General features: G+C 50.5%; 31 protein-coding genes and 3 long non-coding RNA genes across 107 annotated transcripts; 16 read left to right on the top strand and 18 right to left on the bottom strand.

Moving 5' to 3' along the window:
- Positions 1-26,271: 26,271 nt before the first annotated feature.
- Positions 26,272-27,765, top strand: LOC142067537 (uncharacterized). Its single transcript, XR_012664074.1, has 4 exons — positions 26,272-26,322; positions 27,065-27,184; positions 27,424-27,568; positions 27,663-27,765. It is a non-coding gene; the product is annotated as an uncharacterized LOC142067537 (long non-coding RNA).
- Positions 27,766-43,653: 15,888 nt separating this feature from the next.
- On the top strand, positions 43,654-57,777 carry FEZ1 (fasciculation and elongation protein zeta 1). Of its 4 annotated transcripts, none has more exons than XM_075116055.1 (10): positions 43,654-43,757; positions 46,489-46,791; positions 50,721-50,817; positions 51,738-51,824; positions 52,343-52,463; positions 54,462-54,733; positions 55,101-55,181; positions 55,601-55,676; positions 56,260-56,325; positions 57,608-57,777. In XM_075116055.1, exons 2-10 carry the CDS (start codon positions 46,517-46,519, stop codon positions 57,622-57,624), a joined length of 1,092 nt encoding a protein of 363 aa, XP_074972156.1. In that variant the 5' UTR covers positions 43,654-43,757; positions 46,489-46,516; the 3' UTR covers positions 57,625-57,777. The 4 variants fall into 4 exon arrangements, with proteins under 4 accessions (XP_074972156.1, XP_074972157.1, XP_074972153.1 ...); XM_075116056.1 differs by having other exon boundaries at positions 52,343-52,547; positions 54,462-54,589; XM_075116052.1 differs by having other exon boundaries at positions 52,343-52,547.
- A 1,157-nt stretch (positions 57,778-58,934) lies between these two features.
- PKNOX2 (PBX/knotted 1 homeobox 2) lies at positions 58,935-150,382 on the bottom strand. Of its 2 annotated transcripts, XM_075116051.1 has the most exons (14): positions 150,294-150,382; positions 95,835-95,986; positions 95,420-95,504; positions 86,850-86,958; positions 84,543-84,661; positions 81,676-81,812; positions 77,174-77,345; positions 73,721-73,909; positions 66,845-66,977; positions 66,667-66,764; positions 64,954-65,073; positions 63,083-63,159; positions 62,469-62,647; positions 58,935-60,628 (listed from the first exon to the last, which is right to left on the bottom strand). In XM_075116051.1, the coding sequence occupies exons 5-14, from the start codon at positions 84,654-84,656 to the stop codon at positions 60,381-60,383; spliced, it is 1,467 nt and encodes a 488-aa protein (XP_074972152.1). In that variant the 5' UTR covers positions 84,657-84,661; positions 86,850-86,958; positions 95,420-95,504; positions 95,835-95,986; positions 150,294-150,382; the 3' UTR covers positions 58,935-60,380. The 2 variants fall into 2 exon arrangements, with proteins under 2 accessions (XP_074972152.1, XP_074972151.1); XM_075116050.1 differs by lacking the exon at positions 84,543-84,661 and having other exon boundaries at positions 150,294-150,374.
- Positions 150,383-159,365: 8,983 nt separating this feature from the next.
- On the bottom strand, positions 159,366-164,133 carry LOC142067555 (uncharacterized). Its single transcript, XR_012664082.1, has 2 exons — positions 163,863-164,133; positions 159,366-160,756 (listed from the first exon to the last, which is right to left on the bottom strand). It is a non-coding gene; the product is annotated as an uncharacterized LOC142067555 (long non-coding RNA).
- TMEM218 (transmembrane protein 218) lies at positions 162,972-165,655 on the top strand. The gene is made up of 3 exons (XM_075116307.1): positions 162,972-163,129; positions 163,198-163,300; positions 165,111-165,655. Exons 1-3 carry the CDS (start codon positions 163,020-163,022, stop codon positions 165,243-165,245), a joined length of 348 nt encoding a protein of 115 aa, XP_074972408.1. The 5' UTR covers positions 162,972-163,019; the 3' UTR covers positions 165,246-165,655.
- An 857-nt stretch (positions 165,656-166,512) lies between these two features.
- LOC142067553 (uncharacterized) lies at positions 166,513-170,197 on the top strand. Of its 2 annotated transcripts, none has more exons than XR_012664080.1 (3): positions 166,513-166,633; positions 169,053-169,181; positions 169,939-170,197. It is a non-coding gene; the product is annotated as an uncharacterized LOC142067553 (long non-coding RNA). The 2 variants fall into 2 exon arrangements; XR_012664081.1 differs by having other exon boundaries at positions 166,521-166,633; positions 167,292-169,181.
- Positions 170,198-171,025: 828 nt separating this feature from the next.
- SLC37A2 (solute carrier family 37 member 2) lies at positions 171,026-181,408 on the bottom strand. 2 transcript variants are annotated; one of them, XM_075116201.1, is made up of 20 exons: positions 181,276-181,408; positions 178,667-178,748; positions 178,493-178,580; positions 178,045-178,123; positions 177,697-177,832; positions 177,176-177,252; positions 176,914-177,080; positions 176,460-176,497; positions 176,050-176,232; positions 175,804-175,894; positions 175,663-175,725; positions 175,069-175,154; positions 174,136-174,184; positions 173,782-173,855; positions 173,224-173,302; positions 173,006-173,103; positions 172,636-172,700; positions 172,323-172,371; positions 171,750-171,782; positions 171,026-171,283 (listed from the first exon to the last, which is right to left on the bottom strand). In XM_075116201.1, exons 1-18 carry the CDS (start codon positions 181,332-181,334, stop codon positions 172,329-172,331), a joined length of 1,557 nt encoding a protein of 518 aa, XP_074972302.1. In that variant the 5' UTR covers positions 181,335-181,408; the 3' UTR covers positions 171,026-171,283; positions 171,750-171,782; positions 172,323-172,328. The 2 variants fall into 2 exon arrangements, with proteins under 2 accessions (XP_074972302.1, XP_074972303.1); XM_075116202.1 differs by lacking the exons at positions 171,750-171,782; positions 172,323-172,371 and having other exon boundaries at positions 181,276-181,407.
- Positions 181,409-182,610: 1,202 nt separating this feature from the next.
- CCDC15 (coiled-coil domain containing 15) lies at positions 182,611-199,585 on the bottom strand. 4 transcript variants are annotated; one of them, XM_075116206.1, is made up of 12 exons: positions 199,528-199,585; positions 198,303-198,492; positions 196,468-196,617; positions 195,441-195,623; positions 193,650-193,754; positions 189,749-189,913; positions 188,545-188,664; positions 186,715-186,818; positions 184,285-184,464; positions 184,064-184,212; positions 183,201-183,370; positions 182,611-182,628 (listed from the first exon to the last, which is right to left on the bottom strand). In XM_075116206.1, the coding sequence occupies exons 2-11, from the start codon at positions 198,474-198,476 to the stop codon at positions 183,249-183,251; spliced, it is 1,452 nt and encodes a 483-aa protein (XP_074972307.1). In that variant the 5' UTR covers positions 198,477-198,492; positions 199,528-199,585; the 3' UTR covers positions 182,611-182,628; positions 183,201-183,248. The 4 variants fall into 4 exon arrangements, with proteins under 4 accessions (XP_074972307.1, XP_074972306.1, XP_074972304.1 ...); XM_075116205.1 differs by lacking the exon at positions 182,611-182,628 and adding an exon at positions 182,632-182,824; XM_075116203.1 differs by lacking the exon at positions 182,611-182,628 and having other exon boundaries at positions 182,946-183,370.
- Positions 199,586-200,492: 907 nt separating this feature from the next.
- On the top strand, positions 200,493-207,686 carry HEPACAM (hepatic and glial cell adhesion molecule). Of its 2 annotated transcripts, XM_075116099.1 has the most exons (7): positions 200,493-200,957; positions 203,129-203,470; positions 203,697-203,978; positions 204,091-204,184; positions 205,217-205,290; positions 205,376-205,446; positions 205,535-207,686. In XM_075116099.1, the coding sequence occupies exons 1-7, from the start codon at positions 200,873-200,875 to the stop codon at positions 205,820-205,822; spliced, it is 1,236 nt and encodes a 411-aa protein (XP_074972200.1). In that variant the 5' UTR covers positions 200,493-200,872; the 3' UTR covers positions 205,823-207,686. The 2 variants fall into 2 exon arrangements, with proteins under 2 accessions (XP_074972200.1, XP_074972199.1); XM_075116098.1 differs by lacking the exon at positions 200,493-200,957 and having other exon boundaries at positions 202,828-203,470.
- A 99-nt stretch (positions 207,687-207,785) lies between these two features.
- Positions 207,786-216,419, top strand: ROBO4 (roundabout guidance receptor 4). 12 transcript variants are annotated; one of them, XM_075116089.1, is made up of 20 exons: positions 207,788-207,899; positions 208,010-208,054; positions 208,155-208,433; positions 208,515-208,653; positions 208,733-208,860; positions 209,703-209,818; positions 209,963-210,182; positions 210,278-210,399; positions 210,952-211,123; positions 211,204-211,354; positions 211,438-211,568; positions 212,087-212,263; positions 212,348-212,419; positions 212,504-212,642; positions 212,735-213,529; positions 213,618-213,797; positions 213,828-214,217; positions 214,298-214,626; positions 214,740-214,877; positions 214,974-216,419. In XM_075116089.1, exons 1-20 carry the CDS (start codon positions 207,836-207,838, stop codon positions 215,117-215,119), a joined length of 3,933 nt encoding a protein of 1,310 aa, XP_074972190.1. In that variant the 5' UTR covers positions 207,788-207,835; the 3' UTR covers positions 215,120-216,419. The 12 variants fall into 12 exon arrangements, with proteins under 12 accessions (XP_074972192.1, XP_074972187.1, XP_074972190.1 ...); XM_075116090.1 differs by having other exon boundaries at positions 207,789-207,899; positions 212,348-212,642; positions 213,618-213,767; positions 213,858-213,977; positions 214,098-214,217; XM_075116086.1 differs by having other exon boundaries at positions 207,787-207,899; positions 211,438-211,547; positions 212,348-212,642.
- A 50-nt stretch (positions 216,420-216,469) lies between these two features.
- Positions 216,470-228,188, bottom strand: ROBO3 (roundabout guidance receptor 3). Its single transcript, XM_075116043.1, is given in 27 exon segments — positions 216,470-216,689; positions 216,773-216,880; positions 216,959-217,036; positions 217,116-217,222; positions 218,308-218,475; positions 218,547-218,700; positions 218,792-219,001; positions 219,089-219,195; positions 219,275-219,401; positions 219,485-219,710; positions 219,713-219,774; positions 219,777-219,966; positions 220,070-220,182; positions 220,261-220,480; positions 220,572-220,686; positions 220,970-221,146; positions 221,218-221,386; positions 221,471-221,552; positions 222,010-222,221; positions 222,331-222,502; positions 222,889-223,013; positions 223,095-223,222; positions 223,750-223,888; positions 223,972-224,092; positions 224,186-224,343; positions 225,611-226,066; positions 228,041-228,188. Coding segments are annotated over 27 exon segments (4,284 nt in total). The 3' UTR covers positions 216,470-216,477.
- Positions 228,189-235,933: 7,745 nt separating this feature from the next.
- Positions 235,934-258,762, top strand: MSANTD2 (Myb/SANT DNA binding domain containing 2). Of its 18 annotated transcripts, XR_012664091.1 has the most exons (7): positions 235,934-236,458; positions 245,841-245,910; positions 245,986-246,032; positions 247,325-247,427; positions 247,582-247,664; positions 248,325-248,366; positions 248,997-249,086. XR_012664091.1 is itself a non-coding variant. In XM_075116320.1 (6 exons), the coding sequence occupies exons 4-6, from the start codon at positions 249,177-249,179 to the stop codon at positions 257,670-257,672; spliced, it is 993 nt and encodes a 330-aa protein (XP_074972421.1). In that variant the 5' UTR covers positions 246,108-247,427; positions 247,582-247,664; positions 248,325-248,366; positions 248,997-249,176; the 3' UTR covers positions 257,673-258,762. The 18 variants fall into 18 exon arrangements, 5 of the variants coding, with proteins under 5 accessions (XP_074972424.1, XP_074972419.1, XP_074972423.1 ...); XR_012664086.1 differs by lacking the exons at positions 245,841-245,910; positions 245,986-246,032; positions 247,325-247,427; positions 247,582-247,664; positions 248,325-248,366 and adding exons at positions 250,999-251,059; positions 253,317-253,554; positions 255,051-256,369; positions 256,820-256,953 and having other exon boundaries at positions 248,997-249,255; XR_012664085.1 differs by lacking the exons at positions 245,841-245,910; positions 245,986-246,032; positions 247,325-247,427; positions 247,582-247,664; positions 248,325-248,366 and adding exons at positions 250,999-251,059; positions 253,317-253,554; positions 255,048-256,369; positions 256,820-256,953 and having other exon boundaries at positions 248,997-249,255.
- Positions 258,763-259,021: 259 nt separating this feature from the next.
- Positions 259,022-269,087, top strand: ESAM (endothelial cell adhesion molecule). 2 transcript variants are annotated; one of them, XM_075116336.1, is made up of 7 exons: positions 259,022-259,103; positions 266,384-266,541; positions 267,235-267,448; positions 267,547-267,702; positions 267,829-267,951; positions 268,083-268,221; positions 268,604-269,087. In XM_075116336.1, exons 2-7 carry the CDS (start codon positions 266,398-266,400, stop codon positions 268,953-268,955), a joined length of 1,128 nt encoding a protein of 375 aa, XP_074972437.1. In that variant the 5' UTR covers positions 259,022-259,103; positions 266,384-266,397; the 3' UTR covers positions 268,956-269,087. The 2 variants fall into 2 exon arrangements, with proteins under 2 accessions (XP_074972437.1, XP_074972436.1); XM_075116335.1 differs by lacking the exon at positions 259,022-259,103 and adding an exon at positions 260,518-260,619.
- A 1,018-nt stretch (positions 269,088-270,105) lies between these two features.
- Positions 270,106-280,030, bottom strand: LOC142067574 (neurogranin). 4 transcript variants are annotated; one of them, XR_012664098.1, is made up of 7 exons: positions 279,964-280,030; positions 279,443-279,617; positions 278,971-279,035; positions 278,766-278,831; positions 272,095-272,301; positions 271,789-271,864; positions 270,106-270,278 (listed from the first exon to the last, which is right to left on the bottom strand). XR_012664098.1 is itself a non-coding variant. In XM_075116340.1 (6 exons), the coding sequence occupies exons 2-5, from the start codon at positions 279,594-279,596 to the stop codon at positions 272,095-272,097; spliced, it is 492 nt and encodes a 163-aa protein (XP_074972441.1). In that variant the 5' UTR covers positions 279,597-279,617; positions 279,964-280,021; the 3' UTR covers positions 270,106-270,278. The 4 variants fall into 4 exon arrangements, 3 of the variants coding, with proteins under 3 accessions (XP_074972441.1, XP_074972442.1, XP_074972443.1); XM_075116340.1 differs by lacking the exon at positions 271,789-271,864 and having other exon boundaries at positions 279,964-280,021; XM_075116341.1 differs by lacking the exons at positions 271,789-271,864; positions 279,964-280,030 and having other exon boundaries at positions 279,443-279,662.
- SIAE (sialic acid acetylesterase) lies at positions 279,773-286,251 on the top strand. Of its 4 annotated transcripts, none has more exons than XM_075116327.1 (10): positions 279,773-280,201; positions 281,698-281,862; positions 282,951-283,114; positions 283,203-283,341; positions 283,442-283,625; positions 283,957-284,066; positions 284,160-284,293; positions 284,522-284,676; positions 284,754-284,949; positions 286,033-286,251. In XM_075116327.1, exons 1-10 carry the CDS (start codon positions 280,159-280,161, stop codon positions 286,249-286,251), a joined length of 1,509 nt encoding a protein of 502 aa, XP_074972428.1. In that variant the 5' UTR covers positions 279,773-280,158. The 4 variants fall into 4 exon arrangements, with proteins under 4 accessions (XP_074972428.1, XP_074972427.1, XP_074972429.1 ...); XM_075116326.1 differs by lacking the exon at positions 286,033-286,251 and adding an exon at positions 285,027-285,862 and having other exon boundaries at positions 279,775-280,000; XM_075116328.1 differs by lacking the exon at positions 286,033-286,251 and adding an exon at positions 285,027-285,862 and having other exon boundaries at positions 279,775-280,201; positions 283,442-283,505.
- Positions 286,168-290,179, bottom strand: PANX3 (pannexin 3). The gene is made up of 5 exons (XM_075116333.1): positions 289,087-290,179; positions 288,256-288,398; positions 287,936-288,150; positions 287,119-287,783; positions 286,168-286,295 (listed from the first exon to the last, which is right to left on the bottom strand). The coding sequence occupies exons 1-5, from the start codon at positions 289,265-289,267 to the stop codon at positions 286,234-286,236; spliced, it is 1,266 nt and encodes a 421-aa protein (XP_074972434.1). The 5' UTR covers positions 289,268-290,179; the 3' UTR covers positions 286,168-286,233.
- A 148-nt stretch (positions 290,180-290,327) lies between these two features.
- On the bottom strand, positions 290,328-294,450 carry RPUSD4 (RNA pseudouridine synthase D4). The gene is made up of 7 exons (XM_075116334.1): positions 294,257-294,450; positions 293,713-293,878; positions 291,916-292,117; positions 291,641-291,734; positions 291,389-291,539; positions 291,001-291,098; positions 290,328-290,847 (listed from the first exon to the last, which is right to left on the bottom strand). Exons 1-7 carry the CDS (start codon positions 294,419-294,421, stop codon positions 290,662-290,664), a joined length of 1,062 nt encoding a protein of 353 aa, XP_074972435.1. The 5' UTR covers positions 294,422-294,450; the 3' UTR covers positions 290,328-290,661.
- Positions 294,451-294,524: 74 nt separating this feature from the next.
- HYLS1 (HYLS1 centriolar and ciliogenesis associated) lies at positions 294,525-300,251 on the top strand. Of its 2 annotated transcripts, none has more exons than XM_075116337.1 (2): positions 294,525-294,701; positions 299,007-300,251. In XM_075116337.1, exons 1-2 carry the CDS (start codon positions 294,540-294,542, stop codon positions 299,796-299,798), a joined length of 954 nt encoding a protein of 317 aa, XP_074972438.1. In that variant the 5' UTR covers positions 294,525-294,539; the 3' UTR covers positions 299,799-300,251. The 2 variants fall into 2 exon arrangements, with proteins under 2 accessions (XP_074972438.1, XP_074972439.1); XM_075116338.1 differs by lacking the exon at positions 294,525-294,701 and adding an exon at positions 296,134-296,266.
- PUS3 (pseudouridine synthase 3) lies at positions 294,807-301,623 on the bottom strand. Of its 3 annotated transcripts, XM_075116332.1 has the most exons (6): positions 301,486-301,504; positions 299,221-299,291; positions 297,632-298,065; positions 295,911-296,476; positions 295,354-295,544; positions 294,807-295,234 (listed from the first exon to the last, which is right to left on the bottom strand). In XM_075116332.1, the coding sequence occupies exons 3-6, from the start codon at positions 298,016-298,018 to the stop codon at positions 294,921-294,923; spliced, it is 1,458 nt and encodes a 485-aa protein (XP_074972433.1). In that variant the 5' UTR covers positions 298,019-298,065; positions 299,221-299,291; positions 301,486-301,504; the 3' UTR covers positions 294,807-294,920. The 3 variants fall into 3 exon arrangements, with proteins under 3 accessions (XP_074972433.1, XP_074972431.1, XP_074972432.1); XM_075116330.1 differs by lacking the exon at positions 299,221-299,291 and having other exon boundaries at positions 301,486-301,623; XM_075116331.1 differs by lacking the exons at positions 299,221-299,291; positions 301,486-301,504 and adding an exon at positions 300,345-300,494.
- On the top strand, positions 301,606-307,563 carry DDX25 (DEAD-box helicase 25). Its single transcript, XM_075116339.1, has 12 exons — positions 301,606-301,631; positions 301,719-301,773; positions 301,861-301,905; positions 302,327-302,462; positions 302,552-302,644; positions 302,739-302,841; positions 303,518-303,632; positions 303,998-304,175; positions 304,510-304,747; positions 305,195-305,357; positions 305,517-305,705; positions 306,910-307,563. The coding sequence occupies exons 5-12, from the start codon at positions 302,583-302,585 to the stop codon at positions 306,969-306,971; spliced, it is 1,110 nt and encodes a 369-aa protein (XP_074972440.1). The 5' UTR covers positions 301,606-301,631; positions 301,719-301,773; positions 301,861-301,905; positions 302,327-302,462; positions 302,552-302,582; the 3' UTR covers positions 306,972-307,563.
- Positions 307,564-308,629: 1,066 nt separating this feature from the next.
- On the top strand, positions 308,630-314,271 carry VSIG10L2 (V-set and immunoglobulin domain containing 10 like 2). Its single transcript, XM_075116042.1, has 12 exons — positions 308,630-308,708; positions 308,822-309,181; positions 310,202-310,486; positions 311,425-311,700; positions 311,861-312,139; positions 312,386-312,646; positions 312,733-313,029; positions 313,116-313,418; positions 313,662-313,784; positions 313,875-313,899; positions 313,980-314,098; positions 314,195-314,271. Exons 1-12 carry the CDS (start codon positions 308,630-308,632, stop codon positions 314,269-314,271), a joined length of 2,484 nt encoding a protein of 827 aa, XP_074972143.1.
- Positions 314,272-316,712: 2,441 nt separating this feature from the next.
- On the bottom strand, positions 316,713-370,913 carry CDON (cell adhesion associated, oncogene regulated). Of its 3 annotated transcripts, none has more exons than XM_075116066.1 (19): positions 370,787-370,913; positions 350,704-350,840; positions 348,243-348,515; positions 346,520-346,666; positions 346,059-346,214; positions 345,353-345,640; positions 344,230-344,499; positions 338,780-339,072; positions 336,782-336,956; positions 335,745-335,873; positions 333,912-334,118; positions 332,995-333,176; positions 331,552-331,657; positions 328,219-328,341; positions 326,471-326,698; positions 325,136-325,410; positions 322,666-322,745; positions 317,841-318,097; positions 316,713-317,163 (listed from the first exon to the last, which is right to left on the bottom strand). In XM_075116066.1, the coding sequence occupies exons 2-19, from the start codon at positions 350,777-350,779 to the stop codon at positions 316,997-316,999; spliced, it is 3,432 nt and encodes a 1,143-aa protein (XP_074972167.1). In that variant the 5' UTR covers positions 350,780-350,840; positions 370,787-370,913; the 3' UTR covers positions 316,713-316,996. The 3 variants fall into 3 exon arrangements, with proteins under 3 accessions (XP_074972167.1, XP_074972169.1, XP_074972170.1); XM_075116068.1 differs by having other exon boundaries at positions 346,071-346,214; XM_075116069.1 differs by lacking the exon at positions 370,787-370,913 and adding an exon at positions 368,794-368,812 and having other exon boundaries at positions 346,071-346,214.
- A 13,525-nt stretch (positions 370,914-384,438) lies between these two features.
- On the bottom strand, positions 384,439-391,397 carry CHEK1 (checkpoint kinase 1). Of its 3 annotated transcripts, none has more exons than XM_075116538.1 (12): positions 391,258-391,397; positions 389,848-390,071; positions 389,675-389,739; positions 389,535-389,604; positions 389,248-389,436; positions 388,193-388,297; positions 388,023-388,118; positions 387,840-387,921; positions 386,641-386,818; positions 385,768-385,899; positions 385,567-385,668; positions 384,439-385,123 (listed from the first exon to the last, which is right to left on the bottom strand). In XM_075116538.1, the coding sequence occupies exons 1-12, from the start codon at positions 391,320-391,322 to the stop codon at positions 385,028-385,030; spliced, it is 1,404 nt and encodes a 467-aa protein (XP_074972639.1). In that variant the 5' UTR covers positions 391,323-391,397; the 3' UTR covers positions 384,439-385,027. The 3 variants fall into 3 exon arrangements, with proteins under 3 accessions (XP_074972639.1, XP_074972638.1, XP_074972637.1); XM_075116537.1 differs by having other exon boundaries at positions 387,840-387,948; positions 391,258-391,396; XM_075116536.1 differs by lacking the exon at positions 389,848-390,071 and having other exon boundaries at positions 387,840-387,948.
- Positions 391,398-391,575: 178 nt separating this feature from the next.
- On the bottom strand, positions 391,576-401,384 carry STT3A (STT3 oligosaccharyltransferase complex catalytic subunit A). 3 transcript variants are annotated; one of them, XM_075116533.1, is made up of 19 exons: positions 401,259-401,384; positions 399,513-399,596; positions 399,204-399,329; positions 398,844-398,904; positions 398,051-398,172; positions 397,645-397,790; positions 397,274-397,364; positions 396,430-396,536; positions 395,860-396,024; positions 395,161-395,341; positions 394,482-394,637; positions 394,184-394,275; positions 393,352-393,507; positions 393,050-393,238; positions 392,853-392,969; positions 392,669-392,771; positions 392,233-392,421; positions 391,997-392,112; positions 391,576-391,908 (listed from the first exon to the last, which is right to left on the bottom strand). In XM_075116533.1, the coding sequence occupies exons 3-19, from the start codon at positions 399,289-399,291 to the stop codon at positions 391,870-391,872; spliced, it is 2,118 nt and encodes a 705-aa protein (XP_074972634.1). In that variant the 5' UTR covers positions 399,292-399,329; positions 399,513-399,596; positions 401,259-401,384; the 3' UTR covers positions 391,576-391,869. The 3 variants fall into 3 exon arrangements, with proteins under 3 accessions (XP_074972634.1, XP_074972635.1, XP_074972636.1); XM_075116534.1 differs by having other exon boundaries at positions 401,195-401,276; XM_075116535.1 differs by lacking the exon at positions 401,259-401,384 and adding an exon at positions 400,619-400,704.
- A 245-nt stretch (positions 401,385-401,629) lies between these two features.
- On the bottom strand, positions 401,630-409,139 carry EI24 (EI24 autophagy associated transmembrane protein). The gene is made up of 11 exons (XM_075116250.1): positions 409,016-409,139; positions 407,131-407,278; positions 405,802-405,947; positions 404,382-404,442; positions 403,696-403,762; positions 403,158-403,282; positions 402,898-403,017; positions 402,664-402,775; positions 402,431-402,542; positions 402,202-402,276; positions 401,630-402,123 (listed from the first exon to the last, which is right to left on the bottom strand). Exons 2-11 carry the CDS (start codon positions 407,170-407,172, stop codon positions 401,958-401,960), a joined length of 1,026 nt encoding a protein of 341 aa, XP_074972351.1. The 5' UTR covers positions 407,173-407,278; positions 409,016-409,139; the 3' UTR covers positions 401,630-401,957.
- Positions 409,140-410,048: 909 nt separating this feature from the next.
- Positions 410,049-413,400, bottom strand: FOXRED1 (FAD dependent oxidoreductase domain containing 1). Its single transcript, XM_075116065.1, has 10 exons — positions 413,240-413,400; positions 412,295-412,533; positions 412,099-412,209; positions 411,894-412,012; positions 411,690-411,784; positions 411,366-411,467; positions 411,196-411,272; positions 410,943-411,091; positions 410,608-410,737; positions 410,049-410,515 (listed from the first exon to the last, which is right to left on the bottom strand). Exons 1-10 carry the CDS (start codon positions 413,364-413,366, stop codon positions 410,156-410,158), a joined length of 1,509 nt encoding a protein of 502 aa, XP_074972166.1. The 5' UTR covers positions 413,367-413,400; the 3' UTR covers positions 410,049-410,155.
- Positions 413,401-413,497: 97 nt separating this feature from the next.
- Positions 413,498-420,444, top strand: SRPRA (SRP receptor subunit alpha). The gene is made up of 14 exons (XM_075116064.1): positions 413,498-413,695; positions 414,271-414,354; positions 415,520-415,683; positions 415,787-415,947; positions 416,082-416,235; positions 416,745-416,895; positions 417,219-417,325; positions 417,524-417,642; positions 417,925-418,011; positions 418,103-418,275; positions 418,368-418,581; positions 418,659-418,822; positions 418,960-419,058; positions 419,398-420,444. Exons 1-14 carry the CDS (start codon positions 413,570-413,572, stop codon positions 419,524-419,526), a joined length of 1,932 nt encoding a protein of 643 aa, XP_074972165.1. The 5' UTR covers positions 413,498-413,569; the 3' UTR covers positions 419,527-420,444.
- A 417-nt stretch (positions 420,445-420,861) lies between these two features.
- On the bottom strand, positions 420,862-423,717 carry FAM118B (family with sequence similarity 118 member B). Its single transcript, XM_075116041.1, is given in 6 exon segments — positions 420,862-421,122; positions 421,473-421,538; positions 422,705-422,996; positions 423,339-423,410; positions 423,413-423,537; positions 423,684-423,717. Coding segments are annotated over 6 exon segments (789 nt in total). The 3' UTR covers positions 420,862-420,922.
- A 2,255-nt stretch (positions 423,718-425,972) lies between these two features.
- On the bottom strand, positions 425,973-428,845 carry LOC142067530 (cryptochrome-2-like). 5 transcript variants are annotated; one of them, XM_075116240.1, is made up of 10 exons: positions 428,496-428,845; positions 428,205-428,399; positions 428,007-428,125; positions 427,734-427,888; positions 427,498-427,638; positions 427,207-427,374; positions 426,965-427,105; positions 426,733-426,884; positions 426,479-426,641; positions 425,973-426,403 (listed from the first exon to the last, which is right to left on the bottom strand). In XM_075116240.1, the coding sequence occupies exons 1-9, from the start codon at positions 428,699-428,701 to the stop codon at positions 426,500-426,502; spliced, it is 1,419 nt and encodes a 472-aa protein (XP_074972341.1). In that variant the 5' UTR covers positions 428,702-428,845; the 3' UTR covers positions 425,973-426,403; positions 426,479-426,499. The 5 variants fall into 5 exon arrangements, with proteins under 5 accessions (XP_074972341.1, XP_074972340.1, XP_074972338.1 ...); XM_075116239.1 differs by having other exon boundaries at positions 427,207-427,377; positions 428,496-428,825; XM_075116237.1 differs by having other exon boundaries at positions 425,981-426,403; positions 426,479-426,663; positions 428,496-428,838.
- Positions 428,846-428,961: 116 nt separating this feature from the next.
- Positions 428,962-431,781, top strand: TIRAP (TIR domain containing adaptor protein). 5 transcript variants are annotated; one of them, XM_075116245.1, is made up of 6 exons: positions 428,962-429,099; positions 429,259-429,344; positions 429,773-429,890; positions 430,188-430,242; positions 430,550-431,146; positions 431,274-431,781. In XM_075116245.1, exons 4-6 carry the CDS (start codon positions 430,236-430,238, stop codon positions 431,315-431,317), a joined length of 648 nt encoding a protein of 215 aa, XP_074972346.1. In that variant the 5' UTR covers positions 428,962-429,099; positions 429,259-429,344; positions 429,773-429,890; positions 430,188-430,235; the 3' UTR covers positions 431,318-431,781. The 5 variants fall into 5 exon arrangements, with proteins under 5 accessions (XP_074972346.1, XP_074972345.1, XP_074972349.1 ...); XM_075116244.1 differs by having other exon boundaries at positions 428,969-429,099; positions 429,823-429,890; XM_075116248.1 differs by having other exon boundaries at positions 428,969-429,099; positions 429,770-429,890.
- Positions 431,782-432,049: 268 nt separating this feature from the next.
- Positions 432,050-450,902, top strand: DCPS (decapping enzyme, scavenger). Its single transcript, XM_075116132.1, has 6 exons — positions 432,050-432,234; positions 433,667-433,835; positions 442,146-442,291; positions 445,740-445,853; positions 449,145-449,255; positions 450,450-450,902. Exons 1-6 carry the CDS (start codon positions 432,076-432,078, stop codon positions 450,714-450,716), a joined length of 966 nt encoding a protein of 321 aa, XP_074972233.1. The 5' UTR covers positions 432,050-432,075; the 3' UTR covers positions 450,717-450,902.
- A 4,644-nt stretch (positions 450,903-455,546) lies between these two features.
- Positions 455,547-477,745, top strand: ST3GAL4 (ST3 beta-galactoside alpha-2,3-sialyltransferase 4). 8 transcript variants are annotated; one of them, XM_075116272.1, is made up of 13 exons: positions 455,662-455,681; positions 464,504-464,573; positions 472,590-472,721; positions 473,236-473,314; positions 473,852-473,933; positions 474,461-474,541; positions 474,649-474,746; positions 475,151-475,211; positions 475,447-475,542; positions 475,626-475,815; positions 475,899-476,042; positions 476,178-476,321; positions 476,784-477,745. In XM_075116272.1, exons 3-13 carry the CDS (start codon positions 472,689-472,691, stop codon positions 476,868-476,870), a joined length of 1,095 nt encoding a protein of 364 aa, XP_074972373.1. In that variant the 5' UTR covers positions 455,662-455,681; positions 464,504-464,573; positions 472,590-472,688; the 3' UTR covers positions 476,871-477,745. The 8 variants fall into 8 exon arrangements, with proteins under 8 accessions (XP_074972378.1, XP_074972373.1, XP_074972377.1 ...); XM_075116276.1 differs by lacking the exon at positions 455,662-455,681 and adding an exon at positions 458,946-459,199 and having other exon boundaries at positions 473,852-473,921; positions 476,784-477,744; XM_075116274.1 differs by lacking the exon at positions 455,662-455,681 and adding an exon at positions 459,066-459,199.
- A 370-nt stretch (positions 477,746-478,115) lies between these two features.
- On the bottom strand, positions 478,116-825,685 carry KIRREL3 (kirre like nephrin family adhesion molecule 3). Of its 2 annotated transcripts, XM_075116531.1 has the most exons (17): positions 825,532-825,685; positions 604,124-604,201; positions 577,751-577,900; positions 575,831-575,980; positions 536,288-536,445; positions 532,536-532,686; positions 526,695-526,800; positions 505,434-505,582; positions 504,893-505,020; positions 501,459-501,585; positions 495,837-495,937; positions 495,548-495,746; positions 494,349-494,384; positions 491,157-491,264; positions 487,020-487,129; positions 479,452-479,538; positions 478,116-478,925 (listed from the first exon to the last, which is right to left on the bottom strand). In XM_075116531.1, the coding sequence occupies exons 1-17, from the start codon at positions 825,590-825,592 to the stop codon at positions 478,482-478,484; spliced, it is 2,343 nt and encodes a 780-aa protein (XP_074972632.1). In that variant the 5' UTR covers positions 825,593-825,685; the 3' UTR covers positions 478,116-478,481. The 2 variants fall into 2 exon arrangements, with proteins under 2 accessions (XP_074972632.1, XP_074972633.1); XM_075116532.1 differs by lacking the exon at positions 494,349-494,384.
- Positions 825,686-1,053,887: 228,202 nt separating this feature from the next.
- ETS1 (ETS proto-oncogene 1, transcription factor) lies at positions 1,053,888-1,127,743 on the bottom strand. Of its 4 annotated transcripts, none has more exons than XM_075116470.1 (10): positions 1,127,622-1,127,743; positions 1,120,777-1,120,859; positions 1,118,600-1,118,744; positions 1,074,529-1,074,648; positions 1,073,655-1,073,855; positions 1,070,201-1,070,278; positions 1,069,017-1,069,265; positions 1,065,331-1,065,591; positions 1,055,493-1,055,611; positions 1,053,888-1,054,755 (listed from the first exon to the last, which is right to left on the bottom strand). In XM_075116470.1, exons 2-10 carry the CDS (start codon positions 1,120,846-1,120,848, stop codon positions 1,054,540-1,054,542), a joined length of 1,461 nt encoding a protein of 486 aa, XP_074972571.1. In that variant the 5' UTR covers positions 1,120,849-1,120,859; positions 1,127,622-1,127,743; the 3' UTR covers positions 1,053,888-1,054,539. The 4 variants fall into 4 exon arrangements, with proteins under 4 accessions (XP_074972571.1, XP_074972572.1, XP_074972574.1 ...); XM_075116471.1 differs by having other exon boundaries at positions 1,118,600-1,118,741; positions 1,127,622-1,127,730; XM_075116473.1 differs by lacking the exon at positions 1,120,777-1,120,859 and having other exon boundaries at positions 1,127,622-1,127,687.
- Between the last annotated feature and the right edge of the window lie 701 nt (positions 1,127,744-1,128,444).

The raw sequence follows: 1,128,444 nt of genomic DNA, 5'->3' as shown, positions 1-1,128,444 counted from the left end.
TTCTAACAAAGATTTCTCCCACTTCTCTGAGCAACGTGTGCCAGTGGCTCACCACCCTCATTATAAAAAAAATTTCTTCCTTATATCTAGTCTAAATCTACCCTCTTTTAGTTTAAAACTGTTACCCCTTGTCCTATTACCACAGGCCCTACTAAAAAGTCTGTCCCCGTCTTTCGTATTAGCCCCCTTTAAGTACGGAAAGGCTGCAACAAGGTCTTCCCGCAGCCTTCTCTTCTCCAGGCTGAGCAACCCCAGCTGCCTCGGCCTGGCCTCACAGCAGAGGGGCTCCAGCCCTCGGAGCATTTTTGTGCCCTCCTCTGGACCCGCTCCAACAGGTCCACGTCCTTCTTGTGCTGAGGACCCCAGAGCTGGACGCAGCGCTGCAGGGGGGGTCTTTTGAGGTCTCTCACTTGAAACGAAGATTTCATCATGCAAACTTTCACCATCTTTCTGAAACCACGGCAAAAAGGAATCAACATATAAAAGGTGTCCATCAGCTGCCATTACAGGATTATTGAGGCTTTTAAACATGACGTTGTGGGAAATGCATCATACATTCAGAAAGACAGGGGGAAGAGGAGGCAGATAGAGAAGGGCACTGATAACTAAGCCAGCTATTAGCTGCATTATCTGACAGGTGTTTGTTCTTACGCAGCTGGGTGTTATTTAGTCCTGACTCAGTGATCCCGAAATGCTTTAGAGGCACCTCAGGGAGTCAAGCTCCCTGCTGTTAAAGTGACAGTGACTCAGTAAATGGGTTCCTTATGTACATGCCAGCATACTCTGCACCTGCCTGCATGATTACACCACAACTCTGTCAAAAAAATTAGAAGAGCTCCTATTAGAACAGAAAAGAATCATCTGCAATTCTTACCCCTGAGTTCCTTTACAACTACGGAGGCCCCATCTTAAAAATATTACTTAAATCAAGATCCTTTTATTACAGAGGTGTTAGGCTTAAAGGCTTTTATGTTTATATCTGTACAATAAGTGAAAGATATAAATAATCCAAGTAACCAAAACCACTCATCGCTAATTACCTTAACCAGTTTCACCAGTGGCTAAAAAGCATGCTGGAATCTTTCACAGCACTAAAAAAAACCACAACCCACAGCAACACAATGAAGAACAACGACTGAATGTAATGCAGAAGTCTCTGTGAAAGGTAACAAAGCGCGTAACTCTGATCTATAATGTGATTTTCCAGGTAGATTCAGGGTCTTCACATACTGCATCCATAGTGGGAAGGAGACCAAATCATAGCTACAGAAATAATATCTGCTTATAATTCAAATTAAAGAACATTACGTAGTTTCAAGGCAATATGACATTACCCTCCCCAATAATAGACGAGTTCACATTTATCACTCCACCTCCAGTCCATATTGAAGGAAACAAACAAAAAAAACTGAGTTCCTCAAAATTATGGCAGACTTAAATCTAAAATTGATGTTGACTTCACGAGTAATTGTTCCCGTTTAATTTCTTATACAATTTAAAGTGATATTTTACGATATATGCCTCCTACATGAAACTCATGCCAGCAAACATTCCCCATCACTTCCACAAAAAGTAGGTGGGGTGGGGAAGAGTGGGATTAAGAGACCTCTGATTCCTCTGATGGGTGCTGGAACCCAGGCCCACAGCATCCAATGAACAGGCTACCTGGCAGCTTGGCCATTTGGTGTATCACCTCCCCTTGCATACTTCAAACACCTCAGCTAACCCACAGACCAAAGCTGGCATCGGTTTTAATTGTCACAGATTTAATCTCTCAGAGGAAAGAAAAGTATACTATAAATAAAGCCTCACATATAGGCAAGACACTACAGACATAAGCACGGCTGTACACTATAGGTTTCATTTACAGAACAAACTGGGAGAAAACACTTGACAACGCAACACAATTAAGTGAGTCCCTGAGTAACAGCAAACTGGGCAAGAGATTGGAGCAAGTATCATTGTTTAAGGTATGAATATCAACTATTCTAACAACATGAAAAAATTTTAAATCACATTGTGGTTATAATTAATTTTTTGAAGTTTACCCATTCAGAGAAGTGATGTTTACTTAAGTTATTCTGTTTACCTGAAGATTCATGTGCAGGCTGGTCTGTAAAGCCAGGCCAGACTCTGGAGCTATTTAATTTCTAAACAGGGCATCTATTTTTACTGCTTTGCAAATGACTATTAAGCAGGATACCTGGAAAAGAATTTGGTTTTCATTTTGAGAGCGAGCTTCAGCAATCACATACGTAAAACTGACAGTCAGCTGATGACTTCCTTGACTCTTGTAATTTCTAGGTTTGAGTCCAAGTCAGACTTCGCAGTGAACATAAAAAGCTGTAAGAAAATACTAGTAGGGAAAAGTTTAAGTAATCTACATCTGTCTGCAGCAAGCTATCTATCAGAGCCAGCTTTAAGAGATAAACAGCGATGCATAGACAGTATTAAAACTAGTGAAACACAGGATCCTGAAGAAAGTCACTGGTAAAAAAATGGAAACCCCTCTATTTTTGTATGCTTTAAATGAATCTTCTACACAAAAGTCAGGTAATGTAAAGTGCTACAAAGCTCCACATAAGGAGATTAGAAAGTTTAGAGAGGTCTTTGAAACATGTGGTTCTTAAAGAACAGAACAGTTGAAACAATGTTCTGACAATGTTTCAAGGAATATTGCATGGAAGTTTCCCGTGGATGGCTTACCTTCTCCCCGAGACACGGTACTGCAGCATCATTTCTGATTGTACAAATAGAACAGAAATACAACAATTAGCCAAATTCTCAGCTGAAGTAAATTGCTGTACTTCCACTGAAATTAAAAGTTTTAAATATATTTAAAAGAAGTGACTGCTCTTTCATAACCATCAGAATTGCTTTTGCAAGCAATATTTTCACCTTGGCAGCTGTGAAGTTAACTGAGGCCCACCGTAGATTAACACCCAAGAGCAGTAACAAGCAACTAGTCATGAAAGACTGCGGGAACAAAATATAACAGCAGTTCTTACTGTTGTGCAGCAGCAATGAATTCAACAGGGCAGGTGACACCCTTTAAGTAGCAGACTAGTTAACTAACCAGGAAATGTGGGTCAAATTCCCCTTTACTCGCGCCGGTGCAAATTAGTAGGAATTCCACTGCAGCCGGTGGCGACACACTGACATACTGGCAGGGCTGTCAGTCTTTGGCCAATGCCTGTGTGCAATTACAGTCTACAGCAGGATGCAGTGGCAGTCTACTTGCACTTTCTTCACACCCCTGAATAAAACACAGAATTATCTATCCCATCACAGTTATGTAGCTTAATTCCCAAATTCCACTTTGTTTACATCTTAAACATGATTGAGTATTACTACAACCTTGAATTGTCTAGTATAGTTCAATTGATTAGGACAGGGCAATGTGACCTTTACTACTTCTGTAGTATTGACCTTCACTCTAGGTAATCATTTTTGCTGTCAAAAATTGACTAGCTAACCATTGACCAAGTCAGAGTAACACGGTCTTTGACCTAAAATTAAGAATCCTCAACAATGAAAAAATACTGATAATACAGCACAAGCGGGCTTAAAAATCTCACCGTGTAATTGTATCTGTCCATCTTAAGATGCAGCACGAAACAAGGAATGCACAATTAATAAGACGACTGAGGGTAGTCACAAAGCTAGACACAGAGAGGTCTCTAAGTTACTCCTGCCAGAGGGTAACAAACTAACACAGTGTCACATACATGACTGCAACAAATGATGCAGAATTCCCTGACAGTGATTTCCACATTATTTATTACCATGTCAACTGTTAAGTCACCCACCAGTGATGTGTTTATGTCACTTATTCACAGCACACAAAAGCATTCTTTGTAAAAACACTTCTACAGGCAAAACTTGTCTCTAATGACACACTCCATGAGGATTATCTCTACAGAGTGACATTAGGTTAGTAATGTCACTGTGTTGACTGACCGCTGGTTGTCACCTAACCAGAAATTATATCAATGTCATCTCTCTTAACAGGAGTCTTTGAAGATATACCATGGAATATTCCAGTATGAGGAATAACAAAGTATAAGAGAAAATTCCATGGATATTGCAAGGTAAATTTAACATTATACTTTTATAAATGTAGTATGCTTTCGCAGTATGCAATATGGTACTTTTGTGGCCACAGATTTGAAAAGCTACAGTAGTTACTCCTGGGGGTGGGGGTTGCACAGGGAAAGGGGGAAGCAGGAAAAAGAGATCTATCCATTAAAATTTTCCTGCAATAGCATTGGACAGACCTTCTAAATGGCACAGGTTTTCTCTGCAGGAAAGGCAAGAAGAGTTAACCTCGCAGAGCAGAAGGCAGCTTAAGATATATATGCACACGCACTTTTGGCTTGGTGTCACACAAACATTTTTACCTTGTGTTACTTGCCACTGCTTCTCACTCAATATCCACCGAGAGAAGAAAAACGACCCCTAGTGTGCTTAAAAACCAATAGAAATTGGCAGTGAAAACCACTCTTCCATTCCCAAACTAGTCCTCAGCTTAAAAAGGACATTTTGCAAGAAATCTGTATTTTGCCGGTTACATTTTTTTGCAAATAATGCTTAAAGCGCCAGGCATGTTTCAGCCAGTAGACAAATGGGGATCTTGTCCATTGGTTTGTACCTGTGAAAAGCCTCACATGTTCAAGGTGTGCTGATTTTGGCTGGGATAGAGAGAATTTCCTCCACACCAGCTAGGATGGGGCTGTGGTTTGGATTTGTGCTGGGAACAGCACTGATAACCCAGGGGTGGTTTCACTCCTGCTGAGCAGGGCTTGCACAGAGCCAAGGCCTTTCCGGCTCCTCACCCCACCCACCAGCAAGGGGCTGGGGGGCACAAGGGGTTGGGGGGACACAGGCAGGACAGTGACCCCCACTGCCCTCAGGGCTCTCCCACACCACACGGCGTCATGCTCGGCACACGGAGCTGGGGGAGAAGCAGGAAGGGGGGACGTTGGCAGGGATGGCGTTTGCCTTCCCCAGTCACCTTTAGGCGTGATGGAGCCCTGCTGCCCTGGGGGTGGCTGAGCCACGCCTGCCCGTCGGGGGGAGGGGATGGATTCCTTGGTTTGCTCTGCTTGTGTGCGCAGCTTTTGCGTTCCCTGTTACACTGTCTTTGTCTCAACCCATAAGGTTTCTCACTTTTCCTCTTCTGATTCTCTTCCCCATCCCACCAGGGGGAAGCGAGCGAGTGGCTAGGTGGAGCTTAGCTGCCAGCTGGGGTTAAGCCACAGAGGTGTTAGAAGAATTGAATCATAAAAGAAAATGTGAATATTCTTAGAAAACTCACTCTCTTGGCAGCAATAACACTTCCAAATTGAAATGCTGAGTAAATAAGCAACTATTGACCATGAGCTGACCCCCCTTTCTCTTACAGACAGCAATCTGAGCTGTTGATTTTCCACTGTAGCACAAATTATGAAGAGCTGACCAAAATAATAATAAAAAACCCGTGCAATATGTGGGATGTGGGGGGCACTAGACGGGAGTTTTTGAGGAAAGAGCACCACTGTTTCCAACATGAAAAGGTTTTCTGTGCTGTTGATGACTTCATCTAATCCAAAGACAAAATAAAGTAATCTACATACCCCTGCTGCAGGATGCCTGGCAGTGCTGCTCAGTGACCAAAGAGTAATTACTCGAGAAGCAGCACTGCTTCCCCTGGCTGTTAGAATTCTCACATTCTGGAATAATTCTGTCTGACCTACCTTTCTGTCCTTGAATAGTTCTGTCTCCTGTCCCTAGCCAACCATTTTAGCTGTACTTCCATCCCAGAGAGTACAAAACTGCCATCCGGACCTGTTCTGTCCTAGTACATCTCTCTCCAAGCTTCCCGCATCTCTCAACTCTGCTCCTGCCTTTTGGGTGTTCTTGCTTGTTAGTTATGAGCTTTAATTCCTTACTTGGTCTAATTCTTTGTAACTATGACAAGTGCTGAAAATACCAGAGTTATTGTATTAGGATATTTTTCTATCTCAATTATTTTCAACCTTCACATCTTAAGACCAACAATGACAAAGTTATTTCATTCTCATGTTTAAGAAACGCCTAACAAGACAGCTAAGACTCCCCATTTCCAATAAATGCTATTTGCATTCACTGTGATTTTTTTTCCATTTTAAACATGAGCACCCTTTCCAGTGCTGTTGTCTTCCCAGCGGTGATGTTTCTATTATTCATCACATTGAACGATACTTCTGTTAAAAACCTCCACTGTGACATTTTACTATGAACTTTTTCAGCAGCAGAAAACAGAGTGTGGTCCCACACAGTTCACCCCTTATGAGAGGAAGTCTCAGAGTCAGTGGTGAAGTCAGATAAAACTAGAAAGCCAAAGCTCAAGTGTCAGAGTGGTAGAACCAAAGATTTATTTCAGCATAAAAGACTACTGACAGTAGCAATGCTGGCATTTTTGCTTCCATGGGCAAAGGCTATGCATCCATGGCCTTCCACATATCCAGTGTGGAATATAGACAGCCCTAGCACAGCAATAACTGCTCCATTATTTGCAGAGCCCAAAGGAAGAAGCTGAGAGTCAAAGCAACTTCTGAAGCCCAGGCACTGAAGATGGATCACAAGCAGCTTCTGCTTGCCTTTTATCAGCAAGCACTAACCTTCTATGAAGAGTACCTTGCCAAAGGAGAAGCTAATGGTGGGTGGGTGCGTGGTTTTTTTGTTTGGTTGGTTTTTTGTGGGGAGGTGGTTTTGCATGGTTTGTTGCTTTTTTGTTGCCGGTAGGGGCTGTGGTTTGTTGGTTGTGGTGGGTGCTTGGGGTTTGTTTCAGTGTTGGTTTTTTTTTTTAAGAGACAAAATGAGTCTGCAAGTATGTTGAAGAGGAGGTAGATTTCACAGGGAAAGCCACTTCCCCAATACGGGGGGAGAAGAATCATTTTAAGACCATCAGTGTGCAACCATTCTGGAGACCTAGAATAGGAATTTGGTTGGAAGGAAGATTAAAATTATCCTCTCAAAGGGCAAGTTCCCCATTATGAGACATTCCTATAACCACAGAGAATTCACATTACAGGTTATACCTATGTGCCATGTATCAGAATCTGTGGTTTAGATTGAAGTAATGCATAACTGTTCCTGAAACCAAAAGAACTGGCATCAACGGTAAAAAAAAAAAAACAGAAACAACCACAATTCAATCACTATTGGAGAAAACAGGCCATGAACATGGACTGTCTGAATGCATAGGCTTCTACCAAATTTTTTAAGTGTTTGCTGAAAAGAATGGTAAAGCCTTTTGTAAAAAGTTAAATGGTTACACCAGTAAAAAGGCTCCTTCACTTAATTTTCATACAGAGTTCATTGTAATCCATAAGGAACAAAGTTCACCGTCATACCAAAGAAATATCCATGTATTTAGAGCAATGACACAGACCAAGAGAGCTGAAATTCTTTAAGCACTAGATGAATACTTTAAACCACACTCTTCATGAAAAAAGGCATCAGTTCTCAAACCAAAAGAATAGATTTTTTGCTAAATTCCACACTAGCACTAAGGCTTTTCTTTAAACTATTGTTTTCATAGATTATGATTAAATCATGCTTTGTGCCAGGTAAATAAGAGACTAGTCCCTATGAAGTTCTCACCATGAAACATCCTAGATGTGCTCCATTTGCATATATTCTTAACAGAAACAGAAGCAGGCAAAGAAGGATTTGGGGAGAAGTAAACTTATGAACTTAAGTAATACATATTACTTATGAACTTAAGTAATGCAAAAGCAAAACTAAGTAACTGAAGCGACTTCAGTTAAGTAAATAAGTGAAACAACTTCTTGAGATCCTGCTGCTCAGGTATTTAAAAACCACTCTGCAAAATATATTTATTTAATCTCAAGAGAAGTGTTGGGGAACTAAACCAGCCTCCAATGCTAAGCTAAAGGAACTTCAATGAGTAAACAATGCTTTATGAACATGTCAGGCAAACTGTCTGAGGAGAAGTATTTCACCTCCAGGAATTTTAATTTTGCTCTTCTGGAACATCTTTGTAGAAAACTTATTCTTCTGCAGCTCCACATCTGCAGTTGTTATTATCTATCCTCAGGAAGCCCTTGCATTCTGCTAAGAACACACATATTTTAGAGTCCCAATTCCAATCGCTCACAATTGCTTGCTCAGCCTGAAATGGCTGATTGCTGCCTCTTATTATTGCCTTTATGTCTGTAGAACCAATATTGCTCAGAGCTAGCTTCTTGGGGGGGGTGTGTGTGTCTGCATGTGTGAGCTGTAGAATAATTTTTCCTAAATCCCTGTTAATTACATCAATGCTTTTTCGTTAAAGAGAACAGACTGATAAGAAGGGACTGAGACCAGAAGACAACGTAGCTCCACAGTTAACCAGGGACATGATGATTATCGGTAATAATTAATAAAAACAAAATAAGACGGATGGACTTTTTTGTGCTGAAGCGACTGTAAAGAACCTGGAAGCTACAAACTAAAAATATGCCTTAATTTTAAACTGAGTACATTGTGTGTGGAAGTTACTGGCTGAGAATTGGGCAGAGTCAATTTCCAAAGTTCAAGAGCACTTTAAAAAAATGTGCATTCAGTCTTAATGAGATTCAAAAAAATTTAAGGTTAACCTATACTACCTTTCAGGTTCCACTTTGCATGCTAGTCTTGTCTTAGGCTAAAATACAGCTCCCAAATTAGTATTTTTTGAATATAAATAGCTATAGATATATATACACACACACATGCATTACCCAGATTTAAATTTACTTATCTTAAATTACTGGAAAACAAAATTAAATAAAACCTACCAAACCCCAACCATCCATAGTGCTGAAGGGGAGGCTGAGAAGATTAGCCTCTGAAATATTCGGTCTGGAGCCCAGTTCACCACCAGGGGAATACTAAAGCAAACAGAAAACAGACCAAAGGTCCTCAGAGCTGCATCCTCCGCTGTAGTAAACAGGCTGTGCTAAATTACTCCATTCATGGAGCTGGTCTGTATTGTGGCACGTTGCTATCTGTTACCAAACCACTGCACCGAACTTCAGTAGGGTGTAACGGACAATAGGCAACAAACAAGAAAAGAATTTAAGAGCTCTTATGAAGAATCTCATATGAGCTAGTTCTTCTCTCACTTTTAAAACCAGTTCACCCATCCTTAGCAAGAGATCTCTCAAATGACAAGAGTCATAGCCAAAACCTTGCCAGGCACTAACTAGCTATGTCTTTGATTGCACTGTTTACAAATCCGTAAGAGCATTTCTTCCATCTGTTCTGCAGTTTCCATCTATACGCTGAATTTACAAAATGAAATAAACTGCCTAAAAATTTGTCTTCCAGCATGTTGGCTATTGTGGACAACAGTCTAAACTTTGGACAAAAATATTCAAGTGAGGTGGAGAGTTTGTGTGGGGGAAAAAGAAAAGGCTCTTGAGAAAAACTGATAGGGTTCTCGGGGGAAAATTTTAAAGAAATACGTATCAATTACTACCCAGGCATTGACTGTCTCTCCAACATAACATACAAGTCGTTAGCAGAGCCATTTTGTTTCAAACACCAATGTAAAAAACTAGCCAGTTTTCAAAAGCAAAGTGGAAATTCCGCACATTATCTCCGACAATTCTGTGGTAAAATGATAAGCAGTTTCTGAAACTAGAGCAAAGAAGTTCCCTGTTACTCTAGGCAGGACACTGCAAAATTGATCTGAGGAGGCCCAGATCCTCCTCTGGAGGAGCTCTGAATTCTCTCTGCTCCACATGGGTGATGCTTCTTGCCATGCTCAACATCCCCCAGGTGTGAGCAGACGTTGCAATGATAGCCACCAGGAAAAACTTTCATAGCTAAAGCCTGAGTTACATGTGAAGAGGTTAGATTTCGTCTCAACAAATGTCTACCACAGAACTACAACTCTCTTTTTCTGATGTAAAAAGGTGATATCGATCAAGTTGCTTTAGAAAAAAGCTAACATTGGTACTGAAACAAATGGCATTCCTCACAACAAATAACATTTAATGTTTGCTCACTGGGTGGCTAGTTACGTGTTGCCCTGTTCATTTAGCCAAGCACTCACAATGGCACCAGATTGAAATTATTTTCATGGCAAGCCTTCTACTAAAACCCTTTTTTGTGTTGTGTATGTGCTTCTCTAGTTGTTTGAAAGCTATGTAAAGGAGCCATATATTTCATTTCTTTTCCATTATAATAAACTACTACTTTTGCTGTTATTGTTATTATTGCTCAAGCGTGCCACTTGTTCCCACAGTTACATCTAAAACACCAGCAACTTTGTCATGCGTTACTACTACTACTACTAAGCAAGGGTTTAACACTTCAAAGGGCTCAGTCGCTGAGCAAATACTCCAGACATTGCTGGAATTAAATAACATGGCACTTACGAATATAGCGCATGTTTCCTTCTTCATTTACAAGGCACAGTAAGCCAGAAAAGTAGCACCCGAATATGATTTGAAAGAAATGCTTTCTGACAGCCTGCTCTGCAGTGAGTAGTGAACATTGAGTCACCACCACCATTTTTTTTTTTTTTTCATTTTTAATTTCAGCTTGTTTTGCTTGCAATTTTTATAAGAACTGCTTTTGTAGAAGCGTAAAAGGTCTCTGTGGTACCTCGGGTCATGAATCCATTTGCTAAAATAATGTTTTTGAAATCCTTTTTGTTCATCATCCAAATCCATTTTTGAAGTTTTGTCTTTTAAAGAGCCAGTTCTTGTAAGCAGGTCAGCTAGTGAGCTGTGATTTCAATAGCCATACTGAAAATTGACAGCTATATAGATTCATTAACCATATGGTACTGACAGGGAATCTCTGCATCACAATGATTTAGGCCCAATTTTTTTATTTTTTTTTTAAAAAAGCTCAGTTTAACTTGCACTTCACCATCTGTACGTCTAGCTAAATGCAAACATGCTCACAGTGTGAGCAAAAAAATCCCAAATGGTGTTAAATAAATACGCGAGTCATCCCATGGAATAAGACCAAAAAAACGCAATGGCCAAGGCTCACAACACCGAGATGTGCATACCCGAAGGGGAAAATATTACTTGAAACAGCATCAATAGGAATTATGCAGTTCAGTTAATTGGCATCAGAATTAACAGCATAAACAAGGTGCAAAAAATATCTAATCTGGTGGGAATTCAGGAATGGTTGGTGGGACTTCTTACTTTACATGTACTACCTTCTGTCTCCAGCAAATACTGGGCAAATTAGCTTCTCTTGATTCTGGTGAACAACCAGCAGCAGGAAGGGCACGAATACTAACATTTTAGAAGCTCAGTTCCTTGAGCACTTTTAGAGAGAACCTCTTTTTTAGATATCTTACTGACCACTTTTTTCATGTCTAATATTGAAAGCTTTTGAAAAACAGGAACGGGTTTGGTTCTATACAGGACAGAGTTGCTCAGAAATGGACCACTGCTGGCCTCAGTGACCCAGTGGCACACACTCCTGTTACTGGCTGATCTGGCAGCTGGCTGTAAAGAAATCGAATCTTTTTTGTCATGGCTGGGGGGTGGTGATGGTGGTGTTGCTGGTGTTCTGTCTCAGCTCTATAATCCATAAGGGAACAGAGACTTTAAGGTGTATCATATTACTGGTTTGATAGGACTTGCATGCTAGAGAAGAGTTGCTCAAGTAACTTGCTCCTTTTATAACCTCTTGCTAGAAGGAGCAAGAGGGAACAGGGAAGGGTGTAGAGGAGGACTGGAGCAGCCCCGTAGCTGGTGTTTGCCACCAGCATCGCCCTCATACAGCCGTCTCGCCAGCAAAACGCAGGAGGAACAGAGCAGCTTATGGCCACTGCACAAAGCAGCTGCAGCGCAGAAAGGGGAATTTAACTGCGAGGCTGTGAGGCACAGCAAGTGTGGTAGCCAAAGCCACGCGTGCATCACGCGGAGATGTCAAGCTCTCTGAAAGACCCTGAGATAGAAACAGGAAGAGCTTAGCAACTGTTTACCTGGTATTTCTTAAAAACAGAAGCAGCTGAAGGCTTCCTCTTTATTTGCTTCTAGTCCAGTTGCTGGGCAGAGAGGCCAGGCCTTGCAGCAGGGCATACCTGCTGGAGAGAAGCTGCTAAAACCGCTTCTTTGTTGCTGCTCCCACCAGTCTGTCACGATCCGCTGTTGGGCTGAACAATTTGGCAGAGGTTAAATCCCCTTGCTTTCCAACCGACCTCAGGTAGTTCTGGGAGGTTGGGGGCGGCTGGGCTTAACTTCTGACTGACTCCAATGTGTTATCGTGACCAGTCTCCTTTTACATTCTCGGGAACAGAATTAAGACTCAAAACGGAATCAAAGTGCCAAGTCACTTCATTTGGCCAAAGAGAAATACACGAGAGAAAAGCAGAGAAAGAGAGAAAAAAAGAGAGAAAAAGCGAGCACGAGAGCGCTGCAATAGCTACCACCACGGACCTGGGGCGGTCCGTCCCTCCGCGCGGTCCGCCCCCCCGCGCGGTCCGCCCGATGTATCTCCAAATCCAGCAGCAGAGGGACATCCCAGAACACCCCCTCATGGTCGCCGCTGGTTTCCCCTTTTTACAGCGTTGCCCTCTTGCACAGTCAGTGACTGGTTTCCCTCCCCCGCCTCCCGCCCGGCGGTGCCGCGCATGCCCAGTACCGCCACCGGAGGGGGCTGGAAAGTTCTAGAGGGTCCGGGCCGCGGTCAGCCGGCGCTGGGCCCGGCGCACGCGCGGAGGGCGCGCGCTCCAGAGGCCGCGGGACACGCGCGCTGCGGCGGGGCGGGGCTCGCCGGGCAGGGCTCGCCGGGCGGCTGCGGGGGCCTGCCCGTCCCGCTCGGTTGCCGCGGTGATTGAGCTGTGGTGGTGAAACTTGTCCTGCCGGCCCTCTCGGGACAGGTTTCTAGACCCTTACAGAGACTTTCGCAAACACGTGTGAAAGTCCCGCATCTGGCACAGATCGCGCCTGTCCCGTCCCTGCAGGGGCCGCCTCAGTGCGTCCGGAGGGTCGGCGCTGCCCAGCTGGAACTCACCGATAAGCCCCACCAGAGAGATCAAGCCACCACGCCATCCTTTGATACAAAAATCGAAGTGGGATCATACGTTTACGTCCCACCGTGGTAAATGGTGTTGCTAGTTGGTATGTTATTTCATGTGGATTATGGGTCCGGGTTTGATGTCCTTCCATGGATTATGTAAATCAGCATATACACATACAAATGGCAACATTAACCGTAGTGGCATTAAAACATTTGCATTTGAAGCAATAAAAGAATTGCTGTTCCACAAGATACTAAAAATCAAAAGTATTCCATACTACAGAAGTAAAGTGTCCTTTTAGTCATCACCTATTGACAAGCAGTTTTTTACTGTTCAGAAATATTCCATCTTTACAAGATTTTGATTCCAATCATGGAAAAATATTTTCAGATTCTAGAAATTCATGACTCAGAATTGTTCAGGGCCAGAATTTTATTTTGTCACGTCCTGCAAAATACACTACAGATTCTCTTTACTCTTGAAATCCTTTGTGAATTAGTGCTGCTCAGCTAGTTTTAGTTAGATGAGAAAGAAGTGTTTTACTCTGGCAGCACAGAACGGAAAAATGGCAAGAATCAAAATGGTTATTTCCCTGACAATTAGAATAACTGCATTTGTTTTCTCCACTTTACCTTTTAATATGTAATAGACGTCCTTGAGCTAAATGATAGATGCTATTCCCCCTATACAGGATTATCCAAGGGCACGTTAGTAATATTGATTAATAAACAGGGACAAATGTTAGTGGCTAACTCATATAAGCAGACCCAGTAAGGAAAATTAGTTTATTGAATGTTTCACTGAAGCTTATAAGGAATCGATAGCAAATACTTATTTAGGAACTCAGTGTTCTAGTCATCTTTAGGCATTGCCTGGGCTATAAATAACATGAAGACTGCAATATCTTTGGGGCAGTAATTTCATTACATATTTGTTATACTTGAGGCTGCTGTATAAAGACTCCACCTAGATAAGATCTGTGGGTACTACAAAATAGATGAATACATGAAAATGAAAACATTAGAAACAAGCTACTACTATCTAAGTAGTTAATTGAAAATAATTTGTTTACTTAGTATAAAACGTGAGCTTCAGATTTTTTTTCTCATGGCATATCTGTAACATCTATTAATGTAACGTCTTATTTATAATTAAGGAACTTACTTCCTTTCAAGTTTTTCCCGTACAGACTGTGGTCCCATCTTCTTTTCATCAAACACATGAAAGTTCTATTAATTCTAACGGGAGTTTAGCCTGTACATCAAGGCAAGACAAAACCCTTTCATGTTGAATGTTTAATTACAGTTCTTTAAAGATTTTCACGTGTGCTATAATGTGCTAATTATTTTCATACCTAAAAACCACAAAACTTGGAGGGGACTAATAGAAGTTGTCGTTCCGATTAGAAAGCAGAAACCCTTAGACTGTGCACGGAAGTTTACAAAAAGCCCAGATTCATCTAGCTTCAAAATCAGGACACAGGGGCAATATAAACATAATTAATTTTTAGAGAGCTTTTTGCATTTCATCAGTGCAACACTTATTGGTTCTCCAAACCATCAGTTATGTCTTATTTCCATCTAATAAACAAGCTGTGTTCGGGGCTTTATGGTTTCAGCCTACGTCAATGACTTGCAAACACTATATTTTGTGGTGGGCACCTTTAATTTTTTATTTTTTTCTTGTGGAATGTTGTATCCTAGGAAGTGTCACACACCAGAGTTCTTAGCAGTGGGGTGTGCACGCTCACTGACTGTTGCGGCAACCAATGATAAAAATAAAATGACAGGAAAAGTATGTAGGACTGAATGACATCTGGAGGGTATGTGAAGAGGGACAGCTCGGTGGTTTGGTAGAGGCTGAGCTGAGCTTCCCGTGTTGTTTCTGTGAAGCTGGAATGGCTGCCGCTAAGCATGCGGAAATCAGAGAAACAATTCATCTGACTTACAGGCTACCTTCTGCTATTGCCTCATTTTTGGGTTGCAAGAAGGGTACAGGGTATTTGAGGCTTTCTGGGGTCCAGGATCTTCTCCGTGCTGCTTTCATCGAAAGGGCATTAAAGGGTCTCCAAGCACTCAGATGTACATCTGCTACGTGATCTGTGTCCAGATGTCCCCAAACCATGTTAGAAGAGGTGTTGTAGAGTATGTGTTGGTAGACTGGCTCTACATAGTCCTCTATGTAGAAGAGAGACCTGGATGGTCTTTCGGAGTACATTACAAATTACGATGCACTTCGCGTAATTCGTGGGAAGCACTGCTATTTGGATAGCATTGTAGGCCAAAACACTCTGGCTGAACAGTTGCTAGGCTCGGAATTGAGACAAAGGTGACCTGCTAACAAAAGATCTGATACCTGCACCCACTCAGTGACAACATGAACTAGACCGAGGCATTTTGAAAACTGCCATGTGCTGGAGGAAGTGCAAAGTGAGGATTAACTCACTTTGCAGATATGCAACTTCATCACGCAGGCTTGATAAAGCCTTTTACTGGATGAAACTAATTCCTTCTGCATAAATCCTAGAAGCTTTTCGGCAGTGGCTGATGGAGGTAGGAGAGCAGGGCAGAAAAGATGGCTCTGTCCTAACAGCATGGAAGGCTGCAGGAAACAACACAAGAATTAGGACTGCCCTATGGCTACACATGAGATCTGATCAAATCTCATCCAACTGTAGCTTTGCTCATTGTTGTAGGTGGTAATGTACCAGGTTCGGAAGCTAAGGATTATAAAATCACACAGTAGGTGACTGCGTCCCTCTATTTTCACTTGGAAGGGCCATGATAAAACGGAATAACCATTTACTCTCACTGTGTGGGTTCCCTTGCCCACCTCCCTCACAAAGCAAGGGGTAAGCAGTCAAAAGGACCTCCTCCTCGGTCAGCAGGCTCAGCCAGTGAGCAGCCCCAGCACTACCTGATCAAACATTTGAGCACCATAGTCTCAGAATCTGTACAGACTGTGAAGGGCATTTGTTATGTTTGTGAAATTGTTTGTACCTACAGCTGGCAATTTTTAGCTGTGGATTTGCTCTAGAGAACTTGTCCCTCAGAGTGAAGTCACAGGAAATTTGCACGTTGACATCGGCAGGAACAGCACTGGTTCTAAAGCAGGAATAGTAAGGATTATATATATTATTGTTATTTGACCAAGTGTTGTTAGACTGAATTCCCATGTGTCTGTCCCAATGGGAAGCCTTTTCCCCTCACCTGTAGTACCTCATCTCTTCCCCAGTTGAGGCTCCAATTATTTATTTTCAGCCTTTTGGAATCTGTAGCTAATCTAAAAGCAAATATATCCTTTAATTTTGTTTCTGTGTGAGAGCAAATCTGGGAAGCTAAATGTTGACCAGATTTCTAACTGCCAAAACTCATAACATTTTAAAACATCGACATAAGGGAAAGGAATAGGAAACCATCAGGACATACCCCTTAACCATGCTGGAAAGCGTTTGGGTTGCAGAAAACAGATCCAAACTCCTCTCCTCACAGTGAATGGGCCTTATCTCTTCACGCAGGAAGGCTAGATACAAGGGACTTCGGAAGACTGCAAGATCTGTGATAGCATGAAAGAAATTGCTAAAGGGATGCTCGAGCTGATTAGAATTACTAAAATATCTTTTCATATCTAGACAATAGTTACTCTGTAACTGCTGCATCCACAAAACCATTTGCAAAACAAGGCCTTGTAGTCCACAAATTAAATGAGGCCCTGTGCTATGTTTTGATAAAATCTCTGGGCAGTCTGAACTCTGCTACACAGACAGTCTGGCCAGCCTTCACCATCTGACGCCATCTCACAGTCCCTGGACCTCCACCTCTATATGGGACCACTGCCATCTCATCCTCTGGAAGACAAGTAGAAAGCAAAACACTCTTCTTTCACCACCATGCCTGCCATTTCCACTAGCAAGGACAGTCCCTTCTTTTGAAGTTTGATTTACAGGTGCTATAAAGCCATTGTGCTGACTGCATGTCAGTCTCCAAGGAAACTAGTAGCATATATATTCCAGAAGCATCCCTAGATGAAAAGAAGTGTTATTAAAAGTGTTCTCAGCATAACCCCTGCTATGAGAAGGAGCAGAGTTCAAGGTCTTCTGTTGAATGGTTGAAGGATGCTGTGTTCAAATAGAATGCTCTTAAGGAAATAATAGCAGGTCAAGCTGGGGATCTGGCTGTTGTACAGTCTCCAGTTCTGAAGGGGTCAGAAATCGAAAAATAATCTATGTGAACCTTTAGAAAGATTTGCTATTCTTTTATAATTCAGCCTAATTTTAGGTTGGCATCTCCTCTGTATACTTAAGTATTAGCACTTTCTGTAATACATTGCCTTTTTGCGGCTATTACGCTTCTCAGCCCAACCTGTATCAGCTTGCACATCTCTACTTTGAAGTTGATGCTCAACTAGGTTTTTATATCACTCTTTTAAAGGACTGAACAGAAGCACAAGGTAGCCAGGCTGCAGTCCTCCCTGCTCCCTGGTGCCAAGCAGCTGGGTGCCCCACAGCTGGGATGGGTGTTCTGCGCAGTTGTTGGGAACGACATCCCATGAGAACGTGTGCTTCCATGATCGTTAAAAACTGTCTGTGGCATTTTCAGAGTGTGTGCGCTGAGAGCAATATCTTACTTGAATTTTAAATAATGAAATAAATTCCCTTTCTTCTCTAAATTCCCTGGTAAGTTCCCATCTGAATAATATATGCTTTCCTTTTTTGTCTTAAACCTGTAAGGATATTATTTATTCAGTCCTAGTGGAAGCTTTATCCAGGAGGAGCCGAACCAACCCTATTCTAAAGTTTAAGTTACTAAAGCACTGGGGGAACATGTGAAATCAAAGGTATTACATAATATACGAGATTCTCATTATGTTGCTGTAGTTCTGACTGCCAGAAACATAGCTGCTCAATATTGAAACTCATTTTCTCTTTTATGGCACAGTTCAGTATAACCAAACACAAATAAATGGAACAAAAGACTAAATCAAACAAAGCAAATAAAAAGAGCAAGAGAGAGCACTGCCAATAATGTGCAGTTTCGTTCCCAGCTTGGATCCAAGTGGACCATGATCATTCCAAGCATTTTCACAAAACAGTTTAATTTCACTTTATGAAGGAGTTTCAGTTTCATAACGCTCTCTGCCTGAGTGTGTATCTGAACAGACACTTACAGCTACAAGAAAACATTTGAAGACTCAAGAAGGAAGATTTAGGCGTTCGCAAAGCTCAAATCTGATCCTCAGTAAAGAAATGGAACTGGCTGGGAGAAGAAAAGGGTTAAAGACATTTTACAGGGGAAGAACAATTGAAGTAACTAAAATGATATTGCTTGCAATTCTTGTTTTATTTTTCTGTTTAAATCAGAAAAACAGCATGTGATGGAGTTAAGTTCTCATTTGTCCCTGTTGTACTGCTTATCTTCACCTTTCCTACCTATGCATCCTTAGGATGCCCATAAACAACAACGGCAGTCATTGTAATGGACAGAGAAAACGAAGCGTAAAATTGGAATATAACATCATAGCCGATCTGTTATTTCCTACAGCAGTTCTATCAAATCCAGAAATGAAACGACTGTAAGCTTGGCAGCAAGTAACAGAAGAAGAGTTATACCTGTGTCGTGGTTCAGCCCCAGTCGGCAACTAAACACCACGCAGCCACTCGCTCACTCCCCCCACCCCTGTGGGACGGGGGAGAGAATCGGAAGAGCAAAAGCAAAAGGAAAAAAACTTGTGGGTTGAGATAAGAACAGTTTAATAATTAAAATAAAATAATAATTATAATAATAAGGGGAAAAAAACCCAGAAACACAAATGACACAACCACTCGCCACCCGCCAACTGACGCTGCTGGTCCCCGAGCCATGATTGCCCCTTCCCTCCCCCGGCCAGATCCTCCCAGTTAACCTACTGGGCATGACGTTACATGATATGGAATGTCCCTCTGGCCAGTTTGAATCTGCTCTCTTAGCTGTGCCCCCTCCCCTCCCGGCTGTTTGTGCTCCCAGCAGAACCTGGGAAGCTGGAAAAGCCCTTGACTAGTACAAGCACTGCCCAGCAACAACCAAAACATCGGTGTGTTATCAGCATTGTTTTAATACTAAGTCCAAAGCACAGCACTGCACCAGCTGCAGGGAAGAAAATTAACTGTCTCCCAGCTAAAACCAGCAAAATATTCGTTTGCCAAATACCAATCGTACATACACCCTAACCTGGCTTATATTTTCTCCTCAGAACTGGCAGTAGGACGAAATAGTATTGACAAGACAGCCTTGCTAGTACTTGCTTCTAAATCGCCTACCTTGTGGGACATCAACTGCAGCTATCATTGCATTACTCTTTCATTATGAAATAGGATTTAACACAGCATTGTGCAACATGAGAATGTTTTCAAATCCTTATCCTACCCTTCTGCATTTCTTATTGAATTTGCCCTGCATTTCCCCTATCAGTAGACCTTTGTTATTTGATGCTAAAACATTTTAGGTAAACACAGATATATTTCCCTATTAATTTCCACATCCCACATGAAAACCAGATTAAATTTACAACACTCTACCAAATGTTAACATTTCATGTGACAGGATATGCCCAAAAGCATGTATACAAAGCGGACAGCAGAAACACTCTGCCAGAGACATAATAGCAGAAAGAAAATGGAAACCCTTTTTAGCATGATTTGCAGTATCTTTTCTCCTTTCCTTAAAAAAAAATTTGCAACAGAAGAGACAGCTGATGAGAGTTTGATGTTCAGATACATAACAGCATCAATGTTTAGCATTTTCCTTGACAGAAACCACAAGTCTATTTTAGCACAGAAAACACAGGGAGTACCCCACGTGCTTGCTTAGAATCATGCCCTGGTGGGGAAAGCACAGGAGATCGGGTGTTTGTAAGGGCCCACCTAGCAGAATAGCAAATACTTTCATAGAATTTGCATGTTCCTCCTCTATCCAAAAGGTGATCAAGCCTGATGGAATAAAAGAGGAATATGCAAATTTACCAAACTCAAAATCTCAGGTCTCTAGTGAGGGAGACAAACAGGGAGCAGAAGGCAATTTTCACCACCTGGAAAGGATGCAGATTTAGGTCAATATCAGAAAAACTCCTTGTAACAGGATGAAGAAATAAAGTGGTATTATTAGCTGTAGGCTTGGTATAAGGCACTTGCCAAAGCCCAACGATAGTTAATTTTCAAAGAAACCACAAATAGGTTATATCAAATTATCCCTTTTAAGATTAACATTTTAAAATGCTTGATGGTTTTATGTGGAGAAGCGCATGAGATGAGTGTTTCAAATTGTAGTGACAAAAATATAATGAGAACAGATTTCGTTTTCTATGATGTTAGAAAACAGCCTGTGCAAAACAATACTAGGGGGATAATTCCTGTTCCTCCAGGCATCTGACCGTGCCGTATCTACCCACCAGCCTGCCTTTCAAGTGCAAGAGAACATCTTGTTTGCATTCAAATCTGAAAGACCTGAGAAGAACCCAAACCGCTTTGTAGGTGAGTTAACTTATACTTAAACCGTTTAGTTAATAAGTTTAGCCCTTCTCCATGCACTTGGCAGTTAAAGGAAAATAAACATCTGTTGCAGTTCTGTTGCTAGTTCAAACAGCAAAGCATTAGTGCTTGACCAGATATTGGCACAGCACTGATGCTGAAAATCTAACAAGAGACACTTTGATCGGGTAACTTAAGCAAATGCTTAACAACACTCATTAAGCTGCCAGTAAAGCAGGATATAACAACAAAATAGATTGGGTAATGTATCTTGATTAATCATACAATTTAAATTTTTTCATTGTTGAATTGAAATGAAGGAATGAAACAGACTTCACAGCTACACCAGTAATTGTGCACAGCAGTCATAAAGCAGGGATTATAAGGTTACGGATAATTTGAGAATAATGTGAAATTACTTCAGGAGTTAGGCTAAGCTGTTTTTTTCTGGTTGGATCAGGCTACTTAGAGAACCGTCATACCGGATCCTGAGAATGGAGACATGCATGTTACTAATATAAAATTCATTCTCTACTCACTAGAATAGAGGACAACATTCATATGTTACCTGAACATTGAATATTTGTCTTCCTTTTTATCTTAATTGTACAACATATCAAACAATAGGTCTAATACTTAAACAAAAGGGAAATAAAACAATTAATCCTAGGAAAAGTCATGTGTTTGGTATGAATATCTGCTGGGCTCTACCGAGATGCTTGGTTTTACTGACACTTCCCACCACAGTTCCTCAAAACTGACACATTAATTATTTAGGTTAAGAGTATCACCAGTTCAAATACATTTATTTTCCTTATTTTGTGTCTGTTTACATAAGTTACACATCCTGACCAAACCAATTTGCTCAGTAAGTGATAACACTGGCTTCCAGAAAACAGATGTTAACATGCAGACTATCTTTCATTTAGTCCCAAGATTTTCAAAGGTTGGAAGAATGATCATAGGATCTGATTAATTTTTGAAATTAGCTGTTTATTCTCAAAGAAATCACAATTAAAATTATACCTTTGCCTGCTGCAAGTATTACTAAATGGAGTTCCTCCTCTCCAACTTGGTGAAAGGCAGACTAAGTGCACTGGGCAGCCCGTACAACTCAAGAACATGATTCCTGCCACACCAAGTCAAGTCTCATGGATTTAAGCAGGACCAGAAGTGCTCTTCCACTGGGAAATACACTCTCAGAAAACATTACTCCTTTCTCCTCCTTCTGGACCCATCAAGCCCGCGTATGAAATAGCCTGTCTATTTCAGCACAAAATCATTCAATCTGAACAGAACAACTTCTGAGGACCAAATAAACATGTAACACAAATGAAGATCAAACCAAATCTGCTGCTGCATTTCCTTTTGTTTCCAACCATTAACCTTCACTCTTTCCGATTCAGCCTAAAACATCTTCCGTGGTGAGGCAAAAATGTCTGATCCTGCCAACTTCACTATGCCAAGTCAGTTGAAGACAAACGGCTTTTCATTTTTTTCCCCATGAAAAAATATTTCCCCTGTGATCAGCAAAGTTAGGAAACACTAGACTGTAAGTAGTGGCACAATGTTCCCCACAGCTCAGAAAATACACCACATCCCACACTTGTGCTGTAATCACTTGTCCATACCGGCAGGTATGACAGATCTGATTTCCATAGCTGAGCAAAGGAAAGAAAGGCTGATATCATCAGCATATCATTTCCATTTGTCAACAGAAACAGGGCTGTGATTCACATCTTTGCAATGGGAAACCAATGTTACTAACCATTTCAGAAGCTGAGATACTATTCATGAATACCTGAAAAGTAGATTTCCCATAGGATTTTTTTCCCTCCTGTCTGCATTTCAGTAACTTGAAATGGGCTCCTTATGTGTATATTTTTTTACCTCTGTTGGGATTTCTTTTAAGCAAACATTTTAAAACATTTTGTTCATCTGTTGAAACCTACTATTTCCTGACAGAAAACACCATATGACAAAATACAACTCCTATTTGAGAAGGCACATTAGTGAAATGTGCAGTGTTACCATATTTTTGATGTAACATCGAAGCACAATGTTAAGATCTTTCAGATTAACACAAGCTTTAATTGAAATTAGAAAAGGAGAAACCTAAGCACGTATAATGCATTAGGATTCAAAAAGGTTGCTTCTAGATCACCACTTATAAGTCATCTAAGGTAGACACATCCCAACATCTAATTGTATTTCTATTTCAGTATTTTTTATAAAATTATTTCCACTTCATGTTTACTACTTATTTATCTTTGCTCTTATTGCTTAAACATATTTTACCGCTCCCTTGTCACCTACAAGAGAAGGACAGGAGAATAAAAGCTGTCACTACAAAAACTTCTGTGACCTCTCAATTTACAAACATCCACGTCCTCAATTTTACACTTCATTGATGTTCCAGGTGGTGTTAACAGGCGCTTCTGATGGGTGCACAGCTATTGCACGGTTAGCTTTATTCCCTGACCTACACGTTTGCAACCGTGGCCCAACAAACTTCTAACACAGCCTAAGTACAAAAGAGCTTTTGTTGCCAGATCACAAGCACCAGTCATGACAAAAGGAGTCAGCTCTAATCCTGTCCAAGGAATCAGAGCGTTATGACAAATTTTCTGTACGGACCTGCAGCACCTTGCCCACTTGTGCAGAAAGTGGAAATTTTGCTTTTCTCTCCTTAGAACAAAATAAAATGGAGTGGTGGTTGACATCCATGTGACACCTGGGAGACTGGGGTTAACCTGGGACGTAGGAGAGCTCCAAGGGTATCAGTGGGACGTGGGCAGGGTGCTCGTTGGGGACTCGGGGGAATGGCAAAAGTCACAGCGCGCGGGTCTCCCACGCACCAGGTGGGCACCTCAGCTCCTCCCTATGGGCTGGCTACGCTTCTTTCCCCTCTGTGGACTTTACTACGCTGCCAGACATTTAAGAGTTAAGCGATGCAATAAATCTTCATGCCAGTGGTGCGCTTCCCTAGCTACACAAAGCTCCAAAAATCTATCCAGAAATTAAATAAATTCAGCTAGAAATATACTAAACTTTGGATGACGTGATTTATCCATTTTATCAGTATCAAAACCCCATAGGCTGCGTTTTGTTTAATGGCAAGGTATTTAACGTTGGTTTGCATTTGCACTCTGTTATTAAGTCTAACTGAATAATTAGATATATTTTTTGCAAATAAAGAAACTGAGGCAAAGGGTTTACCCATCCAAGATGCACATAAGGACTGTGAACGGGTTATTAACACAACTCTTACATACCAACGTGTTGTCATTCCTGCAGATTTTCACCTCACAAAGCATACTCCTGTATAAGAAATGTATTTGAGATACCATCCATGTGACTATTTCCTCTCCAGCAACAAATATAACATACCCTTTCTGCATCATGCATGATGCATTTTATTCAAATTAGCACATCATCATCATGCAAATTGGATCAATCTGAGCCATCCATCTGTCACTAAAATTTAGGGGTATATTCTCAACATCATGTGTAAGGAGTTATGCATGCAAATTCCTGCACATCAAAATGATTCAATACCCAGAAGAATATTACGATACCAAGAATTATAGCCAACGTGGCACTCCTGTGTACATAATGTTCCACGCTTCCCAGGCATTTTGCTCGATGCCTGAGAAGTAGGAAAGAAGACACTGAACAGAGAAGCCAAATAAATGAAAAAATCACAAACGGGTTTTTTTTTCAGCGTCGAACTGTAACTGCCATTCCCACACCCAAAACTTGCTAAATCAGGTAATTAATACAAAGGGTAATAATATTTGTAATAGCAGGTACAAAAACATCTGTTTTAGGCAATCAAGTTCTTGCTGTAGGCTGGTCTCTTAAAACATGCAAAAATTACCTCTGGCAACCGCCAAGCACAAGAACTCCTTTAATAATTCATAATGATCTAATGAACACCTTTCATCTGACTCAGAAATTTCTTTCAAGTCTACTCCAAGTCATGATCGTGCCTTTGTATGTTTGTTACTTTCTTGGACTCGTGAGCATTTTGTTTGGTTTCATTTTGTTTCATTTTGTTTTGTTTTGGCTGGAGGAAATCTGTGACACTGAGAGGGTGGAACTAGTGTTTTCCTCTGTCCAAATCCTTGCTACGTTTTGTTCCTGAGGAAAATGGGATTCTGACTGCCTGATGGTCGATGGGATGGTTTCCCAGTTAGGAGACCAGGCTGAGAAGTTCTGGCGGAGAGAGGAAGGAGGAACTGGGAAATATCCACCTCCTAGTTTACGTGTGAGTGTTGTGTTCGCTGAAGGCAACAACAACCACCACAAACCCCAGCCCCAGCCCAGCCCTCCCCAAAGCCAATGATTTCTCAAAGGGAGGAGTTTTTAAAAAACTTTTACCTTTTCATTTCAGGCACTGCTGGAGCTCTATTTGCTAGAAGGCGTTGAAGAAATCTACAAACATGCAATTGTATCCCTTTGAGTTATTTCTATTACACCTTCAGTATACGCGCATCGGTGTTCTGAAATGTCTGTCACCTATGTGTTCCATACATTTTCTAATTTATGCTTCAAACACACTGCAGGTGAACACATTTAGTTAAGAATTAAGTCATAGACAGAAGCATTGTTTTATTTCTTTGTACTGTAGATTTTTTAGGAATTTTTAAAATGTTTTGTTGCAAAGTCTCTTCTGATACGAGAGAACAGGTTTACTAAGCAATGTCAAAGGTAGAAAGCTCCCTTAGATTTTCTCAAAATGTAAACTGTTTTTCATTTTTGAAGCACCCATACCTGTAGCAAACAGCTGCTTCCTAGAGCGATGCACTAAAACGTGCTGCTTCAGAGCAAAAGGATTTCTAACAGTGGTTTACCAGTACTTGATTTTGCTGAAATCATCCATTTTCCAGGACAGCTAAGAGGGCTTGCATTTGTTCTCTTAAAAGTGCAGGCACACAGAATAATAAACAGAGAGAAGAGAAAAGTAATTGGGCAGAAACTTACTTTTTAAGCTGCCGAAATACCCTGTGCTACTTTGGTTGTTTGTTGCCTGACCCGAGAGGGGAGCCTAGAGAGCAAGGGTTTGAAAAGCTGTTGCACCCCGGAGCTCTCTGATTAGCATACATCCCCCAAAACCAGCTGTCAGAAAGAGAAGGGGACACTGCTGATGAGTGATCCACATACTGGTTTAAATCCAGTTTTAATCATTCAGAGCTAAGCTGTGTTGTAAGGACGCCCTAATTTCAATTGTTTTGTATTCACTGGAAAGGAGAGGAAAAACCAACTGTAGAATTTGTTTGCTTTAATAATCAAGCATTGGCTGTTCACGTGTTTTGAATGTCCAGCTGGTGGCTCCACTGACTACAGAGGGAGCCTGAGTTTCCAACAGAACTATTTAAATAGCGAAAGGTAACCTTTCTGAATTCCTTAGAGAAATCAAAGAGTCTGTCTTTCTGGTTATTTATTCAGAATGCAATTTTGTTGTTAGGATCTGACTATCTTCAGGTTGCAACAGCATAAAATGGCAAGACTAGTACATGAGTATTTTCTGCGTCCTACCACTATTATATTCTTATTTCACTTTATTATTTATTAATATTATATTAATAATAGTAATATTATTATTTCATGTGATAAATTGTTCGTCTTGAAAATTTATTAGCCTTAATTAGATACCTGATATCAGACAATTTACTTGCTGCTAGACATCATACATTCCTTTCCAAATAAAACAGAAACTTCAGTCGACTCCTTCACAGCTGCCTTTCCCATCCCTTGGAGTCTTGTTAAGTTTATTCAAGGTTTTTGGCTTCTAGACCACAAGGACTATGAAGTAAGTATGTTCCAGTTTAGTTAGGCATACATTGCAGTACAACGCTATGATCTATAAAATGACTTCAAAAAATCGGTGCTTAGCTAATAATGGTGATAAAACATTGGAAGCTTTTTTTGTAATCCTGCTTCAGCAGCACCTTCAGCAATACGTGATGATCTGCAATTTGGTTTTAATTACGTTGACAGGAAATGGATTAAGACAATGAAGAAGTCAACATTAATAATGCTTGACACATGAATTGCCAAAGCCGTCTGTTCAGGTTGTTTTCAGCAGAGCAATCGAGCACTTTCTCAAAAGCAGTGGTTTGGGTACTTTAAATATTAAACTACCATCCTGGCAGCAAGATTTGAGGCAGAAGACCGCAAAAGTGACTTTTCAATCTAATTCATGTTCCTTCTGATGCTAAAGGTTGTTTGTTGCCTGTCACGATGTCAATATAACCTGTTTGCCTGGGAGAATAACTTGTATTTATAAAAGGTGATGTTTGCATATGGAGATTTGGTGATCCTAGAAAAGTGAGAATCACTCTTTTCAAAAGACTCCCTTTGTTCTGTACGGCTCTCTGAATTTTTTTTTCTGCAGATACTTCAGAATTTATATTTACCTGTCCTGTATCAAGTCCTTCATTAGTCATCATCTAAGTTTATTTAACAGACATTCACCCTTACTGAAGACACTTTTGAATAGTTTTGTGTGTGTGTCTATATATTTTAATAAACCTGATCTCTACCTTCTGCAGAACTCCCTGGCCCTGCTCGTTGAACCAGCTGCAATCAAACCTGTGTCGTGGCAAGACGTGAGAATTCTTCAGTCCCTCATGTGCCAAGGAGAGCATAGGCGAGCCCTCAGATACACACAGGTTATGAAGCTATCATTCTCAAGCTGTAGCGAAGTGCAGCTTTTCCTCACTGTGCTGTTGTCCAATAGGTAAAGAAATATATGCCACCATTTTGGCATCCAAATACTGTGAGAGGTGGAGAACAAACACTAGAAATCACAATCCCCTAAATTTCCTTTAAACTTTGAATACGACATTTGTGGGGCATCTTTTTGGTGATACTATTAATATGCCTTTATGTCTCAAAAAATGAATTACAGGTGCATGGTGGAGGCTTGAGGTCTGCTGCAGGAACACACCACTAAGTTAAAGGTGGAAGAGCTATTAAAAGACATGTATGACATCTGTCAGGGGATGGGACTAGTGGAAGACTTCCTGAAGCTGCCTTTCACAGATGCCAAACAAGTAAGTGTGGGCAAGAAAAAAATCTTATTCCCCTCTTTGCCAAGAGAAGAAGCAGTATCATCATATATGTTTTAAAATGTGTTATTTCTCATAGAAGTGTTTGGAGAAATTTTTACAGAATCATGAAATTCTTTTAGTCCAGCATCTGCAGCGTGCCAACTGTATGGCAGCACTACAGCTGAACCAGGCAATGAACGTTCATCTCGTGCTAAGTGTAAAAGTTCTGCCAAGTGTGCCAGTTTCTCTCAGGGGTTACTAACCAGTTTTACCAGTACTCAGTAAGAATCCTGCTTTCTTTATCACACCATTCTTTGAAACACTTGGAATAAGCCTCTATACCTTACATTACAGCTGAACCTAAAAGTTGAACAAAAGACGTCACTACTCCAAAGCTACCCTTTGTAGTTGGAAATTCAATGTTACAGGCTGTTGTTGACTCCACTTCAAATTGTTTGTTTGTGTCTGAGGATTAAATAAGTATCTTTCCTGTCAGCTACTCTTGCCATTCAGTTATCCACAGACCTACATTATGTAGGGTTTGGATTATTGGATGTTGTTTGGGTCACTGTGGAATGAAGAGTGTGTTGTATGTCATCTCTTGTATCTCGCACGCAGCTCTGGGTGCCAATCCACAGGCAAAATTTGCATCATGGGTTGTTCTTTTTATTATTTCCTGAAGTTATAGTGCGAGGTCTGCAATTCCACAGCTTTCATTCTACCACTTTTAGGACAGAAATTCCTACCTAACTTCTGTATCTCAAAATAGCCAGGTCAAATTTTGCGTTATGTGAACTTCTGCTGTGGTTTTGTGATACATTTGCTGTTTTCCGGAACCATAGTTTTCCAGGGAAGCAAACTTATAGGGTGATTTTGGAAGGTTAGGGCCTGCATTTGAAAGCTTTAATCCAGGGTGAAGGTGTGTGTAGGTAGCTTTCTCTTCCTCATTTTAATACGCACTTCCTTTTGTCCAACATAACCCGCCGTTGCCCTGGAGATTCAGTCACCTGGGGCAGTGGCGTTTCAGGAAAAACAAGGGAAAGGCTGCTGTTTTGTCAGCCACGTGAAACTTGTGGGTGCTGTCAAGTGTGTCAGAATGAGGTTCTGCAGAGTGCCGGCATGGTTTTAACTTAAAGTTGTAGGTTCTGTTATTATTCTAGTCTTGCTTCCACTTGGCTAAAAATTCCGGGTAAAGCTGGTGTGCGCTAATGGGCAGAACCTGCTGCTGTTCTGTGCAGTGGGTGTATTTTACTGCACCTGTAGAGGAAAGGTATTCACTAACTTGAAAGAGCACCGAGAGATCCGTGCAATGAACTTGAAATTAGTTAACTTCTTGCCTAGATTCTTGCCTAGATTCTTACCTAGATTCTTCAAGAATCTAGCTGACAGAGAGTTCTGTCACCTTGGGGTCCAGGTGCTTGAGTCACTGAGGACAGGGCAGAGCTCCCCTCCTGGCCTTCCCTGCACTGGGGTGGTAGGGCAGGGGGCAGAGCGTGGGCTGGGTACAGCTATGCCTTGCCCCTTGCTCCTGAGAAACGCTTCAGGGGCAGAGGAACAGGTCAGGGCCATTTGGGGCATTCCTGAGCAGCAGCCTTCAAGTAATTCATTTGTCCCACCTGCTCCTCCTGGCCAGGGAAGGGGATAGGTAGGTCTGGCATACTCTGGAGGGGATGCCTGGGGTCTCTGCAGATAGGTGGGTATCAGCTCTGCTCTCTTTCCTTCTCTTGCAGCCCTTCAGCTCTTGGAGAAAGACGCCGAACCCTCAGTCTTGTCCCTGGCAGCTCAGACCGTGCTGATCCTGAGATCTCCAAGGGAGCAGCCAACATCGGGATGGACCCTGTGGGCGCTGTGCTGATGGCTCTGCACAGCCAGGCAGCGGTGAAACTCTCTTCAAGAAAATTGATGTCTTTGCCTCAAGCTGGAACCACAAGCCCAAGGCCATGGTGTCCTTCACAGGGGAACCACCGTGAGCATGCTGAGCAGACAGCGTTCCTCTGGGCCTCTACCACTATGTGCGGGACAGCTCGCCCCTCGGCACACCCTGGCCCCATTATCGGTTTAGCATGTCACCCCTCTGTTAGGCTTTCCCTCAAAAGAAGGCCTATTTGTTCACCTCCCATGGAAGTCTTCTCTCTCTGGGCAGGCAGAGGGCAAAAGGGAAAAGGCAGAGCCTGAAAGAACAGGGATTGCCCTGAGAGCTGCCGGATGGCCAGGCCTTCCAGCAGCCCATGGCAGCACAGCACTCACTGAGCCAGGGTGTCCTTGCAAGAAAGGCCCGGCTGCCCTGCTGGGCTGCAAAGCCTGGAGGTTTCATCCTGGTGTGCAGACGTGGCCACCTCTGACATGCTCTGGCTGGTGTTGCTGAGCACGACGTCATGCGGTATGGAATATCCCTTTGGTCAGCTGGGGTCAGCTGTCCCAGCTGGGTCCCCTGCCAGGTTCTGGGGCACCCACAGCCTCCTCCCTGGCACAGCACCGTGAGGAGCAGAAAAGGCCTCGACACTGTGTCAGCGCTGCTCAGCGATAACTGAAACATCCCTGCGTTATCAACGCTGTTTTCAGCACAAATCCAAAGCACAGTCCCAGACCAGCTACGATCAAGGAAATCCACTCTGTCACAGCCCAGAGCAGCACACCCAGCCAGCTGCTGGGATGGGGACTACAGCTGCCCGCATGCCACTGGCGGTGGAGGACTACACCCCCCCCGGCAAGCCCCAGGGCAGGGAGTACAGCTCCCAGCACGCTGTGGAGTACGGCCCCACCAGCCGGAGGCCAGCCGGCCCTGCTGCTGGCCCAGGAGGCATCAGCCGATGCGATGCGGGGGCTGGCCCCGCACTTCCTCACCCTCCCGCCACCCATCCTGCCTGGGGCAGGAGCGCCCAGGGCAGCACCACCGATGACTTCAGAAAAATATATTCCAACAAGCTGGAGAACGGTGACAGAGGTTTGTCAAGTTGTCAGTTGTTTGCTTTTTAAAGGGAGGAGCTGGAAGTAACTGGAAGATGCTCCGATCTAGCAAGTCCGTCCAAACTCCCCACCAGATGTGGAGGAAGAGGCCAAGATGGCCGGTGCCCGAGAGAAGAGGCTTCCTCCTGCTGAGGCAGCCCGAGAGGCATAATGAGTTTTATCTGTTCTCAGGCACAAGCGACTTCCAGACAAAAGGCTTCAAGGACCTTGAATCTGATGATTGAATAGCCAACATAGCTAAATTGCCTCCATCCTGGCTATGTCTGACTGGGGCCATGGATGCCTCCGGAAGGCTTCTGCCCCTGCGCTGGGGCATCAGACGTGGTGAGGCACAGCAGCGCCTTGGCATCTCACCCAGCCTTTCGTTCTGCTTGCAGCCCAGCTAGTCCCTACCCAGCCCTGCTGGCGCATCAATGTTCGGGACCAAGGGAAAGAGCTTTCCGGGCCAGGACAAAGGGAGAGGTGGGTGCAGAGGTGCTTTGTAGGGCAGTGCTGGGAGCTGCAAAGGAGGAATGAGTGTGCCTGACGCCCCCTGCCCATCAGGAGACCCTGCTGCTCCTCAGGGGTGGCAGTGCCCAAGGAGAGGCCGCTGGCTGCCTGCTGCCGGCCCTGGGAGGCCCTGGGACACACAGAAAGGCACGGGGAGCTCCCTGGGTGCCATGAGATGGCACCACAATCCTGCATGGTAAAAAGGAAATGGTATATTTCAATGTGGGCAAAGTCAGGTCTCCACAGACTCAGGGCTTTTCAGGAAAAAGTAGCCCCCAGGGGACTGACTGACTGACCCAACCTCCTTTAGCACTGTTAAGCCTGCCTGGGCTCTGGAAACATCGCTGCCACCACCTGCATGGAGTCCCCGTGGAGGCCGGGCAAGGTGCGGGTGCCCAAGAGCAGCAGCTCGGGCTTCCCTCCCTCCTATGCGTAACCTGCTTTCTGGCCCCTATAGCATGCGTTATGCCAGCTCAGGTGTGTGGAGAGGAGCTTTTGGAGATGTCCCCATCTCACCTCAGCTTCACCCCTCCTTTCTAACCAGGACGTGTTGAATAAATGGCTCGGGAGCCCAGGCACAGCTTTGGCACAGTCAGCCTATGCACCTGGAAGGCTGCCCCCCATAACTTCCCTCTCCCCCGGCACGGGTCCTGCCTGGGGTTTCGGTGTCCCCACGGCACACGGTGGTGCCTGCACAGCTCTGGGTACCCCTGGCAGCGCTGGCCTGGGCACCCTGCAGTGCCCGGGCTGTGCGAGCCTCCAGATGCTTCCCCCTTTCAGGTCTGCTCCCCTGGGTGCCCAGCACTACTCTTCCTCCTCCTCCCTCCTCTCTCCCCAGCGATAATCCCCTCCCCAGCAGGGATGTGCAGCCCTCTTTCCTGCACTGGCCTTTCCCTGCCCCACCAACACTCACCCACTGCCCAGTGCAGCTTTCACAGCCGCCAAGAAGAGACCCACAGTGTCAGACGCAGTGGTTTGCAGATGGAGCTTTATGGAACAGAAGGAAGCACTGGTGTTAGCGGCCTGGCTGGCCGGCACTGGTGCTTGTCATGCTGGAGGAGGCTCTTGCTGGACCCCTCTCTCGGGATATTCTGTGCCCGAGAAGCTCTCCTGGGACTATGCCAACGTGGACTGCATCGGCTTCCCCAGAGCTGCGGAGTGGAATACAAAGCTCTGTAGTCTTGTATGCACAGATTGGGGCAGAGCAACACTACAAGGCTAGACAGGATACGTGTGGTGGGATCTGCTGCTGCCCGGAGAGAGCAGCCCCCATGGTCCCTGTAATGCAATCCCAGCCTGCTGCTCTCCACGCCACGAGGGCTGCCAGGAAGACACCCTCTTTGCCCAGGGGCTGCGGGGAGTCGAAGGGAGGGAGGGAGGGAGGGAGGAAGGGTGCTGCCGGGCAGGGGCAAACACGGGGCATGTTTGGAGATCCTTAGCTGGGGGAATCCTCCTGGGGAAAGGCTCCTACCGCAGCAAGGACAAAGCCTCACATCTCAACCTGCCTCTCCCCTCTCCCAGTCACCCCCACGGTCCCATTCAACCCCACAGACTGCTCAGGGCCAGCTGTGCTTGGGGCTGCAGAGAGGCACCTGGCATCGAGGACTGACCCATGCCATTCCCATGGCATGAGATAGGAGAGGACGCTGTCCGTGTCCAGCCCCGTCGCGCCGGGACTTCCTTCCCCCGCCCACAGCTGGGTCACCAGCCTGGCCCAGCTGGCCCGGGTCTGCCCCGAACCTGGCTCACACTCACCTTTTCAGAGCTGAGGACTCCCAAAGGCAAAGCCTCCACTTGTGCTCTGGGCTCTCCTCAGGATCCACAGAGGGCTCTTCTCTGCCCTCTCCCCACCACTCTGCAGTGCCACAAATGCAGGAGGCCTGCACAGAGAGAGAGGGGTGAGCACAGGAGATGTTGCTGGGCAGCAGGGAAGGCGCCTCGAGCTGTGACGGCCCCACACAAGGACAGTCAGCCCCCACGCTCCTCGGGTTTGTGGACCGTCCCACCTTGGCTCCCTGGCAGGAAAGCAATGCTTGTTTCCTAATTGTTTTTCCCTGCCTGCGGTACCTGGGCCTCCACTGGTCTCGCTCTTCTTGCCAAGGCTTCTTGGGTGCCACTTTTGGCCCTTGCCTTCTGCTGGTACTTCTTGCGCAGGGAGGCCCAGAGCTTGCATCCTTCCTCCTCCATGCACACGCGGGACTGTGCCTGCAGGACCACGGCAATGCCATAGCAGGCAGGGCTGGTGCAATTTTAGCTCTCCCCCTCCCTCCTGCCCCTTCTTCTCAGCATCTCCGTCAGCCCCGGTTTCCTCACAGCCCTCTCAGGCCTGACTGCAGAGCCTTTTTGCAATGACCCCTGAGACAAGTGACCATGGGACTGAAAGCGACCCAGATGCCTGCTATCCCAAAGAAGCCTGGCAGTGCCCTCGTCATCAGAAACACCGCCAATCAAGCCTTGGGGTGTTTCTGGAGATGACACAAGTGAAGGCTGCCTTCTAAGTGGACAGAACAACCCGCGGCCTCTCGAGAAAGCCGTGGGAGAAGTGCTTCAGCCTTCAGCTGAGCACACGGTAGGGGGTCTTGCAAGACGTGACATCCATATAACATTGCTTTTCTACAGGCGGCTATGACGCCGTCCCTCCAGGAGCTCACGTACCGGTCGTGCCCTCCTCTTCCCTGGCCTAGCAGGGGGTGCAGGCTGGAGTCCAGCTTCCCGCAGCTGTTGGCTGCTGCGTTCCTCTTTCCGCGAGCGATGCCACTGCAGCACTGCGAGCTCGCTGCAGAAACACAGTAGGAGGAGGTGGTGTGAGCGCGGGCAGACTGCTCTCCAGCCGGGGCTCCCAAGCTGGGCGCCCACCGCAGCCGCTGAAGGCGGCTCTGCCGAGAGGCGGGTGCCAGGAAAAGCGCCTCTCTGCCCGGGTGCTTCGGGGGGCAGGAGGAAGGGCACTGCAGGAGAGGAAGCACTGCCCGCCTCTGGAGAGATTTACCACTTGAGCTTGTCCTGCAGATCCACCTCCTCGTCCCACTGCCCGCTGCGCTTGCGCTCAACCTGCCCCAGGATGCACGTCACCACCTCCTGCAGGGACCGGTGTGTCCGTGGGGACAAGCTCCTGCAACAGCAAGGACAAAGTTTCTCTGACCCTCCTGCCTCTTCCCGCACCCAGACCCACACATACATGGCCCCATTCGGCCCCACAGCCCCTTTGAGGCAGGAGGAGTTTCAAGCCCTGCTTTGCTCCCTGCTGTCGGGCTCTAGCCCAGCTCATTCCCATGGCTGGAGAAATCTCTGGGCATGCTCTGCGGCCCCTTGGCTCTCAGGGGTTGGCTTCCCTGACCCACTGCCGGTGGCTCACCACCACCACCCCTCTGCCCCAGGCCCTGGCTGGAGCTGGTGCACTCTTACCGCTTAGGGGGAACAGTATCATCCTCGTGGACTGTGGGTGGACCTTCGCTATCCCCTTCCCACTCCTGCATTGTCATCAGCTCCAGGAGGTCGAGGCTGGACTCCTCCGTCTCTGTGCTCGTCAGGTCGCTGGCTGATAATTCGTCAGAGGAACTGGATTCCTGCACAGGAAGAGACTCTCATGCAACGGCCCCGCACCCGGAGGGTGCTGCTTCCCAGCGTGCAAACCCCCAGACCACTTCTGGCAGGGACCCTAGTGCGATGGGGAAAACCAGGAGCAGGACCTCAGCACGCCCTTGGGGTGACGCCTGCTTGTCACCAGGGTTTCACTACAACCCCCTGGCACCCCTCTTGCTCAGGAAAGGCAGCCGTCACCCGCCCAGCTCCGCTGCAGCAACGCTGCTATGATGGCTGGGGTGCTGGAGGTACCATGCAATCTCAGCCCCACCTGGAGGAGAAAGTGCTCTTTCTCGGCACAAATTCAAAATACCTGGCTCCTCTGTGTCTCCTTTTCTCGCTCAGCTTTCGCCTCGGGCGTCTCCTTTTGTCTCTTGGCCTTCAATTCAGTTGCTGGTGGGGTTTGCCCTCGACTTGTTTTTGCCTTCGCCAGCTCCTTTTTCTTCTTTTCCTCTTCACCCAAGAATTTCCTGATGTGTTTTGGAAGCCTCTCCTTGCTCTGCAAGTGGTTATTCTGCAGGGCGACCAAAATGCAACAGCAGGCAGCGTTAGTCTGCCCTGCAGAGGGCTGAGCTGTTCTCATTCCCGCCCTCCCTTTTGCCCCTTCTCTTCTGCCTATCTATCCACATTGGTTTGCTCCCGGGCTTCTGCAGGCTCCACCCAAGAGCCCGTCTCCAGTAAGAGGGAGCTAAGTGACTCCTGGGAGAATCGGCAGGCATGGAGCGAGGCCTCTCTACAGCCCGCTACGACACACTCACTGCAGCAGCCTGTGTCAGGTACCTTTTCTCTGCTCTCAATCGTTCTGGCAATGAAGTCGACTGTTCTGGGTTGAACCAGAGGAATTACTTTCTCTTTCGCCTCTCTTTCCTTCAAGGAGCTCCCCTGGATGGGCGGCAGCTGCCTGCAAAGACACAACAGGGTGCGTTGGCAGGAGCGCAGGAGGAGCTGCTTCTGCATCTTGTGCTTCCAAGTGGCGCACCTGCTTCTGCAGCAGCATGCGCTCTGCTTGCCGCCTTGTGATCAAGTGCGCAGAGACAGAGAAGACCCCCCAGGCTGTCAGGCTCAGATGTGCCCAACAGCCCCGCTGTAACTCAGGATGCCCAGGTCTAGGCCCTCTCTTGGTGGACCAATGAGAGGAACAGCGTCCTATGCCCGGAGATACTGCTCCGCCCTCCGGGTCAGCACACTGAAGTCTGCTCAGTGGTCCAAATCCAGAGTGCTCACGGGCTGGACAGGCAGGTTGGGTGCTGGGGATGCAGCGTCAAAAAGGGGGAGGACACGACCCCATGTGAAAAGCAATCGTGCCACTGAGCTCTCCTGGGCCCTTCCCTTTTGCAAGGCCATAAGCCTGGTGTTAGCATAGAAGAGGCTTCTGGTTAATCAGAGGAATCCTCTGCAGAACCTAACTGCGGAACACTATTCTCAGCCAACAGAAAGGTCGGGGTCATTTCCATCTGAAGGGAAAGCCACACAGGCCTTCCGCTCCAGAAGTGAGCATTTGCAGTTAGTTCCTCAACAGATCTGCATGCCAGGAGCAAGGAAAGAAACGATGCTGCCAGCAGCGTCCCAAGGAGCTACGAGAGGCTTGCCATGCACCAAGAAACCATGAGTTAGTGGAACGTGGGATAACCACGCGTTGAGGTCATCTAGCCTCTGTGTCCAGGAGAAGCGCCTCGCTCCCAGAGAGGTGGGAGCACGGGGTCACCCTCATCGCGTTGTGCAAGTGTCTCACCTGGCACGAGGCTCACTCCTCTCAGTTTTGTGACTCTGCTCTGACTTCACAGTCACTGCAGGTAACCGCTGTGGGGAAAGTCTTGCTCGGTGGAGGAGGCGCTTCTCAGCAAGAGCCTCTAGAGAGAGGAAATGAGACGATTCTTCAGAACATCAACCTGGTGTTGGTCAGGGAACTGGGTGCCTCTCGTGTCCCAGTTGCAATGAGAGCAACGTGCAGGTCTGCTCAGGCCTGTGGTAACACTGCTGAAGGTGGTCCTTTTCACCCCTTTGGATGAAAGCCGTGTTTCCTGGGACAGCAGCAGGGTCAGAGCTTTGCACCGTTTGCAGCACAGGCTGGGGAGTGGAGGCCACCAGGAAGGGGCCCGTCAGCAGTCCCAGTGGCCGTTTGTGGGGCAGGGCTGTCCTGAGGCCTTGTTCCACCATGGGTCACTGGAGTTTTACCGTCATGGGTACAGAGAGTCACAGGAGGTGCCTCTCCCTCTTCCAGGCATCCTGGGTAGCCTCCGCCCTAATCCCCTGCAGACACAGAGGAAGGAAAACCTACAGCCCCCTGCCAGCAACCCACTGGTCCCTTACCTTTCTTTCCAGTGCCTTCACCTTTTCCCCAGCCCTGCTCTGGGGTGGCCTTCACGGGTGCGCTCAGCTCCACTTTTGCTGTTGGCGTTTTAGGCACGGTCTCAAGCTTGTACCTGGAAAGAGGAAGAAAGCACCGGGCTGAAGAAAGGACACCGCGTGGTTTCCCACGACAGCCCAACCACGAGGACCATAGCAGGAACTCCAGTGCCTGGAGGGGCAGGCAACGCCCCGTTGGCCCGTGCCAGTGTTTCCATCCTCCCTCTGAGAATGGTCGTCTTCCCACAAAACACCCTTGCTGCTTCTGGGGAAAATGAGACCTCTCCTACTCCTAGTGCACGTGGCAAGCAGACTAATCTCTAGATTGCGAATCTTGTCCTCCACGTTTCTTGTAGAGCCTCACAGATTCCTGCTCTTAAGGAGTCACCTCCCTCCCCTCAGTCGTCGAAGGCACTGCACAGCAATGTTGGTACCAGACAGAGCTCTGCAGAATCCCACCAGACGCAAGCTCCCGTTTGGACCCCTCTGCCCCTTGGCCCCAAGCAGAAGGCACTCTCATGCATGGGAACGAGAAAGAGCTGGAGAAGCCTGCTGGAAAATGTTGCCTAAATGCCTCTCTTGGGCCACAGTAGGACAGAGGCATAAAGCGTTGTCGCTGTCCCATCTTCCTCCAAATGAAGTCAAGCTGAACGAGAGCAAGCAGGGAGCTCCCTGCCAACGAGGCCTCTGAAACACTCCCTCCTCAATGCCATCACGAGTACAGTTCTCAGTGCCCGGCAAGGCAGGCGTCCCAAGCACGAGGTGAGAAGCTGCTCGCCTGCTCCGCCAAGGGCTGCAGGAGCAAACATACCGTGGTAGGACGATAACACGTCCAGAAGAGGTCTGGGCAGCAGCGGTGTCATGGCGTGAGATGACCGAGTCCCTCACCTCCGACATCTGCAACGAGGACGGAGACAGATGGCGGGAGATGGGGCCGCTGGGAAGGGCTGGCTGCTCAGCCCACCTTAGGCCAACGCAAGCACAGGGCCAGAGCAGGCAAAGGGCTCTGGCCTCTGCAAGCCTTGCTCTGCCTGTGCCTCTGCTCCCTACCCCGAAGAGTGGGGCGAGCGGCACTCCCCACCCACCATCAGCGCTGGCCTTTTGCCACACAGTGAGGCCCCTCTGGGGGTATCTCTTGCAAAGCCAGACCATTGCACGCAAGGGAAGCGCTCCACAGAGAGCGTGCTGTACTGTGCACCGCGAGGAGCCCAAGGGGCTGAACAAGGCATGGCAGGGCGGGAGAAAGCAGCCCCCCAGTCCCCAGGACACATTCGAGAAGAACCAGGGGTGGCCCTGGGAAAATGAAAATCCTACCTCAAGAAGAGCCTGGAACATCTGCCCAGTCCCATTCAGCCTTCTCAAAAAGTCTCTGTAAAATCTCATTTTTACGTCTTTTCCCTCTATGATCAGCATGCCCACGTCGCTCCAAATGAGGGCAACGTTCTTGCTCTTCTCTAGGCAGGCACGGAGAAGAAAGATGGTCCTTTCCATGCAAAGCTGCACCGTGCCCTCAGAGACAGCGTTGTCGGACGCTATCTGAGCATACGGCAGCTGCTCAAAATGTTGATGACCTGAAAAACAAGAGAAGAGGAACACACCAGCTTGCAGAGCTGCCAGGCAGGCTGCCGTCAAAGGTCTGCAGCTTCCAGGCCCTCAGGCAATACATTGCTGCTGAGTTGCCTAGCTGGGACAGCGCTCCGAGGAGAAGCTCGCATCATCCCTTCCTGTTCCAAGTGGAAAGTGAGGTGCGGGACGGACAGCTCTGGTTTCTGCGATACAGGCGGCTCTGGCTTCTCCAATACAGACAGGGGAAGAGAGAGTCTTAGGTGCTTGCCAGGAAGAAGAGCCATGACGCAGGACAAGGTGGGGAGACAGGTGACAGGCCTCACGGCAAGCTGGAGGCTGCCAGGCCATTGGAGCCGTGCCCACATTCGGTGCTCTCTTGGACATCAGAGAAATGCACCCCAGGCACAGACCCAAGCTCTCAGTGCCCCCCAGGCTCCTACGACAGCTGCTGCAATGGCAGCAGTGACTGGAAAGCACAGGCATCGTGGTCGCTGGGTTTTGGAACAACCCCTCTTTCTGCCCTGGGTTTCCCCTGCTTTCCCCCCTTTCAGTCTGTCTGCTTACCAGGAATGTCCACGCAGCCGTATCGGAGGTCATGATCCCGCGCCAGAGTGTTTGCAAGATGAAACACGGGTCTCTCCACAACCACCAGGCCCTTCTCCTTGCTGGCTACTCGCTGTCTGACAACCACAAAAGTCCCAAGTCCAGGAATGCGGACAGCCTGAAACAGGTGACATGGCGGATCAGAAGAAGTCTTGGAGGGACAGCGGGATGACTTGTCAGAGAATGGGGATGGTGCTTAGCGCCCTGCCCAGGCCTAGGCACAAAGGAGCGAGACGGGCTCTTTGGAAACCCTGGGAGAGGACAAACTGCATCTGCACTTTTCCCTCTCACTCCCCTTCACCTTCACCTTCACGAAGAACCCAATAGTGCAGGAAAAGCTGACAGCCATCCTTTGGCTCAAGAAGATGAAAGGCGGGGCGGGGAATTCCCGCACTTGGAATAAACCCTGAAGTCTCCCAGGTTTTGTCATGCAACTCTGACCATGGGGACTCCAGAAGCCCCAGAAGCCTAGCGCTTTTTCTGACCCTAGGCCTGGACCTTATTGCACAGCTGAATAGGCAGAGGTGGCGGTGCGTGGCACATCTGCGCATCGCAGCATCACGCTGGGGCATCGTTTCTGCTTTCAAGGAAGGGCAAGAACAATTGCACTCCAAGGCAAAGGGCTGTCAGGACTTCATTGGCCTTCATCAGGATGTGAGGGGAGGAGAAGGAGGTAAGCCCCACCTGGTGGAGAGCCAGCTGTTGGCTGAGGTACCATGAGGAGCTGGCCCAAATCTTAGCAAACTCTGGAAAAACAAGGGGAAGATATGTCATGCTCTGAAGCAGCAACCTCAAAACCATTCAGCCCGCTCCTGTCCAGGGACCGAAGCAGTTTGAGCACAGGCATTTCAGATGGCCTCTCTAGAGCCCGGCAAGAACCAAAGGACACCTCAGCCTGCCTCCAAGACGGCTCCTTTCCTTTCAGGCGCAGCTCTCCAGGCTGTGACCCGCTGCCATGGGAAACCAGCAGCGCATTGCCACGTCAGCGAGGGCAGGGTGCTGTGCTCCACAGAACCTCAGAGGCTCAGGGCAGGCCCTGGTGGCTCCCCAGCAGGGGCCAGTTTCCCTGTGTCACACCTCCAAACAGACCAACTCCACACGGCCCACGAGCACCTTCAGCTCTCCCGTTCACACACGAGCTCAGGGTGGCACCGCCCACCACCCGGCAAGGAGCAGCCCTTTGGGGCCACGGACTTCTGCCCGGGGTGCCCCAGGAAGGCAGGGGCCACGTCAGGAAGAGAACCAGGAGCTGCCGGATCAGCCCCCCAGCCCTTAGGCATGGTCAGGCTGGTCCCTCCTTGCAGTCACCAGCCCTGAGCAGACACCCCCACAGCCCTCGGGCTTTCCACGCCTGTTTTCAGAGATGGCCTTGACCCGGCAACGCTTACGCAATTGGGTCCGAAGGCCTTACCAGAACTCTTGAGCTTCTTAATCGTTGGACACAAGTGAGGCCGCAAGAAGCGGTCGTCTGCCATCTTAGTTCCACCCTTGCTCCAGGTCAACAACTGCAGCAGGTGGCTGGCCAGTGGCGTTCTTGCTTCCTGCAAAAAGCCTCCTCCTCTCTGCTCTCCTCCTCCTCGTGTGCCCTTCACCAGCCCCAGTGCTGTGGCACTGCCTCTCTCCGCCTTCTCCTCCTCGCTGCAGAGCAGCTCCTCCGGAGCAGCGCGGTGGCGAGAGCAGCTCCCAGCACCTGGAGTCACCTCTGCCTCGCCGGGGTGTGTGGGGTGGATGCTGGTCACGACCCGGGAAAAGGGGGCTGTCCCATTGTGACCCCAGACTGTGTCACAGAGGGGCTGCACACAGCCCACCCCCTCCCCACCCGCCCAGGCCCTGCCAGGGGGCTTTGCAGTGGGCAGGGGCTCCAGGGGGCTGCCCCCACCTCACTGTCTCCTGACCAGGAGGAGGTTCCCCACGCTGGGGCTCACCCCCGCCATCTCCCCACATGGCGACACCGGGCTGTAAGCGCTTAGGGGCTTCCTTCTGCCCTTCCCTGCTTCTTCCTGCCTCTCTCACCCAACATGTCTGGAGTGGGGGGCAGCGGGCTCCCCCGACTGGCAGAGGTTTGGCAGGCGATGGCTGTTCACATCTCTTTTGGAGCTGGTGGGAACCGTCTCCAACTGGCCCCAGCAGCACCTGTGCTGCTCCCACGCAGGTCCCGCTGCAGCTCCCGCTGCTCACCCCTTGCCATCCACGCCCAGGGCAGAGCACCCTTGCCCCCCCTAAACGCGTGTTTAAGGACCCTTGGGACATGCATCCGTCACAAACGCTGCCTTTAGCATCCTCACAGTGGAAATGAACTGCACCCCTGTGCCCTCAGAGCAGACCACAGGGCTTCCTCCTAGCAGTGGGGCACGGATATTGCAGAAATCCCAGCACATTCCCCGCCAAGTACAAGCAGCGTAGGTCGCTCCTTGACCGTCGGGGCATCCCACCACCCCACCAGGCCTTGCCGGAATGGCATTACCTGTGTGTTGCAGCATCCAGGAATGGCCAAGAGCTGTGACAAACCTAGGTGCTAAGGCAGAACCTGGCTCTGCCCAATTTACTTAAAAAAGAATGATAACTCTTTATTTTTAGATCCATTCCGAGTCTCCTGGAGAGACTGCGCCAGTGGCAAGAATGCAGTCGGCAGGGTTGGTAAGGAGGAGGAATACATTACGCTGGGAGAGCTCACGGGTCTGGGACTTTGGCCTTTTCTTTGATAGCCATATCAGCCCATTTATTAAAACCCGGGTTCTTCTTTGCATCATCATTATTGTAATTATCATCATTGTTCTTACTGCAAACAAGTTCAAAGCTAGAAACCTAGAAGTAGCTCTGGCTGTACAACACTTAGTAGTGCAGCGTGTAACCTCGAGGGCACCTGGTCTCTCCGGTGGAGGCGAAGTCCCAGGTGGCTGAGCAGGTGCTAGGGCAGGACTCTGAGCCTGGCTTGTGATGCCACTTGTAGCTGAGTGGCTTTGAAGGCAGGAGTGGAACAGGAGCCCAGCATGTGCAGGCACCTGTGATGTCCCAGGCGGCCAAGTAGCTGCTAGGGCAGGATGAGGCGATTTAACTCTCCAGGAAACATTAGGTAATCACAGGGTCAGGACGCCAGGCGGGAACTATCACTGCTCATCTGACTTGGGAATTCTTAAGGTTATTCTTAAGAATGAGGATCCAGAATGCGCAGTCACTCACCAAAGCAGCTGAGGGGTCTCCACCTCAAGAAGTTGCCTTAGGTGGCATCCCGACGTAATGGGAGAGCCCCTGACTGCAGGAACCACTGCTCCGAGGAGGACCGACTTCATCGGCCCCCCGGCAGGACTCCGCTATATCCTAATCGAATCTGACCTGTGGTCATAGATGGTCATGGCCGTTCCCTGTTGCCGAGGGCTCTGTCTGTCGGCAACTGTGCACGTGACAGCGCTCACAGCAAGGCAGCAAGGGTGCTAAAGTAAGGGTGCGAACAGCAGCAGTGGCTGCTCTGCTCCAGCAGTCGGAAAGCCCCGGCCTCATCATCAGGGATGGGGCATCTCCCACTTCTCTGAGCAACGTGTGCCAGTGGCTCACCACCCTCATTATAAAAAAATTTCTTCCTTATATCTAGTCTAAATCTACCCTCTTCTAGTTTAAAACCGTTACCCCTTGTCCTATTACCACAGGCCCTACTAAAAAGTCTGTCCCCGTCTTTCGTATTAGCCCCCTTTAAGTACGGAAAGGCTGCAACAAGGTCTTCCCGCAGCCTTCTCTTCTCCAGGCTGAGCAACCCCAGCTGCCTCGGCCTGGCCTCACAGCAGAGGGGCTCCATCCCTCGGAGCATTTTTGTGCCCTCCTCTGGACCCGCTCCAACAGGTCCACGTCCTTCTTGTGCTGAGGACCCCAGAGCTGGACGCAGCGCTGCAGGGGGGGTCTTTTGAGGTCTCTCACTTGAAACGAGTGACACGAAGCTGTGTGCCAGTGGTGAAGCCCTTCTTCTGCACCTCTGGGGTAAAAATCGGCGTGGAAAAGGAGTCGGCGAGTGCAGCCGGCGATGCTCGTCCTCCCTTTGCATCCCTGTAGCTGCGTGAGGCCAGCCGTTAAAGCCGGTGTCTGGGGATACTAAACTTAAACTTGGTATTAGGGAAAACTGAGCTTAAAACCAGACCTTCATAGGGCTGCACTGCAGACTGTTAAGCCGAGACTCAAAAAAACAAACAAAAAAAAAGCAGCAACCATGACCCCATTGCTCTAAAACATGTTTATTTTAAAACAAATAAAGAAACACAAACTTTTTCTACTTTTGTGAGGAATAAGATCTTTTTGACCATTAATGAGGTCTTTTGGAGATATTATTTCCTCTTCATTTCATCTTTCTTTTAAATTTCTATTTATAATGTAAGTAACCCATTGGCACAGACGTGCATGTGTATAAATCAACAGCTATAGGGGGTGGGGGGGGAGGAGCCTTCAACAATATTTATGGGCTCGAAAAAGAGAGTTGGAGACCACCCCCCTGGGAGGGGGAGGAGTGACGTCAGGGCTCGCTTGCCCACGACCTGCATCCACTTTCCCGGTGACGTCACCCCCTCCCAGCGCGTGCGCACTGAGGCGCCTCCCCTCCCCGCCTCCCCTCCCCACCCTCGGTGCGGCGCTGCGCTGCGCGGAGGATGCGGGGCCGCAGGTGGGTGCGGGGCTGAAGGGGGGTGTCCGAGCGTCAGGGAGGGGGTTGGGGTGCAGCCGCGGGGGGTGCACGCGGCGGAGGGTGCAAGGGGCGTTGCTGTTGCGTGCGGGGGGTGGGGGGGCTGATGAGGTGGAGCACGGGGATTGCAGGGAGGTGCGGGCACCCCCGGGGGCGCGTGTAGGGGGGGTGTGCATCGGGAGCGCGCCGCCGCGGTGTATTGTGGATAATGCATGCATTGCGGGGTGCAGTGGGGGTTTGCTGGCGTGCGGGAGCGGGGGAGGGAGTTTGGAGGTGTATCCGCGGTAGGTCTCGGGGCGCGTGCATGGGTGGGGTGTCTGGGTTGGGGGGTTCGCTCCGTATCGGTGCATTGTGGGGGGCGGAGAGGCGCCCGCATTAAGGGGTGCGCTGGCCGTTGCGTTTACATGCGGGGGGAGGGGATTTCGGGAGTGCAGCACGGGGGGCATTGGGGTGCAGGCGCCACGGTGCATTGCGGGGGGTGCCCGTGTTGAGGGTAGGGAGGCAGTTGGGCGCTCCCTGCCCTGGGGGTGCTCGGCTGCGCATCAGCATCCGTGCAAGGGCGGGGCGCGCACGCGCTGCGGTGGGGGGAGAGGAGGGCACAGGGCAAAGGCAGGTGCTTTGGGGGCTTTTTGGGGTGCTCTAGGCGGGTGGAAGCACGGGGGTGCACGCACATGCGGTGCACGGGTGTGTGCATGCCCAGAGCTGCATGTACGGGGTTGCGTGCGGGCAGGGGCTGCAGCAGGCGCAGCGCATGCATGCACAGGTGTGTGCATGCAGCTGGGGAGGTCACATTTGGGGGTGCTCGGGGGGAGGCGCGTGGGAACAGTGCAGGCACGTTGGGGTACATGGCGCACGCTTGATGTGCATGCAGAGGGATGCACGCATGCACAGTGGTGCATGCATGTACCAGCTGCATCCTTGCACAGTTTGGGGGGGGTCCATGCATGTGGAGGTGCAGTGCTTGCTTGCACCCCTGTGCACGCACCTACCCCAGCACGCATGTACCGTCTGAGCACACACACATGTGTGCACCACGCATGTGTGTCCCTTCATCTGCACACACCCCTGGTACACGTGTGCATCCCTGTGCATGTGCGCTGCATGCATGCATCAAGCTGCTCGTCTGCAGAGGTGCAGGCAGGCGCAGGGTCTGCACCTGCAGAGCGTGTAGGCATGCATCATGCACAATGTATGTGCATGCGCTCCTTGCGCCCATGCATCATGACGTGTGTGCAGCGTGCACCCTCAAGCGCACGCACAGGCATGTGCATACACCCCGTATGTGTGTGGGGGTGCGTGCTGCAGACGTGCGGAGATTCACGCGTACTCAGTGTGGCATGTGTGTGGGGGTGCACGTGTGCATGGTGGGCATGCAGACATGCCACACATGAGTGCAAGAACACATGTGCACGGGCAGCACTGAAAGCCCCAGTCTGGCCAGCTTTTCCCCCAGAAGCTGCAGCGTGTTTCTGCTCTCCTCCCCCTCCCCATGGGAAGCGTGGCCAGAGCTGGGTGAGTGGGTTGGGGTGCCTTTGCTGGGCTTACTACTAGGTTACTATTTGCTTCCTATGAGGCTACTGCTGAGATACTACTGGGATACTCTCAGCAACCTTGAGAGAGAGTAGTGAGATACTATCAAGATACCGCTGAGATACTCTCAGGATACCACTGGGATGCTACTAAGATGCTCTTAGGAGTTTACTAAAATGCTGTCAGGATGCTCTGCAGACCAAGGCACTCCCAGGGTGGCACTAAGATACTTGCAGGATACTCTGAGGGTGCTACTGGGTTGCCAGAACACTAGTAAGGTACTATCAGGGCACTACCAGGATGCTACCAGGACACTGCTAAGGTAACAGTTACACCACTATTAGGATCCTCTAAGGACACTTCTCATATGTGGTACTCTCAGGGACTAGGATGCTGTTGGGATGCTCCTGATGAAGTAGCAGGATGCTACTACCTGTGCTGGTGCAACATCAGAGCCATGCTGAGCTCTTCAGTAGCTGCTACTAGGATACACGCAGTGTAGCACAAACGTACTGTCAGGCTGCTGCCTGGGTACTCCAAAAGGTACCGCTGGGGTACTTTCCCAAGACGATCGAGGCACTGCTGAGATTCCACAAGGCCATAGTAGGATACTACTACGGTAGTATCAGGGTATGATAATACCAGGATATTATCACAGCGCTGCTAAGGTGCTCTCAGGGCAGTACTCATTTCTTAGTAGGATGCTGTCGGGATGCTAGTAGGGTATCAGTAGGACACTTCTGAGATACTACAAGGAGACTAGGAAAGATCATGTAAGATACTTCTGGGATACTATTAGGGCAACATTTAAATTATTGGGGTACTGACACTAGTATGGTACTGTCAGGGCACTACTAAGATAGTGATATACTATAAGGATACTCCTGGTTCAGTAAAAAAGGTAGTGTTATATTTTTTTGTAGACTATCAGGGTCACACTAAGATACTTTCGTTGCCACTAATAAAGTACTGCTAGTACAGTGTCCAGATATCAGCATATTTCTATGAAGACAGTACTAAGATGCTGTTGTGATACTAATAGGATACTACAGAGATAACTGTTGGTGGTGTAACAGCCCTGACAGTAGGCTTTCAGCCAGCACGGCAGTGGCAGAGGGGACCAGGAGCCCTGGTGTTGTAACTGGGAGTAGCCCGGTGCCTCACGGGCACCCTCTCCCCGCAGCTAAGGTGGCGCATCGGCGTTGAGGAGGATGGAGGCGCCCCTGGTCAGCCTGGAGGAGGAGTTTGAGGAGGGGCCCAGGGACAATGGGGGGACCCCACACTGCACCGCGGACCTGGCGCTGGCTGAGCTCGAGAGCTTCTCAGCCGAGATGATGAGCTTCAAGTCGATGGAGGACCTGGTGCAGGAGTTCGACGAGAAGCTCACCGTCTGCTTCCGCAACTATGATGCTGCCACCGAGGGTCTGGCTCCCGTGCGGGGGTGTCTCCAGGCGCAGGAGGAGGAGGAACGCCTCCAGGATGAGGAGTGAGTAAGGCCCCCCCCCCCCGCCATTCCTGTGCCACCTCGCAAAATCTCCCCCCCACAATGCAAACTGGCTCCCTGCACTGCAGCGTGGTCTTGCAACACAGCAGAGTAACGCTGTAGTAACCTGTGAGTAAGCCCTCATGGCCAGTGGGCCTCCTCACACCCTTGTGAGACTTCCCTGGCCAGCTCCCTGCATTGTGGCATGATCATACATGTCAGGAGTAGTGCTGTAGTATCCTATGAATAAGGACTCTATCAGGGTCTGCATGCTAGCAAGGTATACCCCACGTGCAAATCAGCCGCCTGCATCGCAGCGTAGTCACACAGCATTTTGGAGTAGCTGTGCGGTATCCTATGAGTAGCAGTATAGGATCCTTGAAGTAGCTTTATAGGATCCTGTGAGTAGGCTACCCTTGGGCCCACATGCTTCCTCGCATGGTCATGTGATATGCCACTGGTGTGCAGACCAGCCTACCCCAGTGCAGCGCAGTCGTGTACATCAGAGTAGCAGTGTAGTATCCTATGAGTAACACCCCTCTGGAGCCTATTGCACCTACTTGCCTGCTTGCAAGATCTCCACCGCATGCAAATCAGCCCCCTGTGCTGTGGTGTGATCACGCAGCACTTCAGAGTAGCTGTGTAGCACCCTTGGAGTAGCATCCTACAAGGAGGCACAGCAGGTGCCCCGTGTCACGTTGCAGGGGGACACGGCAGGCTCATGTCAGGAGAGCCCCCGGGGGGGTGAGTGTAAACCTTGAGTAAGGTGTGAATAGAGCATTAAAATCTAAATTTTCATTAAAACCCTTTTTTTTTTTTCGGTAGCAAAATGCCATTTTCCGCAATATTTGTGTGGGGTTTTGCAGTGATGGTTATACATTAACACCTTTCTAATGGATTTTTTTGTGTGGTTTAATTGGGATTATTCCCCAGGCTACAATTCCTAATACTCACTTTTTCACTGCGCAAACTGGTTGTTTTCAACCCAAAAGCCCCCAAACCTGTTTGTTTTAGGCAGGGGGGTTCCCACCACAATCCACTGAGGCCGAATTGATTTTCATAATCGCCCAAACTGATGTTTTTTTCAGAGAAAAAGCCATGATGGCCCAGTACCAGAGCGCCGCGCTGTCGCCGGCAGCTGCCTCACGGCGCCGCTTTGTGCTGCTTATTGTGTCTTTGTGGGTCAGTTTGGGCAAAACAGGGCTTTTTTTTTTTTATCTCCCTCTTGAATAAGCCCTGTGTGCACGGGTGGGGGATGGGCTGGGGCCTTAAAAAATGCTGAATTTTCCTAATTATTAACCAATTCTTGCCCTAATTAACCCAGAAATCTGCTGCTTGCCTGACCCTGCAGGGTGCTGGCCCTTTAAGAGCAGAAAAAAAAAGGGCAAATTTTGGGGGATAATAATTTACCTTTTAATTATCTGCTGTATTTTTGTTAAAAATAGGAATGTGGGGTCTTTTTGACGTGCACATTTTTGTGCATTAATTTGTGAAATAGGCAATTTAGGGGGGAATTAAGATCAGGGGAGGTGGGAGATGAGGTAAACCGAGCGGTTGTGGGGCTGGGGAGGGGCAGGCGGTTTGGGGACGGTTTAGAGGGAATCGGGCTGTGCGTGGGCATGGTGCCGTATCGGAGTGAAAATGCCGTTTGTGGTGGGGAAATCTGTGGGTTTGCCTTAATTGGGGAGAAATTTTCTAATCTCATTGTGTGCCTTTTTCCTCATTTTTGGCCTTTGTCCCCATTTTTGACCTTTTTCCCAGCATCACCACTTCCCAGCTCTCTTCTCTTGTTTTCCCCATTTTTCCTCTTTCTCCCTCTTTTCTCCCTTTTTTGCCACTTTTTTACCTTTTTCCCTTTTCCCCATTTTCCCTCATTCCCCCATTTTTCTCACATCTTCTCTTTTTCCCCATTTCCCCTATTTCCCCCCATTTTTTCCTTTTCCCCTCTTCTACCCCTTTTCCTTCTTTCCCATCCCCAATTTTCCCATCTTTCCCTTTCTCCCCCTTTTTCCCCCTTTTCCCCATTTTTCCTTCTTTTCCCCTTTCTTATTTTTTCTTCCATTTCCCCTCTTTTACCCCCATTTCCCCTTTTTGCCCTTTTTCCATCTTCTTCTTTACAGCTTTTTTCTCCTCTTATGTTTTCCCTCTTCCCCCATGTTTTTCCCTTCCCTCTTTTTCCCTTCCCCCCTTTTCCCCTTTTTCCCTGTTTTTCACCTCTTTTCACCTTTTTTCACATCTTCTCACATCTCTTCACTTTTTTCTCATTTTTTTACACTTGTTCACATTTCTTCCCTTTTTTAGTCCCCTTCCCCCCTCCTTTTTTTCCCCCTTCTTTCCCATTTCCCCCTCCCCTCCCCCATGCACCTTTTCTGGGGTGAAATTGGGCAAAATTGGTCCAAGGGAGAATCGGGCACCCCTAGTAGTGGTGCAGAGGAGGCTTTAGGGGAATTCAGGACAATTTGATGGGGGGGTCGGTGCATTTTGGGGCATCAGGGCCATGTTTTGGGGTGGTTTGGGGCAGTTTTGGGTGGTTTCCAGGTATTTCAGGGCTGTGTGTTGGGGGTGGCATTTCAGGGTAATTGGGGGGGGGGGGGGTTGGGGGTTTCAGGGCATCACAGCTGGGGGTTGGGGGTTTCAGGGTGTTTTGGGAGGTATTTCAGGGCAGCATATTTTGGGGTGTTTCAGGGCAGTTTTGGGGGTATTTCAGGGTAGTTTTAGGGCGTTCCAGGGCTGTTTCAAGGTGACAATTTGGGGTGTTTCAGGGTGGCATTTTGGGGTGTTGTGACTGCATTTTGGGGCATTTCAGCATGTTCCAAGGCTGCATTTGGGGAAGTTTAGAGGCATTTTAGGCGTTGCAGAATCATTTTGGAGTATTGGGCAATTTGGGGGTGTTCTGGAGCATCACAGTGGCGTTTTGGGGTGTTTCTTTGGGGTATCAGGGCAGCCTTTTGAGGCATTTTAGGGTGTTTCTGCGCAGTGCTTCAGGACAGCATTTTGGGGTATTTCGCAGTGGTGTTTTGGGGTGTCAGGGCAGTATTTCGGAGTGTTTGAGAGCTTTTTGGGGTGGTGTTTTTGAGGCATCATTTTGAGATGTTTCAGGGTGTTCTGGGCGGCATTTTGGGGCACTGTTTCCAGGGAAGCATTTTAGGGTATTTCTGCATGTTCAAAGGTGGCATTTTGGGATGTTTTGTGGCACTTCAGAGTATTGGGGTTTTTTTTGGGGGGTGGGGGGTGGTTTGGACCATTTCAGGGTGGCATTTTGGAGCAATGTGGCTTTTGGGGTCATTTTTAGGTGTTTCAGGATGGCATTTTGGGGCATTTCAGGGTATTTTTGAGCTTTGGGACCTTCAGGGACATTTTGCGGTGTTTCAGAAGAATATTTTGGGACATTCTGAGGTGTTCCAGGGCAGCATTTTGAGGTGTTTTGGGGCCTTTTGGAGATTCCTGGGGCTTTGGGGCAGTGTTTTAGGGTGGCATTTTGGGGTGTTTCTGGGGCTTTGGGGGCATTTCAGGCTGTTTTGGGGCATTTCAGGACATTGTGGTTATGTTTTGGGTGGCATTTTGCAGCATTTCAGAGTGGTGTTTTAGGGGAATCTGAGGACATTGCAGTGGCCTTTTTGGGGTTACTTTGATGGCAATTGCAAGTGCTGGGGCAGAATTTTGGGGTACTTTGGGGTCTTTCAGGGCAGTGTTTCATTATATTTTGAGAAGCTTTGGAGTCTTCTAGGGCAGCATTTGGGGTGTTTTGGGATATTTCAGGCATCTCTGTGGCGTTTGGGGATTTTTCCAGGCAGTATTTGGGGACGTTTCTGGGAGTGCATTTTGGGGGGGGGGGGGGGGTGGGTGGGTGAGGCACTTTGGCATACTGTTTTGAGACGTCTTTCTGGGAGGCAACATTTCGGGATTGCCACTCACCACCCACCTCCCTGCAGGGTCTGGGATGCTCTCACCGACGGCTTTGCCCCCCGGCGCTCCCCCCAGCCCTGGCTGCTCCCCGGGGCTGAGGCCCCCGACGGCACTGACCCCCAGGTACAGCTGCAGCCCCCACCTTGGCTCCCCAAAACCCCCCGTCCCTGCATGACTCCCTGGTGATGCTTGACAGCTGTCAATCAGCCCCAAGGCTCAGTGACCATCAGGGTACTGCAAACTAATGGTATTTTTAAGGTGCCCCAGCACCAACCCAGTGGGTGTCCAATTTTAGGAGGAAAACACACTAAAAGAGGCAAAATTGGTTTGGCAATGTGGTTTTTGCCAATTTGCCCCCAAGCCGGGGTGAAGTGGTGTCTTTTTGGGGGTAGAAAATAGTGTTTTCATTGTCGTAGTGAGTTCATGCTGTGAAGGCACCTGGGGTTGTAGGAGGGCTGCAAAGATGCCCCAAAATCCATTTAATTTAAGCCGTTTGAACACTACACAGCCTGGTGCTAAAGGGGAAGAAGGTGGTAAATTTCTTGGGTTATTTTCTGCTAAAAAGGTCAAATAACCTGTGAAAGGTGGTAAAAAAGAAGATGCCTCCCCATCCAACATCTCCATCCATCACCTCCCCATCCAGCATTCCCCTCTGACATCTCCCCATCTAATGTCCCCATCCAATGTCTCCATCTGACCTCTTCCCCACTGAGCTTCACCATCCGTTGTCTCCCCATCCAGCATTCCTGAATCTCCATCCAGCGTCTCCCACATCTCCCCATCCAGTGTCACCATCCAATCTATAATTAAAACATCCCTCCATCCAACATCTCCATCGAATGTACCTGTACTTCTCCCCGTCCAACGTCTTCCCTGTCCAACGTCTTCCCCATCTGATGTCTCCATGCAATGCCCCCTGTGCAAGCCGCCCCGTGCAGCGCGTCCCCTGGAGCTGCGGTTCCCTGGTGGCTCTCCCTGAGCCAGGGCCGTGTGTCCATGCTGGGGCCATGCCACCGCGGCTGCCCAGCCTGTGTCTCCCGCAGCTATGCGAGAAGGAGGAGGAGGAGCTCACCGAGAAGAGCGAGCAAGACTCGGGCATCAATGAGGAGCCACTGCTGACGGCTGAGCAGGTACCTGTGGCCCCCGTGGGCATCCAAACCCCTGCATGTCCCCCAAAAGCTAGGCTTTATCCCCCCAGCAGGGCCTCAGCCTGCCCCAGCCCCACGGCCATGCGCTGGAAGCACAAAAAAAGGACCAGATCCCGTCTTGGAATGTGAGATGTGGGGTGTGGGATAGGGATTTGGATGCAGGCGGAGGTCCAGGTTGTGGGTGCTGATGTGGGCTTTGGGGGCAGACGGGAACATGGGGCGCGGGTGCTGGGTACAAATGCAAATGCGGAGGCAGGATGCGGCTGCGGGGTGCAGGTGGAGGGTGCGGCTGTGGGATGCAGGGTGTGGATGCTGGATGCAGGTGCAAGTATAGGATGGGGGTGCAAGTGGAGGATGCAGGACGAAGGGAGCAGGTTGCAGGCATGGGTGCAGGGCGTGGATGCAGGGTGCAGGTGTGGTATGTAGCTGTGGGGTGCTGGGCAAGGATGCAAGATGGAGGTAGGGTGGAGGTGCAGATGGAGGACACTGGTGCCTTGCAGGTCATCGAGGAGCTGGAGGAGCTGATGCAGAGTTCGCCCGACCCTGAGGCCGACCCTGAGGGTGATGAGGATGAGGAGGAAGAGGAGGAGGAGGAAACCGAGGCCGACGCTGAAGGCAAAGGTGGTGGTGGGGGCATGGAGCCCATCCTTCTGCATGAGCTGCGTGCTTTCTCCCCTGCCTTCAACAACAACTGCTCCCATGAAGGTACGGCCAGCAAAATCTGGGCCAGGCAATTTTTGGGGGCAATTCCAACCAAACTGGACAACTGAGTCTCTCCAGGCTTCAGGGCTTCCTTGCCCCAGTGTCTACACACAGTTTGGCCAGGAGGTGGCTCTTCAGCAAAAAAACGAAGCCCACGTGGGTGTTGCTTTTTAGTATTGCTTTAAAGGCACCCGGGGTTCTGCCAAGAGTGCCCTGCATTTTGCAAAGTGCATCATGCATCGCACTGAATGCGTTTTGCTGAACGTGTTGCACCTTTCCCTGAAGCGCTCAGCGTTTTGCAGAATGCACCATGCCGTTCAATAAACGTGCCATGCCTCGTGTCAGCGGTGCTGTGCGCCACCCTTCCTCTGTGTGCGCTGAGCTCCTGGCCACGCTTGCCATGCATTTTGCAGAACCACCTGGCGTGCCCTGCGTTTTGCTGGGCGTTTCAGGAAATGCGTTTTCTTGACAGCACCGTGCCCACAACTGAACGCGCCCGGTGCTTCACTGAGCTGCGCGTGGTGCACGTTCCTGACTGCACTGTGCATTCTGCTGAGCGTTTCGCTCCTCTGAATGCACCACGTGCCACAATGCTCTGTGCACCATGCATTTTCCTAAAAATGTGGAAAATATGGTGCTTTTCACTAATTGCATTATGCATTTCCCCAGGAGTACTGTGCATGCTGCTAAGCACACCGTGCAGCATGCATTTAACTGATTGCACCGAGCAGCACGTGGTGCATTTCTCTACATGCAGTGTGCGCGTGCTGATAAATGCACCGTGCTCCAGGCTTCTCACGAATGGCACAGTGCACGTCACCGATTGCCCCAGGCGTTCTGCTGATTGCTCTGCGCATTTCCCTAATTGCACAGCGTGTTTCATTTATTGCACCATGTGTGTCACCAATTGCACCAGGCAGTTCTGTAATTGCTCTGGGCCTTTTATTTATGACACTGGGCATTTTGGTACTTGCACAATGTATTTATTTATTGGTGGTCCAATAAATGCACCGTGCCCCTCATTAATCACGTGATGCATTTTAACAGTTTCGGTGTGCCTTTCACGAATTGCACTGTGCATTTCATTAATTGCCCTGGGAATTTCACTAAAAGATGGGTGTGTTTACTTGCACCGTGCATGTCACTAATTGCCCAGGCATGTCACTAACTCCCCTGGATGTGTCAGTAATTGCATTGTGCATATCACTAATTGCACCAGGTGTGTTACTAATTGCACTGGGCATGTCACTGATTGCATTAGGTGTTTCACTCATGCACAATCCATTTCACTGGTTGTTCCAGGCAGGTCACTAATTATATCAGGCATTTTACTAATTGCACTGGGAATGATACTAACTGCACCAGGAATGTCACCGTTTGTACTCTGCGTTTCACGAATTGCACTGGGCATCCCACTAATTGCACCAGGCGTTTCCCAAGTTGCAGCGCACGTCACACTTCCCGCACAGAGCGCCTCACCTGTTGCGTTGGGCAGCCCACGAATCGCCCTGTGCATCATAATAATTGTAGCGTGCATCTCACCAACCGCACGAAGCATTTTGGAAATCACAGAGTGCCTTTCCCTAATTGCACCCAGCACATCAGTGAATGCACTGGGCATGTAACTGGATGCAACAGGCGTTTCAGTAATGGCTCCAGGAGTATGACTAGTCGCACTAGGCATTTCACTAATTGCACTGTGCATTGCAGGCTTTGCACTGTTTCATTTATTGCACTGTGCGTTGCACTTGCTGCACTGTGCATTGGATTTATTGCACCAGGCGTTTCACCAATTGCACCAGGCAGCCTATTAATCGCCCCTTGCATCTTAGCAATTGCACCGTGCACGTCTCTAACGACACGGTGCATCTCCCTGTGGGCGCGTGCCCGTCTCTGCCCGCCACGCCCGGGCGGCAGGGCTGGGGCGGCTGTCGGCGCGGGAGCTGGCGGCAGCAGCGGGGCGCGCGGAGGCAGCGAGCCGGGCGCTGTCGGCGGAGCTGGTGGCGCAGCTGGCGCGGCGGGACGAGCTGGCGTTCGAGAAGGAGGTGAAGACGGCATTCATCGGGGCGCTGCTGGCGGTGCAGGGGGAGCAGCGGGAGCAGCGGGAGGCCGCCCGTCGCCGCCGTCGTGACAGGGGGCTGAGCCTGCAAGGGGGGCATCCTGAGCGTGGGAACCACATGCCCCGGAAGGTGGGGGAGGCTGTGGCCATGGGGACAGGGAGTGGGGGGACAACAGAGGGAATGGGGGGACTTGGAATGGTGGGAGAGGAGATAGGGGTATGGGGGCTGCAGGGACAGGGTGACGTGGGGCAGGGGGATGAGGGGTGGCGGGATGGGGATGCAGGGACGGGTTGGGACGTGGGACACAGGGCAGGGGATGAGGGGTAGGGGATGGGACGGGGGACATGGGATGGGGACATGGGGCAGGGGGATGAGGGGTGGGGGACGGGGATGTCAGGGACGTGGGTGGGAGTCGGGGAGATGTCGGTGCCAAGGGAGGTGTCACAGGCGATGTCCGTGTCCCTGGGAGGTGACAGGGCGACACATGTGTCCCCAGCGCTTCAGCATGGAGGGCATCTCCAGCATCCTACACTCGGGCCTGCGCCAGACCTTCAGCCCCACCACCAATGAGAAGCAGGTGCATTCCCCCCCCGCCCCAAAGTGCCAGATATGTCCATTCCCCCCCTACACTGTGCACCCCTTTCCCCTGCATCCCCCAAAACCCCTTTTAAAATATTCTTCAATCATACAGCCCCACTCCATCCCATACACCCCCTAATCCATCTTGCAAAAGTCACCATTTTTCAGCCAAAAAAAATCCTCCCTAAGCAGGGGTTTGCGTTTGGGCAGGTTTTGCAGCATGCAATTAATTCAATACCCACCCACCCCACCCCCAAAATACCTGCAAATCAAATACAAGTGCAGGAAAAATCAGAGACATATTCTGCTTTTGCACCGGTTTAGGGTGTTTTGTCTCAAGGTGGTACAAAAAACAGGCAGGTTTGTGCCATCTGGGTGTTTTTGGGGTGGGTTTTGGTTTTTTTTTTTTCTTTGCAGTACCTGAACACGGTGATTCCCTACGAGAAGAAGGGGTCACCCCCCTCCGTCGAGGACCTGCAAATGCTCACTAACAGTGAGTATTCATTCCTGCCTGGTTTTGGGACATAACTGGCCTTATTGCATCGCCGCAGCATGGCAGACGTGGGACGCAAGTGCATGTTTCGCATTGCTGCAGGGGCTGTGATGTGGGTGCATCAGTGCAACGCAGCCAGTTTGGGGTGCAATCCCCTTTGGTGTGGGTTGTTTGGGTTTTTTGCGTCGTTGCAGCATGAGCAATTTGAGGTGCAATTGCCCGTCTTGCATCATTACAATGAAGCCCATTTGCAGGGATGGGGAAAGACCCACTTTGCAGCATGGCAGCGCAGCTAGTTTGGGGTGCGATTGCCTGTTTTGCAGCACCGCAACACAGCTGATTTTGCAGCACTCCCATTTTTGCACCACAAACCAGTGCTGATTTGGGGTAAAACACCCATTCTGCATTGCCACGGACTGTCTGGTCAGGGGTGAAAGCACTTGTTTTGGATGCTCTCAGGCCTGGTGCATTGTGGGAGACTCTGGCAGTGTCTCTGTGGTGACTGTGGGGCTGGTTTGGGGGCGGGGGAGGGAACATTTGGGGGGCTGCGGGGCTGGGTTCACAGCTCTGTTCCCCCTCACAGTCCTATTTGCCATGAAGGAGGGGAACGAGAAGGTGCCCACGCTGCTCACGGACTACATCCTCAAAGGTACCTGCTTGCTCCATGCATCCCCCATGCCATCCATCCCTGCAGCCCTTGTGCCTGTGTGCATCCACCATGGATCCATTCTGCATTCTTGTGTGTCTCCCTTGCATCCTTCATGCACCTCCTGCACATGCCTGTGCATCTTGTGTCCATCCCTCATGCATCCTTCATGCACCTCTGTGAATCCCTTCTGCATCGCCAGTGCATCCTTCAAGCGCTCTCTGTGAAGCCCAGGTACATCTCCTGTGCATCCCTCAAGCACCTCACGCACCTTCATAGATCATTGTGCATCCTCCTTGCACCTTCCTTGCACCCATCTGCTTCCTTCATGCAGCTTCATGAACCCCTGTGCACCCCCTTTCACCCCTCATGCATCATCGTGGATCCCTCAAGCATCCCCATTCATCCTCCATGCATCTCCTGGGCACCCGTCGAGCATCACTGAGGCATGCTTGTGCATTCCTGTGCATCTCCCACACAGCTCTTGTGCATCTCTTGTGCAGCCTCCTGCATCCTTGTGCATACCTCGTGCACCAATCTTGCACATTCCTTGAGTATCCCTTTCATGGTCCTCCTGCACCCTCTGGGCACCCCATTTGCAGCCATTGGGCAGCCTCATGGAGCATTCATGCATGCTTGTGCATCCTTATGTGCCTATCCACCCTTGTGCTCAGCCATGCATCCTTTCTGCATGCTCATGTGTGCACGCTCCTGCACCCTTGCACACCCCCGTGTATCCCCACACAACCCCCGTGCGGGCTTGTGCACCCTCATGCATCACTGTGCACCTTTGCACACCCTCGTGCATCCAAGTGCAAGCCTGCGCATCCTCATGCATCATAGTGTCTGCTCATGCATGCTTGTACATCCCCCTGCACATTCATGCATCATCCTCATGCATCATTGAATATCCTCGTGCATCCCTGTGCACACTCGGGCATAGTGCATCCCCGTGCACCCTTGTGGAGCACCTTGTTTCCCTGTGCATGGTTGTATGTCATTGTGCATCGTCATACATCCCTGTGCACGCTCGTATATCATCGTGCACCCCCATGCACGCTTGCGGAGCACGGTGCATCCCTCTGCAGCATCCTCATGTATCCCTGTGCGTGCTTATGCATCCCTGTGCACGCTCATGGAGCATCCAGCATCCCCATGCAAGCCTGTGCATCCCCGTGCACCCTTGCACAGCATCGTGCATCCCTGTGCACCCTTATGCACCCCTGTACATCCCTGGTGCACCCGTGTGTGCGCCGGTGCACACCCACGACCTCTCTCTTTGCAGTGCTCTGCCCAACCTGATGGGGTGCTGCCCTCGCGCCCCCACCCCACCCCGGCGCCCCCCCCAAAACGGGGCCAAACCCGAGGAAAATGGGTCGCCTGCAGCCCCCCCCGCCCCCCCACTCCCTCCACCTTTGCACAGCTGGGAAATAAAGAATTCGTTTCATTAATTAAGCAACCAGCCTCCGGTGTCTTCATCCTCTGCTCGCGACGTTGTTTTGCAACTTTTAGATAGAAAAAAATGCACTTTTTTTGTTTTGGCAGAAAATACGATTAAGGAAATTTTGCTGCAATGCTCATGAATATTCAGTACTTCATAAAGTATGCAAATCTATGGCTAACGAGCTGCTGGGCGCTCAGCCGACTGCAGTGCCGCAGGCAGCTGCCGTGACCGGAGGGGCAAAATTCAGCTGTAAATTCCATTTTGAGGGTATTTTTCCCATTTTCTGCTAAAAATTGTGCAAAAATCACCCCCCCACCCCCGAAAATCAACCCATTAATTAGCAGTGGCTCATGGCGGGGGGGGGGGTGCTTCCGTTTTGGGGAGAACTGCTAAGTTTTAGGGTTTGTCACCCCTTTTGGGTGACAGTCCCTAATTTGCGGGTGATTGCTCATTTTTGGAGAGTCATTTTGGGGACAAATTCAGTCATTTGCAGGGAAGTCACTTACTTATTTGGGGGAGATTTACTCATTTTCAGGAGGATTGCTGGTTTGGGAGAGCATCATTTTGGGGGAACATCACTCATTTTGGGGAGTATTGCTCATTTTGGGGGAAACATTTTGGGGAGCGTCACAGTTTTGAGAAGATCAATGATTTTTGGGGCACTGCTCCAAAAAAAAAGACTAGTTTTTGAGGAAAGACACTAATTTTGGGGACCGTTGCTCATATTTGGAGAACAACATCCCTCATTTGGGGGAAATACCACTTTTTGGGGGAAACACTTCAACTTTGGGGAGGAAAATCACTCATTTTAGGGGGGAGAATCACTATTTTGGGGGGGGGATTGCCCCTCTTGGGTAGCATCATTTTTGGGGGGCATCCCTCATTTTTGGAGAATATAACTCATTTTGGGATGAGCATCACTAATTTTAGGGGGAGGGCATGACATTTTGGGGGTAGCACCACTTTCGGAAGTTTAAATCCTATTTGCACCACATCACTTCATTGCAGATTCGGGTTAATTCATCCATTTTGAGGCTGATTTTGCCTATTTGAGGAGAGTTTTGCCCGTTTTGGCGGGTTATTTGCCCATTTTGGGGCGTTCTCCACCCATTTTGGGGCTTCTCCACTCACAGGAAGAAGCTGCCAAGAAAATAAAAGCTGCGAAACCTCATCTCGTAGCACTTTATAATAAATGGCCATGAATTAATACTAAATTACAATGAATCCTTTATGAAATTACAGATTACATTCACGCCAGATCAGTATCGAAAAATAGGCTTTTCTGCCCATTGCATCACTCGGGTTTTTTTCTTTCCCCCGGCTGCTGTTATTTTTTTTTCTTAACTCCTCAAGAGCGAAAAAAAAAAGGACAAAATCGGCAAAAAGCCGACAAAAAAAAGATATCCTTGCAGAAACCCGCATTTACGAGAGGAACCTGCAGAAGAAAATTTATTCTATTTTTCCCCGCGTTACCCAGGTTGGTTTTTGCATTTCTCCCGCACCATGTTTTAAGGTGAAATTCACCCTTTTGTTAACATTTAAAGAAAAACCCAAAATATGTTGGTTTTTTTGCAGAGCCGCCCTCCCCTGTGGCTCGTTTGGGGTAAAACTCCACCATTTTCCCACGTCAGTGGACAATATCAGGGAGAAACCAGCTTTCCAGCAACAATATTGAATTTCCTTCCACCCGGGTGAATCTCAGGGGTTGCCATTCAGTTTTGGGTGAAAATCTGTATTTTTAAAACGCTTCCCTCCCCCCCCCCCACCCCCCCCCTTTTTTCCTGACTTGGTGCCAAAACGCCCTGGGAAAGTCTCGCTCCCAGCAGCCTTTGCCCCATCTCTGCATCCAGTGTCAGCCCTTAAGGATGAGGATGGGGTGGGGTTTGGGTTTTTTTTTTCCAGATTTGATGGGGTTTGAGCACATAAATTAAAGGATTTGGGGGAATTTCCTCCCTTTTCCAGAAAGTTGCATCCAGAGTCACCAAATGGCAGCAGCATCAGGGCCAAAACAGGAAGGTTTGGGCAATCCAGTGAGTCAAGAGTGCGAAACCCTCCTCAGATCCCACCCAAAGCGGAATTTGCACTCGCTGATTTTCTCTTTTTCCCCGCATGCCGATATTTATGCCTGTGACTCATCTTTTTTGGGGGAAAAAAACCCCAAAAATCATCAGTCCTGGGGTTGGGATGTTGGGGGGGTTTTTTTTGCACCAAGAAATCCAAGTGATGGATGTGGTGGCCCACAGTGAAAAACCTGCTATCACCCAACAGCATCTGAGCATTGCGCGGGGAAAACAGCTTCCCCTAAAAATGCTTTTTTCTTACCAAAAACAAAGGGGGGGGAAGGGGAAAATAAGAATAAAACCTGAAAAAAAAGTTAATCTGGCCACAATATGTGCCTTGTAAACATGTGTCCTTCACTTCCACGTGCCGACATGGTGGTCCCCGTGCTCCCGTGGGTAGCCGGGGCATCCGCCAGCACCTCCAATTCGCTTTTTTCTCACCAATTATGTTTTTGTTCTTGCCGGGTTTTTTTTTGTTTGGTTGGTTTTTTTGGCATTTTTGCAGGAGTCTTGTTTCTGGTGCCGTCAATGAATCGGGGAGGGCGCAGGAGGAGCTATTCCAGTGAGTCACTGTGGTCCAAGCCGAGGTCGGCTCCAGGCGCTGCCTGGAGGCCACCAGGCTCTTCCTCCAGCTCTTCCTCCTCTTCTTCCTCCTCCTCCATATCGTCCTCTTCCTCCTCGTCCTCCTCCTCTTCCTCGGTGCCATCGAGGGAGTCATCATGGGCTGCCAGCATGGCCTGCTGCATGGCCATCGTGGCCGTGGCTGACGAGAGGGGTTGCAGGTTGTCCATGCTGAGCGAGCCTGAAGTTAAAAAAATAAAGAGAGAGAAATAAAGACTCCCCAGCTAATATAAAAAGGACAAAAAAAAAAAAAAAAGGCATAAACCAAGAATAACCCAAGCAAAAAGCTGCACCTAGACAGAGCACCCTGCAAGGTATCCCACATGCCCCAGCCACTCCCCAAGGTCCAACCTTTAATTTTTTTAGCTAATGTATCTTCATTAAATAACAGGAAACTTTCATTTCTGAGCAAGTTTATGCCCAAATTGGTTGGGCAGATCGTCTCTTTATCCTCTTTTGATTTCCACGCCCTCGTCATCTTCTCTCTTCTCATCGTCTCTGGTTGATGCTCATCTCTGCCCTCTTCACCTTCTCTTCATCTTCTCTGCTCCTCTTCATTTTCATTCTCTACATCTTCTGCTTCCCATCTGTCTTCTCATTTCATCTGCAATTTTTTCTTTTTTTTGTTTCATCTCTTCTTCCTACCTCCCCCTCCATCCTCTCCCCAGCACCGCAGAAGATATCCCAAGTGATTCTATGATTTTCATGGCTTGGATGGGTGTGCTCTTTGCTGGATAAAAAAACTGGCTGGTGGCCAAGCCCAGAGAGTTGGGGTGACCGGAGCTAAATCCAGCCGGCGGCCGGTCACGAGCGGGGCTCCCCAGGGCTCGGTGTTGGGGCCAGTCTTGTTTAATGTCTTTATCAACAATCTGGAAGAGGGGATCAAGGGCACCCTCAGTGAGTTTGCAGATGACACCAAGTTGGGCGGGAGTGTCGATGTGCTCGAGGGCAGGGAGGCTCTGCAGGGGGGCCTGCACAGGCTGGATCGATGGGCCGAGGCCAGTTGTGTGAGGTTTAACAAGGCCAAGGGCCGGGTCCTGCCCTTGGGTCACACCAACCCCAGGCAACTCCGCAGGCCTGGGGCAGAGGGGCTGGGAAGTGCCCGGCGGAGAAGGCCCTGGGGGTGCTGGCCGACAGCCGGCTGGGCATGAGCCAGCAGTGCCCAGGTGGCCAAGGAGGCCACCAGCCCCCGGGCTTGTGTCAGCACTGGTGTGGCCAGCAGGAGCCGGGCAGGGATGGGGCCCCCGTGCTCGGCCCTGGGGAGGCCCCACCTCGAATGCTGGGCTCAGGTTTGGGCCCCTCGGGGCAAGAAGGGCCTTGAGGGGCTGGAGCGTGTCCAGAGAAGGGCAGCGGGGCTGGGGCAGGGTCTGGAGCACAAGTGTGCTGGGGGGCGGCTGAGGGGGCTGGGGGGGTTTAGCCTGGAGAAGAGGGGGCTGAGGGGAGCCCTTCTCGCTCTCTGCAGCTGCCTGAGACGGGCTGGAGTGAGGGGGGGGCTGGTCTCTGCTCCCAAGGCACCAGTGACGGGACGAGAGGGAACGGCCTCAAGCTGTGTCAGGGGAGGTTTAGGTTGGGTATGAGGGAAAATGCCTTCCCTGCCAGAGCGGTCAGGCCCTGGCACAGGCTGCCCAGAGAGGTGGGGGAGTCACCGTCCCTGGGGGTATTTAAAAGATGTGTAGACGTGGCACTTGGGGACATGGTTTAGGAGCCATGGGGGTGTTGGGTTGGGTTAGTGGTTGGACATGATCCCAGAGGTCTTTTCCAACCTTAATGATTCCATGATTCTCCGATGCCCCCTACGCAGTGATCCTTGAAGGCCATTCCTGTGCTGAGATGGCAGAGCCCCATTGCCCTTGTGATGGCCAATGGGAAGGACCTTCTCGCATGAGCCTTCTACATGTTGGGTTTTTTCCCCCACAGTGCACTAAGGGGCTCTAGAAATCCGTAATTACCAATTAAAGCCATAATTTTATGCATGGCCACCCTATCCAGGAAGGGAAGGGGCCATCAGTGTTTGTCCTTACCATCAGGATTTGTCCCCGAATTGCCACCCTGCTGCTGCAGGACACCAGCGGCGATGGAGTTGGGCCAGAACCGCTGGGTGGGCCGGTGCTGAGATTTTATCTTCTTGGCTTTGGGGGCTGGGTCTGGGTTGCTGGCGTCGAGCATTGGCTGCAGGATGCGCCGCCGGGCATTTATGAACCTTTCCAGGGGAGGCAGAGACCATTCAAGGAAATAAAGAGTCATTACAACAGTTGCAAGTTAAAACAACAGGTATTATAACAATTTAATGAGCTGCAATATAAAACCCTTTTGAAAGTGGCTGCATGGATCAAAAAGGTGGGTTTGTTGTTTTTTTCCCACTATTATATTTGTCTGTGGCACGTTACACCATTGCATTGATTTTTCCAGCTAGGAGTTGGAGGCTGCTGCATGTTGGCTTTGCCAGGAGAGGGCACTGAGTCATCGTAAATGAATACTGTCAATTAAACACAGCCAAGCCCGTCTCCAAGAAATCCTCCCTAACCACCCGTCACCCCCCCACCCCGCCAAAAAAAGCATTAAATAGCACCAAAATAGCGAGGAAATAAATCTCTAAAGCCAGCAGAATGACTGCAAGGACCACCGAGGTGCTCACCAGTTGTTGACTTGCAAGAGGGTCAGGTTGGTTTGGGCAGCGATTTGCCTCTTCTCGTCCTCTGTGGGGTAGGGGTGCTGGAAAAAACAGGAGCGGTGGGGCAGCAAAATTACATCGCTGTGTGCAAAACGGCCATCCTAAATAAAAAAAAGAACAACCCACCCCTATTTTTTGCATTTCCCCCCCCTCCCAAATTTGTTGGCTTCTTGCATTTCCAAGATGCATGGCTTAAGGGTGGCATCCTAGAGCATCACAGATTCCCCAGTGTCCTTAGGGATCTTCCAAGGCTTTCCATCCAAGCCTCTTCCTTGAAGGAAACTATTTTTTTTTAGTATTAGCGATTTTCTAATAATGGTTGTTGGTAAAGGTGGGGTCTGGGCTTCAAAACCCGCTGTTGTTGCCCACAATGTTCCTTGTCAGGTGCATCGATAAAACACCCTGAAACACCTGCAATAAGAAATGACCAGCACTCAGAGCTTCAACAGCTCTCTCCCAGCTGTGCTAAAATCCTCTTTTCCAACCCCAAAAATGAAATTATTACCAAAGCAGCCCCACGTATGATTTTTCGGAGCCCCAAGCCAGCGTGTGCTGATTTGCATGACTTGTTTTCCAGCTCTTTGCCCCCAAACTAGTGTGATTTCCTTGACAAAAGCACCCACAGTCATGGCATGCAGGAGGCTTCCATCCCACCCGGCCCTCAGGGATGCCAAAGATGTTAAAAATGGCTTTTTTTAAAGTCCCTCCATTGTTGGCATGTTATTTCCAGGATTCCTTCCTCCTGCTGGTGCTACAAAACTCCCAAACCCAATAAAATGACAAGCATTGATGCTATTAGGTTAAAGACCACATCATTTATGATGCCAGATGGAGAAATCTCACGGGGAATCCCAAGTATCTTCTGACCATGAGGACCAGGCTGAGAGCAAAGGTCCAACCGTCCAGTAGAAGAAAAAATTCTTTTAGTTTTTTGATCCAGTTTGGGGAATTTCAAACCATGCGGTTCTCCCAGCACCTGGCAGAAAGTTGTTCTTCAGTTTCTGGTCTTCTAAATCCTTTTTCTGCTTGCAGATCTGCAGGCCAGCCCTCCAAAAGCATGGGAGATGCACAACACAGCTTGGGATGGTTGCCCAACACAGCGATGCTCTTGTCCTCAATGCAATAAATCAAAAATTTCCCATTAAAAAAGGCTGGGAAGTTCCCAACCGGCTGCTGCTCCATGTCCTAGGTCCTGTTTTACCCCAAGTTGCTCCTTGGAGCTGTTATTTTCCATCTACCTTGGGGGTGTCCCACCTTCCTGGAGACCCTCAAGCAACTCTGCAACCAGCTTCCGAGTGATTTCTTGGCCAATAATTGAGGAAAAAGGGGTTTTTTTTAGCTTTTTGCCCTTCTTCCAGCTCTGCTGATGGGAGAGCAATCTCCTTCCGTGAAAATATTCCGGTTGCATCCTCTGAGCTCCCTCCTTCTACCTACATCTCCATCCCCCAAAATGGGGGGGGGGTGGTGTCTGCAATTCTGCGTTTCAGCTGATGGCCATGTGCCACAGCCATACCTGTGGAGCAGCTTTCATGCCCCCGGCTTGCTGGAAAACGGTATTTTGGAGCTGTTAACTGTGAAGAAAATGATCCATCACCCATCCACAAGAATTTGTAGAAGCCCCCCCAGTTTTGTTTGCTTCTTCGTACATTAAAGGAGTAATTTTGCCACCTGCAGTGAAAATAGTCAGCCCTGAAACACTCCCAAAATAAAACCAAAGCCACTTTGTGCCTCTGAATATACATTCAGACAAACCAATGCCTCAATTTGCTCATTTTGGGGGGGTCTTGCCTTTCTTTTCCAGCTTTGCAGGGTGTTTTGGTGGCGGCGGTGCTCACCATGAGATGCTGGAAGAGCCATGAGCGCATGATGTTGGTGGCATGTTTGGGCAGGACGCCTCGCTTGTTCTTGGACTTCTTGTCCTCACCGTCAAGGAGGGAAGTGAGATCCAGGTTCACCTGCCAAGGGAGAGGAATGGGGAGAGAACTGGCTGAAAACGGCAATGGACAACCCAAAAAATGAGGAAAACCAACACAAAAAAATGAGCAAAACCAAGCCAAAATAGGAGTTGGGCAAGTGCAAAAAAACTGGCACTTGCAGGGAGCATCCAAAACCCATTTTTCCCCCCAGAAAAATTACATTAAATCCCCATTTTCCCCCAGGATCTCTATTTAATACATCCTTTTTTTTTTTTGCCAAAGCTTTGCAAAGGGCAATGGGCTTTGTCTCCCTGCGGTGGCACTGGCACACCTGGAACCGTGGTGCCCATGCCACAACTGTTTTCAATGTACGATTAAGAGGGGGGAGACACTTTTACCTTAAAAAAACCAGCCAACCAAAAAAAAAAACCCAAAATTACTTTTTAAACCTGAGGTGAAACCCCTGCCATTCATTAACCCCTTGTAAACCCGCTTTCCACACCCAGTTGATTCCCACCTCGAAGAGGAACATGCCCATTGAGCAAAAATTTGCGCTTCCCCCCCCCCCCCAAAAAAAAAAAAAAAATAAACATCTTGCTTCAAGAGAAGAGTTAATGAGGTTGCGGGAACCAAATTGAACTTGGAGCGCTTGAGTTAAAAAGGGATTTTTTTTATTTTTTTTTTTTCCCCCAGCTCTTCATCAAAACGCTTCTCCTGGATGAATTAAACATCAGGCCAGCAAGTTCCTGCGATTCCCCTGGGCTCCGGCTGAATAAATCATGCTGGCAGCACGAGACGAGCACATGGAGGTGCTTGTCCGGGGCTCTCTCCCTGCCCCGATAGTCCCTGCGCGCATGTATTTTGCACCACAGAGGGTTTTGCTGCAAGATTCAAGCTGGCAATGGAGAGATATTAAAGAAATAGGGGGAAAAAAGGCATTGCACAGGCAATAAAACCAGCCAGGGAGATGTCACCCTTTTCCAAAATGCCTTTTTTTTAATTAAGAGGCTCCTGCTATTAAAATTAGGGCATTTCAGAAAAAAATTTGCATGGGGGCATTTTTGCTGATCTGACAGAAATCGATGGGGTTTTTTCCCAAATTCCTGGGGAACGGGGGTTTGGAAGAGAGCACTGCAGCCAACGGGGATTGCGAGTTCTCCTTATAAACCCATTTATATCCAAATTGTCAACTTACTGCAAGAATGCAGCCACGCGGGGAAACCCCATGTAGGTCACCGCAATTATCAAAAAAGGAGTAAAAACAGAGCAAATGGCTAAAAATTACCCTCAAATTCAGAAAGCAAGGGGAAAAATGTATCTTTCCCATGAGCGCTGGGATTGCCAGACCGGGCAGGAGATGCTGGTGATCCCAAATTCATAATACAATAGAAATAATTAATACAACATAACTCTTAAATGCGTTATAATATTATATCATATAGCAGTCATATAAGCATTGCTATAATTTTTAGGTACCCCAAAGGTGCCCGGCAGATGGATTTAATCAACGTTTCTTGCTAATTAAAAATTTAGGATGCTCCAAGGGTTGAATTTATGGAGAAACTGGGGTTTTTGCTTGCTCCAGCAGTGCAAAATATTGCGCAAAACGGAAATTGGAGGGGAAGGTCTTACCTGGGTGTTGGGGATCTGCAGGGCACCGGGGGCGATGGCTTGGGCAAGGACCTGGCCCTGTGATGTCACCATCGTCACGGGCTGGTACAAGGCTCCACCTATGGAAAAAAAAGCTCGTGGGGGTAACAAACCCCCAAAATTCTACCCCGCCTCGGGGCAGCCTCCCCCACGGCCCTACCTGGCACGGCAGGCGAGCCGCTACCAGCACTCATAGCCAAGTTGCCTGGTGGTAGCGCGGCCGCAGGCACCACGATGCCCGGTGGCGGGTTGGAGGCAGGCGGCAGTGCCGCGGGTGAGCTCTGCAGCATCTCCTGCAGGGGAAAAAAAAATATGTTAAAAAACATGAATTTTATGTTTTAATTTTTCCCCTCAAATAAATAACCCCTACCGCCTTCTTTTTTTTTGCTCTTGGTGGTCCAACAGGCGAAATCACAGAAAAAGGGATTTTTCAGTCTGTTGCAATTGAAAAAAAAAGGGGCACATTAAGGATTTCTGCTTTGCAAAGCTCCCACGTAGCATCTTCCCCAACCTCGTCCTCTTTGTGCAACCACTATTTCCCATTAGGAAAAAGGAGAGGAAAAAAAAGGCCATGACAGACAAGAAGGAATTTCTTCAATCTTCTTCATTCTATGAATTTCTTGGGCCTTTGACTGGAACTGGATGAAGCAGCATTTGCTAAAAGCTGGAGCAAACGCCACCGTTTCCCCTTGCCAGAATGAAAATAATGATTATAAAATAATGAAAATGAAGATAAAATAATGAAAAAAATAATAATATAACCCAATTTTATATCATTCCCTGCAGCTTTAAGCTGATTTCGAGCAAAAATGGTCACTTTTTTAGCTGGGAGCTGTAGTCTTAGTATCACCCTGGCTCTGGAGCGGCTTCTGAATGTAAGGGGCAATTGGAAAAAGCCCAAACTGAACAATTATTTGAGTATTTAGTGCATATTTAATGCAACATTTTGGGAAAGGAAGCGTGCCATGCCTGAGGATATGGGGGGTCACAGGGTGATGTACCGCCACCTCCCAGACGGGCAGGATTTTTGTGCGATGCCAATATTTAGAAAATGATCATTTCAAAATAAGCCCAAGATAACTATATCTCTCTATTTCGTCCAGATGTAATGGAAATAAAACTGCACTTATTTCTCTCATTAAAAATATTTTTCCCCCTTCCCAATCCATTTTCCCATTCTGCCTCACTCCCCTGCTGTCTGGATGGATCTCAACTGTTGAACAAAATGCCAGCAAAAGGGATTTTTTTTCCACCTTTTTATTCAATTTCCCCTAATTTTGATGCATTTCTTCAAGAAACCTATTTTTTGGCTTAAAAAGAGAGGATTTCTCTGGACTGGTGACATGCAATGACACTGGAAAACGTGACCATGCCACATGGTCGGGTCAGAAAAAAGCTGTAGCTCCTCTTTTCCTCGCAATAAAACTACAGAGATGGTAATTTGAACACACAAATCGATTAATTTTACATCGAGAGATAATGTGGGTGTATTGTTCAGCAGTGAGTTAGGGTACCCTTGTGTCCACATCAATGCATTTCCCATTTCTGGGGGGAAAAAATGTCAATTTTGGTCCCTTTTTTTTTGCTTTTCCCCATTACATTCATGCTTCTATAGCTTTTTCCCCTTCAGACACCCCTGATTTACCTGTGCAATGGTTCTCAATAAACCCTGACTTCCCCATGTGCTTTTGCTATCAAAATCCCTTGCTGCATTTTCCCCTCCTGTGATGCCGAGCCTAAAACGTTGCAGCCGACGCCTCTGCCCGTGTTATTTTTGTCCTCCCCATTGATGATCTGAATATTATTTATCGGGAAATTTTGCTGCAAAGCTGTGAATTTTTGCTTCGCCTCCCAAACATTCCCTTTCAAAACTAAATTAAATTTTAAAACAATGCAAATATGATGGCAAAATACGTGTACTTTTCTTAATATCCCTTCCCCATTTCCAGCCTTTTGGGGGAAATGGTTTTCAATTTGAAAAATGAGGATTTCTCAGCACACAGAAAGCAAACATCGGTTGCTTTTGCTTGCTCTTGGACTTGGCTTTTGCTAAGCATCTGGCTAAGAAACACAGTGGAAATATTCATATGGAACCAAATGTGGTCCTTGAGGAACCTCAAAAAACAGAGAGGGCCAGGGGCAACCAGAGACCGCCAGCTTTCCTCTCCTGCCTGGGTTTCCCATGATTCCTCCAAAAGAAGGGCATCCACAAGACTGGTTTTGGAAGTGCATTGGGAAGAAATAACTTGGGCTATTGGAAAATGGGAACAAGAAACTGCCGTTTCCAGGTAGAGTGGACAAAGCCATTTTCAACAGCATTTTATGATGACAAAAATGGAAACTTTCTGGTGGCATAGAGGAAAACTGCCCCAAAACACCAGTGTTGTCCAAAAACACAGCATATTGGTAATTATTAGGTATGAAAGGAATTCATGGTTTTTCTGCAACATCACTGTGAAACCAAGGGTACCGAATGAAAGCGGAGGCTGTGCCTTAAAATAAATATAGATACCTCCTAGAACACTTAAAAAATACTTTTTTTCCATAATAATTGCCTCAGATCGCAAATGCCAGCCAACATATATTATGCTTGTGATTTTGCTGCAGTGGAAAATGTTTTATATTTTAGGACTCAAAGAAGTTGAAATGTTTCTGGCAATTTTGAAATCTGAGTGTAAAAAAAAAGTGTATCACTAGGTGTCTCTGCAGATCCACATCTCGGCACTGACCTTCCACTGCTCTATGGCAAAATACAATTTCTCTGAATTAAAAGTCACTTCAATGAAGAAAAAGCCCTGGTGCATATTGCATCACAAAAAAGCCCCCTCTCTAGCAATACGGCAAGTGTCAAAGACCAAGCGCCCAAGTGTGAATCTTGCCCTTGGGGCCAAGGAGGCCAATGGTGTCCTGGGGTACATGAAAAGGAGTGTGGCCAGCAGGGCGAGGGAGGTTCTCCTCCCCCTCTGCTCTGCCCCAGTGAGGCCACATCTGGGGGGCTGCAGCCAGTTCTGGGCCCCCCAGTTCAAGAAGGGCAGGGAACTGCTGGAGCAAGGCCAGCGCAGAGCTGCCAAGGTGATCAGGGGCTGGAGCATCTCCCTGATGAGGAAAGGCTGAGAGACCTGGGTTTGTTCAGCCTGGAGAAGAGAAGGCTGAGGGGGGAGCTCATCAATACCTATAAATACCTGAAGGGCGGGTGTCAGGACGATGGGACCGGGCTCTTTCTGTGGTGCCCAACGCCAGGCCAAGGGGCAACGGGCACAAGCTGGAACACGGGAAGTTCCACCTGAACATGAGGCCAAACCCCTTCCCTGTGCGGGTGCCAGAGCAGGGGCACAGGCTGCCCAGAGAGGCTGTGGGGTCCCTTCCCTGGAGACATTCACCCCCCGCCTGGACGCGGCCCTGTGCCCCTGCTCTGGGTGTGCCTGCTCCAGCAGGGGTGGGACGGGGTGAGCTCCAGAGGGCCCTTCCAACCCCATCATGTGATTATGTGATTCTGTGAATAAGTGCCAAAATTCATCCCTACTGGGGTTGACACCTTCCCTTTATGCTTTACGATACAGCAATTTCTTTTCGGATGGCACACATGTAAAAATTTCTGTCTCACCCTAACTTTGTGATATTTATCTGTGCTTGAGTAAAGCTGGGGGAAATTGGGGTTAGTTGGAGAAAAAAGAAACCTATGAGTTTGCTGAGAAAAAGCTGGCCAAATTGAAACTCATCTAAGAAGATTCACAGGGTTCCTTCATGGATGGATGGGTGGATGGATGGAGACAAAACAAAAGTTGGCTACAAAATACAGAAATCCAGGCTTGTCTGCAGGCCAATCTTGGATAAATTGCTATCTATACAGAGAAGCACTGCATCGAGTCAGGCCAACCCAGTCACCAGCCTCCAACCACCAGCAAGATGGGGAAGAAGAAAATGCCCCCATAAACACTGACAACCTGCTTCAATTCTCGCCTAAAAATGAGAGCTGAAAACCACAAGATTTAATGCAGTTTAGACGTCCCTGGCAGTGCTGTAGTTCCCAATATGACTGGTTTTGTGGTGGGCTTTTTCTTGAAAGCGAAGTCAACTGGAGAGCAGTGAGGACCACACTGATGTCAAAGGTAAGTTGAACTGATTTACTTTAAGTGTTGGGGCTTCCTCCTCCTCCATGCAACAAGCACCTCCCCTCTCCTATCCTTGTCTGAAAACTCAAAAAATATTCACTAAATGAAGGGAAGGAGTTAAAAAGGGTCTGATGAGGACACCAGGCATCATCTCCAGACTTGGTGACATGAAAAGATTTTGGCAATGGTGGAAATGCCTCCGTTTGCCCCAGTTTCCCGTCAGGCACCTGCCCAGTGCTCGCTCATCTTTCCGTCACCTCCAGGCATTTTTGCATTTCCAGAAATTCTTGCATTTTTCATCTCAGAAAGCACAAACGACAGCAAGTCAAAGGCCATCCTTTTTGGATACACCAGGGAAATCCAACCGCAAGTCTCCTGCGATGACATTTTGGCAGCTCCAGCCATTGTTTTCCCAATTTTGGTTGACAACCTTGTTCTCGCATACCCATAATTTTCTAGCAGGCTGTCCCACAGTAAAAAACTTTGCAAAGAAAGGAAATATTTCACTTTCATGAACAACCTGGTGTATCTGCTCATAAAATGATCTCCCATACCCTGAGAAAACCTATTTTCTCAGAAATCTTGTTCATTGATATTAATCCCATTTCCGTTATTTAGATTTTTTTAAAAACCCCTATATTACTGGTCCCTTAGCTGTTTTGCCTGCCCTCAGCGTGAGATTAACAGGATAATTAGCAAAATCATCCCACTTGCCATTTTTTAAACACTGATCCCATGATTCTTCAGCTCTCTGGAGCATGCTCAGCCCTTAAAACTCAACTGATGGATATAAAGTATTTCCACCCATTTCTTTTTAAGCATTATCCACGCAAACTCAAGTACACTCAACGAGTCAAAGCAGAAATGTAGAAAACATTTGCAATTACATCATCACTGGTCCCTCATCCTCATCCAATGACCAGGTGAGACGGTGGCTCCTTCCGGTCTGTCACAGTGAATATTTTGGCTCCTGTTGCCTGCTGACAGTTTCTTCGTCGCTAAGCAAGCGTCTCCCCTCCAGTTGGGCCTTCCCTGGGTGCGATCCCATTTATTTAGCAGCTGCCTCCAAATCCTCACTTGAATTTCTCAACTTTAGAGTCTTGCTCAGAAGGAAAATACCGGCAGGTCCAGGTTTGCAGGAATCAGAGGCACTTGGTACCTCTCCACGGGCCTGATTATTTTCCAAAGACTCATGCTAATTTTCTGATACGATCCCCACCTCTTTGTGAAGCACTAAATCCTCATTACTTTTCCTGACCGATGTATTCTAATTAGATCAACACTTTAAAAAAAAAAAAAAGAGGGGAAAAAAAAATTCACAATAGCCACAGGACAGCTTTCCATCTCATTAACTCCCTCACTTATTATTTTCATGAAAATTACTGATAAAAAACCTGCATCTCCATTTGCTGGGACCGGGAGCTTCGTCGGCTCATATCTAACATCTCTCTCATCACCCGGGATGCGAGCTGTTGCCATGGCGACGCACAATAATAGAAACTAATAAATTACAAACGAGATGCTCGTTGAGCAATTATTGTTCTCTTTTATGCAAGTGTCTTGCTAATTTTGATCATAAGAAATGCTACCATAAAGCAGCGAAGGGATAATAAGTCCATTTCTAGAGATTATTAGAAAACAGAGAGAAGCCGCGTTTTTTTAGATCAATGATTAAGTGGTTTGGTGCTTTCAGGAAACCTAAATAAAACTTTTTTGGGGGCTTTTCCCTCCCTGCGCTGGGGGAAGAAAGTGGCCACAAGCGTCATGTTCAGAGCTTCAAACGCCGCCACCTCTTGGAGCAGAGCTGCTAAAATCACTTATTTTTTTCCTTTCCACCACCCTAAAAATGCCCTGAAAACTCCTAAAAAAGCCTTCACCACCTGCCTCTTTTTGGGTGATAGCTCCAAGAGCTGCCGGGGGATGCCCGGGCTTATTTTGAGTTGGCTGCAGTTATTTCTGGTGGGATTGTGCAACCCCAAATTTAATTTTCCCCGCAAAAAAAATCCAGTATCTGAGAAAGAGAAATCCGTAAGGGACACCCAATGTTGCATCAAAGAAGTTTTGCAGGATGCCACCAGCCAACATTTATTCCCTGTACTGCAAATGCACATGAAAACCCCAAGCCACGAGCAATGTTTTTTCCAAATACTAAGTTAAAATCCCTTATTTTGCCCCAAAGGCCACCAAGGTACAGCTCGGTTTGGCCATCTTGGTTGATATTTCTGCAATTCTTGCACCTCAAATTGTACTTCCCCACTGTGCTTGAGGCACCAGATGTTGCCTTCTCCAAGCTAAAACCCAAGTTATCCAAAAAGAAAAGTCTAGGTGGGACCGTTGCTCGTGTTGGGGGAGAACTGCAAATGTGCTGGGGCAAAAAAGGAGCAGTGAAGGCAAAAAGGGTTACCTGAGACCCAAAAATCTGTTAAGCTGCCTTGAAACAAAGACAGGAATGGAGAGAGGGGAAGAGGTGGAGAAAATCACGGTGTTTCTGCCCTTCCTGCCAACAAATAGTATTGTTAAGTGAAAAAATGCAAATTACTTGTCAGTTTTCCCATGCGGTTGCATGGCTTCTGCAATTCCTGCCCCCACGTTTCACTGCTGCAACGTAAGAGTTTAAGAGAAGTCCGCATCTCTCCGGTTTGCAGACACAAACATTGGGGTTGCTGCGCTGCCAAACCCATGAAAAAAAAAAGCCATGAAAAAAGCATTTTAAAAAAAGATTAAAAAATCACCACAGCATCATTTATTGCACCATCTGAGCAAAAACCAGGTTATTTGTAATGATTTTTCTCAGTTGAGGATGGGTTTTGATGAATTTCCAGGAGGCCACAAGAGTTGTAGAGCAACCCCCAACGTCACTGGCCCAACTTGCCCATTGGCCAATGTGCAACGACGGTGATTAGAGGTGGTTTTAAAGGCATTACCTGGGGGTGGAGGCTGATGGAGGAGGGGTTGGGGGAGTAGGGCCCCCCCAGGTCGTTCCTGAGTAGGTTGTCACTGTGCATCTTGGTTTTGAGGCAGGTGATGTAGCGGTTGCAAAAGTCCTTGCACAACTCGTTGACCTTCTCCAGCTCCAGGAGATGGATGCGCAGCACCTGGATCGCCTTCACCATCTACGCAAAGACACAACAGCAAAGTTAAAATTATTTTTTTCCTTAACAAATTGGGAAAAAAACTCCAAAAAATCAATATTCCCACCCAAAATCTAACCTGAAACCAATACCTGTTGTAAAAATAAATGCACTTCCTTCCTCAACACACCAAAAAAAAAGCCAAAAAAAATCAATATTCTCCCCCAAACCCCGTCCCAGAGCCCATCCCTCTGTACCTCCACATTTCTTTGCCCTCCCCATCAATCACACCTCTGAAATCCCAGTAGGTGAAAATTCACAAAATTTACCATTGCCTTCATGGGAGTTTCTCCCTGTGTCCACAAAAATTCCAAGCCAAAGCCCTGGATGTCGAAAAGTCTTTGGTTATTCTCTGGAGGCCACTTCTTCTAACAAGATTATGGGGCTGCAACTCCACCGTAAGCTGTTGCCGGTGCAAAGCCTGGGCCTCATTAAAACGTACCCCATAAACGTTAAAAAATTTACACATAAAACATTCCTCTCGCCGAGCTGAAACCTTAAGTTTTACAGCTGCTGTTTGAAATCTTGCATAATATATAAAATTTCAGCTATTCACTCCGGGGCAATAAATCCAGTTTTATGTAACAAAGTGTCTTTGCATTTCAAAGGGTGTTTTTAACTTGCAAATTTTAGTGGTCATCTTTACAAACTGCAAGTCGCCACGGTTGGGAAACATCCCGAAAAATCCAGGGCCAAACTCAGGTGATGGCTCCATGAAGGGGAAAGTGAATTTTTTTGTTGGCGAACCACAAGGATGATGGGCTGTGGCTGGACAAATTCTTTATTTTTTGCCCTTTTTTGCCCTTTTTTTTGCTGTTTTTGGCTTTTTTTCCTCCTCCACAGTTGGTGTAGGCAAAGTGCAAGGTGGAGGCGTCGCGCCCCAGCTCTCTGCATCCTCCCAGGGCTCAACGGCCATGAAAGTCAATATTCAAGGGCAAAGGCAAGAAGACCTGACACATATATGTATAAAAAATAAATCTCTCAATTATCTCAGCTCATTTGCTTAGGGTCTCATTTTATGTCCCTGCTCCGCTGCGCCGTATATCTGTCCGGATAAAGAATTACAGTCCGACGGTGTACGTGCGCGGGGTTGTAAAAAATACAGATGCTGAATTAATTGACTGTGTGGCACTCGGCAGCTGATTGAGTTGATAATGGTGAGATCTGACCTTTTTCTAATTTCTAATTATGTGCATCTTGGCGGTGAGGAATACATGACTCTTATTCTAATGATAGCTAATGCTGCTGGCCTTTTCATCCTTGCTTTGCCATCGCCGATTTCCAGGGAATTGGTAGCATTGAAATAAAAAAAACCCACAACCCAAAAAATAACCAAAAAAAGAAAAGGATAATGCAATCATGGGAAAAGTGTCAGCTCAGGATCAGGTAGAAATATTGAGTTTTGAGCACTGCAAGACTTTTTCATCCAAAATTCCCTCCAGTTGGCGCTCCCCACCAACAGGAACGGTCTTTCTTAAGCATCCCATTAACTATCTCCTCTGTCTTGATTGAGGCCAACCACACTGAGTGATTTGGACAGCTTTTGGAGAAGTTCTGGGCATTGGATAGACTATACAGATACTTACAGATATGTCCTAGAAACAGGGCAAAACTACATACATATATATACATATATATGAATATAAACATATCCAGTGCTGCAAGATCATACATGGGATCAACGCAACTGCCCGCAGCCGAATTTCACCTCGGCAGCAAAAGTTGCTCCAAAATATGCCCAAAAAACATTATTGGTGTGGGGTTTTTTTTAAGAAACTACAAAAAAAAAAACAACAGTGAAAATAGCCTCTGCAGACACATCTGCACTGACTGTTTGCTGGAGATGTTTCACCTTGATAAGTGTAGGAATAGATTTTCCTCCCAAAATTTTAGATTTTTTTTTTAGCTTCAGCTGGCTTCATCCCTCTCCTCTTGCCAGATCATTGCACCCATTTTTATGTAATTTAATGCCACAGGGGTTTTTTTGGTGCACCTCAACATCTGATGCATGTTCAGTCCCAACACTGAAATAACGCAAAACATTGCTTATTTTGGTTGCTTGTCCCAGAGCAATTTCTGTCCTTGACTACAAGACATTGTGGAATGGGCTCAGTAACCTGCAAACAGGGCTTTGCATGGCCTGTCATGCTTTTTGGAGTCCTTTCCACAGACTGCTAAGCCACTTCTGATTTAGGAATGTTGCAAAACTCTACTCCAGGAGCTGAAACTGCATATAAAAGATGTGGGATTTTAATCCATCTTGAAACTGTTGCTTGTGTTTTTAGGAAAGCGGTAGTGTTTGAGCTTGGATGAGCATTGCTTGGTCTTCCCTTTGTGACAGGTTGTGGGGCAAACTCACCTCCTCGATATCTCCGATATTTGGAAAAAGCTGCGTGTGAATTGCCTGATTTTGCTTCTTTTCTAGGATGGAAATCCCTCTGTGACACATCCCAGGGGGCACGCCAGCCCTCAGGGAAGGTGTTTTGCTCTTTGCGTCATCAAAAGTGGGTGAAATTGCTTCTTTTGACCTTAAAAATCTGCTTGCAGAGCACCAGGAGGGTGCACCAGGATGGTGCCATGGAACCGTCCACCCACACATTTGCCATGGAGACCACGTGCAGAGGCTTTCTGGGCAAAAAAAATGGGATTTGGGTATGTTTCCTGAGGTCCCCGCAAGAGAAAAGCTCCATCCCAAGCAGACTCTTCTGAGGCGCCTTCCAGCAGCAATGGGTACGGTAGGAAATTTGGGCTGCTATGACAGGGAAGCCACCAAACACAGTCTAAAGTGTCCCAAACCATTTATATGCATCATCGTTTTTGGAAAAAGCTCTTATTTTGCCTTGTTCCTGTGACAAGAGCTGGCAATCACACTTGAAACAAGATGGTGCCAGACAATAATGCAGATGCTATTGTATGTTGCACCGAAGACAAGTAATTCCTCCGGAGACTGCACGTTTTGGGGCACAAACCACCCATTGATCTTGGCTGCTCCCAGGAAATGCATTGACCCCATGGCATTTGTGAGGGAAAACTAGCCAAAAATCGGGCAAAGGTTTATTCTCACAGGCAATCTTACAGAAAAAGGCTCAGAAAAGGTCTCACAAGGTCTAAGGAGAACATTGCCAAGATGGCCAACACTACAAACGGAGCCCCAAGACACTGCCCAAGGTCTCCATAATTTGTTCCTCATCCCCTACCTTCTCCCCACCCCCCAAAAACCATCCAACAAGCCCCGGCCGCCTCTACCAGGTTGTCCAGCTCAGGGTCATCACTGAAGAAGGGCTTGTGCTCCTGCTCCTGCTGGTGGACAAAGTTCTCGATGTCGACGTCGAAGCTGGCTGAGGTGATGCACTCGGAACCCTGTGTCGCCTGCTCACACTTCTCAAAGAGCAGAGTCAGCAGTGGAAACAGCGGGTGCCTGCAGAGGACAAAGGAGACCCCACGTAACGCCCACTGGTTTAGGTCCCAGGTCCATTTCTACGCCACACCATCCATCCATTCCCTCCCAGCTTGCAAGAGCCTGGTGGTGCAAATCTCACTCCTGAGAAAAAAAAAAAAAAAGCTTAAAAATCACAAAATTCACCCTCTTCACCACCAGGCAATGTCTTGGTGCTTTCCACCATTGCACCAAAGCCGGCATTTCCTAAATATTTTGCCCTGGGCAAAAATGTTTGGCTTGAGGTTGGTTGTCTTGGAGCCGTCAGCCGCCTTGGTGGCTTTGCATTTTGGGGATTGACATCAGCACCCACTCATCGATGTGTCATTTTACCCCATCGATCACCGTTTTACCCCAAAATGTCTCTCTTGGTCGGAGACGCTAGTATAGCTACGTGCCCACAGCATCCTACGGACTGACCTTGCTTTGGGTTGCTCCTCCACCAAGGGGTCTCTTTGCACTTCTGTCAAGCATCATCCACGTCCATCTACAAAGATGGGTCAAATCCCCCTTCTTTCTTACCACGAGACGACTTAGGAAACAACGATTTGCAATTCTTCTTGCAAACCCACTGTTCGCTCCAATGATTAGAAAAGGAGCTTGCAATTCTTGCAAATCCACGATTTGCCCTAACGATGATGCTAAATCGATGCAATATGATATGCAAATACACAACACCGAAGCAGGTGGAGAAGGAGGGGAGGAAGCCCGTGAGTTAGCACAACCCTCAATGAACCTCCCCAGCTGTGCAAATTGAAAAAACAAAAAAAAGCATTTATGGAGTCTTTCAGGGGAGAAACGCAAAGCGCTGCTCCAAGGAGGCTCTCCCCCAGCACCCCAGTTATCCCAGCGCAATGGGATTTGCTCCACCATTTTATCTCCAAAAGATGCCCCAAAAGGTGATGACGAATCACTTCCTGCTGGTCTTTTCCAAGCCACAGTCAAGCGAAGGGGTTAAACCCCTCAGCTAAGTCTTCATTTGCAGCCATTAATACTGCAGCATATTATAGTTTAATCTGTCCTGATCCCGGTTTAATGCAAGATTCGCCGAGGCTGGAGCTGGGGGGGGGCGAGCAGGAATAATTTCATAATTTTGGCAGCCCCGCCGGGGCTTAGCCGAGGGATATGAAAGGCAAATTCCAGGCAGTGGCCTGAATTATTGGGACTTATGAACCGGCAGCTCAGCGGCAGATGCCTGCTGCTGTTTCCAGAGCCGCTCCATCAATTAGGAGCAAAGGCAAGGAATTACCCCACAGATGGGGGTGGTCGGGGGGGGGGGCATTGTAGGGATTTCAGCCCCGCCACAATTTGTAGCCCCTTTGCTTTGAGGGGTTGCATTGACCAAGGCAGGATGAAGACCGGCGCCAGCATCGCCTCGCACTGCTTGGTATTAATAACTGGGGCGGTGCTGCCTCTGACCCCCACAAATGCCTCGGAGCGCTGGCAGGCGGGGGGAGGGGGTGGCACGTGGCTTATCAGTTGGGAATAAAATAAAATTAAGAAAACAGAAGAGGATAGAATCGAATCAATTTAAAACATAAAATAAAAATTAAGAAACAAAACAAAAAATTGATGTAAAATAATAAAATAAACAAGTATGTAAAAAAACGAAACCAAAACTTAATATAAAATAAAATAATAAAATAAAAAACAAATAAATAAATATTTAAAAAACACCAGCATGAAGTAAAATAATAAATAAATATTTTTTAAAAAGTCCCCAGGGGTGGGCTAAGGGAGAGGACCGAGGCCACTAGTCACACGCAGTGTCAAGGAGCAGTGGAATTTGGGTTTGCGCCACAAGCTATATGCGGAATCAGTTTTGCAATTGTTTTTTCCCTTTTTGCATTAAAAAAAAAAAAAAAAAGTAGTTTTTCTCTCTTTCCAGCCTTTCTGTGACAAGGCAGGGGGAGGGAACAGCCACCATGGGGGTCTGCAGGCAGAGGTTGGGGCATGGAAATTGAGAGCTGGAGCCCATCCTTGCCGTGAAATCTGGGGGGAGAAAATAAATGGATATCCAGGACGCGCAGGGAACCAGAGGCTGTTTGCCCACGGTAAGGGGTGGAAAATCACCCCTACAGCACAAGGAGGAGTTCTGGGGTGGAAAAATCTCATTTTGTTGAATACGGTTTTACCAAAACACTTTTTTTGGGCGTTGTTTTTATTTTTTTGCCATGGAATCCTCCAAATCAAAGGGCTGAACCAGCCCTGACATTTTCCTGCAGGAGAGAGGTCGTTCGCAGACACTAATAAAAAGGATTCGACACGGGCTAATAAAGAGAAATTAATTCCTCTAATGGCCTAATTTCACACCTTCGGCAGGGCTCTGTCCACGAGCCGGCGGCCCTGCGGCCACATCACAACGCACCTTGCCTCCCTCAAAAATATAAAATCAACCAAATGCAAAGAAATCCAGCTGCTTCCCACTTGGAAAAATCCAGCCTGGGGCGGTGCAGGCACCGCTTCCCGCGGGCCCATCATTTTCACTGGTCAGGCCGGGAAGTTCCAGCCCCGCTGTTGCATAAAGGGAATAAAATACTTTTTTAGCTGGGGAAAAAAGAATTGCAGCAGAGAAGTGATGCTGCTGGGCCAGACCTGGCAAAGACGCTCCCACACCATGCAGGGAGGGGGGGATTAACTTTTTTTTCCCCTTTTTTTTCCTATTTTTTTAATGGGTTATAAACCTCCCGCTAGAGCATAAAACCCAGCAGGGTGACTTGTCCAGCGCTTTTTATATTTTCCCATCACATTTTCCTAGCGATTTCCCTCCATGTTGATCGACTGACGCTTGTAGCCTTCTGCCTTGGTGCAATTATTGAGAATTAACAAAAAGCCATCGTTTTGGGCAGAGGGCACAGCCCTAGGAGAGCTGAACGCCCCCCGGCAGTGTGTGTTTGCTTGCAAATGACATGCGCACAATATATTAACCGCTGTACAGGTGAATATTCAGATTTTGCTGATAAAAGGCTCGTTGGGTGTGGGTTTAGAGATAAAAATATATTTGCCAGGGGTAGTTTTGGCTCCTTCCCAAAAATAAGCGTCCAGATTTGGACAAGCCAACAAATTTTTCTCACTTTTCTGGATGGGAAATACCTCCAAAAAGATATTTCTGGTTTTTCTCTCTTTTTTTTTGACCTTCAAACAAAGGCTGTAAAAACTCCAAAGGGTTTCTTGGTTTTCGTTATCCCACGAATGCTGCAAAAATCCTCGCCGAAGCATGAAGAAAAGGCGTTTCTTTTCCTTGACTGACATCTTTTGCCTTGAGAAAATTATTTCCATCATCGGGATGAATCTTGAGACCCGCCCCACATAATCCTGTGCGTTTTCCCAGTGACCAGTGGGTTTATTCCACGCCTTCATCCGCCCTTCCGGACCTTTCGGACTCATTTAAATATATGGCATCAAAATATTTTAGCTGCTATTTTTTGGTTTACGAGGCCCCGCAGCCCTGGCCATTAAGGGGGGGTTAATCCTTAACCTTAAACCTTAATCCTAATTATAATATTATACATTAATGTTACATCATGGCTGTACTGTAGCACTGTAAATAATTACATATCACTTATGTAATTATATATGACTTATATAATTACACTATTTACATGATTATAAAGTTAGTTACTACAATTACACAAAAACATTACTGCATATATTACAATATTATATACTATTATCTCCAAAGTGACAAAAAAAGGCAACTGGAGGGCCTCATCCACCCTGCGCCCGCAGCTGCCCCCACCCCATACGGATGCATGAACCGCACCCCTCAAGTTAATACGTGACTTGACTCCTCCTGGGTGCTTTTTCAGCCCAAAATCGCATGGTTTGGCCAATAAAAAAAAGGGCTAATTTGGTTTTTCTGGGCGGTGACAACCTGGGGAGGGCGGGGTTGCTGCAAAACCGGGTCCATGAAGGAGCCCTACCACCATGAACTGTTGTCGATAGTTATTATTAAAGGATCTAATTGCTAATCCCCCCCATTGCTGCCTGTTAATTAATGCATTTGATTAATAGTGGATTAATAATGCATTTTAATAGGGAATGCATCAATGAATTCATGCATCAACCAATGCGTCAATTAATGCAATTAATGCGTCAACGAATCGATGCGTCAACTGATGCATTAATTAACACATCAACTAATCGGTGTACCAACTAATGCGTTAATTAATGCGTCAAAGAATCGATTCCTCAACCGATGCGTCAATTAATGTATCAACGAATCGATGCATTAATAATGCATTAGAATAGCTGATGCATTGATGAATAATGCTTTAATTAATTAACGCACACCGATATTAGCTTGCATCACCTGTAGACGGCTCGTTTGTCAGCCTCCAGCTGCGCCTGGGGGTCACCGGCCGCAGCGGGTACCGGCGCGTTGGCGGCCGCCGGCGTGGCGAGATGCACGGGCTGTGCCTTGGCGGGCTGCGGGGCTGTGGCCGTCATCTGGGAAGAGGGGGGGTGGAATAAAGGGGAGGGGAAAAAAGGAAGAGAAGACAACAAAAACGGGGTTTATTGCACTTCGCTGAGTTTTGCAGCCTGCTGCGCTAGGTTGTTACAATTTAGGAGGAGGCAGCCCCATGATGGGGCTCTAAGCAGGATGGTCTGCATTTCACCTGACCCTGGAAACAGCAGGATTAGGTTTTCCCCATTTTTTTTCCTCTTTTTACTAGGGGAAAACATAAGAAAAAAAAGTCCTGACGTCCTTATTGCACCACCAGCAAAGCGAAGGCGGGGGGTAATTTACTAAGGGATGCTTTGCAGAGGTCCCAGATTAAATCAGCTGCAATGCTCGTCTCCTGCTCGCCGCCACTTTTTTCAAAGCAGGTATTATTGTCTAGACACACAGGCATTTTAAACTTTCTTCCAAAATTATGTGAGTCTCTTCCAGGTCGCCAAGCCCAGGGATGAATCATTTTCGTACCGTATGAAGCCAGCCAAAAAAAAATCCACCTTTTTTTTCTTTTGCCCGTACCCAATCACTTCATCTCCACAAGATTCAGTTTAAAAAAAAAACACCAGGGAGAATTTTAATCGATTTGGGTTCAAATGCATCAGCAACTCCCAGAATCTGTTGGTTTTCGCTCAAAATCTCAGGAGAAAATTAATGCAAAGAGGCTGTTTTGTCCGCTTTGGTGTTGAAATGTTGACAAAAAATCAGCATTTTTCTGTTTTCACCCGTAACTCTCCAATCTTCCCGCGAGCTGGGTGGCAAAAGGAAAGTTCTGCCTCTTCATAAGTGTTATATATAAAAGTTATTTATTTGGCTAATATATAGGTTCATTTCTGTGTTTGGTTACATATAAATAAAATCTCTCATTTATTCATTTGTCTAATATACTTCTGTATTGCTGTGTTTGTTTCTATAGAAATATGTATATATATTTGTATAATATACATTTATAGTTATTTCTGTGATTATTTATATAGAAATACAATGTTTTTATATCTATGTATACACATATCTATACATATACATATACAAAAAGGTATAGCCGTATGCCCAGAGATGCCTCCAGCCAAACTCACCCTGACACTCAGCTTTCTTGGCATGAAAAAAGCACATTTCTTGCCTCCCTTGAAAGCTGCGTAAATCCGAGCTGGGCCAAACCCGCGGCCCCTTTTGCTTTCAGAATGTTTGACTTTAATATCTCCTGCCTGACCTTTTGCTGCCGGTACGGCGCTTTTTTTTTTTTTTTCTTTTAATCTCCTTTATTGTTCATAACACCAAAGTTTGGCTCCGGCACCTGTATATTCACCCAGCGCTGTTTAATTTCTAACTCTCCCAACCCAGCGTTCGATTTCCACCCCTCATCCCTTCTCTGGTGCTAAATAAATCAGCAAAAAAGTCAGGGTTCCCACCCCAGCAGTCTGGATTTTGCTTTTTTCTCCCCCAGTTTCTATCTAAAACCAAAATGCAAGGGGGTTTGGGGATGCCCCAGCAGTGCCACTGAGTATCTCCCCATCCTCTTCCTCTTCTTCCCCTTTTTTCTCCCTTGAAAATTACTTTTTGGGTGGGAGAATGGCTTTTTCCCTCCCCCTTTTTTCCTTTTTTTTTTCCCCCTCGTCACACTCATGTACGGGGGTGCCGCAGCCCTTTTCTGCATCCTACCAAGTTGGCTCTTTCCAGCCCAGACTGCAACTAATTGGGCAGTTACCCCCAAAAAATCCCCTCCTCTGCGGCTGTTTCAGAGCCATTACCTCACCTTGGGCTAAAGAAAATAATAAAAAATAAATAAAAATAACCCCAAATTGGCGTAAAAAGAGACGAGAGGATGCTCGGATGTGCGTATTCGCAGCCTGACGGGGATGCCGGGCAGGAAGGAAGGGGAAAACGCAACCAAAAATGGCTTTTTGGGGAGTAGGTGGGGATGGGAAGGGAGGAAAAGGGCAGCAGGTTCCTGGCCTGGGAGCGCGAACGTCTCGGAGTGCGAAAATGGGGAAATAGGGGGGGAAATGGTCTGGATTTGGGTAGAAAACTTGCAGGCATTGACCAAAAAAAAAGCAGGCAGTTTTTTTGTTTGTTTGGTTTTGTTTTTTTTAATGGCCAAAAATAGTTACAGGAGGGGAAAGAAAAAGGGGGTGGGGGGAAGGTAAATGCAAAAAATGTGAAAAAAGTTAACAAAGTTTTTAAAGATTTAAAAATACGTAAAATGATTGTGTAGAACTATGTAAAAATATAAAAACTATTGTTAAAAAATTTGAAAAATACGTTAAAAAGGTAAAAGGTTAAGAAAAACTAAAAAAAAGTTTTTAAAAAGTAAAAAAGTTTTTAAAAAGTTTAAAAAAAGTTTTAAAAAAGTAAAAAAAAAAGTAAAAAAAAAAGTTTTAAATGCCAAAAAAAAATTGCCAAAGGATGTTTTTGCAAGGCTCCGGTTTAAAACAAGAGATTTTTGAGGTGCCGCTTACTCAACACTGCGCATCATTTGCTGTTTATATTCTTTTTTATATTCTATTTTTTGGTTTTTTTTTCTTCTTTAGGAAGAAAACCCTTGGCTGGAGTTCGTGGCTGCTCGCTGGGCGATGCAGGGGCTCCCCGCAGGTTTAAGTGCGATAATCCCCCTTGCTTTAGGGGTTTTATTGCTTTGAAGACTATGGCCAAATACGCTGACTCTAGAGAACAGCCATGGTGAAGGTCTTCAGGGCAAGAAATTCTCCTAAATCAGCCATATTTACCTTATTCCTTAGTATTTCACAGGGAAATTTCTCTACCGCCATCACATGTGCTGAAAACAGTGGTTCTGAGCCCAAAAACGTGCTGAGGACGCCAGGAGTTGCGGGGGGTTTCATTGATCCTAGTGAAAAATCAACATCACCCAGTTTTGAAGCTGAGGCGTGGCTTTTTAAAAAAATCTTTTCATAATTAAAAAATTTTGTATTTTTCTAATTTTCCATTTTTGTCCCTGATGGAGCCACCTAAAAAGCACTTTTTTGGCGGGCAAAGCTGCTTTTATCTCTTTCTGTGTTAAAAATGCTGAAAAAACATCATCTACACCCAATTTTTAATAATTTTTAATAATATATTTACATACTAAGCAAATAAATAATTTAATATTTTTTAATTTTCCACTCTCATCCCTGGCGGAATCACTTGAAAAAGCCCTTTTTCGGGGGTGCAAAGCTGCTTTCATTGCTTTTGGTGCTGAAAACGCCTATTTTTAAAACACCATTTTTTCCCTAACTTTGATAATAAACAGCTGAAGACTTTCCCTCGGCTTTTTGTTTTAATTTATTACGGAAAACCTATGGATTTTTATCCTGACTTCCTAATTTCCACAATCACGCTCGGTATAAACAGTGCTCTGTATTATACCCCTTTAGCAGAACCAGGTGATTATTAAAGCAACTATTTTTCCTCTGAAAGGCAGCTTTTCCCATCATTTCTGCTTCAGTTTTGCACATTGCTGACAGTGAGGGTGATTGCTCACACAGCCTCTGCAGTAAAATATTAATGCAAACCCCTTTTTTAGCCCTTTTCTCCCCAAAACAGTCCCCTTGACAGTCAGGAGATGGTTGTAGCTCTAATAATTGATTGTTTTTTATTTATTGCTGACCGTCCCCATCTCTTCCCGGTCTTTGGAGAGAGGAAATTTGTGCGATTTCCTTTACCAATCCTTAGAAATCCCAAATTTTCAGCTCGCAGCAGTTGCAGCGTTGAGGCAAAAAAAGGCAACTCTCGGCTGCAGCTTCTCCTCCAAGCCCACTAAACTGAAGGAAAATCGCTTCAGCAACCCTCTCGATAGGGAAAAACAGGAGGGTTTTGATCAACGATGCTCCTGAGGGTCCCCAAAATTCCACGGATTAAAATGGGGGGGGGCAGATATGGGATGGGGAAGGTAGCAGGGACATCGCTGTAGGGCACTGCAGAAAATCTCGACTATTTTAGACATCCCTTAAATTGCCCATTAGGAGTAAAAACAGTGTCGCAGCTCCCCGCTGCATAAGCAAGAAAGGCAGCATATTTCGACACGGGGGGAAAAAAAAGAAATTGGGAAAGAAAAAACAGAAAAAACCTCTCAGAGCGGAGGAGCGAAGCGAGCAAATGATGACACAGAAGTTGGAGGAGCCATAAAAACCCCACCAAGGTGTCGTTTGCAAGAAGTGACCTTTTCCCACTGAAGGAGACGAGCGGAAAGGAGACCTGGGTGGCTTCAGGGGGGTGTAAAACTCAATTTATTTATTTTAGCTTGTAGAGAACAGGCTTGATTTGGTTTTTTTTCCCTGGGAGGGGAGATTTTTCTGCTTTTGCAGCTGAGATATGCAGCAAATGGGGGAAAAACTCAAAATGAACCCCCGCAAAAAGCTGCTTTGAACATAAAGCCGGTTCAGCACTCAAGCCAGATCATTCCCATTTGATCACTGAAGCCAGTAAAGTGGAAACATGATGTGGATTTGCCCTCCAAAAAGTCTCAGGATGGGCTACAAGGCGCCAGACCATCTCTGAAGTCCAACCTCAACCCCCATGTCCAGCCCATTGGGGTGCTCCAGTAGCGTTTCTCTTGGACAAACTCCTTTTCTTATAATAACTCCATAACGAAGCTTGGAAAAGCTATTCGACCCCTTGGAGCAACATTGGAGATGAAGTCTTTTTTTCCCCCTGCCACAGGTTGCCAGAAAATTCCATAAAAATAAATGAAAAGGCCATTCCTATGGCTAAACCCATCCTGGTTTAGTCAGATGTTTCAACTTTCCAGTTTATTAACCCGCTGGCTGCAAACACGCCACCATGTTGGCTTTCCAACAAGACCCCGTGACCCCAAAATAAGCCAGAAAGGGGGAAAAAAACCCCCATACTTTGACCAAAAACCTGTCAATCCTGGAGGTTGTGTCAAGAGGGAGTTGAATTTTTGCCAGTCTCTTCAACGAACGTGTTAGGGTAGAATACTTTGCAATGGTCATTGTTTAGGAAGGCACCATAATTAATGCAGGAGTTGGGGGTCACAAGGGGTCTGGAGGAGCCCATGGGTGCTAGGAGACACTCACCTGTGGGGTGTCTTGGTAGGGAGGAGGGGGCACCGTCTGGGTGGCCATCATCGTCAGAGCCGATGCCGGGGAGACATGGTGCATCCTGGGTGGGAGTCACATCGAGAATCTGTGGGCAGGACAAATGCCGCTGCATTAAGGGACATCTTCCCCCTCAAACAGTCCCACGGAGAGGGGAAGAAAAAGGGGACAGAGAGGAGAGGTGACGTTCCTCGCATGAGTACCCCAGCTCCACCACCCGGTCTGTCCCCGGAAGAAGCCCAAGATGATTTCAGGACCCTTATCATAATTGGGTGATTATTTGAGATTTGTGATTTTTGGATAAGGAATGCATCAGCAGCAAAGCAAAGAAGGCTGCTGGCAAGGAGATCGTCCCTGGGGAGCAGCCAGGCAAGGGCAGAGCTCTTGGAAACGATGGCTGCCATCAGTGAACCTCAGTATATTTCCCCCTTGTGAGCCTTGGTGCACTCAGGGCATTTTCTTTCCACCCTTTATGCCTACAACCACAGCACTTCAATGGGGATTTCCGTCCCCTTTCCAGTTATTCCTCCTTTTTGGAAGCAGGAAGGAAAGACAGACATGCAAAACCTTCCATTTTCTGAAACTATTCACCAAAAAAAACCCCACAGGATGTGTCTCTTTGCCTTTGGCCACCGTGGAGTCACATCCACAGGCATTGCCTGCTCGATCCAGAAAGGACATTGAGCAGCCAATGTTGAGCTGACTGACCAGTTGACTCTTACGTTGCATTGACCAACCAGCTGACTCCTATGTTGAGCTGACCGACCCTGTGGCGATTAAATGCGCAGAATTGAAGACAGAGAGTTCAAACCCTTGCTTGATTTGAACCGGGGAGCAAGCCCCCATTTTGCACGTCCCGTACAGACGTCCTTGAAGCTGGGAGGCAGTCTGCTGCCCTCAACCTCTCTTGAAGTTGCTCTGCTTTCTGTAAATGCATACTTATTTGAGGGGGGAACACACTCTTTTTTGGTATCCTCAGGTCCCAAGGTGATGGAGAAAGAAGAGGGACCCCAGGAAGGGACAAATTTGTTCCCTTGAAGCTCTCGGGCTCTTGGCTGGATGCGTTGGTAGACCTGGTGTCAGGGTGTAACCAAAAATCAGCTTTGCCCCAAAGTGCCTCCTGTCCTATTATTTCACTGCAGCTGCCTGGTTGCTTCAGAAGGAAAGGCTTAAATCTTGCTTAAATCCTCAAAAAGCCCTGCCCTGGGTCCTCTCGGTTTCAGCTCTGGATTCAGCAAACTAATGAAGCCACCTGGTAAAATCTCCCTGGAGCCTCCAAAAGTGCATTTCTCCCTGCAATTACTCATTTTCGTAAGAAGGTGAGAAGGTGACATCTCTCGAAGGGTTCGCCCAGTTGCAATGCCCGTCGTTGCGTTGGCTTCCCTGTTGGCTTCTCATCCAGAAAGAATCTGCCGCACCGTCCCGTGGGAAGAGGAAATGCAAGAAGTTACACACAGTCCTCTGGTATAGTGAAGGGATCTACCAAACAATGACATCAGTGTTGCTTTTGCCATGAAATGGTGACATGAGGAAGAAACCCTCTCACACAAGGCAGAGGAACAGGGATACCAATGAGCTCAGTAAAAACTGAGGCACATTTGGGGTCTTCAGATTGATCTCCACAGTTTTCTGGGGGAAGATTCACAATATTCTGGTCTTCTCTGTAAGGCTTTGGGCTTTACAAGCACCAAGAGAATAAATGCACTGAGCCCCCAGGGAAAGCCAAGTGCTCTCTGCACAGGATGAGTGTCAACCACTCCTACTATTTTTCATTAATGAATTAATTTTTTTTTTTACTTTGCACTAGTATGGACAATCCATGAATTGAGTATTAAGAGAGCACACCCAAAATCCTGTGCACTGGGAAGGCAGACTGGGCTCCTTGCATGACACAGACCTCTTGCAGTGAGAAGGATATTGCCTTTATGGGATTAAAACAATGCTTTTCATCCTTTTCCCCCAACAGCAAAATAGCAGGAGGCAAAATTATCCACTCCTGAGTGAACTCCCAGCTTAAAATCTTCACTGTCCAATGTCAAAACTTGGCTCACAGCTGCAGGCACATCCTCAAGGGCTAACGCCACGGGGAAATCTCCCCACCAGAAATAGCTGCAGCTGGAGAAAAGCAGAATTCAGCACCGTGACGGTCTAGACACCTCGGTGGGAAGCTAAAAAAAATAAGAGGTTACTATTTGGGGAAAAAAACCCTGCTTGGCATCTATTGTTCATGCCAGGAGTGAACCTATCTCTAGTGCGTGGCCATTTATTGTGGGGTGCGAGCTTTTCGGCCAAATATATTCCCAGAAGGTGGCAGTCCAGAGCCCGGTTTAATTGCCGAATATCATCTAACTTGCTAAAATCAAGCCATTCGTTAAGGCTTTATGGGCGTTGATTTGTTCAGAGAATAGGACTTACAGCCAAGTGTAAAAAGAAAAGGATAAAAATGAGAGACAGCTGTTGCTGATAGTGGTAAATTTATCTTGGGGGAAACAAATGCACTCGGGCACCGTAAATATCCAGGGAAGCGCCTGGTGCCCGCGAGAAAAGCCGGAAGGGTGTTTCACACGGGAGCCCCTGGCCATGAATCTTGGGCTAATGGTGCAAAGCTGTCAGCCCCACGGATTTATTGGCAGCCAAACACAGGGAAGGGTCAAAAGCTGCTATTTTATACATTAATCCTTTTTTTTTTTTTTCTCCCACCTCTGAAATCAATTTAGCCACGTGAGCTCTTGACCATCGGCATCCGGATGACGAAAGGGGCCAAACCCCTGCCAACCCCTTGCAGATCAGCTCAAGGCAATGATCAAATCTTGGGCAAAGAATGAATTCTGGGGGGCTGGGGGTTGAGGAGGGCAGGAATTGCAGCCAACTCCCAGGGCGTTTGCACAGAGGAAAGAAATGGTGAGCAATAAAACCCATAAAGGCTCTTTCATTTCCGGAAGCGGCGGTACTTTAGGTTTTGGCAGCGACCTGAAATCAAAGTATCCTAAATTTCCTTACGAAATAAAATTATTTCAGCTATCGCTGAAATATTGCCATTAAGTTGAAAATGTATTTCCCGAAGGGCTTGCGTCTACCTGAAAGAGTCTCAGATTTATAGGCTGCTTTTTTTGCCAGCAATATATTACCTCCTCTTTCAAATAAAAATAATTAAAGACTAAGTTGAGAAGTTGGGGGGGGGGAGGTTCAGTGTGGTCACTGGTGCCTTAAAACATTTAAAAAATCAAAGTATTGCAGACAGTCGTCCACCACCCCCCAGGTGAATACAGCCTCCGTCATTAGTAAAACAGCCATAAAACCATATTAGAAGTAGGGCTGAATGCAAAAAACAAACAAAAAAAAATCACATTGTTGGGACTTGACGTTAGCGTTTTCAGTGGATAACGTTAATATTAGCTTTGCAAGGTGCAACTTCTGTTTCTAAATCAATGGGAAAATGGGGGCTGTTTTTTCCTAGCTCACTCAGCAGCTTCTGCTCTGCAGCGAAACATGCAATTGATGACGGAGGATTCAACGTGAGAAAACAGAAAATCAGCTTTTCGGGCATTTCCTCTTCTCTACCCAAAGTTTCAAAATTATTAGAGACAGTTAAGGATGTTTTTCCAGACATGGAAAGATATTTTTATGTATTAAGGGAAGATTGCCTTTTCTAAAGGGTATTTTTAAAATTTTTTTTTCTTTAAGGCTTGCAATGACACCGTGTCAGTCATGCTCCCTTCTGCAGCGGGCTGCAAGTTTTTCATGCCACCATCTTCGCAGAGGACTTCTGCATGCTGGAGTTTATGATATATGCATTCATTATGTGCATATATCTAAGTTAAAATGAAGAAATATAGCTGAGGGGGAAGGGAGAGGCACCTCCAGAGGACGATATATCTCGCTCTGAACCACCAGCGAGGACAGGTTCACCCTCGGCGGGTGATGCCGACTCTTCATTGGCCATAAAGTGAATGCAGAGTGACCCTCTTGCTCTTGAATGTCTCATTTCTACCCGCCAACCTTCACTCTTTTTGCTTGTTTTTAACAAAATTCCCCCGTTACCCTGAAAGATAAACACCAGGTTTTCACAAGCTATTAAGGGAAGCCCCTTACGCCACCCTGAGCTCATTAAAAATAAATGGAATGCTATTAAATGGTTGAAAACGGAGAAGAATCCCATTTTTCAGGACATCAGCCATTCTTGGTCATTCCTCACGTTAAAAGGTTGCTTCCGAGTGGGCTCGTGCGATGCCTCATCTGAGGGTGTCAGGAGTGTTTGTGCAAGAAATACCTCCGCGCCACCAGGTATTTTTAATTTTTTTAGGAATATTTCGTAGCCAAATTTCCTCTCACCAAATCCAGGAGAGTTTTTGCACTGGGAGCATCCTTTGCTCTTGGCCAAGATGCTGGTTCCCTAAATGCTGGCCTTTGTACCCTTCCCAGCACCCGGTTATCGAGTTATTTTCCAGTAAAAAAGGATGAACCAAGCCCTGCTACAACCACAGGTTAAAGCAGATGGAGATTCGCTATTTCTGCAGGATAAACCCTGGATCAGAGCAAACCCCTTTTCTGTTTTTCACCTAAAAAAGCTCTTGGTCAATGCGTAAGCGCTGGGGTAAAAGGGAGAGGGAAATGCCGCATCAGGCAAAACCCGAGAGTGGGAAAAAACTCTTGCTAAGCACCCATTTGGTTTGTCATTGATGGGACACCTCCCCTGCATGAAGGGGAAAACAGCATTTTATTCACTTGATATTTGCATTTATTTATTTAATAGTTGCAAATCCTTCTCCCAACTCCAGCTCCACAGAAAGGGGGGAGCTGCTACAGTGAATTTCCGATGAGAACAACAATTACCGCTAAGTATTTCTCTCCTCTCCAAAGATCCCCATCCCTAAAAGGCTCCAGGGATATCTCTGCAACATAAACATGAGAATAAAACCTGCAAGAGCCAGTCAGAGCTTTAGTAGACAAGGTTAATGTACCTTGAACGGCAGCATTAAACAACTTTGTTCTTTTTTTTAAGTGGAAAGCTGAGATACCTACGTACATTTTAAAGTGTTTTTATAGAGGGAGACCAGACCATTAAAGCACCTTCCAAAACAAACTAGCACAGGGAAACCATCAAAAAAGCTTCTTCAAAGTAACCTAAAAATACTTGCATTTTGGCCCATCCAGCCCCCGGCCCAGCAGAAGTTCCCAAAAGAGCAAATTGTGATTTTTTTTTTTCGGAGGGCAAATCAAAAAGCTTTGAAGTGAAATGTAGCTGAGGAACCCAAAAAATGTGCAAACTTCCTCTTGCCAGAACCAAATTGTCCAGGAAAAGTCTGATTGCCTCAAGAGTGCTTGGAAAAAATAAGGAGTGGATTAATTTTCCAACAGTTCTTCGCTGCAAGCAATTAACTGTGAATAATTTCTGCAAAATCTTGCCCCATGCTTTCAAACCTTGCCTTGCAGACTTCGTTTTCCATTGCAGCCTGCTAATCCCATGAGAGAGGAATCGCCGAGCACCCACATTTCCATCACGCAAACACCAAATCTCAATCCCACGCCAGCCCTGGAGGGTCCCATCTCCACGGTCTTGGCCAGGGTCAGAGTTGCTTCTTAGAGGATAAAGAAGAGGACGGTGAAAAAATGCGATGAATTTTGGAGAGATGGGCCAGAAGAATAGGCTTAAGGATGAGTCTGAGATGAAGGAGGTGCAGGAAAAATGGGAGATTTGTGGATTTTGCATGTCTCCTGTCCCACCAGCAAAGTTGATGTCAGAGCTGTTGCTTCAAGGATGGGCAGCTGAGAAGGAACATGCTCAAGAACAGTCTTGCTCAGCAAAATGTGACCGTCAGCTGCATTTTTCCATCCCAGACTGACAACTGCAGTCCTTCACCACATTCTCAGCCAGCACAAGTATTGCAAGGTGCCAATCAGAGCAACGCTGGTGCAAAACCCACCCGCAACCGCGATGTAGATGTGTTCCAACAAAGATCCCACCACCAACTATGCAGTGACTTTTTGCAACCGTCGCTGCAGCCCACCACATGAGCAGCAATGCAGCCTTTAATAATGCCTTTTGGGGGTATTTATTTTGCAAATCAAAGCCCACAGGCTTCAGGCTCCTCTCCCAACACCTGCAGGAGTAATTGCACCATGTAAACGCCAATGGAAACCTGCTTTTTGCTGGGCTTGCAGAAGTTGGGCTAATAACAGCAGACCTAACCCAACTGCAGAAACATGGGCGAGACGCGCACGGGAGCGTGCAAAGATTTCCCCACCCATGGGAAAGCCCCAAAAACAGAGCAATGCCGCAGCGCACCTAATAAAACGCTCTCCTCCCCTAAATCTGCCTCGTTTCTTGCTATATCCTGCTAACACGCTTGCAAATTTTCCCATTGGGAGAGGGAAAGAAATCCCTTTGGAGCCGGCTGTTTTCCTCTTTCCCATATGGCAGATAAATCAGAGCTCCCAACTCGCCAAGTTTCCGCTTCACATCCCTCTCTTGCAGCTCTCCAGCTCCTCCTGGTCTTACCTCCCTAGTGAATTCCCTTTTAAAATGCAGAATTCCCAGTGAGAAATGACTCTACAAACCAGAAGACAAAACTAAGGTTTTCCTTGAGGCATGCCAGGCTTCCCGGTAGCGGCAGAGAGCTGTTCCCACCCGAGCCCTGCGCCAAGACACCAAAGATTGCAATGTGAGCTGCTAGATTAATTGCCTCAATTTAAACATCTTTCATTTACCCATTTGGAAGCAATTTTTTTTTTTGCCATTTTTCCAGCGTCAGTGACAAAAGAGTGGTTGGAGACATGACGTGGTGATTCATACAAGCTCCAGCTAGCTAGGGACACACAAATGGTTTCAAACTCCTTTAACTATGCTTAATTACACCGTCTTCTTCATTTACTCTGAATGGTAGACCCTAAGATATGCTCAGCCTCGTCTGAACTCAACACAATGAGGAAATCGGGGACAAAAACGGACTACAAAGCGTTTACAGCATGAGGCAGATATGCCAAATTTTCTTGCAGCTTTTTTTGCACAGTGACAAAAGGCATGACCTGGCCTTGGAGCTGCATCTCTGTGAACATACAGGCTTCAGGAGGAGGTAAGCTGAAATGGTTTTGTGCCTGCAAAATGGGGGGACCCACATATGAGGTGGAAAAGGCCAAGGGGAACCAAGTTACTTCTCAGAAGATGTCTTCAGGATAGATAATTTCTATCATTACACTTAGAACAATGCCAGCCTTCTGTTCCAGAAGGTAATTAGGTGGGCACCCATCATCACATCCTTCTGCGCCTTTAGTGGAAGGTGTCTGGACCTTGTTGGCACAATTCGCTGAATAAGTTGGGTTTGGTCTTCTTGCTGGAGATGCTTCCCAGGCCAGGTTGTGCTTGTGTCCTCCACAAGCTCAGTTTCCTCCATCGCAGGGCAGCCAGCCCTTCCATGCAAGTGCCAGGCAGCTCACGTCAAACTACTGACTGGGAAGAGGGCATCAAGGCAGGGAGGATCTCCCCAAAATGGGGTCCTTGTGGTGACCCCAAGCTCCCACAAACCATCCAGAGAAGTAATTTCAAAGTGAATCCAACCTGTACCTTTATTAGAAATGGGGCAAAACCAGACTAATAAGAAATTCAGCAGCTTCATCACATCCTTAATCATGGGGTTTTTTTGGCCGAAGGAAGGTCACCAGTGAGAATCAGGGCTGAAAGGGCAGCCTGGGGGAAATAATCCTGCCATTATTGGCTGCTGTTTATTAAAAAGCACTTTCAGAGGAGGCAAGACTCAAAGAAAAGATGCTCTGCTCCACCATGGACCAAGTGAAGCTTCACTTTGGGATGGAAGAACAAAAAAGTAGCTTTTGGGTTTTCCCATGAGATGCCCCCACCCTAAGTATCACCAGTTTAGGAAGAAAGCTGGCACTTTTTCAGGTTACTTGCACAAATTGAAGGCAGCTCCTCCATTTTCAGTGACCCAAGATTGCTCTTTGCTCCTTTAGGAGGAAAGTTGCCGCCAATGGGGTTTGGTTTTTTTTTGTCACCTGCCAGCTGCCTACGGTTTTGGCACAGATCAAGCATATTTGTCACTCTGTCAAGCCCTAATTTTAGCGATCGGGGTTGACTAAAGGACTGTGAGACCCTTGGTTTCATGTACCTCTTATTTTAAGCTCCGCGTTTCAGTTATTTTTAGCTGGTGACCATTTCTCCACATCCTACTGCTGTGCCAAAATTTTGCAGTGATAGCAGCCCATATTTCAGGGTATTTTTATAAAAATATATCTGTGTTTTCCTCCAGGCTGGCCATGGCTTGTAGGGCTCATAACAACATGTTTTCAACACTTGAGCTTTGAAGCAAGATTCTTTGCACAGCCTGATTTCTAAAAAATGAAGAAAAAACGCATCAAAAAAGAATAATTCCTACCCTAAATGGTCACTGCATTTAGGGAAGAGGTGATATAACTTGGGTAGACTGGAAAAGCGCAAGAATTCCTCCACATAAAGCCCCGCTGAGGTCACAACTTGATACATCCCACTCGATTAATAAATATAATTGTCTAATTAATAAAACGCGAAGCAGCCTTACCGTTTGGGGGTGCTCAGGGAGCTGCTGCCCTCCAAGAATCCTACCGCTGCCCCGAAAACAGGATTTTCTGGGTAGGGATCACAACCTGGGAAAGCAAGGATGAAATATTTGAATGTTGAGAGGAAATGATGAAACGAGAAGACGAAATATTAAGCAGAGGATGAAGCTTCCTGCACTAGCTTTCAGCAGTGTCAGTGAAGCCACAGTGGGCAAGGCCACCCTTAATGCACTTTTCTTGCAGGACAGTGGGGAAAATAGAAGGAATCAAGGAAAACTTTGGTGGGAATATCCCCTTGGATATTCTGAAAACAGGGCTGATGGCTGAGCTAGACCAGACCTCCCAGGTTTTGCCCAGGCAGGTTTGAACATTGCCAAGAAAGGAAAAAAAAATGAATCAGCTTTTTAGAGGTCGAACCAAGATGTGTCCAGAAAACAAAGGCGTGCTCGTTGCTGGTCTGTCCGCAGAGGATGAAGGGCAACACAGTCCCGTCTTGTCCTTTTTGGCTCCTGGAGGGCGGCGAATTCCTGGCACGGGATCTCACTGAGGGTTAGTGGTACAATCTGGGTCTGAAAAGGGGAAAAAAGGGAAAAAGCAGTGAAATGGCATTGCCGTTGGCCATGCCCCTGTTTCGCACCAGCCACCACCATCCGCCTGGTTAATTATAATCTTCGATTGAGTGTAAATGTGCTTTTACACTCGGGCTCGGCGGGCGCAAACTAGGGAAGAGCCATTAACTCAAAAACAGGGGAGCTCCCAGCTGTTATTTAATAAGAAAAAGCCCACGGAGATGTTAGAGATGGTGCTGCATCTACCAAGGATCTGGCCTTTACAGAGGCTGAGGCTGGGATTTCTAGACCCATCTAAGCATATCCAGTGGACAAATGAAGATGAGTTGAGCAAGGATCAGCACAGCCACGGGGGTGTTTTGTGTTTGACTGCAAAAAAATAAATAGAAGAGATAAAAATACCCAGATCTCTGAATAAACATCACCCCTAGTGAGCCCCTCAGATCTCCAATATAGGTCTGATAAATGTCCCTTGATACACATCACCTCCAGATATCGCCTCTATGTTAGCGTATATACATCACCTGAGATCTCCAATACATCTGATACCTCCACCTTGATATCTATCACCTGGTAGAGAGCTCCTCAGATCTCCACTATATGTCTGATATATGTCCCTTGATACCCATAATCTCTCTTGAGCTCCTCGTATCTTCAGTATTCATCTGATATATCTACCTTGACATAAATCACCTCCAGACAGCTCCTCACCAATGTACATCTGCCATATACATCTTTGATACATGTCACCCGACTGGAGCTCCTCAAATCTCCATGATGTATCTGATACATCTAGCATGATACACATCACCTCTAGAGAGCACCTCGTATCTTCAATATACATCCGATAGATCTACCTTGATATATATAACCTGGTACAGAGCTCCTCAGATTGCTGGTATATGTCTAGTGTATGTATATATATATACACCCCTTGATCTGCTGAACTGCTCAGATTCAAATGTACATCTGATACATGCACCTCTAGATACACATCACCTCTGGAGAGCTCCTCAGATACCCAATATACATCTGATATACCTACCGCGATGCACGCCACCTGCAGAGAGCTCCTCAGGTCTCCAAGACACACCTGAGGGACGCGCCTCTGCTATATGTCACCTATGCCTCATGTGGTGACGCCATATGGGAGACCCATGAGAACCATCTCCCCTGGTTCTATTTCCATCCCAAACCCCTTGCAATAACAACGCTCCCGTTTTCGGGCCCTCACGGACAGTATCCATCATCATGGCCAGGAGCATGGTTCCAAAGGACAGAGGTGTATGCAGAAGCTCGCATAGGAAGTGCCGTTTCTGGAAACCTGAATGTCACCGAGGCCATCAGCCAAGGAGAGATATGGAAGCAATGGGGTGACTTCAGGGCAAAAAAGGGCAGAAACCCCCAAACATGGAAAACTTGGTGAAAGGAGTGAAAGGTCAAGATGCCCCTTGACTTCCCAGGGAAGTGTAGGCCCTGCTGAGAGGTTTAGAGACCTAATCTGGGTTATGCTAAATGCTCAGAAGGGGCTTGAGTCCAAAACTCTTCCACCACAACAGCAGCTGAAATATCCTTATGGATATTTATGATCAGGAATATTAAAAAAATCCCAACCTATGGGGTCATGCCTTGGAAAAGCATGCACAGGCTGACTCCAAATACGCAGGAGAAGGACCCAGGCCTTGATTTGTGGTGGATTTGTCCTGACAGCGTGATGAAAAAGCTCGTGTTTTGCAGCAATCCTTCATCCTTGTAAAGACTTTTTTCCATCTCATGGGACAGACTTTTCTCATCTGGGCTCACCATATGAACAAAACATGAGGAGCGGAGGAAAAGGAGCAGATAAGTAAAGCTCTGTCAGTGCTAGAAGAGATCTGGTAGACTGATTTTCATCCTTGGAGGTGATCAGGGCAGAGGTCTTGGATGCTGTATGCATGTAGGACAAAAATATGGACTTGTGCAGCTGCTGCACAAAAGATGCCATTTTCGTCCCCATCACGAAGAGCACCAAGAGCCAACCGCACCAGGGACACCCTTGCTGAGGGACGTAAGTCCTTCTGAGCCAGCACACACTTTTAGTGACTTTTAAAGGCATCCTTTGAAGTTTAGCGGAGGACTTTGAAGTCTTCCCAGCGCGAAAGGGAATGGAGGAGATGCCTCCTTCAAGATGTTCCACCGTGGGCGATGCAAGCCAGCAAGAAACGTTGTGTCCTGGGCACTCAAGGTTGCATGGAGTGTATGCCAGAGGGTCAGAAATGAGGCAGCATTAATGACAAGCCATCAATCCCCCAAAATGCCCTAATCAATCCCCCAAAATGCCCTAAATCCTGATCTACTCGACCTGAAAAACATCCAGCCGCTGAGATGGAAATGCAGCATCCCAGGACCTCAGCCTGTACCCAGACTGCAAAACGCCAAGGGCATTGCTGTTAATAAAGATTTAATTAAGTGTAAGGGAATGCTAATAAAGCTGACATTTAGCAAAACAAAATCCAGAATTTTTGCAAAAAGTCTAGGATTTTAAAGCAAGAAAGCTTCTCCTAGTGTGTCACCTTGTTTCCAAAGGGAGCAGATCATGATGCTTCAACCTTATCACATCGGTGCTGTGTAATAGTGACAACCATTTTTTAATAAATTTTATGCCAGCTCCTCTGACATAAGTGGAAACAATGAATGGTGAAATCCCTAATAACGCTGCTGGTTTGTACTGAATTATTTTTATACCCCACACTACTCTCAGGAGTCCATTGCAAGCTGTACTGGCCCCAAACTCTACCCCCACGGGGAAGACCAAAGAAACCCTGTACACATGAAAAATTGTGTAAAGGCAGAAATCAAAGCTCCGATTTCAGTTTAACTCTTTAAGGAGCTCCAGGGGGCGATCGCGACTCTCCGAGCACTTTGGCAACACCTGCTGCCATCTGCAGTGAGGACTATTGCACTAAAAACCTTTGCTTTGATGGTTTTTTTTTCTCCCAGCGGTGCAATTTCTGTAGCATCTCCCACTTCCAAGAAAAAGCTGGGGCTGCAAGGCAGGGATGCTCAAAGGTGCAAAGAGCAATAAGGCATTTTCACCCTTCTACCTCCCCAGTCCCACAAGTTAAACATAGCGATGCACTAACCCCATCCTTGCTCAGAGAGAGTGAAAAGACTTAAGACATGCCCACACACACGCAATATTTCTATATTTCTTCAAAAGCAAAGCTGTTTCGCCGCAAAACACGGTCCGAGAGAGACGAGTCGCTCCGAGGCCCGCTATAGGTGATTTGCATTATCCAAAGGGGGCACGCATGGAAATATCAGACACCCCCACCCCCGGACGTGCACATGTGCGCACATCTGGGCCCGGGGAACAAAAGCGGCCTCGCTACACCGCACTGATAAATAATGGAAAGTCGAAGTGCCCCGCAGAAGCAGCACCATACTGTTCGGCCTCAGGCGAGACGGAGGAAAATTTGGTACCCATGAGGTCTGGAACAGTGGGATTAACAACACATCAATTTTAATGCAGGGTGGGTTGGGTTGGGGTTGGAATTTTTTTTTTTTTCTGCTTCACAAACAGCAAAGTGAATGTTTGAGCATCTCGGCGGGGGGTTAATGAGGACTCTGATTAGTTATTCAGATTTGCCGATGCTGCCTCCATCCATCCTCGGATGGTGGAATAACGGGAAAGGGTTTGTAGAAAAAGCCCTTAAAGATGACCTGCTTGGCTTTTGCAGCTCAGGCAGACGCAGGTTTCGGGAGGCTCAAGGCTAGGGGTCCCCAAAACTGAAATCCTAGTGCCAGCTTTGGGGCAGAAAAGCACATTTTTCCATCATTTCAGGGGGGGATGTGAAAACCTGCTGATTCCTATAAAGGCTCAAGGGAAAATATTTGGATTTGTGGTGGTTTTTTCACATGAAAAACAAACTCTTGGATGCTTTTAGTAAAATTTGTGTGCAATTACAGTCAGAGGTACATGACCAAAAATTATGGGTGCGTGGACGCAAGGATTCGCAGATGAACAGATGCATTGATGCGCAGATGCGAGGGCACATGGATGCACGGATGCGAGGATGGAAGGAAGGAGCAACCATCCACTGGGTTGCACAAATGCACCATCATCCACTGTTGCAGTATTTGTCACAGCATCCCACAAAAGTCTAACAGAGAGCTTTATGTCCGAGCAAGGAGCTCACTTCTTTGCTCCTTGGCCCAGAAACATTTTAAGCAGGTTGAGCTCACCCACAGCTGGTATATTTTGGGGTTCATTTCTAGATTTAGGCTTTCGTTCTTCACCTGCATCAAAGGAAAAAGGCAACCTGAGAAAATAGATGGCAGGTATCCGAAAGGATGCTGCAAAAAGGCTTAAAGGATGCAGCCAGAGCGGCATTTCGTGGCACTGCAAAGGGGGCTTGTGAAAAAAAAGTAGGCCTCATTTCAGGATTCACTTTAGGATTCATTATTTCTTCATCAAGAATATTTTAAGGATGGATGGCATGGCGACAGCACTCACTCAACAGTGAATTCATCCCAGTGATGAAGATCAGCACTTTATTTCTAGTTGGGTCTGAAGACCCAGTTGGCTCTTGCTTTGAGGGTCACTCAACTTAGTGTTCACCAGAGGTTTTTTTGGATAAACTCCCCGGTATTCATGTCATTCCCCACAATGCCTGCCCGGATCTCAAAAGAAAGACAGACTGGAGTTATCCATCTGATTTTGTGAATGCCGGGGCTCTCCAGCCCAAACAGGCTCTTTTCCCCAGGACCGCCTCCATATGCTTCGACTTCGTTTTAAATGGCGCGTTAATTGTCCTGAATTAACAGCTCCAGCTGGAAGAGCAAACAAGCAATTTGCAACCTTAAGATGATGCCCAACTTATCTCAAGTGATTTAAGTCAGGTTTTTTTTTTTGAGGGGAAATCTCGTCTTTCTGGTTCCAAATGCACTGCTCAGAGCTTGGCTACAACCACATCCCCGAGAGGATTAATGCACCCATTTAGCAGAAGTGGCTATTAGCCCATAGCCACAGGCGGGATGGTAGGAAAAAAAGGAAGAAATAAGAAATCTCTGCATTTGGCTTTACTTTAGAGAGAGGAGAAATACAATTGGTCCTCTTCACTGCTGGGCAACCCAATGATTGCAGTAGGGCTCATGAATATTTTCTCCCCAACACACCTTTTTTTCATATTACATTTACATTTTGTTTCAAGATATTCATGCTCTCAAAAAAAAATCTTTCAAGGTTTATCCCTTTGGCCTCTTTCATCTCTTTTTCCCTTTTCTTTTTTCAGCTGCTGCTCGAAAGAGGAGGTGAGAAAGTAAGACCATGACGATTATTTGTTTACAAGTCTAGATCTTCAACATAGAATTTTTTTTTAAATGGCATTTTCATCACTTTAAATCCCTCCTAATATCACCCAGTGTGTGGGAATCAAGAAGCAAAGTCCACCCCCATCTCCCCACCCTGTCATGCCTGGTTTCAAGAAGAACAAACGGTGCTGGCAGTGAAAAGGGCTCTACAGAAATGTTATTTCTCCTACGGGAACACAAAACTGCTTTGGAAATGCAAGAAAAGCTGTCTATGATTACGACCAAGTGTCTTCTGCCAGATCAAGTAGAAACTACACTTTTTACCCCAGCCAATGTTGAGTTGGGAGTCAATGTCCATCAACCCCTAACAGCCTTCCAAGAGCATCAAGGCTGGGTCCCATCAGATGACCACTGTTGTGGATGGAGTAATGGCCCTCCAGTAAGGTTTTCTGATGGAGTCAGGACAGTTCGCCTCTGTTTTACAGGGAAAAAGGAGTTTAATTGTGTCCTGAAGACACCAAGGAGGGATACAAAGGCGATCCTCAGTATGGACGCTGCATCAAAATGCAATGATGCATCCTCCTCCAACAACGGGAGGTACCTCCAAAATACAGACCCATGGTCCAAGGCCATGGCAATGCTGTTGGGATTTGAGCAGCCTTAAATGCCTGGATCCCCGGGGCCGAGCTGTGCTACCTGACAACTACCTGGCTCATGTATAAAGTAAGAAGAGAAGCGATAAATCACTTTGGCACCTTCCCTGGGCATGGCAGCCCCCGATAAAAGCCCAAAATTCAAGGGAGGCAGCCTGATACCACACTATTCCCAGCGCACCCTGTTACGCAGATTAATCCTTCTTGATGGAGAATTACAATTAGGGCTCCGTCTTAAGGACATATCAGCAATCAGATATCTTATCAAATGCCACCTCAATTATTCAAATAATCCCTGGCTCTTAGATTTGGGTGCTGTTTAGGGAAAGCGGTCCGATTAATGTGCTGACACTTCCCCATCACGTCCAACATCCTCAACTTCATGTCTGATTACAGAATTTGCATTCAATTTAATATTTTCCATCTGGAGTAAATGAATAATCCGAGTACCTACCCCAGCCTTAATTACATTTGTTAAATTAAAAACCCAGGATGTGAGAAATTTAAATGCATGTAGCTCCGTGGCCAGACAAACCTGCACGTTCAACCTGCCGCAGCCCTGCCATCTCCTGCTCCAATTTCTCTTCCTTCCCCATAGCCATGCATCAAAGAAATTACAACTAGAAAACAAAAATTCTTTCTAAACGATGAAACAATAGATGATCTTTTGACATTTGCAGTGCTGTTTGCAGGGGAATGAGATAAAATGTAATAAATTCATATACTTCTGTGTGTTTCTTGGCTCCAGCAGCTAAAATTTCCATCTCTTTATGCAGGAGTCCTGGGGAGCAGAAATCCTTGATAATGCCAAACAATTCAACACTTTATTTTCTCTTTACTCCACACCATGCAAAACACAGGCTTCAAGCTGCCAGCTGCTGGGAGTGAAACCAGATGCCACATCCCTTTTCCATATGGAAACAGAAATCGCCCCGTCTGGGGGCGCGCGTGCTCCCCTCCGTCGCAACCCTCCGTGACCCCAGGGTTGCTACCGGGACATGGCAAAGCCTCTCCCCAACAGCAAAAAAATATCCTTGCAGTGGTGCAATTGTAATTTTTTACACTCAGCCTGGTTCAGGCCAGATCCTGGTCAGCCATCAGCCCCGGAGATTTGCCCCAAGCCACCAAATTTCCTAATTCTAAAATACAAAGGTAAACAGGGGGGTAGAAATCAAACCACTGAACGTGACATTTTTTTTAAATAGCTTTGCAGAAACTTGCTAAATGCCCCTTCATTTGGAGAAGATGAAACTTAAAAGGCTGGAATTAATAGGTGGACTCAAGCTGGTGGCAAGAAAAGCATCCAAATAATTAAAGAATAATTAGACATAAATGGAAGATAAAGCATTTCCAGCCCTGGCCATTCTAGGATCAACACTCCATATATCGCGTGATACAAAACGTCCAATAAATGTATTCGGGTGTTGATCTAGATGTCAGCGACAATGAAAACATTCAGGAAAGTCTGTTCTTAGCACTCCCAAAGACTGAATTAAATAACTTACGAGTGAGGGAGTGCAATGGTAATAATCGCCCCCGGTTTGGGGCTTGCAAGACCGGTAATAAAACACGGCTAAAAATATTCAGGAAAGCCACGCTCGGGTAAAGTGAGACAGGTGAGAGCAGAGCCAAAAATAGCTTCTCCCTTTGCTCCCAGCGTGCTCGCAGCTCAGACGACATTTCTGCACTCCGGGGAAGCTGGATTTGACTCCCCACCCCAAAAAAAATCCCTTCAGAGGGTGTAACAGAGCGTGTCCCCCCCCAGGCACAGCAGCAGGATTTGGACATCGGAGAATTCCCCTCCGAGCAGGCGGCTCGGATGCCGTCTGACGGACATTGCGGTTCCTCATCCTTTCTGGCTTTCTTCTGCTTTGTTTTCAGTTAACAGTTATGGTGCCGGAGGAGAAAACATCATGTTTTAGCAATGAGGTCCCCAGTGAGCCTGTTTAAAAATTAATTGGTGCCATACAACGTATTAGCAATGAATAGTAATTTTAGGTTTTGTACCTACTTCATCGCCTTCTATACTGCCATTATTCCAGCTTTTCTATGGTCATCCCAGCCAGCCAGGACCTAATATGGAGCGTACCTGAGAAACTGTTGCCTGTGTCTCCTGGAAACACCCCATTCAACACCACGCACACAACCCCACTATGTGTTTTTGGTTGAGCTTCTAAATAAATTAAGGTTGTTGTAGCTGAGCTGGCCAGAAGGTAAGAATCTGCTCTGCTCATGGAGCAGGTTCCTGCCGTCCCAAAACTGCCATCATCCAAGGGCACAAGCCTGGCTGGCCCCTCCACGGCTCCTATGCAAGGTGGGTGTTGTCATATGGAGGAGGTTGTGGGTCCTGGCTTCATGCAGGATGGAGGACAGAGATCCTCCATGGGTGGAGTTGCCTCAACCCTCGGAATGGAGAACCTTCAAGGATGGAGATCCCCCATCCCCAAGGATGGAGATCTGCCAACCCCAAGGATGAAGATTCCACCCCCAAACCCAAGAAGGAAGATCCCCATAACGCAAAGATGGAGACCCCACCAAATCTGAAGGTGAAGATGCCCAAGCCTCAAGGATGGAGCTCCACAAAACCAATGGAGATCCTCCTAACTCCATGGATGGGAATTCCCCCAACCTCAAGAATGGGGATCCCCCAAATGCAAAGGTGGAGATCTCCAAAACCCAAGGATGGAGACCGCCAAACCTCAAGGATGGTGGAGATCTTCCTAACCCCAAGTACAGGGGTCCCCCCAGCCCTGAGGATATGGTTCTCCAAACTCCCAAGGACCCTCACAACCCTGAGAATGGGAATTCCCCAAACTCCAGGGATGCAGATCCCAAATCTATGTGTGGAGACCTTCCAAGGAGAGTGAACCCTCCAGCCATGAGGATGAAGATTCCCCCAAAAACCCAAGGTTGGAAACTGCCCCTTCCCCAGTCCCAAAGAGGGCGATCACCCCCTGGGACTTCCCTGGCTGCATCCCTTACCCCACACCACACTGGGCAGGACCTGGGGGCATCACCCTGCTCCAGTGATGGCCACCCTCCCAAATTACAACCCCAGATGAGCTGCCATCCCGCTCCTTTGGGCAGCAAGCAAGGCGGCCGGGACCAAGGAGCCTTACCGCGTTGGCCGCCTTCAGGTGGATGGCGAAGCTGAGGGGGATTTGCAGGGACATCTGGAATATATTCATTTTACGGCATGTTTCATATCACAGACAGGTACTTTGAAGCAGTTAAGTAGTAGCAGGGCGGCACGTCCCCATGGGTGGGCTGCGGTTTGTGCTTTCAGCCCGAGCTGCCCCGGCATGACAAAGGGGCTGGGGAGACGGAGCTGACGTTTTCCAAACACAGCTTTGTGCCTCTGGGGGCAAATCCAGAAAGAAATTAAAACCCAAACGGGGAAAAAAGAAAAAAAAAAAAAAAAAAAAGAAAAAGAAAAAAGAAACCAACCCCCACGTCTAAGCGATGTTGATCCCCGTATCAGGCTATTAACAGTCCCATCACAAATTGTAAATGACTCAGATAAATTAAATGGCTTAGCAGCTGCGAGGAAAGGCCTTTCCAAAGATTCATTTGTTTCGTGGAAAAGAAATTATTCAGAAATTTAAAATCTTTTCCAGCAGCTTGACGCAGATGCCCCTGCCAAAGCCCACATGTTGCTGCCCGCGCAGCCCCGGGATGCAGCCAGCCCCCGAAAGGAAAAGCTCTCTGTGAGCATCCGAAAGAAGGGGGATGCGGACACGGTCCCATTAGTGCGCCACTAACGAGGCTGTGCCTCCTCCCAGCAAACCTATTAAAAGCCTCGAGCGATGAAGAGGCCTGAAAATGGGATGATTTTGACCCAAAACACCCCCATGGTGAGAGGAACCCAGCGACCGAGCTGCAATTAAAACAGGCTTCCCTGGCATAGTCCTGCTCCCCATCCACATCCCTTTTAGCTCATGGAAAATTGGGGGGGGGGTGGTTTCACCTTCAGATGCTATTTTGCCAGCAGCAACATCTCAAAGCCACTTTTAGTGGAAGTTCAGAGATATGAAAGATGCAAAATGCCCCTAAATTATTCACAAGGCATTTCAATCGAAGCCCCGCGATGGGATAAAGGGAAGGATCTTGTGACAGAGCCACAAGCCTGGGATGTCTCCTGGTCTCTGTCTGGATGGAAAAACCCTTCTTGTATTTACTGGGGAGAAGGGAATGGGGGAGTGGATAAAATAAAAGGGTTTTCTCCAACCAGAAAAGGGCTGGAGACTGAGAAAACACAAGGAGCACCCCTTTTCAGGTGCATCCAACCCAGCTAGCACTTGCCTGTCGGTAACACTGAAGCTTTTCAAGACTTTAACAGGATCGGAGGAGCAAAATTAAAGTGGGCATGGGAAGAGAAACTGCAAACCAAAAACCCCGCCACGACAAGAAGGGATAGAAGCAACCAAAAAAACCCAGTGAAAAATAAGTAAGAAAGTCCGAAGTGATTTTGCATTTCAAATACAGGAGGTTTTCAAAACGAAGAAACCGTGAAAGACCTTTTTTCTTCCAGTTTTTCCTCTCTGTTTTGATTCTTTCTGTTTCATTGAGCATCCAGGTGCTCCCGAGCTGGGATTTCTATTTCTCCATCTCCTACTCAGGGCAAAACCCCAACAACTCAGTGCAAAGGAGAAAAAAAAATCCCCGAAAGTAGGACACCAAGCCCTGCTCAAGCCAAACTCAGCTTGATGCTCACTAATTACCCAGTAATAGTATTTATATGCTGCTGGCACGCCTGGAAATGAAGCTCCTAATAACTGAGGTCCACATCAATATTAATGTCCCGACTTGACTCTCGATATCTGGGGACCGACGGGAGATAAAGAAAAATCACAGCGAAGTGATGGAGGGAAGAAAATGAAATAAAAAGTTGTTTTTCCCATGTCTGGCAGGAAGGGACTGCTTGAGATCAAATGATGGGATCCCCCCTTGGCGTGTGTCAGCAGTAAAAATAAATATAAATTCTAAGTTCCCATCTCTGGGGCATAAATATTCCAGGAGCAGAGATTTTTTCACCATCCGTAAGCCTTTCCCCGAACTTGGGAGTTTCCCCAGAGGTAGGAGAAGGCTGGAAAAACATTTGCTTGTTATAGGAATGGATTTCTAAAATTCGGGGCCTTCCCCTTACCTGAGTTACTCCAAAACGACTGCCTGCAAATATTCATCCCTGCAAACCTCAGTCCGCTTTTGGTTGCCCATGCAAAACCTCAAGCTTTGGGTTGGCTCAGCAAGAAATGCTGCTTGTAACGAGCTCCTGAAAGCATTTATTTTTCCAGCAACACTTCGATCCTCACAGAAAGAGGGAGCCCATCCCCCCCAAATTCACCAATATTACATTGCACATGAACATGCACGTGAATATTTGCAGAACCGTGATTACGCAGGGCATGGCGTGGGTTGCAAATGTGCCCCAGCACCACTCTGGAATTCCATTAAAAACAACTTTTCTTAATAATTTCTATACAGGAACGCTTGGCACACCGGGAGCTTTTAGGCAGAGTTTAAATGGAGTTGTTAAACTATTAACAGCCTGCAGTAAGGCTGTGATAGGGTTGAGCTGCATGTGCTCCGCGCACCTCATACAAGGTGTTATCAGCAATGTCTGCGCTCGGCACGCATCAAAAAAAAGCACAGAGGTCTTCCATGGAAAATGCAGTTCCAGGAAACCCAACATTTCTCAGGTAAAGGTGCACGTTTTCAGGATTTTTTTCCATCAAAACGAAATCTGGCAGCTTGAGAGTGAGCGTGGGCATGATGTTTACCCTGTGGAGTGTTGGGTCTGGTGTTAACCCCCATTGTTGACCTGTCAATTAGTGTTGAGCTGTGCTTGTTAGTTATTAATATTCAAAGAAAATTAATGGAAGCTGTAAAGTTCAAGTCCAGAACTTCAACATTAGGATCTTCCCAGATCATTGTTTTTCAGTAGTTTTGTTTTCATGTAAGTTGAGAATTGCCCTACTTTTAGTCAAATTCCAAGCAAGAAAAAGGCACGTTCTAGAAAAACCTTGAAAATGGATGTTTTCCTTCCCCAGTAAACCATGGTTATGAACCATTTACTGACAGGGATTTATCTGAACAGTTATTAAACAACAGCAACGAGTAACACGTTGACCTTTCAAAGAGCCAACCCTGTGCCGACGACTATAACAGCAACAAGTAGCACGTTGACCCTTCAGAGAAGAGCCAACCCTGTGCCGACGACTACCCTCCATAGAAGCAGGACTCGAGCCAGCTGCCCAAAGAGTGCCATAACAGTCAAATGCCACTATAAAGTGACTTCAAATGTTACAAGAAATCCCGAGAAACCGACTATTTATAACTTCGTTTGGCAATTTGGGCTGGAAAGAGCGCTCTGCAGTTGTAGGCTTGGCCATCAATTCTGGTCAAACTCGTGAAAATCTTTCTACAGAGTAACTGAGTGACCCAGTGAAAATGGCTATTTTTCATACAGGAATTTTCCCAAAGCTTAAATCACCTCCTTATTAAATAATTTCTTAGTTCTAACTTGTGGAAAGAGGCCACAAGGTCTCTTCCAAGAAGAGTGATCTAGAAGAAGTTGGAGGGTAGAAATGAGCTTTTCTGAGGGAAAAAAAGTGAGGATTCCCGCTCAAGAGAAGTTGACTGGCACCACTGGAGGACCCAAACCCTAAAAGAGGGCTTTTCTGTCTGTCTTTGTTGGGATAATGGAAGAAGAACCATGAGAAGTAGCACAACCTTCTTCCAACTTCTCCGGCTGCAGGCGCTCATCACCTTTTGGGAATTCAGAAACACCGTTTTTCTGAGCAAAACCACGTCAACCCATGAGAAGACCCTTCCCCACCACTTCCACCCACGATGAGTGAAGAAGGAACACCTTGCCCCATCAGCACCAGAGAAAACATCCAAATCACCCCGACGCGGAAATGCCTCCCTATCTGCCTCCCGATGGCTTTTTTCCCCCAAGGAACCTCCGAGATGCCCAAAAGCTGCCCAAAATCACCACTTATCAAAAAAAAAAAAAACAAACTAAAATCAAATGAGAAATTGAGCCAATTAATTATTTGGGAACTGACGCAAGTTGACACACCGCACAATCAACTTGCTGTATGGCCTCCTGTGCCGGACGTGGCTGGTTTATGGGTGCTTGATGTTGGCCCCATTTTTATTTACCATGGAACAGGAGCTGCATTGACCGGGATAAAGAAGAGTAAAAGCAATTTTGAGGGACGCTGCAGCTTTTCGGCTCTCCGTCGAGACACTATTGGCTGATCTCCTGCACAGCTGCTCCATGCTGAATGGGCGCATCCCACCTCCAAAGCCATTGGCCATCAACAAATGCGGGAATAAATACAAGTTTGGGTTTTTTTTTTACAGTTGATGTGGCTTATATGGGGATTTTTGGGTGGGGTTTTTTTTGAGGAATATGCAGTGATTTATCCAATATTGCAGTTAAATGGAAGAAAAACCCCAACCCTTCTTTGCTGTCTCATCTCCACCGACGCGGGCAGCTGGAGAGGATTCAGCATGGTGACCACCATCCTGCAGAAAACTGGGTCAGGACTACTTAATACCAAAACTGGGGGGAAATATTTGATTTCTTCAGCAATAAATGCTCTTTTTTTCCAAAGCGCTAGTCCAGAACAGAGAAAAACATTAAGTTTTGAAATGCCTCAATGAAATTTAATTTTTGGTTTGAATCAACAGCTTCACATGGTGCCATTTTAACGCTATTTTAAGTTGAAATGTCAATTGGAAACTAACATTTTAAAATGTCAAAACATTTCACGTCTGCAGACGGAGCCGATAGTTTTTTGCTTCCATGTGTCCAAACAGAAAACGCTTTTGGAATTTTACCGTGAAAAAAATTATATATATATATTTAAAAATCAATATTTTGACTTCTCAGAATGAAAACAAAGCTAAAATATAATATTTCCTCCAGGATGCAAACACTATTTTCTGACAAGCTGTAATCACCAAAAAGTAATCTGAACCAAATGTTTGCTACCACGGCCTCTTCTAGCTACACGGGAAGAGAAGAGAAACAGGGATTTTTGTTATTGTAGACTCTCTGAACCCTTTTTTTTTTTGCCAGTTATTTCTCTATTTCCACAGCTTTTCTCTATTATATCCCAACAGGATAAAACTAGGGTGCAGGAAGCCCCTTCCACCACCCAGAACCATTTCCAACGCACTGATTTCCCTTAATAGTGGGGGGAAAACCTGGGAAAAAAGATGGTTTTTCATCTCTAGAAGAGGCAACATTTGATTTGGGGGGGGGTTGACTGTATTTTACATTAATGACACCCCACAGTTTGGGGGGGTTGGGGGAAAACAGCACCGGGAGTTTTTTCCCGCGCTCACACCAGCTGCAGGGAGCGCATGCATGGGGTGGGTGGGGGGGTTATCCAGTATACATGTAATTTTCCAGTGATCTCACCTTTTAAATTCCTGCCTCGGCCATGCGTTGCCAAAAAAAAAAAAAAAAAAAAGAAGGGAAAAAAAAAAAAGAAGAAAAGCAATCCAGGCCAGCTGAAGTAAAAACAAAAAAAAAAGAGAGTATTTTACAGATTTTTCTGGTTCCAGGAGCTGGGTGTAAAAATGAAGCGTTGCAAAATGGGATGAAAACCGGTGTTTCTGGAGCCATCGCCAGGCTGTAAAGCAAGTTTTTCATCCCGGAGCTCACAGTCCCACCACCCTCGCCGGAGTGGCTGGGCCACCCTCCGTCACCTTTGCATCTCCCCCAAATTTCTCTTTTTTCTCTTCTTTTTTTCTGAGCCGGGGCTACAGCCCCGCGCGGGGAATAAGCGCAATTATCTCGTCTCGCCACATTTTTTCCAACGCTGCCTGAGGTTTAATTAAAGCCAAGTGAAAAACACAGAGGAGAAGCGCTTGGTTGCAATATCGCCCCACTGCATGCGGCGGGGAGGAGGGGGAAAAAAGAGGGAAAAGGGGGGGAAAAAAGGGAAAAAAAAGAAAACCTTTATCGTAGACTTTTAAATTTAATTTAGCAAACCTTCCTGCGTATTGCTCCTTTATCATATTTCCTTTGAAAATAGAGATATAAATATATATATATATGGATACGTGTGCGCCCGTGGGTATATATGCATATATATATACATATGCTGGGATACACACGCACCCACCCGATATAAAAAATATATATATAAGCACACCCTAATCCCCTGTAATCTCCTTGAATTACACCTAAATCACCCTCCTTGCAGGTGACCTTTCCACAAAAGGCTGTTTCTATGCCAACAGCATTGTTTGAGTCAGGCGAGAGAAAAAAATACGGCACGATAATGTTTAATTTTTTGCTTAATTTGGCGTTTTTACTGATGCCCATGAGCCAGTTGATGCTAGAAACCCCCTCCCATCATGGGAAAAAATTCATATTAAAAATTAATTCATATATATAGGGTTTGAATATCAGGGGGAGAGCGTGGTAACCTCAACCCATTTTACATTTTTGCCTAAATTCCTCATCAGTTTGGGGTAAAATTCCCCTTGTTTTGGGGGTTTAAGAGCAAAATCCTGTAGGTTTGAAGTCCTTTTCACCTCAAAATCTGCATTTCTACCTCCTTCCCCACCTCGCCCTGCGAACACAACCCACTTCCTACCATAAAGTCCAAATATGGAAAATTCCAAAAATCCCCTGGTTTTTTTCCCTTTTTGGGGAATTCCAGCAAGGAACTTGTCTCCAATGGGAAAAAAAACCCTAAAATTACAATAAATAGCAGACCCGAACTCTAAAAAATTCAGAGAAATTGTTAAAAAATTAATATGCGTCATGGCGGCGAGTAACCCCGGGTAATAAGGTGGTGATGAGATTTGGCGGAGTAAAAGCAACTCAATTTAAAGAATTTTCTGAGGATAAAGGCTGTTTTGGGTCCGGATAATTCTATTCCATCAAAAATTTGGGGTATTTTTCCTCACTTCCTTGAGTTCCTTGAGTTCCAGCTCAGCCCGTAAAGGCAAATCCCAAACCGGAGCGTTTAAAAATGATACAAAGAAGGAAAAATTAGATTTTTTTTCCAGCACAAATGACTAGTTTTCACTCGTTTCTGGGGGATTTTGGTGTTTTTTAGGGAGTGGCACAAAGACCCGTGGGCCCGTTGGGTCGCGGCATCCCCAGAATTGCCTTTTTTTGGGGGGTCATGGCAAGCGGGATGTCATCCAAGTTCCTGCGTGTTATTTTATTGGCGGGCAGGGATATTATTTTTATTTTTCTTCTGACCCAACCCAAACACCTTCGCGTGTCTCAGGGGGGAATATATTTCCTGATGGCTCCATCTCGCAAGGCGCCAAATAAAGAGGATAAAAATACTGGTTGCCATGGAAACGTAAACTCCAGAGTTTGAAAATACCGGAATTAAACCTTGCACTAATTTCAGTCCTTAAACCTCCGTTTTTGCGTCCATGTTTTGGAGGGTTTGGGGGGTTTTGGAGCAAAAAAAAAAATCTGAATTTCAAGCAACCCAACCATGGTTCAACATCCTGACAGATGGTTCCTCCCCCCTCCAAAACCAGAAAGACATTTATAAAGAATTTTTTTAAATTAAAAATAAGGATTAATCCCAGCTTGTGGAATCGCCTCTCGCCATCCGGCCTCGGAGCCATCGCTCTGCATCGGAGGCGGCCTGGCAAGGAGCTGAGCACCCAGGGCTGGGCTGAGATAAATACCACAGGAATCAGTGCAATCGTCCAGGAAAACCACTCGCGAGGCTTCATTTTATTTGCTTAAAATGCACCACGATCACTTAATAAATATTAAATCAGAATAATTAGGCCCCAGCGCTAACAATGGTCAGCTAGAGCATCCCCTTTTCTGGCGGCATCTTTAGCTTTGAGGAGGCTTAAAACAACTTTTGGGGTTGGTGTCTGCAAAACTGCTCAGCCTGAGCAGGGAAAAACCAGGCTCAGAGGGAAAAAAGTCTTTTTTAAATTCATAATAAGCAACAAATTTGGGATCGCAAGCGAGGGGAGAGGCAGCGGGTCACGTAAGAAAAGCTAAACAGTAATAAAAGGATTATGAATTAAAAGGGGGCAGGGGTAATCCTCTGAGCAAAGAAAGCTTCCCATCATTAAACTTGAGTTTCCAAAGGCAAAACAGAAGAAGGAATTCATTCTTTGCGTCAGAAAAACACAGAGTTACTGGAACTAATTTGTTGGCAATGGCAATAAATCGACTCTACGCCGGCACCTGGGGAACTCTGCAAGTCTGAAGGTTTTGCGATGCGATGCAATGCAACGCGTCCGCACGTTTTGCAACGCCACAGGTTTGTTTGCAGCTTCTGCACTGCGCTGCACTGCAACGTGTTTGCAGGTTTTGCAATGTAATGCAATGCAACGCAACGTGTTCGCAGCTTCTGCACTGAACTGCAACACAACGTGTTTGCAGGTTTTGCAATGTTATCCCACTGCAGGTTTTTCAATGTGCTGTGCTTGTAGGATTTGGCAACTCTGCAATGCACTGCACGCTTGCGCTTTTGCAGCTTTCCAGTGCAATGTGTATTTGCGTTTTTCTGCAACTTTGCAATGCAGCCCCCATTCGCTTCCTTTTGCAGCTTTGCAATGCAATGCCTGTTTGCCTTTTGGGGTATTTTTGCAACATTGCCCAGACCTTTGCAATTTTGCATCGCTTCAGACGCTTGTGCTGGAAGCGCTGAATCCATTCGACCACCTCCATAACATGGGTTAAATTTCCTGCAAAATTCAGGCCGATGCTTTTGAAACCACCCCCAGTCCCAGCTGCAAAACTCCAGGTGACAGAGACAATGCGGCACCCTGTTGTTTCAACAAATGACTATTTCCACTCTCTTTTACCCCACAAAATAGGAGGGTTCTGTGTAATTTCATTTCTCTAGAGCAACCAGGCCGCTACCCTGCTGCATTTTGAGGAGGAAAAGCTCTGTTTTGGGGCATTTGTGGATGTTAGTGGGACGCTCCGCCGGACACAGAAGCAACTGCAGGAATTTACTTACCCAGGTGACGATTTCCTTTCGCAGCAATATCCCCCCCCAAAAAAACCAAAAAACTGATTTGGGGAGAAATGAGCCTCTGTGCCCAAAAAGGTTGTTTTTCTCCCAAAATTCCTAGCTAGGAGAGGAGGCTTGGCCACTTGAATGCCTCTGCAAAAAGAAAAAGCATGGGAAAACAATAGAAAAGCAGCAAAAAAGGAAGGAAAAGTGACAAAAAGGGAGGGGAAAAGCAAAAAGGGGAAGGAAAAGCAACAAAAAGGAAGGAAAAGCAACAAAAAGAGGGAAGAAAAGCAAAAAAGGGAAGGAAAAGCAACAAAAAGGAAGGAAAAGCAACAAAAAGAGGGAAGAAAAGCAAAAAAGGGAAGGAAAAGCAACAAGAAGGAAGGAAAAGCAACAAAAAGAGGGAAGAAAAGCAAAAAAGGGAAGGAAAAGCAACAAAAAGGAAGGAAAAGCAACAAAAAGAGGGAAGAAAAGCAAAAAAGGGAAGGAAAAGCAACAAAAAGGAAGGAAAAGCAACAAAAAGGGAAGGAAAAGCAACAAAAGGGGGGAAAAAAAGGCCAAAAAAAAAGGAAGGAAAAGCAAAAAGCCTGGAAAAGCAAGGAAAACCAAGCAAAAAGCAAGCTCGTCAGAGCAGTTTGGGGGAAAAAAGGTTTCAGTGAGCTCGGCGGAGCCGCTCTCCCGTCGCCCCAGAATCCCTCGCTGTCCCCCCGTGGGCTTGAGTAAACAGCATCGAGCGGCCGGGCTCCGGCCACACTCCTGCGGGCCGGGCTTTTAAATAAATAGGTTAAATCGGCTGCAGGCGAGGGGCAGGGAGGGAGGCGGCTCACGGGGTCCCCGTACCAGCAGGCACCCCGCGTTTTAGGGGTGCTGGGGGAGGTTTGGGGGGGGGTCTGCGGCTCCCCCGCACCTGAAATATAGGACTTTCTGGGTAGCGCGGGAACGGGACGCGCTGTTTTTGAGGGCGAGGCGAGCGTTGCGAATGGATCCTGTACGGCGTGGGCTACAGCCGGAATTAACCTGCCACCGCTTTCGTTCCGCGGCCGGAAAATTCAAGGTCTGGGTATGACAGAGAGGGGAGTGGGCATACGGGCACCGAGTTCCGTTACATACCATATAGTATATATTATATTATATATTATAATATTATATATATATAAAATATATATATTATAGCTTATATTATGCATTGTATCTTATATATTATTTATTATATATCTTGTATCTTGTATCTTGTATATTATATGTGTGTTAAGTGTTGTATGTTATGTATTATGTATTTTGCATTATGTATTATATATATGTTATATATGTTGTATATGTTGCACATTATAATATATAGAAATAATATGCAATGTATTGGTTATTATTCCAATAATATACTATATATTTATCCCATATATTTTTATATATATGCTATGGTATGCCATGTATTATAACATATATGGGACCAATAAGTTATTTATTCTCTATTATTCCCATATAGGGGTATAAATTGTACAATGGGAAGGATATACAATATATTATGTATTATTCCAATATATATTATCTATTATTCCCATGTATTAGATTATATTATATACGTGACATGTATGGCATGGTATGGTACAAGGGTATGATAGATGATATATGATAGACGATATATGATATATGACGTGACGTGACATATATGGAGCAATAAATAATATAAATTAATCCCATATATGGGAATCTATATAATGGGAATAATACAGAATATATTGTATATATTACCTATTTCAGTATCCACTGTACACACCGTATGTACGCGTTCGCATCTACGTGAGCCTCGTTATTTCCCTTGGGTACCGGGGGAAGGTGTTCCCGCAGCCGGGAGCGAGGGGGCAGTGGCCGGGCACCGAGCGCCGCGTGAGGCGGCCGCAGGGGGCACGGCCCCTCGCAGCCCCCCCACCAAACCCCCTCTTCCCCCCCAGATAAACCCCTGCTGATTCACTCCAGGGACGCTTCCGGTGCCCCGAAACCACCCAGATGTTCATGACGGGGGGAGGAATAAAGAGATTTCCCTTATGGCCCACCACCCTGGCCCACAGGAGCTGAAACGCGCTGCCTCCCCCACCCCGAGGCTTTACCTCGCCCTGTTTTTCAGCCCCTCCCTAATAACAAACAAGCCAATAAAGCAAAGGCGAAAATATATTCATTAGGATTGATAACGCTCATTAAAACCGGCGGTGGAGGAAAGCATGACTCTGCTTCGGAGATGTAAAGGGGGGAAAAAATGCAAATCCTTCCGCATGAAAAGAGGAGATTTCCCTAATCGCCCCAATCAAACGCCGGCGCAATTATCTGCGGCCAACCCAACGGGTTAAAATTATCCTCTTCATCTCCGGACACAGTAAGGCGCCGAAAAATGTTTCATTTTAATAAAAATGAAATCTGGACCCTGCAGAAACCAGCTTCACTAATGACGTGTTTACACAGAAAAAGACAATTTCTATTTAATGGTGATTACTAGCAAGAAGAAATTAAACTTCCTGGAGTATATGGGTTAGAGATAATGGGAAGAAAAGTAAGTTATTGAGAGTGCGTAAATCAGGAGGGCTGCAGACGGGGGGCTGTATCCGCACGTGCCGCCCGCTAGGAGCACGCGTTCCTGCCTCACCGGGCTCCTGCAGGGGTTCTTCGCGTGCAAAAACCGTCTACATTTCGCTACGAGGGCTTTCGCGCGCCCGCAGAGCTGCACGCAAGCGTGCAAACGCACGTGCAAGCGTGCACCTGAACACAGGCACGTGCCGCCTTGCAAAGGCACGTGCAAACGCCAACGCACGCGCCCGTGCACGCGTGAACTTGGAAGTGCACGCGCAAGCATGAACGCGCACAAACGTGCATGCAAACATGCAAACAGGCAAACAGGCAAATGTACACGCCAACGTGCAAACACGTGCATACACGCAGCAGTCTTCGTAACAAAACATACGCTTTATTTTGCAAACCTGCCTGGTTTTTTGCTCCCACGTTGGGAGAAGAAAGCGCAAACCAGGGTTTAAGCGTGGAAATTCAGGTTTTGGGCTTGCCAGTTTACCTGTGCTGATCCTTCCTATTCTTTTTTTTTTTAATTATTCTTTCTTTCCAGGGCACAAATTATTTCTTTTCCAAAAAAGCCAAGCCAAGATGAGGCTCCTGCATAGGACGAAGTAAGTTTTTAGGTTCCTTTTTGTTCCAAGGCCATTCCCATCCCGCGCCGACCTGTGCAAACCCATCCCGGGGCAAAATCATTTCGATGTCAGGCTTTAATGTCTGCTCCTTTCTAAAGCGGAGCAAACATTTGCAGAACAAGCCCAGATGTGAGTTGTCATCCCCCCCGCCCCGCCTCCAGTTCAGGAATTTCAGCTCCGAGGCACATAATAAGGCAATGTCTGGGATGGTTTAATCATAGTAAAATTAAAATTGTTACCGAAGCATAATGAAGAAATGCGCTTGCGAGGAGGTTTGCAACAAAAAAAAAAAAAAAAAAAAAAAAGCAGCAAAATACCAGGAGCCGAAGTCCCCAGGGAACCGTTGGTTCGGAGGAACGGTAAACAACGTGCAGAAATGCAACTTAATTATCTTTACAGCCAGAGCACGCCGACGGCCGCCGCAGCTTGCAAGGGACGCGGGAGCAGAGAGGTGCGTGCATCCCTGCGCCAAAGCCCAAGAATCCCCAAAACAGAGAGGAAAAGACTTTATCTTGCAGAATTTCGCGCGATTTTTAAGCAAATAAATAAGGGGGTGGCGCTGGGGATGCTCACCCCCATTTCTCACTCGCCTGGGCAAAACACAGCTCGTCGGGTCATTTTTTTGATCCCATTTTTTATCCTGTTAGGGCAAGGAAAGCAAACGCCTGGCTTTAACTCGGGCAGGTCTCAGAGCCCACGCGACCGCAACCCCCGCCCCCACATTACCGCCCATCGCTTACCGGGACCATCTACCCTGAAAAACTGCTGAAAAAAACCATGGGAATAGGCAATAAAAGTGCCTAAATTCAGCTCTTTACCCAATGCTCTAGAAATTCCAGATACGGGACGAGTCTCTTAGGAAGCGCAAGCCCCTGCGCTTCATTTTTGCATCACCTGAAGCTAAAATGAGATCAAAAGCAGGAAAGTGCCACGCCACGGCGGATTCGGGAAGGAAAAGGGCTTGGTTTTTGCAAGGACTTGGTTTCTACAAGAGCTGCTCAGAGGCTGTGGGGTGTGGCGGGCTGCACCGGCCCCATCGCAGCAGCCGGAAATGTATTTTTATATACAAATATTTGTATATTTACGTATAAAAGCTGGAAATTGTGCTCATTTAAACTGGGATGGCTTAGGAGCAAAGCAAGGTTTAAAACCCAAGAACGGGGATTGCAGAGGTACGGATTTGATGGGGGGACTGTTCGGTGCACAAGGAACTGGCTGGATGGTCGCATCCAGAGGGTCGTGGTCAGTGGCTCAAGGTCCAGATGGAGACCGGTGACGAGTGGTGTCCCTCAGGGGTCCATCCTGGCACCGGTACTGTTTAACATCGTCATCAATGACACAGACAGTGGGATCGAGTGCACCCTCAGCACGTTTGCAGGTGACACCAAGCTGAGCGGTGCGGGTGACACACCAGGATGGGACGTCATGCAGAGAGACCCGGACAGGCTGGAGAAGTGGGCCTGGGGGAGCCTCATGAGGTTTAACAAGGCCAAGTGCAAGGTCCTGCACCTGGCTGGGGCCACCCCCGGTATTAATCCAGGATGGGGGGTGGGGGGATGGAGAGCAGCCCTGCGGAGAAGGACCTGGGGGTGCTGGGGGTCAAAAGCTGGACACGAGCCGGCAACGTGCGCTCACAGCCCAGACCCCCAACCGTGCCCTGGGCTGCATCCCCAGCAGCGCGGGCAGCAGGGCGAGGGAGGGGGTGCTGCCCCCCTGCCCCGCTCTGTGAGACCCCCCTGCAGCGCCGCCTCCAGCTCGGGGCTCCTCAGCACGGAACAGACATGGGGCTGTGGGAGTGGGGCCAGAGGGGGCACAGAAATGCTCCGGGGGCTGGAGCCCCTCTGCTGCGAGGCCGGGCTGGGAGAGCTGGGGTTGCTCAGCCTGGGGAAGAGAAGGCTGCAGGGAGACCTTGTTGTGGCATTTTGGTGCTTGAAGGAAGGGTGGGGGCGACCTCTTTAGCAAGGCCTGCTGTGACAGGACAAGGGGGGATGGTTTGAAACTAAAGGAGGGCAGATTTAGGCTGGATATAAGGAAGAAATGTTTTACGATGAGGGTGGGGAAACCCTGGCCCAGGTTGCCCCGAGAGATGGTCAATGCCCCGTCCCTGGAGACACGCAAGGCCAGGCTGGACGGGGCTCTGAGCAACCTGGTCTAGTTGCGGATGTCCCTGCTCACTGCGGGGGGTTGGACTGGATGGCCTCCAAAGGTCCCTTCCAACCCAAACCATGCTATGATTCTATGACTGGCCAGGATCAAACCAGGGATGCTGGTTAGGGAGCCAAGGACAGCAGATAAACCAAAGATGGTGGTTAGGACTGAAGAAAAGCTGCTCTGTAGAACCGAACCAAGGATATCGGCTCAAATCAAGCACGGGATGCAGGTGAGGACCAAATCTGGGATTAATCTGCGGAGACTAGGATCAAGTGACGGCTGCTAACCGGACACACACTGAGGGTCAGAGCAGGGATACCCCAAGGACGCTACCTGGAAGCAAGATGCAGGTGACGGCTAGGACTCTGTAAGCTGGAGTCAAACCAGTGCTGGTGGCTAGTCACCAGCCAAGGATGCTGCTTAAAATCACCCCAGGGACAGAGGTGAGGACCAAACCACGGGTACTGGCTGCAATCAAAGCAGGGATGCTGGCTAGGCTCAAACCGCAGCCACGAGCTAAGGGCAAACTGACCGCGTTGGCTGGGAGCACAGCAAAGACACAGGGTAAAAGTAAAGCTCTCCATTTAGTTCTAACTTCTTCAAAAAAACGTGGATTTCTACATCTCCCCCCGCTGCCAGCAGCCCCTCTGGCGAGGCTCAGCGCCACTCCACAGCCCCTCTGGCGAGGTGGCAAGAGGGGGTGGTGCATTACCCTGACTGAACTAGCTGGGAAACCAGAGGCGCCTTCTGGCACGGTTTGGGTCCCAAAAAAGTCCGTCCTGCTTCTGACTCCGAAGCTCAGGGCAGCCTCGGGCCGTCTGCATCCCGCTGGTGCATGGTACGGGCACGCCTCCGAGTCGGATCATCTCCCCCAAACCCCACGGGCTGTTTCTTACCATGTTTTTTTTCCTGCAAAAATTTGCTGCTGCTGTTTAACACAGCCCTGGCGCACAAATTCAGAGATACTTGGGTCAAAAGGTGCTTTTTACCCCCTATTTTCTGCAAAACACGCACCACTAAATTCCTGCACCAAGCGCAGGCTGTTAAACAGTGATGTGGCTTGTTGGGGATAGTCAGCTTTCATCAAAGGCTTCCAGCAACCCCAAACCAAATCCCTCCCCCCAAAAATCTGTATTTAGTTCGCAAGCTCATAAGAACAGCTCAGGATTTGGGTTTTTGGGGTTTGGGGTTCTTTTCAGACCTGTTTGCATTGGTAAGCCAGCTGTCCCAAGTGCTGAGTAATTCGGTCCTTTACCTGCCCTGAAAAAAAAAAAAATCTTCCTGCTTTGAAATTCAAATAACTGCTTTTTTTCCTCTATTGTTTTTTTTAAAAAAAGGTGGTTTTTCCCAGAAACATCTCATTTTTCATCACTCCCTCAGGATACCTGAGCGAGATTTAACCCCCAGAAGTAACTCCAGGACAGAGAAAGCTGCAAAAAAAATGGTGGTTTCCCTGCAAAACTAACAGCGAAGCAACAGCCGGAGGAAAAAAATGGTCCCTGACCACACGCCCAAATTACACCCAGCTTCCGAATGGGACAAAAAATAATTCCTCTGCTGAGCTTTGAAGCTGATGAAGCCGCTTTACAACATTTTTCTGCCCCGGGATGAAGATAAATTAAGCCGCGGGTGTCGCTAAAGCCCCACTCAACATTACATCGTAAAAAAAAATTAACTGCAAAATAGTTTTATAATTATTTTCATAAGGATGCAGCTCCAGTGCGATGAGATGTGATGCTCTGCAACCACACCGGGCTTTTTGTTTTCCACACATTTGAGCGCTGTCATGTCGCGATTTGGGGCCAGGGAGGTTTGGGCACCTTGTTGTACAAGGTCTGTGCTTAATGATGGGCGCCTAATTAAGGCCGGGGAGCGCTGGCTTCGTCAGGAGACCCTGCGTCAAGTCTGCCCTGGGTTTTATTTTGGAGGTGAGCATCCCCGGCCGTCTGGTCGCTCATCCCAGCAAGGTCACGTCTGCATTAATTTAGTATTTTAGCTCATCGGGTTGCGTTGTCCTTTCACCATCAGGGTGGCTTTTTGCTCCGCGCCGAAATAATCACAAATAATATCCCCAATTATTCCGCCGATCGAGCCGGCGTTTGTGTCCCCAGGGAAGGAAAAGCATGTGGAAAAACATGGATGCTCTCAAATTCCTTGGCAATAAGGAGGGCTGAAAGCTTGGAGGGACGCAACCCCCAAGCACGGATGCTAAAATAGGATGAGGATGAGGATGTTTGTAGAATAAGGATGAAGGCAACGGTGTGCATCCGTCCCGGCCGGTTGCCGGATGGTAAGGAGCCCCGAAAGGACAGGGCGAAAATTAGAAAGAGCCATCAACTTAACGAAGTGGAGGTCTGGTGTCTTCCCAGCACTGGGTTAATGGAGCTCTGCAGCAGCAGCTGGCGGCCGCTTTTGCAAAAAACGCAGCATTTTGCCCCAAATCAGACGCTAAAACACACTTTTGGTGCGAGGAGAGGATGCAAACAGTTGTGCGTCACCGTGGCCGGTTGCCGGTCGTTGCTTTTCCCCCTCCTGGGTGAACAAACTCTGGCAAAATCTATTTAAGGGGTGACTTTTTGCAGAGCGGGGGCTGGGTTTGCACCACACCTCAGGCACTTCGGCGTCGTCTGGCGCAAACTGCTGCCACCCGAAACTTTGCCATCTCGATTTTAGAGGTTTTTCTGCTTTCTAAACCTAAAATCATAGCTCTGGGAAATTAAAGCAAACCCGAGGTGACCCCCATCATGAGTCACCGCCATTTTACAAAGCTGTTTGGTACCTATGTGCATTTGCGTGCCTAAAAAATGCCATTTCTATAGGAAAAATCCCACTGCGTGCACCCTCCTGGCAGGGAAGGCTTGGAAGTCAGTTAGTTTCTTTAAAAGATAAATTTTGCAGATTTTTTTTTAATCCATTTTATCTCTTTTTATCTCTTGGAGGGAATAAGGGTACTGGGGATAGCACGCAGGCATTCTTCCCAGCTCCCTGAACGACGCACGCCTCAATATTTCCATTATTATATGGACAATGCGAAACCCTCGGCCCTACGGCAAAAATCGGTATTTTAATTTTTGTCTTTTAATGGGGCACAAGCGGTTTTTGGGGGGAGACACTCGATGTGTGTGAGCCGGAGCTACAGGAAATCACGGATCTGGGGCGTGACGCCCAGGTACCGGCCCCCCGAAAATCTGCCACCTCCCGCAACAGCCATACCCACCTTCCCATGCCTGACGTGTGTGTATATATATACACACACATATATACATATATATGTCTTCAGACGCATTGTCCAATTATATCCATCCAATAGATATATTATTGGATGATTAAACGTATTTTTTATATGTTAGACATATATATGTCTTCACCAACATTATCCAATTATATAAATATCCAATTTATATATTTATAGATATTATACATATCCAATTATAAATATATGAATAGCCAATATATATTATTTGATTATTATACATGTATTATATATATTTTATATATATGTCTTCATCCACATTATCCAATTGAATCCAACCGATATATCTATTATTGGATTACTGTATATATTACGTGGATAGAATTGGATAATGTGGATGAAGACATACACATAATGTCTATACATATGTCCTATATATATTCAGGGCACGGTTTAGGAGCCAAGGTAGTATTGGGTTGACAGTTGGACTTGATGATCCTAGAGGTCTTTTCCAACCTTAATGATTCTATGTTTCTATGATTAAAAATATATACATATATATCTATATAATGATATATTGGGGGGGAAGGATATATATAGAGAGGGTATATAAAAACATCTATCTGTATAATACATATTGGATTGATTTATTGGATATATTATATATTCAAATGGATATATGGATATAATAGTATGGATTATATAATAAGAATAAAATAATAATATCTTAAATGGATATAATATATGTGATGGATGCATATAATATATACAATGGATGGATATAATGTAATATATCCAATATATCCAATATATATCATATATATATATAAAATACACCCAACCGACGTAATAGATCCAATGGATGGATAGGATGTTATATAGGTTTCATAGAATCACAGAATCATTAAGGTTGGGAAAGGCCTCTGGGATCAGCAAGTCCAACCATCAACCCAACACCCCCATGGCCTCTTAAACCATGTTCCCAAGGGCCGCGTCTACACGTCTTTTAAATATCCCCAGGGACGGTGACTCCCCCACCTCTCTGGGCAGCCTGTGCCAGGGCCTGACCCCTCTGGCAGGGAAGACTTTTTCCCTCATCTCCAACCTAAACCTCCCCTGGCGCAGCCTGAGGCCGTTCCCTCTCGTCCTGTCACTGGTGCCTTGGGAGCAGAGACCGACCCCCCCTCACTCCAGCCCCTCTCAGGCAGCTGCACAGAGCGAGAAGGGCTCCCCTCAGCCCCCTCTTCTCCAGGCTAAACCCCCCCAGCCCCCTCAGCCGCCCCCCAGCACACTTGTGCTCCAGACCCTGCCCCAGCCCCGCTGCCCTTCTCTGGACACGCTCCAGCCCCTCAAGGCCCTTCTTGTCCCGAGGGGCCCAAACCTGAGCCCAGCATTCGAGGTGGGGCCTCCCCAGGGCCGAGCACAGGGGCCCCATCCCTGCCCGGCTCCTGCTGGCCACACCAGGGCTGACACAAGCCAGCCAATATACCCAATATATCTCCAACATACATACCCCACCTTCCATCAGCATTAACCCTTTCTGCTGCCATTTTTCAGCTCCTTTATCAAACTTCTGCACTTTGCTTAAAAATCAAACCCTTTTCCCATGTTTTCAGCTTTTTCCTCTCCACCATAACGGCGATAATCCCATTTTTTCTCTGCTCCTTGCGATTAAGGCAGTTCTGCCTCCGTGCTGGGCTGCCCCTTGCCCCCTGCTTCCAGAAATAGCTCTTTTTTGCAGAAGCTTACGAAAGCGATACAGCCATTTCAACCCAGGTTTTACCCATTTCTAGACATCTCCCCAACACCTGATAAACCTAGCCCTAAGTAGGAATTTTTCTTGTTCGAAGGGTTCTCTGTGACTTTCCAGCCCAATTGTCCTTCACTGTGAAGCCCCATGCCTGTGCTAACGACGTCCGTGGCGGGGCACTTTGGCCCCGACATCACGCTACAGCCAAAGGTTCCATTTCACCTTCTATTTTTTCAAAAAAATTAAAGTTCTGCTAGGAATTGATTAATTTTTTTGCCAAAAGACCAACATCCCTGAGCCGTAGTGTCTGACTCTGCACGATACTGAGACGGATCCTGGCTCCGTCCCGGCACCTGGGCCACATCGGCATCCAGCGAAAGAAAGGAAACCGCAGAAGGAGGATAGTGAAAATGGGGAAAAAATAATATTTAAAAAAAAAAAGTTTAATACATCAAAAGAAATAATACCTGCTGATATAATACCCGCTCGAAGAGCAAAAATAATACCCAGTGAGCCTTCAAATTCCAACCAAAACCCAAAAAGCTTTGCCTCTGCTGGTAACAGAAATGGGTATTTTATAGCAATAAATAGATTATACAGCAATATTTATATAGGAATATGATTATTGCTATTATAAATAACCTCTGCTATATAATGTATAGCCATATAATCACTATTAGCAATATCATATATCGCTATATATCAAGTATTATATATTTATATATTATAAAACTATATCGCATAGTTATTTAATAATTTATTAGTATATTCTTGTTTTATATTAATATATAATTACAAGTTGTGGTATATAGCAATGTTATTATATTGCTAGATATCATATATTTCTATAATATATTATTTTTATAGCAATAAATACAGTATATCACTACATATATAGCCAAAAAATGTGGGGGGGGAAGCCAGCTTTTGCAAGCCAGATGGAATTTAAAGCAGAAAAATTTTTTAAATCCCACCACAAAAACCCCAAAAGGTTCAAACGTGGATATGGGGAAAACCCCACACGCGCCGCACCGATGCCGCAAATGACGGTCGTTAACACCCACCCAACACCAAAATCACCCCCAAAACCCCTTTATACCAGGGAAAGTTATCGCGATAAAAGAAGCTGTTTAAATATCGTTGGGGGCTTTTTTTCCCTTTTTTTTCTTTTTTTTTTTCTTTTTTTTGCCCACAGAGCTGGAGCTGGGAATCCATTAGCCTTTAATGAAGTGAAACCCTCATCTTGCTGGAGCCACCTCATTTAGCGCAATTGTTTCGCAGCCATTACGGAAAGACAATTACAAGGAAGCGGCGAGAGTAATTGGAAATGCTGGCGGGAGTTGGGCGAAATGATAATAAATAAAAATATTCCCCCTAATAAGCTTGCCAGGAGGGGGGTGGGCTGGAGAAAATCAACATAATTAGAACTGAACCTCAGCGAGGAAAAACAGACAGTGGGGTGGCAAGCGCTCGGCGCGGAGAGGAAGGGCAAGTGGAGAAAACATCTTTTTTTTGCCCCAAAAGGAGCAGGGAAAAAAAATAATACTTTTTCCCACCTGTACAAAGTTAGCAGAAGCGAAAAGCGGATGGAAGAGGGGGGGACGCTGCCCACTCCGCTCCCCACCCCGGGATGGGTTTGCACCTCCGTCACCGGCTCTGGGCTGAAATTAAAGCCAAAAAAAACCCAAAAAACCTTAAAACCAAGATGGTTTTGCTTGTGGGACGGCGTCGAGGAGCCTCGTAGGGTAATATGAATTTCTCCACGATAGAGGTGTCTGTATCCTGCCCCAACACTGCTTTAGCAGCTCCTCCAAAGCGGTTTGCAGCCAGAAAAGTCCTTTAAATTGGAGTTTTCCACCAAACAAGGCCATTGAGGCAGGCGTTTGCAGCAAAAAACATCCTTTAAGCAGGTTTGCATCAAAAAAAATCCTTAAAACAGGGATTTGCACTCCAAAAAAGTCCTTAAAACACAGGTTTGCAGCAAAAATTGCCTTCAAGCAGGGGTTTGCAGGAAAAAAAAGCACTTTAAATGAGGTTTGCACCCCAAAAAAAGTTCTTCAAAAAGGGGTTTGCACCAAAAAAAAGTAATTCAAGAAAGGGTTTGCACCAAAACAAGCACTTTAAACACAGCTTTGCACCCAAAAAAAGCCCTTAAAACAGAGGGTTTGCAAGAAAAAAAGGCCCCCCAAAAAAGGGTTTGCACCAAAAAAGACCTTCAAACAGCAGTTTTGCACAAAAAAAAAAAAACACACCACTTTAAACAGGGGTTTTCACCCAAAAATGGCCTTCAAAAAGGGGTTTGCACCCAAAAAAAGACGTTCAAAAAGGGGGTTGCCACTAAAAAAGTCCTTCCAACATGGGTTTATGCCCAAAAAAGCCCTCAAAATTGAGAGTTTGCACCCAAAAAATCCATCCAAACCAACATTTGCACCCAAAAAAAGCTCCTTTAACGAGGGGCATGCACCAAAACTGCCCCCCAGCACCTTCCCTCCCTGCTCCCACCCTCCAGACGCACAATATTTGCCCCCAAAATTCATCAGAATTTCGGGGGGTTGGGTTAAATCCCTACCCCACCATATTCTCCTGAATATAGGGGGAATATTGCCTCGGGAATTATATTTCTTAGAATTCCTTTCCCACTCGGGAAAGGACCCCCTCGGGTCCTGCCCGAGCCCTGGCTGGGATGCTCCCTGATTTAAAAGACTCCTCCAAAATAAGAAAATATCCCCCAAAATTAATAAAATAACCCAATAAATAAATAATAATATCCCCAAAATAATCCAACACCCCCAAAATAATAAATACCCCAAATAAATCATAAAATGTCCCCACAACTAATAAAATACCCCTCCAAAGAAAAAATAAACCCCGCAAAATAAAATACCCTCCAAAAAAAAAAAAAGAAATACTGCCCAAAAATAATAAAATACCCCCAAAAAGATCACAAAATACCCCAAATAAATGACAAAATATCCCCCCAAAAATAAGAAAACCCCAAATTCCAGCTCAGGCCCTCTGGAGCGAAGGCGACTTTCATTTAAAAACCAGGCCCCTTTTTTCCCTTGTCGCTCCCGAACTCCGCGGGCTCGTTATCGCAGAACGAGGCCGGAGATAAAACACTTTTATTTTCTTTCCTTTCCGTTCCAGAGGGAGTTTTCAGCCATGCACCCCCTGCGCCCCGCTCCCGCCGCACCGTCAGAGTTAATGTTTCGTTAATATTATTTTTTTTCGTTAATATATTTTTTTTTTTTGTCATTTTATTTGGTCTTATTCCTCCTCGGTCACCAATTATTTTGCTCTCAAAGGGGTTCTTGCAATTCTCCCTGCAACTTTTTTACTCTTTTTGCTTTACTGCCTGCCATAAGCCACAGGTGATGCTTACGCCGCAATACCACGTGATTAAGCGATATTAGGTAATATTAAGTTTAAAAATACATAATAAAAATAAATAATAATATATACTGATAATATTAATAAATACTAATATTAATAAAATCTATAAATACTAATAAATCTTATATACTAATAACTAATAATAAATACTAATAAATAATAAACAATAAATAATAAAAATAAATTAAAATAAATAATAGTGAACAGTAAATAATAATAGATAAATAATAATAAAGTTATAAATGATGATACATAATAAATAATAAATCATAATATATGTCATTAAATATTATTGAATATTACTAAATATTACTAAATATCACTAAATATTATTAAACAGCCCGCAAAGCCGCGGGCACTAACGTTTAGGAAGCGCAAAATGCCCCCGCTGCCAGGCTGGGTGCAGCTGTGGATACCAGCGGGCAGAGTCCCACCAGGAAGACGTTGGACAAAGCTCTTGCAAACTGGGGGGAAACTGGGGGATTTTGGAGCTTCTCTAGCTCCCTGATGGCGGCGGAGGGGGGAGGGAGGCAGTCACGGTGCTGGCTGGGGTGTGCGGGGGAGCAGCCGGGGGAGGAGGTGGGAAATGTGCGGAAAGTTGATTTTCAGGGAAATCCTCCTGTTTTTTCCCTCCGGGGAAGGAGCGAAAGCCACTTTGGATAAAAAGGAGTAAAAAACAACAAATTTGCTCTTTATTTAAGCGCACGCCCAAGCGACCGCCCAATGCTCTCGCAGCCCTCAGCTTTTGGTGCCAAAATCTGAATTTTCAGTGCATTTTCGCCCCTTCCCTGGGATGCCTCCGGGCGCCCCCTCAAAATCCCGCCAGATTTGCCAAAATTGGGAAAATTCAGGGTGTCACCGCGTTACCTGCTGGGCGGGCGGCGACGCTCCGTGAAGGGCTTGGCCCCGCTGTGGCACGGCCGCGGCGGCGCGCGGCCCCCCACCGTCTTTCACCTCTTCATTTTCATCTTCATTTTCCTAATAATTTTGCAATTTGGGGGCGAATTTGGAGCGAGTCGGTGCTGCGGCTGCCGGCGGCAAGCGCGCTGCACGTGAACTGGGGCGAGGGGGAAAAGGCTGGGCAATAATGTATATTAAAAAATAGATAACGTATACAGAGTTCTACATATTACGTATGTAGGATATTTAACTCTGTATATTTAGATTCTATTATATAACTATACATTACCTATATTACCTGTATTATCCATGTTATGTGTGTTAACCTATAGTATATATTATATATTATAAATATACAGTTAATAGTTTATTATATATAGTTTATATTATATAATATAGCTAGATAATATGGATCATATACTATCCATATATCTGTATTATCTATGTGCTCTATATTATTACTATTATTAAATAATAAATGCCTTATATTTATATAATTTCTTCTATACACACTATATAATTCTATATTTTATCTGTATTACCTATTTTATCTATTATAGATATTATAGATATACAGAGTTAATATCGTTTACTATATATTATATATCCACACTATATTCTGTATAACATAGATATATAGATAATATGGATTATATATTATTCATCTATTTATATTATCTATATATGTGATAAATATACACAGTTAATATGTATAAATATGTCTAATATATTCTATATTCTCTAGTTTATTATATATTGCATATTATATATTGTATATGGTATATTATATATGTGGTGGGTATATATTACATATTATATTACAGTACTATATATTATACATTTTCTGTATTTTCTATATACATATATACATATTACATATTACGGCTGCACTTGATGATCCGAGAGGTCTTTTCCAACCTTCATGATTCTATGATTCTATATTATATATTGTGCTACGCATTATGTATCCTGTATACTACATACAGGGATATACGATTACAATATACGATATATTATATATATGATATGTATTTGATTCAAAACCTGTGGTTCAGCCCGTATTTTATATAAAATACATATATTTTAAGTCAAAACCTGCACTTCAGCCCCTAAAGACACCCAAAATCTGCCCAAAGCCCCGAAATCTCTCCCACCTGCAGCCAAACACCCACGAGCGGGTGGCGCATCCCTCCCCCAACCGAATCTGCATTATTTAGACTTGTTTTATGAAGGAGCTGAGATTTATATTTCCAGGGTCAAAATCTGGCACATGACCCACTTCTAGGGATTATTTCTCATTTGATAGAAATATATAATGATATTAGAGATATTAGAGATACCTGCGATGTAGCTCAGCTCCCAATCTCAATGGAGACAGACTGAGAAATCAGAATATCGGAGATATTTGCGAATCTCTCATTTTTACGGTTCTGCTCCACTCCATTCGACTGAATCCAAAGCGGATGTGCTTGGAGATTCGGAAATAGGGATTTTTAGGAGAAAAACCGGTGCTGCAATATAGAGATGTACGACTTTGGGCTGAACGGGACTTCCCTGAATTTGCAAGAATTTCCGTCCTGAATTTCCTGGATTCTTTTTCCTGAATTTCCTGATTTTGCAGGATTTTGCGATCCTGGCGCTGCGGCTCTTGGGAGAAAATCCAATTTATTCCTAAATAAACCCACCTTCTCCTGCAACACCCCAAAACCCCAATGACAAATCTGGGGCTGTTTTAGAACCTCCAAACCCCGCTCTGATTTTTCCCAATTCAGTCAACCCCAGATAAGACAAAACCCTCCGGAATTCAGTATTTTGCAACCAAAAATACACGTGTTGTTTTGATGCACGAGCATCCCAACGCGTGGCCGCACCGGAGTGAAATGGGGACGCGGGGAGCAACTCCTCTCTATTTTTTTAGAGGGTGGAAAAGCCTTTTTAGGTCTGCAAAAATTAATTAATTTGCCAAGGCGATGTTTGCATCCTGCAGTCCCGCGGTTTGGGGTTTGTTTTTTTCTGGTAGCCGAGTGGAAAGGTTTATTTAGCCGGCAGCGGCGATGGCTTCACAAACATTTCCCCCCATCCTGCAGGGAGAGCGGCACCGACCGAAAGGAGATTTAATTAGCGAAAATCTCGTTAGGCAAACGAAATTATCCGTAAGACAATACTCCTCTGGACAGGGGGTATGATTAAACAAAGCCATTAATTGAGAAAGGCTCCGACAGTCATCTTGGCTCGAGGATGGGGGGGGTATTTTTTTTTTTGGGGGGGGGGGGGGTGTTAATGGTAAGACCCCTCTGTGCTCGCCCGAAAAGCCCTTGAGCATCTCATCAGCGCGCCTTGATTGCATCATGCAAATTGCACGCTGGCGTGCGCCAACCCGCCGTTAGTTTTTTCAGTTTCATTGCCCAAAAAAATAGAAAAAATACCCCAAACCCCTGTGTTTTGGAGGCACATGATTAGGTAACCCCAAATTTAGGGTGGGGCCAGACTGGTACCCACCAGGACCACATGCCCGCTGAGCACTAAGTGATGTAAACTCTATTATTTGAAGTTATTTTAAGATATTTTGGCATTATTTCCAGCTCTTACGCCAAGTTTTTTACCCTAAGGCTGCGGGCGTGTTCACACTGGTCCCTAATGACGCCCGGGAGCGCCACAGCATCCACATGTCGTAACGCTAACGGCATTCGTTTAGACAGCATGGCACTATAGGGAAAGCTAAAATAGCTGATAGCACAAGCTGCTGTACTTAATAATTCCCCATGATTTAAAATCAGAGGTTATAACAACCGGCTGGAGAAGAGAAGGGAAACACCGCTGTTCTTTTAACCTTTGGCTTTATTAGTATGTTACGGAGAACCTATAAAAAGCATCAATTCAAGGCAGGAGAAGCCCTCCCTTTTCCAGGAGGCATTCCAGGATCCCTTAAAACATGGGAAAAAAGGTACAAAACCCTCATAAAATAGATAGGTGGAGAACACTCGTGGGTTTTGTATATATATAAAATCAGAGAATCATGGAATCATTAAGGTTGGAAAAGACCTCTGGGATCAGCAAGTCCAACCATCAGCTTAACACTGCCCAACAACCCAACCCAACACCCCCATGGCTCCTAAACCATGTTCCCAAGTGCTGCGTCTACACGTCTTTTAAATACCCCCAGGGACGGTGACTCCCCCACCTCTCTGGGCAGCCTGTGCCAGGGCCTGACCCCTCTGGCAGGGAAGACATTTCCCCCATCTCCAACCTAAACCTCCCCTGACGCAGCCTGAGGCCGTTCCCTCTCGTCCTGTCACTGGTGCCTTGGGAGCAGAGACCGACCCCCCCCTCACTCCAGCCCCTCTCAGGCAGCTGCAGAGAGCGAGAAGGGCTCCCCTCAGCCCCCTCTTCTCCAGGCTAAACCCCCCCAGCCCCCTCAGCCGCCCCCCAGCACACTTGTGCTCCAGACCCTGCCCCAGCCCCGCTGCCCTTCTCTGGACATGCTCCAGCCCCTCAAGATCCTTCTTGTCCCGAGGGGCCCAAACCTGAGCCCAGCATTCGAGGTGGGGCCTCCCCAGGGCCGAGCACGGGGGCCCCATCCCTGCCCGGCTCCTGCTGGCCACCCCAGTGCTGACACAAGCCCGGGGGCTGGTGGCCTCCTTGGCCACCTGGGCACTGCTGGCTCATGCCCAGCCGGCTGTCAGCCAGCACCCCCAGGGCCTTCTCCGCCGGGCACTTCCCAGCCCCTCTGCCCCAGGCCTGGGGCGTTGCCTGGGGTTGGTGCAACCCAAGGGCAGGACCCGGCCCTTGGCCTTGTTAAACCTCACACAACTGGCCTCGGCCCATCGATCCAGCCTGTGCAGGCCCCCCTGCAGAGCCTCCCTGCCCTCGAGCACATCGACACTCCTGCCCAACTTGGTGTCACCTGCAAACTCACTGAGGGTGCACTCAGTCCCCTCTTCCAGATCATTGATAAAGACATTAAACAAGACTGGCCCCAACACCGAGCCCTGGGGAGCCCCGCTCGTGACCGGCCGCCGGCTGGATTTAGCTCCAATCACCCCAACTCTCTGGGCTCGGCTATCTCAAGAGGAACCGCTGGGGACCTCACGCCCACCACTGCCCAGGCAGCATCCTCCATCTCCAGTTTTTAGCATCCCTAAAAATGATGCTTTTCCTCTCCCTCCCGTCAGTTCCCAAGCGACATCAGCCTGAAGAAAGCCGCAATATTGCAATCGCCACCCAAAAGCTGGGAAATTTGGGGGTTCTTAGGCACGGTGTGAAGACGAGCTCACCAAAAACAAGCCAGGGATGTGTTGGGTACCAAGGGGGAGCGAGATGATGGAGCAGGGCAGTGACGGATGCTGGAGGAACGACCCACCTGATGCCGGCAGGACCAGGAGGTATTTAAGAAATCCCAATTAAATCCCAATTAAATCCAGGCTGGCAGAGCCCAGAGGGTTTGCAAACACCCTCAGCAGCAGCACCCTCTAATTTTGGACATATTTGAGCCTGTTTTGGCCAAAATCCTGGCAAGCCCTCACACGGGGCGGTGCGCACTGGCTCCTCCGTAAACTGCTGCCGACAGCTTTTCCCGGCCCAGATATAAAAGGCAAAGAGGAAAAATCCCAGTCTGCCATGGGCAAGGCGGGCAGGATTTTTTTTGCCTCCTACATTATATTTTGGGGGGAAACCCAAAAATTCCCCTCCACCTCAGGACTGCAGGATTTCACCTCCCGCTGCTCAGCCGTGCATCCCATTGCCCATGGCACCCCAGATATCCCAGCCGGACCCGTCTTTGCTCCCAGGGAGGAATAAAATAGCCTGCCAAGGTATGGCAGGAGAGATAAGTTATAGGGAATGGCTGAGCCCTGATGCGTGGAACAAATTCCCCATCATTTATAGGGAATATATACCATATCCCCCAAAATATATATATTGGGGAATATATATTCCTCGATCTCTCTCCAATGTATTACATATTTCCCAATATATAATATTCCCAAATATATTCTCCCAATATATTCCCCAGTATTACACATCTATACACACACACATATATAATATATAATATATTCCCCAATATACATAGCTAGTATAACATCCTACGTATATATATGAGAATAGGCACTATTCCCCAATCTATTCCCCAATATATTTCCCAATATTAAATATCTATACACATATATAAAAAAGTTATATTCCCCAATATATAGTTATTATATTATTCCACATGAGTATAGATACCATTCCCCAATCTATTCCCCCAGTCTATTCCCCAATATTATATATCTACACACACATATATAAAATATATTATATACCCCAATATATAGCTAAAATAATATTCCACATATATATGAGAATAGATACTATTCCCCAATCTATTCCCCAATATTATATATTAAATTATAGGCATATAAAATATATATTTAATATTCCCCTATATATAATTATATCTGTATTATTTTAATTATTTTTTAAATTTAATTTTTAATAATTTTACTTTTGAAATAAATACCATTTCTTCCTTTGAAACAAGATTTTTATATTTTAATTGTGTCTGATGTAGCGGAAGCAAACATTTAGGTGGTACCAGGGTCAAGATGCTCATGGGAGTGCTCAGACCATCCTCTCCCTCCTTCCTTGTTTTGGTTTCAGCGCTTCATCACCCCCCCGCACCCTTCCTCACACCCAACCCCACATCAAAAACCACCCCGTTCCCACCAAACAGTACAAAAATGCCCCGATTTAAGCTGCCCTTAACTTAGAAACAACTCAGCGGCTCCAATCGATGCAATTATTTGCATTTTTTTGCAATTTCCATTGATTTTTCACCTCTCGAGCTCAAATGCGATTGTCCAATTTCTGCCTCAAATTTGCTACGAGTTTTGAGCAAAACCCACTTAATTATTCGCAGGCCAAAGGGGTTTATCCTTTAATGATGCTCGCAAGGTCCCACTCTTGGGCCACAAAGAAACATTGAAAAACACGGTTTTATTTAAAACCTGGTTCATCAGATTTGGCAGAAAAGCTCTGTTTTTAATGAAAACCGTCAACAGGCATGAGGCGCAGATGGGAATCATGAACCTTGAGCATCAAACGCGCCGAGAAATTAATTTTCAGATGAGACGGGAGCGACCAGCTCAGCACCGCGGCATGTCTTACACTCACGGAGAGGAGCGTTTGGGATGGTTGGGGGGAATTGTAACGCTAAAAGTGAGATTGTGGCTGCTGGGGTCTTGAGTTTGGGCACCCTGCGAGGGTCTTCAATCTGTACTGAGGAAGATTATGGAGCAGATCCACCTAGAACCCATGCTACGGCACATGGAGGTGATCTGAGGCAGCCAGCACCACTTCACCAAAGGCAAGTCCTGCTTGACCAAACCAGTGGCCTTCTCTGATGGAGTCACTGCATCAGTGGACATGGGAAGAGCTACTGATGTCATCTATCTGGACTTCTGTAAGGCCCTTGACCCAGTCCCCCCCAGGATCCTTCTCTCTAAAATGGGGAGATTCAGATTTGATGGGGGGACTGTTCGGTGCACAAGGAACTGGCTGGATGGTCGCATCCAGAGGGTCGTGGTCAGTGGCTCAAGGTCCAGATGGAGACCGGTGACGAGTGGTGTCCCTCAGGGGTCCATCCTGGCACCGGTACTGTTTAACATCGTCATCAATGACACAGACAGTGGGATCGAGTGCACCCTCAGCACGTTTGCAGGTGACACCAAGCTGAGCGGTGCGGGTGACACACCAGGATGGGACGTCATGCAGAGAGACCCGGACAGGCTGGAGAAGTGGGCCTGGGGGAGCCTCATGAGGTTTAACAAGGCCAAGTGCAAGGTCCTGCACCTGGCTGGGGCCACCCCCGGTATTAATCCAGGATGGGGGGTGGGGGGATGGAGAGCAGCCCTGCGGAGAAGGACCTGGGGGTGCTGGGGGTGAAAAGCTGGACACGAGCCGGCAACGTGCGCTCATAGCCCAGACCCCCAACCGTGCCCTGGGCTGCATCCCCAGCAGCGCGGGCAGCGGGGCGAGGGAGGGGGTGCTGCCCCCCTGCCCCGCTCTGTGAGACCCCCCTGCAGCGCCGCCTCCAGCTCGGGGCTCCTCAGCACGGGACAGACACGGGGCTGCTGGAGCGGGGCCAGAGGGGGCACAGAAATGCTCCGGGGGCTGGAGCCCCCCTGCTGCGAGGCCGGGCTGGGAGAGCTGGGGTTGCTCAGCCTGGGGAAGAGAAGGCTGCAGGGAGACCTTGTTGTGGCATTTTGGTGCTTGAAGGAAGGGTGGGGGCGACCTCTTTAGCAAGGCCTGCTGTGACAGGACAAGGGGGGATGGTTTGAAACTAAAGGAGGGCAGATTTAGGCTGGATCTAAGGAAGACATTTTTTTATGATGAGGGTGGGGAAACCCTGGCGCAGGTTGCCCCGAGAGATGGTCAATGCCCCGTCCCTGGAGACATGCAAGGTCAGGCTGGACGGGGCTCTGAGCAACCTGGTCTAGTTGCAGATGTCCCTGCTCGCTGCGGGGGGTTGGACTGGATGGCCTCCAAAGGTCCCTTCCAACCCAAACCATGCTATGATTCTATGATAATTAGGGTGCCCTGCAACGTTCTTTGCTGATTTGGGTACGATCCCACAGTCTTTGCTGATTTAGGTGTCACGCCAGGCCTTTTCTGATTTGGGTGCCCAGCATGAATCCTGGCTCATCTGGGTGCCCTGTTGGGGTCTTCCACTTGGGTGCCTTGCGAGCATCTTTGCTAATTAGGGTGCCCTGCAGGGCTCTTTGCTGATTGGGGTGCCCTGCAAAGATCTTTGCCAATTCGGGTGCCCCATCGGGACTGTTGCTAATTTGGGTGCCCTGCTTAGGTCATTAATTTAGGTGACCTGCAAGGATCTCGGCTGATCCGCGTGCCCTGTGAGCATCTTTGCTAATTTGGGTACCGCCCTACGATCTTTGCCAATTTAGGTGCCACACGAGGGTCAGTGCTAATTTGGGTGCCACATGTCGACCTCTGCTGATTTGGGTGCCTTGCTGGGGTCTTTATTTTGGGTGCCCTGTGAGCACCTTTGCTAATTAGGGTGCCCTGCAAGGGTTGTTGCTGATTTGGATACCATCCCACGGTCTTCGCTAATTTGGGTGCCCCGTTGGGGGCACCCATTCAGGTGCCCCAGGAGCACCTTTGCTGACCTGGTTCCCCAGGCAGCTCCCAAGACACCTCACTGGCATCAGAGCATCCCGATACTGCACCCGCAGCCCCCGCGCTGCCTTAACGGCTCGGATTTTGCTAATTGTAGAAACCTAATGGGGGAAGGCGCTGGCGGGGGGGGGGAAAGGGTAATGGCCATCAGGCCAGCAATAAAGCAAAATTAATGGTCCGTGGGAAGAAATCATGTCCACTTAATACCAGCTTTGAAACTCTAATAGAATAATGTAATACTGAGGGGGTTTTGCTCTATACGGGGGGCACTTACGGCACCATCCATCCCGCGCGGAGCCCTGGCCCCCGCCGCCCTCCACAGCAGGGATATTTGGAAAATATCTGGGAAGTACCTTGCTGGGGGTGCGCCCTAAGCTGGGCAGTATTGCTTTTTATTTGCTTTTCTTAATTTTTTAAAATTTTCTTTATTTTTTCTTTTTTAAATGTCTTTTTTCTTTTAATTTTTCAACTTCCTTTTTTCAAATTTTTCTTCCAATTTCCTTTTTTCTATTTATTACCTTCCTCACTTTATTCTCTATCAGTCTTCTTCTTTCTTTTCCTTAATTTTCCTTTTGTCTTTTTCCTTTTTTCCCATTTTCTTTTTTCTCTTTATTTTCACTTTTCCAATTTTCCTTTGTTTTTTATCATCTTCCTCTTCCTTTTTTTCCCCAATTTTCTTTTTATTTTCTCTTTTTTTTCCCCCTTCAGACAGGAGGGGAACAACTCCCCTGCCACATCAGGGGGGAAAAACCCACCCAACCCCTCAGCGTCCCCAGCGTCCCCAGCAAGCCGCCGGCACCCAACCCCTACTTTCAACCTCTCCCGTCCAACCCTTTCCCCAGCCCTGCTTCACCCCAGTAAAAATTTAATTATTTCAGGATTTTTGCTCACCCTGGGATGAAAAGCCAAGTGTCCCTGTTCCTGGCAGGGAGGGACGCGGAGGAGATGCATCCCAAACATTCCCCTTCAGATTAGGAAAAAAAACCCGACACAAAAACTTTTGCTTGGGGAAGTTTGGGCACAGGCAAAGCCCTTAATTCCAGGAAAACTGGGATTAAAAGCGGATGTGGAGTATTTATATGAAGTTGTGTAAATACAGACGCCACAACCCGGCCGACGTCACCAGAGCTTTTAAAAATCTAAAATATGCGACAGGAAAAAAATCTGTGTTTTCCCATCAAGCTACACCACCCCGCAGCCAAAAAAACAGTATAAACCGGTGGGGTTTTTATTAATGCCCTAAATCATACTGGTAACGCACAGATGCCCTCTCTGAGCATCCCAAATCCAGGCTGCGGCCCCCACCTCCAGCAGCAGGGTGGTTCCCCTCTGCTGGTGCCAACCCCCCACCCAACGCAGGCTCTGGAGCTTTTTCCTATGGGGAAAATCTTAATTTTTCCCCCTAAAAATGCCGGGGGGGGGGGGGAATAATTGTTAAAACACGCTCCTACTGTGGAGGAGCTGGGGGTGATGGATCATCCTAGGCTGGACCAAAGATGCTGGGGATGCTCTGGCTCCCTGCGTGCAGCGGGAAAAGGAAGCACCAAGCGCAGATACCCTCAACTCCCGGATATTTCCCGCAAGGATTCAGGCTATCCACAGGGAAAACTCCACCGGGATTGCCGGCACAAGCTGTTTCATCCCCCCACCCACCCCCAAAAGCAAAAAGCCGCTCCTCTAAATAAACCCGGGATAAATAATAAAACCGAGGGATGCGCCGGAGCAGCTCGTGTTGCAGGACCCGGCCTCGCCAAGGGATTGCAGGGCCGGGCCATAAAGTGGCTATTTTGAGACGAGATATCGTTTTGCCAACAATTTCCCTTGGTTTCATGTGTCAGTGACCCAGCATCCCTAAAATAAATGGGAGGCCGCTCCCCCACCTTAAAGGGAATAGAAATAGAAATGTTAAATATAACAACGCAGGCACCCAAATAATTTATACTAATGATTTTTCTTATTTTAGGTTATTTACGGGAAGGACAATAAAAGCACGCCCAGGGTGAAAAGTGCTTTGGATTTCAGCAAATATCTGGAATTTTTTTCATGTAGAATCATCTATGATTCTATGAAATCTCATTAATTAAAAGTACACCTGACTCAAAGATGCTCCGAAGCTTGGGATCACGATTTGGGGGATTTTTCCCCTGATTTGGAGAGTTTTCCCATAGAATTAAAAAAAAAAATAAATAAAAGTTATCACCCTCCAGGCAGGATTGGTCCCCACTGGCCGTGCGCTCGGGGCTTTCTTGCCCAAAGTGGCGGCAAAGCCGTGATGCTCTTTGCGCCAACGCAGCAAAAATTCTTGGCAAAATCATCGTTTGCCCTTTTTTTTCCTTATTTGCCGCCCGCAACAAGCCCGACGGGGATTTTTTTGCTGTTTGGGGCCAAAAATCTGTAATTTAGGATTATCCCCACCCTCCCACTCCCTGGAGCTGATCATTATTGTACATTAAAATAATTTCATATTAGATATACTATGTTCTACGTTAAAAGAATTTCACTAAAATTTCAATCTCTTGACTGAAAATTATCCTTTATCAGCTGGAATAATCGTCTGCATCTCTCCCAGGAGAGAAACGTCACTTTTCGCAGATAAAACTCGCTCCGTAGCGAGTCTTGAAGATATTTTTGACTCTCTGCAGCTCCGGGGACCTCACCTCCGCAGGATTTATTTTCCTCGTTTGCAAATGGGACAAAAAGTTTGAAACTCTTGTTATAAACCAAAAAAAACCCACCAGTACCAGGATAAGGACTTTTCCAGGAATCAGCGCATCCACAACGCTCGGAGGCTTAACTCGCATTGGAAAACTTCTTTGTATTGAGAAGTATGTGGCTGGGTCGACGGCCAGCTCGCGGCTCGCTCACGGAGGATGCCACGATGATTTTCTGGGGTAGACGTCACGCGCCCGCGCTCGCTCCCCTCCCCAGCTTGAAAATTTCCGATTATAAATCAATCCATCAATAATTTTCTATTATCAACAAGTCAAGCCATGATTTCCTATTATAGACCAATCAATCAATACATTCTTATTAGAGGTCAATTGGAATTAAATAAAATTTAATTAGTTTTAGGTTCAATCGCCGACGGGCTAAACGCCACCGTGCATATCCCCCCCCCAAATAAAAGCAGGTATTTATAGCCGGCGCGTCTCATCCCTGCTGCCCTCGGCCCCAGCGATTAATTAAATTAGCACAAAGAGGGGCTTGTTGAGCGTCTCCAGCCTCGAGAAGTCGAGCCGCCGAACAGGAAACAAAGGGTTGAATTCTGTCTGGTTCGCTGGAGGGTGCTGCGCGTCCCCAGCGGGTGCTGGAGCGGGGCCAGGGGTACCCCGTCCCGTGTCGTCCCCCCCCTCAGCCCTGTCCCGCACCCTGGTGGGATGGGGGTGGATGGGGCGAGCGTGCGCTGGGGCTGGCGCGGGTGGGCGAAGGGGGTTTTGCTAAGTGGGGTTTGCTAAGGGCGGGGGTTGCTAAGCAGGTCTTGCTAAGCAGGGTTTGCTAAGTGGGGTTTGCTAAGGGGGTCTTGCTAAGGTGGGGTTTGCTAAGCAGGGTTTGCTAAGCGGGGTTTGCTAAAGGGGTTTGCTAAGCGGGGTTTGCTAAGCGGGGTTTGCTAAGCGGGTCTTGCTACACAGGTCTTGCTAAGCAGGTCTTGCTAAGCGGGGTTTGGTAAAGGTGTCTTTCCCAAGGAGGTCTTTGCTAAGGGGGTTTTGCAAAGCAGGTTTTGCAAAGGGAGCTTCGCAAAGTCGGGTTTCCTAAGTGGGCTTTGCAAAGGGGGTTTCGCAAAGGGGGTTTTGCTGAGGGGTCTTTGCTGAAAGGGCCTTTGCAGGGCAGTTTTGCAAAGGGGTCTTCACAAAGGCGACTCCGCAAATCCCACCGGGGAGGGTTTCCCAGCATTGTCGCTCCCCAGATTTATGCTCAGCCCAAACCGGAGGCCAGGGCGCCGCTTCAGGCACGTTTCAGCTGCTTTTGGTGCCGGCCTCCATCACGACCTGGGGATTAATGGTTAAAGAAGTGGCGGGGGGGGGGGGAATCAGGGGGATTATTCCCCCTGAGTCCTTCCCAGCTCATCACAGGAGTGTGAAAGCACTGACACACCCAGTCCCTCTCCAAGGGCAATTAATTCAGGGTGAAAAAGCTCCCAGTAATTCCTGCAGGGATAACAGCACCAGGAATTTCTCCAGCTTCCCCCCGTCGAGCCTAAATCCCAACATAAATGGTCGCAGGGAAAATAAAACCCCCTGATGTCTATACCTTGAGATAACCTTGGCCACCTTCCAGGTGCTCTGCTATTAAAGATGCTACAAAACCACTTTATTTGGTGTTTTTCGGATAAATATCCTCGCTGGGTCCTGCAGCCACGCTGTTTGGGATGGTAATTTTATAAGGGCAGGAAGCGGAAAAAAAAAGACAACTCTGTTTTCAGAGGTTGTTTAGGTAGGGAGGAAGGATTTAGCACAGCGTAGGGCGGTTTTAGAATGGAACAGGTTATGATAAATAGAAGGGAAAGCTGCCCGGTGGCAAGAGGCAGCTGCCCGGACAAGGAGAAAATGCTGAAACACTCAAAAAGAGTGAAAAGCAACTCAATTAAAAAGCGACGGGTGCGAGGGCAGGATCGGGGCGGGGATCGGGTTTGCACGGGGGGAAAGAAGTGGGAATGGAATGGGGCCTGGGGTGGGGTGAGTCACAGCCAAAAGCTGGAGGAGCATCACTGAAATTGCAGGCGCTTCCCTAAAATTGCACCAGCATCCCTAAGAATGGCACCAGCATCCCTAAAAAACGCACCATCAACCTTAAAATGGCACCAGCACCCGTAAAAATTGCATGAGCGTCACGAAAACTGCACTGGCATCCCCAAAATTAGACTAGCATCCCTAAAATTGAACTGGCATCCCTAAAATTGCACCAGAATCCCTAAAAATCGCATCAGCATCCCCAAAATTGCACAGTCAACCCTAAAATTGGGCGAGCATTCCTAGAATCAGACCAGCATCCCCAAAATTGCACGAGGATCTGTAAAAATCACACCAGCATCCCTAAAAATTGCATGCGTGTCACAAAAACTGAACCAGCATCCCCAAAATAAGACTGGCATCCCTAAAACCGCACAAGCATCCCTAAAGATTGCATGAGCGTCCCCAAAATTGTACCATCAAGCCTAAAATTAGGCCAGCATCCCCAAAATTGCTCAAGCAACTCCAAAATTGCACCAGCATCCCTAAAATAGAACTGGCATCCCTAAATTCACACCAGAATCCTTAAAATAGGACCAGCATCCCCAAAATTGCACAAGCATCCCTAAAAATTGCACGAGCATCCCCAAAATTGTACCATCAAGCCTAAAATTGGGCCAGCATCCCCAAAATTGCACGAGCATCACTAAAACTGCACCATCAACTCTAAAAATGGCATCAGCATTCCCAAAATTGCATCATCAACCCTAAAATTGCACCAGCATCCCTAAAAATTGCATGAGCGTCACTAAAATAGCACCGGCATCCCTAAAATTGGGCCAGAATGCCCAAAGTCGGACCAGCACCCTCAAAATTGCAAGAGCTTCACTAAAACTGCACCAGCATCCCCCAAAATCGCACCAGCATCCTTAAAAATTGCATGAGCGTCACGAAAACTGCACTGGCATCCCCAAAATTAGACCAGCATCCCTAAAATTGGGCCAGCATCCCTAAAACCACACAAGCATCTCTAAAAACTGCACAAGCATCCCCAAAATTGCACCATCAAGCATAAAATTAGGCCAGCATCCCCAAAATTGCACAAGCAACCCCAAAATTGCACCAGAATCACTAAAATTGGACCAGAATGCCTGAAATCAGACCAGCATCCTCAAAATTGCATGAGAATCCCTAAAAATGGCACAAGCATCCCCAAAATTGCCCCACCCCTCCTAAAATTGCAGGACTATCCCTAAATCCCCACCGGCATCCCTGGAGTAAGGCAGAACTGCGGGGAGAGCCGCGGTGGGGCCGGCTTGCCAGCGCTGATAGGGGTTTTAATTATGGGTTCGTTACGAGCATCACAGTTATCAGATGAAGCTTCATCCAGGCAAGCATCCCTCCGGCACCCCAGGGAGCGAGCTGAACCCCGGCTCCAGGGGGACTGGGCTGCAAATGACCCCGCTAACGAAGGGGAGATGGGAGGCAGCCACCATCCAAGGATTTCCTAGCTCCTATCCCGGGAAAAGCGAGGGAGGGGGAGGGAAGTCCCGGAATATATATAAAAAACTAGCCTTTTCCTTAAATTTATTTATTTTAGAGTGCAAATAAAGCAGGTTCCTTGTCTTGAATATTCCTTGTTTTATAAAAAGGAGAGTTGTAAGGAGGAGCAAGGTGAGGGAGAGGATGCGGGACACGGGATGCTCCGGAGGGAAGGCGCCCGCCGCCATCGCCGAACCGATTATTTATCATTAATTATGAACTGATAAAGGCGCTAATAAAATATAACACCCAGAGAGGGTTCAGCTCATCGACCCCGCACACCTGAGGGCTCCCCTTTGGAAAGAGGCAGTGGAAAAATGCTGGAAAATAAGAAGGGGAATAGAAAGTTAGGGGAAGATTTAAAAAATCAGAAAAATCAAGTGTTTTTTTCTGGGAGAGGCACCAAAATCACCAACCCGCAGCCCGGCCATCCCCGGCATTGCCGCTGGCAACAGGCGGCAGCATTCGGCTGGAGAAATTAGCAGCTTGGAACAATAAATTCCCTTTTAAATTTATTGCTCAGGAGCATTAAAAATGTCTAAAGCGGTTTACATCCCCCACCGCAGTGGGAATTTGCTTGGGGATAAGGGAGCTTGTAATTGCTATTCTAAAACTTGCCTCAGAAGCTTCAAGTAGTGTTTAAAAAAACCTTTTAAGGGCTTTATAAAGCTATAAAGTGTCTTCCGATGTACCTAGAAGTGATATATCTGTAAAAGACTCGTCCTGCCTCCACCAAATAATCCGAGGAGTAACGTGCCGCCGGTCAGATAACGTGAAATAAAACCACTAAAATAAAATATTCTGGTTTTTTTTTTTTAATTGTTTGGAAAAGTTTTGACTCGCCGCCTGATTAGCCAAGTTATTTTGCTGTCGCTTGCAGCAGGGGAGGGGGACGGGGATCGGTGAGATCCCCCCGGGGATGTGGAGGATCCCGGTGTGGGGTGCGTGGCGGCCTGTCTGCCTGAGGTGGGCTGCTGAAAGGGGGGAAAAGGGGGGGAAAGGGGGGGAAAAAGGGGAGGAAAGGGGAAAGGGGGGAAAGGGGGGAAGGGGGGGAAAGGGGGGAAAGGGGGAAAGGGGGAAAGGGGGAAAGGGGGGAAGGGGGGAAGGGGGGAAGGGGGGAAGGGGGGGAAAAGGAGGGGAAAAGGAGGGGAAAAGGAGGGGAAAAGGGGGAAAGGGGGGAAAAGGGGGGAAAAGGGGGGAAAAGGGGGGAAAAGGGGGGAAAAGGGGGGGAAAGGGGGGGGAAGGGGGGAAAAAGGGGGGGAAAGGGGGGGAAGGGGGGAAAAAGGGGGGGAAAGGGGGGAAAGGGGGAAAGGGGGAAAGGGGGAAAGGGGGGAAGGGGGGAAGGGGGGAAGGGGGGAAGGGGGGGAAAAGGAGGGGAAAAGGGGGGGAAAGGGGGAAAGGGGGGAAAAGGGGGGAAAAGGGGGGAAAAGGGGGGAAAAGGGGGGGGAAGGGGGGAAAAAGGGGGGGAAAGGGGGAAGGGGGGAAGGGGGAAAAGGGGGAAAAGGGGGGAAAGGGGGGAAAGGGGGGAAAGGGAGGGGAAGGGAGGGGAAGGGAGGGGAGGGGGGGAAAAGGAGGGGAAAAGGGGGGGTAAAAGGGGGGAAAGGGGGGAAAAGGGGGCGAAGGGGGAAAGGGGGGGAAGGGGGAAAGGGGGGGAAGGAGGGGGAAAAAGGCGGGGAAAGGAGGGGGGACAGGAGGGAGGAAAAAGGAGGGGTGGAAAAGGTGGGGAAAAAAGGCGGGGAAAAAAGGCGGGGAAAAAAGGTGGGGAAAAAAGGTGGGGAAAAAGGGGGGGGGTGGGGAAAATGGGGCAGGAAAGGAAAAAAATGCCACATTTCCCATCAAGGAATGATCCGGGGGGTTCAAGTCCTAAACCAAACCCGAAGCCCGACGTGAGCGCGAGGCAGCCCCCTCGGGCGCCGCCGCCTTCCAACGGGGACGAGGCGACTGTCCTGCTCCAAATCCCAGTTGCAAACGCGTCCTTGCCAAAAATCTATCAAACCGGGGCCAAATAAAACCAGAACCTCACAAAACAGTCCGAAGTTGGGCTCATTTTGAACTGGCTTTATGGGATTTACGGATAGGAAGCAGGCAGCCGGGGCGGGCGGTGAAAGGGAGAACCGAGAAAAAAAATGTGCTTTTGGTTATAACTTTTTTCATAGTTTTTGCGACACCTTATTAAAGTCGAAAGCTCTGTTTAGAACATTATTGGGGTATTTTTTCCCCCTCTCATCCACCCAAGCAGGATTTCACGGCGGTTTGCAAAACTCTCCTCCACCTGCAGGGAAATAATCTGAGGTTTTTTTGTGGGTTCTGCATCCCTATCTTGAATTTTTATGGCATTTTGGTGGATATTTGGGATTTTCCTGCCCAGATGATAGCTGGTGCGTGTGGGATGGGACAGGTCACACGGGCCGGGATGCTCAGAGGGCTTCAAGGGTGGATGGGAAAATAAAATGGAATATTAAAAAAAAATAAAATAAAATGGAGAATAAAAAAAAAAGTCAAATAAAAAGTGAAATTGAACGATTTTGAAATGAAAAATTTAAAAAAAAATAATAAAAAAAGAAAGGTGTGGACGTGGTACTTAGGGATAGGGTTTAGTGGTGGGCTTGGGAGTTGGACTCACGATCTTAAAGGTCTTTTCCAACCAAAATGATTCTACGATTATGAAACTAAAAGAGAAGAGGAAGAGGAAGGGGAAAAGGAAAAAAGGGAAAAAGGGAAAAAGGAAAAAAGGAAAAAAGGAAAAAAGGAAAAAAGGAAAAAAGGAAAAAGGAAAAAGGAAAAAAGGAAAAAAGGAAAAAAGGAAAAAGGGAAAAAGGAAAAAAGGAAAAGGAAAAGGAAAAGGAAAAGGAAAAGGAAAAAATATAAAAGAAAAAGAAAATAAAAATTAAAAAGAATATAAAAATTAAAAACAAAGAATTAAAAGTTAAATTAAAAATAAATTTAAAATTAACTAAAACTTTGAGGGCCCTGGAAAATTATTTCTAGTTGAAAGAGCTCCTAAAGCCGAGTTCTAGACAAGCCTCAACCTTCTCCCAAGCCCTCCTTCCCTCGCTCCTCTGGTACCTCGGAGCATCTGTATCCCATTAGCGGCAAAGAGCATCCCGCCAGGGCAGTGCCCACGGAGGAAAAAAGCCCTTTTTGGCCTTTTAAAGACTAAAAAAAAAACCCCAAAACAACACGCCAGAAGCTCGCAAACCTTTAACGAACACTGCTTTAAAGCAAGGTGTGGACTCATGAGGGTTTGTGTTCCCTTTTGGAAGAGGGAAAGCCAAAAAAATAAGATATAATCAGGCGGGGGGAAGAGACGAGGCCAAATCCTTGTCTTATTTATACAGCTGCAAATCATAGCTGGGCAGAAGCGACCTCATCCCGACACGATTGGCTCCATCCCGACGCGATCGGCTGTTTTTCCCATGGCTGTTACCTGGAGCATCACCTCGGTCCTTGCAAGGCTCGAGCAGGGGATGAAACAGGGTCTAAACTTAATCTAGGATTAATTCCCATCCCTCTGGATTATTATTTTGAGCTGGCGTCTTAACGATGCCAGGAAACCATTTAGTTTTCGCTAATTAGAGGGCATTTGTTAACACCCTCTTCGGCGGCGGTGAAAATTATTTGGGAATCAAGTTATTCGACGGCATGGGGGATTGTAAATCCAACTGGGAATTGTCTGGATCCAGCAAATTATCCCGCCAACACCCCAAAAAAGGCATATTTGCACATCCTGGAGGAAAATAAGGATGGAGAATAATGGGGGATGGGGTGCTGAGATGGCGTCAGGGCCTGAAAAAAGAGGATATTGATGCTCGGTCCTGCTTTCGGGGACGTCAAATCTCCCTTAATCTACCCCTAATCGGGGCAAAAGTTTCCCCTTGGCTTTAGGAAACACAGTCCCTTGTTCGAATTTGGTATTTCTGCGAGGGAAAAGGAGAGATGGCGAAGAGGGAGTTTATGGGAGCTGGGGAAAAGGGAGCTTGGCAGCGTAAAACTCCTGCTTTAGTATTTTAAATTAACATTTCCCGCTAGAGCAGGGCTTTAAAATCCTTATTTTAAACCCCCGAAACGCGAAGCCACCGCATGCCACGGGCGCCTGGAGGCGGCAAGTTGGGAAATGAGGTTGTTCCCCAGTGCCCCGGGGGATAAAACCTTCCCCTCCCGGCACAACTGCCTGCATTTACTCAAGGAAAAAGGAGATTTCCTTAAAAAAAAGGAATTTCCTGAAAACTATTTATTTTAAAAAGTATTTTCCTTACAAATAAGATATTTCCTTTAAAAAAGGCAATTTCCTTTAAGAGATTTCCTTATAAAAAAGGGAAATTTCCTTTAAAAAGGGGTGATTTCCTTAAGAAAAAGGGGTGATTTCCTTAAAAAAGGAGGTTTCCCTTAAAAAAAAAGACTTCCTTAAAAAATATTTCTCTTAAAGAAACCTGATTTCCTTAAAAAAAGGCAATTTCCTTAAAAAAAAGGTGATTTCATTAAAAAAAAAGATATCCTTCAAAAAATTCCCTTAAAAATCCTGATTTCCTTAAAAAAAAGGCAATTTCCTGAAAAAAAAAGGCCGTTCCCCCCAAAATAAAGGCCATTCCTCACCCAAAAAGGGCAATTTCCTTAAAAAAAAAAAAGGCGATTTCCCTTCTCCTCCCAGAACAGCTGGCGGGAGCGCAGCACATGCCCCTCCGCGCCGGGCGGCGACGCCAAGTGTCCCTTTTCCCCCTTCCCCCCCGTGCCGCCGGGGCGTTGAACAGTACGTCCCTCCGAGGTGTCGCAGATACCGCGCCATATGCTCGTCCTGTCAAAACTCGGGGGTTACGGGACCCCCCGATGCTGGTTTTGGGGGGCAAATTCCCTTAAAAATCCTAATTTTGGGGAGGACGGGGGGGTGCGGTGTCACCCCCCCACGCTGCTCCCCTGTGAGCCTCTCCCGTAATTAGCCTCGAGCAATTAACATTTGCCCCTGATGAAGGAATCTCAGCGCAGGGGGGGAAATAAAATAGGGGGGGGAATGAAATAATCCCCGTCCCGTCATCCTTCTGCCCCTCCCCAAAAGAAAAAAAGCTGTTATTTTTTAACCCAAATCACCAGAAAACCCATTAATCCACCCCAACCCCTCTCCCCGCCTGCACAGGGCTGCGACGGCCCCCTCAAAGCCGAAGGTTTTGGGGGTGTTTGGTATTTTTCAGGGAGCACCCCCCTTTTTTTCCAGCAACTGGAAGATGCCGAATATGTTGAGTCAGCACTTTTGGAGCCCACAACGCCCAAAAGTTTCGCTTAAGCCGGGTCTACCGAGCCACGCTCCACTTTCCCGCCCCCCCCAGCTCCAGTTGTGCCACTTTTGGGGTTTTAAAGGGAAAATAAATCTTTACAAAAAGTAAAATTAAGGCATTTCCCCTTCTGTGCGTCCCCCCGGCAGACGGCAGCCCCCACATCCCGGCCAAAAATAATCCATCCCCCCCCTTCCCCTTAATCTAATCTCTCCAGCCGGGAGTTTGAAAATATCCCGGCGGGTTTAGGGTTTCCCGTTACGAGATAGTGGGGAAAAAAAGATCCTCGGGAGCGAGAAAAACCGGGAAGAGCCCAAACAAAGAGCCGGAGCCAGAGCCTAAGTCGAGCTTCGACGCCCGGTGACGACCGGGATGAAGCTGGGGGGGGACACGCGTCCCTCGGCAAAACTTCCCGAGCTGTGCGACGCCGCCAGCAGAGCCGCCCTCCTGCGGATGTAAATCGGCTAAAAAATTAAAAATAAATTTAAATTTTCCATAATTATTAATAAACCACACACACACATTGCTGCCGAGCCGCGAAAAAAATCGGATTATTGGGGGGGGTTCAGCATTTATCCAGCCCTACGGGCACGGGAGGGATGCGCCGGGGGGGTCCCGCGGAGGAAACCAGACACAGCGAGGGAAATGGGGGTCACTGGGGGAATGGGGGTCACTGGGGGAATGGGGGTGCTTTGTGGGGGGTGGGTTTACACCCCACCCCGGGAAGCAGCGGGCTGCGGTGCGCCAGCAAGGGCCCCGTTTCAGCGCTGGCGTCGAGCCCGCGTGGGGCCCTGCGAGGTGGCGGCCGGGGGTGTGTGCGTGCCCCCCCAAAAGTGGGTGTCCTGGGAGTGCTGGGGGGCGCCCCGAGGTCAAGGGGTGCCTTGTAAGCTGCGGATAAAGCAGGGCCCCCCCCCCCCCCAGCCCTGTTTGCACAGCAGGCAACTTTCCAGCTGCAAAATGCAATGAGCTGGAGGGGGTGCGAACCCCCCCCCCCGGGGGTAAGGGGAACATTGCAACCGGTTGGGGGGTTCACACACACCCCCGGAGGGCATTGCAACCGGCTGGAGGGGAGCTGCAAACCCCACAACCCCCCGGGAGCATTGCAACTCGTCGGGGGTCTGCAGAGGATATTGCAACCGGCTGGGGGGGGCGAGGAGGTTGCGACCCGCCGGGGGTGCGGGGGTGGGCATTGCAACTGGCTGGGGGGTCTGCAGCAAGCCCGAGGGCATTGCAACCCCCCCGGGGGTCACTGCAACCGGTTGGGGGTCTGCAGACGGGGTTGCAACCCCCTCCGGGGGGGGCACTGCAACCGGTCAGAGCGTCTGCAGCAAGTCCGAGGGTATCGCAAATAGCTTGGGGGGCTGCGACCCCTCCCCGCCACACCGGGGGGCCATTGCAACTGACTGAGGGGTCTGCAAGCAGTCCCAGGGCATTGCAACCGGCCGGGGGGTGGGCTGCAACCAGCTGGGGGGCGGCGCAGGGCATTGCAACGGGCCGGAAAGGGGTGCAAACCCCGCCGTAGAAGCACTGCAACCCCCCCGGGGGGCACTGCAACCGGCCGGGTGGGGGGCGGGTTTGCAACAGTCCGAGAGCATTGCAACCGACCGACGGGGGTGCAGCCCCCTAGGAGCACTGCAACCCCCCGGGGGGCATTGCAACCGGCCGGGGGGGGTCTTCAACGGGCCGGGATCGTTGCAATCCCTCGGGATCGTTGCAAATACCGCCGGGACCGTTGCAACCGGGGGTGGGGGTCTTCCAACCCCCCCGGATCATTGCAGCTCCCCCCCTCCGAAATCATCGCAACCGGCCGGGGGTGGGGGGTGGGGGGGGGTCGCCGCAGAGAACCGCAACGGTGGGGGCAAACCGCAGCCGGCTGGAGGTCAGCCCGGCGGGGGGGGCGGGGGGGGAACCGGACACCGGGGACGGACACACACACGCTGCAACCGAGGCCCGCGCCGGCCCCGGCCCCGCACTGCGAGGGGAGGCGGTGCGGAACGGCAAGTTACTTCCCGCACCGGAGGGGATGGGGGGGAGGGGGGGTGGGGGGTCCCCGCCGCCGCCGCACGTGCCCCGCCGCCCGGGCCGCTTTGTCCGCGGCGCTCGGCGCGGCTCCGCCCGCCCCCGCGCGGCGGCCCGCCGGTGAGTGACAGCCTACCTGCCCGCCAATCTTCATCACACCGACACCGGCCTGACAGCGCGGCCGCCGCTCGCCGCCCGCCCGCCCGGCCCCGCCGCGCCGCCGCCGCCACGCCCCGCCCCGCCCCGCCGCCGCGACACGCCCCCCCGCCGCCGCGGGACACGCCCTCTGCCGCCGCCGCGACACGCCTTCCTCGCGGGGAGCCACGCCCCCTCCCGCCGCCGCGACACACCCCCCTCGCGAGTAGCCACGCCCCCGCGCCAAGCCACGCCCCCTGCCGCGCCGCCGAGCGCCCCCTGCTGGCCGGCGCCCCTCCCACACACACCCTCTCCCGGCCAGCCCCCCCCCCCCCCCCCCCCCCCGCGGCAATGCTGACCCTCCCCCAGGCACCCCCAAAAGGACGCCCCCAAGCAGTCCTCGGACCCCCCCAGCACCTGGGTCCCCCAGACCATCACTCGGCCCCCCCCGGCTGCATTAGCCCCCCAAACACATTTGCTGCCTCCATTTGCTTTTGCCCCCCCAAACAACATTTGCCACCAACCCTATTCGCCCCCCCGAACACATTGCCCTCCCCAGCCCCATTCAGAGCCAACCCCGGTGGCCTTTGACCCCCCACTCCAACCACTGACCCCATCCTGGTGCCACCCCACCATCAAGGTCACCAGCACCCCCCCCGACCTTTACATTTAGGGCACCCCAAAAGTCCCCCCAGGGCGCTTCCCACCCCAGGCCCTTCCTGCGGGATTATCCCCCAGGGCAAAATGCTCCCATTTTGGGATCATTTGTTAATTATTATTAATCTGGGGGGAGGTTTCTGATGGAGCTCCCCCCACCAGATTTTGGTCCGGTGAGGCATTAAACCCCCCTCCCCTTCTCCCAAGGACCTGGAGGTGAGGTTTCACTGGAGTCACTTCCACTGGGAGCACTGGGAGCACAGGGTCCCACAGCCAAATTTTCCTATATTTCATTGCAAAAGCCACAGGGACGGATTTTTCTGGATCAGCCTGGCCACAGTTTGGTTCCTCCTGATTTTCCATCCCCTTCCCCGATAAAAAATGCCATCAAAAGTGGGGTTTGTGAGAAACATTGGATTTCTGCCTGTTTCCTAAGGGATATTGGATGGGAGAGGGGATGACTCAAACTAGCCCCAGAATTATTTCGGGATGGGTTAAAATCGACTCTGAAGAGTCCCAGCAGGACGTACGAGCCAGCGGCAACAGATATTCCACTAGGGATGGTCACGGGGTCAGGGATGCGATGGGAAAGGTGCAAAACTGAGCTTAAATCTCAAGCTAGGAACCCAAAAAAACTCAATTTCCCCTCTTGTGGTCCTCAGGGTAAGTGACAGCTCGCAAAACCCCATTTTGAAGTCCCTCCTTCCAGCTTAGCCCAAAAAAATAACCCCAATCTGGAAAATATTTGCTCTGACATTTGCACCTCGTGCTTGAGAGCAGCCTTTAAAATACGGCACCCTCCTTCAGCTCAGCTGTCGGAGAGCGACCGAAAATAGACGGTTTGCGCTCGGGCTCCCTCGATGAAGTAACGGCGAGGTGCAGCGGGCGGTTGGGATGCCTCCCCGAAAATACAAGCGTCGCTGCATCGTGTCGCTGCAACAACCGCGGGAAGTCGGAGCATCCCCCTCCCCCCCCGTGCTCCTTCGAAGACGATGAGGTGATGATTTATAAGAATTTCGTGCCTTGTAAATCAGCCGGCGGGACGGTTTCCCCCCTCCCCTCATTACTATTCCACGGAAGCGAGCGGAGACGAGGAGCCGTAAAGCTGTCGCCAGTTGTTTCGGCCAGCTGGGGATGCCGGGCGAAAAATATTTCAGGTTTTTCAGAAGCTGAAGGGTTTGAAGGGGAAAGATAAGGGGAGGGGGATGGAAACCCCATCATCTTGGTATCAAAGGGCAGCGGGATCATCTGCACTCGGCATCTTGTCTTGAAAAATGGAGGTGGAAATAAGGCAGGCCCGCATGGGGCGTATTTTAAGCCCCATCGTCACCAAAAATATCCGAATGACCAATATTTTAAGGTTCTCCTGACATAAGGCGGTTTCTGCTGGCACCAGCAGCAGTGAGCATCCCGTGTTTGCTCCCTGGGCGTCCCGTGTTTGCTCCCTGGGCATCCCGTGTTTGCTCCCTGGGCATCCCGTGTTCGCTCCTCAAGTGTCCCACATTCACTCCTCGAGTACCTCATTCCTCCTCCCCAGTTTCTGTCGCCAATCGCCAAAGCGATTCTTCCACTGGTTTCGGAAACTCACGCTCATCCTCCAGGAAAAGTAGCCGGGCCTGGATTTTTCCTCTGCAAAAGCTGCCTCTTCCCTGGAGAGTTTTTCAGAGGTTAATTTTCATCCCTGGTTAAAAAAAACAACGCCTGATTTCTCACTTGAATTGGCTCCGCTTCAACCAGCCAAGGGGTCTTGCTGTATTTTTTTCACCAGTCAATTAACTCTCCTGCACTCAATCTTGGTTTTTTTTCCCCCTGGGAAAACATCCTTCCGTTGTAACAGGTCACCCCTGGATGGTGGGTTTTTGACAGGGTCTCATCCTGCCAGCGCTGAGCCCCGCAGATCTGCAGGAACAGCGATGCTCAGCAGAGCCTGGCTCCCACGGGGGCTCTGCTTGGTACCAACCCGCTTCTCCCCACCCAGGAACACCTTCCAGTGACTGCTGGCACCAGCTGGAAGGGTTATCCACACCCCCGAACCCCCAGACTTCTCAATCAAACACCTTAGTCCCCGTCCCCACCCCAAGCCGGGGCACGGACCGCTGGAAAACCTCCCTGAAATAAAACCCTCTTCACTCGGGGGTCCCCCAAAATATGGGGGTCGTGCCATTTGCCTGCCCCAAAGCTGGGGCACGTGGGAGGGAGATTATTTTGTGCACTCACAGTCAGCATCATAAATATATAATTACAGCAAACTAATCAGCGCTTCTTCAAGAGCACACGGATGGTTCCTTCTCAAAAGTGATGAGTACTCGGAGTGAGTTCGCTAAAATATTAAACATTTGGCAAGAGCGGCAACGTATATAACCGGCAATATTTACATTTTTTACATAACGGGCTTCAGGAGAAAACAAATTACATAAAATATAGCAGTTTAGTCTCCGTCGTTTACAGCTCCTCCATAAATAATTCAATTCTCTTTCCAAGATTGCATTATTGCTCGTGTCGGATTTCTCTAAGAAAACTGTGACGGGATACTCTGAAAAATACATAAGAGCAAAGCCGAGTAAATTATTAAACAATAGATGTTAAAAACAAGACGGGTTTTTAGGATGCAGCCACAGCCGGGGCTTAGCTCCTAAGGCTGAGCTTTGTGGCTGAGCCCAGCTTAAGCACTTCGATGGGTTAGAGGGGTAAGATAACCCCTCCAAATTGCAAGCTTGCTGCCTGGGAGGACGTACGACACCCTCGGGTGTTAAAGGGTGTTAAAAAGGGATCCCTAAGGAAAATTTAGGCCTTGTTTCGGATCAGACGTGGCTCCAAACTGTCCCAGCTCAGACACTGGCAGTACCCAGCTTCACCCCTTCTGCTCGGGCACCATGCGGCGACCGGGGGACAATGCTTGATACAAATCACCCACTAAAATTTGTCTTGGATATTTAGAAGACATTTAGGATGTGGAGATTTTCTCACGCCGTTTGAAACCCTCTCCAGTTACGAGTTTCAAGAAGAGAGGAAAAAAACCAGCATCATCCAGCACAACCTTAAAAGCAACGTAATTAACCCAGGCCCGGACACACAGACAGTTTTCTGTCTGAATCCAAGGACGCTTGCACCGAATCCGTGCTGAAGTTAAGGGATTCCCTAAATTTTAACTGTTTAGCTCACAGAGGATTTCTCTTAAAGCTGATTTCCCTCAAAGCTGATTTCCTTCCATTTGTGGTACTTCAGATAGCCACGGGGCAATACCTCTTCTTAAATATGTTTATTTTTACCTCTGCACGTGCTTTTCCTGAGGATAATAAGAGAGCGAACCCAAAAAGATTTATGGCACCGAGACAAAAGCATTATTTTTGAAGCCAAAGTGCATTTCAAAGAGTCTCAGACACACAAATAAGAGCAAGTAACGCTACACAGATTTGACGACTATTAATAGGTAAATACACGGGCGAATATAATTAAAGGCTTTATCGATAATCCATACGCACAAGAAGGATGTATTAAGAATAAGTGATCAATGCCAGGATGGCTTGATATTCCCGGAGGTTCCCCCACGCAAGATTAAAGAAGATTAAAGCTTATTCCTTGTGCGGGATAGATGGATCGATAATAAGGCAAGCTAAAGCCGAAAGAAAGGATTTTTCCCTCTCGTCGGCACCACGAAGCAGCCAGGATCAAGTGGGAAAATAGCTGAAAAAAATGGGATTCCTGCCCTCCCTGTGCTGGCTGAGCAAGGGTTAATGGTGGCTCATGGAGCCGGGAAAGGACTTTGCGGTCCTTCTGAAGGAAAAACGCTGGCTAATGGCAGGTTATATATATTTGGATTAGAAAAATCCCTGCTGCCAGCTTCCTCCTTTTAAATGTTTAATTTCGAGGCGTAAGAAGTCCGTGGCTGGTTCTTGCTGCTCCTTCAGGCCCTCCCGTGCAGAGTTACTGCCAGCATCCAATCTACGGACCCTTTCCCAAGCATTTCCAGGATTAAAAAGAAAAAAACAGGAGGATCTGGATGGTTAAAGCAACTTACCTTCAGCACTCGGGCAAGATTTGGAGTCTGTTTTCTTGAAGCGGCGCCGGCCAGTTGAGATAGGGATGGGCTGGAGGGATACGCACCAGGGGAACAAAAAAGTCTAAATAATCACAAAATACACCTTGTATGAACACTCTGAAAACAAAAACTAGGGGTGATTAACAGGATAATCCTGGTAAAGCAATTAAACCCCCCTCAACTTATTTTTCACTTGGATCTCTGCAGGAGGTGGGTACCAGGCAGCCGGCAAAAGCGATGTGGAGATGCTGAATCCTGCCCTTTTAAATTTTGGCTCCACCTGAGATGTTTCTTCGTCTTGGCTCGACTTCAGCATCCCTTCCCCATCCTCGTTTCGGTTCAGTCCACGACAGGAGTTCAACCTTCGTCTGCAGCATCTCTTTACCAAGCGACACGAGCACAGCACCAACCACCGGCGCTGGCCTGGCTTCAGAGGAGCCGGCGAAGGGAGAAAAGGAGAGGTGGTCACAACTCCTTAAAGATGCAAATTGAGAAGCAGCCATCATAACAGGAGAGCTCTGTTAATTCTCTTATGAGTATGCAGATTTCAACGTTGACTTTTTTCCTAGGTTTATTTGTTTTATTTAGCAATAAATTTAATACCGGCTCCCTGAAGCAAAGAGACAGATGGACTATAAACTTTGAATTTTGAGTAGCTCAACTTCCTTAGGTTAGTGTCATCTTTGATCTCTCCTGAAATTACATCTAGGAAAGTTTGCATGGATTGAATTCTGCTTTTTTACAGCCCTCAATGCCAGTGGCTGGAAAGTGCCTGGCGTGGAAGGCCCTGGGGGTGCTGGCTGACAGCCGGCTGGGCATGAGCCAGCAGTGCCCGGGTGGCCAAGGAGGCCACCAGCCCCCGGGCTTGTGTCAGCCCTGGTGTGGCCAGCAGGAGCCGGGCGGGGATGGGGCCCCTGTGCTCGGCCCTGGGGAGGCCCCACCTCGAATGCTGGGCTCAGGTTTGGGCCCCTCGGGGCAAGAAGGGCCTGGAGGGGCTGGAGCGTGTCCAGAGAAGGGCAGCGGGGCTGGGGCAGGGTCTGGAGCACAAGTGTGCTGGGGGGCGGCTGAGGGGGCTGGGGGGGTTTAGCCTGGGGAAGAGGGGGCTGAGGGGAGCCCTTCTCGCTCTCTGCAGCTGCCTGAGAGGGGCTGGAGTGAGGGGGGGGTCGGTCTCTGCTCCCAAGTCACCAGGGACAGGGCGAGAGGGAACGGCCTCAGGCTGCGTCAGGGGAGGTTTAGGTTGGATGTGAGGGAAAATGCCTTCCCTGCCAGAGCGGTCGGGCCCTGGCACAGGCTGCCCAGAGAGGTGGGGGAGTCACCGTCCCTGGGGGTATTTAAAAGACGTGTAGACGCGGCACTTGGGAACATGGTTTAGGAAGCCTGGGGGTGTTGGGTTGGGTTGTTGGGCAGTGTTGGGTTGGCATTAGGATTTGATGATCCTAGAGGTCTTTTCCAACCTTAATGATCCGTGATTCTATGATTTGATTAGCCACCTTTTAATTTTTTTTTTCACAGGTTTTCCAACAGGATCTTAAATACCACCTAAATGATTCATACCCTTGGCTGCTGGAGTTATCTCAGGAACTTGCCAATGGACCTGAGAAAACCAAAGCACTACATAATATCTCCTCCACAGGCAAAGGAAAGCAAAATAACTTTGAGTTATCCTTTGGACTGTAAAGCTCCCTGGGTCCAAGACCACAGCCCCAGGCCTGAAATAAAATGGTGCTCTTGGAGAACGTGGGGCAACCATTGTGTGGTTTTGGAAGGACCATGGAGTCATGATGCAGCAGAAAGGACTCATCTTTTTTTTTTTTTTTTTGCCATCCAACAGCAATTAAAAAATCAGGTTGGAGGGAGGAGGAGCGGCTGGCCACGGGGGATGGTGCAGCCCGTGGAAGCCCCCGAAAGGTGGGTGATCTCCATCTTTGAGTTTTCCACAGGCAGTAGGGTGATGCCATGAGTCGATCGAGCGCTGTGATGGCCGGAAACGCAAGAACACCCTTTTTACCAATGACCCCAGGGTGTATGAAAATCCAGAATTGAATTTTGCGATATAAAAGCCACATCCCACATGCTCAAGACTTGGGGAGAGAAAATCTTAAGTGCAACACTGTGACTTTTGAAGGAAGCTCCCAGAAGCCACGCGGTGCTTTGACCTTGCTGCTCCAGGCCCAGACGGTTCCCACCACAAGTAATTTCCCTGCCGCCACACACAAATAAGGAAGGAAATTAAATTTTTTAAAAAATAAACAACAACAACAACAGCCACGTCATTTCCAAGCTGTCACCCGACGAACGGGAGAAAAATGTCGATATACATCAAACAAAAAAGGGTGAGAGCAAGGTGTTGCGAGGAGTGGAGAATAAAACCGTATTTAAAACTGCAAATGGTCTTGGGTGCCACAAAAAAACCTGCCTGAAAGTCTTGGGGACTGCAGTGACAGATCTGGCCCATTTCAGCAGATGTCGGTTGCTCACGGTCACCCAATATCCCACCATAGATGGACGTTGCCATCGCCCAACCCTTTCCAATAAGGAGACATTATCGACCACTCAATTGCAATTGAATTACTGCGGAAGAACATATTACGGGCACATTAAAGTCTAATGAGCGGCCGGTGATTAATGCCATTATGAGGAATACCAAAAGAACTAATGATGATGAGCCACTTAAAGTGAAGTGTCGAGAGTTTTATTATCGATGACTCCTTGGTTTCTCGCCTAAAAACTCTTGGGTTGGAAGGAGGAAGAGGTTGACACAGGTAAAGGCAAGAGGTTTCCAGAAGCGATGACACAAGGAGGTCCCATACTGGTACTCTTTTAAGGATAAGATTGATAGGAAATAGCATTTCTCGGAGAAATGTATGGGAAATAGAAGTTTCTTGGAGAAACACCTCACCATGGGCTTTAGCACCCTTGGGAATGCCATTATAAAAGCAAATTTTAATTTTTAGCATTTCCCCAGACCCTGCTCTTGCCTTTCTTTTTCCTCTCAACCTTTTTGTATTCATTTTCCATCGGTTCTTTGCCCCCTTCCTTTAGCTTTGCCTCTGCTCCATCACTTGCAGCACCCAGGGAGGTCTCTACAACCCGATTTAGGTCTCTCAGGAGCTATCTCTCCTCCTTCCTCTCCTTGGCTGGGTCAGCTTTTGTCATGATATCACCCAGGGCCTGTGATCCCATGGGGAAATGTCACCCTGTCTGGGCACGATGACATTTAAACATCCCCAGAAGACAACTGTAGGACCTTTTTTTTAGGATCTTTTGGGGAAATCGCTCTGCAGATGCTTTAACTTCAGACAGCCAAGTATCAGAAAGCCTTGTTTGTACTGACATACAGATTTACTGGACTGAATTAGAATTGTGTTTAGTATAAAATGTCACCAAAACAAACAAACAAAAATACCACTCAGGAGCATTTTGAACCATAATGGGTGATGACGGAGACACCCCATCTTCCTCCATCCACCTCTTCCAAGTGCTTCTTGGTTGGGCTTGGACTCATCCCACCATGGGAAATGCTTTCGCTCCTCCACCTCTGCCAACCAGGGCCTTTTAGAGGCATCTCCTCTTGCTGGGCTGGGATTTTTTACATTATTATTATTATTTTAAAAGTGACTTCATATCCCATTTTATTATTTTTTTGAACATTACAGGATTTGTTCTGTTTGAAGTTCTTACAACCTCATTTCCCGTCAGGACGATTAAAATTGATTTCCGCCATCAGCAAGAGAAAGATAATCCAAAGTGGGTTCCTGCGAGAGAGAGCTGTATCCCCACTGGAGCCATTACAAACCCTCTCCTATTATTTGAACTTTCTTTTCTTAGGGATTTCGCTTTGGAAAAGGCAACTTAGCACTTCTCGGCCATACGCGTCCTCCAAGAAGTCAGGGAGAACTATTTAACCTTATGTATTTCCATTGCAGAAAGTGGACCAGGGGATTTAAATAGCTCTTGTTTACCACCGCCACCCTCCCAGAGGTATTTTTAGAGGGGTAACTGGATCCTCTCAATGCCTTCACTTTGCTTTCTCGGGCTCCGCATCCTCTGACCCCATCCCCGCACCTGTCCCAGTTTGTATCCAGGCAAAGTGAAACAGGATGGGTTTTTCCCATTGTGTTAAGCTGGGTGGTTCCCAGTGCACCTGGAGGCTTTGCAGGAGGAGGATGAAGGGATTCGGGCTGGAAAAGCATCTCCAAGGTGTAAAACCTCCAGCCGACGAAGATGTGAAAATAATGGGCACAGAGGGCGAGCAGCCCTCGGGGATCCAGCCATGTCCACCTTTACCCACCTCTTACATCAATGAAACCCAGAACATCCTCAATTAAAAAATCAGTTAAAATAATTAAAATCAAATAAATACATTTTTAAAATCAATTAAATGGAAAAAAATAATTTAATTAATTAAACCCTGAATACCCTAAATAATCTCTGAAATACACCAAAAACACCCAAAAAATACAAATAATAGCTTCTTTCCAGACTGGAGGATTCTGGGGTCCGGCGACCATCCCACTCCTGTGCCAGTTTGCAGCCAACCTCCGTAAGCAAATTTATGCAAATAAGGGGTTTTGGTGGTTCCTAGCACACGTCAGCAGGGAAACAATGGGTTTGTAGTAATGCTGCAAGAGCTCGGCTTTCCCCAGCTGCCATCCTGGGGCTCCCAACCCAACAAGGAGCCACCCCAAAAAGGGGTTCCCCAGCCAGGTCCCCACCATCTAAGGGCACCCCCATCATAGGCTTAAATACCTTTACAAGAGAGTAATTTAACGCCATCCCCAGCTTAAGCTCCATATCTACCGGGCGTGAAATTAGTTCCAGCAAGCTGCAAATTTGCCGCTAATAAAAATATTTAGCAATTCGCTAGTCTTTAAATCAGGAGCAGAATATTTTCCTGCTTGCATCAACGCCTGTTTCTTTTTAATTCTAATATTGGAGAGTCGGGCACCTCCAGCCGTAAAACTGCAAGTTTTACGACTGCTCAAAGAGTTTTAAATCAATTCTCTCAGTGCTTCTAAGTCCTCCACCAAGAGTTTGATCATTTAATATCATTTGATATTAGATCATGGTGGTCAGATTGGCCACCAGGATGAGCTGGGCATGGTGGATTTGCAGATTTTTAATCCCAAAAAGACTTTCTCAGCCCAAACCCACCCCTTTCTGGGAGCTGCTCCTCGAGCAGTGTCTTACAAAAGAGCTTTGATCCATCTGATCCTGCCCTTGCAGCCCTTGAAGTAAGGTGACCTCTCCGTCCTCCTGGGCCAGGCATTTGACTGCTCTCAGCGCTAATTGCACCTCTCTGCCAAGCCCATTTTGTCCAATTCCAACATTAGGATCTTTTTCATGCTTTTGCCAAGAAATGTCGCAATCCCCTGATCTTTTCCTTGGGAAAAACCACCCGTGGTGATGACGCATCCTTCAGATTGTTCCTGGGCAGGACAGCATCTCCCATCAGCGACCACGTGAATCATTTGTGTCCAAATAAATTATTTGCGTTGGGTTTGGCTGGGCTGTGAGCATCCGACAGCTTCCAGATGACTCCGCTTCTCCTTATTTACCACGTAAAGAGCAACATCACTTGAGAGCCTTGACAGTAAAGGCTTAATGCTACCTAGATTATTGATATCAAATGTGTTGGACCTGGAATTAACCATTACCACATTGTTTGTCATCAGTTTAATGCATCCTGCGCAGAGCAAGGGTTTGGATGCAAGTCAAAAGTCTTGGTGAAATTCGCATCTGCAGACACCCCCACATCAGCCATTATCCTGGAAAAAACCACCACAAATAGGAAGTTTCTCCCAGCAATCAACATGAAAATCCTCAATTTCTGCTGCTTTCTTACATTTTTAAAATTCATATTTTATATTTTATTGCTTTTTCCCCCCTTTCTGTTTTTTTTTTTTTTTTTTACAGGTGCAATGCAACTCTGACACAAGCAGTAAGCGATACTAGATCCTAGCAGGTAAAAGCTGGAAAAAACCCTCATTTAAAGACAGCAATAAATTATTCTTTGGCCATAAAATCTAATCTTTGCATTGAACTGACCAGCTGCCAGAGCAGTCCTGTGTGGCAAATCCCTGTCAAGGCATTTCCAATGCCAGGATGAGGCTGAGATGAAGAAAAGGGTGTTGGGGATGATGCGTTTTTCTGCAGATGGTTGAAGAAATTTCTAAGGAAGGTTGTGCTTGGAAATCTCACACTGATAAAGTTTGTTTTCCCAGGTACCTTCTCCCAATTCCTTAGCTGTGGATTTACAGCTTCCTTCCACTGAGCTCAGAGAAGCCCATGGCCCTGCTGCAAGACCCTATGTGCCACATAAATAAATCTTATAGGGGATATTTTGGAGTGTGTTGGGATGTAGGCATCATTTCACCTCCAAATCTTAGTACGAGAGTTACCATCAGCCCAACCGTGCTGGGTACAACAGATGGGATTAAAACCAACAAGCAACATGGCTAAAACCTTGCTGCTGGACGTAAATACATCACATTTATTCTTCAAACTCTGGCCAGATATCTGGGATGTGGCGTGGTCCAGCAGTGGGTTCAGTAGCTGGATGATTCAAGCTCTCTGCTGCAACCTCTTGGACTTGCTTACCAGTGTCATTGCCAGCATCAAGAAACTACCAGGCAGCACCAAGGGGAGATGAAGGAGATAATAAATAGTGAAAAGACCCTGTCGATAGGGGAACGGGTTAAAGATTACGTTGTTAAAGCTGCAGATAAAAGGTAGAAGGGAAAATCCAGTAAAGGTAAAGCCTCATTGGCTGATGGACAAAAATGATGAGATGGAAAGCCAAAGGCTGGAAGAGGAATGGCAGAAGGAGAAGGGTCTTGTTGCAAACAGGGCTATGAAGAAGAAATTTAGGGTTTTATAAACTACCGGGGTCCAAAAATGTGAAGAAACGGGAAAACAGAGAAAAACAAAGGGAGATTCTCCAACAACAGGAGGAAATTTATAATTTCTGACTGAAAACACAAGCAGGAAGAGGAGGGTTGCAGAAATGATGGCAAAGACGGATGTTGCCAATGTGGGGTTTGCAGAGAAGAAAAAAAACAAACCCTCTCTGGTGGGATTAACAGCACAAGACAGTGCAGGAGGGAGTTTGCTATCAAACGTACGCTTTGAACGTGTTGGCAGGAGGTTCCTACTCGATGCCAAGTAAAGGCAGGTGTCGGAGACAGTTTGCGCTCTGTGCGCCGAACTGGTTGGAGTCACGCCGGCGACTTTGATTTCATCGCAGGAAAAGGCAGGTCGATGCTACACAGCATAATTAATTGCCATTTTATTCCTCCCATTGAAAGAAATGACAGAGAGAAAAACAGCAGTTACGTGACATTTTATGCAAAGTATCATCAGACTTCAAGTAGCTGAGAAGAAAAGCTGAATATATCAACCTATTTACTTTTTTTCAGGATAACTGGTAGATAAGCCCTGAGTACCGGCAAAAAGTCACCCATCAAACCACACCAGCCAGTCTGGTGGGCGAGATGTGATGGGGGAAGAACAGGATTTAAAAACAGATGGGAAAATGAGTTTATAATGGAAATCCATCTTGTCTTGGTGTTAAAAGATGCTCAGTGCATTGACAAACCTTAGCTCGGAAGGCCTCAGCTCCCAGTGCAAAACCCTGCCGTATCCAGCCGCATTTGTGTTAACCAAATCTGCCTGATTTCGACCCTAAATATTTTAGGGCTGTTACATTTCAGGTTTTTGGGGGCGAGACCTTGCTCAAACGGAGATGCTCCCTGCGGCGGGGTGGGCGCGGGCTGGCTCGCGCCTACGGGCGGTGGCACAACCTATACACCCAGCAACGCGGGGTTACTTAAGCACCGATCAGTCGGCGCCGGCGCGCGCAGCCCAGTCACAAGCCTCCGCCTATCGCGGCGCAGGAAAAGACACGATCCCGCCCCCGCAATCCGCTCCTCAGCCAATAGAAAACGTCAGGCGAGAGCCGGGCGACACTGATTGGCTTGTCCGTTGCGGAGCGGCGCGGTTGCTAGGGGGAAGCGGCAGCGGCGGAGTGGCATGGCGGGCATGGTGCTGGGTGTGGGGCCGGGTGTACTGGTGCTGCAGCTGCTCTGGGGCCTGGCGCTGTTGCTCTGCCTGGCGCTCTCCCGTGCAGCCGGCCGGGCTCGGTGAGCAGCGGGGAAGGGCGAGGGGGGTGGGATCAGAACGGGCCCGGTGCTGAGGCCTCTCCCTACAGGTTCGCCGTGGTGCTGGTGACGCTGGGAACCGCCATCCTCAGCGCCGCGCTGCTGCTCTTCCCCCGGGAGGAGGAGCGCCCGGCCGCAGCAGCCGCCGATGAGGTGAGCCCCCGCCACGGCCCGCGTGGCCGAGCGGGACCGGGGGTGGCGGACTGTTACCTGAGGGGAGTCCCCAGGAGTCGCCCGGATACCCCGGGGATGGCCTTTACCTCAGGGAAGGCTCCAGGCTGCTGCCCCGATACCCCGGGAATGGGCCTTTACCTCATGGAAGGCTCCAAACTGCTGCCCCGAGGCCCCGGGGATGGGCCTTTACTTCATGGAAGGCTCCAAACTGCTGCCCCGAGGCCCCGGGGATGGGCCATTACCTCAGGCTGGAGTCCAGGAACAGGTTTTTACCTCAGGGGAGCCCCCAGCAGGTGCCCTCAGGCCCTGGAGATGGGCTTTTACCTCAGGGACGAGACTCACGGCAACCCCGAAGCCTTGTGGATAGGCCTTTTACCTTAGGATGTGGTCCTGGGATGGGCCTTTACCTCAGGGAAGGCTCCAAACCGCTGCCCCGAGCGCTGGGGGTGGTCCTTTACCTCAGGCTGGAGTCCAGGAACAGGTTTTTACCTCAGGGGAGGCCCCAGCAAGTGCCCTCAGGCCCTGGGGATGGGCCATTTACCTTAGGATGTGGCCCAGGAGTGGGCCTTTACCTCAGGGAAGGCTCCAAGTGCTGCCCTGAGGCTTGGTCCGGGCTCTCTGTGCTCCCGCCTGCCTCCGTCTTCCAACACACCTTGGAGCGCACTGGTAGCCACATGACAGGTAGATTTGATAACTTTGCTTCTAATTCTGCAGCCTTCCACTTTCCCCCAGCTCTGTTTTCTGTTTTAAAGCGCAGTTAACTGCATTGGGTCGCATCAGGCTGCCTGCACGACCGCTGCCTGAGCTGCCATCTTGAGCTTTCCCAGAGCTCTTTGGGCTGCGAATACACAGTTTCGTGGCGTTTTAGGTGCTGTTTCCTCTGTTCTATTATTAATGCACATCAATTATTGCTCTTCTAGATCTTGATCTGTGTAAGTCGCTATTAAAGATCCTTGTAAGTTTTTTTTGCTTTTCTCTGCCTTGTGTGGGACCTGCTCGTGTAAAGGTTGGAAGCGAGATGAAGGGCAGCCGAGCGCATGTTGGTGCCCGGGAGGCCAACAGAAATGGAAAGCTTTTTTTTTTTTTTTGGATCTTCAGTTGGACTGGACCTGCCCTGACTATCAATAATACATGACCTGGGCTTTCTGCACTGAAACTCTGCTAATTGGCTAATTAAAAAGTGAAACATGCAGAAGGAGCCAAGGCATCGCTCACAAGAGACTCTTTCTGCAGCAACACCAAGGCTGAGCATGTGCTAATGCGTTTTAGAAAACTGAGCAGGGGGTGAGCGAAGCTCTGGGGTAGTCTCAGGAGCCAAGAGGATGATTTTGTAACCGGCCTTCTTGCATTTGGCTTCTCATTGTGTCTTTTTAATCTTCACACACACACACACACCCCCCCCCGTTTCCCTTCTAAAAGGGAAGACCGGCGCACAGTTCCTTGCAGCGCTGGGAGGTTTGTGGCCGGGGAGAGCTGCTGCAGGTTTTGACTTGTGTTTCTTCCCAGTGCTCAGTACCGTGCTGCTTTTTCCTCCATGCTAGCTTTCCCAAAAGCAGCTTTTTTTCAGAGGAAAGGGATTCTTTTTTTCAATCATTTGTCGCACACCCCGCCTGCTGTGTCAGGGATGGAAAACGAGGGGAGAAATCTGGGGGAACCCCAAAGGTTTTATTCCCCCTGGGTGATCTTTGTGGACAGTCTTCTTTTCCAGGCCGTGGCATGCTCCCTCCCAGAGCAGACCGAGGCTGTAAAATGTGTTGTGGTCTGTGTTTTTTTTCCCCACTCTCTGCAGATCGTGGACACCTTCTTTATCGGCCGTTTCGTCCTCCTGGCTGCAATGAGTCTGGTTGCACTTGGGTGCCTGTTCCTACTCCTGATTTACCACCTCATGGAGCCAACATATGCCAAACCACTCCACAGCAGCTAGCAGTGGCCAGAGGCAGCAATCCCATGAAGAGCAAATCCAGTTTTCATGGCACTAAACCAGGAAGGGAGACCAGGAGACTGTTCTGGACATCAGTATGCCAAGTTTTTCCAGACTCGGAAAGAGCCAGCGGAGCAAGTGAAGCACGTCGCTTGCACCCAGCACTGCATCTTCCATCTTCAAAAGTGAAGTTTGGGCTGAGCATGAGCACCTTCCTCTCCAGGGACTCTGCAGACTGCAAAGGTGCTTTAAACTCACTCTTCTCTTTTCCAGGAGAGTTGAAACCCATGCACTTTATGCTACACTTGATTTAATTAATTGAACTGAGCCGGGATGGTTTGTTATCGTTATCCACAAGAGATGGTTTGTTATTGTTCCTTTTCCACCTTAGTTTAATAAAACTCTCTCAGAAACCCCTGACTCGGTCTTTATTTATTCTCCAGGAACATCACTTCTGCCACCCTCTGGTGACAGTGTCTTTGCAAACCGCCTTTTCCCGTGGCAGTGGTGGGGTTTTTTGGAAATTCGGTGTGTGGCTGTGGGTCACGGTCCCTTTGGCCTCCCTTCACTCATCTTTTGTCTCTGTAATGGGCGCTGTTCGGCCTTCCTGCAGCTTTCCCAGGAACGAGCTGAATGATCTGGCTGGGGGATTTGAAACGGGGGAGTAACCCATGTTCCCTGACATTTCCCTTCCGCAAGGATGCAGGGGAAAGCCAGGGCTTGCCTCCCTGCGCCAAACAATCCTGCCAGCCCACAAAAAACCCTCCTGGTTTTCAAGGACCATGCTGATACCCGAGTGTTTCCCATGTGCATTGGGACCCAGGCTGGCATCCTGGGGTGGGCAGCCGAAGGATTTTACAGAATATGAAACGCTGCTCACACTAGTGCAGACCACTGGCCGAAGCCAGTAGTTGACTCCGATACCGTTCCTCTTGAGGGGGGAAAAAACCCCACTTTTTCTGTTTTTTCAGCAGCAGTGATGGGGTCAAATCCCCTTCATCTCCCTATTTTTTCATGGAAACAGAGGGGAATAGCCCCACTGGAACAGAGTGGGGAGGCTGGGCCAAGCTGTCAGCTGGCAGACACCTCCGTGTCCTGCCCATGCCGCAAATCCATCTGTTGATAGCAGCGGCTCGTGCAGGCCGGGTGTCTGACATGACTAGTGATAATTCCCGCTTTGCCCTGTCTCAGCCATCCCTTGGTAGTGATGTTTTTTGGTTTTTTTTTTCTCCTTGCATGAAATCTCACAAGGCTCTTAACTTAATTGCAGGAGAAAAGCCTTCCAGTGGCATGGAGCGTTGTGTGACCATTTTGGAGCACGGAAGGAGCCTTTATCATCCATTCTGTGCCACGAGAGGCTCCCACAGGTGCCCCCGCGGTAGCTGGGTGAGGTGAGTTACACTGCAGCTCGCGTTTTGCAGCTCCGGAGGGATGAAGCCACTCAGCCTTTCACGGTTGAGAGGGCTGCAAGTATTGCTGTGAGTTTAAAGCTGAGCGCGAGGCAGCACCACAGCCCTGAGCTGTGTCAGGGGCAATATAGCCAAAAACCCAAGGGCAACAAACACAGCTCTTGTACAGAGTTGGGTTTTTCCCCATTTTAGAGGTTTTTTTTTCCTTTTTTTCATTATGAACTGAAGGTGGTGAGCAGTAAATAAAAGAACCAGCTGGCTTCTTCCAGTCCTGTCCTGCCAGCTGTCAGTCACAAACTATCTCTAGCAGGACATGAAAGATTAATAAGGCAGAGCTAGTGGGCTCGGAGACCATGCTTCCCCTGCAGAAAATGCCCCAGCACCCTGGAGCCCTAACTCAGTCAGCTAAAAACGTGTAAGGACATTCCAAAAACAGGCAGAGGAGTGTGAATGCTCAGTCCCTTCCTATCCTGAAGGCTGCATCCAAGGGATTCGAACTATCGTGTTAAGGAACACACCAAACGTTTATGCAACACAAGTGCGTCAGGTCTCTTGGTGATTTTGAAGTTACGCCTGAAACAAAATTCATATTTAATTCATCATCTTAATAACATTTATGAACACGAAGCTTGTCTTGCAGCTCGCCTCGGATCTGCACCTGCCGTGGCTTTATTCCCCGTGCTCGTGTGAGAGCAGCGGGCTGATTTGGAGAGGCTCGGCGAGGCTGTGGTGGCAAACCGCGCCAGCTGGAGACAGCAGTGTTTTGCCAGGCTTTGAGTCTGGCTAATGGGGAAACCACAGCAAAAGCAGCTGGGGCACTAAATAAACTAACCCTAAAAGCAGAAACGTGAAGCTTCTTCCAGTTTCACACCATAAATAAACCCAGGATACTCACTTCTTCCATCCCCGTAATCCATTTGTAACTAAAATCAGTCAAAAGGCTCATCATGCCGGGGGTGTTTTGGGGGGCGCGGACAGCCACGCTGCAGGAGGGAGGCAGTGGCTCTTGCACGCAGAGGCCATTTCAGCACTTCCCCAAAAATCCTGCTAATTGGGGAAAGAACCCCATGTGTTCTCACCCCCCGCAAGGCATTTCGAGCTCTGTCCTCATCATTTGCCGCCCTTGGCAGTGGGGAACAACCGGCTGGACGAACTCAACCCGGGCTCTCTCTGTGTATTTATTTATTCTGGGCTATTCTGCTCTTCCCTGCGCAGGGGATTTCCAGACAGTTCCTGTTTATTTTTGGGAAAGGAAAGACAGCATCAAGGAATTGGTATGAGCTGGAGCTGCTTCCCAGCCAGCCTCGGATAATGATTTTTTTTGCTGCCGTCCCCAACCCAACCCTTCAGCTCCTGGGGGGTGACCTCTCGCTAGCACATCCGTACACTGATAATTTTGGGGAGGTTTGGGGTGGGTTTTTTTGCAATTCATGTGTAGCAGGAGGCTGGGTTTGGCTTAAGTCCCGACCTCTCCATCGCTGGCGAAGGTGGTGGGAGCTCAGGAGATGTTATAGCTAAGAAGTCCTGCTCCAGCCCAGCTTCTCCCAAAACTGTGAGCAAATGATCCCAGCTTTCCTCTTGCAGGGTGGGAGCATCGGGTGCTCCATGTGCCAAGGAGGAAGCCCCGTGCAGGTGAAAAATCCCATTAAATCCCAGCGAGAGAAACCTGCCATGCCAAAAGGGACATTTGCACAAGATACTGCGCGCACCAGGAAGAGTGTGGCCAAACTGCTTTCAGCTCGGGTGGGAAAGCAGCCCTTTTCCCCACTAAATTCCCTGCCTGGCTCGTTAGAAATGAGGAGGGATGCCCCTGCGCCGGGATGCCGGTATCCCGCTCCTCACGGGCTCACACGACCCAAGGGCAGCGGCTCCCTCCTGCCAGACACTGGGTGGTGAGCAGGTACCGGGGCGGGGATAGAGGGCGAGCAAGCGTCTGCAGGAGAAACTCCTCTCCTTGATTTAAGGTCCTTGAATGACGGCAATTCCTCACGCCTTGTGCTGCGCTCTGCCGGCACTTAATTACCCTCACTGGTAAAAGCTGGCCTCTTATTTCCACCTTGACTTTGCTGACTTCAGCTTCCCTGCTGTTGAATCCCGCTTTGCCTTTGGCTGCTAATTAAAAAGCCCTTCAGTGTTCGCCGGCTGCTCCTTGCATAGGTAATTACGGACCGTGCCCCAGCCACCTCTTCACCTTCACGGCAGCCCAACAGCGTTCCTCCAAAACATGCGCAACCCCTTCCCGGGCTACCTCCCAGCAAAGTTCAGCCCAAACAGTGTTGCTGCGGTGACACCTATAGAAAATCACCTATAGAAAAACACCCAGGCTCTGCATTAACCAAACGGGCTCCTAGTGAGCTCATTCCAGGCACGATGGTTATTGGCTTTTTCCCCCCATCCGCAGGACAGCAGCAGGAGCGCGTTCGTGTTCTGGCTTGCGCAGCCCCCACGTCACGATGCTGCGCGGAAGGGGCTCATGGCGGGGGAGGGAAAAGCAGTGGCCCCTTCTCCGGCGGAGGAGGAACGAGAGGAGGTGAGTTGCAGACTTATCCCGGAGGAGCTCAGCTCGATTTAAACAGTTCTTGGCTGCGGCAAACCCAAGTGATTCCCCGCTGCCTTCCTGCCTACCCCTCAATCTCTGAAATCTCAGTGAGATCTGGGGTTTTCTTTGGCATTTGGCCCCCCCTTTTTTTTTTTTTTAGAGTTTAAAACCACTGTGGGCTGTCTGCCCTTTCTCCCTGCTCCCGGCAGCACAGCCAAAGCTGCTCAGACTTTCCAAACATGAGCGGGACGTGGCCCAGGCCTAAATTTGTCCCGGAAAAACTACAAGCAGCTGAAAGAACAGGCTGGAGGTGGTGGAGGGGAAAAAAAAAAAGAAGAAAGAGAAAAAAAGCCCCAGCTTGCTTTTGCAGTAAACCCCCATGTGTGTCAGGGCTTGCTGGGTTTTATGTATGAAAATGTATTTCAACCCCCCCCATCCTCCTCTGTGAGGTGGATGGTGATTAAGCAAAGCGAAAGCTCGGTCACACATGCACTGAAATAACCGTTCTCAGGCCGGTGCGTGGCAAAGATTGACCATTGTGCCATTGGAGGCCCCATTTGCTGGGAGCCACGCAGCCTGGGGATGCCACAGTGTCAGCAGTTCGCTTCTGCTGAGGACAGATCCCCTCGTGATGCCTGTGGCTCCATCAGGGTTTGCCTCAGGGTGGGGTTATTTCCCTGGGAAAAAGGGCGATTGGGGATGTTGCTTTTCTCTGCCTGCCCCATCATTTCTCCTTCTTCCCCCCCAGGGATCCACAGGCAACCAGCCAGTTTTCAAGGCCCCATCAGGCATCTCCACTTGCTCCCGGGGGTCAGCACGGAGAGGACTGAAGGTCATCGCCAACTTGAACACGCGGCTGCCGCTCTCCGAGTTGCCCCCGTGCCACTCTGTCTGGGTTTACAGGGAGCTGATCCAACTGGCCAGCAGGTTTTCTTGGGGTTTTTTTGCCTTTTTTTTTCCCTGCACTGATGAAATCAGCACTTAATAAAATCACATCAGGCCCAGAAGTTTTCTCCTTGGGTTAAGATCCAAAGAAGTGAAGTCAATTAGAGTTCAGATTTATACCGGGCATAAACACAGCCCCTGGCAGTGCTCTCCCCTGGGCGAAGAGCCGGAGCCTGCCCAGGCGCAATCCCTCAACGGTGAGCGGGCTGGGAACACCCCTCCACGGCTCACAAACATCCCGTGTGCCCCGGGGTGCTCATCAAAGTCGGGCCCCCCCCCCCCCCCCGAGTGCACAGCTGGCCCCACCTTAATCAAGTAACACTGGCAGAGCCTCCCAGACTCGCCTCTGCCCAGGGGAGCCGTGTGGCCAGCGGCACCCGTTTAACCTCCCCAGGGGTCTCCCGGGCACCTGTCACATGGCTACTCCTAATTATGAGGTGTCTAACAAAGACCGTCGGCCACCCACGCTGGACCACGAGCGGCCATGGTATGCGAGCAGCTGTTTGCTGTGGCACGGGGGGCCGATGCATGGCTACGGGTCCTTCTTTTGGGGCTAAATGGTACGAATTAGGAATCATAATCAGGAAAAATGCTGGTTTGTGTTGGTTGGTTTGGGTTTTTTTTTGCAGTGGGATGAGACAAGGAGCAAAACCAGCTTAATTAGGGCTCAGTGAAAAGCCCAGGGATGTTCTCTATGTAGAATGAGCGGTGGTTTGTCGGTGAGACAGTGCCATAAGGGATCTGGTGCAGTCTTCCTAGCCTGATATCCTGAAATACCAAATGCAGGCTGCACGTGAAAAAAAAAAAAGGCAAGAAGAGGGGCACGATCATCGCCCAAGTTCCTGCAGAGCTGGCCGAGCGTCACCAGGAAATGGCACAGAGTGGCAACACAGGTTTTGCACATTTTTATTAAGAAAATGGCTGACGGTGAAGAATCGGCCCAGAAAACCAGTCAGCCGGGCCCTCAGCCTGCTCCTTGCCACTGCCTCCCTCCGAAGCAAACCCACTGTGGCGGAACAAGCCCATGGGTCCATGCCTGAGGCTGTGCCTCGGCTCTGCCGAGACGAATGTGCTCCCGGTGTGCCCTGGCCTCTTTCTTCCCTCCAGGCCTCTCGGCTCACGGAGGGGCACGTCAAAACTCCTTAAACCTGCAGGGAGAGAAGCAAGCAGCTGAGCGTGGTGGACGCCCTTCGGCAGGTGTTGGGATTGATGACGGGTGCTGCCAGAGAGACGGGAAGAGGAAATGGCTCTGCCGGGAAACCGCAGCCCCATCTGCAGTGCAAGCCTGGAGGAGAAGCAGGCGCAAGAAAGATCTGGCCACCATTTTGTCTCCAGCCAAAGCTGAAATGTTTCCCCCTCAAAAAAAACCCCTCAGTGTTCGTGCCTCCTCTCCACAAGCTGCTCCAGAGACAACATGCTCCCCAAAGGCGTTGCAGGATTTCCACAAAGTGAGTCAGCTGCTTTCCCCAGCACAAACCAGCCGGGTTTTGGCACAAATGGGGATGGTGCTGAGCCAGCCAGGACAGTCCTTGCCCCAGCCAGCCCCGGCACAGGAGAGTGGAGACTGACAGCCCTCCACCGGCGGCCAGAGAAGGAGATTTGGGCCGCACTTACCGCAGCACAAGGCCCAGGCTATTGGTATTTCACCTGCAAACACAAGACATAAAGGACCAAACATTCACGGGGGAGCCGGGGTCTGGCACCCCCAACTAACGGGACTGGCCGCTGCCCCTTCCCTCTCGGTGCTTGTGGCAGGGCTTCGGTGGCAATCGGAGATGGGCCAGTGCTGATTTAGAGATTATTTACACCCTTGCTGCAGTGATTTGGCTGCAGATTTGATTAGCAAGCCCGCATTCTGTGTAATCAAGCTCATTAGCATGGGTGGGTGAGTCAGCCTATAAATTCAGCTGTTTCAGGTGCATTAATCAATGTTTTGCTAATTGAGCATCTGGGCTAAGGTCTCATAAGTCAGCTGGAGACAAGGACATGCTGCCCACCCGCCTGTCCATGCTCTCTCTTCCCTGGCCATCATGATTTGATCCTTTGATTCCCAAGTCTTCATCCCAGCCCTTAAATTATCAGTAGAGTGGCTGTTTCTAGGCTGAGCCTGCCAAGCAAAACTCAAAATCAGGGTGAATCAGGCTTGTGTTTGCATTTAATCCTCAGGGCTCAAGCAGGGATACTCACACTGAGCTACTTCCCATCCAGCACTGACTCTGTTAGCTGCACGCTAGAGCTACAAAGACACAAGGACGTCGTGTTTAGCACTGAGAGAGTTTTGTAAGGTGCGGATGGCTAAAATCCCCCAGGTGGTGCCCTAGCTTGAGGTGGAAATGTCTCTCTGTGCCCTTGGGAGCGAGGTGTCGGGCAGACGGCCTCACAAAGCCCGATGTGATGCAGCAGTGACAGCAAGGGATAGCAAACATCTTTCCAGAGCAGCACCGATGCCGTGTTTGGGCATCGCGGGACCGGAGGCTGCCCCGGGGCGGTATGTACGTACCCTCTCTTCCTCGCTATGCAGCCATACCACCCACGGACCTCTTTGACCACCACACGGGCGAGGAGCTGCAAGAGGAAAGGTGGAAGATGGCAGCGGGGCTGATGGCTCTGCAGCCTTCAGCCTCGGCGCGAGTGTTTCCATTGCTGGGAGAAAAATTTTAAGGCTCTTCCTAGGAAAGATGGCATGAACTAAAACCACGTGGGGAGGAGGTCGTTGGGAAAAGCCAAGTGGATGAAGGAAAAGGTCCAGGAGTCAATACAGGGCTTTGCAGTTGTCTCCGGAGGATCATCCCTGCCCTCCACAGGTGAGCTAAAAGGGAGCCCTGGAATATCCAGGGTAGCAAAACACCTCCTGCTGGGGCAGGACCTACCAGGCAAGCCAAGACGTCAGCTGCTATCAACATGTAGAAGACGTTATTCCAGCCAGTGGGGGAGATGAGCCCTGCGAGCAGCGGCCCTAGTGCAGCACCTGCAAGGATGTATGAGGCACGTTAGGAGACGCCCTGTGCACAGGGGAGGGGAGGTCAGGACCCCGCGGCGCCACAGCACCAGGGGAGATCGGAGCTTGGCATCTCCCAGCTGTACAGACCTATGGATCCTGTGCCATCAATGATGGCCGTGACAGTAGAGAGGGCTTTGGCGTTTCCTTTGAGAGACTCGTGGGTTCCCTGTAGGGACGGAGGAGCAAAACATAAGGAGGAAAGGCAGCTTCGGGGTCTGCAGCTGGCACGTCTGAGCGTGAGGGTGCTTACACCCCCAGCAGGAATTTCCATGCATCAGACCTCGCCGTGGATGGGAAGACTGGACTCGGAGCGCTGCCTGCAGCCAAGCCACAGCAAAAACCAGGATCACCGACAGCGGGCAGCAAGCCTTGGTGAGTTCCCTGCAAATTTTTCCACTCTGGGCTTAGAGGGAGATGCAGCGGGGCTGAATGAGTGATGTGGCCAAGGTGAAAAAGCAATAGGAAAAAAAGCCGCGTTTAAGGGAGTGTGCCGACCACAGCACGAGGTGTGACAGCCCTGCCCTCCTCCGCCTGGCTTCAGAGGCATTGGAAAGTAAAAAGCCCAGCAAACAACCCTCTGGGAAAGAGGGAGCAGCCTTTGGGTGTGCGAGGGCAGCGAGGCGAGGTCTGAGGTGCACCTCTTACCAAATCTGCAGAAACCGCTGTTGTGATGAGAGCGTAGGGCCCGTTAACCAAAGCGCCGCAGATGATCAGCATCACTACGAGGAAAGAGACAGCCATGGAGGTATGTGGGAAGGCATGAAATCTTTAAGGACGTTGGGTCCATCGTCCCTGGCCTGCGTGTGGGCATCGCTGTCCCGTGCGTCCATCTCTGGTTTCCCACAGAGATCCCACCCCATGGGCAGTGAACGCTTATCCAGCATTCCGTCCCCCAAATCCCAGCCTGGGAGCCCTGATCAAGAGGAGAAATAAAGTATCCGCAGCATCTCCCCTTGCCCCTTCGGTGATGGGAGCTGGCTGTGCCGAGGAGCTCCTTACCTATTGATGTGCCGATGCCTTTCTGGCCGACATGGTTATACAGGAACAGCTGGAAAAGAGACATGAGATGAACCAGTTATGGCTATTCCAGCTGTTTTCCTTGCAGGAGCACCCCGAGGACAGGACGGAGAAGGTGGGGACCTGAATTATTGCTGGTGCCAAGCTTTGCAGACACCCCCCCCCCCACGCAGCCTTTGAGGAGGAAAGCACCAGCCGTGGAGCCAAGCACACCCTTGGCTCCACGTCCCGCTGTCTGCCTGCCAGATGAAATACCTGGCAGCTGGCAAACAGAGGTGCTGCTGCGATTTATGGCTTGGCGAGGCTTGCACGCCTCCCCGCCGGCTGAAGCCAGACGGTAATTTGCCCTGCTGGTGCTATCAAGGGACCCGGACGTGATGCGGCCTCTCCGCTTCTCAGCATGCGCCAGCTTCTTTGGAGGGGAGAGGCTTGCGACCCAGAGCCAGCCCGGCTTGGATTACAGCTAATTAGCTGCGTTTTTGTGGCAGCAAAGCCAAATGAGCTTTGTGCAGGTGCTTGGGAAGGATGTCCCAGCCAAGCACTGGCGGAGCATGAGGCCGTCGGCACAGGGGCTTTCGGGATGCAAAGCAAAAGGATGAAAGCTGGACTGGCTCAGTGGAGTCCCCAAGGCTTTAAGACAGAATGGGGTTATGGAAGGAGGGAGGAAAAAACTACCCCTAAAGGGTTTTTTTTTTAAACTGTCAAGGGCTATGTGATTCCCTCCCAGCCCCCAGATCTGGACATCCACCCCGGGAACGTATGGGCGCGTGGATCAATCCCAGCTCCTGTCTCAGCCGAGCGCATGACCAGCTCATCCTGGGTGCTTGGGAAGAGGAAGGCAGCCGTGACTCAAACGAGCCGGAGGAGAGGAAACCCTCGTGACCAGATTTTTTTTCCCCCCGTGTGATGACGCACCATGGGAGCAGCAACAACCAGCATCGCGCAGCATGTGGTGGCTCTGCCACCAGTGTAGTCAGAGATGAGGCCGGCAAAGATCCCCCCTGCGAGAAGGAATCGCCAGTATCGGTCACACTGCCCCAGCAGCAAAGCTTCACCCTGGCTTAACCCAGAATCCAACTGGATGATGCTCTTTCACCCCCATCTTTTCAGCAAGATGCCCCCAAGGTTAAATACAGTAATATCAAAGTGAAGAGCTTTGATTTATCCACACCATGCTCTCCCTGCGGATGGTTTCCCTACACCTGTACGTAGCTCTGGTCTCTTCCACACTTGCAAAACACATTATTTATCTATGAAAAAAGGAGAGCTTGAGCAAGCGAGACCCAAGGAAATGTGTTGCGCTGGTCGCCTGGTTGCTGAAATAAAAGCGAGGGTTGTTTGCTGCCTGCTGAGTGCTACGGATGCTGAAAAAAACCTCGCTACGGTGCTCCAGGGAAAGAGATGGTGTGGAGCAAAGAAAGCGCTCCTGTGGAGGGGACTTTCCATCAAGGCCAGGATTGCCCCCAAATTGTCCCCGATCTGCCCCCTCCACCCAGGTATGCGACAAACCTAAAATGCCCCCGACATCAAAGAGGGTCGACAGGTCCCCGGCTTCCTTGGCACCGAAGTGAGCTGTGAGGGAGAGGGGAGGGATGAGGAGACGCTCCCCTCGCCAGGCTTGCTCCCACCTCACCGTCCCCAAAAACTCACCAACGTTCACGATATAGAGGGGCAGCCAGTAGAGAAAGGTGTAGCTCACCAGCTTGGCAAAGAGCAGGCAAAGGGAGAACTCCACCACACCCTGGGAGGAGAGGAGGAGACGTCAGAGGAGGCTCATTCTCCCAGCCTCCTCTGGATGGTGGTTTTTCTCCCCAGTTTTCTGCCCTGTGGGCGCCCCATTGGTGGGGTGAGCTTTGCTCTTTCCTCCATCCACGCAAGGGACATCCTGACACTCACGGGTATCCGGAGGGCCCCGAGGAAGCTGATGGCTTCGGGCTCCTCGGCTGGCTCCTTGGGGCTGTTGGAGTGATCTGCGCTGCTCTGGCCTGAGATGCTGAGCGGCCCCTCATTGGAGGTGATTGCTTCAGGATCCTTCTCGTTGGAGGTCACCCCTCCAGCGTCCTCCTCGTCAGAGGCCATCTAAGAGCAAGCCAAAGATAGGAGACGTGGCTGTCATTGCTGGAAGGGGACCGAAACATTGGGTTTGCTGCCGGGATGTGACCCACACCGGAATAGCAACGAGCATCCTCTGCTAACTGAACATCACTCTAATTTCTGACGTTATGACCTGACGTCCCGGTTGTTTCGCTGTACACTGAGCGACCAACCAGCCCAGGAAAAGCCCGTTGGGAACTGATGCGACTCACGTGATGCAGAGGTGGACTGCAGCCAACGTCCTCAGGGTCTGCAGGAAAAAACAAGATTCCATGAGAGCCTGGATCAGCCCTGCTCCACCTGCTCTCCCTGCAGCATCTCACACCACAGGGGAGAAATGTGGGACTGGGAACACCCCGGTGCTGGGCTGCATCTCTGGGTACCCACTTCCCAGCAGCGAAACACCCCGGAAAAACCCCAAAGGGCTTCCCAAATGTTTCCTAGAAAAACAGGCTTGGAGGGGTGAGCGGCACAGGGGCTGAGCCTGCCTGGGTGACCCCAAAACATCACTGTGGTGGTTGGGTCCACGTCCCTGCTTGCTACAAGCTAGGAATAAGGATTTGGGGTTGCCAAAAATGCTTGGAAACAGGTAAGGAAAAAAACTGTGGTCCCGCTGGTCTTGGCATTACGGCAGGCATCTGATGCAGCCCGGATCACGCCACTCACACTCTACGAGGAAGAAGAAGCAGATGATGCCCATGGCGCTGATGATGATGCCAGGCACGATGAAGGACAGGCCCCAGGTGGAGGAAACCCAGACACCGGCGATAAGCGACCCTAAGATGTTGCCGACGGAGGTGTGCGAGTTCCAGATACCCATGATCAAACCTCTCCTGGTGGGGACAGAGCCGGGGTCAGCATTGCTGGGGCGGCTGCCAAGGCCAACAGGGACCAGGACCAGCATGGGAGAGGCTGGAGAAACACTCACTTTCCCTTCCCGAACCAGTTCCCGATGCACGCCACGACCGAGGGCCAGCCGGTTGTCTGCACCAGCCCGTTGCAGACCTGGCAAGAGATGGGCAGCGTCATGCGGCAGCGTCGGCACCCAGCAAGCGCCGATTCGATCCCTGGAGTGCAGCCCCTGTGCTATTTTGGGTAGCCGGGCTCAAAAATTGTCACCCCCACCCCAAAGCTGTCAAGAAAATACTCAGTTTGGGGTATTTTTTGTCTGCTGGGGCAATCCCAGTGCTGCTTGCATTGTTCCCATGGCTAAAGTGGGAGTGGCTGGTGTTGCCAAATGGGCTGCCCGCCCTGCTCGGCAAGACGGGCATGCCCAGTGGTTTTGGCACCCACGCCACACGTGACAAAGTTTTGCGGGGAGTGGAAATGCCCGGTGTTCTGCCACTCAGAAACTGGGCCACCCCCATCCCCAACAGTCACTGGAAAACCAGGATGGGGCCGCCGCGGCGGTAAAATCCAGAGCCTGGGCATCCTCCAGCACGGACATACCTGCATGATGATGAAGTACCAGAGGACGTGGATGTCCCAGAAGTAGCCGAGGCCAAAGAGTGCGGTGAAGAGCCCGCTTACCACCATCCCCCCTGACAGGTAATAGCGCAGGGGGAGACGCTCCCCAAAAATGCCGCTGCAGAGAGAGGGAAGAGCGTGGACAGGAGCTGTCATGGGTGAGGCCACCCATGGGTGTTATTGCACCGAGCTGGTGCCCAAATCCCGAGCAGATCCCAGCACCCCACTGCTTTCCCGTTAGCACAACACCATCCCGATGGAAACCAGTTTCCTGGCGGACTGGTGCAAACTGGTGCGCGGAGAAAAAAGGGGTGTAAAGGACCTGGGTACCTGATAAACATCCCGATGGCATAGGCCACCAGGAAGGCATTATCCAGCGCCCCGAAAAGCTCCTTGTAGTTGTCCCCATCTGGAAAAGAAATATTAGGGCCATGTCAGCCAGGTCCCCATCTTGTTTTCCCTCCCCATGGCCACTGGCTCGTCCTTGTCCCCCGTCCCCAAAACCCTCCTCCCTGGGGCGGGGTTCTCGGAGCGTGGCCAGGTGCCATCGGCATTGGGACCCGCTCCCATCCCGGCCCCGATTTCACCACCTGCTGCTGCCCTTTGGCCTGGGGGCACAGGGCAGACGCACGCTGCTTAATTACCTCCGGGTGCCTAATGAGCGGCCAACCCCCTGCCAAAACCTCCGGCCACGACCGGGCTTAGGGCATGGCGGGGAGCCCGCCTCAGCTGCCATGAGGGGAGTTTTGGGGGTGACTGGGGGGGAGCCCAGCCTTACCGAAGGGCGCCCAGCTGCACCATGTGCTGCTGTTGGAGTTGTTGTGGGGGTTTGGGCCCCAAGCTGAGCAATTGGGGTGCAGCTGGCTCTGTGGGGAGAGAGAATAGGAGAAATCGGGATGCTTGAGTACCCCCCGTGTCCCCTCTCTGTGGTTGGGGCGAGGGTGGAGCTAACCTTGACGATGCTGATGGGTTTTCGGGAGAGGTGGTAGCTGGTGTAGCAGAGGAAGGTCAGCACCAGCGTCAGCCCCCGATACCTGCGGATAAAGCGAACGGGGAGGGGTCAGGTTTGGTGGGACAAGGATGGGGATGGGGACGGGGATGGGTGGCCTGTCACCGTCCCAGAAGGCAAAGCCCAGCTTGGCGGGGATGGCTCGGACACCTCCAGCCTCAGCGTTAGCCGTGCTCTCCTTTCCCCCTCCCAAAATTCATGCTTTTTGGAGAAAAATATCAGGCAAGGGGGATGAGAGCCGCCACCAGGCTGGGTTGAATCCAATTCATTGCGAATTTTGGAGGCACACGTGCAGCTCTGGTACTCTTTAACCTGTGGGGTCTTAGAAATACATGAGAAGAGGGAAAATGGGGTTGTTTCTGCTTGTTTCCCCAGCAAAACAACCCCTCGGCACCAAAGAGGGATGATTCTGCCGGATCAGTGAGCTGAACTGGCTCAGACCCCTAAAACAGCCAAGGATGCAGTTTAAAAAGACAAGCTGAGATTTGCGGGGAGCACAAATCAGTGTTTCCCCTTCCTCAAGCCACAGTCCCGGCAAACTGTGGAGTGAGCAAGCGCCTTCCTGGCATCATGGGTTGAAACAGGGCGCAAGATCGCAGCTGATTCATCGTACTCCTGGCGTTAATTAAAAACAAGCTGGAAAAAAAAAGGGGGGGGAGGAAATGCCCTGAGCAATACCCGCTCCAGTTCCTCCACCAAATAGCAACTTTTTATCTCTTTTGCTTCAATTAAATGCAGGAAAAGAGGGAGAAAGCAAGATCTGCACTCAGGGACGGGGATGCTGCTCCCAGCAAAGCTGATGGATGAAGCCTGGAGAATCCCAAATAGGTTCCAGCACCCTCTAGAGCAGGGTGAGCATCTCCAAGGGGCCCCATCCCACATTGAAGGGGGGGTTTGCAAAGGGTTTTACGGCAGCACAGAGGATACGAGCAGTCGGGGTGACTGCGGCATAGAGAGGTCACGGGGTTGCTCCAACTTTGGGGGGGGGAAGCCTTTTTTTTTTTTTTCAGTTTTAGCCTGTTCTCCTCCGCTTCGCAGTTTCACTTCTTCATGAAACCGCAGCGATTACAGACACCCTTCAAATCCAGGGCAGCACTCTCCTCCAGGGTGCTGGCTCCGCAACCGTACCACAGCTGGAAAAATTGCTGGTTTCCACCCCAAAAATATAAATACACACACAACCCCCCTCAAAAAAATCCCTATGGGGCTGATCCTAGAGAAGCAGAGAGGCTGCAGAGAGGAAGGGGCAGAAAAACTTCACGTGCTGTACCCAGCTCAGCCAGACACTTGTTCTGGTCTTTTTTTTTGCCCTTCGTGTTGTGGCAGAGGAAAAAAATTACAGCTGATGGAAACACACGGGTTGTTTGGCAACAGACTTCAAAAACAAAAGATGTAGTAAATAAAATCAACCAGGCAGTGGGCTTGTCACCTTCCCAGGAGGGAGGGAAAGGAGTAGGAGCTCTGCGCCGGCCACATCCCGCTGGATTTTGAGGACGAGGGCCTGGCACAAGTGGAGGGACAGCTGGGGGCTCGGCAGGCACCACGGCCCACCTTGGAATCCCCCTTGCATCCCTCCTGCACTGCTCCAGGCGGGGCTCGGTGTCCCCCCATCCCCTGGGCCACACTGAAACCCCCAGGGCTCGGCGCCGGTGCTGCTCTGGATCTGCTCTCACAGTGGGGCCGGTGCCCAGGGGGGATGGTGGGCCCTGGGCCAGTGACCCCGGGTGCAGGGCCAGTCCTGCGTCGGTCCCCAGGTGAGTCACACCTGGTCCAGACTGGTCGGTCCCCATCCCGGTGCCAGTCCCTATCCAGTGCTGGTCTCTTGGTCCAGAGCTGGTTCCCAGCCTTCTACCAGTCCCAGTCCCTATCCCAGAGCCAGTCCCTTGGTCCAGGGCCGGTCCCTATCCCAGCGCCAGTCCCTTGCTTTAGGTCCACTACCCAGCCCAGTACTGGTACCAGTCCCCAGCCTGGTACGAGCCCATTGATGCAAGGCAAGTCCCTAACCCAGTGCCAGCCCCTATCCTGGCACCAGTCCCTTGGTCTAGGTCCAGTCCCCAGCCCAGTACTGGTACCAATCCCCAGCCTGGTAACAGTCCCTTGGTCCAGGGCCAGTCCCCAGCCTGGTACCAGTCCCCAGCCCAGTGCCTGTCTCCTGGTCCAGGGCTGGTCACCATCCTGGTGCCAGTCCCTTAGTCTCAGTCCAGTCCTCAGCCCAGTACTGGTACCAGTCCCTTTATCCAGAGTCAGCCCCTGTCCCGATGCCAGTCCCTACCCCATTGCTAGTCTCTCCGTCCAGGGCCGGTTCCCAGCACGGTGCTGGTACCATTCCCCAGCCCAGTACCAGACCCATGGTCCAGAGCCGGTCGCCAGCCCGGCACCGGTGGCCAGGGCTGGTCCCCATCCCAGAGCCAGTCCCGTGGTCCAGAGCCGGTCCCCATTCCGGTGCCGCTCCCCAGCCCGGTACCGGTGTCCAGCACCGGACCCCGTGGTCCCATACCCCATCCCCACCCCGGTGAGCCCTCCCCAGCCCGGCTCCCCCGGTCCCCGCTCACCGGCTGTCCCGGGGGAGGGCGCGGAGCAGGCGGACGCCGGGGGCGAGCGCTGCCCTCATGGCGGGCGGCGGCGGAGCTCCGGTCCCGTCCCGTCCCGCCGCTCCTTTTCACCGCCCCGCGGGGCCGCCGCTCCCCGCCCCGGTCCCGCCCCGGCCCCGGGTGCAGCCCCGCAGAGCCCCTCGCCCGTCCCCTCCTCCTGCCCCGAGGTGCGAAACCGGAGCTTCCTCTCGGTCCCCGGATAAAACAAACAAAAAAATCAACTTAAAATCCAGCTCGAAAGAGGAAAAAGCAAAGTTGGGCACCGGGGAGCGGGGGGGTAGTCCCAAGGGGGGCTCCCGGACCTTCCCCACATCCTGTTTTTCCAGAAGAAAATGCCGGGTTTAACTATTGCCATCATCCCCCAAGAGGGCTTTGGTGGCCTGATTTCAGCTAAGCCACTCCAGCCATGCTTTCGGGTTTATTTGCAGGGGTTTGGGGAGTCCTGCTCGCCTCTCCCACAGGTTTCACTCGAAGAGAAATCCCCCCCCAGCTCTGAGGATCCCATTTACAGCACCAGGACAGAGCTGACCAAGTGGCAGCTCATGAGGCTGAAGAGCAGCAAGGGCTTTGTTTAACCATCATTCCTTTAAACTGAGACCCAAACAAGCCCATGGCCCTTCGGGGGCCACTCCGGAGACGCAGAATCAGGGGTCCCCAGGGCGTGAGCAAGGGCTTGGGGACCTGCCAAGGAAACGCTTGTCCTCAGGTGCCCTGGCACAAAGCCCTGCCCTGAAATCAGTTTAAAAATAACCCAACACATTTGCAGCTTTAGCCCTTTGCTTCCCTGGCCCCAACGCATGCAAAAACCACCCCGGTCGGATCCTGCCCTTTACAAATCCACCCCAACACCCCTTATTAGGTCGGCAGTGTCTTCCCCTGACGCAAATGGCGGTTAATAAATAGCACCGATGCCACGAATAAGTTGGTGAATGATTCTCTAGCGGGAGCAGGGAACGGAGGAGCATCCCTGGCCACGGCTCGGCACCTCCATGCCACTGCCGGACTGGGGTCACAGGTTTACCTCGCACCCGGCAGGATGGTAACGGAGCGTGCCGGGAAGGGGGAGGAAATTAAATTAGGCGGTGGGGAGTGGGAAGCAGGCGCCCAGCACACTCGTCCACCTGTCCTTCCTGCCGCGGTTAATATTGTAGAGGTGGCAGGAGGGCAGCCAGCAAGCAGTAAATATTAATGACAGCTTGTGGTGCAACCTCCATCCAGGAACGCATTACCCCACCGGTGTCGTTTTTGATAAAAACGATCTTGCTCCAGCAACCCCTGCCAAGGAGCTGCAGCAGCAGAGAGACACACACGCACCTGGAAATTAAATAAAGATTTTTTCACCCCTAGGAAAAAGCTCCTTTCTGGAGCAAAACAGAGGCTGTGGAAACACAAGTTGGGTACCAAGCTGGGAGGATGTTGCTGAAGGAGAAGTCCTCATGCGGAAGAAAGTGAAGGAGCAATAAACACCTGGCTCTGGATCGTGACTCAAGAGGCAGGAGCTGGCAGAAGCCTCAGGGAAATGGATAAAAGGGAATGGGAAGGAAGAGGTTAGAAATCAAGAGGTTTTGACCCCACGTACTACCTTGTTTCTCCTCATTTTGCACTCCCAATAAGACAAAAAAAAAAAAAACAAACTTAAAACCAGTTTATTCCGCAGCTGAATGCTAAAATTCCAGTGCCTGCCTATAAGCCAGCCCCGCAGAGCGCTGGGCTCCTTCGCACCCATCATGGCCCCGTGCTCCTGGTCCAGCCGAGCACGCACACGGAGCAAAAAGGGAGAGGTGCAGCTTAAACCCGAGCATGAGGAGTAGGAGAGCGAAGGTGCCGTCCTGCGGGACAGAGCGGAGGGACCCGCAGGACAGGGCCCAGCCCCGCTCTTTACTTACAACAGTTGCCAAAATACAAGGTGGGGACGGGGGACGCAGCTGCCATCGTCACAGATGCTTCCCCCAGTGAGCACAGAGCGCGGCCAGGTCCCGGAGCGGCAGCCTCGCCGAGGAGCTCCTGCCTGTGGGGTCGCAGGACAAGATGACCGACTGCAGAGCGTGGCTGTAGGCTGAGCGCAAGGGGGATGCAGAAGAGATGAGAGTTTCACTTACGGCCCAAAACTGGGTTTGGCTTCAGCCTTTTACCATAAAGCAGTGAGAACTGGTTTTTAAGGTAAACCAACATGCCTGTACGTTTCCACATGCTTGTTTGCACACTCTGCCCACTCCGCCCACTCCTGAGCACGAAGCCGTATGCAAGCCAAAGCAGGAAAGCCAAAGATTTTTTTATAAAGCCCCAATTTCTCTATTTCTTTCCCTAGAAGATGACTCCCAGTTGCTCAGCCAGGTATTTTTCCAAGCTGCACTCCAGATGAGAGCACTCTCCATCACCTAACGAAGACAATTTCCACATCCTCCCAACGGAAGATTCAGCATTTAAGGCAAAGAGGTTTTCTGGGCCCATAACGAGCCCGTTTTGCCATGTTTTCCTTATGCTTCTCCCCCTACCAACCCACAGATGTATTGCACAGAGGCTGGTGCTTTGCTGAGGATACCTCTAAGCTCCCTGAAGGGCCAGAGGAAGAGGCTGGGTTAGAAACAAGCAGCAGAGCACCCAACTTGCCCCCTCTGGAGTGTATTTGTAAGAGCACCTCTACACAGCAGCCCAGGACCAGGGAAGTGTCTAGGCACGTTGGATTTCTCCCTGTGTAATGAGGGATCCAGGTCCAGGTGCCTCCTCTCCAGAAGCAGGAGGCTCCTACCTTTGTGGTTTTTGTAGAAGATGCAGTTGTTGGCGCAGGTATCCGGGTGGGAATCCCAGAAATCGGACCCACAGGAGCACAGCGGGGGCAAGTCGATGTTATACAGTTTTATCTTCTCCCTCATCTGGGCTCTTAGAGCTTCGATGTACCTGCAAGGGATATAATAGTCACCTTTGCCAGTAACACCTGGCTCTGTGCAAGGCGAGGGGATCCGGCCGTACCTCATGTACTCCTTATTTCGCTGCTGTTTTTCCTTAATATTTTCTGCTCTCCTCTCCTGCAGTTTAAGCTGGGCCAGGGTTTCACAGGTGCCCTCTCCCAGGGAGGGTTCTTGCTGCTCAGCTGCCTCCTGCATCCTCTGCTCTTCCGCCTGGCGCTCATTCTCCTTCTTGCCCTTAATCCTGCAGGCACACACACACTTAGAGAAGGAGCTTCCCCATCCCGACCTCCGTTCCCTGCCAGCCCACAGTTGGAAGACCAGGGCCAGGCGATCTAGTTGCTGCTGCTGCTTTTGCCCCAACTACCCACAGCAGGTGAAAGTAACTCTGTGCTAATTGTGGCATTGACTTACAAACAGCTTTAAATACAAAAGGGTCAAAAATGCTCTCCAAGCCTCCCTTCTTTCTCCCATATGGAAATACCAGCCTACCAATGCTCTCCTGCCCTTGACCTCCTCCCTGCCTGCTAGTTTTCTCATTCCAGCTCCCTCCTGTAACACATTCACAAGTGCCACCTGCTGTTCCCCAAAAGAGCTGCTCTTCTGCCCTTCCAAATCCAAGAGTAGTGCCTGGGCTCTTTTAGATCCACCAGAAAGGACCGACAGCTCAGCTTCTCCACTTTGGAGCTCTCCTGATCACGGGGCAGCTTGGATCCTACCGTAAGCTGTCCTTGCAGCTTCCAGGGCCAGGACCATAATGGGGCTGTAGAAGAGCACTGGGTACAGCGGAGAAGCCCCAAGGATCCCACACCTACTCCAAAATGGGCTTTAAGAGGCATTTTTAACCAAATCTTCCCCTATTTCCTCTGTCTCCCTTGCACCAATGCGGCGCTCCAGCCCTTTCAGTGGAATCTGGGTTGTATAAGTCACACCAAACTCAACGCATGTTCCCTTGACAAGCAGCAATTACGAAGCACAAAGACTTTAAACCGAAGCATCTGTCATTTTATTCCCGCTGATGAGGACCAAATGCAATAACACGTTACAGGCTGATCGCTGCCAAAAGGCATTCAATAACCCAAAATATCAAGCCTGGGTAGAAGCCAGGGGGAGAAAGCGTAATTGAATGAGACATTTTGGATGTTACTCCATTTGGTGGGGGGGTCAAATCTTTACATCAAGAAGGAAAGTGCTGAAGCCAAACTCCTCTGGTCAAGTTATAAACTCCAAAATGTTTTTTAAATGAAGTGGTAATAGAGACTGAGCTACCCCACCATAAATCTTCTGCTATAGAAACTCAGGCCAAGGCCAACTTAAGGCTTTACACTAAGTAATTACAAAACCAGCTCTTTGCTGCATATACTCCGAGTGGCTTCCAGCCCCAGCAGTGCCCCTGCAACCAGGGAAAAAAAGTATATAGAGAATAAAAAAAGATATCACACTAATTAGGAAGTTCCCTGGCCCTCACCAGCACTTGCAGGGCAAGAAAAGTCTCTAAGCTCCCAATTTAAGAGTCAGGAATGAAAAGTGACCATGAAAATCCTGCCCTCGGGTTTCCGTGCTGCTCCCACAGAGCTGAGCCAGCGTTAGGGGCTGAGGTGGTCGGAGCTACACCACTTTATTTTATAGCGAGGCAGAGACAAAAAGAGTCTAGTTTCTTTCCTATTTTGGTGTGAATTTGCAGAGCAACTCCTTAACGAACCCCTTGAAAGGGAGAAGACAACTAAACCACCAAAAGAAGTACTGATACTTTTACACAGGTACTGAGTTTTCAACTCCAGAACAAATCCTAGGAAATCTTTTTATTATACTATAAACGTCTATTGCTGCGAGGGCGAAGGGTCCAATATTAAAAACCCTAGGGATAAGATCAGTTTAACAGCGGCAACATGGCCTCACCCCAAGGTTTCTAAACATGGCCTGTAGCACTGGGTCTTGGGATCAGCTCCCAAGAATCACGCTTTAGCGAGCAGCAGCCCTCCCAGCCTGATGTTTTGGCTCCCAACTCCTATCCAAGCTGCGTGGGGACTCGGACGGCAGAGACAGTAGCACTGAGCGCCTCTGAAGGACTCAACGTGGCCCGAGGGTCTCTCTTGGGGGGCTTGGTCAAATGAATCCCTGCCCAGGGTTAACAGATCGGGCACTAAACTAAAGCCAGGAGATAAGTCAGGCTTTACAACCGGCATTCGTATTGCGGAGCTTCTTTCAACCTACTCCATGATTTTTAAAAAGTTGATAACATGGCCTTTTTAATCCCTCAGGGGCGGCTTGCAGCCAAGGAGGCAGGGCGCTACCCATCGCGTGGGGTTTTTTCATATCAAGCTGCACAGTCTTCTCAAAGCCTCCGTATTTGGGCTGCGAAAAGTGCCTTCTGAAATACCGCTGCCTGGTTCACACCAGGCACGAACACAAGGCCTTTCCAGCCTTAAGAAGGGCCCTGCCTGTGACGAAGGAGGAGACACCGCGAGGCTGGGGCTCATCCGCACGTACTCACTTGGCGATTCTCTTCTGCCTCTCTTTCTGCCTCTGCTGTTCCTTCACTTGCTCGCGCTCGATGTTCATGAAGAGGCGCCTGTATCTCAGGTACTGATCCTGACGCTGCGGGAGAGAAGAGGCACCTTTGAGAAGGATGTTTGGGGGCAGGCCGGGACATTGAGTGACAGCAGCGCTCAGCCTGATTCCTGGAGCGCATGTCTATTGGGATAGAAACCTCATGCCTTCCCCAGGAGATCCTCAAATGTCCCCTAGCACACACACCCCAGGGCTGAGAAGCTGGAGAGATGGTGGCGAGATAGGAGAGGAGGGCCAAGACATCTCAGAGCATCGGAGCTTTGTATCAGCATCCCTCAACTGAACCTTCCTGTGGATGGAAGCTCCACCACCTCACAAATTCCTAAACTCACTTTTCTGGGGGTTCCCACTTCAACCCACTACCCAAGAACTTCATTCTGGGGACTGCTGGTCCTCTGCAGTTTGCTGGAAGCCTGCATCTCCAAAAAAAAAAAAAAAAAAGCATGGACAACACCAAGCAGGACCCGCTCCCCGCAGAACCACAGAGGTGGCAAAGGCACTGCTGAGACAAATCCAAGAGCCCTGCAGGGAACACCCCCACGCGCTTGGTACCTGTACAGAAGAGGTTTAATGTCTGGGCTTCAGCTTAACCCCATGAATGCAGCAAGGACAGGGAAACCTCCTGGCTAAAGCTCACACCAGAAGTCCTCCCACCCGCATGGGAATTGGTCAGCATGCAGCTATTTTGAGCTCCACGATGCCAGAAAGTTTAAGGCACAGATTTTTCCTCAGCAACACCGAGAGCTGTGGGCTGAGTTTGTCCATCTCGCCCAGCAGAGAGCACCCCGCACAGCTGGGGGTAAAGGAGCCGGAGGAATCGCCAGGCAGAAAGGAGGGAAAGCCAGATGGGAAACAAAACCCATGAGGAAGGGAGTGCTGCAAAACCAGTTATTCTCAGAGCCAAGAAGATAAAAAGCAAGGGGCAGAGGGAACCGCTGGGGGAAGGAACAGCCTGACAGGCCCCAGCTGCTGTCACAGAGTCCGGAAACCACAGCTAGATTTTGGGTCGGCTTGTCGGAAAAATGCATGCAAGGAACTAAATAAAAATACCATTTCTTCTAAGTCCTTTTGAGTTTTATGCTGTAAGCTGCAAGAAAGCCGATGAAAGAAGAGGTAAGTGTTCCCCTTCGGGTCAGAAGGAAGCAGGAAAATAAAAGTCACTTCCTTTAGGCATCCAAGAGAAACACCATCTCTTCGCACTGCCTAGATTAGCACGAGGCAAAGTGCCCCGGACGCAGGCTGGTAAGGCCTCGTTGTTAAATCAGCACGAGGCCTGCATCTGTGCGTGAGTGCTACCACCCTGATGCCGGTTAGGTGCTGATATGGTAGAAACCTTTATACTCCCAGCCTTAGACCCACACAAGATGAAGCGGGTTTTATTCTTCTTTTTTTGTTAAAGCATTTTTGGCAGCTCCCTTCTCTCCCCTTGCAACTACAGAAAGTGACACCTTTGTTTTCCCAGGCAAAATGAAGGAAGCCCATTTCTCCTCCAGCCCTTCAGAGCCATTCAGATCCCAGATTTTGTGGGAAGAGCAGCCAATGGTTGCACCACTTACGGTCACAACAGACCTTAAAAAAAGAACGCAGTTGGTTTGCCCAAGGCCTGAGACACCATCAATGCTGACAAACGTAGTGCCTGATACATGAAAGCTGCTCTTGACGCTTATCTGAGCTAGCAGCATCCCCTACGCTCAATACCTTTCAGTCCTGATATGGAGACAAAATAATGGGGACTTGGCTCCAGCAGACAAACCTGCTTCTTGGTTTCCTCTTGGTCTACACCGGCCCAGAGCATGAGGGGAGCCTGGTAATAGCTGTGCAGCCTCTGGGGAGGCTCAGGCGAGCTTGAGTCCTTCACCGGTCCCTCACAGAACTGGAAGATAATGTAAGAGAGTGGCATCAGCATCTGCAGGGTCAAGTTTCTCATCTTCCCTCAGCAAAATACTCCCAACAGTCCTCAACAGGGTAACGCGCCCATGAGCTGTGCTGTTTTTTGGGGTATAGGTTGGCTATAGACAGGAGAAACACGGGGGACATCTCCGTACAGGAGCCTGAGCACCAAAGCTTTGTCAGAGCACTGCTGAAGATATCCTTGGAGGAGGTTTCTGGTTTATTTAAATATGGATTCACACCTCGCCTCCCCAGATTTTCATTCTGAACTTTGCAAAGTGCAAGAAAAATACCAATAATCAAGATAACAAAAGTGTCAGAGAATTCAACAGCCAGTGACTCCCAAAACCTCGGTGTAAACCTCTGCCTTCTTCCCTCTGCTCAATATTTGTCAAGCCAGTATTTCTGCTCCTCGCTGGACTAATCACCAGCCAAGGCTGGGCACACACCGCTACAGCCATCAAGTATTTGCTAACAACTCCAGGTAATCGGGGGCGAAACATTTACGCATCTCAGATGTTTAAGGAAAGTCTGCCTGAAGACAAAAGAGGAATCAATAAATACATCAGCTCAGTCCTCGCAAGCAGAGGTGTTCACGCTGCCTCTAAGGGAGGCGATTCACCAGCCCTGAGGCATAGGAATCGGCACAGCCTGCTCGCTCCCCTGATGCAAAGCGGTTTTTTTTAATCTTTTCTAGGAGTTTTCTGGCTTATTTGACCAGCCGCAGGTCCCGCCAGCCCCAGAGTTCGGTTAAGCGTACGATGCAATTGCACTCTCAGTTTCAGATTTCCGCTGAGCGCCGGCCAACTGGCATCACGAGGCAGGCACAAAAAAAACCCCTTTTGAAGCCACAGCTGTAAGATGAAAGCAGTGAAAGAGAAGCCGCCAATCTCGCTTAGCTCTGACACAGCTCTCAAGCCTGTTTTGACAACAGTAGGCTTGAGAGTTAACCAGGCCTGAGGGAGCAAGTGCTCTACCAGAACAGCAGCCTCGCCGCCTCTGCCAAAATAAACCCAAATCCCAAAGATTCGAAGCTCTTAAGACCAACTGGCCCGTACAAGTCTTACTTTTGCAAATTCAATTTTGATGTAGAAGTCATCTTCTTGCTCAGCTCGATGCGGGGCGGCCCCCTGATCTTGCAGTTCAGCCGGCAGATCGTGGTGTCCTGCTAGCAGCAGTTCCTCACTCTCATCTTCTGCGGGTACCGTGGCTGTCCTGCAAGACTCCGGTTTCTAGAGGAGACGGGCATAAATATGAAATTCAAATGCGCCCGCTTTGGTGTTGAGGGCGAATTCGACATCCTTCGTGCACAGGTTAGAAGTAGCTTTAACCCGAGGGTGCTGGCTCTTTAGAGTCAGTTGAGATCTGGCGAGCAGCAACATGATGTGTTCAAGCATCGCCGCAGGGCATGAGAGCCAGAAAAATCTGAATTTAGCAGGGTAACTCGTGACTACGCTCTCACCAACTGCAGAAACAGAGGGACAGACGTGTGCGGGGCGAAGGAAAGACAAGGAAATAAAAGACATCTCCAGGCACCGTTTCGCAACTGCGAGGAGTCGGAAGGGTGGTGGGATCTCTGGAGCGACACTAGACTCCTTCAGATGGTAAGTGGGCAGGCGCCCCGGTAGCAATTAACAATATTTTGAGAGGCAGCAGATTGTTTCCTACAAACTAAAAAAATCAAAATGCCAGAAACAAGCTCGGAGCCAGGATTTCTGTTTTTTTTGATGGGAAGAGCAGGACTGCTGACAGAGGGAGACGACGGATCAACAGGAGGAGAGCAGGTCACACCAGGGATCCCTTGAGATGGCCCTGCTGCAGTGCAGGAAGGACAGAGGATAGCCTGGAGTTAAGTCTGAACAGGAAATTATTCGATAGGCATAGGAATGACTCTGTCAACCCTGTTATGACAGAAACACAACACAGAAGAGCTGCTTCGATGAGGGTAAGGGAATAGGGGGGAATGGTTATTGCTTTGTAAAGATGCTCCGAAGCCCTGAAGGTGGAAGGAAATGAAACGGTGGGAAAAAAAACACCCCAACTCTGGGGAATGATAAACTGGGGAAAAGAATTTGAGTGCTATCGTGCTGGGGACCTTCAGCAGCCTACCAAACCCTAAAGGCAAAGCGGCAGGAAGCATGGTGAACAGGATCATCTGAAACACAGGGCAGGTCATTTCCACGCAGTTACCGTCCAGGTAATGCTTGGGAAAGCAGCAAAGGAGCTCTTTGAATGTTTTTGACCTGAACATAAGTCTCTGGGAGGGTGCAATGATTTTGGGAACACTGGTTTTTGATCGCAGGGAATGCAAATCTTTTGAAGGAAGAAGAAAAATTAAGAAAATGCAGAAAACAGGATTGAAGGAGAAGCAACAGTTCCTTTAAACTACCCAGCTAGAGTGGAAAGAGAAGCCAGACAGCTCTGGCTAAGCCCCAAGCTCTTCTTGCACCCACGATCTGCATGAGCACGGAGGAAGCAGAGCACGGGTCAGATTACCGAAGGTATCATGCAGCAGACAACACAAGCACGTGGGGAAAAGAAAAGAAAAAACAAAACAAGGGCCAGAAAGGCCAAAGCTCTAAGCAAACCAAGACAGAGGAAGGTAACAAGCCAGGCTCTGGTAAGAGAGACTAAAGCACTTGCTACTCAAGGACAGCCATCAGAGGACACCAAGCATAACAGCGCTTCATCTTCTGGGCATCGGCATTCAGCCAAAGGCTTGCTCTGAGCTGACAGCAGCAGCAAGAAAAATCTTGGATTGTTATTGAGAAGAAAAAAAGTCAGATTATTCCTAAAAACTGAAGTTTTTAAGCAGGCAGGATCTGCCCTGGGTCACTGCCAGGAGCAGCTGACAAGCTGCAGCCCCCCCCCCCCCCCCAAATCTGTGGAGGCCCAGGTTACCAGAAAAGGGCACGACCAGGGTCTCTTTTTAAATAAAGGCGGGGAGAAGGAAATACTAAAGAGGCTTTTGGAAAACACAGGAAGAAATCACCTCACAAACTGCCTGTAAGCTGCTAGAAAACAAGATAAGCAGCAACCACCGTCAATTTGTCAAGAGCAAGTCATGTCGAGCTGGTTTGAATTTCTCCCACAATAGAAGAAAGAGGCCTCGGGCAAAGCGCAGCGGAAGACGTCTCTGGCTTAGCTTAGATTTTGACATGGCCTAATTCAACACTTGTATAAAGAAATACCTGTTAGATGAAACTATTATATGGGAGGTGCAGTGCAGATTAACAACACTACCCAGATTCAGCCTCAGGAGTTCACTGCCCAAAAACAGAGTCAGAACTAGGTGGGCTCTGCTTGATAATGTCATTATCGGCCTGGGTGATGGAAGAAAGAAGCATCTTGATTACATTTACCGACCCCACTGAGCCACTTGAAGTTGCAGAAGCATTTGAGAACAAGCTAAAAATGCTTGGGTTCAAATCAAAAGAAATCAGCTGGAATAGATAGCACAAGGAAATTCACTGAGGACAAAAGCAAAGGGCAAGGCAGCGCACTAGGGCAGCAATTACCAGGGTGGTTGAGTTCACAGCAGCCTTTTGCATCAGAAGACAAGGGGATAAACGGCTGTCCTGGCTAGCCATGAACATGGCAAACCTTTATACAGGGTGAGAGAGTCAGATTAATATTAGAGCTTTTTCCCCTCTACTATCTTGGAGTAATAAAACAGAGTAATGCAATAAATCAATAAATTCCTCCCAGAAAAAAATGCCTAGGGAAGCTGTTAAATCCTCCTCGCCAGAGGTTTGAAGAGAGCATAGATTAATTGTGGCTGCAGTAAGGTTCAGGTGGGAGGACGGCCCAAGATCCCTCCCAGCCTTGTTTCTCACCCGCCACAGGACTCCTACGCATCCCGTTCGCTATCTGCTGCAACCCTCTGCCTCGCGTGGGCAGCGACTATTATTCATGGGAGGCTTTAGTGCTGCTAATAACTAAGTAATGAATCACTCCCTCTTGCTGAGCACTCTGAACGCACCAAGGACTTAAACAGAAGGTATGTTTTGTGGCCAAAACAGATAAGGTGTTTGAGTCCACAATTATACTGTTTCTGTAACTCTTGTTCACCGAGCTGACTTCCTTAACAGAAATCCAACAGTACACAGAGGAGGACAAGCCAGACCAGCCCTTATATAAAGGGTATTTTCTAGATAACAGCCAGCCAAGATCTACTTCACCTTTGGTGAACCCGAGAGAGATGGGAATGAAGAATTGCAAGACAGGCAGGAAACTGGCTCTGGAGGAGGCAATAAGACAAAATACCAGGTCGGGTCACTGCCGGTATTCTCCTGGATGGACAAAGTATGTCAGTTTAAGAAAGGTCTTGGCACAGGAAGGAGGATAACCGCTGTGACACAAAGCTGCTCGAGAACTGGACTGACCAAACCAGGATGAAATTCAACAGAAGACAAGGTGAGGCACTTGGGCCTGGCCCCCTTCTGAGGCTCTATGCACTGCTTCGAGGAATGCAGATGCATGCCAACAATTCCCTGCCAGAAGCCAGCCCTGGGTGAGGAAAACCCTCCGGATCTTTGCCACCCACAAGAAATGAGAAACGAGGGACTGATGCAAGTGAAATAGTTGTTGACGTTTGTTGAAGAAATCAGGGCACCTAAGGGGAGGGCCGATCATCACATTCCTCCCAGATACCCAGAGCACAATCTCAACCTTTAAAAAAATCTTTACTGAATTTTTGTTTCCTAGTTTCTCTCTCCTTGGTCTCTGCAAACAGAGACATTTTCACCCACTTGAGGCTGCTGCCTTCTCTGAAAGGCAGCAAGAGCAGAGGGACAGAAGCCTTGGCCCACTGAAATCCATCAAGTGGGTCACAAAACCCCAGTTTGTTTCACTTCTGCTGGAGAAAATCACTGAACTATGCTTTGGATTCGTTAATTAGAGCCAGACCTTCCACAGTCTGTAAGGTAATTCCTCTTACCCTACCCCAGGCACCCACCCCTCACTCACCTCTCGCTTCCAGAAGCCGCCAGGGAGCTCAGGGGGACCCGCTCCTTGGGGCACAGTTTTGCAGGACGCCAGCCTGCGCCGAACTTGCTTCACAGTTTTGCTAAGCTGCAGTTAAGAGGGAAGGTAAAGACAAGACAAAACAAGAGGTCACCAGCTGCCTTCTGTGAGGGCTACGCCAAGTTTAGCCACACAGAAGAGATCTCCTAACGTACCCTGCTCCAACCAAGGTGCTTTATCAAGGGAGCGCAACAAAACACACAGTGAGCTTCACCAGTAGGTAGAAGGTAACCTTTAACCCAAGGTGTCTTTCAGAGCTGCCCCCATGCACTAAAATCCTCATCCAGGCAAGGTAAAGGGCTTGGTCACGGCTCATCCACTCCCAAATCACTTTGCTGAGATGCCAGAAGTCCCAGATCCCCGATTCTCACATGCCTGGTGCCCAGCCAGAAGCGAATCTCCGCCCCAGGGGAAGCAGCCCTTCAACTGGAATAACTCCAACTCCGAGGCGAACACATGCACTTTCTAAAATGCCAGATGCAGCAGAAGCAGCACTATTTAAAAAAGGCTTAAAGAAGTCCCTAAGGCAGGTTTTCCACGATTTCGCGATCCCCTACGTCTGGTCTGCAGGAGACAAGCCGCAATGAGGTGGCACCACCTAGTGACGCCTCTCTGACACGGCGGGCCCGCGCAGCGACGAGTCCCTGCGCGCAGAGTGAAAATTCACTGAGTCTACAAGCAGCAGGGCAAGTACAACCACAGCATCCTCCAGGAAGACATCTAGAATCATAGAATCACGGAATCATTAAGGTTGGAAAAGACCTCTAGGATCAGCAAGTCCAACCATCAACTCAACACTACCCAACAACCCAAGCCAACACCCCCAGGCGTCCTAAACCATGCCCTCAAGTGCCACGTCTACATGGTTTTTGAACCCCCCCAGGGACGGTGACTCCCCCACCTCTCTGGGCAGCCTGTGCCAGGGCCTGACCGCTCTGGCAGGGAAGACATTTCCCCTCATCTCCAACCTAAACCTCCCCTGATTCACCCTGAGGCCGTTCCCTCTCACCTGTCACTGGTGACTTGGGAGCAGAGACCGACCCCCCCCTCACTCCAGCCCCTCTCAGGCAGCTGCAGAGAGCGAGAAGGGCTCCCCTCAGCCCCCCCTTCTCCAGGCGAAACCCCCCAGCCCCCTCAGCTGCCCCCCAGCACACTTGTGCTCCAGACCCTGCCCCAGCCCCGCTGCCCTTCTCTGGACACGCTCCAGCCCCTCAAGGGCCTTCTTGTCCCGAGGGGCCCAAACCTGAGCCCAGCATTCGAGGTGGGGCCTCCCCAGGGCCGAGCACAGGGGCCCCATCCCTGCCCGGCTCCTGCTGGCCACACCAGTGCTGACACAAGCCCGGGGGCTGGTGGCCTCCTTGGCCACCCGGGCACTGCTGGCTCATGCCCAGCCGGCTGTCAGCCAGCACCCCCAGGGCCTTCTCCGCCGGGCACTTTCCAGCCCCTCTGCCCCAGGCCTGGAGCATTGCCTAGGGTTGGTGCAACCCAAGGGCAGGACCTGGCCCTTGGCCTTGTTAATCTACTCTCCATCTGGATGCTCCAATGAGCAGTACAAAGGATTACAACAATACGCAGTAAATCAAAGTGAAAACGTAAGCCGGTGTTTCATTCAGTATTAAAATCCTCAAGGATGTATCACAAACGACAAAGAAGTATCACCTGTCCTCCCTTTCAAGCCGTGAGCAACCAGAGCGATGAAGCGGGTATGGGAAATGCAGGAGGGGAACCGCTCACCTGGGCGGCTTGCTGCTGGAACGGCTCGCTCGGCGTCCACTGCCGCTGTGCTGGGACGGCGTGAGCACCAGGACCACAGATGGCGGGTGCGGGGTGGCTCCGGAAAAGGCACGTGTTCTTCCTGGGGGTCAGGCGCAGCGCGGAGTCCGAGTACTGCGTGGCAATGCAGCTCTCCCTCTCTGCCTGCCAGGACACAGGCCCCAGAGTTAAAAAGCCACATGCAAATCTCTACCCATCACCTAGCAGGACATCACCCGTGCTGCGTGGGATTCCATGGCATTTCGTGGGCTGGATGTTTTCGCTCTCCACGCTGAGAGGGGGACAAAGAGGCACCAGGCTCTCAGGGGTTGAAGGCATCTGTGGAGCGGCGCGAGCAGAGTTACATGAGGACATCCCCACTCAACCATGCCTCCCGAGCCCTGGAAACAGCCCAAACACCCCAGGGGTGGCCAAAACCGTTGACATTTCAGTGCTTCACAGTCAGTTTCTGGCAAGTCTTCCTGGCAGTTTGTTTAAAAGTACAAAGGATTAAATATATTCAACAGGATATTCTAAAACAAGCCCATGGTGGGGGGGGAAATGGGAATGTGGAGACGGTGTGAAAGTGTTGCTTGCGAACTATGATTGCCCTGGCAAAGCGACAGCAGAAACAAGCTGCTTTGTTTAAAACTCAACCAGGAGACACCCACATCGTTCACAACTCTGGCCTGACTATTTTTTAACTCTGCACAATTCCGCACAGGGCGCCGGGGCTCTGTTCTGCCACTGCCCAAGAGAGCCAGCGACCTTTCTGCAGGGAGGCAAAGGGCTTAGAGCGCCTGCAGCACCGGAACAAGCCAAGGCATTGTGCTGACCTCGCTCGAGGGGACACCGTTTGCGGCTGCGGGGGCTGCTGTGACCATGAGTTTCCTCATTTTTTTTTCCTTCTTAACACCTTGATTTAAGGTCTAGTGGGGTTTTTTCCCCCCGATTTATGCTGGTTTCAGAGGAGTTTGTCCTGGTGAAGCCAGGACAGAGACGTGCTTACTGCTTCGTAGGACTTCTGCAGCTGCTGCCTTCTTCGCATCCTGACCTGCTGGTTCACCCGCTGCTTCACCTCTCCCTGGAATCGTCTCAGGCTGGCTGCTTTCTCCCGTTGCAGCTCCTTCAGCTCCTCCTCCACCTGAAATGCTGAAGCCTGCAAGAGGCGAAAGCAGATTTTACATGAGCTTTGCTACATCACAGCGTTACAGCGGCTTGTACTGTGCCTTCCCTTCCCTGCATTGATGAGCTGGGCAAGCAGCACCCAGAGCAAACTTAACGATGTTTTGGTTTAAAATCTGTGCAGCAACAGCTTGGACAATGTCTACTAAATTATTCCAAGCTTGGATTGAATGTAACTAGCCAGACACGGAGCGTGCACACCTTTAACTCTCTGCAACACACATGGAAAGGGAAAAGGAAAAAGGAAGGTGGCCTCAGAGCACCTCCCAGCCCCTGCTCCCGCAAAAGGGTGCGCAGATAGAGTCTGGATCCAAAAGGAACAGGGCAGCCTCTGATCCCACCAACGAGGCTGGAAGCGCGTCAGGGAGGCGGTTTGCAGAGCGCAGCACAGGCGGGGCTGCCGCTCTGAGAATGTCTGAAGTACAAAAATAAAAGCAATGACCTAAAAAAATAAAAAAATTGTTTTTTTCTTTAAGGTTCTCACTCAAAGTCAAGCCAAACAATTCTGTTGATGCTACCACGGTTTAAGCAAAGCGGTATCGCCCTCCCAGCTGTTGCCGCAGCATGGCCTAAAGCAAGAAAAATCAGCGAAGGGAGAGAGGAAAGGGGTGAGTCTGAAAATCAATCTAAAAAAAGCCAGGTCAGATGCTCCCTGCATCCCGCTGACCACCAGGGACGTCACCAGCGGCAAAGCCAGGTCAGCGCAACCAAGCAAAGCACGAAGATGGGCAGAAACCTGCACCGTTAGCGATGAAACCGAGCCGGAGCCACACGAAACAGCGCCATTGACAGCTTCCTCCGCTCCCCGTTGGTGACCTCATTAGCAATTCTGTTGCAAGAGGCATTCATAGATGTATTTTTAATACCATCCCCTGGCATACGGAAGTATATTAAATAAGCTCCGATAACCCTGCATGGCTTCACCCACGCCCAAAAGCTCCTGTGGCGGGGGACAGGACTGGGAGCACCCTGGCCCCCCAAAGCAGGCAGAAAGAGTTTGGCTCCCCCAGAATTTTCACGGTGCCGAGGTGGAAGTTACATGGAATATGGCAATGATTCATTTCCATATATTATCTCAACCTTTCAAGATTTAAATTACAATATGGAAATAAATCATCTCAGAAGGGCAGGAGCTGCTGTAACATTTAGACATTAATTACAGGGGACTGAACTCATCATCCTATATTTAATGCACTTTTAGTCCTCTTATAATAACCCTCAAAGCAGAAAGCCCTGAGATAAGCATCAGTAAAGATTTCTTAAGTGTTTCTAACGGGGTGCAGCAGTTCAGACCCTGAAATATTTAAAGAAATATATAAAAATTAAATAAGTGGAAATAAGCAACGTGGAAATAAAACCTCAGCTCACCCACACGCTTTACAGGAAGCGAAAAGCAACGTTAATATGGCAGGGAGCTGTCAGCCGGGTACGGCCGCGGGCACCTCAGAGTGCAAAGCTACGGTGTGGAATTCAAACCCCAGCGCTGATAAACCAAGGAGCATCTGGGAACAGCGAGAAAAAACCCACACGGCGGCGGGGCACAACCCTTACCAGCTTCTGGTAACACACTGAGAATCTATAGGCACGGCTAAAATTAAAAGCGTAAAGCAAAGAAAAAATGAAGTAATTATTGGCGACCCCTGGTTAGAGCCGACTCACGCAGGCCAGGCTCTCCTGCGGCTGCTCCAGAGCACTCTCCACCCAGGCGCCCACGGCGGCCACGCTCTGGTTCCTCTCGGCCAGCACCCGCCAGCTGCACCGCGGGGGTCCCGCCTGACGCCCCCCAGGCTGCTCCCCGGCCCCCCGCAGCCGCTCCTCGGAGGGCGGCGGCATCGCAGCACCTTTGGCCCTGGGGAAGGGGCGGAGGTGAGCATACCCCTCCTCGGGGGCACCCTGACTCGCAGCCCCCCACCTCTGCTCAGCCACGAGGCACCCCATTTCCCACCACACCACTGCACCCCCTCCCCCGCCTCCCCACACTGACTGGGGACCCCCAACCCCTCACAGCTGAGTACCCCCCGTGCACCCTCACACCAAGGCACCCCCCTCCCCATCAGCCTCCCCCACTGCACCCTCATCTCCCCACACCCCCTGGGTGCCCCCTTCAGCCACCAGGCACCTCCATGCCCACCCCCTTAACCCACAGACCCCCCTCGGGCATTCCATAGCACCCCCTGTTCCTTCATCTTCCCATAACCCCAGCCCCTACAGCCCCCTTCCCTCACCCCTGGGCACCCCCAAACCCTGCAGCCCCCTCCCCTCACCCCCAGGCACCATAAGCCCTGCATCGCCCTCCTCTACCCAGCAGCCCCCTCCCCTCACAGGCACCCCCAAGCTCTGCAGCCCCCCCAAATCCTGCACCCCCCCCCATCCCCAGGCACCCAAAAACCCTGCATCCCCCTCCTCACCCCTGGGCAACCCCTCCCCTCCAGGCACCCCGAACCCGTGCATTCCACTTCACCCATGAACCCCCTTCCCCTCACCCCCGGGCACCCCCAAACCCTGTACCCCCTTCCTCACCCCGGCACCCCACTCCCCTCACAGGCACCCGCAAGTCCTGCAGTGCCCCCTCACCCCTGCACCCCCCGGCAGCCCCAAACCCTACACACCCCCTCACCCCGGGCTCCCCCAAACCCTGCACCCCCCCTCCCCTCATCCCCCGGACACCCGAAAACCCCGCACCCACCCACCCCTGCACCTCCCTCCCCTCCGGGCACCCCCAAACCCTGCACACCACCCCACCCCCCCGTCCTTGCACCCCCTTCCCCTCATCCCCCGGGCACCCCCAAACCCGACCCCCCCTCACCCTCGGGCACCCCGCCATCCCTCACGCCCCCTCCTCTGGCCCCCAGAACGCCCCGAGCCCGCCCCCGACCCCACCAACCGCCACTTCCGCCTCAACCGACGCTTTGAATCCCGGCGCCACTTGCGCCCGCTCGGCCCCACCCCATCCCCGCCCCGGACACGCCCACTGGACGCGCCCCCTTCCCCGGGCCCCGCCCCGTTCCCCGCCCCCGGCTCGCTCAGCCCCGCCCCCACAGAGACACCCGCCCTACACCCGGGCCGGAGGGTTCGCGTCCCGCCACGGACGGGCAAGGTGGGGGGCGGCGGTGACTGCTCTGTGTTCCCCCAAAGCACCCCCGAAACAACCCCCTGATCATCCCTGAAGCACCCCCAGAGCGCGCTCCTGAAATCCCCACCAAATATCCCCGCCGTGTCCCCCACAGCATCCCTGAACCCCCCCAAAGTATCTTCCTGTAACATCTCCCCACAGCATCCCCCCCAGAGGCCCCCCTACAGCATCACCCCAAAGCATCCTCCCCACCCTCACAGTAACCCCCTTAACATCCCCCAAAAAGTCCTTCAAAGCATCTCCCTATGGCATCCCCCGAAACCCTCCTTATAGCCTCTCCCAAAAAGTCCCCCCAAAACACCCCCCCATACCACCTCCGCATAACACCCCCCCCCAAAAAAAATCTCCCCCAAAGCACCTCCAACCCGCTGGGGCAGGATGCTCAGAGGCCTCGACCCTGTTTGGGGCCTGCAGAGCCTCCTTGGGGTGGGGGGGGACGGGGACGAGCAGGGGCTCACTGGGGTGATGAGCTTGGCAGGTCTCAGTGTGGGGGTGGGAAGTGGCTCCGGGCACCCTGCCCCGCATCCCCGCTGCCCTATTCAGCGACGCCTGGGGGAACCGGCGCTAATTGGCACTGGGGCTGGAACGAAGCCTGGACGCCTCTGCGGCTTCTTTATAAAGCCTGGGAAGAAATGGGGCGGGGGGAGGGGGAAAGTGGGGGAGCTTTGTTTGGGGGGATGGGGAGCAGCTCTGCAAAATGCTCCCCCTAAAAAAAAACAACTTAGTGGGATGCTCTGAGCCCTGAATCCCATGGGATTGCCCGCGGAGGGAATGGCAAACCTCACACCTCAGCCAGGCTCAATGGGGTGATGCCCCTGACCTCGAGCGTCTCCCCAGGATGGGGAAAACATGGAAACTTGGGGGGAGAAATTGCAAATCTGAGTGGTTTTTCCCCAAATAAATGCCAGATCAAGGCCACCGGGGAGGCGAAAGCCACCAGGACACAGGGCTCTATTGAGAAAGGAAAGAACAAAAAAAAAAGGGAAAAAAAAACCAACCCAAGAGACATGAGCGGGGCCGAGCGCCAAGCCGGGAGCGCCGAGGGACGTGCCCGGAGTGGGGAAGCGGAGCGATTCGGGGGGCGAACCTGCCCGAAATGTGGGGAGCACCTGCCGCCCTGCGGGGCCACCCCGCTCCCCCCTGCTTGCTGCCGGTGACCTGGCTCCTGGCGCTGCACGCAGGTAGGGGGGGTTCCCCCCATTTTTCCATGGGTTTTTTTCCTATATTTCCATGGGTTTTGGGGTGGCTATCCGGATGGAGGATGTTGGGGGGGTAGCCAATGTAGGGGGGTCTGGGGGGGGTTGCTGTGCTGTCGAGCGTCCCCTCCACTTGGGAGAGGATAAAAAGGGGGATGTGTGGGAAATAGGGAATAAAAACTGGGGAAAACACTTTTCCAAAACCAAACAGGTCCTGCTGGGGGGTGGATCTGGCACCAGCCAACCCCAAGCTTCTCCCCAGCTTTTCGGCTTCCCCCGTACCCCTTTTTTGCTCTTTTTTCAGCATCCCTCAATCTATTTTCTTCCCCACCCCCCCCTTCAGCTTCCCCCAAAAGCCCATTTTTCACCCCATTTCTAGGTTCTCTCCCCACCCCACCGCAACCTCGGTTCCGTCTAGCATCTATTCCCTAAATACCCACATTTTGGGGTTCGATGAGGCCCAAACTGCCCCGCCCTGGGTCCAGCAAGGAGAAAAAAAATGACCTGCAATAATTTTGCACCATTTTTCCAGAGTTTGGACCCTGGGGAGGCCTCAGTTCCCTCCGGCTGAGCCGAGGATGCAAAGCAAAGCCAGTCAGATTTGCACCCTAAAAAAAAATGCCAAGGCTGCAGCCAGGGCACCCCAAAAATGCTGCTGTGCTTTTTGCCAAAGAAATAGGGATTTATTGGATGAAATAGTGGAAAAATGAGGATTTTTGGTGAGGCTGTTTTTCAGCAAAAGCCAGCCAGGAAGGGTGGGAGATCTCCCTCCCTGCAGCAGGGATGTTGCAGGAGGTGGGGAAATTGCCTGATTTATGAATTAACTCCTAAATTTATTACCCAGAGCAGAGAAAAAATTAGCAATTGGGTTAAAAAGGGAAGAAATGGTTAAAGAGCAGCAATTTGGGGGTGCAAGGATGCATTAAAAGCTTCATCCCTATCCCACCCTGGCTTTTTCCCTATGGGGGTCCCCTAAATTTTTTGGGTCGGGGCATGTGTTTGGGGCCGAGCTCTGTGCTGCCTGGGAGGACGGACGGACGGACGCTGCATACCAATAGGTCCCATGACTTTTCAGGCTTGTTTAAAGCCTTTCTTGCTCCTGCTTCGCCCTCCCCAGCTGCTTTTCCTGCTCCCTCCCCTTCAATATGCGGTTTGTTCACAGTTGGATGACGGCATCTGGATGGGGGTTCATGGGTGAGACCCCTGGGCTGCCAAGGGGGGGATAAGGCTGTTTTGGGGAGTGTGTCCCCCAAAAATCCATTTTTTTCCACTTTTTCCCTGCCTGTTTTGGCTTAAAACCAGTGATGAGGAGCAACGCACGTGCACCGACCCCCGTGATGCACTTTTGCATCTGCGCTTGGGGGGGGGTTGGCTGCACCGGAGCATCCAACAGGGCTGAGGGTGGGATGCAAAACTTCCTCCCCAATTGTTGGGGTGACACAGGCATCTTTGCAAAGCATTGCATTGACCCGGGCGCGGGAGCTCTCACACACACACCCCCCCCATGCAATTTTTGGGGGTGATGGATGCATTTTTGCAAAGGGTTGCATCAACCTGGATGCAGGACCGCTCCCACCCCACACCAAACCTCATTTTTGGGGTGATGCATGCATCTTTTCAAAGCATTGCATTACCCTGGGTGCAGAAGGTCTACCACACACACCCCCCCAGACATTTTTTGGGGTGCTGCATACATCCTTGCAGAGAGTTGCATCAACCTAGCTGCAGCAGCGCTCCCGCCCTCCCACGCAATTTTGGGGGGTGATGCACGCGTCTTTGCAAAGCATTGCATTGACACGGCCACGGGAGGGCTCCCACCCCCCATACATTTTTTTGTGATGCACGCAAGTTTTTCTGCAGAGCCTTGTCCCGGCTGCAAGAGCGCTCCCACCCCCAACGCAGTTTTGGGGGTGCATTTTTGCAAAGCGTTGCATTGAGCTGGGGCACAGGAGGGCTCCCACCCCGCCATGCACTTTTCAGGGTGATGCATGCATCTTTGCTCAGGGTCATGCAACCAGCCTGCTCGCATGAGGGTTGGGATGCATTTTGGGGGTGCTCAGCGCAGCTCCGGGAGGGGGCTCCCCATTTTTCTCTGGGCTCAGAGGACCAGGCAGCCTGCCCGGACTCGGTGTCCCGCTGTCTCTCCCCACCCCAAGGTCTGCTGGCGGGGGTGAACATCACCAGCCCCACGCCGCTGGTCCGTGGCACGGCGGGCAAAGCGGCGCTGCTGTCGGTGCGCTACGCTAGCGCCAGCGCCGACAAGCCGGTGGTCAAGTGGCAGCTGAAGCGTGACAAACCCGTCACCGTCGTCCAGTCCATTGGCACCGAGATCATCGGCAACCTACGGCCCGATTACCGTGACCGCATCCGAGTGCTGGAGAACGGCTCGTTGCTCATCAGCCCCTTGCAGTTGACTGACGAAGGCGCTTACGAGGTGGAGGTGTCCATCACCGACGACACCTTCACCGGCGAGAAGACCATCAACCTCACCGTGGACAGTAAGCGCTAGAAGGATGTCCAGTGGAGGCTGGGTTCTCCATGGGATGTCTTCCCTGAGCACTTTTTGGGAGGGTTTTCTCCAACTGGGAGGTGGTTTCTGGGGTTCAACCACCCCATGCAGCCAAGCTACATCCCTGGTGGGGTTTTGATGTCCCCCTTCCCATCCCCTGGGCCCATCTGTCCCCCGAGCCATGGCATCACTGTGGCTCCCCCACTTGCCCGCAGTCCCCATCTCAAAGCCGCAAGTGCTGGTGGCTTCCTCGACGGTGCTGGAGCTCAGCGAGTTCTTCACCCTCAACTGCTCACACGAGAATGGCACCAAGCCCACTTACACCTGGCTGAAGGATGGGCGGCCGCTGAGCAACGACTCCCGCCTGCTCCTCTCCCCCGACCAGAAGATCCTCACCATCACCCGTGTCCTCATGGCTGACGATGACATCTACAGTTGCCTGGTGGAGAACCCCATTAGCCACGGCCGTAGCATCCCTGTGAAGATCACTGTCTATCGTAAGCCACCCGTCCCCCCCTTCCGCACACCCGGGGCTGGCCACCCTTTGTGGGTTCTCCCAGCTCAAATTTGGTGGTGGGGGGGTTGTCCTCCCTCATTCCTCTCCCCTAGGCCGGAGTTCCCTCTACATCATCCTCTCCACGGGCGGCATCTTTCTCCTCGTCACCCTGGTGACTGTTTGTGCCTGCTGGAAACCCTCCAAGAAGTACGGCTGGGAGTAATGGAGGAGCCTAAGGGGGTTCCTCTTGTCCTCTCCTATCTCATCCCATCCTGTCTGCCCCATGTCATCTCTTCCCATCGTATCTCATCCTGTCCCATCACATCACATGACACCCCATCTTGTCTTGACCTATCCCATCCTGCCCTATCTTACCTTGTCCCATCATGCTTCATGCCATTTAGTCTCATCTCATCTCATCTTGTCTTGTCTTATGTCATCCCATCCCATCCTGCCTTGACCCACCTGTCCTGCCCCATCCCATCCCACCCCATCCCATCTCATCCCATTTTATCCTGTCCTATCTGGCCTTGTCCCATTTAGTCTTGTCTCATCTCCTGTCATCTCACCTGATCCCATCCCATTCCATCCCATCCCATCCCATCTTGTCTTGACCTATCCCATCCCACCCTATCTTACCTTGTCCTATCTTGCCTCATCCCATTTAGTCTCATTTCATCTTGTCTCACCTTGTCCCATCCCATCCCATCCCAACCCCAATCCCATCCCATCATGCCTTGACCCATCAGTCCTTCCCCATCCCATCCCACCCCATCACATACCACCTTATCTTGCCTCATCTCAATTAGTCTCATCTTGTCTCCTCTCCTCTCGTCTCATCCCATCCCATCCTGCCTTGACTCCCCTGTCCTGCCCCATCCCATCCCACCCCATCTCATCCCATCTTATGTTATCCCATTTTGCCTCATCCCACTTAGCCTTGTCTCATCTCATTTCATCTGTCTCATCTTCTCACCTCATCCCATCCCATCCCATTCCGTCCCATCCCGTCCCATCTCCATCCCATCCCCATCCTGTCCCATCCCACCCCATCCCATCCCCATCCCCATCCCATTTCCATCCCCATCCCATCCCCATCCCATCCCCATCTCCATCCCATCCCACCACCCCCCGTCCCTCTCACCACAGCACCGGGCCCTCCCTCAGCTGAGCCACAGGACCCTCCCTGCTGCCCCCCCTGCGGTCCCGGTGCTGCCCCATCCCTTATCCGTCCCCCAGGGAGAAGCGGCAGACAGAAACACAACCTGCCTCCGACTACGCCGAGCAGGACGAGGAGCGCCTGAAGCACGAGGGTGAGTGCTGGCCCCGCTGCGGCGGTGGTGGGTCGGGGGACGCCAGCGCTGCCGGTGCGGTAAGCAACGCCTTGCCTCCGCACAGCCGAGGGCATCCCGCGGAGCGGCGAGCACGAGCGCAAAAACCCGGTGGCCTTGTACATCCTCAAGGACAAGGTGAGAGGCTGGAGAAGCGTGTCGGCTTGGCGTCGCGGTGCCGCCTCCCACGCACTTTGCACGCTCGCCCACGCTCGGCTTTTGGCAGGACTCGCCGGAGGCGGAGGAAGATTCGCCGCCCGAACCCCGCGGCACGGTCGAACCAGGTTACGCCAGCTCGCCGGCGCCGGCAGCTGGTCGCTCGCCGGGACCAGTGGGGCGTTCGACTCGTCGTTACCATCGCTCGCCGGCTCGCTCGCCCGCCTCGACGCGGACGCACAGGTCGCCACCGGGTTCGCCGGCACGTTCCCGTGGCGCCCCACGGCTGCTGCGGACTGCCGGCGTCCACGTCATCCGGGAGCAGGAGGAGGCCAACGCCGTGGAGATCAGCGCCTGAGCAGGGGGGACACGTGCGCGCTTCGGCGGCGGCAAGCGAGCGGGGACACTGGCGTGGCCCCACTCCCACCACTGGGCATCGTTCGGCTGGGCGTAAAGTCACTAATTTGCTATTGATCCCACCCGGAGCTCCCCTCTTCCGTCCCCCGCCTTCCCGGGGCGTCGCTTGAATGGCTTTCTCAGCGGGATGAGCGTGCAGGGAGCGTGCAGAAAGCGCACGCGCTTTCTGGGAGCGTGCGGGAGAGAGCGTGCAAGAGGGCATGTGCGGAGCGTGCAGGGAGAGCGTGCACGGAGCGTGCAAGAGGGCGTTCACAGAGCCCGCAGTGCACAGGGAAAGCACGCACGGAGCGTGCAAGAGGGCTTGCGTGGAGCACGCACAGAGGGCGCGGAGGTAACACTCAAGGGGTGAGCGGAGAGGGTGTACCCAGAGCATGCCTGAAGCATGCAGAGAGCGTGCACAAAGGGTGCCAGACAGCACAAGGGTGTGCAGAGAGAGTGTGCACAGAGAGTGCAGGAGAGAGCATGTGGAGCACATGGAGACGGCGTGGATTGTGTGGAGGGCAGGCGTGTGGGGAACGTGGAGGAAGTGTGCATGCAGTGTGCAGAGACCATGTGTGGCGTTTGCAGGAGAGTGCAGTACTGGGAGTGCTGTCCGAGGATGCACAGAGTGTGCAAGGAGCACGAGTGTGCAGAAAGAGTCTGCGCAGGGCATGCACAGAGCATGTGGAGATTGCGTGCATGCAGCAGTTGCAGACACCGCATGCAGAGCACGCAGGGACACCACGCGTGGAGTGTCAGAAGAGAGTGTACATGGAGCTTGCAGGAGGGCACGCGCAGAGCGTGCACAGAAAGCATGCGTGCAGCATTTGTACGGGGCACGCATGGAGCACGCAGAAAGCGTGCAAAGAGCACGAGAGAGCGTGCAGAGAGCATGACAGAGCACGCGTGCAGTGCTTGCACGGAGCATGCGGGAGGAATGCGCTTGGAACACGCTCAAAGAGCATGCACAGAGCCTGCAGGGCCGTGCAGGGAGCACGCTCCAGGCATGCCGAGCGAGCACACCCATAGCCGGTGTGTGCGCGTGCAAGGGCACCATGCCCACCCACCGCGGCACGCAGAGCCGTGCACGCAGGCACCTGGCGCTGTATGGAGCGGAGGGCGTGCTAACATGCAAGCTCGCCCAAGCGAGCACAGGAGGCCTAAACGGGGGGTGGGGAGGGTGGTCCCTTCTTCCCCCCCAGCTCCCCAGCTGCACCGTCCCCTAAAGGTGGGCTCAAACCCCTGGCCCGAGTGCTGCCCCTCTGCCGCACCAGGATTTTCTGTGAAAATCCCCTGGTTTTGGGGCTCACAGCATTGCCTCTCCCCAGGGCCTTCCCGGGAAATAGGTTTAGGATGAGAAGCCGAGGGCGGCTGGCCAAGCAAGCTGGGCTCCGGGGGCTTCTGGAGTGGGTGCCAGGGCACCCCGGGGTGCTCAGGGTGCACTACTAACCAATAAACTAAACGTACTACCCGGCCAGCAGCGGCACCCTTGGGTGTCTTTGTGGATCACAGTGCCCCCCTGCCTCCCCGGAGAGGGGGGGACACACGAGAGGTGGGTGGCAGCCAAGAACAGACAAGCTTGACGCACCTGGCTGGCTCCCAAATTTAAGCTTGCAGAGCCTGGGAGCCCCTGGAGCGTTCACTCTGGCCCCTACTGATGGTGTCTCCAGCTGAGAGCTCATTTATTCTTAACTTATCTTGGGGGCGGGGGGAATTGCTTCTGATTAATTAAATTCGTTAACCACCTGTGTCCCCAGCCCCGCTGCCTCTGGGTGCTGTGGGTGCCACCGCGATCGAGTGCTCCCAGCGCCGTGGCTCAGCTGAGCTGTTTCTGCCCATCCCCGCCCCCACCCGTCCCTTCCCAGCCCCCACGTCCGGCTATTGTGCCCCCCCATCCGGAGCCGGATCCGGCCCCGGTGCCGGCGGGGAGGGACCAGGATTTAGGGAGGAAGCGGGAAGGCTGGCCGGGTGTGGCATGGCGAGCGGCTGGGTGATGGCGCTGGGCCTGGGGCTCTGCCTCGTCGTGCTGCGCCAGGGAGGTGAGTACGGCCCCCAGGGGGGCAAAATACCCTTAACTCTGCCCCCGCCCCCCACCGGGGCTGAGACGGTGCCTGCTCAGTGCATCCATGGCCTCCATGTCACCCCACAGGCTGCTACCCCCCCAGCGCAGCCACAGCACCCCAAACCGCAGCTGGTAAGGACACCTCGGAGGGATGATGTGGGTGGGGGGCACCCCAAAAAATCCTTTCCTCCCCCCTCCCACCACCACCCACGGTGTCCCCTCCCCACCGCAGCACTGCGGGAGAATTTCCGCCTGCAGCCGGGTGATTTGGTGGCCACAGCGGGGCAAGCACTGGAGCTGGATTGCGTGCCACCCTCGGGGCACCCCGAACCCCGTGTCACCTGGAAGAAGGATGGGGTGACCTTGAACTTGACTGGCGACCGGTACGCGGTCACCAATGGGAAGTTGCGGGTGGCACCGGCACGACGGAGCGACTCCGGGCTCTACGTCTGCGTGGCAGCCAACACGGCGGGCGAGAGGGAGAGCCGGGGCGCCCGTGTCTCCGTCCTGGGTAAGCTGAGGGTCTCCTGTGGGTGGTGGACGCATCATGCCTGGGCCTTGGTGCCACGTCCTCGATGTCCCCCCACTGCAGAGAAGCCGACCATCGTGCGGCGCCCGAGCGATGCCATGGTGGTGGCTGGCAGCACCGTGGAGCTGCGCTGTGGCGCCCAAGGTGACCCAGCACCGCGGGTGCAGTGGCACAAGGAGCGTGGGGACCTGCCCTGGGGCAGGTAGGTGGTGGCTGGGTGGAGGTGTCCCATCTCCAGGGTGGGACAGTGGTGGGGCTGATGGAGAGCTGGTGATCCACAGGCATGAGGTGGACCAGGAGCACACGTTGCGCCTCCACGCTGTGACGCCCGCTGATGCCGGCACCTACGTGTGTACAGCGCAGAGCCAGCTAGGCACCGCCGCCGCAGCCGCCCACCTCCACGTGGAGGGTCAGTGGTGGGACCTCCATGGCTTCCACCGCCATGGGCACCTAGGGCCAGCTGGGGCGTCCTCGCAAGTGGAGTCATCTAATAGGATCTATCTAACGGGGTTCATCCAAGGGGTTCGTCCATGGAGGTCATCCAAGGGGAGTCTGCCCAAGGGTGGTCCATCCAAGAGGTGTCCATCCAAGGGGAGCCCAATCAAGGGGGTCCATCCAAGGGGGTCATCCAAGGGGATCCCATCCATGAGGATCCATCCAACGGCATCTGTCCAAGGAGGTCTATCCAAGGGGGTCCATCCAACTGAGTCATCTAACAGGGTTGATTCAATGAGGATCCATCAAAGGGGGTACTTCTGAAGCAGTGGGGTCCATCTCAGGAGGTCCATCTAAAGGCATCTGTCCAAAAGGATCCATCCAAGGTGCCCATCCAAGCATGTCCACCTAAGGGGTTCCATCTAAGGGGATTCATCCAGGTGGGGGTGGATCCATCCAATGGGATTCATTCAAGACAGTCTATCTAAAGGAGTCCCATCCAAGAGAGTTCCTCCAAGGGGATCTATTTCAAGGGGTCTGTCTAAGGTGGGGGAGCCACTAAAGGGGGATCCAAAGAGATCCAAAGAGAGGAATCCATCCTAAGGGTCCATCCAAGAGGGATGCATCAGTGGGGTCTATGATGGGGTCCATCAAAGGAGGTCGATCCAAGAGGTGTCCATCCAAAGGGTCCATTTGAGTGGGCCCTTCCAAGGAGACATCAGGGTCTCCGGCCATGGGTGACTGGGGTGGGTGCTTGGGCTGGTGCAGGACCTTGCTCCTGCCCAGCACTGTTGCTAGCCTCCCTCTGCCCCACAGACCAGCTGCCAATGGGCCGGCGGGAGGCTGCGCCGTGGGACCTGCTGGCTGTGAGGCTGCACCTGGACAATGGCACTGTGCTGCCCACCACTGCCGCTGTCCAGCTCCGCTGGCAGGTTGGTGTAATGCTGGCGTGTTCATCTGAGGCTGACATGATCCCACCAGCAGGGTGGGATGGGACATAGGGATGAGGCTGGAGCTCTGTCCCCGTGTCCCATCTGCATCCCACCGTGCTTCATAACCCTTCCCATCCCCTCCAGATGCTGACGCCGGCACTGGTGCCAGAGGGCTATGTGGTGCTGTACCGCTGCCTGCTCCCTGCCAGCCCCTCCTGGGACCAACACGATGCAGGCAGGGAGCTCAGCACCGTCATCCCCGCGCTCCGCAGGGGCTACGTGTACGAGTTCAAGGTCCGCCCCTACGTTGGAGGGACCCAGGGTTTGGACAGCAACATCAGGCACCTCTGGATACCTGAGGAAGGTATGCTGGGGGTGAGGTGTCCCCAGGGATGCCCAGGTGAAGGATGGGGGGGCCGGCTAGGGGTCCCAGGGGTCTCAGTGCCCCTGTCCCGGCAGTACCAAGTGCAGCGCCCCAGCACGTCACCCTGGGCCAGGCTGAGATGGAGAATGGCACCGTGGTCGTGAGCTGGGAACCACCTCCTCCTGAGGCCCACAATGGCATCATCCAGGGCTACAAGGTTGGGGGTGATGGGGCAGGGGGAGGCTGGGGGGCTTCTGGTCCACCCAAGGGGTCTGTCTAAGGGGGAGCCATCTGAGGAGGGAGCCTTTCAAAGGTGGGGGTCTATCCACGGTGGGACCACTCGAGCAGTCCATCCAAAAGGGATGCATATAAGGGGTCCATCCAAGAGGGATCTCAACAAGGGGGGTTCATCCAAGGGGGACAACCAAGTTGGGGGTCCATCCCAGGAGAGCCATCTAAGTGGGGAATCCATCGAAGGCGATCCATCCAAGGGGTCAATCTAAGGAAAGGGGTCACCCAAGAGGATCTAACCGAAGGGGGTCCATCCAAGCGGATTCATTTAAGGGGTCATCCAAGGGATCTGTCCAAGAGGGACCCATCAATGGGGGTCCATCAAGGGGACTCATCTAAGGGGGGCCATCCAAGGGATTCATCCCAGGGGTGTTCACCCAAGGGGGTCCATGCAAAGGATCCCATCCAAGGGGGATCCATCAACAGGGATCCATCAAGGGGGATTCATCTAGGGTCCCTTTCTCTTGGTGTATACCAGGTCTGGTCAATGGGTGAAGGCTGGCAGCGCCCCACCAATAGGACAGTGGATGGAGGCACCCACCGCCTGGAAACCCTCCTCCCAAGCCCTGGGGCCAAATTCTGTGTCCAGGTGGCGGCTTTCAACAGTGCGGGGCTGGGGGTCCCCAGCAATGCCACCTGCAGCATCCTGGGTAGGGGACGGGAAACAAGGTTTGGTGCAGGTGGGAGTCAAGGTGGTGGCATGAGAGTGACACTGGTGGCGCCCTTGCAGGGCTGATGGCGGAGAGCAACAGGGTGGTACGGGTGCTACAGCAGCCCGCTGTCATCGCAGCTGCTGGCTCACTGCTCTGGTTGGCCTTGTTTGCCCTCCTCCTCCTCGTCTGCCAGCGCCGCGCCAGCCAGGACGCCGCGACTCGCCGCAGGTGAGTGGCCATGGGGTGGGGGACATGGTAGGTCCCCAGTATGGTGGGGATGGGACACCCCAATGGCACCCCTTGCTCCACAGGCTGGTGGCTGGTGACTCACCGTGGCTCAGTGGTCCGTGGAAACGCAGCTGTGCCCCGCGAAACCTCAGCAGCAGCAGCAGCCTCAGTAGCCGGCTCCTGGGCAGCGATGGCAAGGACCCCCACCCCTCCAGTAAGCCCCAGGGCTGGGAACCCCACCCAGAGCCATGGGACCCCCACCCCTCCAGTGAGCCCCAGGGCTGGGAACCCCACCCAGAGCCATGGGGAACCTACTCCTCCAGTGAGTCCTGGGGCTGGGACCTGCCTCTGGTGCCATGGGGCCCCCACTCAGTTCCATGGGACCCCCTCCCAGGGTACTCTGGAGAAGTCCACCTGGTGCCATAAGACCCCCACCCATCTCAATGAGACCCCCCACATGATGCGATAAGACCCCCACGCAGTTCCACGGGACCCCCACCCAGGGCCTGGGATCCCCCCAGTGTGCTATGGGACCAGCAAAGACTACCCAATAACCCCACCCTGTGCCTGGGAGCCCCCAGTGTTATGGGTTCCCCACCTGGGTGCCCCCCATTGCTGTGGAACCCTCTCTGCAGGCAGCAGGGCCCTGGGGACAGTCAGAGCTGAGGATGGAGGGGACAAGGGACACCCGCTCAGCACCCATGGGTGCCCTGACAACTTTTTCCCCTCCAGCCCTGTCCTTGGAGCCATCAAGCCTCGGCCCCCCCACGCCCCCCAACCGCAGCAGCCTCCGCGGTGGGCACCCATCGCCCCTTGGGGACACCGGGTGCTGCAGTGGGGGGCACCCCGGAGTGCGAACCTCGCCCAGCACCCCGAACCCGGCACCCTGGGAGCGCATCCACAAGAGAGGTGGGTATGGGGGGGGACACACGGGAGGATGTGGGGGACACCGGGGAGCTGGCTCATGGCCCTGTATCTCCCCACCCCATGCAGAGCTGCACCAAGTGCACAGCACCCCAGTGCTCATGGGTGGCCCTGGCCACGTCCCTGTCACCGGGAGCGGAGGTGAGTGGGGGATGGATTTTGGGCTGGCAGCCGGGTGGCCTCAGCGAAGGGGACGTGACGGTGACACCACCACCGCCGTGCTAGCCGGAGGGGACCCACGGCAGCTGCCAGTCTTCAGCTCCCCAAAACCACGGCGGGGCAGCGTCTCGCTGGCCTCTGGTGTCACTGGGTCACCAGTGACACCTCTGAGGCCACCCCATGCCTGGCACCCGCCGGTGACCCGGTAAGTCTGGGTGCCCCAACCCTGGAGACACAGATAGGTGCCCTGCACCCCAACCCGTGCTGCGAAAGCCACCGTGTCCCTTGCACCTGCAGGTCCCCGGCCACTGCATGCCCCAGGGACATGTCCTTGGTCACCAGGCACCCCAAGGACCTGTCCCCAGTCACTGGGATCCCCAGGGACAAATCTCCAGCCACCCGGCGCCCCAGGGACATGTCCCTGGTCGCTGAGAGTCCCAGGGATGTGTCACCAGTAACCCGGCGCCCCAGGGACACATCCCTGGTCATTGAGAGCCCCAGGGATGTGTCACCAGCCGCCCGGCACCCCAGGGACATGTCTCCAGTCACTGAGAGTCCCAGGGATGTGACACCAGCCACCCGGCACCCCAGGGACATGTCCCCGGTTGCTGAGAGTCCCAGGGATGTGACACCAGCCACCCAGCACCCCAGGGACATGTCCCCAGCCACTGAGAGCCCCAAGGACATGTTCCTGGCCACCAGGCACCCCAAGGACCCATCACCAGCCACCAGGAACCAGAAGGACACAATCTCGGCCACCAGGCACCCTGAGGACACATCTCTGATCTCCAGGTGCCCCAGGGACATGTCCCTGATGACCAGGCACCCCAAGGAGATGTCCCTGGTCCCCAGTCAATGTGGAGACATGTTCCTGGGCAGCAGGTACCCCAGGGACATGTCCGCAGCCACCAGACAACCCAGGGACCCATCACCGGTGACCAAGCACCAGAGGAACATGTCACCAGCCACCAGGCACCCCAAGGACACGTCCCCACCCGGTGGGCACCCAAGGGACACATTGCTGGTCACTGGGCTCCCCAAGGAGAAATCCCCAGCCATCAGGCACCACAGGGACGCATTCCTGTCCACCAGGTACCACAACATGTCCCTGGCCACCAAGTGCCCCGGGGACAACACCACCAGTGACCAGGCACCTGAGGGACATATTTCTGGCCACCAGATACCCAAAGGAAATGTCCCCAGCTACCGGGTACCCGAAGGACACATCCCCAGACACCAGGCACCCCAGGGATACATCCCCCATCACCAGGCACCCAACGGAGATGTCCCCAGTCACCAGTCACTGCGAGGACACATTCTTGGTTACCAGGTACCCCAAGAATATGTCCCTGGCTGCCAGGTGCTTCAGGGACCCATCACTGGTGACCAGGCACCCAAGGGACATGTTTCTGATCACCAGGTACGCTGAGGACACCTCACCAGCCACCAGGCACCCAAGGGACACATCTCCAGTCACCAGGCACCCTGAAGAGATATCCCCAGTCGCTGGTCACCGAAGGGACATGTTCTTGGGCAACAGGTACCCCAAGCACATGTCCCTGGTCACCAGATACCCCAAGGACATGTTCCTAGACACCAGGCATCCCAGAGACAAGTCCCTGGCCAGAAGACACGCCAAGGACATGTCCCTGACCACCAGGCACCCAAGGGACAGGTCCCCAGTCACCAGGCGCCTCTCGTCAGCATTCAGCGATGGGGTCCTCACGCCGCAGCAGGTGGCTGAGGACTTGGAGATGGACCAGGACACCACCTGCCCCAGGTATGCGCCGTCCCCCTGGGACACCACCATTGTAGCAGCATCCTCCAGTGCCAGTAGCATCCCCACGGTGTCCCCCACAGCCCCCCAGCACCAACCACGCCACAGTCCTTCTCGCTGCCACACACCTATGGCTACATCTATGGGCCACCAGCCTCCGAGCTGGGTGAGGAGGAGGAGGAGGAGGAGGAAGAGGAGGAGGAAGAGCAGCCAACAATGAGGGGCTCGCCAGGAGGGTCACTGCTGAATGGGTGGGGGTCTGTCTCGGAGGACAACTTCGCCAGTGCCCGCTGCAGCTTGGTGAGCTCCTGCGATGGCTCCTTCCTCCTGGACGCCAGCTTCGCCCGGGTGCTGGCCGTGGCCGTCGATGGCCTCTGCTTCAGCCTCGAGGATGCCGATGGGGGCTACGGGGGTGAGCGGAGTGTCCCCAGAGCCCACCTGTGACCCCAGGCATCCTCACCTCCCCGGGGATGTGGCCCTATCATGACACCATGGTGATACCACCATCTCCCGCCTTCTCCCCAGCAGGTCCCTCACCACCACCATCACCCTTGGAGGGGGTCTTCTCACCCGGGGTCCCCATCCCCACCTGGGACTGGGGGACAGAGCTGGGGGTCCCACAGAGAACTGGGACAGAGGCAGCCACAGGCATCCCACAGCACAGTGAGCAGCACCCCAACACCGGGCTTATGGGCACCACGGGTGGTGCAGGGTGTCACTTGTTGCCGGGTGCTGGAAAACAACCCCTTTTCTTTCCAGGTGGCCACGGGATTGGGAGTGGCAGCCCCTGGGCCAGGGCAAGTGGCGAGCCAAGGACAGGAGGGACAGGAGCATGGTGGTCCCCAGGGTGTAGGGCGCAGCAAGGCCAGAGTCCCCTTGGCTCAGCTAAAATCCAGCTTTATTAAGCAGTTCCCCAAAAAGGGGCTCTTTGCTAGCAAAAGCCACCCACAAAGGGTGGGTGGCACCAAGGTGGGTGGGTGTCCCTTCTTCTCCAGCATCCTTGTCCTCCCCAAGTGTCCTCATCCTTCCCCAGTGACCCAACCCTCCTCAGTGTCCCCATCCCTCCCCAAATTCCTCATCCTTCTCCAGCATCCTCATCCTCCCCAAGTGTCCCCATCCTCCTCAAGTGTACTTGGCCCCTCCAAGTGTCCTTGGCCCCTCCCCGGGGTCCTCCTCCCCAAGTCATCCTCATCCGGCCCAAGCACCGTTGTCCATCCCAAGTGTCCTTCTCCTTCCCCAGGGTCATTGTCCCCCTGACCATCCTCATCCCCACTGACCGTTCTCATTCCTTCTGACTGTCCTCATCCTTTCTGACTGTCCACATCCTCCCTCAGCATCCTTGTCCCACCTCAACCATCCTTGGCCCTCTCAGGTGTCCTCATCCCTCCCAAGCCACCTTGTCCTTCTTGAATGTCCTTGTGCTCCCTCTGAGTGACCTCATCCCTCCTAACCATCCTCATCCACAGGGTCCTTATCCCTCCTGAGCATCCTCATCCTCCCTAACAGTTCTTGCTGTCCCCCCAAGTCTTCTCATCCCTCCCCACCATCCTCATTCCCCTGTGACCATCGTCCTCATCCCTCCCTACTGTCCTTGTCCCTCCCAGGCAACCTTGTCTTTCCCAAGTGTCCTCTTCACCCCAGCGATCCCCAGCCCCTGGGCATCCTCGTCCTTCCCCAGTGTCCTCATCCCCCCAGGCACCCTTGTCACCCCAACATCCCTCCCCAGCACCCTCATCCCTCCCAACTGTCCTTGTCCCCAGGGTTCTTGCCCCACCTGAGCATCCTCCTCATCCCTCCCCAGCATCCTTGTCCCTCCCCAGCATCCTCAACCCTAGTGACTGTCCTTGGCCTCCCCAAGCATCCTCATCCTTCCTCAAGAATCTTCATCCCTCCCAATTGTCCTTGTCCCCAGGGTCCTCGTCCCTCCCCAGCATCCTCATCCCTAGTGACTGTCCTTGGCCTCCCCAAGCATCCTCATCCCTCCTGAGCCTCCTCGTCCCTCCCAACTGTCCTCGTACCCAGGGCCTTCATCCCTCCCCTAGCATCCTCACCCCTCCTAAGCATCCTTGTCCATCCTGACTGTCCTCATCCCTCCCACCCCGAGCGTCCCCTTCCCCCCACCTCGCGCTGCTGCCCGCCGGCTGCTGGCTCTGTGCAACCCTGTTTACATGGCGCCACTCAGAAATTAAAGAGCATCCCCCTGTCCCCCCCATGTCCCTATACCCGTGTCCCCAACCCTGCCACTGGCTCGCCCTCTGCTTCATCACTTCTCCTGCGACGGGCAGGGAAATGGGGGGCCCGGGCGGCGGCGATGGCCAGTCCCTTCACCACGGTCCACCAGCGTCCGGCTGCGCCCCGAGCTGTGGCCGCGGGAGCCGGTGGAGCCACGGGATGAGACGCTGCCTGTCGTGGAGCAGCTGCCGGATGCCTGACCCCGGGACAGGCAGGACGGTTTGCCATAGGGGATGACCTCATCTGCAAGGGAGGTGATGAGGTTGGGGGTTCGGTGGTGACACCCCCAAAACCTCTTTGGCATGCGGTCGGCGGCTCTGGCTTACCTCCGCGGGGCAGGCGATGGGTGACCTTGCGCTCAGCCCCACTCGGCTCCCGCTCCAGCGAGGGGCCAGGGGTCTCGCCCGGCGGCGGCAGCGGCGGTGGCGGCAGGTCTGCGGCGGAGAGGGAGGAGAGGGCTGACCCCCCCCGAAATCCCACTGGACCCCCCCATTTCCTCTCCCCCCACTCACCTCCTGGCTGTTTTTCCCGGCGGTAGCGGCTGCATTTGGGCTTTGGGCCACTTTTTGGGGTCTCCCCACGTGTTTTCCCTAGGGGAGATGGCAGTGTTAGCCCCCCACACAAGCTGCTGAGCCACCCACCCACCCAAAACGGCCCCCCAAGGCTTACCTGTGCCAGGAGGGTGGCGGCCTCGGAGCGGGTGCCCCTTGCCAGCATCCGGACTTGGAAGGGGGCTGGGTGCCCGTGGGGGGGTGCCTGCACTGTGGGGGGGTCTCCTGGGAAAGAGGGGGTGTGGGGTGAAGCCAGGGGGGTGAGGGGGAGTGGGGAGGGGAGCTTGGTGGCCACCTCGGTGCCGGCAGGACCCCCGCAGTGCCATGTGGCAGTGGCACAGCCAGATGGCAATGGCATGGGTGGGCTCAAGAGTCACAGCTGGATGGCAGTGCCACAGCTGGCTCACCGCTGCACAGAGGGGTTGCAATGGCACAGCTGGCTCACAGTGGCACAGCTGGGGCACAGCTGCAAACCAACCACTCAGCCACATTGCAACAGCATAGCTGGATTGTCACACTGCGGCCAGCCCACGGAGTCACGGATGAGTCATGACAGCATAGCCAGGACACGACCGGTCAACGGGGATGGATGGTGGCAACATGGGTGGGTCATGAAGGGACATCTGCACCATGGTGGGACATCTGGACCCCAGTGGGACACATGGACTCCAGTGGCATAGCCAGACCACGATGGCATGGCAGGGCCAGATTGTGACATGACTGGATTGCAATGGGATATCTGGACCCCCATAAGATATCTGGATGCCAAATGACATGGCCAGACCATGATGGCACAGCAGGGCTGGAGCATGACAACATGGCCAGGTCATGATGGGAGCTCCAGACACCCATGGGACATCTGGACCCTGATGGGACATCGGGCCAATGGCCAGACCATGACCACCAGCAAGGCAAGGTGGTGACAACATGGCTGGATTGCAATGGAACATCCAGACCCTGGTGGGACATCAAGACCCCAATGGGACAACCACACCCCAGTGGCATGGCCGGACCATGATGGCACAACAGGGCTGGATCATGACAACACGGCTTGATTGTGGTGGGACATCTGGACCAAGGTGGGACATCTGGAGCCCAATGGGACATCTGGACCCCTATGAGACATCTGGATCCCAAGGACACCATTGGACCATGATGGTATGGCAAGGTCAGGTAGTGACAACATGGCTGGATTGTGATGGGACACCCAGAACCCGATGGGACATCCAGACCCCAGTGGGACATCTGGACCATGATGGGACATCCAGACCCCGATGGCACAGCCGGACCAAGCAAGGCCCATCTCCTACCGGGGCAGGCGGGGGCTATTGAAGTTGCGGAGGCGAGGGATGTCCTCGGTGGTGCGTGGCGACGGCGTCAGCGTCGCGGTGGACTGGCAGCCGGAGGAGGCGGTGGGCGAGGATGCGGCGGTGGTGCAGGGGACATCCTCGCTGGGGTACCACTCCTCCATCCCCAACCTGAGGGGTGGGGGCCACAGGGTGGGTGCTGGGGCCAGCGTGCCCCAGCCACCCCAGCCATCCACTCTCACCTGCCACCTGCTTCTTCCTCTTCATCCTCCTCTTCATCGTCCTCTTCCTGGGTGTACTGGCTGAGCTCGCTGGCCGAGGGCGGTGGGGGCAGCAGCTCCGTCCAGCTCACTGCCGGCAGTTTCACCGCTTGCCCCAGCTTCTTCCCTCTGGCCCCTGCAGTGAGGAAGGATGCCGGGGGGGGCTGCGGGGAGGGGACGGCACCACCAGCACCCATGTGTGTCCCCCACCCATCCCACCACCCTACCGTGCTCAGCCCAGCCGCAGGGTGCCTGGGGGGCCGGGGCATCCATCGGCTGGGGAAACCCCCCGGGGTAGGGGGTCCCGTGCTGCGAGAAGGGACGGGGGAAGGTGCGGAGCTCCTCACCACCCGCCTCAATGGTGCTGTAAACCGGCCCCTCGCCGGCTCCTGCCCCAAATTGCTCCATCTGGGTGATGTAACGGGTGATGCCGGCGTCTGCGGAGGGCAGCCGGCACCATCAGGGCTGACCATGATGCCCCTGCCCCCCAGTCCAAGCCACCCATCCCCATGATGACCCCTCACCATTATAGTATCTTTCGGTGGTCCCCAAGCAACCGGTGGCACCAGCCACGCCGCCGCCACTGCGCCATGCATCCGCCAGCCACGGGTAACCACTGCCGGCAGCTGCCCTGCAAGGAGACAGGGTGAAGGGATGCCAGCGGTCAGCGCTGGAGTTCCTGGGGAGGGGGAGGTACACTGGGGGGTTACCTGGGGCTGCCGCGCACTGGAGCTGGGAAGGCCACTGCGGAAAGAGGTGGGGGTGAGGGTGGTGAGGGCCCGCGTCGGGACCCCGTGACGCCTATAGGCTTACCAGTAGGTGTATAGGCGAAGGATGCTGTAAAGAGAGAGGCAGTGGGTGGCTGGTGGGGTGATGGGTGCCAGGGTAGGGGTGTCTCAGAGGTAGCACCCTCCCTGTACCAGCAAAGTGGCTCAGCTCCTTCTTCCTCCGACGGCGGCTGTAGAGCCAAGCGGCGAAGGCTGCAAGGATGACCCAGCAAGCGCCACCGACACCAGCGATGAAGGCCGGCTGCCTGACCACCTCGGCCAAACGCTCAGCCATGCTGCTCCCACCCGCCGGCCCCACATCCGGCTCCACTGGGGGGGCTGCAAGCAACATGGGGAAAAGGGGGGGACACACCGGTGGGGCTGCCGAGGACCCGTCCCCAGCACTGGAGTGACCCCTGCCACTCCCCACCCATGGGTGCAGAGGCGGTGATGAGGGACTCACCGATGCGGATGGGGACGGGGGCACTGCGGGCGCCCACGCCGGCACCGGTGGCGGCGGCTACTTCAGCGTGGTAAGGGACACCCGGGACCAGTCCCCGCAGTACCGTCGCCAGCACCGTCCCCTCCACGCTCTGGTTGATGTGGAAGCGGCTCTCGTTGCCCAAGCACCAAATCTGGGGATGGCGGCCATGATGGGGACACCCATGGGGACACCATGACGCGGCGTCATGGGGGACAGAGGGGACCCACCGCGTCCCCGCCGCTGCCTGACCTTACCCGGTAATCGCGGATGATGCCGTTCTGCTCAGCTGGTGGCGGTGGCTGCCATGAGATGCGGACGCTGGTGCCATTACCGGCCACACTGACGGCTCGCGGCGGGGCACTGGGGGCTACCAGGGGACACACATGGCATGTCACCTCCAGGGGTTCCCTGGAGAGCCTCACCATCCCCCCAACCCTGCACTCACCCGCCTCAGGGGTGCGTAGAGCTCGCACAGCACTGTCGGGGCCGTGGAGGTGATGAAAGTAGGGTCGGACCTTGACCTCGTACTCCTGGCCCCGGCGCAGCTCTGTGAGCAGGGCCACCCGATCCCCTGGCGCCTGCACCGTCCGCGCCTCCTCCCAGCGCCCACCGCGCTGCCGGTACAGCACCCGGTAGCCCTGAAGGAAGGGTGCTTGGCGTTCCACCTGGGGACCCAAGAGGAGGGTGGGATGGGGCTGATGCTCGGCACTAGAAGCCCAGCACCGGCGGTGCGGCACGGCATGGCAGGGCACTCACAGTCCAGGAGAGGCGGATGGTGCCTGGAGGCAGCACCACAGGTTCCTGTAGGTGCACGGCCACTTGCGCCAGCTCCCGTTGCACCTGCTCGGGGTCCAGCCCTGGCTGCGTGGGGCTGGCATCTGCCAAAAACACAAAAGGGTGGTGGGTCCTTGGGCACCTCCATCGGCATCCTTGGGTGGGGATGCACCCAAGGGTGGTGGGTCCCTGGGCAACTCCACTGGTGTCACCAAGTGGGGGTGCACCCAAGGGTGGTGAGCCTTTGGGCACCTCCATTGGCATCATTGGGTGGGGATGCACCCAAAGGTTTTGGGTGTATGGACACTTCCATCAGCATCACCAAGCAGGGGTGCACCCAAGGGTGCTGGGTCCATGGACACCTCTGCTGGTGTCACTGCCGGGTCTCACCTTGGGTGCGCACGGGCTCCGAGATGCCGCTGGGGTCGCTGAGCCCATAGGCGTTGACCGCCCGCACCAAGAAGAGGTAGACAGTGTTGGGCACGAGGCCACTCACTGTGTGGGTCTCACCCTCCACGTCGGCCGCCACCGTTCGCCATGGGCCACCCGCCGCCTGGCTGCCAGGGGACAGGGGTGACACCAGGCCACCGCATCACCCCTGCACCCAGAGAGGATGCTTGAGGGATACCTGAAAGCCTCCACGATGTAGGAGGTGACGTCAGTGGTGCCGCTGTCCTCATTCCCTTTCCAGCGCAGGGTGACACTGCTTTTGGTGATGTTGGTGACCACGGGGGTGGAGGGTGGCCCAGGGAGGACACCAGGCTTGGAGGACGGCGGGGCGAGGCTGGATCTGTCACCTGTGGGGAGATGCGTGGAGACCTGGGGTGGCTTTGTCCCTGGTGCCACGGTGTCCCCAGTGTGGTGACGTCCCCATGACCCACCTTGCACATCCAGGGAGACACCCCAGCGTGTCTCGCCCACCAAGCTGGTGGCTACACACTCATAGTGCCCGGAGTCTGTCACCTGCAAGGGGAAAAGCTCCTGCCCCATCACCCTGAGCACCCGCCACCTTGGCACCCACCACCCTGATTGCCCACCGCCCTGAGCACCCATTGCACCCTCAGCCATGAGCACCCACCACCCTTTGCACCCATTATCCTGGGCACTCCTTGCCCTTTCCACCTGTTGCACCCACTGCCCCTTACACTTACCACCCCTTGCCCCCACCACCCCGAGCATCCACCGCCCTGTGCACCCCCTGCCTGTTGCCCTTTCCACCACCCCTTGCACCCATGACCCTAAGCACCCACCATCCTGAGCGCCCGCCACACCTTGCCCCCACCACCCTAAGACCCCACAGCCCCTTGCCCCCGCCACCCTGAGCACCCACCACCCCCAGGAGCCCCTCCTGTCCCTGCAGTGCCACCCCAAGAATGCCCGGGGGGGGTGTGCCCGAAACCCCCGCTCCGGGCTGCCTCACCCGGAGGCCGGTGATCTGCAGGGTGCTGTTCTCCAGCAGGCTGGCGCGGGGCTGGGCACCCATCAGGGTGTTGCCATCCTTCAGCCACTCCACGCTGGCTGGGGGGTCATCACCCCCCACCCAGCACGGTAACTGTGCCGTGGCCCCCACCGGCAGCACCGTCCGGTTAGAGGAATCCCGGTGGATCACCGGCGGTGGGTGCTTGGCCGGCGCTATGGTGAAGAGGGTGGGGGGTGGGGTGGAAAAAGGGAGTTCCTCAGTGTTGGGATGGGTGCTACTCGTGCACCGAACGTACCCGTTCTCTGCCAGCGCAGGACTTACCCTCTTCCACCTCCAGCCGTGCCTTGGCCAGGACGCTGCCGACCACGCTGATGGCCTGGCACAGGTAATAACCGGCGTCGGCAGGCTGCACGTCGGCGATGGTGATGGCACCGCTGGGGCTCACCGAAAAGCGGCCGGTGGGGTGCGGGGGCTGGCCAGGGACCAGCAGGGTCTGGGGGGGAAGGGAGGGGTGCTGAGAGGGGGAGGGCGGGGGGAATGGGGGGGATGGGACGGGGGGGAAGGTCATGGGGATGGGGATGGGGACAGGAGAGGGAAGGGGACAGGATGCGGATGGGATGGGGACAGGGATGGGACAGGGATGAGACAGGGATGGGGACGGGATGGGACAGGGATGAGACGGGGATGGGGACAGGATGGGAAAGGGATGGGGATGGGATGGGAACAGGGAGGGGACTGGGATGGGACAGGGATGGGGACAGGATGGGGATGAGGAGGGGATGGGTTCAGGATGGGGACAGGGATGGGGACACGGATGGGACAAAGATGGCAACAGGGCCGGGGAGTGGGACAGGCGCAGGGCCGGGGCCGGGGACAGACCTGGCTACCCTCCTTCTGCCAAAACACGGCGGGCGGCGGGTTGCCCTTGCTCTGGCACTGGAAGGTCACGCTCTGGCCGGGGGTGACAGTCTGGTTGCGGGGCCCGGTGACAAGCTGGGGGGGCACTGCCACAGCACAGGGAGAGAAAAGGGCTTGCCCGGCCACTTTGCCAGCACCCCTGGGTGCTCCCACGGGGCCCCCCTTACCGTGCACAGTGAGGGTGCCCGACGCCTCCGACCTGCCCACGCTGTTGTCGGCCACGCAGGTGTAGGTGCCCTCGTCCTCCTCCCGCAGCCGGCTGATCCGCAGGGTGTTGTCGGGCAGCACCTCCCACCTGGGGTGGGGCGGGGGGGGAACGCCGCGAGGCAGGGTGCCGGGGTGCCATGAGGGCGCGGGGTGCCATGGGGACGTGGGATGCGGTGAGGATGAGGGATGTGGTGGGGATCAGGGATGGGATGAGGATCAGGGGTGTGATGGATATGCAGGGTGTGATGGGGATGCGGGATGCCATGGGGATGTGGGATGTCCTGGGGATGCGATGCGATGTGGGATGCAATGGGATGGGGATGCAACCGGGATGCGATGGGGACGCAACCAGGATCTGGGATGCAGGATGCAATGGGATGTGGGATGTGATGGGGATGCGACAGGATGTGGGATGCCACGGGATGCAGGATGCCACGGGGATGCCATGGGGATGTGGGACGCCATGGGGATGCAGCGAGATGCAGGCTGCGACACGGCTGCGAGCCGCTTCAAGCACATCAGGCCAGCATGCAGCCGATGCTGCCCGGGCTGCACCGCAGACCTCCACCCTAGCCCCGGCACCTGCCGCGCCAGCCCCCCTCGCCCACCGCTTACCTTCCCGGCGGCATCTCGCCCTCCTCCTTGCGCCAGCGAGCTGCCGGCCGGGGGTCCCCCACCGCCTCGCAGGGAAACTCCGCTGTCCCCTCCGCCAGCACCGCTTGGTTGAGGGGCCTCTTGCCAAATGCTGGGCGCTCTGCAGGGTGGGCATCAGGCCAGTGGGATGACCCCCACCCTCCCCACCAGCACCCCAAAAATGCCATCCCCATCCCCACGCACCGAAGACCACCAGCTCGGCCGGCTCGCTGTCCCTCTCCCCCACCACGTTGGTGGCCACGCAGACGTAGACACCAGCGTCGCTCTTGCGGGTGCTGGCCAGCATCAGCTTCCCACCGCGGATCTGCCGGTGAGCCCAGCTCAACCGGGGGGGGGGGGCTCAGGACCCCCCACGCCCCAACCTTGGCTTTGGGGCCCCCCGCCCCGTATCCCTCACCGTCAGACGCTCGTCCTTGTCGCTGAGCCGGGCGCCATTCTTCTTCCAGGAGACGCTGGGTTCGGGGTGGCCGCGGGGAGGGACGCACTCCAGGACAGCCGGTTCGCCCGCCGCCACCACCACGTCCCCGGGGGGCTGCCGGAACTCGTCCCGCAGCACTGGGGGGGCGGGGGCGTGTGGGGCCACATCGGCCCTGCCTCAGTTTCCGCACCTGCGCACCCCTCGTGCCCCCCCAGGCCTGTCCCAGCACCGAGGTAATAAAGCTCAGCGATGCCATGGTTAATGTGGGCAGGGCCTGGAGCCAACCCCCGATGCGGGGTGTAACACCCCGACCCCAAATCTAGGCCTGCCCCCCCCCACCCCCAGATAATCCCTGGTGGCTGAGCTAAGGGCACGCCCGGGTCTAAGCCTGGACTGGAGTTAAACCCGGCATCATCCCGGCCCTGGCTCTAACCCTGAGCCTCGGATGCGGCTCGGCAGGTGCCCCGGAGCAACGTGACAGGCAAAATGGGGGGGGCTCGAGGTGCCACTGGGGATGTTGTTTAATCCATGTTAATTTATTTTCACTTATATTCACTTATTCTAATTTATTTACAATTATTATATTTATTTTCCCTTATTTTTACCTATTTCCATTTCTTTTCAATATTTCATTTGTTTTCACTTCTTTTCACTTTTGAAAAGTCCTTTTTACTTATTTTCATTTATTTTTCTTTAATTTCACTTTTCATTTCTTGTCATCTATTTTTATTTCGTTTCACTTGTTTTCATTTATTTTCCACATCTTTTCACTTCTTTTAATTTCTTTTTACTTATTTTCGTTTGTTTTCCCTTATTCTAACTTTTTCCATTTATTTTCACTTACTTCCACTTATTTCCCCTTCTTTTCATTTATTTTCACTTATTTTCATTTATTTCCAATTAATGTCACTTACTCCCATTTCTTTTCCTTTATTTTCACTTCTTTTCAATTATTTTAACGTCTCTTCATTTATTTTCCCTTATTTTCAATTATTTTCCATTATTTTCTGTTATTTCCCCCTATTTTCGATTCTTTTCCACTATTTTAACTTTTCATTTCTTCTTTTCACTTCTTTTCACTTTTTGCACCTATTTTTACTTATTTTCACTTATTTTCATCTATTTTTCACTTATTTTCATCTATTTTCACTTTTATTTCCCATTATTTCCCTTTCTTTTCCCTTATTTTCACTTCTTTTCAATTATTTTAACTTTTTTCCCCCAATTTTTTTCAATCCTTTTCATTCATTTCGTTTCTTTTTCCTCTATTTTCTGCCTCTTCTCACCCAGCAGCCCCAGGCCCGGGGGTTTTGCAGCCCCTCACCCCGCAGCGGGCTGGGCTCAGCAGTGACCCCAACCCCCCCCCCAGCACCCCCAACCCCCTCCCAGGCCCCCCAGACTCACCAGCCACCTCCAGGGAGGCGTTCCTGCTGGTGGCCTCCCCCAGGTAATTCCTGGCCACACAGACGTAGACCCCCTCGTCGGGCTTCCCCCGGCGGCCGTGGAGGATGCGGAGGAAGAAGAGGGACCCCCCGGGGAGGAGGGTGCGGTGGGAGCGGGGGTCCTCCCGGTCCGTCTCCACCCGCTCCCCATCTTTGTACCACTCCACCGCCGGGGACGGGCGACCTTCAGCCTTGCAGCTCAAGGTGGCCGGTTCCCCCTTGGAGACCAGGAGGTCCGAGGGGTGCTCCACGATGCGGGGGGCCGTGTCCTCCAGCTGAGGGTGGGTGCCTGTGTAATAAACGGTGGGGGAGTGGGTCCCCACTACCCCCCCCACCCCAAGGAGCGCGGAGGGGGGGGCTGGGTGGGGCTGGGCGTCTGCTCTTGGCTTGCACGGTGCTCTCCCGGCACCATCACCCGCTGTGCTCGGTCAGCAGGGGTGAGATGAAGTGTTGTCAGGTCTCAGCCCAGTGTATCCACCACCACCACCAGGAGATGAGATGAAGTGTGGTCAGGTCTCAGCCTAGTGTGCTTATATCCCCCCCCACGAGGAGGTGAGATGAGCAGGGGGAAGGATGAAGTGCAGCCAGGTCTCAGCCCAGTGTATCCCCCACCCCCTGCCAGGAGGTGAGATGAGCAGGAGGTGAGATGAATTGTGGCCAGGTAGGACAGTATATCCCTCCCCCCTCCACCCCCCAACCAACCCCAGGTGGGTGCTAGTGGGGTGGTGGCAGGACTGGGAGGGTGTCAGACCTCAGACACACTGCGGGATGAGGACAGAGGGACAAAGCAGCTCTGCTCCCAGTAACGCCCCTTTTCCGCCCAGTTTCCAGCTGGGCATCCCTGGGGAAATGGGGTTGGGGCTAAATTGCCCCCAAAAAAGGGACTTTTTTTTTCCATCAGCTGCAAGCGACAATTTTCTGTAGCTGGTTGCAGAAAACCCTTAATTTTAAGTTCAAAAACCCCCATATTGGGTCTGTGGGGCTGTTCCAGGAAAACCCCCGCTGTTAGGACAAGGGGATTAATGAATGCTCGTTAGTGCCGGTGTAATTAATGCTCATTAATGCTGGGGACTAACTCGCATTCTGGTGGGGTGCGCTTACCCACATCCCCATGTGCACACGCATGCACATGTGTCCCTGCATTTGCACACATACTCCTGCCCCAGCTCCCAGGCATCACGGGGAGGGGGCTGCAACTTGGGACACCCTAGGGGGGGTGGGGGTGGGTGTGAGGGGTTGCCATGGGGACAGGATGCTGCTGCCATGGGGATGGGGAGGGATGCTGCGGGGTACTGGGTACCCCAGGGGGCGGCGGTAGGGTGGGGTGGGCGCAGCAGGGGCTGAGGGGGACGCAGCTGGGCCCAGTGGCTAATTGGGACAAGCGGGGGGTCAGGCCAGGCCCCTGGCTGTGCCAGTGCAGAGGGTCCCAGAGGGGGGTTTGGGGGGGAAACCCCCCCTTCTGATCAGTCACCCAGAACCAAACAGAGGGGGAAGTTCAGACTAGAAAAGAGGGAGAAAAGCTCAAACAGGGCTTAAAATTCAGGTGGACAGCCCCTCCCTCACCCCCCGGTACCCACAGCCAGCCTGGGCTGCCCCCCCACTGCCCCACACTCTGCCTTGGCTCAGGGACACAGAGTCGGTTTGGGGACACAGAGTCGGTTTGGGGACACAGAGGTGGTTTGGGGACACGGGTCTGGTTTGGGGACACGGGGCTGGTTTGGGGACATGGGGCTGGTTCAGGGACATGGGGTCTCTCCCAGCTCAGAGTCAGGGGGTCAGTGTGGGGACACAGGGACAGATTGTGGGGAGAGGGTCACTCCCGGTTTGGAGTCTGGGGGTTGGTCTGGTGACACGGGGCACTGGGTCAGTCCCAGTTTGCAGTCTGGGCTTTGGTGTAGGGACACAGGGCTGTTTTGGGAACAGCGGGTTGCTCCTGGTTTGGGATTTGGGGACACGAGGCTGGTTTGGGGACACGGGGTCGGTCCTGGTTTGGAGTCTAGCAGCCGGTTTGGTGACACAGGGTCACACCCGATTTGGGGACATGGGGGCTGGTCCCAGTTTGGAGTCCCGGGGACTTTCTGGGGACACAGCATCGCTCCCGGTTTGTGGTTGGAGGTTGGTCAGGGGACATGGAGCCCATCCCAGAGTGGAGACACGGGGCTGATTTGGGGACAGCGGGTCACTCCCAGACTGGGGACACTGGGCAGGTCCCAGTGTGGGAATATGGGACCAGTTTGGGGACTGGGGGCCAGTCCCGGTGGCTGGGGCTGGGAGGCTGTGCGCTGTTTCCAGCATCACTGCTGGACCAGGACCGGGCACCCCGGGACCCGGGGACAGCGGGACACAGGGGCGGCAGGACAGCGGGACCGGGGGACAGCAGGACAGCACGTACCGTTGCCGGGGGTGAGGCCGGGGAGGTGGAGCGCGGCGATGGTGCGGTTGATGCCGACCAGGAGCTGGGAGGAGTTGGAGCCCTCGGCCCCCAGCGAGTCGGCGAACAGGTTCATCTGCAGCAGAGTCTTCAGCAGGTACCGCAGCATCCTGGCGGCGGCTTGGCTAGGCTCGGCTCAGCACGGTCCAACCCAACACGGCTCAGCACGGCTGCGCTGGGCACGGCTTGGCTCGGCTCGGCTGAGCTCAGCTCGGCTCGGCTTAGTTTGGCTCAGTTCTGCACGACCAGATTCGACACGACTCGGCACGGTCGAGCTCGGCACGACTGAGCTCGGCTTGGCTCGTCTCGGCTCTGCACGACCCGGCTCAGCTCAGCACCGTCCTACCCAGCGCAGCACGGCACGGCTGAGCTCCGTTCGGCTCAGCTGAGCTCGGCTCTGCAGGGCCCGGCTCGGCTCAGCACGGCCCGACCAAGCGCAGCTGAGCTTGGCTGAGCTCGGCTCAGCCCAGCGCGGCTCAGCTCAGCTCGGCTCAGCCCGCGGCGCCGCCCCCCGGGTCCGGCGGGGAGCGGGGGCGCGGCCAGCGGAGGTGGGGGAGATGGGGGTGACCCTCCCCACCTTTTGGGCAAGGGTCTAGGTTGGGAAGAGCAGGCTCCCACATAGGGTGGGGGGTCCATGATAGGGGGCGGGATTGAGGGGGGCAGAGGAAAGGGGGGGCGTCTTGGGTTGGAGGGAGGAGGAGGAGGAGAAAGGGGAGGAAGAGGCTGCCGTGCTGCCCGGCCTCGCCCCAAATAACACGTCAACCCACAGGGATGCCAGCACCCCCACCCTGGGACACCACCCCCCCAGTGTCCCCCCAAAAAGGCAGCATCACCCCCCAGCCCATGAGGGAGCACCGCGGCTCGGGGGGCGCAGCCTTGCAGCCCCATCCCCCAACACTGGGTGCGCTGGCAGAGGTGGGTGCTGCCTTTGGGGGTGCTGGGACCCCCGAGTGGCCTTGATCTTGGGGGGTCAAATGGGACGATCTGCCACCTTACAATGCCTCTTGAATTAATAATTTGCAATTAGCCACTTAATTAATGGGCTGGGGCTGATGTGGGAAGCAAGGGGGCTCTTCCAGCAAGCCCCCTGGTATGGGGGCGTCTGTTGGGGGGTGTATGTCGGGTTGGGGGGGGGGTTCGTTATGGGGGGGTTTGTTAGAGCAGCATGAACAACCCCCTTGGAATAGGACAAAAGAGGGGTGATGATAGGGTGGGGTGGGGAAAAAGGGGGGGTGTCGGGGTTTTGGGGATCCTCTGGGGGGTTGGGTGGGGATGGGGCAGCTCGGGAGCAGGTGGGGAGGGGAGGGGGTGGGAGGGTGACATCTCCGCACACATCTGGGGGGCGACGGGTGGGGGGAACAGGACAAGGGGCCTCACATCTGGGTGGAGAGACGGGGATGTGTGCCTTTGCACATCTGGAGGGGGTGCAAGGGCGTCCTGACAGGGTGCACATCTGGAGGGCTCTTGGGACACAGCTGGGGAGTTTGAACATCTGGGGGGGCGAGCGCCTCTGGGGGCTCACATCTGGGAGGGTCAGGTGGCCTGGGGGAGGCGTGCGTGTTTGGGCGAACATCTGGAGGGCTCAGGCCACAGCTGGAGGCGGCCCCCGGGGCCACAGCTGGGCACGCATCTGAATGCACGGGGGGGTGGCCCGAGCACATCTGGAGAACCGGGCGCTCTGGGTCGTGCACATCTGGCGGCGCAAGCAGGAGGCGGCTGGGCGCACATCTGGGCACACATCTGGAGAGTTAATCCCTGGAGAGTTTTGGGGCCTCTTTTCATGGAGCACTTTGAAGAGAGGAGAGTTTTGAATGGGAATCCTGGAGGTGTTTTGGGGGAGCCCCAGGGATTAAAGCACCTCTGTATTAATCCCGCCGTGAGGCCTGAGGCTGCAACGACGGGCTCCCGAGGGCAGAGGGGCCCAATGAGGGCCTTGGGATGGGGGAAAGGAGACAAAGGAGCCACTTCATCCCTGATGGATAATCCCCCTCCCCAGCTTCATCCCCGTCAATCAGCTGGGCAAACAGCGAGCGCGGGGGGCATCGCCTCCTTGTTAGCAGATTTATTACCACTGCCGGGGCGTTTAATTGCCCTTTTATTCAGCGATTAGCCGCTGTTTGCGCAGGCTTTGCCCAAACCTCCCGCTGCCGTAGCCTGAAACCACACACCCCCCCCCACTTCATTATCCTCCTGATTTTTCCTGCCAGGTGGGGAAACTGAGGCACGAAGGGTCTTGGGGTAATGAGAAGCGACGAGGTATTTGTGTGGGTAAATGAGCGGCTGGTCTCCCCCCTCCCCAAGGGTGATGCCGAGGGGGGCGTAAATCCCTCACAGACCAGTTATTACCCACCCCACCGGGAGCCCCCACCCTGCGCCCGGCGCTTTGCCGGAAAACGCGGCTTTTTGAATATTTATAGAGGTGGTGGGGCGGGGGGAGGGGCGGGGGGGCTGCCTGGTGGGGCTGGAGAGGAGCAGTGCTGGGGGGGTGATGGTGGGTGGTTTAGGGGATGATGGTGGGGTGGGTTGGGGGAGCATACTGGGGTGCTGTGGGGGATGACACTGGGGTGCTGTGGGGGGTGATACTGGGTTGCTGTGGGGGATGAGACTGGGATGCTGTAGGGGGTGATACTGGGATGCTGTGAGGGGTGATACTGGGAGACTGTTGGGGGTGATACTGGGATGTTTTAGGGGATGATACTGGGACGCTGTAGGGGGTGATACTGGGATGTAGGGGAAGAGACTGGGTTGCTGTGGGGGATGAGACTGAGATGCTGTAGGGGGTGATACTGGGATGCTTTAAGGAACAATGCTGGGATGCTTTAGGGGAGCATATTGGGATGCTCTAGGGGCTGCTGCTGGGATGTTGTGGGGATGACACTGGGATCCTTTAGGGGATGATGTTGGGGTGCACTAAGGAGAGACGCTGAGCTGTTTTACCGGAGTGTATGGGAGTGACACAGGGGTGCTTTAGGGGATGACAGTAGGATGTTTCCGCGGAGCATAATGGGATGCCTTAGGGGATGTCACTGGGATGCCTTAGGGGGTGATGGGGGAATGCGTTAGTGGGTGATGGGGGGATGCTTTAGGGGGTGATGCTGGCATGTCCTAAGGACAGATGCTGGGATGTTTTAGGTGAACGTATGCGTTGCTCTTGGGGATGACGCAGGGATGCCTTAGGGGAGCATACTGGGATGCCTTCGGGCTGATGCTGGGATGCTTTAGGGTAGTTATGCCAGAACACTTTAGGGGCTGATGCTGGGATGCACAGAGGGATGCCAGGATGTATTAGAGGATGCTAGTGAGATGCTTTAGGGGAGAACACTGGGGTGGTTTAGGTGGGCGTACTGGGATACTTCAGAGGATGACAGTGGGCTGCTTTAGGGCATGATGCTGGGATGCTTTAGGGGATGATATTGGGAAGCTTTAGGGGATGATACTGCAAAGCTTTAGGGGATGGTGCTGGGATGCTTTAGGGCATGATGCCTGGATGACCCTGGCATGCTTTAGGGGAGTGCACTGGGATGCTTTTGGGCATGATACTGGGATGCTTTAGGGGATGATGCCTGGATGATACTGGGAAGCTTTAAGGGAGTGCACTGGGAAGCTTTAGGGCATGATACTGGGATGCTTTAGGGGGTGATGTGAGGATGCTTTAGGGGATGATGCCGGGATGCTTTAGGGGATGATGCTGGGATGCTTTAGGAGAGCAGATTGAGATGCTTTAGGGGATGACCAAGGGTGCTCTGTGGGGATGCCTTAGAGGCTGGGTGTCAGGCTGTCTTTCCTCCACGCCTGGCAGACGCAGCAGGCCAGTGGGTTGAGGTTTCCTTGCGGGGTGTCCCAGCCCGCCTCATTACTGCCGTCTTTGGGAAGCTGGAGCCCATGTGTTCTCGAGACGAGCAACTCTGGGTATATTAACATCCCATTTCCACCTCTTTAATATAGAGTTTGTCGAGATCATTTATCAGCCAAGCCTCCCTTCAGGGCCGGGGGAAGCCGGGCAGAGCTCAGCAGCTGGGTCACGGCAAGAGGCGAGGGATGCTCGTCCCCGAAGGAAGCTGGCTGCGGGTTTAACAGGTAGTGGCTCATGTGCGAATCGCTAGTTTGGGACCGGCGCATCATTGGGAAAGGCTCTATCAAAGCTGGGCTTAATTGGGTGGAAGGCTTGTTTGCATGGCTGTTAATGGGGGATCAGAGGGCCAGGGACCCAGCGCTGACGGCCCTACAAAGGCAAGCAATTACTTGCTTGTCTGCATTATGTATTAACCCATCTGGGGCCGGGATATTGGCTTTGAAAGGGAGACAAAGGCGGAGGCGTGACGCTATTCCCCCTGCCGAATTAGTCCGCCTGGGTCCCCTTTGTGCGGCCGGCAGGGCAGGGCAGCTGGGTACAGAGTGCAGCCCCTGAGGATGCTGATGGGTACCAGGGCGTGGCAGCAGGGTGCCGCCTCGCTCAGCATCCCTGCATCCTCCTTGATATTGCACCGAGCATCTTTTCTCGCCTTTCATCAGCCACCGTGGTTTCCTGCCTGCGGCCACAGCTCTGGGTAATTAAAGCCTTGGCTTTAATTAGCCACTGCTGCCGTTAATAAGTTTATACCTCTTCTTGGTGGTGTATTTTGGAGACAGGAGGTTCATTATGAAAAGCAAAGTCTGTATCTACTGACTTGTCCGCTTGGCTTTTTTGGCTAATTGTTAATTATCGTTATTGAATTGGAAGGTTGGCTCGAGCCAGGCAGCGGGGGAGCATTGGGGAACAGGGCTGAGGGTTCCCCACCCCTGCCCCAAGTTGCTTGTCCCACTGTCCGTGCATCCCCGGTGAGCTGAGGGCAGTCATGATTCATTGCACAGATGAGCCCTGGCTGAGAACAGCTGCAGCTCATTGCATTAGGCAATCCCAGCTGAGAATAGCCACGACTCATTGCACGGGGTGATCCTGGCTGAGAACAGACATGATTCATTGCACAGGTGAGACCCGCTGAGAACAGCTGCAACTCAGATCAAGGGTGAGTCCCCATTGAGAACAGCCACAACTCATAGCCCAAAGCGACCCGCTGCAGGGAGGCTGAGAATGGGCACAGCTCGCTACAGGAATGGCTCTCTGCCACTTTCAGTGGGGTGGAGGGGGACCCACAAGCCCCCCGCCACCGCGTCATTAGCAAGCGGTCAAATGGCCCTAATGGGGACGCGGGGCTGCATCGCAATCAGCTGCTCTAGAGGAATAATGAATTTTTCAATCTCTAATTAACCGTTAACCTCATTTGCATTCCTCCCCCGGCTTACGGTGAGCCCCTCTAATTGGGGCCTGATTAGCTCCCGTGCAGGGGGGGTCTGTACGGCACAGTGCCGGTGGGCTGGGGGATGGCAGGAAGGGGCTGGTGGCCCCCCGGGGCCTGGGGACATGGGCGCCCCGCTGCAGGGACATGCTGGCAGCGGGTGCGTCCCCATGGGCAGCTGGCTTTGGGGACACTGGGGGTGGGCAGATCCCTTTGGGGACACGCCAGCAGTTTTGTCAGCCCTTTGGGGACACCCCACGGGGGCAAAGTGGTGACATCCCTTTGGGGACACACTGCGGGGGTGGCATCAGGGACATCCCTTTGGGGACACGATGCAAAAGTGGCGTTGGGGACACCCCTTTGGCAGCATGGTGGCAGTGGGTGCATCCCTTGGGGACATGCTGCAAGGGTGTCGTTGGGGACATAATTCTGGGGACACGTTGGCAGCAGGGACATCCCTTTGGGGACATGCTGCGGGGGTGGCAGTGGGGACATAATTTTGGGGACACACTGCAGGGGTGGCAGTGGGGACATCACTTTGGGAACACAGTGGCATTGGGGACATCTCTTTGGGGACATGCTGCGGGGGTGGCATTGGGGACACCCCTTTGGGGACACGGTGGCAGCAGGGACACGCTGCAGGGGTGGCATTGGGGACATCCCTTTGGGGACACGCTGCAGAGCTGTCACTGAGGACCCCCTCCTTGGGGACAGGCAGCTGGTGACAAAGAGCTTGGTGTCGCTGCGCCCCCCCCACCCCCCCCGCAGCCTCACGCCGCCGCCAGCCCCTAATCCCCGTAATTAGAAGGGGATAATTACGGCCCCCGATCGCTCCCGTCCGCTCCCCTGCGAGATGCGCTGCAGCAGGCAGGAGCAGGCAGCCCCCCTAATCCTGCCCTTTCTCCACCACCACCACACCACCACCCCCCCAATTTGTTTAACCAACACTGCCCTAATTAAAGCGTTTAATTAACAAGCCCAAGCGGTTGATGCCAGTCCTGGGGGAACCCCCATAGGACCCCCCCAAAACCATCCCTGTTTGGATGAGGAGGACTTTTAGGCGAGGTCAAATCTCCTCACTGCTCGTTAGTCTTGGCTTAATGAAGAGTTGGGGGCGCAGCTGGGGTGCTGGGCCCCCCCGCCGGTGGAGCCGGGCCAGGCCCCCGCTCCCCTTCGTTAGCTGCCCCCCAAGCTCATCAATCAAGGGCCCCCTCTGGTCCCGAGCCCGTTAATTGGGATCCCGGCAGGCAAAGGGCCAGGGAGCACACGTGGCCACACCAGGGTCAGGGGGCAGCAGCCGGCCTGGGTGCCATGCAGGGCAAGAGTGGTCCCCCAAAAAAGGACAGGAGCCCTGATGTTTGGGGGGTCTCGGCTCCAATAGCTTGGGGGTGCTCAGCCCCGGGGTTGGAGGGTGCTCAGCCTCAGCATTTGGGGGTGCTGAGCCCCAGTGTTTGGGGATGCTCAGCCCCGGGCTTTGGGGTGATCAGCCCCGGAGTTTGGGGGTGCTGAGCCCCAGAATTTGGGGGTGCTCAGCTCTGGGGTTTGCCTGCTCAGCCCCAGGGTTTCAAGGTGCTCATGCCCAGCATTTGGGGGTGCTCGGCCCTGGATTTTGGGGTGATGAGCCCCAGTATTTGGGGGTGCTCAGCCCAATGCTTGGGGGTGTTCCACTCCAGTATTTCAGGGTGCTGACCCCAGTGTTTGGGGGTGGTCAGCCCTGGGGTTTGGCAGTGCTCCACCCCAGTGTTTCAGGGTGCTTAGCCCTGGGTTTTGGGGTACTCAGCCTCAATGTTTGGGGGTGCTCAGCCCCAGAGTTAGGGGATGCTCAGCCCCAGCATTTGGGGGTGCTCAGCCCCAATGTTTGGGGGTGCCCTCCCCCGGGCTTTGGGGTGCTTAGGCCCAGGGTTGGGGGGATGCTGAGCCCCAGTGTTTGGGGGTATTCAGCCCCGGAGTTGGGGGTGCTCAGCCTCGGGGTTGGGGTGGGATCAGCCCCAGGTTTTGGGCATACTCAGTCTCGGGGTTTGAGGTCCTCATCCCAATGTTTGGGGGTGCTCAGCCCCCGGGGTTTGGGGTGCTCAGCCCCAATGTTTGGGGGTGCTCAGCCCAGGGTTAGGAAGGGTTGTGTCTCTGTCCCCAGGGGTCCCTCCCCTATAGCCCCTCCCCGCCGATGGGGCCCGTGTCCCTGCGGGGGCTAGGGGTCTCCGCCTGCGGGGGGGTCCCGGGGCCACGCCCACTCCCGGAGCCACGCCCACTGCCCGTGGCCTCACCCTATGAACGATGCCCTGACCCCACTCCGCGCCCCCAGCCCTGGCCACGCCCCACCCGGACAGCCCCTCCCCGCCTCCTCCCGAGGCCACACCCCCTGACGGCACTCCCCGCCCCTACAGCCGCAGACACGCCTCCTTCGCGCCGAGCCACACCCCCTAAACACGCCCTCTCCTGCCGTGGTCACGCCCCCTCCTTGACCACTCCCCCCGGCCCGGCGGCACGTGCTCCCCCCTCCCGCCCTCCTGCCGCCAGCGCCCCGCTCCTCGGGGCTGCCGGAAGTCCCTCCCTCCGGGGGAGCATAGCGTCACTTCCGCCCGCTCGGTCCGGCATCTCCAATATGGCGGCGTCCTGCGGCTCCTCGCAGCTCCCGGCCGCCGAGCCGCCGCTGAAGATCCCCAAGATGGAGGTGCTGTCGCCGGGCTCGCCGGGGGCGCTGAGCGACGGCAACCCCAGCCTCTCCGACCCCTCCACCCCCAGCGGCGCGTCTCCCCTCGGCCCGGGGCCGGCGGCCGGCGGGGCCGGGCTGGGGGGCGGCGGCGGCGGGGCGGGGGGCCGCGGCGGGGCCTCGCCCTCCGTCTCCTTCTCCCCGGGCGGCGCCGCCGCTGCCGCCGCCGCCGCCGCTTGCCGGGGGATGTCCTGGACGCCGGCGGAGACCAACGCGCTGATCGCCGTCTGGGGCAACGAGCGGCTGGTGGAGGCGCGGTACCAGCAGCTGGAGGGCGCCGGCACCGTCTTCGGCAGCAAGGCCCCCGGGCCCGCCATGTACGAGCGCGTCTCCCGCGCCCTGGCCGAGCTGGGCTACGAGCGCACCCCCTCCCAGTGCCGGGAGCGCATCAAGGTACCCGGCGGGGGCGGGCGGCTGCTCCCCTGGGGGCTCTTCTGGCCGTGGGGGATGGGGGGTGAGGTGACATCGCCCCCTCCATCGGATCACCCCAACCGTGGGACCACCCCCTCCGTGGGATCTCCCCCTCGGGGTCTCCCCGTGCCGGCTGTTTTCTAGAGCATCCCTTGGGCCCCTGGGCATGGGGTCACTGCATCTCCAGGGCTCAGCCCAGCCTTTGGCCCAAGGGGTGGGCGCCCTGCATCCCCTGAGCTCGATCCCTTCGGGGTCTCCCCTGAAGCATCCTTGGGCCCTGGCTTTGAGCTGGGCTCAGCCCAGCCTTTGGCTCTGGGTTTGGGGGCACTGTGTCCCTTGGGCTCAGCCTTCTGGTGTCTCTCTGTGCTGGCAGCTTTCCCAAGCATCCTTTGGCCCTAGGTGTGGGGTGCCTCATCTCCTGGGATCACCCCATCAGGGTCTTCCCACGCAGGCAGCTTTTTGGAGCACCCTTTGCCCATGGCTGTGGGTGTCCCATGGGCTCAGCCTTTGCCCCTGGGTGCAAGGCACCCCATCCCCTGGGCTCAGCTGCTTGGCTCCCCACAGCACCCTGCTGTCCCAGAGCAGACTGGGCACCATGTCCTGTGGATTCAGCCTCGCACCAGCAGCATCTTTCAGCCCGAAACACTGCATCCTTTGGGTTCAGCTGCTCAGTTCCTCCTGCGTGGGTGGGCTGCGGCAGCATCCTTTGGTCCCGAGTGTCCTGGTGTCCATGTCCCCTTGCGTGGACAGCCCCCAGCAGTATCCTTTCCCCTCAGTTTTTGGGGTATCCCCTGGGTTGCCAACTTAGTCCCAGAGTGTGGTGGGCACCATGGTCCCATGTGAATGGATTCATTCCCCTTACGTGTCCTCCAGCATCTTCTGGCTGTGTGGGGGTGGCATGAGCTGCTCCCTCAATTCCTCATGGGAAAAGGGGACTCCCAGTTACTCTACTAATAAGGGGTGGCTCATGCTGTAGTTGCCTTCTTGCGCTCGTGGCTCCCTCCTTTGCTTTGGAGTTGCTTTACAGGGTACGAGATCTTCCCCTGGCTCACACCAGAGCGTGCTGCAGTCTCAGAATCTTTAATAATTGAGCTGCATTAAACAGCCCAATGGGCTGTGTTTCCTGTGGCAGCGGGTTTGAAAGAGGGATCTTCCCAGTTGCGTTATTCGCTGGGGAAAAGGGAAAGCCTGGGTTTGGTGGCTGGCTTGGGAGCACCCATGCCGCATGTCCTGCTTTTATGAAGACGAGGTATTTGGAGGGACTGTGGATGGGGTGGGAATTGCTGCGGGGTTTCAGTTTATAAAGGTGAATGAAGCTTGGAAGGGCAAACTAAACACTCCGAGCTCCCTCTGGCTTTTATTTTCCCCTTTCATGACCCATTAAGCTGCCTGTGCGGTGGCTTAAAATGCCGATCGATTAAAAAAGTAATGTCTTGTTATCGCTAGGGATCAGCGAGGCTGTTTGCTTCTCTGTTCTTTATCTCATCTGTTAAATACAGCCATGCCAGCCCAGCCAGGCTGGGATTCTCCAGGTATATATGCCCAGGCTGCCTTTGATTTGCAAAATATATGAAATAAGGGGTTCTGCGGTATCAAGGATGCTCAGCAATGAGCGAGAGGCTCGCTTTTTGATCCCTATTAATTAGAACAGCCTTTGTCCCTGGAAGTAGGTGGTCAAAACGAAGCAACCCCCCTTCCTCTAGCTGTTTTAGTTTCTTAATGTATTTTCCTCGTGTTGCCTCATTGACCCCGTGTTTTTGCTGCTCGGGATTTATTTCCCTTGAATGCATCCAAATGTTTTTTGAGAGGAATGTTGCTGCACCGTGAAACCTGTTTGAATCCCTTGTTTTCTCAGCGGTTTTCAAGGTGCTTGTTGCTTAAATTGGTTCTTCTGTAAAACTTTGGGCTTTGCCAGAGGCTGGTGCGTGATGGAAAAGTTTCTTGAGGTGGTTTGGCTTTGTCCGCGGGGCTCCGATGGTTTCAGGTTGCGGTGGGAGCTTACGCAGCAACCCTAGAGGACCGCTACCCCGATTTTGGCTGTGGCGTCTGTAACTATTCATGCGTCGGGAGACGTTAAGCAGGTTGTGAGGAGAAGTCTTGCTATTGAAGCAGCCCAAAACCGGCCGTTCACGTTCAGATGATGCTTTTAGTTGGAGCTGGTCGTGGGTTGTGGCTGCTTTGGGGCCAGAGTGAGTGTTTTGGTGACTGCTGGAAGATCCCGTCCTCCCGGTGGTTTGTGAGCTTCCTGCAGAGGAGGACTTCTCCCCTTTTGCCCTAAGAAGCGATGCTGGAACAAATCTTTGCCCATGAAATGTTCAAGCGTGAAAGAAACCACACATCATGCACATATCAAACAGCGTACGGGGAATAAAAGAGCTCAAGGCATATATTTATTGTCTTGAAATGGCTCCAAGATCAGCTCTTGACAGACCTGTTAGATATTTCCGGATCACCATGCGATATGTTGGGGTGGGCTCTTCGTCAATCCCGTAACGTCTGATTGAAAGGTCTGGCTGGAAGGGGATTGTCTGCTTTCCATCTGTCTGCTGTCCTGCGCCTGTAGCCACTCACAGGTTGGCCTGTCTACCAGGTGAGGAACAACCGTTTGACGTCGGTTGTGTCCAGCATGATGTTGCCTGAGCTTTTGCATAACCTGGGTCCCCACTGCAAGGGTCTTCATTGGTGCAGTCATCTGGAGGCACTAAAACATGGCTTTTTCCAGAGCCTTTGGCCTCGCAGAAGGTTTTTCACTAGAACAGCTGTGAAACAAACGCTTATCAAAAGCTGGGGTTTCTCATGAGAGCCAAGGGTTGACCTTGTTACGGGGATTATTGAGATAGTTATGGTAGCCACTGTGAACCTTAAAATCCCAATTTTTATAGAATTCCAGGTGGAATTGGCTGCTCGGCTCTTTCATGCTCAACTGAGAGCTCCTGGGCATGAAGGGGTCGGTGCCTGAAGTCACGTTTAAGACGGAGCAGGATGGCTCAAGCACACTGTTGGAACAAGGGGAGGTCAGAGGCACATCGTCGTCCTCTGCTGTCGGCTGTCTGAGCTGAAAGCAAAGCTGGGGAAATAGTGATGGAGTGCTTAGCTCCATCTTCCATTTATTATCTGTAATGCTCTGTTTCTGTGATTTTATTTACTTTGACTCCATGCCTATTAAGGGAGAGTAGCATGAGGATTTACTGATGTATTATAAATGTAAATCGTGCTTAAAACGTATTGGAGTCAACTTATTTTATAAATGCGTTTTAGATAAGAACTGGATATTGGCTTTCTTCGGGACACCTGCCTTCCCTGGACTCTGCCAAATCTTGAAGAGCGAGTTAGAAATGAACTGGGAAGGAAAAAAGTCAGCTCCGAAGAAGAAAGTTTTCCAGTTGTGTCGCGTAGATGCATTCTCTCCTAATTCAAACAGGATGCAAAGTAAGGTCCTAGTTCAGATTTTCAACTGTGTCTCAACATCTGCATGTGCTTTTCCTCACATAAGCGGCGCTGGCCTGCGAGCTGGGAACAAGGCCGCTGTTGGGTTTGAGCCACTCTGGAAGTGTCTGTTTCAAATTTAGGGGTTTCACGTGTAACCGTTCCAGCAGCTTTTCCTGGTTTCTTCCTTCGGAAAGAGGCTTTGAGTCCGACTTTGTGCCTCTGAGGTCAGTGGATTGGTGAGTTTGGCAATCGGGAGGTGCAGGAGGATTGAAACATCTCGATTTCTGCCTTCTGGGTTCCTGGAAAAGCTGTCTTGTGCTCTGTAGCTTCCTCATCCTGTTGTATCCTTAATCCTTCCTTGTTTAGTAACATATTCTGACCATCCCTATGACGCGTAGCTCTTGTTCAAGAGTCGTTTACCAAAGTGCACGTGCTTCTCATCCAGACCTCCTCCTAAATCTGTTCCTGGTCAAGGATTCAGCCTAAACTGTGTATCCCAAAACTCGTCACCTCTCGCCAGCCCGTGGAGCCTGTAAGTTTTAAGGTTTGACCTTAGCGCTGGTGTTTTAAGGCAGGTGATAGAATAGTTGGCAAAACCCTTTCCAGCTTTGCGCACTGATTTTGAGCCCTTCGCCTGGCAGTGCTGTTTCAGCCAGAGAGCAGGAGGTTAGCCGTTAACTCAAGTGCTTTTAACCGCAGAAGGTGAGCCATCGCCTCGTGCTGTCGTGTTGCCGCGTGAAGGCCAAAAGCTGACGTACCCAGCGTGTGTTCTTTGAGGTCACTTTCCGTCAGGTGATATGCTGGGACGTCATCGTTTCATCCTCTTCCAGCCTTCACATGTGGCTGCAACGATCGGGGGATGCTCCGAGAAAAGAGCTCGGGTTTTACAGTTGCCGCTGACCGGTGCAGAGCTGTGCATAATTTTCAGGCAATAAAGGAGTGTTCTTGAAATAACTTGCTCCAGGTGTCGTTTGCTTTTTCAATACTGGATCTTGTGCATTTTTTTTTAAATCGGCAGAAAGATTTCTGCTCTGTTGCATCTTTCTTCATCGAAGGTGGAAACAAAGACTAGCTCTCCTGACAGCACTTTGCTTAGCTGAGCTGCAAGAGGGTTTTGGTGCTAGAAATTCACCGGCTGCAGTTGCAGCTAGTGAGCCTTTCTCAAACAGAGAGAAGTCCTTCCTTAAAAGTTGCTGTTCAGCAGCAGGAGACCGTTAAAATTAATTTGGGGGCATTTTTAACATGTCATTTCTTCAGCTACCGCAGAATTGCGGGTTCTGCTTTTGTTTTGCGAGAGAGCCACTGAAATTTGTTCGCCTCTCCCTGGAGTCGGTGCCAAGCCATTTATTCAAGGAGGAACAGCTCCAACGTGTAACTCCCGGCTGCAGGAATTCACGAGTCCCGCTGCCGACTGCAAACCCGCTCCCCTGGTGTTGGATTTTGCTGTAGGTAGCAACCTCCCTCTCACCCCGGATGGGTGACTGGAGGTTTTGAGTGGGTTGTGGTTGTCCGCTAAGCGTGTAATTTATTTTTCAAAGGAACAATAAACACCTTGAAGATGCTGGTTAAACAGTCACAGAGAACGTAGGCACAGAGGGGAGAAGTGAATGCCTCGAACCCACATGAAATGGGAAGGAATGAAGTTATGCCTGAGTACCGGCCGTTGGTGTTCTCTTGCTTGAAGCTATACGTAAAGTGATGACGGCAGGGGTTTATTTGTAGTGGGGCTGTGGTTTTAGCTGCTTTACAATGTAAACAATCTATTTTTAAATCTTAAATCTTACATGAAGTTGTTTTTAAGGAAGGAAAAGCTGTGCTAACTGGACTATCAGAAGCAAAGCTTGCCATAATCATGTTTGACCTCCTGCGTGGTACAGGAGATTGGATTTCACCCAGAATTTCATCGTTGGGCCCGATAACATTGAGCCGAGTGGCTGTCTTTTAATTTGAAGATCTCAAATGGTGGACCATCAGTACAGTTGGTGGGAACCAGCCAACTGTCCCCCTTCAAAACAGCTTTGCCTTCTGCTTTTTTCTTTTTTTTTTAAACGCATTTTGTCTTTGTCTTGTATTTGTTATCTCAGGCCCAGATCCTCATCTGGGCAGCTCCACTGGCTGCGATGCGTGCAGGTGGTGTTCAAGTTACCTCCGGATCTTTCTTTGGCTTAAGTAGATTCAGATGAGCCGGGTTTTCCAGGCTGGATCATTTCTTGTCATTCCTTGAATCCTTTCCAGCAGCCCAGCTTATCGCTGGAGGATCTCACAGGCCCTGGTAGATGGGAGCAACTTTCAGTTGACATTTATAAGCTGGAAAAAATAAACTCTTCAGTGACAAAGAACAGATTGATTTGTTTGACTCCTTGGATGTATTGTGGGGCTGCAGGTGAGGAGTGTCTCTGGGAGGAGAGCATCACGTGGAGCGAACCCTCTTGCAGAGCCGCTCTCTTCGGCCAGGGTATTTGTAGAGTGGTGTCGGGCTGGTAGGAATCTGGCTTGCTTTGCATGTGCAGGACAAGTGTCTTTACTGTCCAGTTGCTTCTGCAGCCGTGCTGTGAGTCTGTAATACCCTCTTCTGGTCGTCTTGGCATACCTGGGCCATCCACCGCTCATTGCATGGGTGCAAGATGGTTCCCAGTGGGAGCTGGGAGCGAGCCGGCAGGTTATCCTGGTGAGGCAGAAACAGCTGCTGGCCAGGAACTCATTGCAGAAGGACAGACTTGCTAAACTTGAATATTAAATCTCCGTTTGGGAGATTGGTGACCGTGAAATCTTAGTTTGGGAGGGCGCAGTTTTTCCCTCTCATCCTCCCTGACTATGGAGGACTTGGGGAGGTGTTAAAAATCCTCCTTCTGATTTTTGTCATTTGCCCTTAGCCAGCACATGCAGGCAGGTGGAAATTTTGGGCATCCCGTTGGCACCGGTTATTGCAGGGGCTGCTTTGACATCAGAGAATAGTGCCGGTGATGCAGGAGGTGTTGGATGGTTGATTGTGGATTTTTATTTATTTTAGAAGTGGCTGGATGCACCCGAATGAAGCTGGGTGTGAGAGCATACAGCTTCGAGCGCTGGTTTGGGGGCAGATTTGCTTTCATTACTCTTCCTGGCTATGCTCCATCCTGCTGAGTGTATGAATTTGGGAGCCAAGTAGATGCTGCTTGGCAGACTGCTGTGGTCTCACCAGTTACCAACCCTTGCCCACTGGTCCTGGTGAAAATCGGAGTTAAAGCCATCTTTGGTATTTCACTTCCAGCTTTTCCCGTGGATTTAGGTATTGCTCTCCACTGATGAAGTTTTCTCAATGCAGCTGAAGGCCAGTGGCATGGACCTTCCTCTAGAGACACCCGGCCCCAGGACGGGCAGCAATGCGCTGCTAGGATGTGTTGCATGTAATGTTTTTTTAGCTTTCTGAACTACACAAGAGGTTTCCCCTGTGTTGCCACCTGCGTTGATGCCACTTGTTTTGGAGAGGAGCGTTTTCTCTCCCACCTGAGGGAGGGTTTGTGCTGCTCTTCATCTTCTAGAGGGGCTCATGGCCTCGCTCCGCTTGTTCATTTGAGAGCAAGAACCAGCAGGGATTTAGTCTGCGTGGTGTCTCTTGCCTTCCTGATAGCAGAGGTGTGACCTCTCAAGTACATCTTGGGCCTTTTTGGTCCAGGCTGCTCTGCTTTGGCCTTTCCTTGAAAGGCAGGCTTTGCAGGTGGCCTGGAGATGTGTGTCCCCATCATAGTGGATGTATGAAGCTTCAAGTTTGCTTTTAGGAACAATTGTGTTTCTGAAGGGAAGACAAGTCCACTCAAGCATGGCCTTCATTGCTCTGAAGTAAGTAGCGATGGGTTTTAAGCACTGTTTTTGACCAGGACTAGGTTGAACCTTACTCACATGTCTCTGCAAGCCAAGCGCTGTCTGTAGGACACATCCATTGTATCGAAACTCCTCACAGAGCCAAAAGTCTCTGGCTGTGGTGGGTATGGGCACGGCAGAGGGTTTTGCTGGTCTGCCTTCTCGAGCTCTAACTTGTTACTCTTCTTTTTCTCCAGTGCCGTCTTAAACCAGGAGCTTGGCACGTCAGGAGATGGAGGTGCCTGGCCATCTGCCTTTCTGCAGGCAATACTGGAGAGTTTCTCCTCTCTAGATGTCTAGCCCGATTAGCATCAAATCCCTGAGAAGGATAGGAATAATTTTATTTTCAGCACTGTAATAGCAGCAGAGATGGAGCATCTTCACAGGTGGCTATTTTGAGACGCGAGGTGTTCATTGTGTCTCGGCACCGCATGTCGCTGCGTGACTTCCTCACCCAGCCGGGCCACAGCTCGTTACACCCCAGCTTCGTTCTCTCTTGGTCAAGGGCAAAGTCCTGCCTTATCTAGACTGACCTCTGCAATTGGCTGTAGTGCTTCTGTAAATAATTCCTGCCCAGGCAAGTCTTTTTTGTTTTTAATATATTGTGATTTAGAAATTGGTAGCAGTGGAAAATCCGCTGTGATTTTTGTTAGATTCTAGCTCTGGCTAACGAATCCAACTTAAAACCATGTGCCTTACCTGCCTCGACTGACATCCCTTATCTGCGTCTTCTAGGGTGACTTTGCTTCTTCAAATCATTGTCCAAAGCGATCTCTGGTTCCTGTCTTGATCAGGCGATCGGCTGCTTGTCTGTGTTCCCTCTCAACACCCTTCTCCCCTTGGGACGTCCCCATCGCTTTCCTTGTGCCGTACCAGAGACCTTCAGGAAGCCCCTGTGTGTGCGGGCACGTCAGGTTACGGCTGAGACTTCGCTCTGGTACAAAATGTGATTTATTTTGACTGCCAGCGGGTCCCTGAGTGCCACGATCTGGCAGATGCACAGCCTTTGCAGACAGGTCCGCAGCAGCTCCTGCAGTGCGTGCCTGCAAAGTTTTATGGGCAGGTTTGCACGAGGCTGCTGGTGTTTCGCAGAGGGGTGTTACAAATTGGCATATCATGCTGGAGACACGTTGAAGCCGTCAGCTACCTTTCTGCAGCGGTGTATGGCTCTCTCAGGAGTTTAAGGCACTCTTTCTTCTCCTTTTATTCTGGATGGACCACAGAAATAGGGCTCCTTGTCGCAATATCCCATGGAATTCTCGTGTTTTCCTGCCTTGCACGCATCTTTTAACCTAAAAGTTCGCGAGCTGGCAAGTTGAGCAGAGCTATCAGGCTACTGTAGACAGTTCTGTTTCCTTGTGCTGCCACCAGCCAGCTCGGGAATGAAGATTTCAAGAGCTTTCACTGCGCCGCTCATCCCTACAACCACTCCAGGCTTCAAAAGCCATTTCTTTTGTGTCAGTGTAGTTTCATCTCATGTTGCTTGTGAGTATCCTGGCACAACAAGGAAGGAAGCTATTTGATACTGCCGTTCTTAATTCAGGATGTAAAGACAAGAGCTCCTCTCGCATTAAGTAAAAGAGCCTCTTTGGAGCTGAACGTTGTGCTAAGTGGTGCTCTGTGCCATCGGGATCCCTTCTAGGTCAGCTGCTTTCATTTAATAGACTTAAATAGATGAACATGGACACACCTGTAGGCCACCTAACTGCTCTGCGGAGCCCGTAGCATCTCGCCAAGTAAGTGTACGTCTCAGATCAGTGATCTGGAGTTTCTTGTGTTGGACCATCTCTGGGGTTATCTGTAAAAAGCTCACTGTAGTGTGGTTCTCCCTCATCTTATTTTTTGCTGGGTGGGGAGGACTGTGTCTACAGCCTTCCTCAAAGTCGCTTCCTAAGGCTTTTCTGACCAGCGTTTCTGCTCATCAATGCTGCAGTTCCTGCAGAGCGATCGGTTCCCCTATGGCTTCACTTGTAGAAAAGATGAGGGCTCGTGAGTTAGAAAAGGTGAGAAAATCCACACTGAGCTTTTTGACTGTCTCTTCCTTTGGATTTCGTGATTATAAATTAAGCGGGGATAATCTGTCTTCGTATTGCAGGCAGTGTTGCAGAACAATAAGCAAAAGCCTCGGTCTCTTCCAGTCTGTGCAGTCACTGGGCAGTTATCAGGTCTGTTTTCAGTTATTTGTCCTAAATTTACTGGTTTCTTGTCTATCTGTATCAATATATGTATGTGCACTTTAGGAACCACGGAGCAGGAGTTGAGCTGGACACCGGGAGAAATAGAGGAGGTGCGTAAGAAAAAAAACCTCGATCTTAAATCTTGGTGATCAGAATAACCTGCCGGGAGGAAAGTGGCTGAACCACTGAGTGCTATAAAACGTCCAGGGGAGGTTTCCTGAAGGCCGAGCATTTAGGTCTTACAAGGGTCTCGAAAGAAAGTCGTGGGAGGTGCAGGCAGCTGCAGAGGGAGAGCCATCGGTCTGGTCCACGCAGAAGCCTGTGGGCATCAGTGGAATGGAGCTGACCCGTGTTATTCAGAGGTGAACATCACTTAGAAAAGGGGTACGAACTGGCTGTTGGAGAAACTGGGGAACACCTCCGAGAAGGAAGAGCCGGAGGCAGTCTTGATTCTCCAGGAAACAAGACCAAGGAGCCAACAGCTGCCTGGCTGCAGGCCTTCTGGTGCTTTTGAAAGTGCCAAATTTTAGGTTGTCTCACTCAAATTTTAGATTATCTGTTGCCAGAGCAGAGGTAAGAGGTGGCTCACGCAGCCAGGTCCAGAAGCAGCTAGGCAGTAACCTCAAAAGTACTCTTGACTTGCAAGAGTAATGAGCAACGAGAGTATTGCTCGTTTATTTGTGCCCCCTTTCTGCGCTGCTCCCTTTAATTCTTGTACCAGTCTCCATTGACTTCATGCTCAATTATTTTCATGGTAAAAGAAGCCAGTTTGCAGCCTGGATGGAATAATTCAGTACTACTAGGCTACTACCCAGCGTGAGATACCCTAACTCTGTCAGTAGGGAGAGATGTCTGAAGCACACGCTTAAAATAGAGCACATGGCTGTGGCTGTTGGGTGTTCCCAAGAGGGCTTGGCCAAGAGTCTTGATGGTTTTTTGGTTAATTGTGCTGGAGACTGTTTAGCTTAAAGGCTGCTAATAATTCCAGCTAGAGGCTCTAAATCTGCGGTTAACTCTGACAGATAAGCTGGGGCAGATGTAAGAACTGGGGTGTGGGAAATATATTTCAAAAAAATCTGACTTGGGTGGATTTTAGAAAGAGTCTGGGAGCAAGAAAAGTTTACCCCTATTGTTGGCTGACACTTGAGCTGAAAGGGGAGAAATTGGAGTGGAAAAGCTGGGCGATGCGTCCTCCAATGTGCTCTTTAGGGCAAACCAGACCATTTAAAAACTACCTTGGTGTTCTCAAGGGGTTCTTGTTGCCAAATTTTAACAACAACATTTATCTGTACCCCCCAGCCCAAGGGTACCCAAGTCTCTTCCAGTGAATACTGGCAGGTTTCTTGGCCAGGTCTTTGGCTCCAGGTTGACAGAGCCAGTTGTTTCTCTACCCCGCTTGCAGATGGAGACTTAAAATTTGCTGGTGTCCACCCAAAAAGGAGCTCCCTGTTTATTCCGAAGGCAAAATTGGGAAGGGTTCCACCTTAAACCACTGAATAACCCTGGTACTTATTGCTCTGTGTGTGTTTATGTTTGTTGGGTTTTTTTAATATATATTTTGTGTTCTTTGGGGGGGGGGGGGAGGGGGGGAGAGATTTTTTTTCTGAAACAGCAGGGTAAAGTTGACTTGCTGCTTAGCAGTTTTGCTTCTGCCCCCAGGGCTCTGAATATCACGAGGAAACTGGTTAGAAATGTATTCCTTTCCTGCTGATGCTGTTAAACCAGTATATGAGGAGCATTAGGTAGGTTCGAGCTTTGTGGAGATGTAAAGGTTCCTTTTTGGGGGAAAAAACAAGTGGGTTTTGCAATGACGTGTGCTTGAAAGTCCGTTACAGTCCTCCTCCAGGGAGCAAGGCGACAGGACTAGCTCTTCCCAAATTAATGCCTCTCTCAAACTCCAGAGGCAGCTTTACCATTCAAGCTAGAACCTGAGCAATCTAATAAATTTAAGGGGGGGGGGGGGGGAGTTTTCTAGCACTCTACCAATCCAAAAACTATCAAGATCCATCAAACCTGGGGCACGTCATTATGTTTCAAAAGTGGAGCGGTGGTAGAACTTAAACCACGTTGAGGGATGCGCATAAAGATACTTTTTTTTTTTTAACCCCCAAACAGTTGTGTGTTGCTCTGGATTAGGGGGGAAACGTGGACAGAAGTCGTAGGCTTTGCGTTGCTGTCGCACGGCGAACGCGATGCACCGGCTCGGCCATCGGTGTGGGATGCTAACGGGATCACCAAGAGTAGAGCAGGTTTTTCCGTCTGTCCTTATGCGAGGTTTTGGCCTCAGCACCGTTTGTAAAGGCTTGTTAGACAGAGCCATCTTAGTATTGTTTCTTAATGCTTGATATGGAAGTCTGGCAATTTGGAGCATTATTGATTTGACCTCTTTTAAATTTCAGCAGCTTCACAAGAGACAGAGTGAGTTAGTAAGGAATGCAAAATATGTAAGTAATATATATTTTCCTAGCTGAATAGCTTAGGCATATACATTTTGTACCTTGTGTCTTCTTAGCAGAGTAAGGAAGGTTGGACCGCCTTTGCTTTGGGGGACTCTTCTTTCTCTTTCCCTTTCTCTCTCCTCCCCGCTTCACCTTCTCCAAGCTGTGGGCACAACACCAGCTCTGCTTTCTCCTCCTTGTAGTAGGTGTGCATTTCCTTGGCTCGTTGGTATCTCTGACTGGGGTTCTTTTGGTGTATTTATTTTATTTTTTTCCCCCCTTATGTTACCTACCAGATCTGGGGATTTTTTTTTTTTTTTTGAAGTGGGGAAGAGACTAAATCACCCGAGTTAAATCTGATGAACCTGTCGCTGCTACGCAACATTGTCCCGTGTCGTAGATGTTAACGTGAAACCGCTGCAGCGGGAATGTTGGATACGTACGATGTTTCCTGGTGGGCGTAGATTAATTCGGGAGCATTGCACTTAGCTCATGAGCAAATACTGATCAGCAGAAGTAAAAAAAGCCAAAAACCACAAACTTAAACTTTGCCTAGCAGCTGTGTAACTGTCTTCAAGTGAATGTGTGCTCTTCCAACCCATGGCCGCCCGATTAATGTGCATTTTTCTGTCTTAGACCCTTCGCAGGTGCTACAGCCGGGTGAAGGAGCATGGCGTCGGGAAGAGGAAAAGCAGCTACACGTTTGAACAGCTGGAGCAGGTGTTTGGGCAGGGAGGATGGGACTCCCAGCCCTGCCAGCCCGTCCTCATCAACAGCAGCGGCTTGTACCAGGAGCTGGAGTCGGACGGCAGCACGATGGAGGAGTATTCGCAGGAGGACTGGGGAAACCACAGTCAGGATCTTCATTGCTACCAGACCGGTGAACAGGAATTGGGTAAGAAATCCCATCCTGGTGCGTCCCCGGCCTCTGATTTTACCTGTGCTCCGTCCTTGTACCCATCTCACGCACGCGTATCTCAGTACCAGCTTTTGTGTTTCGCACATAGTGTGCCCCAGATGCTAAAAACCTGGGGAGAAAAGGGAAAGAAATTCCCTGGTTCATCATCCAAAGCAAACTGTGGTTCTTGAGGTATTTTAGGATCAGGATTTGAGTTTAAAGAGATGAGCAAGAGGAAAAGACAGGCTGTGTGGCCAGAAGCAGTGGAGAGGGAGGTGGCAACACGTTCCCTGTCTCCCCTTCCCTGCTCAGTTCTCCGTCCCCTCGCGGGATCCTGGAGGTGTTTTCCCCTTGGGTGGTACCCTGCTTTGGAGGTCCTTGGGCACCAACTGAGCCTGGGGGTTACCGTTCAAACACCGTTTGCTTGAATTCCAAAAAGGATTTCAGTGCACTGCTGTTACTGCTGGTGACCGTAAAAAAGGTTGCTCCTTCTTCCCGCATACCCTAACTGGTATGTTTGCTTTAAATCTATAAATACGCTTATATCCAGATGTGTGGCCTTTTTTAAATGGAAGAAAGCCAAGCAAGCTCACACTTCAGGACTGAGACCTAAACCAAACTCCTCCACGTGCTTTTCTTGCCTGAATTATTGGTGTCTCTGCGTAAGGAGAGATTTGCTTGTTGCCTGTGGCTTGCTGAACTTTGTCAAACGGAGCAAGGCACCACATTCTTGATCGAAAACATGCACTGATCTGAGCAGCTTTGTGAAGAAGTGGGTTTCTTTAAGTATATTTATATCTCTCGAGCCACCGACCTTATGGGTGCATGTTCCTCCCTCGCCTGAGCAAGGGGGTTATTTTGACAGCGGAAACATTACAGTGATCAAACTCAAAGGAGCCCCAAGCTAGAAGGTGAATTGGGTAAAGGCCCTTGGTGCGATGAGGGTTTCCCCCCCCCGCCCCGTGATTTGTAGGATGAAACAGGGAGAGGAGATGCAGTCACGTATCTGTGTTCAGGGGACTGGTGAGCTGGGGTGCTTTGAGAGAGGCTTAAATTGCACGTTAATGTTAAAATTTGCAAGTTGGCTGTTAACCATGTTGCAGTTCTGTCAGGCTTCTTCCCCAGGGGGTTTAACAGTCGTAAAAAATAGGTGGGGGAGAAATGGCAGGGAGAAGCTGGTGTTACAGAGCATATGTAAATGATGGCTAACTCTGTCTGGTTTGACTCGTTCCGGTGAGGCAAACTGGGGGCTCTTGGTTTGTCACCGTTTTCCTTCGGTCGAATCGGAGGCATTTGTGTGTGCTTGGGCTGACGACGTTCTTAACGTTCCGAGAAGTTACAAGGAAAGCACTTAGCGCCCGACATCCAAATGGAACACAGATGCGCTTGCTCTGAGAGCAGAATAGCCTTTTTTCGTTCTTTTTCCTTTTTTTTTTTTTTAAATAATGTAGTTTGCAGTCAATTTTATTTGTAATTTAATAGTGGGAATTGGAGCCTTCTCCTTCAAAGGTGTTGCACTTGCAGAGTGGATTCAGACCTTAACTGGTCACATCGCTTCCAATAGTAAAAAAACCAACATTCAGTTACGGAGGATTTAGGAGCCGTCTCATGCAGAGCTTAGTGGACTGCCTGGCTTAGGAAGCAACTCTCTTTTTAATTATTTTTTAATTTCAGGCTTTAAAAAAAAGCCCCAGGAACATGATTTACAATGTAATTCTGTGTTGGAATTTTACCTTTCAGATGAAATGCCTCCCACAAAAAGAACATTAAAGATAAAACAGGAATCTTCAGAAGACACGCAGTAAGTAACTTATGAATGTTTTACATGGAATGTATTTCCCGGGGGATGTTGTGCAGGAGGGGAGGATATTCGAAACTTCTGATTATAATTATAAATACGTTGTGCAAGACTATTCATACAGTTGAATCTGCTTGATGCATCGTTCCAGTTACCTCAGAACATCTGAAAAGCTTCACAACTCTCTCTTCTTGGCTTTGTCGTTCAGCGAGCGAAACAAGGCTTCCTACGTGAATGCGAGGGCTTAAAACGCTGACAAAATACACTTCAGGTTCATTGGCGGGGCGTGGGCAGGCTGTGGGTGTCGTGACACGAGGCCAAACTCCTGGATCTGTTTGTAATCTGGGGTTTGTGGTTTTTTGATGTTTGGTTTTTTTTTCCATCTGCCTGAAGTTTTCCCCTTTGGACGTAAGGAAACAAAGAGAATGTAGGAGGAGACGAGGAAAGAAAGAGCTAGATGAGGGACGCAGCAGCCTGGTAGTTGTGTACTGTTGGCTTGCTGTGAGTAACGCTTGGAGGGAAGGCATGCCAAAGCTTGTGATATAAATATTTTTTTTTAAATTTATTTTTATAACTTTCCAGAGCTGACTTATAACCTTTTGGATCGGTTTAATCTGACAAATACCGGAGCATTTCGAATGCTTTGAGCATGTGAATCTCCCTTGCCTCGCCAACAATAACACAGAGCACTTTGAAAAATGAAAGGAATCGTGCCGTATTTATTCAGTCCGGGGCTACTTTCTTCCGACCTTTAGGGTTTTAAAACCCCAGGGTGGTTGTAGATCTGTCCACAGTGGGAGCGAGCCGTCGCAAATTGGCTCGCAGACCCTTCTGGGTGGGTTCCACATGCGAGCGTCCCTGCCAGTGATTCGTGGCGTCATCTGAAGTCAATCTGGTGTTTCCTGCGCTGGAAAACAAGCTTCCCTAGGGTAGGAAGTCATCGGTGCGGCGCCTGTTAATGTAGCGTCCCTGGTTAGTGGTACAGCAGAGGCTTTTTACTGTAACTAAATGGGGAAAAAAAAAAAAAGGCCCCTGAAACCTGAAAAATAATTTAAAAAAGAAGGTTCCTTTGCAACGGCCTAGCTCCATCGAATTCCTTGCTTCAGGTGGGTTTTCACGGTACCTGAAGGTGACCTTTTTCCTTAATGTGGAGCAAATTCAGTTTAGGGGCAGTTCTGGGATGACCCGGAGAAAAAAAATAACCTTTTTTTTTTTTCCCAGCGTAAATGTTATTATTGCTTCTTTGACCAGTGTCTTAGGACTGTTGTGGGATGATCCTACCTGTCAAGGTGTGCTTTAGGGAATCGCATAGAAAATAATCCCAAATCTTCAGCAGTGGGAGCTCGGACTGCCTCAATCTTCTCTTCCAGGTTTTGTTGTGTAGGTGGACAGCTGGATTAGATTTAGTAGATTAGATTTCAGAGTTTTGTGGTTGTTTTTCCCCCCCTCCAAGTTCCCTCTAAAATGCACAGAAGCCTCTGAACTCCCGGGTGTTTTGCGAAGCGTGCAGGTGATAACCCCGTCTTACGTACTCAGTGGAAGCACGAAGCGTCTTGCGACACAGATTTGCTGAAAATTACTTCTCTCCCCCCGCTAGGGGAGCCAGGAAGTTTTAAACTCTGATCTAGTAGATTAAAAGCAGTCAGGGGAAGCATCGCTGATACAAAGATAGGCCGGGTATTTATTTATTTATCCTAAAAAAATAGACTTGTGTCTATTCTTAAAAGCCGCAGACGATAAATAGATGCCAAACTATTTCACCTCTTTGGCCAGCATTTTAAAATACGTATAATGTCTTTCAAAGAGGGTGGGGCTTCAGTTCTTCCGCATTCTTGATCACATGCAGATTTTCAGCAGAAATAATCCAAATCAAATCGGCGGGAGTGGCGGTGTGTTCCAATTCTTCGCTGAACTTTGCCATTTTTGACATGGGGGAATTACAGCGTGGCGATGCTGGACTATAAGCACCTGTGTTGCTAAAAATCCCACCTTTGCTTATCTCTTTCCCTCCCCTGGGATTTTGGAAGGATTTTTGGAAGGATTTTTTGGAGCGAAACAGCTTGTAGAAAAGCACGGGAGCAGACGCGCACCGTGACATTATCTTCCTGGCAGAGAGGGTGGGAGAGTGCCGCTAAGACGCTATAGGAAACGTATCGCTGAGCTCTCTCGAGCACTGGAATTTGTTCTGGCTCTTCTTTTCCTAATAAAACATGCACGTGTGGCTCTGCCATCGCTATCGGCTGACCACGAACCCGCACAGGAGAGGGAGCTTGCATCGCTCCTGCTGCCTGCGAGGGCTTCAGCTGCTCCTGCCAGCGCCGAGGCTTGATCGTGCACCGACAAACCGAACGCATTGTGTCTCTAAGCGAGCCGCGCAGCACGGACAGCGCCGCCTCTCTTAGCATCACGTAGTCAATCACTGGCCTCCGAAGACATAAGGACCTCTCGTATTTCCTGGGTTGCCTTATTTCGGCGGTGTTGGAAGTGAAGAGCAATAGGTAAGCTGTGTCCGGGTCCCGTGCTCTGTCAGCTGGGCTCTCCTTCCCTGCGTCGGCTCTACTCTTGCGCCCCCAAATTGCTGCCTCCAAACAAACTGTTTTGAAAAGCGAAACGCTACTTAAGACCCTGTTCTGCTATTTGAAATTTATTTGAGGAGCGGTTTTATTCACTGCGGGCTTTGTGAAGATGAACTAGAAAAAGCTTGGGGAGGTTGGTCCTTTACTGAAACCAGCTGTTTCACCCTCTTTGAAGTCTGCTTTTGTTTGGAAACAGCGCCTTAGAACAAATTTGCGCCACGTCTTGTCTCGCATCTTCTGTCATTTGAATTGCAAAAGCTTCCAAGGAGAAAGAAATGGAGGTGGCCAGTCTCCAGCGTGGAGCTGGTGGTTTGACGGGAGGGGAAAATCCAGCTCTAGGGCACCTTCTGCAGATGAAAAACGAGATTGCACATGACACACAGTGACGACACAGGGGAATCCCTCTGCTAGCTCAGGTTTTTCTATTGAAAAATAAAGAACAGTAACAATTTGACTCTTGTACCTCTGCCTCGGCATTGCGGAGGGGCTGGATAGAGCCTGGGAAAGCGAAGCTCAGCAGGGCAGCCGCCGAGTCATCGAGTCCTGGATTAAGCTAAACAGCAAAGCAGAGCTTTTTAAAACTTCTTTTTTCCCACCTCTTGCTGCTTCTGTGCTCGAAGCAATGGATTCCCTCTGTGGAAAGCCCTTCTCCTCCCGTATGCGAGGTGCTGCCGGAGATCATCTCCAGTGAAATTATTCCTCTTCCCAGCAGGAGCAGTTTGAGTGACTAATTTTTTTTCACCAGAGCTTCAGCTCTATTTTGTGCTGAACTAAACTTAGCGAGAGTATTTATAGTGTAATTAATAAAGGTGGGGGCTTTTTTTTTTTGGTTCTTAGCTCTGTTCCTCCACTGTTGAATGAAAATCTACCCACGCTGCTTTCTCCTGTCTCTGGTTTGGATGGGAGTGCTTTCTCTCAGCTGTCTGTCTTGTGTCGAACGAGCGTAGAGCAGCGGTGAAACACAGGCTCTGTGCAAGCGAACAGCCCTGTGCCGAGCCAGGGCTGGCCATGTCCCCTTGTCTCTCTAGTCCCCCTGTCTGTCTTGTCCCCAGAAGGTGAATCTCCACTTCCAAAAATCTTAAAAAAAAAAAAAAAAGAAAAAAAAAAAAGCTTTCTGAGCGTAGCAACGCCGCACTGCTCAGCATCTGAAGAAGCATCAGGGAAAGCTGTAGAGAAGCTTTGAAACAGCCCAGGCTTGTATTGCAGCGGTGTTTGGGTGTAAATATAAACAGGTTTGGGGTAAATACACATTTTTCTCATACGGTGTTTCTCTCCTTGCCTTCTCCTTCACTGCTAGACAGGGGGAAGTGGAAATAACTCCTCAGAAGTAACTTAAAATAGGAACCAGGTGTTTGTCGATGATGCAACAGGCGTTTTGAAAAGCCGCTGGCTCAAACGGAGCTCCGCTTGCCCAGCAGGTCCCCTCCTGGGTGCTCAGTTACACTCCGATCGTGGCGAGGATGTGTTGGCAAAACACCTTTCAAGGTCTGTCCGGGAATCTTCTGGCACGGTTGCGACAGGTGGCTACGCTAGGCGGCGTGCTGGTGGATGCGGTCCCTCCCATCGCCGTGAGGAGTGAGCAGCCTCAGCCGGGGCTGCTCAGAGCTGGGCTCTGGGCGGGGGGCTTGGACACCCCACCGGAGGCTCGCACGGCTGGCGCGCCCCAACCATCATGTGTCAAACTGCTCGGCTCCATGGTCCCAAGCCCGGTGCCTTCAGCCTGCCCTGGAGCCGCCAGATGACCGAAAGGGCAGCCGGCACTTGAAGAGCCTTCCCAAAGTCACGCGCGTGTTATTTATGCCTACAAAAGCGGCTTTTTTTTTTTTTGACGTGAGAGGCTGTGAGGTTGGGAAAAGCTTATTTTAGGGATTCGAAGCAACCTTCACCAACGCAGCAAAGGAGCCGGCAAGAGGAGGGAAGTTCCTGCGTGCCCTGCAGAGGAGAGCCGGTGTCACCGGGTGCAGGTACGGATGCGAGAGGAGGAAGGATCCCCTTGGGGATGTGGTGACCCCTGTGTTATCCCAGTTCAGCGTCACAGAAGAGTTATTTTGCGTGGAGCAAGCTTTTAAATCCCATTTGTTGGACTAAGAAAGGCTTCTCCGGCGCCAAATGAGTCGCATTATCTTCCTACGGCTTCGATTGTAGGACAATAACTCCTAAAATGAGTAGTTCTCCCTACGAGCTAATTACACCCTGCGCGTCTCATTCATCCTGGAGGAAGCTGTTCCAGTTTGCTTCAGGCACACGCGAACGCTCTCTCCCGATCGCTTAGCGAAGCGTAAATCCCTCTGTGGACATTGGCTTCGATGCCAGCGTCGCCACCCAAAGCAAAAAGCGGCCTTTGCAAACGGGAGTTTTCTTGGCTCTCCAGAGGGGTTCCCGCTGTCCGTCGCACCGCGGGTTGTCTCCTCGGCCGCGTCCGGGTGCAGGGTGATCTCCGCGGGGTCGGTCCCTGGAGCTGTGTTTCTGATCCGGCGCCCGGAGCGAGCCTTTCGGAGCGGCTCGCCGCTTGCTTTGTGGTTTGTTTTTTTTTTTTTTACCATTACAGCCCCATTCCCTCGTGTTAATTTTGGAGCGACGACGAGGCGGAAGCGTTTTGGGTGGCGGTTGTGAATTAGGGATGCAGGTTGTCTGTGGAAGACAGCACGGCTGCAAGGAATAACCCGGTAACCAAAGTCTGCGTTTATTTAGCGGCACCAGGCGTGTGTTTACTTGCAGTCGCTTTGAAGCAGGCCAGGTAGGAGCAGGACATTCCCACCGTGTGGGTGTTTGGGGTTTTTTTTGGGGGGGGGGGTGGCAGGGTTGGCGAGAGCTGAAATCTCTCCTGGAAGGTGAACTTGGGGATTTATCGGCTCTCGTTTCCTTCACCGGGTTATCTCCTGCAGAACTTTTTGCATGGAATCTGGTTTCCGGCAGAGATTGTGGTTTGCTTGAGATATTAGAAGGAGGTTGGGTTGGGTTTTGCTGAGATTAATTAAAAAGCCACCCTTGGCGTGGTGCTATAATCCATAAACTCACGTAGCAATGTGGGACCCGTATAGTCGTAAAATCCCCACTGCCTAAAAAGCAGCCGAGAAAGCCGAAAGGGACTCTTATTTTTCCGCAGGTTGGTGCCTTTGCCGGGACGGCTTTGCAGCGTCGCTTTACTGATGCCTTTATCCTTCTCTCCATGTTTTTTACTTTCCAGGAAGCGCGACGTCATGCAGAACATCATGCAAATCTTGGAGTCGGTCCAGTTGAAGTGGGAGCTGTTCCAGAGCTGGACGGACTTCTCCAGGCTACATCTTTCTAACAAACTGGCCATTTTCGGCATCGGTTACAACACCCGCTGGAAGGAGGATATTCGTTACCACTACGCGGAGATCAGCTCGCAGGTACCCCTCGGCAAGCGGCTCCGGGAATATTTCAACTCGGAAAAACCGGAGGGTCGGGTTATCATGACCAGAGTGCAGAAAATGAACTGGAAAAACGTTTATTACAAATTCCTGGAGATCACCATCAGCGAAGCCAGGTGCCTCGAGCTGCACATGGAGATCGACTGGATACCCATCGCCCACTCCAAACCCACCGGGGGAAACATTGTTCAGTATTTATTACCGGGAGGGATCCCCAAAAGCCCCGGCTTGTACGCCATCGGTTACGAAGAGTGCCACGAGAAACCCCCCTCCCCTCTGGCTGAGCACCGGGGGCCCGATCCTGGCAATGAGACTGCGGGGGAGCTGGAGGTCCCTTCGCCGCAAGCCTCCCTCCGGGTGGATATGGAATCCGCCCGGATTATCTACTGTTACCTCGGCATCGCCGAGGTCCGGACTCTCCAGCAGTGCCTGTTTTTACACTTTCAGGCAAACACCAAAACCTTCAGCAAAGATTGGGTTGGGATCAACGCCTTTTTATCTCAGAACTGCGTCGTAGAGCCCGGCGTGTCGCCCAAATCCATCTACATCAAATTTGTGGAGGTGGAGAGGGATTTTCTTTCCGCTGGCTCTTTGGTAGAGTGCCTGGAAAAAGCCATCGGATACCCCTTAAAATTTAACAACTGAGTCTCGTCCTTCATAAGGATCAGGGCTTTCTGCCCCTTTTTCCCATCTCGCTACCAGACGCTTTCGGATCACGGCCGTTCGCAGCCGGGCAAGTCGGACTTTTTTTCCCCGCCTGGAAACGAGTTTTGGGGTGATAAAGAGGTTTGCGGGGTGCTTTCCACGAGCTCACCCCCAGCAAGCGAGCGTCTCCCGGCTCTCTCGCCGGACAGACCGGCCGGGTTTTCCTACCGGAGCGGCGCGGCGAGGAGAATCCCCCCGCCCCGGCCCACGAAACAACTGTAGGTACATTCCACATCGGACAAGCGCGTACACGTGGCGTTTTCATACAAAAAGCTGGGTGTTTTGGGTTTTTTTTGTTTTTCTTTCTTCCACGGTGTCTCATTTTGACGCATCCGTCTCTCTCTTAAGTGTTGTTACGGATCTGAATAAATAAGCAATAGATAACGGCAAGTTAAACCTTGAATCACGTTAACGGAGACTGTTTTTCAAAGCCACACTTAGATACTATTGTATATAATTTAGAACTTCACTTTTTTCACCCGTCAAGTGTTCTCCTCTCTCCAAACAGTGTTGCCTGCAAAAAGACTTTGGTTTCGGTGATGTATTCCACTTTACTAGTAGCGTTGCCATATCTGCTTTTATTTTATTTTATTTTTTAACTCAAAATAATTCCTGGCCTTTTTATTTTTTTTTCTTTTTATTTTATTTTTGTTGTTGTTGTTTTGGGTTTGGTTTTTTTTGAGCTCTAGTTAGCCTCTTCGTGAGAATAACCTGGCAGCTGGGAAATGTTTTGTTTGTTTGGTTGGTTGTTTTTTTTTTTTCCTGTCGAACCATGCTTATGGATACAATCAAAGCTGTGAGAATGGGGAAGGGGGGAGTTGGGAGGGGGGGACGTGGGGACGGGGGGGACACGGGGACGGGGGAGGACGCATTTAATGCCTTTTTCTGATGTGTTACTATATAAGCCCCATTATCTCGCTGGCTGGCGCCGGCCCTTTCGGTTCTTTTTTTATTTTCAAAAGCTCATCGATCGGTGAAGTTGTGACATACGATGAATGTGTCGGTCCTAATAAAATCAAGCAAACACGGACGGGCTTCAGCAAATGTCTTTCTCCTCCCCTGGGGGGTGGTTTGAGGGGGACGCGGAGCTCTTCTTCCGGGCTATTCCCGCCCGAGCTTTGTTCCAGGGGTCACTGGGGCGGGAGATGTTTGATTTATGTGTTTTATGGGGGAGTGAGCGCCCCTGGAGCCCGTTTCCTTCCCCACGGAGGCGCCCCAAATCCTTGAAGACACGAGGACCGCCGGCCGGCTGCAGGGCGTCGCCTTCGCCTGCGGTTTGGCCCTGAGATGACGGAGCGAGGAAGAGGAGGAGCAGGTCACCCCCGCCCTGCTCCCAGCGCTCGAAATAGGGTGAATTGCCCCAAAAACAGGGTGAGTGACCCCAGAAAAGCCTCTGTCGGGAGAGGGGAAACATCAGAGGGCCCAGGAGGGGAGATGCTGGTGGGGTCGGGCCAGGGCGATCCCCCAAAGCAGCTGGATCCCCCAATCCCAGCAGCCAGGCTGGATTTACTGAGGGGGGGGGGGGGGGGGATGAGGATGAGGACAGATTAATTCCCCCCCCCCTTCCTCCTCCTCATCCTCCTGCGCCGACGTCTAATCTCTGATCTGCAGAACAAACTCTACAACTCAAAGAGTTACAAAGCAGGTATGTTTATTTCGGCGCCGGCTGCGGGGGGGGGGTCGCTCCCCCAACGGCACGCACGCCCCTTGTTTCAATTTTCATCTTTTTATGCCGTTTCTGCTACTGCTTACATCGTTATGGTGATGGGTTCCCTCAATTAATTTGCATTTCTCCCTGCCCTTAATTCTTCTGCCTGCGCACGCGCGGAACCTTCGGGTGGTCCCTCTGGTGCTCGTGGTGATGAAGGCTCCAAGTCTTCCTCCCCTTGCCTTTGTCACCTTTCGTAGGCTTCACTCGCAAAGTCGGCTCTGCCCGGTCTCGCGCCGACCTCGTGCTGCTCCCCTTTCGCTTCCTCTTACCTCTTGTGCACGCCGGGGGATTCCTTCGTCGTTCCGGGTTTCGGATTCCTATCTAGCCTTCGCACGTTTGGGGGCGTTGTATAAGTCGCTTGCCCTCGCTGGTGCGGTTCTAAGGCAAATTACAGTTAGAGGACTCTGTTATCTTAAACTGCAGAGCAAATTCTATGCCCCTGTTCCTGAGCGCTCCGACTCATCTCCGTGCTTTGAGGGGCTGCGGACGGCGATGACCTCGGCCGAGCCGCCATGGATTCAGCCCGGGACTCCCTAAAATCAGGGCGTTTCACCCAGAGGGGCAAAAAAAGGGCCTCTTTTTTTTTTCTTTTTTTTTTTTTTTTTTGGGGGGGGGGGGGGGCCGTGGGGTCTGTGTGTGTTCTTTTTAAATTTATTTTTTAGGCTTAATGTGTTTATCCAAGGGGGAGGGATGCTGGAGGAGGTGCTCTGTGCCCCTCCGCAGCTATGCCTGGGGAGGGTTTGGGGGTCCCTGTGTGCCCCTGCCCGGGGAGGGTGACATTACAGTGCCACATTCCACCCCCCCCCCCCAACTATAATTAATTGTTAGGGTTAATATTAATTAATAAATCATGGCAAATGTGTCGGTGTGTGGCTGGTGTTCACGGCTGGGGGAGACTGGTTTGGACCCGCCCCCCCCACGCTGGGGGGTCACTGCCCGGGGCTGGGACACCCCAACATGGGGTGGGAAGAGGCCCCTCCCCTTCCCCAGACCCCGCCCCCTCGAAGGCCCCGCCCCCACCTGCGGGGCGGGGGGGCCCCTCCCGTTCCCCCCCCCCGGCCCCCCCCCCCCGCTGTGTCCCCCCCCTCCCAGGCGCGGCCCCGGCACCTGCTGCGGCGGCGGCTCCGGCCATGGGCGCGCTCCCGCGGACCGCGCTGGCGCTGGCTGCGCTGCTGGGTGAGCCCGGGGGGGGTGACACCGGGGGGGGGGGGGGGGCACCGGGGGGGGGTCCGGGGCGGGGGGACCGGGGGGACACCGGGCAAGGCGGGGAGGACCGGAGAGGGGAAGCGGGGAGGGCGCAGGGGAGACAGGGGGGGCACCGGGTAGGAGCCGGCGGTACCGGGGGGGTCACCGGGCAGGACCCCGCCGGTACCGGGGTGGGGGGACACCGGGCAGGACCCCGGCGGTACCGGGGGGCACCAGGAGAGACGCTGGAGAACCGCGCGGGGACAGCAGGCGGGATGTGGGGAGCTTTTGGGGGGCACCGGGCAGGACCCGGCGGTACCGGGGCGCGGGGGGGGGGGGGGTCCAGCAAGATGTACCGGAGTTGGGGACCACCAGGCAGGACCTTTGGGAGCTTTTGGGGGGCACCAGGCAGGACCCGGCGGTACCGGGGGGGGGGGGTCCGGCAAGACATACGGGAGCTGGGAACCACCAGGCAGGACCCTGGGGAGATTTTGGGGGGCACTGGGTAGGACTCAGGCATACTAGGGGGGTCACAGCACCCACTGGCCCCACCCTGTACCCCCAATCCCCCCCCCCCCGCAGTGGGCAGGTGGGTGCTGGAGGGGCCCAATCCATCCCCGTCCCCTCTTTAGGGTGCCCTGAGAGGGGAAAATCTGGGAAAAGCCACTTTGCCCCCCAGAGCTGCACCTTCCAGCACCCCCAAACCATCCTCCCCGCCGTGCAGGGAGGGACCCTGATGTGTTGGAGCCGATAATTCCCCTCCCCACGTGGCATCGGGCAGAAAGAAGACCAAAAAGAAACCAATTTATTTTCTTTTCCTACTGATAAAAACCTGCCGTCTCCCTTGTTTACTGGTGCTTTAGGGCCACCTGAGCTGGTTTTGGGGCGATGGGTCTCAACCCCTCTCTGTCTCCGGGTTTTTTCTCTCCTTCCCTCCCTCAAACTTCCATCCCTATTTCTTTTTTTTTGTTGTTTTGAAATTTGGAAACGCCACAGATGCTCCGAGGGGAAACATCCCTTGGCGTTCCCGGCGAAGGAGAGGCCTTTGGGGAAAGGAAACGGCCCCAAAAACAATGGCAGCAGCATTTCCTCCCCGGCGGGACGTGGGGTGGGGGTCCCCGCTCCCAGAGCCACTCGGGTTTGCTCCTTAAAGGTTGGGTTGGGATTTTTTTTTTTTTCTCTGATGATAAAAGTTAATCAAAGGGCGTTGGGATGAGGTGAGGGGGTCGCTTCAGCCTTAAATCCCACCGGGATTCTCCTTCGCCGCATCCTGATAGTGGAAATTTGCACGGGGTCGTGAGGGATCCCCCACAAAAATGTCAGGTCTGACACCTGGGGCGTGATGCTGTAGGCACCAAAAGCCCAGAAATGCGGCAAAAAAGCAGCTTTTTGAGCCAAAAATAGGTGGGTTTTTCCCATTAAGTTTGCTTTCAGACGTCCCGTCCCCAGCCTGTGGGTCCGTACGGGATCATGATGGGGAAAAGCAAAATGGAGGGTGATGCTCGGCATCCCTGTCCCCAGCCCAAGCCCACCCCATCCCCACTCAGATCCCAATCCCATCCCCAATCCTACCTGAATCCCATCCCAACCCAAATCCCAATCTCACCCCCCAATCCCATCCCATCCCTTCCTCATCCCATCCCCAGTCCTACCCCAATCCCATCCCCATCCCATCCCGACCCCATTCCTGTCCCATCCCATTGCCGCCTCCTCCCCCACCAGGAGTTAGAGCCCATTTCTATCTATAGCGATGTCACGTATTACTATTATTATTATTTTATTTAATTTTTTTTTCCCAAATTTGGTCTCTCCGGAGGATACGGCACTCGCTGCTCCCCCCGCTCCGGGGTCGTGAGAAAAGCCGCTGGGGATTTTTCCCAATGGACGTTGCTCCGCGGCCCGGCATCCCCTATCTCTCCATTTATAAATAGTCAGAGTTAAGGGAAGAAAAGGAAAAAAAGAAAAAATCCCCCAAAAATAATAATAAAACCCCCGGCCAGTGGCTGCGTCACGGCGCCGAGATGCTCCTTGACCTTTTTCCGACGATTTTACGGATTTTTTCCTGTCTTTTTTTTCCGCCCAAATTCCCTCTGGGTGTTTTAAATCCCAAACTCATCTTTCGCGATTTAATTTGGGGACGGGTTTCACATGACTCCGGCGCCTTAATCCCACCGGGTCGGTCATCAAACCCCAGCCCCCCCAGCCTTTAATTCCCCGCGCGGTTAATGGCTCATCGGGTTGGGCGGGGCTGGTTTGGGGGGTTCAGGCTGAGCCTTGCGCCGAGAAGCAGCTTTTTTGGGGTGAAATAATGCGATTTTAGATGAGGAGGGGTGTTTCGTACAGGTTGTGGGGTTTAACATTGTGGTTGCTGAGGGTGCACGGGGATTTGGAAGTGGGTTTTTTCCCCCTGGGTTAAAATTTAAAGGTATTTTTAAAGGGTTATTTTTTTTTTTCCATGGGGAAAAAAATTTAAAGATATTTTTTTCCATGGGAGAAATTTTAAAGGTATTTTTAAAGTAAGTTTAAAGGTGGCTTTTTTTCCATAGAGAAAAAAATTAAAAGGTGGTTTTAAAGATAAATTTGAAGTTTGGGGTTTTTTTTCCCATGGGGAAAATTTTTAAAGATAAGTTTAAAGGCATTTTTTTTTTCCCGATGAGGAAAAAAATGTAAAGATATTTTTTTCTGGGGGGAATAATCTAAAGGTATTTTTAAAGGTAAATTTAAAGGTGGTTTTAAAGGTAAATGTAAAGGTTTGGGGTTTTTTTAACATGGGGAAAAAAATTAAAGGTATTTTTAAAGGTACATTTAAAGGTATTGTTTTCCATAGGGAAAAAATCCCAGCAGATGGCCTGGAGCAGAGGGAAAACACCCGGGCAGGTGCTTAGCTCGGGGCAGCTGGAAAAAAATCAAGGTTTTTCAGCCCAAACAGCAGCTGGGAGGTCCCAAGGTTCCCCCCGCCAAGATACATATGAGCGCCGCGAGCGGCTTAATTTTTTCGATCTGGTTAAAGCATTAGAGGATTTGAAGCGGCGAGGTGGCTAAAGCCGGAGCTGATGCCAAAGGGTTCGGTCCCATGCCCTCGGCTCAAGCACCAGCTCTCCCAGCCCTTTTAAGGGTCAAATTTGTCCGGGATGAGGAATTTTGGGTGAATTCTGCAAGAAAAAGGGGATTTGGGGTGCGAGCAACCTCAAGATCCGGACCCATCCGCCTCTCCCCGACCTGCTGGGAGGGAGACGATGGAGCTGCGACCTCCCATCGCCACAGTTCAAGGATGATGGAGTAAAGCTGTGGCCAGAGAGCACTATTAAAGTAGCCATCATTAGGTTTCAGAGTTAACATGCCTAGGCGAGCGCACAGGGAGCCTGGCCTGCGGCGGGTGCTGGTGGGTTTGCTGTGCTTGAGACGGCCGGGGCTGTTTTCACACCCGGGGGTGCGCTGGGAACCCCTGGCCGGTGACAGAGCAGCTCTTCCCCCTCCGGAGCCTGGATTTCCCCAGGGCCCCGCAGCACCCTGTGACCCCTCACCCGTTCTTTGTCCCCAAAAATGGTGCTGGCAGAGGAGCCGGGCTGAAAAACCTGGATTTTTTCTGACCGTGGGGGTGCGCAGAGGGTTAGGAGCTGTTGTGTCATTTTATGATGCCGGCTGCATCATTAATGAACTATTATTATTATTATTGTTGTTGTTGTTACTATTATTACTACTATTATTATTACAATCACTCTTATAATTATTTTAACTATTATCCTTATTCTTATAAAAACATAATCATATTCATAATTATTATATCATATATATTACACCTTATCCATTTTCTTATACAAATGACAATATACTTATTGGATATCCAATATTTTTTCCTATATTATCTAAATTTAACACAATTATATTTATAATGATGGAAGAGCTGGGGCTGTAAAAAAGCCCCTGGATTTTTCCTGGCTGTTGAGGATGTGTGGAGGATTTAGGAGCTGTGATGTCATTTAATGATGCCATCTGCATCATAATGAACTTTATTATTATTATGTGTTTATTATTAACATTAACATTATTATTATCATCACTATCATCACTATTATTAATAATATTATCATTATGATGATCGCTATTATCACTCTCACCTCCCCACTATTACCACCATTCTTACAAAAACACAATTATTATAGAATATACGTTATTTATTATCTATTTTATTACAGAAATGGCAACGTAATCATTAGTTATCCTACATTTTCTTACATACTCTCTAAATCTAACACATTTATCTTTATAACCACATAGAATTACAATATAACGCCCATTTTTTTCCCTACTACGTATCTTATTCTGCACCATATCGCAACATAATTATCAATAATAAATTAACACCACCAGCAGCAGTGGTTTCGCCCCCGCCACGGGCTCCCCGCTGCCGCCCCCGTCCCCCCTCGCTGGGACTTAAGGGTTTATGTTCTTAGCCCGGGTCAGCTATTTTTACGCACCAGACCAGGGCTGAAATTTCTCCCGCTCTTTCACCAGAGAAGGGAAATTTGAGTTTATTATATTTTTTTAAAAAATTTTTTTTTCTCTCTCTCCCCATTCTTGGGAAGACTTATCGGTCGGAGCAGAGTTTCCTGCCTGGAGCTGGAAGGCTCCGTCCGGAAACCGCACCAATGCCTTGCCGGGAGGGGGGATGAACGGATGCAGGGAGGAGGCTAAAAATACTCCCCCCGGAGCCTTGTGTTCCTCTGCCCACCCTGGAAAAAAAAATCAAATTAAAACCTCTGAAGATATAGGGAAGAGGGTGAAGCTGTCAGAGGCTCCCTAAATCCTTCAAACCCAAGGATCTTGGGTTTTTTTTCCCCAAATCCCAAGTGGCGGCGAGGGTAGCGTCGCTCTTCCCCCCCGCCCCAACCCCGCATCCCGATCCGGAGCATCCCTGGGGCGCTGGCAGGAGCGGGGCCGGCCGGGGACACGGATCGATGGGTGGGATGCCAGGACGGAGCCGCCGGGACGCGGGGCCTCGGTGCCGTTCCCCCGGGGAGAAAAAAAATATATCCCCGGCACAAACCCGGCCTCGCCTGAGCCGATTAATTTGCTGGCTGAGCCTTACGGGCAAAGCTGGGGAATAATCTTCCCCGTCAGAGCCAAGCATCCTTCCCTGGTCCGTGGTACCAGCTTGTGTCCCAGTGCCTCCTCCCAGTGGGGCTCTGGGGGATACTGGGATGCAGGGGACGCGGGGATGGGGTATTTGGGGTGGGATGTGGGGTTCAGGGAAGGCCACCCGTGAATTACCCCCGTTTAGCACTGGCAGCAAAAAGGGGGGGATGCTGGGATGATGGGGAGGGCAGGTGGGGTGCATATGGGTGCCCCCCCCCAAAAAAAAACAACCCCATGGGGTGGAGGATCTGGTGCAGCATTAGGGTTGGGGGGGGTACCCCAATACTCAGCTGAAGGAGGGTGTCTGGGCACTGGAGCCCATGGGGAGGGGAGGCAGTCCCCTGTGAGGGGGGGGATCATTCCCATCTGGGCCAGGGGGGAAATGGGGGTGGGAGGGAATGGCATTGTCTCGCATCCTCCGGAGCAGCCGGAAAGCCCTTCCCATGTTGGGGAAGGAGGAGAAACGTCCTCCTGGCCCAACCTCCGGGCGATAACCCGCGATTGTTGGCCTTTCCCTTGGGAACGGGGAGGTTTTTCAAACAGTCTGTGGGTTTTGATGGAAAAATGGCACCTGGCATTGAGTCACATCCCGTTTTCTTCCCTCTCTGGCTGTGGGCAGGTGTCTCCTCAGCCATGCTAGAGGTGCATGTGGGGATGGGCTCGGTCTTCTCTGTGGAGGGACAGCAAGTGGTGCTGCCGGCTTGGTACACCAGCCGCTCCCAGAAGAAGCCCTACGTCACCTGGCTGCTGGATAAGGAAGATGCTGACCCCTTCCAGGTGAGCGGTGGGGAGGGGATGTGGCAGGCGAGGGATGTGGCCGTGGTGGGGGGAGGCTCATGAGGCCCACCGTGGGGAGGTGCCCGCGATGGAGGGATGCTTATGGTGACGCGTAGGTGTCCACAATGATGTCACGCCCGTGGTGCCTGCGATGGGGAGGTGCTTGGGGTGCCCACGGTAGGGTGGGGCCCACGATGGCGCCCATGGTGCCTACTGTTGGGAGATGTCTACGAAGGGGAGGTGCTCACCATGGGGAGATGCCCACGATGGGGGAATGATCCTGGTGCCAATGATGAGAAGCTGCTCCTGGTACCCACAGTGGGGAGATACTCCTGGTGGGGCAGTTGCTTGTGGTGCCCACGGCGGGGAGATGCCCAAGATAGGGGATGCCCTTGGAAGGAGGATGCTCATGGTGCCCATAGTGGGGAGATGCTCATGGTGGGACAGTTGCTTGTGGTGCCCATGATGGGGGGATCCCCACGATGGGGGGGTTGATCATGGTGCCTGTGACGGGGGGATGCCCACAGTTCCCGTGCTGTGGAAGCTCAGGGCAGGTGAGGCTGGAGCAGGGACTCACACAGCAACTGCTGCTCCCCAAAATGTGGAACTCAGGGCTGGGGGGGAGGGTTTTCCTCTCCTGCCGTCCCAGCCAGAGGTGCTTGAGCGGGCGTTCCCCCCCTCCCCCTGCTGCAGATCCTGACCTACCTGGACGGGGTGGTGAAGGTAGAGGAGACGGAGCTGAAGCCCCGCGTGGGGTTCCTGTACCCTGTCCTCACCCACAACATCTCGGTGCTCATCAACGCCACACGGGAGCGCGACTCCGGTCAGTACATGTGCACCGTTAACGTGGTGGACGACGACACCAGCACAGGCAAGAACATCGGTGTCATCAACCTCACTGTCCTGGGTAAGGCTCCGCCGCTCACCCCGACTCCCTCTGCTCCCCCCCCCCCGCCTGCCCCCCCGCAACGTGACGTCCCTCGGGGTTCACGGCGGTGCCCGCAGTGCCGCCGGCCGCCCCCTCCTGCCAGCTGCACGGCAACCCCGTCGTGGGAGCCAACGTGACGCTGAGCTGCGCCTCCGCCAAGGGGAAGCCCTCGCCCGCGTACCAGTGGCACCGCACAGCCCCCGCCCTGCAGGTCTTCTTCCCCCCTGCCCAGGGTAAGGTGCTCCCCGACGCCCAGGCAGGGCGATACCCTCTTAACTCTGCCCCCTTCTCCCCCGCGCAAGGAGTTTGGGGGTGCGGGAGGGCGGTCGTGGGGCAGCACCCAAATTTCTCGCCCTCAGACCGGGCCAGGGGCACCCTCAAACTGACCAACCTCACCCTGGACATGTCGGGTCTCTACGTCTGCGTAGCCGAAAACCGAGCAGGTTCGGCCGAGTGCAGCATTGTCCTGGAGGTGCACTCAAGTGAGTACGTGTCCACAGGGCCGGGGCGCGGGGGGACGCGGTCCCTGTGAGGTCCCCGTGGGGTCCCCGTGGCAGTAAGGGGGGAGGCGAACCCTGCCCCACCCCGCCACCTCTCTGTCTCTCTCCAGCAGCTAGCACCAAAGCCGTCATCGCTGGCGCCGTGCTGGGCTCCCTGGGTGCCCTCGCCATAGTCGTCTTCTTCGCCCAGCGGGTCGTTGGCTACCGGAGGAAGAAACGTGACAGCCAGGAGGAGGCAGCCAATGAGATCAAGTGAGGCTCCCCTCCCGTGGAGGAGGTTCAAGTTGTCATCGCTCGGTTTCAGGGTTAACGGGGGAGCAGAAACTTTCCACCTCTGGCCAGCCATCACTAGTTTCAGAGTTAACAGCGAGGGAGGAGATTTCCCTCTCTGGCCAGTCATCATTGGGTTTTAGAATTATGAGGAGCAGGGGAGGATGTTTCCCTCTCTGGCCAGCCATCATTAGGTTTCAGAGTTAACAAGGGCATTTTCCACCTGTGTTTCCCCGCCTTTCCCTCTTGCCCCCCCCCCTGTTTTGGGCCCCAGGAGCTCTGCACAACCTTGGGGGCCCCGTTGCTTTGTGGCGGGCAGGGGTTTCCCAGTGCCGATCTCTCCGACACTGTTCCCTCTCGGCAGGGAAGACGCCGTGGCCCCCAAAACCCCGTCGTGGGCGAGGAGCCCCGCTTCGGACACCATCTCCAAAACCAGCACCTTGTCCTCCATCGGCGGCACCCGGGAGAAACCGTACAGGGCCAGACCCCCTTCCGACACCGCCTCCATCCTCACCACTACCGGCAGCTACCGGGGACCCCCGCCGCGAGCAGGGGGACGCACACCCAGCCTCTCACCCCCCGCTATTAACGGGGGCCCCCGGTGCTGCCAGGATCCAGCCGCCCCCCCAGGGTCGTTGCCCCCCTCCAGCTTGGCACGGGCGGGCGCCGTCCCCGTCATGGTGCCGGCGCAGAGCCGAGCCGGCTCCTTGGTGTGAGACACCCCACCTCTGACCACCCCAAGAAAGAAAGGGGTGCCTGTATCCAGCGCACACACACCCCTCCCCATTTTCTGGGGTGTTTTTTTCCCTTTTTGGGGTTGGTTTTCTTTTTAAAAGATGCCTCGAGCAGCTGGACTCGTCACAGCGCTGTTTAATGGGTGTGGGAGGTTTCCCAGGTTTGGGGGGGGGGCCTCCCCGGGTTTTGGGGGGTTCCCCGGGTTTGGGGTGGGGGGCAAGTCTCCCTGTAAATATAACACCCCAAAATAGCCCTAGCCCCGCCCAGAGGGGGGGGGCATGTCCTTTTTTTATATATATATATGAGTTGAAACGTGGGGTTTTCATAAAAGAGCATTATAAGCGGGGGGGGGGGGGGGGGGGGGGAGACCGGGGGGGCGGAGCAGGGGTGACACGCACTTTTTTTAGGGGTTTTCTGATTAAAAGCCGGCCCGCGCTGTCCAGTGCCATGGGTTTGGGTGAGTTTGTGGGGATTTCGGGAGCTGCGGGTCCCACGTCCCTCCGGGTGACGTCAGAGTGGCTGTGTGATGTCAGAGCGGCCCTGTGATGTCACGTCACATCGGGGGGGGAGGTGTCCTCACAGCGTGCGTGTGTTGTCACCCACCACGATTTCACGCCCTGCCGGGTCCTTGAGTTGGGTGGTATGATGTCACAACAAACATGCAGCTTCGCAGTGTCCGACTCGTGCCTGTGTGACGTCATGGTGGCTGTCACATGTCCGTCAGTGCCATCATGCGCGGCCGCGTGATGTCACACCTGCCATCGCACAGCCAGCAGGGACGTGACGCGTGCCTGTATGATGCCACACCTGCAATCACGTCCAGCACTGATGTCACACACACCTGTATGATGTCACACGCCCAGCAGTGATGTCACACCACCCAACTCACAGCCACAGAGCATTACCTGCTGTCTCCTGCCCACACGCCACAACACGCACACTGGTGTGATGTCATGCTGGCCATTGCACGCCCTGCGGTGATGTCACACATCTGGTACGATGTCACGCCAGCCAGTGGCATCACGCGGGCGCGGACGGCATCACCCACCCTGTGACCACCCCACCTCCGCAGCGCTGTGACCTCACCGCTCCGCTGGATGACATTGAAAGGCGCCAAGGACAGGCCGGGGCCTCTGGCAGGGGCGTTTATTGGGGCGGGGAGGGGCCGGGGCGGGGGGGCCGCCGGCTGCGGGGGGGCCCCGGGGGGCGCATGCGGGGGGCGGCGGGGCGAAGCGGGGGCTCCTGGCCTCGGCGGTCGGCGGGGGCTCAGCGGTGAGGGGCGTTGGGCCAGCACCTGGTGGCCCCTGCAAGTGAGGAGAGAGCGGTCAGCCCCACCTGAGCTCTGCCTGCACCCCACTGCTGCACCTGCACCCCACTGCTGCACCCTGCCTGCACCTGCACCCCACTGCTGCACCCTGCCTGCAGCTGCACCCCACTCCTGCACCTGCACCCCACTGCTGCACCTGCACCCGCACCCTGCCTGCACCTGCACCCCACTCCTGCACCTGCACCCCACTGCTGCACCTGCACCCCACTGCACCTGCACCCTGCCTGCACCTGCACCCCACTCCTGCACCTGCACCCCACTCCTGCACCTGCACCCCACTGCTGCACCTGCACCCCACTGCACCTGCACCCTGCCTGCACCTGCACCCCAGTCCTGCACCTGCACCCCACTGCTGCACCTGCACCCCACTGCTGCACCTGCACCCGCACCCTGCCTGCACCTGCACCCCACTGCTGCACCTGCACCCCACTGCTGCACCTGCACCCTGCCTGCACCTGCACCCCACTCCTGCACCTGCACCCCACTGCTGCACCTGCACCCCACTGCTGCACCCTGCCTGCACCTGCACCCCACTGCTGCACCTGCACCCCACTGCTGCACCCTGCCTGCACCTGCACCCCACTCCTGCACCCTGCCTGCACTTGCACTCTGCTCCTGCACTCTGCTTGCTGTAACCTGCTCCCTCCCTGCCCATGTCCTGCTCCTGCATCATGCACCCTCTCCGTACCCTGTCCCCTCCCTGCCGGCCCTCCTGCCTGCACCCTGCCCACATGCTGCCTGCACCCTGCCCTGCCCTCTTTGCACCCTGCCCACCCCCTTCTCCTGCACCGCGCACCCTCTCCCTGCTCGCCCCCTCCCTGCCCTGCCTGCACCCTGCCCCTGCCCTACTTGCCGCCCACCCACACGCTGCCTGCACCCTGCCCATGCCCTGCTCCTGCAGCCTTGTCCTGCCACCCGCCGCTGCCTGCACCTGCCCTCGCCCAGCCCCATCCCAGAGCCAGGGGGACACCCTGCCTGGAGGACTCCGGTGGGGGGGGATTAGGGGGTGAACCCCATTCACCTGGGGCTGGAGCCCATACCCAGGGTGCAAGCCTGCTCGGCCCACCTAATGAGCTTCACGATTTGCAATGTGCAGCTGTATCCCCATTGCATCCCCACTGAACCCCCACTGCTTCCCTATTGGAACCCCATTGCATCCCCACTGAATCCCCACTGCATCCCCATTGCTTCCCCACCACATCCCCGGTTCATCCCCACTGCCCCCTCACTGCCCCCCCGTTGCACCCCCACCGCACCCCATGCCCTGCACCCCCACCGCACCCCAGCTGCCTCCCCACCACACACCCCCGCGCGCACGCACACGTTGCCGGGGCGGCAGCACGCCTTCCCCGCCGCTAACCCCAAACCAACCTCCCTGTAGCCAGGGCCGTTCCCCCCCTCACCCCGCTGGGATGGGGTACGGCACCACCCCCCCGGGGCACCGATGCCACGCGGCCTCGGCACCGTGGGCGCTTTTTTAAATTTACCTTTTCCTGCCAGGAGACTGTGACACAGGCTTTTAAAAATAGCATGTGCTGAGGCGAGGCGTTCGGGGTGGTGTTGCTAAGGGAGAAATTCGATTCAAATCTAGGGCTTCGCCTTCCCATGCTAACTACTACGGCGCGCTCCCAAAATTAGGGCAGGCAGGCGGCCCCTGCGTGCTTTCGCCTCTTGGGAAGGAAAAAAAAAAAACCCACCTTTCTCCATCCCAAATCGGAAGGACGCTGGGCGCAGCATCCTTGTTAAAAATACCAACCCGGTTTTGGGGGAAATAAGGGCAATTTGGGGTGTACCTAGTCGCCGTTGCGGAGGTCGCCGCCGCGGGTGCTGTTGGCGCACTCGGCGTCCTTGGTTTTCCGATCGATCTCACCCCCTTTGATCTTCTTGCGGGTCATATGGCCGCGGAAACTAGCCTGGATCTTGGCAGCTGCCGCGTTGGCGTCGGGATCGTCCAAGGGGATGTCCAGGATGTCCTCGTCCAGCTTCGTGCAGGCTCCCTCCTGCCAGCGGCAACGGGAGGGTTACGGCTGGGGGCACCCCGGAAAGGGCACCCCCCCGCCAAGTTAAGCCAGTAAATAAGGTCCTAAATTAGCCCTTCTGCTAAAAACAGGGGGATCCTTTGCTAAAAATTAAGGTTCTGTGCTAAAAAATTAGGGTTCTTTGCTAAAAATCAGGGATCGTCGCTAAAAATTGGGATCCTTTGCTAAAAAATGCAGGTTCTTTGCTAAAACATAAGCATCCTTTGCTAAAAAATAGGGTCCTTTGCTAAAAATTAAGGTCCTTTGCTAAATATTACAGTCCTTTGCTAAAAGAAATGAGGGTCCTTTGCTAAAAACTGAGGATCCTTTGCTAAAAATTGGGTTCCTTTGCTAAAAAATTAGGGTCCTTTGCTAAAAATAAGGGGTTTTTTGCTAAAAAATGAGGGTCCTTTGCTAAAATTTAACATCCTTTGCCAAAAAACTGAGGGTTCTTTGCTGAAAACTATGGCTCTTTGCTGAAAGTCAGGGTCCCTTGCGGGTGTCTTGGGGGATTTGCAACCAACGGCACAGCTGGGGAAGACGCTTCCCCCCTGCTCATCCCTAAATCCCCCTCCCCGCATCTCCTGGCTGCAAGAATCCGAATCCCCCCCAGCCCCACCGGGGCCGGATCCTGCTTTGCGAGGGCCGTGATACGGGGAGAGGAGCACCCATGGGGGGGGGGGGGGATTTTGGCACCCTGGGGGGGGGTCACGCTCTGTAAGCCAAGCTGGCCGTGCCTCAGTTTCCCCTTCCCTCGCCGCCTGTTGCATCCCTCCGCACCCCAGCTCAGGGCTTTGGCAGAAACACCAGGAAATTTGGGAAGGGAATGATGCCGGGCGGGGGGAAATGTCCCCCCTCCAAGGATAGATCATCCCCCTCCCCTCCTGCCGCATCCCACCAGAGCGGTTAGACCTGGTGCCGAGGTCTAGGGGGGGAAAAAAACCCCGCGGGGGAGCGAGGTGGCATTGGGTGCCCGTGTCGGCAGCAGGTGCATCCTTCGCATCGCCCCGGGACTGCTTTAAAGGAGGGGTTTTTTGCGGGTGGGGGGGTTATTTGGGGGGTGGGCAGTGGGATGCTCTTCCTCTCAGAGCGTGCCATGGCTCCGCAAAGTTGCTCGGGTTGTTTTACCATTGCAAAAGGTGAAGGGAGCAAAAAATGAGCGGTGGCGGCTTAAGTGACGGCTCCGAGGTGGAAACGATATGTCCAGGGTGGAAATGTTATAGCCAGGGCTGGAAATCCTATAGCCAGGGGAGAAATCCTATATCTTGGGGGCAGGAAATCCTATAGCCAGGGGAGAAATCATATATTTGGGGGAGGAAATCCTATATCTAGGCAAGGAATCCCATATCCATGGGAGAAAACCTATGTACAGGTGGGGAAAACCTATATATAAGGGAGAAATCCTACATTCAGGGGAGAAAACCTAAATACGGGGGGGGCATAGCTTATATCCATGGGAGAAATCCTATATTTCGGGGAGAAATCCTATATTCAGGGGGTGGAAACATGTATCCAGGGCAGAAATCCTATATCCAGGAAGGGAAAACTACATCCAGGGGGAGAAATCCTATATATGGGGGGGGGGAAATCCTATATGCAGGGAGAAATCCTATACCCGGGGGGAGAAATTCTATATCCAGGGTGGGCTTTGCCTCTCTGGACGTGCCCAGGAGGGTAGATGGGGGCTTCTCTCCGTGCCGCCAGACGGGCAGGAGGGAAAAAAGGAGAAAAAAAGAGGGGGAAATAGGGAAAAATGGGGAAAAAAGGGGGGGAAAGGGGGAAAAAACAGAAAAAGAGGGGGAGAATGGGTAAAAAAGTGGGGGGAAAAGGGAGAAAAGAGGGGGAAAGGATGTGGTTTTCTGCCGGATCAGCTCCATGAGCTGGCTGGCGGCTGGGCGGTGAGGGGTGCTCACCCTTGGGTGAGGATGGAGAGGTACAGCCCCCTGCTCCCCCCCCCCCAGTTTATTCCTTTATCCATAAGCAACAGCCGATCCTGCCTGGAGAGTAATTGGGGGGGGGAGGAAAAAAGCTGACTAAAAGCAGGAACCCCCCCATGTGGCTGCTGGATTTGGGGATGGGGGGTGCTCCTGACCGGGATGTCGGATGCTGGGGTGGCTGCCGGGTCCTGAACTGGTGCGAAACAGGACAGGGAGGGTTTTTTGGGGGGAGGGGGCGGAATATGGGACTGGGGGTTTGCAGCAGCACTGGGCAGGGGGGACGGGCGCGGAGTTGGTTGAGCTGTTGGGTGCAGCACCCATCGCCGCATCACATCCCCCCCAACTCTGCAAACAACCCCCCCGCCCCGCAATCAGCACCCCCAAATCCCCTCCGCCGCCCCCGTACCCCGCTCCAGGAGGGAGAGGGTCAAATAATAATCATAATAATAAATTCAATGCAGAAAAGCGAGATGCTGGAGGGGGGGGGGGGGGACCTACATTGCAGCAGTCCATGGCGGAGGACGGGTGGGCGGCCAGCGATGGGCGAGGGGCTCCGGCAGGGTCTCGCTTCCCCGGCGGCTCTCCCGGCGCAGGTGGCAAGTTGAGCGGAGCCGCTTGCCTACGTAATGCGCTTTCCTCCGGGCGAGCCTATCAGCCCTACACCCCTGCCAGGCTTTTACGGTGGGGAGGAGGGGGGGGTGTGTTTCTTAAATTTTTTTTTTCCTTTTTTTTTTTTAACCTCCTCCAATTTTATTTCACAGCCTCCAACTCCCTCCTAACACTTAAAGGAGCCGGCAGCTCGCAGCGGAGTTTCGTGTCATAGAAAAATCACCCGTGGAGGACACAATCAAATATTTAACGGCGCTTTCGGGTCTCACCCTCAGCGTGGCGGGTTCCATCGGCCCGCGCCGAGATTTGGAGGGTTTATTTTTTTGGGGGGGGGGAGGTGTGAACCCCCAGCAGATGGGAGCGATGGGTTATTTTTTTGGGGGGGTATGCTTGGCCCATAGCGATGCTGGAGGGGGGTTTTGCCCGCCTGGGTTTCTTTGCACAAGGGGGCAAAACCTTCACGACCTACTTAGGGCTTGGACCCAAAGGAGGGTGAGGATGAGGATGGGTGGGTATGGAGGGACACTGCCTTCCACTGAGTATCCGCTGAAGCCCAGGGGTGATGTGCCCAAACATGGGCTCCAGGTGGAGGGGGGTGGGCTCCGAATTTGGGGTTTGGACATCCCTTCCCTACTTGCAGGAGATCCAACCCCCCCAAATTTGGGGTGTTTTCCAGCCAGACCTGAAAACCCAGCCGTTTTCCAGCCCTCGGTGAATTCTGCGGACCCCACTTTTGCCCTCGGACCATGCTGAGGCACCGGGGCCAGCAAGGTGAGACAGGAGAACCCCAGGAAAGATGGGGGACCCCCAGGGCAATGCGGGGGGCTGCTGTCTGCAGCCCCCCGCATCGCCCGCCTCACTCGCCTCTAATCCGGGTTTGAGAGTTGCTAAGCAACCACATAAGTCGCCCGTGGGCTCCGTGCGCCGATGCTGGCTCCGGCTGGCCCCCGAAATGCGGCATGGCCCCCCCAGCCGGGCGCCGGCACCTCCCAGCCCGTGGGTGCAGTCGGGCCTCCCCAGGCTCGCTCAAGGGGCTGCGTCCTGCTTGGGGGTCTGGTGGCACCGAACTTCCTCTTTGCCATCACCGGCATCATCATCATCATCATCACCGTCATCATTAGCATCCCCGTCCCATTGACATCACCATCCCTGTTCCTGGCACTGTCACCATCCCCATCCCTGTCCTCATCCCCATCACCTCCAACACTGGCCCCGTCCCCACCATCGGCCCCCTCCCATCTCCATCATCATCCCCTTCCCTGTCCCATCCTCATCATCATCCCCTTCCCTGTACCATCCCCATCATCATCCCCTTCCCTGTCCCATTCTCATCATCATCCCCTTCCCTGTCCCATCCTCACCATCATCCCCTTCCCTGTCCCATCCTCACCATCATCCCCATCCCTGTCCCATCCTCACCATCATCCCCTTCCCTGTCCCATTCTCATCATCATCCCCATCCCTGTCCCATCCCCATCATCATCCCCATCCCTGTCCCATCCTCACCATCATCCCCTTCCCTGTCCCATAATCGTCATCATCCCCTTCCCTGTCCCATCCCCATCACCATTCCTGTCATGATCCCCAACCCCATCCCCATCTTCAGCCCCACCATCTCTGTCCCCGTCCCCATGCTCATCCCCATCATCATCTTTGTCCCCATCCCTGTCCCCATCACCTTCCCCATCATCATCCTCACCCCTGTCCCTGTCCCCATCCCTGTTCCCATCTCTGTTCCCATCCTGTCTCCATCTCTGTCCCTGAGGCCACTCCAGTCGGGGTGCAGGTGGTGGCATCCCCTGACACCCCCAGTTCCCCAGGGCACCCAGAACACCCTGCACCCCATCCCATCCCACCCCTTCCCTGCTACCCACCTCAACCTCTTCACCCCACGATTCACTGCCTGATGGGGGTCAAGCCTGCCCCCCCCCAGCAGCACCCAAACCCCACACCCAGGGAGGTGGGTGCCCCCCAAGCATCCCCCGATCACCCTGCCAGCCGTCAGCACCCGGCTCTCCCCACCGGAGCCACTTTTCCGCCAGCAGCTCTTCCCACCGGCGCAGCGAGCGGGGCGGGGGGGCAGAAATAGCTCTGCTTCAGAAAACCGCACTCCAGCTTCCAGGCAAAGCCTCGGCCGCTCCGCCGGGATTTTTAGACGGGAAAACAATCGCTTTCCCTTTTTTTTAAAAAAAAACCCCTCCAGATCCATTGCTGCCTGGTCTGGTGAGGGAAGATGGATTGTTCTGGGGGAGCCGAGCGGAAAGGGTTTTTGGGGTGACCTGTGCGTCAAGGATCTGGGAAAACAAACCCCAAAACTAGGATGTAAAATGCTGGGAGGGTCTTCCTGGAACCAATAAACCCCTAAAACTGCACAAAAACAGGGGGGGGTTAGGCGCAGTTTCAATGCAAAGGTGGCTGGCACCCCCCTCACCGAAACCTGCTCCGGCCGCGGCCCCCTGGTCCTGGCAGAGCCGGCGAGCGCCGACGTCTCCCGCAGGCTGCGGCTGCGGAGGAGGGACGCGAAATGCCAGAACATTTCTAATCATTAACGGCAGGTTTTGAGCCTGTTCCAGGCTCTGCATTTTTTTTTTTCCCCTCACTGGGCCCCTTCATCCAAGAAAACAACCCACCCCGGGGCATAAAATGGAGCTTGGAGGGGGGGGGAAGGAATATTGGGGTGATGCTTTTCCAGGTGGTCCAGAATCTCCTAAATCTGAATCCTGATAAAATAACTGGAATTTTGGAAAGGGGAGGACGGGCACCGCGGCTGGCGAGACCCGCAGGAAACATCCCGCCGTCGTGGTTTGAGATGGTGGCCCAGAGGTGTTAAAAAAATCCTTTAAAAAACCTAAAAAAAGGGAGGAATTTGATGGCGAAAAGGTGGCGGGTGCTGGCAGCTGGTGCTGGGGGGGGTCAAGGCGTAGCTGCTTGGCACCAGCCCCAGGCACAGGGTCCCCGCCAGCTTTTATTTCCCCATCCCTCCTTCCTGTTTTTCCCAGGGGAGCCCCCCCACCTCCCCGTGCCACTGTGGGCAAGCACATATGGCCAGATGCCCCCCCTCGCCCCAGGAAAAACAGGAGGCGGGGGAGACGCACACAAAACTGGGTGAGGATGGGTTGGGGGGGTTCAGTCCCCCCCAAAAAGAGAGCAGCCGGTTTTGATGCACCCCCCCCTTTCATGCTGGTTAGGATTTTGCAACTGTTCCGGGTGGGAAAAAATCCTGAATTTAACGGCTTTTTTTAATGGGATGGTGGGGAGTCCCCCCACTGTGGTCCCCCAAAATGCTGGGGAGGCTCTTGCAGGAGGGCGGGGAGAGGAGCAAAGTCACATCCTTCCTTCACGCAGGAACGCTATTAAATTTTCGACAACCTCCAGGGATGCAGGGGCCTAAATATAGAGCCTTAAAATATCATCTCAAGCTCAGCCCAGCTCCTAAACCCGAGTTTTTTTTTTAGGGAAGAAATCTCAGGTGAGAGTTTCTAATAACGGCGGGGACCTCGTTAATAAAAATCCTCATTAAAAAAGCGCCGCGAGGGTGGGGTGGGAGATAGTTGCCCACCCCCAAGAGAAGGGCAAGGAGCCCGGTGGGCAAATTGAGGGAGGGGTTTGGGAGGGGATTTATTTTGAGTCCTGGCACCTCATTTTGGGTTCAGATGTCGCCAAATGGGAGATTTGGGGCGAGCGCTCGGGCCAGGTCCCTGGGGAGGTGTCCCTTTTAAGGAGGATTATGGGGACGCGATCCCCTTCGGCCGTGGGTTTGCTCCTCTCTGCTGCATCACGGCGAGGATTTTTTGGGAGGAATCACAGTGTGTCGGTGCCCGTGGGTACTGTCAGCTCCCCCTGCCGCTGTTTTTGGGCTTAAATAGCCTTGTTTTGGGTGCGTGCGCAGGGTTTTTTTACCATGTCCATAGATGCAGCGCTGCCTGCTTGCTCCCCTGCCTTGTCCTCCATGTCCTCCTCTGGCTCCTGGAGGAAAAGCAGGAAAACCTAAAATTTAGGGGGTGGGGGACAAGGGTGGCAGGGCAGGGTGGGTGCGGGGTACCAGCCCTTTGCTCCCGGCACCCCAAATTCCCTGGGGAGGGGGCAGCCAGGGAGGGCAGCCTACCTGGAAAGGGGGCCGGGTGAGAAGCTCGTCCTCCTCCAGCCGGGCTCCCGACACCACGGATCTCTCTGGGGAAGGGGGAGGCTTGATGCCATGGGCGATGGGCACAGGTGGAAGGCCTGACGCCCCGTGGATGGGCACAAGGGGTAGGGCTGACACCCCGGGTAATGGGCACAAGAGGAAGGCGTGACACTCCGGGTGATGGGCACAAGGGGCAGGTGTGTAGCACTGAGCAATGGGCACATGGGGCAGGCCTGACGCCCCGGGGATGGGCGCAGGCAGAAGGCCTGTCACCCCGGGTGATGGGCACAAGGGGAAGGCCTGTTGCCCTGGGTCATGGACACACGTGCAGGCCTGATGCCCTGGGTGATGGGCACAAGGGGCAGGCCTGAAGCCCTGGGCCGTGGGAAGGCAATGCGGCGTGGGGCAGGAGATGGAGGTGCAGGGATGGCTGCTGCCGGGCCAGGCCACTCACCCTCTCTCTGCTCCAGCAGCGTTTGGAAGTGCTGAGCAGCAAAGGCCACCAGGTCTGTGGGCTGTGCCCGCAGCACCTCCAGTACCAGCCCCTCCAGCAGGTTTTGGAAGCCGGGGGGCAGCCGCAGGGTGGTGCCAGAGGAGGGGATGGACATGGCCGCCTCTCCCGGGTCCCTGCACCGCCACGGCCGGGGTTAGTCGCGACCTGCATCCCCCGCCCTCCCGACCGGGCAGCGCCGGGACTCGAACCCGCTATCACGGGGGCTGGCGGAGAGCGGGGACAGCCAGCCGCTAGGGGGCGCTCCCAGCCGCGCCTGCGCACGGCCGCCTCTAACTGCGCCTGCGCGGCGTCTGCCCGGGCAGGGCGGGGTGAGCGGTCGCGGAGGGCCCCGGACCCCCGGAACCCCCCGGACCCCCGGAACTCCCCGGTTCCCCGGATCCCCCCGGTCGCCTCCGGTTACCCCCGGCCCCCCTCCTCTCCACCCCGCACCCCCAGCCCCATCCCCGGCCCTTTCCTCCCCTCGGGCCCGGCCAGGCCGCGCCGGCGCCTCTGGACGTGGTGAAGACGCTGTCGCTTGGCAACCGCTCCCCCCCCAATGGCAACCCTGGCCACGCCCACAGGGGGCGGGTCTGACGGGGCGGGGCCTGGCCGGGCGGGGGCGGGGCCTGGCGGGGTTGGGGGTCCCGCTGCCCTCACGCCCCGTTGTCCCCCCCAGGATGGTGGCGTGGGTGCTACTGGCCCTGGCTCCCGTGGCAGCAGGTAACGGGCTCGGGGGGGGGGGACGGGGACTGTTTCCACACCACCAGCCCCACGGGCACCTTCCGCAGCCAGATCCGGAGGGCAGGACACCCACGAGCCCCCTTCGGGGCGCTTGGCACCCCTTACACCCTGCTTCGACCCCCATCTCATCCTCCTGAGCCCCACTTCGTCACCCTTTGCACACCCAGAGACCCACTTTGGGGCCCTTTGCACGCCCTAAACCCCGCTTTGGCACCCCTGGCACCCCCCCAGCCCCGCTGCGATGCCTTTGGTACCCCCAGAGCCCCACTTTGATGCCTTTGGTACCCTCAGAGTCCTGCTTCAATGCCCTCAGCACCCCCTGAGCCCAGCTTTGATGCCCGTGGCACCCCCCTGAGCCTCACGTCAGCACTCTCAGTATCCCCCCGAGCCCCGCTTTGAAGGCCTTGGCACCCAGCAAGCCTTGCTTCAATGCCCTTCGCACCGCTCTGAACCCTATTTCGACGCCCTTCGCACCCCCTGCAGCCTCATTTCAACGCCTTCTCACCCCTCCTGAGGCCCGCTTTGATGTCTTTGGCACCCCCCCCAGCCCCTCTCTGACACCCTTTGCACTCCCCAGCCCCTCTTCGATGCCCTTGGCATGTCGCTGCTGCTGTGGGATGATTCTTTACGTAAGGTGGGAGTCGCATGCGGCTTCTCAGCGGTGTCTCATGGGCTCTCCTCCCTTCCCTCCTCCCAGCCGCTTTTTATAGTCTCCAGTCTCTTCCCTGGCGTCTCGTTTTTTTCTCTTTTTTTTCCCCTTCGACTCATATATTTTATGTAACTTGTCCTTCCCGGAGCCTCGTTGCATGAGACGGTGGGACCAGCGATGCAGCTGATTTCGGAGAGGCCAAGGACACAATTTCTTTCCTTCGTTAAGCCCAGCCTGGGACAGGCTGCAGAGGAGACAGGGCTCTGTGAGCCCCACTTCGGTCGCTACGTTGGGGACCACTGCCCAGATCGCCTCTCCATGCCCACAAATGTTGCCCTGACCTCCTTTTAAGCGTGGTTTTATTTTCACACCCTAAAAATGGGGCTTTTGGGGGTGCCTCCGCTTCCCTCCCCACTGAGGGCACCTTTGCCAGTGCCACGTGCCCGGCGGCTCCCATCCCACTGCTCGCCAAACTTCTTCTGCAAGGGAAGAATACATTAGAACATATTTATTAGCAAGGCTGGGCTGGTGAAGATGCTCCCATACTGTTATTAGAAGAATTTTTACCAATATTCAGACCCAAACTCTGTGTTACACAAGCTCCTGTGCTTTGGGAGGTGACTTCCCTCGTAGGGCTGGACTCTCTTGGGCACTTCAAATCCTGCTGCTTCCTCAGCTCTTTGCTTGATTCGGTTGATCAGGACTGAAGGAAGCTGTAAAATAAAGCGGCATCTCAAATAATCTGTGTTTTAAGAGGGAGTCGGAGGATTTTTCTTGTTGCTTTTTGTCTCTTGGAGACAATGTTGGTGCTGTCTCTTGATCCTAGGGGCGATGCTGGCCTTCGCGTCCTACTACGGCGACCACATGGTGTTGCAGAAGGAGCCGGCGGGGGCCGTGGTGTGGGGCTACGGGGAGCCGGGGGCCACCGTGACCGTGGCTCTCTCCGGGGACCGTGGCGTCATCCTTGCGAAGAAGACGGCACAAGTTAAAGGTTGGTTCTGGACCCTCACCGGGCAACTGGGGCGGGTAGTTTTGGTGACTAAGGAACACGTCTGAACCCAAATGGCTGCCGTCCATGGCCCCATTGCCCCTGGGTTTGTCCCACCACTGCTCTGGGGCTGCGGAGGTGATGGTGACGTCTCCAGCTGTGCACCCCCGGGGCCGTGCTTTCCCCTTCTCTGGGTGTGGGGGGCGTTCAGCCGTCCCCCTCCCCACCGACACCAGCCTTTGCTCACTTTGGCTTCCCAACAGCAAGATCCCGTAGGCGCCGAGCAGGAGCTGAGCTGCCGCTGGGGTGGGTGGCACCGTGTGGGCTTGAGCCGAACAGTGAGGCTCCGGAGAGGAGAGGAGGGGGATTTAGCTCCTCTCCCTGTCAAAACCATCTCTGGGGAAATCTCCAGAGCGCTCCTGGCTTCTTTTTCTGACATATCCCCCCCTTGGAGGATACTGCTGGTGTTCTCTAAGCCCTGAAGGATGTCGTCCCTGCAGGCAGAACCTTCCTCGAGGAGGCTGGGAGGGCTTGGAGGCATCTCATCTCCCCTGGTGGCCTCATGCCCTGCCTAGAAAGTCCGGGGGTCTGCTCAGCACCTCTGGGGAGCAAAACTGCTGCCTAAAGGACTCCTCCACAAGCTGGAGGGCCCAGAAGCATCTTGTGAGGAAGCAGCAACCCGCTGCTACCAGGAGATCTGCGGGATCTGGCCCCAGACAGGCCAGAAAAGCCACACTAAGCTCCAGCAGATCTTTATGCCTCGATTCGGCACCTCTAAAATTAGCTGGAGACATCTCGGTGTCACACACACCAAGCTGCTCCTGTAATCCTGGTTCCTCCCAGCAGCTTCTGCTCTGACACACATTTGTCTTTGAGATTCTTTTTAACCCCTAAGTTCCTGCAGGAGGAGAGACCCTCTGATGGCAGAGAGCTTCCAAGATCTATTTCTCCAGCCTGGCTGTGCGGTGGGGAAGCTTCCCCTCGTTACCTGTCCATTCCCACCAGTTGTTGGCTGCTCATCCCGCCTCTTTGCAAAGCTCCTGAGGTCTTTATAGGGGTCATGAAAGTCAAACACCATCCTCTTCTTCCAGGACCTTCTGGGACATGGACAACTGTCCTGGACCCCATGGACCAAGGTGGTCCCTATTCGCTGACGGCCGGGCAGGGCTCGGCAAACGTGACGCTGCGGGACATCTACTTCGGGGACGTGTGGCTTTGCAGTGGGCAGAGCAATATGGCAATGACAGTCTTGCAGGTACGCGCCCCATGACACGGCCTGATCCTGCCACCTCAGGCAGGGATCAGGCAGGGAAGCACCTCGCACGCTCCCAACCCTTCCCTAGATCACCAATGCCAGCCAGGAGCTCGCCACCGCTGCTCGCTACCCCTACGTCCGCGTCTTCGCCGCAGCGCCCGCCCGCTCTGACGTGGAGCTGGAGGACCTGGCGCAAATCGACTTGCCGTGGTCCATCCCCACAGCCGGTGAGTGCAGTGTGCCACCAAAAAAAAAGCCTGGAAATGGCTTTTTTTTGTTGTTTTTCCCCCCTCTTTTTCCCCTCGCAGCCTTCTGTTTCTTGAACAGAAAACCTGGGCCATGGGAATTTCACCTACTTCTCGGCCGTCTGCTGGCTGCTGGGGCGCTACCTGTACGAGGCCCTGCGGTACCCTGTGGGGCTGGTGGAGGCGGCCTGGGGGGGCACCCCCATCGAGGCCTGGTCCTCCCCAAGGGCTCTGCGGGCGTGTGGGCTCCCGGAGGACGTGGGGAGGTGAGAGAAGAGGCTGTGGGAACACCTCCAGCCCCATGCCATGCCGCTCTCGGGGGGCATCCTCCATCCCTTGCCATCCCACCTCCGCTCCCGAAGCATCCCCGGAGCCCTGCTCTCCCCTCCGTGCATCACTTTGTGCCCCCTCGGGTAAAATCCCCTCCTGGGAGGCACATCTTTTCAGGTGAAGCAGGCGGTGAGGGGAAGAGGGGGACTCCAGGGCTCCACTTTTGCATAGCATTTGCTTAAACCATGCAAGGCTGGCTCCTGAAGGCCCAGCTTCAGGGTCAGCCTTGTGTTTTACACTCCCCTTACGCCCGGCTTTATCTTCCAGCATCTCCACGCACCCGCATCTCTCTGGCCCGCAAACGCCCTCCGTGCTCTGGAACGCCATGATCCACCCGCTGCTCAACATGACGCTGCGGGGTGTCGCTTGGTACCAGGGTAAGCCCCCCCATTTTTTTCCCCCCTCCCCAGCATGGAACAGCCCCCCACTGTTCCCCCAGGCGCTCAGTGGCCCCTCATTTTTGGGGACAGGGGAGGCCAACGCCTTCCTGCACACGGACCAGTACAACTGCACCTTCCCGGCACTCATCGCCGACTGGCGCCGGGCGTTCCACGTCGGATCAGCTGGGCAGACGGAGCCGCTCCTCCCATTCGGCTTCGTGCAGGTGAGGCGGGGGGACAAGGGGCAGGACCCCCACCCCCCCGTGGGGACAGCGTCATGACGCTCGGGGAGGTTTTACCCATCCTTTCGCACCCTGGAGGCCCCTTCCAAGCGGGTGGGAGGGAGAGGATGCCGTGAACATGCGGACATGTCTTGCTGGGGTGCTGAATCCCAGGCAGGGACCGCAGCGGCCGCTTACCCAGCTCCACCCCTGCACCCCTCTGCCTTGCAGTTGTCCACCTATCGCCGGCAGAACCTGAACGACAGCTTCGCCCGGCTCCGCTGGCACCAAACAGCCGATCTGGGGGTTGTCCCCAACGCCAGGATGCCTGGCACCTTCATGGCTGTGGCGATGGATCTGTGCGATGAGCGCTCTCCCTACGGCAGGCGAGTCCCGGCGGGGCGAGGGTGCAGAGATGAAGCTATCGGACACCAACCCCGTGCTGCCTTCCTTTTCTCGGCAGCATCCACCCCCGGGACAAGCAGAATGTCGCCCGCCGGCTGCACCTGGGCGCCAGGGCCGTGGCGTATGGGGAGAAAGACCTGGTTTTCCAGGGGCCGTACCCGACCCACGCCATCCTGGAGGTGACCAGGGGTCTGCTGAACCTCACCTATAGCCAGGAGCTTGTCTGCCGTCAGAGGGACCCGCGGGCGTTCGAGGTGAGGAGGGAGGAAGAGCTTCCCCCGGGGCTGGAAGAGGGAAGCCCACCTTGACGGAGGTTTCCTGCCTCACCCAGGTCTGCTGCTCCAGCCAGCCGTCCCCATGCGGGTGGCTGCCGGCACCCGTGGTGGCCGTGGAGTCCCAGACGGTGACGCTGGCCCTGGCCGGCTGCAGGACGCTGGTGCTGGGCTTGCGCTACGCCTGGGCCGAGTGGCCCTGCGAGTACGAGTCCTGCACCCTCTACAACACCTGGGGTCTGCCTGCACCCCCTTTCCTCATGGGTGCCCTGCCTGTAGGGGAAACCCCGGGGCTCTCCGAAACAGCCGGAGTGAGGGAGCTGCTTCTCCTCCCCAGAGAACCCCGGGGGATTTAGGGGAGGGGACGTCAGAGGGAGCTCAGACCTCTCGCCAAGCAGCTCGGGGCTGCTGGCACCATGCCCTTCCGATTTGGGGAGGCGGCTGGCTTGATTACTCGCTTACTAATTAAACGCTTTCCAGCTTCTCTTTGGCCCGAAGTCAAGGCTGCAGCGGGAGGAAAAATAAAATTTTAAAAAGGCCAATTTAAAATGAAAATCTATGAAAAATTACATTAAGCCAAGCAGCAGGACACACTGCTGGGAGTTGAACCCCTCACCGCTGCTCCTCCCTGCCTGTGGAGCTGGTCCTGGCTCCCCCCCAGGACACCCCAACCTCTCCGGGCATCAGCAGCTGGCCCCCACAGCAGGGTGCTCGCAGGATCCAAGGCCTGGCCTCTGTCTGAGGGGCGGAGAGAGGAGCTCTGCCAAAAAAACCCCAAACCCCACAACCAAACGCTAATGCTGGGGCTGGGACACAGGGCGTGTTGCTTTGCAGCAGTAGCGAGTGCCTTCCACCTCCCTGTGTTAATAACTAGTTAATAAAATGGCTCACTTTATTTTTGGGTCCCTTTTTTTTCTTCAGAGGAGCAGCCTTTAGTCCTCCCTCCCTAACAGCAGGGAAATAGGCACGGAAGAAGCACCCAGCACTCAGAATAAGACATCCGAGAGAGTCTCTGCACAAAAATATTGATTGTTTAACCTTTTTTTCTGGGAAAACATTACGTAGGAAGGGGAAGCCCAACCACAGGTGAACTCAGCCCGGCTGCCGCCGTCCCATTACAGACGTCACCCCACCAGGCTGTATCAAAACCGGAGTTTAATGCGCTCGAGGAACACTGGCAACAAAGGATTAGATCGAACTGGATCCCAGCAGACCGACTGGGCAGGCACCAGCAGCAGCCGCCCCGCCTGCTGCCTGCTCCTGGGGTCAGGCAGAGCCCAGTGAGTCCCGGGAGGCTTTTCCCATGGCTTCCGCTCCAGGCTTTGCTTCTGGGCAAGGAGGGGAAAAGAGGAGGAAGTTAATTAACTGGGTGATCGCGAACTGGGATCTTGGGCTTTCTCCACCAGCGTACAACTAGCCCGAGCGCCAGTTGTGCTAGCCCTGTGGTTGCCATGCCAACGAGGATGCTAAAAACAGCTCAATCTGGGTGTTTGTTTTTTTTTTTTTTAAACCACAGCCCTCAGACTGTGTTCAGGGCCAGGAAAGGAGCCCAGGCATCCTGGCTCCCGCCCTGCCAGGTTGGGGATCCCCATGAGGCTGCGGAGGAGGCGCCTCCGGCTCCCCAGAACCCAAAGGGTGTGGGGGAGGGAGCAGCAGTGCCTGGGGAGGCCCCAAGAGATGCAGCTCTGCCTCAGAGACCCATCTCCATCTCCGCACAGTGCCCACCAGTGCCATGCTAACAGGAGAAGGGGGCAGGCACCACCCCCCCACCCAGGATTTAAAGCTCCCAACTCCACTCCCAGCAGGCTGGGCTGCTCTCTCCACCAAAAATGGGGACCCTCCGTTTTGCCCAGAGCTTGGATTTAAGCAGCAAGCTCTCCGCTTTCCGTTCCTATAGCAACTCCTGCCCACGCGTGGGCTCGCAGTCGCATCAAATCCGGGCTGCCAGAACCCATCTCCGGCTGTAAACGGAGCCGTTGGCCCTCCTGGCAACCCCCCATCCCTCCCCCAAAACCTGAAGGTCTTGGCGAAGGGTTTAGGGCAACGGTGGATCTGGCCTCACCCCACAGGCTGGGATCTGGCGGTGTGGGATCTGGCGGTGCAGGAGGCAAGAGGGGAGCAAAGAAGTCTTCGCTACCGAAAAAAGCCTACCTGGAGCCCCGCTGTTGGCGAGGGACGTGCTGCCGTCGGCCTCGGGGGCGCAAGCATGGTGTTTGGGCTTGGTGGTCTCCAGCCCAGCCAACAGCGTCATGAAGTCGACGACAGTATCGATGTCCTCCTTGTTGGCAGTGGCTTCCCTCAAGGCGCTCACGGCGTTGAGGCGGCCGAAGGAGGTCAGCTCAGAGATGTTGGCCCGGAGGAAGAGGAGGATGATGTTGAGGTCGTTGATGGGGCAGGTGAGCATCTTGCGGCTGAGGAGATCGAAGGCGGGCAGCATCTCGTAGACGGAGAGCAGCCCCTTGTCCCACTGGCAGAGCTGCAGGGCGTTGTAGATGACGACAGGTATGAGGAGGACGTAGACACCGCCGACCGAGAGGCTGATGAGCTGGAAGACGGAGAAGAAGACCAGCTTGCAGGGGATGAGCGGGGGTATGTGGGGCTCCGCCTGCAGCAGCCCTGTTTTGATGGAGCAGCTGAACTCATCCTGGAAGAAGATGTTGAGGTGGAGGAAGACCAGGTAGAGGCAGGTGGCAGCCAAGAACAGGAGCAGCAGCAGGTTCCTCAGGATGTAGATGAACACCAGGGAGTGGGCGTGCTGCTTGCAGGTGAGGTAGCGCTCCAGCAACGGGAACTCAAAATACCTCTCCCGGCGGGCCCTGGGGGTAGAGGGGACACACCAGGGACTTAGAGCCACCCCCCAAAAGTGAGTCGCTTCACCAAGCCCGGCCTGAACATGGCCACAGCCAATGCCACACGGAGGGGCTTCAGAGGGACGCCGTGACTGGTCGAGGCCACCCAGAACTCTCACCTCTCGTATTCCTCCCAGAATTGTTCCGGCTCGGCACTGGCCTGCTGGACCTTCCGCATGTGCTGCACCAGGCGCACAGAACGGTTGTAGGATTTGTCCAGCTCGTCGATGATGAAGAGGAGGTCGGAGTGGAGGGCGGGAGCGGCCACGTAACGCCACAGCAGGTAAGGCATGTACATGAGCACCGCCACCACCAGCAGCGAGTAGGGGAAGACCTGGGCAAAGGAGACGAGCAGGTGTCGAGCGGCGCGGAGTTGTTTCACCTCCGCCGCACACCCGGATGGGACCTGAGGGCACCGGGATGTGAACTCAACCCGTACCTTGAGAGCCCAGAGGGACTTGGTGACGGCGTGGCCCTCGGCATCAAAGCCGTGGTGGACGAGGGAGTCCCAGCAAGCCATGTCAACAAAGGCGGACTGCTTCCCCGTGAAGTTGGTGGGAGAGAAGCAGCTGATCTGCGAGCCTAGGGTGAGGAGAAGGGTGAACCTCAGCCGCGGAGGTCTGGCGAGGTCCCACTCCACAGCCAGGTACCAAGGCGTTGCAGGAGAGCAATTATGTATAACGCATCACTTTGAAGCCTTTTTCGCAGCCGCTTTACAGCTGTCCTTCCCCACCGCTGCGATTTCCAGCAAGGACTTTACCATCGCTTCCCAAACACAAACGCTTTGAGCCTGGCCGCGGGCGCACGGGGTGGGGAGGGAATTGGAAACTGCCCAGAAACCGGAGTCAAACCAAATCCCAGTGGGACAACGGCCCGAGGTCGGATTTAGCCTGAGGGCATGATGCACTGTCAATGCAGCCCTCTGTGCTGCCCTCAAAACGCTGGCGGGACGCATACCCTGAGACGCCCTGCCGGCACCCTCCTCCTCCTCGGAAACAACCCTGCGGCACCCCAAAGGTGCTGGGGGCGAGCGGCCGAGGCGGGGCGTTGATTCACCACCGGTCCTGAGCTTTCCCAGTGACCAATAATCCATTAAAAACAATTAATAAATATCCCTGAGAAAGAACAGTTCCTAAAACTAGATTTCCAGGCTGCTCCACCTCAGACCACAACCGTGCTGGTGCAAACACGAGAGTTTTGCAGTGATAACCCAACCACTGTCGGCAATTGTCCGTGACCCAAAAATCCCCGTTGCAAAGCGTCGACTCACCGGCAGAGAATTCCTGGGCAAAAGCCAGCGAGACGAGGAAGAGGGGCAGCCCCACGGTGACAAACTTCAGCAGGCGATCGCTCGGCAGCTCCAGCCGCAGGCCTTTGGCTCGGGATCCACCAGGATCCGGGAGGAGAGCATCGGAGAGCATGTACTCGGCAGCCGTGTGGGAGAGAGACATTTTTCTATTGAGGAAGAGACGACAGTGACTGCTGCTGCTGTCCAGGGGCTCCGGCGTTGTCTGAGGCGTGACCAGCTCAAGGAGTGACTTTGTAGGGCTGCAGGCATCGCTCGCCAAGCGCTCCGTCCCCAACGGCTGTAAATGACAGCTTAGACGGCACGTTAAATTGACTGGTAATTACAGGGGGAAGCCTTTTTGCAAATAGCACACCCTAAAATAGAAAGAGGCAGCGTTCCTCCCCGGCCGCAGCCGCTCCCCGGCTCCTCGTGGTTTTACATCCCTCTCTCATTAAGGTGTATTTCTGGCGGCATGTTTGAGGGGTGTGGGGCTCCCCAGCTATGTGTGAGGCGCGGGGAGGCAGGGGACAGGGCATCACCCTACCGAAATGCCCCAGCCAGGTACGCGGCAGCCCCGCGGGGTTACAAAGAGCCCTTTCCTGCACCCAAACCAACCAGAGGGGCTGGCAAAAGTCCTGCTGCTCAAGCCCCAAGCTTTTGGGGACAGGCCAAGACACACTGAATGCCTGTGGCTGCGATTTTGAGGCAGGACGTGGTTCCCCAGGTTTTGGATCTCCCCTCTTGCCTCCTTCTTGGGGCATGGGGGAAGGAACCTGGTGCCAAGGCAAGCTCCCGAGGAAGCAGGATCCCGACAACGGTGTCTGAATATAAGCGATAAGGGAATATGGAGTGGTGGGATAGAAGAAATTCTCCCAGCAGTGTAAACGCTCCCCCAGAAACCCACGCCAACACCTCTGGCAGTGCAGAGCAGGAGGAGTCCTGGAGCTGCTCGGCCAAGCCAAGCAGAGGAACTCCCCGCACAGTTTCTCGGCACAGCGAAAAAAAAACCCACGGCCGCTGCCAAATTGCACTTTCGATGGATTTTTCGAATGAAAGGAGTCTCTAAATTTGAACACAGAACGCCAGGATGTGAGGGAGAGACTGCTGAACAGCTCCGGAGGGACGAGCGACAGCCCTCAGGGACTGCACCCGGGTGCGATCAAACCTGCCCAGGCACCGAGATCCGCCCGCCCCGAGCGCAGAGAGACACGCAACCCTTCACCTCCGCAGGAACTGCATCTTTTATTGCTCAGAGACAAGTTCAAAACATGCACTGGGCAAAGCCCAGTTTCTACCCAGCCACGTTTGTCTGAACAAGAGGCTTTTCAGCGTGTCCGGCCACCTTTTCTGCACCAAATCGGGGCAAGAAGCTCACGCAGGTACCTGGTTTGAAGCCAGCAACACCGGTACCAGCGCAGGAGGTCTCTGGCGAGCGGGAGACCACAGACTTCATCGCAGTGCCGGCTCCAAGGCAGACACTGCTGCAGAGCGGCTGGACCCAGCGCTACCGCGCGCTGGAGATGCGGAGGTAGAGCGTACCGCTCCCGTCCTGCCTCGTTAGTCGTTAGCGACATCCAGCTCCAGCTTCTTCAGGGTCTTTTGGAAGAAGAGGGGTGGCTTGCAGACGAGGTCTATCCGCTCGCCCAGGGGCAGGGAGAGCCGGCGGGCATGGAGGTGGAGGGGCAGGTGGCGAGCCTTGCTCTGCTCCAGCTTCAGCCTCTTCAAGGTGATTTCAGGAAGCTTCTGCAGCGAGGACACAAAACATCCCTTTCACAAACCCACCTCTTCAGCCAGGACTTGAAAACACCAGCCCCGGTGGAAGTGGGGGGACACAAAGGGGTTGCTGGGCCCTGGATCCGGCTCTGGCAGCTCCCCCCGATGCAGGACCTGCCTTACCTGGGGTGCCAGTTTGCTCCAGTGCGAGTATTTGTGATCCCCCAGGATGGGGCACCCCAACCCGTAGGCCAGGTGAACCCGGATCTGGTGCTTCACCCCTGAGGAGGGAAGGGAAAAGAGGAGAAACATGACAACTCACCGAGGGTGCCAGGCCTTGGCTCCCTCCTGCCACCCTCGGTGTCGGCTAATCCCCTGCCAAAGTCACTGGCAACCAGAGAGTGGCCTGGCAGCAAACCATCACCCCAGGGCGGCTTGCTCCCAGAGCCTCAGCCCAAAAAGGATTTTGGTGGCATCTAACAATGAGTTCCCGCTTCTCTTGGCCGCAGAGCCACAGAGAAAGCGGACCCAGGAGCCGACACAACCCCAGGGACACCCAGCCAGGCCTTACCCGTGATGGGCTGGAGCTCCAGCAGCGAGCAGGCAGAAGAGCTAGCCAGAAGGCGGTACCGAGTCACGGCGCTTTCGGCGTTGCGGTTCTTGCGGATTTTCACCACTTTCCCATCCTCAGGAGACAGGCGATAGTTGGGGGCCAGTGTCATCTGAACGGCGGCGAGAGGGTAAGCCCGCGGGAAGGCAGGAGCGGGGTGCCGGGGCAGGGAACTCAAGGCCAGAACGGCGGCCCAGAGGACATCCCGCTCACCTTGTAGTGTGACTGGTGGCTCCGCACCTCCTTCTCCACCATGGGTATCTCCACGATGCCCTCGGTGGGGTCTGGGTCCCCCAGGCTAATGGCCCTGGGGAGGGAAAGCAAAGGTCTGCAGGGGGTCACTCTAGCAGGAAGGGAACCCTCCCCTCATCCCCGTAAAACGATGCTTGAAGGAAGACATGCACAGCCCCACACCCTGCTGTCCCCTCACCCCTTCTTCAAACCCTACGGGCCCGTCAAAGCTGCTTCCCCACCTAGACCTTTCCTACCAGTAGATCTTCTCCACCTGACGAGTTTTGAAGAGAAGCCGGATCTTCTCAGCTGCCTCCTTGCTCCATGCCAGCACCATCACGCCCGTGGTCTCTTTGTCCAGCCGGTGGCAGAGGTGGAGGGGTTCGGCTTTCATGTTCTTCAACATCTTGGCCAAAATCGGCAGCACGTCAGCAATGCAATTCTTGATCCCAGGGCCACCTGCATAACCCACAGGCGAAGCCATCAGCGGAGACGTTCACCTCCCCGTGTACCTTCCATCACCCACAAAACGTGAGGTGAAGGCTGTGATCTAAAGGTGGCAAACTCCCCGCGCCCCACCCTGGGAAGGGAAACCTCAGCGCAGGGAGGACGGAAGCAGAGGATCCCCCACTGGCACCACGGAGCCGCAGAATCACAGAATGTCCTGAGTGGGAAGGGACCTAGAAAGATCACTGAGCCCAGCTCCTGTCCCTGCACAGGACAGCCCCAAATTCACACTGTGTCTCTGGGGGCCTTGTCCAAGTGCTTCTGGAATATCACCAGCCTTGGTGCCGTGATGCCTCCCTGGGGAGCCTGTTCCAGGGCTCCATCACCCTCTGGGGGAAGAACCTTCTCCTAATACACAGCCTACCCCTCCCCTGGCACATCTTCCTGCTGTTCCCTCGTTCCCTGTTGTTGGTCACCAGAGAGAAGAGATCAGCACCTGCCCCTCCTCCTCTTCCCCTTGGGAGGAAGCTGCAGAGCGCCATGAGGGCCGCCCTCAGCCTCCTCTGCTCCAGGCTGAACAAACCAAGGGACTTCAGCTGCTCCTCGTACGATTTCCCCTCTAAACCCTTCCCCAGCTCCGTGGCCTCCTCGGGACACTCTCCAGTAGCTTTATACCCTTAATGTCCTGTGGCGCCCAACGCTGCCCGCAGCACTCGAGGTGAGGCCACCCCAGCACGGGGCAGAGCGGGACAATCCCCTCCCTCGCCCGGCTGCGATGCAGGGCTCGATGCCCCCCAGGGCACAGCTGGCCCTCTGGGCCGCCAGGGCACGCTGGTGGCTCCTGTTCAACCTGCCGTCGGCCAGAGCCCCTGGGTCCCTGCAGAGCTGCTCCCCAGCCCCTCGTTCCCCAGGCTGTCTGTACATCCAGGGCTGCCACGCCCCAGGGGCAAAACCCAGTGCTTGCCCTTGTTAAACTCCGTATGGTTGGTGATTGCCCAGCTCTCCAGTTTGTCTAGGTCTCTCTGCAGGGCCTCACTGCCCTCAAGACTGTCAGCATCTCCTCCCAGCTTTGTGTCATCAACAAACTTAATTAGCATTCCTTCTGGTCCTGCATCCAAGTCATTTATGACAACACTAAAGAGCACCAGCCCCAAGATATCCGGATCCCTGCGGAACCGCTCTAGTGACTGTCACCAGCCCAGTGTAACCCCATTTACTATGACCCTTTGAGCCCGACCTGTCAGCCCATTGCTCACCCGCTGCATTACGTATTTACCCAGCTGTGCGCTGGACATTGTGTCCAGGAGGAGACTGTGACAGACAGGATTGGAAGCTTTACTGAAATCCAAAAAGATCTCATCCACTGGCTTCCCTTGGCCAACCAGGTGGGTGACTTTGTCATAGAAGGAAATTAAGTCTGTTAAAAAGGACTTTCCCCTCGTGTACCCGTGCTGGCTGGGACCAATGACTGCGTTGTCTTTTGGGTGTTTTTCAGTAACTCCCAGAATAACCGTCTCCATAATTTCACCAGGCACAGAAGCGAGACTGAGGGCGAGCCATCGCCGTTCCCCTGCTCTACGGCACCAGCACAGCCAGCTTTTCCTCACCGTGCACTGGGAGGCCATAGGGTTTGTTGATCACCACGATCTCCTCGTTCTGGTACAGGGTTCCCTGCTTGAGCACTTTGGCCAGGACGTTGGGGTGCACCTGCTGCAGCTGCTGGCTCAGCACAGCGAGCTCCCGAATCCGTTTCTGCACCGGGTCTTTGGGGATCTGTGGGGAGGATAAACGGCTCTTGGCTCCCGCGTGACCTCCCACCCGCGCCTCGCTTCACAGAGGCGTTTCCCCACAATCCCACCCCGCCGCCTGGAATCTCCCTTGGCCACACACAGGGATGACCACCCGCAACTCCCCGCTCCGGACCATCCCCCCTGCCCGGGCGAGGCGGGGAGGGAAAAACCCTCGGCACGGCGGTAACGCCAGCCCGTCCCCACCCGCGGCCGCCCATCGCGGGGGGCGGGAGGGCCACGGCCGGGCAGGGCGAGGGAGCCGCCCCCGCTCCACGCGTGGGCCCCAGCGGCGCGGTGCACGCCGGGAGTTGTAGTCCCGCCCCCTCAGCGCTCTGCCCGGCCTAACCGCCGCACCGCTCACCTCTCGCTTCTCCTCCTCGCTCCTCCGTAGCCGCTCCGCCAGCTGCTCGGCCCGCAGCGCCCCCGCCGCCCGCCCGCTGCCGCAGACGGTGCGCACCGCCCGGCCCAGGCCCTCGGCGGGCCTCCGCCACCGCCGCAGCAACCCACCGCCGCTCGCCGCCGCCATCTTCCTCCCTCCACCCCTTCGTTCTCCCTCCGGCCAATAGCGGCGGCGCGGAGGCGGTACTTCAACCCGCCCCCCCAATCGGAAGGGGGTTCTAGCCGAGCGACACCCACACCGCCCAATGAGGGTGGTGCGAAGGGCGGGCCTCATGGGGAAGACCCCGCCTCCGCCCGGCTGTTTAAACGCCCGCGACGGTTGGCGACCGGTAACAGCCGCGGCGGGAAGACGGGAACGGCCGGGCCCGCTCGGGTACCGGGGGGAGGAAACGCGAGACCCTCGTCAGGTACCGGGGAGGGGCCTTGGGGGGCCGGGCAGACGGGGCCCCGAGCCCTGGGGCCGCCCTGAGGTGAGGTGAGGGGCGAGGCCCCTCCCAGACTAGGACACTCTGCAGGATTTCTTAAAATTTATAAAAATAACATTGAAAAATTGCATTTTTTTAAGTAAAAAAAAAAAAGAGTAAAGCAGCAAGCTGCCCTTGTCCCGCCGAGGTGACCCCTCACCATCATTCAGCATCCACACAGACCCGCTTGGGGAGCTGCTCGGCAGCATCACCCCTCCCCGGGGCGTCACTGCGGTGGCTCCTCTTGGTTTCGGGGGGCTGCTCGTCTCTGTCCCCGTCCAGCCCCAGGCCCTGCGGGGTTTCGATGCGGCCCCTCCGCACAAAGTGGCGGATGCGGGCCTCCAGCCCCTCGCACTTGGGGCGGGCCAGTAAAGGTTTGTAGGTGCGGGCTTTGATGCCTTCCACGAAGCTGCTGACCTGGCTGCAGAGCGGAGGCTTCATATCTCCCCAGAGGATGGTCGTGCCGTTCCCCGGGCCTGTAATATAATTGAAAAAAATACCAGTGGTTTGAAAAATCTATTTACCCCTTTCCTTCACTCCTTTGGTTTTATTAGTTACCTCCATCCCACAGTATTGCCAGAAAACCACCACTTACTTTCTCCAGCAGCCACGGGAGCAGCATCTAACCCCTGTAACATGTTACGCAGCACTTGAGTTTTGACTGCGTGGCTGGCCCAGAGCTGCTGTAGGTGGGTAACGTTGAACTCCTGCACCTCTCGGTCGTAGAGCCAGTGAAGGTTTTCAAACTTGCAGTCATACAGGACAAGGGGAAACTCAACTGCCATGCTAGGGAAAAGGAGAGAAAGCATCACCTGTGGTGGGCTGGAGGGATGCTGTGACAAAAAAAGCTTGTGTAACAGCCCATCAGCCTGTCTTTTCTGCCAAAACCAGCCCTGTCTTTTACAGAACTCCTTTTTTCAATGAAAACTGGATTAGTTATTACCAAATGCCAAGGACTAAAGCCATCCAAAGCTTGTCCAAGAGCAAGAAAACTGGGATCCTTAAGGATACCTCCCAGAGAGGCTGCTGGTGGCTTGCTTCCGTATTGTGAGCAACCGCTTTGCAGGTTGGCAGAGAAGCGGCTCGCAGCAGTGCTTTGTGCGCGGCCGTTGCTTTGAGGCAGCCCGGGAGGCTTCCCCAAGCTCTCCATACCTGTACTGCGGTTTTCGGGGGTTCTTCTCCACATTCAGCAGCTCGTCAATGATCTCTGGGCTCTCCATCCTCTGGCCAATGAGGAAGAGGATGGCCATCATGCAGCGGACTTGGTGATAGAGGAATGCCTGTCCCGTCACCTCAAACTGGCATAGACGGAAGGGATCCTGCAGCCCGGTTTCTCCTCCTCTCTCCACCCATGTCACTCCGGCGCTGAGAATTGTTCTCTGGAAGTTGACCACCCCGTTGGCGACATCCATTTTACACAGGTTACGGAAATCGTGGGTCCCCACGTACCTCTGGGCCGCGACGTGCATGAGGGCCACATCCAGGTTGGCGCAGGGGAAGAAATATCGGTAGGTTCTCTTGAGGCAGCTGAACCGGGCACTGAAATCGGGCTCCACGGGGGCCCAGGCCAGCGCCCGGATGTCGGGCGGGAGCACCCTGTTCAGAATATGGGTGTAGCGGAGCTCCTCCTCCCCCTCGCTTCTGCCTCCTGGGTCGCCCTCGTGGCCGTTGAGCTTCTTCCCCTCCAATAGGTTCGAGCGGAGATCTAGGGAAATCACCTGCAAAATGAGGAAAGCCAGGATTAGATTGCAGATGGGCGTATTTGGGATGGCAAGCCAAGTCTTCCTACACCGCTGTGAAATAAATTCAGGATCTCCTACAGATGAAGGAGTCTTAAATCAGGCGCTCTTACCACTCCTTCCTGCGGGTAAAGCTGCAAGTGCCTCTGCTAAGCTTCCTAGCAGATGCTATGGATTCCTTTAATAAAACAGAGAAAGTTGCAGACTGCCTACATAGCATGGTCTCGAAACAGCTTCAACTTTAGTCACTGTTTTTAGGCTAAAATATGCTGCTTGTTTTTTTTTCCTGTGCTGGAGGTGACGCCTCGAACCCAGTAACAGCCTGGCTGTCTGGGAAACCTGCAGTGGGAACAAGTTAATGCTGCAGGTGCACAAGAAAATGCAAGAAAAGGCAGCCCCTGCCCTTATTCCGTGCGGCTCATCTTGCCAAGGAGAGCAGACCGCCCACCTGAGCCAAAACCACCCCAAAGCCAAGCTTCCAGAGCCGGGAGGGAGGGAAGGAGAGACTGGCCTGACAGTGAAGCCGTGGTGGCGCAGGAAGGGCTGCGCTCTCCCCAACAGCGCAGCCAGCCTGGTGGCTCCGTGCCCACCAAGCCGGCCGGCTGGCTCGCCTCCCTCCCGCTCCTACGCTCCCTTCCGCTAGCTGCCGCTCCCCTCAGACCGTTCTGCGCGGAGATTCAGCTGCAGGAAGCTACCCAATTCTTGGAGACTTTTGGTGGGGTTAGCAAATGAAATCCGCTGAGGGGGCTCTGCCAAGCGCCGCAGTCAGCGCAGGAAGAGCAACAAGCGCGTCTGTGGAGGAAGGGGCATCTCCCCTTCTGTTTGGCAGCACTGAGCTACTGGGGAAGCTGCAGCCTAAAACGCATTTCATCCTCTCAAAACAGGCCCCTGGAAAAAAACCTAGTGCTAATATGGAAAAAAAACCCAGCACTAATAAACACTTTGAGGGTCTAAAGTCATCATTCCACAAGCAGGAAGCCATCATTAGGCTCACTTTCAGATTTAAAAGCTGATGGCTTTTAAAAACCAACTGCAACCTGTGCTGCCTTGGCTCAACGCCGTGGGACAGCCATCCCACCGAATTCCCACCCGCACAGGAGCCTGGAAAGCCCCAGGGGGAACGGACATCCTGACCTGTCCGAAGGCGCTGACTCCTTTGTCCGTCCGCCCGCAGCGGTGGTAGTTGGAGGTCTGTCTGTCGTCTACCAGCCGTGTCTTCTTCAAGGCCTCAAACAGTTTCTCTTCAATAGTGTTGCTGGTGTTTTCCTGGCTGGCAAAACCCTGGTAGCCCCAGCCCAGGTAGGCGATCTTCAGCGCCACGTGTCTGCGGCCGTAGGCGCCAAAATTGAACGGCCGTTGCTGGCGTTTCTTGGCTTTGCCAGGGGCCACAGGAGCCTCCCTTCTCCCAGCACCCTCCTTGTCCTCTCGGAGCTTCTCCTGCAGCCGCTTCACCTCCTCTTCCAACTCCTGCACCCTCCTCAGGAGTCGCTCGTGGTCGGTAACCGCGCTCCCTTCGGTCATGGCTGCTCTCTGGCAACCTTAATTAGTTGCTGGTAGCTCCTTGGGGTCTGTGGAGAAAGAAGGAGATCGGGGGGGGGTGTGTGTGTGTCATGTTTTTATGTGGCTTTTATTACACCTAGAGCTGTGCTCTGTAAAAGAACTGTTACCCATGGAATAATTCCTCATTTTTCAACCCCTCAGTGTTCCTAGCAGAGCCAGCGGGGCTTAGCTGGGACAGCTTCATCTTCCTGAAGTCTCTTTCCACTTTTTCATCGCCCCTCTTCCCCCGGCTGCCGCCACACAATCGGATCTGCTCCGCCAGCCCCAGTGCGACGGCAGCACATTCCCGGCTAGCCTTTCCCTACAGGCGCGGGGCCGTCACGGAGCCCTTTCCATTTTCGCACTGCGCTCAGCCAGCATCAGCACTCCAGACAGCCTGCTAACGGCTGCCATTCATCTCGCTGCGCCATCTGCTCCAACATTTCCTAACGGCACCATTAAAACTTGCATTTTATTTTTTTTCCAACCCATTTCACGGCGTAAAGATATCATGAGTGGAAACAGCGTCTGGATCCCTTTTTGCAGCAGGTCTTGAGGTTTGTTATAACCAAACAGCATTTGGGCTGCGATAGCCAACATCTAAACCAAGCATCTAAACACGCGGCGCTGAGCCTTTTCCTCTTCTGCGGAAGCAAAGTCCCCTCTCAGATGTCCCTAGGTTCAATCACGACTAGATCCTGCGTTTGTCCATCATCCCGTTAGTACTTTATATATAATGGATTGATTTTAGCGTGGTTTTTAAGCGGGGAATTTAGGAGTCGCGTCAGAGGGGGCTTTGGGGCTTCACAGCTCCGCTCTTTCCATTTAATGTGGGGCAAGAACCTTCTGCTCCAAGACCTCCACCCGATTAACCTCAATCAACACCCGTGAACCCCAGAAGCTGAGTCACAACACCCCCTTTTATGCCTTTAGCCAGCTGCAAGATATTAACTGTGGTTTATTTTCACAGGATCCATCCAGCTCGGTGGAAATGATGGAGGAGGCGCCGGGGCTGGAGGACGAGGAGTGGCTGGTGGCCGCACTGGCCCCGCGCCGCCCCCGCTCCGATCCCTACGCCGAGGCCTCCTTCGTTCTGGGGGCGCAGCCAGCCCTCCCTACACCTTCCGAGGATCGGAGGGGAAGCAGGAGGTTGGTAATGAAAAGGAAGGTGCTGAGGCACAGACCCGATGGAGGAGTCGAGGTCTCCGACGAGTCGGCAGCCAGCGAGCCGGACAGCGACGCCGAGGTTTTGAGCCTGAGGCAGAAAATGCTTCAGCTACGGACATTTGCAGAAGACAGCATCTCCGAGGGGGAAATTGAGATGAGCAGCAGCTCCCTCGATGAGCCCCCTTCCTGCTGGCCCCATGGGGACAGTCCCCCCTTTCTCCTCGGGGGTTTCGGGAGCCGGAGCTCTCCTGCTTCTCAGTACACTGCAGCGGCCGGACAACCCAAGTCCTTCATTCCTCCGCGCTTCGAGCCCTTGGGCCGTAACCAGGGCAAAACCGACCGAGTGGCCAAATATTTTGAATATAAACGAGAATGGGAGAAATTCCGAATCCCAGGGGAGGATCAGCGGCAAGAACTGCGCTGGGGCATCCGGGAGCAGATGCTCTGCAAACCCGAGCTCCCTGGCAGGCCGCAGCACCTCTATGCCCCCAACCCTTACATCGTGCCCACCGAAAAAAAGAGAGCTGCCCTACGCTGGGAGGTGCGCTGGGACCTGGCCAACGGCCTCGTCCCCAGGAAACACACCTCCTCCTAGACTCCCGAAGCCCTGCTCCGCGCCGACCGTCCTCTAACTGCGCGCCCGCTGCTCTCCTGAGGACTATTTTTTTTCCTTTTTTCCTCCTCAAAATCCCTGATAATTCGGAAAATCTCCCCCTTTTTTTTTTTTTTTGCACTTCAAGTGGGTTAAATTGTGGTATTAAAACTTTAATTAAAGTTTTAAATTAAAATTAATTAGATTTAAATTAAAATTCAAACTTTAACCTTAAAGGGGTAGGGTAAAACACCCTTGCACCCTGCAGAGCTTCTCTTCAAGTTGAGATTAGACCACACGGCTCGTGAGACTTTTCAAATATAGGGAGAAATAAGACTGTAACAAACCTGGGGATTTCAGGGTTTTTTCAGCACGTAATGGCCGCTGGGTTGCTGTGCAAGCTCTCACGGCGGTTTTATTTATGGCAATATCTTTAATAAAGCATGCGGAAAGATCTGATCTGGTTCTGTGGGCTAATTCCCAACTCCCCCACCAAAGCCCTCAGTTTATCCCTCCACCACCTATCAGCTCCCCTCGCCTTGTTTTTACCTCCTTTTTAGAATGAATGAGCTTTAGGATGAAGTGAAGATAATATCGTTATTTTTTTTTTCTCCAGGCTTTGGGGCAGACCGACAATTCGGCAGCTTTTGCACAGGAAAAGGCCTTGAAGCTGCGGCAGGGCGAGAGGTTGGGGACCCCCTGTGGAAGGGCCCCCCTGAAATCCTGTCGGGAAGCTGGAAAAGGACTCCCCCCACCCCAAATCTCCTCTGGGGGGTCAGGGTGTGGCCCTGGCTGGGGATGAGGGGACACACACGCTCCCCGCCCTGCTGCTGCCCCCACCCAGGGCTGGGGAGTTCCTATGAGGGGGTCTTGACCCCCCCAAAAGCCCATGGGGGGACAGTGCCACCTCCCTATGGGGTCTCCACTCCTCTGGCACCCCAGGGACCCCCCCAAAAACCTATGGGGACCAGTGCTGGCACCCTACAGGGTCCCTTCTGCCACAGGGGACCCACCCCACCCCAGGGGGTCCCTGTCCTCAGCACCCTGAGGAATCCCTTACCAACCTACGGGGGTGTCCCTGTCCCCAGTGCCTCAAGTACCCCCGCGGGATGGTCTCTGCTGCCCCTGGGAACCCCCCCAAACCCCACAGCAGCGTGTCCCTGTCCCCAGTGCCCCGAGGACCCGCCCCCCCACCCCACCGGATGGTCTCTGCTCCCCCAGGGACCACCCCAAACCCCACGGTGGGGTGTCCCTCTCCCCAGCACACCAAGGACCACCCAAACCCACGGGGGGGTCTCTGCCCCCGCCAGGGACCCCCTGAAACTCTGCAGCAGCGTGTCCCTGTCCCCAGTGCCCCGAGGACACCCCCCACCCACCCCACCGGAGGGTCTCTGCTCCCCCAGGAACCACCCCAAACCCCACGGCGGGGTGTCCCTGTCCCCAGCACCCCGACGACCCCCTTTCGGTCCCCCCAAACCCCACGGGGGAGGTCTCTGCCCCGCAGGGAACCCCACTAAGCCCACGGGGAGGGTGTCTCTGCTCCCCCGGGGACCCCCCCCAAAACCGCATGGGCGGGTGTCCCTGTTCCCAGCACCCCAGGGACCTCCCCACGGGGCGGGGTGTCTCTGTCCCCCAGACCCCACGGGGTGCGCCCCCACAGCCCCGGGGGGTTCCCGCTCCCCGGCCCTACCTGCGGCCGCCGGTACCGGTGCCCCGGAAGCGCCCGCCCCGTCCGGTGATGCCGGCCGCGCTCCGCCCGCGCGCCAGGGGGCACCGCCCCTCATGAATATTCATTAGCCGGGAGCCATGGCGGAGGCGGGCGACTGGCCGCTGCGGGTGGGCACCGGGCCGGGCCTTCCCCGCCCCCACCCCACCGCGCCCCCCGGGCCCCGGCGCCGGTAACGGCCGCCTCTCCTCCCTCAGCTCCCCGGTCTCCGCCCGCCGACGCGCCGCCGGGACCCCTCCGTGCACCGCCGGGGTAAGGGGGGGCTCGGCCTCCGGGAGGGCCCCGGCCTCGGGCCGCTCCCCCCCCCCCCCCCCCCCCACCTTCCTCCTCCTTCGGCAGGGCGCGGCGATGAGGGACAGGAGGAGGAGGAGGAAGAGGAGAGAGGTGGGTCCTGAGGCTGGGGTGCTGAGGGGGTCCCCGTGGGGTCCCTGTGGGAGGGTGGGGTTCCCTGTGAGGGTCCGGGGGGTGTACTGAGGGGTCCCCGGGAGGGGGGATGCTGAGGGGTCCCCGTGGGAGGGCGGGGGTCCCCGGGGATGCTGAGGGGTCCCCGTGGGAGCGCGGGGGTCCCCGTGGGGTCCCCATGAGTGGCTGGGGAGTGCCACGGGGTGTGCTGAGGGGTTTCTGGGGCGGGGGGGGGGGGGGGCATGCTTGTACTCACTAATGCCCTATAGGTCATAGCGGTGCCAGGGCGCCCCGAGAGGGGGATGGCCAGAGACCCCGTATTTGCAGGAAGGGGGAGAGACTTCTCCTAAGAAGTCGGTTTTTTGTTGGGTTTTTTTTTAAAATTATTCTCTGCCTTTTCCAGTGACCTCGGCGGAAACCTCCCTGCTGAACAAGCTGATCCGTACGTCCCTCGTGGAGTCCAGCCACCACGTGGAGATCCTGCAGCAGGACCCCAGCTCCCCGCTCTTCTCCATCAAAACCTTTGAAGAGCTGCCCCTGTGAGTCGCCAGCGGCCCCCGGCCCGGGACCTGCTGCCGTTCCTCACACCAGCCCTCCTTTTTATTTTATTTTTATTTTTATTTTACAGGAAGAAGGAGCTTTTGAAGGGGATTTACGTCATGGGCTTCAACAGACCATCCAAAATCCAGGAGACGGCCCTGCCGATTATGCTGGCGTATCCGTGAGTAGCATCGCGGTGTGGGTGAGCCCCGGCTCCCTCCCGGTATCCCTGATGCCCAACCCTTGGGCGCCGCTGAGCTGCCTTTGCTTTGCAGGCCCCAAAATCTGATTGCCCAGAGCCAGTCAGGGACAGGGAAAACAGCAGCTTTTGTCTTGGCGATGCTGAGCAGAGTTAATGCCGCTGAGAAATACCCGCAGGTAACATAGGGAAGGGAAAGGTGACGCAGGAGGGGTTTGCTGCAGCCCTCAAGATGCTGCCACGGGGGTTTTGTCCCCTATCTCTGATTTTATCTGCTGGAGGGGGATGATAAACCCCCAGGTTCTGTCACAGCAGCAGGTAGGACGGAAAGCATGGTGCCTGTCAAAGGGAGGTGCTTTTACTTGCTAGCAGTAGGTTAAGCCAGGCTTTAGATATCCTGGAATTTACACTTTGGGGAGCATCCAGCTGAATTTGAAAAGCAACTGCAAAGACCACTGGTTTTCTGGTGGCTGAACCCCCTCTGCGAGCCCCTCTCTGCGAGCAGAATCAGCTTTGCGAGCTGGCTACTGCTATTCAAAGCCTCTCACCTCATGCATACGGGGCAATTTAATCAGTTGCTTTAAAGCTGGGTGCAGAAACGAACCACGTGGTGCTTCAGGAGACAGATTTCTCCTCTGGCGACTTCTTTCTGCCTACATCCGTCGAGCTGTGCTGCGTTCTCACCTCCCTCAGCTCCAAACGCGATCACCCTGCACCTCTGAGGGGTTTTCCTGTGCTCTTCTTTCGGTCCCTTTGAAATACCTCCTCATCTGCCAGGGGTAGCCCATCCCGGGAGCAACCCTCGACTTTGAATCGAGGCATTTCTCATCTGACAGCCTTTTATCTCCCCTCAAGTGCCTCTGCTTGGCTCCCACCTACGAGCTGGCCCTGCAGATCGGGTGCGTGGTCGAGACCATCGGGCGGTTTTGCGCTGATGTCAAGGTGATGTACGCTGTCCGGGGAAACCGAGGTGAGTCTGCTCCCACCAAGCAGAGTTACCGGCGTCATAACAGGAGCGTTCAGTGAGTACAGGGATCCTCTCTCGGAGCCTTGAGCTACCGGGAGCCATGCAGACCTCCACGGAGGCGTATGAAATGGTGTCTGTATTCCCCTCTCCTGCTAAGGAGGCTTTTCCACAAACCCTGGCTGCTTCCAGGCGCCCCATTCGCGTGTGGGGCTGGCTCCCACCCCACCGAGGCCATAGGGAGGTATCAGCCCCACTTGCAGTTTTAAGCTCCGCTTTGCGATGACCCCCTCAAAGGCTGGAATCTGCATTCGAGTAGCAGAAATGCGTCGCGTTTGGAGACGGCCGGATGCTATTTCCCTCTCTTGCAGTTCTGCAGGGCGCTGTGCTGGAGGGCCAGATCGTCATCGGGACTCCGGGGACGATGCTGGACTGGTGTTTCAAACGGCGGGTCATAGACGTGAAGAAGATCGACATGTTTGTGCTGGATGAAGCCGACATCATGATCGATACCCAGGGCCTCTCCTATCAAAGCATCCGCATTCAGAGGCGAGTACTCCCGATGGCTGGCATCCCGCTTCCCGTGCTTTTCTCCCGCTTTGCCCAGCTCTGAGGGAACCGGTTGCCGGATGAGCTGTATCGGTGATGAAAAAGAACATCCCTGTGGTGTCAAAGGGGCGTCTGGGGAACCACAAGTCTGGGGATCCAGCTTTCTGTAAAACCGCATCCGTGGGACACGCAGGGAGGTTTTTATCTTGCTCCCCTTTCCTTTGAGACGTTGCAGCTCCCTTTCTGCCCAAGGTGACCCAAAATCAACTTAAATTAGCTTTTATTCCTAATGAGTCCCTCTCCTGGGCTGACCAGTCCTTTTTCTCCACCCCAGGTCTTTACCCAAGGGCTGCCAGATGCTGCTGTTCTCGGCCACCTTCAAGGAAACGGTCCGGGCGTTTGCCATGCAAATAGTCTCCAACCCCATCGTGATAAAGCTGCGGGAGGAAGAGCTCACCCTTGGCAACATCAGGCAGTACTTCTTCGTGTGCAAGAGCAGGGAGGAGAAGTACAGAGCCCTCTGCAACATCTACGGCAGCATCACCATCGGCCAGGCTATGATCTTCTGCCAGGTAAAGTGGCTCAGCCCGCGATCAATGAATTTTGCAGTTGGCGATAACAGAAATGGCTCATTTTACGGTGTGGGCGCAGGGGGCTCCTCCCAAGACCCTCAGAATCAAGCAGCGGACCCCTGGGAGGGGTGGGGAGTGCACTGCCAGCATTTACTGGCAGCTCTCCTGCCAGTTGGGACCGCTTTTGCCTGGCTTCCACAACCACCAGTGCACAGAAAACACACTGTGTTTCCTTGCCCTTTGTGCTGCATATCCCGACAGAGGCTTCTGGCTTGTCTGCTTCGGATTTTTGCCTTATTCTGAGGTGTTATAAAATGCCAGGAGCTCCCTCGAAAAGAGCAGGGGACTCAGGAGGGGGGGAAATATCGGGGAAGGGTTGGCCAGGAGCAAGCAGAGCAACAGAAGAGCTGCTGCAAAACCTCAGCCCGCCTTCCCCCATGTGCCCAGACCCGGAGGATGGCGGACTGGCTGGCGGTGGAGATGACGCAGGATGGGCACCAGGTTGCCATCCTGACGGCGGAGCTGACGGTAGCCCAGCGGGCCAACGTCATCCAGCGCTTCCGCGACGGGAAGGAGAAGGTCCTCATCGCCACCAATGTCTGCGCCAGAGGTACCGCCCGAAAACCCGGCGCCCCTTCCCTTTTCCGATGGCAGGGGAAATGCGTTTCCCAGCCCACTGGTTCTCCCGCTGGCAGCACGGGCTTGAGGAAGGGACCCTCCCTGGCCTGCGGGGTGATCCCTTTCCACAGCCCACCTCCTCCTTTCTCAGGGATCGACGTGCAGCAGGTGACCATCGTGGTGAACTTCAGCCTCCCCATCGATCAGAACAACGAGCCGGATTTCGAGACCTACCTCCACCGCATCGGGCGAGCGGGACGCTTTGGGAAGAAGGGCATCGCCTTCAGCATGGTGGAAAGCCAGAATGTGCGGCTGGTGCAGATGATAGAGGAGCATTTCCGTGAGTATCCACGCGGATCGAGGCGGTTTTGGGACCGGTGATCCCCCTCCGGCTCTTCCCACCTGCAAAGGGACCTTGTTGGGCGGCACTTCACACTCAGTTCAGGCAGCAGAAGCAGCTCTACTTTCAGCCCCTCACCCTTCTAGGGTTAGCTTTTTATCCCCAGCAGCCCAGTTTTCAGAGAAGCAGCCTAGGAGGACGTGTGTGACTTGCAAGGGACCTCGCAAGCACCCAGGATGTCTCAGCACCTCTTTTTTTTTTTTTTTCCCCTCCTTCAGGCATTTTATCTGCCTTTATCCTGCAAATTCCCTGTCCTGGGGGAGCCGGTGCTGCGGCTCAGCTCAGCCCTGGCTGAGGGAGAGAAGCCGGCAGCTGAAACGGCACAGGTCATTCCTGATGGGAAATCGATTGCCCGTCATAAATGTCATGAGGATTTTCATGGGATTTGCAAGATTTTTTTCAAGACTTTCCAAGTCTCGCTGCCTCTCTTCCCTGTGATTTTTTCCCTAAAAGAAGGCTATCAAAACATTTCGGTGCGCAGAGAACCATGTCCCTTCCTCAGCTTCGTCCTCAGAGCTGCCCAACCTTCTTGGCAGCTTGAAAATGGAAATTTAAAAACCAGATGAGCAGAGCAGGCACGAGCCAGATACTCCAGCGAAGGCTTTTCTGAGCAGCGGAAGCGTCAGCCGGCTGCGACGAGCAGCTCGAACAACCGTGAGGCGGACGAGCCCAACCCCTGCCAGATTTAGCCTGGTGTGGGATTTCGGTGGGGTGAAAATCCGAGCAGCTGAACTCCCAGCGCCCTGCCTTTTTGCTTTTTTTTAACACCACGACGTTGCGATTTGAGAGCCGGGGCTGACGACAATAATGACCCTTCCCCGGCCTCACATCGCGTTGGAGGTGGGAGCAGAGAGCGGGAGCGCATCCAGGAATCCCAACCCGATGCGGTGCCGCTCGCTTGGGCTGCCTCTCGCTTCCTTAGCGGCCTCCTCGCGGCCGCTGCCCTTCCTCCTGTGCTTTCTCTGAGTTTATTTGACTATCGTTGAAGGCCACAGAGCAGAAACACTCTGCCGAGTGCTTGAGGGGGTTTCCCAGCCCGTGCCGGTGCCCGCGAGCAGCGCAAACACGGCCCCGCGGGGCGGCCGGGCTCTGCTGCCACCCTGGTTGTGCCAAACGCTGACAATTTCTTTTTTCCTTCCTGCAGAGACCAAGATCAAGCAGCTGGACCCAGATGACATGGACGAGCTGGAGAAGCTTGCAAACTGAGTGAGGAGAGGGGGGGATTTGCTCCCCCAGATCGGAGTTTTGGTTCAAAAAGGGAGGGAAAGTTCCAGGGGAAAATCTCCCAGTTCTCTCGTAACTTCCTAAAGCCATTGGGTTTTGTTGTGATGTTTGAGGAGAAGACAGGGCCGAACCCTCGGCCCTGGCGATTTATTGCCCTTGGTTTTGTTCCTTGTTACCTCTCTGAGGTTTTTTTCACAGCCGTGACGCTGCGTGTCCTGAGGAATCCCTGGAGGGGCTCTTAAAACATGGGGTAACGTTCCTCAAAAATGGGTGTGGGGGCACTCGGAGCGCTCAGAAAACATAAACTCCGTTAACTGGCCCAAAGTATCTGCTGAAAAGTTTAAAAAGAAAAAAAGTTAGGAGAAAGGAGCGAGTCATTAAAAAGCCAAGCCAGTCTCACTAGGTGGCAGCATGAACCCACCGCTGCCATCCCAAATCCCAGCGGCACCCGAACCGCTGGCGGTCGGGGTCACGGCGGTGGCGGGAGAGCGAGGTCAGGCCCCCCAGGCTGCGTTAGTGTCCCCAGACAGTTTATCCCAGCTCCTCGCTAATAAAATGAAATTATTTATAACTATTGGGGTGTTGTTGATCCTCCTTTGCCAAAGTCCCTTGAAATTTATCACTTATTTTACTCGCGGAAGGATTTTTATTGGGTCAAAGTCTTGACAACGGCGGCGTGCCCGACCTGCCACCGCTCCCCTCCCTCTGGCTTTGGGAAGATATTAAAAAATGTGACCTCTGCGGGCAGAAAAACGCCACCGAAGGCATCCAGCAGCGGGGAGGAATCTTTACAGTGGGGAATCTTTTAAAATATTTAAAGCCAAGAATTTTTTTGTATTTTATTTTCTCTCCCCCTTGTGTTATCAGCCCCCCTTGGGCCAGGCTGTCAATGTCCTCCCTAGGAAGGCTCAGGCCCACAAAAAAACCCAACAAAACCAAAAAAAACCTAAAAACAATAATTTGTGGGGTATTGCACAAAAATTGGGATAATTTTGGCCCCGTTTTGAGGGGAATTTGAGCTGCCGGGCTGCATCCTGCCGCCTCCTGAGCTCGGTTTGCTCCGGCTGAGGCCCTTTCTGGGTGGATCCTGACTTTGGGGAGGGGCTGCCACAGGCTCCTGCATCCCCCCACTGCCATCCGCACCCCAAAACCCTCCCGCTGGGGTGCTCCACCCCCCCCGTCCCTCCGGCATTGCATTACAGCGCCGCCGCCGCCCCCCATGAATGTTTGATGGGGCGGGAGATGAAATATCAAACCCCACTGGCTGCCAAGCGCCAGCGTCCCCCAGCTTTTTTGATCGAGGTGGGGGGTGGCAGCGTATTTTCCCCTCCTTCAGCCAAAAAAAATATAGGGGGGAGGGTTAATGCACAGGAATTAATTTCCCCCAGGGAAGGGGGTGGGAAGGAGGCGATGCTGCCACTCCTGCAACGAGCATGCCTGTCCTCAGCCCTGAGATTGCAGGGGCCGAGGCGGGCAGTGGTGGCAGGTTCCCCCCTCCTTTCCATCCTATAATATAAGCTTTAAATAATTAACAGTTAATCAGGGCTGGGCCTAATTACCCAAGGGGAAACTGGAGAGGAGGCCGGGGCGGAGAGCGCGGCCCTGCTTGGGCAGCCCGCTGCGGTGCCGGACATGGCGCCATGGAGCACGGCCAGGCACCGGCACCACCGCCGTGGAGGGGGCCCTGGATCCTCTGCCTGCTGCCAGCACTGGCGGGGGGTGAGCAGAGACCTGATTCCCCCCCAAATCTTCCCCCGGGGGTGGAGGGTGAGAGCGTGGGGAGGGGGTGCCGCGGTGCAGAGACCTGACTGACTCGCCGCGCCTCTGGCCAGGTCAGCTGCTGGCGGCCGGTGAGGCAGCTTATGAGGAGCGGGCGGTGACGGGGGTCCGGGGCCGAGTGGTGGAGCTGAGCTGCGGGTCAGCGGCGGTATCGGCCCCACCGGCGGTGGTTTTCTGGAGCTTCGCGACGCCGGGGGGCTCAGGGCCGCCGCAGGTCGTGGCGGTGGGCTCGGGCCGGGAGGCGATGGTGGCCGCCAGCGCAGGGACGCTGGGTCGGGTGACCCTCCGCAACGGGACGCTGGAGCTGCGGGAGCTGCGGGCGGCCGCCCAGGGCCGCTTCCTCTGCCAAGGGCTCTTCCCAGAGCAGGGCCGGCTCCGCGTTGGCTACGCCGCCGTCCTCCTGCGCGTCCTGGGTAAGCCGCTGGGCCGTGGCCGCCCCGGGGGGCCCCTCTAGCCACAGAAGTATCCCCTTGCCCAGTAGCCCATAGAGCCTTCCAATGGCCAATGTAGAGTGCTACTGGCCAATGAAGCAACCCACCGGCCGACAAAGGCCCCACTAGTCAGTAAAGCACGCCGCTAGCCAGTCTAGAGCCCCACTAGCCAAGGGAGTGGGGCAGTAACCACCAAAGGGCCCCACCAGTCCATGAAGCATGCTACTAGCCAACATAGTGCCCCACTAGCCAACGTCAAGGCCTGCTAGCCAACATACTGGCCCACTAGCCAGCAAAGCATCCCGCTAGTCAGAAAAGCACCCTACTAGCCAATGTAGCACTCACCAGCCAACACAGCACCCCACTAGCCAGTGTAGTGACCCGCTAGACAACATTGCACCCCACTAGTCGCATGGCACACTGCTAGCCAATATAGCAACCCGCTAGCCAATACAGTGCTGTACTGGCCAACACAGAATCCCCACTAGCCAATATTGCACCCCCACGAGCCAAGGTAGTGCTGCACTAGCCAATATAGCACCCCACTAGCCAGCATAGCACCCTGCTAGCCAATGTAGCACTCACCAGCCAACAAAGTGCCCCACTAGCAACATAGCACCTCACTAGCCAGCATGACACGCCACTAGCCAATGTAGCACCCCACTAGCCAGCATAGCACCCCACTAGCCAATATAGCACCCTAATAGCCAAAGTAGCTCACCACCAGCCAACATAGCACTCACCAGCCCCGTTAGCCAAAGTAGAGCCCCACCAGCCAACATAGCCCATGACTGCCTTCATTAGCCTGTACGTGGCTGCTCCATGGGTCCCTGTGCCAGGACGTCTGCCTCACTAGCCCGCAGACATTGTCACTAGCCATCCCACTAGCCACAACAGCACCTCACTAGCCAATATATCGTCTGGGCTGGAAAGATCATCCCCAGGTAGGGCAGGAGGGATCTGGGGCAGCTTCGGGGGCCGCTCATGGCTCGGTGCCCCCAGTGCCTGTCTCCAAGCCCTTCGTGCGGCCGACAGCAGCGGCGGCCGCAGAGGGAGCGGCGGTGGCCCTGATGTGCACCGTGCGGGAGGGGACGGAGCCGCTGAGCTTCTCCTGGCAGCACCGGGAACCCCAGGGGGGTCCCTCCGCGTCCCCCACGGGGCCGGGGTGCGCCGGGGCTGAGCTGCACCTGACGCCCGCCAACCGCAGCCACGCTGGCTGGTACACCTGCACCGTGCGCAACGAGGTCAACAACCGCACCAGTGAGCCCGTCTACCTGGACATCGTCTGTGAGTGTCCCGGGGCTCGGACCCACCTCCCTGGGGTGGGGGGGCTGTCCCAAGGTGGGGGGCTCAGGCACCAGCTGTGGGGGCACCCTGAAGGTGCCACCATGGTGTAGCCATGGCTACCATGATATGGCCGTAGCCACCATATACCCTGCCACCATGGTGTCTCCATGACCACTGTGAATGGCCATGACCACTATGTACACTGCCACCGTGATGCCTCCACGGCCACCATAGTACCTCCATGGCCACCATGTAGCCTTCATTACCACCATGATACAGCCAAGGGCACCAAGCACCCTGCCACCATGGTATGTCTATGGCTACCATGTATCCTGCCACCATGATGCTTCCACGGCCACCACAATATGGCCATGACCACCATGTACCCTGCCAGATTGGTGCCTCCATGGCCACCATGATACAGACATGGCCAACAAGCATGTTGCCTCCATGGCCACCATGCACCCTGCCACTGTGGTGCCTCCATGGCTACCATGGCATGTCCATGGCCACAATGCACCATGCCACCATGATGACTCCATGGCCACCATGATACAGCCATAGCCACCGTGCACCATGCCACCACGATAAGACCATGGCCAACAAGCATGTTGCCTCCATGGCCAGCACAGCATGTCCGTAACCACCATGTACCCTATCACCGTGATGCCTCCATGGCCACCATATGTCTATGGACAACAAGCACGCTGCCACCACGATGCCTCTGTGGCCACCATGTACCCTACCACTGTGGTGCCTCCCTGGCCACCCTGACATGTCACGGCCACCATGCACCACGCGACATTCACAGCCACCACAGTGCACCCTTTCTAAGGAGGCTTCACAGCCCAGTTCCCGCCAGTGGGAGGATGCCCCAGGGGGGCTGCATCCCCTCTGTGGGGACATCCCGGTGGCTAAGGGTCCCCATGTTGCCGCAGATGGCCCCGATGAACCAGCCATCAGCGTGGAGCCCTTCTCCCCCGAACAGGGGGGCTTCTCGGCTGGTGAGCGGGAGGAGGTGGTGCTGAGCTGCCTGGCTCCCTCCAACCCCCCCAGCCGCTACGTGTGGCTCCACAACGGCTCCCAGGTCCACACCGGCCAGACCTATGTCATCGTTGCCATCACTCGCACCCAGGCGGGCACCTACACCTGTCTGGCTGAAAACACCCACCTCCAGACCCGCACCCAGGCCACCATCATCCTCACCGTCTACTGTAAGTAACCCCCGGGGCGGGGGGCGGCCTGGTGGGTCCCCCCCCTGGGGTGAGATGGACCAATGCAGCTCCCCGGTGAGGATGTGGGTGCAAGGGGAAATTTGGGGGTGTGGGGTATGGATCTCCCGCTCCATACCCCAGTGCTGACGGTCTTCTGCAGATCCACCAGCCGGGAGCCCCAGCTGCTCTGCCGTGGCCACTGGCAACCTGTGGGACGTGACCCTGCGGTGCCGCTGGCTGGGGGGCTTCCCCCCGGCACGGTTGCGCTGGGTGGGCCCTGGGCCCCCGGAGGAGGAGGAGGAAGAGGGGGTGACAGGGACGAGCTTTTCTGTGGCCACCAGCATCCAGCCAGGGGTGGCCACCAGGAACGGCAGCTCCTTCTCCTGCCTGGCCTCCCACCCGGCGCTGCCGCAGGGGGCTGCGTGCGGGACCACCCTGTGTGAGTGCCGACAGGTCTGTCCCCCGACCCCCAAAATCCCTCCCTGACCCCTCCTTGGCACAGCAGTGACCCCCACGCCATGGGATGGGCAGCCCAAGGACATCCAGCAACCCTAGGTCGCTCCAAAATGGGGTCCCCACAGCACAGCTGGGGGGGGGGGGGGTGTCCCCTTTTTTTGGGGTGGTGGTGGAATATGCTTCAGCACAGCGTCACGGCACCCCACCCTGACGCCTCTGTGTCCCGCAGGGGTCCCAGCTGGCGGCCCCTCCTGCGCAGCAGCAGCCACCAAGGGTGACGAATACGTGATGCTGCGGTGCCGGTGGGAGGGGGGCACGCCGCTAGTCACCCTGCGCTGGCACAACAGTGAGGGCCGGGCCTTGGGGGACCCCTCGCCCTCCGCCACCGTCCTGGTGCTGAGCGCCAACAACGGCTTGCGGGGCCAAGATTTCATCTGCATGGCCACCCACCCGCTACAGGCCACCAGTGCCGAGTGCCGCCTTCGGCTGGGTAAGCCGGATCGGTCCCCAGGTGCCCGCAACCGCAGCGGGGTTACACGTCCCTGCCGTCTGCGTCCCCCGCTTCTTGCCGCGCAGAGGTGCCCGGACTGGAGGTGGCGAGGAGCGAGGTGGCGGTGCTAGAAGGTGGCGAGGCACGGTTGGCGTGCCGGCAGCACGGCGGCAGCGCTGATCTCGGTGCCACGGCGGTTTGGTACGATCCCAAGGAGCAGGAGGTGACATCAGGGCTGGCCAAGTACCAGTTGGAGCGGGGAGAAGCGTGGGTCAACCTGACCATCCACGATGCCGAGTGGCCGGGGGATGGTGGCATCTACCACTGCACCGTGGCCAACGCCGTGGGCACCGCCAGTCTCCCCGTCCGCCTCCGCATAGACCGTGAGTCCCAGGAAAAGCGGGGGGGGTCGCCGGGGGGGCTCAGCGGGGTGTCAGCCCCCCTCTGCCTCGGCACTGTCCTGCCGCAGGGTACCCCGCCCCCCCAAACGTCACCATCAGCAAGCTGCGGTACACACGGGCGCGCACCGAGGTCCGGCTGGAGTGGCGGACGCAAGGCGCCGGCAACCTCACGGGCTTTGTGGTACAGCGGCGCCAAGCCAAGAAACTCCCCCGGCGGGCGCCCAGCCCCTGGGAAACAGCCGCCGGTGACATCGAGCCCCATTCCCGTGACCGGCGCCTTGGGGGGCTGGACCCGGCCGTGGTCTATGCTTTCCGTGTCCTGGCTGTCAACCACCGGACGGCCGGGCACCCCTCCGAGGTGCAGACACCAGGTGAAGTGCGGGGGGGGATCCACTGCTCCGTGGGGGCAGAGCAGGTTTGAGTGGAGAAGGGCGATGTTTGCATCCAGGAGGAGCTTAGTGTGAGCAGTAGGTTCCAAAGTGAACAGGCACAGACTCCCACCTCTGGGCTCTGCCAGGCATTGGTGAGGGGTGCCTGCCACGCTCCCTCCTCTCCCTTGTTACCCTAATTACCCTTGGCACGGGGAGAGGCTGACAGCAGCCCCTCTCTTCCAGCCGAGCCTCCCTTCGAGGCCTACCCGGCGGTGATGGGAGCGGCGGTGGCGGGGATGCTGGTGGCCACCACGGCATCGCTCCTGGCCCTGCGCTGTATCGCCCACCGGCGGGACGCCCTCCCACGTGAGCGCTGGGGTGGGGGGAAGCGCGGCAGGGGCAACAGCAACATGCCAGACACCCACACCTCACATCTGTCTGTCTGTCCATCCCCAGGCCTGCATGACCTGCTCTTCCGTATGTGAGTGTCTGAAGTCCCTCACCCCATGGCTCCCACACCCCAGTGCCGGAGAGACCCCCCCATTATTTCCCCACCTCCAGGGCTGGGCCCAGGGCCCAGGAGCCCATCAGCACACTGGAGGATGCCGGAACAGCCACGAGCAGGAAGGATGGAGCAGCACCAGCACCTGGAGACGCGGCTGCTGCCGGCACAGCAGCAGGTGACAGCACCCGTGGGGCAAGCTGAGGGCTGAGCCCCCTGCCCCAGTCACCCAGCACCCACCCGGTGTCACCAGGGGCTCTCCCACCCCTTGCAGAGCCACCCTTGGCACCGCTGGACACCACCGAAGACCCACCGGTTAACGTCACCATCACGGTGACAGCAACACCCTGAGCCCTCCAGCTTTTTCCTCCTTATTTCCCTTTCCTCCCCTTGTTTCACACGATGGGATGGCAGCGCCTGCCTGCGCCATGTCCCACTCATCCCTTCACGTTAATAAAGGCGGGAAGGGTGGATGCATCTCCCAAACCTCGGCTCCTACGATGCTGCTGAGTCAAAACTCAGCAGCTAGAAAAATATCCGTGATCCAGACCCGGCACAACAATCTGGGGCTGGCGGCAGAGGGGTTTTGCTTATGATATTTGAAAAGGCCACTGGGTGAGAAGTATGATTTTTGCCGGGGGACAGCTGGCTTGGGAAAGGGAAAGCTTTTCTAACCCCAAAATGTACAAAGGGGCGATAAAATCATGATACAGGACAAGGCAAAGCCCCTCAACCTTTCTTACCGTTAAAAAGCTCACACTGGGTTTTACCCACGGCTATAAAAAGCAGCACAGTCCGAGGGTGGAGATGAGCTGGGTGACGCCTAGGGAAAACAGCTCCAGCTCAGCCTTGAGCCTTCAGTTACTTCTGGAGGTAAAATAAATATTTAGGTTAAAAAAAAAAATATTTTCTCACCGATAGGAGAAAAAACCCCAGGGGTGAAGCTCCGCCCTCAGCCCAGGGCATGTGTTGCCTGAGGTCGTGGTCACTGCTTTGGGACCGTGGCGAGGTTTATGTGGTGTGAAGACAGCCACAAGTCTTCCGTGGGGTGGGGAAGGGGTCCTTGTCTTCACCCCAAACTCCCCATTTTCAGGCCAAATCACAGGATGTTAAAAATAGCAATTAGTGAGGGCTTTTATCCACATGGGTGCAAGCATGGAGGGAGGCAGCGGCCAAGGAAAGGGGTGAGTGAGCCCCAGCCTTCCTCAGCCCTCGCTCGCGTTCATCAACACACACCAGAAGACGTTTCTAGCCATTTTCTCCTGTATTTGGTTAATAACCTGTTGGGAGGTGTCAAGTGATGAGAACCAACCTCACTTCAGTGCCTGTGAAGTATCAAGCCCCACTCCTGCCATAAAGCAGCATCACTCTCCGATTCAAACCACCCCAAAAAATAAAAACCCCAACCCCAAAACCCTGCAAAAACATACATACAATTTCCAAAGGAATATTACAGCTTCTTAGGAAAATATAGTGTCTTTATGTGATGCAACCATGACAAAGGGGATCATGGGCAGGGTCCAATTTAAGCGAGGTCATTTAAAAATGGGGTTAAACCTCAGTGTTTGGGGAAAACAAAGCAGCCCGAGTTAAAACCCACCCACTCGCCTGTCAATCTGTGTCAGAAACCAGGGAAAGCCTTGCAGCAGGTCTCGTGAAGGGAAAATCCAGTGAGGCTAAAGCCACGCTGCGAGGAGCGGAGGGAGAAGGCCGGGTTTAGGAGGGGAGTCGATAACTGAAGAGGGAGGAGCGGGGCTTTGCGGCGGCTCCGGGTAGATGGCAGTCGAAGCCCACAGGTTTCGCCGTGCGAGGACACACAAACCCTAAAAACAAATGCAAAAAAATTAATATAAACAGTACAGTAAAAGAAAACCCTCGTCACGACACTGAATACAGCCCACAGAGAAGCTGCTACCAAAGCAGATTGCCAGAGCTTCCTCCTCAAACAGAAATCGCTCCCCCAAACCCCAACGCTCGCAAAGCGCCTCACTGCACCTGTAGCGCCTTTGCTCCCCGAGGGGTTTGCAGCAGTTCCAGCCAGGCCAGCATTGCTTCCTCCCTTCCCAGCCCCGCAGCCAGCATTGGCTAGAAAAATACTCGCTCGGTGAAAAGGCGGCTGCACATGTGTCGCCTCGGGGCAGCCATAATCATAATTTATGCACCTCATTTCGGGGGTAATGTGCTCTCCATTTTTTGGGGGGGAGGGAGTGCTTTACAACCACCGGTTTATTTACTCTGATTAAATTTGGAAAGGAAAAAAAAAAAGCCCCAAAATCCCAACCCAAACCCTGCAGTTAACGTTGCAACACCTACATCACGCTGTTTCTGAGGGACAGGCAGGTTTCTCACAGCGGCGCGCGGGGCCGCTGGGAGCTGCTTCGACACGACCTGTTTCATTTCAGAGGCTATCCAAGCCATTAGTTAAGGACTTAAAAGCGCAGCTGAATTGGATTTTGTCTCCTGCAAGCGGGAAGGTGAGACAGGCTGGATTTTCAGCCGTGCTTCTGCAAACATAAGGGTTATCAAACACCTGGAGACACAAAGAGTCACCAAATCGAGCTCTGCTTCTCGAGCCGTGCCGTACAGACTCAGCCAAGGTTCATTTTTCTTATTTATTTTCTTATTTACCCTCTGGGTTCTTCCCAGAGTTCATGGAAAGGAGGGTTCAAGTACCACGATGCCGAGCTGCCAGCCATCGGTCATAAGCAGCACTTAGCAGTCGCTAAATCCCCGTAACCGACTCCTCGGAAGCGCTTCTCACACTGGTAATATGCCACGGAAAACACACTCTGTATTTCCCATCGTTGTTCTTTATATTATTACAATTCTTTTTTATACACATAACCAGGCTAGTTTCGCGGTGTGTGGGGTGGGGAGAAAGGGGGTGGGGAAGGAATTTCAAGGCATAAATAATATAAAAAGGCAACCATTTTTAAAAACAAGATACATTCATACGACACTACTACAAAAAAATAAATAGTGACTCTCTCTGTTATAATTAACATCCCTCCATCACTCCCTTTCAGCGACTCTGCTGTGCAGTTACTGGCGTTAAGTGGGGACAACGGTCACTTCCTCAGGTTTCCTGCAGCTGGAGCTGCCGAAGGTCCCCAGAACCGTTTAAGGTGACTCCGGATGAACTCCATCCTGGCTTTTCCTTACAGTCCTTCGAAACAGGCTGCAGAATAAGGGGACTCCAGCTCAAAATGGGGTTTGACGTTTCCGAGTGCGCACAGTTGTCACCTGCAAAGCACGAGCAGCGCGGGTTGGTTGTTGGGGTTTGGTTTTGTTTTTTTTTTTAAGTAGATCGTCTGCTTCTTCAGCTCAACAGCCCCAAAATTTCAGATTGATAAAAGCAGGTGAAGCTCCTTGAGCTCAGGCTCACTCCCACCGTACCAGGCACAGAACATTAGGCAACAGCTGAGAGCATCGGCTCTTTCGGCACACGCCGATGGCACCGATATCAAATAGATCACGCTGATTAGGTCAGCCCATCTCCCACCTACATTTTGGTGCCTGCTCTTGCCTAGGGATGGCTTGAGGCTGTCACAGAAGCCTGCTCATTAGGGGGAAACTCCATTAGGGAGCATTTCAGCAGTTTCAGGAGACCATGGGTGTGCTGTAGGTGACTGCGAGCCAGCGTAAATCAGTCCCAGCCTCGTTATCTGGAGTGTGCCGGCTCAATGAGCTCCGTTTAGGGACATCAATCACAAAGGGCATGACAGCCACAGGCACCTGAGCACGGCCGCTCCTGTTTCCCACCACAGAAAGGGAGGAATGCTTCACCTTTCTCAAATAGCCAGGTCTTTTTGAAGGCTTAATTACTGGCTTCTCCACAATAAATTAAGCACCCTACAGCTGTCCTATACAGAATATTCCTGGCTTCAAAGCCAGGCGCTATCCCCTCTGGAATGCCTTACCGTCCATGTAATCCACGGAGAGGCAGTTCATGGCTTCTCGACAGCAGGAATGCTGGGCGGAGGGCTGCTCCACTTTCTCCTTGCCATCCTCCTCCAGCAGGGTGCTGCACTCCGGCATGGCGGAGGCCAAGCACATGGCCACCATGACGTGGTGATTCAGGGGTTTCATCTCCAAACCATCCTGCTGGTAAGGTGCGACGATGGGCACGACAGGTAGCGCGTTGCTGCTGAAAGTGCCATTGGTTTTGGTGAAACACCTGCAGACAGGATGTAAGCCAAAGCGGGGTTAGTCAGAGCCGCTTCTTTCCACCACTTATCTTGAGAAACTGCGATTTTTAAGTACTTTACCCACATGTCATTCACTCTAACAACAGTCAGACAGCTTGCCGAGTAAGTTTTACGTATATTTTTGGATCAATCCTGACATTAAGAGAATTATCAAGCATTTTTTAATCCCAACAGAGAGCCGAAAATATTCAAAACATGCTCTCAGTTACTTCCCCATCGATTGCGACCCCATGACCTGACTTGCAAGTCCATTTCTCCATCAAGGCAGCCCCATAAAACAGGTTTTCACTGCCAAGAAAAAGAGCTCAAGTTTGAAACCCAAACAGCAAACTGAAGTACGGTGGAAAAGAAATACTAAGCGTTATCAAAGTGAACACAAATTAGAAAAATATATGCAATATTATAAATATAAAACCCCCCTCCTCTGCTGTGCAACTCTGATTGTGGCCCTATAATACGTGCGTAAGGCTGTGAAATTCAAGTTGAGCTGCAAAATCCATTAAACAAACCTGTAAACAAAAAGGAGCTGGACCTTAGGAGACACGCAGATGACTGCAGCAAGCAGGGAAAACGCCTATGATGTTTGGAGCCCCATGACCAACGTGGCCTCCGTGAACATTTACATAAGCAATTGCTATGTAAGAAAGCCCCCCGCAAAAATCACATTTCAGGGTGGTTTTATACAAAACCATAACTACCGCAAAAGTAAAAAGTTCAGTTGGACAGTTGCTGTAAAGTTTGGGAAACAACCCCCCTTAACGGGAAACACTGCATGCTTCGTGGTGCAGAACAGAGGTGGATCCCCAGCTAAAATAAAAGCATCAGAATAAGGATGGAGGGCGTTCAAACCCGCTGTGATACTCAAACGCTCCTGCGAAGGCTAAACAGGCTTCAAAGGTTTTTATATGCTGATATGGATACGACTCGGAGCATTCAGTTTTGGTTTTGGCTGCCAGATTTAAGTATATCCATTGCCTGTTCTGCTCACGGTGAACGCATCTTGCTGCGGGTAACTGGTTATTACTGGGATGCCACCCAAGTGCCGCCATTTTGAAGCACAAGAACCGATAGCTAGGGTATGGCGGTTCAGGTGCCAGCTTATCTAGCAGCACAGCAGGTTTCTTCAGAGTGATTCTGGCCCAAAACTGATCGTTATATTGCTGCAAGAGAGGGGAAGATGGACTTTGACATCATCAGCGACAGGGTATCAGCCATCAGAGCCTACTTTGACAGCAGCTGGGCCCTCAGCACTGAGAAGTACTCAGTTCAGTCGGATTTAAAACTGGGAGACGTTAAGCTTGGCAAGAACATTAAGTAGGGTCCTGCCCCAGACCCAGAAACCACATTTATCCCATTAAAAAGAAGTCACGGCAAAGCATAAAAACATCATGCTCAAGGCACTTGTCCTGCCAACTCGCTTGGAGCCTCAGTTTATACTTTCACCTGAAAACCACAATCGCTATTGCCAGAACTGAAAGAGCAACAAAACACCCACAAATAACACAAATTAACTTTCTAGAGGAGGAACTGATACAAGTTTCCCCTCTGGCAGATGTTTCGCTCACAAACGGGACAAGGGGGGTTCCCTCCAGTGCCTGGGCTGTCGCCCTGAGAGTGTGCTCCCCTCCTGAAGGCAGCGAGGACGGAGCAGCACCAACCTTCGCTCTCCTATTTTGTCCTTCCGCTCCCACAACTGCCTCCAAAATCATTATTCCAAGTACCAAAATACCACAGAAGCCACTGAAGAATCCACATGAAACACATCTGGTCTTCAAACAAATCCATTTATTAGTTTGCATTTCTTTCCACAGAGGTTTTGACTGCACTCACTTATTATTTAAAAAAAAATATATTCTTAGAGGAACCCATTTAAAATGTTTGGGTTTGCATGCTTATGGCGCTTTCTTTTTAAAGATACAGGGGCTGGTGTAGTTCTTTGTATTACTGTATGGGCTTGAATGATGTTTCAAGACAGCAGTTCAGTTTTTTAAGCTTAAATAACCACATTTTGATGGAAACTAGTCATTGGTATATCCAGAGCAGAGTGCATGCAAACAGTGACGTAAAAACCCCTGCGGCAGCAAACACATTTTCTATCCATTCTCGGTGCTAAAATCCTACCAAACTATAACCTGACTTAAAAGCACACACCAATGTAATTTAGATTTAAAGAGCTGGAAAACCAGCTGGAAAACCAGACTGATGCTGGTTTATTTGAAATGCCTATTTCAGATTTCTGATCAGAATAAAACGAATTTGCAAAGGACAGATCTGCAACAATTTGCATTCCTCTGCAACCATCAGCTCTCTAGAAACTTTTAGTGCAAAAGCACAAGAAAAAATAAAAACATCAGTTCTCAATCCTAATGTAACAAGCGTAAACCACACTCGTCTTACCAGCTTTGTCCACAATAGCAAAGCGGGTATCCACGTTTCAGCAACTTCTACCTCTGGCAAGCCTCCACGAGCAGTTACAACAGCATAAAGTGCTAATTTAAACAGAAGACCGAGGGATTTCACCACCGTAATAATAAAACCTGCTCCGAGATGGCTATTGCTGAAAGCAGCCATGGCAGCCGGCTATTAAACACACTAAACTTTTAGGATTCATTTGCACGTGGTCACAATTCAAACGACTGCTAAATTCAACCCAAATCAGCAACAGCTCCAGGCGTTCAGTGGAAACAGGGTCGTTTGGGAATTAGCTCACGAGCAAGAGACCATCGTGCGGCTGGAGACGTTTCCACTCGAATCTACCTTCCTCTGTTATCACGCGGGTGTTTTGCAGAGGGAATTGCCTGGTTTTACTACACAAGGTGCAATGACTCGACGGTGGGACAAGGCATGGGCCCTCTCTGCACGAACAGGAGACCAGGCAGATGGGAGAGCCCTTAACCTGTGTGTAAAGTAGCTACAAGGTTGAATGAAGATGAGGGAAAAGACTGCAGCCTAAATTCCCACTTGCCAAAACCCACCGCCTTGACCGGGCTGACGCACCAGGCCTCTCTCCTCCTCCTCGCCCCGGCCATACATCCAGCTCCCCGGCCCCTGGTGTAATGCTCAGGCACGTTTCTGGTCCGCCCCGTTCCCCTCTCCCATGTCCTCCTTCCACTCCCCCAGCACCAGGAAGGGAACAGAGCGGTCCCGGCTGCGCAGCTCTCCTGCCAAACGGAGGTTAATGGTCCCCTCTGGGGTAGGCAGCTGTAAAGGACAACTTGTTTCTCTATCAAGCAGTCAAATATAGAATGGGGATGTGAAAATTCAAAGTTCAGACCCTGCTGATGACCCATCTGGGAGGAACAGTACAGTTGCAGAGGACGGAACCTACTCTCCCCTCTTTCTTAAGAGAAAAAGAGAACAATAAAAAATTTAAATATGCTTAAAACTGGAAAGCAAGCTCTTCGTTACCGCCTAACACATACAGCATGTTCCAAATTACAGCCAGTCGTACACATCTTGATGACTGCTGTTCCACTGCCTCGAAAACAACTGGCTTGTAAGGAAATGGTAGCTCGCTTCCCCTGGAGACCAGCCGTGACACCGGTCCGGACAAACACACCCAGCCCTACCTGCGAGTAGCGGCCCGTCTCCATCACTACCACATGGATATTTATGGAAGGAGGAAGAATTTAAAGCCTATCGTAAGCTATATTTTAAAAATTAAAGCCATGAAAATATAGTGAACACATTTTCTGCCTTCAACAGCAGCTTGATTTCAACTCAGCTTCTCCCGCTGCTGAACGCCTATAGGCGGCTGACAATTTTAATAAGACAGAAAATTCAAGGTATGATTGAAAAAAAATCCAGATTTTATCAGTCAGAACAGTCCAGCTCCTCTGACTTTCAGTCCTACTTTTAGTCATTAAAAGAACCAGAGATTTAGTCAGAAGCCTGGAAGGATATTCTTTAAAACTTTCAGAAGCAAAAAACCTAATAAAGATCCAGACTCCCAGCTACAACGTAGAAGTCATTTTTTTTCTCCCCCTTATTCTATACAAGAGTCCTTTTTTCTTACAAAAAAAAAAAGCATCCCACAGTGACAATGGCTGGCCAAATTGCTCCTTGAAGGCCTGAAGAACCTCAAATTGCATGTTTTACAAAGAACAGCATTGTGAAAGCGAAGCTGCGGCTCTAGTTCGTTGGTATCCTTAAGAGAATGGCAGGAAACGTAAAATACAGAAGACCAATTAAATCTTATTTGACAAACTCCATATGGAATGATTTTGTTATCTCAAAACTGAAGAAAACACAGGAAATAAGGTTTTAAAAAACCCAACCCAATCCAGGGCCCAACCTGCCTCCCCCTTCCTAGAGAGCATCAGAGGAGTATTTGAGCAAAATGAGCTCTGGGAGTTTGATGACTCTTTTATTCCGTCCCACAGCTGCTCTCCTTGGGTCACTCCCTGGCATCGAGCCCCTCCGTTCCCTCAGCTGGGGCTCAAGCTCTCTGCTTTCGTTCGCCCTAGCTTTAAAAATAGGGTGCAGAGCGAGGGCTTCTGTTTGTGAAGTCCCTGCTCTCGTGCGAGTTTTACATCACCTGTTATTGTTCCGACAGTTTCGGCAACTGATGCACTCCGAGGGGTCAGCCTGTGGCACCGCTGTGTACATCCCACTGCCCTGCAGCGGGAAGGATTGAAGAAAAAAAACCCAACAATAAAAATCAATCACTATTCAAACACACAAGAGAGCCACAGAGAAGGTAGTTCAGCTCCAGGTAGCGCCCCGAGCCCCTTCGCTTTGTTTTCGAACTCTAATCACCTTATCAATCTTCGGATCCATGCCCCGTAACGTGGCATGGCAACACTGCGCTATTATGCAAAGCCAAGCAGAGGGGCTTTTGCCAGCGTGTGTGTCACAGAAAAGTAAATAACTGCAGCTTAGACAAGTATGTGGTAATTTCCCTGGTCTGTTTTCGGCTTAATACGCTCAGGTTTAGTTTAATAAATACACTGCAAATATGTTTATTTTTAACACCGATGACAGACATGAAAGCAAATTGCTGTTCATTAGCACACAGCCCATTTGGGGAGACAGAGTATTAAATTTGCAGGGCTGATGTCACAACATAAACCCATCCCACTTTCCTGTAATTACTCTGATTAGATCAGTTTACTTCGCTACACTGATTTTTGAACCATTTAATATTTTTACAGATGGGGTAATTCCTTAGCCAGCAATGACTCTGGGTGAGAGAGATTTTGTGTTGTTAGTTTTGGCTGAAGGGGCCATTACAAGCAAGTAAAAATGCCCAGATTAACACATACCTCATTGTTAAAGACTAGGCAGACACTGATGCGGGAGCCACTCAAAAATGGCGCTGCGCAGCCAGGCTACCGTGCCGCATGTCAGGAGGGGAGCCAGTCTGGGAAAGCTCACCTGATTTGGGGGATTTCAGGTGGTAGGTAACTTCTAACAATCCCTATTTCTGCTAAAACAGGGCTTATCCTTAAGTTTTTGAGGCCGCTCAGTGCAATAGGAAGCACTGAGGAAATGCCTAATTAGTCTTGATTGCCATCCTGGCCAGTTGCTCTCTTCCTCATTTAGCCCAATCAATGAAACAATAAAGAGAGTCCTAACGAGGATGGGAACATCCTGTTCCTCTGCGCCGCCTCACCCGCGTGCCAGTCCCGTCCCTCTACGTGGGAAGAGATTGCGTGACTCAAACTTTCTACAGTGTGGAGGGGGGGGGAAGAAAAAACACCCCAACCCAGTCAACTATTCACAAGGAGATGGCAGCATTGCGCATCCCACCTTGTGGCACAGAGGACCTCCGAGACTTGTGGTACCGCACGCATGTTTCCTTCCCCCAAAAAATAAATAAAATAGGAGGGACCGGACATCGATGCAAGGCCCCAAGCTTTCTCCTGGGTGAGCTTTTGAGGGCTGCAAAAGTCTCCCCTTCCTGAGGGCTTGTAGAGTTGGAGACTTTCGGAGGGTTTCACCCTCCAGGAGGGTTGGACAGATCCAAAAAGCCACAGTTTGGGTCTTGGTTGCTCTTGAAAGCAACTAAAAAAGGGCACTTCTTGCTCCATGAGCAGACGAAAGGCAGAATCAGGTGAAGAACCAACTAGTCTGGACTCAAAGCTGGAGTTAACTGAAGTGGCAACTACTGTGCAAGCGCTAATTTGTTGTTCAATAAAATGAAGTGCTTGTGTTCAATTACTAACACAAACAATAGCCCCATTTTTTTTCCTCCAGAAACAGCATGGGTTATTCAGACTTTTGAACTTTTTCTTTCAGTTTTCCTGGGCAATGTTCACAGTTTTGAGTAAGTTTAGTAAGTTTGAATGCAAGCCATCTGTTTCCATAGACAATAATGAAATCATTATTCTCTCTTGGAAACGGGACGTGTTTCAGCAAATGAAGTATTTTTCCACGGCATACAAAGGCTGGATCACAGAATTAAATTAATTTTTAATTCTATTTTAAATTTCAAAACAAAAAAATGAGCCTGTCTCAACAGTCACAAACAAGGGACTAAAAAAAAAAAAAGACAGCATTATTACGTTGCTGCATTTCAAGATGTATGGGGCATTTTGTTTTATGGAACCTCCTGCTACATTCGTGCTTTGCCATAATTAATAGCATTGCTTAGAGTTACAGATCTGAAACAGGTGGGGGAAAAACGGGTGATCCATAAAGCTGCAGAATAAGCAGCTATAATTAAATCTATTTAACTTGAAGATTGAGAAATACCATATGTACAAGTAAAGTATCTCAGCCCAGTACTGAAGCATTCTCAGAGCTTACATGCTGTTAGGAGGAGGGTAGAGGCAGATTTCCCAGAGTAAGTGGAATTCTTGCTGTCATCTGATATTCTCAAATGAAAACCATGATGTTTGTATCAGAAATATCATCCCAGTTGCTTCCTCTGGGATAAGTAATTTAGTGGAACTGGCTGTTATCAATGGATGACTATTTCCCCCGCCCTCATTAAGTCTGCTTCCACAGACTCGGAATAAATCCCGAGGTCTAGGCTGAGCCTTCCAATCGGTGCAAGAGCTTACATTCACAAGATGGTGGGGATGTTCATAGTCCACGTGCGTCCTGGACAGTGAGCTGGTGTGCCCTGGGTACAGCCCGGCTCCTCCGTTCATGATCCCATTCACTCCGTTAGCAACTTTGTGATGGACATGCGGACAGCTGCTGCTGAGGCCACCGTTGGCTACGAAGCTTCCATGGATGCTGCCGTTGACTCGGCTTGTGCCGGGTAAGGTCGTGTACTCGATCATTTGCCCGTTGATATCCGCCCCTTGATAGAGGTAGCCAGGAGGGTCGTATTCTGCAAAAAGACGCATTTATTGCCGAATGAGAACTTAAACGGGCGTCTCTAAGAAAAGAAACTTATTTTCTCTTTCTACAGCTTTTGTAAATTAACTGTCGTATCTAAGTGCTTAGTGTACAAACGCCGAAATGGAAAACAGCCACATCCTGGGGAACAGACCAGGAACGCTGCTCTGAAAGGACTCGGCTGACGTCAGTCGCTACGAAAAACATCCTAAAAACGGGCCATTTGTATCATCAATAGGCCCTCTGCTAACTGCTATGAAGCACTTCCAGAAATCTCTCTGGGCCACAGCTGAAGGCACTATCTTATCTTGCAAGTAGTTTTGTTTCGTTTCTCTTTGTCAGAGAGTAAAGACGTTTTAAAATAACCTACAGGCTGCGGAAAGAGCAAGGCTGATTTATGCGTTAGGAACAGAAAAGGCTCCTGAAGAGATTCTGCTGGCACAGAATCCTTTGGTGGGTACAGAACGCCCTGCAAAGCATCCTTAAGCTCCAGCGCACCAGCTCAAGGCTCCCACTTGCAAATTGGCAGGTTTTCCTCATTAACACCTCTTAAAGACTTGGACATTGAACTCCATTTTACTGTGAAGGGACTGAGAGGTAACAGGGGACTTGTCCTCCACATGGTGCAAGTTCTTTTTCTTTCCAGATATACGCAGGAGAGGGAGAGATCCGGGGTTTATGCCTCCATGGTTTAACAAACACGTACGATTACACACAACCTCTGCCGCTGCAATCGGCGGAAACTTATGTGCGTGCTTAAAGTTAAACATGAGCTGAGGAAACTTTGCCCAGGTATTTCACAAACCGTTCTGTGGGTGGAACTGCGGCACAACCGCGCAGCAACGCGGCAACCGAAGAAAGGGAGACGTTGCTGCTCCTAAAAAAACCCCACATCTTCACCTAAGGCACACCTAGAAAGTACAAGTCTCCAAATGGATGCCAGTTGGCTCATAACAGGAAACCGCTTCCCATTCATAAAATGTAATACGAACATGACTAATTTTACTCCGATAATATTTTTTCGTCAGGAAAGGAAACCAGAAATAACTCACTCTGCATGGCGCTTTGCTGACGGTTCTTCCACAGGCACATGGCAATAAAAACGATGAGAATAAGTACCATCACCCCGAGGACGCAGCCCACAATCAAGTACAGCATGTCGCTGCTCCGAACGGGGCCATTCGAAGGCCCGGCTCCGCTTCCCCCGATGCGGTCGGGGGGATTCGGTGGTGTACTCAGGTCCTTCACTGGATATTCGGATGCTCCCGGCATGCGTTTCACTGGAGGAAATAAGAGACATGTATGGGTCTGTTCACTAAATGCGGGTTTTTTTGTTGAGAAATGAAGTTAAATGTGTTTTTTTCATTATGAAATAAAAATAATTACTGCTGAGTTAGAACCCTAACGCCTCAAAAAAGGAAGATTCCGAGTCAGTATTAAAACCCATAATGAGAAGGCCAACTACTATTGGGTAATAACTACTTGCCTTGGAAAATGGTTATTATCCAGCTTGCTAACCCTCTCATTGAGGTCACATGAAACTTCAACGAGCAACTCGACATACGCATGGCTGGAACCGCGCTAACGCCCAACTTGAAAGAGCGCAAATCTTTCCACTTCTGAGGTCAGGAAAAACCACAACGTGCACTGCTATCGCCTAACCACTGCCAGATGACCTACTTTTTATCTGATGTGAACCCTGCTAACCCTGTTTTCAAAACCATACTCTTGAAGATACTGAGAGCTGAACAGAAAATCACTGAAAACAAGACGCTAGTTTAGCCCAGGAATTAAATTTGTATTAGTTTTCAGCACACCGCAGCTCAGATTCATCTCATTTGACACTAAAAACCTAGGAGAGTGCCTGGCTTAGGAGAAAAGCTGGTCAGAGGGACAGAAGCACCTCCCTGCAGATATGCTAGATAAGCTGGATCACCCCCATAAAGCCTGGAGGAGATGTGTTTTAAGGAAGAGTCAGGATGAATGACAGATTACGTCTTGCCAATTTTAAAATTAGGGAAGAAAGTCACATTCCTTGCAGAAGGAAGACCAACTGTGCGTGCAGCCTTGAAGCCCTGCAGCTCCTAACCCTTCTTTCAAAGGCTTTGCTACTAACTTAGCTAAATTTTGATGCTTCCGCTCCTAGAGGGCTGTTTTTCTTTCTTTTTTTTTTAAAAAACATTTTTTCAGAGCACTGCATTTGAAGTTTGCTGTCTGCATTTTCCCTTTACAGCCTTACTTGGGTTTAGAGATTAAAGGAGACAGGAATTCTTTGCAAAATAAATGTGACTGCCATATCTGACACTTCCAGAGAACAGTACAAACTTTGTGCCAGAGGCATGCAGGATTAGCGATGGAGGCAGCCAACATAACCATCAATTGCTGTGGTCTGCACTTATACAACGTGTCACGGAGCCCCGAAGACATAAAACAGACGTACAAATCAATTCTGTCATCTTCAAGAGCACGGTTGTCTCCTAAGGAGAGGCTATCAGCACAGCAAAAAGAAAAAACCCAACCCAGAAAAACAATACTATCTCTTAGGCCAGGCAAATCTACAGAGGTTTGCTGAGAGCCTCAGGAGCGCAATGTATCAGTTTCCGTACGTTCAAAACAATCCCAGCCTCGGAAGACAAAACAATCCTCCAAAACGTTCCAGAAAAATCATGGGCTGCATCGCAGCTCACTTTTGCACTGCAAAAAAAGCAACACACTCAGCGCAGCGGCGGCTGTTTCACGCCCCAGAACGCCTCCTTCGCAGGGTGTCGCAGGCGAGCGGATGCGCTGTTTCGGCGCTCACCTTTGGTTTCGCAGATCATCACGTTGCTGTACTCGCTTTCACCACCTTCGTTATAGCACTGCATTTTAATGTCGTAAGATGTTTCTGGCTGCAGGTGATTTATCAAGTGCCATTGCTTCGTGCCTACGGGGGGAGAAAAAAGAAATAAATCAACTCACATGAGCCAGAATTAGGTAGGAGTACGCAGCAGCGTCTCTCTCTCTATAAAATGCAGGGGTATTGCAGCTTTTCCTGTTAGCACAAAAGTCTTTATTAACCATTTATGGACCTATCTGAAATCATAAAGACCCACACTGTCTTGTGAAACAGGTTCTTAGAAGAACCTTTTGATGAATCAAGGCAGTTTTCCCCCAGGATTTTGAACCGATTTTTTTAAAAAACAAAAGATCTTTCTCTACAAAACCCAGAAGTCGCTGAACTCAAAAACCCGACGTTCAAGTTTCCAGCATCTGTACATTGAAAATCAACAGCAGTTCTGTGCATCTTAAATACGAAGCTGCTGAAGGGACAGGTTTGGGATGGGTTATGCTAGCTATTGACAATCCACGGGGCAAATCACAAGGGAAAACTGGCACAGAAAACACATTAAACTTGGGACAGGAGAAAACTTCACGGTGGTGAGACCCTCTCCCAGCCCGCAATCCCGCAGGATCCCTAGAGACACAAGGTACCGACCGAAGCCACCCGTTTTTCGCAGGAAGGATAGATCTGTGTCGCTCAACTTAGCCGAAACCGCAAATAATTGAACGTGCATTTTATTAAATGTACTAGGAAACAAAATTAGACAGCGAGGCTGTCTCTCGCACTGCCTGCCCCTGCAGAGACGGATCCCAAGCCAAGCAATCTTCTCTAATAGGATGGTTTTGTCATCTCTGGCTCCCGGCCAGCATTTCATTTAGACACCCTCCTGAAGTACTGAGCACTTCAATATAAATCACTCTCAGTTTTTACTTTCACGGGCTTGTGACAAATTTTAATAAACAGCGACCCTTTTTTTTTCCCTCTCTTTTTTTTAGGGAGTTTAATTAACTGTTTGAGCGCTCTTAATCCTTCTTGGAAAATACCACCTTGAACTGTTTCCACTGTTTCTAAGAAACTGTCATACCACCTACTGATTTAAGCATTAATAAAAAAAAATAAAGCCTGCTCGCCTGGCGGGGACTGTCACTACGGCTCCGTTCGAACCTCTCCCAGACCCATGCCCTGGTGCAGCACCCCTGCCGGGCCCAAGAAGGGCAGGGGGTACCCAGGAGGACCCCATCTCAGTTCAGGGGATTTGGGAGGGGACGCACAGCACGGTCCAAGCTCCATCCCTTGCATGCGGGTCGTCCCAAGTGAGGGCAGACGAGCCCTGGCTGAAGCTGGAAGCCGCCTTTCCCTAAATCGCACGTTTTTCCCAAGATTCATAGTCGGTTTTCCCGTCGCCCCCACCCCCAAGCATTCCTTTCGGTAATTACTACACCAGGTTTTAGGTTTCCGCTTCAAACCATTAGTGGAACTGGAATCAGTACAGGCACTTTAACTGTCCTCTTCGTGCACCATTAGCAAGGAAAAACATTTAAACAACTGACATCAGACTGCATTTACATTTAAAATTCAATCTCCAGGACCCTCGAAACAGAGAAATTCAGACCATCAGTGCAGGACAGGGTGGATTTTGCTTTGCTTTTGCTTAAAGCTGCTGAAAGATACTGAGGAGCCATCTGAGTCAAGCTTTTTACTTGGTTGGTTGTTTTTTTCTTTAAATAAAATCTGATTTTGCCTGTAGCGGCATTTATAAGAGAAAAAAACAACCTTTCTGCAGAGTTTTGAATGTCTCGAAAGACAAGACTTAACAGGAAACAGTAAGGAAAGCCTACGGCAAGTGCTTAGCTAATACAGGCATCACAACACTTTTTCCACGACTCACGCAGTCATTTCAAGATAAAATTCCCTGTCAAAAAACAGACAGATTAATTCAAATGTAAGGGGGGGGGGAGAGCAAAGAACAAGTGATTTATGGCAAAAATACCTTAAGTCACATGTTTCTCTACATATTTCACATCAAATGCTTCCAATCACGCTTCAATTGAAAATAGCTCTTTTTTTTTTTCCCCTCCCCAAAAAGCTCATTTAGGGGAGCACAGTAAAGAAAAGTTTAAGTTTCAATATTTCCACCAAACGAGTTTCTGTTCCAGGCTTTGGCAGAGCAGAGCAGCTGCTAATGGTTTCAGACTGCCACAAAGAGTTCAATACACACACACACTCTCTCTCTCTCTCTCGGAAAAAAAAAAATCAGAAACAAGCTAATTTCACAGCACAGTGGAGCCCACTTAAACAACTAACTGCTTAGTGTATAAGATTTATAAACACGCAAGTCCTGCCTAGCAAAAGCTAAAACACGTTTGCAGATGAAGGTGCAGACTGCATAAGCTGCTTTAAAGCAATCCTCTGAGCCGAAACTCTCCATCTTTAATAGCTTTATAGTGTGCAAAAGCTTATGTCACGCATCAAAGTACTATGCGGAGTATTGTCTAGTGGGGGAAAATGTTCAAAATAAAGGCCCATTCCTCTTGTAACTGAAATAAACGAGGGGAAAAAATAATTAACGTCATCGGGACGGAATGAGATCACTGCGTTTACTCAGCCCAAGCAATAAGGACATTAAGTAAAATATTTTTAAAAGGGTTTTCCACTTCTGGACTAATATAGACATTATCTAATAACTTCTTCCAGGAAAATGATGATCTAATATGCACAGGGAAAAAAAATATACAGTCCGATTAAAAAGCAAAATGAAGCACAAACATACCTGCATTTGCAGCGTACTACAGCACTTGAGGCTAAAAGTAACTTCCTTCTAGTAGGATAAGCAATTAAGCAAGGTAAGAGGAAAGAAGGGCAATTACACCCAAGGTACTACCTAGCTGAGAAAAAACCATGCTGGGGTAAATAATTTTAAAAGCCAGCCAGTTGTTAGCACAGTCCGTAACACAGATGCGCTTACCGTGGGTTAAACCCCAGTTACGCTGCTTTCTCTTCACTCAACTGCTTTAAGCTAAACCAGTTTAAATAGACCTACAGTAAGGATTTGCAGCAGTATAACAGGACGAACTTAAACCCGGTGTTTAGTTCTCAAGTTTCCACGCAGAAGAGGCTTCAGAAGGAAGAAACAAGTTCATGTGTGGGCAGAGCTTGACGTTATGTAGTTGAGATAGCTACTTCTGTGAAATATATTGTGAAGACTTAGTTTGGGAAAAGCAGTTTAGATTTCATATAAACACAGCCAACGTGGCTACATGATGTTCTTCCCCATCCAGTGGTGCTATTAAGCATGCGTCCACCGAACCGTACCTTCCACGACATCCCTCTTGTAGTCGCTATCGTTGTCGCTGTCCGTAGGCCGATAATAGATATAAAACCCTTGGATGGGCGTGTTGTTGTTGCTTGATGTAATATACTAAAGGGAATTTTAAAAGATTGCATTAGAGGAGAAAAATTTTCCATGAGCCCTGCTGAGTTGTCATCACTGAATACGTTATCACCTTGAAATAGGTATTTTTTTTTTAATAAGGTTGTGCAAACAAGTGTAGGGGGAGGTTTGCGCAGGAACTACAGTGCAGAAGAGGATTATCAATCGCTGTGGACGTGGGGACATGGCTAAGACAAGCACGATGCTGGGGGTTCTCACAGTGTGGCGGGAGGGCGCTCTGCCACCGAACTCCTCCGACCAGTCGAAATAAAGGAGGGTAGCTCGGGGAGAAAAGACTGAGCTGGGGCCGACACTTCCCTCCCACACCACTTTCCCAACTGTCAATTAGGGTTTGGCCAAGAGCAGCCTGAAAACTTGCATGATTGATGGAAATGGAAAAGTTAGTCCATTTTTACTTCAGGAAGAGTTAAGGTCGCTCTAAAACTCAGCTCAAGAGTATTTTACTTTAAGTTATGCAGCCTCCTGAGGAACTAGAGGTTATTTTAAGTTTATTATCCTAAACATCTCTTAAGGCTGAGCTAGCAGAGCAAACTAACACTGGGAACTCTACACGTAAAATCCTCCAAAGTATACCAGGGGGTTAGATTTCAAAACAAGAGCAAAGAACTTCTGTGGGTTTCAATAAGGACTTTAAAGTACTTGTTTACAAAAGACAAAGTAACAGGGGAAAGGAAAACGTTTCTCTAACACTAAACCTCTACCAGATACAAGGGAAGACAGCGGGTTTTAAATGCAGCGCCCGCTCCCAGCCATCGCAGCCTAGATTGACAAAGGCAGCAGGAATTGCAGAAAACGAAGGCAACTCGCTCACAAACTCATGGCACGAACAGGGGCTTGGAGAGAGTTAAGCCCGCTGGTGCCTCTTGATAAGTCCATGCCAAGCAGGTGGACTGAGGCAGCTGCAGCCTTTCACTGGAGCTGCCAGTTGGGCTCAAATCTGGCGTAACCCAAGGAGGTGGCGCATGGCATCCCCGGGGAGCTGGGAGGGGAAAGCGAGGCGGAGGGAAGCTGGGAGACAGCGCAGAAGGCAGCAAACAGCCAACAGGGCTGCCTCCAAGGAGGAAAAAGGGTCTGGAAATGGGGGCAAAGGGCTTGAGAGGCATATGGCCTGTAAGTTACCCAATTCCAGCATATGAGCATGAGGTATCTCAGCCCTCTTTGAGCAAAGAGATGACCTCTGAGACTCGGCAGGGGGAACCACCGCCCGCTACTCTGCAATCAGCTCTTAATCCTTGACTTTTAAGAGCCAAAGCAGTAAAAACTGGCCCACAGCTGTGAGAAGAACAGGAGACAATTATACGTACCGTCCATTTTAACATGATCTGAGTGTCACTGATGGCTTCAGTGTAAGCAATGTGAGGTCCTGTAATAGGGCGGTTGGAAAACCGGCTGGTAAATCCAGCCACCTGGTAAGGGCGAGATGCTGCGCTGCGTGGGCTCTCCCCGTAATTGTTCACAGCAATCACACGGAACCTATACATTTCTCCTTTTAAGGGAAAAAAAGCAAAAGAAAGATGACATTGTAGCAAAACAAGCACTAGAAACAGGATTCAAGGAGAGACTAAACAGATTAGGAAGTACTTTTTGCACAACATCCAATTAGAAAAAATGTAGCACTCATTGCCACAGACTGATGTGGATGCCAGAAACATAAACAGCTTCTGAAAGCTATTAGGGAAATTCACCCAAGAAAAATCCAAAGGCTAATATACACAGAGATGGAAACGCCTCCATCAGCTCGGGAAGTCCCTAACTGGTGGGCAACCAAGAAGATGCTTCAAAGGAGACCTCTCATCACCCGTTCCCCCTACTCTTGCACTCTTTCCCCATGCTTTCAGGGCTTAACACGGGGAGAAATCAGGACAGATGTTTTTCCATTAATGCATTTTTCTCTTTTTGCATTCTCATTGCTTACTAGAAGGACAATTAAGTTAAAAATAGCAATAATACACAACCCTCCTCTCCACACGAACAAGTATTAAATTATGGTGGCTTGAGATTTTTTTTTTCCACTTGGAAAGCCAGAAATCAACTTTAATTCATGTAACAAGCTCCTGTTCCACACACAAAAAAACCCTAAACGACCAGGAACAGCATAATCCAAGTAGAAGTTAAAACAAAACAACCGAAGACTTGCAGTATTCTCTCAGCAGGAGCGCAGTCATCGAAGCAAAGACAACAGTAACAACAGCTGAGGTGAAGGAAAGATCGTTTTTAGTACCTGGCTCCAAGTTACGAACTTCCACAGACAGCTTGGAAGGAGAAATGTTATCAGCTGCAACTAGCCAGTCACTGTTTCGACCCAAGCGTTTATACTCCACTTTAAAGGCCGTAATGGGGGAGCCACCATTTGCTCGTGGTATCCACGTGACGTAGACGGACGATTCTGATGCTGTGGAGATCGTGGGTCGGTCGGGAGCTTCTGGAACTGCAACAAGAAATTCAGTTACAAGAGGATTAGAGTTGGCAGAAACTTCATTTTCTCTAACAACCCTTTAAATGAGTTGCTGATGATTAAATTAGACTTCCTGTATTAACAAGGAGAATCTTAAATCCTCCTGTAATGACTATTCCCCTTGCTCTTCTGGAAAAGATGCTTGAAGAGCCGAAAACAGAGGGATCACTTTGTCAATATAATAAACAAAAAGGATATGGTGTTGCACTACCCCAGCCCATCTCTACGCGGCCAGAGAAACACATACTGAGGGAACAGGAAAAATCTGGTTATCATTTTCAGAACCCTGAAATTCCCCCAGACCCAGAGACTTCAACCCTTCCACGCTAGCGAGCACTGCATTCATTGCCAGGGAAGCGAGGACGAGGAGCAAACAAAGCATGCAACGTATAGTATACTTACTGAACTCACTTGAAGTTACAGACAGCAGTGGAACAGAGAGAACGGAAAGAGGTGGTGTTAGTAAATCTGGCGATAACCATACTGACCACCAGCAAGAGCTGTAAGGCTTTACTAAACTATCTTGTACTCATCAACGTGGAGCCGGTTCCTCATGAGAGGAACCGAGCAAGGAACAGCACGCTGGCCGCTTTGGGGCACAAAGTGGGCTGAGCATTTGCAGCTGGGCACACGTAAGGGGTCCCCTTGTGTGGCTCCTCCGATATTTAGCACTGTCACAAGCATGCGACGCTCCACACCCGCATTACTAATAAACCTCTCCGCTCCCCTTTGGTTTTACCCAACCTTTAGACACCAAATCACCTCTGAGGTCTCAGCCCCTGAGTAAATTTGCCTGAATCAGGTCAATGAGTTCCAAGGCTGGGGTGATGACAAAAAGGACTATGAACATTCAGTCTTCACTGGAAACCAGGCTAAAAATCACACCTACTGGGAAATGGCTGTACCTTCTTGCCATCAGAAATAAGCCTAACCCTGGGAAAGCACAGGAAAACATTCAGAACAGATACAAGCCACTTGGAGAACTTCAAACTCTGACACAGGCATCTCCCATTTCCCCTCTTCCTCTGGATCTTGCACAGTGGACGAGAAGAGAAACACGGAGCATTTAGCAAAAGCATTGGCAGGTTTAAATATGAGCAGCAAGAACATGGGTTACCCGTGAAAGACTTGTTTTTTAAGAGCCACAATTGGAAATATTACACATTCACTAGATTAGGGCATGCATTTGCTAAATTCGTAGCTTCAAACACCCCACCGCAGATGACAAAGTCTCTAAGAAACTCACTACTACTTGGTGATTTAACGTTGCTGTGGAAACCTGAGGCATCAAGGCAAGTATTTCAAATCCTAAGTCACTGACTGGAATAAGGTAACCTTTCAGCGAATCCCAAAGTATGAACTATGATCTTTCACTCTGGAAACATACAGAAGAACAGAAAATCTAGCAGACATCTGACCTCACTCACCAAAGTCCCACAAGAGAGGAAAAATACCTGTAACAAAGAAGCCTAAGGAATAAAGAGGAAATAGAAGAGGCAGCACAAGTACCTAGAGCAGTAATAAACACAGGATAATGTAGAGGCATCTGTCGCTAACACAACTTTTAGCATGTGGATTACAAACCACCCATACACCCACCTCCGCTGTGTCGAGACAGGTCTGGAAGGACGACACCAAAATTATTTGTCCCTTCGTGAACGATGGGATGTTTAGGAATGCCTACTGGTGGAGACGGAGCCTGAGTGTTTTTCGAGGATGATGTTCTTTCTAAGAAAGATGTGATATACAGTACATCAGCTCAGGGACTGGGTAAGGAAATACCATTCATTGCCTCTCACAATACGCTCAGCTCCACAAGATCCCTCACTACAGCGCAGGGGACTAAAGCCCTGCCTGGCTTTCAAAGCCTTTCCTCATCACGAGGTCAAAACAGCTGGTGAAAATTGCACACCGAAATCCACGTCTAGAGGAAGAGGTTCAATAAAAACACTACAGAAGCCTGGACCCAGGATACCGGCTTGAGTGGACTTTCAGCTCGTGGCCATACGTACGTACCATCAACTCACAGATTTCACAAATACATTATGTTCTTAATAAAATTTTAAGCTCTCTGCTGCTTGTACAGAAGTATGAAGACTATCTGACTGGACGCTCAAGGGCACAGCCACTGGCATCCCAACTTGAAAGAAAAGTCACTTTGATTAGAAATGCTCTTTTGCTTGTCACTGTCTGCACGCAGCTACCAGAACAGCTGGCTCCTGGTCAGCTGAGGTGTTTTCACAGAGGTGCCTGCAAAGCAAACCAGAAGCAGTTTTGTCCCTCTATGAAAACTTGATGGTGCAGAGAGTGTCTTTTGTGGTACTCTGAAAATCCTGAACAAGGACAGGCTGCTTCCTGGCTTAGCTCCTTTAAGCAAGAGGAACCATAGAGTTTAAGTCTTAATAATCATCCCAAAAATAATATTATCAAGCTTTTAATAGCTTTTACTTACCAACAGACCTGGTAACACTCAGGAAAGTTTGCCCCACAGCTATTTTAGTTATTAGAGGCTGCTCTTTAGCAATTAAATTGCAAAGCGTTTCATATACGGCTTAGCAGACAACATACAGTTGATGTAATTTAAATAAATGTCCTCTCAAAAGCCTAGGACACAGGGCACATTGTGCTGCACCTACCTTTGCTGGTGCGAAACGTCAGCATGGCGGGCTGGCCTTCGCCAGCAGCACTCCTCGCCACCATTAAAACTTCATACAGGCTGGACGGCTCCAGCTCGGTGAGCTGCAGCTCGTTCTCGCTGCCAGGGACACGCACCGTGTGCCAACTCCCCGCTGCGCTGACGCTGTCATCCAGCTGCGCAGGACAGGGAGAGAAAGCTCAGCATCCGCAACGAACTGCGCAGAACCCAACAGCAATACTCAAATCCCTCACTGCTTTCACACACAAGCATCCAAAGACCACTCTGTCTCTTGACAAAACTCCTCATGTTTTCCTATATCTACCTATGGTTTGTGCCAAGTGCTTCTGCCACAAATCAGCACTTTCGCAACAATCTTCGCGGTGCTCCTTCGATAAAGCTGGCTTATTTTCCCTCTCCACATGCACGCAGGCCCTTGTTTTTTGAAAAAAAAAGGCCATTTTCACTTGTGGCTAAAACTAGCTGGAGACCCAAATGATTTTCAAGATTTCAATCAGCCTTTTGCTGGCAGCGTGCGTGTGACATCATTAAAGGGCTGGACCCAACACCCTAATGAGAAAGATATGTTCCCTGAACTATCCCAGCTTTTCCAGCACTGAAGCATATTAAAATATTTATGGGCTAAAATGGGCAACAAAAAGTGTGTCTTAGTTACTTCTCGAGGCTGGGGGAAAAAAAAAAAAAGTCAGCAGGGAGACCAAAGATTTGGTTTTAAAAAAAACAAAACAAAACAAAACACAACCCAATTTTTAATTTAACAGTGAAATCACCAGCTCCATTTGAGAAAGGAAAGAGATTCAGGGTAGTCTCTTAATGCTTGACCTTTGAGGAAAGCACTACCCCAAATCCCAAAGGAAAAGCTAAAGATTCTACCAAAAATAAACTACTAAACAATATAAGACTTTAATAAAACACGGAGGGCAGATCTAAATGCTGCGGATTATCAAAGGTTATGCCAGAGGTCTTCATTCAAGTATTTTCTTCTGAAGCAACCACTCTAAGGCTTTTATTCCCTCAACTTCTTTTTTTCCCCCCCCTCTTTAAAAGAGGAAAATCAATAAAATGATTTAATGACACAAAGAGATCACCACCCTAAAAAAAAACATGGTAAACTCCCTACCGAGAAATGCGTGAGTGAGCACATTTAACGCGGAAAGGATTGTTACGAGCGAAGGGTAAGCATCAAAAAAGTCCAAGAAGTCTTCAAAGCTTTCAGTGCTTACGTGAACCAACCACTTTTGGATGAGAAATTGTATCAACAGACTCTGGCACTAGGTTTTCAGGAACTAACAGGTCAAAAATCTAAGCGCTCCCTCCAGGCTAAGACAAGATCAGGATGCGGAGGATTAAAAAGCTTATGAAAAATAAACCAAACAGCTTTGCCATGCAGAAAACTGTTTGCTTGGAAGAACGGGCACAGGCATCGCCTGGTTCTGATGTTAATGAAAAGGGCTCGCTGTTGACGTGCCATTTTTAAGGGCACGATAGGTATCTGTTTAGGAAACTTTAGTTCACCTTCGTATTTGATAACTTCAGTTTAACAGCATCTCTTTGGGACGCAGAGCAGCAAACCCTTTGATGTGTTAGGCTAATTCCCAGCTCCCCTTCTGATCTCAAGTATACCCGCCAGCTCGTGCGAATGTGTTTTTAACATCACTGAAGCTGCGCACGATAGGCCCTGGAGCCCTGTTCCCTGTAGGCCATCATGATACTGTAAAGGAAACAAAAGCCCAGGATCTGCTGAATAAATCTCACTTAAAACTAGGTAGAACAGCGTACTTGTGACCAACTCCAGGCACTCCTAAAAATGCACAGCCACGGTAACGCTTTGGTCCCACAGTATCCCACGTTCTCTCTGGCCTGACGCTGCATTCCTGTTAATGCCAGCACCACAACGATTAGTGGTTCCTTGAGAAAGCCAGAACACTGAAATCCATCTGCTGCGGTGCACCGCTTCGACGCTACGGAGGAACGTTACCTTGCGGTATTTGACAAAGTAGGCATTGATGGGCAAGCCCCCGTCCCTCCCCGAACGCCACACCAGGTTGTACATGTCCGGCTTCAGCGTCTGCGGGGGGCTGAGGATGATGGGGGCTTCGGGGGGAGCAGCGGCATTCGAGGCTTTTTCCGTCGCAGCTGCATCCACGTGCAATTTTGTTGGAGGTGAGCTTGGAAACGCCATTCCTGCACCAAAATCACCCTCACTCTCATCACTCTGGGCAACCTCCACGGGAGCCATTTCTTCTGCTTTCGTGCCAGTTTCTAAAGGAACTGTAAAGGGAGGAGCCTGGTTACATCTTCAAGATGACGTACGTTTGCCCCATGCAGAGGGAACACGAAATCATTTAAGAGCGTCATTTCCAAACAAGCCCTGCTGCAAAAAGCCAGTTCAAGGAGATGCCCACACAGACCCATGCCCGGTGCCAAGCTGCACCCTTGCGCACGCCGGCTATTTTTTCAGGGCAGAAAAGCGCTTTTTGGTTTGGTTTTTGGGTTGGTTTGGGTTTTTTCCACAGTAGCAAAGAGAGAAAACCTGAAACGCGATGTCTGCAGGCACGGTTTGACTGGTGTCTCCAGTAAATTAAGCAGTGGCAATGCTTATTAAAAGGAAAAAAAAAAAAAACTAACAAAATATATAGCTACATTTGTGACACAAACAGAGTAATTTTATATTAATTACAGTTGTACAAGGAACTTTTCATGACCTGAACTGGCGTGCACACAAGAAGACATTCTCCTACCTCAGTTTGAGGTTTTCGCTGTAATTTCGATCAGTTTTGAGAGTTGCATGACTCGACTGCTTCATTTGAAAATTTATGCTGAGAATAAACTCAGTTTACAGGCAGATCTAACACGCAATTTAATACCAACGCGTTTCTAGAAATCCTGCTCCAGACTCCTCCATCCTATTTACTTTGCCTGGTATAAAATATATATATGTATTTAATATCAGTAGTTTGAAAGAGGCCGTGAGACAAAAAGAAGCACTGTTTGGCTGATGCAGGGCTTGTCAGCATTCCAGGCAGGAAAGGGGTGGCAGGTTGGCCATCTGAGATTATGCAGGACAAGTAAACGTCAGCGCTTAAAACGGGACCGTTTGGGAAGCAGCACAGCTCCTCGAGGTTGCATGCTGCAGCGCCGGGACTGCCAGATGTTCTTAGCCCTGTCCGTCCTTTCAGATTTGTGTAGGTTTATGTTACATGCAGGGGTCTGGAAGGGGAAGGGAATGAAGGGAACTTGGTTTACAAAACAAACAAATTCCTTGGTAATGTAAAGCCTAGGCACTGTTAGCCTGGCTGACTCAGATTCCTCCAAACCTCCATTAAAATACCAGCAGCAAGTGTGGCTGCTATTTTTGGCCACTTTTTAAAAAAGCTGGGAAGGAAAGTTCTCTTTTCAAATTGAAGACACACTCTCAGCAAGCATTCCTTGTTTGTTTCTTCCTATTTGTTTAGCAATGCCACAAAATTTGGAGATGGGAAGAGGGGAACAATGTGGGGAGGGTGTCCCTAAAGCCAGATGGAGTTCGCTTAGAACGTCAGACACCCCCAGAACAGTCTCCAAGTGAAAGGGTATCTACTACTGTCAGCGAAGCAGCGGGAAAGGGACGCGCTGCCGCGCGTTAATATTGGAAACAAATGCTGTATCCGCTCCAGGAGGCAGAAGGCCTCATTGTGGTGGACCCGGAGGGTTTGTGGGTGGGCACAGCACGGTTTGACGCCTGCTGGCATGGGGGAAACGGACTCTTGCGCGTGGAGAACGCGTTGTGGTTTAGGCTGGTGACAGGAGACCTGCAGTCATTGCCGTGTTTATTGCTGCGAGAGGGGAGTCGCCAACAACTGGCAAGGAGTTTGTACTTTTGCTTTGGAAAACAACCCCTGGGTAACCATTTCCATTAAGCAATTCGGATCTAAGCTCTTTTTGCTAAGTTCCTGGCATAATTGCTACCCATATAAACCAGCACGAGGCTTCTCTTTGCTGCTGTGTCATTATGCAACTTTTTTCGGCCGTTGCTTAGTGCCATCCCTTTCCCCTTCACAACAGAGACTTACTCTTCTTCCTCGGCTTCCCAGCCCCACTGCAAAGCACGAGCAGCACCAAGCTGGGTCAGACCAAAGGCTGCGCGCGGCCAAAATCCTGCCTCCAACAGCAACCAGAGAAGAACCCAACATCCCAAATGTGGGCGCTAAAAGAACATATTCATAGCTTTTACTCACGTAACAGCCATTATTTTACAGCTTGCTTTCCCGTCTCCCCTTTGGCTGCCTCATTTTGAGGGTAGAGCCCATACCTTTTCAGCCTCTCCTCCTGCGGAAGCCATTCTGCACCCCTACAAACCCACCCACCGTGTTCCACGGCACCTTTTCTAGTTCTTCTATGCCCTTCTGGAAACAGGGGTGCAAACAAACAAGCAGATTTCAACCCGCTGGCACATCCTGGGTTTGAATGGCAGCAGAGCAACCTTGGTATTTTGTCTCCGCTGTACGAACAGATCCCCGGCGTCAGCAGGAGGATCCTCCCTCCTCACCAGCTCCCCAAGTACCTTAGCACAGGCTGGGAAAGTGCTCTGAAAATCCAAAAATGGCAGATCAGTGAGGTCACCCACGCCTGGCAGGTTTTTCAGCTCACCCTAAGACTTCTCAGAGGCGCCTGGCTTCTATAAGACAGCCTCAGCCTGCTCTCCCCTGTATCACATACCTACCTACAATAAATGCTACTCTTTCCTGGGTTTTACACTAACCTGCCTGCTACTCGGACGTCCCGGAGCGTATTTTTCTCTTTCATTTCCATTAGATGAGGTTATTCTGGAGAATTAACCCTGTGTTTAGTAGCTCTGGGAAGCTCCAGCCATGCATGCAAACACTGTGACTGTCTAAAAAAGACTTAAAATAAGCGCCATGGGCACAGGATCGTAAGGCTATCGTTTTACATTTTGGTGGTTTCTCACTTTGATGGTGGCTTAAGTTGCCCTGCCCGCTTTTAAGACCATGCAATGAATCACGTTGTGGAATAGATCCAGCAGAAAGAACAAAAAATAAACGTATTTTTCAGCCAAATAAGCTCTCTTTACCGTGTGCTCGCACTAGGCAAATTACAGGAACAAGCTGCTGAGGCTGAGAGCTGCTTAAGTTGATCCTACTACCAAAGAAATTCACTGGAATCACAGCCTAAGTCATTCAGGTGCTTCGGAAGTGTTACCTGGCACAAAGTCTTCATTAAAACATCTAAATGTTGGAGCATGTCTTTTGGCACGGGTAGGAACTGTTCTAAAACCCTAACAGCTCCCAGAAACTACTTAAGGACTTTTATATCAAAACCAAATGCCTTAACCACCCTCTGCACCATAATCAGCAGCTAGTACAACATATTAGAAACCGATAAAAGTTAATAAACAAAACATTAAAACTGAACTTACTGCCATAAAATTCTGGAGGCAAAAGCAGTGGGATTTTTTTTTATCTGACACAGCCTGAATTCTGGGCTGATATTTACGTTTGTGTTTCCACTCAGCAAGGTCCAACAATAACTTATTTATAAAACTACATGATGGGATCGCTTTCTTGAGGTTTCTTCTTTCTTTCTTCCTCTCAGTGAACCTTTACACGTCTTTTCAAACTATTTATGGGAGTTTTAAATTCTAATGGGTGGTAACGAAGAACTTTAAATATGGGCCCACGTATTAAATTCCACTGACCTTAAATCCCACTGATGTTCAGCTAAATTTACTGAGGCAAGATGCTGAAAGAGCCGAGAAACTAAGCTGCTTCACATAACTAAAAATCTGTATCTTAGTTCTTGTGGAGGGAATGCGGGGGAGCTTAAGCCTGTTATTAACATCACATAATGTTCCAATGTGAAGAAGGGAAATATCTCTTTCCCATCTTGCCTTTAGCATAAGAACTGTCTTTTCCTAGTAGCAATTTTAAGAAATAAGACGAACCCCGCCACCCTTGGATAGTTTTTATCACCTATAAGAACGCTAAGTCCACGCAATACATTCAGACATTTCTCCTCTGCCTAAGGTCCACTGCTTAGACTCCTCTGCTTCGTTTCCCCATGATACCGACACGACCCACCTGCCATTGATTTCTTATTTTGACACATTTCTCACCTAAATCAGGGAGCCGACTGTAATTTTGTGGTTCAAGCTTACCAACTCTAAGGAAGTCTCTCGACACCAGGGAGCTGTGCTTGTTGACGGTTTCACACATGTACACCCTGGCACACTCAGGGGTCACATTCCCGACGTGCACAGAGCTCTAGCCCACTTGAGACAGGCGGGCTCCGCAGCGGTGCTACCCTGCATCACCTGAGGAGGTTTCTGTGGTTTGGAATGAAGCACCCGGGAAGGGCGGTTAGTAATAAGCCCTCTGCTGTCATACCAAGGGGTCCCGGGACTGTGCAGGCCGGTGGCATTGCAAGACAGCATAGAGTCCCCAGCATCTACCACAGTAACACTTGCTGATGAAGAGACTAGAACCGGCCTAAAGCCTTTGACTGGGTGGGGGGCAAAAAAGCCACCCAAAGAACACATTTGGCTAAGGAATATGGTGCATAATGCCAAAATGAGTCAGTAGAACTTAAAAAAAAAAAATCACACGTGCTCCTTTTTAACCATTTAAACAGTTATTTCTTCTCTGGTCAGCCTCTCCAGACTCCCTTTCCAGACTGAAGAGATCAGCTGAGACTCACGCTTAGAGGGCTGGCACAATCAAATCACACTTCAATTTTTCTAAATAATGAAGACTTGACTGTCAGTGAGGAAGGCAGCACAGGCAAGGCTGACCTAGGCCACTCCACCGCCAAGCAGGTCACAAAATATCTGCGCAGCCAGCCTCTGCGCTGCTCACGTCAATCTTAAGGTACAGAGAAGGTCAAAAGCTTCAACTACACATGACAGGGAGCAAAAAGGAACAGCAAGGGTCATGCCAACATCCTTCCATGAGCAGAAATCAAGTTCTCTAGGTATTAGGAAGTATCTTAGACTGAAAAGTGATCAATAAGACTATCGGTACCTGCTAACTTGATCCAGGGAAGCGTGCACTAACCCCAAATCTGATGATCATTGTGTAAACTTGAGGATACGGAACAGGAATCATTACTTGTCGTCCAATACTGCTAAGAATTCCAGTTCAACCAGCACAACAGGACCCTGATTCTATCTAAGAATAAACTGTGTCAAATTCAATCATAAGCTGATTTAACTGCAGCTCTAAGTCTAGGTTTTCAGTTATCAAGTAACCATGCTATGCCAGAAATACCTACATCTCTAAAAATTCAGCTGAAAGCTGAAAGCACTTTCTGTGTAAGATTTGCTACAAACAGTGGTCAGAAGCAAGTCTACACGTAATCTAGGGGGAAAAATCAGAAGAAAACTTGAAGGACAAATGCTTAATTTGAGCTCTTGAGAGCTGCAAATGCTCCTACCTGGCTGGACACGAAGCCTCCCAGTGGACTGCGCAAATCCAACCCCATTGTTCGCTACGCACTGGTACAAGCCAGAGTCCTCTCGGGCGACGCTGCGGATCCGCAGACGGTTTCCTGTCAGCAGATGTCGTGGAGAGAGATGGAGGGCAGCTGCGTTGTGGAGCCAGGTGACGGTCGGTGCTGGGCTTCCGCGGACGTCACACCAGAAGTGCACCGTTGCTCCAGCGGCCACGGTTTCATCTTGCAGTCCCTTGGAGATCGAGGCAGGTTCTAAGAAGGCAAATAATTTTACATAAAACACCGTATGTTGATCTTAGCTTAAGTCCTGAAAAAAATACTGCAAAACGTTACGCAAACTTATCACGTACAAAGGCTTAAGCACCACATACATCTAGTCCTTCGTAGCCTAGAGCTGTTTTACCCCCACGCACTTGCTTATTTTAATGATCTCTCCCTTCTATTCCAAACAGTTACATTTGCATTAATATGTTCAAAATAAGTCTTATTTAAACAGAGGTGTTTTTAGTGACATTCCCAAAACAAAAGGTGATTTTCTGTCAACAACCTGTTTTCTGGGTTACTGCAACCTATACACTTCAAAAACAAAACAAAAACAGTTTGAGGCAAAAACCTCAAACATGAAAACCTGCTACAAAGGGAAGGGGAGATTAGGAACAGGTTGCAGCCACACAAAAGAGGCCAAATATATTCCTTTTGCTGTTGTTTTTGCCCTCATCCAAACACATCGCCTCTCCTCGCCAGCTTTTTGCTCATATACAACCTCAAAAGAGAAACATCTGCTCTCTGGCGCATTATTGACACTGTATCCCGTATACCCTTGGCACTCTGCAAAAAAATAAATAGATCAGTTCTTCCCTCTGAGTTTGATATCCTTTACCGTTTAATTATTTCAGACTGTGAAGGACCTGGAGAGATAAATAGTTACGGGTTTTAACTTGGGAGAAATGATGAGATGTGGTCATTATGAACACATACTCATCCTTTATTTTAACACGCCTAGGTCGAGAAAGAACGTCAGGCTATTGGCAGTCAGATGCCAAAACCAGCAAGCATACAGAGAAGATATCCGTTGCCTGGAAGTGAGAACGTGTTTATTTCTTACCAAGTACAGTAAGTGAATAGTTAACGTATTTCACTACTCCAGATTCGTTTCCCACCACGCAGGAGTAATTTCCAGAGTCCGACGCCTCAAGCCTTTCCGTCACCAGATGGGAGTGCAGCAGTTTCCACCTGGCTTTTCTCAGCGCGTCCCGGCCGTCCTTCACCCAGCGGACGGAGGCTGGAGGCAACCCGCTGACAACACATTCTAGTATCAGAGAGCTGTGCCGGGGCACCGCCAGGCTCTGGGGTGCCAGAGGGTGAAGTATGTGGAAGCCACCTGAGGAAGAGCCTGAAGGAAAGGAGACAAAGTCTTACCACTAACCACTCTTCAGCCGCACCCTCCCAACCCGTCCCTCCAGCCCTGAGGTTTGCCGTGTCTCTCACACACAGCTACTTATACTCGTGACTAAGCCCAATGCTAGTAAGGCTGTCTTCCCAAAGTCTTGCTCTGACATCGGTTTGGCGACTGGAGTATGAGCCGTATCCCTTTTCAAGGATTAAATGCTCTGTCCCCTTGAGATTGGAGAAGCAGCCAGGCTGCTCCTCCACAGTAAGGGGAAATAAGAATTGAATGTGCAAGTAACGCAGGACAGATTTTACATAACATGGTTCTTGAGACAAGGGGATATTTAGGCTGAGATGCCCATGCTAAAACCGTAGGGATATTATTTATTTGGTTTGAGATGTACGAATTCTGGAAAGCTGACCTGGATACTCACGTGTGACTATGAGCTTACGTCCGGTAAGTTCTGTTCTGAGATCGCCAGTAACCGGGTTGTACGCTGCGCATTTATAGGATCCTTTGTCTTCTAAAGATACATTCAGAATCTGCAGGTTTCCAGATGGAAGAATTAGGTAGTTATCTAAATAAGCGGGGAAGGAAAAGAGAAGATTACATTTAACTTAATTTCAAACAAAGGCTTCCTTTTTAAAAATTTTTTTATTATTATTTAAGTAACTTGTCGGCTACATCAATCTATTCTAACTGTAGGATCACGAAGAAATCATGCTGCCATGATTAATAATTTGCAAAGGTAGGTTCAGATGAAGTGATTGGCACAGGAAGTTCTGCACATTTCTGGAGGTTTCTTTTTCCCCTAAAGAAAAAAATCCTGGCAAGCTTTTGTTGGATATTTATATTGCTGAGCAGAGGCATGAAGCATCTCACCTGTTGATTGTTCAAGCCACTTTCCCCGCACTTGAAAGCGAACCTGTGCTTTAGGGTTACTTTCTGGCACCGTGCATCCGATGAAAGCCGTACCTCCTTCCTCTGCTGCAACGGCAGGTTTCACCGATGTATCAAAATCAGCTAAACCTAGAAGAGAATTGGTAAAAGGTTAAGAGCAGCCAAGGCTTGGGAAAGGTGAAGGGCAGCAAGCTCAGTATTTGTGTTTAAAATATAGCTGCTTTCAAGCTGATTATCCTCTCCAGTGCAGCATTTGGATATTCACACCGACAGGTATGATCTTTCCTCTAGTTGGTAACAGCATAAACCCTCCGGCGTACATGTGCTTCCTTACTACGGGAAGGGCCAGCTTTTACATGGGAACAGCGAGGGAAGAGAAAACGGTTCCTACATTCCCTCAGCTTCTCCGGGAAAAGCAAGCAGAGGTGACATGGGTAAGAGAAGACTGCAGTGCTGATCACAAGCTCTGAAGGCGACAAAGACAACGATTTACACTACCAGCAAGAAGCCTGTCCATAAGAGACATTAAATTGTCTTTGTGTGATTGTAATTAACACAACACTGAGTCCGGCAGCGCCCCTCACTCATCGCTACGAGCGGCAAGACAAGCAGGAAGCCTCAACAGCTAACGGCACCTTCTAATTTGCTACGGAAACCTCAAAAAGGAGGAGAAAAGTATGAAAGCTGCTCTTCTACTCCCTTCATGTTCAAAGCATCTTCTAGGTTGTGAAGTTTTTCTATGTTAGCCACCCTTATAGCTCTCTTGAGAGGGTCTTGCTATGGGTCAGTACTTTACCAAAACACTTACTTCTCTCACTTATAAGAAATTTTCCTCCCGGGGGGATTTTGGACATGCTCCATAGATGAGGTACCCTTACAGAGAAATCACTCAAATCCTGCTTGACAAAGGCCTGATTCAGGCAGCCCCACCACCCCAAGCGGACAAATCGTGCTCACGGAGGAACATTATATTCCCATTCTCAGCACCACATCACCCTTTCCACGTGGAAAACATTGCGCTTGTTCTTCTAAAGTCCTTAAAGATCAAATCATTTACAGACCAAGCACCAAGGCAATGACTGAGAAGAACCAGCGTAACTGAGAGAAGGGGAATTGTCCCCAGCCAAAGAACAGCTATACAGTTTTGACCAAATAAAATGCCACAAGGGAAAAGGAAAATCTGCAGCTCCCACTTATTTCCCAGGCGACAACTCCCACTCAAGCGTGCTTCTGCAATGGCATGGCAGCTCAGCTGCTCTTTCAAGATCCTTTTTGAAGAGAAGCTTTTGGGAACCTTGTACTTTCAGGTCGATTCATTGAAACAAATGTCATTTTGTTCAATAATATTTATATTTTCTGGAAAGGACTCTGGAGAGCTTCACTTTGAGGTGAAGGACATCGCCAACACAAATCAATCAGGCGTGGTTTTGTCTAGCTGAGCCTTTAAGAGCCTCCAAGGACAGGGATCCACAGGCTCTCTGGGGAATCTGTTCAAGGGCTGCATGACCTGACAGGTCTCAGATGACACAGGGAAAAAGAAATTGGTGAAAAGCATACGACTGATCGTGTAATAGTAGAGATAAAAAACAAAAGCCCACCCTGAAACTAGGTGTTTTCTAAAATACAAATTAAAACAAACCATACACACCAGTTAAGGTCTATGTAATTTGCAAGGAGCGAGGAACATGAAGAAAAAGGAACTTACTGCCCATCGATACAGTTGCAGGCCTGCTCACAAGAGCGCCCACACTGCTGTTAGCAATGCACTGATAGCAACCAGACGCTGACAGGCCGAGGGAGACGATTGTCAAAGATCCTGCCTGGATTTCCACTTCTCCCACCTTGCTGTCCAGAGGCTCCCCATTGAAGAGCCAGGAAAGGCGAGCCGTGGAGGGCTCGGCAGAGCAGCGGAGCTGTACGGGCCCACCAAACTTCTGGACAGTAGACAAGGGCTCAGAAACAAAACGCGGGGTTAAATCTACAAGGAAACAAAAGTTATATTCGGTTAGCAACAGCATTTTGAATGAATACATGTGATAAGGTTAATGACTTGTACAAAAGACAGACTATAATCTGTTTTATGGTATGCTCTCTCCCAAGGCTCCTGCCATCGCTCACAGACCTGGCAAACTACTTTCATCAGAAGGTTAAATATTGCTAAAAGACTACTGAGATCAAACGCAGATAAATAAAGGGTCTCTAAACCCCAAGCTGCTCACGATACTCAAGCACGCATCGCCTTTTCCTCTGCAAGAGGAACTCATGACAGATTCCCACCATCTCTACTGTCAGGGAAAAACTCCAAGCCAAGATTCAGGCCCCGTGAAGAGGGTAACAGCGATTAAACAAAGGTAGGTTCGGTGTACGGGAAGGGTGAGACACAGCTCCGAGCATGCACAAGGCAAAGGTGCTGCGCTTGCCAAAGCCAGCAAAAACTGCCATCCCACGGGACTCCCACAGAGTGAAGCAGCAGCCATCACCTGCAGAGACGGAGTACGGGAACAGGCAGCTGTAGCTGATCTGTCCCAGATGAAGCGGGCCCAGACGTGACTTGTAAAATTTTAGAAATGGTAGCAGCCTGCCAGGTATTTCTGCAGAACCGTCTCCGAGTCTGCAGAACTAATTAAAAATAGCAGGATTAAAAAAAAAAAGAAAAGCTGGATGAACAGCAAAGGCTCTTGTTAATTCCAAATACATGGACTTCATCAGGACGAGAATGATGGATTGGGCATCCATTATCTTTACCGAGTAAAGATGAACAGAAACAGGAAAAGCTGCTAATAAATAAAAGGTTCAGTTCCACAAAACTTGGTCACGAGAATCTATTTATTTGCCAGAATAAAATTCCTGCTTGTTGGAGGAAATTTTTTCCTACCCTGGCCAATGAAACACTGGGAATTATTTCCATTTGTTTTCTATGGAATTCTCCACTGAATATTTCGTACGAAGGGAGCAAGCAAAAGGCAACTGACACCGATACCTCCCTACTTGGTTAGAAATACTGCGAGGGGGAGGGAAAATACATTTAAGGATAGACACAGTGGCAGGGAAAAACAATTTCTAGTTTGTAAATAAGCTAAGGAATTCCAGACAGTACGGGTCAAGACGATATTAAGCGACATCCAAATAAGAGGCAGTTTTCTTGTAGGTGGGGCCCTCAGCTCATGCTTTTCTTCTAGAGTCAGTCCATCCAAGCTCTGTTTATATAGATGAGTTTCAGATGAGAAACTGCGCATTTTTAACAGAACCAGAAACTATCTGCATAAACATAAAACAAAACTGGAAATTAAAGTGTGGCTTCACTTAACGAAAAAGATGAAATCCATAAAAAATGGTATCCAAGCATTTCACAGGACTCCAGATGCCCATTTTTAGCTTTTAATTAGAAAACTGTTTCTTCCCTATTAGTTCGGTTTGAATTTCCAGGGAAAAGAGGAAAGCAATGACCTTTTCAGCTTGCTAGCCACCAACCGCTACAAAATCGTGCTGTTACTTTCATCTTCGTCCCTGCCCTTGCTTATGACACCAACACTTCGTGCTCAGTGTAAAAGTCAAAATTGGTAGCAGTGACCCTGCAGCTGGAATTTATCTCCTATGACTGCTTGAAAAATAAAATTTATCCCATTTGCTTATAACGATTGGCTATGAAGTGCTAAAAGTAGTAAAAGCTTCTTTTTTGTGTGGTTGCGTTAAGACAAGCTGACTACACAGAGCAGATGTGTCAATTAAAACCATCCCTCTTCTTTTTTTAACGCCAAGGGCTGTTCCAACTGCAGCCACGCATCAGCATTCGCATTTCAAAGATCTGATTCCCCTTTCCCCCTGCAAATTTCTAACCCCTCCCAATCCCATGGGAACACAAGATGCGCTGTACGCAGCAAAATCGGTGTCCAGCTAAGTCCACGGAGAACCCTAAGAACAAACCTACGTAATTGAGAGTCCTCCACATTCAAGCACTTTTTTTGAGCCAAGTTTTCAAAAGCAAAGTCACATATTCAGCTTAAGAGTGCACTTACATGCTCCATGCTTCCTTAAAAGCAGATTATCGATTATATGCATTAAAGTCAGCCGCTTCGAAACACACTCCGAATCGTTGCTCGTTCACAAGTACGGGCTCAACCTCCAAAACCTCCGAGCAAGTCACCTCAGCTCAGACAAGGCCTTACCTGAACTCGTGGTAGAGACGAGACCCACGGCAGCGATGAAGAGCAGTGCCTGTAAGCGTCCGGGATCCGGATGCATAGCGCCAGATTACAGAAGTTGAAAGCACCAAGCTCCAGACTAAGATGAGGCACCAAAACAGCTACAAAACAAACAAACAGATGTCTACTTTAAGTTTCAGGAGTTAGTCTTTTAACTCTCTTACAACAAAGTGTTTGGGGTTTTTAAAAAAAAAAAACGCAGCCAGGAAACAGCCAATATTCTTTGCAATATAGAAACCATCTGTAAAAATGAGTTAGGAGTTGAACTTAACTATGTTTCCAAGTACTATTCTTAATATAAGACTTCTTTTTTCCCCAGCTGGAGTACGAGGCATCCGCGCCGAACCGTACCGCCTTGATAAATTAGACTACTTTCCATCCAGAGGAACTGAAGTCCAAAGTAAACAGCTTATCTATTGGAGATAATATTGTTTGCAAACAATAATCATTTGACCATCTATCACCAGGCTACGCTTGTTCTACAAGTTTTTATGAATCTGCATGCTGCGACGCAGCTACCACTCATAATCGCTCTAAACCTGCTTACTGAGACATGTCATCTGCTTGCTCCTTCTAGAGCACTTTACGGTCCAACGGTGGCAAACGCCTGCTGGAAGTCACTGATATTCATCTCATTCTTGTTTATATTCCCAAACTAATACTGCTTTCTCATATACACTTCTGGGGCATCCATTATGTACGCTTTTATCTACACGGCTGCTTCTACAAGAGGACAGTCCTTTCCTTGGCCTTATCACATCTGGCTGTTCTGCTACTTAAGATCTCACTGTCAGCACCAAAAAATACAAACTAAATCACAAAACCAGCAAAATGCAAACAAATCACAAACCTAAACCTGCACGAGGTCTCAGAAGTAGTTTCTGACGCTCAGTCTTCATCAAACGCTCTCTTTTCCAAGAAAATAAAAATAATCTGCAGCTGTCCTTCACTTAAGTTTTCTATTTGCCTTGCATAAGATAATGATGAATAAGATTTGAGTTCATTTAGCGCAGTTACTTCATTTATCAGCCCAGCCATACAATTTCACTGCTGATAACACTCAACGCTTATTTTAAACATCTCATATATCAGACACGTATATAAACACGTATCTAACACACATACAGCAACTAGGGAGTTTTGCTGTCAGCGTGCAGAAACAAGTGCAACAATACATATGTTCAGTAGAAATAAGTCCCAGTTTATTGGGTGCTCGCAGAGCCATTTGATTTCCAAGAAGCTGGATCCAGATATCAACGGCAAAATTATTCCCATCGTTGATTTAAAAATAACAGTATTTTATCATCAGAACATCACTGTAAAAAATATATATGCAAAATAAGCATCAGGAAAAGGCTCCAATAATACTAAAAGAATCACTCTTGATTTTATAGAGCTATTTGCTTATTGCTACTTCTCCCTGCAAATTAAGCTCCAGGATTATAATGACAGCTTGAGAAGGCTGAAAGAAACGCTCCAGTTTCCGGGCAGTTTTATCTGATCCGGCAAATTTCTTTCAGCTGTTCGGAAGAGCGGGTAATCCTGCAGACCAGGCGATCCTGCAGACCAGGCTGGTTCCCCAACGAGAGCTGGGGCTGTTTTGGTAAGAGGCAGATGGCAGAAGAGAGCGGCTGAGCCGAAAGCGTTTTGGTTTATTTGAATTCTCACTCGGTTCAAGGGCAGGAGAGCCGCTCCACCAGCGAGCACAGAGGACAAAGTAAACACCCGGAGAACTTGTTAACATCAAACACTTTGCTGAAGAGGGGCGGGGGGCGATGTTGCTTTTTGCCAAATCTTCCCTCGACTATTTATTTATGAAAAGCAATGAAACGTATATTCTAGGTCAACTTTAACCCCAGCACATGGAGCTACTGGGTTATTTTGCAGCTGTCTTTTTAAACAAGGCCAGCTCATTATCTTTAACTAAACTTTATCTTTGGAGATCTACTTTATCCAGTCTCTGATTTCCCTCTGTTTATCTTTCTCTTTACATGTTCCTCGCTGCCAGTGTCAACAGCTACTCCTCTTTTGACCTACCAGTTTGGCTTTCGCAGGCTTGCGGAGTGGTAAGATCAACTGTAAAGCAGTGAGTACACAAAGCAAGCCACAAAGACCCAAGTTCTTTGACTGGAGGAAAGAAAGGAAAATACTCACTGTAATCGGAGCAGCATCATTCAGCAACACCGCTCAGGCACCCAAACAAAGTCTCTCTAACATCCACTTTTGAAGGGATCACAGAAACCTCTTATTTGCTGGTGGATACGGGAATGCGGGGGGAAGGTGAGATCCAACACGCAATACACACCCCAGAAATACTTGCAGCTTTTTCTTCTGCAGACAGTGTCACTACAGAAGCCCCTTGCTTGAAGAGGGCAAGACCACAGCTCATAGTTTTGGGGTCTTCAGAAACCCAGCAGAGAAGCCTTGCTTCTTTAATATTGTATGAATACATATCTGACCCTCAAAATGCCTCAGGGATGGAAAAACAGGACTCTTCCCCGTTCGCTATCATTTCAGTAAACCTGAACTCCCATTTTGACACCAAACACCAGTCACGGGGGACCTACTGGGAACAGGGAGAAGAGAGCTTTTGTTTGATGTAGCTCCATTTAAGCACCTCAAACTCCAAGATGAGCTTGCCCCAGAACAACTCTGCCCACCGTTCCTCGCTTGAGAGGGTGAATCTCCATCTCTGGTGGATCAGAGACAAGGTTATTTTGAAGAGGTCTTGCTGACATAAGGGACTATTTCCAGGCTTTTTAAAATAAATCAGTAGTAACAGGAATTATTCACGTAAATAAGAACAATATTTAAGGTTGAAGAGAGATGGATATGGTTTCCAAGCACCAAGTCCTTTCCAGTTTCACTGGCAATTTCTCCAGACCATCAGTGCCACACACCAGAATGGTAAAAGCCTGCATTTTCCCTACTTCCACCGAGACATCTTCATCTAAAGCCATCTTCCAATGATCGTCATCCAGTGCTTGACCTCCTCGCCAGCTCTAAAGTAACCTGTTGCTCACAGACCAAGGGAAACGAGGAAGATAACAGACTTGCGTCACAAGGAGGAGGCACCCCAACCGTTCCAAAGGACGCCTGCCCCTCGGAAGCACACTGCACATGCAGGGGCATCCAGAAACATCTACCGGGTACTTTTGGAGATAATCAGTGAGACAGAATACTTCTGAAGACAACGTAATTCTGACTGTGCATCTCCTTTGTCACATATCCTTTTTAAAAGGGACCCCTCATCAAACACGCGATGGGGGCAGGCATGCGCCTGCCCATCAAGCTGAAACCCATGATTTCAGCCCCACGACCTTTGGGATGCCATCTACATGCAAGCAAAATAAATCCTCAGATCTAGCTCCAAACCGAGGGGAAGGGTATGCTTTCATTAGTCCCTTTAGGAGCACCTGGGAGGTTTCCCACTGCTAGGCTGCCGCACCAGCCCCGGCACACGCCAGCCAAGTTCTGCAGGGCGGCTTGCACACCATCACCTTGTTGCCAAGGCCTGAAGACTTCACCAGGATGGACACAGGCCATCCCGGGCCAGGCGGAACATGGACTTACCAAAACATCCTACTGGGCTGAGAAAGGAAGACACAGGCACCAGGCTGGCCAGATGGGCTTCTCATCTCTGATCTGGACAGACTCGGCACGGTGAGACAGCACAGCCCCGGCAGCGACCCTCTCCTCTCTTCCCAAAGCTTCACACTTGTCACTGTTTCTCCAGAAACCAACAGTCTTCAAAGTAAGGCTCCACAAGCCTGGTCCATTCAGTGTAACTAACTGAACCTACTGCCTCCAAATTAACTCACTCCTACCAGTGCTTGCCCCCACAAAAGGTTTTACACTCCAAAAGATGACAAAACGCTGTTTGCCATGTGTTCATACGGTGCCCAGCCCCAGAGTCCTTCAAAACACAGCTGAGAACCTGCCCTGCTTATTTACCAGACCACGAACTTCTCATCTCCACCCTTGCAGCTGAGGGCAGTCACTACTAAAAGAGCATTATCTCATACCCACTTTTTTCTCCTGACAGTTTTTGTTCACTCTGGTTTAGCTCCCTGAATCATCTTCCTGCCATCTCAGGCCGCCTAGCAGGGCAACGCCAGGACCTCCCTTCCCAAGAGCGAGCAGCCATGGGCGCTGTTTAGCTACCATCCCACACCAATCTAACTGCTACCACCGCACTCCCGCTCCATCGCTCCCCTCCAAAACTCATCTGACCTTCAGCGAGCTGGTTCAGCGTGCTGAAGCTAAAGGAGGAAAGGGTTTCTTTGCTAGCCAAGTGCGCCGGGTCTGATAAAGGCCAAAGCAACGCAGGGAAGGAGGAGGAGGAAGGAAACAGCAGGCTCAGGAACAGAGCGGGTTATTCAGGTTGCCCACTCCACCTCCAGGAGCCTACGGCCTTCTCTAAGAGCAGCCCTAGGAAAAAGCAAGGGAGAGCTGCTGCTTCAGGGGCAGCACCGCCCGCCAGCTGCAGATGTGACAACAGTTTGCACTTGGAGTAAAACAGCTTTGGATACTAAAGATTTCCTATTTTTCCTAAGCAGCAGCACCTCACAATCAATTAATCCAACCTCATTTTATAATACTCTATGTGATTTATCACCTAAAGCACAGCAAGTTGGTTTTTTTTCCTCCTAGGTTGTTTAATACAGGATTCCCGAGAATTATTTCATTTTAACTTGCTTCCCAGGATTGTTTCCATCAGCACAACCAAAATCAGATTTTCAAAGGACTTAAATTCAGAGCAAACGAACCCCCCAGAATTAACGAAAACACTGCACCTTTAGTGTGAGCAAGCCGAGTTAGATCATTAAATCTCGCACCAAGACACCTTAAAAAAAAAAAAAAAAAGAAGGTATTGAAGCCCGTGGCATTCCAAGAGAAAGCAATCAGACATTCCTGCAGCTCGGCTCCTCAGTGATCTCCAAAGCCTTTGATCACAGACTGTCTTCATGCTGTCCTCCTGGGGTCTGGCAAAATGAGTGTAACAGCTGGCACATAGCCTTCATTAGCTTTTTGTGCCGGGGAGGAGCGGGTTAGCAGCCCCGCTAGCAACCAACAGTCTGCCCGTCGGCTCCACGGACTAACCTCTGAGCTTTATTCCTGGGTCTTTTGGTAGCTGGGAAAGCCTCAAAGAGGACCCCTGCGCAACTGACACCGGTGCATTCGTCCACATGCCACATAACTCTCATGTGCCGCGGCTGCCGCACGTTAAGGATGCGGCGGAGGGGTTTTTAAACGCCAAGACGCAGGTTTGAGATTGCTAAAAGGCAACTGAGCCTGCTGAAGCCTCATTTTTATGAATGCTTAATGACCACTCAATCATTAACATCAACCTTTAAAAAGCAAATGCAGCACCTACAGTGTTCATTACCCTCCCCCTCCCCCCTTTTCAGGGTCTCAATCGAGTCGGTCAAGCGTGCAAACCGATCCTGTCGCCAGCAAAAGCATTTCCTTTCACTGTGGTCAGCCGAAAGCAGGGGAAGAAAATGGAAGTGACTTGGAGTTATGGCACCAAAAAGGCCAGACAAGCAAGGAAATAATCAACTCCACATGAGCCACTTCTAGCCCATCACAATGAAAAGGGCCCACGACTAACCCCAGGAAAGGTCAGCAGGACTATGGGGGTCATAAGCTGAAAAAGGCAATAGTGAGCAGCTGCCAGCTGCAATAAGAATCAATGTGTTCCTAATTACGCTCAGAAGAGAGGGCTCGAGCACCGAAAAAGTCCTGCTGTAATCACAGCTTGTAGAAGAAAAAAAAAAAAAAAAAAAAAGAGAATTTCAAGGGCTGCCGTTTTACTCCCTTCTCCACCTCGAGCGCTGGAACTGCAGTTTCAGTGTTACTAAATTACAGGAAGCCGAGCAAAGGAGATAAGAAGCCAGGCATTTACATAAGTGGGGTTTAAAAAAAAAAAACCACCATAATTAGGCATTTGTATTAGAATTATAGCATCACGAAAGACTGGATTTCGTGAGTGTAAGTAATAACATTACGTACTTCAAAGGGGTTTTGTGGGTGCTTTCAGAAAGCATGCCGAGCTCTGCCTAGCAGTCCTGCAAGCCTGATATTTTCTCTATCCTAACAAAAAATCTAACCCCACAAAAACCAGTTTGCTGACAGTGACCCTATAAACCAAGTGTGAGAGATATGAACAGGTCAGAGAATGCAATGAAACATGCTCAAAGGCATCCAGAGAAACAAACCAAATGGAAAGGCATTTCAAAATTACAAGAAAAAAGAAAGCATCCTTTGATGTTACGTTCGTATTTATTTATGACGTTCTAAACAAATGAAAGTACTTTCTAGATCCTTATCGTAACAACTTAAAGGAGAGATATCAGTTGCACAACCTTTTCAATCCTCGCCTCGAATTTCATTAACGCCTCCAAACTTCTCCCCATGCCCAGCATCCGAATCAATCAGCACTAAGCCAGTATCCAAGTGGTTTCCTACGCATATTCCCACGTAACGATTCAACTGGCATTTTTACTCTTTTTAGGTAACACACATTTTTATGAGCGGCCTTGCAGGAGCACGCATGAAGCTTCACGCTCGCTCCACACGATTTAAACCTCCCCTACCCTGTGAATCGGTGACGCATCCTGAGAGTGACTTTGGAGGCTAAAATATGTTCTGGATCCTGCAGCCATTTGTAATGGTGCATGATTTTTATGAAGACGAAGACCGAATGTTTGCTCAGGGCAGGAAAAAACCACCAGCACTGAGCAAACCACATTCCTACAAGGACAGGGGACCTTCAGTCCTGACAGTCTTCCTTAATAAGGCACGTGTGTCTTTTTCCAAAGCTATAAAACATCCTCAATAACACCAGTAATTACTCAGACTCTGTCACAGGTAAAGTCTGGCGTCACAGGACAAAGGTGATGCAAGAAGACATTAAGCAACGTAGAAAAAAAAGAAATAGAAGTATTAGCCTAAAACCAAGACCAAAAAGTTGGCCTGCCTCGAAGGTGGAGAAGCAGATCTTTTGCCGAGTTGCTCATTGGATTTTTCTGTTTTGCTTTCAGGCCTGGAAAGTCTCATGGTTGGTATCAGCTGTTGGACTGTGATCAAAGTTTAGCTTTCCATTAATCCTTTGAGTTATATGTGAGGCTGATCGAGAATTTTTTTTTTAAGAAGACAGTTAAGATTACTCAGATACTTAATTTGCACTCCAATATTTCAAAAACACCTTGACTTTAAAACCCCGGTCTTGGCGTACATATGGTCTTGATAGAGGAACGCATGCTTTGGCATTGACTGAAGAAATGGATTCGTGAGCCAGGGGAAGAAAATTTAACGGTTTGTGTACTGTGCCTCGGCAGCACACAGCTGAAAACGCTCCTGAGGCGCTGGTCTGCGATCAACACGTGTGCGGGATCTGAGGGGGGAGACCTGGGATCTCCATATTGCTGTAACCAGAGCTGGTCACAGCAAGACAGGCATTAGGGGGGGAAAAAAAAAAAAAAAAAAAAAAGAATAAATCATCGCAGAAGCCACACTTTCTTACCCACAAACAGGCATAACAATTAGGTTAATTTTACTATTAAGTTCAGAAAAAAAGCCGAGACAGTCCCCCTGCTGCCACGCTAATGAAGTGGGTATGGTTTCTGACTCTTCTAGCCTCGGGGGAAGAAAAAGAACAGAGCATTAGCTTAATATACAGTTCTGCTGGGCTGCAATTATACTTAAATGCCTAAATAAGGGCTTTTAGACCCCAAGGGATCTGAAGGTATCATTAGTCTAACAGTTCCATCAGAGCAACTGTAGACCAAATACATATAAAATCCTCACCCTTTGCTCTTCAAGGCCCCCTGAGATCTCGCCCCTCTCATCCTCCCCTGGCTCGGCACTGCTTTGCCTCACATTCCCATTTTCCTTGCCGTATCTAGCTCAACACCTGTACTGATTCCGCCGCGCCACCTCCGATCACCGACGACAGCTCCGCTCACCTTCAGCCGTGTCTCGAAGAGTCCTTCTGCAAACACCCCTCCTTCTCTGCTCCTCCCTGCAAGGCTGGCCCAATCCTCAGAGCAAAGGCTTGCTTTCGCATTCTCAAGCGAGTGATTTTTACCAAGATTTGAGATTTCACAACCAGTTTAAGCCAATTTCAAGACAGGCTGCTGCCGAGGAGGGCAGTAACACCTTCCTTCAGGACCTGGCTTGCATTCTGCTATCTGCTCCAACGATCGTGCGGCCACCGAGTGAGTCAGATCTGCTGGCAGATCCAGCTGAAAACTCAGCCAAAGAAAAATGAGGTTGGTTTTCACCTGGATGAGGGAGCAGTTTCAGCTCACCATGCAGTCTCGGAGCGCTAGCCCAAAGGAGGGGCTAGGAATGGATGTCCAGGAAAGGGAGCTTTGCACTCTTACCAGCATGAGGCCTTGCATCAACTAACGAAGCACCACCCCAGTATCTTTAATAAACCCTGAACTGCGAGAACGTGGGCAAAAATGAAGAAAATGAATGTGCAAAACCCAACTCCAAGTGAGATGTGCCCATTTTCTCAAGCAAGCGAGGGGCTTCACCATCCTAATCATCCAAACTACGGGTGCACACACCACAGCAAGCTTCAGTACTGCCTCAGGGCGTGTCTTTTCCCCTCCAAACAGTTTGCATTTTGCACACCAAGGACAATCAGCCATGTTTATAATTTCTCTACAGTTCCTATAACCGGAATCAAGCATGATTAAAAAAAGAACCAGGACGACGCAGGCTGCTCTGGTCATCAGAGAAACCTCTCTGGCCCTCAAAGGAGCTTTCTGTGTCCACACGTACCACCTAAAGATCTGCTTCCAGCAGCGCTCCCACGCCTGGTAGGTTTTGACGTGAGAAAAGCTTCGTGACAAGAGCAGCAACCACGGCCAAGCTCTGTTAGAGGACAGCAAGCTCATTTCCGAGGCGATTCCAGATGAACACTGACACCTTGTCCATCGGTAGCCTCCAGCAAGCAACTGCTGTAAAAAAAAAAAAAAAAAAAGCAGGCAAATGGGTTCTTTTAGTTGCCTTACCCCGAGTCCAACTCGGTCTGTTCCAACTTGCAGGGATCCATGCTATCCGCGATCCCTTAAAGGGAAGCACAACTATTAAATCCACACCTGCAGCCAGAATTTATAGCAACCCCATCTACTGCTGTCTTACATCATAGGCAATTAGGAGCCTGTGAACTCATGGCTGCAGGATATGGGAGGCGCGCTGGAACCGGAGAGCAAAGCCTGTGTGTTACAGCACAGTTGTTAGTCACCCCACAGAATTCACCCAACTTGCAAACGGCTGAAATCACACACAGAACAGAGCAACTGATCCATTTTGATTTGGTTTCCTCCACAAAAGTGCTGCCCTCCACTTGGAATTGCTGCTTCCCCTCCTCTTACAGTAGTTCATGTTCTGTCACATGCGACGCTGACACACGCTGCCGCTGAACCCAGTCTCCAGGGTAGACAGGCAGGAGAACAATGCTTATTAAAAAGCAAACCAGCTAACTAGTGACAGCTGGGGGGGAAAGCATGAAAGAGTCCATCCTTTCTTCCCCTGATTAAAACAAGCCTTCGAACAATTCGTCGTCCAGCATTACAGTACACTAACTGGGTAATTCGGTTTTACTGCTCTCCTCCCCTCCCTTCCCCCACACTCAACAGATCAAACCTGGTTTCAAAATTGAAGCCCAAACTTTCCAGCAAAAACATGCTTCTGTGCTTCTTAACCTAGGAGGAATGGATCCTGACACAACTGACAATATTGCTCCAGGAAAACAATCCCATTAGCCTCAGGCCCAGATGAAAGCTGTCTCAATGCAACAGCCAGGCAGAAAAACACCATGAGTGAGAAAATCGTGTTGGTCAGGCCAGGTTTGCTATCGTAAGCTGACCTGGCTCCCACAGGAGAAGAGAACACAGGGGAAGGCGAGGGGGCCCTTGGGTTGGATTTGCTCAGCGGTATTGCACAACCAGGCACCAGCCGTAGCTTCCCGCCTGCTTTCTTGTGCCAGTGGAGCCGAAGGAAAGCATCGATTCAGGGGAAGGAAGACAGAGATGACCATGAAACCATAGCCTGAGGGTTTGGCTTTGCCAGCTCTGCTGCTTCACCCACTGCAGCTGAGCTCCACGTCCCCACCACACCGTCGGCCCGCCCCTGTTAGAGGCAGAGACCCCAGCCCACAGCAGGGGGGTATTTGGGGGCAGCAACATCATAGAATCATTAAGGTTGGAAAAGACCTCTAGGATCATCAAATCCAACCGTCAACTCAACACTACCAGTGTCCCAAACCATGCCCTGAAGTGCCATGTCTACACGGTGTTTGAACCCCCCCAGGGACGGTGACTCCCCCACCTCTCTGGGCGGCCTGTGCCGGGGCCTGACCACTCTTGCAGTAAAGACATTTTTCCTAATCTCCAACCTAAACCTCCCCTGACGCAGCCTGAGGCTGTTCCCTCTCGTCCTGTCACTGGTGACCTGGGAGCAGAGACCAACCCCCCCCTCACTCCAGCCCCTCTCAGGCAGCTGCAGAGAGTGATAAGGTCTCCCCTCAGCCTCCCCTTCTCCAGGCTAAACCCCCCCAGCTCCCTCAGCCGCTCTCCTCATAAGACTTGCTCTCCAGACCCTTCACCAGCTGCAGTTCATGAGTCAGAGCCCTCAACCTCCTCCCGCGAAGCAGGGTAACAGCAGCTATTACCAGCAGGACCAGTTCAAACATGAGCAACTGATAGAAAATTCTCCCTGGTACCCATGAGGAAACCTAACTACTTTCCTACCAGGTTAACCTGACTGCACCCTGTTTTCACTCACACAGACACATCCTACTTTGCTGAACAGGACCTTCTCTTCAGACATCCAACGGCAGACTGGAGATTGCGGGAGAATCTCACCTTCCCAAAGGAAGGAAGGAGACTGCTGCTGCAGCATCACAACATAGGAAGAAGGTTCGAGACTCTCCCTAGCACGTCAGCTCCCCGATGAGACTTTAATGCCGAGCTCAGCAACGCACAGGGGCCCTGCAAAGATAACTGGCTGCTGGGATTGATTCCATCCCACGTTAGCATCCATCAGATAGCAAGAAAAACAAGATTAAGCAGCACCATGGCATTAGTCTTCATTTAAACTTGGCAAAGAAAGTGAATGTTTCTTTTTTTGTTGGCTTCTCTTTGTGTGTTTTTGAAAGCAATCTCAGACTTAGCCAGAGAAAGGTGCCTGGACTTTTTAATATCAGGGGATTAGCAGGGACAACACTTGTACGCTTGCCAGACCCCAGATAAGCAGTGAATGCTTAGGTTAAGCAGGCTAGCATCTGCCTCCTACAATGTATACATTTCCAGAGTGAAAATAAACAGCTTCACACCTTTGGCTCAGGGAAGGGCTTCATCTTCTTCTACATGCTCAACCTGCAGCCTCTCCACTCGAGGAAGAGGGGCTGGAAGGGTGAAGGTTACTCACAGTTCCCTTGTCTCAACCTACAAGAACAAGGCTGGAAGCTCTGTCGTACCAGGGAGGCCGATTAGGGGCTTTTCTACCACGCGTGGGATCTAGTCTTGCTTCATGGTGTCACTTCACGGTGTTTTACCGTAACCGGCAAGAGTCGTTTGAAACGCTGAATGATTTCCATGGGTGTCAGACACACACCAGCAACAGCAAAGGCACTAATTAGGAAAAATGCTAACTCAAAAGCTAGACCGATTTTAAGTGCTCAGCCTAAAAACCCATACTCTAGAAAAGTGCGCCTCGATTTCGTGTTACCACCCAATTCACTCAAGATCAGCTCCTACAATGACTGACAGAGCTGAAGAGGCACAAGGCACGCAATGGCAGACTGGCAAACTTCAGTATTCACCATCCATCAGCTGGTCCTAGGCTCCGCTCCAGTTGATCCCGACTCACGCAGCAATTTGCAAGTGGAACCTGCACCCAAAAAATGCCTCAGTTGGAAGAGCCGAATTTAAAATTGTATCCTTAAGCCCAAAATTTCAACATATTTAGAGTTTTGACAACAACATTTTTTGATTACATCCGTTGCCAGCTTCCTTCTACACCCTGACAAAGATTTAAAGTATACATTCCTATTTCATTCTGCAACACAGATTAGTGGCAGGAACAGAAAACATCTTCTGTTCCAGAAAACCCTCGGGGCTTTCCTCCTTAGCTTGCATTTTATTAGAGACGACTCTGATCTGCATCAAGCTGCGATACATTGTCACTGTGAAGTATTCAGGCAACAAGTATCCCAGCGCTACACCAAAACACACCTTTCTGAGAAGGCTCTTGAGAAACAAAGAGATTTCCTGAAGCTACTGCAAACGCGAAATAGTTCCTCGGAAGTAACAGCCCTCAGCAAGCTTTATGAAAATCCAAGCCTAGGCTCAAGCAAACACACACATCACTGTAATTCGGAAACTTTTGCGAGCTCTTACAGTGGGGAAAGGGTGAAAAACAAAGGAAAACCACATGCTATTGTTTAGCTTGACTCCGCAATACATTTAATCTACATGGATCTGGAACATTACACAGTAAATCTCTTCAGCTACCAGAAATTCTGTACAGCCAACACCAGCAAAACCCATTCTCCAAAGGGGGAAATGTGATTTTAAAGATCTTCTCTTCACCCCACGCAGCACAGAAATCCTCCAAAATACAGCCAAAACCTGTCACTAGCGCTTCCGATCCCACGCTCCCAAGGGGATCGGATCAATGCAAGGATGCCAACTCTCATGACACCCAGGAAAACCAAAGCTGATGAGTTTCACCAACTTGACCTTTAGCTATCGGAGCTTCTGCCAGCACCAAACAGGTCTGCAACAGACTTGAGGGTCCTGAGCGGAGGGAAGATCCATGCAGACACCTCTAACCACCACCTCTCACAGCCTCTTGGAGCCTGTCAACAGTACCTACCTACCCTTGATGTCTTTGAAGACACAGCTTATGAGCTGCCTAAGAGTTACTCCAGTACATCCATAGGGACGATAACAGATTTAGCGATGCAAACTCCATCACCAAAGCTGCACAGCTCCCTTCCCAGCCTCACATCTGGCTGTGCGTGCGGTAACGAGGACTAGACACACGCCACTGGGAGAAGATCTTTGGCGTGTGGCTCCAGAAAAACCCCGCTCAGCTCCAAAGGCCACAGAGCCAGCCTGGCACAACCAAAGACCCATCTTCCTAAACATAGTATTTCCACTTCTAAGCCACCCGCTGCCACCTCCTCGCCTCCAACGAATTTGCTCCCCCAGCCCCAATTTTCAAGCTCTTTTATACAACTTTTTCTTTTGGATGCAGAGCACATTGCCTTGCGTTGGGGCGCTGAGAGACCCAAGCAGCGCAACCTCAATCCCCCAGCAGGTGCCAGCATCCATAATCCTAACCAGGGATAAGGAGTACATGCAGATCGGTGATGTCATGGCCAGAGCACCCTGTAGGTGACCCCCTCCAACCCGAGCCTCCCTGGGGGCTTGGCAAGCTGCGGTTTATCATCTTGTCCACCTGGGCCTTTGGAACAGCCCCATCCTCGTCCTCGCCCCCCCTTCAGGACAAGGGGCTGGTGCACAGGCAGGTTGCTGTAAGGTTTCAGCAGGCAGGCAGAATGAAACGGTGAAGACAGACGCTTTTCAGAGGGGGGAGGTGGGGAGGAGGGGCATACATGTATTAAACAAATCATCTGTTTGGAGCGCTGGCTCCTACTTGTTCTCAGTTATATTATTCACTCAAGAGTGGATTAATCCATCACTGCAAAGGAATCTCCTGATCTCAGAGATGAAGGCAACAAGTCATGCACTGACTGTCTGTGGATCCTCCTGAAAATCGCCAGCCTTTCTCATACCCTTATTTGGGCCGATATATCATCGCATAACAAACAAGAAGAGAAATAAAAACTAAAAAAAAAAAAACAAAACCAAGAAAACACCCCCAAAAAACCCCACCTGATTACAATAATTTTACCCAGAAAAACCTAACTTGGATCAATCTGGAAGTAGGGGATTTCAAATTTCAACACAGAAGAATGATCTTCAGCTTGTTTCACTGTTAACAGTTGTTAACTGTCCTCTTTCTGTGCTGCAGCTCCCCAGATGGGACTTGGCCACACGAGAGGAACGGTCACCTGGGGGTCACCTCCTGAACCACCACATAAAAAAGCCCATAATTTCTTGTAAGATTCTTTAGAGTGAGGCCTTTTAGCCAGATAAATGGTTTGCTTCACTTGGCGAGGACTGGGAAGGAAAAAACCCTGGTACCATCCCCTTGCCACCCAGACACGAGGTGTCTACACAAAACACAACCCCCTTCCTCCAGGAGGACGGACACCCCCAGCGTCCGTTTGTCCCTCAGTGCTTCAGTAGATGCCACAGGGCGGCTGCAGAGGTGTTCAGGAACCGTCTTTTCCTCACCTGAGATTAAGGGGGACAGAGCAGATCCCCACAGCTCACCTCTGGCTCTCGCCAGCACACAGAAGGAGCAAGCCAGCGGGGCACACCTAGCAGGCAACGCAACCCTCAGCTACCTTCGCAAAGATAAAACACCCCCAAAACACCCCAAAAATGTATACCAGCGGTGCCCAGCCCCTCAGCCCTTCTCCAGAGCCTGTTTTTCAATGAGGGGCTGCTAACGGCATGAGCATTTTTACCCCTTGTCTAGTGTTTTATGGGTTCGCTGTAAGGAAAACCCGCGAGGCAGGCAGACTTTGTACGACTGCGAGGTAGGAAACATTAAACCTGTCTTTGAATTAAAGAAATAAGGCTCGACCGCTCACTTCATTATCAGATACAATGGTTGAAGTCTGCGGGGAAAACTAAACAGCAAAACCCAAGGTATAAATCAAAGGCATGATCAGACAGACAGGTGAGGCCAAGGGTGCGGTTTCACCTTACAGCTAAGCCGAAGCCAGCGCTGGCCCCTGCCAAAAGGGACGCTCTCCTTCCCCCAGCTCCCCCTGCCCCAGCTCCCTCGCTCCCTCCTGCTGCTTTTGGCACTGCCCCCAGCTGCCAAGCTGGAAGAAAACATTCCAACCGAGCTGGCTTATCTTGCTCTGGGTTTCGGGGGATTATTTTTATTATTATTACTATTTTATTTTTTTTCTCCCTGCCGTTTTAGTGAGCTGAACTGGTTTAATCGGGCATTTCCAGTGAGAGGCAGGGGGAGAGAGTCAGAGGGGGGGAACAGCAAGACACCCCCAGCTCTGCAACACAGCCGGCTCTTGGCTCAGCTGCAGCATCCAGAGCGTGGTTTTATGAGACAGCTAAGCCAATTTAAAAGCCGGCTTTTGCCAAAAGGGGCTGTTCCTCCCCCCATCACCCCCCCTCCAGCCCCCAGAGGCCTCCCCAGTCATCGGGGTGGAAGATTTAGCAACTCTAACTGCGGGGCAAGATCCAGCAGAAAGTTTGGGGCTTGTTTTTTGGTGTTGGTTTATTTTTTTGGAGGGTTAGCTGGAGTCATTCCCCTGCAGCTGCTCCGCCGCTGGATTCGCACAGCGGGGAAGAGGCAGGAACGTACCTGCCACCTCCTGCAGCAGCGAGTCCTCGGACCAAGCTGTAACGTGAAACTGCGCCCAAGGAGCTGGGGGGTGGGGGGGAAGGGGAAAAAAAATAGAGTCCCACCTGGCTAGAAGAGCTCCGAGACATCTCATAGGTATGGGAAATGGGAAAACAACCCACCTTGCATGATTATTTTCCCTCCTGTTGAAAGATGGGAGATATTTCTCACGTAGAAAGAGTGAGCAGGGGCTTAATGGAAAAGACAGGTGGTCTGGATGCACGAGCCTCAATCCCTTGTAGGGCTGAACAAGCGCTTTACCCTGAAGTGATAACTGTCACTGGAGAATCATCAGCCGCACCGGAAAGGGAGAAGCGAGCTGGGGAAACTGAGTGGAAAAACTATGACACACTCAGCCCTGGAGGTTGTATCGAGCCATCTACCAAGGAAATTACTGGAAAAAACAGTCAACTGAAAAAAAAAAAAATATATATATATACACACACACATGCACACCACACAGAGAAAGCCATCTCTTCTAGCAATTCTTGCATAGCTGGAGACCTCTTGTTAGCTAAAGCAATACAACAAAGAGGGTTTTTTGCTGAGTTTGCCAAGGACAAACACCATCCCAGGGTGAACGATGTGGGAGAAGGGGACACACAACACCAGGGCTTGCTCAGGGAGGCCACCAGGACAGCACGAGGCTGGTAGGAAAGGGAATGTGCCTTGAGAGCAGACCTAGCACCAGTGCTCACCTGTTAACAAACCAGACAAAAAGAGCAAAAAAGCTTCTGGAGAACAGCGTTTGGTCCCCAGGTACCAGCTTTGAGAGTGAGAATTGCAAAGAAATTCCCATTTGAAGGGGAAATTTTACTAATTCCGCTTGATACAAGATTTACAATCTTTAATAAGCATTTGAACTCCATAAGGCAGTATTTTTGACCAGTCTCACCCCAGCTGCAGACAGGAGTCAGCTCAGAAGCTCCCCAGTCCACTGGAACACTGAGGAAAACCAGAAAAATGACAGAAAAAACCACCGCAAGAGGGAAAGCGGTGTGACTTAGCTGAAGGGAGCCACTTGCTAGTTAACAGATGTCAACAAGGCAACAGACAAAAAACTGACTCTAGGCATAAAAGTTTACAGTACCAATTAATTCATACAAATTAGATGATGCCTAAGAACAGTCGCAGGATTCAGAGCCGCACGCGGCACACCAATTAAAACAATTCCGTATAAAACGTTATCCGAAAATACCAGATCTCGAGGTTTGTGGGCTGAGAGTCGCTCGGTCTCAGGGCTGCTACACCAAAGGTTTCAAAGCCTCGCTGGAGCCCAGCTCAGCGGCCACAAAATTTGCAGCTGTCACGCAGACGCGAGGGCAGCCACGGAACCCAAGCGAAGCACAAGGAACTCCGTGAAATAAAAATGCATTTTCACAGCATTTTGCGTACATTTGCGTGTCCTACTGCTTCTCGCACCCAGCGCTGCGATTGGCTTCCCAGGCAAGGCAAAACCGAAGCTGCCGGTCCTTCACACCTCTCGCCAATGCCGCCAACAACCACGCGAAGAGGAGCGCCGGGAGAAGCTGCTGCTCGACTGTACCACGCAATGAGATACGCGCACGTCTGCATCAGGCGCCGCTTCACAAAACAGCTCCACTCCCAAAGTGATTTATTCACCACATGCTTCCCAGTTAGTTTTCTTGGCACCACAGATGAGGCTTTTTGCTAGTCTTATCTCAAGCAGCCACCAAATTAATTTTGGTGGTCTCGGTACGACCGAGGGCTTCGTCAGGCAAAGCAGGTCTGCGCAGGGATACGCGGAGGATTTATGGGACGATGAATGCCGGGAGGGCTGTGTGCTCACACGAGCGAATCAATTGCTTTGCTTCACAATTTCCACATCTGCAGAAGCAGTCTTTAAAACAAGTCAGTGTATTTTTAAGCTCTGACAGTTAAAATCCTCAAGTGACATCACCTGAAGTTGGAGCACAGCTGCCTTATTCCTCTGGCACACCAGGGAGCCAAAATAAGCATGAGCCTCGGTTTATAGGCTTACAGCACACCTTGAGATAATGAAAGCGCTGGTGGGATTTGCCCCCAGAGCAGAGCCAGGCCTCTCCTTACATGTTTTTTCCCCTTGGTTTTGGGGTAAAAAACCACAAAGTTTAGCACCAGCGCATCCCGGCCAGGCTGCCCAGCAAGCCAGCAGAGGGAGCACACAGGAGTCCCAGCCCAACCACCACACACCAGCATCCAGAAGGGTTGGTAGGCAAAGGACCAAGAGCACCCGGTAGAGCTGGTGTGCCTCCAAACCCCAAAAGGATTAAAAATAACCCAAAATAGCATGAGGAATGGCAAAAAAACCCAACCCCACCCCAAGCTGACGCACCGAGGCCGCCCCGCGCTTCACCTTGCGTGCACAGGCACGGCTGTTGACAAGCACTCGGGGCAGCTTAAGGGTATAAAGCGCATTAATCCAAGCGACAAAGCTATCGCGCTCATCCTGGGGTGAATTACTAATCCCTCACCACTAGAGCTGTTCCCACTTCCTACCCCTCAGAGGAGAAACAAAAATAATACCTTTTAACGTGAAGCAGGCAGGTAAAGCAGTGGATCCCATCTGGGTATTTCTATCTGTGAGTCCAGCTTTAAATAACCAAATAGTTTTGAGCAACAGTCATGGGTTTCTCAGGCTGCTTCACAAGCCTGCGGATTTTTTCTGGGATGTAGACCGAGACAGTTGGAGCCTTCCCTCTTGTTTTGGAGAAGGGATTACAGGGTGGGGGGGGAACCAAAATGTTATCAAGCCCTCCCCAGAAGACAGGCTCGTAACTGCTTTAAAAAAGTCAGGGTTTGGTTTCGATGCGTTTGAATCACGCAAGCAGCACTCACGCCTTGGTTTGGTGGAACAAAAGCACGCTGGTTGTAATTAGGGCATATAATATCAAGTTTAACGGGAAAAGCATTAAGAAATCATGCCGTGAAGCATTCCCTGCTCCTCGAGCTGAGAATTTTTGGAATATAGGGATGCAAAGGAGCGGGCTGTTGCCCTCAGCAACAGCTATTACAAAAAAAGCACTTTTTCCTCCTTAAAGAAGTTACAGGCAGGCAGTGCATCACATAAATCGCAACTGTCAAAACACCAGAGTCGCAGGAGACGAGCAGAAAAGCAAACCGGCTCCACGCCGCTCAGCTTCAAGCGCCAGCATGAGGGGATTACCTGCTTTGTTCAAAGAAAACGCTGGGCCACGAATGCCAAAACCCCTGAGAATAGAGGTTTACGTGCTCCAGGTCACCTCAGTGACCAGCGGCTGCGGAGTGACAACCCGGGTGTTTGGGTTAGTAAATTGTATTTCTGGTGCATGTGTGAAAGATACAACTCACTGAGTAAACACCCCTTCAGAGCTGACAGCTTTACAGCCGCAGGCTCGGCGCGGCTGCTCCTTCTCAGGAGCCTCCAAGCACCGAGACGCAGCAAATCATCTGGGGAAAGCAGTTAAAAAAAAAAAAAAAAAGAGCTACATAAAGCCATCACGTTTACCCGTTCGCCAATCCTTTAAAAAGTTACGAGGCAGGGGCAAAATAAACATCTCCTGTTTTCTGCCGAACAGTCGGGTGTTTCGTCAGAAAAACACATCCCTCTTGGTTTAAAAACATCAATACTGAGAACGTGCAACAGTCTGCTGCAAAGTTCTTTCATTAAGTCAACAACTGGATAATTAACTTTTTTTTTTTGCCTGGCTAGGACACAGGCGGCAAGCAAAAGTCACTTCAAAGTCAAGAAGCGGATAGCTTGAAGGATGGAGGCACCTTAATGCAAAAAAATAATCAGAGTTAAGATGTCACGATGCTTCCCAGCCAGTGTCCGCGGGCATCGCCCACCACCTCTCACCACAGGGGCTGGCTTCGACCCCTCTAACTGCAGAGAACGTGACCTTACGGATTAAAAACCAGCGTCGAGATTATCAACGTTAAGATGGGTAAGAGGCTAGGCGCGACCCCAAGCCCATCGCCACAGCGGCTTCAAGCAGAACAGCATTTTAACGACCAATATAGTAGAGTCGGGGTAACTTTCGCTGTGAAATAAGTCAAGAACAGAGCAGCAAAACGGCGCTCTGGAAGTTTAGGGTATTTTTTTCGCGACTCACCAAAGCGCACTCTACGTGGGCTCGGTTTTAGGCTTTTCTTTGGGCTCGATCTCAGAGACCGAGGGCGCGATAAAAAAAAACAGAAGTCGGATGGTTCGAATAAACCCTCAGCCCCGGCTCCAAACACAGTTTTCTCGCCCTCCCCGTTCCAGATAAACACGGTCGTGCCTCGAGCTCGGCACAAGGCTTAAAGGGGGGGGTGGGGAAGGACCCCCCCTCAGGTGCCGCCTCAGCGTGTCCGTCTGTCCGTCCCGTCCCCCCTCACCCCACCGGAGGGAGGCGGCCCCGGGGGCTGACAGGAGGCGCCGAACCGCCGCCACCTGCGGGACCCGCGTGTCCGTCCCGTCCGTGTGTCCCCCCGCCGCCCCCCCACCCGCGGCGCGCGCCCCCTCACAGAGCGGCGCGGCGGGAAACGGACGCGTTACCTCTCGGCGGCGGCGGCAGCAGCGGCGGCCACCGCGCCCCCTCCCTGGTCCCGCTCCCGGCCCCGCTCGGCGGCGGCTCCCCAGGACATTCCAGGCTGGGACGGGCGACCCGGCGGGCGGGAGCCGCCATCCAACGCCGCCGCTCGGCCCCCCGCCCCCCCCGCCCCGCTCCCACCGGCGCCCCGGCCCGCCGGCGGCGGCCCCGCCCCTCCCCTGCCGCCCCGCCCCCGCGGAGCGTACCAATGGCTGGCGGGGGGGGGGGGGGCGGCCGCGGCGCGGCACCGGGACAGGCGGGCACATGGCGACGGGGGAGGGGGGGGTCGCGGGCTGGCGGCGGGCGCGCTGTGGACGGCACCGCGGTGCGGGCCCTTTAAGGGGAGGGGAGCAGGGGGCACGTGGGCTCCGCACCCAGCGCGGAGGGCGGCTGCACCCACCGGGCAACCGTGCATCGCTGGAACCCTGCAACTGTGCAAGTATGCACACTTGCAGCCGTGCAGCCCTGGAACCCCGCAACCGTGCGCCCGTGCAACCGTGCACTCCTGGAACCGTGCAACCACGCACCCTTACAACCGTGCAACCATGCACCCCTGGATCCGTACAACCGTGCTCCCTTGGAACCGTGCACCATGCGACCGTGTACCCCTGGAACCGTGCACCGTGCTGCCTTGCAATTGTGCTCCCTTGCAACCCTGCACAGTGCAGCCGTGCTCCCTTGCAACTGTGCACCCTTGGAGACGTGCAGCCGTGCACCCTTGGAACAATGCTTGCAGCAGGGAGAGGACGCTGTCATGCACCGTGCATACTTCCCCTCGTGCACCCGTGCAAAGGTCACTGCCGTGCCCAGGCCGCTCGTTCACACGCCGGAGGGCCGACAGGACCTGTTGTAAATCCTTTGCCTTTGCACGGAGGGGTTCCCGGCCCTCCTGCGACCCGGTGGAGAGCTGGGCTTGCAAGCAGAGCTCCGGCTCTCATGCAGCCGATTGTACGGTCAGAGCGTCGCAGGAACGAGGCAGCAGGAGAGCGGCTCCAGTGTTTTCCAGAGGGCTAGAAACGCTCCTGCATGCTGTGCACATGCTCCACGCGTGATTTCCCGCCACCTAATGCCACCAAGAAATGCTTTCTGGGGCAATATGGGGCTAAAAACCAGCAAAAAAAAAGTGGGTTTATCAAGGCTTGCGTGGCGTCCAGCTGCAAACTGCAGCAAGATCACGTTAAGCATCACGGAAGCTCCCATCACTTGCAGCGTAATTTGATATTAACAGTTCACTAAACCGCTCAGCATTAGACCTAATCTGCGGGATTAAAAATGGTGAACCCGGCGCGTTACGGCCTCGTCCTGCGCCCAAACCCTCACTGCTTTTCCCGGCACTTTCTGAAAAGCCCCAAATACACCTGACACCTCTCATTTTTGGGGGGAATTTGCTAAATTGTCGGTCGCTATGAGCTGAGGTGGGAAGGATTTATGCCAAGCAGGGTTTTGTGTGGAGCACATGGAGCGGGCCAGAAAGACACACAGCTCCTATGTTTAAAAATAAAAGAGAAATAGGCTTTTTTTAAAAAAAAAAAAAAAAACCAAAAACAACAAACCCACAAAAAAAGCCCCAACCACCCTTGGAACAAAGTTTCTTGGTTTTCGGGCAAACCTGTGAGACCAACAGGCCACACCACCCTGTGTTTACCAGCCCTAATTTTATCCCTCAGGAGGTTTCCTGTAGGACGTCATTATTTCCACAAGTGTAAGGGGCGGGGGGAAGAAAATGAAGACTAGAAAAATGCTACGGTGGATTAAAAATCCCTTTTAATCCAAAGAAAATGCCCCAAAACCAAAGCGAAAGCGGGGGTGGCTCAGCCAGCGAGTTAAACCGCTTGATATGTGGCGGCCGCCAGAAAAGCCGAGGACTCAAGGGTCGCTCTCCGTACAGAAGCGAGACGGCCAAACCTGGTTTTGGGGCTTAAAACAACATAAAAATCGCGATTATGGCAATGCTCCTTTGCAGGGTGGGGCTGCTGCCGCCAAATCCTGTTTCCTCCCCGGACAGTTTTCCTGGCGTTTTTTTTCCCGAATCCCCTCCTCAGGCACTATTTGCATGAAAATACCCTCTTGAGGGGGGGAATTGCTGCTTAATTAGTGAACAGCAATCGCTTCAATTAGCATGTCTCCATGCTCCCTGCTATTTTGCATGGATTCAAATGAGATGCTCATTAGGGAGCCGGCGCCCGGACGAGCTACGCCCTTTAGCGGCGCGCTAACCCAATTAACCTCGAGGAAGCAAATCCCCGCCGGGTTTTTGGCCAGCGCGGGGCTTCGTGCCGGGAGGGATCTCGGCCGCTCCGGGAGGCGCAGAACCGCTCGCTTCGGCCTGCTCGCTTCAGCACGCTTCGACGCGCTCGCCGGCAGGCCCTGCCTTGCCGCGCTCCTGCCGAGCTGTCGCTTCGGCCTTCTCCTGGCTTGTGGCTTCTCCTCCTTGCGAGGTTTCCTTCCTTGCAAGGTTTTTACTTCTCGCAAGGTTTTTCCTCCTTGCAAGGTTTTCCTTCCTTGCAAAGTTTTCCTTCCTTGCAAGGTCCTTCTTGCAAGATTTTGCCTTCTCGCAAGGTTTTTCCTCCTTGCAAGGTTTCCTTCCTCATAGGGTTTTCTTCCTCGCAAAGTTATTCCTCGTTGCAAGGTTTTCCTTCCTTGCAGGGTTTTGCTCCTCACAAGGTTTTTCCTCCAAACAAGGTTTTTCCTCCTTGGAAGATTTCCTTCCTTGCAGGGTTTTCCTGCTTGCAAGGTTTTTCCTCCTGGCAAGGTTTCTTTCCTCACTGGGTTTTCTTCCTCACAAGGTTTCTCCTCCTTTTCCTTTCTCACTCACTACTGGGATTTGGGAACAGAAAGTGGGGGGGACCGGACACCCCCAAAAAGCCACCCTCCCTCCTCCGGGACCATCCAATCCTCGGTGTTCCCCTTCCCCAAACACCGCGGGGCCGGTGCATCCCTGGGGGGCCGGCGAAGACGGGCGTGCAGCAAACGAGGCTGTTGTTCGCAGGGCAGGAGTGCGGGGGCTTGAGGGTCTCCTTTGTTTCTCCGTGCCGGCGTGGTCGCAGCAAGGGTGATTTTTATTTTTTTTATTTCTCCTGCCCCGTAATCCCATCGTCTTGTCACGGTTCCCCGGGAAGTAGGGCTGCTCCAAACAAAGCCCCCGGAGCATCCCGGGCTCCCGGAGGGGGTTTTGCAGCTGCGCCTCGGAGCGTGACCGATCGGGAATGAGCCTTCGCAGCGCGTCTAATGCCGTTTGGACAGGGAGCCTTTCATCCGCTCGTGGGAGCGAGGCCTCGCATTGAGCCGGCAGCTCCCCGCGCTCCAGCCCTCGGTGCTCCCAACCCCGCAGGAGTCATCCAGCGCCGTCGCCACCACATCTTTGGGGGGTGAACGAGATGGGGACCCCTGTCCTCTCCTCCCCGCCGGGGGTTTGGGAAGCGGGAAGGCTGTGGGTGTGTAGCTCAGGGCTCGGGAAGGGCTGAGGATGGGAGATGCTCCCCACCGCCATGGACTGGTCACCATCGCCCCATGGTGGGCTCCGGTGGGTTCCTCATCCCGGTCCTCATCACCCAGGGACCCAGCGGGTTCCTCGTTCTGGCCCCCATCTCCAGAAGGTTCCTTGTCCCAGTCCCTACCGCCCTGTCCCCAGCAGGTACCTCATCCCAGTTACCATTATCCTAACCCTAGCATGTCCCAGTCCCCATTGCCCTGTCCCCAGCAGGTTCCTCATCCCAGTCCCCATGGCCCTGTCCCCAGCAGGTTCCTCATCCCAGTCCCCATGGCCCTGTCCCCAGCAGGTTCCTCGTCCCAGTTACCATTGTCCTAATCCCAGCAGGTCCTAGTCCCCATCACCCTGTGCCCAGCAGGTTCCTCATCCAGGTCCCACCACCCCATCCCAGTCGCCATCACTGTGTCCCCATCCCCGACAGGCACCTTGTCCCGGTCCCAGCAGGGTACCTCACCCTGGTCCCCATCGCCCCGTCCTGTCCCCAGAGAAGCCTCACTTCCCCATCCCGCTCCGCCCATGGGACAAGCCCAGCACCCCACGCTGCCCCATTGCCCACTGATGCCCGAGGGTCCCTGGGGAGGCATGGTTTGGGGGGCGCCTGCTGGGGAGGGGGCAGCGGGTGCCAGCCAGCTGCCTGGTGCCTCCCTACCCTCGACAGTGGTGGTGGCGTTGGGTGGCATCAGCCCCTGAAGGTGCTCCGCAGCACGGCAGGCACTCGTGTGAGTGGGGAAACTGAGGCACGGAGCAGGAACAGGCGGGGAGCTCGTGGCAGGTCGTACTGGCGCAAGGGCTGGGGAGGTGTTAGGCTGGAGCACACGCAGACGCACACATAACCTGGGAAGAGAAGGTGGAGGTGAGGAGAAAAGGAAGAGATGAGAAGAGGCCAAATAAGGTGAAGATGATGGGAAGAGAGAGGATGAAGAGAGAAGAGGCAAGATGAGACAATGGAAGGAGAGGAAAAGGGGAGGAGGAGAAGGATAATGAGAGGAAGAAGAGAAGAAGGTGAAGGAGGAGAAGGAGAGGAAGAGGAGGAGGAGGAGAAGAAGAAGGAGGACAGGAGAAGAAGCAGAAGGAGGAGAGGAAGGAGGAGGGGAGGAGGAAGAGAAGGAGAAGGAGGAGGAAGAGGAGAAGGAGGAGGAGGAAGAGAGGATGAGAAGAGCTGTGGGCTTCAGAGAAGAGGTATCTCCCCATGAGCTCTGCCAACCCATCACTTCAGGGGTTGGACAGGGGTTTTTCTTGTTGGTTTATTTTTCCCCCTGTGAAAAGTGGCTTTTTGACCCAAACACACATTTTCATAGAGAAGGTTTATTTTGGCTGAAAGCCTTTTTTTTTTTTTCTAATTAAAAAGAAAAATGGCAAGGCTGCTGGGAAGGGTCAGTTCTGTAAAACTCTTTTTGCTTAAAAAAACCCAAAAAAATCTATTTTGGGGTTTTTTTTTTAATCAGAAATACCTCTGCAGGAGGCTTTGGGAGTGAATCATTCCCAAAATCCTGTCCCGTGCCGTGCCTGGTCTTGCCTGGCTTTATCATCTCTCCCTGCAGCAAACGCCCAGCGACAACATAAAAATAAAGTAGAATTATTAGAAAACCATCTTTTTTCTTTAATTTTTTTTACAGTAGAGGACATTTTTGCCCCATTTTCCCATATTTTGGTCATTTTACCCTATGGAGCCGTCCTGGTGCCGGGTCCAAAAAGTGCCCCAACCTTTAGGAATGAGCAAAGAATGGCCCCGTGCAGTGTGTGTTGGGTTTCTTAGGGCATTGGGGTGACCTGCAAGAGGAGCCTGGACCTCCTGGGGGAGGGACAGACCTCCCTGCACCCCCGTGGTAGGTTCTGGGGGTAATAAGAGGTCTCTGTGGTCCCCAGGACCTCCCCAGCACCCTTCTGCCCCCGGCTGGAGCTGAGCCTTGCTGTATGTTGTCTCCAGCCTTGTCTCCTGGATGGACCTCGGGCCCAGGGTGCAGGTAGTTTGTCTCCAGCCTTGTCTCCTGGATGGACCTCAGGATGATGTAGATAGCTTCTCCCTGGTCATGTTCTCCCATGACCTGGATGAACCTCTGACTGGTGTTGCCGTAGCTTGTCTCCAGTCCTGCTCCAAGCCTTATCTCCTGGGTGGACCTCAGACCGATGTAGGTAACTTCTCTCTTCCGTTTCCAGCCCCATGGAGCTCGGATCAACCTTACAGGTAGCTCAGCTCCAGCCCTGTCCCTAGCCCCATCTCCTGGATAGACCTGGAACCTACACTGCAGGTAGCTTGTCTCCAGCCGTGCTCCCAGCCTTATCTCCAGGTTGGACACCAGACCTATGCTGTATTTAGCTTGTCCCCAACCCCACCTCCAGCCCTGTGTCTTCGCTAGACTTCAAACCAATGGTGGAGATTACTAGTTTCCACCCCTATCCTCCTGAAGGACCTCAGACCGATGCTGTAGGCCCCTTCTCTCCATCCCTACCTCCTGAAGGACCTCAGACTGCTTCTGCAGCCCACCTCCACCTTCTACGAGCTCCCCAAACCCAACCCACCACCTCACCTTGCCGACAGCACCCACCCCTGATGCCGGCTGGACCTGGCTCGTGGTGGACGCCCCTTGACGGGCAAAACCCGTGGTGGAGGGAGAACTGGCGACAGGCGGAGGGGATGGAGCGCCTTCAAAATTGACACCATATGGCTGTTCCTTATCCCCAGGCCCAGTAAATAGGTCTTTCATGCTGGGCCGGTTGCCATAGGAGCAAACACGCAGGAAATATCCCAGATAACTCGAATAGTGGCGAAAGCATATGTTTTGGATAAAACCCGGCAGAAAAATCGCCCCATTTAACCCCTCCAAGGCATTTCACCCACACAGTTTTAACCCCTTTCCCCCGCTCCGTGCCTGCACAGGGTGGGGAAACTGAGGCATGCCGGGTCCCCCCTGCCCGCGTCACACGGCGCTGGGAAATCTGATGGGTTTCTTGCAATGAAGCATAATTGCTGGCAGGTCCCTGGCATCGTCTCGCCTCCTCCTCCTCCTCCTCCCTGGAGCCCCTTATCAAGACGGATGGCTGGATGCAAGGCCATGCGCTCGCTCTGCGCGCATTTCACTTTGATTTGCCAAGGAATTTGCTTTGCTTTTGCTTTTTCTTTTTGCCTACCCCCCCTCAGCCGAACCTTTCCTTATCGCATCTGGCGAGCAGCAGGCCCCCAGCGCTCCCCCTGGCCGCTCTCCAAGCACCGAATGCAAAGCCGCCAGCCAAGCTGCTGTGGCGTGGCCAGGTTTCCCAGTGCCGTGGCGTCCTGCGAGGCCAAGCCCGGAGCACACCACCGGGCCCTTGTGCTGTGCTTCCTCTCCAGGAAGGGGAAACTGAGGCACAGAAAGCCTGAAAAGCTGGTGTGGGTGTCCCCGGCTCCTGCAAAGTGGCTTTGTGCATCCCTGTGTGCTGCAAGAATCCCTGCACTCTGCAAACATTCTCATGCGCTGTGAGCATCCCTGTGTGACACAAATATCCCCATGCACTGCAAATATCCCTGCATGCTGCAAACATCCCTATGCGCTGCAAGTGTCCCTGCATGCTGCTGCAGACGTCGTTGCATGCTGCAAGTGTCCCTGCACATTGCAAGCGTCCCTGCGCTATGAGCACCCATGTGCTGCAAGCACCCTGTGTTGCAAATATCCCTGCGTGCTGTGAGCATCGCTGCATCCTGCAAGCATCCCAGCATGTTGCAAGCATCCTCACGCACTGCAAACATCCTTGCATGCTGCGAGCACCCCTGCGCTCTGCAACACCTCCTAACACCTATTGCCAGGAGGAGACGGGGCTGCTGGGTGTTTCCAGCAGTGCCCGGAGATGGAGCAACCCCATGGCACAGAGCCTACCCCAAACCCTGCACCCGAGAGGGGCAGGTGCCACCCGCCCAGCAGCCCTGCCCCGGTAGCAGGATGGGTCAGGGCACCTTTGGGTGCTCGCTTGGGGAAGGCTCTGGAGGGTGATGAGCAGGGCTTTTGCATCAGAAGGATCACACCTACAGGGTGCGGAGAGGACCAAACCAAGGGGACTAGGGAGGAAAAGCTAGGACGAAGCAGGAAGGCGCTGTGGAGCAGCAGCACCGGGGCGATAACCGGTGGGAGGTAGTTCAGCCGACCTGGGATTTCTCCTGGTGCCGTCGTGTAAATATCGCTGACGGGAGGAATGTGCAAGCGCGGAGGAGAAATCCCATTCCCCAGCCGGAGCCTCGCCTCGTTCCTCCCTCGCAGCGTGTAGCACAACCCCTCCAGGTGCCTTTTTATTCTCCCGTCCTCCTATATTTAGGTGCAGCGCATGTCCCTTGTGAGGTGCAGCTGCATCCCTGCGACCCGCTGCATCCCTGTGACCGCTGCATCCCTGCCACCCGCTGCATCCCTGCCACCCGCTGCATCCCTGTGACCGCTGCATCCCTGCGACCGCTGCATCCCTGTGACCGCTGCATCCCTGCCACCCGCTGCATCCCTGTGACCGCTGCATCCCTGCGACTGCTGCATCCCTGCCACCCGCTGCATCCCTGCCACCCGCTGCATCCCTGTGACCGCTGCATCCCTGCCACCCGCTGCATCCCTGCCACCCGCTGCATCCCTGCGACCGCTGCATCCCTGTGACCGCTGCATCCCTGCGACCCGCTGCATCCCTGCCACCCGCTGCATCCCTGTGACCGCTGCATCCCTGTGACCGCTGCATCCCTGCCACCCGCTGCATCCCTGCCACCCGCTGCATCCCTGTGACCGCTGCATCCCTGCCACCCGCTGCATCCCTGCCCACAGCTGCACAGCAGATGCAGAGCCCCGCTGCAATCCCAAACTAGTTTTCCCTCTTCAGCTGCTAGTTCCCCCCCCCTTCCCTTTAATAACCTTTCAGTGCATCTCCCCGCCTCCTCCACCCCCCCACCATAGCTCTATTATGGCTTTGTGAGGTTTAGCAAAATAAACACGGCCAAACTATAACCCTCCTAATGTGCTAAATCGCTGGAAAAGCCAGAACAGCTTCTCAGGGTGGCAGAGGGCTCGCGGCGAGGCACCAAAAGGTCCCCGAGCCGCTCAGCCCTCCAAGCAAAGCACAACAGATGCAATCAATTTAATTCCCCCCCTCTTTTTTGGCATGTTTTCCAGTGCTGTACCGTCCTCACCCCCAAGTTCCTTCACCCAACGAGGGTGTTGGTGGGTGCTGAGCCTGGTGAGATGATGGTAAATGAAGGAGGGAATGAAGCAAAGAAATAAAACCCTCCGGAACAATGGGGGGAAATGCACTTTCCCTGCCAGGCCCCCTTCTTTCCTCCTCTCCCCATCCCCAAAAATCCCCGCAGGGACCAAATGATGCTCATAAGCCACTTCAAGGTTCAGCTCCTCGTGCCCTTGGGGGTCATTTTTCCCCTTCATGGGTTGGTTTTACTCTTCTCCCTGCCGATGCTCAGCTTGCTCCATGCCTGGGGGTTGCAAAGCAGTGGATTTTTTTGTTTCTGAGGGGGTGTTTGGGGGTTTTTTTAGGGCATTTAGGGTTTTTTGGGGTCTGCTCTCGACAGCGTGAGCGGCGTTTTCTCCCCACCCTGCCCAAGAATGTTTCTGCTGATCTTAAACCCGACCCAGAGGCATTTTGAAGGAGCCGACTTCCTCACCAAAAAAATGACCTCAGCCTGCCTGGTTTGGAGGGTTTTTTATTTTTTTACCTTTTTAAAGCATTTTTCTCACTCTCCTGCCTGCCGGATGAGAGGCACTGATGGGGTCTCCCACCCGTGGCCCCAGCACCACTGCCAGGCTGCATCCACTGTGCCCCTTCCCCAGTTTGGGGGATATTTGCAGGTTTTAACCAGCAAATTCCAGCTTTAACCTGCAAATTCCAGGTTTTCACCTGCAAAACCCCTCCCTGCCTCTGGCAGGAGGATCCAGGGGCCAAACCTGCTGCAAAAACCCACCTTGCACCACCCTCCAGGCACTCCGTGACCTGCAAAACTCAAGTCCCCAGTGGAATAAGAGGTGGGGAAAAAACCCAAACAAAAAGCCGGCCTTGCCCATGATGTTTTCTGAAGGGTTTTTTGCAGGAGTTTCCTTAACAGACTCCTCTGCATTTTTGCTTTTATTAACGTGGCGGCCTTCCCAAGGCTGCTGCGATGGTTTTGCAAGAGCTAAAACATCTCCCAGGTTAAAAATCCAGCCCCTCCCACACCTCCACAGTGGGAAATGATGAGGAGAAAGGAGGGAGACACCGATTTAAAGAGAGAAAGGGTGGATTTGGGTGTTTTTGGATGGAATTGCTCCAGCTTTACGGTTTTTTTCTTTAATAGTTGCTGCACTGGAGACACTGAGCTGATGGAGGCAGTTCAGAAAATAGAAATGCTTCTGCAAGAAGCAAATCCATTAGATTGCCAGGCCCCAAAAGGCTGATGTTAGCAAGAAAACTCCAAATTTTCTCTTAAAAAGCAGATGGGGAAACATTTCTGCCGGTTTTCCCTGCTCAAAGTGGTGCATCGCCATCGTGGAGCTGCATCTGCACCCCACAGCCTGCATCTGCACCTTGCATCCTGCACCTGCACCCTGGATCCTGCACCCTGCACATGCACCACGCATCCAATTCTTGCATCCTGGATCTGCATCCTGCTTTTGCATCCAACATCTGCAGCCTGCAGCTGGATCCCATGCACCTGCACCCCAGATCTGCACCCCGTGGCCCACATCTGCAGCTTGCATCCTGCATCCCAAATCCTGGATCGGCACCCTGAGCCCTGCACCCCACATCCTTCATCCCACACCCTGCGACGTGCACCGCACTTCTTGCATCCTGGAGCTGCAGCCTGCCTCCTGCAGCTGCATCCTGCTTTTGCATCCTGCATCTCAGTTCTTGCACCCCACACCCTGCATCTGCATCCCACATCCCGCACCCCGTGTCCTGCATCTGCACCCTTCATCCCACATCCTCCATCTCCACCCGCATCCTGCGTCCCCATCCCACACCATCTTGCGCCATCCCACGTCCTCCTGCTGCACCCCAAACCCTGCAGCTGCAGCCCGCATCTCCATCCCACCTCCTGCATCCTGCAGCTGCACGGGACCCCGAAGGCAGTAACAAATCCTGACAGTCCGACTGGTCTCATCGGGGACCCCGACCCCACCAGGGACCCTCTGTAAGCTCAGGCTGGGGTCTTTGCTGGGCCATACTGGGCTGTGAACCCTATAGATGCACCCTGGCTGCACCTCATCCTCATCATCCCCCGCCAAACCACAGGACAAAAGCTTAATTGCAATTAAAATAATTTTCAAGGCCAGATTGGCCCCATCCAGTCCTTCCTTCCCAGCCCCAGCTGGGTGTTTCTCCGGAGCAGGTGGGACATGGGAGAGCAGTGTTCCCAAACCGGGATGAAGCGGGGAGGCTTCCCCATGGGCGGGGGCTCCGTTCCCCTCCCCGAATCGCCACCCCGCCACATCTGGCGGGCAGATGCGGCCACGCAGCCGGGCTCTGCCTCCCAGATGGGGGGGGGTCGAGTGGCGAAATCCCTCGTATGGGATTCGAAAGCCATAATTTTTTCCTGGAAAGTTGCATTTCCTGCCTCGTCGCACGCGCTCCCCACCTCTGGGGGTGCCGCAAGACCCCTGCGCACGGCCGGGCCCGCGCTGTGATGCTCTGGGGCTGGACCGTCCCTTGTCCTGCACCTGCAGCCCGTATCTGCACCCTAAATTCTGCTTCTGCATCCCACGTCCTGCACTTCTCACCCCACGTCCTACATCCCATGTGCCTGTACCCTAAATCCTTCTTCTGCACCCCAAATCTTGCTTCTGCACCCCACGCCCTGCACCTGGCACCCTTCGTCTGCGTCTCAAATCCCGTGTCTCACGTCACCTGTCCTGTATCCCACCTCTGCATCCTAAATTCGGCTTCTGCAGCCCACGTTCTGCATCAGCACCCTAAATCCTGCATCTACCCTTTCATCCCGCGCCCCGTGTCCTGCAGCCAACATCTGCACCCAAAGCCCTGCTCCTGCAGCCCCTCTCCCACGTCCCGTATCCGCGTCGCACGTCCTGTGCCTGGAAACCAGCATCTGCATCCTAAATCCTCCATCCCACGTCCTAAATCCTCCATGCCCCATGTGAAACCCCAATCCCGTCTCCTAAACCCTCTATCCCACTTCTGCACCCTAAAATTCCACGTCTGCATCCCCTATCCTGTGTTCTGCTTCCACGTCCTGTATCCTCCATCTGGGACGCTGGGCCTGCAGCCTAAATCCTCCATCCCACATCCTGTGTCTGCACCCTAAATCCTCTATTTTTTTTCCTAAATCCTATATATGCTTCCTAAATCCTGTTTTTTCCTCTAAATCCTGTACCTGCATCCTGAATCCTGCATCCTAAATGCATCTACGGCCTAAATCCTGCTTCTGCAGCCTCTCTCCTGTGTCCTGCATCTGCACCCTAAATCCTACGTCCCACCTCTGCACCCTGAATCCTCCATCCTGCATCTACATCCTAAATCCTCCATCTCCCCTCTGCATCCTGGATCCCACCCCCTCTGTCCTCACCCTAAATCCCCCACCCCACACCCTACATCTACAACCTAAATCCTACGTCCCCCATCTGCACCCGAAATCCTTTATCCTGCACCCCACATCTACACCCCAAATCCTCCATCCCCCCTCTGCACCCCAAATCCTCCACCCCGCATCCCCCATCCCCACATCCACAGCCCAGGGCGCAGCAAGGAGGGGGCTGAGGGCCGCCGAAATAACCTGCGCCCTCTGGAGCACCATGAATTTGCGATGAGGTGGGGGGGGGAGAAGCTGCCCCCGACCCATCCTGGCCGCCTGCGCCAGCGATAATGTTGGTTTAAGGCATTTTGCACGCTCCGGTGCCTCTCTGAGAGCGCCTTGTCCCCAGCAGTGCTGCACAATGGGCGCTTTCAGGGACCCGGCTCCGCGTAGTCCCCTCCTTACCCGGATAGATATTAAAATAAACCTTTTATCCCCCTAGAATTTCCCCCTCAAACCCCCAAAATGGAAATGAATCCCCCCTCTGGAGCAAAAATCCCCCTCCCCAACCCCTAAAAATTAGGGATGAAAATAATCCCCGTGGGATAATCGAGCCTGGTTAACGTGCGAGAGCAAGGTGGAGCACGAGCGGAGCGCCGCTTCTGCCAAAGCATCCCAGGGAGTGGGGGGAAACGCGTCCCATGACCCCCCTAAAATAATTTATTTACAGCAGGCAATAGGTGAAAAAAGAATTTGTGGCTAACGGGGAGGCCTTTCCTTCGCAGCCTGCAGAGACCCACTCATGCAACGAATTGTGTCCAGCCTCGCACCCTCCCCGCCCCCAGAAAACCTTAATTCCCAAGGCATCCCCAAAGCTTTTATATTTTTTTGCCCTTAAAAATATAAATTCCTGGGGGGAATGAACCAGAAAACCCTGTATTCAGCCTAATTATCCCCCCCGGCCACAATCTGTGATCTCCGGGACAATTAAAAGCGCTTAATCCCGGCTGAAAAGCAAACAAGGTCGGAGACGGCGTCTTCCTGCTTCCCCCTCGCCCGCTGCCGGGGTCTCGCTCCCCAGCTGCAATATAAATATGCAATTAAAAAATCGCCACTAATTGTTTCGCCCAAGGAGGAGTTCCCACCAAAAAAAAAAGAAAAAAGCCAAGGAAAGGGATATTAAAACAATTTCAAACAAAAAAGGGGGGGAAACAAGTAAAAAGAGCGTTTTCTACCCCAATAATTAACAGCTGAGGCAGCTTTGGGGAGATAGCATGGAGGCGTCTCGGGGTCTGCACCCTGGGGTGGGGGTTTTGGGGGGGATGTTCTTTTTTTTTGGGGGGTGGGAAGGGGTTAATCCCCAGCTCTCCTCTCTCGCTCCAGCGCTAACAACCCCTGGCAGCTCTCCACTCATTAGCCCTTCCGAAAAGCAATTAGAGAGGTTGGAAAATGAGGGCAGCGGGGCAGCGGGGGGGTGTCAGCCCTTAAATCTTGGAGGGTGGGGATGGTTTAGGGCTGCACAGCTCAGCAGAGATCCCGGAGTGGGATTTACGCGGACTGAACAAATGCTGTGCCGTCAGTAGGTTTCAGAGTGAACGACACCAGGTTTCAGAGCAAACATCGGTAGGTTTCAGAGTGAACAAGCCCCGCGCTCATTGAGATCCCCCCCCAAATTTAAACCAAAAATGCTTTATTGCACCCAAAACACACACACCCCCAAAATACAGAATAAGACGGGTTTTATCACACCGATGCAGAGCAGTGCCCCCCCATCCCTGGGGAGGGTTTTTGGTGGCAAATCTCGGGGTTTGGGTCAAAATTGCTCTGGACTGAACGGGGTTAATTGGGGTAATGAGGCAAAATGGTGCTGCGGCCCCTTTTTAGGGTGAAAATAAGCCCGGGGGGGGCAGGGGATTGATCCCTAATTGCTACTTTTTAATACCTTTATTTAATTGCGGGGTTGTGGAGCACCCCAGGGCCCCCCGTTTGCAGCACCCCGGCCCCCCGGGTGCACCCGCCTGCCATGCCCAGCACCTGCCATGGCAAAACAGGACCGATTGCAACCTTGCCCTTGCAGCGAGCGGCGGGGCTTCGCCCCCCTTCCCCCCCTCCAGGGCTTTACTGAACCTTTAAAATTCGGAGCGCGCGGTCGGTCGCCTTCAGGGCATTGGGGTGCTGCCATGGGAGCCCCGCCAGGAGGAGGAGGAGGAGGAGGAAGGAGGAGGAGGAGGAAGGAGAGGAGGCAGGCGGGATGCAGGGGGCTCAGGTGGTGGGCAGCCAGACTTTCTGGGTGCTGATGATGTCACTGAGCTTGCCCTTGATTTTCAGGAAATGCCTCTTGAACTCCAGGCCGTCACCCTGTGTGGGGAGAGGCGGGGTTTGGCATCGACCTGCACCCACCTTGCATTGCCTTGCACCCCCCTTGCACTGCTCTGCACCTGCTGTGCATCACCTTGCACCACCTTACCCCCACCTTGCCCCCACTTTGCATCAACCTGCACCCGCCTTGCACGGTCTTGCACCCGCCTGACACCCACCTTGTGCGGCCTTGCAAGACCCTGCATCACCTTGTGCCCACCATGTACTGCTTTGCACCTGCTGTGCATCACCTTGCATGGTCTTGCACCTGACACCCACCCTTGCATGGTCCTGCATCAGCTTGCATCCACCTCGCACAGCTTTGCACTCACCAGGTACTGCTCCACATCTGCTGTGCATCGCTTTGCACCCACCTTGCATGGTCTTGCAAGACCCTGCATCACCTTGCACCCATCGTGCACCCACCCTGACCCCCCGCTCACCTTGGAGAGGCGAAAATCCACCAAAATCTTGCTCTCCATCTCCACCAGATTCACCTTGAAGATGAGCTTGTTGTTCCTCCTGTCCGTGGTCGAGACGGTGACCTGCGAAACGACGGCAAAGGCGGGGGGATCCCCCGAATTATTTGCAGATGCAACATCTTGGAGGGGTCCCACGCCACGATTCCGCACCCCAATCCCTACCTGGTTCGTGCAGCTCTTCTTCCAGCCGTACCCCATCTTCTCACACGCCTCTTTCAGGGCGCGGTAAGAGCCGTCAGCATCCAGTTTGGTGAAGAAACGTGTCATCCGCTTCACCAGCCGCTGCCACGGGCTCTGCCGGCCGCAAAACACCGGTCGCAAAGGTTACAAACCCCGCAAAGCTGTGGCCCCAGCTCTGCAAAATCGCCCGGCTCTGCAAAATCCTGGCCTTAAAGAGGATAAATATTGCAAAGCTGCACCCCCTGATGGTGAACGCTGCGAGTTGCATCTCCCAGGTTGCAAAGTTGCACCCCAAATATTATAAATACTGCAAAGCAGCATCCCCAGTATTGCAAAGTTGTTCTCTAGCATTATAAATATTGCAAAGCTGCTTCTTAACCTTATATATATCATGCAAAGTTGCACCCCAAACACAATAAATACTTCAAAGTTGGACCCCGATGGTATAAATTGGATGCAAAGCCGCATCCCAAGTACTGCGGAGTTGCACCCTGACACAGTAAACGGTGCAAAGCAGCACCCCAAATGTTGCAAAGTTGTGCCCCAAGATGATAAACGTTGCAAAGCCGCGTGCCCGATGTTGCACAGTTGTGTCCTGGTATTACAAAGGCTGCAAAGCTGCGCCCTGAACACCGCGAAGTTGTGTCTTGATGCTAAAAAAACCGCAAAGCCGCACCCCAAATGCTGCAAACTTGCATTGTGAGATGATAAATATTGCAAAGCCACACCCCCAATATCGCAAAGTTGCTCCCGAAGGTTACACATACTGCAAAGTTGCACCCAAAATACTGCAAAGCTGCCCCCCGATGCAGTAAAACCTGCAGAGCTGCACCCCAAAAGCCTGCCGCGCAGCACCTGGGAGGAGCCTGGGGTGCCAAGGAGCTGGCTGTTGACCAGCATGTGCTCGGGGCAGGCGGGCTGGGAGAAGCTGATGCCCTGCACGAGCTTGTCGATGCTGGCCGTGCCGCTCTCCCAGAGCGCCCCACCAGTGCCGGGCTCCGGCTGCGACGTGGAGTAGCTCGCCTTCTCCTCGCTGCAATGCAAGGGGAGACGGGGCCGTTAGCGACGCTAGTGCAAAGGAGAGATTGCAAGGATGGGGAACGTGGAGATACTCGAGCCTGGGAATTGCACCGCTTTGGGATTTTGCAGGATTTTGTCTGATCCTGCGTACACCAGCAGGGTAAACGCAGGCTTGTGCGTGGCTTCCACCAAACCACCTCCTGGTGAAAATACAGGGAAAGCTCTGCAATGTGCAAAGCCCTGGAGCATCCCACAGCGTGCAAAGCCCTGAGGTGTCCCACAGTGTGCAAAGCCATGCAATGTGCAAAGCCCTGCAACGTCCCACAGCGTGCAAAGCCATGCAACGTGCAAAGCCCTGCAACGTCCCACAGCGTGCAAAGCCATGCAACGTGCAAAGCCCTGCAGCGTCCCACAGTGTGCAAAGCCCTGCAACGTGCAAAGCCCTGCAACGTCCCACAGCGTGCAAAGCCATGCAATGTGCAAAGCCCTGCAGTGTCCCACAGCATGCAAAGCCCTGAGGTGTCCCACAGAGTGCAAAGCCATGCAATGTGCAAAGCCCTGAGGTGTCCCACAGTGTGCAAAGCCTTGCAATGTGCAAAGCCCTGCAGCGTCCCACAGTGTGCAAAGCCCTGCAATGTGCAAAGCCCTGCAGCGTCCCACAGCGTGCAAAGCCCTGCAATGTGCAAAGCCCTGCAGCGTCCCACAGCGTGCAAAGCCATGCAATGTGCAAAGCCCTGCAGCGTCCCACAGCGTGCAAAGCCCTGCAATGTGCAAAGCCCTGCAGCGTCCCACAGCATGCAAAGCCTGGCAACGTGCAAAGCCCTGCAGCATCCCACAGTGTGCAAAGCCCTGCAACGTGCAAAGCCCAGCAGCGTCCCACAGTGTGCAAAGCCTTGCAATGTGCAAAGCTCCGCACCATGCAATTGTGCGGGAAGGCTCCCGCTTCCCCCGGAGCAGCGAACCCCAGCAGCGCAAAGAGCACGGAGGCAACTTGCCGCGCGCGGGGAGGGATGCAAAGGGCACCGGAGGCTCACCTGAGCCCGCCCTTCACCGGTGAGAAGTCCATATCAGAGCGGACATGCTTGGAGAAGCCGCCGGGGGAGTCGGTGACTCCCCCTGAGGAGACGCGAGCCCGCTTGATGCCTGCAAAGGGACAAGACACCCAATAACCCCCCCAAATTTGGGGGGGACGAGCGCATTCCGTGGCAGCCCCTTACCCTTTTTGAGGGGTTTGCTGTACCACCGGTCCTTCTTGATGTCGGGGATGGTGATCCTCGCCGTTGGGCTCTCCGTCAGGATCTTGTGCAGCAAAGCTGGGAGAGACGAAAAGGGGGGAAATGGTGATTGCCAGCTCGGTGCCAGGTGCCACCGGGTGCCGTTTGCTTACCTAAGGGCGCTGAATCGATCTTCTTCCAAGGCGGGAGGTAGGTTTTCCTCTCCTTCCAATCGCTGTATTCCTGGCAGCTATCGCTGGGCTGGTCCCAGGGCAGCTCTGCCGGAGGAGAAAACCTGCCGCGTTATTGCACCGGTGCAGAGGGAAAAAGGAAAGGGGAAATGCAGCCAAGGAGGCAGCATGATTTGCACGGGGAGTTTTTGCAAGGCAGGGGTGGGTAATAAAGGCCAGTCCTGTGTGGTTTTAAAAGGGGCGACGTGCAAAGATGTGCAGCGTGCAGAGGCGTTGCAATGTGCAAAAGGCCAGTGGCACGCAAAGCCCTGCAACGTGTGAAGTCCTGCTGTGTGCAAAGCCCTGCAACATGCAAATGCCCTGCGGCGTGCAAAAGTATTGCAACGTGCAGACACCCTGCAACGTGCAAAGGTGCTGCAGCACCGACTATGGCACCGCGGCGATTTTCTGTGCCAGGCATCTCTGCTCTGAACCAGGTGCTGCATCCCATGCATTCCCCCATGCTTGCCATACCTCCCCTGTGCATCCCATATACCTCCCCTTACACATCTCGTGCGTTCCCCTCCTGCGCTGTATGCCCCTATACCTTCCGCACACCCCCTTATGCATTTCACACACCCCTATGCACATCGTACATCCCCCTCCATGCATTTCGTGCCTCCCTTATGCATCTCATGTGTTCTCCCTCTGCATTTCGCACGTCCCTCCCCCTATGCATTCCATACATCCCCCTTCTGCATCTCACACGCATCCCTTACATCCCCCCAACACACCTTCGGGACCCCTCCCCACCTCCTACGTCCCTCCGTGCGCTCCAAGCGCCTCCCCCATGCGTTCAGTATGTACACCCCCTATACATTTCATACAGACCCCCTATACATTTCGTACAGGCCTTCCAAGGTGCACCCCTTCTCCACCCCCCACATGCCCAAAAGCCCTTTGCCCCTCTCCACGCCACGTTTTGCGCCCATCCCTCCAGCATCTAAGGCATCCCTTATGGACTCCATAGGTCCCTCTATAGGGTGCCGGCGGCCCACCTCCGGCCAGCATGGCGGTCAGCACCACGCCGCAAGCCCAGACGTCGACGGGCTCGGCCCGGAACTCGGGGCGCCGCAGCAGCTCGGGGGCCACGTAGGGCAGGGTGCCGCACATCTTGTTGAGCAACCGCTCCCGGCCGTTGTGCTTGAAGACGGTGGCCAAGCCAAAATCGGAGATTTTCAGGTTATCTGAGCCCAGATTTAAAAATTCAAATTTCAAACTGAAAGTTCATTAAATATTCAAAATTGCAACGGGGGACGCAAAGGGATGCGCCGCTCCTCCCCACCTCGCTCGTCCAGCAGCAGGTTTTCGGGCTTCAGGTCGCGGTGGGTGATGCCGATGCTGTGCAGGTAGACCTGGGGATGGAGGGAAGGGTCAGCGCCACGCGGGGACCGCCGCCAGCATCGCCACCGCCGCCGCACTCACCACGCCGGCGATCAGCTGCTGGAAGAAACGCTGCGCCTCCGGCTCCGGCATCCCGATATCTGGCTCTGCACGAGGGGAATAAGAAGGGGGAAAAGCAATTCTTAAACATTGAGGGATTAATTTTTTAACGCGTTGTTTTACAGAGAATGAAAGGTATTTCTACGCAGGCGCACCGATGCGGTCGAAGAGCTCGCCGCCGCTGCAGTACTCCAGGAACAGGTATTGCGTGGCACCTTCCCGCCGGTGCCCGTAGAATTTGACGACGTTTTCATGGTTGAGCATCTTGTTGATGCAGATTTCCTTCTTGATGTTCTCCGGGCAGTCGGCAGCTCGCTTCATGTCCACGATTTTCACAGCCACAGCTTCCTCGGTGCGGCGGTTGACGGCCAGCTGCACCCTGGGGCCGGCGGGGGGTCAGCGGGGCGTGGGGCAGGAGCCAAACACTGCCGCGGGAGCCAGGCAGCGGGCAGGGGACGGACAGGCAGTGCTGGTGGCGTGCAAGGGGCGTGCAAGGGTCGTGCAGAGGGTACACAAGGGGCATGCAATGGGCAAGCAGTGGACAAAGCAGTGGGCAAGGAGCAGCCATATAGCGGGCACATAAGAGGCACGCAGCGGGCGTCTGAGGGGCACACAACAGCCAAGCAGGGAGCAAGCAGTGGGACTATAAGGGGCCGGCAAGCAGGGGGGACACAAGGGGCAAGCAAGGGGCAAGCAGCGGGCAAGCAGCAGGGATGCGAGGGGCAAACAGCAGGGATGCCAGGGGCAAACAGCGGGGATGCCAGGGGCAAGCAGCGGGGACGCGAGGGGCATGCAAGGGGCAAGCAGCAGGCAAGCAACAGGGAAAGAAGGGGCAAGTAGTCGGCACACAAGGGGCAAGCAGTGGGGACACAAGGGACATATAAGGGGCAAGCAGGGGCAAGCAGTGCGCACAGAAGGGGCAAACAGCAGGCAAGCAGGGGGGACACAAACGGCACAGAAGGGGCAAGCGGCGGGGACACAGGGGCAAGCAGTGGGCATATAAGGGGACACGAGGGGCATGCAAGGGGCAAGCAGTGGGCAAGCAAAGGGGAGACAAGAGGCAAGCAGTGGGAACACAAGTGGCACAGAAGGGGCAAGCAGGGGGCAGGCGGCAGAGACATGAGGGGCAAGTGGCAGGGACGCGAGGGGCAAGCAGCAGGCATATAAAGGGTATGCGAGGGGGAAGCAGTGGGCAAGCAATGGGGAGCCAAGGGGCACAGAAGGGGCAAGCAGCAGGGACAGAAGGGACATACAAGGGGCAAGCAGGGGGCAAGCAGCAGGCGCAGAAGGGGCAAGCAGGGGGGACAAGAGGGGCAAGCAGCAGGCAAGCAATGGGGAGACAAGGGGAACAGAAAGGGCAAGCGGGGGCACACAAGGGACATAAAAGGGCAAGCAGCGGGGACACAAGGGGCAAGCAGCGGGGCAACCCGGGGGGTGACGCTGGGCCGGCAGCGGGCTTTGGGGCGGGTGAGCAGCGGGTGGGGTCGGCCGTGGGCGTGCAAAAGCCGCGCAGGAGCCGCGCAACCCCGACCCCACCTCCCCGGCCCCGGCCCCGGCGCACTCACTCCCCGTAGGCGCCCTCGCCCAGCGTCTGCACCAGGTCCCAGTCCTCCACGAAGGGCACCGCCATACCCGCTCCCGGCCCCGCAGCGTCCCGCCACGCCGCCCTTTCCCGCCAGCGCCACCGCGCCCCGCCCCGCCCTGCGCGCGCACGACGCCCGGGCCCCGCCCCCCACCGCGCCTGGGTCCCTCCCCTCCTCCCCCCAAATCCCTTAAAAAAAAAAAAAAAAAAAAAAGGCAAAACGCCCCCCAAAATCCCTCCCCGGGCTCCGGCAAGGAGAAAGGCAGCAAAATTATGGGGGAAAAAAGAAAAACAAACCCCATTAAAATAACCTTTTTTTTAATTATTATTATTTGTAATTCCTCATTAATCAACCCCGGGTTAAAGCCGTTATTTCTGATTTGGCAACTGCTCCGTGTGTATATAAAAAAATCACTCCCTGGCGGGCAGGGATGGGCAGGGAGGGCCTGCTGCTGCCTGCGCGTACAAACGGTACAAAACAAACCCAAAACTCCATCGTTCCCCCCCCAAAAAACCTCCTCCCCCCCCAAATATTTCTGCTTCACAGGCAAAGGCTGGGTCAGTGCGGTGCATGGCACGGCTGGCGGCAGCTCCTCTACGTTCTCGACAAGCCACGGTTATCCAAATCTTTCACCTATGGGTCAAAAAAAAACCTCGGGTTTGGTGAAATGCAATGTTTTTTCCCCAAATCTGAGGGGTTTGGGCTGGTTCCGGGGCCACACCTTGTATATTCGGACCAGCCAGTGCTCTGTGGTGTACGCCTCCTCCAGCACGTCCAGCTCAAAGTCCTTGTTGCCGATTTCGGCGTTCCTCACCCGGTCGTAGCCCGGCGGTCGCTCTAGGAGAGGGCAAAGAACAGGCAAGTGCTGCCACATTGTGCCCCGAAAATATCAGGGATGTGGTGAGGCACCCCAAAAGCGGTGTCACCCCCCTACACTGGGCGGTCTTGGGGACTTACTGGCCTCGGTGTAGACCTGGCCGAAGCGGTAGTAGCACATCTTGTACATAAGGCAGTTGAGGAGCACCGGGGAGCCCTCGCGGTCGACCCGGAACTCCCCCGTAGGGGTGTAGTAGTCGTGCTCCTTGATGTGGCGCCCTGTGTCCGTGCTGCCCCCGATCCGCACCATCCAGAGGAACTTGTTGATGTCTGAAAGGTGGAGAGCAAAGAGTTGGGGGCAAGGAGCGAGGGGTCAGGTTGATTTGGGGGCCAAAGAGCGAGGGCTCGGGTTGGGGTTGAGCGAAGAGGCACGTGCAGCTTCCAGGGAGGAGCATTTTGGTACCGCTTCCCCTTTGCGGCCTCAGCTGAAGGTGGGCCTTTGCTCCTCGAAGAGCTGTTTTGGAGAAGCCTGCGGCATCAGTGGATGGGTTTGACCCAGCTCAGAGCAAGACCTTACCATCAGACGAATATCCGGTGAGGCCTCCGAAGATTACCAGCACGTAGCTGACGTCCAGCTCCCTCATGATCTCGTAGGCTTTCTCCTCCGTCGATGCCATCGCCTGGAGCGGATGCAGCATCAGTCATGCCCCGTGGTGCCCCCAGAAAGCCAGGGCAAGGTGGCAGGCAAGGGAAGGACCTACCTGACCGACACGAGAGATGTGCGTGTTGTTCCAGGTGTTGTTGTCCACCAGGATGGTCCGGTTGGCCATGGCTGTTATCTGGTACCCGTAGTCCCACCAGGACATTACCTTTGCGTCCTGCACCCGAACACCAGATGTGCCGTCAGCACCTCGGCAGACAACGTTGGGTCCCCGCTGTCTGAATTACCCCCGTTTACCTCCGGCGTGTTGTGACGCAGCCAGTAATAAGCTTCTCTGAAGTCATCGAAGATGATCCTGCTGCCGTCCCCACCCCGGGCTGACAGCACGATGGAGGGGGAGGAGTACGCCTCGCTGGTCACCCAGGTGGAGTGGAAGGTGTAGGTGATCAGGAAGAAAGCCATGACCAGGATCATGCCGCTGGCAACCTGGGGGAACAAACTGGGCTCAACGCCGGAGGGAAGAGGCCATCGGCCTCCCACGCTTCTCACCAGGACCAGGTGTCTTCGCTCCCCCCTTCCTGAGCTGGTCCAACACTCACTTCGTTTTTGATGGGGTAGGTGGAGTCTTGCTGCTTTTTGCTCTTCTTGTCCGGTCGGCTGATATCCAGGTTCTTCATGTAGGTGGACAACACCTGCGAAACCCCGATGCCAGACAGGATGCACATCACCGGGGCCAGCACCAGCATAAGACGCACCTATGAGCAACAGCAGAAGAGTCAGTGCCCTGCTGGAGAAGAAATTGGGGCAGAAATCCTAGAGGAGAAATTAAATGCCATCCCTAATTCAGCACCTCAAATTCAGCAGAAACATCGGCTTTGAGATAAACCCAGAGCTGATTTATTTTTAGTGGGGGCAGACTGGGAGCTGCCACCATCTCAGACGCCCCTGAGGGAGGTTCTCTGAAGACCTCAAAATCTGGCAACATGCAGAAGTGACCTCAATTTGACACCCTTGGGCAATCTTAGATGCAGCCTCCACATCAGAAACCAACCCGCATTTAGGGTTCAGGAGGTTACGGCAAGGGTGGAAACAGGCTCATAAGCAGCATTTGTCGTTGGTCCCTGCTCGGACACCTGGAGAATTTGGTTGCATTTGCAAGTCAGCTATGGGAGAGCAGGATCAGAGACCCAAGGGCGGACAGTGGTGGCCGTAAGGAAGCAAGGAACACCAAAACCAGCAAGTTTGGCAACGCCATGTTCCCTCACTGCACAGAGGGGCAAATAAACCAGTTTTAAGGAAAGGAGAAAAGCTTCACAAACACTTCAACTGGTTCGAGGCGGAAGAACCATCAAGTTCAGAAAAATAAATTACACCAGCTTCGTTAAGGCCATTTCGTCATCCCGCTTGCGCCCAGCAGGCAGCAGCCCTCACCATCACAGCAGAGAAGTACATGCTGGTCACACCGTACATGATGATAAAGATGCGGGCGTCTGAGAGGTTGCTGAAGCAGTAATACAGTCCGACTGCGAAGAGGAAAGAGAAACGGGTCAGGTTCACCTCAGCGATCCGTCACCCGATGTAAAAAACAGCCGGCTGAGGCATGTAGCGCTCCGTGGCAGACCCAGCGCCGTGAGGAGGGGAGGCTGCGGTCGTGCCCGGTGGAATAAAACCCTCATCGTGCCTGGTGGTTTAATAAAGCGGGATCTGACGACACCTGCGCTGGGCTCACCTGGGAACATGAAAACAAGAAGCTGCAGGTCAAAGTAGTAGGAGGACCAAGTGGTGGGCTGGTGCTCGGAGACGGAGGCGATGATGGGGATGTTGTTCTTTGCATAGGAAGGATCCAGCAGGGAGTAGAAACGCCCTGTCCATGGGGAGATTTTCCCTACAAAAGAGGAGGGGGGAAAAAAATCAATCACGTTCAGTTCCAGCAGGGAGTAACCAGCCGTACCGATACGTCCTCTCATACCAGAAGCACGTGTGAGGCTGAATGAGCAATCCTGGACCTCATTTAACATCTCTATTACTCAAAGCTACCATTTTAGAAGGGAAATAAAGCACCGTTTTACACTAAAGAGACTTCTTTCCCCCGCCCTGACCTATATCTTTAGCATCTCTTTGCTACTTCCGATCGACATTGTTTCTGAAGCGTCAGCTCAGCGTCCCCAGCGCGCGCTGAGTCACGGCAGGTTTCTCCCTGCGCCCAGATCTTACAGCGGCTTTTGAAATATTTTCCCGCTGAGGCACAAAATTAGGGCAGGTCCCAGCATCCCCCTTCAAGGGGAGCTCGCAAGGACTGAAACGGCAGCGTTGGCAATTTCAGACTGAGAAGTGATGTGCTCTTCGAAGAAATGAAAGGAGGCGAAGCCGGCGGTGAAACGCACAACGTCGCCACCGTCTCGCGCTACCTGTCAGCATCAGCACGGCGCCGATGGTGAGGAGGACGAAGCCGACCAGGGAAATGACGCTCCTGAAGAGGATTTCGAATTGCTGCGGGTTCAGCTTGCTCCGAAGGTAGTCTACGAAGGCGTGGATCTGACATAAGCCGAAGACTCCGAGGGCAGCCATGTGCTCCGAGGAGAGGACAGGCTGCAAGCAGGGGAGAGCGTGAGGAGACACGGGGGAGAACGAGTCGCATTGCACCCGATAACGGCTTTTTTTTACAAATAACTTCTCAGCAAAATCGCTGCCGAAGTCACAGGAAACCGTTCCCTCCCTGTGGTCGGCACAGCTGGCATGAGTCACTTTCTTACATCAGCTTCGATTCCCAGATAGGAATCCACATGGAAAATTAAGCTGATTCTCTTGAAAACGTGAGCTAAGCCAGCATTCTTCCTGCTACACCAAGACATGCGCTGTCAGGGGCGTTTCCTTCACCGAAACCAGAACTATTTTCACTAAAGGCTACCAATGCCATGAAGGTTGTTAGGAGCTTTGAAAGTCATCTGCGAAGAATCAGCGCAACGGGAGCTAGGATGAGGAGCCAGTGCCCGCTTATAACACCAACAGTGAAGGCAAGAGGAGAAACCAGGTGCCAACTGGCTGCTAGTTCTGCCACAAGCCACGAAACGACCATCCTCGATTCTGCAAATCATTCTGGTCCCCACCTGGAAGCCGACAAAGGAGATCTGCATCGAGAGGATGGTTCCCAAGCAGTAGACTGTGCAATAGGCTACGTAGATCCTGTGGGAGAAGCGGCCGGTCAGCATCAGCACAAGAACATGCAAGGGGATGAGGTTAATCAGAAAGACGTAGCCACCCCACGAGGAGACCTGCCAAGAGAGAAAACAAACAAAAACACCCCCAAGTTCCAGGACTGAACAGGTTGCACAAGTCAAAGGTGGCAGGTTTGATTCTCCTGGGATCCCGCACAGGATTTCCACCTGGCGGTAACGCCAGCTGAGAGCTGCTCTCTCCGAGAGCATCCTCAGCAGTCCTGGCCGCCGCGGGAGCCCAGGTTTTTCAACGCTATTAATAAATCCTTGCACAAAACCCTGCTAGTTTCCATAAGCAGAAACGAGTGAAGGAAGCATCCATTCCATGCCAAGCCCTTCACAGAGGATCCAGCTCCCCAAATACAAGGACGCAGGAACAGCTCGCCACGTATTTTTGGTCACCACACCCAGGGCGCTCCCTGGAGTCAGAAACACCTCGGCACCGGGAGAAGGAACACTTACCATGTAGAAATAGGCAAGAGCACACATCGCTGCCCAATAGATGGAGCCAGTTTTGACGGCTTTGATCCACATGTAGTAAGTTAACAGCATGCAGAATATGGCGATACCTGCATGGAAGGACACAGAAAGGTCAAGCGAGCTCACGTCAGAGCCCTGAAACGTCAATATAATCTCTGGGGCAAACCAGAGTGCTCAAGTGCATTAAAAATATATATATTTATACATAAATGCTTTTGCTGGCCCATCAGAAGATGGAACAGCACCTCACACAAAGAGCCTGGCCCGGAAAAAGAGTTTCATATCTGATTTCTAGATCAAAACACTGTGACGTTTGGTCTCACTGCAGATAACGGCTCACCTGGCTTCTCCTAGCCACACCAGCTAGCCTTTCTGGACACAGCGACTCCTTACACGGCCCCCAACAGCCCAGCTACAGAAGAGGAACCTGGATCCTCTTCTGACCTAGGCACTGACGACGAGATTGCTGCCTTTGCCAGCCCCAAAGTCACCGCTGGAACGGAGGTAAAGCCGCGGGGCAGCTGCGCAGCGGCTCTGATCCCAAGCAGCGTTTGCGGAGGTGGCAAAACGTTTTTTACCCTTTTTGACTTGCAAACATGGGTACTCAGGGAACGGGGCGTGCTCGCTTCCGGAGTCGGGAAACGTCCCCTCTTCTGAACCGCGGAGGCACAAACAACCACCTGAGCAGTTGGGCTAGTAAATGCCACGGACCTGACAGGGCTTGCTGTGCAAGGACAGTTCTATCGTGCCCTGTAGCAGTTTTACCATTGTTTTCCGGCACCTGAAGTTGTTAAAGGTTTCCCTGCTCCGAGCGTCGCAAACTCACCTTCGTTATCGTAGGAGCCGGCAACAGAGCGAGAGATGTACCCAGGCACAACTGCAATCATGGCGGCAGCAAGGAGCCCGGCCCCTGCGTCCTGGCAGGGAAACACAGCAAAAGGGTGGGAAAAGGCATTGGTTTTTAGGGTTTTCATTACTGTGCCACTACACACGGATATGCCTCAAAGGAATAAAAAAAAAGAGTATTGAAAGGAAATCTTGAAACAGATCTTCCATTTCCCGAAGTTCTGGGTTTTGACTGACCAGTTCAGGGTTTTGACTTCGGTGGTCACCTCCAAAGCTCCAGCACAGCTGCCTTTCCAAAAGGCAGCCCATAAACCCCCATAAAGCAAAGGCCTCCAGGGATCGTCCCCTTACCTTGAGCTCTTTGGTGAGGTGATAAGTCACTATGGTGGTGAAAGAGGAGAAGAGGGGAGCCAGGAACACACAGACATTTCGGATGTCGATGGTGATGTGGAAGAAGTGCAGCACGTGGTAAATCGCCGCCGAGGTGATCATCAGGCCTGCGGGACAGAAATGACACCGTTATCAGGGTGCTCTCGCTCTGCTCGCAGCACCAGGGGTCATTAGCTTGCCATTAACAGCAAGTTCATCTCACCAGGAAGGAGCCGCTGCCCAGGATGCCTCGACAAAAGGCATCCCCTGAGCTCCCCTCCTCTCCCAGCTGGCACTCACGGCTCTGCTCTGGGTGCACGACCCACCCCTCTCCTGATTTTCCCTCGCATGAGGTGCGTTTCAGCTCAGCAAAAGCCTGATGGCTTACCTGGATAAATGGTCCCACCGATAATCCTGCCCAAGGGGTACCACGCTCGGTCGTCAAACCAGTTGTGGAATTTGTAGAAGCCCTCCTCCGCCAGAAAGCGGGTTGTGCGGTAGTTAAAATACCTGCAACAGCGACAAGCACTGAGCATCCCCGCATCCTGGTGTAGATATATCGACTGCTCATCGCTCCTCGGGCACCGACCATGGTACTTAACAAGCTGTCAGACAACAAGGCAGCTTTTGACAGGCTGTTAAGTACCAAATTGCAGGCCCGTTGGGATACCCTCCTCCTACATCTAGGGGTAAGAGAGCACCATGAGGGCCGACAGCACTTTTTCCATGCGGAGGGAACTAGTCCGTTTTCCCTAGGCTACCACAAACCTCAGCTGCAAAGGTTCATCCCTCCTCAAAGGGGGTTAAAAGCGGGTTTGCAAAGGTAATGTTCTCCCTTGTGCCCGATTTAACCAGCAACAACCCTGGAAGGCACATGCAAGTTGTACCAGGAGCCCTCTCTCCTGTTGTGCCCTGCTCAGAGAATAACCAGGTCCCAGCATAAAAGTGGTATTGGGTGATGAGCCCAGCTTAGATCCAGGCTGCACGACAAGTCCTGGGAAGTGAGACGTGAATTTGGGGTCTAGAAGAGGAAAAACTAGCTGTGCTGAAAGCCGCCCTCCAAATCCCTCATCCTCAATGGGGGTTAACTTGAGCCCAGCAAAACCCATCCCAACTTCTGCATGCTCCAGAAGAGAAAAAACCAGCAGCTCCCCCTCAAAAAACAGGAGGAAGACACTTACGGGTCAAATTCATGGATGACGCTTTCGAATCTTAAGACGGAGAAAAGCCTTGTGGAGAAAGCTGCAACCAGAGAAAAAGGGAAGAGTGAATCTACAGCACTCACTGAGTCAGAGTTTTATTAGGTTTATCACCTACTTTAACTACTTAAAATTGTTTCTGTCTCAAAGCAGTTGTTGAGAAGAGAGACAAACACATGTTTTTTCAAAGGAACAGACAAGGAACGAATAAAAGCTTTCACTTAACAAAGGTGAGAGCTTCACAACCTACAGAAGAGGAAAGAAAAGGAACCGAGGTGGCTCCATCCCAGAGTCCGCCTTTGAGGGCACCAGCAAGGCCGGCGCGGCAGGACATAGACTTACACAGCACAGCTGCCATTGACAAGATGAGGAGCTTGAGCAGCGTGTCTTGCTTCTCGTAGGAGAGCCGGAGAAACCCTAACTTGGTCATTTTCACATCAAAAGTGGAGCTTGAGGATGCTTTAACACCTGAAAGCAAGTGGGGATGATGATCAAAGAGTGAGCCAGCTTGCAGCCCCGCAATGACTCTAAATGTTTTGTGGAATAGGAGCTTAAGTAGCCAGCTCCTGGCCGAGGAGGCTGTCGTCCACACTCCACCCCAGCCAGGCACTTCCCCTCCCTTCCCCAAACCCCTTTGCCCCCCATCCTCACCCAATCAGTTGCCCCAAGGCTCAGCGGAGGTTTTTCTTTTACAGAGACCAGAACTCCTTCGGGGCAGAGGACGCGTCGGTTTCTCTGCATCCAAAAACAAAACCAAGCATAAGCTTTTAGCAAGAACACTACATTTTCCCTGGTTGGTTTCTTGAAGTTTAACCACCACCTGTAAGCGATGCACAAAAAAGGTAATCCATGCGGATCATGAGAAGTCAGTGCTGTTTTCTCATACACAGGAGGTCTGAATGGCTCCTGGCCGCCCCCATTTTGATTTCCTGATGTTAATCATATACATCCTGATGGTTTCCTCACGTGGACCAGCACAGTAAGTCAGCTTTGCTTATATCAGACAACAAGGCTGTTTAATTTGGTTTAATTAATAATGGGTGGAGGAAGAGGCAGCAAAATCCTAGTATCCAACACCAAGGAAGTGAAACTGTGGCCAGAGAATAATATCTTTCTACTCTGATTTCTTTAAAATACTTCTTTACCCAATAAATCTGGGAAAAACACCCCACTGCTCCCTGCAAATTCAGTCCCAGAACCGGTGGATAAATCCTCAGTTCACATCTCTGAGCTACGACACCAGGGAGGGCAGATTCAGCCAGGCTGAGATTTAGACATAAAACACCAACCAGGCCTGGGTCTTTCTGCGACCTCGAAGGGATTCTGACTGACACGCGCTCATCGCTAACTGATACAGAAATAACCCTGCGTTGTAATTATTTCCTGGTTCCCCTGGGGATAACAAGAAGCAGCTAACGATGATATAACCACTGTGGTACTGCTGGCACCCCGATTGCCTCAGCCCCGACAGACGACTCGGGGGTGGAGGGGACTCTTTGCCATCCAGTAACACCACAGCTACCGGGGGAACCAGCAGCCCCCGGCCAGTCACCAGATACTGGGGTGGGAAGGAAGAAAAGGCGTCCCTGGGCTATGGACTATGACCCCGCACTTGCCACCGGCCCTTCCAAGCTTGCCTGTGTCCTACAAGATGCTGTGCCCCCCCCACCCCCCATGCTTCACCCCATTGCTCTGTGCCTTCAGGGACTTGACAACCCTCCACCCCACAGCCCTGGGCAACCCCAAACCCTACGCACCCCATCCGTCCAAGTCCTAAAGGCTGCAGCCCCTGGACCAGCAGTGATGCAGCTCACCTGGGCACCCCACAGCATCACCCACCCCAAAACCTGCGAATTCACAGGCCTGGGCACCCCACAGCATCACCCAACCCCAACCTGCAACCCCACCGGCCTGGGCACCCCACAGCATCCCCCACCCCCAAACCTGTGACCCTACAGATCCGGGCACCCCATACCACACGCCTGGGCACCCTGTAACCGTGCAGCCCATCATCCCACAGCCCTGGGCACCCCGCAGACCCTCAGCCCACATGCCCGGGCAGCCCACAGACCCTCACCTACCCCAGAACCAATGGTCCCACAGACCTGGGCACCTCACAGTATCACCTACCCCAAAGCCTACGACACACAGACGTGGGCACCCCATAACCCCACAGAACCTCGCCCCACAGCCCCGGGCACCCCACAGCCCCAGGTACCCCAACACCCATGACCCCACAGGCCTGGGCACCCTGTAACCCCACAGCCCCTCGCCCCACAGGCCTGGGCACCCCATAACCCCACAGCACCCCGCAGGCCTCCGCACTCCCTCACCCCGGACCCGGCCTCCCCGGCACAGGCCGCCCCGCCGCCCCGCCGCCCCGGGCCCGGCCCTCACCCGGGCGCCGCGCTCGGCCCCGCCGCCCCGGCCATCCGCCCCGCGCAGCCGCCCTCAGCCCGCCACCGGGGCCCGCCTCTAGCCCCTCGCCATTGGCCTTCACCGACGCCACTCTACAGGCGACCGCCCTCATTGGCCGCCGCGCCGCGCACTCAGCATAGAGCAGGGGTGTGGCGGCCGCGCACACCGCCTTCCTATTGGCGGAGGGAGGGGCTGGCGGCGAACGAGCCGTGACGTGGCCGTGCGAGCCAGAGCGGTGGGCGTGGCGCCGCGGAACACGTGGGCGGATACGGAAGCGCGCCGTGCTCTTTCCCCTCCCACCCACCCCAAAACACGTGGGCAGCGCCACGTGGGCAGCGAAGGGCTGGAAATGGTGGTTTCGCCGTTTAATGTTTCGGAGTGAAAATACCAGAGAAAAGTTGATAAACCGGCCCCTCCCGCCCCAAAAAACCCGCCCCGAACTCCGGAGGGTCCCTTCCCTGACCCCTGGAGACACGGTACATGCACGGGGAGGGGAACAGAGTGCCAGCCCGTACAAAAGAGTCCGCTATAAAACAAGCGCAGGGTGCAACGTGGCTCCTCCAAACTCCCAAAGTTGTTAAAAATCGACCTTTTTTTCCCCAATAAATTTCCTGCAGGGGCGAGCTGGATCCTGCCCATCCCCGGGGGATGTTTTTGGGGACTGAGGGGTGTCCCGGCTCAGCGCCCCGGCGTGGGCGCATGCTTGGCAGGAGAGGGCTGGGGGGAGAGGAGCCGGTCGGAGGAGGAGGAAGCGCCGCTCAGGGCGGATTGAAGGTAAACGGTCTTGTGAAAGAGTCTGTTGCTGAGGAAAACCACCAGGGAGAAGAGTCGGAGCTGGAAGTGGCTGAAAGGGAAGAGAGTCCGTCAGCTCCTGGTGCCAGAACCGCCGGGTTTTGGGGGGTTTAACGGGGCGGGAACTCACTAGGTTTTGCTGGGGGTCCTCGCTTCGTTGGCGCTGATGATGAAGAGAGGGAAAAGGATGGAAAAGAGGCAACCGCTGGAAGGGGAAAGCAATGATAATAAAATAAAAATAAGATAGATGCCGGGTTGGTTTGGTGTCCCCGACGAGGGGCGGGGGGATGTGGTTGGGATTTGGTGTTCCCAAATGGCAGGGGGCCAGTCACAAAATGGCCACCCTCCCGGTGACTCACCTGATGATGTAAGAGGATTGCATGGCCGTGAGGAAAGCCAGCGGTAAGCCGAAGCCGAAGTAGTAGGGCCAGTTCCTCTCGATGTTGGATAACCGTTGGTGCATTTCGATTCCTGGTGAGGAGAAAAAAAGATCCTGCCAAAGCGAAGCCATGGGGCGGAAAAACTGTCCTCGCGCCGTGTAAAAACGGGGAGGAAAGTGTAGAAAAACCGCCTTAATCCAGGAAACCCTCACCTTTGTTGAACCAGCGGTACTCAAAGCAGTAGAGTGAGTAGAGCAGTGACATGTGGAGGAGGCCGACGAACTGGCCGACGAGATCGATGGGGAAGAGGCTCACTATCATCCCCTGGAGACGGGGGGGGGGGGGGGAAGGAGCGGGTGAGCGAGGGGCGTGGCGGATTTGCGGGAGCCGGAGGGCACGAGGGGGAGCGGGGTATGTTTTTTTCTGGCTCGCGGCTCTGATCATACCTGGATGAGGAACAGTGCCTGCAGCAAGAGGTTGAACAACATGTCAGCAATGATTTTGCTGACACTGGGAAAGGGGTGAGGCTTTCGGCCGGAAACCTCGAATGCTAGATCGGCGATGTCCTGTGAAAACAACCGAAAAGGCGCTCGGGGGGGGGTTTTAACCTCATGCCAAAACACTGCCTATGCCGCCAATTGAGCCCTAACGAGGAAAATCCCTGCCTTAATTCACTCGACACAGGGTCCAGGCTCCCGTCACCCACCTGAAACCAGATGGCGTTGACGACCTTACTGAGTACGAAGAGGGGAAGGACCCAGAGGGCGCTGAAAATGGAGGTGAGGAGGAACTCCAGCCAGGACCAGACGTCGCCATGTAAGGACGGGTCACCTTCGGGAGAGGGAGGAACGCGTGAGGAACCTCCTCGTTTCACATTGCACGTGTTTCCCAGTGTCGACTCCGCACCACGGGGAGCTTCTCCCGACCGTGGGGCAGGAGACATCTCCGATCACAACTTTTACTTACTAAAAAGAACATTTCCACCCGCTTTTTATTATTTACTTGCAAAAATATTCTGACACCCGTGCGTTATGAGCAGTAAAACCTCCCCCCGGGCTAGATCCCCACCGCACCATTTGTGGCGTTATCCATCTCTCTGCTTTTCTACTAAATAATTAACAACGGCCTCGATTAATACGGGGAGGAAGAGGAAAACGCGGTGGGAGGAAGCACCCCACGGGACAAAGCCTCAGCACCCCGTGGATGGCGTGACACCCCGTAACACCCACAGAAGAGATCCTTACCGATGATCTGTGCCGTGACCGACTGCAGGACAGGGATAAATACTCGGTAGAACAAGAACAGACTAAGCTACGAGGGGGGAAAAAGAAACAAGGAGGGTTCTCAGTGAGGTGCCGCACCAGCGTTTCTTGCGCTCCCATAACGGCTGGCACGAAGGCAGACCCTCTGCTCCCCCACGTTATGATCCGTGAACACAGAACCAAGGGATCTCTCTTTTAACACCCAAAAATCTATAACCAAGCATTTTCCTTTTAATATTTCTGCGCCGATGCCTTGTATCCAGCCGCAGACTAACAGAAAAGCGAAGCCGGGGGTTTATTAGGCTGCCAAGCGGCCGCTCCGCTGAGGATCAGCCACATGAAACAGCGGCGCTAAGGTCGGAGCTGAGGAAACATCTTCTAACTTATCAATATTCCATTTGCTAAAGCAATATCCTGGAACGCAGCGGAGCAGGAGTTGAATATTTAGGGGAAGAGCGATCTCGAAGGCTTGGAAAAGCAGCGCGGGTTTAACGGGCAGGTCTGCGGTCCCACACCCCATATCGGATCCCTTAAAACAGCGTTGGGACCAAGAACTCCGCGGCTCCAACCGATCCCTGTGGCCAAGCTGACGGCTCACTGAGGGTGGCACTGGCTTTCACAGGGGTTTTTTAAATGCAGAAAATAAGAAAAAAAAAAAATCTGCTTACCCAAAACACACCTCCGTTCCAGGCACAACACTGAAATATCCGGCTCACTATCCGGGGTTCGCTGCAGAGCAGGGGAGATGGGAGAGACACGCGTTAAAGTCCCAGCACCTGGACGAACATCCCCAAACAAGCGACAAAAGCTTCCGTCCTGCATTTTGGACACCTTAGAAAGGTCAGAGATAAGCAGCTCGACGCCAGCAATGCACCCGATTTTATCGGGACACAGGAATAATCCTGGAAGAAATCCCTGTGCAGGCCGGCACCAGGATTCAGCCGGTGCATGGTCTGTGGGAGATTTACATCGGGGAGACTCAACCGTTATCAATTCCCCATATTTTCACTGAAAGGGAGAAAAAGCAAAGCTTTCATCCAGATTTTACAGCATTTATTAAAGAGTTTTTCCTCCTCAAACCCTCACCATGATAAAATTGGGGTTTTCTGGGTGCTTTTTGTTCTTGGAAGAGACCAAAGCTCGGGGTGGTTTTGGCTTCTTGTTCCTTGCAGTGTATCTGGGGACACGCAGGGGGGCAGCTCTTGTATTTGTAGTTGTAAATACACCTTGAAAGGCGCGTTTCTGACCAAACATCACCGCGTTAAGCGGCGGCCTGGCTGGAATTAGGGCAGTGGAGAAACATCTCAGCGGAGTTTGGGAGCCAGGCACAAGAACAGATGCTGGTTTGCTCCCACGTGGGTGTAATTCCGGCGGTTCCCAGCCTCGGTGGATGTGACTGCCGAGCTGCAGAACATGGCGAGGCTCGGGGAAAAACAATACTTGATCTGCCCCAGATGAATAAATCAGGTCTGAGCTGCCATTTCTCCCTCGATCCCACCACTACCAACAACAATGACGGATATTTGAGGGACAGCGTGCGTATTCCGGAAGAAAAGAAACCAGGAAATCCACGTTCTTTCAGCTTCTTCCACACCTTCCATACTAATTGCATACTCTTTATTGTCAAACACAAATATCTGAGTTCTTATCTTGCGCGAACAGTTCCGGTATCGTTACACAGAGTGGAAAAAGGGTGTTTCATGCCACATTTTTCATATTTATTGGCTCCGTGCTTCAGCGCGATCGGGTTTAGGAGCCACTTGCAAACGTACAGCACAAGCTCTGCTTCCGCCCAGGTCGCCGACGGTCCTGACAAGTATTTTTACAGAGATCTTTGCAAGATCTCGCAACATTAGTGGCTTTATTTCTTAAGCCCCGCTTACCTCGACTTCCCTTTTAGCCAGACTACTGCGATATGACAGATAATTAGGAGGGGGAAAAAAAAAGCACAAGCACCACCAAATCACAACGACTGCCTGAGGTTTTGCAATTCATCGGGCTCTTCAAAGCTCCAGGCAGAGTCCCTGCTGCCCAGAGACGGGAAGTGAATTACCTGATCTCAGACTCATCAGGCCCCGTAATACTCACTTCTCTTGCTTCTTCTCCTCCATGTGAAACCTCCGCTGGGCGAGCGCGCTGTTTGCTCTCCTTCGCCTCTGCTCTTCCCTCTTCTGCTGGATCCGGGCGTCCAGCTTAGAGATGGTGCAGATGCCCCAGATGGAGTCCTTAATTCCCTGCGGACGTGAGGAGCAGCCGTCACGCTCCGCCCCCGGGGAGAGGGGGAACAGAATGCACCCACCAAAAACCTCCCAGTTACAGAAGGGGATGGAGCGGCAGCCACCCTCGCTCCCCGGCTGGCGGGGGAAGCCGGCCCCAGGCGCAGCCAGAGCCAAGGCCGGGAGCAGCAACGCTGACTGTTTTCCACAGCCCGCTGACCTAAATCACCACGTTCCAGCACCTCTAGGAGCAGCAGTGGTTTGTTTTTTTTTAAAAGGTGTGATTTCTCATCCAATCTCCGTTATTTATAACCCTGGCAAAAGCTGAGGAGTCAGATCTCTCACTGCCCGTTTCTCCTGCCTGGCAGACAGCCCTTCATCCCCTGCCAGCATTTCTAAGACTAATAAAATTGTATTATACAAAATATTTAGGATGTGCAAAGTCCTCGTGGCCTGAGCTCGATGCTTACTCCTTTTAGGAACAAAAGCATCTGTGCTCGTCCCAGAAACATCCCCAAAGCATCAGCCACATCCGTGCACACCCATTTCCTTTAGAAGACGCCCAAGCAGTGATTTCCAGCTTCAAAAACATACCGTAGCCATCATTATTAAAATTTCACTTCAAAATAAAGACTGTAAGGGCACTGGTGTGAGCCAGGTCAGAGCCACCACCCTGGCGACCATTCAGTGTATGGAGTTTTTGACCAAAGAAGATAAATTTTGATGCCAAACGCGCATCAAACGGCTGAATGCAACGCTGCTGGTACCTAACGAGGCAGAAATTAATTACACGGGCTGCTCTACCCACCGCTTTACAGATGGCACGAGAGCATCACGCCACAACACAAGTCCTCCTGCCTTAGGTTGCAGGCAGCATGCCGCAGGTCTTTAAGATCAAACCCAGTGAGTTTTTATGAACCAAGTTATTTCTGAAAATGAGTTATTTTGTAGCATCGTGTCACAAACGTTTTTAAGCCTGTATTGAGGCCTGGACGATACAAGACGGCACGAGAGCACTGAGCTCACGTGAAGCCACGTCATCATCGTGACACAGCTGTGATGTTTATACAGGATATAAATAAACTGTTGCCCAAAGGAATCCATCACAGGTTCAGCAGTGCCCCACATGAATGCCGAGCCCTTTGCAACAGCCACACCACGCAGCAGCCAGCGAGAGAGGACCTGAAATGCGGGGACTTACCCTGACGAGGTCATGAAGGAAGGTTTTCACGCTGTCTGCCATCTTGACTCCAGCATCACCTCCGGTTCCAAAACTATCAACTACAGGGAGAGGGGAAAAGCCGAACCCAAACCTCTCTCATCCTGGAGAGATGGGAAACAGATGGAGCCTGCAGAGAGAAAAAACAGGGCCATGGCCGGTGTTAACAGCGTCAATCTGAGTGGGGTAATGACGAGCTGAGTCAACAGGCCTCCCATCAGGCAACCGTCCTCGAAGATACATTTGAGAAAGGACCCATCCTGTTAATTCCACAGTGTCTTGTGGTTTCAGCAACACGAGAGCCTGTATTTCTATGCAGCAAAACACCTCGCCGAACTAAACGCTGTGCCGCTCATTTTTGGAAGAGAAAAGCTGGCAGAACCAGCCCACAGAGGCGTGAAAACAGCTTTGCTAAATCTAATGTTAATTTAACACTTCACGACTCAGCGCCTCCTCTTCCTCGTGCGCCAGGAACTCAAGGCCTACAATTAGCAGCCTGACAAAATGAGGGCTGCTCTTGAGACATCCCATAAGCTTTTGCCCAAAGCACCAATTACTCCAAACAACCCTATTGCCAAAAGCATTGCGCTAAGACTTCTGCTCCCTGTAAAGCACCACAGAAATACAGAGTTTGAATTAAGAAAAAAGGGGGGGAAAAAAAAAAAAAAACCCAGCTAATAAAACTCGTGGAGCTTTTCCACCAGGATTCAAAACATTCTTCTCCCAGGCAGGAGCTACCAGCAGCTCCGGAGCAGGCTGGTATCGCAAGCCCTGACATGCCGGTGTTGCTGTTGCTCTGTAACGCACAGCGCAGAATACAATTAAAAATAATTTTTTAAAAAAAGGTTTTATTTTGGCTCTTCCAAGACAAAACCTGCCAGGGTTTGAACTACACCTCGGTGAAACATCCCAACACCAGCTGGGATGAAACTGTGGCAGCAGAACCAGCCTCCAGCTTTACTGACATCACCCTTGGGTGCCTTAGGCACCCGCACCCTAAAATCAAGCCTTCGAAGGGGACACGCTTGGCCCCAGGCACGGCGTCGGGGTCTTTTCGCTTTACTCAGGTGTACAAGGCATCCGAGGTCCGGGTCCCGCTGACAGACCCAAGGCAGAAACAAGCTTTTTCTTTGTTCCAGGCGGCCGCGCCTCACCACCCTACAGCGAGACCCTAGTGCCATATGCTCCCAGCTTCTGCAGAAAGCCCTGCTTGATTTGGTGTTACCCAGGAGTATTGCTGGGTAGCTGGGGAGCACCCCAGGGTTGGGGGGCACTGTGAAAGGTGGGGGGATCCTCACAGCACCCCGTAGGTGCCAGAGTGGGGAGCCCAGGTCTGCCCCGCCGTTATGCTGTGTGTGGGGATTGTTTTCCCCTGCTGTTAATGGGGGTGAGCCCCGTGGTCAGCCCGGGGTGGGAGCTCACATGTACCTCGGGGCTGCCCCTGTGGTTACCGGGGACCGTCACCCATATTGCTCCCTTGGGGGGGGCACGGTTTTACCTCAGGGCTGTCCCCACGACCCAAAATTACCTAAGGGTCCTCCCAGGGACCTGTGGGGGTGTGTGTGGGGGAGGGCAGAGTTACCCTAGGGCTGCCCCATGGATCCCCAGAGGGCTGCCCCCGCAATCCAAAATTACCTCAGGGCTGCCCCAGGGATCCCCCGAGACCCACAGTTACCTCAGGGCTGTCCCCGCAACCCAAAATTACCTCAGGGTTACCCCGCGGATCCCCCGAGGCCTGCAGTTACCTCAGGGCTGCCCCACCCTCCCCGGGGGTGACACCCCCAGGGAGCCCACAGTAACCTCAGGGCTTCCCCACCCACCGGCCCCGCAGCCACCTCCGGGCTGCTCCCCTCTCCCCCTCACTCACCGGCGGCCGGGGGATCACGGCGGGGATGGCGGCCCAGCTCCCGCCGGCCCGGCCGCCGCGCACCGCGCATGCGCAGAGCACCCACCCGGCCGCTGCGCAGCCGCGCGCAACGCCCCACCCCGCGCAGGCGCACTGCCGCCAGCTCGGCCCCCCCCCACCCTGCGCATGCGCAAGGTGCCGCCCGGCGGCGCCGCAGAGCCGCTACGGGGCGGTAACGGTGCTGAGTGGGGACGCTGGGGGGAACTGGAGGGGATTGGGGGGATACTGGGGGGAATGGGGGGGATAGTGGGGATACGGGGGACACTGGTGGACACTGGGAGTGGGGGTACTGGAACATAATGGGGGCATTGGGGGGAACTGGGGAGATAATGGGGATACCGGGGCTGGGGGCACTGGTAGACACTGGGAGTACTGGAACATAACGGGGGCATTGGGGGGAACTGGGGACGCTGGGGGGAATGGGGGGATAGTGGGGACACTGGGCACTGGAGGGAGAATGGGAATACTGTGGGGACACTGGGAATGGGGGCGCTGGAAAATAATGAGGCACTGGGGGGAATTAGGGACAATGTGGGGGTAATGGGGATACTGGGACTGGGGGCAATGGGGGGAACTGGGGACACGGGAATTACTGGGGACACTGGGCACTGGAGGGAGAATGGGAGCACTGGGGGGACACTGGGGCTGAGGGTACTGGAACATAATGGGGTTGCTGAGGGGAAATGGGGGGATAATGGAGACACTGGGGGGATACTGGGACTGGGGAGTACTGGGGGGGCAACAGGGAAGTGGGGGCGGGGGGTGTGGGAACATAATGGGAGCACTGGGTCTGTGGGGGAGGCAGAGTAATGGGGAGAACAGGACTGAGGGCACTGCGGGGGGGATACTGGGAGCACTGGAAGTGATCGCCTGGCAGCTGTGGCCATGCTGTACTGGGGTGGAGCTGGGGGTAATGGGTGGCAAGTTGAGGGGCAGCCCAGGGGGTGTGTTTTGTGGGAGGGTCACCCCCCATTTCATTACCCCAGCACACGCATCATCCATCGCTTTTATTTCTGCAGGGCACAACACCAGTCCCCCACCAATATCCAGACTGGGGAGGGGGTTCCCACCGCCGTGCCTCAGTTTCCCCCCCTGCCCCCCTCAAACCACCCCATCTTCCTCCAGGGGCTCCCCCTCAACCAACCTCCCCCATCCCAACCGCCGCAGGTCCAAACTCTCGTATTTTCCCTTCACCACCAGCTCGGCCACGGCTCTGCCGGCAGCGGGCGCATGTTGTAACCCATGTCCACTAAAACCCGCTGCTAAAAATAGATTTTCTAATTTGGGGTGAGGACCCAGCACCCCGTTACAGTCGAAGGTGTTATGATCGTAATAACCCGCCCAAGCCCCCCGGGGATGGAGGGATTCAAAGGCTGGGACGCGCCGAGCCAGCCGGGGCCAGACCTGCTCCTGGAAAAAATCATGATCCACTGAGAGATCGCCTGGATCTGGCTCTTCCTCCTAAAAAAAAAATACCATAAATTGGGAGTGGTCTAAAAAATGAAAAAATAACTGGGGGGGTAAATAATATAGGGGACCCCCTTTGGGCTCACCTCGGGTGGGCTCATGCCGCCAAGGTAGTTGCCAGCAATGCCGTCACGGCGAAAATAAGCGCCGGTGGTGTCGACGAGGAGGGGGCAGGAGAAGCCGGGGCCGTCGGGGCAGTGCCAGGAGAACACGTACCTGTGGGGATCGGGGGGATGCCCCACCCCCCAAAAAAAATGGGGGTGAGGGGCTCAGGCTGCTTCACAAAATGATGGTGGGATGTATCCCCCCCCAAAAAAAGGGGTGCAGTAAAGCACCAAGGGGTGCAACCCCAATGGAGAGGTGATGGCAGGATGGCCCCCCTGGCTGTGAACCCCAAAAAATTACACCCCACACCCCACACCTCTTCCTGGGCTGGATGGGCAGGGGGGGCTGGCAGAGCTCCCCCGGCAGCCCCTTTGCCTTCAGCAGCTCCCCGGCCCAGGCGCCGGCAGCGTTGATCACGATGGCGCAGGCGACGGGCTGGTACTCCAGGCTGTCCGGCATGTGGATCTGGGCAGCGGGGTGGGAATATGAAGGGGGAGGGTCATGGACACTCGTGGGGATCCCCCCACCCCCGCGTGGGGTGTAGGGGACACGCACACATGCGCACTCACGTGGACATATCTGATGCGTGCGGTCGCCGGTGCCATTTCCCATGGTGGCATCATGTCCTCAGCCGAGGTGACGAAACCTGGAGGGTGTTTTTTTTGGTGGGGGGTGAGAGGCGGGGTCCTGGGGGATGGCAAAGGGGGGGTACCCCATGGGGTGTGTGTGTCCCCCTCACCTCGCACCTCCCCGGAGCAGCTCTGGACCCCCAGGGATGTGGCTTTGTGTCGGAAAGCGTTGAGGAGGGTCCAGGGGTCGAACCAGCCTTCATCCTGCAGACCTGGGCGGGGGGGAAACATGCGGGGTGGGGGGCAGCAGTGTGAAACTCCCAAAAAAAACACCCCAATTTTGGAGTGACTGGACCCCTGCTTCCCCAAATAAAGGGAAGATGAAGGATATACCCAGCAAAGAGGGAGATGAAGATGAGGATGGGGATGTGGGTTGAGGATGAGGATGAAGATCAGGGTTGAAGGGGCATCCCCACGCCCCACCCCCCCCATACCGTAGGATGCCACAGCCACGTCCTCTGTGTCTATCCAAGGGAATTTCGCCTTCAGCTGGGTGGGGGACAGCAGGGCCACCTGCACCCCTTCCTCCCTGGGGACACCCAGCATGCAGAGGGGGGTCAGGATGAGACACCCTCGCCACCCCCAAAACCCCATCCCCCGGCACGGTGTACGGGGTTGTGCCCCCTCCTACCCCGCACCTCTGGAGCTGGACAGTGGCCTCCAGCCTGGCAGCACCCTCGGGGGGGGCAAGGAAGAGGTACCCTGAGGGCTGGAACTGGATGTCGATGGGGGGCTCGTTCGGCACCCTGAGGTGCTCCTGCAAGGGATGGGGCACCCCGATGAGCAGGGCTGGGGACTCACCCCCTAAATAACACACACACACCCCAAAATAACCCTACATACATTGATGTTGCGGAGGAAGCTGGCAGAAAAGCGGGACATGCGGATATTTTCCGGGAGGGAAAACTGCTGCCGGATCCCCCCCACTGACAGCACCGTGGAGGCTTGGGAATACTGAAGAAGAACGCCCCCGCCAAAAAAGCGGGGTTCAGGGGGGGTCCCCAAGACTACAGCCCGTCCCGGGAGGGGGATGCCTCACCGTGGGGTCACGCTCCACCACCAGCACCTTCATGCCGTGCCGCTGGCCCTCCAGCACCTTCAGCCAGTACGCCACCGACCAGCCCACCACGCCGCCCCCCACCACCACCACATCGGCTTCTTCAGGGGGGCGTGGGCCCAGGGGGGCTCCCAGGGGGGTCCAGCCCCCCAACCCGCCCCCCAAGTCCGGCACCTGATCCTTCAGTGTCTGACCCAGACGCTGCAGCCCCGAACCCAGGTCTGCCGGTGTATTGGGGGGGGGGCTGGCTGCCAGGCCTGGGACCCCCCACTTCCCTCTGGGAAGCCCCCAGCACCCTCTACATCCCCTGGGACCCTCCAGGCCCCCTCCCAGTTCACTGAGCGCCCACCCCAGCCCCTCTGGGACCCCTCAAGGACCCCCCGGGTCCCCTAGAACCCCTCAGGACTCTCTGGGACACCCCCGGTCCCTGGGACCGCCCCCAATCCCTCCTGGGTCCCCCCCAGTGCCCTCTGGGACTCCCCAGTGCCCTCCCAGTACCCTGGGAACCCCCCAGTCCCTCCTGAGTCCCCCCCAATGCCCTCTGGGACACCCCCAGCACCCGGAGATCCCGCCAGTCCCTCCTGCCTCCCTCCCACTCCTCTCTGGAACGCCCCAGGATCCTCCCAGGACTCTGGGACCCCACCTAGTCCCTCCTGGGTCCCTCCCAGTGCCCTCTGGAACCCCCCAGGACACACACCCCCCGTGACTTCCCCATTCCCTACCCGCCGCATCCCTTTGACACCACACCCCATTCCCCCGGGACCCCCCAACGCCCCTCCCGCCCCCTAGTGACGCCCCCACTCCCCCATGACCCCCCTCAGTGACACCCCCCCCACTCCCCCATGACCCTCCCAGTGACACCCCCCCAACTCCCCATGACCCCCCGTGACCTCCCCTCCGGTGCCCGCGGCTCCCCCCGGGTCTCACCGCGGAAGATGTCGGAGCTGAGCGGGGTCGCGGTGCGGAGGGGGCGGCCCGGGCTCCCCCCCGGGACCGGGGACCCCCCCGGGACCGCCCTCCACAGCCCGCGCAGAGCGCGTCCCCAAAGCAGCATGCCGGTTGGCCCCGCCCCCTCCGCGCCCCAGCACAACCACGCCCCCAGTCACCACGCCCCCTCCTCGCCATTCGCTTGTGGCCGCCCCGCCCCTTCCCATCCCCTCCGCCAATGGGCGCGTGGCGGGGCGGTGGCTTCCGGCGGAAGCGCGGAGGGCAGTGCGACGTGTGCGCGGAGCCGGGCCCGGCGCCCCCGCCGCCGCCATGCTCGACTTCTTCACCATCTTCAGCAAGGGCGGCCTCGTCCTCTGGTGCTTCCAGGGCGTCCGCGGGCCCGCCGCCGCCGCCACCGCGCCCGTCAACGCCCTCATCCGCTCCGTCCTCCTGCAGGTCCGCGCGGGGCGGGCGCGACCACCGGGCGGAGGGGGGCGCGGCGGGAGGGCGGGCGAGGCCATCTGCTTTGGGAGGGGGGGAGTGGGCGCAGGCGGGACCATCACCTGGGGGGCGGTTGGGAGGGACCACCCGCCTAAGGGGGGGGGGCAGTTGGTACCATCTGCCTGGGATGGGGTGGGTGGTTGGGACCACCTACCCGGGTGGTTGGGAGGGACGAAACACACAGGGGGACCCTTATCTGGGAGCTGGTGGGATCACCCAGTTGGGGGGGGATGGATGGGTGAGACCACCTGCTTGGGGGGACCACCTGCCTGCCGGGGGGAACGCACAAGGGACCCATTTTGGGGGTGAAGGATTTGGGGGTGAAGGATTGGGGGGTGGGGTGCTGGATCCCTTTTTGGGGAGAGGGAGATCGATGGGGTGGTGACAGGGATGATTTGGGGGTGGGGTTGGGACTGCCTGCCCAGGTGGGTGGGCTGGGTCACCAATATGGGATGTTGGACCACTTTTTGGGGAGCTGGGGAGGTCTCCTTGCTGCTGGCACCCACCTTCTGACGGCTCCTCTCCCCTAGGAGCGAGGAGGCAACAACTCCTTCACCCATGAAGCCCTCACGCTTAAATACAAACTGGACAACCAGTTTGAACTGGTGTTTGTGGTAAGTGACCTCCCCTGGGAGGGTGGGTTGCCTCTCCGCCCCCCCCCCCGGGGCGCCCTAAAACCCCAAGGGAGAAGGATTTCCCTGTAAAAGGGGCGCTCAGGTGCGGCTTGGTTTGGGAGAGGTGTTTAATGCCCTCCTGAAGGGGTGAGGCTTCCCACTGCCTTCCCAAAAACCTCCCAGAGAGCAGCAGCTGAATCGGGGATGGGGTTTCATCAGCGCCACTTGGGAAAACAGGCAGCTTGCACGGTGATAACGGGAAGGTTTTTGCTGGTGCTGTGGTTTCTTCCTCCTCCCCGCACCGACGTGGGGAAACCGGGGCCTGTCAAAAGCCGGTGCCAGTTGGGAAACAGTGCGATGGGGATGGCTGAGCCGCGCATTAGGAAAAACCATCTGCAAGTTAGTGCTGATCCGGGCTGAAAACAGGGAGGACGATACCGGCTCGTTGCAGAAATGGATAGTTTAAGTCCGTACAGCTTTAGCTTGACTGCCAGAACTGGGTTGGCTCCTCTGGCTCTGGTATTTTGGGAGGTACAATGTGGGTCTCGTCATTCCTGGCTCCGGAGGGGTCCCGGCATAGCCAAGCGCTTCCTCCCAGGGGAGCTCAGTGTGTGGACGTGGGGGTGTCAGCCGTATACCGTCGCAGTTTATTTTAATCATCTGTGATAGGATTAAAACTCATTAAACCTCAAACAGAAGCTGTACAGGCTGCGACATCTGAAAAAACCTTTTTACTTTGACCAGATCTGTTTAAACAAAGGCAGGAATGCATCATCCCGTTTACTTTGGGAACTATTTTAACGCTTTCCCTGTCAGTCTCCCTGTACTTTTTAAATCCACGCAATCTTCGTTGTGTAGCCAAAGATAAGCAAAAAGCTTTCTGGTTTTTCACTTCACATCTTTGTTGCCGTGAAACAGGCAATCTGTTTTTATCGGTGTCACATTTTAAAGCGAAGCTCTGGGCCGTGCCGTTTTGTTTTTTCCTTCTATTTTCTTTCTGAGAGCACATTAAAAGCTCAGGAGGTCAGACTAGAAAACATAGCCTGAAGCCTGCCAAAATTAAAGCGCTCTGTATCCAATGGAGAGGTTCTCACTTCCTTCACAGCAAAGTGCTGCAATTAAATTAGCTGGAAGAGCAACATCCTTTCGCTGTGCTGCTTTGCAGGTGGGCTTTCAGAAGATCCTGACCCTAACCTACGTCGACAAGTTGATAGATGACGTCCACAAGGAGTTCAGAGACAAATATCGTAACGAGTTCCAGCAGAAAGGCACCCTGGGCCTCCTAAATGGCACCTTTGATTTTAAAGATGACTTCATGCGCCTTCTCCGGTAGCAGAGCCTTTTTTTTTTTTTCCTCCCAAGTTTCCATTTAGAGCAGAGGTAGATGGGGGGGCAGAGCTGAAATTCAGGCTAACGGGCCACTTCCCCACAGGGACGCAGAGGAGAGCAGTAAAGTCCGAGCTCCCACGGTAATGAAGACGTTTGAGCAGTCTCTCAAATCCCAGAAGACTGTCAAGTGTATGATAGAAACCCGAGGGGAGAAACCAAAGGAGAAAGTCAAGAACAAGAAGAATAAAGGTTCCAAAAAAGAGGGTGAGTTTATGGGAAAGATATACGGGGTGAGGGGAATAAATATTCCAGAGCTCTGTGTTCCAGCCTGCATGTTCCCAGTCCTCTCAGAGCACCCAAATGCTGGTCTGAGCTCATGTTGGCGCCCTTTCCGTCAGGATCTGAAGCTGTCACGGCGCCCGGTAAAGCGTCTGTGGGCGACAAGCAGCCCTCTGCCACCGGGGACAGGGAGGAACTGACCAAGGATGAAATCCTGCAAAAGAATCGGGAGGAATTCTTCAAGAGACACATGAAAGCAGGGGAGAAGTCCAGGTGGGAAACAAGGATGTGCTCAGTCTGCATGTGCTTCAGACCCCTCTTCCTGGCGTGCCTGGGCTGAGCCTCTCCTTCCTTCAGTGACCCCTGGAAGTCAGACCTTGCTCTCCTGGCCCTTATTTCCCTTTTCCTTATTTCCCTGCTTGCTGGAAAGACTGGAAAAAAGCCTGCTCAGGGTCCTGGAGGGGTAAAATTGAGCCTGATCCCTTCCCTGGGAGAGCCAGCAACCCAGTGTGTGCCTGGGAGAGGTCCAGATCTCTTTTTGGTGAGGCTTTCCTGCCGTGAGCAAAGGGCAGCGGCACATCGATGACTGGCTCAAGCTAAAGTGGACTGACAGAGGGTTAAAGTTCCAACAAACAAACTCTGGAGACTGAATCAGCCAGGTTTAGCCTTAGGTTCTGCTTTTTTGTGTAACCCAGGCTTTTAATTTTCACAGCTTCTAAGGAGGTGATTGCTGCTGCTTCCCTGTGCTGAACAAAACGTGTTTCTGGGCTTTATTTAAACAGATCTCCAAAGCCTGAGGCACAGAAGGAGAAGGGGAAGAAGCCCCGAGTGTGGGATCTGGGGAACTCTAATGCCAAAGTACTCGATTACAGTAACTCCGCTACCAACGGAAGTGCAGAGGCTTGTCCTGTGGAGGAGTTTGACCCTGATACAGTAAGGAACGGTCAGGTCACTGTCCGCTTCAGCGCGTTGTTCTGGGCTCAGCTGGGCATTGCAAACCCAGCCTGGTGTCCGCGGCTGGCTGAGAAGGTGTCGGAAGCAAGGATCGTAGCGCCTGGCCCTTAAAGCTGCTGCCTAAAGGGTGTTTTCTCCAGCTGTGGCCTCTGTAAACAGCACTAGATGGGGTCAGCCCGCTGAGCCCTCGTGGCAAAGATCTCAGCAGAGCTGTCTCTTGGTACTGCCAAGCATGCGGGGGGAGAGGATGGTAAGCAGTTGCCGATTTTCAGGGCATGTCTTTTCTTCCCTGCCCCTCGCAGGCCCTGGGGGATCGAAATAGGGAGCCTGGCCGCCTCTACGACCTCGAGTATGAGAGTGACGACGAAGCCGAAGAGGAGAAGGTTATTCAGAACCCTTCAAAACCCAGGTAGAGGCTCCTGCAGCCCCCACTTGTCACACGCTGCTTGATTTTTCTCCTGTAACTCCTCTTCCAGTCTAGGCAGTAACACAAGGGGGACAAATTGGTGCGTTTGTCAGCTGCGTGGTGGGCTTTTGCATCTGGGCATTGCGTGCCCTATGCAACTCGCTCCTCAAACCTAAAGGTACCTCCTCTGCTTCTCCACAGCGCGAAGAAGGGTGGCCTGGGGGGCATGTTTGGCATGCTGAAAGGCCTGGTGGGCTCCAAGAGCTTGACGAGGGAGGACATGGACCCCGTACTGGAGAAGATGAAGGATCACTTGATTGGTATGTCTAGATCCACCGTGAGCGGGTTAGTTTGAGGTGGTTCCCAGTGCTCCATGGGGGTGGGCCCCAGCGTGGGGTAGCACCTCCGGTTTGGGACCTTCTTGCCCACAGGAAGGGTGCTTGTCTTGCCTCTGGGGAGCCCTCGAAGGCACATCAAAAGAGGGGCAGCAGTCTCGTCTGGTGGGGTTCCTGCACACTGACTCCATCCTTCCCTTGATGCGGATATCTGGCGTGTGTAACCTTCTCAGCAGCGCTAACTCCCCTCTCATTTCTTTCTTGAAGCAAAAAACGTGGCAGCTGAGATCGCAGTGCAGCTCTGTGAATCGGTGGCTAAGAAACTGGAAGGGAAGGTGATGGGAACGTTCACCAGTAAGTGGCCGTGCATCCTCCTGCGTGTGGTTTGGGGCTCGGGAGTGTTCCCCAGGCGTGACAGGTTCTCTTCCCCTCTCCTCCTCCCTAGCGGTGACCTCGACGGTGAAGCAGGCCCTGCAGGAGGCTCTTGTGCAGATCCTGCAGCCCCAGCGCCGTGTCGACGTCCTCCGTGATGTCATGGATGCCCAGCGCCATCGCCGACCCTACGTGGTCACTTTCTGTGGTGTCAACGGTGTCGGGAAGTCCACCAACCTGGCCAAGGTAGGACATGGTCCTCCTGGTCTCTTGGGGCAGGTGCTGAGGTCAGGCTGTGGCTCCTCATGGGCTTTTCGTGATCTTTTGTTCACCTACAGATCTCGTTCTGGCTCATCGAGAATGGTTTCAGCGTCCTCATCGCCGCCTGTGACACCTTCCGTGCGGGAGCGGTGGAGCAGCTCCGCACCCACACCCGTCGCCTCAACGCCCTGCACCCTCCGGAGAGCCACGGCGGACGCACCATGGTGCAGCTCTACGAGAAGGGCTACGGCAAGGATGCCGCGGGGATTGCCATGGAGGCCATCTCCTATGGTAGGTGGAAAACCGGCGGCAGGAGAGGCTGTTTTGGGGGAGCATCCTGCTTAATGTTGCTTTTTGGTTTTCCCCAGCGCGGAACCAGGGCTTTGACGTGGTCCTGGTGGACACGGCGGGCCGCATGCAGGACAATGCTCCCTTGATGACGGCGCTGGCCAAACTCATCGCTGTCAACGCTCCCGACCTCGTCTTGTTTGTTGGGGAAGCACTGGTGGGAAACGAGGCTGTGGATCAGCTGGTGAGCATCAAGGCTTTGTTTCCTGAAAGATTGAGGCGGGGAGGGGGGGAAAAAGCACCTGCTTTTTCAGGTTTTAGTGGAGATTTGGATGGTGGCAGCACCACAACTGCGTTTCTCTGCTCTATTCCTTTCCTCAGGTCAAGTTCAACAAGGCTCTGGCTGATCACTCCATGGCCCAGACGCCGCGGCTCATCGACGGGATCGTCCTCACCAAGTTTGATACCATCGATGACAAGGTAAGGAGGCTGTCAGGACGGCTCTGTGCAGAGCTTCCCGCTGGTGACTGCAGGGGGAGAGATGGGAATTGTCAAACACGGACTATTCCAGACACCATCCCCTGCCTTCCTCTTGCATTTGAGCCATTCCTATAAAATTTAGCAGTCTGATTTCCGCACACGTGGAAAACGGGGCCGTGAGGTCTCTTGGTTTATAGGCATTACTGTGGCGGCGCGTACAGGGGACTGTACAGAGCCGAGAAGTATGAATATACTGAATATTTGCCAAGCTCTTAGGCGCATTCCCCTGAGGAGGTAGTGCTGGGTTTGCAGGCTAACGGTGCTTGTTGTCCTCGGCAGGTTGGCGCCGCCATCTCCATGACCTACATCACGAGCAAGCCCATCGTTTTCGTTGGTACCGGACAAACTTACTGTGATCTGCGAAGCCTTAATGCCAAGGCCGTGGTCGCAGCGCTCATGAAGGCCTGAAACCCACCAAATTGCTGTTTGCAGATGTCCAAGAAGAACATGCTTTACCCCGTTACCGACTAGTCTTTCCTGTGTAGTGCAGAACAGAATGAAGGGATATCTTTTTTTTTTTTTATGGATAAAACCCTTTTTATCCAGCAAAAAACCCTTCCGCTGGGTTCCTTCATTCTGTTTTAAGTGACACAGGCTCCCTCGCAGGGAGGCTGAACCCAGAGCTTTGTATTGTTCCATGCTGCACGGGGCAGGGAGGGGGCAGCACAAGGACCTGCTGTGCTTTTTGGGGTGTTTAAAGGTGGGGTTTGTTTTTTGAGCTGCTTTTGATTTTTAGACCAGCTTAGGGAGGATGTAAGAGTGACTTCTTGTCAGGGGTGAGCAGGATAGCTGTCATGTTAGAAGATCTGGCTGTTTGTGTCGCTGCTAGTGGCAAACTAAACTAAAAATACTGGCGGGCTGTGCCGGGGCTGGAGCAGAAGATGCTAAATTACCTTAAGGTCCCTGTTTTTGTTGTCACTGGGATGCCGGAGCAGGGTACCTGGATGCTGTGTGGAGAACTGCAGCTGCTTGGTCCGATAGTGCTAATCCTGGCTGGGGAAGGAAGGCAGCATCCCCCTGCCTGTCTCCTGCCCGCTGGCCTCAGTGTTATTTGCTAGTAAAGAGAAAAAACAAAACAACAAACCAACCCAAATTAATACTGGAAGATAATGGTGGCTGATTGCTGCTTTCCTGCACCCTTTCTCCCCCTTCGAGTGCCTCTTGATCCCGGTCTGAAGTGCTACACTGAATAATACAAAACTCTCTTACGATGTCTTGTAGCTCTGTATCGCAGATGTGCTATAGTGCAATAAATTGAATGCTGTCTGCTAAGAGACATAATTTATATAAAATAAACTTCATAATTTGTTGTCTGTGTATAAATAACTTGCCTTTAGCCAGGACCTATTTTCTCCTTGGGGAGGGGAGACAAACTTCTGCCTGTCTGAGGTGTTGCAGAGGGCCTATAAATCACACACCAGCCAAAAGTTAAGTGAACAGGCCTTTAATACAAACTCCCAGGTACAAAACAGTGTACAGTATAAAGACAGGACTAGAAAACTGGAGTTTCCAGTGAAAAAACATGTTCAAGTTGTTTTTTTTAATTGAAAGTACAGGATACAAAAGCACTAAGTATGAAGTCAGAGGAGGTCGCAGCTCCTTCGCGAAGACCATGTTCTCTGGGCACACGTGGCCTTGGTAAAAAGACAATTACTATGTTAAACCAGGTGTCTGTCTGAGGAGGCTCTGCCCTGGCCTTTGCTCCTCTCTTAGACCAGCTTTAAACCACCCAGGCCTCCCTGGGAGCTGCTGGGTCTGGCTTAGGCCTGTCCTAAGGGCACAGGTCTTGAAGTGAGGCTGGTGCTCAAGTGCTGTGCCCTGCAGGAATGTCCTGCATCTTCTCACAGAGCTTCTTAAACTCATCCACGTCTCTTTGTATGAGCATGAAGTGTTCCAGGTCTGACTTGGGCTTCATGGCCTCTAAAAACAGGGCCTGAAATGTGATGTCATCAACAGTCCAACCACAGCCCAAGAATTACTTACTTTCATCCAGCTTCTGAATCTCTCACTTTAAAAAAGGGAAAGATGTTCTTAGTCAAGGCAAGTCTTACCTTCATGAGGCACAAGAGACACCTTATCACTGATGAGGCTCTTGAGGAGTGTCATAATTCGGTCTTCCTCAACACAAACGTAGCGAGGTGCTTTTGCAGGTTAGCAGGCGAGAGAACCCATCCCTCCTCTTTTTCAGGAAATTAAGGACTCTCCCACCACCCAGCCTTTAAACTCAGCCCAGTCTATGCCCGGGTAACACAGGGGCCTGTCAGGAGCTTGCGTGGGAAGTGGGATGCATAGATAAGACAAGGTATGGGACCACAAAGTATGCCCTGCAGAGAGAGGAGGCAGGGCTGCCTCACCGCGACCTCCGTGTACCTTCTGGTACCCGGCTGGGTGGAGCACTATGCCCCTGGGGTTGGTGTAAATGCCGCGTTAGCTTCCACAGTGCTGTGAAAAACACCATGCTGGGGAAGTGTTTCAAAGAGGCAGCTTCTTCCTCACATTCTCCCTGATCTCCTCAAGGGGTCATGAGTCCATCAGCCTCTACATTGCGGCCTGCAGCTACCAGCCTGTTTGGGTCAACGCTTCAGCTGAACGCCAAAGGTGGTGGGAAGAGACTGAACCGATACACCAGGCTCAGCCGGAGAAGGGGGAAAACTCTATGAATGTTAAGCCAGCATGTTTCTCAAGCCTGTTTTTCAAGTTTAATTCTCAAGTACAAATCAAGTTTCTTTCTTGACCCCGCTGGTCAATAGCTGACCTTCATTTCAAAAAGCCGCTTCTGAGGCTCTTGGTTTACCCCTGCAGACTAGAGCTTGTTTAAGCTCATAGTAATTAGAATGCTTATTTGTAACTCTGTAAGTACTTCCAGCCATGCCGATTAAGAGGTCATGCAGCAAACGCAAAGCACAGAAATTACTCAGAACAGAAAGAGACCGAGCACTGCACAGCACCTGCTCAACCAGCGAAGAGGACAAGGTGCTCCCCACCAGTAAAACCCACGGTGGAAAGATGAGGTGGGCGAAGAGCTCAGGGTCCAACAGTCTGATTTTCTGCCTGACTGGGGCAAGAGGAGGGAAGCTAGCGTGAAGTGAGCAGCTATGAATCCCAGAGCACAGCAGAAGAAGCCAGAGGACACGGAGCAACCCCACAGGAGTCATCCAGCCATTTCAGAAAGAGGACACGGGGCAAGAAGGAAGCCTGGAAGGCTACAGCCCCACAAGCGCTGTCACAAAAAGCACTCCACAGCACGCTATAAAAATAGAAAGGTCAGCTTTGTGTCTCGCACGGAGTTTCCTGTGCCAGTTAGAAACATCAACCCAAGCCCTAAGTGGAAGCGAGGCTTCCTGTACCTCAGCAAGGCCAAGCCAGAAGTTTGAAGGACAGAGATTAAAGAAATACCAGGCTTAAGGGCTTGGCCTGAGCAATGGATGTCAGCCAGCAAGCACAACATTTCAGAAACGAGCATTCATCTTCGTTCCTCTGCTCATTGCCCCAAATGTCTAGAGTCTCCGCCTGGACTTTGTCTAACATCATTTAAATTGCTGCAGACAGTACAATCCCCTCACGTGGGCACAAGGGCACATCCCACAGCTGACGCTGTCCTGCCGTTGTCCCAGCTCGGCCCTGACAAAAAAGAAATCATCATCATTTGCCTTCTTTTTGTTGGTTAGGTCAAGAGACTCCAGTTGCTTCCCCTGGTGTGCTGCGTACAGTTCCAGCAGGTTATCCAAGTTTGTGGTTAACACAAGAGCCCCGTTTGCCATTAAGTGAAGCACAGATTGAAGCAGTTGCTTCCCAGAATCTTCCATTTTAGATTCCAGGTCATCAAACACCTTGTATAAACAGTCTTTGAAAAAGGCTGAGCAGACATTGCTTGTGTGCTGAGAAAGGAGAGACAGATTAAGATCAGAACCTGGTTTCTTTTAGCACTTCATGCGGAAAGACATAATGAAAAAACACCCACATATTTCTCAAAGATCTCCGTAAGGCTCTAGGTCCTTGTCCAGGACACCGCGAGTGAAATACCCACAAGCTGGTGTCCACGGCAGAGTTACGTCTCAGGAACCTGGCACAGTAACTGCACTTGTGGCTTCTTGTGGGTAGAGGGATCGTTGGGAGATGGGGGCATGCTGGAGAACCAAATATGGCTATTTCCAAGAGCCAACTCCTATGCTCAGGGCTAGGTACCAAATAATTATGTACAGCACTACAAGCACACTCACTGGAGACAGCTTCTGGATAAGGTTGTGGGCAACATCAACCAAGTTCTTGTCTTCCTGGAGGCACTTTTGAAAGTGTTTTTGCCCTCTTCATCCTCCAGGAGATCAAAGCCAATAGCAGCATCCAGGAGTGCCTGGATGAATCCCTTCCAAGACTTCAGCACTGGGACCTGGGGAGCAACTGCTGTGCTAATTCCTGACCCTGGTCAGGACTACTTGGGGATGAGTCCATGTGGGAGCAGGATACCCTGAAGCATCTGTGGCTGTGTATAAGCCCACGCCAGAGCAGGGCAGGTATATCTCGAAGTGTCTGTGGCCATGGTTATGTCTGTGCCACAGCAGGTGTACCTCTGAAGGAATTGTGGCCCAAGGATAAATCCATGTTGGAGAAGGTACACCTCAAAGTGTCTGTGGCTGTAGATAGGTCCATGCTGCAGCAGGTACACCTTGAAGCATTGGTGGCTGTGCATGAGGTCATGCTGGAGCACCTCAAAGTGCGTGGCCATGAAGAAGCCCACAACAGAGCAGGTTTACTTCTGGAGGGACTGCAGCTGTGGGTAAGGCCATGCTGGAGCAGGTATATCTCTGAAAGCATCATGGCCCATGGAGAAGCCATGCTCGAACAGGCACACCTCAAAGTGACTGTAGCTCTGGATAAGTCTATGCTGCAGCAGGTGTACCCCTGGAGAGACTATGGCTCCTGGGTAAGACTCCACTTGGAGCAGGTACAACCCTAAAGGACTGCAGTCTGCAGATAAGTCCAAGCCAGAGCAGGGGCAAGGGGAAGAGTCCCTTACAGTGTTAAACCAGATGGTCTGGTCCAAGGGGACCAGGGGTGGAATTGTGATGGAAATGCCTTTAAATTGTTGTAACCCAAGATTTGAGTAACATGTTACGGAAATTACTATAGCAGAAACCACTTGTTGCTGGGAGCAAGGGGAGGAGTTCATTGCAATGTTAAAACCTATAACCTGGCCCAAAGGGGCCAGGGGTGGAGACTGTAATGGTTCTACCATTAAAGTGTTATAACCCTTGATTTGAGTTGCATGTTATAGGAATTACTACAGCAGGGACTACCTGAACCCATGGAGAACAAGCCTTACCAGAAGCAGTGCAAGTGCAGCAGTGACACGACCTGAGCTGGCTTCGGTGCCCCATAACTCCACGCAACACCCCACTTCTCCTGCCCCGAGCAACCACCGGAACAGATGGAGCCCAAAGCCATGGACTGGGTCAACTCAGGGGACATTTTGTGGACGTTTGTGGACCCTCTAGAGACATTTTACAGAGGTGGTCCGTAAGGTAAGGGAATGGTAAATGAAACCGTGATTTTATCAAAGGATAGGAAGGGGGGTGGAGGTCAATGAGGTTGTATTGGATAGTGTGGGACCTGAGCATGACGTAAATGGTATGGAATGAGGGGTGGATACTGTTTCAGCTGGGGTAGAGTTAATTTTCTTCATAGTAGCTAGTATGGGGCTACGTTTTGGATTTGTGCTGGAAACAGTGGTGATAATGTGGAGATGTTTTAGTTGTCGCTAAGTAGTGCTTAACTCAGGAGTTTCCTCTCTTTTACTTTTCCGGTTCTCTACCCCGTCCCACCAGGGAGGAGTGAGCGAGTGGCTGCGCGGTGCTTGATCACTGACTGGGGCTAAAGCACGACATGAGGCTAGGCCGCGGCTCCCTGACCCCCCGGGCAGCCCCACTGACCCCCGGTAGGGGACGGGGCGGCCGCCGCTTCCCTCCCTCACGGCGGCCCTGGCGGGCGGCCTTCGCAGCGGCCACCGCTCCCCTCAGACATCCCGCGCCGCCGTCGCCATGGCAACGCCCGGGCGCGGCGGGGCGGCGGGACGCGATTGGCCCGCCTCCACCCGGCCCCGCCCTCTCATTGGCTCGTAGCGGAAGAGGCGGGATTATGGCGGGGAGGGGTGTGCAGAAGCACTTCCGCGAGAGTTCGCTCTTCTCGCTAAGCTTCGTCCTGCTATAAACGGTACCGGGCGCATGCGCAGGGCAGTCGTCGCCTGCGCGCGCAGCGGGGTGGTTGTGAGGCGGCGGCTGCTCAGGTCGCGGTGTGAGAGGGCGGGGGGTCGGTCCTGCCCGCTGGGAGCCCGCCAGGCCGCCGTGGCTTCTCTTCGAGCGGGTATTTGTAGGCGTTGGTGCGCCCTGTTACCCCCTCAGGGGCGCGCTGCCTCCCTCTCTGCTGGGGCCCTGCCTGTGCCACAGCAGCTTCAGCCCTCTGAGGCTGTAAGAGCAGGTTGTGAAGTTGTAATGGCTGCTGTGATGCTTTTGAGCACCTTTATGAAGGAGTTTGGGTGTATCCAGAGCTTTTCAGGAAGAGAAGCGGTTCTCTGGCTTTCAAGGTCACTGTATACCGCTTTGTATTGGCGCCATAAATAAAGCATGTTGATGGTGGGTGTATTTAGAGGGAAAAGTAGCCTTATTTTCTCACCTGAACACCTTTTTGGGGTCTGGCTTTGGCCCCCATTTGCTAACGCTCTTTGCAGGCGATTGCGCAAACCGCAGGTTTTCTTGTGATGCCCGACCCGGTGGTACCATAACCAAAACAAGCTCGTATTGCTGTAGATTTCAACGTGGTGCTGCTCCTGGTGGGTCATGGTGTGTTGTGAATCAAGCTGTGCTTGCTTAATTGCTCCGTTCCCTTTAATAATGATTATATTACAGCTAAGGCAGGGGTGGAGGTTGACCTAGAGGAGTGTTGCCCTTCCGGAGCTTGGGTTTGCGGGGCAGCGTTGGCTGCTGGGACACGGTCCGGCAGCTCTGGGGTTTCCAGTTGAGGCTGACTCACATAGGTGGGTGACTCACCTTCCTCTGGGGCACGTCCTCAGGTAGGGAGTTGGTTTTTGGGGTGGTAGCAGCAGCAAAGTAATCAGTCTCAGGGTGGGAAAGTGGAAGAGATTAATTAAGGGATGGGGTTGAGCAAAATGGGGTGAGTGGTGCCTGACCCTGGCTGCCTGGGGGTCCCCGTGGGGCTCAGCGCTGCTCAATCTTGGGCTTTTTCCTTTGGGATTCGGCCATGGAGGAGCTGGCCTGTGGCTCCTGCTTGGTGCCTGGAGGAGAGGAAGGCAGCCGGGGTTGCGGCAGGGCTGCGGTGGGAGCTCGGTGCCTTTTGGGGGATTTATTACCTTTCCGGGCGCGGGCTGCCTTCATGCGCCCCAGGTTCCTCTTACTTGCCACCTCGTGTTCCACAATGGGCTGGGGGTAATGGGTGCCCACCAGACAGCCCGCCCGCTCTTGCACAGCCCGTGGTGCCTTCCAGGGCTCGTAGATGTACTTGGCAGGGAAATCCTTGAGGACAGGGAGGTATTTTCTACGGCAAGGGGTCAAAGCCACCAGGGATGCCACCCCCATCTTGCGTGGCTTTGTGTTTCACGCCTACCGAATGTACACTCCATCCCGGTCCGTCTTCTTGCCGAAGGCGACGGGCGAGTAGACGTGGAAGTATCGGTGGAAGAAGGCACTGCCCGACAGCCACAGCCAGTTGCCAGCATTGAGGGACCAGTCAGCGTCCAGCAGGAGCTCCTCAAAGACCTGTGGGGACACTGTGATGGTGTGGGGATGGGGTCTCTGGGAGTCTGGTGGGTGACAGTGGGTGTCAGGGGAGATCTGACCTTCAGCCCTTCTTCCCAGGAGACCCAGAGGTCCCCACGGGTAAGGAAGCAGGCGACAGCATGCCGGGCAAGGTGGTGGATCCAGCCCTCAGTGCGCAGCTGGGTCATGATGGCATCGATGAAGGGGTAGCCTGTCTGGCCCTGGTGTGGGGTGTTGGGGTTAAATGGGGCAGGGGGACTTTTTTTTTTGGGGGGTGGGGGGGTGGGTTGGAAGATTTTTGGTTTATCCCTGAGGGAAATACCTCCCTCCAGGCGTGGAGGTGCTGGGGGTTTTTGTCCCAGTCGACCTGCAGGCAGACGGGGTTGCCGACCATCTGGTTGAAATTGGGAATGCTGGCACCGGCGGTGTAGAAAAACTCCCTCCAGAGGAGCTGCCCGTGCAAAGAGACGGGGGGCCAGGAGTGCTCCTGCTGCTAATGAAGGCAGGATCAGCCCCTCCAGCTGGGCTGGCCCATCTTTTCCAGCCCCCCACCCCTCCTGCAGGTCCCTCTGGCTCACCCTCTTCCCCCCTCACCCTAAAAATGCTGCCTCACCCCCTGGTAGAGCTCATCCAGCCGCCACCAGAAGGTGCGGACTGAAAGGCAGCCAAATTTGAGGTAGGGGCTGAGGACGGTGGTGCTGGGGCTCAGCGAGTTGGGCTCCGTCTTGGGCTTCTTGAAGCTGCACACCCAGGCCTAGACAGGGCGGGACACACACCAAGGTCATGTTTTGGGACTGAGGGGGATGCAAAGCAGCCTCGAAATTAGGGTGATGGGCGCCGAACACTGACCCTTCTCTCCATAAGCGTGTCGAGCCGGGTGAGTGCCGCCGTCTCCCCGCCGGGGTAGAGGTTTGGCCCCACCGCGGTGGGGTCCTGGCCCAGCTCCTCCAAGGTGGGGACCCCGTAGTCGGCATCATGGCTGACCTGGCATGGTGTGTGGCAGCCTGGGGTGCCATGTAAGGTGGGGGTGTGATGGCCATCACTCCGCTCCAGGGTGAATGGTGAGGGAGATGCTGACCCAGCTTTGTGCTCTGCCCACCCTCAGGTCTGTCCTGTGCTCACCTCGAAGATGCTCCCATGTGAGTGCTGGGGCTGGCTTCTCCGGGGGTCCAAGGGATGCCAGGAGGCTCTGCAGGTGCTTGTAGGTCAGGGGGGCTTTGCCATTGTTCAAGGCAAGGACTCTGAGGTGGGAGAGGGAGGGACGTGGTTGGCACTGGGGCTGAATCCCCCGTACCCCGAGGGACGGCGCAAGGCACCCACCTCTTGGTGTCGTAGAGGGTGTGGGACACCTCCTGAATCACCTCCACGCCATGCCGGGCTGCCAGCTCTGCCACCGCGGCATCGCGCTGCCGGGCGGGGGGTTCCGTGTCCACCTCGAAGGTCAACCGCGTCGTCCCCCAGGCGTGGAAGAGATTGGGGAACACCTCCTCTGGGCAGCCCCGCACCACGAACAGCCTGCCGGGGAGCCGGGTAGGCGCGAATCCCCTCGAGATCCCCCCAGATCCCCTCAAGATGCCCCCCAAATCCCTTGGGGATGGCACCAAGACTCACCTGGAGCCCATTTCCCGCAGGCTCCCATCCAAATCCCGCAGGGTGTCGAGGAGGAACCGCTGGGCATTGGCACCTGCCCGGCCGCTGGAGGGGTCGAGGATGAAGAGGGGATGAAGGCGGTGGCAATCAGCAGCTGCCGCCAGCAGCGCTGGGTTGTCGTGCAGCCGGAGACCTTTCCGAAACCAGTGGATGGAGCTGTGTTGCATAGTGGGGGACTCCTGGGGAGGTGCGGCCTGGGAAAGGAGAGATGGAGAATGGATTTTTTTCGGGGGAAAAAGCACCTTGTTTGGTAAATTTAACTCATAAGCGGGAGCAGTAGAGATGGAACTGTGTCTGGTTATAAAACCATGAGGGAGGGAAACGGGTCAGGGCTCGCAGGCGTGTGCTGGTGCCAGTAAGGGCTGGGCGTGGTGACGCCCGGCTGGCGACAGCATCTGGCCAGTGGCGGATGTGGGAGGGAGGCCCCGGGGAGGCCTGGCTTCCCTGCCCTGTGGGATCGCAGCTGACTTCCCCTGCCTGCGCTTCCGCATGCCCAGGCGGAGCCCAGACCTGCCGGCAGTCGGGAGGCCGGGGCAGCTCCTCCATTCTGTCCCTGGGGAAGCTGGTGGGTGTCCCCGTCCTTTTCTCAGGCCCAGAGCCGCTCTGTTGGGAAGGGCTCCCAGATGGGGAAGCTGTAAGGATGGGTCGGCCTTGCCATTCACTGTGGATCCCATTAGGCTCCAGAGTGAATGTGCTGCATCCTCCCTCTCCTTTCCCACCTAAGCGATCCCAGAAGGTCTTCCTCCTCGCTGAATCCAGGGACTGATGCATCCCCCTTCCCTGCTCCGGTGCCTGACTCCTGCATCCCAGGTAGGCAAATTTCCCCCCCTCCGTTTGCCATCCATGCTTGTCGTTCAAGCCACGCGTGAGCTTTTTGCTATTACTAAGCAGTGGCTCGCTTGGGGAGTGTGGTTTCCGCAGGCGTGCGAGGTCTTGCCAGCATTTGCTGCACTCCTGCACTATTTTTCGGGGCAGGGGAAAGGCTTTGGAGTGACTTGGTGGGGGTTTTATTTCAGGAGGGGTGATGCAAGCAGTGGAAAACAGCGGCCGCGTTTGTTCCTGCTGCTCATTTCCCCCATTGCTGCTCCTGGGTACCTGCAGGGAGGGTCAGGGCACCCCAACCATACCGGGAACACAATGCCGAGACGTGGGCACAGCGTGAGCTGGCACAGGGTGGACAGGGATGCAAGGGCACACCAATGCGGGCACCACCCAAGTTCTCTTTTGTTTGCCAGCAGCCGGTCAATCCCTGGTGATCCCTGCTGTTCCCCGCTTCTCCCCTCTGCAGGATCCTTTCCCCACCGCTGGGAATGACGGCCTCTCCTGCCCCTCGACTCTCAGCCTTGCTCACTGCAGGTGCGTATCTCCAGAGGAGAGAGCTGGTAACAGGCAGTAAAATGGTGGCCAGGCAGGAGGGTTGCTTGACCTGCTGCTTCCAGCCATGCTTGAGCTCAAAATGCTCCTTCCTTCCTGGCAAGTTTTGGCAAGGCGGAAGACCCTGCCTGGGGTGACCCCGGGGCTGCAGGCGAGCACCCCGGTGCTGCACGCGAGCACCCCGGAATAAATGCCACAGAACTCCTGGGGCTGAGACTCACCACAGGGACGTTCCTGCTCTCCTAATTTTTTTTTTTAATCCCTTTTTTCTGCTGGCAGGAGAGGGTTCACGCTGGCAGTTGGCAGCTGAGCAGTGCGCTGCCCGCTATGGCCGGTGAGTCTGGGCTTGGTTCATGCCAGGGCGGGGATAAACCCTCTGGCTCTGTCCCCTCCGTCACTGGCATCCCCCGCCACCGAAACATGAGGGTGCTTGCCGTGATGCGATTGCATATGGGTGTTGGTGATAGCCGAGGTTTTAGCCACTGGGGTGGTTTTGGTGGGGGGATCAGGGTGAGATCCCACCCAGCTGTTCCCATCTGGAGGTGTCATGCTGAGCTGGCAGTGCCGGACAACACCCTCGGGAAGCCCTGGGGAGTGCTGAGCCTACCCCAAACCTCACAGTGGTCCCTCTGGCTCTGCAGGCTGGTTTAGGCGACTCCTGCACAAACCCAAGCCCAGGTCGGTGGAGAGCAGCCTTGATTCCAGCCGCTCTTCTTCATCCTCACCTTCCTCATCCTCTGACCGCTCCGGCTACTCTCCCAGCACGAGCCTGGTCAGTTCCGTCCGCCTGTCACCCATCTTGGTGTCGGACATCAATGCCTCAGACAGTGCCCGGTGGGCCAAGAGCTACGACGTCTGCATCTGTCACAGCGAGGTGGACCTGGAGCTGGTGGAGGAGCTGGTGTCCTACCTGGAGGGTCAACCCGAAAGCTTCCGTTGCTTCCTTCAGCTGCGGGACGCGGCGCCGGGAAGCGCGATGATGACGGAACTGTGCAATGCCGTACAAAACAGTCACTGCTGGGTCATGCTCATCACCCCTGGCTTCCTCCAGGACCCTTGGTGCAAGTACCAGATGCACCAGGCATTGGCCGAAGCTCCGCTGGCCAATGGGCGCACCATCCCGGTGTTGAAGGATGTGGATCGGAAGGATTATCCCAAGGAGCTGCGAAACCTTTACTACATCTACATGGCGCTGAAGGAGAACAGCTTCAGGCAGATCAGGGACACAATCATGCACTGTGAGTATGCTGCAGGTGAAACATTGCTCCGGTGGGGTAGAGACCATGGGAAGGGAGTGGATTCTGTAAACTTCACTTAAATAGTTGGTTTTCAGATGAATTGGCTGCTAATGGGGCTTCTCTGCAGACCTCCAGGAGCTGTGCCGGAGCTCTGCGAGCAGGATGGAGTAGAGCCGGGAGGGAGCGAGGCATCCTGTGGACGTTTCGGAGCTGCCACCTCTGGATCTGGATGCGGCCGTGTCCTGACAGCCCTCATGGGTGAAGCAGAGCTGCTCGGGCCACGCCTGGGAACCGAAGATGGGGAGATCCCTGTGGTGGCGTGGGGGACAGCACCGCGGAGCCTGCCACGTCCTGGCGACGCTCCCAGCATCCCAAAAGCCAAACCCCCCTCGTCGGGGCTGCTGCTCATCGTGCAAACACTAAGCTCCCACGTCGGGTGGGTCTGGGGGTCTTCGGAGCTGTTTTATGGCAGTGTAACACCAGGGTGAGGGCTGGTCCTGGGGCGCTCAGACCCCCCCCAGGACCCCTGGTAAGCTGACATGGTGCCTGCCCCACGGGCAGGAAAAGGAGGGGCGAGCAGTGTCTTTGTTAGGACTATGAAAATGCAGAAGTTATAAATTTTTTTGTTGTTTTAATCCCCTGGTTTGTGGGTTTCTGTGCTGCAAGTGGGTCTGGAAGGAGCCCTGGGGGTCTGTGACCCAAAATGGCGGGGTGTGTGTCAGTGTGTGTTTGATCCCTGACCCGTGTGTGGGGTGGGGTGGGGGCAGCTAAAGCAGGGTATGGGGTCGGTCCCGCACCCCAAGGGGGCGGCGGGGTTCGCGGCACCGCCGAGGCGCCAGGGAGCGCTCTCGCCGCGTGGCGCCTGGCCCGGCTACTCTCTCGGTGGCGGCGCCGCCGCGCAGGCGCAGTGTGGGACAGAGGGGGGCGCAATGGCGGAGGGCCCTCCGCCGAAGAGGAAGCGGGAGGAGGAGGAGGCCGGGATCGCGCATCCCGACGGGGCCGCCGCCGCTTTCTCACTGGCGGAGCTGCGGCTGCGGCGTGTGCTGCGGGAGTCGGCGCGGGACAAGACCGTGTTCCTGCACGGGGAGGTACCGGGAGAGGGACGGGAACAGGTTGTGGGGCCCGGGGAGGGGGGGGCGGGGGCGGTGGCCGCCAGGCCCGGTGAGGCCCGCCGCCATTTTCTCCGCTGAGGGGTGGCCACGCCCTCACCCAAAAGACCACGCCCCCGCCAAGGATCGCGTGCCCGCTGCGGAGGCCACGCCTCCACTGTCGAAGCCACGCCCCCGTCAGCACATGGCGCGCCCGGGTCCAGCGTGGCCGGCCGCTTCCCCGGTGTGTTTCCCCCCTCAGTCCCCTCCTCGTCCCCCTCCCCTCCGCTGGGCTGCGACCCGGCCCAGCCCAGCCCAGCCCGCCCTTACTCACCAAAGCCTGGGCCCAGACTGGCGTTTCCAGCCCGGTGCTGCCCAAATCCAGCAGAGCGGGTGGGCAGGAGGCAGCTGCTCTTGGCCACAACCTCCTGGAAACCTTATTTCCAGCCTCAGGTTATTTTTTATTACTAGTGTAATTGTCCCTTTTGGCCCAGTGAGCAGGTTTTTCACGCTTGGTAGGTAAAGCAGCACTGAATTGAAGCAAGATGCTAACTCTGGGGCTGTAAATAGGATAGGCGTGTCAATCCGGTGCCATAAAAACAAAATTTGTAATAACTCTTTTAAGTTTTATGGCTGGAGAGCCCAGCTGTGGTGCAGGAACCATGCAACCGCCTCAGATCCTGTCTCCTGGAGATGTGTATCCGAGCAGGTGATGAGAATGGGAAAGTTTCAGGCTGCTGTTTTGGTCTCAGGGCAACGGGTTGATGGGCAGTGGATAACCGAGCTGGGCACAGACCTGCCCTGTGAGCGTAGCTGTGTTGGGAGCCCCACATGAGCCCCTTTGCCCTCCCCAAGCACTGTTCAACAAGGCTTTGCCCAGGTCCTGCACAGACAGGAAGTGATTTGGGGGTGTTCTCTGCACCTCCCAAAACCAGCATGCTCAGGCCATGTCCGGATCTGGGTTGTGGTTCCTCAGAGCAGGGCGGCAAAACAGCTAAGGTTTGCTCCCTGACCATGATGCAAACCCCTGCTTCTGCCTCTGCCCTCTTCCTGACCCTCTGACTACCTGGTTGGTAGCCACTGGTAAGTATCTGAGATTAAATCAGTGATGAAGGTCAGTGGGAATGCAGCTGCAGGCACTGGGAGCATCTGGGGAGGTACCGATGGGCTGAGATGTTGTCCACATCCCCTGCTCCTCCAGAAAACCTTCTGTGTTCTCTGATGGGGAGTAGATTCCTGCTGTGCTTCAGGGAAAACTTGCCTTTTATTTTTAAATGGGTGTTGCCCAGCAGTTGGCTGGACTAGGAGGAGGTTTGCGTGAGAACTGAGGGGCTGCAAGGTGTCCCTGGGTGGAGGTGTTCAGGTCCTGGCCTCAAACTCTGCCCAGCGCTGGATCCGTGTTTGCCAATGGGTTTATCCATCCTTATTCCAGGTGGCCAGCCCCTCCGGAGAGGGCACAGATGCCATAGTCATCCTGGAAAAGACTCCTTTCCAGGAGGAGAAGGTATTGGACCTGCTGAAGAAACATACGAAGCTGGAGCTGCAGATGCGCAATGACATTTATAGCACGTACCACCTCTATCCTCCCCCAGAGCTAAGCGGTGAGTGCTCTCGGCCTTGCCTGGGGGTTCTGGGGAGGGCGGCTCGCTCCGTGGCTTGGCTGTGGACCCGTGGTTGTGGCTGGGGTGCTGGTCGGTGTGGTCCTGCTGGCTCCAGAGGGGAGGGCGCTGTAAGACAGGCAAGTGTCGCTGCTGGATCTGACCACGCCACCCTGGTTGTGGTTTGGCTGACAGCAGCAGACCTGGCTGAGGCAGGGAAGTGGGTGGATCGTTGCTGCTCTGAAGGCCACGTGGTACTCTCGAGGCTTTGGATGCTGCCTTCTTTTGCCCCCTTCTCCCAGCACTTACCTCGCTCAGCTGATGAGTGTCTGGCCGTTAAATGGCCTTTGCTTGATTACTTGCAATCACCTGCATGTGCCTTGATTTAAAGTGAAGAAGAGCTTGTGGGTGTGAAAGCTTTCCTTGTGTGTTTAATTTAGTGATGTCAGCTAATCTGGTAAGATATTGTCTCTCCTTGTAAGGCTTACCTTGAAAACAGTCCCTGCAGAGCGCATGTCAGCCTCATCTCACTCAAGGGAATCATCTTGCTTTATTTTTTTTGCCTGATGTCACCTGGTAAGGGCAGACAACTGGCATGTTTGCACAGGGTATTGAAAATGCTGGTAACCTCGAGTGCCTGGGGCAGATAGGCACCTGGCTTCTGCCTTTCAAGCCTCTCCCTGCTGATTTCACACATCTGTGTGTTATGAAACCCAATTAATAACTGAGTAGGACGAGGTGTCGTGAGTGGGTTGGAGAGCTTCAGTGGAAGGCTGTCATCCCGCGAGACGGATTCTTGTTTCTTGTCGCAGTGGAAGGGCGTCCTGTGACTGTGGTCCTGTGCGGCTGCAAAGCGGGGCTGCCATTTGGGCAGGCCGAGCACTTCGATTTAATGTGTGTGTTCACATTCTGGAAGGGCAACAATGTCGTGGTTCAGCCCCAGGTAGCAACTAAGCACCACGCAGGCACTCGCTCGCACCCCCTCACCCCTGTGGGATGGCGGAGAGAATCGGAAGGGCCAAAGTAAGAAAGCTCCTGGGTTGAGATAAGAACAGTTTAATGATTAAAATAAGACAGTAATAATAATGTAATGAAAAGGAAAATAATGAGAGAGGTGAAACCTTGGGAGGAGTGGAAAAAAAAAACCTGAACAACAGCTGATGCAACCGCTCACCACGTGCTGACCGATGCTGCTGGTCCCCGAGCTGCAATCGCTGCTTCCTGTGGCCAGCTCCTCCCAGTTAATATACTGGCCATGATGTCACAGGATATGGAATAGCCCTTTGGTCAGTTTGGAGCAGCTGCCTTGGCTGCGCCCCCTCCCGGCTTCTTGTGCACCCGGCAGAGCATGAGAGGCTGGAAAAGTCCTTGACTAGAACAACCACTACCGAGCAACAGCTAAAACATCAGTGTTATCAACATTATTCTCATACTAAGTCCACAGCATGGCATTGCACCAGCTAGAGTAAAGAAAATTAACTCTCTCCCAGCTAAAACCATGATAAGCGATTAATTACGTGGTGACACTTCTGTAAGCACAGTGATAGCCAAACAGGTGTATCAGAGTCAAAAACAATCAGAGCGGTAGCCTTAAGTAAGAAGTTGTTGCGGTCCTGAATTAAATTTTCGGGGTGTTTGATGTACCTTCCCAAAAATGCTCCTACTTTGGCACTATGGCTATGGTGTAGGAGGAAGCAGTGTCTGGCTTTGGGAGGTTCAGTTGTGCAAAACACCTCTTTTCTCTCGATGGCTCTAAATCAGAGGTTCCAGTGTTACAATGCCACGTTTCAATGGCAGGAAAACACCGTGACACGGTGGTTTTTTTGCGGATGCCCTACATGGGAAGATGTTAAAGCTATGCTTCGCTTGCTGGAAAGACTCCTGCTTGGGTACACGCTGCATTTGAGGCTGGCCGCAACTTGTGGCAATTCCCACGAGGTGGCATTGCAAGGCTAAAATCCCCTGGGCCTCTCTCCAGCTGCAGCCCTGCCAGCTGTGCGGGCGTTTGACTTCCTTGCAGCACTTCCTTGCCGTGCTGTGTAACTCCAGCTTCACCCCGATAGCAACATTTTTTAATTTAATTTAAGATTTATGCCAGGTGTGAAACCCCTCACCTGGGTGAAAAGGCTCTCAAGGGTGCCAGTCCCTGTCAGCACCACTCCAGGTGCTGCTCTTTCGGAGAGGCTGGAGCAAAACTGGGTGAATCTGGGTCTTCTCACGTCCTGTTTCCGGGTCTTTGTTGAACTTAATCCTTGCTGGGGTTGTTTCTGCTCGGCCTGTCCTCTGTGCCGTGACTGCCCTGCACAGGCACACTGTTGGTCCAGCTGTATGTGAAACAAAACGCGCTGCGCTTTTGGATGAATGTTCACGCTGTTCCTCTTGCAGTTTTGAATGGGGAAAAAGCCTCTAACATGCTTCTATTATCTTTTTAATCACTTTAAAAATTGCCTTTAAAAGGCAGCTTTTGCAGAAACATTACACGGTGGTGCATGTTTGTTTCCCAGCCCTCTCCTTGGCATTGCTGTGCCCGCTCTGGGTGTTGGGCCGGAGAGCTGGGGGGGGACTGCAGACCCTCGGCTGCCCTCCAGGCTCCCCAGCTCCGAGTGGTGAGCGAGGAGGATTCTTCCTTTGAAGCAATTCACAGCCAAATAGCTGTTTTTGCGGATGTGTTGTGTGAGCTGCTGGTGGGCAGCTGGGCTGGCACTACAGGGAATGGTCGCTCATGTCAGGAGGGGAAGGAAATTGCCCTTTTTGAGCTGAGTCATGGCCCAGGGAGGGAGTGGATGTGAGGAATGCTGCTCATAAACCTAAAACTGAAGGAGGAGAAATTTTCTGTAAGGCTGCAGACAATGCCAGGGCTCTTGAGAAATCCCTGGGCATCGAGTGATCGTGTGGAGACGCAGCGAGCCCTTGCACAGGGCCTATCTCAGCCTCTTGGTAGCAGGGTTAGAGAGAGAAAGGGTTTTATCTCTTGGTGCTTGCAGGTTTACACCTGGTTGATGTGATGCAATACAAGTATTTTGCAGCAAAGGTCAAACTTCGGCATTAAGCAGTTCCTTTGAAAAGTCATGGTGTGCCACAGAAGAGGAACTCATTCCGGGTAGCCAAGCCCCACCATGCTCAACTTCTCGCTTTTTAAAGGTAGGTTAAACCTCCCGGGATTGAGAAAATCACGCCCGCAGGTGATTCATGACATTGGGTGCGTTGACAGCATGAGGAGCTGCCTCCGGGTCCCTCCGGTCTTTTTGAAGCGCGTTTCTCAATGCGGCCTTTGTGGTCCGAAGCTCTTCATTCAGCTGGAGGTTCATGATAGCTGAAAGTGGATATTTTCTTCAGCCTCTCCCTGCCTCCTCGTTTGAGACGGATGTGCTTCCCTCCCTGGAATCAAGCTAACACAGGCCCCATGCGATGAAAGCTTGTTTTGTCTTGGTGGTAAAAGAGCCTGCAAGGCTGGGCCAGTTGCTTTGTTTGCGTGGTGAAGGCAGAGAAAAGGAGGCCAAAAGAAGCGTGTTACCTGAGCAAATGTCTGCCTTCTGCCCTGGGAAGAGGAGTTTCACTCTGCTGCTGCTTCTTAAAGATGAGATTTTTAGGCTGGGAGCACACCGGCTTGGGGACACATGAAGGCAGTGCCGGTGAGAAAGAGGACCTCATCCATGTCTTGCTTGGCTCATTGGTTTTACTGGACAGAAGGAGAGATGCGTGGAGGCTAATGTTTGCCAACCAGCTTATTAACAGTCAGAGTTCATCTGAAGAGCAACCTGAAACCGTGCAACTAAGGAGGAGGAATTTTGTGAGTGAGTTTGTGAGGAGGAGCGGTGTTGGAGAACATGCCCTCTGATAGTAACTGCCCTGCTAACAGCAAAGGCAGGCACACGTAACTTGTGTTAAGGCTGGGTGTTGCCTAGATTTAAGAGGCAGGTTATGCCTGGAGTTGTGCGATGCTAGCGGATGAAACCCCAGCCTGGGGACTCTCCCTTTCAGGGAAAGCGAGGGCTGCTTTCATAGTAGGGGAAAGATTTTCCTGCTGCAAAGGCTCCGTTGCAAAAGCCAGATGGTCCAAGCAACACAGTCCCCGATAATATCCAGCTCCTGGTGGTGCTTACACACATTTAGCAAGGAGAACTTGCTGTTTCCAGCAAAAAGCAGCCTTCTCTTGCCTGGCTGCTGAGGGATGTCATGTTTCACAGCACCAAGGCCATGGCAACATAATTTAAGGGCTCTTATCAGTCATTTAAGGAGCCGTTACTCACTGAGCACGGCTCATCCTTGCACTGCAGGCTGAACCTTATTAAAACCATCTAAAAACAAGCGCAGGGGGAGATGGTGTGGCTCCATCTCTCCGATTTGGGGTGAAGAAATTGTGGGAGAACTGGGAGAGTGTGGAAGGAAAGAATTTGGTCATGCAGTAAGTGATACATATCCCTGTCTTCCCGAGCCTGAGAAGTGTCTGGTTTCAGGCAGTGAGAAGCTGGAGAAACTTGCACGAGCTGCGCTGGGAAGGCTGGTTCGTCTCCTGGCATTTCCACGCTCTGCCTGCCCGTGGGGCTGGCCCAGCAAAGAAAACTCTTTTTGCATTGACACTTAAATAAAAAGCTGGAGCCTGAAGCAGCAGGAGCACGTGGAGTGGTTTGGGGGGACAGCAGGAGGCTTAATCGTGCATTGATCTGTTTTTTTGGGTAACTTGCAACTTTTCTCTTCGCCCCGGCTGTTGCATTGAGAGCCCACCGAGTCCTTGGATGAGAACCAGGGGCCAGACAGCCTTGGCAGAAGTCCCTGGCGGCACTCTTGGCTTGCCCTGGCATGTGCTGGCCTCAGAGGTTGTAAACCCTTGCAGGCTTTATCCTTTTCTTTTGTGCTTTGATTTCATTCAATAATGAGAGCCCCAGATGTCCGAGGCAAAGCCGCAGTCGTACCTGGTTGGGGGTGGCTTAAATTTAGGTGTTTCCCTGTGAATGCTACACAGCAATCATAAAAATAAACACGCTGTTAATACAGCAGGGGAAGGGGGAGGTTGTATGTTGTTATATTTAGTTAGGGCTGCTTTGAAGGAGACACCTGATGGTGGGAAGGCAGTGCAGAGCTGTATGCAGCAGGAAAGAGGCTTGCAGAGGAAAAGAAAACGGAGTGCACTTTCTCTGCTGTTTCCTGGGCTTTGCACCTTCCTGCACCTGAGGGTTGAGTTGATGAGGCAGATTATAAGCCAAAGCTCAGCTTTCTACTAGCAAAGGGAGGAAAAATCACCCCTGCCCAGAAGTAGAAACAGGTTGTTCCTGCCCTGCGTGCTTCTCTTAGCTCCCCGGCATGTTTAAATGTATTTAAAACAAAACTACAGTGGTATATTTTCATGTTGCTGAGTGGGATGGGAGAAGCGAGTGCCAGGTGCCTCAGCGGGTCGTCCTGGCCTCTCCTCGCCATTTGCATCAGTTCGAAATTTGACGTGCCGAGCTGGAGGGGGATTTTGGCAGAGCCTGGGGACGGCACGGCGTGAAAGGGGACGAGGCATCACCAGTGAGCCTAGAGTGCGCTTTCCTATGTGCACGAGATCTCTCTTTCTCCTCCCCATCTGTGACACGTAGCTGTCCTGCGCCGTCGGGAGCATGGTGTAACGTGTTTCATCCTCTCCTCCTGGCGACAGCTGCCTTCAGCCCTCTTTTCCATAAGTTCCCCAAATTGATCTGGTGTTTTGGTTTTCATTTCTTGTGCCTTGGGTTGTTTTCTTCACTCATTTTTAGCAGGAGAGGGGAGAAGATTTTTTGTGTTTCTGATCAATCCGAGCTTCCTTTTCTCCTGGGCAGGGAAACAACAGTGCAGTGCCTCCTCTCAAACACCCTTCGCAGGGTGAACTGCCGGTTGGTTGCTTTCCACCATGATGGTACCTCTGGCTCCTGTTCATCTTGGTTCCTTCATTAAACCTCCTTTTTCATAACCTCCAGTTAATTGATGGCCAGTCCTGACTTCCAGAATAAACCACAGGTGCTTTGTCGTGTCCCTGGGCTGGTGTTCAGGAACACGCCAGCTGATGTGACTCAGATGCAAGCAGAGACAATCCCTGACCCTTCAGCAAGCTTAAAAACCCACATCACGTGTCCAGCAGTTCTTTATCCCCAATTCCAGCCCAAGGTAGGTTTGGGCTGCCCCACGACATACATGATGCTTTAATGCACGTGGAGTCTGCCAGGAGCAGGGCGACTTTTAAAACGGAGCGTGAACGCGGCCAGTTGCCAGCAATGGAAAGATTTTGTGGCAAGCCTGGTCTCGCTGTGGATGTTTCCTGTGGCTGAGTCCAGCCTTAGCTGGGACTTTGCAGCCCATGTGCGGGCTCCTAACGATAGTCAGGCCCTGAGCGTTTACCAAACCCCTTCTCTGGCTGTAGTGATTTATGCTAATTAGTGTTGCTGGGGTGTTTCAGGGTTGATGAGACCTCTAGAAGGGAAATAATCATTAGCGAACCACAGCCTCTCCCCCCTCTCCTCTTCCAAACATCTGCTGCTCAACCGCAGCTGCACATTAAGGATTTCTCTGATCTTGTGTTAGGTTTTAAAGTATCCGAAGTGGCTCTCCCCACCAAGAGCAGCCACCCCCAACCTAGGGAGGTGCTGGAGAAGCCGAGAAGGGTCCTCTGCAAACCCCACATCCCAGCCAGGACATGTGTTGCGGTCATCTCCACGCCTGACACGGAGGGCTTTCTGCTGCAGTCCCTTGTTTTGGGGTAGAAAATTAAATAGTGGAAGTTTCAGCCTGAGGCTGGATGTGATATTTTCTTATCTTTTGCCTTTTTGTTTTCTCCCCAGTGCTTTTCTGGTCTTTGCAAGTGAGGAGCGGAGGAGCCTTGTCTTTTCTTTTTTGTTTTTGCTATTACATCATCCCACCAGAAGTGCTAATGGAGTCCTGGAAAACAACCTTGTTTGAACATGTGTATGGTGGGAATCAGACCAGACTGCCCTTGTGGTTTGCATTTTCATATTTCACGTTACCAGCATTTTCCTGTGGATTTCATTAAGCTGGGTTTGGCATGAAATGAAAAGGCAGAGTCTCCCAGCTTGTGCAGTGCCGACCTTAAAAAAAAAAAAAGAAACCAGAAAACTTAAAAAAACACCCCCAAGAACCCCAAACCACCCTAAATCCTGCCTTTAGGAACAAATAAATATTTATATTCAGTGTCCGGCTAGCATATATACGTATATAAAGCGTGAAGCATGGCTGGTGCCCTGGTGAGTGTGCTGCCCGTGGTTTTCGCGGCCGTGGCAGATCTCGGACGCAAGCTGCAGTGTTTGCAGTGCCCCAGCTGCTTGCTTCGGTCTGATCTGCTCAGGGTTCATCCAGGCTCGCGGGGTTTTTCTCCTTCCTGTGCTATGTTTTATAGCAGCTCTCCGTTAGCTGGGAAGGCGGAGGCGCTGCTAGTGACCTTGGAGTTGTGGCAGGCTCTGTATCACACATCTAATCTCAGCCAAAGAGGGATGTTTTCCAAGTGTTTTATCACTGTGGGTACGGTTTACTGCTGCCAGGTTGACGAGGTGCCTGCTTGCAGCTTGTTTAATGCCACAGAAATTATGCAGTGAAGTTTTCATCTTGAGGTAAACAGAAATTGTCTTGCTTTTCCTAGAGTAAACAGCTAAATGCTCTTTGTTTGTTGGCTGGTGTCCGGCCAGGGAATCACCCAGCCCCCTTCCCTCAGCTCATCCTGCACCATGTTAACCCATCCGCTGGCGTCGTCTGCTCCAGATCCGTCCCTGTGCCCTTGACCTCCTGCGCTTGAGGCCGAGCATCCTGATGGCTGAGAGCTCTGGGAAGGAGCTGCCCCTCGAGCCAGCCCCAGCGTGGCTCGCAGCTTGTGCAATGCCTGGTTTCGTGGCTGGAGAAAGTCGCTGCGGGCTCGATCGATAGCGTTCCGTGAGATTCGGATTTAAGTGTGAGGAAGATGTGTCTCTGCCCCTGGGGTCATGTTTCTGTCCTGGTTGTTGACTGCACGTAAGCTCTTCCCTGGGAGCCTCGGCTCTGCCCCGATGTTCCTGATATGCCTGAAAGAGCAAGTGTGGGAAACAAAACCTCTCAGACAGCAAACTCCTCCACCTGAACTGGAAAGACAAGCCCTGGCTGTGTTGTCGGCTTATCCTTCCCTGAGAAAAGGATGCGAGGTTAAAGCACTTGTTTGCTTTCCACGTCCATTCTCCCCCACCCCGCCGCTTTAGTGGTATCTTTTAAAAATATGTTAGCGTGCCATTTATTGGTAGGCAAAACAGATTTATTGGGGACTGAAGGAAGTAACGTGGGTTTCGACTGTGATGGTAACTCAGGAAACATGTTTGTTTCTAGAGATAAAAACCACAGTGGTGTACCCCGCCACGGAGAAACACCTTCAGAAATACCTCCGTCAAGAAGTGCACCTCATCCGTGAAACCTGGGAGGATTACAAGAACATAACGCTGCCCTTCATCCAGTCCCAGAGCTTCAGCATCCAGGTATGGGTACCACTGCTTCCCCTCTGCAGAGACGGACATCTTTGGTCTCCTCCTTCAACACTCTGAGCTGTCAGATGTCTCCTCCAAAGCCCAGGCTGGAGGCAGAGGAGTAAGGAGTGCTCTGTCCCCGTCTTCCTGGTGGTTGCTCCATCAGCGTATTGTCAGCACCTTCTCATCTGTCTGGGAGCCTGCTCCTCAAATGCGACTGGCTGCCAATTATTTCTGCTGGTCCCGCGTTGTGATGCTGCCTGAATCCATCCCCTCACCTACTGTGCTTTCTTGAGGCTGTCTGGCCTTTGGGGTAAGCTCAGCAATGCTAAACAGGGCTCCCTCTCCCCTAAACCTCCCCCAGTGTCCCCATCCTCTGTCGTCCAGGGCATCCTTCTCCGTCTTTGCAGAAGAACTTGTGCCTTGGAGATGTACCCAAAATTGCCTTCCTCAAGGTTTCTGGAGACTTTCTGAGCTGGGGCGTTCCTCCTCCTTTCCAAGGGTGGCTCCCTGGGCGTTGGTGCAGTTCGCTGGGCTTTTTAGGAGTCTCTTGGGTGTTGTGGAAAAGGGAAGGCACAGTTTGCCCTTGGATTCCTGCATCACAACTCGCTCCTTGGGCTTTGCCTACAGCCCCTCTGCCATTTGGCCCTTTGGTCCATATTTCACGTGCCGAAGCTGTATTTTCAGTGTCTTCCTTGCCCCAGGCAGCAGCAATGGACTTTTTTTTTCCTGTTTTCCATCCTTTTTGAACATTCCTCTCCCTATATTTCTTCTTTAGAGTCCAAAGGAATGGAAGGCTGTAGGGACCAGTTCAAGCTAGGGGGAATAAAACAAATCCTGGGTTTGCTGAGGCTATCCGTTAGAAATAAACCCCAAAACCCAACCAACTGCAGGCCTTGGGTATCCTCCCCACCTCTTTCCTGCTGCCTTAAACAGCAGCAGAATGGTTAACAGGGCTCACTGTTGCGACGTCTGCTTTCTGATCGCTTGCAGATGGACGTGCATCCCGCTTTCTGCGGCTTGTACCAGAAGGCACCTTGCAAGCTGCGGTGTGCGCCTAATCACTCCTTGCCCGTCTGCTTTTCTTGTGCTCTGTCGTTCAGCTTTCCCGCCAGCAGCCGGGCTGCAACCCTGAGAACACCCAGGCGGCATTTATTAGCTGGAGGAAGACAACAGCGTGTTTCCACCGGACAGCAACCTGCACAAATGTTTTCTCCATGCTTTTGTTAAGTTCCCAGGTGTAGCAGCTGTCTTCAGAAGGTGCTTGAGCTCTCTCTGCCTCTTCCGCCAAATGCTTGCGACAAACAAACAAATGATTTCTGTACATGGAAACATATTCCTGGCGACCATCAGGAGCATCTGCCAAGAGATCTTGGTCAGCACGGTCAGTCCTTGACCTCTGTGATTTGATAATGCGGTTTCTTGCCTTTATCGAACCGCGTTTGGCGAGCGGGAGGGGAAACGTGAAGGGTAACAGAAATATCAGCCGATATCTGCGCTGTTACAGAAGCGGCTCTGTCTTCTGCTGGAGGATGCAAAGCATGGATGCTTGCGATATAATAGTTTTGTTGTGGTGACAGTCTCTGGACATGTTGTCCTCACTGGGCTTGTGCTGGAAACGGCAAGAGCAGTCAGCTGATGATCTCACATGAGGCAGCACTGGGTTTAAAATTCAGCTTATCTGATCGGTGAACTTCTTTAGGGCAGTGATAGCTTGGCACTTGTGAAAAGAGCAGGCATTTAAAAAAAACAAAAGGCAAACACTCATTTCCTGCTGAGCTTCCTGCCCTGCTTTTCTTCCGGGGTCACAGAGCACAGCGATCTTGGGCCATGCTTTCCAAAATCACTTTGCAAATCTAATCTCTAAGACTTTGTTGCTGTGAAGAAAAGACCAGCAATTTAAGAAGAAAAATACCCAGATCAAGGGAGGAGAAGTTTGTTTGTCTCTGAGGCTATATTCAGCTCAGTTTACAATGATCCTAATTTTTGATTGGATTAATTAAACTCTTGACAGATCTCCCCAAAAGGGATGTCTTTTTCTCTCGAGTGTCTGGCATGCGCAGCATCTGCTGACCCAGCTTGCTCGGTGCGTCTGCGAGGCTGGCTGCATCTTCCCTACCCCCCTGGCGTGACCAAAATGTTTCCTACCCAGACTTGATGGGGGAAAATGATGTTTCAAAATGGTTTCAGCTTGCAAGCCCTAGCCGTTTTCTGCTGGCCTTTTGTCTTCTAGGGACCTGCCTGGGGACTCTGCTGGCAGTCTGATACTTAAGATAGATTTAAGTTAGAGCAGAAAGTGCATTTTGGAGCTATAAAGGAGGTGTAAAGAAGGATGCTCAAGCTCAGGTTGGTAGCCAGGAGAAAAAAAGATGCTTTCTGCTTGTCTTACTGTTGGTTATCCCCGGTCTCTTCCATTTCGTAGCTGAAATTCCTCTCTGGATGGTGCTTGGCTTTGAAGGAGGAGCGCAGGGGGATTACCAGAGCAGGGCTTACAGGCAATCTGGAGGCTGAAGCTTTAAATATAGAGGAAGAAGAGTGGCGAGCTGTTTTCTAATCAGCCAGGAAACCGAGAGACGTGCATTGCCCAAGAAAACACAGGCCCTTCGTATTCTCCCGGCGAGCGCTGGCTGCCAGCAGCCGGAGCCGCATCCAACCTCAGGCTCGCAAGCAATCTGCTCCTTCCTTTCTGAATGGGAAAAACCAGCTGAGTTCCCTTCCCAGACCTAGTTGTAAAGGTTTCAGCGCAGCCTGGGAGGTAAAAAGGTGTGAACAGCCCTGCAGTGCTTCGAGAGCCGTCTGCTAAGCCCCACGTGAGCTGCCTTCCACCGCTGCCCGCTTCGCCGGGGTCTGGCATGCTCCGGGTTGCTTGTGTTGGTGGCTGATCTGGCTGAATGCCTGTACCTGCCCATTGCCGACCGCTGGGAGCACGGAGCAGGGATCCTGCTGCCCCTTGGGGGTTTTAGTGCTTGCAGCAGCTTCATCTATGACCAGTAAAGCAGCCAGGTCTGGTTTACTCTTAGACCCCATTGGGAAGAATGATCTCCGAATCCTCTTAGGGGGTGAATGCAGGTATTTCTACACCGTGCTAAACCATCTCTGTTCCATACCTCATCTGCAGCTGTGGCCAGTTCTTACTGCTTGAGAGGAAAACAAAAGTCCCTGAACAATTTAGCTAGCTGGTGGTGCAGTGCCACGCAGTGGGACTGGGGGTGTATCTTTTCACTGGAGTGCTCCTAATAGCCTGGAGTTTGTTGTTGGAGTGTTTCATGGGTAATTAATTACAAATGTTACTAGCCATGAAATTATTTGGTCATCTTAAAATCAAGTTGTTGCCTTTTTTTTTTGTTTAAATATTCTACTTGCAGTGAATACGCACTAATCCATGGGCTTGGCCTAAATGTGCCTGAGGTGTTGGGTTTTTTTTCTCCACTGGTTTATAAATCACAAATTTCTCTTTCAGTGGGTGTATAATATCCTGGAGAAGAAAGCTGAGGCCGATCGGATCATCCATGAAAACCCAGATCCTTGCAATGGCTTTGTTCTAGTCCCAGATTTTAAGTGGAATCAAAACCAGGTTTGTTTGCTTGTCTTTGAAGGGGTGCTGCTTGTCTGAAGGTAATCCAGGGGAAATGTCCACTTTTGTGCTACTAATAGCACGCTAATGAAAGTTTAAGTAGGGAAATGTGTCCTTCCTGTTCACACTGTCACTAAGTGATGGCATTGCCTGGGCCTTTTATCACATGCTAGTGGTGGACACTGTGAAACACAGGCTGTTCTCACCACTGCTGGGTGATTTATTTATTGGCTTTGCCTTTTCTTTCCTGTATTAGCCCAAATGTTGTTGTGATGTGTTTGAACCTAAATCCAGCTGCGTATTTGTTCCTGCTGAACTTGTTTGGGGCTTTTTTTTTTGGTTTTTCTTTACAAGCCTCAACCTTAGGCACAAACTGGGCAGATGTGTTGTCCTTTGGTTGCTGCAATTAACTCTCCTCCACACAATATTAAACAGATGGTTGTTAGCTTATGAGCAGCTGCTTAACCCCTCGTGGGAGCAGCCACTCGTTGAAATGCAGAAGTTTTTAAGCCCAGGCTGTAATCCTCAACTGAGTGGCTCATTATTTCCTTGGGCTCCGCCTCCATTTTGTGCTGTACTTCAGGTGATGTGCCCTGGGGAGGTGAAACTCCACACTTGCGCCCCTTGAATTCTGTGGAGTCAAAAAAGAAAAGTCCACTTCAGGTTTTGGATCCTCAAAATGCTTCTGTGGGTGGCAGGTGGGGGAAAGTTACCGCATAATTAAAACTTAGGAATGGGAACTGAAAACTAAAAAAATGGGAACACAAGCCTGGTGGTGGGCAAGAGGATTCTGTACTTCTGTGCTGGGAGCACCTTTTTTTGCTCTGCTGCTGAGTCGCTGGGGAAACGACTTGGGGAGGACAGGTCACTGCAGGGTAGTCTCTGGTCACCAGGAACTCCTTGCACATCAGCTGCTCCAAAAATCCCTTGTCAAGCTGTGGTGGGGTAACCAAGGTCAAATTTCCGCTTGTTCACTGGGAGGCTTGACCTTCTTCCTGGAGAGACTTTGCATAGCAGGTGATACATGGCAAGCTTGCTGTTGTGCTTGTGCCATTGTGCCTTGTTCAGTGGCATTTACTTTCAGGGTGGTGATATTTCGGGATCCTAAGAAGTGCAGCACACCGTCCCTTTCCTTGCTTTGAGCAAAGCCTCGGGGTAAATCCTCACTTGCCGCAACCAAGCTTTGCAACTCACATTGGGATTGAAGGTGGATGGGCTAAAAATAGTGCTTTAACTTTCTTTAGAGACCTGTCGTATCTGCGTCTTGCAGCTAGCATGGTCAGGGAGCACTTAAATGGTAGGATTTGTCTTCAGGGGAGGTTTCCCCATGCTCCTGTTGCCTCTTGGTATGCTGAACAGGATCTTCTTGATTTCTTCCCAAGGGCTGGGCTGCTGTGTGCAGCAAGAGAGCCGTTATCCCCAGGGCTATCGGGGACCTTTGCGTTGCCTGTCTTTTTCCCAGGCAGGCGAGCTGGCATCCCAGCAAGGGCCGTTGACTTCTGCCTTCGAGCCAAGGAATTTCTTGGCTGTGGGGATGCTGAGCCAGAGCTGATCCTGGCAGCCCCAGGGCTGCCTGTGAGCACCGGTTCTTGCTGCTGCGTCCCACTGAACAGGCAAGGCTGCTGAATCAAATTAGGGAAGCGAGACAGAGCTCCCAGCAGGATCCTCCTGAGCGTCCCCTTAGAAGTCCCTTCAACAGCATCGCCTTGCACTAGCTTAGTACGTTGCCCGCAAATGCTACGAAATCACCTGTAATTATTTCAGGTTAGTTGATGAGAGGAAGATTTCTCATTTGTGTCATGAAGTGTGCACGCTTGCTGCCAGCCTCGACCTTCTGGGTGCTGCATCAGCTCCAGTTGCCCACCCTCGATAGTGGTTTGAGTTGGTTTCTTGGAGTTTTTTTTTCTTTTTTTTTAAAATCTATTTTTTTAGCGTGGGCTTTTTCCCCCGCTTCTTTTGAGTTGGTTTCAAACCCGCAGGAGCCCTGAGGCGTTGCCTGAAACGATGCCCAGCATGACATCATTCAGGGCCTTTTTAGCAACAGGCTTATTTGTTTCAAACAGCAACATGCAGATGTTCTAAGGGGAAGAGATGTTTGCTTTTTCTTCCGCCAGCCAGCCCTGATCCAGAGGGAACAAGCTGATATGCCGTCTTTTTCTGGAGCTGTGCACAGGCTGCTTTGGGAATCAAACCGAACCGCGAGCATCGCTGTGCTGGCTGGATGCAAATAGAAGCTTCGTGTTTTGAGAGCCCCGAGACAGGGTCCTGAGAGCATCTTTTGGCACAAGTATCTGTTTCCAAATAGCCAGATGGGTTTCTCACAGCCCTGAAAAGATCTGCTGGGTCTCAAGTATCTAAACCCTTTGCTTTGCAGTGTTTATATTAGAAAGCCGCTAGCTGAGCTGAAGGAGACAGGGATTTTTATTTTTAGTTTTTTCTTTAAAGTGTAGTGATCCACAACGCTGTGTCTTGTTAAACATTGAATTCAGTAAGTGCTTCAGGAGATGCTAGAGGTCTGGCTGAGAGCTGCTGAACGGACGTATTTTACTGCACTGGGGTTGTCTGGTGACTGATTAGGTCTTGATAATAGTTATTTGTAGAACTGGTGTGACTGGAAAGTGGGCGGCTATTTGCACAGTGGAACTATAGGAAGCTTTTCACTCAGGGAAAAATCTACAGTTGCAGTTTCGGCTGCTGCGATTCACTGTAAATCCTCGCCTGAGCGTGGAGATAAACCATTTGCTCGCTCTGCAGAATAGCCGTGCTCGGCACGGTGCCCGCGCGTGGGGGTTGCTGGCAGACCCTTCTGGGCTCGGGCTGGCGGGCGCCTCGGTTTCCCCCACGTAGCTTGGTGGGTGCAGCCTCGATCCGCACTGGGACAACGTATTTTTTCGTGCACAGGGAGATGTTGTGAACGTGCAAGAGCAACAGCTAGTGCTGTGTTTATGGTAGAAAAGGGTTGATTAATCAATCTGCCTATCGAGCTGAGAAGTTATTTGTGATCCCACCATTTATCAGTTGGGGTGAAGCTGTCCGCGTTGTTTTTTTCTGGACAAAACCTAATTTGTCCAAAGACGATGCTTTGAGGCTCTGGCTTTGCGAGCGCATGTCGTACTGGGAGATCCACACTGGATTCAACCCAGCATGGCCATGGGTTACGCGTGATGGCAGGTAGCCCCTTATAACACAGCCTGGAAAGCTGCGGTTGTTAGTCAGTTCCAAAGGACTCATGCCTCCGTCTGCTCTTTCTGTGGTCACCTTCGTCACCGTCCTCCATCCCTCTGTTTGCAGCTGGATGACCTCTACCTGATAGCCCTCGTTCACCGCCGGGAGGTCAAGTCGCTTCGGGACCTCACTGCTGAGCACCTCCCGCTGCTGAGGAACATCTTGCAAGAAGGCAAGGTAAGCGGGAGGCCAGGCCAACGCTGCCGTCCTGGGCAAGGAGAGCACAGCCTGCCTGCTGCAAGGTCGCTGCCTGCCTTCCCCGGCAGCTGCCTGTCCAACCCATGCACAAGATCTGTGTGGGAATCATAGAATCATAGAATTATTAAGGTTGGAAAAGATCTCTAGGATCATCAAGTCCAACCATCAACTCAACACTACCAGTGTCCTAAACCATGCCCTGAAGTGCCACGTCTACACGGTGTTTGAACCCCACCAGGGACGGTGACTCCGCCACCTCTCTGGGCAGCCTCTGCCAGGGCCTGACCACTTTGCAGTGAAGACATTTTTCCTCATATCCAACCTAAACCTCCCCTGACGCAGCTTGAGGCCGTTTCTTCTTGTCCTGACAACCAAGAGATGATGATACATCATGAAGTGGGGCTGCTCTCCCCTCTAGCATCTCTGCTTGCAGTCCCCTGTCCCTGCTTCTCTGTCAGCACCGTCCCCCAGGGCATCGGAAGGCTCTGCTGCATTTGGGCCGTTTCAGGTGTTCTCGATATTTCTTTGTTAGCAGCGAGCGCCATCCTCCTCGTGTTAACAACTTCCTTCCCAACCCCTTGACTGTTTTCACTGACCGACAAGTTTTTTCCAGCCCCGTGACAGGGTGTGCTTGGTAGATGGATGTGCGATAACTTCTCTCTCCTTCACTGCGTTAGAAATTTGGGAAGCAATTGCACTGGAGAAAGTGGAGATTAATTAAGAGATTAGTCAGGGGATTGCAGCGTGCTGAGCAGCGAACCAAGCCAGTGTGCCGGAGTTCACCGTTGCTGTTTATAGCTTTAATTACAATGGCTGGTAACAGGATCCCCGTAACTTGCCGAGTGAGCCGAAGCGATAAGGGTGAAAGGGAAAACGATACGAGTGGAGAGCCCATGGAGAAAAGTGGGGCGGCTGGAGGCATCGCTCCATCCCCGCGGAGGCTGAAACAGAGGATGGGGAAAGAGCTCTGTCCTTCCCAACTTCTCCCTCTCCCTTGCTGTGAGGATGGAGGAAGCAGAAATCACTTCTGCCTTTCTCTTCGCCTTTGTGCCATCAGGGATGCTCCTTTTCATCTGTTGTGAGGTCTGTCCATGCGCTGCCTGCCCCCAGCCGCCCCGTGCCCTTGCTGCATGTCGCTAATCCTGACCTGTGGGGTTTTTTTTCTCTCCTTAGGAGGCCATAGCGAAGCGCTTCGGTGTGCCGGGATCCCAGCTGCGAATCTACCTGCATTACCGACCCTCCTACTACCACCTGCACGTGCATTTCACCGCTCTGGGCTACGACGCCCCGGGCAGCTCCGTCGAGAGAGCCCATCTCCTGGCAGACGTGATCGACAACCTGGCAATGGACTCCATGTACTACCAGAAACGGGCTTTGAGCTTCGCCCTGCGGGCCGACGAACTTCTGCTTAAGAAATTCCAGGAGGCAGGAAGAGTGTGAGCCGGCAGAGGCGCTTTTGTATCTATTTTTAATAAATGCCCGTTTTCGGGTTTTTTTTTTTTATTTTTTAAAGGTTTTGGTGCTTTTATTTTTTTTAACTCTGATTTTGTACAAGTTGGGGCTGATGGCCCATTGCTATGGAAACCATTCCTTCTCCTCAAGTCAATTAAAACGTTGATTGAGTAACCCCTTTGAGCGTACTGGTTTTTATCAGGGTTGTAGCACCAGGCTGGGCACCTCTAGGCTGCAGTGAGCAGAGGAGTTTGGGCAGGAGGGTTTGTGTGTGCCCATTTTCTCCACCCAAAAGACAGCCCCAGCCCAAATGGGGGGAGTAGGCAGCCGGAGGGGTCCAAGAAAACCCACTGCCCTCAGAAAGCTTCACTTATTTCTTATGAATTTACCCCTGGGAGCGGGATTGCAGCTTTCCTGGGACAGGGAGGGGTTTCTTGCTCCAAATAAATCAAATGACTAACCCAAGTCCTTGCCCCTCCCGGCCGGCCGGCTGCCATGGGTCCGAAGGCAAAGGAGGCTGCGTGCACTGCCTGATCCCCAGCCTTGGAGCTATCACCTCTACCCTGCTAATTAGTCATGTATCTGCCTTAAATGAGCTCATTTAAAAGGGCAGCCCCTCCCTGACACAGGCTTGTCAAGATTTTGCAAGGATTCCTCGGCGTGCTTGTTTAAAGAAAAACATAAAAGAAATAAGGTTGCTCTTCCTTCTGCCGCAGTGGTGGCATGGCGGGGCAGTAAATGCCTTCCTGCAGCAGGAGGGGCCCGGCAAAGGAGCCTCCCGAGACCCTGGCTGACTTTGCTGCCACTTTCCAGTTCCAGTGAGGTTTTTCTTGTTCCATCTGTGAGATGCCGACTCCTTCCCCACTGCCTGACTCTGTATAAACAGTCCTCACGCTGTGACCTGGCGAGAGCTGCCTCTTGTGATGGGAGAAAACCAATTTCTACGTACAGAGAGAGGCTTGGTCTGCCAACCCAGCCATCGTTTCCCCTGCACCTTCTCCGCCAGACACCAACCCCTGAAAACTTCATGAGTTCTTGCTGCCAAAAAGGGCTCTGGTTTCTAGTCAGCCGGTAACTGGGGATGTAATTGCAGGAATCCTCTTGCTGGCTACCCTGTTTTTTTATTCCTTTCAACACACTGGGCTCTTAAGGGTTTATTTTTTTTGGTAAGGTGGGGGAAAACCAGATGTGACTTCTTGTTTGCAGGGCTGCTCTGCGTGCCACAGCGCTGCCCTGTGATGGAGCGGTCCAGAGCTGGCTGGATTGCAGGTAGCAGCATCAGAGGTGCCCGGGGTTTTGTTCGGCTCATCCGATTAATAAATATTCAGGTCAGGCGGTTCCCTGCTACCTTTTGAGCAGCAGGGAGAGGCAGAGCATCTGGATGCAGCCACATTTTCTTATTTCTCTGCAAAAATGCAATGCGTGGTAAGAAAGCCAGGGTAATCTGTTTGGGGAGTCTTCTTCCCTCATTTCACATCTACCCATGTCCTGGGCAGAGGATGTCTGGGGCCGGAGTTGGTGTAGGAGCTGGGGAGCGGTGGGTCTAGAGATGATCGGCGTGGCTGGCCGTCCCCTGGCTCTTTGTGTCCCTGGGTTTTAAGTTGCCAAGGGGAATTAGTGGCATTAATTTATAGATTCATAGAATCGTTAAGGTTGGAATAAGGCCTCTAGGATTATCAAGTCCAACCCCCAACCCAACACCCCCATGGCTCCTGAACCATGTCCCCAAGTGCCATGTTTTCACAGTGTTTGAACCCCCCCAGGGACGGTGACTCCCCCACCTCTCTGGGCAGCCTGTGCCAGGGCCTGACCGCTCTGGCAGGGAAGACATTTTCCCTCATCTCCAACCTAAACCTCCCCTGACGCAGCCTGAGGCTGTTCCCTCTCGTCCTGTCACTGGTGCCTTGGGAGCAGAGACCGACCCCCCCCTCACTCCAGCCCCTCTCAGGCAGCTGCAGAGAGCGAGAAGGGCTCCCCTCAGCCCCCTCTTCTCCAGGCTAAACCCCCCCAGCCCCCTCAGCCGCCCCCCAGCACACTTGTGCTCCAAGTCTTCCCATCTGGCCAGAATCTTCCCAGTCTGGCCCCCGTCTAGGGCCAGAGTCGATGTAGCAGCTGGGGAGCAGTGGATCTGGAGATGATTGGCGTAGCTGGCCATCCCCTGGCTCTTTGCATCCCTGGGTTTTAAGTTGCTAAGGGGAATTAGTAGCATTCATTTGCTAGTATTCAATTTTTTTTCGATATTGGAGTGCTTTTGGCGCCAAGAGGGAGCTTGGTCTCTCTGCGTGAGGGAACATCACAGTTTTACATACCCACCTTGGTCAGCCTGGGAATGGAGATGGTTAGACATCAGATGGGACTGTCCTGTCACCCAGGAAGCTTCCCTGTTCTTCAGGTATTAAAAAAAACCAAACCAACAACAAACCTCTTATAAATAGACTTTCTGAGGGCTGCGACAGACGACTGAGCAGCACATCTTCCGCAGACCATCTCTCTGCTCCTGCTGGAGGAATCATTTCTCCTGGGAGACTAAAAAAGGTGCTGCCTGGCCATCACCCATTCTGTCTGGAAGCAGAGGGAAGACGTGGAGCCCAGGACAGGGGCTGTCCCTGCCTGCCCCGAGGGAAGAGGGCAGGGGGATGTATTTTGATGGATCTATGCCTGGAGCCTTCAAATGATTTATTGAGGTCCTGGGGCTGGGTTTGCAAAGCCAGACAGCGTTTCTAGGCTGGGTTGAGGAAGGGTGAGCCCGAGGTGGTCAGTAGGACAAAGCCGGCTTGTGCTGGGCATGAATCGCCCCATTCTTGTCCTTCTCGAGCAGATGCTGTGAGCCTGGCCGAGGGCATCCCCCTCCTCCTTTATTAATAGATCGCGCTTGCCTGGCTCCTGCTTTGTCCTCGTCACCCTTTCAAGAGTGTTTCGGCTGCGGCGTGATGGTGCAAGGCCATCCCGGGATGGCAGAACCTCTGCCTGCACGCTCCTGGGGCAAGAAAACAGCCCCGTTCCCCGCTGCTGCTGCCGGGGCATTTTCTAAACCATTTTATCGATGTGATTTCCGAATAGCTTTGGACCGGGTGATGGAAGAGCTTATTACAAATTCACTTCTCAAACAGCCAGGTTTTCCACCCCCCCACCCCCCCAAACCCTTTTCTTCTCCAAATTACTCAGCGCTCATCATGCTGAATTAATCTAACTGGCAATTTATCCTTTGTAAATTAAATATTAGGGCAGGGTGTAGTTATTAGCAATGACTAACTACCCAGCAAATGCTCGTGGCATTCTGCTAAGGCAGCAAATACGTTTCCAAAGCCTGGTATTTTTTGGCGGGCTTTAAAAATGTGTCGTCTTTCTGGAGCTGCGGTGGCCACGGGAAGCTCTTTGCTGGTCTTTGGGTCCCTTGGGAGATGGGTTAGCCGAGGAGATGTGAGTAGGCAACGCAGGCGCCCCGGGGATGCAGGGTGGACACAACCGGTGTTCAGCGCTTGGCGCAGGGTCACCGTCGTTACCCCAAACCTTGGTGAAGCTCAGGCCACGGCACTGAGACCTCTCGGCACGGAGATCTGGGCAAGGAAGCTCATGTGGAGCTGGAGACGCTCCCCGATACTGGGTTTGCAGCTCTGCAAGGGCTTTTACTCTGTGTTCAGTCCTGTGGATGCTGTCCCAGGCCGTGGGGGGATGCTCCGATCACCCCAAAACGAGCCCATCGCACCACCGCCAGCAGGAGGGAGCTGGGGACCAAGAATATCCTGGGAAGCGAATCTTTGCAGCCTCTTTATTATCCTGTCTTGGGGGCATGGTAAAAATAGACATTTGGGATGCATTATTATTGCTGGAGTTTTATTGAACGCTGTTTATTGTTTTCAGATGCAATAAACCTAGTGGGGGAACCCAAGAGACCGAAGGGTCTAAATATCTTTCAAGCAAATCCCAGCTCTCCCCGCTAAGCTGCGGCCCCAGTAATTACCCCAGGATCGTCTAGGAACTGGTGGCAATTAAAGCCTAATTATGGCGGGCCTGCCTGTCACCACGGGTAAAACTCTCTGCCCCGTTGCCTCGCTTCTTGCCGGCAAGGAAACCCCATCCTCCGTAGGCCGGGGCGAGGATGATCTTCAAATATTGATGCAGATGTTCAATTAGCCTTGGCAAAACCAGAGCCGTCAGCTCAACAGGTGTTTTATCAATTAATATTGTTGGCGCCGGATGCTTTGGTCTTCAAATGGGGCTGGTACCCTCCAATCTCTTGCTTTCCAGCTCAATAAAAGAGGGATAAACTTTGCTGCCTTCAACAACGAGCTGCCTGCACCGGAGCCAATATTTCACGTTATTAACTCCTTAAAAATCAACGTTAATATCGCTAATTATCTCCGGGATTGGCAAAACCCCACCCCAGCGCAGGAGGGGTGGATTCTCAACTGTAGAAATAAAAGCCTCGAGGGGGTCGGTTTGGGATGGAAATGAAATCCCATGGGACACCCAGGTAGCTGGAATTATTTTTTTTTCCAGAAAAAAGCAAAAAAATACACAATACTTCTGTGAGCTGTTGTTATTTAGTGGGGGGGGTTGGGGAGATTTCTGCCAAGGGGGGGGGGGCTGAGCCCACCGTAAGTTTGCCTGGGGAGAGGGCTGTGATTTTGGGGGAGGGGGTGGTTGTCCTCCCTCACCTCCCCACTGCCGGGGGATGGGGAGACACGGGATGCCCCCATCCCCTGAGATGCTCTTCCCTCTTTTCCCTCCCTTCTTCCCTCCCTCCCTCCCTCCTTCCCTCCCTCCCTCCCTCCCTCCGCCGCCCATCCCGGCTCTGTGCGCAAGCGTGCCCGCTCACCGCCCGCCCAGCCCCGGGCTGGCTCCGGCATCCCGCACCGCTGCCTGTGCGTGTGTGTCCCCGCTCATCCTCCTCCTCCTCCTCTTCCTCCTCCTCCTCCTCCCGCCGCGCTCCCCCCCCGCCACCGCCCCATGGTGAGTCTGCAGCGTGGGGGGGGGGTCCCTCCGTGTCCGCGTCTCCCCCCTCCCCCGTGCCCGCGTCTCCGCTACAAATCCAGCTGCAAAGCGGAAAAAAAGAGGGGGGGAGGCGAGCAAAAACCCCGCTTGCTTATTTTTTTTTGGGGGGCTCCGCGTTGGGAGGGGGCAGAACAGGCAGCGCTGCCTGTTTTGCAGCTCCCAGGCAGGGTTTACATGGGGGAGGGGGTTGCAAATTTGGGAGGGGGGGTTTGAAACTGGGGGGTGTATGTGCAAATTGGGGATGGGGGGGGTACGAATTGGGGATAGGAGGGTGCAAATTGGAGACTGGGCGGGGGGGAATCCCCGCCGTTAACCTTGGAGCCTCACTGATGCATCCCACGCCGTCGGCATCGATGCCCCAGCGAGCGCGACGCCCCAGAAAGCACCTTTATTTCTGTGTTTTAAGTGGGGTTTTTTATTTAATTTTTTTTTTCTAATTAATGTAATTAATTAGTGCCTGAGCGTGGTTAAACTTCCAGGTGGTGAAGCGTGTGCGGGCAGCGGCGAGAGGAAAGCCCCCGCTTTTGCGATGCCCTTCCGGCTGCTGCTGCCCAATCCGCGGCAAAACAAAACCCCATCTCGCCGGGAAAAACCGGCCTTTGGCGTCGTTCCTGCCCACAGCCTCCCCTCAGGAAGGCGAACCCAACCTGAGAGCCCTGGCAAGAGAGTTTCTGGCGTCTCCCGATAATATGGGGGGACTCATTTCGATGGGTATTTGCCGTATTAAAGCCCTGGTGCCAGCGTAAGGAAGGGAAAATCCTCCCGGAGGCCCTGGGGAGGGGAGGACGTGCCCCGTGTGTGGCTCAGGACGGTATCGCTCTCGCAGTGGTGTGGGCTGAGGATGATTTAAGTGGTCTGAGCTTTATTTTCCCCATCCTTGGGCATCCTCTGGCTGGTTGATGGATGCGCTCCACTGGCCTGGTGATCCCATAGGGGTAGGAGGAACTGATCCTGGTGTGGACAGAGCTGCCGGGAGCACGAGCCGGGCGTCATGGTGCAGGATGCTGATAAATCCCATCCCGGCCCTTTGCGTGCACCTGGAGACCTCCTTTCCCACGCAATGGACTCGCTCCTGGGTGGAGATGAGGATGCTTCCCTCAAAACAGCAGCAAAAGGACCAGCTGGGCTTTTCTCCATTGATTTTTCAATGTCAGGTCTTCTGCAGGGTGAGCTGGCGGGGTTTTATTGTTCTGGGCAGCAGAGAACAAAGGAAAAATCTTCCTCTGGGGGCTTTTATATGCTCCTCGGCTTGGACGTCGGGTGCGGGGTGCCTCTTTCCCCATCAGGTTAATAGAGTGGTGCCCGCGCAGTCCTGATGCCCGGTGGGTTGGTGCTGGGCTGCCGGGCGACTCCAGGCCCCGTCTTTGCGAGATGAGCTAATTAAAGTCTCGTGGTAGAGCTTTTGCAAAAGCCCTGCTGAATTTGCCCTGTCTTCTCTGCTGGGCTCTCCTTCCGACCGCTCTTGGAGACGAAGAGGCTGCCTCCGCCAAGGCTTTTCATGGTGAGTGGCAGGGCAGAGTGACACAGGACGGGCACCCCGGGCAGGGCAGAACCCCGGTTTGGTGACGGAGCTGAGGATTTAAAGTGTGTATAGAGAACCTTCTCCCTTTGCTTAATGTAGGGGCTGGAGCAGGCGGGTGGTCCACGCTGGTCACTGCTCTTGGGCCGGAGCTTTGAGTGGGGGATCAGCCCTGCGGGGGGGATGGATGCGCTGGTGGCCGCAGGCACCTCGCACTTCCCCTTCCCATCGCATTGCGCTTCCCCTTCCTGTTGCGTTGCAATTCCTGTTGCGGTGTGTTGCATTGCACCGCAGTTCTCCGTAGCACGTGCCGGATCCTGGCCTGGGAAGAGCCGGGATCTCGAGTGGATGACTTGGAGGTGGGCTCATCACAGGAGATGCCCGCCTCCAGCCCCGGTGCTGGCTGTCTTCCTCATCCAGGGAGGTCTCGTCTTCCTACCCCTGCTCCTAATGACACGTCCAACCTATAATGAACTCCCAGTGTCCTTATGAGCTATGGGATGGGATCAGTGTGCTTTGCTGGACTCTCCCTAACCCCTGTGCTTAATTACCTGCATCATTAGAGGGCTGCTTGCTCCTCCAGCTCCAGGCAATGATTTAACAGCAACTGCTGTGGCAGGGCAACAAATCCCATGAGGATACGGGCTAAGGGCTCTGCAAATATAAATACAAGAGGAGGAACTGTCTGCCGATGCTAATTTTAAGGGATGTCCACCGTGGAGATCTGTGAGTAGGGTGTCTTCCAGAGCTGGGACCGGAGCATCCTCCTGGCCCCTAGCCCACCTGTGGAGCGCAAACCTGCCCGTGGAGTGAAAACATGTATTTAAATCCATTTTAAACTCTGGAAGAACCATATTTATGTCTCCAAGCCTGGGTTCTTACAGCTTGTGTCGTCCCTGTGCTTGTCACCAACATCAGAGGTGGATGCCGGGCTGCCGGACGCGGGAATGCCAAGGCCGGGACCCTCCACGTGCCTGTTTTCGGGGGGTTTCTCAGCAGTTCTCAGACTGAATCCCACTAATTAAAACTGATTATTTGGCAGTATCTCTAAAGCCCATATACCCTGTTGCTTACTCTCTCTATAAGGTGATGGTCCTGTTGCTTTAGTCCTGAGTATTTCAGAGCTGCTTTGGGCTGGGAGTCTTTTTCTCAAGAGCTTTTCCTATCACACTTTTTAAAAAAAATAATTTATTTTATTTAATTTTTTCCCTCTTTTGGTTGTTTTCTCTGGGTGTAGCACAATGGCTGCGTAAGGAGTAGGGACATGGTCCTCCTCCCGCAGAGGTTGGCATCCTGGCTTCGGCCGCATCCCTACGGGGACGCTGTCCCGCTCTCCCCATCCCGGGCTGGGGCCGATGACCCTCGTCCGACGCCGTTGGTGACACTGGCATGAGCGCTTTAGATTTTGCAGCAAGGAAAGGAAATGATTTGATGCTTTCACACTGTTCTTTGCAACTTCTGGTTCTCCTTTTTTAGTTTCTTTTTAACCTCCCCTCGCGCTTGGACACCGGCGGCTTCTCCATCCTCTGGCCACAATCGGCATGTTTATTGAGCTTTTTCTAGGAAAATCCTGCGTCTTCTTGGGAGGGAAAAGAGAAAGGAAAAAAAAAGCCCAGTTCTTGCTGATCTCCTGCATTTCCAGCTGCTGACCCCTCGCACGTGACCGGGGTTGTGCTGGAAACTTTCCTCGGAGAAAACAGAAGGGGATTTGGCTGGTGGAGAACAGCAAAACTGGAGAAAAAGCCCCTCTCCATCCCGCTTTTCCTTTGGACCAGCGGATGCTCAGAGCGGTTTCAGGCTGGCACAGGCTCCGGCTCCTCTCCAGGATGTGTTTTGCCGTCTGCCGGAGGCTGCCGAGCTGTGGTGCCGGCATTGCTGGCGGATGCTGCTCCTGTCTGGTCCGGCTCCGCCGTGCCGCGGCTCGGCGCAGGATGGTGACTGCTGAGCTGCCGGGAAGGTGGGTGGGAGTGCTGCAGGTGGGAAGGAGGCGGGCGAATCTGGAGGAATCTGGCGGCCGGGGGCGAGATGCTGCACATCCCCTGTGGGTCCTGTCCTGCGATATATTGCTCTGGCACAAATTGAGATGGGGTGCGGGTTTGCTGGCATCACTTTGGCGGCATGCTTGGGACTGCCTGAGCGCACAAGCTGCTGTGCAGGTGTTTATATTAATTAGGGGCAAGTTATTTATATAATATCGGTGTAGGTGTTAACATGTGGTTGGGTATTTTTGGTTTTAAGGTGGTATTTGCATGCTGGCCCTGTGAAAGGGCACGGCGGAGCTGCAGGAGGGCGGTGGCAGGCAGCCTTACCTGTGCCACCCAGTTTGGGGTGGCCAGGTTACCATCCCAGCATGGCACGTGGTCCACTGGGGTTGTCCAGCAGGGGGTGGGATTGACCACCCGTGGGTGCTGCTGGTCCCTGTCCTACGGGCTCAGGGATGGCTGGAGGAAGCTGGGGGCTCCCTGTGGTGTCGGTGCCTTGCGGAGGATGGCCCCATCTAAGCTAGGATGGCATCCGCCATTGGCTCTTTGATGCCATCCTGAGGATGCTGGGATGCTCCTGGGTTTGCTGCCACTCGAGGACCATTGTGGGATGCAGCCGGTGCCGCTGAGGGATGCTCGGAGGTGGGACCCAGCAGTGCCCTGGGTGCAGGGGTGCATCGTAATGCGAGCAGAGCTGTTTCAAACCGCGCAGCGCTGGAGGAGGACTCTCCTCCTGACACCACGCCTGCAAAATTCTATCAACAAATCTATGGAGGGATTTCTCCTCTTTGGGGTTTTTTTAGGATGCTTTTATCGCAGATCAGAATCAAGCTAAATCAGAAAGCCACGTCCAGGTAGGACTGAGCAGGGAGCTGGCTTTTTTTCCTTCATTATTTGCAGGTTTAAAAATATATATGCTGAAGCTTGTTTGGTTTTTTTTTTTGTTTTTGTTTTTTTTTTTTTTTCTTTAATCCTGGGTCTGTGAAAGAGGCTTTAACCTGAGCTCACGCTGTTGGAATTCCCCACTGTGCCTGGGAGAGGCTCCTCGCCTCCGATAGCTTCCAGATGCTGTTCCCGCTTCAGCTCTTCCCCTTGCAAAATGTCTCCCCCAGCTCGCCGGCAGCCTCGCCGAAGTTTTCCCAGCCGGTATCTGGCCAGGCTGAGTCAGCCGAGCCTCAATTTCTTTTTTTTTAACCCGAGTGTGATGCCAGCGGCGAGAGGTTGCAACTTGCCCTGTGGCCTTGCACAAGCTGGAGCCCTGGGTTGGATCCTGCGTCAGGTTTTGGGCTGCTTGCGACATTTCCATCAGGTGGTTTTTTTAATTTCCTTCTTAAAAAAAAAAAAAAAAAATATATATATATATATATGAGCCAGGCTGGAGTCTGGAGCTCAGGGTCCCTGCTGCATCCCCTATGTGTGCTGCCGAGTGGGCAGAGCTTCCCTGAGCCCCGAAATGGGGGGAATCTGAGGCAGGAAAGTGCTGAGCGAGACTTGAAGCCGCTTTAACGCTGCAAACCTGTGGCTCTGGGGCTTTGCTGATGCCGTATGCATGCCGCCAGCCGAGCATCCCCACCGCAGATAATAAAACACCCCTGTCTGGGTATTAAAACCCTGTCCTGGCAGCTCTGTGGCCGTCGGGCTCGTCCAGCTTCCTCAGCGTGGGGTTCGTGGGGTGGGATTTTATGGGACAAGGATGGATCCGGGCCCACCTGGGTTGGGAATGGAGGAGAGCACTGGGGCATTTTTGGGAAAAATGGGGTGGAAAGTGCATCCCCCGGCAAATTTGGCTTTAACGTCCTTTGGCATCCTTATGGTCCTACAGCAGCTGCAGCAGAGCTGGGGCTTCCTGGGCCCCTTTGCTACCTAATTAACAAAGTCGCTGCTTAATTGCAACTGCATTTACAAGTTAAATTGACAGATTATCTGTATTATGCAAATGCATATTTAAATCTTAATTATTTATTTGCCTGGCTCGCCTAAATGCGTGGAGTGTCTGTAAATCAGTGGCTTTAAGCCTGGGGATGCTCTTCTCTTGGAAGCACAGAGTTTTGCTAAGAAATAAACACAAAATAAGCTTTTTTTGGTCTGATGGGTGATGCTAAACACCCCAGCTTGGAAACAGCTCGTGGTTATTTCTTCCTTTTTATTTTTTTTCTTTTTGTTTTTTTTTTTCAAGGCGGGGGTTTGTCACGGGAGGCTCGTCCTTAAATAGCAGTGGTTTATTTTTAGGTTGGTCGCTGCTTCGGATAATCTGGCTTGGCTGGGCAGCTTTGCTTTTCTTCCCATTCTCAGGGATTTAGTAGAAATAGGTTTATTACATCTTCTTTTTAGTTTAAAAAAATTTAATAAATTTAAGAAATTATTAATTTAATTTAAAAAAACCCCAACAACCCAACAGTTGACGTGGAGGATGGGGGTCCTGCTGGTGGTGGCTCTTCCACGCTCTCCCAGCCAGGGATAATCTGCCGGGATGCTGTGGTGAAGATCAGCAGGGGAAACTGCTGAAAAAAAATCACATCCCACACTGGAATCACACCTTTGGCTTGGCTCAAGGATGGCCGGGAAGCGGCCGGGCTACCTCCCATGAAATAGCTGCCGAATGAGTAAGCTCCTGGTCCCGGGGCGATAGGGATCAGGGTGATGTGAGGGATGTGCCAGGCTTGGAAACACCTCGCTCATGCCAAGTAGAGATGTTTTCTCTGTAGGAGGAGGATGAGCTCACCTGGATTTTCTTTCCCTCCCAGCCCGGCTTTTGCTCTCTTCCCCCTTGGGAGGTAGTTTTAGCCGAGGGAGACTGGCGCTGGCGATGGAGTGCCGACAGACGGACAGACAGACAGCTGCCTTGCTTCAGGTCTGGCTGGTGGAAGGAGGAGAAATGCTGTCTCCATATACCCCTCCTTCTCTTTTTTAACAGCTCCCGGGGAGGGTCCGGTCCTCAATGGGGAGGATGATGGATGGGAGGGATTTTGTGGCTCGTCCCTGCCCATGTCACCTCTCGCCTGTGCAGGTCTGGAAAATGCCCGTGTCCCCCTGGGGATGCTCCTGCACCGGGGCTGAGCCCGTCAAAGGTCTGATTCTGGCTGCCTTTAATAGGGGAAAGGATGTGGCTTTTTGTTTTCTTCTGCCTGAAGCCACCAGCATCCAGGAGGGGAGATGTCGGGGAGCGAGCACAAGGTGCCTTTTGCCCCCCTCAGAATTGGAAATCGTTATTTAAAACGCAGCCTGGTAGGCAGGAAGGGAAACCAAGGCAGGCGGCGTAGCTGGGAGCCTGGGGAGGAAAAGGAGCAAAATTCAGCTTGTTTAGGATTTTTCTGAGGGCTCTGGGATGTAGGACGTTCATTTCCTGCTGGGATCAGCTGCCAGATGGGTTGAGCTGCCCGCGGCGAGCGGTGGAGACGGCAGATCTCGACCTGGTGGATGCCTGAACTACGATGGGCTTTTCCCGGACCTTGGGCTGGGAATGGTTGGTTCCATCAACTGATGGTGGGGGGGGATCACCTGGGAGGCTGGAAAACAATCCTGGGGAGATTGGCAACCACCCGGCTCCCAGCTCTTCCAGTCGAGCTGGAAAGACCAGCTTCAAGCAAGACCTCAGATCCTCCCCAGCAAGGCCCATGTGCTTTAAGGGATTGCGATCTCCTGCTGATCCAGGGCTGGAGTGTCCTCCTGGGAGGATGCTGTGGGGATGGAGGCGTCCCCTTGCCCACCCTCAGGCAGCTCTGAGCATCATCATCTGTACAGGTAGGGGCCGATGCTGTGCTGCAAAGTGCTTTAGCAGAAGCTCCCTGGGGAGAGTTTAACCTCATTCGTGAATCCTATAATTCATGGCTCTAAATAAAAAGGCTCCTTGTCAGCAGCGATGACAGATGCTCCGGTGGATTCAGGGTTGCTGGGAAGACTCTGGTGCAGGAAGGTGGATATTTTGGGCACTTGGAAAGTGGCCCCAAGTGCACCTTGTTTGGCTGTTGATTGCCCCAAGCCCTCTGGTTTAATTGCTCCCCCCAGCAAATGGTGGAGGTAGGAGAAAGCAGAGCTGCTTTGGCTGGAAATGTGGGAAGATGTGGCACCGGGATGGAGCCACCCCTCATCCTCCCAGGGTGTTTGTGGAAAGCCTAGTCCCTGGGGAGGAGCATGCAGCCTTGATGATAGGAGAAAGCACTTTCCTTCCCCATTCCTTGCATGCGGACGTACCCTCTTTGTTAAAATTAATGGGGCATTAAGAGCGGCACACGCCTTGGGAAGGCTTGCACCAGCTTGGTGGCCCACAGTATCTCTTGCCTTTGCTTTTCCCAGCTGGAGGAGATGAAGAGAGTTAAGGAAACCTCCTGCCCTTCAGAATTTCCCCTCAGAGGCATCTTTTCTGCCTGGGCTCGAGCACCAGCTGCAGAGAGATCCTTGCTGGTCCTGTGCAGGTCACCCTTCCCTATCGGCTTTGCCTTTCCTTGCACTGAACTGGGCTGAGCTTGTTCCTCACGGGGATTTTTGGGGAGAGCTGTGACTCCCACCATCCCCTACCCATCCCACCAGGCAGGGAGGGAAGAGCAAAGCTAACTCCCAGCTGCTAAGTGAGGCAGCAATGGGCTCACTTCACCTGGCTGGCTTGTTTTCCCCCTTCACCCCACCGTGCTGCTCAGTAGCCGAGGTAATTAAGTTGGATGCAGAGCAGCTGTCCTTGCAGAGAGGCTGTTTTCTGAGAGGCAGGATGGCAGAAAGAGTTCTGTGCATGGCAGTTCCTCAGCAGGGCTTTTCCTTCCCCAAATCATAATGATACTACAGTGCTCAGTTGAGGATGTGTAACTTGGAAAGTTTTGGGGGAAGAGATGCTGGAGATGTAGAATTACGGAGCGTCCCAGGACAAGCAAGGCTGCGTCTTCTTTTTGCTGGGAGAGGGCATCACCTGCTTCCTAAAGATCTGAGTGAGTTGCAGAAAGGGATTTCGGGGCACGGGGGGAAAGGTGAACAGATGTGGGGGAAACCTGCGGTGAGGTCCGGGCTCTGAACTACCACGCCTCCTCCTTAAAAGCAGCTTGGTGCTGCAGGAGGTGGGTGGCTTTGCAGAGAGCTCAGACATCCTCTGCGAATGCAATGGCTCGTTGGGGCCCTTCTGCCGGTCCCCTGGGGCTGGGTCCCCGTCGGCGCTCGGACCCGCTCTGCTTGGGCATCAGTAGGTATCCATTGGATCTTCTGAAGGTGGATGGCTGCTAAGCGAAGCGTCCCTTGCGTGCTGCCGGTGTGGGTTGCTGTAGCCCTAAGGATGTTCTCCCTTCTCCCTTTGGCAGGGGAAGAGAGGATGGCCTCGTAGATCCCGCCGAGCGCCTGCCTGCTCTGCCTGGACGAAGAGAACGGACCGTAAGTATCTGTGACCTCCTGCCAGCTTATCGCCACCCTGAGGGGGACTGGCTTCAGCCTCTTCCGCTGCCGGGGATGCTGGAAAAGGTCTCCCCGAGACAAACATCCCCGTCCCGGCATGACTGATGGGGTTAACAGAGCAATCAAAGTGATGCTGGGGGTGCAAAATGATGGAGTGGGTTGTTTTCTGGGTATTTTCCCCTGGGGCCCTTAATATGGGAGGAGAGAGCAGGGGAGATCGCAGAATCACAGGTTGGAAGGGACCTCAGGGATCATCTAGTTCAACCTCAGATGCGCAAGCGCACTGGTGTAGGGGCAGGGGGGTAAATCCATCCCGCTGCTTCGCCCCGGAGGTTTCAGAGCCAGAGGACTAGAGCTCAAGGGTGGGGGTTACCCTGGGGGTTGTCCTGCCCCAAAACTGGCCGTTTGCTGGTGCAAAACAGGAGGTGGGGAGGAAACAGGAGGTGGGGAGGAAACAGCAGGGAAACCACAGGGCTGCTGTGGCGGGCGTGGGGTTAAGGTGGCACTTGGAGCCTTGCAAAAGGGATGGTGTCTGCGCAGGCGGCTTTTGAGCCCCCAAAAGGGGACCCCCGTAGTCATAAGCCCTTGGGGATGGTAGCTGCCTGCAGGATAACTCAGCCCTGGGACTTGAGATCCCTTAATTTTCCACCTCTTTTCACTGGAGACCTGGGGATGAATCTGGGTGTTGATGGGGGATGGGCTGGAGCATCTCGACGGTTTAGTTTTTTAAGTCCCTCGAGCATTTGCATCCCTGCTATAAGGGAGCGGGTGCTCCCTACGGATGCTTTGCCTGCCGCTCCTGGAGGAGCAGGCAGTGAGGCGAGGCTGCCTTCCCCCTGCCTGCACCCCCAGATCGCTGCTTTCCCTTTTCTGCTGCTTTTTGGAAGGGGTTAGACTGAAGCATAGGTCTGAAGCTGCTCTCGCCGTTGCCGCCCACATCCCTGGGCGGTCCCCGAGGGCGGAGGTGCTGGCGAGTAAACACAGCAACAAGGTGACAGTGGTGGCAAACGAGGGCTGGCTGGGGCAGGTGGGAGCTGGGGGTGGCTGGGCCCATGCCAGGGGCTCCTGAGGCTCGGTGATGAAATCCCATGGGTATAAAATCATCACGGGTGGGTGCCCACCTTTGTCTCAGTAGCGTGGGGTTGTCTGCCCATGGGTGGCTCAGCTCTCCTCTGGCAGTTTGGCTATAACCTCTGGGTTGTAGTGAGCAAAAAGGGTCTTTATATTATTTTTCTAAATAGGAAAAGGGTGATTAAACCTATATAATAGAAATAATAGTATATAACCTATAAGAATGTAGCCTAACCCACCAAGGAGGAGCCCTGTATCTCCTTCAATGGCATTGCCTTACCCTGGAGACACGGGATGCTTGGGCATACCCACGCAGCTGGTGTTTCAGGGCCGTAGGAAGAGATTTGGGTTCCATCCCTGTGTTTTTCCTGCTGCAAGAATTAAAATAAAATAGTGGGAGAGGAGAGGATGGTGGCAGTGCCGGCCTCAATTGGGTTTCAGCTCCCGAGCACGTTAAAACCAACAGTGGCGTGGAAAAGCAGGAGCAGCGTGGATTTATTCTGGGGACCTGGTGCTGTGGAAATACTTGTCTTACCTGAGTGTATTTGCTGTTGCCACCTCTAAAATGTCACCCTCGTCGCAGGGAAATACGTTGTTGAGGCTTACGTGCCAACGAGGGATTTTTTTTGCTTCCCTTCCCCAAAGCTTTGGCCAGGTTACTGTATGCCTAGGACACCACGGGCTAGGGAAACCACCCTGCCTCTGCTATCAAGAGGTAATTAAGATTCCTTTGAAGTGACTTGCAGGGCTCTTAAAATAGGATAAATATGAGTATTGGTGGCACAGGCTGGCTCTCTGTGCCCTTGATGGGGCAATGCCCGGTGCCGAATGGGATGGATTTTTGCAGTGCTGTGGCCTAATGAGCTCCTGCGTCCGCCAGCCCGCTGCCTTTGCAGGTCGTGCTCTTGCGATTGCTCTGCCCTGCCATTTCCTGGCTGGTGCAGGTGGCCCTGCCTGCACCTCCAGCACCCCTGGGCCCGCCCCAGCATCCCCATCCCACCTCAGCGTCCCTTGTGGGGGGTCAGACCCAGACCCTGCTGCCTTTTGGGCTTGCAGCAGTGGTTGTTTTCAGTCCCACGAGGTTTTTCTCCTGACCGTGGGTCTCTGTTTCCTTCCCAGCTTGGAAAAAAAAAATCCCTGAGCACCTGGAGCTCACAGCAGCCGGGTCGAGGAAGCTTTGGGATGCCAGGCTGAGGATTTGGGTACCTTTGATGCTCTGCCAAGCCCAGGCAGCTCCTTGAGTTGGCCAGATTGTTTCCCCGGAGGATCACCCTCGCCGGCCGCCTCCCAGGTTGCGTTCAGGCTCCGGCACGCAGTGGTTTTGCCGAGGCAGGATGCGGCTGAGCCGGTGCGGGGGGTAAGCTGGCATCTGCCAGGCTCCTCCGGCAATCCCAGCCCTACCGCGTGGAGAAAACCGGCGGGATGGGGGCTTGGAAGGTCCCGGGGCTGTAAAATGCTTCCTTGGGTGGTTGATCCTGGTTGTTGTCCTTAAAATGGAGTGCAGGGTCCATCCTGCTGGTCCCCGCAAGGCTCCGCGTGCCTTGAAGGCTCAGGAGAGATGGTCTGGCTGGGGTCAAAGGCTCTGTGCTGTCCCGGCCATCTGTCCGTCTCCCTCCTACTGCCAGGAGTGAATCCCTAGGGATTGTCCTCTGGCATGATCCCTTCAAATCCATCTCTGCTCCAGTTAAAATTAAATGCCTGGTTTTTTGCGGGGTGAATGGTCAGAGATGGTCATTCTCTGACGAGCATCCATCTCACCCGGGGAAGCTGGACTGGGCAGCTCCGCACCCCGTGGATGTGCGGGGTGGGATGAGATGGTGGGAGCACAGGAGAGGTGTCCTCGCCTTGTGTCACGCTTCGTTTTCCCAACCCATAGGTTACCATGGAAACATAAAAGTACCCAGAGCTTTTGCTGTGTGGCCTGCTGGTCCGCGGATGCTTTGCTGGGATGGCAGTGGGTAGCTGGGATCACTGCCCACGCTGGGATGGGTGGGGGGATTTATAGTCACCCTCTGCCTTTGCACTTGCTCCACGACTTTAAATGCATTTTTCTGCCCGCTGCCGCTTTGTGGATTGACGTGACTGAAATCTGGAGACATGGGATCTGGCTGGAGCCGTTGAGGCCGTGGGGGGAGCTGGGGATGGATGGAGATAAAGGGATGGGCTCCTGTGAGGTCACCCCCGCAGCAGGAGGGTCGGTCCCCGTTGTTGTTGTTGGCATCTCCCAGGGGCTCGGTGAAACCGGGAGGCGAAACCCTGCTCTGGATCGGAGGGAGGCGGGGAGTCTCGGCGAGGAGCTTCACAGCATCCCGAGGATGGGGCTTTCTCGCAACGCCAGGCAGGGGAAGGGGAGAACTGGCTGCAAAGACTGGGCGGCAGCGGGGCTTTTAAGTCATGCAGCGATAATATTCAACCCCGGCGGCGCTTGCTCAGATGCTGATGTGGAAGTCACGGACACAGCACACGATCAGTATGATCAAGCAGATGTCAGTTTATTACAGACACCGCGCGGTTAATATAGCTCTGTAACCACCTTATCACACACAAGCCTATTGTTACTTGGTCAGTATGGCCTTGGGCTTTATCATAATGATAGCCCCTAGCAGCGTCAGCAACTCCCGAATGTGGATTGCCCTGGTTTTGCTAAACTGTAACGAGACACTCCCACGATGATATGGGATATGGCCCCTGTTGACAGAGTAGCGTCTGTGGCCAACCTTGGAATTTGTAACTTATTAGGAAGACGTAATGCTATCCTGCACGTTCCCATAATAAGTTTGTACAATGCCACTTTGTAAGTCTTGGAAAATACAAAATCACATTTGTTAGTAACAGCTACATCCATGGGTTAAAACCAATATCCTGCTTGCTTTGTGCCTTTAAAACCGCGGTTGACTTTTGTGACATCCTTGAGGCCTTCTTGTTCACAGGCAGATTAAGTCCACACAGTCTGAGTCTGGATTGTTCACTACTTGTCCTTGGCTTTCCAGATATTCCACAAATCCCCCTTTTTGTTTTTGAGCAATCCAGACTCCAGTCATCATGTGCTCTACTGCTTTCATGAAACACTTAAAGACACATCCTAATATTAGCACGGTTAATAATAATCCTAATAATAACACAAGCCTGTGGGTAATTAAATCTCTTACCCATCCTGAGATACCTCACCCAGTTAACCAGGAATCAAGGCCTAGAGAGCTAGTTTTTAACTCATTGGTTAGTTTCTTAAGTCGATCTAGTTGCTGGTAAATTGAATTGGAGTTATCTGTAAGGTTCATTCAACACATACCTTCTAACTCCTCACACCCATGACCTTGGGCTAATAACAAGAAATCTAGGGCTGCATGATTTTGTCAAGTCACATGCCGTACTGAATCTACCTCAGTTAAAAGCCCACTAAGCGCTAATGTTGTGGCACTGTTCCGTTTCGCTAGCCAGCAGCCTAGTTTGTTAAGCGTGGCAAGGCTCTGCTCCTATTAGCATCTGAGCCTGTACCCCAAACAGAGGATTGCCCTGCTGTCGAGGTATCGAGGCTGCCCTATCGCAGGCAGTCTGCCAATGTTGGAAAAATTGTAGCTGCTGCGAGGGTGGCAACAGCATCCGGACAATCATCCTAGAGTCATAAGGAGTTAATAACTGTGAGGAAAAAATGTGTTGTAACACGGACTGAATATATGGCGATTTTAACCCATATTGAGTAACAGCATTTTTGGCCTCCTTCAACGCTTTCCAATCCAACGCTTCCCACACCCCTCTCCCTACAACTGGAAATGCCAGTGGCAAAAACTGCCCTTCTATCATGGCATCTCGAATCACCCCTTTCCATCGCATGGATGGGTCTCCTGCCCCCCCGCCAACAACCCTTGCCCAAATACCGCCGACGCTGGTGGCGCTGGCATTGGTGCAGGAGCACTGGTCCCACCCGGTGTTTCATTTGGGACGAATGGGTTAGACCCCGATGGTCCGGGGCATGGCACAGACAGAGGAGCTGGTGACTTTTCTGGCGGCGCCCCTAGGCGAGCCTCTAAAGTTTCCAGCCTTTTTACCAATTCACGCAATTGCGCATCCCCCAAACCGTTTGCTCCCCCCTCCTCCTCTTCGCAACGTGACGGTGGAGAAGAAGGTGGCAAGGGAGGGTAAAGTGAAGCGGTCGGCGCCGGTGAAGAGGGTCGGGGTGGTGGGTCGGCGTCGTCACAAATCCGAGGACTGTCTGACTGTGGTGCATCTGGTGGTGGTAGAAAATCTTCTGCAGCTTTTCCCTCTGGTGCCAGTACATGTGTGGCGGCGTGAGCTGTGGCTGCAGTTCCCGCTGGGATTCGGACCCCCCTCGCAGCGTGAGCCGGGGTTGTGGCAGGGATCGTTGGACCCTGGAACAGCGTGCCGGTTGCACAGGCGGACCCGTTGGCTGGAGTCAAAGCCGCAAATGCAGACGCCACAGCTTGCCGTTCAGCCCTCGTGCTTTTCAATGTTTCATTAATCAACCTCCACACGGTGGAGAATTTGCTCGCCTCCCTGGATCCTTTACTTATTTCTTCCCACAGCTCTGCCCCTATTTTTTCCCATGTTGAGACATCAAAGGTGGCTCCAGCTGTGGGGACCAAGCCCTTTCCCTTTGCCCAAAGCAGCAAAGCCTTCAGGGTAGACGAGTCATAACTCAGCCCTCTCATTGAGAGGATATGTTGGAGGAGCTTAACCACTGCTGACTCTTCTTTTGTCATGGTGGACCCCATCTCCTCCCCGGCCGCCCGCCTGATCAGGGCGAGATCTAATCTTTTGTGCTAGTGTCTTCCCGAGTGCCGGGGCAGCACTTACCTACGGCCGGCTTCCGCACCCTCCGTCTTCGGCTCCGTCGGAAAATCCAGCTCCGATCCGGGGGTCCCTGGTCGGGCGCCACTTGCTGACGCGGAAGCCACGGACACCGCACACGATCAGTATGATCAAGCAAATGCCAGTTTATTACAGACACAGCGCGGTTAATATAGCTCTGTAACCACCTTATCACACACAAGCCTATTGTTACTTGGTCAGTATGGCCTTGGGCTTTATCATAATGATAGCCCCTAGCAGCGTCAGCAACTCCCGAATGTGGATTGCCCTGGTTTTGCTAAACTGTAACGAGACACTCCCACGATGATATGGGATATGGCCCCTCTTGACGGAGTAGCGTCTCAGACATCAAAAGAGAGGGGCTTTCTCAGTTGCTTCTTCCAAGCGTGGGGAGCTGAATCCACCTGGGACTTTCCTCCCCCCGAGCTCGAGGGCTTGGCAGGGGAGGCGATGCCCTGCACTGAACACATGGGAGCGGTGGTTGAGGCACGCCGGCATCCCTTCTGTGAGAGGGGCGAGCACCGAATCTCACCCCACCGGGGACTGGGGGATACTGCATGCTCCGAGGGTGCTGTGGCAGCTGGGACGCTGCGAGGACCAGGACCCTTTAGCATCCCTCTGCCAGCTCGGTGTCCCTGGGACAGAGGGGGATGGCTCCAGGTGCTCAGATATTCCTGTTTTAAGGAGCTGCTCTAGTCTGGGATGCAGATCTGGTAGCATGAGGCTGGGGGGACCGTGAATTGACTCTGCCTTGGCCTGGGCATGGGGGCAGCCTGTGCTCTGTTTTGCTCTGCATTCCCCGGACGCTTGAATGCTTTGCTAAACAGTGCGTGTTTTCCTTGGGGATTATTAGCTGTGTTTCTCTTAAATGCATCAGGCTCAGCTTGTGCGTACAAGCTTGGGAAAAGATCATAAAGCCTTAAAAAATATATTTAAAAAAAGCTGTTGTGTAAAAGCAAACACCAGGGGTGAGAGTGGATTTTCCCAGTGTCTTAAGCTGCAGGGAGGGGTGAAGCACGCTCGGTGGCAAGCTCAGCTGGGTGGTTTGATGCTGAAGGAGAGAGCTGGGGGGGTGAATTTGGTGCTAAATTTGGGTCCCGATGCCTGGCAGCGCCCCGGCCCTGGGCGAATGGAGGTGCTCAGGCCCCCAGGGAGCATGGCCAGCCTCCAGCTGCGGCGGCAGATTTCCCCTTGGGGACTTCAGTGGCCAGTTTTGCTATGAAAAAAACATCCCAAGAAAACACAAGCTGCTTTTTAATTTCCCCCTAACTTTATGTTTTTTTTCAAACAGCTGTAACATATAAAGGGCCGAGACCCCCCAGCTCCTCGCATTTGATACCCGTGTTTTAGGGAGGAGAAGTGGTCTGGGGGGATACAGGTGCTTTCCCAGGGGACCACCTCACCTGTCCCTGTCCCCATCCCTCCGCTTTCCTGTCAAACAGACAGTTTTCTTTGCTTCGTATCCCGTCCCGTTGCTTGTAGCATGGTTTAATTGTCCTTAATTCCCCTTTAATTGCCCTTCCTGCCTGTTTTTCAGGAGCTGGTGATGAGGAAGGGAAGGGCCTGGCTCTTGTGGGACCGTCTTTGGTCCCGTTTCTCCTCTTTCATGATATATTTTGCCCCAAAAGCTGCTGGTCTCAACTGGTTCTTGACTGGGTGAAGACTTGGCCCCGTTGGGCGGTTGATACCAGTTCATTAATGGCACTTTGTTAGGTAGGGTGGGGTGCTGAGATGGGCACACGTGCTCCCCCCCCCGCCCCAAGTTAACTAATGCCCTGAGACCAGGATTTCCACTCCCCAGCACGGGCGTGCACGTTTCCTCTTGGCTGGTTATTTAACAGCTCCTTGCCCTCTCCTCTTCTGAGACGTGGCCAGTCCAGAGCAGGGAGCAGCTCGGTTATGGGTGGCAAAGCCAAGACCTACTTAGAGTAGGACTCATCCTCAGGGAGCAGTTTATCGGGGAGCAAAGTCTCCTGTGTAGCCCATAACTTTTCCCAGCTGGTAAGTTAATTTTCCGTCCTTGCCGTGTCGCGACAGGATGGGGTTGAGCTGGTCCCGGGGTGGCTCCGACCACGGCTCTTTGCTGCCTTATTCCAGGAGTGAGAGGTTTCGGAGGAAGAAAAAAGTCACTCCGCTTCCCTGACCGACGTTTGTACATGCATTGAGCTTGCGGCATCCCCTTTCCCCCAGGCCAGGATGGTTGAATCGAAGGTGTTGGAGGTTTCCCAAGTACGTGATACTCTGCTTTCATCCGTTTGGCTGCTTCTGCCCTTTCTGCCTGGCATGGTGGCGGCATGTTTGGCTTCGTACCTGTGGTGGCTGGTGCCAGTTGTATGCTTGAGCCAGAGCTGGGCTTAAAATCTCCCCCAGGTCATCCCCACGGGCATTGGTTTGGGTGCTTTGGGGTTTTTGCCATTGAAACCCTACCTCGTTTTTCCTCTTCAATTAATATTTTTTTTCCTTTGGAATTTCAGTGTTTAACCTGTACGGCCGAGGCTCCTTGGGAACCGCAGCTGCTTGCCTGGCTTTTATAAACTCTGTATAAATCAAACCTTTGTTGGCTGCGGGGCAGAGAGATGTGAATTTAAATGGAAATAAATCCCTTCGGGAACCCTCACACCCGCTTGTCCAGAGGTGTGGTTGGGGCAAGCGGGGGGGTGATGCCTCTTGGATGGGGTTTTCGGGGATGGCTCTGATGGGTTCTTGACTTCATCTGGTCCCTCTCCCTCTTTTCCCACTCCAGGTGACCGGCGGCAGCCGCGATGAGAGCTCCGGCCCTTGCCTGATGCTTCTCCTGCTGATAAAAATGATCAACAAGTCTCGTGAGTCCCATGGTGGGGGGTCCCATCTCCCTCTTTCCAAGCAGGGATGGGGGTGTTGGGGATCTGCTCTTGGAAATTTGGCTTCAGGGGTAAGATGGAGCTTTGCTGTGGCTCCAGCCGGGTGATGCAGTGTTCCCATCATGGGCAAAGTCGCCCCGGGGAGAGAGATTTTGGGGTCCTTGGTGCTCCTTGGGCACCTGGTAGCCCTCGGGCTTTGTGGTAGAAAAACGGGGTGGAGGCACCCAGAAGGAGGGACCTGTTTGTGCATCCTTTGACACAAGGCGGGCAGGAGGAAGCAGCACAGTGGCTTTTGGACCTGGGACAAAACCAACACAGCTCTATCTTGGAGCTGCTCCTCCCAGGGGACTGTGCCAGCCTCTCCCCCTGGGGAGGAGGCTCGGCCAGGGACGGCTTCGCCATCCTGGATCTGCCAGGATGCTCCTGGGGGGCTGCAGGTCCCCAACACCCGATCATCCAAACCCCAGGGTACCTCCTTGATGGTGTTTTTCCTCTTCCCCCCGCTCTCTGGGCACGCAGGAGGGAAGATACTCGGGGTGCTGGTGCTGTTTCTGGTGATGGTTTGGTATTCGATCTACCGGGAAGACAGGTACATACAGCTGTGAGTGGCTTTTATTAAAGTTTAAAGGACCTCCTGCCCTTTCCTTCACCCTCGGGAGGTGGCATCCTCCCCCTGTCCTGCGCAGGGATGCCGGAGCATCGTCTGGATCCTGGGCGACCAGAGAGAAGGCAACATCCTCTGCTGCTGCCGGAGGAGGGGGAATGCAATACGAGGTTTCCCCCTTGGTGGGTGCTGCAGGGTTTTCGGCAAATGCCGGTGTTTTTCCGAGCCTGGGAGAAAGGGAAAACCCTGCTCCCTTCCCAGTCCCGGTGACGGTGATGGAGACGGGGAAAGCGGGGAACATGAGGTTTATGAGCAGGGGAAGAGAGACCTCTTCCGATGCAAGGCTGCAAGCCCAGCATTTAAATAACCCAAAGCAGAGCTGGCCTTAAATCTGGCCGGTGATATCCCCGGCGCTGCTGGCATGGCTTGAGCCCCACTGCGGTGGTGCCCGAGCTCCCTTTGCTGGGAGGGGGATGCAGAGGGACGGGCATCTTTTTTTTTTTTTTTAACCTTTTCCTTTACAGCTTTTATTTCCCCGTGCAAGAAAACAAGACGATGTGTCCCCTCGGGGAGGTGGAAAAGAAAGCGGCGCAGCTCATTGGGAAGTGAGTATCCGGGTTGGGAGCAAGGAAGGGGGGGGGGGATGTGAAGCCAGGACCCTCCCCGTGCCGTCCCCCTGTCCTGGTCTCACCAGCCCTTTGCTCCTCGGCAGCTACACGAGGGACCACCCGCTCTTCTTGCAGCTGAAGGACTATTTTTGGGTGAAGACGCCGTCGCTCTATGAGCTGCCTTACGGCACAAAAGGAAGTGGTAAGCCTTGGCAGCCCTTGCTGTGGGTTTCTGTTTGTCCATCTGTCTCTCCTTCTTAAAAACATCTGTGTGTTGATTTTTTTTTACAGAGGACGCACAACTATTTTCTTTTTCCCTCCTCCCTAGCAAGCCATTTGCTTGATTTTTAGACTTTGCGGCACGTATCTACTTGCCCATGGTGTGTGTAGCTTGTGTGCATGTTGCCCTGTGCGTGCCTTTTAAACCTATAAAAGGGTTTTGGTTGGGCCAGGCTTTACTAAGCCCCAGCCAAGGATTATCTGCCCAGATCTGGGGGGAGCTGGGATTAACGACAGGAGGAGACCCGGCAGGGATGGGGCAGCACCCAGGGTGTTGTAGCAGGCAGGAGCTGCCTTGCTCACCTCCTCCTTGCCCTTGCTTTGCAGAAGATGTTCTCCTGCGCTTGCTGTCCATCACCCACTACTCCCTGCCCGAGAGCATCCAGAGGTAACACCGGGGTGGGTTTTGGGGCTTTTCTGTCTGTCTTTTCATTGTTGCTCTCTTGGGGTGGGGGGAAACTTGCACATTGTGGGCCCAAGATTTGGCAAAACGAACCTCTGCAACTCAGGTGCCTGCAACAGGGCACAGGAAGCTTTGCAGAGGAGGGTTAAATCCCCACCTTGGAGGTTTAAAACCACTGTGGTTTAGAGCAGCTCTGGTTGAGACGGCCTTTCTCTCGCAGCCTGAAGTGCCGGAGGTGCGCGGTGGTGGGCAATGGCCCCCGGCTCCGCAACAGCTCCATGGGGGAGACCATCAACACGTACGACGTTGTGATCAGGTACCACCCGGGGTCCGTCCCACCAACCCCTCCCCAGCCCCGCCTGCGGACGGGGTTTGACACCTGTGATGTCCCCCCCCAAGGTTGAACAACGCCCCAGTCCACGGTTATGAGCAGGATGTGGGCTCAAAGACCACCATGCGCCTTTTCTACCCCGAGTCGGCCCACTTCAACCCCAGAACGGAGAACAACCCTGACACGTTGCTGGTGCTGGTACCCTTCAAGCCCATGGACTTCCAGTGGATGGAGGCCATCCTCAACGACAAGAAGAGGGTAAATGTGGTGGGGAAGCGGGTCCAACACTCGTCCCACCTCACCCTGGGGACACACCACTGGACATCTCCATCCTCTTGCAGGTTCGGAAGGGGTTTTGGAAACAGCCCCCGTTGATCTGGGACGCCAACCCAGAGCAAGTGCGCATCCTCAACCCTTATTACATGGAAGTAACTGCTGCTAAACTGCTTAACCTCCCCATGAAGCAACCACGGAAGGTCAAACAGGTAAGGGGTGGGGATGGCTGGGTGCCCTGCACCCCTCTGAGGGGTGATGTCCTCCCTGCTGCCCCCCCTCCCTCCACAGCCATCCCCATGCAGCTTGCTGAAGGCCTGTGGCTTCTCCTCCACCTCTCCCTCCAGAAGCCCACCACGGGGTTGTTGGCCATCACCTTGGCACTGCACTTCTGCGACCTGGTGCACATCGCGGGCTTCGGCTACCCCGATTCAGCCAACAAGAAGCAGACCATTCACTACTACGAGCAGATCACGCTCAAGTCCATGGCAGTGAGTATCTAGCCCCTGCTTTTTGTCCATGTTACCCCCAGTTTTTCTCCCAGGATGGGGGGGGCAGCCCAGGAAAGCAGCGCCCTGCCCTGTTCGGGGATGCCGAGCAGTGCAGGAGGCTCTCCCCACAGGCGTCCCTCGCTCCCCTTCCATGATGGGTGTTGAGGTCCACCTTCAGATGGTCATCATCCAACTGCTCCTGTAGCCTGATGTCTCTGCAGTCATGGTGGAGAGTTGGATCTGGTTAATGTGTGAGCAGAAGGGCTCAAGGGCGGGGGGTTTGGGCAGGGAGGGTCACATCCCTCCCTTTTGGGGGGGGCTTCTCATGTCTGGTGAAGGCGTAGGGTCAACTCAATGCTGGTAGGGTGGACAAGGTGGGGGTCTGGGAGGAGGGCAGAGGGAAAATGGCAGTGGTCACCCTCTGCCAGGCTCTGTGGTCACCCCCTGCTCCCTATCCTGCAGGCGTCTGAGCACAACATCTCGCACGAGGCAGTGGCCATCAAGCGGATGCTGGAGCTGGGTCTCATCAAGAACCTCACCTACTTCTGAGGGTGCCGGGGCTGCGCAGGGACGGCATCCCGCGCCGTGGAATGGCGGGACATGGCGCCGGCACGGCTGGAGTTGGCCGAGGGCAAAGCATCCCTCTCACTGCCTCCACCTCGCCCTGGGACTCTTGAAGCGAGCAGGGCTGGGGTTGGGGCGGGGGCTGCGCTGGACCGTGGGTCCCCCGGGGTGGGGGGTGGCTCTTGGGGGGGTGCAGGGCGCCCCACAGGCCTGTGCCGCAGTGTTGCGGCCAGCGCCTTTTCCTACCGACGTGCTAAAGCTACCGTGGACCTGGAGGGGACTTTTGGGGTGGGGGTCACCCCTCCCAGCAGGCCTGGGGGGGCGGAGGGGGCAGAAGCCCTTGCCCTGGGCTTTCTCTTTCCCTTAATTCCCTCATATTCTGACGAGGGCCCTGCCAAAGGGCTGATAATGGGGGGCCCTGGTCCCCCCCCAGGGAGCAGGAGCCTTTGGGGGCCTGCATTGCCTCCTCCCTGCCATGGTCCCCCCCATATATTTAATTTTACCCTCCTTTTTTAAAAAAAAATTGTTCTACTGGGCAGCCCTGGCCTGTGCCTTAGCCCTGGCAGGGTGGGGGGGTCATCCCTGCAGCCCCCCCGGGCGGGGGCACCGCAGGGTGCCTGGCCTCAGGGTCTGCTGGGGGCCTTCGGGAGGGAGGATCGTCATGGTTTAATTTAATTAATTTAAAAGCTTATTTATCGTGGAGCCTCCCCCAGGGTGTGCGTCCCACTGGTGTTGGTGATGGGTGGCCTCGGGTTGGTGGGGCCCTGAGACCCCAATAAAGGTCCTGATGAGGCTGGGCTGGGTGCCCTCGTCTCTGGGCCATGTCCCCATGTCCATGCCCATGACCCTTACCTGCTGCGTCCCCATCTCCTGCGAAGGGGGTTGCAGGGCTCCCGTGCCCCAGTTTCCCCTCTGCCACGGGGCACCACAAAGTGGGGACTGTTCCCCTCACAGCCCCCTCCCCCACCGCCCTGGGGACCCCACGGCGAGGCCACGGCACCCCTGAAGTTCCAGGCCCGGTCCACGCTGGGGCAAAGTGTCACCGAAAGAGCCGGCATCCTCGCGGGGCGGCCATCAGCCCAGGCGTGCCACGAGAAACACCTCTTGTATTGACCGCGGCGCTGCGCTCCCGCAATACAGCGCGGAGAGGCCCTTCCCGGGGAGGGGGGTGTGTGTCCGTCCCACCGATGTCCCCCCCCAACCCTGGCCCACAGGGCAGGACCCCCCCAAATCCCCCCCACCCCAAAACGGACTCTATAAGTATGGACACCGAACACCAAGAAGGAAAGGAAGGAGCTGGGTGGGAGAGGGTAGGGGGAAGCGGAGGCGAGCGGCTGGGGGGGCACATGGGTGCGTGGTGGGGCTGGGGGCATCCCCAGCCCCATGGAGGGGAACGGCTCCCCGGGGCTCGGTGCGTCCTCGGTGGGGTTGTGCTTAGCATGTACCGAGCGGGGGAGGTGGTCGGCCGGTTTCCCCCCGTACCCAGCAGCCCTGCTTTGGGCCGGGGCTGGATCCGACCTCTTCCCACCGCCGCTCCCGGCGGGCGCGACTGTCCACGGCACCCGCGCGGAGGGTCCCGAGCGTCCCTGGAGGGGCTCAAACGTGCGTCTGCATCCGCCTCTGCAGGGGCCGGCTGGGGTCTGAGTTTTGGGAAGAAGACTGGGAATGATGGGAGGAGGAGGCAGAGGCCTTGCTGGCCTTGTCGAACTGCACGTAGCCGTCCTGCTTGCCGCTGCTGCTGATGCTGCTGTCGCACTGGGTGTCGAGGAAGGAGCTGCTGTCGCTCATGGAGCCGCGCTGGAACTCGCGCTCGCACAGCTCGATGGAGCTGCTGCCCATGCCCAGCACGAAGCGTTGGCTGTAGTCGTAGAGGCGGCTCTGCCCGCTCAAGGTGCTGTAGATGTTGGTGAAGGACATGCCGGTGGGCACCCGTTGCTTGCTGGTGGGGCGCAGGTCCGCCGGGCAGCCCGACAGTGAGATGGTGGGGGTGGAGTGGTGCTCCTTGAAGGTGTTCACGCTGTAGTAGCCGTTGGTGGGGTCCTGTGGGGTGGGAAATGGTGGGTGAGGGGGGCAGGTTGGCGGGGCTCTCCCCCTCCCATGCCCCGGCATTCAGGGCACCCACCCGTGATGTGTGAGAGGACGCCCTTGACCACCCAACCCCAGCGTCAGAGCGTCCTCTCATGGCCACCAACGCGTCCCAGGTCGGGGCAGAGCGAGGCGTGGGTGCCCCTTTGCACCCCACTCCCTGGCACCCATTGGGTTTTTTTAATCCCCTGAAGGGTGCTGGGACCAGTGAACAGCACTGGGGTACCCGAGCATCCCTCCCTGTGCAGGGACAGCCCTCCGGTACAGGCCACCCTTGGTGCCACCAGGGGATGCGGCACAAGGACAGGAAGCCTGGAAGAAGCAACACTGGGCAAGGGACAAGCCCTGCAGGGGCACGGGGGTGGGTGCCCGGCACCCCGGGGTGCACCTGCCTTGGCAGGAGCGACCTGGGGGGGGCTTTGAGCCACATATCTTCATGGGGTTGGGGACAGAGGGGCCACGTCCCCAGGGTCTGCCTCACCTTCAGGTTTTGAAACTCCTTCTCCTCCTCCTTGAGCACCTCGAGCTGCTTCAGCACCGAGTCCTGCTGAAACTCCCCCCGGTCCATCTATGAAAGGATGCAGGTGGGTGTCAGCAGCGCCAAGCACCCGCTGTTGTCCACCACCACTCCCCCTCCCCGAGGCTGCGCGGCCCCATGCTGCCATGGGGTGAGCCCCACGGCACAGAGAAGTTGTCGGCCACAACCTGGATTAAGGGACTTGCACGGGGACACTCCAGCCAGGCAGTGTTGGAGGGGTTGGAGCTGGGTGGCTGCCCAAAAGCACTGTGATTCCTGGGGTTACAAGTTGTGGTTTCCTTTTCCCCTCTGTTCAGGACTAACAAGGCCAGGCTGGTGCGGAAAGTGAATTATTTAAATCTGCTGTGGCGAGTGTTGGGTCTGCACCCCACCTGCCCAAAAAAACTCCCCCCAGATCGCCTTTTTGTTTGTTTTCCCTTCTTTCTTTCCATCTTCCCCCCTTACACTGAACTTGGCTGCTAGCATCTCAAAATCCCAGCTAGGTTCTGGCATTGCCACAATGCTGTAATTAATGTGAAAGTCTTAATTTCCACCTTCCCCCCCCCCCCCACCTTACACTGGCTCGTCTCAAAAGCGTTGCGTCTCGGTGGCTTTGCCCACCCTGGCCCTGCCAGCGCGGCTGGGATTGTGCCAGGTCAGGAGGGGCTGGATGGGCTGGAGAAGCTCCTTTTGATTTTATTTGAGTCAATTTTTGCCCCTGCTGCTCCTTTGCAGCCCCCCCCGGAGGTGGATGCTGCCCCCCCCCCCGCCGACGTGCTGCCTTCACCTAGCTTGCTCCGCCTCATTAGTTTTCCTTTGAAGGCTGACTGCGATGGGGGGGGGGGGGGGAGGGGCAAGGTTCACATTAATTAGACCACGGCTTTAATTACCCTTCCTTCGGTGAGGTGGGGTAGTGCAGAAACAGAATAATTATCAACCAATTTCTCAGCTGCCTTTTTTTCTTTTTTAATCTTCTCCCGTATTGATCGCGCCCCTCCAGCCCGGTTCCTCTGCCCCGGCGCTGGGCTTGCAGCCACCCTGATCACAGCCCCGAATCACCCTGAACATTCCCTTTTATTGCCCAACTTCTCTTCTCCTTTTTCAAATGGTAAGTGGTTGTGGAAATTCACCCTGCAGCACGTTCTGTTCATCTCCACAAAGCCTTTGATATGGCTATTAAATGCAATAAATTAAAATACCTGAGTTTTCCAAGGGGAAAAAAAAAAAGCCTGTAACAGCCATTGATTTATCAGGGTAAATACAAGCGTCACTGAGGATTAGCTTCAGTGCAGCTGAAATGGTACATGGAGGGTTTTTTTTTTTGCCAGTGCCACCCTAAACCCCCTAAAGCGTCGCTGCGAAGGCGTGGGATGGGGCTGCGACAGCCATATTAAACCCATCGAAAGGGTTTCACAGGTCCTGGCTTTTAGAAATAAAAGGAGCCACCCCTTCTCCTCCTTGGCTTTGGCTGGGTTTGGGTGTGGGTGACACCGGCGGATGGGGCCGGAGCCGGCGATGAAGAGGGGACAAGAGGGGGTGAGAACCAAAGGAACAGTCCCGCCAGTGGCACAACCTGCCTAGAATTAATGTCGGGTTTAACAGGGTATTTTAAGCCATTTTAAGGCACCTCTTGCAATGATGGTTGGAACGGTCCAGGCACTGGGATGTTCCTTGAGCCCCGGAGGCTGGCAGGATGCTGTGGATTTGGCTGCACCCCGTGGATTTGGGGGCTGCAGTGAGCCCATGTGCCGTCAGAGGGCACCGAGCCCCCGTGCAAGCGGAGCGCGGCGTCCGTAACGCGCCATCGCATCACTTAATTTCCAATCGGCGCGTTACAGCCGGTCATTAACGCGCCCGTTGTTAAAGTTTGTGAGGCGGCTTAGCCCCGATGCGATCGCGCGCCGTTAATAGCGGGCGGCGGGGACGCTTGTTAGCTTGCCGTCGCTGGTTAAACGCGACTGAGCTAACGAACGTTACCGCCGGTACCAACGTTAACGGGGATTACGAACGCAGAGGCAGCGGGGGAGAGGGAAATACATGAAAAAAAGAGACCAGAACTGTCCGAACGCACGGCCACGAGCCAGCAAAGTGCTTGCGCGTGCTGGCACAGGCATGGGATGCTCCAGCATCGTGCGCAGACTTTCCCCTCCCTGGAGCCATGTGTTTTCTCCAGCTGGGCTGGAGAAACCATCAATATGCTTTGGTCCTTCGGCTGCGCTGCTGCCACGCAGCTGGCTGGTGATAAAGCTGCCTGTTAGATCCACGCGCCCATTGTTTCCCCTCCTGCCAGCACAGCTGAATCCAAGGACGCAGCCCGATCCTGGGAACATCGTGCCAGGACTTAATCCGGTTTGGCACCAGCAGCCTTCGCCGTCCCAAGACCACGTTGCGGTCAGGCATGCCAGTTGAGGTGTAAAGCTGTCCCTATTTCCCAATGCCACACCTCTCCGGGCCCTCCTGGACCGACATGGCTAAGGGATGTGACTAACCGCATCCATAAGCTTCTTGCCTGTTTCCCCCGCTGCAAAAGAATGAGGCCCCCCCCCCCCGCTACAGAGCATCACGTCAGCTTTGCTGTCCTGGCTCCTGCCATCAAGGGAGCGCATCCCTGCGAAGCAAAGTGACATCTCAAGGTCACTCGAGGCGCTTAAATTATGAAAATAGTAGCCAGCTCCAGCGCTGTGCCTCTTAATCCTCTGCCCACTGGAGCACTCCCTCATTTAATGCCGCCAAATGAAGCTGCTTTCAGCTGGGATGTCAAATCCGACAGACCGGATATTAAATTTTTTGCTTTCATTAGAGGAGACAATATGTTTTTTTTAAAACGCTGCTCCCTCCGGAGTCCCCGAGCATCCATCCAGACCTGGCAGGCTCGAGGGCAAGCCCCTCGCTCCGGGCGAGGTGCCTCCCCCAGCCCTCGCACTGTGTTTAATTATAATGTTTCCCGCTAATTGGATGCCGCTGAGCCGCACTTAGAAACTCGTGTGGGTCAAACCCTACCGGGGCGAGGGCTGTTGTTTAATAGATTCCCGAGGCAGTGGCTTCCTCTGCTCCCAGCGGGGACTGGCTGCCGGCGAGGAAACAAGCACACAAATATAAAAACCCCACTGGGTTTTCCCAGCCGGCTGAGGGTTCGTCACCTTCAAATGCCGGCTCCTGCCTCCACTGGCCGACGAGGTGAGCTCCCACCGAGCGCCAGCGCTCTCCATCCCAACGCCCCCAGGTGAAGCCGCATCACCTTGTCCCACTGCTCCCCAAAATGCTGCTTTTTGCTAGGCAAAGGCAGTGCCGGCGGGAGCCCGCGGTACGTCCTGCCATCCTTCTCGCATCCTTCTTCCTTTCTTAAGAGCTTGCTGTGGCAGGCGCCCGTGTCTCGGTGCCCGGACAGTGCCTGCCTGGATGCACACTAGCACCAATTGCCCCTGAAGGTGTTACCTGCCTTGTGACAGCTCGGTCCGGCGCGGTGCTTTGGCAGCTGCCCCAAGCCTCGTGGTGGCCCAGCTCCGCTGCCACCCTGTGAAGCCCGAGCCACGAGCTGCAAAGATCCCCACCACTTTCACAGTGATTTTTTTCCTTCTTCTTAACATGGTGGGTCTTCTTCTCACGGGCCCGCTGGCCTCGTGCTGCGCCCGAGCTGGTACCCTCCCAGCAGCAGCCGCCACAGGTACTGGTGCTGCTGGAAGGTGTTGGCTGCATAGGAGGGACGTGTCCTGAGCCTCCCGGCCCAGGTCGGATGTCATGGAGGTGCAACCTCTGACCCAGCCCTTCGGCAGGGCAAAAATCCCTGGGGTAAGAGGCGATAAGCCTCTATCTGCCAGCTCGGGGGTTGCTGGTGCTTCCCAGGGCTGCAGTGGCGCCGGCCGCTGGGCACTTGGAGCATTTCTCTGGGCTGAGGGTAGGAATGAGCCTCGCCCTGAATGGCACCTCTGCTTTTTTTGATTTTCCCTCTTCTGTGGGGACCTGAGCCAAGCTCCTGAGTGGAAAAACATGTCCGGTGTCGATCTGCGGACTGTGAACAAACTGGGAACATCTCTTGGAGCAGAGGGATGGGCTTCAGGATAGGGACAGGAAAGAAAGGTGAGCAAGGAAAAGATCATCAACCTGTCTACCAGATGGGCTGTTTTGACTGTTCCACCCCAAATATGAACTAAAGGTGATGCCTGGGTCTGCCTGACCCCCAGGACTTGGGATGCTCCTGCCTGCTGGTCACGATTGCTCCTGGCAGGGGGGGGATGGCTCCTTTAGGATCATCAGCCCCATTTCACAGATGAGGAAACTGAGGCATGGAGTCCAACCAGCCAGGAATAAAACCCAGTCACCCAGCTGTGATGACAGAGGTTATGCCATGTCGGAGCTGACGATGGTCTTCAATCCCCTAATCACAGGCCAGGCTCAGCCGAATTGGCGTGCAGGTGCAATGTTCTCTGGCAGGAGAGACAAAGCTGCTCTTGTGATTTATTTTTTCCAGGATCAGACCCTTTAACAGGCTCTTTTGCCTCCAGCCACCGGCTGCTGTTTGCTTTCTGGCCCCTGCGGGCTGGCAGCCTTTCCCCTGTCTGTGGGCAGCGCCTGGCAGAACAGCTAACGGAGGGAGGGGGAGCTGGGGCTGAGACAATGTGAACATATGCAAATCAGACAGCATGACGTGTATCCTAAGGTGTTAATGAATTTAGAGATGCATGAATAATTATTTGTGAGAAGCACAGAGAGCTGCGGAGGTCACAGATGGCTGGAGAATAACAAATGCGATAGCATTTAGCAGGGGAAAGAAAAGTCACGCCGGAACTCTGCAGCCAGAGATGCTCCGGCCAAGCAGCGACACCGTGGGAAACTGAGGAGCAAAGGCACCATCCGCGGTGCAGCGGGCGGATCTCCGCTCCCGAAGCTTGGCAGGAGCAGGTCGGGCCGTGCTGGAGCTCAGGGGCTTGGCCAAGGCTGAGGGATGGGTGGGTGAAAAAGCTTCTGTGAAGCAGCAAGGTGTTGAGCAGAGGGGAGCTGTTTGCAAGCGTGGCCCGCTTTTCGTTAACATCTGCATTAATGATCTCTCTGCGCGAGCACCCGGCATGTTAATGAGATTCGCGGTTGATATTAAACAGCAAGGTGTTATGAACATTGTTGAGGGCAAGGAGATCATTTCAAAGGACGCCGTCGAGGTTGAGCCCGGGCTGGAAATAGTGCAAGAAGCTTAGGGAAGGCAAATGAAGACGCAGCAGGGGAAATAATGCGGGTACGGGGAGGAGGGAGAGCAGGAAAGTCTTGGGGTGAGGGCAGGGAGCAAGCAAGGGGTCTGTGCGTTGCCCCCCGCTCCTGCTGTGGAGGTCTTCTCACCCCTCATTAGCAAGGATGACTTTTTTTAACTCGCTCCATCGTTTCATTGACAAACTCGGAGCCTCTTACCAGGAATCTGTTCAGCATCTGATGCCTGGGACGCTAATGGCTGGAGGAGGATGCTTGCACCAGCTGTCGGAAGCAGAGCGGAGGGAGACCAGGGTCTCCAGGGGCTCTGAGGAGAGAAGAAATCAGGAAGTATTTGCTGGGAATGCTCTTGCTGAGGGCCGATGAGGATGGGGAGGCTCTGGTGCAGGCAGGGGAGGGGGCTTTGATGTCTTCTCCCAGGTGGGATGCCCCAACCAAATCTGCCCAACATCAGGGTCAGAGGCTATGGACCATCTCGTCCAAACCTCTTGAACAGCTTTGAGCCAATGATGTTATTTCTAAATGATGTATCTTCAGGATTTGGCCAGGAGAGGGGGAGAAACACCTTCTCCCGGTCCAGCAGCCAGGCAGTTACACTCTGTCATGTTGCATCCAAAAGCGCTTGACTTTGCCTGCCCTGTTTATACTTAAATATCCCCTTTATACTGTGCTGGAACTAAACCACCTCTCAGAAGTCTTGCTGATAAGCTAAAACACGAGCTCTGTAAACCTCCCCCCGTAAGGCACGTTTTTTCCCCGGCTATCAAATAAATGTTGTCATTTTCTTCTGCACCATTTCCATCCTGCCGGCATCCTTACTGAAACGTGCAGGGTGCAGCTCTGCACCGCTCCAGCACCAGCCTCATTAAGGGCACGTGTTGATGTGAAATCACCTTCTGGCTCTGGCAAATAATCTAGGCAAGCCCCCCATGCCTTGCAAGATCCTGTGCCTCCCATGACCATCCTCTTCTTCGTTTGCTTGTCAGTGGTAAAGGGTCCTTGTGTGTCTCCTCTGCTGAGGCTTCATGCGTGCTTCCAGCTTAGTGGTTAAGGTCTTGAGCAGGATTTAGGCTGATCTTAGCCTCTTCGGTGGAAGCCAGAGCTGGGCTTGGCGCTGTTGATCACTTTCTGTACTGATGGTGGTACAGGGCCCTATGGAAAGCAAATGCCTCATTCCCCTTCATCTCAGCAGGTTGCTCCAAACCCGAGTCCCAGCCTTCTCTGTTCTTCCACCGAGCAAAGCCTTGCAAATCCCGCCGTGGATTTGCAGCCTCCTCAGGGCAAAGGCCTCCTGGGCACGAAGGGTCTCACACAGAAACCTCAGCGGTGCTGGGATAACGTGCCAGATCTCCATCTCCTCCCGCCTTCTCATTCTGAGGCTCCCTTGCTGTCCATGTGCATCATCAGACACTGATTTTGCCCGCCCCATGATCCTCAGCCTTGCTTTCCACTGGCAATTCATCAAACAGCTTTTGCAGGCAGGGCATACCGATGCTTACAAGAGCTGCCCAAGAAACGGAGGGTTAGAGCAGGAAAAAACCACCCAGCAGCCTAGAAAGCAGCCCCCAGCCTCTTCAATCCCTTCTCCTTTTCCTATCTACTCTTTTCTCTCACCTTTTACGGCCACTGGCCTTTCTTTGTCATTTATTCGGCTTCTCTTTGTCACCTATGACGTGACACCAGCAAGCAAAATCCAAGGCAAACTGGGGCCGAGACATGGCGAACAGCGGCGACACCAGCGAGAGGAGCAGCCCGGACCAAAAAGCGCCTGTCCACGGGCTGAAGGTGAATTTCCTGGGCTCTCAGTCATCAGCATCTTGCCCTGCCTGTGTCATTTGGTCCCCTTGGGCAAAGAGAGTGGTGACACCTCCCAGGTTATTACAGACCAGGCTGGCCCCACAGCCCCAGCGACAGCAATCTGCGACCAACTGTGCGCACATACATTATTTTTGCACATATAACTCTCTAAATTGCGTCCAGGAGAGTGCAGTTCTCGCTGGCTAATTAGCTCATTATTATATTGTGCTCACCTATTGTGTGTCTACTTGGCAGTTTGCAGCTCTTTCCCCACGCGAGGTGGCAAATTTGCTTTGCAATTAGCCCTGCGGGCAGCTGGGCCACTGCAATAAACTTCTCCCAGCTCTCCCTCCTCATTAGCAAAGTTTCACTCGAGGAGCTTTTATGGCAGAGGAATGTGTATCTCAAGAGCAAGGTTTTTGGAAGAGGATCTTTGCCTTGAGTGGGGATTACAGCACTGAACTACATGTGCCTGGGTTCATTACCATCAAACACTTACCAGAGTAATTGCTTACAGGGAAGAAGAAGTAAATCCTTACCATCAGCTGCTTGATGGTTGGGTGCTCCTCTGTCTCCCTGCCCGAGGCTGGCTCCTTGTGTACGATCTCCACACGGATATCGTTCTTGGCAGAAACCACACCTTTCAGATCTGGGCAAAGAGCAAGATGGAGAAGGGGTTGGTCAAAGGCAATCGTGGAACATCCTCAGGGACCCGACTGAGTGCCGAGGTTGTCCACGAGCACGGGGGAAAATGAACCCTGGCTCAGAAAGCGCATCTGAGAATCGGGGGAGCAATGTTTGCATTGCCATAAGGTGAAACCTTCGCCTCCAGGGAGCTCAGATTTATTAATTTGGGAGCTTGGTTAGCCTCTGCCGTACTCGCGGTGCTATTACCAGGGGCTGGGCTGCAGCAGGACTGCTCCAGCAGATGGTGGGCTGCTTGTCCAGGCTGCTGATCTACAGCATCTGCTAGGGGAGCACGTGAACCACTGCTCCTGAGGCACGTACTGGCTCCTCCCTGGTGCTGGGAAGCTCCCTGAGACAAGCCTTCCCCAGGTTTGGGGTGCAGATACATGTGGAAAAGGCCAAGCAATGAGCAAAGACCCAGCCAGGGCTTTGGGAACGACAAAATCATCGCTGGCTGCTTCTCCAAGCAGCCTGTTTTCAGGCAGGGCAGAGAGAAACATTTCTGCCTTCCCTGAAGGTGTCAGGAGTGCTTTGAAGAAGTCATTTTTAGCAAAATGAAACCAAAGACACCAAGCAGCAGGAGCAGAAACAGCCAGGTGAATCCGAGATGAAAAGCAGAGATAGATGCAAATCTGAACAGCGAGATCTAAACAGCTCCCAGCTTTGAAGCTGGGCTTCAGCCTGGGATCTGGCTCTCACCTCCTAGGATGGCTGCGCCAACCCTCCTGGACCCCAAACCACCTTGAACCGCTGGGCTCATCAGCTCTACCTCCAGCCGCAGGAACCGGCAGTGCCCTGCCAAGCCAGGGCTGCACCGACTCAGTCCAGCAGAGGCTGGGCCGCGCAGGAGGAGGTGGTGATTTTATCTGTAAACCAAACTGAATCGCGCCATCGAGGCCAGCTTGAAGCTCTGGCCTTGAATTAATCCATCCCAGCGTCCTGTGCCCTCGATATCTGCAGCCCTGCTGCCACCCACAGACGCCTCCAAGTCTCAGGGTACCAGGTGAAGGGTTTCGCTGGCAAGTTGCTACTGCTCTTCCTTTTATTTTTTTCTTGCTGGGACCACGTTCCTGGTGCCGGAGCCTCCATCTTTAATCACAAGGAGAAGATAATTCTTGCCTTGCACATCCTCTCCCGGGAGTGTTGCCCCTTAAATAACTCTGGGCCATTAAGTCACTGAAGATACAACAACAGATGTGCAGTAAAGTCTTTTTTATTTTTTTCTTTCTCACTTTTCCAGAGCCTCCAGGCTCGGTGTGTCTGCACCCCGTGCATTTTTTTTTATTGCACCTCCCCAAGCAAGGACAGGAATTGCTTCCCCCAGTGCCATCAGTCTTGGTCAGCGGCCGGTTGCAGCCACCAGGCGATGATGCCTTCTCCAGGGTTCCTGCTGGGTGACCTTGTCCCCTCTGCCAGCAGCTGTGCAGAGCCGTCCCCGCAGCTTGCTGACGGGTTTTTGTTTGCAGGCTGTTGTTTTAAATGATGCAGCAATACTCTGGTATTTGTCCTGAGAGAGGAATCTGCAGTCATCCTGATAGGAAATGAGTCCCTCTCCTGATATCAAAGTGCTCTGCTGGTCCCATCACTCCCGAGCTGATCTCTGTAATACCTCTGCTGATTTCACACCACTAACCATGATGAAAGTCCTTTCCTCACCTTCTCAGCCTGGTGTTTCTACCTTCCTAATGCTCACCTGCTGCTGGAGACAGCAGCCGCAGCCTCCAGTTTGCATTAGCACCTGCAAAACTGGGATAAAAGCCCTTCATCCCGGGACAGCCAAGTCCTCCCCTGCAGGGTTTTGCACTACGAGCGTCCCTCAGGGACTGGTTTAGTTACTGGTGCTCCCAGCTCCCCCAGAAACCAAGGAGGGACCCTGTTTTGGCAGCTCCAAGTGGCTTTTGGAGCCATGTGATGGGGGACAAAGCAGCCCCACTGCCACCAGCACCCCCTGCACCTGCACCCGCACCCGGGATTTGCTTCGATAGCTCTACGGCATCCCGCTCCTCTCGAGTGGCAGCCCCGGTGAGCACCCAACAACGCGTCTGATACCGAGCTGGCGTCCCCCGTTGGGTCCAGCTCTCTGGAAAATGTAGAGCTGTTGTTCCTCCTATTTCACTTTGGGGACGGAGGGGACATCAGGGCAGGGATCTTTGCTGATCTCTTGGATGAACTCTGCTCGCTTGCTCTGATCCCAAAGTGAAGTAGCAAAGGAGCCTTGTGGGACGCACAGGGACCCGTGCTCTGGTCCGGAGATGCTGCAGACCTCTCCCCAGGGCATGGCAACCGGGGACTTACACTGCAGGAGGAGCTAAAGAACAGCAGGGAGCGCGCTGGGAAGACACCCAGACCCAGCAGCTGGTTGCATACAGGAGACTAAAAAGTCCTTTCTAAGCAGGACAGCACTGAAAACCCAGGGGAGGAAAGGGACTTAAACCACTGCCATGCCACCACGTCCCCAGTAGCCGCTTCCCAGCACATATCTTCCTAACCCCAGAACACCTCTTATTCCTGATTTACCACTGGGAACCCAAGAGATGAATCACACAAGGCGTTTGGGTAGGATGGGGTTGTCCCCTTCTGGAAGGACAAGCCCTGCTTTTTCCCCCAAAGACCCTCTGCACACCTCCAGCTTGGGAGGGGCTCTAAAACCTGGCACTCGCACCACGTCTTTGATCTGTTGTCGTGGCATTAGTGTTAAATTGTATGTCCTGTAAAGAACCCCGCACCATCTGGTTACATCAAATAAGAGAAAGGTAATGAACCACACGCTCTCCCCTGCCTCGAATGATGCGGCGTGGGGAAAGCACGGCTGGTTCCATCCGACCGTTGACACGGTAACATGGCTCGGCCCCTGCTTTCTTCAGGCGCTCGAATCATCCCTCCTTGCTGAATGATCTCTGCAACGTTGAATTAGCCTGGTCTTGGCTCCTGTCCATCAGCAATCCTCCCCCAAAAAGCAAGATAAATTACTTCCCCCCATTTAATTTGTTAATACTTGCTAGTGGAGGCTCCAAGAGTTCAAAAAAATGGAATAAAACAGGGAGAGGCACCATTACCGCTCTCAAAATTAAACACATTTCTGCTGTGGGAGGCCGTGTGTTCATATCCAAATCCAAGAGGAGCCTGGTGTTTTTGATTGCTTTGCAAATGATCAAGAGGGGGAAGAATAAAAAGAAGAGAAAACCAAGTGGGTTTTCTGGCACACACACATAGAGCTTGGCATCCTGGCGTCCGTACCACGCGTCTCCTGAGCCGGGAGCACTGTCAAGTATCTCCTTTTCTCCCCCGTGGCCTGAGATGTACCAGACAATCACGCTCTTCTCCCTTCTGGTTTGATGCCTATTCATTTAGCCAACAATCCTCCTTTAATTTCTTGGTGTCTTTTTAATGAGGCAAATGTTGCCACACTGTTTACCCCTCCTCCTCTACCTGCGTCTCTAATGTCACTTTAACTTGTATTCCCACTGCAGCCAGGCTTCAAAAATGTCCCATGTAAAACCCCTCGGCTGGCTGTAATCTCCCCCTAGGAAATATGCATTTTACGTCAAGAAAAATGGAATTAAACCAGAAGCAGAACAGAGAGCACAAACTGAGGAGGGTTTTTAAGCACCGGCATGGTGTGGTGAGGATACTTCTCCCTCTTGGACATCAGGATTTCTCCGAGGGAGTAAGAGCAGGTTCCTTTGCAATCCCTTGGCCCGCAGGACACCCCTGCATGCCTCCCGAGCTGCCTGTGCTGCTAACAGGGATTAGCGTTTAACCCTGGCACAGCTTTCCACACGCTCCGAAACCTTTTTCCCGCAGGGAAGCCATTAGCAGCCGGGTGGCACTGAATGTTTGGTAGACCAACACGAGGAGCAGATCGTGCTGGGGTCTTGTCAGTAAATTCAGGCTCTAATTTCTTTGTGACCCCCTCCATTCACCCCCCACCAAGGTTTTAGCCCCAGCCCTGCCTGAAGGGACGCAGCGGGGCCAGGGGAGACACTTACTCCTCTGGGAGCGGGCGCAGCAGAAGGCGACGATGGTGGCCATCAACACCAGGAATGCCACGCCGGCCCCCACGGCCACTCCGATGATCACCGCCATCGGCACCGACTCTGCAAGAGGAAGGAGAGGGAGCATGAAGCCGGGATGAAGGTCGGAGAGGTGGCTTTTTCCCAAGGGACCCACCCCCGGCTACAGGAAAGCAGCTCAGCGATGAGCCTGGGGAGGGTTTTGGGGCCAAATGGGCCTCCTTCCCCGCTCCCGCATCCCTGCGTGGGTGATGCCAGCACGGGCTGCTCGTGGGACACTGGCGCGCGCTGCAATCTGTGCAAACCCTCATCTCTCTGTGCCTCAGTTTCCCCTGGGAGGGAGAAAAGAAGAGGGAGCCAGAAGAGCGGGTTGACAACCGCTCTCGATAGCACCCTGCGGGTTAATGAATGAGCATCTCTAAAGGATGAAAAGCGCAGAAGACGACAGCGTGTTAATATTATTAAGAAAGAGACACGTCATCAGAGCGGGCTGGGAGAAAAGTTAGAGCTGGGATGGAGGGATGGAGTCGGGCACCAAGCCTGCCTGCCAGAGGCGGTAGCTCAGCTGTCTTAGCAGGTGCTGTTCTGTATATATGGATGAATTAACCCAAAAGCCATCATTCACAGCCTCTGCCAGTCTCCTGCCTTCTCCCTTGGCTTACCAACGCTGCCACCCTTCCCCGAAGCCCTGAGGCTGCTACGAGGACTGGGATGGGAGGGATGGCCTGTGCTGGGGATGAGCAGAGGCCAGGTGGCTGTGGTGGGCGAGGGCTGCAGGGAGGGGCTGTGCGGGAGGCAGCCTGGGGGAGCAGCGCTTGCTGCAGAGCAGGGGTTACGTGCTCGCCTCTTTCTGCCTACAATAACTTTGTAGTGAGGTTCCTGGTGGGGATTTCAGACCGTGGCTCAGCCAGCAGAGCTGATTTATTTGCACAGATCCAGGCAGAGGCTTGCAAGGTGCAGGGAGGGGGGGAATACGAAATCACATTTACGGTGAGAGGGTCAGATTTGCAGCCCAAGAGCCTTGTTATCTCCCTGCTCAGTTCCTCCGGTCTCTCAAAGCACAGCTCCTACTTAATGGCAAGGGTTGGGTTGGTGCCTGCTCTCTGGGTGATTGCCGGGCAGCAACAGGCAGCACTCCCACTCGCAGGACACCAAAGCTGTGGGTACCACGAATTGCTGTCACTGGCTAGGATGATAAACAGCATCCTGAAGACCCTCTCCCCAAAAGCAGCAGATATCTGTAGGTCCCCCACTGCTGTTCTAAGCACCCCGGAGGCTCTTATGAACCCACAGAGGGCAAAAAGAGTTTAACCCTTTCCAGGACGGCTGACTAAGCCGGGTGAGTGTGTCCTCACCGCCTTCCTGCACACCTCCAATGCGTGTTTTTCTCCTCGGGGCCCCTGCCTTGCAAATGGATGAGATGAACCTAGGGAAAATTTGATCATCTTTCCTCCTCACCTGTGCTGCTGGGGAACAGGAATGCTGCTGGACATGGGGACACACGAGTAATCTAGCTGAGAAGCAAAGCCTGGCAGCTGAAGGCTGACACTCAACCGGCTGATAAGGAAACCATTTCTCGTTGTCCACTGCAGTGGAGCTCATGTTGACCATGAATTTCATCCTGGAACTTGAGATCCCAGAGGATGCCTTTCAGCCTTCCTAAGGGGCACGCCTCCTTACTGGTGGGACTGGGAGGAGCCGTAATTCCACCAGCATCTTTCCTGTGTAGTCAGCAAAGGGTTTCTTCGTTGCTATCTAATCCCAGCTGGGGCAGGGGAGTTATAAAGCCACTTCATGTTACTCTTTAGCAGTGGTCATGGGGCCTTGTGGGTCCTAAGCCCTACTTTGGGAATTGCGGGGTGATAAAAAAATGATGCTGGTTGAATTCAGCCTCTTCTGCACACACTTGATCTAAAAAGAGCCTTTAATCTTCCCCGCTCAGCTTGTTGTTTCAAGTGATTTGGTTGGTAGTTTATGCTGATGCTTTTCAGTTTCTGGCTTGCTCATCAATTTTCTGCCTGGCCCTGCTGGTCCCTTGAAGTGTCACTTGTCACTTGAGCATGGACCACTGGGTAGACCGCCAAACCCACCCAGAGTTCTCCCCTGGGGCCCTCGGTGAAACGGCAAGTCCCCTTGAGTGCTCTGCAGCCTTGAGCTGGAGCTCAGGTAGCAGATGCTGGGGCTGGTTCCAGCTGCACCAAGGAGCTCATCCTAAAACCAGCATCCTCCAACACACCAGCTGAGCCACAGACAAAAACAAACTGGGATTTTCTTCTCCAGGTAGCCTGAGGCCACCTGCTAGGCAGTGCTTCTGCTGATGATGGTAACTCATCGTGGGACTTTCTTGGCTCTCCCAGAGACATACAGAGCGAAAGGGTGAGGAGAGAGGAGCCGGGGGTCCCTGGGAGTGCTTGCTGGCTTTCAGCTTTGGGAGAGTGAGATCTGCAATGCAGAACTCAGTAAGAAGCAAGTGGTGATGGTGAATAATGCTGCTTGAAGGTGATGGAGAATCATGCAGGGAACAGGGTGGGGAATGTGGCCAGGGCTCTCCTGGGCTGCAAAAAAAGGCGATTGCAAAGGGACGGTGACAGACACCAGCGGCTGGGATGGTAAACTGTGTCCCAAAGACAAGGGTGAGCTGATGAGGAGCAGTTCGCTGGCTATGTGCTCTCCCATGAACCCTACTCTGGCAGAGGACGAGGAAGAACCGATGGCAGCACATGCCGCAGCATCTGCCCAAATAGCCATTCAGCCCAGCTCTGGCTGCGATGGATGCTGGCTAGCACTCTCCCAGGAGCTGAGACAAGCTGATGTCTGTGAATGACCCTGGAAACTTCTACTTCTCTCTCTTTTTTGCCCCATAATAGCACTTAAGTGGTCCCTTTCACAGCACTTTAAAACATGGCTGCGTAACATTATCCCCCTCTCCGTGGCTGGGGAGCTGGGGCACAGGAGGTTCTGGTTTGCAGAGCGAGTCAGTGGCAGAGCGGAGACTGGACCGCTCCTGCTTCCCAGTCCGTGCCCCAGTCACTGCTCTGCAGCTTTCCTACACCCCTTCCTGCCCTGCCCTGTCGAAAAGTTGCCGGGCCAGGAGGAGGACGCCGGGTCCTCAGGTGTGGTAACGGCTGGGGACAATTCACATTCACCGTCAGCTCATGATTTCCATACCTGCTTGAATACCAGCTCCTGATTTCATTTCCGTACCTGTTTGAAAATAAAGCAAGTGTCCACAGCCTTGCACAGCCCAAGCGCACATGCCAGTCTTTCTGAGCGCTCAGCCCTCTGCTCTGCTTTCTGCTCCGAGCGCAGAGATGTCCCCATGAAGGGCATGTGCTCTGCCACCCTATGGCATCCTCAGCCACCCTACGGCGTCCCCCTGCCCAGGGCAGGGATGTCCCCTTGCATCGCCTAGCAGGGATGCTCGGATCTTGGCTGCGGAGCTGGCTGTGGACTCGAATGCTGTGTCGCCGGCTCTAGCCCGGCTCAGCTGCCCGGCCACCCTCCGCCGGGACCCAGGCTTGCCGCTGAGCGCTCCCGCTGACTGGCAGACGACCTGGAAAAACCACTGGCTCTGTTTGCATTGGAAGAAGCCCAAGGCTAATTTTAAGGGGTTCATTTAGCTCTGATTTAATCTGGACGGCAGCCTTGCCTATAAATCACGGCTTAATGAGAACAATCCACCTGCCTGCCCTGGCATTTAATAAAATAGAAGAGAACTGGAGTCCCTCCAGGAGCTAGGCGTTCCTCACAAAAGCCATCTCCCTCCCTTGCTATTGAGAGCCCCAAGAGTGGAAATCCCCTGGCCATCCCCTGAGAGTTACTCGAGGTGCCGTCGAGGCTGGGTGGATAAGCCCAGCCTTGCAAAACACATGCAGGCATCATGGCTGGTGGCCGGGGTGGAGGGTTGCCACCAGCCCAGTCGCCTTCCTCCCCACTCACTCCCATCACTGCGGAGCAGTGGGGTCTGGTAACAGCTGGTTCCTGTTTCTCTGAGGCTATAAATGATCCTCCAGCCTGTGGCAGCAGCATCACCTTGTGCCGTGGGGCAGGGAGCGAGGGGTGCAGGATTGGCCCGTGCCCTCCAACTTCAGCAGGACAGGCAAAATGGGGCACTCTTGTGTCAAGCAGAGGCTTTGGAGGGCTTGTTCCACCTCTTGACCCTCTGCCAGGACCACATACCCTAAAGATGCAATCCTACAGCTAGCACGGCTGGAACACTTTTGCCGTCCTTCCTAATTTCCTCTTTGACATCCCAAGAGCTTTCTGAGCACCTCCTGCCTCTCACAGCATCTCCCCACTCTTACAGCCCGGCCAGGTGCTAATTCCCGCTGCCCATCAGCCCCCACCGGCTCCTCAGCGATGCCCACCTTGCTCTTTGAGCCGGATGATCTCTGTGTCGGAGCCGAAGCTGTTCCAGGCGGTGCAGTTGTAAATGGTTTGGAAATCAGCCCGGACAATGTTGCTGATGGTCAGTGTGGAGATAACGCCCTCATCCGTGCTCACCGTCTCCACTGTGTAGCGCCCGGAGGTCCCAGACTCCAGGACGTTCTCCTTCCAAGACCAAGCCTGCCAACCAAGAGAGGGGTCAACCCGGGGCAGGTTTGCGCACCGTAGGGCACCCTAAGGTGTGCAAGGCACCCACGGGCTGCTACTCACAATTCGGTCTGGTGGCGGGGTGCTGCGGATGAAGCACTTGATCTGCCCTTTCTGGCCGTGCAGGGCGTGCTGCGTTTGGGTACTGGAGATGATGGGTGGCCCTGCAAAACAGAGGAGAAGGCTGCTGGCACCTTGCACGGGTGGCTGCAATACAACATCGGGGGGATGTTAGCAGAGCCAGGGAGGGACATCAGAGTCCCTCTTTGAGGGGGAGGAATGGAGCAACATCTCCCTCCCCTCCCATCCTGCAGGACACAGACTGGGGGCTTTCCTTTAAGGGTCTGCTGGTTTTCTGCAGTCCCCGCAGAGCAGCAGGGTCTCCCCATCCCTGGGCTTGGGTGGCGATTAAACTACCCTGTGGAAACCTCCTTGGTGAACCTGGCCTCTGAGAAGGGCTGTTTGCTCCAGAAGCAAAGCAAGAGCTCAGCCCACCTGGTGTTCCTCTTCTGTGCTCTCCCAGATTTGTTAAGCAACCCGCACTAATTGCTCCCCAGGGGCTTGAGGAAGCGGTAGGAGGGCAGAAGGAGGCACTGACAGGCAGCTGCTACCTGCAAGCCACCGTCAGTGACCTGCAGTCAGCCTGCCCGATGTGGTGGAGAAATTTCTGTTGGAAAGACCTTGGGACCCCATCAGCTGGGCTGTCCTGCACCATTCACGTGCTGGAGGAGCCCAGCCTGGCTGGGAAAGGCTCTCCCTGAGCAATACAAGGACTGAACGCACCGGCTGAGCCGGCTTGTGAAGGGAAATGTCCATGTCCTGCCTTGGTGGACATCCTGAAGACATGGTTGGGAGAAAAAGGGTTGGAGAGCATGGCTTGGTGGGATCAGGGTGTCCTCAGCAGCCCTGCAGGGAGGGGAACCTTCCCCCGAGGAGGGGATCACCCCAAGGGAGCAGCACAAGAGCTGGGATCCTAATTGCTCGTTATTAGCCTCCTTAATGGAAGCAGATTTGCATTTCTATGAGTGGCTTGCTGCTGGCAGAAAAGAAAACAGCAAGAAGGATGCAGGCAGGCAGGGCATCGCAGGGCAGGGCGAGGGAGGAGGCAGGGGCTGGCAGATCTCCCCCTGCCCCTGCTCGGCTATTTTGGATGTTTGCTCTGGGTTATCACTCCTGGTTTTGAGTCTGTCACTGGCTTTGTCAGAAAACACAGCTTTATCGTCACAGCTACCCATGCCCGCTTGTTTGGCGTGATGTGCAAACGCCATCATCAGGCTCCGTAGTGGCCACGCAAAGTGGAAGAGCTGCTGGTCTTGAGCCCAGGTCTCTGGGACGGTCAGAGTGGGAGAGCTTGCTGTGCTTGTCCTCCCTCCCATCGATCCATCCTTTGTGGATTTGAGAAACTTTTCCCAATTTCTTATTTCTCCCCTGCAGCTGATGTTCCTTTAAGGAAAGTCTCAGGGAGTAGGGGTAAAGTGGGGAGAAACAAGGTCACCTGGGTATTCCTGACTGATCCTCATCCAAATTGCCCATTTTTGAATCTGCAGAATGCACAAAATGTACCAAAATGCTAAATTCTTCACTCTGGTGCTTTCATACATACAGTTGCCCATTGAAAATATCCCGGTGACACATTTCTGCACCGAATTTCCACACTCCCCAAATACTTCCCACCGAGATACGGCCCTATCCTTCCTTCCCTATGATGTTCCAAGGTGAGATGTACGGAGAACCAGCTCAGTGAAGCGCACTTCACTGACCAGCAACCAGAAACACGGTTCTGGCAGCTCAGGAAATTACTGCTGAAAATGAGCCGCCGTCCAAATTGGTGATAGCAGGAGCCATGCGTGAAGGAGAAGGTCAGGACGTGCAATCGTCATAGCTCTATGTTAGTGGAAACTTTTGCACTCCTTTATATCAGGGATAGGAAATTAAAAAAAAAAGACATTTTGTTATGATTTTCTGCCCAAATGCTCTTCTCCAAGATGTTCTTCTAGGCACACTCCCAAGGCGTGCATTCTCATTTATCTCCCTCTGAAAGCCCATCTTTCAAAGTGCTGGCCGGGCTCTCAGGAGAGTTCGGTCGATTCCTTCCTCCCGTCAGGAGGATGCAAACAGCATCTCACCTTCGTGAAATAGCTCTTTCCAAGCGTGCCCAAGGCACCATCAGCTAGCCTCGGCCTTCGCTCCCCAAGCCTGGTGTAAGAGCAGAACCGTGCCAACAGCCAAGTGTGACAGGCAGGTGTCCCTAAACGTCTGCTGGGGCTTTTTCCTCCTGGAGGGGACATGTGATGGGGACCCGTTTGGTCCCGACACCCTCCAAGGGTGGCACAAGGCATGCAGGATGAGCTTCTTGGCTAGCTAAATGTGCTAGGTGATCCTTGCCTGCCCTGCGAGCTGATGAACGCAAAGCCAAACAGAGGCAAGAACAGCGATGGGATCTGTAGGCGAGGCCTAAATAAAAATAAAAAAGCCATTTCTTTCTATTTCAATGGTTGTACGTTACTTATAAATTCTGGATGCTCTCCAAGACTGGGTGACGCTAGAGAAAAATGGCTTAATAATCATTAAAAGGATCATTTTCCCCAAGGAGAGAGGATTTTAAATGGCACAAATGCCAACGGCTTTGGGTTTTATTATTGCTTTAGGAGTTCAGAGTCGAAGGCTTATCATCATGATAATAGCCTATGACTAAAGACCATTTGTGAGATGAACATGCCCAGAAATAATAGCATGAAGTTGCAAGCCTCTTCACATTCGGGGCCGGCGTCTGATTCTCCACCAGGCTCTGGCTCCTTATGAAAGCTGCCAATCTCCGGCTTGGCATTCAGCGCTAAGTGTGAGACAGCCCACAGGCAGGAAAAAGGCTTTAAACAATGTTGCTATGGATATAAATGATGGAGCTATTGGTTGCGGTTATTTTTAGCACGCCAGTGCCAATTTATTTGTGCGGTCCTGGCGGCTCAACACAAAAGAGAAGGCAGCTTGCTGACTCGGGAGCCTTGGAGGAATGAAAGGATGGCCTTGACTTCTCCAGCTTGCTTTGAGGCCATCTGAACCTTTCCTCCCAAGCCCTTCCAATGTTGGCAATGGTTCGGCAGGGGAGTTTGGTTTAACTCCTTGCTTCCTGCAGAAGCCCTGGGCTGGCTCGTTCTGCCTGGTATTGCAAGGGACCGTCCCAAGGTCCCCATCCCCAAGCACTGGTGAAGCCCTCAATGGGCTGCTGCAGGCGTGAGCTGAGGGGACACCATGATGTTCTCCTGAGCAAGCAGTGTGGCAGGTCAGCTCCCAGCTCTCTGGCAGGCTTGGCTTGCTTGTTGGGGTGAATCCCAGGCAAATGAAATCCTGAATTTGCCACCTGGAATTGTCCTGCCCTTCTAACAAACCTTTTCTTGCAGAGCAAGACGGGCAGGGGTGGTGGTCCCGGCTCATCAGTTCCTGCCAAGCTCGGATGATGCATCCACAGACCATACCACAGGCAATTCTGCTCTGGAGGTCATCTTGGGGTGCTTATTCCACTGGGGTGGGAGCTTCAGCCAGGCCTGTGTGCAGTCAGGAGCATCGAGAGGCTTTGTCTCGTGCGGGGGCTGTAAATCCGACTGCTGCTGATTTATGATGGCACCAACAGTTCCTCGCTTCCTTCTTGCCTCTGCTGCTCCGGCCCTGCCAAATGCTGCTCATTTGCATAATCCTCCTTCCCATTAATGAGACTCTGAATCATATCTGCTTCCTTTCAGGCTGGTGGCCTCACGCTCCGGCTTGGGGATGGGCTGCCAGCCCCTCTCTGCAGCCGCAGACCTGGCCGGCGAGGCTGCCGGTGGGGAGGGCAGCGCGACCCCGTTGCAGGAGGATGCTCTCCCACCCCAGCATGGTGCTGCCACAGTTACTGACTTTTTTGAGAGTGGATGGGCTGCTACAGGCAGGCTCAGGCTGGATAAAGATCCTTCAGTCAGGGTCCCTGTGTGCTTGGTGGGATGGATCAGCCCCTTCGAAGCCCGTGTCTATGCAGCTAGCCCAGACCAGACACTTCTAAATGCCTAATTTTACTGTGGCGAATCCCAGCCCACAGAAGAAGGTACCTGGTAATACCAAGACAATTGTAATACACTCTGGATTTAAAATCACTTGAAAATATGAAGTGTTCAACTTCCCTCTCAAATTACAGCGGAAAAGACTTTCAGCAGAATTCATTAGCTGGATTAGACACACTGTGCCGTGCTCCCAGAGCTGGAGAGCTGCTCCAGCTGCAGGACGGGCTGCCAAGCCCCGGTCCTTGCTGGATGTTGGACCTGGGAGCGCTGCTCTGGGGATCGCCCACCTTGGTTCTCCTAGGTTGGAGGGCCAGGAGACCATCTCAACCTGGAGGTGTGGGATTCTCCGCTGGTGTAGGGTCCAATGCCTGTGATGATGAGCCCCAACACTGTCACTGTGGGGTTTCACCAAACCCCAGCAGCAGATCCCCCAGCAGCGCGTCCTAGCGGGATGGGATGCCGCAGGCTGTCAGCTCCTGGGAGATGCTCAAAGCTGAGAGGCAAACCTCACGGATTTCATTTGCTCCCTGTCAGCTCTGCAAGGCAAAAAGCTCAGCACGGCATAAGCTGCAAAGCTCTCGAGAGAAGCTCTTCCATGCCTCACGCTCCAGACGGCCCCAAGCCTGCCGAATGCTTTGCTCTGCATTCAACGCGTCCGCGTGCCTGGTAGGTGTCAGGAAAGGATCAGGTTCTTTGTTGGCACTAATTTGTTGCTTTGTTTTCTGCGAGCTAGTTTAATTGTAATTAAAACCCAGCAGCCGCCGGGGAAGGAGCATGCAGGCGCTGAGGAGCAGAGTTGAAGTCAAGGGAGTGGTTGGTTTTCGGTCCCCTGCTGCGTTGCCCTTGGCTTCCCTTTCTAGCATTATCTGCATTTACAATTAACGCTTGCTGCCGCCTGTGCCACTTCCCCGCTTGTTTTCTTCTCTTTGTGACAGTGAGCAGGGACTGAAGCCTGCCAGTTTGTCATACAGGTGAGAGACAATGCAAAAATTCACACTCTAGTTATACCTTTTGCAGCCTGCCTGGTTCTTTCTCCTCCATATTTAGGCTGAAATTCATGATCAGCTTCTGCAGGGTCCTGGCCAGGTCATCGTCAAACTCCAGGGCTCTGGAGTACTTCCCAGCTCCTGGGCATGGATGGGGGGCCAGGCCACATCCTGACACTGGGCTGGGTGAGCCCCAAGCAGCTGTGGAGGAGCCATATAGCACTGCTGCCTCTCACAGGTATCCTCATGTGGGCTCTGAGAGAGTGATTAGGCTGCTGGTCTCGGATCCAGGCTCAATTCCCAGCTCTCTGGCTGTACAACAGAGACAACAGTGCTCTCTGACCTCGCAAAGGTTTTGCAAGATAAATCTATTAAAGATTTAAAGACACCGGCTCCCAACTACTCAATAAACCCCTGTTGACAATAAAGAACCAAGTGGGTCTTAGATAGTGTTCGGGTTTTTTTTTGCTTTAACCCATGCATCTTTAGGCAAATGAATGCAAAATCCTAATTGCTCGAATTGCCTGCAGGGCAGGATCCAGCCGCGGGTGGGATTTGCTCTGTAAGCAAATATCCGAGGGGATAATTTGGCAACGCAAGCTGTCAGAGCAACAGGAACAAAGCAACGAGACAGCAGGATGGAATAGCAATAGGAAAGTGAGAGGTACCGTTGACGGTGAGCGTCACCTCCCGTTCCCCTGCGCCGACCCGCGGGACCACGGCTCGGCACACGTATTTCCCAGCGTCTTCCTGGCGGACGGACTTCAAAGTCAGCTTGTTCTCGTTGCTCAGGACCTGGAAGAGAGGAAGGGGTGGTTTTCGGGGGGGGGGTGTGATGCGAGGCTGGAGCACGAGACACGTTATGAGCTCCAGAGCAGCCTGGAGAAAACAAAATGGCTGAGCCCAAAGTCTTACATAGCTTCGAAATACCACTTATTGTTGTTGAGTAAGGAATGAAGAAACGACCCAGTTTTGCAGGGTTGGGGGGAATATAAGTCCTGTTCCTATTCATTTGAATTTCTACAAACCCCAGTTTTGCAAGAAGTTCAAGATAGAAGAGAAAAATTATGTTGGCTGCAGTGACACAACTGCCTTGTAACACGGAGCAGAAAAACCTTCGAGTGACCCACATCCCACACTTCCCTTTCCATGTTTGCAGCTGCAGGGGAGGCTGCCAGGACTGACTTAGGGATTTCAAACCCAGAAGTGGTGGAAGACCAACGTGGCGAGCTGGCAGCCCCCTGGGAACCGGGTCTGGGTAGCTGGGGAAATCTCAGCTGCTTTTGGCAAGCCCTCCCTAGAGACCGTCTGCACTATGGCTTTGAGCCATGCTGCCCTCCTGCCCTGGCAGTGCAATTAGCAGCTTTATTAAATCTTGAAAATTGCTGAAGCAGAGGGATCGGGCTGAGGCTGTCAGCAGAATCCCGGCACTGGTGGTATATAAAAAAAAGCGGCAGGTCTAAAACCACTAGCAGCTTTTGGAGCCGTGCTGGAAATGCTTGCCTGGGGGCTAATTCCTCCTGGTTGCCTTCGCCCCTCTCCCCCAGGACTTTGGAGGCTGGAGCCAGCCCATCGTCTCTCCTCCTTCCAGCACCTGCTTGCTCACTGAGCCCCCGGCTCTGCTGGTTGCCGCTCCTGCAGCAGATGCCTCTGGGAATTTGTGCTGATGCTTTGCAAAGCCCTCAGTGCCCTGAGCTGTGGTTGGATATGGATCTGATCCTCCCTGTGGCAAGCAGGGGGGGGGTCTCACCCCTAACCTGGCATGAGGCAGGGGCACAGTTTCAAATGCCTTTTAAACCCACTGTTTTAGCATCTATTACAAAGATATCCATGCAAATGCCTGCGCGTACTTGGCCTCATCCTCTCTTCTGTCTCTGATTTGCATCCTTCTGGCAAAGTAGGACGAAAGAAAGTAATCTGTGGGAACCTGACCTGGCTGCAAAAGTGGAGGGGCTGGGAAAAAAGCAGCCCTGATCCCACATCCCACCATGACGGCTGAGCACTGATGGACGTTACAAAGCAGCATCCCCTGCCAGCATCCCTCTGGGAAGATGGAGGCATCTCTGCTGAACAGCACAAGCATCTCCGCTAGGTTAAACCAGCCGGTGGGTCTGTCCTGAGCCCCGAGATGCTCCAAGCCGGCATGAGTCAGCTAGAGGGAGCCAAATAAAAAGGGAAAAGGCTGCTCTGCCTGTGTGCTGCCCGGGCACTGCCGCTTAGCAAAGGCAAGCCCCAGTGTGTGGCTGGGGCTGGACCACGAGGGTCAGGAAGCCCTTGTCCTTGCCGTACATGGCTCCTTTCAGCTGCCCTGAACACTCCTGCAGCTTTGAGCAAATGAAATAGCAGTCTACAGTGTGAAAGCAATGCCCATAACGATAATAACCCAGAGAAACAACAACTGCAGCTGCAAGGTGGGAACCCACCCAGGGATTATTGACCCACTGGGATTCCTTAGCTGATTCGAGCCATCAACTCTCCCAAGTCTCTAATTACTTCCCAGGAGATGGCCTTCACCGAAGTCATTACGGTTTGGAAAAAACACCCCAGCAATTAATACCTCAATGTCTGCTCCCCTCCTCGGTCTGTGCCTGGGTAGCGGAGGTCAGGAGAGCGACTCAGCCTGTTCATCTCACACCTGTGTGAGTCCAGCTCTCTGGTAATACCTAGTCTTGAGCTGTGTAAGTCAGCATTGCCTCGTTGACTTCAGGACGCATCTGCCCAGATGAAGCTGAAAGATTCTTTTCAAACCCAAGTATGCGCATGCTTTCTGGACAAGCGTCATGTCTCAGTCCTCCCTTAGCTTCTTAACATGGCTTTGCTCAGCCCTCCTGTCTGTGAAAAGGGGATCAGTGTATCTCGTGCCTCCCTGGGCTGACTGCAAATTAATATTTGCAAAGCTCCTTACACTTTTCAGGACGAAAGAGAGAGGGAGAAGTCTGCTGGGCCAGATCCAGACTCCCCTGACTTGAGCAAGCTCCAGCCCGCGGTGGAGGCGAGCTGGGGTGAACACGTTGGGATGTGAGCACACAGCTCTGGAGGCCAGAAAGGACCTTCCCAGAAAGGACCACACGTAGGTGATTCGGAGAAGCTCTACCCGTCAGTGAGAGGTTAAGTGATGCTCCGGCCTCTGTTTAACCCTTATGTCCACCACCATGGGAATCAATTCATAGAATCACAGAATCACAGAATCACAGAATCATTAAAGTTGGAAAAGACCTCTAGGATCATCAAGTCCAACTGTCAACCCAACACTACCAGTGTCCTAAACCATGTCCCCAAGTGCCGCGTCTACACAGTGTTTGAACCCCCCCAGGGACGGTGACTCCCCCACCTCTCTGGGCAGCCTGTGCCAGGGCCTGACCGCTCTGGCAGGGAAGACATTTTCCCTCATCCCCAACCTAAACCTCCCCTGGCGCAGCCTGAGGCCGTTCCCTCTCGTCCTGTCACTGGTGACTTGGGAGCAGAGACCGACCCCCCCCTCACTCCAGCCCCTCTCAGGCAGCTGCAGAGAGCGAGAAGGGCTCCCCTCAGCCCCCTCTTCTCCAGGCTAAACCCCCCCAGCCCCCTCAGCCGCCCCCCAGCACACTTGTGCTCCAGACCCTGCCCCAGCCCCGCTGCCCTTCTCTGGACACGCTCCAGCCCCTCTCCTTCTATTAGGGCTCCTTTGCAAACATCTCCAGCGGGCGAGAGCTGCGTGTGCTCTGGAAGGTGGCTCCGCTAGGACTCGAGGGGGCAGGGCCAGATTTTCAGCAGTCTAGTCTTCCCTTCGCCTCCTCCAGGCCTGACTTTACAGCCTGCCATCCAAATGCCTCCTGGATTCACATTCGCTTTCATCTAAAATATTACAAAGGCACTAAAGCCTTTACTGCTTAATGCACTTCTCTGGACTAACTGGGGACACTCACCACAGACTTGCAGACCTGCTGCCTGGGAGCCACTGCTCTGCAATACCACGTTGTCCCCTGCATTTGGAGGAGCCTTGTAGGTCCAGCATTTGTCCAGCTCCCAGCTCATAAGTATGGGCTTTGCTCCATGGGGAGCATCACGCAGCACCTCAGGCCCTCAACGTGCCATTCCCCACCGCCCCAGCAGCGATTCTTACCACGCCTGAGCCTCGCTTCATCCAGACGATGGTGAGAGACGGGTTCCCAGTCCAGGCACAGTTGAAGACTGCGTCTGAGCCCAGGTCAACGAGGAGGGACTGTGGTTCTGTGGCCATCCTAGGCCCAACTGCACAGAGAAGACTGGAGTTACTCCCAGTAATGGGCTGTGTCGACCAGAAAACCTCACACCAAAGAGGTCATTGTGTCAGGGGAAGCAGTGGTAGGTCCTGATGGACCTTTGGGTCACAGCCACGTAAGACCCCTAAATAAAGAAGAGCCTGAGACGGGTGCCTGCTGCAACCCCAGAATGACCAGCTCCCCAAGGACCACCAGCATGAGCTGTGTGCTTATAAGGCAGGAGGAAATCATGGGTGCCACCACCAGAGCATTTACAAAATCTGAGCTGCAAGAGAGCCCAGTAAGACCTGGTCAGCCTGGGCAAGTCAGATCTGGTCGTGTCCCCTTCCTGTTAACTTTCAGCAGCTCTTGCTGGCCCTGCTTAGCCCTGGGAAGCCAGCCTTAAGCTGACAGATTACTTACAGTAGACATCCACGGTCCTGCTGATGTTCGTGCTGCCCAGCGCGTTGGTGACCTCGCAGGAGACGGGCTCAAAGAAGAAGGTGTGATCCACGATGGTTTCATAGAAGTCACCAGATGCTTCCTTTATAACCTGGCCTTTTTTCGCCCACCTGTTGAAGAAGAAAGAGCATCGTTTGTGGTGTTGCTTGCCATTGCCGTGTCTGCGATGGTGGAGTCTCCCTCGCCCAGCGCACGGGTTGTAGTGCTGGGGTGCAGCACACCGTAGGGTGCCCGCTGCTGCCCTTGGCTTTAGGAAGAACACGCGCTTGTCCTCAGCATCACCCGCGTCCCCAGGGATGCAGGGATTATAACGCAGGTTTAGGAGACGAGGCATCAAAGTACGTATATCCCTACTGAAACGTTTCCAACATAAACCAAAATTGCTACTTTGCTGAGAAAGCCTGTTTCACTGGAAATAAACTTCATTCCTTGGGAACGTGGGGCATTGGGTGGAAGACCTCAATGATAGGAGGGATGGGAGATGGAGCCTCTGCTGCTGGGGGACCACAGTACCTTTCCGAATGTTCGCCAACCAGCACTGCTGGTCCTTCCACATCAAAACCAGTGAAAACCTTTGCAGCTTCCCTCCATTTTCACCCTTTTCTTCTTTTCTTTTGCTCTTTTCCAATCAAAGAGAACTTTATCCCTTTAAGGCAGCTGAAATAACATTACCCTGAAAAGCCAAGCTGGCATTTGCAACACTGCAACTTGCAAATTGTCTTGGAGAACAAGCTGTCAACTCAGCACTTGAATTAAGCTGCTGTTTGCCAAACAATGAGCAAATGTGACCTAATGGGGCACCATCTGGCAACCTGCCACTCTAGAGTGGGTGGGAAAGACAGGAGATGCTGTCAGGTGGCATGAAACTCCAGCCGCTCTTTGGGGGAAGGGAAAGAAAGTGCAGGCAGCAGCCGGGAGGGCAAAAAACCAAAATAATCCTCCCAAAACAACTGATTTGTATATTAGAGGGAAGAGATTTCCCCTGCTGTCTTGGGGCTGCCCTCCTCTGGTCGCACTGGATGCGTTGGGGAAAGATGCAGGCACTGGGAGCTGGCCTGGCCTCATCAAGGCTGCAGAGAGCCAAGCCACGGAGGCTGCTTCCTTCATGGGGTTGGTGGGGTGGGTTTGGGAAAGCTGTCCCCTTCCAGGCAAACAGCATCTGTTCATGGTCCTCCCACAGGTCTCCTGCTCCTGCCTTTACTGCTCTCCTCTGCTTGTCCCCACCGCTCTGCTATGGGTTCCCCTTGCGTTAATGCCAGACTTGTGCTGCCCCAAAAGCAACCAAAGACAACTGGAGGTACAGCAAACTCATAGAAGGGGTCTGTAGGTATAGACGGCTTCCCCAAGTGCCTCTGTGGGGCTGAAGAAGAGCGAAATGCCAGCCCACGGCAGGCTGGAAAATGCTCCCAACGGTGCTGCTAGAGCAAAATCGCCCGGTGCCTGTGAACACGAACCGAACTGCATCAGGACAGCTGACCTGCAAGGTTTCACCCACCACCCGACGACACAAGTGTTTTGAAAGGGATGTGTTAGTGGTACAGATGTGAGCTGATTTGTATCCACCATCTGCTCTCTCATTTCATTTATCTTTGCACCTCTAACAGATGCTGACCGGCCACTTCGGCTTCCCTACCCTCCCTTCCTCCCCGGACTCCCCCTTCAATAATTAATCAGGAATTTCTGCTTTTATTTCTAGGGCTGCGCTTCGTGTGTTAATGAGGGAGGTTCCTCATATGGAAAAACCACCATGAGCGACACCTTCCAGGGGCTGTTCCAAGGGTTTGAATGGTCAATGATGCCCTGGTGATGCCTTTCTCCTTGCAGAGGGAACTGCAACCCAAGCCACGGGGCTTGCAAGAGGTTGGCCAGCAAGGCTGACCTCAGCATCAGGCTCCCCTGCCTCCTGACGGGATCTGCCTTGCCCTGCTGCCTCCCTGTCGCAAGGACGACGCTGCCTATTGCAGAGAGCATCTGCCAGCACTCCGGCAGCCGCTTGTCCCTTGGGGATGCTCCTCCTCCCTGAGCTGGAGCAGAGGAGAGCCAGGGAGATCTGCCAGAGCTCCGATATCTCGTCTGTGAAGCTTCGCACAGGTTGTGGGGTGGAGAAGAGGCACGTCCTCGCTTCCTCCTGTTTGGTTTGCTAGTCAAGAAGTCATGCCTCAGCAACTCTTGGTGAAGGAAAGCAAGTAGGAAGGAAGGTAGAAAGCTAGAGGGACAGGGAAACTTCAAGCTGGTGAACGTGGAAATACCAGGTGCTTTTTGTCAGGAGTATTTCTGCTCCATTAAGCTCCTTTACAACTTTGTCCCCAGAGAGGATCCCAGCCACAAGCAGGTTTCCAGCCTCTGAAGGGTCTTGCTCTGCCACTCAGGTGCTCAAGGAAGGCACTGGGCACATGAAGCCATTTTCTCACAGCATTCAATGGCACAGGGTGAGTGTGGCACCGAACCCGTGGAGGAATCCAGCACTTCTCTTGTGCCTGACATTTTCCTGGTTATTCTGCACAAAACCACCTTCCCTGCTCTGCAAAGGACAAGAAAGGGGTTTCAAGATGAGGATAAAAGTGACTTGTGAGTTCCCTGGCTCCCATCCTCGCAGCCTGCCTGCAGATCCTCCTCCCAGCAGAGCCACAGAGAGCACCGGGGATCAGAACCAGATGGAGACGTGGAGGTGTATCCGAGCTGGGCAGACTTCAGGTGAGATCCGCCTGGACGTTGTCAAAGAAAGCCAAACGGAGGGCAAGGTTTCCAAGGGTTGTTTGACTTTGCAGTGCCTTGGGAAAGCACACACAAACAACCGTGGCATGGTGCTTTAGGTATTTGTTCAAAACCCATCGCTTCCACAAAACTGGATTTCCCGAGTGCGGAGATGTGTCTCAAACAGAAATTTTTTGTGCTTCAGCAGAGATCAAGGTTCTTGCGCCAGTTTTCCAAGGCTTAACGCTGCTAAATCAATGTGGCTGAACAAGCAGTATAGATCCTTTATAATGTGAAATTGTTTTTTAATAACAGCAGCTGATAACCCTCTTGTAAAGCTTCCCGCGATGTGCTCGTGGACAGCCAGAAGGCAAGATACTCATGTACAACATGTCATACTCACCTATTCACCTTTCAGTAATTATTTATACACAGAATCTGAATAAAACGGAGATGAGAAGATGCAGAGGATGCACCAGCAGCCCCATCCACCACCTCCACAGCTTTGGCTCTTCATGATTTCTTCCTAATGTCTCACCAACCTTATTACGTCGAGCCTGGCTCCCAGCCAGTGCTCCTTGTCCTTCCACCCTTGAGAGCAGGGGCTTCTTTCATTTATATTGTTACCTTGAAGCTATTTATAGATTGCAAACATGTCACCCAGGGTCTTTTCCAGGTTATACAGATTTACCTCCTTTAGTCTATCCTCGTATGACTTCGCTGCTAACTCACCTGTCATTTTTTGCTGCTGGTTTTCTTCCTAAGTCAAACCATATTGCAGGGACTGTGCAGGGGAGGCACAACATCGCTGGTTCCCCCTTGCCGAGCCTGCCCCAGGAGAGGGGCGAGGGTCTGCCCTTGGGGATCCTGCCCAAAGGACCTCTTCCCATGATTTTCTTGGGCTTGCCGTGCCGCCGGGAGGGACTCAAAGGTTGGCATGGCAGAAGGGACACCACGGGCAGCATCCCAGCCTCCCTGGGCGTCTCGGGTGCTCCCTGTGGGGTGACAGCGGCAGCATCGCCGTGGGATGCCGTCACTGCCCGCTCGCTCCCACCAACAGGCATCTTTTGAGGACGTACCTCCAAACTCACCACTTCTCCCCACTATCCCACGTCATATGGCCAGTGCAGATCTACCATCCTACCTGCTGCTGTCCCTCATTCCCCCAGGCTTTGCACGTTTTCTCGTCTTCCTTTCTCTTCACCAAGCACCATCTCAGTCTGTTCCCCAGATGGGTATTTCTTCCCCTGCGGACCGAGTTTCATTTTGTTATTTCCTTCCCCATATTTCTAACCTGCGTATGTTTTTCTCTGGCCTCTCTGGAGGGAGTGCCCAATACCTCCCAATTCAGTATCTTCTGGAAATTGAATCAGCCTGGGTGATAGAGGAAAACAAATTTCATCCAGGAAACAGATATTTCGATCCAAGCTTCAAAGGGGTTATTAAAGACAGCAATGAAAAAACAGTGATTAAAGAATAAAAAAAAAATCCCAACCTGTACTTAGTCCTTTTAATGCTTAAAGATAAGAGGGAGGGGGGGACTTTTCTAAGGAGACATTCTCCAGGGAAACAGCATTTTTCAGACTCCATCGATTGCTTCCCAGCTAAGACTGCCCTCAAGCAAATAAGAAGGGACAGTTTGGGATATGTTAGCTTACAAGAATGCCATGGCTTTGTTTCGGTTTTCACAAGTCAGTGTTTCAGCAAACTGCTCTGGTTTCTGAAGGAAACATGCTGAAAACCAGGATGAAGCCCTTGGGCTTCCTCCCAGGGTCTCAGTGGGAGGTGCTCAGCTGAATCGTCTTCTGTGCAAGGGGTAAAAACCCAGCAGCTCCATCATTTCCCCTCAAGGGCCCCGTTTCTGGCTGGGCTTCCAGGCTCGTGGAGCCCATGAAGAGCTCACCACGTTCCCGCTCACGACAAGAGCATGACGTGCCTGGTACAGAAAGGAGCATCGCTGGCGAGCACTTCGTCTGCCTGAGCGCTGCCCAAGCTCACCGTAGCAAATAAATTCCTCTGTCTGTCGTACAAGGCCTTGTAATTCTTCAACAAACAGCGTGCGTGAACAAGCTATTTACTTTTCATCCCTGGGAATGCCGTAGGACTTGTATATACTCTTCTTTATAAAGCTCTTCATCAGGCCACAGCGCTCTCCGGTGCATGAACAACCAGAGGGCATCGCTACCACCCCTCTCAGCGCAGGGATGCTGGGGCTCTCTGAACCCTGTAATGCCCCATCAGGCGTTACTTAAATCCATACTGCAGGCTACGTGGATCCTTGCTAAGCAGGTTTTTTGCAGTTGCCAGCAGCACACGTGCTCCTTGAACCAAACCTCCCGACAGATCGGGTGCTCTGATGGCCTGTAACCCGGGGAAGTGGAATGTATCGTAATTTTTAATTAACAATGCAAAATAAAGCAGTTGCTTGCCATATAAATTGTGTTTACACACAAAAAAATGACAGCCACAAAACAGTTTACAGTTTACAGTCACAAAATGACTTAAAACAGATAAGTATTTTCTTGGATGCATTTTAATTGCTTAATAAAAGTACCAAGAACACCCACAAATACCTTAAATAAATGCATGGCTCCGGGAATGAATTAATTAACATTTCATTCCTGGGAATGGCTATTAATTGCTACAAATTGCTCAGAGAATGGGTTTTGTTGCTTTATTGCCAGCAGTACCTTCAATTCCTAGTGCTGTAACGTGGCAGTCCCCTCTCATCCCCAGGCGAGAGCCGTCCCCATGCGTGACGGCTGCCAGCGAGATGCCGGAGCACCGCCCCGCCTCCCTCTGCTGCCCCGTAACCCTGGCATCCCCCACGGGGAGGAGCTGATGGCGAAGGATGGCATGTCATGGGCGATGTGCTAGCATCCCTGGGAGGTCCGTGCTGGGCGAGGACAGCGGATGGCTCTTGCTGGCAGCTCCACCATTGCAGAGCATCTCCCGTGAGTGACAGACTTGTGAGAAATGATGGAGTGAGCAACAGGGCATGAGCAGTGTCACGCTACCCCCCTGCACCGCTCCGGCGTGATGCATCGCGCAAATTATTTCTTTATTAAGAGTAAATTTCCATAATGGTGATCTATGGAGTTATTCCTCTTCTTTTGCCTTCTCCCTCCCTAATGAAGATGTGTGGGCCCCGTGCGGTTCCTCAGCAGCACGTCCGCTGTCCTCCCTCTGTGCTGACGCAGCGGGTTCATTTATCAGCCAGTACAGGCGATGGGTAATCTCTCTGCCATCTAAATTACAAGGCTGAGCCTTCAAGCTTGGGGTTTAATCAAGTTCAGGAGGGCAGAGCCTTGAGCAAAGTGCTGAGCATCCTTTCCTTGCTGCTGGCTGGCTGGTCCTTGAGCCCGCGGGCTGCAGGAGCAGATGCTGGTACCCACCATACTCAAGGAAAGGCTTCCAAGCCTCCAGCTCCCATCCTGCCAAACCTCCATCCATGCACGGCTGCTGCAGCAATGGGCTCTTCTCAAACCTCTCTGTCCCCAGCATGGGTGTCTTGGCTCCACTGCAAAGCGAACCCCAGGTGGAGATGCTGCACCTCAGAGCGGAGGTGCCAGCCTTGCTGATCTCCCCTGCCTAATTTTTTTTCCCCATGTGGTTTTTCTTCAGAAACAAATAAACAATGAAAAAGATTGCAACCTTCTCCCGGATTTCAAAAGTTCAGACTCGAATCCCAGACAAGGACGTGTTTGGCGTCTGATTGCGCTCGCTGCGATACACCAGTTGCCGCTACTGGGGTTTGATTGTTTTTAAACACTCTGGGGTTTTGATGATAATAACACCTCGCTGTGCAGAAGAAACCTCCGGCTTGATTTCCTATCTAATCTCAGCTTCGTTGTTCTCCCTCCTGCCAAGCTAGGAGGCCAGCAATAAGCCTGATTGCTCATCAACCTGCAGTCTTTAAGGGAGGTGCCTGTCTTCAGTGCACAGGTTTTGCATCAGCAGGTCCCAAGAGTGGGAAAAATCACTTAGAGCTCCCCAAACCACGCCTGAAGATGAACAACTGGAGTTCAGCTCTCTGGAGAGCATCGAGGTACCAGAGCAGAGATGGGTGGGAACACCCCAGGGCCACTTCTGTGCTGCCCATGGCATGGGAGCCTGGAGAAACCAAGGTGAGAAGGTTTCTCTCTCCCAGATGGCACAATTAAAGCTGTGTCACCGGCACAGCCTGTACAAGCTGCGGCTCATTTTGGTGAGAAAACAATGAAAATAGCCTTTTGCTTAGCGCAGTGATCAGGACAAATTGGCTGCAGAAGCGGAGGGGAACAAGTAAACAAAGCTGTTAACTTGTCAATGACTTGACTGATCAACCGTTGTAAATAGTTAAAAGCCGGCTGATGAGCCGTGCAGATAATCAATGGCGTAACGCTACGCACCGCAGCCCCAGCACCGGGCACGGCCGGGGTTTGCAGCTGGAGCTGCAGGAGATCCAGCTGGGAGCGTGCCGCGTGGACCTCTGTGCACGCCGGCACTGCAGGATGGCCACGGACCCCATGGGTGGCTTGGCCGGGGGACGGCGAGAAATAATACCTGCTTGGTGCACGTGCACCCTGCGCTGGACCACGTGCCTGCGTCGCTGATACTCGCAGCGCTGCGGTGCAGGCTGTAGAGGATTATGGATGCTGGCTTTTGCAGCAGGGAGGTGATGGCTGAAGCACAGCCCATCGTGCCCCCCTGGCTCCCCCCCTTTGGCACAAGGGGCTGGTAGGGATGCTCATCCCCTCTGGAAAGAAACTGGAGATGTGCTGATGGAAAAGCTATTACTATTTCAAAAGAAGAGCACAAAACGTCACTGGCTGGGTGACTCCTTCTGCAAATCGAGCTGTTTTTCTTGATCAGAATAAAACGCAGACATTTGAGATCTGGCAGTCTTTCAAACCCGCTGTTTAAAATGCCCCCTCCTCCTCCGCCCCCTCAGACCAGTGCCCTGTGCACCAATCCTGTCCCCCTTACTCCCTCTTCTGGTGCTTCGCTTGCCAGGACAGATGCTTTTCTTCCCCTCCACTTTCACAAGTCTCTTCTTCAATAATTCCTCTCCCCTCGGCCCCAGGGTCACGGGATCGTACAAAAATGGTACTTGTTTTCCCAAGTTCAAATTCCTGATTTTTCCATGTGGAAAGTTTAAAACCATTCAGCTGGGTCTGAAGAAGGCGGCTATGGCAGCCAGCTGCCAAAACTGCTTATCCTGGGGAAATACTGGGGATGGGAGTCACCCCCTAGCCCTGGATGAGCTTGGAGGTGTCGCCTCGCCTGGGGGGATCTTACCCCTTTGGCAGTGATGCTGCGTTTCATTTCTCCTGCCTACATCATCTTGACTTACCCCGCCACACAACAGACATGACTAATAGCTTAACTATTATTTCTTGCCCGGATCGGGTAATCCAATTTCGTCACGTGGTTTGTGTTTCCTCAAATCGTTTAACGGGATTAGTCCTTTCTGGGGTCTTCCTACCACACTCCACCCCCGTAGCAGAATTTCTTTAGTCAGGTTTATGGATGCTGGCACGTCGAAGCACTAATTCTCCGCCGTGTTTATCCTCCTGCTTAGTGCAAAGTGAATCTGTGCTGTGAAACTGTTCAAACTTGCCTTTCCCTCTACTACAGCTCTTATTTTTCACCTAAAAAACATCACCCATGCTTGTGCCCTTTACAACTTTACACCTCGCCGTGCAATTCCTTTGGGGTTTGTGGGATAAAAAACAGCGGTAAATGGAGACAGAAAACCACAGCCCTTCATCAGCATAAGAAATCTGCTGCCAGAGGGATCTCGGAGCCAGCGCAGGGCTGGGACTGCATGTTTTGGATCACTGAAGCTACCAAATCTGCACGCTTCAGGGCAGAAGCGATGGGCATGCAGGCAGGAAAGGCTCCTGCCTTCCCCAGCATGGGATTCATGCATGGCCAGAGAGCTGCTGGGTGGCTGGGGCTTTTCAAAGGGTTTTCTCTTTCTTGGCTGACTCCTAAAGCTCCTCCGAGGTTTTGACCTGGACTTGATTTCGGGATGTTTTCAAGGGCTTTGTGGTTTGATCTCTGCAGTGCGAAAGGGCTTAAGCACGCACCAGGCTGACCTCTTGCTGGCATGAAGAGAGGAGACAGACCTCGGGACAGGTTTATATTAACTCTTCAAGGAGGCTGACCAGCCTCGGATGTGCCAAACAGCCAGCCTGAGCCAGCTCCCTCTGACTTTCCAGCCCCAGCTCTGAGCAAACTCCCCCTAAAACCCTTCTTTCCCCATGACAGCTGCTGTTGCCATCCCATGGTTCAGGCTCCCTATTTAGGCTCTATCTGTCTGAATTTTGGCACGTCCTCAGGTTGGCGTGAGGCACAGGTCCTTCTCTGGCAGGTTCCTTGGCCAGTCCTGCCAGAACAGTTAATTATTCAGGGCCAAACTGTGTCTAGATCAAATAATTCAAGTTAGGATTATCAATGGAGGCGACTGTGCGCGGAGGCATGCTCCCCAGGTGAAGATGGGTTGAGTCCTAATTATGTGGGGATCTTCTTGCAGAAGATGTCAAGGGCAGCGGCTTCTGTGTAATCCAACATGTGCTCTGGCTGGCTGAACTGCAAGTAACTGGGGGATCTGACAACGCATAAGGAGGAATAATAAATGAAATATCCAGAAATGCATTCCCTCTGTGCCAATGCAAATATATAGGCAATATACAGGTGAAGTAGAATAAAACTGCAAGTTCACCAAAAGATCTGTTCATCTTTTTTGGTATGAAATTCATCCACCCATCCACCCATCCACCCATCCACCCACCCATCCATCCATCCATCCATCCATCCATCCATCCATCCATCCATCCATCCCCAACCTTATGCTCAAGTCACTGTTCTTGGCCAAGCCTCCTGAATCCCCTTACATCACCCACATAACGACACCGCTCTTCTCAGCCACGTCATGAGAAAATAATCATACTGGTACAACAGCCTGACCCCTAAGAGCTTCGCGATTATCTATTGATTTCTGTATAAAACAGCAAGAAATAGCATTTTGAGAAAAGAAGTCTCCAAAAGTAAAAACCATTAAGTCCTTAATTACACACTTCAATAGCAAAGCAGAGCTGAGCAATAAGCATTGCTTTATGCTGCAAGGACAAATGGCCTTCTAATCCAGGGACAGGAGCTTGCGTTTCTCCTTCGCTTTAATATTTGCCAACGGCTTCCAGAGAGTTCGCATAGGAACAGAAACCCAAGTTTAACTTCAAGACCCGAAGTCAACAGAGTTATTCCACGATCTGATGCTGGATGAGACCAGAATCCTTTTTGGTCTTTCTGGGATGGGCTTTGCAAGGCTACCACAAGCAACCATGCCACGACAGCTTCGTGCCAGGTGGAGAGGTGGCTCCCGCTGCACAGCACGGCCTCGCCACAGCTACCAAAGTCATCCCAGGTTTGCAGAGGGAAGGCTCTCCTGCCAGAAACTGCCCCAGCTCAGCTGGTGCCAACTTTTCCCTTGCTTTGCCCTAGATTTGCTCTTTCCCAATCAACCCAGCCTGACTTCCCAGCTGAGCAAGCCTGTGCGCCGTTTGCCCGATCTCAGCAGCAGATCCACGTGCCAACAGCCTATATATGGCAGGACGAGCCCTCTGATTCCGGTGTCCAAGACCAGTCACGTGTACTGGGGAAATTACCAGGACACATGTTCGTGGGGGCGAGTGGGACCCAACGGGTTTATTTTGGGACGCCAGCATCCACTGGGTTTTCTCATACTCATGCCACCCGTGTTGGCCTATATTTTGTAGCTATCCTGATGGCTCTTTCAAGCAGAGACATTTCCAAGGACGCTGCTTGGGGAATTAGTCAAATGAACAATAACTGATGCTGATTGCAGTCGCCAGATCACCACTGGTTTACTGGAGCAGAGACGGTGGCAGGGAGAGAAGTAGATGCTAACAACTTCGTCCTCCATTTAAATCCCCAACCCAGCCCCTGAAAACTGCAATAAAGGAGCAAAGAGGGAAGCAAGAAGTGAAATCCTTTAGCAAAGCACCTGCAGGGCTGAGGCAGGTGCAGCTCCCATCCGCATCCCAGGTCCTTCCCGCATCCCCTGCCTCATCATTCACACCTTGCTTGTCCCTGGCAATGTTCCTCACCCTCTGGCATGAAAGCAGAAAAACCTCAAGCAGAGCTGAAGGCCTCTTAAATCAACGTATTTCCCAACTCAGAAGCTCTAAGAGGATTCATTATTTATATTGCAGAAACACAAAAGCTTAGCATATTTTAAACTGTCTGAAACGACTTCAAGGCAACTCTTCCTCTCTCTTCTTTTTCTTTTTTTCACAAAACGCATTGAGATGTCTCCGAATCGAGCGGCAGGAGGAAACTGTCTTTTTCTTCCGAAAGAGAAAATAAGATGGAGGGATTGAGGGAGAGAAAGAAAAAACCGCCTGTGATCCAGCTTAGGATCAGCAAGGAACACCCGTCGGGGGATGTTCCCTGTAAGACGCTGGAACAAGCCTTGACAAACTCCTGATGTCTCACGGAGGTTATGGCAGTAGGAGAAGGGAAGGAGGCATCTCTGCTACTTCACAAGTACAAGCACACACAGCCATATCCTTCAGAGGCAGCAGGAGAGGACGTGCTGAGTGTTGGGTGTCCTTTTTTTTTCCTCCTTCTCCCCCTTTTTACATTTTCAATTTAGTCACAGCATCTCTAATTTCCTTAGATCTGAAGCCACCTCGTGAGACTGGAAGGGAACGATATAGAAGAAAGATGAGGGGAAAAAAACCCACCAGTAATCTTGTAAAAGTCAGTTTTGAAAAATCAATTTTCTTGTGTGACAAGATTTGCTTAAGGCTTTTCGTTCTGTGAAATCAGCCCATCATCCTGCGGGAACGCATGAAGGAAGTGGCAAGTGTGGTTTGGAATAACTCAGATTAAAGACTGCTAAATTAGGCTTGAGAAGCTGCCACCTCTCCTTGCAAAGGGAGAGGAGATCTGGCTAGAGGAGCCAACGATGCTCCCTCCCCAGTCACCTTCCCAGTCACCTTCCCAGTCACCAGGAGGCTGTCTCAAAGGAGAGGTGACCAACGAGGCTCAGGAAACACAACCCTCACATCTCTCTGAACCCTAGGGATGTTTAAAAGAAGCATTAGCAGCTTTGTTTGGTAGCAAACCGTAAGGTCTTTGCTAGCACCCAGGGGTTTGGGTGCAAAGTTTGCTGGAAATGAGAGGCTTTGGGGACAGCAAAAGACTCTGCATGAGCAAAGTCTTGAAGACCTGTGAGGCCGCCAGCTCCTGCCCCAGGGGATGCTCTTGGCTGGCTGGGGATGGCCACAACCGTGGTGCGCCCCGTGTTTCAGTGAGCCCTCCTGAAACGCACCGGTGAAACCCCTCTGCCACCCCCTCCACTGGAGAGGCTCCGTCCAACGCTGCAGTCTGAGCTGGCTGCTTCATCGCGCAGTTCGTTGGGTACCTTTAATCATTTTTACATCAGGGAGCAGCGTTCGAGAGTACAAAGCGCTTCCCCCCCGCCCCCCCCTTTTTCTTTTCCTCTCCAGCTATCAGACTCTACGCTCTCTCCTAATTAGTCTGAGCTGCCTCCGAACATCTCCCACCCGCTTGTTCCCATTACCCTGACAAGCCAGGGAGCGGGAAGACAAATCTCCCTATCCTCACACCTCCATGAGCGAAGGGAGGCTCTTCCAAGCCCGTCTTCCCAGCCACACCTGGAGCCGTGTGCCTTGGCGGAGCACCTGCAACTGCCCAACATCGCTGCAGGGATATTTGTGCTTTTTATTTATTTTATTTTATTTTATTTTATTTTATTTTATTTTATTTTATTTTATTTTATTTTATTTTATTTTATTTTATTTTTGTTTATTTTTTAAAAAGCCCTGCCTTTCCCTTTCTGCCTGTCACCCAGCCACACTCCGCTCCCTGTCAGAGGGAGCTGGCAGATGGGGCTGACGCATCGCAAAGGAGATCTGAAGAATTCATTCCCCGTTATTTTTTTTCTTTCCCCAGCTTTCATTTTCACTTCAGAGCAAAGGTCCACTTGTCTGGGAGGAAGCTACAAAGACAAACCCAGGCAGGAAAACAGAGATAGGCTGGAAAAATGTTACAGTGCTGATAACTTGAGACCTCTGTGTGCTTTGCATTCATTTCAACTCCCGCTTTTGCTGCATTTTGCTATGTCTATAAATTAGATTTATTCTGTTGCTGCTGTGAAATGCCTGCGGGCCCCTTCCCCGCGTCGGCTTCCCTTGCCTCCCTTGCTGAGTTTGGCTGCGGGAGGCAGCGGGAGAGGTGACAGCCCTGCCGAGGGTTGGCATGTGGACTCGCAGCGTCCTGCCACTGGACAGACGGCAGCCTCGGCCGTTGCAAGGAGGGAGCAGATGGGAGGAAGGCAGCAAAAACCAGGAGCGTGGGGGGCCGGAGCTTGCACGTTAGCGTAAATGAGCAGTTTCTCCAAGCTGGACTGAAGGAGGAGGATGGTTTGGGGCGCAGGGAGAATGTCTAAGCATGCCAAGAAACGGCTGCAAAACCAAAGTGACCATTCCACCTGAAGATGCTGAAATGCCTCTTGCCAGGACCGGACGCCTGGTGAGCTGCTCCCAGGACCAGTCCCTCTGCAGCCTCCTGGCCAGCAGCGACCCTGCGGCTCTGCAGGACCATGCGGGGCTGCCCTGGGTCCCCTTGCAGCCCCCGGCAGAGATATCTGGGTATTTTCCCCCTGCGAGTGTGATATGGAGCCTGGTGGATGTAGGGGAGTCTGCCCATGAGCCCATGGACTTCACACCTTGTCTGCAGTCGCTGGCTGCTCTGCAGTGTGTTTCAAACCCTTGACAGGCCCTTTTAAATATTAAATAGAGATTTGATTGTCATTTAATAAGAGCTTAATATTGCAGTTCCCCCTTCCTTGGCACAGACTGCTGGGGAGACAAAAAAAGTGCCAATTAGGTAGTGGTCTCAGTCGTCAGAAGCTCTGGGGAGTGCAGGGTACAGGGGGGATGTTCACTTTTATTCTGGGCCTTTCATGAACGGGCAGAAGAAAGCAAGCAACATACCAAACACACCAACTCCCAGGAGGCGTTTTTCAAAGCCATCTGAATTTCATATTAAAATATATTCAGGTCTTATAGCGCCAGAACAGGGAAAACGTCCACTGCTGCGGCTTGGCTGTGGGCAGTGCCAGGCATGCCCATTAAACGGATCATTTGCCACTTCTCTGTCTAAAGTTGCCAATGAAACGCATCACCCTGAATCTCTTCATCAGCTTCCCATGAACCAATAATCCCTTCTGGCCTTTACAGCCTACGGATCTGTGAACATATTCTGCAGCAGCTAAATGGAAGAGGCAGGGACAACTTTGGTGTCATGGAAAAGCATGAAACTTCAAATATGGCCTTTCACCCGGGAACAGAGGTGTTGTGTGCCTCCAGAAGCCCAGCTGACCAAGAGAAGGAGTCAAGGTGAGCCAGCTGGAAGAGAGGGATCCGCTCCCAGTGCCTGGGGTGATGACTTCTTCTGCTCAATGGTCTTGGGAGCAGGAAACGATTTCTGTGGCTCTTCCTTCCCTAAGACCTGTATTCCTCAGCTCTGCAGATGAAGAATGTGGCTTCATCATGGCCAGCCAAAATAGGATGCATCCATCTATCAGCCCAGCTGTCCTCACTGCCTCAGCACGGGGGTTGACTCCCTTCACTTGAATCCTGCTTCGGACGCGTCCCTGGGTCAGCCCTCTGGCATGGGGCGACCTCACCTGAACAGGTCTGATCCCTGAGGAGGGAGCATGGGGAATTCGGGTTGGCAATCCCGGGTACCACACACAAATCAGTGACTCGCTGACCTTCACTCTGAGCTTCATCTGCTACAACCAGACACCTAGGGCAGGGGCCAGCTCTTCTCTCCTGCCTTAGGGATCTGTTTTGGAGAAGTTGGGTCTATATGTTGAGCCCATGACTGATTGATGACTTCTAGCAGTCAGTTGGCCCAGCCAGCCACGTTTACCGGCGCAGTGAAGGTACAATGATTCACCCCAGCCAAGCAAGGGCTGGCTCATCCCCTCCTCCATTCCCCATCCCTTTGATAAAGCTCTGCAAGTCTTCTGATGCTCCTGGCTTCACCTCTCTTCCACCCAATGTCACCCAGCAGCACGCACTCTTATTGATCGGCCCTTTGCCATGCAGCAAAGCAATGCCAAGGCACAAGGGAGCTGGTTAGAGCATCTGAGCAAACTTCCAAGCCAGTGTGGTGCTGTTTCCAGCAGGGCACGGGGCACGTGCCCTCAGAGGACTTGACTTATCCATGGCAGCTTGAAAGATCTCGTGAATAAATCTGGTAAGAAGCCAGCAGGCCCCAGAATGGTGCAGACAAGACCCAAATTAAAAAGAGCAGCAATGCTCTGTGGAGTTTGAACTTCTCTAAAACATAATGTGTCCGTGTCCAGGGAAAAACTGCCTCTGAGATGGCACGGTGTAAGACAGGCAGGCCAAAGCACAGCTGATGTGTATCATTATTTTCTCCTTCTCTTCTTAAAGCTCCTCAATATCAGGTGCAATTTTTCCATATCTACCTGGATCCCAACAGACCTGCCACTTTCCCCCACCCAGGACCCGCAGCCAAAATGTTCGCAGACCTGTACTTGGGCATGACGTACCATCCTCGGAGACAGCAGATCTGCTGAAGGTGCTTGGGCTCCTCATCCGCACGTCTCCCTGAGGCTGGGTGGGGAATGCCCACCCTGCATCCCAGCCAGAGGCAGGATCCTGTGGAGCAGGCTGGAGGAGCGGGCCTGGCACAGGGCATGACTGTTGTTGACAGCAACAAGCCACATCTTTTTTGTTTTCCCCTGCGCAAAGGCAGAGGGAGGTGAGGACACTGTCTCCCATCAGGTGCATTCCGGGGGTTTTCAAGAAGGTTTTTTTCTACAGACCGGAGCCAAGTGAGTGAACAAACAATGCTCCTGCTGCGAGGCAAGCCATGCGCTGCGTCGGCGATGACGGTGGGGCTGAGAACAGAGGGATGCTGCTGGCTGGCCCCGAGCTCTGGCGCAGCCTGACCAGGCACCCTGTGATCCAGGACGGTGGCGTGGCTCAAACCCCGACCCGCAGCTGCTGTTCCCCAAGCTGCTTGATGCAGGAAGATCTTCACCAATATTTGGGCAGGCAGTGCCTTTGGCCTCAGCCCAACAGGGGAAGGCAGAGCTTGCCTGGACCGCACAAAATGTAGTGCCCCTTCTGGTACAGGATGGGAGAGAAGTGGTGTAGCACCATCCCCTGGGTGGCTGTTAAATAAGCGCTTCCCAGCTCCTCCTGACCTTTGCTTTTGCTGCAGCATCAGCTGCATCTTCCGCCGTGTCCTACACCATTACGGAGCGTCGCGCATGTTGTTCACAGCTGCCGCACACAACGCCGGAGCCAGACACCTTGCAGCAGCTGGGAAGGGCTAGCTCTCTTTCCACCTATGTCTGTTTGTCTGTCCGTCGGTCCCACGCCTTCTTTGGGAAGTGCAATGGTCCCCAGAACTGCAGCTGATGCTGGAGGGTGGCTTGAAATGTCCCCCCACCTCCGTGACTACACAGATAACGTTATTTGCAAAGGTCTTTGCTAGCCTTGGGGGCGAGAGCGCTGTATCAACGCGCGAGAGTGAGATATGTATTATTGCCCTGCCTGTACCAACTCCCCATCGCTCTGCAAAAATAATCATCATTGGAGGAGCCCAAAAGGCTGAGGGACTCTGCCTTTTGCAATATTAAACTTTCCCATTTTCTTCTGCCACTTTAAAGATTCTCTTTCTTACAGCGAGTGATAAATAATAACAGCAAAAAAACACCCCACAGACACACAACAGACATCAAAAGCCAAGAGAAGATTGGCAAATAGAGAGATCTGAAGTGAGCAAAGAGGAGGCCTGGTTGTGAGTCAGTTCACGTAGCCCCGACTTCTGTTGCTTTCCATTAATTTTACCCGCCATCACAGGTGGCAGAACAACGGCGACAGCTAATTACTCTCTCTCGCTTTCCCTTTCTTGCCCGTTTGCTTGCAGCAAAAGAAAGTCAGTAAATTCCCAAATTCCCCCCCTCCCCATCCCAGAATCGTCCACCGAGAGGCAGAGGCGTGTGGGAAGCGTGTTATTAGAGGAAGACGAGCGTGCAATTTGCCCGCACATATGCTCGCTGCCTGGTGGAGCCGTTCGCTGCCTCCAGCCTGGCACCGTGGCGACGTGACGCTCTGCCTGCAAACGAGCTGGCAGAGGCAGGCAGCGGCTTGAGGCAAGGGGAGAGGAAGGGGCAGCTTTCCCCCACCGTCGCTGGGACACCAGGGAGCCTCTTTGGGCTTCCAGCCCGATGTCCGTGGTGCTAAAGCAGGTGGGGACACATCCATGGAGGTGCTGCCAAGCAGCTCAGGTCCCCTCGAGCCTTTCTCGAGGAGAAGATGCTGCACCGGCAGCAGCAAGGAGCTGTGCAACGGCACTTCGGTGGGCTGAGCTGCTCTTTAGCTGCAAAGGGAACATGCTCCCAGGCAGAGAGGGGATAAACCCAGCCTGGATGGGGTGGAAGACCCTGTAGAGGCCATGCGATACAGCTGTGCAGGGATTGCTCTGCGTGGTGAGGGGGAAAACATGCAAATGAGCAAAACCCCTGCTGTCAGGGTTAATTCATCCCTATGCCAAAAAACCCCCACTCACGCCTCACTGTGACACCTTGCCAGCCCTCTCCCTGACTCTCCCCAGTCACTTTTGGTGACACTGGCCTGCCCCGTGTCCAAAAGTGAGTGACAGCCCAGGTGACATTGCGGGCGAACAAACCCCCCTGGGGAAAAACATGCTCCTCGTCAAGGAATCGTGGCTGCCACCGAGGGAGGAGGACTGGGATTTCAGCTCCAGGGTGTCCTCAGCTAAGAAGAGGAGCAGGGGAACCACGTCTCGCTGCCCCAGCCCGCCCCCAACACCACAAAATGCCAGCAATCTTAGGGTAGAGGGGTTGTGGCTTTTCCTCCGGTTAGAAAATGCCACTGAGGCCAAACATTTCACGGAAACCTGTCAATTTTGACAAAATGTCATTAAATCCCCCCCCCAGAAGAGAAGATGCGGCGCAGGCTGTAACTTTCCACTCTGGCTCTGGAAGCAGATTGCTCCGAGGTCTCCTTTCTAACCTGGTTTTCCTCGCATTAAAAACCACACGTATGTGATGTATTATATAAAAGAGCACAAAGAGAACCTCTTAAGGAAAAAGCAGCTGCCTTGATTTTATCAAAGCTATATTCTCTGTGGGGGTTTAGGTGGGGGCAGAGGGAGATTTTCATCTCCTGAGAAATTTCGTTGAATTTTCCTTCTTTTCCCTTATCATCCTAATGAAGAGAGTCAGGGCTCTGTGCTTGAAACCCCAGGACCTGCTTAGCGGCTTCTTTCGAACGAGCAGCATGGTTCACAGATGTTTCCCAGCCAAGCATCTTTGGGTGAAGCCTTCGGGTGAGATGTTTGACCTCGCTTGCTTTTCCCAGCCAGAAAAACCCAGGATGCAAACGTGATGCAAAAGTTATCGCCCCTTGCAAATTCAAGCAAGGTGACAGCTTGCTCTTGTATTCGAAACAGGGGTGGCCCCGTGGAACTGGCTGTGGATTTACGCCCAGAAAAGGGGATTTATGTTGTTTAGTCATTTTTCCTTTGTGTTCCGAGCTGTTTGCTGACAAACATATTGGGAGGTATTAAAAATAAAGGTTGGCTGAAGACTAAGATCTGGTATCTGTGTCTGAAGATGAGGGAGGTCATAGGAGATATATTCTCTCCCCAGGAAGGAAAAAAAAAAACCAAAACACACTTTCCCTCTATTTTTTGTTTTTAGGGCAGAATAAGTTCATTTTCACCAGTGACGGGGTCCCAGGTGGCCCTGGGGATGACACTGAACTCATGTTCTGCCTTTTCACACCTCCAAGTACCTCAGAGCTGGGGCTTTCCATGTCCCACCCCTTTACCCACCTTCCCTCCTAGTCCGTACCAAGGTGCAGGGGACTCCTTGCTTGGATGTCCCACTCCAGAGGACTCCAAGCTTCGGTGCTGAAACATCTGCTGCCTTTACATAGTTAGTGAAGGGCTTTGGGATCTTTTGGAAGGGGAATGAATCCCTGCTCCCAGTGATTTAGAGCCATTAAGTGGAAGGAAGCCCCTCTGAATCCTGCTTGCTTGTCACAGTGGTAGGGAAAAAGCCTTGTGCGATGCTAACATGGAACAGTTAACAGGGAACTTAAGAAATGAGAAACACAAAGTGCTTAAATTTTTCATGCCCTGGGTCCCCCCCCCCTGCAAATCCCTTTTATGAGAAAGCATAACCTGAAAAAAAAGTGCAATTAATTTTGATAGTAAAAGCCATCATGAAATGAGTCCTGAAGCACTTTGCAGCAAGGCAGAAACCCCAGTGCTCAGCAACAAGGGGGACACGACATGTGGCCTTGGCATGGGTGAGAAGGAAGAGGGCTGCGGGCGGCATTTGCAACTACAGGGGACAGCAAAAACCCTGCGCTAGTGAGACAGCGCCAGGGATGGGAGCAGTGTGGCGGATCCATCTGCTGTTTGGTGGAGATAAAGTAATCCAGCGTTGTTTTGGCCAGGGAGAGCCACGTACCCAGAGGGTGGAAACACCCAAGAGGAAGGAGAAAACCCAGATGGGAACCTTCAAGGCTGCTCCACTGTTCAGGGGATCAGCCCGGTGGGGATCTAGGGATGATGTGAGAGCGCCTGTTGCTGAGCATCAGGCTGGATGCCCTGTCTTTGAAGCAGAAATCTTGCCACCGCCTGGTTCCTCAGCCAAAGGTGGCTGTTTTGCCTTTGACTGTAGCAGAATCAATCACGGCATAAGACCCACGTGGGACGTTTGCCCAGATCCTTCCCCAGATTGTCACGCACTTCGTTTTCCTCCTAACTGTAAATATGAAAACAGGGCTATTTGTATCTTTGACATTAATTGACTTCTCAAATTAATAACTCCTCTGTGTAACTAGGGACGCAATTATTGCTTTGTTGTGCTGATAGCAGATATCCAGCCAGAAGGAATCGTTCCTACCAGCAAACTCGATTGTACTAATTAAGCTGTACGAGCCTAACAGGAGGCGGGTCATGGTAACCTGTCCCCGGAGGTGCCTCCTCTGTTATTATCAACAGACGCTGTTGCAAACCCACAACTGATTGCACGCCTGCGTGTGCACGCTCGTAACTTCAAGGCAGGAGTGACGAGCAGCTGATCGCAGTGGTGGCACGGGGGTGACCTGGTTGCTGTGTGATGTCTCCACGTGGGCTCAGACATGGGCCCTCCTGGCCAAGAGCTGGAGCCAGGAGGCCGAGCACGACGCCCTCCTCTCCCGAAGTGTGATGACCCCTTTCCATACCCATATTTTTGTCTGCTTAGATGAGAAAACTTTGTGAGAAGGGGTGTTTTCTAATTCTAGCAGCCCTCATACCCATAACCATGAGCCCACGGCAGCGACTCTGCTTGGTGCAGAGCCACTGCTCACCTTCTGCAGTGAACAAGACCGACTGAACACAGCGCGGTGAGCAATGGGCCTCGCTGCTGCGGGATACAGCTGTGGTTGGAGTCACGCTCTGCCATCCCTGCAGCACCTTGACGCGTACTGATCAAGATTGGCTCGGGAGTGCCTCGGCGTAGGGGTGCAGGCAGGGAGCCCCATGCACCGCCTTCATCCCAGACCTACTGCAGCTGTGAGCGATGCGTTTTTCTCCTCCTATGATTCTCCCCGGAATGCCAAACAGCCCCTCAACCGCTCGTGCCCTGTTCCGAGCCCACCACGGCCAGTGGAAGACGCCTGCTAGCAGCGATGATCCCACCCACTCAATGAGAACGTCCCACTCAAGGATACCCCATCCCCTGTGTCCCCCCATGTCTCCAGCCCAGACACCTCTGCTCTGGTCTCTTCTGAGCTCTGCTCTGTGCTGCTGGGGTTAGAGAAGCTTACGGCGGTTGCTTAAGGGTTACACGGAGACAGCAATGGAGTTGTATTGTTTAAATCATAAAAGAGCACGCAAAAAAAAATTAGGAATTTTCCCATAACAGACTTTTCACTCGGCACGCTCTGCTCGTTATGTCCCCAAACAGATGGCTCTGCCAGCTCGGTGCCAGGCCTCTTAATCCACTCCAAAGCGCCAGTGAATCTCTGACTGAGGACTTGCTGCATGCAGCAAAATGTAGCAGACGGCCTAATGCGGAGGCAATTGGAGCCTCTCAACGTGTAACAACATCATCAAGGCAAGAACAGTGTCGGGGAGCCATCGGAGCGGGGATGCTGGGAAGAGGACCGTGCCACAGCAGGTCTCTGCTGCTCTGCGGGGATCGGGGGGCCTGGGTCCAGCCATTGCATCCCCACAGCTGGAGGACAGCAGAGGCCATGGGGATGAGCTACCACAACCACCAAGCAGTGACAGACATGGGAGCAAGTGGAATATCCACCAGAAACTGCGGCTGGAGCTGCTGAGCGCTCTTGGGTCACCGGGAGGAAATCACTTTGCACGGCGGGGACGGAGGGTGGGAGCGAGAGGCACAGCGCCGGCGCTTACCTGTACTGGGTGACGGCAGGGTTGGCCTTGGCGGAGCAGTGGAACTTGACAGTGTTATCCTCTAGGACTGGCTGTGGCTCCACGGACAAGTTCACCAGGGGTGGGTCTGCAAAGAGACAGCGACAAGCCCGTGAGCGACCCGAAGACGCGGCACGGCATCCCCATGGCTGCTGCCTGCCAGGCTTCCGAGTCTGGAAAGCAAAGTTTAGTTGTGAGAAAACACAGCAAAAGCCCTGAGATGCCTTAATGCTGTGATATAAAGTTTAGGGCTGTGTAAGACAGGCTTACATCATGAACACTGCTCTTGTCTTGGAGGGTTCAGTAAATAAGACAGAAAGAGGAGCCACGCACGTCATTTGATGTAGCATTTCACTTAAAAAATATTAACGCCGGCTCTGATTCCTGTTTAAGGAAATAAACTTGCCTGCTTTGAAAAGCTCCCACTTAATATCTTGCTGTGTAATGATGATCTTTTGTCTATCCCCTAACTTGAAAGTGGCATTTCTGCTCTTTCATCAGCCTAATAATCTCTGCCAAGTCCTTACTGGTGTCACAGGCCTTTCGGTTCTTGTGACTGGTGCTCGGTTTCTCTTCTCCTTTATACATGGTAAGCATCTAAATGCTTTAGCGGCAAACAAAATTTAGGAGAGAACCGATGAAAGCAAGCAGAAGAGAAAAGGGTGCAATGTTGAGATGAGGAATAAGAATATCCAGAGTTGTTTTAATTTTTAATGAAGTCTGAGAGAGGGTGTTACCCCTCCAGCTTTAGGTTTTAAGGATAGGACCTCATTTGAGGGAAAAAGCAGAAAGAAATGGCCTGTGGAGAGTTTTCCTAGGTGCCTGAAGGACCAGTTGTCCTGTTGGAGACTGCCTTGTGGCTGCGGAGAGGAGCTGATGTCAGCTCATCGATCCAGCCAAGGGGGTCTCCTGTCCTTAGGGTGGGAGTCTGATGCAGCATATGCGAAAATACATCCTAAAATAGGCTGTGCTACGTGTTCATCTCTACCCGCTGCCTCTCTCCTCTTCCTAAATATCTCAGCAACATCCTTCCCAGCTGGAGCACAGGGACAGGCTGCAGCTGAGCAGCATCCCTCCTGCCCAGCAGCTGAGCAGGCGGGGCTGGGGGTCAGCCCTGCTGACCTGAGGGAAGCCCAGCTGGTTGGCACCCACCAACGTGGGGGACCTCCCTTAGCATCACATGCAGGTGGGCATCCTGGAGCCCAGCGCTGGGGAAAGGGTCAGCGTCGCAGGGCAGGGGGTGGTGGGAGGGACAGGGCTTAGTGGCTTAGGGACGTAGTCTAGTCCGCCTCAGGGACCTGGTTTAGTGGTGGACTTGGCAGTGCTAGTTTAATGGTTGGGCGCGATGATCTTAAAGGTCTTTTCCAGCCTAAATGATTTGATGATTCTGTGATTCACCGCTCGGATGCTGTGAAGCCACAGCTTTAATGCAAGCTCAAGGAGTGCCATTGAGCTTCATAGGGATGGAAGCTTCCCTGCCAGCTTCGCCCTCCACCAGCTCCCTCTACCATACACAAACCAGGGACCTGCTGGAGAGACCTGGCTCTCTGGAAACTGCTGAACGCCTTTACTCGAGGGTACGGGCTCTAACTGGGCACACCGATGCGAGACCAGCTTGACATCCACCTCCCTTCTGGCTACGACTTTGCCAAGGTAATGGCAATGGGTGAAACCTCAGGTGTGCGAGGAGCTGCGGAAGAAAAAGCGACGAGGCCCGTACAGGCGCGCCAAGGGTTGGCACCGGCAGAGCTGCAGCGGAGGGGAGGAAAGCAGAAAGCCTCTCCGCGTGCCGAGAGAGCAGGACAGCATCCAAAGCAACCCTGCGTTATTCCAGCCTGTCTCTCCCTGCCCGGCGCGGGCTGGGTCGGGAGGAGCCCTTGCGGCAAGGCTGGGGACGAAAGGGGAGCCTCCGAGGTGGCCTCGGCAGTGACCTTGGCTGGGCGGCAGCCTGGGGGAGGCGGGCGAGGGAAGGGCGGCGGGCTGCGGCCCCCCGGCGCGCTGCACTGCCTCCCCCTTCGCCGAGTCCCCACCTCGTTAGGCCCCGTGCTATTTACCCAGCCGGAGCCCCACTTTGTTGCGAGCAAAGCCACCTGCCTTCTTGATGGGAAATTATGTCTGGGAAATTATAGGTATTTTCAATTTACCCTAATCTCATTTTAAAATGTGCAATTCAAATGACAATAAAGATGGGCGCAGTTGGGAATATAAATGAGCTTCCCTAACATAACAGCCCAGAGATATATAGTGGGCTCCTAATTCATTTGCAGGCATCCTGACACTTCCCTATTGTTATACAACAACAGCTAATCACCTTCCTTTGTTAAGTATGAATCACACTTCTCTTTAGTAGCTTCCCCATTGTTTGATGGTTTAGTAGCTGTGCCTACGATTTACAGAGGAGCCTCTTTGTATTAAAATGAGCCCTGCTCCCTCCTGCACTCAAAATAAAAAAAAAAAACAGATTAAAAAGAAAAAAAAAGAGCAAAGGAAATGAATTAAAGACTCTGATCTTGCCTTTCTCAAATGGGATTGGGCTTTCTAATATCACGGTAGCTTCCCCGTGAGGCGGCAGGTGCCACGGATAACGTGGGTTTGTGCATGCGAGCGTGTTTTGGGTTATTTTAAAGAAAAAAACCACAACCCACCAGACAAATTGTAACTCATCAGAATGTAATTCCACTTGGTTACAATTATAATTCCTGCCTGGCTTCTTGTAATTAATTTGAATGATGGAATCAGATAGAGCTAGCCTACAGGCAGCCGGGAGGAGAGCGTGCATGCAAATGCTTGCACGCCCAGGTACCACGTCTCCCCGTGAGCACGCTCGCACCGGGGGACCAGCATCGCTCCTCACCAGCCGTGCAGTCCGTGAGGCACACGAGCAAACCCTTCAGCTCCTGCTATTTTAAATTAGCACCTGGGAAATGATTGCTGGGGTCATGGGCTGAGCTCCACAGGCTGCAGGGACCATGCTGGCTCTTGCACTGCTGCCTCTTGGGCATGGGCAGACCCCTCTCCATGCTCGTCTCCCCTCCAGACCTCCAGACAAGCCCTTCCAAACCTCTACCCTGAATCCAAAAGCAGCGTGTGGTCTGAATGAGGAGCAATGAGGAGCTGGAAGCAGGCTAAGATGCCTCTTCAGCTCTGGGCTTTCACACTCCCCAGTGGGAGTAAAATACTCCAGTGCTACAAGGATGAACACAGCATGAGGTCCTCCAACACTGCGACGTGCTCCTCGGTTTGCTCATCACCCCGGTCCGCAACCCCTCCACTTTCTCTCTCCTACTCCCACCTCCTGCAGAAAATACAGATGCAGTGAAATCCCTTCTTGCCATGATAAAATAAAATAAAAAAAAAAGGTGTAAAAATGAGCAACTGCATATGTGTGCGCAGAGGCTTGGAGCAAATGGCTTTGGATAAGCAATAACCCGGCTCCTCCCCGTCCCGGCACGCTGGATGTGCATTTCCGTAGAGCCACTGGGCTCTGGCAGTATAAATAGTTTATGGCATATCAAACTATTCAACATGATTTTAATCCCACTTGTGATGTTCGGCGCATAACTCACAGGAGGCTGACTTTGATGTGGCTGGTGGAACGGAAATCACATTGAACAGATGTTCCAGCTGGAGTCGCTTAGTGTTTCCATTACAGACCCTGCTCTGGGTTTTTTTTTTTCAGTTCTTTCCCCCCCACCCCTTTTTTTTTGTAAGGGAGGGTTTTATGACTCAGCTATTTCATCACTGCTAAGATGGTCAGGAAGTGCTTACATGAGGTTGATGGGAGCCAAACTTCAAGTCTGCATGAGCTGAAAGAGGATATTCTCTCCCACCATACGCATACACGCTGCGTAGGAAATAACCCCCATCCCGGCGTTTCTTTGCTGAGCACGAGCATTTTTGATGCTCTTTTGAGTTGCAAAAGAAAATGAAAGCATGAGGAGTGATTTACCAGGCTGCTGCTTCCTGGGAGGGATCATTTTTGGTTCCCTGGGATTATTTTGCAAGGCCGTCTCTTTTGAACCGTGCAGCTGGGCAACGTTTGTTATGGTGTGAACGGTGGAGGCAGAGATGTGCAGGCTCCGGGGTGAAATGCAGCAGGTTGCGCCAGGCTGGGGAAAGCTCACCAGCCAAAATCTGCCGCCTACCTCCTTATCCTTGCAGAAGCCACTTCTTTTTTTCCCCCCAAGGTGCTGCTTCTCTGCTAGCTGTTGGGAGAAGACCCATGGGAAGGGCCTCCTCTCATCGCCGCCGTGGTGCTGAAGGGTAGGCAGCCTTTGCAGCCAGCCTTGCACAAGACAGTTCTCCAGGAGAAACGAGTGGCCCAGATAATTTCTGCTTAAGAAAAGTACCTTTAGCTCTTCACAAAGCGAAAGCAGCCAATTGCTTATCAGGTCGGTAGTGAAACCTAATGGACTGGGCAAGCAGCTAGAGCAGGCTCTTGCATCCGGAATGAAATCCATCCCACCGCAGGCTGGTTCATCCATCTTGGTATTTTTCTATCCCTCCATCACCCGTCCAGCAGCGGGAAATTGATATCCTCATTAGACCCCATTAAGACCAACATACTTTGGATAGCTAGATAGGATATTATTATTTCTTTCACAGCATGAAGCATTTAATAGCTTGGGGTAGAAATTGGTGTACTTTACTGGGTCTTTCTCTTTTCAGAGCGGTTTCCATCAGGCTCAGGGATTCAGCTCACACCTCCTGCCCCACACTGTACAGCACAGTGTAATGATGTCTCCGGCTTTGCGTTGTTTGTGAGAATGCGTGTGCGTCTCCAAGCTATTGTAACTGTTTGCCGGCTGTGAAATAACCCATGCTATTATCTCATTTTATCTGGCCGGTTCTGTCAGGACATGCTATCCAGCAACCCAAGAGCCTGTTAATCTTCCGGCAGCAAAAGCTGGAAGTCTTAAATGGTGAATTTTCTGCTGTGCTTGAGTTTGTTCAGTCAGTTTTAATTGGACTCTGGAAAGCAGCTGGCATGCTAATATTGAACACCCTGCATTTGCAAATTGTTGGTAAATACAGCTGCAGGAATTGTGTGTGCAAATGAAGCCCGGCTGGAGGGAGGTCAGGATGAGCCCGAGAGCAACAGCGATTGCAGAGGAGGAGGGAAGAGATCTGTGAAATGTGAATTTTTGAGGAAGGAAGACGGTGCTTCATGGATTGACAGTAAAGGGTAAATGATGTGGCTCTCGACACACACCTATCCCCATCAGATGGTGATTGACACTAGCTGTATTTCACAGGAGGGAGACTTCCCAATGATTAGGTGTCTAATATGCTATCTCAGTGGAGAACAATATAAAAAACTTACCGCTGAACAGCTTGTGAGACTGGAAACAAGTTTTTGTACCAAAAATATTAACGGGCTTTATCTCTGCTACTGGCTGTGTCCAGAGATGCTGCTTTCTCAGCCAAAGACCTTTGGGATCCATCCCTGCTCCCGAGACCCCAGAGGCCTGGATCAGGGCACGCAGTCCGACCACGTGTGATGCCCACCCAGAGCACGGCAGCTGGTGCTGCTTTCGCTCAAAACCATGGCCACAAGATATAAAAGCTGGGAATCAGCCTGTCCCTGTGGATGTTCATGTCCGTCTGGTGCCCGAGAAAGCTCAAGGGAGATGAGATCTTGTGTCTCTGACTTTACCGTACCGATGTACCAGTAAATCCCAGTAAAGGGAAACCCCCAAACCCCAGCATCCCGCTCCTGACCGGAGGCAGACCCGTGTGGGCAGCCCTTGGACAGCGAGGGAGAGAGCAGAGAGGCTGGGATCACAGAGCACCCAGAGGTAGCTCAGCTGGCCGTGTACTCACGCTGGATATCAATGGTGACAGAGGTCTCTTTCCCACTGGGAATGGCTTTGTTGGTGGCACGGCAAACGATGCTCTCCCCATTCTCAATGTCCGAGGGGGCGATGAAAAGGGTGCTCATGATACTCTCCCTCTTGCCGTCACGGAGTAGTGTCTGTGGGGAGAGAAACAGCGATGAGAAAAGGCAGTTTGCTACAGCAGAGGGGCCCCTTCCGTGAGCCAAGAGTCATGCCAGGCTCTGCACACACACAGCTAGCCCTCGCTCGTACGAGTTTCTCAGCCAAGCAGCGCGCTCTGCAATAACAGCTCCTCTGGCTGGATTCTGCCAAGAAGCCTTAGGGGAATAGCGCAGACAAATTTCAGTGCACTCCCTGGGAATTGGGCACTTAACTCCCATCTGCTTCCCTCCAGCCCTGCTGTGCCTAGACCTGGGAATCACAGCTCCAGCGAGATACGTGTCACCCACCATCCCAGGAAAGAGGGAGCTGGGGGACAGAGGGCAACCGGCTTTTTGACACCGCTGTCACCTTCTGCACCTCTGCCAGGTGAGTGCAAAAAGCTGCCTGGGCCCCTTTACATCGCAATGAGTGGTGATGCTGGCTGCCAGCAGTGCGGGGCTGAGCCTGGCCACGGGTCTCTGGTTGCTGTGCAATGGTCCGGATGAGCCCATGGTAAATCGTCACCACGCTGGCTCGCCTCGTGCTAGTGATCACCGTGATGGGGACCTGAGGATGCTGGAGATCTGAAACTTTGAGCCTGGTACAGCAGTGGTTAACCAGCTCTATCTGCTCACCCTTGGCACCTTGTTTCTTCCCCGGCGTATCTCACTTTGACTCCAAGCCGTGGTGCCCTGCCGTGCCTTCATCGGCGAGCCCTGGGAGCCCTGCCTCGTCAAGCTCTTAATCCTCCTGCAAGTTCTTACAGACCATGGTCACGGCACCCTGTAGCCCTGTCTTTGGTGAACTAAACTGATCGAGCCCTCGGAGGCTCTCAAGATGTGTGGTTTTCAATCTTTTAATCATTCTCTGGGCTTTCCTCTGACCTCTCTCCAGTTTATCAACACCCTCTGGGGACAAGAAATGTTAGAAACACAGCTTTTCATAATAGTGGTAAATGCCCATGGATACACTCATCCCATAACTATGTATTTTGGACCCTGCCGGCAGTTTTTCTCTCTGAGTCTCTATCCTTCAAGTTTCCTCCTCACAACGTAAAAAAAGCGCTTTAACGAATTATAAACATACAGTAGCAAGACTAATGCTTTCACCACCTGGGTTCATCGAGACACAGAGCTCGTGCATGTGGGTTTGTGCCTCCATCAGGCACCAGGCAAGGACTGGTGCTGAGAAATTGGTGCCGCAATCAGCCCAGAAGCTGGGGAGAAGCAGGACCCAGACCTATTAGTACATGTTCATCAGGGCCTTGTGCACCAACAATCCTTAATTTCCCTGATGGACCTCATCTGGGGCTTCTGCTCAAGAGCTCTTCACCCATAGGCTCAGGAGCTGTATTTAAGCTCCAGCTCCAGCTCCAGCTCTGCTAGACCCTGCTGTAGTCACCAAACCTGCTGTACTCTTCTTGTGCTGGTGTTCTGCCTTTGGTGGTAAGGACTCTGCCCTGGGCTTGCTTTGATGTCACCCTGTGTGCCCTTCCCTTATAGAACAGCCCCAATTTGGGGGCTGAGGATGCAGAGGACCCTAAGCCTGTGCAGGACCTTCCCCCCACATGCCCCTGAGCTCTGAGTTAGCCTCCAAACCCTGCAGGATTCTATAATGCCCCCTATGGCTATAGGGACCAGGGTAAGTATGGGGGTTTTTAGTCAACTGTGGATATTCTGTACTGCTGTGATTGCAGGGGGACATATATTAATCAGTTGGTGGATGGGAAATTTGGAGAAACAAATAAATTATCACTCAGTATAAATGGTTTCAGGCAATTAGTAACCTGAACAGTGTTTCTTCTTGGTTGACTGGAATATCTGGATCAAATGAAATTTGAGTTGGGTTTTAATTGCACTGAAAAGCAGAAAGAGGAAAACTGAGGAATGAGGGAGACTTGAAAGGAAAATGTTTCGTAGACCCTCAAAAATCAAACCTCCCATTCAAAAAATGGCTAAAATTGGCCATTAGTTTTTCTGAGAGGTATTTTCAGTGTTTCACAAGGTTAAGCCAGTCACAAAAATGGTCATGTTTCTTGTGCACGTGTGGGGACTGTGGTGCTTGAGGTGACAAGCTCTGAGGCAGCTGGTGCTGGATGACTGCCCCAGTGCACGCCTGGCCCCCGAGCATCACTCTTCACTGCTTGTGGCAGGGCAGCATTTGTGGAAGGGCCTCCTGAAAACCTCCAGTAAGTCAGGGGAAACTGAGGTTCATCAACACCATCCCTCTGACCCCAGGAAAAGGGAAGATGCTTCTCCCATGCAGAACAGGACTCCCCTTCCAGACCATCCCTGGCAGCTGCTTAAAATGCCATGGAAGTCTCTGTACTGCATGTGAAAAGGAGCTGCAGCCTGGAAGCTCTGCCTCAGAAGAATATTTTTTGTTGGAAATATTTTAAAGAAAAATAAAGGAGGGGCATCCTTTCTTCTCTGATACCCATCACTTGTGGGCCTGAAAGGGAGATGGCTTGAATGTTGGCTCCCCAGGGCCAGGTCTGAGCAGTCTGCAGTGGAGAGGAAGGCTTGGGTCGAACAGAATAAGTTATAAACAACTGCATGTCAATGGCCTGGATTTCAATTAATTCCACTCGATTTGAGAGAGGGAGAGGTCAGTTCTCTCTGGCTTTAATTAGTGCTGCCTCTTGCATTGCGCACAGGGAGAGGGGGCAATTTCCCCCTGTTCACACCCATCAGCTCCAAGGAAGCAGCTCAGCTTCAGCTGAGACATCAGCGTGCCCTGCAGAGTGACAGGGAGGAGGAGAGGAGGGTGTTTTGGCTCCTCTGCTTTTCCGAGCACATCGGGATGTTGCTGGAACGAGGCTGGGTGGAGGCTTCACAGTGGTAGCAGACGGTGAAATGTTTATTAAAAGATCTTCAGGAGCTTGAGAGGAATGCCTTTGACTCCTGACTTTGAAGTTTGCTTGCATTACAAATGGCTGTAAACTGACCCATTTTATGTCTCGAATTTTGTTCTTTAAAAATTTTCATTAGAAACATCAAGTGTTACTGAATCTTTAGCACTTACCAGACATCAGGCATCTATAAAGAGGAGAACATGTGGGGACCCATTCTCAGTACACTGTTGATTGTTCTTTGATGTTTCCCTTTATGACCCAATAAAGGCTTTCTGTTTAAATTAAAAAAATGCCAGCGACCCTGACAATTCTTCATGGAAAATTGCAGTTGGAGGAGGAGAGGCCATATGTCACTGCAACCACCTTTTGATCCAGAGGTTCTGCTACAGCCAAGGCCAGGTCAGTGGTGCTGTGCACAATATTGACACCACACCCGGGTGGGATTTTGGGGGTGGAAGTGGGCCCACCAGGCAATTATAAGCTGCAAGAGGGTACAAAAAGCCAGCCAAATTCAGAGCGGGGCCCATTTAGGTGACAAGTCTGTAGTTTCTCGCTTGCATCCTCCCAGCCTCTCCATGGGGAAGGTTGTATGGGGCGATGCAGGGTGAGAGGCTCAGCTCTGCAGTGCTGAAGGCGCTGCCCTAGATGTTCTGGGGCTGTGTGAAGAGCAGTGCCAGGCCTGGTACGCTTTTCTGAAGCAAGTGAAGAGCATGGCCTTTGTCCCCAGCCCCATCCTGCCTCACCTTGGAGTAGGTGGCTCCATTGATGACTTCTCCTCGTCGCATCCAGATGATGGAGGCTGCTGGCTTGGCGTTGTCTGCATGGCAGGTCAAGTTGAGGGGGTCTCCTGCTCTCAGGCTGATGATGGGCCCCCCCATAATGACAGGATCATCTGGAGGAACTGCAAGGAAATAGCGCAAAGGAGACAATGCCGTTTGCTAGCATTAAACCAACCTTCCTGGAGTTACCTGTGGGGTCTGGGCTGCCAGGTTTGGACTGTGACCTCTCAAACCTCTGCAGCTGGCTTTGCTGGGGCTGCGGCAGCATGCCACCCCAGCTCACCGCATTATAGCTGGCTTGCTTTTTGCAGCTCACATGAAAGCTGTGCCCCAGATTTGAGCTACAACAGCAGAAACTGCCTGAAGTTTTAGAGAGGACACAGGCATGTGGCTGCCTGACCTTTGCAGTAATGTGAAGGATCAAGCCTGTGGTAGAGAAATCCACCAAGGGCTACTAAATATTTAAAAACACCTCTGGCCCAGGACGTCCCTGAGTTGCAAACTATGGGAGGGTAGAGAGTATTTGAAGGAAATATCCCTGCTTGCCGGCCCTGTTCTTTTATTCCACCCCAGGCAGCAATACCTGGTTGTTGCTGGACATGGGATATGGGGCTCGGAGGGGCTTTGGTCTGACCCCTGTTCCTCTGATTGCAAATTGGAAGGTAGGTGAGTGTCGTCTGGAGGAGAAGGGCTGGGAGCTGGATTTGGGCTGTTAGCTATTGCACTTGGGGGGGGAAACCAGCTTATTATGGGCATCAGGAGTGTGGTTTCCAGAGTGCCTGCCTTTGAAGAGGGCTCCCTTGCCAGCCCTCCACCACGGAGGGATGGAGGAACTCCCTCATCCTGCTTTGATTTCCCTGTTGCTTTTGCTCAGCATCTGTGCTTCTGCCTCACCGCACAAAAGGTGGGGAAACTCCTCTCATTCGGTCAGACTCCCTCTCACCACAGTGTGTCTTTCAAGTGTCTCCCTCTGTGAAAGCAGCTTTTGCCAGGGATGTCAAGACGACATTTAAGATCTCAACCTTTGTTTGAAACCACCCCAGCCTGACAGCCTGTGTGAGGCTGCATCCTCATTACAGGATGTGGCTTTGCTGGTATCACTCAGCCCCTGGGCATCTGTTTCTTGTGGAAATAGAGAAGCAGGAGATGAGGGGCACCTGAGCGTGGTCTCTGCTTTTGTGACTAGCTCTTGAAGCCTGGCATCTCTAAACACCCCCAGCACGGTTAATAGATGGGAAATTCAGCCAGAGAGAGGGGCTGCCCTTTCATTCTGCGGGGAGAACCTTTCCTCTCCACTACCCTGGTTGAGTCTGCTCTAGCCAAGACCCGCTCTGAAGGTGGAGAGGTCGGTACAGCTGTCAGTCTAGCTCTTCCCAACCAGATCCTTTGGGCAACCAAATGCAGGTCTCGCTACAGATAAATATGTTGCCCAGCCACCTCGTGGCCTGTTCAGGAGCCCTTCGGGCTCAAGCAGCATTGGGAAGCCAGCAAAAATGTGGAGGACACAGTGGAAAAGCATCTCCATTGCAGCCGCTCTTGCCCAAGCAGAAGAGCTCATGCTAGCAAAGGGTGTAGCAAGAAATTGCTGCTCCACACCCAGCTCAGGAGCGGGTGGCAAAAGCCTCCTACCCTTCAGCGTCCTCACCGAGGGGATGCAGCTGGGGGAAACCTGCCAATTTTCCACCAAAGTGGAGCTGCTTTTGTTACAAGTCAGTGCTGTTTCCCCCTCCCTGAGCTGGCTGGCACCAGGCTGAGCCATGCAAAGTGAACGTTGAAGTTGGGCTCTGAAAACTCCAAGTACGGCTCTGCTCCTGCTCCCGAGCTCCCCGGCGTTTTAGCTGGCCGAGAAATATTTAAAAACTCCTCGCTGGCTCCTCTAGTGCTGGGCTGAATTCAGGAGATGGAAAGGGATTATGTTCTCTGACAATTCAAAGGTGGCTGCCTGCATCGGCACAGGATTTGTAGGCAAGGCAGATGTGCTGGTTGCACACAAGGCTGGTCACATACACATCTGCCAAACACTGTGAGTAATGGGATTTTTCAGCTCAGTGGGTGGAATCCAGGGCCGGGAGGGGAGAAGCTTTTCTACATGGATCCAAAATGTACATTTTTTCAGGCTACAAGAGTGGGGGGAAAAAAAGAGAAGTGAAAATTTGTGGTTTGGGTTAGTTGAAATGTGTCACTCCCTGCATATGAAAATGTGGGAAATTCTGCTTAATTCCGATGTTATTTAACAATTAAGGAAGTATTCCTTCCCACTTTTTAAAAAACAACCCCATCACTGGATGAGTTTATACTGTTTTTTAAAAAAACCCAGTGTTTTTCAATAGTTTTTTCCCCCTCACTGAAGCTATTAATTGAATTTGACCTTAGCTTGTGAAATATTGGAAATTCATCATGTGAAGCAGGGAAAAAAACAACCCACAAGCTTTTCTCTGAAGAGCATCTCGGAATTAAGTGAAGGGGCTTTTATGGTGGGTCGTTTAATATTCCTGACTGGAGTCCTGTCCCACTGGCTGACATCTGAAGGGGTTCTTTTTTAGCAGTCACTGGCTTAACACCACCCCCTCAAAGCAGCCCAGCCCGTCCCTTAGCTGCCCATGAAACCAGGGGACACAGGAGAGGGAATAACCTCGTGATGGAACCACTCGTCTTCCCTGTGCCAGAAAACCTCATTTTCTAACCCACTATTTTGCTTCTGTTTCCCTCTATTCAATTAGCAGCAAGCCTTGATGAGCTGCTTGAGGAGAGAGAATGGGTCCCGATTACGTCTTCCCAAGTAAGTGGTTATCATCCCGCAGTTATTCTCACGTAGCCATGAATTATTGATGGTCTCCAGGCTCACTAACCGGGGGATCTGGTTGGGGAGGAGAGGGCCTGATGAATAGGAATCAGCAATGTCTCTCAACAGCTCTAACTTCTGCAAAATGACGGGTGGATGTATTCCTTCCCCAAACTCAAACTTCAGCCTGGGAAAGGAGGAGGAAGAGAAGAATGAAAGATAAAAAGAGAAGAAGAAAGAGGGGGAAAGCAAAAAGCCAGTAGCATAGAGCCATGATCCATTATTCATCCACTGTGCTCCCAGGATTGGTTATTATTATAAGGCACTGCTATAGAATCCGGTCTCCTAATTTTTAATCACGTAGATGTAGAAGTGCTAGCCTTTCTGATTAATTCAGGGATATAAATAGGAAGAGTTGTTTGGGGTTTGGGTGGGGGGGGTTTATTCCTGCCAGTAAAGAAAATGGAGTTAACCTTTACATGCCTGGAAAGTTTAAAAAGAGAATGAAAGAGCAGGGATCGGTGATGGCTCAAGCCCACAAGCGCAGGAACAAGCCAGAGGTGGATGACATGCAGCCGCTTATGCGGTGAGAGTCCAGACGGATCACCCCCAAATGGACGTTGCACGGAGAGCTTCTGGGGTGGGAGGTAAAGCGCCCCAGCAGAAGGTCTCCGTTCCTCGCAGTGCACTCAGGACCTCAGCTGGAGAACTGCTCTTTTCTTCACTGCAGGCAAAAATTTCCAAAGAACCGATGACAAGCTTCTCCCCATCAAACCCCTGATTTTGTCAAAACACAGGGCTTGCTGAATGTTGTTAAACCAGCCTTGGACAGGCATTAATCTGTTCTCCGTAGCTGTGGGCTGCTTGGACAAGTACGAGAGCTTGCTGTCTCTGCTCCTTGCCCTTTGGAGTGCTTTGGGAAAAGCCCGTTTTACAGCACATCAGCATAAAGAAACACAAATAAATGTATGTTGCTCTCGGGCTGTGCATTCAGCAGCTTCTTATATTATGGCCAGTTAGAGACTTTCCTGTGTACAATCCCGCCCTGCAAGACTTAACTGTATGATTAATCAATGAGACCATGCAGAATTATTCAGCACTGAACAAATACCCCAGGCTAACACCGCAGCTTAGGCTAAGAAATAACACAGATATTTCTAATTGCTCCCGGCAGCCGGTCAGCTGGACAGCATTGTGGTGAGCAGACAGAGCCTCAATTATTAGCAATATTTATTGAGATACCAGGATCCTCCAGGCAGAAGTCAGCTCCTGGAAGTGGAGAAAGCAAAAAGGCCTCCAGCCACCAGTACTTGGTCCTCATTAAGGCTGATTGTTTTTCTTTTTGTGGTGGGTGGTATCTCCTTGCTGCTGGGTTCGTGTAACAAACCACCTCTTCTTGGGACGGTGTTGAGAGATTCAACCCCAAATGCTCACGGGTGGGGAAGGGCCACCCAGCTCCTGGGCTGGAGAGGCAGAGGATTGCTCGGAGCCATGTGCCTGCCATAATGTTCAGCTGATGTTAGGCTTGGCACAAGTGTCCCCCCCCAAGGAACGAGATCTCTTGGGTGAGGCACCACCAATGCATTGCGCATCTTCCCTGTGGGGTCTGTGAAACTCAAGGCTCTGGGCTCATCTTACATGTGTGTTAAGCAAATAACGGTGACCAGAAGATGCTCTTGGTGATCACAATGTGCTACAAACCTTTGGAAGGTGCTTCCTAGCCCCAAAGCTGAGTCTAAGTTTAGACCAAAAGCATCCCCAGCCCTCCACAGTGGTTTGCTAACTCTACTCGGTGGGCCAGCTGCCTTCCAGCGAGCTGGCGCTCGGTGAGAACATGAGGTCCCACAGAGGTGATGAAACCAAGGTGAACAAGGGTACGTTTTCTCCCATATTTTGTCTCTACAGCAAGGAAAGCGTACGGAGACAGCCTGGAGGGATTCAGCTGACCCTCTCGTGCAGTAAGGGTGGATCTGGAAGCTGTGCTGTGGTGCGATGAAGTGTTTGTGTATTCAGACATCGCATCGCAGGCTTGTCAAAGAGGCATGTTTGCATCTTGTAGACAAGTCAGGCTTATGAGGGCATCATAGTACACTTGCTCTGGGTGACTATACCCAGGCGCTCCCCTGACCTGCACACAGCTGCTTGCTGGGTGGAAGTTTTTGCAATACAAACCCTGCAGAGAGTGTTTTCCTTTGCAAATCTAATCTCTGCTCCACGCTGGGTATTTTGAGTCCAGGTTTGCTGGCTGGCAAGGTGCTTGTGAAAGAGGCAGGATTTAACCTGCAGCCTCTGTGGTCTCCTTACCTTCCCAGGAAGATCCTGTCGTGCTCCAAAAAGGAGCAGGCACTTGCCCTCTGCAAGCGGTCAGTGTAGCAAGACTGGGGGGGTGTGACTTTGACAATAAGCTCGGTGTTAATGATGTTCAGCAAAATGACGAGTTAATTAGCTGCTGTATCATTTCTGTGCTCCGCTTGGGACCGGCACATCCTCTCCTCTTCTTGGTAACTGCAGGGAACTGCCTCCTCTTTGAAACCAGTGTCTGCTTTCCCTGCCAGCCTTGGGCGTGCTTTGGGGTTGCTCTGCAAGATGCTCTTGAGATCTTGGGCGGGGGATTTGGCCACACTCATGCATGTTGAACTGGGTTTGGGACAGACACAGAGAAAGGCTGTGGAGCTGATCAAAGGGGACGAGCAGCTTTCCTACCAGGTGAGATCACAAGAGATTGGCTTGTTTAATTTGGGAAAATGAAGACTGGGAGACCATGGCTGGTTGTAGTGAAAGAACTGGGACAAGACAAGGGAAAAAGCAGGAAAATCTGGACGCTGGGGAAGAAAGAAGCTTCTCTGTTTCATCAAGTATCTAGGATGGCTTCCCAAGAGGAGGGAAAAGGCTAGAAGACATAACTGCTTTTAGGATGGAGCTTGCTAGACTGGATAAGAGAATCGCCTTACAGGGATTGTGTTTCTGGCAGTAGCTTTCCAGCAGACTGCCTAGGGTCTCACTGTATTATCAAGCCTGAAGGCTACAAATTGTGAGGGCCTAAACCACTGCAGAGCAGCTTACAGCTACATGAATGTTTAGCTTTTCATTTATCAGGACTTTACACATTTAGGATTCAGATTTCCAGCAGCTCTTCAGAGCTAGGAAGGATATAAACAGGCTCTTAGGTTTTGTCCAACACTTTAAAGGCTGAGATTTTGCTGTGTCTGAGTGTTGTCACGGGTTATATTTTTCAGGGCAAAGCTAACTGGAGACTTATGGCAAATTTGTGGGGTTCGGTGACCTGGGCCCTGGAGGAAACCTAATCCTGGACTGCAACTGCACCTTCCCCTCAACTATCCTGACATGCATCCATTCTGCCTCTCCCTTCCCGGTGCAACTAGGATTGCGGTGCCTTTGCAGAGGCGGAGCTTTGGCAGGTAAGGTAAAGGCGATGATACAGAGCAAGTGGTCTGAGTTTGCAAACAGGGTCAGTCGTGGGGTTGAGGGTCCTGACTCCAACCCATAATATTCCCTCCTCCAAGCACAACCGACCAGATTTTCCTTTGCACCCTACATCTGAAACCTGGAGACCATTTCTGCCTGCAGGCTGCTCAGCAGGGTGAGGTTCAGTTTTCCTGCAAGGAAAACTATCAGCGAAGCTGCCTGTGTCGTCCTTCCCTACATAAGGCAGCCCGAAGAGATTCAGTCCGTGTTGCACACTGTCAATTTACAGAGGCCACGGTGCTAAAGCTGGCATTGCTTCAAAGTGCACAGCCTCCACCCCTGTGCTGCCAGCCTCTGGCCCTGCTGAGATTGGCGTGGGATAGAAGGCTGGTTGTTTGGAGGATGCCTACATGACTGGCATCCTTCCTGCATCTCTCCCATGCCGAGCCCTGGCAGGGTCACCCGCTCCGGGAAGGGTGCAAATGAGACGGGGCTCTTGTTTGGCAATTGCATGGTCCCTGCAACATAGACAAGTCCTAAGCAGCTGCCCCCGAGCTTGGCCAGGGAGGGATAGCAAGAGGGGGGATGTTATATCTAGAGGTCCTCTGCCGTCCCTCTGTGTCCAGCCTGATCCTGCTCTGCTGCTGGAGCTCTGCTGCCTCATTCTTCTTGCTGACCCAGGGGAGCTGAGCCTGGACAGCCTGAAAAATGCAGGGCAGCTGTGGGTGCCCTCGGAAAGGTGCTCGGCTGCTGCCGAGTGAAGAAGGAGAGGAAACAGATGCAGGCAAACAGCACAGCCTGGGGAAAACACGCTAAAAAATAAATCAAAAGAAACAAGGGGAGCAGGGAGAAAAATAGCGATGAAAGTTTAAATAGTGTATCTCTTTCTCAGCCCTATTTGTCTTGTGGCACTTCAGAGCGCGTGCCTGAGCGGGAGGGAGGGAGGGAGGGAGGGCTGCCAGCAGTGATGTCTCCTCTCCATCCCAAGTGGACACACAGCGATGCTGCCCTGGCACCCAAAGCAACCTGCAACCCTGTTTCCCTCCTGTTTCTGCAGCTGCGTGTGATGCAGGGACCCTCCTTGCATTAAGAACTCATGGGAAACAAACTGCTAATATTTCCTAAAACTCTTTTTTTTCCCCCCTAATGATTTCTGTCCGTTTCCATCCAGCCACCAAAAGGCCCATATTTCCTAGATTTCTTTGGGTCGGCAGGCTGGATTTCTCCAGTGGAATGGTGTCCTGCTGAAGAATGCTGCAGATCCCTTAAACCCAGAAAAGCTTTGCAGAGGTGGTTTCATTTAATTGCACCAAAGCTCTGCCTGAACTCGCCAGCTCAGCTCTACTTTCCCACTCTCTGCCCAGGAGGGGCTGATCTTCCCCCACCAAATCCCTCCCCAGGTCATGTGGAGGACTATCACTGTCATACTCTTTGTTTTTTCAAGCTGGGGCGGTGGGTTTGGTGCCAGATAGTGCTTCGAATATTTGATTTTCATGTTGGTTTGGAATTAAACCAAACTTTGAAGTTCTGAAATCCTTTGTGAGACCTGGCTCTGGGCAGCATCCATTTTTGGAGAAAACATGAGCAGACCTGACGTAGGATAAGTGAGCATTTGTGTTCTACTAAAAAGCCTTTCATATGAGGCGAAAGAAAGGAAAGTTTTGGCAAACCCCTCCAAGCTTTAATAAACAGCCAGATGCTGTGTGTGCAGACAGACAGGTAGCTGGCTGGGTGTCGATTGTTTACTTGAAATATTCTCTCCACAAAGAGTAAGAAACTTAAAATTTTCCGGTCCAGTTGAAAGGGAAATACAACCCCAGCAAATATATTGTGGACCGCTGGTGGACAGTGGGTTGATCACAGCCCTTGGGGCCAAGGAGGCCAACGGTGTCCTGGGATGCATGAAAAGGAGTGTGGCCAGCAGGGCGAGGGAGGTTCTCCTCCCCCTCTGCTCTGCCCCAGTGAGGCCACATCTGGGGTGCTGCAGCCAGTTCTGGGCCCCCCAGTTCAAGAAGGGCAGGGAACTGCTGGAGCAAGGCCAGCGCAGAGCTGCCAAGGTGATCAGGGGCTGGAGCATCTCCCTGATGAGGAAAGGCTGAGAGACCTGGGTTTGTTCAGCCTGGAGAAGAGAAGGCTGAGGGGGGATCTCATCAATACCTATAAATACCTGAAGGGCGGGTGTCAGGACGATGGGACCGGGCTCTTTCAGTGGTGCCCAACGCCAGGCCAAGGGGCAATGGGCACAAGCTGGAACATGGGAAGTTCCACCTGACCATGAGGACAAACCCCTTCCCTGTGCGGGTGCCAGAGCAGGGGCACAGGCTGCCCAGAGAGGCTGTGGGGTCCCTTCCCTGGAGACATTCACCCCCCGCCTGGACGTGATCCTGTGCCCCTGCTCTGGGGGTGCCTGCTCCAGCAGGGGGTGGGACGGGGTGATTCCCAGAGGTCCCTTCCAACCCCCGCCAGTCTGTGATTCTGTGTTTGCCAGTTCCTCATTTAATTCTCCCATTCAAGTCGGTGTTTGGATGAATCATGTCAACAGCCACTGCCAAGCCCTGATTTGGGTCCTGAAGTCTTCGGAGGGAGCTGTTTTGCTTTGCTTGCTTCTACTATAAGTTGCCCTGGCTCTCCTTAAACCAAAGGGTATTGCTGATGATTAAGGAGAGAGTCGAACGTGTGACCCATGGCAATCGTGAGTAATGGCTCCAATTCTGCCTGTCAGGGGATGGAGGGAGGTCGGGGTCAAAATTCCCAGATGTGTTGGGAGGGATGGGATAGGAATGGAGGAAAAACTACCTGCGCAACTGGCCTTGTAATAATCAAGTTCATTAACATGATGCCCTGTCGCACACCTACCCCAGCACAGGGGAAATGGAGGCGCAGACTATGTGGTCCGTTTAACTGGAGTCACCCCGAATCCCAGGCTTTCCCAGCTGGATCAGCCCCTTGTCCCTGCTCCTGTGCAAGCCCTACCACTCTGCCCAGCTGCCCTGCACAGAGACCTGTGGCAGCCTTACGTTAATCTTGCGCTAACCTCTAACAGCCTTGTGTTAATCTATCTCAGAGCCGACAAACACCGCTCGGCTCGTCAGCCAGCGGGCGTGGGGAAGGAGCAGGGACCTGGGGGGTCAAGCCCCCAAGCCCACGGGCACCAGGGAAGAGCCGCACTGCAGAAAGGTCCTCCAAGCACATCCCTCTTTACTGCATCCACAAACCACCACAAATGGAAATACAAAGGGCTAAAGGAAAAGGCTGTGGTAAAGCCTGTCTCCCCTCAGCTGCAGGACAAGCCTGAACCTTCTCCTGGAAGGGGGGATAGGCAGGAAAATCATTATCTACCCAATGTAGGCCAGCACCCCCTGCCTCCTCCTCCTCCTCCCCCGCCGAGCGCGCGGCTCCTAGGTGCAGACTGACAGATCAGAGAATGCAGGCAAAAACTGGAATTCATTATTTTTCCCGTATGTCAGATATTTTCAAATTGTTTAAAAAAACAGAGGAGGATTATTACTGTTCATTAAAAAAAAAAGGAAAAAAAAAAAAAAAGAAAAAAGAGAAGAAAGCATGCTCTGGAGCAAACCCTGTGAGCTGGCCCCCTCCTTCAGCCAGCTGCTGCTGGTGCAAGCTGTTCTTAGATCTCCTCTTCTGCAGGATGGGATGGGAGAAATCCTGCCTGCTCTGGTGAGGTTCAAAGGCCCGAGCTGCACCGCCCGCTTCTCGCCCGTGCGCGGGGTGCTTGCCTATTACCGAGAGCAGGTCTCACCTGCAGAGCGCCGGGTCCCCGCCGCGCCCTGCGCAAATTCATGGCGCTCGAGCAAACTGGAAATAAACGCCCGTCGTGCGATCGGCCCCGTGTGCTCGCTGGGCACGCGTTCCCCGGCACCTGGGTGCTGGTGGTCCTGTAGGAACCAGGAGGTACCATGAAAATTCTGTGATGCTGAGCACAGCTAGAAGAAACGGGAGGTTGGGACTCTGTTGTTAAGGTCTGGGTTTTGATCATCTGGATCCATCCTAAGGCTGCAAAAGCCTTGACCTCTGTTGGCTGACACCTCTTCTGTTAATTAGCTACAGGTCTGTACTATCCTAAGGCCAAGGTCTGAGTTCTTACAGGGGCCAGAGACCCAGAGCAGCTCAATCCTGCATTTCCCTGCGGGTGGGCTTTGCCGGGAGCCCAGCGCACCAGCAAAGCAACGAATGTGTAAGGTAAGGAGCTGGAAGGGGAAGGAATCATCCCTCTCCCCTGGTGTCGAGAGCGGGCAGGGCATCACCTCCCACTGCTCAGCACCAGGAAAAAATTCCCCATCTCAGTCTATGTCCAGGAAAAACGGCAGGTGGGAGATCCCCCGGGGATGGGCACAGCCCTTCCCCACTCCCTGCAGGGTGACAATAGCAAGGGGAAGTTTGTTTTTTGAGCCTTGCTGCACCTTCAGCCTCAACCTTCCAGGCTTCTGCCTGGTTTTCAGGGGCAAAAAAAAGAAAAAGTGCTTGCATTTCCAGCTCAGCAGCTAATTTTCACTGCCGTGGCCCCAGCGGTGACGCACTAGCTCAGTCCCAGCGGCTCTCTGCCTTCCTCTCTCTGGGTGGCATTTCTCAGCCTTGCCCAGCCGGGACTCGCAGGCACCTGGTTTCAGCCGGCTGAGCTGGCCTTGGACGACGGAGAGGAGCCCTGCCTGCTCCCACTGATGCTGGGCACTCTGTCACTTGATTGAGAAATCACAGGCGTGCCTTGTCATGCCCAGACTGCAATTTGAAGAGGTTTTTTTCTACATTGAGTCTGGGAAGATTGATTTTATTATTTTTTTTAAAGGTGAAAGGATGCTTTTTCTTTATTTCTCCTCTTTTTCACAGAGGCCACAGCTTTATCACATGCTCCTCTTCAAACCATGCTCCCCCCCAAGCCATTGGGTATTACTGCTTTTCTGTGCTCTGGCCCAGGGCCAGGGAAGGAGGCAGAAAGCCTGGATCTGGCTGCTGGGATTTGCCACTGAGGAAGCCAGGAACAGGAGCGGGGTGAGACAAGACAAGACCTTATGCCAGGCTAGGAAAAAATCCCCCCGGCACTGCTCGTGCCTGGGACGTGAGCTGTTACTGCAGTTTTGTGAGCACACGATCCTGTGGTTTCTTCTTCCCTGGCTGTTTGTGCAGCAGGTGAATCAAACCGAAGGAAAGGAGGAAGATGTTTGACCCCAGTTAATGTTGGGCAACTAGGAAGGGCAGCATGCGGGATTTTAGCCTGTTGCCTGTGCTGAGAAGGCAGCGCTGCCCATGCTGCTCTCCCTGCACGCGGCGGGTTAGGCCTGCCAGCCGCTGGGAAAGCTCCTCTCTCACCTTTGCAGCTTGGCAGCAATGACAAGATCTTGACTCAACCACCCGTACTTGGGCACCTGACTGCTGCACAGATTGAGTTTGGAGGGATGGACCTTAAAGCACGGCTGGCTGCGATGGAGACAGACTCATGTAGGATCAGATGAGGAGACATGGATGCAGAATGTTGCCTACAGCTCATCTCTACACTGTGGCTGTTGGAAACAAAGTACAGCCATGTCTGATCTATCCCTTTTCAGCACCCATCAGCATGGGCCAGGGCAATACTCCTGTCTGCAGCTAAGAAAGTGCAGGTCTTTGGAGATCCCTCCTTCCTAGGTGGGAATGGGCTGCGCATCGCATTCAGCGATGCTCTTTCCAGCCTCCATCAGGGGAGATTCCTGCTCAGATCTCTGGCCTTGCTGCTGCTGCGGAGGAGCGCAGGGCAGCTCACGCCAGGGAGACTCACAGGGGAGATGGAAATACGGTGCTTAGCAGTTGCCTTGTGGTAGCACCGAGGCAAGGACGACACGTGCAGAGGTTAGCTGGGAGCAGAGAGCTTTGATCTGGGTACCAGCCGAACCCTCCTGGGTGTAAGACGCCATCAGAAATAATAAATGAAGGCCTTAGAAAGAGACTAATCCCCTGCCATGTCCCAGATCTGTCAGCACTATTCTTCACTCCCATCTCCCCAGGACTGCGGCCGTGCAAAGCAGCTGGACTCAAAACTGCCGAGGTACCCTGCACAGGGGCTCTAGCAGGTTAGAGATCCCTTCTTGCCTGACACGACGGGCCCGAGTCTCTTACGCAGCCTCTCACACCCCAAATCCTCCCACTGCTGTGCCGGGGAAGGTCCTAACCCCACTCCCACCTGCAGGACTCCTGCTCCAGCAAACAAGAAACAACCCCCCTGCCCCGCTATATTTTAAGTGTTGTGCAGAGCTCTGCATTTAAAAATCCAACAAGCCAAGCCACCGCTGATGTTATCTAGATGATGGGTCCCATACAGGGCTCACTGAATGCCAGGGACGTGTGTCCCCATGTTGCAGAGGTCGCAGGCTCTGCAGACCTTCCTTCAGCCGCGGCAGCAATAAGGGCCGAGCAAATCGTTATGGCTGAATCCGGTGACCATCAGCTGGGGTTTGATCAATGCGCTGCAGCTCCTTATCTCTGATGCTGGCCGGGGCCAGATGCTTCAAAGAAAACCAGCCCCAGCCCTGCCAGGACAGAGCACGATCAATCACAATGTTCCCAGCATTGACACACGTCTGGGTTCGGCCTGAATCCGGTTATCAGGCAGTGGCACGGCTCAATCGCATGGAGAAGGTTCAGCCTCGCAGGCGCAAGCTCTGAATGCCCTTGCCCGCCGTCCCGTCCCGCAGCCTTTCCTGAGATCATTTGTCCTTGTGTAAACCCTTAGCAGATCCCCTTTTTAAGGTAAACTACCCAAGTCTTTAAACCTCCGTTCAGAGGGCATTCCCCTGGGCTGCTGTGTGCTCTCAGGTCCCCCTTTGAAGGCATCCCCACAGAGCCAGACCCAGTAGTACGGCTTGCCCTGATAGCCTGCAGGTTGCATAGGAGTAGAAATATTGGGTTGCAATGGGAGGAATCCTTCCTGGTGCCTGCTTAAAGCCATCACACGAGGATCCTGAGAAAAATGGCTTGGGTTTTGCCATGTCTCTGGGGTTTTGCAAGGTTTTTTTTCTTTCCCTGAGAGGAGCACAAAGGTATGAGGGTCACCTCATCCTTACGGACAGGGGTGTATGTGCAGCTTAAAAAAAAACGAACCCCAAAACTCATAATGGGGGATTTTAAGGGAAATAAAAGGGTGAAAAAGCAATGGGTAAGTTCCCTGGGCTTCAGCCCTCTAAAAATGGTGACAACCTTAATAGAATTTGTGGGAGAAGACCAGATGAAAGGAAGACAGTAAAGAGAAAAGGGACCGGAGAGTGTGGGAAGAGTGAGCTAACAAAACAAGTTGAGCTAAAGCCGAAGGGAGAAGGGTTGCGCTAATTGCACCCTCCCCGCAGCACGCCGCCTCCACCCAGCGCATCCTGCCAGCCGGACCCTGACACTCAGGGAAGAAAATGGTACGTTATGGTTTCCTACCACCCCCTGATCAATTGATTTTGAAAGATGCTTCGCTTTACGAGCAGTTTACAACTCGGGAACTGTTAACAGCAGAGTAGGGAGATGTGGGAGGTGCTCGTAGGCTCGCTGGGGTGAGGATGTGTCATTCATTAAGTACTGGAGCCCTCCACTCGCTGCAGGACATGGTGTTTCCTTTCTTCACTCTTATTCTTGGGGAGGTACTACCTAGGGCTGCTCCAAAATCCGCTCCCAACTGTTTTTTTTCTAAATAGGATATTGATTTTTTTTTTTCTTTTGACTGATGGAGTGTTTCAGGGAAAATGTCTGCTTCGGTGGAATTTTATTCTCTTTTAATTAAGGACTCGCTAGCAGAAAGGCAACAACATGTCAACAGGGGAAACATTTTGGTCAGAGACTCTCATTCCTCTTGGAGGGTGAGGGTGACGGCGCATCCGAGCAGGTTTGGCTTGACCTGGGAAATGAGGCGAGGAACGAGAAGGGGAGCGAGCGCAAGGTGTCTGAATGACAACCACCATGAGTTGCTGCGACAGAAATAGTTGTGTTTCCTTCTAGTTTTTTTGGTTGATTTTTACTTTCTAGATATTCTTCCTCCATCTAACATCTCTGAAACATTATGGGCTGAAAAGCAGCAACTCCCCTAAGCCCGTTCTCCTCCTTAGACCGGAGACGCGACTATTTATCCCCTGATACCGCCTGCACAAAGCAACGCGGCCAGGACGGTGCTAACTACACCTCGACTCCCACCGTCCGAGGTATCAGCTCACCAAACCCCTGCTTGGTTTCACCACAGGTCTGAGCAGAAACGATCCCAGTCAGCCACAGCACAGAAGACACTGAGGACACAGAACGAGCTGGGAGGCGAGGCTGGTTTTGTTAATGGCTTTACCAGCTTTTCATTCCTTGGGGGGGGAAAACCCGTTTTGAGGGGCTCTACCTTTCACATTATTCCCACTATGCAAAAACACTGAGCGCATGAGGAGCTCCCGTTCAGTCTGACCCGCAAATGGATCCCAAAGGCTTTAGTAAAAGTATATAATAAACCCATAAATGCTAATAGAAAAATAAGCATAAGCACAGGAGCCCTGGCCCACATTGAAGCCCCAAGGCAATGCTCACGGGATGCTACAGCCCCCGACTCTGAGCTCATTTGGATCTCTTCCTGACACAGCCAAAGACAGTCTGAGCTGTGGGTGCTGCCTGGCCAACCTCAGCCCCAGCTATTTTTTCTGGTGGCGGAGGCTGCCCAGCACAGAGCTGGAGGGTCAGGATGCACCCCCGGAGCCCCGGTAGTCGGACATCCCTGGTGCACACTGCTCCCGTGGGACGGGACACGAGCTGTCCCATTACCCCATTGCCAGAGGAGGGCTGGACCCGCCTCCCACCGCAGCGGGGAGGCTGCTTAAAATGTTTGGCATGCCCCATCGGCGCCAACCCTCTTACAGTCGGACACGTGCCGAGGGCTGCCGGGACCCCTCACGTTACACCGCAATAGCTCTTGCGTGGCGGAAGATGGATTTCCCCGGCAGGGCGTACAGATAGAGATGCTACCGGCATTACTGGAAGCATCCATCAAAGTCCCCCTCCTGCTTTCTGAGGTTTTAATCACTCAGGTCCCGGCTGCCGTGGGATGGCAGGGAGAAAGGAAAGGGGAAAGAGAAAGCTCAAAGCGAGTGTGTCCGAGGGCACGGGGCGGGGAGGGCGTGCAGGGTTTTGTTGCGATGGCTGCCCTGCGGCTGACGGGGGAAGGCGGGAGAGAAGCTCCAGCTGCGCTGAATGGGAAGGGAACGCTTCTTAGGAAGTTAGGCCATTTTTGTTAAACAAGAAGTGCTGAGTTATCACAAAAGGGGATGTTTGGAAGACATCAAAACGGACGTTTTGGTTTTTCCCGTGCTTCACCTTTCATTTTGGAAAGGCTCACGTGAAATGTGTGGACGCTTGCAGGAACACAAATCCCTCTGCTGCCCTTTCCCAGCCGAAGCGCTTGGCCAGCTTTAACCACACAACAAATAACTCCTGATGAACTTATCAGCGATGGAAAAAACACCACCCAGCTCTGGACCCACAGAGGGCTGTGCTGGGAAGCCACTGGCTCCGTCACTTTATGGGCTCTCATTTTGAGACTAGTTGTGCCTTAATGAGCAGAGAGGCAGCCAGGGCATGTTGGCCCGGAGGAGGTGGGTTAAATGGTGGAGAATGAGCAAGAAGAGACAGAAAGCTGGGAAAAGGGGGACCCAGGTGGTGGCTGGTGGGGAAACTGGCTGGGAACGGTGAGGTCCTGGCTGGGTGCATGGGCTCAGGAGGCAGGGGAGTGGTGCAAAGCTCTTTCCTTGGCTCGCCGCTCATCCCCGTACCCCGGCACTGCGTCCACGCAGGTGGCTCCCAGCCCTGTCCCTGAACCCCCTCCATTATTAATGACAGCCCGACGGTGCAATTTAGTGAGCCTAATAATTAACTGAAAAATTAATGAGGTTCAAAAACAGAGAAGCCGCTCTGCAGAGGCGGATGAGGGGGGCTGGGGAGGGGAGAGACGGCGGGCGCCAAGCCCTACTTGCTGCAAGAAGGGAGACCCAAAGCCTGCCTTGTCCCGGCAGCAGCAGATTTAGGGGCAGCATCCCACAGCAGCCCTGTGGACACAGGCAGGGCCCCCACGCTAATGCCCAGCAAGCTCCTCGGCAGGAGCGACGGGCAGAGCTCCGCTCCCACGGAGCTGGTGGCAGCTCACAGCCGGCCTCTCAGCAAAGTTTTCTCCTTCACTTTCAAAGCGTTGGAGGCAAGGACGGCACATCAGGGGAACTCCCACCCCCTGGGCACTTGCCAATCATCCCTGAGACACGCCGTCTAATTATTTTTATCCTTTGTGAATCGTGTGGCATACGGGAGGTGTGGAAAATAGGACATTCTCGCCATCACTCTGTCGCTGGCGTAGGCTAACGGCGTTGTAAATTGCCGCTCCGTGTCAGGGGATCACCGTTTGTAATGAGGCTGAGATTTCTGACAGGCTCCGTGCTGTCCATGCTTCTTCCTCCCACGCTTTGCTCTGGAGGGGAGAATTCGGGGGGGTTTTCTAGCGAGCAAGGATTTTCCTTCCCCTCCTGCTCACCCTCATCCCGTTGCTGGCTTGCAGGACTCGGGTGGGAGGGAGTCAGGGGTCTTCATGAATAGGAGATCTACAGACTAGCACAATTTACAGGCTGGAGTGCCATTTGTTTTTGGGTCTGCAGGCCACCATAATGGTCTGAAAAGAATCCCTCACAGAGGCAAACGGTAGATTTGGCTCTGCAGAGCACATATTCATGTTATGCAAGGAAAAAAAAGGTTGTCTCCCCTTCCTGCCTTGCCTAGGGAAGGAAAACGGTGAAGACCAGGAGATGCGTTCGCGCTTTCCCTGGGCTCATACCTCCCACGCCGAAGATCTTTGGTCCTGATGGCTGGGAATGGTACAACCTCCTTCAGGAGATGGAGGGCTGTTGAGCGAACGATGCCGGCGGTGGAAGGTTTGCCTGAGCTGGCAGTGGGAGCGAGCTGCGGGTGCTCTCCATGCACAGGGAGCCTACTGAGCTCGCAGTGCGGGCTGCCACTGCAGCACTGCATGGCCCAGATACCTTGTTTGGTGGTCACAGACCCGATGGAGCAACAGCAACGCCCAGGCACGTGAGAGCCTGCGGGAACTGCATCCACACACAGAGGAATTCAGGTGGCGAAAACACAAGGGAGCGGATATAACCCCGTCTTTCCTATCTGACAACCAACAAACCCGCTCTGCTTGTGAATATCTTCAAGCCACTCCAGGCAGCAACAAAAGAGTTTGTTGTTTACCCACTCAGAGAAGAGATAAGGTCAGGAAATCACAGCTGGCTGGCTGCAAACCTAGAGAGGAAAGCAAAGCTAAACCTGGCAGCTGAATTACTCACTGTTGACTGTTCTCCTTCTCAATTATTACTCCATTTCACAAGAAACCCCCAAAATACACAAAAATTTCCACCCGGGCCAAAACGATGCTCTCTTACAGAACCCATCGCCGCCTCACCAGCGTGCAGGAGCTGCTGCGAGTCCTTTTGCACAGCCTGAACCAGGGCAGAGCTGCTCCCAAGACCTGGCAGAGACAACCTCCTGGGGAAGCTCTTTGGAAGTGAGACGCTGCCGTCAAGTCAGCGAGACAGGTAGGAACTCTGCAAGAGGGAATGCTGGGACTCGGCCCAGCCTGCCTCGCCACAGCTGGGTGCAAGATACCGTTTGCATTAGGTTAAAATCTTGAGTAAATTGAAATCAAAGGAACATCTGCCGCTTTCTCATTAAGCTTGTGTTGATGCCATGGAAGGACAGATGGAGAGGAAGGGGTTGTGGAGAGGAAGGTGGCTTGACTCACCACAGGCTCTTGAATTGCCTGTGGGCAGGAGCCCCGTGCTGGTCCCAGGCTGGCGGCACCTGGCAGGCGCTGGGCATTGCGGTTTGGGCAAAACAACCTCAAACAAGGAGGTCCCTCCACCTTGAGCTCTGCTTCCCGCTCCAGAGAGGTGTCAGTAAGCGCAGGGTACAGCTACCCTCCTGGTAAATCACCTCCTTCCCAGAAATGGGGTCTGTGGCATTGCCAGGAGAGCTCCCAGAGGTCTTGGCTTGCTTCTGAGAGAGGAAACGCCTTGCTCGGCTTCTGCAGGGTAGAAGGGATGGGCAGTGAACATCTGCCAGCTCACTCAGTGTCACCAAATCTGTAGCAGCTGTACTGTGCTTGTCGCATCATTTCTCACTTTTCTCACAGCCCAGATCCTAAATCCATTCAAAAAGTGGAAAAGCGGAGCCTTTCATCAGAGAAAAACCAACACATTTCTAGTCCTCAGCACTGCAAAGCTTCAGAACATGACCCTGGGATGCTCCACGAATAACAGAGACAAAGCATTTTTATTTTCACTAGAAATTCCCTCACTTCTTCATGCAGTCTCAGGGCTTTGGGGACCTGACACCTCATTCTGCAGTGCCTCTTGTGCATCGCAGCCGTTTCTAAGTCTCCCTGTGATGGCATCCATCCTGGTGCCTCAAAGCAGCAGGTTCACAAACAAGCCCTAGCCTCAAATAAAAAGGGTTATACACCTCTGCAAAGAGCCATGCTTGCGTCAGAGCTTGTTTTGGGGGTCATTTGTGAAGAAAAAGAACACCAAGATGCATTTCATTTTGGGCTGCTCAGCTCTAGACTTGGGCAGGCTCCTCTTTGCCTACCAAGGGCATGTCCGCGCTGCAGTCGTCGACGTGGGGCTGCCTGCGAGGTCCCTGCATCTGCTCAACCGGCCGACCCCACCGCATCCCACCCCAGACGAGCATCCTGCGGCTCATGCCGGAGCCCCGGCTGCAGTACTGCTGGTGAATTCACACCATTTGCAGCCATGCAAGTGAGGAAAAGCCCGATCCGCACGGGAAGTTTTGGACTGCCACTGGGTTTTGGGGAGCAGAGCTCTGGGAGGAGCCGCGGGCAGGACTACGCTGCGAGTTCAGATGAGCGGGGCTGTCCTGCGAAAGCAGGGAAACGATGGACTCACGGTCCCAGTCCCAAGTCATCAATGTTCTTGGACAATGCCGAGGCAACGGGTGCCACTTCTACCTGCTGGGGAGATATTAGCAAGCGCCAGCTGCCACCTTATCCCCGGCATCGGTCACTATGTTACCCTCCAGGGCTAAGCCAAGCACCGTGCCAGCTTAAAGTGCAGAAAACACAAGCGCATCCTTCTAAGCCTTTGGCTTGCCTCCACGCACACAAGTTGTCCCCGCAGGTCCCTCCCACGTGCCGTGTCACCCGCTGGCAAGCTGTCCGGCAGCACCTCCAGCATCACGCCCAGGTTTCCCAGGCTGTGGCTCACCCCGGCTGCGCCAGGTCCTGCCAGCCCAGCTCCGGGGCCTCGCACGAGCTGATTAGGACTGTGGCGTGACATTGCGATTTGCCACCCCCACCTCACCCGAGACGGTAATTGGCTTGTAATTATTTCTCCGGTGATTTTGCCTCCAACTGAATCTCGGTCTCGGATTCCCAAAGAGAAAGGGACTGGCGTACCCTGACTGCTCCTTGCTGTCCTCATTTGTTCGAAAGGAGTGGCCGAGTGTCAGTGAACTCTGTAGGGATGCCCAGTGCCGCGAGCATCGCAGCAAAGCCAGGGATTAATACACCGATTCCTCTGTCCTCCTTTGCTCTGTTCTTGCAGCCTCGCTGAACCGTACGTGTTACGGGCCCAAGCAGAAAGCAATTAGGGCTGACAATGCACTACAAAGACTGGCTGGAGATCCTAACCAGGAATGGGGTGTGCAGCAATGCGGCGAGGTCACGAGAGCGGCGAAAAGAGCAGGAATATGTTAAGAAAACATATGACTCATTACAATGGAGAAAAGGATGCTGCTGCTTCTGTCCTGGGCTTATTTTTTTTACCAATTCAATTAACTCTTCGTTGTGCTGCACTAATGGAAAAGGCAGGCTGAGGAACAGGGCAGGGAGAGAACCTTACGCAGGGGTTCGGCTCTGCTGTGCCTGGAGGGGGGTTGATTTCACCTCTTTTAGACACCTCCATGGTGCCTGGGATGGTACGGATCAGTTCAGAAACCTGGCTTGAGATGGCCTCCTGTTCCCAACAAACCCCGGCGTGCTTTTTGCAAATAAAAAACCCTCAACACTTGCCCGTTTCCAAAAATGATTTGCATGAAAGAATTGTCCCTGAAGCAAAAAGCATTGTTAATTTTCCACTTCACTGCAACAAGGCTTCTGGAGGAATGAAGTATGACTCCAGAAAGACATCCCAGCCCAGCCCAGGTGACGTAGCTGGCTAATTTGCAGCTCTCGTGAATATTCAGGTGTGATGTGAATAGTGAACACTTGCTTTCCTTCTCCGATTCCTCGAGGCAGAACGTGCAGCAGGAAAATCCTCTAACGCGACCACTGCCAGCTCCATCTGTGAAGAGCTGGAGCCATGGGAAGGGAAATGCTTGGGGTGCAGGAATGGGAGCAGCACAAGCACCCATTGAGGGTGGTTCTGCCCTTTCCACCTCTCTATCTCAGTCCCTGTCCCTCCTCTCTGGCACCTACTGAGGGATCACACACGCCACCGTGAGGCAAAGTGACCCGCACCGCTGGCACCAGCCCTTCCAGCCCCGCTGTCCTGCCGCCCTGTGAGCAGCGGGCAGGAGTCCTGCGCGCTGCCAGCTCCACAGGCTCTGAGAAAAGCAGGCCGAAGAGCTCCTCCCAAATCATCACGCTTTCACAGAAAGGACAATAAACTCCAGCATTTCATTTCGGGCAGTTATTATGGAATTTTTCAGTTTTCCAGTGACAAAAAGACTGAAAAAGGAAGGGTTTTCCCCTCATTTTGACTCACTCCTCTTTCTTCTCTGGAGCGAAGAAGTGGAAGAAAGAAGAGGACAAAACCTAAAACCTTATCAAAGACTTCATGTGAGCTTCTTCCACTGAAACAGAGGAAAAAGAGAGCGCCTTGACCTGCTCACTGCAAAAGGCTTCATCCCAGCCGCTGCGCCTTTAGAAAGCGTCTTCCCAAAGCCCACCTGAAGGATGCCCTGTGCCCACCTCCCTCTGACGCCGACGGTGCAATCTATATTAACAGTGTCCTTAGCCACTGGACAAGCACTGCCAGTCACTGTGCTTGGCCGGTTTTTGCACACCTAGGGGCCAACTGGGAATCGAAGTTCAAAGGGGAGCTGCTAGGATGGAGGTTGAGCCTGCAGACACTGCCTAGGTAGCACTGAGCCAGAACTAGGGTGGAGCTCCTGGATTAGGGGGAAAACCCAGGGTTGCTAAAGATGCAGTAAGGGACTCCTCGTTCAGCGCGACTTTGATCTGGAGGATTGGGGTTGAGGCAATCAAATAAAGGTGGGGAAGTTGGTAAATCCGTAATAAGATGCAATTTGCGAAGCCTGTCCAATTAATGAATTTTAACTGCGAGGATAATTTAGCCAAAGGCTTGGGCCAGAGACTAGATTATTCATTACCTCCACTATCCCCTGCCACACTATTATTTAGGATGATTCAGCCTCCTACTCAGGAGAAGCAAAACCACCCCACATCACCACAGCCAAAAAAGTTTGTCTGCATCAGCGACTTGCTGGGTGCCTGCAGACAGAGTCAACCCTCCCAGAAATCAAACTCCCTCACCAATAATTCAGCTTGTGCTGAAAAAGAGGTAAAAACCCCCTCAAACCATCTGATGATTATTTTGTTTGGCCCGTTGCTCTTTAAAAAAACTCCAAATTCCTCACTGCGTGATTCTTCCTAACGCTGAGCACCAGCCTTCACTTCGGACTTATTAAGGCGCGCCTTAAGTGCAAGCGAGCGTTGGGTTTAGTATCACCAGGGGAAATCCACCCCTCTTGCTATCGCTCTGAGAAAACCCGTGCCCCAAACATGCGATGAGTGCTCTGCGCCGGCTCCCCGCACAGCAGAGACTCGCAGGCAGAGCCTTTAGCAAGCTTATTAAAGCAGGGGAGGGCTGCAAACGCCGGAGGTTTGAGTCCTGCCCTGTAGTTTTGTGGCTCGGCACTGTGCGAGCAGGAGGAGACGGATGAGTGAGGGGGAGATGCGAATGCAGACTTCACGTAGAGGTAAACCAGAGAAATGGGCTGTTGCCGCTTTCCGTATCTTTTTGCCCAGTCAAGTGCTGCAATCAACACAGAGCATTACGAATGAACCCAGAGGCGACTCTGTGGCAGAAAAGAAAGGGAAGCAGATGAAAAAAACCTGGTATTCTTAATTTACTCCAGTTAATTTTAGCCTAATTTGATCACAATGTTCTTCTGTAAATATCGGCCCTTCTTTAATAAGTCAGCATTCGCCACGGAGGCTGCAATTGCAGTGTAATCACCCTGTGTATCATAAAAGACTTTTTCTGTTAATTGTTAGGAGGAACTGGAGCTATTCTGCAGCAGGTATGGGATTGCAAAGAGAGATAATTATAACCAGATCTAATTAGTAATTATAACAGACCTCTCCTAGAAATTGCTTTTTACTTAAATATTCCCCCAGTTCTCCTAACAAACCTCGGTGCCGCTGCCAGGGGCATGCTGGGTGGCACGCCGCTGCCGTACCGGGGCAAGGGGAGGGTGCCAAGCCCGGCACCCGGCTGCTGGCTCCCTGGACTCGCAGCCTCACCCCAGTACTCGACGGAGAGCCTCGGCGCCGGTTTCTACGCGAGGGATGGGAGCAGGGAAGAAATGCAGTGAGGCAGGCTGAGTCAGGAGAGGGTGCTCTCACCACAGCAATGGAGGCGTGGAGGGGAGTGGGGTGTCCTGGCGTGGAGAGGGGGGGACACAGGGCGACTTGCAAGGAGAGAGGGGTCCCCCTGCCTCAGCCCACATCCCCAGGGACGCTCCTCCTCCCAGCGTTTGCAGAAATCAGATAAGGCGTAGAGGAGATAGGAAGAATAGGAGACAGGATACACAGAAGGCCAGGAGGCGGGTGGTAACGGCTCTGATTTAATCATTCAATTGTGTTAATGGGTGCAGCCCCCCCAGCCTCTCCTGTGTTACAGCTCCTGCCTCCAGGAGGGAGCCCAGGGCTCCCGGCCACCGAGACACACACGGGAGCACGGGAGACACCACACTGCAGCACAGGAGATGTCTAAGTCCAGGAAGGCAAAGTGGGACGTGCACACCCAGTGTGGCAATTTTCAAGGCAGGTGGGCTTGAAAGAAATGGTTTCATGGAGATCTTGCCCAAACCAGTCTTTTTTCAGTTCGATTGTATCAAAATCCTTCACTCCTAAAGGGAAACACTTAAAACCTCTGCAATTCTACTCCTCCAACCCTCTTGCTGCCTTTGCACCAGTCAAAGGTACCTTTGAACAGGACTAGGAAGCAAAGTACCTCCAAGTTCTGCCTGGGGAGCCGAGACAAAAAGCCACGGAGCCAGAAAATGGGGCAGCCCGATCTGAGGTGCCTGTGCACAGAGATGCTTGTTCCACCTCTAACAGGAGGTTTGCTGAGCCTGCAATCCCTCTCACAGCTCTCAGAGGCATCACGCAGAGCAGCAGGCACTCCCTGTCCTCCCCACCCCACCGTCATCCCGCTGCGCACATCCTTGTGCTGCCCGTTGAGGCCTGAAGCCCTGGTACTCTCGAGTGCTCTCGAGGAAGGAAGGAGGCGATGCACAGCTCGACCTTTGCAGCACGGTCAGTTGTGACTTTGCTGCGGATCTTTTTTGGTGCAACCTCAGAAATGAAGCAGAAAAGTATCGACAAGTGCAACCCTGGAGGAGTGGGAGATGTCCTAACGTGCTCCTTTCTGTGAAGGCAGGGCTGAGAGGAGCTAGGAATAATTAAACACAGCTAGCTGAAAGACAGACTGGATGGCCTAAAAGGATTTCATCTCCAAGATCTAGGCTCTAATTACCGGGCTGCAGTGATTCTGACCCATATTAGCCTAAGCTGATGTACTATTTTTTAATCTAGTTATTTCCTCCCAAGCAGAGCCGTCTCCAGGGGGCTCGCTTGGGCAGCAGAGTTAGCTCACAGCTGGGTACGGTCTAACTAGGCCAACACTGCGGGACTTCTTTATGATTTTTTTTCTTCCCCCTGCAAGTCTCAGTATCGTTCCCGGCAGGGAACACCCGCAGACAGAAATGTGTGTGCGACACACGTGCGTGCGTGGTGGTGGGAAATGGCCGTGCGAGGAGCAGGAGGGAGCAGGATGGTATCCGGGCAGGGGCAAGGCCACAGGGGTGCAATGCTGGGACCAGGCTCTGGGCTTGCAGATGAAGCCAGCTGGAAGAAAGACAAGGATAGAGATGCACGTGCTCCTAAGGGCAATTCTGAGGCCTTGGAGAGACCTGGGAAGGGGTGGGTGGAGGACAGTTGGTTGGCAACCTCTAGGATTGCTAAAAGGTATCGCTTACTGAGCTGGCGCCTTGCAGATCCCTGAGCTGACCTGTTGGGAGGGACCACGCACTGGCCAGCCTGGCTCCCCGTCCCACGGCGAAGCGTGCGGCTGGGAGCAGCCCCTGCGTCTCTGCTGCAAGCAGAGGGCTTTCTCGCTTTGGCAGCGAGCGAGAGACTCAATCGCTACCCTGAGATGTGCACGGGAGGAAGGGGAGCGCACGTTCACAGCGTGAATCACAAAGCAAGGCACGGAGGCTCATCAATCCCCTACTGCCGTTTCAAGAGGCAGATGTTAATCCAAGAGCGCGGTGCTAATTCAAGCAGCATAGGCGCGGATTTTCTTAATCCGGAGCACCATCCCCGAAACGAGAGCAAACCCGTTGGGAGCACATCACTGCTATTCAGCCCCCGACTCGTTCATTGCGTGCGGATGGAGAGGCCCGCCAGCTTTGACGCACTCCGCATCCCGCTGCGTTACGGCCACGGTTGCCACCTCTCTAATCAGGGCTTCTCGCTCCGAGACAGAGCTGACCTTAGTACCTTCCAGTTTGAGGCCCCTCTATGGCAGAGTGATTCAATTAAGCCCTGGTTCACAGAGAGTGCTAAAAAAGAAGGATGGGGTGGGGGGAGGAGGAAAAAATAAAGAAGAGCCCAACAACAACAAAAAAACCACCCTCGTGAGAATAATTTTCTTCTATGGATTTTTAAGACCAGTGGCTGGAGAATCACTTTCTCGTTTTTGTGCTGTCTCTCCAGTCAATAAATAAGAGGGAAATAAAGGATTTCAGAGAAAATAGAATGCAGTCAAAAGGTAAATTGTGGTCTTAAAAGCCCCTAAGAGACTGTCACAGACTTTGAAATGTTTCCTAGTTTGAGACCATTTCTTCCTGACTACATGGTTTCCGCTCCTCAATTTGCATCTCTGGGAGGTAATCTTTAAAACTGATTTTCCCCTGGTTGCATTTCATCGGCAAAGAAACTAAACAGGCTGCTGCATTACAGTAATAACATCAACATTTCAGCCACCTTCGCCTTAATTATTTCTCTGTCTTGCCAACAGAACCAGTTAAACGAGATTTATATTTGGGAGGGGAGGAGGGGGGCCGAGTCGTGGGTGTGTGGATGGGTAAGATAACCTGGAAAAACTGATTTCTCCCTTGTTATGTATCACCAGCAGTAAAAAAAAAAAAAAGGGGGGGAAAGAAAACCACCACGAGGTAAAAGGTTTGGGCCATTTAAGTAATAATAATGTCAGCATTTCACCTGTCTCTTGCTTAATTATTTTCTTCTCTCGCCTCCACCACCTGAACCATTTTAGATAAGATTTCAGCGCAGATAAGGAGGAAGAACCTGTATTCTCAGAAGCAGATAAGCCGCTTTTTCCAATGGAAAGGAAGAGAATACGGCACTAAAGCCTTCCTGCTGTCTACTCCAGATTTATCAACAGCCTCTTAGCAAAAGTCTTGCCACTAAAAGCTTGTGAAGTTTTGCAAAATACTACTGGATAAGAGAAAAGCACTTGTAAAGACAAGAAAGGGAAGGCAGAGAGTGCAAAGCAGCTCTTCAGCATCCAAGTTTGGACAACACACACTCAAGGTCACCCCAGACAGCACAGTGGAGGGGGAAGCAGGGGTCTGCTTCCCACATTTAAGTAGAGCCTAGAGGTTTTGGGAAGGTCTCCTTTACCTATTCAATGTGTTGAAACCTCTGAGTTGGCTGCACTTGAAAGTTAGCCCCTTCAAGACCTCCTGCTCTGACCTTTTAGGTCTCCCCCCTTTCTAAGACATGCACTTTGTCCATCACCCAGGTGCTTTAGATTCATAGAATCATTAAGGTTGGAAAAGACCTCTAGGATCATCAAGTCCAACCATCAACCCATCACCCCCAGGCCTCCTAAACCATGCCCTGAAATGCCATGTCTACATGTCTTTTAAATACCCCCAGGGACGGTGACTCCCCCACCTCTCTGGGCAGCCTGTGCCAGGGCCTGACCCCTCTGGCAGGGAAGGCATTTTCCCTCATCTCCAACCTAAACCTCCCCTGGCGCAGCCTGAGGCCGTTCCCTCTCGTCCTGTCACTGGTGACTTGGGAGCAGAGACCAGCCCCCCCCTCACTCCAGCCCCTCTCAGGCAGCTGCAGAGAGCGAGAAGGGCTCCCCTCAGCCCCCTCTTCTCCAGGCTAAACCCCCCCAGCCCCCTCAGCCGCCCCCCAGCACACTTGTGCTCCAGACCCTGCCCCAGCCCCGCTGCCCTTCTCTGGACACGCTCCAGCCCCTCAAGGCCCTTCTTGTCCTGAGGGGCTTGAACAAGGCTTGCTTGCCAGGGCGAGCCAGGGGAATAGCTTAATAGTACATAAAGTCCTCTGTGACCTTGGAAAGGGCCCTTGCAAGGCTGAGGATGTGGGTCTGGCAAGCTAAGCACCCCGGAAGGTTCGTGTTTGGGTCCAGCCCTGCAGCGAGGCGCTGGATGTTGCATGACTGCCGCTCGCTGCAGGCGCTTCCAGCTAAAAACCTTGCCAAGCCACGTGTTCACGGCTGCCAACGCGTGCCCAACACACCCGCAGATGGGATGCTCGCCTGTGTGCAAACATTTACAAACACCTTGAGCGAGTCGCAAAGACGCAGCAGGTTGCTGGAAGCTGTCCACCCGCAGGAAGGAGCGGGTGCGGAGGCTCAGCCTCATGGAGAGAGGGTCTGCCCGAGCGGGAGACGCTGCTGCGAGCGGCGAGGAAGGTGATGAGATGCTCTCGGACAACCTACACTGCGTGACACCACTGATATCCCAGAGAACCGTTTTAAAAGTAAAAGAAACAGCTCTCCAGATAAAAAGCCTCTCCTCTCCACTTGTACTGCAGAGTCTATTTTTATGATACGATTTCCACCCTTCAGTGGCTCAGATGTTTTGCCTGCATTTTGTTGCTGACCCTAAGGCCAATCCTCAAAATAATATTTGCTCAGGGTTTTGCGTGTTTGTGGCTTTTTTTCTTTTCTTTTTTTTTTTTTTTTTTTTTTTTTAAATAAATTCAGGGCGGGTGGAAACTTTCTCTCTTTCTTGATTTTTGACGGGCTGGGGAGCAGTCATGCATACCTGCACAAGAAGGCAAGACGGTAGGGGATGAGGAGCGTGCGTTTCTGCACCATGATGCCTGTGCAAGGGAGAGGAGAGCCCTTGCTTGCAGGCAGCAGGGAAGGGTGCTTGTACCTGTGCGCTACCTGCCTGCAGCCTGCCGGCTCACGAGGGGCGAGAAACCTCCTCCAGGAATCACCACCCAGCTCCAGACTCTCCCTTATCACTCCAAACCTGCTGACTCTCCAACCCGGGGGAAGCTAATAAGGATGCTCCTGTTTCACACCCCAGTGGTGGGGCTGGATTCAGCCTCGTGCCTCTTCCCGCAGCGCTGCCCTGCTGCCTGCTTACGCTTCTGAGCTCCTTCAAGCTTCCCTTTGCCTGGCCTCGCCTTCCCACCCTGCCTCGCGTCTGATTATATTGGGTCTGCATGTGTAAGTACAGCCTCCTGCCATCCTAATCATCTAAAGTGGCTATTTGAATAACAGTTGTTGGTGCCTGTAGTTTCCTGTAATTTCCAAAAGGAAACAAATCCATGCAGACTGCAATTTTGCGCCTATGAATTTTGAATGAATATCTCTAAAAGCCTCAATTTCTCTCTCCCTTCCTTCCTCCCCTCCCCTCACCTGCCTCCCAGACCCAGCTGAGCGAGATGCTGCCACCGAAGGGTCCTTTCAGGGGTGAATGTTGGGCAAGCAAGGCTCAATGTCTCTGAGGAGAGACACCGGCAAAGCACAGTGCTGCCGGCAGAGTGAGCTCGTTTGGGCAGCTGGCGGAGGAAGGCGGCTGGATCGTACCCAACCCATGGGAGAGCTGCTCCACAGCAGGACGAAGCATGGCTTGGAGGCAGAAGCATCTTTCAAGCCTTAGGTGTTGGGATTTTTCCCTGCATTGCCACCTCCAAACTAAGCCCGGGAGATCCCTCTCTACCCACCAGCTCTGATGGTAGCTGCTCTTTGGAGATGCCGCTGCTGGCCAAGCTCTTCACCTTCTAGCCCAGAAGAGCTGTAAGATATCTCTCCTCCAGAGCTGATTTCTGTGACGGTGACAATCCCTATTTATAACCTTCCCCCTTTCAAGTTTCCCCTCCTGTTCTGCTGTGTGCAGTTTTATGACAGTGAGGGTTTTCCTTTTTATGACATTGTTGTTTTTAAAGTGTTTTTATCACCTGGTTTTATTACAAAATTACCGTAGAGCACCCCAAGTGCCACAGCAGCGAGGAGGAGGGAGAGCGGCTCTGGAAATGCAGCAACTCTTCCCCGAACAGCTTGCTGCCTCACTGGGGAAGTGGCTGTGATTTGGTGATGGATGGAGCGCTTGTTATCCAGTATATTTTTATCCATAGATATATAAAGCACTTTGTGATCCCAGTGGATACAAGGCACTATATAAATGTAAATCATTATCATTATCATTAAATACCTTCTGCATGTTTTTTAAACTACCAGTTGGAATCACATACATAATGGGGCAGCTGGTATCTGGGCTTTCGCTGGTGAACCAAACGCGAGAGGTGTGATTTTTGTCTTTGCTAGCAATTAAATGTGATATCATGAAAGACTTTATTTTCCCCTTGCAATTTTTCATGCTGTCTCTGATTTGAAAGTCACTCCTCACCCCCTATGAGAAATCTCTGCCAACTTCCCTAGCAACAACCTGAATAAGAAACAGCCACCTCGGGTACAGCGGATGCTCCCCGGGTCATCCGAAGCCATCGCAAGCTGGCCAGCGTACGTCCCCGCTGCATTGCCATGAGTTACGGACGGTAAGAGGATCCCTGGTGTGCTGCTGGGTCACAGGGAGGAGAGTTCGGTTCCTACATGATTTATGACTCAGAGGAGAATATAGACACTTGTCTCCAAAACTATGACTCTGCAGCATTTCTGCTCGGCCACTGCCCAGCCCCAGAAATAACTGACCACAGAAAACCTCTTGGATGTTGTCCGCATCGCAGCTGTAACCACAACGAACACAGGGTACAAGGCAGATCATGTTTACAACCCAAAGCTTCCTCTTTCTGCTTCACCCCGGTCCTTTTTGCCTGTCTTTAAGGGAGGGATCTGAGCCTCAAGGTCACACAGGGAGGCTCTGGCAGCACAGAAATGAACCCGGGACTCTTCCGTTTCCATCCAGGCCATAAATCACCAGATTCCCTTTCTGCTCATAGAGCCAGGAGGACAAGTCAGGCAGGCAGCACACTGGGTGCCCCTTCCCTGGTTTTCCCACCAGTGCTAAGCCTGTATTTTGTCGCTAAAGCCCGTCTTGCTTCCCACACCTCCAGCAAAACCACCCAGTTGCCAGCTCCTGCCAGCTCCTCCCCATGGGAATTCATCTCCAGCTGCACTACGCCCAGTGTGATGCTTCCGCTCCAGTTTCTGCTTCCCACAGCCAGCTGAATGGAAGCCTCGGAAATATCAATCCCTTCTTGGGTCGCTGCCGGCAAGCCGGCTGCACTGCTGCCCCCCTGGGCGAGGGGTTAACCCCATAGAAGCAGCCACTGGGGAGCAAGGAGCGGATGCTACGGTGGCGGGGACCCCAGGGGCCACGCATCTGGGAGTCAGGAGCTGAGTCTAGGCTGAAAGGCATCCGTGCACTTGCCAGGGAAGGATGCTCCACTGGCGTTTCCTAAAGGGAGATGATGGGTGCAGGGCAAGGCTACACTCAGCGATGCAATGAAGGGCAGGCCCTGAGCACCCAAGGGACCAGTACCCACGATATTCCATTTCCACTCATCATGACACGCAGAAGGGATGGAGTTGGAAACCTCTGATTTGCCACAGGTCTGAGCCCTGGCCTTTAATCCATGTCCCTACTAACCTGCAAGCAGTGGCTTTGAAAGCTTTTGCAATATTTAAAGGAACAAGGTTTTCCTAGTTCCTGATTTTTTTTTCTTTCATTTTCCCCAGCTTCTCATAAGTTGCAGTCTCTTGCTGCCCAGGGGAGATCTTCTATTTAGCTATGTTTTCCTTTCTCATTTTGTGCTGTAATGGAGATTCATCACAGGTGTTAAACCCATAATTTGCCGTGAATCCCTTGTTTCTCTCCGTGGAGGTCAGACTTGAGCAGGTTAGAGGGACCCGATAGCGCTGGGCTTCATGCCTGCCCCCCAGGGGAAAGCCTAATTCCCGGGAACGGGGAGGAGGCTGGAGAGAGGGGTCCTGGATGGGTCACCCAATGCCACGTCCACAGTTGCCCACCTCTCTTTGCCACCTCAAGTGGTCCCTCGTTGGTGAGTTATCACCTAAAGTGATCCCTTTAGGTACTGTGCATTTTCTGTAGCGTCTGGGGTACGGCCCCTTGCACTCCGCTGCAGCTCAGCACCCACATCATCGCCCAGTACCGCAAAACCAAGCCACCTACTAGTGAATTATGAAACTGTTCATCTCACAGCAGCTTCTAAAGCCAGCCTTGGCAGGGACTGTGTGGAGCCCGCAGCCATAACTCTTTGCACACCCCAGTAGGGGAGCACCGGCATGAGGCAGGCTCTTGGGAAGCAGCAGGGTGGTTGCTGCCATCCCAAACAACCTTAGAGATGTCTGCATGGTCAACTTTTAGTTTGAGCATGCCAGGCACCTTTTAACATCAAAAAAGAGTAACAGCCCCTTCCAGAGAGCTATTTGTCCAACCTCTACATTAACATGGGATGAATATCCTAGGGCAGGGGAGGTGATTTGCCTATCAATTACGAAGGACACCCACAGGTCAGTCATTAAGATGCAGCTATCCAGTTTTGAAGCTCAAGTTGAGCTAAAAGGAATGCCACAGCCCCAAAGCCATCCCCGTCCTACCATCAGATGGGAAGGTGACATCCATCAGACATGCCGACGGGTGCATCAAAAGCAAATCCACTTGGGAATGCCAGGAACAGATAGCATTGCGACAGATTTGTAACAAGAAGAGAGCTTCATCACTGGGTTCACCAACTGTTTCTCCACCATGACCTGGGGAAGATGCTGGTCACAGCTGGGACCTGTGCTAGGAAGCCTGAACTCTATCACGGCTGGCAGAGCATCTCAGAAACAGGCCGAGCGGGTGCAAGGCTGGACAACACTCAAAGGAGGCGGGGGGGAAAAGCAAGACATGCAAAAAGCAACCCAGGATAGGGCTGGCAAAGCTCTTGGACCCAAGGAAACACAGCCCTCCAGGCTGGCCACAAGGAGAGGTGTGGGGTGGGCAGGCATCCTCCAGCAGGAACACCTCAACAGCTGCTTTATGCATCCTCTCCCAAAGCGTTTTCTCTGCTTTCATGCCGGCCCTGCCCTTGCCAAGCCTCAGGCTCATTTTTCATTAGGAGGGATCAATAAGAAAGCGGGGGCTGTCGCTCAGGTGATGTCACGCTTCGAGGGCCTCATTCTTCTCCGCCAGCTGACAAGGGGAGAGGGAGTCAATACTTTTGTCAGGTCACTAACAACCCACCAAGTTCCCAGCGGTGATGGATCCCCCGGCTGAGCAGCCACCAAGCGCAGCCCGGACGCGTAACACTGCAATCTATATTGCGTCCGTGCGGGCACGCGTGAGAGGCACAAAAGGAGCTGCTGTGTGCACATATAATGCAGATACCGAGGAGCGCGCGTGGGATACAGATGGGGAAGTTTTGTGTCGATTGGCGAGAGGGAGAAACGTGCGTAGGCGTGCAAAGCAAAGAGATTTGCACGTGTGCAGGGTTTCTTTGTGTGACGCAGAGTGCAAGGTGTCAGCGGTCCGAAAGGGAATAAAGCAGAATAATCTCCCCTGCCCACATGGACTGCACGCAGCCGGAGCCATGGGTGCAGTATACGATACCGAGGGGAAAGACTCACGTGACCCAGTGCTTCCTGAATGACTTATGCAAACCGGGGAGGATTTGGCGGCGAGATGCAGAGAGGTTCGTGCCCAGAGTAGGAGGCGGCGCAGACGCAGCGGTATAAAGGACAGAGGGATCTGGATACACAGCAACCACCCCTCACGTCATTTCATGGCACCTTCGCGGCCATCATAGCCGGGAGTAATTGCTCACGGCTCTTGTGCGAGGAGCAGGGAGGTGGGCAGAGCCAGCAAGAGGGTAAAGGGATGCATCCACCACTGCATCCGAAGGGATGGCAGAGAATCAGGAAGGCTTTTTGTCAGCTCTGTGTGCTTTGCGTCCATCAGTGCGGTACAGACCAGTAGACTCTGCACAGAGAAGCCAAACGCTTCGCGTTCGATAAATACGCGGGTCAGGCCCTCCCCGCATCAAGACAAGAAATCACACATTGGCACAAGAATCCCAACACTAATCATTTCTAACTGTGTCTCTTTCTATTTCCTCTGTGGTCCTTCAGTCTTCAGCATTCAGGGAGGAATGTTGTTGCAGCTCTGAGGATATAAGCAAGGTGAAGTTTGATGGGAGAGGTGGTAACTGCTGGTAGACCAAGTGATACAGTTCAAAGAAAAAGACGGGCTTCCAGGCACACAAATCTTCCTTCAGTATTCAAGCCTGGCTCTGCGGCGCCGAAGGCTAACCATTCATTTACGTACAGAACAAGAAGACTTTCATGGTATCACCTAACCCCGGGGCCCCGGGCTTTAAGAAAACACAAATTTTGCAAGACTACTCATAAAATGGTGTGAGCCGGTAACACTGGACCAAGGTTTGAGGAAGGAGAGGCAGCACCTGCTTTGTGCTGGCCTGACCCAGATGACCTTCCCTCCCGGCAATTAAACACCAGCCACTACTCAGATACACCCCTGTCCTGTTGGGAATGAATATATTTATAATTTTTAATGCATTTGATGAATATATACATATTTTTTTAAATTTCCTGGTCACGCAGCGGTGTATTAGCCATGCCTCTTGGACTGGGACAGGCCTGACGCCCATCAGGGTGCTGTCTTTGCTAAAGCTCCAGGTTTCCCAGTGACTACTGGGAAACTCCCTCTGGGACCCTTAGGGAAGAGGCTTTTCACATTTTCATGATGACTGGGTGCACCAAGCCACTCCCTACCTTAGCAGCTCTACAACAGCACGGCAAAAGCAGCAGAACGGTGGGTACATCTGTAAGGTGAAACAAACCCCTTTCTTGTATTTCCTCTCCCCATATTTGTGTAATCAGGACGTTGCTACTCTACAGCAACGAGGCTGGCAGAGCCCGAGGCTGGTGGACATGTCCCTTACCACATTTCACCCTAGCACCATGCAGCCAGCGAAGCTGTGCTTTATGGGGATGTAAGTGAATCCATTTTGCTCGTCTCCCTCAAAGTAAGGAGAGCAGAGCTCAAGCTGATGCTGCCTTGCCTTCCTCTTCCTCCAGACAGGCAGGGCGCAAACCCTTCTGAAATGGGGGAAGGAGAGCGCTTCCCAATGCCCAGGTGAAACCCAGCTTGGGAGGACCCACCTCTAGAGCTGAGTTTTTAGCATACAGTACCTCTCTTTGATCTGTTTTACCAGCTATAGACTGCACGAGGCAGAGGTTGCCTTTCACCCTGAATTTATACAGCACCTCCGAGACCCTGGGTTTGCCTGGCTGGGTACCGTGAAGCCCACAGAGATACCTTCCCACCCCAGGAGCCAGGCAGGGATGCTAGCAAGGAAACCCGTCCACCCTCTGCTATCAAAAGGAATCGGCTCAGAGCACTGTAAACTTAAGCTGCTCAGACATGACATCAAATATTTAGGTTATCTGGGATTTGTGCTCGATTGTTTGATGTTTCTGTTTCATTCTCAGTAGACCCGCTTACTATTTTGCCACTGAAAATATTCCCAGCAGAAAATGCAGCTTCGTGAAGACCCAAACTTTTTCAAGGAGAAGAGACTGTCTGGAAGAAAATCATCACATTTTCATCACTTCTTTTTTTGTTCTGAACCACCATCCTGACTCTACACGCTGGTTTAGGCTGCATTTTGCTTTCAGAGAATTGAATTCTGTTAAAAAGTATGGGAAGATACTTGAGGTGGTTCCAAGCTGAACAGTTTCTGGATTTGAAACATCACCTAGTCCACATTTTCTCATTGCAGCTCAGCATTACAAACAAACATTGAAAAATTCCCAGGCCATAGCCTCTTTATTTTCTGATCAAACTCCGCTAAAGAGCAGGAAAGCTGGGAAGCACAGATGTCTCAAGCTGCCAGCAATCATTTTGGTAATGGAAATAGCTTACTCTGCTCTGCGGGGGAGAGACTGGAAAGACTTGGCTAAAAAGAGGATTGGAATAAAATAAAAAATAAAATAAAGAAGAGGAAAAGGGTTGTGATTGAACGTGAAGGCACTTGACACCTAGGTGACCCTCCTCTTCTCCTGTCCCTGGCTTGTTCCATCTCAAAAGACAGGAGCTCTCACTTCAAATTAACTTAATCTGTAGCATTAAATAATTCATGTTGATTTAAGAAAGCTTTATTTCTAATGGGACACACATGAAGGCAGAGTTAATATTAGAAGAGACTGTGGTGGGGGAGGAGACAGGGAATTAGACTATAAAAGGTGAACGTACAAGTTAATTGCCTATCAATTATTCACCTTAACTCTCTGGAAGTAGCTCCTCTGCCTCCCTCCTCACACCCCACGGTCCCCTTGTCCTGGTTGTCACCAAATTCCTACCAGCGTCTCTCCGGGATCACCCCTTGCCCTGTGCTGAGCTGCAGAGATAGTGGTGTACAGGAGCCTGCCGGGGCAGCCCGTGGCTCAAGGCAGGGCTGGAGGCATCACATCTCATGCTGGGGTCTCTTCCAGCCCTTCCCTGGCCAAACCCTTTGGCACCTACATGATGCTCCCGAGAAGCTGCTTAAAACCACAGAAGACTGAGCCTGCCGTGTGTAGCGAAGGATGGCTTGTCCCACCATGAACGGCTCATCATCCATTTGCATGATTCCACGACCCTTTTGAGGACCACAGACCAGGACAGGCTTGGGATTCTTCTGCCAAGACGCCAGTGAAGAAGAGCAACCACGCCACCATCCAGCCTCCCCGATGCATCACCGCCCATCTGCTCTCCTTGACCACCCTCCTGGCACCGCGGGTCCTGCCCACCCCAGCCATCGTGTGAGCTGAGGCTTTGCAACAGCGCTGCCAGATCAGCGCGGCGAGCCAGGGCTCCCCTCTTCCCCTCCCCTCTCCTCCCTCCCGGGGAAGCCAACGCTCTCTTCAAAGTTTCTCCTCGCTTGGCTGCCTTCGAGATGTGGGAACTCAACACTAATTAACGTGTCTGCAAATCCCAGCTCGGCTGGCGGGGCCTTGAATTCATTCATGGTCCCCCGAGTGCAGAAGGATCCACAAGCTAGCCCTCTGGCTCCTTAAACTACATGGCTGGCAGATGCATATTTTAACAACACACAACTGTTGGCTATATAATCTCTTGTATTTGCCCTCCCTGCTCCGAGCTTTGATGGAAGACTGGAGGGAACTCTCCAGTGGTTACAGCCAAAGTGTTTGCTTTGCAATTTCGCTCGACTGCTGTCTGATTTTATTTTTAAATTTCTTCAAGTCCTAATCAGGTTCTTACTTTATTTAATTAATACCCAGCTTAGTTAAATAGATCATAAATTAAGAAGCCCTGCCACTAAAGACATACCAGGTAGCAAACAGCCCTCCAGCGGCTTCCCAGAGCCTGCCTGACTCGGGTTCTGCTGCCAAATTGCTGCCCCGACACTCTTTGCTTGCAGAAGACGTGGATATTTCTGCACCTCCCAAATCCCATCTCCTCAGCCTTTATCAGATGTCTCCTGGGCAGACGTCCCTAGGAGAGAGAGCAGCGACTCCGTTCCCGGCCAATTTGGGCAACGGTAGGAGGGGAGGGAGACCTGGAGAAACAGGGGTCCTTCAGCTTTGGGATGAATTAACCAGGTTCCTGAGCTATATTTGTCCCTGAGACTCTACAAATAAAAGACATCTGATGCTGATGACACTAATAAGCTCATCTGTTTGAGTGTTTGGACTTCCAAGGCTATGGAATGATCTGTTCCACTACATTTAACCATGTAGATTTGAAAACAATGTGACAAAACCTTAAATATTTAATTAAAATATTAATGCAGACGCTCTGCATCAGAGCAGGGAAGTAGGAGGCATCAGCCCCGAAAAGCTGTTGTCAGACATGAATGACGGCAGTTGGAAACTGAATTGTGAGGCATTAGGAGATTTTCTGACACCAAGGAAGTGAAAAAGCTGGCAATAAGGGACAAGGCAGCACCGACCCATGCAAAAAAAAACCCAGGCAAGGTTATTTTCCTGAGACAAGGGGGTGGGATGGAGCAGGATGGGGCTCTCCAGAACTGCCTCCAACATCCCTGACCGGTTGATGAGCCGCTCGAGCCGTTGGCAAACTCAGCGGCACGCGTTGGGCTCCCAGCCACGAGAGCCTCCCAGCTCTGCTCCGGCTGTGACAAATTGTTTTCTCCAGTAGCTGCAAGGTTTGCATGCACATCTGGGGATGGCTAAGGGATCCTGTCCTGCCTAGGCGACGCCTGCATCCTCAGGTGAAGCTGCACAGACTGGGATGATTTAGGCTTTGGTTGAATGTCAAGGATGAATCAGAAAGCCTCCAGGATGGGAGTTCTCCGTCCCCGCCTACCCACCAGGATGCTGGAGGTGTGACCAATATCCTCCTGCTTGAAATCTCCCTCCTTGCCACGACCGAGGGAGCCCAGCTTCCCTCTCCAGAGGCACTGAGAAGGCAGCCTGGGCTTCCCAGGAGCGTAGGCAGCAGGATGCCCGAGTCACGCTGGGTTTCGAGCAGAGGACTTTTACAGTTAATTTACAAGTAATCCCTCCTGGATTTACAAATCACCTCCGATGGCAATAAAAAGCTAAAAGGAATGCCCCACAAGTGACTTCTCCAAATGAGGCAGCTCAGGTAGCCTGTCACATCCCTTCCTAACGCAGCGAGATGAAATCTGGGAGATACACGTCCCTCCAGTGAGGGCTGCTTCGCTCACGACTAAAGCAGGCTCGCCAAGTTGGCACGCGTCGGATCCGAAGAGGAGAAATGTCTGCACAGCTGGTGGCATTACACATCTCCTCTCCATTTTTCTGTACAAACACACGCTTTGCCTCCCTAAGGTACAGTAAATTTAGCTCGACGCACTGCATGCTGTAACCGGCTGTCAGGAGCCAGCGCGAGCTCTTAACATGCGGGGTGGTGGAGGTATCTACTCTTAATGTGCCATTTCTATTCTCCTCCACTGGGCTGGCTAAAAACGCAGACCGCAGACCACCGGCGGCAAGATCTGCCTTTGCTGCTGGTGTGGGACATGCCATCCTACCGCAAAGGTATCAAAGTGCGATCTGCTGACCGCTAATGGCCTTCCAGTCCCTTTCCGAGGGCGCGGATTAGCCCTCGTACCTCCCCAGCCAGCCTTAAATTTCCCCAGAACATCAGCACAAATACATCTAAAGTGAACAATGTGCTACCGATTGGTCGCAAAGCCCCATTTTCTTATCGATCGGGCTTAAGTTGAACGTGCTATAACTTTAATTTTCTTAAAAGGAAAACACGCTGCAAACAAGTTGCTGAACATCTTAGGTAAATGTACCAATTAGCAGCTACCATGTATATTCACATAAACATTAACTACCATCTATTCAACACATTCCATAACCCCAAAGATAATAACGATTTCCTTTTGATCCATAAAACCAGCTCTCTGCTCAATCAACGCTCCGCAGCAGCTCTGAGCTCTGACGTATGCCTGTGCGCCCTGGGACTAAATTAGTTTTGAAATCTTTAGCTCTAATTAAATAACATTATTTCTTTTGTCTGGCTCCAGCAACGTATTCTGCCCTCACAACAGAAGGAGGGAGCCCAGGCAAAGGAGGGGAAGGTGACACAGCTTGCACAGGTTGTCGGTGGGCGAGGAAGCCCCCGACAGCCGCGTTCTGCTTTCCGATTCATTCGCAGCCTTCTTTCATGTATGGGCACATGTCAGAGCTCTGAGCTGCTGCAAAGGGTTGATCGAGCAGAAGGATGGATCAAAAGAAAATCATCGTTATCTTCGGGGTCAGGGAAGGAAGAGATGGCAGTTGTGTGAGCTTGGGGGTAGGGTACTTTGTAGGGTTGCGGAGAGAGAAAAGCAGTCGCAGGTGAAATTACAAACCTGAAATTACAACTCATTTTCACGGTGGTGCGCAGACTCCGATAAGGCGCACCTTCAACCGGAACTACTACCTTAATTCACTTTTTTTTTGGCCGCTTAAGGCTAATTAGCGTTGATCTGACTAAAAGCACTAAAACTCTTGGTTTGGATCTTTTTTAACAATTTTTTTTTCCCTAAAAACTAACCAGGAGAAAAAACAACAAGGAAAAAACACATCCAAACTTCAATTTAAACCAAATTAAATACATAAATAGTTTCGCTTTGGGGGCTGAATAATCAGGATGTACCTGGGAGCAATACAGACTAGTTTTTGCCCAAGCTTTTCAAGAAAAATACCATTTTCATTAACTTTTCTGAAGCCACATCCATTCTGCGAAGTCTCCCTGGTGCGGCCTGCCTTTTCCCAGCACTCCTGACAAGCATTCGCAACCACTTTGCCAACCTGCCAGCAAAGCCCCTTACCTTTGCTAGCGCTTCTCTTCCATCTCCCACCCAAAAAGGGTCTTTACAAGATGGTGGGAGCTGTCTCCTTTTTGCAGTCCCATGCAACATCCCACTGTGTTCCTTGTGGGAAAGATTAGTTACTGAGAAAGGTGCGATCATAAAACATATGTATGAAAATAGGTAGTAGGAAAACCAGCCTTTCCTCAAGTGGTAGCATCCTCCTGGGCCTGCCGCAGAACAGCATTGCAGCAAGGGTAACGCGTATCGCACCGACGGCACCGACGCTCTTCATAGCCTCATATTTATACACATACGCTCTTGAATTGGCACCTATATTTGTAGAGCTGAAGTACCAACCATTTTGTGCCTATGTTACTCATCCCAGAATTGCCGTACTGCTAAACAACCTCCTTTGCTACCATTCTCAGAATCAAAAAACAAAAGCAAACAACCTCCGAAGGGATGAGGAGATGGGTCTTACCGAGAACAGTCAGCCGGGCAGGTCGGGATCGGATGGCTGCTTGAATGGCCTGACATTCGTAGACGGCGTCATCCTGGAGATCAGCTCTCAGGATTTTCAAGTGATGCTCTCCGGACAGATGGTCTCCTACGACCAGATAGCGCGGATAACCTGCAGAACACAAATCACGAGTCAGGAGGCAACTGGACCGATAAGCGCAAGGATGTAGGGTATACAGCACGGGTCCAGCGCCCCTGCCACCCCACGGCAAAACCCAGGAGCCAGGCAGCTTCTTCCCCTCCTTGGCAGCCAGCCCAAAAAGAGAAGAGAGAGAGGCCTTCCAAATTTGGGAAAGAGACTGAGTTCTGCCCTAAGAGTTCAGAAAAGAAGTGCCGACGAAGGAGTATTAACTGAAATCCTTAGGAAAAGGGAAACCTTCCACCACCTCTGGCTGCTCTGAGACCTGTCACAGGATTTCCCTAACTCCTTAAGTCATCTGTGCGCATGCCAGTGGTGAATCCCCGGAATCCTCCCACTATTAGGTCAGCGTAAAGGTTGGGCAGGGCTCTGCGGGGGTACCGACAGCCCCGATCGGCCTGCCCTGCGTTTTGAGACATCTGAAGCATCCCAGAAGGAAGGCTGCCATCTCCCCATCCTTCCCTGCGCTGGTGATTAATGCACTGTGTAACGCAGGCAGCCTGGCACACTCTTGTGTTTTTGTTGTTTCGCAAGCTATCAACAGCAGGATTTGCTCTCCTGAACCGTAAGAAATACAAATGATGGGTTTGTTTGTATTTAGCTAATTAGATGACTGGCTGAGCCGGTATCATGCGAGCTGGCAGTTCCTCTTGCTTAAAGCAGCCCCAGCTCCATTAATTGTGAAAGTCGTTCATATAAGCTACATACTTCAGCAGAGCTGTTGTTACCCATTCGTGTTGCAAGGTCTTGTATGGAAAGCTCGGCTCTCTAATACATGTAAAAGTTGTGGCACAGTGCTTTGAGAAACAGCTGAAGAGGGGCCTGCTCGCTCAGGCAAGCCTGAGAAATGAGTAATTATATGTATTAAAAAAAAAAAGAGGAAAAGAAAAAGCAGGCATTGCACTTCAGAGAAGAGCGGGGTCCCCCGAGACCAAGAAACACGAATCCTCCCCTGGTTTTTCGATGCTGCTGCTTGACTTGGAGAAAAACCCTCTCAGGTGTCCCATGCTCTGCAGAAGTCGAGCAGTGGCAACCCCACACATGTACAACCTCTGTCGTGCTCGGGGGGACAAGGCTGCAGCTCCGGGAAGGGCTCAGTGCCCTCCCACGTTTCTGGGTCTCAAGTGAACTCTCTCCCTTAGTCCTGTGAAGTATTTCAGTAAAAAATTAGTATTTTCCAGCAAAATATATATAAATAACTGCCATTCCAGAGCCTTCGCCTGTTGCAATAAACCCTCAATCACAATGCGCGCGTGGGATTAAGTAACGAGAAGTCTGGGGAATTTTATTACCAAGCTGTAATTTGCCAGAAGTACAGCTTAAGGAAGCCACAAGTACTTGTGGGCTCTGCTGGATTGCAATAAACACATTTATCCAAAGCAAACAGGGACTTCCTTCCTTTTTCTTTTTTTTTTTGAGAATGCCAAAACAGGCACTTTCAACATTTACAAAACATTTTGCATCTTGGAAACACCACATTTGTTTCCAAAAGTCAACTGAAACCCAAGCAAGGCTTTCCAAAGGGTCAGGTCACACCTATGGGAAGCCGACCGTTCTGTTTCAAGTCAGCGTGAAAAAAGTTTTTGCTTATTCCAAGTTTCAACGTCTGAGCTGGCTGGAAGGTTCTGCAGGTAAAGCGAAAACACTTCTTAATCTCAAAATAAAGATTGAGGCTGCACCTGCACTGGTGGGCAGGGTGAGCTCTCATTTTCCTTGCTTAGGTAGGGTAGCATCACGACTTACTTGAGAGATCCCGTCCGACTCCAAGGGCGAGCCCGTCTTTAATCCACAGCACGATGCCATTATACTCGGGGATGGCGCACAGCAGCGTCACGGGCTGCCCGGCGATCACCACCTGGTCCTGGGGCTGCTGCGTGAAGGAGGATGCTTGACCTGGAGAGGGGAACAAGCGAGAATGAGGTGGCTGTTATTTCTCAGGTGGTTTTGCACACAATGCGGTGCCTTGGGAGGCAACAGCCCGAGATGCTCCTACCAGAGCACAAACCCGAGGCTGAATTCTGCAACTCTGAATTATGTGGTTACTTATTGCCCCCCTCGCACACTCAGAGAGGAATTTGCAACGTTTTTCCTCCCTGGGGAAAAAAAAATGACACAGCAAAGCGGTGCCAGCCATTTCCTCTAACTATTTTATTCTAAATCGCAGCATAGTGTTTTAGCTGTCATGATCAACAGAGAGAAAAGCAGCAGGCTTTCACGACGCTGTAATATTTTGTATTAAACAAGAGTCCTCTGCTCCTGAGTCTCGCTCCCACCTCAGGTGCTCCCTGAGATCAAGATGAACACTTAAGATCCTGCTACAAAACACGCAGGAAAACAAAGCTCTTGTTGTTTCTTCTCCCCAAGTGTAACCTACTCGTATTTGCTGGGAGTTTCAGGCACATCTGGGGACAAGAGGAAGCGACAGTCCTGGTTCAGCGCTGCCTTTTGCCAAAGATTCATCCTCAAACTGCCAAAGCATCCAACCCTAATGAGCCAAGCTCTCAAGCGTGACACCTACCACCTTGGTTGACGCAGGTGGACCAAGCGCGGTGGTTTATCATCTCGCACCTCACCCTTGCCCATCCTGAACACTGCAGTAACAATTCCAAGCCCTCGGGTCATCTCCTGCCATGGTGAGATGTCTCACACCTCAGGTGTGAGCTGAAACTTCTCATTTTCAAGAAAAAAGTACTCAGATGCAACATAACCTCTTTCACATCAGTTTGCTAAGCACTAGTATTGTTTTGTTGTCGCTCTTGGAAATACATCATCATTCCTTGACGTTGCCACGGTCAACAAACATTCAAAGTGTTAATTCCTTCTGTTTTTTTTTTTTTTTAATTTCCAAAAGGAGCGCTCTGGTTTTCAATCAGGTAAGGAGGGAATCTGGGGTGCCCGTACAGCACATCCCTGTGGCTCAGCAGAGATTGGGGCACACGGCCCATGTGCCACGTCACTCCTTTCTCTCAGATTTTCTTGTAAAGAAAATAGTAAAAGCAAGACCAAGCGCTGACAAAGCACCCCTAAACCAAATATACCTCTGGGGTATCTTAGCGAGCTGGCTCGTCGTGCTACAAGCTAGCACAGGTACATCGTGCCGCAGCCTAATGCGGGAAGGTCCTGACTGTAAAGCCATTTTTCAGGCTGATGGGCTGATATCTGGACACCTTTTGGGTGCAGTCCTTGGGGTTATTTGTAGAGCATCTGAAGAGCGGCTTTGCCAGCACTTAAAGTCTCGCTCTTAGTCCGGATATAGAAGAGATCTGAAAGAGAGAGGAGTTGGGAGAAAGGCAGAATGAGTGGATTGCGACTCACTGTATTACCTGAGGGGTTTTAAAGATCAGGAGCCTTGCTGTGTGTGAATTATCGCCCTGCAACAGGCATGGAATTAAAAGCCCACACCCCTCAGCTGAATGTCAGTTCAATACACAGAACCGTACCGGGCTGAGGAAAAAGTTTCTCTTTAAAATCAATTTGTTAAACCAGGACAGTCTCCATGTGAACCACCCCAAATCAATTCAACCCTCATTTACATTAACGCAATCTAATCATTGACTGATGATTAATCCTAAACCAAGGTTAAGTGTGACACAAGTTCTTGCAACTAAAGTTGTTTCCAAATGAGTTGTTGGGCCTTGCCTACAGGACAAAGCTACAAAGCTCAATCATTTTCTAACTCGTGCAGTTAAACCAATAGAAGACCCCTTGTGAACGCTTATATTTCAATTTAATTTAGTGTAGCTTAACTTAAACTCGCTCTTAGCCAGCTAAAGATGCACGGGGAAGAGCAGAGCCATCCCTTCTGGATTTCTGACGTAGGTCAGGTTAAAAAGCCCTGCTTAAATTTTTGCAAACCTCTCTGCAGCGGCCAGGTGCACCTCGAGCACCGTATTCCTGGGTATTTCAGAGGTCCTGGCTCTCCCAGCACCCACGTATTTGCAAGGAAATTGGATTTTCATCACAGGTGCTCCAGAAGGCCACGGTGGTGGCTCTCAGTGCGGTGCTGCACGTACGTCAGGACAGGTATATTCCAGAGGAGATTCCAGCTCTTTCTGCTGGGAGAGACTAGCTGGAAGCCACGGTGGCCTCTGATACCAGCAGAAACCCTTGTTATGCTGATTTAAGGTTTAGAAATTTGGTTTCAAAGGGAATTTTAACCAGCTCTGTGTTTTATTGGAACTCATAAATGCCAAGCACTACTAGGGAAAAGCGGGGATGAGAGAGAAAATTAGGAAAAGAAACAGAAAAAAGTGAGCATTTTGCGTTGTTGGTGTTTGCCTGGGTTTTTTTTTTTTAATATATATTTTCCACCCGCTAACTATGTTTTCATGGCTCACTCCGTAATCTTGACAATTCTCAAGGCAAGCCAGGCAAGTGGGGACAGCGCTGGAACGCAGCAATAACCCAGAAAGATTGTTTTATCGGCGAGAATTATCAGGTTGTCAGCTGGGAGCTGCAAGAGTCGTAATGAGAAAGCAGAAGCACAAAGCGGTGTCCATGCCCTCTGAAAATGCCCATTAAGCAGAGACTTCATTTGGTAATTGCTGTTGGAAATGAAGCCTTTTTTTAGGGTTGGTTTTTTCTTTCTTCCTTTGTTTCTTGATTTGTTTTAGAGAGCAGCTGATGGCCATGGAAAATCACAGCAGAAACATGGCATATGTCTCTTGTCTTTTCCTTCCCTCTGTTTGTTCAGTGTGAAAAATTGTCACTTGAAACCATTTTTTTGGGCCGAGGCTCCAGTTCAGCTACAAACAGCTCAGACTCAGCCGCAGGAGGGCAGAGACGGGGGTAAGTACCTTAAGAGCACGACCTGGCCCAGGCCCTGCTCCATGGCAGAATCACCTCTCCCTAAATCACAGATACAAAAGAAGCAAAAATTACTGAAGGCAGAGCTCAACTAGCTTTAAAATCAGCTTAAAGTCTGATTACTGGGTTTAACTGGGTTTGGAAGATCAGAGGCCTGTCCACGTTACAGCTTTCAGCTATCTTATGTCTTAATGTCAAAGGAACAAGTAATCTGCAGAGAAGTTTTAAGGTAGATAAGATACTTGACAGAAAATTACTAAAATGGGGATGTTGGGAGAGAGTGATTTACAAATGCAGTTGGAGTGGTGTCAGTTACAAGAAAATGGGCTGAAACATATCAATTGGGCATTTTCCCCATTAATTTTTGCCACATTGTTACAAAATTGTGCTTTGCTTTCGAAGCAGGGTGGTTTGACTCCAAGACAAAACAAAACAAGGACTTCAATGCCCACCCAAGATGCTGTCAGTCACCCAGAAGTTTCCCATTCTTTCCCCTTCCAATAAATAGGGTATTGGGAAAAACAAAATAATCTGGTTTTAACTATAACCTGGCTTCCCAAATCCAAATCCGTGCAGCGACTGGAGTTCAGACTATGTAAGCCCAACCAAAAGTCCAGGCAAGGCATCCACACCAGCCATGGCCCATCTACCATCTCCCTCTCACCTCCTCTAGCACCTTCCTGCCGCACGAAGGGAATCCAGGCTCTGGCTTTGGGATGTGCTCCTCTGCCCTGCGGCAGCAATCGCAAATGGCGGGGAGACGCAGCAGCGTGCACAAGCTCCCCCCACCGAGCGTAATCCTTCTCCTCCCTTTTTCCTCTTCTGTAAAGACATGGTATACTTTCAAAGAATGAAATAACCCAACTGGCGCTTGGCTTCCTGGTGGGGGGAAGCTCAACATGAGCGAACAGTGGCTGCTGCGGACAAGAAGGCCAACAGGATGCTGGGTTGCATCAAAAAGGGGCATCGCCTGTAGAGAGAAAGAAGTCATCATCCCGCTCTACTCAGCGCTGGTCAGGCCACACCTGGAGCGCTGTGTGCAGTTCTGGTCCCCGCTGTACAAAAAGGATGTGGCCAGGCTGGAAGGGGTCCAGAGAAGGGCCACCAAGGTTATCCAAGGCCTGGGAAGCTGCCATATGAGGATAGGCTGGGAGAACTGGGTTTGTTCAGCCTTGAGAAAAGGAGGCTCAGAGGGGATCTCATCACCATGTACCAGTACTTAAGGGGTAGCTACAAAGAAGACGGAGACTCGCTTTTTACACGGAGTCCCATGGAGAGGACAAGGGGGAATGGACACAAGTTGCTCTTGGGGAGATTCCGATTGGACATGAGAGGGACATTTTTCACAGTGAGGACAGTCACCACTGGAATAATCTCCCCAGGGAAGGGGTTGACTCAGCCACGTTGGACACCTTCAAGAGTCGTCTGGACAGGGTGCTTGGCCATCTTGTCTAGGCTGGGCTCTTTCCAGAAAGGTTGGAGTAGATGATCCCTGAGGTCCCTTCCAACCTGGGATTCTGGGATTCCTGCAAGCATCACTGGGAGCTGCTCGGCACCGACTGTGCCCCGCAAAAGCATCCACGTGAGCGTCTTCTGCTACTCATCCAGCAGAGGGGACGCACCAAGCAGAAGCATATTAAGTCTCTGAATTCATTATTTAAAAAAGAGAAAAAGATAGCAAATGGCTTTGTAAATGAGATGCTAACGGTGCCTCTTGGCCACGTTCCAGCGCGATGGTGAAGCCCTAGCTGCACTCTGAAGCTGCCCTTCTGCTGAATGCAGGTTGTCAACCACGTCGACCCCCTGTTGTAGACCGGGGGCTTTGGTGTCAGCAAAGGCGCAAGAGGCTCTTGATCTCAGACCCTCATCTTCTCCTGGTTGCTGGCTTTGCTTTGCTCCCCAAGGAGCTATTGACGCTGCCAGGTGACTACGTGACTGGGTTTCTGGGCCTGCGATCTCCTGCCTTCCTGGAGGAAGCGTCTCTAAAACAAAAGCAGGGGGCACTTCTCACAGCTATTGAAATCCTGAATGGCAGGAACAAAAATGGGAGAATAAAGGACCCACTGTGAATGGCGAGCAGGCAATAACGCTAACCCTGCTTTCAAAAATCACAGGCAGGATCCTTATGAAGTCACAAGCATGTCACAGAAGTGTAAAAAAAAAAAAAAAAGAGGGGAAAAAGAGAGAACCACTTTAGAACTCTTTATATTTCCTTAATGGATTTTGCACCTGTGGCTCCTGTTTTTCAGCGTTTCTCTGTAATGTTGCCTTGTTCTTTCAAACAAAGGCTGAGGCTCTGCTATGTTCGTGACTTCCAAGGGAAATCACGCTGCCAGCGCCGTAGCGCTCCTTTTCAGAGAAGTCCCAACACCCACGTGTGGTGAGAAGGACCAAAAATCCCATTTCACAACCCAGAAAACGGAGGGAGGCGCCTATGTGACGACGTTGCCAAGGTCACGCAGGGAGTCCGCGACGCAGCAGGACCTCGAAGCTCCTTCCATCGCCAAAGCCTGACTTGGCGACTGGTTTTCTAAGCTCTCTGAAGACTGAAATCTGTTTGCACAAGTTCTTGTCTGAATTATTTCAGCTTGCAGCCTCCTGTGTAAAAACCAGCCTGCCTGCAGACAACTCGCTGCAAGAAGAGAAGAGAAGAGGCAACCGGGAACAGCAGATAGTTAAATTTTCATTACCCAAGAGAAATGAGTATTGTAGTAAGAAGCAAGGGACTTACAGAGGGAACAATGACTCATTAGAAATGGAGACACCGTGGCTCCTTTTATGTAAGTGGAGCTTTGAATTTCCATTGTGTTCTGAAAAGAATTAGTCCTCTTTGTCGAGGAGAGGATAGAAGTAGCGAAGGAGGACTGTGAAGCTCCTCATACAAATATTACTGTTCAGAAACGAAAGGCCTGGTGATTAAGAGCGGTGGGACGTTTTCCTTGTCCCTCAATGCGAAGAGCTAATCCTTCCCTCGACTCGGAGCCGGCATGACGTGCGATAGGAGGATGATCAAGGGGCTGCTGCGTGATAACCTAAGCCTACACACCATCCTAGAAGGGCCCCTCAAGCAGGTTGTGCCACCAAGTGCCCCGATGCTGTGGCATTTCAGCCCAGCCCAGGGCTGGTTTCTCATTACGCGGCGCCCGGAGATGGAGCCACCACTTGACCATGGAGAGGACTGGGAAGGGAGGGTAGAGATGGCTGTATGCCCACACTTTCCCGACAGACGAGGGCTTGTCTCCGCACCACCCAGCACAGCTTCTGCTATCGATCCCGTGACAAATGGGCTGGTTCTCAGCGCTCATTCAAATGGGTCCTCTTCTCCGAGCCAAGGACAATGAGCTCCCTGCATAAGGAAGGCCCATTGCACTTGAAAACACATGCCCGCATTGATTTTTAGATGACTAGGAAAAGCAAGCAGACAAAAGCGTTACATTATTTACAAAGCTCTCTGGAATTGTCACTCATGGGGAAGCACAGCGGAAAGAGGGAGAGGAGGGAAGAGCCGTGCGGGCGGCACAGCCGCTCGGTACCTCCCTGCCTGCCTCCCGACTACCCCCCTGGTGAGAGATGCCACCCAGTCCAGCCTCGAGGTCGTGTACAAGCTCTGGCGGAGCACAGCGCCCATGGAGCAGAATGGAAAGGGAGGGCCAAGCGTCCCCAGGGACACAGCAAGGATTTCCCCAGACAAGGATGAAGGGAAGCTTTTCTTGCACCTTTGGAGGAGTGAAAAACCTGTGGCTCCCCAGACAGGAGCAGATGAATTGCACCAGCGACGCTGTCTGGAGACATGGAGCAGCATCCCCAAAGGAGCAGCGTCACCTGTTGGTGACGGCCAGAGCCATGTCTTGCCCTTCCTTTCAGCTTCATAGAAGGAAAAAGAAAGGTAGCTTGAGGTCGTCCCTTGCATAAGCTTTCCATTATTTTATTTTGAGTCCTTGGGGGGTTTAAAAAAAAAATATCTGTTTGAACAAAAATGTCAGTTTGGCCTTTTTTAGTTTGGCTACGTAAGTCTGGCTCACGTGGCTTCTGTACATTTGATGCTGCTGAATTATTCAGCTTGCAAGAAAAAAAACACAACACCCTTCAGTCAAGGAATGAATCGGGGGTATGGAAAGGCAAGCGGCAGCCGCCTCCTCGCTGCCCAGCTAGCTGTGTGACCCGGCGTCGGACACATCCCCTCTCCTAGGGCAAGGCAGGGAGCTGAGCTCGCACTTTGCCCACCCACAAACACTGAGGGCGACTGGACCCTGTTTCCCCTTGAAGCATCCCAACAAGCAAAGCCTGCCGACCCCAACCAACTCCAGCCAGCTGTGCAGCTACAGAGGGGAAGAAGTGGGCTACGTTTAGGTGAAACCAAAGCCAAAATGATCCTGGGCGCAGGGACCAGCCCAAGAAAAGCAACGCCAACAGCCAGAGCTGAGCTTAAGCTTGGCCTCCACGTAACCCTTCGCCTCCCAGCCCCGCACCAGCCCGCGTGCGCGCCTGAGCTCATCCTGCAGTGACGTCAGGTATTTTGCTAATGCTGCTTAGAGGAGAAACATCAGCATCCCACTGCGTCCACTAAGTAGCTTCAAAGAGGAGACAGCGAAATTTTGAATAAGATATTAGACCTTTTAGAAATCTTTTTTGTCTATTAGTCACACAGGCAAGAGATCTGAACTATTGAGTATTCCACTTGCTTTGATACCCACATGAAATCCCAGCACTGCTTTCAAAGTCACTGTGAGCAGTTTGATCAGCCATGCAGAAAGGGCTTAAATGTCATCGTCTGCTCTGTTATTAGCTACCAATTGGGAAAGGTGTAAGAGTATACTTACCGTGGGATATTTATTAGCAACCTCCTCCCAGCACCAGCTTCGAGAATTACCTCTTGTGAGATTAAATGCCTGTTCTCGGTAGCTGCACTGATAGAAAACAAACTAATGTACTGCATCACAGAATAAAAAATAAGCTGTCCCCAAAAAGCAGCGTTAGAGTGACCTTACGGGCTTGGATTGCACTGAATATTCAGACTCAACGGATGGCTCCTGGCTGTTCTGCTTTAACAACCTCGCGCGTACCTGCTGCCCAGATAAAACCGGGCTCGTAGGAAGCAGCGTTATCTTTTATTAGACAAGCTGACAGAGCCAGAAGAAAAAATAACTAGATGAGCTTTGGGGCACACAGGACTTTTCCTGGGTTGGAGATAGAAGCGGCAAACAGAATTAGGTGGTGTTTCGCCACAGGGGCCAGCGCGTGAGGGTTTGCGGCGGCGAAGGAGGAGAGGCTCTGGGGGGAAGAAGAGGAATGGAAGGGCCAGCAGGAGGCAAAGCTCGTTGCGTTACTAAAGCTAATGACAGATGGAAGAGTTGCGTGCGCTTCCCCGCACAGCCTCGTCCCAAAGCCCAGGCTGCTGCAGGTACCCCGTGATCGGGCTCCGATCCTCCTGGCAAGGCTGCTTGGGGTACAGGGATGGTGTCTGTTCTTGCTAGCAAGAGAGGGCGGCAGCACCACAAGCTATTTTGAAGGCACTGGGAACCCTGGGCACGGCGCTGATCAGGGTCCCTTGCTTGAGACAGGAGATGTTTTGCTCTCGTGAGCAGAGGGAAAGAGATTTCCTCACATTGCTCTACCTGGAGGCCCTCCACAGCGGCCAGACTGAGGGGTTTGCGAGGGAGCCGAGAGGAGAAGGGAGGACGCCTGGGTAGCTCCCGCCAAGCCAGTTTTCTCCGCGGCAATTACAGGTGCTTTTCTGATGCTAACTATTTACACCTGACAAACAGTGCTTGCAGAGGGGTCGGCAGGTCCTCAGCTGCAGACGTCTTGCACAGACACTCCTGGATCCTAAAAACACCCACTTTAATCCCCAGAGGAAAAGGAACTTTTCCTTCTGAAACAACAGCTGATGCTCAAACTGGCAGGTGGCGGTCAGCCACCTCCAAAGTCTCCTGGATAAAATCCTTAAGGTTTTTATCCCTTGTGACCTTCTGAAGTCTCTCAGGTGACCCCTCCAAAGCCCTGAATTACATTCAATCCGGGTGCGTCCCCCTCACCCACCCTTTGCTCCCAGATCAGGGCTGCTCTTTTGCAACATAGTCATATAAGTCTCAGCTCATCTTTGAGCTAGAGGGCACCCAGGACGCTCCTCCATAGGAAACGAGGATGAATAATCCATTTCACAAATGATTTGGAGATTTCAAAGTCTGGCTCTGCTCCCAGGAAGAGTAGCAACTGGAAGTTGTGCCGTCTACAGGGTGGAAAATTAGACCAAAGAGCTTGCCCTGGGTCGCGCCATGTTTCACTTCCCACCTCGTTTTTCAAAATCTGTTAGCGCACGCTTTGAGTCACAGAGAGGAAGCAAAATGAAGATTCATTTCAGGACAGAGAACGCAGATATTTAAACCTAAAACTACTGAAAAATTCTGCTCCTGTCTTGCACCTTCTAGCCAATCGCCCAGTGAAAACCCCATTGCACAATCTTTTATTTTGCCCCCCTTACTTTAAACGTGGTTCCGCCAAAGCTTATCAGAAAATAACCCTAACTTTAACCTATCTCTGTACACCCACATCTTTCTTCAAGTAAATTTGAGTGGAAGTAATCTAACCACAGGTCTGAGAGACATTATACTCACCGTTCAGGTTTGAGAACTCATGCAAAAAGCGGTCAGCCAAGTTTCTCTACAGCACTTTGTTTCCATCTTTGCAGGTGCTTGAATTGCTGCCGCTCAAGATGCCCCCCACCAGGTACCTTCCCCGAATCAGAAACGCTTGGGTGGGGGTACCAAACCGCGCATATCGAGGCAGGAAAATGGGAGGACAAGTCTTACTGTTGCCCTGCAATGTTGAGAGGCCACCGTCTGCATGAAACCTCAACCGCATTGCTTCTGGGGGGGCTCCCAGCCAGATTAGCAATGTGACATTGTGGATGCACCAAGACCGGGCTGAGGCTGAGCTAAACAGCTCCCTGCTGTTTAGCTGAGCTGAGAAGCAGGGTGAGATTGCTTCAGGTTGTGTTGCGCGAATTATCAAGCCTGAAGATGAAGTGAAATGAGAATTAGCAGGTTTCTGCTGTAATTGTTGTTTGTTTGGATTTTTCCAAGCAGAAAAGATTGTAAATATGTGCACTTTTTTTACATGCAAGATTCATATTTAGAGTTAAAATAAATTATTCTGAAGAACAGCCTGATGTTAAGCATATGCAACATACCAAAAAAGAAAAGGTGGCAGGGCAAAGGTGGGAGGAAGGTAAGAGATGCTAAGATGGACGGACAGTGGACATATCACTGATTGAGCCGGAAATGCTTCCTGCACACATCCGTCCTCGTTACTTGTGGAAGGCACTTAAAATCTCATGTACTTTTCTACCCATACATGAAGACCTAATAAAAGCTCCCCTCCCCTGAAAGCCAGTGCTGCTACAGTATCCATAGACCCAGGGAAATGCCTGGAAAGTGCATTTATCCATCGCTGAGTAGAAGTCCAGTGACCTGCACCAATGCCTACAACAACTGGGTCCTGCTTTTTGACTGGAATTTGCCAAATAAAGCCAAGAGCCATGAAAAACAAGAGGAAACATGAATTCAGACCGTGTTTATAGCCCTGCAACTGCTTTATCAGCCCACGTGCACCCTTGGGAGAAGCCCTGAGGAAGCAGCTGAGCCTCACTGCTGCTAACAGACCCAGTGACTTCTCTGCTTCATTGCTGGAGGAGAGGGGACCACGTCAAAAAGGGCCTCAAACGTATTTAAACACCAGATTTTGCTGTTTGTTTGGTTACTAGCTCGTCATCAGCGGTCCCCACTGTAGAGTCAATGGCTTGCTTGTGCAAAACCCCAGTCCAAGAGAAGATGAGCACATTCCAGCCTGCTGAGTTAATTAGCAGGTAATGAGAGATGCTTATCAATAAACCCAGCTGCTTCTGAACCCCCTCCTGGGTTGAGCCTCCATGCCTGCAGGACGTATCCCATGACAAGCTCCACGTGGCTCACTTAGAAGATGATGTGCACAGGGAGGCAAAGCTTGGTGAATCTTCACACAACCAGCGCAGCAACAAAACCCCTTTTCATTCAGGTTTTTGCAGGAGGGGAGCTGAGGGAGGTGCTTTTCCAGCTGGTTTGCTGGTAGAGGATTCCTTCCCCAGGGTTAAAAGCAGGTAGCATAAAGCTGGGAGTCAAAATGAACTTAATTATTATAATATGACACCCTCTTACAGTGGAAATCTCTCTCTGAGGATTCCCCCCATCTTGAAACATTATAAGTCCACAGTTGGGGACAGAAACCTCCACAGGGCAGGGAAAAAAGAAGAAAAAGGGGTCTTTTACAGCTTCAACCACAGCAAACCTCAAATGCAGGTCCCTTTTCAGGCTAAAATCCTGAGGAAGGGGAAAGAAAATGTCCCCAAACTAGTAACAGCTGCACATTCAGAGAGCACTACTGCTGTTTCTGACTTGAGGAAAGGCTCCCTGCCTTCAGCAAGGCAGGAATGTAACCTGTTTAAGGCTTTAGAGAGAGACACATAACCATCACCATAATTTTTAAGAAGAAATGTGCAACACAGTGCCTTACGGACTCCTATAAATTACTCGGCACCCGGCTGCCAGCTCAGCCTAAGCTCGATATTGCCTGCAGTAATTATTTGGATCAAATGCAGTTTATCTGGTTCATATTTGTGTTTCTGTGCTCTCTGGTAACTTATAAATGTCATTGCAGTGTTTATTTGTTATAATGAAACTTAATGACGTTTGAAACCAATGGCTGTGGTTGTGGGCTGCAGGTTTGAAGTAATCTCTTCATCTCAGGAGCAGGAGGCCCAAAGATAACATTAAATTACCCTATAGGAAAGGAAGATGTATGCAGACAGATATTCAGGCCTGTGTATTATTCATTGGAGAGATGACTAGCAATGAGCCACAGCGCCCAAGGCTATGGGCTCAAAGCATTGTCACCCAGCAAAGGCAAATGTTCCTGTCCAAGGGGAACTAGTTGTCAAGCCATAAGCCCAAATGCATCTCAATCTGTTTTATTAAACCTTCTAAGGCATGCTGGGGTGGCTCGGTGCAAGACGCCCACATGAAACGGCTGGCAGGGAAGAAATGAGGTGGGGCTGTAAAACGAAGCAGAGCTGGGTAGGAGAGAGAGAGGAACCAGCTTTGTGAGGCTTCAAAACGGGGTTGGCAAGTACAGAGCAGCAGCAAGGTGCCTTGGCAGCAGTGGTACCCCATCTCAGCCAGATGCCTGATGCTGAAGGCTGTTCTCCTTCCATGCAAGGCCCAGCATAAACTTTTCTTGCCTTTGCTTCAGGCATTGCTCCTTGTCCTCCGTTCTTCTGAATAATTTCCTCCCTTGGTTTCTATTGCTGCGTGTATTTATAGACTCTGGTCGTGTCTCCCCTTGAGCCTCCTCCAGACTATATAAATTCACCTCCTCCAATCTCTCCTCTTACAAGCTGCTCTCTAATCCCTGGGCCATTCCTGCCACCACTGTTAGTATTCTCCCCGGCTTTGCTCCACGCTCCCCAGGCTGTGGGGACCAGCACTGCACACACGCTCCGGTGCCAGTCACACCGCAGCCGGTGTGGAGCTGTGCAATTACTGATGCCTTATTACCTCGGGAAGCAAAATGCCTGTGGCAACAGCCAGGAACATCCTTCCCTAAGCCCCCTCCTTGCTTCGACAAGGGCAGTGCCCAGGACAGCCAGCACCAAAAGCAGCTTTAACCCCTGCAGCACAACCCAGCTTCGGCACCTCTGGTTTTTGAGCTGCTTCCCTTAACGTGGGTACTGTCGGGCCATGCTGATGCTTCCACACCTCCTGGCCATCAAAGGCTCAGTTACAGGCTACTGCATTTCTCAGGAGTAAAAAAATAGCATCACCAGCCTCTAAAGTCTCACTAGGGCAGTGAGACTTTAAGGTCTCAAGGAAACTGGACCCCAGCTGTGAGGTCAGCCTTTTGTCTTCACCCACTTCTCCCACACACGGTCAGAGAGGTCTGGAAACGCCCTGTGCTGCAGCCATCTGTCCCCAGCAACACAGCCTCTTCCCTTTGCTCTGAACCTAAGCAGAGCAGAGATATTCCTCCTGCATTGCCATGAACCTCTCTGCCTCCCAAGGGCATTGTACCAACCCACTCCAAATCTCTAAACCACCCTGGGAGCGCCAGTACCTACCATTTCGGTCTTTCACGTGACTACGAAAAGATTGTGTCCACCAAAATACTCCGAGGAACAGCGGATGGAGCGCATCTGCCACTTGGCCATCTCTGTACCCTACCTCCGCTAAGGTCCCAGCCCCGCCGCAGGAGGCCCTTGAGGACAGTTGCCCTGGGGACTCAAACACTACAAGCAAACACCGGTCAATGCATTATTCACCAACCAAGGAAATGAAAAAAAGCCCAGGTAACCTATTTGATTAACCTCATCTGACCATCTGGATTAAAACCAGAAGCTATTATTGGCAGATGTGTTACCTGATGACAACTGACAAGAGAAATTAATCTTCATTACTCGCAATCCTTATGCAACCGGCCCCAGAGAACCTCCTGCAAGGACCTCACCACGAGAGCTTGTCTGAGGCCCCATCTCTGAGCTCCATACAAGCAGACAGGACCTCTGTGTGACAGCCTGTGTTTCCAGCTGGGAGCACCGTGGATTAATGCACCTGCACACCGCTTCTCGCAGCACCCAGAGCCTCAGCAGAAGTCTCCCGTCCATGAACCGACTGGATCTAACCTTGCTTAAAACCTCCGTGACATCGATTAATGAGAAGGAGAGAACTGTGCAGGGCCACCTGCAACGACCTTGCCTGCAAACCCTTGAAAAGGGAGTTAATTCTGGAATAATGCCGCGGCTCGGCGAGGAGGGGTTGCGGGCCCCGCCATCTCCCGAGCAGCTATCGAAACAAACAAGTTGACAAATGAGGCTGCCTCTTAATGAAGCTGAAGCCAAAGTCAATACTCGGCCCTTCTATCAGGGCACAGATCAAAGATGGTCTCAAGGGCAAACGACCTTGGCGGGGGTGGGACAGCTGTCACTCGGAGGAGGGAAGGGATGACACGAAAATGAAAAGGAGCAGCCTTCGAAGCAGATGGAGACAAGGGCAACTTGCAGGAGAAGAAAAGGAAAAAGACTTAAAAGAAGAGAAATGCAGAAGGCTGGAGGGAAGCCCTGCTTCCAGGCCTTCAGCGTGTGCTTCCAGCAATTAAGTCTGGCTATTAAGATACTGGCGATCCTTCTGTCCTCTGCTATCACTGCCGCACATCTAGAGCGGCATCCTGCCGACAAAACCGTATTTCAGTTATTTTCTCTGCAGAGGCTTTCCTTCTCCTCCCTACCCCTGCTAATGAAAGATTGAAATGGGGAAGGATCAAGGTTCCCCCATCTATTTTCAAGTACTTGGGGGGCTTTAAATTCCACATTTGGGGTGATTTTCTGCTGTAGCAAAGATGGGGGCAGGGACGAAGGGAGAGAGAGGAGAACACTTGGGTAGGAACAGCACAATGGCTAGAGAGATATCTTCCACAAAACCAAATCAGCTCCCCCACTATCAACAGACATTTGCAGAGGGAGCCATTCTTTCATGCAAGGGACAGTTCTTACCAGACAGATCAGTCCCACGACACTCCTGTCTCCATCACAACACCCTCCGAGCCACCGCTTCAGGACTGCCCCTTCCTGAACAGGACAGCCCTGCAGCAGGGAATGGCAGAGACAGGAGATCTTTGAGGACAGCGCGCACAAGGACTCGCCTGGGACAGCCCAAGTTTGATCCCAGCCTCACCGCTGCTTGAGCTGGCTTAGGACGCAGGCTCCCGGGGCATGGATGGCTTCCCTCCCCGTTTACATAGCACCTAGCACAGCACAACGTCACCCTCAGCTGAAGACTTCAGCCGCCATGTGAGCCACCCCTGCACCTCCCTGCCACGCCATCTCCAGAAGCCTCCGCTGGCAACTTGGCTCCCCCTGCTTCTCTTTGAAAGCTCTTCGATCGAATGCTGGTCTAAGCTGATGGCAACAAAGACCTGGCACACTTGTCTCCAGGTCAACCTAAATATTTCATTTAGCTTCTAAAGAAGTCAATTCCTTTCTCTTCTTTCTTCCTTCCTTTATTTTAAATCTCGAAATGCATACCGTCTCTCATGAATATTGATGAGGATCATTAGTCACCGAACATTTTGCTTCCCTTCTCTTTCCCCCATCTATATAAAACCTTCATCTCTGTTAAAGGGAAAAAAAAAAATCCATCTCAAGTTATATCTCTGGATGTGTTTTAAGATTAGCGCCCTTAATACATTTATAGATTGAGTAAATACCTACGGGAGCAAATACTGGGCATAAAAGGGTATGTATATACCGGCCCTGAAATTGCTGCTGCACTGGAGGTAGTTAAGGTTTGTGGTTTAAGTTCATTGCTTCGTGAAAGATCCCAGTAGTAGCCCTGGGTACTAAATAACTGTCGCGCTGGCTGCCTGGCCAAGGGGAATTTCACTCGTGCTCCCCCCTCGCACATGCTCCCTACCTATCCTTCAGGGTTTTCACCGTGCCGTTCCTTCCATCTTCATCAACTTCAACCTGAAGGCTGCTAGTGGACTTCAGTTTTATTTAGTGAATATGGATGGCAGGGTTTGGCCAGGTACAGCGAATAGCTCGGGAAATAAAAAGATCAGGACTCACAGCATCCAACTTGACACTTTACAGCAATATTTCACTATTTCCTTACGATAAGGATGGATTTTTAGAAGGGTTTAAAAAAAAAAAAGCCAAACAACAAAAGCCCATATCACAGCAAGATACTTTGCTGGGTGTTTTGCTGTACCTTTCAGTCAAATCCAACAAGGTCCCGCTTCATTGAGAAATGGGAACTGGTTCATTGTGTTGGCCTGAAACACACGATTTCTTCCGATTTGTCATTATAGCTGTGAAATACAGCTGTCTTGCACCGCTCCCATAAGAAAGGCGCTTCATCTTACAGGTTGGGACTGCAGAGCAGAGAAGACATTACATGACCTAAAGACAGGCAGGGGAAACCAGCGGGGAACAGAGCTTCAAAACTATTTATTTAAGCCTTTTCATAGCATGCCAAAGCCGCAGGCTTTGTAACACCAGGAGGCTTTAATCTTCACGACAATCTTACTCAGCTCCCACCCCACAGCCTGGCTATAGTTGGAGGTACGCTAGCCACGGCAAGTTTCTGCTCACAACTGCACAGTAGATTTACTTCTCCTGGTTTGAGAGCCATTTTAATGGCAAGCTTGGCTGTTCATCAATACAGGTATGTCTCAGAGTGGGACTTACAAGGCTGCAGAGGTTTTAATTGATATTCTAAGCGATGCTAACTTGGTACTGCTTCGTTGCTCCAGCCTGTGAAGCTCCAACCCTGGCTATGCCTGCAGAAAGCATGCATCTGTGTCTGCCTCCAGGAGAGGGAGATTAGAGGTCTGGACCAGGCAGGGATGAACCATGTGTTTCCTTGCAGCACTGGTTAGGCCTGGAGTGCTTCGTAGAAAGCAGCACTGCATCACAGTGCCTGCGCCCCAGCATGACTCCCAAAAATGGCAGAAGAGATGCTCTTTCTCCAGCCTTGGGTAGGGATATACTGTCACCCTCCTGTCGCCTCCCTGAATCAGTCTGGATCGTTTTCTTGGAAGCAATGGCTTCCAGATACTTTGAGGAGCTGGAGGCTTCCACACAACTGTGCCATCATGTCCATGCTGGGGGGATTTATGGCATCATCAGAGCTTGACTTGATGGCACAGACAGACCTGCATGCCCAAGTTCTGGTCTGGTGGACACCATGTCAACGGTGTGGCCTGTATGGCTAATGAAATACTGCCCGCCAGCAGCCTCTCCGGCAGAGTCCCCATGGACACCGAGGGAGAAAAGCTAAGTAACAAACCCCGGGTGCAGCAACAGCTCTGCAGAGAGGAGAAAATTATCGACAGATACACATGCTCGAAGGTAAAATCAGAGGGTAGCCTGGAGGCAGCACAGAGATGAGAAAGCCAGAGTCACCCTCTTCAGAGAGAAGCCTTGCATCTCCTTTAATTCATGCTCCCCCTGCCTCCTGACAGACTTTAAAAATAAGCCACCCCAAACCCAACAAAGACAGAAACAGCCAGCCAGGGTAAGGTGAGGTGCATAACCTTATCGCTGCCCTTTTTCAGGCGCATTTTACAGGACAAGTTTTTCCCAACAGCTTGGTGTTGTCCTTAGGTTCACATCCCGTTCCAAATGCCATCAAAGACCTAAAGGGGAGTGCAAGGGTGATGGAATTCAAGTAGCCAGGAGTCTAAATCCCCCTAGATATTGACCCATGCTTATCAAGGATCCAGTGCCTGAGTGGTCAGGCCCTGGCACAGGCTGCCCAGAGAGGTGGGGGAGTCACTATCCCTGAGGGTGTTCAAAAACCTTGTACATGTGGCACTTGGGGACATGGTTTAGGAGGCCTGGGGGTGCTGGGTTGATGGTTGAGTCGAGTTCTATCAACGCCTAAGATTCCTGAAGTGCCTTTAGCAGGTCCTCCAGCACTTGCAAAGGGACAGTACACAGATTCCACATGATCCCAGGTTCTCCCATACCTACCTGTTGTGGCTGAACAGCAAGAGAAGCAACTCCTGAATTATCTTATGCCAGTACTCGGGGACCAAGGAAGTATTGCATTCATTTATATAAGACCACGCAGCAACAGCTTTCCACAGGGGGCAGCTGCTTAAATCAATAGATAAATTTATACCCTTAGACCATGAACTGCTACAACACCACTGTTAGCATAAGTCTCGCAAGCTTTGCATCGGATTTATAACCTGCAGAGTCGCTCAGCTGTGCTGCAACTGCTGTAGACAACTGGAACATCAAGGATGAAACCCTGCTCCTCTTCTCCAAAGTGCTCCAGAGGGCAGCAGTAAGGGAGGTGTTTCCTATGTCCTGCCTGAACGGAGCAGTGCAGAGCATGTGGGATCCCTCCCTCGGCAGCATCCTCGTAAATGCGCACGGTGGATCTCACCAGCAAGGACTTGGCTCACAGCAGCGTACGCTTCTCCACGAGGTCCTGCATTTTACCCAGATTTCCAGCTGACCCAACCCAAAGTCTCCCCTTGACACTACAGAAAAAGACAGCTTGTTTGCTGCTTTTTCCTCAGGTTTCACTTACATCCCTGCCTTGTTTGGCTAACAGACACACAAAGCATCACAGAAATATCAATGAGACCTCTGCTGATAACAATGCATCTTTAACAACTTCTCCATCCACTCGCCTCTTCCTTCTCAAATGCCTTTGTCAGATAAAGAACAAAAGGCTCAATGCAGCTTATACGGGAGATGCCTTCCCTAATCAATTGCAATTGTGTCTTCGCGGGGAGACGTGAGTGACAACGCTTAGGGTAAGGCAAGCTTCCCTATCGCAGACCTGCCAAGCCTCGGAGGAGACAGCACCTTTCCTGGCGATGACAGCAGAGTAAGCAATGCAGAGTTTGCACCGCATCCTGTGGGGACATCAGCCAATAATGGAGCCACCGCTACCATGGATCCCAGTAGATTTTGTGCCAAGGATCCTGTAGCTTTTAGCAAAGATTTGCAGGGAATCCCATTCCCAGGCAATGGGCCGATGCCAATGGGTCCTGCTGGTTGCCCGAGCCTCAGAGGGCAAAGCGTGAGAAGATGCTGGGATGCTCAAGTAGTTTAGGGGCTGTTGAGCTCCACTGCGTGCAAAAGCAGGCTGAGCAGAGCCAACGCTGCTTGAGCTAAAGCAAGTCACACGTTACAGGTCTGGTCCCAAAGGACAGACCCTTTCCACCACTGGGCCAGAGAAATGAGTCAAGTTTGAGCTCCTCCAGCAGCACAGAGGCTCTTGGCATCTAGCAGAGGAGAAAGGTCACTTTTTATATGGATAAGAAGGGCTGGCTCCGATTTATCCTTGAGATTGAGGGAGATCCATGCTCAGCCTGTGCTGCTACAGATGTAAAAGTCACTTGCAAGATCCAGATTAAGTGTCCCCATAAATCCAAGTAATTCTGAGGCAGCAACTGCCTTGCTGGGCTGCTAATGGTGGCACAAATACGTCACTGCATCTTGGTGCCACGCACTAATAGGACGTTTTCCTGGCAGGAAGCATTCACTGAACCCACTTTGAACTACAGCAGGCAGCAGAAGGGGCGTTCAAGCAGAGAGACATTTGGAGCAGAGACACAGCCAGCTTCCCTGAACAAGCCATTTTCCCCCCAAAAAAGCAGGGACTCCATCCCAGAGTCGCAGCTGGTTTCTCTCAAGGCAGTAAGATGGGGCCTGACAGAGAGAAGAGCCTTGAATCAGACAGCTGTAGGAAGGATGCTCAGCCTTCCGGAGGGAAGGGCACAGTCCCTCTGTTCTCTGCTGAAGAAGCGGGAGGGCACGGTGGGACGGCTGGAGCCGGGTGGGACTGAACTGGGCATGGGTCTGTCCACAGCCCAAAGAGGAGCGAAGCATCCAGCCTCTCTGCCTGCTGGGATGTCCAGGGCTTCAACATTTAGGACGTGTTTTAAAGCCTAAATGCAGTTTTGGGTATAAATACATGTCCTTTCCTCCTCTGCTCTCTGTCCTTCTTGGTATTGGATTTCACCCCTTTCACAGTCTTGGCATTGCTGCCGCAGCACCCCAGCACCCTGCTAACCCGAATGCTGCCTCCCGCAGCAGAGAGCTGCTGCAAAAGTACCCGCAGCCTTCGTTTTTGCAAGAGCTGCAGATTCCCTTTGAGAAGCTATTAAGAAGCAGTCGAATAGAGCAACCTTTCATTGACAAGTCACTCGGCCCTTTAAACGATCTCCAAATAGTGTTTTCTTTTTATTGCTTTCTGCAGTTTAACAGCCTTGATTTCAAGTTACTTTGGCTTATGATAAACTCCAGATCTATAACGCTTCTATTCTCTCCCTCTTTGGTCTCTCTCACCCACTTCTTTATGTTTTTATTAAAAAAAGATCCAGGAAAACAGATAGCAGATTAAAAGGGAAACAAATTGAAATGGGTCAAATGTATCTTGCTTAAATGACAGCCACCCCATTAGATACTTTTAAACAGGACAAATAATCTGTTCAGAAGCACAAGTGGGCTTTTACATTTATTCTAAATTACAAACCAAATGATTGCAGCCTCAAATGGAAGCACTGGCTAATTGCACTAATATCTCACTAATTCCAGCACCAAGGAATGGGGGAAAAACTAACGATTTTCACCATTTTACTAATTATTCAATTTAGACCAAGGTACATTATGCAGACCCTGGTTGAGCTTGCTCTCCATTTTGTGATCTATGACAAAGACTGGAATTCCAATTATTAATAATGGAGGAGCTATAATTATTCTAAGGATGGGTACGAGATAATTATAAGCCATAAAACCAGCTTTCATATGCATACACAATTCTCTCCCCATGTCTCACAAACTGAAACCTATCTACAGACTGGAAATACACTGAAGTTGAAGACAAAAAAACCACCCCATCCAGATCTATGCTGCTCACAGTTTGTGAGGGCAAAGTCACAGCTGATAATACATGCCAGAAACAGACAGCTGCCCACTTCTGCCGGGCAGGGGCTGATGTAAATCATCCCTACCAGTTACAGCCTGCAAGGGCTGCATGGATGATAGAATCATAGAATCATTAAGGTTGGAAAAGACCTCTAGAACCATCAAGTCCAACCATCAACCCAACACCCCCATGGCCTCTTAAATCATGTCCCCAAGTGCTGCATCTACATGGTGTTTGAACCCCCCAGGGACGGTGACTCCCCCACCTCTCTGGGCAGCCTGTGCCAGGGCCTGACCCCTCTGGCAGGGAAGACATTACCCCTCACATCCAACCTAAACCTCCCCTGACGCAGCCTGAGGCCGTTCCCTCTCGTCCTGTCACTGGTGACTTGGGAGCAGAGACCGACCCCCCCCTCACTCCAGCCCCTCTCAGGCAGCTGCAGAGAGCGAGAAGGGCTCCCCTCAGCCCCCTCTTCTCCAGGCTAAACCCCCCCAGCCCCCTCAGCCGCCCCCCAGCACACTTGTGCTCCAGACCCTGCCCCAGCCCCGCTGCCCTTCTCTGGACACGCTCCAGCCCCTCAAGGCCCTTCTTGTCCCGAGGGGCCCAAACCTGAGCCCAGCATTCGAGGTGGGGCCTCCCCAGGGCCGAGCACAGGGGCCCCATCCCTGCCCGGCTCCTGCTGGCCACACCAGGGCTGACACAAGCCCGGGGGCTGGTGGCCTCCTTGGCCACCTGGGCACTGCTGGCTCATGCCCAGCCGGCTGTCAGCCAGCACCCCCAGGGCCTTCTCCGCCGGGCACTTCCCAGCCCCTCTGCCCCAGGCCTGGGGCGCTGCCTGGGGTTGGTGCGACCCAAGGGCAGGACCCGGCCCTTGGCCTTGTTAAACCTCACACAACTGGCCTCGGCCCATCGATCCAGCCTGTCCAGGTCCCTCTGCAGAGCCTCCCTGCCCTCGAGCACATCGACACTCCTGCCCAACTTGGTGTCACCTGCAAACTCACTGAGGGTGCCCTTGATCCCCTCTTCCAGATCATTGATAAAGATGATGCAAGAGCCACTGCAAGGAGAACAGGCTGGTGGCTCTCCTTCAATTCAGGCCACCATCGTCATTGCTCCTCTGGACCAACCCTGACCTGTGCCCTGTTTTTGAGATACGAGAACGAATTTTCTATGTTTGAGATCCATGGATGGTCCCCTTTTGGAACCTCCATCTTCCCCCAACAAGAGACATTAGAGTTTTGCATTAGTCCCAGCACCTTTAAGTAAGATCCCAAACCTTCTGAACAAAAGAGTCAAGGTGAGATTTGCAGCTCAGACTGCAAAACTTTTAAGGTCTCACCATCTGTACTCCCAAAACTCAAGGTTTGCTGACAGTTTACCAACAGCCCCACAACGTCCACGTGCCCTTTAGAGAAAAATCTCCTTCCTGGGATTCAGACAGCCCTTATCTGACCAGATTTCTACAGTCATTACCCAGCAAATAGATTTGCTAAGCAACACCCTCTTCCAATTAAACACAGCGCAGCACTCGTTGCTACGTGGAGCTGCAGCTCTGCAGTAACGGCTGCTGGTTTTGCAGGGCTTTGTAGAGTGAATGGAGACACTCTGAATGCTGAAAACTACGGAGACCGGGTTCTGCCTCCAGCCACGATGCAAATGGAGGGTGGCTGCTCCCAGAGGTAACTCCAGCACAAGCCCCGCTCCAGGCACACCAGTCAGTGTTTGCACCTGCAGCAGCCGATACCGAGGAGACCGCCTGCAGATTAATGTACACATTTCAGCCTCGTGCCCGCCCCTAACCGACAGCGTGGATGCGAGCAAAGCAGAAAGCAGGGCTATCAGCCAAGCAGGGAGCTGAAGAGGGGGAGTTTGTCCTTCCTTGAGCACAGATCATTAACCATTAGCTGGTCCAGGAGGAAGATGCTGTGCAGAGTCCTTCTGTCCCTGGTTCCCAACCACACCTGCTTTCACCACCCAACCTTGGACATGAGGATGCGCCCACCTTTCCGCTCCACTGGGTCCGTCCCACCTGCCTGCTGCATGCGAGGACACGAGAGCCAGCGATGCGCCTGGAATGGGAGGCAAGAGGAGGGAAGAGCTGCCCTGCCCTGCTACCCTGCATGTGGGGAGGTTGTAGGCACCTTCCAGCAGCCGACGGCTGGCAGGAACAGGTGGTGAAGGAGAAGGCTGACACCTCTCAGTGCTTAATCGTTCCCGTTAGTAGCTTTATGAATGGCAGCCAAAAAATGCCATAATTGCTGCAGTGACGCTTGCTAATGACTCGAGTTAGATCTGGCAAGAAGTCAAACGCAGGAGAGAAGAAAAATAGCAGCGGCAGGATCGACGTCTGAATACCTGCCTTTGACCACTGCAGAGGAGAGTGGAACAAGCCCAACTTGGGACTCACAGCTGCGGACAGGCAGGGACCACGCACCACAGGTGAGCAGGGAGAGATTTTACAGCACACCTCTTGCCTTCCCTCTCTTCAAGCTGAATGTGAAGGGGAAGAGGGAACAAAAAAACAAGCCCCAGTTTTCAGGTTAGTTCAAGATCCTTGTTCCTGGGGAACTAAGGTGACTCACCTCATAGATACCACCTTTCTACTCCAAAATCACCTTGAACCAGGGCAGCAAAAGCCCTGGGGAAAGCGAGGAAACTCAGCTCTCCGCCAGCCTCAGCATCACCTCCATTGCATGGCACGTGCCTTGGGACATGCAGTCCACAAGCTCTGGCTCCCACTGAACCACCGCCGTGGCCAGGGGCGAGTTGTTCCCGAAGAGGAATCCAGCCCCTCACGAGCAAACAGCACGCTCCTCCTGATTATGTATCTGTTTCTGAATGTTAACAAACAGTTGGCAGCATCTGATTGAGTGGGTTATTAGCAGAATGAAGACAGATGGTGGAGGATTAACTTTAAAGCGTCTTTATTGCAAGGCCGTCATTACAGACAGCTCTACCTCTCTCTCCCTCTGTCTACAACTGTCACCAGCTTAATTTCACCCTACAACTCACAGCCGCACACCAGACAGCGATCCCAGCACGAAGACAACGCAATCGTCAATCACAGCAAAGGGATAAGCGTATCGCAGCCACGCTGGAGCAGCATCTTTCCTCTCCCAGGCCCATACGCACCCCCAAATCGTGCCCAAATCCAGCACCTTTCCTGACGCGGGCTTCAGAGCGGTGATAAAGCAAGAGGCAATCGCACCCGATGCAGCACAGCAATGCCAGCTGAGGCCACAGCACCCAAATCACTTTTGCCTCACACATCATCAGTGTTGCTGGCAGCAGCCCAGGCTGTTCTGTTGCCTTACAGCTGGGAGAGACACCAACACCCCACCCAGACATGTGTTTTCATGACACAGGTTGATATATGTTGATGTGAGGAACCGGTGTGTGTCAACTAACACTATCAGAGGCAAATTCTCGGACACTTATTTTGGCTTCTCGCCCTGGAGGATAGGTCAGCCAGAAGAGCCCACATCTGCAATCAATTGCGTTAATGGACATCCCTCACTTGCCAGCTGGTAAACAAACAACATAATGCTAACCAAAGACCCTTGCTGGGCACGGCCACAGAGCATCTGTAAGCCACAACATTTATTTTACCCCGCTGGGAGAGGTTCCCTCACAGGCCTGCAAGTGCCTGGACTGTATCTTCTCCATGGGGTGAGCCAGGAGAAGCGCTTTCCTACCAACAAGTGATTCCTCCGTGCTGACACGGCCTCCGTCTAAGTCCTCTTGTGCTTCCCTACCTATGAGCGCATTTTGTAGATATCTCTGTTAAGTGACAGCAAGGTTCTAATGATCCCTGTAATTACCTATTGGCACTATGATGGAGACCCCACACCTCATAATTATCGAATTGCCCCACTGCCTACCTCTGCTTTCAGTTCCTTCAGCTACACTGTAATTATTAATAGGGCTATTCATTAGCACCATTATGCAATAAAAAGGGGAAAAGCTCTCACTTGGCAAAAATATCAAAGGGAAGCTGTCTGTCTCCTTATCCCTGCAAGGTAACTGGCCCAGAGTCTGCCTCAGCTACTTTGGGCAGGAAATACCTTCTCTGTACCTCTGTAGATGACCAGACAGCTGAACCCCGCCTTGGCTCACATCAGAGCTCAGCCCATGCCATGCAGTGTGGCTCTGCACTGAAATCCACCAAAATCCCAGGAGGTTTGAGGCCTGCAATTGTCATTCAGAACTGCCTCTAGTGAAAACACAAGTCCTAGGCGGTCTTTGTAGCCATGGAAATCCCCCGACTTTGGGTTTTTTTGGCAGATTGTACCTTTAAATGTAATGGTCCTGGAGCCTGCGGGGGCCAGAAACTGGCTGGCTGCACAGCACCAGGCAGGCACACTTTGTTCCCTTTCCCGCACAAAGGCTTTACTTTTGGCCTTTCATGTTTCTTTGTTCTCTCCATACAAAGCCACATTCAGCCTGAAAAGGGGGCTCACTTCGTAGGCAGACGCAGGCTTTGAATCCACTGGGGGACAGGAACTTCTGTGAAGAATCCCAGAGGATCGGCAGGATGCCCAGGTGTGCCCACGGTCCTGCTGGCTCTCAGACACCCTGTGAGCATCCCCAGGGTGCTCCTGCCCATCTGAACACAGCTACAGGCAGCCTCTCCAAGGGGCTTAAGGGACAGGAAGGTATGGAGAGAGAGATTGCACCTTCTCACAGCACTAGGACGAGACTCTGCCATCCATTCCCCTGAGGGGCAACCCCTTCCCGTTAAAAACATACTCTAATCTATGTTTCAAAAGCATGTGGTAATTAACAAGCACCAGGTGAAGTCTTGTGAAGTAATTTCCCCCATGTTATCAGCTCCTGGGAAACTGAAGGAAACTTTGATCTTCTGAGCCATAAACTTGCCTCCACCAGAGTTTTACCCCATGAAAGCTAACGCACCTTTTACTCTCATGAAGCCAAGGTTTCCTGCCAGGGTAGACACCCCGGTGGCTAAACTGCTGGCATGACACCACCCCATGCAAGCTAAAGGAGGCGCAGCAGGGCAAGCGATCACATCCTTTGTCCAAATCATCTCCAATCAAACCCCCCCAAAAGGATTAAATCATTGTATGGATCAACTTTGCAGTCTCCAGAGTAACCTGTCAGCAGCCAGGCTCTCCTTGACACACCCTCAAGACCCTCCTGCCCTGCAGGGCTCTGGGACCTTTAATCCTTCTCTGATCCACCATTAAATCAGAGATGGTGCCACACCAGGGTTTGCTCCCGAATAAGAAGCCAAGCAAAGAAGCTACCAGAACCAAGGATGCCAATTCTTCCGAGCGTAAATAGTTTTTGTTTAGTTATTATGCTTTGTAATTATTTATGATATTTCTATGGATTAATCAATGCTCATGAAGTGCTTGGGGGATGACTAGAATATAAATAGGGAAATTTTAGTGAGATCTCTGCCAGAGCGCAGGGGTTTGGCAAACAACGGAACAGCTCCTCTGAGGGGTGCAAAGGCACTGAAAACTGGTCCTCTGGAGGCGTCACGGTGAGGCGCTACCTCCCAACAAGGCTAAAAAGACTAGATGCAGCAATTGCTGGAAGAGCTTCTCATGTGAAAAGTCCCTTCCATGCGAAACAGACAGTGGATTTTGGATGTATGGAACTAAGATGCTCCCGCTCTTCACTTGCGGCTTCACGCAGGGGGCTTCCTGCATCTGTGCCCACTAAGATGCTTCAGAGATCGAAGGGGAAGCAGGATTTTCTCCTCGGTGTGAACAAGAACGTAGCATGTTCCTTGCATAAGGACATCTGCAACCCTTGCAACGAGATTGCTAAAGAGGAAGGAAGAATGGAAGGTGAGAGAACTGCTCACCTTCAGTCATCCTGCGGTACTTCTCCTTGTACATGAACCCCAGTACTAGGCAGCATCCTCTTCCTGGGAGCCCCAGTTCTGCAAGAGAAGAGAGAGTGATGTTAGAAGACTGGACTGGGGACAAGAGCAAGCACATGGGGATGCTGCAGGGAGCAAATCCTGCCGGTTACACCATTCAGGTAAAGCGCCAGTGAGGCAAGCACATAACTGAAGTTTTTGGTCAACCTGAAAGTCGCTGGGGTTCCCAAACCAACTGCTGCTGACCTGCTCCACTTAGCCACGGGTATCTAGAGAGGGGAGGGTCACCAGCCCCTCCCCTGCCCATTTCTTAAGTGCTCCTCCACGCTAAGTGGAGGGAACACGCTGCATCTCCATCTACAGCAGCACGTTGTAACAATATGGACTCCTTAATCCCTTTTTCCCTCAGCAGACAGCAAAGTAAAATGGGAAATGGTCCTCCGAAGGGAAGATAAGTCTGGCTCGAGGCATCTTGCTCCTTAGAAGCAAGCAAGTGACCCTACAAGCAGCAAAGTGCCAGTCTGAGGAGGCGCGTGCCTTTGATGCCTTGATTTCTTAATGGGGCTTTCTGACTATCGGTAACAAACAGAGGGAGATCTGAACGCATTTTTTTCCAGAAGTAGGCTGCGTGCATGCATGCTCTCCCCATGTGCATCTCACAGCAGCAAAAAGCGCTAGTTCTTCAAACAAATTCTCTTGTGTCGCAGTGGAGAAAATTAAGGTACCATGTCCCCGATGCTGCCTGCCTGTGGACCTGAAGAGCTCCTCGGGGGCTTCTGTGCTCTACAGAGCCCTGCTGATCAAAGCCCCTTTGATGTTTACTTAATGTGGCTGTGGTCTCTTTAGAGCCCCCCTCTGCCGAGGAAGGAGCGCTCAGGAGTGTCACAAAGTTGTGCCGCATGCAAAGAGGGGAAGGCAGCGAAGCAGGAGGGTTGAGAGCGCAGCGACAGCTTTAGAGAAGAGTGAGCGCTGCCTGGCAGCCTTGGCTTTTAGCGCCATGATGCAAACTTGGGTTTGAACTGCAGGTCTGGATGGTGTCCAGAGGAAGAGGAAAGTCGCTCACAGGGTGATGTGATGTGCAGGGAAGACACCCAGATTTGTATGGATATATACCCAGATATGCAGTATTCCTCCCTCATACTGCCAGCTGCCAAGGGATTCCAGCAGAAGGGTTAGCATCCTCTTCTTGCACACAGTATGAGGCAGAATCAGAGCCTAAACCCAGGAAAAAGATATTTCTTTTGACCCCAGGACACTCGGGGTAGAAGCAAGATGAGTTAAAGCACTTTCCCTAATGTTAAACAAGGCTCCACCTGGCAAGAGGCTAAGGACCTCAGATCCTGGTCCTGAGGCTCCCAGCAGGAAGGACATCAGCATCTAAAATAAATCACACGTGTAATCCCACCGAAGTCGATCCTCAGAGAAAAGGAAGTCTCCTGAGACACTCAGAGTAAGCAAATTGAATTGCTCCCCTAAATCCGTGTTGCCCCAAAGAGAAAGAGGCATTTTTAGAAAGTGACTCACTTCGCCTACTCAGGATTATTTTGGGGGTGCTTGTAACAGTCTCACTGGCCATAAAAGGTGGCAACAACTCAGACTTAAATGTCTGAAGATTAGACAAATCAGGGCAGATGAATCAACTACCTGCATCCTCAGTCTTTTCTTGAATCAGAGCCCTAATTAACAGGAAGAGGTAAAAGGCAATCATCTCCCCTCTTGGATGCGAAGGTGGAAGCCAGCCCTCTCGTTCCACAGTACAGAGGCAGCATGACCTCCTCTCCCTGCACAGCCTATGCAACAACTACAAATGCACTAAGAAAAGGGTCGGCTTACAGAGCATTAGACGCCTCTGTTACTCCCAACCACTGCTAGGGTCTGCCGGTTTTAGATGAAGGATGGTTGCCCCCATCCAATAACTATAATCGATAAGACTTTGCTGAACTTTGAGTGGGGTTTCCACAAAGGGTTGCGTGATGCCTGTGAAAACAGACATCCCACATGCGTGTGGCCAGAGGGCTGCGAGCCTGACGACAGCCTCATGCTGTTTACACAGAGCCTGCAAAGGAGGGAAGAGGCATGTCTACCTTTATTGATAGGAAAACAGAACTGCATCGATTGCTACCGAGCCTTTGACAAACACCAGGGTATCAAAGCGTAATTAAAACAACACAATTAGGTTAGCGTCGTACAAGGCAGCGCAGCCCACAGCAGAGCTGAGCAAGCCAGCGTTCTTCTCTTACTAATCCAGACGTGTGTCGTACATCCCGACACGTGGACCTGCTTGTGGATGCTGGCTGGGTGTTCCTGGACACACAGACGTGGCATGACAGGGGCTGCCACGCTTTCCACAGACCACAACCACAAACATCATCAAGAGCATCCTGAACCAAAGCAGCGATGGAGGCAGCAATAGCTGCAGTCTGCTTGGGGGATGAGTATCCCACCACTCAGATGTCCAGCTCTCATCTTCCAGTCACGGGGGGTGAGACACAAGAATAAGGTCGTGCTTGAGACGCTGTGACGAGGGGCTACAACCCAAGGCAACGGCTGTGCTACCCAAGAGGTCCCACTCACGACTTTCCCTTAGAGGGAGCGAGGGATTGTCAGGGCTGAGCCATGTGGGCTGGATCCAGATGAAATCCGGGTTATTACCCGTCTGGAGCCTGGATCAGCACACATCGGTATGGGTGTCTGTCTTCCATTTGCCTCCCTGAGGGGTGCTATAATTAATGCTTATAAAACACTTTGATATCCCATGATGAAAGGAGCTATACAAGAGCACCACATTATAATAATTCATACCATAAATTTGTGAGAACATGCAAAAATCTTTATAGCTAAGGGCACCTTTAAATACTTGAGAGTGCCTTTAAAAGGTAAAATACTTCAAGATGACTCTGATGCCTAAGGATGTCTCACCACTTCATGGCTTTTAGTGGCTACCTAAAGCTAAAATAGTTAAGCAGATACCCAGCATTTTAAATGTTTGGGCTTTAGGGGGGCTGCTGAGATACCATAGAAAAGAGAATATTTTAACCCACATGTCGTCTCCCCCCCCAAAATGAATCCCCCTCCATTTCCTTGCAATGGCAGTAGATTTTTCCCAGCAGAACTAGTTATGGTTGAAGTTCATCATCCCAGGCGCTTTGAAGAAGTGTGAGCTTAAGTATCTTGTTTGGAAAATATGTGGCAGAACCGAGTTTCCAACTCCCTCAAAAGTACCTGCATTAATTCACCTCAATACCTGCAGAACAACCCCTTAGACAAAGCACAGGCGAGTTCAAACCACACGTTGCCAGCATTTGGGGCAGGCAGTGACAACGAAGCAAAAGCCAACTAAAACAAGGGTTCAGCGTCTTTTAGAAAGGGATGTTTTATGCACAGGCTGGGCAAGTTTGCTTTGAAAGCTTGATTTCTCCTCGCTGGCCCAAACTATGGCATCCTTTGTCCCCATTTCTCCCATCGTTTGGGATTTCTTTACTCAATTTCAAGACAATTCCTCCACCCACAACTCAGGGAAGGGACCAAGTTGCTGATCAACCGGTACAGTAAAGGCTAAAGCTGCAAAGCAGTAATAAAGGTTTATTAACACAATCACATCATGTGTGCTATTGTGTAGCTGTATTCCACCAGGAATGGTAATAAATGTTTAATAGCTCAATAATACCTGTTTAATAATTTTTCAGCTCATCCTGTCTAATTGCAAGTTTATTAAAGAATGATAAACTTTATAATTGTTGTAAAGGCATAATTGCAATTCCATTGCTTATTTAATACTGAGTTAATTATATTACAACTAAGTTATATTTTCCCATACATATTAAATATCAATTAGCTGTTTTAAACTATTGATTTGTATTTAATTAACTATGCTATTATATACCAATTAAGTTCTTATAAGAGAAGCAGAAACAGCTGGTCTCTTAAATTAAATTTTAAAAACTTTGGATTAACATAAATACCATGTTTCTATTTCCTCACTTTTTCCTTCAACAGAGACGGCACTTTGTTCTCTCTAAATATTTTTCCAAACCACATGTTATATGCATGAGCTTCATTCTGAACAACTTTTCAGGATGGGGCAACCTCCATCACAAACATCCTAGCATCAACAACACCAAAACACAGCGACTGGGAAAGATACAGGGTTGGAAAAGCCCCAGCCCACCTGGGGATCTCAGAAGCAAAGAGCTTGGGTGGGAGCTTGTGAAAGAGCATGAAAGTCTCCCAGGAAAGAAGCTCGATACCTTCCTCTCTGTTCCTAAGTTAGCCAGCAAGGGTGATCCTATACCACCAAAACCAAGAGTTTTGGATCCCTTAAAAATACTTTGGTTGAGAAACTTTATGCTCCTGCTCAAAAGTTTCCCACCCTGATGGATAGAGTTGTCTGCTGTTTGATATCTTGCCAAAGAAACACACAACAAACCGAAGAGACCGGTCTCCCAAGCCCTTCCATGTTCCTGGCTTCTCCAGATCTAGTGACGACACATCCTGAAAGTACAAAGGGTGTGAAGGACCATTTCATTTGTTTTTCAGCATCCTAGTTTCCATGCGCAGTAAGCAACCTGATCTCACGCTGATTTCCACAACATCCCTGTGACCTCTTCTTCAGAGGACTTTGCTCCGAGCACCCATAAAGCAAGCTGCATCCTTCTCCTCCAAGTTCACCTTCTGCCATGAGTGCTGGCTACAAGCTTCCTCCCTCGACGCTGCTCGCAGCCACGAGCGTTGCTGAGCAATCCAAACTACTGCCGCATTTTGGTGGAGAGCATATGGATCCTTCGGCACGTAATTTCTATATTACGCCGTTAAGCCTGCAGAGCGATCCAAGATCCTCAGAGATGAAAAAAAAGCTATACAAATGCAAGTTATTATTAAATCTGTGCCTGGTTAATTTATAAAAATGTATAAAAAAAACTAAGAGGCTTCCCAGATGAGAAAATGGGCACATTACTGTTTGAAATATGAATGAAGCAGAGATCAGTGTTAAATGCTGTAGTGATATTGTATTTTATTCTATAGTGCTCTGCAGAAAAGTTGCATTTATAAACCCATTTATTGTGTTATGTACTTGCAAACCACCTTGTCATCCATTTATTGCACAAATAAAATCTTAAAAGCAGAGGATTAGTTGAGTTCGTCCCTGTGGGACCACAATCTGACTTTAAAGAATCCATCAATGAAGGAAAACAGATGGAGCAGAGGTGCTTGCCAGCTCACTGCTCCGAGACGTAAAACGCAACTGCACAGAAGGGCTATTCTCTGACGGCCCACAGACCTGCAAGTCCTGTCTGTATTAAAGAGGGAAGGCTCATACTGCAGAGCTTGCTGAAACCAGGCCCCTGTTACAGAGCCAGTTCTGGTCGAAGCCTTTGGAGTGGCAAAGCCTCCACTCTTAGAATCACAGAATCATCAAGGTTGGAAAAGACCTCTAGGATCATTGAGTCTAACCATCAACCCAACACTGCCGTGACTCTTGCCACTGCACAGGGGTGAAGATCACCTTGTGGAGGACAGTTCAACCTTGCATGGCAAAAGAGAATGCCCCAAAATGTAAACCTTGCAAAGTACCTCTGGTATGACCTAAATTTATCTTAAAAGATGCTGGAGAGGTGTGTATCTGCAGCTCAGACAGCAGCATCACCAAACCAAACCAGCCTCAGTGCTGTTTTCCCTAAAGGGAATTCCTGGTGCGGAGGGATGAAGGTCTGGAGGGCCCTTAAAACCATAAACCCATTCTTTTGGATTAAAAACCATAATGGAAAATGACAGGAAAGCTTCGGTGTGTCTGTTTTCAGTGAGTCGGTTTCAGTTCAGTGACAAAACAGAGCCATTCACAACCCAGGAGGAGGTTCTCTGGGACAAACAGCTTTAGACAGGCACATGCCTGGAAATATCAGAGTACACCGGCATCCAGCTATCCAAGTTGCCTTGAAAGACATCAGCACCAAAAGCTTCAAGGGGAAGACTAGAGAAACCACGCAGTAAGTAGCTCTCCCCAAGAATGAGCTCTGCCCCGGTACCAGACAATTAAAAGTTGCTTCTTAGCAGGAAGCACCACTGGCAGAAGGGGAAAGGACAAAGAGGGATTCATGCTGCTGAGCAAAGAGAATTATTTCCCTGTGTTCCCTGGCTAATGAAGGGAAAAAAGGCCCCTCTGAGTTGTAACTCAGCACTGAAGTGTTTTGAAGAGCTTTTTTTCCTCTAGTGGCAACACAGAGTTTGGTCCCTAATGCCAAACCTGTCTGTATTCCCCACCCCTCCGTGGCTGGCACTCCTTTTCTGAACCTCTTACAAACATATCCTATTTAGGGAGCATCCAGCAAGTGAAGAAGAATTGCCACAAACTTCAAATCCAGCCATTCTTAGGATTGTGGGGTGTTTATTTTTTTCCTTCCCCCAAAGTGAAGAAACCTGAAGGAGCTGCTGCAGCAAAAAAACCAATTTACCTCAGAGTAAGGCATCCTTCAGTGCTTGAACCTTCTTGCATAAACAGCTTTCGTACCTTTGTACGCACAGGTACACATTCACACTAATCAAATAATCTAAAATGCCTTCCTTCGCTAAGGTCTTGTAGCAGCAAGTTCCACAGTTTAACTACACCTCTGCGTGTGGGCAAAGGTATTTTTCCTGTATGTCCTGTTGTAGAAGGCATAGCTTTCACACAGTGTTTGTTTTATTCAAAAGAAAAAGAAAAGGTGATGTAGAAACAGAGTCTGTTTTCTTCACCGCTAATAATAACAGATCAACTCCTGTTTGCACTAACGAGAGCTCTGCTGGTCAGATAACCAACACAGCCAGACACTTCTATGCAATCTCGCTAAAAGCACTCACAGGCATTGGAAAAGGCTGGCGGGGCTGCCCACAGTCACAAATCCTCAGGCAGCATTGGCAAGAAATGGTCACCTGCAACTTCAGGTTACCGCTTGCTCCCTCCACACCCTACCTCTGAAGGCCCCACCAAGGAGAGATGCTCAGCCAACCGTCCACAGCAAGGCCTCCAGGCCCTCTCCACCCCTGCGGGGTCAATGTTTCATTTTACAATCTCACAGCATGTAGACATAGCTCAAGCCTTTCTCCCCAACGTACATGATTCCTACAGTATTTTGCAAGAGCTGCTACCCTGTTGCTGCTTTCATCTCACTTGGCTCAGACCCTCTGAAGCTCCTCGGCTTGCTACAGCCCTGGAGCTCGGACCCTCCCTGGGAAGACATCTGTATTGTTCGGTGGGGCTACAGCCAATTCACCTCACTGGTGGATTTGACCTGCACTTCAAGGGCTTCCTGGGGATTTAATCTTCTTTTGACTGCAGCCCATTGTACCTGCCACTCCATCCAAGCCACAAAATACATGTTTCAAGGCAGCAGCCCGCTGCAGGAAGGTCGGGAACAAGGCTTTCAGAGAAATTTAAGCAACATGCAAGTACCTCCCCAGGCATCCCCCAGTGTCTCCTTGACACTTCCCCAAGTTGGCCCCCGAACTCATGGCACGTCACCATCCCCATCGTTCCCCCAAGAGGAGGAGACACGCACTGCTGAGACCACGTTCACCGACTCCGAGGGGCCAGAGGCCAGCCAGGCGAAGGGCACATCTGTGCTGGTCACACGCCAGTGGTTGCATTGCACACGCTGACACAGCCTACGCGTACCCTATGGAGCTCCTCGCATCCCTGGGGCACAAGCAGTGAGGGCAGGGGAGGCTAACAGCTTGAACCTTGTCCCTCGCCCCGTCTGTCTGCTTTGCCTCCCCCAGCCGTTTCCTCTCACAAGCCGAGGGCTCGGACGGCCCTGGGCTGTCTGTCACCTGCCCCCACACTCTGCTTGGCAGCGCAGCCCCGAACCTGCAGACACCTGGGGAGCTGCCTGACAAGGTCTGCGACAGCACCAACGAGGCATGACTTGTTCCTCCCTGTCCAGCCATCTTTCACTTCTACCCCTCCCAAAACCAGGAGCTCCATATTCAACTCCATATAGCAGAAAAAGAACACTGTCCCACCAGAGGGGAAAGGGTGGAGGACACGTATGAAACCCACCACACCTTTCCGCAGCACCTCTTCCATTGCACTTGATGAAACAAGCTCCCCAGGGAATCAAAATGCCTTTATGAGGACGTGTCCTAGAGACTGGAAAAGCCCCAGACATCGCAGCACACAGGGTCTGTGTGAAATGGGGTGATTGCAAGGGGAGCGGCATTTGGAAGATGGATTGGGCCACTCCAGGCTGGGGCAAGCCTTCCTACTCCATCTCCAGTGATTACACTGACATCAGGGTGTGCTCCTACATGCCAGGAGGGCTTTCAACAGGAGGGATTTTTAGAGAATCATAGAACCATTAAGGTTGGAAAAGACCTCTGGGTTCATCAAGTCCAACCCCCAACCCAACACCCCCATGGCTCCTAAACCATGTCCTGAAGTGCCAAGTCTATGTGTTTTTTGAACACCCCCAGGGATGGCGACTCCCCCACCTCTCTGGGCAGCCTGTGCCAGGGCCTGACCACTCTTACAGTGAAGAAGTTTTCCCTAATATCCAACCTAAACCTCCCCTGACACAACTTGAGGCCATTTTGTCTCGTCCTATCACTAGTAACTTGGGAGCAGAGACCAACACCCACATAGAGGTCTCTAAGAAGATCTAAATGCTGAAAGAAAAAGATCAGAATAAAACTGACAGGGAGAAAGAAACAAGATCCACATATTTTGATTCCTTAAGAACGCAGTGTTTTCTCTGAAGACCTGCTTTCATCACCAAACACTCTGGTTTCTCATTTCATTGAGAGCCGCTGCACTGTTTGTCACTCCTGCTGTAGGACCCCTGCATGTCCCATCGCAATCCAAAAGCAACATTATCCACACACACAGCACGACATTATCCTGAAGCCTGGTGGGAACATCTCGTGCTGGAACAAACAACACATTTGGTGCTCCCCTGGCACACAGGGAGCTGCATTTACATGCAGGTCTAGAGGTCTGCATAAAGCAGGAGGCATACCAGCCTCACACCCCACCCAGACTACCCCGTAATGCCTCTGCTCAACTAGGAGGAGAGCTTGGCAATGGAAACACTTTGCAATAAGCCCTGGAAGTCCTCACTCTGCTCTGACAGACTGTGGACACACTGGAGAGAAAAATAATAAAAATAAAGCCACAGCGCTGTAAAGGTCACATCTACTGTAGTGCTCTGGATCAACAACAGCTCCTCATGCCTCCCACCTTGGAAGTGCTTTGGGTTAAGCCACCCATTTTACAAGTCTAGAAAGAGGGAGGACAGTACAGGAAAGCACAAGCCACTTCTACTCTCGGAAACACCCAAGCACAGCTATCCTCTGTCTGACCTAGGAAATCACTGTCACTGCCTTCTAGCCCATCTGCCCCAGATCCATCAGCTCCTCCTGCCTCCAATCCTGCGAGGCCCATTGCCCAGCTCCTCCAGACCCTTCACAGGCTGGACATCCGCGACAACTGTCCTGGCTCCTCCAAGACTGAGTAGCTGTGGCCCTTTAATTCCCTCTGAAGGCAGGGAAAGCACTGAAGAACACTGGCACTCTCATTTGAAGATGACATGACAGTCAGAGGCAGGGAACCCTGCGGTCCTTCTATTACTGGGAAATCATGCTCCAGCCTCGCAAATGCCATTACTTCTGTGTATCTTATAATTAAATTGTATTTGCCAGTTACTTCACAGCACGGCTGCAATTCTTGTGCATCTGAGGCTTTTTTTTTTTTTCTTTTTTTAAATTTCTGATCTTCAGCTTCTGTTTTATTTTTCCCCTCCCTGCCAACCCTCAGCCATTTCAGAAAACTCTTCAAGCCGCCTTCCCCTTCACAAGGTGAGAAGAGGGTAGGAGACCTGCTGCGCGGCATCAGTCCATGCTACGCCATCTCCCCTTGGGCCACCCACCAGACCCGGGCTGGAGGAGACCAAGTCACCTTGGGTCAGACCCCCATCCACAGGTGAACCCCTATTTCCCTCTTTAAACCTCCCAGAAATTCGAACGGGAGCCGAGGCACCCAAATATCTTGGGGAATCTCGCTTACGGTGGTGCTACCAGACCGTCGCGGATGAGTCACTTGGCCAAGGGAGCAGCAATCTGAGATGAATCTCAGGTGGAGGTACACTTGCTGCAGCGCCTGCTCTTTCCCCGCCGTTAAAACTCACTCAAAGAGCGCGCGGTGCTAAAATGGAAGGGGCAGCAGGAGAACAGGTCCCTACCCTCCGCCAACGAACAAGGCGCCAATTACAGGAAAGGGGGAAAAGCCACAAAATCTAAGGGATTATCTAATCATTACATTTCCGTCCCTTTCTGCAGGAAGGCTGCTTTGATTGAAGCTTTACAGCGTGCTGGCAGGGAGGGCTTTGGCCACGCTCAGCAGTAGGAGAAAGGAAAGTGAATGGGCAAATTTCACGCTGTGGGAGGCTGATTGCTGCCCTGTCCAGACCACATTCCTTCAGTGTCCTGGTGGCAGTAGATTTGGTTCCACCACGAAAAACAAATCCATCACCCAGATTTTATCAGGCCGTGCAGGCATCCTGCTCCAAAGGCACCAGACAACTTGCCTGGGTCCAGAGAAGACACCGAGCATCCACAGCACCAGTTGCAGGTTGCAGCATTCAGCCTAAATCCTCAAGCCCACGATATTTCCTTTGTCTCATGACCATCTCCATGCCCCTTTTAGAGCATTACCAGTTCCCGACTGACCTGAAAACTCCCAGCTTATGCAAACCAGTCCTGCTGGCTGGATCTTCATGCCGCAAACACTTTGCTAGCGGCGCTCATCAGCAATAACGGCCAGTAGTTCACACCACATTAAATGCTTCCTCCACCCCTACGGATACAACTCTCGCAGGCAAGAGGTAGGAAGGTAAAACCAGGGAAGATGGGTGTAAGGGAGCGACTTCGCACCCTGCTCGTGCCCTTACGCATCCCAAAGCGGGCGCAAGCAGCGGGGATCTCACGCTGCAGTTCCCCTCCTCGTGGCTTGCCTTGACCAGATCAAGCCCCAGCTCACAGCCAATGCCAATATATGCCTTTATGCACCTTCCCTGCTACTACTGCTTGTGTCTGCTGCCAAACCCTATAACTTACTGCAAGCAGCTTGGCTTCTGCTGCCAAGGGGGCATTTTCCCAGTGTTGGCCATAACTTGAATGGCTGTGAAAACAGCTCCCCTGCTTCCCCCAGTGTCAGCGTGTTGTTCCCGGGCGCGCGCTCTCTCAATCCCATTAAAAGTAATGGGGTGAGATTGTCCAGCCCATTACTTTCAATGGCTTAGTTTCAACCAGACAGCCTAAAGCTCCCATATCCTCAAAATAGCAAGCAGAGTAGCTCCAAAACTCTCTGCTTCATTATCACATCATGTATTCCAGCTTGCCAGAGTTTAATTGGAAAGACAGCCAAGCCTGCGTTTAGGTTTGCTAATTGCTGCAGGAGAGGTGCAAGCATTGCTTCACCGCTGACAATTATTTCCTTGCTCAGCAATTTTTGGTTTTTCAAGGTGTGAAGTTTTACAAAAATAGTCTAAGTTCTTTTAAAAAAGAAGAAGAAGAAACATACGGAAACAGAGCCACAGGAGAGGTGCTTTATGGAACTGTTGCGTGCTCCAAGATTCAGCTGGTCTTGCTGGTGCTGGAGGGAAAGTTGCAGGAAGAGCAAGCCGGGGAGAAACACAGCTCTTGTAAAAAGCCAAGTGCAAATCACGTATTTAAAATGCATCACGGGAGCTGTAGCTTGAGTATCTCTGAACTGTAAGTCCAGTAACACGCTGAGGGCAGAGACAGGCCAAAAATTAAGACACATTGCTTCCAAGGCAGTTTGATATTATGACACGCTCAGAGAGTTGCGCGGCCAAACACCTTTCTTTGGGAGCTTGAGAAATCCCATTTCTGGTCCGATTTCTGACCTCACCTTCTGCTCTGGTTTCATAAAAGCCTGGCAGAGCTTGACCATATAAAGCCACGTGCCCCCTTACAGCCATGGAAGGGAGCTGTTAGGGATGTACGTAATGACATATCCGGGACACTGAAATAACACCAGCCATCTTAATACCTGGCCAAAAAAAAAAAAGGTGGAAGAGCTGACTAGTTAACTGGTTGACAAAAAGATAAAACTCCCCCCACCATAAAACACCAGAAAGCTGTTGAGATGACACTTACAGCCAAGCGGGATAAGTTTTGAGCACAACACGGACTTTCCTTGCCTCTGACCTTCGCAAAGAGGAGACTACAAAGCGCACCTCTCCCGTAACCAACCCCTGCAAACTCTTTGCACGGCCCCCACGGACTCGACGCCGTGCCCCGTTGCCACACTGAGTCTATCTGCCACTGCCTCAGAGATGTTAACGTCTTGATGCTCACAGCCCCATCCAATCCAGGACAGATGGTAATAAATTTTTCAGTGGCTGGAGCAGAGTGCAGCAACTGTGTGATTAGCATCTTTTTCTCCACTGCACATTTCATCTGTAAACTAAGATTAAATACCTGGAGGAAAAAAGCCGCAGGAAAAGGGAACTTTAATATGTTTTCACTGCAGAGTTCACACGAATGAGCAAACAGCTCAGATCCGAGGTCAGGGGAGGCGGAGGGAAGCTTTCCCCATGTGCCAATCCAAGTTATGCAGTTCTCACAAAGATGCTCTTTCTGTTAGCGTGGCTGCACCTTGAAATTCTTACGCCCCAAGCAGGTGGCCTTCGAGCCAACACTGCGAGGAGCAGCAAGGTCTGCAATCCCCTAAAAGTGAACAAGAGGAGGAGAAGCGCTCCATTACCTGTCTGGGTTTGAACTCTCAAGTCATTTAAACCAAACAAAACCTATTCCAATTGCCTGTCAAGCCTCAAGGACCTCACCTTCCTGCAACCTCAGCCAGAGATAAAACAAGGGAATGAATTTCATGTATTGCACGGGAGATTAGGGATGGTGCCAGCTGTTGAGAAAGAGAAGAAATCATCATCTACAAGTTCAGCAACCATCAAAACATTGTTCTTCATCACTGCAGCACAAGTACCAGGCCAGCATTGCTGATAAGGCACCTCAGATGGCAAGCATCTTAGATCACCATCTAAAAAAATAAAACCAACAAAACAAAAAGCCACACACCCACAAAACCTACTTTTTTTTTTTTGGAATGCGTACCACTTACAGTCTGAGGATGACTGTTAGGGCTTGTAAACCATCCTTCTCAATCACTACAGATCCTCTCCTCTGCAAAGCTGGTGAGCTATTCTGTGTGCTTGTGCACCCCTCGCACGTTGCGCCATGCTTTAGTTCTGCTCCTACATGTGAGCGGGGCATCCCGCGTACAAAATGCTCCTTTTGGCATGGCCTGAACACAACGGGCGAGATCCACCTGTGCTCAGAGGGAAAGCCACAGGGATTTGAATGCTCTGGCTCCACTTGCAGGAAAATTTTCTCTCGAGTTTTTGCTTGCTTAACAGAAATCCAAACATGCCCAACAGGTTGGGCTTCAGGTCACCCAGAGAAATATCCCACTCTGCTGGTCTACCTCCAAACACCTTCTAATAACATCAGGCTGTAATCCACCCTTCACCAGGCATGGCCGTCTGCCCCTCCTCTCCCCACACTGAGCCGGAGGAGTGCGGCACAACACAACTGCTTTGCCTTGCGTTTCCATGGGGCGAGAAGATGCACGTTAGGAGTGCTGATGGATGGGCACGCACCACCTGCCTTTCAGAGGACATTACATGCCATTGTTGTAATCAATAATGTATTATTTCCTCTATGTTTTATATCCTCATGTTTATTATGTGTAAATAGGGATTTACAGTGATCTGAGAGTGTTCATTTAATGTAGCTGACACCCTGCATATGAGATCTGCCAGCCACCCTCTCAGGACCTTCGGGAAAATGAAACAATGCTTCTTCCATGAAGCCATCTTCATGAGAGAAATGGGGAAAGAAAGGGGAAGAAAAAAAAAAAAAAAAGAATAAAACAAGGCCAAGGTAGAGAGATCAGAGAGAGACTGCGTGCACGGAACGGAAAACAGAATAAGAGCGCCAGCGCTGGGATTCAGAGCCATGCCAGCATTATTGTGAAAGGAACGTTAAATATTGCTCTCATCTCAAGTCCGGGGTGCTGCTTCTAGGAGGAAAAGGTTGGGGTGAGGGAAGAAACTTTTCCTTGAAAGGCACTGGCACACCTATGCAAAGTTCCTTCTTATTTGATCTTCAGCACAAAGCGCAGAACAGAAGCATATCATCCTTTGCAGCTAAAATGAAAAAATAAAGAGGACTTTTATCCCAGATCCATTTATCTCAGGAAATAAATTCTGCTCCTGCCTGCAGCCAGTCAGTATTTTCCAGGTGGGTAACTTTCTTGCTGGAAAAATGAATAAAGCAATCAAAATAATTCACTAATTCATTTCATACTCTTTTTTATTAAGTCTAAACTGCAAGTTAAAACAAATCCGAGTAGCCTCGTGTGTTGTGTCAACATTTTGTTCAACAAATATCAAAACAATACTGAAATTCTTAATTGTTTCTTAAAGGATCTTAACATGCCTCCAGAAGTTACATAGCACTTCCCAGAAGGAAAGCGACACCACGGTTAAATCTAACAATCACGTATGTTTTCTATAGGATGGTGAGAGCCTATAGGTCCCCTGACATCTTTCAGAACAGCACTACTAAAGTGCCTTTGCCTGTCTTGACAGCAGCCCTCAGCGTGTTCATCCTGAAACGCTGTGGGAGGTGAGGACGTGGCCCAGCTCCCACCTTCCAGGCGAAGCCACCAGACAAAATGAAGCAACTTGGCTTGTTCAAGCCAGGTTCTCGATCCATCTCCTTAATCAACGGAGCAGTTCAGAGTAACGTTCAGGTACGTGCCAGACCCGCTTTCCTGAGCCAGGTTATCCCAGCATACCCAACGCCTGTGCCTTTCCCAACCCCTGTGCCCTACCTAGCGTCCTCTCAAGCTCAACTTGGTACTTCTATTTCAAGAAATGGAAAAGCATGCCTCTGCACCATAAACAAACCTCGAGGGCAAACGTTTCCTCCTGGCTCTGCCAAAAACTCCTCTTGCAGCCTCATCTGTGTTATTTACTCATAGCTTAGCTGGGAAAGAGCAGCAGCATCCTTTTCCTGCTTCCGAGAGGATGCAGAGAACACATTTTTAGCACGCATGAGGCATTCTGAAGCACTACAAAGGAGCAGGAGGTTCTCCTCGCTCCCCGAGCTCATCTGCCTCACCAGGCTCCTGTGCACTATTAAACAGCTGCCACGTTCCACCTCAAAACTTTCTGCAACTCAGCAAAAAAAAAAAAAAAGAACAAGTCCTAGCACAAAAATAGATAAGTACCCTAAAATACTAGAGAAAACAGACAGGCACCCATTGGTCAACAGCTGTGCGCTGCTTTGGCATCGTCCCTCACTAGAACACACTGCATTAGAGGAAGCAATGATCATCATCATTAAATGCCTCGATGGAAGTCAGGCATCTGGTTTTCGGCGTTTAGCTGATGAAATAAATAAGGGTGCTTTTGGCAAACACGGAGGGAACAAACATGATACGATCGGAGAAGCTGGAGGGATTCCAGCCTCCCCAATAGCATCCCTCCCTTTCGCCAGCTCAGGGACTTCCCGCAGGAGAGCCCTGCGGCACATCAGGCCGCTCACATCCCCCCCACCCCACACACTCTTTGGGCGTGCAAATCCCCTCACTAAGGAGACTCAGCCCTCCTGGGGCGGGAAGAGAGACAGTGATCCGTATTAAAGGCTGACTAGCGCAGAGACTCAAGGGCACAAGGGGAAAACCTGCTGCCCCAATTGCCTCAGCCCTGCTTGAAATGCTGAGGAATGGATCCCACCAACGCTGCTGCACCTTGAGCGGCTGCAGGGCTCACACGGGAAGAGACGAGCAGCTTTTCAGGCCACACGCCCCCGTTGTAATCTGCCCAGATAAAAATACCCTTGTCTGAGACATGCTTGCTGTCTGAGGAAGCTCCTCGGGCTGCGAGGTAGCCCACGGGGGACTGTACTGTCCCCCCACTTGCCTGCAGCAAGGGCAGAAGGCTGCCCACCTCCCCTGTCTAGACTTGCAGCAAGCCGTTACTCCACAGACCAGTCGTTCCTTCGCGTTCCCAGGGATGCAACCCTACCCTGCAGGATTCGTTTGCAGGAATGACGGAAGCTAACATACCAGGGCTGTTCTATCCATTAAAAAAGGTGCACAGCCGCAGAGATGCTCATTTAACATATTTCTGCCTTCTAGATGGCTTTTACTTTTCACTAAACTGAAGACGCAGTACAATATATGTGACTGATTAGCCTGTGTAATACAGTTCCTGCACATTTAGATTAGAAATGATTATGACTTAAATAAAATAGCTGAATACAATTCTTATTACCATCTATTCCCCCCACCACCTTCTTTCAAATGCAAGACAGCAAGTGGGAGGCAGAGAGCAAGTCTGGAAGAAGACTAAAGATACCAGGATCCAGTTCTTGCTCTGCCTCTCGTGTTAGGGCAGGTGAGGCCCAGGAATGCAACTGCAGATACAAGGGATTGAGACAGTATCTTTCACATTAATGTTCCTTAAACATCCTCCCAGAGAAGTCCCTCTTCTGCAGCAAGGGGAGATATCCCCTCACCTGCAGGACAGCTTACCAGAGACGGGCGTACGGGACGGCCGCCCACTCCACACATACCCCAACCATCCTTTTGGGCAGGACAACCTGAGAACAGCTTTGGAAAGGAGGAGACAGAGGTGCTTTATCCTAGGCGGGCTGGTAGATTCCCTAAGGAGCATTCAGAACCGCTGGACCACCCTCCATCACAGCATCACAGCAGACCAGAGAGGAGAAGGCTTGCCCTGGGCTACAGGACACCACGCTCTGGCATCCTGATGTCTTTAACCTTAAAAGAGATATTCCCCCAGCTAGATTTAAATGCTTCAGGTGACAGGGTGGGAAACAAACCTGTGACCACATTCCCAGAAGCCCCCCTGAGCTGGCTACAGGCAGGGGAACTGGAACATGCCCATCACTGCGGCCAGCAGCAGGCTGGTGAGACTTGTCGGGGCACGATGCAGCGGCACATATCTGCACGCAACGACACGGGTTGGAGGACACCGGACAGATGTGCTGGCCTTTCCTGAGGTTTATCTTGGTACTGCCAACCCCGGCAGAGGGTTTTCGTCATCCAGAGCTACGTGGGACTGAGGGTAGGAAAGTGCATATTCTTTTAAAGCGACATCAAGGATCACACCTTAGGGACAGTCTTAGCAAAGAAATTTATCAGTCCACAAAGGGGGAAGATGACATTTCAGGGAGACACAGGCAGCGTCACAGCTCTGCTGGGCCACAGAAGAGAACAGGTTTAATGAACTTTAAATGTCTGACCCCAGGGGGACCCCAGTGCCTTCCTGTTCTCTAAGCCACTAGCAAAGCACAAGGGCAGGCACCGTCTGTTGCCGACGGCGTGCTTTTCCCCATATTCCCAAAAATCCACCCCGAGCCTTTCCTCACACAGACACCTTCTCCTACAGAAAATGGCTCCCATAGCACTTGTGCTTCCCCTCTCAGCCTTGCAAGTACCAGCAGCTGCCCCACATTACAGCATATGATAAGCCCGAGGGAACAGCGAGGTCTTGGGTAAATTTAGGGCTAGATTATAGCCCAGCTGACTGTGACTAACCTGCTGAAATGAAGGTCAGTGCTGGTACTTTGGGATGTGATTTTCTTCCATTTACTTCTTGATGGGAAAGTGATGGAGAGTGTAATTACTACCATACTACTGCTCACAAGTTGCAAATATCCTAGCCCAGGAAAAAAGAAGACTCAGATACAATGCTGTACAAAGAGAGGGAAAGAGGGCTGTCAAATAGTCCTCTCACCAGCTCCTGGTACATGGAGGGAAAAGTTGCCAGGCTGTCATCATCTCCCTGTGCATGGGAGATGTTGCACAGCAGCTGAAGTGCTGGTGTTCTCATGGTTGTGGGAAGCAGCACCCATAGCCTGCTCTCAGCTGTGCTCACAACGCCCTGAAACCTTCTTTGTGCAACCAAAGCAGCTCCAGCGACGCTCGACAAGAGCCTAGGCTTTTGAGAGATTACAGAGACAACTGCAGCAAACCATTGCTACCCTGCAAGACAACCTGATGTTGGAAGTAACCCAAAGCTCACCTCTCTGCTGCTACATGGTGGTGGAACAAACCCAGGTGCCGTGGAGGGCAAACCCCTAAGCAAATCCCACTGTGAGCTCAGCAAAACCAGAGCTGCCTTCTCTGAGCAGCAAGAAAATATAACACACACACCCCAAAACACCGAAGAACTCTAAAAGCCCTCCACTTTAGCTTCAGCAACAAGCTACAAAACAAGATGCCTGGTTGCAAGAGTGTTCCCACCCTGGCAGCCTGCAAGCAAGCCCTGGGGTGGGGGGTGCTGAAATACCCCCCTGCATCCAGCGAAACCCCCTGAGAAAAGGCAGCACCACACCTCAGGACTGAGAAAACCAGAGACACCACACAGATTTTGCAGCAAAATACACATTAACACCCTTCCTCAAGAGTTTTTAAAGGGAGGATGCTTACTTACAGCATTTTGCAGGTGGGCAGGAGAGCAGTACCTGTCCTCCATGGCACAGACCTTGAGCTTCCTACCACAGCAGCCATCTTGTTTCTTCACCATGGCACCCATCTTATCTCCTCACCTCATCAAAATGTCTCCCTCAGCAAAGCAGAGGGTGATGGCAGGAGGAGCTACCTCAGGGCCTTAATTAACTGATTACTGGCACCTTGGCCTAAGGAGCACCCCACACCCACTGGGCAGATTCCGGCACCTTCTGCCCCCTGGGGCAAAAATCACCTCTGAATAACACCACTACAAAAGCACCTGAGGAAAAAAATGAAATTCAAACCAACAAATCCCCTTTCCCTCGCTGCAAGTGGCTGGGGGCTAAAGGCATCTTGCCTTGAATGTGTCCTGCCACGCTGAAAGTGTCCCCAGGGAGGCTTTCCACACACCGCCACCCTCGGTGGAGATGACTTGGCTTCGCTTCCCTTCACACTTGTATAAAAAGAAAGGGACAAATAAATTGAGATTTATGGGATGCCAGAAAAAGCTGATTTTTTTTCTTTTTATTTTTCCCTCCCCCTCAAACTCAGTGTTTAGTTTTTATTTCCCCCCCTGCAGCAACTGTGTGAAGGCTGCAGATGGAGTGCTGAGAGCAGCCGGCACCTCCTTGGAGAGAGATGCACTAGCAGCAGGCTGGAGGGGCAAGGATGTGTGTGCACACACATCACCCTGGCTGGGGCCCACCAAGGGAGGATTGCTAATTTTCCTGCTCTGGATGCCCGGCTTGTCCATCACATTCACCAGGACGTGGTATTGGTTGTCCTGTCTCACGCTTGCTCTGGAAGCACCTGAGCAAGGTCCAACCTAGCTTCCACCATTCAAGCAACAAGTAATGCTGAAAATACTTCCCTACAGCTACTCCCTTGGGCAAATGGTTGTGGGATTTGCTTGGCACTGTGTATTGGAAATCAGAGGGATGCAGGAGCTGCTGGTGGCGTCTTGATGGGACCAGTTCCTACAGCATCTCCTGAGGACCCCAGGCAGAAGTGATACACCATCACCATGCCTCTGTCCCACATTTATGGGCCATTCCCACTGGCAGCTCTGCAACCTGCCACAGCATCCGCCTTCCTGGTCCTAATTCTATCTGGAACGAGTTTGCCCATGTGGGTGTCTCTGTGTCTGAGCACAGCCTCACAAAGCCCTTCGCCCTTTGCCAACATCCGTCTTTGTGCCAGCGCTGCAAGCGTATGCCAGCATCACCCATGGGTGCCTCAGGACAGTGTGGCACTGAGCTCTGGCTATGGGCATGGGGTCAGGCAGCCGCGAAATGGAAAAATTGAGATCGTTTACCCAGAAGCTCCTCTGGCAGGTCTCAGCTCTGAAGGAGTAAATAAAACTCTCACTTTATTTTCTCTGCCTTAGCTGTTTCATCTCTTTCTTGGCCTTTCTTCTCTCACTCTTTCTCATTTTTTAAGGATGGCAATTTTTTCACAAAGGTTTTCGCCTCAGTTTTTGGTGGTTTTTTTTCTTTTCTTATTTCCTCCCCCAGACAGTCTAAATTTAGCTGTCGCTTCACACTTAGCTCAGTGTCTTTTGCCCATTACTCTACAGGTTCCAGAGTTTGCAAATAAAAGCCTGGTGTGGACATCATTGCTTACATGTTCCTGGGAACAAGGACCCTTCTGCAAAGCAGAGATCCAGTGGTTTTATGGGGCCAGGAGAGGGACCAGCCTCACCATGGTCTCTAGGACGGTGGCTAGCACTGAGATCATGGTCCCTAAACTGCTCCCGCTCTTCCAGGAGACAGGCAACGACCACCTTTTCCACAGGGTAGCTTCTCCTGCTGTGCAAACAGCCCTGCCATCTGCGTGCAACAAGAGCACACATGTATGCCACACTCCTGTCCCCGTGCCCACACAGCACATGCCTGCGGGAGGGCGATGCACGCTGCATCACCACCGTACCACGCACAGACACGGACATGAACATGCCCAGATGCAGGCTGCCATCCACCTGGATGCAAAACCACATGCAGATATACATCCTACACATATTCCTGGTGTGCACCCATGACATAGACTGTGTCATACAGGCGTGATACCTCCACGAAGTCCCCTACCACCCTTTCCATGTGTATGCTATACTGCCCTGCACCCCTTACACGGCATGTAGCCATACAGACAAACATACCCCTTTTTCAGTACCTGGTTTCTGTTTTTGCTGGGAATCACCAAGTATCATTGCATTATTTTCCATATTATTGCTCTATTTTCCATACTGCTTTCAAGCCATTCTCTGGCTTCATGTTCCTCTGGGTCTCTCACATCCCCCCAAAACCATCTCTTTCTGTAGTTGCTCCTTTTTGTGTCACCACTGACTCCTCAGTGATGGGAGGCAATGGTTAATGTTATATTTTTTCCTTCCAAGCACGCAAATGCCCAGAATGGAGCTGAAAACAAGAGACTTCTGACCAAAGCAACGTGATTAGGAAATGCAGATTTTTCTTCTCCCTGAAGTACTAGTGATTGGAGTCAGGTCTGTGTCACCTCCGCAGACTGGCTCTGTCAAGCAACTGCCTTCAATGCTTCTTTTAATGAAGTGTCATTGATTGATTGCTCCCTGCCCTTACAGGGATGCTGCCGTCACCCCAGCCCGCTCTTGCCAGCCTGAGGATTATGGCAGAAGGGTTCAGCCCACGCCAGCCCGGGGCCTGTCTCTCAGCTGAAATTTCCTACCTTACAGCACAGATCTGCAGCACGAGCAAAGTGACAAGTTTGAGCTGCCGTCAGCAGAGGAGCCGACAGTCTCATCTGAATAACGGTGCCCGAGTTTAGTTTTTAATTAAGCCCTTGTGGGTTCCTTGAAAGGTTGGAGATGACACAGCCTCCTCTGAAGCTGGCCTAGGGAGACATCCAGAGTCAGCACCAAAGCCTGCCTCCTCCTCAAAATGAGATGAAATTGGGACCCTGGAAAAAAGGATGAATTCTGAAGAGGAACAAAACTGTTTTTTTTTTCCTTGAGTCCAGGTTGGCTCTGGGAGGAAGCAAGGCTCCTGCCAGGCTCAGCTTCTGCCCATACATCCGCCGCTGAAGGCAGGGGCGAGGAGCGCACGGCCTTGCCTGATGAGACATCCTTCTCCATCTCCGTGCCCAGCCGTCCCTTTAGGGCATCGCAGTGATGAGCGCAATGTTTCATCCTGAATTTATTGCTGTGGTCTATTCAGATGCCAGCGGGGAAACGCTCTCCCTTGCATTTACACTACTGGATACACAGCCATCAAATACCCTAAATTAAAGACCTACAGCTACTGTCCAGTAAGTCCTGATACGCCTGGATCCATGTAAATCCTAACGTGTGCTATTTGCTTTCAGGACAGATAAATGTACAGCTTCCCCTCCCCATCCTGCCCAGCATTATTATATTTTAGTACTGACTAGAAGATTTTCATCAAACAATATAAACACATTTGTCATAACCGTTCACAGCGGCTGGTCTTCTCCGAGGAAACGATTGAAAAGGAACAGTGTTTAATTCCCAGTTCAGTGGGATTCATAGCGCTGTGTTATTTGAGCTTTGTTTCCTCCACACTTCCTTCTCTGTTTTTTCTTTTTAGGTGGAAAATCCCTCAAGCTAAAACACTTCTACCTGGATCGCACTAATTTCTAACCAAAATAAAATAATAAAAATAAAAAAAGCCTTGTAGTTTTGAACTGTTTTATTAAAAAACCAAACCAAATGATGACAACAGAGGAATTTTTTGAGGAGGGATTTGTGAATAGGGAGAATACTTTTTTCCTGGCTCAGACAGGAACAAGGCTGTCCGTTTTCCCCACCAGTCCTATGGCCATTTTAACACAAGGGTAAATACATGGGGAAAATGGGGAGAAACAGGTTTATGGCCAGGAAAATAAGACGTGAAAGCCCCATGGGAGGAGGCGTCATGGACTTAGCGCAGGGAAGGGGAGGCACAGCAAAGCCTATAAGGTGATGCTAGTCACAGAGAAAGCATCAAAGACAACCCAAATTTCACGGTGGCGGTTTGGGTGATGAACATGGGTGGAGGAGGAGGAAGGCTTCTACTGACAAAAGACAGAGAAAAGAGTGCCTAAATGTCAACTCCTGCAGCAATCTGCAGCCACTCGTGGCAGTGCCCTGCGTCCTCCCGCTGCGACGACCTGCTCCTCTCGTCCCTGGCTTTGTCCGGGGGCAAAGCCGAGATATCTCTTGACTCCAACTTCACACAGTTGTAGGACTACGACCCCCAGGCCTCTGACCAGCAAAACCACCCAGAACAACCATGACAGATGTCCTACGCACAACGTGGAGTGGGGATTGACATTGAACACCAGTTCTAGAGCCGCTTCTGCTGCCACAAAGCTGAAAGCACTCCTCCGCTACCTCCTGCTTTGAAGCTCTCTCTTCATGTGACATGGGTTGGGTTCAAGCACTCTCACTTTGCACCCATTCCCTTCAATCCTAGGAGAGGACCTGTGCTCGTCTTGTGCTCTGCCAGAACTCTAGGCATCTTTTTCTTTCCCTAGTTCCAGTTTATCTTGTTTCTAGCACTTTAAGGAGCAGCTCAGAGGATGCACAGAAAGGCCCAAACCCTGCATTTTATATACACTGTCACTCCAAGCAGCTAAAATAGGCAAGAGAGGCCAAGGTGCTTTCAAAAAAAAGAAACTATGAGAGTTTTTAGAAACAGAAATAAACAGTGAACTACTACTATGTACTTTTTATTTGCTCCCTGGCTCTGCAGAACATAAAGGTTATGTTTTCCAAATTTTCCCCTCTGCAGTAAAGACCAAAGAGTGAAAAGGCAAGAAAAGCCGAATTCCTCATTTCACGTCACGACTCCAGGAGCTGGGCCCTTTAGGAAAGCAATAAACATCATGGGACTGATGCTCTTAAGTATTGGCAAGATTTGTGAATAAGTACAGAATTTTATGGGCCTTCACCGTCCTTTGCCTTGGGATCCTTCAGAAGGGACTTTAAGTTATCCTAAACACAACTTGCGCCTTTGTAAAAGTCCCTTCTCATCAGCCAGGCTTGTGCTGAAACCTGCGCACAGGGCAGTGCTGTACGAGATGCTGTGCTGCACTGATGAGAGGTTTCTCTCCCTGCTTTCCACGGCCGTAAATGGACTCATAGGGTGCTACCCCAGAGACTCCCAGCCCCCTGTGCCTTTGTACGCAGCTCACAGCCTGAGCAGTAGCTCTCTGCAGACCTCAGAGCAATTTCTTTTCCCTTTTATCCTGCAACGGGCCAAGTGCACAGAAGAAGGGCTCCCGCCCCAGGGGACACTGCTCTTGAGATCGTTCCAGCAGGGAGCAGATGGCGATTGCACATGAGCATTTCAGGCATCGCTACCATTATGGATGGGCTCACCTTAAGGAAACAGAGAAACTCATTTGTCCTTGTATTCAAACCCATGTCTGTGTGCTCGGCTGACACAAAGCAGCCTTCCCTCATTGGCATATACAAACCTACCTCGGTTTGCTTCAGCTATTTGCAAGCCCAGGAAGGTGAGTGTACCGCACGAAGGATCCCAAACACCACCGTGTTACTACGGTAACACAGCAGCGATGCTCAGTACCACGCTGTTGCCTACAGTAACACTTTTCTATAAGGGTCCCACGCAGTCTTGTGGAGCTCTTGGAAAGAGCTCAAGCCAACGGGACAAATGCAAACAGACCCTCCCTCACCCGAGGGGAAAGCTCTCGCCGGCTGCGCCCAACCACAACGACGACCACACGGGCCTTTTATTGAGTGTCAGGCCATTCCGTTTGCCTGCCGCTCAGTCTTATTTCCATTACCTTTCAGCAGGGAAAGATTTAGGATCCATTCCCTTGTTTAGCAACATCCATTTCTAACAGCAGCATCACTGGGGAGCAGTCAATAAGCACTATGCCGGCCCATCCCTGGTAACTGTGCAGCAGTTAGCGCAGAATATGAAATATATATGGCTGCCTTCACCTAATCTAAAACTGTATCAAATGGCTCTTAACCTTGCCCGAACGAATTCAATTTGGCTACCGGATGCAGATCCAATTCCTTGGGCTAGAACAGAAAAATCGCTTACTAAAGCGATGCTCCCAAGGGACTAGCTTCTGAAAGAAAACTCTGAAAGATTTCCAGTTCACTAATCCTGTGATAGCTCACGCAAGACAAATCTGGAATGATGAGGTCTTTTCGTCAAACACAAGCAAACCCCAGGAAACATGGGAATAGCATTACAAGTACGTCGGAGGGGGAATCGCTGGAGAAGCTCAGGGGAGACACAGGAGAACACAAGGATGGGCAGAGGATGGAGGTGCAAAATCAGAGGATCTTTGCATATTTCCAGTGGTTTGGTAAGAGAAGCGGCTCTGTAAAGAGAGAAGGCAGATAGTGCTCAAAAGTGAGGTGGGCAAAGCACGTAGAGCCCCAGCCTTCTTGCTGCCTGGCCTGAGCTAAGGAGCAGGGATGGAGAGCAGTGCGAGCTGCCAGGACTGTGAGTCCTGATGGACAATATCGGCTCAGCAAGTATCTGTCCCACGCCCGCTGTCCAGAAACGAGGAGCTGTTCCTCCAGAAAATCCCACTGCCACTGTCTTTCCTACCCATCGTCATCAGAAATACAGTTTTGACCCTCCACCTGGCTCTCCCTCATTAATAACATCATCCAGATCTTCTCCTTTCCCCTGTTTTATCCCAGGAGATGGCCTGGGCTGCAGCTGGCTATGGAGAAACGTGGGCTCCAGCATCCCTCTGCCTCTTCGCTGCAGGGGATGCTGCAGGACCTGGTTTTCTCTCCGGCGTCCCTTTCTCCCAGACCGGGATCGCAGCCCTTGGCCGACAGGCGCCAGCGTAGCGGTTTGATTTCCCCTGGCTCGGGAAGCACCGTGCAAACCGAGCCGCGCTATTGACTTCCGCTCGCAGTTAATTGAATTGTCTTGTACTACACTTTGTTTAAGCCGATGAGCGATGGCTCTCACTCGAGTATCCAGCTTGCGGTGAAATAAGGTCGGAGACGACGTGCTCGGCGCCAAACCTGCCTGCCCACCCAACACCACTCCCAAAAAGCTGCTCCCCCTCCCGTAGGGACCCACTCTGTTGGGGTCTAGCAGGAATGGATCTTTATTTGGCTCCCAGCCCTTTTCTCCTCGTGCCTCCCCCTCCATGCGATGAGGGATGGTGCTCAGCGGGGTAAATTGGGATGGTTGCAATGGGGATGCGAGGGGAACGGGGAGGAAGGGTGCAAGGAGCCATCGCACAAGCTGAGGACAGCGGTGCGGGGAAGGGAGGAGAAGGATACGGGGAGAAGCAGAGAGGGGTGAGCAAGAATGAGCGCTCAACATCTTCATTTCACGAACGAGGGCTGCTGGCCGCCCCCTCCGCACAGCTGGGCTGTTGCTGGGCTGTTGCTGCACGGCGCTGTGGCTAATGAGGCATCTGCTCCGTTTGACAGTCTGCATCTGCTGCCGCTCGCCTCCTCCTGCCAGGCTCCCGGCAGCCGCCGCGCGCCAGGGCTCACCCTCCCTCACAGCCAGGTGCAGCCGGCTGCCGCCACCTGCGCTGCCCCGGGCATCCCCAGGGCCAGATCCAGGCATGCCACAAGGTGGGGATGATGCTGCCGAGGGAGGGGAAGCACCCAGCAATGCCATGCAAATAAAGCAGACCCTCTAAAGCGAAGGAGCAGGCACCTTTTCTCCAAAATATACCCATGTCCCCCTCTAATTGCTAGTATTAAGCCATAAAATTTTATGTTTGAGTCTCTCCTTTTGTGTAAGACTCCCTGTTTGCAACCACTTAGAGCAAGCTGCCAGGCCTGGCATTAAAATATACTATTCAATTAATGTGGGAGCCCAGGGCGGCGTGGGGGAGCAGGAGGCGGCGCTGCAGGATGCTCTTCCAGCCAGGAGATGGGAAACACGCTGGCCGGGACTGGCTTTAATGGAGGTGAAACTTGGCAGCTCAGCCAGAGATGGAGCGAAAACAAAACCCAAGACTGGAACAACCTGGAGACGAGAAGAAAATCTGGATTCAGATTTGGCTTCTTCCTAAACCAGAAGCGCTGGGGTCGGGAGGCTTTTTCCTTGGCGAAAAGGGTCTGTCTAGAAGCAGAAGCACCGTTTTGCTTTGCTTCGGGGCCCTGTGGTGGAGGCCACGTGAGAAGCAGCCAGGTTTTGCCAACAAGACGGAGGTTAGCCATTATTTTTTAACGGGAGCCCCTCTCAGTGCTGCTGGAAACTGCTGTCCTCTTCCGAGCCACAGGTGCCTCTTGCTAGGGGCTGCTGGATTATCAAGGGCCCCTCTCTCAGGATGAAATCTTAAATCAAAATCTTGACCATTATTGGTCACTGAAGACCCCGCAGTGCTTTCCTAATCGCAGAAGTGGAAATCCACTACCTAAATCAAATCGCGGTTAATTAAATTCCCAGTTGAAACTCAGTATTTTCACCTCCTTCGTTTCCTGACCTGCACGGCCACGCTGTTGTGCGATGCGGCGCGGAGAAAGCTGCGGCGCGGGACGGGGGGAGGGACCCCCTCCAAGGGGCCGCACGTGGGGTCTGCGTGCGTGGTGGTGGTGAAATCCATTCCTGAAGCTTGCGAGGCATGGAGAGATCCATCACAAGTGAGCGGTGAAATGGGCTACATAAATCCAAAGGCAGTTTGAACATCTTATCTGAATGGCAGCGCTCCCGCTTCGTTTTTGCCGTCTTTAATGAAAAAATATGTGTTTCAGGGAGATACTGGCGTGTCATTAAAAGTAACAGAGTGAATAATGCTGAGATAACTGGGTCAGACGAGTGGTGGGTATAAAACCCAACCTGATTTCCATACGGAGAACGCAAGATGCCAGAGTTTTGCTCCATGCTCCACTACTGAGGCTCTTAACTTGGGACAAGGAGTTATTTTCTTTGCCCTGCCTCAGTTTCCCCACCTACAAAACGGCAATAACAACCCACTATCAACGTTTAACTGCTCAGTGATGGCAAAGCCCTTTCACAAGCACTTAGAAGAGCCAAAGGGACGGTGATTAGCACTCCCTGAGCGCTCCTCAGCCGGAGAAACCTTGCTGTGAGCAGAGTACCAAGCTCTGCTTTTCACAAGGGGTGAATAAGCCACATATGAACTTAATGTGGTGCCCAAGAAGGACGGGGGGGGAGGGATAAAGTGGGTCTTCTGTGTGCCCAGCCCAGTATCTCACCACCAGCTCTGATGTGCAGGGTTAGGTGAGGACTTTGCACAGCTCGGCCCCCCTCAGCCCGCTCTCGGCAACATCGCACATCACAGGTGATGCCCAACACAAAAGCCGACAGAACATACGGCTGGGTAGGGGTGAAGCCTGGTTTTTGGCACATTTTAATCCAGCCCAACTCTTCTTCTTTGCCAGGATCCTGTGCGGCATCTCGTCTTTGACCGGGACCCCATCTGGCTCGCCTCCTTCCACCCCGCTGCAGCCAGCTTCCCCCCTCTCCTCCCTGGCTCCACACCAACAATGCGCCCGTCTATTAACTGAACTAGCTAGTCTCTGAAATTGGGAGTCTGCTGGGTAACGTCTTAAATCTGAGGCCCTCCCTGGATATTTCCATATTTCGGAGGTTTAATGCATTGTATTTAATGTACTCAATTTGGAAGCCAGCAGGCAATGTAATTTTCAGGTGCACGCAATGTGAATAATGAAAGTCTCTCCGTCCCTGGCTCTCAATCCACCTGAGTCCCTGGAACTGCATTAGAGGAGGAAGAGAGGAGGGCTGCCCGACTGAAACTCGGCAGCTGAGGGATAACAGGCAGAAATGAGTCGAGGGCTGATGGATGAATTTTGGGCATTCCAGCCAAACAGAGGAACGTGCTGTACCGAGCCCACACTGGGCACACCATCTCTGGGAGACATTTAAACTGGCCTTAATAATGTCAGCGTCTCTTAATGAAAATAGCCTGTTCCACTTAATAAGTACAATGCACTCTCGAGCCATCAATCTACCTAACGTGGGGTTTTTCAGCAGTGCTGGGCAAGCTTAGCTCTCCGACGGAGCTGACCCCGTCAGCATCGGGGAAGCTTGTTAGCGAAAGGCAGCCGAGGGGGCAGATGCATTAGCAGCCTGGAGATGAACCATGAGCCGGGCAGAGGAGAGCATCCTTTCCTCCTGTACGCTTCCAGATTAACCCCAGCCTCTACAGAGTAATCACCAAGCCCACCGACAGTGTGATTACCTGTATTATTTACAAGCGTCCCCGCTGTGAGCGTGGCCCCTGGGAAGATGGGAGCCCTGCTATGGCGGGGCAGAGAGAGTAGGAAACAGTTGGCATCGGAGAAGGTTGTGCTGAAGGCCAGGATGGTGCAAAGCCCTACACCAGGTGCGCTGCCACGTTCACGCCCCATTGACTTCAAACCTGCAGGAACCTGCTCTGGGGGTGAAAGCAAAGCCACTTCCCTTGGCCTCCTCACCCCAGCGCAAAATGAAGATGGATTTTAGGCAGGTATTAAACGTACGGAGACTATTAGCTCCATTGCAATGGAGTGGAATAAACATCTCAGGGCGCATTATCTGCATGGGAACCTCATCTTCTGGTCCTCGGGGGAAAGAACAACAGGCAGAGGAAAATACTCTCCCTGGGAACACGCAGCCTGAAGCGAGAGAGAAATTCTGGTGTGCAGAATTAGCCGAAGATAAAGGACCTGCAACTGATGGAAGAGGAGTCATATGGGAAACAAGCCCTGTAGCACAACAGGATCTCAGCCCATAATTGGGACTGCCAGGCACTAACTTAATAATGTCAGTAAAAACAATGTTAATAATGAATTCGCTAGTGTGGGATTTGCCTTCGCTCTGCAATTGGGGTCCTTCAGAAGGCAACACTGAAGGGAAATTGAAACTACTGAGCAAAGCGATAGTCTAACCTCCCCTGTAACATGCTCGGTTATCATGATGTAACTTAAAATCTGCGTTCGCAATTACATTCCTCACAAGATCTAAAGTGGTGGAAAGAAGAATTATAATGATAATATTAATATACAGTCTCTTCCTAGTGAGAGTAAGTCATTAGGCAGAGTGCAGAAAAGATGCATAGGCAGAAACAGATGGAAAAAGAGCTACATCGAGAGTTTAAAGGCAGGCTTACAAAAAAGAAAAGCTGTAAATTCTAAGTGGATTATGGAAGGCAGGCTGCAAAGGGAAAGTGAGAAGTGCCCTGTGCTCTGCAGGAAAAGGCTGGTCACGCACGGCATGGGAGAGGGAGGATGGATGGTGGGAAGGAAAAGCATCAGGTGGCAGAGTAAGCACGCTGTGGATGCGCTTCACTCCATACGATTCCAGCTGCTGAACAGGTGGCTGTTTCTGTCTCATGGGTTTGACCAGGCTCTTTCTCCTCAACGCAGACAGATCAGCACCTCTGCCAGGTGACGCATCCTACCTGTGACAGACAGGCAGCAGCATTCAGGTGGGATAATTTGCAGCCTAGTAGGGAAGTCCATGAGGATGCACCGCGTTTGCTGATGGGAGTCTAAAATCAGCGTGGCCAAACCCGCTGATGCCACTTCCATGGTACCCTGAGAGGAGACCTGATGTATTTTCACCCAGCAAAAAGCAGGGAGATCAGACCTTTGAAAGCACACAGGGTTTTTCTCTCCTTCCCCACAAAGTATAGGCACGTCTTCCTACTAGCTCATGGCTATCAACCCACAGGTAAGCTCATTAAAATCAGCAACGCCGTTCCCGCTTTCATCTTCATACAGCTCTTTGCACCTCTGCCTGGTGACGAGACAGAGCCCAGGTACCTGCCGAGCACTTGCTGGGTTGCTTTTCCTCCCGTTGCCAGCCAGAAGGAGCCTTGATCTGGTGCACAGCCCTGCACGCACACGCACTACCATCGGCGGTGGAAACTGGCGGCATCGAGGTGTCCCCGGTGCTGGTGAGCCTGGTGCACGCACGAAGGTGGCGGCAAAGGGAAGCTGACCCATCCCCTGCCCTCAGGCCTTCAGCAATGCGATCAGGGCGGTAAAGCAATGAAAAAGTACCTACTCTCAGTGACTGCCAATAGTTTCCGTCAGGAGGCACAGCCCTGCAGCCTGCCTGGGGTGACCTCCTCACCCGCTGGCCTGCACAGCTCAATGCCAGTTATTACTCTAGACCTTGCCTCTATATATTTCAGTGCGTGTGATTTTAATGATTTTGGGACTCCATCCCTGCCGTTTCTCCTTCCCTGTCTGCCCTTGAGGAGCTGTAAACCTGGCAGTTTCATCAGCTATTTACAAGAGCTGGATTCACACCGAGCCCCACGCTAGGAACCAGCTGGGCACGCTTTGGAAAAGCAGGCAAGGAGCAATCGCAATAATTACTTTTGTCCTTTCGCTCCTCACTAAAGCAGCAGAGATTCATTACACACAATATGCATTAAGAACCTGCAGCCTGTACCTGCCCATGACCCTCAGCGGTGGCTAAAGGGTTCCGCCAAGGCATCTCCAAGGGATGCTCACCACGGCTTTGGCTACCTTCTAGCTTCACGTATTTGACAAGATAAATTGAGGCGCTCCCCGGCTGAGCATCCCCAGACACTCAACGGCTGGAGGATGACATAAAATAGACAAAACACACAAAATACGCATCCTCTCCGCATCGCTGCACCCCGGCTCCTAAGCGGAGAGTGGGTCCGTTGGGGACAATTTGGCACGAAGAGGCCCCCGCTGCAATCAGGAGCTCCTCCTGCAGATTTCAGGCTATTTTGGGGGTGGAGAAGCCACCCGGGAGGAGGTGGCGGATGATGTTTTCGTCGTGCGAGCAAGAGGACGGAGACCTCCTCTGTCACACAATCAGCAGGCTTAATTTTTCACCCCGCTCCGCAATCAGCCAATTGATACGCAATTATCTCCAAAACACTTAGCTATACATCACTCCCTTATTGTTATCTTACTGGATCTTTTTGTGCGGTTCCATGCCAGATAACCTTAATTCTTCCCCATTTGTTCCAGAGTATAATTATTTGTTTGCAATCACTGCCTATTAGATAGATGAATACCGCAAAGAAACAAACATTTTCCCTCCGTAATGTGGTCCTGAAAAGTTCTAATACCTTATTTGATCAAATAATCTTTTCCATATCAAAGCAATACTATTTTCCCCTTCAAAACTATGCATTTATGAAAATGTAAAGTAGTCTGATCATATTGGGAGCGAAAAAATAAAAACAATATTATGGTCTTTTGCAGGAAAATATTGCATATTTATTTTGGATGACTTCCCCAGAATTATAATTCAAGCCTTTATATATTTAGTTCCCTTCCCCACCAGCTAGGGAGTAAACCTAGTAGGTTTGATTTTTAAATTTTTTTTTAAAAGCCCTGTGTTCAGGACTTTAAACTTGTTTTTAGGACTTGCTTTTGGCTTTTGATTTACGGCAGAGACCTTTTTTTGCAGAATAAGATCCGCCAAGGACACAGAGCATGTCCTGCTGCTGGAGATGGAGGGGCTGGCTCCGAGGGGGTCGAGCTGCTCAGAGAAAAGAGAAAATGATGGGAATTTTGGCAATGGCCAGGCTGCTGCAAGGGCTGCTCGAGTCCGGACTCTCTGAGCAGCACAGTATTAGACGGAGAAGTACGTTTTAAGGGACTTTACAAGATTTAAGTATCCATTGCTCTTTGGCTCCAAGGAAAAAAAATGCATTTCCCAATCCAAGCATTCAAATAAAACCATGATTTACAGCCCTGCCTCATGGGACCAGCTTTAAAAAACAAAACAAAACAAAACCAAACCATGGGCATTTTTAAAACAAGTAAATTTTAGTGTTTCCTTTCTATTTTCCTCCCGAGCCTTGAGCTTTTAAGGGGTCATATTTTAAAGGTTTCTCTCTGCAACTGTGGGAAACCCAAACTTTTAAAGATGATACTTATCCCTTTTATTTCCACGGCTCCAGGGATTTTCAGACGACAGCAGGCATGGCGTGACGGGGCTTTTCCCAACAGTGGCTCCACCGATGGGAAGATGCAGGTTGACCCCATCTCCTGGAGGTGTGGACCAGGTCTCCCTTGGGGACAGACCAAAACATCGACCCAAATCCCTCATTTTACAGACGGGATGTGGCAGAAGCGGAGCAGCCCAGCGAGTCCCTGCCCTAGTGCCCCCTCTGCGCCTGCTGCTGTCTACAGGGTCACCCTGGGGCCCGGCACCCGGCATGATTCACAGCTGCCCGCAGCGAAATTAATATTTAAGGAGGATGCCAAAGCCATGAGACCTGGGGTGTTAATAAATCTCCCTCTGTCATCTCAAAACAAGATCTTTTTAATAGCACAGATAGTCACACGCTGAAGCTCCGTGGGAAATGGGCTACAGCCGCCTCTGCAGAGCGGACGTTGCGTTGCTTGAGCACCGTGGAAGTCCAGCCAGCCCTGGGGCGGCACAGAGGGGTGTTTTGCAGCTCAGAGCAACGCTCTTCCCCAAACAGGCAATGCAGCGAGGGGTCCTCTCGCTAAACCGAATGCACGGGAGGACTTTAGTGTGGAGATGCTCAACGCTTTTGCAATTACACGTTCAGCCTAATGCAAATTTCCCTGGGGGCCACATATGAGCCTCATCTGACTTCGGTTCTGATGCACATGTGTGTTGGGTCTTAAATTCAGCCTCTCCAGCACCGATCCTAGCAAAGCCCCGTCACGGTGGTCAGCAGCAGCACCGTATGCCGAGTACATTTAGCTCCACGCTTAATGACAAACAAGGAGAGATGTTTGCAGCAAAAAGTGACTTGTTTTACACCAAATGACCACCCTGTTCGTTTTGCAGTAGGACTCGGGGTGACCTGCTGGCTGATCTGATATCTCCAGATATCAGAAGATATCAATATATTATATACATATCCATCGATATTCATTGGAAATCAGTGGAGGCTGATATCGCCATTGAATGAGCTCCCCTATTGCAACTCCCGTTCACGCTGACGGAGCACGTCCCGAGAACACCGACGTTGCCAGGAGGATTAAAACCACGCGTGGCACAGGGGTCTGCTCGCTGCGAGATACTGAGTGAGCAAGAGGGAGTGAAACGCGTGGCTTTTTTTCCTGATGAACATAGCTTTGAGTTTCTTACAGCGACGCCCTGTCACAGTTTTAGTGCATTAATAGGCTGTTTAGAAAATGCGGCGGGGGGCTTTTGATCACAGCGTTTCTTGCAAAGGCTTGAGTGCTGAAGGCTGAGGAAACGTTACAGGGGAATTAAAGAGACTCCAGCACGAAGGTTAGCCTCTAAAGGCATCGGTCCCGCGGGAAGGGAAACAAGATGTTGAAAGGCAAAAGCCCCACGTCAGCTCGCACATCTTGGTGTCGGGCAGCACCCGTCCCCGCAGGGGGCGGATGTCCCCCTCTGCCGGGGCGGGTTTCACATCAGCTCCCCACCTTCGGCGCTGCGGCAATGAGGACTGGATAAAGCTCACGAGATCATAAGTGAGGCGTTTGCTGCCGTGGACGGGTAGTTTTTGCCCAGGACTGCTGTCGGCGTGCTGGGCCGGTGGGCAGCACGGTGATGATGGGGACGGGCACGTGATTCGGGCACCTCCTCCCGGTGCTTAACCTGCCTTCTTATAAATTAAATTGGGAGTTGGGTTTCATTCAGCTGCACAGGAGCCATGCAGAAGAAAGGAAAGGATATGAAATTAAAGCACTTCATTTTAATATAACACACCATAACTTGGGGGGGGAGGAGGAAGAACAGCCACTCTTTTGATTCCAGCTATTTAATAGGTAAAGAGAAAGTCATGCAAAATGTGCTTATATTTCCTAAACCACCCATATAATATCTTGCAATTAGGGTCCAAGCACATGAAAGATCGTTATTAAAATTGAGACCCTCCAGGAGTTTCCCTAAGTGTTTGCTTTTTGCTGTGGTGGGGAAGATTGCTTGGAATAATATAATTTTGTGTGTTCAAAGACTCAAGAGTATGCTGAGTGGGGAACGGGAAAAAAACCAACTAATGGTAAATGATTTCTTAAAAGCACGAGAGAGGTTGAAAAAGTGGATCCATGCAGAAAATAATATACTATTATTTAAAAACGTAAATTGCTAAAATGACACTCTTCTGCGATTCTGTCTTCAGAAAAATCATCTTGGCTGAATCCTTATTGTACAGGGGTTTGGGCTTTTTTTTTTTAGTGACACTATAAAACCTGCAGAAATATCTTAGTTATTTACCAAGTGATTAAACCACAGTCATTTATTACGGTTTTACTAGAACATTGTTTTCCTGGTTCTTCCAGGGTTTATTGCCTCCAATATAACAATCCCCCCCTCCCTTTAATAATCCCCATTGCTTTGACTCTATTGCCTTATATTTTTAGATTTCTTTTAGTGTTTTGCATAAAATTCCAACTCTAATGGGCTTTATAAAATGAGATGTATTGTCATGGATCCAAGCCCTTATGAAGATAATTATCTTGTCCATTTGTGTTTTCATTATGTTGAGAAATACTTTCTCTCTCTCGCCCCAACATTTTATTTCCAAGCCCAAATCCCAAGGGTCCTTTATTTTTTATTTTTAAATTCATTGGCAATGAAAGAAGGAAGCCCCAGCTACTGCCATCCTCCGCTTTTGTTTGATGGAAGATGGCCCGTGAGTCCTGGGGTGGAGAGGTAGGGAACGGGGACATTTGTGGGATGTGGAAGAGACCACGGCTGGGCAAAGGACGAGGGGAGAAGCGGGATGGAGGAGAGAGCTGCCACCAAAGGCAGAGGTCAGTATTTCAGTCGGTGATGGGCACATGCCTGGATGAAGACCGGAAGGTGTAATCAATTCGGTGAGGTCCCGCAGGGGATACAGCAAGGACACACCAGGTCTGGAGCCCCATACACCACCTTGCATTTGGGGAAGAAATCCAAGGGATCAGGGACATCCAAGGGATCAGGGGAATCCGAGGGACCAGGTAAATCCAAGGGCAACGCACAGAAAGCCGAGCCCAGAGATCCACACGCCACTGGTCAGAGTGGGGGCGTTGGGTCAAGATGGACAGGGCTTGGGGTAAAGCATGGACTGGGCTCTCCAGGAGAAACCTCCCCCTTGGCTCTTCCAAACGTGGAGCCAGCACATGGTTTAACCACTAATCTCACTGGGGAAGCATCTCCAAACTGCTTGAGACAGTGTTTTCTATAAGGATTATTAACTCTGTAAGGCTGAGCCTGTGTTTTCATGTGCAGGGGCACACTTATTGACCCAAGGCATGGCGCTGGCCTCTTTTGGGGTCTTTACTTCCACATAAACATGGATGATACTGAGAACTAGGTCCATTTCTTGAGTGCGCCTTCCAGGAGCTCTGGAGAGCCAACACTGGGCACGTAAAGATATCCAAGTGCTACACCTTGGAGAGATTTCTCCTGGAAGAGGCTTCGCTGATGACTCATGAAAACCTGGGTCTTTCTTTTGCCTTTTCCCCGAAGCCCACTGCACGGAAATGGGAATGTGTATCATTTGTTCGAGAAAAGCTCCCTTGGAGCTCGAAAAAGCAATCACATATGTGGTACATGGGGGAGGTGGCTCTGCCCTTGTATGGAACGAGGCCTGGGTATATATTTCTACATTCCTATAAAACTAGGGTTATTATCTCCACTTGAGATACATCTGAAGCTCCTTGTAGAGCAATGACAATTATAGTACAACAACAACGTGCAAGCTATACCATTCACCTGTCTAACTGGGCCCGCGTGTATAGTCCGGGGCATACTGGGAAATAACTTCCATCGATTCAGAAGCACATTGCTACCAGGAGTCACGGAGACAAATATTGTATCAAGACCAGACCCAGGGTTTCATAGCTGCACCAAAAAAGAGCTGGATTCTTCCGCGATTTGCCTGGGTGCTGTTACACTGAAGATAAAGACATTTCTGGTGTAAAGCCAGAAATAACCTGGCTTGAAATCGGGCAAAGGGGCCCCATGCCCAGGCTAAGGCAGTCATTTTACCCAACAGCAAAATACTGAAGATGTTACTAAAGCCACCCTAAAAGCTTTACTAGTTTTAATGCTAAGAACTACTTAATAAGCCATTAATCTTGATGAGGTTGTGAGTAATGAGGTGACTCACCCAAAACCATGTAGCAGGGAGCAGCAAGCGGTTCTCGCAAGTCTCCCGCCCTGGCTCTTCATGCCCTCTGTAGGACACTCACAGCTTGATGGCACCCACCCTGCCAAGGGGGACCTGACCCCTAAGGCCCGGGTGTGACATTGGGGTCACCCTGCACAGCCAGAGAGGTACGGGGCAGACGGCAGGAGCTGCGAGTAGATGCACGGTTGGGTCTGCAACCCACGTTTTCTTGCTGGGCACATCCAGGTCACCCAAGCCCCCACCTCAGCACAGGTTCCTGTCAAGGCAGTGGATCCAAGGACAGCTGAAAGCAATGCCTAGGCGAAGGCAGAGGACACGAATGCCACTGTTATAACCCAAACCCTCCTGCCTCAAGAGACACCGGACCTAAAAGAGATACCCAAGCCTGGGTGATGGCGAAGTCGCCCTAGAAGCTGGTGTCCCAGTTTGTCCTTCCTTCAGGAAAGACAGAAGGCAGAAACCTGATGTCTGAGTTTGCTTCCAGGCAGGGAAGTTCCCTCTGGACCAGCCTGGGGACAACAGCTGCAGACCTCAAACTGGCCAGACCCTCGCTGGAACGAGCGGGGCCCCGGTGCTGGCGCTGACACCTCGCTGTCAGCGCACGCTTCCCTTTAATTAAAAGCGGCGTGCGTGCCCCCCTCTCCCCGCTCTGAGTGACACTGCCAATTCTGCTGTGCTTTAGACGTGTCATATCGTGGTACATCACATCCTAATTAACGCATCTTGTCAGGTCCGGCAGTTGGCTGCAGTAACACGCTTCTAGCAGCTGTCACTGGGACCGAGCAGAGGGACCGGGGCCGCCTGCTTAGGCTGCAAGTCGCTATACAAAAGATCTTATTTAAGGAGAAAAAGACAGAGCACAGTCCTAAACTCAGGCCTGCAAGGCGATGGTGGCTTTGACCCCTGGGCTCCTAGCACAAAGGCTGGGTGGAAAGAAGGCGGCAAGTTTTGCCATCTCATCCTTGCCTTGCAACACCCTGCACTCCTTCGTCTGAGCAACGCGCTCTCAGAGCAGAGGCAGTAGAGTGCTTTGCAAACAGAAATTAGTTTAGGTCCCCCAGCAGCCCCGCACAAGGGGTGGAGAAAGCTTCTCTGAGATGGGAAGAGGAATCTGGCTCAAGGTCACCCGCCACCTCAGAGGCTCTGAATTCTCAGTCGCCAGCATCAGGCACAAAAAGAAAGAGGGTTGACGCATTCAGGAACTGAACTTGTGCCCCTGACTCCTGCCACTCCACTAATTATTAGGCAAGACAGCTTGGCAAGCACAAGCATCGAACCCAGGTGTCCTGGCCTCTCGGCTCTTCGCAGGATTAAACATTTAACGCTGCTGGAGACAGCGGTTGTACACAGCCTGGCTGCTGGCCCGCTGCTGGAACCGCCACGTACCCCTCCCCAGCCCGGCATCCCGGCCAGACCCCTGCAAAACGCGGCCAGAAAGGGGGAAATGCAGGGAATGAGGGATTTTTATCGGCATTACAGGCTCTCTTTTTATTCTGCATCCTAAAATGCATCTGGTTTCCTTAAGGGTGAAAACAGCACGTTTCTATGCAGCCCAATTTGGAAGGGATCATTAGCGCTTTAATTGAAACTAAGGCACGGACCGGCGGCCATGAACGGTCCTGCAGCACCTCTTGTAAGAAGAGGGTTTTGGGACCGTGGCACTGGCCAGACCTCGCTCTGCCACAATTTGCAGGGATCAGGCACGGAGCAATGCCAGGGGCACAGACAAGGATATTCACTGCAAGATGCTCTCGGGTTCAGCCAAAACTACACAGTCCTAAAGCTCCGCTGGAAATAGTTTCTGCTGCGGGGTCAGAGCGACGCATGATGGGAGCTGCGGTCCTTGATAGGCCCTAGTAAGCCTCAGGTAGCCGAATTAGCTCTTTCCAACAAACATGCATTTAATAATCGCACACCTTGTTTTACCCTTCTGCCTCGTGCAAGCACACAAGCAACGCCACGCAGAGTCCGCCTCGCTGGAGCATGTATTGCTGCGGTTTGACAGGCCATTAGCCGGTCTGGCAGTGAAACCAATGGAGGAAAATCACTGGGGTCGGGATGGTTTCCCCCACCCCCCGACGACGATTTCTGCTTCTTCCCGGCAAGCAGCTGCCGTCCCGCCTGTGCTGGGAACCCAAACCCACGGGCAAACAGACCTTTTTCAAGCAAATGCATGCACCGAGTCAGTGGAATCTGTACATCTTTGATAACGAGCGTTTAAAGGGTGAAACCTAATGAAAGGATCCGGAAACAAGCCACAACCGAAGGCGGGATGCGGCTTCCTAATTAAAACTCTGATGCCTTTTTATCTCCTTCCCTCTCCCTTGCTCTTCCCCCCACCGACGGAGGGGATTTCTCAATCTGAGGCCCGTTGCTGTACAAAAAGCTCAGCTTTAATGTTCTCTTTGATTTGATTAAGTGGGATTTTTCTTCCTCCTCTTCTGGTGGGTGCTGCTGTCGTACTCTTTGGTGAAGATTTAAAGGAAGAAGGGCCCTGCTAGCAGCCAGATGAGTACCTGCGGAGAGGAAAGGAAGACGCAGGGCCAGCTGCGCTCATGAGAAGATTAAAGCACCGGGGTGGCCACATGCCGCTTTCTCCCCCAACGTGTATCTCTTCAGCATCCTCCCCTACCACCAAGCAAAAGCTGGTGGTTCAAAGGGTTAAACAGCCAGAAGGAGGGAGAAGATCAGGCCCATTGAAGGGATGATGAGATGCTCTAATTTGATTGATTTTTACTGAATTCATGGCACTTCTGATTTGCAGTTTCTCTCCTTTTAATTAGCCGATGCTTGTAGCAATCATATTCGATTCTCATTACTTAATTAAATTGGATCCTCCACCTTTAGGCAGTGCTGGGAGATGGTGGAAAAGTTTGGCTGAAGGGAGGGATGGATGGGAAGATGAGCATCCTCCGGTTCTTGCTCCACATTCGTGCATAGCTGCCGAAGCAACGCGGACTTCTCAACTTCGTCTTGGATCGCCCAATCCCTTACGCTGGCCCCATCCTGCTTGGCGGTATGAATCAATGAAGATTAAATAAGAAGAGAGCTTGAGCTGTCCTTACAGCCCCCAGAAGGATTCCATCTGCTCCAGGTGAGCTGTAGGCAAGAGCTGGGCTTGATCGTTGCATCGATACCAGTGGGATTTAGATCATAGCCAAACTGTGCGGGCAAAGATGTATTTGCCACTCTGGTACTCAGCTAAAGAGGCATCAGAAGCATGGCACACACAGCTATTCCGGTCCCCAACACCACCGCAGCAATTCGTCTCTGCAGGAAGAGCTACTAAAAAAGTAATGGAGTTTAAAATGCACAAAAAATTCCAGCAAACTGCCTGTAAACCGGACTATTAATTGGTGCCTCAATTAAATCAACGCTTCCAGAACGTTCACAGCGTTTGGCAGAGTGGCTTGTAACAAGGCAGGCGTCAGCAATGTGACGTTGTTGTTTCTCCTTGGTGGGAAGTAAGCGGGACAGATGTGCTGGCGATCACACCAGTTGTATTTCTTCTTCACTGGTGTTGTTTCCCAGCCACGGGGTTCGGTTTTATTTATCCGGGTTCTGACATTTCTGTGCGTGTGTTTTTACACCGTTCTGCCCATCCCAGCCAAAACATGCCACCTGTATAAAGCGGTTATCTCCAACACGGCATGTTTGAAGCTGCCTTTGGGGTTACCCATACCCCAAAGGAAACTCAGCTCCCTGTGCAGGGACAGTGCTTCAGCATCAGCCCAGAGATCAGCTGCTCCGAAATCACACACAGAGGCCCCAGTCCCACACATCTGCAGCTCGTTAATGGCAGATCCCGGAAACTTCCCAAAATACGCCAGACCATTGTGGCCAGACTCCTGGGCAGCTCCTGGGCACGTCCATGGTCGTGTTGGCACCTGATACATTCCAGTCACTTGAATTTCAGCCTATACTCACAAACACAGAACCATAGAATCATGGAATTGTTAAGGGTGGAAAAGACCTCTAGGATCATCAAGTCCAGCTGTCAACCCAACGTTAACATGTCTCCTAAACCATGCCCTCAAGTGCCACGTCTATGTTTTTTTTGAACCCCCCCAGGGACGGTGACTCCCCCACCTCTCTGGGCAGCCTGTGCCAGGGCCTGACCCCTCTGGCAGGGAAGACATTTTCCCTCATCTCTAACCTAAACCTCCCCTGACGCAGCTTGAGGCCGTTCCCTCTCGTCCTGTCACTGGTGACTTGGGAGCAGAGACTGACCCCCCCCTCACTCCAGCCCCTCTCAGGCAGCTGCAGAGAGCGAGAAGGGCTCCCCTCAGCCCCCTCTTCTCCTGACTGAAAAACAGACTAAAAAAATCCCACCAATCTATTGGAATTAGACTTGTTCCCACACTATGGGAACTAAGGGTGCCGATGGAGCTCAGACGAAGGGACAGCCCTCGAGTTACAACTCACATTAGATTTGCACTGAAGGCAAATTTGGTGTTAAAGGCTTCCCGGTTTCACAAGGATTTCTGTGGGTCTTGGTTAATTGTCTCAAAGGTGCTTTGAGATCTGGAGATGAATTGGGCTACAGAAGTACGCTGGGTTATTATTATTATTACGGATTTCCATTTGAGTCACCAGGACCTTCCCTGTTGGAGCATAATATATTCCATCAATTACAGGAGAGCAGCACGAAGCTCAATAGGACCTTGATAATGAAGGGATCTTTCATTTCCCCCGCGCATGCACAGACCAGTTCAGAGGCTGATAAATGAAGGTCTCCCCCCCTCCACAGATGGCATTTGAGAATTTTTTCAGTGGAATAATTTTATGGTTCCTGACTCAGGAAGTCCGTTTGAACTTTGGTTTTGGAGATAAAAGGACTGACAAAGCATCCCCACAGGACGGTTGGACTCGTTTGCATTCATAAATGTGCAGCCAGCACCACAGCCCTCTTCGCACGCCAGGAATTACCTTCGCTCAAAGGTTTTTCTATGTTCACTTATCATCTAATGAGCAGTGTAAGAAACTTCATTTCAAGGAGGAGAGAAGGGGAAGGGGGATTAAAAAAAAAAAAATCCTCTCTTGGTGGATGCCTTTAGATGGGATTTGATTTCTGTGGCTTTTTCATATCCTGCCAGTGAGGAAGACAAAGTGTAAAGAGTGAAGAGTTAAAGAGGTGTAGAGATGAAGGTAGCGCCGGTCCCTTTAGGTGGAGATAGGCTTAGAGGGACTGCAAACGTTGCAGAACATTTAAGAGCTCAGAGCGGGCAGGACAGGCAGGAGGGACCTGTCCCGGCTGCCAAGCTGAGGAGGAGCAAGAAGGTAGGAGAAGGAAAATGCCACCAGCATCCGGATCGGTAATGGTCCCCTCGGAAAGGTCAGCTCACCCATGAAACACATCGCCGATGGAAGAACACGTGCCTCGGCCAGCTGGTCATGTCGCTAACAGTGCCAGACAGCTTGTGCCTGTTGTCCCGGGGCGATCCCAACCCCAGCCCGAAGGTAGGACACGCAGGAGGAGGACCGAGACGGCGGCGATACAGGCATTAACCACATGCACGATTCAAAGATCCCATGTCAGCCGAAGGTTAGCGATGAAGTAGTTGATAAAGAAATAAAAATGCTCATCTCCCCTGACAGCCATCGCACCGATTGATGCTGCTCAGCAAGGCCATTACCACGGGCAACGGAGCCATAAAACCAGTGTTTTCAGGCTGCGGACAGATGAAGGCAGCTCAGCACGACACCACTCATCACTCGGGCACGTCAGCCGGGGCTCTTGGAGAGGGAGAGGCGAGATGCAACTTCGCAATTGCAACAGGCTGGGGAAGGGAGGGGAAGCTCTGTCCTCCTGTACCTTGACCCCCCGCAATCATCCCTGCAGAGCTTTCTGCCACTCCTGCGGGTCTCTTGCAGGACAATGCAGAGAAATAAGGTGTTTCCAAACAACAGAAGGTCTGGGGGAAACGGCATGATCATTTCCATTGGCCATAAGCAGGAAACTATCCAAAAATGTAATTAAATTTGACCCCCAGACAACTGGTGAGGATCCCTGGCCATTCTGCTACGCAGAACAAAGCCATGCTGACTCCTGGCTCGAGTCGATGCCAATTATCAGCCCCCTGTACTTACAGGGCGGGGAAAAATATAAAAGAAGTTGTGCTTCATAAATCCTGAGCTGTGCCTTCTGTCGGGGCCAGCCTTCTAGTAACTCAGACGTCCAGCGATTGCCTCTGTCTGAGGCAGAGGTTTCCCAAATGGGACAAGGGGTTTAGTACTGGTTTGAATGGGAAGCAAGCCGTTAACTCTGAAAATCCCCACTCCGTGCCGGAGGCTTTACCACTTAGTTTTTTTAAAAGAAGAAAGGCAAAAAACCGCACCGAAGCCCCAGTGGTGCCACCTGAGCGTGTTTCGTTGCCGCACTGCTGCGCTGCATCAAGGGGCAAGAAGCCTTCTTGGCCAAGTTTTAGCTGGGTGGGCTTTGTCCTGTCGAGACAGCTCGTGTAGGCGTTGCCTGTGGCAACTCTGCATCTTCTAGCGGTTGCTGTATAGAGGGACCTTTGCCACTTTATTCAAGGGAGACAGGCTATAGCCCTGAACTTACCCACACATATCCCAGGCTCTGAGCACTTTAGCTGGTAAAGCAACGAATTACAGTGATCTAACATAGCCTTCATACATTAAAACTCACCCAGAGTGCACCATTAATCTAATTATCCAGAAAATATAAAGGGAAAAGGCTCCTTTACACTGCTCCTCAAGGTGAAGAATCACCAGCACTTAATTCTGGTCTTGCAGTGAAGCAACTAAACCGTGATTTAGTCTGAGTTATTGCTGTGGTTATGAAAAGCACAAGAATGGAGAAACATGGATTTGCCCATTTATCCATCCTACCATTGCCGTTCGCCCCTTCCCAGTCCCCAGGGAGCAGGAGGCTTTGCTTTAGTTGACCCACCTCGATTTCCCAGACCTTTCCCAAGCCTGGTGAAGATGCTGTGACCCCGTGAGGGTGGCAGCCCCTGGGGAGCCAGCTGGGGACCAGAGGCTCAGCCGCCGCAGCGGAGCCCCGGTGGGATGCAGCTCCGGTGACCAAAAGGTCGCTGCTTGCAGCCCCGTTTCTTGGAAAGCATCGACAGTCCATGTCCTGCTACCGATCCCGACCTCGATGATAATCCTGGCCTTTGTCTCTCTGCTGTTTAAGCATGCCGCTTAGCAAAAGGCTTCCTAGAGGCGAAGTGTGCGGAAGGCTGTTACTCTGCACAAGTCTATCTAAATCCCTCAGGCTTGCAGGCCCCGCTGCTTCCAGCTTCCCAGTCCGCGCTTAACTTCCCGGTCCTGCATCTGGCCTGATTTAGCACAGTCCTCGCACATTCCTGACATTTTGGGGCGGGTAACGCCTCCCAAGGTCAGCCAAGCTACTTGTGATCTCAAAGGTAAGCGCATGCTGTGAAGCTCGGGGGCATCTAGACCTTAAGAGCAAACTGTGGCTTAGCGCCGATAAAACACAACAGACTGCAACTCCTGATCCTGCACCGCTTCACGAGGCCTAAAAAAGAAGCCCAGGGTGATAGCTGGGGTTGGACACCAGCAGCCTGATCTCCTTACCCAAAGCGTGTTTGAGCAGCAGGTCTGTGCTGCTAAAGGCTGCCAAATTAGTATTCTCGGCCAGGCTGATTGCGTTCAAATATATTGCTGACATCAATCACCTCTTCCCAAACTCGTCTGTCTGGATCAGTCAATTACAAACTTATTTCGAGCCGTGGGTACTCCGATGAGATAGACCCAGGGAAGGAGCTAAACTCATTTAGGGGGCTGACCTCTCTGCCTGGCTGATGGGCAGCATGGTTTAATAACTTCTGCGGTCCGTCCACTCCAGCCCAGGCTAAGACCACCTCCCAAACTGCCGCCCCGGTGATCTAGGTGTTTATTGCATTACAACACACCACCTATGGGAGGAAGGTGCCGCAACGTCCGCATGAATACTAAATAAACCTATCATGATCTGTGCTGTGATCACGAATACGGAGCGAATTCATAATGGTAAGACAATTAACCTGTTACTTTTCTCAGCCTTTAGATGACTCGCGGCATCTTTTATTACCTCTGCCACGCAAAACGCAAGCACAAAGGATGGTTTTTCATCCAGTACAATTGTTCCCATCCTTCTCCCCCACCCTCTCCTCCAAGTTAAAAAACACAATCGGTGAGACTGGCCTTGGTTCGTCCGCTTTTTCTTACTAAGAGGTACATAAATAAAATAATAACAGATGATTAATAACACTGAGAGCTTTCCAAATATTAATGAATTGATCTTGTTGCTCGAGAAGAATGAGAGAGTTTTAGATTTAAAGCTTTGATAGATTTTCTCCTGAGAAAGCGCAGTGATAAATACTGTGTTAAAATGCTATTTGTATCTGTGTTGCTAATATTAAGTTCGTGTGTTCATAGATTTGAAAGCGCAGAAGGAGAATTATGTCACCTGCTCTGACTTGTAATGAAGGCCATCGACTTTCCCCTGGCAAAACGAGTAGAATTTAGTAAAACTGAAAAGGTGCGTTTCCGGGGAAGGTCTCTCTGAAGACCTCCTGGAGCTTGTCCTTGGGGGCCACCCGCTGACCACCCTCGGTTCACACTGCTGGACCACGGAAGGGACAGGCTGGATCCCCAAATCTGCCTCCATACCCACGTTTCTCACCCAACAACCGCCCCCGTTCTCATCCGTCCTCAGCTGGAGACACCACCACAAATAATCCCGGCTGCTCCTAAGAGAAGGAAAAGCCCAACAGCCCTCCCGTGCAAATCCCCGACGTTCGCCCAGCTTTGCCGGGCTTCTGGGGGAAACCAGCTCTGCCTTTGCAGTTGTCTTGTGCAACTGCTGCTCCGCAGAGCTGAGGACCGTCTCCTGGGTCCTCGGGGAGCGCTGAGGAAAGACCCCGCGAATGCATCCCCAATATCAAGGTACCATACTCCCTCAACCCTAGTTCCAATTTCTGGGTGAAAAACAACTAAAAGAGGGACTAGACACGAACAAGACCCTGGATCTAAACCTGTCCCCTGAAAAAGGCCGTGCTGTGTCCTTCCCTGGCCCGGCAGCGTGCAAAGAGGCGATGCAAAGCAGGGTCCTGGCTAAATGAACTTGGACCTTTTGTGGTGGCGCTAATGCCCGTGCACACAGTAATTAAGGCTGAATGTATGAAGGATGAATATTGAACTCTGAAGTCCGTGAAGGTCAAGCTCTATGCTAGCGGAGAGGCAATTTATCCTAGGTCTGTAATAAGGTCTCACATCTGACCTATTAACTGAATGTTACATGATATTAATAACCTCCCTACAGATCGGGCAGAGACAAACAAAAGCCAAGTTTGGGGGCTGATTTGCTGGACATGAGCTAAACCGCAAAGATGGAGTCTACGGCAAGCGCTCTAAAATCTACAGTCAAACTGATTATTTTTTAACTGAATATGCTTTTCTTTGATGAAACTGGAATGTGCGCACCACACTCCACACATACTTTTCCATGTAATAAAGATCGATGAATTATTCATGCCAACGTTATTAGTCCTGTATATAGGACACTCTCCTACAGATGGGCAAGTTCCTTCCAATCAGAAACCTCATTTGCTGAAAACTGAAGAGTCAGATAATGCCCTCAAATTGTTGACACCCGGCTTGAAACACTTCTAATTGGAAATATTCACTCTTTCTCTATAGGAAAATAAGAAAGGTTTTGTCTCTGCTTTCTCCAAGCAAAACATTAGGATTTGTTTTTCTTGTTTGAAACGATTGTTTGTTTTAAAATTTACCTAAATCTAATGTAAAGCTTTTTTTTATTTTTCAGAAAGCACCACAAGCTAATCCTTAAAATCCAAGCATTTCAACGCAGTTTCAGCAATATATTTCATTTTAGCCAAACCCCAAACGTTTCATTTTTATGATATCAAAGGGCTTTGATTTGCTTTTATTGTTCCAACTTTGTAATCATATGATACCATAAACCAGAAAGGAAACGTGCAGACCTCATCAAAGCAACGGGTTTCTATCAGGTTATGTTGATACAGCAGGAAAACAACTCTGGGATTGGGTATTTTTTTTTTTTCTCTTTCTTCTAAAAACCATTTGGTTTTGTGAGAAATGCCAGCTTTTCTTCCAGCTCAGGTGAACTGCGCTGTGTTGGAGTATCCTATAGGAAAATAAATGCCAGTTGCCAGCTTGCTGGCTGACCAAGCTCCAGGAACGAGCCAACAAGTGGTGGCACCCTACCGGCACGCACGGCGGCACGGCGGGCGGGCTGGTCCACAAGCAAGCAGGAAGGCTGCAGAAAAACCGGTTGGGAGGGAATGACATGGGGAATGATGGCACCTCGCTGATCCTATCGGTCTTGCAAGAGCGAAGCAAGCCTTGGAGATCACAAAGGTTTATCAGCTGTGGGACTCAGGGCGGGCAAGGACAAGCCCTCCAGGATCACACGCAAGTTGAGCATCTTTGAGCGAGTGAGGGATGGAGAAGTGACCTTGTCTGCTGCTCCAGAGCCGCACGGGGAGCCGTGAGTGACAGCCTTGATCAAACCTGCGCTCACCATGAAGCCGACTGCTGCAGGGCTACAGAACTCAGGGTGCTGGCATTCGACCAGCTCATGTCCAACAGACACAACCTATGCAGCACAGGAAGAGTCCCCACAATGCTCCCTCTTCTGCTTCAGCGCTGCTACCGCTCCTCGCAAGGCCACCTCTGGTATCTCCACCCCTCACTGCAATCACTGCAATGCAGATATATGCTTCGTTAGCCATAAAATCACCCAATCTTTATGGCCGGCCAGCGTGCTATATGAACCTGCACGGGCAGGGCAGGCACGTCCCTTCCACCCCTGCTTTGATTCTGGTTTATGTGCTTAACTCCATCAGCGCTCGTGTTGGAAGATAAGCGACAAATCCACAGTTCAGGTTCATGGCAGCCTGAGCTGAACAGTTTTTTCAAGCGATTTGAGTCTCCAAAGAACCTGCCCTCAAAGAGCTTCAAAAGAGAAAGGAAAAAAGCCACAAACCACCCAGCTTTCCCATGCCAGAGCAGAAAGAGCTCAGCGCCTTCTACAACATGATGAGCTCCACCCCCCAGGCCACGGTGTGGAATAATTGCGCTTCAAAAAAACCCCCCCAAACTGACAACCTGTTTGATTTGAGCTGCAAAAGTAGGAGAAAACCAGAGATATCAGGGGCGATGCTGCTTGGGTGAAGGGAGACAAAGCAGCGGGCAGGCAGCTGGCGGGATAACGCTCCCAGCTCCAACTCCTGTGCACTTCACACGGCCGCCACCGCTTTTCACTCCACCTCCCCGTCTGCTGATCAAAGGGCTTTTACAGGAAAATGGAGTCTTCCACAAAATACGAGAGCTTCTCAGTCGTTCAGCAGCTCAAACCATAATCCTCTCCCCGAAACACCATTAAAATTGTTTTACAGCAGCTAGAGATGTCATCTGCTTCCCGCCAAGGTCACCGAAGGATGCTTTCCGTACTGAGTGTCTCGGGCTCCTCTCAGCAGAGCAAGTGCAAGGAGTGCACTGCGCTCCCTGTAACTCCAGCCTCGCTGGACCACAACGCCTTTCAAACGGTGTTATTTCCAAATGCAGAGCCCACCGCCTTGTTGCGTACCCAGCCCATCTCCCGCTCCCTTTGACTGAATCCCAGGGACAGCCTTGACCACGTGCAAGAAGAGCTCGGAGCTGCAGAGGCTGGAAGGACCCCCAGGCTCCCCCCGCCTGCTCCAAACCCTTCTTCCTACACCCTGGGGTGTAATATCTTAGGAGAGCAAGTTACAAAATAAATGGCACGATCTCATGTCCTCGTGGAAGGCGGGATTTGCTTCTCGTTGCCGCACCAGCACCGAGTGCCGTAGTCGCCTCCGGCTGAGCTGCAAGGAGGGAGCAAACCGATTTGCAACCTGATTTTAACAGGACAACCCAACCCCCTCACCTTCTGAGACTGCTGATTGCTCCGCGTGGCATCCCAGCATCAGCCCTCATTGCTGAAGGCCTCCGTGGCACGGGATGAGGGGGACACCCTCCCCCCCGCGCCAGGGCTGGCATTGGAAAGCAATGTTTGCAGCTCAGCTGCCCAGCGCACTCCTCGCTGGTCCCTCCGAATCGGGGCTCGTTCCACAGAGGAGGGGGTTTTGCTACGCGAAGTCCTGCAGAGGCGCGGCGAGGGGGGAAGGGGAGTTATGTGCAAAAGCCAGCTTTTGGGAACGGGAGGAAAAAAATTACAGAAAAAAAATCTGAGCCAGCTCACATAGAGACAGCTGCAGTTGCGCACGCATGCCAAGAATGCCGCTTCTCCGGAAAATGAGGTTTTGATTCCTTTTCAATTTTGTTAAAAAATGACAAATAAATGTCTTAATATTAATAAAGAAAAAATAGATCTTCCGCCGGTGTGAATATATAATGCGATTTGACATACAGAATGGAATTAAATTAGCGAAATACAATGGGCTGGAGAGAAGATCTGCTTTCCCTTAGAAGATTGGCATCGGTGTGGAACCAAAGGAGGGCATTTCACTCTGGGATGCAGCAGACTATTGCTTGTCACAAACCCCAGTCGGCCTCGTGCAGCGGCCAAATCCTCAGGTGGTGTAACCTGGCATGGGCACCCCGCCACCGGCATGGGGGTGCCAGCTCCTGCCAGCTGAGGATCTGGCCAGCGAAGCACCCGTTGTGCAAATCGCTAACGGGGAGATGCATCCCTGGGAAGGGACGACGCGCTCCTGCTTATCCGTTTATCTCATATAGAGAGGGAGATTTGGGGGCTTCAGGGTTTAAATCTCTGGGTACAAAAGGCAAAGGCGTTGTAAGCTCGGATGGCCACGAAAAGTGGCACTTCCTTGTCATCCCTGGAAGATGTCAGGGATGGAGAACAGGCCTCTCAAGCCTTAATGCAAAGAAACAACCAGAGAGAGGATGGCTTGTCCCTTAATCTGGAAGGCTGCTCAAGGCAGGGCATAGACTTGAGAGCTGCAAATGTCTTGCAAAAGTTTTGATTGGGAAGGTTGGCATTAAACCTTTCTGGGCAGTTTCGCATGGACGGACAACGGCTGCATGGGCTCCTGCATCGAGTCCGTGTTGCTGCACCGGGGAAAGGCTTTACACGCGTGTTTGTAGGTGGCAATTCTTGCCCTGCTCTTATAGCAGTGCCCGTTTCCCTCATTTTACTCATTTCCAGCAAATTAATGACACAGCAGTGAACAGCTGAGAGTGAAAAAAACACACAAAGGGACTGGTGAAAGCACCTAACGTTATTTCCTTCTGCAACTCCAGCCCTCTGGAGTTCAGTTCATCCCTGCTGCGACGAATACCGTTTGAATGCTAACGATGCTCCTCCAGACAGCCCCGCGAAGGGACCTGCCCAGGGACCGGCACTGTCGCCTCCAGCTCCCCGAACCCAGCAGCTCCCTCCATCAGCCCCAAGTGCCTGTCTCCTACAACCTCACAGGCAGGTTGCGTTGTTGCGTTTTGTAAGAGCGTATTGATTAGACAATCACTCCAAATTTTAGTACTGTTCCTACAAGATAATTAAATTATCTGCCTTTGTTTAAATTGTAATTTTATTTACTCTTGATTCTACTCTATAAAATTCTGCAGGCTTACGGAGCATTATGCGTCTTATTAGCGCTTAACTCCAGTGCTAATTTTCAATACTCCATCACCACCAAGTATTAAGTAATTGCCACTGTTTATCCTTTGTGATTGCACCGCACTTCGGATCTGCGCGCAGCATCGCAAGTGCCTAGTGACGAGCGGAGCGGGTCCCAGCCCTACCGCTCAGCGGGTCCAGGCAGCGAGCTCAAGCTCTCGGCGTGCACAGAATATGATTTCTCACTTTGTTTTCCTTCTCTTAGGCCTGTCGGCACATGGTAAGGGAAGGTTGCGTTGCCACGCACGTGCTCTGGAAAGCGTAACCAAAGCTCTCGATTTAGGTAGCCCGGTCCTGGAATTTTGCTACGTGTTAACACGGGGATGAATCGTTGGAGGAGTGGAGGTCTGGTCCACCTCTAGGGGCTGAATGCCAGCCAGCACCCTTGCACATACACCCAATTACGGGAGCAAATCCAGCCTCTCTCGCTGCATCAGGAACGGCGGCAGCTCTGTTGCACAGGTGGCAGGTAAATGCATTGGTGAAGGTATCAAAGACGGTTCCCCAGGGTGTATTTCAGGCTCTGAAAGCCACTTGTGCTCTCAACAGCAGCAATTACTGCAAAGGGAGGGTTGCAACACGGAAATACACTCGAGGGGCATCTGCAGCCACCTGGACCTTCCCGCTCTGGCTTTTTGGAGAAGGTGTGGGAAGAAATGGTGAAAAAGACAGTTTGCTGACCCCCAGCCCTAGGGCGAGCACAGGAGAAACACCGGAATGAATGCAGAGCTTTTAGTGGGTTGAGATTGGTGTGACATGAATTATGTTTCATCATTAACGCGACTGTTGATTTTATATGGTAGGTGTTCAGGTACTCTGGTGATCCGTGGCTGTTAAACCCCCAAAGGTAACTCTAAATGTTGTTGATCTATGTCTGTTCTCAAGGGATGACTAATCTACATTTCTCTTCTCCCTCTACAATTAATCCCTGGATAATCTTGTCTGCAAACACAAATTTGGTACCTGGAGGCAGATGAGTCACAGATCTGCAGCAGAGGTTCAGTTTAGAGATGGGAAGACATCTGGAGTGGAGGGAGCAGTGCGTACCTTCCCACCTCGCCGAGCAGAAGCCCCAGCTCTCCTCGGAGATGTCTCACTGTCAGGTCAAGCCCAACCGGGCTGCTACAGAGCTCATTTGGACCATTTCTCCATCCACATGCCCAACGTCCCTCCGCATCTTGGTCCTGGTCCTCTCCCCACAAAGCCTTTCTGCATCATCCTCCCCCTCCTCTGCCCTTCTCCTCCACCCGCCTGGCTCAAGCACTCATCCAGGCTCTGAGCCTTCCCTCCCTTGTTACCGCACCGTCCTTTCCTCTGACCTTTGCAAATGCAAACTCGCGTTGCTCGTGTCCAGCCTGAATCCTATTGCAAAGACCACTGTCTCACCACGCTCTGCCCCCTCGTGACACACGTCTGTGACCCTTGTGCCGGCTGATACCGCACTTCCCACCACCCTCCTGTTACCTTGAACACACCCCTTGGTGCTTTCTTCCATCCCTCCCACCCCTTGTAAACCCCAGCAGAGCCTCCTCCAGCTCCCCCTTGCCTCAACACCTCCAAAACCTGGTGCTGGCTGGGACTATTCCCCCCCCGATGTCGCCTCTTCCAGTCCTCGCGTTTCCCCGTGCGCCTGCAACCCCCTGCATCCCCTCCGCGGCTCTCTGGGCCGGCGGGCTGCTTTACTTCTGCATCAGCGCCTTGTCCGGCGGGCTGCTGGACGAGGAGGATGCTGCGCTCATGAGCCGTTATGGTAACACGGAAAGAAATAATTAGGAGAATTATTAATGCACTCGAGCAGTGAAAAATTAGCCAGTCACAAGGGTAGCAATGGCCCTCGTTGATTCTGGGAGGGGGTCCACAGATGCATCCTGTGAGGGGTCTCCTGGTGCGAGCAGCCTTGCAAGGTTGCTATTCCCAAGGCCGGGGCGCGATGGCCCGTCAGCACCCCGCCGGGCTGGAAGCGTGGACGCCCTCGCTTCCGATCTCCTTAAGCACATTCATAAATCACAGCGGGTCCCGCCGCAGCGCTGTTTAACACTGGCCGATTTTACAAGGCATACAATAGTGCTTCCCTGTGCCTCAGAGACCATAATCGAGTCCTTAGGATAAAGCCAACTAGTTTGGTTGCACTTTAAAATAAGTGTCAGTAGTTCATGGCTAATTACTCCTGAATTAGCTAGGTGATTCATCAGGTCTGATTATGAATGCATAATGAATTTACCAAATCCACATGTATTAGTGAGATATTAATTCCATACGAAATCCCACAATTCATTCATGTGCCATTTGTTTTCATTCCCTTCTTTTAATAAGCTAATTAGTTCAAATTATTTGTACTTCACTAAAGGCTTGAAACACATGTAAGGAATGATTAGCTTAAAACTCAGTAAATGGGCAAGTATGGAGCCTACATTAATTGTGACAGGAGGTTCATAAAGAATTATTATCTCTCAGCCATCTCTGTTTTCAGTAATAATAATAATGTCTAATCGTGACAAGTGGATAAAACATTGCGAAGCCCCTAACTAATGCAGCTGTACATGAATTACTCAAATGAATATCTTAAGGCTCGACGCTTGCCTTTGAAGCCAAGCTCAGCAGAAAGTTTTGTCTCTCCCCGACGCAAAACAAGACCAAGGTTTTAGGGTGGATCCATCCTTTTTTCTTTGCCGAGTCTTGCCTCCGCCCCCAGCACGCAAAGAGCAAGGCAAAGGGTGTAGAGAATAAAAAAAACACCATGCCTACATCTTCCAGCTGTTCCAAAGCTGAGTGGGACTGTGAAATTACAGCCATGCCTTGCCCTACACACAGCGATGCACGAGATAAGGGGCTTGTTTGCACCCAGGCTCCCCTGCTCGCCCCCAGAAAATGCCCCAGGCCCCCAGGAACATTCTGGAATTTGAAATGCAGGAGGAGGAGACGAACACCTGCATTTTTGCTAGGTGGCGTGCAGCAGGGATGGAGGCAGAACAACAAACCAACAGGCAGGTGCCAACACCCTGCCCGTATCACCCCCCCGTATCAGAGTGGTGCGGGTTTAGAGGGGGTGAGGAGGCTTTTTTTGGCAGAAAGGAGGAAAAAAAAGAGAGAGGATTAGTCCCTTCCAGGGAGATATTCTTTCCCGGTGTCAAAACTCCCTCCAGAGCAAGGTTCCCTCTTTCTTTTTATTTTCCTTTTCCCATTTACTTCTATTCAAAGGGGGGGAAAAACCCCTCCTGCTGGTTACTGCTCTCTGAAGTGGGTCACACGGAGGCTTCTGAGTCCTGCCAAAGTGCTAAATGCCTCCATTCACCAGAGGCTCCCGGGCTGGCAAATTCTGTGTTTGTTTTCATACAAACTTTGGCTTGCTGAGACATGCCACCCCTCCACGCATCCCCCCCTACCCCCCACCTTGCAGTCATCCTGCTCCCCTTCATTCCCTCCTCTTCTTCCTGAAGCCAGCCGGTCTCGGCCGCTTCCTCCTCCTCCCCGCTGCTTTCTCCACTTGCTTTTCTGCAAGGAGGTAAAGATGTTGCAGAGGATCATACCCGGAGCTATGGACCCGCCTCGTGGAGGTCGCGGGCAGGGATGCGCGCGGCTGTGTGCGTGCAGATGGCTTGGTATTTGGGGGTCCGTATGAAAGCGTATATGAAAGTCTGTGTGAGCAGGAAAACACACGAGCTCTGTTACGTTAAACTTGCATCAGCGACGTCAACCTGTAGCCACCACCCTCCCCTCGAACCCGGTTCCTGGCGGTTTCCCCTCTGGTTAGGAGGCACCCCCTCCCCGGGCCATTTCTCCTCCATCACTCCCGAAGCCACGGCGGCAAAAGACGAGCGCGTTGCAGAAAGAGGCTAAAAGAGCCACTGGGAACACAGGGAAGCATCTCCCGTCTCAGGGACTGCCTTTCTGCAGCCGAGGGAAGCAGCTTGGGAGAGTCACGCTGCTGCCATGACCCCAGTCTCCTCTGCTGAGGGTCCCTTGGATGTTTTGGAGAGAAGGATTACTTTTACAGCATCTCTGACCTTTGGCCGTGGTCTCATCCTGGTGCTCTCTCTGCTCTTTGCATTGGGAAATTGCCGGGTACCGAGGGACGCATTGCCCCTGTCCTGCTTCCCTTCGACATTATGTGCAGAATGTCTTAGAGCTGAACGTATATATTTTATTTATTCATGCTCTAAAATCCAAGCCTAATGGCTCGGAGGAGAAGAAAATGAGAAAGAAGCGTACGGTGAAGTGGGGGGGAGAAATGCAAGTAATGGATTGATCGACTTTCCAGGTGCTTTGCTCGGGAGTGCCCGGAGGTGAAAGCCTCCCTTTGACTCTCAGACTCAAAGCCATCGATCTCTTAAAACTCTCCCTTTGCACACACAGCATAGGCAGGCATTTTTGCATGTGATGAAAGACGCACGTGGCCCCGATCAAAAAGGGCACGCCTGCCTACGACGGAAAAACACATGAGCCCAGAGGCACAAGGTAAGCGATGCAGGTTTCACACGGGGGAAGCCATCCTGCATGGCATGGAGGAGGCATGAAGTGAGAACAGAGATGCTGAAGAGCACGCAGGAGGGATGGAGCACCTCCTGAGTCAACGTGGATCCTGTATATACTCCTTTGTCAGGCCAGGATTCCTATAGAATCACCAAAAAGGGGGTTTCAGGCTTATTTCCAGCCCAGGAACAAAATCGCTCTCATCTCATCCTTAGATTCCCCAGTAGAAGACAGCAAAATAGACTCCAGGGACTTACACCAACAAAGTTATAGAAAAGCCTTGACTCCTTACACCCTGGAGGTAACGGCATCCTAATCAGCCGGCAAACCCTGTTACAAACTACTCGGCGCAGTTAACGGTATGCAGCGTATAAACAGCATGCGTCCTATAAACACTGGTAGCCAGCAGAAGCATCTAGATCTCAAATCACTCTCCAAAATAGGCTGCTTGCAAGGCAGCTGCTCTGGAGGGAAGGTAACCACAATATTTCAGACCAGACTGGGTGACTTTGGGCAGAGGCGGGCCAGCAGCACCCACCACGCCCACCATAAGCAGGTGAAAACACAGGATTTCTGCTCAAAGATAGTCTTTGGGTACGTGTGTGTGCGAGAGAAGGTGATGGGGTAGGGATTAACTGGGCTGAGGGTGCTCAGCAAACCCCTAAGTCAGCCTGCGGTGAAATCAAAGGGCAGTTTCGTTTCTTCGGTAGATTTTTCCATTAATGACTCAGCTGTTTAGGGCAGTTTAGATCAGCACATGGCAGCCTTGGAAGGCTGCGCCTCGCAGCTCTGCTCTTGCACGAGCGCCTGCGACTTCAGCACCGACGTCTGCTCCGGCAACAGCCCTATTTGGCTGATGCAGAGAGACACGAGTTTGGTCTAATTAATTCTTTTGCAAGTTTCTCCTTCCAAATGGGCTTCCCTCCCCCTTTCCGAAGTAGCACTAAAAGTCTGAGCAGAGCTCAGCAGGATTAAGGGATTTTAGGGATGCTCCGCGAGGCAAACATACAGTGACGCAAAACCTCCACTACCACGAAGGCGTCCTGCCACCCCTCCCCGGCTCATCCCCACCGCAGCGCCCACCACAAGCACCCGCGCAGCAAACCTCACCGGCAAACCACGTGTTCTGACAGCTAACCTCTCCCAGCTGCATCCCAGGGCGCGTCAGGGATGCAGCGGTGCTGTGCACCAGGGGAAAACTGCAGTAAAACAGCAGTGCTCAACAGCTGGGGCTTGCAGGGGGCTCTAATGTTTCCCGACGTGTTTCCCCATGGTAAAAAGTAGAAAAATCACTCCTAGAAACCCTGGTTCCATCACCAAAAGAGTCAAGGGACAGCCCTCGAGCCCTGTGTTTTAAGGGCTCCAGCCCTTACGTGGAAAGCCTGGGGGGATCATAGTTTTTCCTGCGACCACCCAGAGCAGCCCAAGATAAACAAGATCATTTAATTTGTCACTATTTCCTCTTCTTATTCAATCAAAACTGGCATATGGGGTAAAAAAGCAGCGACACCACCTGATTATTCTCCATCTGGGGCTGATTTAACACCCCCGGATGCTCCTGAAACCCCCAGCGCAGAATCCGTCCAGCTCAGCACAGCGCCGAGGTATATAAAATATTCCAAGCGAATAAAATATACAATAGGAGGTTAAAAGGAATAAAAGCAATCAGGCAGTCTGCTACTAATGAATTCAATAGCAGCAAAGCCCATTTCCTTCTCTTGGTTTTCTATAAACAATTTACAGAAGAAATGTATTTTTGAGGTATACAAATTGGTCTGTATTAAGATGCTTGATAAACAGTTTCTGGGTAAAGACAGGCTATGAAAGGCTTCAAGTACTTCCTGAAATGCTAATATATTTGCACGCACCCTCACTTTTAAAGGAGATGAAGCATTTTGTGCCGGGAGTGAGTGAAAATCCTGCGTGAGGTTTGCAGGAGAGAATTATGGTGGAGCTGGAACGAAACCCAAAAGACTGAATATAATTAGATGGAGACGCACGGTGCCAGCTCGGATTTGCAACATATATATGTATTATAATGTGTAAGAGAAGACATAAATAATAAAACAGTGCGATAGTCAAGTGGGAAGTTTTTTCCAGTGCAACCTGGCAAAGTTGCATTGATTTTGTTGTGGCTTTGACACTTTTCTCCAGTTATGAAGAGGTGAAACACGCCAGTTTCACCATCATTTTAACCCCAAATTACACTTAAACTACCTGAGGTGCTGTTGTAAAAAGCCCCTAAACTGTACTTTTTCCCCCACCCAGCCATTTGATGGCTGTCACCCTTGCAGGGCTGGCCAGGATAGACGGTGTTTGACCCGGCGGGTCCGTGCCTCGGCGTGGCAGCCCACCAGCCCTGGGCGTGCGGGATGCTCCCGCTGCCACGCTGTCACCCTCCTGGCTGAGAGCACATCCAATACGTGGTTTAAGAGCTCTGGAGAAAGAGCGAGAGAGGAGAAACGATGAAATCCAGCTCGCGGTCAACGGGATCTTACCCTGCAACGTCTGAGAGGCAAGAAAAATTACCCATCGTATAAGAACGGCTCACTCTGACGTCTTTCCTGTCCCTCGGAGAGGTTTTTAGAAGTCTATAAACCAGACAACGGTGGGGAAAGCAGCCCAGGAACATAACGAAATTCTAATATCGGAGCCACCGTGGTGGGAAGAGCAAAGGATGTTGCTTAATGCAAGAAACATGCGCTGAGGCGGCAAAATTTAGGCTGCCACTATCTCCTGGGGTGTCTGGTGGCAGGGGATACGTGCTACCGGCACCAGGAACATTTACCAGGGCACACAGGAGGAGTATACAAATGCACCTTTGGCAACCTTTAACTCCTAAATCCATCAGCTCTTGAAAATAAGATAGAGACTCATCGTGTTTTGATAACTCCATGAGAGCCTGTAGACATTATGCTAATTCTCGGGGAGCGCTGTGAAGAATAAGGCCAGGACACTGAAGGCAGGGAGTTTATAATTGCTTTTTAATATATTTTCTGAATTCATTGTGCATGCGCTATCTGTCCTAGGGGCTGAGCTGGCAGAGGGGACAATGTCAGGTAGAATAAATAGGATCTCATAACTTTAGTCATTCTGTATTAAATAGCATCGAGCAGCACAATAAACAGAGGGACCAGGAAGCACATGCAATAAGGAAATAATTCAAGCACTGTGCAAGCAAATCTTTCTCTCTCAGATCACCCTCATTAATCACCTCATGCTCATTTATACACTTAAAGAAGCTATAAACAAAGGCAGAGATGGTTTCTCTCATTATTAGTTTTTTTATTGAGTTAACGTCCAGAATATTTTATAATAATAGTCACGGCTGGTGATGGAGTTGCCTGCTCTAACCAGCTCATAAAGTTCCCCCTGCTCCTCCTGTCTTTTTGTGATACAGGTAGTCATACAGAGATTATGAAGCTTATTGACTAAAAAGAGGGAGACACAACGGCAACTCCATCATTTCTCCTGCCCTCGGCTTATTCAAGGCTCTAGCAGGCACCGAGGGTTCAGCAGTTGCTCTCAAGGCAAAGAAGCTGGGGAGAAAGGAGGGTGGAGATGGACGAAGCCCCAAATCCAAAGCCAAACAAGTTGTTCGCTCGCGAAAACTCCCTGCCACCTCCGTGCACCTCCAGCCTCCCTTGAAAATCAGGAGGAAAATTTGGAAGAAAACCATCTTTCCCTTTCTCTTTCCCTTTGCTGAAAGGCTTAGAGCACTTGGGACCGTGCCAGGACCACGGCACAGAGACGCTACGGCCCGACGGTGACGCGGTGAGAGTTTTTGGACCCGGCGGACACTTTTCTGCAGCTTGCATCATTCGGGGAAAGTATTTTGGATTTTTGGTGGCTCTCTGCTCGTGTCAGATAATGCTGCATGCTCTCCTCCCTCTCCAAAGAGGTCATGGCTCATTTCTTAATTATTAACTGCTGCTGTTATCTGTATTAAGCGAGGCAAAGTGAGCCTGCAGTTTAGTTAAAAAAGTGAAGAGAAGCTGCCGAAGATGTTCCATCCCTTTGGGGTATCAGCCGAAATAAGGGATGGGGAAACAAGGGCAGCCCGATCCCGCAGCATCACCTCCCAGAGCCCTCGACCCCCCCCTTGCACCCACCTCTACCCCCTTGGCACGGCTCACTCCCTTCACAGTCCCTAAATCCCAGCCAATATATCCTGGAGTGCCTCGTACATAACTCTGTCAAGTAAGAAGATTAAGTGATGTTAACTTAGTCTAATATGAGACTTGATAATAAATTTCATTAGAAGCTGCTGGAAGCGGGCAACTCTGCGCCGCTGCGGAGTGTCAGGTGGTTGGCAGCGCTAACGTATATCTTAGGGAACTTATCATCTAATTATAAAGGATAAAGCATATTTTTTCAGTGTGGTTACATGCGGTAATGAAGCATGCAGAAAGCCACGCAAGATAGATGGGCACTTTCACTGCTGAAGCTGAAAACTTGCTTAACTTAATAGTCTATTTATTACATTTACTCCCTCAGCGTACACGGCCTGGTCTAATACCTGCCAGCTCATCCCGTGCCGCGCAATTAAAACTGCCGCAATGTGTTTGCACCGGGAGGCCCTGGCACGGCTGGGAGCTGGGTTTAGCGCCCCGGGGAATAAGCAGAGGTGAAAGGCTGGTGCCACAGGGTGCCGTGCAGCGCTCTCCCTTCCCGAAGGCGCTGCTCAGAAAATGAGATTTGTCCGTTGTTGCGGGTTTTTTTGCCCCTTTACGGAGGGATCAAGCCGCAGCAGGGAGTCTGGTGCTACGATACAACCTGACCACGCTTCCCCGGGGCGTTGCATCCCCACCCAGCAACCGATCCGGGGGGGAACACACAGAGGCATCCTGCTGCCCCCCTCTCCCCAAAATGGGAAATTTCTGATTTCTGCCCAAGCTCAGGGAGAAAATTCTGCTCAAAACCAGTTTTGATGGAAACTTTGCATCCAGCCCTACTTATCTGCTCTTAATCCATTTGTCACAACAATCGCCGGAAAACTTTTCTCTCCAGCGCCTCCAGAGCCGAAAGAGAGGGATGAAAAGTAAACTTATGCAAGGACAGGGGTTTAAGCATTCCATTAAGATTAACTTATCTGCAGTAATTGACTTAACTAGGGGATTTTTAATGCTTTTCAAGGTTTTTGGAAGACGGTTTTGCAGCAGCCAGCAGTAAAGATGCTCCTATAAAAAAATATATATGTATCTAGCGCAAGAAGTCCAGAGCTAAGACTTTCTAAGGCAGTGATTCTGGGAGGTTTAATAAGAATGTAATTTGTATAATTAACCATTCATCACTGTCAATTTCATTAAATGAATGCCAGAAATATTACCTTCACCAGCAGACCTAACAGGATTGGAATATATTATGTGAAAAATGAACACTTAGAAGGTTTTTTTCCCTTGCTTTTCCTGCTTGGGCTCCGGCTGTCAGAAGGAGATTTGCAAGGCTGTGAAATAATTTAAAACAGTAGTAAATGAAAACGACTAAAGAGAATGTGTGGATTTTGGTAAGTAACCCTCATCATTATGTATGAAAGTTCAAGTCAAAATGTTTTCACGCGTTCAAAAAAATAAATGCCTGGAGGAGCTCCCGTCGGTGGGGCTGCGACGCTGGGGAGTCATCTGCAGAGATCCTCAGGGCATCTCCTGCAGGGTGGAGGCAGCCAAGAAAGGGCTTTTTGGGGAAAAAACACCTTCCCAAAAACTTAATTTTGGTTATTTCTATACTGGGGGGTAGAGGGATGAACGACAAGGGGTTTGGAGAGGCAACATTAGACGAGCGTAGCGCACATTCCTTGTTCACCTCTGTTGGGTACGGAGCAACCCTCCCTCTATCCTTTATTGCCCAAACCACCCCATTTCTCTCAGGAAATAATAAAGGCAGGTCTCTCAGCTTTCCCGTTGATCGGCCATTAGAGGGCAACATCACACAAATTCATCATAGCATCAAAAAACCCGACCCAACCCAGGCCAAAAGAGGATGGGGGGAAGCAAATATCCAAGGGAAATGATTTCCATTGGAGGCGCGTGGGGAAGGGTTGAGATTTTTACCGATGGACAAGTTTAACAACCTCTTCACAGATGTAAGAAACGGGGAGGAACCGGGGAAGCAACGTTGCCCCCCCTCCCCTGCCTCTTTTTTCCCTGTGGGCTTCTGTGCTTTCGTCTCGTTTGAAATGCAAACGAAGATTTTGCAAAAATGTTCATTTAACAGGTCTTGGTGGCTGTGATCACAAGGAAGAGGAAGGAAGCGGTGAGGAGCAGCTAGACAGACAGATGGGATGCTGGAGAGATGAAAGGATGTTTGCAGACCAAGAGACTGAACGTTTCGAGATGCTTTTTGGGATAAATTCCGCATCAGGGCACAGAGGAGACTTCAACTTCATTACAATTAAGAGCGAGTAATGAAAATAAATATCAGTGATATTTAAAGAAGATGAAACCTCAATGCATCTACAGTATCACCCTCCTCACGGTGGCAAAGAACAGCTAATAGGAAAAATTTTTCCCCCTCTCCCCACCTGGCGGAAAGGTCTAGCTTTCTCTTGAAAACAGAAAACTGCCCTGTTTTTTTGCTTGTTTTTAATAAGATGTAAAGGTTTTGCAGAAGCTGAGTAGGTGGCTCCTGTGTCTCCCCCCATAGAGCTGATGCAGAGACCTTGGGACTCCCCAGGAGCAAAGTGTCCCCTCTCTGTCCCTGCCCTGTCCTGAGAGTCTATGGCTATTTTTCAAGACAATCTTATTTTTTCTCATTTGCAAAAATAGCGTGTTGCTGCTCTCTGGCTTAAAAATCCAGAACAAATCAACATTTCAAGTCAAAATGTCAATTCAAAACAAATGTTTTCATTTAATTTCCTGTTAAAATGTCATTGCTGCTAGCTTATTTTTGGTTGGGGAAGAGAAAGAAGGCTTTAAAAAACATGGTCTCTAAACTAAAAAATAAGCCCAGGTGAGGGACCTGTTCCCTACTGCATTTCTACATGTGGTCCTGAGACAAAGCCACTCATCCCAAACCCCTTTAGATTTCCCATAGTGAGTGCAAAAATCTTCCCACCAAAAGACATCCTGGCACTAAGATTTTTTTCTGCTTGAAGTTTCTTCTGGGGAAAATGTGGAGTTTCCAGCTACATTTATTTTGCTTGCTAAAAATCAATGGGAGGCTGATGGGGTGCCCCATACGGGGACCCTGCTTGCCTGCCCTTGATGCCAGCTTGAGCTGTTCCTGGGCAGTTCCTGTGGAAACAACTTCACCTTGTCCCACCTTCAAGGAGCATCTTGGACTTTCTGCCCCAAAAACATGACTGGGAACCCTTCGCACTCCTCCAATGCCTCCCTGCGGTGGCTGCACAGCTCCCCATCCAGCTTTCTGAGCCCTCCACCACCCCTTTTTGCTCCAGCACTGTAGACCCAGCCAAGCTCTTGAAGGCCAAGTCTACAAAGAGCTCCTACACAACAGTTGGCATCAGCCTATGGCACAAAGTCAGGTCCAAAGAGTAACTAGCCACGTCACACACAGTAAGCTTGGGTCGGGGTTACCTCAGGCATCTCTGTGCTGCCCCATCACGGTGTCCAGAAGACCCAAGGCTGCATGTCCCCCCTAGAGTCGCTTGACATTGCCCAAGGTCTTGCAGATCTAAGCAGGGAGCCCGTCCTGCCATCTCACCTCCCAGCTGCAGCACTGACTACGAGCCCGCTTGGGCACCAGGCACGTAATAGCCATAATAATTCACAGTGCTACGCAAGACGGACAGTAATATCGAGGTTGCTATTAAAATCTTTATGATTTCACTATTGCAAGAATACACATTGATTTGCAAGACGATGATTATTATTACTATTTTATTTCCGTTTTAAATCCAGGAGGGAAAGCAAAGCGAAGCAGAAGTTGATCGTGTCAGATAAAGCACCAAAGAGAGAGAGAAGCAGAAGGCAAGATGGGATGCAATGTTTATGATGTCTGTCTTTTTTTGCGCACGTTCCCAGCTTCCCATGCCTCTCTGCTGTCAAGCCCGGCACATCAACAACCCTTTTGCTTAAAGACATCAGGCAAGAGACAAGCGCGGACGGCAGACTAGGAGGGCAGGCACCAGTAGGGTCCCCCCCGACCCCAGCCCGGGCATCACACACCATCAGCTGCCATCCCAAGCAGCAGTTAATACCCAAATGATAAAACGTCAGGGCTGACGCATCGCATGGGGAAGTTAAGAGCCCTGTCAGCCTCGGTGGGGCTCATGGTGGTGGGCAAAAGCAAGGCTGGATGCAGGGAAGGGCAATGAATTGCTCCGGCATCGCTCATCCTTCCCTATGGTTAACGCACGTGGGAAGGATGGAAAGGCTTCAGGGTCCTCCCCCTGCCCTGAGTGGGGAGGGGAGCTGCAGTTTGATACTCAGTAGTGAAGGATGGAGTGAGAAATAAATACATAAAGGGGCAGGAGAGAAGAATTTATTGCCTGCTAAAGGTGCAGAGCATTTAAATTTGAGAGATAAATAATTTTATTTATGTTGATGCCAAAGTAAAGAAGATACATGACTTTCTTAAGAATAACTCCCGTCTCCTTGGGCTGGTCAATGCTGAAAGGCACGTAATGATTTTTTTTTATTATTATTTTGATTTTTTTCCCCCTTATACACGAAGATGGATGCGCACTAACGGCATCGTATTGTCACAGCTATAAATTAGGGGAGCGGGGAGAGATCGTTACATACCCCTCTCTCTGCTTTCCGAGCTGCCTCGTCAAACTTCTTCCAAACTGGGCCTTCGAGCTGTGCTTTTTCCTTCTTAGAGAAAATTCCTCTCCCCATATAAAGACTTTCAATAAATTCTCTTTTTCCCACTTCTAATGTGACATGACTTAAAGGGTCTCAACTGCTAAAGGCTGGCAACACTCAGGTGTAATGGGGAAATTGGGGGGAAAGAGGATAGAGTGAAACCACAGGCAAGAGGGGGTAAATAGTCAGGAAAAGGAAAACAAAGAGGATTTATCAGATTGGAAACTGCAACCTTGTGGGGAACTTTCTCCCAACAGCTCATTTATGGTGGGACAGGGGCAAATAACAACAAGCAAACCAACCAGGGTGGGAAAAAAATAGAAAGGAGGAGACAAAAAAAAAAAAAAAAGGAGGAAAAAAATATAAATAAACTGTGGTTGCAATGATCGGCGGGCAAATGCATCTTTGCCTCTCTAGCCTTATCTAGCAGCACCACTCATGCATCTAATCGCAATTAAATTGCAGAGAGAGGTGGTACTCCAGCCCTGAAAGAAAGAAATGAAAACGTAAGCGGCCGGGGGGCGAGGTGAGGGGTGGGGGAACGAGCGCCGCGATGCTCCCAGAGCTGCCGGCAGTGTTGGCACCGGGGAGGCTGAGGCAGGGAGGCGAGAGGAGATCGCTGACGGGGGAACTCCTGCCAGGGCTCCCAGCGGCGAGACGAGAGGTGGGAGAGCCGGGGAGCGCCGCTAAATCCCCCCGTCACAGCCTCCGGAGCTTTTTTCCATCAAGGACCACTTAAAGAGCATCGGGGTTGGTGCGTGAGCATCTCCTTCCCGGCGCGCGGCAGCGGGCGTCACAGTCTGCCGCGTACCGCAAATAAACAAACTCTCCCTCCCACGTTCCCTCTGCACGGCTTGGATGCGAGCAGGAGCCGAACGGTGCCAGAGAGAACCATGCCAAAACAAGCCTTGTCTGAAATAAGATCTGGATGGCCGTTTCTCCACTCACTTTGAGGGCATATTTCACTGGGAGAGGAGATGTGAATGGCTTTGCAAGGTCTGAGAGCCGCCCGCGACCCACGCTGCCCTCCCCAAAATAACAGATAGAGCAATGTGTCATAGCCTCACAATGATGCCAACGCTTCTAATGGCCCTGTCAGAGCAGGCCAGGGAGAGGTTTTGGGAGGCTGATGGGAGCTCAATGTGCCCACCTTTCTTTTTCAAGCTCGGGACTGGCAGCAAAGCACCGGGGGTATCGCCTGCCGTGCATCCCTCCTTCGGCAGGCAGGGTAAGCAAATACAGAAAGACTGCTCTTAACTGCAAACGGCGGCAGTCAGAAAACCAGCTGGGGAGATGGGGTTGGTTAAACCGCCAGTGCTTCTTCCACCACCACCCCCAGGATGCTCAGGGCATCCCCCACGACGAGGGGCAGAGCAACGGGGTTTTGCGCCCAGGGGATCTGCAGGCAGTGACGCTCGCGTGGGCACACACAGGAGCTTCCCAACCAAGCAGGTGGAGAAAAAAAACAGAGGATGCAACAGAGGGACCTCAATTGTTGGCACCACCACACAACCAAGCAAAGACACTCCGACCTCCAGGAGCCTGAGCACCTCCCGATAGCAAAATCTACCCTGGAAAGCAGCGTTTTGGTTCCTCTGCACTGTAAAGGAAGGAGCAAAAGAGAAACAAGGGTCCCTTGCAGCAGCCGCTTGCTGCGAAGGGTGGAAGCTCACCCCTGCCCTGCAAACAGCCTCAACCCACAGGCAACTTCATCAAGAGATGTTCACAAATGACGAATTCCCTTCCCAAGTCCTGATTTATTTATTGCTCCCACTTTCGATATTTTATCGGCAGCCAGAGTATTTGGATGTCAATTTAGACCACGCAGTTTACCGAATTCCTATTTTATTTCTGTGTCTCCCCACGTATACCTATTTACGGGACAGAAAGGAGTCCTCAGGCTTCAGGTCGCTTCTTAAAGCCTGGCTGGGTTTGAAGCAAAGGATTTTGACAGGGCTTTTAAGATACGGCAAGAGGGAAAATAAATATATACATATATATACACAACCCCAAAGCCAGGCCGGTGTGTCAAAAGTGGCTTTCATTCAAAAGGTGCTGCCATCCCGCCTTGCTGTGAATTTGGTAAAGAGCCAGGGAGAGAGAAAGGACGATGTGGTACCTTGGGAAATGCTTGGGGGGGGTAACGGCGGATGCTCACCCCTCCTAAACACCATCCCCAGTGTTATCATGGGAGCTGGGTGAAGGTTTTCACCCCATTTATCATCTTCTTTCTGAGGGAAAGAAAAGCTGACGCAGGACTTTGTGAATCATCACAGTACTGTTTCCAGATATATATATATATATATTTTTTTTTTTCCTAATTCAGAAAACTCAACAAATGGCCAGTGGCAATGTTTTCAAAACGAAGCGACTGTAACGTGAAAAATAAACTGCTGAGAAATAACCCCTCAACGCTGAAATGAAATGTGCTAACTTGTTGGGTTTTTTTTTTTAAAGAAAAGGGATAAAAAAGACATAAGCCATCCAAAATAATTCCTCTTTAACACCTCAGCACATCGAATATTGAAAATAAAACCCCAATCAACACAAAAATAATTATTTTGGGTTCAAATTGGGTTGCAATTGCCATTCCCTTTGCTGCCAGTCTTGGGAAATGCTCGCCTTCCCTGGTCCCCACAAACATGCTTGAAAATATCCCTGGTGAGCTGGAGAAACCCTCAACTTGCCAAATCTCACCCCAAATTGGCTGCCCGAGGGCTGATTTCTTGGGGGTCCACCCCTGGATATCCCCAACCATGCGGGGGGTGGGGGCTTTGCACCCCCAAGCAAACCCCCTGCAAAAGCCCCATCAGCATCTTTCCCACCCGCTTAAAGACGAGGGTGTTTGAGTGATGCCGGCAAAGTCCGAACAAACTCAAAGCTGTAATTTGGGCAAAATGGCAAATGGCTGAGGATGGGAACAGCATCGCCGGCGTAAAAACTCCTCCGTGGAGCGCAGATGGGAGGGAGAGGGTAATCTTCTGGAAAAGCCTCTAATTGTCTGCCCACACTAATAATTTCAGTGAGAGCTTCCCCCCCCAGCCCCTCCCTGCGTATAATTACACCACTCCATCTGTCTATCAGCAGGTTTTTTACAGCTCCTTACGGCAGCCGGGCTCTCATCCTCACTGCCAGACGAGGGTTTGGGGTTTTTTTTCTTCGAAGATTTAAGGATGCTTCTGACATGTGTCCCAAAGACGAGGCCCTGGGGAGAGCAAATCCCACTCCCAGGCCGGCTAAGACTCTATTAAAAAAGTCATATAATGGCTACAAGCTCCGTTACAGTGCCAAAGCAGGAGGCAGGAGAGGCGGAGGGGCATGGTTTGTTTTCAGCAGTTTGCTGTTGCTTTAGGGTTGCTTTTTTTTCTTTAGGAAACCCTCCTGCTTTAATTCATTCCCAGGACATTTGGCTGCTCTACAACAGCCACGCACCACTGGCTGTTGCGTGTGCTGAGATAAAAACACACAGGGGTGTGCTGAAGCTTTATAGGTGTACGGCAGAGTCCAGGAGGGTTATTTTGCAGGTATGGTGCGATTTCATAGAATCACGGAAATGTTAAGGTTGGAAAAGAGCTCTAGGATCATCAAAAGTCCAACCATCAACCCAACACACCCATGGCTCCTAAACCATGTCCCCAAGTGCCGAATCTACACGTCTTTTAAATACCCCCAGGGACGGTGACTCCCCCACCTCTCTGGGCAGCCTGTGCCAGGGCCTGACCGCTCTGGCAGGGAAGACATTTCCCCTCACATCCAACCTAAACCTCCCCTGACGCAGCTTGAGGCCGTTCCCTCTCGTCCCGTCACTGGTGCCTTGGGAGCAGAGACCGACCCCCCCTCACTCCAGCCCCTCTCAGGCAGCTGCAGAGAGCGAGAAGGGCTCCCCTCAGCCCCCCCTTCTCCAGGCTAAACCCCCCCAGCCCCCTCAGCCGCCCCCCAGCACACTTGTGCTCCAGACCCTGCCCCAGCCCCGCTGTCCTTCTCTGGACACGCTCCAGCCCCTCCAGGCCCTTCTTGTCCCGAGGGGCCCAAACCTGAGCCCAGCATTCGAGGTGGGGCCTCCCCAGGGCCGAGCACGGGGGCCCCATCCCTGCCCGGCTCCTGCTGGCCACACCAGTGCTGACACAAGCCCGGGGGCTGGTGGCCTCCTTGGCCACCTGGGCACTGCTGGCTCATGCCCAGCCGGCTGTCAGCCAGCACCCCCAGGGCCTTCTCCGCCGGGCACTTCCCAGCCCCTCTGCCCCAGGCCTGGGGCGTTGCCTGGGGTTGGTGTGACCCAAGGGCAGGACCCGGCCCTTGGCCTTGTTAAACCTCACACAACTGGCCTCGGCCCATCGATCCAGCCTGTGCAGGCCCCCCTGCAGAGCCTTCCTGCCCTCGAGCACATCGACACTCCTGCCCAACTTGGTGTCACCTGCAAACTCACTGAGGGTGCCCTTGATCCCCTCTTCCAGATCATTGATAAAGATATTAAACAAGACTGGCCCCAACACCGAGCCCTGGGGAGCCCCGCTCGTGACCGGCCACTGGCTGGATTTAGTTCTGTTCACCACAACTCTCTGGGCTTGGCCACCAGCCAGTTTTTTACCCAGCGAAGAGTACACAAGTCTTGGTTTATTTCCTCCCCTTCCTCTGCCCCTTTCCAAAGACAAACAGGTGAGGATGCTCTAACCAGGGAGGTTTGGAATCACAGGGTTGCCTCCAGCCCCCTTCCCATGGGAAACGCAGGCGAGGTGGGAAATGACACAGCTTTACAACCTGCAAATTTCAGACGAATCCCAGCAGAGAGGGTTCAGGTCCACCACGGTCAGAGATAACCCAACAAAGGCCACATTCATCCCAAAAGACCCTTTGAAAGCAGTGGCGTGTGCCAGGGTGACTCTTTGCGGGGGAAAAAAAAGATAAATACATATATATATAAATCCACACTGCACCGAGCATAAAAGGGCTGTTTGAACAAGGTAGCTATAGTTAAATTATCTCCACGCATTTCAATCATTTTGCTACATCAAGGCTCATTTTTCAATATCATGGTCCTTTTGACGATAAATGAATTGCATGATTTGTGGTGTGATTTTTATTTTTTTTAATTTTTTTTTTTTAGACTCCCTTTCAAGAGGAATTTCTAGACGAGGCGTGTCAAAAGCTATCCATCCACCTATCCACCTCAAACACGAAGATGTCATGTTGCAATAGGCTGCACGCTGGGCCAGCCCGCTCGCCGTCAGGGAGGTAAAAAAGTCACAGAGCCCAGGAAAGGCAAACTTCACTAGAAATTAGGCTGTGCCCAAAAACCGCTGCTAGTCTGAGCTTACAAGGCAAACCTGCCAACCCCAGGTGGGGCGATGAAAGGGGGGGATTGCTTCAAATGGAGTTTGGGTTTTGGGAAGCACAAGCTGAGCGGTGGTACCGGGGCAGGGCATCTTCTGTCGGGGCTCTGCAATCGGTAGGTGTGCGCCAAAACCTGGTCTCTTCTCCCCAAGCAGGCTTAGCTAAATCAATGCAATAAATATTCTGGCTGCTGTGTTGCAAGTGGGGAAGAAAGCATGGCAATAAGTTGGTTTGAAGATGTGCAGAAAAATACAGGACTGAAAGAAAATGCCATTTTTACCAACTTTGCTTCGACTGAAACTTTCCAGAATCCGCTCATTTTACCCTCGAAGGTGACGGCACTCCCATCAAGGCTGCATTGACACGGTGACTTGACAGAGACCCCTATGACTGGGCTTTTTGAGGGCTTTCTTTTAATCCAAATCAGTTTATTTGAGCTTATTTCTTCTTTTTTTTTTTAATTTATTTCCTGGGATAGCAAACTTCGGAAGGGATTCTCTTAACCCATACACCTAACTGGATGCAACAGCTCTCACTGACTATCAATAATAACCCAGGCAGAGCCTAGTGATCTAATGATACCATGATCTAACGCTTTTTGGCAGCAACGCCCAGGAGCTTCCAAAGTTTCAGGGATGCTCAAGACTCTTCCTAGAGATGACGGCTTATTCCTCCCCTTGATTTGCGCTCCCAGGAAGCTGGGATAGACTCCAGCTCTCTCGTTTTTGTATAACCTCACAAAACACGACCTACCTCCCGACTCTCTCGTCAGGGCTGGAGGGGGCCCATTAACCTACCGCTGCCTTCATGCACTGTAGCATCCCTCTCCGCAGCTCTGCGATGCTGCTCATGCAAAGCCAAACAGCCTCTGAGCTATAAATTACACATGTATGTTTTCAGCCTCCTGGAGCGGCCCTTTTGCAAACAGTAGCACACTTTGCCTTGGCACACAGAGCCTGGCACGGGGGAAATAAAGGGTATTTGACACCAGGGTAACAGGTAGTGGAGCCTTGCGTTGGAGGTATTGGGACTGAAGCGTCTCTTCCCCCTTGACAGCACCCCGAGAGCAACCCTGCCCTGCTCGCTCTGTGCCCAGCGTCTCTCGAAAGGAGCCTCAGAGTGTGTCCTGTCGACGCGAGGGTTTCACGACTGTAAATACATCAAAGGAGATGGAGGCAATTCATGCCCGCCATTGTCTTCCCAGGCAAGATGCAGGGAAGCACTTTGAAAATTGAGGGGCAGCTGAAACGACCATCCCTTGAACCTCTGGACCCTCTGCCCCGGCTGGTGCGCCCTGTCCTGTGGCTCTGTAGCTGTGAGCTACAGTCTCCACATGCCCACATGTCTCCCCAGCATGTAAATATATATATATATATATATATGTTTATCCCTCCAGTTGCCAGGTTTTTTCCTTCCCTTCTTGATAATGTTTATCACATTTTCTCCTGGCAAATTGCAGCGCTGCCTTGCTTTTGAAAGGAACTAAATGAGCCTGTGAAGTCAAGCATTGGAGAGTATCAAAAAGTCTGAAATAAATAATATCAGAATAATGATCCTCTAATAGCACAGATTGTTTGTTGCTGTTGGTTACTTTTTCTTTTTCTTTTTTTTCCCCTCCCTGTTGTTGTTTGTGCTAAAAGAGCACCCGGTTGGGATCCTTGTTTCCTTTTTAAAAGCTGCATTAAAAGGGGAAGTAATTAAATTCCAATTAAAGCCAGCAGTCGCTCCCCTGCCCAGCCTCCCATTTCCTTGCAAGGCAAAAACATACCCGTCGACGACGTTTTAAAAGACGACTCTGGCCCTGGAGGAACCGAACTGCCTGGATAATGGAGCTAGGGAGCCTTTTGCCCTCACATCAGTGACACAAAACTTCAGCCAGAGCAATTGCTGTGGCTTTTTGCAAAGCTCTTGCTTCTCCACAGGGTACCATGGTCACGCAGATGCATGGAGGGATTTTTATTTTTCCCTTTCTGGGGGTTTCTGGCATCACATCAGCAACTTTTCCCAATGCTAAATGTGATTTCTAATAAATAATCGAATGAAAGGTGAGGCTGGTAATTCCCTCCCTAAATCAAGGGAGGGAGGATGCTTGGTGGCAGCGGCTGCCCTGGGATTGTCACAGGGCTGGTACCATCCAAACAGATCTCCCCAGTGCACCAGCTTTCCTAATGAAGGGCAAATGAGCCCTTAAAACTCCCCTTAGCATGAGCATGGACAGGACCTTGGGGAAATCGTTCCTTAAGTGGCACTCTCGATGAATAACCATCACCTTTCATATTTATTAAGGCACAGCCTCCTCTGTCTATGCCTGGAGACGCAGGCTGGGAACTCCCACCGTGCCAAGGAAAGGTGGCGGGGAAAAAAAATAACCCACATGTAATTAAGTGTCTCAAGTAAAGAGTTGATTTAGATTTAATAAGAATGTTATTCTAAGTCAAACAAATGCCAATTGATTATTAAGAACCTCATTACTGGAGTGTAACACCTGTCACCGCCAGGTTTTTTTCTTCTTTTTTAGCTGCAGACTTGTTAAATCTCAATAAATACCCCTTTTAATAATTAATTAGCATTTAATTAATAGACAATAACAGTTGAGAAAGGTTGGTGTATCCTTCTGTATTGAGCATGAGCTGCCTGGGAGCTGAGACACAAAGCAGACTGGGACTCAAGGACCCATCTGCGGTGCAAAGACTCGCGTTCAATGTCTCGGTCTGCAAGCTGCCGAGCACCCACTGCTGCTGCTAAACTCAGGGCAGAAGGGTGGTTTGAAGCACCCATGGGATCAGACCCTGGGAGCCCGAGTGGACGCAGCTGAAATTTTTGCACTCTGCAGCATCTCTCCAAGGCACAGACAACTCTGGAGATGCGTTGCCAAATTTTCCATGACTTGAGGAACTAAAACCACAGCAGCCAAAAATAAATAATCAAAACCCCCCAAGGAATTATAGAGATTTGTTTTGACACTTGAAGAAAAAAATTACAGGGGAGCCTTTTCCCCCTTTAGTTTACTTTTCATTTCAAGTTATCCCTCACTCTTAGCGAAACCTGTACGCAAACACTCGATGCTAAAAGGGAACATTTCATTCGGGAGTAGAGCAAAAGATTGCATTTGATCTCAACCTCTTTCTTTTTGGTTTTGTTTGTTTTTTTTTTTTGACTGGTTTGCTGAAAATCACAATGAATTTTCCTTAGGCTCAACCCAAGGCAAATTGCTCCCTAACCCCATCCCCAGCTGTTGCTACAACCTCTAGTAACCTGAAAAGCAGTTACTTACGCAAATCCTTTTCCCTCTTCCCAGGTACCCTTGACGATTGCCTTTAACTCTACACTTCAACTTGGCTGAAGCCAAATTCACCCGGCATCCAACACCACTGCCAAAAAGGTGGGTGCATCACCTCCCCCCTTCCTCCCTGGCAGGATAACAGAGGGTTGCTTTGTGGATCAAGCCACATTTAAAGGGGATCTCTGGCAAGAGCACGCGATGCAGCCTGCTGCTGCAGAACTTGGCTGTTTAACGCCAGATGCAAGTCGCATCCAACCTGGGTCTCTGGCTGGACACTGCACTCTTAAGAGACATGGGAGTGATGGGAGAATCTGTTTTCCCCCTCATGGGTAAGGAACCCCTCTCCTTTGCTTTCCCAGGAAAGCATGATCCTGCATGATCCTGGCAGGCTGGTCTACACCAAACCTGCGGGCTTCACCCTTGTGTTAGAAAGGCGGGTAGCACCTGTAAGCCATGGGAATGCAGTGGCTTCCAAAAAGCCTAACGTATCTATAAGCAACAATAGGGAGGGCAAAAGGGTTGTGCATGCAAAATGTAGCCCATGTGCATGTGAAAGGCTCCTTCTGCCCAAGGAAAAGCACCATCACACACCAGCCCAAAACACCTGGGGGGTTCAGCACCTTCCTTGGGACTGATGGATTTTCCACCCTTCCCGGAGCCACGGTTTACTCCACCCAACCAGGGTCTTGCTTCCTCCGTGGGCAGATAAAGGACCTTGGTGCTGGGTGGAGATGCCCTCAAAGACTTCGTACCCAGCCCATTCCCCATCAGGCCCCGGCCAACAGGTACCCGCATGGATTTGGCCAGCTAAGGGTTACCTTCTTATTTCCTTCATGATTTATGTAAACTCCCGCACCGCGTCCTAATAAGAAATCAGTTCCTGTCATCATCTTTATTTCTTATTCCAAGCTGCAACACTAAAACACTTCACGGTGATTACAAATAGCGAAGTTATTTTTTGCCAAACCTTCGCATCAGAACTTAATAGCATGGTGTAATGCCACCCCGTGCTGATGTGTGGCATATTTAATATCCATCTTTCTTAGAAATAACAGTGTTCCGAAATTAGAAAGGACTTCAGCAGCGAAATAATTAATGTGGATAACCATCATAAATGCCACAAATGGAACAAATACAGATGGCAGTGAACCATGATTGCTAATACTCTAACCTGTTGTGACAGAACTTAAAAAATTGAAACCCTTTTTCCCAGAGGCCGGTAGAGAAAAATAGAAAAGAAGGGGGTTTCTCTAACTGCATCGTCCCTTCTCGTTATCAGCCACCCAGCCCACGAGGCGCACCCTTTACCTGCCTCCCAAGCCTGCTGGGCCCCATTAGCATCAGGCTCTCGTTAGCAGTGGGTTTATCAGTGCAAGATTATTTGTGGGTTAGCATTAGCTGCAGCAGGAGGGATTCACCTGGACTTTGACACAGAAATGGCCAATCCAGCCAGTGTTAAATTAAACCCAACCCATACAGCCCTTTTTTTTTTGGAGAGAAAGCCTTGCAGTGTGCCCTCATGACCTCTTCTTTTGGGAAAGCACCCCTGCTTGCATCCATTTACAATCATAGAATCACAGAATCATTAAGGTTGGAAAAAAGCTCTAGGATCATCAAGTCCAACTGTCAACCCAACACCCCCATGGCTCCTAAACAATGTCCCCAAGTGCCGTGTCTACACAGTTTTTTGAACACCCCAAGGGATGGTGACTCCCCCACCTCTCTGGGCAGCCTGTGCCAGGGCCTGACCACTCTGGCAGGGAAGACATTTCCCCTCACATCCAACCTAAACCTCCCCTGACACAGCTTGAGGTCATTCCCTCTCGTTCTATCACTAGTGACCTGGGAGAAGAGACCAACCCCCACCTCACTACAACCAACCTCACTATAATTTGTTGGTGCTTTTTGGGCAAGGTACCCTTTGGCTCTGCACAGGTGGTGGTGCGAGCCTTAATTGTGCTTTAGAAGATAAGATTATAGCAGAAATGAGAGGAAACAGCCCCTTCATCAACAGGGGAGCTGAGACTGGCACCTTGGAGCATCCCTGAGCAGTGGGAGGGGATGCACAGGCCGTCTGCCTGCAAAGAGGAGGGTCACAGACTGCAGAACACGTCGTTTTAGCACTGTCTAGCGCTGTGGTTTTCACTTCTTCCCCTGAGACTTTACTTCTTCAATTACCTCCATAAAATCAGCAGCGAGGGGGTTGAAGGATTTTTTTTTCCTCAGTAACCCCATGCAGTGCAAAACCGACACCGACTCCATTCTCGGGCTGGGGACTCGAGGACGGTTGGCAGCTCGGTCCTCGCCCCAGTGCACTGCGTCGCACGGGGCAGCGCATTAGACGCAGTGCAATGCCACATCACGCCTGCAGCACTCCCAGGCAAGCGCGTTAATGCAACGCTTGGGTAAGTCCTTCGGGTTCATTTCCCCCTCGCTGAATGTGCTGAGGAAGAGGAGGGAGGCTGTATGGGTGTGAGTTAACGGGGGGGACCTTTCTTCCCCTTGAGTTTGCAGAGTGCCTCTGAGATAGGAGGCATCAAGCTCAAGGTGTTTTGCAATGCTGTACAAGGCTTGGCTCCCCAGTCCCTGAAACACAGTCACTGAGTGGCGCATTATACTTCAGCAGTGCTGCCAAAACCACATAAGTGCTCAAGGAATAAGTGATGGACCCCGGACTGATTAAAAAAAAAAAAATCTTGTAAAGTCCTCTTCACCCCAAACAGTGCGGGCAACAGCACACTGCATCCCCTGGGTACATCTCCCGAAGCTCATATTCAAGCATCTCCAAGAACCTTTGAATCATTAAGGTTGGAAAAGACCTCTAGGATCATCAGGTCCAACCATCAGCCCAACACTACCATGTCTCCTAAACCATGACCTGAAGCACCTAGGACTTTGATTGCTCCCTGGCTGCAGCACGGACACCCAACCTCTGATGGACATAATGTTTTATGTCCTTAAAACTCCCTTTTACCCCTGGGCAAGGTGGGAGTGTTGCACCCCGTGGTGGCCCACTGGGTCAGGGCGATGCAGGGAGTTTCACAGGGCTCTGAAAGGCAGCCCGGGCCAAATTCTGTGGTCCCCTTGCAGGGCTGCAGCACCCTGGTTTGACAGCCTGCTTCACTCACCCCACAAAAGACGAGGGAAGGTGTTTTTACACCTAGCCCATCCTGCAAAAGCAGCTTGGCCTGCTTGCCTAGCCCTCAGAAAACAAACAAGCAAGCGAAGAAGCAGGTGCCGAATTAAAAGCCAAAGCAGAAAGTGATTTTCCTAACTCATTCGCCTAAAGGACGGGATGTGAAACGAGCTAGCTGGCAGATGGGTACCCTAGGGGTACACCGGTTTGTCACTCCCTATAAGGCATTGCAGAGAAACCGCTTCGCATCTTCCCTCCCTCTGCCCAGGAGAGGGAAGAGGAATAACCCGCGCAACATTCCGGCAGCCTCCTCCCTCGGAGAGGGAAGCAGGACCGTCCTCGCGCCCGCTCCAGCTGCAGGAGCATCCCTTCCCTCCTCGCTTCCGGAGAGTTTCGGCGTTCCTCGTTAAAACCCTCTGTACACAGCAAACAGGGGAAAGCGGAGCTGGCCAAGGGTTATTTATTGTGCCAGCGTGAAGTCATTGAGGCAGGAGGCGAGTGCGAAGCGTGACATCTTGTGATGTATGGGTTAGGACAGCTTGGTGCTGAGAATGCCATGAAGTATTAATCTCAAGGAGATACTACTGAACTCAAGAGAGACTTAACATCAGCACTGAGAGATCAAAGATATGATATCTCTGGCAGAGCGCGCTATCAGAAGTGATCATAAGAAAAACAAAGGGGTCATTTTAGTGCCTTCTGCATTAGCAGAGTGACTTGTAGCCTCCGGGCAGAGGCAAACAGCAATTTTTTCCTGAACCAAACCAACGTGCACATGGGATTTTTTGACATTTCTTGACATCTCATTGCGGGCTGCCAATAAACGGAGGCATAATAACATCAAAACGGCTTTCCTTCGTAACTCGTGAGCTGCCCTCAGTATTTTGTTTTCCCTTTCGGAGCTTTCCAGACAGCCCACGATGCAAACTCTTAAGACCTCTAAATGCAAAACTTTAGCAGTAAACGAATGCTTAAGCATCTAGGTCAAAACAACATCTGCATGCCGGGAAAATCCTGACAGGAGGCTTTCAGTCATTCTATTTGCAAGGTGGGGGGGAAGGGAAATCCTGCCCTTGCTAAACCTACGATCGCTTTGAGAAAGGGCTTCACATGGTATTGAATTTTCACCTCGGCACCAAAGAAAATTGATTATGTTTAGAGCTAACTATTTTCAAAATAAAATTATGCTTTTCTCTCTTGAGAGCCAAGGAGCTTGGCTAAGAAAGGAAAAATTTGCTCTTCCTCTTTCCTGGCTGCTAAAAAGTGTGGTCACCCCAAAAAGCCCTGAGCTTTCAGCCTCACCCCTCTGCCCCTCCAGCTGAAGCACGAGAGGGAGCAGGTCTGCAGTCCCCCTCCCAAACATTTGCAGCAGTGATATTTCAGGCTAGTTTGCGAGAGGATCCAGCCCATTGCTGAAGATCCCAGTTGCATTTGAAACGCTGCTCTTGCTGGGGTGGTTAAACGTGCAGTGATGGGGAGAGGTCTCTGGTCCAGGTAATGCTCATCCTTGGGAGATGGGAACAACCTCCCTCGAACCTGGCTTGCTCTGCGCAGCTGCTGGTGGACGGTGTCCCCAGACCCTCTTGAGTAGAAGGTCAGACCCTGCCTCGGCAGCCCTCAACTCCAACGCAGCCGTCATCACTTCGACGGGGACAAAATATCATCAGGCTGCCAAGGCTGCAAATTGCCCAGGAGTGACTGGCATATTTGGAAGGCAATCATGCTTGGAAATTGTTAGAGCTCTCCGTCCGGCGCTGGAGACAGAGGTCTCTGATTGCTGGCTGCTCTTGACTGCCCTGGGAAGAAGCAGCAACAGGGATATTTCACGGGTAAAGCCCTGGTGAGGCTCACCCCGGCTGCCTGCGCTGCTGCCCAGGGTGTTTCTTGCCTGCTTAGAAAGCAGCAGGTCTCCCAGCCCAGCCTGGGAGAGCCTGGGCTTGGGCACTGTCCCCTTTAGACTGGTTCCCCCCATGCCGTGCCTCAGTTTCCTCATATATAAAGCAGGGGTTAATGCTCTCCTTTACACAGCAGCTTAGGAGCTGCAGCACAGAAGGATGCAAGAGTTTGCTACTGCTATGAGAAAACTGGAAAGTCTGGAAACGTAAATTTCTGAAGAATTGAACCTTGTGGGAAGTTAAACCTTCATGCAGTCTCCCAGGAAGGACCTCCCGAGCTTGAAATATCCAAAAAGCCTCTTATGAAATTACACAGTCAAGTGAAAAAATACTCCACTTGCAATTTTCCTGTTGAGCCTCATGCTGCATCCCCTTCCTGGTGCGCACCGGGACACCCCGCTCCGACCACACATATCCGCTGCGGCTCTGGGTGAAGGCAACTGCACACTCCTGTATCTCTCGGCAGTCTGCCTCTTAATTCCCCTATTTTGTCTGAAGCTGCCTGAACTTTCAAGGGGGTCACTTCCCAATGCTTTTTAATTGCTTCCATTAGGTAACACCGTGCCCTGAAGGCTAGTCGGGGAAATCCTCTGTAAATCACAGTATTATCAGGACTAAGGAGAATTCGTCCTCCCCAAGGACAGAGCTATTGTAGTCCTTGTACAGGCGAGGGCAGATGGCACGGGGAATAATTAAGAGATTTGCTCTATAGCCCAAAGGTGTTCAGCACTGGAGTCAAGACAAATCTGACACTGATTTCTGGCCCTTAATTCAAACCATGCTGTTCTGCTGATGGCGAGCTGAGTCGGGGAGGGAAGGTGCTGTGTCATCTCCTGTCTCAGGGAAGGAGCGAAGCACCCACAACGCTGCTGCTCAGCTTGGTTTGCATGGCCTCAGTCCTGACACAAGTTTTCAAAGTATTCAGTGGGTCCTCTGCTATATTCAGGCTCTAGGCATGGGGATTACATGTGGGGAGCAAGTATGCTCCAGACTAGAAATGGAGCAGCCGGCACAGAATCATGGAATCATTAAGGCTGGAAAAGAGCTCTAGGATCATCAAAAGTCCAACCATCAACCCAACACACCCATGGCTCCTAAACCATGTCCCCAAGTGCCACGTCTACATGGTGTTTGAATACCCCCAGGGACGGTGACTCCCCCACCTCTCTGGGCAGCCTGTGCCAGGGCCTGACCGCTCTGGCAGGGAAGACATTTCCCCTCACATCCAACCTAAACCTCCCCTGACGCAGCTTGAGGCCGTTCCCTCTCGTCCTGTCACTGGTGACTTGGGAGCAGAGACCAACCCCCCCCCTCACTCCAGCCCCTCTCAGGCAGCTGCAGAGAGCGAGAAGGGCTCCCCTCAGCCCCCCCTTCTCCAGGCTAAACCCCCCCAGCCCCCTCAGCCGCCCCCCAGCACACTTGTGCTCCAGACCCTGCCCCAGCCCCGCTGCCCTTCTCTGGACACGCTCCAGCCCCTCCAGGCCCTTCTTGCCCCGAGGGGCCCAAACCTGAGCCCAGCATTCGAGGTGGGGCCTCCCCAGGGCCGAGAACAGGGGCCCCATCCCCGCCCGGCTCCTGCTGGCCACACCAGGGCTGACACAAGCCCGGGGGCTGGTGGCCTCCTTGGCCACCTGGGCACTGCTGGCTCATGCCCAGCCGGCTGTCAGCCAGCACCCCCAGGGCCTTCTCCGCCGGGCACTTCCCAGCCCCTCTGCCCCAGGCCTGGGGCGTTGCCTGGGGTTGGTGAGACCCAAGGGCAGGACCCGGCCCTTGGCCTTGTTAAACCTCACACAACTGGCCTCGGCCCATCGATCCAGCCTGTGCAGGCCCCCCTGCAGAGCCTTCCTGCCCTTGAGCACATCGACACTCCTGCCCAACTTGGTGTCACCTGCAAACTCACTGAGGGTGCCCTTGATCCCCTCTTCCAGATCATTGATAAAGATATTAAACAAGACTGGCCCCAACACCGAGCCCTGGGGAGCCCCGCTCGTGACCGGCCGCTGGCTGGATTTAGTTCTGTTCACCACAACTCTCTGGGCTCGGCCACCAGCCAGTTTTTACCCAGAGAAGGGTACACCCATCCAAGCCATGAGCCACCAGCTTCTCTAGGAGGATGCTGTGGGAGACAGTGTCAAAGGTTTTGCTAAAGTCCAGGTAGAAAACATCCACAACCTTTCCTTCATCCACCAGGCGGGTCACCTGGTCATCGAAGGAGATGAGGTTGGTCAGGCAGGACTTGCCTTTCATGAAGCCATGCTGGCTGGGCCTGATCCCCTGGTTGTCCTGCACTTGCCTCACAAGGAGCAAATGGGCAGCTCCAAGCAAAGGAGAGATCAAGAAAGCAGCACTGTCAGTGACATGTGCTGGATGATCCCATTCAAGAGTGCACGAGAACCTGACTGGGTCATTTTAAATTGATTAGGGAAAAGCCTTGGGAAGCAAAGAGCAGGATACAACCTGGGGTTGGCTGTAGGGAACAAAATCATGGAAGCTCCTACCACCTAATTTATAGGGGTGCAATCCCACTGTGGGGCTGAAGGAAAACTCTGCACATCCATGGCAAGAGAAGAAGCTCCATCCTTGCTCACTTCAGGATCTCTCTCTCCTGAAGTCTCCTTGGAAAGAAACCTGCTTTCCTGGCAAGATCCAAGCTCTCGTTAGGTTCCTTATGCCAACATCCAAGCCCAAGTCTGGTGCCCTCCTGGATAGTCACATACCATAAAGTCTACGTCATTGCTGCTCTGCTTCCATCATCGTTAATATTCTTAAAAGTTTCCTGGAAACACATTTATACATGGCTACATGAGCTGTTTCTCCATTGACTTGCAATTTAAATGCGAGTTTTAGCCAGGCTTTTGACGTGCCGTTTACTTTAATTATCGTTCTACCCCTGTCTCTGTCTTGCCACGATGTCGTTTAATATTTTATACATTTCCCCAACTGCCCTTTCTGTCCCTAGTGTGCGTGACTCCACATCTTCCCCCACCTCCTCCCCACCCTACAACTTGCACTTCTAACTTTTCAGGGGCCGGCTATAAACGAGATGTGGCACATCGCTGAGATTATCCTCCCCTGGTGATTGCAGAGGGGATAAATAAACCAGTAAACAGATGCTTCCCAAGCTGGCATGGGGAGCCGATACCAACTATGTGCAGAGGCTGACTGGCAGATGCATGGCTCCTCGTGCTGGCAAAGGCAGGTACCCAACAGCCAAAGGGATGGTAGGATGCAAAAGAAAAAAAAAAAGCATCTGCTCCCCATGAATCTTTCAAGGACGCATTGGAAAATGCGGGAAGTGCTCTTTTCTCCTCGTGCCTGGCAGCAGCTCTGCGTTCCCAGGTTGCTCCAGCCACGCAGGCATGCAACTAGTTCACATACAAGGTGCCAGAAGATGGCACTCAAGAATGCGCAGCTATATTGCCTGGGTTTGCCAGCCCAATAAAGCTGATGATGTCTCCCTCTGGCTGCTTTTATATCAGCTCATTACGCTAGGAAAACTTTGGTCTGGGTTCTGCACGTTTCTAGCATTAGGGTTGTTAATTAGATATTCTTCCGCTGCTCTTTAATGGCCAGTCTAGGACGTCTTCATGGGCAGGTGCAGGGGGATGCGAGTATCTCCGCTCGTCTCATTTCTGAGCTGCCAGGGCTGGACCAAGAGCCACAGTAGGACCATTAAGCGTGCTAAGGCAGAGCACCGAGCTAATGTGGCAGAGGAGACCTGCCTATCTTGGAGAGCAGACAGAAATCTCCACAGCCACCTGCATCCCTCCATGTAGGCATGCTGAACACCCATCACTCCTGGCCGAAGCAGATCAGGCATATTTGGATCACGTCTTGAAGACTCATTTGGCTGCACCAAGACAAAGGTCCTAACGTCTCATGATAGGAAGAGGCAAGCCCTGGTGCCCTCAAGGCGGGCTATCTTCCAGTGGTTGGGAGAGGAAAGAGGCAGAGGCAGGTGGAGAGGTGGAGAGGCCGTACGCGGAGCAGAAACAGATCCATGCACGTGTCCTGGTTGTTAAACCTCCCTTTGGCAGGGAGGAAACAAAGTCTCTCTGTACCATTTCCCATTCTTTGCCTTTAGCAGTGAGACCGCAAAACAAACAAGCTGAGGGACCCTAAACCACGGGGCAAAAAGGGACCCGTGCTGAGCCACGAAACCACCCGACCTCTACCGTCACTATAAGTTTGCTCGGGAAGAGCGAGGCACAGCGCAAGGCACAGGAGGCAGCCAAAGGGCAATGCAGAAAAGAGCTAAAAAAAGACCAGTGGCAAAATGAACCTCAGAGCATCCTGTCCTGTATCATGGGACTGTTGGGGCCAGCGCTTTGTTCACACCTAATACAGGCTCCAGGCCACGGCCAGGTGAGCAATCAATAATGCTGCAACACAACGGAAGGCTAAAAAGTCTTGAGGGACAGAAAACCGATGCTGAACTCCAGGTAACACGTACTACAGGGAGGCGGTGAGGCTCTGCCTAGGCAGCTGTCATGCCACGACAGCCAGAGGAGAAACTGAAATTACTCACCACAAGACATCCTGGCTGGATACTGCTCCCTCCCTCCTTCTCCTCTTCTTCTGGGGGAAATTGCTGCCAGGGAAGCAGACTCCAGTTTCAAGCTGTCACTGCTTCGCTGGGCTCCCACACAAGCCGTGCCTCCCCCAGATTTTGGAAGCACAAAATCCTTCTCTCCAGGCCCTGGTAAACATGCCTTTGGAGCAATGCCAACGCACCTGGGATGCTCCAAGCCTTGCGAGAGCTCAAAGATAAACAGGGTACAAAGCCCAGGCTTGTTCATCCCGCCTGGTACTTGACGGGAAGGCCACCTAGCATGAGCCACGGAGCTGGGCTTGAGCACAGAAACCAAAGTCAGCCCTGTGGTTACGGCTGCGGCAGAAAGGAAGGAGGGAACAGAAATACAGGGGATTTTAGGGCAAATCAGGGCTGATGTCCAACTGGCCCACTGTCGGCAGCAGAACAGCCTTCTCCGCAGGAGGGAGCAGCATCACCTCCAGATGCAAGAGGGAGATGACGACTTTGACTCCCCTTCTCTCATCCCACCCTCCAAAACCTCGCCTCTTTTCCAGATGAGGCAGAGCAGCATTTTGGGGTTTTCTTCACTCATTAAACCAATGTCCTCACTTTTTCTTTACCCAAGATTCCCCTTACCTTGGCTCTGGAGTGTCCCACACCTGTGTGACTTGCTCTGCACAGACAAGGGGAAGCTGGGCTCCCACTCTGCCTTCATCACGTGTGCCCGCGGTCCTGCTCAGTAATTCTTGGAGCATCAAGCAAATTAATTTATCACTCAACGAAATTGCACTGAGCATTAATGAAGCCGTTTAGTATTCATGCAGAACTTCTCTCTCCATTTCCACAAGTGCTCCATTGTAGTTCAGCATTTGTTGGGCAGTAATTAATGGTACTTAATCCTTAAATCCTTAAATTGTTTCTAATTTGGTAAGCGGCAGAGTTGCAACAATCCATCCCTTTGCTGCATTTCTGTAGGGTTGTTTGAGACCCTCCTCTGGGTTAACCAGAGCATACAGACCCTCACTGGAGGCTGTGCCAGGGAAGGAGGGCTCTAACTTTCTCTCATTTCTATTGGTGACTTTCTGAAAAATGGCTTCATCTCTTTTACACCTGTTTCCCCACTTGTGTAACTACAGAAAATGCTTATTTTCCCTCGTGAGGGTTAGTTGATAGCACAAGAAGCTCCTAAGCAAAGTACTCAATGTCTTTGAGGGAAAGCGGAGATCTTCATCTTCTCATCTCAAACTCACGTACAGGGGAAACTGAGGGACACTGAAGCACCAAGCAGCAAAACGACTCTGTAAGAAAACAGGAGCGTTTCACTCCGTGCTTTGCATGTAGAAATCGCTGCCTCTTCATCAAGAGGTGAAGCAAAACTTGCGGCTCTTTGTACATTTTATGGAGGTTCAGAGCGCATCTCCATGCAGCCACCAAAATAAATACGTCCTCCTAGAGTGAGCAGACACGCTCCCCTGATATGCAAGCATATGCAGAAGCCGTGACCTTCTATTTCCTGGTGTTTTTCTTTGAAGATAGCCGAAGCTCCATCCACCAAGACCTGGACAGGCTGGGGAGCTGGGCCGAGGGGAACCTGATGAAATCCAACAAGAGCAAGTGCAAGGTCCTGCACCTGGGGAGGAACAACCCCCCGCACCAGCACAGGCTGGGGGGGACCTGCTGGAGAGCGGCTCTGCTGAGAAGGGCCTGGCAGTGCTGGGGGGCAGCGAGGTGACCCTGAGCCAGCACCAGGCCCTTGGGGCCAAGGGGGCCAGCAGTGTCCTGGGGGGCATGGAAAGGTGTGTGGCCAGCAGGGCGAGGGAGGTTCTCCTCCCTCTCTGCTCTGCCCCAGTGAGGCCACATCTGGGGTGCTGCAGCCAGTTCTGGGCCCCCCAGTTCAAGAAGGATATGGAACTCCTTGAGCAAGTCCAGTGGAGAGCTACGAAGGTGATCAGGGGCCTGGAGCATCTCCCTGATGAGGAAAGGCTGAGAGACCTGGGTTTGTTCAGCCTGGAGAAGAGAAGGCTGAGGGGGGATTTCATCAATACCTATAAATATCTAAAGGGTGGGTGTCAGAGTGATGGGACCGGGCTCTTTTCATTAGTGCCCAACGCCAGGCCAAGGCGCAACGGGCACAAGTTGAAACAAGGGAAGTTCCACCTGACCATGAGGACAAACCCCTTCCCTGTGCAGGTGCCAGAGCAGGGGCACAGGCTGCCCAGAGAGGCTGTGGGGTCCCTTCCCTGGAGACATTCACACCCCGCCTGGACGTGGCCCTGTGCCCCTGCTCTGGGTGTGCCTGCTCATGCAGGGGTTGGATGGGGTGAGCTCCAGAGGGCCCTTCCAACCCCCACCAGTGTGGGATTCTGTGATTCTGTGAATGGCACAGCAGAACCAGCAGCAATAGAAGTAGCTGACCCATGCCTGTGAATGCAGCGTTATAGAAATAAAAGGGACGTTGGGTCTGTCTCTATCCCACACCTCCCCAGGGACAGCATCAGGTACATGTCAGCAATCTCCAACAGGTATTTGTTTAACCTGTTCTTAATGATGTTGCCAACGAAGGGGAGTCCATAACACCCCAAAGTACCTGTTACCATGCTCCGCCGCCACAGCAGAAGGGGCTTCCCCCCCTGTTTCATACCCAACATAAATCTTTCTTGCTGAAACAAAGCTGATTTCTTCTCATCTAACTGCTCTGAATGGAAGACAACTGTTCAGCATCTTATATATATTGACCTCTTTCCTTGAAGAAGACCATCCCTTATTTTCTAGACTTCGCAAGCCCCAACCCTCTCAAGCTTCTCCTCATTGACAGCTTTCAGAAAAACAGCATTTTTTGAAATGCCTTATTTTAGTTTGCATTTTTCCTGCCACGCAATGCCCCAGATTACCACCTCTCCAAATGTTTGAATGCGCTCGGTGTTAGCTTCCTCAAACAGTTACCAAATATTTGGGGTTTCTAGTTTGTTTGGTTTTCTTGTTCTCCAGCGAAAGCAAGCAAGGGAAAGAAAAACAAAAAGGGAGGGGAAATACCAATAAATCTGCCAGCATTTACTCATGAAACTGAACTAGAGAAACAGAAACTTCCTTTATCACTCCCTTTTCTGGAAATATCCACCCTAATCCTGACCCCACCGTTAGGCAGGGCAACAAAGGTGGTATGAGGACAGATTAAGGACATATGTAGAGATAAAACCACAAAGCTGAGGACCTCATATTTTCATTTCATGTGCCAAATCTGGAACCCTTTGTAAGTCCCTACTATGAGAATTAGATGGAGAAATGCAGACTCATTTCTTGCACAGACTCTTTTGGTAGAGGTAACCTCCAGAAAGGGATATGAGAAGGTCCCTGGTTTGCAGTCGCTGAGGGGGTTGGATGAGAAGAAGCACTTACAACGTTTTTTGACACCGCACTTTGATCAATTTGACGGATTTAATATTACAGAAATATTTCATTTTTCAATGCGGATGGGAGAGGGAAAAAAAAATCTAATCATCCATCCAGCAGGCCTCTATATTTGTCATAATTCACTGGAAAGAAAAGAAAAAAATAAAATCCCCCCCAAACCTCTGATTTAAAATCCAACTTAACCCGAGGTAATTTCCATCATTAGTTCAAACTGTGCAATCTTCAGTCTCTCCTTATTTTTAAAGCCATTGTTCTGGTTTTTTCAAGGTATTATTTAACCAAAGCAGCATCTAATTGTGTTTTCTCTCTGCATTCATTTTTAAGGAGGTAATGAACGCTACAGGGGAAACAGCACAATTGATTAATGCCAAGGAAGGCAGATGGGGCAGAATCCAAGGCACAGAATAAAATATGTTTTCAGAAATACATGTGCAAAGGAAGAAAAGGAGCCACCTCGAGACCATGAGGGAGAGGTTTCCACCTGCCACCTCCGCAAGGTGACACTGAGCCTTTGCTGGAGGAGGCACCTTCCCAATAACGCCAGGCAATTAAGGAATTAATGGAATGCTACTCGATTCTTTGGGAGGTGAGCAAGTTCGGGGAGACTTGAACAAAGCCGGCTCTAATGAACTCGGTGCGTTCATCAGGCCGCGGGAGTTGTACCAGGAGAGACTGGCTGAGCTTTACATCATTAATAGCACAAGTCACCTTCTCTTTTGAAGGGGAATTGGCAACAAAAGATGACTTCAGTATCCAAAACTTGTTGCAGTAAAACATCCTAAGGATGGTAGACCTGATAACACCTTGATGACGGGAAGGAGCAACAGTCTAGGTCCTGCCTGCCCGAGACCTCTTCCAAATGAAACCTCTTCCAAAAACATCACTCCACCCTTGATTCCCTCCTTCCCATGTCCCGCCACCCCTTATTGCCTTGGATGTGTAAAATAGATGATGGTGGGGGAAGAGCAGCACTATCATACCCTGAAAACACGGCAGTTACGACCAAGTCTTGGCCATGACACTCATCAGGTGGCTGATTTCTGTTTATCCAGTTTCTGAACCTTCTTGGCAAAGAAAACAAAACAAAACAAAACAAAGAAAAAACCAAAACAAAAACTCGTGGAAATAAACCCAACCGAAGTCTGCTTGAGAAATGAGGTCAACAGGAGAAACACCCAATTAGCGGTGTTTTGTGGCTGGATGTGGTGTGCCAGCTGGGATTCGGGGAGTTGCTGCACCTCAGGAAAAAGAAGGGAAGCTTAAAATAATAACATCTAGCACTCGGAGAACATTTTGCATCTTCCCGGTGTGACATGAACTTTAATTAGTTGGCGAGTCGAGACACCACTGGGCGAGCAATAGACCTCTGTGCAACGAGACCGGTGCCAGGAGCACGTGCAAAGCCACGGGGGCTGTGGCCAGTTTGCAGAATGGGACACCTCTGATTCTGCAAGGCAGCAGAGCGAGGAGGAAACGTCCTGGCAGGGGGACAGAGCTGTTGTTCAAGTTCTGGAAGGGGCAGCGGCGAATTCAGCTTCATGGCCGAACTCCAAGACAACGCCACTCAGACAGAGGAGAGGTCACTGTAAAAAAAAACACCAACCCAAATGTACTGGGCTTTATCATGTGGCGCTTGAAATGAGGACCGCAGGGTAAGGATTTAGTCTCTCTGGCTTCCCGTCCCGTGGAGGCTTGGCACGTTGCTGGAGGCACGCAGTGCTGGGAAATTCAGGAGCTCGATCAAGCCAAGCAGTTGGGATTGTACTTTTGTTTTTCACCAGAAAACGTGCCGTCCAAAGGAGATTTCCAGTATTAAAACTGGGGGGAAAGGGAGAACTGGCCATTTTCTCATCGGAAATGTCTTCCTTCCAGAACTATTTTGTGCCAGAAAATGTCATACCTTGTGCGGTTCCTGACTGGCTGTAAGAGTAGCCAAGAGAAATTAGATGGCTGGGCGGTTGATGAGGTCTCTCCTCATCAGCAATCCAATAATGTGGGCAAAGGCTTGTTTATTCTCTACATCTGTGCTGCTACTGCATTTTCTGCTCATGGCTGGTGCTTAGGAGAGTGTGAAGCTCATACTGATAGGATATGACAAGGTTTCTCCTGGAGCCTGCCAAGCTACGGCTTGTGCTTTTAGTACTGATGGCCTGGGGTCAACTCCACACTGACAATTTCGGCCGGGGGGGCAGTTACATGAAGCCAAAACAGGCGCCCTTCGGTGCAAAATTTAATGAGCAAAACAAGTGAACAAACCCCTTTGTGCTGGCCAAGCTACGGGCAGGGTCGGTACATCATATGGGTGATGAGTAGCTCCTACAAAACAAGCATGAAGATCTTGGCACAGAAGCTAATGGCCGCTTTGATGCCCCCCACCCCAAATTCAACCCTGCAATAATTAGAGGTGGCGGTGGTCTCTACTTAGGTCAAGGGATGAGTAAGTAAGAGCATATTTATCCCCTCTCACTCCTACCTCCGACACTTCCCAGCATTAGAAGGTACCTGAGCTGGGAGACAGCTGCCTGGCTGGTGAGCAACCACATGGTGGCTAAAATGATAAAGAATTATAAAGGTCTTGATAACATCCTTCAGCAGATGATGAAATCAGTTTGGCTTCAATGAGTATCACATCAGCTGAAACTAGACTTGCCATCGAGTGAAGAGTCAACATCTGTTTTTACCCTGAGTTACTGAAACAACGGTATGAAAAATTAAACAATAAACGCGTTATTTGGGAAAGGGATGTGAAAAGCAAAAGAAAAGAGATGGGCGCAAGTGCTGTTCAGCTGTTGCAGCTCCTGCCTCCTGGGTGCTTGATTCCGTTAAGCTTTTGCCCTCGCCTGCTAATTTGCTTACTCCCCCAGTAAAAACCAGGTTTTCCTTTACTAGAGACAGCTTTAGCCTGAGGAAGATATGGAAAGCAATAAAAAAAATAAACTGTTTCTAGGTCACCACCAGTTCCAGTCCCCAGGGGGTGATTTAAACAACAATTTCTCCCTCCTGTCTGCGAAAGGTGAGACTTGGTCCCCAAAGGTTATTCCATCAATAACTCCTAAACTATCTTAAGGGCAGCAGCCTCATCCCGAAAGGGCTTTTGAGGCAGCAATGAAACGGCCTCCTAGATCACAAGTTTTAGCTGCACTGATGTATTTAAGCAAAAAGAGATGATGCTGCTGAGGCTGGGCAACGGTACCAGACTCCTCTCAGGGCAGAGTTTCATAGAGCACGTGAGACACCAAGTCCCCACGGCCACCCACATGGCAGCTCAAGCACCTCGTGAGGTCTTGGGCATAGAATCATGGGATCATTAAGGTTGGAGAAGACCTCTAGGATCATCAAGTCCAACCGCCAACCCAACACCCCCAGGCCTCCTAAACCATGTCCCCTGGTGCCATGTCTACATGGTTTCTGAACACGCCCAGGGATGGTGACTACACCACCTCCCTGGGCATGTGTGGGTGCCTCTCCTCTTGGCTTCATCTCACTCAAAGATGCTCAGGACAAATACTCTTCATCGCCCTGAGTTGAAGGCTTTTCCTTCAATGGTCATTAACCTCGGCTGCAAACAGCTTGTTCTGGAGCAAAGCAGGCACCCCCCGCTACACACGATAAAATTCACCCCAAGAGCAAGGAGGGAAAGTCCATATCACAACCAAGACGGGATGAAAGGCACCGTGAGCTGCTTGGATGGTGGGATCAGGCAGCAATACCCTTACCCACACGGTCATTCCCCAGGGATGCCCACTCCAGTCCACCCCCTGGAGCAGAGATGAACATCCCTGGGAACCCCAGCCCATAATACAGTTTTTCTACAGGTATTTACAGGCAACAGCTGTCTCCCCTCGCCTTAAGTCCAGCCAGCACGTCAGTATGACCTTGAGAAAAACCTCCAGCAACCTGTGACTCAACTTCCCATCTATAAACCCCTAAACACGGCCCCCTCATCTGTTCCTCTTTGCTCACTAGCGTCAGCTCTTCTGTGGTGACACGGGGAGAGCTCCAGCCCCTTGCCGCTGCCTGCTTGCAGATGCTACTCAGGGGCACGGGGTACACAAACCAGCCAGATGCAGAATCAGGCTCAAGCAATTTCTTTTTTGACACGATGACTTTGCTGAGAGACAAAATGCTGCTGCAGAAAAAAAAAAAATATTAAAAAATATAAAAGTAGGGGTGTCTTAAGAGCATACCATACCCTGAGATACTTTCAGAAGAGGGGCAAAATAAAATGAACAGGTTGCAGGATCAGGGCTGGCTGAAGAAGGGCATCTTCTTGCAGCCACTTGCACTTTTTAATTTCCAGCACCTGTTTTTTCCGGCGCGCAGCAGCAGAACAGGTGATGGGCACATCTGCTCACAGCGTGAGCGCCAGATAACAGGGACCTCTTACAGCAATTACTTTCCTAAAGCTTGACCCTGCAAACACGGCCCATGAGACCACAGGCCTGCGCAGGACCTCATTGCCAGAGAAAGGGTTTGCAAGGTGAAGAAACCAAGCCAAAAGACGGCTACCATCGCTCAGCAGAGAGGCTTTCCTCGGCTGCCTGGTCCTCTCCTCCTGCACATGCTCAGGCCGTCGCGCCGGTGAGGATGCGCTTAGCCTCCCAGGTGTGCTACGGGGGACGGAGAGGTTTTGGAGGGAGGGAAGATGGATTGCAAGGTAACCACTGAGGTGAGATAAAAGGAGCGAAATCTGTAGTGGGTGGCGGGTTTGGCCTCCACGTGAGGAGTGGCGGCGGTGAGATGTGACGGAGCAGCAGGCACTGCGGCGTGCTCTGTATCCCATTAAGCTTGAGTTAATTCAACTGGGGCTTGCTTCCCCGATTACGTCCAAAGAGCCACTTCAGCTCTAGCAGAGTTTCCGCACCAAAACCACTGGCAGAAAGTGATCAAACCAAAGCACTGAAGCTTCAAGGTTAAGAATTCCTGGCTGCTTTCCTTGCTGCTGGGGAAGAGCTGAGCAGGAAATTGCTCTCAAATAATAATTAAAAAAAAAAAAAAAAGAAAAGAGAAGTTAAAAAAGGAAAAAAAATTAAAATACTGACACTTAAAACCTTCAAAGCGCAGTCAGACGTGCCAACGCTCTCAGCGATGGGGATGAGACAGCAAAATGGATGGGGGAAGTTCAGCTCATCCTCCAAGCCCTGGCCCTGTACCCTCTTGCTTTGTCCCCATCACACAAGAAGTCTGTCCATCCATGAGCTCTCCACGGCAAAGGCTCGCCTTCCATCACACCTAAAACTAGATGGAGAATGACCACGGCTCAAAAGACAAAAGCTTGCAGCACCAGCCTGGCTCCTGGCTGTGAATAAGACCACAGGGCATCTAAAATCTCATGCTCCCCAGAGTGTTTTTGGGCTACGTGTTATTCTGGTACAATTCCTTGCTGGACTTGAGAAATATTCTGGAAAAACCCCAATGTGTTTCCAGGGGAAAGGGGGAAAAAGGTGTTTTGAGAAAAATTCCTTTGCCGATGATGGCCTACTTCAACGAAATGGTTTTGGACTGGCCTAGAACACTAGTCAGAGAAGAAATATCACACTGGGACCCTTGTCCGAGGGAAGTCTGAGCAAATAAATCCCCAGAAGCTGGGGAGACAACAGGGCTGTCTCTGACTCAGCCTTCAGCCTTCCCCGTCAGGAGGGATGCTACATTTCTCATTTTTCTCCCATGCATTCGTTAGTAGACTCAGCTCCATTCTCTTTAGGTGATATTTATATTTCTCTAATCTACTGGCTGTGATGGATGAGAAAGAGATTTCTCCCTACAAAACCATTTACAATGGAAAAAAGCCACAAGCACAATACAAAACTTTTGTGCGTGTGTCGCTTTAGACAAATAAACATTGCTCCTTTTTCGAAAACATCTAAACATCTTGTATAGGAAATATTAGATCTCCGTTGACTGGAAAATGAAACTAGTTTTATGTTCTCTTCCAAAGCCTCTTGTGATATTACCAATATTTTTTTTCCCTGTCGAGAATAATGGCTTTTCTACAGGCCAGCAGATAGGAAAGTGCTTACATATATTTCTAGATGCAAACACTTCCCTGAATTACCTTGTCTTAATGTACTTCAGGGGTTGGTGCAAGTTACTTGATGACTCTGGATAATAAAAGCCGGTGGAGAAAAGCCATATTAAATAAATCAGTCGCTTCAAGAGCGGTAGAAGATGATGATAAAGAAATCCCATGGGAGCCCACACAAGTCTTGGGAAGCAGTTGTTTTAGGGCTGTAACAACATCAGCAGCCCTGCGCAACGGAGGGACGACAGCAGAAGCAGAGCTGTTCAGGGTTTTGGGTTATTTTTTTAGCAAGTGGCCTCCTACAGACTAAGGATGAAAGGTAACGGACCCACTCCGAATGCAACGCAACTGCCTAAACTCTACGTGCAGCTAAAGCTGTGTCTGCTTGGAAAGTTTTCCCACCTGTGCCCTTTTTTTTGCAGGGAAACTGAGAATCCTGGACCAAAAGCATTAACCAGCAAACCAGCCCGGACTCTATTTATTTCCCGATGTCTGTCCTCCCCGTGCTATAAAGCCCGGTATATAAAAATCTCCATCGCAGACAAAGCTTCACTCTTTTTTAATCTGCAAATTGAAATCCAGCAAGGAGTAAGAGTTCCATAAAAACAACACATTCTCGAAGCGAGCACATTATTTTTTTTAAACCACATTTTGACGAGACTCTAATCTCCAGTCAAAAAAAAGAGAGGTTTCAGTGGAAATGTTGGACTAACCGCACAGATAAACCCCCGCACAAGGAAATGTTTCCATTCCCTTTAGGACGGGAACCGCAAAACAAAGGACACGAAAAAAATCCTACATTGTCACTACTTATCATTCCTGGTTAACAATATAAGATATATGATAGGAGCAAAACAATTTGGTGGCAGAACATCATAAATGAAGTCTGTTTTCCCTGGAAACTGTATAACCATTTGAATTAATTTAATTTGAAATATCAAATTAAATTAAACTGTAGAATAATCCCCAAGGGAAAGCATATTTCATTTGCAATGTCTTCTGATAGAATATTCTCTGCCAAAAGTTTTGCTATGCATCTGGCTTTGGATCTAAATTTATTACATTAGCTCTGGGAAGACTTTTAATAGAAAGTGAGATTAAAGGGGAAGAAGGGGGGGAAAAAATGAGAAAAGGAACTTCTGATGGGGAAAAAAAGACGCCAAACTCGATAAAGACCGAAAGAAGTGCTGAACATGGATGAATCTGGGCTGCTGTATCTCACCTGGCGCTGCCTGCACTGGTTTCAACCTTCAATCAAACAGGAATGAGACACGTCATTAAACAACTCGAGTGCTGAAATTGCCTGTATTCATATGCACAAATATGATGTCTTCAAAACTACCTGACAAGCTACGATATCTCTTAAACTTGCCAGCCAGCCTAATAGCAACCAACAGGGGAAAAAAGAAGTAAGAAAAAGGGCCAGAAGATGATGAATGGAGAAAGATTACGTGCTTTCGAAATCAGCTTTGAAGGACAGGGACACGAAGGAAAGCACTTTCTTGGTCAGGCGGAGCCAGGCTAGGATTTTCATTTCCAAAGGAGAGTAAAGCGGGGGGGGGAATATCAAAACCCACCAGAAGAACACTGTCTTATTAGTAATAGCTACCTTGCTTTTTAAATAATCTTAGAGATAAATACAATCTAGGATAGATCTCAAACACTCTCTGGTTCAACAGGTTGGGAGGAGGGAGGTGGTGACCCCATCAGTTTTCAAAATATAGGTCACGCACAAAAGCAGCACTTACAAAATGAACGGTCTTGCTTTTCACGGCAAGAAATTGAAGAAAATTGCAGGCAGCAGCCGCCTGTAGGTTGATGCAGTGGAAATAATCTATTTCTTTCTTTCTTTTTCTTCTTCTTCTTCTTTTTTTTTTTTTTAAAGTTTCCCCTGCGAGCAAATACAGAGCAGCAGATGTTGGCATGGAAGAAGGGATTTGCTCTAAACAAACAACCCAGTCCCTCTAAGAAAAGCTTTGCACCAAACCAAAATCAAGTATGCCCCCCCCAATCCGCCTCCCGCTCCTACCCCCCTAAAATAAATACCCACACTCAGAGGTATCTTAATCAAATCAAAAAGCATTAGGACTTTAATCTCCAGCACTTTAGTAACCTCCCAGTTTGTTTTAAATCTTGATTGGAAGAATTATCCTGACAAGAAAATTAGCGGTAAGTCAATAAACCTGTAGCCTGGAGATAGAGCTGTGAGTAACCGGCGAGAGAATTCATTTGATCACGCGCACAAACGCGCCTGAGACGACGGACTGACTTGGCTGGCAAAGTTCATTACGATTTTAACCATGAAACCATGAAGTGCAGGTAATCATATTTAAAGAGATAAGAAACACAACTAGAGCAGGCCTTCGCCACGACACAGAAATTCTCATTTATAGCAGTCACGGGGGGAAAATCAATACCCATCCTTGGACGCAAAAGGAATGTCAGGCTTGACAAGGCTTCTTTGGATTTTTCTCCCCTTCTCCCTGCTCTTCTACAGCTTCAAAACCAAAAAACACAAGGAGATTTGCATGCTCGCTGCACCCAAGGCTCCCCCCGCCCCAACCCGGCTCGCAATTCCTCAAGATTTTCTCTGGCAACAACCTCATTCCATCTATCCTTGTCAGAGCGCATCTTCCTCCCTGGTCCAAGCAAATTGTCTTCGTGCCACTTACTCGCAATTCTCCTCCTCTGCCCCCCTTCTGCGTACACAGAGCTGTTTCCCGCTCCGTCGCCTAGAAAGGAGTTCATATTTGCACTGGAACTGAGGAAGCCTGCTCCAAAAATGCATTTTGAGAGGAGGGTAGATTATTCTCCAGCTTCTTTTAATTCATTTAGAAGGTGATAGGGAGAAAGATTCCACACTTTTTTTTCCCTTTGCCCTCTATAAAACCCCACAATAGTGAATTACTGGCAGCAGGCTTTGATGTTTATGAACTTTCTGCACTCAAGCCTAGTTATTTATGAGCTGATTCTTTATGTAGCACTCCTTGAGAAATGGTTGGTGCAAACATATTTCAGCCTTTGGGTTGCTCACAACCGATTCCCTGTGATATCGCTGAGGGCACACGCCTTCCCTTCGCAAAACAGCTCTGCCTTTGATACACGGGCTCAGAGTGATTAAACATGAGTGCTTCGTTAGGATAAAGAGCTAGGGCAGCAGAGAGGAGCGTCCGTGCAGCCTAGGGACCACCTTACCAGAAAACACCCACGACCTCGTACAACTCCCGCTGCCTTGGCTGATGTACAAGAGGAACAGGTAGGACGCTCCTTCTGTTCCCTGGGTGTGTGACTTCCACCCCTCCAAGGATCTTCCACGATGTCTTCACAAGCCTCGGTGATATGAGCTAAATGATGGGGACTGATGATCCCATCTGTATGATACCTAGCACGAAGGAGGTGATGTGAAAGCTTACTTTCCTCAAAGCTTGTCCTGATCCTGCAAGCACAGGTGAGCTGGGCTGGAAGGAAACTTGAGTTTCCATCACACCACCACCAAAATAAAAAAAGACTCATCCTCCTTCAGCCTTACCCACCCAGAAGGCGGAATGACCAGGACTAAGGGCTTGGTACAAGCCAAGCAAAGCAGCGGCCTAAGTGAGCATCACCCAGAACCGGTGGTCACGTGGACAGGCTGACTTGGTCTCACCTCACCCTAATTTTCACAGTTAGGAAGGGAGAAGTTCATCCAAGCGTCCCCCTCAAGAACAAAGAAACCTCCAGGCAGCTCCCTGACCTTGCGACTTGCCCGCTGGTGGGATAACGAGTCCTGAAAGCTCAGTGACTGCCCCAGATTCAACCACGGCTTGCAAAGGTGAGCAGGATGGCAGAGCTGAAGATGCAAGCTCTTTGAGATGGCTGCCAAATTACAGGCAAGCAAAGCAGGGGGATCTACATATCAAGTAAGACTCTTGCAGATGTATACACCACGTTGCACATGCAGTTTCCGCCTCTCTCGGAGCTCCGTGACTCTCTGAGCACCGGTAATCAAGCAGAAAAGTTCTGGGGCAAGCTGTGAAATCTCTGAAATGAAAATCAATTCCATCTCCATTTCACAGGGGCTAATGTGGCATTTACAACATAAACAATCGCTTCTGTTAGGGAGGGAAATTAAAAAGCCATGCTACATAAAAGGAACAATGTTTAAAGTTCTGGTGGAAATGAGCAGTCAGATTGGAGATAATTATAAAAAGGGTGCCGGGCAGGCGAGCACCGGAGGCGCGGAGGGTAGCGATTTCAATAGGCGGATCTGCTGCCAGCTGAGCGAAGTGCCTCGAGGTCAGGGCGAGGTGGCTTTAAACATGAACAAAAAAAGCTGGTGGAGGGGTTGCTTTGAAGGGAGGCAGGCAATGAGAGCTGAACTTCACGTGACAGTGGTTGCATGAATAACTCTCGTCTCGAACGATCGCCACCAAGCTCCTCCTTTCCAGCTGGAGAGAAGCCTCCCAGAGCCGGAGAGGAGCCCAAGCCAGAGCCACAAGTCAATTTTACATTCCTGTTTATCAACATGATCACGTAGCTATAGGACACAGAAGTCCTCGTACTTAATTACCATCATACTCTCCTTTCACTTCAGCAAAGCAATGGGGCTCATGACCTGGCCCCAGCCGGGTTTAATCCTGTCACGTGAATGAATTTTGGCTGGAAACTATAAGAGTGTTTGAACTGTGACAAGGGTGAAGTGGTGGAAGAGCATCTCGAGAGTCCTGCTGGGTGATGCTAGCGAAGACTTTAATTAGCTGCAGTCCAAACATCGCTAAGTATGCAAACTCAGCCGTGAGATGTGGTTGCTTGTGAGAGGAGAGGACTGGATGTGCCACAAGAGGTCTTTCCCAGCGCTACGCCTGCGTAGTCTCACAACCGTCCCCCGCGCACGTGACACTTTCCAGTGCAAGCGGGAAACGGGTGAAGCGTATCTTTCCCTGCCATGAGGACTTTGCTTTTTCCTAGCGCACAGTCGAGTAGGACCGGTAAGAGACTCAAAGCAATCCTGGCACTCTGCTCAGCTCTGATAAAGCAGCAGCCTGCTTTGCAACACCGCGCATGAAAGGAGACCAGGATGAGTGTCCAGGTGACAGCAGTGACGACGCCCGGAGGAGGAGGAAACACCACCAAAGAGGACTAAGTGAGCAAATGGAGGCTGTTTGTCTGCAGAAGAGAGGACTGAGGAGAGCCACAGGAATAATCTTCAAATGCATAACAAGCCAGTGGCAGGAGGGAGGAAAGCTACTCTCCGTGTCCACAGGAGACAGGATAAAAAATAATGAGCTTAAATTGCAGCAAGAAAAAGTTAGGAAAGACGTTATAAAAACTTCCTTGGGAGTGGGGAATAAAAAAGGAAAAATACCCAAACTTTGCAGCCTTCTTCACTGCCAGCTGTTAAGCACAGCTTAGACAAACCTACTTAAGGGGTGGCAAAAGTGTAAAAGTCCTGGCCCCGGAGCAGGAAGATGGGCTCGGCGATGCACTTGCTGCTCAGTCGAACAATAACCATGTGCAACCATAGAAAACCTGGCATAAAAGAGTGTCCGCTGGCAAGGCAGCCTGGCAAAGAGACCGGAGAAATGGCATCGGCTTCGCGGCTCTTTGGTCCCGTACCTCACCTGTGCTGGGTGTTATTGAGCAAAGCTTATCTGTCAGGATTATATTTAATCTGAGGGTAGCAGAGACATGATACTATTCTCCCAGGCCTTATTTCAGCACCTTGACATGCCTTGAGATCTCCTGATGAAAGAGGCTAGATCCTGTTTTCCCTGGTTGAGGATAATGTATTTCGCAGGAAAAAAATCCATGGCAGAAGGGGGACGAAAAACCCACCCAACAAACACAAACCACATGGTCTTAATTCTCCTGTGAACACGGATTAGCTTCAGGCATGATTGGCTTAGAGATGACACCAGGCCATTATACCGGATGGCTTGATTTACCTTGATCAGAACAGCAATTTAGTAGACATTTCTTTCCAAGGAGCGCTAATCACTTTTTTACCCTTTCGTGTGCATAAAATAAGATCGAAACACACCGTACAAATTGCTTGCCACAGTCCAAAAAATGCTAATAAGCTGCAAACATCTAAATCACGGCTCGAGACCTAGCACGATAAGGTAAGAAAACAGTGTCGGTGCATACAGAACTATTATTTACTGGTGTCAGAAATAACTATTGCATTTACATAACTGTGAGCCTGCGTGACAACTTCTTCCGGGAAACTGCTTTAGCTGCAGAAAAAGCCGTGACTTGAATGAATTGGGTATTTTTTAAAAAAAAAAGGCAAGAAAATATGAACTGGGATGTGAGCGCTTAACCTTTCAAGATCTCTGCTCGGCTATTAATCCATGCAAAAGCAGGGAGAAATGGGTTCTTTATTAAACAAACAAACGTACTTTTCAGTGCCCTCCTCGGCTGTGCTAATTCCTGCTGTATTATTAACTCCAAGTACGGATGGCGGCACGAGCTACGTGAGCTCATCGGAGCTCTATGGTTTTTATGACAATGACAACTCCCTGGAAGGACCACCAATGGAAGCCTTGGGTGTCAACGGTCCCCCCCTTTGCTCCACACAGGTCACGAGCTGCCTATAGCAAACATCAGCCCTTAAGGCATCCTGCGTTTTGCACTGGGACCTCCAGCCGAGCTGGGACGGCAAATTAATATTGACCATCTCGATGCAAAGCTGAAGATCGGCCTGGCTGCTGGCTGCCTCTTTCCCAGGAGGTACCAGGCGCTCCCGTGAGCATCTCGCCGTGCCTCCTCCGGGCTCCAGCACAAGATCGCCAGCACATTGGGTGCAAGGCCGCCACACACACAGGGGCTATCCCATCCCACACCTCTCCCGTGACGCATCCGTATCTCGGAGGCATCTGTTTCCTGCACGCTTTGGAGCAGCGCTGGGAAGAGCTGGTCTAGAGCATCCTTTGCACTGGTTAAATCAGCATTTTAACTAAGACTCCCCAGCCAGCTCCAGCAGCAGTAGGTGCATCTGCAAACACCCGGCTCCAGCAGAGCCTTACCACCACTGCCAGCTGTTTCTCCGCCTCCCACCTCAGCTTCCCCGGTCTTTCAGGGAGCGCTCCCAGTTATCAGGGCACGCCAGGACCATTCTCCCTGATTTTACGGCACCCTCTGGGCTGGCAGCTCAAGTTAACACTTAGATTTATATTTTCCTGAGATTGTCCTCTTAAAAGGAAAGGGGGGGGGGGGGGGGGGGGGAAATGCCATACTGATTTGCATTCCCCTAGGGGTATACTGGTCAAGTTCACACACAGATTTATGAGGTGGACGAGTATTTATTGACTCAGGCTGTCCAAGGGCTTGGGCACATGGGTGGCCGAAGGGACGGCAGGTGACCCTTACCTCCCTCACACTATAATAAGGCTTGGATCGACTCCGCTGAAGCCAGCTGAGGATTTACACCACTGCAATCAAGATTAAAATCTAGCCCTGACTCCAGTAAAATCAAGTGAGCTCCTCAGGATTACGGCGCTGCTAATAACTGATTTTCACTGCAGCAGGTGAACAGAAACATCAGGTAATGAAAGCAGAGTGGGTGGGGAAATGCTCCTGGGTTGTCCCAACATGAGGGGAACCAGTAGTGCTACGTATGTCCAGCCAAGTGAACAGAGGAAAAACCCCCACCTCTGGCCACAGGAATTGTCTCTTTTCAGCAAGGAGGAGGAGCAGGGTTTTGCAAGGGGGATGCAAAGGGAGGAACCAAGGTCTTCCTTTCCCCCCAGCAGACAAAGCAATAAAGCTTCGGCAGGAGCTTGAACAAAAGAGTTTCCACGTGAAGGTAATGTAAGGGTTAGACAAAACCTGGTTTCCCTCTTGGAAATGACTCCCTTAACTCTGCAGATGAGCTTTTCTTTTCTTGGAGTTACGCTGCTGAAGCTGTAGTTTCAAGCCACAGAACTGGCAGAAGACAGCAAGGTCCCCTGCTCACCCACCTCATCACATGCAGAGCCCCTGGAGCAAAGGGTGGCTTTTCCAAGGCATCTCTCCTGCCTTAGAGGTCAGCCAGGGCTGGCAGGGAGGTGCTGGGGAGGCTGAGAGCATAAGCAGTGCTGCCCATCGCGGTGCCTGCACCTCTTGGACCGGGCACTGTGCCACAGCCCTCGCCGTTTCCAGCTGAGCTCGGCGGCATCACCGGCCGCAGCCATCCCCGCATCCCCCCATCTCCCTGCAAGGGCTTTTCTGCCTCTACCCTTTCCCAGGGAAAAAACGAGGTAAGGCTGTGCATATGCTCACTGATATTTCAAAATCCCCCAATTAACGGGTAGATAATTCATGCATTTAAGCATTAAAAAGGTACTTAAGTCAGAATAAATTCCGCTTTGTTATTTCCCAAGATTCACCTCCCGCCTCCCCAGCCGAAGGATATTTAACAGGCAGGCACAACCCATCCGCCGGCTCCTCGGTCCACCCCTCCTGGCCACCACAAGCCACCGTCACCCTGCGTTTGCCCATTAATGAATTACTTTGTAAAACTGAATAACACGATTCAGTTCGGTGTATTCCAACCTGAGGCTGCAGCAAGAGAAGGGTTGGGGTTTTTTTTTAAGTGAATTGTTTGGGTATGTCCTTCCACGGATCGAGCGTCCTTTTCCCTCTGTGTAAAATGTGTATGATGCTATAGAGGGAAGGGTTAAAAGCACCAGTAAGGAAGAAGCAATCCTATATGCATCACCTTCAAAAAAACCAAACGCCTATTTCAAAGGCTAGCTGGTTTTAATCTTTTCTATAATAGGTTTCCATGCTCCTACAGTATAACAGGTTTGTGGCTTCTGCATTTAGCACTGGAATAAACAATGCTCCAGTAATTGCCAGGTCACTGTTATTTACTTCTGTCTTTTTAAAAACAACCTTCCCATACAGCTGCCTTGAGTGGGCTATACTGTAATTTGTTTTACTGTCTCACGCTAATGAAGGCAAGAGGGCAGGAGGACCAAGTCAGATGGTGGAAAAAGAAGCCAAACAGCCCGCCTGACTTCTGACACAATATTAAAACTAACTCCCACCTGTAACGGATTAATTGGCCTGGTCTTCGGCAGCCTGACAGGGAATAAAGACAAATGTTACAAACCCAATGTATCATTGTTTTTAATTATAGCTGTTTTTCTCAGCTGGCCTGGTGAAAAGATTATTTCCCCACCCATATGTTTTCTCTGCCATTTATGATGAGCAGATAACAGGGATGGAGCTGGAGCAAAGGATGAGGAGGAGAGAGCAAACCAGGCGTGCTATAGCAAGCTCCCCAGAGCTGGGATTTATTATATATTTCCTTCTGCCTAATGGGTCTCTGGTCTCCAGCTCCCCCCCCGCTTCAAGAAAACCCAATGTGCATTTTTAGCTCCTTGTTGCTATCATCACAATGCAAAAGACAGGGCCAGGAGGAGGTACAGGGTTGCTGAGACACCGTGGGTGGGGTGTTGCAAGAGCCATAGGGTATGAGAGACAGGAGAATCCTCTGCAAGAGGTTAGGGAGGAAGGAGAGGGATGTCCTGCCTCTACATGGCACAGGGAGGGGCACTGCCAGCTCAGAGAAATGTTGAATTTTTCCTCTGCCTGTCCCTCCTCAACACCTCATCCTCCTCTCCTAGGCTTTTCCCCATCCTGCCTGCTCATGGGATAGCTGCAAACAGTGGGAAACGGCAGCAGACGATGCATCAGCAGCTCTGGTGCCGTAACACTGACCTGCCAACGCTGCTCCGGTAATGACAGCTCTGGCTGAATGAAGCGCACGCTCCCCCACACCAAGGCAGGGCGGGAGAGCTGCGGCCTGGCCTCCAAAGGTGCAACGCCGTGCGCTTGTTAAACCGGTCTCGTCCCCTAACAGGGGCCTGAGTGGGGCATCTGGGACGGCCCCGTCCCTCTGGGAGGACAGCGGGAGGAGAGGGGCTGTGTGGGGCTGGAGGGAGGTGGGTGGCTGTCAGAGGTCAGGATGCTCAGTGAGCATCCCATGGTGAGAGTTATGTCAAGTCTCTGATTAAACGGAGCTTTTCCAGCTTTTGGGGCTGTCCCCTTCCCAGCTTTTTGGAAAAAAAGTTCATTGTCCCAAAAGACCAAGGCAGAAGGCTGTACCGTACTGATCCTCCTCACCTTCTGGCCTGGAAGCCCTCCAATCCCATTCCTTGGCTGCTCCTCTCACAAACTCTTTGTATTCTTTCAATTTAAATAGAAATCCTTGCTGTTTTCTAGCTGTGAGCTGGCGCAATTATTTACCTGTATCCTGCCCGGGAAGAAAAGCAAAGCTACACGGCACAGGTCACTCAGCAGACACGGTGGAGGAGGCGAAGTCCGTGCTCCCTCCAGGCACAGCGGCAGAGGAGCGCACAGAAGTTTGCAGCTCTAAATTTAAATCCTTTCTGCAGGTTGAGCTATTAATTACAGTTCTGGAGTGTTTCGTGACTGCCTATTCACTGACTGAGCTCTGCCACCAGGCACTGGAATAGCACTGGATAATTCATGAACGGGGAAGAGGAATGAATGTTTACAGCTAGTTGGGAAATTCGCTTCCATGAGAAAGCTCAGCAAAAAGAAATGGAGGCGCTGAGGATTTCACTACATCGACAATTTTTTACTGCATTTCACTGAATGCTGGTAGGTCTCAAGAGCGAAGAACATGTGGTTTAAACACAAGCCATCAAATTTTGGCCAAAATTAGCAATATGTTCTTTATTTGATATACTCAAATGGTTGATCGAAAGCAGACAGTTCCTGCTGAAAAGCCCATGCTAAAAAACCACAACTTATTTTCTGTGGGAGAAGGGGGGAAAAGAACAAAATCTGCTATCAGCTCAACCATTCTTACAGGGGGAAAAATCCTGATGCCATATGCCGTGGTTTACTCAACCATCTATGCTGCATACACAGAGAGAGCGCGCTTCCAGAAGCAAGAGATGTGAAAAGAAACCTCAGAAAGAGAAAACTAGCTCCCCTCCAAGCCGCAGAAACCAGGCAGAGCAGATGTGTGCCGAGACCCTCCGTCCCTCCCCACCGACTTCTGCCTCTCTGTGGTCCTTTGTGCTTGGCCTTGCCCTTGCCTGGCAGTACCGCCCGGCTCAGATGGGCTTCAAAAGCCCACGGGACGTTGCTCCACACATCTCCGTGGCTTTCGAGCGCTGGTGCTTCTTTGGGTAAATGCCCCAATTCCCGCTTCAAGTTTTAAGAAACCTTAGCAGAAGCTGTTCTGGAAAAATGCAATCAAAGATGTCTTAAAACCCCAGCGATGCTGTGGGATAATTCCAAAAGAGGGAGCGCGCATGCGTGCAAGAGAGAAGCAGCTTCCCGCACCGCGTTCCTTGCAGGTAACGGCGAGGATGTTTCATTACAGGCAGTTTTGCACAACTTGACATCTTAAATTTTTTTACAGCAGCCATGGGCATGGCGGGACCTGGCGATTTGCCACCCGCAATCAATTTGTTACCTGCAAAGAAGGTATTTTCCTGAAAGAAAAAGGAAGGGGGGGGGGGGGGGGAGGTCCCCTGACTAGATACGTGCCGTGTTGTCTCATATGCAACCGGGAGACTCCACAAGCAGCGCTGCATGAACTAATGCTTCATTAAGGGCCTTTACTGACTCCAGCGCACCAGCACAGCGGTAAGCACGCTGCGCTGCCGGAGGAGCTCTGTTTCTGATGAGATACAACCCAGTGCCTTGAACATTTGGGTTATTAGAGTCAGGAGAGCAACTCCAAGGTTATTGCCTCGCTCCGAACCCACTCTGCCGCTCCGCATATTTTGTGAGTGACTGAAGACCTCGTTGCTTTTCCTCTCCTTCCCTTTCGCAGCCGATCGTCCCTGCCGAGCCCCCGAAGTGGCTGCGTTTGGTGATGACAAAAAGCTTACATTTTAGCTCCGGTTTGTTCCATCACGTCGTAAAGTTTACAGCCTGCTGGAGGGCCCTTTTTACATGAAGAACGAGCGCGGGAGCACGGGCTCAACGCTACAGCACGGCGATGCGCGGAGCCGGCGGTTGAGAACCCAAACTCCAGTTGCAGTTTGCAAGAGATGATGGGGAATTTTGCCTCGCAACTCCCATTAATTTCAATCACAGCTGCAGTGGTGTCAAGCACATGATTTATCACGAGCCTCACAGTGGTTTGTGTTTCTTTTCAGCGTAAAATATCGCCTTTCTTTTATCTAAAACCAATCCCCTCGCCCAATGTCCTAGCCCTATCGCTGGCACACTAAGAGCATTAATAAAAGTGATCTGAGCATTAATAAATTAGCAAGTACCTCACACACATCATTATGTTAAAGCAGATGAGAAATCACAGGGTTATTCAAGATGTGTGACTGACTGGAGTAATAAAGACCCAAAAGTCAGCTTTGGAAACCAAAGCTGCGTTGCAGGCTTTGCACCCAACGCAGCAAGAAACGGGGAAGGCAAAGAGAATCAGGTTTCCTAAGTCGAATTTTCATTAAATCTGGGCAAATACGGTGTAGACGTGGCTGTTCCTCCCACAGGTACCGCCAGGTCGCCCCCTCGGCATGTGTTGTAACGATACTGAACAGCGAGGTTTCTGGCATTCAACCGATCCCAGGTTGTGCTGCCACTGAGGAGGAAGAAAGGAGGTCGTCAGGAACTCACTTCTGAAATAATTTTGATAATTAAACCAAGCATCAGGTGGAAGGTTTTCAATAGCAGTAACTATCTGTACCTATTGGGTACTTCTAAAGAGCCTATTCATCTCACTATCTAAATTACAAGATAACTGCTTGCATTTATATAACTTCTTTACACTCAGAAGGGTCCCAAAGTGCTTATAATCGACTATCTACAGGATTCATTTACCTAGACCTGAACTGCATCGATTCTGGTGTAGAGCACAGCGGCTCTTTAGCGATGAGCAGTAACAAACAAGAAGAATTCAAGGCAGGAGATCAAGAACAACTCAGCCAGCTGAAACCACAAAAAAAAAAAACCAAACCCAACCAAAAAAGGTATTTAGGGAAAAGCGATGCAGTTAAAATAATCTAGAACGTGACCAAAGCCCATGGCCACCACCTTCAATCTTCTGGCAGAGGTTCCTTCAAACCATGCGCAGGCTGATGATCACTTCCCCACTTTTGGCTGGGGAAAAACCCAACCACATACGTATAAAAATTCCTGTTATTTGCTAGGGGCAACAGGGATAGAGAATTCCCAGCCCTATTTGAGAACACCTGGGGTTTTCTCATGGGTTTCCCAGCTAAGATGTTGCCCAGGGATGACCCAGCGAGGAGCGCAGCCCTGGCTTGTGCAGGTCCCATCCAACCTGCCTGAGGAAAGAGCCATCTCCGTACCCCGAGAGTGGTCTGGGAGGTGGCGACGCTTCTTTGCATCCTTCTCACAAAACTGTAATGGTATGGCAGCAAAATCCCCCAGTTTTACTTGGGTGTGCACTAGTTATTTATTTATTTTCCTGCTAGATACTCAGCTGGTCTATCCACATTGTTCTAAGAAAATGAAGCCAACAGGGGACACCAACCTGGAGTGCCCAGACACTGGGTGTCAGACCTTAATTCCAGCACGGGGGACGAACTGAAAATGACCTTAAAGTCCAATACAAAAGTGCAATATAAGGTCCCAATATAAAGTCCATAACCTCCGAACACCCTGTACCTCTTCATAATTCAACATTACAACTAGACAAAAGCACAGTCACACCTTGAACCTCTCCTTCTGGCCACCGCCGGACAGAAACGCTGTGCATTAAACATGCTAACCTCCAGCCAGATGTGGCTCGCCTCCCTTACACACCATGCCCGGGGACGGCTTGCAAAAAGCTTTAGCGCTGCTGGAGGGACTGTGGGTAGAGAAGGACATACCCTGCGCTGGGCATGCCGTTAGCACAACCTCTGCAGATCTAACAAGATTAAAGCGGAGTTAAACCTCCAAGAAGGTTGGACTTAGCTCCACCACAAGATTTAAGTGCATGCCGCGTGCTATGGACCTTTTAGCGCCTCTCCAATCTATGCATGCATCGTAACAAGACATTGTTTTGCTTCTGCTGCATTCCCCTTCCTTTCTGTAAACCCCTTTAAGTCTCACAAGTGGTGTGATGCTTGCCTGGCTTCGTAACCCCCCAAAAGCCTCTGATTTGAGAGGAAAGAGCCTCCTCTCTGCACCGACTGCAGATCTCACCCTGGCTTTGCAGGTTGATCCCATATCGTGGTTGAGGGCGCGTCGGGCTGCTTGCTGACCCATGTAAATGAGAGGCAGTTATTGCCTGGCGGTGCCAGCTATGATATCACGTGGTTGCCAAATAAATGGAGAAGGTGGCTTCCATGGCATGCAACTCTACTAAAATAGCTGAAACTCTACTAAAATACCTGACCAGCCACCCCTGGAGAAGACCACCTCAAGGATGGATGAGCGCCTCAAGGGAGTCCAATGGGACCCAATACTTCCAAAAATTGTAACGCTGTGCCAAATAGCGGGTCTTTCCCAAAGACACCGAGAGCCTCTCTAAAGCCAGTTCAGAGCTGCTGAGCCCTTGGGATGAAGGTCTCACTCTGAAGGCAATAAATCAGAGATGACAGAGGGAGCCACCAGCATGAAAACATGGGGAACGCACGAGGCGAACGGGTAGGAAAGCTGGCTAACAGATCCAAGGGACGGCGTGGGAGGGAGGTTCATTATATTTTTTTCAAGTCGGTGCTCTTAGTTACTTTCAGAGCTCAAAATAAAAGTCGGCTCTAGGTGAGGAACCTTGACAGGACGTCACTGTATTTCGTGTTTGGTGAGCTACCCTCCCTACGTCGCTCACCTGGTGGGGAAGGTTTGCTCAGACCGGAGTGACAGCAGATAAATTACCGGCTTTGCTTGCCATCTCTGAAAAATGAATTTCGGGGCCCCGCATTTCTCATCAGTGCATCTCCCTTCCCGGCTGCCTGCTCGCCAGCACAGGAGGGCTGTAGGCTATTTTAAATGGAAAGCCATAACAAATCTGTCGCTGCATTTATTCGGGCAGTGCCGGAGAGAGCTGGACAGCTTCCGAGGTGAAAGTAATAGATCCTACCACGTGAGCTGATGCCAAAGGGAGCAAGTGACTTAGGTGCCCGTCACCTGAGCCAAACCGAGCCCGATGAGACATAGCAAAAGCTGCTGCAGCTGCCATTAACCAGATGGGCATACGTATGCCACGTGCCTGTTATAACACGCAAGGCGTGCCTGCCAACATGCTAAAGAAAGCGGGGGTCCCAACAGCAAAATGGTGGGGTGGGGCAGTCTGTTCTGCAACGCCCCTCCAGTCCAGCAGGCAGCCACTCTGCGATCACAGCAGCTCAGCTTTTACAGGAGCTGCGTGCCTCCCCCGTCAAATAAAATCACTATAAAGGAATCGGATCCGCTGGCGATGCCGCAACCAGGTGTTCGAAACAAAGGCTAGGGGAGACCAAAATTAGGTCGAATCTGCTGATGAGAGATGAGTAAATAACAGCTGCTATTCCAGGGAGCTTTTGTTCTCTCTAAAAGGAGCGCAGGTATCTTTGCAGATCTGTCTCCTCTCATTCCTGCTGAAGCAGTAGTTTAGGCGTTTTCAAAGTTTCATGGGAGCATAAAAGGAGGCTGTGGGGAGGGAGGAGGATTTAAGCGGCGCACGCTCATGGAAATATGTAGCTGAGGCTATGAACAACTGATTAATGGAGCCAATCAACAAGCAATAGTGAGAATATTATTGAAAGACTTTCTTTGCAAGTGTCTGGCCACGATGGACTGACAATATAGAAAAGCGTACTGCTTTATAACTGGATTTTTTTTTCTTTGCAAGTATAATAAGGAAGTGGCTAATAATAGGATGGAGAATATTTTCAAAGTGTGTTTTATTATCCACTTATCTCTGACGCTTGCCAAAAGAGGCCTGAATATTCCTCAGCTCATTCGAGGCTTTCTGGCAGGGGAAAAAGACTGATGAGTGCTATAAAGCAGGGAGCTAATGAAAGCAGCTACATCTAAATGCAGTATGTGTGTCCCACGGCAGAGATCTCTGCGGACCTTCACCCGTGGCTTGGTCTCTCCAGCCAAGTGAAATGCTGCCCTCTGCCACCACCTGCAAGACACCACCGGAGGTGGGTTTAGCTGAGTGTCGTCAGCAGCATTTAATGTAATTTAAGTCAGATAATTGGCACTATCTAATTTTCTGATAAAAAGGAGTTCCACGAGCCCCTGTTTTCCAGAGGGATGCAGGCAGCGAAGCTGGCAGCCTCCAGCAAAAGTTGTTTGAGACAAAAGCCCAGAGTGCTTTTTTTTTCTTTCTTATGGAAAAAAATAAAGTGCCATAAACATTCAGTTACACATACTCTCTATGAAAGCACCCAGGAAGTACCTGAAATCCCATCGACAGTGACAGTATCCCACAGCCATTCAACCAGCGATGAGTCTGTAGCAGTGCCCTACAGGTCCCCCCCTCCATGGAGGGGAAATGGTGGGGTTTGGCTTGTTTTTGTCCTCATACCTGCTACACGATCCCAACCAAGCTGAACATGCAGAAGCCAGAGATGTGCTTTATGCTCTTTGTAATATCAGCTGACAATACATATATATATTTATATATAAATAAAAAACCCTCTCTCTATAAAAATCTATCTATATATGAAACATCTAAAAGAATTACTTTACTGAAAAACACGGGAGATGTTGATGGTAGCAGAATTTGTCATGCTAAAAGTGCAGAGATTTAGCACTGCTGGGCCTTAAGGAATGCCTTTTCCTCAATGCTGCTTGGTGCGCTACAGCCTCCCCGCGGCGCTCAGCTCCATCGCCTCCCTTCCCGTGCGCAGCCTTGGAGCAGACGCCAACCCCGGTATCTCTCAACCCTCCTCGCACCTCATTCAAATTCAAGTAGCTCCTCTGTAACACGCTGAGCAAAAAAAGCTTACCGCCTCTTATCCGAGGCTTTCAATCTCATAAGAAATATTAAAAGACAAACATGAAAATTACAGGAGAAGTAACCAAAGGACCGTAACCTGCCACAGTAAAGGAAAATCCAATTGGTCTTGAGTGCAGCTGGGTTGACGCAAAATAAAGAGGAAAACAAGTGTCGCTTAGCCCTGTCTCGGTTAAAAGTTGCCGCATTGGGCAAGAAGTGGAATGCAAAATTAAAAAGACGGATGGAGCCTTTTGGGGAGATTTGCAGGGTGCGCCATGCGCTACGGAGGTGGTGGGTTCATTTATCCCTGGGAAAACACGAGGACCTCAGGAAATTAGCCAAGGTAACTGGTAGGGGAGGAAAAGGAGTGTCGGGGGTGCCGGTGTCAATGGAGCTGCCCTACTAACACCCGTGCCAGGCTACGCGTCCTGACGGACCATCCCTGGACGGAGCCTGAGCTCCTGCCAACAGCCCTATCCCAGACTGGCTGCATCAGCCCTTCATGCCTCGTTTTCCCTCTCAGCAAGATCATTTCAAGCGCTACAGCATTTTGGATACCCCTCTTTTCCAATCCGCAGCACTCCCCACCCCAGCCCCACCAAACCCCATATCTACCCCGAGCTAAACTGATGAATCCCACTTCCAAACACCATCGCTCCCTTTGCCAGGCAGGGAAGAACAGCTGCTCATCAAACTGTGCAGCTTCAGTGATCCATTCGGCACTCCAATGCACTGCACCACTTAGAAAGAGGCGAGGTCTATTAGCGGTAATGAAACTGGGGAGCCTAATTCCCCACGCAAACGAACTTGGGGGAGAGGGGATTACATCTCCTGATACGCACAAAGTTGAGGATCTGGCATCGGTGGCTCTGTTTAAGAGTCTGACCTCATTCCTGCCTTGTAAACAAGCTTCGAAGTATGAATAATAATAAAAACCCTCATTTTTCTTGCAGAACCATTATATTGTTTTATTATTTTCCTATTCATGCTGCCAATAATAAATCACGTTACCCAAGATGTTCACATTTATTATACTATTTAGAGCTCAGCGTAGCCGGCGTCGTTTTGTATTAGCACTACGTTATCAGAACTCAGATTTTCGTTAATAACTTTGGAGTTCCCGGCACATACCTTTCATAAAACAACGCAAGATGGGGAAAATAGCGCTGAATTAGTAACGCCATCCAAAAATCCCAGGTCCTGGAAGAGTCAGCAGGGTGGCTCTGGGCTACAGAGCTCCCGCAGACACTGGTAAAGGAAAAGGAAAAACTTAAGGGTGGGTAAGGGATGCAAAGGTTCACACGCAGCCTAAGGGTCGTGCTTGCACGCTGCTCCTCCAACACCAAACTAAGCCAGAACCATCAGAAAAAGCTGAATTCCTCCAGTCTATGTCTCTGCTCACTTAAATTGCCCCTGAGTAAGGTAAGTACCCATGAGAGTATCCCCCTCCCCCCGACCTGAACATGGGATTTTTGGCCCATTTACAGATGTGACCCTGGGGAAGCTGAATGGGCTAGAGAAGGCCACAAAGGACACCAGGAGATGAAACTTCTACCAAGCCTGCAGCCCCTTTCTAATAACTAGGTTGCCTTCTGGGCCGTGAAGAGTTTTAATAGTGACAAACAAAGTCTCAGCCATCTGTCTGAACATGAAAAGCCTCCTTGGAGGATCACAAGGCATGTTGAGGAGTTCAGTCTGGAGCCAGAAGACCTTACCCAGAGCATAATGGCAGACAAATGGAGGCACCGAGAAGAGAAGGAATTTACCCAGTAGTTAGTAGGTATATACAACACAAGTATACACAAATCCAGGGTCTTAACTCCTGAGTTCGCTGCTGAAGCCAGAGCATCAACATCCCGCCAACGCAGCGGGATTGTGGGACGTACCTTCTCTGCCAGCTCCCTTTATTAAAGTGCAATTTAGCACTTCAGGTTTGTTTCTGCATGCTCAGCCCAAGGGCTCGCTCCGCTGTAAGGGCAGGCAAACCTCGTGGGGCGGCAGCGCAGAGCGGCGAGCAGAACAAAACCGGGACCTGGCTGGTGCATGCGAGAAAAAGGGAATCATACGGTTGAAGAGAAGAGTAATTGTAGTGGAAATTCAAAATCACTTCACTGAGCCCATTTCATGCCGTCGTTCCTGCCCTTGTAAATCAGCAGCAGCAATTTATTCCTAAACAACAACAATCCTGAACGGGGAGGAAAATGAAATAATTGTGTTTTGACCAGCTCGAGACAATTCCTCTGCATGTAGATACATATTTATAAACATGGGTGTCAAGTGTAAACGCACTCCATCACGCTCATTACCTACTTCAACGTGCCCATCACCAGCGAGAGTCGCGCCGCACCGCGGGGGCAGGAGGAGCCCCTCCTGCAAAACTTTCCCCAGAATTTTGTATTCACATCTGGTGCTCCCAGAAACCCAAATAATTAATCAGTGCTGCAGGGGAAAAGGAAATCCAAAATAGCCTGTGCAGACCCCTGCCCGTGCAGCCGAGCCCCAAACCAGGGCTCTCCTCTTTTTAGCATCTTCTCATGCTGTCCCCAGCCATTCCATCCTTATTCCTGCATGTATTTACCTTAGCTCTGCCAGTTCACCTCTGTCTTTGCTTACAACAGTCCTTACTTCACACCCCTTGGGCCATACACGGGGTTTCTTTTAACCTTAAAGATCTACAAGGCAGATGCAGCCCTTTGCTATCCAGCCTCACGTAGCAGGAGATGCTCAGCTCGTCATGAAAGAGGCATCGCTCAGACCCGCTGCAGTTTCCCTACATCTTTACAAAGCCCAGATTCATCAGCTTGCCGGGCAGGTAACAACCTGCGTTGCCTTTGGCTATCTTCTATTCCTTCATCCCTTGATCAGAACATAACAAATTGGCGGAAAAAAATACCTGACATAAAAACACCTCTCCTTTTAACCGTCCTCAGGAATGTGCCTGTCACTCTCACACTTCACTCTGCAAATCCCTGGGTGATTTGGGGCTCCCTTAGCCTCTGCGTTACCTTCCTAATAGCACTGACAGCCTGCGCTGTGCAGAAGAGAGAAGCCGGCAGCAAAGACCAGTTTACAGAGGAAGACGAAGCTATGGTACGTTTGAATGACAACTTTCAAGGTACCACAATCAAATAATTTTCTAGCGGACTATTCTGCCTCTCCCCCCACCCCCAAAGTACTTGGTGTATGACGAAAACAACGTCAAACTTTGTCTGCCTCAATGTTTTCAGCAGAAGACCTCTCAGCTCATTTTCAAACAGTCTATACTCCAGGTGCCGGATTTCCTTTATGATCCCCACTAGGTCTAGCAGCTGGAAAACCTTCCAGCCTCTTTCCTTCTTATTGATTTCCCTAATTATTATCTTCAGTTTTAGCCTCATTTTCTTAAGCTGTTCTGACAGCCTTGTGGGTCCATCAATCAGCGTCTCGTAAGTACTTTTGAATTTCATGGTGAATCTCAACCAGACTTGACAAGGGGTGATGAGACACTCTGTTCGGGGGGAAAAAAGAAATAAGAAGAAAACCCACAACAACAACAACAACAACAACAACAACAACAACAACAACAACTACAACGCAAGACATAAAAAGAGGCCGGGCGAAGGAAAGCAACCCCTCTCTCTGCAGCTAAAGAATGCACCCCACCTCTTCCCACCTCAGCACAAGTTTCTGCGCCCCATGGGAGGAGGAAGGCAGTGCTCTTCTCACAGCAAAAACACAGCCTAGGCTATAGGATGGGGAAAAGGAAAATGTAACTGAAATAAATGGAAAAAATTCATTAGGATATTCATTTGAAAAATATAATATAGATAGAGGAGATCTGCCAGGGGGAACAAACATCATCTCGATTACGATTCAGCTGCGGTGGAGTATCAGAAACACGCCTCCTATGAGAAGTCTGCCCTCCGAGCCTGCCGTGCCCAGAATCCCAAAATAAACGAAAGACAATTCCAATACATTTTATTCCTTCGTTTCTTTCTTACGCCTGGAAACATCACTCCATGCCACTTTGACCTTCAAGTTTTACTTCCACTCTAATGAGCCCCAGGCATCTTTTTAGCATGGTCCATTAGTGAACCTTTGGTGTGACACTCTTTCCTCCGGCCGACAACAAGGGCATTTCCTCGATGCTTTGCAGGGACCACGCACGAAGCTCCCCTTTCCAGCCTTTGGCTGCACAGGCCTGATCACACTCAAGTTTAATGATGCAATGGGCTCCAGAGGACCAGGGAGATCTTTTTATCATGCTGTGAATGATGGATTGATGGAAGAAAGCACAGAAAAGAAGGTGCCATTCCGTGGTTTGCTGGTGCGTGCTTTGGGAAATGCACTTTGGCTGCTGTTGGCTGGGCTGGGCGGATGAAATCAGGGCACCGCTGCATGGGAAGCTACAGAAATTAAAGGTAATGCCAGTTTTTGCTTCACCATGTCCTAGTTTAAGTAGGTGGCACAGGACAAGAGGAAAACTCAGCAAGGGACTAGGAAGGTGCAAAGCAGCATTAGGACAAGGGACAAATAGAATCACAGAATCATTAAGGTTGGAAAAGACCTCTAGGATCATCAAGTCCAACCATCAACCCAACAATACCGTGTCTCTCTCCCAAGGCAGAGATGAATCGCTGGACCACTGGAAGCAAGTTTCTCCTGTCCAATTAATACAGTAACACACGCACTCCTCTTAAATCTGAGCTCCTGCCACTGCCACCGTGACTTGGTCCCTGTTCTCAAGATTATATCTTCCACAGTCTGTTTCTAGAACACCCTCATCACGCTCTTGTCCTCGCCTTACGTCTCTCAGGGAGGTTTTAGTCTCTTTTACAGGGTGTTGAACATCCCTGCACCAGGTGTCTCGGCAGCTAGCAGCGATTTCTGGATTGTATTTGGAAGCCAGATGCCCACAGTCCGAACCACAATTATCTGAGATGGTTTTGCTTCATGCACTGAAAACAAAACCTGTTCTCCTGTCTCCTGCTGCTCCCCCAAATTGATGCCTTGATAAAGGTGAGCATGCTTACAAACACACACGTAGTTCTATTACTACTGTTGCTGCTATTTGATTAAGTTATTAAGATAATTGCTTTGCCAGCTTTGCCACAACAGTGGCTTTTACTAGCTGGTAACGCTGCTTGCTTTACAGTTGCGAGGACAGATAAGTGGGCGAGATTTACACACAGGATGACAGTCAGCTACATTACCCGACCTGATAATTTGCACTTCTGGAGCCCGACTGGAGCAAAAAAGGCCACTGCCTCTTTTCCAACCTGCTTGTTTTACGTTCGCTTTGGTTTCGCTATCAACTAAATGCACTCAAGGGTAAAGACTCCTCAGGGACCTGTGAAACGGTGCTATTGCAAACACAACATCTATATTTGTTGCCAAGGCGATGGGTAATAACATTAAAATGGAACATGGGCCATTTTTGCAGCAGGACATGGCAGGCTGACGCATCTGCAAAGTGGGAGAGGATGAAGGGAGGGGGGAAACGCACGCCATCGGGTCTCTGTCTAACACAAGTTGGGGGTTCTCACGCTGGGGGGGCTCCTGCTCTAACAAGGTGACACTAAGGACAAACCTGCAGCCCAGCCAGGATGCAAGGATGATGGAGAAACCTGGCAAGCCTGAGCACGGTAGTGCCGAGGTCTTCACAGATGGAAGAAGTTACAGCTTGCGGCCATGCGATTTCCCTCCTGGCCATCAAGACTAAGTTCTGCAGAGTGCAGAAGGCTCCAGGATGACCTTTCCTAGACAGACGCTAGAAACCTATTACTGAGCGCAAGCCAATTTGCTTAGCAAGTGTAAGTGGCAATTTTCCTTCTTAAACACGTTACAGCCGAAGGTAAATGGCTATAAACAGAAAGTAACTTCTCACTCCCTCCACAGAGAGCTCTCCCTGTGGTTATAAGCTATGATCTTAAAAAATACTGTTGTGAGACACCAGCAGCACAGTTGTTTTCAGCTGGTGACTTTCATACCTAACTTTTATTAAGAGGAGGGGAAAAAAAAAAAAAGATTAAGTTACAATACCCACAGGGGGCAATGACTTCTTCAAATATCCTTATGCAGCGATTTTAACAGGGAGTGAAAAATCAGGAGCGAGGTTTAAGGTCGCTTGCATTTTATTCTGAGTAGGTGCGCTGGCTGAAGAACAGCAGCTTGCAGAGCATCTCATGCGAGTTCAGCAAGAGTTGGTCGTAAGCTGACGATTACACGAAGCACTTCAGTATCACGAGCTGGGGCAGCAGGAAGAAACACAGGGGCTGTGAAGAACTGCCTTGCAGGAAGTACAGTGCTTCCCACAGTCCCGCTGCGGGCTCCAGAGAGCCTTCCTACCATCTGGAGGTCTCCAGTCAGCCCCAGAGGGGAGCTTGTTCTCCCCGTCTCCGCTCTTTCTGGTGGCCAAACAAAGACGCCTTCCCCTCCCAGCCGCCCCTGGTGCCTCTTCAGGACGCTTAGGAAACAAACCTAGATTAAACCCTTTAATTAACATCTCTTAAAACCAATGTGGGATTCCCTTCCTTTTGATCAACTCACTGGTCTTTCCCGTCCAACACCTGCCTCCAGCCGTAGCGCGGTATCTCCAACAACCTAACAAAAAGGCAGGGTAATAATGCAATACCCCTCAGAGAATATAATCCTTCTCATCTATTACTTTGGCATGACATTTCTGTTCAATAGGAGCATGCTGTGTACAGGCACCGTACATCTTCGTTGGGAACCCACCGTTTCTATTAAACGTAATTATTTCTCCCTGCGGCTTGCATGCTAAAGATGGTTACTAAAAAGCAAGCGCCTGCTACAGAAAGGTATTGAGAAACTCCCTTCTTATAAACGTGTGTTGCAGCAGCGTCCACCGACTACCCGAGGCTGGACCCACCGATGTACGAGCTTTGCTGGACCGCCGCGACCAGCTGTTTTAACCTCTGGCCCCAGCAGCACGTGAGGGCTTCCCCATTCTAACGCTGCTTGAACCACAACACCGGGATGCTCCCAAAGCATCCGCTTGCCACTGAAACGTTGCCAACGACAAAGAATCTACCGTAACCCCTGGCACGCTGCGCTGAGTACTAATTAGCCTCCCTACTAATGGTGTTGCTTATTTTCTAGCCTGAGCTGGTTTGGAAGCTTCACCTTCCATCTACTGGGTCTTATTATGCCTCTGACGGCCAGACTCATCTTCCTAATGTTGCTCTCCTTGCATAAAGTTGTCCCTTTCACTCACCTCTGCTGAATATTATCCAAACTCAGAAGCAGGAAGAAAAATCTGGGTAGGCCGAGCACTAAACTTTTTCTATTTTTGGCCCAAATGATTCCCCACCACATAACGTTATTTTGTCGGAAGCACTTCTTTTATTTGCAAAACCACTTCCAGCTTGACCAAAACTAGAAGGAATTTACAAAACCCTGTTCAAAATGGTAGCACATCCTCTTCTGGCAATTTTGTACTGGAAAAATGCGCTGCCTTCTTCTGAAACGAATTGTTATTTCAAAAGTAAGCAAGAATCATTATAGCATGGTTTGCATATGTTGAAAGAATGTGGTTTGGGTGGGGTTTTATTCTTTTGGTTTGGTTTTTAAATGGCATTTTCGCAGCGTTTCAAAACGTTGGCATTTCGTCACGTTTCAGGATGTAATTCCTGTTACCGACTAAAAAGGGGGGCCCAGATAAAAATGTTTGGATGGGAATTTAAGATGGCCAGAGTTAGAAGAGATAAATTTCACCCTTGGTATCAAGAGATGGTCAAGCATATAGAAAAACAACATCCATTAGTAGCTCTCTGGCACCGGGACTCGCCCGAGCCTTTTCAATTCCCAGAGTCTCCAAACTAGAAAAAGCAGTTCTGCACTTATTTAGTGGAATATCTTTATTCAACCCTAAATGTATGCAATCAGCATTAGCTTGATGTATTCCAGCCAGCAGCGACTTGGGGGACCGACTTGAACAGGAGACTTCATGAATATTCTACAGACTGACATTTGTTTGCAGTATTTGAATATTTCTTAATAACCAGGGAAAAAAAAAAATGCATACCGGGAGGCCAAGCTCATGAATGCTTTATAAAGTCAGGTCTCCCCTGAAATATCATAAATGGCAAACATTGCTCGCTACATACAGATATGCAAAAAACTTTGGGTTTTATCACTACCTTCCCTCTACCGGGAGCTCCCCTTTTTGAGCTGGGTCTGATGGGCAGCATCCCCCAGGCCCAGCTCCCGGCTGTAGGATGGAGGGGAGGAAGCAGCCATGACTTCCCGACGCTTCCGACATCCTTACAGGTTGCTTTTTTAACGGAAAAGTAAAACAGATGTCTTGCAGCCACTTGGCATCCTACTGGTAGTAGCTGCACTACGGTTGGAGAAATCCCTGCTTTTAGGGGAACCCTTATCACAGAGCATTAATATTTTTATGAGCCTCACAACAGCATCTTTGAGTCTCAGTCCTGAAGCAGCACTGAAAGAGCGTTTTATTCTTTGGCCACTCTATTTTTTCTCTTTCACATGATAAGCTTCACCCCTCAAAATACAACTTTCAATCTATGACACCCCTACTACTTGACCACAAGGGAGAAAACACACTCAGGGTAACTACAGGCATTAAGGATGTTCACACGTATTTCCTCTAGCTCCTCCTCAGCGACCCATATTTTAAAAAGACCAATGCTTCAGCCTTTTTCCAACCTTGGCTCGTGCTTGGAGACGGCAAGTGGAATGGATTTTCATTTGCTCCACGGTTTTCTCCAACCATTCAATCTTTCTGGCCTTATTTATTCTTTTACAAAGCGAGATGATCATTATCTAATGTTAATATTTCTTTGTGCCGAAGTACAGGGATTATTCATAAAATCTCTGCTCCTGCATATTCCGAAGAGTAAATAGTGGGATCTTCAAAGCCTATTTGGCATTGGCATAAATCTGCCTTTCAAAACTCCTTCGTGACCAAACCAGTTGTCCAAAACACTTCTTGTTGTCTCAACAGCTTCATAATTACAATAGCGTTGTCTCACTTGAAACAGATTGCTTCCAGCTCCAGGATTAATCTAGTGACGTACAGCGAAAGCCAAGAAATTCAATTCCTCTTAAAATACTCAGAAAGCACTGAAAAGCTTCAAAGTTGTTTGAAGCAAGCAGCACAGATATCTCAAGTCAGACACTGAAGAATGAATCAGTCACCCGAGATTTCTTTTACAATCAAAAGAGAAATGAACACTTTTAGCAGGCAAGTCTGCTCAGATGCCTATTTTCAGCTGAGACAAATCAGCAGCTGAGGTTGCCAGTTTCTCTCCATTGACTAAAAAACACCCAAACCTGGGAGTAGAAGCTTGCTAGCTCACACTTTTAGACTCCACCCAAAACATTAAAGTATCTTCAGGAATACCAGCATGACCCAAAATACTAACAAACCGCAGGGGATGCCTTCCGTCAGAGCTTTATTTCAGATGTTTTCCCTGCGTTCAAGGGATTCCCCAATCCAATCAAGTGCTTATTGACTGCCCTGAGCAGTTATCGGCAGAGATGTACTGCCGCAGCCAAATTAATGCAACGAGTCAAGGATTAAGTCACTCCTGACGTGTAATTCTTTAAGCTATAAAACCTCTGCACATATCCTGGTAAGGATGTCCCTGGTTCATGCTCCTGCGGTCCTGCAAAGCCAGCGGAGGTCTGGCCAGCCGCCGCTGCCGCCTGCTCCAATTTTGGGTCTGACCTTTTCCACCATCGTCCACTTGGAAATATTTGCCTAATTAGAAGCTCAACACTGAAAACTTAATTCAGCAAAACTCCTCCAGCGCCTGCAGTAGGAGATCTGAACCCAGCGACCCCAACTAGTGCACTCCGCACGTCAACAAAATGCTGAATAAACAGGTGGTTTAGATTTCTTTGCCTTTACTTATAAATCAATTTTAATTACGACGACGGCGACATCAGCAACAAAACCGAGCCAAACTGCTGGGCCCATTCTTCTTGCACACTAACTACCACAAATTAAACGGTGAATTGTATTGCGCTGTGGGTATTGTCATGCAAACGAAGAAAAACAACTTGCTTTCCAATTTCCTCATGCAAATATAGACTGAATTGTTGAGACAGAGAATATATTTTGCCATCTCAGTGGTTCTGCAGAAGATAAGAAGAACTGCAAAAGTTTTGCAATTTGTAAGCTGGCAGCTTATTAAATAAATAAATAAGAACACCGCCCTGCAAAACCAAATGTTTAAATAACATTTAAACTATTTAAACTAAACTGTCAAGGTCAGCAAATAATACATTTAAACAATTTTGTATTCCTTTTGCCTTTCTGCAAAGACTATGCTATAATTTATGGGCTTATTTCCTTTTCAAAGAAGTTTCTTGATACAGCCTCAAGCTCTACTGGAACATTACAAAAATAATAGCAGAACTTTCCAGCCTGAATGCCGGGGCACGGCGCTCTGCCGTCACAAGCCAGCGCCTGTACCTCCGCACCGCGAGGTAGGCAGCACTGCGATGCCAGTTTCCGTGAAGCTCTGCTCCTACCCAATAATTGTATTAATCCAGAAAAAGGCAAGTGGACCAGACCTACATGTGCAACAAGAAGAAATAAACTTCTGTAGATATTCAGAAGAGGTGAAGGAAAGAAAGGGAAGAAAAACAAAGGCAATTCAGCCATGAACACTGTGGACCATCCATTATTTTCACCTTTTCAGGACTAAATGAAAGCTCAAGAACAATTATCCAAAAGCCTGGGCTCTCCTCCCAGTCTCCTTAGGTGTTTCATCTCCCTGGCTCCAGCTCTCAGTCTCTCCTTTTTATCCCACATCCAAGAGAAGCCCCCGCTCTCACAGGAGTTACTTCTGTGCCCACGTAGCTTGTGTAAAGGCTGAACTACCCAGCCTGCTGCAGGATGCCCCTTTGATGCGTACGTTTTCACGGTGTCACCTACACCTACGGATGACGCTGTTGAACACCACCACAGCCACACATCTTCCAGCTCCACGTGGCCTGGCTGCGGTAGAGACAGCCAGATGGTTTCCACACTGAAGCCACCCCCAACACGTACAAACTCAAATCTCCATTGCAACAGGGGCTGAAGCCCCAGAAGAGAGACGTTGATCCATCAGGCAGGGAAAGAAGATGTCCCACCACAACACACCCCCTTGTCTGGGCCACCTCCCCTTCTTCCAACCCAACTCCTTCCAGACCAACCCAACCAACCCAAACTTGCCCGGCTAACATCACATTAGGGATCGGTAAGAAAGTGCTTCGCTCTTCTCCTTGATTATGTGCTTGCTTGCTCTGGCACGCTCTGCTGCTAGAAATGAATTGATATCACTCTTAATAAGAGCCCCATCAGGTTTTGGTAGGAGGGAGCTAATGCCGAGCCGCTGACCGTAGGCGGCAAGCACCGGGAGGGAGCCGGGGAAAGTTTCTGCCGAGCAGCTGTCAACCCACCCTGTTTGTTTGCCAGGGACTAAAAGCATGTAATTCACAACTTCTGCACACTGGAGAAGTTATCGTTTGGAAGCCGTTGCTCTGCAGTGGCTTGACAGTCTAACAATACAAAATAAATCTATTCACGCTGCTTTGGTGAGACCGAATCCCGGGAATGTGCCGCAACAGCAGAGAGCAGTGATAAGTTCTTGTAACTTACAGCAACTCGGTGCTGTCCTCATTACCATAAATTATCTTACTGCACACGCAAGAAACCTTTCCAACGGACTTCACTGTTGCTGAGCTTTTATTCCCTCCTCTGTGTTAAAGCTGAAAGTACTTTGTGCAAACCCAAAGCCCTCCTGATATCGCTGGGTTTGAAGTGCCTGAAAGCTCCAGCGCTTTTGCCGGTTCTCCGGCCGGCGCATTGGTGTTAGCAGCGGTTTCTGGAGTCTTGTAAAGAGGATTCACGGCTGGATTTTTGTGCTCTGTAACATACAGGGACTTAGCCCGCCATCTCCTGCTGGTCTCACCGTGTCAGGCCAGCCTAGATAGGGTATGGCTTTGTGGCAGCATGGTAGTTCAAAGGAGGGGGAGAAATTTCTGCATCGAGGGGAAGAGCAAAACCGAGAGAAATTCAGAGACTCCAGAGACGAGGCACCAAATTAACCAAAGTGGACGGGGAAGGGAACAGCGCTCTGCCTATCAGTAGGACCTTGGGTGCACTACTGTTGACAAGAAAGGACAGCAAGACATCTTCATTTCACCCCTTCATGCTCGTGGAGACAGACGCAGCGTGTGTCAGCGTGTATGGACTTGCACTGAGATAACACAGATGCCAATAAAGATGCATCCAGCCCGTTAGGAAAGCCTGCCTGATGTAATTTCTTGCCTAATCTCCTGCAGCTCATCATGATGGAGCTCTGGAAGAGTGCGTCCGTGCCCACTGCTTCGCCCAGTATACAAGCCCTACTCTCTGTTGGCTAACAGGAATCTGCAATGCTTTACAGTAGCTGAAGATCTCAATTTACAGGCATGTTCATCAGTGGGCAGTCATATACGCATGTTTAGCCGTTGGGCCTTTGCAGAAATAAAAATATTGTGTTTTTAAAACTGTCTCTGCTTTTCCAGCTCAGGAAAGTTGCTTTTCAAGGCTGCTGTGCTGAGCCCCTGCCCAAAGGAAAACATTCACCCCAGAAATGAGCTCGAGCTGGTACAGGAGCTGCGCATGTCCTCCTTGTGCAACTCAGCAGAGATGGCAAAGAGCGTGAAGGGCACACGCGTGATCTCCTTCCGAACTGGAGGATGCGGTTGTAAAAGACTCAAAGCACCAGACTCAGCAGCCTGACAAAGTGACTCCGCACCTCCCGCACGCAGCCCCTTTGACAACCTTGCTTCCTCCCCTCAGGGTGGATTTGGGTTCTAGAAAGACTACCGGTGGTGCGAAAAGTTCAAGCTAGCAAATTGCCAAGCAGCAGCTTATCTCCAAAAGCCCTGCTTGGGGAAGGGCTTTTTCAGTTTTTCTGTTTGGGATTTAGGGTTTTCTCTCATTTTTCCTTAAAACAAAGGCTCTGCTTGCACTGATGCAGGCAGAACTTACTGCCTTCCTCAGGGGATGGACAAGCAGCTTTAGGGAACGGGAGGCACCATCCCCGTGGCCAGTTTAGCACGTGACATACCTGCAAGAGAGCCATGTGCTATGTGATGCAAACGTTTATCCACCTGGAACTGAAGGCTTTCGATTATTCCTTTGCACCTGAACCAACCATCTGATACCAGCAGGATGCAATCTTGATGTTTAAGTTCTTTTCCCAAATTGGAGAGGTTAATTTAAGTTTGCTTTTCCTCTCTTATTCCAGCCAGGCTAGAAATCACCCTACCAAAGCCCCCAGTGCCGCAAGCTGGGGGAATCTCACCCAAATTCCCCCACCCTCCAAATCCAAGCTGGAAGACGCGTTTCTCCTCACGCCTTCCACACGAGCAAACTTTCGCAGCTCTCACCCCCGCCGTTCCCCGAGTTTCTGTCCGACGCAGATCCAAGATTTGCATTTGGCTGGCGTTTTAATTAAACGGCGTCTCCTGTCTCTTGGTTAGGGGATCAGCACACGGGTAGCGATTCCCAATTTATTCCTATAGCTGGATGCTCAGTAAGCAGGCGACAGCCGTAAGTGTTTCTTGACAGGCGCTTGGAAATATAATGCGCCGCAGGTTGTGTTTCCTTCCTCTTAATAGGATGCAAAGCTCTGTTTTCAAAAGAATATGCTAACATTTTAAGCTCTTTTTGTTAGTATAAATGATAATGTAGTCAACACAAGGGCCTCATCTCTCCTTGAAGTGAATATAATTCCTATTTACCTTAACACATATGCATCAGGCTTGAGAAAAAACCTTAGAGAAGCTCGCCTTGAATGGGCCTCATTGAAGGCTTTGCTCCCAGAGACGAGTTGATGGAGGAGCAGTATCACAGAATGTCCCAAGTTGGAAGGGACCTACAAGGACCTCGAGCCCAGCTCCCGTCCCTGCACAGGACACCCCAAATTCACACCGTGTCTCTGAGGGCCTTGTCCAAGTGCTTCTGGAACATCACCAGGCTGGTGCCGTGATGCCTCCCTGGGGGCATCCACCACCCTCTGGGGGAAGGACCTTTCCCTAATGCCCAGCCTAACCCTCCCCTGGCACATCTCCCTGCCATTCCCTCGGGCCCTGGCGTTGGTCACCAAAGAGCAGAGACCAGCCCTGCCCCTCCTCCTGCCCTCGGGAGGGAGCTGCAGAGCGCCATGAGGGCTGCCCTCGGCCCCCTCTGCTCCAGCTGAACAAACCCAGGGACTTCAGCCGCTCCTCGTATGGTTTCCCCTCTAAACCCTTCCCCAACTCCGTGGCCCTTGTCAGGACACTCTCCAGTAGCTTTATACCCTTAATGTCCTGCGGCGCCCAACGCTGCCCGCAGCGCTCGAGGTGAGGCCGCCCCAGCGCGGGGCAGAGCGGGACAATCCCCCCCCTCGCCCGGCTGCGATGCAGGGCTCGATGCCCCCCAGGGCACGCTGGTGGCTCGTGTTCAACCTGCCGTTGGCCAGAGCCCCCCGGTCCCTCTGCAGAGCTGCTCCCCAGCCCCTCATTCCCCAGGCTGTCTGTACATCCAGGGCTGCCGTGCCCCAGGTGTTGAAGCTGTCCTCCACCAGGTGACCAAAGGATGGACTTGAGGCCTCTTAAAATTCTATGAGCTAATGCAGGTCCTCCTTTAGTACAGCCCAAAATGAAATCTTTCAGTCTCCCTCAAATTACTTGTTAGAGGAAGGATGCATTAAATAATCTGCTTGAAATAGAGACCAGGGTGCTGTCTTAGAGGTGAGGAGAACTTTGCTACGGGCAAACTACAGAGAAAGCGTGAGGTGAAGCTATAAAAGACAAAACCTGTGGGTCATCAGGAGCATGGACCTCTCCAAGGCCCTTCATTATCATCATTTAGGCTCATGGTGCTCACCCATGCTAAGGATCAGGATTACCTCCATGTACGTCGGCCCCTCTCAGAACAAATCCATCCTGTCCCTAAAAGACATTCATGGAAAAATATACAAGCAGCCATCAGATATGGGAAGAGAGGGGGCGTAGAAACCCTACAGGTTTTTCTCCTTGTGAGGTTTATGAAACCACTGTTCTCCTTGTTTTCAGCGCACGGCTTCCTCATCGCACCTGGTTTACATACAACCTACTGACAGATTCAGAAACAAACATGTCTCGCTGTTACAGAATTACAAAGGAAGGATCAATTCTACGCTGTCAATCCCTCCGTTTCATTTGCGACTGATTGGGAGGCATCAAATCCTGTCTTCCAAGAGTCAAACCCGTAAACAAGACAACATTGTTAAAAAAAACCCCAACAACTGCCAGATGCCAGCGATTGCTAGGAGGCTGCAGCACGAATAACAATTTGGGAAATAATTGAGCTATTCCTGTGGGTGAGGAAACCAGAGCCCTGGCAGGACAGGCAAAAAAGATCTCCCAAAGTTATTAGCAACTTTATAAGATGTTTTTCCTTACAGGATGAGAGGGAAAAATGGTGCCAGAAGGAGAAAAGTGGAATAGCTGGGGAAAAAAGAAGTCTTTCCCCTGAATTTTCAATACAACCTCACCATTTCCAAAGCTGAGGAGGTGCTAGCAGGGTTCCTTAGGAAGGACTAAACTCACACGTGTTTTTTTCCTAATGTGCCAACTGTTACGACTGTCAATTCAGCTCCTTTCATGGAGATTAGAATTCATTTGTAAAAGGAAAAGAGAAAAGAAAAATATTAAAAAAAAAAAGAAGAAAAGAAAAGGTATTTAATTGGCAACTGAATTCCTCATGAAACAAAGAGATGGATTCATGCAAAGAAGAAGAGGGAGAGCTGTTTTGATATCTGAATTTTAATGACTCCGTGGCATCCCTATTTGTTATGTATCTGCTTTCGAAATGTCACGGCTGGCTCTAGTGGTAATTACTGAATTTCAACATTTATAGAAAAGCAGCACATACAGTATGGAGATAATTGCCCAGTTGGATAGTTATGAAGGACCCAGGTTTCCCACACACACACACTCTCCCCCCTCCTTCTGCGACTACAGAATTTCAGTAATTATCACTAGAGCCACTTGTTAAAAAATCAGAAAGCAGGTAAACAACAAACACCAGTGTAGTTTTTTCATTAAAATTCCAAAAACACATCATCATATTGATCTTGAAATTACAAACTGCTGCATCTTGCAAAAAGCAGAGCCCTTATGCTACGCCAACGTTTAGCATTGCTGTACATCATACGAGACGACATTCTCCTGATGGGAATTGTTATGTAATAAACACTGTTGTGTGGCATTTGCAGGTAAAAAAAAAATCGATTCGTAACCGGGTTATAATATCAGCGAAGATCAGACCACAAATCATGAGGCTTGGGGTGGATCAGGTGTTAGCACAAAGCGTGGAGCATCTGCCAGGGCTGCAGCTCTCCGAGGAGCAAGACGCTGCAAAACATTTTGGGAGCTTTCTGCTCATGTTCTGCCTTAAACTGCAGGTGCACCTTAGGTACCCCCTCCCCCAAAACGCTCCTGCATCCACAAAAAATTCACAGAAGAGCGGGCAGCTCAGCTGCCGCGCCTGCCAGTGGCTGTCCTCTGGAGTAGCTTTCACCTGCACAACTCTTTCCCTCTTCTCTTTCTGGGAAATGCTATCTCCATCGCACAGGCAGGAAAATCAAGACATGCAGACATAAAACCCACCCTTGATTTCACGCTGTGCATCGCAACGAGGGCTGCGACGGCATTATACCCTACGTCGTGCCCGCGCACCACCCTAAGAGTCACGGCAGCTTTTGAAGCAGAGACAGAAAAACAGCTCGACGCAGAATTCGGGTTCAGCTTCAAACAGCCCAAGGTTCTGAGTTTTCAAAACGTGGGATTTTGGTGCATCCCTAGCTTTAATCAAAGTGGCGTACAAAGAAAACTCACCCGCTTAGAAGTAGGGATGTGTTAGAAGCGAGGGGCACGGGTTTGGGAAGGTAAACACACAAGTATGTAATTAAAGGAGCAAAGACAGCTAACGATGGAGAATCTCCTGGCTTTTACAAAAACAGTGAAGAAAAAGACCGTTATATATACACAGGAGATAAGTGGATCCAGCCAGATAAGAGTGACAGAGGGAAATTGGAGGCAGACGAGGATAAGAAGCTGACACCGACACTTACAATATTTACTTTTGCATCTGTGTTCGCAAATGAAGAGGATGAGGATTTGCCTAAGTCAGGGATCAGATCCCCGGGGAGAGGGGAAGAGGAATTAGGGAGTGTGCAGATAGCGCAAGAAATGGTCAATAAAAGCTTAAGGGAACTTAAAGCTGACACAAAGCATTAGGGACCAGACGGTAACACGCGCCCAAGAGATTTAACAAACGGGGGAAGCAATGACAAAGCAGGACTTGAGTCTTACGGATTTCCCTTAAAACGGGTACAACAGGCAACAGAGAGTGCAAGTATTTGGATGTCTGTACAAGAAGAACCAGTGATCTCTCAAAGACCCCATTACTCTGACATCTCTTTCCTGGCATTGCTACAGACAGTAGGATGGATTATCTAAGCTGCTAACAGCAATGGGGTTGGGTTTTTTTTGTGGGAAAGTCACTAATTTCATTGCTCTGAGTCCTCACCTTGAAATGCCCTTCCTATCTTTATTTGTACTATTCAAGGCTTTGCCTCTCCAGAAGAAAATCAAGATCTGGCTGTTTTCAGATGGGTAGCAACTAAATCTGAAATATCTTTCAGAAAAATCAGGCCCGAACCTGCTTTCCCAAGCCATCACTCAACGAGACAGTCAGTTGTAATTAAATCCATCTTTATTTAGGACAAGTGTAAGCTTTTGCTTAACTTAACCCCCTCCCCAAAACCAACACACAGGACCATCACAAAAGCTGGAAGGGTGCCTCCGTCAATCAAAATCTTAATGCGTGCTGGTGATGTGTAGAAAGAATCATCTGCCCATCAACTGGGAGAAGAGTATTTATTTGGAAGCTAATTTTTAAGGGGAAGGAAAAGCTTGCAAACGCCCAGGTTCATTAAGAACAGTCAACATGATCTCATGAAAAGCCGATCAATCCTTATTAACTCGTTAAAAGTCTTTGAAGAGATTACTTGACTCGGTGGACAAGCGAGCTGCAATTGGCATGCCTCTCTCAAATGGACTGGGAGCATTTGACAAAGTTGACCCCGTGAGGCTAATACTAATGGTGAGCATCTGAAGTGCCTGATGATGAAGAAAGTGAGAAAGTCAGGTGCGAGAAAGAGGATCCACAAGGACATCTCACAGGGTGAGGGACTGCCTCTGAGATACTACGTGAGGCTCACTAGGAGGTAGGTGTGAAGGAGCAGGTTTTATAGCCCACAGTGCTCACAACCCACAGGATAATTCAACTGCTTTATCATCTGGCCTAGACACACATTTGTACTGTAACACCAAGCTTTTCCCGTTTTATTATACCTCCCAGCGTTCGGCCTAATCCACAACTCAGCTCTACGGCTCCCCAGCAGGACTAAGCACCCTCCTTCCTGCCAGTGTCACAGCTAAAACTTCCCCTAGAGCCAGGAAAACAGCTGTCTAGCCAGAAACACTGATGGAAAGGCAGATTTTGAAATACTGCACGTACCAGGCAGGGCCCTAAGTATGGACATCCTTCTTCCTCACCTTGCAACTGTCAGTCCAGATCTAGCAACCCATAGTGTATTGGAAATACGCCCTATTGCTATTCCAGAAGGAACAGGGAATGGGTAGGTAATAATCAAATAACACTGCAAAAACTTAATATCGCTCTGCCATCATTAAGGATGAACACCATCCAGATGAAGCAGTCAAAGGGGATAATGAGGTGTGCAGTGGAGGAGGCTGGGAGCCTGCCAGATAGCGGGAGAATGCCACTTCCTATCATTTTTCGTCGGTAGAATTGATAGATTGTGCCACCAGCCTCTCCCCCAATTACACATTCAACCCAATTAAGGAATCACAACTGATCTCCTCAAGGAATGAAAGCATCACGGTTTTCAGCTAGGATGGAGCAACTTTGCCTCTCAACTCCTGCAGCTGCTGGACCAGAAGCCCTTGCCCCACCTGATGTCCTGGTTCTTCCACACAACAAGAAAAGACCATTCCTCATGTCCCTGAAGTGCTTTCTTGTTCTTGGGCAGAGAAGAAGCTGAGCTCATGCCCTTCCCCCTTCCGCTGTGCATCTGCGTGCCCACCTCTGCTGGAAGACATCCACACCCTGCAGAGGGGACGATGCTCCAACCACAACCCCCTTTAGATGGCTGCTAAAATCCCAGCAATGTCTAGATTATGGTTTCCCATGCAGGTAGTGTATAAACTCCAGTGAGACAATGGGAATGGCAGTGACGGGCGAAAGGTGGGATAGAAGGAAATAGGTAGCTCACGCATGCAGCTTGTTAACTTGACTTCATACAGTACGGGCCTATAAACACCCCTCAGAGACACCCTGCAAACTCAGATCTTAGTAGACAACAGAGACTCCCTCTCTCACACCTGAATAAATACCCTAATCACAAGAAAAGCTTCAATCAGAGATTACAACGATCCCACAACACAAATCCATACGACGCAGGCTACATTAATGCTCGCAGTATGACTTGTTATCCACAAAGGAAACATTGCTGTGTGATAATGAAGGCGTTCGATTGGGATTTCTGGATGAGCAACAAGAACTGCCTGGTTACTAGAGCATGACACTCAAAGCTGGGATGAATAAGCTGTTGATTGCTAAGATCAGGCTAAGCCACCTGTGGCTCCACTTCAGAGCTTCCACTTGCCCCCCACCACCATCGACTGGCCAGGATGACCATGAAGCCACGGCCATGGTCACTCTCTCCTGTTTTTCAGCAAAGGCCTGGGCTTTCCAGGCGTGGGACTGGCATGACTGCATTACCACCAACACTACAAAATTCAAAGAGGTCACAGCATGGCAAAAGCGGCTCATTGCAAGCAGACCATCATCTTGATTAACTGAGGTAGGATAAGAGCTGTACGGGCCAATTTTTACCCACTCTTCTATCAAAGGGAACAGCTCACCCCCGAGGGCTTTGTGAGCAAGCGTTAAAGTTGGGATTTTTCCCCCTGCTTTGGATTCCTCATTAAACCACACCAGCGTTTCTGCCAGCACAGGGTCGCAATTACGCTGCACAGACTCATTGTCTTTGCAAGAACAGCACGATCTCTGCAACAAAGGCGCTTTTTTGCACTTGGAGTAAAATTATGGAAATTCATTGGTTTTGCCTGATGCGGGGCTGGGAGAGGAGCCCGCATCATACGACTCGACCTCTTCACTGCTGGCTGCAGCTGCACGTTAAAAGACGGGCCTGCCTACACACCATCAAACATCCGTGTTTCATCTCACCTGCCTGGCTTGGGATGTAAAAAAAAGCCCTTACTGAGACTAGGCTGAAAAAAAGCCTAATAATTTCTTGGCAGCTGGAGTCCAGGCTGGAAGCCTTATTTTATTGCTTTCCTACTATCTTTCGCTTGGAAGAAAAGGAAAATGTCAGAAAAGTTTGAAAACCCTCTTGTTTTCATGTTCTCTGGCACGGAAAGAAGTGAACTTTCATCTTCCTTCAACGCTGATTGTAGGTTAGCTTTGCTGGAGCAATTCATATCACCAGAAGAAGAAAAAAAAGATATATGATGGTCATACATATCATGTCCATTTACAGGTATATGATCACCATTAAGAGGGAAGAATTTGGGGCTGATCAAAAGCAGATGGAGAGCCGTACTTCTCCAGGCAACACTCTGCCACCCACGGGTTTTCCTTACTTTCTCTGCACAGATGAAAAACCCTTCGAAAACCCGAGGGGCACGTTTGGAGACGGTCTCCATTCATTGCCTATAAACAGGGGATGTGTCTCCCCAAAACACCAGCTCGCTACCATTGGCATGTGTCAGCAAGAGCATGACTTTGGGGGGTTTTGGAAGGAATCAAAGGTTTATATAGGTGATGAAGGTGAGTGAGGGCAGTCAGCGCTAGAAGGGAGCAGTTTGGCATGGCCAATAAAGCTTTCAGGTCTTAAAGCAATTTTTAACAATTAAGAGTTTGGAGAAGACTGGTCCGAAGGGTAGATGACCCCCGTATCTACCTGCCACAAGATTTTCTTCAGTCTTTCTTATAAATACCTAAAGCTGGCCACGGGCAGTGACAGGACACAGGGGCAGCTCCTCAAAAGCACCATAACTGACTCTGCCGTCTTCCCTGGCAGCTTAGCAGAGGGGGTTGAGGGCTGGTGAGACCATCACCACCATCCGCCCCGCTGCCGGCAGTGAGCCCAGTCCCGATGGATTGACACAGTGGAGCAGCTTCCCCAGGGTTATTTTTTTCCCCAGAAAAACCACACTGCTCGTGGCATTAAATGATCCCCTGCAAACGCTACAAAGCAGAATACTGCTAACGCGTTAGATACGCACGGCTACGCGATGTAAAATATTGCACCTGCAACCCACATACCGTGCACTTCTCATGTAATTAGCTCTAAAAAGCATTGAGTTTTTTAGGAAGGACCGGCTGAATAGAGGATGCGGGCTTTGTCCCATATACCTGTAGGTGTTTTACTCACTTTCCTCCCTTTTATTTCTAATATCATCACTTCTCTAAAAATAAAATCAACTTGACACTGATTAAAGCTGAAAAACCCCACCAGACCAGTTGCTCCATGTGCCTGACTCCGGGGCCCCTTGATCAAATTGTTTTCCTTCTCCCCGCTAACTCCTCAGCTCAGCTCACTCTGCCCGCGGGGGACAGGGCTGCAAATGGAAGCACAGGTTTCCCCCCCCCCCGCCAATGTCGACCTGTCAGAGGCGGCTCCGTGAGCATCCGTTCTTCGGGAGCCAAAATACAGCTTTGGAAATGGAAATGAAAGAATTTCTTTCCTGTTCTCTTTCCCCTGCCAAGGCTGTAACAGGGTGGAGATGGAAAGCGCCAGGGATGGAGGAAAATAGGAGGAAAATAGTTGACGCTATTTCAGCTAAACCAGTCTTAGGATGAGGTGGGGAGCATCTCCAAAGGGACACCTGCCTCTGACGCTCCCAATAAGGGGCAGTTAATGCCCTGAAAACAGGGAGGCTATTTCTCCCACAGGAAACGAGTCCTGCCTCAATTAGCAAATTTTTCATCCCAGATGGAGCAGAGCCATTATCTACCATAACTATCACTGCTGCCTTCACCTGCAAAAAAAAAAAAACCCAACCTGCCTGGTTTTAACCTTTCCCTCTCCCCCTTAAGCATATCCCAGCTTTTCAGGCTTCACCAGGTCCTTTTCCTTTCCAGACTGATCAATCCTGGCTTGTAAATGAGGTGAGTATCGGCAACAGTTGCTGCTTTATGAGCTCAGGCCTGCAGCGTCTTTAGGAGGTTGGGGGAGAGAGAAGAAAAATAATAAATTCTGCTGCCACTGGAAACCAAATTATTCCCCAGCCAACACGCAAAACCCGCTCATGAATTAACCACCTCTTGCTAATCACTCCCACTTGATATTTATCACGGGTACATTTCACGAGATGAATCCTGTCACCAGCTTTTGCAGGCAGTTGCCAAGTCCCAGGAGCAGCTGCAAATCTTCATTAATAAAATTTTTGGGTTCGCTTTTGTTTGGGCTGGAGACTGCCACTTCCCATCCTGCCACACAGTAAGTACGAGGCGGCATCGGTACCGAAAGCCGCATGAAAAAAAAAGAAAAAAAAAAAAAAGAAAAGAAAAAAAATGCTTGGAAATGTAAAATGAAAACAGATGTTGAGAAATGCCATTATCTGGCACAGGCTACAGTAAATAGCATTAACATTTCTAAGCGATAGGCCTTGGAAATTGGATGCTGCGAGGGATGCGTTCGTAATTAATGTGAGGGGCTTCTCCTGCAGCCCTTCTGCAGGTGACGGGGTGATGGGTTGGCGTCTGCTGCTGTTAGCGGAGGTAACTGAGGGTGGGGGATGAAGCCTGAGAGGCTCCTGCACGCCAGCAAGCAGCAATCGCGGCCGTCTCTTCAAGCAGAGCGACCTCTGCGGTCCTGCTGCTTCAGACCGGTCCTGCAAACTCAAAGCTAGGTATTCCCCTCGTACGGAAGAGTTACTAAAGGATAAACAACACTATCCCAAATATATCAAGGAAATATACTGAGATAGCGGGGAAAAGCTAAGCAGCACAGAACATGTCCTGCCATTCCCAAACCCGCGCGTGAGGGTGGTGCCAAGCCGATGCTCGCAGCATGAACCTTCTGCCACGCTGTCATTGTATTTCTGACCCGAACACGCGTCGTGATTTGACGTACCAAAAGGGCAGCAGGGAGCCAAAGCGATGCTCCCAGGCAGCGCCGAGAGCTGGGCTTTGCTTCGGGGTGGGTTCACTTCAACTGTAAAGGTGAAACCAGGTTAAACCCCTGGCACCAGATGTTCTGAGGTGCTGGGTCTGGATGCTGCGCCATTAGCAAAAAGCTGAGCGAAAAAGCTGCCTTTCTTAAGCCCAAAGCTTGGGTGAAGGTTTCAGTCTGGAAAAGCTCTTTGCAGCTTGTGTCCACAGTCACCCCTTTCACGAAGCTTTACTGTTTATGGCAAGAGCATCCTCGCGCAGTGGATCAATCCCTTGAAGAGGTCGGCTCTCGCTTGTCAGGTCAGCTCTCTATTCTCCTCCCGGCGCTCAGGATGCCCATGTTTTCAATAAGCCGGTGCCTTTACAACGTGCTTTATTAAGACCACTAGTGTATTTCATTGTGCCCGTGCGTGTAGAGCGACATCGCTTTTTAACAGGGAGCTGGGTGAATGTTGTCCTCTTGCAATACACCAAGCACGAACTGTTTGGCTCTGAATTAAACCAAGCCAAACCAGGGGAATTCAGAGCTTAAAGCCACAAACACTGCCTTTCAATCAAGGTAATGCTTGTATGTGCAGCCAGGAACTGTCTCTTCCCACCGTGGTTACCCTGATAATAGGACCGTTTGAGTGCTCTTATCAAGTCTCCTCGACGCCCCGTTCCGACCGTTTCCAAACGGCAGCCGTTCGTCACACCGCGCTGCTCCCTCCCACGCGCCCCAACGCCGCTCCCGCACAGCATCGCCCTTCCCTTCCCCACCGGGCACCTGCTTTGGAGGCCCGTATGGTGAGTAAAACCAGGCCTACAGGATGCAAAAGCGAAGGAGGAGAGGCACGAAACAGGAGGGCAGCGTGAGCAACTGCCGGAAGCAAGAGCTGCAATCGCCTCTCGAGCGTGACTCTGGTTGCCTCACCACCACGCGCTCCCCTTTGCTGTCTGCCAACCGCTAGCAGCTTCTCCTCTTCCTGGGAAGTCAAAAAGCCAGGAAATTGAGGAAGGGAGGAAAAATATTTGCTCGTTATCCAACCAATTAGTTGGTGGTAAAGACAGCAAACAGAAGCTAAGTCTCCTAAGCACCACATTTTTCTTTTAAGAGCTGTGAGCAAGCCAATGACTCTGCAGAGCACTGGAAAAAAAATACTATTGCAAGCTACAGCATTTTTTAAAACTGAAAATAATCTGGAACTCTTTTTTTTTTTTTCCTGAAAAAAAGCGATGGAAATGTCTGGATTCTGGGCTACTGAGCTTTAGGAAAGACATGCCAAAAAGCTTTCCTCTTTTTTTTCCAGCTGGTCCTTCAGGTCAGACCTTCCCAGGGTGTTCCCATAACACTCAGCAGCCTCTATGTGCATCGCATACACCTCTTCCCATCATACATGTTACTTAAGGGGAACATCAATGATCCCTGTGTATTGGAGGGACAGGATCATTAATATCCCTGAGGAGACAGAGAAGGTCCTCCTGCTCCCCAAGCTCTATCTCAAAGCGGGAGGTGAGCGAAAATCCACTTTGCGCTCCCCCAGCTCCCGATGCCGCAGCAGTCAGAAGTGCCGCAAAGCACCATGCACACATTGGACCACCTAATTCCCAGGAGAAAACGCGGGTTTGGGTCGTTACTGGTTGTTCAAGGTGGGAAGGAGCTTCATTACCAGGTCGAGATTTGATACCATGAACCCATATGCTTTTCCCCACAGGTTCTGACCAAAGCGCACAGCGAGCGCTAACACTATCATAATCCTGATGGCTTTATATCATGGGTGTCATACAGAATTCACATTGTTCTTTCACTATCCCCGCATCCCTCCCAAGCTGCTTCTGTCCCAAAATTGCCTCTTACATTTTCTGTATACGGATAGTAATAACTAAAATAACCATGTGGATGGATATCGTGAGCCTGGAAGGTAATAAGAGGCAATGACTCCAGTGACTGAAATGAAGGAAAAAGACAGTTAATGAAATAGAGATGCCTCCCAACATGTTTTATATCAATTCACAGAGGCAATTTAAAGAGCCGATCTTGTCATCATGTTTAAAATACGTCAATTCTGCTACTTTTTCCCCATTTCCTTTTTTTAGCTTAATTTCTTTTAGTTTTTTTTTTAAAAAAAAAAAGGAAAGGAAAGAAAAACTCACCACCTTGGGTTCACAGCTTGAGCTTGCAGAAAGACAAAAATCTACTGGGACACAAGTGAAGTAACTCCAATGACAGAGTGCCCTGGTTAGAAAATTCCTAATAAATCACCAAAAACAATTGCTGCTCCAATGCCACGTTTGACAAATTGAAAATAAATTGCATCAATTGCATGGGAGCCAGGAGAGCCCAGTTCAATATTTTTCTCCCTAATACATCTACAGGTGGTAGGGAGGGGAGATTTTTATTTATTTATTTATTTTTAAGCCCAATGGATATCTTATTCTTTTCTGATAAGCCACACTTGGTGATAGTTAGTAAATATTCAGCTCGCCACATTATTAGCGCGCGTGCATGCATACCAAAACACCGCGTTTTCCCCATTCCGCGCGGTGCCAAGCATCGGGTCGTTCAAAGGCGCACAATTACGAGCTATTTAAGCGTAACGATTTGAAACCCGGAGTTTTTATTCAAAGATTCACCTCCACTGACACACACACTCATGGGTAAACCCAACTTATTTTCCAGCACTCATTTTTTTAGGCCTGTGTTTCTTCACCTATATGGCATTACCTGTAGCTTAACGCTGACAATACCATTTCTTTGCATTTCTATAGCTCCAACAGGCCTCACCTGATAACAAACCTCTTTTGAGTCTGCCTGCTTCATCGCGGTATTCCCACCTAAAAATACTGTCTACGCACGAATCCCAGCTGAGGCCAGGTGAAAAAAGGACAATACGGTGATTAACCCTATATAAAGAATACCTCTGATCCCCCTGCGTAAACCTCTACACAGGCACAGATGCATAAATTGAAAGATCACGGTCGGATAACACGATCATTCGTACTAGATGAAGTATTGCCCAAGTTAAGACTATTAAATCCCTCCCTGTGCTTTACATTTTGCCGTTTCCTTTAAGGATCTATAGCACGCAATAGGGAGAACTCCTTTAATAAGGAAGCATTTAATACTGCGATTTCTCCTTGCTGCCCTATAGGTGGCCCTCAAGCCTCCACGTCATTCTGAGACAAGGTATGAGTTTTCTCTTGGGCTTTCTATGGCGCTCATCACCGCAGCGCCCAAGTCAAGCAACTCATTAAGCAGATACCATCTGCCCTGCGCACGCAGAGGGCACGGTCCTGGGGAAAAAGACCAAACTCGCTGTGATCATGTCGTTAAGCCTCTGTAATTAAAGCCTCTTATAATGCAAATGCATTCAGATATAGCCACGTCCTCCTCCTCGCTGCATGACCCAGCAGATACCATGGAAAAAAGGCAGACCCTGCTCCGGTTTACTTGGCAGCCTTAAGGCTGTGAGGACAAGGGCCACATGGGACATGGCCAGTACAAACTGCCTCCTTGGGGGCGATTTCCCAGGCATATCCAGCCAGCTTCTCTCCTACTGATCAACCTGCAGTGCATCACACACGCGACACCGCTTCCGATGACTTCTTTTTTATCAAGGCACAAGGGTTTTTCCAAGGTTAGAAAAGCATTTTCATGACCCCACCAGAAGCACCGGTCCCTGTCCTGAAGTGCTCACGCTCTAGAACTACTCATAGGGCGTTTTTGCACCAGGCAAAACCAGAGAAAACGTATTTTCCCCATTAGCATCACTCTTGGAAATGATCGAAAATGTCAGCTATGATTTCAGATAGGAAAAACCCACTGCACCAAACAGCTCTGCTGTCCCCATCCTTCCTCGTCCACCCTTCCCTGCAGAACCTGTGAGCCCAGGGAAGACATCTGGCTGTGGAAATTTCAGCCCAAACAGTTACAGCTTGGCATGGATACAGGCAAGGGAAAGCAGAACCTTACGGGAAGCAGCAGGCAATCTTAGTAACGGGTTGTGGGGTCACACAGGGAGGTCTGCACAACATTCAAGGCCCTGAGATACCGCCTTCTGCAGGTTTCGCGTGCACATACCCTAGATCTCAGATATACACCTGCAAACATCTGCTTCCTGACTGGGACCTGTTAGGAACAATTTTTAACAGCGCTGAGAGTCCTCATGGTGCTAAGTCAGTGCTTGGCACCCGGCTGCCGAATCCGTAACCCCAAAACCCCCGCTACACCTCAGCCCTTGTGCTGCTGTCCTTACGGCACGGGGTGCTCGAGGTTTGGGAGAAAGCCAAACCCAGTTTCCATAGCCTCGCGCATTCTGTGGATGCTCGTTTGTGCAATTATTATCTGGAAGCAAGTGGAAAATGGGATCTTTTTGGGCTACGCAGCTGCTCCGAGGAAAGCAACAAGTGGCCGTCCATATCACCCCGAGGGATGCAGAGATTAATTAGGGGCAAGCGGTTCCGCCATGCATGCGAACAAGGTCGATGCACAGCAACATTGGATCCCACACTGTCGGACTGATGGCGTGGAGCGGGGCTGGGGGGGTGTCTACTGGCTCCAGCCCCAGGCTCTGGTGAGCTGATGCCCTGCTACAAATTCTAACGCCGTCCCTGGGAAACAAATAGTAACTCAGAGACTTCAGCAAACCCGAATCGAGTCCCCTGGAGAGGACTGGAAAAACCCTGCCAGCAAAGGGCTTCGGCATTACTGTGGTTCATGATCCACGAAAAGCGGGCTTTGCCATGGCCCGGCTAAAAAGCTGTGCCTTTTCCATTAAGGGGAGCGTAATTCAGAGTCGCCAAATCCCAGGCAACAAGCCCATGCAATTGTGTTTGTGTCTCTACTCAGGGTAAGAAATTAGTTATCTGCCTAAAACAAGCAGGCAGTTTCAAATGCTGTATTTGTGTAATTTGCATGCCTCAATAATGTTTTATGTATTACGCTGCTTATAAGCTAAAATGTACATGCACGCTCCTGCAAATTTAGGTAAATTATGAATAAATTAAATCTTATCTAAATAAACAAGTGTCTTTTTGAACAGAAATGCAAGCTGTCATGAATATTTAAGTGGACAGGGATAAATCCTCTTCATACAGTGTTACTTCAAAGAGGATTTTAGAGCTTCCTGATTTTTAGTTAGGGGAAAGTAAAGAAAAGAAAAGAGCTGGGGAAGGAAACCTCAGGCTCAGCTATTCCCAGGGGAAATCACTATTGAGAAATCTGGCCCTGCAGGGAGAGGCAGCAAAAGCTCTTTTTTTCTGGAGGCCTGCGAGGGTTTTTTGTTGTTGTTGTTATTTTCTACCAAAGGAAGACACTGACATAGGGTTTGCAGGGAGGAAACCGGGTGGGAAGTCGAGCAGAACCAAGGTATGGAGCCCAGCGGAAAACCAACTCTGGGAAAGAAGAGGGAGACTTTGAGGGCAGAGTCAGCATCGTGCACCACCGATGTATTTCTGCACCCAGCACGTGGCAGGGCTGGAAAAGTAGACCCACAGGTTCTTAGGCTGGTGCGGCACCGGATGAGGACTTTGGGCAGGCAGTGCAGCCCCTGGGTTCACTCTTCTCAACTGCACAGGGGAGATAAACATGCAAACAAGATAGCAGAGGAAAGCCAGGAGATCATCTATCTTATCTCCCTGACAGAGCAGGATCCCTCCTAATTGCTCCTCCACCGATGCTTAGCCCTGGTCTCACCCACAACACCAGGGGGCAATGTGAGGCTTAATTAACTGAAGTTTGTAAAGAGCTCCGAGATCCTCAGATAAAAGGTGTTATGGAAGGGCAGAGTGTTATCAGCTGGAAATAAACCCTGGATAATCTTTTCTCATCCAGAACTAGATGTCTTTTAATAATATCCCTCCGGCACTGCAGCGGTCCTGATTAAACCCCATCTGGTGCTCCAGCAGGAGTTGTGCGGGAAACAAGAGGGCTGGGGGTCTGGAGAGCAGCTTCCATTTACTAATATTTTCTAACACGTCTGCATTCCCTCACTGTCTTTAACGTGGAAGCCTTAACTCCTCCTAATAGCCCACGGATTCCCCATCGGGCTCAAAGGAGGGACACGGGCACGCGGAGGACAAAAACCAACTTGCAACGTTGGGCTGGTGAGAAAAGCACCACTGAGCCCATCAACCTGCCACTGGCAGCGGGGAACAGGATAGTCAGTCCCACTGCAGGGGAAGATTATTTTACACGTTCTCGGGAAATGACAAAGGGAGAATTGCTCTGGGGTTTTGCTCTGGGTACCTTGGAGAAAGCACAGACAATTTTATTGCAGGATTAAAAATAAAGGAGCAAAGGACCCAGTTAGGTGGATTCTGCTGTAGGTATGGAGGTTCCTCTGCATTCACATTGGTTCTAAAGCATTAATGTCTGATGCTGTTGGTCCTCAGGCTGATGTGAAACAGCTCTGGGAGAGATCAGCCCAGCTCCCACCTAAAACACGGCACCACCTCTCAACAGCAAGTGCCACGGTTGACGAGCCTGGCCAGGGACTTCCTCATTGAGCCGAAGGTGGGCACGATGAAATGAGCTGCTTATGTTGAGGGGTGGAAGAAAAGCTTCTTCCAGCTACGCCAAGGTTGGGGCTTGCCTACAGGACGCTGTGGGTGCTCCCCCTCCACCAACAGCAAATCACTTCAGCTGGCTCCATCCTGCCCCATTTCAGCAGAGACCCTTCACTTCGTACTTCTTTGGACACCAGAGAAGGGCAGCGGGGCTGGGGCAGGGTCTGGAGCACAAGTGTGCTGGGGGGGTGGCTGAGGGGGCTGGTGGGGTTTAGCCTGGAGAAGAGGGGGCTGAGGGGAGCCCTTCTCGCTCTCTGCAGCTGCCTGAGAGGGGCTGGAGTGAGGGGGGTGTCGGTCTCTGCTCCCAAGTCACCAGTGACAGGACGAGAGGGAACGGCCTCAGGCTGCGCCAGGGGAGGTTTGGGTTGGAGATGAGGGAAAATGTCTTCCCTGCCAGAGCGGTCAGGCCCTGGCACAGGCTGCCCAGAGAGGTGGGGGAGTCACCGTCCCTGGGGGGTTCAAAAAATACCTAGACATGGCACTTGAGGGCATCGTTTAGGAGCCATGGGGGTGTTGGGTTGGGGGTTGGACTTGATGATCCTAGAGGTCTTTTCCAACCTTAATGATTCCATGATTCTACCTGTGGAGGGTCTGGTAGCCGATCCCTCTCTCTGATGGCAAAACCACCTTTCCCAACAGCAGGTACCCCACTAACGCGAGCCTCCAGCACTTCCTTGCCCATGATATTCCCACCTGCCTGGCACTGTGGCAGTTTAAGGAACAAAAGTCAGTAGGGACAAGCAAAAAATGCCCCTAATGAGTAATTTCAAAGCACACTGGGGTTACATATATTAAGCAAGCACGTACGGCAGGGTTGTCATTTAAAGGTGTAGAGTAAGTAAGCTGGCTTAATAATTAATGCACGTGTTATTAGGAGATAATGGCAGCGGCACTGGAACGTGCAAAGCAACTAATGCCGTTTCAGGCTGAGCAACAGCAACACGGAGACACTTAATGAACTGCAAAAGACATTGCTACAAGCATACCCCAGCTCCAGAGACAGGACCAGCACCATTGCATCAAATAACCGCAGACACATCACTTGTCCTTCCAAAACCCTGCGCTATCCTTTCTTCACGCTCCTCTTCCTCATCCCACCTGTTCTTCAGCCATGGGGCCAACTCAACCCCTTATCAACGGGCAGGGATTTTGCTGCAGGACGGAGCAGAGGCTGATGCAGACCGGGGAAACCAAGTCCTCGTCCAACCACCACGTTCTGAAACGGCAGCAGAGGGGCGGCAGAAAGTGCTTCCCAAATGAATTGCTTCCCACCCTTCCCATAGAGATGTTCTCATCCTTCAAGTTTTGAAAGAAACTGGGAGGAAAAGAGGAGGGGGAAGAAAAGATCTTTCTTTAAGGTCTGTTGGCTTGTCAGATCTTAACTTTTAAAATCAAAAGCGATTTTTGGAGTCATACGAGAGCAAAAAGGCTTATGAAATCGGTGCAATTGGATATATCTTTTTCTTTTCAGTGCATCCTGCATTTTTGCACGTTATGTGGATCAGTTTTGTTCTGAGACCAAAGCACTGGGTAACAAAACCAGAGGCTGCTCTCTCAGCCCAGCATCCTGGGGAAGACATTGAGTTGTGCCCTTCCTGAAGGATCTGCAAGACACATTTACCAAAGGTACTCGGTGGCCTCCCACCTGCGCTATTTCAATTCCACGCTAATGAATTAGCCCCAGTGCTCCTCCAGCCCCTGGGGAAACTATCGCCTCCTCGTTCCAGCTCAGTTCTTTATGAACGCGTAATTAAAGTTCTAGCTGGGGATTTCAGTCCAGGATACCTCTCTTCAGTACCTATTTGCTGCCATATCCCTAGGAGAAGATCACAGCACCCGCCTGGTAACAGCAGCTCAGAGCAAGCACTGCAAATCCCCTGCCCTTGGTGACCGAGCAGCTGCTGAGACACCCTGGGAGAGGCTCCTGCAAGCAAGCAGCAGGATTTAAGCTCAGCCCAGCAGCGCAGGTCCATCCTCCGAAAGGAAAACAAATTGTTGTGGTTAGCAGAGATACAACCGCGCCTCTGAACTTTCCTGCGTGTCATTCTTCATCAGGCATGCAAGGCTTCACGTTCCCCATTAACTCTCAGTAACCTCACGGACGAGGTACCAGGGCTGGAAGCGGTGGCTTTGCTCAGCCCGTGCTCTCTTTGGAGGGGTTGCGGGCTCCGTCAGCTGCCCTCTCCGCACAGCTCTGGTAATTTCCATCCCCAAACCCCCGGGAAGAGCAGTTTGATAGTAAAAATGCTGACGTTGTAGTAACAGAGCAGCGCGCGGCGGAGCAGCGTGTGCGACGGGGTCTCTCTGGAAAGCTATTTAGATAGCTTCTGCTTATCCAGTTTTGTCCCCCCATGACATTTAATCAATCAAGCTAAGTTGGGAGCAACCTCGGGAGGGGGGAAAACAACACAAAAAAGCCCTTAAAGATGCGTCCCATTTACCTTCTTCATAGCTTCCAACAAAAACAAATTTACAGCAGAGGGAGGGAGGGCAAGGGAAGATGAATGAAATCGCCTAAGAGAGGGAAATGAGCAAACCCAAAAAAGCGATGCCTTTATTTAAAAATATATAGTTGAGAAGTCTAATCACAGAGCACTCAGCTGTGAGGCCTATCCATTATCAAGAGACTGACAACACATACTAGTAGCCAGTCTGGGAACTTTACTTAATAAATCAAAGCTGACAAGTGCTCCCAAACTGATATAAAAACGCTCTTTAATGTCTGTGACCTGCATAAGTTTTATTCATTTTACTTTCTAAAATAATAGATGAATAGCAATCGAAAGCAATCTATTCTCCTCAAGTGGGCCTCATACATCTTTATTTTTCAAGCGGGTAGGGAGGCTGGTTACGAAAAAAAGAGGAGTCCCCGGGTGGGGAGGCACAGGGCAGAGGGTGCGTGCATGCGACGGGTGTCTATCGAGAGGGAGCGGGCACCTAGCAGGGAAATTGTCACAGAATAAAGAGACTTCTCCAGGTTCTTATGGAGGAGCAGAGCTGCGGCAGGAGCTTGCAGGAGCAGGTTTGCTTTAGCAAGCTTCCTAAACGTCTTGGGGACCGGCCCTGCACCCTTGTCAAGCCACCCATCGAAACGGCGCCGAATTTGATCCTACGGTGACGAAGCATTTACCAGCGCTGTGCGAGGAAGACGGGTGCTTAGGAAACCCTGCCGAAGGGGGACTTCCAGGGCTATCTGCTTCAGACCACTTCTCTGACCCAGTACATTTCTTCCCCCTTTCTGAGCAAGTCAGCAGCTAATTCAAGGAAATTTTATTGACATGTTACAGGGGTTGAGAGGATGCTCAGCTCCGCGCATCCCACAGCTGGGCTAAAATAGGCTCCAGATGCCAACCACGTTGCTGACGCCTGTCTGCACACTCAGCTAGAGACCAATCTCCTCGACACTCAACAGGCTCAGTATTTTGGGTCCCCATCTGAGCCTGCAGCTCCACCTCACTCTGCTGAGCGGATCTTAAAGATTTCGTGTCACAGCGCTCCTGCCAGCGTGAATCTCCGCTGCACATAAGAGAGGCTTTTCTGTCCTATGCTACCAGTGTCAACAAAGCTTCTAGGAATGAGTAAAGAACTTGAGGCAGAAGTAATGAGCATCCCCAAGAGCACAGATGACCATCACCCCTCCAAAAGACACTACGAATGGAGACACCGTGCACAGCTAGAAACGTTGCTTCAGAAAATTAGCAACAGATGCTTCAGAATTAGTAAAAACTCCCTGATAACTTAGACCATCAGCTTCCCTGCATGGCTGCTGTTAAAGAAAACCACAACCAAAAAAAAAAATAAAACAAAAGAAGAGAGTTTCTCACCTGCTATCAATATCGATCAAATTACGTGTCTTGCAGGATGGCAAAAAGGATATTTAAATTGCTGCGTCCGTGTCGCTTCCCCCACCCCACCTCTCGGCTTTCAGAAGAAATAAGGTTTGATCTTTTCAAATGTAAATTAAGCAATTTGCAAAATATGTATTTTGGCATATCGGCAACTTGGCTTTCAAAACAAACTGGGGTTTTATTGATTCCATGAACCACCATCTGAGTTATATGCAGACTGTAATTTTCAGCTTTAATGAGAAGATTTGCTTTTCATTTATAATAACAACTGCCGTGCTCCTGTGTTTTGGCCCATGCCCTCCTCTCCCATCGCTGTCTGGCAGCCAGGGACCCGGTGGAGCAGAAGCAAGAGGGATGCTCCCCCAGCCCGGTCCAAAACCACACCACCAGGCAGAAGGGAGCCTCCCCTTGATTTTAATCTGCCTTAATTCACACCGGGGCTACAAAGTGATTGGGAGGACCGGTTTGGCATAAATCACTATCTTTCCCTGCAAGTTTAATCAACTTCCAACCGAACCAACTTTCTGGTGATGAAAAGGACCATAAAGCAATGGGGAGCGATATCCTGCGTGTTATTGCTTCCATGACCTTATGCCCGGCTTAGGTCTAGGAGCAGCAGCGCCATAAAACTGAACAGATCATCAATCATCATCTCAGCACCTATAAACATTAATTAGTCCCCTCTCTTCATATTGGGGAAAAGTATTTGCAAGCAGCTTTCCATCGTGCTGGGTGCCCCAGCAGATGTCTCGTGAGAAGGGAATACCCAGCCCCTTAACACCCGTTGCCCCTGGAAGCACAGCTTTAGTGGGAAGCCTTCCTGCCCTGGGAAAGGAGACTGGCAGGAGATGTCACCAGGGAAAATTTTCTCTACCTATAAAGCGAGAAGAGCACATCTGCTTTCATATGCCAGGAACAACAAGGATAAGCTGCTTAACAACTCTTGGATGCCCAATGCTCCATTAAGACAAAGTCCCAGCAGACAGAAGGATGAGACTGAATGCAGGTGACCAGGGAACATCTCGAGCTTAAAATAACATCCAAAAGGAGAAGTTTGTGGTTCAGCGACGGGTCAAGCTCAGCCTTCGGGATGTTACGTCTTGCCCTTCCACAAATCCTACCCCGATCAAACACGCTCTGTGCATGCGAACACACACGGGAACAGCAAGAACAACAACAACAACAACAACAAAACACCAGACCTCCAAAAAACAGGGGAATTATGAGCAGTGGACCTCCAAGGTAGAAATGCTGCACCAACGGGGTTTCGGCAATCCGCTGCCTCCCTGCTGATCTGCAGCCCAGGAAATTAGGCTGCTCGATGACAGACAAGAAGCAGAGCTTTATTAAACATGATACCGGGAGGTATTTTACCTTCCAAACTATCTCAATTACTGAGTTATTGCAGGTTTGCTCCAGCCAAGCACAGTGCAGATGCAGAGCGGTGCTGGCTTTCCCTCCAGCGAGGCTCCCGCACCAACCCCGTGCTCGAGGGAAGCACGAGGCTTTCTGCAAAGCCAGAGCAACTGGGAAGGGCTTGGGAAGAGATTTTGGCAGCCTAGCTTGAACCCTTCGCATCATTCATCTCATAGCAGGGAAAGGCACCGTGGTTCGTATTTTAGTGCACAGGTAAACTGAGGCAGTAACAGTTTTATCCCAACCCTGCGCCATCCTAAAGAACACGCTGCCCTCCCAGACAAGCATAACTTGCTTTATTTCTCATCCCTGGCATGATGGGCTCTACAAAAAGCACGCTGGAAGGATAGGTAGGCAGGGGACGAGCACCAGGCACAGTAAATCAGATTTCCAGTGAGCTGCGACCGTGCCGGGAACTGCTCGGTTTGGGGTCTTGCCCTGCAGAGCTGTAGTGCTCAGCCTGAGTCCCAGACACAAACCTGGGCAGGGTATAGAGGAGGCAGGGGGTAAGGAGCTTCAGAGACACACAAAAAATACTTGTGAATGTCAACAATGACAAACAACTAATGGAGTTTGCTTTGGTTTTGTTTTTTAAATCCAAACATCTCAACATCAGCACTTCTGAAATAAAGTAATTTGACATTTTAGAAATAAATTCCTTTTGATAGAGCATTTTAAATTCAAATTACTCTAAAAACAGAATGCTAAAGCAAACATGAGGGTTAAATAGTCCCCAAACCCACAGATGAACATTTTGCATAGTTTTACAACAATCTGCTTTAAATTTTGCTCCGTGAGAAAAAATAAAAAAAAAAAGCGCGAGCGTGCTCTGCTGCTTCTGGCACAGTTTGACCCGCGTTATTAGTTTTTTCCTCCAAAGCTTTTGGCTCAGCCACAGAACTGATCTATTCTCTATTTAGAGAGACTGACATAGTCAAACCTCCCGTGGTCGGTGCGTACCCTTTGCCCAGGCATAAAAGAACCTATTTTCAGCCTGGCCCCATTAACATGAGCACAACCCCCCCCCCACATCCCCCCACCTCCCACCCCAGACTTCTTCAATAGTAACATGAATATCAATAAAGCAGTAATGAGCAATATTCCCAGCTTCACCGGCTCTTACTGGAAATAAAACCTGACATCTCTTATGTCATTGACTACCTCTCATTTACCGGCTCGCCTGCACTGACAGATAACCAATAGCCCCTTGCATTCATTCGCCTCCCAAAATAGCAGGTTTTCACCGTGGGCCCGAGGCGGTGTCTGGGCTTCAGCTCGCACTTTGGCCAATCTCAGATGATCTGAATCCCGGCCAAGGAATATTCAAAGCCCTTTCCTTTTTTTTTTTATTCTATTTTTTTTTTCCTGAAGCAACTGCTAAAGGGTTGCAGAAATGCAGGCACTGGCCAACCCACCGCTGGTCGCTGCTGGAAGGACGACACAGACAGACAAGGGAGGGTGGGACATAAAAGCCAGATGCAGAAACCAGTTGTACATCTCTAAGCTGAGGATGCCAGCACCGAAAATCAGCAGTTTGCAACACCACCCACTTAGACGCTGGTCTGCACTTCGCTGCCCAGCCTGTATCCTTCTACGCTGACCTCAACTACTGAGCCCAAGAGCCCCCATTGCACAGCGGGAAAGGCTCCATCCCTTTGGCACAAGGGTCCATCCTCAAAAGCTGTCCTTAAAAAAGCAGCGGAGGGCCTTTCACAGGCACTACTTGGGACTCATGCAAGAAATAACAGCACCTGCCTGGCAAAATGGCCAGGCACCCTTTCACCAGCATCCCAAATGAGCATCTCCACCAGCCGCAGAGACCTCCTCCTGCAGATGAGACCTCTGGCGGTGTCTGATCCTTGATAAAGCCGGTCTGGTGCTGCCTAACTCAGGACTTGGAGCAAGGCAGATGGGTTACATGATCCCTCCGGGCCCTCTCAAGCCACTTTTCTTATTCTGTATTTCTCCAGGACCAGGAGGAACTGTGCCTCCAATAAAAACAGCCACTGTGTTTCTGAGCCGCCCTAAAACCCTCCAGGGAGGGAGGGGTCACATTCTCCCCACATAATCTGCCCCAGGGCTTCGCTCTCCTCACTGAGAAAAGGATTTTCCAGATGCTCAAGCTAAATCTCCCCGACTGTAATTCAAATACATGACTCCTACTCTTCCCCACCGTGGTCGCTCATGGTTCCTTCTGCTTTGCAGCAGCCTTTGGCATGTGCAAAGGCCATCGACAAAGTCCCCGACTCTCTGTACTCACTGCTCACACACCACCCCAGAAAGGCAAGAGGGGAGGTGTTACAGGCACGGGAACTACATGGCCTTGCAAAAAAAAAAAACAAAACCCAGAGGGAAAGAGGGCTTGGCTCTAAAAGCCCCTCCAGGAATCTCACCAGCAGGGAAAATGGGGGTAGCTTTGGGGTGAAACCACTGGTTGCATCTGGCTGACCCAAGTGTGGGTTGCCCACGAATACCTGGGGAGGACAGTTCCCAGGGAAAGAAGATATTCAAAACAAAACAAGATGGAAATAAAAAAAAACAAAAAGAGGGGGATTCTTTTCTTATCCCTTCGAGCTGAAGGTTTCTGGTCCCAGAGCTTTCCCTGCTCTGTCATAGGAACCATCTGCGTGAAATTTCCCCCAACACAGAACACTTGCCTGCATCAAGAAGAGGTTTTTTCCCCCTCCTTTCCCCTTCCATACATCATTTACAATGTACTGCAGCGATTAACCGAAGTCCATTTAACTCCCCAACAGGCAAGCAAGAGGAACAGCTACAGATGTGTTTATTCTCCACCTGGCCGAGAGGCAAGCGAGCATCTCAGGCTTGCGACTCCCAGCCCTACTGCAAGCAACCTGCCCCGCTGCAGGCAAAGGGGAGCAGCTCCTCTGCTGCAGCCCTGCAAACCCAGGGCCGAGGATCCCATCGCGAAGACTTTGCTGTCATCAAAGTGCTCTGCTCACCCTCCTTAAACCCGTGCTCCGATGCGGCGCTTCCTGAAGCCCCTTGAGTCATGCAACACGTCTGAATTAATACACTTAGATCTGCTTTCCTCAGCAAGGCATGCCACTTCCACTGAAGGCAGGTAGCGCATCAATCGATGTAAAAAGAATAAAAACCAACCCCTTTGCAGCTCTGTAAGTGGGCCATCTTAAAGCCAGCGAGGCTGGGCGAGCGCAAGCTAAACCCACTCACGTGCATCCCAGCACTGGGCTTAGGGTGAAAATGAGGCGAGCCTAAATTGAGACCAGCTTTTAGCTCAGATGCTGCTCTTTAGCCTCATCTTAACTGTCACGTAACACAATAAAACAAAATGAGGGGAAAGAGCTGCTTTTTCCAAAGCTGACCCAAACATGAGGCGTTTTCAGTCTTCTACAGTCCAGTGGAAGAGCAGAGATGCTTCCCGGGGTGCCGTGGCCACCGCAGGAAAGCAAGGCCTTGCTCAACTGGCTTTGCAAATTTGTCCTAAAGGCTTCCCAACAAGCAGCAAAGCCAGCAGAAATTAGAGATTTAAAAAATAAAACAAACCCCAAACCAACAGAAATATATATATATATATATATATATGCAGCCAGGCACGCGCAACCATTCAGTAGCATTGTCCAGCCAAGGCTTTATGTAGTACCACCTCAGCGCGCCGGTTGGATCCCCGTAAGATCCCACCACCAGTCGCTCCTGGGGCCGGCGAGCCACTGAATTCCTTCTCACAGGAAAAAAAAAAAAAAACAACCCAAAACTAAAAATCCATAAAAGTCAAAATTTCTCTGAGGAAAAAAAAAAGTCAGTTTTGACACAATTTTCATTTAGAGAACGTCTTTCCCTTTTACAAGGGAAAAGTGCTTTAAAAATGTCAAAACATTCGATTTATTTATTTATTTATTTGGAGGAAAATGACATTTCACTTGGAAATGTCAGTTAATTTTTAGCTTTGAAAGTTTTACAAGATGAAGCAGTCAAACTGGTTGTTGTTTTTTTTTTCTGACAATACCAAGATGTTTTCAATGAGCCTGGCTGGAACACGTTTTTTGAGGGAGGCATAGGGTTTGAAGAAGGGGGGGGGGGGGGGGGGGGAAAAGAGAAAAGAAAAAGAAAATTCAGTTCTGTTCCAAACCTTTAAAACAACAATAGGGAACAAAGAAAAGGGGAAAAAAATCATCTGAATTCTCAGAAAGCAGAGGAGAAAACTGCCTGCTCAACTGTGCTTTATGCCACGTTGGTATTTACAAGTTTTACTTGCAGCAATTAAACTTTCCGAATGGATTTCAGCGATTGCTAACTCAGAATAGAAAATTTAATGCTGCTGCTCCTCCAAATTCTCTTTGCCTTCTTAATCCAAGGAGAGGCGGGAAGAAAACAGTGGCTGCAGGAGGGGGTTCACTAAAAAAAAAAAAACCCTCCCGGCTCGCTGCATCTCCACCACCGGCTCTTCTGGAGCTGCCGAGACCCTCAGGCGCCAACGCGGACAACGGAGGCAGATGTTTCCCTCACCTTGCTGCCAGTTTAACTAACAACCTCCCATCTATTGCAGCCGATCAGCCAGAAAAGTCGACGGCAATTTAATGAGCGTATGAGCTGTAGCTGATCTGAACATCTCTCGGTGCTAAATAAGGAGAGGAAAAGACCAAGGGAGCCCAAAGAGATGCTCCTGTTGCCAGCACTAAACCTTGGCTTTGGTGTGGAGGCGGTGAGGAGTTTGAAGAGGAAGGGTGGAGAGGACCCTCACCTCTCCAGGACACTTTGCAGAGAGCAGCAAGAAGTGAAGCCATCCACGTCCGAGGGCTATTTTGCTAGCCAACGGTATTAAAGATGAGCACGTGGCTTCCCTTTGCAAGCAAGACCGTTCACGAAGTTCAGAGTAATGTGCTACCTCCTCCACAGGAGATCTGTAATTGATAATTGATTTACTACCAACCTCTTTTTCAGATAATAAAACCAAGGCCTATGAAGAACAAGGGCTTTGCCCGTGGTCACGGGGACGACCGACTCCCCAGGCAGCTCCATGTCCCCTCCTGATGTCCAACCTTTGGGACACCCAAACAAACAACTCCAGCCAACGGGACAGACTCCTGCGAGCAAAATCACTCTTGCAAACAAGCTTTGTGGTTCAGCAAACCACTTAACTTGCACGTTCTTAACTCCCATCGATTGCGAGCACCAAACAGCTTTGCTTAAGAACTTGCTAAGGACTTTTTTTGCCAGAGCAGGTCCTCTTAAGAGCTCTGGTGATGACCCTAAGTGGATCGTAACGTGGACACCCGCGCAGGAATGAGATAATGCTGTAAACTTTGACCTCGGGTAAAAGCCAAGCAAACCTACAGCGCTCGCTGCCTACAGCTGCTCTGCGGCATCCTCGATTGCAGTCCCAACAGCCCCAAAAGCCAAGTAAACGCTGCACGTAATCATCGCCCGCTAGAAATTTAAAGGCGGCAAGCTTTGTCAATGAACAAGCGTTCCAAACCAGTAAATTAATAAATTCCCCTGAATCCATAATAGATACGTCTTTGTTCAGCCACGGAGCTTTGATATAAATTGTAGCTTTTTAGGGCTGCACTGTCAGTAGTGTAATATATCACCCAAGAGTGGATCCGAGTTCAAAAGTACATATAATAATATAATTAAGATAGCTTGACAAGAATGTATTTTAAAAGTATAAAATACCTGCAGGTATAATGGCTTCATAAAGTCTGTCAGATTTACTTCTGCTGTGAAGAAATTTAAAATGTTTTACTCTAATGCAATGCAAATTAAGCCAAGGATATTCATATAACACAGTGTCGTGTCGTGTGTCCCCCCCCCCCAAAAAAAAAAAAAAGAAAAAGAAAAAAAAATTAGATGGAGAGAGGAAAGAAGTCAAGAGCAGAGCAAACAAGGTTTTTAGCTTTCCAGGCAACTTGGTTGCTCGGTGTATCAACCAAGACTGAACAGACCAGTATCTAATGCATCACTTTCCTACTGACTGTGGGTAGGCAAAGCAAACTGATGAGCCTCCTTACGGGTTTTTCTTATTATCCCTGATTCCTCACCTCGCATTACAGCAGCGACGTGTTTTATGTAATCATTTGCAGGTGGAAAGTGATTTTCTTTTTTTTTTTTTCCCTTGCTGCACTGAAAGCTTAAAATAATAGAGATGTGCAAGTAAGAAGGAGCATACAGAATACAGAAACTGAACCCAGCCTTGCAAAAGTTTCTATACTTTCTTCGTTGGGCATCTCCCCTCCGGCGGCAGGTTGGGGCTCAGGCTCGGAGTCGGACACCCTTCACATCGTTGCATGCCAGAGCCCTCCTGCCCCACAGACAGCCCCTGCCCAAGCAACTCCGAAGCAAAGTAAATATTTTTCTGGTTTCCAGGAAGAAAAGCCATTAAGAAATCAATACCAGAATACTAATAAAATACTTTTCACTTCTCAATTTACTTGCCTCCAATAGTTGTGTTCAGGATTTAACTGACAGCTCTGTTGAGATGCACAAATACATTGGAAATCACAGGGAGGGACTTCCCCCCCCCCCGCTTTTCATATTGATTTCTCTTTTTCATAGCATTTTATTCAACACAGGCAACACAAACTAGTCTAATCTACTTTCTAACAGTCCAGTAGTGCATGCAAAGGCTACCATGTGCAGCATGTGGGACTTGGCTTCTCTCTTCCTTGATCTACTTGCTTTTGTGCCTCAGTTTCTCCATCCATACAATAGAGACGTCCCTCCTCACAGACCCTTGGTGAGATCTATTCAAGAAAGTAGCCAAGAGCTTTGCAGGAGCCTCTTTCTTCCCATGCAACACAACTTTCATTCATTTTCCCATCTCAAAGTGAAAAAAAAACCATCTTTTTAAGCTTTAATATAGTGCTTGAGGGCATCCGGGGGTTTTTTTTGGTTTGGGTTTTTTTTTCACTTCTGTTCTCTTACTGAAAACAGATTTACATTCAGTAAGCAATTCCAAGAGGTGGGTTTCAAGAACACAAGACATTAAATATTAAGAAACTCGCAAGCTACAGCAACACTTACAAACATGAAACAGCCCCACTTTTACCAACATCTAGAACAAAGTTGAGCCTAAGTGTTTCTCTAAAACTGGGAAGAAAGACAGGGAGCAGGGAAACAAACCAGGCACCCAACCTAAAAAGCCAAGAGCCCCCAGCACTGGACCAGCTCTCTTTGCCCTCCTGTCTGACCCCCATCTCGCCTCCCCTTGCTCCCCGCCGCCCGGCAGAGCCTGAAACACAAAGCACTTTGGAACAGCCAGGGAGGGACCGGGCTCGTCCCCGAGACAGGTGGCAAAGTGCTTGGTTGCAGTTGCTGCTGTTAAGTCACAAAAAAACCCAAAGATGTCAAGAGTCTACGGGGAGAGCTGGGAGGACGCAAATCAAGATACATTTCCCGGCGTCTATGCCAGGTGAAAAAGGAAAGTGTGACCTGATTAGATCTGTGCTCACGTCAGATGGGGAGAGGGCTCCTTCCATCTGTTAGCTTGCCAGCAAATCCCTTTGCTGGTATCACAGAGTTATCTCACTTTGGCAGCCACAGGTTAGCAGAGACTGTCTTGGAGATGCATGTTAAGGGAGGCGAGCCAGTGTCCGGACGTGTGTGTCTGTGCATGCCTTCTTCCTCTGCGCAAACAGCTCTTATCTAGTAAATTCAGGAATGGAGGGAGAGAAAAGCATCATGAGCCCAGCTCAGGGCGCTGAGACCCCTGGATCCCTCTCCTCCAGCTGGCCACAGGATGATTTTTGGCCTGCATTGTACCAGCATTTTCACATTTTGAAATCCCAGGTCCTTCCTTTAACGCAGGGAGAGTTTCCATATCCATGTGCAAAGCAGGAGGAATAGGGACGCTCCCCTCCCCGCAGCGGCTCGACACAGGTCTACGTGCCCCTGAAATCCTCACAAAACCTTTCCGTGGGATAAGCGGCCCTGCATTTCTCCTCTCTGCGGACTTGGGAAGGCAATACACCTCCCGGCATCGCAGGAGGAATCCCATAAAGCCAGTCAGCACTGGGGATGAAGCAAATAAAAATGCGTGACAGCAACAGATTTTCCCCTTACCTGTGCCTACCTCTGAAGTCCCTGGCACCGAGAGCAGACGGACAGCAGCCCTGGCAGGAGGAGGTGGCACCACACCTCCCGCCAAGCTCGCTGGTTTCCAGCCCATCACTTTAACCCCAACCGGGGTTATTCTCTGCCCTCTCTAGATCGACCTGCAAATGCAGCCTGCGCTCGGCTGCTCTCCTGCTGGGGTACCCCTGAGCTTCCCCAAAAGGATTCCTACCCCGCCGGCTCCCACGACTGGTCTGGCTCCACCTCTGCTGTGCACACCATGCTACGCTTCATCCTTTCACCAATTTTCTCGGCCTTACAGTTATGTGAGGTGGCTTTCTTTTTTCTCTCTCTCCTTTTTATCAGATAATTACGACGCTCCGGAAGTCAGTGCTTTATCAACAGACTAAAAATACTCTTTGCATCTGAGGGTCTTTTCTGCTGAATGCTCAGTCTGACAGCACTTTCTATGAGGGTTAAAGCTAAAACAGAAAAGAATGCTTTCCTCTATTTCAGCTTTTATTGGCGATCCATTCTCATTAAAGCAAACACATTTGTCTTCATAACGCGTGCTTAACAATTACAATATCAAAGGGTTTGTATCTACATAATAAAAATAATCTATAGAATAATACAAGGGAAAAACATCATAGCAAAATGTTGTTATTAATGAATCCAATGGGACGTAGGAAAGCGATATTCCCATGGGGCAACTCCACGCCCTTCACTACGAATTATTATAACACGGAGGAGGTTTTAGGATCAGCACCAAGAGGGAAGGAAGGGGAGATAGAAATGAAATTCAACCCGTAGTTCCCCCAGTGACAGATGGAAAGCGGTGGCTGCAGGAGCAGCAGCTCTAGAGGGGCATCTTAAGCGATGCTACATGTAACACACCTGAGGTGCGCTACTCCAGAGGCACCAGCCTCCTCTGCAAGCCCCCTGCACAACCCGGGGCACAGACCCTCCTCTTCGCTGCGAGGAGAGTTTGGTGCTCTGCAGGAGCTCCGGTTCCCAGCGGGCCACCAGTGGTGGGCACGTTTTAGGGGCTGGAAATCTGAAATACGGGAACACGGGGTGGCAAATCCCCTCTGTGCGGGTCCGATGCTGTTGCCCAGCAGGGGCAGCTCGCTCTGGCCCAGCAGCTCTCGGCACGACAAGGGTTGCTCTCACGGAGCCAACCACAGAGGCAGGGCAAAAGCTTGTTTTCCCCAACACCCGACCGCTTTAATTCTTTTGTGTCTCCCAGACGGGATTCAGCAGAGCACCAGTGGGTTGATTAAACCACATTGTACGAGATTACAAAGAACGAGGATAAATAGAAGGGGGAGGTTCTTGCAGCCAGCAAGGACATTTTGGTCCACAAAAAGTGGGGGAGGAGGAAATAACCCTAAGCAAGAAGCCAGGAAGGCAGAGCTCATCTGCAGTAAATAGGGAGAGACTGCAGAGATTCAGAGCAAGGATGAGGGATGATATTCCAGAGGCTCATAGCAAGCAAAAATAATAATAGGAACATTTTATTAATAATAATAATTATCATTCATAATAGCAGCAGTAGAGAAATAGGAAAAAAAGCTGAGAATAAGGGATTTAATTCAAAATCTGTGCTCTTTGCCCAAACCTCAGCAGTTGCAAGTGCCCGGGGTGGGAGCAGAAGAGCAAGACGGTCCCTCCCTTCTCTGACCGAGACTTGACAGCCACTTGGCTCAAATTTCACAGAGCCAAATAGACAAAAAAAAAAGAGCTAAGCCTCTAAGCCAAAGTTTGTCATTTAGTATATGTGGTCCCATTTGTTTTCCACCAAACCGAGAAGGCAGATTTTATATAAAAGGGCATATTATTGACTATCATTGGCAGCTCCTCGCAAACTCTAGGAGCTTAACCAAGATACATGGTTGTCTGCATCAAAATACGGCGAGAGAGAGGTTCTATGATATTTTTTCTTTTTTTGAGGTCTCAAAAATAATCGTGCTCACAAATGCAAAAGAAAAAGAACCAACCCTATCAACATTTCAGAAACAGTCCCTAACTGGACAGAAAATCTGGAAGATGAGACAATCAAGTCAGTGCCAGCAATTCTTCTCATTAATTTTGACAGGCTGCATGTCTTCTGTATTTTTTTTTTTACCCTCCCTTATTCAAAAAGACCAACACAAACAGCGTTTGAAAACAGCCATTTCAAACTGAGAACCGGAATTTTGGACGTCAACGATGTCAAACCGCAGCGATCCAGCGATTACAAAAAAAGTCTCGCCTCGTGACAAGAGGACACTGCTTTTTGCCTCCAAGGTGCTCGCACGGGGAAGCGGCGAGCGTCCCCCAGCCCCCTTCCCGCCAGGCGTGGGCAGAGCGAAGCGCGTTGCCCGTCACCGCCAGTCCAGGCGAGGGAGGGGCTCAGCCATCGAGCTCTCCGCTTGGGAACCGTGCTCAGCGAGCTGCCTGCTTTTTCACAATATTCATTTTTATTAAAAAAGGAAGTTTATACAAATAACCCTCCCTCACAAATTCTGTTTATAATCTAGGTGAATAACTATTGCTTTAGGAGGGTAGAACTGCTGACTCCTTTATTTCTGAAAAGTGTATTAGAAACCCTTCTCTTTAGAAAAAAAATGAGAAAACCAAAATCAATAGAGTATGAAAGAGCATGAAAAATGCATTTTAAACTTTTTGGGTTTTTTTGGTCCAATGTTGCTTTCCTGTAAAGCTTCTGCAGAAACACACATTTAAATGTAAATATCCTGAAAGTAAATGGGTAAGGGCTGAGAAGATGAATAGGAATTGTGAGCCACTTGCAACGGCTCTGTGGGATAAGTAATGCAATAAATGGCGATAGGGAAGACGGCGCACGGGGCTTCCCCCTTCGGTGGTCGTACGTAGGTGTGGACACCTTCCTGCTCAAAGTCCCCTGGAAGACCATGGCCAGGGTCTGGCGCCGCCCAAACCCCTCCGTTCCTCACGGCTACGAAGCTGCACGTTACGGGGATGACACTTTGAAGCTTCTGGACAAAGCAGCCTGGCTCTTTGCTCACGGCATCCGTCGGGATGGAAAAGATTAAAATCCAGGGAGCCGTTCCCCACAAAAGGCAAGAAAGCAGAAGGTTAAACACAATGCCAGAAAGACCCCTCTGTGCCATAATTGCTCAACTTCGCTCGCCCAGACAGTTTTTGCCCTTCGACAGACGCAGGTCAGCGCCCGCTATCTCCCCACCAGCCGCCGCAAAACCCATAGGACCGATCCAGCGCTGCCCTACACCTCCCCATGGCAATATGGGGTCCCTGAGCATCGCCCGGGGCTGCTCCTCCAGCCTTTCCAGCTGTCATTGGCAGCAAGTCGAGGGAATTAACCTATCCCAGCTGCTCTAAAGGTATAATACCAGATCTAATTTCATAGAAACTGTATATAGGCCACAAGCCTATAATCATAATAATACAGATGTTGGATACAGATGTTCCAGGCGCTAGCCTGGGCGCATCCTGTTAGCGTATTTATTCAGTCTAGTGCTAAAGCTGAGCTAATACCAATCTCCTTAGAGGATTAATAGACACTAACATCGCATTATCAAACCATTAAACACACTTGGAAACGCACGCCATTCTGTCCGTCTTTAATGCTTCTTACTATAACAGCCATCCTCCCAACAAGGTCAGCGATGCTGATCTCCCCGGCCAACGTGCGCGGCGGCACTGCTGCCCAGAGCATGCAACGAGCTGCTCCTGAGCAGGACCCAACGCGCCTCTTGTCGTCCTCCGCTTGCTGGCATCTCCTGGAGGATGGCTTCTCCCAGAGGGCAAGGGGTCTGGGGGATCCCAACCCCAGGAGGCGCTGGCTTGCTCTAGTATGCTCTCTGTTAGGAGTGCACCAGTCCTGGGGAAAAAAGGAATTGGTTTTATGGGAAAAGCCAACGTGCTCATGTGGTTGGCGCAATTCTTGTCCTCTGCAGGGTCGCAATGGGCTCAGGCCCCTTTGGAGGCAGGCTGGCCAAGGAGGAGAAGCTTTAGACGTCATTCCCCTTACACGTCCAGAAGAAAGCAGAGGAAAATTGTTCCTGCACAAGAAAGGGCAACATTTTCCTTTGGAAACAGAAGCCCTGATGAAAGGCAGAGGACAGAAGATGGGAAGAAGTGGCTATTCAGGCCATTCCTCACTCATTTTCCTTACTGCTCTAGCAAGAGAGAAAAGGCATCTCAAAGGATGTGTTCATAAAGCTCCTCTCCTGAACAACCCTGAGAATCACTCTCCTCTCCAGCAGAGACATTAGACCAACCACTTTGCTATGCACGAGCCCCCACACCTCCAGCAAACCACGGACAACAAAGAAAACTTGCAATATAAGAATTAAAATGCACAGAGAAAATAGTCAACACCTTGCCTGCTGGTAGCAAATATCAGGGTTAAGTACGTTAGCCCCCGCCAGAACCGCAGACACAACTTAAAACTTGCAATTCTAGAGGCCAGAAGAGCACTGTTTGAGCAAAGGGTATAAAATCCCATCAGCCAGCAGTAGAAACAGGCTTGTATTATTACCCAGGCTACCCAGCAAGGAGCAATCTCACTTGGCCAGCATGTAGCGTCTTAAATAAAATAACCTGAAAACGCTCTGTGGCTAGCAATTATCCGATTGACCACTTTCACCTGTTTTATCGTCATACACTTTTTTTTCCCCTCTTCTTCTACCTTTCATTCAGGTCTTTCGGCGTCTATTTTGCAAGATTTATTGACTGAACATCAATGAGGTTTTTTCTTCCTCACTTGGCTCTGAAGGAAAAGGGGTAAAAAAACCCAAACCCTTGGAATTATTTGTATTCTTCCATAGAATACCTCTTTCAGAGACACATCAGAAAAGTCCTTTACAAGGGAGGAAATAGCCAATATTTTAGAATCTGCAGCCAGGCGCTTCAGCTGGGCTCGCTTTATTGTAAAATTAGATGTCATTGTGAAAAGTACTGATATAAGCGCAAAAGGGCCCTTCTGCTAATGCAGAAACCAGTGTAACAATGTGCTATTTCTCCCAGGCGTCAAAAACTTACCTTGATAGCTTAGCCCATATAATACACAGCATATTTACATCAAGCATTAAATAACTATTATGCAAAGAGTACCGCACTCTAATATCCAAGCATATTTATGGAAAGCTAAATTATATCGCCAAGTTTATTTTAGCCCAAGAAAGCCCCGTGGGGAAAAGATATTGCGCATCTTAAAAGGTAAATGTAAACTCTTCAATAGAAAGGAGCCTTTTCTGGAAGCAGCACATTGTACCTGGGTAAATCTTGGAGCAATTACACAGCAAAGTTTTCTTTGATGAGGCAGAGATGTGATGACATGTAATTACTTTTTCAATGCTGCACTGTGTGTTTATCAAAATGTTAATGCAAGCATAATAACAGGCTGTATGTTTGTGCCGAGAATGTCAGAGCCACCAGATGTCAATCACATCTGAAAATAAAATTGCAAATAAGCAGGAAGGCTTGATGGCACAACTGACAGCCCGATAGTCAGGCGGCTGACAAGCAGGCAGCCTCCCTCTCCCTTGGTGCTTTGTCACTGTAATGCACCTAATAGAACGGATATTTCTTTTATTAACCCAAATGGAATAGGCTGGCACTAAAATGAAATAAACCATGCATATCCATGTACAGAGGGAGTCTGTTAATAAGCACTTCTGTAGGCAAAGTTTGATGGGCTTCTAATTTCCCCTCGGCCCTCTCATTCTGCGCAGACCATGAGAGATGCTACCAGGCTTCCGCTGCTGTACAAACAACCTGGAGCACCTGCTTTCCCGTGCAAGGACCCGAGGCTGCCCAAGAGCCCGCAGCACACCGAAAGGCAGCAGCACCCCCAGCTGCTGCGTCCACAAGGCACCGACTCCAAGCCACAACACACCCAGCTGTTTTCTTTCTTTTAGTTCTGATCTTAGTTCTTACCAAAAAGACAAATTCTTTTTCCCCATACAAATCAAGAAAATACAACGCAACCGGAATGCTTTTACTGGTTACAAGGGGCGACGCCTGGATTTCCAGCTCATGCGCTCAATACCATGCCAGGTGTCAAAGCACGTGCTGGAAGGATGCACAGAGAAAGCCAGGCACCCCCTTGGAACCCAACCAGCAAGATAATCGATGGGGTAGGCAGCCAGAGAGCTTTGTGAAAGTACGCTAATTAAGCGAGCGGAGACGAGGACAAAACTGGAGGAACGCTACCTGGCCTTCACAGAGCCCGCTGCCCGAGGAAAACTGTAATCTTGGAGAGCGTAACGGCAGCATTTGGGTCCCAACATCTTGAAGGCAGTAAGCATCTTAGAAATACAGCTGACAGTTGCTTGGCAACTGCGGTTACAAAAAGATTTTCAAAGTAAGCAGTAGGCTGAGGCCAACGTATGGGAAGTTTAGCATCACAAGCAGTCAATAATCCCAGGTTTGCTTCTGATAAGAGGAGTGAGAGAGGAATTTCTAACAACCCCCTTCTTCTAAACACTGGAGATGCCTCGTGTGGATCCATCCGTTTGATCAGAAACAAGAGGAGAGAGTCGTCGGGACAAGGCAGCAATGGGCGAGTCACCTCTGGCTTTCCAAGAGGTCAACGTCATCTTGTTTAGGGTGAGACTCCGAAAGAAGAGATTATTTGCTCTGCAAACACGCAGCCGTGCGAGAAAAGAATTCGCCCTGCCAAACCCCTCACCTACCTGGCTTTGCTCAAATACATTTCAAGGGTTTTGGATTTCAAGGCTTTGTGCATCGCAACAACGATGACTAGAAGCATCGTTTCAAGAGCAGGAGGCTTCACAAGAGCTCCTGCCTTTCAGGAGGGACGGAAGAGTTAGTCGTTAACAGCCAAGTATGCAACCAGCTCTGTAACAAACCTAAACAATACCACTTGAAACTGTCAAAACAGCCAACAAGTCTTATGACACTTGAGCAAATATGATACTCAAAAAAAATAAAGGGAGGAAATAGCAAAGCTCAAGTATTTTCCATTGTAAGTGGCTTCATCCACAGCAGAACAAAAAAAAGTGAATAGCCACTTGTTGAGGGGGAGATGGTGAACCGTGCCACGTGCTGGATTCAGGCTGGACAAAGCACTGAAAACGCTGGTTTCGTTTTCCTTCGAGCACGGTGACAAAATTGCTTAGCAGAAAATTATTGCCTTCAGAGGGCTGATGGTGATGGCTGATTGAGCTGATGATGTGGAAATCGCACCTTAGATCAGTATTTTTAAAAAAAACAGAATAGAATAAGACAAGGGGGGGGAGCAGCTTTTCCTCTCCCCTCACTTGTTTCTCATCCCCATGCCAAGAATGATTGGCAACAGACCTTCAGTAGACCACTGCACTAATGCCTGGGATATTTAACCTTTATATTTGTCACTTTAGCAGCTGAAAAATGAATCCTAATATCTTTTTACCCCCCCTCTTCTCCTTCAAGAGGCTTTGGGAGCTGGCAGCAAATCGAGTGGCTCTTGGACACTGACACGAGACTTCACTTGCAGCACCAAAAAAATTCACCGGGGCCTTGGGAGGTACGTCATCATCGTCATCATCATCATCCTCTTCGCCACCACCTCGGGAGCATCTGATTTAATGTTTGGAATACTGCTTAATTGGCTCCTTGCAGGTTGAGTCTGCAACATGACAGCCTCAATACCCGGCCTGAAAATAAAGGCTAGAGATTTGTCAAATGAGGTCTTGTAGCCGCCTCTAGGAAGCTGCAGACACTAAAAGGGATCTAAGATCTGCCTGACAAGGCGCTTCATCTCTCCCTCACACAAGATCTTGCATTCCTTACAGCCAGGGCCTTACAATACAAAATGTTTATATTTTGGTGCCTCTCTCAAAAGCAGGTGTTAGATAATTCAGTAATTAGTATGCACATCTAACTTCATTGCAGCCTCTGTTGATCTCTCAATTATGGTTAGCTGGGTCCTCTGAAGTTTGCAGTAGTTAATTAGAGCATTATTGAACAGGCAGGCTCTGCAGGCGAGCTTCACGCGCAGCTCACGGCTCGGGCCCACGTGGTCCTTGACCCGCACGCATCCAGCTGGAGATGGCGGGGGCCAGCTCTGACCCCCTGGCTGCGCATCCCCTGCTGCAGCCACAGCCAAGCTGGGAAGACACAAGCTGACCTAAAAACCTCTGGTTTGATGCCATTAAAATTTGAGGGAAAAAAATTGGGCTTAAAAAAAAAAAATTAAAACCCCGTCAGCACCAGTGAGACAAACAGGGGATAAAAAACCCCACTCCCGTGGCTTTCTGTGCAAGACCTATTGCCCAGTGCCTGCGACGCAGGGGAGCACAGGGAGGGAGGGTTGAACAACGGGATACAATGCAAAAAAAATTCATAATGTGGACAACATATGTCTGAACTGTTTTGTGAGCCTCTGAATACCTTAACACCGACAAATTGTAGCCGGCAGTTTGAAAACAGTTACGGGTAAATAATTGAAGGTGTCATGTCATCTCCAACATCCAAAATCTGTTTTTTTCAGGAACTCATGATAATCACTGAAGTACAGCTTAGCATTTATCCTATAAATATTAGAGAAGGTGTGCGTATACATCATTTTAAATTCAGAAGGCAAGCCTGTTAGCTGAGCTTTAGGGAAATCCACGTGAAGAATACACGAAGCATGGAGAGGCACTAAAATACGATCAAAACCAAGGCGCTTTTTTTTTTTTTTTTCAAACGCTTCTCGCTGCTCTAACACCGGCTGATGATTTTTACAAGAGCTTCCTGCAGAAGCACGGGCCTTTGGGGACTCGGTGAAAAGTATTGTCCAGGTACAAGGTAAATAAACAGCCTAAAAGGCAGCGCCTATGGGAATCTCGAGGAGACGCCAGAAATTTCAAGGCAGAGGATTACGGTCTTTGATACTGATGCGCAACAGACCGCGGGGAGGTGCAAACACTTCCGCGTGAGACCCAGAAATTCAAAAACCCCCCCAAACTGCAGAGCTTTGAGGCAGCAAAACTCCCGCAAACCTCAAGAAAATAACCAACTTGATGCACGTATCCAGCCACACTCCGGGGCCGCTTCCCAGATTACCGGCTTTGGCCCTGCCTTTCGCACCACCGCGTGGAGGACGTCTCCTGCCGAGAAGCACCGTTACCGCGGACAAAAGGCCCAGGTGGTGCATTAGGAGCTCTGACACCTGCTATCATGAGAAAAGTATGTTTCCAGGTGGCTTTATCGCTGACCTCCAGATGGAGGTGAGCTCCTCGGCAGCCTCTAAGCAGGGCTCGGGGAAAGACAAACAAAACGCCATGTTTTGAAAAATTAAGAAAGCAATTTAGAAGTGGATAATTAGATCTCCTTTTTGTGCTGCACTGGGAAAATTAAATTACTTTTTTATGAAGGTGTGCGTATCAGCTCTGAGAGTATTGTGGGGAAAGATTATTTTTCTAATATTCTTTTCCCTCCCCCCTGCCGCCCCAATTCCCCAGCTCTCCGCTCCCCGCGCATCCAGGGAAGTGGCACTTCTAGCCTTCAGCTGCGGTAGGCGTTCATCTCCAATAACTGCATTTGTTGCATAAATCGTCAGCAACGAGGAGAATAAAATTAGCTTAAAATGAACCCAAATGGCAAATCTCAGACAAATATCAGATGGAAGAACACATTAATCATCATTTTGGAATGGGCAAGGCATTGGGGCAGCCAAGGTGGCCCCATGACCAACAGGAGGGTGGGTCCTCTTTGGAGATGGTGGTGGTGGAGCTGAGCACTCTTCACTTTACAGGTGGACCAGATTTTAACAGATATTCAGGTATAAATGAGATCACAGCCTGCCAAGGCACCGATTTCATCTTGCTTACAAAAACCCTTCCAGCACCACCACCAACGTGACGAAGGAGCAGGTAAGCAGGTCCACTTTGCGTTGCTCAACTCTTCTCCATGGACAGGAGACAAGAAACCCGTCCAAACCCCTCCACGGGCAGAGCTGCCTGTGCACTGACCCGAGGGCTGCAGCACCTCTCCTACAAGGACAGGCTGAGAGAGTTGAGGCTGTTCAGCCTGGAGAAGAAAAGGCTACGGGAAGATGTTATTGCGGCCTTCCAGTGCTTAAAGGGGGACTGTAGGAAGGATGGGGGCGACCTCTTTAGCAAGGCCTGCTGTGACAGGACAAGGGGAGATGGTTTGAAACTAAAGGAGGGGAGATTTAGACTGGATATAAGGAAGACATTTTTCATGATGAGGGTGGGGAAACCCTGGCCCAGGTTGCCCCGAGAGGTGGTCGATGCCCCATCCCTAGAGACATGCAAGGTCAGGCTGGACGGGGCTCTGAGCAACCTGGTCTAGTTGCGGATGTCCCTGCTCACTGCAGGGGGTTGGACTGGATGGCCTCCAAAGGTCCCTTCCAACCCAAACCATGCTATGATTCACTGCTGGATTCAGCCTGCGACATAAGACTTACTGGCATCACACCCAGGGATCACCACTGCTCCTTCTGCATGACTTTTGCATCCAAAAGCTCCTCAGAGGGAATGCTACAACCCGACAGTGATGGGCACTCAGATGCGCTCTGCTCCCAGCAGCCCGCACCCATTTTTTGCCACTGCCTGCCTTGGACCACGTAAGCCAGCCCCACGCCGGTCCCCCTGTGTCCGCTCTCCACATTGGATTTCTGTGCTGCTTTTGCTGACTTTATTTAACGAGGTTTATTGTTTGCACTGCATAATTTTCAAAGGCATGTCACCCACTTCGAGATCGCCTTCAGATCTCCAGCTTGGGAAAGGGGGGAGGGTCCTTTGAAGCCACATTCATTAATTCAGTAGCTGGTTTCTGCATTTAACAGCACACGTGTCTGAAGCACACAGAAGCCACCGTGGAGACATCTAAGAGGCATCCCATGATACTGCAACGTTAGAAAGAGCGATTATAAAACTGCTAGGCCTGCTGTCCTTCCTTGCTTTGTAACTTCCCTCCAGATATGAAAAAGAAAAGGCTATAATATCAAAACATCACTGTCTGGCTCTGATGACGACTTCCTAGGACTAGAGACCACATGGATCAAAAATTTCATTTTAATTATCAGCAGTTCAATTTTTCCTAAGCTAGTTACTGCAAAAAACCCATAAACAAAACAAAAAACCCTAAAAAAACCCCACACCAAGGCAGCCGGGAAGCAAAAGTGTCGTGAAGCTGAGAAGCAAAAGTCAGCAGTTCAGGTATGCATAGCCTTTTCCAATAGGAAGCTTTTGCATCTGCAGTTGTTCTTGGTTGCTGTTTTGTTTCTAACATATCCACAATTGCTTCCCTCAGTGTTAAACACCCCCCCCCACCTACCCCTTTACTTGAGGTTACGGTTGAAGCAGAGCGACTGGCGCGCAGAGCCACTATCCTGGTCATGCCAACTCTATTTCTGACGCCTTCGCAGTGGGATCTGCGGACTTAACGCCAAGCTTGCCTGACTTCACATTCACCAGCAAGGCGGGTTGGAGGCAAAATTGTTCTCTTTGTTAAAACAGTAACTGATGACCTGTATACGTGAAAATAGAGCTACTGCCCACCCAGAGCACCGCCTCCTGCAGGAAGCATTCCTTGGTAAGCCCATCACTTATTCTTAGTTTACTCATAGAGACTTCGCACCAAGATCTTCAGCCCCAACTCAAAAGTTTTAGCTTTGGGGAGAGGACATACAGCCACTTGGAGCTAAAAACCTCAGCGTTTCCTTGTTGGCAGCGCAGGCAGAAGCTCTGACCCCAAAATCCATGGCCGCAGCCTCGTGCGAGGCACTTGGGTCAGCTTTTTGGCAAATCCATCGCCACCAAATACTGCTAACGCTTCCCCACCAGCTCTCCCCGCTGTTTCTGCCCGATTCAGCCTCACGAAGGGCACTGGCGAACCCAGCGGTCACAACCCGCATACGAAAACCTTCTTTACATTCAGGCAGACGACGAGAGATGTATTAACAAGGTGCCAATGAAGGTAACTAAATTACAGCTGCTCATTATCGCAGTAAATTTCTTTCCCTGTTTAAAAACGGGGGCTAGCCTCAGCATCGATGGTACCCGGCATCAGTCATGCATTTATTTTTATATACCTCAGCAATATGTAGCAATTAGTAGAGGTAACACTAATTAGATTTTACATTGTAATGCAAGTCCCTCTAAACTTAAGTCATAACATACCTAGCTTCTAATGACTGCAAGGTCATTTTGGTATTCTGTGTAATAGCTTTGATGCTAATGAAGACATTTGCTATGCATGGGAACATCACACGTTTTCCCTGGGTAGTTTTTACCATTTACCAGTGGACACTTGGTTTAAATTGCTGCCAAGTGCAACGCGGTCTAGAAGAAGCCACCTAAACACCCGGATTAATTGCAGTGCTTCGTAGCTCCCAAGAAAGCAAGACCCCATGACAAACCTGCTCCAAGGGCAGACGGCATGCTTGTTTGAAGGGATTAGCTTTAGATTAGAATGGCGTGAGACTCCAGGAGGCAGAAAACTTGAATTTCCTTTGTGCTTCGTAATGGAAAAAGCTGGAAGACAACAGGCTTACAGTCAGCTTAGTGCTGTTCCTGTGTCTTTTCAATCATATATGGCATAATCTCCTTAGAAGACAGTACAGCATCATGCCGCATCAGGAACCGATGCTTTGTTTCCCTCAGTTTCCCCACCTACTGCCGCCACCAGAGCTGACTAAATCAGAAAAGGTGGCGTTTAGCGAAAGTAAATTCACTTAAAGATTTGAAAACAACATTCACGGGCTTTATAATTAGCTTTTTAATTAATTTCCTATTCTCCCGTAATTATTATGCCTGCAAAGACAAATTGTACCAGCTATAATTGTTTTACTAAAAGCAACTGGATTATTCCAAGACTGATGCCGTCCATGCTAAAGGCTGTGGGACTGCCGAGAGCTCCAGGCTTGGACCTGTCGATGAGGGAAAACCACACCAGTCCCCGCATAGCCAGGCTTTGATGGGACCCCACTGTATCTCCTGCTCTGAAGGCACTGAGCGTTGCTGCTGGCAGTTTACCTGGGGAAGAGACGCTGCCCGGGTTGCAAGCTGTGCAACGCCGCTCTGCCCAGGACAGACCTCGCTTCTGAGGACTTCCTTCAAGCAAAACCAAACCCGAAAAAGAAATCTGCATCCTGTCTTTGACCCACCAGGGAAGCACGATGGGAAACCCTCCATCAGACCAGGAGGGAGGGAGGGTATAAGGAAGTTTTGAATTGCTGGTTGGAGGCTGGGTATGGCAGGCAATAAAATCAGAGCGAACAAAGATGTCTCGTGACGTATCTACTGAACTTGGCTTACTCACTAAAAAACACAAGGAGAGGCCACGCTGTGACTCATTCCACAGGCCCCAAGAATCGATGCCTGCAGTAACTAAAAGGACTTTAATGTTAGCTGAAAATAGCTGCTACCGTTCAAGACTATGCAGCGCTTAGTCTTTAAGCTCTGAGCTTTACTTTCTGCGGGTGGAGCCGGATGGATCACGCCTGGCTGCTGGCCACCTGGGTCAAAAAGTCGGCGCTCCGCAAAAGCTGGAGGCATCTCCTTGCATAAGTCAATGGGCTTGAACCTGCCATGAGAAATTTGCCAACAAGAGAAAGGAAAGCACACCGAAAGCAGAAGGAAGAAATTCTTCTACCCTGACGACAAGCTCCCTGGGGCGGAGATGGGGCTTTGTGATTTTAAAAGCAATTTAGGCAGATTTCCCTCCCCGTCTTGATAGAAAAATCAAGGGCAGGTAGTCAGCTAAATCCCTCAGACCGCTTCGTGAATCTCAACCTACGTCTTTTAGCGTGACTTAAGCCAAGACCCTGCGCGTTGCAAGCGCCCAAATAATCACGCCGGCAGGATTTTGAAATTCAAAAGAAACCTTTTTGCAAGCCGCCGACCTAAGGAAGTTCAGAGGCTGCTCCACCGCCTGCCACTTGGGTCTGACGCACTGGGGAGAGGGTGCTGCAGTGGATTTGTTGGCTGAGCAAACAGTCTATTCTCATGCTCAGATAATGCAGAAATAAAGTGCATTTGTAACAGACAACAAAAGGATTATCCCCATTCATTTCAAAGCACCCTTCATTCCACTCAGGGATTACATTTTCCTTTACTTATCTTGCAAATGGTTTTTCATAAGAGCGCATGGCTTATGGCAAATACCAAAATGTGGTTGGGACAATGAAAGCATGTACTGCAGAGGAGAGATCCCATTCAGCAGCACGCACTTACTGCTGTAATCTACTGCCTCAGAAGGACCACTCTTCTGAAGAGCAGAGGCACCGTGCGGATCAGCTTTGAAACCCACAGCACTTCAGACTTGGGGGAACTTTGTCACGAGCGCAGCTTCAGCTTTCACATCTTGTTGTTGTTGTTGAACAACAGCGCTTTGCACTTCTGTCGGGTCCCTCTGCCTAGAATGGCAGAGCACTTCTGCAAACATGAATCCCATCCAATAGCAAGCAAGATTAAAAACGCCCTTGCGTTTTGGCTTGTTGAAAAGCAAAAGCTTCTTCGTTTTTTCATGTCTTGGAAAACAGTGCTCGATGGCAAAATTGAAGTGCTTACCACACACGAGAGAAACCAGGGCAGAGAAGCCCAAGAGCCTGGCACAACCGCCTCCTTTCTCCAGTGAAAATAAGCAGGCTAAGAGGATTAAGCAGGAGCTGGCATAACTCTGCCCCAAGGAAGACCCAACACTTGAACCATCAACACCAGGCTGGAGACGAACAGCATGAGCTGGTTTCCCCAGGATCTGCAGCTCCCACCTCATTCACCAAACACCTTACGATTTTACAGGCTTGCATGAAACAAGTTTGCTTGGTCTTAGCCCAGATGTGAGCAGCTGGGAACACCAGGGCTGGGCTCTGCAAGCCTCAGGGGCAGGTCAAGGTAGGTGCAACTCCCTCAGCTCAGCCCCTGGTTACAACTGTCCTGCCTCTTGCTACCTCGCACTAATGCAAAATTCAGAATTTCTCACAAAAAGAAAATAACCTGGGGATGTAGGGAGCAGGTGGTTTCATGCTGTCTATAAATCGATGAGTAAGAGAGTTATGATTGATTTGGAGCTGGGGAGCAGACACCTTTCATGGCTCTGAAGAGACTAAAAATAAGATAGTCTCTGCTTACTCCATCTTAGCTTTCCAAGTAAAAACGGAGAAGCTTGCCATTACATTGCCACTCAGCCAAAAAATAAAACCCCACTGTTTGTCAGTTCCCCCACCTTAAGGGAAAACATTCAGTTATCTCTCCTGTCCTGCTGTTCCTGACAGGGTAAATTACAGCATCATCATCGAGGAGCTGTAGGAGCAACCCTGCTCTTCACCGCGGCTCCCCGATGATGTATTCCCTATGGTTGCATTGAGTGCCCCCAAAAATGCCCTGTCCCGAGAGAGATAACAGTGGCATAGCCATGTAAATAATACTGCTCTCTGCTGGAAGAACTCAATTTTCCCCGTGACACGTGAGCCACTCCTTTTAATAACCAAGGGCAACTTGGTAGCGTACGGCGCATGGAAATTGGGAAAAAAGGGGGGAACTGTCACACCGCAGGGCACGGCCGGTGAGCTGCCACCCCGCGCTGGCACTGCGCGCTTGCCACCGCGCTCGGGCACAGCGGCATCGATCCGAACAAGCCCTGGCTCTCCGAACCATAATCGGAGGTTGGAGCCGATACAGTTGGCCCCATTTGCCGCCTCGCCAATTAGACATTTTGTGCTCTTCATTTATGTAACTATTTGATCTTGTATAAAAGCTATGAGTTTTTTTTTTTGTTTTCTTCTTTCTAATGGATTGGAATTTTTAAAGGAAAAAAAAGAGATCCAGACAATATGTCCTCACTCTGCAAATCAATGCATCTTGTGGATAATAATACTTGAGATTTATGTAAACACTTAATGTTTGCTAAGTGCTTTGGAAAAAAAATAAATTAACCTTCAGAACTGCACTGAAATAGGTAAGCATCATTAATACAGCTTTACCATAGGGAGAAACTGAGTCAAAGGGATTCAAATAGCAGAAGAAAAGCACCTGACGCTGCTTTAACCCCTTGACTGGATTGCCATGAGGACTCTATGTTGATCTATACAAGCTGAACAAACTAAAGGTTATGCTATAGATGCCCAGCGACTCTTGTTTAAGTCAGGGGACCTAGGTTTAAGTCATGCTTAGGACCAAAGCCATGAGAAAACATCCCAAACACTAGAAACCTTGAATGACTCAACACAGCCTGGGGTTACAGCCAAAGCTATGCCCTCGTTTAAAACCATCCAGGCCTAGGACAAGCAGAATGCCAAACCCAGCTTGGTGGCCTTAACCCAAAGCGTTGGTGAAAGAAGAAACAACGGAAGAACATCAACACGAAAAGGCTGGAATCCCTGGAGGCACGTTTCTGGGTTCCGCAAGTAACGCTTGAAGTAAAACACTGTTTTGCACCTTTGGCAAAAGCTGGCAACTCCCTACGGATGTGTGAAGGAGCAGCTGGAACAGCCGGAGCATCCATACGTATCCAGACAGATGTTCCAACACCGCTACGCAGCAAAACCTTGACAGCCTAGAAGGAGGCTGAGCCCTGGGCACAGGACCCTGCTGCCTCCATGCTCCTTGTAAGCGGGCGCTAGAGGTGACGTGCATAGACCTTTGGGAAACCATTGTACCCTGAATTCTCGCTTGCAGAGCACCTTGTCCCAGGAGAGACAACAGGAGAACGCTCCCATTCTGCAAACGGGAAGATCAATGCGCTTTCCAGAAGACAGATTATTTGTGCAGATGTTGGTGCACTTCAGAACAGTTTCTATTTGAAGGTGAACAGAAGCGCAGTGCACTTCAGCAAAAGCTCATTTAATTCTCATCATTACCAGGTCTCTAATGTATAATTGATCCTTAGCTCGTATGATAACTCAGGCACCAGCAGCTATAGCTCTAAGGGATAGAGAGTCCTGCCTCCACCCAGGAGGGCCCCAGAGAACAGAAACCAATTCAAGTGAAATGGGAAAGTCACAGCCCAAGATGCAGGACATCTGGAGTTAATACACCTCCCACAGCCCTGGGGCAAAGCCTCTGCTCTTCTCTGCTCCGGTGCCCCACAGATTTTGCAGTTAAGTACACTAATGTGAATGAAAGCTTGCATCCCAGCACTCTGGGGAACCACATTTTCCTCCGAATTGAAAAAGCTTTCCTGGTTTTTGCTCCTCAGTCTCACAAAAAAAAAACCTTTTGCTGCTGAAAGCTGAGCTTGGGTTATGACTCTGGCTTAACCCAAGGAGTTCTGCATGCTTTAATCCAAGGCAAGACCTAACCTCAGGTGGAATTAAACCCATGGTAAGGGTAAGCAATAAATCTTTTTGCTCGATTTTGAAGCACAATGCAGGCTTTGGACTCACCAAAAAATTCAAGGCTGGCTGAGTGTTAACAACAGGAAGTTCAGAGACTCTCTACTCTCATGGTATTAATGGAAATCAAGTCCTTCAGAACCCAACAGCTGTTCCCAACAGTCTCTGCACATAAAACACATCCACGGACAAGTACTCACCTCCGGTCTGATTTTTGGCATAGCTAACGAGAGCTCTGCAAAGGAGGATTCACCTGCCACAAGGAAGCCTTTCAGATGGAGGTTCCCAGCCTGTAATTGGTGACTAATGCTGAGAAAACCCAGGATTTTGCTATCCATCCTCCTGGCTTAGTTGGGGCCCACCCACAGCAAAGCCACAACACTGCGTAACGTAAATGTCTCTAGTTTTCTTGGCAAAGATGAGCCCACAGCTTGCTAATCCTGGAGCAAAGCAGGTCGAGACAAGGAGGGGTTGGAAAATATACTAACCCCAGCATTATTTATAGGGCAACAGGAGACGTGACACTAAAATGCTGTTGGCTGCCACCTCTCCCTAACCTTGCCTTCCTCCAAAGGGTTAAAAGAGCAAGCAATTAAACAACGATTTTGCCCTAAGTACTAGGCTTCAGAGGCCTGCTTTTTTCTTTTTTGTAAGAGGAGGAAAAGGGGAAAAAAGATTTAAGATAATGGCCTTTTTCTCTTCAGAATAAATTAAGCTCAAAGATAGAGAATCCCATTACTAATGTCTTTTAGCAAAGCCCAGGCATTCTTTTAAAGTCAAACTTTAAAGTATAATGTGCAGTGATCTCGTTGAAATCTTTCCTGTAATGATATTTAAGTGATGGCCAAGTATATCAGTGGGTTCAGGAGAAGTATTGATTGCGTATCTTCAAGGCGATGAGCCACTGCAGAGAGCTGTGGCAAAGGGAACCCATGCTGCTGATATAAAAGGTGCCTTTAAAACCACACACACACAGAGTTTCTAGTAACTAATTATTCCAGGAGTCCTGACAGAAGAAAAGAAAAAGGTAAAGAGAAATCAAGGCAAAGGAGCTGCCTCGAGGAAGAGAATGTGGGACACAGCTCTGATGTGCGATAGGAAAACTTGCTCCCATCCCTTCTGCGCACCCTTCCCGAACGCGATTTAATATTCTTTTCAAATTCTTCACTTCTTTTGAGAAGGAGGAAAGCTGACAAAAGCATGATCTTCACATCTGCTCAGGGGAAAAGAAAAAAAATAAAAGGGTGGTGCTGGGGGGAGGCCTGAGATTAGCTCATGTGTTGACTTCTCTAAAAAAACCCACCCCTTATGAAACCCAACGGCCAGGAGGTACCACACTGCAGTCAAACGGGCAGGGTGATCTCACCTTACACCCACTCACCTAAATTCAGGGGCACAGGCTCAGGTGGCCCCTTAGGCTGCAGGTATTGGCACTTCTACAGAGCATAAGAAGTAGGCTGCAAAATCAGAGCATCACCAAGCCCCTAAGAGCAAGTCCCACGTTTCACCATGGGGTCAGCAAGAGGCTGGATGCACAGCCCAGTACCCCCAGCTGCAGAGCGCTGGAAAGAGATGTCCAATACACAGCATCGACCTCTGAGGGCATGGGGAATTTATAGCAATGCTTCCAGCCTCTCCATCTGCTGCAGCCTCCACAGCTGAACCACTGCCCCGGGGCACAGAGAAAGAAGAGTCCGCCGTGACTCTGAAGGAGAAGTAAAGGGGGGAAAAAAAACATCTGCTTGCTCTGCAGATGCAATCCCCCTTTCTCCACCCAGATCCAGACCCTCGCCCTGAGGGATTCGGGGACTCTGCTCCCATCCCCTGCCCAAACCCAACCATCAAAAGGGAAATGCAGCAGGTATGTAAGAGGCAAGAGCTAAAAAGCACAAGGGAAACAGCCCACATGTGTAGGCAGGCATAGCTGCATGCACCATAGAGCTTTCCAAACACTACTTCATACTGATGCAACCTTGACCTGCGCGTGCATCCTCATCCACATCCCTCAGCCTCTCTAAACCATGCGCTTGGAAGTTTTGGCTAAAAGCTTTCCAGCCAGTCCCAGATTTTGTAAACAAAAACATAACACTGGTTTAGCCCTGGGTCATGCAGAAGCATCAACGCACCAGCTGCAAACATTTGTCCTCTTAGTGCTTTTTATGTTAAAAAGTTGCTGTTCTTATTTTAGGCAGCATGCTAGAAAAGGTTAAAGAAAATGCCTGTACGTTTGTAGGGGTGAGGTGTAATCGACTGTGCTTTTGTGATCAAGTTCAAGCAGTTCAGGTGTTACTGCCCTTCCAGAGATGGTGCGGTCCTGTCTAACCCACTTCAAAGCCATTTGTTACTAAACCAGTAGAATAACGTACCATGCAATAGTTACCCCCACCTTAAACACATACCCTCATTTCTTCCCCTAAATAATTTTCCCACCAGGACCACCCCAACACAGGCTCGACCCAAAACCAGAACAGAAATTCAAACCGCGGTGAACATCTTTCAAGATATTAAAGCATTTCAGTGCGGGCAGGAATTAGCATCTGCTCGAGCATCCTTTGGTTCCCGCCGAAAGATTGTGGAGGAAACCCTGAGAGCTGAAAACAAAAGATAGGACCCTCCAAGCTCCTGGACTCTTCTCCAGACAGATTAATTACCACCTTGCTGCCCGACGGTCACACACAGAGGCCTCCTCTCTGGTATTTTTTTTTAAATGCTTTTGATTTGAGGAATTACCATTTAAAAGATACTGAAAGCCTAATGGTCATCTACTGCACATTTAAGGGGCGGGGGAAGCATGTCCCTTTGGCAATTACCATTCCCTGAGAACCTGAGACTCTCACATTTTTCTGGTTAACAGTACAGAGATCATAGTTACACATTTATTAAGAAGAGGCCACTTATGTTCAGCTTGGCACAAACACGCTGTCTGCGGTGGTGTTTAATTAGAGATTAAAGCCAAGGAACTGGATAATCAGGCCTGCTAATGAATCAGGAAGCTCAATAAAGGGAAGAGATGAAGATTTCAGCGGCTTTGCTTTATCTGTACTCCCACTTCGTCATATCCTGCTCTTTCAACCCAAAATTACAGGCTTGGGTACGTTGGAGCAGGAAGACACCAAAGCCTTACTTTGCCACACAGTCCAGGTGACAGCAGAAAGCCTCCACAGCATCGCTGAATAATCAGTTTGCTCTGAGATCCCAAAATAAACAAACAAATGAAACCCATCTATTATTGCATTGCTTCCAGGGAGCCCCAACAAAGAGAGAGATGTTTAGCTTCTGTAGCGCGCTGCCAGCAGGAAGGTACAATATTTAAGGCAATTTTTATTGGTTGGACACTGTACTTTGGGTGATACATTTCAAGCCTCATTTGGCACAAAATTGAAATGGTTTAAGTCAACATTCAAGGTAAACGTCTGCATTTTTATTGCCAAAGGCCCCAACTTATTATTATTTGCTTCTGTGCCGTTGGTTAAATTGAGCTTTCGTATATTTACTGCATCATCCTAAACTCTAATCAGACTGATTGCTGGCGGGGATATTATGACCGGGAAAATAGGTCTTTCGCTGCAGCAATAAAGAGTAACAGACTTTGGTTTGCAAAGTCTTTCATAAATAAGAGGTCATATCTAATAACGTTCGCTTAAAACTTCTTAGCAGAGCTTCTGTTCTCAGACACTACTGGCTTTTTAGTTTCAGCTTTAAATAACTACACGGGCATATATTTGCTGGTAAGAAGAGAAATAATCCCCCTCTTCTAAGCCATCATCTGTTCTACCACTGAATGTACACAGAGAGATCGGGGATATTGTGAGAGTAACGAGACCAGGAGGAGGAAGTCGTCAAACTTTACTCTAGGAGATAACACAGGGAAAATTCATCACCCAAAGCCGCACAGAGCTGGCAGCACCCACCCCTCGCTACCCACCCCCACCTAGAAAGCATGTGTATATACTTGTACGTGGGACATCTCCAATCTCATTGTCCTGTCTACAAAGTCTCCTTCTCAGAGGTAAAGCCACTATTACTGCCTAAGCTGCTGTGGATGCATGAGCATGTGGATGCTCCTGGCCCAGGGAGCACCGCGCTCTCCCAAGGGAATGGAGGCAGATCAGCAGTTTTGGGCACAACCCTATTTCGGACACTACCGCTCCCTACTGCAATCAAGGCCTGAATGCAGCGACCACGCCATGGTTGAGGAATGACTATTGTCTGCAAGAAGACGCCAGGTAGGCTTTCTAAACCATCATTCAGCCTCTGAATTCAACAGTGATATAAGTAGTTAATCCAGCAAGCACCTCTGCGAGGGATACAACTCTTGCATGAGACAGGAGGGATTACAGGGAATTGCTTGGATATACGCTCCAGGAGTATATGGCCAGATAGTCCTATCAAACAAAACACACTGCCAGAAAGCTGGAAGGGGAGCCTGGATTTAGAAACACACACAGGACAAACTGAAATGGAAGCAGGGCACGAGGGCCAGCACCCAAAGCTTTGTTATCCAAAAGAATGCGCCAGTAAAACGACATCTGTGAATTACTCTTTGGCATCAAGATGGAGCTAACTTGACTCGCAAAGACTTGCGGCAAGCTCCTCGCCCCCAGGAAGGTCGAGAAGAGATCCTGCTCAAAGCTTCAGACCGAACCCAGCACCCAACCCGTTCCCTCAGCAAGCAACCGCGAACGCGGCGAGCCGCAGACACGGCAAAGGCCTTCAAAGACGAGGTCATGGCCAGAGGCCTGGAGCTGAACGCACGCACCAAGCCAAGACGCGTGAGGATGGACGCTGACTGACTCCTGGGGAAGGGAGAGAAAGGGGCACTGAAGCAGTTTCCCCGATGCAAACACATAAATGTCAGTAAGCAGCAAGGAGATGAAACAGGCCTGACAGATGGAGCCATCCTGGTTTTTATTTGTCTCCAAAGTTGTCAGTTCAGGTCTCCAGGTCAGAAATCATTTTATCTGTTAAACCATATGCTTTGTAGAACAAAACGCCTGGCAGACTTCAAGGCATATGTATTTTAAGGAGCACAATAACATGCTGAACGTCTCTAGACACTTGCTTCCTATTTATTATTACTATGATACAGAAGAGGTTTTTTTCCTCTTGCCCTGATTGTAGCTTGCAAATCACCGTGAGAAAGAAAACCACCAGTTCACTCCACTGTAACTTAACTATTTATGAATATCCTGTTCTAAAAATCCAATATCTAAAAAACCCCCCAAACCCCTTTGCATTCACAATAAAAGCCTTCATGTGAACAGCCGCCATTTGGAAACAGCAGAATAAATCCATCATGCCCACCCCAGGACGCCATCCCACTGCACGACCATCAGGCATTTTTGCAGTTGAGGGTTGTTTGCCTGCAGCAGAAGGCTTGGTTTCGCTCGAGATGGTATAACTTCATCTAAACCTCAGATCAGGAGAGTGTTTTCCAAGCCTCAGCTCTTAGGGGACAAGTCACTGGATTTTTGTGTTTGCCTGCAGAACGTTTTCTCCAGAAACCCCATGAAACAGACAAAATTTCCTGCTTAGTGTGACCATGTTGAACACCCAGCAGTGCCTGGGCTGGGGCAGGAAAACACCTCACCCTTTTTGTTTTGCTTTGTGCTCACCCTGCGTCTTAAACACCCCTTGACTTATTTTAGGCTGCTGCAAGCCTGCAAGATCCAATCCAGATGCTGTTTTCTGTCACCGCACCCAAGTGTCCAACAGAGTCCACGCAACAAATTTTCCTTCTAAATATAAAGAAATAAAAATAAATGATGGACAGTCTATCAAAGCGATTAAGCCAGACACAGAAAAAGCATCCCCAGTAGTCAGGTTCACGGCCATCAACTTGAGCTCTCAGAATAAATGTCTGGGAGAAATCTCTAAGCACTAACTCACTGTCATGCCTCAGGGCCAGGGGTTCAAAGCACACCCAGGATTTGGGGCAGTATAACAGATGCTGTTGAAGGTTGCTTGATTAAGTCATGTTAAACCGTCTTTATTTTTCTTCAGCCAATAACGCAAAGTCTTTAATCCCAGCTTCTGGACAGCCTAATTATGGAGTGAGTAGACACGGTTGGATTCTTATCCGACAGATAATTAGAGCTCCCCACCCCAAACCATATTCCCCCTTTCCGGCAGCAGAAGACAACTCCAGGCAACACCCAAAGTTATGACAGCTGGACACCGGGGGCATTTATCATCCTTCGTTGCAAAGACATGGATTACGCTTGGCTCTTGACGTGCCTGCCTGGAGCACAGAAGATCTCACTGGAGCGGCTGAAAGAGCACAGAAGGGCAACCGTGGCTTCGCATGCATTTGAGCCTGGTGACGGAAAGCTGCAGAGGCGGGTTTTTGATAGGGATGATCAGTTTCCTACCATTTTCTGCTGAAAAGCGGTCTTTGGTTGAAAAGTGGGCTTTTCAATAACAAAAGGGATTGGCTTTTTTCCCCCACAAAAAAAAAAGAATCGTCAGAATGAAAACGGCCACAAGTTAGACTTTGTTTTGTCAAAGAGGCAGCAAAATCCTAAACTGTTTAGCCAGGGAGTGAGGTAGTTCGATAAGATGCTCTATTTTATCCCCAGGGCTCCTAAAAGCTTTACCTCCCATCCACTACCTCCTACCTTTAGGCTAGCCAGGACACTTGCCCAATATTGCGCCTATGTATTTGAAAATTCAGCCAAGAAAAGGCTCAGAGAATGGGGTGCTGAATACCACGGAAAGGTCAAAGCAGCACCAAGATGGCTCAGACTGGCTATTTTGTGCTGGGGCTGCCTGGGGAGGGGGACAAAGCATCTCTCAAGGTTGATTTATGAGCAAACAGGTTGGACAGCAAAGGAGATTTCGGAGGCCAGCACAAAATCTAACCCCAAAACAGAGATTGCCATGGAAATGGTCTGCACTCCAAAACCACGTAACACCTACGATACAAGATGTGCAGAAGACGTGCGGCTCCAAAACCACATGGACGTGCCCTGAGAACATCAACACTTGGGGGTTTGGCTAAAGAATTCCAGCGCCTCAAACATTCAAACTTCTGTAGAGAAGAAAAATAATGTGTTTCCTCACACCTTGGCTCATCGGTTTCAAACAGGCACTGCAAATAAAAACCATCCTGTTTCCAGCAGTCTCTGTCCTTACCTTGGACTCTATCGCTTCTTGTTGCACACCTGTACCCATTTCTAATCCTCACTGTCAGCCCCTGGAGTTTTCCAAGACTTTTCTTCCTTTTCCCTAATAGCACTTATTTTTTAGTACAAAAAAAAAAAAAAGGAATAAAAAAGATAAGGCCATTTCAAATTTTATGGTAGACATGAGATACAATCTCCCTCCTCAAAAACGAAGCCTTGCAGTGCTCAGGAGCTCCCTGGCCAAAAGCTGATGCGCCCGCACCGCCTACGCTGATAACGAGCCACACGACCAGCCCCAGGAGGAGCTCTCTTAGCACCCAGCCCGAGGAGTACGGCAGATCCAACCCCAATCACGTCTCTTTACGCTTGCACAGCCAGGCGAAGTCTATTAAGCTCCATTCGAGACGGAAACGCCATTCACAGATTTAAGCGACTGATAGGGAATAGGATTAAACTCCAGACAGCCAGCGAGACTCAGGCCCTTTGCCACTGATTTGGCAAAAGGTTTTGAGTTACCAGAAATCTATTAAAACAGATCCATCCAAGAGGCACCATATTTCACCAGCACACGGGGTAAGCGATTTTTGGACTACTGCGCCTGATGCCGGCAAGCTGTGGGGCTGTTTTTATAGTCACCCAAGATCAAGGCTGGGCTTTAAGGGTGTATTTTCCCCCTCTTTACAGGCTGTGATGTGCTGACATAGCTTTAACTAATTACCAGCTTGCCTTTCAGAGGGCACTGTCATACCCTCTGAATGGATAGCCTGTTAGGACCAGAAATACTCATTATTGTAATAAAACAATGCAAGCCATCCGTCTTCACAGGCAGTATATCTGCACCTTGTAGAACATCTACAGTGGCACGGATCTGCATTTAATGTGGCATTTTATCTTGGTGACATCCAAATCTCCTGCCTGCCGAGGTTTCAGATACCAAAGCGAACAAAAGCGCAGAACGTCAATTTTTCAAGGAGCAGAGATACTGCTCCCGGCCACGGACCCTGCGGCCCCCAGAAAGCACATCAGTACTTGGGAACAAGCCCTAGCTGAAGGTTTCAATGCCATCTCAAACCTTGTACCAAAAAAAAAAATCATACCTTATGGTAGACCTTAAACCCATGTCACACCTCTGACCCCAAATCAGCTTAATTCTTAGGGTAGAAGGATGCTTAAAACTGCTCTGAAATGGAGTCCTACCCGAGTCATAGATTCACTCTACGGCCTCAGACAAATTTACCATCGCTAAAAATGCAATAATGCTACCTCGTATCAAGTGGATGCAGAGGCATTTGAGAGATCCATGGTGATAAAGGAAGATATCGGGCCCCTGATAGAGACTTTCACATGGAGATTTCAGATTTGCTCCAGCCTGAAATTTAAAGCAACGCTGCCCTGAACTGACATTTTCATAGAGCTCAGGTTTTTGAGGGGGGTTGGCAAACACAAAAAGGCAGAGAGGGGGCTTGAAGTAATTTTGCAAATCTGAGCTACCTTCAGAGAACGTCTTCAGCTGGTGAAATGGAAGGTTTTTCGACCATTGGCGTTCAGCATTTTAACTTTTTATTGCAAGGAAAAGAAGTTGTCCACGTGCTTAAGTTTCTTTTTTTAGATCTCAAAGTAACATTTTGTTTGCAGTATACTCAAGACAGATTAATGTGAAACACTTTGGTGAAAATAAACCACCTATATTTAATATCCAACCAAAATAGATCCACTCCCCAGGTACACTCAACCAGCTACCAGAACAGAAAAGGCTGTAATTTCAGAGCGCTCTGCATTTTACCTCAAAAAAGGTCTATCGCTAACACTTAGTGCTCCAGGAAAAACGAAAGACCAATCCTTCTGTAAAGGAAGGAGTAAAAAATAAAGGAAGCCTTGTGACAGCCCTCTGCATACCTAACACTGTACACTGCAAGTCTGAACACGCGTGGAAGTAGCGCGGGCACTCTGCTACCAGACCAGAAAAGCCTTGAAGCACGCATTAACACCAGGGAACGCGAAATCCCAGTTGGACTTGAAGATGGATGAGCAAAAAGCCTGGACACAGACATCAATTCCTCTTGCTCCTGAGACGCCTGGGAGGATGCACATCCACAAACAATATGTGTTTTCCAGCCATGGTGCTGAGAAAGAGGAGCGCGTCTCCCACTGATGGTCCTGCTCCACTTCTGCGGCAGCGTGCAGAGTCTCCCTCTTCTGCAAGAAAACTGGGGTTGGTGTTTTCACATCTCATTGGTCTTGCTAAGCTGTCAATCAACAAGTCAATAATTGGTAAACATGCTTAAACTTTCAACTTTGGCTTCCTTGAAGGAACAGTTTCACTAGCAGCTACTTCAAAATCCATTGGGCAACTACTTCACTGTTTCACATGTTTATCACTGTCAGTAAGCAGCTTCTAAAGCTTTTTTTTACTGTGCCTTGAGTTCAGTTTCTTCAAATTGGTCTCTCAAGTATTGCATGTATGAGTTCAAAGACTTGAGATGTTAACAGCAGCAACACATCTTGCCATCGTTCTGTAGTCTTACTTGAGAATTTTATTCAAAAGAACAGAAACTCTATTTCTTAACAAGTTTTCCTTTTCTACTGACAAGAAGCTTTACACTTTGTGTCTCTTGGCTGATCTTGATTGCCGGTCAAAGAATCAAAGTCCGGTTCAGGCACTTCCAAGCCCTCGTGCTGCTGACTACCAAGCATCACAGAGCTGTTTACAGATCTGATCCTAGGGAAGGAGCAACACTCCCATGCTGTTGGCAGCCAAAACAGAACACGCACCACTTCACACCGAGCCAAAACCAGAACGCAGTTGGCACCCTGTGTGCAGGAAGCCCCAAACCAACTTGGGCTAATAAGCATCCCACATAAAGGGAAAATCCACAGCAAAACCAGGCGCCCTGCAAAATCGCATGGGGTGTGTGTGTGGTTACACACCTGACCTGCAACCAGCTCAAACAGACACCTTTGCTTTACAAGCGCCTTATCTCAGGATGCGCAAATCCATCGCTGCAGACGAGGAATAACCACCAGCACTGCTCTGCCCGGGAGTCGTCTTTGCTGTAACGCAAAGCAAAATGTAGCTAATCATCCCAGCCTGCAGCAGGGTAGAGCCCGAGCTAAACGAGGAACATGTTATTTCTGCTAGTTCACATAAATGCAGACAGGACTCTTCCCTCATCCATGTAGCAAAGCACTTGTGGGTAAATAAGAGTCCCTCCACCAGCATTTTCTCCTTTCCTCCTGCACTCTTTGTGAAATGACTCAGGCTACCTAAATAACTCCAGAGTTCCAAAGTCATTTGCACGTTGCTGTGATCTGACCGTCTCCTCAGAGCAACGAGGCCCCTCGGTGCCAAAATTTAACAACTGCCACAATTCTCCTTAACACCTCCTGCCAGCATTATTGTTCATCGCTGAATTGCTTCATTAATTCCAAGTCGATACAACCAGCTTCCTTTTGTCAATCTCTGTATATTAACATATAATTTCAATGTTTGGGACCATTTTCAGGCTTGGAAATGAGATTAGCTTCCAGTGATTAAAGTAAGTTCTCCAGACTGGGCAAAATAACCAGCTCACAAAAGCTATAGATTGATCTTTGCAATGGTAAATATAACAACCATTCCCAAATTACAAGTTTACTGTTACACCACTCAATTTTTGAAAGCTGTTTGCTTTCAATATCTTGTTTCTGTTTTCTCACGAAATAAACATAGGCAGACTTCATAAAAATTGCAGTCCTGTTTCCAGAGGGTTGAAAAAGCCTTTACTGTATCGGTAGGAATGAAATTTGCTGCTAATGGGATGTCAAAACCGGGTATGGTGAAGGACATGAAGTGCACGGCGGTTGAGAAACCCTCGCAACGTTCGCTGTTAACATCCCCGTCGCCACTTGCTGTTGCAATTACACGTGACATCATCAACCACAATTAATGAATTAGACTTGTCAGAAGGAATATTTTTTCTGCGATAGGATCAGTAAGCGACGCTCCCAGCGGAGCCAGTTCCAGCAAGGAAGGAGCGATTCGGCTGGTGGAGATTTACGGTCTTACCCTTTCCTTTGGAGGCTCTCCTCTGCAAAGGAGGGCTTCCACCACCTACGTGGCCGACACGCACAATAAAACGCGGGCGACCTGTTGTCCGCGGAAGATCTGGCTGGTGGGAGAGCGACAGCGGACTGAAGGCTGCTTCCTACATGAAGGTCCAAGGCCAAAGTGATCCAGCCATCGCTGCTTGCTGGGCAATGAAACACAAGCATGGGCTGCCCTTGAGCACACATGGCTTTGAGAGCCAAGTGTTTGAGTTTTACCAGTGGTGTGCACGCAGGATTAAGGGATTTTCATTACGCACAAGTCCTCCTTCACACGTTCTCCCTTCCACGTGGCCCAAAGGGGCTTCAGAGCCTCATGCAGCCAAGCTGTTGAGGTGACTTCACCTCCGGGGCCTCACTGATCAACAGTGTCGACACGGGGAGGCGTGAAAACATCCAGGCCTGTAAAGCGGGAACTGGATGGGGAATGAACAACAAATCTCCTCAAGGAGCGGGAGAGATACAAACGCACAATTAAGAAACCGGCATCCTTGCCTCAGGAATACCTAAAAATCAGAGGAATTAACTGACAGGGAACCAAAAGTCAGATCTTTTTGGAGAGATGAGGAAACTAGTAGTAAAATGGAGATCAAAGATGTGCAACTGACAGAGCTGCTAAGGCTCATTACATCTGGAGTGAAATCAATGCCACTAAGCTTACTGGGAGTTTTGCTAGGATCTCTTGAAGTTTTACCCAAAGCCTGAGCTCCACAGGTCAGGCGAGTCCAGTCCTCTCAGCTGTCTTCTAAAAGTTTTTTAATTCTCACGGCTGAAAAGTTTGGAAGTGTGATCAACCCCCTTGCAAAGCAACGTCGGGAGAAAGGAGGACTAAGAGCACCCTCAGCGTTGCATGTAAACCTTGGGTTCTGTGTGGTTTTGTTCAAAGGGGAAATAGCTCTTGCTCGGTCCCTGGGGGCGTGTTTATACACACGCATTCAGCTTCATAGGGCTCAGGTCTTAGGCAGTTTCAGACACAATCTATTTCTCCTTCTGTTTATAAACAAAAAGAGCATCAAAAGAACAAAATCAATAAAACCATGGGTTTTGTTCCCTGTGGAGCTCCTCTGGCACTGGCATTTCTTCCCACCCAAATCAACATTTATTTTTCGGCATCGTGGATAAAATGACAACGCTCTACAATGTGCTCGCCCCCCTCCATCACTCATCCTGCTCTCCCTTGCCAGCACGCAGCGCTGTCTCTGGAGGGTCTCATCACAGCAGCTTTACTGCAGGTGCTGGGACGTCATCTGAGCAGGTCCAGCCCGCTCACCCGCTCCCCGAAGAGAGGACCAAAAAGCTCTCCAAGCACACAGCAAGCCGTTATGGGCACCAGGTTAAACGTCAAGGTTGCGCAAACAGGCCGTGCCAGCAAGGTGCAAGAGGAGGTTTGGGAGGTGTGACCCATCGCTCCGGCTCACAGAGATGGTGACTTTCTGGGAGAGATACCTCCAGGTGCAGAAGAGAGAATGGAGAAGGTCACTCCAATGGGAAGGAAGCAAAGCATCCCCTCAAACGACGCTGAATTGCAATTCCCCTCAGTGCAGGCACATCTGTATGCCTCCTTCTTCCCTTGTTCATGCCCGAGGCTGTTACAGATCCCAGTCTTTCATGTCGGAATGAAAATATCATGATGTACAAATTATTACTTTGTAATTAATTATGCAGAATAACTAAAGCGAACATGAGTTCAGCATTATGACAGCTTTGAAATTTACCACTTTGTAAATTAATAAGTAATGAATCCAGCTTGCTGGGTATATGTTTAAAATAAGACAAGGTTACCTAAACAAAAAGAAAGGCTTAGACTAATTCAGCTACAGCAGAGCAAGAAGGAACCTCAAATTTTTTTGGCAAGGAGGAGAGAGGAAGAGATACCTCTTGTCTTTTCCCCTTTTCAACTGTATGAAAAATACTGGCAGGGATGAGATAATCCCACTCCACACAAGTCCTCGTAACCAAGACTGACTCAGATTTCCCCAGACTTGGCAAGAACCTACGGCCTTGCTGCTCCGCAGCCAAAGCACAGCAGAGAAGTACAGACAAGGTAACGTCTGTAAACATGATTTATTTAAACCAGACAGCCAAATTCAGGAAAGATTCCAGTGTCAACGATACTTTTTCCCTACCCTCAAAGACTACAAGAGCAATCTACTCCTCTGCTGCCTCCGAGCAGCAGCACAAGGCAGCATACCGTGCGAGTGCTCCCAGCCAGCAAAGCTCATGCTGGGCAGAGCCGGCCGCTCGCCGCTTTCCCGTCTGCAGGCTGAACCCTGCAAGCCAGGCTCCAACGCCGCCATCTCCTCTTGACCAATGCTTTGAGGTTACAAACGTAAGCGATCTCTGTTTGAGCTCCTGCTGCCCACCTCGGCGACGTCTTTCCTTCGGCTCCAAGGCTGGGAAGCCAGCCAGGGCTTTTGTCATTCCTGGATTATTTCTGGCTCTGATTGCCTGGCTATCCACAGCCGGGGGGGCATGGCACAGCTACCCCAACAGCAAGCATGAGCATGGTCAGCCTCAGCTCTAAAGTCTTAGTCCCTCTATTCCTCCCCAAGAAAGCTGTGGAAGACCACAGGAGCATCATTATGCAAGTGCCAAATTTTGGCACTGCGGTAGCACGGTTCTACAACACGTGGACCATATTTCTCCTCTCTCCCCCATCCCATCCGACTGCCTGCAGTCTTTGAGTGTCATTTAAATCATTCCCGCTAAACTGGCAGGATTGTGCCTGAACAGCAAAGCCTGGAACTACAACTGAGAGATGACCTTGGCAGTCCTGGGCAACAGTAATTAGAGTAATTAGTGGCACATCCCTAGATGTCAGCCTGCTAGCCAAGGACCTACGGGACACCTGTGGTGCAGGATGTCCTGAGTTAATGACCACCAGCTCTGGGGCATGTTTTTCCCAGCTCTTGCTGCAGCCATAAATCATACCACACACACAAAAGAATGCCAGCAAACAGCTAGGACGTGGCCCCAAGAAAAGCAAACCCTGCTCTGCTCCATCTGGCAAGGCAATGCAATTCAGGAGCACTTTGCTTGTTGCACTGGACAGGACCAATATAACTCCCAGGTTATGTGGGGTCTCCACTGGTACCAGATCACACCTTTATAGGGCACAGACAAGCTACACCTACATGCTTCCCTAACAGCAGAACTGCTGCCAGCCTAAAACACCATAAACATGTCCGCAAGCAATGGGAACAAACATTTGTTTCCCCCCCAGAGATAGCGCAGCCGTCTTTCTTTGGCACAGGGACACGTTTCCAGTAGTCACAAAAGGTTTAAAAGAGGCCTCTCTACGCAGTATTTTTCCAATCACCTTTTTTGTGTCAAGCACTGCAAGGTCAGCTACTTTTGGGAGGACAAAGGGGGAGAAAATCTTAAGAAAAAAAATCACACCCAAGAAACCTGGATAAAATGTAATGAATAGCTGATAAGGTATTTTGTTACAGCCAGTTCTGCTGGCTATACGGTCACAGTCACTGACGAGGTGCTAAAGAGATCTCAGCACCTTTCTCATGCCAACAGGTTTCAATGGAAAGACAGTTGAGCTTTTCCTCCTCCCAAAAGGCCTCTGATTTCCTTAAGAGGAGGGACTGGGAAATAGATACATAATTGGCCCATCACCGAGTGCTGCTGTATCAGCCTACGATTTGCTTGGTGGCTTCCAAGTAGTGTCTCTCGAGGAACCTACGCAAGCCCCAAGGACTGGCACACGTGCATTTGAAGAGGAAAATGCTTATAACCTTACAAGAAATTATATATGTGTGTGTGTTCCTTGGGATAGAAACAACCTTGCAGCAACCACAGATATGCCTCTCTCTTCCAGGTAACGGTGCTTTTCTACCAAGCAAGAAACCTGCGTTATTCTTCGGCTCAGCCTGATGGAAGACATGAAGACAAGCCTCCAGCACCCTGATGGCGTGCCCCTGTGCCGAAGGACAAAGGCTGCCTGCAAACTCTTTGTCTCTGCTCAAAGTTTGGATTTGGAGAGGCTGACAGTTCCCAAAGGGGGAAGCAGCATCGCCTGCTAAGGAACGCACATCAGCAATAACCATATCGTAACCGAGAAGGCAGCGATGAAACAAAACAAACCTGGGTCAACACCTGCAGAAGAGCACAGGTCAAGCCCCCGCGCAGCGTTTGGACCACCAGCCCCACAGGGAAAAGGCTTCCCTGTATTTTGACTGATATGTTTTGTGGTTAGAGGGAGACCACAGAAACCCAGTCAGAAGGCTGGATTTGCAGGCTGCCTACTCACTACCCTAAAACCAGCTGAACCCCACTGTCTTTCAGGCAGCCATTGGGAGTTACTCCTCACAGCAATCGATGCTTGTTTGATTAATTCATGTCTATGCCTCTATCAGCCAGGTGGGGAAAGTCATCAGTGTTTGACAACAAGGCCAGCGTCTCATTTGGGCTGTATCATGCAAAGCATCTGTCTCTCCCTCGCCCTGCTGCAGAGAGACAACCCACGAGCCGGCAGAGCTCGGACGGGCAGATTGCACCGAGATGAAGTGTTACGGCGGGCGGCTGCAGCAGATCGGTGGGATTTAAGGATTAGGGGGAGCAGATTGTCAGATTTGAGGGGGGGGGATCGGTGTGAAGGCTGAGCATGACAGCAGATGTCAGCAATTTCCCCCCACCCTGCTCCTCCCCACCCCAACGCTCTCCCCTACAAGCATTATCCACTCTCAACATCAGAAATCTCCCATCATCCTTTTTTTCATTCGCCAGCTGCTTTCCCCAAATCCACAGGCAAAAAGACTCAGTCAATGTGAAAGATTAAAGGTGTCTATCTGGCTGCCTTCCCCTGTTTCTTTTGCTCTGTGTGACACAAGCTCCCTCCATCACTCCACTAAAACACGTCCTTGTCCTTGCAGTGCAAGCAGTGGAAATCTCTCACCTGCACAGTCATCCTCTTCTTCGCCCAGGGAGCAGCAGGTCCTTAATACCGAATTGTGGAAAAGAGGTCCTCCTCCTCCTGCTCTTAACCTTTCCCACCCAAAAACCTCTGAAGTTCCCTGTGGCCACCCACCCTGCCGCTCCCTGAGCGCCCGTGATCCTGGTGAGCTGCAGCAGGCACACCAAGACCCACGGCGCTGGGCTCGTGAGCCTGTTTACGTTTAAAAGCAGATCCACAGCCAATTCGCTCCCTGCAACATCGGCAGCAGATAATGAGTCCCCAAGGTCTCTCTTCTAAGAGGCTCCAAGAATTTCCTACAAAAGCCCCACGTTAGCGGCTTTCACGGTTTGACCTCTCTCCCTCCTTGCTGAACAAGCTGGTGCAAACGTGGTTAATGAGCCAGCCTTTTGCAACGGGGCTCGGACCGGAGCTGAAATAATTTCTGTTGCAATCCAGAGGAGAGGATGCATTCATCACCAGACCAGGTAGCCCCAAGACTAGGATAAGACAAGATTCAGGAGATGGGGTTACGGCACCAAAATGCCTGTGCTGAGCAGCAGCAACGTGAAAAACAGCGACCGGGTACCCTGACAGCATGGGACAGTCCTTGCAAAACAGGGAAAGGCAGGGGTAAGGGGCAGCAGCTCCACAACCAAGCAGACCTCTCCTGAAAAAAAAAAGTCTTCCACGTCAAAAGCTTCAGACAGCGATGAAATATCAGCCGCTTACCGTGGCCACTTTCCAAAGGAGCCGTAGGGGATCCAGCACTCACCTCGCACCCTTGACAGCGGGAGAGAGAGGAACCGCTCAGTGCTACGTGAGGACAGGCCCTAGAGCTAAGTCACAGCAGCACATAAAGCAACTAGACGCAAGTTACCAGTGTCACACAGCGTGGAAAAAAAAATAGAATAAAAAAATAAAAACAAATAGGACGGCTACCACCAGTTTCTATGGCCGAGCAGGTCCCCCCTGCTTGAGGATGACAATTTAAGGGGGGGGAAGAAGGCAGGAAGAATAAATAAATAACTCTGCGCCTGTGTTGCTTATACAGTAGACAAGATTTAATAGACAGAGCGTACAGAGTCTTATCAGCACAACTCATGCTCAATAGTGCAAGGGAGGGCATCATACATTAGCTTGCTTTGACCTGCAGGGCCCTCAGTGGGAATTTTCTCTACCACACTGACATTATGTTGTTTAGATGCTATGCACATCTCGCCTGCATGGAAACATGCTGACACTTTGGAGGCTTTTGAATACAGAGAAAGAGCAGAGAGGGAAAAAAAAGAAGTCTGGGTCGAAATGTTTCTCTAATAGTTATAGATTTAATTCCATGGTCTAGAGGAAAGGGTGGGAAATGAGATTTTTTTTTTCCCTTCCATGTCCTTTTCAAAACAAAAAAAATCCAAAAACAAATTCCTGTCCTGGTCTGCTTTGGTTTTCTTTAGTTCACCGGTTTTCCTCTAGCTTTCTTTTTCCCTCCCACTTCCATCAACGCATACAGCATCCAGGGAAGATCTAGCCAAAACTGTTGACTATTTAGCTTGGATAAGAAAGGGTTCCCCTAAGAAGGAATAAATTAACAGCCAAACTCTCAACATACAAGGCAAAATAAACAGGGAAATTTTCTGCCCAGCCATCCTGGTATTTCAAACCCTCACAAAGAACTGGGTTATATCCAGACAGAGGGAGAGTTTTACATATTCTTTCATCTGAAATTACTTCGACCCCTGAGATCTCGCACTTCCCAGTTGTATTTCACCTTAGACACAACTCTGAGGATGCCAGCACCCAAATTCAGGAGAGGAACAAGACAAGGAAAGCTAGCAGGAGGCTCTTGTGCTTCCCTTTGGTTATGCAGAACAAGGCTGTTGTAAACATGTTTTCCCCAAATGCAGTCAGAGCAAGGAAAGAATAGTCAGGAGTCATAAGGTGGCCAGTCCAGCTGGGAACTTCATATTTTGCAAGGAGAAAACCCAAGTCTTATAACAAGAGGAAACCCATACAAAGGCGTAACCGAGCTGAGAAATTTATGGGATGCTGGCTGCAAAGTTCAGTGCAGGTTCAAGGAAGGACTGGACATGCCTGGGAGGAAGAAAACCTTAGGGCTCTTAGAAGGAGATACAGCCAGTCAGCAAGGTGAAGGTGCTTGGGTGGATCTTCATAGAGCCATGTAGCCCCAGGCCTTCCTACAGCCAAAAGACTCGGTGTGATTTGTTCCTGGTGTTTTAAACCAGAGAAATACCTGTTTATGAGGTACACGAGTTAAAACCCAACGCCTTTGGCCCACGAGCAGGCAGTAGAGTTGCCTGCTCACAGTCTATGAAAAGGCTGCCTGAAACACCATCATCACTGCAAGTCCCCTGGGTTTGGAGATGCCTGTTTGGAGGAGAGCAGTGGGATGCCAGGGCCATACAAGCCCTGTGAGGAGGATTTAGAGATGCTCAGGGACTGCTCCCACCACACCTGTCAAGCCGGTGGGCGCCAGGCACCACGTGGCCCCGCTGGCCCTGCAAACAGAGGAGGCAGCAGGCAGGTGCCTGGCGCCGCTGGGGGTTTGCGGCAGGCGGTAACTGCAAGCGGCCGCCGGGGAGCAGGCGAAGAGTGCCAGCTTTTCTGGGCACAGAGGTAGCCTCGTTCGTCTTCGTCAGGTGCAAATGGGCTGCTCAACCTTTAAGCGCTTAATTAGTTTCCTTTTCGTTTTTAAAAGCAACATTTGGGTGCTGCACTCCCCTGGAACGGGGGAGCGGGGCGTGATGGATGGGTTGTTTGCGTGGGCACAGCAGCCCAATCCTTCAGCCTCAAAGAGCCAGCACGCAGGAACAGCAGGCGTGCGGAGGTGGCTTCTGATGCCAGAGCTCTGCACGGGTGGCAACCGCTGGAGTGACTGGACTTCATCTCCGCTCCTTCCCAGAGCGAGCAACTGGTCCCAGCCATCCCCAGCAGCCCTACGATCACGGTCAGTGCCATACACAGCGCCTCGCTTCCAAAGCGAAGGCGCATCACTGGAGGCATCTGCTTTCTTATACAGCTACCCAAAGCGCCACGCAGGACACTCCTCCACCGAAGCTTTCTCCTCCAGCCCTCAGCACCCAGCTTTAAAAGAAAAATCTGCCTGTGCCAGCAAGGTGGATGGCAGCTAAGGAGACAAATCTGCTTCAGCTTGGGTCATGGGAGGTCAAAGTGATAAAAAAAAATATACATGTTTGAGAAGCCACCGACTGGATATCGAATTGATCTTCTGTGCTAGCTCTAAACACCCGGGGAACCCAGGGTAGGCATGCTGAATGCCCGCAGATCGATGCGGAGAGAAGTGCTCACATAAGCCCTCGGTAGCTGCATCGCTACCCCATAAGTCCTCAGCACTCAGAATTGTTTTCTTTCCTGTTTAATTCCTCATAATTCATTTCCAAGACATCCCCCCTCCCCTCTCCCCATGCTTTTCCTCTTAGATAAAAACAATATGTGGCTTTTTTTTTTATTCCAGCGGGGTTCCAGCTAATAAAAAGATTTATAATTAAGCCAGTAGATTTCCTTTTGCTATGCTGTCCTGGATTATGAGAAAGTATATTTATATGCAATTATGAAATGAACAGTATTTCTTACCCAAGTGAAGCTTTAAAAGTCATTATGAATCCATTAACTCAGCAGACCTTACAAAAGGCCTTCTCTGCTTTGGATTTATTTTAATTTAAAGCAGATAGGAAACTTTTCCCCTCCCTATTTTTTTTTAAACCCAGCTTTTCTGCAGCAGCAATGTGCAAAAATGAGAGAGATGCATCAAATTCAGCAGTAAGGGGCCAAACTCTTGGCAGACACAGCTCCGTCGGACTCAGCGCTGCTTCAACTACTTCCAGAGTCTCTGCCCTGTATTCAATTGCACTGTGACCCCAAACTTGCCACCTTATACTGAAACCCGGGAAACGCATAATATTCAGAGTCTTCCTTGCTTAAAGCCTTCATTTGCTTAAATGCTGCCTCAGCATCATTGCCCTGCATTTTTTTGAAGCTCCTCCCCATGGCATTAAGAGGGGTGCGCTGCTGCACACAGCAACTAGCAGTTTCTTTTTTGCTTCCGCTGCAAAACATCACCTAAAGATCCCCATCCGAGTATTACGTGCCCAGTGGTCTCGGACACGTTGGGAGAGCCAGAATACAAGAAAACCATACTGGAAAAGCCAAAGAGGAAAAAATGCCATAAACTCTGGTCCAAGAGCTGCCCCAGCACCTGGATCTGGGCAGAAAGAGGCACAAGAGCTTTAGTTAGCGTGTGTGATCACAGCTGTGCCCTTATAGCAGACGTGGATGGCAGCAACCCAGGGCTCCCCAGCACCATGCTGAGACACGCTCTGGCATCAGAGTCCCCTCTGCAATATTTACTTCTCTGGCAATGTGTTGGGAAGGGAAGCAGAAGCCTCTACTCCCACTGCTTGCAGCCCTCCTCAGCTTGCAAGGCTTAAGCACCTAATCCAATGCCATTGGGAGCGGGTGAAGCAGCCCTGCCTGCTTGAGGACCGGGGAGATGACACATCATGGGCGAAGGCTTCCAGCGTCTGTGGCATCAGAAAGAGACCTTTTTTTTTTGGATCCCCAACAGCAGAGAGGGTTTCTTCCTCCCCATCTTTAATGAGCTCCTTAGAACTGTAGAATCATTAGGGTTGGAAAAGACCTCCAAGATCATCAAGTCCAACCATGCCATGACCCTCAAAAAGCACCATCCATACCACTGCTTGACAAGAAGGGGCTGTCTTTGGGATTCTATACAAGCCATCAGGCAGAAGAATGGCAGCTGCCCAGCAAAATATGCTCCAGCCCCAGCCATCTTTCACCATTTCTTATCTACACGTGGGATGAGGATGGCTCGTTTTACTCGCCTTAAGAGGAAATCTGTCTTCAAGTCACAAAAAAAGGCTCAGTTACAATGGCCTTTTCATTAACATAGTGGCAATAAAGCACAGTAGCATCCTCTGGCTGTCATATTAAAAGGGTCTGGGAGGAATATTAAAAGGGAATTTGCTGGAGAGTAGAGGCAGGGAGGAGGGCAAGCCCGTGATGGGGCACACCCCACCCCCCCCCCACCACCCAGTTGAACTCCAGATGGAGATGGCCACCAGTCCGTGAGGGTTTTCCTCCAACTTCCTACTCGGTTCAAGAGATTATTTTCTGAGACTCCAATCGAGTGATCATTGGAAACTATACCAAAAGACCCTCAAGCTATCCGGAGGGCACAACCACTCTCCCTCCCCTTGGACATCATGACTGGCAACATGGTGGTGGTGCTACACAAGACCTTCCCAAGCAGGGCCCTTCATCGGGTTCCTCCACCATCTCCGGCATCCACCTCTCCCTGCTGTCCGCTCCAATCACAACAGCACCGTGAGTGTTTCCAGTCCTCAGACAAATTAAATCTCCCTGACAGGCTCGATCTGCCTCTAGTTCTCCGTGACGCTTTCACTTCCAGTTGGCTCCGTCAGCGACAAACCTGCTTTGACACCTTCACTGTTTCTCAGTCTCGTTTTCCCCCGTGCGATCTGCTTCTCCCTGTCTCTTTGTCGAGCACTATGCGATTTTTGCACCGACAAACCCATTTTGATCTCCTCCTCCTGCGTTCCCCCCTCCCAGCGGCTCTCCATCTCTGCAGTTCTTTCAGATACTGCATGACTGCTTTATTAAATAAGAATAAAAACATAACCAGAGCCAGGGAGTTCTCTGCAAACCAACTGCTCTGGATTTAATTTGGGGATTGCAGTCACAGTTAGTTTCATTAGACTTGCCCCTTTGCCCCATAACACTTGTTTCTGAGCCATGGGTTTTTTTCAATTCAGCTTGAGCAAAATCCACCGTGTGTCTTGCATCATGAGGAACAGGGCCCTGGGCTCTTGCTACCATTTTAATCCCCGTTTGCAATTTACAGAAGCTTTGGCTAAGGGTGAAAGGTTCTGTGTTTCATTACGATGCCTCACAGGGACCTCTGCTAACCCGCACTGTGCAGCACTGTCTTGACACAGTACAGCGGCTGCACTTAAAAAAGTTCACTATCTCAGATATTACTAGCTCCAGCAGCTATTCCCCTACGTTAGCTGCAAGGAATAGCAATAAGTCCATAACAAACTTTAAAGAGTAACCATGCTTACAGGTATTCTGGCCACAGGTACGCTCATCACACCCCACAACCAGCTCCCAGGTCTTAAGGACTGGTTTGCATCCTCCCTTGATGCACTTCTAGACACACCAAATAATGAACCAGAAGAAGAGCTTCTTGTACCTACTTTTTTTTTTTGTAATCTCCTGAAGCTCTCTGAGCACTTCAAAGGGAAGCGAGCTTTGCTACGCCCATGCTGAAAAACAGGAAAGCTCGATGCCAAAAGCGAAGACCGGTGGAAAACCACAGGCTCCAGGCGGGTAGGTGGCCAACCGGGCTTTACTGCTTCCAATAATCACTATGTCGTTGCTCTTAACACCCACCTGAAGAAAACCTGCTTTTCCCTTCTACATATGTGTCTCTGCCTACAGAAGCATACAACCTTCCTCTGATAAAAAAATACAATATGCTCAAAGCACAAGTTCACATTTAACAAAACCACCCACCTTTTTATAAATTTACTTCATTGTACTGAAGTCAATATACTCGGAGATGACTTAGTCGCCTGTTAACAGCAATCAGCATCCCTGACTACAAATCCATTTGCGAGGTATCAGTGGTGCAGGCACACGTTCCGCCTTATAACACTCCCTTGCGGTTGGCTGCTACCAAAACGCAAGCACAGCCTGCTTCAAATAAAAGTGAGAGCTCCAAATTTGACCCTTCCTGTCCCATTCATAGGATTTCAGGCCATCAGATTAGTCAAGGACTGGAGACCAGTCCCTTTGTCTGCTGTGGTTTATAAAACGGGGTGCAACCACCACGTGTGGGGGGCGGGATGGCTGCAGGAGGAAGGGGGTCAGGAGCAGCAGCCGTTCCTGCAGTGATGCCCACTGCCACTTGCTATCTCAAGTCATCGTCAGGAACCAGACCCAAAAGCTCTAAGTCTGGGGCACGGGGGAGATGCTAGCAAGTCCCCAAACAGCTCCGAGTTGGAGTGCTGTGCCTTGCCAAAGCGGCCACAGCCTCTCCCAGCACTAGGGTTACTATTTAACGCCTCAAACAGCTATATTACTTCATAATATTGGTGGTCCCCCTCTTCTCCGGCTTATGCACACACAGAAGAGGAGTTCGAGCCTCTCAGTCTAAAGCTTGGTTTTAAAATGCTGCTGGTGCTTGGGTGGATGCTTCCAGAGGAGATTTAAGTGTCTCGGTATGTGTTCGCCGAGTGCTGCCGGCTGTACCCTGTGAGGTTTTCTCCCATAGATTTTCCCAGGTAGGCAGCAGCGAGAGCACAGGAGGCAGAAAGCACATCTTTAAATTTTCCCCAAGCTCTCTCCTGGACAGACAATCCCTTTAAGTGAAGCACAGGGACCTGAAGCTGTGTAAAAGCAACAAGGTGAATCTCCTTAGCGCAGGAGCCTGACAGATGAGTGCAAAAGGCTAGATTTAACTCCAGTGTAACACAACAGACCGCAACACGTTACCAGAGGGTGAAATGTGAGCCCGTTTTGCAACCCATTGCACGCAACCAACGGATCTCTTAGCTGCCAGCAGAGATTCCTTTTAGACTTTCCTCTCTAAATGGAGGGACTTTATTTCTAGATAATACAGTAAAATGAGACAGATATGGAGCAATATAGTCAAGGTCACCTACGGAATTAATCGCGGAGCAAGAAGCAAACCTGAATCCAACCACGAAGCATACTTAGCCCAAAAGCCACTAGTTATAAGACATGCCATTTATCAACATCTATCAAATTAGGCAGGCTACCATAAACTCACACTTGTGGAGCGTTTTTTAAAACGGCAGGGGAGGAAATGCAGTTTCTGAGTGCCAAAGAGCATCTCGCAGAGGAAAATACTGGTATAATAAAACAAACTATTTTAAAAAGCACCTCATCTAGTATTTATCTGCTACTCGACAGTATTCCTAAATCTAAGCGCAACATGGCGGTAATGGATATCTCAGACACATAATTTAAAGTGTTACTGAAATTTCTTACACACAGAAGATCAGCCGCTGAGATCAAAGGCTGACGCATCCAGTGACTCTGTCTGCGACAAAAGAGAGAGATTTCTAACAGTGAATTACAGTGTTAAACAAATTGAGCTCGTCTCCCCTAAGAACGCTTCCCTTCATACTTAAGAGTACAAAGTTTGTTCTAGATAGGCTACTTGCAGAAGAAATGGGCTGTCTGTGGCGTGACTCATCTAAGGAAACACCAGTGTGCTGAAAGACAAGGAGGAGGAGAAATACACCCCAAAAAGAACAGCCAACAGACCAGAAATTAAGCAGACATTATAAAGGTCTGGTAAACCGAAGTTAATTATCTCCAGGTACCAGAGAAAACCATATAAACTGTCTCTGCCCAGCCTCTATAAAAGCATCACCTGCCCAGAAGCAAATACCTGCCCTAACGTTTAAAGGCAGGTCACCACATCCCTCAAGGACGCAGTAAAAACTCAAGAAACTAAGGGCAGGAGAACTACTACGCCCTTTGGGAACCAGTGGGAACACCCCATCTCCAGGCACGCTGTAATTCAGCCACCTGGGAGGACATGGTATAATGTTCTCCAAGTCAGTAACCTTAAAAGACAGTTTTCCAGCGGAGGACACAGTGAGCAGCCTCCCAGTCCCTCCCCAAAGGGCACGGGGGCAAATCCTTGCTGGTTGGGAACTCCTGGCCTCCAGCTCTTCATAAATAAATCAGAATAGCCTCTCCCAAGCACGCAGCATCAGGATGGCGGGGAGGAATATGCGAGAGCACCCCCTGCAATATAGTTGTCTTCCCTGGCTCACTAATGACTTACATTACCTGGAGTCAGATCCTTTGTTCCCTTCCACGCCGCAGATGGTATTCCTCCTGGTGCTTTCTAGCCAAGTCTGTTTAAACAACAGAAGCTGTGTTTTTGTTGCAGGTTGCGCGCAGTTTGGGAATTGCCTTTTTTTTTCTTCCCCCTCCCAGCATCAAGTGTTTCATTTGTTTGGTTTTTCTGAACCATAGGCATATTTGCATTAATGATACACTGAATTCTTTGCTGGGTTTTCCCCACCAGCTTCCTTCCCTGAATATCAAGCACACAGGGCCATACATCTACGCCTGCCACCTACATGGATGCTTGAATTCCTCCTACCAATGGAAGCAGGGTAGGTTGTGTTTCATTTGTTTTCTTTACAGGATCACAAAGTGATTCAGAGGTGTTCTCTGCCGGCAAAAAAAAAATACCTTCAAAGCATGAAAACAACCAGCAAAACAGCACTGTCTTGTCTTTTTAAGGAGTGTCCATGCAAACAGCAGCTAGTAAGCTGAACCCTGCACCCTACCGCTGGCAAACGGCGGTAGGTGGCAGAAGGCAACAGAGTCACCCAAGAGAGACTGAAGGGAAAAAAGCTTTTGCCATCCTTGAGATGCTCACAGGGTTATTTTTCCACCTTCACCTGCTACAGGTGGAGGCTGGAGCTAGCTAACAGCTTTACTCACAGGGTTGTGGGAGGATGGTTCAGGGAGCAAAGTCTCCCAACTAACCTCCTGGCATGCCAAAAAAATCCCTCTCTGCTGGTCCCAGACCTAAAAACATGCCCAAATGTAAGGCAAGGCCTGGTCACAGCCTGCCCTGCACTGTGAAAGAGACAACGCTCAGGTCCTCCATCCCCACCCACTGCTTTTCACTTCATTTGCTACTGGAAATTGCTCCACTTTTCCCTCTGCCTCAGTCTCCCTCATCCATGAGGCCGGCCTCCATGCCTCTGTCAATTCACATCCCCCGACCCGCTCATCCCCCTCCTATAGCTATATCTTTCTCTTTGGGTTAGTGTCGCTAATGTCAGAATCATTCCTTCTGACAAAGTCTCCCCTTGTCCGCGTCTCCCTTGTCTCCTTGAATCTCTGTCAAAGCCTTTTCCACATGTCTAAGCATTTTAATGACATATGGTGCTGGGACTTGGGGGAGGGAGCATCGCTCAAACAGGAGAAAGATGGGAAAGCAATAAGGTTAGCAACCAGGCAAAACGCTAGGGAAGGCCCTGGAAGGGTACCTTCAGGTACACCATTCAGTTCTTCCAACTCTCCCACAGTAGCTAGTTGCACCCTTGGAGGGTTTCTCTAAAAAGAAAGGCTAATCCTGCTTTGCACCTCCATTCCAGGCACCTACTTCGCAGTCTTCAGATTCAGTTGATAACATCTATGATAATTCAGCCTAGCCCACACTTTCTTTAATTCTTAGAATGATTTGTCAGTCAAAAAAACTATTTCAGGGCTGTATTTTTTGGTCAGTGCTCAAGCACGAAAATTTGAAAGCAAGCGGTTATTATCCAGAAGTGTCCAGGTCTATTCAGTTTAGAAGAATAATATCTTCCTCAGACTATTAATGTTCTCATAGGCGAGTGGAGGTCTTTTACGGACTCTTTACTGAGCATTGGACAAGCCCCACTGCAAGCTTGGACAAGCCTTGCAAAGAGTTGCAGAGGTCAAATGGCAGCCTACCATCTGAAAAGGATGCTCTTGGAGAAAGTTGGTCCACACCATTCAGTTCTTCCAACTCTCTCACAGTAGCTAGTTGCACCTTTTAAGGGTTTCTCTATCAAGAAAGGCTGATTCTTTTTGCACCTCTATTCCAGGCCCCTACTTTGCAGTCACCAGCGTGGCCACCAGCTGTGACACGCCGCGAGCAGATGTCCTAGCACACGGTGGAACAGAGGCACGGCCAGCCTCTTCCTTACTCTGGAAGTCACAAATCCGCATGCAATTCTCAAACCCACACGCAGAGGTGAGAGGCACTCAGGCTACACACTCGTGTTCACTCGACAGCGTTCCCCGGTGTACAAAGCCACCAAAGGCTGCATCGTGGCGACACGTGCTGCCCCAAGTGACGAGTGTTCCCAACATCACCTTCAGCCCAGCAAGCTTCTCCTCCCCAGTGCTGCAGACTTAAGACTATTCTCCAAGCACAGTCTTAGCAGATCCCAAAGCTTTCAGACGGCTAAGAAGCCCCAGAAGTCCCTTTAAGACATGGTATTCTGCAGAATCCTAGCGGATTTCTCCCTAAGTAATTGCATTTTGCCTGCTTATAATCCTCCTGGGTTTTAATTCTTCTCTACCTGTCATAAACTGGTGAGAGATGCGGCAGGATGCTAGGATGACAGCTGTCGTGCTCCATATGAACAAAGTGATCTTGTCCTAAAGGAGGTTCAGTACGAACAACACCAGCACACCAAAAGGGAAAATAAGAAGAAAACGGACCTACGTCCAAATTACTCCAACAGACACCCAGACTGCCTGCTCCGAGACTAAAGTGATAGTAACACCAGCTTTTTAAAATCCTCGCCCCTTTAGGAGCTCTAATCCTATTGCAAGCCTTCAGCTTCAGCTGAACTTCAGCTCTTTAGTGTTTTGGCAAATCCCAGCTTTGGCAGATTAATGAAGCAGCCAGCAGAAGCCCAAACCCTTCATGGCACCCCGTTTTGGGTAGAAGCCCCAAGAACTTGCATGTGTAGCTGCACAGGCCTCATCACTATTGCTGACCAACAGGCCACGTGGGAAGCAAAATCCAGATGGGATGCATCTTGCACCTACGGAGGATTATGCTTTTTCAGTTTTATTCAGCAGCATTGCAGCATCTGTTGTTTATTCTCTATCCCTGGCATATTCTTGGGGTTTGGGGAAGCTTCACAAGATTCTCCATCTATAACAGCTATGAAAAACAGTCCACATGGTCCCAATCTGGCTTTTACGTTTATAGAACACTTGAATAGAGGGAAGCAAAGGTAAATGGGTGCAGGCGTACCGGTCAGGGTCCAGAAGCATGACAGTAGGCACCAAGAGTTGACTGGTGAATAAAGCAAGTGGGCATCTTGCAAATGGAGCTTTTAATTGGCAAAAAACCTCAGATGAAACCGGCACCATTAAGAACTGCAGTTCCTAAATTAAAGACAAGACCCCAAAGTTACAAGCAAGACACTCCCGCTGCCTGGGTTCTTCGTCCTCTGCGACAGTTATATTAAAAACAATTAATTCAATAAGGAATGCTAGAGAAATCTCTCATTTGTCAGGTAACAAGGGGGAAGGATGAGAATATGCTCCAGGAATTTATCAAGGAAATCTGTTGAGCCGTGCAACTTTTTTTGAGCAAGATGCTGAAGGTAAAGCAACGTCCCACTTGAACTTGTACGCCGATCAATGAAATATAAAGCAGAAATAGCCCCTCCCTTTCATACCCAGTATTGCCTAGCATCTGATTTACTGTATCTGCCAAGGCCAGGAAGCTGAAGGATCACGGCCAATGCTTTCTGTCCTCCACATCTCTAGCAGTCAGACTGAAAATGGCTCTAACCTGCTGTGTTCTAAAGCAAGACCCAGCGCTTTCTAACTACTCTTCTAATACAGCTATCTGCCTGCCTTCCTCAGGGGGAGGGATGGAGGAATATTTTCAGAGGATGCTCAGTGTCTAACAAAGTTTGTTTGAACTAAACTTAAATCAACAGCAACAAGAGCAGCACTAAGCCAACCTCAAGCACTTGTGAAAACACTTTGCTTTAAATAGTGACTCTTCAAGCTTTAACATCATGTAAAGCTCAAGAAGATTTTATGGGCCACTGAGAGCATCTAAAGCCCTGGCATCCCATTTGCAATCCAAACAGCTTTGCGCTAGCAGGACTAAAGTAGCTTTTAAGCGTGGGTGCGATGCCCCAGAAGCTGGGCTAGAGCTGGCACCATTTTCAACACGGAGCTCTGCAACTGCCCAAACACATGCACCTTTCCAGCTGCAAAGCAAGCTGGAAATCAGCCCCCACATCACCCTAAACGGGTACTTGGGTTTTGACAGAAACCTACAGGTTTCCAGCCATAAGGTAACTCCTAAACTGGGTGCTGAGGTACTCCTTAAGCAAATCCTTTCTCAGCAGTCCGCCTGGATGCTATTCATATCTGTCATCGGTGCTGTCAGGGTCAAGACGCTGAACTGTGTCGGTCCAAGCAGGCACTTTGCTCAAAATTCATTAAAGTCAAATACTCCTAAGACTTATACACATGAAAAAGCAGACGAACGTGAGACAGAGTGGCTCAATGCAGTACAGGCAGTGGTTTTTTTTAATGAAGGTCTATTTACTCAGCAGAGCTGAAGGGCTGCTTCTTCACAGCAGGTCAGGGGCTGCTATGCAAATAATAATAAATACTTTGCACTTTTCAAGCACGCTTTACCCGAGAAGCACTCTGCAAGCACAAACCGCGCTAAGCCTCACAGTATCTGGAAGGAACACAGCAGAAAACAGGAACAGACACTTTGCCCAAGACACGAACACAGAAGCCTCTTGGGTAGAAAGCACAGACATCTGATAGTACCAACAGCTTTCCTGACTCCCCCATAAAAGCACTCTTCCATTGCTAACCTCACATTCGTGTGGTTGGCAGCTTTCCAGAAACAGCAGCTCAGTATCGATTCAGAAAACAGTCTCATCTGTGGTTCATTACTCCCAACAGATTTCATAAGGGATCCTGCCTGATACCTCAGCTGCTTCTAAGCCAGCTAAGCCTGTAAGATCTGGTGCTGGTATAAAATAGTAAAGCTTCTTATGAAACATCTCATATAGGACAAAAGCCACCACAGGGACAAGTTCATCAAGCCCCGTTCATAATTCATGCATTATTAACTGGCTTTCCAGGAGGTTTCCTTGGGCTGCAAAGCAAGGTGCGTAGGAGCGAAGCATGCAAAAGGGACGAGGATGGCTGGAGCCGCTGGTCAATTCAACAGCTGAGAACACCGCCATGCACTGCATAGAGAAACAGCTTCTGCCCTGCAAGACCTGGGGGAAAAAGTACGTGAGGGTGGCTGCAAAGTAGTATTATACAAAAGAAGGTAACACTAAGGTCTCTGGTTTCCAGAAGGCCCTCACCTGGGGAACCCTGATGCTGTTTGTACAGCTGTAAGGTGCCATGAAAGATTTAAGGAAGACTGAAGGAGCAGTTTTCGTTCCTTGTCCCAAAGAGCCCGCAGTCTGCATCCTGGCAGGTAGCATAGAATCAGAGAGTCATTAAGGGCAGAAAAGACCTCTAGGATCATCAAGTCCAACCATCAACCCAATGCTACCATGTCTCTTAAACCATGTCCCCAAGTGCCACGTCTACATGGTGTTTGAACCCCCCCAGGGACGGTGACTCCCCCACCTCTCTGGGCAGCCTGTGCCAGGGCCTGACCGCTCTGGCAGGGAAGACATTTTCCCTCATCTCCAACCTAAACCTCCCCTGGCGCAGCTTGAGGCCGTTCCCTCTCGTCCTGTCACTGGTGCCTTGGGAGCAGAGACCGACCCCCCCTCACTCCAGCCCCTCTCAGGCAGCTGCAGAGAGCGAGAAGGGCTCCCCTCAGCCCCCTCTTCTCCAGGCTAAACCCCCCCAGCCCCCTCAGCCACCCCCCAGCACACTTGTGCTCCAGGCCCTGCCCCAGCCCCGCTGCCCTTCTCTGGACACGCTCCAGCCCCTCAAGGCCCTTCTTGTCCCGAGGGGCCCAAACCTGAGCCCAGCATTCGAGGTGGGGCCTCCCCAGGGCTGAGCACAGGGGCCCCATCCCTGCCCGGCTCCTGCTGGCCACACCAGGGCTGACACAAGCCCGGGGGCTGGTGGCCTCCTTGGCCACCCGGGCACTGCTGGCTCATGCCCAGCCGGCTGTCAGCCAGCACCCCCAGGGCCTTCTCCGCCAGGCACTTCCCAGCCCCTCTGCCCCAGGCCTGGGGCGTTGCCTGGGGCTGGTGTGACCCAAGGGCAGGACCCGGCCCTTGGCCTTGTTAAACCTCACACAACTGGCCTCGGCCCATCGATCCAGCCTGTGCAGGTCCCCCTGCAGAGCCTTCCTGCCCTCGAGCACATCGACACTCCCGCCCAACTTGGTGTCACCTGCAAACTCACTGAGGGTGCCCTTGATCCTCTCTTCCAGACCATTGATAAAGATATTAAACAAGACTGGCCCCAACACCGAGCCCTGGGGAGCCCCGCTCATGACCGGCCGCTGGCTGGATTTAGCTCCGGTCACCCCAACTCTCTGGGCTCGGCTACCATGCATCCTCTGACAGCCAGGGGATTTGGGACCCATCCCAGCAACCGCAAGGGAGATCCGCAGCGCTGTGCCACAGGGGTTACCTCCAGCAGCCAGCACTGCAAGCTGGCACCTTACAGAGATGGGATCACACCACAACAAAACGCAGCCATGCAAAAGGCCTGTTCCTTGCAGCTAAAGTACTTTCAAGTCTCATTTGCAGAGAGAGAGACTGGGTTTGAGGTACAAGCAAAATCCTACAGCTGGCTGTGGAAGTGGCAACCTGCAGTTATAACCTGCGGGGAACTGAGATTTGTATCTCAAACAGCAGCGGAGCCCTGAGCTGCCTGCTAGAACCAGCATCACTGTACTTCCAAGATACCAACTTATTTTGAAATCAATACCAAGATTTATTGATCCAGGAAGGAAATACTGACTGATGAGAGAGCCTAGTCAATAGCAATCCCCATGGGTAATAAGTTTTAATGGAGACCGGAAAAAAATTCTGACCTGAATTTTGTTCTGGGGCAAAACTCTGCGTATGCTGATTATTAGAGCCCAAGAGCGAGCCAGGAACTCCTCACTGTTATGCTGACATTCACAATGACTGTCTCAGATGCCAAAGTCTGGGACAGCACATCACCACTGAGTGAAAAGAAAAACCCTATTAGCTGTTAGCACTGATCTGTCTGGCAGAGGACAAGCTGCTAATACAGACTACCTTGAAAATCATAGTAAGAAATTCAACCTGCACAGTCAAGGCCAGATTCAGGTGTGTAATTCAGTGATGGCAGGAGTTCAAGCACTTAAAAAGTCTTTTGAAACCACAGTAAAATCACGCTGCCCCATCCCTCTTGGAAACAGACCTCACTGAATATCAAGGCCCTGAAAGGCAAGACAAAAAAAAAAACCCAAACCAGTTTTGCTTGGCTGAGCCTGGGAGAGCTGGTTGCAGCCATTTCCCCTTGTTTGTCAGCAAAATCTCATCAGCTGTATGAAAATACAATAAGGGGTTTAACTTACCAGAAGGGCATCTTCGATATTGAGATAGGGGCTGAGGAGAGATTCCACACCATGTTTCTGAAGTTGAGGAGGCAATGCCTTATCTCCAATATTTTGGAAGCGATGAAGTCTCACCTTCAACCACACTCAGGGAGGCAGCAAGTATTTCTAAGGTGCTGCAGACCCACAAAAAGCACTGAAACCTGCTGGGACCAAACCGTAGAAGGGCCACCCTGTAGCTCCGGGGAACGAAGAACAGCTTCTGCACTTTGCAGTCCAGCAGGTCTGACCTGTGTTTACAGGTTTCTAAGAAGCCATCACCTAAACTCTCCCTTTATTCCCTTGTCAATACCAGCAAAACAGCTTTAGAAGAACAAACAGCTCTTTCTGGCACTTAGAAAAATATTCAGGCAGTCCAACACTGCCTTGGGATCTCTCACACCGAGGTAACCCCAAGGCATTGAAGAGCTGCAGGCAGAGGTGAGAAGAGAGGTTTGGAGAGCTGGGGTTTTCCTTGTAGCGATGACTGGCACATAGGCTAAAGGCTGCCAACACCCAGCGAAGCAACTGGCATAATATGACAGCCCTGCAGGAGGATAATTGGGCAGACAGCGCTGTGCAGACGAACTAAAGTGTTTACTGGCTTTAATATTTAATTGTGCAAAGCAAAGAGAAAGAAGCTGGGGAATCGGAGCTGCAGATAGGGATGCACGTGCGTGTCAGGTGCTCTGATGCCTCCGTGCCAAACCGAGCACCTAAATGAGCCAGAGCGACAACCTCAAGAGCCCCAGCTTGGATGTGCCCATCGTGTCAACTGCTGCCAGGCTCCCTTCTGCTCTCCTGCCTGGCAGAAGCAGCGGTCTCCCCGCTGGTTTGGGAGTGCAACATGGAGGGAGGCACTGCAGGCAGAGCGAAGGGAAAAGCACCGTGTGCAGCAGTTGTAAAGGCACATACGTGAAATCCAGCAGGTATAAGGTCAGTTCCATGGGAATTGCCTCAACCAAGCCATAGGCTCCATCCACCCTCATGCATAAGAAAACTATTGGCACCCACATCCCAGCGTAGAAATACTCATAAGCACGAGCCGCCTGAGAAGAGCTCCCTTCCCCTCTGCATCACCCCAGGAAGTCTGGCTTGTAAAGGAGGCACTGCTCATTTGCAAGCCAACTCTTCCTCATTCATACACCTTGTGCTGACACTGCTTTGTTGGAAGGATACATACAAGCAGATCCCGTCCACCCTAAAAATCCCAGTAGTTGACCTATTAGTCCTCTTGACTCTGCTTAAAGTTACTCACCTGTTCCAAATAAAGGTCTTTCCACCACCATTTGTCTCTAGAGGTAGCCTGGGAGAGCACAATCGCTGCCAACAGACACACTCAAACCTTTCTTTCTATTCCTTTTCCAAAAGGATACCCAATCAGCTCCAAATAAGTCACTGAAAAGCCTTACATCCCACCAAGGGAAAAGCCTGAACTATTGTGCGCCTAAAGCCACTGTTTGTATTGTATCTCTGCATATGGCCAAACTCGGCAAGGAAATTAAAAGGAAAGCTGGCTCCATAAATATTGCAGTGTGAACAACACAGAGGTCTTTGCTGGATTATCACCGCTAAAAGGAACTGCAAAAGCATCCAACTGCACAAATGAAAGATGTTAATAGAGCGGTCCCAGTGGAGAGGAAGGCTGTATATTACGTGGAGCTGCTTTCACATCTTGCAAAATGTGCAGATTTAAATAACGCTCCCCTTTCACACAGAATAAATCTCAGCGTCTTCCACAAAGAGATGCCGCGCGTGCCCGCGCCAGCCTACTCTGGTAGGCAGATGGCTTACAGGAGAGACGGGTGATGGGTTGAAGACCTGACATTTGTGTCCCTCATTTGATGCAATGGTACCAAATAGCTCCACTAGACAAGGCTGGGCTGTACCACACCTTCAATATGCAATCTTCCTACCCGCAGTACTCTTTAAATAAAAATATTTAAAAAAAACGTTAAGACAGATTTTTCTCTCGAACCTTTTAATTAAGCCATTAGTCTCTTCCCCCTTAACCCACACCATGAAAGGAATAAGAGGCCTGTCTTCACAGGAGCAAATGATTTCCCTAGAGTAATGAAGACACATTATCATACAGGAAAAATCATTAGTTGCTATGTCCAGGACAATGCGATCGCTCAATTACTCCACTAAAACAGATAGCACCCTTCGCAGCGCCCCAGGCACAAACTTGGGAGAGATGCATCCAAGCATGCGTGCCCAGAGAAGTATCGCTTACTCAGAAACCTGGACCAGTACAGAGGTCCTACCTGAATTATTTTCCAAGCAAGCCTTTGCTCACTTCACCTTTAAGACACCCCAGCAACAGGTGGTAGATCTCAGGAGGATTATTCTCAAGTGCTTTACAGTAGTAACAAAGGGCCTGGGGAGTTTCTCATCACATTGAGGTCATCTCAGATATCCTAGCAGGGTTTCATCAGAAAGCCAAATGCTGAGTGCCTCGAGGACTGGGAGGCATTTAATAACATTTGAGGGAATCGATGATGCAACATGATCATCAAGAGGGAACAGATTTGGCGACCTGGCCTGTCACTGAGTCACACTGTCAAGGAAACCTCTCCTGATGAGAAAAGACCACTTGAGTCTCGGGTTCAACACCAGGGATGACCCAGCTAGATTTCTTGCAACGCATGCAGCAGGGACTGTCAGCTTGGTTCTGGTTCCCCCTCTTCCTTACCTCAAAGCTCTAGGCTAGCTGCAAAATACTATTCTCCTGCAACTTATCTAATCAGGATGATCCAACTCACAATTTCCCCTCTTCATCACCCCCAGGATGATTAAGAGTAAGATTTAGTCATCTAACTAGGGCCCCATTATTCTTTCAAAGATATAATTTCAGGACTTCTCTCACCTACCAAGATACCCATTACAAAAATGACTCATTAGATCTTCCCCCTGCATCTTCAGCATAATACTTCCAACGTACAGATGTGGGTCAATTGGTGTTATTCATGAACTCCCATCAAATCCACCCAATTGCCTGGACTAAAGGGGAAAGGGGTATCAAAATTGAAATTGTTTTATTTCAATATTTTCTCCTCTACATGAAAAATTTAGATTTCTCCCCACCCCCTCCCCAACATCTCTGAAGTTAATTTACTTTAAAAAATAGGTATTTTTAAGTCTGAACAAAGAACATATCATAACAGATGAAATGTTTCATTTGACCTGAAACAAATATTTTTTGGTCTTGTTTTCAGTTCACCCAATACTGCATTTCTTCAGTTTTTCAGTTCAGACAGACAAGGGGAAAAACACATCAATTTCAGAGGTCCACGGAGAGCCCATTCTGTAACAGTTGTCAAAAAGACATAGCCTATTGTCCTGGTTTTGTCTGGGATAGAGTTAATTTTCTTCCTAGTAGCTTGTACAGTGCTGTGTTTCAGGTTTAGGAGGAGGATAATGTTGATAACCCACCGACACTTTAGTCACTGCTGAGCAGTGCTTACACTAAGTCAAGGACTTTTCAGCTTCTCATGCTGCCCTGCCAGTGAGGAGGCTGGGGGTGCACAATGAGCTGGGAGGGGACACAGCTGGGACAGCTGACCCCAACTGGCCAAAGGGATATTCCACACCATATGACACCATGCTGAACAAAAAATTGGGAGGAGTTGGCCGGGGGGCACGGCCACAGCTCGGGAACTGGCTGGGCATTGGTCAACGGGTGGTGAGCAATTGCATTGTACATCACTTCTCTTGTATATTCTTTTATCATTATTATTTTCCTTTTTCTGTCCTATTAAACTGCCTTTATCCCAACCCACAAGTTTCACCTTTTTACCCCAATCCTCTCCCCCATCCTGCTGCGGGGGAGGAAAGGAGCAGCAGAGTGGTGTTCAGCTGCCTGCTGTCTTAAACGACACTTATGTTAATATTGAACTACTGCTTTAGCAATTTATGAGCATTATCTGGAAAGCTAAGGTACAAATTAGCAGAGATGAAGCAAGTTACCCAAGATAATGCATTCTGACATTAATACCTTTCTATTGTTCAACTAATTTTACGTAGATATAGGTTTACACTGCAAAAAGTGGAGGAAAGCTTGATGGTTTACACAGGCTTGAGATGATTCCCAGAAGTGTTTCCACCCCTCGGTGGGCAAGGCACACATCTTTCTAAAGGGGCTGGCCTAGGTAATTTTAACATGGCATTTTCCAAGCTAGGGCTACCATGAGTAGGTGTCTAAGGCAGAAACACCACTCCTACTAAAAATAACGCCTGCTTTCGGAAGAGCAGGCATGATATTACCTCCTGACTCATAAGGTACCATTGTAATCTTTCTCTACCCGGCGCGCAAAACACCAAGAGAAGTAGTCAGACAGGCAGAGCTTTGAAATAAGTTTGAAATGTGCATTGGTGCAGGACAGCTCAGAAATCAGGGCTTCAGCCTCCTTCTAGACCCAGAGTATTCAGCTGTCCCAGACCGATGCTCTGTACTACTTCCTTCAGATCACTCCAAAGGACACCCCCACAGGCTTTTAATACCCATATCCTAGTGAAATTACACAAAAATTGGGTTCCTGGACTCGATTACTGCATGCCTCAATTCATAGAATCATTGAGGTTGGAAAAGACCTCTAGGATCATCAAGTCCAACAGCCCAACCCAACACCACCATGTGTCCTAAACCATGCCCTGAAGCTACCTGAAGGCTACATGGTGTTTGAACCCCCCCAGGCACGGTGACTCCCCCACCTCTCTGGGCAGCCTGTGCCAGGGCCTGACCCCTCTGCCAGTGAAGACACTTTTCCTAAATTCTTTACATTAAGAACATGATACTTGACTGCTTTGGAGAAGGTGTAAGGCTGGCGAGCTCCAAGACTACAAGACAACCTCGTGTGGCTACCAGAGGGCTTATATATGCTCCCACACGATTGGTGTTGAGTTTCAGGGCAAGCAGCAACCTGCAGCTACACAAGGTACCTTCCCCATCGTGCGGCAACGCAGCGAGTGGGTATCACGGCTTAGTTTCAGGCACTGTTGCCGCATACGGCGGTTGCTTTAGTTAAATGCAAACTAGCAATCTCTGCCTTCACACATGACAATTGCCATGCGATTTCTGTCTCATTAAACTCTGAAATGTAAAACAAATGGGATTTATGTGGCTGCTGTTTGGCATTCGCTTGCACAATGTCAGGTCTTGCCTTTAATGGCTCTTCAGTCTCATTGCTGTCTTAAGATGGTTTCTATTTGACTTCTGAGCCAACACAATACCCAATAGTTTCCCATCCCAGGCTGAAATAGAACATGGGAAAGAGACAGACAAGCAAAGTCCCTATTTCCCCCCCAGGCTGTGATACCAGCTAGCACAGAGCTCTGCTGCAGAGTTCTGTGCCTCAGTTCCCCTCACCCACTGCTGTCAGATTCACAGAGCTTACTCAATTCCCAGCTCTCAGCCCAAACCAGAATATTTATGCATCGTGCATGGAACAATAAGCACTGAAAAGTGTAAGAAAAAGCTACGGGGAGCATTTGGGAGGTGTTTTGGAGAACATGAATTGTCAGTGAAATGCTATCCCACACACCAAACAGAAAAAAGCTAAAGGCTGATTACAGAGCATTCGATTTTAGCAATCACTCACCGATGTACGGAGAATACTCCCAGTACGGCACGTTGTAAACTCATTGTTTGGGGCAAATTTAACAAGTGCCACTGGTGTACAGGCTGACCAATGCTTGAGACATGAAGATTCATGACCACAGGTCCTCAGAGCCATGACTGATTTTTCCTTTTCTTCCGATTTCAAAGACCAACCACCCAGACTGGCAGCACCAGCGAGGCTATTCCTAGACCCAGAGCCTCTACAGCCACACAACTAGCCACTGAGCATCCCAGAGATAAGGACACTCATTTAAACCACAAGATTTAGGATTATTAGCTACGAAAGGCTCTGAGAGCACCAGCCTCTGCTTATAAAGGCAACCCTAGCCTAGCATTGACACTGAGTTTTGCCAAAAGCAACGCAATTTTGGGTGCCTGACTTTGGTCATCTCGAAAGGCATCACATTCAAAGTAGGAGATGCAAACTTGGCATTAAAGGCAGCTTGAAACACCCTGAGTTAGGCACCCAGAGGGAGAAGCATCTTCAAAATCTGGCAGCTGTCAGATCCTCCAGCCTAGCACAGGTACCCAAGGATGCTCAAGGAGTCAGAAGCAAGACTCGACTCCAGCTCCCCAGGGCTCAGCCCCACTGCCCCTGCCCCAAGGCCACCTTCTCACCCCACAAACTATTGTCATTCAGGCACAAAACCTCTCACAAGCAGCACAGCAAGCGTGTGAGAAATCGTAATGCTGGCGGCACAAAGCGGCACAGAAGGAGATGTATTATGGAGAGCCTGCAAAACCGGGGAGAAACACAACGACAGAAAATGAAGTTTCTATGGGAAGCACAAAGCTGGACATTGTTCAGCAAAGCCCCGCTCCACAAGCCGAGGCAGAGAACCTCATACAAAAGCAAGAGCTCCCACTGATGCCATTGTCGAGCTCGTAGAGCAGAGATTTCTCTGGAAGAAAAAGCAGACCCTGTGACAATTATTTATCGCTGCACAAACATCTTCCTTCTCGTCTTTTGTTGGTGCAACACAGACCACATGCGTCTCCAGCTGGGGAAAGAAAAGCTACCAGCAGGATCAAGGAAGGCTGAGATTAATCTGGTCTCACGTAGATAAAAAACCTCAAGCAATCAGTTTTAAAATTAATATTAAAGTTGTAAGTCACCTTTGACTATATTAAAATACAAACTGGAGCATACAATAAGCCCCCAATAAGCCCCACTGGCAGTCAGAACAGCTCCCTTATCAACCTCTAACATCCCCTGTAAAATAATAACTGGAAGCTAGACTGCTCTGAGAGAAACTCGCTCTCCCGGGGCAGTGCGATGTGACCCAATTCCTGCTGCCATTTCAGAAGCCCTCGCTCGGCCGTTTTTCAGTGTGCCAGCAAAGAACACAGCTGCAGAAAGTCGTCTGGGGAAGGAAAGCTGGCATGGAAAGGCTGAGCATTAAGCTATACGCTGGGTGTATCTGCTGTAGATTTGGGGCAGGGAATGAGAATGCAAAGGGACACAATGCTGCAACTCAGCAAAGCACCTGGACTTTGGTGGGGTTTTTTCCTCCCCAGTAACGGCCGTGGAGTTTTGGGAACCAGTTTCCTCCTAGCCCTTGGCTTTCCCTTCTCTACCTGTCAGTTTTTCAATATTTTCAAACTTTCTTCTCTATCGCTGACCTTGAACGAGGCTGAAACGCTCCCGTCGAGGGAAAACAGCATGGGTGGACCACGGCAGCACCGAAGGAACCTGGCCTCAGCAGCACCGCACGCCACGGCAGAGCAGGATTGATGGGCATCACAGCCAAAGCCCATATGCAACATCCCAAGGTCAGCTGCTGAAAGACACCAGAAGTAACAGCCCGGTGATGACGGGAAGGGTCATGGTCTGATGAGGAACGCAGGCAGCTGAGGCCAGCAGGTACCCACGCTCACCACGAGCACTGCTGCAAAGTCAAGGAGAGAACAGGGGCACGCTCCGGTTGTTTTGCCCACGGACCACTGCATTCACCATCAAGCAGTGGCTACATCCAGCTCTAACACAGCAGTATTTCCACTTCGCTCTGTGACAAATCCAGACCTGGTTAGCCCCAGTATAACATTAAAGAGGCAATTCTGGTTAGTTAAGGTGGGCTAAAACTGTCCTTCGATCTCCATGGACAGCAGCCCCACAAGGGTTCAGAAGGGCTGAGCCAAGAGCTGCTGGAGCAGAGACCACCAACCTCAAACACTTATGCAAGGGGGCAAGTGGGCCTTGGGAAAAAGCAAGTGTCCTCGCAAAGCCAGAGAGCTCTGTCACCAACAGAGCTGCTTTCCAGCAGACTGCTGCCTGAGAGGGCTCCAAATAAATAAATAAAGCCAGTGCCTCATTAGCATGCAAATCTATTCAAGCCCCCATTTCAATTTGAATTTTATGCATACGATCAGAGTACAAAAATGCAAATTATACAAATGCACCCATATGAAGAAACAAGCAGGAGCTCTGCACAAAGGGATTAGGGCCAGGCTGCTCCCTCCAAAGATTACAGTGCCGTGGGGGGGCTTTTGTCAGGGAGCATCCTTTAATGGTCACCAGTCACGCAGCGCTGAGCTTTGTCTACAAACTTCTTTAAAAAGCACTGCGACTCTGGCTCCAGCTTCTGTTCTTTGAGACAGGTTGCAGGGGACAGGAAAAGGGTGGACAAGAGGTGAGGGGTGCTACAGCCTCAGCACTCACAGCCAAGCATCCCTCCAATGGATCAACACCCACTCGGATTGGCCTGAGGGGACCAGAGAGGTCCCCAGCGCTCTTCCGGCAGCCTCCAAAAAGCAACATCGGCCAGCATCTCTCCAGCACCAGCCACTTCACCTACCAAGGCAGAGCTATGGGCCAAGACAGCCAGCTGAGGGCAGCTAGGTGGGTCTCAAGCAGCAGAGACCATCAGGGAAAGGGTCACCATCACTGTCCAGCCCTACAGTCCTAGTGACAAGGGAGAAGATACTTCCCCAGCCTTAGAAGGCTTAACCTCTCCTTCCCCCAGAGCTTTGGCTGGGAAAAGTTTGCAAGGAGGAGAAACAGAAGCCCAGCTTGGAAGGTCCTCTGCAGACCCAAGGTCAGATGAAGAGAGCCCCAAAATGCTCCCAATTTTAGCAAAGTAAAGCTCTGAGCTCTGGTCTAACATGAGCTTCCAGCCATTTCTCTAGGCTTCCTGGCCCACCAGCCCCATGGCACGGGAGATCCTGCTCCTCGTCGGACACAAAGCCTGGGCAGAGCAGGTGGGAGGCTGCGTGCATTCATTTCTCCCTCCTACGTGTGCAAAATTCTCAACCCGCCATTTATCGTATTACATTTTCATTTTAAAGTAAATATCTGTTTTCAATTAGTACTTACCATGAGGGGCATGCATCACTGAGAACACTTATTTCTCTTCTAATCTAATAATGAAAGGAAGTCACTCAAGTTTAACTACATTTAACAGCAGCAGAGACATAACTGTTCTGCAGACATTAATCCACTTCCCACCTCCACCCCCAAAAAAGGCCTCAATCCAGCTAATGCGAGCCTCAGCACTTAGTCTCTAAATCCAGGTGCTGGCATGCAAACCTGCTGCAGCCCTGGCCAACCTCTCAGAGCTTGCCCATCAATTCCTTGCACGTCCTACCTCCCAGGCTGTTAAAATCCCTTGGCTTTACCTTCCTGCCACAAAAACTGACCCCCTCGCAATTTCATCTATGTACCAAGGAGGCTCACATGGACTTCCCCAAGGTTACATGAAGCGAATAAAACCCAGAGCAGAGATTTGCCCAAAACCTTACAAACAGAACCAAAAGCACGGGGAGAATCAACTATGTCTGGTGCTGCCCCTACTCGGTCATTCCCATCAGGTGACTGGTAAGCAAGTTACTTGGCTAGCCATTATTTTTCCAAGTCTCCCAAATATACCCCAGCCTCCTCATCTTCATCCCAACCAGGAAAGACCTTCCTCCCAGAGACATGATCCCCCAGCACACCCCGGCACTGCCTGCTCAGCCCTCTGCTACGGCACTCATAAGCATAATAGTACTATTATACTTTGCTCATTATGCCTCATTTTTATTACCTGGCCTCATTAAGTTAAGAAGCCTCTGTAATTTAACTGCATCTCTTGGTCTCCGCACGGGGGCTCCAGCTGCATTTGTCATCAATCACTTCATTAAAAAAACACAGGACAAAAATTACTATTATACCCATTACTGCCCATTAATCTCTTCAATTGCCTCTCAGGTCCTTTCTTTACCTGCTCAATGCACCAGGGCCAGATGAATATCACTGGCACCTTTATAATCTTTCCATATTTTCCAATAATTATGAGCTGATCTTAAGGGTGCTTTTAGAGAAGGGCACATGATGCCCTCGTGGTGTGCAGGGTAAGAAAAACAGCCGGACCAAGGGAAATAAACTGTTAGACAATAATAATGTGATTCTATTGAACCTACTACAAGATGTTTTATGGACGCACAGATCAGGTTAACACTGTCCTAGAATTAAATGTACTGTAACAAACTGGCACGCTGCAAGAGCCATCACGGTGGGTTCATTGGCCAGGCCAAAGCCAAGAAGAGATCTTCATCCCCTTTCCAAGCCCCAGAGAGGGATAACCAGCAATCGATAGTCAAATAGTTTCTACAACAGCTTCCCAGCATCCCTTCATCCAGAGGACAGCGGTACTCGCCATACTTTACGCACAAAAACCCCCTTCCCAAACTCAAGGTTAAAATTGCAAATATCAAAACATGGTTATTTTGGCAAGCTCACTTCAAAGTTTCCAATCCATAATTCTCAGATATTTCCTGCTCCATAACCAGTTTCAAACCCACAACTTCCCACTTTTGAACACGATGCTTCCACAAACAGTAACTCTGATCTGCTCAAGTCTGCAGCAGCTTGCACCCGTTAAGAGCCCTGCACGGGTTTCTGTGTATGCTTGGGAGAGACCCAAACCGTGGAGAGAAACCTACCTGCTGAGGGGTGGGGGGTGTTGCTACAACCACCAACACGAAAACATTGTCAAGGGCCATCAGCCATTTGGCAATTGCATATGGCCTTTTTCTCTTTCTTACGAGATGTTTCACTCTTTCCCTTCCCCCACCCCTACTCACTCCCAGGAAAAACCCGCTTTGCCTGGCTACCACTTCCCCCTTCCGATTTGCTTCCATCGCGGAAAGGTTAAAAAAGGCAAGTCTGGGAGACCACCGGTGGAACACAAGAAGCTGCACAGAGGTGCTGAGCAAGCGTAGCAGATACCACCTTGATGCAGTTGGCACCTCCCAGAGAAGGTGGGGAAGGCGAGAGGTGTCAGCTCTTCAAAACAAAATGCAACCTTAGGAGGTGGTTAGCATCCTAAGCGAGGCAATCCGAACACCCTGGCAGTCGCCTTTCTAGCCAGCCCATTTGATGGAAGAGAGCTTTGAATATTTCAAAGGGCGCCGTGCATCTTAGTTTATCTCAAGTGTCTATCTTAAACCAATATTATCATTTTAAGCATGACCGGAGCAAGAGGAATCTTCAGAAACTGTTCCTGCCGCAGGAGATAGACACTCGCAAAAGAGGCAAAGAAAAATGAAGATCCCTCAGACTTACAACGCCATGCAAGACCCTGACTCGCATCCAGCCTAACAGCACTGCTGCTGCTATCATTGCGGATCTGTCAGGAGGCGACATTTACACTGTTCTGGGCTTGACAGCAAAAGGCACTTCTGCTCTCCCATGAAGTTTTCCCCTCTGCCCTTTCTGAAGCGTACATCTCTATCATTGACACCGAGTCCCTCCGCTGCAACCTAAGTGAAGGGGAATGAACATTTTCCAAGGGGTGGCAGGCAGCAAAGACAGACATCATCTCTTGAAAAGCCTCCTTCATTCACTGTCAGGAGCACCCCAGGCGGTGGTGGAAGAGCAGGCACGTGGGGCGATGCCCACCCCACAGCCAAGCCAAAAATGCAAAGCCTGCACACTAACCAAGGAAAAGCACCCAGTACACCTTCCACCTCTCCAAAGCAAGAGCAGATCACAAAATCCAGGGTGCAGTGCTGGATCGGGACAGCTTTAGACATGCACAGTCTGAGCTGGACAGCAGGGGTTATCTAAGCTGTACTTAAGAACTGGGTTTAGGCATATAAAAGCTGAGGGACAGCAGAGATTGTTTCCCTTGGTCTCTGGTGCTGAAGCTTACGAGGAATGGAAAACCAGCAGCATTGTCTCCCAAGTACAGAAAGAATGTGTCCATCTTGGGATTACCTGGCACTTTCTATTATTATAAACGCAAATAAAGGAAATCACATCTACCATCTACCAGTAAGTCTGGCTTCAGCTTAGCCAGGAGGAGTTAATTTACAGCCACTCAGAGCTTTGATATCTTAAACTTTTTCAGTCTCTGGACAAGATGAGGAATAAGCATAGACAGTGTCAGACTCTGATCGGGAGGACAAAACGCTGCAAACAGCTGTGCCTAATTTTAGCATCTGTTGGTTCTGTTTCTTCAGCACTTGCGGGTGGTGGTGGGGGGTGGCCCCGTCACTCCCAGTTTCGTAAAGACACAGCCAGAAGGAGAAGAGAGGAGCGTTAAATCACACTCCTGGGATTAGCTCATGGGAGAGAGGAAAAAACAACCCAGCAAGGCACCGTTGACCAGTGATGGCATCCATTCCCTGCTGCAGGATGCCCCACGCCCCCCTAAAGATGCACAGGGGGGTTCATCTCCATGCACAGCACCACCAAACTCATGCACAGAGGGGAAGAAGCAGTAGATCAGGCACAGCCCCACATTCCCCTCCTACACCTTCATCCTTTGTGCTTTTTGAGCAAGCTGATGGCATCTGTATCACTACACACTCCCTGGCAGGGTCACCTCGAGATCTGCCCCGTTGTCCAGAGATGCATCCAACCATGCAATGGGGTGACCACCGCTCCTCAAGGAGAAGGGTGAGAACTTCAGAAGGCCCCCAACTCTTCTCCCCCCCCCAACCCTCAAAGCAACCTCTCTGCAGCACAGGAAGGGGGGAACAGCCCTGCTTGCTGAGCCCCAAAGCTCAGGCTTGGTGCTCTCAGCCTCCCCACAGCGCTGGAGCCCGGCAGGTCGCCTTGCGCCTCTCCAAAGGAGCCTGACACTGGCAGGTCGGAGCAGACCACTCTGCTCCATGCAAGCGCTGCTGCTGCCACCGCCAGGCTGAACTGAAAAAGTGAGACAGTGAGGATAACTGCATCAGCTCTGCCAGGTGACCTGGTTTGAGATTCAGAATACTCAGGTACTCCTTCCCCCGTGCACCCCCAGCACTCCCTTCCTCTAGTCTGAATTATTAAGACACCCCACATGTCCACAAGCTGTTTCTCAGCACTGTAAATGTGCAGCCTAACGAGGTGAGAGCCACACTTAGACTCAGCTCTACAAACAAGCTGCAAAAACCTCTCCCACCACTTGCCAGGGCTGCTAGGATGCGACTGGGACGCTCTGCTCAAGTCATCTGGAACAGCAATAGCCACTCATTAAAATACACACTCTGCAGGGTAACAAGCCCACACAGACCAGAGGCAGAGACAGGCATTAGAGGAGCTGATAAGGCTCATCTGACTGCTAACGATTTTGTCTACAGTTATTTTTGTGCAGCTGGGAACAAGTGACTACAGTCAGCTACTTGCCAGCTGGGGAGAAAGCAGCAGTTTTGCATCATTGGGAATGGAAACAGATCCAGCTCAGCCCCTCACCGCCCTCCCAGATTCTCTCTCCTTGCTGGCAGAGCTTGCCCCTGACCAACCATGGCACCCAGTGACATCTCAAGGTGACCGGTGAAGACGCAAAGTGAGGGGTGGTAAAGAACGGGGTTCTCCTGCACACACAGCTCAAAGAGATGATTTGAGCCTCTGCCGAGAATTGAGCAACACCTTGATGTGCTGGCTAGATTTAGTTCCCTTTACAGAAGCTGGATGCCCTTGCCTGTTTGGCAGAGGAAAAACTCTCATTTGCAGAGCTGAAGGCAGAGCAGCCAAAGACGACCATCTCCCTCCATCCTCCTTCACGTGCTTAAGCCTCACCAGTATGGACCAACGTCACTCTTCCATGATGGCCTATGTCTCCATGGCTTTAGGAAGCCTTGAGCTGCAGGCAAGCTCAGGGCTCACAGACAGTTCTCAAAGCCCAACACGAACCTCACCACAAAGCAGGCGACGGCCAAGCCTCACCCCTTGGCCTTGCTTCCCCATGACTGCCAACTGCAGCTGAGCAACTCCCAGTTTGCACTGGAAAAGGCAGAGGTAGATCCATCCAAGCACTGGCGGCCTGGACAGATCTGCAGAAGGATACCCATCCTGAGCCAGCAACTCCACCTGCTCAAGCCGACACTAGTTAAATCAAGTTTTTGGCTTTGGATTGCCAGCCAGTGCCAAAGGCAGGCTCTTTCCAGAGCGGACCTGTTAATCTGGAGGGAAGGTCCATGAAACCCTTCGCACTCACCATAAGCTACTCCCCTCTGTAAGGTGCATCTGCACCCCCACCTCTACATGCCCTTGGGATCCAGGTACCTCCACCCAAAGCGGATCCTTCCATCCCACGCTCTCCAGACTCGCAAAAATCCCTCCTGTTGTCACTGCCACGCTGGCCATTATGCAAGTTCGGCTCTCTTAACTTGATGCTGAGCATACAAGTGGGGCTGACATTTATTTAATCCTCATAGTAATGTTGACTGTGTACTTACTGAAACACCTCGTGCTTATGGAAGACATTTGTTTCCAAGCAGCTTATGCTAAATTGCAGTGATATAAAGGAAACACTTATCCAATTATTGACATTTACTGACTGGCTGCATACAGCTTGAATACTCATTTATGCTAGTGGAGGGGGGGAAGCCTGAGAAGGATTCAGGCCCTTCATTTTGGCTTTTTATACAAGTTAGGCAATATTAATGAGTCGGGCAAAACTAAATGCGTACCTGCCCAAGATACAAGGTGGGACTCCAAACTCGATGGCTTCTCCTACTCAATCCCTGCTTGGGAGAAAATAAAGTAACATCGGACCCACAGCACAAAGCTTTGATCCTTCATCCAAGAACTTGGAGAAAGTTCATGCCTTCAACTATGGCTGCATATTCCATCTGTAATTAGCAAGGCTCCTCCAGCCTGCTTCTTAAAAAACATTAATCGAACATTTTCTGGATTTCCCCTCCCACAAAGACAGGGTTGATCACCCAAAGGGCTTTGGGTGCTGCAGCACCCAGGCAGGGTGGACCCATATTGAAAATGACAACAAGGGACCCAAGAACATAAATTCACGTAACATAAATTAAGAGGTGAATTAGCCCCCACCTGACCGCATACATCTCAAACCCACGCAGCAATTCCACCAAACGCAAAGTAATTGGAAACAAAAGAAAGCATCTATTATCCTAGCTGAAAGTCTGACATGCTTGCATCAATGGTTAATGAGCAGCAGTTATGGCAAAGCCCTCAAAAACCAATTACATCCCGCTCCACCCCCCAGAGCCCAAAATGCATCCGACCAAAAGCTCCGCTGTAGCTTTTGTTGCAAGTGGGGGCGTTGAATGAACACATTAAGACAAGATCTTATCCTGAAGTTAGCATCTGAATTTAACAATTGCAAGCGTTCCACCTCCTACTTAGGCGGCATGTGACACTAAAAGAGGCAGGAGAGCCCATCGCTAAGAGGTACCCTCAAAGCACATTTAGATTTTAAGGTTTTTTTATGCAACTCGGTAAAAGGAAAAGCCGTGTAACAGCCAAGTGACCTACAGCTCCTTCTGCTCCACTTTGGAGGCTGCTGCTACCAGGGAAAGGCAAACACTTGAGTATGGGCCTTGCCAGAGAGGCAATGAATAAGCAGGCTCGACTATACTCAAAAGACATATTGAACCAGGACATCTGTTAAGCCACAGTTTCCAAGACCAGAGCCCAGTGTTTGCTCTGTCCTACCACAATGCACAATTCAGAAATGGATATTTTCCTCTTCCCTCCCGGAGCAGTTTGAGTATAGACCTGCCCCGAGGTGCAGTGAAGTGGAGGAATAGGAACCCCTGAGTTTTGAGTAGTATCAGGATCCTGCTATTCAACCCCTGCCTAGAAACAGTAGCACAGGCTTTAAATTTCGTTTCTTCCCAGGCAACAGAAAAGAAATCCCGCACGTTTCCCGACATGTTTGAAACCAATACTGCCGGCAACGGATTCATGCAACCCCCTGCAAGATCTGGGACACCCACCAGCCCTGAAGGCAGGGCAGACCGCCTTAAAAACTCGCAGCTCCACCAACCGCCTTAAATCTCAGCAAATAACTGAGAGGCTGATTTACGACCAATTTGTTTCACTACCTATTGATTTATAAAATAAGCTTGTACACAGTCAACTACTGCTCTGTCTCTCTTTGGCCAGAGGTAGCTCCCAATGAAGTCAAAGAAAAGACTTGCGTTGCTCCTGAACGGAAGCGAAATTAGGGCCTTCGTCAATTGTGGTTATAAATTTGCTGGACTTTAAAATAAATAATTAAAAAAAGCTGTTGAATCCTACTGCGAGGATCCCGGAGAGGATGTAAAGCCAGCAGCATTTTTCTGAAGCCCCCTCCAGCCAGCACCGCACCCCCAGCACGCCGGGGAGCTGCAAGCTAGGAGCACCGTACGAACTTGCAAAACTGATCATTAAATCAGAGGTTTGAAGCGAGCCACACTCTCCATCACAGCCTGCTTGTAGGAAAAACAGTTTATTCAAAGACCTTGATCCACAGTCAATTCACAACCTAAGGGGTGCATCGGCCTCTCTTATTTACGGCTACAAAAGGAAGAAGAGCATCGAGTCTTTTTATTCTACCATACGCAGTCCAACTACAGAGACCAGGAGCTGCTGACACATGGTGCTGGTAACCCAGCAGGGATTTCTGTGCACGTTTCTACTTCAGCTGGTGTCCCCTAAAACAACAGGAAAGCACAGAAGTAATTGACATCTGCCTGAGATGTGCTGTGCATAAACCGCCCAGAGACCTCCGCCTAACCTTGGGGGGGGGGGGAGGGGGGAAGGCCAGTAGGGATGCAGCAGGAGCATCAGGGCAGGTGTTTCTCCTCGCTTTCCTCCCTCTGGCAAAGGGCACCTGAAAAAAAAAAAAAACACTTGCAACGCCTCCCTCTTGTTCTTTTCAAATAACTCAAACCTTGCAAGAAAGCCAGTTTGAGCAAAGTCATCTGCGGTCCCCACGCAAATCTTGCTGCAGGAGGCACAGACCGAATACAGGGAAGCATGCAGAAATCCAAGCCATGTTAAAACAGACATCAGAAGAGGCAACGCTGCACTTCCCCCCACCCAGGACAGCACAGACTGGACGGCACCAGCTCGAACTTCGGCCTCCCTCCCACGCAACCCAGTTGTGAACACCCGTGGCCCCACCAAACCCACACCTTTCCACCAGCAGCTCCTGCCATCTTCACACAGCACCTCTCCAAACCATTCCTGTCTTCTGCTCTGCTATTTGCCATTGCAACTTCTCATGCTCTTCCTCAGCTTAATTTTTAAAGCACTTGCTCCTTTCGCAGCACCATACCCATTCCTCGCCCTTCCCAGCGCTGAGATTCACCTGCTGGGTTTAGGAAACAGCCCAAGGTGCTTCTCTTGCAAAGCTACCCCGCTCTCTACATGGCAGGAGGTATTGACTTTAAGGAGGGATCACAAGCACAGATTTCCAGGCTTCTCATCAGCAGGCTCACAGTTGCCAGGCACAGCCACCCCAAAGTGCCCCTTGCACCCCACGGACTGCAGACAGGAGCAAAGTCACTTTGCCCAAGCACCTCCCAGCACCCCGTAAGCCTGCGGTTTTGCTCCCTGTCACTCGCTAACCTCCCCTGAGATGCTAAAATCCTCATCTCCCGGGCCTAACCAGTGGTGGCGGGTGGAATTGGCCTGGTTTCTCTCATCACCCTTCTCTACCTGGGGGCTGATGAGAAGCCACTGGGAAGTTGAGCCACTGCTGCTAATAACAGGCCCCTCTGCCAGTAGATTGCAAAGCATTTGCTTCCAGGGAGGAACCAAGTGAACTGTGAAGGAGAAAAACATACCCTGCAACACCCAGAGAACTTGGTATTCATTACCCTGAGGGAAAGCAAACATGCCTTTGGAAAGAGAGCCCCAGACAGGCAGAAATCTTCCCACCCAAGGTAAATGTTACGGTACAGGCAAGCAAGATGAGGAGGTGGTTGTAGGTACATCTTCAGCAGCGCTCCTTCCACAGCTGAAGCTTTTTTCCCCAGTTCCTTCCAGCTTCACCCAGTTTGGATGCCTCCGGAGCAGAGGGAGGAGGGGTAAGCTATTCACCAGGCAGAAGCAAATGCAGCTAGTTTCATGGCAGCATCAATTTCTTCCCGCCAAGGGGCACCACACATCTAGTCTCTGCAGGAGGCAAATCGTGCTGCGACTTTATCTCACCTTCCACTACAGCCCTGGTCCTGACAGCTTTAGGGGAGGTGGAATTGCAGCAACACCAAGGGAAAAACAGCCCTGTGTAGGAACACACAGACCTATCAGCTTGAAGAGAAAGCACAGGCTGTTTCAGACCATTTGCAAGGGTGAAAGACAGAGAATGCTCAAGGGAAGGCAATTTGTTCTTCCTAGATCACCTCAAGAGAAGCACAGAAGTCAGCTGCAACAGGGATCCCCTTCCTAGGCTGAGCAATGCCTGCATGCACCCAGGCGCAGCGTGGCCCCAGACGGGGTGCAACAAGCACCTTCCTCCTACAAGCTCAGCTGGGAGCCCAAGTTTCTGCCTGCATGGTTTGCAAGAAACAGCAGGATGCACAGGGCCCATGAAGTACAAACCCAAGGGCATAAGTGTCCAGATCCGGTGATGGAAAATGCCTTTTTGGTGAGGCTTTGTGTAAGGGAGCTTTTTTTTTTTTCTTTAAAAGAACTAGCATCCAGACTGCAGATCCCAAGCGAGGTTTTTCAGAGGTGATCCTCGCATCCCTGCTGCCCTTGGCTCAGGGGAATTTAAGTCCTGCCTGCCTTATTATGGCAAATCCCTTCAAGCCACTTGGGTGCTGCAGGCAAGGGAACAGCCCTGCCTGCTCCTTGCCCACAAAAAGGAGCCACTGAACCTCCTGATGGGCAGGTCAAGGGCTTTTAATTGTTCTTTCATGCAAGGTTTAGCCCTCCAGCCCCCTCCAGAGCGAGGCAGGACTGCCTTCTGGGTGCACACGTAACATCCCATCCCCACCGCCCACCTTTTTGAGCACCTTTGCTCACAGAAAGCAAATGCCACATCATCTGGACACACCAGAACAGCCACAGCAGCTGCTCGAGGGGAGGCAAACACAACATACGCTAGAAAATAAGCTTCGGTTCCTACAACCAGGCCTTTCCTCCCCCGAAGTACCTTGTGGGTTAAGGAATCCTTTGCGTGAAATCCTATTAGGGATCCTTTGCACAGCCTCACCCCAAAGGGGAAAGCCACGACGCTGCCAAGAACCCCTTTCTCACGCGCTGCGAGCAGCAACTCCATCAAAACGCATTCGGTTCATCCTACGGGAAGAAACTGCCTTGCAGAGCGTTTTCGGCTATCTCTCTGCCTCCTAACCCGGCATGAATAAGCAAGGTACTAGATGCACGCTCCTGACAGTACAGACAGCGGAGACAAATCAACGGAGCCCAGGCTACGCGCAGGAGAGCCGAGGAGCCACGGCAGCGTTTGCACACAAGCGCTATTAAAAAGTGCATTAGCCCTTATTAAAAAGAATGGCTGAAAAAGAGAGAAGGGGAGGGGGAAGAAACAAATCCCCACAGGAACCCAGATACAAACTTCTTCAGCTCCACTAGCAAGCTGCCATTTGACCTGCAGGGAGTTGAGAGATTCGTGGGAGCGGGGGAGAGATGGGAGAAGGCCACGATCAGCTTGCAAATTGCTGATATCCCTGGACCCGCTGCTGCACCAGGGAGAGTTCAAATTTGTTCAGCCAGAAATCTACACGGAAGACACAGTGGGTTTCTTTTGTGCAGAAGCAAATGCGAATGCACACACAGTTTTTTTTCCCTGAAGGAATATTAGTACAAGCAGGGAGAAGGGAAAAAGGGGAAGGGAGGGCAGCGTGGGAGCCCAGCATCACATCCCAGCCCAGGCAGAGAAGAGGTAAAGACAACCAGAAGCAACGCCGCCTCTGAACACGACGTCCCTGCTCGGGGAGTTGGGGGAAACACAGCGTATGGTGGGGGATGTTCAGCAATGATGTTTGGCTGAGAAAAAAAAAACACAACATACCCAGCTGCCCGTTGAGAAGCACTACTCTTTCCAAAAGTTTTATCCTTCATTTAATCAACAGATGGACTAGCTGCGTGGGTTTGGGGTTGGTTTAGGTTTTTTTTTTTTTTCCCTTTTTTTTTAAAGCAACCCCAAGCTCTACCCTCACAAAAGCTGGCGTGGGGACCGGGGTGCTGTGACACAGATGGTGTTTGACACCGGCGTTGCAAGGGGATGAGCAGCAGATAGGCGAAGCTTAGCTCTGACTGTAGCTCAGCGTCCTCCACAGGTGACAGATAGTCCAGGGACCAGGCACACAGCAGCACGACAAATACAGCTTCCCAAAACGCCTCCCACCCCCCAAATCCCTTTTTTTTTTATTATTTGGGGGTGTGTGTGTGACAAGCAGGGAGCAAAGTTGCAAGGAGGAATCTGGAGGAATTCCTCCAGATTCCCACGCTCCCGCCCCGGCTCCCAGGCTTGGGATCCGGCTGTGCCACCCTCCAACACCACCGCAGGGGCTTTTCCCCCCTCCCCTGCATTCAGTGCAACTCTTCCCCCCCGCCCCAACCACCACCATCATCCTCCTCTCAGGAGCAAATCGCTCCCTACCCCGGCTCTACAACCGCAGGCTCCTCCGCGCATCCAGCGGGTTCTCCCCGGGCTGGAGCCAGGCTCTGCCGGCAGCCAGAGGCAAGATTCTCCCCTCCCCACCGAAATTAGCCATCCATCCCCCCCACCCCCCCAGCACCGGGCGGCCATGGGGCTGTTGCTGAGCAAAGCCCTGTTTACACACAAACACGATCTAATTAATGGAGCTGGAGCAGAAAGAACTCACTTGCATGCTAAAGATTTTCCCCTTTTTTTTTTTTTTAAATAAAAAGCAAGCTGCCTCGCCGGAGATGCATGCAAAAAACTCTGCAATCCTCTCTCCTTCCCCCCTTCTTCATTAAAAAGCAGACACAGCACCCCACCGTGGGGACACCCCCCACCCCACCCCGCGCCCCACTCGGAAACTAAGTGCACCTCCAGCTCCTACCGTGGCTGAGGAGGAAGCACCCGAGGAGGAGGAGGAGGAGGTCTGCCTGGAAAGCGCTCATTCCTCAGCGTGGGCTCGGGGTTGGGGGGCTCCGGTGCTGCCGCCGCGGGTCGAGGGGCTTCAGGCGGCCGCCGCCGCCCGCCGGCTCCGCTCGTCCGGCTCCATCGCCGCCCCCCCAGCTCCTCCCCCGGCAGCGCTGCCTTGACTGGCGGAGCGAGCCTCGCCAGCACAGCCCGGCTTTTTGAGGGGGGGGGGGGGAAGAAAGGGAGGAAAAAAAAAAAAAGGGGGAGGGAAAGAACGAAAGTGATGCTTAAAGGGGGAGTAACTCGGGCGCAGCCGGGGGATGGCGCAGCCCGCAGCCGGGGGGATGCACCGGGCGGGGGGGGCTGTTTGTGCACCCCCCCAAGCGCTTGCTTAGTGCGCAGCCAAAGCTTGGGGGGTAAATTAAGGGGAGGTGGGGGCTGGTACTTCTGCACACCCCCCCCATCCTGCTCCAACGGGGGTAAATAGAGCAGCAGCCCAAGCAGTTGCATGCCCCCCTCCCCCATTCACCAAATTTTGGGGGTGCTGCCCACCAGCCACACCACCCCCTCACACACCCTGTGGCATGACCCCTACACTCCCACAGCCCTTGAGGATTTAGGGGGCTGTACCCCGAAGTCCAGCTTGGGGAGGACCCAGACCCCCCCACACCCCCCCAGGGATAAGTTACCTCCACCTAACAAAGAGAGCATGGAGGGGTTGCTCAGTGCCCCCCTGCCAGTTACAGCCTCACACCTCAGCTTCTAGGGGTGGTTAATTTCATTTTATCAAGGAAATTTAATTGTTTTTTATTTCATTTTTGCCCAGTGAGAGTTTAGGGGCAGAGCAGAAAGGCCCCAAAAATCAAAATAAAGAAATAAAAAGCATTTCTTACCACCACTCTTTGCCTAACAACTGAGGCCAGAGACTCCCTCACCTCTATCTCCAAGCCCAAAGGGGCATGTGGGGGCTGCTGAGCACAATTATAAAACCGAGCATTAGAAAGTAATTACAGCTGTGGACTCTAATTACGTACTGCTGTGCTGAAAGGTGAACTTTAAAGGGGTTGCCACAGCTCTCCACACCGTGCTGGGAGCTTCTGCAAGTGGCTGCTTGCTTTGCTGGGAGCTTGGCTTTGTGGCTACCTGAGCTGGTTTAGTTAAGCAGGGATGACTCTTCAAAGTGCACATGTGCTAACGAGCTAAACTGATGCTAGGTAGGTTAAGCCTGACTTAGGAGCAGTCATGAACTGAGATGTATTGATTGAAACACAAGTGCCTCTGCCTGGCATGCACATGCTTTGCTTTCTGCAGAGGGGTAGCCACCCTGGAAGTGAAGAGGTGTTTTTTTTATTATTATTTTTAGCCTGTATCCCTCAGGAAATAAAGCTTATTTGATTTTTTTTTTGTGCATGTATGCTGGTGTGCCCATCCCTGCCTGCCTGCATACCTGTTGACCGATTTGGGAAAGAAAGATGCAAAAGTGGGGCTGTTTGCTTGCCATTACCATAGTCTTGCATTTTCTACCGGGGCTATAAGGGACAGAGGTTCTCCTAGACCAGATTCTCCCTCTGCTACCAGCTTGCCTTGGGCAAGCCCCATCACCTCCGGCCCTTGGAGGGATTTTGGCAGTGGCAGGATATTTTTGTGGCTGCCCTGCGAGGCAGGACTGGGGAGAGGCTACAGGTGGTGTGGGGTGTTTTTTTTTTCTGGCAGCAGCGCTGATTTAAATGCACGTTGAATAAAATGCTCAATGCCTGATTTCAGTGGGAATGAGATCTCTAAATAATTCCGAGTCTTTCCCTGTTGTGTTTTCCTTTATTCTGCAAAATGTTGTTTGCTTGCAGACTGGGGGTACTGATGTATATTAAGGCTGCTACACAAGTAAGACTTTTCTGTGAAGCTTCAAAACACCATTAACGTTTTCATGGCAATTTCTCTTTTTTTTTTTCCCCCACAAAGAATATTATTTCTTGCCTGCATTAAAACCAGCAGAATTTTTAACTACCAGGAAAAGGGAATACTTTTCTCTTTATTATTTTTTTCTCCTTCCCAGTGAAAACATTTCAGCTGGAAAATTCTCATCATTGTAATACTGACCTTTGCAAAGGGCTTTAAATCCTTGAATGAAAGTAGCATGTAAGTGCAAAGTTTTATTAACTGATTACCTCTGCGGTTTCGACTACATTGGTAGTCAAATTTGATTTAGAGGACTAGGCAGTTGTACCGTGCGTGTAGAAAAAAAAAGAAATCTGGTTTCTGACATAATTTTGGCTTGCTGGAGCTGGAAGGAGGCTGTGGCTCTGCGCACCATCCTGCCAAACTGCCTGGCCTGGGATTAACTTCCCTTCACCTGCACGACGGCATTATTATAGGAGACAAAATCAAGTGCAAACTGATTATTAGATGCTCTTCTCGGGTACCTTGTTTAAATCTGACGTGCTTTGTGGAAGGAAATTAATCATTCCGATTCTAAAGCTGAGGAAAAATCATGGAGCTGGGCAAAACGGCCCTTGGGGAGGAACGTGAAGCCGATGCGGAGCAGACCTACCCTCGGCAGCGGGAGAGGTTTGTGTTTGCAGGTGGGAAGCCCACGTTGGTTTCCGCTGCATCACCCCACTTCCAGACCTGGGACTTTGTGGGACCACAACTGCCTCTCCCCGTGCGCTTTGGGGTTTGCCTGCCCACCCTGTGCAACGTCTAATAGCAAAGAGCGATGCCAGAAGCCGGGAAGGCCAGATGATAAACCTCTCCCTTGCTTCCGAAAGCCAAGGGGGATAAACCAGGCAGCTCCCTCTTCTTTTCTACCCTTTTTTATCCCCCCTTTTTTTTTGGTATTCCACATTGACAAGTGCAAGAGATATGAAACACCACAACAATGAAAGTAAATACTTTCCACGTGCCTTTGACTCTCTTACTTCCAGGCTATTTACTGAGAAGCGTAAGAAACAAAATGGTCTGAAATGCTGCAGCAAAATGGGGGGGCTGGGGGTGTGCGGAACAGAGAATAATATAGAACATATAGGCAACTTGATAAAAATGAAGCAATATTGACAGAAAATGGGGTTTTAAATAGCAGGACAACAGCAACTCAGATGGATTTAATTCTTGCGTGTTACAAAGCTGAGCCAAGCACCTGGAAGAGAGAGAGCGAGGAAAATAATCACACGTTTCCCTGGTTTATAAAATCTTTTCCTTGTCATTTAAAAATACATACGACAAGTGAAAGCTGTGCCGAGCCCTGTTGTAAAAACACTGAACTGGGATTCAGAGGCTTTCCCTGCTCTTCCTGCAGAGCTTTCCCCATGGCCTTGGGGAAATTCACCCCACATTGCCTCCGTTTCCCCCTCTGCAAAGCACTGCTCCCCTTTCCTGCCTGTTTGCAAGACTAACGCTTCAAAACATGAGCTGCCTCCTAACTGGAAAGCAAAATTATTCAGATAATGGGGTGAGGGAGGGAGCAGTTGTCCCTCCAAACAGCAGGAGCCATGCACAGCCCTTGTCACGGCCTGGGGGACCTTGCCACAGGTTTGGGGCCAAGAGGTGTCGTGGAGATGCCAAGGTGCATCCTTGGAGATGTCGGGATGCAATGAAGCCAGTTGAGGTGCCTCTGAGCTTTCAGGGAGACATCTGGGACTCTGTTTTTCCCACCAGCAGGCCAGGGGCATCAGGGCAGGAGGCTGATCTCGTCCAGGCGGTCACCACCTTCCTGGGGTGCTGCTTGCAGGGGGCAAGAAAATGCAGGGAGACCTCTTTTTCTGGCAACAGGTATGCACGGGCGCTGCTGCTGGTTTCCCATGCAAAAGTGAAGGCAGCTGCCTACAAAAAGCCCCCGGCTGCACCAGCCCCTCTGCCCAGGACACGAGTGGGGGTTTGCAGCACTCCAGCTCTCACGCTGCCTTGTTTTTTCCACGCAACCCCAGCCAAAAGGTGCCAGTCCCTTTCCACGTCTCCCACCGGACCCTCTTTGAAAACAACCCAGGCGGAGGCTGAGGAAGCAGAGCAGGGAGGGGAGTGCCTGAGCTCTTTTTTCTCCTTGTCTCCTTCTTTTTCTCCTGGCTGCATGGACCGCTGCCAAAAAAACCTCGGCTTGTGGCACTTGATAAAGCTCTTGTACAGCAGGTCTGGGAACAATACAGGCAGAGATAGGCAGGGCCTGGAAACAGTGGGGGAGTGGGGGAGAAAGGCATGGGAGCTTTGAAGATGAAAAATAAAAGCATTTTCGATGACATTTTGGTTTCAGGTGGGGACAGCTTGGCTTTCTACACCAACCTGACACCCCCTTTTCTAAGGGCCCAGCCCTGAGGGAGGGCTGAAGCTGGGGCTCAGGCAGCAGGCAGGAGCAGGGATGCAATCGTGACCTCCCCGCGGTGCACCGCTGCTGCCAGGGCTGCCCCCGAGGCTGGATGAGTGTGTCTGGTTAATAAGCAAGTCCTCATCCAACATCCCTTCCCCAATTCTTCCCGCGGTTACACATAGCCACCCTGCCTGGTGCTCGTAGCCACGTGCCACTGCAGCTAGAGCTGGTCGCGTTGCACCGGGGGACACCGCAATGGAGCTGGATTAAAGTTGCAAAGGTGGCCAAAAACCAGCACCAACTGGTTTCTCGTTAGGCCTTCCTACCTTAATCACGATCAGTCCCACAACCATCCCTCGGATGTTTTGATGCAGCCTTTCGTGCAGGTCTTTTAATGCTGAGTTATTTTAATGCTGTGCTTTGCATTCAGCTGGTTGTCTGCTTTTATGTCAGCGGTCCCAGCGATGCAAGGTTAAAATAGCTGAGTTGAACCTGCTGCAATTTCATGCATGGATGGGCTGGGTGCATCTCAGCCCAGCTCTGGGAGCGGGGGGATTTATGGGGCACTGCGCAGAAGTTCGTAGTGCAGGAGGATGGCTTCCAAACCCCGGGGTGATGCTCCATGAGGCGTTTCCTAGGGTCGAGAGATAATTGCCACCATTGAGCCCTCTTTGATCCGAACAGCTATTGGAGCGCCAGCGAAACTTTAGGCAACCCCATTCCTGTAAAATTTTCCTCTCCTCTTTCACTGCCCAGATGTGCCCAGATGCGTTTGGGAATCACCCCTCTGTCGAGCTGGGGTGTGTTACAGGAGGATTGGGGCCAGATTTCACCCTCCATCACCCACCCTTCAGCGCTCGGGGGTATTCAGGGCTGGGCAGATTGTCTCAATCCACTGGAAAACTATTAAACCTCTGGATTAGGGTGTTATTCACATGTCTGAACACGATAAACAGTGGACTGTGTTAATGCTTGCTAAGAATAACCATCTGATCCTGACTTTTTCCAGGTCCCATAAAACTTTCCAGCTCTAGAGGGGCTTTGGAGGAAAGCAGGGAGCTCCACAGCTCCTCCCGTGGTCTGCAAGAGAGGAGCTGGCTGTAGGAAAATGTGAAGGCAAGTATGTGATGAGACTGCTGGATGCAGCTAGACCTTGTCCTCTTTGCCAGTTGTGTGGCTTTTAATATCCGTTTTTGGGATTTTTTTTTACCCCACAAGCTCTTTCTGAGACCTGGCTTCGGATTTTTTTTTTTTTGCTAGAGAAAAAAATGGTGCCCGTATAAAGTCCCTCACAAATGAATGAGCTGCAAAGGGTTAAACAGAGCATTTGTATAAAAACAATGAATTCCATTTTTGCTTGATTGGCACTTTAATTAGGCCCATGTCCTTTTGCTGCCGCTGCAATCAGATTGGAGGAGAATGGGAAGCTTCCACACTATTATATTTATCTCAAGATTAGAAGAGTTCCATTTTTTTTCCGATGCAAAGTGTGGGGAGGGGGGGAACCCACCACCTTATAAATGTGGCAAGGGTATGATATTATTTAGGGCTTGCAGAAAGTCTGGCTTCCTGATTGCAGCACAAGAATTAATCTTATTATGTTAACAAGGGATTGTTATGCTAAAAAGAATAGGGAAGAAAAGTTCTGTCTCTCAAGTCTGCCAGGAGCAAGACAAGGACTAGGCAGGCTCAAAAGCCAGCCTTGGATTTAAGAGCTTCAGCAAAAAGAAGAAAGCCAAAGTCCTTCTGGTTTTTATAAGGCAATTTCCCTCTTTTCCTTCTGTTTTACTGCGTGGAGGCTGTAACTCCAGCTCGCAGCTCCCAGCCACCCGGTGAATCTCCAGAGACTGGCTTCAGATAAGCGCTACCGGTAAATAATGGGCCCAGATTACAATGCCTATACCTAAGTCTAGCTACATCCTAAAATTTAAAATGAGACTAGCGGAGAAATCGGGCTGAGCAGGTTTTTATGCCCAGATATAAAAGACAACTCCAAGCACGCGAAGGGGAGTAAATGGGACGCTGGAGATTTCCTGTTCCTGACCTTCTTCGGAAATTATTTCAAATAAAGATCGTTTTATCTGCTGAAAAATAAAAAAAAAAAAAGAATTACTGACAAAAATTATTATTGTTCTGCACTGTTTTTGGTGCTTTCAGGTGTAAAAAGGAAAACCCCATGGTAACCTTGCAGCTCCTTCCCCTTCTTCTCCCATGCCACGAATCCCAAAATCCGCAGCATAGGGGAAAAAAGAACATTCACCAACAGACAGTCAAATCCTTCCTCCCACCTCTCCGAGCTGGTTGCTGTTACAGGGGGATGAGCAAGATCTGTGAGTCAATATTCAGCCCCATCTCGTTGGTTTTTCTTTCTTTTTCTTTTTTTTTTTTCTCCCCAGAAAGCTTTCAAAATCCGTGACAAGCGTGAGCATCGGCTTAAAGCAAAAGCTGGCTGCAGAGAGCAAGCGAAGAATTTCAGCCTGTCCCTGGGATTTGCTCAAGTCGAGGAAAAGGCGTTTGTTTTGCAGTGGAAAAGTTTATTCTTCGAGCAAAGATAGAAATGATGCCATTTGATTGAGGTGGCTAATTACACAGCTTGAAGAGTAAATTACAGCTATCAAATATCCCAGTGAATATTCACTTACAAATGGAGAGAGGGGAAAATGAAATTTTTTGGGTTTGCTGGCAATTTTGAAATAAAAACATTGTCTCTGATGGGGAATGTTAACCAATCCATCTAAAATTCTTCTGCAACTGCTAAATTCAAACGATATTTTCTTGGAGACCAACCAAATGGTTCACTCCTGTAGCCCTGAGCTACTTCTTTTATCTAATTTGAAGTTTTGTGTTTCCTTGCAACTTTTGGAAGCATTTGCCCTCACTTTTTCAGTGAAAAACATTAATAGCAAGTTTAAAAACAGTTGAAAGTGCCCAACTGGGGTAAAAATCTTTGTCACAAAAAACATGCTGCGCGCCAGAAAAAGTTTTGTAGCAAAAAAAAAAACAACCCAAAAACCCAAACCATCCATCCGCTTAATTAATAAATACACAAAAGTCTGACTTTCATTCCCGCAAGCTGGCAAGATTTATAAACAGTGAATAAACTGGAGGTGACTGTGGAGAAGAGCCTCAAACACCTGGATTGAAGCTGGTGGCTGAGCCTTTTCGTCTCCATCTCACCCATCTCCCTCTTTGCCTGGGTGAAACGGCCGTTTCAGTTCTCTCTCTGCTGGTGCAAACACCTTGCAGAAGGTGCTGTTGCTGGGTTTGCTGGGGCCACGTGCAAAACGAGCCCTTTATTTTAACTGGAACCACTAAAACTTGTATTTCCTCTGAAATATCAAGCTCTTTGGACCAGGCTGCAGAGCTCTGCTTCCCCAAAAAGTCACCTCCACGGGTGCTTTTGCGCTGCAGGACTATAGGCCGAAACATCCCGTGCCTCAGTTTCCCCAGAAACTCAACGGGCACCTTCTTGGGTGATGCAGTTAATGTTTCCCAGGTCCTTTCACTGCAGAAATCGCACAGCAATCACGCCAATCGTGCTCCAAGGAGCTCCCCCTTCACCTCCCTGCCGTGCCTTCAGCCTCTTCCCCGGGTAATGAAAGGCAAGCTTCGCTCTGTGTGTCTCTGCGTGCCTGTAAATTGCTGGGACCTATTAGGATGAAAACAAAACAAAACAAAAAGTCAATTTTCTTGTCTTTTCCTCTCCTCTGGCCCCTAGGAACCGACCCAAAGCCCACAGCAGTCCCCCCCCCTTCCTGGCCACCTCATTAGAAGCATCCTTGCACATCCCAAGGCACGCTGGCGGCGAGGGGGAACCAGCATCTCTTAATTTGTCCCGTGCCACCCCTTTGTCCTGGGAGAGGAGATGTTTTGTTAAGTGCGAGGAGGATGTGCAATGCACAGGGGGACTTGTTATCCCGTCCCCGGGGGCTGGTGGTCGCTCCGGTGCGGGCTGGGGGTGGCCGCGTGGGGTTTGCAGCCCCAAGGAGCCCGGGTGCCTTTGGGTTCTGCATGGGAGGAGAACAAACAAGACAACAAAACACCAAGCTGGGTGCAAAAAGGATCGCATCGAGCCATGAGCATGCAGTCGTTGAACAGCAGCAGGGCGGCTTGGCGTGGCACGGCCTTGGTGGCTCCTGCTGAAACACCCCCCCTTGGAAACTGGATGATGGCAAACAGCGTGCAGAAGGTTGCACCCTTCTGCACACACCTTGCAGAAACCAACCTGTTGCTTGGTTTCCTGGGGCCAAATGCTAAATGAACCCTGTTTTACCTGCAGCCACGATAACTTGCACTTCTTTTTAAATATCAAGCTTTTGGGGCTAAAAGCTTCGTCCATGATCTGGCCCTGAGCATCCCACAGCGCGCCCCTGGGCATCGGCACATCCCAGCCCCACTGGTTCCTCTGCCTCATCCCACCCTGCTGCAACCACACAAGGAATTGGATGGGAAGGGGAAAATGCTGAGCGTACTCCGTGCCCAAAAAAGCCGCTGGCTGCACTTTCAGAGCGTGTTCACGGAGTTACACAGGCTTTGTCGTGCCTGACGTGTCCCAGGGGGGGTAATTTTTCCCTGATGCATGATAGATTTTGTCCTAGCATGGGTCACAGAAAGCCCAACACTGATGGGTTTCATCTAATTTCAATTACAGTCATTAAAACTTCTGCTTACATGAGCTGAGCCTTTCCAAAAGCCGACGAATGACAGCCCATTAAAGAGCGGTTATTTATAGTGGGGCATGTTAATTTTACAGGATCACAGACCAGTGATTCAGTGCCTGGCATTGCTGAAAGGAATCACTCACAGGAATGAGCCTGCACTGACATAAAAGCACCTAAATCCACAACCTCCCCCAGCAGAAGCTCCTGGGTTGGTCGAAATGCAGTGGCAGCAGCGTCTGGATGCCCTGAGATGCTGGGGTGGTCCATAGGATGGGGACCAATATGTGGGATGCTGAACAATCAAATCCTCCCTTTTAACCCTAATTCTCAGTGTGACCTGAGGGATGGAGGCAGGGAGGGGGCCGAGGAGATCCAAGCAAATGGGTGACTTGAGATCCGGGGAGAGTGGGCATGGTGCTGGGTGATGCTAAAGGGAAGGGGGGCTCCTTTCCCATAGTACGCCCAGGTTTTTCCAGCCCTGGGAGCTGTGGGGTACCCACGCTGTGTAACAGCCGCCTCCCTCGCTTGCTCTATGCTTCACAGCATTATTTCTGAACCGCCGGGATGCCTGGCTCTGCAAAAGGGCTTTGCTCAGCCTTTATCTCCCCCAGCAAAATGCTTGGAAACACTTTGTATGAAAGATGCCGGAGATGAGGGAGGAGGAGGAAAAAAAAAATTGTATATATAAAAAAATAAAACCTCCTGCGTTGTATTGAATCCCCTTGAATATTAAAGTGCTCCAAGCTTGAAGCTTTCTGGGAGGAAGAATAGGAGGAGTGGGGAGAGGGAGAAGGAGGTGCAGGACAAAAGGAGCATTTTGCAGATGTGGCGAAGGACAGGCTAGGGCCAGATCCAGACCCTGTTGCTGCTGGGGGACTTTTCCCACAGGCTTTGCTCAGAGCCTGTCTGAGGCTGCCTCTGAGGTCCTGTCTCCCTGTACCAGCCTGTGGTCATCTCAGAAAAAGGGGGGGTGGGAGCATTTCTTGGTGCAGGGGGGCTGCAGGATAGGGAGGGACCTGGGGAGGGTGGGGGGCAGGATGGGGGGCTGGCAAGGGGATGCTAAGGATGTGGACATGGACAGATGGACTTAAGGGGCCACCTGCTCTGCTCTGCTCTGCTCCCCATGCCCTGGTGTGCACCAGCACCAGGAACATCGAGGGGGCACCATGTCCGTGTGTGGCTCCCCCAAGCCCAGCTAAGCCCCGCTCCACCCTGGTTTGCTCCATGCCTGTGAGAGACAGGGGCATCACAGGCAAGTTGTGGAGGTTTTGGCCCAAAACCCACAGCAAGGAGGAATAGCATCCCACCCTCCAGAACCCATTAAGAAAGGGGGATTTTCCACCAGGGGGATCCTTTTTTGGTGGTCTGGGCTGGCAGCATCTTCCCACCCCAAGGCAGCACAGCTCCTGCACCTGCAGCAGGGCTGCGCTGAGCCGTGCACACAGCTTGCAAGCAGCACAGAGGCAAGCTGGAGCACAGGCTAAGGGGGAGGACACTGTTTTCCTGGAATAAATGTAAAATAAAAGAGAGACCATAATTTCCCTTAACTATGAACCCTGGGTTCCTCCAGGCCCATGTCCCCGAGTCACCCACAGCATCTCCACTTGCAGACAGCGCTCGCGCCATTATTTTCTCGCCAATATCACCCGTCTGATTGCGGGTGATGTCAACCTCTGACAGAATTTGGCACAACCCAGTTAAACCTGACCTACTGCTCCCCTTCTCCTGCCCAGCCAGGGCACCTCACCTCTGCCTGCCTGCCTGTCGACTCAGCTGCCTAATTACAAGTCCCCCTGGACATGGTTCTCCGTTTTTCTATACGTTTCTATAGCACCTCCTGCAGCCCTGACCTTGGCCGAGCCATCATGGCAATATAAAATAATATGATAATCATAGCGATGATAGCAATAATCATAATAATAAGCCATGTTCTGGCTAGGGCACCTGTCACCTAGGCATGCGAGTGCCAGTGACAACCAGCTATTATATACCTAGGCTAAGTGTAGTGGTGCCACGGCTGGGTGTTAATAGGAGAGTGGGGGGATAGGAAAACAAAACCTGAATCTCCGACCACATCACTCACATCTGGAGGTCAGCCCAGCTCCCTAAACAGTCCCACAGGCCTGAATGTCTATGAACCATGAGTATTTTCAAGTGGGTAAGTATCTGCGGGCATCTCTGGGATGCTTGTGCAAATGGTCCCGCGTCCTGCTGCTTGCATGAGGTTTTATTGCGGCCTCGGTGACGACGAGGGGGGATCAGTGCAATTCGCTCCAGCAAAGTTTTAGAAGAGCAGCAAGGCAGGGGTTTTACTGTGAGCATAAATTAGACCGACATTATCAGGGGTGGCGGTGAGTTCTCCGTGACTGAGAGCTCAGAGATCGATCCGGAACCTGGAATCCGGATCCCTGCTGGGTCTCAGTTTGTCCCTCTAAAGCAGGGAGGGTTGAATGTCTTTGCTGGAGAAACGACGCTCGGAGGGCAGGAGAAAACCAGCTGGAGACATGGTGCTCATGGGGCTTTTACACCAATGCAGGTGGGTTATGGGGGTGTTTCTTCAAGTACTTTTGCAGGAGAGGTTTCCTGGGAGGGGATGGAGAGAGACAAGCAGCAGAGCCCAAGTCAGATCACTTCTTTTATTTAGGAGCATAAAACCACCTCGTAGGATTTCTCGATGCGGCGTGGGAGTTTTTAATGATCATTAAGCACCAAAACTTCTGCAACTCCTGCTAGGCTGCTACCCACATCTCTAAACATCTAACACCTTCCAGAAGCCCGACCCTTGGCCCAGGGTATTACCCAGAGCATTTCCCCTTGTATAACACTGGCAGAAAGACCAGGTTCCCCCTGAAAACCCCAGATCCCCCCCAGCTCCCAGCCCACCTGCTGTCTTCTCTCTTGTTCTTGTAACAGCTTCGCCACATTAAGCCGCCAGAATAACTCCATTGCACGGGCCACTTCACCTCTTCCCCTCTACCTGTAACGAAACCCATCTCCTGCTATTCCCGTTGATGACTTCTCTTCAGCTGCTGCAGAGGAGAAATGCTCGTATCAGCAAACAGATGGCGGCTGAGGCATGTAGCATAAAATATATTTATCAAGGCAAACAGCTGTAGCCCATTTCATTCCGAAGATTTCTATTAAAAGTTCTCTGGAGCTACAAGCTGCTCCGGCTCTGCAGCCGGAATAAAGCCAAGGGGACAAATGGCTTTTTTTCAGAGCATTTCTTTCCCCTTCCTTAGCTCTTTTCTTTGCTGCCTGAAGAAAGCTCGACCTAGCTCTGCTTGCCGCGCTGGCTTTGAGGAGGCTGGGCACCAAGCTGGGGTTAATACAGATTAATGTGCGTCTCTGGGGAACACCGTCGTGCCCATCCGAGTGCTTGGGCTGTACAAATTATCCCGAAGGGTCCCAGGAGCTGCAAGACTTGGGACAACTTCACAACGTCAGACCTGCAGGTTGGATGACCTTCGCTTCCAGGGACATCTCTGCTCAAGTCAGGGTCACAGCCGGGCCCCGAAGCCGGGGCGGAAGGTTTCCCCTTTGGCAAGGCCTAGTTTGTTGTCATCTTTGTTTTCATCCTGAAAAGACTTTGCTGCCACATTTACAATGTATGAGAAGGGCCAAGTTTGAAGGAAATGCAAAGTTTTGCTCAAGTGCGAATGAATTTTTTTTGGCAGGCGTTCCTTTCGCGGCATCGGAAAATTCCCGGCTTTTGCTGCGAATCCAATTGAAACGTTGACAAATATCACGAAATCCTCCACGCAAATGGGAATTTCCATATTTTTTATTAAATATACTCTCTAAATGCTCAGCTGATGGAGTGACTCATTTGCAACCCACTCCAGCACGTCCCCAGTTGGGCAAAGACATCCCTTAAAGGGTTGGTCCCATCTTTTGGAGTCACCTGCCACCAAAGCCACAACGGGCTGGAGAAGCCCAGGTGGAAGATGCGCCTTGGAGAGGAGGTGGGCTGAGCATTGAACGGCCTAGAAAGGTAAAACCACGGAGCTGCCTCTGCAGAGCTGCAGCTGGAAAGGCATGCTGCACCCCTCTTCCTCCCAGCAGCATCTCAGCTTTTCCAAAATGATCCTAGCAAGTCAAATCATAAACAACATTTTCTCCTCTTTCTCTTAAAAAAAAATCCTTTTTTCTTGCTTTTCTTTTTTTTTTTATAAAATATTCCTGGCAACCCCTCCTTTTTAACTGCCTGCCGTTTCCCCAGCCAACAGCTATGCATTTCATCCCAAATTCAGCTTTCTATTTTCAGTTGAGCGAGCAGTGGGATGAGAATTTTGCCCTAAAAATGTGCTCAGAGGAGTCGGGATGCCATATGTGCGCGGAGATATTAAGAGCTTGTCGCCAGCCCCCTGAATAGGGAAACCGGGCTGGCAGGGGCTGCGGGCGTTGGCTGGGGACCGGGGACTTGGCTGGCTCTTGGAAAACATGAGATGGCAGGGGGTCAGCAGTAGGGTGTGAGGAGGCTACAGCTTGCAAACAAGGGATGTGGGGTTTTATTCCAGCTCAGCTGCTGGGTAAAACCTCTCCCCTCTCCGTGCCTCAGTTTCCCCAGTGCTTTGTGATGTGATGCTCATGCAGCCTGGGTGGGTAATTTTGTGTAGGGAAATATAACAGGGGAAAAAAAGGGCATGTGTGGCATAAGGGGTCAAAGTACCGTCAGCTTGCTTTTTTACTCTGGGGATGGAAGATGTACCACAATCCCTGCACCGCGTGCTGCACCCCATCTTCCTGGTCGCTTGGGATGCCCTTGCCGACCTGGTCCGTGCGGGATAGCAGCAAGGAAAACCTACCAGAGGCACTTATCCACCTCCAGAGGAGTCTAAATGACTCCTTGATTATCTCATTACTCCTCCAACAAACAGCTCAGCTCCTTGAAGGACGCACCCCGCCACGGCACGTTCCCGCGCCCGGGGGCACTCGGGCTCTGCTGATGGTTGGTGAGATCCTGGTGTATGTTGCTCTTGGAGGATGCTTTCAGCACCGGCATGGGGCCTCACGCCTTCTGCCTTTGTCCTGAGCTGGAATGTCATGGGGAGGCAAAGGGAATGGGAAAGTTGCACCTTTTCGGTGTGTATTTCTCTCTTGGTGTTCATTGTCACAACCCAGTATTACTGCAACCCAATAATAAGCAATTATTGTGACCCTGCAATAGTACCAAACCAAATCAACATTATTTTTGCAACCCAATAACCATTATTTTTTATTGTAATATTATTGCAACCCAGTAACACCCCACGATTGCAACCCTGCAATTGCTTTTGCAAGCTGCAAGAGCTTGGCTGCTGGCAAGCGGTGCTAATGTTAGAATAATTTATGCCTTTGCACTCTGTAACCAGTTGGCTTTGCAACCGCTTAGCAAACCGCATGGAAGCAATCATGTAAATAATTATGCCAAAAGATTTTGGGGCTGGGTGAATGGATTCGGAGGGTGCTGGGGAGGGCTGGGTGCAGCGAATATTTGGCCTTCTTGGTTCAGGGATCCCAGAGCTTTTATGGTTTTCAAAGCCCTGGGGAAGACAGTCCACGCTGCCACGTGTCTCCTGGATTTTGGCACCAGGATGTGCACGTGGCGGGGGGAGAAGGGAACCACATCTCACCTCCAAAGGAGATACATGAAGGGAAAGGGAAAGAAGAGAGATCAAAAAAGTGAAGCAGCAGCAGGAGGCAAGAAGAAGAAAGGCGACAGGAGAACAGGACCGCTCCCAAAATATCCCTCCCATTTGCCATACCGAGGACCAAAAACTCACACTTGGAAGGCTTTTTTGCAAGAGGAAGAAGCTGCAAGCTTTTCTCGAGGCACTGCCTTGGGGTCCCCGGGGAGCCCTCCCTGCAGCTGAGCAAGGCGAAGCAGCTCCTGCTGCACACCCAGAGCAGTCCCTGCGGGGCCGTGTTTGATCAGAAACACTCCAAATTCCTCCTGAGATGGAGCTTGGGGCAGCAAAGACTCATCTTTTCTCATTTTTTGTCAGGTTTTTTCCCTTCCTGGCTGGGTGGGGTTAAATAGCAAACCCATTTCTAGGTCTGGGGGAAGTGATTTTCTAGGTTAGGACCCACCTGCTTCACTTATTACCACTGGGCTGTGAGTATGGGGATGGGAAGGAGAGCGGTAAATCCCAAATTTGCTGAGTGACATTCCTATATTGACCACTTAGAAACTTGTTATTAATTTCTTTGGTAAGGCAACAGGTACTGAAGCCCCTAGCGAGGAGGGAGGATGGTTATTTGGGAGCATGTCATGTGCTCACTGGCATTGGGTCACCTGGATGCGGAGCGGGGTTGGGATGTTGGGCAGGTCTCCCTGCTCCCCCCTGCAGCTGTGCTGCCATTTGGGCACGTAAGGCTAAGGTAAGGGTATAATCCAGTGCTGCACAGTGATTTCCCAACCCTTTTCTCGACCTTGCTTCAGGCACTTGCTCTTTACATCCCCTTCTTCCACCCTGCAAGCACTTCAGCAGAGGCAAGCTGCAGCTCTTCCCCCCTCCCCTGCCACCGCCCCGGTGATTAAAATGGCACCTGGATAATTAGGATGCTTTGTAGGTAATTTAAATTGGAAGTCATTAGGCAGAAATAGCAACCCACCTGCCATCCCTGCCCCGTGACTTTGCCCCCCCCGCCCTCAGTTGCCCTAAAAGGGGGCTCTGAGCATCCCAAGGTTGCCACCAAGCACGCAGCAGAAATAAAGAGATATTAATATAGCAGAAGTCAGGAATTGGGAGTAAGATTAAAGGCAATGCTTCCAGGCTTGGAAGAGAAGAAAAATAAGAAATAAAAATAAAAATGCGTGTTTCATTGCTAGAAGAAAGCCGACAGATGCCATCTTCTGAGGTTGTTAAAATAAAAGCCACAGTTATATCGTGCTGCTGGACAGACACTGGACTTGGTGGGGTCTTTAATTTGGCCTGAACATTTAAATTCTCTTTTATTACTGGGGGAGAAAACCCCATTTGGCACCTGGCGATTACTTAGCATCTCATAGTAGCTGCTTCTGAAGGGAGCAGGATGGGTCAGTCATTTCCCGGGGCAGAGGTGAGCAATCATTTTATACGGACTGGCAGGTTTTATAAGTACTTGCCGTGCTCATGAGATCCGTTGGAAACATCACCCAGCTCTCCCGGCCCTTGGCCAGAGACCATCCCTGAGGGGCTGCTTTTGGGACCCCGGTGCTTTGGGTATGATTAAAGTCTTCCAGAAGGCACCTAGTTTTTATCCATAGACATCAAAAGGTGCAGCATTTCCTCTTTTGCTTGATAATTTATTCCCAGGGTTAATCATCTTCCTTGTTACGAATGAGTGCCTCATTCCGATAGGAATTTGTCTGGCACTAACGTCCTGCAGCGGCAGTTTGCTTGCCTTTCCCTGCCCAGTATTTTCTCCCTGTGAAGCTGCTTATATGTCATTACAGCTGCCTTTTTTCTAGCTCCTCGAGTAATTTTCCTCCAGCACCTGCAATTTTGCAAGGCTCTTCTTTGTCCTTTCAGATTCCCATCATGGGACCGGTCAGAGCCGCATCACGCCTCAGGATATATCTCAAAGCACCTAAATAATGTGCCCAAACCCCACGACCCTTCCGCAGGATTATTTTTCCACTCCGAGATGGAAAAATGTTTTGCAGTTCCCTGTGCAAAATAAACACAAGTCACTGCTCCTTCCCCGAGCAGCTGGTTGGGGCTGATCTCCCTGGGATGGTTTGGGATGCTTACAGCCCCATCGCCGCCGCCTCCCTCCCTCACCCATCTTTGCTTCCCGTAACACGGTGACAGACCCGGCGCATGAAGAGATTAGCCCAGTGTCCGTGCCTTGGAGGAGCAGCGCTTTCTTTTTATCTCTGGGAAGCAGGCGTGCTGGACGTGAGCCCTGCAGGGATTTATCGGGGCGCCCTGGATCTGCCTCTTCCTCTCGCGCTGGCTCCTTTGCACCCAGGGAGCACCAGACGCAGCAGGAGGGGTGTAACGGAGGGCTATAAAGGTTGGGGTTTTTTTTGGTGTAAAGGGCAATCCCATGGCAATTTTTCACTGAAATATCTTGGAGACAGTACCAACCACGTCACCTCCTTTGCCCTCTCCTGGTCGCTGCTTTGGAAACCCTCAGCGCTGCTTTGCTTTTTCAGAAAGCCACAGAAAGCCTCCTGCCTTTGCGGCTCGCGCCGCTACGATTACGGGGCCGTTCACGGCCGCAACGCGGCTCAAAGCAACGCAAAATCACCGGGAGCGGCGCAGAAGGACAGGGATACTTGGAAAGGGATGGGGATGTGAAAATGCAAATGGTCCTTATGAGAAGTTGGCCTGGGAGGTGTTGCACAAGGCTGCTGAACCTTGGCACGATGAGGAGATGGTTAAGACCCCTAAATGCTCACAGTTTGACTCTTCCTTTGCCTCCCTGTCTGTCAAGTATGTATGATATATGTATGGTATGTATAGCAATACCATACATAACCCTCCTTACCTGTTCCTGGCCAATCACTAATGGATGAACCTGCCGGTCATTTGCAGCATCCAATTTCTTATCCTATGCCCTGGGACATAAGATGCCTTTTTGATGACCTTCCCCTGGATTTCTCCTACTTTTTGGGATTCCCAGCACCTGCAGGCGCTGGGGATCTTCCCCTGTCTTTACTATTGCATTGGGATGAGACAGGGAATGACGGCCCCTTCTTACGGGCTCTTGCCATTTTTGTAGGTGTATCGAGGGGAGCCAGGTTATCTCCATTTTAAAGACGGGAAACCTGAGAAAGGCAGATATTAAGACAGTACAAAGCTTGTATTTGTAGATGCTTGACTGCATCTCGAGCCCTGTTTTCCAGCAAGAACAGGCTGCTCTGAGCGCTCAGTAAATCAGGGCCCTGTAAATGCTCTCAGAGAAGCACTTAAAAATCACCTGGTGCAATCCTTAAAAAAAGGTCATGTCCTGTGTTGCGTGTCTGCAACCATCTCGAGACGATGCTGCGTTGCCCAACATCCCATGCAGCGACCGTCTCTTAACCTGACGTGGGATCCCAGTCCTTCCCCAGGACTCCCCAGGAGATCCCAAAGCGCTTTGCAGAGGAGAGCAGAGCCATTAACTCCATTTTACAGCTGGGGAAACTGAGGCACGGTGTGCATTAGCCCTGAATTCACATCAGTTGGCCTCATTGCCCCTCGGCTGGGCTGGGGTTGGAGATGCAGCCCAAGCCAGAGGGCTGTCTCCAGATACTTGCAGGTGTTGAGCCACAGCTCTGCTTGGCAAGGCTGTAATATGCCAGTCCTCTGGCCAATGCCGAGAAGGGACATGTGTTTTCTGGATGCTTTGGGGAAAAAATGACTTTTTCCTTAAGTTTCCCATGAGCATCCCTCCCTCCCAGGGAGGATGGAGTGGTGCAGGGTCCCCAGATGAGCGATCCTGCATGTGAATATCAATACCCCCTTCCAATTTTTCTTTCATTCCCTGCCTCTTCCTTCCCCATCTCCACGCTTAGGAGAAGCTCCCACCTCCTTGGCAGGGAAAGAAGAGGCCGAAGGTTTGTGGGGTGCAACACAGGTACGGTATTTCACAGTCGGTTGCTTTTTAATGGGATTCTTTTATTGAAAGTTGCTTCCGTGATCCAGCTTTGATTAGCAGATGCAAAACCTGCTCTGCATACTGATGGATCTGCTCTGCTCCCGGAGCAAAGCCTCCAAGACCTGATGGAGGGCTTCTCAACAACATGAATCGAGCGATTCAGCACCCGCTTGGACACCCCAACCCACGCCCTGTGTGACCCCTCAGCTGATCCAGCCCATCGGTCCAGAAAAACTCCTCTTCAGAGAGAGCAGGATGCGGCCCCGGGTGCTTAGGCGGAGGATTTGGGGCTGGCAGGTTGAATTAATGCTGGGAGAGCAGATGCACACTTAAACAAACCATCCGCTTGCTCGAAGAAAACAATGACTTAGTACTTTCTAATTACCATCCCAAAGTCAAGCAATTACTCCTTATTCGCACGTGATTACTAAGAATAGCTTAAAATGAATAAACATTTTTAAAAAAAGCTACTTAGTAAATTTTCATTAGCCAACAAAGGGAGTAAGATATTTATACTCTGGCACAGCCCCCATAAATAAAGACAAGACATTACTCAGTAAATGAATGAATTAGTATTGTGCTTAATTGCTAGAAATTATTATCAGGTTACTACAATTACTATAAATTACCAGCAGGATTAAGCGTTTTTATTATTTTTCCAAAAAAAAGAGAAATCTTATTGATATGCCTTATGCAGTTATAAATCATTTGGGAGGCAAGGGGCTGTTCCTCAGTGGAATTTATATGTGAGACTAGGAGAGAAGAGAAGGGCTATATTATGTGTGGCAGCCTGTTCTTTGTCTCTGATGCTGTGACTGGGTGCAGTGGCCACCGGCTGCCGGCCACGGGGGTATGTCTGGGGCAGGGCTTGGGGGATTTTGGGTGGGAATTGGCATGGATGGAAGTGCAAAAACACATGAAAGCACTGCAGCAGCACGGAGGACTCAAGGACATGGTTTCAGCCCTTCTGCATCTCCCTTGCACACACTCTTCATCACCCACGGCCGCCCAGACACCTACAAGGACGCACAACCATGCACCTGTGGGTGTCACCTCCAGCAGCGCCGACCCTGGCCAGCACCTCATGCCACCAGCTCGCACACTCCCCTGCTCTCCTCTAATTACCATCCTCACCATTTTCTCACTGCTTTCATTGCCTGTGGCGCCCGTACCCAAACTGAGCCCTTCCTTTGTTACCTGCCCTTTAGCGTCATTTTCTGCAAGGTGGGTTTCCATAGCTAGGGATGCAGCAGGGAAAAATGGGTTGGGATACAGGGGAAAATGGCAAAATCCACATGATGGAGATATTCTGGTGTGCCACAGAGCCAAAAGAAGAAGGATTTAGGCAGGGTTTTGGACTTTGTCACTGTTGGAGCTTGGAGGCTTCTCAAGGTGGCCGTGCTGCTGGTGTTAGTTCATCACCTGCATCTCTGGACTTCAGGGAGATGGAGGCTGGGGAACGTGTCGCAGAGCTCTGGAGCTGCCTGCAGACAACCTGAGACCCGAAGACGGGTCTGCGCACCTAAAACCTGTCTGCTCCTTCCAGCTAGATCAGTTGGTCTAATAAAAGATTTTATCTGTCCCTATAAAGTCTCTCCTCTCCCAGCCTTACACCCAGCACAGCTGTGGCTCTCCTAGAGCAGACAGGGCCAGGTATTTCACTTTGGGCAAGCACTTCTACAAAATTGGGTGCTGTAAATCCTTCTCATTTCCCCGTGTGTGAAATGGGGGATAATGAGCAGGACGTGTGAAGTCTTGATGAGCTGCTGCTGGTGCAGCACACCAGTGTTTTCAGATGAAAAGCCATGAGGGGAAAAAAGTAAAGCGGTTATTAGAGCAGAAGCGCATTAAAAAAAAAATAAAGTCTGAATTTCAATTCTGCCCGTGGAGCTCGACATTGTTGCAAGCCGTGGTATTTCTATTATTGCTCTGCTTATTATTACCTGTTTTGATTTTGGATAACCCACCTACGAGCAGCTCCGATTCCAGGGTGCTAATCCAGGGGCCGGGCAGACCTGTGGCTCACTTGCCCGATGACACTAATTCAGGTCTCGGGGGCATCTCGCCCCTGCGAGCCTGAGCGGGGTCTGCGGGCAGGCGTCAGGAGCCGATGACTTTGTACAACTGCTGTCAGCTCCCAGTCACTCAAGGAAAGACACTTTTGCATCAGCTCAGAGACACCCTCCAGGTGTTTCTGGGCTTATATTAATAAGGAGTAGAGAGAGCGGTGCTGCCAAGGTTGGGGGGGAGAATATGGGCCCATGTTTTTAACCCCTCAGGCTCACGTGCGCACCCAGAAACAGGCAGATCATTTGCAGATGTTTGCGATGGCAGGTCGCGGCAATGCAGCTTGACAGGGACTCCTGCCCCCCTGAAGGATGGGCGCGGGGCTGGAAATGTATTCACAAATCAGGTCTAAGCAGCCAAAGCTGACAGTCTGCTCTTGAAAATAGTAAGGGAGATTTAAAAGCAAAAAGAAATACAGAAATACTCGGTGATTTGGCTTCTGCCCTTTGCAGGTTCGGTGGCTTTGTGGCACCTCGGTGCCAGCTTTCCACGCTTGTCCTTGCCACTGTGCGATGGAGAAACTTATTGCCCTGCTGAAAGGGATCTGTGCCTCCTCCTTCTTGTGCTTCTCCCTCCTTCTTCCTTCCAGCCCTCATCCTTCACCTTTCTGTAAAAACACAGGCCAGGGTCCTGCTCCTTCAATCCTGTAGGTATGCAGGTTCTGCTATTAAATGGAAATAGCACGAGAACCCGGAGCTGCAAGCTCTCTGCCTCCTTGGATCTCAGCACTGGGTGCAAGCACAATCCTAATGGACTTAAAATAGGCTGAAAGGCTTCAGCCCTGGGGAATGAACAGGAGGAGCAAATGGAAAGTGAAAATGAAGATGCTACAGGTGAGAAAGGGGAGGAAAGGGATTTGAAGAGCTGCCCCTCCAAATCCACCTGGTGTATCGAGGCTTAAATCCGTGCTGCCTTGTTGCTAAATCCTTCCTTGCACTGACATCATGCTGACCCTGCCTTGTTGGAAGAGCAGCCGATGGCTTTGCAAGGCAAGCCCTGGCTGGGCTGGAGATCCTGTCCCCAAAGACACCATTTCATCCCTGTAGTCCACTTGGCCTATATGGGGGCCTATATTCCTAATATGAGTCAGCAGGATCCCTGCTTTCAAAGCTAGCTGCTCTCGAAGAGGCATTTGCATTTCAGAGAGATCCTGCTTTGCTCTCCCACTGACAGTGTTTAGCTTTTGTTTAAAAGAAGGGCTCCTCCACAGCGCTGCAAAAGGGGCCGAGCCGAGGAGACAAGAGGCAGGAGCCTCTGGGTTTGATCATTTCTTCCTTTGTCTCTGCCAGCCGAGTCCCTCGCCAAGAGGATCCTCTTTCAAAATCCAAGGCTCATAAAAAAAAAACCCAAAGGCTAAGCAGAGGGATGCGGCTGGGACGTGCATACACGTGTGCGCACACCAACGGGTTCAACGGCAAGTCTGGGAGAAGTTGTCCACCTGGGGTTAGGCACCTCCGTCAGCCTGGAGCTGGGGTTAATCACCCCAAAAGGCTCATCCTAATGTTGTCTGCTGGAGGAAACCTCAACCAGAGAGCACCTGCGGAGAGGTGGCTTTCTGCTTTTGAGGAGGATGCTCTGCACCTCTGTGCTAAAATCCATTGCCTTCCCGTGCTGTGCTGTGCTCTGCGCCCCTTGCCTTGCACCCCAAGACCCCCAGATCCCCCCGGCATGGCTGTGGCCATGCCAGTGGCTGCGTTACATCCCTGCGATCCTTACATTTTTATTCCCTCTTTGTGCACATTTACCTTGGCCAGCAGAAAGTGCCCGGTGCTGCCGCCAACTTATTTTTCCCTTCTAAACTGCTCCAACACCATTGGCTTCATTTCCAACCAGCGGCAAATATTGCCCAGATGACTCATGTAATGCAGTGCAACTCATGAATCACCCCGTCTGTGCGACTCGGGTGTTTTGTACGTTTGCAGCCAACAAATTTCAGCCTCCCGGGTGTTTGCAAATTGCTCATTTGCTCCGGCGTGGCCGGCTTGGTGCGTGGTCTCCTGAAACATCATGTGCTTTGTGCTTGAAGAATCGTATGCTGATGCTCTAACGCAGCTGAACTGTGCGGCCACAGTGGAGGGGACACGATGGCACGAGTGATATCCCTGACAAATCCCCTTTAATCTACCATCTCCAATAAGAAAGCATTGCTTTTTCTGCAGAAGAATGAAAAATAGGTGAATAAAGGCATGAAGAATAAAGTTTGAGGTTTCCATTTGGAATATTGCAGCTGAGTAATGATTAATACAGAAATCAGGGGAAATTTGGGGAGTTTGTGGGGATCCAATAAACCTCCGTAGGAAATAACGTCACCGTAAGAGGAGCCAGTGGTTCATGGGATCATTCATGGGCATCGTTTTGCCTTGCTCATGACAGCAGGTGTTTGCCTTTTGCTTTCCTTTCCTAAAGGTCACAAAATAGCAAGTCATAATCTATTTCCGTGAAGACAAGATTTAAGGCTGCAGGGGAGTTTCTGAATCCAAGCGGTCTGAGGACACCGCGTAGGACTGGGGTGGGGTTTGCTATTGCAGAGATGTCCGTGTTGGGGGTTTTGGTTTATATGCTGGGAGGTTTAACTTGAGAGCTGAGGATGGGAAGGTTAAGATCTAGAGGCCTCAAAAAGAAGTTTCTCAAGCAGGTCTAGTTCCCAGAAAATGCCCTACGTGTGTTCCGGGAAGCAAATTAATCCAAAAAAATTGCAGTTTAGGCTTGTTTGCAATTTTTCATCATATTAAATAATCAACTTCTGAATTGAATGTTTGTATTTTCCTTTGGCTCATTATTCCTTTTCAAATGACAGCTCAGTTCTCTGATGTTTTCTTCCCCTACTCCATAGATTCTTAAAGTAAAACCATAAACAAAAATATTAAAGATCCCCCCACCACCTTGAAGGAAATCTGTAAAACACTAAAACTTGATTATTTTTCCCCAAGACTTTGTCACAAAAAGTCTCTTGGACAGCTAGATACTTTTTTTTAACCTCACTCCTTATGCCAGTTTGAGTGAAACAATTCCCAACCCTTCATTTCCAGATGACCACAGCCTGGAGTTGATCCTGGCATTAGCATTCACTGCAAAACCAGCCCTGAAATCAAACACTGCTCTGGTATCTTTTTTTCCCCCCTCTGCATTCATTGGATTGCTGTAAATCAATCCTATCAGCTCCCGAGTAAATAGAATCGGTTCAAAACATTGAAATAACCCTACTCACACCTTTTTTTTTTTCCTTTTGCATAAAGAAGAAACAAAGAATAAGGGAAGGAATAAGGAAATACAAAAAATTATTAAGTTTGGTGGGGTTTTTTCATACTCACTGGCTTTCTCCTTGCCCAGGTGTTGGGTGGCTTAACAGATTCCCCGTATTTTGCTGACTCACAGGTGGGGTTGGATGGAAATAGGAGCGGGTGGAACGTGCAACCCAAGAGGGCTGGTGGGACCCGTTGCATCTGCACGGCGCCATCAGAGAAGGTTTGAGGCAAAACGTCCTTTTGCAAATCTGCATGTATATTTGGAAGTCTCAGATCCCGTGGCATCTCACAGCTCAGCCCATGTCAGCCCTGCACTGGCATCGCTGTTGTCTCTTGGATGCACCGGTGAGACAAAAACCTCAAACCCATCCCGGGGTCTTCGTCTCTAAGCCCAGCCTTGCTGGGCAAGATGCTGAAGCTCAAGGATCCCTTGAAGTGGGCTTTGTCGAGCCTCACCTTTGCAAAAGGAGCTCGCAGCCCCCCAGTGCCAGCTCTGGGGCATCCCAATCCTCTTTGAGCGATACAGTTGACACACCAGAAGGACGGGATGTCACCCAGAGAGACCCGGACAGGCTGGAGAGGTGGGCCTGGGAGAGCCCCATGAGGTTCAACAAGGCCAAGTGCAAGGTCCTGCACCTGTCTGGGGCCACCCCCGGTATTAATCCAGGCTGGGGGATGGGGGGATGGAGAGCAGCCCTGTGGAGAAGGACCTGGGGGTGCTGGGGGTGAAAGGCTGGACACGAGCCGGCAACGTGCGCTCACAGCCCAGAGACCCACCCATGCCCTGGGCGGCATCCCCAGCAGCGCGGGCAGCAGGGCGAGGGAGGGGGTGCTGCCCCCCTGCCCCAGTCTGTGTGACCCCCCTGCAGCGCCGCCTCCAGCTCGGGGCTCCTCAGCACGGAACAGACATGGGGCTGCGGGAGCGGGGCCAGAGGGGGCACAGAAATGCTCCGGGGGCTGGAGCCCCCCTGCTGCGAGGCCGGGCTGGGAGAGCTGGGGTTGTGCAGCCCGGGGAAGAGAAGGCTGTGGGGAGACCTTATTGGGGCCTTCCAGTGCTTAAAGGGGGACTGTAGGAAGGGTGGGGGCAACCTCTTTAGCAAGGCCTGCTGTGACAGGACAAGGGGGGATGGTTTGAAACTAAAGGAGGGCAGATTTAGACTGGATATAAGGAAGACATTTTTTACGACGAGGGTGGTGAAACCCTGGCCCAGGTTGCCCCGAGAGGCAGTTGATGCCCCATCCCTGGAGACATGCAAGGCCAGGCTGGACGGGGCTCTGAGCAACCTGGTCTAGTTGCGGATGTCCCTGCTCACTGCGGGGGGTTGGACTGGATGGCCTCCAAAGGTCCCTTCCAACCCAAACCATGCTATGATTCTATGATTCTTTGCATGCAGCAAGGCACCAGGGTTTTACCACCAGCCCCAGCAACTGGGGTGATGATGGAAGAAGCACCACTGCACAGGAAGGAGTCAGGAAATAAATAGATTTTTTTTAAAAAAGCTAAAGCCTTATAGCTGAGTACTACTGATAAGAATATATTAAGGCAACAGCGGAGGCGCAGGAAAGGCTCGATGTATTTATAGACCTAACTACCTAACCCTCGGATCCAGGTGCCACGTTTTGACTCCATACCACCTTCTCCGCTGGATTTTGTTTCTGCCTGAGGATTATTTTGGAAAGAGTTATTATTATCCCTGATTTATCGCTCTGCACTAGGGGGAACTCTTACTTTCTGCCGAGACAATTACCGAACCCTCGCGGAGAGCCACTTCAAGGAATCGCAGCCTCTGCTCCGCCGCTGATTGCAGACAGACGGGGTGATGTTGTTTTACCAAAAGGATGGTTGATTAGGTATCCAGCTTCATCTCCCCGTTACCTGCAGATGGTATTTTCATCTATATTAAAAGGGCAGTTTAAAGCCTCTTAATTATTAAAACAGTAGCTTGTGCTCTGTTTTGGTGATTCCTTTTTCTTTTTTTTCACCCTTTCTGGGAAGTTTTAAGTTTCTTTCCCTTCCATTTGCTGTTTCAGAAAGCAGACATGCACGCACACAAGTGCATGTGCCTTGCTGCTCTGCTGCTTGACTCTCCTCCAGCTCACTCTATCCTCTAAACCACTCACCGCTGCCTCCTACCCCACCTTCCCAGGCTGATACAGGCCTATCAGGAATATAATCAGAATAAAGTCAATTAAGGACAGGATTAGACTGAGAGGAGGTTAATAGGACTGTGACAACAAGACATTTATTCACAAGTCTTTCCTTTCCACCCTTCACTGTCCAAGCCTTTTTTCCCCAGGCCCATCAGAAACGAGCTGCATGCTAATGTTTCGCCAAGCGCACTGCGAGCTGGGCAAGGAAAGGCCTGATGAAAAATTTAAAAACATACCCTAGAAAAGGAGTTTCTGGACCCAAATACCCCTCATGCCAAAATGCTGCGTGCTAGTTGGTAAACCCCTGGGAAAAATAGGATTTCTACCCTGTGAAAACATGCGTTTCAGCTTTTTGCTCTTCATTTTGCATTGCCCTCTGCCCTTCCTCTCTGAAAGAGTCTTAGAAGAACCTAAATATCATCATGTTGAGGTACAGCACACATGGCAAACACTCCAGGGTGAGCAGCAGCCACCCCATTTTTGGGTGGTGGAGCAGGAGCAGAGCTGGAAATTGAAACACCTTCCCGAAAGCCGAGTGTATGGTTTTATTTCTGAGCGATTTTACCACGCGGTTGCTTGGAGACGACCATGCCATGACCAGATGTGCTCTCGCAGCTTTGCATCCCCGCTGCGATTGCGCTGGGAGGATCTCTCCTCCCTGAGTGGCTTCTCCAAGCACTTCAACTGCCTTTGGGGCAGCCGAGCAGGACGTATTTGTGGCTGCTGAAAGCACACGTTGTTTCCTCTCCCTGGAAGAGGACTGAAACGCCAGCAAAAAACCAAGGAGTATTTGGAGGTCGAGAGCGGCTCAGGGTTTGCGAGTTATTGTTGTGGTTGTTTGCATGGATAATGAGCCCACCTGAAAGTATGAATAAACTGTGATTTATAAAAAAGCTTGAGAATAGCTGGAAGTGGAGTGGAGGGAGATGTCTACATGAATTCCTGTCTATTTTTATTGTTTCCACTGTGATTTTCCCAGCTTGCTCTGGTGAGAGTTGAAGTGAGAGTCAATGGTACCAGCTGCCTCCTCCAGCTGGGCACATCTGTAAATCCCATGGGGGACCAGCTGCTTTTTTCGGCTGGCTGGGTATCCCAGCGCTCAGTGCCTTTGCGATGGGCATGGGACAAGCCATGAGAATAAAAGGATGGTGCCAAAATCCCAAAGATTGCTAAAAAGCAGTGTGGAGGCCAGCTGTACCAGGAAATATCTAATTTTGGGGGAAAGGGATGGCTGGACCATGTCACTCTTAATAGTCCTGTACAATTTCAGGTCATCTGGCTCCTGCCTTGGGCAGCTTTGGGTTTAATCATCCAAATTTAAGATTTTTTTTTTTATCCTTGGGTGATTGACACATATTCCCCTGTGGGTTTGTTGGAGGGGGCAGATCTGGCCTTAGGGATCACGAGCAATGGCAGAAAAAATAGAGGGCGTACATACAAAACTATTCTGAATGAAGTACTGCTGTAAGTACTCCTAAATAAGTACTTCTGCTGCCACGATTGCATCTGCACCTGCATGTTTAATACTGGAAGGGATCTTTTCTCCCCAGTTTATCTAATCCTTCGCTTTCACCCCATCTGTAATTTGGATTTCCACAAAGTCCTTTGGAAATGAGTTCCACAGTTTAACGAATTCCTGTTGTTAAACTTGCCTCCCGCTCACTTTACCCGGTGCCACTTCAATCTTAAGCCGCTTGCAGAAATGAGGATTTCCATTTCACCTTCTCTGTGCTGTCCATGGTTTGTAAACCTCCATCAAATCCTCCTTTGGCTGCCTTTTTTCCAGGGTAAGAAATCCAAGTTATTTAATCTCCTCCGGTATGAAAGCCTTTGTACCTTTTCTAGTTGTACCCATGAGGGATGGATTTCATTAAGCAATAAAAGCTCGTTTGTCTGGTTTAGCTTAATTTGCTTTCTGAGGCGCAGGAAGGTGAGTACGTAGATGGGGTGAGAGCCACAATACCTCCTCCTTAGTTGCCCTGAATTCGCTCATTTTTTGCAAAAAAATCTGTAATATAAGCTAAATATCCCAAGCACCAGGTGTTTTGTGCCTAATTTTTGCAGAGGGGCAGCAAATTCCCAAGATCTGATGATCCCCTTGGGTTTTTGGGTGGACTTTGCTGCAGGTCCCGCGTTGACCAGGATGGGAAGAAACACCCAAAGCAAGCCCTGGGTCTGTATGTGGTCCTGGGTGCGGCGATGTTAACTGAAGCCAGAAAAGCTTGGTTGAAAGGAGGTAAGAGTTAAAGGAGGTGCAGAGGCTGGGGGAACTGCTCTACAAACACATTATTTTCGGTGCCGTTGTTGAAGAGCATTTCATCTCGTTTCTGTGCTCATGTTCATGGTTGGGAGAGAGATGCCCACGGAGAGCAAACGCTGCAGAAAACCACAGCCGCTTTTCTGAAAGCTTTTGAGGACTTACTTTTGGGAAAAAATAATCTTGTTATTTTCACATTTCTTTCGTCCTTCAGGTAGGTGTCCTCAAAATGACCTCAGAATGATGATGACCTTCACTGGGTTTCAGGGATGGACCCCTACCACCTCCATGCTGGGAAAAGAGCAATAAAATCCACCCAATTCCACTTCAAAACTTCACAAAGTCTCAATTAATTCGTCCCCATCGCCTTCCCAGGAGCTGACTAATCCTCCCGCAGCCAAGAGCTCGCTGCTGGCTTCACCTCTCGGGGGAGAGACTCACCCTCTCCCAGACCTTTTGTGAGAAGTGGCACCGTTATCCAATTTCCTCCTAATTGCGCTAACAAGGATGAATTAGGACTTTCATCAACAGGGGCGAGTGATCGGTTTGGAGTCAGCCATGGGCGACGGAGCCAGAGATTAAACAAAACTATCATGTTAATGTCTAATAATACAACAGCAAGTGGAAATTAAGCACAAGACAAATATGCTGTGCCGGCGACATTGGAGAGTTTGTTCTTTAAACACAACGTTATTTTAAAGGCAATGCTATTATTAGGGCCATCTAACTTAATTTCGTAGGCATAATAGAAAAGTAAATGTGCCGCAGTTGCACTTTATGTGCAATTTCGAAAACAAACCCAAACTGGGGGAGAACGCTGCATGTTACTGAAATAGCCACTCCAGCTAAATTCCTCTCTGATATACGTTAATTATCTCCAGCAGGGAACGGACGATTTCATTTGGAGCCGCGGCAGACGGCTGGATGCTCCCCGTGATGGGAGCGAACCTTGTGACGTGCCAAAAAAATGTGAAAGCGGCTGCAAGGTCCCCCCCCATCACACTGCAGAATCCCGAGGGATATTTTAACCCCTGGTTTGCCGTTGCCTTGACACGAGGCAAGCGGATTAATTCCTTCCTATGGACCCACGTCTACCCTCTGCGTGTTCATGGATGCATCACTGAAAATTTTCCTATAGCAGAAGGTTTATTGGGCAGGTCTGGCATTTTTTCCCGCTTTCTCCAGTGGAAAAATATTTCTATCCAGGCTGATGGGGTTTGTCCCCCCCAAAATGCCTGAGCATAGCTTTCCTATAGTGTGCTGGCATAAGCAGAGGGGGGCAATGCTGATAATGCCCATCTTTGCTTGTACAATGCGATCTCGGGATTGATCTGAGTGTTAAGTGATGCAATCCAATTCCCCTGCACGCATTTTTGTTTTTTCCAGTGGTGATATCGTTTTTCCCTTTTATTAAGTTGCATAAAAACTGTGTCTTAGTGCTCGAACATCTCGTCCTGCGCTTAAGGGAGCGTTTTAGATGAGCAGCAGCATTGAAACCCCTCTTTCTTTATTAATATCCAGCCCTTCTCTGGGACATTGCCCTCTGTTGTATGATGAACTGGGAGGCAGAGCAGGTTGTAATGGCCATGCAGCGGTACTCAAATCTCATGCATTTTGGGTTATCTCCTTTTATGCTGCACATCACCTCCCCTGGACCCCAAGGACAGGCTCACGGTGTAAATCTGGCATCAAGTGGGATGTTGGCTGGTGATGCTCAAGCAGGGGCTGATTTGTGCCTCCATGAGCATCAGGAGAGCACTGCGGCTCATGAGTCCTTCTGACAAATCACGCGGGGAGCCATCTCCTCCCTGGCCCCTTCCTGAGCCAGCTCACGAGGGTCTCATGAAGGCTAAAATAGCAAAGGAGAAAGGTTGCAGAAGCCCTTCCCGTCCCATCCTTTATGTCTCATTGATGCTGAAATGTTTTCTCCCCTGGCCGGTGCATTCAGCGCATATTAAACACAATATGAAATTCCGTCTCAGAAAACCCCAGAGATGGCTCTATCGACTGTCCTTTAAATAGAATTAAAATTGACCCAAGACAGATCTGCAAGCCTATTGAATTACACAGCCAACCACCGAGCTCAGGCTGGCCTTGCAGGAAGAAATAAAGGAAAAATGAGGTGGACATGATGACATTACGATGGGAACCTCTCAAGATGGAGTTGCACAAATATGTGGCATGAACCAGGCAAGGAATAAAAAATTAACCCCTGTGGCGTGGGTTGCATGAGTTTTTGGGTACAGTGGGTGAAGGGCAAGAAGAGGGTGCAAAACGCATCATGGCAAGGTGGTACTTCATGTCTTTACATGAAGAAACACACAGAGCCTGTTCATCCTCCCTCTTCTTCCTCCCCAGCATCACGCTTTGAGCTCCACGCTAAAATAATTAACATGGGATGTAGAGAAAAAACCCAAATCTGCTGTCCCCCCACCTCAGCTTTGTTGGAGGAGATGGGAAATGCATGGGATTGCTTAGTAATGCTTTTCAACTTTTGACTGGCATACATGCATATTGTGCCTCTGCACCCAGCTGCCTATCTACAGGCCATCTAATGGGCTCCGGTGGGAGCCCGGCCCACGGTCCGCAAATCAGCAAACCTGGAAACTCATCAGCGCTTCAGGCATCAGTGGCATTTTAAAAGACCTTTATCATGAGCGGAATTAACAGGATACATCCCTCTGGAACCTGTTAGCTATTTTATTCAGCCCCCCACGGACAAAAAAAAATAATAATATGCATCTATTTGGTTTGAAAAAAATCATCTTTAGGGCATTTGTACTATTCAGGGCTGTGCAATGCCTGGGGACAATGGGAGGTGTTTTATCAACTTCACTTGCTGGTTGAGGCCAAAGATATATAGGTCGCTTGGCAGGGTAAAAATGAATCACTGTGAGCACAGATAGCCTCTCCTTGCTGGGGTATCCCTGCCTTGGGAAGCAATATCAGGTCTGCAAGAAGGTCCCGGTGATCCAGGTGGTTTGGGGCTGAATGCCCTGGCAGGGAAGTGCAAGTGGAGCAGCAGGATATATATAAGGCACCATGCCTTGGTAACCCAGCTGAAATATTTTCTTATCCTGCTCTCTTTGGTGCAAACATTTGCACACGATGTTATCTTCTCAGTCTCCAAATGGGAGAAAATGACGGCATGGCTCAAGAGTGCACCCCTGATTTATACCTGCGTGCGAGCCCAGCACAGCGCGGCCCCAGCCACGGCTATTATTAGCTGACAGATTTTAAAGAAAAACTGTATAAATCTCCCCTTGTGCCATAAATACATTTCTGCCTTGGGAGACCACAAGGAAGCTCATTATACCACATCCTGAGAGAGAGGCATGTGTCATCTGCAGTGACAAGCCATGCATCCTCAAGTTACCTCGCCGGCCAGGCCTGGGGAGCATTTGCTGAAGTTAAAGGGAGTTTGATGTCTGCTCAGGGCCTAGGAAGAGAAGATGCTCTATTTTGGCAAGGCAGGAGCCCAGGAAACAGGATTCCTGGGTTTCATTCCCCATGCCTGGCCCCAACAGGGAAATATAAACGATGAATTAGAGGAAAAAAATTGCGGAGGGCTGAATTTTCAGGGCTGCCGTAAGCTGTTTTGTTAGGTGGGTCGTTTTTCTGCAGGTCAGTTTGCTCCCAAACCAAAGCAGCTGTCCTGCTGGTGATTGCAGTGCTCATACCAGGAAAAAAAAACCCACAAACACCCCCCCCCCCAACCCCAAAATAAAAGCCAGAAAAAAAGAAGAGAGGGATGTTTGTATCTGAATGTGTGTCCAGTGCAGTGTCTGATGGTGTTACATGGACCCAGGACCAGAAGCCATCCCTGAAGAATTTCATACATCTCTACTGCAAATGCCTCTTTCTTTTTCTCATGGATGGAAACAGCTGGATGAAAAGGAGTTATTCAGCTTGATATTTCCAGCTAGACCACCGTACCTGACACAGCTTTTCCGACTCAAACTGACCCCAAACCTCCACAAAGTTTTCCAACGTGCTTTTTCACTGCCAGTGTTTAAAAACTTCCCTTCCCCTATACGTACAAGGCACAGCTATAGATCTCTATTAACATGCAACGCAGAGCAGCAATCTCTGTAGTACAAACCAGTTCTCTAGATTGAGAACTTGCCAAGTGTTGGATAAGCTGTAATAAAGTCTCTTGTTGTAAGAGCACCCCGCTGACACAGGCTCTGATCTGAAAGGAGTGGGAGCAGAATTAAATTCCCTCGGCTGAAGCCTGTCCATTATTCTTGGGCATTGGATTGCAGGAGCCGAAAAAAGCCGCTCTGGAAGCAATAAAGTGCTCGCTACAGAGAGCCCTGAAGTGTCGCGTGTGTTTGGCATTGGGAGAAATCGCAGAAGGCAGCTTCAAAATCACAGCAGCTGCAGCTACTTGGGGCTTGCAAGAGGGGTTTTTCGGGGGGGGGAACACACAATCCCGGGAAAAGGGATGGGAGCTGGAGAGCAGGGAGGGAGTGCTGAGCTTGGCTGCACGTTGCCTAAAGCCCACCCGATGCGGAGAACTGCTGAGCAGCGTCGGTCCCTCAGTGCTTGGCTTCAGGCAAGAGACTTCAGGCCACATTTTTAATGTAGTTTGAAGCCAAAAGGCTCAGGCAGGAGCCTCGTAGGATTTGCAATAAGGTCTAAGCACTGCAAGGCCTTAAAACCCTGCAAAGTGGGTGAGGAATGAGCTGAAGACAAGTGAGCATCAGGGAGCTGGTGCGCACAGAGCGTGGGTTTTGCGTGGCTTACCCAGGGGAGAACCGAAACGGTTTTGCGCCAAGATACCCTGGAGTTTCTACCTTTTCACACCAAAAAACTTAAAAGATGCATTTCAGCCTGAAAAACTTTACATTTCATCCTCCAAATCTTGTCCTTCTGCCTATCAGCCCCATCTCCCATCCCTACTGCCAAGGGAAGCGCCTTCCTTCTCCGACGCTGGCCGAATGGCTTTATTAAGATGCATCTTGTATCGATGCCCTTTCCTCTTCCGCCCATGCCATTCCCCTGATCTTTGAGTCAGCTGCAAACTTTATCAGGGGCGATGTGATGTTTTCTTCCAGGACATTGATAAAAATGTCAAATAACAGCAATCCGGCCCTTGCAGGCAGCGACGAGCAGAAGACCCTTTTGATTCCCACTTCGAGAGGTGTCTCTTGAAACTTGTCAACCAGCCAGTTTTTAATCCATCTAATTTCTGCCAGGGTGATTTCCGACCCTCCCAGTTTCTTAATCAAGATGTCATGCAGGACCCAACCTTGCAGGAGCCCGAGTACATTTACGCTGACAACGTCACCTTTATCAGCCCAGATTTATAACCTCATGAAAAAAAGATATCAGCTTAGTTGGGCAAGATTTATTTTCCATAAATCCTTGTTGATTGGCATCCTTTATGTTATTCCCTGTAATTCCTTATTAAACAAGTCCCGTACCAGACTTCCCATTATTTTGCCCAAAATCAATGTCAAACCGACAGGGCTGTAATTACACAGGTCATCTCGTTTATCCTTCCTACATATTGGCATGATGTTCGTTTTCTTGCAGCTTTCTGGATCTCTCCCAGTGCTCAAGGGTTTATTGGAGATCACTATCGCAGGCTGACCTATATCTGACTGAGTGGCACAGGCAGGGATTGCATTATTATGCATCCCATATGGAGATCTCATTATTAATCAAAATTCAAAGATATTTCAACTCTACCCTTATGGGGTTTGAACCAATTTCTTACAAGCAGTGGAGAAAATGGGCAGAAAACAGCTAAAACCAAAAAATACGCTCATCACATATGAACAAACATCCCAAAATACGTCGGTGCTCTGAAATGCCAAGGGTGTTGGCATAAAGTTGCATATGCCTATATGGATGTGTGTAGTGGGGACTTTCTATAAACGTTTTTATTTTCACTGCAGCCCAGGTTTTCTGGCCTGAGAACATTTAGCTCACGCCTGGGCGAGTGCTTACTACTTGCTCTGGTGGGGCTTTCGAGTCGCAATCTTTATTTCTCATCCTATTTATAGACACTTTCCAGCATCCACTGCCTTTGGACCTATAAATTAAAACTTCCACATACCCTATCATCTCTCGCAGTTCAGCAGAGGACAGAATATCTATCCAGGCATGTTTTTCCTTGCTGCTAGCTCAGGTGAAAGCCGTGCTATCAGCTCGACACCTAACGCCGTTTGGACAGGAGTGTCAAACGCAAAGGAAGGCATTTTTTCATCAAAGCTGCTAGAGTTCATGGCCAATTTTAGAGCAGATGGTGGCTCAATGAGGGCATCCTGTTTCGGCCCCACTCCTTTGCTCTGGGGGTTTTCAAAGGAGCCTCTGGCTCTGATCTATACGCAGAGCATCCCCTGCCCTTTCAGAGCAGCTCCTTCTGCTGCGCTCGACAACAGAAAGCGGCCCGGCCTGTGCAGAGGAGAGTGATACAGGGAACGGGAGAGGTTTGAAAGGCTTAAAAAAATATTGCCTGGAAGCAAGGACTGGATCTGAGCTGGGACTCATGGGACTGCAAAATAATTAGGAAGGAGGATTATATATATTTTTTGTTGTTGTTGTTATTAGGATGTTTTTCCCCCAAGGTTCTATTGTACCTGCCTGATGCTGGGAGTTTTTTTCCTCTTTTTTTGTGCTGATGTTGGGATTTACCTCTTTTCTTTCTTTCTGAAATACAGCGTTCCCCACCCTATTACCCCAGCATGTAGGAATGATTTTTACTCGGGGTTGGGGGGAAACTGAGTCGCAGAAGGTAAGCCAAGGTGAGTACAGCAGAGTACTGTATTGAAACCTACTGCTGCTCTCCTGGGGCTAAGAAACTTGGGATTCAAGGTTACTTCTCTTCCCAAACCTGCCAAAAGTAGCTGCAACTCTCCGAGACTGCCAAGATTAACATCTCCATGGGTTCTTGGGGAACCTACTGAATTTTGAGCTGCTCGTTGGCCAATGCTGATGTCCTTTCCTGCAGCCAAACCAGCTGAAATCATGACCTGGTTCCTCAGCCATCCCTCACAGCCCCAGGGAAGCTACGGTTGAGGCCAGCCAGGTACAAAAAGGCTCCCTAGTGTCACCAGCCTTGCACGATATGGCTTTTCCCAATCCTCCCCACCTTGTTTGAGGAGTTTCATGTCTGCAAGCATCACACTGGGTGCTTGTCTCTCTGGCTCCAGGCCTCCCTGAGGATATGACAAGCCAGAACACATTGCAGAAGGAGTTCAAAATTATCTATCGCCAACATCCACTTAATCCATCGTGAGGAGAAGCGAAAAGCTCTCCAGGCCTGCAGGAGCTCTGAACAAGCCGCCGTTTCTTATGCTGAGCCTGTGTTCCCACTTGTCAGTTTGATTTCTCAATGCTTTACAATCTCTGGTATTCTTGGTGAGGATACAGCATCACGTCCATCACCCGTTATCACTAGGTCCCCGTGTTTTCCTTTCTTCTCTCTCAGCCTCTTTGCAATCTTGAACCAATGAAAAAAAGAAGGAAAAAAAAAAAAAGGAAAAAAAAAAAGAAAAAGGAAAAGAAAAAGAAGCAGCAGCAGCGGCTTTTCAGTTCCTTATCCGCTGCAGCCTGGATTACATCCAGGCCTCTTGCTATGATCCTTCAAGTTCCTGCTAAACATGCCCTGCAAGTCCCGATAACATTAAATCTGCATCTCTGTTGGGTTTATCAGCGCTTCTGGGGACAAGTGGGGCTGGTGTGTGAGGAAGGAGCAGCATTGCAACAGGTTGTGGTGAGCGAGGAGATGGGGTGGAAGAGCACAGACACCCTCCTGGAGCTGATTTGCTCCCAGCTGAGTCTGGGTACGGGTGAGACTAAAGGAAGCAGGACCAGCACAGGGTACCTGCACGCTGGGTTAAGTTACCCAGAAGATGATGAATTGGCAGGGCCTATGAGGTCCCCAGGCTGCACGAGGCTGAGGCAGTACAAGTCAAAGTTTCTAGGGATAAATAATTTGATTTCCCTCTCCCATTACTCAGGATGCGATTAAGAAATCAGTATCCCATCGTAGCACCGCAGCCACTGGTAAGTGAGGATTGTTGGAGCAGTGAAATGAAACTCCAAATTCATGCAGGAAGTTAATGAAGAGAAAGAGAGTCTTATTTTGGACTCATTACAGTCAGCAATGATGTCCAATTAAGAGAAAGCCATTGCATATCCCCAGCAGTGATTTAAAAATAGCAGCTGTAGGCTTCAAGTCATCTTGGGCTCAAAAGGGAGGAAAGTGTGGTTTAACGCTTTTAGTGCACTTTCTGCTTCATGAGGGCAAGGCAAGACTTGAAATCAGCTTCTATGAGTACTGGCAAAAAGTGTCCCCAGGCCATGGTGGCAAACTCTGGCCTGTTGGCCATCGGGTCTGTTGGCCATCGGGTCTGTTGGCCACCAGGGATGTTGGCCACCGGGGTTGTTGGCCACCGGGGTTGTTGGCCACCGGGGCTGTTGGCCATTGGGGCTGTTGGCCACTGGGGCTGTTGGCCATCGGGTCTGTTGGCCACTGGGGCTGTTGGCCACCGGGGCTGTTGGCCACTGTTGGCTATTGGTACTTTTGGCTATTTGGGTTGTTGCTCATCTGGGCTGCTGGCCATGGGGGATGTTGTCATAGATTGTTGGCCGTAAGCATCTTTCCCCTAACCTGGTCTCTACAGGACCAGGGAAACTGTGGCTAAAACCCATTAGGGTTCAGAGACCTGTGTAAGCCTCATAACTGATGTAAAGAAAGGCTGAGTTTCCTCTTTATTATTTTATGAAATCACCATGGAGGTATGGGGGAGTTAAGATGCCTGGACCTTAACACGGCTGATTTTTAAGGCGCATCTGACTTGAGCATTCACAAGACTTATGCCTTGTTTTGGTCGTAACCCCAGTGCAACCAGTCTTGTGCACTGATGTTACTGATACAGCCAGTAATTACATTTCCACACAGGCATTTTTTTCTGTGTGTCTACACTGTGTTTATTACAGCCTTTCAATTATTCATTTTTTCCCCTCTCTTTTCATCCCTCCCTTTTCTTCTTTGCCTGGTTTTTTTTTTTTTTTTTCCCACTCCTTGCCTTATTTTTCATCTGTCCTTTGGCTTTTTCTCCACCTCTAATTCCTCTGTTTCCAGACCGTCTCTCTGACTTGGACAAGGACCCTGAAGACCAGACCTTGACCCCATTCCCGGATGACTTCGGCTGGGAGTGGAATATCTCCTCTACATTCAATTTTCTCCCCATCCTTTGCCCCAGCTGATTTTTCTGCACCGCTGAGCTCTTGCCACAAACCTCACCGGTGCCTTTTCTGTTACAGAATGAGAAATAAAAATGTGGTGCCGTTGTTGCTGCTCATCTATCTGCCGTGCCGAGGTGAATAATGCAAGGAAACATGTATGTATTTATACAGCAAATGGGAAAATACATTTCTTAAGATGAATGAGGTTGTTTTCAGCCTTGATGCACCCAATAAAATAACCCGGTATCAAGAGGGAGGTTTATTTTGAAGTCTGGACGTGTCATAATATCAGCTCCCAACCAGGACTTCAAATTACATAAATCAGAGAGAGGAAGAGAGGGGAAAGGCCGGGAGAGCAGCAAGCAGAGGGGGAATATGGGCATATAAAAAGCAAGGAACGAGGAAGCAGGTGTAGGATGTATGAACATGAGGCCACGTCAGTGGGACCTGCTGGATGGACACGTGAGCTGAGCTGAGCTTTGACACCGGCTTTTGTGCCTCCTCTTTCTTTTGGCTCATGCATTTTCCCCTCTGCACTTGAGTCTGGAGCAAATTCCTTGGGAAAATCTCCAGGGGTCTGGAAAACCGCAGTGTTGGGTGACCTTGGTGCTGCCTGGGGGGACGACACACGGACCATGAGCTTGTCCCCAAGCCTGCGGGGACAGCAAGCCCTACGTAAGGGGACCCTGCTGTCCCCATCTAGATCATCTCCAAGCCCACCTTCAAAATCCTTTGACTTTCCACGTTTCTACCACCAACCATACCAAGATCCTCATGCCAGCCAGAAAATTTGCAAATGAGCAGAGACGTTGTGATGGGTTTACGAACAAGCAGTGAGTTGATTTTTGATGGGAAAACAGAGTATTTTCTCTGCAGAAACCATCGGCTTTTTAATACCCTCCCCATAAAACAGAGCTGCCAAGTTTTTGTGTGTTGGTGTGCAGATTTCTGCTTTCCCAGTGGAAATTTGGGGGTGTGTTTGGCATGGCACATGCTCTTCCCAGCTGAAAACTCAGTTTCTTGCCAAAGCAAAGTGGGGGAGATGTGGGAAAAAAAAAAGTATGTAACAAGCCATAGGCTTTATGTCACAGCTTTGCCTGGCACGAAGGAAAAAAAGAATAATCCTAGGCTGCCTTCCTACAGTCTTCGGAGAGCTTTCCTTGCTCGCGGTGCAACACAGAAGCATGTTGTGATCTCGATTTAGGATTACTGCTGTTATTTATCTATGTGGTGTCATCTAGATAAGGAACAAGAGAGGAACCTGAGGGTAAAAACACTGCTGGTCTTCAGGAGTCACCGGGCTGAAGAGATGCCCTACTGAAGTGCTCGCTCGTGGTACGGCGCTGGTCCCTCCATGGAGGATTTAATGGCTTTGGGGCGAGTTTAGCAACTGGGTTGGGTTTTTTTTCCCATTGGGAAGAAGCTGTAGAAGGAAATATTCCTGGTAAAACCTTTGGCAAAAGGGTTGGCTTCATTTATGCGTTGAACTTCAGAGAAGGCAACCGCAGCCGGAGCACACTTTTCCCAGGCAAAATGTTTTTTGGCTTTTTTTTTTTTTGGAAATGAAGACCTGATGTTTTGGAAACAGCTCCTGATGCAAAAATACCTGCTTTCCATGCAGTTTTCCTCCTCCAGGTCTTGCTTTTTGCGGGGAGCGTTGCTAAAACCAAGCAGGAGGAACTTCCTAAAGCCCAAATCACCTGGGGATGTGGCTGCAGAAACTCCTTTAGGAGAAGCAGACAAGTCGGGGTCACCCAACAATTTCATCTACCCCACTCCAGCCTTGTCCTTGTCACCGTGGCTGTATTTGTTGCTTGCAGCAGCCCAGTCTTGCAAGGGATGTCTCACTTACTGGGGAGGCTTCATTCCCAATAATTTTCAGGCACTGCTGCCCTCATGATTTATCCCTGTTCGGTTTCGATCTCATTTTTCCCAATTTTACCTTTGTCTCCAGGAAACCTCGTCTATTTTAGTGCAATTTCCTCTCTCTCCCTGGCTCACCCACTCCCTGTAGCCCAAATTTGTCTTCTTTTCATATTTATTTCAGTATTTGTCTTTTTTATCCGTGCAGGTAGTATTCTCAGGATTTATCTCCTCTGTTTCCATGATCTGTCTCAGAGTCCAGTGACTTTGTTTTTCCTCCTACAGCCTTTTCCTTGGGTAATATTTAGCCATTGCATTTGCTGAGGGATGGGGAAAGGCAGAGGAAAGGAGCAGTGGAAGGGGAGATATGGATGGGGAGAGCGTTTTTGGATCCTTGCCCTTATTTAGGCACAGGATGCCCAGGGAGCAGCAGTTGGCTGGGCACAACATTGTCCAGTGTTTAATTCATGCTCCTCTTGGTGCTACGCAGATATTATACCCTAAAAAGGAGCATTTTGGGTTGCTTTGAAACCTCTTTATCATCACGTGGGATGGGAAGATGCAGCTCTTGGTACAGCATGGGCTCTGCAAAAGTCAAGGGAGAGAGGTCCCGTTGCCTCAGTTTCCCCTTTCATAAGGAAAAATAATAGTGTTAAAGGCCACATTTTACAGGGAATTGAAACTTCTTCCAGCAGAGGATTTAATTCAACAGCAGAAAAAAAAAAAGCTTTTCTAGAAACGCCTCCCCGATTTTCCATATGAAAACCTACATGATAAATTTAAATTTTAAAAAATATTTGGAGTTCTTTCCAGTCTGGGATAGCAAAAAGAAAAAAAAAATAAAATCAAACAAATAGTTTCAACAAGTTCTGGCTGAAAAGATGAATTTTCCTCCTCCGTATATGGCCCCGGGTGATTTTCAGTGGAGACCTATCAGCTTTGGGTTGTGATCGAAAGTTTCAATAACTGACAACAAAGGAGGATGAAGCCCTGGGGAAGTGTGTGTGTGGGAAAAGCTTCTCAGGGTTACTTGCTTCCAGCAATTTGGGTTATTTTATTAATCGGGGGAGTCTGGGGAGCAGCATCCACGTGACTCCTGCTGCTTCCCACCCTCCGTTGCCCAAACAGCAACGCCAAACCCATCGCTTACCCCCTGCCATTGCCTGGCCACCACAATGTGATGTATGGTGGGATTTTCAAAAAGGTGTTTTTTTTTCCTCTCCGTGGCAAGTGAAAACAAAATTATCTCTGCAGCGGTCTGCTCTGCAAAAGTCTTGTGCCTCGGGGAAGGGCAATGCTTCACGCCCCTTGTTTCCCATCAGCATCCCTTGCTTTCTATGCAATGCTACTCAAAACCGCCCTCCAGGTACATCTCAACAGACTCCCCCTTCCCTCAACCCAAAATACATCCTCCACCCCATCTGCTGGCATATTCCAAACATTCCTATATATTCCTCACGGGATGGCTAGTGGGCTTAATTTGGCACATGGATAAATCTGGGCTGGGTCAGAGGCAGGCGGAGGGCGCTTGCATTAAGGCGTCTTCTTTTTAACTCCACGGAGGCTCAGCCCAGCGTTAGCTGGCAAGCCTGAAATCGCAAATCCCTGTACACCCCTTGCACCTTGTGAGAGCCCTTGCAGTAGTCCCAGCCACCCCAGCTTCCGCTGAGGTCTCCCAACCCTTGAGGGCCTTTTTTTTTCCAAGGCTTCCCTTTTATTTTCATCCTTAAGCTTTGCACCTTCATTAAATTAAAACCCAGCTTGTCTCTATTTCCATAGAGATTGAGGTTGCAGATGACCAACTCTATTAATTCTTCCATGTTTTCATCTTCAGGAAAGAAGGAAATCTCTTCCTGAAATACCAATATGCCTGTGTGTTTACCCATCGGCTTCAGATTTCCAGTGTTTCTCTAGCCTGGCTGGAGCAGCCATTTCTCCTTCTATTGGGCTGCTGAGAACAAGAAATCCCCAGCAAAGCCTCTGTTTTGGATTCACCCCAGGAACATCTTCCAGGGATGTGATGATTTAAACTTTCAAATGAAAACTAACTAACCAAAGCCTTCCAGTGCTGCAGCATCGCTTTCCTCCGGCGTAGCAACCTCACTGCACATCCCTTTTCTGGGGCGGAAGGGAACTAAAAAAGAAAGGTATCAGAGGCCTCCTTTATCAAAGCACTTGAAAGGGGCTGATGTGCAGACGCCACATGCCCAATTTATTGCTACAACAAAGCCAGGTGACAGTAATGAAATGGCAATTTGGGGAAACACAAGGGGCTATTCATGAGCGTGCTGCTGCCTGCACCATGGGGCTCTCTCCCTGTTGTGGTTATTAGAGGGAAGGCAAAGGAGGAGGTTAGGAAAGCTCTTAATTTTGCAGAGAGCTGGAGGAGGGCTGGCAGAAGAAATAGAGGAAAAAAAAGTGGATTTCTCCAGGTCTGTGGGCGCATGGTGGGAGGAATTTATTGAGCATCATGAGACAACAAGGAGAGCGACTTCTTCCAAAGGCTGAAGAGCAGAGGGAGCTTGGAGAATTGATAGGTGGCCCTCCAGGCTCCGGGGATGATTTTTGCCTCCTCCACAATATTTTTCTGGTGGATTACAAGGGGTTCAAAGTGACAAGGCGCTCTAGCCACAGAGGCTGATGTTCTGCTCCTTGGAAACATCCCACCAATGAAGCAGCGGTGCCCCTGGTGCCAGTGCTGCCTGCCTGTGGGCGCTGCTGAGGAGTCGGTAACTATTCTCCCTGCCGTCCTCCCTCTGAGCCTCCTTGTGGCTTTTGGTTTAGCAAGGTCAGTCTGTGCTTTTTGGCCTTAGGGAATTAATCACTGAAAGGGTTCAGCCCCTTGTAAAGCCCAAGGTCCCTCCAAGCATCCTCATTTGCCATCATTTCTTTCCCTTCTCCTCTAGCAGAGCAAGATTGTTCTTCCAAACCTTCCCTCTGATGTGGAAGTGTAGGTGAGGAGAACATCTCATCCCTCTTCCTCAGTGTCTTCTTCATGAGCTCAGACGTGGGATTTATTGGGCAGAGAACATATGCCCTCGTTTCAATCGCATATGATCCACGGGATGTTTTTACAGATCTAATTGTCACATATGCTTGTTGTGAATCCATAATGAGGGGCCAGAGCAGATGGCAAAGGCTGGCTGCCAGTCACGCTTCTGCAATACTGTATTTCTCTAAGGAAGAGGCGATGGGATGGGATCGGACCAGTATAGCAAAGGTTGAAGACCCCATAGGTTATTTTTTTGGGCTAGAAACCCTTTTTCTCCCCTGTGCAATAGCCTTTCACCTGTGACAGCTCATCAATTTTAAAAAACCCCCAAACCTGATACTTAAATCTGATGGTTTCTCCTCCTGACACCAACATGCCTTCCTGATTTTCAACACAAAGCTGGGGTGCGAAGGCCATATCCCACCCTGCGTCCAAAATCACCCCCATTGAAGCAACGTGCGGGAGGTTCAGTGCACAGATCCAGAGCCTGCTTGTGGGGAAAGTGGGGAAAATCCACTCTCAAAGGACACGGCTGCATCATTGCTGCCTCCCCAAGCTAAATTTAAATTACCGTGCTACCTGAACTTTATGCAAGCGGCACGCTGGTGCGATGCTATAAATACGGCTGAGAAGACACTTCTATTTTGTCACCAATTTCTGAGACTTGGAATCAGAATTGGGCATATTAAAAAAGGAGAGAAAGAAAAAAAAAACGAGAGGAGAAAGAGGAGGAGAGGTCTCAGAGGTCTGCAAAGATTTAGTTATCCCTGCCTGGGAGACGATCCTGGGGATGGCTTGGGAAAAATGCTGACCTGAGGAGGAGCCTGGAGAAGGCACTTGCGTGCACGAACAACAGCAAACCCAGCAGCAGAGGGGAAAGCTTATTGAGCAGCCACGTTTTGAAGTTAATTAGCGCTGGGCAGATCATTAGCTACAGCGGTCCTTTTAATTACAGCTGCAGGGCTCCGTTTCGCTCTGGATTGGCACTGTAATGTTGTCCTCACGCCGGCGAGGCTTTCGTGGGCTGCCATTCCTCCTGGGCAGCTCCTGCCATTGTATTGTTTCTGTGACCAAAAGGTTTGTTAGCATCCTTATTTCTGCTTCCCCGAATGGTTTAGGATGCAGACACCTCTTCCTCGGTCTTGCAACTAAATGCGGCTCTAGAGGCCAAATTCAGAGCATCAAACTGCTTTTACAATTAAGCTTAAGGTGGCTTTGATTTTCTTTGACCTCGTTCAGGCTCCGTCTGGGCTCTCCCATAAGTGAAATGGCCCCTTAATTGCTCAAACAAAGGCAGGCATAATTAATAGCCATTTTACCAAATTGCTTCTTTGAAATGCTATTAAAAAAACCCTCAAACCAAGTAAGGGACCTTCCTCCAGCTTTAGGGAGTCACTGCTTCTGGGTTCAGCTATTTCTTGTCTGCCCCATACACCCCTCGCATCCCTGGGTCTCGGATGCAATTCTCTTCAGCGTCTCCTTAAAGACTGATCTCTTTTATCGAGCAATTACTTTTTCGGTTCCCTTGGGTGATCGCTTAAGACCGGCTTTACCATCATCGAAGGGGGAAAATATGGGAAAGGATGAAGCTGTTCCTGCCTCATGATGGGAATACAGGGGTGAATTTATTTTATTAAGATCTGACAAGAGAAGGGTTTTCCCTCCTCCTTTCTGCCTCACCTTGAAAGTACCTCTATCACGTCTGACCTTGGAAGTAGTTATTGGGCCAGACAAGAAAAACCTCCCATTTTCTTGCAATGTCATCCATTACTCAGCTGAACACACACACACGACAGGAGAAGATGAACACCAAAAAAAAAGAGAGAAGCCTCAAAGAGAGCACAAATTAAAATGGCTGAGATCAGATAACGAGGAAATACAGTTAAATTGCTTCCTTCCTTTCTCCCTCCAGTCTGGCCCTGGGGGAAAACCGTCTAATTACCCATTCTGGGCCACTTGATGCTATTTTTCTGCAGGTTTGGGGGGAGAGAGGATGGAGCTGGAGATGCTGAATCTGTTTTTTCCCTCCTCTCTTCTCTTTCCCCATCCATTCCTTGACCTCTGCAGTTATCTCCAGACTTATCAGCAACGCAAGATGGCTTTTTTCACATCAGTAAACACCATCTGAAATATAACAATCAGAAAGAGTAAAAGAAAACTAAATCAATGCCCTCAAACAATAGGCAAAATATAGATATATAAAGACCAGTTTTGATTAGTACAATTTATTCATAAAAAAGCCCCAACCAACAAAATCTGTGACTCTTTCCAGCATTAATCGCTTATATTTTCCCTGGGGAGAATATGCTCATATCCTGATCCAAAGATGGTTTGTTTTGGCCTCTTGTTTACTTTTTTTGCTGCCTTCTCCTGTTTTAAATGAGCTTTCGTTTGAATAAATGAGATTTTTTTCTTTCCTTGGGGTGCCGAGCCTGTGTTGAGGCCACCTTGGGTGCAGGACACGCCTGGGTGCCTGGGGGACAGATCCTGTCTCCAAGAGCAGCAACACCTCCATCTGCCCATCCATCCGTGCAGATGTAACAAATGCTCTTCTTTGGCAATGGGATAAGTTGACCAAGACGTGAGCCAGCGCTTGGTGAGGTGTGATGTGACGTGGACCAAGCCTTTTTACCCAATTTGCCTCATTTTTAAGGATGGGAAGGGATGGCGCCGGGCTCGGGACAGAGGCACGCATGAAGCTTGTGCCTGCTCTAGGCTCAGCCCGTTGCTTACTAACCAGTGTCTGAAGATGAATTTGCTAGAAGCAATAATTAAAAATACTACTAAAACAATTAAAAAATAGATATTCCTTTATTTCTGCAGGCCAGAGAGGAAAAGAGGAGGGATGCTTTGGGTAAGAGCAGCTCCTGTTCATCACTGACTTAAAATGGCAGGAGTCTGGCTTGCTGGGGAGGACCACAGACACCCCAGCATGGTTTGGCAAATCAGAGCTGAATTAACTCCATCCTTTCCCCGGCATGGCTACGCCCTCGCCTTGTGCCCCGTCCTCCAGCCGCCTCTCTTCCCTCCTCCATTTGAAGCTGTGCTAGGTCTGGAGTTCAGCTTAATCCAACTGCTAGATGTATTATTCATTTCTACGCTTTAATGATGTGATAAAGTTGCTGGAAATAGGGAAAGGCTCATTAAACTGCCATTTGAATATAGAGCACAACTAAATTTTAAGGGAGAAGGAACCTCTGCCAGTCCTGTACCTTCTCCCCTCCCTTTACTACAGCCTGGAAAGAGCCCCAAAATCGGTGCTATTGATGAGTTTATCACTGCTGGGTGGTTGGCAGGAGGGGACATGATGGTGGAGCATCCTCGAGCATCTACCTTGGCTCCAGCATCTGAGGGGTTGGGGTCTGGGGTCTTGCTGGTTAAAACTGCCGAAATCAAAGGAGGATTGAAGCGCTTGGAGTTTTCTTTGGATTTTCTGCCGGAGGGAACAGCATCTATAAAAGATGATCTGGGCCCTCTTGGTCCTTTGCATTTCCAAAAAAAAGCCTGCAGAGCTTCAGTTGCCCCACTGGCAAAGCTGAGCTGAGACTGGTTAGGGATGTTGGAGGACAACGGGGTGGCTGAGCTCGGCAGGGTATGGCCAGCTCTACATTGCCCACCCAAAGCCCAGTCCTTCGAGGTGAGACATTAACCACAGCGGGGTTTGTTTAGAGTTTATCCCACCTCGGTAAATGGGAAACTTCCCCTTGTTCCCAGCCATCCCTCTTTCCTTTATATTTTTTTCTTTCCTCCCTGTTCTCCCATACTGTAGGAAGGGATCTTATTCTGCTCTCCTGATCAGAGGTTGACTTTGATCTTCCCCAGAGAAATCAGCCCAGTGGAGATGCTCAGCAGCCCTTGGAAAATGCACCTCACTTCAGACGAGGGGAGAAATGCCTGCCACCTCCTCCCCATGCCCAGCGGGGCTGGGTTTAATGCACGGGCTGGGATGCTGAGCAGGGATGCTCACCCACTGCCTGTCCCCCAGTTAATTAGACACCATGGATAGGCAGGTATAATCCTGTTGTGGTTCATCGATATCTTAGTGGAGTGTACAGGAAAAATGCATTTGCTGGTAAGTCCACAGGGGCTGAAAATTTCTTTTCTCGAATAAAAGTTGGTGTTTCACCCAAAAAGCTGTCCCCTGGCTGTTGGCAGCGCGCCGGGTGCTGGGTGAGCAGCATGATGGGAATGGTCAGAGCAGCAGCAGCCCGGAGAACTGGAGATTCAGCAATTCTGCCATCATTTCACCTCCAAACATGCCCATACCTGTGGCTGATGCTTTTTTAGGGCTCAGGATTATTTTGTAGGGGGCAATTGGCCCATTCGCCTTTTGATTGACAGCTTCTGTCCCTACCCTGTAGCTGGATTTTGGGATGCAGATTGTCATAGGAATTAAGAAAGAAATAATAAAACCCAGTGGCCTCTTGGCAGGAGGATGAATCCCCAAGGCTGCGAATCCCCAGGGCTGCAAATCCCAAAGCTTTAACAGCCCCATGATGTGGTTGTTTGAGTCGCAACCCCCAGCATTACTGTGGGCTGGGAAACCCTGCTGGGACCCCAACAAGCGGTGGAACAGCCACCGCACCCTCAATTCAGTCACTGTGGTGCTTCGCCACCGTCAGTGTGCACTTGATGGCCACCTTCACACCGGTTTGGGGTTTGGAGACCCACCAACCTGCCGCACCTTCATTATCTTAAACCTAACACAGCCCTGCGGGGAGAAAGTTCGTCAAGAGTCCTGCTGTGCTGACCATCGCCAGCTAATTACATGCTGCCTCCTTAAATTTCCCTTGGCTTGTTTCTATTGGAGACGGGATTTGTCTCTGGTTAAGTCTGTCATTGCATTTCAATTCTCATCTCTGCATACACTGGGGTTTGTGTAGCAGTTTACATTTTTTTTCCCCTCTTTTTTTCTCAAATGCTTTGAGATAAAAGTGTCATGGAAATATGGTGTCATTGTTATGATGATGAGGGGACTATTTGTGATGTGCCAGCACCCTTCTCGCTGGTATTGAACCACTTGGGAACATCTCGACATCCCCCAGGTGGCATTTTGCTTCCACAAAGCCAACAACTTATGCTAATATATATACATAGAAAGTGCTGTGTGTATGTGCGTGCGTGCATGCGCGCGTGTGTGGATACATATATCATGTGGGCGTGATTGGAAAGCAAATTCTATAAATAAATCCCATTATCTTATTACACTGTAATTTTCTATCATTATCTGCAGTTTGGATCAGATGCATCTGCGGGCTGCGATGAGAGCGAGGGGCTGGGAAGTGGCAAACTTCACTGTCTAGCAGAGGGCTCCAAGGGTGGAGGAGCTAGGCAGGGCTTGGAAATATCTGCAGCCTTCCCCTGCCTTGCAAATTGATGCAAGTCCCAGCCACCGAAGCACAGCACCCCCAAATCCGTTGCAATGTGCCCCAATATTCGGCCTTCGCTGATCCCCACCAAGCCCGGACCGATGGCTGCGGCGCTGCAGCAAGATGCGCCGTTTCGCTGGTTGTTTGCTTTAATGGTTAATCATTGATGCTGATGAAAGGAAAAATAATAATAATAATAATAAAAAAAAGCCAGTGTCTAATTTTTAATTTGAATGGATTTGGCTTCTGCTTCCAGCTTTTGCTTCTCGTCGTGCCTTTGGCTGATGGATTAAAGAGGTTTTGCCGTACCCGATGTTTTCTCCCTGAGAAGGTGCTTGTGTGCTGTAATCAAGTCACTCTCATTCTTCTTCTTGATAAGATAAAGAGGCGAAGCTCTTTAAGACTCTCACTGTAAGGCATTTTCCCTGGCCCTAGGGTTATTTCTGGGCCTTTCTTTGCACTCCTGCCAATTTTTCAGCATCCTTTCTTTTACCAGGTGCATCCCCTGGGACTGATGGGAGCAGCTCAGTATTGCCACCAAAACCTGCTGTGTTAAAACCACCTCTCCAGCCCTCAAGATGTTTTCCATGCAGTCCTGGCTACTGAGATTGGAAATCAATCCTTTTCTGACCCCCAGACCCCCACTCTTTCTGAGCAGTCTGGCTCAGAGCTGCCTATGAAACCCAAAGAGGTTTGGGACTTTGCCTGAGAGTCAACACCCAGCACAAAGATCAAAAAAAGCCACACCAGAAAGGCTCAGCCTCATTTAAAAACCAACAACAGGCTTTGGGATTCTGATCTAAAACATTTTTGAATAATCCTATTAGCCAGGAGAGGAAACAGGACTCCTTAAACGGCAGATTTCTATTTTCTCCCTCCTTAACTCCAGGTTTGCGGCAGATTAAACACACCAGGTGAGGTGGATCCTCTTCATGATGCCTGTTGTGAATATGGTATTTTATAGGGGTCTGTGGGAGGTGGGTTTCTGCCCCTCACTCATCTGGGAGGTGGGGTGAATGTGAGAGTCGATTCCTATGTACTCTGCACCGGGCTGATGCTTTGACCAGGTACCAATAACCTGTGAAAAGAGAAAATGGTTTTTTCTGTGACCAGAGAGATGCTGAGGGTCCTGGGATGCAGATCCTGGGCTCCTCGACTTGGGTGTCCCTTGGATCATTATGCTGCTGACTTAATAATATTTTGGAGCTGTAGCCATGTGGGAAATTTGCACCGGAGATTTCTTTGGCTGCCTTTTGGTATTAAATTAGTGAAAGTGTGTTGGACATTCCCCACAAAATGAACTTTCGAGGGTGAGAGACGAAACAGCTTGGTGGCACTAGAAACATTTTGTATTCAGAAGATCAAGGTTTTGTTCCACGGCTCCTGAAAATGAACACTGGAACAGTAGCAAATGCTTTGCCTCGAATGGCTGAAGTTCAGTCCCAGGTCAATGGCTACATTTTCTCTCCATGAAGTGGTCATTAATTTCAAGTTGACGGTTTATTGCTGGAAAGAACTAAAAAAAAAAGGAAGTGCCATCCATTGGGCTGGGGCATGTGCTGGCCCCTCGTATGGTTAAGCAGCTTGCTCTGGGCAAGCTGAAGGTCTGAACATCCACTTTCTGAGGTCTAGAGAAGCTATTCCAGGTCAACCTAAAAGGTTTTTTTATGACTACTGCCACGTTTATTGCATTTGGACTCTGATGATGGAAGTACCTGGTTTTACAGGTAAAGGGATATAAAAAAAAAATAACCCCGATAAAACTGTTTCAAGCATTCTTAAATATGCTTAAAATACTTCCCTGCTGCTGCACGTATGGCGTTTAAACTCTCAGCAAAGATACTGGTGTGGCTGGAAAGCTTGTTCCTGGCTTCAACGGGGTCTTGAGCCGGCTCAGGTTTTGCTCCCGGGAGCATGCGGGGTGTAAAATCCATCTGACCCTCATTTTCCTGACCTCGGTGATTCCTATCTGGCAAAACCAACCATTTTTAACACTGAACGACACATATTATAACATAGACATAGACAGGCAGAATACGGGAATTACGCCACCTGCCAGCCTTGCTGATGCAACCTCGGGAATGAAGGTGAAAACATCATTTCCAAGCTATTTTGAGCAAGTTCAAGGTGCATCATATAGAGACAGAGCCAAAAAGGCACTTGATGCATCGTATCACTCACAGTACATTTTTTTTCCCTAAAAGCTGGGACCTCCAGATGAAGTGGGAGGTGAATGCTAGCTCTGCGCTACTTAACCCCCTGTGTTTGCCAAACCATATGAATTCGGTGGTCGCAGCCTGAATGTCATGATAACACACTAAAACCTTTTCCTTTTTCACTCTCCTGTGCTCCTCGCAAGCAGCCGTGGGTCTGCAGAGCCCCAAGGAGGCACCACCACCAAGAGGCAGCAAGTGGGACTTGTTTGGGGGTGAAATCTCCCCCAAAACAGAGAATAAACCCAGAAATTAATCTCCAGTGACCTGACAAATGGCCACAAAACCATCGACTCCTCTCTTCCCGGTGCTGCCAGCGGGGTGATGAGTGGCAGTGATGCTCCCGAGCATCAATCACCTGCCCTGTCCCTTCATGTTGCCAACCGCTTTGTACCGTGCCCGATAGAAAAGGTTTCTGAATTTGGCAGAGCCCTTAGCTGTTATCGGAAAGCAGCTCATAAATTAAAACCTCTTTTTTTTTCCCCTCTGGAAAAAAAAAATATCTGGAAAATAACAATTTATCCCAAGCCATCAGTCCCCCTGACATCTCCAAGGGAGAGAAGCCAAGGAGCAGTGATGTCTTATAACACAGGATGCAATGCCGTACCAGGCTTTGGCTGTGAATTTTTACAACAGACCCGAACTCCTCTTGATTCCACTCAATCCCAATTCCCGATCGTCACTTGCCACTCAGGAATCTACTCTGGTAAAGCTAAAAGGGGAGGAAAAAGCCATAAAGCAACCTGTGTATTTGTTGTTTTGGTGATGGAGGAGCAAAAGATGCAGTGTCAGAAGGTCCTACAAACTGCGAGTTGTTACCTGGATGTATTGATTTAAAGTACCTGTCGGTCTTGATTTTTAAAAGTGTGTTTGATTGCTGGCAGGTTTATAGGATTATGGGTTTAATTGGATGCCTGTGTTTTACTGGATATAAGTGAAATTTATGGCTGTACTATCTGCTGCGAGAAAAGCATCCCTCTGTCATCCTCCCCTCCGCGGGTAAGCGGAGGGAGAGGCAACTAGTCGGTGGCAGTGATGGCTTGGGGCAGGAAAATAAAGAGAAAATCCATCTTAAAATGGCTAGCATGGAGTTAAAATGACATTATTAAGGTTGTGGAGCCGGGCAATCCAAAATTAAGAGTTGCAGGAATTGAGACTACCTGTGAGTTAAAGACAAGGCGGTTGTTAATTGCCTGATTGCATATTATTTTCGGAAGGGCTGATCTGCATATGCCAAGTTTGCATAATGCAGATGCTGTGGTTGGTGTCGTGCAAATGGTGACGGGACCCAAAATGAGTGAAGTGTTGGGGCTGGATGCAGCTGAGCTGTGCCTTTCCAGGGGACCCTCTGAGGGTCTTCCCCCCTTCGTGCCTGGGTGGCACCAAAGCCAATTTGTGCCAAGATTAAACTGATTAAACCAGAGAAAGCACAGAGCAGAGTAAGAGAGTGATGGAAAGGGTGGGTAACAAACCTCATTGTCCTTGCAGGGCATATCCTTGCCTTCAAATTCAGCCTCACTCCATCAACTTTTCTATGCTTTCCTGGCTTGCAACAAATTCTGCAAAGTCTCCTCTGGGATCCCAGGAAAAATCTGTCTTTCCATCCCTGGTGGGCCGTGTCGGCTCCTTGCAGCAGTTTCTGTCATGCTGCAGCTTTTCTTACCCCAAACCCTTCCAGCTCCACCCTTCGCAGAGCACCTGAGCTGGGATTTTACAAAAATTGGGTGGTCAGAGCCCCCCTGTTTACAGCTTTCTCTGCATCACCGTGCCACCGGGCAGCCGGACCCCAGCCAGGAGCTAAAATGAGGATATTTCCATTCCTTTCCCCCAAGATGCTTGTTCCTGGGGCCAAAGCAGACCCGCCGAGCCGACAGCATAATTTTCCAAGCTCTTATCGGCCGAACAAATCTTCAAAGAGCCACTGAGTGAGACATATCCCCCCTGTTCACAGCCCGGCCCCCCTCTGGCGCAGCTCTGACATCCCCCGCCTTTCATCCCACATGAAGAACATCTCCGGTCCCAAAACGCTCCGGGAGGTCCTTTTTTCTTCCACTCCCCCCTTCCCCATTTCATCTTTTTTTATAATGCTTAATTTCTTATTGCCTTCTCCCCCCTGCCTTGCCTAGGTCCCCCTGTGCTGCCGAGTCCTTCCCCAGAAAGACTTTGCCAACCTCCGAGGAGGCTTTGCAGTGCCGAGCGGCGCTGCTCTCCTTGCAGTCTTCTTGCTTTTTCCGAGGCACTATTTTTCTTACTCACTTTTTGATGGAAAGTCTTTTCCTGATGGATAGTGCTAAGTCAATCCTTCCCCAATTCCTGCTGTCTTCAGCAGGGGAGAAGAAAAAAGAACCTTCTCCTTTCACTCTCTCTCTTCCATCACCTGAGTTTCCCAATCACTCATGTCAGGATTTCTCCCCTCACCAGGATCTTTAATGAGTGTAGCCAATAAAGACAAACCCATCTCTCCCGAGCAGATGCAAACTGCCAATTTTTTTCATTGCTTGATTCTTTTTTTCCTCCTGAAGAAGTCACCAGAACCAAGCGGGAGGTTTCCCTCCGTGGCAGCGGTGCTGCAAATCCCTTTCATCCGCATCCTGCTGCATCATCCACGTGTTGAGCATCCCCATCCCCTCCCCTCCCTGCCCTCCGTTGTTAGCACGGAGGTCTGATCTTTACTCCAAAAGATGCAGTTTGGTGGTTGTAAAACCCAAAATGGACCTTAAGAGGGTGGTGGGAAAATTGCTGGAGCGGCCAGGGCACCATCTCTTGCCTTGGGCACTTTTATACCAGCATAGCCTCAAAAGGCTGCAGCACATAAGGCGGCGAGGAGCTTTTCATCACTTTTTGCTGGACTCAGGGATGAAACAAGGAGTAAATGATGGAGAAAACATCTGTGCAAGGCGGGAAGCAATATTTAGGGCTGGTAGGATGGCTTTAATTAAGCTCAGCTTTTCTCTGAGATCCCTTAGTGCTGGCAAAGAAGTTGTGGGGCTAGTGGCAAGGCAGGCAGCCACTGGGCAGATGGCTCTCGTGGCTCTTTGCCCCCTCTTGAAGCTGTCAGCTTTGAGAGAGAGCTTATTTGCTTGTGTTTTGACCACTTCCCCCCTTTTTCCTGGGGATTTGCTTGTCTGTTAAGGAGGGGCTATAAAAAACATTCACTAAATATCTACCAAAAAGAGTCACAAATGAAAACACTCTAATTCAGCTGCGTTTTATAACTTGTGTGCATTTGTTTTTTTGGTAATAATAATTAGTCATAAAATCTGATGGACAAAAGAGATTATTAAATCCAAGATGGGCCAAACCACCAGCTGGCAGAAGCTGGCAAAGCTCTGCAGGGAGCTAACCCCCATTCACACCAGATCTGGTTTGCTGTCGTTGTCAGGAGCAGATGCAGCAGCGAGATGGAGCAGGGACGCAGCATGAGAAAGTCTGCAGCTCTCCTCTCACTGGGTGGACACCTATGAGTTGAAAATGGCCTGAAATTAGGTAGATTCCTTCAAAGAGCTGCTTGCACAGGAGGTGCCTGACTTTTGAGCTTTGCCATTTGAGCAACTATATTGATTTAGTGACAAATATGCAGGGAGAGGTGTTGCTTTGGGCTGTGGGAGAGGTAGGCGCGACCCAAAATGTGTCTCCGTTCAAACTGGATCCAGGCGCTGCGGCTCCACCGCTGCCCATCAGCTCATCCTGGACCGAATCCAGCCCATCCCGGACCAGTGGTGTGCTTTGAAGGCTTCATCAGCGCCGTATTTGGGACGGTTGAGGAGCAATTACAGGGAGAGGCGTGTGAATGCACACTCTCACATGCACGCACAGGCTCATTAAACGGAACAAAATGTAGAACCGGAGTGTGCCAGCTCCCTAGTTATTGCATTTTTCAGCCAGGGAGGGCTGGGAATTAGCAGCCACCGGGGCCTGTAAAGCTGCAGTTTCTCGGTGCTTTTTGAACATCACGGTCAATATTTAGGTCGCCTTTGGCTTTTGCATCCAGACTGTATTGGTAAACTGGCCTCCTGCTTTGCTGCTATTGATCTCCTCCAAGACACAGCCGAGAAGGGGAGGATGGATCCTGCTATGAACTGGGCTGATTTGTGCTGGGTGAGACCCTGACCTGTGGCTTCTGCCCTTCTGTTGAGGCACACACTGTGTTGCTTCAGGCACCAGTTTTTCTATCCTCGCTTGCTTTGCTCCAAGGATACAAGGAGGGATGGGTGAGTAGGTGCTTCCCTCTTCCTCCTGAAAATCAGAGTCCCCTCCACCCAAGGTAGCATTTGCAGGATAAAAAGGTCATCAAGCATCTAGAAAGCAGGACAGTAAGGAAGGAATCTGTGAATTGGGATGGGGTGGGATGGGGTGGGATGTGATGGGGTGGGATGGGATGGGATGGATAACTGCCCTGAGGGATGCTGGAGAGAATCAAGAGGGATTTTTTCCCCTGGAGTCCTGCAAACCCCCTCTGAGAGAGCCATCAGGGATGCTGCGCAGAAGTAGCACCTCCTGCCCTTCAAATTGCTTTTCTGGCAGTACCTCATCACTAAGCCCCTCTCGCTGGCTCCCCACCTACTCACTGGCACCCTGAAGAATATAAACTGTGGACACAACCTACGGCATGCTCAAATCCTACAGAGGCGGAACATCAGCACGTGCAAAATGAAGCCGAGAAACGGCTGCAGTTTATTCTTTCCTAAAGGTCAAGTGACAGTAGGTGACACCCAAAGGGTGATCTATGCATCTTTGAATTTATCAGCCGGCAAGGAGGATGTCCTGGAGATTATAAATATATATTTATGCCTGTGACATAAACTCAATGTGTAGCAGCAATTAGGATCAAGAAGAGGCTGACATGATATTTTAAAGCAGGGAGAGGGAACTATATACATGCACAGGTTCTCGTATGTATTTATGTGTATACATTTGCGCTGATCTCCCTGAGATATAACAAATTGATCCCTGCGGTTTAAGAAATGCAATACCCAAATTGCAGACACAAATTTAAGGCTTTTCAATCTCCCGTACCTGTCCTCGGCTCAGGGAGGTAGAGGGAGTCTTGCTGACTCCATAAAGTTATAGGATCCAATGGGCCCTGTTGGAGCCCGGGTCTGAGCAGCCTCATCTGTCTCGATGGCAGCAACGAGCCCGCGGGTCCTCAGATTTATCCTTGTCTTTTGGCAGGCAGAGCCTGTCTGCATCAGACCATGGGCAATCCCACCTCAGCACGATGGGGACCACAGTCCTCTGGGCGTCCTGGGGCAGGTCGTTCCGGAGATGAACGGGGCAAGAAAGAGTCAACCCCCTCCCAGGTTTGCCCAGGTGACCAATATCATAGCACTGAAACTTTCCATCCTCATCTTAATGCAGCTTAATGACTTGTTTCCCCTCCTAATTGCTGCTTGGCTAACAGCAGATCCTTCCATCAGGTTATCCAGCAGGATGCCTGGGTGTTTTCCTGCCAGGCTACAATTAATTCAGAAACCACTGCAGTGCATGAATAGTTTAAGCGCTCTCCCCACACCGCATTACCTTGCGCTTCTCTTTGCTGAATAACCTCTCCCAGCTCATCGCCCAGGGATCCTGCCCTCCTGGACTGGTTCCTTTGGTTTTCTCTCAAGCCCCTTTTCCCTTGAATAATGTAAATATTTGGATCCATTCAGAAAAGCCAGTTACCCCAAAGTTCCTTGTCTTTCTCGCATGAAAGATGTTGAGCAACCACTATTTCCTCACTTATTCCAGGTTACTGTGAGAAATATAAGTACTGGCTAGAGGGTCCTGACCTCAGGATGGCAGCAAGTGACCCTACAGAACCCTATAGGTCTTGATCCCAAAGGGAATTTGGCTTTATAAGTGAAGCTCAAAGCCTGAAGTGGGGAGGGGTGATGCCGTCTGAAGGAATTGTGAGTTTTGGGCACTGCTATTGCAGCTGGACATCTTCATTCAGAGCACCTGGGGTCCAGGCTGTTCCTTAGAGGTTGAAATCCCCCCAACCCCAAGCCCTCCTGTGCCCAATGCAAGGTTTTCTAGGCACCTCAAATCAAGGGGATTTCTTTAAAAATGAGAAAAGGTGTTGCTAAAATGATGGTGATGCTGCTGTCCTTGATTTCCTGCTCTGCGTGACACTTTGAGCCTTGTTTCTGATGTCTGTGCAGCTCTGATAACTGCCTGTTGAAATGAAATACTCATAGCACTGTGGTCCTCAAGCACACCTCAGTCAGCGTATGCATCTTCGGCACCCCTGGAAAGGGGGCACATGGACCCACATCTGGGATTTGGGGGACGCGGCTCTCACTCATGGATCAGACCGCTGCTCAGCATCTCATGGGGAATGGTCCAACCAAGACATGGGTCCGGAAAATCAAGTAAACCCAAGGGCTGGAGCTTCAGCAGAGTCCCCACATCCTGGCCAACATGGGGTGAAGTGGCTAGCATCATCAGGGCCACGTCAAAGCCACTTCGCTCCTGCTGTGGCTTTGTTAAGCAAAGCAGAAAGGAGCAAACCTTTGGAAAATACCAGCTGCATCCACCTGATGCCCACCCTGGGCTCTGCAACCTGCATTTCCACCCTGCTCAGCTCTCTCCATCCCAAATCCCAGAGGCACTGAGTGATCAGTGTGGGTTTAGGCACCTTCATATATGCTCCTAAGCGTTTTAAATGACGGTTTGCCGGCAGACCAGGAGTGGGACCCGACTCACTCACGCTGTTAAAACAACTCTCTCAAAGCACCGAGTTGCGCACACAAAGGCAATCCGCAGCAGGCATCGTGGGAGCTGTCTGCCAGAGCGTCTGGAAGCTCTTACTAATCAAAGCAACATTGATTACACAGAGTTTTGCAAAGGTTTCTTTGCAGGGATGATGCAGGGAGACTTTCAAAGGGGCAGGCTGTCAGTCAGCGTACGGGGGATGTTATATTGAGGCCAGAGATCCTGCAATATTTTCCTAGATTAGAGATTAATGCGTTTCTAATTAATTTTGATGCTGTGTAATATGATAAAGTTGTGTCTTTTTTGTGATGCCGGGCTAGCTCATAATCCAATCTTTAATTATTATCTCTTGCTTTAAAAAAAATAAAAAAGGAAAAGGCTATTATGTTATAATGCTGGTTGGGCAGCGGCCGTCGGGAAGCCGAGGTCTTTATACATTGATGGAGGCAGTAAATTTAAAGTCTTTCTTTTCATTTAATGAGCTGGATTGTCTGAAGTATCTGACTGGCAAGAGGTTTGAAACTATAAAACCTCGCTGAGGCTGATCACAGCTTTCCGACCCCGATACCCGGGGAGCGGACTCTAGCGGGATGAGGATGGGGAGAGGTGGTGGCCATGCCCTCGTTGAGCTCTGCCAGTAAAGTACCATGGATGGAAAGCCAGGGCTGAGAAAGAGCCATGAAAAGTAATTCAAGGGCTGGCAAAAAAAAAAAAAGAGCTTTAAAGTGTTCCATCTGCTTAATTTATTAAAAAGGAGACAGAGAGGTGACTTGATTACCATGTCTAAGTAGCTTCACAGGGAGAAAATGCCAGATACTAAAGGGCTCTTTAAGCCTTCAGAGGAAGGCAAAATGGGAAAAAATAGTTTGAAGGTAGAGACAGACCAAAGTTAAATGTGAAACTACATTTTTTTCTTCCAAAATATTAAGGATGCAAAACCATTGGGATAGACTACCAGGGACCAGGTGTCTCTGAGACTCTTGACATCTTTGGAGCAAGAAGGGGTGTCTCCTGAGAGGACACAGGCTGGTGCCCAACCCCTGACGCCGAGAGCTGCAGCTTGCGTTGCGTCCCCCTGGGATCTGGGGTCCAGGAGCTCATCTTCAGGACATAAGCCTGAGGACTCCGAAAGCATTGCTCAGACACTTTCCAAAATGATGCAACTAGGGTTTTTTTTCCCGTTCTGGCAATCTTCACGGCTGGGGGATATTTGTCTTCATTTACTACTCAAGGCATCGGCAATTCTTTCACTTTGCTTTCTCCCTGCAAACAAATAAACAAACAAACAAATAAAAAAGGCGTTTGCTCCTCAGGAAACTTTTTAACAGCCATGAGCTGTCCAAAAGCTGCTTCAGGTGGTGGCTGCATAGTCTATCACTCTCTTGCAATGCTTGGTCTTCTGGGTATGCATTTGTTTGCTTTTGTTTTCCTCTCAAATAAAGTTGTAGCTTTGTTCTTGCCTTTCCAAATGCCCTTAGTATTCTCGGTGAAAAGCCTGGAAATAATGCTGCCAGCTTCTGCGAGCCTGATGGGAGCGGACACTGATCAGACATGCGATTCCCCAGCATTTTTGTTTACCAACAACAGGCTCTTATCTCCAGCTATGCCCAGCTCTGGAGAGACTCCCCTTCGCCCTGCCGTTCCCCTGTGAGTGAGAGCTGTGATTTGTGTAACCGGCTCCACCGTAATCTCTTGCCTTGATCACAGCTTCATCCCGGTTAGCTCCCACCCGGCTGAATTTTTGACTAGATAAATTGAATGGGGATTTCTTGTGGGATCTCAGGGCCTTCCAGGCTGCTCGTTGCTTGGCTGAACTCTGTCAAGCACGAGCTGCTACGCGATCGGCAAAGCAGATTCGGATGCCACAAGTCGGAGGGAGCTGGAAAGGCATAACGTGGCCCTGGTCCCAGGTTTTGTGCAGGGGCGGTGGGATGGGGAGGCATCAGGGCTCCTTAAACAGGGAAAAAAAAAAAGACTTCTCTGACCTTCATTTCTTTACTTACATCTCTGCTAGGAGCTGCTTTTGGAAACCCATCACCAGGTTTGACGGACTGTGGGGCTGACCTGATAGTGTTGCTTGGATGCTCTTACGTTGCTGAGTTATGGACGTGCTGCTAATGCTACAGCCTCACCTCCCTGTAAAAGGGCTCCATCTAAATTCTAATCTTTATCTCTTCCATATAGCCTGCATGCACTTACGTGGATCTGTTATATCTAAATATTTATTTGTAACATACCAGCAAAGGTCTTCTACCTCTCTATTTACTCTGCTTTGAAGTATTGATCTATAATTACCCATGAGTATCTTGCCTGTAAACATTTCCCTGCATATGTACTTATAAATACCACTTACCTCTAAATATCACCCTGCATTTTCACCTGTAAATATTACTTGCCCGGAAAGGGCCATGGCAAACTTCTTAAATCAGAGAAATGAGGAGTCTCGCTCCAGAACATTTTGTGCAAGGCGGAGCAGAGCCGTGAAGCTCTGGTCCAAGCACAGTGCAGAAAGGTTGGGCTGCCTGGTGGAAATTTTAGACCCATTTTGTGGTTTCCATCTGTCCCCTGAAGAGGCAGAAGCCGCTGCTGACTTTTTTTTTCCATGGCTGACCTTTAACTTCACTTCTGTCATGTCATCAGGCATAATTAGGAAGTCCAGCAATATTCAAGACCTATCGATAATGGTATTAATATACAGCAGCTTTTATCTTGCAAAACAACATGGCCTTTAGAAACCAGCTCTCTGTGTGCGTATCTATATTAAAGTGGCATGCAGCTGGGGTGGCATCCCTGAAATGCAGGTTCCTGAGGGTTGGGCAAAGCATCCTGCATGTGCTACGGGAAGAAATTTCTGGCTGAGAGCATCAGATAAAGCCTCAAATGATGCCAGGTGCTGGGGCACCCTTAATAATGACCTGGAGGATGTGCAGAAGGGACAGCTCCAGTTTTCACCCAAAGAGGTGCACCTCCATGAGCTTTTTTACTACTAAAAACCCCTGCTTTTCATCACCAGATGAAAATCTGGTACCCTTTTCCCGAGAGGCGGCCAGTGCCAAATACTCGGAGGAAGACGTGAGATGCTGGATGAGATGAACGACCTTGAGAAAGGGCGCTGGTATCGGAGGGTGCTGAGCGAGATCAGCCACACCTTGCTCCAGCGTTTGAGGTGGTTTGGATGGGAAATTTTGATTTTGACCTTTGGAAAGCTACTTAGCTCTGGAAACTAAAAATATTTGGGAAAGCAGAGTCTTGCCTTCATGTAGGCATGATGTTTTCAGATCTGCCCAAGCGCATGGGGAGATTTGCCTTAAGAGCAACATTGAGGGCTTGAAGAAACCTTCAGCAGGTTCATGATGTCCACCCTCAGGAGCGAAGCTGGCCTCTGCTTAAGGCAATTCAAGTAAAAAGCCTGCTGGAGTCAGTCTGGAAATCCATAGAACTGGATTTCATGTGTGCGCTGGGCTGACATGGGACTGCCCAGCCATGATTCAAAAGGCCTGGGAGCCCACATCCAATATATTATGGAAAAGGTTGTTCTTTAATTAAACTGAGGTGTTCTGCTTGGGAAAAGCATGAAGATATATCCTGTACAAACAGCTCTTCTCCAGAAAAATGAAATGCATCCCTCCTGCCATGCCAGTACCAAAAAATGGATGCTCCATGCTTTGGTGTTCTGGTTTCTGAACTGGAAAAAAAAAAAAAGAAAAAAAAAACAAAGGGAAAAAAAGGGGGGGAGAAAAAAAGGGAAAAAAAATCAAAAGTGTGGGTTTCCATGGAGATAACTGTTCTGTTCTAAAATCTGAGGGCAGGCAAGCTCTGTGTTTTGTGTTTTGATGCAGATGCTTGGGTTTAACTCTAGGGAAAGGGTTGGCTGAGGCTGGCAGCTTGGAGCAGAGCTCTTTGGAGGGGAGATTTTTTGGTGTGTGGGGGTGTTTTGTAGGATTCTGGGGGTTTCAGTTGAAAAGGGGGAAGAAAACCCTCCTCAGTCCTCTACAAAGAGATTTTCCAAAGGGAAAAAAAAAAGAAAACACATAGGCATGATGATTGTCTGTGGTATCAAAATGTGTGGAAGATTCAGCCTCCACCTAATATCTCCCCTTGCCAACAGGGAGAAGACAAGTGTCCTCTCCCGGTCATAAAGCACTTGAGAAGTTAGAGATGACTTGACACAGCCAGGAGCGCTGAGATGAAGGTAGCGGTGAAGAAAAAGGCCCCTGGGCCACAGTATGCTTTTGCATTCCAGTCTTCTGCTCTTTAGGCAGAAATTTCACGAGCTTGGTAATGATGTGTTGGGTTCTTCACAGTGGCTCATGGACTCTTGATACATTGGGGCTTAATTGATTGGCTTTTCATGGTCTTGTTTGCAGCAGCTTTAAGGAATCGCAGGGAGTGAGGAGCAGGAGGTGACAGGAGACGTTAGCACTTCATTTGGAGAGCTGGGCTAATGATTTGTGTGCGGGCAAGAAAATAGAATTAATTCTCAGGGAAGAAATCTCACTTTGACAAAAGTGAGGTATCAAATCTGCTAATGACACGTCAAACCAGGTGGCGAGGAGCTGCTGCCCAAGGCTTAACCCCTTGCAGGGTTTAAAGCAGCGTGGTGTTGGGATACAACGCCAACCCTTGAAGGTCCTTCCAAAACATCTCGTCGGGGCTTTCTAAGGCCCAAGGTTCAGGAAGCGTGGGCAGGTTACCACCAAAAATCAGTGAAGAAGTGAAACACCAGTAGAGCCATGGACCACTTTATTTATTTTATATATATATATATATATATTTTAAGATGATCTTATATTGGATAGGAAGTAGAGAAAAAGGGTGGAGGGGGTATTTGGCAGGAGAGCTGGATGGAGAAAGCCTTTCTTGGTTCATCAAGAGATGAACAAGGATGGTTAGAGGGCTGCATGCTCTGCTTCTGTACATCTCCAGTACGTACTAACCCACTGTGCAAGCCAGGTATATAAATGTATATCCTCTAACACACAGAGCCCCATTGCATGAGGGTGTCACTTTTTCACCAGCGTATTCGTTGCTTTTTGCTGGAAATCCAGGTGTCTTCAAAGCCATCCCTGATGCAGAGAGAAAGAGCTCCTGCAAAAAGCAGCTTTGAAACCCACTTTGATCTGGGGATCCTTTCCCTCCCCTCCACGGGGAAAAGTCCTAGCAGGAAGATTTACTTGTGGCACCAATCCTGAGTGCAGACTGGAGGAAGGCAGCCCTTCCAAACTACCCCTACTGTGGGAATATGAATGTTTTGTTTCAATAACATTTAACAGCGATTGCCTCAGCAACCTCTGGCCTGCTGTGATTAAATATTAATATTCTTCTAGTCTGTGCTCTCGCTCTGGTTTTTTCTCTGGCTTCTAAATGAAGCTGCCCAGCCTTGGCCTTCCTTCGGAGCACAGGGATGGCGTATGGATGAGGCATGGGAGGAAATGCCGCGTTCAAACAATCCAAACACCCCATTGCCACAAATTTCAGCAGGACGGGGGTGTTTTGCTTCCCTGGCAAAACCATCTCTGCCTTCATCAGTCCATTTTGACTACCAAGATAGAGACAGATTGACGGCACTAAAAGAAAAACACTCCTCAGCTGCCGTTCCCGACCCTGACTCACCCAAGCTCCGCAGATGCTCCGAGCTTTGCTCTGAGCCTTGCAGAAAAAAAAAAAAGGAAAGGAAGAAGAAAATGAGCTGGCCTACAAAGTTGCTGAACTCGGGGGAATTTAATACCACTCAGCCACCAGCAAAGCGATTAAACGCCGGGTCCTAATTCTGTAAGTGCCTCGATGGTTTTGCTGGGTGCCTCGCAGCACAATATAACTAATCTGCTAACGGGCCAAGCGACCGTCGCAGCCACAGCCCTGCTTAATCCAAGGGGACCCCTCGTCCGCCTGGTAGAAAGAGGGAGGCTGAAATGAACTGCTGTGTTTTTTTCTAAGGAGGGTGAGGGAAGAGGGGGGCAGGTTGGTGGCAGGTTTGCTGTGCACTGTGGTGGAGGGTTATTGGGGGTCTGGGTACCTGATGGGGGGAGAGGGGATGTGGGGTTGGGTGATCCCATGGCGAGGAGGAGGAAGGCAGAGGGAGGGATGAGTCCGGCTGAAGCAGGGTTGTGTTCCCTTTCCTTTTCCACTGGATGGTTTCAACTTCAGGTTTTGGCTTTAGGACCAAAATAATCCTATTTCCCCTAAAATTTCATAGATCTATAGAAAAGAAATTCCACTTAACAAAGGCTTTTTGCTCTGGACAGTGCAATGTTCCTGTTGCTCAGCATCACCCTCTTTTTGGAAAGGCTTTGTTTTCTTGAGAAAACTCCAGTTTTGTTGGGTTTGGGGATGCCTCAGGGTTTTGCTTGTTTCTTTTGGTCCCAGGGCTTAGCCAGCATCAGGAACCAGCTCCTGAAAGAGAGGGCCCAGGATGGTCCACAGCTGGCAGTGACATCCCTTGTTCCCGCCGCAACGGCGCCTGTTTCCCTGCTGTCCCCTCTCTCTGCCTCTGCAGCAGATGATTTGCTCGACCTTTAAATGGAAGATCTTCAAAAATCAGCCAGGCTGATCGGGAACTTAATGCTGATTGAGGAGGTAATGTGGCTCTCCCCGATGCGCCCCGGCAGGCCGGGGGCAGTTTGACGCTCCCGACGGCAATAGCTTTCAAATGAACTTCACAGCCGCGGCCCTGTTTAAACCAAGGGGATAATTTATTTTAGTTTTAAGGGACGAAAGTGTGTGAACATCAGTGTCTCACTGCTGCAGCAGCTGAAAACCTGAGTGACTCGGCAGCTATGCACTTGGCTAAGGTGCTCCATCCCAGAAGAGGCTGCATCCAAGGGATGGGAGAAGCATCTGTGGGCTGCTCTGGGTACCAGCTTCCAGCATCTCTACACCTGTGCTTTATAGGGATTAGCCAAGTCTAATAGTGGGGTGAGAGCAAGATCTGCAATTCCGTGGGGGAAACCAAGGGATGCAAGCAAATTTTCTCGTGGAAAGCCATGGCTGAATAGCTAGGAGGCAGCTAATCCTTTAAAAACAGGCTCATGGCACTTTACAAAAGAAGTAGCGTGCTGAAAAATGGGCAAGGACGTGGTGCCTCTGGTGTAAGAGGCTCTGCCCCTCCCAGCCCTGCGTTGCAGGAGGAGGTGGCCAGTGCCTGTAGATGTGGGATCTCCCCTGGAAAGCACCCACTCTTTCAACTCTTTGGCAACAACCACGTTGTTCGAGCTCCAAAAAATAAAAAAGTTTTTTAAAAAAAGGACAACAAAATATATCCAACCCCAAACAAACATGTCAATTAGTGTAATCAGCTCTAATGAGGAAAGGGAAGCCAAATTCAACACTTTGCGTTGCTGTTTGGGTTGGCTCATCGCAGGCAACCCCAGCTCCTCTGCCCCACACGTGTTGGGGGGCAGTTGAGGCATCACAGGAGCACATGGCCCCACTGTCCCCGCTGGGCTTGGGGTCAGTGCTGGCACCTGTTTTCCTTCTGCACGTCACCCCTTTATGGGAAGGCAACGGAGGGCGAGTCCCTCACTTGCGGCGCTCAATCCAAAACAAAAGGCGATGATTTATAATTTGCCTTTATTGTGCTGCTTTGCAGCGCTCTGTCATTGCGAGCCAGCCCTGGCAATCGGGCCTTTGGACCAGGAGAGAGAATTGCTTTTCCTTCCATTTGTCCAATAAATAGTAATAATAATAATTGCCATAATGGCAATAACAAATTCCATCCATCTCCCCCGCTGCCCTCCCATGTGCATCGTGGTGAGCCCAACTTTCAGCATCGCTTTATTTATCGGGTAGATTTGGGCTGGTTGACTTTAACACAAGCTGTCGCCAAACAAATATCCCTGCGGCACACCGGGTATTAAAACCATCTTTCATGGATTCAAATCTTGCAAGAGGGGCCATCAGAGAAGCGAGGACCGGACTGGAAGCTCAGCATTACTTTTCCCACCCCCCTCCAGTGAATTGCTATAGACTTAGCATCCTCGCTTGGTCCCCAAACCCTGGCTGGGGACATCAGGGCTATGCTAAGCCCTGGACCAGAGGGACTGGAGGATGCAGCAGCCTTTGCAGCAGAAAAATCCATCACAATTAACTGCTCTCCTTTGCACACCCTCAAACATAAGGGGTTTTTTTTCATTTATTAGTGGTGCTGAGTCAGTTATTACGGGCTGGGCAATAATTACTGTGTCTGTGCAGGGTAATGGATGCTGGCTGGGGATGATCAGGCACCTGGGTGTTGGCGGCAGGTCTGCAAAGGTAGCTTGATCCACCCTGGGAATTGCTGCTGCTGTTTGCCTTTCTTTTCTGGGCACCTGGAATAAAGGGAGAGGGAGAAAGGAAAGAGCTGCAAAAGCCACAGAGTAAAACCTCGTGGCAGGACTTGAGTGTGGTCCTACCTGTGCAGAAAAAGTAGGATAAATGAGGAGGACAAGCTGCTAACCCAAAGGCTGCAACATGGTGAGTATTTCTTATCCACAGCCTGGCCTTGGGTGCATCCTTTCAGCCCCCAAATCACATCGATGAAGGTTCTGTACAATAGAACTGGGGGCTGAAGGCAGCTCCACGATGCACATGGTACATCTAGAAGTGCTCAACCCCAGGGCAGGGTCCCTTCCCGTGTTTATTTGGCAGGACCTGCTTTAGCCACCTGAGGCACTGCCATCCTAAAGAGCATCCCCAGCCCTTCCAGAGTCCACATACATTGGAGTCAGGTTCCCTGTGAATAATGAGCTTGAAAAAACAAAACAAATCTCCCCTCTTAAAAAAATGCAAACACTGGAAATGTTGGCCCTCCTGCCTCCCCTGCTGCAGATTTGACTTTATTTTTTAAGGTTTTTATTTCTTTCTCTTTTCATTCCCCCTGGAGAAATGATTTGAGGAATGGCTGCTGTCTCTCCTGCTGCTCTGTTGCTCCTGCAAACAGCCCGACAGCTATCACACAGCTCCTTTAATGGCCCAGCAACACATATAGCGAATAAACCTAATGGGGAGCAGTGGTGCTGGCTTCCCAGCTGATACTGTGCTCCTGAATGGAGCGCGGATGATGTTTCTCTATACATCCAGCTGCCTGGAGGAGCGAAGGCCAGAAGCCACCGTCACAGGCAAAGCTGCTTATTTATTATGGGGGGATGAATATATGCACTTCTATGCCTGGTCCCTGCGTGGTCCCTACGAGGGCATTAGAAGTGATGGGTGTTTTGAGGCTGGAGGATGCTGAGCTCTGCAGCGGGGCGAGGAGCAGAGAGGAGGGTTCGGCGCAGACTGGGAGGGACATGTATGTGAAGTCGTTTGGGATCCTGGTGGGACTTTGCTGCAAGCAGGGTTTAATCAGAGCCTGGCAAACAGTTTTCCTAAGGGTTGGTGGGACAAGCTGCGGGGAAAAGGGCCAGAACGGTGTCGTTTCAAAGAGAGTGGGCAAAATGTAATCATATACTGGAAGGACTAATCCCGGATTATCATCAGGGGTTGGAAGGGATAAACCATATCTAAGCACACAGCTTTCATCCCACGGGGCTTTGCAGAGCAATCGCACGTGGCCCCTATGAATTGCAGCTGCCTCTGGGGGGCAGAGACCGCAAGTGAGTACGGGGAGAGGGGGAGACCGCTGCCAAGGACATGGGTGGAAGGCTTGACTTCAGCTGGGGACCCTCACCTTGGGGAAACAGCTTTTTGCAGGGTCCCGTGCCCGTCCGTCTCGGGTCCTTTGCATTTTTTGGGTACCCCAATAGCAGGTGGATCCACCCCGGTCTCATGGGCGGCATTGCGACCGCTGCCTGGCAGACGTTGCGTTTCTCCTCCTATTTTTTCCTCCTTATCTTTTTGGCTTCTCTCCTGAAGTACAAATTGACCTCTCAGAATTTTCTCCTTTAATGCCCTTGTTCTAAAATGTTAATAACTGGTCAGTGACAGGCTGATTAAGCCTTCCTTCCTCCCTTATTTAGATTGGTGTCACTGCACCAGCTCTAACGGAGCCGTAAAGAACATTAACACCCGCTCGGCACTGACAGGGCAAACTATTCCCTGGAAATTGATAAGGGCTTTTTCTGGAAATGAATTTGGCGCTGGCAAAACAAACGGATGCCTTGAGCTCCATCCATCTCCCTTCCTTTAATAACTTTCATTTGTTTGGCGCTATCTCCAACACCGATTAATGTAACAAATGCTTTTTGTCCCAGCAGGGGCTTTTGCAGGAGCTTCAAGTGGGACGGCTCAACTTCTCTTCCCTCCTCTCTACCTCTCAGCTTGTGGGTGAGGTTTTTCTCCCCACATAGCACTGAGCGGGGTCTGAGTGACACAGACTCTGTGCTAACGCCCCAAAATAACTTGCTTTTCTCATAGTATCATGTCTGGATCTATCTATATCTATATCTAGGTCTAGGTCTAAGTCTATGTTTTTGTCTTTACCTGTATCTATACCTGTACCTATACCTATGTCTGTCTATATATATCTATGTCCATATCAATATCCGCATTCATATTCATATTCATATCAAGAATATCTACATCAATATCCATATCCATACCCATTTCATCTATATCATTATTGATATCTATATCTATATTCTTATCATCTATATCCAGACCACCTGTATCCATACCCATATCACCTATATCTGTGTCTGTATCTGCATTGTAGCTACGTCCATATCGTTTGCATCCATATGCATATAATCCATATCCATATAATCCATATCTATACCTATATTATCTATACCTATATCTATATCTTTCTGTATATCCATATCCATACCATCCATATTCATAAAATCTGTATCTATATCCTTATCACGTGTACCCATGTCGGCATCCATATCGTCCATATCCATAGCATCTATATCTGTATCTAGATATTTCTATCAAAAATATGTTATTATAATAATATAAGTATGATAGTAAATATATTATACTATTATATTAACTATAATGTATACTGTATAATAATACATTATATAAAAATCTTATATCTAAACTGAGGAGGGGCTGGGTGCATGTTGTGGGGCAGAGGAGGGACGTGATTTGCCCGGGGCAGGTAAAGCCAGCACCCAGGGAAGGACCCCAGCATCCAGCCATGAGCCCAGCGCTCCGGCCGTGAGATTCCGCTGCTGAGAAATAGCAGGTCACCACTCGTGGCTGTGACAGGAACAGCGAGAGCCAGAGCCGCTAAACCTGGCCTTTCGCGGGAGATGCGTCCTGAAACAGAGCAAAATCCTTGTGATTGCTTTTCCCCTGGAAAGCAGATTGCCTCTGCTTGCTCAGCTCGGACAGCTCAGAAGCTGCGGGGTGCTGCACGGGGAGGCGAGGGCAGAGGCACCCAGCAGGAGATGCCCCCGGTCTGCTCTTCTTGGGGACCCCTAGCTGCTTCTGCAGTTCTGCCTCGAGTGATGGCTCCCGAGAAAAGGCTGCTTTTTTTTCCCCTCATATAGACTGAGAAGATTCATTCCAGAAATGATGCTGCCAGAATAAACCCAGAGCTCCTACCCAACAATGCTGGGAACCCTAACTCAGGTCCTGTGCCCTGGTTTTACCACATTAAAGGGATTTAAACACATTCTTACCCACCCTCTGTGGGTGGGAGTGTTGCAAAGGGATGGAGGAAAGGATGAAGCTGCCAGGGCTTTCAGCTGGGTGCGAGGATAAGTGTACGAAGCATCGCTCTGATGTCTGAGCATGCCAAAATCCCCTGTCACCCCGACCCCTCGCAGTGCACAGCCTGAGCCTTCCCGAGGATGGGCTTTGAAACACGAAGCTGGTGATTTTAATTACCAGCAGAGAGAAGAAAAGAGAGGGATTTCTTTACAGCTGGGTAAGTACTGCATGGGGCAAGTCAAGAGTTTTTCCTTTTATAGGCTGTATCCCACTGCTCACATACAGCCTCTTACATAGCGAGAAATATGTGTCCCCGTAAGTACTCGTATACAACCTCAGGGTGGCTTCGCCCTGACCCTGGGACTGTTAAATCCTCCCCCGGCAAAGCCCTGGGCTAAATCCAGAGGTGATACCTGCAAGGTTTATTCCTGCTAACCGGGTTGTAACGCTGCTGCAATGTTTTAAAACATGCATGCCAAGCAGTGCAAAAAAACGTGGAAGAATGAGAAAGTGCAAATGGGAGAAGATAAAGTCAATGTTACAGCAGCTGGAAAAAAGGAGAGATATATATGTGTATACATGTTTTTTCAAGAGTGAGAAAGAATAAGCCTTAGGCTTCGGTCAGCTGTCTCTAGTCTGTGATAAGGACGGAGGAGTTTAAATCCCATTTAGACACAATCCTCGGGGAAGTGCTGGAGTGGGGAAGGCGGCGGGAGGCAGCACCGATCCGGAGGGTGGAAATCTCTTCTTTGGAGCACAGATCAAACCCATCCACGAGTGCCTTTGGTTCTCCAGCAAGAAGAAACCGGGTGCTTGGTCTCCCTCCATGACTTTTGAGCCATCTGGTCAACTTTTTTTTGTCGTGGAAGGGCTTTTCTAAGCCTTTGCTGACGCTTTGGTGCTCAGTCGTGTATAGAAACAAATGCCAAATCAAGGCCAGGGTGGAGGCATGGCTTCAGGCTTGTTTGGATTTTGGTATATGTCATGAGGCAGCCAACGCCTTTCCTGTTGCTTTATTAAAATGGCATAAAATAAAATCCATCCTCCCATTTGCTTTCTCTTGAGCTGGCTGCCTTTTGGAGCAGCAAGAAGGAGGGGGCTGCTAGCCCAGGCAGCACTGGCTTCTCTGCCAAGCAAAACACCAGGGGGATGGGACAAAATACACTAGAAAAAAACCCGTCGTACAAAATAAAGCCTCAAAACTTCACCTGCAAATGATGAAAACATAATTTTCTGGTGCAACTGAATAACTAAAGGGGAGTTGCAAGGGTGCAACATGCACTGCCCTCTCCCCATCCTCAGCCTCTGTGAAAACATCTGATTTCTCGGGTAGATTTTGAGCCAAAAAATCCTAGGAGGTGGTGCAAGTGCAGTTTCAAGCCCCCAGCTTCGCCTGTCTGTAAGAGGAGTCCAATTACTAGATCCAGCAACTCGGTATCGACCCCGGTGCGGAGCAGTGCAGGGAGCTGGTGCTGCTTGGCTCCCCGGGGCCCTCTACCCCTGGCAGTATGGCTGTGCTGGGCTGAGAGGTTCACTGGCAGGGAAAACTGAGGCTTTTTTTGGAAGATATGGACCTAAATCTCAAGGAAAACAAGAATTAATGAAGAGACACGGAGCTTTTGTTGACTGAGGGCAATTTTTCACTTCTCAATGCCCTAACCAACATACCAAATAGGGCACATGGGCCATACCCTGTCAGGTAGGTGTATGACTTTGTTCAGGGTAAGTTTTGCAAGCCATTAAAACATGGTTTTTGCACAATTATGACTCCAAATAGTTTTTGTCCAGGCTTAGGAGTAACAAAGGAGCTGCCTCCTGCTCCATCCTTATGGGTCCTACCCGCCCTACATCAGCCCTTGTGCCCCTGCCTTATCTATTTTGTGCGGGGAACTGGTGCAACTCCTTGACCCAAGGTCTGGTTGCTGTAAACATCAGGCGTAACTGCTGTTAAGACCCAGACCTCAAATATCTCGAAATAAAAGAGTAAACATCATTGGCTAAATAATGTGTCTGGGAAAGCTCCGTATCTTTCTAGTTCAGATCTGAGTAGAAGAAACCGTTCCTACGCATTTCTTTTTCCTCCTGCAGAGATTCTTGCATTTTCCTTCAACACCTTCTGGTACTAATAACTCATACCAGGTAGCAGGAGATGGGATCTGGATTTGATTACTGATCTGATTTAGTCAGTCAACCCAGGTGTCTCTCTGCAGAGATTGCAAGTGTTTCATGGACAATTTGCAATGAAAGAGAGAAGCTTAAGGAATGATTTATTCCATAACAATAGCAATGATAATAACTGAAGGGCTGGATGTGGGTAGCATCCAGCGCACGGGGTGCCGATTCCACCAGGCTCTGCAAGCTGCTGTAACACAAGCAATAGCAGCAGATGTGATTCAAAAGCAAGGAATCTGAATTTCAGATTCCTCCAGCATATTTTCCTTGGTGTAAAGGAAGAATATGGAGGTCAGAGCTCTTCCGTGATGATTTAGACTAATAATTGGGGTGATTTCTGTTGGGAATCAGAGTTAGATCCATTGCAACCCCTGCCAAGTCACTTAATTTCTCCCTACGTGGTCCCTGTAGAGAGGTGGACCCTGTCTCAACCTTGCAAGGATCACTGCGTGAGGCTGGAGGCTGCTCAGGCTTCAACAAAATGAGAATGGTGAAAAGACAGTAAATAGGTTGCGCACCAAAGCCGGCGCTGCCTCTTCACGCATCCGTCACGGGAATAGGCTGCAATCAGACGTTAAGGGTTGCGGTGTCAAAAAACCTCCTGTCCTCTCTCCACCTGTATGTTAGCTTGCTTTATTATTCAGGGAAGGATGCATCTCACCTGAGAAGTCCTTAGGATGCCACAGACAAGCTCTTCTCTGATTAAGTGCTAAGGGAAGCTCCTAAGAGGGTTGTTTGACATCGTCAGGAGAGGCAATGAATCAGCAAGCGTGTCTCATCCCATTGCTCCGTCAGCGTGGAGTGACGGAGCGGGGATGGCAGGGACAGGCTGCATTGGTGTCTCCAGCCCCAGAGCAGGCACGCGGAGTCCCCGAGGGGCCATGCCAGCGCCAGGAGCCGCGGCAGAGACGTCTCTGGGAGGCGAGCGGGCACCCTCCGTGGAAGGGGGAGTCCTCATTGCTGCCATCAGTAGGGTTAGACTGACCTTACCAACAGTTTCTGAAGATCCTGCGGGGTCTTGACAGCCCCATCTCCAAAATCCTCATTCCCAGGCATGGATATGTTCTCATCACCTCGTCCGAATACATTCCAGCCCCAGATATTAATTTGTTACAGCCTCATTACCCACTCAATAGAAGATTAACATCTTTGTGTGTATCACAGCCAGATCACTCTTTCCTCCCCCTCTTTTTTGCACTAATTAATACCGTCCCCAGGTATTTACGCTACGCACGAGTCCATCTCCTTTTCACCACTGTGGTTCCTAAAAACCTTTTCATCACCAGCAGCTGGAGACACAGCCTTTGCGGCTACTGGTGCACCCAGATTTATTTAATTACACTCAAAACACCGTGTCCTCTTTTAGGGCAATGGGGCACAAAATTTGGGAAGATTATTGCAGTGAAACCCACTGTCTGCTGGGCATGTCTTTGCAATGTCGTTTCTCCGTGAGTGAAGACCAGAAGAGTTCCTTGACCCTGACCATTGCCTGCTCGTCTGCTCCTCGGAGGAGACCTCTGCTCAGAAGGAAACCGGGAAAGCCCCTTTGCTCTAATACCAGTGTGATGGGGCAAACATCTTCTCTCTTCCAGGGATGTCGTGCCTCGGTTTGCAGGCTACCCTTGCCTTGGAAAGGAGCTTAAACATTTCCACTCTCAGGTGAAGGACAGCTGTCACCCACCGCAGCGTCGAGGAGATTTAAGTCATCCCCAAACCATCTTGACCCACTTCACTCCATGTAGTCAAGGAGAACTTTTTTCTTCTCTTTGAAAGAAAAAGAAATGGCACTGGAGGGCCTGATTCTCATTTACACTTGAGCTGCTCTGAACATAAAAGGGCTCCGGGAGCTGCATTTGCAGCCCTTGCTGCGCAGCCTGGAGAGGCTGGAGTGTAAATGAGAATCCAGCCCTTCAGCTAATGAGATGTCTTAAGCTTTTTTCATAACAGTCACCGACCTGTCGCATCGCCTCTCCCCTAATGCCTGGGGTGCCAGTGCCTGGGGCAGGGCGATCCCGAAGGACCCAGGTGAGATCATCACGCCATTGAACACCATAATAATCGAGAAAGAAAAGGGGTGTGCACAAACCCACACCCCAAAAGCCCCCCCGCTGTGACCTGCCTACCCCACCGCAAACTCCCACGCTTCCAGGCAGGGATGAGCGTCACCCTGTGCCATCTCCAAATGCCCCATCGCCATACCAGCAGCACCCAGTTTGCATCAGTCCTTTTGCACCACAGAACTCTTGCCCACACGGGGAGGGCTTCTTCAACACATTTCTGATGAAATCCAGGAAATTATATTGGCAGCAAATTGGCTTTGACCAACTGAGGAGGAGAGAAAAGTCCCCCAGAGCTTCCCTACCTGCAGCATTTTATCAAGCTCCTGGATTTAGGCATGTGGATGCACAAACCTGCCTTTCCACACACCTGGAAATGGAGATTTATGGAGACCCACAGGTATCTGGAGCCAGGCTCATCTTTCCACAGGCACATCCAAATGCCAAGGGATGTGAAGGCGCTGTTTGAAGGGATGCACGCAGCTGCGGGTATAAACATTCATCTGGGGCATAAACACATCTGAGGGTTGCATGGTTTATAGGAATGCATATACAGCAACGAGGATGTGCCAAACAGAGATGGACCATATCTATATATATTTACATCAGCTACAGATAGAAGTAAACACACATCGCCTTTACGTTATATAAAGCCAGCGGAACATCTTCCAAATTTATCTCAATAAACCAAGCGCCACACAACCATATTTATATTTATAGCGTCGTAGAGAGGCGTGCATTCCCACCTTGGCCCCATCTTTCCCGGGGCTGGAAGCTGCCTGCAGGCTCCTGCAAACTCTTCTGGGCATCTTGGGAACCTCGTGGTGGCTGCGTTGCTTGCCACCAGTTGATAGATGTATTTGCCACTCAGGGAATAAGGAGTTAGAAATAAGGTGTGAATATGGGCAAAATTATGGCCTTAAGTCAATACACTGCAAAGATTTTTTTGATCATTTTGTGCATCTGCTGGAAATGATGTTTGAGGAGGACCAGAGCAGTGTGAATTCAGGATTATGTTAATGAGATGAATAATTTCAGGTTAAAAAAGAATTAAAGAGCAGAAAACCTTTGAAAAATGCTGAGATGTTTCATCCTGGTATCTCTGAAGTGAAAGGCTTTGTTTCAGAAGTGCCAAAACATTTTGCTGCGATATTTTCGAAAGCTCCTAAGAAGCTTTTTTTCCCCCTTTTCCTTTTCTTAAAAAAGGTGAACCAGAAGTTTAATTAATTGACAAAACCAAATGAAAACGCTCGGTTTCACTAGTTGCAAGAGGAAATTGCCACTTTGGGTGAAGCCACAACGGGTTTCGCCTCTTTGCTTGCAGCAACACTAATTTTCTCTTGCAGCATTCCCAGCCGGCACCTCGCTCCGAACCTGCCAGGCACAACTCCTGCTGCTCCAGCCGCAGCCTCAGCTGCAAATCCTTCAGCTGGTCCTTGTCTCAATATGAATAATATATTTTTCTTGCCACATGGGGGAAAAAAAGAAGCGGCGAGAGATTTATTTTCCAAAAAGACGCATACTCTCTTTTGTCTCTGTCTGAACAGCGATCGTTATGTTAACAAAAGATATTTAAATGTCCTATTGTACGTACCAAGCACGATCTTATTCTTCTGTTTAATTATCCCACCTGTATTTAAAGCCAGTGACTGGGCTGTTATTGGGATATGGCATTGAGTGACTGTCACAGGGAATAAATCTGTCCCCGAAGCCGAGAAAGAAGGGGAAAGCAGTGCTGAAGGGGATGTTTTTACTCTCTTCTGGCTTCTTTGAAGCCAACCCAAATAAAAAGGCGGCCGTTCACAAATAACTTCCCAGCTAATTCCACTCCAGGAGAATAAATTGGAGGCAGGGACAAGCTCCCTGGCTGGGAGAGGTAATTATTCTGACATGCCACCTTAATTACGCCGTAATCCCTGGCTGAAGGAGGAAAAGGGCCCTTACGGCCGCCTCTCTACAAACTGACTTTGCGGAGCTCTCTGGGAGATGTAAAAGGCTTTTCCCTGCTCCGGTCCCAGTTTGGGATCCTCCCATCTCTCTTGTGCTCTTCTGAAGGATTTTGCACATCTATAAAATGGGCAAGGGATCTTGGAGTCCTCAGTGTGTATTATTTTCATGCTTCATGCAATTAATTGCATTGCATCTTTGTTTTTTCCCTAAGCTTTGCCTCTTCCCAGACCTGAAATACCCCCAAAAAGCAGCTGAGTTCCCCCAGCTCGTGGCAGGCAAAAACCTGCCTCATTTTCCCTAATGCAAAGGGAAAAAAAATGCCAAACCCAATCAAAAAACCAAAAACCCAACGCCTTTTCTCTGAAGGAAATAAAACCGCTTTCTGTATCTTTATATATCATAAAGGTGCAAGAAGGGCACAAACACCATTTTTATTTTTTAGGTTTGCGATTCACATTTAACCTGGAGCCATCTGTTTTGCGAGCAGCTTGGCAGTTAGAGGGGGCCCGAGATGTTCGTCTGCAGCTGTGTCTCTCTGTTGAGCTCAGTCAATTTTCCAGCCGCTTTAAGGCAGGCGGCTCCTGCTGGTGCCTGATGTGCCTGTGGAGCTCCTGGATGTGAGTTCTCCCCCCACCTAGATGCCACCAGCCCCAAAATGCCTCTCCCAGCACGTGGTCCCTTGAAGCAACAAGCCGTGAGCCTCCAGTCATCGCTCACCAATGCCGATACCCACAGGGTCCCCAGATTTTGGATTTACTCAGGTTTATGGTTGTTTAAGGAGGCTTGAGCCCATCTAGGAGCTCCCTTGGGGCCAATGTGTTTGCACCTCCTTCTAGTGGGGAGTCGCTAGTATCTAGTTAAGGACTGGGCTTGCCATTGCAGCCTTCCCCTCCACACAGGCACTGCAGGATCTTCTCCATTCCTTTCTTAATGAAATATATTTTTGAGGCAGATAAGTGTCTTTTGAAATCAAATAGGACTTGGCCAGCAGCTCTGAAAGCCCTGAATGGACAGCTATGTCCCATGAGATGGCACATCTCTTTTCCCACCCAAGGACATTGTGATGTCCAGAGGTTTTATTCTAGGTAGCTCCTTAATGGGCAAAATGCCCCGTAATGGGACATCCCATCCCCTCCCTCACCTCCATCACCCGCTAACGAGGTCAGCGGTACCTCCCCATGCTTCACTGAGGTAGGAAGCCACCATCACAATTTCATCCCCTTCCAACACAAGGCTGCTCCCGATGGGTCCAAACATTTCTCGCAGCAGAGAGGGGGAATCCCAGTTTCCCAAAGGCTTTGGCCATCTCCATGACAGCTTTGCAGCAGCTTCAGCCGTAACACAGCGTGTGAAGGTGCATGTGGACAGGAGGAGACCTGGACGTGTCCCCAAAAGCAGGACCGGGGGCCGATGCATCCTCGTCCCACGGAGGCCTGTGAGCTGCCTCCTTACAGCCGTATTTATGCAGCGCGTGCCGGCGGCGTGTTCGGCATGGCACGAAGCCGAGGAAGACACAGTCCCCGCTGTTAACAGGCGTTGCTCATTATTCACTAATAACGAATGGATTAGTCAGCATCTGGGAAGCAGCTGAGCCCTCAGGGATGGGGAAGGCTGGGAAGTGACCCTGGCGGTGGCTCTGCTTCTCTCGGCTCCGTCTGCAGGGCTGAGCCTGATACTTTATTTATCCAAAGACAGGCAGTGCTGAAAGGACATGGAGCTCTTGGGGGAGCCCGGGAGGGGTTTGTTTTCATTTTAATGTCCATTAATGTCCATTAGTGGAGCATCATTTTTAGCCCCTCGCTCCTCCTCACTGCAAAAATCCATGCCCATTCCTTCTGCTGCAGATATAAACCCGGGCTCAGGATCATTTCCAAGCAGTGAAAGTCTTTAGCTACCCTTAATTAAAGGGCATTTGGGGAGAAAGAGCTGACGAGAGGTGACAGGAGGAGTGGGTTACTCGGCTGCCTGGATGTGACCTTATTACACCGCTCCGGTGGCTGCAGGTCGTTACCGCCGTGATTAACGCCGGGGAGGTTTTCTCATCTGCTGGATGCCCTTTAACTGGGGTGACGAGTAAACTGGCAGAAAGCAGAGCGGGAGAGGGGGGACGGGGATGTTCGTCTTTGGCTAGCAGAGAAAAACAGGCTCTGTTTCCAGCTTGGGGCTGAGAGCGGTTCCCTGGCTCCTGAAATCCCAGCGCTGGTATCCTGGGAGCCAGGAACAGAAGTTTTTGAACATGAAGCCTCACTTTGTGGTGGGTTGGTTATTTTTTCAGGTTGAGAGATGCAATATTAACGTTGGCAAATGTTTCACCAGGCAGCTTGATGCTGACGATTTTCTTTCTGCCTATTGTCCATCACACACCGCTATTTCTCTCCACGCTGTATATATTTTTTTCTCAAGGTGTTACGTTCCACCTAGGTCTTTGGCGCCAAAGGGTTCTGGGGAGTTTCTTTTTCTCCCCTGGTTGTTGTTTTTGTTCCTAATTCCTCAGCTTGCTCTCCCACAGCAATCTTGGAAAAAAACTTATGGAGGCATATATGTGCTACCCTCATACGGCTCCTATAGCGCTCAGGAAATGCTCTTTCTCTGTGTAGTTGCAGCAATAAATATTATTATATATTATGTGTTGTATTATCCCACTTGATAGAGCCATGATGGAAATACAAAGCGAGGTGAGAGCCACCGGTGCAGGTGGTGGGACCCCTGTACATGGGGGACATTGAGCGCGGGGTTTTGGGGTGATTTGAGCCCTCACTAGGATTTAGAGCACTTGGGGAGTGGAAACCTTCAGCCGCATTGATCTCCATCTGTGGGTTTAATCCATATTATGGGTTGACAGGCAGAGAGTAAAGCAAAACTGTGCTTTGACTTAGGGGCGTTCACCTAAAAGCCAACCCTCAAAATGGGGTGACTTTGCATCTCTTCCCTCCTGGCCTCTTCCCTCACCCTGCAGGTGCTGGGACAGATCCTGCTCGTTCCTAGCCCTGCAGTGCCTGGCCTAACTAAGCCCCTTCCAGATATTCAGTGTGTGGTCTTTGATGAAGCCCTAGTGTGTCGTAGGGGCAGATGGCGGAACAAAACCCAATGTATCTCATGTTACATGCCCCTTCCTATGAGGGGGGCTGCAAACCCATTGTGCTGTCCACCTGATGGGTGGTGGAGTCTGGGCTCAAGAGCTTGGGGCAGCTCTCTGCCTGCTGAACTTGGCTGTCCCCACCATGACAGGGACAAAATGCAAGCACTGGGGGGAGATACATGAACTGGGGGGGGAGATGTGGGTATCAAGTGCGAGACGCAAGCACCAGGAGCAAGATGCAAGTGTCAGGAGTGAGATGCAAACACCAATGGTGAGAAGCAAAGACCAACGGTGAGATGCAAGCACTGGGAGTGAGGTGCAAGCACCAGGACGGAGATATAAGCACCAGGGTTGAGACGCATGCACCGGGAGCAAGATGCAAGGGCTAGGAGGAAGATGCAAGCACCATGGGTGAAATGCAAGTACCAGGAGGGAGATACAAGGACCAGGAGGGAGATGGAAGCACCAGAAGGGAGATGGAAGCACCAGGAGGGAGATGGAAGCACCAGGAGGGAGATACAAGTACCAGAAGGGAGATGCAAGGACCAGAAGGGAGATATAAGCCCCAGGGTCGAGATGCAAGCACCAGGAGCAAGATGCAAGTGTCAGGAGTGAGATACAAGCACAAGAAGGGAGATGCAAGTACCTGGAGAGAGATGCAAGGGCCAATGGGGAGATGCAAGCACCTGGAGGGAGATGCAAACACTATGGGTGAAATGCAAGCACCAGGAGGGAGATAGAAGCACCAGGAGCAATCCACCTCCTTGGAGAAGCATGTCTCCAAGTCTGCCTGCCTTTTTGAAGGTTGTACAGAAAAACTGTGCTGGAGGAAAGGCTTGGCCCCCATCTCCAGGCTGTGCACTGATGCTTCACCCATCACACCAGCCTCCTCCCTAGGCTTGGAGAGGGGCTTTGGGGCTGCAGCCGCATCACGTGGCTGAGACAGAGAGAAGTCTGGGCTCTGGGCGATGCAAAGAAGGGGCAGAGAGATAAAAACATCTCTTGCTTTCCTTCCACACTTCACTGAAATCTGTGTGCATTGAATGCTTTGATACGGTAGGAGCAATATCAAACACATCCTGGATCTGCTAGAATATGTCCAGAAGAAAAAAAAAAGGGGGGGGGGAAGGGAAGTAGAGGTGAAAATCCCTGGGAAGAGGAAGAAAAATGCAGCTGAGTTAATAGATTAAAAATACAGAAGACAAGTTTGACTTTCAGTGCCCTGGCTTGGGCTAAGGGGTGGTGAAAATTATATATATACACATGCTGGGGGGGTGTTAAATGACTGCTGGATTTACTGAAGCAAAGTGCATCTCTGCATCGCTGTAACGGCTCCCAAGGAGTCCAATACACGTGCCGGGATGCAGATTGCTACCAGCTCTCTGGAGCCCTTCCCAAAGGTGGAACATCAATGCTTGGAGGGCAGGAGATGATTAGAAAAACACCCAATCAATTGCACCGCAACCCTATTTGTTGTTTGTTGTTAAAAAGAAAGGAGGGGAATGGTAACGGATACAACTGTCACTCGCAAAGCCCAACCTGACGATGCTAAAGAGATTATCGAAGCCTCAGGAATTTGGTTATGGCTGGAACTGGCCCAATAAATCATTGCAAACCAGTTATTTGATGGTTTTAGCCCTTTTTTATTTGGTTTATGAATCGCTCACGATGGCACCGGGATCTTTACAAACAGTTATGCAAAAAAATTGTGTTAAATGCGGGATTTGTCTTGCTTAATGAGACATTTAAAAGTTTGGTGTCTAATCCGAACAAGACATTTAGGCTTTCTTTTTTGCACAGAGGGACCTTTTCCTAGTTCTTTAACAAAGGATTGCACTGATATATTTTTATTGATTTCCTTGTTCCTGAAAAACAGATTTTCGATAAAAACCTCTTTTACCTGTAAGCCGCAAAAGAAAAGAAATAATAAGGAAAGCAGCCAAGATGGTGCAGTTGAAAATGTTATGAAATACCAGGAAAAACAACTTTCCATCATGTTTCTGATACTTTCTGAAATGTTTCTTTCTTGCTAAGAAGCAGGAAAAGGCAGGTTTGGGATCAAACCCATCCTATCGCTTTTTTATTCAGTGTTTTGTTTGGATTTTGGTGTAGAGCTCTGTGTTATCCCTCCTGCTCTGTCGTCAGAGGGTTGAACCCTTTCGTATCCAGCTGGAACGTGCTCTATCGTGGCATGCAGTTTGCTCCCCAGGAGGGTGCTATGCATCATGGAAATGCATCCCAACAGGAGGATGGTAGGAGCACCCCAAGGTTGGTAGGAGCCACATTACTTCTGTAGCTACAAACCCCAAAGAAAAAGCAATTCGTGCAGATTTTTTGCAGTTATTTCACAAAGAAAAACCTGGGAGCTGGTTGCTTTCAGGTGGGGTGAAGACGCAACACTCCCAAAGGCTCCTCTGCCCTTTCCTCCCCTGGCTCTGTTGGGTGTCTGCAAACATCTCTGTGCTCTCACCCTTTTGCTTTTTCCCAGGGGAAAATTGCTTTTTCCCCCTAGAACATTTCAATTTCAATAAAACCATCTCTTTTTTTCGCAGGGCAGCGAGTGGAGGGGAAGGTGGCCAGAGGCACCGGGGTGCTCATCCGCTCCTGCCCCAGCTCTTTCAGGAGATAAAACGCAGCAAAAGCCATTGCCACCAGCTGCATCACAGCCTCGCCTCAACAGGGCCGTAGACCCTGCAGCTCTAATTAAAAAGTGTTATTTTTTCTCTGTGGCGAGCAGTCTGGGAAGAGAACTGTGCCAATCTGTCCTTTTTCACATTAAAGAATTATATTGGGTGTTTTTATTTGGGCTAGCTTAATTTTCTGGGTTTAGCCATGGGAGAGGCTGCTGGACTGGGATGGTCCTCACTTTGGTGGGGTTTAAGAAGTAAATGGAAGAGGGAAAAACATAAAATATCCCTGTGGCCAGGCATTAGTTCTTCCATCCAGGAAATTCAACCAGGATTTATTTTTCTCAATTATAAGCATACTTTCCAAATTACAAGCATCCTTCGCAGGTCGATGGATATCCGGAGGCTTTGCCGGAGCTGGCCCAGGGCCAACCCACCTGCTGGCAGTGGGTCGGGCAGGGCCAGGGGGGTGAGTTTGCTCCTGACTCCCTGCCTCCATCTCCGCTTCGGAAAAATATTTATATATTTTCATTGAGGCTGGCCTCGCCGGCACCCTGGGGGTTGGGCTGAAATGCTTGTTAGGAGGAGGAAAGGGAGAGCAGTAAGAGCAGGACCAATTTCCCACCCCTTGGGTGAAATCAGGCACGGAGAGGTAGATGTAAAAAAACCTTTAAAGGTCTGGAAATGCAGATATAGCCCTAAACGTGGGAAAAAAACCCCTTTGGACCTTGCAGATTGAATCCCTCGGGGTCTTTTCCCCCAAAATGAACTGAGTTTTCACGCAGCGGAGGAAGAGCTGGGTGTAACGAAGGAGTTATTAAAACAAATGCCACCGCCAGTCCCCAGGGAGGGGACCGCCGGCTCCTCTTTGCCGCAGCGTGGGTTTGAATAATCCGGCTGCTTAGCTTGCCGCCGGCTTGAAAAGGAAACCTTTGGCAGGCGGTCACCCTCCAGCGAGCCCGGGATGGGGTCGCTGGGGCTGCACCGCACTTTCTGAATTGAAGCAGTGGACTGTGAAATAGGAATTACTGACAGCTCTTAAGTATATCAAGAGAACAGCCCTATTCCTTAATACAGAGCCACTAATAGACATCTAAAGACCTATAAACCAGACAATTCCTCTATATCATCCTAGTTAAATCAATGTAGTTATATTACCCTCATCATTTTCCCTTTAACGTTTATTACATTTTGCCACTGTAATTTATTTTTTCATATCCATCAGCCGATTAAAGACTTTATTCTGAAGATACACACATCCTTGTGACCTACTTGAAGCTGACCTAAACTGTTAAGTAAAAGCCATTTGGTGGAGGAGGTTAGGGGGGTTTTGCCCTCCTTTTCTCCCTGCGTTTTTTATCCCTTTGCTGGCACCGCGAGCACCGGATATGGGAACGTTGGGGCATCCTGACATCAGCCCGGATCTGTGGCCTTTTACAGCCTTCAGCAATTTTTATTCTATTTTTGAATGAGTCCTCGTCAAGCCTGGACACCCAAAGCATGTTTGAGCATGCGGCTTTGCCTTTCCAAGTGATGCAAGTAGGGCCATGAGGCCACGTGGGCACCTCTTGTTGACCCCGAGCTGAGCCATCACCTCTCCACCATCCGTAGATTTACAATAGGAGGAAGGAGCAGTTCTTGAGTGCCATCTATTGATGTCGTCCCTGCAAGGTGGTGGAAAGCATCCAGAGGTGTGCAGAGTCCGCTCTGTTCCCTCCCAGCCGCTGGGTTCGGCCCGGCCCAGCCTCCCTCTGCGTTGGCCGTGCCTGGATCTGCCACCTCTGGAGCTGTTCCCCTCTTTGGCCAAGCTTTTTCTTTTTATTTATTCCTCTGCCTGAATTATTTAAACGTCCTCACTTAGATGTTTATGCGTCCGGAGCCACTCCTTTTCCTTTATTTCCAAAGAGCCTCATCTTTCACCGCTTGGGCCTACATGGACCAACACTCCCATTTTATTAGTTTATTGGCGCTTTTTTTCTTTTTATTTTTTCCTTTGTTTCTTGCAGAGGGATTATGGCAGTAGTACATTATTCTGTTACCATTATCATGGTACAAGTTTCTGCCAGTTTGCGGACGATGCCTGCTAAGGAGAAATAAGGCAATCGGGTGCGGAGAGCTTCAGGTGCCTGGGTTTGTGTTGCTGAGCACGAGCACATGGGGGTAATAAAATTGCTGGGAGCCAAAAGTGCCTGAAAATAAGAAGAACACACCACAGTCTTGCAAGGAAATAAACCCATGGGAAGCAAGGACGGGGAAGCCCAGAGCTTTTAGACCTGGGGCGGTTGGATATGGCTTTCCTCAGGGGAACAGTGGAGTTTGGACATAGCAAGACCATTTGCTCTGGGCTTTTTAATTTTATTTATTATTTGTGATGGACTTTTAATTACTTTTTATTTATTGTTGTAAATAAAGGGCAATTGCTTTAACCTCTTCCCTCCACTTCTCTGCAGCCAAGAGCACCCACCACCGTGCAGACTTGGACCTCGCAGGATGAAGATCGCTACTGAGCAAGAGAAGGTGGATTATGTCAAAATATCCACATCAGGAAGAAAAAAAAGACATAAGCTGCTGGCACACAATGACCCAGAGACTGGAGCAAGGCCATTTAGCTCCCCATCTCCTTCCCACACCGCTCAGGGCACCGTCACGTCAGTAAAGCCATCCCCAGCTGCCCCCAGCATTGCCGCCTCCCATAGCTCAGTATTTTCCAGCATGAGCAGTTTTATTCTCCCAAATCTTTTCTTCTACCCCAGGGAGTTTCTCCATCAGCTCACAGTCATTATCACAACGAGACCCCGAGCTCTGATCCTTGGTATTTAGGAGGGAGAGAATGGCTGCTCGGAGGGTGCTTTGCTCAAGGAAATTTTTTTTTTCTTAATTATTTCCATTTTGTTTAGCTCAGTGATGCTGGGATGCTCTTTGTGCCTCACCGACAGGCCATTGAAGGAAATTACTCTTTGCCTATTCAAGCTCTGCAAAAACGATGCCCTGGATGCCAGCAGATCCAGCCCTCAACTTTATTTTGAAATATATGATTATATTCACACTCCCATGGTCATTGGAGAGCCCACAAGGATGCAGGGACCTTTGTGGAGGTTATACATGGGGATGCTGCTCTGCTTTGCAACAAAACACTGATTTTTGACCCGCAAATGGGCCAAATAACCAATCTTTTGTGGCAAAGTAAGCAAAGTTTTCCCTATGGACCGTAACTGGGAGTTAGTTACCTTGGGAACTAGATCCGTCTTTTCCCTCGTACATACTTAATATGACCCATCACAGGGAGGGCACTTTTAATAACCAATTGATGGAGAATTGCAAGGGATAAATTATGCATCCCGGGCCTGGCAGTGAGTTATGGACTTCTCCCTCCTGCGCTGGCATATGAGGTCCCAGCACCGAGATGCTCCTGTGCCCTTTAAAAGCGTAACATCCATCAGGGCTGGCATTTTTGCTTGCAAAAAGGGCTTTTTTTTGGCTTGCGCAGAGGCGATCCCTGCCTCCTTTGAAAGTAGCCGGGCTAGAGCTGGCATCAAACTGCAAATAGACACAAGAAAATGCAGTGAGGATGAGGAGGGTCAGGAAAGTGATATTTATATTTAAAATCTACAAAATATACGTGTGCTTTTTGCAATAAATAGAGGAGGGTCCTCCCCTCCTGCTGCTACAATCTCAGCGAAAAGCTTTTCAATCTGGCTTGGAAATGACACTTTTTAAAATTCATTCAGTTTAAAATATTAATCTTGCATGTTATTAATAACACGGGGAAGAAATATATATTTTAAGTGAAGTTTTTTATCATCTGACTATCATTTTAATTCGCGGTTTGTCCTTTTCAAGAAGACATCCATTCTCCGGACATTGTTAGAAGATTAAAACTTAAATCGCACTCACTGTTGAATTTTTCATCTGAGCCTGATTTGCTTTTTAATATCCTATTTTTATAAAATAATAATACGTCTATGTTGGGGGCCTGTTAAAAACAAGTATAATATAGATTTTAAATACAATCTCATCTGCCCTCATCTTAATTTGCCGCTTGTTTTAAGGTACCCGTGTGCTGTGAAGCCAGGAAAGTTATCCAGGATGTTCGTCACCTCCTGGTGATTTAGTCTCGCAAGGATGCTCAGTCCCTATTGCTGGGAGGTTGGTGCCGGGCTTTGCATGAGATGGGATAAAATTGCCCTGGATTTGGGGGTTTCCATGGGTTTTTAAGTGTTTCAAGAGTTATTCTCCGCTCCCAGGACTTCTTTTGCCAACCTGTTTGGCAGCTGGTGAACTGGGTTTCTCATGGTTGGAGATACCAGTTTTAATCCCCAACTGGCCATGACTTTTGAGTATAGGTAGAGGAATACCCTGACTTGATAATAACTTGCAGTGAGATGCTTCCTTCCTTCCAACATCCCTCACGCAAACCTAGTACAGGGCTGTGCAACCGGGACGACATTAATCTCGCTGCTTTCCTGGGATGCTCAGCGCTGCTGAGCCACATCACCTCTGGAAATTCAGCTGAAGGATCAGGCGAGGGAAATGTTAAAGCGAAGAAATAAAAACTAAGAGAGTGGTGGTTTCCCCTTGACTTATCTGCTTTGGCAGAAGTCCGGTCCCGCTGTTCAGGAAGCATCTTCCATCTCCCCAGCAATCCCGAGGGATGCTGCCAGCCTGGGCTGGCATCAGTTTTCCTCTCTCCTCTTCCCAGTTTGCTCCCAAAGGTGCCGCCCTCTCTCCTGAGCTCCATTAATCGCCGTTACAGATAACACAGACCCCACTGAACCCGCTCCCATGGATCCATCTGCCAGCGAAGGGTGGGACCCCGCCACGCAAATGAAACAATAATTTTTAATTAAACTCCCAGCAACGGGGTTTTTATCACCAGCATCAGGCAGGCAGAGGCTGGTGCTGGCGGGTTCCCTCCTGCCTGCAAACATCAGCTTTGCCAAGAAAAAGCTTTATCGGATTTGGGGCGCTTGTTGGCCTAGGGATGCTGGTGGGAAAATGCTTTCCCTATACACCCACACACCTCTTCTATACGTCCCTGCTGCCCTATGGGCGATGCTCAAGTGAAGGCTAAAATAGTTGCACGTGTAGGAAATCAGAGCGGGAGCTGGCGTCACCCCAGCATCAGGAGTCTCTTGCTTTTAATTAAGTAAGTTTAGAGCAAAATTGGCAGGGGCTTATCTATAGTGTGCACTTCCCTGTCGCTAACACATTGCAGCCCCACCACTGCAAACTGGAGGGGGAAAGGAGCTGGAGCTGACGCGGGGACATGGCTCAGAGGGACATCTGACAGCGCTCCTCACCCAGATGGGCTTGCTGCCTCTTATTTATTGATAAAAGCTCAAAGGCGGGGAGGCTTGGGCTTTATTTCCCCCTCCTTTAAAAAAAAAAGTAATAAAAGAAATCGCATTCAAGGCTGTTTCTTTTTTCTTTTCTTTTTTTTTTTTTTCCAGCTGCCCCAATTATCCCATTTGTTCAAAGCAAAATCTTGCAATTCGAGGCAGTTTATTTATTCTGCCCAAGCCGTGTTTACAACGTCGCATCGGAGCAGTGGGGTTGAGTTAAGCGGTGCTGGTGTTTGGGGGGTGGGGGGGGGTGGGGGGAGAATGAGCATCTTGTTGGGAAAAAAAATTAAAAGGAGAAAATTAAAAAGAGCAATTTTAAAAATGCAGACATCAAAGGCATCATTTATATTTCAAATCGTGGGGAAATAACTTTATAATGAGGAATCATAACAGGGAAACTGAAGACTCCGGAGTTATTACATCTCCAGCTTCAAAACCCTCCCATTGTTCCAGTTGAGAGAGAAAAAAAAACCCGAACAAGTCAGTAAATTAGAGGAAAGAGGAAAAAGTGGAATAAACTATTAATAATTAAAGGAACAGCTCCACAGTGGAAAGGACCCCCCTCAAAAACAGTGGTGTTGTGCTCCAAGCCTCCTGTTCCCTTCTGCTTTGCAAACCTGGGGTTTATATGATTTTATTTCTTTTATTTGAGGCACGTCCAACCCACAGCATGAGGCGATGCTGGTCCCTCTGGGATGCTCCCAGCATCGCCCCCAGCCCCCAAAGTCAAGCCATCTCTTTCTGGGGAGGCAGGAAGGGGTTTATCCCAGGGGTGTGGCTCTGCTTATCATGATTCGGGTGTTAAAAAGCACCTTCTGTTATTCTGAAGATTAATTAGTTAATATCTGTAAAGCTTGCCAACTAGTATCAATATTGTCCCATTAAAAAAAGTGAGCTTTGCTAATGATTAATTATTATTATTACAACCATTTTGGCAGCGGCAAAGCAGGGGGGGAAAGAATCTGAGGGGTGTATTTGGAAATTAAATGCCGAGTTTCCCCTCTGGAGCATTTGGGGGAAAAAAAGGAATGTGGTATTTGCGACGCCCGAGGAAGCAGCTACGGGAAGATAAGAGCTTGTTGGGAGCTAGGGGCTGCAGAGGCACTGTGCCTGGGGAGGCTTCGCAGGGAAGCGGCTTGGCAGGAGGAGCAGGTAACCCTGCCGATTGCACGTGCCGAGCCCAGCATCACCCGGGGAGCTGGGAGCACCCCCCGAAACCCAGGTGAGCCGCGGTCATCGTAGCCCATCACGCGTATGATCCTGTTCATCGCAACCCAAACGCCTCCCCTCATGCTTCTGTCCCATGGATCAACACGGCGATGAGCGTGGTGGGAGCTGCCAAGGGCCCAGTCCAGCGCCGGGACATCACAGAACACAGACAGGGCTTGTTCCTCCCTCCATCTATTGCCGAGGCTTAAGGGATTTGGGAACTCAGCCTCAATTTAGTCTATTTCGACTTGTTCTTTTTAATTGGGCTTGGGCATCTAAACCCCTTCGGCAAATCTCAGCTTTAATCTTCCCGCACCCCGGTTCATCATCTGTTCAATTATTAACATCTCTAATTGCTATTAAACGCATCTCTCCTCCCAACTTGCCAGCTGTCTGCTCAGCTTTGAAGATGGCAGAGGGTGGTTTAAAAAAGCCCACTGCCTTTTTGTAGAGCACCTAGCACCAGATGCATCCCCAGGGATTTCTGTATCCTTTGGGAGATGCCAGACCCCATGATGGGGCTCATGGTGGCTTCGTCCCATCTGAAAGCAGGTGTCAATGTGGGATGCAAGTAGTTTGAAGAGCTGAAAGGGATGGTAAAGCCAGATGGGCAATTAGCAAGCCCTAAAAATGGGAGGGATACAGCTCCGAGCATCACCCTGTGGATCCTCATCCTGCTCCAAAGCCACCTTGAGCTTGCTATGGGAACTTTCCCTCCCGTGCCTCAGTTTCCCCACACCAAAAAGAGGAGCTCATGATGCTCAACCTGTAAAAACCACCTCTGGGGAGAAAAAACAAAAAGCTCCATAATGTCACCAGATTGAAGTAAAACTTTCCTATGAATCTTCCCCTTCATTTCTGGTTTTGGCCGGTAATGACGACAGATCAACACCGCTCTGCCTGTGTGCGTTCGAGCGCTTTTGTTTCTCTATCAGCATCACAAACTCGGGTGGAAAACTTGCCCTCCTCCTCTCCCCTGCACCAGCATCTTCCAGCTAGTTTGTCACAAAGAAGCAGGCGGATATATTTTCCCCTGGTTTGCGTCCGTGCGTATATCCCGCAGCCGAGGAATGTGTTTGTTATGCAGAATTGCTTGTGCCGCTCTCCTGGGAACAACATTTGGTTGGTAGATAAATCCTTACCTAGGCTGCTCCGTGTCAGCTCCTTACAGAAGTCGAGCATTAGTATTCTGCCCTACCGCCGGATGATTTATGTCACTAAGCAACACAGCATGAACTGCAATTTTTACAATCAAATATACAATTTACGCTACATTTTCGGGTGCATATTTTAGCAGGGGAGCTTGAAATCGCTTGCCATCAGCGCTCGAGTTATCGGGGAGTTTGGAAAGCCCCAGCCGGTGCTGTGGCCTCTGCGTGGGGGCGAGTCAAAACTCCCTTTTGGACTTGGTGGAGGTTTGAAGTCAACGTGTGCCAATCCGACACCGCAAAGAGGGAAACGCCTTTCCCTGGGTGTTTCACCACAAATCCTCTGTCTGCTGCTCATTTCCCTGCCTCGGTTTCCCCCTCGCTCCCCTGACATGCGTCTCTAGGGATGCGCTGGGAGAGGAGCCACTCGACACCATCGTGCTGCCGGCATCTCCTTGGGCTCAGGATTTCCCCTTGCGGCCGATGGCAGGCGTACGACAGACCAACACTTAGTGGGAACTGCAGCTATGGATTTTTCATACAAGCAAGGAAATTGGAGACCCCGTTTGGTTGTTTTATTAAACATACAAGCAGGCATCCTTCAGGGAAGACATTGTGGGCAATTATGGAGCTGTGATTGGCATGATGGATAACAGAGCTGTACAGATGTTAATACCTAATTTGCTGCAGAGCTTCACCCCGGGGAGATCTAACTAGGAAAAGAGGCAATTTGTTTCAGTTCAAAACCTCGGGAGAAGTCCACCCCAGTGGAAAGGGGAGAAGAGTTTGGATAACTCAATTAAGCACCATGTGTTTTAACCCGAGGGTGCAGGGAGGTCTCCAGACCCAACACCGAAATGCAGACGGGGTAGGTGAAGCCACCTGTATCCCAGTTTTCTTCTAAAAGGGATGCTCAGTGACTTGGGCTTCAAATACAGGTTGCTATTTCATATGAATCTGTGATATTTTTTCTACTTTCCAATTACAAAAAATTCATTTCAATTTAAGGGAAGGATTACAGAGGCGGAAGATGAGTAAGAGCAATCTTGGCCGCTAATTAAAATTAAATACTTCTTCTAAAAAAAAACTTTGCCATTATGTAAAAAGCAAACGGTTACACTGTGCTCAGTGCAAATATTCCCAAATGATGGCATTGCTCTGTGGGGCGAGGGGCTGCCACGGCCAGAAAAAGCTTTTGTTTAAACTAATATGAGGCAAGATCTTGTTCAAGACATACAGAAAACCAAAAAAATCCCACCCCCTCAGAAGGAAACATGAGGTCAAAACGTGCCCAGAGCTGCAGTACTCAAAGGGAGGAGGAAATCTGGATTTGATGCTATAGATATACTTCAGAGGGCCTTGGAGATGCAGAGGTTGGTGTATGAATGCTGAGAGTATCGCTGCAGGATTTGGGCTCATTCCCCAAACCCCTGCATCCCTGGAAGGGCAGTGATGGTCGAGGAGGCAGGAGCCAAGGCTGATACCGTCCCATGAAATCAAGAAGTGATAAGAAAGGAAAAAAGGAGAAGGAGCCACCCCGAAGCCCACCGCAATGCCAGGGCTTTCTGGGCATAAGGCTAAAGCCACTCTTCTCCAGCTGGGAACATAGAACGGTCCATATATCCAAGTCCCTGTCTGTGGCAATGTAAGAATGGACTCCTGGCCGACTCTGTGTGAATGTGTGACTACACTCTGCAGCACTTTCTGGGACTACATGATGTGCGTAATAGCAATTCATTGCCACTTTCCCCTTTTACTCCTGCGAAAAGTTCAGACCAGTGTTTCTTACGGCTCATTTCCAGCTCTCCAGTTTTCCTTTTAATCAACTTCAGGTGGGAAAGCCCCGAGCTGAAGTACTGCCGGTTCTTGGGGTCTTAGTAATGTGAAAACTGGGGGGGTTTTGCCTTAAATCCCTTGATCCTAGAGCCACACAGGAGGCCCAGCTTTTATTAAAAAGCCGGGTTGGTGGCTTTGGCAGAAATAAGCCTGGAAACAGGAACCGCAAAGAGGTCAGGGAGAAGAAGGTGAATAAAAACCATCCTCCAAAGCAGTTAGAGATGTGTAAGGACTTCTTAAAACAGCTTCGTGATTCAAGAAGCCAGCCCATGGATCACTCCTGACATCTCCCAGACAGCTTGAACAGCTGTTTATGCCACACACACAAAAAAAGCAATGCATGGGGAAGAGTAGGCCAGCACACAGGGCTTCCCATTGGAATAACTACAGCCTGCACCATTTGTAGTGGGTTTTTAGTTTTAGTGGGGTTTCCTCCCCTTTTGGCAGAATTTAAAAGGTTTGTATGCCTCCTGGCATATAAATATCCATAGGGAATTGCTCCCTTTCCTGGGCTGCTCCAGGGGTGGCAGTCCTGCACGCTGAATTTTGATCCTCTAGACTCACAAGACCCATCTCCATTTCTGCCAGGGTTGAAGCACGGTAAGCTGTCGGCTCCATTTGCAGCTGTCAGTCTTGTCCATCACCAAAGAGATGCTCCACACTCAAAGAATTAAACTCTACTGGTATTTATCGAATTCCCCGCTGAAGCCCGGCTCGCTCGAGAGCACAAATGCAGATTGCCATCACTCCATCACCTAGGAGTCTCACGCAATTTGTTTCCCATTATGGCTCTGCTGAAGTCTGAAGGCATCAGTGCGGACTATTTTCACTGCCGGCTGCTGACACAGCATATTGAGGAGTAATGAGACTATTTTGGGATGTAGTTCTGGTAAACGCTGTTAATGCTGCTCCCCATCGGAGCCAGGTTCGTCCCCAGTGCTGCCACACCGATGTCCCACACTGAAACGTGACAGCTCGTATCACTGCTGATGGAAATCCTGCTCTTGTTTTTCAATCCTACATGTATTTTTTTTTAATTCCTTTATATATTCGGATTTGCCTGTTGGCCTAAGGCATCAAACCCACAGCTGCTTGTGAGGGATCCTACGGGATCTGGATGCTGAATAAGCGAAGCACCGCCACCCTCCTCCCTGACTCAGCACCTTCACCGTGTGCTATCTGCCATGTGTCAACTCCCAGGTGTCACCAAATCCTGATCTGAGCCAGGCTGGGGACAAATTCCCTTTACATCCTCCCATGCACGCGGACAGGACGTGTCCTCCCAAACCTGCAAATAATTCGGGACTCCGGCTCCTCTTCCCATCGTGGCAGAGAGGGGACCTGACTGTGCCCCCAGTGATTTGCAGCTCTGCTTTGCGGGATATATTGCTGAAAAAGAGGCTTTTCTTCTTCCCCCCCCTCCCTTTTTCCTCCCTCCTCTCTAAATCCAAGCTCCTGTAAGAGATTTATCAGCACGCAGACCCAGACTTTTATTTATTTACTTTGCTATCATTACCAAGCTGTCGGTCTCCTTTGTCTGCAAACCCGGTTACGCTGCCGTGCAGGGAACACAGCCGTCAATCCACAGGCTAGAAAATGCCCTTCGGTGGCGAAAAGCAGAGAAACAAAATAAACACCACTTTACTTAGCAGATTTGGGTCCCAAATCCTCGCCACCCTGCTGTGGCAGCATCTAAAGAATAAATACAAATAAAGAAAGAAGTTATTTTTATTCTTGGAGGCATGGAGAGCTTTGGGAGGAAGCTGGGGTTGGTGGCTGAAGTGTTGGAAACTCAATTATTTGGTGAGGAATGATCTCAGTGCTCATCCTGAGAAGCTTTGCTGTACCTCGTGAAGGAGATGGACATAACCTGTGCATGGCATTTCAGGAACTAGTGGTTAAATGAAGGTGCAAAAAGAGCCTGTATCCAGCCCCATTGGAAAAGCTGGTCCCTCGCCATCATATCCTGATGGAGGCTTCAAATGAAGGCCACCATCCCCTCTTCATCCTCTTCCTACAGTGTGTGTGATCTGCTGGGGCTGTGACCAGCTGGGTGGGAGCCTCAGCTCGCTGGGTATGGCCCAGTGATACTGGTTGAGAGGGGTTTTTTTTCTCTTCTGGATGTGAAAAAAAAAGTGCTGAAACCATGATATTTCACAGAAATGTTTTGTGAGCTTCATATGTTACCTGCCCAGAGCCACCTGCTGCCAGATGGCCAGGACATGTTCCCATCTGGGATGGGAAACCAGCTGATTTTGTGATTTTTTTTCTTTCCTCAACACACAGGGTGGGGATGGGGTTGGAACCTATCCTCGGCTCCAGAACTCAAAAGCAAACCTTTCAAATACTGGAAGAATTAAATGTCTTTTGTGCCTTGAGAAGCTGGGAAAAAAGGAGATTTGGGGCTTTGCACCAAGAGAACCACATCCGCAGCAAGCCCGTCTGTTCTTTCTATCATCCAGAGTGGAGTCTTTAATAACTCAAGAGGACAAAAAGCTAGGCTTGTTGTCGGAGGCGTGCAGAGAAAGGCTGATGCTGTATCAATTAAGATAAGAGCGTGGTCTGTAGACAGCTCACAAAACCAAGGAAATGCGTTAACCTCTCATTTCCTTGCTTTTGAGGCATGCGATACATACTGCAGCGCCTAACCAGATGTGACACTCACTGGATTATGGCTGCTAATGAATTACCCAATTTATATTTATTAAATTTTTTTCCTTCCTGGATGTTAATAGATCCAAAGAGCTACTAGGATGCGGAATAAAATCTTCACCGAAGGTTTCTCCTTGGTCAAATCTTTCATGGTGATTAACCTTTCGGTGACAGCAAGTGTGGCTTTGTCACAACTGTCCCCTCAGAGCAGTTCCAGAAACTCATTTCACCCCCATTTTAGAGCAGCGTCCCAATGCCCCTGTGATGGAGCTCTGGAAAGCAATTCCATGTGGGCTTGGGATAGAGGCTTGCCCTACAGCTCCTCAGGGCTGCCATGGTGTGATGCAGCCCTCTCTTCCTTACGGCGAAAAGCAAAGGTGTTGATTGAATTCTGTTTTAATAAAATAAATCTTGTTTAAAATGCAAAATGCACCTGACGGGATGGTTTTTTCTCCCCAGCAACCCATTTTGGGTTGATGGCACTGCCATCAGCTGAGCTAGTTTGAGCACAAAGTGGAACCTTCCAAAAATCAAATCAGAAATAAGCCCTGTCCCAATTTAAGCCCGAGACCTTCCCAGCGATGCTCTGATCTCTGATGCAGTAAGGAAAAAGCATAGTCCATCTGTTAACCGCTTATCTGTCCAGGACTCCTCAGCTATGAGCGATGCAAGGAATTTCAATTATTCATGCGGTTATTACATAGGACAAAATATCTCACGCGTGCAGCATGCTCACGCTTTGCAGCTCGGATTTTAATTGGGAAAAGACAGGTTTAGGGGCTGTCGTGCACGTTTGCAAGTACGCCGGGTGGTGCTTGTAGGAGTGCATCAGTGTGACGGCCCGATCCCGGAGCAAGCTGCAGGGTTTGAGCCTATTCAGGTCCAACGCCGTTATAAATTTCCCCTGGCGTTAAAACCCTGACCCAAAATGAGCTGAGAAAGTTTAATGCATAATTGAAATAAAATTTCTGTTTCCTCTTTGGATTATCTTACACAATTTTAATTTCACAGAAAAGTCATTACTTCATTTGTTTTGCTAATCCTTCAGATCTGCTCTGTACGGAGGATGATCTGGAACATTATTAAAGTCCCTAATAAGATATCATTTTCTCCTCAAGGCCAGTCAGTAAGGTCTGAACAAACAACGTGAGCTGCTTGTTCAGCTGTGATTTAGATGCACTGGTCTGGAAGTGGAGGCATCCTGAACTCAGCGTTGTGTGTTTTGCCCCCTCTTGCTACTCATCCCAGCAAGTTTATCGTGCTGCATCCCTAAGCTGTGGTAGCTGGTGTGTGTTTGGGCAGTGCGTGAGCCATGAACCCCCAAAATACACCCATGAAAAGTGATTATTTCAGGCAATGAGCCTGTTCCCCAAGAGGAGAAGCAATAGGAAAGGTGCATTTTAGCTGGAAGAGGAGAGGAGGAGAATGGTTGATACTAAACCAAGACTACAAAGGAGATGGTTTGAGAGAGTCTTTCAGAGACGCACCTGAAAGCTGCCTCCATCCTAGAAGCAAATGAGGGTCTGTTCCCAGCCTTGGCTCTGTCTTGCATGTCCCTCCATCTCCCAAACAACCATGCAGGAGTAGAAAACTTTGTTCTTATTCCAGGGCCAAATATGAAAGTGCCATTGGGTTGGTGCCATGGGCATCTCCATTGTGGTGGGAAGGGCAGAGAGGACCCCCCCATCCACCTGTTGTCCCCATGCTCCTCCACTTCTCCTTCCAGAAACCCAGCTTTGAAGGCCAGGAGCAGTGAGAAAGACACTGCCAAACACATAAGGTAGGTGGAAGCTCAGACAGAGCCCGCAGGGATGCACGGCCATTTCTGCCCTCGGACACCGAGCGGAGGGTCTGCTGGGGGTTGTGTGGGACCACGGCTCCCACTAGCGGCTTGTCCTAAAAGCAATCATTTGCCAGATGACCTGACTGCGTCCCTGAATTTTGGGGATCACAGGCCTGCTTTCCTCTGCCCCAGGGTGCACAGGGATGCTCTGCACGACCGCATCCCGGCAATAACATAGGAATCCTGTCGCGCCGTGCCAAAAGTTTGCAAACTGCTCAAAAAAAAAGGCACTTTTGAGCCATGTTCACAACTGAAGCGATGCCCAAAGCGATTGGTCACCAAAGGCAACCCTTGCTTTGCTGAGAAAACCCTTACCTGTCTGGGAAAGAGGGACCTGTCTAATAAAAAGGGGTTAAATGATGTCCTGGAAGTCATGGGCTTGCAGATACTCTGGCAATATAAAGTGCAATGTTTGCCAAGTTGCTGTCTCAGGTGGCTCCGTTTCCAAAAGTGTTAATAAAATGTGCTGTAAGGGAGGCCTGGGGAGCTTCCACTCCCCCTTAAAGGTTAAACTGGCAGCTGGTTATAAGAGGAACAGCAGAAAACTCACAGCATTTCATTGATCAGCTTCAAAATAGTTGCTCCTGTTTTGTACAGTACATCTCAGATCGTTTAGCCTACAAAATCCACCCAAATCCATCACTTCTTAGGTAATTACTGCTCCATTACGCTGAGTTTACAGTGATCTATTTGCAATCATGAAATGAATTACCCCTTACAAGAAGAAGGAAAAAAAAAAGTTTTGGGGAGTGGGAAGGGAAGTGAATAAAGACCAGAAAATAAAATCAATTCACAGCTCCATTAACACGCAACCACAAGCCTCCTCGCCACAGTCCATCTAGGCTAAGTCATACCTAGATGGTACAGCTCATGGGTGGCCAACGGAGAAACAAAAGAACAATTACAGAAGAGAATTAAAATCACCTTTTTAAGTGAAAGTTCTTGAGACAACTTCCTGCAAAGATTTAATAAGGCGCGTATTGACTGCCAATGCGATAATTGATTATTAAATCACTATAAATACACATACGTACAAAGCTGAATTCCAATTTCCCCGCTGTAATAAATATTTTTCTTGGCGTTTATTTAATACACGCCTGCTCATGTGAATTTAAATGATGTATCCTCAGAAGCCTTGATGCAAAACAGAGCTTCAGCAACACAGCCATCCATCAGACACTAAGTTGCTGCTAATAACCTTCCCTTGGGGGAAATTGCAGGCAAATAGTTATGAATTTAGTGATAGGGAGCCTCAATCTTCTTTTTTTTTAAGAAGCAGAGGTAATAAGGAGTGTAAGGAGAAGGCACAGGCCAGGGCAAGGCTGGAGGGGACCAGGGAAACTTTCTTGATGCATTTGGGGCTGAAATGCATCCTGAAAGCATGTTTTCCATGTTTTCCTTTGGTTTTCCAAAGGAATCCAAAGTCACTATGGATCAGTCTCAAAGACACTACGGTTCCCCTTCACCCACCTCTCTCCAGAGGGAGGATTTGGGGAGCAGGAGCAGAGAGGGGAAGGGCAGCCCATGGCAGAGCCCAACCAGACCCAGGAGATGAGCTAAGAGCCTCCAAACGCCCAAGCTAACTCACAGCCGTGGATTGGTTCGCTCGAGTCCCAAAAGCACAGAGATTGCAACCCAAAGAGAACAGCCAGGGGGAAAAAAAGGCTCAAAGGGCGATGGGGATAATAAAAAATGTAAATAATAATCCATTTCCCTGTTAAAGTCCTTCCCAAGAGTTTTAATGACCAGAGGCGCTGGGCTGTGGCTTGGAAACGCTGTTTTCATGCAACAACGTGAAATGAGCCCCTTGGCTTTCCAAATGGGTTAAAACCATCATGGTTTTGCCACAAAGCTAAGAGGGGTCTTTGCGCAGCCAGGGTGGGCGGATAGACAGCGGCTCCTGAGATCTCTCCTGTTGCTCATTCATGTGCTTCTGTGTAAGGTTTAATGCCATTATCTTCCTCCTTTAGCTGAGATAAAAATTTAACGAGGATAAAATAAGCCCTGAATGAGGATATTTTCAAGGCTGTTTGAAGGTCTCTAATGAGAACAGGAAATGATGCATAATTGAACATACAATGAATACACGCAAGCTGCTAGGGCACGGGAGGAAGGGCGCTTGCCACTGGCTGAGCTCCAAGCTCTACCATGCCGTGCCATGCCCATGCCGCCCACCTACCTGCTTTCCACTTCCCTGTGTTCACCAGTCCTAAAAATTGTGCAATTTAAAAAAAAGTTTTTAAAAAAAGAAAGTAAAAAATCTGCATTTGCAGAGAGAGAAACTGAGGCACAGTGAACTGAAGTGATGCTTCCAGGGTCACTGATGTCCATCAACGCCTTGGAAACTTGGCCAAGGAGTGTTGTGCTTTGGTCCCAGTGAAGCAAAACCCAAGAAGATCATCCCCCAGCATCATGAGGTTGCAGCTGAGAGCGTTAGGAATATTTCACCTTCTTTCCCCTCTCTTCATGAACATCTCCTGCTGGGGAGCAGCAAATGCTATTTGTGAAAGATCACCAACATCCCACGACGATGGAGAGAGAGCTCTGAACTGGAGATGGGGCTTTATTGGGATTTTTTGTTTTTTTAAAGGTCTTTCTCAGCATTATCTCACCTCCATCCCAGCTGCGGGGCTCAGCACCCACGCACGGAGTAAATCACAGCTCTGGTGTCATTTTCTGAAAGGATAATAGTTTTCGCTCTTGGGATATTTATTCCTTTTCACTCTCATTTGACAGACAAATTGCATCATCCCAGGGTTTCCCCCACAAACTTTGGAGCAGCTAACATGCCCCAGGGGATTTATTTTGCTATCAAACAGTTTTATTTTGGGGGGAGGTGCAGAATTTTGGGTCCACCTACTGGCTTTTTGTTAACAGGCTGAGATTCATCACCAGGATTTACATTCCCTGGATTGGTTTATTTTAGTTACACGTTCAGTGAAGATGGGGCTGTGTTTGGGACAAAGCCATGATGGGAGAGCATGTGTCTCCTCACTGCAGTTTCCTAGGCTGGAAAATGAAGTTGGAGGTGACTTTCCGCCTCAGATGGTCCACTGAAAGCTAACAGCATTGGTGACCTCCCAGGAGAGGACCCCACCATGTCTGCAGCTACAAAGAGCCTGTTTTTCCCTCTGAAAACCCAGAAATGAAGCAGTTTGGTGTCATCTCATGAAAAAGCCTGTGCAGAATGAAGGATTTCTGGAATATTATGCAAAATCATGACATGCCGTCTGGTGTATGTTGACTTGGCTGTGCCGGCTGCCCTGGCTCCTGGAAGCTTGTCTGGGGCTGGACATCTTCTCTGTTGTCACCTAAATACAAGGGATGCTTTGGAGACAACACCCCTTGCTGTGCTATAGAGAGCAGGGCGCTTTCCAGTGGTAGAAAAGCAAAATACTCTAATGGCTCTGAGATATTTTACAGGCCTTAATAAATTCAGGCTCACAACAGCTCTGCAAGAAGTAGGACCTATAATCGTCCCCTTTCTTAAGGTAGAAGAAGAATGGATACACATGCATTAAATGACTGGCGAAGTAAAGCCTTATCAAGAGCTGTGGTAGGCTTTCCATTACTTGATGTCTTAATATCAAGACTGGACCTCTTTCTATCAATCACACTCTGGCTCTGCCAGGAAGAAGTGGCTGGGGAAAAAGAAAGGTCCTTCCCCTTTCTCCCTCCTTTCCTTTCTTCAGAAACATGTTTTTTCCACTGAAAAACCATCTTGCAGCTGCAGCAAGGTGTTATGAGATTGACAGCAGGGAGTACAAAGGAACGGGGTGATGGGAGGAGAAGACAGCAGCAAAGCAAGAGAGTTTGGCCCCAATTTTCTCAGGGACATACCCAGAGAAGGAGAGATGGGCCAGAAATGCAGACACCAGGCTGCAAAAAGACTTTGTGAGAATAATCTTGGGACGATGCAGGCAGCATTGACTCAATGGAAAACCAACAGCCCTCCTCAGATCTTCAGGCATGCCTTGGTTTCCTCCAAATATTTTGGGAAAGAGGCAGATCTGTCCTTAATTCTCCCATGTTCCTCCTCCTTGCTGTCTTGAGTTGCTGAGCACATATCTTCCCTCTCTGAACTCAAAAGGTAAGGAGAAAAGGGGATTGGGGATTTCGTGGTTTAAATGTTGGTGTTTCTGTTGGGTTTCCAGAAGATGCTGAAGTGCTGGAGGAGAACGGTGCTTGGAAGCTCATCTGCAATGCAAATACCAATATATTCATGCACTGCTAGAAATACCTGCTTCATCCACAGGACATACAGATCAATTTGCATCTTCTGCCACTCAACGGTGTTGAGCAAATTTATCCACTGGCAGAGGCAAAGGGAAATACACTAAAAGTCCCATCAGGAGAACAAGCTGCCCTTCCTACCCGTCAGGAAAGCAAACCATTTCCCCCTTTTTTCCCCCCTGGAAAATGATGTCATTTCCATGCATGGGTATCTCAGAGTACAGGATTAGAGGGAGCAGTACCAGCAAAATGAAGCGTGAGGCAAACAAGTCTTTCCCAAATTGTTTAGCGTGGAGTAGGGGGGCTGGGAGAAATTATAGCCGGGCACATAAATCACGGCGATAATTACGTATTCAGCCAACGTTGCCAAGGTTTTCTGTTTGCAAATTGCCTGCAAACAGATTGAAAAAGTCCCCGCCATATTCCTCGTTTGAAAATATTTGCAAATTTCTTCATGGTCTGAGGATCAATTCAAGTCGAAAATGTGATTACGGAATCTACGATTCACAGACGCACAATTCCCGCTGACCCAGCCATGGCCTTTTGATGTTTCTGCACCACAGATACTCAACGAAGAAGTCAGAAAGTCATAGTTTTAAGGCCAGAAGGAAACAAAATCCTCTAGTTTGACTTCCAAAAGGTTTTCCTCTGCTGAGTGTTGCTATGAGTCTAATACACTACCCAGAGAAGTAACTTCTAGGAAACCTCTGTGCTTTGATTCAGCACCTTGTAGTAGTGAAGACTTCACCGCCTTCTTCGGTTAGCCGAGCCAAGGCTTAATTACCCTTGCTGTTTAATTTGTATCTGAACATTTCTAATTTACATTCAGCTCTTGTCACGCCTTTGCTAAAGATCCCTTGGCTTTCTGAAGCTTCTCCCAGCGTGGCTGCCAATAGACCAACAATTATCACAGCTGCCTTGTCCACTGTTTCAAGTGCTGCACTTGGAGTTTGCAAAGCTGGACCCTTCATTTGCAATCTGGGCTGTGGCCGGTTACAAACCAAGCCAAGCTTGCGTTCCAAGCACTGGGGCATGTCTGCTAAAACCTAATCGGCCCAACGCAAACTGGGAATTTTGCAATCGAGGGAGGGGTTTTGAAATGCTCCAGGCAGGGAAGATTTGAAGGAAAAGTTTGTTTTTGGGGAGAATTCATGCTAGCAAAGGTTGACTGGCTCTGTTCAAGGTGAGTGAACACAAAAGGGTCAAGCTGAAGCTGTCTTTCGAATTAGAATAAATTATCCTCTTTCATATGCCTCCTTAGTGGCTTTTCTCTGCCGTGATTCAGCCCGAATACCTCGGTCCGACCACATGCAGCTAGGAGGTGAGCTGAGACTTCTCCTAATGATCAGCTTATTACATCTATGAATTATGCACACAGCTAGTTTATGCAAAACAAGCCTGTTATTATTATTAAAATCCTGACAACAGCTAAACAGCTGGTGTCTCGCTGTCTATCATGCCTTGACTCCTGTTTAACATGCTGACCAATATTGCCTCCTTGCTACTTTTTGCTATTCCATCTGTCTGCATATATCCACATATTGGTTTTTTTTGTCTCAGGCACCTTTTGTTAAGAGCTTGTCCAATATGTCACAGAAGCTGGTCATGTCCCACAACTGGGGCTACAAATGGGGAAAAAACATGCATTAAAACTTCTTGTAGACTTTGGGTCTAAGGCAGTTAAAGGTCTTTGCTAAGCTGGCAGCGCAGAAGTGCTGGGCACTGCACAAACTTGTATATCTGGTCCTCACACCCATGAATTTGCAGTCCAAATTCTTCGAGGTTTCGGCTGTTTTTTCTCATCCAGCTTTTGCATCTTGCCTGGGAGACACTAAACACGCTCAAAGCTCATATCGTGGCTGTGCCGTGCTCTTCCAGCTCTTAGCATGAGGCCCAAACCTTGCAAGAACTTCTACAAGTTACTGTTTTCCAAATATTAAATATGAATATTCAAGGGGATTTGTCTTCCACTGATTGCTTGGCTCTGCTTAGTGTACAGCCAATGTTTAAATGAGAGGGGAAAGCGTGCAATATGGGGAGAGAGGAAAAGAAGAGGGAGGGAGGGAGGGAGGGAGGAAAACACATCTGGTCCTTTGAGAAACTTGTTTGTTTGAAGCTTGGAGCTTCTTCCTCTCAACTTCTCCCAGGGTTGCATACGAGGAGCCCATCGAGGAACCTATGGATGGACCATACATAGGGGCCTCTGACAGTTTGGTAACCATGTGTTTCATTTATCTGTCACCTTTGTTTACTCTCATTTGTATACTTAACTAATCTGACTTGACACAATAAGGGCATGACCATGAGAAGCAAAAGACATTGCTTAAATATTTCATATAATGCTTAACAAAAAAAGAACCATGGGAGAGTAAAACACTGGATCCTCTGTCCTGCTCATTAGGAAGAAAGGACTTTGGGGGAAAATAGCCATCATTATATCAGATTATGCATGAATGCATAATAAAACTCCTAAAGATATGTGAAATATCAGTGTATCTGCTAATGGGAATTGATTCAGAATTTTATTCATTTTTAACAAGATTTAATGATGTTTCCTTGTATGTTTCTCCCTGTGGTTCATTATTCCATTAAGTGCCATTTAATCTGGGTGATGTATGTAGAAGATAACAGCTTGCAATGGGTTTTGTTTAACAAACTCCTCACTGGCTCTCCCACAGGCTGAGAAGAAGTGACAGGTCCCATCCCAGCATGGTGGCCGCCGAGGTTCCCTTCACTGGAGTCACATGAAAGATAGATGGGATCAGCTGGGAGTCAACTGGTTTTGGCAGATGCACTCCTCGCTGATGGATTTGGAGTGGGATTAACAATTTAAAGCACAGCCCCTGCATTTAGCGTCTTTTGGCTCTCATTAGCAGCACACACTCAAGAAACATCTGCCAAAAGTTTATCTTTTAGAAACACAGCAATCTGGATTATAAGACTTCCCATTGTATTTTGGGGTGTTCCCCTGCTTTGCTCCTCGGGGTACTTTGCAACCCATGCTGCCGGCTCCTATGACTCCTGGCCATCTCCCAGGGCTTGCCCTTGATCATGAGCTGTCTGCAGACACCACCATCCTGCCTGCAGGGTTAGGTCTGGCCTTATATCATCCCATTCACCAGCTAATCAAGTTTAATCTTCAAAGGAGTTTGGCTTGTCCCGAACCAAATTGCTTTGCCGGTAAGGATCCTTCCTTTGTCTCCCAGCCTAAATTTAGCCGTTGTTCAATGATGTCCTTTAACTTAAGCCATTATTTCCTCCCCTCGTGTTTTCTTCTCTGACATATTTACAGAGAGCAGCCAGGTCCACCCTCCGTCTTTGCTTCGGTAGGCTGAAGGAGCCCTGCTCTGCTCCTTCCCTCTCCCTAGGTTGCTCTCCCTTTTCAAGGACAATGAAGTTACTCTTCTTAGCAGCTGTTTCAGGGCCAGTTCAGCCTTTTTCAATAGTGGTTATTAAAAGTGTACAGTGGGTTTTGGTGGCGATCTCACCTGGGTCTAACACATTAACAGGAATGCCTCCTCATCTTGGCTAGAAACCTCTCTCATTTGGGGTATACATGGAAGAAAATATTCCAAGCACTTAAGGGCAGCAAGTGGATTTATTTTTTCTTGGCTGTACCATACCACAAACACTCAAAACATGAGCTGTACCCAAGGAGCTGCACTTGGTGTACCCAAGTGTACACCAGCCAAATCCGCACCTCACCTGGCACTTAAGATAAGCATATACCAGGAGCCAAGCTGTCTCCTCAGTTCAGCTTCCCCAGGCCATGCTTAATTTGACCACTTCACCTCCCTGTATAACCCCACCGAACATAGACCTCGCGCAAACCTACCCAGAAAGCTGCTACCAGGGCTGCCACTTCCCAGCGGCACCGGAATAAAACTAGAAGGGACGGCCGCCCATCGTGCATCTGATAGGAATTCAGCAGAATGCAGGCCATTTAAATGCAAAAGTTAATTGGAAATGCTAAATGACTGTAGCCATGGGGGTGCTAGAAAACCTGCCATCAAATTGTTTAGGTGAGTCAACCCTGGCCACGCGGCCTATGGCAGAGCCAGCAGCTGACTGCGGTCCAGAGGAAGGCATTAGGCTGTGTGCCACCATCACCCACTCCCTGCAACTTAAAAGCAATATTTAAGGGCACTTTCTCCCTATGAAGATTCCTGGCTCTGTGTTACGCTACCGCCAGTGACATATACCTGCAACCTCAGCTCACTCTGACCAAAAATGATCTGACACTTCCCCACGCCGGCAGGTGCTCGCTTTGCATTGCGGTCAGCTGATGGAATAAGAGAAAAATCAAGACAATGCAAAATAAAGGCCTTTAAAAAGTAAATTTTAAAAAAAAGTGAGCCATGATTCACTTTATATTAAAGCCTTTCCCCACACCCCTTCTGTCTAACCTGCTGGCACGCGCGAGCCAGAGAGTAGCGCTGGATCCCCTCCAGTAATTACAGTGATCAAGAGAATTGAAATGTTTTGCAAAGCTTGCTTGGCTTTTATAGGTGAGCTGCAGAACAAGACAACTTGGAAGTCTCCTTGCCTTTAACAAAGATGCCATTTCATTATTCAAATGAGCAGGTACCATATAGCAGTGATTACACAGCTGGTATCTGCCTTTCTTTGCAACTTGAACTCTTTAGGGGATTTTGCTGTCTGATACGGAGGGAATGTGGGAATATCAGGGCAGGTGATTTCTCCATTGTGGTGGATGTGATGTCCCCCTCCCAAATCTTTCACACCCTGTGCTACAGGTATTCGAGCTGCACTAAGGGCTCTCAAAAACAGCTTGCAGGGGGTTGGTAGCACTAAGCAAAGGGGGAAACCGAGGCACGGAAAGATGAACCCATATTTGGAGCTGACCTGACCAATAGATTAGATAAGGGACAGGCAGAGGAGCCTGGCAAGGTCTGTCTGCACGGAGCGGAGGGATGGTACCAGTGCTGGGGGATTCATGCCTCTGTCTGCTCTCACCTCTACTGAGCAGCATCATGCTAGCAGCAAGAAGGAAAAAAAAAGAAAAAGAAATGTTATTTAGAGGAAAAAGCGTTAAGAAAGAAACACTTCTTCTCCTTAAGTAACGACAGCGGAGTCTGAATCCTGCTCATCATTTCAAACTGCTGACTCATTTACCACTTGAAATGAATTGAGGGCTGTTAAAGGTTTTATAGAAGATTTCATTAAATATGTATTGAGCCGGCTTAAGATGGAAATTGTTATAAAAGCTGGCATCGGCTCAAAGAGCCAAATGTTTCGGTTTATTACAGAGATATTTTACTCCTGCCTCTGGCCTGTGCCCCGTTTCGGCAGCCGAAATGCCAAAATAAAGCGGCGTGGGAAGCAGAGCTCCTGCTGTGCACCCAGCGTGGCCCTTCTGCCTGCGGGGATTTTGTGGGCCCAAACCGATGCCCACCACACCCGCCAGGATGGGGGGCAGCTGCGGAGGTGAGCCCCCCGGGGTTGCTCCAGCAGGAGTGGGGAGAGCCAAGCTGTACGCCTGATCCTTCAGGTGGCATGAAGAATATGACAGACATGCTTTAAACCATATTTCTAGACAAACCCAATACTCAGTGTGACATATTCCACCAGCTCTGAGCATCTCCCCGAGGTTCGGGATCACCCATAAACTCATGGATGGGTCGGGGCACACGGCAGTGCCCAGCTTTGGATTTTAGCTTCTGCTTTGCAGCCTTTTGGCTGAAACAGCAAGGTCCTAAGCTGCAGATGCCTTCACCCTCTGTTGGACCCAAGCCATGCTCGCTGCTCCCAGCTCTTCGGCTAAAGGCAGCCAAACGGCGGGTGTGTGAATGAACTGGTTTGTCAAGATCAGGGCAACATTAATGTTCCCCCAGGCTAAGCACAGATGTGTTTTCACTATAACATGATCTCGACAATTAAAACAACTGTACCTGCATTTATCATATTGATGGGATGAAACATGCTCGGTTGCACCAAGGCATTTTGCAAGTGCATTATTCATGGGGCCTAATACATCACAAAACTATTTTCATCTCACTTTATAAATGTATATGGGAAGAGAGGGGCTGTTGGAAGATGAAGAGAAGTGCCTGTCAAGGCATCCCTAACACAACTGGCAGCCTGCGTGCCAGCAATACGGTGCCTGTCCATCTGCCGGTGATGGAGAGGCTGTGGCATTTAGCAGATCCAGAATGTCTTCTTTAATTTCCAAGTGAGAAATTCAGCAAGATGAAAATCTTCTGGCCCCATAGTCCCCCATAAGCATGAATCCTTAAACTTGAGCCATATGCAAGCCACCATGTATCACTTGGCCTCAAAGGTTATGGGACACTTGACTTAGAGCTATAGGCAAAGTGACTGTTTAATGATGAGGGTGAAGGTACCTTTGACAGATCCCCAGAGCCTCTTTAGTGCCTGAGCCTTGAATCGCTGTGCTTGGAAATGCATCAAGAAGGCGACGTACTCATTTCCTTCTTGCATCTGCTTGCTTATCTCTTAAAAACCCCAGGGAGAATGGGGGGAAAAAAAAATAACACATGAAGAGGTGAGAAAGAAGCTGGGAGAGGATTCCCTGCTGGAAAAAAAAACCCCAAAACAGACAATGTCACATCAAGGCAGCCGGCAGGTGTGACAGCCTCCTCTTGAAGGAAAAGACAGTGTGGTAAGTAGGTGCCAGCCAGGGCCCAGGGCAATGCACATAACCCATATGTTTCATGCTGAATGTCTGCAGAGGGCTGATGTCTCCCCAGGCTGGCTTAACACCTCTCTTCTCCTTCCCACCTCCTGCCTAAGACCCAATTACTGAAGCTCCAGCTGACCTGTGTCCCTGTTTTTGGCTGGTGACAAGATGCTCTTTAGCTCTTTAGCAAGCTGGTTGCACTCACCGACAATGATTGCAAAGCCAGCCCTGGCTCATCAGCAGCTCTAAATGAACCCATCGCCCCTAAAAATGAACAAAACCAGGCAGAATTATGTCAGAATGGGGGACAGTGTGCAAGCTCCCCCCATATGTTTGTTTTCTCCCCGCAGGCCATGACCCATTCTATGAGGCTGGGTTCATTATCGACAGCACCCAACAATTAAGGATTCTTGTGGCTGCTTTGCTTGGATCGAGACAGTTGTTTTTTTAAAAAGGAACAAAATAAGTTGCTTCACCTTTACTGAACCTAATTGCTTTACAGCGGAAAGAGGCAAGCTGAGCTGTTTGAGTTTCCATTTATTGGACTTTTTTGGTTTTTCTTGGACATCTACCTGGAACATTAAATGTACTTTCTCCTCTCCCTGTAGTCCAGTTAATGCAACAAAACATGAGAAACCTTCAGTTTCTATTATAAAAGAAGAAACCCTCAGCTTATGATAAGAAAAGAAAATGCACCTTTTCCCAGAAAGGTACAGGAATTTACAAGCAATGCATTCAAAGATCCCACAAAGTGTACCTGCAGCTCCCTGAATGAGGAAAGCAGGGTTTGAGGGCAGTTGCTGGGCTTTTTTGGAGTGAAACGCTCAAACGTCAGCCACTTTGGATAAAGAAATGATAATTTTGGCTTCTCCTTTTGTTTTCCTTGTTCTTAAAGTAGGAATAAGGATGGGAGATGAGATTTGTTTCTGTCTGCTGGCCCCTCCTTGGTAACCAGAGCATTTGCCAGGTGATGCCCTGAGCTCCTCTCCGCATGTGGTCCTCTTAGACCTTCAAAGATTGACCTGGGGGCAGATGGGGACTCCTGCAGCCTTTGAGGCTCATCCCACCTCTACGGGTCCCCAGCGCCCCGCTGGGAACCTCTCTGCTGGCATCTGCAGTGACAGATGCCCTGGCCACCGAAGGGTTTCAAGGTTGCCGAAGGGTGTTAGCAATCCATACCGGGCTTCAGCAACATCTGTAATGGCTTCAGCAGCAGAGGGACAAAGTCTTTGGCAGCTGCCAAACGTGCAGCAGCCTCACGGGGCCACAGCAGGAGGAAGGTATGGGGGGGATCACCAAGAAATGCAATGCAGAAGGGCAGAGCTTACAGCCAAGGGGGGCACAATCCTTGCATAACAGGAAGGATGAATGTCCCGTGAGTCACTCATATCTTTGAGGCTGCATAGAGACCCTCAGACCTTTCCTTATAAATCGCTTTAAAATCCAAGCGCTGGAGCAAGCCTGTGGGATCTAATAACAGCTGTCTTCACTGTGAAAGCCATTAGGCCTTTCTCATGCCATTTCGGGAGGGAGTGGAAAGCACCATGGCAGCAGTCAGCTCCCGGGATCTAACAAAATGTGGCACTAAAAAGTGCTTGCCTTAATATCTTCCCATTTCATCTGATTAATGCCCAGACGGCAGCAGGCTGCTCTGCCCCCAGCTTCAGCGGTGGCTCATTACAGATGCTGGAGCCCAATGCGGCCGGGGCTGTATCCGACCCCTTCTGCCCTCTGGCAATGCTCACACCGGGAATATATTGCCAGGGGGGGAAAAAACCTGGCAAGGACCCAGAGAGGCCATAACATTTCTGATCCAACTTAATCTTTCTTTGCAGCCTCGTCTTTCTTCACATTTCATTTTCAAGCCCAGCAGTTCTCCTTGGAAATGGGCAGAAGAGGGAAAAATCTGGGCAGAAAGTAATTTTTTTTTTTCTAGCTCCATTTTGCACGGTCCCAAATGACACAGGTGAAAAAGCGTGTTCCAGCAGATCGTGGTAACCCCCTCAGCCAATCGGGCTGAGCTGGCAGGTCTGCTTTTAGCTCAGCCTTAATTTCTAGGAAACCAGGCTTATTATTTTCTATATTGTTCTTGTGTCTCTTTAAAGCTGTCCTCTCTCATTGATGAAGGAGAATAAACCAGCTCATTCTTCTTTTCTTTTTTTTTTTTTTTTGGTAGATCCTGGTCTTTATTTATAGTGACAGCCCAGAGCAGGAATGAGCAATCTCCTGCTCGGGGCTGTCCCTGCTCACTTCCCTTAACCTCATCCCACATGGGTCAGCTTACAAAGCTTTTCTCATGGCAGCAGCTCTTCTCTGGAGCCCTTCCAGTCTCCCAAGAGACAATTTCTTTTCATCTCATGACAAATAAGCTTTGGTTTTGCAAAACTGAGCAAACCTGGCCAGCTAGAGGCGAGTGAGAGGGCGAATCCTTCTCATTTGCTCCAGAGCTCAGAGGTTGCTCTGCATCCCGCTGGGTCACTTGGAAATACCCAGGGAAACTCAAGGATTTTCTAATTCATTTGCGTTTTCTTTCTGAACAACAAAGGGATTCTGGGTCAGTCTCCTTATTTCTTTCAGGGAAGTACCCAGTGCTGGCTGACACTAAGACTAAGCAGAGGATTGCAGGATAGGGCTAATTTGCTTTCTGAGTTTTTAGAAAAGAGGTAGGTCTTTCCAGGCCTTTTTTCCTGCAACTCTTAGACATAAAAATGAATTGCCTTCTCAACAAAGGCTGAGATGGTAAGATTTTGCCCTACCCATGTGCCTGGGGGGAGACATAGCTTTGCAGAACAGCCCAAAACTCCCGGGACTGGAAAAGCCATACCTTGAGTCCCATCCATTACCCTTCAGGTGGTTCGGGACTCCTTCATAATGAAGATTAAACACCTACAAAGTTATAGTGATGTCTTATAATTTCCTCCAGGGCACATTAGGAAAAGAGTACCAGCACAACTCAGCTTTGATGAGGAAATGGTTACCTTGGGAGGCTGTTGACTCTCCATCTAAGAATAGTTTAAACAAGCAGCTGTCAGGAATAGTTTAGGTAGATTTGATGGCCTGGAGACAAGAGCTCAGGCTAAAAGACATCCCCAGCCTCCTGCCGTCTTGTACAGCTTACCCAGGGGCACCCCAAGAAGTGGGGCCTGGGGTACACCTCTGCAAATAAAAGCACCAAAGCAGCTACTCCATGGTGAGCATCCTGGTTGACTAGTATGTTGGGGTGCAAGCCCAGAAGATCATGCACAAGGTCTTGACTTTGTGGGGTGTTAGGAAGGATATAGCATGATGATGTTCCCAGGAGCGGTCCCATTCAGAGAAACCCTGCCCATGGCTGCCAGTACCTGCCTGGGGATGGAAGGCTGCCGGATAAAAAGCAGCATGTAATTGAAGTGTATTGGAATTAATCTGAGCAAATCCAGTTTGTGGCTTATTAGCCAATTGGTATGCAAAAGCAAGAGGCTGTGTTTTAAAGCACATTTAGCCCTGCGAGTAGATTTTTGATTTATTTCCTTGAAGGTACCAGAACACGCCACTGAGGGAACCCCACAAATATTCCCCGATAACTTGCCAAAATGGCTCACCCTTGGCCAGGAGCCCCCTAAGAGCAAGGGAGAAGCTCCATCCCGCTGGCCCAGCATTCCTGGCAGGCTGCTAAAATGCCAGAGATGCCAATTAATGCCAATTGCCTTATTTACTTCCTCGGCGGACTCTGATTTGGATTGATCCACGGGCTCGATTTTGTTGTTGGGGATAGTATTTCTCATTTTAAGACATAAATCTCTCCCTTAGTTATCAATGCAAAGATTTGTACAGTTAATAAGCGCTGGCAGTATCTGTAATTCCACATGCTGAGGCTGGGTGGCTATCTCAGGGCTAGTGAACAGCCTCCTCTGTGAGAAAAAAAAGTCTTATTTGATTAGAAAATGCAAGACCAACAACATTTTTCTAGTTTATTGCAAGGATGAATTAAAGTCCTGGCCCTATTAAGCTGATAATAAAACCAGCTTCAGTGGAGCCAGGGTTTGCATGGAAATGTCTCCAGAAATAGCCCATGATGGTTTGGAATCCTGTTTTTTTGTGGGGGGGGGGAAGCCAAGACCTCCAGGGATGAGCAAACTCAGCTCATGGGAGAAGTAGACTTGCCAAATTCTCCCTGGTGCAAATGGAGGCTTGAATACTGCGGTGGGAATTGCCTTCCATGCCTCGATGCTGTTACATGAGAGGGTTTTTAGGTTCAGGTCTTCAAGGCACCTCTTCTTCCACATCTCAAATCCTTTTTCTCCCCAGCATCCAGCCCTTCCAACGAGCGAACGCCGTTCTAATCGTCTTCCCCAACACCGCTCCCAAAATCCGGCTCCATCACGTCGGCGGCGCGGGGAGGTGGCAGCCAGCTTGCCAGCTCCTTCTGCTTTCAAGAGCACTTGGAAACCGCTGCGGCTCGGGGAAGAAAGCTCATTTGGCAGGTGCAGGCAGACAGCAAAACAACTGCTGTCCATCTGCTCCTTTGCCCAGGCTTGTATTTCTAATTGTGGCTTGAGGACGCAGGTGATGCTCAGAGCCCCGCTAGCCATGGATAATTTAGAAAAAAAAAAAAGTTGTTGCTTCTGTGGTTTCCTTCTCTGGTCCCTCAGGGACCTTTCAGGGTTTCCCCCCCTCCGTCCTGCCCGTGATGGTGCGCAGGCTGTCTGTCTGTCTGCTGGCTTCCCACCTAACATGGAATCCAGTTTGGGCAATTTCAGACAAAATCTGGTGATGGCCTTGAAGGTCCCTCACGTATTGTGGCAGATCCCCTGCCTGTGACGCTGCCGTGGGCATCCCACCAGATAAATACCACTAGGGAGCAAAAAATGGAGACGTCTTGGTGCCCTTCGGAGCCACATCTCCAAACCTCTGATCCAAAGCGATGTGTTTCATAGCAGCAAACTGAAGGGAACAAAATCCACTGGGAAAACATCCCAGGTCTGGGTTTCTCAACGCTGCAAAGCGGTGGCTGGTGGCAAAGATGTCCCAGCAAGAACCGAATGGGCCAGGAGGCATCTTCCTACTTCTCTCCCTGACAAACTGAAGGTGACGTGAAGGGTGGTTGGTATGTGCAGATCCTCTGTAGTGCCTACAGAACTAATGAAAGCCATTTCGAATAGGAACCATCTTCCTTTTTTACACTGAAAGAGGCAAAAATACATATCAGTTAGAACAAGCGTGGTGTGGGCGCCTTATCACTAGGGAATGCATGATGCCGGTGTGGAAGGGAGATTAAATACACCAAATTCACTGAAACCTGTTGTCGCAGATGCAAATTTCACAGGTACGGGAATAAATTGCCAGCAGTGTTGTGACTGGCAGATTGTATTTATCCAATAGCCTTCTTCAAAACACCCCAAACTAAGATTTCTCCCCTAGTCCGTGGAACAGAGTGGAATTTCGGCAGGTCTGGTCCACACTGTGGGTGATACCCAAATCCTGGCCATCCCAGAGCATCATGCCCAAAAACATGTGCAGGGGGACAAGAACACGGAACAGTAATTTTTTTTTCCTGCCATGTAGGCTGTTGCTTTGATTTGAGTCTCGAAAACCCACCGTAAGGCAACTGGGAGGAAAAAAAGAAAGTAACATTTCCGATAAGCCGGGTTCAAAGGAGAAGCATGAAATTTGGATGAATGTGGAGCCAAACTAGCCCAGTCTCATCTCAAAAATGGAAAATGAATGCAATATAGATTTCATTTAGATTTAAGGAGTTGTTTAGTGTGCATAATAGGAAACACTGCAGTTATTAATTCTTTTCCTTTTGGGATTTTTTCCTGCTTGTTTGGCTATTTTTTTGAAGCGTACACTTTCAAAGTCAATTTAATCCTGGGGGAAGGTGTTGGCTTGACAGGTTTTAAGCTCAAATTTCTTCATTTACATGCAGAGATAGCACTAGATTGGGAAGGGTAAACTTTCCATCTGGTCTGAGAGGCATGGGTTGGGAATATGAGGAAAGAAAAGCACATCTGTAGGTCTGCAAATTCTGGTAGGGATGTAACCCATGGATGCACCAGCATCACCAAATTTGCAATATTTGGAGTTTTCTTAAAATAAAACAGCATCTGGATTCAGGTGAATGGGAATAAATTGCCTGTATGATTTTTTATTTCCACTTTCTGTAAGTTTTCTGACTCACGTATGCAAAACCCAGACAGAAACATGACTGACCTACAATACAGGGACCAAAAAGGTGCCTCTCATGCCTGCCACAATGGGATTTTACATCACCCAGGCTGGGCAACACTCCTTTATGCTTACGATGGAGTAATGTGGCCGCTCCAGGAGCTGGATGGAGACCAGCACATCTCGTTTCACCTCATGTAGGTCACCGAACCGGCAGCAGATGGGCATGTCATGGAGATGGACTCTAATTCCATCATCACTTAAATCCAGACACACCTGTACTATGTGTGAGGGGCTGCTGTGGCTCTAGCGGTGAGTTGGGCAAGAGGCACGCAAAATAAACTCCTGCTTCCTTTAATATTTAAAGTCTTCCAGAGCTTCGAGCGAGATTCACTTAGGGCTCATCCAAGGTGTTTCAGCAATTTGGAAAAAAAGGAGGGACTAAACTGTGATTTTTCAGCTTTTTTATAGAATTAATTGTAGAATTAAAAATGTATTTCAGACGACACAAAGATGAAATATCTCTAAATAATTACTTTTAACCTCCTCCCCTCTACCCCCCAATAGCAAAAGTAAGCTGAATCCAGACCATGTTTGGAAATTTATCTAAGCTCATACCTTCTCCCCTACCTCCTACTTTTTAGGGTTCCTGGAGGTCATCCCCACCTTCTCTGCGCCTTGAGGAGAGCAAACAGGCATTAATGGGCAGCAGCACTGAGCAGGGACCTGGCCTCCTGCTACAGCCATACTGAACAAACTCCAGAAAAGAGTTTCAGAGACAGACCATGCAAAGCCAAAATCCCTTTTAAAGGCCTTTTTGCTGAATTTTGACCACGCGCTGGCCTTCTGCTGGCCTCTTGCGCAAGCGGAGGCCATTAAGCTTACAGTTGCCTTTAGGTTTTAGAAGAGGAAAGAAAGGGCAGAGACACTTCCCCCACTCTCCCCTCCTTCCTGTTGATCTCCTTAGCCTATGCAGGTTGCACAGTAAGGAGCGCTTTGGATATAAATACAAATCCCCCCGGGTGCGCATCGTCAACAGTTTCAGTGCAGAGAAGCTCCCAAAGTTCAGAGTTTAATGCAAAAGTCTGAAGCGACCACAATTTATTCTAAATTGCTTTGCTTGATCCGGCGACCTTGGAAAATTATCGCGGGAGGAGGCCTGGATCAGTGGCCGGGAGCAGCGAGGAGTCAGGCGAGAAGGCTGTTGGGAGACGGCTCTTTCACTGTCGGAGGTGCCTGCTTGGAGGGGCAAGGTTGACGCAACGTTTGGGATTTAAAAGAGCCTTGAGAGGCATCTCCCTTTGGAGAGCACAGGGATTTGAAGCCCATGTGAGCAATCGACATCAAGCATCCTGTGGGAGCCTGGCAGGGAATCAGCAGTGATTTGGCTCCTGCGGCTGCGCTCACCCCGTCGCTGGCTTTGCCAGGCAGATGGGTGCCAGGAGGTATGGGTGAATTTGGATTTAACTCCCTGGCTCCCTGCCAAGGGTGTTTTGCAGTTGAACTCTCGCCTCGCTGCTGCAGGAACAGCAAAGCAGCTGCCTCCAGCACTGGGAATAGCTGTAAGTGTCCGACGAATTCACAGCTCAATTGAAGCCCCCAAGGAGGTTTCGTGAGCATTGCCTGGGCTTTAAAAAAAAAAAAAAACAAACATAATCAAGTCAACTGGAAGTCATCGGAGGCAGAGCAGACCAGCTTCTGACTGATGCACTCTGGCACACTTGCACCCACCAAAATGGCCCTGCGCCAAGTTATGCCGCTGATAACCCAAGCCACGATGCTGCGAGCAGGGTCGGGCTTTTTTCTCATGCTTTTCATTTTACTCTTGGTTTTTGCTAATTGAGTTCTGGAGTGGGTAAAGGTTTCTTTGACCTCAGCTGTGTCTCCAAGGAGAAATCCTGCCTCTGCCTGGGGTGGCCTCTGTGATCTGCGTCTGGTCCCTTTGCCTGCACTCGCGGCAGCCCTTTTGCTCCTGTGAAATAATCCAAATGGATTCAAGAACCCCAAACCATTCCGGCGGCAATATTCAGGTTTCCTCTGTGTGCTGGGGAACGTTGAAAAATGAGGTTTCTTTGAGGCTGAAGCAATTCACAGAAAAGCACTGATTTCACCAAGTTCCTGAAACCCTTCTGGGTCAATACGAGAAAATGAGATACCCAAATGAAAGCTGTGAATGCGTTTGTGCAGAACCTACAAGTCCTGGCTTTGTGACAAGGGATTGAAAACAGGTGTCACGTGTTTTCAGGAAACCTGACTCACATTCCTGGTCATTTCTCATAATAAACCCTTCCTTTCTTTGCCTTCTCTAATTATAGTGACAGGACAACAGTCCTCGCTGCCATGAACCGCATGTGGATGGGGGCTGAGCACCACGTCTCTCTGGTCCCCATGATGTACTGGGATGTGCTCAGGGACATGTGAATCTCCATGAGACGAAATCAGACCCTCCAAGGAACCAGATACTTGAAATCCTGGTTATTTCAGATGGGATTTGAGGGAGATGAACCCTCCTTTTTATCTAAAGCCACCGATGTGGGTGACGTTCCCAGCTGGCATCTGGGAGCTTTGCTCCCACTAATGGTGCTGCACTCACATGAAGTCATCATTCAGTGCATTTTAGGGAGGAAAATAATTCAAATGAGGTAATTACCAGCTCCTCCTACCTTTCCAAACCCTCTGTAACCTGTCTGCAGTAATACCCAGGGGCAGGAGAGCACTGGAGCGATGGACAGGGATGAAATCGTGTAAAGATGATTCAGTTCATGAAAAGTGGGGAAGGGTGTAGTTAGTGCCCAATTTCATTGAGTCCTTCCTCCCACCAGCATCTCTGCTAATATTTAATGCCCAAGAGCAGGTTGCCTAAGCATAATATAATCATTTAACTGATTTCCAGAGCCAAAGAGGAGCAGTACCGTATTGGAGGCGTTGCTTTCCCTACCTAAAAGTCACGTTGCCCTCCTGTTACCTAGATGAACACCATCCTCAAGGCATCAACCAACCAAACAGCCGTAAGCTGCAACAGCCAAGGGCTGACCTCTCTTTGGAGGAGACGCACCAAGTATTCTCTGTAAGGAGAGCTTGCAGTCACTGGCTGACCCTGAAGCGTGGCAAAGCAAATCCCACTCTTTAGGAAAGTCCTACCTTTGCACCTTACCAACGTCTTGCACTTTGAGAAAGCAACAAGATCCCTTTAAATCCTACCCAAAACCATAAAAATCCTGCTCGGAATTTCTCACTACCCCCCCCCCCCCCCATGTTGGCACTGATCAGGATCTTGGATCTTTACGAGGAGGCAGTTGCTGATACCATTACCCTGAGCCATATCTCGCTCGACAGGAAACCCATCATGACTCCAGCGCTATTCCTCCCGGTACCCGATGCTCCCCATCAGCGTGGAAATTGCCGCCTGGCCCGTGTTTAGCACAGAAGGGGGCACAAATAAACTGACTTTTTCTCTGCTGGAGCTGAGCTTTTTTCCTGCAGTAAGGCTTCCTCAAGCACACGTCCTGGGGTACTTAAGGTAGTGCCGACGGAGGGGAGGATATTAGACTGAGTCACCTGTGGGCCTCTATCTAATTAGACTTAAATGAAGCTGTTTGATAAGGAAATGTATATCCCCAACTTTAGGAATAAGGGCTATGGAGAATAACAACAGATGCAGAATAACACCCCGTCTCAGACCAGCAAAGATTAGTGTTATGGCTAAATTATATCCTGGCCCAGTAATAGGGTTATTTCTGTTCCCAGCGTAGTGTTTAGATGAGGAAATCAACAGCGGGAAGTGTATCTTAATTTGCTAATAACAGGAAAGCGAGTAGCGGCTCAACCAATCTCAGTGACATTGGCGGGGTTCGGCAGGATTTGGGCAGATGAGAAAGCACAGCCGTTGGGTAGCAGATGGCATTTCCATGTCTACCATCAAAATGCAAAGTTAGTTAATGAATTTCTGACACGGAGCAGCACAGCATGAACGGCTTGGGCTGAAAGCAAGCAGAAAAACCAAGAACAAAGGGAATCGAGAGCGAGCGAGGGCTGCTCATCCCTGAGCCGAAGCATCCAAACGTGGGGCTGGGATGCAGCAAGGAAGAAGGTACCGTCAAGGGCAAACCTGATGGCTGCTCGTTCCAAAACCAATTCACTTTATTACCCATTCGCTCAGACAGCGGTTCCCTTATCTGGGGCAAGTGGCCGTCTCAGATGGGTGATAACGGGAGCGTTTTAGAACTGTGCAAAGAATAATTCTCCATTTGCCAGCTGACCTGGAATATCAAGGGAGAGGGGGGAAAAAAAGATTATTGATCTAAAATAGCTCTCTTTTGGTCTATTTTATAACGGTTGGAAGGAGGGAAAAAAAAAAATTCAAGTGTTTCCAGTTCAATGAATGGCAAGGGGGTACTATTTATTATCCCAATTCATTCCTTTCTAAATGAGTGCAGGTGTTTTTCAAATTAGACACCTTCCCCAAATGAGTGGAACAAAAAGGCTTTAAAAACATAAAGGAAGCTCTGGTTTTTTCCAGCTGATGAATATTTGTTTTAGGTAACTCTCTGCACTTTCTTTTAGAGGGTACGGAAAACTTTGGTGGAGCTTTTTCTGAACGTCTTTTGTTGGCATCCAGTGTTTAAAGGGTTAATTTCCACCTTTCCACCTTCAAACTTCAGTTCAGTTAATGTAATAGAGAAAAAAAGGAAGATAGTGACATGTTATTCAGTTTACATAACAGTCTGACGGCGTTACAACAGTTGTATTATATGCATCAGAGTATCCTTATCATACAAACTCCCACACACAGGCAGGAACAGAACAAATTCTTCACTCGGTCTTTACCACTTTTTGTCATAATGAGGATCGTTAATTAACATGACCTTTTTCACTTTAAAGGCAAGACCCGGAAGATCCCATCTCTCATAAGTTTGTTTTTAAAGAAATGAAACGAAACCCAAAATACACTAATCAATGAAGCCAACAAAGAAAAATCAAGAGCCCTCTTTTTCTTCCCCACTCTGAATGCCAGAGGAAAACAAGTGTGAAATCTATGGTAAATAGAGCATCTCTTCACTGAGTAAAAAGGGAAATATCAAGACTGGTCTCAAGTCCAGCAGCCTTAGCCGTAATCATATGGCTTCCACAAGCAAGAATCCTCGAGGGAGACCTTCAGAAAGTGTGATCCCAGATTTAATGAAGGGCTGGAGAAAAGAAGCTGAGAGCAGCCTGATCAATAAAACAGGGGGTCATCCAGAACCCCTCAAAATGTATGCTAAAAGAGACAAACAAGGTGGTAAAAAAGGCCCTGGAGAATGACATGCAAGCTGTAGCTTATGGACCACCTCACTCCAACACAAAGACTTGAACAGAGATGGGGAGGGAAATGAAGGGGAAATTTTTAGCTGCATTGAATCGTCCTTGACTCCGAGATCTTTCCCAAGCATTCCCACTTCACAGCATCACCCTCTTGACTCCTTATTTCCAAGGAATAAAGCTGATACTGAAAGCTGCTGGCTCCGGGGTTGAGTTGGAAGAGCAGCAATATTCACTGCCTCTCCAGGGAGGCTTTACACGAATCACTTCATTAGACATGGGCCGAGTGCAGATATCACATTTCTAAGACACAGCAGTTTATCTTTCTTTTATGTTTAATCTCTTTTTCGACTCCCACGGCTTGAAAACATTTCCTACAGGATGCTTTATTCTGCAAAGAAAGTTCCTCAATGTCAAAACTGGAGGAGGTTCAGGCTGTCATGAGTTACTCCATCTGAGCATCATGTCAGATGAGATGCCTGGAAGATGTCTGGAGAGCAAACAAGCAGCAGGGACACCCCAAGTATCTCCATCCATTTTCCACTCATCTTCGTGCAAGGAGTTGTGGGGGACGGTGGTCACTGTGAGTCCACGTGTACAATTCCAAGCCGCGCTCAGAGCCGCTGCTCCCATCCCAGGTGGCTGAACGCTCTATTTAACTCATTTCTAAATATACCTTGCCCAGCCATCATTTGGCAGAGTATCTGCTGTAAGACCACGGGCAAGTTATATAAAATTCTCACCTCGGTTTCTCTCCCTCAGCTCAAGCAGAGCCAGTGCAGACTGTTGTCCTCCAGCTCTTAGCTGTACTCATAAAAGGAAATAAAAACAATGAGAATGAGACCTGTGCAGGGTTTTTTTTTTCCCTCCAGACAGCAGTAGATTTACTAGAAAATGCCCTCTTGCATAGACCTGAAACCCCACTCATTCTGAATGCAAGCCACCGCTGAAACCTTATAGACAAAAACAATGTGAGGAAGACATCAGCTGCTTCAAAATGTTTTATTTTTAACACCATTAAAATGTAGCTTCTGGCTTTTTGGTTTGCAGCGCTATTATTTCACTTCAGAATAGATGAAAATGGGATGGGAGAAGGAGCAGAGGAAGAATTTTTAGAAAGACTCACCCTTTCCACCCCAAATTAACTGGGAATTCAGGAAAAGACAATGTCTTTTTGTTCTGGCCTGAGTAGAACCATTTTTTTCCCACTTTTTTTGCTCCAGAAAATGAACCCCAGACTCTGTGACTGTCTTCTCCTTGGTAAGAGTGGCAAAAGGCTGTTTTACCTTATCAGGTCCTTTCACCAAGAACGGCTGAGAAACTCTACTCGCAACATGGCTGTTGGTAGTTCACACCTGTGTTTTATGCGATGTGCCTTGAATGCACACGCTATAGACACACACAAGGCTATAAATGGAATAAACTGCTTGGATGCTTTCTTATATTGTCATAAATCACTTACCTTCATCATCCCCATAACAACCACAACCATATAATCAGATGCCCAGGAAACTAATCCTTCTGTTCTGGGAAATATAGGCACTTCAGTGTATGCAAAACCTTGACCAAAGCGCCTCATGTGAAAAGACGCTGACGTTCGCACACCCTCTATGCATATGTACACTGACACTTCAGATTGGAAGCAATTGTCTAAGCAGAGCACAAGAACCTCACTGGATCTGTGTGTGTACATTTTGCCTTCTTTTTTTTCTTTTTTTTTTTCTTTTTTTTTTTTCACTATTAAATGAAATGAAGGCACCTATAAAAAGCAATCCTGCAAATACAATTGTGCTATCCAGAAATGAGGAGTTCCTGGCACCAACTTGCCTTGATGTTAACAGGCCAAGCACAGGAGCTTGATCCTATCTCAAACCCTGCTTTTCTCTATTGCCTTTACATCCAGGTGGACTTAGGAGGTGCATGAACCATTGAAATGTGGCTCCAGCATAAAATAGCTCATGTGACAGCTTGGACCCAGTTTTAGGAAGGTGCTGGCTTCATTAAATTACAGTTCAGTATTTGAGCATCTCTGCTCGCTCTCCATTGCTGGTGGACAGCAAGCTGACCATGAGCCAACAACGTGCCCTTGGGGCCAAGGAGGCCAACGTTGTCCTGGGCTGCATGAAAAGGAGTGTGGCCAGCAGGGCGAGGGAAGTTCTCCTCCCCCTCTGCTCTGCCCCAGTGAGGCCACATCTGGGGTGCTGCAGCCAGTTCTGGGCCCCCCAGTTCAAGAAGGATACGGAACTCCTTGAGCAAGTCCAGCGGAGAGCTACGAAGGTGATCAGGGGACTGGAGCATCTCCCTTGTGAGGAAAGGCTGAGAGAATTGGGTTTGTTCAGCCTGGAGAAGACTGGGGGTATTTCATAAGTACCTATAAATACCTAAGGTGTGGGTGTAGGACGATGGGACTAGGCTCTTTTCAGTGGTGCCCAACGACAGGCCAAGGCGCAACGGGCACAAGTTGGAACAAGGGAAGTTCCACCTCAATATGAAAAAAATCCTCTTCCCTGTGCGGGTGCCAGAGCAGGGGCACAGGCTGCCCAGAGAGGCTGTGGGGTCCCTTCCCTGGAGACATTCACACCCCGCTTGGACGCGGCCCTGTGCCCCTGCTCTGGGTGTGCCTGCTCATGCAGGGGGTGGGACGGGGTGATCTCCAGAGGGCCCTTCCAACCCCCACCAGTGTGGGGTTCTGTGGTTCTGTGACTTCCACCCCAACACTCAACAGGAGATGTTGAGGAGCTGCAGAAGACATGTTGCTTAGAATCCATCTCTGTAACAGATGCAGGCAGAAACGTGTGAGCTCATGTGTGTGCTGAGACCAGCGGCTGTTGGCTTTGCAGCTTGTGCCAACCTCTGCCATTAGCAGCATCCAAGCGGGTGAGCGGAAGTTGGTCCAGCTACGTGGGGCAACAAGCTGCGGCCTCAGCCTTTGACCACAGAGAAAACAGGGCGTGAAAGGCAACAGTGAATTTTTGTAGCACCGGGGGAAGAGGGAGGCAAGGAGAAGAGGACGTGGCAATGTTCACCAAGGAGCCTGGGCAAGGGAAAAGACGTGAGGTGGATTTTAATGCATCCCGGGAGAGGAATTCAGCACATAGGGGTCAGCAAGCTTCAAAAGACAATAGGGCAGGCAGGTTAGTGGCTGCATTCGAGAATGTGCTGAAATTCAGACTTTTCTGGTGTTTCTGAGAGCCTAACTGTCCAGGACCCATTTATTATCCCTCCACCATCTATCTCTTCACTTTGATGTAGCATTGAGCCAGTACCAAGGCCATACATTACACGAACCTGGATCTCAGATCTTCTCCTATGTTGTCTAACCCCCCAGGGCATCCTTATGTGAAAAAGCACTTCCAGGGTTCTTCAGAAGAGATCTGGCAAAATTAGTCTTAATTTAACCTTGGTAATTGCCTTTGGCACCAGTCAGCAAAGAAGGGTTGGGAATGTGGGAGAAAAGATCCTTTATTTTTCATTATTTATTTTCCATGTCACAGAACAGTCTTCTTTCTGCAGGGAAGCTGCTCAATGAAACTCATTGCAATAAATAAACAAAACAAAAAGTTTCTGGGGAATGTCCTGATTTGATTAATGTTGCCACAAGGAACTTCTAAGTAGGAAAAAAAAAAGTCAAATCTGCAACCACCAAAGTAATTTTTATTTTTAGCTTGTCATTCATTGCATTTGTCACAGAGCTCTTCCTACCTCGACAGCAAGGGATGCTCTTGCATGGATCAGCTGTACCACTGATGTCCTTTGCAGCCATTACTGGACCCCAGAAAAGCTCTCCTCCACCCACACTCAACAGAGCAGTTATTTATCTTCATAATCCCAGACCCTTGCTGCAATTTGAACATGTTAAAATATGGATGTACTCAAATAGCCTACCCCAGCAAAGCCTGATAGGGACTGATGGTTGCCATTAACTGGAGGGAAGGATGAAGCCTTCTCCCTCCAGTTTCAAAAAGCTGTTCCTCAGAGGATGGCAGCTCCCTATATTTCAGTTTACATCTTTTCCCTATTGGGATGCTCGTACCTTGCTGCAAGCTGTTATTGCTTTAAGCCTGCAATTCCTGAAGAAGCTTTTTCACACACGGAATCTTCTGGGCTGGATATAAATGGCTCCTTGGGCCAGCTCTGCCCCAAGCTGGGCTTCTTCTTGTACTGTCCCCAGGCAGTACCCAGCTTCCTGCACTGCTCACTGGCTTCAGATCTTGGGGAATTACTTTATAACATCCCCCTGATCTGCTAACAGTCTCCAGATGCTCCCCGGTGAGTTTGTGCTGACCCAGCTGGGTTTGCTGGGTGGTGGGTGATTGAAGAGCCCTCTGAGCTGGTACTTGCAGCTGTAAGGGGTGCATCTTTCCTGTACCGCAGCAGGTTGGGAAAGAAAAAAGGATGAGTCCTACAAGGGAGGAAGGGAGATCTGTGTCTTTCCTCAGCTGTTAATGCCAATGTGGATGGCAGGTCTCAGATCAGACAGTGTCAGGAGTTAGGTTCCCCCTAAAATATATAGTGAGGGCTATGTGAATACGTTAAGAAATATTTAAGGTATGTTTAGTCTGGCATTTTTATTTTTCCAGAAAGCACTCAAAACAGAAGTTTTCCAGGGAAAAATGTATTTCAGACTATCATGAATTCCTCAGGCTAGATAGAGCTGACTGAAATGCAGTGGAGCTTCAGCCAACGTGGCTTCAGGGAATAAAATAACATCCCTGTGACACCGCACCATGCCAAACCTTTGCACTTCACTGCATTACTGCTAGAGAATCATTTAAACTGCATCGGTTTACATTTAAATCATGGTCAGTTTTAAATTTCATTTAAAATGGCAGGTTGAAACAGCAGCCTTTATTTAAGCTAGCTGAAGCTGCTGCCTAAGAGCATCATGGTGCGGGCGGAGGTGGCAGAGCCGTCACCGCACAGCGGTGCCATCCCCGGGGTCTTCGCAACGAGCAGTGCTGGTGCCGCCGGCGGGCTGTCCTCACCGCCCAAACCCAAACAGAGACGAATCGAGGTGGCCTACTACAGAGGTAGACCCAGGGACTTTACATCACAAAGCTAAGGCTGTGTAAATGCACTGTTATTTTGCCAAAGTAGGCTTTTTTTCACTCGTTCTGTCTTCCCCCAACAGCTCCCACACACACAATCAGCTGCCACACGGAGGGGAAAAAAAAAACTGATGGAAATGACAGCGGAGTAACGGAAAAACTAAAACATTTTCACAGCCTTGTCTGCTGGTTTTAAGTGCATTTCACCACAGCTCAAAATTACATTATTTAGTATCAATTATCCTTCAATTGAAGCTTGGAGAGGTGGTAAGGCTAGCGTTTTTATCTCATTAGCATGTCTTGCCTGCTAACCATTTGCTATATTCCCTCCCTTTGATCCTGCCTTTGATTATATTGTGTGACAAAAGCCCATGTAATCTACTATTATTTCCATTAATAGCAAATCTGCCCTCCTCTTTGACAAGCCAATTTATTATCATTGCAGCGTCTTTGTGCATCTCAGCCAGGTTGACACCCTCTTTCCCGCCCCAGCGGTGCAGAATTGACAGGTGTTGATCCAGCCCTGGTGGCATGGGGACCTTGGGAGTGTCATCAGACAGGGTTCAAAATATTGACGCTTTAATGGCAAGCAGAAGAGAATGAGATGGTGCGGAGAGGCGGTGCAGTCCAAGTAGTTTTGCTCTTTGCCCCCGAAGATGTGTTGGATGAAGATGAAGAAAGAGGTCTTTAAGGAGGTGAGATCCATAGGTGACCTATGAACATGACCAACTTGTTTTTGAACCCTGGTGAAGCTGTATCTGCCCCTCATCACCCATTTCTGCTGGCCTACTTGGCATCCAGACACAAGTCTGTATGACAGTAAGAAAAATCTATCATCTCCATCCCACTTTCCAAAGTCACTTTGAGAAATCCAGTTATACCCCTAAAAATATCATTGTTACTGGCTTTTTTTTTTTTAACGCAGTTTTGCTGCCGGAAGCGGGTGCTGAAGCCAGAGTGCGTCTTTACAAGCCCAACTTTGACAAACTGAATCAGGTGGGTATTATGAAGCCAGCTTGAAATGGTTTTGCCATTATTTGGCTAACCCTGGGGCGACGGTGAGGTTCTTCATCCTAGGCTTTAAGAGTGATGCTCCCATGGTAGACCCTCAATGACTTTAAATTGGATGCCCCCCCCAACACAGACACAGCCCCTCACTTTCCCAGGAAAATTAACCAGCCCTGCCTGCTCTTATCCATCTACTTCAAGTGTAAACACCCATTTCTCACCTCAAAAGAGATGCACTTAAAATAAACCACTGGTGGTGTGAAAATACCAACTCCAGCACTACGAACGGATAATCATGGTTCTTAACTTGAACACAGTGCACAGTGCTTATTATTTTTCCATGCCCTTCTGGTCTGAAAACGTAGTGGGAAATGAGTCCTGCTTGAAGAATAAAGAGGGTTTTGGTGGTAATAGGTTATCTAAGGCAGTATGGAAGAGAATAAAGCCATTAAGAAGAGAGAGCCTTATCAGCGTGTGGGTTGAACCTCAGCAAAATCTCCTGTTGGAGATATGAAAGATTCAGGTCCAGGTAACAATGCAGCCTCTCATCCTTCCTTTTCATTAAAATTTCTCCCTCTACCTTGAAATTAAAAGCAAACAAGTGGCCCAAGAACTCACCTTCAAGGCACGTTGGGCTCCGTTGCACTACCGTTGCAGTGGTGTTCCTTCTAAATTAACTCTGGGTCTCGGTGACCATAGAAAGGCTGCAGTGTCCAAGCTGGCCGCATTTTAAGAACCTCATTTAAGGTTTTCTGATCCTAATTTGGAGAAGTATCAGGTCCTGAGGCTCAACGTGGAGGTCAGGATGCACATAAAAGCATTTCCAAGGCCAGACCAGAAAAACATCCCGTGCTTCAGAGCAAATACAAACAGCTCCATCATCGCATGGAATGGAAATATGATCCTGGCAAAAAGCATATTCCCATATATGAATTTTATTTCTCCTCCTCTCCAGCATTTAAAACCTGAAGAATATGGATTTTATCCCTCGCATCTGTCTGATTTTTTTTTTTTTATTTTTTTTTCTTACAAAAAAAAAGGAATCTTGCTGACTTTTTCTTCCATCCAGCAGTTGAGTCCCACAGACTGATTGGGCTCAGCAAAGTCTAGATCTGATTTATTTTATGAGATAAACTAAGTGCAAACATGCTGCCTATTTGCAGTATTTTCTTGTGGTTCAGGGCAACTCCCAGCACTGTAAAATAATTTGAAAAGAGGGTTATGAATTACCTTTGAACTGCAAAGTCCAGCTGTAAGGAACAAATATGGGAGAGAGAACTTAATGCAGGTCAAACCCCTCGTGTCCTGCTCACAATATGGATAGTACCAATTTCCTCTGAGACTCCCGCCGAGAAAGGGCTGTGCTGGCTGCAAGAGATGCTCCAGGCCTGTGGGAAAACCTTCATCTGCTGCTTTGCGAATCAGCACCCAGGGATCTTTTTGTTGTTTGAACACGGAGGTTTAATAAATATTAAAGAATTCAAAGCACAAGAGCTGTTCTAGAGCAAATTGCAAAAGAGTTTTGGTAGGGAAAAAAAAAGTTTGTCATTCTTTTGAGTTCGACTTTAGGTAAAATGAAAAAAAAAGAAATTAAGGTGGGGGGGGTGACTCAAAAAGGAGCTTTTTTTTGGACTGACGAGTGCCCACATGTGGGTTTTTAGACCTGTGTGTGTAGGCAAGTCCTTCGGAGAGCAGTCAGGCTGCAGCCCCGGAGCTCAGCAGCGGCAGTGAAGGTCTTCCTCCCTGAAACCCCGCCGCTGCTGGCAGGCAGGAGGTCAGCTTCCATTATCCCCCAAATCCCCCTGGATTTCGGAATCTATGCATGTTAACTGCTTATTTCTCTCTTGCTTTTATTAATTCATAAATAAATGAATGGAGTGGGTTGATTTTTTCTTTTCTTATTTTTTTTTTTTAATCTTTGAAGAAAAATAATTGGCAAAGAACTTGCCCCTTTTCCCACCAGCTTTATGGATTCATTTAAGTTTTATAAGTGTTACTTCTATTAGAATAAAGGCTTTATTAAAAATTACTGTAACAATGCTCTTCTGTATAGTATACTCATAGCTCCTAAATACCACTCTTTATATTAAGAGCATTACCCTTTAAAACACAGAGGTGCGTTCCCAGGGGGTCCCAAATAGCTAGAAATCACCCAGAAAATAAAACACCAAATGACAAACCTTTAGGAATGCCCTTGCATGTCCGTACACTCTGAAAACAACCCTGCCATTTCTGCTGTAATGGGTGCAGATGGAAGAAGATGGATATTTAAGATGGAAGCAAGAGATACATCTGCAGCCTCAGCCAAGCTTCAAGCTGACCATGAAGGTTTTAGATCCTTCCTGAGACCCTGAGCTTTATGTTTTTGGAGCAGGGAAGGGAGGAAACACAGCAGAAATTGTGATGTTTAGTTGAGAAGGTAGGGCTGGACGACGGAGCCCAGCCGACGGTTGCTGATGGTTGTTGAGGTTTACTTGTAGCCCAGTGATAACATAAGTAGACTGACATGGCTGGTTTCTCCCTGGTTTTGGGCCAAAAAATCAGCTTCTGTCTCCCCAGCACAGTCACGCTGATAGGGCAGAGCCCCTTATGTGCCACGTGGCTACATTCGCCTCCTTGCTCTTGCAAAACGGTTCGGCTGGAGATTCAGCCTTATCAAAGCCCGTTAATTACTTTGCTCCCTTTCCACACAATGTCTCAGCTTGGTCAAAAGCCTGGCTGTAAAAAAAACCTGTAAGTGGGGGGAAACCAGCACACAGGGAAAACCCCGATCTGCATTCGCAGAGGAAGCACTTGCTAATTATTCCATTATCTGTGCATTATTTTTATCACCACATTGTAACTCTTAGGTCTATTATCCAGCGTGCTATGAGCATGTGCTGTAGTTGTCTTCACAAACAGGGAGGAAGGCTTATAGCTTATATACTCTTTCAGAGTGAATTAAAATGGAAACCCAGGTGAACTGATCAAGTTTTATCATCTTTCGGAGATAGGCTTTCAGGGTTTTTGGAGGAAATTAACCCATCCGGTGCAATACAGAACCTAATTCCTCCCTCAAAAAATTTGCAAAGCTTTCCAAGTTATCCTGAATAATGGACCGTAACTCACTCAGCTGACCAATCTCACCTTTTTCCTATGTGAAAACAGGACAGGTTTAGTCCCTTTTCCAACTCTGCAGCGTGCTCATGCTGCAGGGGCACTGCACGATGGGATCTGTTGGCTCACGGCTGTGATTTTCCCATATGGGCTCTAGCAGCAAGCCCAGTTTTGCTGTCTTTTTTGGGCAGATACCATCCCTTAAACCACTGTCTCTGGCCATTGCTATTGCAGAATAATATTCCCACCTGCACTAAGGGATGTTGCAAGAGCAGAAAGTGATGAACAGAGTCCTATGAAGAGTAGAGTGACCCTGGCAAGAAAGCAAAGAGAAAACATGCACAAGATAAAGAGCAGGCAAAGAATGAAGACCGCTTGCCTCCATTTTGGGCAGCCCAAGAGCTTAGCCAAAAAAAACACCCCTCTTACAAAGCAGGAGTAGGATTTTATTTTCTTGGTGGTTTTTGGTGTTGTTCCTAGACAACTCTTGCAGGCAAGGGAAGTTAGAGCCATCCCTCTGTGCTTCGCCGAGCATGCTCCCACCCCAAAGCACCCCAGCCTCACCCGGAAAATGGATCATCTCCAGAGCTGACCACCAGCCATGGGGCAAAACGTTGGCGCCTGAGAAACACAGTACCCCCGAGTCACCGGGGGGGAGTCACTGGAGTAAACTGCTGCCAAACAAACCCAGGGGAGGGGGTGTGGGGGGGTGGAAATTAATCAGAGCATCCCGTTCTAGCGTATCTGGGAGCATTGGGTCTGCAGAATTGATTAACTACTTATTAAACGAGAGCGGTGGTGACAGCACTTTAAAAAAAAAATCAAATTAAGGCGAGCAAAGCTTCAAGAAAAAAAAAGAAAAAAATAGGGAAAGAATGAAAGGGAAATACATGTTAATGGAAGCTTCAATCACAAGGTGGCATGAGTCATGGGAGGTTGTTACAGTGACAGCTCACACTTATTGCTGGGAAAATTCTCTTCTGGAGAGCGTGTGTGGGGACAGTGGGATGGGTTTGGGATGCACAGGGATGGTGAGATGGATCTGGGGCTTGTTTTCACCTCCTGCCCAAAGCTGTGCTTTGAACACAGGGTTTTCCTCACCCACCTTGTTGCAGTGTCCCCAGTGAAGGAGAAAATGCGACTGCAGAGGCAGTGCTGAGGTTCTAGGACCTTTGAATCCTGGCTGTGGTTGTTTCCCCCCTTTATAGGAGAGATTAGGACGCAGCCAAAGTTTCACCCTCACTCCGTCAGAGTTCAATGGGATGAGTTATATGGGCAGGCAGGAGGCTGTATGGATCCCTTATGACACTAAAAACTATTGAAAAGCTTTTTTTGCCATGACCCATTTAGATCCTCATGCAGTTTCATTTCCTCTCCCATCTGTCACACCTTTAAATGCAGAGCTTTTGCATCTCATCTCGTTCAAGTGTTTCCAAGGCAGCCCCAAGTAACTCTCTCCTCCACTTCTCAAAAACCTTTCCAGGCTTCCACCCTCTCTTCCCCAACACTAAAAATAGAAGAAGTTGGTTGTAACAGAGTCGTAGGCTGACCTGGAGCATCCCTAACAGGAGCTCAGCTGCACCCACCTATGGGGAAGAGCCGAAATCCCTCCCAAGCCAGGTATTCCAGCTCCAAGCATCTATGTGCATCCCCAGCTGCCTGCATCTCCAAGTACCCTGCACTGCAGCTCTCCTCTACAGCTAATTGGCACGACCTTGGGTGTAACTTCTTTTTACTAGCCGTTGACGTGTGTCTGCTATGAAGATGAATTAGTTATTTAGGTAGCAATCAGCTCCCCTGGTTTAGTCAAAATGCATCCATCCCTCTTCAAGCCTATTAAGGGCTGGGATAAACTTTCCAGCTAATGCACGCTGCAAATCCACTACCACTCTGGAGATGTCAAGCACCTAAATAATTGTTATTTGCTAATGAAAAATTCCTTAGGAGGGGGAAAAAAGGGAAAAAGGCGACACCGATAGTGATTCTGAGCTCCAGTTAAGCAGATTTTGTTGTCTGCCTGTATTTGACTCCAGCTCTGACTTGCTCTGTTAAGGTCAGCAGCTGGCTGGGTAGGAACTGTGCAACGCGCCAAGAGTTCAGCATCACCCTCTTTCTGAGGACCGGCAGGACCCAGAGGATGCTGAGATACTAAGCCTTGGTTTGGGGAGGAAAGACCTCCACGTGTGCCTGCCCACCGCCCCTCCTGATGATTTTGGGAGTGCCAAAGGCAGATAAAAGCACTCAGATTTCACCCCAAAAGAAAATGTCATGCTGAAAACTCCCCAAAATGTGGAGAAAAGGAAGCCCCTGTGCTGACAACATGTGATTTCACAGCTGGGGATGCCATGATGCTCGGCCCACATGTGCAATGACTGCGTTGGGTCTCTGCAGTGCAGCACCCCTCCAAGGAGACAGCTCTGCTCATCCTTCCCTCAGCCAAAACCTCTTTTCCATCAGGATAAATCTCCCGGGATTCTTCCCATATAATGAGAAGTCTTCTCTGAGATGCACATTCGGGAAATGACAATCCCTCAAGGCTTCGTGCACTAAACTGATGCTCGAACAGCCACAGAGGGTACAACCAAAACCCTCCCTTTTCTGCTCAAGCCGTTTTTTCACACTTTCACAACCTGTCATGGGGATGAAGACACAGCACAGCAATGCTGGAGCCCTCCCCTGGCATTAGGATGAGCCACTGATACGGGCGAGATGGACTCCTGATTGCAGGGGAGGGATGACAGGGAGGGCAAGATGCCAAACAGCCCCGTAATCCACACCGATGCGCGCTGTGTGCCCGAACAGACACTTTACCTGAACGTTTTTAACCTGAATTTCTCTGGTTTTGCAGCAAAATGCATCCTAGGGCAGTTAAATGACTCGTTTTAAGATACCCAAATTTGACCTTTCTTCCTTTCCCTCATCAGGATCCCCCTTCCCAAGCACTGTGCATGAATAGCATCTAGAAATGACAGCGGGGAGGGGAGACGCATGGGCTGTAGGATGCGTTATTTAATTAGCTTTGGCCTTTAAATGGGCTGAAACCAAGGTGGCATTTATCTGCGAAGTTGGCCCAGCAGAACAAAAGAAACATAAACCAATAAAAAAAAGTCATCTATTTCCTACCAAGAGGAGGAGACTTGGAAAACATATCAGCCCCCCCGAATCCTATTGCAACCCGCTGTCGCTCCCGAGCTGCTACCACTGGGGGAATTTTCTTCCCTTCCTGCCCAGCTGCAGATGCAACTGCTCTAATAAGCTGTAACTTTCCTTTCCATTTGGAAGTAATGAGATATAATCTGTTTAATTCTAGTCTTTGAGCTCTTTTGGCGGCCCTTTTCTATTCCCTTTTTCTGATTTTTTTTCTTTTCTTTTTTTTTTCTCTTTAAAGGAAAACTCCATCATGAAGCGAAAGATTTTCTAATCACCGGCTCTAATTACAAAGCCGAGTAAATTGCCATAAACTTTTTTTTTTTTTTTTGCAAAATTGCCTTAAATATAATGAAGAATAATTAAAAATCAAACAAGCAGCTGCAGACTGGAGTGGCTGGTGGAGGTTAGGCTGGCAAGAGATGGGAGGAAGGAGCTCTGGCTTAGAAGGAGATTTTGTGTAAGACCAGAGAGTTAGAAATGTCAGCTGTGGGAGGTGAGATGGAGATACCCACCATCTCCATCAAGGCAAAATGGGTTGTTCCTGGAGATGAATTGTTCCCTAAATGGGTGTTTGTTGAACTGCATTGATATGCCAGGTTGAGAAAGTCCCCGAACTGGTCAGAATTTGCCCCAATCCTTGCAGAAAGCAAGCTGCTGCCAAAAGCGTGAAGGCTTTGGTGGAAATCATCCTGGTTTCTGTCATCTCAGTGAAAACCTTGGTAACTGGGAGGATGCGGGAGAGCCCTGGGCATCCAGAGCTGGGGGCTGCAGATGGCTGAGCGGGGGTGGGGGGGCTGTGTCTGCACAAGAGCCGTCACTGCAAAACCCAACCCCAGGAATGCTGAGATCCTGCCAGAAAGTATCCCACCGCATCTGACACATACCCCTTGCACACAGTCAAACCAGTCCAGGAGAATGGGGAGGCTTCATTAGCAGCAATCAATGGTTTCCATGGTTACAAATGTATGCGCAGTCACCATCAAATGCTGTCTTGGGGAAAGAAAGGGGGGGGAAAGTGCCACCTGTGCTCAGATATGGCCACAGGTAGGGCAGAGAGGCACGCTGAGATTTTAGCTGGGAGAGGAGATGGGTATGTAAGGAAACAGGGATGAATGCAGAACCAGCAGGCAAGTTTTTCTGATTTGTGCCTGATCTATTTATGCCGGACCTGTTGCATCTCTTTATTGGGATCAGAGCATTGCGGCTGTCTGCTCTCAGTCCCGGAGAAATCCCCCAGCAGGTTGGGTATAAGGCACTATAAGGGTGATGGACGCCATTTAGGCTGCAGCAGATCCTCACCCTTCGTACCCAACCTCTACAGACTGATATTTTTAGAAGCAATTTAACCTGGAAGTATAAGTCCTGGCTTGACTTAACTCTACCTAGAAAAGGAGGAAACTTGAAGGACCAGCTCCCATGGATTCTTACCCAGCAAATTAGATGCTCTACACCGTGCTGAATGCCAGCGAGTTGCTAAAATACAGCAAAATAAAGGTCAAGCTGGGGTTGTATGGGGTTTATTACATGCAGAGATAGTTTCATAGGGTTCATAAATCACCCTATTTCACAGGTGTCAAGGTCTTCTTTGGAGCAGGTATGCACTAGTGCTTGTGTCCTTGCAAGCAGCCATGCTACCCAATTAACTTCCCTCTTCTCTCTCAGTGCTCCTGCAATTCATTTGCTTAGTAAAACACCTTAGTAAAGGGAGCTCAAATAAAATCTGTGCATCCCTTGTATAACTCTTTCCACAAACAAGGGGGATTTCTTTATATCAGAGCCACAGAAAGACGCCGAACGAATTTAAGAGTGTAAAACCAACAGGTTTTGCCCACACTGGGATGAGATGCTCTGCAGGAAATGTTCCCACCGTGACCAGCACGAAGGTTAAATGGCTTAAAAAAGAAAAAAAAGGAGTAGATATACGAGCTGGCGAGGGGCCAGACAACTGTCATACCCAGCTTTGCTCCAAGCCCCCAAATATTTTTGGTCAGAGCCTTCTAGGTAGGTTTTGACAAATGGGTGTGGAGCAACAAAAAATAACAAAGAAATCCCTCCCCAAATGTTGGTCTGGCATTAAGCCAAGCCTCTCTCTTCTTCGTGCTTCACCAGGGAGCTGGCTGAAACCCTAAATAATTTCCTACAGGTGTCTTGAGACTCTCACTGCTCCCTCGGGAGAAACCTGTTGAAAATATTTAGTGTGGGTGGTTGAATGAATATCTCCTGAAAATCAACAGCAGGTTACACATCTTCCAGATCCCCCTGAACCACATGTCCTGTGCCTTGAGGAAATAATAATAATAAAATAATAATTTAAAAAAAATCAGATTAAGCAAAGAGCCTGCTTCAATTTCGCTGAAAGCTGGAGGTTTTCAGCAGGTGCTGATCTGAGGGGAGCTTTGTTTGCTGCAAAATCTACATTTCCAGAGTTGTTCCCATGCAGCCTCAGTGCTAAACACCCTTTCCTCCGTGTTTGGCCAAAGGTTTTCACTTGTTTCAGTGAAAATGCTGATTTAATAGGACGGCAGCTTTAAGGCGAGCTCAACCTTTATCAGACACCAGAGCATCCACACACCTGTGATGTGATGGACACCGCAAAACCTCCACCCATGGAAGGCCAGGGCTGGGTAATTCAGATTTTGGGAGCCTGGTGATGGGTTTTGGGGGGCAGCAGCACCGTTTCCCTGGGCAAACCCCAACGCTCCCCTCCGTGCCGGCAGCCGACAACAAGCAGCAGCCCCATTTTGGGCAAATCGCTGAAATTCTTTATGTCCCCACCAAGTGCCTGGGGAGATCAGAAATGGGCTGGAAAAAGATTGATGGCTCTTTTTACCCCACATCTAGTTACACCTCCCCATTTGCCTTGCCCTATTGTATCCTCCTCTCCCCTGTTCTGCAAACCTCCCCTTGCAGTGAATTACACCCTTTCTCCCCCCCCAAAAACCCCATCAGCCTCACATTGATAGATGGCCAGGGAAGAAGAATATTTATATTTTCCCTTTCCATGTCCTAAGGAAAGCCCAGGGGCAGGGGAAGGTGAGCATGGAGCTGTTTGAGCTGTATTTTTTCTCCCAGGGTGGAAATTCGTCACTGCATGGCACCCACCAAGGTCCCCCGGAGCACCCCTGGGGGTACCACTCCCCCAGGAGCCTCATGGGCACATCGGGGAGATGCTTACTTGGCTCTGATTAATACAGATGCCATGGGCTGCAGGGAAACATAATATTGCTGTCGATACGGCCCACGATATTAATGGAAGTCGTTTGGAAAATAAGGTTTTGAAGCGGTGTGATCCACACCGAGATTTTTCAATACCTAATCACCGACGGAGCCTCTCTGCGCCACACTAAAGGGAATTCGGCGGCGGGTTAAACAAATAGCGTTTGGAGAGCATGATTGTCTTTCCTTAATCAATTGACAACTTCAGCCTCCTTGGTTGGGGGTTTTGTGCTTGGATTTTAATCTCCCGTCTCCACCTTTTCTTCTAAACTCATCAAATTGTGCTTTTTGCAGTCGTCAGGTTGCAAGTCTCACTGCAGAAAGGACTGAGGCTTTCCAACCATCAAGTCTTTGCTCCAAATTGCCAATGCAAATTCACCTTGCCGTGCTCTGAATACGAGCCCCTTGGTCAGGGCTTAAACCCCATTTCTCTAGGACTCGAGGAACACATAATTACATGTCATGAAAGCGGGCTGAGACCGGTCCCTAGCCCTGCCTGCAGAAGAGATCCCCCCCTTGCCCTGTCTGCTCTTAAATATTGAGGCTCAGGTGCCTCCACAGTGGTTGTGACATTCATTTAATATGTGTGCCTATAATTAGATTGATTTTATGGGGAAGAGCAGCAAATTGCATTTGGGGAAGTTATCACATTATTTTATTACACTCCTGATTTTGTTTTTTTTTGGGTGCAGGTGAGAAAATAAAAATGAAGATGCACTCAGCAAACTTGGTGCGAACTATTTTTTTAATTGTAAATTAATTATTCAGAGTGACAGACATACCTGGGACTGAGCTGAAGAGCAAGTAAATAACCTCCCCCTTCCAATCCCTGTTCAATCTGCATTGCAAACTATTATTTAAAATTAGCCAGAAATGAGACCAGCTGAAATTTCCAGCCCCTCCAACGGTGTTTTTGCTCCAGATCAGGATGAGAAAGAGTGAAACTGGAGATTCACGAAGCTCCAAAAACTTCAATTTAGAAACAGGCAGCTACATGACACCGGGTTTTAAAAATGTGTATTAACATCAAACGGCATAACTCAATCCCGCAGTTAATGGAACATCTGAAGGTTGCTAAAATTCCCTTTTTTTTCTGATGTTATCAGAGCAGAATAAGAAAGTTGAAGCCATTTTCCACTCACAAAGTGCCCAAATGGCCCCATCGCTCTAAATTTGTGCCAAACTAATCTTAAAGATGCAAAATTCTCCATTTAAAGCGCTTCAGACAATTCAGCACGTCACCAGCCCCAGTGCTGGGTCCCATCCCTATGGCCAGGATAGAGCCCTGGGCCCTATATATTAAAAAAAATCCCATAAATAGCTGAGGAAAGGAGTTGAAATAAATTGGGGCAGCCCGTGCCGGCGCGGAGCAGGGCCGTTGTATTTCTTGATGCCCCCCGGCGTGCTTGGAGCACGGCCCGGCTGGGACCTTGCATAAACACTCGACATTTTAAAAGCCCTTTTAAAAGTTGGGGAGTTTGGGATCTTGGCATGGAAAGCGAAACGTGCCGCAAAACTCCCTCTGAAAACTCTTCGGGAGATTTTAGTCTCCCAAGGCTCTTCTCGTAGCTCGCTCCTGCCATCCCGCACCACAGCGGCTGCTCTCCTCCTGCAAACCCCCTCGCTGAGGGGCCTCGACGTCGGGCTAATCCGAGCAGACAGCATGCATAATTCAGCTGGATTTGGGGAGGGAAGCGGCGGGAAGGGATCGATCCCATCCTCTCCAGCCCTCTGCGTTCGTGATGCAACCGCATCTCTCGTCTTGCCCCCAATGCCATCGCGCCCTTCGCTTTGCATTAGAGATGCACACGTAACGCCCGGGAGATTAATAATTTGTCCTCTGTCGTGTACGCGTGACTCTCCGCATCCAGGCGTAGAATGACTTTCAGCATTTTAATGTGTTTTGGGTTTTTTTTTCCCTGATTAACACGATGGTGGGCATGGATTTAGATAGCCCTTAGAGGGATGCTCTATTCCCCTGTGCCCCCAAATCTCTCTGGGGATGGGCTTCTCCAGGGACTTGGGCGGTACAAAATTGTCTCTATTTTTTGCTTGGCATGGAGCACGTCGCGTTGCACGCTGGTGCATCGGGAGCAGCAGCTTTGCCTCCTTGTTGGAGGAGTTCCTCAAATGAAAAACAATAACGGAGACAGAAAATATTATTCCAGGGGATGGAGAAGCCCACAGGAATATTAACACACTTTTTTTTTTTCCTTTTTTAAAGTTTCAGTTTTACAGAAAAGTCTATAAAATGGTGACATTTTTAACCATTTTTGCTCATTGCTTTGAACTTCGCAGTCTCATCTTTAGAGGCACCAAGGCCCAGAAGGGCCAGAAGATGTAGTTTAATGAGACAAGTTTTAAAGGTCACTCTATGTAATAAATCTGTGCTTTTTAATATTTAAACTTTTAAGGCATTTAAACCTTTAGGCTCCTGGGATTTGCTCCACCAGATCCAACTAGATCCATCAAACTCAGAAAACCTTTTGCCGCTGGGAATATCCGATTTCTTATGCTTGAGATGAAGAGGGTCTCTTTATCCAAGTCCATTCGTCTGTCATAACTCGGGTACCTTTAAATCCTTTAAATCACTCTATGATGCTGGATAAGCTAAGGAGGAAACCTTGCTTCAGTCCAAGGCTGTGGAGCTCCATCCATCTCTTACTGCAAGGCGGCTGAGCAAGGGGACTTGGTCAATAAGAGAAAGTTGATGCCTCCCAAAACTGCGCCAAAAGACCCCTCCCCTATCCTCGGCCAAGCTCCCCAGCTCAGATTTAGAGGAAGAGGGATGCCGAGGCGGATCACAGAGAGGGCAGAGCATGAAGCTCAGGTCTTCATCCAAAAACTGAGGAGTCTGGAAAATCTACCTCTGTTTTAGACGCCTGGGTGGCAGCTCAGAAATACAGATTGAGATTTACCTTCAGCCCAAAGGGTATTTTTGAGTCAGGCTTGCTTAAATATCTAAATTACACCCCAGCAACATTTTGGATGTCCCCAGCTGAGCTCCCCCGACCCGGTGCTGGCTGTGGGCTCCGCTCTAACACGGTGTCAAAGCCGACGCTGTTAGCACCCGATTGCTTTTCCGTCGCCAAGCATTAAGCATGCTCTCGCTTGGAGGACGCTAATACACTCTGAACTGCTCAGCTGACTGGCAGTTTTCCTTATTGATATTGCAATAAAAATTAGATATTATTAAATCGAATCATTACCTTGTAATCAGACGCAGGCCAGAGGCACAGGGGATGGTCAGATGGTGAATTTTGGATGGGTTTGCAAACCATGCTGCCAGGAATGATATTTTTTAAAGCCAATTTAGAAAAAAAGTAATTTTTCTTTCTCAGGATCAAGATGCAGAAGATTTCCAAGGGTTTGCCAGTGCCCAACAACCCAAGAGGTTTCTAGACTCTCACCTGGAAGAGCCACGTGGGAGGGGGGAAGACAGATGCCAAGCCTTAAGGAAAAGAGTCACTAAAAACCTACCAAAAAAATAATTTTTAAAGGAAAATGAAAAAGGAAATGCAGTGCCTTCCAGAGAGATGGACACAGGTCATGGCGTTGCTAATGCGGGTCTGGAGGAACAATGTTTGCAGGAGAGGAACAAGAAGAAAGACCCCAGGGGTCAAAAGGGTGGTAAGAGAGGCCTTTGCTTTCTATCTTCCAAAAAGCTTCTGTATATAAAAAGAAATTGGCCCTGCTCTTGATTATTCCATCTCAGGCACATTATACAAAGGCTCTTGATGCATTACGGCAGCTTTATATTAATGCTCTTGTGATGGATGCATTTCGCTGCGTGCAGGATCTGGTCCCCAAACTAACATGAATTCCATTAGGAGGCCAGCTGGGAAATGAGGTCTTTCAAGATTTAAATCCTTAAATAACCTTTTTAAAAAAAAAAAAAAATATTTGATGCCAGCATTAAGCCATCTATTTGACTTCCATTCAGCGGTGAGCACCAGGCCTGTCTGCCTGGCTAATCTTTTAAGTTATCTGTGTTTGAGGTAGGGCCTTATCACCACTTGTTCATCTTCTCCCACCCCTGGCTCCGAAGTCAGAATTATTTCCCCGCCTTTTTAATTAAGGCAGCGTCATCGGTCTCCTAGAAACTATGTGCTAAAATATGCTCGTGCTTACACCCAGGAAACCTTGAAATACCTCCATCTCCTGCCGACGCCACGAACGGCACCAAAATCTGCTTTAGGGGGTTGTCCCCTGTCCCCTGGGTTGGATTGACCACAGGGTGCTAGATGGCTTTGGGGTAAAAATGCACATTAATGGAGATTAAAGCCAAGTGCTTGAAGGCAATTACAGGGGAAAAAAGGTAATTTGCAGTCTTACCTCAGTTTTGAAGCAAAAAGGGAGAAAATTGGAAGATGAAAAGTTGTAGCTGGTCCCTTCGGTGAAGGAAAGAATCTTTGAAGAGCAATTCCCCGCGTGGACAAAGCAGCATCTTGCCATCAAGTGGATGCTCAGCCCGACCTCACGTTGGCTGGAGTTATCCACCGACCTGGCTGGCAGGAGGCAAACAGTTTGTAGGGGGGAGGAAAGAAATGAGTGAGCATCCAGGAGCGCCGCGCTTCTGGTTCCCAAAGGAAGGCTTTGAGACCCCGCACATCCAAATGTAATTTAAGCCCAAATAATTAAAAAGCAAATGAAAGGGAAAAGGCCAAGGAAAACAAAACCTTTTGGTCAGAGTGAAACAAGGTGTTCTTGTCTTCTTGCAAGAAAGAAATGTTTCTGCTGCAGGTCAGTCACTTTCTTTTTCATTTATTTATTTATTTCATCTCCCAGGTTTGTGCTGCTGCCAGCAGCCGGAGGAGTGCACGGCCCAGGTGTGCCTCCGGAGGGTGGGCAGCGAAAAAAGAAATGTTTCTAATCACTAGAAAATTAAAGCAAAAAAGAGTACACGTATATTTTGAGGATTATCATCCTCAGCCTATAGAATTTATTTTAGTTTTTCTTCCAAATCAACAGGGAGGCTCCTAAATACCAAACAGAAAATGGGGTGGAAACTTGATTTCTCTATTTAGTCTAATTTCTGAGGTCTTTTGACCCCTCCCTGCCTGGCGGTGGCTCCTCAGCTGAGGTGGTTTCCTGGGGGTTCCCACCCACCCCCTTGCTGGGAATGGGGAATGGAATTCGCTCCCACTGACCAAAGGGTTTTGGCAGCTGTGGTTCTCCCAAAACAGGTGCTGACGCCTGACAAACTCACGACATGTGCCAACCGCTGATGTCCCCAGTGGTTTCTTCCAAGCCTTGTTGGTGGCACAAAAGGAGACGAATGGGGTGACCACACCACATCCCCCCAGAATGAAAAGGCATTGCACAGCGAGGAGAGCTGGTCTTGTCAAGCCATGAGCCCACATCAGCTGGTTTTGACGTCTGGAGCTGCAGCAACCCCAGGGGCACCTGGTTTCGCTGTTGATCTACAGCATGACCCTCTCCGAGCTCAAATCCTGCTTGCGCGTGGATCTGTATTGCTGCTCTGGCCAACGCCGGCTCTTTCCTCCTCCACCTTTTTTTTTCTTTTCTGCATGAAGAGTAAATTCTGCTCCTTTCCCATTTCTAACTGATTTTTGAGCCTCTCAGATTTGCAGGCAGGGTCCTGGGTTTGCTCCCAGTAGAAGTTTTCTGAGCCTGCTGTGCTTGGCACTGGAAGTGAAGCTGCTCCCTGGGATGCGAGCACACGAGATTATTTATCAAATGATCAATCTGGGTTTGAGCCTAAAGCCTAGGAATAAAGAGTTGGGCCGGTTTAAGTTGGGGACCTAACCCCAGCGGCAAGAGGGGAGAAAGCACCGGTAAAAGGGATCTTTTTTCCCAAGGAAAGCACTGAAATAAGCTGGATCTGCGATGCCTTTCAAGACTAGGCACTTAGTTAAATTAAGATCGGCAAGAATAAGCTGCCTAACTTTCAAAACCTGCATTAGCCCAATCTCTATTCATGAATGCATTACGTTGAATTAATGTTGTTATAGAATTAGCCTCCTAAGAGGCTTGGAGATGTCACCTCCTGTAAGTTGCTATTATTTGTAGCCTTCTTTGTATGGTGAATACACTCACGCAGACTGGTCCAGATCATCTCATCATCGGATGATCAACAGAAATTAGGTAACTTTATGGGTTGGGTTTTCTCATCCTCTTTTTTCCTGTCTTTCAGGCCTAACTTTTCAAATTACTGGAAGGCGGGGAAGAAAAACATCTGCTCCTGCATCAGCTTTGTCTTTCATTTCCATCTCATGCCCATGCCAGTTTTTGAGGCATCCAAAAACCCGTTCCCTATTTAACCCACTTTCCTCTCCACCACCTCGAGTCCTTTCCCCCCATATGGGCAGCCAAGGGACCCTCCTGATTTTATTCCAGCTTGAGGATGCTCACCGGAGCAGACGGGTCTCAAAGGAGACACCAGTGTGGGGCTGATGGACGCCTCCAGCGTAACCTGATGGCTGATGGCAGCATTTGTAGCTAAACGTGCTGGTGGCATAATAGAATAGAATAGAATAGAATAGAACAGAATAGAATAGAATAGAATAGAATATTTCAGTAGGAAGGGACCTACAACGATCAACTAGCCCAACTGCCCAGGACAAGGGCAAGAGGATGTCACGCAGACAGGGTCAGCAGAGCAATTCCCCCCTCCGCTCATCCTGTATTGCTCTAAAGGGCCCGATCCTGCAGCCTCAGGGAGGGGTTTTTATGGGTGAGTCATTGTGGGAAGGACTCGGCTCTTAAGGCTCACCCCACAGGTATGATTGCAGCTCTCCAGCCTCCCCTCGTCATGCCTTATTGCCTAACTCATTTAAAGGAAATTAAAAACTTAAAAAAAAAAAGAAACTCAGGAGTTAATTGAGTCTTATAATTTTCTGAGTGCAAATGATTTTGACACTCAGCTTTCCATCTCTTTCTGGCGTGCAGATGCAGGAACCTTGTCCTCTGCTCACTTGCCACGATGGAGACGGATAACCCAACCTCTGGATGCTGGCAAAGAAATTTGGGGGGAGCCCAAGCTTAACGCAGAGGCACCCCAAAAGACTTAAAAAGCTGGGGGTGACCCGCTCCCGTCCAGCACCATTTCTTGCTAAAAATCATCTGCACAGGGTTTTGGAGGTTTAGGTTACTCACACGGACAGGGAAGGGAAAGAAAAAGGATAATTTCTTTCAAACTCAATGTTGCAGGTGATTAGTGCACAATATACCCCGGGCAGCTTTAGTACTTAACATGGAGGTGATAGTGAGAATTTATGAGAGCTCATGGACAATAACAGCTTTCCAGAGAGGCTTTGATTAAACATTATGGATCCACATTATGCAAATTTATTGCATGGTTAATATGACTCCAAAAGAACACAGTGGCACTTTAAAAAGCATTTAAAAGGAAAAAAAAAAAAAAAGAGCCAAAGACCACAGAGTTTCTCAGCGCTACAGAAAGGTCTCGTTTCAGGATGGTTCAAGCAGAAGAAGAAGTCACAGAACCACTGATGTGTGCTGGGGAGATGAGGAAATACAAGCAACACTTACAAGTTTAAACAGTATATTTTAAAGGCAGACAAATTCCAACCTCGTTGTTTCACATTTCAGTTTGATGTTGGCATTCAATTCGTTGCAAACACCTTTTTTTTCCAACAGTCGCTTGCTTTTTTTTTTTAAATTTGGCCCATTATCTGGGGTAACTGTAAAGGCACGAAGTGGAAACTTGATGCACTTGCCAAATTTTACATTCCTCTTAGAAATGTTGGGGGTGTGTGTGTGTGTGTTTGTTTTCCTCCCTTCGACACTTTTGGTGTCATTTGTCAACGTCTTCTACAAAATAACATGATTTATGCCGGCAGGCTGATCGTGCGGCCTTCATTAACTTAGACAGATTTGCTTGTTTTTTAAAACTATGATTATTACAAAGCACATACTTATTTTCCTCTAGAAATCAAGGTTAGCGAGAAGACAGATCCCATCAACGGCTCTTTCTCCATCAAACAACGAAAGAATAAAAACAGCATGGATCAGAGATGGCAATCAACAACCAACCGTTCTTTGACCGATACAGCTCCAACTGGGTATTTCTGGTGTGAAAAAACGATGTTTGGGTCAATGACCATGAACTAGAAGCTTATGTAGGCAAAGGACCTTAAGTTTCAGGAGGTTTCAGAGCATCACCTCTCTTCGCCCTTGCTTGGAGCAGCAAGATGCTTAGAGAAACATTCCCTGGCATAAATCAAAGCTTCTCCCAGCAAGCAGAGATCTCTCTCCTCCCTCCCAGCTCCACCAACCCTTCCCTTTTAAGCTATATATACTTTAAAAGATGTAACCCAGATAATAATTGTTGCTTGTACATCATTCAGCGATGCCTCCTTTTGTTACTCTGGAGGATACTTAACGGCGGCTGCTGCTGCAGTTGGTGCTGGTGAGAGGGCAAATTGGCAATGCATTAAGTTTTTAATAAAAATAGAAGTGGAAGATGCATAACAAGGCTCATTTAGAGCAGGAGGGAGGATGGCGAGCAAGTGCGGACCCAGTGGGCAGAATCATTAGGCACCGGTGGGCCGTCATCCCGGAGGTGGGTGTGATGGTGTTTGGGAGGGGAGAAATCATCTGGAAGATGCTGATGGGGATTTGGGTGGGGTAGATGAGGCAAGCAAGCAAATATCTGGAAGCTATTTGGCAATGCTGGGGGAGATACCGGGGAGACAGCGCTGCCGTGAGTTCACAGCGCTGAATTTTGGGGGCAAGAGCGGATGTCTCATGTCTGACCCCTGTTTGCAACAGAAACCACCTCCAGCCCCTAATCTGGTGGGTCCCCTGATTTCTGCTTCTCCCCACCTACTAGAGATGACCCACAAGGTTCAATTGGAGATAACTTTAAAGTTTTTGCTCTGCGACTCAGTTTCCCCACCACTCTTTCAAGCAGGGTCTAATCAGCCGTCTCCCAGCCATCAACAGCAGCACCCCAGCAACTAGACTGTGCTCAAAGTCCATGGGCTTAAATAAAACTCAAAAAGCACTTTGAAAGCAGGCCAGCCTGATCGCAAGCTGCAGTTAGAGGAGCTATAGGCGCAGGGGGGTGAGGCGTCCCTGGGGCGCCTTGGCATCCCCTCTTCATCCCGGGGTAATGCACGAACTGGGGCTCATCCAAAACCCGTAGGTGGGTGATGAAGGATGCCTGAGCTGTCACAGGCTTTCAGTCAGGTAGAGGATGGTTGGCTGGGTACCGTGCACGAGCTTCTTTGCAAGGAGTAGTTAATGAGATGAACTCACTCCAAGCTTGATGAACTGGATTTAATGCAGATTTAATTGTCCCGGGTTGTGTTTTCTGCTGAGGAGAAAGCAAATTGGAGCCATAATAATTGGAGCAGGGCAACATTTTTGTGCTGTCAGAAATGGTTTTCACCAGGATTCAGCCCCAGACAGAGAGACCAGGGCTGGGTGGGTTGTTTCACAGAGAAAAAGGTGGGAGTTATTTGTTCCCTCCCTCTGCAGGTTTTGAGCACTCAAACAGGTTTTCTCCCTCTCTTTTTCCTTTTAAGAGCAATTAAGATGGGGAGCAGGAGGGTGGGGTGCTGGGAACTGCTCACTTTTCGATTTTGCCTTGTTTCGTTGAAAAAATGATTAATTTTAGAGCTGTTGCAATTTCACACTAGCTTTAATGCTGAAGTGTGAACACAAACACCCATCCTCTTGCCTGCTACCAGCCGCCTGCAGGATCAGGCCCCAGACCCCACACCATCCTGCCTAGAGGGTCTGTCTGCTTCCCAGCAGTCGCCCTGCCTGAGGGATGGAGTGATACAGCGTCTTGCTGATGCTCTGTCCCCATGCATGCCTATGTGACGCTGCAGAGAAATATCCTTTTAGTTCCACAGCAAAAAAATGTTGTCCCTGGGGTTGCAGGTATTGCTCGGGTCTGTCCTGCCAGGTGTCGGGGCTGCGGTCGCATGAGATGGCTCCTGTAGGATGCTGATACGTTTTTCTTGCAATACCTTTCACTTCTGTAGCAGCTTTTATCCAATAATCTCAAAAGCACTTTACAAGTAATAATTAATTAAGCTTCATAGACTCTTTGTTCAATTCCAGATTATTAATAAATTATGCTTTATTATTTATAAATACATGCCACATAATTTTTCTCTCCCTCTGTTACCCTGAACAGTCTCGTAGCTGATATTAGCACAGTTTCATTCCAATTTGGCGAGTGTGCTCTTTAACCCTTTCAAGGCTGTTCATTTTTCTGGGGCTGCTGAAGAGATGCAGGAAGAAGAGGGAGTACAGAGAGGCGGCGTGAGCTTTGGGTTGTCTTGTCCAGCTCCTTGCTGATGTACTATATATAATTGCATTGCAAGCTTTTACCAGAAGTGTAAAAGGGTATTATTTACTCCCTTATCCACACCCGGACAGAATTAGGCTTATTATTTTTCCCCTTGCCTTCATCCCCTTGCTAACCCCTATATAATACCTAGTATTGGTGCTTGTGCCCATTTCATTTTTCCCCCTCTAAGACTCACCAAAGCTGCTTATCCAAACTGAGAGACCAGAGCCCATTTCTGCTCTACACCCAAATCCTCTTGACCTCAGCAGCCGCCAGCTTAGGCTTGAAGAAACCCCCAAACCCCCAAATTTCCTCCCTGAAAGCGGAGCGGCTGCCGCAGCAAAGTTTCATTTACCAGTCAACCTCATGGGGTGAGAGACGGACAGAGGGGAAGAAAAACGAGCTAAGAGAAATAAACCATTTGGATGGTTTCTCCAAAGCACCATGTTCTTTTACAGGGGAAAAGACGGTGAGGGGGGTACTTAATAGCATTGAAATGGGAGAAGAGAGCGAGACTCATCCCGGCTCCTGCAGTAAATAGAGGGGGGAAGGATACTACTAAAGGGGTATAATCTCCAATGATAGATGCCTGGGAGAAGGGAGAGCAGGGAAAAACAGCCTGGAGAAGCTTATGCACTGAGCTGACCTTCTACAAGCGGGTTGCATCCCTCCCGTTAACGGGTTTTCATGTGTGATGGAGGAGTTAAGCTGCTGCTGGCTGAACTCAGCTGCCCTGGCAGACCACAGCACCCCCACTGATGCCATTAAACTGGCCCATTCCTACTTCTTTATTCGGTTTCAGCTGGTGGTGCTCCCCTGTCTCCCGCTAAGGTCTGCGATGCAGATGGGAAAGGGCAGCAATCTGCTCCTCATCTATGAGTGAAACCCTAAAAAATCCTTCCAGACACGTTAATTTGGGCCGCAGGGTGGCAGAATGAGCTGCTCTGCACCTCCTAGGTAGATCTAAGTGGGGGGTTATAACCCAGTTTTGCTTAAACAACCACCCTGATGTTGCAATGTCAAAGGTGCAGTGCACCCTTTGCCACCTCTTGGCATTGAGCAGAGCAAGAAAGACGTGCAAAGGAGAGGCACAGCCCAAAATTTCTGCTGGTTTTTTTTGCAAGCCTGAATGCTTCAGAGTGACCACGAGCGCTTTTGCTCGCCCTTTGCTTTGCTCCTCGTGTTCAGAGGCAGCTCTGGGGAGCTGAGGGCACTTCCAGCCTGGCAGAAGGATGCTGCAGCTCCTCTGCCCGCCCTCCGTTGCCCGTCCTGCCTTGCAAGGAGTCATTTCAAGGCTGCTGGTTGTGCAGCCATCCATTCAACCCTGTGTTCGGGGAGGAAAACGCTCAATTAGCTCTTTTTCCAGGGCATGAGAAGAGTGAAAAAACCTGGGTGAGGTTAATCTGTGAAGAGGGAGAGCTGCAAAGTGTGAAATGCCATGTCGGGGAGAAACCCTGCGTTCAGCATCAGGGGCTCAGTTAGTGATCCCCTCACCCTGAGCCCAGTCCTGGGCCAACGCGTGCCTGGGCAAGGCAATGAGGCTGTGCACAGATACCCCGAGGCAAACCCTCTGCTCCCCATCACATCCTCAGCCCCCAGCAGTCACCAGCCCCACTGAGTCCCAAACACCCTGAAAAATTCATATATTTTACCCCCATTCAGTTTAGCAACAAAAATTTTAAAATAAGGGGGTGGGGAGAGGGTAAATCCACCTTTAACTTCTCCATTTTCCAATTATTCCTGAATTATTATCAAGCTTAGAAATAAAGAGAGGAGCAGAGTTTAAAAGAAAAGAAAAAAAGAGTTGTGCTTCTTTCTAAACCAAATTACATGCCTTCTGGAAGTGGCATCACTGCCCACGTTTGTGCCAGGAGGATGCCAGGCACCGCTGTTTCTTTAAATCATCTTTAATCAGCATTTTGGGAAGCTAAAGAGGCAGCATAGGGACATGATGGCACTGCATCGTGTGGGGAAACTGAGGCACGGAGGGGCACTAGCCTCTGCTTATCTGTCCCTCTTGGTGGGCTCCGATTTGCAATGGGGATTTCAAGGCCTTATGCTATCCACTATGGCTTTGTGGTTTTATTTCCTGATAATGGGTTTGCTGACCTGCACCTGAATCCCACCTCCTCCTTGGGAGAAGACAAATCTCCCTAGTAGAGTCACTGCCTCCATTTTCCCTACCTATAAAATGAGGATGAAGCCCTTCATCCTCGGCTAAGAACCTCAAGCTCCTTCAGGGAGCAGGGCAGGCTTCTTTCTCCCTCCAAATTAGACCTGCATCCCTTGGGGCTGCCGGGAAGGTGCTCCTGACGTTGGTTTTCCCCTCGGCTGAGCCAGGACAGGGTGTTTGGGAGGGATGCTGAGAGGGAAGCCAAGTACCGGTTGTCACTTCTTCCCGCTTTGATTCCTTTTTTCTTTTGTTTTATTTGGGTATAATTAACAGCTTTGCCTAATACAGTATTAATTCATTGTGTCATTGCATTAATTAGCATTAAAGAGGTCCTTATATCACTGTCGGTAGCTGCAAGGAGACCAAATCCAGCAGCAAAGTCAGAGAAACTTTTCCATATTCCCTAGCAGAGTGCGGTACAAGGGTGGAAGAAAAACATCCGGACGAGGCTTTTCCCAAAAAAAGCCATTTCCCAGCAGCAATGCAGCACTGCAGCATCCCAATTAATATTCACAGATGGGAAAATATCTCTGAAAGATGGTTTACTTTCTCCCTGCCAACATTTTTCTTCCTTTTAAGCGATTAAAGGCACCAAAGCCCTGATGTTGTTAGCACGATGTTACCTAAACCCACCAAAGCTGGTAAATCCACTTAAGACTCTCCATAACTTCCTCAGGGGCTGAAGTAGAAGTAAGATCTTTAGCAAGATCAACCTTTTTCCGGCATTTTTTGGCAGCAGAACTATTGCCACAAGGACTGTTTTCTCCAGGTGACCTGGGAGGTGCTCTGAAAGGAGTTTCTTTGACATTAGGTGGATTTTTACTCCTGGCTGCTGAAAAAAAAAAGGCAAAAGGCCCCCAAAAATGGGGTAGGAAAAGGGCTGAGCTGGCAGTAAGGGAGAGGAATGGGGTGAGAAGCCCCGGGGTGGTGTCTGGGTTTCATCAGCGTTGGTAAAATGGTAGTAGTGATGGCAAATGATGCTGATGGGATGGCAGGGGGAAAAGCCCCTTCCAACCCAACAGGAATGTCTAAAATAGGTCAGATGAACCCAACCGTCCATTTTTCCACCAAAAAAAAAACCAAACTCATTTGAAGGGAAAGGAGCCGAGCCCCATCCCAAGATGATTTTTCAAATGTATTGGGAAACTCCAAATGGAGCCACAAAAGTTATCTGAGAGCTGTGGGGGGAAAATGTCCTTCACTGTGAGAGATGCTCAGCCCTGGGGTCACAGCTTTGGGGTGAAATATTTACAGGTGCTAAAATTCCCCTAGCGCTCTTTCGTCTTGCCCATAAGAGCAAATAAATAAATACGTTTGGAGTAAGTTTTAATATGATTACCTGAACTGACACTGCAAATTTAAATGGAATAAAATCAATGCAATGCTGAGGCATCTTTCAGCTCTATTGACAGTGCTGGCTGGTGATTTTTCCCCTTGAACTAGCAGAATAAAAACTAAAAGCTGCATTAGTTTTTTTTAATTAAGACTCCGGCATTATCAGGCTTTACAAGACAGAGCCAATGCACAGATGAATTACCATTTAATTAAGCTTTCCAAGAAACTTTTGAAGACTGCAGATTAAACGTGGGCTCTGATTTCTTGCAGGTTTTTTTTTTTTTCCAGAAGTTTGAATTGTGTTCCCTGAGCTTGATAAACAATAATAATAATACAAATCATTATCTGCAAGATATAGCTTGCTGATTTTCCATTTTCAGAGCATCCTGGATGTATAGATGTGTGTATATATATACACACTTATATTATTATGCAGTGAAAACTGGGATGTATTTATGCCCCAGTCTGAACAGGAAGCCCAGAAAAATTCAAGGAGTCAAACAGAGGGAAGAAAGCAGGATTTGGGGAAAAAAGAAAACCAGCCCTGCATATTCCTTGCATTGAATGTCTTTACTTCACCTGCTTTGCATTGAGATGCAGAAAGGGGACAGAGGAGTTGCCTGGACAGAATTACATTAGTTTTCCCACGGGTATACGGCAGCGTGTGGTAAACCTCGGAGCTATTGAATGGCAAGCAAAGCTCCGCGCAGGCAGCATCTAATATAACTTGTCCCTGGAGGTGGTTTCCTGATGTGGGTTTTCAGTTGCCAGGTTTTCCCTGGTGGTATTTTCTGGTGGCTTTGATATTAATATGTGCACTTTGGTGCCAATCTTAGGGGGTTGTTTATTTATTTGTTTAGGCCCGGTGGGAAAAGGACTTTTTAATCCCATTACTGGTCAAGTGCAAGGGTATCTGAGCACCTGCAGAAAGGCAGAGGAGAGAAACGGTAAGGGATCCCTTAGCCTTGTGCTGATGGGGCGGATGAAGGCTTTTCCATGGCGGTCCATGTGCCAAGTGCTCCTAAACACCTGGGAAAGTCTTTTCTTGGCCTCAACAGCAAGAGCCCACCAACAATAATCCTCATTATAGAGGCGAGGACCAGATGCAACATGAAAATGGGTGTTGGGTGGATCACAGGCTTTGTCAGCTTGTTTCTGCTGCCTCATGGGTACCAAACCTCTATCAGAAAGCCAAGTCCCTGTGTTGTGTTTTGGGGGGAAATAATAACCCCACGGATGTGGGAAGCACAAATGCATCTGTGGAGCACAGCTAAAGGCAACTTCTCTGGAGGTATTTAAAAGACGTGTAGACGTGGCACTTCAGGGCATGGTTTAGGAAATATGGTAGTGTTGCGTTGGTGGTTGGGCTTGATGGTCCTAGAGGTCTTTTCCAACCTTAATGATTCTGTGATGCTTGGACACCACGTCACCTCACCATGCCCTTCAGCACCAGCCTGTGGCTTGGAAGGACTTGAGGGGGTTAAAAGATGTCTTTGGTGAAGATTATGGGGTTTTTTTTAAGAAATCACAAGTCCCGGATTTGCAAACAGCCACTCTTCAAGGTGTCCATCCTGACTTGCCCATCACTATTGTAACACCCACCCAAAACACGGGCAGAGCTTGGCAGCACCTGGCTGCACCGCCACTGCCGGTGCCCACTTAACTTCAAATCAGATGGGCCGATTGCTTCATCTCAAAGGAGCTGCCTTCAAGCAGAGCCCAAATCGTGCAAGCAAACCACCCAAGAAACATCCTGAGGGACAACATGGTTCACACCACAAAGTTATAGGGTGGTGACACCATTTCAGATCCTGCCCCAGCAGCAGAAATCACTCTGGCCAAGCCAAAAGGCTCAGGGGATTTCCGAGGTGCTGGCAGGGATGTGCACCATTTTGGGACATCCATGGGCACACCTCGACATGGCCCCGCAGCAGGGCAAACCCTGCAGGAGGCTTGTGAGCGTAAAGGGGCAGAAATAAATGCTTAGACACCTGCTAGGAGGAGAGAGGCACTGAAAGAGGACATCCCAAGATTTAAAGCGATTATAATAAGCGACAAGATTATAAAGGTTGCTCTGTAAGACTCGGTGCTTCTGCATTAATATATATGCTAATTTACACTTATGCACAGCCCAAATACCAGCACCTGCCCTGCCTGCTCAGCCCCTTTTTTGGCTGGTTTGAGGTTTGGTAGCTCTGCAGAGCATGGGAAAGCTCAGCCTGACAGCTTCTGCATCAGCTCCTTGGCCGCTGGTAGGGTGTAAAAACAGGGGCTGGAGGCAAGCAGAGAGGGTGCAAAGTGCTCCCGAGCTTGCTTTGACTCGCTCATCTCTCGAAATTGGTCAGCTTCCCACATCTCGTCTTTTTATGAGCTGCTCCACACATTGCTTGGGTCCCCAGGAAGGAAAGAAATCCCAGTCCTGTGTCAGATATGCAAGCGTAAGAAATTTTGCAGTCCTAACCCTTAAATCGGAATATTTTTTTTTTTGCCCTAAAAAGATAACTTTGCTCACCAAATCTAAGCTGGAGCATCTGCCCGGGGCTGGCACCAACGCTGCAGCTCCAGTGCCATCTCATGGGTACACTGGGATGCTGCAGCCCTGCACCATGTGCGGATAGACGGATGGATGCTTTCAGGCTGCATCCAGACCTTCCCGCAGCAGAAGTGCCTGCCTGGAGCAGAGCAGGCGTGTGGGGACACCTCTGAAGGTGGTGGCACTGGAAGAAAAGGAGCACACAATCACACCAGGACCTTCTGCACCCAAAAAAATTGGAAAATCATTAAAAAATGAGGATTCTCATGGAAATGGGTGATTTTTCCCAAGATCTGGGGGACCCAGAAAGGGCCGGGAGCTGTCTGTTGGTGCATCACTGCATCCTGCCGTCGCTGCGAGCATCCACACATTGCATGGGCTGAAGCAAAACGCCCAGGCTGGATTTTTTTTCCCCAGCAAGTCACAGGAAAAAAAGAAAAGAGGAGCTTGAGTTTAAAAAAAAGGTCCAACAAAAATATTTTAATGCTCTTCTTTGCAAAGCCGCAGCAGAATTTATGGAGGATGATGTTTGAACTTAGACATGTGTCTCTTGGGCTGTGCAGGCAGACCTGGAGATGGCAGTGCAGCCCTTCAGATGAATAACCTCCACCCCAAGCCCCTCTCCAAGGAGATGCCAGGAGCAAGCACCAATGGCCAAAACCTTCTTTTCCTCCTAAGCCTTCTTTTTCCCCATCCCCTGTGGCTCTCGAAATGAAAACTTTGCTGGGTTGTGATTTTTTCACACCCAAAAAATAATGCATCCAGTTTGGGGGGATGAGCTGAATGAGGAGATGAGCTGCTAAAAAGATCCTCAAACCTCTTGCCTCTACACAACCCCAACGGAGTCAAACGAAGGTGTCCCAGCTGAGTGTTACACTGCAAAATGTCTACACAATTGCCATGGGAAAGCCATTAATGCCAAAGAAAAAAAGCCTTTTGGATCTTGTACTACACAGCAATGCTCAGCAAATGATTTAATATAATAATTTTTTAATCCTGGGCAGTGATTTGGCCAAGGTGTATTTTTTTAATGGATTCTAGCTCTTTTTCATTTACCTGGGGCAATTTTCTGAGTTCTCCAACTTTAAAGGCACAGCTGAGTCCTCTCCTCATGCCCCTCAGAAAGCTCTGAAGCACGGGAGTGTGTTGGCAAGAGGAATTAAACCATCCAAGGCTTTCCCTAATACCCACATTACTTACGTGCATCCCTGTCCAAGTAGACACATGACATCAAATAAAGTAATGTTTCTCATTGCACCCTTTTTGTCCCAAAGTCAGCATCGCTATTCTCCAGGGGATAATTTGCAATTTAAATTTTCTTCCTGGATTCAAAAATTGAGTCTTTCCAGCATGTTCATGAGCAGGTGGGAGCTGCTTTGTCCCATGAGAGCATTTCCAGAGCCCTAGGGTAATGTAGCCCACGGGACGCTGCTATTGAGACCTGTGATGGGCTTTCCTAGGGAAGCTGGGATGGGGAAGGAGGAGCACTTGCCATCCAGGCTAGCAACCCCTAATCCCTAAGATCTAAAATCCTAAATTACACATCCTCATCAAACAGAACACGACAAGCCCCATCAGACCGGTGGTGCAGCCAGCCCTCGGTATCGACCTGGAGATAGCTCAAGCTCAGGGCCTCAGTTTCCCCACCTGGAAGATAAGGCTTGGTAGTGACGGGTAAGGTGATAAACGCATGCGGAGATGCACTGGATTCTCAGCACAGATCACCTGCAAGGATAACAGCTAACATTATAAAACCATTATTTTAAAAAATCCTATTTGGGGGTGATTAGGAGAGGGCTCTGCTTTTCCTCCCTGAGGGCTCTGGGCTTGCCCTGGGTGCTAATGCATGCCTTTTCTTTTTTTCCCAAGAAAAATAGCAGAGGGAAAAAGGGTTAAGAAAATATAAAAAGTTGTCTTTTTGCTGCTGGCCTCGGTGGAGAGGTTTTGTTGTTTTACACTGCGAGAGGCCCAGTCTGATGCAGCAGAGCCTCGGTGCTCCCAGCCACAGCCTGTCTGCAGCTCCTTTCAGGAATGACACTTTGTGTAACCTCTTTTCCTTCCCCACACAAAAATGGGACCGTTCAGCAGAGTTTCTCTCCAGGAACACCATTTCCCTCCTCTAGTTTGCTTCTTTTTTTTAAACAAAACAAAAAAAAAAGAGTGAAACACGCACCGCTCCTCCCGTTAGTGCTGGGAAAGAAGGAATTTGTTCAGCTTTAGATGAAGCGATGACCCCAAAGAAGAGGTTTATAACCCAAAGGAGAAACCTGCTTCTGCATCAGCAACCGGGGGTGAGGGACCAGCACCATGGCTTTTTTTCTGACCCCAGATAGAAATAAATAGAAGAAATATCTAGAATAATAGATAGAAGAATAGAAGAATAGATAGAAAAGAAGCCTACTAGTGTGATCTCGAGCCCATACAAACCATGTGCGTGCTCCGAAATCGCCTGCACCCGAGGAAATATCACACCGTGGATGGGATGGGGTCCTGCTGTTGCCTTTGGCTGGGCTCCAGCTGGAGCTGCCTGGGGAAACACATCCCTAAAGGTCCCGGAGGGTGACCTGCTTCGACCTCCTGTCAAGCAACGTATTATTTTTCCCCCACCCCAGCGCCACTGACGTCAGCCCACCAGCCTCCCAGAGGGCAGGATTTGGGAGCAGTCCTGATGCTAAGCCTCCAGATCCCCCAAATTCCCCCCCTCCTCACCCCATAGCATGGTCCATGGCAGCCTGAGAGCAAACAGTGAGGGCTTCCTGAAGAAGACCGTGTTTCAGTTTATATCATTTGCTGCCAAGGATTGGGCTTTATCTTCTGATAGCTGGGAGGTTTGGAGCCAGCAAGGCAATGCCTGCCCGCCGGTTGCAGACTCCCTTTGCTCCCTGCTGGCAAAACAGCTTCTGAGGTAGCCACCACCAACCTCAGGCTTTAGAGCCGGGCAAGAGATTGGGTCTGGAGAAGAAATGCAAAAGAGCAAAGTAAAGGAAAATTACTTAAATATATTCTCCAGGCTCTGGTTGGGCTTGTCCTTGGAGGTGGTATTGTAAGCACGAAGCAGCAGTGGAGTAGCCAAGAGGGAAAGGTGGCATCCCGCTCTCTCTGAAAGCCCTACAAACCCACCCAACGGACCACGCAGGTGCATGTAGGTCCAACCCCATCAGTCAAGAACACGCTGCTGCTTTTGGGCTGCCTCATTGCCATCAGCCTCTCCAAGACTGCCATCGGCCTCTGGCCAGGGAGAATCGCTGCGGAGGAGGAGGTAGCCCCGATGGTACAGCCCTTCAGCTCGTTGTCACATGCTTCATCCCTTGAGCCAAGGCTGTACATCAGTGCTGGTGTCTGCAGCCCCTCAGCTGCCCTTCCTTGCTCTGTGAGGATGATGATGGAGGGGTTTGCTTTACTATTTCACTATGGGAATTCAGGCAGAGCTCGCTGGGAATAGCCAGAGTGCTACAGAGGGAAGAGAGGAGGGCATGGACCTAGCTCCAGCTCCTGGTACGTGATTTCGGATGAAGTCAACTCCTGGTACATGGTTTGGGATGAAACTTGTGAGCAGGCGAGCAACTGGTACCAGCAGGAGTGCGCCGCTGGTTTGCGCTGGGAAATGAAAGCTCAGGTCTTGCAGCCAGCTGGCCCCGAACAGCTGGAAAGCCTCTCACCTGCGCCTTGCCTTCCTTGAAAAGGGATCTGAAAACCATGCAAAAGACTAGGAGAAAGGCAAAAAAAAAGTCCCTAATGTAGCACTTTCTGTTCTCCGCCTTGAAAGCAGAGGGTTCTGCCTTTCTTTGCAAAACCCCAGCGGTGAACAACGTTCAGCGTCATCCTCAAGTTCCCCATTCCTTGTTTTGAAAGTCATTGTATCACATGTGAGTCAATAAATCTCTTGAATTAAAAGACAAGAAGTGAAATCCAGGGAATCCGAGTGCCTGTCTCTGCTGCATTCAGCTGCTGGAGCTTGGAAATGACATGCATGGATTTTTTCCTGGCAAAGTCACTAAAGAATATAAAATTAAAAAGTAAAATCGTCTTTAACTTGCAAAATTGGCTCTCTGCTTGGCAAAACAGAGATGTTTAATGAATTCCCTCCCTGCTAAGGTTTACTGGTTGGGGTAAACTTCCTTCTGGCTAATTACTGAAGTCAAATTAATTCAGGCAATGCAGGCTTCTACGTGGCCATGTTTATTGCAGCAAATAAGCCTGGCCTAAACCAAAGGCAGCTCTTGTCAGCCTCCATCGAAGTCCTGATCCACTCACTGTGTGAATCCGTCACTCCCGGCTCAGATGGGGAACGTATGAGGGGAGGGTTCATCAGGGAGAGCAGTTTTGCTTTTTATTAACTCCTTCCCTTAATTCAAACTAAATTCTCTATATAGAAAAGACTTAACTCTTCACGCACATTTTTCCTCCCTTAAATTCAAGTATTTTGCGTCACTATTGAGACACAAATATATACAAATATAGTCACATGTGTATCTGCTCTCAGGCACGCATACATATTATATACACACATGCAGAGTCACTCTTTGGGAGAGGATTGCAATTTGAAGTGACACAGGCACAGGTGGAGGAAAAACTAGTCCTGGCAGAAATATACGTTTCATGAATGAAAGGGCTTGCTTTATATTAAGCCACAAGAAATCCCCTGGCTTCAGTTTGCAAATGCCTTTTGCAGTTCCCTTTCTTCTGTTGTTCTTAATTGCAAATAAACCCCAAAGTCAGCATTTCCATGGGATGCGCAATTACCCTCCTACCCAGGGGAAGGCGCTTCGACACTGCTGCAGCGCTCAGAAAGATTTTAATCCAGATTTTGTCCGGTTTGGGATCAACCTCCTCCTTTTGCAGCTACACCCAGGCTTCTTTCCAGTCCCTGCAGCATCGCAGGTGCCTGGTGATCCCGACATCTCTGTGTGTCTTCTCCATGCCCAGGGGCCAAATGCTTTTACCTCTTCTGGCTCTGCTTGGAGAGGAGCAAATATTAGACCCGGCACAGTCTCCACCAGCAGCCTGACCTGACCTGAACTCCAGCAAGAACTAAAAATCTCCTTATCCACATCCTTTGGGGCATATTTTGTTCTCTCTTACACTGGTATAGAGGTTAATCATATTACAGACAGCAGAGGTGCACCTATGCATGACCAGAATAAGGGATTTAGGCTTTAATTAAGGGGTGATGCAGAGCAACAGCCTCCAGCAGCCTGTGGGCTTTTCATTATACTAATTAATTTTGCTGCTTTGGGGCTCTACTGTAAGCCCCCGAGACCTGGCTGTAAAAAATACAGGCTGTAAATCAGATGTCCCAGCACCCAGCACCTTCTGCTTTATTTCAAAGCTCTGCTTTGCATTGTGCTGCCCTCCTGCCTTCCCACCGGAGCCGCAAGGGTGTTTGAACTCAGACCTCTCCAGCTCCAGAAACCTTAACAAGCCATGGTTTTCCTAAAAAGTCCTTTTTTATTTATTTATTATTTTTTAGCAGGGCAGTATCCTCATGTTACAACCAGATTTAAGTGGGCAGCGCATGAATTTCCCAAGAGCAACTCCCAATGCAGAGCTTACCTCTGTGCTTGTAAGGGAAAGCTGTAAGGATCTGCACCGCTCCTCTCCCCTGCTCCCCCAGGAGTGAAAAGCCATTCAGAAAGGCTTTTTTTCAGGGGGTGAAAGGGTTGATTCATTTCATGCTGTTTGAAAAGGCAGAATGTTGGAATCAGGGCTCTCCTGAGATGCGCAAAGTATCTCTTTGGTGGGACTTGGGTTCAAAGAGGTTCAGGGCCTCCAAGGAGGAGGGTGAGAAGTCCAAGTATGATTTCCCCGGGTTGTTTTTCCCAGCGCTGATGAGGGAAGAGGTTGGATCCAGATGATGAGGGGGAAATGCTCAGCACCATGCTCCTGCCGTCACCCATACGGCCACTGTTACCGGTTTGGAGACACCCCTGTGGACCAGAAACTGCCGCAAATCCTCCAGGGATCTGTATCCCCCTTTTCTACATCAGAGCCACAAGCTTTGCTCCCCAAAAGTCCTTTTTTTAACTCCTATTTGCTCACAGGGGAGGTTTTCCTCCTGCTTCCAGTAGCCTCAGCTACATGTGAAACCCTTGGAGAAAGAAACAGCCCAGATGGGGCCGCAGATGGAGAGCACGGCATTACCTTGGGGGAAAAAAAGACACCTTTGAGTCCTGCATAGAGAAAAACTGAGCTGGAAGGTACCAAAAGAGGCAATAGGCAAGCTTCTGCCTAGAGGAATGGTGCAGGGCATCAAGGTAGGACTTCAGCCCCTTGATTTTTGGGGAAAAGCTCTTGAATTTTCCATATTTCACTCTCCTTTGGCTTAGGGCTAAGAGCAACCCCTTACCTTGTGAGGACAGTTCCATGCCAAGCACCCCATGCAAAAACCCACCCACGAGTGGGCATTAATCCCAGCTTAAATAAAAGTGTAATTTCCCTGTTTGTTATTTGGAGCATCGTGCATGGTAGGACAAAAAACTTAGGGATGCAAAAAAAAAAACCCAAAAAAACCTAAAAAGAAATCATATGGAAGCAATTAGCAGCAACTTCATTCAAAAAAAACATTAAGGTGCTTGTAGCATTAAGGCTCAAGTGATCTGTACTCTGGGACCGTAATTCACCGACACTTAATAGCATTTACCCTGCAGATGTGCATTTTATGCAGAAATATCAGCTTACTGCTTTGAAAAATTAACCTATTGAAGGCTGTCAAGCCATGGAACATGCTCTGGGGAGTATTAGGTGTTGGTTTTTTACCTACAGGCTGGGGGAGAGATGGGTGAATTGGGGAGCGGGGGTATTTTAACACGTCAGCAAGAGGAGGGGGTTGTACCCTTTGTCTTATGAGAAAGGAAATTTCCCGTGTTGTAAAATTCATGGTGACTTGGGCAGGTATTGGAGGAGGCAAAAATTTTCAAGCCTTGGGAAAGCGGGAAAGGAAGATTTGGAGGGTAGCAGATGCGATGACTCTGAGGAGATGCTTTCCATACGGCACCTCTGCTTATAGGACACCACGCACAGAAGAGCAGCCATAGATATTAATACGATTTGAAACGGTTTGGTGATTTTAAAGGAAAAAAAAAAAAAGGCATTTTGCTCCACAAAAACCAGCTTTGCTAGTTTTGGTCTCTTCCCCCTTCCCCAGTGGAGGGCTGCAAAAAATGCTGGGCTTTCCTATGGGGCAGGAATTATAATTCCTGATCTGGTTTATAGCATGGAGTGCTGGGCCACCTCTTCGGAGGGGGTTGCATTCAGATTTATTCTACAAGGCATTATTTGGGGATAAATTATTACCTGCCAAGCAAGGGGGAGAGAGGTGGGGATGCTCAAAGCTCTCTGTAGAGGCCGGCCGGGCCCACCGAAGGCTGCAAGCGCTGCCAAGGCTCAGCTGAGAAATTCTGGATGTTGCCCAAAAGGAGAGGCAGGATGAGGCCAAAGTGGCTTCGTTGCCCCTCAAACTGCTGGAGTCGAGGGTGAGACAAAAAAAGAGGAAAGAAAAAGTACTTTTAATCTCATCAGCTCAATGATAACGTAATGGAGGAGAATTTTTCCACCATAATTTGTCCAAGTTAAGAAGGAAAGTGCTCCCATTGCTATCCGTGGGGAGACCAGGCATTTTGGGGGAGCGATTTTGGGGGGAATGGCAGGGCTGGACCCTGACCCCTTGCCTCGAGGCCCTTCTGATGGTGACGGTGTGAATTGACCCCGGGGGCCCTTGGCACGCCAAACTCTTGGCATCGGGATATTTTTCCGCTCCACACCCCGACTCCAGGCTTTGGGAATGGGAACAACTGAAAAGTTTCCAGCACCACTCCCTTCTTGCACAGAGGGTATCACAAAGAGGAGAAAATGCCCATAAAATTGATTGGAGAGGGGGGAGCCAGTGATGTGCCAGCATTAAGTTTGGGGGTTGTTTTTTATCATCTCTTGGGGAGAGACCCGGCTCCCCCGATTGCACTGGGACGCACGAGGTCCAGTGGTGGCACAAGGCTGGGAGCTCACCCTGCTTTGCGTTTGCCACCACAGAATGGGGAAAATAACACTTGCCAGACCCCAACCTGCCCCTGTCTCCTCTTTTTAGAATGAAAATCTTATTTTTTAAAAGTATATATATATGTAAATGCACTTACTTTACTTAGCACAGCCATGCCATCATCTGAACTGAAGCCCATAGGAAACAACCCTATAAATAAACTCCTACCTCCGCCCAAGCAGTCCCTTTCCCTACAGGTCCCAAAGCCCTGGCAAACAAAACCACGTTTCACCATCAACCTTATATTAAACCAAAGCGAATTCTCATCCCTTTGGGTCACCTGGTGCTCATTCAAGGTGTGGGGGTTTTTTGTCTCCCCTCTGCCAGCCAGCCCTGTCAGGGATGTTTTAGTGAAAATGCAAAGCATCTCCATATTTTTGCTGTAGGTATGTGTTTTCCAGATACAGCTTTGAGCAAAAAGTAAAATGCATATATAACTGCCCCCCCGCCCCGAGTCACCATAAACCTTTGGCATTGTCAGAATCAAAGGGCTTTGACGGGCAAATAGTTCGCAGGCAGCCTGCAGAGTGTCGGTTCACTTTTCATAGGGGGAAAAAAATAGAAGAGGAAAAAATAGGAAAAAAAAGAAATAAAAAAAAAATAGTGGAAATAGAAAGAAAAACAGAAAGAAAAAGTAGAAAGAAAGAAAAAAAAATAGAAGGAAAAAAAGGTCTCTCACAACCCTGGCATTGAATTAGAAAAGCAAAACCCAAGGTCTCTCCATTAACGTGTTTCAATTACGGAGGTGAACGCTGCTCTCACGCACCGCAGGGACTCGGGGTTATTTATTCAGCCTCATAGATCACGGAGTTTTCTTAGCGGGAGTTAGGAGCGGGATCTTGTCTTCCCCATCTCTTTGAAGAACAATAAGGTACGGGGAGGGGAAAAAAAGGCCTTTTTTTTGAAGGGCACGTATTTAATCTTATCAGAGGCAGGCAGGACAATAACAGGAAAGGGTAGGGAGGCCTCGCCAGGGGATGCGGAGGGAAGGGCAGGGAGTAACGAGGGGTTAAAAGCAAAATTCAGCAGTGCCCCCAGGGACACATCTAATCAGAGGTCTGGCCGACGGGCTGATATTTAACCTGGCAAAACACCATTCGGAGCCGCACAATGAAAAAGCCGGTTGTGTGCAGGCAGGTTAGCAATGAGGAAGGCAGGCGAAAGGATGAAAGGCTGTTTCCCCTCCTCGCCAGCTTGAAAATTCACTTATTTCCAGCAAAAACACGCGCTATGCTATGCCGGCTCAAGGGCATGGTGAAAAGGGATGAGTCCGGCTCCTCCTGTGGTCCTTCACTGCCCATCGTATTTGGAAATTAGGGTGATGCTTGCCCAAAGCAGAAGGGAATACCTTCTGGTTACCCACTCCGGTGGGGATGGCACATCCTTCCTCTCTGCCAGTGCATGGATAAATCTCTGCCCCTCTTTCCTCCGCCAGGATCCGACCAACAATTTTTCCTGGTAGTATGAGGCAAAACATAATGGCGCTTTTGGACAACTCCAAAGTGGGGGTTCTTCCCCCCCAGAAGGACCCTTTTCTGCTCTGAAACTGCACAAAAAAAGGGTGTTTTGCATTGGCAGCATCTTCTATCCAGAGCCGGTTGCCCCCAGATGCTGAATAATTGATGTGACAAATCTGGTGGCATTTTTTAAAGGTTTTCTCCCCTCTAATCCCTGCCTTCACCACTGCAAGGATCGGGAGCCACTTGAAAAAGTCACCAGGCAGAGGTTTGAAATGGAGAAGGAAATGGTCCTTCATAAAAAGCTGTGGAAGCCCTTGAGACAGGGAGGTGACAGGCGCCACAGGCATCCGTGCAGCCTGGCCCTTGCATCCCTGGTACAATCCATTCCCTAGCTAAAGGCCTTTGGCTGCCAAGTGTAGCAGTTCTTGGGATTATTTCAGGCTTTTGCCCTCAAAAAGTGAAATTCAGGTATTTCAAAGCTCGCTTCTGTATAAACGCATGCCACTGCTTTGCCACCAACCAATGTGGCACAGGGATGTCTTTCCCTGCTGTTTTGTTTGATCACTTTAAGCAGTAACTGTTGTGAAGTTAAATATAAAGAGCTTTGGAAATCAGGTTTTGCATCTCCCTGGCCCCCCTCAAATAGCAGCAGGCCATTAGCTCATCACAATATCTTGCTTTATTGGATGTATCTTTTAATTGCATAGCAATAGGCATCTCATCAGCGGGATCTCAGCAATCCTAGATCAGTGTTTCTTCATGAATATTTTACTGGCATTTTTATTACATGTCAGAAAACTTAAGAAGAGGTGGAAGGAAAACAAGTGATTAAAGACTTGGGAAATGAAAGAGTGAAGGCAAGGAGAGAAAACCTGTAGGTTTATGAAGACAATTAAAAGGAAAGCAACGTAACAAAGACTCACGGGGTGCAGATGCACGGGGCAGCAAGCAAGAAGCAACGCAGCATTAAATGCAATCCATGTAAACAAATAAACCCCCATGACTTGGGAGTATTTGGGAACCAATTTACTTGCAGCAATTCAGTCCCCAGGGAAGGCTGGCAGGGACAGATGTGGGGTGAAGGCAAGATAATTGGGGGGCAAAAAAAGTACCCCAAAGGCAGAGATGTGGGGCTCGTGGTCCAAGAAGCACATTCTGCCCAAGATATTCCGGGACTGGAGATTGTTCTCAAATACTTTTCTTAATTATTTGAGCTTGACAAGCAGCGCCTAAACCTCAACTGTGCCTGATTCAGAGGAGGGACTTATTCCTCCCTTATTTCCAGGGCTCTCCACGAGCTGCTGATTTTTTCAGGGAAAATAGCTCCTCTGTCTCTCCTGGTGAAGCTTTTCTGTTTTGTACCCAATAAATATTCATCAGCCAAGAGAGACAAGTTGGCGAGAAGGAAAGGCTGGGGCTGCAGCAGACAAGGAGCTTTGAACCCCTGCTCCAATATCGACTACTGGTTAAAATAAAGATAATAATAGAGGCTCTCTGCTCCCAATAGCTCGCAAACTCCCTGTGTGAGACTGAAGAAGATGTGGTCCTCCATTCTCCTGTTAATAAAGCAGGACTGTGCTTTCTTCTGGATGCTACAAGGCTAAAATAACTCCATGTTCCTCAGCTCGCAGTGGTCTGTGCTGCGTAAATACCTCAATCCCATTTTCCCCACCTCGGTCGCAAGGTCTTGGGAGTCTGCCTTTTTCCAAGGTGATGATCTCCAGGCAATTTTACAGCCTAGAAGCGCAGGGATAAAATGTAGCTTCATCATCCAAGCCAGGGAGAAAGTGTCATGCCTAATGAAGCCTTGTTGATCCAGTCTAGAGCTGAAATGTTTTGCAGGTGCTTGTTGCAGAGAAGAGGACAGATAATGAATAAAACATGTTTGTAGTTTAGTCTCAGTAAATGTGACAAACTCAAATCTTATGGCTGGAGGGGGGTGGGAATGATATGAAATATGAGTTGGAGCTCATCTGAAAAGCTCGTAACTAATCCAAGATGTTGCGCTCTGTAGCCTTGCTGCTACGGGGTATGGGTCGAGCCAGGTTTATAAGGAACCAGGGAAATAGAGAGGGGGCTGGAGTTATCTTTAAGAAGACAGCAGGATGTGACCTCTGGCCGCTGATGATATAATTCTGCGCATTAAACCAAAGGTTGTCTTCGTCCCTTTGCTCGAAGACTGATCTGACCCTGTTGTTTTCGAGCCCAAAGGAGAAGCCAAAAGGGGGAAAAAACATTTTAGATGCCAAAGCTTATTACATTAAAATGCACATGCTAAAAAGCCTCCAGAGCCCTTCAGGATTATTAGCGCTCTGAGGTCAGCGGTTGTGTTGAGCAGCCAACAAATAAAGATCATTTTAGGAGCAGTGATTTTCCGGTATTTGTTCCTGAGTGGGTCCCCCGGCACCCCGCTGATGTACCCCGACTTGTGGCCACTGAATTGTCTCAAGCTTTGTCTTTCCACCCTTTTTGAGGACAAAGTCATGATTTTCTATAGGAAGTTCACTTTTTTTCCTACCAGTGCTCGCTGGAGGGTCTGACGACTAGAGGCTGAACAGAATCCACATGATAAAATGACCTGGGAATGAGACCAACCCAGTGGCTCTGGCACTGGGGGTGCACAGGGTGCAATGGAGCCTTCTGCTCCCTGCCCCACGCGCAGCCCACTGAGTTACCCTGGCATCGGTCCAGCCCAAGGAGGAACAGAAGTAGCTTAAAGTCTGCCCTCTGAACAGCCATATTAGTCAATTAATTCTTTTCTGATCCATTTTCACTCTGCCTGCACTTCCTTTTACATCATTACTCATAATTAAGGATCCAAATATTCCCCCAGAATACACCTACGCTTGGTCTAAATTAAGCGAAGAAAGGGTTAGCTACGTGCTCCAGGTCAGCGCTGAGTTCAGTTCCTAGAGCTCCTCCTCTCTTCTTGGGTTTTTTTTCCTGCCACAATCTCTTTCTCTCACTACTTGAACCTGACCCCATCCATACTCTTTGTCTTTGTGACTGGGAAAAAAACAAAAGTAATGATACGTGCCATCGCAAATTAAAAATAGTCTAAAAGAGACGTCTGGGAGAAAGTGCTGGTTTTGTAACACAAGGGAGTTTGTCTCCAGCTGGTTCAGAACAGCTTGCTCATTTATCTTCCAATTAATTAGAATTTTTTGTGAGTCTACGTTCAAGAGGATTCTCCCAGTTATAAACTGTGCAGCTGAGATCACGAGAAAGCAGAGAGTTCTGTATTTCAGCCCAGCAAACCACAGGCTGCCATCCAGAGACAGCTCCTGGGCTCAAGCCTGGAGCTCCAGAACAAAATAATATAAAATCATCAAAAAACATGAGATCCTAAGTCCTAGCTTTAAAAAGTCCTGCAGGTCTGAGAACACAAAATACAACCTATTGCTTTAGGAACATCCTGAAATGAACCTTCACTTTTTGCTCTTAACCTTTGCTTTATTCCCCGTGGGACGCTCCTTCCGCTCCCCAGCCTTCCGCACCTTGTTGATCATCTCATGTTTTTCATGTTTAATGGTAACATCTCCTGGGAGCTGGCTCAGCACACTTCAGTCCTGCAGGATCTCACCGCTGACCTCAGGTGTTGCTTTATACAAGCCTGGGTCTCTGCTCTGATCCCTTTTCCCTTCATTTCTGTCTGCAGGTTCTCTGTATTCTTTAACACAGATGGCTTTGCCCTGTCAAAAACATTAACTGCCGTAACTACTAAAGGCAGCTGCTCAGTTGGTCGGCTTTGGACCTGTTCCTATTTCCAAAAGGAAAGAATGAAGCAGCGCACAGGCTTTCAAATCCACCCTGATTTGCCAGAAATACTTTAGCACCAAACATGTGCTTCGCACAGGGGTTCACTATCTGCCAAAGAATCACTTTGGCAAGTACTTTTTTTTTTAAAGAGCTAAAATCCCAGGAAAACTGTAATTCTTTCTCTTGCAGAGCACGCCGATTCCTACCCTGAGGTCAGATGTGTGTTAAACTAAATGCATAGATGGTCATGTAAAGCCATAACCTCCCTTTGAAATCTATAAGCCCCCTGGAGAGCACAGGGTCAGGGTGCTGTGCGAGGCTGCTCAGGGGAACAAAGCAAGACAGGCAAGAATTTGCCTGCACAGGTGGATTTTGGGCACCAGCAGACCCGTTTAGGATCTCAGGAGGCAGCTTTGATTGCCGGGTTTGTTCAGATCTACCCTCGCTCCACCGCTGCACCATCACAGGCTGCAGGCAGATGGCTCCGGCATTCACCCATCCATCCCGAAGCCCTTTTCCTTTTTGTTTTCTCAGGTGCTCAAAGAGGTGGTCTATTTTTGAGGATGGTGGTAAGTAGCATCCTCCTTCAGGTGCAGTTGCAACCCCAGGAAGCAGGAGTTACACCCACAGATGTGAGAGAGAGAGAGATATATATATATCTCTCACTTAATGAATACATGGTGTGTGCACACATGGGTGTGTTTTATGGCTCATTTCCCATCCCTCCTAGCCCAAAGACTAAAGCGTAAGTCCTCAAAACCCCAACGTAGCAGCTATTTTGGGGATTTGAATCATCAGAGTGCCATTTTTAAGAGTTTGGTGGCTTTTATAACCAGGACGTAGTGGCTGAATCTTTACGCAAACTGGTGCGGTCGTAACCTCCCCTGCAGAGGTGAAACTGCCAAAGGCTCAGGTGCTAACCCCAAATGCACGCAGGGAAAACCTTTTCAACACATCCCTCCACATGCTCTGTGAGGATCCCAAGTCTGGCTGAAGGTTAAATTAATGGCAGCTTAGTGAAACTGAAGAACCACGAGCCGGCTGACTTCTTTCCCTCCTTGTGCATCCTCCAGGACATCTTGACATCTCCAGTTCTGCAGAAATGGGATAATCCCATCCTTTGGGTCCTGCCAAGGAGGGGAGGAGATGGTTATGAAGCAGTAAGGGGCTTCTCCTTTGCTCTTTATTTCTATTTTCTGCAAATTTTATTTATTTTGTTATTTTGGCAAGGCCCCAGGTGCAGGATGAGTCGGTGGAAGAAACAATGCCAAAATGCATGTTGCACCAGTGGGCATGGCCTCACTTCCCTGGGGCTTTCTCTGGTTTGAGTCTGTTTTCCTACCATGAAAGCCAAACTCAAGCAAATAGAGTTCAGAAAAGCATTTAAAAGGGTCATGGGTGAAAGAGTTAGAAAATGCTTTAATTGGCTTTTGAAATTGCCTTTAAATTGTCATCGAGCGATCTTCTCCAAGGCATCTTTCCCATTAGCCAAATTCATTAGAAAATTAACCTCTGCACCCCCACTAGCTTTTTGCCCTTGCCCCTTTCCTCTCTTTGCCGTGCTCAGTGCCTGTTAAAATTAGAAAACAAAAAAGCAGAAGGCAGGAACGAAGGAAGGAAAAAGAGTAAGGGAGAAATGAAACCTCCAAAAAGACAGGGGTGACTTAAAACCTGAGCAATTGATCCATTCCCATAGCCATCATCACCGATGACAAGGCAAACAAATTTGCCTGGAAATAAGCTGTTATTTCTTAATGTCGTGGAATCAAGGGAAAACAGACTCTTTTGGGAAAAATTTCCCTTTCTCCTTGACATGCCAGGTCCTACAGCAGCTGCTGAGGATACAGGGGAGAAGGTGGTCAAGGACAGGAATTAAGCAACTATTCCAAAGGAGTAAGGAAGGTGCTGATAGATAACCATAAAGACAAAGCAAGTTAGAAATGGGTCAGGGCAAGTAGTTGTTTCTCTCCCGGTAACAAATGTGTCTGGCCTGCTTCCCCGATGAGCTCATATATCTGAAAATATCCTTGCTTTAATGCTTTGCAGACCTCAGGTATATTATCATACCCTGAGCCTGAACCCTCCAGGGAAACCACATTGAGAAGGGAGGTGGGAAGCATCTGTGCAGTGGTGGGATACTCACAGCAGTGGGATCGGGCGCCTGCAGCGGTGGGATTGGGATGGCCATGGTGGTGGGATGGAGATGCCCATGGTGGTGGGATGAGCACAGCCAGCAGGCCATGGACCAAGAGGTGGCGCTGACAGACTGCTGTCCAGCTAAAGTCAGATTATCCTCTCCGGCAGCAGAGGAAAGCAGGCACATACCCAAGGCAGGCGTATTTTTATCTCTTATCTCCGTGCACTCAGGCTGGCCGAGGCATTCTCAGGCACTAATCTCGTGTCTGTCCTGCTCAGAGTCCCCAAGGAGGCAGAGGAGCTGCTGGGGTTAGGAGCAACACATGGTATGTGGCACTCATCTTCCAGGTCTGAAGGCCATGGTCAAAGGCAGCTCTAATTAAATTAAATGGAGGGAACTGTATTTTTCTGGTAAAGAAAACATGATTACTTTGCTGAACAGAAGACTCGGGGGGGTTAAGCAAAGATGAAAAATGCTTGCTGTGCAGAGGAAGGAATGCAGACTATTTCTTTGCCCATCTTAACCCATTTTCTGTTTCTTTTTTGGGGTGTTGCAGGAGGGAGAGGCTTACAGAGGGGCAAAGCTCTGAGCAAGACTTTGACATCAGAAGTCACTTTTGGCCAGGCATATTATGCAGTTCCCGGGGGTTTCACAGCCACGTCTGTGGTGCACTCGAAGAAAAAGCACTTTGTTACAGAGAAAAACCAAAAAACGTACCCTAGATACTTCTGATAACCAGGTAGCTGCAGGTAAAAACCAGCCCAGCACACTTCATCTCCCTTTTCCTCAACATCTTAAAGCATTTCTGGTACTAGACATGAGTCACTGGAAATCCCCACTCGTCTAACGATGCTCTTCCTCCGGGGCTCTTCTTTCAAACACCATTTGATGCTTCTTTGAGCACCGCACCACAGAGTCCATACTTAGTCTTTCCGGTACCACAATGCATTAAAGTTTGGGGAATAAGAGGAAGAAAGGTAAAGAGGGCACTTATTTTAGGCAGCAAGTGCATGTACTGCTGATGGGCAGGTTTGCAAAGAGCCCATCTTCTAGAGAACATCACTCACACCTCCGTGGTTTGGATACTAATAGCGCAAGCTGTGTTTGCAGTTACGAAGTACTTGCATCTTTCCTCAGGAGCCAACATGGGAGAAAGTGGTGGATGTGTTTCACGCGGGCATCTGGAGAGGGTTAAAACCCCCAGAGCCTCCCCAGGTTTGGAAGAGATCAGAGGCTGAGCTGGAAATAGGAGGCTCACATGGCACCATGCAGCAATATGCCAGCTATCTCCAGATGTAAAGGACAAAGCATGGGGTCTCCAGCCTCCTTGGGTTAGACATTATCATGGAAAAACATGACTGCCACAAGAAGGTGTGAGTATTTCTAGCAAAAGGTCTGCAGGTTCCCTGTTGTAATCAAGCACCAGGGTCAATCAATAGGGTTAAGTGGTGTAAATCTATCAGCAAAACAACCATTTTGCATTTGAGTCTGAATTCTCACCATTGATGGGTAAAGAGTCAAAGATGCATCTTAACGACATCAGAGCGGTGATTGAGAAGAAAATCCTAGACTCACGTGTCCGTGTTGCAAATAATTAGAAGCAAGTACTCCTTTGCATAAAAAAACTTGGGGAATGTTAAAATTACAGGAAATCTAGGCTTGGAGAAAGCAGCAGTAAATTCAGCTTGTGCATGGAGCAGAAAAAACAAGCTCTGCTGGTGCTACATCCACAAAAGCAGATAGCAAGCTAAGAAACCCCTTGAACAGAAGGGAAATGCAGCCCCAAACTCCCAGAAAAGCCTAGGGGAGGAGAAGTTCAAGCGACAGTCAGAGTTGGTGGCCATTTGTAGCTTTGAGGGTTTGACTTTGCAACCCCTCTGCTTTTTTCTGACACAGCAGCATTGGCTTCTGTGAAACCTGGCCTAATCCCAAGAGATTCTTGCTTTAAAAATGTGGAAGTTCCCACTGGATGACCAGACCAACTTGGGCAAGAAGGTTGCCTTGGTGACTGGGGAGGACTATTCCCAACCATGGGGCTTGGACAGTCATTTGGGGATGGTGGGTAGCTTAAGCTAACTTTTTCCATAACACCGTAGTGATGTAAGATCCTGGATGGGTGTGATTTAAACAAGAGAAGAGGTGATACAAGAGAAGGTGGAGGAAGGTTTGTACAGCTGGTACAATCCTTGTGAGCCCTGGGGGTGGGAATAGGCATCCAGGTGCATCGGTGGGCAAAGGTAAGACACAGGGAGAAAAAGAGACCACAACATGAAACGCTAAGGCTGGCCATAGAGATGTTCTGGAACAGAGGCTAAAACTCAGCTTCAGGACAGACTTTAGGAGTAACCATAGGCTCTCCTTACCTTATATCGGCCTAACGGGTACAAATCTGCCAATTAAGGACCAATTAGGGTTCATCTTTAAATACGTTCTCCCTACTCAGCACTGCTTGCACGCACTTAACTATTAGCAATAGGGTCTTTGGTCAAGGTCATTGTCCCTTTCATCTAAGGATCTCAAAGCACTTGATGAAACTCCACTGCCTTTCTCTGTGGTAGGTAAAGGCTATAATGTTATTTTAATATCATGAACCTAATTTATAAGGATAAATTACAGTTGGAGATAAAGAGCACATGGACCCATGTGGATAAAAATAAAAATCCATATTGCCCCATTATCTGGCATTGGTTAAGCTTCTGCTTGTATAAGGTTTTTTGGCTAATTTCTCCCCTTTCTTTTTTTTAAATGAAATGCTATTTATTTATAGCTAAACGTCAACTTTGAAGCCAGAGCCAAGCATTTGGGGAACTGCTCAGATAGGGCTCTTGAAAAGGAGAATTATGTCTGTTTCAGATGTTTTCAGAAGTTATTGTTTAAAGGCAGCAAGAACTATGACATTTCTCCCAATGAGCTCGCCCTCCCCTCGGCATTTCTAGAGGACACAGGCAAAGCAGATGTCTCCAGAGCCGGGAGAAGAAGTGGTGACAAGTGTGTGGGGGAGAAAAGCATCGGGGAGGGGATCAGATGAAAGGGGATTTTAGACAGGAAGCCTCAAAGGACCAGTGTTGGTCTAAAGTGCTCCCTGATGCCCCACTGGAACCTCATCCTGCTGCTTACCAGGCTATGGGGAACAAACACGTGAGATGCTTGGAGGTAGCCAGAAGATGTTTCACTATCCCCAAAAAGCCATCATTCCAGTGGCTGAGAAGTTGTTGGCCATCTTCTACAGTGTACCACGGTCTTCCTCAGTGGGCTTGAAGCTCATGAGCTTCCTGCGAGCCGAAATTAAGTTCTCAGCAGGCCAAGGCACGAGGGAAGAGAGCCATCATGCAGCCTTCTGGCACCATTGGGTAGAATGTGCTACATGATTTTCATGCTTTTTTACTTCATTTGGACACTTTTCCTTTGTGATGTAAAGCTTTTCACCAGTTTTTCCAGGTGATCACTCAAGACTTCAAGCAAAACCCAAGACCAATCACAGCATATGCCATCCCAGGGAAACCCAGGGCTGCAGGCTCTCACTGGGAGCTGTTTCCCTTCCCTGGTGCAAGGGCTCACCCCATCTCAGTGACCTTCGTGCTTATGAGCAGCAACAGGGAGGCTATTTCTGGCCAATTCTCTAATAATAAGACACTATGAAGGGCCATGGGAAGCCTTTTCCTAGGAACCACCAGATTTTGACTAAAAGACGAAGGGATTCATAGAAACACTTGTTTTTTCCCCATCTCTCCTGCTTTGGTGTCTGAATGACATCATGCCCTCCCAACTGACGATAAGACAGAGAGTCTTTGATAGCGTGGAGAGGGGAACTCTGGCCCACCGCCAAAGACGATTACAAGCGGCACATACCTTCAGCGCGTCACATTCGCCGAGCAATTCCTGGAGGGTGATATAACTTCCTCCAGGCAAGTGAGGCTCGTGCGGAGCTGCAACAGAGACAAACCGGGGCTCTATCTCGGAGAACAGCGGTTGTTTGAAGGAGGAGAGGGGGGAAGACTGCAGGATGCCTCCTCCCAGCTATGCGCGTGGAACAGCTTGGACAGATCGGACATTAGCAGTCTCCCGGGTGATGGGGAGATTTGCTGACTCTTTATGAACTCCCCGTCCTTAGTGTATTGCCTGCTGCTCCTACAAGTAGAAAAATAAATCCCACAGTAGGTTTCCCCAAAAGCTTTAGAGAAGAGCACCCCTTTGGCCAACTAAGTCCTTGCGGTATCAGCAAGTATCCTGTAACATAACCACTTTCCTCCAACCCCATTGCTTTCAGGTTATTTGGGAGCCTGGGCCTAGAGATCAGCAGTTCAGGCTCTCTGAACCAGCAAGGCTGCTCTGGAGGAACACGACTACAACAGAAGACTGCAGCAAACCATGCAGCCCAGGGAATGCCATCTCCTTGGGGTTTCTGCATGACAGCATCGACCTCAGGATAAAATCGGTCCAGACAGTTTGTAATATTTGACCTGATAACATCATATTCCCTGTGTCTACCTTCCTATATATAGTCCCTCCTCGTTTAGGTTAAAGATACCACCTTGGCATCCCTGGAGCAATTTTCCCCAGTCTGCCACTAGCACCAAAACACCCACTTCTTTGGGAATTGTTAAGAGCCTTTAAAAGCAAACACAGGAGGAAAGCAGCATGCTGGGCAAGGGAGAAGTGCCTCAGCAGTTGCTTTAAGGTGAGGTTTCAAAGTTGCTTAGGACAGGAACACACTCTAGGAGACCGCCCACATCTGCAACAACTAATTTCAAGAATGGGAGGGGGTAGGTTGAGCTTCCCCACTACAGGTCCTTCTCCAGTCTCTGTTTTGGAGCAGATGAGATACCCAAGCTCAGCAGCCTGCCCTGAGCCCGCTCCCCTCCTCTTGTGGGGCAGCATCCTTCAGCCCCCGCCTCAGAGCCTGCCCTGCAGATCATAGAGCAACATCAGCCTTGCAGTTACCTGCAGTCACCCCTAATTCTGCCTCTCAGCCTTCATAGGTTACAGCAGAGTCCCTTACAAGGTAGAGCCTGGTACAGCTTCTTCTAAAGCAAGAAGCTTTCTCCAAAATAGCATAGCAGCCTCTTTTAGCCCTGCCTAAAAGCACTTCTCATTCCTTACAGAGAGAAAGGGTGATATCTGCCTTATATAGACCCGTGCCACCTCGTTCCCAGCACCTGTGGAGATGGTGCTCAGCATCCCTCACGCAGGTGTTATAAATACTGGTGATTACAGGGAAGCTTTAATTTTGTGAAACAACGCAGTTAAACATTTCAAAACTGGAGCTGCGGTGTTTATAAACAGCTCATTCAGCAAAGCACACCGAAATCCCAGCTTTTTGTCCCAGTGCCATGATGCCATATTGGGCAAAGGGAGGAATAGAGGGGTTCGGTCCTGTTTGAAGTGCAAACCTCAGGTCACCCGTCACTCCAGAGCCATTAGCAATGTCTCCGTAAGACTCTAAGATCTCCAGTTGTCCCCCTGGAAATCTGAAAGCTATTAGCACGCTCGAGAAAGGGAGGTAAATGAAAATGTGTTTGCCAGTTTCACCAGATGTGAGGCCAGTGTCATGGACAGATTTTATTATTCTATAAATACCAGGGGCAGAAGGTTGTTATTAGCTACTCAGTAATTAATACAATGTGCAATGGCCTCAGACATGGCCCACCACTTAATGTCCAATTAATAGCATGCTGCCCTCCTGAGCATGTGTTAAACTCCCCAGATGTTGCACAAAGTCAGAAGAAATGTAGGCATCAGGCAGAAGTATCCCCAAATGAAATCCTGAGCTCGGAAGACAAGTGGATCGGAAAACAGATGATGTTAAATATTGCAGACATCAAAGCCTGCATGAGCACATTTCTGCACATATTCAAGGCGCATGCAAAGAATGCCTAATGCAAAGTCACAAACCAGATATCTATGTATTAAGAGGCGGCTAAGTGAACAAATCCCAGATTTGCAGTTACCCGCTGCATGCTAATAAGCTGCTTTCATGCACTATTAGCATAGCAGAGAGCCCCAGAACATCTGCACATCCAAGGACACTGCCTTCCTCTGCAGAAAGTCCCTGCTCTCTGCAGCACAAGATGTGAAGATGTTCTGCTAACTCGTACTGGTGCTGTTGAAAAAGCGTTTAAACCATTTTATTAGTGGGTGCTCTTGCTCCTTTTCCAGCAAGCCAGAAATATCTGAGGCTGGATGTTTGGAATGGTGCTCCAGAAAGTGAGGACTGATGGATTTCCAAAGCAAACCGAGGAGTTATGTGAGATGCGGGCCTTTTGGATGCTAGTGCAAAGGTGGATGGGGTGGCGCTAAGCCCCCAATGAACTGGGTTAGTGCAGGGGTGGGTCAGGGAGCTTTTGAGTGATATGTGAAGGGAAGCAGCTCAAATATGCTGTCATGGAAAAATGGGTAAGTGTCTGGCCCTGATACGGGAAATCAGGAGCTTTAAGTACTGGCTATGTGGACCATGATAAATTTATTATGTACTGTGTTTGCCTGCAATAGCAAGGATGGGACTCAGCACCCCCGCACATCGCCTCCTGCCTTGTATTATTGCATCCTTGAAGCTGTCATGATCAAAAAGAATGATTTCAGGAAAACTAGGTGTTATTTTCTATTGCAGCCACGTAATGCCAGAGCATCCAGGTGCCTGTGAGCCCCAGTGGGTCCTGGTTGCATTGTCAGTGCCCACAAGGAATTTGTTCCTCTGCTCACTGATTAAAGTCATTAACAGCATCTCCTGAGGATAGATAGGATCTGTCACTGGTGATATGCACAATTTAACTCATTGAACTGGGGTTTGTCCTTCCCTGAGCAGCCTCGAGCGTCACTGCCAGGATAGCTGGACAGGCTGCAAGGTGGGAGCTCTCAGCCTGACAGCAGAGCAAGCAAACAGCAAAACCACAGCTGCTGCTGCTTTCCAAGCCAGTGCACAAGAAATGTGAGCACATGCACCTACGGGATCCAACCTAACTTTGGATAGGGACCGGCCGTGCTGGCTGGGTGCCTCTGCCCTGAGCTGCCTACGTGTCCCTGCACGGAGGGAGTACCCCCAGGCACCAGGGTCACTGGGCAAACCTCTCCGCTCATCCTCATCGACAAGCCCTGGCATTTTGTTAACCCTGCAAAGCTCTTGTTTAGATTCCCACCAATAAATTTTGATCAGGTCCTTCGGGACAGCTCCCTGATGGATGCTCATTGCGGGAGGCAGCAACCAGGGCTTGGTACATGTCTGATACTATCGTCTTTAAGCTTGGCCTAAAGTGCAAACGTATCCCTAAAGCTGGTAGCTTGGAGCTTAGTCCTAACCATGTTATCCAAGCCTCTTGCCAAAGCAACCTCCCGCTTTTCATGTTACCTGCATCTTCCACATGTCCTCTGTTTGCAAAGATCAGCTCAGGATGATTTAACATCAATTAAGAGCAAAGAAAGAGCACAGGGGGGCTTCTAATGGTTTGTAGCAAAGAGGCTATAAAATCACTAGCCTTGGAGGCACACAACCCATGCACGGCCAATGGCTCGCAGGTTGAGCACCCCGCCGCGATAGCTTTTTGGCTCCAGCCTCCTGGTGCCGAGGTGTGAGGGAGAATAAGTTGCAATGCAACTAGCTTAAGTGATTTATTTTATTGAATGTGTGCAAAAGAGTCTTGGCGCTTCAAGAAGAGGACACTGCCAACTCCAGGCTAGCCAGGCTATACCCTGGTGTAAAATGAAATGGACGAACAGGAACATTTTTCCATTATAACAGAGTGAGAGATGCAAACGATACTCCTCGAACATCCATCTCGAATTCCCTGACCTTTGAGCAGTCTGGCAGCCGGCCCCTGAGATGAGTAGAGGTGATAAAATCACTTGCCAAGCCCTTGTTTTCCAGCTCCATCTGGACTATCCAGCAGCAAGAACTTGCATCTCCCCAAGGCCGTGCAAGGGCCATTTCCAAGCCATTCCCATGTGCAGCATCGAGGACACGCTGGGTGACACCTCTTGGATAGGACCAAGGCAGTTGCCACCACCTCAGCTAGAGGGATGGAAGCAGGTTAAAGCACCCTGTGTGATCCATGTGCCAAAGAATTCACCGCATCTTTCTTGCCTCTCTGACACTCAGCCTTTCTGAAAAGAAAATTTTCAGTCTACTGAAAGCTTTAGCTCTGAAGCTAAAACTCCTAAAGCTCCAAAACTTGTAAAGCTTATAAAATGTCCAACAGAAGAGTCTATCTGGGTCATCAAGGGGTCACAGAAAAGCATGCAAACCCATGCGCATTAAGGTTTTTGTGTGCAAGGAAGAAGGTATCCATGGCAAAATATCCATGTGCAAAGAGGAAAATATCCATGGCAGCTCTTTGGCACACTAATCTGAGCTGTCAGCCCTGCCATAGCCATTCCCCTCCTTGGGGCTCCTCTGATCCCCCGTATGTTCAGCAGAGCTAGCTCTCAACAACACCCCAACGCTTCCTCTCTTCTTGTTTACATCCCTTAAGTGTTTTCAGGCTGTTATCATGTCCTGGGGTAGTCGCTACATTGCTGAACTGGAGGGGTGTAGAGGCCAAAGGCTGCTGGAAATTGGGATTTATCAATCTCAGTTGAGGATCTCAAGAAAATGGAGGTTTTTCCTAAGGCTTTGGGAGAACACATGTCATTTCTTGCTCTGCTTGGATCGCATTTATGGCAAGGAGGTTTTAGTCCAGACCTGAGAGAAGTTGTTCGGACAGATAATTAATAGTAGTCTGTCTGTTATTCAGCCTCATCACGTTTGGCTGAGCCCATCCATAGACTGTTTCCCCCATGCAAAATGGAGGTGGTGCATTGCCGTGAGCCCTTCATTACCTTACAGCCTTTCTTCTTTCCCATATGTCATTTTCTCAAGGATATGGGTATAAAACCTGCAAATGCCATACAAGAGGGCAGGATCCGGCCCATGGTGCCAAAAACTGGCACGCAAGCAGCTACTGGATGGCATTGCCACCCCCTTAACAAGCTGCTGCAGGGACCCACTTGCTGCACCCAGCGTGGAGCCTTCATGTCACCCCTCTGCTCTCCCTACACGGCCGGTCTCGAGCGGCTGCAGGGCTTTGACACGGTGTTATTGCAGGCCAGATGCCAGCAAACACTTTCCCTTCTCTTTTTCTGGCAAGACTCGTCCGTCTCCCTGGCCGCAGGGCTGAGAACAGCATAAGGATCCACAAGCAGAGCAGACCTCGGAGGAGGATGGCGTTGGGATGCGGTGAGGTTATCTCTTTAACAGGTTTCTCCTGTCCTCTGAACATATGTGCAGTAACACATCTCTGGAAAATATGTGAGTGGGTGAGTTTGGACTCGGCTCTCTCCCAGATGGGACATTACACAGCCCACATCACAAAGCCATCAGCTGTGGTTTGACAGAGCTGCCAGCACCCCCCATCCCTTTATCAGAGGCCCAGAAATGTCCATATGATCGCTCCTCTCCCCCAAACCTCCTTTTTGCTCTCATTTGCAAGCAGGAAACATGTTGGCAAACGGGTTTGGCCCGAGAGAAGAAAAAAAAAAAAATAAAAGAATTGAGAGGGAATAACAAAGCTTCAAAAGGAGAGCGTGGAAGGGATGAGACCTGGGGTTGCCTGGAGGGGTGCAATATTGCTGAGCCCACTGCATCAAAGCTGGCACCCCTAAAGGGCACAGATACCTACGCTCATGTCCCCAGGGCACCCAAAACTAGCTGGTTTTGCCCCATTTTCTGACAGCAGCTTTGCACTTCTGCTGCAGGGTTGCTTTGCAGCATCCTCCCGGTCCCCTCCTGTTGCTCCTACAGCACAGGTAGATGCTCACAGGTTGCACAGCCGTGACAAGTTACAGCAACATCTCTAAGACAGAGAGGACTTACAGCTTCACACAGCACCTAACCCATGCTTTTATGGCTGTTGCTTAATATTAAGCACTCCGAAGACTAAACCCATTTGCATCTGCAAAGGAGGAAGGCTTTGCTAAGACCGAAGTGACATCTGAATTCAACAGCCCACAGCTGGGATGCATTTCACCAGCTCCAGAGATTGTTCTAGTGTAAAGAGCTATTTCCCTGCAAATAACCGAGTGTAATTCTTAGGAAAACCATCTGAGCCCTTGGCCTTAGCTCAAAACACATTAGAAAATCAAAAGCATTTATTTTTTCCAATTTTTCTCCTGAGCTTTGTTCAATACTATCCAGAACAAGTAGGCTTAATAGACTTTGTTTTGTGACTGCAGACACCTTTCATAGCTTTGCTTTTTCATCACATGTGAACTTAGATATTCATCATCTGAAATCCGGTTAGCAATGTGTTCTCCTTCCCTGGTCCTATATTTGCATTTTGTCCACTGTTTCTTAATGAATTTGGTATGTCAGGGCTTATAAATCATCAAATTCGTTAACTGTTAGCATCCCATTTTACCACCAAAAATCTCAAAGTGCCACAGAGGCGTTTAAAACCTAGCAGGGATGGCGCTGCAGGGTTTGCCGTGTTTGTAAGGTGTTCAAATTTGCTAAAATACAGCAGATTTTGAGGAGGCTGCAGGGGTGCAGGAAGGAAACTGTGCACTAGCTCAGACTAAACTTACAGTTTTGACAAAATCTGGCAAAAAAAAAAGTCCAGACAATCCATTCTCCATCTTGCCATTTCCCAAAAGGATGTTTGGGTGTTGGATTGGTTTTTTTTTTTTACTTTTCAAGGATATTTTGGTCTTAAAAATGGAGCCAGCACAGCAAGGTTTACTCCCCTACCAAAACCCCCTCCTGAAAGTTGAAAGAACCATATTCTACCTTCAGAAAATAAATTAATTTGGCACATAACACCAATTCTCTTTGCTTCGACCTGACCTGAACTTTGCTTGGCTCCTCACTGATGCTTTCACTGCTGTGGTTTGGTCCAAATCTCATGGATAGCTGCAAATATCTTGGGCTCGGCAGCCTTGGGACGCCGTCTCTGACATCCAGGCTCTGAAATGGGTGTCATGAGCACCCAGATTTAAGGTGGGTGTAAAAACTTGGCAGATTCACGTCAGTCTGAAGGCGCTGTCGGTCTTGAACATCCCAGAGATGCTTTCAGGGTGACAAGCAGCTCCCAGGAGTAAAAGCACTGGCAGTGTTAGGTACTGGAAACCCATATTCAAGCTCCTAAACCCTACTTGTCCTAACTCTTTTCTATTTCCTAAAAAAGCAGAATTGCATTGATTTCTGAGGATAAAGCATTATCCCGTTGCTAACTGGGACCTGCAGGTAGTAGGTGCAGGTATTACTGGATTTTTCCTCCCTAAACCCGGATCCCAGCAGTATCAGATGGTCAACGACGCACACGACCCAACCGTGATGGGATTTTTTTCCATGTTTTGAGAGTCTGAACACCTTGTCGCTTCCTAAAGCGAGCAGGCTCCGTTTCAACACCCAGAAATCAAAAAGCCCAAGCTTTGAATTGGGCTCACCCAGATCTTTGAAGCATACCTTGGTTTGGGGTGGGGTGGCGGCGGGGTTTTTTTTTTTCCACTCTTTCTGAAAATTATTATTTTTTAACAAACTCGCTGCCAACCAAAAGACAAATTTTCTTTGAATGTCAAAACAGGATGTTTTTGACAATTTCGGGACATTCTAAAACCTTTTTTTTTGTTGTTTTCTTTATGAAACAGGAAGCTCGTTTGAAAGCCCTTTCCTGCAAACGGTTTCAGTTGTGACAAAACTAGCACTTTCTGACAAAGTTTGGGTTTGGTTTTTTTTAAAAAAAGATGTCTCACACACAAAAAAAATGTTAAAAAACCCCCTCTGCCAGGTTACTTGGTACTGAAGGTTGGTGTGGATTTCTGCTCTTGAAAAAGCCCATAAATAGGTAATATGTCAAGTTGGAAGTACCGCGGCAGCTGCGTGCTGGAGATGGAGATGTTTGACATGGATATTTGGAGACCAAGGTCATGGCAAGTCACTGAAGTGAATGCGTCCATGACATTGCAACCAAGACACCTCCACTGCATCCCCAAACCTGGGCAGCCGGCACCTCTTTGGGTACAAGAATGATGCAAGAGGGAATGGAGACGATTGTGGATGGCGGAGAAACCCTGGTGAAACACGGCGCTGCTCAAGGTGCTCAAATCTCAATAGGGAACTGAAACAATATTTGCAAGTCAAACTCTTTCCCCCTCTTTGCACGCAGAGGAAAATGGGGCTAAGGCAGGTCAAGGGGGCTAAAAGACTAGTCGGGGTGGGTTCATGGGGGGTTAAAACATAGGAGCTCTTGTGTGGGCTGGAACATGGTCTAGGCTTCGTTCAAATCCTGGTTGCTTTGCATTGTGTGTTGAGCTGGATTCTGCACAGACCGCCTGGGTCCGTAAGCCTGGGAGCCGTGTTAGCTCCTCTCTTCTGCCCATGTATTTAACCTGAGCTCTGGATGGGATTGCAACAGGATGAAATCCAAACTCCATCACTACGAAAAATGATGCCAAAGGGCTGACGTGGGGCTCTGGATCGCTGGATCGTAACATATTAACCTCGGTGCATTAGGAAGCTGCAGATGGGAAACCTTTCCCAAGAGCTCTCCTCCTTTCTTAGCCTGACTCTGACTCCCTCACGATACAGGGACAGGAAAAATAACTTGGTTTACACACGGGCACAGCTATTGCAAGACATTTGTCTTTTATTTGCTTAGAGATGGGACCAGCACATCCTGGCCTGGCTTCAAACCATCACCACCTTGCGTGGCTCTCATCTGGCCCTCGAGGAGGCAAGGACCCAGCTTTCCAAATGTCAAAAGAGCGGATACTTGGTTGAGATATCTCCTCCAGAGGCTGCTAAATATGGCCCGACTTGACATCAGCAAAGCTACAGGAAGCCTCTGTGAGACCCCAGCTCTGTCAAAGCTCAGTGTCACCCGATGACCACAGACGAGCCTGGGTGGGGCAGCGGGACCCCAAAACAGATAAAAGTGGGAAAGGTAAAATCACCAGCAAGTGTCAAGCCTGTTTTCTTTATTGTTGGGTGGTCTGAAAGTTATGGGATTAATATGATGCATACACAATAGTTTGCATTCATCTTCTCTATTTTTGCCAGGCTTTTGTGGTGACTTGCAAGAGAAGTCAATGTCAGAAGGAATGTAATGAAATATTCATTCCTTCTGTTAAGGAAATTCAGAGAAAGGCAGGAAGAAGGAACCAAATGTGAGATCAAGACAGGAAGATGTGTCCTGCTCACTTCATTTGCATTTCTGTAACCCAGAGGAGGGAGAGGAGAGGTCTGACTCCTCAACATCATGCTAAATACAGCAGGGCAAGTGAAGAGCAAAAGCAGGACAAGGGTTCTGATGGGAGAGACAAGAAACTCCTTAATTTACAGAGGAAGAGAAGAGCAGGTTTATTTGAATTTTAGCAAAGGGAGAACATTGCAGTGAGAACTATGTCTTGATTTTCTCTCATACAGCCCAGAGCAGCAGGACTTCAGGAGTGGTGGAAACGATGTTCACCTTCATCTGCTTGCCTCAGACAGTGCTGTTGCTGAGTGGCACTGCCTGGATGAAATACTGCTCCAGCGCTCCCCATCAAAAATGTTCTACAGGAGTGCAAAGCACTAATAAAATTGTTCCCCAGATGGGATTTTCAGACTCCTTTTTCCTTGTCTTTCATCTAATTTGATTAACTTAGCTCATTTCCTGTTCTCCCTGTGATCTCGCTTATGAGATGTGCAATCACAGGTTTTATTGCAGCCTGATTAGGATCAGTAAATGACAGGAGGGAGCTTTGCAAGCACGACCTCAGCCCGGCTCGGCTGCTTCCATGTCCTCTGGGTCCTCCAATTACGTCTCTGTACCCCACATTGGGACATGAGGGGCCCAAGGTAGCAGGAGCAGGCTGGGGGCTCCTGGGCCACTCAGGGAGCATCTCAGGGCCCCGGGGGCTGCAGCTTGCAGGTTATGGGTAGCACGAGACCTGCTGTGCTCACACATCATGCATAACACAGCAACATGCTGGCTGGACCCCAAATTTTCTGATGTTGCCCTGTTTTTTGGGGGGACCAGCTTTACTTTGCTCTGTGGGGAGTATCGCCAAATGCATGGAAGACGGGACTCGGGTGCTTGTGCTCCCAGCCTTGTTATCTGCTCTGACCTTTCTGTTTAAACAACGTTAAGCCTTCAGAAAATAAATATGCTGGAAGAGTTTGGCTTTATTCAGCTCACCGCCTGGCAGCGTTCCTAAAACATCCAGGAGTTCTTGCAGAGCTATTTAGCATAATATTTGACACTTCTATCACTCCTTTCATCCTGAAGTGCTTCTCAAACACAAGACCAGTGCTGGAGTCACATTTCTTGTGGGACAGTGGGGTTTTTCCATAAGGGTCAAATCTCACATCATCCCAGGACCCCCATGCATCCTCCATCCTCCTAAAATCAGTGAGAGCTCAGCACGTTGCATATCCATGAGGTTGTAGCTAGGACGATGCCACCGCAAAGAGGTTGGGGAGCACCAGAAAGTCGCCCTGCTTTTGGAGAAAGTGGTGTCTTTGGAAAAAATATGCTGAAAAATGCATGCACAAAATATACAGGACATTGAATTTGGCTCTTTAATACTCTGCTGGAGCACGGGCTGGTCAGGTGTCGCTGTTAATAATACCCCAAGCAGGACAACCACCTTCCTAGAGCTGATTCCTACACATTTCTACCTTTGAAGCCACTCTGGGTCCAGACAGAGCAATGCTTTCTGAGACTTAGGAGCAGTTTTATCTCTGAAAGAGCTTTCGAGCCATCAGTCTGCCCCGGGACAGGGATGCAGGGACAGGGCGAGGGCAGCACAGCATCTCGCTCAGCACCTCCTGAGGACAAATTAACCTTGGGTTTGTTTGGCTTTTTCCAACTGTTTGCCCTTAGCCAGACCCCTAGCATTTAAACTCTTTTTTCTACCTCAGCGTAGGTGAGATGGAGAAGCTTACCCCACCTTTGCAGAGTTTAGATCTCCCTGTAACACTGTTTATTGAGAAGCAGATAAAGCCTTGGATAAAAAAGCACTCCTGTCCCCATAATTAAACCCGACACTCGACAAACACGGGTATGAAAAACCGCCACAACAGGGACAGGTTGCAGCAGCTGCACAAAGAGGGTTCAGTGCAAAAGGCCCTGTTCAGATGTTGCTCTTGGACACGATCCTCCCAGCTTGGTGAGATTTTAATCTGTTTTTTTCCTTAAAATCACCACAAAGAGGCGATTGGCCCCCAAATCCTCGTTCTTCTCAGTGCCGGGCTGCAGGAAGGTTTTTGCCTGGGGTGGGTGAGAGGTGGGAAAAGATGCTTTTGTGTCCAGCAAGAGCTGTGAGTTTGTGCTGGTGATAAAGGAGGATGCTCTGGAGCATCGTGTTTCCAGGCAGGCTCTAGAGAAGCACCCTTGCAGTTTGAGGCAGGGTTGCCAGGAAAAATTAAGCAAATCTGGAAAAAAAAGAGCCCGGAGCTCGCTGCGGGAGCTCTCTTCCCTCCCTTGGACACCCAGGTATCGCCCAGCCCTGGAAGCTGTCAGGCGCATGGAAATGGGGTCTGGCTGATGTTAAGCAGGACGGGGACCGGCGGGTTTTATTAGCAAAATGCAAACAGGATTGCAACAGAGACCTGAGCTTGTGTGGCAGGGGGGAGCGGGACACACACGCTTGCTTCAGGGAGACGTCCTTGGGGGAAAGCAAGCGAATGCATTAACCCCTCCATTGCTGAGCCGGTCAACACCTGCCTAACCCAAAATCTGCCCCTGCCTCATCTGGGCTTTGCTGGTTGGGCGCTGGAAGAGGGAGCAGGGCCCAGGCAGGGCTAGAAAGTCCGTTAGAGAAGGATGGCATCTCCCTGCTAATGAGGCCGGCGATGGGGAGTGTGCAGCGCGTCGGGGAGCTGCCTGCACAGCCTGCGCTGAAGTTAAAGGGAAGGCAATTATATGATTACTGGCTAATGAAGGACAATTGAAATGGATAAGCCATGCTTGGAAAAACCAAACGAAGCCGACCACGGAGTTTCTAGGGAGACCAAATTGTCATGATCTCAGCCGAAGCAATGGCTGACGAGGAGAAAGGGAGGATGCAGACCCCTGCCAAGGCAAGCCGAGGAGGACGATGTCTTTTCTGACTCAGGATCCCCAACTTTCAACCACCTCGGAGCCATCCCACACATGCTCATGTACCCCAAATTCATTTAAATCAAGGCAACAACTTCCTACAGCCGGCTCGAAAAAGGGTGAAGACAAATTGCATTTGCTGCCCCCGTACCCCACCAGTGATTCCTTCTCCCCTGCGGCACGGTGCATTTTCCAGCCGCTGCGACTTCAATCATGTCTCTTAGTCCCTGAGCAGAGCTACAAAATGATGTTTAATGTGTCTGACTGGGAAGGAGGTTATTAATTCGTCTGGGGGCACAGGGGTACTGGTCATGTTGCAAGCGATGCTGCTGCTTTCAACCAGGACTGTGGAAGTGAATCAACAGGCACCAAGAAGATGGAGTATCTATTTATTTGATTTATTTAATAAATATATTTAATCCTTAAGCCTTGGCTGGCCTCACAGCCTAAGGTGACCTCCTGCATGCATAGATGCTCTGTTGAGGAAAAGCTGGAGAGATGGCTGGGCTGTGCATCCCGCCCGAATCACGGCAGCGCCCGCTCGCCTGCATCCCTCGGCGTGGGTGAGGATGCTGTGCGTGGCCGAGGGGAAAGGGCAGGCTACCATATTCTTAGCACAGCAAGAAATACTGGGGTGGCTGAAGGCCTGAGCAGATTATCCACCTCCAGCACACAGCTGTGTTATTTCTGCCGCCGGGAGATAAAAGGCTGTAAATGTGTCCGAGCTGGGTGAGCCAGCGATATATTTCCTGAAAACAGGTGAAACGCTCACTGTTGGGGATTGAACTGAAAAGCAACGATGTTTGGAGATATCCTGTGGGCCTGAGCTGCTCGTTGGGGATGTCCCATCCTCATTCCCAAGTGAGGAAAGAGCTGGTGCTGCCGAGGCACCGTGGTTCCCCCCTCCAGCACGGCGAGTGGGTCCACAGACGGGGGTCGCGCCGGGCTGATAACAGCCCCGGAAACCCATCAGAGACACCCGGCCCCGGCCCTCTGCCTCTCATCAAAATTACCTGCCAAAGGAGGCTCCGCTCCAGCCCTGCACCTTGTCAGCTTTTATGGTAATAGGAAACAGCTGCTTGTGGGGGATGGCGAAGCAGAAGTGAAAGGGGCTGGACGGGGGGGGGAGAAGGAGCCATTCATAATTTTTGCTCCTTGCCCAAGGCTCCAGCGTGAGGCAGGGATGGGGAGGAGGCACCCGAAAAGCCTGACGGTGGGGATGCTGAGGATGCTCGGACCCCCCCAGAGGCAGCTCTTCGGACCTGCTCAGCAGCCAACACATGTGCTGGGATCATTTTTTTCCAGCTGGAGAAGCTCTTGGTAGGGTTTCCCATTCCCTGGAGTGAGTCTCTGCTCTGATGCTGTTTCCTGACTGCATTCCCCCGCTCAGAGGAAAGCTTTGCACGGAGGAGGTCCCAACTAGCACCGGAGCTGAGCTTCCCGGCCCAGGCTCAAGGTCATGCCCAGTAGATAAGCTCAAATTTTTACACAAAATAGCCCTTTCCTTGCCCCAAACTGCCCACAGAGCTCAAATCACTGCTCTGCACAGACAACAGGTCTCCAAGGAGGACTGGTCCCGGGGGGGATGGTTGTCCTTGGGATGCAACAGCATCATGCCTCCCTGCGCTCCAGCACCCCAAGCCCTGCAGCACCCCAAATTTTCAGATTCCTTTCTGGGATTTCCACACTCCTCAGCGCTGGGAATAGGAACAGGGTGAGGATTTACACGTGTGCCCAGGACAGGTTTCTGGGAAGAGCAGCATTGTCAAGGAACCAGCTCCATAATTGGGTTAGCTATGCTCATTTTCAGGAACAGGTTGCTGCTAACGAGTTTTAATTAAAACCATCTTCACAGTGTCAGCAAGTTGAAATCAAGGGCAGCTATTAATATCAGTGTTAATTTTCCCTGCCGGCTCAGCAGGCAGGCAGCATAGGAGCGGCCCTGTGCTGGCATTTCAATTTTGGGGCAAATAAAGCAAAAATTGCTATCTCAAATGGCTCGAGCCCCTGTCAGATCCCGCGTGCAAAGCCTGTGGTTGGCTCAGCCTCTTCCAGCAATGCAGATGCTTTCTCGCTCTCCCATCTCCCAAGCTTTCTCCAGGCTAATTTTAGCAACCAGCCCCACCAGAAGGTTTCTCCAGGGCTTAATCCTGCTCACGGCGGGGGGAAGGAAGAAGTTTCGTGCTGTGGAGTCACTCTTTGCTTTTTTTTTTTACCATGAAAATTCAAGGTTTTGGCTCTCTGAACCTCTGGAAGAGATTTTCCCCTTCTCTTTCCCAGCCCTGGCGCTGCCCTGAGATTTCACAGCTCATTGCAGCCGCATTTTGAGTACATCTTGAGTGTTTTAAAGACGGCTCTTTTGTGCTCTCTCCAGCTTTTAATGCTTGAGGAGGACGGGGCTGCAGTGGTTTCGGATGCACTGATGCCGCACCGTGAAATGGGATCCGCACCAGGAACCACTTTCCTTGCTGGAGGAGGAGGGCGATGGGTGGTGCTGAACATCACTGCGTGCGGGAGAGGATCAAGCCGATGGGAGTGCAACCCTGACACTGCCACCTGCTTTTTGCAGACCTGTGTAAATTCACTTTCACAGAGGCTAAATCTATTTTACACGTAGAAAAAAGGGTCTCTGCCTCCCTCCTTGCAGTTCTGACAGTTGGGTCAGGCTCATGGATTGCTCAGGTAAGGGATTAAATTCACCAAGAGAATGGTTTGATCCATCAGTTCAAGCCATTAGGAAAATGAACATTGAATTCTAGGGGCTGCCTGGGTCCATGCCATTTCCCTACTCAACCCCCAATAAGAGAAGTGAAACACTGCGCTTCTCATCACAGAAAAACAACATTTTCCCTTTTTCCCCCCAAAACAAGTCTCCAGCCCAAATCTGTGGCTGCTGTTGGCTTTTTGTCTCCCTCTTGTGACTGGCCTGGAAAGAGTTTCCATCCGGCTCGCTGCGAGGAGGTGGGAGGCTGCTTTTGGCACGTAGGTCTCAGCTCCATGCCGAGGGTGGGCTGAGCACGAAGGGGCTGTAGTGATAACAGGCAAGAATTAAAGGCAGCTCAAAGATCTGCCTTCTCAGTACAGGAGTGTCCCTAAGGAATGGCAAAGGCACAAATCCTCCATGGGCATGTGCATCCTTGATCTGCCACAAACCCGAAGACCAGCGCCCATGGTGTGTGCTGATGCACACCTGGAGAAAAGCTGAATTTTAAAGAAAAAATCTCAAATCTCTCTTGCTTCCCTGGGAAAAAAAAAAAAAAAGGACCCCACTTTTCTATTAAATAAAGGCAAAACCCTGCTGGAGTAAATTTTTTTAGGCTGGATGGCCCCAGAGCAGGCGCAGGGGGTGGGTTCTGTCCGCACACGGTGCCTTTAAGGCCCTGAACCGCAGCGAAAGCTTGGCTTTTCCCAGCCGTGGTCAGATGAAGAAGCGATTGGAAGCAGATGTTGGAGGCAGCAGCTTGTTGCACGGGGGCGGACGGGGCACGGCGAGGGGTGCAAGCGGCTGGGGCTGAGACCCCGCTGGCAACCCCGGGGCTCCTGTCGCTTAAGTTGGGGGCTGAACTCACAGCCCCCCCTGGAGATGCGCTCGGCAGACGGACTCCTAACCCAAACCAGATGGGAGAGGATGGCTTTTTTTCAGGGAGGCAATCAGGACCCGGTGAGCTACAGCGATTAAAATAAATCATCTGCAGAAAGAGACTTGAGGTGCTCAGGGGATGGGGGATAAAATTTGGGATAAAGCCTCCAGCAATTGGGGTTTTGCTGCATCTCCCTTGCAGGGATGCTCTTGCAGGGGTGCCTAAAGTCATGCATGCATGTCAAGCGTCTGGACGGCAGGGTTTTTTCCATCCTGGGAAGCAGAGTTAAACCATTCTCCTTTCCAAGACCCAACTTATGGCAGGTTTGACAGCCCCCAGGTCTGCCTTCACATTTTCTCCCCATCCCTCACCCAGGTCCTGCAGCAGGAGCGAGGTGTGAACACAGCATCCTCCCCCCTGCCCACTGCAAGGCTTGCATTTCACATGCGAAAAAATACATGTAGAAGTCCTGGTTCCCTCAGTCCTGGGGAAAATTTTGGGTTTTTTGTTAGCTGGGATGGGAGATAGTGCCCACATGAACCCCATGCCTCGGTTTGAACGTGCTGGGGTGGATTTTGGGGTTGGCAGGAGTGCCGTACCACCGTGCAAGGTGCTGACTGTGTCTTACAGAAAGCCCCTCAAAAAGCACGGTGGAATTTCCTCTTTTTACCTTTTAGTCCCAAAAAAGCAGAGGAAATAGGGTGGGTACATCATTGCAATGGCTGATCTCCACCTACACCACAGATTTCACGGGCATCTGCAGGGAAAGCTGCTATTTTGCAGCGCCGGGTGGTGCAGGGGATGGCAGCATGATGCGCTTGGCTCCGGCCAAAACTGAGGTGCAATGAAAACCCAGTCTTTATCCAACATTTTCTTGCTGACACCCCCCCTGCAGACTGCAGGAAAAAAAAAATCCCTTTACTTTTGCCTTCACGAGGCTGGGACTCTGCATGCACAAATTCCTTCCTCTCCCTTTCCAAACCAGCTTTGGAAAAGAATAAAATCATTGAATTAGCCAAGTGAATCAGGTGAGCTTCTGACGCACCTCATTTATCTTTCTTTCAAGCCTGAGCCTGGGAGACCCAAAAATGGGATTAAGTGCAGCGATAAACAAAACGTCCCAGAGGGCCAAGAGATTTGTGGATTTTCCCCTGATCTGAACCCTGGGCTGTACGGCCCAACATTTGTTTTTTATTTTTGAATAATAGGAAATGACGGAATTGGGGTTTCTCCAACACTTTAGTGACCGATTAGAATAGCCTGGAGATGGGACAAAGGTCAGGAAAGGTGATGGCCGGTGGGATCCATTGCTTTACCTTGTTTTGGGATCTAAAAGATGGGTGTTCTCCACCCTGTTAGTGCAGAGGGGTTGCAGGTCCCATCTCCTCGCCCAGCTGCTTCCCTGCCTGGATCACCCTGTCTGGAGGGGGAACAGGAGCTCATTTTTGGGTTATGCAGAGTGCACGGATTGGGATGAAAACATTCACAAAGCTCTCACAGCCTGCCTGCAGACACCCTCGGCCACCTCCATCCATCACCCTGGATCCAGCCCCTCTAGGCGATCCATCACTCGCAGGAGCCCTCTCTGCCCGCATCCTCCTGATGCCTTGCAGACCCACAGCTAAATCCCCCTTCCTCCCCGCCAAGCCCCCGGCCAGGGCTGATCTCCCTTGGATTCAGCAGAAATCACATTTTCTGTTTAAAGAAAAAAATCCTTTCCTTGCAAACATTCCCACCACCCATCACTATTTTATGTTCATCGGGGGATTTGGGGTGCTACAGAGCTACTGCTTACACTGAACATAAGCAGCAAAGCAGAGATGCTCTGTGTCTGGAGGATGTCACGGCAAATGGAAACGCATCCCTAGACCTTTTTGGCAGTGCTTCTGGTTTGGGGATAAGTGGAAGTCCTTTTCTAGGATTATAAGAAATAGAGACATAGGGGGGTTCAAAGCCCTTGAATTAAGTGAAAATTTTCTAGCAGCTTTCTCCTTTCACATTTGGCTTTTCTTTCCTGAATGAAATATGTTCCTTCATCTGGAATTTCCTGAGAGAAGCACAGAAACCCATAGTCATGGTTTGAAAAATTATAATTGATCTCTTCAGTTCTGTATTGTGAAGGAAATCTTTTTTTGCTGGAAGATTTTAAAGGTTTCATTAAAATAAAAATGGAGCCAGCATCTTTCTGTGTGAACTCCTCTAAGAGCTGCAGCCTTATGTTTAAGACTCCTAAATCAGCATCATTTGCAAACATTAGATCTAAGGAATACATCTTTACAAGAAGGTGGGTGTTTTCATTTTAATTTATTAGAAAACTGCCCTGGAAGGACAGACTTCAGTGCTGGATAGGGGAAACTCCTTTTTTTTGCTGCTTAAGATGCCCTAAAACTGGTCTGCAAGGGCTTGGATGGACTGTGCAGGTGTTGAAGAGAGCGTGCACTAACCTGGACGTAAAAACCCCAGACACACATCCACAGTGAGAAAACCCAGCCACCCCGCAATTTTAAATGGTTATCCAAGTAGAAACTTTATTTCTGCAGGATTTATGGGCTGGTGGAGAGGGAGAGCAAGAGACATGTTTCCCCCTTGGAAATAAGTGTTTCTCACCAGCTTATACATGCATTGAAATTTAGCCACTCAGGTCAGATGGAAGCAGCTCCCAAAGACCCTATGAGCCAGGAGGGTTGGGTTCTTCCTTTTCCTTAAGACCTTTCATCTTTTAGGGTTTGGGTTTCACACTTCCAGCATCCCACAGGTGTCCCAACGCATCCCGAAGGAGCGAAGCCAGGCTGGGGGCAGGAGGAAGAGGAAGAGGTAGGTGGCCTTCTGACCCCAACCCAAGAGCAGAGGAGGCATCTCCGTCCCTATAACCACTAGATGGTGCCAAGAGAAAGAGTGTGGGAGAAACAGGGTGGGAGGAAGGAGGTTGGGGGTGGTGGGTACCCGGGCCACCAAAAATCCCCTGGGGATGGGGGATGTTGAGCATCCTTGCCAAATCTGAGTCTGGACAGACTGACTGCAAAATGCCAAACCAAGCCTCACACCAAAAAATGGACCATTTGGAGCCAAAGACCTCCCAGACTGTGTCCATAGGGAGTTGGTGAGCTTCATCCCTGCTGTGGAGCACTTAGGACCTAGCCAACAGCTGTGCTGGGTGACGCAGGTATAGTGGGAAAGCCCTTGGCTGGTTTTTACTGGTTTTGCAGGCTGATTTCACTGTATGCGGTTGTGCTTGCACCAGGGGTGCTTTCTGCACTCCTCCCATCTCTGTCCCCATCAGACATCTCTGGTTTCCTCCAACAGTGAAGTCATGATGCATCGGAAGAGGCATATTTCTTTACTGTCATGATGTAAGTTCATGACTATGGTGAGATGGGTCCTGGCTCACTTATCTATGGAGGTACCCAAGGAAACTAAGAGCTCGCTGCACTGTAGGGGCGTTTTCTCCTCCTAGCTGGGCACCCCACGGAGTAGCTGTCCTCCCCAGAGCCACCTACAGGCTGTACACTTGCTATTTCTACTGACACATCATTTGGAAACCTAAAAGACTGAGGTGGAGCATACAGTGTCATCAGCAGATCTTTCATTTGCAAATCCCTTTGCTCTTGAAGCCAACCTTTTATACCTCCTTTATTCCTCCCTTGCAGCCAGAAATCCTCTTCCACAGCCTCCCCTGTCCTCCTTGCAGCTCCTGTTGTCTTCCCAGTTCTATTTTACCAATGACCTACCATTAATAAAACCCCACAGCTACTCTGAAACCAACTCCCGGCTTTCCTCAGGGTGTTGCTCCATCACTAAGTGTCATTTCTTGATGTCCATCTTGTCCACACTCCTAATCGAAGCCCAGCCTCTGCAGAAACACATCTGCAGCTCCGGCGGACATTTCAAAAAAGCCTGATAAAGTACAACTACATCACTCAGGCTACATGTTACCTAAATTCAGCTGAACCAAGAGCCAGAGATGTGGCTGTGGGTTTGCCACGCCAAGATTGCTCATAACAGTACCCTTGTGGGCTCCTGCAGCAGGAGAAAGCATGGATGGAAATACTGCTGGGGTGGGGGACATGTGGGTGCATCAGGTGGACCTGCAGGTATTACAGCCTCCTTGCACATTTGGGGTGCAAAACGCCTGGAAGGATTTGGGAAGCATCTTTCGGTTGCATTTTAAGATCAAAAACAAACCTCATTTGGCTTCCTTTCGATGAAAGCTGGAAGCTTGAAAAAAAGCTATAGAAGCCAAGTGCAGTTTCTCTGTATCTGTCAGCCTGCTGAATTTGCCTGTCCGTGCCAGGTCACCTGGGCTGGTTTTGTGTCTCACGCTCTTCATATTTCTTCTAAAAGCCCCAGTTCCCGGAATCCCATCATTACAGATGAACCTCAGCTTTCATTTCTTTTTAATTGAGGAGGTTTCCAGACCTGACTCCATCTCAAAAATGTGACCTCAGGGCCTCAGAAAATCCTTGCCCGTTCCCAGAGGATGTATAAAAAGAGCTCATGAACTTTGAGGTCCTGTCCACACCGGGGGCAGGGGGGAAGAAGGGAGGGCTAGTGATGCCGTTTGCATTCGCCTTTGGTATCGATTTGCCACGAGAAGAGCTTCATCGCATCCAGCCAGGTTGGATGGGCCAAACTCATTGCATATGTGAAGGCTTCAGTTTTAAACTGGAGTAGGAAAAGAGCCCAAAAGTGCAGAAAAAAGCAGAAGTGTTGGGTTTTCCATGGGTTTCCCATGATTCCCATATCTCCCATGCAATAATGAAGATCAAGAAATAACACCCTGGCGTACACGGAGATGAAGGGATGGGATCCAGACCGCCACAAGTGGTGCTTTCCTGGGGAAACTGAGGCACAGAAGGATATGGCTGTGCTGGAAATCTGCAGCACAGCTGGTAGCTGGCTGTAAACGTGCCGAGTGCCCTTTACCCACATGTTCTCATCCTAAAAGGCAAGAAAAACATTGCCTGCAGCATGGGCATTTCTCAGGACTTGCCTGCAGCCAGTTAATAGAACTGGAGAGCTGGTACGTGGCATGAGGACTTGTCTGCAGGACCCCTTTCACCCCACTCTTTCCCTTCTCAAAGTCCTGGGATTTGCTTTCTTCATCCTCTATCCTCTGGGCTGGAAAACGGATGCGAAAGCAGCGCGGGGCTGGATTCTCCACCCACAGCATTCCCAGAAATTGGTAGTTCCTCATCATGTTTTCCTCTTTTATCCTGCAATCCATAGAGGGGAAGAGCAATGTGTTTCTGGAGAAGAAACCACTTGAACTTGCTCACGAGGCCGAGGCAAAACCCTCTGGGGAAGCTCTTTTTTGTCACTCATGTTCAGATATGGCTCAGCACAGAGCAGCCATCCACCACGGCTCGGCCGTGTTGTGCTGCCACATTCTTATCCCCAGCGTCCAGGAGCTTTTCCTCTTTTAAAACCAAATAAAAAGGGAGCAGATCAAGCTTGGAGCCAAAACCCAGGATGAAAAACCCCTCTGCTAATGAGCTGCGTGCCGAGCATCTCCCTCCTCGCCCCTTCGCCCGCACGTTTCCATCCCAGGGAGCCAGCTGCGGCGTGTAGGAGAAAACGACCCTGTCACGGCTGTCTGTGCTGTGTTATTGTTAGTGTTACGTTACAAATCCCCTTTCCATGCGGAGGTCCCGGGGGGGTCATAAACGGGGGGGAGGTCAGGACCCTGCCAATAAACAGGACCCCCAGCCCCACCGCGGCCTCCCCACAGCGGCTGGAGCGATGCAGACGGGATTTACCCGGTTGTTTGCAGACTTGGTCCTCCAGATCCTGGCTCTGAGATGATCATCATCCATTCCCATCCAGCCAGGAGACATAAATCCCCTTGGAAATACAGCGCAGCAGGAGCGCAATGCGGCCAGCGCTGCCTACAACCACTTGCGGCTCCATCTATAATTAACCACCTCGTGGAGACAAGGCTTTTAAAAGTAGCTATAAGGAGAAATTGTTGGTTTTCCCCCATAATGAATGAGTCTGGCCAATGTTGTTGCCTGATGGCAGCCTTCAGCCAAGTATCGTTTCCCAGTGCATATTCCCTGCTCAGCTTCGTGGGTGTTTGTAGGCATGTGGTGCAAATAGATATTAAAATAAATTCAGGTGTGGATGGAAAGTCGAGGCTGATGCTCTGGGTTGGCTCCTTATGCATGGTGTAGGGTGGCTTTGCAAAGGCTTTTCGACATCTGCTGATGCAAAGAGGATTTTGAGAGCATCCTGGTGGGAGCCGGGCTCCAACTCTGCCGCAGCATCTGTGATCCTGAGCAATGGCAGGGGAAGGGCTAACACGGTGATTCTCCCAGGATCCCATCAGCAAGGTGCACAGCAGCCCATGGAGTTCATGGAGCTCATGGGTATCAGGAGTAGTGCAGCCTCTTCTCTTCATCTTCCCCTGTGCTGGACCGTGCCACTGAGGATGTTTCTTATTAATTGAGGATATTGCTTATTAATTGAGATGTTTCTTGTCAACGTGGGGATTTATTTTGCTGCACAGTGTGGGAAAAGGCTGGAGAAGCAAAAAAATCACCCAAGCGAGGACCAAAACTCAAGCTCTCCTGCCTGCATCCCCTTTTCCCACAGTCTTCTCCAGCACCTTCTGCCCTCCCATGGTTTGGGGTAACAATCCTGGGTAGATATTTGCAGAACAGGGAGAGGATAAAGAAAAAAAAGGGACTTATCCACCACGAGGACAGAAATAAAAACCTGCAATAAATCATAGATATTATTAAGACCTTATAGTTCAAAGCATTGAGATTTCTGGATGATTTAGGAGCTTGAGCCTCACTCAGATGGGCTTGGCTGAACCTGTGCTCCACAAGCAACAAAGGTCTGGTAAAAAATCCTGCCCACGGCCACTGTGGGAGGGTTGCAGGAGTAGAAGAGGCAGTTTGTTGCCCAAGTGGGAGCAACTTTCGGTGGTGCTTCTGAAAACCCCAGGCCCAAAGAGCAGTTTGCTGCCCACGGACTGAAAGACGGTCCTCCTGTGCCTGACTCATGCACCCGGGCTCAGCCTCTTCGAAACCACCTTGCAGGTAGTTTGCTAATAGGGAAAAATATTGAAAAAGAGAGGAAAAGTGGGAGAAAAGGGAGGTAAAATGAGGAAAAGAAGGGCTCGACTGGATGAAGGTGCTCAGCTCGAGCTGGTGATGGAGCACCTGGGATTGCTCTTTGGTCCAGCATCGCAGCAAAGTTTTGATAGCCAAAAATCTGGTTAAACCCACAGTTTCTGCCATTGCAAACTGAAACTTTTCAGAAAGGCACAGCTCACACTGGGCTCATAAATCTGTATCTCGAAGAGCTGATAAGGGACCCCACATTCCTTAACGTATCGGGCCATATTGTCAGTGATGCTCAGCAGCGGAGGAGGCTTTTGGGTGGGATGTTCTCCATGCAACGAGACACTTGGGTTGTTTTAAACACCTCTTTTACTTTGCATCTCTCTGAAAAGCAAATACTGTAGATGCAGCAAAGAGATTTCTATGAGTCCTCTCGTGCTGGGATCCTGAGTGTAACCATGTACGCCCAAAAAACCTGAGGCAAACAGCGCAGTGACTCAGAGGTATGTGTGATATCGGTTTCGGGTAGATGTGAAAAGAGCTCCCCGTCTCATTTCTGCTTGCGGGTCAGGTTGGTAACAACTCCTTTCTTAAAGGCAGGAGAGGTGGGGGGGGGTTTATTATTTTTTGTGTGTTTTGTTTTGTTTTGCAGTTGCTTTGCCCAGAAGCTGAGCGAAGCACTGGTGATCAAGATAAAAGGCTGAATAGCAACGGAGGACCCTGCGATAGGCAAAACAAAATAAATAGGTGCAGATTGCTAAGAACCGCAAGAGTCAATACTGGGGTGGTGGTTGGGTTGCTGCTCCTCCTCTGGCTCTTGAGCAGTTATATGGGGGAGAAACCTGGGGGAACGACTCAGCTGGAGCAGAAAATGGCTTTATGGGCTTCGAGTCCTTCCTCCAGATCACATCTGCAAATAGAGATGGAGCATCTTCCCCATAAAAACTTGCAGATGGATGCAAAACTATAGAAAGGAGTTGAGGTGGGAGATGAAAATGCAACAGCTCCTGGCCCAGAGGCTGCAATAAGCTTTATTTCAGGGGATTTTAATCCATTTGCAGATCAAAGACTTGAATTGCATCATTTCTCACAGGAGGATGACAAAGACACAATGTGCTTTGCAAGGGTGAAAAAAAACCCTGTTTGTGGAAATAGGGAAACTGAGGCACGGCACAGGGACGTGACTTGTTTGCATGGGTGGGATAAATCACCCAGCTACAATATTTCACATTTATTGGAGGGTCTTGGAGCTTGTTGCTACGGCTTTGGTGGAGTAAATCAGGAGCTGGTAATAAACCAGTAAGAAAATGGCCTCGTGTCCAGGGAAACTTTGAATGCCAATGAGTCAGGCGAGGAAACAGGGCTGAAAAGGTCAAGTTCATCTCCAAAAATGCAAACCGCTGTCTATTTTGTCAAAGTCCCCTTTTTCTGAAGGCAGATGCTATTTTCCTATGCAAAGTTGTATTTTGCCCATTAAAAAGAGGAGTGCCTTGCCTGTTCAAGTATCTCAATGAAGGTCAAATAAATAAATAATAAAGAATATGTTCTATAAGGAACATATATAGGTGTCCTCACCAAGTCCCTGCCTGCCCCTAGGTCAAATGGAGAGGTCTGCCCAGGAGCACCAGGAACTTCACATGAAAATAAACTCTCCCCTTCTTCTCCGTTCACTTTTTCTCCCGCAAACAGGCTTTCCTTTAGAAACCAGAAACCTCCAGGATCAGAAATATTCAAACTTTCCAGCTTTCTTTTTATGGGAAAATTGGAAAGAAACCATCCAAGCCCAGTGACAATTTGCATTCAGTAAAATCCCGATTTTCCACGGACACATTAATTATTTCTTTTTTGATCAGCCACAAGGCCTTCCCCTCCATGAGAAAATACTTTAAAGGCCTGAGAAGAAAGGAGTTATTTGGGCTCGATTCAACCCAAATACCAGTAAAAAAGCACATATCCTCCACCTTTCTCAGCCTGTTTTGCCAACCAATGAAGGGCTGGAGTGTCCTGGGGAACTTCATCCCCTCTTTGCCCATCTTCATATTGAAAAGCGGTTTATTAAGGAAGCCTGGTGTAATAATATCCCATCCTCATGCCACTGTAACCTTCAAGAGTCTCTAAACGAACAGGGTTAGTGCATTTGATCCCCATTTTCCCTCCAGATCCATCCCCCCAGACCCAAATTTCCTCTTCTCTGCCTCGTAAAAAGATTTTCTCCCCGAGAAACACAGTTACTATTTTACTGATGGGGTCAGGACCTTTCTCTTTTTTTAATCCATTCTATTGCCCCCCAGGGAGTGAGGCTTTCCATCTGGGGAGACGTGTAATGCAATCCAAAAATAACAACACGGCCGGAGAGATGGAGAAATGGAGATCGACATTAAACCCTGCGCCAAAACACCCATCCCGTGGTGCAGGACCAGCACTGCACACATTTCAGAGGAAGATTTTTATATATATATATAGTTGTATACTTATCCCAAAGGCATTGTTTCTGAGTGTTATATACTTTAAAAAGCCCTCAGTTATTAAAAAAGGAAGCAGGTGAGGATGGGAACATCTTAAACCAGCTTTGCCCCCATAGAGATCTTGGCAACTTCTGGGTCTGGGTTATTCCCCCCCCGAAAAAGCTGTGCTACAGGGGAGATGCTGGGCCAGATGCACACCCCTGTGGATTCACCATGGCCAAAGGGCACCCGAGCTGGGCAGCATTTTCCTTATAAAAAAGGGGGGAAAGAAGCAAAAACTCTTGTTTGCTTTTATTTCACCCTGTACCCAACACCACAGACCCCGAGCGTGTCCAGATGTGCAGGCAGGTGCTGATAATTCAACTGACAGTGATGAAACCAGTGAAATGTTGCTGTGCCCTGGCACAAGGTGGATGAAACGCACTTTAAAAAGCCCTTTTCCTATTTTTTAAAAACTTTTATTAAACCTTCTGTGCTTCTTGCTGTGTCCCAGGGCCCAGCAGGTACCCCGGCCTCCATGCAGGTGTGAGGTCCCGCTGGGGGCTCACCCCAAACCCTGCTGTGGAGGAGCTGCAGGTTACCAGCTCCCCCCGCACACTCATCTGTGGAGCACTGACTCAGCCCGCGATGCCAGCCAGTAGTGAAGCAAAAACGCTTCTCCTCCAAAAGAAGTGGGTGTGTTGGCAAATACACCCTCGCCCTCTAGCTCATCCTTATCAGCATCCCATCTCCCTTATCTTCTCTTTCCATTTTGCTCATCTATGGCTCGACACAACCTCCTTCCTCCCCACCCACCTGACCCCTCATCCAGAAAAGAGAAAAACCTATAAAAAGAAGAACGCCCTTTGGTATCTCTATGTCCTTCGCCTCTTGCCGTCTCTCCCTCCTGCCAGTGATTGCTCATCCTCTCGTCTGCATGATGCTCAGCACAGCCCCGCCGCCTCTGCATTCATCCACAGTAATTATTATTAGTGTTCTTATTATCACCCATAATGTAATTAAAGTGCGGAGGGCATCTCTCCATCCTCACACGTCCAGGTCTTGCCCTGTTATTTTCAATGTGGGCTTCTCAAAGCGGCATCCAGCACCCAAACCTTGTGAATGCCATCAGGACGTGGGCATGAAGCCCCCCCTCCCTGGGGCTTTCAGGGCAGCACTATCGGGACTGGTGTGCATTTGCAAACCAGTAAAAAGGGCAAGCTGAGGCTCAGGGTGGGGATTTGAAGGATGTTGAATTTGGGGTCCCTTATGCAGGGCCCTTCGGACCACTCCACCAGTGTGCACGCTCTAAATTGCACCAGAAAAAATACATTTAGAACCCAAACCCATCCAAATCAGTCAACTCTGCAGCTTAGGTATCTCCCCAAAACAACACAAGAACAACCTTGACTTTGGAAAACTTCTCCAGCCCGGGGGCACTGTCCCCCCAGCCCTATCCCCCTCCCCTGCACCTCTGCTCCCACCCTCCCCGTGGCCTCATCTTACCCGTGCCCCAGCCTGACCAGGAGTTAGGTGATGCCTCGAGTCCTTTGCAACCTGCACATGGGGAAAAGGTGGCTTTTGGCATTGAGAAAACACCCACAGAGGTTGCCGGGCGGCTGAGGACTGACCCACCTCGTGTCACGCACTGCCCATCCCCAGCCCCTTCATATCGGAGGTGATGGGAAAGGGCTGGAAGAGTCACTTTTTAGGCTGATAATTCACTAGGGCATGGGAGTTGTTTCTAAAAGCCACTCTGAGCACAGACTATGAGTCTCCACGAGAGTTATTCCCCCTGGATATCCATCAAAATGTCTCCTGCATCCTTTTTTTCACCTTCTGACCAAGCCCGTCTGCCCGTGGAGATGCCAGAAGGGTGGATGTCTGGGTAGCAGACAGCAGAAATCCACCCCAAAACCTTTCACGGCCCACAATAAAAACACCGCCTGTGCCTTTGTCTGCTGCAATCCCTAGAAACAGCGATTTCTGGCAAAAAATCACACCCCTAGCCCGCAAAGCTGTAGCAGCATAAATATCGGTGCGGGGTACTCAATGTATGGGCAGAACATAAAGCTGCATGTTTCCTATGAAAAACTGGGGTAGGATACAACGGGAAGGGTAGCTTTGGGGATTATTTTATTTTCCATAGTTTATTTAATAAACAAACCCCAAATATACAAGGAGGATGGTTTTCAAGTGGCCTTTTCCCATTCTCCCCTTTGTTAAAATGGTTGCAGCTTCCAGCCAGGAAATAAAATTCAAATATTTTTTCCCTTTGCAACCCAAATAAACATCTATTTATTTCAGAAACACTGCTTGGAAAGAAACACCTAAGCTCTTCATCAATCCACTGTCGCTGTAACCTCCCAAAGACCCCTGTAACATCATTTTCTTTCGAAATAGAAAAGGGGAAAAATAAAGGTTAGAGAAAGGGCCCAGTCCCCACATAGCCCTGTTTCTCCTCCCGCTGCATCACTCCTCCTTTTGCTTTTCAAAAGGTTTTTTTCAGTTTTGAAATGAGTGTTTGCTCGCTGTTCGTTGGTTGAAAAGGTGCGGAGGGGAAGGTCTCAACTGGTCGGACACACAGCTCTTTCCATGCTTGTGCTTTAAGCACAGTAAAAAAAAAACAACACCCTGAGGACTGGGGCTTTTTCTCCTCATTTAAGGAAAATTAATAGGGAAAATATTAAAATAGCTTCTTTTTTGGTGGTATTTTTGGAAGCAGAGCTGGCCCTCAGCACAGCCAACACCACTAGAGGGCCCAAAAAGTGTTTCAAGTGATGCTGGTGCTGTGCTATATGTGCTTTCCATATTCACTGCCTTAAAAATCCCAGGGCTGCTTGTGCATCCCCCAACCCCTCCAGAAAAAAATTATAGTTTTTTTTAAAAATAAGCTGAAATTAAAAAGGAACCACCAGTTATCTGGAAGGATTTTGCTATAGAGACTCCTCCAAGTCCCCTGCAACAGCATATCTCATGCATTTTAGAGCCTGTTTGCAATTGCCAGTACATTTATATGTATTTATAATCTCTATTTTGGGTCTATTTGTACCTGTATAAAGTTGTTTCGTATCAATACAACTTGCATAGATGTAACTCTCTTTCTCAGGGGGTGGAATTCAGCTCCTGGGCTGCAACAGCCCCATGCTGACCCTCCTGCCACGGCTAATGCCCGTGGGCTGCGGGACCTCATTGGCTCCAGGCAGCTGAGACTGAAAATTGATAATTATTTCTCCTGGGGTTTTAAAACTGCTTTTCCACATTCCTCTATGAAGTGAAAGAGGGAACAGCTTTTCCTGGCATTCTTCCATTGCGATATTTGGGTTTCAACTTATCAAATACAGAGGTAAAGACCCCACAGAAGCAGACTCGGGGGTATTTTGGCTCCTGCAATAAGGACCTGAAGGGATGCTTCTGAGGTGGAGGCATTGGGAGATGTTATCCCCAGCCATTTCCAAGCTGTCATTGCTAATTGATATCTGCACTTCCAGCATCCTCTGCCGCCTCTCGAATTAACCCTGTCGTTTTAGCTCATTCCCGGGGGGGCAGAGGCATTAAAAGCAAGTGGCATCTCCTCAGGGATACCATTAAGGAGGAGAAACGGGAAATGCAATCTTTAAGAGAGGCGGTGATGAGGGGAGAGCTGGCGGACACAGGGAGCGAGGAGGGATTTCTCTGTTCTGGAGAAGGCGATCTGGCTGCGCTGCTCCGAGCTCAGCCCCATAGAGGTGCAGGTGCGGGCTACAAGGTCCAGCCCTGCTCCTTAATCATTTTGGACCATGGAAAAGTGTGAGTCTGTAGTCTGGGGATGAAGCAGAGCCTCCTGTAAGAGTGCTGCCCTCATGCAGGAGGCCATTAGAAACGTTTTTTGGCTCATAGAAACCTGCCAACTGTCAACATGAGGATGCTCTTGCAGGCAAGCTCAGAGCCAAGAAGCCAAGGTGCAAAGTCCAGAGACAAAAACACTCACCCCAGCCCAGCTTCTCACCTAAATTAGGGGATTTTCAGGGCCAGATTCACTGACCTTTCCATGCCACTAGCAGTGATGCTCAAACACTTCCACACACAGGGTTAAAAAGCCCTTTCAGGCAGGGTTACAAGTCCCAGGGGAGATTTTGATGCCCAGCATGGCCCTCTGAAGGACCAGAACGGAAAATGAATGTATACGAAGGTTGCTGAACGGCAGGCTGCTGTCCCGCAGGCAGCTCCCAGCAGAGCAGCTTCCTGAGCATCCCTGCGCTGGGGGACCACGCCGTGTCTGGGGCGCAGGAAGGGGCTGGGCTCCCCTCCAGGGCCGTCATGATGCTCTCGCCAGCGGTCACGAGCGGCCAAGATGTTTCCTGCAATTCTTGCCGGCCCTGACCTGGCTTTCATTATCGAGCGAGGTCCTGATGCTCTGCACCCGCAGCAGCCGGCTATCGCTGACCTTCCCTGCTGAAGTCGAGCCGGGCTGCAGCATCCCCCTTTATCCCAGTTTATCTGTCCAGGGCCCTCGCTTCCTTTGACGTCTTTAGATTAGCATGGAGTAGAGGTGGCCTTCTGGGGTGGATTATTCAGCTGGGGAGAGTCACAGCCTCCTGTGTCCTCAGGAATTGTGGCAACGTGCACAGATAACCCCATAAGATGCTGGAGCAGGGTGGGAAAGCCTGCCTTGAGCCAGCTCTGGAAGAACAATCTAAGATGCCCATTCATGAGCAGCTCCCTCGCTACCAAACACCTCTGCTTAAAATTGCATTGGTGTAAAGTCCTGGCTAGGTTTAGGGTGTCCTTGCAAAGTCCTGCAAGCCATGGTGTGGAGCATGAGCTCCTCTCCAGGCTGTTGGGATGCTTGGCTTGAAACCATAGTAGTATCTTAGATCACCTCGTCCAACATCAACAGGGTGCTGTGTCCCCTGCCACGGCAAACTGGCATCCACGGAGGTACATGCACCCCTTTTGGGGGAGTGGCACCCCCAGAGATGGCAACAGGGATCTCCAGTTGCCAAACCAAAAACGCCAGAATCCAGCCCACACTAAGCTATCCCACCCTGCAAAGAAACCAGCACAGCTTTGCTGATGGGGGGGGGTGTCACTGTGCGGCTCGGGGACACCCCCCACCCTACAGAGGCCGATTGCACCCCACCAAGCCCTGGGAGCCAAGCTGCATCGCTGCGTTACCACCCAGCATGGTGGCCTTGGCCCCGTGGTGTGAACGGCTCGTCCTCGCCAGCCTTTTCCATCCTCCCTCTGCCTATTGTTCACCGGAGCCCGGCCCTGACCCCGGGTATTTATAACCCCCCTTTCCGGCACAGCATTGTGTGCCGCAGCCCCAGCACGCACCCCGCGTCCTGGATGAGCCAGGACTCGACTCCTCGTTTCCTCGCTTTCCTGTTTACGGGGCTCGGGAGGAGCCGGTCCCGGCCACTCCTCAGAGGCCTCCGTAAAATCCTATTTATCCTTCCAGCAGAGAAGGGGACAGCGGCCTGGGATGGGTCTGGCGGAGCCATAAGGCCCCTGAAATTCGGGAAAAGATGGGTTGAGCTGGGATGCACTGTAAGTCGTCCTATGGCTATTGCAGATGTCATGCACATCACTGCTTGCAAACCCTGGTGGGTTTGTCCTAAGAGCGTTCACCCATTGCAGAGGGAAAATAGGTGCTGTCTCTGGGAGACTAGCTCCTGTTTGCTTGTCCATCTGTCAGGTCAAACCCTCTTCGTGTTCATTGCTTCCTCCAGGACAGATGTGTTTTACACCAAGCAATAGGATTTGGACTACCTCAAGTCCTTTTACCTCCCTGAAATGCTGTGTAACCCCAAAACAACGTCCAGATTTGGGCCCAGAAGGGGCTTTTTCTTCTCTCCTAGAGCAGGTAGAATGTTGTAGCCCAGTGGTCCATGACCACGGCCGTGCCTTGATGCAGGCAAGTCTTGTATGTGTGCTATATTAGTAAAGGGAGAAAAAATAACCTACACCCTGCCCTGCTATCATGTGCGAAACAGTTCATTACAGCAAAAGAGACCTTTTGCCCAAATACCTTTTATTGTTTGGGGAGGTAAATTAACAACGCTGGCAAAGGACCTTTGCTGGGGCGCGGGTGTTCCCAAGAGCTCACTGGCATTTCCACCCCCTCCGCCAGTGACCTCTGCGACAGTGCTGGGCCAAAACAGGATGGGTTTTGGGCTCCCCTCTGCTGAAGGGATACATTTCAGGCTGAAAAAAAAAATAATGTTTAATGAGGAAAGGCGTGTCAAGAAAATGTGAGCATCCGACCCCAGTTTCAGTTGCTTTTGCTTGGGTGGGTGGATGAGCTTGAGGGTTCCCCAGCCATCACCATGATGCCATCTTGGCAGAGAGCTAAGGCTTAGGGAAAAGGCATTTTCCTCGTGCCAGAAAGAAAGTAAAACTGCAAAAAGGAGGAAAACCAACCCTTGGGTTTGTTCTGACTAGGTTGTGATCAGTAAGTTGGGCAGAAGGGTGGCCCGTTCCCACCATCATCCTCTCTGTGCTGTGCGGGGGGATGATTTATCCCCATTTTTTCCCTAAACAGAGATGTTGCTAACCCCATACTTCACAAAATTTACTCACAGGGCCAAACTCCATCCCACACCCAACATCCCCGCTAGCACAGTCCCCTCCCACTGCCCGAAACCCTTCGGTGCAGTCCCAGCTGCGGGAATTAAACAAAGCCAAACAAGAACCCTCCCAACGTTAATCTAACCCTTGCAAAAGCTGGGTGGAGCGAGCGCTCCAGGAAACCCCCATTCAAAGCCATTCATTAGTCAAACGCTGTATAAATAATTATCTTTGCTGCCATTCCCCAGTCGTCAACCTCTGGGTCCAGGTGGGGACGTCAAGCCCCGCGCCTACTCATCGCTGGAGGAACACGAGTCATTTTTTTCCCCCCTCCGACGTGCAAACAGCCGCGTGTGAACAATAGCCTTACGTCAGCCCCCCAGTCCCACTGCCATGGCTCATGAAGCTCCAGTATTTGTGGTTTTTTTTTCCCCCAGTCCTGACCCACCAATAGAGAATTGCCCCCTGAAATCCCACCTGGAGCCCCGGCTGGGCTGTCAGATGTGCAGAGCCCACGGCTGTCACTTAACACTTATTCTTTATCTGGCTATGACAGGCGAGAAAAATATATTTCCAGATGTTTCCTACCCTGGAGCCCAGCCCAAGGTTTTGGGGGTTTTCAGTGCTGAGCTGCCCGCTCGGCCAGGCTGGCGGTGGGCTCATGTGCGGGAGGGAGCAGCCACCTGCAACCATTGGTTTTTTTTCACAAAAAAATAGACAAAAGGAAAAAAAAAATATCCATAGGTCTCCTATGAAACAATATTTAATATCAAAATAATATCTCATGTGGTTTCTTATTTGTTAGGTCATTGATATTACTATTTGTGGGGTCTGGGGCAGGGCAGAGGGATGGATAACAGGAGTAATCCTCTGTGTGAGAGTCAGTAGAGATGTCACCGCTTCACAACAGCATTCATCAGAGCTGGCCTTTGCAAGGAAACCGAATTGCCTTTGCAGAGTGTGGTAACACGGTGGAAACCCAGCTGAAGGCTTGCACATGCACGCCAGAGGTTTCACTGATCGCTGGTAGGGAAGGGACCAAAGCAGCTCCCGGCGTGATTTTGAATGTGTTGGTTTTGGCAAAACTAGATCTCATGAGAAAAATGGAAAAAAAATAGACTTTAGTTTTTATTAGTTTTATTTTTAGTTTTATTTTCATTCTAAAGCGAAATAGCGTATGCATTTTCCATGGAAAGCCCACGTCTGGATGTCACCATCTCTGAGACAGAGCTGGCAAACCCGATCCAAAGCATCCTGCCCACATCCTGGCAGGAGGAAGGTCCTGCTGCCAGCGTAGGCTGAGGTTTCTCGGTGTTGTGACTATTTACTCATCTGCTAGACCTGCTTCAGTCAGTGCAAAATGAGCTTTGCCTTAGCACCCTGCATCCGCTTGCCAGCATAAATCCCATCCTGCATCACCTTCACGCCCTGAAACTCCTGCAAACAAGCAGCAGCTGGGGAAGGAAAGCGATTTCTTGCAAGCAGGGTGGTATTTTTTGCTGAAAGAAATTGTGCATCAAGGAACGTGGGGGTTGTGTGATACGGGAATTTACAGCGGGGAGATGTGTATTTTTTCAGGACAAAAAGAAAGGATGGTGCTGGCGACCCGCCTCAAATGAGCAGGGGAATTACAGCTGTTGTAGTTGAGGCTGGAGATCCACCTTCCTTCCAGATGGTAGCCAGGACGCTTCTGAAAGAGCTGTGAGATCCTGCCATGGGTTTACACCAAGTATTTGCTCCCTGCATTAATCCTCCCTTTGGAGTTTCCTGGTCCCTACACAAGTCCCCAGCTGCTCTGATGCTCCTGGTGCTATTGATGAGGCCTCTGGAGATGCTCCCATCCCTTTCTGCTCTCTCCATCATTTGGAGGAAAAATGTAGTTCCTACCTAGGTCTGAAGCCTGCAGTCAGGGGAGATAGACTCCATCTCTAATTAATACAGAGAAGTGGAGAGAGAGAGAACAAGGTCACACATCGATGGCGTAATTGAAAAAACCCACGGTTCCTCCATGTCCAGCGGCGGCTTCCCAAAGCCTTTGTGCACCACGGGACATCAAGCCCAGCTGGGCTCATACTGAACATCTAAAAAGATCTGAAATAAAGTGATTGGAAAGGAAAAGCTCTTTCTTTTACTGACTGGAAATGGAATTTCCCTGTATTTCTATGCAGGTCATTAGAAAGAAATGCTCAGAGTCGTGGGTTTCTTTACCTCTTGGTCACTTAGGTGACAGGGTGGACAAGCGCTTGGTGAGGTGCGCCCTTGTGCTTGCTTGCTGAGGGTGGGGTCCATCTGGCTTGGTGCAGGTCACCTTGCATTGAGACGTCTCTGCAGGGCTAATGCCCTGGATCCCACGGGGACATGGGTACATGGCTCCAAAATCAGTGGCCTGAAATGGCTGGAGTAGTTTCAAAGTGCTTTGCAACCACCGAGGCTGTTGGGTGGAGGTGATCCCACACGCCACATCCTCACCACACTGAGCAAGCAGGGTTTGGGCTACCTGGGGAGAAAACTGCTGGGGCAAGCAAGGTTTCATTTTCCCCCAGCCTTTCCTGAGGCGAAGAAGAAATAAATCTCAGCTCTACAACCCATGGGGTGCAATTCCTCTAGGATCCACCCTTGGAGCCACCGCGTCTCCCAGGTCCATCTCGCTGCACATCCCAAGCGGCGTCTGCACAAAGCCACGTCGCAGCCTCCCACGCGCTCCCCTCGCCCTGCTGCTGTGACTCAGGAAACCAGAGCCTCCCTGTTTGTAAACTCAGCAGCTTTTATCAGAGCCCAGGCCCCAGCGCGGGGTCGGGGGGAGAGGACACAGGCTGCTTTGTTGTGCAGGCAGGCTGGAAGGAAGGAGATGGCATGAGACCTGAAAAATGTCCCCAAGCCACAGCTGGATTCGTGGAGTCCACACGATGTGACGCTGCCCATGTAAACCCACCCATTTTACAGTTGAGGAAACTGAGGCAAGGTGTTACAAAGGAAATAACAAGGCTCCATGACCTGAAAAAAAAAGCCTAATCTTCCAAATTTATTTTAGAAAGCCACCTTAATTCTGTGTATCTGGCCCAGGCTGGTGGCTCTCACCAGAGACAGGCTGGTTGGGGTTTTTTTCCCAAATATAGGTAGGCTTTCAAAGCAGTTTGGCTCATGCCTAACCACACTGTGCTCTCATTCATGCTGCTGAGATGCTGCTGTCTCTGTGGTCTTCACCACAGCGTAGGAGAGGTCAAAGGCTTTGTGAGGCACATCTACCCATCCCCATCCTCCCGTGGTCTTGGCCCTGACATTTCTGCTACGTAAGATCGTGTATCTATTTTTAATATAATATTATAGATGTGTAGGATAGTGCTGCAGCGGTCGCAAAGGTGGCTTTTCTGCAGGGAAGAGATGACATCAGCACGGGCATGGCGAGAAACGTCGGAGGAAATCCCAGACCTGGAGAACCGGTGGCAGATGCGTTGGGATGGCTCCATGGAGCATCTCCAGGATCAGCTCCCCAGGGCAATCAAAGTTGTCTGAGGGGTGATTTATTTTACCCATGGTAGGGGAAGAGATATCGTTTATAAGAGGGGCTTTCCTTCTTATAAAGAGAGCTTGAGCGCAGCTCTGCTGTCCTTCAAGCCCAGGATGAAGCTCTGGGACAAACAGGGACATTGCAGGGATTCAATGGGAAAAGGGTTTTAGAGGAGCAGGAGAGCTCTGGGCCCATGGGGTGAGGACAAACAGGAGAGCTTAGCAGCAAAGATGGGAAGAAGCCAACGACGGGGCTTTGTGGGAACGCTTGTGGATTTTAGAAGCTGGAAAACTGGTGAGTATGCCAAACCAAACACCCACCCTTTTTTTTTTTCCCCCACTCCAAAGTGGAGGAGGTTGCGGCTCCCTGTGCCCGGGATTGGGGCAGGAAGAGCAAGGAGGGTTGGAGCGGGGAAAATGGTCCGTGATGGTGGCTGACATGAGATGGGGAGGCTTTGCAGAGCCTTTTGGCCCTGCAGCGGGGGAGTTTTGGGAAGAAATTCACTATTTTTTTTTTTTGCTAAAAAGCTGAAAATTTCTTTTTTTTCTTCTTATTTAACCATTACTTCTGGTGGGGAATGATCAAGTCCCCTGAAAATTTGGGAGGTTTCAATGAAAACCAGATCCCTGCCCCTTCTTGGATTCACCAAAACCTCTTGCATCCCTTTGGGTCGCAACACCCCTCTCCCCACACCAGGAAAATAAGTCACTTCCAGAAACTTTCCCAAGCCCTGATGCCTTCCTCCTTTATTTCCTCCAGAATCATCCAGACTGTGAGGAATCAGGAGAAGCAGAAGATTGTTTAGACAGGAGGATAAACACCGCTGCGAGAAGCAGACGTGTGGTATGGTGACATCTCCCCGCTGTATGCATCCATGGGGCATAGGGGTGTCGGCATGGGACCCTTGCAGGGTGGCTCTGGGCACGGCAGCAAAAGCCTAGCTTAAGGCCATGGAAATCCAATAGCTCCTCCAAAACCTGGCTCTGGAGATGCTTGGCTTAAAACCATCTTAACTAGGGGCACATCCCAAAAATACTTATCAATGTCTTCACGCCAGCATCACTGTAATGCCACCAGGCTTGGAGAAGCTTGCCCCCACTCCTGCCTCAGTTTCCCCAGCGATTCGGTCAGGATTAATGACCTTTTCCACCCCAGCTCTGTGAACGCCTGTGTGGCACCAGGGATGCATATAATAAACATGCTTTTTAAATGCATTTAACATCTTAATCTTCATAACAGTGGAGCCAGCAGACGGGCACATCTGCACCACGAACCATTAGAAATCCATTGCGAAGCTCTTCGAGGGCGACGGGCACGGAGAGAAGGTTGTCTTGTTTTGTTTTCCAGGGTGTTCTTTTGTTTTCCAGTGCAATTCAAAGCTTTGGTGAATATAATCAGGTCCCTAAGATTTTTTGCCCGGTGGTGTTAATCCCTTTCCAGCCACATGCTGAGCAGAAAAGGGTGTAGAAGGGCCATGTATCTGCCAAGCCTCATCTGCAGCTGGGAGACGTGACCTGCCAATATTGACACATCATTAATAACAGCAAAAGGTGCTTTGGAAAAAGAAGAAATTCCAGAGAAATTAAGGAATAAAGTAGGATAATGCAATGCCTTGAGTTGCCCCACAGGTTGGAGAGAGCTGGGATAAAGCCTCGGTGGGTTCCCCGTCCTCTGCAGCCCTCGGGGCAGGACCGCGGGCCGCTTGCTCCAGGAGTTGTATCTACACAGCCCTGACATAAAGAATAGGTTAATTTGGGAACTACAGGATTAATTTCCTACACAGGTCAGTTCAGATTGCCTCACCAGTGCGCTGTATCCTCTAAAGCTTATAAATCTATTAACTCAGGACTGCTAAGCTAATTACGGCTGGTTACACTTCCAGCTAATAAAATATTTGTCATTTTTAAAGCACGCGGGAGTTTTTCTTCAGCTTAACCAAATCACCCTGACAATCCCTTCGACTAAAGAGATTCCCAGCAGCATTTTTTGCCAGAGGTAGGAAAAATCTGATTATGTGAGATGATAAAAAGGTGTGTTCCTGCAGTTTTCCCGGCTGGAGCATAACGGGGTGGATGGAAGCGACGCATGGCTGCATCGCTCCAGCATCGCTCCCGGCAATAATCCAGCGGCGTGCAGCAGTGGGTATGGAGGTGTGAGGAAATTCTGGCTTTGAGTGTGCCGAGGTTCGTTGGACACTTCAGTTTAAGGGGATTCATTGTTTTGGCTCCATCCTTAAGCCGAGTCTTGCTGAGCCTGGGAGGATTCAAGTTCAGATGGCTCATTTTTTGATTTTTTTTTCATCTCCTGGTTCACTTAAGACATGCTTAATTCAGCAAAGGAAAAAGAAGCCTTTTGAATGAGTTTCTGCATCTAAAGAGAGCTTTTTCCCCACCCCCCTTCTATCTTCCCTTATTTTTTAATGGACTTAATAAAAAATGAAATGTATTAGCCAAGTCCAGCCCATGTGTTTTTAATAACTCAATTTAATTAACATCTCCCAAACTGTCTTATTAAAACTAAATTAAATCCTTATTTGAGATGTTTAATAGATCACACAGACTTTGTGCAGAGACAACTGCAGCTGTAGGAGTGCCAGAAAAAGGAGCTGAGATTTTCCTTGCTCACCTTTGCAGGGGCCAGACCGGCTCCTTCCCCCATTTCCAAGCCACAATCCCGGTCTCCTGCCGGGATAAATCAGCACTAATTCACTGGGGCTGGAGAGAGCCAGGGGGTAGAAATGGGCATTAGTCTATCCTGGAAGGCAACAAAAACTGGCAACACAGCAAATTATGCAGAATATACAACTCTTTCCATGGTGTTTTCCCTTTAACCTCAACCCTGTTTTTCTAAGATTACTTTTTGGCTTAAAGAACTGAGGATACTCAGGTTTAATAAGAATTATCCTAAAAATTGCACTCTTTATGATACACACTATGGGAAAGGAGTTTGGCTTTGGGTTTTGCTGGAAACGAGTCATTTTTTGAAGAGAAAGAGGGAAGAGCAAGAAAATATCAATTATTTTTTTTTGCAGATGTTTGTTCTCAGCAAGAAGTCGGCAGGGAAGTGCCGGCTCCACCGCCCTTGTCTTTTGTTGAGAAGCTGGTGCCTTCTCCTGGTGCCTCGTCCCCACCACCTCATCTTTCTGTGCCCTTTTTTTTTTACCTTCCTTTGTTTTCTTTCCGCTTTCTGTGTTTTTTCACCTTCCCCCCTCACCTCGCCCAGCTTTGGTGGATGCTCACACACCACAAAACGTCCAGGCAAGGGCTTCTGATCACGCTTTTCCCACCAGGACCTCTGAAGCCAGAGAGCCAACGAAGACGGCGTCTGTTTTCTGTCACACCTGCCAGGCAGGGCTTAGATCTCCTCCTGTTTAAGACATGCTGGTGCATTAAATATATCTAACCAGATTAAAACCGTGTTCAAACAACTCTCGCTCGTGGCCGCCGTAGCCCAGAGAGTTGGAGTTCAAAGGAGCTTGTTGGGGGCGATGGCCTGAGATTGCACAGCCCAGAGCTGTTGGCGAGGATGCCTCGGACCTCTTGGACAGACGGACAGGATTGAAACCGCTCACTGGACTTTTTATTCGGCATCTGCCGGCTCGTGTTGACCGCTTGAGGTGATGTCAAACACATGGCCCAGCTCTTCCCTTGTGCTCTGGATGGATGGGTTTGGTAGCAGGGTTCAGCTACTGCTTTCACCGCAGGAACGCAGAGCTGCCCTGCTTGGACAGGGGCACCCGTAATGGTGGGAATGGCCAGCCCCAGGACATAACGTCAGTCTGTAAAATGTCTAAACCAAATACAGAAGACACTGTCCAAAGCAGCAGATGCAAAGGCCATGGGACCTGGAGAGAGTCACACAAGTGGGTTCAAATCCCTTAAATCCAGCTGGCCAGAAGGTGACTTCGGAGAGGGGCTGGAAAGCCCTGCTCCTCCGTGGGTGTACGAAGCCTGTTTTCCCTGGGCGCACAGCAGCAGTGGAAAGTCTGTGGTTCACTTATTTGCGAGCCCAAAAGTTGCCCCGTACCCATCAAAATCAACACTGTGTGTCAGCCAAGAGCATGGGACGCGCAAGGGAGGGCTGCCAAGACGGGTCAGACACAGGACTCCAGCACTTGGGAAAAAAACCATTTAAAAAGCATATTTAAAACACAGTAATCGGTTAAAAAGCCATTGTTTCATCATTTTGCTTTAAGAGAGCAACTTTAAGCCGGCAGCTGGTTGTTTTGCAATTCTGTTGACAATGATTTTCCAACCTCATGTCCATTCTTGCTGACGTTCGTGGAGTTATATCACCTGGAAATCTGCTCCAAATGTGTGCCGAGCAGCATTGTTTACTGAAGATTTTTTAATCCTCCATTTACAGCTCCTCTGATGCAAAGCTATGCTGAAATCAGTAAAATCATCTGCAAAAAAAAAAAAAAAACAACCAACAAACCCAAACCCTTTGTAAGTGGAAGGAGATTTGAATCATCGAGTGCCGGAAAACTTCTCTCATCTATTTGTTCCTAGGCCTGACATCTCCAAAAAAAAATATCACCAACCACTTTCCAAATTCAGAGAGGGATCTGAAAAGGTTAATCCCCACACAACTTTACCATTAGCCCTTCTGGAAGCCGTATCCCCATCGGAAAACATTATCTTCCGCTGGGTTGGGGTGCCCCTGGGTGCTCTGCTCCAGGGAGGGGTGAGGATTAGCCCCGGCGCTGCGTTTGCACCGTGACTCCTTTTAACAGCGGGAGATAACGATCGTGTGATAATTGCCTTGGAGCAGGGAAAGATAAATGCTCCTGGTTTCTGTGCCTTCGCTTGTACAGCTCCAGCCTTGTGCTGATGCCGCTTGGGGAAAAACTGCCTTTTCCCTAAAAAGCATTTAAAAAGTTGACGGAAAACCATCGCTGGGCATCTTGGCTTGCGTTAACACCTTCCAGCGGCGGCCCACGGCTTCTCCCGATGAGGATTTTTGGGTTCCTTTTTCTCGTCATTGCATTGCAGTTTGAGGGAGGTGTGCTGGGGATCCATGGGGTGCAGCGACGGCTTCAGCAGATGGTGGCATCTCGGCTGGTTTTGGCCCGGAGACCCTGAGTGTTTCTGATGGAACGGGGTGGTGTTTCAAAGCCGGAGCTCTAGCTAGAAGGGTGATGTAGAAACTGAGCTCTGCGGGTTTTAAAGGTGCTATTTTCTTTCTATAAAGTGCCTTTAGAGGCTTCTTGGTATCAAAAATCTGCTTTTCCCTTTCCTGGTAATTCAGATTAATAGTTCTTTGGTAAAGTCAAATGTTACCCTTCCGACATCCTAAGGAGGCTGGCTGCCATCATTAAGGACACGCTTGCAGAAATTCAGGCAAAAGAGGAAAAAAAACCATAGAAATTATTTTCTTGTCTTTTTTTAAAACCCCTTTCACCTCTCTGCCACCTCAGCCTCTTTCATCTGTTTCTTCTCCTTTCACAGAGCGGTTGGTTGTGAGCATGGTTCACCTTTTCGTTTGCAAATCGAACTTTTCTTTTAGAAGTAAAAATTTTCAATCTTAAAAAAGAAACATTTTCAGGAAAATGGCACTATAAAAAATATAAATCATTGTCTTAAGCGAAAAATACTAGTAAAAACCAGTTATGGACAACCCACTTATTGAGCCACTTCTGTGCAATGACAATATGCAACCATCCTCCCTGGTTTTATTTCTTGGGGTTGTTTTCGTTGCTCCTCAAGCTGCCTTCCTCCACTCCGAGGACTCTTTTAACCGTGTGAGCACCACGAAGTGCCCATGGAAGTGGGGTCCCCTCGCATGGACCCCTGGAGCAAGTCCCTCACCCCTGCATCAGTGTGATAACCTCATCTTCCCAGGGCAAACATCAAAGCTGTGGGGTGTCGGGGCTGGGGCAGAAGCCAGGGGCTGGTTCCAAGGGTTTTTAGGCTGCAAAATCCCCCCAGTGAATCTCCAGTTTGAACCGGAGAGGTTAATGTGGCCATTTATAGATGGGAGCAGAGATTAAACATGTTGAAAGGGGAGAGGAGGAGGAACCCAACGTTGCTTTTGATCCCTCTCCGCCGTTCCCCCAAAAGCCACCATGTGCCCAGCACCTGATAAACGCTATTTATAAACCAGGAGGAGGATAAGGGAGGCCATAAATCTTCTTGCTTTCCTTTTCTGTACGGAAAGAGGAAAATTAAAACCACGCGCTTGATTTCACAGGGACACCCCGTCCTCCTCCCCAAGCACGGAGGTGGCCGTGGGACCTCCTTGTCCTGACCCCGTGATACCCTGGTAAGTCAGGAGGCAAAAAGTCCCCACACCAGCAAGGGTGATGTTTCGCGCAGGTGAGACACTGCCATATAAAACTAGTGGGGAAGAAATTTCACTGACGTTTTGGTGGGGTTTCAGGTAAAAAAACAAGGCTCCAGGACCATAAACTTTGCTGATGCTCCATCTCCACGGCTCCTCTGAGGACTGTACTCCCCCGTGTCATTACCAAAGCCATTTTATTGGAAAGCAGAAAGCTGATCTCTTTTGGTAGGGACCCAAACCCTTGATTTTACCAGGCAGGAATGACAGAGTTTCCAACACGCTCATGAAAGCTGCAATGGGGATTCTCCGATGTCTAATAAGGGGTTGAGCTTGTGCTGCAGCCCAACACCTCTATGCTCATGATAAATTTAGTTGCTGGACCCAAAATTCTGGGTGGAAAGGTGGATGCCAGGCAGACAGCATGCTCATACAACATCAGGCTCAGCGATGCACTGCACTGTGCTGGAGCGATGATGCCCCACTAACAGAGACAGTGTTATCTGATGAGGAAAGCTGCTTTCTTTGGGAGCAACAGGTCAAAGGCCAGTGTCACCAAATGTGACCCTCACGGATGACCTCGCATGGGGGTGAGGAACACATCCAGACGCCAAAACTCATTGCGGGGGTGTTGGAGGCAGCGACAGCAGGAGATGGGGAGGGAAAGATGCTCCCTCTCTCTGTCCCCACCGAGCAAGGCAGGGTGAAAGGGGAGATGTGCTGGGCAGAGCCAGTGACCCAAAAGGCCACGGGAGAAGTAGGACCAGATGTTAAACAGAAGCTGGCAGTGTTGCTGTGGCCAGCAGGAGCCTGCCCCGGAGGAAATGACCCCGCGTAAGATGCATTGTCACCGAAATTTCTTAACATGAGATGGCGGCTAACTGATTAGGACGAGCTGCCCAGGGGCAGCAGCTGCTAAAAATACCAGGAGGCAGAAAAACTGGCTCCTCCTGTCCCTGCAAAAAATGGTGCCATCAGGAATTCACTGGGCTGTTTGCATGGCAACGGAAACAGGACTTTGCCCCAGTTTGGGGGGGTTCTTTTCCCATTCCTCCGTCTTTTCCACTGGTGCTGTTCAGCTCCGTGTTCTGGACCTAAAATGCAGAGCCTGGGGATCCCTGCTCCCAGAAACAACCCACAGAGAAGTGCTTTTCAATATCACTTTTAAGATGAGGAAACTAAGGCACGGAGCAGGGACAGGGTCAGGATTAGATGGGGTCATTTCATGCAAGGTTTCATGCCATTCTGGCCAAAAGAAAAGCTGCTGCCCAGCTCCCTGTGGACACGTGCAGTGCCCTCCACCCGGAGCAATGCCACCCTCCTCTGCGCTGCCCAAATCCTTTTGCATCCCCTTTCTCTCTGCTGGAGGGAAAATAAATAAATCAAACCGAGTCACCAAAATCCCTTCTAAAAGCCCAAGTTCTCACGGCCAGCAGTGACCGACCGGCAGCGAGGAGCCTCCCCGTGGTGCTTTCCTTGGAAAACTTGGGGGTTTTTATCTGGGTAGGATAATTGGAGCAAAAAAAAAGGGCTTATTTCAAAGCCACAAGTCCCATGGTGAACAGTAACCTGTGCCAAGAGCCAGCCCTTCCAATGCGGTTGCAGACAGCGGCAAGCCTGCGAGAGCCATGCTTTCGGGATGTAGTTGGGCATAAAATTGGGGAAAGCAGCAAAAGGAAAAAGGGAAAGAGGTAAAAGCTCCAGCACCATCGAAGGGTTTCCTAAGCCTCCCGGACCAGGCTGTGCGCGCAGGAAAACAGCAATAATTCAGTAAATAGGAGTGGGATTTCAAGCATTGGGAAAAGCAGCGTCTGAAGTTTCCAGAAACGTCCCACAGCACCTGCATAATATTTTTTCTTGCTGCCTTCCCCCTAATTGCATCCATCTGGGACAGAGTATCTCTTTCAACGCTGCAGTGCGTGGGCAGGAACCATCGTTTTTTGCCCCATTTTTTCTCACAGATCGCAGATAAACATGACCTCTTCCCTCGGAGAGGCTCTTAGATGCTACGATAATGCAAATACACAATATTATTCTTATGGCGCTTTCAAAGGAGCCTTTAAAAAAGAAGTTTTTGTAAAATAGCTATTTTTCATTCTCTTTTCTTCATCTTTTTGGGGAAGATGCTGAGGTTAAAAAGGAGGGAGCAATCTCAGCTTTCCTTTTCTCCCCAGGAGCATCATTGGGGGATACAGGTACTTGCTGCCAACTCCTGCGCCTGAGTGCGTGCCTCAGTTTCCCTGTTCATCTCAAGGAGATACTAAAACACCATGCCTAGGTGAGCTTTGCCAAAACCCCAATGTTTAAAGTAAGGTTTCCACATGCCATCCCCAGGCATGACATTCCCTTCATTGGACCAGCATCAAACCAGCAGGAATTTAAAAAGAAAAGGGAAACCAGTCCCGTTGCGCATCAAAACCGCTGCTAGAGGGATAACTCCAACGAGATGAGGGACTCGGGGGGGTGGGGAGGGGTTCAAGATGCTTGGAGTTTAGCATCCCCCCAGGGATCAGCATGAGGCTGCAGCAGGGGCTGGGATTGTCATCACATTTTTAACATTTCTATAAAACATCCAAGTTTTCATCTGGTGGGAAAATCTGCAGCGAGGGAGGGTGGTTGTCTAGGGGCTTTGGGGTGGGTTTTTTTCCCTGATGGCAATTTTCTTTGTATGGACGTCAAGCCCTGATGCTCCAAAACACCCCAGTGATTCCAGACACTTACGGACACCAACTCGAAAACAATCCTTTCACTTTTTGCCACCATCCGATAAAGTTATGGAGAGATTTATCTCCCCATTGGGAGCCTCTATCAATCGCTTCCTAAATACTGGAGAGAGGAGATAATTTAGCTGCCATTTCAGTGAGACCTCATTAAGCATTTTGAGAGGCCATCTCCCCTAAGTGCTCGTACGGTCCCTGCGACTGCAATTAGTCTCGCAGTGATCTTTTGCTGAGTTCATCCCATATAGCACAGCTGGAGAAGGGGGGAGATGCAAACATAAGATGCCCAGGGATGGAGAAGGGTCAGGAGAAAGGATTTCGACTCGATCCCCAGGGTGACATCTCTGCTTCTCATGGTGATACAGTTGGGATGGGATGTTTCAACGTCAAGCGGTGGCACCTGAAGTCACAGTGGGACTCATGGAGGTCTCAGAGGATGGTGCGGCTCTGGTGCCACCTCAACACCCTCTGCTCCAGGGTGCCACAAAACCAGTTGCCAACTGGATCATAGGAGGCTTTTCTCTGCCTCAAGCTCCCACCTGCTCCCCCTGCCCAGGCAAACTTTGTGTAGGGAGTGGGAAGAGACAGCTGGGGAGGAAGAGGAGGGAGATTCAGGGCCAGCAGATCGCTGAGGTTTCTGCTGTTGTTGTTTCTATTTTTATTCCCTTTATGTTTTTCCAATTTCGAAATTCCACTTAAAAAAAAAAAAATAAAAAGCCTTGCCTGGAATTTCTTTCATGCCCCGTTCTCAGCCCGCGTGCGTATTTCCCAACGCGTTGTCAAGGGCTGCATTGGCTCGGCAGGGACAAGAGCCAGCTCTGGTTTCTATTACCAGTGATTAATGCCAGGGAACATGTTTAGACTCCCAGGGCTTACACGCTGCTCAGGGACTTGGGGAACTTTTGGTACCAGCTCTGGTAAAGCCCTCCGCTCCTACGGGGCAGCCGGGTTCACGTTACCAGCCGGTGTTTTGAAGTCAGCTTACCAGGAGGGTGGGAGCAGGGCAGCAGGGCAGGGCACCCCAAGTCCCAACAGCCACCAGGGTAACGCCCTGCTTTCCCTGCTCTCTGCAGAGGATTTCTTCATGCCCAGGTCCCGGTTTCTTCTGTGGGAAACCGTGCAATACAGGGAGGAATGGGAGTGAGCAGTGGTTTGCAATGGCAGTTGCAAAATGAAGCAGATCAAAGCAGTCTTCCTCCTTCCCTGGCTGTGGACAAAGTCCTGGGGACATCCAGAAAGCCACCTCCAGGACCAGCATCTTCCTCGTCCCCAGCAATTTTCAGCTAACTTCAATCCCTTCCCTATCGAAAGGATCACTAAATTCAATTTTACTTTATTCCTTACAGTTTTATTTGCTTACTTACTTGAAATCGCAAAGACTGGAGCTGGCTACTCCTAAATCCTAGATGATGGGGGAATTTTAGGAGGAATCAGGAAAGCTGGGAAGATCTTCAGGGTCATGGGATGAAAGCAATGCTGGCCAGGCCCTGCACACCAAGCTCGGGGTGAGGAGTCCCTGTGCTCCTGCAGCTGGGCTTCAGAGGTTAAGCCACAGCTCCGCTGGGAGGGTTAAACCCCATGGTTCCCCTCTCCCAAGGTGACCATGGCAAACCCAGGCGTGCTCGTAAAGCCTTCCCCACGCTGGGTTAATTGGATTAGCCCCAGGAGGAAATGCCCAAGCTCCCCAAACTCCTTCTCCAACAGATGTTCAAATAACACCGCATTAAAAAATAAAGTTTCCTCTTCCAGGTAGCTTTAGCTGTCAGCGATGCAGAGGTGAAGTTTATCCTTTTGCTCTTGACAGTATAAATCCTCTCCTGGGCTTCAGGCCAAGGCAGCTGCTGCTGAGGGGCTGATAGATGCTCGGAGAGTTAATTCCTGCTGCCCTTACACCAGCCAGCCTGCACCTACAGCTGGAAAACCCCCAAAAGCCTTGAAACCCCATGAGGTTGCCCTTTTTCCAGCTCCTGGAAAGAAGACTTCTCCCTGCCCAGAATAACAAGGTGGCCTTGGAAGTACATGAATTATTTCGGGTGCATTGGTGGCATCGCCATGCACCATGACCTCGGCAGGTTGGTTGGGCCACCTCTCTCCAGCCAGGCAGATGGAGGGATCCATCCCTCTCATTGCCTTCAAAGCCTTGGATGGCCACCAAACACTGCAGCCATCAGCGCTGACCTCTGACAGCCGTTGAACTGGATTGCAAACCTTTAGAAATCTCATTAACTGTGATATTTTTGCTGACCATTTTCCATTTTGACCTCCGTCCCTTGCTCCTTCCAAAAGGATCCAACGGGCCGGGCTGCATTTGGTGATGGAGATTTCTGCCACCCAAAATATCAGCACCGCGTTGCTTACAGACCTGGGGGAGATGCCAGCAATCAAATAATTTCTGACTTACTTTCCCAGCCAACTGCTTTACCTGCTTATCCCTCTGCCTACCGGTGATGGGAAACCTCTCTCTCACTTCAATATTAACAGTGATGCATTATCAGCTTCATCTCAGAAGATGCAGCTCTTTATACCTGCCCATGGTCAGCTATTTCTAAGCTTTTGAAGTCATCGTTCTGGAGGGTTACAGTTCTCAAAGCAACTCTTTTGCAAGCAGAAAGGCCTGCAAGATGTGGAAAGGATGGAAGGGCGAGCCCCTGTGCCATGCTGGGAAGGCTGTTTGGGTACAGACTCCAGTACCCGGGAGCCTTTGGGAGAGAAAGATGCTGGGATTTTTTGGAGAGCTGGTCAAAACATGTTTTGATTTAATTTGGTTCCTCTCCACCCCCAGAAAATTGTTATTTTTCAGCTAAAATTCAAACTCTACCCAGTTTACTCCCACACAGTGAGTATTTCTGTGTAAGTCTGTGTTGATTCCTTCCCCTCTTTTGTCATGTCTATCCCAGAATTTCTATGGAAAGCAGACATCTTTTAAAAAAAACCTACCAATTCATCAGAAATCCCATTCTTCACCTAGAAAATTATTTTGAGGGATTATTGCCTTTTCCAGGAATACAAATTATGCCCTTTTTAGGCTTTCCTTTCATTCACCAATCCAAGCGACCGAGAAGCTGGCAGAGCTATGGGGCTGCAGGGTAGACATGTCCTGCGCCTCCGAGCATCCGGCACGGAAGAGGAGAGCAAGCTGGGGCTGCGTTGGCTCCCTCAACTCTGCTTGAGGTCATGTTCCCTTGTGTTCATCCTCCATTCCTGGAAAGCAGATGGATATTGTCTTCTCCATCCTGACTTTCCAGCCAGGCTTCTTTCTTACCATCCCACCCCATGGTCTCCTGCATGGAGGAGCCTGAGCAACCAAGTCAACCCCAGCTTTGCTCAGCCGGTGATGGGGATGAAGAGCCAACATCGCCTCCTCCCAACCACGCTCCTAAATAATAACACACGCACACACAACCGCGTACTTCCCGCTGACTTCGGCGAGACCTCTTGTCTGCTTCCCCCCGTGTCCTTCATGGGGAGAGAGAAAGTGGTGGGAAAGTTATTTCCCAGGGCACCCAGCTGGCTGCGGCAGCGTCTTCGGGCTTGGAACAATGCTTGGAAGGGAAGATGGGGAAAAAATAGACTGGGATGACGGTGTATGGACTTATCCAAGCAGCAGCAGCGCATAGTTTGTGGTGGAAATGTCCTGGAGTTATTTCCTACAGAAATCTGGTTTACGTTAGGCAGCCCCACTAGTGGGCTGAGTTCTTCACAGCTCCGAGTTCCTTTGCTGGACTTTCATTCATTTACCACCAGTGTTTCTGCTACAGGCTTTGCTTTTCCCAAAGGAGATCTATTGGCCTCCTTCCTGGCTGTTTTTCCAAGGGATGTTCCCAAAAACGCATCTGCTGGTGGCTGGGATTTCATCCACAGGAGGACACCATGGGACTTCTCATCAGGACATGAGGGGCTGGAGTCCCTCAAGACTTTGCTCTTACCATCCATCACATCCCTGGTTTGGGGTTTCAAGACTAAGTCAGGGACTGGGCCAGTGATTTTGGTGGCTGCATTTGGGTGAGATGAAGCTCATGGAGAGGGTTTGTCCAGCAGAAATGGGGACATGCATGGCTTGGACCTCTCCATGCCACCAGAGCATGACAAGAAAAGCAAATGGGTAACTGACTCTGGGTACTTCTCCTATGACTCTCAGTGTTTTGGGGGGGAAACAGGGAAGGCAAGAACTGAGTTCCCATTTGTCAGCACTTCTAATATCTGCCAGGAGGCAAACCATATCTACTAGGTGCTTTTTGAACAAATCATCTTTGTAACTCATAAGAAGTGCACATGGGAAGGCACCTTCATGCATGTTGCTAAGCTCAGACCCTCCTCTCCATAGCTCCATCAGCTCCTACTCGTAACACCATGCCCTAAAATTTGGGATCCCACTTTGAATGGCTTTAAATAGCCCTGTTTTTCCCAGACAACATCATCAGCACTCTCTGAAAAGCCATCCTCTTCGAAGCATCTGGAAGCTGAATGCACAGAAGTTGGTCGGTCAAAAACCACCAAGTCATTTTTATCCACCATCAGAAACTTCTGTGTTTATTTCTGTAGTTACAGCGACCCAAAATTAAGATCTCTACAGCTTAAAAAGAATGTCTGAGAAAATTGTCAACGAGTCTGAAAGACGGTCTGTCTATAGGAGGGATGCGCTCAGCAAAGAGAAATTACGCAGGTCCTCATGCGACGTGGGGCTGGAGGACAATCACCTGCTCTGTGCTGGTGCTCCTCCTGTGCCACCTCATTTTGGTCACAGTCAGGGCAAGATCTGGGACTAAATTCTTCTTCTACCCACTTCCCTGGGCTAATCCATCCCTTATCTGCGACGGGTCATCTCCACGCGTGCACACGGAGCGAGGACCGGCTTGCAGATTCATGCAAACCCAGCTGGCGAGCGCGTACCGGCCTACGACCGATTTCTATCAGTTTTGCTTGTGTGGTTAAGCAAGTTTGAATCATAAACCAAATTGTTTATTAAACTAATTCAGCTAAAATGTGCAACTTCTGGAAGCAGCCTGAGCTCTGGTTTTTTCCCCCTCTCCTACAAGCCTGATGCTCACGGTGGGGGAATCGAATGCTCCAGCTGCTGAGATTTCTAAATCCACATATAAAACTTTATTTGTTCTGTTTCTGTTTATCATTTCCATAAGCCATCCCGGTAGGAATTGCACATTCCTTGTTGCTAATTTTAACAGAGAAGGATTGCACAGCTCCCCAGGCTGCCGCCAGGAATGCTCCTATGGAAATCGCGTCGTGTTTTCCTGCCAGCATGTCGTGTGTGCACCGGGTGGCTTTTCCTGAGAAGACTTGCAAATGGCTTTTTTGTTGAGTCGTTGGGCTTGTCTTGGGGTTTTTTTTTTTCCCTCTCTGCCGGTGGGTGAGCAAGCAGTTGGCATGGCCTCACCGGTCTTGAGGCTGCCGATGACTCACCGTGACCAGGCAAAGGCGGCCCCATTGCTCTAGGTTTTTCCCTGCGTGTCTGGTTGCAAACACCATTTTGGGTTCAGGTTGTGAGGTTTTGGGGATGGGCACCAACATTGCACTGGGTTGGTGCAGCCCTAGGGATGCAAAATCCCATTTTGCTACTGCTATAGCACTGCAATGTTGGGGTTACTGAGGGATGGGCTTCCCATTGGCACCGAGGTACGTTTCAAGCTCAAAATAAGATTTGGTTGCAAAAACTCTCCCAAAACTCATGTGAAAATCCCAGGCTTGTTGTCAGCACCTCTGCCTTGGCAGCTTGATGGGATCTCCGCAAGGAGCTGCTGTGCCCTCTGCTACAAGGCATGAATGCATTTCTTTGAGCTAGAGCAAATATTTGGGGGGGGGGACACACACGACACGACCCAAAACAAGAGCCCCCCTTGGCTCCATCTGAGCCACAGCAGTCATGAGCAAGCCCTTCCCGTGGTTAACGAACCTCACCGCTAAATACATCTTCCTCATTTCCACTTTCAGTTTGTTCACCGCCCGGTTTTTGTCTCCGGATCCCTCAGCCCTCCGTTGCCAAATTTCTCTTCCCCGCAGAGGGAGGGAGCCTGCGAGCTGGATAAGGCCTTTCCTACCCGTAGGGAGAGAAACGAAGCTCCCGGAGCCTCATTCCAATCATTTTCCTTGCTCTGCCTTGAACCGTGGCCAGTTTTGCAGCTCCCCCACTCCGGCTGTAAATATCGGTGCTGCTGGAGCCCAAAAGCTGTCACACCGCGGGGATGTTCCTTGCTGCTCCTAGTTCACATTCCCCTACTTATTCACCCCAAAATCAGATTCCAATATTGGCAGAGCCATGAGACCAGGGACTCTTTTTTGGTAGTTATCCTTATTTTACTGAGAAACAAGGATGCACAGACACTAAAATTGAGGACAGATCTTACCAAAACCTGGCAAACCCCGCGGCAGCACCAACCAAAATCTTACACAGTGAACAAAATCTTGCAAAAAATCATAATTTCTATAACATTTGAGACTATCAGCTGCTTCCTTAGATGCTGAAACCACCTTGAATTACGCAGCCAACGCAAATCACCCATAGATGCCCTTTGCAAAGGCACCCATGGGTGCTGGGAGTGCCAGGGGGGCTCGGGCAGGTGCTGGGTGGCTGAAATCACTGCAGGAGCTGGCAGCATCCCAGAGAAACCAGAACAGATTTAACACTGTGGGATCTAAACCCCTTGACACATCCCAGCCAAGAGCTTGGCACGGCCTTTAAATAGCTCAACAGTGACAGAGATTTCAAAATTCAGCTGGGAAACGAGCTGTAGGATTTAGATTTACACTGAAGGGCATAAATCATTGTGGATCCATTGCTTTGCACCAGCAAAGAGGGGTTTCCCCTGTGTCACCCAAGGATAAGTGGCAAAATCACTCCACAGCTGAACCGGGGCTGTGCCACCTTTGTGCCAGGAGAAGTATTTTCCCCACTTGCTATTTTTTTTGGTGCCCTTGTGATGAAAAATGAGCCCCCGGTGATGCAGAGCCCGGTGATTTACGGGGAGCTCTGCTCCGACAAGGGCTTTCCGCTTGCCCTGAGTGGGGGGGTGCAGAGCAGAGGGGGTTTGGGGAGGGGTTCGGGGGGAGAGGAGCACAAGCTGGCAGGCGGATTGGAAACAGATGCTGATGGTGCTCACACCAAGGGCTGCAAAACGCCTCTGGCCCAGGCCAGAAAGGGCCACCTTCACCCAGGGTTTGGGGCAGTTGCAGAGGGACGTGGTGCCTCCATCCGCCTTCACCCTCACCGCAGTGCAGCCACAGCACCGAGCCCGTTTCGAGTGCCCCTGAGCCCGCCAGAGCCTGAAATAGCAGGATGGGTCCAAGCTGGATGAAGCGATGCTCTGCAGAGTGGGATGTGGCTTTTGCACATCATTAAGGTCCAAAATCACCTAGGTTAATTTTTAATCCTCCATGTTGATGCCTCTGCTCTCTCAGCTGTCCCCCATCTTCCCAGAAAAGCATTTTTGGGAGCCAGGTGGGTGTATATGGAACAACATAACCACTTGCAAAGGCGGTTGATAGGAAGCAAGTGCCCTGAGCTGTTCAGACAGAGCATCCCACCGGCCTCCCTGTGGGACCCTGATCCCTGCAGCCCCGTGTGGAGGGTCCCAGCCCCCAGGTTTTGAGCGCAGTGTCCCCAGTGAAACCCCAGACAACATCCCCCGGTGAGCCCCATCCCACCCTCCCGGGCGATATTTGGGGTAGAGCTGGGGAAAGGCTGCTGGAGATGTGGGCACGGGTTTGTTCTGCATGAAAGGCTTTGGCCAAACAGCGTGGCTGTGGTGGGGCTGGCAGGAGCAGCCATCCCATCCTACCCCCAAAGAGGGACTCCCAGCACTCATGTTGTCCTTTAAAGCCAGGTAGGGGAGGCTTGGGAAATGGTTTGCACTTGGGGAAACTGAGGCACAGAGGTGAAAGAGTCCAAAAGGCCTAACAGCTCCACATGTCACACCTTCTGCCTCTTAGACCTACACTATGGGACACCTGCCAACCCCTCCTCCACTTTCAGACCAGCAGCAAAACCCTTTCCTACTGCCAAATCCCCCTGCCCAGTTTCCTGAGCTCATTTAGCAAAGGGTTCGCCCCCTTCCACCAGAGCGCCTGGCACAAGGGCAGCGATGCCATCAACAGTGCAAAGCCGTGGCTGGGATTATTGCAGGAGCAATGGGGATGGGGACCAACAAAAATACCCAAAGAAAAACCTTGCTGATCATTGCAGGAATTTTTATTTTTAATTTTCCTTGGAGCGCCTAGCTCCTGGAAGGGTGATTTCCCCCCTCTAAAAGAAACCCCTCCCTCTGTTGGGGTTGAGCTCAGCAGCCCTTTTCCCTCTCCTCCATCCCTCCCAGCCCACGCAGCCGCCCACACCCAGCTCCCCATGAGTCCCAGGGCTGCCTGGGTTTGGGCTCAGGGCCCCGGGCTCGCCGGTGGTCTGCGGCGGGCATGCCGGTGGTCTGCACCGAGCCAGTGGGTTGCATGGCTCTGGCTTTGCCTCGTCGTTTCCAGCCAGCAAATGTCATTAATCGAAGCTGAAAATACATGGCAACGTTCCTGCGATGCCTTTTCCACGGTGCCGGCACTGGAGCAGGAGGAGATGGGAGGGAGGGGGTGAGGGATGACCTCAGGCAGGAGGGGTGGTGGGAGATGGTGGGTTTGGGATGCTGGGAGGGGAGAAGGAGAAGGGGATGGGAAGGAGAGGGGGGTGTAGGCAGGCAGATAAGAAACGGCACAGAGTTAGGCTGAGGATACAGAGTGGGAGGCAGCAGGTGTCCTCCCCCTGGGTCCATCAAGGCTAATTCAAGCTGGGGGGCATTAAGACATCCCAATTTTACCCCTTGCAAAGACAGTGCTGTCTTAAGGAAGAAATAATTAGTACGGCCAGATTAGCATGGCCAGGGCTGCAAGAGTCCTTCTCCCACCCCCAATCCCAAAAGGATGCTGCAGGCAAGAGGGTGATGCAGTATCTCGGGGACTTTCCCTACCCCAGGGATGCAGCATCTTGGGGAACATCCCTATGCCAAGGATGCAGTATTTTGGGGAGCATCCCCACCCCTGGGATGCAGCATTCTGGGGAGCACAAGGCAGCTGGGTGCTGGCAGGCACAGGCCCCCCCCCGGCAGCTGGGTTTTGGCCCCGGTCACTGCCTCCCCTCCGGAGCAGCCTGGCACAATAGCTCATTGTGGGGCCAGCTTTCAAGCGAGGCCAGGGAATGGCAGCGCTTGCCGGCGCAGGGGAAAGGCCGCTGGAGGAGCCGGAAAGTTGCTGTTGGACGGCGTTCAGAGGCCTCAGCGCAGCAGGAGGGAGCCGGCCGTGGAAAGCAAACAGTGCATGGAGCGGAAAGTGCTGACTCTGAAAGGCCGCCCTGGCACCCTCAGCACCACCCGCGGCAGCACCACCCCGGGCACGGCAAGCCCTGGGCGGCTAAATAGGGTCCAAGTGTCTAAATACCTTCCAGCATCCCTAAATCTCCAGTTATTCTGGCGTAAGGCCCTCGTTGTCCCCAGCAAGCACTCAGCCATGAGCGGCATGTGTGCACGGCTCTGCACGTGTGTGCATGCACACATCTGCGCGCATGGGCCTGCCCCACATCGCCAAGGGAAGGAGCAAAGCTCATCCTCTCGCCACTGCAGCACCCCAGTCTGCCTCCTCGCACCTCTCCCTCTCCATCCTTCTGCTGCCTTCCCCTATATTCACATTTCTCCTTTTTCACCGCCTGCTTCCACCTCTCTTGTTCTCTCTCAGAGATTTCTAGAGAGCCCTTCCCTTAGTTTAGTCTTCAGTAATTTCAGTTCCTGTTTCAATCCCTCTTTATTTCCATCAAGCACCGCTTTAGCTGTCTCATTTCAAGACACCAACCTGAAAACGACCCGTTTGCTCACTGGCCTCTATTTAGAGCAGCAGCTCTCGGCGCGTGCGGCTGCTTTCGAGCGTGCAAAACCCCCTCCACCCTGCAGGCACCAGCCCCCGGCCCCGGGGGTACGCTGCCTGCTGCTCCGCTGTGCTGCTGGACGCATACATCCCTGGATGCACAGACACTAGGGTCTGGAAAAACCCTGCTTGCTGCTCTGGCTTTGTTTAAATCACGCGCCTAAGCAGCCACACAACAGCACCTGGGGCCAATAAGCTGTGCAAAATCCCCCTAAAGACACGATTCCTGACACAGGCAGGTTTTTCCTGGTGGGGAGCTCATCCCTCCCAGCAAACCCCTTCCCATTAAGCTCAATTTTGATGCGCTTGAATTAATAGCTCGCTTGCAGGATGCATTGCTGCAACAGCCAGGGACTGCTTTTGGGGGTGCAAGAGCTACAGCCGTGACATTTTTCCAGTGGGAAGAACTCTGGCTCAATCCCCAAACCCCGCTTCCCCATCCCAAATATCCTAAGCGGGTTCTGGTGCTGGCATGGAGAGCCTCGGCACGGGAATAGGAGATGGGGGCCAGGGGCATCGAGGGGGGAGCATTTGCTTTGTGGTGCTTCCTCTGGGGGAGCAGGGAGGTAGGGTGCTTGGCCGCCGGGGCCGTTAACTGCTGGCCATCATTTCCCTAGCGGGCACCCCAGGTGCATGGGGGCTTCCCCCGGCGGTATTTTTAGTGCTAGCGTTAAAGTGATCGTCTGCAATTTCTGGGGTGGGGATGAGGGATGCTGGGTGCCTGTGGCTCAGCTTCCCCTTCAGTGTTGAATTCCTCTCCTTCCCTCTCACTCGCAAGGACCAGCAGCATCCTCAGGTTTGGCAAGGGCTTGCAGAGCGCTGCGTGCTCCCCTGCTGGCACAGCCCTTCTGCAAGGGGGGGAAAACCCCCTCGAAGAGCCGGGGCACGCTCACCCCTTTTGTTTTTAGCTCCCCCTCCACTAAGAGGCCTCCGGCGTGGAAAGGCTGTGTGGAGACTTGAAAGCGGCGGATGGGAAAGGAGCTGCACTCGCTGTTTATTTACCCAGGGCGGCCGGGCTCTGCCGAGCACGAGGCCGTGTCGCCTGGCCCAGCGGCTCCAGCTGCGATGAAAAGAGCTACGGCAAGATCAAGGTCGCGCGGCTGCTCGGCTGGTGGCAGAGGCAAAGGCGAGCTCCGCTTCTGCCTTGAGCTCCGTGTCTCCAAGCCAAGGCTGGAGCGGGCTGGGTCTCACCTGGCTGGTGCCCCCGGGGCTGCCTCCATTTTGGGGTCTCACCCAGCCTCTCTGCCAGACCCTGGTGTTATTAAGCTCGGTTTAGCTGAGCTTTGGAACACAGCGGTGTCCCACAGGCATCCCAGGACCACGCTACAGCTGTGATCATGGTTCTCCACTTCTCGTCCTTCAGTCCTTCGCCGGGACATCTTGCTTCCTGTCTGGCTGCAAGCTGAGTTACTATAAACGGAGTTATTATAAATATTCCCTATCCTGGATTCATCTGTTGCATCCTCTTTACGCCAATGGCTTCTCTGCCCTTCTCGGTATTCAACAAATTTGAGCGGCGTGTTTCTGAAAGCTTTGTCTAACCCACTTCGTGCTGATTCAAGCAAACAAGCGTCAATGGTAGCGTCCTCTGGGAATTTCCCATCACGCAAACTCACCAGCCTTATGAATAAGCGTCGGCTCCTGGACCGTGAACCTCTGTGAGATGCTGGTCTCATTAATCAGCCTCATTAATCAGCACTTCCAGACCTACACGTTAATGGGCTCCAGTCATACCCCTGTCCAATTAGGCACAATACGGATTTCCTCCCGGCTTGATGAGAATGAGGGGATACCCGAGCCAGCACAAAACTCACTAGGGAACGACATAATGTATAAAAATATATGTATTTTTCCAAGATCTGAAGCACAATGGTCTGATTTGATCTACTGCGAGCCCAGAGGCCGATTCCTCCTCTTGACGGACGGCAGCCCGAGGTCCCGAGTAGGAAAGCAGATGCCCAGCAGCATCGTCACGTGTCAGCGAGGGCGAGCGGGTGGCCACGGGCCTTCGCGAGTCGCCCGCACCTGCTTCCCAAGAGCCTGCTGAAGAAAATCCTACTATAAAAGCCACTTGAGGTGGTAAACCCAAGCTCCCAGTGATGATTTAGGATGGAGGACAGTTTTGAAACCCCGGAGCTGCCCCTGGGACAGCGATGCGGAGCCGCGACGCTCTCCAAGGAGCCGGAGAGGACGACCCATGCTCCCAAAGAAAGAGGGAGGGAGCAGGCGGGGTCCCTTTCCAGCCCCCGAGACCAGAGGCCGCGATGCCAGCCAGACGTTGTTTCCTGTAACCCCACAATTTTGTTTAATGATGAAAAAAAAAAGAAATATACAGAAGCTGCTGGGATTTCTAAGTTTTTGCATTGTTTTTCCTCTTTGCTCCCTGAATTTAAAGAGTAAAGGCAACGAATAAGCACACCGACACTGGGGGTTATGAATTATTCTTTTTTTAATTTCACATGGTTTAAAATACGATATGAAATAAGGCTACAGTATATAAAAAACTCTCCAGCAAAATGATGTGCCAGCATCAGCAATTAAAACAAAACCAATCCCCTCCTTCTTTAAGAATTCAGTGGAGGAGGGACTTCTTATTTTCTTGTTTCAAAACCAAACAAAACAGAACAGAACACAACACACGGACACACACACACACATCGCTACATCTCTAAGCTACCTCAGCTCAGTTTTTTTAAAAAGCACCTGCTTTTTCTTGTTTTTAATCTCGCTTTTAAAATTTTTTTCCACTTTTAAAAAATATAAATTATATGAAAATACAAGTTGGAAAATAGTCGAACAGCACAATATAACAATCTCTTTTTTTTCTTCTTCTTCTATGTTTATCAGCTTAAAAAAAAAAGTCCCATATGTAAAAACAAAACAAAACAAAACACAGACTTTTTTTTCTCCTTTTTTTTTTTTTTACTGAGGCAGTTAATTCCTGGAGATATTCCATTATAACATATACGTATACATAGATTTATCATTTATTTAAACTTCTTTGGAATGTAGACAACAGCTCACAGATGTTATATAGACCCTACCAGAGAGCAGAGCACGCCAAGGCATCCAAATTTTGCGACGTTAACGAGGAACAAGCAACCAAGCCCTAAAGCCCCGCAGAAAAACCCTCCAGAAGAGCAAGAGTCAGAAGATGGAGACGTTTCCCGCAGCGCCTGAATCTATCGGTGCTTACGGGGACCTTTTTTTTTGGAGGAGGTGTTGGTTTGGAAAGACGAGAGAAGGTTAAATCTGACAATAGCTTCTATTTCTTGCCCTGTTTGGCTATTTCTCCACCTGAACGATCACACCTGGAGCGGGACGGCGGTAGTGTGGAAATAAAATGGATCTAGACTTGCACACACACGAGCGTCCACGGGTTATGACCATCCTACGCACAGAGATGGAGAGAGACAGGCAGCAGACAAAGTGCTCGTATTTTTCATCAGGTTTTTTTCTTCTTCCTTTTACTGAGGTCCCAGACACCGACTGCCGAGGCCCTGGAAGGCTGTCTGCAGGAGCTAAGCTCCCAGGGTAGGGCTCAGGTTTTGCAAAGGGGACGTGCCCCTGCATGGAGAACAGCAGATCCCGAGCAGAACACAGAAAATATCCCAAACACACCTGAGACATTCCAAAACCTGACAAAATTACCCAATTTCCAAAAGCCACGTGTATCTGCTGAGGGTGAAGCTCGCTCCCAACGCAGCGAAACCGGCACCGGAGCGAGCCCCATTCCTGGCAGATCATCATCATCCCTCTCAAACCCATCCTTCTGGTCCAGCATGGGGTGTGTGGGTTAACCAAATTTTCGTGGCCTCCAAGAATAGGAGGTCGGAGGGTTTGGGTTCCAGCACATCGGTTGAGCACGCCCCTCGCCAAAAGTCAACAGGCAATTAAAAAGCAGAAAGAAAATTAAAAGAAACAAAAACAAATCTGCAAATTTCCAGTGTATAAACAGGACACAGTCCTCTCTGGGATGGTCTCTAGAACGGGAATAAAAAGTAAAGGGAAATAGAAGATGGTAAACCTGACGTCCCTAGGACTGTACTGCCCTTCTCCTGCTGCGCTTGCCCCGGGCTGCGAGCCGGGATGGCAAACGGCCGGGAGAAACGATGGAGAAGCTCCAGCCAGTGGCTACTTCCAAAAAACAGAGCTGCTTTCCACAACTCGCCCTTTCTAACCTTTAAACCATCTACCCCAAATCACTGGGAACGCACAGGTTTGGCCTGGAAACCTGAAAAAATAAGCACGGCGGAGCGGATTAGGGATTCAGCCTGGCAGAGGGATGGGGTTGGTACCCGAGCCTGCGGTTCCTTCTGTCGGAGGGAAATTTTATCCCTGTTTTCTGCTTGAAAAAGGCACTTCAGCTGCAGCGGAGCATCCGAGCAAAGCAGGAGACACCTCCTGGGGCACGGCGTGGTGCCGAGGGCAGGAGATGGGGCGCCTGGCCTCCTGGCAGCACCCTTTAAAAGGGTGTAAGGGGAATTTTTCAAAGCAACATCAGAAGTGGCCCGGGAAGGGTAAGCTAAGGGTCCTTTGCGGCTGTGTGCAAGACAGCAGTCCTGAACACCTAAAAGAGCCACCCAAATGCTGAAAACCCAACCCCGGCGGTGTGTCCTGTTGGGATGCTCTTTAACCACTCCTCCCTTGCACATTTCTGTGCCGTCACACCTTGCTTGACTCCCTTTTCAGCCTGGGCTCTGTGGTAGAGCTCTGCCCCGGTGCCTTGCCGGTGGCGGGGACCTCATCCACGATATCTACGTTTTCCTTTCCTCTCTCCAGCTCGGCCAAGCTTTCTCCCCTCTGCCCTGTCTGCCCGAGGAGATGAGCTGACGTTTAACCTCGCAGCGGGCAGCGTCCCTTTCCTCCTTTGGTGCCTGCTCCTTCCACCTCCCTTCCATCCCTTTCCTTCCTCTCCGTCCAGCCCACCCTTTTCTTTCCGAACGCTCAGCGGGATGATGCGCAGCCCCAGCCCCACGAGCTAACAGCATAGCTAATAACCTCCCTTACCTAAACCACCATCCTCCTTGGCCGGAGCTCCCTCTTGGCCTACTCGTTTCCCCTCCACCATCACCTGTTTTTTAAGCACGCAGCAGTTTTGGGGCTGACTCACCCCAAAATGACCAAGCGGGGATACAGATGTGCTGGGTGCCCCCAGCTCCCGAGGAAGAGGAGGAGAGCCCAGCACCTCTGAGCACCACCTTGCCCTGGGGTCGAGCTCCCCATCCAACGCCGCCCCTGAGTGGGGGGGTTACGTGCCCCAGTATTTCAGCTCTTTGCACGCAGAGTCCTGTCCTGCCGACCCAATGTATCAGCCTGGATCAGGCAGGCATCGCTCGGTGAGCATGTCTGGAAAGCCTCTCCCCACCTCGCCCCCCACTACCATCTCACAGTGCTTCTGTAATGAAAGCAACTACCTAAAACACACAGACAGACAGACAGACAACACACAAAAAAAAAGGTACTTTTGGTTCAAATGTGTAATACTGTCTTAAAAATGAAAACGCCCAGCGGTTCTCAGGGGCGAAAGACCCCATTTTGGCAGTGGGATCCACACGGATCCGGCTTCAGGGTCATGTCTGGATACGGAAACGCTCGCTGCCTGATCCTCTAGCTCACACCGAGCCCAGCCCGAAGGCAGCTGTCAGCCTCGATCCGCTCAGAGCATCCCAGGAAGCGCTCGGTGCAGCAGGATTTACCCCTCTGAACGCAAACCACGCCACAAAAGGTTTGGGGGACAGACGGAGCAGCTACCCTGGGACTGATCCTGCAACCGTCTCAAGCACGCGAGACCTCTCATTTACCCCGGCAACACCAGTCATATGCTTCATGTTAATCACACCCTGACAAGGGTTTGCAGGATCAGGCTTACAACGAGCAGTAAAGAAGCCATTTGCAAGGACAATTTCCTTTCTGCGTGTGCCCAGGCTGGTTAAGACATACAGCAATAAAGACAGAGCTGGTTGAAACAGGAAGGAAAAAATATTTCCCTTTGGTTTTTCAACTTTTCCCTGATTTTTTTCCCCCCAATCAACTTGTATATTTTCCATTTACCACATTCAAAACATGGGAATTTCTCCCCTTTCCCCTCCAAAAAAAACCAAACCTGAATTTTCTGAAAGCACCAACGCGTTCCTTAAGCAAAAAAGGGATTTGGAAAACGCAAAAAGACATTTTCCCCGAAAATCTTGATGGGTTTCGTGCACAAACGCAGCCCCTTTTTTTAACAGCAACAAAAAAAAGCGGAAATTTCAACCAGCTTTATCAGCAAACGGCGGAGCAAAGCGTGTGGGACTGGAAGCAAGAGCGGCACACCCAGCCAGCATCACGAGGAGCCACTTCGGAGTTAATTTTCCTTCACATACGATTCGGAGATGCCGAGTCGTAGCGCTACACTTCTCCAGTGGGGTCTACATAAACTAATTTGTGGGGTTTTTTTTCCTTTTTTTTTTTTGTTTTTTTTTTTCCTTTTTCCTCACTGTAGATAAAACTCTCAGCTGGCATAACAGAAACAAACACACACAATATTGCAATACTGAGACCATCTTAGAGCTTAAGACTATTTGAAAAAAAAAATACTGGCACAAAAAAAAAATTAATAAAATAAAACTTTAACAAATAAAAAAAAAAAAGAGTCTTGATCCCTCTTGGCAAAAATTCTGTCTTTTCTAGAAAAGAAGACAACCAACAGAAAGGCGATGTAACAAGAATGACAACCAGTTCTTGTTTTTTTCCTATATTGCCCCTCCCCGAAGCAGGAATATTCACCCACTTTGGTTTTCCCTCCCTTCCCCCCGCCCCAATAAAAGTTTAAAAACCTCGAATCCTCGGGAACACTGTCATTTCCTGAACACAAAAACCAAAGGGATCATTTCGATAAGATTTTTTCTAAACAGCAAGGGATGGGGAGGGGTTTGGTTTTTTGTTTTTTTAAGTGAGCTACATTTTTCTGGCTTTCTCAAAACTCAGAATTTCACCCCAAAAAAGCCTGTCTTGGAGCTTTCAGGAAAAAAACCCCGTCCTTCTCCGAACCAAACTTTTTAGGTTTCAGCCAAAAGTTTGCCTCTTCCGCCACCCTCTCTCCCAACATCCTCAAAGCATCAAATCTGAGTTACTCTTTAAAAAAACCAAAAATAATAACGAACAACAAAAATAACAGCAAAAATAAAAAAGAACCAACAGAAAAAGTCCCATCGACTCTCCTAAATGACACGGGGCGCGCAGCCGCCCCGGCCGGCCGCCTTCACTCGTCGGCATCCGGCTTGACGTCCAGCATGGCGTGGAGCTCCTCGGGCGTGTAGCCCAGCAGGCTCTGCAGGTCGCAGACGAAACGGTAGACGTAGCGTTTCCCAGCCGTCTTGTGGATGATGTTCTTGTCGTAGTAGTAGCGCAAGCCGCGGCTCAGCTTCTCGTAGTTCATCTTGGGTTTGTTTTTCCTCTTGCCCCATCGCCTGGCCACCTGGGAGAGGGGTGGGGAGAGTCAAAAGGGAGAACGCACATCGCAGGGAAGGGAAGGAAAAAAGGAAAAGTCTTTCTTTGCAAGCAGCGCTGCCAGACACGAGGGAAGGAGAGGCCTTTCCTCATCTTTCAGATGGACACGGATGGGTCACAAGCACTGAAGTCTGGGAAAACCCCATGCAATGGCAGAACATTGCAGAGGACTCTATGAGAATATATGGAATCATAGAATCATTAAGGCTGGAAAACATCTCTAGGATCATCAAGTCCAACCCCCAACCCAACACCCCCAGGCCTCCTAAACCATGTCCTGAAGTGCTGCGTCTACATGTTTTTTGAACGCCCCCAGGGATGGCGACTCCACCAGATTCAGGGATACATAATGATATAACTCAGGGAAGGGAACCAATGTCCCATCTGCTCCCCAAAAATCAGTGGGAAGCCCCCCCCTCACCTGTACCCATCCTACTTGAAGAGCTTTGGCAATACACCTCTCTCGATGGTGTTTCAGCTACTTCACACCAACTTTGGGCACAAATTACTGCTTCCTAGGTATTCCTGCAGCCCAATTTTTAACAAGTTTTCAGCTGGGCTCTAATCCATTGTTTTTCCCCACACACGCATGACCAGAACAACGTGACTGCCCAAATCTCAGCCCTGAAGGGAGGAGGCGAGGGTTACCCACACCAAGATTTCAGCAGCATTTGGGGCTGTGCTCTTAATTCCAGGGCACTCTACCTCATCTGGGTCAGAAAGTTTGAATTCCCAGCCATCGCCCGTCCAGCTGATGAAGGACTGACAGGACTTGTCAGTGAGCAGTTCCAGCAGGAATTGCCACAGTTGGATGGGTCCACTGCCTAGAAAGACAAAGGAAACAGAAGACATTAATGCCAGGAAAAGCACGGCCCCTTCTATCCGTGGTGGGGGAAAATATCACACGCAAATGGGGCTCACTGAAAAAAATAAAACCTTCTACTATCAAAAAAAAACCATCAGTGGCCACAGGGCAAGAGATGACAGCTCAAGAGTTAAATCCTGCAGGTGAAAGAGCTTCCTATTTGCAGTAAGAGCTGAATATTCATGCACTGGAATGCTTCACTTGGAGTTACATAAATAGGATTATTTTTCTGGCATCCAAACTGCGAGGAGTCATTGTCTTGGCACAAGAGCACCACCGTTTCCTCCGTGCCAAAAAGCTCCTGGCCATCGCATGAACTCCGGCAGACTCTCGTTTCCCGACCTTGACTCTTTGCTCTGTTGCTGTTTACCGAGATAAGGGGGGGACCCAGGTATGAAAATTATTTGGCCTCTTTCCAGGGCATGTTGCTGCAGGAATGGGCTATGCCGGTTCGCAGAGCTCAGCGGGCTGCCGGAGCATGGGGAAGGCAGGGGCTGGCTGGCTCAGCAGACAGATCTCACCAGCTCAGGACTGGTGGATCCCCCCATCACGGTCTTGGCACGATCTTAGCAAAGCCATAAGCAAACCACCCTGCGGCTGCTGGTTCCAGCCTGAGAGGCGTAAGGCAGCGCGCAGCATCCCACCCCACGTACATTCAGCCTCTCCGTACACCACCAGGGTCTCCGTCTTCCCTTGGGGTGCTAATTTTGGCCAACAGCAATTTGCCTCGGGGTCCTGAGCCCCACACATCTAACCTGCAGTACTGAGTGCACCCCACTGAGAGCCTGAGGCTTCGCAGCCTGGTTTTGGCTGGATTAATGGTGAACATGGAGTGATTTCGAAATACTTATCTCTCCTTCGCGCCTGTGTCCTAATCAAAGGTAGTGGAGAAACCCTCAAGCCAAAATCTTTTTGATGAGCAACTTCTAAATGCGGCCGCACCCAAAATATTGCACTTAGCTCTGGGCAACATGTTTCGGGAGAGATTTTGCCACGTTTTAAACGCGGCTTAGACTATATCGATAATAATAAGTATGACAAGAATAATAATAACAAACAGAGGAAATTATCACAAAAAGAATTACACAGGCTGGATTAGGACGGCAGGCTGGGGTAAACCCGCCTTCTGAGAGCAACGAGCACAAGCTTCAAGCAGGGAAAGAAGTGTTATGTATTCAGAAAGAGGGATGGAGAACAGCCTATTTCCACAAATGACAATGAAGGGTGTCAGAGCTGTGGCTGAAGGATAACCCACGGAGGGAAGAGAGGGCTGTTCCCCCTTTCCACAAGGTTTAAAATGACTCAAAAGCAGACAAGCTGCTGGGGAGGAGGAAATGAGAGAGCTGGCTCTGGGACAGGGGAATTGCTGTGCCCCGTCCAGCCCTCCCCAAATTGTTTCCCTCCCGTCATCCCTAAAGAAGTTTTGCTGGCACGGAGTCCTCTGCCAAGCCGTGGGGGTTATCGCAAAGCCACAGGCAGGACAAAGCGGGGAGCTCACAGCATCTCTCTGCTTGTAAACGGGAAGACAATACTCAGCGGGGAAAGGCTCTAGCCCGTTGTTCTTGGCAGGAGCTCGCCAAGACGTTGACTCCACGACCACGCTCTCCGGTAGGGATGGAGTTGGGTTATCCATGCCAAAACGAGGGAGGAAATTCAGATGACGCCTTCGCCTCTCATCCGAAAGGGAAGAGCCAAAACCTTGGCCTGAAATACCACTGCATCTCAAAGCTTAGACCTATTTATAGCAGTGAGCTTTAAATATAGAGAAAACATTGGACAAAAAGGTTATTGCAGCCACCTGAGGTCCTCCATGGGGAATCGCAGGTGAATCCACATAGGGCTGGTTTCTCTTGGCTCATCTGACTTTACACCAATTCCCTACACACACACAGAGAGCGTCCAGCACCCAAATCAGGTTAACAGAATAGAGTCCTAGGAGACAAGACTGAAGCAAGCCCAGGTTCATCACCTCGCACTGATTTCTCTCCTGCTCAACCAAAGAACAATGATTTTTTTTTAATTCCTTCCCCAAAATCAGATGGATGGAACCCCAATACCTCTGGGCCACCCTGGCTCTGTGGGAGCCTTTCAAGGTTCAAGTGTCAATAACCCCGAGCCAAGCGGCTGGCAAAGCTCAGGCTTGGTGCTTGCAGCTCGGCTGCCAGCTGGCATGGAGAGGTGTCGGGAAACCCAGCAATTTCTTGCCCTCTCTCCAGCAAGCAAGGTAAGGCTCTTGCCGCTGCGCTGGGTGCCACTCTGCCGGGTATTCTGGGATTATGAAGGAAGTGGTGTCATCCTTGGAACAGGGATTCCCAAGGTCTATTCCAAGCTGCCTGTGGGACACGCGTAAAACCCCAAATTCCTCTGTGTTGGACAAGCAATTATGTCAAGAATGTGTTTACTGCAGGGCTCGCAGGCATGTCTCAGCTCCTATAAACACACGCCCTGCCAGAGGGGAAGGCAGCAGAGGCCCTGCAGATGTGCCGCTGCCGCTGGGGCACGACTCCGAAATGTCAGCGAGGCGGGTGATGCACGAGGTGGCAGGAACCAAAACCCAGCACATGCCCGAGCCTGTGTGCCTGAAAACACGAGAGACCGCAGGGTAGGAAGGGGTGCTGGAGGTCCACGCATCATCTGGTGGACCAGTACAGCTGTAATTAATGCTGGGAGGGCTATCTTCAGAAATGAGCTGCTTTTGCCTGCTCTGCAGACCAGCAAGGAGCAGGGAGTTATTTTTCCCAGTGCCTAAAACGATTTCAAGGTGGCCCTTGCTCACACAGAGATGTCATCCCCCGCCCCAATGTCATGTCCCCAAAGCTATCAGGGCAAGCATGAAGCTGCTGGGCTTGTCTCCGCACCCCAAACCTCCGCCCCCGCAGGAGCTGGGAGCAGCGCCCATTTTCCACCCCTTCTGCTTCAACCCTTACGCTCGTCCCCAGCTGGGGCTGGAAATCCCCACCGTGACGCCTGGTCCAGATCATTTCATGGTACAAGCACGCACAGCCGCACCAACCGCCCCAAAGCCAGCGCTGCTCTGCGGGTGTACCCCACCGCACGACCTGTTGCCTTGGTTATCTCCAAAAAACAACCATCACCAGAGTGTTCTTGCAGCCTTGTTTTTGGATGCAGCCCCGAGTGTGGAATGGAGGGACACAAGCCACCTTTTATGGAGCTGGGCCTGCTGCACACATCCAGGGACTTCCCAGAGCAAGCTCAGCCCAGGCTGGGGATCGGGGGCAGCCCCTGCTCCACAAAAGACAAGGCGAGGACTCAGAGGGTGGTGGGATGTCCTCCCGCCCCACCGTGACCTCTGGCACCCATGGAGGCTGCTAAGAATAGTACCCGCCAGAGGGGCTCGCCCGCCTGATGGGGCCACAATGAGGGCCCTGTCTGGCCTTGGTGGCACTGAACGGGGTCCTTCAGCAGGGACCGTCACACCACAGGAATTCTCCCACGTCAGGGGGAAAATATGCCTCTTAAGCCGGGTGACAGCCGGCTGCTGTCAGGAACCACTGGCTGAGCGGTGCTTCCTTGGCACCAGCCTGCCCACGGCATCCGTGGGTGTCCCCAGAGCAAAGGGTTTGGTGCCATGCCATCCCCGTGCCACCCTCCCTTGGTCGGGACTGGAGGTCCCCTATCACCTTCCTACCCAGCGGCTCTGGAGGGGTTTGAAACCAAACTATGCACGACGGCCACTTTCACTGGAACGGTGATGCTGGTACCACCCAGCCGGGCATCTGCGCCATACCCAGGAAGGCACGGCCCGAAACGCATCATCCTCACTCTCTCTCGAGACAGTTTCACAACCCCACCCCTCTCAACGGCCTCTGTTTTGTTTTCCTTCTTTCAAACAAGAAAAGAAGAAAAAAAAACCCTACTGAAAAAAAAAAAAAGCAGCGCACCTATGCTTTTTGCTCTGTGGTTTGTGGTTCCAACCCAACAAAACAATTGGGCATAGCAACGTCTCCAAAACAGCCTTTGCCTCGCTCATGAGCCTGCTCTCCCTGAGCCCCCTTCGATGGCACCATGGCACATTGCAGGACAGCAGAGCTCATGCCCATGGCTCCCTTGTTAGACCAAGCTCAACCACCTCCTTCTCAGCTCCTGCCCAGACTGGCACAGGTAGTCACACTACCGCGAAGTGCTGGTTTTGCATGAGTGGGAGGGTGGTGGTGGTGCTCGGATGGAAGCATGTCCAAAAAGCAGGCGTGAAGAAAGCAGGGAAGGACCCAGAAAACACCTTTTTTGGGGAGCCACACGCTTTTGGCCACGCTCACAGGCAGGAGAGCGGCCAGGTGGGCTTTCCTATGCATGTCCTCTGTTTTGAAGAAGAACATGATGGGTAGACTGGTCTCACTCTTGAGGCATCTGGCAAAGCACAAGGGGTTTCGTGAGCTTTGCTTCTCCCCCTGAAGGTGGTCCTGCAGGCCAAGAGCTGCCGGGCAACGCTCCAGCGCGTTGCTCGAAGGAGGGACTAAGCCACAGTTGCTGCTTTGCCATCGCCTCCAGGCTGCTGAGAAGCCAGGGCCGGCGGCTGCAGCAGCTCTGCTGAGAGCTGAGCTGCCGTCACGGTTGGGCAGTGTTCTGTGGGGCTGATTTCACTGTCATTTGCACATGTCTGGCAGGTGGAGCAGGAGCCACTGAACCAGCCCCAAGCCCCACCCTCAAGCTCCCCACCTTGCGGAGGCGGAAAGGGCTGCTGGGTCCATGCAGGCTCTGCACCGGAGGCAGAAAGCGGGCAGAAGCTGCAGCCTGGTCACACTTGAAGTCACCCTGCAAGGGCAGGTAAAGGGTATGACCCATAATGAGCAAGCTAACAACATCCCCTGCGTCGCACAGGGGCTGGAGTTGCCGTTGTGCTGCTTCTGATGGCCGGGGCAGCTGACTGCATCCCCAAATGCCCCTAAGCCAAGATACAAGTGGCTATGGATGTCCATACAGGCACACTTCTCCAGAAGCGCAGGCAAGCAGGCAGGAAGGATGCTGATGTTCCTAGGAAAGCTACTGCAGACTCTGGACGTCAAGGACAGCCGTATCACCAGACCGTGGGGGGAGAGGGGCTGGGAAGGCAGGTGCTGGCAGGTTTTTGAATGCTGATGACCACAGCATGTCTGAGGAGCTTGCTGGTGGAAGCCTCAGGCCAACAGCACAAGCAACAAGGAGAGGGGAAGCAGCACACGAGCTCTTTTGAAAGAGACCCACTTTCTTTGGCACCGACTTGACTTTCTTGCAAAACAGCAGCTGCGTGCTTTCACTTCTGTGTCACAGATAGGCATCACTCAGAAACGGAGCCTTGTCAAAGGCTTCGGGTTCTGCACCGCAGATGATTTGGACAGGGCAGATGGCTCTAGCAGGCAAGTCTGGACCCTATCGACATGGTACTGCGGATGCTGATAGTGAGGATCCGGGCTGGATCTGGCCTGGGTAGACAGCAGCGCTCCTGGGCGCTCGGGCGAGATAGCATCTGCGAGAGGTCAGCTATTCCCTGCACTACTTTCTGTCTTCTTTAAGGGCAACATGATAATGAAGATAGCATCAATCTGTCGCTAAGAGAGACACTCAGGTCATGTCTGATATTAACTGGGAAGGGCGTATTAACTGTTCAGGTGCTGAGATTGTCTATAAAGGTATCAGCAACTTCTTAACCAGGTCCATAAGAAAGGACAGTGTCACAAATGCAAAACCAGCCTCGCAGATCAGGGATTGAGGTTTGGTGCGCACTCACTTCACCTTCCTTGTCCCTCTTTCCTCCTTTCGCCTCTCAAATGCAAGGGGAATCGCTCTGCTCTGTGTGCTCAGCTATGTGGAGCAGCAGCTCAGCACATCACAGCTCTGGTGTTGTGGCAATGCAGACAACACCGCGAGATGGAAAGCCCCGGCCTGCACAGACGATGCTGAGGTCTTACGTGCCACAAAGCAAACAAACACCACATCTTGGCTGTAAACCCACGCAGGTGCTTTGGGGCACTCAAGAAAAGCCAAAACCAATTCAGCCCTGAGTGGCTATCGCCAGCCACAGGGGCCGAGGGAGGGTCTGAGCCTCCATTGGACCTGCATCACCAGGAGAGCAGAAGCACAAGTAGGTCAGAGTAGTGGAAAAATAAATATAGGGCAGAAAGGCCAAAGACCAGTGCGGTCAGACCCTCACCACTTGCTCTCTGCATGCGCTGCTACAGACTGTCCGCATTTACCCACGTGGCGTCAGGTCTCACGAAGGGTGCTGGTGGTCACGGTACCTATCGGAGGCAGCGGCTTGCAGGATCCAGCTAGGGCACAGCCCCAGGCAGGGCTGCAGGAGGCACAGAGGCAAAGCTGAGCTTGATTTAACCCAGCTGGGCTCAGGTACGGAGGGATCTGTGCCCATGTGCCAGCATGCACCTAGCATGAGCTGCCCGCCCACACCAAACACTGCACTACTGCATGAAAGAGGGAGCTTAAACTGAGCTCAGCTAAGCCAGCGTGAAGTTTAGCACATCTGCCTGTAGAGAATATGCATCATAACACACCGCTTGCCTAAATATTTTTAATAGATGCATTCTGTCTCCATTTCCTAGGTCATGTCAAAAGAAAAAAAATCTGGCTTAATGTAAGACTCAAGCTGGCCAAGCTTTGAGAAAGCTGGCCCCAAAACCAGAGATGTCCAGAGCCAGCCCTCCCTGCAGCTATGGAAACTGAAGTTCACTAACTCCTGAGCAGTTACATTTCTCCTTCAAAAAAGATAAGAAAATTGCATCAAGCTCTATCTGAGCAACCATGGCAACTTGTTAAATTAGGTCAAGATGTGGGGGCAGATAACGCAGCTTTGAAAAGCTGCTTTTGAGCTGGGTGAAGAACACATCAAACGCAAATGGCGCTTCCGCCAAAATGCACCTTCTCACCAAAGCATGCGCCTCCTAGGGCAGATACCATCAGAGATCTGCCGCGGCTGCGATAAAGCACTGTGCCACCTCCCTGGGCCACCGGCAAAACAGGCCCTTGGTGACAAAACCTGAACAATATTGTCAAGTTCTTAAAGTCAACCCAGAGAGCCCTGGAGATAAAGGACGTGATGTCCCAGGTTTCACCCTTCCAGCTCTAAAACATGCATACCGTGGCTTGTCTGTTGGGTGCTCCACTGGCCGGTGACTGGTGGTGGACGTGTGCTCGAGGCTGAGTGAGAAAACGAAAGCAGGGGTCCTGGCTGCTTTGAGACCCTGGGCTGGTAATCCCCTGCTCTGCTTGTTTGGAGGCTCCACCTCCTCACCAGAGCTGCAAACAGAGCCCAGACTCTAAGTTCCTCTGCTCTAGCTGCTAGACAGCACTTCCTCCCCTGAGTAAAGTAAAAGTAATGTAAAGCAAAGCAAAAAAAGAAGGACCTAGGAGTTCTGCCTGAGAGTGCCCACACTCCTTGCTCAGCTGGCCCAAGAGGTCCAGCACTTCTTGGTGGCCAGCCTGGATTTTTCTGGTTGTTTTTTTGTTTGTTGTTTGGTGTTTTGGGTCTTTTTTTCCCCCCAGAAATACACAAATACAAAACAGCTTTGAGAGCACCCAGTTGTCCTGCAGTCTGTAATGCAACACGTTCTCACTTGCTCTCACTCTGACCCGCTTTCACAGCAACCTGGCTTTGCTTTGCACCCATGCTGGGCTCCCTTTGCACAGGAAACACAAGGTGCTGACAGGTCAGTAGGCTTTAAAAAGGGAGAGAGGACATCTCTGGGGTCACATGCCTGCAAAGATCATCTGTCCAAAGACCATTCCCAATGAGAAATGCAGACTGTGGCCGTTTGAGGACTGAATTATTGCCTAGCAGCCTTCAGAGCAAGCAAGCAGTGCTCCAGCCCAAGGATTTCCAAGTGACTGCTGATTCTGGAAACCTCTGATCTTCCTCTCCCCGTTTAAAGCTTCTCAAGTAAAGGAATGCAAAAAAAATCAAGAGCTTCCACTTATTGATCAGACCAAAATGCCTGGGCCAAGGGATTATCTTCCCAGCTCAAAATGGGGTTTGAAATGAGGCAAGGGAAAATGTTATGCAGTGCAAAGCGTTTGGAAGTGTGCTCTGGCATTGCGTTAACTGAAGTCTCCCCTTCCTGGCGGCACGGGTCCAAGGACACTCTTTGGGGTGCTAATACTCCTTGGCAAAACACAGGGTTCAGCCGCCGACTTCGGCTCCTTGCTCACAGAGGGAGTTGGGAAGGTCGCCTCTCTTCGAGGGCAGCTCTTTTCCATGAGCCACAGCAAACGTGGAGGGAAACATCCAGCTTGGAAAATAAAGCTCCTAGTTTTGTCCGTGCCTCCATGCCTCCCTTTTCACAGCTGTTAAAAAGCGACCAGTGCTCCTGCCCAGGCACTGGGTACCCAAAACCCTTCCACGGACCTTAGCAAAAGGCATTATCAGGAGAAAATAGGAGTAAAAATTGCAAGTTGTGCTCACTGGTCTCTTTTCTTAGGAACATCAACTGCCATGGCACAGCAGAGGACAGTGTCCTGGGGCATGGCCCCTCCTACTGCTCATGCCTCTCCCAACCACATCCCCCAGCCGAAAACCATTCAGGAATAGCAAAGCACACTTTTATTTTGCATAGACTTGGTTGAAACAGGCTCATTCAGCAGGCAGGGCTGAGCTTTCTTTCTAACTAAAGCTATAGCAACAAACCACTTCCTTTTTTTACACATAGCACCTAAAATTATCTCTCCACCTCTCCTCCCCTCTGCATCTCTCCCCGCCTTACAAAAAACTAGATATCAGCCCTAAGATGAGCCGTGCGTGGGAGGAGATTTCAGGGACAGTCGCACCTCAGGATCTGCTCTGAACCTTCTGATGATCTTTATCTGCACAAACTATTTCCACTGCTTGGCTCCTCCGGGCCACAGCTGCTACCAGCTGGGGCAGGAGAGATCAGTATGTACGAGGGAAAGGGGAACTGGCAGGACGCTACCCTGCAAGTTTTACTTACGGTACAGGGAAAAGACATGGCACAGAAGGACTGGAAAGGATTAACTCCGTTTTAGCTGGAAGCCCCATCCCACCAGGTTTCTCTCCATGGAGATGCCAGATTGCTGAAGGGCTGTCATATAAAAAGCCAGAGTTTCCCTCCCAGTGCAGGGAATGGAAAATGTTTGGGTCTGCTTTGGCACCATCCCATCCCTGCCTCGCACCAAGGTAACGAGCAAAACCAAGGGCTTCCTCCATGCCAAAAAGGGGAGAAGATCATTTCGCATCACACACAGCCACACCAGAAATGCAGCCACTCCTCTCCGAGGTGGGAAACCACAAGCAAGTGGCCAGCACATTGAATAAAATTATTGGAGGGGGAATGAGGCCTCTGTACTACCTTGTGTTCTCAGCAATATGAACCAGACACCAGTCCCTACCAGGCCCAAGCAGGAGGAAACCCAGGTGTAAATGAAAACGCAAGGCATCAAATGCCTTGCACTCAGTCAGGTCCTATGTCCTCCCTGAGGTCTGGAGTGCCCACGCTTGAAGGACACGAAGCCCTGGGGGGCTGTGTGCTCTCAGGCGTGCCCGCAGGCACGTGGCTGCCCCCTGGGGCACCTCAAACCCCTCACTCACACGCCACTGAGCCAGTGACGCAGATGCTGGGCAACGCGGAGACCCTGGAGGCTCTGCCCTCCACTGACGGAGAGGCTGTACCCAAGATGCTCAGCAGAGAGGTGGTTTCCTGAGGAGCGTGACCCTACCTGTGTAGCCGGCAAGGGCAGCAGCAGGAATGACAGGCTTGTCCTTGTTCATATCGGCTCGATCTCGAACATAGTCCTTGAAGGTGCCCTTGGGCTTGTGGTTGGGCAGGGCGGCGGGGTAGTCCTCCGAGTCAAAGCTGTCGTAGGAGGGGACACGCTGCAGGCTCTGGAAGGAGGACTGGCTGCTCCAGGACTGCGTCAGCCGGTCGCAGCTGTCATAGCTCTCTATGCTCTCGAAGGAGTCCTGGCCGCCCAGTTTACCTGGCAAAAAGGAAGGGCATGTGAGATGTGCCTGGCTGGCACGGGGATGCTCGAGCTTGCCATGGCCGGGAGAATGATGCTTCGCCTGTCCACTGTGCAGGCCGAAGACAACCAGGCAAACGATGCTGTCCCATCACGTCTCATCTCCAAACAAACTCAAAAATACGGCCTGAAACTGGGATACTTCATTATCTTTGTAATTCAGAGCAGGGCTTTCTGAGCCTGGAAGAAGTTCAGGTAGCGAAGCAAGGCAGAGGCAGGGGAAAAACCCAAAGCCCTGGCTCTCTACCCAAGACTGATGCCTGGGGCTAACCGGAAATTGTCCTGTTTCAAAAAGGCAACGGCAGGGAAATAATCCACTTTAGAGAGATATTCGAGGCTCAGTTCAGGTGCCAGGACCTGTTGCTCTTGCTGCTCAAAGTTATGGGTCTCCAATAAGCCCCATATTACGTCTGCCAGCCTATATCCATCTCTCTCTCTACATATACACCTATATGTATCTATAGAAATGCTGCTGAGGCATACTCAAGGGCACAGGACACCCAGCTTCTTTACTTTTGATGCTTCCTGCAAAACTATACAGCAGCTTTTTATTGCTGTACGTTACAACCAGCTTCCACCCCCAAATCCCCGAACAGCAGCAGATTTGAGGGAGGAGGAGAGCAAAAGGCTGAGAGCTCAAACAGCTATTTTTCCAGTTCTGGTAAGGTGAGCACAGCTGGGTTGTATCAAGGCTACTCTCTGGGGTATTTTTAGTAAAGACCAGAACACAAGAGGCTGGATCCTCAGCAGTGCTATGCTGCTTTACACCCACTAGAGACAGCATAAGTATACCCTCTGTACTTAAAACAAAGAGCTAAAAAAGGATCCAAAGAACAAACTGAAATTGCTCCCTCTGATCTTCCGTACGCTGCCGATTGCTCAACATCTTTACTGACAAACTAAGAGCGTAACAGGATCATTCAAGTTCACTAATTTCCCAAACTGGGCTAAAAACAGCTGCTGGGATTGTGCAAGAACTCCTGGAGAAATTTCCATTGGCAGAGCTACCCACAGCTTGGGCCCAGATAGTAAATCACAGGGGAACAGGAACGTGGAAGGATGCTGGCACACTCCCCCAAATATTTGTTGTGTTGTAGTTTGTTGTAGCACTTGCTGCGAAGACTCAACTACCACAGGCTCTGCCCTGATTGCTGGCCCAGAATCATCTGAAGTTTCAATCCATTGGCTTGATTCTGCTGGGAATAGCCATGCTTTTGAATTAAATTTTTTTTTTTCTTTTAGTGTTTTGAGAATCTTACAGCACACACTTCAATCGCTTCCTGAATCCTGCAAGGGGAAACTTAACACCACTTTGTGCACATTCATTAATTGGCATAACCACTTCCCTGAGAAGTCCTGCGGCACAAGCTCGTCTAGAAAAGGAATTAAAAATCTGACAGATGAAGAGCCACAGTGTTGGAGAAGTGACTTAGGTCATTTCATTGAAAATTCATCTAAATGTGACCTAAATGTGAGCCTTTGGAAAAAATCACGCCTTGCACCTACTCAGGAGCAACTTGTTAAGAGTCTGGCAGCTACACTTTCCAACCAGACATCCTCACTGATAAGGCAGGGTGAAACAACTCCCATGGGACCACAGAATTAACTCTTAAAGCTCACACAAAGAAAGACAAAAGGCGACTGTCTAGAAAACCTTCATCCTGAATTTCCCACTGCTGAAGTGCTTGACTTGGCGACAGACTAAGCTTTCCATACAGTAGAAGGTAAAGACATACATAAATATGAATAAGCTGGACTCTGCCTTATATTAAGGCTTCTTTACACTGCTCTGGGAGGATTAATGCCACCCAAAGGCCTTTCTACGTGGCTGAAATGTAGCGTTACTGTAAGCACAGCCACAGCCTGAGTCGAGGGCTCTTTCTTCCCTCCCCTGGAGCCTTTTTAGGCTTGCCAGTGAGAACAGGCTCAAAGTACAATTGCAAAAGCCTGCCTGAATCATTGCATTTCAATGAAAATTATTATGAAATCACCTATGTTAAAGAAAAGGTCAAGAAAAGGGAAAGACACTGATGAAAGATAGCGAGAAAAACAAACCCAGAAAGAGAAGTTTACCTAAAATCATAACACTGCTGCCCTTTTGGCCCACCGTATCATCCAAGTCACTTCTCACATATTAACACTCAGACAGCAGCAGAAGCAGAGGTGATAGTACAAATACTAACTTTCGTGTCATTAGCTCTCCCAGCTTGGAAAAAGAATGAGAAACTTAAAATGAGCTCCACTGAGCAATGCGTAAGCGATGCAGACCTGCAAAGGGGCTCCGGCTTTCACTGGGAACCAGCCCATCCTCAGCTCTCGTAGCTGGATGAATGGGTTTAAATGTTGAACATCAAACCTGGCTCACAGCAACACGCTACTATAATGAATTTTAGGCATGGGGACACCTGGATTCTATTCAGGGCGCGATCGCAGGCAGGTCAGATCTCTTCCCCCTGCCTCAGGTTCCCTACCTGGAATCAGGAGATAATGATACCCCTTTGTAAGCGACTTTGAGCTCTATGGATTAAACTTTTGCTTTGAATATATACTGTGAGGCAGATCCTCAGCCTTGCATTAAGCGATGTAATCACAAAGCAGTCAGGCATCTGGGCCCCATGTGTTCGGAATTTAATAATATTAATTGAAAAGGCGTTTGGGCTCAGATCCTCAGACGTGTTTAGGTGCTTAAACCCCATCATCTCAAACAGTAATCATGTACCTATAACAATTTGGAGATGTAGGGTTGTAGCACAAGGATTCAGGGGGTCCTTCAGCTCTGTCGCTGACTCAAGCCATGACACCTGCATCTCCTAACAAAGCACAGGGCTTGGGTTCATCAGAACAGATGATCAATTCAACCAAACAGCCTTCAAAATCAGTGGAGATAATGGATAAAGACTTTGGATCATCAAGTGTAAAATCCTTCAGAGCCTTGGACAGCAGTTCCTGATGAGAACTTGTGAAGGATTTGTGGGGTTTTGCCTGGCCTCCTAGGAAAATCATATTTATACAACCACACAGCAGTCTGCCATCCCTAATAACCTTAAAGCCTGTTTCAACTTCTCTCAAGTTTGACATCAAAGTGCAAGCCTACTACATTTGCTACATTTTTGCAGATGTTATAAAAACAGGCAGCAGAGTAGAGAAAAGACTTTCTTCATGTTTTCCCCAGGCAGAAGGTCAGGGAGGGCTCGAAGCCGGCAGGGAATGCATCTGGGAGTTCAACCTCAGAAGATACACGGCTTTGTCCCCAGCATTGCTTGGTGCCCTGATGGCCTTGGTCCCCCAAAATACATCTCCTACAGAGGGGAAGGCAGCATTTATGCTGATATAGGTAGAGGTGGCAAGAACCCAACCAAACCCCGGGAGATGCCCAATTTTACCTCGACTGGCACGTCCCATGCACATGTTATCTGGCGTTACTACTTCTTGCTTGATTGTGAAGTAGTCTGTCTGCAGGGAGTCCGTCGGGACTGGGTCACGCAGGATGACTGAGGGATAGTCGTTCTCGTACTTGAGGGACAGGAGCTCTTCCGAGCTGATGGGATGGAGGGTCTGGTAGGACTCTGTGATGAAGCTGGGCTCAGAGAACTCCGAGGGAGGCACGCACTGTGCATGCTCAATGCCATAACCTGCCGGCAGAATGGGAGCGTCAAAAAATGACCCAAACACGAGCAGCATAAAGAAACCAGAGTGTTGCTCACTCCCCCTCCAGTCTCCCACAGCGCAGTGAGATTTGAGGTCTGCAGCGCGAGAGGAGACTGTCTCTGGATATAAAACACCTGGAACAATTGGGCACTAATTTCAAGTAAGGTTTCTAAAAGCTACAGAGAGATTGCGTCTTATAATTGCAGCAATTTAAAAAAATAAGACATCCTCAACCATCATCAAGGTGCATTATGCCAAACTCCTCTCAAGCAAGCTGCTAGTGGGAAAAAGCTGGAAAATCATGAAGAGCACAGACTCAGCAAAGGAGATATAGGGCAAAGAGGTTTCCTTGATGACTGTAATAGATGAGTCACTTCCATGGTCACCTCTCCTCGCTGGCTGGAGCCCGGAATCCCAATTCAAGTGAGTTGGGGTTTTTTTTTTGCTGGTTCATGAAATACATCACAGATTTCAAATGCCCTTAAAGAACATCTCCAAAGCAATGGCAATGGGAAGCGCGGGAGTCTAGATTGATGACTCATCTCTTTCCTTATTAGGCTCCTACCTAGCAATTCAGAATTACGCCTTCTTCCTCCATGCCCCCCCTTTTTAATAAGGTCTTTAAAATTCCTAATGTTCTGGGCTGTTGAGGTCATTTTTCAGGTCTCCTGAGCTACAGCTTCAAACAAATCACGCTTGCAAAGTCAGATTATGGCCTCTCAAGGCAGTCCCCCAAAAATAAAGATCATTTCTACATAAACCCAAAATACCAGGCAGGACAAAATGACACACTTTGCGTGCTCTGCCACGACAGAGCAACAACTGTGTGGTGCCGTCCTCATGTAATGCAGACAAACCTCTAGTATGTGGCATTTTCATGTCTGGAAGCACCAGAATGATGCTGATAATGGAGACTTACTAATTAAGTAGTCTGAAGTATAGCGGGATTCTGGATATGTTGTATTCACTCCATTTGCTGGGTATGGTTTTACCTCTTCTGCAAAGAGAAAAGGAAGGAAATGTCACATGTCCATAGGCATATTGTGCTTCGCAAGACTTGCTGTAATACAGAGAGGTCTGAACTTCCTAAAATGCTCCCCTCTGGGTTAAACTGGGATGTTCAAAGGAACAGAAATGAGTTGGGAGCTGAAATCCTGCTGAAACAAGTGCCTGATGCACTTGGGTTCCTTCGGGAAATCTCGCTGCAAGAATGCCCGATTTAAACAAAACCAAACAAAACAGGAACAACTTTCTCAACCAGAGGCTCCAGGTGGTTCTGAAACACTAATTGCATCATTTCCTTGCTTGCCTTAATTTCTGTTGTCTTTCATTGTCTTGAGGATTGCTTGTCACACTTACATGTATGAGTTCGTGAAAAAACCCTACCGTACCAGGACAGCTGTTTTCCTGAAAAAGCCCCTATTTTTAGACCAGCAGTAGGTGTGTGCAAGCGAGTGGGTAATGCATAACAAACCCAGCTCCTACAACCCCAAATTAATGCTAATTCCCAGCCTACCCAGCACCCTGTACCTCACACCTGATGCAGGCAGAGGATCCCGTGCTCAGAAAAGCTTTGTCACACTGTCCATCAGCCAGCTCCTGATACAGACTCCACGGTCTACATAGGGGCAGCACGTAAAACTTTAGCCTTTCTATAGGCGTAATTCACTGAGAAAGAGCACGTATCACGTCAAAGCGTAGATTCTCCACTTCCCATTGCTTTTTCCAAGCACTTTGCTACTCCTGGGCTTGATGCTGAATTTGCTTTCCCATCTAAAAGCCACATTGCTCCTACCCTGACCAGTTTTTCCATTAACACCTTACTCATTCCAGCACGGCATGTGGGCAAAGATACCGGCATGGGAGATTTTATTTTCTTTGCAGAGGGTAACCAAAATAAAAAACACACAGACAGCTCCGGGTTATGTTTATTTCTGCTGAGGCTAAAGAGAAGCGAACTGAAGATAACGCACATTTGCTTGCAAGGAGCCTAATTTTGGCCCTCTCTCCTGGGGATTGCAGGGTGGAAAATATTCTCTAACAAAAGGAGGTTTTGTGCAAACAGAGAGACCTAATGAGAAACGCTCTTTTCCTCTCCCCACGGTGTCTGCCAAGGGGCAGGGTGGGTGACCACAGAGAAAGAGAGCAACCTTCAGCTATGCTTACAGTCAAGTGGAGGGCACTGCTGACTGCTGGTAACTGAGGAGGAGGTTATTTTAGGAAGAAATTGGGAAAAATATGCCTGAAAACACCCAAATCCATGCAGGGAAAAGTCGCCCATCTGCTGCCGTTTTTAAACCCTGAGCAGCCTGTGGTACATGAGTCACTCTCAGAAAGCGCTCACAAGGGAGGCACGTTAGCTGAAGGGACAGCAAGGTCACACCCTGTCCCAGCACGACCCCGTGCCGACGGTCGCATTGCTATAGGTAAAGCCAAACGTTTCGGGGTTAACCACCACTCCCAGCATCCACACCCCCAAGTGATGACGGCGGGTGGCTGGGGAAGATGGAAGAGACAGGGACCGGCGAGTTGGACTCTGACTCCATTGGGTGAGCCTGGGGAAACCTTGATTTCTTCACGCTTCACATCCCCAGCTGCAAAGCGGAGACAACCATCTCCTCTTGCGTGGGGAGAGATGCGATGGGGAGAATTTCGCACGTTATGGTTGTACAGCACCAGCACAACAGGACCCAGATCTTGTCAGGGGTTTGGGGGTGTACTACCAGTAAGATGAGGCCCATGACTTAGAGGGAACAGAAATTAGTCCTTGGGGTGAGGCTGGTTATTTCTTGGAAGCTCTTCTTAGTAAATCTCCAAATACTTCACTGCCCTTCTGGGAAATGTGTTAAGAACCCAGCATAGAAGCTAAGGCTCAGAAAGCTTGTGCAAGAAGTGACAAAGTAAAACTGAACACAGAACGGAGAATTCTTGCTTCCCAGGGCTACACCAACAGTATTGAGACAGAAATTCAGCTTTATTCTTTTTCATCCTTTCAGAAGAAAAGCTGCAACAGGCACAAAGATTTCCAGCTTCTTTGTAAAAGCTCCCGTGTGTCTCAGACCTTCTGCATCCTCACGACTGCAGCATCTGAACACTCGTGTGTTCACCCGATCCCTGCTTTCCTGTGACACTACAGCACCGAGTTCATCCCCATGCCTTGGGGAATCTGCAGGAGGGAGCTGCAAACCCAGCTGCGATGCCTCAGCCAGTACCGGGAGCATGTCGCACCCCTCTCCAGCGGGTTACAGCCCAAACAAATGAAGAAGGGTTGCGGGAAGGCAGAGCTGCGTTACAAGCGATGGCTTATAGTAAGGAGAAATGGGACCGACCGCAGCGTTTCGCTTTGTTTGGTTAAACTGCTTGCTGTTGATATAAGCACTCAATAAAAATTATGCAAAATGAGAAGTACAGAACAGATATAGAGTCAAGGAGCAGAAAAACAGCCTGTCGCGCACAGACCCTGAGAAGAGCTGTGTTTACCTTTTGCAAACCACAGGTAGCAGTAAAATTAGTAATCAGCAATTAACATCCATTTGTCAATGGTTTCCTGGAAGGCATAACTCTGCTCCCCTTCCTGCCACCAGTACAGGCCCGCTGACAGGCACGCAGTGTCGGCATGACAGCACAAGGGATATTCCAGGAAAGCAAATAGCGCTGCACGAAGAGGAGCTAGAGAAAGAGCCCGAATTTGCTGCTGCTCCTGCTCGTGGCTCAGTTAAAGGTGTTTAGCTCTTCACCTGCTCTTTCCCAGGTTAAGCATTGCTTGGGCATCCAGACGCTATGAAAATCGTCAACAATAATCAATGTGTGTCCCCTCAGTCAATGAATATTAATGCCCTTAAATGCTGTTGCGCAGAGACTGGCAAAGATGGCTTCTCCTGTAGGGGGGACAGCCACTCAACAAAATGCCATTACACCTTCTGGGACACAAAACAAAGCAAAGCAGCTTCCCTTCGCAACTGGGAAATTAGGGCGGGATTTTGGTGGTATTGTTGTACCCCGTTCCACCAAAGGAAGTAGTAAAATTCACAACGGGGGCTGAATGAGCTGAGGAAGAATGCTTTGGAAAATCCCACCATGGTTTCCAGGCAGGCAGAGCACCCTTGCCCGCTGTGGATTCCTGCCAAGTGGCCGGCGCAGACACCCTTCCTCTTTCAAGCAGTGCCAGGATTTGCATTGCCCACTACCGGTTGGGACGGCCAGTTGAAATCCTACTGGAAAGTTGGGCTTTGAAAGCTGCTTTTATTGGAATTAAAGCCTAAGGTGAACACCTCATTGCACAGCCAGACTGCGAGCCAAGGTCTTTGGAAAGGCCCAAAACCAGGCTAGCCAGGACGGCGTGAGCCATTCACCCTGGAGACTCCAGCACTCACCTTTCTGCAAGATCTCCAGATGTTCCCAGAGGATATCTCCCACAAAGTCAGGCGCTAGCTCCAGGAAGCACTCCTTGCCCAGGGCACAGAGGGCAGCTCCATTCATGCAAAACTTCTGGAAATCCACTCCCTTCAGGCTAAACTCGTTCACCGCCCACATCACCCAGTCCCGCACGTGCGTCTCCGTCCACTGCTGGGGGTCTGCACCAAGGGGTTGTAGAAGAGATCCATTAATGAGCAATCATAAACCATTTTCCCCAGAAAACAGGACACAAACAGTGCTACAGCTGTCCCAGTGGGTAAGCACTTGCACAGAATCATCCCATACAGACTGGGAGTCCACTGGCATAAAGGTAAAAATGGTGGGGGAACACCATGCCTGCAGTTTGGATCAGTCATATTTGCAGACCAATTTCATACAAGGAACAAGTTTTGGATTTGGTTGGGACTTTTAACAATTCCACCAGTCCTCTGACCCTTTCTCCCACCCTTTTCTCTATTTTGCTTGCTTTCTCCCTGTCACCAGCCCCTGGTAAAGCGTCCCTGCTGCTTCTCCGTATGGTGGAGATGATTTGCAAATACAAGTGCTGGAGCTGCCTCCAAAGGAGCAGGTCCCCAGAGCTGCAAGAGCAGTCACGCAGCAGAGGTGAGCAGGACAGACAGGCACAATCTGTCAAACAGGTGTAGGTCGCAAGTGGTACTGAAAGGTTTTGCCTGTATGTCTAGATTTTTCCAGCTGAAGCTGCCAAGAAACAAGGCAATACCACCTGAAGAGGATCAACACAAAGGATGGCAGATGTGGAGAAGGGCAGCCTGGCAGGAGGACACGACCTCTGTGTCTGCCACAGCAGCTCACTGGGAAGCCATGTCTTACCTTTGGGGATTCCCAGCCGCTGTTGCTCTTTTGCGAAGCCACTGAAGGTGGCTTTCAATGCCTGAGACATCATTTCTTTGCTGCTGGGAGTTAATAAAGGCACATCCGCACATTCCATATCTGAAAGGAGAGAAAAATGGCCATAAGGACACAGGACTGGGAAAGACGACAGGAGTTGTGCTGGCTATTGAATCATCAGAAAAATAGATAAAACTTTTTTTTCTTCCAAAATTTCCACACCCAGACCCTCTAGCCCTACACCTAAACCCTGCAAGTCCATAAGCAGGCACTCAAATACAAGAAAAAGAATCGTGGGCTTAGAATAAGCCTGTACATAAAGGGCATACACAAGGTATGCCTGGTAAGCTAGGTTACATGGCGAACGGTCTCCCTACAAGCCAACCGTGAATGTGCTACTGGAAATTTGATGGTGATCTCGAAGACCTTTACAGGCATCAGCCTCCTGGGCTTCATCACTCCAGGTTGGCATCTGGAGCCTGGGAGAGAGCTGAGCAGCTCCAGATGCCAGTGAAGGCAGAGTCCCACACCAGGGTGAACAAAAAGCAGGGAGAAAAGCATCTCTGAGTTACCGCCCCACCTCTGGGCACCCCAGTCAAAAGAAAAGCAAGGGGAAAATATAAATTTTAAAGAATCACAGGCAATCCTGGAAAAAGTAAGTTGACAGCAGGCTGAGGCAGGATGAAGAACCGGCAGAAAACCCACTTGAGGAGGGAGGGAAAACAAAGAGCTGGAAAATCCCACGTTAGCACAGAGTTACATCATGAGCAGTCCATAGCACGGAGCGACACAACTCGGAGTGAGTCACTGAACAATACGCGGCCGCCCCCATGGGAGAGCGTGGGGCCAAGCCAAGAGCCGGGCCTTGGAGTAAGTCCTGATGAGAAGCAAAGTTCTTCCTTTCTTTTTCTTTTTCTAATTTATTTGGAAGGAGGCGGATATTTGTAGCCAAAGAGTTTCATAAACAAAAGCAACCGTTTAAAAAAAAAATAATAAAAAAAAAAACACAAAACCCTCAATCTGAATAAAGGTTTGGCTCTTTTTCATATATTTTAAGCATTCCTGAAAAACATCTTTCACAGAGAAGGAAAGTCTCATACAACCACTGTCTCAAATGACTGAACTTTACCAGTCTTCTATGTAAATCTTCCACCTGAGGCTGGTTTAGCACTGTAATCTATTGGAAATTTTTCAGCTCTCGGTGGAAAAATTACAACATGCGCAAGCTCTTTAGGTGTTTTCATGAATGTCTGGATGTAGGCATCAAAAGTCAAAGAATTCTCTGCTTTATGGAAATCCCAGCCACCTCAGCTTACCATCACTCTAAGTTAATTTAAGCTCTGATTTAATAAGCCATTATACCTGCAAATTGCAGCTGAGTGCATCCCTAATGCAACGGTGAGTCAAGGCTGGAGACGGCACTGCAGCGGCCCAGCACGGGCAGCCCAGTGCAACAACGCTGCTTTCCAGCCTGACCAGACTGGGATCCTCCGCAGCCAAACTCACAGGCGTCATTTAAAGTCCAAACACCACAATGTTGGGGCTTTTTTTGCAATTGGGAATCTGGAAGTTGGGTCGATAAGCATCCACGTGCAGCTCTGCAGCACAGGGTGAGGTTGACCATGCTGCAAAGCATCCCCAAATCATCAGCTGGATGCATCAAATGCAAATCCACCGCCAAACTAAACTGACCCACTTTTCTGCTTCCATCTTTGCACCTTTGACCTACCATCCCCAATTGAAAGACACACAAAATCACCCCCTCTATTTGCAGCTCCCCCTAAACGCCACCAAGGTACTCACGTAATGATTTGCGCGACTCTTTGCTCAGGTAGGACTAGTAAAACCCCTGACACCGGGCCTCTCGGGACCCAATTCCTCTGCCTGACCCCACTGCATAAATCAAGGATTCCCTGCCACAGTGGAAGTATCGGGACCTTCGAAAGCAAATAATACATTCAAAGGCTATTTGGCAAATTACACTTCATTATTTACTGGATTTGGCTGGAGAGGGCACAGAAGAAAGAGCAGCCACCCTCACTATCTCTGTTCTCCATCTGCTGCTTTGAGATAACACTGGGAGAAAGTGGTTCAGTGCCCCTTTCCCTTCATCCTCATGTTACATTTTAATGCTTTGCTTTCTGTGCTCTGTGGTTACAGGGACCACCCAGGAATCCGCTCCCCTCCGCCGGCTGGTTAAACGGCAGTTCACTGCTCCCGGGTGCTATGGGAAGATGAGTCAGATTTAGGCTAAGAAAACATTTCTAACCCCAATTTTTACACTGAATCACTCGTGAAAACCTGTGCAGAGGTGACCTCCTTAGGCAAGCCACGAAGAGCAGCAGGGCAAGGTGAGATGCGTGCAAAATTGTGGTTTTATCTCTGCAACACAAGCAAGCACCTATCACCGATCCCCCGTTTTCTCCTGCAGGATTCATGGGGTTGGGTTTGTACATATCCAGCGAATCAATTTTTCAGTAGCGGGGGATAAGGTTTCAGTTTAGTAAGGTGAACGCTGAGCTCTGCACAAACAATATGTCAAAACAGGGAAGACTTAAAAGCGATTCCCAGTGAGAGGTCATCGGAGAAGCAAACAGTCTATTTTCAAATTAAAAGGAAAAAAAAAAAATTAAAAAGCAAAGTGCCAGAGGAGGCTTTCTATTTAAACACCAAAATAAATCAAAATGTGCATTTCAAGGCTTCTCTTTCAAAATACGTTGTACTTGGCAGATTTAGGATTGAAACATCATCTACTTTTTTTCCTGTTAGACCGTAGCTACTAGCTAAAATTTCTTCAGAAGACAAAACAGTCAAAAAGCCCCAAGCCTGCTAACGCTTGCAGAAGCCTTATTTTAGTCAGCAGTGTCCCACATCTATAGAAAAGCTCACACGTGTAAAACTAAACGTGTTTGTAAAGCTCGGCATACGTGTTTGTGGACAAGCCTTAGCCGTGTGATCTGAAAGAGATGGGGAGGGGGATGGACAGTTTTTAATGTGAATTCTGCCTCTGCTGGTTCTGAGATACTGAATTTACTTAAATACCATTTTCTTTGTTAATCCCTGCATCTGCATGGCCTTTACCCAGCTCTGCCTGATGCAGCTTTGCTGGATGCAAGGGAGTTACTTCCCAAGGAGGGGAACTGAGCCCTGGTGATGTCCTCCAGCACCCACAGACAAGTCCTTTGCCTTCAGTTTGGGATGCCTAAAGGTCAGAGCCAAGCAGAATTTTGGTAACAAAAGCAATCCGGGCTTAGCGCCCCCGGTTTCAGCTTTCACTGCCATCTGAAACCTGTTTCCAAGATTTTAATCAAATCTTGCACAAATAAAATGTCTCCTTTTGTGTACCTCCTGCTGTCCACAAAGTACACACACACATGCATGTGTGCACACACACGGGCTCAGAAGAAATGTATGGGAAGAAGCATTAGCCAGCACCAAACCCAGCTGTTACACCTAAGCTTAGCTTAGAAATTGCAGCGTTTTAATTCGAAAAGCAGCAGGGGCTAGGCGACCACGGCGTTGCATCCCAGACTCGGTTTGCTGTATCATTTTTATGACGCCCATTAAAGCCTCATCGACACGGCTGCCACGTGCAGTTTGCTGCCTAGATGCCATGTCCTCCTCTTGCTGCCGCTGCACTGACAGGGAACTGCATTTGATTTTCCTCCTGGGAGACCAGGCAGGGTGTTATGGTTTGATTTTTAAATACTAACAGGAGTTGCAGTCACTCTGGAAAATTATGTCACCAGCATCTCCAGCATCTGTAAAGCAGAGATAAGTAATTTGCCTTGCATGGCGGGAAGGCAGAAAGGGACGTCTATTCCTCTGGTTGCAGCTTTCCAAAGCAAGGAGGGATCTGGGGCTCTGTTTCAGACCCCGGGGGCTTCTCAAAACCAGACCTCTATTTTTCCTCCAGCTCCCTGACATCCCTGGGGACGGCACTTCAGAAAGACAAGCGGATAGTAACAACCCTGACATTGCCGTGAGCCAGCGCTGCATCCCTAGATGGGTTTTATGCTAAGGGGGATCTGCCCAAAACCCACCACCCTGCTTGTGCTAGGTGCTCCACCAACAGGCGAGGAGCCTGGGAGAAAACCAGCCAGCAAAGGGACAAAGAGGCCAAGATCACCGAGTTCATCTCCCAGCCAAATTCCCACTCTGCTCTCACCAGGCTCCGCATGTATAAACTATTTCTATGCATCTGATCTTTTTAAAGGACTACGATTTACAAACTGTAGGGATTTTGACCTTAAAATGCAAGGGACTCTGCTGCATGCCAAAGCATTAGCATCTGATTGCACAAGCAAAATAAATGGCAGTAAAGGAAAAAAAAAAAGAGATGCTCTGAGCAGGAGGATGGGAGCAAAGTAATTTTTCACCCGAGTTTCCACTCAGGGTCAATGCATCTTTAAAGCTCCTCTCGGCCACTCACTTTTTTTCCCATCAAAAGCCCCAGTGTGTCCTTGTCTGGTCCCCGCTATTTTACCCAGTAGCCTGCGTGTAAATGGATGTACGGCGGGTCAGAGTGGAGCCTGCTGACCCGGCGGCCCCCTCCTGCCCTTGCTCTGATGGATGGACACCAAGGTCAGGAACCCAAGGCGCTGTTGTCTCAGGTAAAAGCCCAGCCTCCTCGTGTCCTCCCCTTCCCAGGCCTGAGAGTAACCCCGCAGCATGCTGATACCACAAGGATTTTGGGCCCTTTGGTGGCTTGAAAGAGGCATGGGGACAAGTTTTGGGAGAAGATGCACGTTGGCTTCGAACTACACAATCTGCAGAGAGTGAAGAAAAATCATCTCTCTCAGGCTGTGTATCCAAGGGTTGCATGAATTTGTGCCTGTCTCCCCCAGAAGACCTCAGTCTTTGAGCCCTGAGCTAGCTGAGATGCAATTCCGAGCCCCTGTGCATGACAGCTGCCCAGCGCTGCCCCACCTTGAGGTCTCCATGGTCCAGGATATTCCCTCACTGCCAGATGCATGTGATGGAGCAGGAGGAGTTTCTCAGAGGCTCTGCAAGGAGGTACACGGGTTTGCTCTCCTACCCTCTTCCCCTGTGCCCACAGTGAGCTCATGACCACCAAGACCGCCATGTCCACCCCACACCAAGCCCGACACTCGTCCCCGCACCGTGCCAAGCCCCCTCTATCCCAGCCTTCCTGGGGACCAAAACTAGAGCAGAGTTAGGGATGGGGGAAACTGAAACACAGAAGATTTCCCAAGGTCCCCCAGCTGGCAGGGTTCAGCAGCAGAGAAATCTTTCTCAGGATAAGAGGAGGCTGGGGAGAGGGGGGCCAGGAGCTGAGACCCTTCCCACGCTCCCCAACAAAGCAGCCCGGGCATGGCAGAGGCACCATCTCCCCATCTCAGGTTTCCACCACCAGGCACCTCCACACTCCCCCGGGGCAGCTTTGCCTTTCCCAGGTGCCCCCACTTTGGAGCAGGGACACCCAGGCAAATAACCCTGGCTGAGCCCCCTGTTATTTAGGCAGGATTAGGCAAAAATTTGTCTGCACTTTTGAACTGTTTTCACAAGCGTTGCCTCTCACTCCCACGCAGGAAGCAGGAGAGGAGCCGGCCTGTTCCAATTAGGGCTCCTCAGACTGAAAGGGTAGTGAAATTCGGGGGGGGGTAAAGGGAAAGCTGGACAGAAAGCTGGAAAAAAGGGAACAGAGGGAAAACTGGGAAGCAAGGATGGATGGGTAGAAGGGCTGGGCACTGGGAGAGGTGTTTGCTGGGGATGCGGGGCAGGACAGGGGAAGGAGAGGCAGAGGACTGGGCAGTATGGAGGGGAGATTTGATTCCCCTTCCTGCAGCAACTTGTCAGAGACCAGCCCTGCTTCCCTCTGCAAGGAATGGCACAAAAGGCACAGACATTTGCTATTTTAATTTAAAATAAATATATTTCTTTAAAAAAAAAAAGTCTTTTTTTTTTATCCTTCAAGCAGTGAAAAATAAATATTCTGAGATGAAAGCTGGGCTTCAAGAGAAAAACAAGAGAGGAAACCGAAAGCCCACACTGCTTAGCGCTGCAGAAAGCACAACAAAGCCGGCTTTCTTCCGGCATTCAGCAGCTTTCTTATGGAGATGTGGTGTGTCATGGGGGCGAGCTCTTCCCCTAAATAAAGGGCCTGAAAACTGTCTTCCCTAAATGCAGATAAAAGCATTTCTTCCAAGTTTGGACTCTCAGCACTTAGAGCATCACAGGGAGCGAGGAAGGGGAAAGGTTAAGGTGAGGGTGAGATGTCACGATGCTCTGCTCAGCCTTGGGCTTTGAGGTAAACTTCTTCACCCCTCTGTAAAATGGAGACACCCTTGCATGGGCGCAAGCAGGATGCTCAGGGGTGCCCATGAGCAAAACTGGACACAGAGCAACCAAAAGGTTAGGGAGGGTTTGCTTTGGCGCTGGGTATCCTGCAGCTGGAGAGGAACCAGGCAGCAGCACCGGCAGGTGAAAGGATGCTTCACCCATTATCCCAACACTATCAAAGTCACAGGCTTCACCCTCCGAGCCTGCCTGCTGCCCTCGTTCAGGCTCCTTTCCGCTCCCTCTCCCTCTCTCTCTCTCCCCCCTCCAGCTTTACAATGTGGGTGTTGGACGGAGATCCTGGGAACGCGGCATCCCCTGCAATCCCAGGAGCTCACAGGGGAACAGCAGCCTGGTGGTCAGCTCGCTTGGTCCTCCCCGGCTTTTGTGGGGGAGAGGAGGGAAAGAAGTGCCAAAGAAACCCCTGGACCAAAGCTAAGCAAAACCACAGGGTTTGAGTCAACGCTCGCTGCAATTACAGGAAAGTTTCCCCAGCCTTAGCAGGCAGCAACAGCACCTACAGTTCGCCTTCCCAAAGCAGCTCAAAGCAGGGCTTCCCTCGGTTGAGGGCTTCACTCATCCTCCCCACCTCAGCTGCTGGAAGGGTGGATAAAAGCGAGCACCGGGGAGATGCAGCCACCTCTGAGGCTGGGGAACGTGGCCACGGCTTAACAACGCTCATCAAAACTATGCAAAGCAGTCAGCAAAAAGATTTTTCCATCCAGAAGAAGCAACAGCAGAGGTTAAGCTGTGCTACGAGGCTGCCGCGGTTTAGCTCTAGCACCGCCCTTAAGTCAACACAAGACCCCCCGCAAAGGCAAACGCTCTTGATTCAGCTTCGAAACAGCTTCTGTCACTTTAGATTTGACAGCATCGCAACTAAAAACTTGTGCAAGCCTTTTCTGAACCCGCCGGCCTGACAGCAAGGTCTGGGGTTAATTAAACCCATGCAAAACTCGTGCGGAGGTTGAGCTTACAGGACAGCACTCTGAAGATAGCCAGCCCAGGAGGCTGCAGCCAACGCAGAGGCATCGAGGAACAACCTCCACGTGCCCAAACCACTCCTGCTCGGCAGTCGAAGCCTCCTCTTGCAGCGGTCAGGCCCTCATCGTCCTTCACTCCCACACTCTCCCAGTCAAACATCATGTGAACCAGGCAATCCCCTCCGAAGACAGGATTAGCGTCTCACTTTCAGGCTTGTTTGCCTTCGATCCTGCCTTAGCAGGGCTCGGAGGACACTCCCTGCCTTGCGCAAACCTATGAGACATGCTTCCCCTGTGATAATTTGCTCTAATCCCCGCTAACAACGCTGCTAAAGTGCTCTAATCCTCATGCACAGGCACACACACACTAATGGGAGCACGGGGTGGGCTCAGCAAAGCCTGTAATGGACACCCAGCCCCGACTGAAAGGAGGTCAAGTGTAAATAGCAAGTCCAGGTCATGCCCGTGTCAGCTGCCCCGCATCAATGCACCAGCTCTGGGAGATGCTCCTTTGCAAACAAGTGGCTAAAACCTGGCTCGTCGCACCCTGAGTCCCAGCAGCAAAGCTCAAATTGCTCAACAGCAATGAGAAAAAAAGGAGAGAAAAAAAAAAGCAACTCCAAAAACCCAGCGATCCCCACTGAACAAACAACTAGATATTCATTTGCTTCTTGGAAGGGTGCCCGAGGTATTCAAATGGCTCACGCCTAGGACCAAAGCCTCTTGAAATTCCTCGCTCTCTTTGGGCTGGGCTGGGAGCCCTGCAAGGCCAGCCATGCTGGCTTCACCACCCTGGAGGATTCCACAGCCACAAGACCACAGCCTGAGCCCTCCCAAAGGAAACCCACGGCTGGGCTTTGGCACTGCATGGAGGAGACGATGGTCCAGGTCATCCACAGCCAGCGCTTCCCACCATCCCGCAAGAGCTTACGTTTCTTGCCGGCTAGGTTAAAACCAGGACTTTTGCTCTTCTCACCTCAAATCTCTGGCTGATGATGCCATTTCTGGCATCTTTGATGAAGAAGTGATACAACTGGAGGATTCGTCCCAAGAAAAGGATGCATCCCAGTACCCTGACATAGATCTACCCCGGGCTGCAAAAGCACACATGGGATGCTACCAAGGTACTGCTGCCGTCGTACCCGAGCAGTTGAGGTTGAGCATTTCTCTATCCAAACAAGCTCTCACTCTCTCCTCCAGATATTAATCTCCCCCTCCGTCATCATCCAGGGCTATGGACAGACATGCAATGGGGATTCAGCTCCAAGGCCTCCAGCTGCTTGCTCCAGGGAAGGATGGGGCTGCCAAACCACGCATGATAAGTCTCCCAGATCAGGGAGAGCAGAGATTTTGCAAGGCCGGGTTGAGGTTAATTGGCAGTACATTGTGCGAGGAAGATGCTGTCATGATCAGAAGTGTGAAAACGGAAGGCTGAGACCTCTTGGCAGGGCTGTCCCCTCGCAGTAGGGATAAGGGCCAAGGAAGCTTCACTCATGTTGAGCTCTTTCATCACCCCACAAAGAGATCCCAACCCCTCTACACATCTGAAGAACACGTCATACCGACACATTTTGTAAAGCAGCTACACATGACCTCACAGCTCAGGATGGTTTCATTGCATATCCACGGCCACGTGAAATGACTCCGTGTCCACAATGAAAAACCAATTATTTGGGCTGCCCATCACCATGCTACGACACACTTCTGATGCAGATGGACTCCACAGATGGCCCTGCTGCTGGGAGCCCACTGGTCCTAAAAAGAAGCCTCAATTATCCTTGGCTCAGGAAGGGATTAGACATGCAGATGCCCAACCAAATGCCTCCAATCTGTCTGCCCCAAGGATTTCCCCAACCTTCACTTGATTTTCAGCCCAAGTCCTGCATAAACTGATCTCTCTGTGTCCTGGCCTTAGCCCTTGCCCCAAGGCTAAGCCGATGCCACGTCATGCCAGACACGAGGGTACCACATGGCAGGGTACGGTCTGAAGTGCCCTTAAGCTAGGATGATGTTCAACGCCCAAAATATCTCCCTCCACATCAAAGCTGCTCTCCTCCACTCACCAGCTCTCTCATTCATAAACCAAGAATGTTTGTTAAGGCTGGAAGGGCTGGACCTGCTGTGGAGACATGTTGGTGGTGTCTATATAATAAAACTGCCTATCGGTCATAAGTGGAAGGAGCCCACGGGTATTCCTACGGCATTCCTCAAGCCCAGGACATCTCCACACGATGCAGAGAGCATGAAGCCAGTGATGCAGAAGGGATCGAGCTGATGACAAGGAAGGGAGGCTTGGCAGCTCCGGGTCACCTCCCGAGCACGCACGCTGCCCCAGGGCGGCAGGGTACGAGGGCGAAGCTTGCCACATCGCTCTGCAGCTGCAGATTCCTGCCGCCCGTCCCACCCCTACCTCCGCAGCCTTCCTGGCCAACCCTTCCCTTCAGGGCAACGCCAGCCAGACGTACAGCCAAGCCGGCGAAAAAACGCGGCCGATTGCTCAATGGGAGGGTGCAAGTTGCAGCATATCACATCCCCCATGGATTGCAGAGGGATCGCTGCTGCTGCCTTACCCAGAGAAAGCCCTTCTTCTAATATTAGGCTTTTGATAGCATCTGTTCTTTTTTTCCATACAGCAGGGAGTATTTCGGCTCTGCCCAGGAAGAACAGGCAGCGCTCAGTGAGCAAGGCGAGTACACGCAGAGGAAGAGAAGCCCAAGGTCTTTAGCCCATCCTCACCGGGTGACCTTCAGGTCCCCATCTCACCACCTCGTCCCTTTCTGCCCAGGGACCTGCCACTGCACACAAGGACTCCAGGTCTGTCCTCCCTTATCAGGCCGAGCTGCCAGTTGCCTTTGCAGTTAGCAAAGGAGAAAAGGAGAGATTAGGGTATTTAGCTTTGAAATCAAACAAATAATTGCACAGGCTTTTTGCAAACAGATCAGGGTTGGGAGGTCAGAGCGCGGGTGGTAAACCTCAGCACTGTTTGCTCTGACTAAATAATATTAGACCAAGGATAATCAATCATTTTAATCAACAAAATTATTTACAACTCTTTAGAGCAAGCAGTCAACTCTGCTAGCAGCTGCCAAGAGATGGCAGGTAGCGTAACAATCCACATACCTCTAATTCCCCTGCACTAGATATGGATTTACTTCTTTGCATCACTGGATTTACTGCCACTGAAGACTTGCACTTGCAAGTACCTTGACGCCTCCTCTCTGAAGGTATCCCTCCTCCCTCCCTGTGGCTCACAAATACAGGCAACAGCCCCCTGCAGCTGAAATCAAAACCAAAGTAGCTCACAATATTCACCGCACGCTCCAAGCATCTTCCCTATGCTAGCTGCATCTCTCATCACAGCATCATTTAACAGGAGGGGAGAAAGAACCAACTAAACAGAAGAGGCAAAAGATGCTCAAAGCAAAAGCCCTGCTCTCTTTGCTTTGCTGCCTGAGCCAGCCCCATCTTCTCGGTTCCCCAGCCAGCCCTCAGGGTTATGACTCCACGAATGCCACCAAACGACACCTCTGTGAGCACCATCCACGCCCCATCCCACAGACGAGAGCCACACACGCTCTACACCCATTGCACATCGAATGTTTCCACCTGCCAGACCTGAGGCAGGCATGCTTTGACAGCAGCAGATGGCCCCAGCAGCCACAAAGGAGGATTTTGCTAACTGGGCTGAAAGCCGTGCAAGCGAAGGTATCGCCAGGGCGAGGCAAACGAGGGTCAGCTCCGCATCGGCCTTGGAGCCAGGAGGGGATGACAGACTGGGCCATCCTTGGATGCTGACTGCCAGCACGGCACTGTCCCCGGAGGGTGAACCAGGCTGCTCAGCTCCTCCAGTGACAGAGGCCAGGGAGGGCCCTGAAAGAAACCAGGGAACCAAAACTCTCCAGCCCACGCCGGAGACAGCACCTCGGCACCAAACCAATTTCATCTCACAACATCCCAAGAACGCTTCTCCTGGTTTTATTATTTTTAAGCAAAGAAACGAAGGTGAGGATTTTCCCAAGCACAGCAGGCAGCTGAAGAGCCCTGAGATTAAGGCTCCTCCACCCCTGGGCAAGCACAGAGCTCCTGGGCTTTGCCCCTTCCAGGCTACACCATGCAACCTCCAGGTTATCAAGCGACCCCATGCAGGAGAGCAAGGGTTTTGCCAACCAACCCCAGGAAGGTCATCTTTTCCAGGTCCAACTTCTAGGAAACTTCCCATCAGGGAAGGGACCAGCACAGAAATTGGGCCAAACAAAGCCCTGGGAAGATGAAGAAGGTGGGAGTGAGCAGGGGAAAGCGGCCAAAGATGAAATGGGCTGCCCCATCAGCTTCAGTCATCCCCATCCTAGAGCCAAGGGTTGTCCAGGATGGTGATTATGTCACCTATTGGCCTCAGCCCGGAGAGACGGGAGAGCGAAGGGTGGGCAGGGATAAATGAGAGCGGCTGGAGGTGCTTAGATTTGCCCAGAGGAAGCCCGAGCTTGGAAACCTCAAGGAAGGCTGGGAGAGAGGCTGAGACACTCGCAGCCCTCGCATCCACCCCGCGCGCAGCATCCGGAAGCTATTAAGGAATTACGGCCTCTCTGGCCCCGAGCCCTCCCCAGCAGAAGTGCCTGGGAGCAGATGGTGAAAGGGCTGATTGAATTCGGCTGCTCAGGCCAAGAGGCTATTAGAAGGAGACGTAAATGGAGGAGGGGGTGGAAGGGGTGTCGTTTGGCGACTCAGGAGCCAGGAGCCCTTGCCAGAATCTCTGGGAATCCTCCACTGACTGTAACAAGCTCGAGGAGCTTCGGCAGGGCCCTGGATGGGTGGGTTGGGGGTGCAAGCCTCCCCATTGCCCTCAGCGGCTCGGCCCCAAGCTCCTGCTGCTTAGAGATAAGTAATAAGTACATAATTGTAAGTAATGGGGTGAAACCATAAGTATATGGGGAGTGGGAGCCACAGGCTGGTGCCTCTCCCCAGGCATCTTCATCTCAAAAGGCAGCATGGCCACCGCAGTGGACGGGCACCCTTCCAGGGAGGCAGGACACCCGCAGACACCCATGTCCCTGCGGTCACAGCCCCAGGAGCCATGTGCTCCCAAGCCTCGATCCTGGCTGACAAGGAGGCATGAGAGCTGTCAGCTCAGCAGCCCTGCCCGCCCACGGGGCCAGCCTTTCTCCCAGAAAAATGCAGGTTTGCAAAGATACTCAGTTCTCAACCTGGTCTAATCTCACCCCATCCCCAGCACTGGGCATGGGACCAGACCTCCCAAAGTGCCTTCAAAAGGGGATGGGACCCAAGTGATTCTGGATGGGGAGGAGGTGGGGAAAAAAGGCCAGGGTGAGAGAGACACATATGATGAAAAAAAGCATAAATACAATTCGTAAGTCATCCACGGTGCCAGCCCTGCTGAAGGTAACGCTGGTGTCTGTGCAAAAGCACTGATGGAAGAACCGAAGTTGCCTGGGGGCAAAGGAAGGGTTTAAACCCCTCCCTGGGAAGCGGGGGAAGAAAAAGGAGGAATGACTCAAAAATCAACACAACCCCAAGCTCTGGGCTCCCTGCCCTGGCAAGCCAGCTCCAGCTCCCCACAACCCTGCGCCCTGGTGGGGGACTGGCACCAGCCCCGGGGCCCCTGTGCCACCCCCATCTCCAAATCCATCCCTCTTTTTCCAAGGAAGAAAGGTCCAACGAGTCCCCTCGGGCTGCCTTGGCTGGCCGCCCTGGCTCCCTGAGGTTGGGAAATCGGGAGCCTTGTCAGGGCTCTGCTGGAGGGGCGGGCACTGAGCACTCCGTGACCGTAAGGGGATCTTTTCGGAGCAATCTTTTCCGAGACAAGTCATGAGATTATTTCTTGCCTGGAATTTGCTCCCGCGGCTCCCATCGGCCCCGGACTGCTGAGTCAAGAGACCGCCGGGGATGTGCCCTCCAGATGAGTAAATAAATTGCCATGGGGAGTGGTGGGGCAGCTGGGGGGGGGGAATGGTGCCCCAACGGGGTGCGGGATGAAGGGGGGGAGGACCCGATGACTCCTTGAGCCTTGGGAGGGGACACAGCCCAGCTTGGCAGCCGGCTTCAGCTTCGCTGCTGCTTTGCAATGCACGGAATTAGTCACCAGATTAGCGAGTGCAGTTACACACGCTGGCGCACAGCTGTTTAAAGGCACACTATCCCTCCCCTTTGCTTTTCTTCTTTTTCTCTGGGGTTTTCCCCCCCTTCTTCCGTTTTTTTTAATTTATTTTAAATTTTTTTTAGGCCTAACTCCGGCTTTCAATGATTGCTTGGCAGCCAGCAAACTCCTGGGGAAGCCGAGGAAGAGGCAGCAGCCCTCTCTCACAGCCTGAAGGTGCCAAACAGCTTGGGCTAGCAGCAAGAGGGCTGGTCCAGCCTGGGACTAGCTCAGAGCAGGGGCAGCCCCCCACTCCCTGCCAAGACCCCTTTCCTCCTCGCCCTGTTGAAGTTATGCCGACGGGCTGCCAGGTCACTCTATAGGATCCATATGGCCCCGGCTGCTCGGGTCTCGGCCGTTTGAAAGCAGGAACGTGGGAGAGTCATCCAGCTCGAAGGCAAAACAGGCGCATGGCCGGGGCCTTTCAAGTCGCAAGCTTTAGAGCCAGCTTCAAATCTGGAGCCGCTTAAAGGGATGGAAACCAGCCTCAGTGACTAACCACCCTGCCAGGCCACGGCTACCGTGACAGCTCCGAAACCCCACTGCTGACGTTGGAAAGCGAAACTTTCCCAGCACCACAGCAGCACCGGGCTTCCCAGAACCAGGGGCAGCCCTCTGACATCAAGTCCGAATTTCTTCTCATCCCTTCAAAAGGACAGGTCCGAGAAATGCCGCACGGGGTCAAGGCATGGGATGGGGAGCCACGGTGCTGCTGCCAACCTGCCAGACTCATCTGCTGCCTGTGGCTGGTGCTGGGGATTGAGCAAATGAGTTTTTCCCCACCTCCAGCTGCAAACAAGGAGGAATTACATTGATTGACCTCACGAAGTGGTCTGGAAAGATGGAGTGGTTGGGTAACACGCCTTGAGCATTTTAAAAGAGAAAGCACTTGGCATTGCATTTTAAAACCGCTTCTAACAATAATGTGTAAAAAAAGAAAAAAAAAAGACCCAAATTTCATGTAAAAAAAGATTTTACATCTTTTTTTAATTTTTCCAGTGGAAAAAGCCAGGAGTACTCAGCTTTTGCAAGTTGTTTCTTCTGATGGTTCATGTTTCGGTAAACAATTTCTCAAAACTCAAAAAGGTAAAAAAAAAAAAGCCCTGCCTTGCTGCTTCCAGAACACTGACCAAAATTAAGTGGTTTTGCACAAACACATGCAGACACCTATGAAAAAAAAAACTTTCATGTGGGTCAAAAAGCCACATTTTGATTATTGTGATAGTTGGTGCTGACGGGGGGGGAAGCAACAGAAAACAAACCCCAAAGCGCTTCCAGTTTCTGGGGTCTACTCGCTGCAACATCAGCAACAGCTTTCCCTTAGTCAGCAGTTTTCATCCCGAGACCTCCAAACACATCCCAGGAGAGGCAGAATCCCAGTCGAAATCCCAGCCCAGGACTCCACCACGAGGACATGCAACCTTCATCTTGCTGTGCAAGACACTTGGCTCCTGGAGGGACGCAGGGCTGAGCCATTTGCCTCCCCCCAGTCTAGCTCCCAGCCCAAATCAGACTCGACCAGTACACCCAAACTGGCAATCCCAAGAGGCAGATGGGTCCTTGCCTGCCTGGTGCTGTGGAGGAGCCAGAGAGGTACAGTGCAGCTCAACACAGACCATAAGAAAACCTAAATACTGCAAGTAGAGGGAGACCTGGAGCACGACTGGGGATGCTCCCACATCCCTGCTGCAGCATAATGGGGGCACCGTGCCTCAGTTTCCCCTAAAATCAGGTCCCATCACGCCTTTCTTTAACATCTTTTGGGGTCAGAGGCACCAAAAGCATGCTGCATTTGGGGGGGGGGGGGGGGGAAGCGAAGTCACAGTGGCTGGCTTCTCCTGCGCTCCCCACCAGCCATCTGAAGAATGCCTTGGAATCATGTCAAATATTTGAAATGAGATGGGGGGTAGAAGGGGCATAGGGAGGGGAGGGCGGGGGGAGCCACTCCACTTTTGACTCAGTGTCTGGCTTCTTTCATCAAACCCACATTCCTACTCATGCCATCACCCTCCGGGGAAGTGCGACAACATACATAATCCATGTGGAGCCAATTTAAAATCCCCTCCGTGTAAGAAAATGCATTTCGTTCATTAACAAGCTCTGAACGCTTAGCTGGGGTTAGCAGCCGGCCTGCAGCTCCACAGCCCCCCAGGAATGTGGTCTTCAGCAGGCAAGGTTTCCTACGCCTGCTTGGGGCGCAGCCACATCCTAAAGAAAAGCAATCCCCCCTGGAAACCCACCCAGGGTGCTGGGGGATGCTGAGCATGGCTTAGCCCACTGGACACGCATTGCAATCTGAATAATGCTGGGTTATCTGCACCAGCCACCTGAGATGGAGGCCTCTGCCTCTCCTGGCTTTAGAGGAAAGGTTTGACAGGAGCAAAAAACCTGGAAAGCAGGGGATTGCTGGAGCAAGGGATTGCTGCTGTGTCCAGTCCCAGCCATGAGATGATGGAGGTGAGAATTACAGCTCTAGAGCCTGACCAGCTCAGACCCAGACAGAGCCCTGCGACTTTGCACATCCCAATCCACAACAGCGGCTGCCGCCAGCACACGGGCAAATAGCTGAGTGCTCCCAATGACCTCTGATCTCATTCCCAAACCAGAGGGAATCACAGAAAAAAGGGGATTTTCCTCTCTGGGAAAGCAAGCTGCCATTTCTTCCTTGTATTTCTAATATTTTTCTGGTGGGTTATATTCATCCATAGGCTGCATGGCTACAGGAACCAGAGGCATGACTGAGCAACCGTGCTGCACCAGCACAGCATCCTGGCTTCTTGCAAACAACAGGTCCACCTGTGTGATGCACAGGCCAGGTCGCTGGTGGGAGGGAGCCAGGCATCGACAGCGATTTGAAACATGCTAAAAAATCGTGCAGGGTCAGCAACCAGGGGAGGCGATGGGGAAAAAAAAAATGTATCGCCTGCCCAGTCCTGCACGTACAGATATTGCCCCAACGATGTGGTGTTGTTCGCGGGACTGAAGAGCAAACCAGGTCTCAGATTTTTGCCAGCTGAGTGGAAAAAAAAAAAAAAAAAAAACAAACCAAAAAAACCTCAACACAAAAATGTGCAGTTTCATCTCACAGTTCAGAAAGAGGCGAGCAACGGTGGAGAGCTCTGGGTTTGCCCCCCATCTGGGGCTAAATAAGCCAAAAGTTACTCTGAGCCACCCACCACATTGCGGAAGGGAACAGAACAACTTAGAGCACTTTTGAATGCAAGCGCCAAGCGCTTCGCCTTCATCTAAACACACGCAGCCTTGCAGAAGCTCAAGCTTTGCATGCAAACATTTGCAGCCTGTTAATGTTACACGCTTTCAGATCCGGCGGGTGTCTACAATCTAGATACGAAGGCTGAGCCTTTTAACCAAATTACAAACTGAAACCACCTTGATTTTTTTTTTCTTGCCACCTGTCTGGACCCTGGAGATCGAAGTATGCATCCCCCGCCCAGGATGCGAGTCCCTGCCGTGTTCCAGAAGATATTCAGGCAGGTAAAGGGATTTGCACATTTGCACATTTCCACACAATCACCGCCAAAGCTTGCAGCAGTCACAGGCACAAATCCTCAACGCTGAGGACGCCGGGAGGGACAGAGAAGAGCAGATCTATAGGCTGGATGTGAGGGGCCACGCAGCGGGACGGAACCCAGCTTTGCCAGGGTCACCTTCGCATCAGAGACCACTAGAGAGACGTTATCTCTGGAGCCATCTCACAATTCTTGCCATCGGCAGGACTCAAGTGGCCCCCCTCAAATTCCACTGCACCTGGGAAAATGTAGGAGCTTGTAGGAGAATCAATAAATATTTATTGTTTAACCAGCAGTATTTTGACTGGAGATGTAAGCATGGCCGGATGCCAGGGAAACCAGAGCCTTCTTGGCCAGGGCTGCAAACAAATTTTTTTCTGTATCTAGTTGGAAGATTATAAACTATACAATGAAGCGAAAAAAAAAGAAACACAGGCAGCGAGCAGCTTAGTCACGGAAGAGGAACAAAAAAGCTGAGATGCAAAACTGTGTCGTGGGTTAAAAAAAAAAAAAAGGGGGGATGCAGGCCCAATTTTTGGCTGCGAGACAGCTGTAGAGTTTATATCAGCTACAGATTTGTCCCACTGGCTTCTGCAGTGATGGGGCTTTACGCAGGATCAGAGCATATATCCCCGGCTTCGGCGGAGTTACGCTGATTTGGACAAGCTGCAAACTGGCCCGGGACTCACAGCCGAGAAGCAAACCTGGGAAGTCAGGTCTCGAGCTATGGAGGCACAATTCTGCACCCGTAAGGAAGACCCCAGTTTCTGCGGGGATCCCCCAAACTCACAGTGCAACAGAGAGTCAGTTCCCGGCTCCAGGGGCATTTTAATGCTCAAAGTAAGGCAGATCATCCCCTCCTCCTTCACTTCAGTTGGTCCCCTGGCACCATCCTACCAAACCCAGGTCTTCCTCAGGAGCAATATTTGTAAACCTGGAAGATGCCAGCAGCTCCATCCTTTGGATCCATTCCAGGGGCAGCAATGACACTTGCTGTCCTAAGTCGTGTAATTTGCCCACCTTGTACCCGTGCAAGGAACAGCTGACAGCCCAAAAAGGAAAAGGCGCTTTCTTCCCCAAAATCCCACCTGAGGTCAGTACCACAGCTCAAAACAGCCATTCTGGATGACACATCTGCAAGTTTACATCCCTAAACCATATGCAGACAAAAGCGCGGTCTTACTCACACCTACCTCTTCCCCGAGTGCCTGAGATGTATCTGCTCTCACCAAAACAGCAACTGGTGAAGAACACCAAGCCGCTTTCCATTCTGCCTCCAGCATTAAAGTGTAATCCCAAGGTCTAACCAGAGGACGAACTTCACACAGCGCTTTCCCTAAACCTGGTTCCCACTGTCCCCCCAGCTCAGCCACACTGCAGGGATCCCCCCAGGAAGATGCAGTCGCTGCTTTTTCACTCAAAAGCAGGTTCCCCTGGCAAAACTCAGCATGCTGCAGTCCTGCCGGAGAGCACACACGCTCCCAGCTACTTGCTGCCTGCCTGCCAGCAATCTGCTATGGATTTGGGAGAGCGGGATGGCACACGATGTGCTCGTCGGCTCGCTTTGGAGAGCTCGAGCGCGGCATTCCAGCATGAGACTGTGTTATCCCTTCATTTTATAAGGCCTATCAAAGCATGGCACGCTGTAATTACATGGCAAATTAGCGGCCTCTTCATGTAACTACACTGTAATTACACAGTTGTTACATGCTTTGGGGAGTTTATGGTGAAAAAGTTGAAGGAATGGGGCTTTGCTCCTTTTTCCTGGAAATCTCACTCCCTGTACCCTGGTTAAAAATGCTGTAGTCAGGGTTGTGCTTTAGTCGAGGTATCCCTGAAGGTCTATGGAGTTGCCCTCTTTCCACCTCTTTTCACAGCTTTGACCCTTAAGTAGACAGAAGTTGACACTAAAAATGTTGGCGCTGGTGGCAGCCGGGTGTAGAGAGTCCCCTCCCTCCTGGGAAATGCCCATTCCCCCATCCTAGCTGGATACCACAGTGATGGGCATTTTGTAAGTGCATAGAAAGATAATTGCTCTTTTTCAGTTCAAATCCTCACCTCCTCCACAGGCAATCAGCATCGAAAATACCAGAGGAGCCCAAATCCCTCGATTTATTAGAGTCTCGCCTTAGTTGGCTGATGATTCATGCCCACACAGAGCAATCCACAGCCAAAGCCGAGCTCTCACCTTTGCTTTAATGCAGCAGCGAATGCATTCAGAAAGATGCTGGGTGCAGTTCTCTGCATCCCTGAAATCACTTCACCTTTCAGCGCTTGTCGCCTTTCCCCAGGCTTTGCTGGGCTGCCAGGCAAACGCTCTGGCATTCTCTGTGCACGCAGCCCATCCTGGCGAGGACAAGTAAGTGCTCTTCCAGGACAGCTGGTGCAGGAGAAAGGACAGAGGACATCTCGAAGCAAAGAGGGTGTCCAACTGCTGTGTTTCATCCCACATGAGAAAAATGTGACCACGCACACTGCCAACAAGGGCAATATCTTAACAGCTGCGGGGAAACTGAGTCACCCAGCGGCTGACACAGCTGTAGGAGCCAGCCTGGAGTCTGAGTGCTGTGCAAGGATTATGCAGGATCAAACCTTCTTTTTTGGAAGAGGCGATGTCCCACGCCCCTCTCTTAACCAGCTCAGCAAATTGACTCCCTTGAATGATCCGGCTGTGACCCTATTCTGTGCACATATATAAAGACCTGGGAGCGAAGGTATGGTTGGAAACTTGCCCTCCCTAGAAAAGATAGAGGGAAGGATGAAGGATCCCATCCTAAGACGGTAATGAAGACACATTCAGACTCGTAAAGCACTTTGCCATTTCCCTGCAGCAAGGCACTGCGGAGGAGGGTATGCATTTGCCAGAAGACTCACTTTAAATGCAAACTCCCTTATTTGCCTGCATTGAAAGTGAAAGCAAAGGACAAAAAGAAAAGATTGACCTGGCTACGGGAAGGGGAAGCAGCGTGATTCAGGCAGGTCCTACATCCAAATATACCCTGCTCAGAAGCTGTCTGCTTCCCTATACCCTGCAGCAACCACAGCAGGAGAAACCTTGCTTCAGCCCTGACCCGACATCATCCCAAACCCTAAACAGAGGGAAAGGCTCTTGCCAGATCAAAATACACCCCTGGGATGCCACCCACGCACAGGCCAATGGAAACAATGCGTCTGTCTCCCAGCAGTCCTTAGGGTACACATGGGAAGCGCCAAAAAGCAAGGGTCCTTCTGTGTCCCGCCCCGTCCAGCAGTCAGGATTTGTACGCTGCGTGTGCACAGAGCAATTCCGCTTTTCATGCCAGGCAGGAACAAAGCCAGCAGCGCGCCCGTAACACACCTCCAGAGGAAGGAAGCAAGAGTGGATGCAGGAGGACAGGGAGCCCAGCATCTCTGCCTCACCTGTGATGCCAGCATCACCACCTGCCATTTATAGCCCTTCCACGGTATCTTGTGGGACGCCTCGGGGACAGCAAGAAATGTCGTTATCTCTCGGTACTTAGAAGTCCCAATTAACACACTGCCAGCTTCCAGCAAGGGCTGCAGAGCTTTTAATTCTGACCACGGACAGCAAACAGAGTTTTGCAGAACTGGAGGAAACAAATTGATTTGCGGAGGGCAGCATTCAGCAGTTGCAAGGTTAACTTCCCGGTAGGGTTGATTTTCGCATGGTTTGGGTTTCTACTGTCTGAAAAAAAGCCAGTAAACTAAGTCCCACCAACCCACTGGCAGATCTGCAATCAAAAATGATGTTACCATCTAGTCTAGCAGATCCTTATAACGGAAACCCACGTGCATACAGCTTGTATATTAAAGGAGAAGCCCACCACAGTGGTTTTTTTGGTTCCTGACCTGCTCATCTCACTCACACATCCTTGCTGGCAACAGCAGGGCGGGGGGGGGAGGTGGGAATTTAGCTTTGGAAGCTTTGTACAACTCCACATCCCTTTCAGGTTATTTTTAAACCCTTTGGACACACTACAAATCCCATCTAACTTTTACACACGGAGGCTGCCTGCACGTGTGGGTTGGAGCAGGGTTTTATTTCAGGGGAGCGAGAGGGGGACGATACTGTACGGCCAATGGCCAATGCATCTCTGCAGTTTTACAGGGCATCAAGCACCTGGCACATTAAACATCTTGCACAATTGAAAACCTATGCCTATAATGACTCTCCCTGCATAAGGTTAACCCTATGGATACCATAAGCAAAGCTGCTTTGCTGCTTGCTGGCATGTAAGGGAACAAGGGGCTGGAGTCCTCATCGAGCCTGAAAAGAAGGGCAATGGGCACATTTGGTGGCAGATTCAGCAAGATTTGGTGGCAGATTCAGTCTCGTGACCAAGGGCTGAATGAGCCATCAGGGAGCAGTTAAGTCCTCAGACGCAGCCCAAAACAGACAAGAGTAAAGAAAAGGCATGCTCCCTCCCCATGTCAGTGCTGGATCCCAGGAACATAAGTTAGCAGCATCCGTATTCCTTCTCTCAACATCGATCTGACCAAGCAAGAAAGCTTCAGCATTCTCTAAAAAGTTAGAGGGGAAATGAGGTTAAGCCAGCTAATTGACAACATTGACCTTTTTGGCTCAGTGTTAGCGCAGCCACCAAAACAGAAGCGACTGCAGCTGAAGTCAATAGGGAGTCAGCTTTTTTATACCTTTTCGGATTTTGTTTTTCAGCGCTCTCTTCCTGCCGAGGTTTAAACTTTGGGTCAACTCTAAAAATTGCGCACTGACATAAGCTGCAAAAGAGCTTTCATGGAGGGGAGAAAACGAACTTAAGGCAGCGCGAAACACCGAGTCCTCACTTTAGGCACAAGGCAATTACATTGATCCAATGCTCAAACACCTAAACAACACAGACGCCTCTGTAACACGCTCTCACCCGTGCCAGGAGATGTGTAAGTTTAAACAGATCTTTTGGTCTGAACTGAAAACTAAACCCCACATCCTCCCAGCCCTGCCTCAATGGACCAGGTGTTTCTTCCTATCCCATTTTCTGCCCCCGCAAGCAAACAGGCTGCCGTCACGACCTGAAGCACAGGAATGAATCTCCAGTAACATGTTCTTTTAACCAAAGCTTTAGGAAAAAGGCACAAACAGGTCCTCAGCTCCACCAGAGCCTCTCATTTAACCCCCATAGGTGCTTTGGAAAATCATCCTCAGCGCCCCCATTGCATTTTGAAGCCCGGCCCTTCAGAGTCCACACCTGAAAGCCAGGCTTAGCCTTGCTGTCAGATGCACTGAGCGTCAAAATAGCTATAACCAGAGACCGGGTCCTCCCTGTGTGCAGCTAGGGCAGGAAGATGGATCATGCTAAAGACACTCTCCCCGCATCGGACACCCACTGGTGGCAGATCTCCCAGGCTTGCACTGACTTACTGGAGCTCTCTGCAGACAAGCTGATCCTACACAAGCATCTATTTTAAGTCTGAGCACCAACCTCTGCGCTGCTCGGGCCCCCCTTGCACTCCAGCAGTCAGCTGTCATTTTATTTCCCACATGCAGCCTGAAATCGTGTTGCCTGGCAGCAGCTGAGCCCCCTTTCAGGGCTTCCTAGAAACTTGCTAACTGGCAAAGAAACGTACAACTCTTATCTTCAATTCGATTTCCTCCGGTGCACCGGCACTGTACAAAACCCAGCAAACCTCTGCTTCAGTGCAAAGGGAATTACAGCAGGGAGGGATGAAGAGACAGGACTCGTTTCACCCTCTCTTGTACCCAGAAAGGGAAGGTTGTTTTCCCCTGCAGGTTCTCCAAGCCCCATCCTCTACCTCGGCTGAGCAAGGCAGGCATCAGTTGAGCGTCTGGGGTCAGCAGGCAGGCAGAGACATCAGCATGTGAACAACAGCCCTTGTTATGGTAAAGGCTTAACTATCAGCGTTAACGAAAGCGAGCTGAAGCTAAACTTATCGCTACAACAACAACAAAAAAAAAGAAAATGCACACTCCTCGATTCAATACCATGTTTCTGTCTTCCCTGATAGCTCCTGCACCCCTGCCTCCACCCATTTCTCCAGCTCCACTTGGGGGGGGGAGGGGGGAATCAAAGCAGCGGGCTTTCCTGGTTTAAACGTGGTAAATCCAGAGGAGGGACCGCTGGAGTTTGGTTTCCCTAATATCAGGAGTGCTTGGACCACACAAAACATTTCCAGCGAGGGATGGGGGGGAACGGACATCCCAGATAAGGGGTTTGTGCAGGGCTGCCAGCCCCGGCGTGGCTCACCCACTCGGGAAAGGGTAGGGGTGCCCTGGGGAGCTCGTAAATAAAAAAAACCCATCCGAGTGTATCCCTCCTGCCTCCCAGCCGGAGGTGCTTGCCTACATCCCCGCAAGGATGCCAGAGCATGAGAAACGGAGGCTGGAGGGGCGGCGGGTTGTTTTTTAAGAGAAAGGGGTGTGTATGTGTGTGTGTGGGGGGGGGGGGGGAAGTCTTAAAACTGCTCGGGAAGAGAGTTCGCCTTCCCCCAGCGGTGCCGCGGGGCAGAGCCGGGGAGCGCGATTCAGTTTCCCTTCCCAAAGACACCCCCCTAAAAGAAAAAAAGAAACAAGTCAACCCTCACGGGGGAGATATTCCCCCACCACCGCCCTTGCTGTGAAAAAGAGGGACAAGGGATCCAGAGGGCTCCCCCGGCGGGACGGGGACGGGGGGGGGGAAGGGAGAGCAGGGCGCTTACCGGGGGACGGGAAGAGCTCGATGTCCACTTTCTCCGTCTTGATGATGGTCAGGTCCACCGCCGCCTTCATGGCTGGGGCAGCGCCGCGGGGGCGTCGCGCCGGGACCGAGGGGCGGCGGCGGCGGCGGCTATTGAGCCCCGCCGTGCGCGGAGCGGGGCGCCCGGGGCAGCGGCGGCCGGGCGCCTACCTCCCTCCTCCTCCTCCTCTTCCTCCTCTCTCCTTCCTTCCGCGCTCCCTCGCTCCTCTCTCCTGCTCCGCTCCGCTCCTCCGCCGCCCCTTCCGCGCTCCGTCCGCTCCGCTCCGCCTCCGTCCCCCGCCGCCGCCGCCGCCGCCCCGGCCCGGGCTGAGCCGCCGAGGGGAGGGCGCTGGGCCGGCCCCGAGCGGTGACAGCGGCGGGGAGGGACCCGCCTGCCCCCGCCCCGGAGGCGGCCCCGGCCCCCGGCGCCGCGGGGAGCGGAGCCGGCGCTGCCCCGGGCGGGGTGGGAGGACCGGGGGATGGAGGTGCGGGGATGGGGGGGGTGCGGGGTGATGGGGGGAGCGGGGGGGAGGTCTCAGCGCACCCAGCGCGAAGTTGGGTGCTGCTGCCCCTCCGTCACAACCTCTGCTTGCATCCCAGCCCCAAAACAAGAAGGGAAAAATGGAGTTGCAGTTTTAGCACGGGAAAACGCCGCTGGCTGCACGCAGACCTGAGCTGGAGCCGCGGCGGCCTGCCGAAAACCCGTGTGTTCTTGAAACAGGGCCAGTTGCCTTCACCCTGCCTGCCTCGACACGAACCGCCGCCTTTCACGCTCGCATCACCCCTTCTTCACGCTCGCATCACCCCTTGACTCTCGCATCCCCGGCGCTGCAAGTGGCCTGATGCTCCCCCACCCGCAAGCGTGTCTGAATACATGGGGACGGTCGGGGTGTGCGCAGGCACCCTCGGTCGTGTGCCGGGCAATGGGTTGTTCAGGGCGTGCTACGTACAGGTGACAGGCCAAAAAGCTTTGGGAACCGACTGGATAACAAGCATCTTAAAGATGCGAGATGAGTATCGTGCCAGCATGGCATGAAGTTAACAGAATAATATCGGTTTTCACATGAAATATGTTTTATTATATTTAGGGAGCACAAACTTCAGACCACAAACGGCAGAGCAGAAGGGAGGTTATGACTCACAGATGTCAATTTACCGGTACAAGTGTTAAAAAAAAAACCAACAAAAGTCATTAGCAGCCAGCTCTTGTGGTTCTCTCACTCTGAAAGTCTTTAACAGTCTCCGACATGCTGGCAGAGACCAGGCTGCTCTGATCAAACATGGGCTCAAATGAACACCCCAGCTGTAACGGGGGGGCAAGGGCAGCCGTGTGAGTCAGCCTCCGGGGTTCAAGGCTGCCTGCTAAGCCCTAGGATGAACCAGGGTCTTGCTTGCAAACACCATAGAAACCTTCAAACGCACTGAATGATCAGCTGCAGATGCAAACATTACAGCTCAGGATTATTTCTAGCTTCTTCAGCGGTGCCTTTCTCTGTCCCCTAAGGCATATTTATAGAAGAAAAGTTTGTGTAACCAAAAGAAGCTGCGAGGTGTCGGGGCCAGAAATCGAGAGCCTGATTCTGGCTCGCGGCAGCAGCTGGTTTTACCCGGGCGGATAGCTCAAGACACGGCCAGCAGGAAGTTTGAGAGCTAGCAAAGCCAGGCAGGCAGTTAACACCGGCCAAAAGTTCATCTTTCAGGAACCTCACCCACTGACAAGCACTTGCATTTCCAATTTACAGGCAGTCATATTTCCAGTTTACTTGCAAGCTTAGTTATGGGCAGCCTCTTCCTGCAGCAGCGGAGCGGGACCCAGCCGTTTGCTGTGTGACCAATGTATCCGCTGATTCCCGTATGCTTTGGAGAACCTGAGCCGTGCTCGGGCCAGGAACAAGGTTTGAAACCTCGGGTGGCGGGTCTTTGGTTTGAAACCTACCACAGGAATGAACCTGGAAATCCGAGAGTGAGAAGAGGAGGGCTGTCAGGATAAAATTTGGTCCCCGTTGCCTCTCCCCTACGGAATAACATGCTTGCACCTGCCCTTCATTTTGGGTTTCTTTTCCCTCTTCCCCATACGGGATGGACAGCAAAGACTGGAGGAAGAAACTAGAGAGAGGAAATTTAGCAGAACGTTTCCAGTTGAAAATCAAAAGGGGATTCAGGAGAAACAGCTGCCTTTCTATATGATGCTTTCCAGAGCAGGCTTGGGAAGAGAAACCCGATGCAGTTATCGCAGCCTGCCAATCTTTCCCTTCCTACACTTCGCTCGGCGCTCTGCAAACTCCCGGGTGAGCGTGCGCACAATCCTGCGCGGGGCGAGCGTGGGAGAGGGCGCGCGTGCGTGCGCGCCGGCGCAGGGGGACTGCTTTACGCAGCTGCCTGCGAGCTCTCGGCTGCGGCGATGAAGCCATCACAAAGCACCTGTGGTCCCAACCATATTGAAATGACCCGAGTGTTCCCCACCGCCGATTCGACGGCGCTCAGTAATCCACCCTGCCCAGAGTGAGCGCAGCAAACCACAATCCCCAGACTGAAACAGAGGAGGAGGCGCACGGCGAGGTCACCGGGGCTTGCCCGAGTGGGCGTCGACGGGGACAGGCTGTCGACACCATGTAGGAGAAGGCTCTTGTTGGCAGAGCTGGTCCCTATGGAGCTGCCGGTGGGATTAAAAAGCGGCACCAGAGGAAGCAGTGGCTGCCCCCTGCGGTGTCTGTGCTGTAGCCTTGCTCCTGTGGGCCGATGCATTTGGCTCAGCCTCTCCTGCAAGCGTTACAGCCTTAAGGACTGGTTAAACTCCAGTGCACCTGTAATGGGGCTCCTTCTCTTCTGGCCCAGTACAAGGGCTCTAATAAAGATCTTTCTTGCAGCTTGTGTGCTTTTTATTAGGAAAGATGCACACGCTGTTGGCATCCTGGCTCAGCCCTGATCCCACAAAGCCGATGACACTAAGGTACAGCTTGGTGCAGCGTGGCTGTGGCGAAGCTGTTGGCTTCTCCACTCCCCTGCCTCACCCCCTCCTCATGGTCCCCCAGACTTGTGTTTCATTTTGCTCATGCAATATATGGCAGCCCCTACGTGTAGGGAAACTAGAAATGCTTCCAAAAGTAGCACCGGGGCAAAAGCTCATGAAGAGGAGGAAAAGAATGGGGAGGCTGTGGACAGAGATTTTCTCCCAGGCCAGCTGAAACTCGCCTTCCAACTCGACTCCATCCTAGCGGCCGCCTTAATCTGTGTTCACTTCAGAGCCTGCAACATGAAAGCCCTGGCTCTGAACTCCAGCTGAGCCGCTCAATGGCTCAGTGTTTGCAGAAGGCATGGAAGGAATCCATTGATTAGTTTCTTCAGCTGGGATGTGACCATTTGGAGTCCAAGACCTGCCAAACATGACTTTGCCTCAGCAACTGGTTCCTATTTGCTGCTTACAGGCTTTAGAAAAATCTTTCCTCTTCCACATCCAAGTCTCGCCCTCCTTTTCCATTCTGTCGTTAATTCAACGTTAATATCTATTCAGGCTCCCTCCTGTCGAGGGAGGATGCTGAGCTGCGGAGAACAGCCCTCCTGCCATTAATATAGCCAAAAGATTTTGCCGTTGATCGGAGATAACCATCTACCCTCCCTCCACAATGCAGCCTGACTGTTTTTCAACAGTTTGGAACAAAGAAAGGACGGGCAGTAATGCCACATTGTTCCCAGGGATGCTGACTAACCTTGGTTTAAAAGGATAATCATAATTATTCATGTAGCGTCAAGGTATTAGGAGACCGGAGCCTTTGCTGTGATTTCCGAATGTGCAGTGCGGGCAGGACTGCTCTTCCATGACCTCTCTCCTAGCTGGGGCCGGCTCTTTCCCTTTAGCAGGGCCAAATTCACTCCTGTCCCAGCCCTTTTGCAAACAGGCAGCTGCTGGCTCTCCTCCAGGTGTTATGGAGCTGGGACAGCTTCTCCTCTCTCTCGATTTACCCATTATCATTACAGCAGGCTCAGGATTAGGTGTTACCAGTAGTCTGGAGAAGGAGATTTTCCTAGCACCGCTGCTACCAAAACACGGCCACCTCTGGGGTGAAATACAACAGCTACGTAATAACACGGAGCAACACCACCCAGCTGTTATGGACAGGAAATGAAGAACACCATATCCAATTAAAACTGCAGGGGGATATTTATGGCAGAACGTAATTAGCCAAATTGGAGCCTTCCCCAAAACTACCATGGGATTTTTAATGATCACAAGCGGTCAGGGCTTTGGTTTGATGTTTTGTCAAGTAAACAATATCCAGAGGGCATGAGACAAAAATCAGGAGCAAAGGGGAAAGGAAAAAAAAACCACAAAACCAAAAAAAGTGTCGTGCAATTCCAGGGAGAAACAGAGACATGAAAGGATTTATCGTAAGGGGGTCATTGTTGGAAAAAGCAGCAGCCACCACTCCAAGAAAGGAAAGAGCAGGGAGGTGGCTCTGGGTGTGGAGGTGGCCCTCTGCAGTGAGAGGAAAGAGCAAGCAGCTGCCATGACCCTTCCCCAGGGAGATACCTTTCCTGGAATTTAAAACGATATGAGAAATTCTTTCAAGCGCCGTAATAGGCTGGGAAGTATTTGAGTGAGTTGTTGTACGCCGGTAAAAGGAGGCTGAGTTAGTGGTCCTGGTGACTACAGCCTCCCCTTTCTGGCTAAGCAGTGAGCATGGAAATAGAGCTCGTTAGTCAGCCCGTACTGCGGGTGCCCCCCGGGCTGTGTGTAGGGAAGGCAGGCTGCCCTCAAATCTAGCATTTGTGGCCAGGAGGTGATGACCGTCACGAAAGCGTTGGCTCCTCCGTGACCCAGATGGCTGTGGCCTCTGGGGTCCCCTCGCTGCTCTGCACTATTGGAGTCACGGAAAGTCCCCATCCTCCGCGCTGTCTGCGTTAAAAGCAAGTTTCTGTTCACGCTGTGGAGATCCAGACTTCAGGCCCCGGCTCAGCGCTGCCACAATACCATCCTCTGATTGCCCTCCAGGCGTGAGCAGAGGAAGCCGCCTCCGAGCCTCCCCGACTCCTGCTCTCATTAACTTCCCAGCGGAGATGGCTCACAAAAGCATCTTTGTGGCCAGCTAGGAGTCAGGACAACAGCGCACACACACACAGCCCCATGTGGCTGTGAGGGAGTGACAGCTCTGGTCGACACGCCGTAGGTACCTCAATCAACACTCTCGCAAGCTGCTTCAGCATCTTCAAGTGCCTCCTGCTATTGGTTTCCCAGGGGTCCCATGCTGATTCATAACCTGATTAGCTAATCTGGGCTTGAGCAATGTATTTCTGCCTTGAATTTCCTTGGCGGGGGGTGCTGTCACTCACTTGTTACCCTGCTGGAAGAACTGGCCGCATGGAAAATCCTCGTAAGCTGTTCTGCAGCGCTGTTTGCTCTCAGTACATTTTCCCTCTTCTCCTCAAGTAACAGCACTGCGTTCTTGGTAAACATAACCTGAGGGTTTTTGCTGTTTAACTCTTGATATTTGCAATTACTCTGAGCATGCACAGACAATACACATCAAACCTCACGTGTAGGACCTCTCATCTTTGGTCAGATCTCTTGGGAAGCCGCCTTCACAGCAGAAACAAATGCAAGCAACACATCTCTGCTTGCCACTTCACCCCTAGCGTTCACCAATTCCTGGCAACAGAGGGTACTGAACCCATTTCTGACGGTCCTTGAGATCCCCTTCCCTGGGACACAGGTGAGGGATTAAGAAGGAGAGGCAATGGGATTGTTGCTAATAACGCAGATGATCTGGCCAGCTTGACTGTATTTGCTAATGCTTATCTGCTCTTTCAATCTTCAAAAAAAACCACCGCCAAGAAAAAAAGACCCACTGCTTCAAGAAATACTAAATAACAGCCCCATTTCACTTTTCATGAAGGTGCCAGGAGCCACACAAGCGCCCCCCAAGGAAGCTCAGTCTGGCACCAAACTGTAGTATAGAAATTCACAGCCCAAGAAATGGCAGCCACCAGAAAAACACGCTGGCACACAGCCAGTTGGAAGTGCTCAGCGCGAGGAAATAAAACTCTTGACTGCAGTGACCCTCAGGTTAACGCTGTGGCCAGGACAGAGGGGTTCAAGAGATGGAAGTTTAATTCCTGGGCAATATTTCCACATGACCTCTTACTTTGTGCCGCCATCCCCCTTTTTTAATGAAATGAGACTTCCTCGCTTCACGAGGGGCTGGGAGCATCAGTTCGGCAGCCCCAAAGGAAAGGCTATGGGGCTGAGGACCATGACGGGGTCTCACCAGAGAGAGATTTGAGGGGAAAGCTCAGGAAAGAGAACTAGGATTCCCGTCCCTTGTCACACAGGACCCTGGGAGGCACAGATACTGCATCCACAATGGGCAAGATCCCTCCATCCCACTGTGACCATGAGACGACAGGTGCATACGCCTGCATACATGGCCACGATTACCCCACGTACACCATGACGACAGGAAGGCAATTACAGGGTGAGACCCACAGTAGCAATTAAAGCCCTAAAGCTGCCCTCCCCAGAGCAGAGACACCCCTTCAGCCGGCTGCGTCGCTCCTGGGATGAAGGATTCGCCTGCATATGTGTTTCAAAGAGGAAAAACCCTCGCCTGGCGCTGGAAACCTCCTCACTTGCAATTGTCTCCACTTGGCAACCCAGCCCGATAGTGAATAAACGACAGAGAAATATTCCGCTCTACACGTGTTTGGGTTTTTTGGGGTGGTTTTCTTGGACGGCAATCCTGGCTCTGCAACAATACTCGGCTTGTTCGGCCCCCGCGCTACAGAGCAGGCTTGAATAGATCTGTCTAAAATTATAAGCGGGCAGCCCCTGGGCTCTGAGAGATCACAGGCCACATGCTGGGGCTGAACAAAGGCTCTGCTATTTCCTAACAATTAGCCCAGCTAAAAGGACATCTATCTCCTTCCATTAGAGCCACCACGTGCCTCCCAGTCAGTCCATTGTAAAGCTAATTAAATAACACGCCTCTCTCCCCATGAGGGTCTCCTGATTAGTTCGCCTAAGTCCTAAATCCTTGCTGGTGTAAATGGGGAAGAGACAGCTGGTCAGCAGGGGCCTACGACTCCAGTGGAAGTATGGTCACCCATCTCCAGCTATCATCATCATCGCCAGTTATTTCAGGTTTTTTAATTGTCTTTGGAAAGCTGTTGACTGGAGATCTTGAGATACGAGGGCGTTCAGCACACAAACTGGTTGGCTTCCCTGTCCGCTTCCCCACCGCCTGCAGCAAAAGTTGTGAAAAGAGCTGATTGATTTATTATCTTTTTGGGGCTTTGCTAGTAGTTAGAGGAAAAAAGCAGATGTAAATATTTTTTCTAAATATATTCTGGGTTGTTGCAAACCAGTTTGGGTTGGTTTTTTTTTTCACACACTTCTCATTGGGCTAAAACAGCGAAAAGAAAATAAACAAGGAAAGTGGTGTGTCATTCAACCTGAGTTACAACTTTCTATTTTTGCACTTTTAAAATGGGAAGAAACTTCAAAATGGAGAAGAAACCTAATTAAATGTAATCAGTAACAAACCTTCTTTTCGGCCAGTTACTTCACCTCTTTGAGGAGGCTTCTGGGGGAGGGGTAGGTCTCGGATGCAGATGAGCTGAAATGAATCTACCTTTTTAGGTGGGAAGCCTGATTTGTGTTTTAGCATCACGAGATGAAACAAAATATGTCTCTGAGTCTGGGAGTTTCCTTCCAATCTGAAATTAGTTCTGGCAAGTCAAGAAAATTTATCCACACATCATAAGGGCCATCTGCAATGCTTCAGGGAGGCCAGGGGCCACCACAACCCATCGTCTGTCCCTGGAGGAGGTCAACATGGCTCTTCTGCAATGCCCAACCTGCACCTGCTCAAGGCAAACTCTCAAATGGCTTTTCGCTCCGTCAGCCCGTCCTGGTTCTTCGGGGTGAGCTACGCCTGCACCGCCATGAGCGCGCAGCCTTGCACAACAGCACGAAACTGCTAAATTGCTCCAGATGTTCAACACCTTTTCTCACACGCTCCCAAGACCCGGAAGAAATACAGTTTCCTTCTGCCAAGTCTACAGTTAGCAATAGTTGCAAATATCCCCTTTACCCCCTTTAAATAATTATTTTCCACCCTTGGCTATTTAAATCATTATTTTCACACCGAGAGAGCATGGCTGGAAAACTGGGAAGGTGGGTCAACAGACTAATGAGCTGATTTCCTGTGGACCTTTAGCTCCAGGCTTGAAACAGCTGGACCTGTTGCTACAGACGGAGCCCCATCCACCCAAGGAAAACAGAAAGACCCCGTTCCTCAGCTCTCGTGGTGGGGAGGCAGTGGGAGGAATGACACGGGAGAGGAGGCAGGACTTGGTTTCATTCTAATGGGAATGAAAGCTTGCTCCTGTTTTCCAAACCCACGAAGCCACCCGTGCTGCTCACAGCCATCCTGGGTAGCAGCTACTGTTGGAGCCTGGGTTGGAAAATTCTGGGAAGCTTTAGAAATGCATCAGGGCTTGCCAGGAAATATATCAATTAGTGTGTGTGTGTGTATGCACATCCATAAGCTTTTATTGTAAAAACACAAAGATCAACTCATCGCCCATTGCTAATGAAATCATAGGCACCCTTTACTCAGGCAATGCAAACGTTTTACAACAAATAATCAAATTTTACAGAGGCATATCAACAGGGCCAGGTAAATCATTGTTAAAAGATGCTACATGACTTGCTCGAAGGCCTGCAAGGGGTTGGTGTGAGAGTGAGGCCCAAAACGCAGTTTGAATGTAACCTAGCAGCATGCTCCTCAGCCCTCCGGCTGCTTTCAAACCCCAACAGCCAGGTCTGACTGCTTCATTCATCACTAACCTACACAAAAAAAGGGCAAGAGCCAAGAAAAAGATGTCTTGTATTATCGCCTGCCTCCCCTCACCCAGCTAGTGCCCTTGATCCCAAAGCTATGGGAATGGCTCCACAAGCCACTTGATTAATAAGAGCCCAGGGGGGAAAAATCGTTTATGTAACCTTGTCTTCTCTAAACTTCCTAAGAGCTTTAGAAAGTGGCTGCCCTGGAAACCCAAACTGGAAACGAAAAATATTATCTCTTCCATTTATAAACATCTCCAGCGCTAATGAAGTGAGGAGCGGCAGCAACGGGGAGGGGAGCATCGAGATGCACTTGGCAAGCGTGGGAGAGCCCCGATAAAATCATTTCATTTCAGGTGGGTATGGAACAGAAAGTCCTCCCACCATGGTCCAGTGCCACTGTAGGCTGCAGACTGCAGCGCTGCGAGGCCCCCGGGGAGGGATTTCAGAAGATGGATGGTTATGGAAGTATCTGCTGTGCTAAACAGAGAGGCAGACTGACAGCCTGACTAGGTGCAAATGTGGGGGGAAGGAAGACAGGGCGACATGAATGAGGCAAGAGCAGATGGATGCAACCTTAAAAATCAGTTCCCTTAGCTTGAAGCCGTAGCTCAGATGAAGCATCACGCCCAGATTCTGGAAAGCAGGGAGCGAGTATCAGTACTTACTGTGCGCACATACTTTGCGGCACAAACTGCACAGACCGGGCTCCTTGTCCATGTCAACAGAGCACGTCTGTTTACACTAATCTGGTCTAAATAAACATACAAGTGATCCAGATTAAGCTCTTGGGTTCAACCACCCTCTGCCTTGCAGCCCCTAGACACACATCTGAATCAGAGAGCCAGGAGAAGTATTCTGCAGAATAGTCCAAACTATTTCTCCCTTTTCTTTCCATGTTGGCATTTCTCACGGAGATTTGTTTTTGCATCAACCCAGCCAGCACCAGAAAATGCAGGGGTTTGGCTGGAAATGTTTGGGTTTTGTTTTGACAAAATAGTGATCATTTCCGCAGAACAATCCGTCACTTTTGGCAGCAACAAGAAGAAAAGTCAAAAAGCCGTATTTCATCTAGACAGGGGACTGAGCTGACACCCAGCCTGGAACTGAGCACAAGTGGAAGGCAAAGCAGGCTACTGGGTTGCCTTGTTATCCTGTCATTTTGATTACTGTAAAGCAAGGGAAACTGCTACTACTTTCATGTAGTAGCTGTTCGCCTGGATAGAAACACAACCAAAGCTGCCAGACAAAGGAAGCATCTGGTCTCCTGGGGTTAGGCAGTAACTAGATGCAAAGCAGGGATAGAGAAGGTCTAATCATCTCTGGAGATGGTTCACAGGAGATGGAGACACCCCAGGGTTGCAGCGTGGTGAAGAGCTGGTCCAGGGCAGGACTGAGATGCCAGCTTTATTCCATCACTGCCTTCCATAATTATTCATGCCTCTGGAGCCTGCAAAAACTGGGTTCAAATCTCCCAAGTGCAGGCTTTTCTGTGACATGCCTGGAACCGACCAAATTAGAAATTTTCCATGAACAGGCTCCCTTGGGGCATCTCCTCCTTTTTTCCTATTCTACCTCAATGCTGACATCAGTCTGGCCAAAACAAGCGCCCGCTGCTCCCCCTTGAACTTAGGATGTGGAGAGTGAATCACGCAAAGCAGGGGAAAAAGGCATTTCTAACTCCTGAAAAACAGTCGCTGATGAGTTAGGGAGAAGTCGTTTGGGCCAGCTCTTCCTAGAAATCAAATCTGCGCTTTGGTGGAGCAGTTTCTTTTGCTGCAGCCCATTTGTGCTACAGGAAGCACAAATATCTGCAAGTGTTTTTGCCGCCCCGCGTGCCCCTGCTCACGCAGCGTATGCCATGTCAGCGGCCTTGTTTCCCTTTCCAGGAAGGGAAGCCTTGTCGTGAACTTTATTATATTGCTTTTTGGTGCATGCACCCACCCGCTCCATTGCTAAAATCAATGGCAGCGTTCCTGCTGAGCGGGTTGAAGCTGTTTTCCCACAGGCTCACCGAGGGCTGCAGCCAGGTTTGAGGGTTTAAAGGCTAAATCCTGGCCTTGAAGCCTAACCTGCCCTTGCAGAAATGCGGGGGAAGAAAAACCACCGAAAGAGGAACTCTGCCTCTAAGAGGGGATCAGCGATCTCCGAAGACAGGTCCCAAAGGATGGACCTGCGCTGCTCACACTGGCTGAGAATCTCCTTTCGTAACCCTAACACCAAAAACAAGCCCGCATGCAAATTCCACACTCCATCCATGCTTTTCCCACACCTCGCCCGAGTCATTTGGAGGCCGGCAAGCCGCCCGCTGCAACTCTCCCATGGCTCTTCTGCAGAGAAACCATCTTCCCAACGTACACGCATAAGCTCATTAGCCCTGCCTGCTGCCAGAGAGGCAGCCTCCCTTCCCGGGAACCAGCTGCAGAGAGAGAAACTGTATTTCATCTATTGTGAAAGAGCCAACAATTGACCTGCTGCAACTTTTTCAAAGCCTATTGATACAAAACCCCACAGGGGAAGGTCCATCCGGTGGGCTGTGTAAACTTCAGCACGTGTTCAGCAGCTCAAGGGCTCGGCCACGCTAGCGGCTCGCTGTCGCGTAAGACATATTTTTTCTCTTTTTTTTATTGCAATATCAAGCACTCGTACATCACCATTCTCCAGGGACTTCCAGCCACTCTCCTGACCTCAGTGAATTAAGCATCGCAATAAAATGTGCAATGAATTAATCATCTGCATCTCCAACGTGAGAAACTGCTATGCAGTGGCTCACAGGCAGCCTTTTGAATGATTTAGGCATCTCGCTACAATGGAAGTCAGTGGGGTTTAGATGCCTGAAGACTTTCTGTCAAGTGATGTAGCCAAGGTCTTCCAAATCCCAGCTGTAAGACCTGTAATCTCAGCCAAATCTCCTAAATCTGTTGTTCTTATCCCTGAGGATTCTTCCTCCATAAAAAGACCATGGATGCTGGGGAAGATGCACCAGGACCTAGAGCTCAGGTGAATGAAGCCACCCCATGGTCTGGGAAGAGGATGTTGCCTTATACAGACCAGGCATTGCACGGTCCTTTCAGCCAACCAGTTGATCACTGCAAAGCAGGAATGAAAAGGAGAGATGCTAAGAGACCAAAAAGAGAGCATGGACCCGGTATCTCCCCCCCGGGAGCTCCAGACGAGGTAAGAAAGTTCACGTGCACAATACAGCGCCTAGTAAACAAGGCACAGAAAGCACGCTGCATTAGAGAAAGCTCAGACCAGGGTCTGGTCCAAAAAGGAGGAAACATTTCCATCTTCAATTAACAGCAGGGGCAGCTCGAGCTTATTTCTATTCAATTTTAGAAAGAGAGCAGAGATATGCAACCCCTTGCAGGGCTTTCAGGAAATATTGGTCCTAATCCTGTCCTTAGTCTTATGTCGCTCTAAGCATGGTATTTCTCCTTCCTGCTCTTTGTCGATCCAGCCTGCATATAAGCCCCATATAAGCATGGGGCGGTCAGGACAGTCCAGTCCTCCTGGAGGTGTGTGTGTGTTAGGAATAACAATAAAAAACCACAGACAGACCATCCTAACACAACTTGCCCCCCTCCCCAAATGTCTGACAGCCTGGTTTCTTACACTGAAGAGATGCAAAGAGCTCAGATAAGGTTCAGATAAAGTATCTGAACTCTCAAGGGCTTATCTGAACTGAACACCAACTCAAAAAATTCTGAAATTTGCCCTGTGGGACTATCTCCATAAAGCTCGATTTCCATCTGAAGCCTCGACCTCCAGAGGCTGCAGAAACAGCTCCTGCTCAAATGCATTCTTGAGATAGCGGGGTGGGACACGGCAGGTCTGCAGCTCCCCTATCACGCACTATCTGGGGATTTGCCTTCTGGTGGGAATGTTGCAAGAGCTGGGCTGATGGCTCAAGGAACCGGTGACGGCACCTTTCACCGCCACCGCTTACACTGTAACAGATGAGGTAAAACCTTCGGCGGTGTCAGTGGAAAGATCACTTTCCCTTGGCTAAGAAGTGCTCTGTGCTGACTTTTCCTTTCAGCCGTGTTCCCTCTCAGTAACTGCTACAAGGGAAGGCTTGCGGGAGAGCACGGGCTTAGGGTGCTGTGCCATGAGCTCTGTCACAGACAGTGTCAGCATGGGCATCATGCTAAGATTTGGGGTTTCCAAAGCAGCCTGCATGCAATGGGGAGCTGGCTGCAAAACCCCTCCGGGCGTCTCTGAAAATCTCAGCCTGGCAGGATGTAAAGGGAGTCAGCAATCGTGGCGAGGAGCTCTGATGAAACAGATCCAAGCTCACAGTAATGGACAATCTCTAATATTCATTTACAGTGATAAACATTTGTGCTTAGAGACCAGCCTTTCTGAAACACAGATAGCTGCAGTGGTCTCAAAATGTGTGAGACCTGGTAGTGAGCATCCATTTATAGTATGCAACTCAGACTGTGAAAGGAGCCAGGGGAAGTCCAAGGCCAGGCTTAGAGAGGGTAAATTGAGATCTCTTTGTAAAGTTGGTACAAAGGGTCCATTAGCTCACTTACACCTGGCGCAGAGGTATTCTTTGTCCTGCAGGAGCATCAAGGATCTCCCGTTTTGCAGCCCGATCCCATAGGCTGGGTGCTCTACAAACACAGGAGTAAAACACAGCAGGCAGGATTCCTCCTCAAAGGGTTTGCAACAAGATAATCAGTAATCTAATCATTCATACACCTAATGCAAATCTAGCAAGGATGAAAAAAAAGAGCTTTCTGAAAACCGTTCAACGCTCTGCAGAAATTACACCCAAATCTCGCTGATTCAAGCAGAGAAAGATTTCCTCTCTGTAGAGGTTTGCAACCGTCAGGCAGAGTTCTCAGGCAAGAATAACTATGAAATTCTATAGGATGGCTCATAAACCATAGAAAAAAAGATTTCATTTCCTACTAAAAAATTCCCAACAGCTCATTCCCAAAGGGCCGGCATGCCAAAGGGCTGCTGCAGAGTGCTGGCTCTCCTTCCGCATCAGCACTTCACCCTGGCTAAAAACCAGGGAGCAGGGGAAAATGCGTGGGCAGGCTATGGGCTCTCCGCAGCTCCCCAGCGCTCAGCTGTGTTGGCAGCACCAGGGTTAACCGCGGCGGCGCCCTGTAATGCAATGATTTCTGGTTTATTTCAGCAGGGGAAGTGTGTCCCAGCCTGATTAGCCCAATGGTTTCCTCTTTTCCCATAACCTCCAGACCCCCATGGCCTAAGTGTTTACTTTCTGAAATAAAAAATCTGCTAGTGTTTTTCTTTTTTCGGGGCATGTGTATTTTGGGAGGATTCGGGGGGAGGAAAGTGGAGAGGGGGAGTTGAATGGGATGGGAGGCTTGCATACACCTCCCTTCTCTCTCCCACCCCTCACCCCCAGCTCCTTTCCAGCTGCAACCTCTGAGCTGAGACTTCTGGCTTCAATGTGAGAGAGAGAGAGAGAGAGAGAGAAAGGGAGAGAGAAACGTATTAATGAGAGAGTTCAGTCTCTTGCTTCAGCAGCTATAAACACAGTGAACATCTGGAGGGAGAGAGAGGTGCTTCATGCTGCCAGGAGCTGAAAGAAACAGGCTGTTTTCAGGGCCCCAGGCCCCTGCACTCCCCACGTCCCCCGCTGCCTGCCCTGCACATATGCATGCTGCTCTCCTGGCATCACCCAGCCAGTGCTGTCCATCCAGAGAGAAAATAGTAGCTGGCCTCACTTATGTTGCCCTCCCTGCTCCATGCCAGGGCAGCAAAGCCCCTCTAAAGAGGGTACTCTGCTGCCCACTGTACCCCAAGGCAACTGTTTGTGGGTCCCAGCGTGATTCTGTAGGCAAAGGAGGTTGGGAAAGCTTAAAAAAAAAGGAGCTGTGCTTTATGTGGCCCATCTGAAGCAAGTGTTTGGTGGCTCAGGATAGTTGTCCCCTCTGGAAAAAGACACAGGTATATCCACCGCACTCCATACCTATAGAGGGATCAATCCTACTGCAAGACCAACCCAAAACGAGACATCTGCAGTCATCCTCGAGGCACCACAGAAGCCCTGGATAGCCTGTTGCTTACTCCCTTCCTCCCTTGACTCTACATCAAGTTATTCCTTCCCCACAACATACTGAAGCTGCCAGCGCTGCTGCTCATTTTTGCGATGGTCCTGCTGCAACGCACCAACCTGAGTTTTGCTTCTTGCAGAGCTCCCGTTCCTCTGTTATACTGGAAGCCCTCAGGAAATCTGCAGGCATCATCCCAAAACCAAGCAACAACCTCCCAGCTTTTACCCAGCCTCATCCAGGGGACCAACGCCCTGTTCGGAGCACGATTCCTCCCTGCACAGCAGCTGATCCCCAGCTGACACCAGTCTGCAGCTCAAGTGGGAAAAGAGCTCAGTGCTCATTCTCTGGTGATGACCCAACACGTAGGGAGCTCCCTTGGGTTTTGTCCTTGAGACACGAGACAGGGATTTTTCCAGAGTCAGGGAGGAAACAAATGGAAAAGCGAAAGCCTGGATTTTTGTCATTCTGTTGCTTCAGTGCAAATAAACCTCTCCAAGTGCTGACTTACAGCAGGTTACAGCAGGGGATGCAGAGGAAGAGTCACTAGGTATCATAGGGTTGCCCACACATGTTTTCCTCACCTGCAAAACAACAGGGATCCACACAAATCAGACACTGAGCCCAGCTCCCACTGAAGAGCAAACCAGTAACTGCTCAGCATCCTTCACAGGGCCTTTGCAAAAGAGCCAGGAGGGTCTAAGACACCACAGGCAGCCCACGGCTCTGCAATTCATTCGCAAGGCATAAAGAGATCTTTTCTCTCCACAAACAGATTGGAGTAAGTGCTCTTAATGGAGAAAATTATGCGTGTCCTTCAGCAAACCCAGAGCACCCAAGTAGAGTAGGTGTGACATGCCTTTAACTGAAGCCAATTAAACACCCAAAGACTGCCAGGAAGAAAAAGGGTGAAAGAAAAACCCATTCCAACCGGGCTATAAACAACGCCAGACCCCAAGGCTTGCAAGAGGCTGCGCCACCTCGCCGGCCAGAGGAAGACAACAGAGCCCAGCAGAAAGGGTTCATTCATCCCCTGGGGCCGGAGCGAACGGCCAGGGAGTGCTGCGGGTCTGCGGGAACAACCAGCAGCAGGTTAGGCAGAGGCAGCTTTTTGAGCGTGGCTTTTGCTGAGCCTTGAAATGAATTAGCATCCACAGCCTCTGCTCTCACTCATCCCTCCCCGTGGTGGCTCACCCCCATTTTTCTCCCCCCGTTTTGTTTCCCTTCACCTTCCTCCATGTCCTCCCTTGCCCGCTCCTCATTTATTAAGGAGGGAGAGGACAGACTGGCCAGTCCAGGAGAACTGCCTGAGAAGTCCTGCTAGGTCTCGCAGCCGCAAGCAGATGTGCATGCCCTGTGAAAAGCCACCCATTCATCTCTGCGGAGAGCGTGCGGGGGAGGCGGCAGCAGCGCAGGGGAGGGGGGAAGTGTTGGAGGAGGCTGAGAAAAGGAAGGAGGCCGCAGTTAAAAATAGGATAAAAGGACATGAAAAAAAATGCAGACTTTTTTTTTTTTTAAAAAAAAAAAAAGCTTCGCTCGGAAAATGTGCTGCAGCTGGAGAAGCCATCGGGCTGAGCCTGGTCAGCTTTCACCTTCCCCCGCCTCTCTCCTCCTCCCCAAGCCCCCTTCCTCCGAGAGCGTGGGCCTGGAAGACGGCCCAGAAACTGCTCACATAAAGAGCTTTCCTCCGGGGATCTCCACCAGGGAAAGAGCAGGTCTCACGGCGAAGGAGGGAGCAACGTGGGGAAAAGCAGGGAGAGTTTGCCAAGGATGCAGGTGGTCGCCATGGGACTCCTGCCTGCAGTCCAGGCTAAGCTGCAGGCTGGGCTTGAAGGAAGATCACAGCCAGAGTTAGCAGGGTGGGGGCAAAGGGAGGGCATCGCTATTTTGTCTGCGTGGGCGTGGGGCAATGTGGTACGCTGCAATGCATTGCTCCAGCTGCAAGGGCTTTGCTTTCCTGCCAAACCCAGCACAACACTGCTGTGGCCCCAGCTGCAGGGACCTGATGTCCACAAAGCACATGGGGCTTGGATGCAGGTGTACTCCATTAGGGACATGCCACTACCAAAGCTAATAAACCCAAGATATTCTGGGCTGAGAGGTGGCACTAAGCTAATACATCCTTACAGCACTGGCAACAGATTGGGTAAGGCTGGTCTCACACACCACCAGCCTGAACAGTGCTGGATGTTGGGGGTGAGCCCAAGGTGATACCTTTTATTTGTGACAGTGTCTCGGTGCAGGAAGCCTGACTGAAATCAGGTGGACTGCTTTCACCATGGCATCAGACCCACAGCTCTTATTTCTCCTCTAGAAAATACTTTCATTTCAGTTCTTGCCTTGCAAATCCCAAAGTCAATCTCATTTGCCTCAGTGAAAACAAAATCACTCCCTCAAATGCTCCCATGGTGTCCAACAGGCTGGGAGCACCTTCAGTCCAAGTGCGCTAATTCAGCACAACAGTCATAGAAACTTCTTCAACCAGAGTCGTTTCATCCTTCACTTGCCATTAACAACAGTTTTATCTCCCCTGTCACTAAGGGAAACAAACTGCTTCAGAGCGGAAAGGGTTGCCAAAGTGGCCTTGGCTCAGAAAGGCAGCGCAGTCAGGACTATGTCCATACTGAAATGATAAAACCGCTGTCAAATATTTTCCTCCACTCCAGTTTTGTGCATAACCTTGTCTCAGCCAAAAAGCGTCACCAGAAGGTATCATTAGGATACTATTACCTTAGGAATTAAACATACGGCGCTAAGCGTGGCTTTCCGCATCCTTTCAGCAACCCTGCTGCTTCAGGCAGACACATGGCACCCTTAATTTTGGGCTGCCAGATGGTTCGGCTGAGGTGCAAAGGCCTCTATGCTCCTGTTCCCACCTGTCCAAGGAGCAGAGCTACTTTTCTCAAACAGGGAGTAGCTCCCTTCTTGCTAGTTATTTTCTACCACCTCTGGGATGTGCCCTTTGCTTTCTGGGGACCCAGTTTAGGTTGGTTCTCTGGGTAGTAATAGCCCCAACATATGCACCACAGGTTGTGGTAGCAAGCTAACAAATAAACCTGACTCTATAGCATTTCCCAATTTTTGCTTTTTAAACAACAACAAACAAAAAAAAAAAAACCACCACCCTCCCTTCTGTCTTTATCAACAAACGAAATCCACATCAGGCTTTCCTTTATCCATATCACTGAATAATCTAATCGGACTTCAAGCGCAATATAAATAAACTCACCCAAACTTCAAAGGCAAAATATCTTCTCTAAACGCAAGCAGCTCTAAAACTTTTAGAAATGTTGTGGGTTTCTATTGCAAGAGGATATATTCACACTTGCATTTTCCTTGTTGACTTGTTTCTTTCACCAACATCAAGACCATGAAAACCAAAATAGCCTCTAGTACCCCAGAAGAATAGATGACAAATGGTTTTAATGTGCACCCGAAACACAAAGGAGAAATGAAAGACGGTTCCTAGCGGTATATACAAATGAGAGTTTCCTCTCATTTAAAATTAGCAACTGCTTTAGACTCAAGAAACAGCAGTTTAAAAAAAAAAATCAGAGAAAGAGTACCTTGCACTGCAACAGGAAGAACTGAGAAGTAATTCTTAGGTATTGCAAGAGGATCAGAGGCCTGTCCTACCAAAAGTTTGATCAAAACCTGTTGAAGACGACGACAGCTTTTTTTTTTTATTATTTTACTGGCTTCACTGAGGTTTGAACCAGGCTCCAGTCTCTGCAACAAGAAATTTCACAGACCCAGCATGGGGTAATGAAGATCTGGGTTGCAGATATGTTAGTCCCTGGAGAGAGGACTTTCACAGAAAAGGGGAGAGGGTAAGGAAAAAAAACACAAAGAAAACTTTCCAGGCACAGATTTGCAAAATGTTTGAGTAAATCCAAATGCTGCAAGGGCAGATTTCATCAGAGCAGAGTTGACATCATGCTGATAGAGGTCACCCACAGGAGTTGAGCAAATAGCTGAAATAAGAACGGCTGGGAATAGGCAGCAGTTTTTCTCCAGCCGCAGGCACAGCGCTCTGTGCCCTTCTCCTGCTCGCACACAAGTGCTCAGCAAAGGAGGAAAGAAAAAAAAAATAAAAAATCCTGAATATTTGCCAGGGAGAGATTTCAAACTGTACATTTGACCACAACAGTCACAGGTTCTGCTGAACTCTTTAGCTGCAAAAAGTCTCTAAACATCAGGGCTTTTCCCCTCCCAAGGGGCCAATGTGCATAACTAACAAGCCGGGAACAAGTCACAGAAGACCAGCACATGCCATGCAAAAGCTTACATGGGATTTAAGTGCTTCATGATAGGCTTATGTGGGACTTAAGTGAAACATAAACTTCATATCGGCCCTTTGCAAAGGTCACATTTGTGCAACTTGAGTTCTTTCACTTAGTTCCTGCGGTTGGCCTGTGCCACGGTGTACCTGAGCTCTCTCCTCTGCCACAGCATGGCCGGGCTCTTTGCTGATGCCTCATCACCCATCCCACAGGCAGGAGGACCAACTGCCAGCGCAGTATCTGCACTGCCAGTTGGTTATACAAGAAAGAGCACAAACTGCAAACTCAGCTTGAGGATTCATGGGTTGAACAATGTGCGGGGCAAGAATTAGTCACCAGTTATTTTGTAACGACTCTCAAATTATGAATACGTTAGAGGAGATGATCATCTAGTCCAAGTCAGTGAATTGCTTTAGCTGTGCAGCTCATTGCAAACAAGCAGCCCTGACAGCATGGCGTGACCACACATCTCCAGTTGTGGTTACCTGAAAACCTTGCCACCACCCTCTGAAGGAGCAAGGTGATGAGCTACAACAGCAAGACACACAAAATTAGTACCATAGTGGAATTAAAACTCAGAAGTCTCCAACTCCTTGCAACCCTCCAGGGAGGCCACATCACCTTTCCAAAGCCACCAGCGAGGACATCAGTCCTGCAAATGCTATGAGAAATGCTGAAGATGCAACCAGCAGGTTGGCAGGTCCACAGTATCCTCCTGGAGACCCTCATGTCTGTCCAGACCTCAGGGAGAAGTAACAAGGGCTGCAGTCCCTAAATGCAAAGGAGGTACATGCAGGGCATCAAAATCACCCCCTGAAAGAGGAGAGGGATTCTTCCAGCCAGGCACCAACGCAATGGTGGGGATGAAGGAAGCTCGCATCCTTCAGCATTGATCTGACAGGAGGAGAATAATTAAACAAAGCAGGTTTAAGGTTTTTAACTGCTTTCTGGCCCCATCTCCGCTGAGGGAGACCCTTGAGGGCCAGCAAGGCAAGTACCAACCTGGTGATGCTGTGGTAGGTGGTTGCATTAAGGGCAAAACACCCCAATAAATTAAGTCAGGACTGGGTCAGAAAGCAAATATAGAAAGAAGCAGACAAGCTGGACACACTAGACAACAAACCAGAGCACAGAGGAGCTTTAAGGCTCATCTTTTTACCTGACAGTGCTGCCAAGCCCCACGGCACAGGAGGGGAAGGCACCAGTTTGCAAACCCACCCCCAAAACAGTGTCCTACCCGTGCTGTAGTGCTCCAGGCCAGTGGGCACTTCTTGTGTGGCAGGCTCGTCCCAGAGCGGGCAGCACATCCTCGGCTGGCAGCAGGCGGACTGGAAGCCGCAGGTCACCCAGGGATCCTCACAGGGGCCGGCGGCACCTTGCTTCTGGGAGCAGGAGAGGGAAAAGCGTCAGGGGAGCGGCACCCCAAAATGGCAGCCCTGCGCAAGGTGGCAGCACACCTTGTCCCCCCCGCCCAAAATCAGGCGCAAAGCCCCGGCTTTGCACAGAAGAAACAGTGTCACCCAAGTTCACCTGGCTGAGGGGCATCATGATGGGGCCAAAAAGGCCCTTTTTTAAACAAACATGAGGAAAAATAATGAAGACCCACAGTGAGGCTGTGCTCAGCAAGATGGCGGCGGGGAGGGTCTCTCCTCAGGGTAGGCCGTGGCGAGGACACCCTCCATGGGAGGGGCCTCGTTTCAGCCCCATCATCTGGAACTGTTATTTTTTGGCAGGAGGCCCCATAGCCCCCCCAAAATATGTGGGGGCCCTGTGAGGGGGTGGAGAGGCCCTGCCTGGGTCGCAGCCCTGAGCTATGGGGGAGCCCGGCCCCACACTGGCTGGAGCTCGGGCAAGCCATCATGCTCATATTCCTATTTATAGTGATATTATTCGTGATTATGATGTTTACTTTTACATTTATTCTTGCACTATTTGTATTTATATTTCTGTTAGTTCCATTTATGTGTCCATGGACATCTATGTGTGTGCATACATAGTATGCATGGTATATATATGCATATGTATATATGCATTTGTGGTATGCACACATGAAGTATATACATGTGCATATTTATGTAAACCTATGTATTATTACATATGTATTACGTAGTGTACTGTATTATTATATGCTTACACATAATCCATTATATATATACATACATGTATTGATTATATGCATGATATAGGCACGTGTATACCCACATGTATATAATCCTAGGTTATAACTGTCATTATGCATTACACGGTTTTTTTATTGTATATAAAGTTATATTTATACTTTAAAGAGAGATCATAAGTGTTATATACACAGGCAAATATAGGTACATGGAAATAATCCCAGGACAAAATTTTCATTTTATTTTGTACATACCTTTATATTTATATATATTTATAAATATGTATATATATAGTGCATATGTATGTAGGTACCTTATACATGTATATACATATATACCATAAAATATATATATTGGATATGTACGTGTATATCTCTAGATAAAAGGATAACAACATACACATATATATAAATAAATTCAGGATGTATTAATTTTTTATTAGTAGTAGTAGTAGTATTTCCCTGCAGGGAAATAATTTTGCTTCGTTTCCAATCAATATTTAAGAGCCAAATACATGCTTGAAACCATTTAAAGGAAAAATATCAAGCTGTGAGAGATATATTTAATTTGTCAGAATGGTCTTTTCTTCCTAATTTGGTGAAAATTTTGCTTTCTAGCAAGTCTTCTGTGCAGCCTGGTGTCTCAGCTCAGAGTTACAGCTTTCATCTGACCTTGTCTAGGATCTTTAACGCTGGCCAGCATTTCTTTGGGCAAACACCTATTAATGTGATTTCTCTATTAATGTGATTCCTCTAGAAAAGGGTCAGAGCACAGTCAAACCTGTCCCATAGCTGTGGGCAATCAGCAGGGGCATGCCCAGGATCACGCTCTAATATATATTATACATAGCCACCCATCAGCTGCACAGAGAGAAAGGAGCTGGCTCAGGCGAGGGAGGACAAAAGTTGTCCAAAAACTCCAGCCAAACCAACCAAACCTTTTCCAAAGCCTGATCTGCTTTGTGCTGATCCCACTGCATTCATCCACAGCAGGTGAAGGTCAGCACGGGGAGCGGAGGCACCGGGACAATGGTAACCCTAACAATCCTCCTCCAAACACAAGCACAGGAAATCCGATGCAGCGATCCTATTTCCAGTTGAGGTTTGCAAGCTCAAGAGGTTCAGATAAGCTCTGGGTAAACACTCAGCATTTGGACGCTGCTCTGAACTATGTGAAATCTTGGAACGCTTTAGCGGTCGACACCAAGCCGTGCCAGTGAATGGGTTGGCAGAGTCACAGCAACCAAAGAGAAAACCCACTGCTAGGGCTGGAAGAATAACCCAAACTCCTTTCTTACCATCATGCCGGGGCGAGCCAAAGGGTAAGGGGCTGTGTTGCCGATGGTTGTGTCCATATAGTAACTCATCATCTCAGAGGTGCCTGCAGAAATGGAGATGGACATGAGATGCCCTGCTGCAGAAAGCATAAAAATTGATAGCATCAGCTAAACCTGTGCTTTCTCACAGCCGTGTAAAGCTAGGGCCAGGCTATCATCTTAATGAGTTTAGGCTGGAAAAGTTAAGAGGAAAAAAATCTGTATTAATAGTAGATATTGTGATTAGAAGTGTTGTATCAACAATGCAAACACACGGCTCCATTAGTGTAAACTGATGAGAGCCTCACAATGGTGAATGAATTATCACCTGGAAGCTGATGGAGCTACTCTGAGGGAAGATGAGATCATATTTCCTTTGCTGTAGAATCGGTGGGAAATTGTTGCCAAATTTTTTTCTTTTGAAAAAAAAAAAAAAAAAGAGCCAGTTTGTTGAGATCAACACCTTTCCTGTAAAAGTTCTGTCAAAAACAATCTGTTTCACAAAGTACTTTGCTGTTTTCAAGAGGCATCTTCTGTTTTCCTGCATTAGCTTATGTCCCCCTTGGTAAAGCCCTCCCTTGCATTGCCTTGACTTATATTCCTGAGTAATTTGCAGCACCCTGAGTATCCATCTCAGCCCACAGGAGCATGTCACAGTTTCACAAGTCATTCCTAGCATGGGATGTACTCCTCTGAGCAAGTCCTTCTACCACTGCTATTCATTAAATGGGATTTTGAATCATCGATTAGCCCGTTTGTGTAGCTGAGGTGAAGAGGCTCTGTTTTCAAATCTGCAGATGCGTCTTCCCCTCTCCTGTAAATGCACAGTGACAAATGCAGGGCCAATGCACTTTCTGTGTTTTGGGGAATATGACTTAAAGGTGCTGGGAGCAAAGAGCGAAGGGGGAGTAGCCTTGGCTCAGAGGGGCTCACTCAGGCAGGATATGACTTGGAGCCAAGGGGAATGGCTATTTTCATCATGCTGATACACAGCATAGCCTGCGAGACGGAAGAGCTGCCGCTGCTTTAACCTCTCTGAGGACACAGCAGCTCTGGCTCCTCTGAAATACCTCCCTTTTGATTTCTGCAGACCTCCTGTGCTACCGACTGTAACCGCTGCAGATGCAAACACTTGTCCAAGTCGTCTTCTAGACAGAGCCAGCGCCGCCACGCTACCTTCAGCATCCGCCTCTGCACTGCACCCACAGACAGCTCCCGGAGGCACTGGGACCTGCTCCCAGCCTCCCCTCTTCTCCTTCCCTGCTCACGGAGCCAGGGGCTTCGCCGCTGCCAGGGGCCGGCCAGCGGTTAGCAAACGTGCAGGCAAAGGGCAAAGCCTGCCTCAGCTGTGCCTCACTCGCCACTTCAGCAAACAGGGACTCCAGAGAGTGTCTCCCACCGCGCTCTGTGACTAATGGCCAAATGTGAAACACCTGCATGTGTATGAGTATTAAATTATCATCATCATTTCCTGCTTGTTATTACTAACTTTTGGTCTAACACCAGTATTTTTTTATAAACATATCTTTTAAATTCACAAAACTGAAAGCTACCTACGTGGTGAAAGAACAACGAGCCTATTTCTCTTTGCACTTAGAGCAACCCAGAAACACACATATTGCAAGTTACTGTGGCTGAGAAGCCTTAACTAATCTCAGCATCTGTGCACACCCTACCAGCCTGTTCTAACTAGGCGTTAAAACACGTTTGCTTAAATGTCATTGCAGCTGGGTCGGCCTGCAGCTGGGTAAAAAAAAGGAGGTGCGTGGAGCCCATTTCTGCAACCCAGCTAATGAAGGATAAGGTGCTCAGCCCCAGTCCCTCACACACCTGTCCCCTGATCCTAACCTTAAGTGTAAACCGTCTCACATCAATGTGAACTGATCTCCCTCTTGCTCTTAAGTAGAGAACAATGCTGCCAAACTGCACCAAAGCGAGACAGACACTGCAAAATGGAGACAGAGAAATCGCCAGGCTTCTTCACCTATTTCAATGACACACACATGTCCGAGAGTAAGGAGGTACAGTGTTAAAACAGCAGTTAAAAAAGCCGTCCCCATGAGCAGCTCTTTTTCCTGCTTTGCAGCTTGTGCTATAGGCAGTTGGGGGTTGGTTTGTGTTTTTTTTTTTCCCTTTGATCAAGACACCTAAGTCACACCGGTTCTCGAGAACTTGCTTTCATGCCTCGCTGAATGTCGTTTGCATCTTTCTCAGGATGCCGTTGCCAGCTGAACCTTCCAGCAAAGTACCACACGTTGACGCTCGAAGCAGCGTGAGCTTCTGTTACAGGAGAAGCCCTAAACCCATCCTGACACCCAGGACAAGGCTTCATGCAATACAGAATATCAGTAAGATTGCCAGAGCTGTAAAGCAGCACCAGCAACCCCCTCCCGAGCCCTGGACTGGAAAAGGAGAATTATCATCTCTAGACAGCAGCTCCGATAGATTTATAGCAAGGACAGTTTGCTTTTCAGTTTCTCTTCCCCTGCAAGCTGTACTGTTAAAAAGCATAAGTGGGGGGCAGAAATACGATGCAAACCTCAGCAACCATTTGCACTGCCAGCCCTCTCTGTTCAAGCTAAGTCCAACTGAAATGCAAGGTAAATCAGGCCCCCACCCTGATGCAGATTTTGTGGGTGATAACGGTAGAATGACAGAGAGACGCGGGCTTTAGGCTGCAAAAAGGACCTGGAAGGCAAGCCCTGCTAGAAGAGGGCAGGTGAGGAGATTCTGTGCACAAAGTAACTGTGCTCTGGAAAAACAGGTACGCGAGGCCAGTGACAGGAGGCAAGATGAGAGCAGAAAGGGAGCTCTGGAGCACTTTGTCCAGGCTAATTTTAACAGAACTTCCACCACTTCCCATAGGAAACTACTTCACAGCCCAATACATCTCTCACTGTCAGCAAGTTTCCCTGATGTTTGAGCGATATTTTTCTTCTCTTTAGCTTCCTCTAATAAGAGCCTAAATAGTTCCTCTCCTCCCCTTAGACGCCATTAGATAGCTTTAATGACTGCTCAGGAGCTTGCAGCTGAACTAAATTCAATGACAGCGCTCTTCGTGGCAGGTAACTTGGCCGATATTAAGGAAATCACTGCAGATTTACACCACGATAATCAAGATCCACAGCTTGCTGAGAGCTGTTAATAAATAGAGGGGAATCAGAGCCATTTGGTATAATCCTTAATGACTGAACAGCTTGACTGCAGCCTTATTGTTTGCTCTTATTATTCCTGTCTTATTGTGAAAACATGTGTGGGAGAAACAGCATTTTTTGGGGACTTGCTCAAGTACTAACCAAAGCTATTAGACTCCTGGGTCATTTCTAAACTAAATTAGAATTTTAATTTCATTTCAACATCCTTCCCTCCTCTTTCACATGAGATTATTTTTTTTAATAAATTACCAAGCTTAGTTTAAAAAGGGAAAAGCTGTTTGTTCTCGTGGTTAACACACACACATGCAGAAGTTAGGAAGGAGTTAAAAATGTGTATTAAAACAAAGTGAACTTTGTCTATTGGATGTATAAAGACCCTTTACAATATTCTCATATAATGTCTAAGTATTACATTGTTTTAAGGACGGGGAAAGGGAAGTGGAGTGAGACTGCAGTGACTTTCCCATGGCAGAGCCAAGACCAGCAGCTCCCATCTCTGTTTCCCAGTTTAACGCTCTGCACACAGGTCTCCCCTGTCTCCTGTAAAATACTCTGGCTCAGATTCCTCCCCGATTTCCGAGTTGTAGGAAGCTTCAGCCTCTGCCCATCCATATCCCTCAGGCCCAGGCTGGCAACCCAGTAAAGGTCTCACTGAAGGGTGGCACAACTGGGACAGCTGCAAAACAGCATTCGGGTGCTTTTCTCCATCCCAATAAACCCCAAGATTCCCTTTCCGTGGAGTTAGATGGGAAACCAAGAGGATGGGGCAGCATCAGCAACCCCATCAAAACACTTCTAACTCCAAAGAACGTAAATGAAGACTCTGAAAATGAGAAGCAGCACCTTCAACACGATCATCCTCCGCGGGCGGCCGCGCTGGCAGCTCGCTGACCCAAAGCTGCTTAGTGATAGCCATTTTATTTTTGCATCAAGTAATAATTTATCATCTTTGAGGGGGTGGGGAAAATAGCTCGTGGAAATGACACTCTTCCGCAAGGCTTTAACCCTTGAAATCCTGGCACTTTCCAGGCCGCCTGCCAATTCAATTCTCAGGGGAAAGAGAGCTTGTTGATCTGTTGGTATGTTAAAAACCTCATTCAATTCATCAAACCCTGGCACCAGCTTGAAATAAAAGGAGTATCCCTAACGCAGGAATACGAGCAGGAGAAATCAGCATGTTTTTCTTGCTGCCTATTTACAAACCATGTTTTTTAACAGATCGGCCACCTCCTGTCTCCATCTCATATCAGGGGATCCCACATTTGTTATGATTTTAAAACTTTGCAGCGTTCTCAGAGATAGTACATGATTTACTGAAGGGAAGCCAGGCAGGGCAGTAAATAAAGACGCTATGGTAAATAGAGCAATATAGCAATTGCCCTTCTGCACCCTCAGTAGATACTCCAAGAGATTAAACGTCTTGGCTAAGGACATACAGAGAAAGCGAGGGTGAGAGGCCGAGCATCCAAGCCCCTGAGCCACTATCTTAACTACACGCCCATGATTGCAGTCGGATTAGCATTGCCGTAAGAAGGTTGCCCGCGCTGTTTCTGGGAACGATGCGGCAGGAGGGGCTGCCTGTCAGCACATCACTTTCTGCTTTAATGCTGTGCTCTTTCTTTTCTCAGTAGCTGTCAGATCTGAAGGAGGTATGATGGTACCTTAAGAGCCTTCCCATTTGGCGAGACAAACTCTAGCTGGGATGGATGACAGCGGTCGTGAGATAGTGCCAGGGTAGTAAAGGTTTGGACCGGTTTTATAGACACATGTGCCCACGAGACCTTGTTCTCTGTGCTTGGTGGTAAACTGCTTTCTGCTTTAGACTTCTCCTTTATCCTGCTCCTTTGTCTATTACTCAGCTGTTACTTTATAATTAAGCTAAAACAGTGCCACCATCAATAGCACCACCAAATCTCTAGCAAGCTGGCAGCGCAGGTTATGGCAAGGAGAGGGGTTTAGGTGGGATACTAAACCAGAGAGGCTGTTGCCATTGAATCAGGTTGCTCTCTCTTGGGTCCTAGCAGCTACTTGCACTTGCAGGAAGATGTGAATTGGGTGTGTGGGGGGTGGACAATTAGGTCATCTGTTATTTCACTCACGAATTTCCCTCCGTGAAATAATAGACTTACGGCACAAAGTCACGGGCTGTATCCTCAGCTGGGGCAAAGCAAAGGGGGAAAGAACCGGATGAGTTTCCCACTGTTCAGCGAGGGTCCTCTGCACCAGGGAAGGATCTGGCCCTGCAAGGAGCATGCATTCCCCATCTCAGAGAGCCCAACCTGCCCCGTGGCAAAGGGGTCGGGGTTAGGGATTGAAGGGCCAGCTGTAAGTCTGTGTTTTGCTCCATACTCCTTGTACAACCTGCAGCAGGACGCTTGGGACCAGCCTGCCCAGATCTGCTGGTGCTTTGAATATCCCACGAAGCGCCTCTCTCCATCCAAACCGCTTTAGAAAGTCAGGTTAACCTTCGTTTCTCTGCGCTTCGACTTGCCAGATGTATAGAGGAAAAGTGCACTGAGGTGTTTGGAGGGGCACATGGCACCCGCAAGCTCAGCGGTGGAGTGGAGGGCAAGGGGCGCACACACACCTCCCAGTGCTGGGTGCGCAAAATGGACGGCAAAATTCCACAAAAATCCCAGCAAGCAGTGCCACTCCCTGCTGCCCAAGGCGAAAATGTCCGGGTAGCCAAAAAAATCTGGCTTGCCAGAAAATTGTTTACACGACAGGCAGGGGTGAGCTTGAAAAACCAGCCGAATTAGAGGCAGCGTGAATAGCCTGTAAGCAGGAAACCGCTCCGGACCCAGCCCACAGCCCCCAAAGGTGTCAGTTGACAGCACAGGATGGGAAGTTGATGGTAACTGTAATACCAAATGACTGACCACATGCAAAGCAATGATTTAGAGCCTAATGGGAAGGGGGAAGGCCTTGGCTCTACTCCTCAGGGACTCGTAACTCCCGCTGGCTCTTTTTGGCTGGGTGAGCAGTGCAGGATTGTGCCCTTCCCAAGGGGTGGCAGCGGCACGGCAGCACATCCCTGCGGCTGTCCACTCTCAGGGCTCCAGCTCCTCCAAAAAGCAAACGCTGGCACCTGTGGCGCTTTCTGCCCTTCGGAAGATGGCATTGCTATTGAAAACAGCGGAGGTGCGGCAGCGAACCCCTTACAAGCATCCCTCCAAAGACAGCCCTGGTCTGAGGGGTTCCACCCCTTGTCTGTCTGTCTGTACACAGGGCTGGAGGGATTAGAGTGAGCATCTGACCCCGGGCACTTCGCTTTTCCCCCTGCCTCACAACAAAAACAAGCAAACCCCCACCCAAAGCAAAATACAACTCAAAACATAAAAGTAATTGCAAATTTAATCCACTGTAACAATGCCAAGGCGCAGCTTTTTACCTAGATGAGGGAAACAATAATGTTCTTCTAAACATACATATAAACTTTATATACTCTATGTATAAAAAAAAGGATTTTTAAAGAGAAGCATCAGCTCAGACATTTATATAAGATCCTGCCGCACTGTTAGCAAGCACATGAATCAGTTACTGGGTGAAACTGGAAATGGAGAGAGTAAAAGTAAATCACCGGCAAAACAAATCTTAGATGTCCTGAAAATGAACACAGGTACCTACAACCCCAAAAGAGTTTAAAGCGACTCTTTCCCCACCACCACTTACTACTTAGCTGAAAGACCAGGGGAAAAGCTTATGTCCTCCACGGCTTCCCACACTTGTCTCCGATGTCTTTCCAACTACCTGGTGTTATCCTCTGCGCTGGAGCTGGAGAGGATGGAAATACCATAGTGTTTGCAGCAGGGCCGCCTATTCAAAGGGAGGGGGAGTGGTCAGCCCCGCATCCAGGGCGGTGGGAAAGGCGAGCTCCACGCTGCTCACGCTGCGGCAGCCACTGCCAGCCAGGAGAAAGCCACCTCTGGCAGATGTCACGCCAGTGGGACAAAAAAATAAGGTTGCTTGGAGGTGGTCACGGGGGGCAGCCTCCTGCCAGCCCCCCCACCCCGGTGCAGGGTGCTGGGCTGTGGTGGTGGCCTTTGGGTCCGTGCTGCTCCTGCATCCTGTAAAGCGATCCGAGGGCTTCAGCGTGCTTTGCAAGTGTTACTCAGGACCCCCAAAGTCCCTGGAAAGTGGTGCTTATCCTTGCACAGTGCCTAAAAATAAGGCACGTAGAGCATGACCAGGGCGAGGTTTATCCAGACCCTATCCCTGAACCTCAGGTCAGCTGCTGCCTCTGCCTGGTAGTGCCTAATGGCAGAAACTGCTGTTTCCTCCTAAAAGGTCCCCAGGGCACCTCCAGCTTTTCTGTGGCCGTGTATACCCCGGGGCATCACTGGGTCCAGAGTGCTGTGCTTTCTGGTGCCTGCCTTACCCCCAGCCATTGGGTTCCCCTGCTGCTGCAGGCACAGCCTGGCAGCACACCCCAAAACCCCTTATCACATGCCTCTGGTACCAGGCATGCCAAAAAAAAAAAAGGCCGTGGTAGCTG

Source organism: Phalacrocorax aristotelis, chromosome 22 (genome assembly GCF_949628215.1).
Source record: "Phalacrocorax aristotelis chromosome 22, bGulAri2.1, whole genome shotgun sequence".
Lineage (NCBI taxonomy): Eukaryota > Metazoa > Chordata > Aves > Suliformes > Phalacrocoracidae > Phalacrocorax > Phalacrocorax aristotelis.
Note: the sequence above shows the minus strand (reverse complement) of the source record. Positions and strands in the feature narration are given on the sequence as shown.

Excerpts from the sequence above, each read along its gene's own strand:
- HYLS1 (XM_075116337.1), top strand. The coding sequence starts at position 294,540 with ATGAGGGTGGTGCGAAGGGCGGGCCTCATGGGGAAGACCCCGCCTCCG. Across the intron at positions 294,702-299,006 it reads AAACGCGAGACCCTCGTCAG|GATCCATCCAGCTCGGTGGA; the intron begins GTACCGGGGAGG and ends TTATTTTCACAG.
- MSANTD2 (XM_075116323.1), top strand. The coding sequence starts at position 235,958 with ATGGCGGCGTCCTGCGGCTCCTCGCAGCTCCCGGCCGCCGAGCCGCCG. Across the intron at positions 248,367-248,996 it reads TAGTAAGGAATGCAAAATAT|ACCCTTCGCAGGTGCTACAG; the intron begins GTAAGTAATATA and ends TTTCTGTCTTAG. Across the intron at positions 251,060-256,819 it reads GAATCTTCAGAAGACACGCA|GAAGCGCGACGTCATGCAGA; the intron begins GTAAGTAACTTA and ends TTTACTTTCCAG.
- PUS3 (XM_075116330.1), bottom strand. The coding sequence starts at position 298,018 with ATGACCGAAGGGAGCGCGGTTACCGACCACGAGCGACTCCTGAGGAGG. Across the intron at positions 295,545-295,910 it reads CCCCGAAAACCGCAGTACAG|CATGGCAGTTGAGTTTCCCC; the intron begins GTATGGAGAGCT and ends CCTTTTCCCTAG. Across the intron at positions 295,235-295,353 it reads TCCCGTGGCTGCTGGAGAAA|GCCCGGGGAACGGCACGACC; the intron begins GTAAGTGGTGGT and ends ATTATATTACAG.
- SIAE (XM_075116325.1), top strand. The coding sequence starts at position 280,159 with ATGGTGGCGTGGGTGCTACTGGCCCTGGCTCCCGTGGCAGCAG. Across the intron at positions 283,626-283,956 it reads CTCCCGGAGGACGTGGGGAG|CATCTCCACGCACCCGCATC; the intron begins GTGAGAGAAGAG and ends TTTATCTTCCAG. Across the intron at positions 284,950-285,026 it reads GGGACCCGCGGGCGTTCGAG|GTCTGCTGCTCCAGCCAGCC; the intron begins GTGAGGAGGGAG and ends TGCCTCACCCAG.
- LOC142067574 (XM_075116340.1), bottom strand. The coding sequence starts at position 279,596 with ATGTCCATCCCCTCCTCTGGCACCACCCTGCGGCTGCCCCCCGGCTTC. Across the intron at positions 279,036-279,442 it reads GCTGCTGGAGCAGAGAGAGG|AGAGATCCGTGGTGTCGGGA; the intron begins GTGAGTGGCCTG and ends CCCCTTCCCCAG. Across the intron at positions 272,302-278,765 it reads GCGCTGCATCTATGGACATG|GAGGGAGCCTGCACGAAGCT; the intron begins GTAAAAAAACCC and ends TGCCGCTGGCAG.
- STT3A (XM_075116533.1), bottom strand. The coding sequence starts at position 399,291 with ATGACCAAGTTAGGGTTTCTCCGGCTCTCCTACGAGAAGCAAGACACG. Across the intron at positions 396,537-397,273 it reads CGGCTCCTACGATAACGAAG|GTATCGCCATATTCTGCATG; the intron begins GTGAGTTTGCGA and ends CCTTCCATGCAG. Across the intron at positions 392,970-393,049 it reads TGCGTCACAACACGCCGGAG|GACGCAAAGGTAATGTCCTG; the intron begins GTAAACGGGGGT and ends GTTCGGGTGCAG.
- VSIG10L2 (XM_075116042.1), top strand. The coding sequence starts at position 308,630 with ATGGAGCACGGCCAGGCACCGGCACCACCGCCGTGGAGGGGGCCCTGG. Across the intron at positions 311,701-311,860 it reads CATCATCCTCACCGTCTACT|ATCCACCAGCCGGGAGCCCC; the intron begins GTAAGTAACCCC and ends GGTCTTCTGCAG. Across the intron at positions 314,099-314,194 it reads TGCTGCCGGCACAGCAGCAG|AGCCACCCTTGGCACCGCTG; the intron begins GTGACAGCACCC and ends CACCCCTTGCAG.
- FOXRED1 (XM_075116065.1), bottom strand. The coding sequence starts at position 413,366 with ATGCTGCTTTGGGGACGCGCTCTGCGCGGGCTGTGGAGGGCGGTCCCG. Across the intron at positions 411,273-411,365 it reads CTGCTCCGGGGAGGTGCGAG|GTTTCGTCACCTCGGCTGAG; the intron begins GTGAGGGGGACA and ends AACACCCTCCAG. Across the intron at positions 411,092-411,195 it reads CACGCATCAGATATGTCCAC|ATCCACATGCCGGACAGCCT; the intron begins GTGAGTGCGCAT and ends CCCGCTGCCCAG.
- DCPS (XM_075116132.1), top strand. The coding sequence starts at position 432,076 with ATGGCGGAGGGCCCTCCGCCGAAGAGGAAGCGGGAGGAGGAGGAGGCC. Across the intron at positions 445,854-449,144 it reads TTAAGTGGAATCAAAACCAG|CTGGATGACCTCTACCTGAT; the intron begins GTTTGTTTGCTT and ends CTCTGTTTGCAG. Across the intron at positions 449,256-450,449 it reads ACATCTTGCAAGAAGGCAAG|GAGGCCATAGCGAAGCGCTT; the intron begins GTAAGCGGGAGG and ends TTCTCTCCTTAG.
- KIRREL3 (XM_075116531.1), bottom strand. The coding sequence starts at position 825,592 with ATGAGCGCTTTCCAGGCAGACCTCCTCCTCCTCCTCCTCGGGTGCTTC. Across the intron at positions 577,901-604,123 it reads GTACCGCAGGATGACTGAAG|GTCAAGCATCCTCCTTCACG; the intron begins GTGAGCAGTTCT and ends TCCCCTCTCCAG. Across the intron at positions 536,446-575,830 it reads TGCCCGGCTGACTGTTCTCG|TTCCTCCAGATGATCCTGTC; the intron begins GTAAGACCCATC and ends ATTTCCTTGCAG.
- PANX3 (XM_075116333.1), bottom strand. The coding sequence starts at position 289,267 with ATGTCTCTCTCCCACACGGCTGCCGAGTACATGCTCTCCGATGCTCTC. Across the intron at positions 288,399-289,086 it reads TGCCCAGGAATTCTCTGCCG|GCTCGCAGATCAGCTGCTTC; the intron begins GTGAGTCGACGC and ends TCCTCACCCTAG. Across the intron at positions 287,784-287,935 it reads TTCTGGGAGGAATACGAGAG|GGCCCGCCGGGAGAGGTATT; the intron begins GTGAGAGTTCTG and ends CTCTACCCCCAG.
- CHEK1 (XM_075116537.1), bottom strand. The coding sequence starts at position 391,322 with ATGGCGGTGCCCTTCGTGGAGGACTGGGACCTGGTGCAGACGCTGGGC. Across the intron at positions 389,740-389,847 it reads CGAGCTCTTCGACCGCATCG|AGCCAGATATCGGGATGCCG; the intron begins GTGCGCCTGCGT and ends CCCCTCGTGCAG. Across the intron at positions 386,819-387,839 it reads CCGGTGAAGGGCGGGCTCAG|CGAGGAGAAGGCGAGCTACT; the intron begins GTGAGCCTCCGG and ends CTTGCATTGCAG.
- SRPRA (XM_075116064.1), top strand. The coding sequence starts at position 413,570 with ATGCTCGACTTCTTCACCATCTTCAGCAAGGGCGGCCTCGTCCTCTGG. Across the intron at positions 415,948-416,081 it reads TAAAGGTTCCAAAAAAGAGG|GATCTGAAGCTGTCACGGCG; the intron begins GTGAGTTTATGG and ends CCTTTCCGTCAG. Across the intron at positions 418,012-418,102 it reads GGTGATGGGAACGTTCACCA|CGGTGACCTCGACGGTGAAG; the intron begins GTAAGTGGCCGT and ends CCTCCTCCCTAG.
- FEZ1 (XM_075116052.1), top strand. The coding sequence starts at position 46,517 with ATGGAGGCGCCCCTGGTCAGCCTGGAGGAGGAGTTTGAGGAGGGGCCC. Across the intron at positions 54,734-55,100 it reads GGAACCACATGCCCCGGAAG|CGCTTCAGCATGGAGGGCAT; the intron begins GTGGGGGAGGCT and ends ATGTGTCCCCAG. Across the intron at positions 55,182-55,600 it reads CCACCACCAATGAGAAGCAG|TACCTGAACACGGTGATTCC; the intron begins GTGCATTCCCCC and ends TTTTCTTTGCAG.
- LOC142067530 (XM_075116241.1), bottom strand. The coding sequence starts at position 428,701 with ATGCAACACAGCTCCATCCACTGGTTTCGGAAAGGTCTCCGGCTGCAC. Across the intron at positions 428,400-428,495 it reads CTGCGGGAAATGGGCTCCAG|GCTGTTCGTGGTGCGGGGCT; the intron begins GTGAGTCTTGGT and ends GCTCCCCGGCAG. Across the intron at positions 426,404-426,478 it reads GGCAGCCCGCGCCCGGAAAG|GCACCAAGCAGGAGCCACAG; the intron begins GTAATAAATCCC and ends CCTCTCCTCCAG.
- CDON (XM_075116066.1), bottom strand. The coding sequence starts at position 350,779 with ATGCATCCGGATCCCGGACGCTTACAGGCACTGCTCTTCATCGCTGCC. Across the intron at positions 339,073-344,229 it reads GAGGCTTCGTGTCCAGCCAG|TTCCTTTAGAAACTGGCACG; the intron begins GTAGGAGCATTT and ends CTCCCTTTACAG. Across the intron at positions 322,746-325,135 it reads ATCCCCACCATCTTGTGAAT|GGCAGTGGGATGTACACAGC; the intron begins GTAAGCTCTTGC and ends TTCCCGCTGCAG.
- PKNOX2 (XM_075116051.1), bottom strand. The coding sequence starts at position 84,656 with ATGAAACCCCCCGCAACTCCTGGCGTCCTCAGCACGTTTTTGGGCTCA. Across the intron at positions 81,813-84,542 it reads GTGAAATACTAAGGAATAAG|ATGACGGCCACAGCCCCGCA; the intron begins GTAAATATGGCT and ends CCCTCTTCCCAG. Across the intron at positions 66,978-73,720 it reads CCATCAGCCTCCACCCCCAG|GAGATGCTGCAGAGCTCACC; the intron begins GTAATGCCTTTA and ends TTTCCCCTGCAG.
- CCDC15 (XM_075116206.1), bottom strand. The coding sequence starts at position 198,476 with ATGCCGCCGCCCTCCGAGGAGCGGCTGCGGGGGGCCGGGGAGCAGCCT. Across the intron at positions 189,914-193,649 it reads GCGGCTTCTGGAAGCGAGAG|AAACCGGAGTCTTGCAGGAC; the intron begins GTGAGTGAGGGG and ends CGTCTCCTCTAG. Across the intron at positions 183,371-184,063 it reads CTTCTACAAAAACCACAAAG|CCTACAGCCACGCTCTGCAG; the intron begins GTAGGAGCCTCC and ends CCTTGCGCTCAG.
- ETS1 (XM_075116470.1), bottom strand. The coding sequence starts at position 1,120,848 with ATGATGAGTTACTATATGGACACAACCATCGGCAACACAGCCCCTTAC. Across the intron at positions 1,070,279-1,073,654 it reads TCTGGAGATCTTGCAGAAAG|AAGAGGTAAAACCATACCCA; the intron begins GTGAGTGCTGGA and ends TTCTCTTTGCAG. Across the intron at positions 1,065,592-1,069,016 it reads CATGGGACGTGCCAGTCGAG|GTAAACTGGGCGGCCAGGAC; the intron begins GTAAAATTGGGC and ends CCTTTTTGCCAG.
- ROBO4 (XM_075116092.1), top strand. The coding sequence starts at position 207,836 with ATGGCGAGCGGCTGGGTGATGGCGCTGGGCCTGGGGCTCTGCCTCGTC. Across the intron at positions 208,654-208,732 it reads GGGGACCTGCCCTGGGGCAG|GCATGAGGTGGACCAGGAGC; the intron begins GTAGGTGGTGGC and ends GGTGATCCACAG. Across the intron at positions 211,124-211,203 it reads TGCCACCTGCAGCATCCTGG|GGCTGATGGCGGAGAGCAAC; the intron begins GTAGGGGACGGG and ends GCGCCCTTGCAG.
- TMEM218 (XM_075116307.1), top strand. The coding sequence starts at position 163,020 with ATGGCGGGCATGGTGCTGGGTGTGGGGCCGGGTGTACTGGTGCTGCAG. Across the intron at positions 163,130-163,197 it reads CGTGCAGCCGGCCGGGCTCG|GTTCGCCGTGGTGCTGGTGA; the intron begins GTGAGCAGCGGG and ends CTCTCCCTACAG. Across the intron at positions 163,301-165,110 it reads CCGCAGCAGCCGCCGATGAG|ATCGTGGACACCTTCTTTAT; the intron begins GTGAGCCCCCGC and ends CACTCTCTGCAG.
- DDX25 (XM_075116339.1), top strand. The coding sequence starts at position 302,583 with ATGGGCTTCAACAGACCATCCAAAATCCAGGAGACGGCCCTGCCGATT. Across the intron at positions 302,842-303,517 it reads CCGCTGAGAAATACCCGCAG|TGCCTCTGCTTGGCTCCCAC; the intron begins GTAACATAGGGA and ends TCTCCCCTCAAG. Across the intron at positions 305,706-306,909 it reads GATGATAGAGGAGCATTTCC|AGACCAAGATCAAGCAGCTG; the intron begins GTGAGTATCCAC and ends TCCTTCCTGCAG.
- RPUSD4 (XM_075116334.1), bottom strand. The coding sequence starts at position 294,421 with ATGGCGGCGGCGAGCGGCGGTGGGTTGCTGCGGCGGTGGCGGAGGCCC. Across the intron at positions 291,540-291,640 it reads GCCACCAGTCACACTACAAG|ATGACACTGGCCCCCAACTA; the intron begins GTGAGCGGGATG and ends GCCGCCGTTCAG. Across the intron at positions 291,099-291,388 it reads GGAGCTCCAGCCCATCACGG|GGGTGAAGCACCAGATCCGG; the intron begins GTAAGGCCTGGC and ends TTCCCTCCTCAG.
- SLC37A2 (XM_075116201.1), bottom strand. The coding sequence starts at position 181,334 with ATGAGGGCAGCGCTCGCCCCCGGCGTCCGCCTGCTCCGCGCCCTCCCC. Across the intron at positions 178,581-178,666 it reads AACCCATCAGCATCGTCAAG|AGCCAGCTGCACCCCAATTG; the intron begins GTTAGCTCCACC and ends CTCTCCCCACAG. Across the intron at positions 173,104-173,223 it reads TGATGGCACAGGATCCATAG|GTGCTGCACTAGGGCCGCTG; the intron begins GTCTGTACAGCT and ends ACATCCTTGCAG.
- ESAM (XM_075116335.1), top strand. The coding sequence starts at position 260,574 with ATGGGCGCGCTCCCGCGGACCGCGCTGGCGCTGGCTGCGCTGCTGG. Across the intron at positions 260,620-266,383 it reads GGCGCTGGCTGCGCTGCTGG|GTGTCTCCTCAGCCATGCTA; the intron begins GTGAGCCCGGGG and ends GGCTGTGGGCAG. Across the intron at positions 267,703-267,828 it reads CTTCTTCCCCCCTGCCCAGG|ACCGGGCCAGGGGCACCCTC; the intron begins GTAAGGTGCTCC and ends TCTCGCCCTCAG.
- EI24 (XM_075116250.1), bottom strand. The coding sequence starts at position 407,172 with ATGGCAGACAGCGTGAAAACCTTCCTTCATGACCTCGTCAGG. Across the intron at positions 404,443-405,801 it reads GAGGAGAAGAAGCAAGAGAA|CGAACCCCGGATAGTGAGCC; the intron begins GTGAGTATTACG and ends CCTGCTCTGCAG. Across the intron at positions 402,776-402,897 it reads AGGCACTGTTCCTCATCCAG|GGGATGATAGTGAGCCTCTT; the intron begins GTATGATCAGAG and ends CCCCGTCTCCAG.
- HEPACAM (XM_075116098.1), top strand. The coding sequence starts at position 202,957 with ATGCATGCATCTTTGCTCAGGGTCATGCAACCAGCCTGCTCGCATGAG. Across the intron at positions 205,291-205,375 it reads GGAGCGCCTGAAGCACGAGG|CCGAGGGCATCCCGCGGAGC; the intron begins GTGAGTGCTGGC and ends GCCTCCGCACAG. Across the intron at positions 205,447-205,534 it reads TGTACATCCTCAAGGACAAG|GACTCGCCGGAGGCGGAGGA; the intron begins GTGAGAGGCTGG and ends GGCTTTTGGCAG.
- TIRAP (XM_075116245.1), top strand. Across the intron at positions 431,147-431,273 it reads CAGGGACACAATCATGCACT|ACCTCCAGGAGCTGTGCCGG; the intron begins GTGAGTATGCTG and ends GCTTCTCTGCAG.
- ST3GAL4 (XM_075116270.1), top strand. The coding sequence starts at position 459,021 with ATGCTCAGAGCGGTTTCAGGCTGGCACAGGCTCCGGCTCCTCTCCAGG. Across the intron at positions 464,574-473,235 it reads CTGGACGAAGAGAACGGACC|GTGACCGGCGGCAGCCGCGA; the intron begins GTAAGTATCTGT and ends TTCCCACTCCAG. Across the intron at positions 475,212-475,446 it reads CTGCCCGAGAGCATCCAGAG|CCTGAAGTGCCGGAGGTGCG; the intron begins GTAACACCGGGG and ends TTTCTCTCGCAG.